At 41.2% G+C, this 924,998-nt stretch overlaps 3 protein-coding genes, 3 long non-coding RNA genes, 1 other non-coding gene and 3 pseudogenes across 21 annotated transcripts; 3 read left to right on the forward strand and 7 right to left on the reverse strand.

Annotated features, from left to right (window-relative positions):
* Positions 1-31,158: 31,158 nt before the first annotated feature.
* On the reverse strand, positions 31,159-31,777 carry LOC101328865 (large ribosomal subunit protein eL19-like; annotated as a pseudogene).
* Positions 31,778-37,351: 5,574 nt separating this feature from the next.
* Positions 37,352-296,454, reverse strand: LOC109549634 (uncharacterized). 3 transcript variants are annotated; one of them, XR_012330409.1, is made up of 14 exons: positions 295,291-296,454; positions 293,308-293,458; positions 287,157-287,290; positions 280,933-281,009; positions 154,296-154,395; positions 111,510-111,546; positions 79,033-79,174; positions 70,962-71,043; positions 62,714-62,874; positions 56,757-61,263; positions 53,901-55,983; positions 52,834-52,996; positions 50,046-50,253; positions 37,352-37,988 (listed from the first exon to the last, which is right to left on the reverse strand). It is a non-coding gene; the product is annotated as an uncharacterized lncRNA (long non-coding RNA). The 3 variants fall into 3 exon arrangements; XR_012330407.1 differs by lacking the exon at positions 280,933-281,009 and having other exon boundaries at positions 53,901-61,263; XR_012330408.1 differs by lacking the exons at positions 280,933-281,009; positions 287,157-287,290 and having other exon boundaries at positions 53,901-61,263.
* A 9,979-nt stretch (positions 296,455-306,433) lies between these two features.
* LOC101333922 (nebulette) lies at positions 306,434-459,096 on the reverse strand. 3 transcript variants are annotated; one of them, XM_073801631.1, is made up of 27 exons: positions 415,360-415,455; positions 415,196-415,267; positions 407,216-407,320; positions 405,181-405,291; positions 394,943-395,053; positions 383,908-384,009; positions 382,649-382,750; positions 373,890-374,003; positions 372,160-372,261; positions 367,639-367,743; positions 365,531-365,638; positions 362,988-363,098; positions 359,965-360,075; positions 357,373-357,483; positions 352,792-352,902; positions 352,514-352,624; positions 350,008-350,112; positions 348,288-348,380; positions 344,771-344,863; positions 341,830-341,922; positions 340,457-340,549; positions 339,060-339,152; positions 337,708-337,812; positions 336,566-336,737; positions 335,281-335,373; positions 313,291-313,397; positions 306,434-311,806 (listed from the first exon to the last, which is right to left on the reverse strand). In XM_073801631.1, exons 1-27 carry the CDS (start codon positions 415,438-415,440, stop codon positions 311,630-311,632), a joined length of 2,892 nt encoding a protein of 963 aa, XP_073657732.1. In that variant the 5' UTR covers positions 415,441-415,455; the 3' UTR covers positions 306,434-311,629. The 3 variants fall into 3 exon arrangements, with proteins under 3 accessions (XP_073657732.1, XP_073657730.1, XP_073657731.1); XM_073801629.1 differs by lacking the exons at positions 306,434-311,806; positions 313,291-313,397; positions 335,281-335,373; ... (1 more) ...; positions 337,708-337,812; positions 415,360-415,455 and adding exons at positions 418,047-418,116; positions 458,983-459,082 and having other exon boundaries at positions 338,748-339,152; XM_073801630.1 differs by lacking the exons at positions 306,434-311,806; positions 313,291-313,397; positions 335,281-335,373; ... (1 more) ...; positions 337,708-337,812; positions 415,360-415,455 and adding an exon at positions 458,983-459,096 and having other exon boundaries at positions 338,748-339,152.
* Positions 407,216-644,363, reverse strand: LOC141275672 (LIM zinc-binding domain-containing Nebulette-like). 7 transcript variants are annotated; one of them, XM_073801634.1, is made up of 7 exons: positions 643,173-644,362; positions 641,827-641,921; positions 518,506-518,590; positions 469,673-469,780; positions 467,553-467,631; positions 464,797-464,883; positions 407,216-407,320 (listed from the first exon to the last, which is right to left on the reverse strand). In XM_073801634.1, exons 1-6 carry the CDS (start codon positions 643,239-643,241, stop codon positions 464,801-464,803), a joined length of 519 nt encoding a protein of 172 aa, XP_073657735.1. In that variant the 5' UTR covers positions 643,242-644,362; the 3' UTR covers positions 407,216-407,320; positions 464,797-464,800. The 7 variants fall into 7 exon arrangements, with proteins under 7 accessions (XP_073657735.1, XP_073657736.1, XP_073657737.1 ...); XM_073801635.1 differs by lacking the exon at positions 407,216-407,320 and adding an exon at positions 418,047-418,121 and having other exon boundaries at positions 643,173-644,363; XM_073801636.1 differs by lacking the exon at positions 407,216-407,320 and adding an exon at positions 418,066-418,116 and having other exon boundaries at positions 643,173-644,363.
* On the forward strand, positions 538,755-552,460 carry LOC101321816 (elongation factor 1-alpha 1-like; annotated as a pseudogene).
* Positions 644,364-667,419: 23,056 nt separating the features above from the next.
* On the forward strand, positions 667,420-673,400 carry LOC109549635 (uncharacterized). Of its 2 annotated transcripts, none has more exons than XR_004525470.2 (3): positions 667,420-667,553; positions 668,161-668,621; positions 671,513-673,400. It is a non-coding gene; the product is annotated as an uncharacterized lncRNA (long non-coding RNA). The 2 variants fall into 2 exon arrangements; XR_002175981.3 differs by having other exon boundaries at positions 668,521-668,621.
* Positions 673,401-743,145: 69,745 nt separating this feature from the next.
* On the forward strand, positions 743,146-758,569 carry LOC109549636 (uncharacterized). Of its 4 annotated transcripts, none has more exons than XR_012330411.1 (5): positions 743,164-743,465; positions 743,641-743,710; positions 755,747-755,881; positions 756,763-757,149; positions 757,438-758,568. It is a non-coding gene; the product is annotated as an uncharacterized lncRNA (long non-coding RNA). The 4 variants fall into 4 exon arrangements; XR_012330412.1 differs by having other exon boundaries at positions 743,168-743,465; positions 757,939-758,566; XR_012330410.1 differs by having other exon boundaries at positions 743,159-743,465; positions 756,763-758,569.
* A 67,061-nt stretch (positions 758,570-825,630) lies between these two features.
* On the reverse strand, positions 825,631-826,083 carry LOC109549637 (2-iminobutanoate/2-iminopropanoate deaminase pseudogene; annotated as a pseudogene).
* A 56,063-nt stretch (positions 826,084-882,146) lies between these two features.
* LOC117311512 (U6 spliceosomal RNA) lies at positions 882,147-882,253 on the reverse strand. The gene has a single exon (XR_004525707.1). It is a non-coding gene; the product is annotated as a U6 spliceosomal RNA (small nuclear RNA).
* A 24,873-nt stretch (positions 882,254-907,126) lies between these two features.
* Positions 907,127-913,955, reverse strand: SKIDA1 (SKI/DACH domain containing 1). The gene is made up of 2 exons (XM_019933159.3): positions 913,645-913,955; positions 907,127-911,870 (listed from the first exon to the last, which is right to left on the reverse strand). Exon 2 carries the CDS (start codon positions 910,044-910,046, stop codon positions 907,299-907,301), a length of 2,748 nt encoding a protein of 915 aa, XP_019788718.2. The 5' UTR covers positions 910,047-911,870; positions 913,645-913,955; the 3' UTR covers positions 907,127-907,298.
* Between the last annotated feature and the right edge of the window lie 11,043 nt (positions 913,956-924,998).

Consider the following 924,998-nt stretch of genomic DNA (forward strand, 5'->3'; position numbering starts at 1 on the left):
GCGTCCGGAGCCTGTGCTCCGCAACGGGAGAGGCCACAACAGTGAGAGGCCCACGCATACTGCAAAAAAAAAAAAAAAGAAGAAGAAGACCAGGGTTAATTTATGAACACAATCTTTCCTCCTTTTACTCTGTAACCCCTGTTTTTCAAACGGACTCTTTAAGAGCTTCCTCCCTTTTTTGAGCTCGCCTTGTGGTAAAATCGGTTTATTTACGTCCTAACATATTCAATAATGCAGTTGACGGTGCATCTGCCACACGCCTGGCACTCTGCTAGCTCCTGGGATGGTCGGAGGAGACACTTGGGAAGAACAGATTAAAACCCTTGCCATAGCTCCTATTCCAGAGAACCTCACTGTCTCGAGGAGAAAGCGAGCATATCACACTGATGTGAAATACAACTGTCTTAAGGGCCGTAAATGGAGGAGAGTGTACCAAGAACTATAAGAGCAGCGTTTGAAAAAGAGGTGAGGAGGGATAACCTCGCAGAGAAGATGGCATTGCCTGTGTCCTGGGAGTTAGAGAGAAGGAAAAAGCATCCCAAGCAGAGAACAACGGAATATAAAGCGACGTCGAATCCTGAAAGCCCCAGAATGGGCAGAGAGTAGCAGGTGGTTCAGCGGGGCTGGATTGGAGCTATATACAAAGTAGGGCCAAAATAACTGGGTAAGAAGGTGACTAAACTCTTTTATGCCTGACAATCAGGAAACTACTAAAGCCATTTATATGGGGAAATATCACCAAAGTCCCATTTTATTTGAGTGCCTGTGGCATCAGTATAGAAGCAGGTAGCACAGTAGAGCAGGTGACTTAGTGGTCAGGAGCACAGACAACATGGGTCCAAGTCCTGCAGGCTGCGTGACTTCGCACAGTGCACCCGGCTTGGCGCACTCAACCCGACCCGGCTGGGACCTGGCTTTATGCGGCTGACCTGGTCACTTAAGCATATCCTAAACATTGCCTGTGACATGCTTGTCCTGGAGAGTCACAGTCCGCACTCGCCCACGGTGTCATCTCTTTGCTCCCCACCCTCTGATGGCTTCTCTTCACAATCCAGCCGCTGCCCCTCCCCTCCCCTCCCCCTCCCTCCCCTCCCTCCCCCTCCCCCTCCCCTCCCCTCCCCTCCCCTCTCTTCCTCTCACCTCACCTCTCCTCCCCTCCCCTCCCCTCCCCCTCCCTTCCCCTCCCTCCCTCCCCTCCCCTCTCCTCCCCTCTCCCTCCCTTCTCCTTCCCTCCCCCTCGCTTCTCCTTCCCTTCCCCTCCCCTCCCCCTCCCTTCTCCTTCCCCTCCCCTCCCCTCCCCTCTCCTCCCCTCCCCCTCCCTTCTCCTTCCCTTCCCCTCCCCTCCCGCTCCCTTCCCCTCCCTCCCCTTCCCCTCCCTCCCCTTCCCCTTCCCCATATCCCCACGGCCCCACCCAGGCTCAGGCTCATAGTCTTTCAGCAGAGTCCCTGTCCCATCTTCAGGAACAAGCGTTCTTTCCCCTCCTGCTTTCCTCCTCAACAGTCTCTCCCTGCAGGCAGGTCTCTGCTCAGATGGCCTTTCTTCCCAGCCCCTCCCTAACCCACTTCTCCAGAATATTTAGAACCTTCTCCCTTCTCTCTCTGATCCCCAGCCCCTGTTTTCCTTCATGGCCCTACAGCTACCTGACATGTTTTTACGTTATTTTGTGTCTCACTGTGAGTCTCCCCAAGACAACTGAAGAGCTGTGAGGGAAGAGATTCATTTCTCTCTCTGCCCGGTGCCTACAAGTGGTCCCAGCAACAGGAAGTGTTCAATAAATATTTTGTTGAATTGATTAAAATGGAAGAATGAATGGATGTACTGCTTGGCTTTCACTGGGTGGGCTGCTGTCTGCTGTTGAGGCGTCACCCCTGGCTGGGACAGGAAGGACATTTGCGGGGCCCCTGAGCAGAGGCCACAGGGGAGAGCTACTCCAAGGGAGGCTGGGGCCGGAGGAGGGAGCAGCTCTGTGGGCCGTGATCCTCATAGCCCTGGGCACTGCCGGTGTCCCTCGTGAAGGCCTTTTCCCCTGCCACACTTAGATCTAAGTGACTTTGCCAGGCTGCTAACAGTCCCCAGACATGTGCTTGGGGATGGTTGGCTCTGTCCTGGATGTGACGGGCAGCCACTGACCCTGGTCTTCCTGACTCTGGCGAGCTCTGAATCTCCCACCCTTACCCACCACCCAGCCAAGGGCATCTCGCTCTAGGTTGGTGGAGAGTTTTCCTAGTGTTCTGGCCAATATTCTTTGGCTACCTACAATCAGCAATGCTGTCCTTTTTATCCCAGTGTGAAATCATCTAAACGTCCGTCCCTAAGTGCTTAGGCTTCTGCAAGAAAAAAGTTGGAGTGGGAAGCATCTTACTTCTCAACTATAGTTTTCTGCTTTGCCACATCTGTGACATGAGGTAATAGGCGTAGAGCAGACCATGTGGTGAATGAGGGGAAAGCAAAAAGGCAAACAGCAGGAAGAAAAAAGAGAGATAAATTCATAAAACATACATACATTTTTAGCTTGGTCAGATGTTCACCTCTCTCCCGTTAAGGTACAGCCAGAAAAAATGTACGTGGTTTGTGGCCCTGAGTTTCCAAAGAAAGGGAGGAATGGGACTCTTTTAACTAAATAAGTGTAAATACCAAATTTAGTATCAAATATCAAAGCCTCACAGTTCTGTAGAGCTAATGTTTTTCTTATAAAAACATTTTCCTGGAGTTATACGGTTTTATGGAAAATGTGCCTGTACTCATTCTTGATGTATAAGTATTCCATTCCAAAGTATTTCTTAAAGGGAAAAATTTTCCAAGAAAGTGAACATTCTAGAACACTGTAGTTTTCTCTCTCTCCTTTTTTAATCTTTGGGGTTTCTTGTTGCTGTTGTTGATTTATTTGTTTTGTTTTGTTTTGTTTTTTTACCATTTTCTTAGGAATACCTTAAAAGCTGATATGATAACACTGGCTCTGTTGGAGAAAAATTGCAGTTCAATCCAATCACACTTAAAGTGCACCGTACTTCATCTTACGTAAAAATAAAACAAGCAAAAACCTCTCTGAATTATTTTTAGTTTTAAAAAGATAAATAAAGAGTGCACAGGAAAACATATATTTAGCTCACGTATTTAGGAATAGTTGGAAATACATTTGGGCACTGTCATTAACAACCACATTTGAATGAAACCAAAGACACAAAACACAAATTAGTTATAAAGTTAATTTATTTGCTTAGAGAAGGATATTGGCTTTTTGTCATCCAGGTTTGGAGGAATAACAAAGGCTAGAGGCACTGATCATTATTCTATTTTTCTGCCTCTATGTTCAGCTTAGTTTATCTTAAATCAAGCAAGCCCTGTAGTTCAGAGATGCCGTCATATTTTACAGCATGTAGCCAAGGTGACCATAAAAGAATATTTGATTACATTTAAACTGTATGTGCCTTTTTCTTTAACTTTCTGAAAAATGTAGTGAGTAGAGTCTGTTTATTTCCAAAGTGTGACTTTACGCTTCAGAGTAAAATTCCCAACTAACGAATTAAAAAGTTCTTTTTACAAAGACAGGGGGTGCTTCTAGAACAATCAGCATTGCTTTGTCAAGTGGTGGGAGGGTTTCGGAGGGAAGAGGCCTGAGGTGATTGAGTGGGTCTGAGTAGGCCGATGGATGCCATCTGGAGACGGTTGGAACCCGGGCTGTATGTTAATGCAAACACCTTCAGCGTAACGGTGGGCTTGGCTGTCTTGGAAATGATTTGTGATCTAATTTGAGATGGTTGTTTATGATCCCAACACCTAGTTTATTTCATCCTGGCCGATGGCATAAATAGTTGTGTCTGGTAGATAGGAAAATCCAGTAGCTAGGATGAGCTACCTAGCTACAGCGTAGCATATTGGTTTTATTAATCAAATCCAAAGACAGTCCATCATTCTCAGGTTAAAGCTTTGCTTGTGTACTGACTACCTAGCACCGTTGGGAGAAAAACCCCAGCACTATACCTGGCATAGAGCAGCTGTTCAATAAATGTAAATTTCCTTTGCCATTGAAATCAATGAATTCGTGAATTATGGAGAAAACTAGTCCCATAGCTCTGTTCCCATCTGTTACAAAAAAGTGGGTTCTGCAGTCAAATAAGTACAGGGAATTACAGAGTCCAAGGGCCAGGCTCCTTGGAGCTTGAAACTGCCTATTAGCTTGTGCAAGGGGTTCAAAGGAGAGTCTAGGGACCAGTATCAGCTCTTTCTTCCTTAGCTGTGAGACCCTGGGTTATGTACTTAACTTCTCCGTTTTCTTATAGGTGAAATGAAGAGGTCTTCTACCTCATATGATTAATATGTTAATATTCACAAAGCACTTACAAAAGTGTCTGACACATAATAAGCACTAAATAATATTTATTAAATAATTAAGATCTTTGAAAGATTCTTCGGGAAAAAATTTAACCTAGAGTTTCCCAAACTTTGACCATGGAAACCCCTGCCCCACCTAACTCCATCCCACTCCTTTTTTTTCCTTTCCCAAAATAACTTTCTCTGGGAAAACCACGCTTCAAAACATTTTCTTAGAAAATCTGCGGTAGAGAGAAGTTCATTGAATCCACTTTCTTAACAAAGGATTAAAAAGAAAAGATTTAAAAGAGATCACCAGTGTGCATCTCGATCATAATTCTAAAAGCCTCCAAAATCAAAAGAGACACTTCTAGAATATGCCAAGGGAAAAGAGTTCCTACTAAAGGAAACTCATGTAATGCTGTTGATTCTCATCTTGTGTTTACTGAGGGGAATCATAATAATTACATTTAGCACGTGCTGAGTGCTGTGTATACCAGGCATTCACCTGTGTTTAGACGCTATTTCTAGATCCTAACAACAACCCGAAGAAGTAAACATTATGGTTCACGCCCTTTTCATAGATACTGAGGTTTAGTGGGTCAAAGTTTCTGCGTTTCTTGCCTAAAGTCACCCAGGTAGAAACTGGTAGAGCCAGAAATGCGAACCCAAGAATTCAGAGCCCATGTTGATACCCAGGAGTTCTTAGGCATCTTCAGTGTGCAAATTACTTCTCCCCTCACTGCACCTTCTTCCATCAGGAAGGGACTCAGGGACCCCAAAATTGTCCTTCATGGGGTTTAACTTGTCCACCTGGGACAAAAAGAGACAGGAGCTATTTTCATTCTCAATTATTGACAAAAGTCTGAAACATTAGACAATTAAGCAGAATACATCATTGTATTCTTCATCTCTTCCCCTCAGAGACTGACATTTTCACACACCCAGTCAATGGAGGAGACAGGACCCTAACTTCCATGTTATTCTTTCTAGTGGAGGGCATCTTACTGCTACTGCCAAAACTTTGAGTTTCAGTGAAATCTGCCTTTGTTGTTCTTTTTAAATGATGACATTTCACAAATACTACTGGTTGGTTTGCTTTGTTTTTCTGTTCATACAGAAATGTGTTGCAGAGGTCTCAAACACTGGTGATGTATGCCTGTCTTGTTTCCGCGTGGCCGGCCACGCTGACAGGACACACACGAGCACACGGAGAGACTGAGTGACACCCAGCTCCAGGGACCATGTGTCTTGCTTTACTTTTGCACCATCTGGGCACCACCACATTCAAGGAAGATTCTAAACGAGGCTTTTTGGAAAAGAACAAAGTAGATTTTTGTAGCTGTTATTGTTGAAAACCAATTCAGTACATACAATGGCTTGAAACTAGTAAAAATCAACCCAACTGGGAACATTTTCTTTTGTGAGTGGCAAATTCAGCAGATGGACTGACTTTTTTAAAAAAAACAGGATGCTCTCAGATCTCAGAGAAAATTGTACCTTCTAGAAGAAAATCTATAATACGTATTTACATATTTAAATACAATCAAGTTTTTTATTTCCAACCTGTTGAGATTAAACATATCCATCTTGGCCATATTATCTCTATGTAAATATCAGTATCGTTAAAGAAAACACAGAACTGGACAGAAGTTAAAGCAGTGAAAGCAGATTTTTTTCAGGACGATTGCAAAAGGGGGAAAGAGACCTCGTTATAGAACCAGCCTCAACTCCAAATACAGCAGGGGTAAGTGGGGATTTACAGCCAAGGAGCGGAGTGGGGGTCAGTGGGTGGAGAATTACTAACGGGAAACACCAGAGGTAAGGAGTATTCTGGCTAAACCCAGCTGACAGTATCTTTGCTGAAGACAGGCCTGGGGGGATGGTGGAGGATGAAGAAATCAATTAGCTATTGATGGGTGATAAGAAAAGAAGGTTGGAAAACTCTTACTAAATTGAATTAGCATGGTTCTTGTTAAAACGAGATTTTACAAAGACGCACGCACATGGCCCTAGGAAAAGGTGATGGAGCTCGATTTAAATTTAGTCAAGCAAAGAATATTTGTCAGTATCATTCCTGGGTTTTTTTTTTTTTTTTTGGTACGCGGGCCTCTCTCTGCTGTGGCCTCTCCCGTTGCGGAGCACAGGCTCCGGACGCGCAGACCCAGCGGCCATGGCTCACGGGCCCAGCCGCTCCGCGGCATGTGGGATCCTCCCGGACCGGGCACGAACCCGAGTCCCCTGCATCGGCAGGCGGACTCTCAACCACTGCGCCACCAGGGAAGCCCCATTCCTGGGGTTTTGAGTCAGTATTATTCTCTTCAACAGCCATTGCATGTGTGCCTGCATGTAGAGACCACACACACAAATCAAACACCCAACACACTTCTACTCTTAAATGTTTAGCGAAATCCACGCCAGCTTGAAGAAAGCACCGTTGTCCACCGATGGTCAGGAACACAGGTAGCAGCTGACTAGATCAGGCCCTCAAATCATCGCGACCTGAACTTCAGGAAGAAATGTCACTGTGTGTGCTTGCTATTGGGCATATATATCGTCGTTTTTTAGAGACACTTGGTAATAAGTAAAATTACGAATACGCCACACATCAGACACGTGGTATCAGTATCCTGTTCAAAAAACGTACAAACCAAGGCAAGAAATAGCAGGAGTTTGAACAGCTGTTTCTGGTTCCCTCCTTCCTAAATTCACACCTTTCCTCTCCCCCGGGGGCCTGGATCCTCACTCGGGCCCAGGATGCTTGCTTCCATCACACCTCACCACTGGAAAGGTACTGCCCTCTGGGGACACGCAGGCTTTTCCCCAAGGTTGTTCTGTAGACCGCTAGAGTCAGAATCCTGGAGCAAGCCCGTTGAAAATGCAGATTCCTGGGCTCCACCTCAGGCCTATTGAATCTCAGTAACTATAGGGGAGTCCTGGAATCTGGATGCATAATTTACAAACAAAACTTTCAGAACCACAAATATTCACAAAAAATATAAGGGGAAAATGAGATTAAAAATAGAAAGAATGAGGTTTCTAGATAAGATGTCTGTACAATTTGTAATTTTAAGGATGTAAAAAGGCACTATTTCTTATAGATATGCGCACCCACCTAATTTTCCCACCTATAATTTTCCCTTATTTCCCTCTGATCCCCTAATTGCAGCCGCTACTTTGTACCTGTTGAAGCAAACGGCAGGGTCTGTGGCACATTTGGCCGGCGCACCAAGTGGTCATCATGGGCGGTACCACGGAGTGCTTCTCCCACGACCACCTGCCATTGAGAATCGGGGGATTGGGGGCTGCGTCTGAGTACACGTGATGTTACCAGCAAGCCCTGGGCATGTTTTCCTTGAAAGGGAGGTATAAGTTACCTAGAAGGAGTCAGGGAAAGGGAGACAGGTCACCCATGATGATCTTTTAGGTGTGATCACATTACCCCAAACAGATGCTAAACCAGACAGGATGCCAGGTCAAGGGACAAACCAGGACTGTCACAAGCCAACAGGGGCCTGTGGCCACCTTATCTATAGAGCATCCATCTTATGCAATATTCACCAAAGATAAGATCCAGATTGGCTTGGCTGCCATGCTCGTGCCGCACTCTAAAAGGTCGTTTTCTTTATCTTCCTAATTCACTGTTTTCATCCTTGAGGATTTCCCCTTTCCCTATGGATGGCTCACCACAGCCAGGCCTGCTGATGATTCAGCAGGGATGGAACAGATTACACTTTCCTTCCTTATGGAAATGGAGGAGATAAATGTTAGAGGGATAAACACACAGGTAAATAAATATAAGTGAACACGGTGATAAGTGCTAAGAGGAAAGCAGATGTGATAAAAATGGAGAGAAGGCTATGAGAGTGCTGGCCGAGGTGGGGAGGGAAAAGGAAACAGAGGCAGCTTGCAGTGTCCAATCCTGTAAGAGGAAGTCATGGTTTAACCAAGTAACCCATTGAAAAAACAATCACTTAAGTGACATTTTTCTCACTGAGGAAGCACCCCCAGAGGACAGAAGCCCTTTCCTACCTCCTGGCTGCCACAATACCCTGGGCCGGGCGATCTGCCTGGAGTTTGGCCCCTGACACAGAAGGAAGCCTTGTTCGGAGATCAGGCAGGAAGGAAACTAACACCTGTGAAGTGATGTGGCCTAGTAGGCCTAGGTCGTTAGAGAGGAAAGGTCAATACAGGAAAAGTGAATCGTTTGAATACTGCTCTTCCGCTTTAAATTTAAATTCTTTAAATTTTACAGTTTCTTCATCCATACAATGAAGGTAATAATAGTTCTTACCTGCCGGGGTTTTGTGAGAGTAAAATGAGTGAATGTGGGTTAACTGCATGGAACAATGCCTGGCACATAGCAGGTGCTCAATAAATACTTTTAAAGTATATATTTTACCTATATATTATTTAAAAAGTATTGAAGGGGTTCAAAACATGTCACCCTAAAATATTGCCACTTCTGCGTGTGGATTATTTTGAGCAGAAGGCACTTGAGAAACTGTAGATGCAGGAAAGGCTCTCTGCCCTCCTCCTTTCTATCTAAAAGCAGGTCATAAGATTTCCCATGAAACATCTGGCCTCCTGACACCAGGAAAAAACATCCTTATCACTGGAGATCGTGAGCTGAACACCCAAATGGATCTGCACAAACAAACCAATGAAAACAACCCTCATCTTCCATTCATTTCCCCCATATATTTCCTGGTCACTATCCCACAATTCGCTGCCCCAGAACAAGTCCCTTTGTCTTGTCCCATCTCCACAATTTATTGTTGTTTTTGAAAATGATGTGTAATCTTTAGGGCCTAAATCGCTTCTTTGCATCTTCATTTTCCTTATCAAGACCCCTGTGTGTATGTAAGAATATTAAAGAAAACTTACATGATTTTCTCCTGTTAATTTGCCTTATGTTAGTTTAATTTTCAGGCCCAGGCACAAAACCTAAGAGGGTAGCAGTATTTCCTCCCCAAATTTTATGTAACAGCACTCTGTACTAGTTAGTAAATAACCTAATCAGACCACCTGACTTGATTATATTGAATATGAGAAACACATAACAGGCCCAGACAGCAGAGTAGCACAGAAGCCAAGACACACCTTAGCTTGAGAAAGCAGGGAATAAAAGCCATGAGTAAGCAGAAGCCATAAGGCATGGAAAAGGAAAGTAAGCTCTCAGTAGTGGCAGCAGAGGAAGAGAGAATGAAACCTAAGACCCAGATTAGTAAATCTGTGTCAGCATACCAGCATGAGTGCTTTATTCTGAAAATTGTTCCAGTTCTTCCATGAGCACTTATTATGCTCCCAGATTCCCATCTGTTTATGCCATGCTCAGTGAGTGAGCATGGTGGCCAGTGAGAGCCTCATGGTGGCCAAGTGGCTGCCAGCAACTCGAGGCTTGCATTCCCACACCTTCACGGCACATAGAAAAGGATAACCCCTCTTTCTCTCAACAGACCCTGCCATTGTCAAAAGACTGCATCACACTGGTTCTGACTGGGACCCTTGCCCATCGCTGAACTAATCACTGTGGCTGGGAGGATGGGGTATTCCAGTTAGCCAGGCATGAGTCACTTGTACATCTCTATGGCTCAGGCTGATATCAGTAATTCCCCAACCACGTGGGGATTGAGACGGATGGTAGGATGTCTCCCCCAAAGGGACGAGCCACAAAAACAGTAATCTCTACCGCAGTTGACAGGGCTCAAGAAGACCCGGGCAGAGTTGAAATAAACTTTTCTTGAAATGAAGGGGCATGATCTGCAGTCCTGAGGGGCACAGGGAGCCTCTGAGCTCCTCCCACATAGCCTCTCAGAGACACGTAATTCAAGGCAGAAGCTGGACCCACTGACTCTGCAGGTCACCTCCACTCACGCCCACCACCAAAAGCCAGTCCGCTCTTTATCGAGGATGCTGCCTTAGTGGGAAGGGTTTACTTAGAAGCTTCGGCCAAAGTGCTTGTGGATAAGTATTATGTAGAAAGAAAGTGGCATTACACCTTAATGTGTATATTTTACACTGGACAAATCTGACCCAGTATTAATTTCCATCATCATTTCTGAAAGTCCTGGGGAAATTTATTAAATGAGGGATCTTATATGATCATCTTAATAAATCCTCCTTAAACAGTTATAAACTTCTTAGCAGCAAGGAGCCTGACTTTTACTGTTCAAGAGGAGATGATGTCTGAGAGATCCAGACTCTGAAAAGAAATGCAGCATAAGATCCCTCAAAAAAAAAAAAAAAAAAATCTTTCCTGTTTTGTGAGTTGAGCTCTTTGCTGTTTAGGAGGGAAGGCATACCAAATTCAAATATATTCAGAGCCAGAAAATTAGAGTACAGAATGCCAGGTGGAAACACTTTCAAAAACTGAAGAAGAAATCAAATAAAGATAGGTTGGAAAATACTTTTTCACAAAACTCCAGGTCACTCTTGTTTCTCCATTAGCGCCAGCCTTGCTAGGGAGCAAGAATCCAGCTTCCTGTTTTTCAAATTCTATGAAGAATCCACCGCTTCAAGCTTTCCCAACCCTTGTTAAGTTTTGAAAGGATAGAAAGTAGCCATAATCATTTATAGACCTACATCCAAATATCAATGTATTGCACTTTAAAACTTGCGTGTCTGGGCTCAAAAACGTAATGTGATGTTTACCAAGATTTGGGAATCTACTCACTCCATTAATAATACAAGTTGTGCTCTTCATTTCATCTCTATCACCAAATCAGGGACTGTGATAATAGAATTTCTAGGGTTTGTGTCCTTTGGATCACAGAAGCGGAGGTGCAGTATAGATTGTTATCGCCACAGCAAGAATACAAACGATTCTGCGCTCCCAACTAAGAATAGATCTTTAAAAGCCAAGATGAGAAAAAAGAAAAAAATTCATACACCCACACACCTTCAAGATCTTTTCTTATATTCCCAGGCTGGGTTTACTCTTTCTACACACCTTTTGCAAGGTGCCAAATGCTTCAGTTTCAGCCATTACTATTATCTCCCAGCTTCTTTTTTATTTTCGAATCCATTTTCTTTCCTTTGTCTAACGGAAGTAACACCCGCGCAGCATCTGCTGCCTCTGGGGCTGTGTCTTTCACATATGTCTGCCGCAGGGTTTATTTTATCCTGTATCTCATCAACTTGCTCTAAACTTTCTGTTTTCTTGGGAAGCACCACATCCGTATCTCTGTTCACCTTTCCAGCTTTTCCCGCAGGGAATTAAGAGACGATCACTCAGTCCTGTAAAGTAATTTTGGGAGCTTACAACTATTGCAATGAAAATTCTAGTGATCTTAACTGGGCTTTCAGCTTTCTTAGGAAGACGTAAGCATTCCCTTTCTTCTTCTTTTTTTTTGAAAGGAGGAAATATGACTGTTTCTCTTCCAGTCAGTAATGCTTTCTTTGGCGAGTATTTTTCTGTTTTCCAAGAAGAAAAATGTAATTCCCAAACCTTAAACTTTTATGGACCATCAAATGCTGAGTCTTGCTGTAGGCATTTTGCTAAAGCCCATTCCCTAAAAAGGTAACTAAAAATTGGAAAGGGACACGTGAGTGTCTGAAGGGAGTAGGCAGGTGTCTCCACTAAAGAGATCAAAAGTTGGATACACGGCAGCCTTGAGAGCATTCTCTGCAGAGTGGCTAGGACGATGTGACAAAGCAAAGTTTAAACATGCTGGAGCTATTCGTGAAAATAATTAAATGTCCCACAGATATGTGCTCTGGAATGCATACGCTGCCAGTGGATAGCTGGATCTGTCCACCAAAGGACAGTAGGGACAACCACGGTAAGGCAATCATAGATTTAAAGGCGTAGAGATTGAAAACGACAATCCCTGTCTGCTTTGGGAAGTAATTCAAAGAAATCTAGGCAGACTTTCCTCATCCATCTTTTTACCCATTTCAAAAGGTTACTTCCTTTTGAGGTGAATTTTCACCTCCTCAGAATTCCTTCTGATGTGCCCTTTCTCTGCCATATGCCCCCTCCCCACTTCCTTCCTCACTCCCCCCCCACCCCACCCCCAAGTCTTACTTCTACCTCTAACATACCTGGTGGATTCATAATACTAATCCTGCTGACCTTTTCTTTCCCCTTCCTTGATACGTGAGACTTTTGCCCATAACCTCCTCCTCCTGGTGTCCTTCCATCCTTCTCTCAGTGACCCCAAGAGATGGTACTTTCTCTCTGCTTGTCTCTCTCTCTTTCACTGGTCTTGCCTCTTTGGTGTTTTTCCCACATCCCTTGTTCTCACACAACTCACACCAGACTACTTCCCTCTGAAATCTCAGCCAGGCTATTGGCTTCAACCACTAAAAGAAAAAAATGCCCATATTTGTATCCAAGCTCGCTCTCTCTCCCAGGCTTCAGTCTTTCCCTCTCCCTGCATCCGTGGAAGATGCTTTTAACTCCCGCTTACTCCTAAGCCATTTTCCTCTCTGCACATCCTAACTTCTGACAACGGCGACACCCAAATCCACAAAATTATTCCTGTTAAGCTCTTATGGTTCTTGTCCTCTTTCTTTTCTTGATTTGTCTTCACCAAGATCTTTTTTTCCCCTACATTCAACCTACTGCAGTCATCTTTCAGTTGGCTCCAGTGCCTCCATTCTCTCTCCATCATTTATCTGAGCCAACACACTCTAAAGGCTGGAGGTCAAAGAAGACCGAGACGGGATACCTTCTCTGAAGAAGCTTTCAGTCACATTCAGGAGTCAGGCAAAGGTCTCCAAGAAAGGTGGACTTGGAAGGAGGTTTGAAATGACACATTTAAGATGGATATGAAGAGAAATGAGAAGAAATGGTATACTTAAAGCTCGGAGGCTTTGGGGTACCTGTACAAGTTCTTTATGCCTGGAGTAGAGGGTGCATCTCGGAACACAGTGGCAGAGGAGGCCAGAGAGCAGGCTGTGTTGTTAGAGTCCCAGGTGGAAGAGTTAGGCAGTCAAAAGGCTTTAGGTGAGTGGAGTTTAACAAGGGAACTAGATAAGTGAAAAGGACGGGGCTACGTGGAGATCTAAGAAGGGTAGGAAGCCATTAACACCCACAGCCAGAAGGAGCCAGGGAAAGGGGGAAGGGAGCGATGTTACTGGAACTCAGGGTGAGTGGCAGCTGAATGTGGAAGAACTGCCACCACATCCAGGCAGGAAGCGGCACAGTGAGGAATAAGGAAGGCAACTCCTCTCTCATCCCCGATCTGCTCTCACTAGTTCTGCTTCTTAGACACAACCAGCCGGAACCTGGAGAGCAAGGAAGCCTGAAGTCTCCCTGAACACACAGCCCCGGGGGGAGGGGGATGCACATGGGTGGGGTGCAAGCATAGGTATTTCTGGGTAGATGATTCTGTGGTTTGGGCGTTGTGATTTGTAATGATTTCTGCTTAAAATCTGTACTGGACCCATTTCTTTTCATGTTCTGACACCTTTATCCTATTTAAGAAGAATTGCTAAAACGAATCACACTATGATGAATTTCACCTCAACGTAATATTTAAATTTACTTTAAGAACATGTTTTAATTTATGAGATCATTCCCTTAGGACATATGTTCCTGTTCCTTTCGTGTTATATCAATGTATGTTCCTTTACAGTTATATCAATTTTACCAGCAATAGTTTCCAATTTTCCATCCCATTATTTGGCTTAAATTTTATATTTTGGTGTGTTGCAGTAGAAATCCCTGCTAAACATTTTCTTTTCCTGATGTCAGCCCCAAACCATCCACTTTCCTCTATGGCATAAAGTACGTGAAAGTGGGGAGCAAAATCGAAGTGAGAAGAGTTGTCTCATTTGATAAATGGAGTCAGTGTGAACAGAATTCGATCTGTTTGACAAATGGGTCTAATTTAACTGGTGTCCTGCGTCTGGCGGATTTCTCCACTTGGTAATACTCTTAGTGTTTGCAGGCTTTCTTGCCTCAGTATGTAGAAAAGAATCCAGAAGGTGACTCCTGACCTTTCCGTGGAACTTTCCCCAAGATTTCAATGAATAATGAGATACTACGTTTTGTCTAACAAATTGACAGATGTGTTAAAATTAGCATGTTGATGTTTCAGAGATTTGCAGGGATAAGGGTGGGGGGAGGAGGGTGGGGGGATGGGTCACATACCAAAGGGCTTAGAATGGAGTCAGATTTCTCAACAGCCACCCCCAAAGATAGAAGAGAACGGAAAACTACCTTCCAAATGAATCAGGAATGATTTACAACCTAGAATTCTATTTCCAGTCAAATAACAAGTGTGAGTGTTGGACTAGACATTTTCAGACATGCCAGTTCTCCAAGCAGTGGATTCCCTATGGTTCCCTTTTCAAGTTTTTGGAAGAGATGTTGCAACAAAATGAGGAAGTAAAAAAGAGAGAGAGAGAGAGAGAAAGAGAGAGAGCCAGAGGAGCATGGGAGAAGAGAGAGGGAGATACAGAAAAGAAGGAAAAGAATTCCCATGAAAAGTTTAAAAAAAAAAACTGTGCAGAAAGCTAAGGGTGCACCCAATCCAGACCGGAAAAAGAGGCATGAACAATCTTGGAGGTATGTCTGCAAGGTTAAAACACTAATAATGATAATAATAATAGGAATTGACTTATGACCTGATATGTCCCATTGTGTGAGAGGTGGCTACTCTTATACAATCGATTTCAGAAAATTAATACAAAGAGAAATTAACCAACTCATATCTGGCTAGAATAACATTGATATAAGGAATACACAAGGACAAAAATGTCATAGATTAACATCAGCTAGGAATATAGTTGCAAAATTTTGATAGAACATACAAGTGAATAAATCCAACAAAATATTTAAAATAGCACGACCAATTAACATGTATTCCAGAAAAATTTTTATGTGCTTTTTTACAAATAAATTTATTTATTTATTTTTGGCTGCATTGGGTCTTCGTTGCTGCGCGTGGACTTTCTCTAGTTGCGGCGAGCAGGGACTCCTCTTCATTGTGGTGTGCGGGCTTCTCATTGCGGTGGCTTCTCCTGTTGCGGAGCATGGGCTCTAGGCGTGTGGGCTTCAGTAGTTGTGGCACACAGCCTCAGTAGTTGTGGCACGTGGGCTCAGTAGTTGTGGCTCGTGGGCTCTAGAGAGCAGGCTCAGTGGTTGTGGCGCATGGGCTTAGTTGCTCCATGGCATGTGGGATTTTCCCGGACGAGGGCTCAAACCCATGTCCCCTGCACTGGCAGGCGGATTCTTAACCACTACACCACCAGGGAAGTCCCTTATGTGCTTTTTATTAAGGTAATATAGCCAGTTTAAACGGCAAGGGGAAATAATGGACCTTCTTAATATCATAACTTAGTTTTGTTTATTGGTTTGTTTTAAACAGCTGAGCTGGGGCCCATATACTGTTAATGGGCAAGTCCCACCCCCCACCTCCCCACACCAGGACCTTTTTAAATCTGTTTCCATTTGTTTGTACATAAGTGTTTTTTGAAGAAACTGGGAGAAGAAAGAAAAAGGTGATGTGAAATGGAGAAGGATGAAGTGACCGTCGTGGTGTAATGTTTGCCCCTTCCAGTCCTTTGGACTAGACTCGTGCTTCTTTTTATAGCAGAGAGACACAGCCAGGAGAAAAAGACATCTGGTCACAAGAGAACTTCTTTTTTTGCAAGGGAGCAATATTTAATTAGGCTTCACTCTAGCCTGGGAGAAAGAGCAATCAGCACACACACACCTGTCTGCGCAAACAGCCTTACGATTTCCCATCCAGCTTCCTCAGACCAGAGTCTTGGAAGGAAAGCAATGGCCTTCAACAGTGGCTCCACATATCGTTGTCACCGGAAAGTAAGTGTTCTGCTCTGACTTAGTAAATTGTCAGTTTCATTGTTTAGGTTCCGTGGAGGTTTACAGCTGGGAGTGGTTCAGAAGAGATTCCCTAGCTAATGAAATATTTGAGATGCCTTGGAGAGAGGTTACATTTGGACAGGCAGAGATGGAATGACTTTCTGGAAAAGAGGAAATAATACAAGAAAAGGCACTGAGGGGGATTAGACAGGCTGTCCTTTAAGGAAGGAGTATGGTCTAGCCCAGCTGGAATAAAGACCCGGAGACAAAGGTCTTTGTGGAGATAAAGACCTGGCTGGTAAGGGTTTGAGATCGCCATTCAAGCACGTGCAAATTGTTATGCTGACAATAGATAGTCACTCTTGTTTTACGAGGAAGGAAATTACATAAAAGAGTGTAGCCGAAAAGTACTAATACTAAAGGCTGTTTCATAATCCAAGTGAAAAGAAATGAAGAGAGACCGGTAAGGATGCTGAATGTGGGACGAGAAGGGGCAATTGTGATGCCATTGTCAGGACTATTTAAGTCGGGAGGAGATGGATGAAGATCCTGGTGAGTCATAAATGGGAAGAGGTCTAGCAGGCATGTGGGACATGAACCTGCAGGTGAGGGGAAAGGGGGGGAGGCAGACAGGTAGAGACGGAGGTTGGGGAGTTATTGATCCACACGTGGGGTTTTCTGCAGCTCAGTGCCAGGAGCCCTTCTCAGACCCAGGCTGATACTTCATTTCTGCTCTGCGGCGGCACCAAGCTCTTGGCCTCAGGTCCTCAGTCCTCCGGCAGAGAACACACTTTCTTCCACCCGTAGTGCTCTTCTTTCCCCCTCGTACGGTCTATCCCCACTCTGTAGCCTACTGAGGAGTAGAACCCGGTCCCCACACACACTCGCTTCTTTCCTCTGGGCTCCGGTTTTAAGATTTTCTTTCTAATTTTTGCAGGGAAGCAGACAGCCAACTGGGACTCAAAGTTCACTGGGTTCTTACAGTGGGGATCCCTGGTCTATAGTTTCTGACATCCTCTGAAAAGGTCAACAGGACGCTTCCATGAGCCCTCAGCTCCACCCCTCCTTTCCTGAGTTTTGGCTTACGATACCCTCTTCCTCCCAGCAGCCCCAGTAAAGGCTGGAACCCCTCATTTTGGCCTCCAGGTGAAACCTGGGCTGCAGGTGTTGGCAACTGGAAACTCTCCAGACTCTATTTCCTGTCTAAGAACCGGTGTCCTCCTGTAGAAAGCGGCCCCCCACTGCCACACCAGTCTCACCCGTCACGGCCTTTCCCACAGAAACAAGCAGCCTCTTCCAGTAAGGGTCTCCACATTTTATTTCTGAACCCCCCAAATTTCCAAAGTGAGAACTTCTCATTGTGGAACACAGAATTGCTGGAATTAAAACCACTTTCTTTACTCAAAATCCTGCTGTAGAATAGCTATACCCTGCAACCTAACTCAGGAAACAGAGCTGTGTTTCAGTATTTCCCCCTGTGAAATTATTGTTGGGCTACTATGCCCGCTACTAAGGTAAAGAAATAGCCACAGTGCTATAGAGAATTCAGATACAGTTCTCTTCCGTCTTTACAGAATGAAGGCCTAAGATGAACCACATCTATCTACAAAATCTCTTAAACATGGTGTTTGTCTGTGGTTCTCCCAATGACAACCACACCATTTCCTGAACACTCACAGTGCTAACTCAATGCAGATGCTTCAGACTTTAGGAGAAATGTGGATGGGTAGAAGAAAATAAAAGTAGCCGAATTTTTTGTGTTTTTGCTATTTTTTCTCTCCAGTCACATACTGTATTGCTTTAAACTGGTCTATCACACTGTATCTTGAGATACTGAGCATAAAAAGTTTCCTTAGATATATTCATTCATATCTGTGACATTTCATCTGTTTCCAGTACAACATGTGGGTAAGTAAGATGCAGTGACTGTCAAGACTAATAGGTTTATCTTCTGCTAACATGAATAATTTAATAGGCTCCCTTACGAAGGGTGACTTATAAAGCAGATATTTATGCAGTGATGCACATTTTGTGTGTTTTCTTCAACATTTAAACTCATTGGATATGCTGGGCTTGTACTTTGTAGGAAAGTTTTAAATGTTGTCAGAAATGAGAGGTGAAGGGAAGTTGAGGTTTTATCAACACCCTGGCATTATGGACACGAGGCTGAAACACACAAGGCATCTGGGTCTAAATGAACTGAGAATTGGCCGTGGAGTTAATCCAAGGACCTTCTGCATGTGTGATTTGGGCACTCACAGACCTGAGTCTTGATGTGCAGGCCTGTAAAACTGGACCCCACCCAGAGGGTCGTTTTGAGTCTCAAGTGAAATAATGAAAAAGAAAGACTTTTTCGTAACCTGTAACATACTGTGGAAAAGTAAGGTCATTCTACCATGGGGTCAGGATTTCACTTCGGTTCTCTTACCTCTGAATACACAAGCAGGCGTGGTTCTCTGGGTCCCTGATTGACAGCAATGCCAGATAGGCAAGTCATGAGGTAGAGGTTCAGCTATTTTGCAATCATCCATGGAATTAAAAAGAAATACTACAGTGTGGGGTGCCACCCAGATGGTGCTTGCAGCACCCAGGCGCTCCCTTCCCCATCTACTGTGAGTTTAGCGGCTGGCAGCTCACAGCTGAGTGCTCTCCGGGAATTGCCCACACCAGCAGGAGACCGGCTTCCCTAGAGCAGCTGCTTCTAAAGATCGCCCGTGCGCCCGCATAAAGGCCCCGCCCCTTGCCTCCTCTGGGGATAACCTGGAAGAGTCTTTCAGCTGGAGGACTCTGTGGGGTCGGTGGCGGCCCGTTTTGCAGGGGCATCATCACAGTTCATACTCTCCCCCGTCCCATCCTGCTTCCCCTCCACCCCCTTGTGAGGACTGTTCCCAGGTGCACTGCCTAAAAAAGACTCCTGCTTGTAAATTTCCATCTCAGGAACTGGTGTCTTTTCAAAGCTCTCCACATAATTCGGATATCCATCAGGGCTGGAAAGGCAAGTTTAACCTTCCAAGCCCCAGCTTGTTCATCTGACAATTGGAATAATAACTCCTTTAGAGAGTTTTTGTTAGGAGAGATTTATAATGTGATAACACAATAGCCACAGCATTGTAGATGCTCGGTGACTGTTGGCTGTGGTTTTCTTTGTAGTCAATCCGGAAGAACAAAGTTTACAATCCTGTGTGATTGGGCCTTAGGTAGGTGTGGTCTAATTAGATCTCCAGACAAAGACAATAATAAAAATAATATTTAATTCTAGAAAGGTGTAAGAGTAATTTATTTGGGTATCAGATACCAAACAAGATAGTGAGAAGGCTATTGCATGAACTGAAGGAAACACGATGTTTGTTATAGAGAGATTTTTGTAAGAAAAGAACTCATACACACCAAGTTTATTGTTGAATATTGTTTGAAAAAATGATGACTAAAGTTTATAGCTAACATGAGAGCATAATATATTTGGTGCGTGTTGGCTCAAGTCTCAGGGATAATTAAAAGATCAAAAAGAGTAACTAGGAAGGTAAAGTAGAAACTTTGGGGAGAACTCGTATTTGCTCTTTGTGTAATTTTTAAAATTGCCATTATTTTATAGGAAACGGTGACCAGCTTTTCTCATCTAGAAGAGGAGAAAACTACCTAAATCTCTTGGATTTCATTTGGGAGGTGGGAGTTGTGTGAAAAGGCACACAGCTCTTAAAATTTTTCATTTTCCTGCTTAGGTACTTTTTAAAAAAGGGTCAAGGTACCCTTACCTTCTGTACAAAAAGATACTCATCGAAAGAATCTGTTGAATTATCCAAAGAAAAGTAATTTCTGCATCTTAAGTAGGATTGGATGGGACAGGATACTGTCAGGATTAATAAAGAATAATTATGCAACTCCTCCCCCAGTAATCCAGACTGGTTTAGCTTTAAGTTGCTTAATTCAGAATTTTTTCCCCTAAAGAATTTATAAATGATTATCAGACTTTGATCAGAGCAAAACTCAGCTATAAGAACTAGGTTGTTTGCACTAAGGTTTGTCACTAATTTAAAAAGAAATTCAGATAAACTAGCTAATTTTCATATGATTTCCCACTTGTATTAACCAGTTGTAACTCAGTCTCCTAGATCTTTGCAACTCGTAGCAACAAAATAAGATCACAGTTAATATCTTTTGTAACTCTTTTAAAAAATTTAAAATACTTCAGATATATAGGTAAGTATATAGAGAGGCTGATTTAATGAAGGCTTTTATACATGACACCTTATTTTATAAATTCTTGATAATTTTACCACATTTATCTCAGATTATTTTAAGCAATAAAATATTATGAGGTATTTGAAAGCCCTCTCTAGATCCCACTATAATCCCATTCTCTGTCTTCCCTTCTATTATCCTGGATTTGCATTTATCATTACAGTAATTATTTTTACAATTTTCATATATATATGCAAATAATGATTGAAACATATAGTATTTTTTCATATAAATATCACATTTCAACATGCTTTTTCTGGTTAAATATTAAGTTTTTAAGATTTATCTAAAGTGAGATGTGTAAATTTAATTCGTTCATTTACCCGCTATACAGTATTTCTTTATATGATAGATAACAATGTATTCATCCACAGTCCTGTCTTTGATAAGCTAGTAGCTATTTCTAATTTTTCTCTATTATAAAGATCTACTGTGCCCTGGATGAGGGCTTCTCTGTGGTCTATACCAAAAGTGAAACAGTTGGGTCCCAGGGCCACAAACACCTTCAGTTTCACTCAGTATTTCTAATTTGCTCTTGACAGTGGTTTATAATGTTGCATTCTCTCCAGTGCTGTTCAAGAATTCCCAGTTCCTCACAATCTGATTCTCACTTAGTATTACAGATTTTTAAACTCTGCTAATCTGGTGATAATAAAATTCTCCTTCCTTCCCTTCTGACTATCAGTGCTAAAGGTTCTTTCCTATGTGAGTGAATCGTAGGGTCTTGAAATTTTCACATTTTGAGTGTACCTCATAACAGAAATAAAAGTCAAGAGGCTTCCCTGGTGGCGCAGTGGCTGAGAGTCCGCCTGCCGATGCAGGGGACACGGGTTCGTGCCCTGGTCCGGGAGGATCCCACATGCCGCGCGCAGAGCTGCTGGGCCTGTGAGCCATGGCCGCTGGGCCTGCGCGTCCGGAGCCTGTGCTCTGCAGCAGGAGAGGCCACAGCGGTGAGAGGCCCGCATACCGCAAAAAAAAAACCAAAAAACAAACAAACAAACAAAAAGTCAAGTCCCCTTTCTTTTAAATTCCATCATGAACTCCAATTTTTTTTTTCTTTTTGTCAATTGTAGTTTAATTTCTAACTAGTACAGATTTGCCAGATACAATGAGTTCAAAGCTTAGTTCCATCAATTATTAGTTGTGTTGCCTTGGGCGGGTCACCTCACTTCTCTTTGCCACATTTTCTTTGATTATAAAGTGTAACCTTCGTGATCTTTGTGGTCCCCCTGCCTTAACATCCTATGTGTCATGATTTTCCACACTGGTGGTATTCTCTTGTACATTTTCTTTCCAGTTTTATTGCAATATAATTGGCTAAAACACCGTGTTACTTTAACCCATACATCATAATGATTTGATATATGTAGATATTGCAAAAAGATCACCACAATAAGTTAACAGCCATCACCTCACATAGTTACGTTTTTTTTCTCCCTGTGTTAGGAACTTTCATGATCTACTCTGTCAGCAACTCCATAATTACTTTAAATGGATGAGTGGCTTGGATTCCAGGTTTCCAAAGATAGATGCTCAAATCCCAGTGCATTAGCCTGAAAGGTTTCCTCTCCTCACTAATGTGTGGACACAGACACAGGGGCTCCGAGGGAGGAAAATGGTGCCTGGAACACTTGAGCTAAGTAATGTCTGGGAAGTGCTCCATCATTCCAAACTCAGCGATGGGAACAATATCCCGGGAGCATGTGATCTGAAGGAGGAGCTTGGAATCCTACCGCTCAACCTTAGGCTTCTACTTTATAATCCAGGACTCTTCCTTGAAGACAGAGCAGCGCTTTATCAGTGAGAAGATGGAAAGCATCATGGTTGCAGGGGCCTACTTTCTCATTAAAGTAGGTTCACAGTCTAGTTTTTGTCACATACTCCGTATGTTACCAAAACCCTTTGAGATTTAGTTTCTTAGTCAGTATAATATATTTACTATTAAAACAATGTTTATTTTAGTCTGGCAATAATATTTACTTCATAGGCTTATTGAAATGTTTAAACAAAAGGTGTTTGAACCCCTTGGCATAGATTCAAACATGTCATAGTACTTACTATTATCTCTATTTATAGTATATATTATTTAATTACTGTTGATGTGTTTCTTTTACTACACAGGGAGTGCCTTAAATACAGAACATTTGTCCTGCTCTACTGTCCCTTTGGGGTCAAGTTTAAAGACCATAAATAGTAGACACTCAGAAATGTTTTGCATTAATAATCAAGGTGGCACTTTAGGAATATTAATCTAGTGGAGTCACATGATAGATCCAAAAGTAGAAAGCCTAAGAGATTGGCTAAGACAGTGGCCCCCAACCTTTTTGGCACCAGGGACCGGTTCTGTGGAAGACAATTTTTCCACTGACTGGGGGGGGAGGGGGCGGGGGGGGATGGTTTCAGGATGATTCAAGCGCATTACATTTATTGTGCACTTTATTTCTATTATTATTACATTGTAATATATAAAGAAATAATTATACAAGTCACCATAATGCTGACAGGAGGTGGAGCTCAGGCGGTAATGCGAGCGACAGGGAGCGGCTGTAAATACAGATGAAGCTTCGCTCGCCCGCCTGCCGCTCACCTTCTGCTGTGAAGCCCAGTTCCTAATGGGGCCCAGGTTGGGGACCCCTGGGCTACAAAATCTTTACAATACGAGGAAGTTTAATGGGAATGTGTGATCAGAAATGACGATAAGGATAAGTAGGGGTTAAAGACTTAACCTTGGTCTCTGAGGGAGCCAGCTTCTGTCTAGAGGATGCCATGTTTTCCTGGTAGAGCCCTGGATTTGGTCTTTGCTCAAAAGCCACTTACTTTGAGAATTTTTTCCTGGGTGAGAATGGGGATGAGAACAGTTTACTTTTGAACACAAAAGTCCTGGTTTCTTTATGGTTCCCCTAAACTCAGGTTGAAATTTAACAGCACTTTTTAAAGCTCCTTTCTCTCTTTGCCTATGTTATCATATGTAGATAAAAGAAACTAGCTGGATCTTTGGACATTCTATCTGGAAATCTCCTTTTCTGGATCCACAAGTTCATTAGATACATGTTCTAGTTTCCACATCCTGCAGGTGACAGTTTTTCTTTTCTTTTCCCTACGACGTAATACAGGTCATCATTTCTCCAGCATTTTCCTCACTGTCCTTCAAGTCCTCCCAACTGTCTCCCGAGGCACTTCCAGCTTCCACCTGCTCCCTGGTCCCAGCAGGGATACTACATGTTTTGGTATTGGTTATGGCTGCATCCTGCCTGGTAACAGATTCTGTTCCAGACAGACTGCAAGTACACCAAGAGATAGACTATGGGAACTGCCAGCCTCTTAAAGTCCAGACCCAGAAACCTTGCAACGTCACTCGGATCAAGCTTCCCCAGATCGAAGGGGTTTCCATAGCTGCCACCTCTCGATGGGAGTGGTGTCAAATAAATGGGAGACATTTTTAATCTATCACAGATGGGGAAGGATGAAGGGGGAGCAGGTTTGAAGATGCAAGTTCAATTCAGCGTCTGAAATTGAGAGAGACAAGTTAATATTTCAAATAGATGCAGCAACATGGATGGACCTAGAGATTATTATAATAAGTGAAGGCAGACAGAAAAAGACAAATATTATATGATATCAATTATATGTGGAACCTAAAAAATGAACTTATTTACAAAACAGAAGCAGATGCACAGACATAGAAAACAAACTTATGGTTTCCAAAGGGGAAGGAGTGGAGGGGTAAATTGGGAGATTGGGACTGACATATACACACTACTGTGTATAAAATAGATAAACAACAAGGATTTACTGTATAGCACAGGGAACTATATTCACTGTCTTGGAATAAACAATAATGGAAAAAAATGTTTTAAAGAATACGGGTATATATGTATATGTAATGTATAACTGAATCACTTTGCTGTACACCTGAAACTAACCCAATATTGTAAATAGACTATACTTCAGTTAAAAAAAAATTTCAAACAGACACTTGGATATGACTGTGGACCCCCAAACAGAGCTCTGAGCTTGGTGGATAAATCTGGGAGCTATGGAAATGAACAGTATTACCCCCAAAGAGAGTGTGAAGAGGAGAAGGCTCAATGCTAACGACCGAGAAACTCCAGGTGAGGCAGTTCATGATATAGGAGAGGGAGACTGCGCCAAAGGACAGGAAGGAAACCAGGCCAGTGTGGAGTTTACAGAAGCCAGAGAAGAGAACAAGCGAAGAAAGCAAGAGTGCTCAAAGGATGTGTGTGCTCTCCCTCATCAGGCATCCCTCCAGCTCCACTGAATGGACCACATTCTAGAACAAAAAACAACAACATACTCTCCTACTGGGTTAAAATTACCAGCAGGGTTTCAGCCAGACTCTGAAATTTGCTTTTGTGCAAGTCAGAAAATATTTAAATAATGTGAATTTCCAAGGGGAGAAAATTTAAAAACCGAATAAACTTGACAGCCATGACACTTAGAGGCTGAGCAGAATATATTCGTAATAGGAACAATATGAGGTCCAAGAGAAAAAGAGCATAAAACCAGCAGCGTGTCTGCAAACTGTCCTTGTACACAAGAATCAGATTGCCATCAGAAATGGCAGTACACGTTGCCATTTCACTCACTTTTTTTGTTTGTTTGTTTGGTTGGGTTTTTTTGCGGTACGCGGGCCTCTCACTGTTGTGGCCTCTCCCGTTGCGGAGCACAGGCTCCGGACGCGTAGGCTCAGCGGCCATGGCTCACGGGCCCAGCCGCCTTGCGGCACATGGGATCCTCCCGGACCAGGGCACGAACCCATGTCCCCTGCATCGGCAGGCGGACTCTCAACCACTGCGCCACCAGGGAAGCCCACCCACTTGTTTTTAAGGAGAAGGACAGTCTTCTGGGAATATTAAGAAGATATATCTTCTCACTAAGTATAGATCATGTAAGAATGCTGTTGACAAGTAGAAATTTCCTTTCTACTTCATGAAAGTGATTTTTGTAAACGATGGCCACCTGGTTGGTATTGCAGGACAAGTACAAGCTGGCTTGCACTTATTAGAAGTGAACACTGCAATTTGTTTAAAATATTCTTCCATCCTAGGACAACTTACTCATCCTCAGACCAGCTCTTGTCCACTCGGGATGTCAGGATTTCACGTCACCTCCTCCCTGGTCTCCTCTCTTTCAATGGACACAAAGCACCAAACATAAAACAAGAACATCTACAGTCTTTGCCCTTTAAGAGGCCCTGGAACCCTCTCTATGGATGGTTGCAGGCTATGGAAGGAAATTATAATACACGACATGAACTGTTTCATCAACATCCTTGGGGGTGTGAGGGTTCATCTCGTGCGGGGAGGTAACCATAAAGCCACTTTTATATGGATATTTCCAAATTCCCGAAGCTCTGGAGAAAATGCCATCAATATAAGATCCTCCATGTTTAATATAAAAAGCCAACCCAAAACTTTGCTGTCATACCTGTCAGGGCAGGTGTCACTTCCTTCAGGTTGGTTGTCTCTGAAATATCCTAAGAAGGATTGTAAAGTCCTGGCAGCAATTAAGTCTAAAAATGCAGAGAAAATGGCTAAAAGTATTCAGAGAGAGGTGAAATGTAAAAGATTCTAGGAAGGTGCTGGGAAACTGCACAAGTTTTTCCACAAGCTTGATTTGAATTTTGGAAAAATCTTCTAGCTGCCCAGAGTTTATGCAAATCCAAGTTCTGAATGTTTTTGAAGTCTACCCTATTAATTGCAATATAGAATGGAAAAAACTAATTATCTTGGAACAGTGCAGCTGCATGCAACCTTCAGATTAATATCAGAGTTCAAAGACAGAAGCAGATGTGTAAAGCAGAAGTGATGCCAGATATGTACTTTGGAGCATTCGGAAATATTTGGTTTGATGAAAGAGTCTTATTCAATAATAATTTTCCATCTCTCAACCATGGCGATGGGATTAATATATATTAGTCTGTCAACTACGTTGCTGTTTTTCATCGTATTTGTTAGTTTTTCCATTTGGGGCTTAATAGACAGGAAATTGCAGCTTTTTTGGAGCTTGTGTAGATTTTGTAAATCCCAAGTGGGAGATACTCAGAAAAACAAATCCAAATAAGGTACCTCTGCTATTGTCAATTGAGATGTATTATCCTCCTTTTAGCAGAACTGAGGATCACGCTACCCAATTCAATTTGCTGGAATTTGTCTGCTAATTTTTCAGCTAAATAGCTGAGATTTGGACACAAATTTTTAAGACAGCAAATGTTTGTTGGCATCATGCTTTAAGCAACTTTTCTAAATGCCTTGGGAAGCCAGCCCAGATTTTGGGGGCTTGGAAAAGCCCGAAGTCAAAGATGCTGAGTAACCACAGCGACTCTGAAAGAGGCCTCGCTCTTGACACCGGCTTATCTTTACTGAAATCCAGCCTTTGATCAGAAGAGCATGAAACTATTTCACTTGGAAATGATTTAGTTAAAACTGTCCACAGCAAAGACGACTGGAAGAAAATACAGCAAAATGTAAAGAGTGGTCACGTGTGGGTGGGAGGACTATGTGTGTCTTTCGATTCTTCTTCCAATTTTTCTTCCTTTTTCTAAATGTTCTGCAATGGGAATGGAATGGTGTTTAACGGAGATAAAACTAAGTATTTTTAAATGTTCTAAGTAAAGGTTACCTCACATCTAACAGGTTGCCAGCTCCTTTATAAAGTGAACACATTAGCTTAATAAGTGGCTAGAATTTATAAGTGAATTTTTAAATTCTCTAGTCCTCCTGGAAATGTATATTGATTGACAGAGAACAGGGAAACCTACGTCCCCTGACCTCCAGGATTTGTGGAGTACGAGCTTTCTCTATTTTCATATACCAATCAATAATATGATTTTTTTTCTTTATCTTACAACCTGAAAACGTGGTACAGAGTTAGTGACTTGTCTTCCGTAACAAGAATCAACCATCACTACGTCTTGGCAGACTAAGATACCAAATTGTAGGGTAATGAATTATGAAGGGTTAGATCCAGGACCGTCATCAGGGGAGCGGCAAGGCTGATCTTCCTGGACTCAGTCTAATCCAGATGTTACCACCCTAGAATGAGCCAGTGGAGGAGACATGAGAGAAGATACAAACTCTAGTCTGGAAAAGCGGCGTCCACTGTCAGTAGCAGAAGTGAGGGAAAGGAGAACGGATCCTCAGTAACTCTGCAACCAAGAGCCAAAATAATGCGCCAACTTCTGGACTTTCTCCCTGGTACAAAGGACGGTGTGACTGCAGAGGCTCAGTGCCCGTATCTGCTGCCACTGCGTCAACAAGTGCTGAGAAAACAACGCCTGGTCGTTCATCCATCTGCCATATCTGGAAGCCCCTGCTCTATGCTAAGCATTGTGCTAAATGTTTCACATTCCTTATCTCGTTGAGGACTCACAACTCTACAGCAGGTGCTGTACGTGATCCTGCTTTTCCAGGAAAATCTGAAGCTCAGGGTGGTACATAAACTTCTCGAGATCACACATCTAGGAAATGGCAGAGCTCGAGTCTGAACCCGAGTCTGTATAACTTCAAAGCCAGTTCCCTTCAGCGTTATGATGCATTTCTCCTAACATCAGTTTCACATAGTGACATGTCTGGCTCTCAGCAACTTCATAACATCATCACGTGGGTTCTCACAGCAGCACTGTGATGTAGGCGAAGGCATCACTTCTCTCCTAGACATAAAAGCACAATGAGCAGAGGGATAGGGTGCCTCGTTCAAGGCCACAAACCTAGAAACAGCAGAAATGGGGCACCAACCTAGGATTCTGGCCTTTTCTTTTCCTTTTAGTCCGTAACGCATAGTCTGCGATTTCTCATTTCACCAGTAAAATGTCTTTGTGTAGCAGTGAAAGCCATACGTTTTCTACCAACTGAACAGGAAGAATAATAACCCAGGCAGAACATAGGATGTTAATAATCCTGCCAGGATTTGGGATTAACCTCTCCCTCTAAAAGAGACAAAATATACAAACTCTGACTAGCATAATGAGTTAGATTTGCATCTTATCCTAAGTATGGATTTCATTAGTTACTTCATCTATGGCTTTTCTATGAAAATCTGGAGCCTCTGTTTTATGAGCAGCAAAGTCCTGTTACATGCCTGTGATGAATTCCTTTTTAGCTTTAAATACCACCATCGGGATGACAGAAGTCCTATTCAATGATTAACTGCAACCTATTTTCTACATGTTTGAACCCAAGTACTTTTTAATTGGATGCTCTCTCCTTCAGACCTGCTTTGAAGTTCTCCATTGACCAGTTATTGCCACAATAAGGCTGGAAAACAACCCCTCCAAAAACAGAGTGGCTTATAGCAACATGCTGTTATTCTCATGCTCTGAAATCTGCAGATCGGCTGTGGTTCTGTGGCTCCAGGGTGGGCTCGGCTGGGCAGCTCTGCTTTCGACTGTGGCTTGGCTGGTCTGGGTACCAGGTCAGTCTCCAAGGGTTAGGTTCAGATCTATACCGTGTAGGTTTACTCTGGAGACAAGGCTAGAGGGGCAGCTGATCCTGAAATTCAGAAGGCCCTCCAGAGAGCAGTTAAGCCATGTCTGAAGGTGTCGAATGTTACCAGGATGGGTCTGTAAGGATTCCTGGGAGGCTTGGGTTTTGAAATATAAAAATGCCTGTAGGGCTTCCCTGGTGGCGCAGTGGTTGAGAGTCCGCCTGCCAATTCAGGGGACGCGGGTTCGTGCCCCGGTGTGGGAAGATCCCGCATGCCGCGGAGCGGCTGGGTCCGTGAGCCATGGCCGCTGAGCCTGCGCGTCCGGAGCCTGTGCTCCGCAGCGGGAGAGGCCGCAACGGTGAGCGGCCCGCGTGCCGCAAAACAAACAAACAAAACACAGTAAGTGAAAAGCGCTACACTCTCCTTTTTTGCCCTAAAATTTTAATTTTAATTTTAATTTCCGGGGAGGGAGTCATGAGCATCTGAGGCATCCATAGACAGAAAAATCTAATAAAATATTGTCAACTTGGTTCCCTATTTCCAAACTGATTAGAATGGCAGAGACGGAAATGATTGTTAGTGATTTTTTTTCCCCACATTGCAATACCCCGCTGTGATTATGTTTTATTTTGCATAATGAAAGGATAGCACCTACTCAAGTGGCCTAAGTTTACACTTGCATGTTTCAAATATCGGCATTCATAATTTATGGTCAGCTGATTTATACTACTTCATTTGAGTAGACAGAAAATGCTTCTCATTAAAAATAAATTCCTAACACATGAAAATTTTATCTTTTATTTTTCCATGTTGAGTTTTTCATAGTCATTGGATAAATGTTGCTGCAAAATCTAATTTTAAATTCTGATACATTTTTATGTCCTTATATTAAATTCTGAACACATATCCTATGTCTGGGAATACTATGACATAAAAAGCTGAAATACAAAATGAAGCTATTGCAGATGTCTAACAAGAGAACATGGACATACACATACCCTTGTAAATCTCAGTACATTATAATTCAATTTTGCTCCAGATTTAAAAACCTTGCTTGTTGGTTTGAGTGGGAGTATACGTGCCCCACTTAGCACTGTCCACTTCCCATGAAAAGCAATCCTGTTATCTATCAGCTTTGACCCCTTTGGATGCACAGTTGTGGTGGAGCCACTACTCCAATTTTGTGCCCTGAGACAATGCTTCCTTCTGCACTTCCTCAGTTTATCCCACATAGACCATGGACATGCAACCCAAGGCTTTACAACATCCCCTGGCTTCCAGGAAGATATAGACTGACCTGGGTTTAGCCATCCCAGGAAGGTTCTGGTTTGCTGGGAGGGGATTCTAAGAGTCGGGACATCATCACAGATACTGGCCAAGCAGAGCTGTTGGTTTTAATTGCCACTTTCAATCAGATCACCTTTAATTTTATGTCTTTATATGAGAGTTCCATATACCAACTCATTTGAAAACAAGGTTCTCCCTTTCTTAAGTTCCTTATAAGCACTGTCTTATAACCGGCTCAGAAAATAGGAGGCAATGACAACATTCTCTGATGTGCTTTTCATTGAGTCCTAGGAAAGCTTACTTTCCACATCTATCTGTATATAAATGTGCAGATAGGGTGCTCAGTGACCTGCTAGCAGTCACTCAGTTTGTGTCCTTCTTGAGTCAAAATTTTTAACTGCAGAAATTTTGTAAGAGGCAAACTGGTGATTGAGGAGATCACATCATTTCATCTATTAGTGTCTGCCCATAAGCTCACCCTGCAATCTTCCATGCACTTTTGATAAGCACCAAGAGAACAGCATTGCCACCAGTGCTGATGGGTATCTCACAGGTATAGGGAAAGATTCTGCAAATGCCTTTTCTTCCTATTTACACCTTTATGAGCCTTCATACAATTTCAGTAGGCATTTATTTGTATACGTTTATGGTGTCCAAGAACATACTTAATCATTGTTCTTTAATATTCTCTGTAAAAGAAAAGCCTCCCCTGTTGTAACACACAAAGGAAGGTGATAAGTAAAAGTACCTTCTATCCCTGGAGACCTTGATTTCTCAAAGGGCTTTTATGTTGATTAATTCACGTAATATTCACAAACACTTTGGCATGAATATAATACTACTAAAGCAAAGGACATTGAGAAAAGTACTGGTTTTAAAGCAGATGACTCCAAGAATCACCTGTTCTCTCTTTTAACCATCAGCTGGTTAGTTATCTTCATCACAGGCCAGCCTGGTTCCAACTGCCCGACTGTGAGGTTAGCCATGGGGTCTCCGACCATTTGTCTTTTGTTCTTGAGAAGATTTTTTTTTTTAAAGGCAGATAAAGGCTTGTTTTTTATTGAATGAGTGGTCGCCGAGGCCACTATGTACAGAGAAGAGAGGGAGAACTTTATTTCTTCGTCTCTTCCTTCTTGGACAGAGTCTTGATGATTTCTTCCTCCTTGGCCTGGAGCCGGTCTTCATGGTCCTTGCGGGCTTCCTTGGTCTTAGACCCGCGGGCCTCAGCCTGGTCCACCAGAAGCTTCTCGCAAGCCTTGTCTGGCTTCAGCTTGTGGATATGTTCCATGAGAATCCACTTGTTTTTGAACACGTTACCCTTCACTTTCAGGTATAGGCTGTGATACCTGTGCTGGTCAATCTTCTTAGATTCACGGTATCTTCTGAGCAGCCAGCAGCCAGGTTACCTTTTAGGGCATTAGAGCACTGGCAGTACCCTTTTGCTTACCTATGTCCATATGCCTGCCCTTCCTTTGGCCCAAGGTGTTTTTCCGGCATCGAGCCTGGGAATGGACCATCACACTTCCTGATGATGAGCCCATCTTTGATCAGTTTCCGGATCTGCTGACGGGAGTTGGCATTGGTGATTTCCTTAGTCTCATTGGGGTCCAACCAGACCTTCTTTTTGCCACAGGGGAGGACACTGGAGGCAAGCCTCTTCTGAAGCCTGAGCATACTCATGGCTGCAGCCGCAGTGGTGAAAGGCAAGAAGATTTTAGATAAGTTGGGAATCAAATAAAATGCCATTTCTTTTACTAATTGTCCTTCATGTAAGTTGAAGTTGCCATAACCAAATTGGCTGAATCTCTAAATCCCCCTGTGATCTTTTATCTGCTCTTTAAAGTTGGTTCTGTAGTTTAGTTTTTAAAGAGGTATTATCAGTTATTGAGCCCTTACCGCTCACCCTTGAGGTCTCAGCTTAAGTATCACTTTCCCATGAAACATTCCCAAAATATCCTGCCTACATTTGGTCACCTGGTAATATGCACACACAGAGCACTGCAAATTTCTTTTAATCTATATCCTGCAGCTTTAATGACCTATTTTTTTCTTCTTTAATAAACTGTAACTACCAGGACGGTGGAGAATGCCTTGTTCACTAGCCCCAGCCTCAGGCCTAATGTAACAGCCAGTGCATGCAGATCCAATATAAATTTGGATAAACGTGAACAATTGCAGGGCAGCGCGGTAGCCACTGAGGATGCCAAGCTCTGGAAGCACCCCAGGGAGTTCATTATCTAGTCAGGTATGCAGGATGGATGAATATAAATACAAACAATATGAAGATAAAATAAGGAATAATCAAATGCTTTTTTAAAAAGCTATAATTTCAGTGAGGTTTACACGGATTTAGGGGAGCGAGGATTGTGGCTTGGGATGACAAAGCGATGAAGGGATGAAGCAACTTAGCTCCACGGAGAGGGAGTCACCTTGGCCATGGCGAGTCATGCATAATGGACTCTAGGGACACATCTGTACCTTTTCATTTTATTCCACAGGATACGTAATATCCTATTCTCTCTCTCATTCTCTTTTTAAAATTCTTTTTTAACCAGGTGTAGTAATTCCAAAAGCAAACCCTTTGGGAACATTTAACGTTTAACATGATGATATGTAGAGGTAAAAAATGAGAAGGGAAGGAGTCCATTTTTGTAACTGTGAACAAGGCCTAAGAAGGACAACGGTAACTGCATAGGGGAGGAAAAGCTTCCTTCTGCCCTCTTAGGTTCTGTGGCTGGGCCTAAGAATTAAACTGGCATAAGACAGATTAACAGGAAAAAGCCTACAGGTGTTATTTAATACAGCCCACCCTTAAACAAAGCAGGTCTGAACTGCACAGCTCCAACTATATGAGGATTTTTTTCTTTATTTCTTTCTCTTTTTTTAAACATCTTTATTGGAGTATAATTGCTTTACAATGATGTGTTAGTTTCTGCTTTATAACAAATTGAATCAGCTATACATACACATATGTTCCCATATCTCTTTCCTCTTGCGTCTCCCTCCCTCCCACCCTCCCTATCCCACCCCTCTAGGTGGTCACAAAGCACTGAACTGATCTCCCTGTGCTATGCAGCTGCTATCCCACCCCTCTAGGTGGTCACAAAGCACTGAACTGATCTCCCTGTGCTATGCAGCTGCTTCCCACTAGCTATTTATTTTATGTTTGGTAGTATATATATGTCCATGCCATTCTCTCACTTTGTCACAGCTTACCCTTCCCCCTCCCCATATCCTCAAGTCCATTCTCTAGTAGGTCTGCATCTTTATTCCCATCTTGCCCCTAGGTTCTTCATGACCTTTTTTTTTTAGATTCCATATATATGTGTTAGCATATGGTATTTGTTTTTCTCTTTCTGACTTACTTCACTGTGTATGACAGGCTCTAGGTCCATCCACCTCAGTACATATAACCCAGCTTCATTCCTTTTTATGGCTGAGTAATATTCCATTGTATATATGTGCCACATCTTCTTTATCCATTCATCCGATGATGGACACTTAGGTTGTTTCCATCTCCGGGCTAATGTAAATAGAGCTGCAATGAACATTTTGGTACATGACTCCTTTTGAATTATGGTTTTCTCAGGGTATATGCCCAGTCGTGGGATTGCTGGGTCATATGGTAGTTCTATTTTTAGTTGTTTAAGGAACCTCCATACTGTTCCCCATACTGGCTGTATCAATTTACATTCCCACCAACTGTGCAAGAGTGTTCCCTTTTCTCCACACCCTCTCCAGCATTTATTGTTTGTAGAATTTTTGATGATGCACATTCTGACTGGTGTGAGGTGATACCTCATTGCAGTTTTGTTTGCATTTCTCTAATGATTAATGATGTTGAGCATTCTTTCATGTGTCTGTTGGCAATGTGTATATCTTCTTTGGAGAAATGTCTATTTAGGTGTTCTGCCCATTTTTGGACTGGGTTGCTTGTGTTTTAGATATTGAGCTGCATGAGCTGCTTGTAAATTTTGGAGATTAATCCTTGTCTGTTGCTTCATTTGAAAATATTTTCTCCCATTCTGAGGGTTGTCTTTTCATCTTGTTTATGGTTTCCTTTGCTGTGCAAAAGCCTTTAATTTTCATTAGGCCCCATTTGTTTATTTTTGTTTTTATTTCAATTCCTCTAGGAGGTAGGTCAAAAAGGATCTTCCTGTGATTTATGTCATAGAGTGTTCTGCCTATGTTTTCCTCTAAGAGTTTGATGGTGTCTGGCCCTACATTTACGTCTTTAATCCATTTTGAGTTTATTTTTGTGCATGGTGTTAAGGAGTGCTCTAATTTCATTCTTTTACATGTAGCTGTCCAGTTTTCCCAGCACCACTTATTGAAGAGGCTGTCTTTTCTCCACTGTATATTCTTGCCTCCTTTATCAAAGACAAGATGACCATATGTGCGTGGGTTTATCTCTGGGCTTTCTCTCCTGTTCCATTTATCTATATTTCTGTTTTTGTGCCAGTACCATACTGTCTTGATTACTGTAGCTTTGCAGTATAGTCTGAAGTCTGGGAGCCTGATTCCTCCAGCTCCATTTTTCTATCTCAAGATTGATTTGGATATTTGGGGTCTTTTGTGTTTCCATACAAATTGTGAAATTTTTTGTTCTAGTTCTGTGAAAAATGACAGTGGTTGTTTGATAGGGATTGTATTGAATCTATAGATTGCTTTGGGTAGTAGAGCCATTTTCACAATGTTGATTCTTCCAATCCAAGAACGTGGTATATCTCTCCATCTGTTTGTATCATCTTTAATTTCTTTCATCAGTGTCTTATAATTTTTTGCATACAGGTCTTTTGTCTCATTAGGTAGGTTTATTCCTAGGTATTTTATTCTTTTTTTTCAATGGTAAATGGGAGTGTTTCCTTAATTTCTCTTTCAGATTTTTCATCAGTAGCATATAGGAATGCCAGAGATTTCTCTGCATTAATTTTGTATCCTGCAACTTTACCAAATTCATTGATTAGCTCTAGTAGTTTTCTGGTAGCATCTTTAGGATTCTCTGTGTATAGTATCATGTCATCTACAAACAGTGACAGCTTTACTTCTTCTTTTCCAATTTGGATTCCTTTTATTTCCTTTTCTTCTCTGATTGCTGTGGCTAAAACTTCCAAAACTATGTTGAATAAGAGTGGTGAGAGTAGGCAACCCTGTCTTGTTCCTGATGTTAGTGGAAATGGATTCAGTTTTTCACCACTGAGGACGATGTTGGCTGTGGGTTTGTCATATATGGCCTTTATTATGTTGAGGAAAGTTCCCTCAATGCCTACTTTCTGGAGGGTTTTTATCATAAATGGGTACTGAATTTTGTCAAAAGCTTTCTCTGCATCTATTGAGATGATCATATGGCTCCGAAGCCCGAGCCTCAGCTCCCAGCCCCGCCCGCCCCGGCGGGTGAGCAAACAAGCCTCTCGGGCTGGTGAGTGCCGGTCGGCACCGATCCTCCGTGCGGGAATCTCTCCACTTTGTCTTCCACACCCCTGTTGCTGTGCACTCCTCCGCGGCTTCGAAGCTCCCCCCTCCGCCTCCCACAGTCTCCGCCCGCGAAGGGGCTTCCTAGTGTGTGGACACTTTCCTCCTTCACAGCTCCCTCCTGCTGGTGCAGGTACCGTCCCTATCCTTTTGTCTCTGTTTTTTCTTTTTTCTTTTCCCTACCCAGGTACGTGGGGGGGTTTCTTGCCTTTTGGGAGGTCTGAGGTCTTCTGCCAGCGTTCAGTAGGTGTTCTGTAGGACCTTTTCCACGTGTAGATGTATTTCTGATATATTTGTGGGGAGGAAGGTGATCTCCACGTCTTACTCGTCCACCATCTTGAAGCTACTTGGGGAGTTTTTTCAATAGTAGATATGACTACAGGTCCTGCCGGTGGTTGGATCTGCAGATGTGGAACTGCTGATATGGACTGTAAGTTTTTTTTTTGTTTTTTGGTGTTTTTAGTTCGTTGTTTTTTTTTTTTTGGCTGAGCCGCACAATCTGAGGCATGTGGGCTCTTAGTTCCCTGACCAGGGATCGAACCCGTGCCCCCTGAAATGGGAGCAAGGAGTCCTAAGCACTGGCCCACCAGGGAATTCAGGTGGACTGTAAGTTATCAGAGGACTTGGAACTGTATGGAGAGCAGCACCCCTAACCCCTGTGTTGTTCAAGGGTCAGCTGTATTTTTATGTGCATACTGAGTCTTCATGAGGACAATGAAGATCTGAAGAAGCAGGTAGGACCAAGAGCTTATACACATTTTAAACAAAGAAAGAATACATTTGTAAAGTGACAAGACAAAGAGGCTTGAGCTGGGCAGTGGATTGTGGGATAGTGACCAGGAAATATATGAGGGAAACTAATGGAAGATCAGGGTTGTTTAGGTTGGTTTGTTTGGGGATGACTCCCAATCTCTAGTGATAAGAAAGTTCTTCTCTTCCTGGTACCGGAGGGCCCATTTCTCACGGGAAATCTTATGACCTGTTTTTAGGGAGAAAGGAGAGAGCCCTTCCTGCATCTGCCGTTTCTCAATTGCCTTTGGCTCAAAATAATCAATATACCAAAGCGTTTTGGTGTGGCATATTCTGAACCCCTTCGATGGGAAGGAAGAAACGAGGACAAGACCATAAGGACCTGATGCCGGATTAGATGGAGAAGGCAAAGAGAGGGAAGTGTCTTAGAGGACGCCCAGAATTTGAAGAGATGTGAAGAATAGCAGGGAATGGGGGTGGCGGGGGGTTGGTGGGGAAGGTTGGATACTTTGTTTGAAGTCAGCAGCACAGCCCAGCTAGGAGAAACAGCGTGCATACCATGTGATCTTGAAGCTCTGTTTGGCTGGAGGACAACAGCATAGAGATGATTTGCCAGCCTGGAGAACTTAGAGAGTCTTTAATTGGAGAAGAAAAATATTAATGTACTGGCTTTTCTTGTCAATCTAAAAGACAATAATGAAAATAGTTCTCTCGTGGAGACCCAAAAAGTGATACTGATCTTTCTGGTTCAAAATTTGTATACACCATCAGTGACTTCTAATCTTCATAAAAAATCAGAAATATGAATATAGCTTAATACTTTGACCTTATTCATTACTGCCAACTTCAGATGTTAAAGGCAAAAATCCAATGATAAACATGATGAATGTTTAAACCAAGATCACCAAGGCCAGTGTAATGACAGAATACACACACAAGTTCCATGCCATCATTTACTGTAAAGGATGGGTTACTTATAAGGAGTGAACGTTTGTAGCATGAACTACTCTGCATGAAAGAAACACTGGCTTTGGTTTCTAGAACTGAAGATCTAAGTGTGCAGAAAGTACGCCAGAATAACTGCAGCGTCAGGACTGTAAAAACAGTTCTGCAGCTTTCCCCAAAGGTGTTGCCTTCGAGTCATCTGGGATGCAGTGTTGTAGTTGTTGGGTGGGTTTGTACTTGGATAGGTTACAGATTCTTCAAGAAATTAACAGATAGTCAGCAACTACAGGGCCAGCTATTAAATTACACCAATTTTTATTGCTGAAAAGTTGACCCTTCAGTGAATATGCCAGAAGCAATGATGAGACTGCAGGTCAAAACCGGTCTGTCAAGTCCTACCTCATGAGGCTCCCATCAGACTTTTGCATATTCTCTGCAGCCTACCTTCATCCAACACAGGAAGCCCTCCTGACACTTGATGGTAGGTGTTGGGAGCCATATTGAGAAAGCCAAGAGTGTGACCAGATGGTAGCTCTTTCTTGGACTTCTTCCAAGATTTATTTTTTTCTATGAAGCTGAGGAAATTGGGCAAGTCTGCCAGGCACATGGCCTTTTTTGTCCTTTCATTATATGAGGAAGCCCTGGCTAGTCTTTTGGCAGCTGGGAATTTGGCAGGCTGGCAATCTTGGCAACGCCATGTAGCTCACAGACTCAGGGGCCCTTCAGACTACAAAGCAATTCTTGCAGTTTGCAAAGTTCCTAGATGAAAGGGGGAAAAAAAAAAAAGAAATCATCTATCTCACGCACCTAAAGACATTCTGGAAATATGACCAGCTATGCAAAAATTGAGAAAGAGAAAGACTGTATTTAACAAACCTTTCCAATAGAAACCTTATTTTGAAAGTTTTTAATGCATAAATTATGACTGGGCATTACAGAATGCCATCTGTGTATTGATTTCCATACATTTCCCAGAATCAGCTCAGACTCCAGGCATTTCATAGTGAGGGTACACACTTGTGATTTTGTAATTATTATTAGTTCCATATTTTAAGGAAAGGATAACAAGGGCACCAGAGGGTTACATGCTTCCATCCTCCAATCTTTAACTTTTTTTTAAGAAAAACAGCTGTATTGAGAGATAACTCATATGCCATATAACTCACCCATTTAAAATGTACAATCATGGTTTTTACTATATTAAATCATTAATTTAGTTAAACTGTAGTAAGATATATGGAACATAATTTGCCATTTTGACTCTTTATAAATGCACAATTCAGTGCCATTAATTACATTCACAGTGTTGTACAAACATCATCATTATCTATTTCCAAAACATTTTCATCACCCTGAACGGAAACTCTGTAACCAGCAAGCAAAACCTCCCCATCCGTGCCCCCGTACACACAAGCCTCTGGTAACCTCTAATCTACTTTCTATATTTATGAATTTAACTATTCTAGATATTTAATATAAATGGAATTATGCAATATTTTTCCCTTTCTTTATGGCTTATTTCACTTAGCATAATGTTCTTCTGACTCATACATATTGTAGCATGTGCCAAGACTTCATTCCTTTTCATGGCTAAGTAATATTTCATTGCATGTATCTATCACATCTGTTTATCCATTCATCTGGTGATGGACACTTGGGGTCTTTCAACTTTTTGGCTATTGTATTCAACTGACTTTTGTCAATTGAATGACATTTCAATGGGGATTATGTGTCCCAGGTGCACTTAAGAATCAGTAGCACACACATTTCGAATATCTTTCAAGTATAAATGCTCTAAAGACAGGCATCCCCTGATGGGCCTTCCAGTGTCCAGCACCAATGAAGATTGGTTGGAATGAATTGCATCTATATAAAATAAAGGGAAGATCGCTGAACATTTTTCTTAATATAATCTATTTGGAAAAAGGTAATGTGGTTCCCTTAAGCATAAATCATGTCTGATTTAATCAAATAGACTTCTTGGAGGTGATACGTATTTATGTCGGAAAACAGACACAGAGGATATGGTCTGTTTAAACTTTCAAATTGTCTTGGAGAAAGTTTTACAGCAAGGCTATTAGGTTTTAAGGAAATCACCATAGAATTAGAAATAGGAGCCAACTGTTCAACTGTTATAGAAAACTGACATTTAATTTGATGAATATTTATTACAGGCTTAGTTAGGAACTATGGAAAACACAAAATAAGACATACTCTGCCAAATCCACAACCCAGCAGGAAAGGACATACTCTTAGTTATGGAAACACTCTTAGTTATGGACATACTCTTAGTTATGGACATACTCTTACTTATGGAAACACTCTTAGTTATGGACATACTCTTAGTTATGGACATACTCTTAGTTATGGAAAACACAAAATAAGACATACTCTGCCAAATCCACAACCCAGCAGGAAAGGAAGTAAAAAGAATAAAATAAAATGTGTGTGGCATAAAGGGTCACACTTGTATAAAAAAATGTAAACAATGGAATTCCTTAGAGAATCAGATCTAAGATCAGTCCTATTTTAAACATATTTTACATAAAGTGGTGGAGACCATATATGAGGAAATCCCCGGGTTTACATACGCCAATAAATTCTTCCAGGAAGGAAAGCCACAGATGAATTCATGCTTCGTTAATGAACAATAACAAGAAAAAAATGACTAATACGGTCCAACTGAGCATTGAATAATAATAATATAATACAAATCCATCCTAAAAAAATGGATTTTAACTTATCAACGATGTTCCATCAAATGTGACCCAGAAGAAGTGACTAAATGTTTTCCCCACACCAAAATTATTATATTGAACCCACATGATTTTAAAAAATGGCATAAGGCAATAATAGGAAGGTTATTCAGGAACAAGCCAGAAAACATCTCCTAACCTAATCATAGTCTTGGAACAGTCATACCTAGTCCTGGAATTAGATGTTCAAAATTATCGAATTATAGAATGTATATAATCCCGCAGTTTCAAAAGGTCCATTTCATTGAAAACATCAACTTTATAAGATAATACAAATCTCACTACTAAAAGCACCAGAAACGTGTTTTTTATGGAAAAGCAACCCCTTGATTCACATTTTATGCAAGACATGAACAATACTGTGGTATGAAATATTAAAATATTTTGGTTAAAATTATGTTTAAAAAATGGATTTGAAAACTCAGAAAAAACACATCAAAATTAACAGAATGATCAGAAACAGCTGTTCAGCTTTTAGTAAATGTTATTTTCACTGTCAGTGGTTTCCAATGTATTTCCAGGTGGTAAAGTCTGAGTTACCTAATTATAGAAATAGTATAAAATAATATAAAAGCACCGTTAAACTAAAAGAGTTTAAGACGTGTCAGAATACTCAACAAATGCTAAACTTTAAAAGTTTATGCTGCATAATAGTCAGTGATCTAAATTAACCATGGGGCTTGTTACACGCCAAGCTCTCCCTTTTTTTTTCTGCTCACAAACACAAATTTAATAGATCTATTTGTAATGGGTAGAATATAATTGACCTGGAAAAGATCCAGAGATGACAAGTAAAATGATCAGAGTTGTGGTGAGCGATGTCAGGGAAGACAAATGAAAAAGTTTAGAATTGCAGTTGGAAAGGTAAAGACTAAGTGAGACTATTTTTGATGTTAAAAATTGCAAAAGGTGAAGATAGGGGAGGACATCAGCTAGTTCATCAGATCCTGGGATATTACAGCAAGAAGGAAAGCTCTTCAGTCTTTAGGGAGGAAAGTTTAAGGTTAATATCAGGGTTATAACCCTTCACAGTGCAATGTGAGCTAGTGTTACAGAGTCTGTGAAGAGAAAAGAAAATGATTTAAGTCAACTCAAAAATTAACAAGTTCTAATGTAAGAGGACAATTAGTAGATGGTAGGATTTTCCTAACCTTTATAGCAGATGACTGTGTAGTCAAATATATCCATCTTCCAGAAACACATCTCTGCTGAGCAGGTATAAACAATAACATAATCTACTCTTTTGATTTTTTTTTTTTTTTTTTTGGTACGCGGGCCTCTCACTGTTGTGGCCTCTCCCGTTGTGGAGCACAGGCTCTGGACGCACAGGCTCAGCGGCCATGGCTCACGGACCCAGTTGCTCCGCAGCATGTGGGATCCTCCCGGACTGGGGCACGAACCCGTGTCCCCTGAATTGGCAGGCGGACTCCCAACCACTGCGCCACCAGGGAAGCCCTACTCTTTTGATTCTTAAACTCTTGCGTTTAAGACAAGCTTTAGAGATGAGATCAGAGTGTGCTTTAATGAGAAATTAAGCAGAATCTATATTCTAAAAGGGTAGGGACTTTCACCCCGAGAGCCTAGCTCCATGCCTGACAGTAGATTTTGAGCTACTGTGCAGAAAGCTAATACACGACATTCTTCTTATTCATTCACTCCAAGAGGTCAAGAAATCTACACATTTTAGAGAAACAATGGGGAGAAGATCTGAAACCCCACAGATTCTGAAAATATAAATATATATGTGACATCACCACACTCAAAGTTGCTAGAAAAGAAAGTAATATTTTCAAGAGGTTTTTTTTTTCTGGAAAACTATTAAGAATCTTACAATTTACATTTATTGTTAAAGTATTATTGTTACAGTCATAATATTTATCTAATATTTCACAACTTTGCTTGCACATGAAATGAGTTGGACTGTAAATCTAGCCTTTTCTCAGTTCTTTTTTTCAAAATTAAAGCAAATCCAAGTTGAAGAGATGTGGTCTCAGTCAAAATAGGCTAATGTGTCTTTGTCTTTGGCAAAACAGATACTAGCTCATACATAATCTGGACCAGGAGTCACCTGGTTTCATGAAAGTTCCAATAACTACATCTAAAAAACAGGGGAAATAAGCCAGGATTTTATCAGGACAATAAACAAATTAGATCAGTAAAATGAGGACAATTATTTACTTTATCAGGGTCACCTCTAATCCTAAAATATTCCAGCTGGAGCTAGAAGGATAAACAGACGACTCCAGTAATTTAGTGATAAAATAATGGTTGACTTAATTCAATTCAGAAACTATTGCCCTTTATCTGCTTAGGAACAGATGCACTAGGTGCTTCCAATTATGAAACTAGGATCAGAATTCACTCTCCCTCTAGTAAGAAAATTTAAAAGTAAAATCAGTGTCTCTCTTCTCTAGGTGCAGATATCTCTAGGTACTTTTTCTGGAAATAATGCATTGGTGAAAAATGCTAAATATGCTTCCGTTGAAGTGCTGTATCAGAGAGCACCACCTCAAGATCCATTATTCAACAGTTTAACACTCGGATCATGTGGGAGCACCGCCTGCTCACTGGCCAGTTGCTGGAAGCTTCAAGAAATCTACAATGACATAGGAAAAGAGCTCCATTTTTTCCCCACAGAAATACAGTAGTTGATACATAAATGCTATGTCACCTGGAGAATTCTGTAAGGGAGCTAGGGACCCAGTTTAAGCTGCATAATAGGAGGACAAAAATCTTGATGAAAAAAAAGAAAAAAAATCTTGATGAAAATTTATTAAAGTCAAATCACCAAATTTCTGGAAGGTGGACCAGATGTCTAGAATTGAGTGTCTCTGTATGACTTGTGAGATTCTTTCCTCTTTCATCTGGATGGCCTGGCAGTGGAGGGACCAACATGTGTCTTAAATCGCACCTGCTCCTGAGAACACTCCTTATGTAAAGTTAAACTTTCCTATTTTCTCCTACAAATGATTTAACTATGTAAACTGGCTTGACTTCACCAACAAATTGTGGCTTTCGTTAAGTTGTTTTAACTGCCTGTTTTTAACTCTACACAAAACCCACCATTGGATGGGCCTGAATTTTCACCTTCTGAATTGGGAAGTTGATTAAGCCAGTGCTTCTGAAAATTAAATTCTGATTCAGTGGGTCTGGTGTGGGCCTTGAAGGTCTGAGTTTCTAACAAGCTCCCCAAACAGGCTGATGCTGGTGGTCTGAGGATCATACTTAGGATAGCAGAGTTAAGCAATGATTATTATTTAACCCATCAGTGATAACACCTGGGTGTATTCTGAAGATACTCTGACAGTGCCATTGAAATTCTACATTTTTATGTTCTGAAAATTGCCACATTTTCACTCAGGAACTGATTCTAAGTCTGCCTGGATCCTTCGGCATGGATTTCCTATCTTGAATTCACAAAATCAGACCACACTTTCTAAGGACCATGTGTAAACCAAATAAGGTCACCCAAATATAGAGAAGTGCCTTTGAGTTAACACAAATCACTTTTTCTTTCAAGAAACTTTGCGTATAAAGAGTGAAAGTTGTTTTCTACTTTCAAAAACTTCTTATCAAATGGAGCGAGAGTGAACTTTTGGAAAGGTGAAAAGATTTACCTTGGGTTTCTACAGATGAAGGGTTTCATTACTTTATCTGTGGAGTGTTGGGCTGCCCGGACTTTGAAATGAAATATCTACTGTTGCAAAAATTGATCTCAAGTATTTCAGTTGTTCACAGGTAAGTTTCTAGCTGGAAAAGTTTGTGAAATGCTCTCTAGCTGGTTCGGGACATTGCCACAGGCTGTAGAAGGATTCAGGCAAACCCTTTAGAATCATAAATAATGATATAAAACATACATACATACATAATAGAATGTATTAACAAAGTAGGTTGAAAACATAAATAATTTAATAAATTAAACAAGTTGCTACACTAAATTGTAGATTTCTCATGAAAAGATATTAATACATATTAGTTGAAATTCTAATCAAATAACAAATTTTAAGTCAAAAAACATGTAGGAAATAAAGGATTGAAGAAACATAGGTGGGCATCAATCTCTGCAGAGATTCAAGTGGATTAAATATTGAAATCTCCAATCTTCTCTCATACTCAAATCCCCACATTTTATGGTTATGATTTCTCTTACATTAAAATTCCAAAATTCTTAGTGTATAGACTATAGAAAGACAGAAATTGATAAACAGACAAAGTGAAAATAGTGGAAGCAATTAAATACCTGTTACACTGATTTCATAGGCTCTATTCAAATTTGAAAACCAATGTATTAAATGTAGATATTAAACTATCTGATTTTATTTAGAATAAAGTACTTCTATAAGTAGAAAAGCATTAATTTGTACCATTTAATAGCATAGTTACTTTTATTTTATTGAATTGGTTTATCAATTTGGAAGGCAAATAACGTGATGTAGTTTTGTTCATATCAATCAATATAGGTGAATGGATTCAATGAGTGATGGTGGCAAATAATATTCAGTAGTACAGAGATTTTAAAGTAATGGAAAATATATACCAACATTCTCCACAACAACTTAAGAACTAGATTTTAAAGTTAAAATAAATATGGCTAGAGAATCTGCTCTCTGAACATAATGATACTGCTAATAGTATAATAGGTAGAGGAATACTAAGAGAAAAGTTATAATTTGGACAATAATAGAAAGAAAAGATTCAAGATGGTAACAGACAGGATGGAGATAATCCCGAAGAGAGTACTAACTCATTACAAGCACACACACAACACCTTGGGTTTCATAACCCAAGGAAATACTTCTTTCTATTTAGATTTGGCAACAAGTGTACAAAGGAAGCGCCCTTAACACAATGCATCCTTAAAAGGGTCCCTCCCACCGTAAAAACTGAAGCGGTAGCTCTATTACGTAACAGGTTATGGGCAATGTTGTGCTTCATACTTTAAGATGTGTTTCTCCAAATGTTCACAGAACTTATTTTTGGTTGTTTTGGCCTTGGCTGATGGTTTAACTCAGGAAAAGATTTCCTTTGCTATGCCAAGATTCCATTTAGTGGAAATTTAGGATTATTCTTAATGCTGTGGCTACTGGGAAGAAGAGAATTTGTTTAATAATGATTTTGCTAACATTAAAAAGTTTTCAAAGCTCAACTGTGAAATTCAGCAAGACATGGGAAATATTTGCAGGGGACTCTGCATTAAACAATCACCTTGAAATATTTTTTTTATTCTTTTCAACCAGGTGGCGTTATCAACTATGGCCGCTCTTCTCCTCAGGGCTACTGACCCTGGCAACCATCTCTAACCTGATGTAGGGTTGCTTAGGTTAACAGGGCAACTACTCCTGACTCCTCTGGAGGGCTTCCTATTCTTTGGTCCTCTTCCAGGATCACATCTGTTTTAAAGAAACCACATTAAAATGACTTTACCGTGGCACGATTTCAATATTCCTAAGTTAATAAAGGCAACTTCTTGTTGATTCCCCTTGCTTGTCTATCTCATATCCTCTCCTTTATTCCTTCGTCGGCCTCTTCTATACCCCAAATATCTTTCTGCCTCTGCTTCTCTTATTTCAGTATCATAAAATTGATACAATTTAATGAAAAGCTTTCCCCACATTTTATCTACACTGAGGGTAGGTGAAGAAAGACAGGCGCCTACAGAAGCATGCGCGTGACACTTTAGGAACATATTTTTATTTCTGTTCTCCTTTCTTTCAATTTTTAGCTTCTAAAAAGTTTTAAGTGGTCACACACAAATGAGTTTCTCATTGAGGCCACCCTCCAGTTAATTATTTATTACTTTTTTAATTGGAGTATAGCTGATTTACAATAATTATTTATTACTCTTGAAAGGATTTAATGAGTGCTGTGTTCCTGGCACAGTACCAGGAGCCGTAGGCATAGACATTGAGACCACACAGCCCTTGCCCTCAAGAGACTCACACAATGATAGAGAAGACCAATATTTTCCCAACAAGTACCTGATGACTAGTATTAAAATGGAAAAGGGATAGAATTCTTCATTTGTGAAATTGTCCATTCATATATGAGATGTTCATTCATTCATTCATTTATTCATATATAGTGAATAGGAAAAATAAGGTCTCTGTCCTTGGGAGCTGGGAGCTGAAAAAGACTGCCCACATGTGCCTGCATGCCTGTGAATGCACATGCGTGTGCACACATACACGCAGGCACAGAACCTATACAGATACTGACTTGAGTTTTCTTTTTAAAGGTCATGTTTGATTTTGCCATTGCACATGCAGTAGATAAGATCTGTGAACGCTGCTCCACGCTCTGTTGTGACTGTGTTTCTGACATCAAGCTCAATGTAGGCTCTGTATTTCCAATTTAAAATACTTTCCTGGTGAGCACTTTACTGACTACAGCTCTACCTGCAGCTGATCATCCAGGCAGGCAGGATACTCTTTGGAAAAAGTGTCCTGCAGTGTCAGCTATGCCCGGCGGGACACCAAAACTTGGCATTTAGCTATGTTTATGGAAACCCATGGTCATGTTTGGTATAGGGATGTAGGCACAATATAGGCAAAAAGAAATCTCTGTGTGTGAGAGCTGTCAACAGAAATGGCTTGATGAGCTAACATGGTAAAGAAAATGTGTCAATATTTTCTCACATTGATAAGCAGCTACTATTTTTAATTACTTTTTTAAAAATTTTGTATTTATTTTTGGCTGTGTTGGGTCTTCATTGCTGTGCACAGACTTTCTCTAGTTGCGGCGAGCGGGGGTTACTCTTCGTTACGGTGCGCGGGCTTCTCATTGCGGTGGCTTCTCTTGTTGCAGAGCACAGGCTCTAGGCGCACGGGCCTCAGTAGTTGTGTCACACGGGCTTCAGTAGTTGTGGCTCACGGGCTCTACAGCGCAGGCTCAGTAGTTGTGGCACACGGGCTTAGTTGCTCCACAGCATGTGGGATCTTCCCGGACCAGGGCTCGAACCCGTGTCCCCTGCATTGGCAGGCAGATTCTTAACCAGTGCCCACCAGGGAAGTCCCAATAAATAGCTACTTTTGACTCCTGTCAAATTTACAGATTTCTTAGCTGTTTTGAATAAGTGAATCATTGATAGGGAATAAAAAATAAGCCTGGAAAGAGTTCATGTTCTCCTTGAACAAGGTAAGAAGGAGCCTTCAAAACTCACTTGTAGAACTAGGAAAAGCTCAACCCTTCTGAAAATGAGTTGCAAATATCTTAGAAAAGGGTGTGTATGCTAATTTCCTGTTTCAATGGAGTAACAAAAGGAAGAGAAAAAAGGGAGGGTCTTATCAAGATAATAGGAGTGAAAAGAAGAAGAAATTTGAATCACAGGGACTAGAAAATAAAAAGAGCGTACCCAGTCAAAATTCCAGCAAGTTACTTTGTGGAAAGCAACAAACTGATTCTACAGTTTATACGAAAGGCCAAAGACAGAATAGCCAACACAATACTTAAGAAGAAGAACAAAATCAGAGGACTGACACTACCCAATTTCAAGACTTACTATAAAGCTAGAGTAATCAAGGCAGTGCAGAATTGACAAAAGAACAGACAAATAGATCAATGCAACAGATAGACAGCCCAGAAATAGACTGACACAAATATAGTCAACTGAGCTTTCACAATGGAACAAAGGCAATTCAATGGAGAAAGAATAGTCTTTTCAACAAATGGTGCTGGAACAACTGGGCATCCACATGCCAAAAAAAAAAAAAAAAAGCAAAAAAGAAAACAAAACAAAACAAAACTAGACACAGACTTTATACCTTTCACAAAAATTAACTCAAAATGAATCATAGACATAAATGTAAAATGCAAAACTATAAAACTGGAAGAAAACATATGGGAGAATCTAGGTGGTCTTGGGTTTAGTGATGACTTTTTAGATACAGCACCAAACAAAAAAATTGATTAAGTAGGACTTCATTAGAATTAAACACTCCTACCCTGGGAAAGACACTGTTAAGAGAATGGGAAGACAAGCCATAGAGTTGGAGAAAATATTTGAAATACACATATCCAATAAGGGCTTGTATCCATAATATACAAAGAACTCTCTCAAGTCCACAGTAGAACCTTACCAAAGAAGATATACAGATGGAAATAAGCATATGAAAAGATGCTGAACATCATATTCATAAGGGCACTGTGAATTAAAACAACATTGAGAGACCACCACAAACCTATTAGAATGGTCAAAATCCAAAACAATGACAATGTCAAATACTTGTAAGAACATTAAGCAACAGGAACGCGCATTCATTGCTGGTGGGAATACAAAATGGTACAGCCTGTTTGGAAGACAATCTAGCAGGAGGGAGGGGTATCCTCTAATTTCTACTCAATTCTCTAACTTCTACTAAATTTTTCTGCAAACCTAAAACTACTCTAAAATATATAGTGTATAAATTTGTTTTAAAGAGATATTCCTGAAACAAAAGTCACATAAAAATACCAAAAAAGTAAAAAGAAAAACAGAAGCAAAAGCCTACCCTTTAGAAGAAATCATAGGACAAGACACTAAAAGTGAAGTAAAACTGCCAGTAGAATTTAAATGTTTTTCAATGGGTCTATGATTTTTAAATGTAGAAACAGAAACAGCAAACCCAAGATAAAAATATCAGGGGGATTCAATCTCACATTGCTTTCGTAGCCAAATCCCATCAGGACCTCAAAATTACATGGCTATTCTCAGTATCCCAAAAATTCATTTGTTTTGACATATACAATATTCATATTCAACTCTTGTTGATATTATAGTAATTAACAGTCTAGGAGATGGGCCAACCTAATTTAATTAAATTTTCTCAGGGAATCATCATCATACATTAATTAATGTATTACATGCTGCAAAAGTAAAATAACAGAATCATACTTCCATGTTGTAACGATTCCTGACATCTTCGTGAAATTTTAAAAAAAGTTATTTTCCCACTACATGGTATATTGGTAAATGAAAAGGGGAAATGATGTAGAATTGCAGGTTATTGTCTGAAGACTCAATAATAAACAGCTATTTATAGATATTGGCAAGTGGCACAGTATTTAAGCAGCCAAATATACCCGCCCTGTGAATGAGTATAACGCCAAAGAGGAAAATTGGGTTGGCCTGAAAGCCAAGAAGTACTATAGTTACTGTTTTGGTTTTGGAGGGTTCCTTGGGCATTTGTCGCTATGATTTAGAGTGGTATTTGCTTTTGGCAATTAAATACTCTCTTTTTAAAGGCTTGATTGTTACTTGATTATTATTTATGATGATGTCTTTTCTGTCTGTTAAGATGGATTTTTTTCTAAGTTAGACTGTGGATGGTGTAAATTGACTCTCAAGTAAAACTGTAGCATCAAATTTGTCCTCCATCTTTGGGACCAAACACAAATACTTTGTACTTCAGAAGACAGCAGTGGCAGCAAACTGGAGTATGTGGAGTATGTGACAGCAACCATTTTTCCTGGATTTCACATATCTGAGAAGCTTTCTTTCTACCATGCAATAGACAAAATAAAATGTCACCATGTTCCTGAGCCTATAGGACACAGACATTCTGTCATAGTTTCACTGAGTAATCAATGCAATTTGCTGTGAACGTCTCCACCTGCTCATTACAGTGCAGAAGGAGAGCTATTAAACTCTCTGGTCTCTTTTATAAGGGCAATAATCCTGTTCTGAGGGCTCCACCGTCATGATCTAATTACCTCCCAAAGGCCCCACCTCCAAATACCATCGCACTGGAGATTAGATTTTAACATGAATTCGGGAAGGACTCAGTCATTCAGTTCCTAACATCATCTTTACCAACAGAATGCCTAAAATAAAAAAGACTGACAATACCGAGTGTTGACAATGATGTGGAGAAACTGCAACTCTCTTACATCGCTGTGGGGATATCTAAAATGGTACAGTCACTCTGGAAAACAGTTTAGGACGTTTTTTTTTTACAGGTACATGATCACTTACCATATGACCCTGCAATATTCTTAAATATCTGCCTATATTAGTTTTATAGGGCTTCCATAACAAATTACCATAAACTTTGTGGTTTAAAATAACAGAATTTTTTTCTCTTACGGTTCTGGAATCCAGAAGTCCAAAATCAAGGTGTTGGTAGAGCAATGATCTGGGTGAAGAGTCTGGGGTGGAGGGGAGAATCCTTCCTTGCCTCTTCCAGCTTCTGGGGCTCCAAACATTCCTTGGCTTGTGGCAACATCACTCCAATCTCTGCCTCTATTTTCACACCATCTTCTCCTTTTTATCTGTGTCCGCTCCTCTTCTGTTTCTTATAAAGACACAGTCATCAGATTAAGGGCCAACCCAGATAATCCAAGATAAAGGCAGTGTTTCAACTGGATTAAGGCCACTTAAGGTCTAGTGCCCAGAACTCAAACAATGTCACTTCCACCACATAAGGGGAATAGCTCCTCTTAAGGGAAGGAGCTGCCAAATATCATTGCCATGTTTTTCAATCATATTTTGTCCTCTGGTCACAATTACATTTTTCCCACATGCAAACTCACCATCTCTCTCAAAAGTTTCATCCCATTAGAGTTTCAGACTCAGTATCAAGTTCAGAAAATTATCATTTAAATCATATCTAGAAGCAGATGCTGCTTTTAGGTGTAGACAGGTCAAAAAAAGTAACGGTTTCTCATATCACTCCTCTCCCTCAAATCCTTCAATGTTTTCCCATTGCCCTGAAAATAAAATCCAAACTTCCAGTAATGTCCTATGCAACCCCAACTCCTATCCTATTTCTGCCCCTCACTCACTGCTCCAGACACACAGCCAGAGTCTTCCTCACCACAGAGCCTTTACGGGACCCCTTCCTCTGCATGGAGCCCTATTCCCCAGGTCTTCCCAGGACTTCTGAGCATCTGTGTCTCAGCCCAAATGTCAATGAGGACAGCCCCATCCCTCCTTTCCCCACTCCCAGTCTTAATATGTTCAATGTTCCTCTTTCCTTTTCTTCATGTTATTTATAACTATCTGAAATTATTTCTTATTTTCAGCTTTTCATTGTGTTGCTTCTCCTGCTACTGCAAGAATGCAAGTTTGATAAACACATATGCCTTCTTTCTTTTATTAACCACTGTCTACCAAAACTTAGAGCACAACCGGATAGACACTCAATGCACTACGGAAGCAATATTGCTCTGTTATTAATGGAATAAAAGTTTAAGACTAGCCTGACCTTTTCTGTAGCTAATTCCATAGAAAGGTTTTCTCGACCGAACCTTGCATGCATTTATTCTAATACTTGGTGTTTCAACGTTACTGAGATGCAATTTCCACATTATACAACTGACGCATTTAAAGTATATAATTCAGTGTTTTTCAGTATATTTAGAGTTGTGCCTCCATCACCCCAAAGAATATTTTCATCACACACAAAAAAAACCCCATATCTATTAGCAAGCACTCCTCATTCTTATCCCCTTCCCCTAGGCAACCACTGATCTCCTCTCTGTCTCTATTGAGTTATCTATTTTGGACATTTCATACAAACAGATTCATACATGTATTTTTTTTTGACTGGCTTCTTTCACTTAACAGATTGTCTTCAAAGTTCATCTGTATCATAGCATGTATCAGCACTTTACTTCTTTTCATTGTTGAATAATACTCTATTATATGCACGTACCATATTTTGTTTATCCATTCATCAGTTTATGGACATTTGGGTTGTTTCCAATTTTGGTTATTTTGAATTGGTATGAATTATTATTACTATTTTGAATATTATTTCAATATTATTATTTTGAATTATTTTTAATCTAATTATTTATTTTGGTTATTATGAATAATACTGCTATATTTATTTACAGGTTTTTGTGTGGACATATGTTTTCATTTCTCTTGGGTATATATACCTAAAAGTGGGATTGTTGGGTCGTAATGGTAACTCTATGCTTTACATTTTGAAGAATGGCCAAACTGGATTTCTAAAGATCCTTCACCCTTTTACACCCTCACCTGCCATGTACGAGAGTTTCAATTTCTCCACATCCTCACCGACACTTGCTATTGTCTGTCTTTTTGATTATAGCCATACTAGTCTGTGTGTAGTGGTAGCTTATCGTGGTTTTGATTTGCATTTTCTTAATGACTAATGATATTGAATATCTTTCCATGTGTCTGTTAACCATTTTTTCATCTTGGAGCAATGTCTGTTCAGATCCTTTGCTTTTTTTTTTGCGGTACGCGGGCCTCTCACTGTTGTGGCGTCTCCCGTTGCGGAGCACAGGCTCTGGACGCGCAGGCTCAGCGGCCATGGCTCACGGGCCCAGCCGCTCCACGGCATGTGGGATCTTCCCGGACCGGGGCACGAACCCGCGTCCCCTGCATCGGCAGGCGGACTCTCAACCACTGCACCACCAGGGAAGCCCTCCTTTGCTTTTCTTACCTGGGTTATTTGTCCTTTTAATTATTGAGTTGTATAACTTTTTATATATTCAAAATGCAAGTTCCTTATCAGATACATGACTTGCAAATATCTTCTCCTTTTCTGTTGATTGTTCATGTTCTTGATGGTGTAGTTTGCAGCACACCATTCCTTAATTTTGGTGATGTTCATACTGGTTTTTATTACAAGAATTTATCTTTATCAGTAAGATAGGCATATAGCATCCTAGAGGACATTAAATCTGTGTCATATAATGAACACTACCTAGATGAGTTTACTTAGGATGATGGTTTTGATAAACAGTGAACATTTTTTTTCCAGGATAAATTCACTATAGAAAAACTTGGGGGAACAACTCTTATGTAACTATCTGATATAGTCATATTTCAGCTACCCTTCTGAGAATTCACCAGAGCAATAAAACTTCTCTGGCCATTATAATACTAAAGCACTTACCATATTTGTTTAGTACAATTAGCTTTAGTAGAATCAGCTTTAGTAGAATTAGCTTCACAAAAGGGAACTTTCAGGTTGGTTAAAATATGTGTTAATTAAAGAAGTTATGGTGTTGTGATGTTCCAAGGGACGGGGCTCATGCATTCTTGTTCCTTCTAAAAATCTGCAGATAGAAAAGAAAGAAAGATAAGAGTCACTAAGCTCATAATAAGTGTCAGATACTTTATAAGGCCTTTTACTACATGGTAAAATAATTCATAATAGAGTCATTCAAGAGAAGGTTGGCAGCCACAAATTATGACACGCCTTTGCTTCCCTTGTCCCTATAACATAAAAATGAAGAAGTCATTCAATGTGTCAAAGAAAATTTTGCTGAGTGCCTACTGTGTGCCACGTATTGTACTAGATATTACAATTACAAATGTGATCTTATCCTCAAAAGGTGGTAGGTCGGGAAGGTGTAAACAAATAAATACAATGTAAACAAATAAGATGTAAACAAATAAATACAATGAAGTGTTACTGGCAGAAACAGTTATCTGCAGGACACAGAGATAAGAACAAAAGACAATACTAGCAAGTATTTAGGTGTTTTGCATCGTTATTTCATTTTAATACACACAATAACCCTAAAAGTCAGATTTTTCATTTCCACTTCACAAACAAGAGATATAGGGATCAAGAAAGTTAAGGAACTTTCAAAAGGTCAAAACCAAGTCCTCCCGTTTTTTTTTCCAGTTTGTGAAGTAGCTTTTCAAAGACTCATTCTGCTTATCCCTTCAGTCAGGCTGATCACACAGAGGCCAGCAGTGAACAGACCTGGACGCAGCAGACATTCTGCCAGCTCATCTGTCCACCTGTATCTATTAATTATTATTATGTTCTCAAGATCACTCTTCTTCACATCTAGACGCACCCTGCTTCACTGTCAGACTACAAAAGTTATCAGGAAGATCTACTAACTCTGGAGAATCTTTTTCAAACAAAGCATTTTGGAGCCCTTATTTTGATCTGAAAATGATAATCTTTGTGGTAAATTGAATCATTGATCAAAATTCTTTACTCACAGGAATTCCCCTGTGGTCCAGTGGTTAGGACTCCGCGCTTCCACTGCAGAGGGCCCGGGTTCGATCCCTGGTCGGGGAACCAGGGTCCCACAAGCCCCGCGGTGTGGCCAAAAAAAAAAAAATTAAAAAAAAATTCTTTACTCACACCCTCCCCTACCCTGATGCCTTATATATCTACAAACTTTGCCACATGCTTTTTCACTATTAATGGCTAAAGTGGGCAGAGTTTAGTGCCCAATCCCATTGACATTGGGTTTGGCCATTGACTTTATTTGAACAATGGAGTAAGAGCAAATATGATTATATGCCAATTCCAGCTGAGGCTGACAAGGTAATGGGTGTGTCCACATGAGAATGTCGTTCTGTCGTGAGCATCATGATAGTGATATGAAGAGGTTCTTTTGTAGCTGCTGCGTCTTAAGCCTGAACCCCACAGTAAACTCCTTTGGACCAGACCAAAGAGCCCAGCCTGCACTGAGAAACTCAGCCCAACCCAGATCAGCTGAATCCCACCTGTTCCACAAATGCGTGAGAAATAAATGCTTTTGCTTATACGCCACGGAGATTTTTGTGGTTATTATACACACCGAAAGAGCTGTCAGAGACAGCCTCATTCTCTTGCTCATGGGGAATTTAGACTATGAGCATTCCAGATTTACTTACCCAATTTATAACTCCACGTGGCTGCATCGAACTTAACAGCTCAAAAATCACTTTGTTCTCCCCACTTAATGTATTCCCCTTTTAGTCTTCCCATCACAGTAAATGGTACCATTGTTCAGCTAAAAACCCAAGTCACCCTTGACAATTCCACGTCCCTGTTCACCACATCTCACCCATCAGCAGTTTTCCCACAAATTTTCTGGAATTCATTCACTTCTCTCCTTGGCCCCCTACAGTCTCTACTCTGCAACCGGAGCCATGTCTTCTCCTCATCAACACATACCAAGAAGAGAAAGACAAGCCACACATACACGTACACAAAGATATGCTACTTACCGGAGATTGGTATAAGGCTAGAACAGTGGTATCCAATAGAAATATAATGTGAACCACATATGCAATTTTAAATTTTCGAATAGTCATGTTCAAAACCATCAAAAGAAACAGACAAAAACTACTTAATGATATGTTTTATTTAATATATTAAAAATGTAATCATTTCAACAAGTAATTAGTATAAAACTTGGTAATAAGGTAGCTTACATTTTTTTAATACTGGCTTCAAATTCAATTTCTATGTTAACACAAAACTTCTCAGTTTAGACAAGTCCCATTTCAAGTGCGCAACAGCACGTAACCACTAGAGTAAACAACACAGATCTAGAATATATGAATGCATATAAATCAGTAAGAAACAGAAAACAGGCAAAAGACATGAACATGAAGATGAGTACGTTCAGCCTTCTTTTACTTTGTTCATGTTTATGGATAAAGTATATTTAAAGTGTTTTTCTGAGATCAGACTGAGACAGCACTGGGGGAAGGTGATTTCTTGTCCTCTAAAAGGAGTAAAAATGGCTACAAAACTTGATTCTCCATAGTCATGATTTTATTTGTTATATAGCGATTAAACAGGCTGGCCACATTACCACTGAAATTTCATGTTTAGTTCTATTATAATTTAATGGTTATCAATGTTCTTAAAATTCTAAATATTCAAGATAATTTTTATTCCAATAGCCAATTCATTCCTCTTAGGGAAAACTGAGCTCCTATGTGACAGAATCTTCACCATCAGCATGACATCCACCCCAAAATTAACGAGGGAAAGGAAAAAAAAATCATGAAGGTGTACAAATTTACATAAAGCTACAGGAAAAGAAACTAAGCAACCAAGTTTAACTTCTAGTTCATTGCCGACAGCATCCCCAACAAAAGGACATTTTCTTATGTCTTAAGAACATTCACCTTGTTAAGTCCATTTCTTTATATATACCTGAGAGTTCTGTCCTTTTAAAAGAACAATTATCGTAGCAATTCTACTAGATGGCTCATGAGAGTTCTGAAAAGGTTATCCCTTTCATAAATGCAACTGTTAGACTTCCTGGAGTTCTTTGTTCATAGAGTTCCCGGTAAGCCTCTTCAGAGAAACAAAAGAATAAGGGAAATAATTATGGAGTCCCAAGAATAAAACTTTTGAAAATCTGGGGTGGGAAAATGACTCATTCTGGGGATGGAAGGGGCTAAACATTTGAGCCTCTCCTAGGGTGCAAGTTCATTATGAGCAGGAAGGAACTGCCAATTCTGCATCTCAAGTGTCCTATGACCCTGACCATGAGATCTAGCATGGATTTTTTCAAGACAGGGAGTAAAATAAATAAAAGCCATACCTGAAGAGTTGGTAAAACAATAAAACAATAAGAACTACAGCAACATTGAAAGGGAAAAAAAAGAGCCTAGTAGAGGGAGGCCATGTTAGCTATAGGCTAAGAAAGGAGTAATGACACCAGGGACGAATACTGGTGACCACACAGTAAGCCTGTGAGTGATGATAACCACTGGGTCCAAGCCACTCAAAGCCCCCAGTCTGGCCATCAGGATGGACGCTGCCATGGAAACCAAGGGGGGTTACATCAGCCACCACAAGGGTGTAATAAAGAAACAGAAGAATTTCGGGTGAACCTCCCAGATTTTCCTGCCAAGGTAAGGGAAGTTGTTGAGTGACTTGAGAGCCCAAAGAATGCACTTTGTGGAAACACAGGGAGACAAAAGTTATCTTCCTTTCACTGGAGTCCTCATCCCCTCCCTGTGGTAACCTGGAGATTGTAGGCTCCAAGTCATTCTCATCTTACTTGTTCTGAGCATTGCAGAAGTTTTCAGTTTCCCATAAGCACTTTTTAAAAACCTACTTACCAATTTATGGGCTACTTATTTTGTGTGGTAGGTGATTTATAATGTGAAAAATCCCAACCAGTCTAGTTTATGACCAGGAAGATGGTTCTACTGAGCTTTGGAATTGCTGTGCCTGTTCTTTGAGCTATAATATATAGCCCAAGTGTTTCTGGGATATTGCATCAGAATGCAAAATTTGAGCTGAAAGATAAAACAAGCAGGTTACTTTAAGTGGGGTCTTTTCAAACAATATTTCCCCATTTTCTTTCCTTATTTCTCAGTTTTCCTCTAGGCAGTTAAAAAGTAAAACACTACTTCAGAAGACACACATTTAAACTACATTGTAGCAGGCATGTAATTTCAATCTAAAGCACCCTAAATTACCTGTCCATTAGCAAAAATCAGATCTCATACTCCCCAAACTATTTTGTTTAGTTGAAAGTGCTCAAAGAGAAACCCTTTATAAATATTCAAATTCAGTGACTTGAACTAATATAGCTCTATTTGACTGTTCTGTCATGGGATGAAATTGAAAGTAATAAAGCTAATAAGTTAAAGTAATGAACTACCTCCACCTGGATTAATATAGATTAATGGATTAATCTACCTTGATTAATATGGAAAGCCAGTCTTAAAAATTTAAGCAAAACAAGCTATTTCTTTCCTTCTTGGTAGCAAAAATATTTTAAATTAAAAGTACATATTGGGGGCTTCCCTGGTAGCGCAGTGGTTGAGAGTCTGCCTGCCGATGCAGGGGACACGGGTTCGTACCCCGGTCCGGGAAGATCCCACATGCCGCGGAGCGGCTGGGCCCGTGAGCCATGGCCGCTGAGCCTGCGCGTCCGGAGCCTGTGCTCCGCAATGGGAGAGGCCACAACAGTGAGAGGCCCGCGTAGGAAGCCAGACCCAGACAACTGAGATTAGAATACTGCTCAAAGCATATATATTTAGTACCAATCTGTGAGAGTTTAATATTCATGTTTGATGAAAGTATGACAAATTTTTAAATGACTGGACTCTTCTGAAAGAAAAGAGCAGAGAGAAAAAAATGTAGGAATCCTTGGCCTCTTATAACCACAAAGACATAAATGTAAAATGAGAGCAGTTTATTACTTTAGAGCCATGTAGTATTTTCTTTATTCCAAGTATTTATGTACTTTGAAAATTTCTAAAATAATTTTACATGACCTCTCTTCCCATCGTTGTTGAAAGGAACAATTCATTATTTTATGCATTTATAATTAAAAGGATTAATTAAAGTAATACATTATAAATAATAGCTGTTTGTTCTTTGAGAAAGACAGTCATTTTTCTTTTTTGGTAGCTTTTACAGCTCAAAACAAAGCTTCTGCTTTTATGATGCCATTAAATGTAATTGATATTCTTGATTTTTCCTATTATATTTTATTTGTTTTTTTAAAAAAGAAATATCCATTTGTTCATATTAACACGTTTAGATAGTTCTCACAGCCCATATAAAAATTAGACACCATGTATTTTATATCAATCTACTCAGAAAAATCCATTTGTAGCATAATAGTTTAATTGGTACATTTTAAAATGCAAATCTAGCTATTATTTGTTACTATAATGTAACATAAAAGCCAGAGAACATTTCAGGAAGTAAAGTAACTTTAAAACCCTAATTGTATAACTTCCATATGAATGTAATAAAATTCAAAATTAAATTTTCATCAAGATAAGTTATATGTATGAATATATATAAAGTGCAAATTCTGTAGGTCTTTTCTGATTGACAGTGTCATGAAACAATGAAGTAAGAAATATATTCTTAGCACAAATCGTTATCTCAACCCACAGTACATGCCTTTACACACAGGGTATTGCTCAGCTGTGTGAATGAAGATAGAAAATAAATGTGTGCGTCATCTTTTCTCAGATGACACAATTCAGTTTACGTAAAGGGCTCTCTAAGACGACTGTCAAATTACTTCCACTAAAAAAAGAAAATATCCACCTAACGCAGGACCCTCCATTTCCAATCACGATCAGACAACTAGACATTTTGAAACAACACTTACTGGGATTTGTATCTTCCAAAAGAAGTTCCTACTAAAAAAGAGACTATGCAACAACACGTACCTCAGATGCTAATTGTTAAATTCACATCAAAGACATGAACTTTGAAAACCTTAGGTTATGTGCTGCAAAAGGTAGCAGAAGGAGCAGATACCAAAGGATTTGGGAAGTAGGCTTCATGTTGCAGAGCATGAAATGGTTGGGATGACGAATGCACTGGAATATACCTCATCGGTAACCAGTAAATACCTACTAAAAAAAAATATGTCATGACAGTCGTGATTGCAGAGGGCCATTCGCTAGGGCGTAAAATGCTATTAGTGGTTTACATCTGTTCTTCTATTAATGCAAAGGAAAAACAGCAACTACTTTAAGAGGATGAGAACCCAACTGCTTCCAGTCTCAACAGCAGAGATCACCATTTTGAGTACAAATGTACTTTGAACTCAACCATTTCTCAACAGACTTAGCTGTCTGATTCTCCCAAGCACCTGCAGGGGTTGAAATAGCATTAGATTTAAAGTCAGAAACCATGGGTCCAAGTCCAGACGATGCCATGTCTCACTAAGTACTTTCATCTACATTATTTCACTTAATATTTGCAGTGATTTGATGTGGCAAACATTATCAATTCCATTTTTACAGGAGCATACAAGAGTTTGGAACATAAAGTTCCAACACTAATAAGCTGCATAACTGGGCTGGAACACAGGTTACCTGATTTCTGGTTCAGTCAGAATTCTCCCATCGTCTCCACATGCCATTCATTCACTCCTTTGCAGTATCACTATTTATAGTGGCTCCCTCATAGCTGAGCCATCCTTGTACTGTCCACATAGGAGTTGCTCATTAAACGTTTGTCCAATAAAGATTATATACTGAGCTACACGTATTAGGCACACGTCCCGTTACATGACATATAGCAGTGAACAAAGCAAAACCCGAATCTCGTGGAATTCATATTATATATATAGAGAGGGGAGGCATGAAGATTTAGGAACAAATCCTTACATATCAGAGGGTGATAAGAATCTGGAAGAAAAATAAAACTGGACCAAGGGAGAGAGGGATAGAGACGTACTATTGTAAATGAGGTGAGCAGAGAAAGCTTTTCCAAAACAGTAGCAGTAGGCAGAGGTCTGAGAGAAGTGGAGGAATGAGCCATTCAGAAATCTGGGGGTAAAGCAACCATACTCCAATAAAAATTAATTTAAAAAAAAAAGAAAGAAAGAAATCTGGGGGAAGAACATCCCAAGCAGAGGAAACAGCCCGTGCAAAGGCCCAGAGGCAGGGCTGTACTTGCTGTGATTGAGAGAAAGTGAGGGCACCTGTGTGGTTGGAACACGAGGAGGGAGCCAGGAGTGGCTGGAGATGAGGTCAGAGAGAAGGTTGGCTGGCAGGTCAGGGGACACACGGTAGGGGAGGTGAGAATTTTGCATTTTACCCCTAGTGAGATGAGAAATTGACAAGAGTGACACAATTACACTTCAAAAAGATCCCTCCGGATCATGGAGAACTGTGAAGGGCAGGAGCGGGGAGAGCTCGGATTGGAGCTGGGAGTCTTCGGAGAGAGTCTGGAGAAGCAGCAGCTCTGATAAGGAGGCGGGGCTGCTGACGGAGGTGGCGAGAAGTGGTCTGATGTTTTGGATTTGGGGACTATTTCTATTTGAGCCAGTAAAAGGGTTTCATGGGTCATTTTGGCTACTTATTAGTTCAGAAAGCAGAGATCACCCTTCAGAAGATGAGGAAAAGCTGGTTTAATTTTCGGGTGGTCTGTGGGTACACTTAGACTAGAAAAAGGAATTTCCCGGCACCCACAGCAGCAGTACAGCCAAGCTAAGGCTCCTCATTAAATAGATATGAGGTCGGACTTAAGGGGGTTGGCCAGCCAAGCTTATTGAAAACCTACTTGACCTATTGCACAATTTAATTAAGAATTGGATTCTTACTTGATGGACTCATGGCTTTTCCATAATATCATCTTAAAGGCGGGCAGGGAGGGGTAGCGTGGAATCACCAGATACTTTAACTTTAAAATGGCTGAGACGAAAATGGAGACGCTTCATCTCTGTGAAGAGAACTCTCCGACTCTCATAAGTGATTTTATTTTTAATACATAGACTCAGTGCCTCCCTTCCCACACAATTATCTAAGTAGATATAAATGTGCTTTGGAATTGTCTCACTTTCCAGACACCATTACTGTGACTATGGTTCTGCCATCCTGAAGCCCAGAGTGCGATCATTTTTGATAGCTAGGACTGTTTTTCAGGTGGGTTTCCTTTGAAAAAGAGGAGTTTTCCCCTAGGTTTCCACTTCAAGAAAATTAAATTGAATTGGATTTTCGGGTACCATTAATTGATGTAACAGAGAGAACAGAAATCTGATGATTTGGCTCAAGGCTTTTTTTTTTTTTAAAGAAAAAGACTTCAGTGGGGAAAGCCTCCAGGCCTAAAATACCAGCCTTCTTGCTGCTTCCACAGCAATACCTGCAGTAAAGAAAAGAAACATGCTGGATCATTTCCCTAGAGGCTGCATGTTTTTAACTGCAGTTTCTATATTCCATATTTCAGAAGAAATCCCAGAGATAGTTTATTTATAGCAAAAGTACATTTAAGAGGCACAAACACTGAACAATCTAGAAAAAAACTTTTAAGTATGTTTCACTTTTTTCCCCCCAATCTAAATTTTGATTTCTATTATTTCTAATGATGACATAGAGAAAGCTTTATTTGACAGCATTATGTGCCTTGTAGGCTGTCTGGATAATTAAAAGGCTCTTCTTGTGGGCAATGGTGTATTAGGTCAAGGGTGGGTTTTTCTAGATTGAAAAAAATGTGGGTGTTGTTAATTTCATTTTGGAAAATGTACATTGAGATGCACATGTGTATCTAGAAAAGTTGTTATAATATACTAAGAATTTCTTGTCTAGAAGGATATCGACCCCCAGCTGGAAAGCCCAAAGACAAGAGAGAAGGAGGTGATGGGAGAGCTGGTATCCAGAGCATGTGTTCACAGCAGGGGTGATACTGTCCCCAATGGGGTGAAAATTGGTTCTCAAGGGGCCAGAAAATATTAGGCATTACGATGGTTGGTGGCTTTCTGTGGCAGGCAGAATAACAACACCCTCCCCCAATCCTGGCCCCATCCCATGAAAGAAGTCCATGCCCTAATCCCTGGAAACTGTGCACATGTTATGCTCTGTGGCAAATGGGAATTAAAGTAGTAGATGGAATTAAGTTTGCTAATTCGCTGACTTCAAAATGGGGAGGTTATGTTGGATTATCTCGGTGGGCCCCCTGTAATCACATGGGCCCTTAAGAGTGGAAGAGGCAGATAAGACAATGAAGAGAAGTCACAGATTCAACATTAGCTTTGAAGGTGGAGGAAGGGGACCCCAGCAGAGGCTTGTGGGTGGCCTTTAAAAGCTGGAAACAGATTCTCCCCTTGGTTTCCGTAAAGGAATGCAGCCCCTGCAGCCTCATCATTTTAACACAGTGAGTCACACTTCTATTCCTTCAGATGTATGATAACACGTTTGTGTGTTTAAGCTGCTCAATTTGTGGTCATTTGTTACAGCAGCAACAGAAAACTAATAGACCACCCACCCCGCCCACGGGCCATAGTATATAAACAGATGTATAGTGTGTCTACAGTACTGAAAGCCATCAGTGGGCAATTAGGGAAAATGTCTAAATAAGGGCAATAATGAAAAACTTTTGAGAAACATTGCCCTGGGAGGTGGAAAGCAGGCTCTTCTGCTTGTATTTCATAACAGGGGACATAATCAATGTTTGGATGAATAAATTTTATAGCACCAGGATTTGTTGCTTTCTCTGGAGAAGATCAGAAAATTAGCACAAATAGAGTTATTCCTATATATGAAGAACTAAGAAAATATTCTTCAGGGAAAAGGTGGAGGGAAACAAAATAGCTTACGTGAAATAGAAACCTGAAAAGCACTGACATGGAAGAATGCCTCTATGTACATTCTTGATGGAAGAAAATATTTGAAAGTTTTTAGGCCAATATGTTAATAGTAGGTTCTCTGGGTGGTCGTTCTCTTTCTGTTTTGTTGCTGTTTGTTTCTTATGACTTTCCTACAAGAAAAGGAGGTTTTATATTAGAGGAGGTTTTTACTATATGACAACAGTTGGTACCTAGATGGGGACAAAATTTTATAATAAATACATTTTTAAAATTCAGTTTGTATAAAATGATCAGATACAAGGATATATTGTACAACACAGGGAATATAGCCAATATTTTACAGGAACTATAAATGGAGTATAGCCTTTAAAAATTGTGAATCACTATATTGTACACCTGTAACATATAATATTGTACATCAACTGTACTTCAATTCCAGTTTGAGTTGAGTCTTTATCTTTAAAAGTAGGACAAGAATTATAAAATAAATTTACTTCATCTTATATGTTGTTATTAATTTTATGCTGCAAATAAAACTATATTGTTAGAACTGTGTTCTTAGAGAGTATAGATTCTTGAAAATAAAAGTAGTGCTAATTTTGTTTTTTCTTTCTTTCTTGGACAAATTTATATGATTACTTGGAAGATCTTTCACTTCACGTCTAATAACTGTGGCATAACTAAACAGAGGGTCATGTTTGCAAAAATATTTGAAGGCTTCATTAGTTTTCCCTAATCCTTCTATAATCAAATTATTCCCTTTTGAAACAACTATTCTGTGTTCATCTTTGTGCATTTTTTTCTCTCCCTCAGTCTCTCCCTCGGTTTAATTGGTAAATTGTACCAGATCCTCATTTGTCAACGATGTGCCCTATAGTTGGAAGAGTTCACCAACATTTCTTTTCATCAAATTCATTACTCCCATACTTTTAAACAAGATTTTCAATTTCATTTTGCATTGGATAATTAGGTGTTTAAGAGTTAGGCATGGAGGAAAATTTGAGTGAGTGCTAATTTTTTAAAAACTATTTATTTATTTGGTTGTGTGGGGTCTTAGTGAGGCAGGTGGGCTCCTTAGTTGTGGCTACAGGGCTTCTTAGTTGCGGCTCGCAGGCACCTTAGTTGTGGAATGTAGGCTCCTTAGTTGCTGCACACGGGCTCCTTAGTTGTGGCATGTGAACTCTTAGTTGCGGCATGCATGTGGGATCCAGTTCCCTGACCAGAGATGGAACCCGGGTCCCCTGCATTGGGAACACGAAGTCTTATCCACTGCTCCATCAGGGAAGTCCCTAATTTTATAATTGTTTAAACTCATTAGTTAATAATATTCTGATGACCTTTGTTTCTCTACATAACTTCAAACTGGCAAGAACTTAGATAATGAACATTTAGATAAGACCACCCTGCATGTGAATAATTTCGTAATATTTCATCACACACACATAAATGCACACATACTCTCTTATTTATATTCTGTAACTTATTTTCAAATACATGAGCGTAGAACTTTTGAGAAATCTGCTGCCATACTTTTAAGAGAGACCTCAAGGCCATTTTACCACCACAAAACACATAGCTCACAGGTTTTTAATGAGAATTTAGGTATATTATGTTAGTTTGATTTAACAACAAAAAAGGGACAAATGTGCGATGGTTTCAGCATAGTGTACACATATACATCCTCATGGATAAGAAACTGAATATATATTGATAGCACCCACAACCAGCAGAGATTCTTTTGGCCTAGGTTCTGGGGACACATAGAACTTACAGCTCAATGGGTTAATGAAATTGCCCATCTCTATTACTGAAGGTTTCTCAAAATTCTTGTTTAGTCCATTGTCTTTAACAATCTCAGAAAATGAGTGTCTTTTCTAAAGAACTGAGGGTTTCCAGGGCAACATACCCACCCCCGCCCCCAGCACTGGACATGTGTCCCTGGCCTTTGATGAGCATCTTGTGGTGGAGTCTTCACCCCTGTCTCCAGCAGTGAGGCCTCACTCGATTTTGACATTCCCAAGAGCCGTTTTTCCAGCCCCCGTGTGTATTGTCTCAAAGCAAAGAACGTTAGAACTGAGAGTCTCCTGTTGAACATCGAGCTGTATGTCATCATTTCACGGATAGAGAAACAAAGTGCCTTGGGCACTATTGGTGGTACTGCTGACAGCAGAGCTCATTAGACATAAATGCTCCCAAGGAAAATTCCTCTGAGAAAGGAGGCTGTGAAGATGTGATCGTTCTAAACAATTCTTAATCCACACAAGGCAAATTTCCCCCAACCAGGGTACTCACATTGGTTGAAGGGGCAGAGCCCTGGAGGATGAATTGAAGAAGAAAATTTGCCAGGGCTTCAGAGGACTCCACATCCATCTAGCCCTTATCTGTAGGCTCTCCAAGATGCCCTGGAGTGCCCAGGTAGGTGAATGTTGTTGGAAGGTTGAACACTGTTGTCTTAAGCAAGCAGAAACACCCTTCCAGATGGATCAGAGAGAGCCACAAGCTTTGGTCAGAACCAAAGTTACCATTGGAGCACGTGCGGCTTTGGGCACCTTCCTCTCCATTTGCCCATAAACCAGGCCTTCCTGATCTGTGGGATACATTTCTGAGTAAAGCTATACCCCCCTCACATCCTCACACTCCTCCCTACAACACCCCTCCCTCCCTCCTGCACTAGATGACTGGGGCTCCCCCCCTCCTAAAACCCTTTTCTATACATCCCTCTTCCATTCAATTTCATGTTCCCTATTTCCCTTAGGACACACATTTCAAGAGTCAAATCCTTCCAGAAACTTCTCTGGCTTATCTCAGAATGCTTACCACTTTACTCTGTTCTCCTTGGAGAAATACTTTTAGATAGATAGGTAGACAGACATATTAGATACGGCAATATAGATTTGGTTTCCTCTATTAGATTTTAATCTCCTAAAGCCCAAACAGCACATTTTCCTATTTCTTTTATATTCTCCTTCTCCAGCTTTTTACACTCTGTTTCACCCCCCCCACTCCACACACACACACACACACACACACACACACACACATGTACACACACAACTCTTTGAACAACCTTCCTCAGCTCTGGCCCTGGACGAGCCTCTAATGTGTTCTCGGGCTCCATTCTTGCTGACAGCATTCTGGGCCTATTACTTACGTTGTTGAACCCAAGTTTGTGTTCCCGATGCACAGTGAGGCCAAATAAAGCAAAACGTCAGAGTTAGGAGCAGAGAAAGGTTTATCGTAAGAGCCGTGCAAGGAGAATGGGCAACTCGTGTTCAAAAGGCCCAAACTCCCCGATGGGTTTCAGGGGAGAAGTTTTCATAGGCAAAATTTAGGGGGAGAGCTGCAGGGTGTGTGACCCTCCTCTGATTTGTTGGTGGTGATATAAGAGGGTGGTGCTCTAGGAGTCTCAATCATCAGCCTTCTTTCTGGTTCCAACCAGTCTGGGGTCCACAGCTTATGCTCAGCCTGAAGTTACCATCCTCCACCTGGGTGGGTGCCTTATTTCCTGCAGAAGATCTCAGAGAAATGTATCAAATTGATATGAACATGCCCCCATTGTTGTCTGACCCTCACCTGGCCTGAGTTTAAGGACATGCTCTATTTCCAGAGATTGGAAATCATGTTTCTTTATCATCTTTAAGACCTTGGATATCAGCTATGCTTTCTCTCACAGGGGATCTATATTGGGTTTATGTTTTCTGGAACATGAAATCCTCTATTCCCTAAAGCAAACGAAAAATACAGAAATTTTCTCTGTCTATTCTCAAAGATCCTTTAAAAACCTATCTTCTCACTGTTTATCTGACATCTGTTGCCTACACACATGCACTCCACATCCACTTTCACCAAACAGACCACCCTTACTCTGGTTCCTAAAACCAGAGTCCAGAAATCTCTGCCCCTTCCCAGGAGCCAAGTCAGCGGCTTTCATCTTTCTCCCCCTGAATCTGGGGCTCCCTCCACAAGGGGCAGGAAGAGGAGAGAGCAGAGAATTGTGAAGTTTTTATTGTGTGTTTGAAATTGTCTTGGTCAAGGGCCCTGCATGTGTTATCTCATTGAGGACACACGGTGCTCTGAGAAGGAGGTGTTGTCATGTCCATTTGGTAAAGTAGAAAACTGAGGCTCAGAGAGCTGGAGTGACTTGCCTCAGGTCACACAACCAAGATTCAAGTGGATCTGAACCCATGGAGCTGAGCTCAGCATTGCTCCCCAAAGGAACAGGATCCATTCATTGTGTGAGCTCACCGTTCCTCAGAGAATATGGTACAGGGAGGAACACCCCATATTCAAGGCGAGGCCACCTTTGACCTAATAAACATGGGGGTGACTAACTAAGATGCTCTTCAATGCAAACACAGGCTTGACTGTCATTAAGCTGAGCATCCTTGGAAGGATCGTGTTATGTTCTTGTTTTCGCTGTGGTCCTTTAAAGAAGCTCTTTTTTTCCTGTGGCCATGTTTAATCTTACAGAGTCAGTCACTCCCTTGAGGGAAGTTAAGCTGATGGGGTGAGACTGAGTGTGCCACCAATATTTCCAGTCATGACACCAAGGAAAAGACAGTCTTGACCGCCAAGACGATTAAAACAACTGCCTCGTCTGCCTCGGTCCAGATAGCAAGGCTGGGGCAGAGAATCTTCACCGCTGAGGGAGATGGAAAGTAGCCCGTGTGGTGACTGCCCCCAGCTCTGCAGGCTGGCGTGAAGCGGAAGAAGTACTCCTTCCTACTGAAGAGATGCTGGACTATGATGTGGAAGCCTGCAGGGTCATGGCCAAGGTGACTGACTCTCGAGAGCTCTGGGGCTTTGGGTGAGTAACTTACTCTCCCTGAGTCTATACTCCCTTAGCTGCAAAACAGGAGATCTTGTACCTCCCTCATAGGCAAAAGAGTGGCTGACTTGGGAATAAAATATTAATGATTATTTTTTTCTTTTCCTTTCTGGTCAACACTAGTGGTCTCGCTACATTGGCAAAATGAGTCCTAGGCAACATAAAGATACAGAATGCCACCAAAGTGGCACAGAGTCAGTTTGGCAAAGCTCATATTAATAAAAGTATGAGAAAGATGCATTCCCATACACGGAATGTGGGAATGTATCCTCTGGGGAGGGTGACAGGGCATTATGCATTAAAATTAAAAATCCACTTACCTTTTGACTTTGCTCTTCTATAATTTTATTGTATAAGTGTGATGTGGTATGTATGTATGTGGGTGTTTGTGTTCTAAGTGTCCAAAATAGGGGACTAATTTTTTAAATGTACAACATTCAAATAATGGGCATTGTACAACTATTTTTAAAAGGATGTATTGATATGAAATAGTATCTAAAATGGATTAAATAAAAAAACCAGTTATTCAGTGTAATGTATAATGTCAACCCACTAATTAAGTATATATATTCACACATATTTATATACATTTTACATACACACAAGTATATATTTATTTATGTACAAAAGATCTGAAGGGATGCCCAATATAGCTGCTGCCTCTCAAGTCCTTGTATTTCAAGTGGATTGAAAATACTACTTAATGTCACGCCTGGCACAAGCCAGCTATAGTCAAATGATGTAGGAGTTGAGGGATACTTGATGAAGGAAATATACGGAAATTCACATATTTAAAGATTACGTAGAACTTGTATTAAGAAAGCCAGAATCATAATTCCCACTTCTTAGAGTTCCCCATAGTCCTGGATACCTGGGACCAATTAATTGCATACCAGGTGGTAATAGCTATAGCCTAAGTTTCCCAAAATGAAAAAGCAATACACTTAGGAGGCAGCTTCAGGGAAGTATGAGTAGTGGGAAACACTCAAAGCAGTGAGAAAACAGCACAATTGCTTCTCTCCTTCATTTATTTATCAGGGATAAGCTTTGCCTATAGAAAGTAAAGACAAAGTTTATTAATATTTTTGAACTTTTTATTTGACTTTTCAGTGAGAAAGAAGAAATATTGTACCTAAATCCTGGAGTTTATTACCCTGCAATTGTTTATGGCTTTTGTTACACCAAATTTCAGCAGTTGAAACGCATCTCAATATATTTTAAAGATGGCTTTACTTAGGTGACAGCTCATATAAGTTTTATTCCTGAATCGGTCCCCCTTAGAGTGGAAAAATACAATTATTTAAATAGACCTCCTTATTTTGATTACAGTTTTGAAGGACTGAACATGAATGTAGGAGAAACTGGACTAGTTTAGCTGTGACGGGCTATGGAGCGTGTACTTTTCTCTTGATGTTAAAAATGTTTTTGAAATATTTTGGAGGCACTGTGTGTGTGTGTGTGTGTGTGTGTGTGTGTGTGTATGATATCACTTCACACCACATGACAGTTGGCAAGGATGTGGAGAACTGGAACCTTCATACATTGCAGGTGGGACTGTAAATGGTTTGGTCAATTTTGGAACACAGTTTAGCAGTTTCTTAAAATGCTATACATACACTTACCATATGACCTGACAATTCCACTTCTATCTGTTTACCCAAGAGAAATAAAAACATATGTCCACATAAAAACTTGTGCGCCAATGTTCATAGCAACATTATTCATAGTAGCCAAATGGGGGAAACAACCTAAATTTCCGTCATCCGGTGAATGGATGGTTATAACATTGTATATCTATCTTCACAATGGAATCCTATTCATCAATAATGAGGAGTGAAGTACTGATACAGGCTGCAACGTGGATGAACTTGGAAACTTGATGTTAAGTGAAAGAAACTAGTCAAAAAGACCACATATTGCATAAGCCCATGTATGTGAAATGTCCAGAATAGGTAGGTAACTGTATAGAGACAGAAAATAGATTAGTGATTTCTCAGGGAGTGAGGCTGGGGGATAGGAGTGACTGCTAATTGGGCCGTGGTTTCTTTTGGGGGTGATGAAAATGTTCTAACTCAGATTGTGGTGGTGGTGGTGAGGTCTATAAATTTACTAAACACCATGAAACTACACATGTCACAAGAATGAATTTTATGATATGGAAATACTACCTCAATAAAGCTGTTAATGAAGATGGGAAGGTTACCAGTGTGCAGAGGACACTAGCAAGAGGTCCAGACCATGGTCATTGGAGAGGTCTGGACTAGGTATGTAACCAAAGAGCCTTGTGTAAAAAATTTTGCATACAAAGTCTTTATTTTAACAGGACATGAGTATAGAGGAACATGTAATCTTTAACCGGAAAACATTTCACTGCTGAGTTTTCTTTGAAATAATGTATCACGGTGAGAGTGCGCTGTTGGAATGTCCACCTTGACAGGTTGCTCTTCAGATTACTTTTCCCTCAGAACAAGTCGAGTTGTTTCCTTCTTCTTTTTTAAAACAACCATAAATAAATGGAAATTTTTGACATACTGTACAGCACAGTTTGTTTTTTTTTCTTTAGAGACTGTGGGAAATGTTTTAGATTTTATTCCATGTGGAATTCACAAACAAACAAGAAACATAACAAGAAAAGCCTGTCCAGTCTTACCCACTCTTTTTAACTTTTTCTGAAAGCTGGCTAAGATACCAAATCTGATTCTCTTTTTATCTACCCAAGGGCAAGGATCCTCATTAGCAAGGAGAAAGCTTGCAGAGCTAAGAGGACTAAGTGAAGAATTCAAGGTCATCTCACCAGGGCATGAAATGCTCACAAGGTGCCGAGTTGGCAGTAAGAAGCCAAATGTCCACGGAGTGAAACAGAATACATTTCAGTGCTCAACTTTCACCCGCATTGATCCCTTTCCTAAAAGTTTTGTTAATGAATGATTACAGAACACCAGAATGTGGGCAGGGGAGGAGGGGAGAGTTGAACCTTTGTTTTAATCACAGTGATGGCAGAAATAGTACTTTAGAAACCTGCACATCAGACTACTCGTTTCAATTCCAAAATAGCGTTATGATCAACCTGATCATCAATTCCAACGGTCAAAGAACACCAGTGCACAAAGAACTCTTGGACGTTGGTTACCTTCTCAACTTTATTGAGGTACAATTTACATACCATAAAATTCATCTATTTTAAGTATAGGATTCAAAGACTTTTAGTAAATTTAGAGAGTTGTGCAACCACCACCACAATTCAATTTTCTCTACAGAGAACATGGTTAGAATCTGAGAAGCTGAAAGAAATTAAAGAAAGGACTTACAGAAGGTGAAACGACCTGTTAAGAGTAAGATATACTGAGTTCAAGAACTTTTTAATTTTTTTTAAAAAAATGATACCATTTATACCATTATACCAAATTATAACATTTAAAAATGTTATACCTTTGGGATTCCCCCGGTGGTCCAGTGGTTAAGACTTCACCTTCCAATGCAGGGGGTGCAGGTTTGATCCCTGGTCGGGAAGCTAAGATCCCACATGCATCACAGCCAAAAAACCAAAACATAAAACAGAAGAAATATTATAACAAATTCAATAAAGACTTTAAAAAAATGTTATACCTTTTAGGTATATGTTCCTTACTTCTTATTTTAAAATTGAGGCACACCGTTACTGCTATTTCAGGGATATTACCAGAAATAATGGTAAGCTATTCTGGTGCCATCTATGTTTGCTTCAAAAAATAAAAAGCCTTTGATGCAAGAATTCTCAAAACATTTTAAAAACTGAAGTGTTTGAATTCTGCCTTAAAAATAATTGAAAAAAAGAATAAACCCTTGAGAGGTATTCAGAGATTTGGCTGCTTTATTTGGCAATAATGTCTTCCTTTAAGGAAAATGAAAAACAGATTCATAGAAGTAATCAAACAGGGCTTCCCTGGTGGCGCAGTGGTTGAGAGTCCGCCTGCCGATGCGGGGGACGCGGGTTCGTGCCCCGGTCTGGGAAGATCCCACATGCCGCGGAGCGGCTGGGCCCGTGAGCCATGGCCGCTGGGCCTGTGCGTCCGGAGCCTGCGCTCCGCAGTGGGAGAGGTCACAGCGGTGAGAGGTCTGCGTACCGCAAAATAAAAAAAAAAAAAAAAAAAAAAATAATCAAACAAAGTTGTGGGCCAAAATGATAATTATTCCCATAAAATGATAGTAAAGGGAGCTGTAATAAAGAAGAAAAAAACACGTTCTGTTTTTCTTGATCTGTATTGACTGGGTGTGTAATGGAACGTGTGTTTCTCCCACATTCCTTGGTTACCTGCTTCATTAAACAAAGAAGCTTACTTTTCTACTCTCACCCTCACAGGGCAAAAATGCATTCAATGAAGAAATGGCAAGACCAGGTCTAGACAATAAGCACTGGGGTCCACCGTAAACACAGTTCCTCCAGCTATAAACTCCGTGTAACTGACAATGACGCTCGACGCAGTCTTTGGGCCACCAAGGAAACCATCAAGACTTCTTCAATACAAGGTTGTCTATGGTGACCAAGAGAATTATAGAGTTATGGTCATATTCCAAGTAACTCTGGATAATTATTAAGTAATCAAAGGGCGTTTAGCCCTAAATTATTCTGTACATCATCTGACAACGACCAAATCATCTGGAGAATAGCAGTGTTAACCCGCATATAGTCTGAGTAGATGGTTTTATGCATTCATTCATTTACTCAGTCAGTCAACTGATATTTACTAAGTTTTTAATATAAGCCTCATAGAGTTTACATAGCATGAATCTTTTTATTTGGTCCAACATATGAAGGCCACAGAAAGAATTTCTTCTGAACAACTTTACTTTTCCCTGTAATGACAACATTTAATAACTGTGAATGTGCCATGATCTTTACGTAAAGAAAATTCACTGAGTTACCCTACAGTTAATAGCCAAAAAAGTCTATCAATTACATTTAATCCAAATCTGACACCTTTTCTCCACTATCATTTTCCCCCAAAAGACATATAATTATTTCAGTCAATTTCAAGCAGCCCTGACTTTTAGAACAGTTATTCTTTTCCAGGTGTTCACAGACGTGAGATTTATAGCAGGAGGTTGGGAAGAAAGAACTTTTGGTTCCCATCTAACTTTTCTGGACTTGGTAAGTGAAATGAAAAAAGCAATTTGAACGATCCTAAGGAGGAAAACCGGAAATGAGGGGCTGGGATGTGTGGGGCAGAGTCTCTCGCTCCCTACATGGACCTTTATGGCAGAGCTGCTTTCCCCTGGCTTCAAAGGCACCTGGCCAGTCACCCACAGGCCCAGTTATGGCTATAGGGACACGGCATAAAGCTCACACGACACCAAAATCCCAGACACATGCCTCTAGGTGACTGATAGGAGACAGAATCTCTCGCATAAGCCTTAGTGAAACACTTCAGACTGGAATTTACATACAGTCAGAGAAATGAAAGCAAGAGCGTGCAAATGCCCCATCCAAGGTCGCTGAGTAAGCCAGTGTGTAGGCCAAGTCAATCCGTCCTCAGCTCACTATGTAAACTAGTAAATTCCACCGTCTGCATGGAAAGCCTCAGACTGAATTTCTGGGGAAATGTCATCTTTTTCAGACAGCGCTCTCTGTAGTTTTATAGAGATTTAAAAATCGTGTTACAGTATTTTTTTTATTGGGTTTTATGGTATTTTTGTAACTTATTCATAGCTCTGTATCTGAAAACACTTTGTGGATTTGGATTTCATGGATGAAAATATTTATATTCTTAATGATAAACACAATAGCAGACACATTTTGTTATACATTGTTCTTAGCTTTTACTATAATGTGTATTGACAATGGATATTAAGTGTACTCACATTTTAAGAAATCCATTATTTTTCTGTGAAGTTTCATGGAAAGATAAACAAAACGCAGTTCCAAGTTAAACATACTTCATTAATGACGGTAACATACTAACATTAAGGTCCAATTTTTGCTACTCAAGACACATCAAAGTGCTAAAACTGGCTCAAAATCAGAATAGTTGTTAAAAAATAAGCCCCTGATTTGACTCCTAGCAGCCTTTATTCTTTCCTAGGGCCATATGCTCCCCATGGAAAACATCAGCCCTATCGTGGCATTTGGGCATTATCTAGTGAAACGTGTCCCATTTGCATGTCACTTCCAGATTCGGGGCAAAAGGTCAGGTTAGAAGCATTTTTCCTGTTTCCTATCCACCCTCCCATCTTCTCTCCTGCCCCTGGCAATGCTCACTCAATCCTGGAAAAAAACTTTCAAGGCAAACATACATTTCTAGAAGCCACGCTAAATAACAACAATTCTGGGTTGAAAATTTCCACAGGTGATCTGCTTTCTGCCCTCTCCCTCTCCCCTTCAGTATATGTGTTTCCGATATGCCTGGTGTGAAGTCCTCAAGACCAAGAATTAGAGGTCATAACAGCTCATTTGAAAGCCACCAATGAGAAGCAAGCCTCCATGTATCTCTCTGCATTCCTGCGATTTCACTAAATAATAGAAGAAGAAGCCCAGTACACAAAAGGACCAAAATGCCTATGGAAGCTCATTGTCAAGTTACTGTCTGGAACATTCAAGTTGCTGTTGCTAATTAAAGTCACATTACTGAGACTAAGACTTACAGGGAAAAGAATTCTGAAAACAAGGTATCAGAGATATTTTGTTTAAAATGTACTGGACTCAGGGACTTCCCTGGTGGTCCCGTGGTAGAGAATCTGCCTTCCTCCAATGCAGGGGATGTGGGTTCGATCCCTGGTTGGGAAAATAAGATCCCACATGCCACAGACAACTAAGCCCACGCGCCTCAACTAGAGAGCCCACATGTCGCAAACTACAGAGTCCACATGCTCTGGAGCCTGCGTGCCACAACTAGAGAGAAGCCCGTCCCGCAACAAAGGAGCTTGCATGCCACAATGAAGTTCCCGCCTGTTGCAACTAAGCCCCGACACAGCCAAAATAAATAAATAAATATTAAAAGAAAATGTACTGGCCTCACACAGATAAGCTTTCTTCTTTCTTTCCTTCCTCCTTTCTTTCTTCTTTCCTTCTTTATTTCTTTCTTTTCTTCTTTGTTGCAAAGATGCAGCTATATTTATTGAGTACAATTGATTGCTCTAAAAGCTTGCTGGGGCTTCCCTGGTGGCACAGTGGTCAAGGATCCGCCTGCCAATGCAGGGGTCACGGGTTCGAGCCCTGGTCTGGGAAGATCCCACATGCTGCGGAGCAACTAAGCCCGTGCGCCACAATTACTGAGCCTCTGCTCTAGAGCCCACGAGCCACAACTACTGAGCCCGCGTGCTGCAACTACTGAAGCCTGTGCGCCTAGAGCCTGTGCTCCACAGCAAGAGAAGCCACCGCAACGAGAAGCCTGCGTGCCACAACTAGAGAAAGACTGCGCACAGCAGCAAAGACACAACGCAGCCAAAACTAAAAATTAATAAATTTTAAATAAAAATTAAAAAAATAAAAGCTTGTTGAATTAAAGTACAATAATGGGACGCACCCAATATATTCTCTCTAGCAGTAGATTACTGTGGATGCTCAAAATGACTCAAATTTAAACAAAAGCAAGTCAGGACTTAAAATAAAACGCCTCTGAGTTTCAGAAATCAGAAGCAGAAGCTACAAGTTCCTTTAATAGCAACCACTGTTCATTGTATCCGAATAATTAAGGATGAGAAGCTAAAATATAACCATGGACATTCATCTACGACTGACATGCTTGTGATACTGGCTTACAAATCCTTGTATCTTCATTTTGTGACTAGCATCCTTTATGTCTTTTTTTCCCCTGGAGAGGAAAATAGAGTACTTTTGCAATGCCAAGGAAATGGGATGACAAACTGCTAAGACATTTGTATCCTTATTCAGTCTCACCCACTTGAGTGAGATGCAGAGTAATCTCAATGGATACAGTCATTATGTAAAGCTGAGAAGGAATTAAGCATCTAGGAATTTAAGACGGTCCATAAATTGTGATCCACGTCAGGACGCAACTGCTCATGGCCAATGACCAGGCATTAAATATGATTAATTCACAGATTTTGATAACAAGATCTGACAGAGGGAAATTATTGTCATTCCGCTCATATTTTCCATATGACAGTTTATTTCAATACTTCAAAATAGAAAATTATTACTAGAAGAATGTAAAGATGTGAGATCAAAGGGGGAAAGGAATACTTTGGAATCTGTGGAGGTCACCACTGCTGTGGAAGACAGTTAAGATGTGTTTCATTAATATTCTTCATGCGCCAACACCAAATGAGAGAGGCACCAATGTAAAGTGGTACCATTTTGAAATGCTCCAGATCAGAGTGGGGCAGCTGAGCATTGTAACAAAACTGTCCAAGGATGATCGGTTACTCTGATGCAGCATTATGCCCTAAGAGATCGTAATATTGAGGACTACTTGACATTTTCATTTAGAATATCTTATGACTAAGATCCAAAAGAAGCCAATATAAGCTCTCTATTGAATACTTAACTCTGTCTTATTGTGGGTATCTTGTAATCTACATCTCAGTAATTATGATCTCAATGTCTTTACAGCCTCACACTTTTGTGCCGTGAATACATCTATTAGAATTTAGATCATAACGAGGTACATTGTCCAGACTTATGCACAGAATAAAAATAGTAACTAGAAAACTCACAGCAAAAGGAGAGAATAATAATTAATCTTTTAGCAAATTGGATTATTCTTATACATTTCCTTCCCCTTCTGTGAAAAAGAATGGTCCCGCAGTTTAAAAGAAATCTTTTAAACTGTGACGCAGTTTAAATGAAGCACCCCAGTTCATTTCCAGCTTAATGGGAAGGGGACAAATTTATAGGATAAGAAAATCAACCAACCCAAAAAACATCTTCAAGGCAACTCATTTATTAACATTCCTCAAATATACAAAACTGAAAAAGTAAGAATAACTCTCTACACTATTTTTCAAAGAGGGACACAGTGATGTAAATTTATGAAGACTTCTTTCTAGAAATATTACTTAAGCAAGTATCTTGTAAAGTAAATATTAGGTGATTGAGTACATCATTTGAACAATATTTTAGTCCAATCACACCTGAATTGATTATACTGGACAGTAAATAAATATTAATAGCAAAATTACCACATAAGTATCATGAACTTAATTCTTATCGTACTTCAATGAACAACACCATATAAATGTTAGACTAAAGGAAGAAAATGATAATTGAATGTAACCGTTCTCCCAAGACTGGGTCCTTACTAATATGTAACTGTGGTTCTGCGACTTCCTGAAATGTTTCTTCCCATCATGCTGTGTGGTGAAAAGACTCATCACTGAGATTTCCACAGACGCCAGCAGGAAAGCAGCCCAAAACAAGGCTGCAGGGACTGATGTGAGAAATGCCTCCTTCAAATGAGATTTCCCAAATGACACGGCACCGGAAAAATTCCACTGGACTGTCTGAACTGGGAAATGGGTTCTGTGAACTATAATTATCAGAGTATGAACAAAGATGTTTCATGAAAATAGGTTTATTCATCTTAGGAGGAAAATAATCCTCTTTGCTTGATTCCAAACATGGGATATTTCTCAGAGAGTAAGTTCTAATAGTGGTACTTGCTAACACAAAATACACCCTGACATGTAGAATTTTATTGCTTTAGAAAAAGAGAAAGACTTCAGAGAACACTTACAACTTCATACCTGTTACTTTCCTTTAACCCGTGACTTCTCTTCTTGTATCAAACATTTAAAACTTATGTATAACCTCTCCTATCCTGTGCCTTCTGAATAATCCATGATATCGCTTTCTGTGAATCTTCTCTTTTAAGTAATGTTGGCTTTCTACATTGTGGGACTTAATCATATTTCATAGTTTTGTGAAAAGGTAATTAGCTACCCTATCAGTCTAGAACTCCAACATCCCAGAATATAGGAATTTGAAAGCATCAACAGGACACAAAGAGTTCATCATTTTCATAAATTTGAAAAATGTCCCTCCAACCTTCCCCTTGAAGTTAGGTGACAGAGACTGAGGTCTCTTTCAGAAGTCATAGCCCACAGTAACTCATTTCTGGATGACTCCATGTCTTACTTCTTTTGTGTCCTTCAACAGGCTAACATGAAGAAGACGCCAAGACATTTATTAGGTGTTGTTAATTTAGTTGTTAACCACATAAATCCTCCAAGTTCCTATTGGGGTAAAAATGTATTTTTTTAAAAAACAGAGTTCTCAAATCATATTATTTTACATAAAAACAGTATTTACAATTTATGTAGCAGTCACCAAGCTACGTAGTTCATTTAATTTTCATAGGATTGCTATGAAATAGGTATTCTGATAATCACCATTTTACCAACAAAGATATTGAAGTTGAGAAATGGTAAAGACCTTGCCTTGGAGCAAAGAGCCAGCGAATAACAAAGGTGGGATTTGAAATTAGAACGATCTAATTCATAACCTGTATTACAAACCCTGCCACCACAAGAATCTTAGTCTGCTATGTTATAATTGTTTTACTGTAGACTGTATAGGGTTGAACTGTATTACTACTCCCAAAATTATATTTTCAGGGTGTTATTCTGAGTAAAATACTCTTTTAGGATTTCTGCTTCCAGATATACCCTTTCACCTGAAATAAAACAAACAAACAAAAAAAATCTAGACAAAACATGTGAAACAATAGCTTTAAGACACTGGATATCAGACGTGAAGAACAGTGTCCCTGAGATACAGGAAATGAATGGGATGAATTTACGGTTGCTGCATCTCACTGCGTGGAGTGGATGTCCAGACTGTAGTGCCGGGGAGAATGTTTTGCTCCTGGCTTGAAGAGACTGAGCTTGGAGTCTGAAGAGGTAAAGAAGGTAGAATGCCAGGGAGAAAACTGTACAAACAAGAAGACTTAAAATCGGCAGAGGTTCCCCTTTGGAGATTTAGCAAAAGCATACACATTAGGAAGTGACCCAAGTCTAGAGAAAGAACCACCAAAACGGCTACAGGCAAGATTTCTCCAGACTTACATAGAGATGGAAATAGTACGCATACTCATGGGACATAAGGAAGAATATTCAGAAGCATCTTGAATAGCAATGGAACCAAATCAACCCCAGACTAAAAGCTGCTGTGGTCCCGCCTACAAACTTCATTTACATGGTTTCTCACTTCTTTTTTGTCAACTTAGGGTTCCTTGTCTGAACCATGAGAAAGAATAAAATACAATGATGAATTGCCAAACATACAAATAGTCAGTAAGTCTTATGCAGGTATGCTGGGATTTGACACTGATATCTGCCGCTAAGTTATGCCAGAGTTCTTGCGATATTCTCCGCCACACAGAAATCCAGTGCTTTAAGTGATTAATCCTCCTTTCCTATCAAGAAGATACTCGGAGGAAACTCTGAGAGATCCCCATTTTTGTAGAGATTTTAAAAAGTGCCAAAGGTCTATCATCTACACTAGAAGAAATAATCTCTGAGAGGCTTTGCCAATAGATGAGTGTAATAAAACGAGCGGACATACCCTTTCTTTCAAATGTGGTCCCGCTTTCAAAGGCATGCTGCCGTGTGCATCGTGAGCTGGCTGCCTGCAGTAGCATGTGAGGTAGCCCAAAACTGACTGCTTCAGACGGAGACAGACCCTCTAATTGTGGCTGTAACAGGACCTGAGAGATGGAAGACAATGGTATTGTTTAACTCAGAACTGGGACGATGTGGCAGAGCAGAAAGGTAGAAAGAAGCTCTTCCACGTAACTTTTTTCTGGAATAAGGCAGGGCGTAAATAAATAGTAAAATTTTCCTCTGCCGTGTGCTAGGAAGATTATCCCATAACCCTCAGTTTCTCAGTGTGGTTTTTCTCTTTTGCTTTCCTCTTAGATTTTTGTATTTGTATCCTAGAAGGTGTGTGCTTTGGTATATAGTTCTGAGATGAAATAAGGTCCTGGAAGCTCCTTAGCCCTTACTCTGCTCCCTGCACCACACACAGTATCTCTAATGAGAGGCTCTATAGGGATATCGGCTCGGTGCTTTGTGACCGCCTGGAGGGGTGGGATAGGGAGGGTGGGAGGGAGGGAGACGCAAGAGGGAAGAGATATGGGAACATATGGATATGTATAACTGATTCACTTTGTTATAAAGCAGAAACTAACACACCATTGTAAAGCAATTATACCCCAATAAAGATGTTAAAAAAAAAAAAAGTAGAAAGAAAGTTGAATACAAGCTTCGCACAGGAAATATTCACCAACCACAATCTGCTGGTCACACATCCAATGTACACTCATATTATGGATGGTTGCATGGTCACTCGGTAGAAAAACTGGACCCAACTTTGATAAGATAGCCCAGGACTCACTTCACAGAAACACAACACTTGAGAATCCAACCTGGGTTCCATGCTTTCCTCTTAAGGAAATACCAGAGGTACCAAGTGAAGGAGGAAACATTGTCCTGGCTTTGAACCTCTGCAACTGCTACAAGAGGGAGCCTGGTGTAATTGACACAAACGGGCAGCTATATCCTTTTGCCAATGAAAGTATCACTTTAAACAGTATTTCTTCAAAGGAAGGAAACCTGTCGTGTATCGCGGGGTCCCTTTGCCTTCGGTTTTACTTCGTGCTTTTAAAATGCCTATACTGTCTGGTATGTGAAATAAGAAGTGGTGAGTTAGGGGGTGTGTCAGGTGTCACAACCGCATCACCTGCATCTGCTCACCGATGTTACAAACACCACAGTTCCGCGTGGAGCTCCAGCATCACTTCCATCAGCGGGGCTAAAACCAGTAAGAGCACATCATGATTGATAATAAAGGTGATTCCACTCTTTATTGATTAAGGAAGGAAATATTTTTTAAATGTGGTATAGCCAATACAATCATTGTTTTCACACAATTCTTGCAGCAATGTATAGATCGACTCTTTCAGGGTTTTCAACTTCCATGGCTTTCTTCACACGTTCATCCAGTTCTAGAAGATCTTGCCCACACGGACACTGCAGCAGATCATCTTGTACTTGGAGGTCCCTGGAATGGTTTTCTCTGCAGGATGCATGTAAATGATATTGCTTCTGTTGTCTTTAAAAATCCCAACTTCTTCGGGATTTTTATCTAACCAGTTCTCACCATATGACCAACTCAGCTCAGCTGGATGGCTTTATGATAAGGCATCATGTAGCATTCCTTTCACAGGATAACACATATGAATGCCTGCCTAGCAACAGCAAAATTAGGGGAGCTGAACTTCTTAAGCATTTGGTATTGATTATCCCTGTAATGACACTAAGGCAGACACGCACCGCCTGCTCTCTTGCGTTCTCCACATAGTTTAAAAATTCATCATATATCTAAGCTCCTGTAGCCTGAGATCTACAAGTCTGATTTCTAAATGAAACCTTTTCTGACAGTCTACTGCCATTCAAAGCTTTGGACATTTTTACCCTGAGGAATTTTATCTTGGGAGAAATGGGGCAGTGGAATATTGATGAAACATACAAAGGTGCCTTCATGGAAATGAATTTCCTTCTGAGATATTCCAGAGGCACATAAAAAGGAAAGGCCAGGCACCTCTCATGGACTCAGTCAACTTTGAACCATTTCTCTTTCAGGGTGGCTGATACCAGATATTAATTTCACTGTTAGAAACACAAAGTTTTCATCATTCCATTTATATTGTCACAAATAAAAGGGGCCACTGAGAAACATTTTACTTTTCTGGAATGAAAAATCGTCTATCATACTTTTTTTTTTTTTTTGATGTGGACCATTTTTAAAGTCATTATTGAATGTGTTACAAAACTGCTTCAGTTTTACGTTTTGATTTTTGTCCGCGAGGTACGTGGGATCCTAATTCCCCAACCAGGGAGCAAATCCACACCCCCTGCATTGGAAGGAGAAGTCTTAACAACTGGACCGCCAGGGAAGCCCCTATCATACTTTTTTAAAAGTAACAAGAAATAGAAAAATAATTACCCATAATTTTATTATCCAAAAGAAATTATTAATGACATTTAAGTTTATTTTTCTAGTCTTTTTCCTATGAAATTTTAAAAGATTGAGCTCATACAGTATGTACAATTTTGCATCATGCTTTCTTGCACATCACATTTTTTTAGAAACAGATGAATTAATTTTAATAATGTTTTTATCTAACCCAATAAATCCATAATGCTATGTAAAATGTTCCTGTTTCTTTGCGGCAACTTTTTTATTTAACATTTTTATTGGGGTATAATTGCTTTAAATGTTGTGTTAGTTTTTGCTATATAACAAAGGGAATCAGCTATATGTATACATATATTCCCATATCTCCTCCATCTTGTGTCTCCCTCCCACACTCCCTATCCCACCCCTCTAGGTGGTCACAAAACACGGAGCTGATCTCCCTGTGCTGTGCGGCTGCTTCCCACTAGCTATCTATTTTACATTTGGTAGTGTATATATGTCCATGCCACTCTCTCACTTTGTCCCAGTTTACCCTTCCCCTTCCCCGTGTCCTCAAGTCCATTCTCTATGTCTGCATCTTTAATCCTGTCCTGCCCTTAGGTTTTTCAGAACCTTTTTTTTTTTTTTTTTAGATTCCATATATATGTGTTAGCATACAGTATTTGTTTTTCTCTGTCTGACTTACTTCACTCTGTATGACACACTCTAGGTCCAACCACCTCACTACAAATAACTCAATTTCATTTCTTTTTATGGCTGAGTAATATTCCATTGTATATATGTGCCCCATCTTCTTTATCCATTCATCTGTCGATGGACACTTAGGTTGCTTCCATGTCATGGCTGTTGTAGATAGAGCTGCAATGAACATTGTGGTACATGACTGTTTTTGAATTATGGTTTTCTCAGAGTATATGCCCAGTCGTGGGATTGCTGGGTCATAAAGTAGTTCTATTTTTAGTTTTTAAGGAACTTCCATACTGTTCTCCATAGTGGCTGTATCAATTTACATTCCCACCAATAGTGCAAGAGGGTTCCCTTTTCTCCACACCTCTCCAGCATTTATTGATTGTAGATTTTTTGATGATGGCCATTCTGACTGGTGTGAGGTGATACCTCATTGTAGTTTTGACTTGCAATTCTCTAATGATTAGTGATGTTGAGCATCCTTTCATGTGTTTGTTGCCAATCTGTATATCTTCTTTGGAGAAATGTCTATTTAGGTTTTCTGCCCATTTTTGGATTGGATTGTTTGTTTTTTTGATATTGAGCTGCATGAGCTGCTTGTATATTTTGGAGATAAATCCTTTGTCAGTTACTTTGTTTGCAAATATTTTCTCCCATTCTGAGGGTTGTCTTTTCATCATTTATGGTTTCGTTTGCTGTGCAAAAGCTTTTAAATTTCATTAGGTCCCATTTGTTTATTTTTGTTCTTATTTCCATTTCTCTAGGAGGTAGGTCAAAAAGGATATTGCTGTCATTTATGTCATAGAGAGTTCTGCCTATGTTTTCCTTTAAGAGTTTTACAGTGCCTGGCCTTACATTTACATCTTTAATCCATTTTGAGTTTATTTTTGTGTACGGTGTTAAGGAGTGTTCTAACTTCATTCTTTTTTTTTTTTTTTTTTTGGAGTATGCGGGCCTCTCACTGCTGTGGCCTCTCTCGTTGCAGAGGACAGGCTCCAGATGCGCAGGCTCAGCGGCCATGGCTCACGGGCCCAGCTGCTCTGTGGCACATGGAATCCTCCCAGACCGGGGCAAGAACCTGCGTCCCCTGCATTGGCAGGCAGACTCCCAACCACTGCACCACCAGGGAAGCCCTAAATTCATTCTTTTACATGTAGCTGTCCAGTTTCCCCAGCACCAATTATTGAAGAGGCTGTCTTTTCTCCATTGTATATTCTTGCCTCCTTTATCAAAGATAAGGTGACCATATGTACATGGGTTTATCTCTGGGCTTTCTATCCTGCTCCATTGATCTATATTTCTATTTTTGTGCTAGTACCACACTGTCTTGATTACTGTAGCTTTGAAATATAATCTGAAGTCAAGGAGCCTGATTCCTCCAGCTCCGTTTTTCTTCCTCAAGATTGCTTTGGCTATTCAGAGTCTTTTGTGTTTCCATACAAACTGTGAAATTTTTTTGTTCTAGTTCTGTGAAAAATGCCTTTGGTTGTTTGATAGGGATTGCACTGAATCTGTAGATTGCTTTGGGTAGTATATTCATTTTCACAATATTGATTCTTCCAATCCAAGAACATGGTATAGCTCTCCATCTGTTTGTATCATCTTTAATTTCTTTCATCAGTGTCTTATAATTTTCTGCATACAGGTCTTTTGTCTCGTTAGGTAGGTTTATTCCTAGGTATTTTATTCTTTTTGTTGCAATGGTAAATGGGAGTGTTTCCTTGATTTCTCTTTCAGATTTTTCATCATTAGTATATAGGAATGCCAGAGATTTCTGTGCATTAATTTTGTATCCTGCTACTTTACCAAATTCATTCATTAGCTGTAGTAGTTTTCTGGGAGCATCTTTAGGATTCTCTATGTATAGTATCATGTCATCTGCAAACAGTGACAGCTTTACTTCTTCTTTTCCAATTTGGATTCCTTTTATTTCTTTTTCTTCTCTGATTGCTGTGGCTAAAACTTCCAAAACTATGTTGAATAAGAGTGGTGAGAGTAGGCAACCTTGTCTTGGTCCTGATCTTAGTGGAAATGGTTTCAGTTTTTCACCATTGAGAATGATGTTGGCTGTGGGTTTGTCATATATGGCCTTTATTATGTTGAGGTAAGTTCCCTCTATGCCCACTTTCTGGAGGGTTTTTATCATAAATGGGTGTTAAATTTTGTTGAAAGTTTTTTCTGCATTTATTGAGATGATCATATGGTTTTTATACTTGTTTGTTAATATGGTGTATCACATTGATTGATTTGCGTATATTGAAGAATCCTTGCATTCCTGGGATAAGCCTCACTTGATCATGGTGTATGATCCTTTTAATGGCTGTTGGATTCTGTTTGCTAGTATTTTGTTGAGGATTTTTGCATCTGTGTTCATCAATGATATTGGCCTGTAGTTTTCTTTCTTTGTCTGGTTTTGGTATCACAGTGGTGGTGGCCTCGTAGAATGAGTTTGGGAGTGTTCCTCCCTCTGCTATATTTTGGAAGAGTTTGAGAAGGATAGGTGTTAGCTCTTCTCTAAATGTTTGATAGAATTTGCCTGTGAAGCCAGCTGATCCTAGGCTTTTGGTTGTTGGAAGATTTTTAATCACAGTCTCAATTTCAGTGTTTGTGATTAGTCTGTTTATATTTTCTATTTCTTCCTGGTTCAGTCTTGGAAGGTTGTGCTTTTCTAGGAATTTATCCATTTCTTCCAGGTTGTCCATTTTATTGGCATAGAGTTACTTGTAGTAATCTCTCATGATCCTTTGTATTTCTGCAGTGTCAGTTGTTACTTCTCCTTTTTTATTTCTAATTCTGTTGATTTGAGTCTTTTTTTTTCTTGATGAGTCTGGCTAATGGTTTATCAGTTTTGTTTATCTTCTCAAAGAACCAGCTTTTAGTTTTATTGATCTTTGCTATCATTTCCTTCATTTCTTTTTCATTTATTTCTGATCTAATCTTTATGATTTCTTGCCTTCTGCCAACTTTGGGGGTTTTTTGTTCTTCTTTCTCTAATCACTTTATGTGTAAGGTTAGGTTGTTTATTTGAGATTTTTCTTGTTTCTTGAGGTAGGATTGTATTGCCATAAATTTCCCTCTTAGAACTGCTTTTGCTGCATTCCATAGGTTTTTGGGTCATAGTGTTTTCATTGTCATTTGTTTCTAGGTATTTTTTGATTTCCTCTTTGGTTTCTTCAGTGATCTCTTGTTTATTTAGTAGTGTATTTTTTAACTTCCATGTGTTTGTATTTTTTACAGTTTTTTTTCCTGTAATTGATATCTAGTCTCATAGAATTGTTGCACATAACATTTTATGTGTTTCCCCATATCATTAAAAAATCCTTAAAAGGACTCCATGTTATTCCATAAATGAATGCATTTTAATTCATTAATCACATTCCTATTGTTGGATATTTAAATTATTTATAATTTTCTCAATTATTAATAATCTTTAGTAAACATCTTTGGATGTAAAACCACGACAGATTCTCAAATTACCTCCTTATGCAATACAGATTTGTGAAATTTTAATTATGGAATTAAAGTTATGATCTTTAAAGTTCCTCACACATTTTGTCAAATTGCTTTTCAGAAAAAAATTCACCAATTTAAACTCCCTCAAGCTAGGTATGAGAATAAACACTGCATTTTCTGTCATTTATGTTAGGTCATCTCGTTTTTAAAAATTTTTGCTAAGTTGATGAGTGAAAATAACATCTATCCAAAAGATATCTGTCCTCTTAAAATTACTCTATGGTTTCAAAGCAATTCAGTAGAAGTTCCAACAGAATTTTTCATGGCACTTGAGAAACGTATTCATAAATGTATACAGAAGAGTAAAGAGCAAAGGAGAACCTAAATACTTTAGAAAAAGAAAGATAACAACAGAGAATCCCTCTTTATTTGATATCTGCACTTGTTTTGAAGCTCAAGTAATTAAGACTATGTGGGAGCATGTGGAGATAGACAAATTGACCAGTATAACAAGCAGTATAGAAATAGATCTGTTAAAGTATAGAAATTTGACTCATGATGGTGATGCAGGGCAGATCAGGGGGAAAAGAAGAAAATTTTCAGTAAATGGAGCTAGATACATAATTACACATACTAAAAAAATAGAACAGGATTCCATTTCTTCCGAAACACAAAAACAAATTCCAGATAGATTAGGACTTAAGTGACAAATATAAAACTTTGAAGCTTTTAGTTTTACTGGCAAATGTCTTGTTGACCTTGAGAAGGGTATAGATTTTTCAAACAAGACTCAGAAAGTGTTAGCTAGACATAAGGCACTCATGAAAAAAGAATGATGAATCTAAATACATTAATATTAAAATCTTCTTTTCAATAAGATCTAATCATGTTACTTCGAGCAAGTGATTTAACTTCTCTGTGCCTCTGTTTGCTCATCTGTAGAATGGGATAATAACAATACCTATTTCATTGGGTCTTGCTCAGAATTAAGAGTTAACTCATGTGTATATGTATAACTGAATCACTTTGTTGTAAACCTGAAACTAACACATCATTGTTAATCAACTGTACTCCAATATAAAATAAAAAGTTTAAAAAAGTTTTTAAAAAGTTAACTCATATAATACATTCAGAACAACTATCTGATATTTAGTAAGCACTCAATAATTATCAGCTCATTATTATTATCATATGAAAGGTTTTTATGTTTTGTATAATAAAATAATCTTTATTATTTTCTTTGTGATTTTATTGGTTGACCTTAACATTTTCCTCATCTAGTTCCCATTGAGATATAAGACGTTCATGAAAAAATATGCTTAATTTTTATGAACCGATTATTATTAATATATTTCACTTTTTCATGATGTAAAAGTTTATTTTTGTGCATGTTCTGAAAAACTGGGCCTAAACATTAAACTAATTGTCCAGGCATTATTTGTTTCATAATTCTTTTCTCTCGCTGATTTATGAAGTCCACATGATAGAATATTAAATTTTGCCTCGATTTTGTATTAGTACCACATTAATTTACTCTTTCTAACTCTGTATTAACTAGTTGGAGTGAGTTCTTTTGGCAATATTACCAGGGAAACTTCTTATGTCTTTACAACATTTTCATATTTATGTGTCATAATTTTGATTCTTGAGGTTCCCTCATTCTTCCAAGCACTGTTTCCAAAGGCACCAAATAAAAGCTCCGGAAGTCATCTAGTCACGTAATTATAAAATCAGTTTCAATCCACATTAGTCATTCAGTTATAAGCAAGCCAAAGTCAGGCCTCTCTAGCATGAAAGGCAGTTGTAAAATATAATACTTGACAAGTTCGGTCTGGACCTTTTCTGCAAAAAGGCATCATTATTTTGCACAAAAATGAAAAACTTATATGATTGCTCGATATCGGTTTGTGAGATTTAAAATCATAACATAAGCCCCAAATCGTGAATGTACAAAAAACATTGAATCCCTGGTGCTCTTTTGGACCTAAGCTCACGACTGGAGACAAAAAGCCTGCGACTTCCTTCTAGGCAACACGTAATGCAAAACAATGACAGCAGACTTAAAATAAATATGCTTTGATGTGCCACATTCTTAGACATTTATTATAAGTTACGTTTACAGTCCGAAGCGTTTCAAGAAGGTTTCTGAGATAAGTGAGAACAGACACGACAGTCGCTGCTGTAAAATCCATACAGCTGAGATTTTTTTTTTTTAAAAGGCAATACATAGTTGGTCAAAATCTTTGGATGGTCTGATTAAAAAGCCGACCTGCCTAGAAGCATAAGGAAGTGGAGTTAGCCTGGCAAAGCTGAGAAATGTGCAGGTGATGGGAGAAAAACACTTAAAATCATTAACGCTCTAGATGAATGAAAAAGAAAAAAAAAGAAAATCATTAACCTGAAGTGGTCAACCTGTGTTCTTTTTCTCTCTATATTTATTAAGTTTGGGGACATCTTGCTTCTGGGAAGTGTCATAATCCATGATAAGCACCTAAATTAAATAAGCACTTAAAAAATGTCACCTACCTGGACTTGTTACAAAATGTCTCTGTTACAAGGAACTCAAGATGTGATCCTTGCATGGTGTAGTAAGAATACACTGGATTAAAAATGAAGGAACCTGGTGCAACACAGTCTCTGCCGCTGAATACTTGAGTCACTTAAGGAAAGTTATGTAACTTTTCTTGCCTTCATTATCCTCATGCCTAAAATCAAGGGTCTGAACTAGTTGCTGTCAATGTCACCGGGTTGATGAATGTGTAAAGTACTTAGAATATTGAGTCCCTAATGAAAATACTAGGAATTGTTATTTCCATCACTGAAATCTACAATACTATTGCTCAGAGCCCTCTCAGCACCTCCAGGCACCCTCAGAGATCCAGCTTATTCTAAAAGAACTATCCATTATTTTAAGTCCTTTGTGATCCTTGTCAACTCTTTGAAATCAGAATGGTTTGGGTCTTCTCAACATGGGCATGAATAAATCTTTCCTGTCCACACCAGACCTTGAAACACATTCTAGGGCAAGGGGAGGAAAATGGAGCTTCTTCTCAGGGGGACCCTAATATCTCTGAGACCTGTTAGTATGTTCTGTAGTTTTCCAGGAAAATCTCACCCATAACACTTCACTGTGCCTCCCATTGGCATTATCCCTCCATGCTGGGGCTAAAACCTAGCAGTTCCAAATCTTAGAATTTTCTTCCTTTTCCGTGAATCCTTTGTTTTAAATCTGTGTATTAAATTATTTCACACGAGACATTTTATTTGGTAAGAAAATGCAGATTGTCGATAGATAGATGATAGATAGATAGATAGATCAATAGATAGGTAGATAGATAGATGATAGAAATGAACATCAACTAAAAGGAAGCCTGCCAGTAAGACTTCCTCCCAATGAGTCTCAAATTTGGGTCTTGTTTTTATATAAACTCCTTAGAGGGACATGTTGATGTTTCCCTAATCTAGGAGGAATAAGTGTGTAGATGTGTGGGAAGAGGAGGGGAAAATCTTAGGTGAGCAATCAGTACCCATCAGAATTTTTAAAATCCAATTTAATTTTGGAGGCTTAATTATTCCTGAGGTCTGGTGATTTTGACAACCTGCTGAAATACGTCAAATACAAGTGAGAGAGCTGAAGACAAGACCAAGTTTGAGACTTATAACTAGAAAATGATAGGACAGTAAGGGCAGAGGACACTGCCTGGAATAATTAAGAAATAGAAATGGTCCTTAACGAGGGCACCTTAGGGTAGAGGTGTAAACAGATGCATTTTTCCCTGAATTCACCTTTGTTTCAACTGCTCATTAAAATATTCCATTAACTAATCTTAGGTCTGTGAAGCAAAGAGGGGAAAAAACTTAAAGAAAGCTGTGGGGCAAACTTCCTGAGCCTCTTAAGGGTTTGCCAAGGGGTGGAGGTGGGCACAGGGGGAGGAATACTTTTTGCTAAATAAGAAAATTTTCCTTCCCAGTGAGCCAGTGGGAAACCTAAGCTGACTCACCAGCCTGCTGTGCAGCGCTCCGGGCAAAATGACCAACCAAATTTGCAGCACTAGAGAATTTCATCAGTAAATGAAATGCTATGTAAGGGGTTAATGATTTATTTTTTTTTCTGGCTTGGAGCACAAAAGCAGTCCCAATCCTATCACAAATAAAATTGTTATTAGTGGAGTTTTAACTCAGTGAGGCTCGCCAGGCTTTAGAGTATGTGGAATGTTAAAAATACACATTCTCTTTTACTTAATAACATCATTCTTGTGTGCTTTTCTTATAAAAGTATAGGTCCTTTGTGAAAAGTTTGGAAGATAGAGTGGGCTGTTCCACCATCACAGTAACTGGCTGGGGAGCCCTGAACAGGGCTGAGCTCCAGGGCCCTCTCAGGGGCTCCGGTTCTTGGAAGGGCCTCCGGTTTGGAGACGTGAGTGGCAAACTCAGCTCCCTGAGCACCAGGCCAGGTCAATGTGCACTGTGGTTCTTGCTCAGAGGAGCTGGCTGGGGTCTATGCTGGAAGGTAAAGCACAAGGGTAGGGCTCTCGGTCTGTTTTTTCACTGAATTATTCCAAGGCACTAGGTACATGCTCAAATAATGTCTGCTGAAGGAATGACTGTCCTTAACTAAACTCAAAACAGACCAATTCCTGAAACCAAAATTCTAATGTTAAAAATTAGTAATACTTTGGGGCTCCCCTGGTGGCGCAGTGGTTGAGAGTCCGCCTGCCGATGCAGGGGACGCGGGTTCGTGCCCCGGTCCGGGAAGATCCCACATGCCGCGGAGCGGCTGGGCCCGTGAGCCATGGCCGCTGAGCCTGCGCGTCCGGAGCCTGTGCTCCGCAGCGGGAGAGGCCACAACAGTGAGAGGCCCACGTACCGCCAAAAAAAAAAAAAAAAAAAAATTAGTAATACTTTTACTTTATCATAAAACGCAGTCACACACACAGAATGAACATATTCATTGCAGAAAATTAGGAAATAGAACTGAAAAGGTTTTTGAAAATCCATACCAATAATCCCACTATGCAGACCTAACCACTACGGAACTTTTTAATATATGTGTGTATTGCATTAACACTTTTTCTATGTGTATGGATATATATTTTTAAAACTTAAAATTATGTGTTATACTGTGTTGCTACACTATAAAGTGATTTACTTGAAAGCACATAATTTCTAGCTTACCATGTGAAAATACTATTCACAGTTCTCATAATTATTTAAGGATAAATAAGATTTTGTTTAGGGGGCTATGCTAAAATGTATATAATTGATTCGCTTTGGTTGTACATTTACAGTGACAGAAACACTGCAATAAACACCCTTATAAAAAAAACCCTTGGCATAACTGAGTTATTCCTCTAAATGCATTCTTAAATTTGAAATTATTAAATCCATGGGAATGTACATTGTTGAGGCTTCTCAAAAAGAATGCATCAGTTTACAGTTCTGCAAGCCACGTATGATGGTGACTAAATCCTCAAGCACCAGATATAATCTCTTTTTTGTCACATCAATTGGCTAAAAATGGTATTTTTTTTTTTTTTTTTTTTTTGCGGTACGCGGTTCTCTCACTGTTGTGGCGTCTCCCGTTGCGGAGCACAGGCTCCGGACGCGCAGGCTCAGCGGCCATGGCTCACGGGCCCAGCCACTCCGCGGCATGTGGGATCTTCCCGGACCGGGGCACGAACCCGCATCCCTTGCATCGGCAGGCGGACTCTCAACCACTGCGCCACCAGGGAAGCCCTAAAAATGGTATTTTTTTAAAAAAATGTAAAATTAACATTAAAGTGACATCCATCATCATTTTTTATTAATTCATCAGCTTTCCTATGGGGATAAACTACCATTTAAATTTTGGGGCACTTTCCCCTCTGGACAAAGGCTGGATGCTTGCTGGTTTTTTTAGACTCTTTTTCTTTGATATTTCCTAATATCTTCTTAGTCCCTACATTATCTTCTCCAGATATGTTATTACACTGATAGCTACAGCTTTATATCATATTAAATTCAACATCAATTAGATTTAGATCTCGTGCTTCCAGTTTTTTTTTTTTTTTTTTTTGTCTGGGAGGTTCTCTACCTTCTGAGGGGACATTTACAAATGTAATGATCTTATCTGTCATGTTCAATTATAAAGTTCAATTAAATATTTAACTTTCAATGGGTAGCCTTATTTATCTGTGTTTCAAGTTTCTGAGAGAAATTCGTTACTGTTGCTGCTAAACGATCCGTGGTCTATGAATAGCGTGTCCCTGCATGGGGTACTGAAGACCCAGCAATAAATAGGACAGGCGTGTAACAGAACTGGATCACAGAACATCAGAACTGGAAAGAACATTAGAAATTTCCTAGTCACATTAAACAGAGAACATAAGACTCAAGAAGACACATTTCCAAAGCCTATGCCAACGTTTGTTTGCAGGCTGGATGTTAATTTAGGTTAAAATACAACAAGGGTGCACATAACAGCATAATACTTAGGAACATACCCAGAGAATATTTTATGTTTAAAGCTGTGCTCCTTAAAGTGACGGCCACATATTTCCTGAAATGAATCACAAGAGGTACTTGCTAAAAAAGGCAGACTCCTGTCCCCACACTAGGGTTGAATAAGAATCTCTGACTAAGCCAGAGACCAGCCTTACTAACAAATTCTGCAGATGATTTTTGGACAAAATCAAATTTGAGAGTCAATGCTTCAGCCAAAGGAAAATTGCCACCAGGAAAGCGTTACTTCACTTTCCTGAACTTTGGAGAGTGTCCAGTTGAAAGATGCTCTTTATTTCCTGAAGGAGAAGTAAAAATCCCTTAAAGCACAGAAAGAGAACCAGAGATCAGAGAAGGATAACCAGAGACACCTGACTAACTCCCTGCCTGCATCCGACTCTAGCCAAAGAGGGTTTTCATTTGTAATGGGTCTGTCTTTGTTTTGGACATATACTAAGGAACTAACTATGAGAAGTGTAGAGAACCACCTGCATATTTTTTCCCTTATGGTCTATAGACTTCCTGAAGCAGATGTATGTCAGAGAATGTACTAAACAATGACATACTTTTCCTCAAACATCAGATGGATAGAAATATTATTATAGGATGGAAAAATCTCTTCTTGGCCAGGATATGAGGATAAAAGAACTCTTGTACTTGGCTGGTGGAAGCGTTCATTGATGTAACCACCACAGAGATCAATTTGGCAGAATCTAGAAAAATTGAAAAGTTGCTCCCTGTGCCTTGGAAATTCCATGACTAGTGACATTTCTAGATAAACTCTACTTAACGTACATGAGTAGACCTCACAGTAGCTGATGTTGAGGGAGGCACAGTGTGGTGCTTTACATGTAGCTCTTCTAACAATCACCCAAGAGACAGATGGGTTTTATTGTAGGTGAGTTCCTGCAAGGTTGAGTAGCATGATAAAGTCACGTGGCTAGCACACGGACAGTCAGCATCCCACCCAGGCAGGCTGACTCCAGTGCCCTTGTTCGGAACCCCTAGTCTAGACTGCTTCCAACTAGCACTAAATTGTGTCCTCCCCCAAATCCATATTTTGAAGCCCTAACCCCAGTACACTTCACAATGAGGCTATATTTAGACATAGGGTCTTTAAAGAGATAATTAAAGTTACATGATGACGTATGGGTGGGCCCTGATCCAGTATGATTGGTGCCCTTATAAGGAAAAGGAGAGACACCAGGGATGCACGTGCACCAAGAAGAGGCCACCTGGGGACACAGAGAAGGCAGCCATCCCCAAGCCAAGGTGAGAGACTTCAAGAGAAACCAAACCTGCCAACACTTTTATTTTGGACTTTTAGCCTCTAGAACTGTGAGAAAATAAATTTGCTATTTAAGCCAACCAGCTATGGTATTTTGTTTGGTAGCCATACAAATTAATACAGATACTACAAAAATGCACATAGTCACTTCATTAGTAATAACGAGCTATAAGAAACAAACTCAATAACCATCTACAGGAGGAGTAAGTAAAATGTGGTGTGTTGATGTGTGGAGCCCTGTAAGTGTGGTAAAGAGAATGAGCTAGATCTTTAGGAATTAATATGGATGGAGCTCAAAAACCACGTTAAGTGAAGAAAGGTGAAGAATGATATGTCAAGTATGAAGCCAGTTATGTGAATTTAAAACAGGCAAATACAACACACATACATAGATTGATATAAACACATGATGCGGTTTTCCCATATTGTGTGGCATTGCCCTGGGAGATAAGAAGGAAAGGCATCTGGGGGGTGGGTGGGAACAAACAGGAGGTGGAGCTTATCTGGCTTTATAGTAAAGTTTGCTAGATATATTGTTACCGAAAGTGGGGGTCCGGCTGCTCACTACTCAAACGCCAATAAAGAGGCAAGGTTGGTGGAAAGGAAAGTTTGCTTTATTTCGGAGGCCGGCAACGGTGGCGGGGTTTGGTGGGAGGAGGATGCCTGTCCAAAGCCCAACTCCTCCCCACTTTCAACCAGGGGACAAGAGCTTCTATAGACGGAGGGAGAGGGCTACATGCAGAAACAGCACAGTCACCTCTGACTGCCATCTTGACATTGGTCATGCGGTGGTCTGACCAGGGTCATCTTGATTGTTTTAGGTACAGTTAATCTTCAGTTCCAGGGTCAGTTTGTTCCCATTTCCTTGAGGCCAGTTCTTGGAATTGTGGCAGCGCGTGTCATGGCTACAATCTGGTCATCATGTAGTTAACTTCTCCCACCTGGTGGGGCTTTCTATAAGCATCTATAAGACAGCTCACAGGATATGGCTCAGAATGTTATGTATAGCCCTTGAGGAGGAACTAAAGGTCCTTGACTTTACTTAATGACTTAACAGTTATTATTTGGACTCATTTGTTTTCCTTTGTTTCTGCATTTTCTCACTTCTCTGATTAAACTTATTCTTTGGCTAGCGTTTTTCCACAGACAATAGTCAGGCTGAGGACATGGGGGGCAGGGACCATAGGGTCCTGCTCCGTTTAAATATTAAGAATTTTAGAAGTCTTTAAACGTATGTGAAATGTTAATACTTGTCATTCTGGGCAGTGGTTTTGTGAACATTCATTAATTATTATTTGAGATTCTCTAGATTTTTTATTTCTCAAAATCCAAATAGTCTTAGAAAGAGAAAAAGAATATTCTAATTGGTGTTAGATAAGAGTAGTCCAGACATTCCTGAGGAGACAGAAAACATACAGGTTTGGTTGTTGGCGTAGTCAGTGGCTTAAAATATGCAAGTGCTCAGAATAACGCCTGGTACATTCTTAGCCTTCACTATGTGTTTGCTCCTAGGATTATTATAACACATTTATCGTAGGATTAGAAATAATACATGAAAAATATGTGGTACTTAATTGGGATTTTATAAGCAACAGCTCTGCAGCCCTAATTAAGAGTATTGGACCATTTGAGAAAGATAGAGAGGAAAGTTGGCTGTAAAATTAATACAAACCATCGTGAATCAGAAAAGTCTGGAAGAATGCTCTTTCCCAGGCCTTAAACTATGCCCTCATCTTTTAATCAGGCTTCTCCAGATGTGTGGCATTAACTCTTCCTGTCCCCAAAGTTGCCTTTCAGACTTGAAAATGACATCAGTCTCTATAAAAATAAAAGAGGTTCAAAGCCTCCAAATGAGAATGTAATAATACAAGCAGTCCATGTTCGATCCTTCTGGGAATTAGGTTGAGGTGCTGCAAGTTGCTGAAAGCTGATAAGTCTCTCTGAGAAGTAGTCATTTACAATGCCCCTGTGGCCTGGCAGAGTTAATGCAGCTTTCAGCAGCCCCTAATTATCTCCTGGAAGTAGTCTGAGCTCTGGGATAACTGGACTTATTGAGAACACACAAAGAGGTGAGGGTACTAATTACCCCCAAAGAGCATTTTGGCTTCTTGTTGGTGTGGCTGAAACGTATGCCAGACCTTACTCTGGCTTTCATCCGTGTGCCCTGCTGATCCAAAATTCAATCCCCAGATTTAAATGCATGGATCAATGGGAGATTAAAAGAAATCCAGACAGAAACACAGTTGGCGATTCCAAGCTCAAATAAAAATGAATTTATCCCCTTTCGCTCCAGCCCATTCTACACACATTCTGCTAGTAACTTAAAAATGACACAACTAACATTTTGAAGCCCAGCTATTATCACATAAGGAGAACAGCAAAGTGGTTGAAACACAGGTCCTGTTCCCAAACTATCTGCTTTGGAGTCTGCGTTTGAGTCCCTTGCCACGTGGTGGCGGACAATTTATGCACTTCTCGATTCTTTAGTTTACTTATCAGAAACACAAGGATAGTAAAAGTAGCTTGTTCCTGGGATTGTCATGAGTCTTCATGAGTTAAGACGAATAAAGCACCTAGAACACTGCCTGGTGCGTAGTAAATGCTATACGAGTGTTAGCTTTTGTTATTACTATATAAACACATCTAAACATAAACATGGCAACAAAATTTGCAAATAACTGGTCCTATTGTCTATTTCCACTTCTGTCCAGCAACTCTGGCCTTCTGAGGTTTTTCAAGTTGAGTCCTGCTTGAGTGCTTTTGCTATTGTTTATCTCTCTAACAGAACGTTCTCCCCCAAGACACTTCTGTGGTCTTCTCTCACATCTTATTCTAGTCTTCGCTCAAAAGTCACCTGCTCAGAGACAACCTTCCTGGCAACTCCGTTTAAAATAGCTCCATTTTAGCACCATATTTCCCTGCCTTGTCACTCTCTATCCCTTTTCTTTGCTTTATTTCTTTCATTGCTGTTTTCACTACATGAATTTTCTGTGTATGTTTATTGGTTTACTTCTTTTTCTCTCTCATATGGGAGAGGGCGGGTACTTGTTCTGTCTTGTTTATTGGGAAAGGGGTTCGCCTAGCACATAAATAATAAAAACTGTATTACGTGAAGGAATGAATAAATAAATGCTACCTAAATCCCTGGAATTTCCCTCGTTCCTATCCTTTTCTAAATCCAGTCGTTCAGCTTTTCATTTTATTTTTCCAGTATATTTTTTTCTCTTTCTTTCTTTATGTTTTGTTATGTTTAAGGTAAAGAACTTAAGTTTCTGATGCTTACAGCTAAAGAACTCCAACTGATGGAGTTCAAATGCAAAAGTACTTTTAACATTGTTCTTATAAAAGCATCTCACATCATTTCTGGCACATAAGTAGCACAACATTTGTATGAGTTTGTATCCCTTTCTTTTCCCACTCCCTTCTAGCTAACCTCAGGGATGGCCGAAGTAGACTAGAGGATATATCCGATAGTCCCAGGCATACAGTAGGTGCTCAATAAACACTAGTTGAACATTCTACTGGAACTGAAAATGACTACTGAAAACTGTCCCCGCCTCTAGAAAAACTATATTCCCCTGGCACAAGAGTTGGGACTTAGCAGATGGCTGAGAAATGCCATCCCCAACCTGGCATATGGCAGGATGTGGGTATAAATACTGCTTTTATCAAGAAAATATACCAACCTCCTCTTACTCCTCTGCCATGAATTAAGACATTTGACCTGGGTCTTGAGGAAGGCATTTGCTTCATGGAAAAAGAGAGGACATCACGAGCAGAGGGAGGATGTCCTAGTTTCCTAGGTCTGCCTTACATAAGGCACTATCACTAACTCAGTGTCTTAAAACAATGGAAATGTATTCTTTTACAGTTCTGGAGGCCAGAAATCTAAAATCAAGGTACTGGTAAGGTTGGTTCCTTCTGGAGGCTCTCGGGGAGAATCCACTCATTGTCTCTCTCCTGGCTTCTGATGGCATTTGGCAATCCTTGGCGTTCGCGGCTTATAGGTGCATTACTCTAGTCTCTCTCTCCATCTTCACACAGCCTTCTCCTTCTGTTTGCCTCTGTGTTTTGTCTCTTACAGGACACCCATCTGTGGATCTGGAGCCCACCCTAATCCAGATAGATCTTAAGATCCTTATCTCCAAGGATACTTATTCCAAAGAAGGTCGAGGGAGTTCCCTGGCAGTCCAGTGGTTAAGACTTCACCTTCCAATGCAGGGGGTGCAGGTTCAATCCCTGGTCAGGGAGCTAAGATCCCACATGACTTGCGGCCAAAAAACCAAAACATAAAACAGAAACAATATTGTAAAAAAATTCAATAAAGACTTTAAAAATGGTCCACATCAAAAAAAAAAAAAAAGAATCTTAAAAGGTCAAATTCTGAGGTTCCAGGTGGAGCTATATTTGTGGGCTACAATTTAGAGGTCATATTGCAGTGCGTGAAGACATGAGGTGTCTGACACCATTGCAGAAGGTGAGACAATCCATCTAGCTGGGAGGGTCAGTGCTACATCGGCTGATGGAGATGAGGCTGCGGTGGTGTTTGTTCCAGACTGGGAAGAATTTTGGCATTCTTCTGTAGGTAACAGGGACTCAGAGGAGAATTTTCAGCAAGAAAGTGATGCGCTCTGACTCCCTTGTGGGTTTGTGACTCTAGAAATAAAAATGCAGATGGACCAGAGTGAAGAGAAACTGATGGCATGAACAGCAGTGGTTGCTGGGAGAATCCTGGACGAGGTCCCTGGCTTTGCTGGTAGTTCTGCTGGAGAGAAATAGGCAAAGCCCTACGGGTGGTATCATCTGAGCTGAGAATTTACTCCCACATCTGCTTTCAATTTTGTCTACCTTAGACCAGGGGTCCCCAACCCCTGAGCCATGGACCCGTAGCGGTCCACAGCCTGTTAGGAACCGGGCCACACAGCAGGAAGTGAGCGGCAGGCAAATGAGCGAAGCTTCATCTGCTGCTCCCCATCGCTCGCATTACCGCCTGAACCATCCCCGCCCCCCCATATGTGGAAAAATTGCCTGCCACAAAACCGGTCCCTGGTGCCAAAAAGGCTGGGGACCGCTGCCTGAGACACATCAACATATTCTAACTAAATCTAGAAAATAATAAAACCCTTTTGACTTTTTTTTTTTTTAATTCTTTTTGGCTGTGTTGGGTCTTCATTACAATGCACGGGCTTCTCATTGCGGTGGCTTCTCTTGTTGTGAAGCACGGGCTGTAGGTGCGCAGGCTCAGTAGTTGTGGCTCGCGGGCTCTAGAGCGCAGGCTCAGTAGCTGTGGCACACAGGCTTAGTTGCTCCATGGCATGTGGGATCTTCCCGGGCCACGGATCAAACCCATGTCCTCTGCATTGGCAGGCAGATTCTTAACCACTACGCCACCATGGAAGCCCCCTTTTGACTTCAACTTAATGGGCAAATGCTAAACCAGTGATTGGAATTATATCTATTTGATTCTGACAGATCAAACATTGAATAAGAGTATTAATATCCAATAGGTTAAACACTTAATATCAATTGATGTAAACGGTGAAATAAGTCGATGATTCCTGAGTCACTACCTTGTATGAGCTCTTCCCACTACAGGTCTGTGCCTTCTAATCAGCTGCTTATACGAACACATAATCAACAAGAGGTTCATGAAATGATTGCCTGGCCCCCTCCTTTATTACCAGCATAAATGCCTAGCATTTGCCAGCTGCATAATGAAACTTCCAACTGCATTCAAATTATGACATTCGAATGCTTAAAATTTCATGTTGTCAAGAAACAGCAACATTATCAAAGGGAAATGAATATGATATAAATATATACTCACATTTAGAAAAATGTACAGCATTTCATTTCCATAATAATCACCAAGTTCTCTTGTCGAGAATCACATTTCATGTTAAGAAAAGCAGCTCTGTTTACTTAGAGATTTTTGCAAACCAGAGCCAGGGTGGTTTCAATTCTGGGAAAATACTTTAAATTATTTTCAGGGAACTGCTTTTCCAATTTCATTTCTAAGAAGCATGCTTTCTTATTAAAAGAAATGCTTTCTTGCTCCTCAGATCGTACATCTTTTAGAACATTAATTGCCCATCTTTTAGTTCATTATTTGTGCTTCATTTAGCTGCCTTAGTAACTTAAGAACACTTATGCAAAAACTTTCATAATGACTTCATAGTTGGGCTCTTTTATTTTCAAGTTTCCACAGAGTTCCAGTACCGTGTAACAAGAAAAAAATGTTCAGCTTGTCGCATTTTCATTATAAATTCTACATTTGGCAAATATTTACATGTATATGTGTCTATAGAGTTTTTTCCTTGAAACTTCTTTACCTTTTCTCCTTTAATGTTAATATTCTTTTAATTCTGAGTTTCGTGTCAGCTTCTCTAGTGAGCTTTCTTTTTTTTTTTTTTTTTTTGCGGTACGCGGGCCTCTCACTGCTGTGGTCTCTCCCGTTGCGGAGCACAGGCTCCAGACGCGCAGGTTCAGCGGCCATGGCTCACGGGCCCAGCCGCTCCGTGGCATGTGGGATCTTCCCGGACCGGGCACGAACCCCTGTCCCCTGCATCGGCAGGCAGACTCCCAACCACTGCGCCACCAGGGAAGCCCTCAGGTGTCATTTTAGATGCAGATTAATAATAAATTTTTCATGAGGCTAGAAGATGCTCACAAAATCCATCAGTTCTGCTTTTTGATAGTGAAGCTCAGAAATGATAGTTAATTAACAACAGGTGTTTCTATTTCTTTTGGAAAAACCAAAATGTCCATGGATTGATGGATGTACCAGAAAACTATTAAAGTTCAGGACAGTGTTACCTTTAGGGGTTGGGGGATGGAATGGAAGGAGCATGGAGGAGCACATGGGGCTTCTAGGTGCTTCCTCTTGTTCTATCTCTTACACTGGGTGAAAAACACAGGCATGCCTTGTTTCATCGCACTTCTCAGATATTGCATTTTTTACAAATTGAAGTTTTGTGGCAACCCTGCATCGACCAAGTCTATCAGTACCATTTTTTCAGCAGCATTTGCTCACTTCAAGTCTCTGCATCACATTTTGGTAATTTTCACAATATTTCAAACTTTTTTTATTATTACTATATTTGTTATGTTGATCAGTGATCTTTGATGTTACCACTGTTAATTGTTTTGGAATTTTTTTAACAATAAATTATTTTTAATTAAGGTGTGTATGTTTTTTTTTTAGACATAATGCTATTGCACACTTAATAGACTACAGTATCGTGTAAGCATAAATTTTACATACACTGGGAAACCAAAAAGTTCCTGCGACCCGCTTTATTGTCATGTTTGTTTTATTGTGGTGATCTGGAACCAAACCTGAAATATCTCTGAGTCAAATATAAATATTGCTGTATATATGTGTGTTTTATGCTTAATATTTAGACACTTCACATGTTTTAGAAATATGTATTTGAATGCATTCAATATTTAGTAAAGACAAAAAGAAGAACCAACCTGTACCAGATGGGAAGATGTACAAGGTCCTTAACCTTATTTCTATCCACATCCTCTTTTTCTTTGTCCAAGTTTGTTTGGTTACTTTTCTTCTGTTACATTTAGCTCTTTGTTCTCTTCTTATACAAAGACCATCAATATATTATCTTGTTGGCATCTGCCATGTAGATCAGTTATATGTGATCTCAAAAGTCAATACACATATAAAATTGAAATATTTCTGAGGCATACATTTGAAAAAGGCACGCACTTCACTTGTGGGTGAACTTAGCCAATCGTTCAGCAGCCATTTCCAAGAGGTTTTGTTGTTCTTGACGCTTTGTTTCAAAGGCAGTGACACTCAGCATCCTTTAGCGTTTAATGGAGTCAATTATGAGCTGCAGTTGCATTTATACATTTGGGAATGTACCTCCCGCTGCACTAATTGCTGAGAATTAAACCATTCCTGTATCTACACATCCTCCAGAATTTTAAAAATTCACCATAGAGTATTCCACACTAAGCTGCTGCCCCAGGCATTTTCACATCCTCGCCATGGGCAGCAGCCTAGGATTTTACTTTCCCATCCAAAATCCTTGCTTTCTGGGCTCAGGGAGACACAGTGGTTGAGCGAGCCCTGGGAGAATAGTGGTTAATTGCTGTTGTCCTCTGTCTAGTTGGTCTCACTTCCTTTGGGGTGACCTTTGAAGGGATGTACAATATGTCATTTATAAAACAGTTTCAGAAGAGGAAGTAAAAACCAAAATAGACGTTACTAACATCCCTGTCCTGGCAGCTGAAATGATACAGCAGTTGCCAGCCATATTATGAGGTAATATTTTCATGGACAAACGTTGAGATGGGAGAACAAAGAGGGGATTGGGATGGAAGTTTCCTTCTGCTCTTGGCCTCATAACAAAATAATGCTAACAGTGTTGACTGTCTCTGGGTTTGGCCCTGACCTTGGAGCTTTATATGTGCTTAGAACAGGGCCTGACACAGGCACGGATTAATAAGGAGGCTCTATTGGTATTTTCTTGAGGATGATACTGAGGAAACAGAGGGATTAAATAAATTGCTGAAGGTCGAGCCAGGATGGGAGATACAGGCAGCAAACCACTCTGTCTGCGGATCTCGTACTGCCTTCTCCGTTCCTCCATGGAAAGGGCAGACAGTGGGAACGAGCCAGGGCACACCAGAGGGCAACTCTCAGATGTTGACACTGTCTGGAAAAAAGCTCAGTCCTCACAGAACATGACCTGAAGCCCTAAACAGGGAAAGATGAGTCCAGAAGGAAAAGCTAGCGTTTAACTCTCCCTAGTCCTCATGTGCTGTATTTCCTAAAATATTAGATCTAGAACTTGAGTCAGACTCAATGTACATTTGAGTGGGGTCTCCTTACACTAAATTAATCAAGTGCCTTTCATTTTTACACAATGAAATTATTCCATTAGCATTAACACTGTCCACTGATGGAATATCCTGTATATGATTGTCTGAAGTTGTTTGATATTTTGTTATTTTTGATATTTTGTAGTTTGATATTTTTCACACAAACACAGATATTTCGGAGGAAATCATCAATCTTGAGCAGCGTGCTGCTTTATGCCTTGAGTCTCTTTCTCACTCTTATCCAGCTTTCATCTCCCTGGTTTAATCTTAGGGAGCATGTTGTGAATAATGCCATTTTCCTGTTCAAATCCTTTCAGAGATTCCCTATCACCTACAGGATTAAACTCACCCTCGTTATCCTGGTGGAGCTGATTTTCTCTCCAGACCAAAGGAAGAGTCAGTCTGCCCCACAGGTAGATTGAAGTCTCAACTCTCATGCACAGAGAAAACTTCTTGTAAGTTTTTCATGACTTTTTCCAGCTTCTATCAGCAAGGTCTCCAAAAATCTCAGAAATAAAGTTCGAGGTCATGCATCCTATTAGTACCATCACTCAACATTTTCTTCACTGATCCAGATGTATCTTCAAGACTTTATCTACATGAATTCAGTCAGTGAGTTCTATACACAATCCCCTGGGCAGTACATCATTTGAAACTTTATTTGTGCTAGTTTCTCTGTTTGAAATTACCACCCACATTTTTTTTTATAGGACTCATACCCATCATAGAGAGGTCAATTATCATGCATGTAGTTCCTCAATACTTTGGGACACCCTTTCTCTGATTGAGAGCAGCCTACATTATGTATTCTGTTCCTAAAGTAGAAACTAATGGATCCTTCCAGATTTCTTTGCTGCCAGGGTGAAGACATGGGACCTAGGCTCTGCCACCCGAGCCTGGTTCTGAAGGACACGGCAGGAGCAGTTAGGTGAGCACGGCGCCCTCTCCTGGCAGCTGGGTGGTGGAGCCCGCGGGGTCCCCTGTGGCTGGGGGTCTGTTAGAGAGGCAGCCTCTCTGCGGCGTGTGGTTTAAGCAAAACCCTGAAGGATGAGAATGAGCGAAGCATGGGAAGAATCTGAAGAAGAGAATCCCAGGCGTGGGGAAGAGCAAATACCCAATTATGAGCTCTCAGCCAGAGAAGAAAGAGGAGACTCTGGAATCAACCCACGGGAAAATCACAGTGATGATTAAAGGCCCATAAATATGAGTCATAGACGAAGGAGAGTGACCAGCTAGCCTTCATCTCCCTCCCAGGAAAAGAGGAAATTAGAAAATAAAGGATTTCACCCAGCATATTTTCCTCTCTGAAGATAAATAACCCATGGGCACCCTCCATTAAGCTGACCTGATCCTGAGGAGGTCAGTCTGGTCTCAGGCTGATCAGACACATCAGCTCTAGATTTCTGAAAACGTTCCAGTTCCTTAAATGGGAACCTTGGTAGAGCAAACCTTGGGGAGCGCAGCTTACGTTGGCAATATCTGAAGATTCGGGCAAACTACAAAATGCTAGGCCTTGGACATATAAAGTCCTGTGGGGTAAAACCAGCCTGTGCGTGCCTACCTCAGCACAGCCAGAATGGAAATGTCTGAATTCATTTATTTAAAATGGATAAACACACACCCCATGTGACCTGAGTATACTTGATAAATTAAATTGTGAGATATTAAAAGTATAAATGTGATGATTTGATATATGTCTACTTTGTAAAAGAATTCCCCCACTGAGTTAATTAACACAGGCAAGCATTTGTCAACGTGCCTTGGGTCAGAGGGGTCCTGAGAAAAGTACTGGACATTTCCGTTCTGAAATCAGGAGAGGAGGAATAACATATAATGAGAACAAAGAGAATAAAATAGAAAAGGGTCTGAAATTTTATTGTTTTCAAGCTAACACAGTTTCATGAGACTCCTAGGTCAGAGATAAAGGTCATTATCGTTCACAGCACACGGACAGCGTGAGGTTCACGTTCATTTTGGCCCCCTTGTCCCCCAAGTTTTGCAGGGGCAGTGAGACAGATGCAGGTGTATGCCAGGCATCCAGTGGGTCTGTGTCCCAGCTGAGGATCCCCAAGATTAGAAAATGCCCAATCTTATAAAGAGGGTCTACAAGCAAACCTGCTTAACATTTGCCCCAGAGGGAGATATTATTTTATTATACTAGTCATGATACAAATCTGCCCTCTGACCCGGATGGAGATGCTCTTTCTAGTGTCCAAGGTGTCTGCTATACAACCATCCTTCAAAAAGTAGTCTGGAACAAATACTATCACAGATACGTAATCGCTATCACAGATACGTAAATATTATCACAGATACCAGATACGTAATCGCTATGGAGAATTGCGCCACAACACAGGGTATAAAAGATATAAGAAGGTGAAAGGAAGAGATATATGGATTAGGGAGAAGAAATGGAAATAAGATTTAATACAGGATATCTCTTTAGACTGTCATATTACAATACTAACTTTATTAGCAACTGTTCTATTTAGCTCAAGATAAGTCTTACTAGTAATGTGTCTCCCTTCCTCTGAAATATGAGTGTGTTTTATAATTGTTAGCAAAGTTCTTTGAAGCATTTTTCCCAGGGAGGGCTCAAGGAAAAGAGGGAAGTTATTGGAGATCATTTCCACCGTGCTGGTTCCATTACTACAAATAGTAAATAAAAACATTAAAGTCTTTCAGTTACCGCTACTCTCGCTAATCAGCAGCTGAAAATTCAGCGCTTATCATTGAAGAAGCATAATTCCCTTAGCAATAAGAACCTCCTTACTGCAGCTTCTCTTAATGAAGAGTACATACAACACCTTCCCCCATGAGACAACGGCTGAGCAGGGACAGATAAACATCCTCCGTAAGTTCTAAACACAAGAACCAAAATGAAACTCTCAAGTAAAAACACATCTGCCCTCCCTCTGCCCTCCCCCCTCCTGCTGGACTATTTTAGCTTTCACTGATGTCTAACGATTCTCTTCTTGGTAGTACAGGACTCCCCTAAATGTCTCTCACATATAAAGGAATCTAAAAATCCTCCTAGCTACAAATCAAGAGCTATTATTTTGGTCTTCTCCTCTTCAGGGCAGCTGGTTTCTGAAGTCATAACGGCATCATATCTGGTGGAAATTAGGTGCACAAGGCTATGAGGAGAGCCTCCCGAACCAGTTTCACATTGTGGTCCTAGAGGCAAGAAGATGAGGCCTTGACTTATTCAAGTAGTGAATCCTTGGATGTTCTTTTTTTTTTTTTTTTTTTTGCGGTACGCAGGCCGCTCACTGCTGTGGCCTCTCCCGCCGCGGGGCACAGGCTCCGGACGCGCAGGCTCAGCGGCCATGGCTCACGGGCCCAGCCGCTCCGCGGCATGTGGGATCCTCCCGGACCGGGGCACGAACCCGTGTCCCCCGCATCGGTAGGCGGGCTCCCAACCACTGTGCCACCAGGGAAGCCCTCTTGGATGTTCCTAAAGCTGCCAATCATGAGTTAAACTTGGTAAAAATTATCTGGAGAACTTTGAAGAATGAAAAGGAACTGATGCTATATTGCCTTGAACACGACTATAACAAGAAAAAGGTTGGATTACATTTGATTGAAGACAGTTGGCATAAGTACCCTTAGAGCTATGAATTTTCATTTCAACCTACAGGCTTTAGATTACTTTTCAAGTCTCTACAACAGCCAACAGCTAGTTAACCACTTGGTGTGATATGTGTGTTTGTTTGTATGTTGGGAGCTGTTGGGAGGGAAGGACGAAAAGCTCTTTTGATCCACTGAAGAAAAAATAATTGAATTTGTGCTATTTGAAGTCAGTTTAAAGTGGTATCTTGATTCCTTCAATATGTATCTGCTTCAAAAATTGAACATTTTTACAAATATAAAAAGAGCTAATAAGGAGTTCCGTGAGTTGGACAGGAGAGTCACAGAAGTCACTGCTATTTCTCAACTAGAAAAGCTAGTTTTACTCAGACAAATCTGATTTGATTAAAATTCCCAGTGATTTGAAATTTTAAAACTACACAAATTAATGAAGTCTTTAATGTCAGTCTTAATTATTAGAAAATTATTAAGATTGAAAAAATCTTTCTGCACAGACTAATTCTTGCCATGGCTAATTCCTCGTTGTATGGAAAAAGCAAATGGAACCCAGGAGTTCATTTTTTTTTTTTTTGCTATACGCGCGCCTTTCACTGTTGTGGCCTCTCCCGTTGCGGAGCACAGGCTCCGGACCCGCAGGTTCAGTGGCCATAGCTCATGGGCCTAGCCGCTCTGCGGCATGTGGGATCTTCCCGGACCGGGGCACGAACCCGTTTCCCCTGCATCGGCAGGCGGACTCTCAACCACTGCGCCACCAGGGAAGCCCTTCGTATTATTTTTAATAAAAATATCAAATTGGTCACACCATTAATTTTAACTACTATTGGCCCCTAATGGAGAGGCCAAAATAGCACGAACTCATTTTTTCCCTCTCCTTACAGAAGTATTTAAGGATCTTTCAGATTTTTCTCTCAACAGTTGAGGAATACAATGAAAATAATTTAGCAGGAAGGGGGAACTCTACCTGTATCTTTTAAGCAAATTATGGCTTATCATTATTTTGTTCTTCTGAAAAAAATCAAGAGAATAAGATTATGTCTGACTGATCAAACACAATTAATTACGGGAGAAAAAAATATTTTTAACGTCAACAGACCAGGAGAACAATTTTAGTTCAAAGAGGTTAAAAAAAATCTTGCTGGGCTGATTCGTTCACACTGAATTTACTGTCTGTTAAATTGAATTAGCTCTACCCACCAGGGCTTACACAGTCTGCCTGAGTTGGAATTCCAGTTCTACCGTTCCCTAGGTGGATCCCCTTGGTTATGTTCATTGTCTAAGTCTCAGGTTTTCTGTTCATAATAGTCATTATAGTAATTGATTTTTACAATGTACTGGGTACTCTTCAAAGGGCTTTGTATGAGGCAGTTCATTTATTACTTATAACAACTCTATGAAGTAGGTACTACTATTATTACTCTTCTGATTTTTCAGATGAGGAAACAGAGACCCAGAGAGATTAAGTAGTTTGTCTGAGGTCCCAGCGCTCGTATGTGGTAGAGCAAAGCTTTGAACGCAGGTAGGCTGCTCCTGGCTTCTGCTGACTGGCAGGTCTCTGCCAGTATACTTCTCCAGCTTGTCAGGATTTTATGCAAAAATGCTGGTCAAGCACATAGCCCAGTGTTTGGCACGTATTAAGTTCTTAAAACTGTTACCTCAAACTGTCATCCACCCAGAACTCCTAGGAATGACCACCAAGTCTCCACTTCAAATGCGTTTAGTTAAGTACTGCGTATTTGATGAATAACATGTACCTTAAGGTATTTAGATGTCTCCCAGTTTCCCCTGAAGTTCAATGTTTCTACTACTGGTAACATCATTTTCTCAATCACTCAAACTTAATTTTTAAAATTGTCTATATAAATATATATTATATGTATATAAATCTTAGATATACATTTATAATAAAAACAGTAACACCGATACTCATGTACCTGCCACCCGGCTTAAGATAAAGAGCAATGCCAGTAACTTTGCACCCTCCACATACCTCTCTCTGATTGCACGCCTACCCTGGAGCACGGATGCTGCCTTGTAGGTCATGTTCCTCAGCGCTGACACATTGATATCATCTTTGGCCATTTCCTCCCCACTCAAAGACAATCGTTTTCAAATCTCATTTTTCTTCATTGAGAGATTTCATGCCCCATGCGAGTTTCCTGTTGCCGCTATTAAAAATTATCACCAACTTAGTGGTCTAAAACAACACAAATTTATTTCCTGACAATTCTGACAGTTCAGAAATCTGGAATCGGTTTCACTGGCCATAAGTTAAGGTGTCAGCAGGGCTGGTTCCTTCTGGAGGCTCTGAGGGAACAATCCAGTTCCCTGCGTTTTTTCAGCTTCTCGTGACCACCTGTGCTCCTTTGCTTATGGCCCCCCTCGCCCCCGTCTTCAGAAGACACCACCTCAATCCCTACCTTCAACCTCACATCACCTTCTGCTTTGACTCCTCACATCTCCCTCTTATAAGAACTGTTGTCCTGGATAATCCAGGATCCTCTCTCCTTCCCTTAATCACATCCATACGGTCCCTTTTGCCATGTAAGGTAATGTTCACAGGGTCCAGGTATTGGAACATGGACACATTTGGGGGCCGTTATTCAGCTCACCCCACTCCCATCCTTTTACTTCTTTGTTTAGTTGCTACTAGAGTCCTAAGGCAGACTGTTATTTTATTCTTCTAACACACTGTAATTACCTTCTGGTCAGTCTGTCCACTCAGAGGCGAGGCAAAGGTGGTATCAAGAGGCATGTGTGGGCTTCCCTGGTGGCGCAGTGGTTGAGAGTCTGCCTGCCGATGCAGGGGACACGGGTTCGTGCCCCGGTCTGGGAAGATCCCACATGCCGCGGAGCGGCTGGGCCCGTGAGCCATGGCCGCTGAGCCTGCGCGTCCGGAGCCTGTGCTCCGCAACGGGAGAGGCCACAACAGTGAGAGGCCCACGTACCGCGGAAAAAAAAAAAAGAAAAAAAAAAAAGAGGTGTGTGTATCCTCAAGGCACCAACTTATGAGGGGCCATTAGATGCCAGAGAATGTTTCTATTCCAATTTTGTACTGACTTACTAACTTTCCATCTGCTGTGCATGGCGTGCATAAAAGTGTCCCCAAGTTTTGCTTATGTATGTATTCATTTCTCGGCAAATATCAACCCTGGATGAGGGGAGAGGGCTGGAACGGAGTGTGTTGCTTCTGGGTACCATTTATCCTCAGGGCATCAGGAAACTTGCTGCCCTTGTTCTTCTCCATCATCAGTCCTGTTTGGCAATACCAAACCCACTCTCTCAAAATATAGGACACTGGCTTGTCAAAAAATAAAGAACAAAATAGTCAACCGCTAACATCATTGCTTACAGTCATGATTCTCAAACTTACTAAGTTGAAGAGTAACTGGAAGTCCTGTTACTTCATGGATGTCATAAATGGAAAAAATAAGGACTTTGGCCCCAGCTAGACCTGGGGTTAAATTCCGAAGCCCCACTTTCTTAGCTCCACACCCTTGGGCAGAACGCATGTCCTCTCTGAGGCTTTGTTCCCTAATCTTCAGCTTTTTATTGAGAGGACAAAATGAGATATTACATGGAAAACAGTTATCCCAGCACCTGGCACTTGGTAGGGGCTCAAAAATCTTAACTCCCTCCCTTTCCTTTGGTGAAAAACTGTGCTCTTTGCAGAAAATCGTGAAATATTCATCATTCAGGCTAGAGTAATATTTGTAGCAGACTCTGTGACTATGTAATACAAAAATATAAACTGTGAGGACAAGTTCTTAAGAAAAAAGCTATTACAGTAAACCCAATTAGCTAATTCTACATTTTGGGGTAAATAATCTTTTGCTATTTTTTCATCTGTTGACACTGACAAACATTTGCTAGCAGATGAGGTGTAGCAGTGGGTATCAAACATTTAAAGAAAATATTTTGGGGGCTTCCCTGGTGGCGCAGTGGTTGAGGGTCCGCCTGCTGATGAGGGGGACGCGGGTTCGTGCCCCGGTCCGGGAGGATCCCGTGTGCCGCGGAGCAGCTGGGCCCGTGAGCCATGGCCGCTGGGCCTGTGCGTCCGGAGCCTGTGCTCCGCAGCGGGAGAGGCCGCAGCAGTGAGAGGCCCACTTACTGCCAAAAAAAAAAAAAAGAAAATATTTTGGATAGAAAAATTGCCCCCCAAATTGGGGGAAGAATACTCATTCATTACATTTTCAGCAAACTGAAAAAATCTGACATTATTTGATTTTTAACCTCAGAACACCTCGGTACAAGTCACAAAATAAACATATTCCATGGAAGTGTGGTGTGAAGAAACTATCAGATAAAATCCAAATTGCTTATGCTGACCTTGAAAATGTCCTCACTTTGGTTCCAACTTGTGTTTTCAAAGTTTTCTCCCTGGAAATCCTCTGTCTTATTCAGATTAGTCTGAAGGCCCCTGGCTAATTGTCTTTCTGCCCATCATTTCTGCCTGCTTCTCCCTTGTTTCCCCGTCAAGGTGACAAACTCAAACGCCACAGCTCCGGCAGGCCATGAAGAAATGCAGACCCAGAGTGACCAGGTCCTAAAATGTTTCAAGAGAAGCCAGAACTCTGGGATTTGCTGTAAACTTCCCCAATTTTTAAATATTTACAACTAATTAAAAATGTTTAAAAATTGGATGAGTCAGAGAAAACATACACACAGGCTAGATTGAACCCCAGTCTCTAATAAGCAGCTCTGATCTCTGCAAATCAGTAAGAAGCCGCTGAAGCGTCTCTCCTCAGAGGCAAGTCTGGAGAGAGTCCGTCTCCGCATGAGCTCACCTACGTCTGATCCACCGTCTTGCACTTCCATCCCTTCCTCTCTTTAGCACTTATTTACAGGCTGGTTTAACTGGTGCTTAATATTTTTCCTTTTAAGTTCTTGGAGGACAGTAATCATATACAGAAAGGATTTTTGTCTTGTACTATTTTTCTTAAATCAGAACACACTGCTTTTGGTAAATGAATAAATTAGTCACATCAGAGCTTCTTTCCCAAATTCCACTGACGTCATGGTCATTGTCTATTTATCCAATGAATTCTTTTTTTGTTTATTTTCACTTCCCCACACTTCTGGCTACTCAGCAGGAAGTCATTTAAAATTTTTCCACCTTTACCCCAACTCAAGGAGGGCACGATTAACAAATATAGATGAAAATATAGGAATTTAGAGTTTAAGTTACTCTCCCCAGTCAGACTGGTGCGTGTTCTGTACACACTGGACTTAGTTAGGGAAAAGACTCTGGGGGGTGCAATTGTTTGGGAGGCTTTCTCTGAGTTACTTATTTATCATCTGCCTTCAACACCTTATTTGGGTTATTGACACTTCCTGTTATGCCAGAAGAAACCTATACTCAATTATAATATCCAAAAGTTCTAAACTAAATCCATATTATTTATGTACCATGATGACGTATTGCTTGGATTTCATGTACCATAGATGGTTTCCATTTCTGTGGGAAGCTGAGAAACGTCTGCGTGTAGAAACAAAAAACTCTATTTCTATTTTGACTCATGCCCTTCCTTCCTTAACCATGTCCAATGCATCTTTTAAGTCTTTATAGTGTCCACCTAGTATCCGTCTATAGTTTAAATTGCTGTCCAAGTTATAAAGCGAAGTGCTTCTGCTTTTTTAACAGCTCTGCGTTGTTTCAATTTATGGGAGAAGCAAGGCACAGTCAGAGGACATAAGTTTCATACAGGGGACTGCTTACTTGGGGCTGATAGCTTCTGGAGCCTCTGTCTTCTCACCTGTAAAATGAGAGTAGTCATACTTAGCTAATGAAGGCATTAGGAGAATTCAGAGATTTGTTAAAAAAACAGGCACAAAAAAAATGGTAGCTATTATTCATTTTCCCTCCCTCTTCCCCTCCTTTCTACTTTTCTGAAGTGAGAAATCTACAGAGGATGGCCACTCTCTTTTCCAAAAGGATGTGGAATCTGGAGGAAAGCCTTTTTATTGATATGTGGTCCCACACCCCACTTATAATTTCTCTCCATGCAGCTACTTCAAATATTGTTCAATATTTCTTTTATCTGTTTATTCATTCAAGAAATATTTGCTTCTCCTTAGAGCCCTTTGTATGAATAGAAGGAGTAAGTGAAAGCTATAATGTAAATTGAGTCTACTAAACTTACAACATAGGTTTTATTACTTTTAGTGCATTGAATCATAATTTACTAACTAGAGTGATGATGTCAGAGTAAGTTTATTTTCTTCCCGAAATTGGCAAGCTTTAAATTCAGGAAGGAAGAAGACTTACTGGTTACAGGGTGCAAAAGCAATGAGGAAAGCTTTGTGTGGACTACTTTACCATGAGTTAACCATGAGCCAGCACTGAAGTCATTGGAAAAGGAAGTCAAATTTTATTAAAATGTAAATCACAGTACATAATCATATAGTGTTTTACCTTAAGACAGATACTTATAAAGTCAACACTTATTCAGTCGAGAATGAATTGAAGGCATTAAGCACCTTCAAGGAGCTAAACATGAAGGAAACATCTTCAATTTAAAAAATCTAATGTTGTGTCCAGCTTGTGCAGTGATTCCTCAAGAGAAAATGTGGTCTAAAGGATGTCTTGTCTGACCAAGAAAAATGACAGGAGAAAACAAAGGAAATTTATAGGCTAGCCTAGAAGAGAGAAGGCTAAGGAATAAATAGTAGTTGACTTCAAAATAAAAAGGATTTCAATGAGAAAAGCAATGAAAGATTTTTAATTACTACTACCAGGTATAAACGATAAAATTGACCTAAAGACGAGAGATTTCTGAGGAAATAAAGGAAGAACTTCTGGAGAGGCACTAAATAAGGAGTTCTGAAGAAGGCTCCATACTTTCTGTCCAGGAGGTCTCTGAGGAGAAGACCATTGTCATTGTCAGAGACAGTTTTTCAACATTCATTCACATTGAAAGTATGTGACATATAATTATAAGGTTGAAAGGAAGCCCCAAAGAATCTTCCTATGTGATCCCTTCCAGACAAACGGTTCAAAGATTCCTGAAAATAGCTATTCACCCTCTACTTTAAAATCTTCAGAGAGAGAGTTTACTCCCTGCCCATTGATGATATATCATACTGTCTTTTTTTCTTTAAGCTACAACGTTTCTTGATGTATACCCTAAATTACTAGCCAGAAGAATACAACTGACCTCAACAGTTCTGGGTGCCCAGCTATTAAGGAAAGCCTGAAGTGTTAAAAACCAACTTAGGGATTGCGTTTGCAAGTCTGGCGGAATTTGGATTTCTTATTGGAGAATATAAGACCTCCAAACACCGATTTTCTAGTCTTTCCAGCTCATCTTTGATTAATCCCTCATGGTCCCCAGCCCAAACAGCTCATCCTTACAAAACATAATTTTTCTAGGTTTCAACAGGAGTTTGTTCATGCTTCTTTCCCAATTTGTGATTCCCTCTCTTTCCTTCACAATCGATTAATACTTATTACATACCTCAAAACTCAAAACATTTTCTTCTAAATATTTTACCTTAATTCCCTGTCTTGTGACTATTTATGCATTAGGTTGAATTTCTGTTTGTTTTTTTTTAATATAATGATACATTTATTCAATAAATTTAGGTTTGGGGCAGGGAGCAATTACTATTTTCAAGACACTGAGGAAAAAGCTGTGAATGAAACAAATCAGTGAAGATTCTTGCCCTGGTGGAGCTTCCATCTGATGGAGAAGACAGAACATAAGCAATTAATGCATGCAATTAATGAATACTCAATAATAATAACAATGAAGCAGGAAAGAGGTGGCATTTGAGCAAACACCTGGAAGAAATCAGGGAGTGACTCATCTGAAAGTCCAGGTGAATCGTTTTCTGGGGAAGATCAAGAGTAAGGACCCAGGGGTGGGAACAAGGCTTGAGTAACAAGAAGACTGGTGTGGCTAGAGCCCAAATCCTACCTTGACCTACAAGGTCCCTGATTCCCTTGGCCGTCCTGTTTCCCACAGCTCCCCTTACTCTCTCTGACTTGGCTACTCTGGCCTCCTTACAATTTTTCAAACATGTTGAACATGGTCCAACCTCAAGGTCTCTGTACTTGTTTCTCCTTACACTTGGGACACTCTTTTACCAGACAGACATGAGTACATAGGGATTTGTATACTATCTGTCTCCCCAACTAGAATGCATTTCTAGCAGCCCTAGAACCCAGAACATTTCCAGCACACAGATGGGGCTCTGTAAGTATCTGCTGGCTGTATGATCAATGTATGATCGTAAAGCTGGCAGGTCCTACCAGTCTCGAAACTTGAACCCTTTTATTGTATGTCAAAGTTTTAAACTTCTGAAATGATTTGAGAAGCTGATTGTCCTAATGACTTTCATGACTACCAAATTATTCAAATTTAGAAACTGTAAACTTCCTGGAAAAGGGCTGGTACAGAAATCCCAATGATCATAAAATGGAAGTTGTAATTCTCCAGGAAAATAAAGAAAGGAAGAAAAAACAGGCAATTTTCAAGCTATTATTGTAGGTGACTGAGTCAATAAGAAAATGGTAGTGATACTGCAGGATCAAACCTCCACAAACACAATTAAATGAAATACTGGAAACGTTTTTCAGCGTCTGCAGAGCACTTTTGAACCGCAGTTGAAGACTTTTATGAAAGCCTTGAAGTTTTTATTACGAATGCAATTTCATTAGGACCTTAACACTGATTTATTCAATACGTTTTTAAGAAAGACACTACTATTCCTCAAAAGAAAGAATGTAAACATAGATCTCCGGCAGAGTGAAAAGTATGAAAGGCCATAATCACCAACTCACCAGGCAATCCAAGCAAAACCAGAAATAATCACAACCCAATTGAAATATTGGCAAGCTTTGGGGAGGGTAGGATTGGAAAGAGAAGAGAGAAAAGGGAATGGAAGCGACATTCGCAATCTAAAGGAAAACTATGCTAACAGGCTACTTATAGCAAATAAATCTAGGTTCCTGGATTCTTCTAACATGATTTGGTATTTCCAGACATAATTATTTTTCTCTTAGGTCTTGCTGTGGACTGAACTGTGTCCCCCTAAAATTCATATGTTAAAGCCCTAGCCCTCAACGTGATGGTATTTATTTATTTTTTTAAATTAATTTTTATTGGAGTATAGTTGATTTACAATGTTGTTAGTTTCTGCTGTACAGCAAAGTGAATCAGTTATACATATACATATACATATATCCACTCTTTTTTAGATTCTTTTCCCATATAAGTCATTGCAAATTATTGAATAGAGTTCCCTGTGCTATACAGTAAGTCATTATTAGTTATCTACTTTATATATAGTAGTGTGTATATGTTAATCCAATCTCCCAATTTATCTCCGCCCTCCCTTTCCCGTTGGTAACCGTAAGTTTTTCTACATCTGTGACTCTATTTCTGTTTTGTAAATAAGTTCATTTGTACCATTTTTAAAGATTCTACATATAAGCAATCTCTTATGACATTTATCTTTCTCTGTCTGACTTATTACACTCAGTGGACCTAGAGATTGTCATACTGAGTGACTGTGATGGTATTTAGAGAAGGGAGTTTTTGGGGATAATTAGGTTTAGAGGAGGCCATGAGGGTGGGACCCTCATGATGGGATTAGTGTCCTTATAAGAAAAGACACCAGAGAGCTTGTTGTGTACCCCACTCCACTCATCTCTCTGTCTCTCCCTCTCCCTCTCCCTCTAGCATGTGAAGACACAGCAAGAGGGTGGCCATCTGCAAGCCTGGAAGAGTTCTCACCATAAGCCAGCCATGACCACCCACCCGATGGCCTCAGACTTCCAGCCTTCAGAACTGTGAGAAAATTAATTCTGGTGTTTAAGTCCCCCCGTCTACGGTATTATGTTATAACAGCCTGAGCTGACTAAGAAAATCTGGGGAAAGTTCCAAACATACAGAAGGAATAACATCATATGTAACTGTATCTTTTTCTTCTTCAAAGAAGCACCTAAGTAGAGTGATGCTCACCTCCCTACACTCACAGATGGGAATTAGTTGGCAAACCTACATAACATACAGTTTTGTGGGTTCCAGCTTCTAACTGAAATTAAACACATACATACTTGCCAAAAGAAACTGAAGAGAAATTTTCAGTCACAAGCTGGATCAGTCTGTTCTAATTTTGATGAGTCCCAGTTACTGGCAGTAGTCTTTGAAAACAGCAATTTACAAAGAATGCCATAGTTGCACCTTTCCTGGTGTTATGGTATAATAGAAACATCAGAAAGAATGTGTTTTGCTTATTCTTTCTTGCTGGCTTAGTACCCATTGTTGACAGATTCTCCCATTAGGAGAACAGCCATTTTTCTTATGAATTTAATGGCAACCTAAACTAATAAGGTAGGTGACATGTCAATGGATTTTCAGGACTGTGTCTTGGGTCGAGTGGTTAAACCATTCAGAAAAGCGAAGTTTTCCCGCAGGTTCCAGTCTTACCTTAATCTCCAATTATCTCCAGCCAGGGCAATTCAAGAAGACTCACCCTCCCAACAGGAAGATAATTAGGAAAAATCAAGTTGGAGGTAGTGGGGGGAGGGGGGGAGACAGCCTTGGGGATCATCATTTGCAAAGAATCGAAACTCATATTAACAGACTCAAGTTAAATAAGCATTTATTGTAAAGATGTGGGTAACCTCAAAGAATGGGAAAAAAAGTACAGCTGAACCATCAGGGACCTCCTCTCTTCCTGCCCTGAAACATGGTTCTCCAGCTTTTCCTGTGCATCTTTTCCATTCTCCTTTGGGCAGATCTTTTTCCTCTTCCAACTCGTAGCTTTAATTCCCAATAATTTCAGATTTCATGTCTCCCAATACTTTTCTTTTCTTTTTTTAAAATGAGACCATTTGTTTATTTATTTATTTATTGGCTGCGTTGGGTTTTCGTTGCTGTGCATGGGCTTTCTCTAGTTGTGGTGAGCGGGGGCTATTCTTCTCTGCAGTACGAGGGCTTCTCATTGTGGTAGCTTCTCTTGTTGCAGAGCATGGGCTCTAGGCATGCGGGCTTCATTAGCTGTGGCTCGTGGGCTCTAGAGCACAGTCTCAGTAGTTGTGGCACACGGGCTTGGATGCTCCACGGCATGTGGGATCTTCCCGGACCAGGGCTCAAACCCATGTCCCCTGCATTGGCAGGTGGATTCTGTGCCACCAGGGAAGTCCTGGGACTTATTTTTGAAGCTCCTAGTCCCTATTGTTGCATCGGCCCAGCTCCTGACTGCTGTTCCATGAACTGTGCCCACATGCATCCCCTTCCACTCACACACATAGTTATTATGGGATAAACCTTTTCATAACCTGTAGTCATCTCTCCCTCCACCAGGTTCATTTGTCTTGAGGTGAACAGTTGACTTAAAATAGCCTATCAGGGCTTCTCTGGTGGCGCAGTGGTTGAGAGTCTGCCTGCCGATTCAGGGGATGCGGGTTCGTGCCCCGGTCTGGGAAGATCCCACATGCCGCGGAGTGGCTGGGCCCGTGAGCCATGGCCGCTGAGCCTGCGCGTCCGGAGCCTGTGCTCCGCAATGGGAGAGGCCACAACAGTGAGAGGCCCGTGTACCGCAAAAAAAAAAAAAAAAAAAAAAAAAGCCAATCAGGTCATTCTCCTGGAATGTTAGAACTGGGACTAAGAAAAAGAAATTAAGAGTGTTTCTCTCTCTCTCTCTCTCTCTCTCTTTCTCCCTCTCTCCCTCCCTCCCTCCCTCCCTCCCTTTTTCTCTCTCTCCTTCACTCAGATGAAACTCTGGCTGGCTTTTCTGCACCTGTAGGATGAAGGGACACCAGTAAGCAAGTTCAGCTGGGTGATGGATGGACTTGGTGGAGGCTGGCACTGGCAAGAGGGTGAGGCCCCCAGGGGAGGGGCTGCAGAGGGGAGTACCCTTCTGCAGGCTTTTTCTCCATGAACCCCATAGGTGCTCACAGAAAAGATTGGGAAAGTCTGCAAGTTGGGGATGAGGGTGTCATGGGATCTGAGATGTAGAGAAAGCACATGAAGACAGAGAGTAAATAGATGTGCAGAGAGGGCCGGAGAAACGCAGAGATCTGACCATTCCAGGTGCTAAAGGCCCATCACACCTCGGACACCATCAATCCCCAGAGTATTCTTTGTTGCTGGAGTCACTTTGGGACGGGTCTCTTAAAATGAGCCAAAAATATCTCAACCTAAACCACTCTTCTGGCGATTTTGATACATAGAGAGTTTGAAACCATTCTCCTAATTACCATCTCACTGTTTTTTGACCATATAGTGATATCTGCAACCACATAAAAAAACTAAAAGTTTTCAGCCCACTGTTCAGCAAAGTGGATTATAAATTCATTCCCCTGTTTAAACCATGAGAATTAAAAATAAGTTCATATCGTACTATTGTCATATGGAAACTGGCAACCTTTCCTTTCTTCTCTTCATTTCCTATTTTCCATTAAAATCCAAAGAGACATTTTAGAGCGAGAACAGGGGAACAGCCTGTGAGTCTTGGTATGAGCAAAGTTCCAGAAAGCATAATTTCCTGTGTTATCTTTTCTTACACTAACCTTGGCCCAGATAATGACTGAAGTGTCCATTCATCAAAACAAAATTATACTATCAAAGAAAAATACAATTATTTTGCTTTTTAATGAGAGGACTTGCATTTTCTGTCCTGGGAAACAGCTTCTGGAGTTAAATATTTCCCAAGATAATAAAGAACTTAAGATTAAAGCAACTTTAAGCAATTGTGTATATGATAAAACGGATGAAAATGTTCAGAGACTTGCCTAATTTGTACACAATCTTCTACAGATTGCAGGCTGGAGTAAAATTTTACTAATTAAGTTGGTAACCTATTACTCAAAGAAATGAAACTTGATTATGATAATTATCATTCATTTATTATGCAAAAACCTTCACATTGCCGAAGTGAAAAACCTTCTCAGGCAGTTAATAGCCACTCATTTCATACTCTTTGCTCATTCTGTATTTCCCACTGGAAATATATGTATGTTGCTTGGTAGATGCTGAAAGATGATAATGACCAACTGGGTTCTTTGGGGCCCTTTTAGAATTTACAGAAATATAATTTATCCTCTAAATTGACGGAACTAGGGATGGCATTATGGTGATCCTAAACAGATAAAAATGGAGACTATTTTCCTTTTAGGTCCCTCAACAGCTATTTAATTTAAAATGCATTGCATTTTGGCATTTAAATTAACTGACCGCTGCAAGAAATCACATATAATATTTTGTGGGTTTTTGTTTTGTTTTGTTTTTTTTGTGGTACGCAGGCCTCCCACTGTTGTGGCCTCTCCCGTTGCAGAGCACAGGCTCCGGACGCACAGGCTCAGTGGCCATGGCTCATGGGCGCAGCCGCTCCCCGGCATGTGGGATATTCCCAGACCGGGGCACGAACCTGTGTCCCCTGCATTGGCAGGCGGACTCTCAAACACTGCACCACCAGGGAAGCCCACATATAATATTTTGGAAGGTGATTGGTATTTACAAACAGATCCTAAAGGACATAGAGTAGAGAAAGAAGAAAAGATTTCCACATAGTTTTTCGATTATTTCTTTTTCTTCCTCCTTGAAACACAGGCCCAAGGTATGAGCTTCCCCTTTACCCTGACTAGTTCTATGGCCAAACAGACATTCTAATGGAAGGAAGCTGTCATCCCCAATGCGCTTTGCAGAACAAACAATATACTTCCTGTGACCACATTATGCACGGCCACAGTCTCCTCCAATTTGGTGAGTTTGAGCCTGTAAGCCACAGGATTCAAAGTCACTGAGCAGTGGGGGGGGATAAATGAAATAATTGTCCACCAGTTGTTTTATTAAAGATCAGGCAGCTGGAGTAGTCTCCAAGCAAATGTATCTATAGCCCCTGGGGATCGCTAAGATGAATGTTACAAACTCTAACTTAGAGAAACACTCTTGGAGGAATACATTTCTTTAGTATCGACCAAAGCATCAATAATATATTTTGCTTCTCTTAACATGCAGGCTGCCTGGGGAAAGCAAAAGCAAATAAAAAATTCCCTGCGAATAATAAAATCCAAAGTGAGGTCAACATTTCCATCCTCAGCAGGTTATTCCTGTGTGAACCCTCCTCTTTTTAATCAAGGATAATTTCACCAACAGCACAGCAGTCCTGCTAGTTCACAGAAGATGAATTCTGTGTTTCCGTAGTTTGATGATCGCAGACTCTGGTGGTGGAGAGATTTGGACGCTGATGTTACTTTTCTGCTATTTATTGTTGAAGGAGGAAAAATATTGCCTTGTGTTCTTTACAATGTGTAATGTTGAAGCAGAAAAATGATCAACACTTCACAATTTTTTCCCCATGAGTAGAGATTGATAATCAAGAATTAAGATGAATAAATAGCAATTACATCTTACTGGTGTCAGGCGAGGGGAAGAGGTGCTCCTTGTCGACGGCTAATATGTGAGCAGCCCCCCTAAACCCATCAAAATCCCTTAAAACAATAAAATAACACAGTAATCATCAAACGTACCATATTGATAAGCCCCCAATGGTTTGAGATCCCTGTAGAGGATCCCAAAATTGCCTTCTGACAACAATTTCATGGCATTGACTGCGAGAAATAAGTAGCGGAAAGCACACATGCAACTGCCCAGGTCACGACTTTTAAAATCCCCAAGGCTTGAACTCAAAGCTAAAGCCAGTTCTGAGGTCTCCCTTTTCTCCTCACCCCCTTAACCACAGGGTATTTACAGTCAGCAAGAAACCAGCACTACGGTGCATTGGTAAAGAGTACGGACTCTGGCCAAACCGCCTTGGTTCATTAACTAACTGCAACTACTAACTAGCTGTGTGGTTTCCAGCAACACTCCTGCCTACTCTAGGACACAGTTTCCCCATCTGGAAAGTAATAATAAGTGCACCTGCCTCGTGGGTCTGTCAGGAAGATTAAACGCGTTAACATTTATAAGATACTCAGGGTGGTAACAGACATCTTTGAAAGTATTTATTAAAACAAATGGATAAAAGCGCAAAGCAAAGCTGTACTAGGGGAAATGGTGATAGCCCCAGTTTCAGAATTACCCTGTATTGTGTGGAGGTGGGTCAGATTCAGGGAATTTTCAAATCAATCTAACCTACATAGTTAGACTTAGTCGTACTTTTTCGGAGGTGAGGCAAGGGACAGCGCTGCATTGCTGGGCAGTCCTTTGCCCTCTTTTTTTTTTTTTTTTTTTTTTTGCGGTATGCGGGCCTCTCACTGCTGTGGCCTCTCCTGTTGTGGAGCACAGGCTCCGGACGCGCAGGCTCAGCGGCCATGGCTCCGTGGCATGTGGGATCTTCCCGGACCGGGTCACGAACCCGCGTCCCCTGCATCGGCAGGCGGACTCTCAACCACTGCACCACCAGGGAAGCCCAGTCATACTTTTTAAGGCTATTTCTTGAGTGTCAGTCATCTGGTGCTTTGAGATTGCCTAACCAAAAGTTCTGTCCTGATGGTATTCTCTTAACCCACAGCTGCTCTGCTATCTAGTGTTCCAGGGTTTGCAGAACTTCCATACATTGATACTGAGTTTCAGGGATTTAATGGCAAATATATGAGTATGGTGGTGCCTTATTCAATACCTTCTTGAAGATAGGAAAGTTACAATAATGGAAAGGACATGAATTCAGAATCAAAATAAAACTGTGCGCTGACCCTCCTTTACTGGGAGCAAACTGGGTTTCAGTTTGCTTACATGTGAAACAAGAGGATTAGATTAAATTTGGAAATCTCAGCGTAAGGTTTCCTGATTCTGAAGTTTTGTGGGTTTTCGTTTTTTTTTTCCAAGAAGTAGTCTGTGAGCCACTTTCAACTTTTTAAATAGCCTAAAGGAAAACCTGCATTCACTCAAGATAACACTGTGAGGGGTTTGTGGAAACTTTAGGTGTTATTACTTGGCTGGTTTCCTTTTTTTCCTATTGGCAGGAATTTTATCACCTCGGTGCAGTGACACTTGATGTCTTGTGCTGATGACAAGTTCTGAATAGCAATATAGATGTGTTTGGTAGTAAAAGATGGAAAAGCAATTTAAAGATTACTAAAGCAAATGGATTGCTTTTAGATAAAACTCTTTAAAAATAAGGAACCTAAAGGAGAAGAGAAATCATAAAAGGGATCTTAGTAGTAGAGAGGTTGGGATTCGGAACTCTGTGAGGCCCCCCATGACAGCAAATACTAATATAAACTGGGAGCTGCATACCAAGAAGAATCCATCTACCAGAAAACAAATGAGAACCCAGTTCTCAAGGGTAAGTTCTTGGGGTCCATGGGGCTTGACTCTTCTAGGCTGGATTCCAAGATTTCATCCATGGTGGGTAATGTAGAGATGAAATATTGACAAGAATAGAGAATAATACGCAAAACTTGGCTAAGAGAGTAACACATCCAATTCTGATTTTTTTACTTTGTGAAGTCCCAATTATACTTGCCCCTAAATACAACAAAACAGAGAGGACTCCAATGAAAGAATACTCAGAACTGAAAGTACACATCTTAGAGGCCAGCAGAAAACGTGAGAGAGGTTATTTGAAGTGAGATATGGCCAGCAGCAGTAATGGACTAACTTTTCCAAGTAAAAATACGTTTAATATAAACTGTTAGTGGATCAAATATATGAAATGGATGTTCATGATATAGTGGGAAGAATATCAATTTGGGAGTCAGGTTCCTGCAACATTTTTATTAACAGGTTACATGGTTTGCAGTGAAAAGAAGCTTTACTCATTCTTTTCAGCAAATATTTATTGATCCCTTGTTACACAGCAGGCACAATTGGCTACTGTCCGATTTCTTTATCTGTGAAGAGAATGGAGTGGGCTAAACGATTTCTAAATGACTTCCAACTCTAAGAATCTTCATCTAAAATGTGAACTGATAGTAATTTCTTATCTTCTGTATCTCAGAACAGAATAGCAGTAGAGTATGATGAACTTACCAACAGTATCTCCAATTGTAGATTTTAATTGTGTACAAAGTTGACAAAGAAGAGAAAAAAATATAGAACACAAACATTTAGATGATTAGTTAAGTGATAGAAAGTATTTCTTGGAACAGTACTGTTTGAGGAATTTATCATGAGAGTTCAGAATGCAGATATTGTGAGTTCCTTAAATCATTTCTGTGTTCATTCATTGTAATTGTCTACATATGCTTAAGATATCAATGTATAATTATTTTATCTCAATGTGGAAATATTTTATGACTTTAAATGAATGCTTTTAGGAAATATTGCATCAATGTGTAAGTTAGTTTCTTTAGTGCCAATAGCACATATATACACGGGGCTTCTCTGGTGGTAAGGTTAGAATGAGTGGATACATAGCATCGCGACAAGGGTACTGGACTAGACGTCCAGGAATCTGGGCTCTATTTCCGACGCTAGCACGTGATTTTAGACTCGTCACATTTGTCCTCTAAGTGTCCTGATTTCCCCATTGATAAAATGAGGGCCTTAGACTCAATGGAGCCAGGATTTTGAAGGGAAACAATTCAAAATCCCATCCAGTTACTCAATCCAGCTTAAAGTCCAAAAGCTCCAAGTAGTAGTTAATCCTTTTAATCAGCTCTGGAAGTGACTCTATGTTGTCTGGTGACCTAGGACTTCAATGGACTGTTAGCTGCCTCCACTGTCCGCTGCTCACCACCATGTTCAAAATTCAGTACTGCATTCAGGCTAGGATGCCAGGGACAAACTCTCCCGTGTGCAAAAGGAAAGAATGGGAGATACACAGATAGCAGAGAAGGTCCATAGCAAAGGACTCCTGCCAGCCAGGAGTTGTGTGCTGGCCCTGTCACAGCAGTGCTGGAAATTTCTTGATTAAACTCTCATTCTTATGTTCTGAAAGGGTCCTTTATCTACCATGGCCAAGCTGAACTTGGGATTTGAGAGCGTGACCAAACAGAGAACACAGAGCTTTCTGCTAGTGCAAGTTTAGAATTTCTGGGTGTTTTTAAACTCAATTTTTATTCCAGACTTCTCCTTTCTTGGCAATATAGTTTTTAAAAATTTGCTAGACTTTTTAACCTACTGTTGCATAGAAACATGCCAAAATTTCTTTTTAGATGTAATACTCCTGATTTTTTTTTCTTTGTGTCCCAGCCCATGTTTCTCTCTATCCACTTAATGACACCTACCTGGGAGCAACCTGAGATAACAGGTGGAAAGTCCACTCCCTTCGTCAGATGTTTGCTGAAAGCTGAGTCAAGTTCACTTGCGATGTCTTATTGGCCTTAGCCACTCACTAAGGCTCTTAATAATTTGTGTCTCTCCCATTTGCAACATAAGACTTCCAAATTTGCCACTGAAGGGGGAAAAGAGTGGATAATTGTGACTGGGAGGTTTTAAGGCCAGGCAGACATTATTCTCGCATTTCCTTGACAAGAGCTCCAGCACTGGAAAGGAGACTGAGTAATGGACTCTAGCTCAGTTTTGCCCAGTAGTTTCTGTAACAGTGCAAATATTGTTTCCACACTGTACACAACTCTGGGCATTTACCACATGTGGCCATGGAGCCCTTGAAATCTGGCTAGTACAACTGAAGAGTTGAATTTTTAATGTTATTTCATTATAAGGAATTTAAAATTAAATAGACATACGTGGGTAGCGGCAACCATATTGGCTAGTGCAGGTTCTTATTTTCCAGAGAAGAGATGAGTTTGGTGGGCAGCTAGTCTCTTCCCCAGCCGTGGGCACTTCCATCTGTGCTACCAAATAAGAGTAGAATGTCTCTGTATCGAGTATACTCCCTGTGTTGACTTCCAAACACTTTCCTATACAAAAACTAGGTCATCCCCACCCCCTTTATCCAAGCATACCGGTGCAAGCTGAGAAAAAACAATGCTCTCCTTCTGTTTACAGTGCATTGTTCTAAAAACCATACAGGAGAAAATTATTCCTGTTCTATATATAGCAGCAGGAGTTGAAAGTAATAAAAGGGACCTTATGCTGATCACAAAAGTTTCTGGTTTTACCTTTCCCCTGTTTCATGTATAAGGAACACGTTAATCTTCTCATTTTCGATTCCGAGTGAGTTACACATAGGCTTCATTCAGTTGAAACTTTCTCATCTACAATATTTTGTGTGGGAGAATGTCATGAGAAGGTTACTGGCGCAGTGAAGTGTGTTAGCTATTCTCTAAAGAATACTAAATCCTCAATCAAAATGCAAAGCCTCTATAGCCAAGTGTGTAACAATAATTTGGGGTAAGAAATTAACTGCAGAAATAAACTTGTAAATTTTTCAATTGCTTCCTTAGAGAAAGATACATTTGCATTTTATTAGTCATATTTTATTTCTAAAAAATAAAATAAGCATCTTAATAAAGCTAGAAATCATCTCCAAAAATTAGATTTTAATTTTTTTTAATTTCCCATTTTTTCCAAATCTGTGCTACTGCACTCTCATATTGAATTTGTGATCATATATTTCTTTTTTTCAAAAAGAATTGTGCACTTGAAAATAAGAGAGAATAAATATCTTTCATGTGAGTTGGTTGTAGTATAAGATGAGTGGAATTTAGGCACCTTAGAGCAAATAAAGAAACATTGTATAAACTGCTCATGCAAGGCACACATACCCCTCAGCCCCATTAAAGTTCAAGATGCAATATTTTAGCATCCCATTAATACTTTAGTCACACAGTCTCCTTGGTATGCACAGGGAATTGGTTCCAAAACCCGGCAGATCTGAAACTGCTCAAGTCCCTTATATAAGATGGCATAGTATTTGCATATAACGTATGTCTATCCTCCCTTACACTTTAAATCATCTCTATATTACGTATTTAACTAAAACAATGTGAAAGTTATGTAACTAGTAGTAAATACAATGTAAATACTATATAAGTTACACCTCAGAGATATTGTGTGTTCTGTTCCAGACCACCACAATAAAGCAAATATTACAATAAAGCAAGCCGCACGAATGTTTTGGTTTCCCAGCGCATAGAAAAGTTATGTTTACACTATACTGTGGTCTATTAAGGGTGCAATGGCATTATGTCTAAAACACTATGTACATGCTTTGATTAAAACATACTCTATTTAAAAAATGCTGGGCTTCCCTGGTGGCGCAATGGTTGAGAGTCCACCTGCTGATGCAGGGGACACGGGTTCGTGCCCCAGTCTGGGAAGATCCCACCTGCCGCGGAGCGGCTGGGCCCGTGGGCCATGGCCGCTGAGCCTGCGCGTCCGGAGCCTGTGCTCCGCCACGGGAGAGGCCACAACAGTGAGAGGCCCACGTACCGCAAAAAAAAACAAACAAAAAAAACGACACTTCCTTTCCTCAACCATCCCTTCTGTAGATTTTTCAGTACCTTTGTATTCTTCTGCTTTAAACTAACCAAAACCTATTCACTTTAAAGGTTGGATGTGATGACACTGCAATCATCTGAAATGGTTTGAATTAGAATGTTAGCTCTTCTGCTAGCTATTTGTATTTTCAGTCCATCACCTGTTCCTGTACATAGTGAAAATCTTCTCTGATGAAGGAATTCCGAGTACAAGAAAACATGCTGAAGAACATTTTAAGGTGGTCTTCAGGGGCTGCTAAAAGACACACAAAATTAGTGCTCAACAAGCACATTACACCCAAAGCTGGTCCTCTGAAAGAAAGTGAAAGTCTCATAGTAGCTGATTCCGTGCTTCAGGAAAAATGATGGCATCTGTGTTATCAATGTCTTTCATCTGTGAGGACTTCCTGAAGGCTTTCATAGGAAAAGTCTGCACCAACTAGCTTAAAACTAAACTGTGTGGATTTTTTAATTAGTTGTCAAGTCGTATAAAGCTAGAAACACAGTTGCTTCCTTCTCTCACTAAGCCCTATCTTCCAGCTTCATCCACAATTTGCTAGAAAGTCTTGTACTTTCCTTCTCCAGTTCCCTCTGCATGGGAGACAGAGTACCATGACTCTATATTTATAGCACATCTTTTTCCCAGAAACTTCTTGGAGATTTTCATCTAATGAATCCTCTTGTCATTACCCTGCGGTGGATGAAGACGGGAGTACAGATTTTTCTAAGACCAATTATCTGTTCAGGTTATTTGTTAAATCACTTTATTTTCTCTTTAGTTTACCTGAAACCTCCTGACAAACCAATTGCTATTTCAGAAAGTTTTAAAAATTACTTTAGTTATTTAATAATTTTTGTTATTTTAATAATTTAGTTAATAGCATTCGTTCAATTTGAATGATGGCACTCATTCAATTTGCATATTCATTCAATTTGCATATTCATTCAATTTTCTCTCTCCCTCTCTCTCTCTCTCTCTCACACACACACACACACACACACACACACACACACACCCCAATGGTTGGCACTGAAGGTAAACAGTATGTAAGTTACAGGCTCAGACCACAGGTAACAAACTCACAAATAACCACTCTTACACTAATGATGCAAGCTTCACCCCTAAGATGCTGTTGATATGTTTTTCAAGTTTCAGGAAGAAGAGATCGCTCTTTCTTAGACTGCGGTGACCATACAATTTATCATCCAAATACATACAGTTTTGAAAGTGAACAGAGGTACCGTTATCAATTATGCCTGGATCACAGACTCATTCTTTTTTCTGAGACACATCTTCACCCTACCTGAGCACCCCTTTGTACCCCATACACACCTCCAGCGCTTTACTGGGCATGCTGGTCTATATGCCCACCTCCCTCCTCCAAATTGTAAGTCTCTTGGATCTTAGCTTATAATGCCCCTCCCCTCCCCTCCTTCTGATGGTGGTTGTTTGGGGAGGAGGCGTCTGATGAGAGGTCTGATGGTGGATATGATGACACTTATGCTGTGTTAACTGGGAAGCCAGGCATCCTGTACAAAAAGCATGGCAGTCTAGTCCAGGATCCAGACAATTCCTTCTACAAGACTCCGTTACAGGCAAGAGGCATGGTCCTTGATGCTCTAATGCTACAATTTAAAGTAAATTATAAAAATAGGAAGAAAATCAAAGCTATGTTCAAATCTGAGCACAAAAACTCGTAATAACATTCCAAACTTGAGTTCACAAGCAGAATTATGACACCAAAACATCAGCATGACAATTTTTACTGCAATCCATCTTTCTTCCCTCCTCACTAACCCATGAATCAAATTGCGGTCACATGAATAATCTAAGTTGCACTGACTCTAGCTCTTAAACTGCACAACACGCAAACGCTCCTCCTAATATTTCTCCAAGTATTTCTGGAGGTAACCGGAGTGTTTCATACGTGTTTAACAACAGTCCTTTCATACGTTTTCCCTCTCTTTGCCCACTGTTAATGTCCCTGCTGTTACAGCGACTGAGGTCAGTGCCTTGATGTCGCCTCTGGTGCCGGCTCCATCGGATGGCACCCTCAGGCCTGTGCACCTTCAGGAAAACTGGCAGGACTGGCTGGACCTGGTGCAGTGAGGACTTGGAAGAACTCAGACTGGCTCTGACATGCCACTGCATTTCATGGAGTTGTGAGACGCTCCCCACCTAGCACCTAGAAAGGAAGAACTCAGACTGGCTCTGACATGCCACTGCATTTCATGGAGTTGTGAGACGCTCCCCACTTGGCATCTAGAAAGGTTGCAATAAAATGGCAATTCCTGTTTTCTGAGACACTCTAACGAACAGAAAAGCAGGCCTTCTGGGAGTCAATCTATAGGAGAACTTTTGGCTAAAAGAGACTGAAAAGAGGGGTGTTGTACACATTTGGGGAGGACATTTGTGAAATGGGAAGGATAGATGCCCCTCCCCCATCATCCTGTGCTGTGTGCAGCAAAGCTGGGATCTGGGGTCTCCCAGAGCCTCTAGTGTAGCGGGTCCCTTCTCCTAGGAGCTCAGATCTCATTGAGAGAGTGACCGGGAGCCAGATATGTGGAGATGAAAATGTCAGCTTGACATTTACAAAAGCCGGGCTGAATCAGACAGATTCACCCACTCAGTGACAGGTCTTGCCTCTCAGCCACAGGCTCATTCAGCTTGGGGAGCAGATCCCCAAACAAAAGGAGAGTGGAAGGGTCTGACTCGACCATGGCCTAGTTCACCTCTCAAGGTCAAGTAAATCACACACCTGAAGGGGAACAGGGTGTGGGGCAAGGAGCGTCTCACTAATGGAAGTTCCTCCACAAACTCAAGGCAAGAGGAAAGGAGGTCCCGGCCAACCACTTTCCTGAGGACTTGGACGTTGGCCCCTGGAATCAGACGGGGAACATGTTTTCCCATTTCAATTTTCCTCCCAAGAAAATGTACAAATACCTTTCAAGGCCACAATCCACATCCACTTGAGATCAAAGCCCTTATTTTTAATCATTATGTTATACCGCTTCCCTGGAGTCCCTTATTAGAAGATTTTAATAAATGTTGACTAAAATCAAAATAATTATTCTCATTATCACCATTCTTTCAGTCATAAATAAGTCTGGATTCCTAAGTACCTTTTACTAAAATTGCTTTTAAGAGTACTCAAATCAGAATAACCCAAGAAACTTAATACATTCTTTTTGGAACATATTTCAAAACAAAAGTCGATATGGAAATCTCTTCAGCTCATTTTTCCCCCAAAGTAAGTAGGCTGGAGACATCCCTTTTCATCAGGCGTGGTAGCACGTAGAGTCTGGAAGTTGAAAGCTATGAAAGCTGGTTGGTGTTTTGGAGAGGTAATATTAACTGGGTCAAATACTCAAGTGTGATTTTTCTTTTTCAAATTTTTTTTTTTTTTCTTTTGCGGTACGCGGACCTCTCACTGTTGTGGCCTCTCCCGTTGCGGAGCCCAGGCTCCGGACGCGCAGGCTCAGCGGCCATGGCCCACGGGCCCAGCCGCTCCGCAGCATGTGGGATCTTCCCGGACTGAGGCACGAACCCGTGTCCCCTGCATCGGCAGGCAGACTCTCAACCACTGCGCCACCAGGGAAGCCCAAGTGTGCTTATTTTTAAAAATAAACCTTTACTGCATAAAGAAATCTACACTTGATATGCAGAGTATAAGGCTTCTACCTCCTTCACAACCTTTGCTGATCTTTCACATTTCCATAGCTGGGCAGGAGAAATTAAGTCAGGATTAAGAATTATTTTATGAGCACATTTGTAGAACCCAGATTTAGCCAGAGGTCATGGGCTGATTTTTTCTTTTTTTTCCACTCAGAATAGGATAAAATAGATTTACACTGGGATTTTACCTATTAACTTGCAGTTTTGTTTAATTTTGTTTATGTGAATGTAGAAAGATAATATTCTGAAAAAGTGCATCAAATGGCCTTAAATTTTTTAAATGTAGTATATTACTTTCTGGACTCAAAACATAATTTTAATATAATAACAGGCTTTAATGAGGACAGAATCCATTAATTAAATAAATAAAAAATAGAGTGGTAGTAAAAGTGCCAGTATAGGTAAACTTACTCTGAAGCAGGTGGTAGCTGATTCTTAGACACAAGATAGACAATGAAATTACCACCTCAGCCCTGGAGCCAACAAAATTCAGGACAAATTTAGAGCAATTCAGTCGCTCCATTAAGGCATAATACTTCATATTCCTAATTAGCACCCTTTCCATTTCTCACAGAAGAAAACCAAAGTTCTTTCTGCTATAAATGGTCTCAATTTAGTATTCATTAGTTTATAAGCTAAAACTGAGTGCCCTGAGTTGTGTTGGTAAACATTTATGTTCATCAATTTGTTTCTTATTTGTTTAAATGGGTTTCTAATGATTTTTTTTCTAAATGGGTGTTAGTTTTTTAAATTTTGTTTTTACTATTACTCCGAACAATATATTCAGATTTTGTTTTAAAAATCTACCCAACAGACTCTAATTGTTTGAAGTTCATTCTAGGAAATAAAAATGTGCTGAGATTTAAGTAAAATTAATCTTTGTTAATGGGCTATTATCCAAACACAATGGTGGTTTATTTTCAAAGCTCACACTTGCTTCAAATGGGGTTTTCTCATTTATATCAGATTCCTGAGTCCTTCCAGCCATCCGTATGATTCATACAGTTATAAAGCAGATGGAAATGATTTTCCTGAGAGAAAGCTGGATAGGGTTCACTTATACAATTAGGCTCTCATTCTCAAAATAATTATGTATCTTTCAGGCACTTCTACATAGTTTATAGTCAAATGGGAAAAAAATCAGCTATCCATTCCAGGTTGAAATCTCTTTTTAAAAAATGCTATTTAGGGACTTCCCTGGTGGCACAGTGGTTAAGAATCCACTTGCCACTGCCCCTGAATTCCCAGCTGGATTTTCACCAAAGAACTCACACTGGAGAGATGTACTTTCAGTGCCCCACCTGCAAAAAAGCCTTTCTGCGGAGTTCAAACTTCGTGAAGCATCAGCGAATTCACACAGTAGAGAAACCCTGCAAGTGATAACTGTGGGAAGGGCTCTAGCGACTTCTCTGGACTGCGCTACCACAAAAAAATCCACATGGGAGAGAAGCCCTATAAGTGCCCCATCTGTGAGAAGAGTTTTATTCAAAGATCCAACTTTAATAGGCATCAGAGGGTTCACACAGGCGAGAAACCCTATAAGCGCTCCTGCTGTGGAAAAAGTTTCAGCTGGAGCTCAAGCTTTGTCAGACAGCAAAGATCCCATTTGGGAAAGAAACCCTTTCAATAGCCAAGCTCTCTGAGTCCATGTCTGTCTCCCGGTCCATTTAAAAATACTTGGCGGGCTTCCCTGGTGGTGTAGGGGTTAAGAATCCGCCTGCCAATGCGGGGCACCTGGTCTGAGCCCTGGTCCAGGAAGATGGGTTTGAGCCCTGGTCCAGGAAGATCCCACATGCCGCGGAGCAACTAAGCCCGTGCGCCACAACTACTGAGCCTGCCCTCCAGAGCCCGCGAGCCACAACTACTGAGCCCATGTGCCGCAACTACTGAAGCCCATGCGCCTAGAGCCTGTGCTCTGCAACAAGAGAAGCCACTGCAACGAGAGGCCCGCGCACCGCAACGAAGAGTAGCCCCTGCTCGCCGCAACTAGAGAAAGCCCGTGCACAGCAACGAAGACCCAGCACAGCCAAAAATAAGTAAATAAATAAATAGATTTATTAAAAAAAAAACCACTTGGCTCCATCCGGAGAAATTGCATCTCTTAGAAAATATCCCTGTTCTCTCATTTTTTCACGGATTGGAGAGGAGAGACTGCAACATGGTTTTAGACATGGAGGATATCTCAGCCCCTGGATTGAATTTCACACAGGCTGACTTTCTTGCTTCTGCATCAGCAGAAAGAAAAGTCTTCACCTTTCAGCTTGTCTCTTCTCTTGGACCCCTTGGGGAAAATGTGTCACTTGGAGGTCCCGTTTTAGGAGTGCTCTCTGGGAAGAGTTTAACTGGATTTGCCGCAGCTGCTACTGGGAAGAACCTTGGACCTGCCCTTTAGAACTGTGTTCCTAGAGCAAGTCTTCTGTTCCAGAGGGGGGAGCGTAGAGGCCAATGAGCTTAGTGTGGTCTTTGTCATAAAGGTGCAAAGCTAACTCCAAGCGTCCCTTGTTTTCAATAAACTTGGTGGTCACTCCCCCCCCCCCCCCAAAAAGACTTAAATATAAAAAGCAAAACTAGGGATTTCCCTGATGGCGCAGTGGTTAAGAATCCGCCTGCCAATGCAGGGGACATGTGTTCGAGCCCTGGTCCGGGAAGATCCCACATGCCGCGAAGCTACTAAGCCCATGCACCACAACTACTGAGCCCATGTGCCGCAACTACTGAAGGCTGCACACCTAGGGCCTGTGCTCCACAACAAGAGAAGCCACTTCAATGAGAAGCCCACGCACCGCAACAAAGAGGAGCCCCTGCTCGCCACAAGTAGAGAAAGCCTGTGCGCAGCAAGAAGACCCAGCACAGCCAAAAATAAAGAAGTAAATAAATAAATTTATATTAAAAATATGCTGTTTGGACAATGTGGTCAGCAGAATAAAGCCCACTCCCCCCCCACCCCGCCACCAAAGATGCCTGTGTCCTAATCCCTAGAACCTGTAAGTATGTTAGGTTACATGGCAAGGGGAATTAAGTTTGCCAATCTGCTGACCTTGAGATGGAGAAATTATCCTGGTGGGTTCAATGTAGTCACAAGGGTCTTTACAAACGTAAGAGGGGAGAAGTGTCAGAAAGAAATTTGAAGATGCTACGCAGCTTGTTTTGAAGTTGAGGGAAGGGACCATAAGCCATGCATGGATGCAGGAGGCTTCCAGAAATTGGAAAGGGCAAGGAAATAGATTCCAGAAGGAGTATGACGCTGCCAACACCTTGATTTTAGCCCATTGAGACCCAATTCAGACTTCTGACCACCAGAACTGTAAGATAATGAATTTGACTTGTTTGAAGCCACTAAGTTTGTGATAACTTCTTACAGCAGTAGTAGGAAACTGATACATTAATATACGGTAGCATCTTGAGAGGTCCTCCAGAGCCTACTACCAGCATTAATTCAAACCTCTATCCTCTATTCAGTAATCATATTTTGGGCACCTGCCACGAGCCAGGCAGGGTTATCAAGAGAGCCAGGAGGGGCTTCCCTGGTGGTGCAGTGGTTGAGAGTCCGCCTGCCGATGCAGGGGACACGGGTTCGTGCCCCGGTCCGGGAAGATCCCACATGCCGCAGAGCGGCTAGGCCCGTGAGCCATGGCCGCTGAGCCTGTGCGTCCAGAGCCCGTGCTCCGCAACGGGAGAGGCCACAACAGTGAGAGGCCCGCGTACCGCAAAAAAAAAAAGAGAACCAGGAATGTTGCTGCATCCTCTGAGAAGCTTGGAGTCCAGTGTTGGAAACAGACTCAAAAATGTGTAGACATAACAAGTGAAATAAATATGTTACAGATCACATTCACGTGCTTTTAAAGAACAAGTGCCTGTGTAACAACCTGGGCTTCCTAGATTCAAAACAAGTCATTTAGCCTCTTGGTCCACAATTTATCTGAACACTGAGAACAATATGTTTCACCAAATGTAGCTTCAGGAATAAAGACAATGCTCTAGACTGATTTGCTCAGTCTGTGCCAATTACATCTCTAGATCTGACCAGCTTTGCTGACCAAGAGCTGGCACAGAGATTTCACCATTGGTGACCAGTGAGCTGAGTAAGAGTCACCAAGGCTCTAAGTCGGTGCTTTGTGGCACAGTTCCTTCCTGTGTTTTTTTTTTTTTTTTTTTAATTTGCGGTACGTGGGCCTCTCACTGTTGTGGCCTCTCCCATTGCGGAGCACAGGCTCCGGACGCGCAGGCTCAGCGGCCATGGCCCACGGGCCCAGCCGCTCTGCGGCATGTGGGATCTTCCTGGACCGGGGCACGAACCGGTGTCCCCCGCATTGGCAGGCGGACTCTCAACCACTGCGCCACCAGGGAAGCCCTCCTTACTGGTTTTTAACTGTAGGTAAAGCTGTAAAGTAAGCTAACATGCAGTGGTTCTGATTTGATATGTTACATCTTCAAAACACATTAAAAGTGACCAATACAGGTTTCGTGCCAAAAAAATTAATTGATTACTGCAGGTAAAATATCAAACACTGTGATCCAGGGAAAAGGGAAGCTCTAGAAACAAATTTTATGTGGTTTAATCAAACCACATGGACAATCTTATCAGGCAGTTCTGATGCCAGACATTCCAGCTGTATCTATAAAGAAGATTCCACCACGGAACAGAAGCAATTCAGAATTATGGTTCAATAAAACTAAACATGCATATTGAAAAGTGAAAATTTATAAGCTAATAATCATAACATTTCAAAATATATAACTGGGGGCAAAAAGGAAATTGAAGGTGTCACGCATCCAGAAAATAAATGACTAATGATGTGTCTTAGGAGAGTTAACTGGGTGATGATATGAGAATTTCAAGCAATAAGCAATCTTCTTAAAAGAACATCCAAGCCTTGGGGCTGAGTTTAGAAGAATTGTCTTCAACATCAATTAATACAATTTTCTGTTTCCTTTTTGCTATTGGTTCAGAAATTATGCTCATCAGATCACTCTAAGCTACCATTATTAATACACCTAAAAATGTGATCTTTTATAAGAATGCACTTAAATTTTTTTTAATTTTTAATTTTTTTTTTTATTTAACACCTTTATTGGAGTATAACTGCTTTACAGTGTTGTGTTAGTTTCTGCTGTATAACAAAGTGAATCAGCTATATCAGCCACATCTCCTCCCTCTTGCGTCTCCCTCCCTCCCACCCTCCTTATCCCACCCCTCTAGGCAGATCTCCCTGTGCTATGCGGCTGCTTCCCACTAGCTATCTGTTTTACATGTGGTAGTGTATATATGTCAATGCTACTCTCTCACTGTCTCAGTTTACCCTTCCCGCTCCCCGTGTCCTCAAGTCCATTCTGTACCTCTGTGTCTTTATTCCAGTCCTGCCCCTAGATTCATCAGTACCATTTTTTTTTTTTTTAGATTCCATATATATGTGTTAGCATATGGTATTTGTTTTTCTCTTTCTGATTTATTCACTCTGTATGACAGACTCTAGGTCCATCCACCTCACTACAAATAACTCAATTTTGTTTCTTTTTATGGCTGAGTAATATTCCATTGTATATACATGCCACATCTTCTTTACCCAAAAGTGCTTTTCTCTTTTCAGTTGTGCAGTGACCCTAGAAATAATTTTCTATATGAAAAACTGTTTGCTTTCCCTAGAACTGAATAAGTAAATTACTAAATAATGCATTTAATGTTTGTTAACTTCATGCTTTATTCTATCACTAATTCTTTGATAGAAATGTCAACTCCCAGATAGTCTTCCTTTTTTGATAGAATTTTTCTTGGTAAATAAACAGAAACAATAATTATATAATGATATTATATCAACAGAAAGCTAATGGTTTAAAGCAGAAAGCTTTGGCTTCAGATTATAGTGACCAGCATCAAGGGTTACTTTTAAATCTCAAAAGTCCAGTGAGAATAGTAGGAATGTGACCAATGATTGGGTATTCTTCCTTTGACTTTGAGAGAAAGGAAGTAAATGAAACAGAGCTCACACCACTTTTCAGTTGTTCTAACTTAGCCTTCAGAAGCCCTGAAGAGCAGCCAGTGATGTGAAAAACTTTTCAAGGGTATAGTCATTCCGAGGAAAAACTAATCATTTATCCTTCCACGCTGGGGGAAGAGGGAAGGATGAAGGTTGGGGCACAGCAAATTTGGTTAGACAAATCAGGAATATGAGTGGAAAGGAACTGGCCTTTTAAATGTACTTTGTTCATCATTTTTTTGCCAAAAAGGTCACAAATCTTATTTGTGGTAAAAGAGTTAAATGACAAAATCTTTCAGCAACAGGGAAAATATAAGATAATCTTTGTAAATTATGCACCTTCATTTCAATACCTGTTATGATGGAAAGGACGAATGTCATTAAATACTGGAGGCAAATACCTAGAAAAGCATAGAACAATGAAAAACAAGGCTCTTTCTGGAGGGGATATAACAACCCAATTTTCCTCCCTGCTAGACAGTGATAGCCCATGTGAAAAAACTGATGAGTCAGATGCCAAAAATTAGGAGAGCTTTGAGATCTTCCCCATTTGACGTTGTCAATAACAAAATCCAAAGATTATTACCCAGAAGATTAAATTGCAGCGTGTTGCAGACCAAGGGATGAATCAGTGAACTAGCTGTTCCCTATGTCGGCAGGCAGCGAATTGCCTGGAGGGCTTGTTAAAATCCAGATCGCTGGGCCCTGCCCTGGAGTCTCCAATTCAGTAGGTTTGGAGTTGGACCTAAGGATTTGCCTTTCTATCAAGTTCCCAGATGATTCTGTTGGTCAGGTGACCACACTTTGAGAAGCACTGATCTGGAGAATCAGTGTGGTTCCTGGCAACTATAGATGCTTTTTATATAGGTACGTTTACCAACTACCTACGTAAAAGCCTTGAGATAATCCTATGATTGCAGCCAAGGAATAATGTACCATGCCACGATGGCTCTCCTTTTCAAAAATCATTTCCTAATTTTTTTCCCTACAGTTTTCAATATGCAGCTTCTCTTTTCACCTATAGTGAATGGCATTAATGCCTCAAGTCTTCCAACTCCTCACATCTCCCTGTATCCATACATTTTACAGTTCCCTCTGGAAATTCCTCCTCCATTCTGGGTTGGGCTTGTGACTTGCTTTGGTAAATAGGATGAGGAAGAAGGGACAGTGTGCCAGTTCCCAGACTAGAACTCAGGAGTCCTGGCATACTTCTGCTTACAGCATTGTGAGGAAGACAAGCCTGAGCTGGTCAGCCGGCCCCAGGATGAGAGACATGTGCGGCAGAGCTGCCTTAAATGAGCAGCTTGCCAACCTGGTCCAGAGCAGAACTCTCAACCAAACCACAGACCGGAAGGAGCCCAGCCACGATTAGCCACGCCCAGCTGAGAAAAGTCAAGCGCCACTAGATCAGCTGATCCCCAGTCAACCCCAAAATGGGTAAGTTCTACTAAAAAATGGTTATTTAAGCCATTGAGTTTTAGCTGATTTGTTTTGCAGTAATACTTAATACACGATCCCTAGACACTAAACACTCTGTTTTTCACCACTGGGCTATAAGTGAACTGCTAATATGATAAAAACGAGATTTCATTTTATCCCATCTTTGCTACCAGAATCTGCGGGAGAAAACGTTTCAATAATTTAATGTCATGCTTATTTTATCTCAGGTAACAGTAAATTTGTGATTGTGTAAAATGTTAGGAAATAAATTATTTGTGCAATTATTATTCCAAGATCTGAAATCCAGTCACATTGGCTTCTAGAATATGGAAATCCTCCAAATCATAGGCTTTGATAAGAATGGAAATAAATCCGTTAATACTTAGACATATTTTATAGCTTTGCTATTCTCTTTTAAACATTAAAAAGTTTCTTATTTTCGATAAAATAGCTACATTGTTCAGGATCCTGTAAGTTGAATACAGAAAGCTTAAAAAAAAATAAAACAGGTGAATGGCATACTTTTGATGGAAGAGAGGATTATACTATTAATTTTGATAATAAAATTTTAAGTAATGATTTCTCATGAGGCTACACAGCTAGTATTATCAATATTTTTCCTTCAACTATCTAATACACAGAAGCTCATTGTAGAATGACTTTTCATCAATAACTCACTGTAAATTTTTTAAAAATCAATTTTCTTCCCTCAAGACAAAAGATTTGTATGGTAAAAGAATTGAGGTAACCCATTTTCTCTCAATGTAATAAAGAGCTCAAAAGAAGCACATAAGAAATCAGAGAAAATCTCTCTGAAAAGTACCAGAGGGAAAATTTCTCTATATGTTGAGACTATTGATACCAATTGAAAACAACAGCTCTTTGTAAGAGACTAAAAATACCTACAATTTTAACATACAATAAGATGTAAACCAGTCAAGTGATTTCTTTAAAATTCATTTCTGAAGAGTTGAATCAAACTAGTCTGCTTCATTCATTCTTCATTTACATTTGACTTTATAAAGCTTTCAATTCTTGGTTCTCAGCATCTAGGTATTGCTACTTCATAGAGGCCAAAATAACTGGTTGTTTATGCTATTTCTTAAGTTCTCCTGATAGGTTTTCAATGGACCTCTATTTTTCAGCAGCAAAAACAGATCACCGTAACCATTCCTCGTTTTTCCTGTTCCCTATCATATCCATCATGGTGAAGGCAATAGCATTTTCCTCGTATAATCTTGGCCAAGTCCTTTGAGGGGTAAGGGTCTGCCTTCACAAGGACATCGGGCAGATGGTGGTGTTCGCAATCAACAATGCTTCATAGTTAATTTCATTTCTTTATCCACCCATTCATTTGGCAAACATTTACTGAGGGCAATTATGTGCCAGATACTGTTTTAGGCTTTGAGATACAGTAGTGACTAAAACAAACTCTTTGCTCTCTCAGACAGACAAAAGTATGTGTATAATATATCAGGAAGTGCTACAATAAAAAGGCAAATAAGGAAAATGGACAGTTACTTATTCCCTCTGAAGAACTCAAAAGGATTTCAGATATGTTTGCTAATTCTCTCAGTCATCATTTAAAGTAGAATGCTGAAAACTTAGGATATACAAACAGAGCAGATTTTGTTAAATGAGTAAATGCCAAAAAGAAAAACTGTTCCCAGGAAACAAAAAATATACAAAACCCCTTCCACTGACATCTAGTTTTCTAGTGCCCCTGATTGTATCAACTGAAGTTAGAAATGGATGTAGGCATTTTGGAAATGCAGGAAGAGTCACAATGTATGGCCTCTCTTCAGGCACACATGTGAGACGATAGCAAGAGAGTTTTTGAAAAAGAGAATTGTTTGGCTGTGTTTCATTATTCTTATCTTTTCCTTTGACATCTTTTTATATTAAAGTCTTCTGAACAAAAAGAAAAAAAAGGAAAGAAAAAGATTTTTCCAGTGACTCTTGCACTAAAGCAAAGATTCACTTTGTTATAAAGCAGAAACTAACACACCATTGTAAAGCAATTATACTCCAATAAAGATGTTTAAAAAATAATAATAATAAAATTAAATTAAATTTAAAAAAAGGAGTTAAGATGAAATCAAGCCTTGTGGTGCCGGTCCTTGATTTAAAATAAAGCTTAAACACTTCAAAGGGAAGAACAAGATTAACACAGATTCCTCCCAGGAAGGAGTAGCCGTTCCTGCCTCAGTATTCTTCAAAAAGCAACTCCAAAGTTCATTGATCTCAAGGAGGCCTGGACACCGGGCTGCAGTGCATGACTGCATCCCATGAAGCGGACACCAAAGAGCGGGAAGGTATAAGGAGCCTGCCCTCAGGCAGGCTGGCAACCTGTTCCGGGTTTCTACGTGATCCCCACGTGCAGGAGCTGCAGCTGGTGTTCTGCCTCAACGTGAACATTCAAGCTCCAAGTTACAAGATCTCAAATCAATGAACTTGAGAAACCACTTTAAATTGTCAATATATTATTAGGATAGTAATAGTATTTACTTCATAGGGTTATTAAAAGCATAAAATGAGCCAATATTTTTGTAACATGCTTAAAGTCTAAGTGCCTGGTACATAGTCAGTGCTAATATGCTTGCTAAATAATGTCAGTAAATACATGAAGTAAATCTGTAGTGATGTTCAGAGAGTGGGGTCCGGCTACTCACTGCTCAAAAGTCAATAAAGAGGTAAAGTTGGTGGAAAGGAAAGTTTGGATGCCAGCAGTGGCGGTGTGGGGAGACACTCCTGTCCAAAGGCCGACTCCCCCCAACACTGACAACCAGTGGACGGAGGGAGGGTGCTACATGCAGAAACAGCACAGTCAGCTCTGAAAGTCATCTTTTTTTTTAACATCTTTATTGGAGTATAATGGTTTTACAATGTTGTGTTAGTTTCTGCTGTATAACATAGTGAATCAGCCATACGCATACACATATCTCCATATCCCCTCCCTCTTGCATCTCCCTCCCACCCTCCCTATCCCACAAAGCACCGAGCTGATCTCCCTGTGCTATGTGGCTCTAGGTGGTCACAAAGCACCGAGCTGATCTCCCTGTGCTATGTGGCTGCTTCCCACTAGCTATCTATTTTACATGTGGTAGTGTCTATATGTCAACACTACTCTCTCATTTTGTCCCAGCTTACCCTTCCCCCTCCCTGTGTCCTCTACATCTGCGTCTTTATTCCTGTCCTGTCCCTAGGTTCATCAGAACCATTTTTTTTTTTAGATTCTATATATATGTGTTAGCATACGGTATTTGTTTTTCTCTTTCTGACTTACTTCACTGTGTATGACAGACTCTAGGTCCATCCACCTCACTACAAATAACTCAATTTCGTTTATCTTTATGGTTGAGTAATATTCCATTGTCTGTATGTGCCACATCTTCTTTATCCATTCATCTGTCGATGGACACTTAGGTTGCTTCCATGTCCTGGCTATTGTAAATAGTGCTGCAATGAACACTGTGGTACATGTGACCGTCATCTTGAAATTGGTCATCGGTGGTCTGATCAGCATCTTCTTGATTGTTTTAAGTACAGTTAATATTCAGTTCCAGGATCGGTTTGTTCCCATTTCCTTGAGGCCAGTTCTTGGAATTGTGGCAGCTTATGTCACGGCTACAGCCTGGTCATCATGTAGTTAACTTCTCCCACCTGGTGGGGCTTTCAGTATCTACAAGACAGCTCACAGGATATGGCTCAGAATATTACCTGTAGCCCTTGAGAAGGCACTAAAGGTCCTAGACTTTGCTTACTGACTAAACTATTATTGTTTTGTCCTGTATGACTGCTTTTGTGTCTGCATTTCCTCACTTCTCTGATTAAACTTATTGTTTGGCTAAAGTTTTTCCACAGACAAAAGGCAGCCTGAGGACATTGGGGCAGGGAGGACAGGACCATAGGGTCCTGCTCCGTTTCAGTAACAGTCCGCTTTCTTTGGAAATTAAATGAAACCTTACCTATGATACTTTCCCCCAGTTTCTCCTGGTGGACACTCCAGGTACCTTGTTGGATGTCCTCACATCACTACAGCTCTGTTTGATTAATGTACCTACATCTACCGGGCTCCCATTTTGATATAACACCGTGGTCACCAAAATGGAATCCATGTACTCTAGGGGGAGCAGATGACAATCTACTAATCTCGGTGAAGAAAATATTAGAACTTCTCTTGATATTTGTTTTTATCTTAAAGTGAGATAGAAATTATGCTTTCCTAATATTTATTACACAAACTGACAGGGGTAGGAAACGAATTTTAAATAATTATGTATTTATTGGGGACTCTTGCACAAAAATGTTTTACTGATGAAACCTTCTGAGAGTACAGATCATCTGTATGTTCTTCCCCATTTCAGGTCCAATGACAGGATATATATGTACATTTTTACTTAAAAAGCACAAAATATAGTGCAGGCTTCCTTAATGTGGAGTTCATGGATCCTCGGAGGATCCACAAATAGAACTCAGGAGATGTATGAGCCCCTTGGAATTGCATAAGACATTTTATATGGCTGCCTATTTATGCATTTTACTGGGCTTTAATACAATTTTCAAAAAGCCAATGACTTCCCCAAAATTAGAGAGATGAGGGAAACTTTTCAAAGTCCCGAAAGTCTATTTTAAGGCACATATGTAAATACCACCTCTCAATAAACACAATTTAATTACAGAATTGTTTCTAAAGAACTAAATCACTCCAGAGAAGTGATGTCACCATCATGGTGGCATAAGACGTCTTTTTTTTTTTTTTGGCCGCACTGCGTGGCATGCAGGACCTTAGTTCCCGGACCAGGGATCAAACCTATGTCCCCTACAGTGGAAACTCAGAGTCCTAACCACTGGATCATCAGATAATTCCCAAGACATCCTCTTTTTTTGTCTCCTTTTTGCAGCAACTAATTAGGCATCCACGAACAAACAAGCCTCTGTGGGAGTTGTGGGATCCAGCACCATAGGCTAAAAAACCCAGGACAAGTCTCACCCACCTGAGCACCCAGTGATAGGCAGACACACCTTGGTGTAGGATGCAGAACCAGTGGAGCCGGAGAACCAGCCCCAAACCCTCACAGCCATGGTCAGGGGAAACCTGAAGAGAGCTGATCTGAGCAGATACTTACGGATGAGAGAGAATTTGTAGAAGTCCAGCCTCCCTTAGGGGAGATTCCAGCATGTCACTGGAGCAAATATAAATATATATATATATTTATTTATTTATATAAAACTCATATATATATGAGTTTTTATGTAGTGGAGAGGGGAAGAGGAACTTGGTCCCTGCCACCCCTCCCCCAACATGACTCAGAGGAGGGCCGAACATTGGGAGGTGACGCCTCTCCTGGGGAAAAAGAAGAGGGATGCGTGAGCAGCTACCCCAATTCCCTCCAATAGCACCCAGAGTACTGAGGTGGGACCTCCCTGATTAGGAGGAAGGAGGAGATCAGGAAAGAGCCAGATAAGAACATAAAAGGCATTAAAAGGGAAGTGGTTCATGCTGACTGTGATCAGGAAGTCAGCAGGAAGTTCACCCATGAGCCTTTGGGGGAACCTCATCCAAGGATCTCCCCGCCAGGTCCACAGCTACCCACAAAGCCCCAAGTGCTAAACACAGACCTCCCCCCACTCTGCAGCCAGCTCCTTATGAACACTTGGGAGTACAGCAGTGAATGTCAGTCAGGTAAAGGAAGTGCTATCAGAAATATCTGTGGACAAGGGAAAAACCACAAACTTGAGCTACAGAGCCACCTTCTGGAAAACAAAAGAGAGGTTTCCAGCAGCCAGCCTGCTGAGCTGTAAGAATCAAAGAAGACATAAAAGCTTAAGAATTCTTCCAAGAAATGTAGAGCAGGTGTATTATACATACAAGGTCGGAGAAAACCCCAGATATAACAGAACCAACAAACAGTATACCCCAGCTGTAGGTAACTAGTGAAGATTTGAGAAGGTGTCTGCTATTCCAGTGTGAAAGCAGCAATGTAAAACTACAAGGAAAAGGAAGACTCAAGGAAACAAATCAACACCAAAAGATAACAATAATCCTCCAATAAATGAGTGCAAAGGCACAGAATTTTGTTATCTAGCTGATAAAAAATTCAAAATAGCTGTTTTGAAGAAATTCAATGAGCTACAGGAAAACTCAGAAAGATAATTTAATAAAATCGGGAAAAAAACTCATGAACCAAATGAGGAATTTAATAAAGAAGTAGAAGTCATAGAAAAGAACCAAACAGAAATGCTGGAGCTGAAAAATTCAATGAATGAAATAAAAATGCAGTAGAGAGCATCTACAGCAGAGTAAATCAAATGGAAGACAGAATAAGTAATCTAGAGGACAGGACTTTGAAATAACCCAATCAGGGGAACACAAAGAAAAAAGAATGGAAGAAAGCTGAGAAAGCCTACATGACCTATAGGATTTCAGCAAACTTACAAATATTAAAATAATCGGGATTCCAGAAGAAGAAGAGAAAAATGGGGGGGGGGGGTGGGGGAAGAAAGTTTATTTGAAGAAATAATAGCTGAGAACTTCCTAAACCTGGGGAGAGACTTGGACATCCAAGTTCAGGAATTTAACAGATCATCTTATTATCTCAATGTAAAAAGACCTTCTCCAAGACACATTACAATGAAACTGTCAAAAATCAAAGATAAAGGGCTTCCCTGGTGGCTCAGTGGTTGAGAGTCCACCTGCCGATGCAGGGGACGCGGGTTCGTGCCCCGGTCTGGGAAGATCCCACATGCCACGGAGCGGCTGGGCCCGTGAGCCATGGCCGCTAAGCCTGCGTGTCCGGAGCCTGTGCTCCGCAACGGGAGAGGCCACAACAGTGAGAGGCCCACGTACCGCAAAAAAAAAAAAAAAAAAAAATCAAAGATAAAGAGAGAATCCTAAAAGCAGCCAGAGGAAAAAAGGTGGTAATTTACAATGGAATCCCTATTAAGCTATCAGTGGATTTCTCAGCAGAAACCCTACAGGTCAGGAGAGAAGGAAATGACATACTCAAAGTGTCGAAAGAAAAAAAATTAGTACCCAAGAATGCTCTATCTGGCAAAGTTATCCTTCTCATATGAAGGAGAAATAAAGATTTTCCTAGACAAAAATAAAAAAATAAAGTTGTCGGGGTTCATCATCACTAGACCTTCCTGCAAGAAATGCTGAAAAAAGTTCTTCAAGCTAGAATGAAAAGATGCTAATCAGTGACATGAAAACACGCAAAAGTATATAACACACTGGTACCGGTAAATATAGGGAGATTTAGAAAACGCAAATCCCATAATGGGATTCTGTGTTAACCACTTAACTATAGTATAAAGGTTAAAGGAAAAGAGTACTTAAAATAACTATAGCTACTATGATTTGTTAATGAAAACACAATATGAAAGGAGCTAAATTGTGACATCACAAATATAAAAAGGAGGGAGAAAAAGCATGGAGTTCTTGTGTGGGATAGAAGTTAAGTTGCTGTCAGCTTAAAATGGATTGTTTCACCTGCGAGATGTTTCATGTAAGCCCCATGGTAACCACAAAGCAAAAACCTAGAGCAGATTCAAAAAAGATACAGAAAGGGGAAAGGGCGCATACCACATGGAAAATCACCAATTTGCAAGGTAGGTAAAAACAGAGGGAAAAAGAAACAATGGAAATACAAAACTACCAGGAGGCAAACAGTAAGATGGCATTAGCAAGTCTTTACATATCAGTAGCCATTCTAACTGTAAATGGATTGAATTCACCAACGAAAAGGCACAGAGTGGCCGATGGATGAAGAAAACGAGACCCAACTATAAGCTGCCTACAAGAGCCTCACTTCAGTTTTAAGGACACACAAAATCTCAGCGTGAACGGATAAAAAGGGTCCCTGAGGGACCATCTTTCCCTTTTATAATTGCCAACACTTAGGCTTCAGCAATTTGTCAAAATTAGCATTGAAACATTCTTACCAGTTTATGGCTCTAGCAGCTTCTGTTCCAGTTAAACTAATCTCAGCTGTGATTCTCTATATTCCCACATTTCTTCAGATTTGGGGGTGATAATTTGCCCTACAATCTCAGTTGTTTGACGGATTCAAGAAAAGTCATTTATTTTCAGATTTGTCCAGCTTACTTCTTGTTGTGAGGACGGGATTGAAGACTTCTAAGCTCTTTACTTGTCAAGCTGGAAGTGGAACAGATGCTTTGCAAACCCCTGCTGGCCTGGAATCCTGAGAACCGGCTCCCCTCAGCCCAGGCTGCGGCGTCCTGGTTACTCTGCCTGCCGTCTCCCGAGCCTTCTCAGTCACAGCTCGGTCCTGGAATCATGCTACTGCAGAATGGCAAATGGAGGTGCTCGGAAAGGCTGTGCATTCTGCTCACTCACCCTCACCCCCAATTAGCCCAAAGAGAGTTCCTCTCTACCGGGTTAGAGCCTCCAGCCCCTAGTCAGTGGGCAGAGCTTGTCTTAAGTACAATAACGAGGACCAATGTGCATTTCTGCCCTTCAACTTTCTTTTCAGTGACAGCGCCCAAGATGCTCACTGCTGTCATACTATTCGGGGTTCCCTCACTTTAAACACCTACATGGGCCAGCAGGTCAAATAATATTTGGGGCTCAGACTTCTATTAACAGAGTTTTAAAAAACCTCTGAGATAGAACTCTTCCAGTAGAAAAAAAAGGAAATAACATCAAAGATGTTTAAACTGGGCTTCCCTGGTGGCGCAGTGGTTGAGAGGCCGCCTGCTGATGCAGGGGACATGGGTTCGTGCCCCGGTCCGGGAAGATCCCACGTGCCGCGGAGCGGCTGGGCCCATGAGCCATGGCCGCTGAGCCTGCGCGTCCGGAGCCTGTGCTCCACAACGGGAGAGGCCACAACAGTGAGAGGCCCGCGTACCAACCAAAAAAAAAAAAAAAAAGAATCTTAAGTAATAGAACCTAACTAAGAGTTAAAACAAGTGAAAAAAAATATTGAAATGTACACATGATTGTGTTAACTAAATGAATCACCCAGTGAGTAATAGCTATAAGAATTTGGAGGAAAGGGTAATTCCTTCAATCTGGGGGTGGTCGGTACCACTAGATAATCTTCAACATCTTGCCAAGTCTCACTGCTAGCTCCTAGAAGAATACCAAGAATGCAAGAGCATTCCAGTGGGTGAAGGTAAGTTTGTAGCCCAGTCTTTATTATTCTTAATGTTCTCAAACAATTTCAGACAAACTGGATATGTCAGCTCCATAACTGAGTCCAGGTCTATATACACTAGAAGCGTCAGATGTGTGATGGAAACATCCGTTCCATTCAGGTCTAGGTGGCAAGTGACAGAAGCAGTATATTTTGTTTCTGACAGCTGACCAGCCACATAACTCATTACAGAATTCAGAAGTCTCATGGTTTTATCTATAAAGCTGCGCCTGTGTTGGAGGTGTTCGCAGTTCTTATATACTCATTTTCATTTGTGAGCTAGGTAGATTGATTCAGGGAACCATTTGGCAGAATCTGTTATAGAAATTGTAGACTATTTTGCCACTGAAGAAACGTCACCACACTGAAGTCTTTGAAAGACCCAGAGCTTTTGTTTATTACTTATTTTTTTAAATTACATGACTGTAAATTTTTATTTCTATCATTACAAGGTTGTGTCTGGCCCTTTACAGATATATGAATGATTCTCATTCCGACTTTGGGGGAGGATCTCATTATCTTTATTTCTATGTTAAAATTGAGATTTGAACTTCTGATAGACCGGGGGAAATTTTATAGCTTTGATCTCTCAAGATCTGGTCCAAATGTCACGTCATCTATGAAATGTTCTGTCTTTTGACTCTGGTAGCACTTTGCAGAAGCACTCCGTCAACAGTGAACGGATACTCTTGAATGGGTCACTTCTGATGATTTGATTAAATAAGACACAAGTATTTAGTCCTCCTGCACCTTAACCACACGTGACTGCAGTTAGCACAGAAGTGGGAGAAGCAGAGCTTGGGAGGGGCTGCTGAGGCCGGCCAGTCGGGGAGGGGGGTAGCGTGGATGGCATCGACACCCACTCCATGAATTCACGCTGGGGTCAGCGTGATTCTTTCGAGGCAGTGCATCCACACCTGATTTTATAGTTCCCTTTCTGATCTTCAGATTTTCCAAATTTCCCTGAGGGACCATCTTTCCCTTTTATAATTGAACAAGGACCAGAAACACACATACTTTCACATAAAACAAAATCAAATTGTTAAGGAACAAACCTTTTAATATGGCGACCACTGTAAAGTCCTACCTGCCTCTATCATGTCTTTTCCACTCTCTTACACTTTTGTACGTGCCAAAACCAAAATAAGGATGAAGTTTGAATGGGCAACACTCATTTGTTATATGTTTCTATTAGAATAATTGTTATAATATTTTGTAATCGTAGTCTTGAAAACAATTTTGGGAAACCACCAAACTAGTACAATTAGTACAATTGAAGCAGTGGAAGAGCAGAGTCATGCAAAGCAATATTTAATAAAAGTGTTAAGTTGATTGGTGACGGCAGTTAAGATTTTTTTTTTTTTTTTTTTTTTTTTGCGGTACGCGGGCCTCTCACTGCTGTGGCCTCTCCCGTTGTGGAGCACAGGCTCCGGACGCGCAGGCTCAGCGGCCATGGCTCACGGGCGCAGCCGCTTCGTGGCATGTGGGATCTTCCCGGACCGGGGCATGAACCCATGTCCCCTGCATCGGCAGGCAGACTCTCAACCACTGCGCCACCAGGGAAGCCCGGCAGTTAAGATTTTAAGACAAATCCTAGAAAGATTTATGATTTCCTCCCCTGGGGTTTCTTGGCATTTCTGCAGGTGTCTGAATGGGAATCGGGGCCTCTAGAGCAAGCTTCCTAGGGTTTGGAGCTGAGCAGAGACGCATGCCAAAGGGCGCTCACATGCATGGTTTTTTATCAGCATGTAGCTTTTAAACTTGTGATATTAAACAAGGGGGGTGGGGAGGAACTTACTTGTTACCCAAGAAGACCAACATTTTAGTTCCTTGCCAAAATCAGGGGTGACTCCCTTATCTGAGCTAGGTATGGTTTTAAGATGAACATTTCAGCTACAAGATACAGAAAGCCAAAGTGATCCACCACCCTTCCCTTTATTCTTTGCCCAATCCATCCTATGCAACACACAGGCCACAGCCAAAGGTGTCTTCATGCTAAAAGTCGTAGTGCTGGAACTTTTGAGCTGGCCCGGCTCACCTGTCTTGGGGAACAAACCCATTGGGGGTTTGCCAAAAGGAGGGGGAACAACCAGGTAATTACCAAAATAGAAGCCTCTTTTATTACCTCCCTGGGACAGAAATATTGGGTAAGGGTAATAGTCAATCATAATTACATTATTTCAGTGGCAGAACCCCTGTATTCACCAATAGCAACATAAACAATCCTGGACAGAAGGATTTTTCTGCCAGACTTTTCTGAGTATTACATGTTTCACTATTTGCAATACATATGTAACTGTATTCTAGGAACGCTGCATCTTGGTGTAAGTGATAGGCAAGAGCCACAATTTGCTAATCCTATTTCCACTAAGAAGGGGAAAGAAATCATCTGAAGAGTGTTGGAGAGATCCAAACTTATTGAAGGCAATTTTACTAAGGGTTCTCTGAGCTCCTACTACATCCCCATGGAGACAGATTTCAAATGCATATAAGTAGCAATTTACATCAGGTTGTCATTATTTGTTCCTGCATTCTTAGCCCTTCTCAGAGTTCTGTGATTTTTTTTTTTTTTTGAGTTCTGTGATTTTTGTGCTGTCCCCATCAACTTGGATGCATGAAGTTAGCTATTCTCACAAATACAGTATCATTTCCTTCAGGAAATAGCAGTTCACTAACCCACCGACTATTGTGTCCTTCTTATCTACTTTAAGATCTTCACTTCCTGAAAATTGAGGAATAGTTCCCCTACATCTCTTTTTCAATGTTATGCCCTTAATAGGTGAAAACACATACCGATTCATAACAATCTAAACCTTAACATGAGGGCAAAGTATACTTTCAAAACTTTATCCCAAAGCGCCAGTAGAATAAAGAAAGGGGTGGGGGGAGGACAGAATACGGTGGACTGAGAAGGTGGAGAAAGATTTCATGAAAGCAGTCAATCCTGAGATAAGCGATTTATGAAGAATAAGCGGTTAAGAACAAAGTTATTGCTCAAATGTTTTTTTATAACAGGTTGAATTTCTATGCCAGAAACCAGCTACCCTATTATGAATTAGATCCAAATATATGTTTGCCATTCTACACTGGCCTTTGAAAAATAGCAATGAACCTAAATAATACTGACTTTCTGGGAGAAGGAAAGAGATGCTACACTTGTTAAATCTGCAATCCAAAGTTTATACACACACGACTACCAAAGGATTTTCATATCCCATACTAATCCGGTAAATATTAAATTCCTATATACTTGCCATAGTATGACTTTATGATGTTACGAGCTGCTGATTCATTCAGTTGCTTAGAAACAACAGACTTGTTCTAGTTTACAATTTTAGCTTTAGCCATTTTGAGCATATTAATTTTAGAGCTGTGCATACTCACCTATGAAAGAGTTACTGTCTACCGCCCAGTATATTTATAGAAAATTCTCTTACTGTAACTTCCCAGTTGCTGACCAGGGTCAGATTCTAAACATTATTTAGCTTTTGTACTTAACTTCTCAAGTCCCCAGGAACACAGTATTCCAGTAACTGGGCTCTCTCACAGGGCAATTGAATTCCATCTTCTATTTAAAATACTTTCTCTCTTGACGTTTGAGTCTGGTGGTGCTGATGCATTTAAATAAAGTCTTCCAAAGGTTAAAAAAAATCTATCATTTTATAATGACTGTCTGTGTTCTAATTCTTTTACAAAGAATGCTAAAAGTATTTAGATACTACTACCAATTTAAAAACAGACTTTTAAACTCATTGAACTATTCATGGAATATAAGTTGCAAGGACAGATTCACCAAAGCTGTATCAGCACAAACAAACTAAAGATAAAAAGTGATCAATTATCCACTGAAATCAATCAGTGTGGCTTGACTAAGAAAAATCTCCTTGGTATGTAATTTGTTATGGACTATTACACGCTGTCTTCAATTGTCACATGTGAACAAATCTTACCTCCCAACAAGTTCACATTTCATGAGTATCAGGGCTATGTCCCATACCTCTTATAAAGCCCTGTTTCTACTTAACACACTCCTAATGACAGGACAGGTACTTAATAAATATTTATTGAATTAAATGGAATTGATTAAACTTAATTTACTGATTGAGTTAATTTACTGTTATTTTATACCAATAAATAACAGCAGATTTGGGAAACTGTAATATTAGCTTAGAAGAAAATCCCACTGATTTCTCCTATCACCCCCCACCCTACCCCACAACCCATTCTCAGTGCCATGGTAGCAATTCTACTTCTAGAATTCATTGACTGAGAAAATTCTATGTGTATATTCAGAAATCTCTTGCTGAGACACCAAGGCCGCCACATACCCCTCTTCTTCCTGCCCATGGTCTGGTCAGAAGCACACATACTGGGAACTGCTGGGTTAATCTTAGGAGCGTTTTTTAAGGGCAGATCAATAGAAGATAATAAATGAAGATTTCCAAGGTATCTTTCAGCTATGTTGGGGAAATGTTTGGAAACTTGTAGAAGCAGGTGAACAGATGAGGGGATAAATTATTACAGAAATAGAAAATTATAAAAGCGATAGAAGACATCAGCCTGGGCTTTGCCAACTGCTGATAATTCTTCACAACTACCAGAACTTCCCTGACTTACCTGCTGTAAGGTCTGCCCACATACTTTGTTGTGATTTTCTGTGTCTCCCGTGCACCCTTTCATATTTTTATCTCCTCAAAATATTTTTTCTTGCTCACAATAAAAATAGCTGTCTTTTTCTCTGACTATTTAAATATTACACATTCATGCAAAACCTGAAGCTTATGGATAAGTATTTGGAGAAAAACAAACTTGCCTGGATTTCTATCACCTTGATATAAATCGATACCATGGTGGCCATGTGTTCATTGACCATTTGGATTTTCTCTTCTGTGGATTATTTATTCACGATCTTTGACTATTTTTACTGTCTTTTTCTTATCAGGTTGTAAACACTATTTGTGCGGTATTAACACTAATCGTTTCTGTCAGCTGTTTTGCAAATATCTGAAGTCATTTTGCAATATTAAAGTTTTTATGGTTGGAGTATTTGTACATTTTGTGTTTGGTATTTTTGACCTATAAAAGCTTTTATACACAGAGAGTTTAATGCATCCGTTCTTTCTTTTGTAGCTTCTGGGTCTCCCGTCACAGAAAGACAGGTTTTCTGCAACACTGTTGAGCTGAAGGCACCTGAGTGCCGTTACGTTTGCACAGGAAACAGGAGAACTCAAAATCCGTCATGTTTCCCGGATGTGTTCATGTCTGATGTTCCCAAATGGTGATGTAAACCTGTGACTAAAGTGGCAGGAAAGCCACAAAGCCGGAGCTATGTCTCTACTGGCAGGATCCCACCTCCACGTAACGTGTCACCAGCAACTGCACAGTCCACAGACACCCCAGGGACGAGGGAAAAACAGCACAAAGACATGCGCGGCTGCATTTGTTCCGTAAACTCACCTCACTTCCGCTTCTTTTTGTGTTTCTAACTAGACCAGAACCCACCTGTCTCTTCATCTCCCCCACCTGGACATCTCCTAGGCAACTCCAACTTAAAAGGCTCCCAAAGCAAACTCTTGATTTCCCCCTCATCCCCCTAAACTTGCTCCACCCTCCAGTCTTCTTTATCTTAATAACTAGCAATTTTATTCATGCCGTTCCTCAGATCTAAAACCTTGAAGCCATCCTTTATCTCAGACCTCACAGCCAAACCACTGGCAAACCTTGCCGGCCCTTCCATCAAAACCGATTTTTAAATTTCAACTCTTCCCACCTCACTGCTGCTACCAGTCTAGTGGTGGAATTGGTTATACTTCTTAGAGAACTATATCTCTTTGCTTTTAACCATCACAAAATACCACCTTCACACACACACACACACACACACACACTATAATCACAGAGAGGGTCTTCTCAAAATTATATTCTTTTTCACAGCTATTAAATATTACTAAAAAAGTAGAGGATGAAATGCATACCCAAAAAGGAACTATCTTTTCACTTTCAGCTGCTTTTAATTTGGGGGGTGTCCATGTAGAAATTATGTAAATAATAGTTTTCTATTTCAAAAAGCCTTTTCCCTAGACATAATAAGAATATGCCACTCAATGTACATGTATAGATCATTAGTTTAGGTTTGTGCCTCCTTTACTGATCCTAGACTCATTTTGAGATGCTTAAGGTGGCGCACTTAGAGGGCATTTCTCTTCTTCTATATACGTGATATATAATACGTGTGAAAATATATTATTCTTGCCTATCATTTTGGTTACATCGACTAGCTTTATCAATGACCATAAACAATATAACCATCTGAAATAACTGGATCTTATGAAGTATCTTTTACTTGTACCGTTTAACACAGTTATTGTTTCTATAGATTACATTTTTTAATATATTTTTTGTCAGCTGCTTTGCTGCCAAAACTGTTTTTCCTTTTTTATTTCTCTATGATGAAGTAGTATATCAAGAAAAGATATATTTGACTGATAATCAAGAAGTTACCTAACTTAAGAAAAACTATACCAGAGGCTCATTACAATGCTGTCACCAAGGCCTAATAATGAGGGCCCTGGCCCAGAAAACAATGAATCTGATGAGGAACCACTGAGAATGACTCTGAACTTCAGGGAGCATTCATTGTATGAAGGGGGCTCCAGTGATTTTGATTGACTAGGGAAATACCTTACAGTAATGCACTCTGGGGCTTCCCTGGTGGTGCAGTGGTTGAGAGTCCGCCTGCCGATGCAGGGGGCACGGGTTCGTGTCCCGGTCCAGGAAGATCCCACATGCCGCGGAGCGGCTGGGCCTGTGAGCCGTGGCCGCTGAGCCTGCGCGTCCAGAGCCTGTGCTCCGCAACGGGAGAGGCCACGACAGTGAGAGGCCCGCGTACCGCAAAAAAAAAAAAAAAAAAAAGATGCAAATAATGCACTCTGTATCCAAGCACACAGCTTTCATTATTTTATGAAGTAAAAAAACGCTTTTCTAAATACTCCGAATGGAATATAATTCTTCTCTTTCATTTATTTGAGTGGTAAATGACCGTACCTAAAAATCATAAGATTAAAATAGCAGCCCCTTCCTTTTATGTGCATTTCTATCTGAATGAAATCTGCCATACCTCAGGGCCTGTGTTCAGTGTGATATTTTCGTTCGGGCTCAGGCTGTAGCTAACACTCTGTGCTTCAAGAGTAAGATTCTGAAAGCATTTATTTTATTGTTTTTCAATTTCAATTCTATTTTGTATTCTTAGAAATATTTTCTAGAAGGAAAGAGGAAGAATGTCAAAGATTTTTTTTATTTGTGCTTTTCACTTACTATTTGATTTTCATAAGTAAGCCTCAAATGAGTTTATTTTCCTATTGAAAATCTCCCACTTCTGTAAGTCTTCCCTGTAAACAGTAAACAGGGGTAGAATGTACCAAGTAACCTAGCAACCATCCAAATTCCATCCACATCCCTGGCCTGTGCTCTGGTTCTACAGGAAAGAACCATTCAATCCAGTAATAGACAAGAAAGAGAGCTGAAATCTTCCTGACAAAGCTGGAGAATTAGTAGTGAGCAAAGCATTATGCAACAAAATGGTCTGACTTTCTACAAGCACGCTGGGTTTTTTAATTCAGTATAGAGGACCAAGATTTTGGTTCAAGTAACTAGAAAAAGAGAGTTGCCATGTACTGAAGACAGAGCAAGTTTAAGGAATAGAGGGAATTAAAAGTTCAGTTTCTGACATGTTGAGTTCAAAACACATTAATACGGGTTTCCTCCACAAGGAGGACTGCAGTGGGCAGATGGTCAGAAGAGGGGAGAGACAAGTGGGGAGGAGGTAAAGGGACTGAGCCTTGAGGAGCGAGCGCCAGCCTGGAGAGAGCTAACAGGGATGGACCGGCTAAGAAGAGGTCATCAGTAGGCAGGGGCAAGATAAAAGCCAAGTGAATTGAGTGTAAAAAGGAGAGAGTGGTTAACTGGGACTTGCCTGGTGGTCCAGTGGCTAAGACTTCACCTTCCGATGCAGGAGGTGCGGGTTCGATCCCTGGTCAGGGAGCTAAGATTCCACGTGCCTCGTGGCCAAAAAACTAAAACATAAAACAGAAGCAATATTGTAAACAAATTCAATAAAGACTTTTAAAAAATCGTCCACATCCAAAAAAACAGAAATGTTTAAAATTTAAAAAATAAAATAAAAAAGGAGAAAGTGATTATCTATGCCAAGCTCTGCTAATAGGCAGGCATGATGACCACAAAACGATGATTGGCAGCAGGGGAATCCCTGGGGACACGGACAAGAGTTCCTTCAGAGCAGTGATGGGGACAAAAGCCTGAAGGGAGTGCCTTCAAGGGAGACCGGAAGGGGGAAGAGAGCCCTTGCCTGGTTTCCCGGAAACCAGGTGATAACAGAATGGAGAGTGTCAATCTTGCACTGCCTTTAACTTTGTCATTTGGGCAAAATATTTAAAATTAAAATGCTAAACTGTATGATACTTGCCTTCCATTAGAACATTTTTCTACTCTATAATCCCTCAGCTTAAATATGCTTTTCCAAATTTGACGTTACCTTATATTTAAATTTTCCTGTTTCATTCTCTTGCGCGCGCTCTCTCTCTCTTTCCCTCCCTCCTCCTTTCTCTCTTTTTCGTGTCTCTTTTTCAGTAGCCAAGTAGAAGAAAACTATCAGCAGTATTAGTAAGTCTAACAGGAAATACGAGCTAATATTATGAACCAAAAAGACACAGGCAAAATGGAAAACTTTTAACTTTTGAAATGGAAACAATCATGGAATTTCTATTCAGGCTATTTTCTATAATGTTGTGAAAATAAATAGCCCTCTTTGCATTCAACATCATTTAACATTGTTATCTTTACTGATTTACTTTTTATTTGTCAGGTATGGAGGCAGGTAATATTCTTCAAGTCAAGGACATGCCTATTTTATAGGATGACTTGAATGTCATTCACTGAATAATTTTATATTCATGAAGTGCTTTGAGCTCTTCAGGAAATCTGTTAAAACATGAATAAACAAAGAACTAGCTATTTCTTTCATTTGTTCCAAAATTGAGTAATGAAACTTCTTATTTTGACTGAGGAATAAGTATTAAACAGAGATAATCTCAGATTAAGACATGCCACGGGGCTTCCCTGGTGGCGCGGTGGTTTAGAGTCCACCTGCCGATGCAGGGGATGCGGGTTCGTGCCCCGGTGCGGAAGGATCCCACCGGCCGCGGAGCGGCTGGGCCCGTGAGCCATGGCCGCTGAGCCTGCGCGTCCGGAGCCTGTGCTCCGCAACGGGAGAGGCCGCAACAGTGAGAGGCCCACGTACCACAAAAAAAAAAAAAAAAAAAAAAAGACATGCCACGATGCTAGCTTTTATGTCCCCCTTTCACTGAAAAAAAATCCATGGAAACCCTTTGTAGGATCTTCAAATTCTTAAAAGGCATGCAAAATATAGATCCAGGCTGGAGTCTAAGTTGGGTTCCCAATGCGTCGCTTGCGAACACGCCAGGAGGTTGAGGAGTCTGCCCCCGGCCTCTGTGAGTCCTTCCTTATCATGGAGCAGCTGCCATTTGAGCCCGAAATGATGGGATCCCATCAGGCTCCAGCGAGAGGCGCCCTTTGGGAAGCCGAGCCAAGAGCAGGGATGATGGGCCAGAACTCGCTTCCCATCAGCCTCAGGGCTTGGGAAGCACAGAGACCCATCACCTGATCACAGCATTCAGTGCCCCTTCGAACCAGTGCTCTTTAGGATGTATTCATCTTTCCTTCAGACAAGATACAGAACATCCTGTCTTCTTCACTACCCTAAACAATTAGCTCTGACCACAGACAACACCTCACCCTGCAAAATAGAAGCCCTGAAATTATGGTCCCACCCTCCTTGAGAAGGTACTTTAGGAATGCCTCCATAACTAAAGCATGCCCCTCCCACTTCCTTTTTTTGTTTTGTTTTGTTAGTAGATTTGAGATTTTTTAGATTTTCGGTTTACCAGAAAATTGAGCAAAGGTACAGAGTTTCCATATATCCCCTCTCTGTCTTCCTCCTCCCACAGTTCCTCCTATTATTAACATCTTGCATTGATGTGGTCTATCTGTTATGACTGATGGACCAATATTGATTGAAACATGATTATTAACTAAGGTCCATAGGTTACATTAGGGTTCACTTTTTGTGGTGCACAGTTCAATGGGTTTTCACAAATGCATAACGTCATGTATCCATCACTACAGTATCATACAGGACGATTTAACTATCCTAGAAAATGGCCCTTCCTGTTCCTTTTGAAGTAGTTTATCCAAGTATCCCTTACAAAAGCCATTCATCTCATCACATCTTCAGTGATGTTTCATCACCCGGGAGGTGTTTTAACATCCCTTGTAGTAAGCCAACTGTCTGGCTGGTCCACAGTAATCAGACACTGGCATGTGGATGGTAAAATTGCCAGTTTCCACTTCAATCTTACCGAGATAGAATTTCAAAAATTACAGCTAGCAAATGAGAAGGTGACTATATATATGTCCAGGCTTCATGCCTAAGATCAAACAGGGGCAAGAATGATGAAGTACAATAGCCATGAAGAGTTCCCAGCACACTAAATTCACAGGAACACTGAACACAAGACAAGAAAAGAGGCAATGCCATCATTAAGGCAGGGTTACATTACAAATCAAATTCTGATTCCTTTTTACTAAGTTCTCTAGAAGGAGAGTGGGTCTCTTCCTGAAGCAAGTTCACATTTCCTTTCTTGGGAGGGAGGCTTAAGTTCCAATCGTTTACTACAATTGTATTCAGGACATGAGTTTTCTAGCTATAAGATGTGTGGATCTAAATATAATGGAAAGGCAGATAGATCAGTAGTTCAAAGGGCACAAAGAGTTCTCCCAAATTATTTGAGCCTGGGGTACCCTGTCTTGAATTTTGAGCACCATGCTTATAGGAAAACTTAGGAAGAAAGACTGAGTTGAAACATTTGGGTTGGGAAAGATCAATAAAACTTTTCAGATCGATGCAAAATTATCACCACGGAGGAGAGACAGGGCAGTGACGTGGAAAAAGATGCCATTTAGAATCAGAGCTACATTCAAATCCAACCCCAGCTACTTAGTATCTGTGTGACCTTGCCTAGCTTACTAAATCTTAGGACCTCCAAATTTCATCTGTAAAATGAAGAAAATAATTATTTTGGTAATTAAGTTAGATCGACATTATAGAGTCCTGGTGGGTTAGAACAAAACTTTGAACTACTCTCTCTTTTTGTGGTATGTAGCGTATTAAGTAAGTTTATATTTTTTAATTGAAGTCCTTTTCTTTCTATTGAAAAAACTTCATCACGGTATTATATGTTTCATCGCACTCTATGATTTGTGTTGGCTGACTGTTCACTGTGGCTTGATGAAAAATGTCTTCACATTTTTAAGTTGATTGAATTATTCTATTACTATGTATAGACAGTCTGCAGAGAAATAACAATTTGTCTCCCATCAGCAGTAATGAGTTTCACATCACAAACTTAAATTATCTGTTGAACTTCAAGAATGGTCTTTAAAACAAATGAGGATCGCATGAGCACAGTAACTTTTTCTTAGCCAACAAGATGGAGGATTTAGAATAGATGATTATCCTTTTGGAGAAAAAGCACGCAGCAAATTCCCATTTTAGCCAGGTTGACTTTCTTTAGGAAAGCAGGCTAGGAGCTTAACCTCACACTGAGGCAGCCCTGAAGAGACATGTGCCACCCGGCAAAGAAGTCTCCCCAAGGTACAGGTAAGAATGGACAGGATCTTCTCGGAGGCAGCTTTTAAAATTAGTTTTTAGCCCCTTTGTCCTCACGGGAATTGTGGCTGAACCTGAATTTCCCGCCTCTACAATGAAGTTTGGGAAAAGATTAGGAGAACAACCAAGAGAACCTTCAGAGAAGACAAAACTTTTTCCTCAAGTAGTAATGAATGTTTCACATAAAACAAAGATAGTTCAGAGGAACATATTTATTATGAGTCGTTGAGATCAAAACCTGTAAAATTCACTTTTAACCATTTATTTGGCTTCAATCAAAACACGTTTCGATTATCATTTCAAACTCTCTGGTGTTCATTTAGCTATCGCAGTACCGTTTGCCATTGATGACCCTCTGTGTAGGAAAACCCTAGTCCTCCTTTCTCCTTTATTCACACACCTGTTACCACACTCGCAGCACATCTGACAATTTAACTCAATTCTGATGCTACCTACCTGGAGAGCGCGTCACATCCCACCAGTTAAGGGCTCAGTCCCGTGAGACACCCTCAACTTCAGATGCCAATCACGAGTGCTAGGACCCCAGGTTACCACAACTTCTGTCTGACTTGACTACAGGTCAGAAGTTCCTATGACCTCCTCCACTTTGGATTTGATTATTTGCTACAAGAGTTCAGAGAACTCACAGAGAAGAAGCATAAGAAAACGTATGTTTACCAGTTTATTAAAGGAGACGATAAAGGATAAACTGCCAGGTGAAGAGATCCACAGGGTGAGGTCTGAGAGGGTCCTGAGCACGAGTTGGTGTCCCCATGGAGTTGGGGTGCATCATCCTCCCTGTTAATAGAACCTGAAAGCTCTCTGAACCCCCTACTACTGAGATTTTGATGGAAGTCATCACATAAGCATGATCATCATCGGTTATTAACTCCATTCCCAGCTCCTCTCCCCTCCATGGGGAATGGAGAGTGAGGGGGAAAATTCCAAGCTTCGAATCATGGTTTGGTCTTTCCAGTGACCAGCCCCCGTCCAGGAGCCCACCCAGGGTCACCTCATTAGAACAAACGACACTCCTATCACCCAGGAAGTTCCAAGGGATTTAGGCTCCCTGTGTCAGGAACCTGAGTCAAAGACCAAATACTAGAATGACAGGTGTTGTCATCACTCACGAGTTTACAAGGGCTTCAGGAGTTCTGACCCGGGAGCAGAGACGAATATATGTATTTCCTATTACCTCACAACCCCAAATCAAACATTTTTCTGCACAGAGACAAATACTATCTGCAAATTAGGACATCACCAGAGTCTGCCCACAGGTACAGCGAATCAATTATTTATGATTTTTAAATGGTATTCTTGTTTTTCTTAATCAAAAATTGTTTAATCAAAAACAATAGTTTTATTCTCATTATTTCTCTCATTATTCTCTGTTACTAATAAGTAATAGAAATATGAGAACTTGAACCAAATGACTTTCATACTCAGGATATACAGATCAGACACCTGGTTTGAATGAACCCAGGTGTGAATACTGCTCTTCGGGACTCTCAGAAACCAGGGAATGGATGTGCAGATAACAATTCCCCACAATGCATATTTTACATTAATTCATAAAATATAATACGTAGCAGGTGTCAATGTGATATATTCATATGCAAGTATAAATATTATTATATGGTTGTTAACTGAAGCAGAGATTAACCTCAACATGCATTATCTCTAATTTTACCTTTATTCTGAGAGACTGAGAATAATTTCTGTACCTGCTTATGCTCAGGGGAAATCAAATCTATGCATTGAGATGTAAACCATCCAAACTCGTAAGAGGAGGCTGGGGAGGGATTACACAAAGTCTAGTTTAAATACTGAAAACTGAAATTAATTTTTAGAAACCATCATTTACGATCCTTAATTTTTCCTTTCTTGTTGAATTTTGCAAGAGTTTGACGCTCAATGAATGTAAATTGACTCTTTTTATGCATTTATTTTATTACAGTTTTAGAGTATCTGTCCTAGATGGTGCTCTTCATTTTACATTTCAGATCCCTGGAGGCCAGGAGTTATATCTGTTTAAGTTGAATCTGTAGTACCTGAAATAATGTCACTTGATTGCAATTATAAAGATGTGACGATGATGAGAGCTCTGACGATGCTTTTCAGAAAAGGCTCAAGAAGATCCATCCCTCAAGTTTAAAACACAGTTTTGCTGAGACAATATATTGTTAGCTCATAGAAACTGCAGCCACTTTACAGAAAGGCCTGAAATCATTGTAAAAGTACAGACAACAGGAAGAGATGCTAATGTATTCACTCCAGGTGGCTTTTAGGCAGCACATTAATTCTTGAACATGAATAGAAATAAATAATAAATAAAGTGGAATTCACCCCAATCTATCATAGAACTTTTCTGACAACATAAAAGTCAACCAAATAAATCAGAATAATAGGATTTTGACAAAACAAGAAATTTATCTATTACCAGAGAAACATATTGGTCGCACAACTTATAAATTGCCAATAGAGGTTTTCCATCCATCACCAAGATTCCCATCTAATGACAGGGAAGTAATTACCATACCTCTACCATGTCATGCAGTCTTTTGATGTGTTAGGAAGTGAAACAATGAGGAGATGCGGCTCTTGGTGTGTGGACAACACCTGTGGGGTGGGTAGATTTTTTTTTCACTAATGGCATCTAAATTCTCTCATGAATAAGCATGGGATGTTTGTCTGTACTTATTCTATGGCCTCAAAAAAGACAGCAGAGAGGCTTTCCTGGAAGAGGCAGAATGTTTAATCTTGGACCTTCCTACAGTCTATCACAGCCCCTTCTCCACTAACACATCCAAAAAAATATGCTATTTTAAAATAACAATGAATTGGAAACTCCAGATTCACTTCCAACTCACTGGGTCCCTTCAACTTAAAGACAGAATTTTCTCTAACCTGAAACCTGTAGGCATCTATTAGCTTTGAATTTGAATATTTGAATACATGAATTGGCAGCCTGTTCCCAAATTTTACATATTTATTATATATATATATATACATACACACATATGTATACATATGTGTATATATAGATACATAGAATATGTACATACATACATATTATACATATGTATACAAGATAAACCCTGCCCAGAGCTGAAAGAGTAAAAATCAATTCAGAATGAAAAAGAAACAAGGGACTTTGCTGTTCATCAGTCAGGGAGGACAGACACCTAAAGGCAGCTGTGTAATCAACAGGAAACATTTTTCCCAAGGTCATGCAGCAGCTGCAAAATGCCGTCACAACTCTCTTCTTGAGTTATTACTGCTTTGTCCCCAGTGATGCTCTCAGTCCCCCTTTGCTGTAACTCATCTACTACAGGGGATACCCAATCGCTAAGCCTCTCTTGCCTCATGACAACATGTCATAATACCTAGTTCACCTTCATTTAACCACAAAATCCAGATCTGATCCCCACTGGATTCCACTGGACCCTTCTCAGAACCCTTCAGTGAGAACCCAAACTTTGTAAAACACTTGTCCTCTTGTCAAGCAGCATGCCTGGCTCTTCTGAAGGGCCCTCCCTTGCTGCAAGTCAATAAGTCTGATTTTGTCCCTAGAGACTCATAACTCATCAGGCTACTGCAAGTGGGAGGTTTTACCGAGAACTGGCTGAGTCTCTCAGTGCCGTAGACCAAGATCCTAACTCCATAATAATGTGCATGTTCAAGACGCCTTGAATCTCATTTATTCCAGGCTTCTCTGTCCCCAGCTGCATGAGCTTTGGCATTGAAACAGGGGTCTGATGACCTTTGGCTTTTTCATGTCAGGCTTACGGTTTATCTGCCAAGATTTGGGGGTTATGAACCTGACTTTATCAGACTACAAGTTTGTTCCTGGTGGTCTAGGAAAAGAGATAGATAGACGGATACATATACACATACAGAAATGATAGAATTGTTTCTTCAATTCAAGGACAAATTCTTTTTGAGATTAAGGCATATTTTTCAATCACAGATTTAGATATTTAACTTTCTACTTTAATTTTAAATATTCAATTGTTTTTATTAACTTTTAATATAATAGATATATTTATTATGATGATTTTTTTACAGTGAACACTCAATAATCACAAATGAATTAGAAAGGAGAATACATGTATATGTCAGAAGGGCTATAAACAGAAAGAAGAAATAAAGAATTCAGGTAGTGGGTGTGTGAATCCCTCTTGGAAGAAAATTTTTGGATACTGTATCTTCTTCTGAGAATTCTTGATCACCTCCATAAAAATAATTTCATTGCCCTTGTATGATCATTTGAGTGAGTGGTACATCTTGGCCTCTCTATTCTCTAGATAACTGGTAACTTCCTTTTTTTATAATCAGACAAGATCTTTTTTTATAATCAAACAGAGAAGACTTGGGTTGATTAACAGATTTTTTTTCCCTCTCAAACCACAATTACCTAAGATCAGAACCCTCTGATAATTTGCGCTGCTGTTTTAGGATTCAGTTTCATTCTACAACTGACTAAAACATGAAATGAACGAAAATAAATGGAACTGACCTGAAATGAGATGCTGTGATTTCCAGTACACTTTATGCCTTAAGGACAGAACAGGTGCCTCACCCATCTTCCTCCCAGAGGTGCCAGCACCGTGACCAACCCACACAAGGCTCTCAGCTGCGTGACTGTTGGATTTCACTAACAGCAATCCATTCCTCCCCACATAATCCACTGTGCTTTTACCAGGGCTGAAAATATGCCGAGTTACACGTAGAGAGATCTATAAGCTAATTGCCAAAGCATACAACTTCATTCAAATATATTTGTTATTGCACTCAGATGTGAGAAAACAATTTAGAAGACAAGCCAGAAATGAAATGAACTTGAATTCTCAACACCAATGTTCTCCTGATTTACCTGGTTCTCCTTCTCTTCATCCCATCAACCATTTTTTCTCTTTCCATCCCCATCATTTTTCTAGTATTTGTTGAACGTTTACTACATGCCAGTCAACGTGCTAAGCCCTTTTCCTGCATTATCATGCTTGATCTCCACCACCTGCATTATTACTAACAACATTTTACAGAGGAAGAAACAGACTTGCCCAAGCCCGTTTCTGATCAGTTTGTTTTTGTTTTTGTTTTGCGGTACGTGGGCCTCTCACTGTTGTGGCCTCTCCCGTTGCGGAGCACAGGCTCCGGACGCGCAGGCTCAGCGGCCATGGCTCACGGGCCCAGCCGCCCCGCGGCATGTGGGATCTTCCCGGACCGGGGCACGAACCAGTGTCCCCTGCATCGGCAGGTGGACTCTCAACCACTGCGCCACCAGGGAAGCCCTCCTGATCAGTTTTGAACCACATCCTAGTAATCTTTGCTTCTCTGAGTCCACCTCCTCACACACCGCCGTGATGAGATATGGAGTAGAGGTGATGCTGCTAGCCCACAAACTAACCACTCTTTACAGGCAACTAAGCAGGAACTCTCAAGGAATCCAACCCACCAGGTAGCATGATTTCTCCCCGCTCCTCCGTTTTTCCTCCGTTCTCTAGTTCACTGCCTAAAAGCTCCCCCAGCACCTGATGCCAACCCCTGCCTCACCCTCCTCCAACCCACCCTCTCTCTTATCTTGCTCCACCTAGCTCAGGACTGATTTAAAATTAGATGAGAAAATTTACTTCATAATTCCAAAGACAAGAGTTAGTGCATTTGATAGTCTATAACAAGATCTAAAATTTAGTAATATCCCAAATCAGAATTGGATAAGGGAGAGTTTCAGTGTGGCTTGCAAAAGCGTTTCTTCAAATATTTGCAAGGACAGGACAGATTTTTATCAGTAACTTCCCTCCAGGTGTCTTGACAAACTTAAGCATTGATCTATACAAATAAGCTAATAAATGTATTAAGGGTTTTTTCTTAGCTGTATAAACAACCCACATATAAAGGTACATCTGAGTGTTATGACATTTAAGGTTTTTTTTTTTCCTATCTTTGTTGTTATTAACTGAGCACATTTCTACTTGTAAATCATCAGATAATGAATTTATATTTAGGAACAGAAAGTCATTTCCCTTGATAAGTATGCAGGTGTCAGTGTTCCAGAGCACCAAGTACCAGATGTAGACGCTGAACTGAACATTCAGCTTCATGGAAGGATTCACATTTGGAGATGCTCTGGGATCACAAGGCTTTCCAAAGACTCAGTTTTCAAGATAACCGTTACCATTTTCACGCAGCAGAGCGGCAAATCATTCTCTCATTATAAATCTTTTTTGTTGGAAAACAATTTATTCGCTTGAATTCTAGGTAGGATGTTCACTTTAATGTTCTTCCTTTCCACTGAAATCCATTAAAAATAAATCCACAATTTTGGTAGATTAGCTAAAAGATTAATGTCAGACTTCTTAAGAAAATGACTTGGGCAAAATTCTGACTTTTTTTTTTTTTTTTTTTTTTTTTTGCGGTACGCCGGCCTCTCACTGTTGTGGCCTCTCCCGTTGCGGAGCACAGGCTCCGGACGCGCAGGCCCAGCGGCCATGGCTCACAGGCCCAGCCGCTCCGCGGCACGTGGGATCTTCCCGGACCGGGGCACGAAACCGTGTCCCCTGCATCGGCAGGCGGACTCTCAACCACTGCGCCACCAAGGAAGCCCCTGGGTTTTTGTTTTCATCAAAGTTATAAATGCACGTATTTGAAAGAGTCAAATAGTTCTTTTAAACATATTAGGAAGAACGACAGAGTCCTGAAACCACTGTCCCACACATATGTGTGCTTCCCAGTCCCTAATGGCAACCATTTTCAATTTATAGCTTTTGTATTATTGCTGTTTATAGTTACTTCCATCACTCTAAATAGCATATATTGCTCCTTTTTGGCATTTCTGTTTTTAAAATAATTTATAGGTTTCCCTCCATGGAAGATGAAGATTCAGGTCTCTTTCACTTTCCCTCAACCCAAGTGACCTCCAGAATCATCTCATACTAAGTTTGGTTAGATTACTAACCAATACTTACCTATTATATTTATGTGAATGCTGGGCCATACATTAAGAAATTTTCACTTGTTGCATGATATTTTTGTTTTGCCTGGAGTTATTAATTGCCATACCTTTGTTTGCTTAGTTTTGTACATACTTTGGCCAATTTACCTGCAAATTTTAACTCCAGTGTCTAAACCTCCTCTCAGAAATCTCTTTTTTTAAAAAATAAATTTATTTCTTTTATTTATTTTTGGCTGTGTTGGGTCTTCATTGCTGCGCGAGGGCTTTCTCTAGTTGCGGCAGGGGCGCGGGTTTCTCATTGTGGTGGCTTCTCTTGTTGCAGAGCACAGGCTCTAGGCACGCGGGCTTCAGTAGTTGTGGCACACGGGTTCAGGAGTTGTCGCTCGCAGGCTCTAGAGTGCAGGCTCAGTAGTTGTGGCTCATAGGCTTAGCTGCTCTGCGGCATGTGGGATCTTCCCAGACCAGGGCTCGAACCCATGTTCCCTGCATTGGCAGGTGGATTCTTAACCACTGTGCCACCAGGGAAGCCCTCCTCTCAGAAATTTCAAGCATCTGAGGTACTTTTATCAAGTTCATCCCCTGGAAGACATCTCCTGACCTCTTCTGGTCTGGACAGGGCCATCTCCCCAGTTGGCTCTTTCTTAACCACTAACATAAGGTTGGAATCCTGTGCCTGGATCCTGTGTCACCCTTGTTGTTAGTTTAGTTCATTTTTTGACGGAGCATATTCTCAATAGCATCTTATAAAATCATGTGCGTGGGAAGCAAATTTTACAAAGCCTTCGTCTGAAAATATCTTTATTCTAGTTTGAAATTCTTTTCCCTTAGGGTATTTAAGGTATTACCCCCGATTCCTTGCTTCCAATATTGTTTTTGAGAAGTCTAAAGCCATTCTGATTCCTGATCCTTTGTATGAAACCCCATCTGGAAGATTTGGGGTACTTCTCTTTGCCCCAGCATCTGAAATTCACAGTTAAGTTTTTGGTGTGTTTCCATTTTCATAGATTATGTTGTACTCTCAATGGGCCCTTTTCATCTGCAAACGTGTATTCCACAATCCTGGGTAATTTCTCGAAATTCTTGCTGTGGTAATTTCTTCTCCCCTTTCTTTTTCTCTCCATTATTTGGATATTAGAATTTATAGACTAAGTGTGTTTTCTCTTTTTCTCCCGTATCTCCTGTTGAATATTTCATTCCTATCATAGTCTTATTTCCTGGAGCTTTCTCTTTTGTTGTTGTTGGCTGATGGTTCTGTTTATACAGAATCTGTTTTTATTGCATGATATCTGCTCTTATCTTTCAGTTGTGTTTTTTTTTCTCCCTGTAAAATCTTGGTTTCTCTCAAATTGCTTTTCTCTGTGTGTTTGTTTTGTTCACTTTCTTTCTTATTAGAAGTTTTTCTCAGATGACTAGTGATCTTGAAGAGTTTACATTTAAAAAACAAAAACTGATTGGAAAATCCATGCACGCTGATGAGGTTTATCAACTGTGAACTGTGACCTTCATTGCTTGGGGATCTGCTGGACTTTTTTGTTTGGAAACCCTGATAACAGTACTTTTTCTTTTTTTTCATTGGTCTAGTCAGATTGCCAAGAGAAGACTCTTCCAATATCCTGCCTTGAGGCTAAAAGCTTGACCCTCTGTTTGGGGAACCAAGGTGTCTCAAAACCCAGTATGTAAACTTTCACTTAATCCTTTTGTTTATAGAATGGTATCTCCACCCTCAGTTCTTCTTAAAGGCTTCCAACCCCAAACCATCTGTTTCATCCAGGGTCCTAGCATAAAACTGGTGGTAATTCAAATTAGGATAACTTTAAAACGGTTTAATAGAGGGACCCTTTACAAAGGTATGGGCAGTGTGGAAGTTGTAAAGAAACTGCCTGGAGAGTGCTGAACCTCTTGTAACCACATATTACCCCCTTACCCAAGGGACGAGGGAAGGGGAAGTTTCTAGAACCCAGAAGGAGAAAGTCCTGTAAAGAAACCAACTTCTGAGGAACGTGACCTTCAGTGGAGAGAGGAAGTCATCCAAAGGTGACCTCACAGAGAGAGAAGTTGGAGGATAAATGCTGTTACTTTCTGATAACCTCTGATTTCCTGTCAGGGTTCCCCATTGACCAAACCCAATAGGAAGCCAAAGGACAAGGATGTCCATTATTTAACCCATATGGGTCAGACTCCTAGAGCAGAAGAAGGGTGGAAAGGGTGGAGAGTGCATCCAGAGGGGCACATGAGAGATATCCAGCACATCTCTAGAGAAGGACCTCAATATCATGCTGGGGTGAGGAATACCAGCCCTCAAGCTCACGGAGGAGGGGAGAAATTCTGAGGGTCTAACTGCTTCTTAAACTGACTTCCCACCAATCCTCCTATTTTGGGTCATATTTTTTCAGCTTTATTGAGGTACAATTGGTAAATAAAGATTGTATATATTTAAAGTATATGATCTAATGTTTTTATATATGTAGACATTGTGAAATGATTACCACAATCAAGTTAATCAATGCCTCCATTGCCTCACATAGTTACAGTTTTTTGTATGTAGTGAGAATTTCAAGGATACAATACAGTACTATCAACTATAATCACTAAGCTTTACATTACATCCTGAGAACTTATTCCTCTTATAACTGAAAATTGTACATTTTGACCAACATATACCCATTTCCCCCCACACCGAAGGCCCTAGCAACCACATTCTGCTCTCTGCTTCTGTGAATTCGATGCTTTTAGATTCCGCACATGAACTAAATCATACAGTATTTGTCTTTCTCTGGCTTATTTCACTTAGCATATTGTCCTCCAGATTCATTCATGTTGCCACAAATGGCAGGAGATTCCCTTAATTTTATGGTTGAATAATATTCCATTGTACATACGCACCACATTTTCTTTATCTATTCTTCCGCTGATGGACGTTAGTTTGCTTTAATATCTTGGCTATTGTGAAAAATGCTATCTCATAAGATGAAGGAGGCAAGAGTATGAAATCTAAAGCCATATGGCCGGGCTTAAGAAAGTGTGCTGTGTAAATGACAGGCCCTAAAATAGTAGGCCCGGAGAGCCCTTTATTACTTTCCCTTTGTGGTAAGGAATTTACAGCCTCAAGTTACCACCAAACATTTTCAAAACTTAAGTTCTTGCTTGTACAGATTTGTGTCTCAAATCTTCACCAGATCCTTAAAAACCAAGGAGATTTTTAGCTGCTTTGCAAGGATTTAAGAAATATGGGGCAGCTTCTAAGCTGGAAGAGAAAGCAAACTGGCGGAGCCAAGGAGATTTTCTGGAAGGAATGTTCTGTGATGTTCTTCATCTGAAGCACTAAACAGAAGATATGCATTCGGAGGTTTCTTTCAAGAAACACCTACTTAGTCTGGTAACTGAGCTGCCGAATTCCGTATAGATCATAATATTTACTCAATCTCCTCTATTTGTTTTTGTGGGAAGTATTATCCCATTGAGTAGAAAGGTGATCAGAGTCTGTACATTTTTTAAATGAAAATAAGTTAGATTTTAAAACAGCAAATGGCCAATTTTCATATTATAAGGCCTATATGAAATAACAAGGTCACCTAATATGATGGCATACATTGGGAGAAGCTCATCAATAGAGATTCTGGAAAGATCAAAATCTACTGAAAAATTATTTCAAAGAAATTTGCAATGAAATCAGTAAAGTAGGAATCAAACTACATGCCAGTTATCATTTATCAATTGGAGACTCATGAAGGCCATTAAATGCCCTCATTTATTTATAAAAGAAATGATTAAATAAAACCATTTGCACTAAACTATAGATTCTAATTAGGATAAAAGAGATACACAAGGTACCATTTCCTGAAGGGTCACTTTGCTGGGATCAAAAGGCTTAATGGAGAGTAGAAAGTGCAAACAGGATGAAAGAGCCCCTAAAAATATTGATCTAGTTTCAGAAAGGACGAGCACCATGGAAGACTAAGCCACGAATTGGAAGACATGCTAGTTATGTCCTGCCAGAAAGGCAGGTATCCTGTCCAGCTTTTAAGCAAGAGAGCATAAATTCAAGCATTCAACAGAAAGGACAGGTCTGTCTCCGTCCTGTGAGGAATATCCCTGGCTTATAGTCTCTGCCTTCCAAAAATTTACAATCTAAAAATTAAAAAAAAAAAAGATCAATGCTACAAGAGTTAACTATAAAACAACAGTTCAAGAGATATCACAACGTGTGACCACTTACAAAGCGTTTGCATAATTGTAATCTTCGCCTTTCTTTTGGGAAGGTATATACATAAAATCCAGTTCTTTTTATAGTTAACTCAGTGCCAACCTTTGCATTATTGTGCTTGCACTACAACAAATATTAACTTATTAAGATATGAGATTCAGAATAGAACCAGACTCGGTAACACACATACTTCAATAAAAAGAAAGAAATCCTTTGTCTCTAAGTCATAAAAACCCTACAAAGGATTCATATTTCTTTTGGCAAGATGAATTTTCAGAAGGTTTAACAGGGAAGTACGAAATTGATTTTGATTAAAAACAACAAATATTTTAATGAAGTGATTAAGTGCTAATCATTGAGGAAATCGATGATGCGGCATTCCTGCAGGTTTGCCTAAGCACTTGGCTGCCTGGGGCCAGCAAGGAAAATCAGTCTCAACAGAGCCAAGCATTTGGGTTGATCCCTTCACCCTCAGCCCCTATCTGCTTCACCCCCAGGATTCCTCACTTCAGTGAGTAGCCTTTCCTCCTTACAACACCCTCGTTCTCTTCCACACTTTCTCTCCACACCTCCTCCAAAGCTTCTCTCAGAACGAAGACCTCCCTGTGGTTGCATCCAATGAGCAATTCTCGGTCATCACACTTGACCTCCCAGCAGCCTTTATCACAGTGGACCACTTCCTCCTCTTTAATATACTCCCTTCAACTGACAACACCTCCACTTGGTTCATCCCCTACTTCACTGGTTCCTTTGCTAGTTCTTCCTCTTTTCCCTACTTCTGAATGTTGGATTGGCTCAGCCGTTGACCTCCTTCCTATTTCCATTCACGCTCTACATGACCTCATCCAGTGCCCGTGGTTCTAAACACTGTGCTTATGCCTCTTTCTAAGACTGTATATCTCCAGCTCAAAATTTTTTCCGGAGCTCTAGACTTGAATATCCAACTGTCAACTTGAATATTCAAAGTGATTCCCTCACTTTGAAACTGAACTCCTGGTCTTCCCCATCTCACACTCAAATCACAGCCTTCATCATCTCAGTCAATGTAACTCCATCTTTCTAGCTTTTCAGGTCGAAAACCACTGTTCCCTAATCTATCGGGAAATCAAGAGGACTGTACTTTTAAATGAATCCAGAATCTCGCCACTCATTTCCATTTTCACTGCTACCTCTCTCAACCAAGCCACTATCGGCTCTCATCCAGATTATTGCAATAACCCCCAAACAGGCCTCCCTGCTTTACCTTTGCTGCCCTGTAATATATTCTCGGAGGAGCAGTCAGTCAGACTTTTAAACATGAGTCAGATCATGTCACTTCTCTGCCCAAATGACCCTGAAATGACTCCACATTTCATGCAGAATAACAGCCCTCCACAAGGTCTTCAAGGCCCAACACAATCAGGCCTCCTGGTTACCTGTCTCGTTTCATCACCCACCATTCTCTCTCCACCTCACTGGGCTGCAGCCTCGTGGCTTCCTTGCCCTTGATCTGTTTTCACCGTCAATGAGACCGATGCTAATACCTCATTTAATAAAGGAAACTTTTCTGCCACCCACCCCTTAACTTTCCCTGTGGTTTTCTTTTTTCCACATTTCTCATCTTCTAACATACTTTAAAATGTATTTATTTATGTTCATTTTTACTTTCCTTTTCTTCCAGGGAATCTCTGTCTGTTTTGCTCAGTGGTGTACCTCAGCACCTAAGACAGTGCTTGAAACAAGTCTGCATTTAATTAATACTTGAAAAAAAAATGAATAATGGGCTCAACCACTTCCCAGTGTCTCAGACCAAGTACTTTGGAATCATCCTCAATTCTTCACTTTCCCTAACACCTATCCAATCCATCAGAAAAAGCTTGTCATTCGTGGCGTTGACATATATCTAGGATTAACCCACTTCTCAACTTTCCCGCCATTGCTGAGATACCAGCCACCATCGCCTGTGGTCTGTACTGACCTTCCATTTAGCTCCCTCACTTCCATCCTTGTTCCCCATTACAGTCCATCTTCCATATCACAGCCAGAGAGACTGGTAAAAACCTTCATCATCTGACATCACTTTTCTCAAAATCTTCGGGTGATTCCCAGCACACTTAGAACCCAAATCCTAACCTGACTTTACGAGGCTTCTCTTGATTTGCACCCTGTCTATGTTTTAAATTTCTTTCTTTCCTCTCTCCACATCCTCACTCCACTCCAGCAACACTGACTTTCTAGAGGATCCTCAAATATGGCAAATTTAGTCCCACCTTAAGAGCCTTTGTACTTGTCCTTCCTCTGACTCTTCTTCCAGATTCCAGATTTCTCATGTTTCACTCCCTCCTTTCACTGAAGTCTCCCCTTAAATGTTAGAACCTCATCCAAAGAGGACATACAGATGGCCAGCAGGCACGTGAAAAGATGCTCAACATCACTAATTATTAGAGAACTGCAAATCAAAACTACAGTGAGGTACCACCTCACTCCTCACAGAATGGCCATCATTAAAAAGTCTACAAATAACAAATGCTGGAGAGGGTGTGGATAAAAGGGAACCCTCCTACACTGTTGGTGGGAATGTAAGTTGGTGCAGCCACTGTGAAAAACAGTATGGAGGTTCCTCAGAAAACTAAAAATAGAATTACCATATGATCCAGCAATCCCACTCCTTGGCATATATTCAGACAAAACTATAATTCAAAAAGATACATGCACTCCTACATTCATAACAGCACTGTTCACAATAGCCAAGACATGGAAACAACCTAAATGTCCATCGACAGATGAATGGATAAAGAAGATGTGGTATGGATATACAATGGAATACTACTCAGCTATCAAAAAGAATGAAATAATGCCATTTGCAGCAACATGGATGCAACTAGAGATTATCATACTAAGTGAAGTAAGTCAGAAGGAGAAAGACAAATATCATATGATATCACTTATACGTGGAATCTAAAATATGGCACAAATGAACCTATCTACAAAACAGAAACAGAGTCAGAGACATAGAGAACAGACTTGTGGTTGCCAAGGGGGAGGGGGGAGGGAGAGGGATGGACTGGGAGTTTGGGATTGGTAGATGCAAACTATTACATTTATAATGGATAAACAAGGTCCTAATGTATAGCACAGGGAACTATATTCAATATCCTGTGGTAAACCATAATGGAAAAAATATTAAAAAATAATGTATGTATGTGTATAACTGAGTCACTTGGCTGTACAGCAGAGATTAGCACAACACTGTAAATCAACTATACTTCAATAAAAAAAAAAGTTAGAGCCTCAGAGTCTGCCCTGACCACCCTACATAAAAGAGTCCCTTCACCTACTTTCAATATTTCCCTTCTACCTGCTTTATTTTCCTCCATAATGTGCATTATATCTGGTAACATTATAATTTATACATATACTATACATTTATTTATTGACTTCTTCCTCCAAAATGTAATCCCCGTAAAACCAGGGACTTCGTTCTACCCGCTGCTCCATCTCTGGTGCGTAGAACAGTCCTGAGACATGGCAGCCACTCAACAAATATTTACTGAGTGAATGAGTGAATGAATTATCCAGAGACTTACTCTAATCCTTGAGCCGGATAAAATAACAAATGGAAATATATTCCAACCCATTCGTTTTGAATGTTAGTAAGTAACAAAACTAAATTCCATTCAATAGATTGCGCTTTGGTGACCAGAACAAAACATGAGGTCACTCGAAGCAACCCAAACCGTTACATGGCTCCAAACTGTAGACAGGCATAATTTAAGTTTTAGCCATAAAAACTGCTACATCTTTTTGTGAAGATCTGTGACTTCTTTCTAAATGGAATAGCTCTGCTCTGCAAAATTGAAATTGGCTTTATTCTCTCCTATTCAGCTATTATTTCATGTAGAAATTCAACTATGTAAGTGAATTGCTGAAACAAGAATGAATAATCCCAGAGCACGGCTTTGCTTGAGATTAGAGTCACAAATCATAATCGCCTGGATACAGTCCCATCATCCAGATGCTCGAACCAAAAGAATTCTCTCTGAGGTTTCTCCCACTACAAATTTTTGCATCACAGGCAATGCTTTGCTGAATATTTATGGCTAAAGTAGACAGACCCACTCCTAAACACTTAGTGAAATTTTATCTATAAAACTTCAATGTGTTATTTCCTGTAACTTTATCATCCATTGACTTAGGTCATAACCAGAAAAAACAGCGAGAAGAAGAAAAAAGTACAAGAAAAAATGGATAGTGACATATCAGATGATTGCTACTGTTGGTTTTATCCTATTTTGGATTTGAGTTTTGACTGTGCCGTCATAAATGTTGATTTCTGATAAAGATTCATCAAATGTTGACTTTCTTCCCTCAGGTTCTGTCTAAGTGCTAACCATGTGGAAATAATTACAAAGTGCCATTATCCATACATGAATTGTTTTATTAGCAGAACACAGAAACATCTTGGAGAATTGGCTAAAACCTCAACGATGGTGTATGCAGTAATCCCTAAGCTATTTGCTAAATATTTGAGCAAACAGAGCATTGTTTATTTAGTTCTTGTCAGCTCCCATGGGCATTCTTGGAATGAGGTTGTAGGTTTTCCGTTTGGTTTTAAGGGAGGCCGCAACCAGAAAAGCATAAGCCTGAACCGGAGAAGCTACACAACCATTCTGTGCACAAAACCTTTCTCTGATTCCTCACCTGTGTCTAATGACTTCCCCAGTTTCACTGCTGTCTCACCATGATCTTTGCTTTTGCCACTTCACCCTTTCTATGTGGGCACTGAATGATTCATTCTAGCATCATTTTTTTTAACTGCTGGAGGCATGGCCTGTGCTGGCCTGGGGATTTGAAAGACTCTAAGGTCATGTGTTCCAGAGTAAAACGATCTTCGCACAGCTGGGCCCAAGAGGTCTCAGGCTTGTTTCTGATTTCTCCCTCCTACGTTTTCATCTGTAAACACCCACCTCCCGGTTCAAAATGTCAGAGGGAAAATTTTTTCTCCTATAGTTTCTCTTTCGGTCTTCCTTAACTCTACCCAAGACAATCAGACCTTTCAGTGGCATGAACATTAAGGGTGGATGAACCTAAGAGGTTTTTTAATCCATCTCGCTTTCTAAAGCAGGCTCACACCTTAATGATCTCTAGAGAATGACAGTTGGGTACCAAAAGCAATAGCAATAGCAATTTAAGACAGTCTCATCCTGAGCTATCCAACCTAATTTTTTTACAGTCTGGACCCGGCCTCTCTCAGGTCATGCTCATCAGGAAAAAAACCCCTTGAAAAATATATTAAACAGCAATATTCCGTTGTATTGTCTTAATTCGTTATCATTTAAAATTTAAAGTATTCACTAAAAAAGAGTGGATATATGTATATATATAACTGATTCACTTTGCTATACACCTGACACGAACACAACATTGTAAATCAACTATACTCCAATAAAAATTTTTAAAAAGACCTAAAAAATTTTACTTTATTAAAAAAATTATAAAATAAAATTAAAAGTATTCACAGAAACACTAATTCAAAAAGATATATGCACCCCATGTTCATTGCAGCATTATTTACAATAGCCAAGATACGGAAACAACATAAGTGCCCATCAATGGATGAATGGATAAAGAAGATGTGATGGGGCTTCCGGGAAGATGGCGGAAGAGTAAGATGCGGAGATCACCTTCCTCCCCACAGATACATCAGAAATACATCTACACGTGGAACAACTCCTACAGAACACTGGCAGAAAACCTCAGACCTCCCAAAAGGCAAGAAACCCCCCACATACCTGGGTAGGGCAAAAGAAAAAAGAAAAAACAGAGACAAAAGAATAGGGACGGGACCTGCACCAGCGGGAGTGAGCTGTGAAGGAGGAAAGGTTTCCACACACTAGGAAGCCCCTTCGCGGGCGGAGACTGCGGGTGGCGGAGGGGAAGCTTCTGAGCCGCGGAGGAGAGCACAGCAATAGGGGTGAGGAAGTCAAAGCGGAGAGATTTCCGCACAGAGGATCGGTGCCGACGGGCACTCACCAGCCCGAGAGGCTTGTCTGCTCACCCGCCGGGGCGGGCGGGGCTGGGAATTGAGGGTTGGGCTTTGGTCGGAGCGCCAGGAGAGGACTGGCGTTGGCGGCGTGAACACAGCCTGCAGGGAGTTAGTGCGCCACGGCTGGCCGGGAGAGAGTCCGGGAAGAAGTCTGGAGCTGCCGAAGAGGCAAGAGACTGTTTTTTCCCTCTTTGTTTCCTGGTGCGCGAGGAGAGGGGATTAAGAGCGCTGCCTAAAGGAGCTCCAGAGACGGGCGCGAGCCGCGGCTAACAGCACGGACCCCAGAGACGGGCATGAGACGCTAAGGCTGCTGCTGCCACCACCAAGAAGCCTGTGCGCGAGCACAGGTCACTATCCACAACCCCCTTTCGGGGAGCCTGTGCAGCCCGCCACTGCCAGTGTCCCAGAATCCAGGGACAACTTTCCCGGGAGAACACACGGCGCGCTTCCGGCTGGTGCAACGTCACGCTGGCCTCTGCCGCCGCAGGCCCGCCCCGCACTCCGTACCCCTCCCTCCCCCCGGCCTGAGTGAGCCAGAGCCCCCGAATCAGCGGCTCCTTTAACCCCGTCCTGTCTGAGTGAAGAACAGATGGCTTCCGGCGACCTACACACAGAGGCGGGGCCAAATCCAAAGCTGAACCCCGGGAGCTGTGAGACCAAAGAAGAGAAAGGGAAATCTCTCCCAGCAGCCTCAGAAGCAGCGGATTAAAGCTCCACAGTCAACTAGATGTACCTGCATCTGTGGAATACCTGAATAGACAACGAATCATCCCAAATTGAGGAGGTGGACTTTGAGAGCAAGATTTATGATTTTTTTCCCCTTTTCCTCTTTTTGTGAGTGTGTATGTGTATGCTTCTGTGTGAGATTTTGTCTGTATAGCTTTGCTTCCACCATTTGTCCTAGGGTTCTATCCGTCCGTTTTTTTTTGTTTGTTTGCTTTAAACTTTTTTCTTTTTTTTCTCTTAATAATTATTTTTTTATTTTAATAACTTTATTATATTTTATCTTACTTTATTTTATTTTACTTTATCTTCTCTCTTTCCTTTTTTCCTTCCTTCCCTCCTTCCTTCTTTCCTTCCTCCCTCTCTCCCTTCTTTCTTCTCTTTCTTTCTTTCTTTCTTTCTTTTACTAATTCTTTCTACTTTTTCTCCCTTTTATTCTGAGCCGTGTGGATGAAAGGATCTTGGTGCTCCAGCCAGGTGTCAGTGCTGTGCCTCTGAGGTGGGAGAGCCGACTTCAGGACACTGGTCCACAAGAGACCTCCCAGCTCCACATAATATCAAACGGCAAAAATCTCTCAGAGATCTCCATCTCAACACCAGCACCCAGTTTCACTCAACGACCAGCAAGCTACAGTGCCGTACACCCTATGCCAAACAAGTAGCAAGACAGAAACACAACCCCACCCATTAATACAGAGGCTGCCTAAAATCATAATAAGTCCACAGACACCCAAAAACACACCACCAGACGTGGACCTGCCCACCAGAAAGACAAGATCCAGCCTCATCCACCAGAACACAGACACTAGTCTCTTCCACCAGGAAGCCTACACAACCCACTGAACCAACCTTAGCCACTAGGGACAGACACCAAAGACAATAGGAACTACGAACCTGCTGCGTGCAAAAAGGAGACCCCAAACACAGTAAGATAAGCAACATGAGAAGACAGAAAAACACACAGCAGATGAAGGAGCAAGATAAAAACCCACCAGACCTAACAAGTGAAGAGGAAATAGGCAGTCTACCTGAAAAAGAATTCAGAATAATGACAGTAAAGATGATCCAAAATCTTGGAAATAGAATAGACAAAATGCAAGAAACATTTAACAAGGACCTAGAAGAACCAAAGATGGAACAAACAATGATGAACAACACAATAAATGAAATGAAAAATACTCTAGATGGGATCAATAGCAGAATAACTGAGGCAGAAGAACGGATAAGTGACCTGGAAGATAAAATAGTGGAAATAACTACTGCAGAGCAGAATAAAGAAAAAAGAATGAAAAGAACTGAGGACAGTCTCAGAGACCTCTGGGACAACATTAAACGCACCAACATGCGAATTATAGGGGTTCCAGAAGAAGAAGAGAAAAAGAAAGGGACTGAGAAAATATTTGAAGAGATTATAGTTGAAAACTTCCCTAATATGGGAAAGGAAATAGTTAATCAAGTCCAGGAAGCACAGAGAGTCCCATACAGGATAAATCCAATGAGAAATACTCTAAGACACATATTAATCAAACTGTCAAAAATTAAATACAAAGAAAACATATTAAAGGCAGCAAGGGAAAACAACAAATAACACACAAGGGAATCCCCATAAAGTTAACAGCTGATCTTTCAGCCGAAACTCTGCAAGCCAGAAGGGACTGGCAGGACATATTTAAAGTGATGAAGGAGAAAAACCTGCAACCAAGATTACTCTACCCAGCAAGGATCTCATTCTGATTTGATGGAGAAATTAAAACCTTTACAGACAAGCAAAAGCTGAGAGAGTTCAGCACCACCAAACCAGCTTTACAACAACTGCTAAAGGAACTTCTCTAGGCAAGAAACACAAGAGAAGGAAAAGACCTACAATAACAAACCCAAAACAATTAAGAGAATGGGAATAGGTACATACATATCGATAATTACCTTAAATGTAAATGGACTAAATGCTCCCACCAAAAGACACAGATTGGCTGAATGGGTACAAAAACAAGACCCATATATTTGCTGTCTACAAGAGACCCACTTCAGACCTAGACCCACTTCAGACCTAGAGACACATACAGACTGAAAGTAAGGGGATGGAAAAAGATATTCCATGCAAATGGAAACCAAAAGAAAGCTGGAGTAGCAATTCTCATATCAGACAAAATAGACTTTAAAATAAAGACTATTAGAAGAGACAAAGAAGGACACTACATAATGATCAAGGGATCGATCCAAGAAGAAGATATAACAATTGTAAATATTTATGCACCCAACACAGGAGCACCTCAATACATAAGGCAAATACTAACAGCCATAAAAAGGGAAATCGACAGTAACACATTCATAGTAGGGGACTTTAACACCCCACTTTCACCAATGAACAGAACATCCAAAATGAAAATAAATAAAGAAACCCAAGCTTTAAATGATACATTAAACAAGATGGACTTAATTGATATTTATAGGACATTCCATCCAAAAATAACAGAATACACATTTTTCTCAAGTGCTCATGGAACATTCTCCAGGATAGATCATATCTTGGGTCACAAATCAAGCCTTGGTAAATTTAAGAAAATTGAAATCGTATCAAGTATCTTTTCCAACCCCAGCGCTATGAGACTAGATATCAATTACAGGAAAAGATCTCTAAAAAATACAAACACATGGAGGCTAAACAATAGACTACTTAATGATGAAGTGATCACTGAAGAAATCAAAGAGGAAATTAAAAAATACCTAGAAACAAATGACAATGGAGACACATTGACCCAAAATCTATGGGATGCAGCAAAAGCAGTTCTAAGAGGGAAGTTTATAGCAATACAATCCTACCTTAAGAAAAGAAACAGGAAACATCTCGAATAAACAACCTAACCTTGCACCTAAAGCAATTAGAGAAAGAAGAATAAAAAAACCCTAAAGTTAGCAGAAGGAAAGAAATCATAAAAATCAGATCAGAAATAAATGAAAAAGAAATGAAGAAAACGATAGCAAAGATCAATAAAACTAAAAGCTGGTTCTTTGAGAAGATAAACAAAATTGATAAACCATTAGCCAGACTCATCAAGAAAAAAAGGGAGAAGACTCAAATCTATAGAATTAGAATTGAAAAAGGAGAAGTAACAGCTGATACTGCAGAAATACAAAAGATCATGAGAGATTACTACAAGCAACTCTATGCCGATAAAATGGACAACCTGGAAGAAATGGACAAATTCTTAGAAATGCACAACCTGCCAAGACTGAATCAGGAAGAAATAGAAAATATGAACAGACCAATCACAAGCACTGAAATTGAAACTGTGATTAAAAATCTTCCAACAAACAAAAGCCAGGGACCAGATGGCTTTACAGGCGAATTCTATCAAACATTAGAGAAGAGCTAACACCTATCCTTCTCAAACTCTTCCAAAATATAGCAGAGGGAGGAACACTCCCAAACTCATTCTACGAGGCCACCATCACCCTAATACCAAAACAAGACAAACATGTCACAAAGAAAGAAAACTACAGGCCAATATCACTGATGAACATAGATGCAAACATCCTCAACAAAATACTAGCAAACAGAATCCAACAGCACATTAAACGGATCATACATCATGATCAAGTGGGGTTTATTCCAGGAATGCAAGGATTCTTTAATATATGCAAATCAATCAACGTGGTACACCATATTAACAAATTGAAGGAGAAAAACCATATGATCATCTCAATAGATGCAGAGAAAGCTTTCAACAAAATTCAACACCCATTTATGAGAAAAACCCTGCAGAAAGTAGACATAGAGGGAACCTTCCTCAACATGATAAAGGCCATATATGACAAACCCACAGCCAACATCGTCCTCAATGGTGAAAAACTGAAAGCATTTCCACTAAGATCAGGAACAAGACAAGGTTGCCCACTCTCACCACTCTTATTCAACACAGTTTTGGAAGTTTTAGCCACAGCAATCAGAGATGAAAATGATATAAAAGGAATCCAAATCGGAAAGGAAGAAGTAAAGCTGTCACTGTTTGCAGATGACATGATACTATACATAGAGAATCCTAAAGATGCTACCAGAAAACTACTAGAGCTAATCAATGAATTTGGTAAAGTAGCAGGATACAAAATTAATGCACAGAAATCTCTGGCATTCCTATACACTAATGATGAAAAATCTGAAAGTGAAATCAAGAAAATACTCCCATTTACCATTGCAACAAAAAGAATAAAATATCTAGGAATAAACCTACCTAAGGAGACAAAAGACCTGTATGCAGAAAACTATAAGACACTGATGAAAGTAATTAAAGATGACACAAATAGATGGAGAGATATACCATGTTCTTGGATTGGAAGAATCAACATTGTGAAAATGACTCTACTACCCAAAGCAATCTATAGATTCAATGCAATCCCTATCAAACTACCACTGGCATTTTTCACAGAACTAGAATAAAAAATTTCACAATTCGTATGGAAACACAAAAGACCCCGAATAGCCAAAGCAATCTTGAGAACGAAAAACGGAGCTGGAGGAATCAGGTTCCCTGACTTCAGACTATACTACAAAGCTACATTAATGAAGACAGTATGGTACTGGTACAAAAACAGAAAGGTAGATCAAGGGAACAGGATAGAAAGCCCAGAGATATACCCACGCACATATGGTCACCTTATCTTTGATAAAGGAGGCAGGAATATACAGTGGAGAAAGGAGAGCCTCTTCATCAAGTGGGACTGGGAAAACTGGACAGGTACATGTAAAAGTATGAGATTAGATCACTCCCTAACACCATACACAAAAATAAGCTCAAAATGGATTAAAGGCCTAAATGTAAGGCCAGAAACTATCAAACTCTTAAAGGAAAACATAGGCAGAACCCTCTATGACATAAATCACAGCAAGATCCTTTTTGACCCACCTCCTAGAGAAATGGAAATAAAAACAAAAATAAACAAATGGGACCTAATGAAACTGCAAAGCTTTTGCACAGCAAAGGAAGCCATAAACAAGACCAAAAGACAGCCCTCAGAACGGGAGAAAATATTTGCAAATGAAGCAACTGACAAAGGATTAATCTCCAAAATTTATAAGCAGCTCATGCAGCTCAATAACAAAAAAACAAACAACCCAATCCAAAAATGGGCAGAAGACCTAAATAGACATTTCTCCAAAGAAGATATACAGACTGCCAACAAACACATGAAAGAATGCTCAATATCACTAATCACTAGAGAAATGCAAATCAAAACTACAATGAGATATCATCTCACACCAGTCAGAATGGCCATCATCCAAAAATCTAGAAACAATAAATGCTGGAGAGGGTGTGGAAAAAAAGGAACACTCTTGCACTGCTGGTGGGAATGTGAATTGGTTCAGCCACTATGGAGCACAGTATGGAAGTTCCTTAAACAACTACAAATAGAACTATCATATGACCCAGCAATCCCACTACTGGGCATATATCCTGAGAAAACCAAAATTCAAAAAGAGTCATGTACCAAAATGTTCATTGCAGCTCTATTTACAATAGTCCGGAGATGGAAACAACCTAAGTGCCCATTATCGGATGAATGGATAAAGAATATATAGCACATATATACAATGGAATATTACTCAGCCATAAAAGGAAACGAAATTGAGCTATTTGTAATGAGGTGGATAGACCTAGAGTCTGTCATACAGAGTGAAGTAAGTCAGAAAGAAAAAGACAAATACCGTATGCTAACACATATATATGGAATTTAAGAAAAAAAAATGTCATGTAGTACCTAGGGGTAAGACAGGAATAAAGACACAGACCTACTGGAGAACGGACTTGAGGATATGGGGAGGGAGAAGGGTGAGCTGTGACAGGGCGAGAGAGAGTCATGGACATATACACACTAACAAACGTAAGATAGATAGCTAGTGGGAAGCAGCCGCACGGCACAGGGATATCGGCTCGGTGCTTTGTGACTACCTGGAGGGGTGGGATGGGGAGGGTGGGAGGGAGGGAGACGCAAGAGGGAAGAGATATGGGAACATATGTATATGTATAACTGATTCACTTTGTTATAAAGCAGAAACCAACACACCATTGTAAAGCAATTATACTCCAATAAAGATGTTAAAAAAAAAAAGATGTGATATATATATAACCGAATACTCCTCAGCCATTAAAAAAAAAAATAATGAAGTCTTGCCATTTACAACAACATGGATAGACCTTGATAGTATTACACTAAGTGAAATAAGTCAGAGAAAAACAAATACCATATTATTTCACTCATTTGTGGAATTAAAAAAACACACAAAACAAACACATAAATACAGAGAACAGCGTAGTGGGGGAGGGTGAAATGGGTAAAGGGGATCAACTGTATGGTGATGGGTAGAAACTAAATTTTGGGTGGTGAGCAAGTGTAGTGTATAAGGAAGTAGAAATATAATGTTATACACATGAGACTTACGTAATGTTATAAAGCAATGTTACCTGAATAAAGCATATTTTAAAATTAAATTAAGAGTATTCAGCATGAAAACTGTGTTTGTAAAACAGACTCATGTTTTCAGTGTTTGGAGCAAGGATCTTTTATTACGTAGTGACAACTCAAAACTTTTGTAATCCAGTGTCCTTGAGCAGTTTTTAGTGAAACTGCAAATAAAAGAGGTCTTTGGAGCAGAAGCATCAAGGAGATTACGGGATGGTTTATGGCTCAGGACCTGCTACTGTGATTCCTAATTTCTCAAAAAACAGAAAGAAAGAATGAAATTTATATCACTATTTCTAACACTAGTGGGTTATTTTCAGCTATTTTATTTTTAATAATTTAATGTTTTATAAGTAAATATAGACATACATTAATAAATGGAAAGAATTCTTTTAAATACCAAATAACTTTGTAATTTTAGAGCTGTCATTTGAATGGGAATCAGTTAACATTTGGAAAATGAAATATGGGGACAAAAAGCTAATTAAGTTATTTGATTACAACCAAAGGATACTTCAAATGATAATATGTGATAAATGCCTTCCAGGGTTTTAGAAATCACAATACATTTGATTTTAATTTATTTAAATTTCACTTTTCCTTCTTTCTCTGGCTCTAAAATTCAGAACTATATTAACTTACCAAGATTTATGCTTTTCCTTCTAGTTTCACTTCCATATAAGAAAATAGCTACTTCTGTTAATAAAACTCTGGAAGGATTAAAATTAAGAACAAGAGCTTTGTAACCCTCTTGTTAATTGGGAACACCATACGACTTAAATCCTAAATAAAATGTGTTTAAAGTGGATTTTCTTCCACTTCTGAAAGACTTGGTCCTTTTGCCTGGCTACCCTATAAGCCCATTGGGTTTAATGTCTAATAATTTTATTAGATATATTACAGTGTTGGTTCCACTGGATCAGTTTTTTCTGAAAAAAAATGGTATACCTTTTAAAATATGAAGATTCAAGTTTTCTTTAATTTACAGAAAGTTTTCTTAAATTACAGTTTAAAATCTGTAATTCAAAAGCCCTCTTTTCATGCTATTCTGCTATACTGTATTTTACACTTACATTATAACTCATTGGCAGAATTTAATATTTGGGAATGTCTGTTTTGTGTGAGGCTTTGTCTGAGCTGTTTTACATGTTATTATATGAACATATATGTTACCTATTTACAAGCCCAGTAGATAGGCATTAATATTCTCATTTTTATAGCTGATGACTAAGGTTCAGAGCTAGTAAGCGCCAGAACTGGGACTTGAATCATGCCTTTTCCCTCTGCAAACCATACATTTTCCAGTACATCATCATCATGAACAAAACTTGGACGTACATAAATTATACAATCACATCGAAGGGAATACATATATATCCATTTTTAGATGCTCAATTATCTGAATTCGAAGCAATGTGAAAAAATTTAAAATGGCCAGTCTAAACAGTTTTTTTTTCTTAATAGTAATGTACAAAGTCCTCCTAGGTGACCTATTTGCTGACCTTTAGTAATAACTTACTTTAAAAAAGAAAGATGCAACAAGATGAAGTTCTAGATATATCTGAGTCAGAAAAAGACATTTACACTTAGCTAGTTCTGTCTCCTGATTCCATAGATGAGAAAACCCAAGACCCAGAGAATTGAAGGCAAGTGTCCAAGATGATGTAACAGTCTTTTAAATTCAGAGCCGGAGCTTCTTCGAGCATTTGAAACAGTCTTTAATAGGCGGAGAGAGAGGTACTGAGAGGAGTTCAGTATAATTTAGAACTATCCTTACAAGAGGATTTGCCTTCTTCAATTAATTTTGACCTTCAAGAACTGGATAGAATAGAGGAACAATGACTCAGTGTAGCACCTGCCAAACTTTACATGTTTATTGTTTTAATGACACATTTTTAGTGCTTGAAAGACTCTTACTTTGACCTTTTATAGAGAGGCAAGCAACGGGTATCTGGCGAAGCCACCCTGCGTAGTTCACTAATGGGTGTCTTGGTGGTTTGTTCTGACCGTTAAACTATCCCTTGATTAGTGGGAGGGGCAACTGTAACATAATACACATCCAGACAGAACAAACCATATTATGGCAGCAGGCACTGCGGCACTGGAAAATCTGAACACTCATTATACAATGAGATGCAGTTTATACATCTAATATTAACAAACCAATGTTATACCGTGTGCTTCTCTTAGGACGTCTCATGTCTTCTCATAGGGGATGGTTCTTCTTCAGTCTGATACATATCTTATCCTTTCTGCTTTTGAAGCACTGGTTTGCTAACCCTCTTCCTTATAGTATATAGTCTTCTCAATCCAGTCTAACATGAAACAAAATTGCTGCTTCCATATTTGGGGCATATAATGTAGGCCACAGACATTTTTCAGTCTCTCTGTATATGACTCAGACTGTTAGTACTTACCTGTACTTATCTGTTTTGGACTAGGGTAATGGTAAAGTAGAGAAATGAAAAATCACCAATTTTTTTTAATGAGGTTACTATAGAATTCATCGATGCAATGGTGAAGCAGAGAAAATAAAGGATAATACCTAGCCTTCCAGCTTGAGCAGTTAGATAGTAGGTGGTAATGCATTTTACTATTGACTGATAGGACTAGAATAAAAGTACGTTTGGTACAAGGGAAAAATCAAAGATTTCATTTTGGGCTCATTAAGTTTAAAAATCTATTAGACACCTACATGAAGATATCAGGGAGGCAGTGGCAACAGAAGAGAAGTTTCAATCGGGAGTGAATTGGGGAGTTTTCAGCATATAAATGATATCTGAAGCCAAGGAGAATGGCTGTAACGAACAAGAGAAATATAACGAACTTGGTCTAAATTTTACATGCCAGCTGGTGCCAAGGTCCTTGTCCTTTATAATGTTGATGTATTTTCAAATGTCTTCCTTGGTGCCAACTAACGGAATTTACCATTTTTTCATTTCACTTCTGCTATATCCATTAGGCAACAAATCTCCTAATAAATGGGTTATTCTTCATTTTTCTAAAGCCAGTGGCTTGTTGTTTTCTTTTTTCTTTAGTGAAGAATATGTGGTTTATTTTATATTGTATTAAATAACAATCTTAATATTAATTAAGTCCCTATTGCAGCATTGTCCAAAGAGCTTTACATATATTTATTCTTTACATTATTAAATTCTCACAGCAATACTAAAAGGTAGGGACAATTATTCCCATTTTATAGATGAAGAAACTGAGGTTTAAAAGGGTTGCATAAGCTGCCCACGATCAAATTGTTTATAAGTGGTAAAGCCAGAACGCACTTGTAGAGCCAGTAGCTTTTACACATTTTTTTAAACAGGGGCATTATTTTTAATACTGTATCAGATAGCGCCCCACAGTGACAAAAGAAGGAAGAAGGGGCTGAGGACAGAGACTCCCTGACTCAGCACCTTCCTTCTCCTACCTACTTCCCCTCTCTCTCCCTCCCTCCCTCCTCCGAGGCAGCCTCTGATAAGCTTCCATGGAAACCTAGGTCCATTGACCTCACATCTGAATTTCACTCCCCTCGTTCTGTTCACGTAATCACATTTAATATTTTGATTTCTGTTTCACAATCATATCACATCCAATTTCGCACGCATTCTTTCTAATCCAAATGTCTTCTATTTGGATTTGTAATTGTCTTTGGCCATCTCTGTACAAAGTTAGAAACTTTTCTAAATGTCTGCATTCTGATTTTTTTGGAGATGAAATGAATTTGAAAGTAAATGGCTCAGAATTAGTTATTTGCTTTTCTAGTAAGCAGTATTTACCAAAGCTTGTAGATTTCTCTTCCAAGCTAGGCATATTCACCTCTCTCTCTCTCTCTTTCTCTCTCTCTCTCTCGTTTTATAATTATCATATTGTCATCATAATATATAATAGTTTCAGAATTACAATATTCTTTATAAAGATTTTATTAATTATATTTTGCTGTTGTTAGTAAGGGGAGTGTTGAAAACTTTTACTGGGAAATTATTTTTCAATAAAATGAATTATTGATACTATCACTGTAAGAAGAGAAAAGCATATTAATTCAAACATGTAGCAATTCAACAGAGGAGAATAATACTGTTTAAAAGTAGAGGATATGCTAAAATATCTATATCCTTAATTTCCTATCCTCGTAGATAACCAGTAAATGGATGGAGACATCTACTTAACTCTTACTCTTACTGCTTCTCAGACCAGCAGCATGGACAGTGAACTTAGACATTAGAAATTTACTGGGCATAAGTTCACACAAGCAGATTGAAGTGGGGAAGAGAATCAGTCAGCCAAATAATTGCAAAAATTGCATCACTGCCTTAAATATCTTGACTGATTCAACAAATGTTGAACTTTCGACAAAAGGATTCCAATAATAATTACAAGCCCCCCTTTTATTTGAATATTACATACAAGGTTGTATGTACTATAACTAGCTACAGAAAAACCTCTCTGAATTTTGTTTTTCCCCTCCTGGGTAAGTAAGTCCAAAGATGCATTTTAGATATTTAAAGAAAGAATTTTCCATTCAACTCGTGTCTCAGTAAAAAGGTATGTCTCTAACACAATGCTACAAATCAACTATAGTTAAATTTTAAAAAAAGAAGAAAAGAGGTTGTGTCTCTATTGTCAAAGTGCTTTTAAGTGTATTTATGAGCCTGTGAGCTGGGAGATGTCCCATGGGACAATATGTACCAGTGCCTCTTTCTCTTCCACCACAAGAAAAATACCCAGAAGGACCCCTTCATGGCTTCTGGCCAGCACACGAGATCCACGGCTGCCCATTAGAGAACTCAAAGACATTAGAAACAGGTATCATCCTTCTAAAATGAGGGTATATGAACTGCCCCAAAGGGAGAGCCAAGTGCTAACTCTGTTGGTAGCGCTGCAGGGTAGGTTGTGGGAGTGATACTGTCAACCCTGAAAAGGTAAGGAATGTCCCCCAAACAACACCATCGTGCATTTAACTAGATATCTTTAGCTAAGTAGGAACTCAACTTAGACTGTGATTTTGGAACTGACTGAAATATCCTCCTACTCTTTCTCATGTTATCGTATGTAATTGCAATATACAATTTTCCAATAATGAAATGATTTTACTGTGACTTTGATGTTCATGTATCATCTTGAATTTTACATTCCACTTCAAAAAGTTCCTTTAAGTCACCTATATAGGAGGTTGGCAAATTCAGAAAAGGTCTTAAAAAATAAGTCCCAGGGCTTCCCTGGTGGCGCAGTGGTTGAGAGTCCGCCTGCCGATGCAGGGGACACGGGTTCATGCCCCGGTCCGGGAGGATCCCACATGCCGCGGAGCGGCTGGGCCCGTGAGCCATGGCTGCTGAGCCTGCACGTCCGGAGCCTGTGCTCCGCAACAGGAGAGGCCACAGCAGTGAGAGGCCCGCGTACCGCAAAAAAATAAATAAATAATAAACAAGTCCTAGATGATGTGTGAAAGTTTCTCCCCGACCCCCTTAAGACTTCTCTGGATTCACGTCTGTCCCTTCGACTTCTCTCCTGTGACTGTGGAATCTTTATGCCACTTTCATGTTCCTGCTTAAGGGATTTCTGAAGAAACGTCTCTAACTATGAAAATCAACCGCTGCTTCTTGAAAATGTTCTCCAGATGCATCACTCCAGGGCAGCTAGTGAGACTCCTTACTCCTGTTCCAAGTCACCTTGGGGTCAAAAGAAACCTTGATTTGAGGACAAACACCAGAGTCGGCTAGATCTCACCCACAGATTCAAGGCAAGCAGCCTCGCTCAGCCTCTTTCATCTTCTTTCTCCTGCCCAAGGAAGTGTTTGCTTTCCCCAGAGAGCGAAGTTTGCTCCGATCAGGAAATGTGAATGCAGACGTTAGCACTTGAATTTTCCTTTAGCCATCATAACAAATAACCAAGAATTAGTCAAATGCACCATTTAAATGGAAAAAGTAGGTTTTGCCAGCAAAACCTAAAATATTATTCTCTTTGCTGATGTCTTATTTTGGTTATTGAAATTCTGCCCCTCACTTCCGCAAACCCTCTCCAGTGTAAGGCGCCTGCCGCGCAAGGATAAATGTTAGACTAACACATCTGACTGCAAATTCTTCCAGAAGATAACGGGCATGTGTGTCATCAGAACAAAGTAAGAAGGGAAAAGAAAGTCAGAGTCACCCTGACCACCAGCAAACAAGTCGTCGTAGCCTGCGGCTCTTACTCATTCCCCGTGTCTCCGCAAGGGTGTTGGTGGGACCGGGCAGTGGAGTTACTAGGTGTCTGGTATCGGGAATGAAAACAACTTAAATTAAGAGGAAGGCACATGCTCACATTTTCAAAGCTCCTGGCAAAAATATAATTTTTTAAATTATTAGGAGATATAAAAGTATATAGGCAAATACATCATTAATCTTGAGCATTGAATTGCCACAGTATAATAGCACGTAACATGTTTGTCATTCTAGTGACATCTGTTAAAAAGAAACTTTCAAAATGCTATTTGAATTCGCACAATTGATAAAAAGAGTGACTTCTGCAAGCAAACTCTGCTCCCCCATTTAATAACTATTGGACTTTGAACCAGTTAAATAACATTCTAAGTCTCAATGTCCTCATCTGTGAAAAGGAAATAATAGTGCCCATATCAGAGCACTGATTTGTGTGTTATATGTACTAATCTGAAAAAAAGATCCTTAGCAGAATACCTAACAAAATAAGTCCTCAAAAATATTAGCACTACCTGAGAAAAGCATTCGTGACCAAACAAAATAGCCCGGAGGAGGGAAGAATTAGAAAAGAGGTACTGCTTTATAAAGATGAACATCAAATATTTAAAATCTGGATCAAAATAAGCTAAGAAGGGACATAATACAATTCTTAAAAGCACACCCCAAAGTACAGACTGAAAATATGTTGGCAAAATGTGTCAAAATGACAAATTTATGCACTAGAAATATATAAGAGGCCATTAAAGAAAAACTGGGATGCTTTGAGGCGTTTTCATATTTATTTTGAGAGACTGTTAATGGAAAAAAAAAATGACCCCCTCTCAAACTCTTTTCTAGCATTACTGTTGGGAGTTGAGAGCTCACTGAATGCACAAGAACAACATTATTTTGTCCACTGATGAGAATATACATGAGGCAGAGTTTCAACGGAGAAAAGTTACTATTTCAAGACTGTGCTGAGCCCAGTCATCTAATCATTAGGTCAACAACTATTTACTGACTGCGGTCTGTGCTTGGACACAGTGAAATGCAGAGGACTGAAAAACAGACAAAAACCAGAAAGCCGTGAACATAAGCAAACGTGGCCCAGTTATTTCCACACGTTGCCTCTTATCAATAACGGTTCAATGAACATGGGTGTGCAGATATCACTTCTGTAACTTATGGTCACCAAAGGGGAAATGTGGGGGGAGGGAGGGATAAATTAGGAGGTTGGAATTAACATACACATACCACTATGTATAAAATAGATAACCAACAAGGACCTACTGTAGAGCACAGGGAACTCTACTCAATACTCTGTAATAACCTATATGGGAAAAGAATCTGAAAAAGGATAGATACATGTATATGTATAACTAAATAACTTTGCCGTACACCTGAAACTAACACAACATTGTAAATCAACTATACTCCAATATAAAATAAAAATTTTAAACAAGAAAGAAAGACGTTAAGAAAGAAAAAGAGAAAACAAACAAAAACCAAAAAACAGTGAACATAAGCAAATGTGGCCCAGTTGTTTACATATGTTGGCTTTTATCAATAATGATTCAATGAACATGGGAGTGTAGATAGCACTTCAAGATCCTGATTTCAATTCTTTTGGATATATACCCAGGAGCGGGATTACTGGATCATACGGTAGTGCTATTTTTAATTTTATTAATTGTGGCTTGCAGGTTTCTCTCTAGTTGCAGCATGCAGGGTTAGTTGCACTGCAGCATGTGGGATCTTAGTTCCCCGACCGGGGATCAAACCCATGTCCCCTGCATTGGAAGGCGGATTCTTAACCACAGGACCACCAGGGAAGTCCCTATTTTTAATTTTTTGAGGAACCTCCGTACTGTTCTCCACTGGGCGGCACCAGTTTACATTCCCAACAACAGTGTGAAAGAGTTCCAGTTTCTCCACATCCTGGCCAACATGAATTTTCTTTTCTTTTTTGATAACAGCCATCCTAACAGGTGTGAAGTGATATCTCATTGTGGTTTGATTTGCATTTCCCTGATGATCAGTGATGGAGAGTATCTTTGTGTATACCTGTTGGCCATTTGCCTGTCTTCACTGAAAAAATGTCTATTCAACATAGACAAACAGAGAATAGAATGGTGGTTGCCAAGCAACTGGGGGAGGGGGAAATGGGCAGTTGCTGTTCAATAGGAATAAAATTCCAGTTACGCAAGATGAGTGAGTTCCAGAGATCTCCCTCACAACCTTGTGCCTGTAGTTAATGATACTGTATTGTGCACTTAAAAGTTTGTTAAGGGGGGCTTCCCTGGTGGTGCAGTGGTTGAGAGTCCGCCTGCCGATGCAGGGGACACGGGTTCGTGCCCCGGTCCGGGAAGATCCCACATGCCGCGGAGCGGCTGGGCCCGTGAGCCATGGCTGCTGAGCCTGCGCGTCCGGAGCCTGTGCTCCGCAACGGGAGAGGCCACAACAGTGAGAGGCCCGCGTGCCGCAAAAAAAAAAAAAAAAAAAAAAAAGTTTGTTAAGGGGATAAATCTCAAGTTAAGTGAAAAAATAAATAAAATTGATTGTGGTGACAGTTAAATTTAAAAAAAAGCAAACACGGTCCACACTTTCATGGTACCCACACTCCACTGTCTGGGGAGAGGCTGGACATTAACCAAATAGCTATCCCAATGGTTGTTTATTATAAACTGGGCAAAGAGCAAAGTAAAGGAAAGAAATGTGGCCCTAAGAGATCAAAGAAAATAGGAATTACTGAGAGTGGGGTGTGTGTAGTATCTGGAGAAGAAAGATTTGTGCTGAAATCTGAAGAATGAATAGTAATTAACTAGGTATGGCAGTTGAGTAGAGGATTATAAGTGGTGTTTCTGGTCTTAGGGAATAGACCAGAGTCCTGTGGTGGGAAAGAGTAGGTTAAGCTGAAAGACACATGGGATTAAAACAAGCTGGAGAGCAGGAAGCCGGGGGGGGGGGGGGGGGGGGGGGGCGGGGGGAGCGAGGGGGGGCAGAAAAAACGCATAATCAGTGACAGCCACTATTGCCTTAAATCCACATGAAGTGAACAGCATTCCCAGCTGAAAACTCAATTATGACTCTTTGTCTCAGCATCTGATAAAATTATGGAAACCTCCTTTTGTGGGGCAAGCCAGTACTTAGCTTCCTTTGATAACCATGGAACAGAAATATTGGTAAAATAAGAGGCAGAAAATTGTCAGAGTTTCACTGCATTCTCCCTTTATTCCTCACCAATGTCATGCTGAGGAATGCCCCAGGAACATGTTCACCACTCCTGCACTCTGTCTAAAGATGGGATTCGTCAGTTTTCCAAAGGGTCTCAGGGCCCCAGAGCAGGTGCAGTTCACTCAGAGGGCAACCTCTGCAAGCAGGTTTAGGGTGGAGCGAATGTCCTCATTTTCACTTTGGGCAGAAATCAAGGGTAAGTGATGCTGACATGCAACCACAGTCTTCTTTTATTTTACTTGAGACACTGTTAGACCAGCTGCCTCCTATTCTTTTGTAAAAACATAAAAGTAAGCAGCATAATTTCTAGAAGAGGGACATTTAAAGGGGATCTTTTAGACCTTATGTTTCTCCTTATGCATTATGAATGGCAGAGTCCAGCAAGTGTCTTAAGGACAATACAGACGAGACTCACACCATTAATCTTAACCACGTCCAACGAGAAATCATTATATGGTGGCACTGGGATGACTTGAGGTCCTCTAAGGGGACTTTCCTGAGGGAACCTGTCAAACAGGCTGTTAGAACAATCCAGGTGAGAAACGACAAGGAAAGGCAATAATAAGAGGGATGAAGGAGATTCACTGGGGTGACTTAGGGATTAGTTGGAGAAATAAAATGAGATTATTTGGGGATATTTTGAATTTGAGTACCTCAAGAACGTACTGTCCGGTTGTCCAAAAGCAACTGGATTTTAAAGCCTGAGACTCAGAAAGTTCTGGTCTGCAGATTTCAGATCTCTCAGATTAAAAATAATGGATTTTAGCATTAGAGGTGACAGAGGCATCCACAAAAAGTGTGCAGAGTGAGAAGGAGAGAAGAGGGGCCAGACATGGTAAGACAGAGGAAAGTGAGCTCCCTCGGGGACCACGGAGTTGGGTGAAGATGGAAATAACCAATGATGTTAAAGGCTCTGAAGAATTTCAGTGAGATGAGACCCGAAAGGTTCTCCATTGTGTTTGACAATTAGTAAGTCTTGGTGGCCTTCGCAAGAGTGATTTCAGGGACTTCCCCGGTGGTCTAAGTGGTAAAGAATCCACCTTAGAATGCAGGGGACGCGGGTTCCATCCCTGGTCAGGGAACTAAGATGCCACATGTCTCAGGGCAACTAAGCCCGTGCGCTACAGCTACTGAGCCCACGCACCCTGGAGCCTGTGTGCCAAAACTAGAGAGAGAAAATGCACACACCACCGCTAGAGAGAAAACCACGCACCACAACGAAAGATCCCGAATGTCGCAACTAAGACTCAACACGGCCAAAAAAATTAATTAAATAAATTAAAATAAATAAATAAAAGGAGTGATTTCAGTAGAGGCAGGGAGCAGAAATCAGATTTCAAAGGGCTGAGGGATGAATGGCAGGTAAGAAGGTGGAGTGCGGAGTTGCGGCCTGAGGTTCTGAGATGCTTTGATGAAGAGAATAGGTACCAGAGGATGGGGGGGTTGGGGAGAAGTGGTTACAGATCAAGGAGTTTGCGGTGGTTGTTACTTTCAGGTGTTTCAAGCAAAAGGTTAAAATGGAGAAAGTGAACAGGAGTCAGGATTCAAGTTCAATTCAGTTACTCTATAAACTGGGTAAATTCATTCAATTCCTTAAGAACGGATTCACTTTTTAAATTTCTGTAATTAAATATATGTCTTTATAGTCTTCTCTTAGAAAGGGTCGGTGTTCATTTCAGGGGAAACTGGGCTAGCCATTTGGTACCTTGACAAGGAAAACCCTTTTTCGATGCTGTAAAAATAAATGTTTCCATCCAGGCCCAGCAAGGAGAGTGAACACAGCTCAGGGTTAACTCTCTGAGGCCGAGCTAAGTAAAGCCTTTGCCTAAGGCTCCCAAAGACCCATTTCTGGAGGATAATAATGTCCAAATAACTGTTTCTCGGGGGGGAAAAAACCGCAATTTCTACTCTTGGGAGTAGGCATTTTTGCCTATTCGTTCTTTTTTCTAATTATGGGTTCCATTACATTTCATCAATTTGTAGGCTTATCTCTGGTTGAAATAGGTCTGTTTGTCAAGGCTCCAATTTACTGTGTCTGGGATTTATCCTGGGTTTGCTGACCTCTGGCAAAGCTCTGCCAGGACTGGGTGCCCTCCTTTTCACTAAGGCTGTCTTGACAGATTGCCTTAACTAAGGGATCTCATAGGCATGGAGGACGTCCTCGCCCTGGGAGGTTTCTATTTACCTTTAGTCTTAGCGGCATTTGTCTAAGGCTGGGCCGCATTCTCTCAGAATCCCTGCCCCTTCGTCTCTTTATGCTCTCAGGGCTACACCTTGGTTACGAGCCGACCCTTTGTCCCAGCTGCTGTTTACTTGGAGAGCTTAAGGATTTATCAAATGACCTAGATAAAGGCACTCGAAGCATGTCATCTGTGTGTTGTCCAAAGAAAATACGACTTGTTTCAGACCTAACATGACTACAGATCACAGTTATGAATGTATCATCTTGGAAGTGTTTGAAGATGACTTTAAAAAGAAAGAAATTTAGAGGTCAGTAAAGAACAGACTATTGTTGACAGAGAAGCTAGGTAATTGGTATGTTATGGAAGGTTCAAATCACCAAAAATGAGCTGACTTTGACTTCAAAAAGACAAAATAAAGATGAGTATGCTCTCAGTCACGTGTTCTGTATGTAACCCTGCACCACTGCTAATGGAGATAAAGGACAACCGTGGTCACATCATTTTCAAATAATTAGCAACTTTTGGTTAACAGGCCATAGACATTATATTTATTTGTTTTTCTGTTTGTTTTTATAATTTTTTAAAATTTATTTTATTTATTTATTTTTGACTGCATTGGGTCTTTGTTGCTGCACTCGGGCTTTCTCTAGTTGTGGCGAGAGGGGGCTTCTCCTCCTCGTGGTGTGCGGGCTTCTCATTGCGGTGGCTTCTCTTGTTGCGGAGCACGGGCTCTAGGTGCGCGGGCTTCAGTAGTTGTGGCTCGCGGGCTCTTGAGCGCAGGCTCAGTAGTTGCTCTGTGGCATGTGGGATCCTCCCGGACCAGGGCTCGAACCCATATCCCCTGCAATGGTAGGCGGATTCTTAACCACTGAGCCACCAGGGAAGCCCCACATTTATTTGTTATTCAACAAGTATTTATTGAATTACGTTCCAGGCATTGTTCTAGGTTCTAGAGCTAAAGTAGTAAAGAAAAGAGACAAAATTCCAGGCTCATGAAGCTTACATTCTAGTAGGGAAAGACTGGCAGCAAAATAAGCAAGGGAATGTGTACTGTGTCAAGCGGTGATGCAAATGAAAGTCGCGGGAGGGCTTCCCTGGTGGCGCAGTGGTTGAGAGTCCGCCTGCCGATGCAGGGGACACGGGTTCGTGCCCCGGTCCAGGAAGATCCCACATGCCGCGGAGCGGCTGGGCCCGTGAGCCATGGCCGCTGAGCCTGCGCGTCCGGAGCCTGTGCTCCGCAACGGGAGAGGCCACAACAGTGAGAGGCCCGCGTACCGCAAAAAAAAAAAAAAAAAGTCGAGGGAGGGAGGTTGGTAGAAAGGGAAGTTTGGTAGGGGAACACCTCAATGAGAGAAACTTCTGGCAGAGGTGTGAGAGAGGTAAGGGAGCAGCCATGCTCGTATCTGGGGTGAGGACATTCCAGCGGAAGGACCAGCACAGGTAATGAGTGCCTGGTGTGTTTGAGGGACAGAATGAGCGATAGGAGGTAGGAAATGGGTTGACAAGTAAGCGATTGTCAGGTCATGCAGGGCCTTTCAGCACATGGCAAGGATTTGGGCTTTTATTCTGAGTGAGATAGGAAGGCATTAGAGGGTCTCAGCAGATGGTGTCATAGTCTGAATTAGGTAGATTGGGAGCCCATTCTGTATACTCTGTTGAAAATGTAACCATAGGGGCACATGGGTGGAAGCTGAAAGAACAATTCAGGAGCTATTGAAATAATCCAGAGACGGCAGAAGATTGTACCAGGGCAGTGACAGCAGAGGTGACGGGACACAGTCGGATCTCTTTTAATGGTAGAGAAAACGTGTTAGTTAATTGGATGTAAGATGTGAGAAAAAAAAGAGACGAGTCCAGGATAAATCTAAATTTGTGACCAGAGCAACTAAAAGGATGGTAAGAAGATATTAGGAGCAATAGTTTCGGGGGTAAAGGGAGTATCAAGAGTTTGATTTTGAACACGTTCATTTGAAGACCTTTATTAGACTTCTACATAGAGGCAGTTCCACATACAAGTCTGGAGTCCAGGGGAGACATCCAGGCTGGAGCTAATGAATCTGAGACCTTACAAGATGAAACTGGGGTGAGACAGATGAGATGAGATAGGAGGTGAGACAAAGAGACAAGGTCCATGGACTACGTCCCGGGACTCTTAGACTGAGAAGGGCAAGGAGAAGCAACCAGTAAAGGAGCAGCCAGTGTGGGAGCAGGAAAATCAGGAGTGTGTGGAGTCCACGCCAGGAAAGGAAAACTCTCAGGATGGTAGTGGTGGGTATTTGGGTTAGTCTGTGTTATTAGCAGAGTAAGAAAAATTCTAAGGACGAAGAACAGACCTTCAGGGTTAGCCCTATGGAGGGCATTGGAGACCTTGTCAAGAGCAGTTTTGCTGCAGTGATGAGGGTCAAAAGTGACCGAAGTAGTGACAGTGGGAGGGGAAAATACAGAAATAATGAGTATGGACAGCATGTGAGTTGTTCTCCAGTGAAACAGAACCAATAGGATGTATATATACAGAGAGAGAGAAAGATTTATTTTAAGAAATTGGTTCACGTGATATGGAGACTGGCAAGCCAGGAGACCCAGGGGAGAGCTGCTGTTGTAGTGCAAGGCTGAAGGTGGTCTGCTGGAAGAATCCCCTCTTCTTCCTGTCTTTTTCTATTAAGACCTTCGGCTGATAAATGAGAAATGAGGCCCACCCACATTACGGCAGGTCTCAAAGTCTACTGATGTAAATGTTAATCTCATCTTTTAAAAAATACCTTGCAGAAACATCTAGAATGATGTTTGATCAAGTATCTAGGTACCATGGCCCAGCCAAGTTAATTCATAAAATGAACATTGAGACAACTCCAGGAGTACTGTTGTGAAGAGAAGGAGAAACATAGGCAGTAGGTAGAGGGGGATATAGAGTCTAGAGGTTTTTTTTTTTTTAGGATAAGAGGAAAAATAGCATGATTTTGAGACTGATGGAAATGAAAGTGTGGAGAGGGGAAAATGGACAATGCAGGAGAGAGAGGGGAGAACTGCAGGAACACCGTCCTTGAGTGCGTGAGAGGAAAGGTTCCCGTGCACGAATGGGAGGGTTGGCCTTTGATGGGAACCAGGAAAGTCACCCCTGTTCCAGGAAAAGTTCTGAGGATAAGACCCAGGTGCGGGCAGGAGAGTCAATGAGGAGATAGGAGCTTATCCAAGTTGTCTTCTGAATTCTTCCATTTTCTTTGTGAAGTAAGAAGCAAGGCCACCAGTGAAAGGTGAGAACAGAGGAGGTATCAGAGGCCTGAAGATCCAAGGAAAGGGATAAAACACTGGGCAAGAAGAATATGAGCTTGAACCGCTAAGGAAACTGAATAGGATTTTCAGATCACGTACAGGACTCATTTAAAGTTGTCATGAACTGAAGGCGTGATCAGTCTGCACAGTTGTGTTTTTCTGCAACCATGCTCAGCAGAACCGCTGCAGGCGCTGGGCAGGCTAAGAGTTTGGATCCATCAGACCACGGGCATTTGCCAGGCAAATGCAACGCAAGGAGAAAGGGGCAAGGGAGTGGAGAGTTCATGTGAGGGAGTGATTATGACGATACACCATGAAGCCGAAGCGGCGTAAGAAGGGAAGTGCGAACGTGAGGGTGATGAAGGACAGAAAAAAGCTGGTAGGATCAATGGATGTCTTGTTGGGGGTCAAGGAATTGCTGAAATTGGGATCCTAGAGGGAGTGAGCTGGAAAATAGGCGGAGGGGGTTGGGAGAATAAAATACCGAAATTACGGAGATTACAGAGGGCTGTCAGCCCTTGATAATGGCAACTGCTATGGTATGTGTGGCCGAGGACAGTACCATCAGAGTAGAGGAGACAAAAAAATTCAAAGGCCAAGGTATTTCAGAGTTGCTCTCTAGGGATATTGAAATCACCACCATAAATACAACAAGAACACCATTGAAGAGAGTGACAGTGAGGCAGGGGCTGAAATCGAGGAATGAGGGAGGTGGCTTGGGGGTCTGTGAGGACTGGTATGGAGGGACAGTGGGCTGAACAGTGTGACGACGTGGAGGCCACGTTGGGTGAGGTGGGCCCCCCCCACCTCCCCCACCCCCCCCACCTCCCCCACCCCCCCCCCACCCCACCCCCCCATCACCGCAGGCAGGAGCGGAGATGGGCCTAGAGCTCTGCTGACGGGTTTTAGGAACAGAGATAGAGCATATTCAGCAAGTGACAAAGAAGCAAGGAGTACAGTTCTCCCATTTCCAGACACCCTGGGGTGAGGGTCGTGGGAAAGGAAATGGCCATGACCTGAGCGGGGCTGCAGGGGAGGACATGGTGGTTTCGGGGCTGGGCCCAGTTTCAAGTAGAGTGAGCAGGTACTGGTGGATGTCAGCAAAAAGGTCGAGGATGGAGGGGAGGCCGCACATCACCCACTGGGAGATGCAGGCGATGTCAGGAGGGGGAGGGGCGGGCAGGTGAAGTGAAGAGGAAGAAAGACGGGTGATGATTAGAGTCTGGGGGTGAGAATTCCTTGCTTCCTGTGGGGACTGATAGGAGTAAAGCAAAGAGAAGAGCCTTGATGTTCTCAAGGCAGACGGTTCATACTGCTCATTTACGTTGTTAGGAAAGAGTGGCTACTACCGTTAGTTGGCATGACTTATATTGGGGGATGGGGAAGAAGACTCAGGCACTGTTTCCACTCCCTTCTCTGGAGATACGATGGCGGGAGCGTGTCTCATCTAACCTGAGCATCGTGAATTCCTGGTCCCTCCTGGCTCACTCTCGACTCCAGGAGCATCTAGAGCTCTCGGGGCCACGTTTGCCTTACAGATTAGGTTTTTTCTCCTCAGCCCAGGGGCTGGATCTCTTAACCCAATTTGACTTGGACTCAGTGCCAAAGACTTCCATGAACAGTCCAGCTAACAGTCAAGGTCCTTAACTTTGTCAGAACAAATCAGTCTCTCTCAGCAGAACTTTTTTCCAAGGCCCAGCTCCTGCTGTGTCTTCATTCGTGCTGAGTTAAAATGCCAGAGTGGGCTTCCCTGGTGGCGCAGTGGTTGGGAGTCCGCCTGCTGATGCAGGGGACGCGGGTTCGTGCCCCGGTCCAGGAAGATCCCACATGCCGCGGAGCGGCTGGGCCCCTGAGCCATGGCCGCTGAGCCTGCGTGTCCAGAGCCTGTGCTTCGCAACGGGAGAGGCCACAACAGTGAGAGGCCCGCGTATCGCAAAAAAAAAAAAAAAAAAAAAAAAAAAAAAGCCATAGTCAGGACAGCCTGGAGCCATAGCGCTGGCCTGGGTGGGAGGAAACTTGGGTTCCAATCCTGCCTTTGCCTCTAGGGGGAGCCCCACACCTCTCTCAGCTTGATTCCTCGGCTGTTGAAGCCGTGAGAATAGATTGAGCTCACAAATTCTCCCACGGTCCCTGTGCTCAATGTGGTGGGCACACCAACTGATTACTTCTCAAAAGCACTATTCAGGAATGAAGGAAGCTAGAGGAGTGAAGGGAATTTTTTTCAGTGATGTGCTCTACATCAAAAGAAGAATGTCAGATACGTTTGAGATCACCCCCCATGGACAGGGCAAGTCAGACGGACAGAATGCAAATCTCCTGCAACCCAGGATCATTAGAAATGATCTGGAGACAGACAGAAACACTTGTGGACCCGATAACTGAGAAACAGGTCACAAATTTGAATGCCTACAGAGGCCTAGAAGGAAGTAGAAGGAAGTAACATGGGCCAGCTGTAATACAATAGGGCATAGTGGGGACTGTGGCGCACTAGAACGGGTCCTAGTTTTACGAGCAGCCATTAATTGGCTCCAGCTGATTGTTTTCTTCCAGGAGCACAGGCCTTGTGTTGCCAGATCTTCTGTTTTGAAAAGCAGCCAGAATTTGATTTTATGTGAAATCCACTTACTTTCAAAATTTGCAACTAAATCAAAATATTAAAACTACTTCATGGGTGTTTAAAACAAACAAAAAACACTTACAGGCAGATGTGACCTTCAGGCTTCCAATATACAAAGAGTATTCTAAGGTTACACATGGGAGAAATGCAAGTTTAATCAAGGCATGCAGAAGCCTGTGAAGTCCTCCGAAGTCTCCAGTCACAGGTTAGCGAATCACACAATCCTTGGCACAGAGAAGGTTCTCCTTCAATATTTCTTGAATGAATGAACATACAGAGTCAAAGAACTACAGCAACTATTTAGTCCAGTTGTTTTCACATGTCATTTGGCTTCTTTTCTCTAGTCAGGTTTCCTGGGAAACAGACTCTCAGCTGGAGACTTGGGTACAGCTGCTTTACTAGGAAGATGCTCTCGAGAGCAACACCTTCTTGGGACTGAGAGAAGCGGGGCTGGGCAGGGAAGGAGGTGAGCTGGGATGCAGTTGTGACACAGACCCAGCCAGTCCCTGCGGAGCTCTGAAGCTGGGCTGGTGCTTCAGGGAGCCTCAGACTGAGGCTGGGGGCTGGGTCTTTGTCATCAGACATGCCCTGCCCCTGTGTATGGGCAGGAGAGGGGCTCAGCTCTGAGCTGTCATCAGCCAACACCCTGGCGGCTGGAGCAATGACTGCCCGGCCCTAAAGGGAGCATGTGGGCAGTGCACCGTGGCATCCACTCTACTTCTCAACCCTTTGGTATGTGAAACTGCACAGAGAAATTTAATGGAAAGCAGAGGCAACCAGAGTTGCTCTGGTTATAAATGGGATGCAGAATCCTACCTCACCCTTGCCTTTCCTCTGCTTACTTGCTTCCTCCAGGGTGGCTCTAAGAACGCATCTTCACCTTTGTGAAAACAGCCCTCAGAAGTTACTCACTTATTACTCAAGAATCCCCTCATCTGAGACCCTAGAAAGCCCCTTCAGGGAGACCTCACCCCACCTCCCAACTAGAGAGCAGCCCTGCCCCCCTTTCATGTCCCACCTGGGCTCTCAGCACCTCAGTGCCACAGCTCACCTCCTTGGCAGGGGGCTTGGGGGAGCTACACCACCTCAGGGGAGCCACTTAAACAGCACACGTCGCCTTTTCAGGGAATATTCTCTGATAGGAGTGCAATGATCTGAGAATCATGATCAAGGGTTCTTTCACTGTAAGTGATTCATCTCTGTGGAGACTGCTTAGGTTTTCTTTCTCAGAGAAATCTCTCCAGCATACTTGGCTTCCTCTTTGAAGAACAATATAATTATAGAAAAGAACAGAGAACGCCATGCAGATTAAAATGAAAGGTTCTTCGTCCTTACAGGCACCCCAGTGCCGAATAGAACAGCATTCAGATGTCCCTGAGCTCACCTTCCAGTGCGCACTTTTTCAGAACTGGAAACTTTTTCAAATGAGGCATGCTCGCTGACTGAACTCTCTTTTCTTTCACGTAACCACTTACCTTCCTTGCCTCATGTTAAGGAGCTCATTAAATTGCCTCAGACCTGTTTGTTTTCCCCAGAAATTGCCTCTCTCTTAGTCTCTCCACTGAGTTTCTTTGATATCTTTGTTCGAATAATACATCTGAGTTGCTGCTGTGACATTAAAAAAAAGTGCTCCTGGCTGCTCAAAATGGCCTATCCACCGCATCCATCATTTTTACAAGCTCTTTCCACAAAGCGAGATCTAGTTTGTATTCATGATGCTTCTCTTTTCTCCTTCCCTGGTCGTCCTTTCACCTCTCCTCACCCTTCTCCCTCACCCACTCAACCCCACACGCTCAGCTCACTAAGGGCGATCTCGGAGCAGAATGCACGCCTCCTTGTCCCAGCAATGGACCATCTTTTTGCTCATTATCTGTAGCAGGGCATTTGGCTGGATGCCTATTTACTTCCTCTGCTTACTCAGCTAAAGCATGTCATCTGGGAAGATTTCAACCATCAAATTCAAGAAAGCGATCTGAGGACAGTGTTTGAAAATGGAGACATGTTATTGACACAAGCTACAAATCCACGGTTTATGTCATGTCCATGAATCTTGTGCCAGCTTCTCTTTCATCAGACACCAAAATAAGAAAAGATGACACACAACAGCACAAGGGCAGCCCATCAAACAACCAAGAAGCTGACATGCTCTGCAGGACTATAGGAAAGTTGCCATCTCGCCTGTCAGATATAACCTTTTCTTCCAGTTCTGTGCTCTCCCGAAAAGGTAGGGAATGATTGCTTATGTTTCTGAGGTTGGCACATTAAAAATTCCAGGAAATAGCACACAAGGCATTTGATTGTTTAAGTGGGACATTTTTTTTTATCTCAATAACACAGGCTCCCTTTCCCCTACAGAATATAGCTCCCTACCGGGACTATTTTCAGTTTCTGCAGAAGCCCCCAACTCCACCACCTCTTCAGACGGTCACTGGAAGGGGGGCTTCTACACCTGCTCTTTAAGATAAACTCAGCAGACTCTATAGCTGACAGCCTTTCCCTCCACCTGCCTGGGCTGAAACTTGTGAAGCTATTGTGCTAAGAATCATCCAATGAAAAACCCAAGTGGCGGGCTACCCTGGTGGCGCAGTGGTTGACAGTCCGCCTGCCGATGCAGGGGACGCGGGTTCGTGCCCCGGTCCGGGAGGATCCCACATGCCGCGGAGCGGCTGGGCCCGTGAACCATGGCCGCTGAGCCTGCGCGTCCGGAGCCTGTGCTCCGCAACGGGAGAGGCCACAACAGTGAGAGGCCCGCGTACCGCAAAAAAAAAAAAAAAAGAAAGAAAAAGAAACCCAAGTGGCAACACCACGCCACACCAGAAGTAAACATTTTTCCGGGTACACAGAGTAGATCCCTTTCCCACAAAGGCCACCACTTTTGATTTCATCAATAAATCATTGATAATCAAGATATTCAAGCTCAGGTTCAAACAGACTGGAAGCTGAACTCCTGGAATTGACAGGGATAAATATGTCAGATGTAGACTTACATGGATAAACAGTAGAAAAGAAGGATCTATTACCTCAGGAATTTTTTTTAAAACTGGAAATTTGACTCAGACTTGAAATTAAAATTGAGAGCTTATTAAGGATTTGCTCTTCTCTTTCTCAGCTCCCATACTTTCGACTGCTATTTCTACCATAATCTGAAATACACATTCTTGAAAGCGATAGCTCTGTCTAGTCCAATTTGTGTAGCTTAACTGGAAGAAGAGAAACCTCTCTTTATATTCCATCAACCACATAATCAAATTAACTTTAGAAATTTCATGTAGAAAAGAGCGGTTATTTACATCTGAGTTCGTAGACACATGTCACCTAGAAGCACTTGCAGAGATACAGGCACTCTGACAGTCACCAGGTTCAACTAAAGGAAACACAGAGAGGTGCTTTTTTGTGTTTTCAGAAACAACAGCTGATGCTTTTACCTACACTGAAAATCACGAAATAAGGTGGCCTCTCTCTAAAGTGCATTACGCATAAGCTCAGACTGAGTGGTGTTTATAAACCAACCCATTTTGGAAAGACCAAAAAGGAAAGACTTTTGGAACTAGAAGGGATTATATAGCTGCATCCCTTTTATTTTATGAATGAAGCTACTGAGGGAACATCTACCTCTACTTCCTAGGATAAAAGTCACAGACCCCACAGTCAACAGTCCCTCCCTCTACCTACTTCATCTGAAATTTGTGAAGCAGTTATGACCAGAATCATCCAGTGAAAAACCAGAGGAGCAGTGCCACACCAGGATGAAAAGTTTCCTCTGCTCTCTTCACTCAACATCCAGTGAGTTTCTGTAGGATGCTGCTCCCTTAAGAAGAAAAAGCATTTGTTTTTCATAAAATAATATGAAGTATTCTGCTTTGTAAATGAGCAATAACATGACAGATAGACATTATTAAATTACCAACAAGAGGTTGCTTACTTGGAGACCTGAGCTAGTCACAGAATTCTCATATCCTGTGGTCTGATGGTAATCACTTCTCTTAACAGCAGGGATTGGATGTCAGTTTGCAAGGAAGAATCAGAAAGCCAGATCCATGCTGGTTTTTTTTAAAAAACAGAAACAATGGTAAAGTGCTCTCTTATTTTTAAGACACATCACCTGAATCTATAGCTTATATTTATTATATAGTTAAATAGCCACTACAATTTTCATGTCTTCTGGCAATTTTCTGTGGCTTTATAGGTTAGGTTTAACAAGGCCACCTAAGTGAGTATCTTGTGATTTTCCCATTTAAGGGTTTGCCAGATCTAAGTTATTTAGAAATATGAGGTTTCCTAATAAGGGAGAGAGACTGAAATCAGTTCTTCAATCCAGTAAGTTCACTTTAACGTGAATGGAATCTTGAAATCAGTACTCTAGGTGGGGAAATACTTTCTTGCTGGCATGACCACCTAGTCACAATTATTGAAGGATGAATACTTCTGATTTTCATTTAAATGACTTTTCTAGGTTATAGAAAAGTAAAAAATGAATTTCAGCTTGTCTCATGCAAAAAGTGAATATAAAAATACAATATGCATTCAGGGATCCAATGACCACTGGCATCTGAAATTATGTCAGTGAAATGAAGAAAATGTTGTGAGTCTCTCAAATTGTCAAGACCAAGCTGGAAATGCAATTGTTCAAAAACCAAGAGTAGGATGGAAGGTGCCAGGTCGATTACATTTCTGACAGGCAGGGTTAGGAGTTGATGGCCACTTCTGGCTGCTATCTCTTTTGGTTTTTACCACATTATTTTGCAAAGTTTAAGACAAGGCTATTGATACAAGGGCAAAGGGAAACTATAAGAGAAACCATAAAAACTTAAATTTATAAAAACTGAATTTATAGCCTATAAAAGACAGTTCAGGAGAACTTTAATTTTTGTATATAAAGTCTTAACCAGCCTAGTTAATGCCAAACTCAGTTACTATTTCTTCAAAAGACAGATAAGAAAGCTCCAAGTGTAACTGCAAACAAAGAAAAATAAATTTGAAACAGATGTCATAAAATCACCCCCAACTCTTACTTTTTTAAATTATTGAAAAATCATGAGCTTGTGTATACAAAAGCTTACTGGAAAAAAATAGCAAAACATAAACACTGGGAGATCGTTCAAGAAATAATTACTGTAACTAGAGTCCTGAGGGAATTGGAATACTAAGAGAAGATAAATCTTAACAGAATGAATAGGCTTCAATTATTCCCTTAGATTTTTTATTTTCTTAAACCTTAAAGGAAGTACAGTAGAAAAGGATAAATTAGAAGGGCCCAGGCAAATTTTTCCCCCCTATAAACTTGATTCCTACTGAAGAACCAATGTTCAAATCTATATACTTTTTAAATGTTTGAAAGGATCAGACTTTCTTTTCTTCAGGAAAATCCAATGGCCCCAGCTCTTGCCTAAATTTCGTTCAGCTGCTCCTAATAGCTTTTTTTTTTTAATTTATTTTTAGCTGTGTTGGGTCTTCGTTTCTGTGCGAGGACCTTCTCTAGTTGTGGCAAGCAGGGGCCACTCTTCATTGCAGTGCGCGGGCCTCTCACTACCGCGGCCTCTCTTGTTGCGGAGCACAGGCTCCAGACGCGCAGGCTCAGTAGTTGTGGCTCACAGGCCCAGTTGCTCCGCGGCATGTGGGATCTTCCCAGACCAGGGCTCGAACCCGTGTTCCCTGCATTGGCAGGCAGATTCTCAACCACTGAGCCACCAGGGAAGCCCCATAGCTTTTTAATATTGGTTTCATAGCTTAAGATATCTGGAAAGTTTCCAGGAAAAAAACCAGTAAATGTGCAAATCCTCGCTATGAACCAAGAAAAGAAAGTGTTTATGACAAAATGTACCATCTTTGCACTAAATTTCCAAATAGTGGGTTTTGACATCAATATTTTGCTTCTGAAGGTTTAAGTGATTTAGGCAAAAACTTACTAAGTTAAATTTTATTTCCCATGTGGAAACCCTTTAATTAATAAGATTTTCCTGTTCATTTTGGTAGAGTTGTTTGGTGAAGTTTAAATCAAAAATTACATTTAATGACTGAATAGAGGGTTGGATAGATGGATAGATGAGCAACAAATCAAACAGGATAATGGTAGAATCCAGGCTATAGAAAAATGGGTGTTCACTATACACTTTATTTCAAGTTTACTATGTACCTGAAAAACGTTATCATTAAATGCTGGGAGAAAAAAAAAAATCACAGTTAAGAAGGAATGACCTGGGCTTCCCTGGTGGCGCAGTGGTTGGAAGTCCACCTGCCGATCGATACAGGGAACACGGGTTCGTGCCCCGGTCCGGGAAGATCCCACATGCCGCGGAGCAGCTGGGCCCGTGAGACATGGCCACTGAGCCTGCGCATCCAGAGCCTGTGTTCCGCAACGGGAGAGGCTGCAACAGTGAGAGGCCCACGTACCACAAAAAAAAAAAAAGAATGACCTTTCTGAACTCCGCCAACAGCAAAAAAAAAAAAAAAGGCTTATTTCAGCAGCTGCAAGTCAAACCAAACAGCAATGAACTTTCAAGTGAGTCTGCGACGGGCGACTAGCTCATATCGCGTAGCAGTATTAGACCCAGAGGGTTGAGTCCAAATTGAAGAGGCATTTGGCAGATATTCCAGGCATTCTAGATATTTCTAGCCTATTTGCAAAGCCCATACCCTAGAGATTAGGCACTCAGAGGACCTCACGGTGCCTAAGGCAGACAGAGAACAGACAGGTCTAGACAAAGTAGGACCACAGGAGTCCAGAACTTCCCTCATTTCCCCAAGTACCTCTGTCCCCAAACCTGGTTCTCTTCTCTCTTTACCCATGATTAGCAAAGTCTCTATCAGTTGAGAGTGCCCAGCAAGCACCACAGGCTTCAGCAGCCACAGGGAAAGGCCTAAGGCTCCTGGGAGCCCAGGTTGGGGGACAGACACATCTGCAGGTTGGGAGCAGTGGGTTCAGATACACAGACAACCTGCAGCCTGGGTGGCCAGAAGTCCAAGCAAACAGCCTTGTGCCTTCCGATTCTAGGGCTGGCTTTTGGTCTCAGATTTTGTCATTTAGTCATCTGGGGGAGACAAGAGCTTTTAGGTATGTTTTTTTCAGGTAGAGAAAGGCCAAGTCCCATAGTTGTCAATGATTGTAGGTTGCCACGGAGCAGCAGTTCTCAATGTTTTTGACCTCAGGAACCCTTTAAACTTTTAAAAGTTATGAGAGCCTCCAAAGTGCTTTTGTTTATGAGGGTCATCTATCAATATTTATAACACTCAAAATTAAAAGGGAGAATTTTTTTTAATATTCATTTATTTTTAAAATGGCAATAATGAATTGATTACATATTAATGTAAATAATCTTTTTAATGTGACATGTAGCCTGTGGATAACTTTACTGCTATTCACTCTTGAAAGAAAGAGAGTGAAAAAAAGGGGGAATGTCTTAGTATAGTTATGAGAATAGTTTTGACCTCGTGGTTCCCCTGAGAGGGTCTTGGCACTCCCCCCCTCCAAGTAGTCCTGGAACACCCTGTGAGAACCACAGACACAGAGGCAATGGCTAAAACTTTGAGGGTTCTTGACCATATCTGCCACTGTAAAAGTAGCCTCCAGGTTGGTAATTGTAGTACACACACACACACACACACACACCTTTGTAGTAGTAATGAGCTTCAAGGAGAGGTGAGTGACCTACTTACTTTTCATAGACTACCAGATTGGCTCAGATAACTTTGACAATGTAGGCTGTTTATCCTCCAGATTTTAATTCTTCAAGGGGTTTTGCTTTCTTCCCCTTCTGAGCCTTTAAAACTGATTTTTAACAATTTAGCAGCTTGGAAACACAGTTACAAATGATTTCCTCATGTTCGCATTCTTATGATGTAGATAAATAAATTGATTAAACCCAACACAGGTCATCAGCGGCCAGAAGACTGGTCTTTAGCCTCTGATGGGCACCTAGGTATGTCCTGCCTCTCTCCACACAGGTCTCACTGAGCCCACACGAGCTCCCCGGGTGCATCAGGGACCAGGCTACTGTCCCTTTGTTCATGCCCTTTGTGCAGCAAACTCCAACTCGTTCTGAAGGCCAACCAAAATTGTATTTGGCAATCTATGAGCCCTTCTCCTCTAATGACTCAGAAATTCTAAGCCCTGTTTTTAAGAAAGACCAAACTGAGCCACAGGGAGGAAGGAAATCTCCCCAGATCCCGTACAATTAATTGGCCGAGACAGGAGTAACACACAGATCATCTCTGATCACCATCATCCACAATCCAATTAACTGTCTCCTCCGCCTCCTTGCAAAGCAGACGACGTTCCTGACTCAATAAGTCACATGTGTTTGTCTTTCGTGTTAAAACTGGAAGGGCATTTATTTATGCTATACCTCTGTTTTGTACTGCACTAAAACAATGCCGAGCTCTGCAACGATGAACGCGATTTGTGTTGAAATCTGAACTGCAAAGTTGTTCAAGAGCAAAGGCTGCCCTACATTCCTTCAGCGTCTCCTCTGTGGGTTCACACAGCACTCTCTCTCCTCAGTGCCTCCTCAAGAGGTACAGACTCACCCTACGCTTCTTCTCCTCTCCAGAATTCACTAATTTCAGCACTATTTGTCTCATCCATTCATTCATTCATCAGCAAACAAGTATCTATTAGACATCAATCCCATGTGTGAGACGCTGGAGATACATGGCCTCCACGTGTCTTTCTTACAAGGTTATTCACATCCGCAGAGAGTTCCCGAAACCCGTGTGATCTTGGTAACACTGCTGTACCTCCTAAACCCAAATCCTAAGAGCCTTGCCACCGCATCTCCCAAAAGACCAACAGGAAGAGCCCCACTTGGTTGACTTCATTCACACAGAGGCTGGCTTCCTTCTGTACAGCTATCCCCCATCAGCTGCCACCTCCTCCACCTTCCGAAACCTTTCCAAATCCAAATCCAAAATCCAAATCCAGCAACGCCAGTACAAAGTCTCGTTGTTTTTTCCTGATCTGAGTAAAGGCTGTCCTTTCCCAGCAGGTTCTCTGCTCTGAGCAACCTTATCCAAACTCAGAAACTGGCTGCATATGTGAAAGTGTCTTCTGTCTCTTGCTCACCTAAGAAGGTCTCATCTTTTGGGAATTTAATTCTTTTAGACGTTTTTGAGTCCATAGCTACTCCATGACTTTAAAGAAAAGTATGACTGGGGGTGGGGGGGGGGTCATTTGAAAATTTCTTGTTGTTTCAGCAGAAATAAAGGTACTCCTACATTTTAACCAGAAGTGAAAACTAATACTTCTTAATGATGATTTAAAATGCAGTGTAAGGAAGACGATGTACAATCTACTCCTGGTAGCCTCATAAAATGACCAAGTGTGCTTCAGTAACCTCAGCCATTTCCCCAAAGGGAGAAAAATGACGTCTGGTACCCTCTGAAGAAAAATGAAAAGGAATAAATGCTGCCTTGCATTCTAGTAATTGAAAAGTAGCTTCATTGCTGCTGCTAACACTGGAAATGTCATACCATCTGTCTAAAGTAGAGACCTCTACTGTTAGGTATTAAAATAGCATTTACTATAAATGGAGTTCCTTACAAGCAGTAACTGTTTGTAATCAAACTTCCGTAAAGATTTTGGGTCAGTGAATGGAAAATAACCACAGATACACAATGAATGGGACAGGATCTAAACCTTTATGATCCATCTTGGTCAAAGCCCTCCTTCCTCAACTGGCATTAGCATCATGGATTCTAATATAAATTCAATATTGTTATCAGTCTATCAATATGTTTTACAAAGAGTTCTGAATACTTTATGGTTTAGAAATAATCTTCCAAGAAAGTATCATCTGTAGTAATTTACCGCTGCTACAACAAATACTCCTTCCCCTAAGCTGGATAGAGCTACACAGAACTGGCTTTCTCCGTGAATCAGAACATAGATTAAAACATATAAACATTTTAAAGCACTGTGAGTCTGAGAGTCTGCTTTCTTGCACTGGAGTGTCCAGAGCCAATCAATCATGTAGTCTTACTCAGCAAGGAAAAATGGAATTGTTTAATCATTGTTATAGATGAAGACTTCTTTCTATGACACCTGTGTATATTTCAAGAATTATTCTTATAATTATTTTCATGAATTTGTTCAAGGAAAGTTCTAATTTTACAAGGATATTGATCTAGGAATAAGTGGCAGGCAGAGCTACCCCTCCCAAGAGGTCATCACTTTTTTTTTAATATCTTTATTGGAGTATAATTGCTTTACAATGGTGTGTTAGTTTCTGCTGCATTACAAAGTGAATCAGTTATACATACACATATGTCCCCATATCTCTTCCCTCTTGCATCTCCCTCCCTCCCACTCTCCCTATCCCTCCCCTCTACATGGTCACAAAGCACAGAGCTGATCTCCCTGTGCTATGTGGCTGTTTCTCACTAGCCATCTATTTTACGTTTGGTAGTGTATATATGTCCATGCCACTCTCTCACTTTGTCCCAGCTTACCCTTCCCCCTCCCCATATCGTCAAGTCCATTCTCTAGTAGGTCTGCATCTTTATTCCCGTCTTGTCCCTAGGTTCTTCTGACCATATATTTTTTCTTTTTTTAGATTCCATATATATGTGTTAGCATACAGTATTTGTTTTTCCCTTTCTGACTACTCCACTCTGAATGACAGTCTCTAGGTCCATCCACCTCACTACAAAGAACTCAGTTTCATTCCCTTTTATGGCTGAGTAATATTCCATTGTATATATGTGCCACATCTTCTTTATCCATTCATCTGTTGATGGACACTTAGGTTGCTTCCATGACCTGGCAATTGTAAACAGAGCTGCAATGAACATTTTGGTACATGACTTTTTTGAATTATGGTTTTCCCAGGGTATATGCCCAGTAGTGGGGTTGCTGGGTCATATGGTAGTTCTCTTTGTAGTTTTTTAAGGAACCTCCATACTGTTCTCCATAGTGGCTGTATCAATTTACATTCCCACCAACAGTGCAAGAGGGTTTCCTTTTCTCCACACCCTCTCCAGCATTTATTGTTTCTAGATATTTTGATGATGGCCATTCTGACTGGTGTGAGATGATACCTCATTGTAGTTTTTTTTTTTTTTTTTTTTTTTGCGGTACGTGGGCGTTTCACTGTGGTGGCCTCTCCCATTGCGGAGCACAGGCTCCGGCCGCGCAGGCCCAGCGGCCATGGCCCACGGGCCCAGCCGCTCCGCGGCATGGGGGATCCCCCCGGACCGGGGCACGAACCCACATCCCCCGCATCGGCAGGCAGATTCCCAACCACTGCGCCACCAGGGAAGCCCCTCATTGTGGTTTTGATTTGCATTTCTCTAATGATTAATGATGTTGAGCATTCTTTCATGTGTCTGTTGGCAATGTGTACATCTTCTTTGGAGAAATGTCTATTTAGGTCTTCTGCCCATTTCTGGACTGGGTTGTTGTTTTTTTTTTGTTTGTTTGTTTTTTTGATATTGAGCTGCATGAGCTGGTTGTAAATTTTGGAGATTAATCCTTTGTCCGTTGCTTCATTTGCAAATATTTTCTCCCATTCTGAGGGTTGCCTTTTCATCTTGTTTATGGTTTCCTTTGCTGTGCAAAAGCTGTTAGGTTTCATTAAGTCCCATTTGTTTATTTTTGTTTTTATTTCCATTTCTCTAGGAGGTGGGTCAAAAAGGATCTTGCTGTGATTTATGTCATAGAGTGTTCTGCTTATGTTTTCTTCTAAGAGTTTGATGGTATCTGGCCTTACATTTAGGTCTTTAATCCATTTTGAGTTTATTTTTGTGTATGATGTTAGACAGTGTTCTAATATCAATCTTTTACATGTACCTGTCCAGTTTTCTCAGTACCACTGACTGAAGAAGCTGTCTTTTCTTCACTGTATATTCTTGCCTCCTTTATCAAAGATAAGGTGACCATATGTGCATGGATTTATCTCTGGGCTTTATATCCTGTTCCACTGATCTATATTTGTTTCTGTGCCAGTACCATACTGTCTTGATTACTGTAACTTGTAGTATAGTCTGAAGTCAGGAGCCTGATTCCTCCAGCTCCGTTTTTCGTTCTCAAGATTGCTTTGGCTATTTAGGGTATTTTGTGTTTCCACACAAATTGTGAAATTTTTTGTTCTAGTTCTGTGAAAAATGCCAGTGGTAGTTTGATAGGGATTGCATTGAATCTGTAGATTGCTTTGTGTAGTAGAGTCATTTTCACAATGTTGATTCTTCCAATCCAAGAACATGGTATAACTCCCCATCTATTTATATCATCTTTAATTTCTTTCATCAGTGTCTTATAGTTTTCTGCATACAGGTCTTTTGTCTCCTTAGGTAGGTTTATTCCTAGATATTTTATTCTTTTTGTTGCAATGGTAAATGGGAGTGTTTTCTTAATTTCACTTTCAGATTTTTCATCCTTAGTGTATAGGAATGCCAGAGATTTCTGTGCATTAATTTTGTATCCTGCAACTTTACCAAATTCATTGATTAGCTCTAGTAGTTTTCTGGTAGTATCTTTAGGATTCTCTATATATAGTATCATGTCATCTGCAGTGACAGCTTTACTTCTTTTCCAGTTTGGATTCCTTTTATTTCTTTTTCTTCTCTGATTGCTGTGGCTAAGACTTCCAAAACTATGTTGAATAAGAGTGGTGAGAGTGGGCAACATTGTCTTTTTCCTGATCTTAGTGGAAATGGTTTCAGTTTCTCACCATTGAGGATGATGTTGGCTGTGGGTTTGTCATATATGGCCTTTATTATGTTGAGGAAAGTTCCCTCTATGCCTACTTTCTGCAGGGTTTTTATCATAAATGGGTGCTGAATTTTGTCGAAAGCTTTCTCTGCATCAATTGAGATGATCATATGGTTTTTATCCTTCAATTTGTTAATATGGTGTATCACATTGATTGATTTGCGTATATTGAAGAATCCTTGCATTCCTGGGATAAACCCCACTTGATCATGGTGTATGATCATTTTAATGTGCTGTTGGATTCTGTTTGCTAGTATTTTGTTGAGGATTTTTGCATCTATGTTCATCAATGATATTGGCCTGTAGTATTCTTTGTGACGTTTGTCTTGTTTTGGTATCAGGGTGATGGTGGCCTCGTAGAATGAGTTTGGGAGTATTCCTCCCTCTGCTATATTTTGGAAGAGTTTGAGAAAGATAGGTGTTAGCTCTTCTCTAAATGTTTGATAGAATTTGCCTGTGAAGCCATCTGGTCCTGGGCTTTTGTTTGTTGAATATTTTTTTTTTTTTTTTTTTTTTTTTTTTTGCGGCCTCTCACTGTCGTGGCCTCTCCCATTGCAGAGCACAGGCTCCAGACGCGCAGGCTCAGCGGCCATGGCTCATGGGCCCAGCCGCTCTGCAGCATGTGGGACCTTCCCAGACCGGGGCACGAACCCACATCCCCCGCATCGGAGGCGGACTCCCAACCCCTGCGCCACCAGGGAAGCCCTTGTTGGAAGATTTTTAATCACAGTTTCAATTTCAGTGCTTGTGATCGGTCTGTTCATATTTTCTATTTCTTCCTGGTTCAGTCTCGGAAGTTCGTGCATTTCTAAGAATTTGTCCATTTCTTCCAGGTTGTCCATTTTATTGGCATATAGTTGCTTGTAGTAATCTCTCATGATCCTTTGTATTTCTGCAGTGTCAGTTGTTACTTCTAATTCTATTGATTTGAGTCTTCTCCCTTTTCTTCTTGATAAGTCTGGCTAATGGTTTATCAATTTTGTTTATCTTCTCAAAGAACCAGCTTTTAGTTTTATTAAGAGGTCACCATTTTAAATGGAAATTCTTGCTCTATGATCCAAAAAGAAAAAAAAAAAATTTTTTTTAAATTCTCTTATTTCTTAACTTCGGTTTCTTATCAAACTGGAGTCCTTTACCCTAATTACTCATCAACCACTTTGCTGCCCCAATGTCAGCATACACACACTTGACCTCAGCACCCTGTCCTGGCAGGTCCCGGTAGGGCAATACTGACACCAATACCCTAAATGAGGAACCCCTCAACTTGGAAAGTCAGATCGTTCCAGTTTCCTTGACCACATTCTTCACTCCCTCTTTACAGTATTTCGTAACAGAGAAGTAGCGTGAGTATTGATGAATCAGCTTGGATTTTTTCCTAAATAAAGGTCGACATACATCTAAATAAAGGTTGTTGCCCAGAAAGGTGTCATCACAGGAGGCTTTGCTCCTGCTGTGCAAAGATTTTTTGAAACTTCTCATTGGGAACAGCTTTTAAAACCCATGGTGCCACAGCAGCAATGGTGGAGCACAGATTTCCATGAATAGTAGATTTGATTTTTGAGAACCTATATAACAGGACAATGTCGTTTGTTTAGGAAAATACCACGCTAGAACACTTGTGGATGGAAAGAAGTTTCATACTGCATGGCCTACAGCAGTGGCATAAAACACGCTTCACAACAGGATGGAATCTACTGAAAAATTCCACTTTACCATGAGCAATGCACTTGGGTATTTTCTATTTGATTCTATTTTCTTAAAATGCTAGTTTCAACTTATGGAATAAATTTCTCAGCCCACTACTTGATCACAACCTGCAACTGTACGAGCACTAGTCTAAAAGGAATCATTAAAACATAGAGAAAGCTAATCTACTTTGACTGAAAACTTGACAGGAATTTGGAGGTGAAAGGGAGGAGTGGGGAAAATGAGGAAAAGGGAAGTAAAGACTGTGGGACACGGCAAGAGGTTGGAAGCCAGAGAAACTGACCAGGGAGAAACCCTCAGTGACAAAATGCATGAAGACTTCTAAGTTGAAGATTAATAATCTGTCTTAAAGTGTCTAGGGACAGCAAGGTAATTAACAACCCCTATTGCTACAAAACAACATTAAAATTGTGCTGCATTTTACAGTTTTGTCTTTGTTGCATTTTGGAGAGACAAATAAGAATGATGGGGCTTCCCTGTTGGCGCAGTGGTTGAGAGTCCGCCTGCCGATGCAGGGGACGCGGGTTCGTGCCCCGGTCCGGGAAGATCCCACATGCCACGGAGCGGCTGGGCCCGTGAGCCATGGCCGCTGGGCCTGTGCGTCCGGAGCCTGTGCTCCGCAACGGGAGAGGCCACAACAGTGAGCCCGCGTACAGCAAAAAAATAAAAATAAAATAAAAATGATGTGTGCATAAGGCAGAACAAAAAGAGCTTGGAAAACACAGCAAGATCATTCAGAGACTGACATAGTTCAATGAAGTTAAGCTCAGAGCCAGTCGAGACCACATAAAATAACTCCCTCCCTCCCCTAACCCTCCCTTGCAAAAATAAAATAAAATCTTTTAATTCTATACATTATAGTAATAAATAATAAATAAATAAAATAAAATCAACAACAACCAAAAACTCAGAGATATTTCAAGGGCACTGGATGTCTTAGGACTTGTAGAGTGGAGACAAGTCTATTTTATTTGAGTCTCAAAGGCTAGGATGATTGCAGATGGGATCAAGGTTGCACACCCACAATTTTATTCCTAGTCAAGTCAGGTGAGTAAGGAAAGTTGCCTAGCTGGGTATTTCTGTTTGAAGGAAAGAGTTTCACAGGAAGCAGGCTATCTGTTGAGCTCCGTTCCAGTGAAAACATCAAATGTGGGGACTTCGGTCACTCTCTGCTTTGCATAGATCTTCTTAAATACTTCAGAACGATGCCTGGTCTGCCCTTGTGAAGACAAACACTGCAGAGCAAATTCTTTGAGCTCGAAGAAACAAACCAAGTCTGTCTTCCCTTGTTTCAACATGTGGACTTTCTGAGATGTCAGATGTTTGGCTTTGATATTTGCTTTCTTGATCAGAGCGAAAAGAATCTGTTTTATTCAATATTTATTCTTGCCTTCCCTGGCCCCGTGCTAGTTTAACCCATCCAGACGGCAAGTTCCTAAATCAATCTTGACCGAAGTGGGCCAGAGATCAGTAAGCTTTCATCGACCAGCGGTGCCACCTGAACCTGCTTTCATTGCTAATAAATCAATACCCAGGGAGGCTGGGGAGAGCCCAGGTCAGCTGCCTGCTCACTGCACGTGGGCCATCGGGTGACCTTCGCTGTTAGTCCAAGTCCATCCAACAAGGCTTCTGCCTAAATTCTTAGAGGACCTTATCCCAAACTCCAGTCAGCTTGACTTTGACCCTATGCCCCCCTCTAACCACTGAATCGTCTCACTTGTACTCCCTGTGCTGTAGGCAGGAACCCTAATAAATTGTGTGGATATACACACACCCAACTGACATTGACTGACTCTCTCCCCAAGACCCTGGAGCTCCAGCTGCCACGTCCCATGTCAGGAGCAGAGCTTCTTAAAGACCAGCATTGATCCAGATCGGATCTAGATGTAATTCTTCTGCCCACTCCCCCCCAGTTCCTAACCGTCCCTAGGCTGGCTCAGGACCCCTCAGTGTGTCTCACTTCACCCCACCTTGCTCCTCTCACTCTCCTGAGCAAGGGCATCATGACACCCATCCTGCGCCTGCACTCACCCAGCAGAGACGGTCAACGTTAGCCCACGTCAACCTACTTTTTGAAAAGAACAAGTGTTTTTAGACCCTTTCTGTTTCTCTCCCAAGATATGGCAGTATCTCCATAGAAATGTTTGTCATATTCATAATTTTCTGTCGGACCAAGTCTATCTGCTTACCTGAATCTTCAACAGTTTGAAGACCATCTATTAGAGAAATCCAAATCTCTGAATTCTGGAAAACCACCTCACGCCTCACCATAGACGCCTGCCCTTCCCCTGTGAAACTCCTTCACTCAGCAGCTCTCGCTCTTGCCTTAACAAATGTTCCCTCTACCTGGTCACGGTACTACTCAGAAATATTTCGTGCACTTTAATGTATACTCTTTGCTCTCAAGAATGGTGATTTATTTTTATTTTTATGCTGACATGAAATAACATATATAAACAAACACAGCATAAGATGGCAAGCACTGCAAATCAAAGCCTGCACTGCCCACCTCTGACATGATTTATATACTCCTCTGGGGGTAGGAGTTACAGCTTTCTCTAATCACACCCTGTGTATCTTTTTAAATTCCAGTGTATTTAAATTAATTTTGATCTAAGAAATTTAGTATCCTCTAATACCCTTAGAGATTACTGGTAATGCCTTAGAGCAATACTATACAGTAGGACACGACACCTGTCTCTCAAACATGTTAGCAACTCACAGAGACCCAAGTCCGCATGTAAATAGATCAAATGCTTCAGAATCACAGATCTTTCTGTATTTCAGATGCCACAGACAAGACGACATTCAAGGTACCCTTTTTCTTCACAGAAGTTCCTCACCAATTATTTAAAGAGGCAATAATTCTATTTTTGTTTGAAGGCAGGGTGGCGAATTCTAATATTTTTAAATTCCTTAAGGAAAAGAATGATCACTGATATCTTAAAAATTTCTTCTCTAAGTGGAGAAGAAAGTTAAATAGCATATGTGATGGTAAAACAGACGTTTCTCTCAAAACTTCCTCACAACATTCAAGAGGCACCTTACTGTCTACCTCATTTTAGTTTTCTTCCACGACAGCACAAAAGTTCTCAAATATGTTTTCGTTGGAGCCCCTGCTGTTTGCTGAGCCTCCTCACTGCACCAGGTTCATCTGGGTGACGGCAACAGAATTAAGCACAAAGAATCACTGGAAAAACAAGCAGCAGCAGAATCTGTTTTGCTCATGTTGAGGCAACTCATCTATCAAACTCACTTTACTTTCCTGATCTGTGTGCTACTGACTTTGTCATAGGAAAATTAGTCTAAGAAATTTAAAAAATTATTTCTGGATTTCAAGAACAGGTGACAGAATTTTATATGAATGTAAGATGACTTTGGGGAATTCTACAGAATTCCAAGTGCATCACGAGTTGAGAGTTTGTTTCCCCTCATTTCCCTCTTGAAGGAAATTCTGCAGCTCAGAAAATCCTCACCTAAAAGCAAAAGGGCAGGAGACAGTAGCGCAAGTAGGAGAACATGCCTCCCACCCCGCCCTCTCTCCCGCTGTAAAGGAGTCTGGTTGAGAATTTCTTCCTAACTGCTGCAGGGAAGCGTAGGTGGTGCAAAGGAGTGAATGTTCCTCCCTTCTGTTCCAATAAACTACAGCAAGATGCAGGTTGAAATTACTATCCAGAGAGGTTTTAACAAGTTTCAAATGTTATCACTGGCTGCTCAGAGACTTCCCACACGGTTGCATTTACCCTGATGAATTCACTACAGCCCAAGGTCTGGTCTCAGGCTAGCAGGTTAAGAAACCTGATTTTACTGAGCCCTTTGGAAGTAGCTCTGCCACCCTTCAGAGGCAAACTTGCCTTCGTCAATTCATGGAGCCCGAATGCCTGTTTATGGTCATCTAATGAGAAGCAGGCATATGGGAGACCAAGTTATTAGAGGGTTTCATGGCGAGCACAGAGGCAGAACTCAGGAGCAAGGTGACCTTAAAATGAACCTCCCAGCGAACGGTGCATCAGACAGTCACGAGCCACAGGAATAGCTCCGCCAGGGAATCCATAATGTCGAGGGACCGAACTCTCCTCCTCCCTGGATGGTGTGTGGACATAACAGCATTGATTTGGGGGGAAATTTCTTTTGTCTCAGCTATCAGACTGACCAACTCTTTTGGCTCAAACGTGTATAGATAATACCTTGGCATCCACTCATTCACAACCACAGCAAGTAAGCCCACCCACTGTGTTCAACTCTCAAGCCCTCGAGAGGGCGGGATAGATGCCCTCTGTGTGCATAAGGCTTACCTTACCTGCTGTGGTTCCCATGTGCTCACAGCAGCGATTAGGTCAATTAACAAATCCACTGATAATTAATGAGCACCTACTCTGCTCCTGGAATCCTACTAGGCAGGATGATATACACAAGACAGGTAAATGTCTCCAGTGCCCAAATGCTTTTGTCTGTCTCTGGAGGGCAAACTACTGCACGTAAAAATAATTTAAACCACAAATGGCTGGAAAAGACCATAAATGCAACAAGAATTTTAAACATGGAAGAATTATCATTGAGTTAAAATAGGAGTGGCTTCCTAGAGAAAGTAGGACAGAGCTAGAATCTGAAAGGTGAGTAGAAAAAAATAATAAAAAGTGATTTTCCTGTCTGGAAAAGCAGCATTAACAAAGGAAATAATATGGAAATTAGTACAAAAGTCTGCAAAGTGTTGGAACATAGTAGGCACTCAAAAATATATACTGAATAAGTGAATGTAGTTAAGGGTGCAGAGTTGAAACGCCATAAGAAGTAAGATGCATTTAGTAATATGAGAAAAAGTAGACTAAGTTTGGAAATCCAGGAAGAGTAATATACATAGACTTGATATCTTATTATATACCAAGAAAATACTGGAGATTCACCTACAATAATTACTTTCCAAGTTCTTTTTTTTCTTTCCCAATTAAGAGGCCAGCATTTTTATCATGGTATAATTCCATGCGCAGAAGTGCTACTCAAAACACACTGTGCTTAGTATGAAATTTCCAGGCAAATTACAGCTAATGATACAAGTAGATAGTTTATGTAATAACCATTCACCTACAGCATTCTCTACAATTCTTTTTAAATTCAAAAGCTATTTCCAACTTTAAAATTATGAGGGTGGGGAAGACCCATTTATCCTCATTTATTTTTCCCTTTTCCCTTCCCCTCTCTTTCTACATTTCTCATTCATTTATCCATTCAACAAATATGTAGTGCTTATTACTTTTCAGGCCCGTGCTAAGAACACAGTATGTGCTGAAAAAGAAAACTGACAAGATGCTCACCTAGTGGAGAAAATAGACAAGGAGAGGAAAGGAAATAAGGAATGCTCCACAGCAAAACTGTGACGGATCACTACTACATATGAAATAGGTAACTAATGAGAACTTACTGTGCAGCACAGGGAACTCTACTCAGGGCTCTGTGGTGACCCAAATGGAAAGGAAATCCAAAAAAGAGGGGATATACACGTAGCTGATTCACTTTACTGTACAGCAGAAATTGACACAACATTGTAAAGCAACTATACTCCAATCAAAATTTATCAAAAAAAACCACCTGTGACAGATGCAAAACCCAGGATTAAAAGGAAGTGGCAGAGAATGAGAGGAGGGAAAACACTCAGACACAGGGCAGCAGGAGGCTTCTTTGAAGGGGAGACTTGGAGTCAAGACCTGCCTGGGAGGAGCCTGCTGTGTGCATGCGTGTGTGTGTGTGTGTGTGTGTACGTCTGTGCACAGGGCGTGGTGGTGAGAGCCTAGTGTTCCCGGCAGAAGGGCCTGAGACAGAAGACCTCGGTCTGCTTGAAGACCCAGCGAAGAGAGCAGTTTGCCTGGCGTGTGCTGGGTTGGAGGACGGGGGTGGGTGGGACCCCAGGCACAGTCCAGGAAGCACCTCACAGGCTGAGTTTGGAGTTTATTCGAAGGCTGAGTAGGACCAGGACAGACTTCTGCTTTCACGGATGACCCTGGTATCTAGGTGGAGAGTAGGTCTGAAGGACAGGGAACAGCGGCAGGTGGGGCTGAGGCGGGAGCCCTGGTGAGGGCAGGGGTGGCGCAGTTAGAGGGGAGTGGGTGCATTTCAGACACAGTTGGAGGTGAAAAGACGAGACTTGGTGATGGACTGGAGTTCAGGAGGGAGGAAAAGGCAAAGCAAGAATGTCTGCTTCTCTCTCCCCACCTCCTTCTGGTATAAATCCCACAGTCTGGTCACGAATGTTTTTATAGTACATATTTCATGGTGCCACCCTCCTTCTTAGGTCAAAGGAGGGTTCAACAGCAGTGGACCCCAAACAAATAAGCATTCTTATTTTAGACAGTGCTAGAAGTAAGTAGAGATACCTGAAGTATAACTCTCAAATGACACTTTTAATTGTATAGGAAAGAAAAGCAGGAGATAATGGCATGCCATGCGTTTGTCATCAAACGAGAAACCATTATCGTTCATTGGGAATCAGCTAGAGAGACCACAGTTAAAGTTACAACCTCTCCTGCGGATTTAATTAACGTGAGAGGGATTTAATCATACAAACCAATGTAACGTCAAGGAAAGTCCCCACACACACCTCCTATGAAGTGGAAGTTTAGTCCCTATATCCCATGATGGCAGATGCTTAACAAATGAAGCCAAGGAAATAGGGGGAAAGAGGGTGCGTGTCACTGAGCGCAGCCCCCGAATCACGGCACGGGAGGTCCAGCCTCTCTCCCACACCAAATGAAGCCTCCTCCATCTCCCAGCTGCAGGAGACGGTACAAAGTGATTATAAGGAAGTCCCACCTTTGAATACACACACTGGTTTATGAGTAGAAATAGAACAGGATTTTTTAAGTGTTTTCTCAAAACCACCTTCAGAAGCGGGCTTTCCCCCACCCCCATCAATTGCAGCAAGTTGAAAACTTAAGTCTGCAAGTTCCTTCGTCGCCTGAGTCCTTTTGCCTTAACACAGTCAGTCCCAGACAGGCTTGTTCAATTTCAAGTCTGATCATTAAGTTAGCAGTGACTTAAAACAAATAATTGTGCATGGGCTGTTTGTTCCTTTCATGCAGTAGAACACAGAGCTCCCTAACATCCTGTTAGGATTCTAACTCATAACTGTGGCCAAAACAGGTGCTGATCCAAGCACAAAAATCCGTCTCATGTCTGCAGTTCTGAAGGAGAAGTGTCTGAATGCTATTTGGTTCACGAATGTTCATAACGCAAGTAAAAGTTCCTTTTTTAAAAAATTGTTCCTGGGTTATTTTTCTCTCATTTTTAGCTACCACTATGAGGTTACCTTCAGACGGCTCCTTAGCTGCACAACAAATATATCTTAAAGATTTATTTTTTGTTCAGGAACCAGATTTGTCTGGGGGAAAAATGTCAGAAATTCAGAATATCTGAAGAGCACATCTGGGTCATGTCTACATAAAGCAGAGATGATGGTACTTTGGTCCCAGCAATGGTAGGAGCCGTATCTCAGGCTGACTTCCAGTTTAAACTGGCTCCACATCCAGGCATAGAGAAGAAAGAAGACTTGAGTTATGTCCCCACCAAATGCTTATGTTGAAGTCCTAACCTCCAGTACTTTAGATGTGGCCTTATTTGGAAATAGAGTCATCACAGATGTAATTGGTTAAGATGAGGTCATAATAGAGTAGGATGGGGCCCTAATCCAATGTAACCTGTGTCCTTATAAAAGTCATGTGCACAGGGTGAACACTGTGTGAAGGTGAGAGGTATGTTGATGTAAGCTGAGGAACTCCCGGAAGCTGGGGGGTGGGGGGTGCCTAGAACAGAACCTTCCTTAGCATCTTCAGAGGGACCATGTGGTACTTTGCTACAGCAGCCCTAGAAATCTAATACAAGGACCTCACAAGTATCCCACAGCACTTACCTTCCTTATGAAGGAAGGGCTTCTTTCTCCTGAGCACATGTTAGAAACTCCCAGGTGATTCCCAGGTTCAGCCTGGGTAGAAATCACTGTATATCTTCCCATAAGCCTGAAGAGCCAACTGTGTGACCAGGCAGGCAGGGTTCAGGTAGGAGACCACCTGGGCAAAGCCACTGATACGAGGTGGACCTCAGGCTTCCAGGAGAGAAAGAGGAGTGGAACTCATGGGGTAATTTGGGTGGAGCTTCCCTAGAAGGATTTCTAGATTAACCTAAGTTATGTTCACTTTAGGATTCGGGAATGACCAGAGAATGGGTGGGATGGAATCTTCAGAAGATCGTTTATGAGATGAACCCAAAAATTTCCTGAGGTTAGTGGGGAGAAGGGAGAATCATATAGGAGAGAGTTGTTATACATGTTTTGTATCAGAAGAGTAGTGTCACCTTGAAAAGGACCATCCCAAGTACCGTAGAAGTTCTGCTATGTAGTGAGCCTTCTAGCCCCTCACCTATGGTTTCATGGGTGAAAGTATAAAAGACGAGAATAAAAATCAAAGTGTCTGTGGCACTGAGAGTTCAAATCCCAACAGAATCGGTACCAGCATTCAGGAATGAGAGCCCTCACTCCCTGGAGAAGACAGCATACTGACAGGGGACATGGCGAGCCTCCCCAAAGGCTTCTGGGAGCTGTGTCTGCCGCATCCAGTCAGCTACACCCCCAGGAATAACCAGCAAACCCCACAATGGGGGGCAGACCACTATGCCACATGGCAGGAAGAATCTGTGTTCAGAACACATATGAAGCATCTTCTAGGAACTAACTCAACTTCTCTGGAGGATTGTAAGGAGGGGAGCTATGGGCAGGGAGGGGCTATAGGGGAGGAACCAGAAAAATATATGCATTTGTGATTCTTCCTGTCCTCCAATCACTCCCAGGAAAGGGATACAGATTTCTTCTTCACCACAGCTGACATGAATGGAGAGGCAGATCTGAGCACATGTCAGTCACGACAAACCCAAATCGAATTGGGAGGACTCGTGAGGCTCTGATTATCTGGGACACTTTACCTAGTAAGTTCACACCATTATTATTTAAAAATCAATTTCATGAATGAGTACCTATTTGTTAACACTCTCGCCTTATCAAGGGAAGAAAAGATATGAATATATGATGGATATGCTTCAAGGGTCCTTAAAACTTGGTTCAAATTACTGCAGAAAAGACTGACACAGAAGAGGAGAGATGTAAATGGAAAGAAAGATATGGGCAGCTCTGAGAGGAAAGGTGGTATGATGCCATCAAGACCAATAGACCCAACCAGTAAAACCAGTAAAAAAAAAAAAAAAAAAAGACCTTTAAAAATGTCTAAAAGCCACATGATATACTGCCGACTTCTCTAACAAAGAAAGCAATTTGCCTTTTTATTAAGAGATGCCCCAGTTACGATTCTGGGAAAACTGAATCGCACAGGAAGTTGCTCAAGATCAAATAAGTTATTTTAAAAACTATGAAAAGACACAGAAACTCTGGAATTCCATCCGTCCCTTGCTCTTGTCAGAACGCTAAGCTTGTGACTCTGTTTGCAACACCCCCCAACCATAAAAAGAGCTCTGAAAGCATGACAAGGGCAGCAAACAGCTCTCCCTCCTGTGTAAAGGAATCTCCTTTCCTGAGCCCCAAGGACTCTGAATTTTCCCTCGTATTATCCATCGTAAATTCTGTCGCCATCTGTCACAGACGCCCTACTTACGAAGCTAAACACTGAACTATTGGCTTAAGGTCTTCTGACTAAAAAAATGGGTGTTTCTCATTTCTGATCCACTGTGTTTGGACACTGCTTCCCTCTGAGGAAACACCGGCCTCCAGGTCTGACCGGGCTTTCTCAGCTGCCTAAGGGTGTGGGACCCAGGCTGGCCATGGGGAGAAGGGGTCAGGAGAGGGAATGCCACTCAGAGCAAGTATTGGGATGCTCCCAGCTGCATGTGCAGTGTGGGTGAAGGGGAAAATACTGATCAGGAACGCATAGGCACACTTGATGTACAACCACACAGAGAGTGAGCGGAACACTGAGGGTTACGTTAGGGTCAAAACTATACCAACCAATCAGAATATTGGTCCACGAGACTAAGATGGGATACAGAGAGGGAATGTGTGACAAACCAACCATTCAGTCTTCCTTAAACTTAAACATGAAAGAAAGAAAGAGAGAGAGAGAAAGGAAGGAAGGAAGGAAGGAAGGAAGGAAGGGAGGGAGGAAGGGAGGAAGGGAGGGAGGAAAGAAGGAAGAAAGGAAGGGAGGGAGGGAGGGAGGGAGGAAGAAGAAAGGAAAGAAGAGAAAAGAAAAGATAAAGAAAAAAGCCCTTACTATATATCTTCTTTTCTCTACCAGCCCAGAAGCTTTGTGTCACTTTTTACTTTCTGTAGTTGGTATTATTAAAACATAGGTATAAAAAAATCGTCTACCAATTCCACCTTCTCCTCCATGCCAGCATATTCTTCTCTGTTGGGACTCTCACTCAGGTATTTAGACAAGAAAACAGTAGCCATTTCTGGGGTGTGATGTTGCTCCCTTAGGTATGAAATGAGGGAAAGGAGGATGTGTCCTCACCCAGCGAGGATGGTGTCATGTTACATTGCGGGGGGGGGGGGGGGGGGGGGGGGCGGGGGGTGACATAAAATGACTTCCCGCACCACAGGGACTGTTTTCAGCCTGGTCCCAAAGTTCAAGTCACTCTTCCCAACAAAAGAAAAAAACTTAAGAACACAGTTCCCATCTCTGCTAAGTGAGTTGGTCAAAGATGCCACTGAGCAAGAGACCCAGGTACCAGCACATCAGGGACCACAGCATTGCTGGGGTGATAAATAACAGCAGTGGGTATTTTTACAGAATGCTGAATGGAGGATAAACCACTTGGAAAGCAATTGACAAAAACTCTCTATTTAGGGTAAACTTCGAGATTTTTAGCATAAGGTCAGACTAAAACTTCTGAATTTTTTTAAATATAGTTATTTATATGTCTCTGCATATGTACATTAGTCAGTGTCAATACAGAATGACATAAGGTGAGTCTGGTGCAGGACTTTCCAAACAGAATCAGTAGAAAATGAATCATGTAAGATGAAATAAGAGACGTCCCCAGCCCTACTTGGCTAAGGATGCAAGCAATTTCTATTGAGGAAGAATTGAAAGTTTAGAAGCTTATATCAGAACTTCATTGTGTATTACATCTGGTTCACAGCATAACTGGACTTCAGTTAACTGTATGGTGAACTGTTATTCTCATTCCATAAATTGAGTCTGTTTCAAGTAAGCTTATTGGAAACCTTCCATGAACAATTAAGTGTGCTAGGTAGGCCCTGGAGATACGAAAATTCTGAGTTCAATCATTTTCAAAATCCTTTTGTCTTCTTGCAATTTCTAGTTAAATCCTCCTCAAAATATTGCCATAACAAGCCAGGTAGAGCCCAAAGGGCCAGTCATAACCCCAGTGTTCAGAGAGGGTGTACAAAACAGGTCATCATCCCAACTGAAGCCTTCTGCCTTAAAGATTTATCCAACTGGGGGTGCTACCTGTCAAAAATGCATTTGCTTTTTTCCTGACTGAATATTTCCATGAACTACTTTTCTGGCTGTTTTTGGCAACCATACAATCCACTAAAATGGAATTTTAAAAGTTCAAGGAACTTTTGAAATCAGATACCTAAAGTGCAGTTTGGACCTTCTGAAATTCTAAGGTGGATACTTCTGAATTGTACTCATTAATGCATGCTCCTCTACTAAAAGTGGAGCAGCCGTGGTTGAACAAATGTTTAAGTGATCTAACGACCCAGAAATCTGGGATTTCTAACATCTTGCTTTCATCTCTGGGCAAAACGATGAGCATTCATTCAAATAAAAATCAAACTTAAATAGCTTGGACTATTCCAAGCTGTGAGCGTCAACCATATGTGCAAACCCTGGGCAAGTTTTGCCTCTGTGGAATTTTGCGAGTGGGAGGAGGAAATAGATGATCAGATGACTGGACAGATGTTCAAAAAGATCCTGGCGTGGCAAGACAACCTTCCTCCATTTCAGCTTCCTTAGAGGCAAACGGAAAGAACGAACAAAAGCCTGGAGGTAAGGCAAAGAAAGCAAATTGCAGCTGGATGACAAAGCAACTTAAAGAGAAGATTCAATTAATAGTAAAACACATTTTTTTCTTAGGAACAAAAACACTCACTGAGAAAAGAAGTAAAATTATGGTGTTGGTACCTAGTAAATGTATAACCACCACAAAGGGTTTGAACCCAGGACAGTTTCTCAAATCAATGTACTGCGGTTGACATAAAAACAAAGGGCTAAGACTCAATCTACACGGATCAGAAGTAACTTTTCCTCCGTCTTTGGCCTCCAAGGAGATGTCGTGGATATGTTTCCTTCTGCTTTCAAGTTGACTCACAAGTGCCTACATAGGAATTGATCTTTGAAAAGAAGCTGAGGAAGGCTGCATGGAAACCTGAGAAGAAAGTGACAGAAAGTCTTCGAATCTCTGTTATATGTTACTCTGTAGGGGATCTTGTTCACTGGGTTTTCTTACTCTGGGCATCAGAATCATGACTGTCCAAAACCAGTAGGGTTCACAGTGGGTTCAATACATTAGAAAAGTGGCTGCCATGACACTTTTTGTAACATCATTAAACAACTCACCAGGGTACCAACTGGATAGAACCATTTCCACTTGTCTTCTTAGGGTCCACACTTCTAGCTCTTCAAAACCAATCAGTGTCTAACTTTTCTGAGTTACATAGTGATAGATATTGACAGATGAGAAGCTGAAGCTGATTTGACTAATCTTCATCACTGCCTGATGAGAACCAGTTAAAAAAAAAAAGATGTATTTTACCAAACCTTGTGGTTGTCTCCTTTTCACAAGATATTGTGTTCTAGGACGTCCTTTCACTTGACCAAATACCTCTCTTTGCTTTGACTTGATTCTACTTCCAAATATATGTTTTGCCAAAATAAATGCTTGTATTTAGTTATCAACTGAGAAATACAGGCTGGGGCTTCCCTGGTGGCGCAGTGGTTGAGAGTCCGCCTGCCGATGCAGGGGACACAGGTTCGTGCCCCGGTCCGGGAAGATCCCACATGCCGCGGAGCGGCTGGGCCCGTGAGCCATGGCCGCTGAGCCTGCGCGTCCGGAGCCTGTGCTCTGCAGCGGGAGAGGCCACAACAGTGAGAGGCTCGCGTACCGCAAAAAAAAAAAAAAAAGAAATGCAGGCTGAATTCATGAGGTTTTCCTGTTTTCCTCCTTCCCCAGATGGGTGCTTATCTGTTTCTCAATTTCCTAAAGAAGCCATTATAGATTCTTCAATAAGTTAGAGATTCTCTGCTGCTTTTAATTGACCTAAGTGCATTTCACATTAAAAATAAGTAAATAACATGAATACTTATGTTCACACAAAAATCTGCACATGAATATTTATAGAAGTTTCATTCATAATTGCCAAAAAACTAGGACTATCCCAAAGGTCCTTCACTTGCTGAGTGGATAAATACTTATATACAATGGGATACTACTCAGCAGGAACTTTTTATCACTAATGAAACTTGTGAAAACATGAATAAGCCTACAAGGTACCATGCTTAGCGAAACAAGTCAGACTCAAAAGGCTATGTGCTCCATGATTCAATTTCCATGACATCTGGCAAAATGATCATAGGGACAGAAAACAAATCCATACAAAAGAACACAGGAGAATCTGAAGGATAATAGAACCGTTCTTTGATTGTGCCGATTATACAGGTGCATGCAATCGTCAAAGGGTGAGATTTTACTGTATGTAAATTATATGCCTCCCTCAATGTTTGCTGCCCATCAGTGCCTGCTCATAACTTGTCCTCTTAAGACAGAACTTGTAGAAGGGCAGGTAGATCTAAACTTACGAACTGCTCCAGAGACCCCTTCCAAAAGCTGGGGTAAATGGAAGGTATGGTGCCGTAAACAATGTTACAACTGGCAGGGGGGGTTCTAGGCAGGCCTTCAAACTCCGCCTGCCTACAAAGCACGTCAATAATGGAGCTCTTGCTTCTAGCCAGAGTATGGAAATAAGTGGCCAAGAGGCATACGCACAAGGAAGACGGTCGGTCTGCATCAACTCATTCCTTTCTTGTTGCAGGGCCAGTACTAGACCAACTTTAGAAATAGATGACGTGAGCCTTTGGCCTTCTGCTTTCTCCAAAAGAATTATCCCAATCTCCTTGCTCCTTGTCTTAGGTGACTATTGTCTTCAATAGATAGAAGGACCATGCTCAGTTCTGCCCCTCCCTACCAGCTCCACCCGCTGGGCTTTCGGAGAGAAAACAGTCAAATAAAACTGCTTCACATTAAAGTATAAAGAACCAAAAGAATCTTTTGCTTCTTCCAAGGGATTTATAATTAAAAAGGAATGCAGCACTGAGTCAGAAGGCAAACTGGTAAGTTATCTAGTTTAACACAACTTATTTTACATAGATAAATTTTAGCCTAAGATAAAGTTTCTCGCCCAAGACAAGAAGCTTTTTAGCCCAAATAAATCACAAATCTGTAACAAAGTAAAAAAGAGAGAAAGCTAGTAAAAGGAGCAAGGTTTTTATGTTCTGCGTATGGGAACAAAGTTAATGATTTGAACTTACTTAATTCCTGGTGTCGCAAGTTGAATCACCTGTAATTTTTCTATTCTTGTTCTCCATCTTACAATCCCTACATTAACCACTGGAAAGGTTTACATATGTAAATTCTCAGCACTTACAAATGCATCCACGAGACAAAAATCCAGCTTCTTTTTCTATTTCAAATCAGTAGGAACTTGTAGTAATCTTGTTGCACAATTTTCCCAAACTTCAATCATTAAGGCACTACCTTCACAATTTTTGCCATACCTGAGATCACAGTACTCACATGTCCTTAATATTTTCCTTTAGCTGAAACTGCATTAAAAAGGAAGACTTATATTACTCGTTAAAATGGGGGCTTAGTAATGAATTAAAATAAATATATCACTCTTAAGAAAAATCTCAGAAAGTGAAAAATCAGCCCTGCTAGTAGTCAGACAGGGATGTCCCTAATAGCGCAGCAACAATGTTTCTAACAGAACCTATGCAAAGCCACGTGGCTGCTGCAAAAGGAACAGTTCTTTCTTTTAAATGATCAGGGCTTTCTTACAATTAATATTCCCAGTGTCCTCTCATTCCTTCTATCCTCTGGGCAGGTATCACTGAGATACCGTTTGCCAAACTGAGGGAAGCAGCAATCCAGAGCGAAGTTAACTCCCTCAACCCCTGTATCCGTTTCCTAGAGCTGCTGTAACAAAGTACCACAAACTGGGTAGCTTCAAACAACAGAAATGTATCCTCTCAGTTCTGGAGGCCACGTGGTATCCCTGGGGCCATGCTCTTCCTTGCCTCTTCTAGGTCGGGGTGCCTGCCTCAATCCTTGGCACTCCTTGCCTTACAGACTCTTCACTCCATTTATATGGCCATCTTCCCCTGTGTGTCTTCACATCATCTTCCCTCTGTGCATGTCTGTCTCTGCACCCAAATTTCTCCTTTTTACAAGGACATCAGGCATACTGGATTGGGATTCACCCTACTGACCTAATTTTAACTTGATTATTTCTGTAAAGACCCTATTTCTAAATAAGGTGACATTCTGAGATACTAGTGGTTAGGATTTCAACATATATTTTTGGGGGGAAACACAATTCAACCCGTAACAACCCCTTCTTAGAACCTTCGGCACGAGCCCAAACTCTATACGAGGTGGGCCCCAACTCTGTTACTGGGACAGTCCACGGTTCCTCTGTACCCTCTCCCTTCTGCAGTGAGTTGGATAATTTTTTCCCCCAGAAACAAAGGACTTTATTATTCAGGGCACAGCAAGTAGCATGAGCATCATGTTGGTTCGTGTCATTTCCCCATGTCACCAAAGTCTCTTGGGGGTGATAGAAGAGGGGCTAGTGGATGCCACATACACAGTAGGTTGCAGTGTCTGAGCCTGGGGTACCACAGCTGTAGAGTAACCTGTAATTCAGCCTGCTTTTCTTACTGGGCGGGGGGGTGGGCAGCTCTATATCATCTGTCAAGGCTGCTCGCTGCCAGCACAACCTTGAGAAATAGCCCAGGGAAGGATGGATCAGGACCCTCAGTTCTTGGCATACTCAGCAAGACATCATAGGAGCTTAAAGAGACCCGTGAAAATCTGTCTCTGAATAATCGTAACATTGACTTCAGATGTCTTCCTGGTGGTCTTTGACAGCTGGACTTCAAAAGTTCTAATATCACTTTAGATTGTTTTACACACCACCAGGGTACACACACCATGCTTTACAAGCCTAGTCTGCTTTACACACCACCAGGGTACACACACCATGCTTTACTAAACCCTGCTTTAACAAGCCTAGTCTAAGCGCAGTACTAACCAAATACCTATGCTAGTGGCATAACATAATGGTTAGAGTGTATAACCAAACCAGAAAGCCTCATAACCAGCATTCAGTTGGGAGCACCTCCATCTATTAGCTGTGAGTTACAGATTCTTTCTAAACCCCAGTCATCTTATCTATAAATAAGGGTATTATAATTGCACTTACCTCATTTGTAATGAAGATTATATGAAGTCATAATGCATACAAAGTGCTCACTCTGCACAGCCTAGGCACATTCTAATTATTCAGTTAACGTTGGCAATAATCATGATGATTGATAGTGGTGTCAGTTACTCCACTAAAACTGTCTGGAGAATAACAGAAATACTAATTTCTGGAACTCCCCAGGATCCCTACGATTTCAGAATGATGGTGCTAGATTGGCGCTGAGAGACCCTGGTCCAACTTCCTCATCTGCTGGAGGAAGAAGCTGAGCACGATGGACTGGGTATCATAGGAGACCACCTTGAAGTGTCTGTGGTTCTCACTGTCAACGGCACACAAAATCGAAAAGCTTTGCTGAACTCTTAGACACAACCTTATAGAAGTCCTCTTTCCTGAAAACAAAGCACAGGCTAATGAATTGTTTCCTATCTGATTCTAGTTTTCCATCAATCCCTTCAAATGTCAATGTTAAATCCTCAGTAGGAGGATTTAATTACACTGAGGGTGGAAACAAAATGTGGCGACAATCCTAATAAAGGCATTTTTAGAAGTGAATTACATTGAAATGCCACTTATTTTCAATCCCACACCTGGCCAAGTAAATAAACAAAATTGAGTTTTATAACTAACTTTCTGAATCCTAGAACACAGAATTTTTCTGGTTGTCTAAATTTAAACACATTCCAAAAATCCAAAGGAAATGGTAGGAATGAACAGCCTTAAAGAAAAGGAGAAAATTAAAAATTATAAAATGTATCTATCTCTTTAAATTGTATTAACTCTATTCTTCAAATAATCTTTTATAAAGCGTAAGGTAATTCTTAGTGTTTTCCTTTATTCCCCTGGCCTCAGGAAGTCAGAATGGAGCCCAGTACTAATCGCAACACGAAGATTTAGCAACATGATAACCCTGGGTTTCTGGTCTGATTGGTTACACAAACCCTTCTTCTCTTCTTTTTACCCTCCTTCTTTCTGATCGCCTTCTTCTCTATGACCTTTGATCTTACACTCTTTCACTTATTCTCACATTAATTGAGAGTCTGCTTAAGGAGTAGGTGTTGGCAAAGCGAAATGGAAAGCTGTTATCGCCTGAATTGTGTCTCCCCAGAAATCACACATGGAAGTTCTAAGCCCCAGTGTCTCAGAATGTGACCCGATTTGGAGACAGAGACTCTAAAGTGGCCGTTAAGGTAAAGTAGGGTCATTCAGCTGGGCCTGATCCAATATGACTGGCGTCCTTATAAGAAGAGATTAGGACACAGAGAAGACAGCTACCGGCAAGCCAAGGAGAGAGACCTCAGAAGAAACCAAACCTGCCAACACCTTGATCTCAAACTTCTAGCCACCAGAACTGTGAGGAAAATAAATTTCTGTGTTTAAGCCACCCAGTCTGTGGTATTTCGTTATGGCAGTTGTAACAGACTAATACAAAGGCACAATTCCTACATCAGAGAGCTTGCAATTTACAGGCAGGGGTAGGTAAGAAACAGAAAATTACAGTGTGGTAATTGCTGTGACACAAGGAAGCATGAGAAAAAGAACTGATGCCCATACTGAAGGTGGAAGACATCAGAGAAGGCTTCCTGGAGGAGGAGGAAAGGAGCTACCAGGCATTCTAGAACAAAAGAACAGCATGGGTGGGCTAAGACAAGGGCAGAGTTATAACACACAGAGAGTTTGAGAAAGTGAACACTTCATTATAGCTAATATGTGGGTAGAAGGTGGGAGGGGAAAGTAATGGAAGAGATTGGAGAAGTAGGAAAGGGTCAGATCAGAAGAGGCCTGATTTGCCGTGCTGAGGCCGTTAGCCTGGCTCCAGAGGGCAAAGGACAACAATGGAGGAATTGAAGCAGGTGAGAGAGTGACAGTCAAAGATCACTACAGAAGGACTGTAGAGAACGGACTGAGGTGATCTGGAAGACAAAACAACCTGCTAAGGGGTTGTTAAACCAATCTAGGTTTAACATTTACTTCTCATAGTTCTGGGAAGTCCAAGATCAAGGCGCCGGCCGATTCAGTGTGTGGCGAGAGCCCACTTCCTAGACGGCAGTCTTCTGGTTGTACACTCACGTGGCAGCAGGAATGTGCTCGTTCTGTGGGATTTCTGAGGACCCCACTCTCATGACCTAATCACCTCCCAAAGGCTCCACCTCCAAATAACATCACTTTGAGGATTAGAATTTCAACATACGAATTCTGAGGGCACACAAACATTCAGACCATAGCAGCCATGTTGTATGATTACAGTTTTATGAAATTTCCAAAACAGGCAAATCTACAGAGACAGAAAGTAGATTAGTGGTTGCCAAGGATCTGGAGAGAAGGGGTTGAGGAGTGATTGCTAATGGGTCTAGGGTTTATTTTGGGGGTGATGAAAATGTTCTGAAATTAGTGGTAATGGTTATACAATCTTGTAAATCTACTAAAAACCACTGAATTATATACTTTTAAAGTGTACAATTTGTGTTTGTGAATTTATATACAATTTATAATGTGTGAATTACACTTCAATTAAAAAATAAAAACTTTGGACACAGAAAAAAAATTATCCATCATATCATATAAGTGATTGTTGAAGTCGTAGGCATGAATGAGTTTTCCCAGGAGGAGCAGGGGAAGAAAAAGTCATAAATCGTGCTTTTATTGTAAAACCTGTAAGTCCTTTTTGAAAAGGGCCCAACAAACAAATAAATAAGCATGAGGCTTTCCTTATCTTTTGGAGAAGCTGAAAAATATCTGTGAATCCTTCATAATTTATTATAACAACTTAGGATAAAATGTAAGTGGCAGCAGCACACAAAGCTAAGGCTTGTGGTGTCCACCCCCTGCCTGGCCATGAGCTTTGTCCCGATACTCACTGATATCTGCTGTCCAAGTCATGGCAAATGTCCACCGCTCAATGACCAATTTGAAATGAGGCTATATTCTAACTTTAATATAATAGTTTATTCATTTAGCTATTGGTCAGTATCCCCACTGGGGGCTGTTAGCCCTTCAAAACAGTGCTTGTTGAGTATTCTTTGTTGCTTCGAGTTAGCTTCTAGAGAAATGTTAGCTGTGTAAGGAAAGATGGTGGATGCAGGTTAACTGCACGAATGTGTAACCTGTGGAGGTAAATTTCTTAATGTCTTTAAGGCTGTAATCCTATTTAGTGAATGCTTGTTAAGGGCAGTATGTTTTAAAGCCATGGATTTTGCTTACCTTCTACCCATGATATTTGGCAGTGTCGGGAGACACTTTTGATTGTCAAGCCTTGGCGAGAGGTGAAGGTGGGAGTTCCTATTCCATTTAGTGGTACAGGCTAGAGATGCTGCTGAATATCCCATAATGCACAGGACAGCCCTGACAACAAAAATTATCCAGCCCAATATGTCAGTAATGCCCAGGTTGAGACACTCTGCCTTAAGTTACGCTGACATTCAACGGCCATAATATTAACAGGAGACGGACCACCCGTGTTCCAGGATCATATATGTGAGTCAATCTGGCATAATGATTTGTTGCAACGAGATCAGATTGGGGCAGGACTTACGCAAACTCTTACCAATTTTTTTGCAACTTCTGCATTAAAAAGCCATGGCATTCATTTTAAATAGCCCACCTGGCATTCCGTAACACATGTAGTACATCGTTTGTGTTTTTTTCTCTTTGCTCTTGTCCTCACATTATCTCCACCCATATCACAGACGGCAAACCAGTGGGGAACTATAACAAACAAGACAGCATCACCTTCTCACAGATCTACAGAGATCCTCAAGTTGGGCAGACCAATTTGCACTGAGCAAACAGAAAGAAGGTTGATTTTTTTTCTCTATTCACCTAAACTAGCAAATGAAGAAGCTGGTGAAACAGGTTTATGGCCTGGTCAAAGTCTGGCACCTCCAAGTCTCACCTCATTATGTGGGCTTAATATAAACATGAAATCAATGTAATTAATCTTGACCATGAGAGCTATAAAATTTCTTCCCAGCAGGATTTCCCATAAACCCTGGGGGATATGCAAGACTAATTTAACCACTTACCTACCTTCCTCCTGGACCAGAACCCTGTGACTTTCTAGCCATTTCCTCCTTTCTAATAACTAAGAGGAGAATGAGAACTGCAGATAATGAGTGAGTATAAAGGGACAGACAACAGAAGTGTGCCCTGTTTCATGTTTGACAAAGATAATTCATCACTTAAAGTTTCAGCTCCTTGGGAATGGAGAGGTCTGTCTGCTTTCCAGCCTCAGGGCCCAGGAGGACTTGAAAATATCTCTCCTCCAATTTTCTGTCAACTGAAATAAGCCCAAGTGTGAATGTTGACAGTTTGGAGAATGAAGGCAGCCTTTTTCCGTGAAGGAACCCCTTTCCTGAGCCTCCCTTCCCCTCTGGAAGCCATTTGGCTGGAGTCTGCTAGCCTTCAGGAGAGAGAGAGAGGATTATCTGGGTTTCAGATTATTTCCAAAGAAGAAAGAAGGGTTTAATGGGTTTTAGGCCTGAATTTTTAATCAGTTTTTTATTTCTGATTTATCATTGCCCAGGTGACCACTGACAATTGGACGCATTGTTTTATGAATATGAACATGAATAATAGAACAAAGAATTGATGATTCAACTCACAAGTGACCATCACAACTGCCCAAAACTGGAAGCCAACTGTTCACACACAGAGAAAAAAGTTACTTGATAAGTGAGCTTAAAGGTAAATCCAAAATGCCCACATCAGTCTATTAAAATGAAACAAATGGATAAGCATTCTTTAGGTGAGAAAAAATTATAAAATTTCATTCATTAATCTTTAATTAATCAAAAACAATCCTAGAAAATCTGCTGTCTGCAAAATATTCTGGTAAACTTTGTAGTGAACACAAAGATGAAACAAAGGTAGGCTCTGTCCATGAGGAAGATATGGTCTAGTTTGGAAACTATACTTATAAATATGTAATTATAATGTAAGATAGAGAAAGGTAATAAGTGAAATAAAATCCTTCAACTACTCTCATAACTTGCGAACGAAGTACAAACCCCATAGCTCATCAAACAAAACCCTTTATGATTTCACTTCTGGCTACATTTCCTGCTTCGTTTCCTGACATTTCTCTATATGCTCTGGTTACTTCCACCAAAATGAACTGCTAGCACCAGGCCTTCGCACATGCCTTTTCCCTTTAGCTGGAATATACTTCCCACCTCCCTTTTCATCTAATCAACATTTTGCCTTCAAAATTCAACTCAAGCATCAGTCTTGTAGAAAATCTTTCATGAAGACTCTTCTACACTACCCTTAAGGTCTAGGCTTCCCTCCCTGTACTGGTCCCTGCTACTGTACCTGTCATGCCACACAGTAAACACTATTTTATTTGTCTTTCCAGCTAAGTCGGGAAGAGCCTAACACAGACCCTGAGCAGTAAAAGAACTTAGAAGATAAGGAGGTTAAGAGAGATTTCATATATCACATAAGTTGTACCTAAAAGAAAGTAGGGTTCGGATAGTCACAGGTCAGAAAAGGGTATTACACCCAGAATGATGGAATGTGGATAACAGCAAACTTGTGTACGAGACACATGCAAGTGTAGAGGCCATCCTGCCTTTACAGGACCTTTACTAGGTGCAAAGAGTATACAAGTTGCTTTATTATTTTATCTTGCTTAATCTTTACAGTAGCAAATAGCATACACTATGTCTAGGGCATAACACTCACCCATTGGAATAATGGGAATATAGGTGGGAAAGGTAAATCAGGGCCATACTCTGAAAGAGGGGTTCGGACTAGGAACATTACCAACTCCTGGGGAGCAGGTGGACCTGTCTGTTTGTCAGAGTAACAGGAAGACCATGCATGCTGGACATCCTGCGATATATAGGGCAACCCCTCACAACGAAGGATTGTCTTGTTGAAATGTCATTATGGACCAACGGAACATGCTCAGAGATCTTAAAAGCCAGGCTAAGGAGTTGGAACATTATTTAGTAGCAAATGGGGAGTGGCTGAAGGCCTTATAGTGTCACAGGAATTGTGAGAATAAGACTTTTACCACTTGTATTTCCCCATGAAGCTCTGGTCACATCCCAGGGGGGAATCCAAGGAGGAATGGCCGTGAAAGCCGAACTACTCACTTCTTCTTCTCGAGTGTAGGTGGAGATCAAAGCATCCCAGCCAAGAATTCATTTGGAAATTTGCACCATGCTATTCATCCTGCCCCAGACGTGCTGTATGAACAAACTGAAGCCCCCCAGGAATAGTTCTCGAGCCTCCTCTAGCCTTTTCAGAAAGGTTAAGCTTGGTGTTGAAAAAAAAAGGTTTTCTTTCACTCTGAGTTGAGATTGAACTGGAAAGATATTTTTACTGCTTTTGGAAAAGACTTCAAATGAGCAACTTTTCAAAAACAATGCATCATTAAACAGATGCTAGAAGTCAAACCCCGATCCAGAGGTGTCACAACAATGATGGTTTAATTTTACCATTGGTCTCGAGTGGCCCTGCTGGGAGGTATAGTCATTAGCCTTTAAGTACAAAACAAAAGAACATCCCAGCCCTCTCATATAAGAAGAGCAGGGCCTGCGTGGTGTTTCTGAAGTAATTATAGACTGCATTTTGGGAGGAGGTGTAGTCCTGAATGCTTCAGGTCTGGACACTTAAGAGTGGAAACTTCAAAAGTAATGGCTGCGCTCTTCTAACTTATGACTCAGAAAATGCGGCAGAACGTGGGGATCAGGAGGATAATTTAGCAATTTGACCATTTTGGTGGACAAATTCATACCTCTGTGTGGCCCTGATGGCCCATTTACAAAGATGCTGTCAGCTAGTATAAACCTCACACATCTGCACTCTAAAGATACAAAATATCCCACCTGGGGGAAAGCAAATGGATGCACTACATTCCAGAACTTCACACCACAGACTAGATTTTGCATTTTACGTTTGCCTAAATGATGAGCTTCTGTCTGTTTTCATCTTTTCCTTGGTTCTTTGCATCACCTGCTGCTACACATTTATTTACCTGGGTTTACAGAAGCACTCTGATGTAAAAATTGTAAATGTCCTTCTATCCCCACCTGAATCCGGGTAACAACAGCTGGCTCAACCAGCTGCAAAATATCATGTGCTAATGACTGGAGTGAGGGTGCAGCAGGGAAAGGATTACAGATGTGAACTGCTGTAGTTAAGAAGTCAGAGCTCCTGTTTTATGCATTTTTTTAAAGGTCTCTATCTCTGTGTGCAGATGCTAATGAGGCCGAATTTGTGGGATTCTCAGCACGATGCTCTAAGGAGTCCTTTCTTCATTCAAAAGTCCAGAATCAGAGAGTGGCGAGGAGCAGAGGGAAGGGAGATTGAGCTTGATTGGATTACTTAGTTACTGATACATTAAGGTTGCCAGAAAAATACATTTACATTTGAATTTCAGATACACAAAGAATACTGTTTTAGTATAAAGTATAATCCATGCAATATTTGTCCAAGTATTGCATGGAACGTACTTACGCTCAGAAACTACCCTTGGGGCTTCCCTGGTGGCACAGTGGTTGAGAATCTGCCTGCTAATGCAGGGGACACGGGTTCGAGCCCTGGTCTGGGAGGATCCCACATGCCGCGGAGCAACTAGGCCCGTGAGCCACAACTACTGAGCCTGCGCATCTGGAGCCTGTGCTCCGCAACAAGAGAGGCCGCGCTAGTGAGAGGCCTGCGCACCGTGATGAAGAGTGGCCCCCGCTTGCCACAACTAGAGAAAGTCCTCGCATAGAAACGAAGACCCAACACAGCAAAAATAAATTAATTAATTAATAAACTCCTACCCCCAACATCTTCTTTAAAAAAAAAAAACCTACCGTTGTATATCTGCAATTCAAGTTTAACTGGGTGCCCTGTGTCTTGGTGAAATTGGCAACCCTAATTAAGATGGAAAATTGATGAGCAGAGACATCCATTCAATTCCCAAATTTCAGTGTGTTGAAAGGGAGCAGTGATGCCATTCTTAACGACCACAAAGGCATAATGTTTTAAAATTTGTGTTTAGCTTTGAGGTAAGGTGGAGTGTTTATATGTAAACATGGGTGCACTCTGATGCTCTAAACGTCACCAGTACTTCTGCAGCCTCTGTTCCCTGCCCCGGCCAAATCATCCCAGCAACACATACAGGCTTCTTTTCAAACTAATGGAAAGCAGAAATCAAAGCAGGAAGGTACATGTTTGCCAGTCTTGCCAGAATTTACAACTGAGTTAAGTTTTTATGTTTCAAATAGGAGTTTCTCCTTATTAAAGTCTGTACTCAAGAAAAGTAGATAGTCGATAGTTTGCCTTCAACCAGGACACAGTGCAAAAATCATTGGTATAAATTTGGAAGAAAAAAATAAAAAATGATACGCTATGGGTACATCAAAATGTCAATATATTGTGAAAATGAAGTGTTAGCTTTGGTCTCCAGTGGTAAACCAAGTAGCTGTGTGCTGCTCAAAAGTTTATAGGTAAAAATTCCATCACCTACCAGAAACCCGATGTGTCTCCTGTCTCATTATGTACTAGCTGGGTCATGAAGAGAAGCACAAGACGGTATGTGGGAAAATCAGCAAGTGTAGGGAAGCAAGATTTGCCACCCCAAAATGTCTCTTTGGCATGTGGGTTATTTCAAGCTGAAAATAATCAAGGCCCAAAAGACTCAGGAAGAAACTCTGACCTTCCTCATAACTGCCTAAAAGAATTTAGATAGAGAGCCTGTTCCAAGAATGGAGCTATCACCAGATATATCTGCAAAGAATATGGTACTTGGTGAGGGAGGGGAAACTTGGCAGGGCCTAGAGGTCAGGGTCCTCTCTGTGTCCCCTTGTCACTACAGGACCCAGCAAACATTTGTTTACCAAACATTTGCTTTTCCATCTCCATTTCCTTCCTCCCCCTCGAAGTCTCAAACCACACCCCCGACATTCTCTTTTGTCTTTAAATTGAAGATGTTATTTAAGGTGAGGGCTTAGCCATTTTGGCGAGTTACTCAGTCTTCCTGGATCTCTCCCATGTGTACATGTCATTCTGCTTTTGTTTGATTTTCTCCTTTTCATCTGTCTCATGTCAATTTAATTCTTAGACCACTCAGAAGAACCTAGAAGGGTAGAGGAACATTTCTTCCTCCCCAACACAAGCATTGTTGTTAGAGTTCCCCTGAAAATCCTAAAGATGGACCGGAAATATCGAGACAACACTATCTTCCCGAAATCAAAGTCAGTGACACAAAGGGAAACTGTACTGTAACAAATTCTGCCTCTCAAGGTGGAGAAAACTTAAGCATGTGAAATGCAAAATGACATAAATTGTTGACATTTCTGTGGTGCTGCCTGACGTACAGCCCAGCCAAGTAAACACAAGGCAGTGTAAACAGTGTTTACCAACCATGTCTCCTCAAGATGCTGTGGAAACAAGTTACAGCTGTGGCTTTGGAGGGACCCAGACTGCAGCCTGGTGATTTCAAAGCCAAGTTATTTGATGTACAAATCTGGATTCAAAGAGCTTTTGCGAAGTGGGAGAAGGTGCCAGGGAAGCACCTTCTGGAAACAACTGAAGACCAGACATGAACTTACAGATTGAGAGATATGACCTGAGGAGACTAATAAACTAAAAAGATTTAGGAACAAGAACGTGATCCCAGAACCTTGACTGTCACATTATTTGGCAGAGATGTGACTGCAAAAACACTATCATTTCAAAACGCACAAAAACAGAGTGGGTGTGAAAGTCATATTATAATTTCTCAAATACAGACCTTAGTTCAATCCAATTTAATCTAGCAAGCATTTAGTAAGGCCCAGATGAGTGAGTTAGTATAGCAATTACCACAGATTCTTAGCTGAGCTGTAGCACAAAATACGAGGGATTCCTCCCCTCCTTTTTACCTCTTTCCTTCTGAAAAAAAGTATTGCCATCTTTGGGCTTTAAACATAAATTTGAAATGGATTGAAGAAGAATCCAGTCAGAAAGGGTCAACTTATGAATTAGATTTAGAAAAGTTTGCTAATCTTAGCTTTGATCTGGGAAAGTAAGGATAAATCCACCCTCAAGATTAAACCTCAGGGTTTATCAGCAGGAGAATTTTGCTGACCTTCAATGCCCTCCTGGTATAGGAGGCTAAACGAAAAGTCTAAGTGATCTAAAACTGTGACTCTCGTAATTAAAAAAAAAAAAAAATTCTTTAAGTAGAATCCACAAATATATAAGAAATTATTGCAACTTATAAATATTGGTATATTGAGACTGTGATAAGGTTCTGCTACCAAGAATAGCTCCCAAGTAGCCTAACGTAAGACAGCCTATAGAATATATAGACTCCTTTGCATCCAAACAGTAAGATTTCCCGGTTAAAGGTAAGACTTTTATCTGGGAGAATCATTCATTAATTTATGTGCACGAACACCGCAGTGCCTGATTGACAAGTGATGAAATAAGGTTTTCGGAGGGAAATAAACACCAAGCAGGGTGGATGGACCAGAAGAGGCATTGAGGCAGCAAGAAAAGCAAGAAGAGAGAGCTTGGAGGTAAGAGGAAAGATGTTTAACAGCAGAATGGAAAAGCCTCAAATAGCTAACTTTCTGCCAAATGGATCCTAGGCACATCAGAGACCAGAGGCGTGCTTCTCAAAGCTCAGCTAGCGTACGATGATATATCCCCACCTGCGAGCCTAGGAGACAAAACTGAGCAACTCCATACGCAAGGAAAGTGAGAGGCGGCAACCAAACGAGAATAGAGTGGGTAGTAAAACATAATGGTGATCTGGGGGAGAAAAGCTATAGTTCGGTATGGCTGTGCCATTTGTGAGTAATGTGATTCTCTGACACATGTGGCAATAAGAACTTCACAATTTCCAGCATTTTCCTTCTCCCAGGATATTGCTGCATTGGATATAGAGACCCTTCAAGCCATCCTTATTTACCACTTTAATAAATATTCATGAAGCCCTTTCCTGTAATCCTTTCAGGCTCCCACACTGCAGGGGTGCTACCATTAAGCTATCCCACAAGCCCCCTTCCAAATAAAATGCTGTAATGTACATCCGTTTATACCCCGTATGTTTTGCAGTTGAATTTTCGTACCTGGAATGTTTACAGCTTGGCTCTAAAAGGAAATGCCACCTGCACTTGAGACCAGGATTCAGTACTGAATGCTAAATCAGAAAACTTATCTGAGGCGCTAAGCCTCAGAGAATCTACTACTGTTCATTTCTCCTTCTCTAGCCTGTTGTCTAGAACAGAGAACTGCCTTACCGATTTTTCTCCTGGTAGCTACAAAAATGAACTTTTAATCAAACACAGGTTTCCACAGTCATTTAAATTAAATTTACCAAGCCAAGGAATGATAGGCTTATGTCTGTAAGGGGTAACGTGTTTGCAGGAACTTGATACCCTAAGGAATTTTGCCTCCGTCAACAAGATTTTCGACAGCAAGTTGTGTGCGACTGCCAAGTGCTCTAAACCGGCGGCTCAGCAGCTCGCCTTTCCCTTTTTGCTGCTTTCTGAATCGTTGTTCCCAGCCCTGGGTACTTTTTCTGATGTCTAGTTTTTCATTCACATTAGAATGGTTTTGTTTTGTTGATTTGTTTGTGGTAGGGAGCCTCTCTCCCTCTCTTTCTTTTTAGAATTGCTCTCGGGCACTACACTGACTCTTCTCCGAGTTTATTGATTTGGGTGTGTATTCACGATTTCCCGTTGTATCTGGCACCTTAGGACATAAATAGAATTTTCTCTCTCTTGCAGTTTACATTTTGCCTGCCCTTGCTTCAGCTAACATCAGGTCAGCTTCAGGACTGCAGAGAGTGAAGGACAAGTAAATGATTTCCACTCAAACTGCGTGACTTTAACGTGAGACCCTTTACTTCATGTTTTATTCCATTTTTCTGCTTCAGTCGTCAAAGCTTTCTGGGTAGTTCAGCAAAGATGCACTAGTTGCCACTATTACTTAACTTAATTCTTACCTTGTGAAGACTTCCCCCACCCCCCAAAAGCAAAATCAACCAATCAAAATAAAATGCTTACTTCTCAGCAAGGACATGAGTGAAATCAGACAAGGATGGCTTCCCTTCCTGTTGCTTCCTTTCGATTTTTTTTTTGCAGCATCTTTTCACTTTCCACCGTGTAGTGGCTTCTTGTTCTCCCTATGCTCTCTCCAATTCCAGCCACCTCAACCTCCAGCTGTCCACTTGGAAAGGTTCAGATAGATGACTATCTCATTACTCTGAGGATTTAACAGAAAATACCTCATAATCCAAAAGAATGAGTCTCTAATGGAAGAATTTCATTCCTGACAAATAGAAAGAAAAGAGATTTGAGGACAGAGGGAAGTTTTCTGATGGTTTTCAAATGGTGCCAGATCTCATGCTTCCTTGATCTCTGCTCTCTTTTGAAAAATGGATTTGAGGCACCTTATAGGAACACACCAAAAATTAACGTGATAAAATTAGGGGCGAGGGTACAAAACATCAAAGAGGGTAAGATAAGCCGGGGTTAATGTTACCACACAAAATACACATGCAACAACAACTTGAACGAGTGCTAGAACTGGCCTATTGCTAGAAAGCATAACAATGGTTACCTGAGAATAGGGGTTGGGGGTGTGGGAAGGACTCTGAAGGAGCATGAGAAAACCTGGGGGGATTATGGGCATGTTCCTTATCTTGACTGTGGTGATGGTTTCACGGGTATGTGCCAAAATGTGCCAGATCGTCCACTTTAAATATATGTATCTCACCGCATGTCAGTTACACGCCAATAAAGCTGTTTAAAAATAAACACAGAACAAAGCCTCTCAAATGCCTCTCTTCTGTGCACATTTCTCTCTCTGGCTCACCACTGGCCCTAAGCTCTAGCAGGGAAGGAGGACGTGGGTTTAGCTCTGCCCCTCCCAGGGCATGGTCTGGTTCACTAATGCCGCTCGGTAAGTATCTGGTGAATCGTATTGTGATGTCTGATAGTAATGGCTACCATTTCTGGTGTCAATTATCTGCCAGCAGTTTTCACTGATTAACTCTTTAATCCTCCCCCAAAGTTCTCTAAGTTGAGTCCTGTTATTACTCCACTTTGCTCTTGAAGAAACCCAGACACCCACTCCAGGGGCCTTGCTCTCTTTAATATGAGCCAGAGACTGCCTTTATGCATTACACTCAAAATAAATGAGAATCTTCAGAAAACTTAAGCCAAGACCTTAGTGCCTGTGGGGTGGCGATGCCAGAGAGTTTAGGAACTAAGATAATGAACCCAGAAGACCAAAGGAATAGGACTAAACTTGGCATCAGAAAATTTGGTGTTGAGCCCCAACAGGGCCACCTCAGAGTTACTGCAAGGATCAAATGAGAAAACGACTAGAGAATTATCATGTCAATTGAACAGCATCATGATCAAACTCTAGGATACATCCATTTGGATGATAAGAATTCTAATTAGGTGAGAAGCTTCATGTAATACCTAGTTCTCCCTGCAGCACACTTCCCCTCCATTACAAAGATAAATTTAGATCTCACATGCCAAGCAGCTGACAGAGTAAAACAAGAGACGCCTTTTGTCACTGTCACAGTCATATTGTTGCCACACGTAGCATATGGTTCTTTCAGGATCCTCATGGTTTGCTCATTCTATAGTCCTGAGGATCTCGTGGAATGAATATTTTGCTTTCATCGATCTCTTTGGTCTCTACTATTCTGTTTGGTTCTTTTATTAAATGTTTAATTATGAAGACATTGCGTATCATGTTTGTACATTTCGTGAGCTTTGTCCTAAGCCGCCTAATCGCTACATACCATTTATTACATAAGTCACCTACACAAGAGCTAGCCCAGAAGATGCCATAGTACAGAATTATCACAGGAAGTTCACTGCCTGCTGTGCCACAATTGCTAATGTTAAACTGTTCGTATTATCAGGTCCGTTTAATAGAATTCAGTGTTAGCATAAATGGGTATTAAGTTGGAGGTTCAAGATGCTTTAAAAGTTTTTCCATTGAAATTAATCATAATTATATACTTGACTTAGAGAATTTACTTTTAGAGGGGTTTGGGGGGGAACAAATTAACCCTTGAATAGTGAGGGAAAGGCTATAAATAATATAAGGAATTAATATAATGGCCTTTATATTTTAAGCCCACAACATCCCATTTTTGGGCACTGTTTCCCAAATTGAATTCAAAGAAACAATACGGGGCCATTGTTCAGATGGAAAACACTCGTTGAAATTAAGTCAAGTAAGGCTATTTTGTAGGATTTCTCAAAAGCTATAATACCCAAGAAGAGAACATAGAACAGAGTATTTCCCCAAAATATATATATCTTACACTAATGTTTCCTGGTTAGAAATGAATGTTCAAGTAATTTGAAATTTAGTTGGTTGAAAGTGGGAGACATTTAAGGATATAATCAGTATGCAGTGAAAAAAATATTCTTTTGAATCAGAAGACCTGAGTTCAAATGCTGACTCAAAAGCTTTTTAGGCAAGTGATCTAACATCTCTAATTCTTAGTCTCTTCATCTGTAAATCAACGCAATAAAAATATCTGTTCCACTGGTGTGTGTAATTGAAAGCAAAATGCTATGCAAATGAGAGTTAGTTTGGGGAAGCATTCAGATTTTTCTAGTTCTCCTTCAACTACTCAATTCAGGGTGAGTAAACAGTTCACTAAATTCCACAATGTATTTTAGATTTCTAAGTCCTTGGACTAATTTAAAAGGTATTTGCCATAGGTAAAATAAATAGGAAGAAGGGGAAATATCCTCGCCTTGGGAGGTCTCTACTCAAAGATAGGGTTGACTTAGGCAAAAGTTCCAGGAACCTCAGGCATCACTCCATAAATTGCCCTTCCCTTTAACTTTCATTCTCTTAGAAATCTTCTCTTTCTTTAAGGAGTTTTATACTCCCGAATAATTCATACTACAGTGTTAGTGACAGATATAGGCATATTTGATTTTTAAATGGTTTAAGGAAAGACACATAGGGAATGCTAGAAGTATTTTTTATTCCAATGTTTCTTCTTCTTTAAGGCTGAATAGTATTCTGTTGTATGTATATACCACGTATTAATATCTATTCATCTGGCAATGGACATTTAGACTGTTTCCACATCTCAGCTACTGTAAAAATTGAGATTTCAATTCTTTGGGATATATACCCAGAAGGTGGGATCATATGGTGTTCTATTTGCTGGACATGGTATCCATTTCTTCTAGGTTATTTAGTTTGTTGGCATATAATTGTTCATAGTCTATTTTAATCCTTTCCTTTTCTGTTATTAGTTGTAATTTCTCCTCTTTCATTTCTGATTTTATTTATTTGAGTCTTCTTTTTCTCTTAGTCTAGCTAAGGGTTTGTCAATTTTTTTATTTCAAAAAAACAAGTCTTAGTTTTGTTAATTTTTTTCTATTTTCTATCTCCTTTATTGTTGCTTTAATCTTTGCAATTTCCTTTCTTCTGATAACTTTGGCCTTGGTTTATTCCTCTTCTTCTAGCTCCTTAAGGTGTAAAGTTAGATTATTTATTTGAGATCTTTCTTCTTCTTTTATGTATATGTTTATTGCTGGAACTTCCCTCTTACAACTGCTTTTGCTGCACCCCATAGTTTTGGTATGTTGTATTTTTGGTTTTGTTTGTCTCGTGGTGTTTTTCTAATTTCCTTTTTCACTTCTTCTTTGACCCAATGGAGGCTCAAGAGTATGCTGTTTAATTTCCACATTTTTGTGAAATTTCCAGTTTTTCTTTTGCTCTTGATCTTTAGTTTCATCTCACCGTGGTCAGGAAAGATACTTGGAATAATTTCAGTCTTCTTAAATTTGTTGAGACTTGATTTATGACCTAACATGTGATTTATCCTTGAGAAAGATCTATGTGGCTTGAGAAGAATTTGTATTTTCCTGTCCTTGGGTTCAATGTTTTGCATATGTCTGTTAGGTCCATTTGATGATAGTGTTTTTTGAGTCTTATGTTTCCTTATTGATCATCTGTGTAAATGTTCTCTGTTGTTGAAAGTGGAGTGCTGAAATCTCCTACAATTATCTACTTCTCCCTTCAGTTCTGTCAATGCTTTTTTATTCAGGTGCTCTGATGTTGTGTGCATATATCTTTGTAATTGTTACATCTTCCTGGTAGATTGACCCTATTTATCATTATGTATTATCCTTTTTTGTCTCTTGTGATAGTTTTGGAAAGTCTATTTTGTGTAAATGTAGCCATCCTGCTCTCTTTGGTTGCCGTTTGCGTGGGATATCTTTTTCTATCCCTTCACTTTTAATCTATGTATGTTCTTAAATCTGAAGTGAGTTTTTATAGGCAGTATATAGATCGATCTTTTTTTAAAATCCATTCAGCCACTCTTATGTCTTTTGATTGGGGAATTTAATCCACTTATATTTAAACTAATTATTTGTAGAGAAGGATTTACTGTTGCCATTTTCTTGTTTTCTGTTAGTTTCTGTTTGCCTTTCCTGCTCTTACTATCTACCTTTGTATTTTATTGATTTATTTTTGTATCGTATGCTTTGATTCCTTTCTGCTTTTCTCTTGTGTGCATTCTATAGGTGTTTTGATCTAATCTGCTATTGAATCCCTCTAGTGAATTTTTCAGTAGAGTTACTGCATTCTTCAGCTTCCTAATTTGTTTCATATATTTTAAAAATATTTTCTACCTCTTTGTTGAAATTCTCACTTTTTTCATGAGTTGTTCTCTTGACTTCACTAAGCATCTTTATGACAGCTATTTTGAATTCTTTTTCAAGTAAATCATATAACTATGCTTCATTTGGGTCAGCCTGGAAACTCATCTTGTTCCTTTGGAACATCTTCCCCTAATGCTACATTGTTGTTGACTCTGTGTTTGTGTTTTCACACATTAGATAAAGCAGGCACCTCTGCTTGTCCTCACTGACTGGCCTCACACAGGAGATGCCCCCACCAACCTGGGGACCTCTACCAACTCTTTCCGTCCCCAGGGAGAAGCCAGCAGCTGTGGTTTCTGTCAGATGGCTTTGTGGTAAAACTAAAGGTGAAGCTGAAGAATGCAATAACTGTACTGAAAAATTCACTAGAGGGATTCAGTAGCAGATTAGATCAAAATACCTATATGGGATGGGGAACTATACCATCTGCTATTCCAAGCTGCCATCTCCAGTCTCCCCCAGGCTGCTAGACTACAGTGGACCCATCCTAGTTCCTACTCTGTGAGGACAGAATTCAGTCCTGTAGGGAGCCCTCTCAGAAAAGTTTGGTGCTGGATGTGTGAACCAACCCATTCCCGCCACTAGGAGAAGCTGAGAGCTAGGGAGGCTCTTTCTGATCCTCTGGTGCTGCAGTAGGGGAGGGGACTCTGGTATGCGAATTACAATACCTAGATCATCTCAGAATCTATTCAATTTGCTACTTTTCTTCGGATTACAAGTCATATGTTCCTGCTTTCTGATTATTTCACGATTTGTGAATATGCTAGACCTTGTGGAGGATGCATGGTAGAGAGTGGATTATGTTGCCTTTCTTTAAGTGATATTGCATTTTATTCCGGCAAGCAGTTAATTACTGGCTGATCTTTTCAATCCTGTCAAGTTTCATTTTCTTCCTTATTAGGACAGGTCTATTTCCGTCTTGTCCTTCATCCTAAGGAATGGCCCCTAGTCCAGAGGGTGATACTTACTCCAAAGGCATAAGCAAAACAGCCACTTGATTTAAATGAAAAGTTGTGCTTCTCCAAGAGACATATAAACTGATCTTCTGCAGTGCCTGTGATAACTTGTTAGTTTAAAATAACTAATTTTTAAAAAGATGATGATGTGTCCTTAGCAGACTTGTGTCTTCTGGTCTTCATATAGTCACTGATACCACCATCATCTGCTTCATAGATCAGAAATGTAAGTTACACATTCATCATCAACGTGTCTGAGAAAATTAAATATCAGTATTTAATTTTTCAGTAAACATTTCTTTCTCTTTTTTTTTTTTTTTCGGTACGCGGGCCTCTCACTGCTGTGGCCTCTCCCGCTGCGGAGCATAGGCTCCGGACGTGCAGGCTCAGCAGCCATGGCTCATGGGCTCAGCCGCTCTGCGGCATGTGGGATCCTCCTGGACTGGGGCACGAACCCGTGTCCCCTGCATTGGCAGGCGGACTCCCAACCACTGCGCCACCAGGGAAGCCCTCTTTCTCTTTTTTAAGTCCTTGCTCTGGATAGTTTGTTGTAAAAAAATTTTTTTAACTGCCAAACAATATAAGAAATAAATAGTTGTAGATCAATACTACAAAATGAATGCGTTAATGGAGCAAGAGCATTCAGACCACTCTCTAAATCCTCCGCGATAGGAATGCTTAGCCTCTAGCTCTCACACAAATTTCACATATATATATATAATTTCCCATTTTCCACTGACTTCACTGACCAGCAGCCTGATGATTTTGTGCATCTTGAAGGTTACGGCAAAGCTATAGACAACTAGCTGATATACCAAGTGGCAACAGGTAACAGGCATCAGATCCTTCCCCTATCATAATCTGAAACAGGAAGGAGTTGAGTTAGTTACCCTTTGCTATTTGCGTCCAGAAGCACTTGGTTGTATCACTGGATACCCTAAAAAAATAATGCCCTTTAAAGGATATTATTAGTTATCTTGAGTCTGGAAAGATTCATATTAAAAGAGAGATAGGTCGTTGTTAGTGGTCTTTCATATTTAACCATGCTTTAAGGTTATTAAAGGGAGAACCCTTTACCCATGCCTTTAATATAATGTGGGATGAGACCATAGCAGAAGATAAAAGGATAAAATGAAGGTCTATCAACCTCCACCGTTACTGTAAATGCAACGATTAACAGTAAGATTAATCATAATTAAAAACCATATCAATGCAACTAAGTAATTTTTAAACTGTATTTAAAAGAATTTGGACAAGACTTGGATGGATCCCAGGGCAACTGCTATAACTCAGGATTGATTGTGCCTGGCAAACTAGAATGCGTGCTCACCCTGCTAGATAAGCTACTTGAAGAACAGTGAAATTCTTAAAAATGAAGAGAAAGGAGGAGGAGGGTGCAGAGGAGGGGAGACTATGACTATATGAGAAAGAAATTATATATCCAAGGCAACTTGGAAAAATAAGACTGTTTTTTGACACTAAAAGATGCTGTTTCTGTTCTGGTTTAGCCTGAAACCATGTGTTGTTGTTTCTTCCTACCGCTTTCCAAAAATGATTTGTGCTTACTTAACTGCCAAAAGGGATGAACTAAATATTGTATAAAATCCCTCTAGCTTTCACATATTGTGGTCTCTTTCCAGCCTTTTTAAGCCTAACACATTAAAAAATCAGAAACTTGGGCTTCCCTGGTGGCGCAGTGGTTGAGAGTCCGCCTGCCGATGCAGGGGAAACGGGTTCGTGACCCGGTCCGGGAAGATTCCCACATGCCGCGGAGCGGCTGGGCCCGTGAGCCATGGCTGCTGAGCCTGCGCGTCCGGAGCCTGTGCTCCGCGACGGGAGAGGCCACAACAGTGAGAGGCCCGCGTACCGCAAAAAAAAAAAAAAAAAATCAGAAACTTTTCTGTGTTTTACAACAGGTTCAAAGCTAACTTAATTTTTTCATCATCACTCTATTTTTATGTTAATGGTGCATCTATACAGAAATATTGTATAATTCCAGTGTCATGTAACAATCTTCATTAAGTGACTTAGGTTTTATTTTCAACTGTGAATTTTAAACATCATTACTCCATGTGTGAGGAGAAGTAATATTCCTTTTTTCTTTGCATAATACTTGTCATTCCCAAAGCTATTTCTAATGAAAGCAACTCTCCTGATCCTGAAAAGAAAAACACAGTGGTCACCCTCTTCACCTCTTCCTCTTTTACTTTCAGCTTACTCGGCATTTACAACTTACACTAATTAATCTGTGTGTCCCTCATTAAACGTGCACTGATTGGAGGCGGCAGTTATGGGCTGAAAAGTTCGTCAAGCAATTTCATCTTCTTTCAGTATAATGAATCCACCAGGAGCATCAGCCATTTCCTGATCTGGGGACTTCCAAGTTGACAACTACCACCCTTGGTTCCACATTGGGGACTGGTCATCGAACTTGATCAGGTGGTAACTCTGACCCTCGGGCTGGCTCCTAACCCAAGGGCAGTGCTTACACCCTTGGAACTGGAAATGTGGAAATGATCCTCATGAGAAGAGGGGATGTGTCAGTTCTTAAACTGTGGGTTTCCATGACTATAACTAGCACCCTTGAGGACAAGTTCAAAAGTATGAGCTCTCATTCTGTTTCCGGGAAGCATCTGCTTGACCCACCCCAGCCCTTGGTATTCATACGCTTTCATATGGACCCATGCTCAGAAAGGTTTTTAAGATACCAGCAAAATATAAAATATACAAACAGCTCATACAACTTGACAACAAAGAAAACAAACAACCCAACCAAAAAAATGGGCAGAAGACCTAAAGAGACATTTCTCCAAAGAAAAAAGTACAGATGGCCAATAGGCGTATAAAAAGATGCTCAACATCACTAATTATTAGAGAAATGCAAATCAAAACCACAATGAGGGACCACCTCATGTGGGCCAGAAAGGTCATCATTAAAAAGTCTATAAATAACAAATGCTGGAGAGGGTGTGGAGAAAAGGGAACCCTCCTACACTGTTGGTGGGAATGTAAGTTGGTGCAGCCACTATGGAAAACAGTAGAGGTTCCTCAGAAAACTAAAAATAGAATTACCATATGATCCAGCAATCCCACTCCTGGGCATATATCCAGACAAAACTATAATTCAAAAAGATACACGCACCCCTATGTTCATAGCAGCACTATTCACAGTAGCCAAGACATGGAAACAACCTAAATGTCCATCAACAGATGAATGGATAAAGAAGATGTGGTACATATATACAATGGAATACTACTCAGCCATAAAAAAGAATGAAACCATGCCATTTGCAGCAACATGGTTGTAACTAGAGATTATCATACTAAGTGAAGTAAGTCTGAAGGAGAAAGACAAATACCATATGATATCACTTATATGTGGAATCTAAAATATGACACAAATGAACCTATCTATGAAACAGAAACAAAATCAGGGACATAGAGAACAGACTGATGGTTGCCAAGGGGGAGGGATGGAGTGGGAGTTTGGGATTAGCAGATGCAAACTTGTATATATGGAATGGATAAACAACAAGGTCCTACTGTATAGCACAGGGAACTATATTCAATATCCTGTGATAAAACATAATGGAAAAGAATATGAAAAATAATGTATATATATATACGTATAACTGAGTCACTTTGCTGTACAGCAATAATTAACACAACATTGTAATTCAACTATACTTCAATAAAAAATAAATGAAAAAAAGATATCAGTAAGATATAAATAAACTGATCTCCCTTCTGCAAAGTTAAAAGCACACTGGAAATGGGTCACAGATTTCACCTTCAAGGTTAGAAAGTCTTAGGGTTTCATCTCCAGATTCTGGCTACAGTTGTGTCCCAGCCCTGAGAATAAAACAGGATCCCCGAGAGCAGTGCCTCTCTAACTGAGCACTGTGACTTATTGCTGGGTCCCAAGCAATCCAATGGATCTTTTTTTTTTTTTGGCGGTACTTGGGCCTCTCACTGTTGTGGTCTCTCCCGTTGCGGAGCACAGGCTCCGGACACGCAGGCTCAGCGGCCATGGCTCACGGGCCCAGCCGCTCCACGGCATGTGGGATCCTCCTGGACCGGGGCACGAACCCACGTCCCCTGCATCGGCAGGTGGACCCTCAACCACTGCGCCACCAGGGAAGCCCAATACAATGGATCTTCATCAGCAATTTTTTTTAATGAAACAGAAGAGAATTGAAAATACCAGAAGAATGTGCCTGTACTAAGCATGAGAATTGTTTTCTGAAACATTCATTTAAGCTTTGTGTGTGTACGATGGGCTGTGATGTAAAATATAATTTTTTTTTCCTCTGAGTATGAATCAAAACAAGTTGGAAGAACACCACTGCCTTAAGCAACTCAGTATATTTACTAAGAAAGTACTTACTTGAAGGCGCAGGTGGGAAAAAGAATGAGGACTTACACTATAGTGAGGATTAGAACTAAGGGCAGAAAGTATACATTGTAAGGGACAAATTTCAACTTAGCCAATGGAAGCACAATTCCTTTCCGGTAATGAAACATCCAACCTCTCCAACCTCCTGGGGAAATGGATTGCTATTTAAGAAGGAGCTAGGTGGTCACCTGCATGAGCTATGGAAACAGTGTGTCCTGCATTTAGTGAGTAGCAGCTCTGGATGATTTCTATCCACTCCTTGGGATGTCTTTATTTTTCTACAATGATCACAAATTCCCAAGTTGCTGATTTCTGCTACTGAACTCTAAGTTTTTAAGCTATTAAGGATGTTTTTAAAAACTTTTTTCTGTAACTTGGCCCTTTTTCTGCCTTTTAATATATGCCCTAATTTTAAAATAGCACTTTTAGGGTTTGGGACTGAGAAATTTCAAAATGGTAAAAAGCAAATGCTGTAGTTGAAACAATAGTCCAAGTTATGTTCCATTTTATTTCTTTTTCCTTTATGTTAAAAAAAAAGAACAATGTATTACAAAATAGGCAAGAACAAATAAAATAATACCAGTTGCAGTGGGAACACTTTAAAATTAGTAGTTATAAAAATAGCCTTATTTTCCACTGAAGGCTACAGCACACTTTAAAATGAGGAACTCTATAAAATGGTATTAGTATGCTTGTGTTTCTCAATGAGGAAGGCATATAAATTCAAGACAGGATGTTATGTTGGACAAAGATGCCATAAAATAAAATAAAATGAGTACTTGTGTGGGGTTTGATTTCTAATTTCAAAATTCAGCATGCTGAATTTATGGCTTCTCAGATACAGGCCTGGACCCTAGTATCTGGTCATAAAAGGTTTAAGCATTTTGGATAGGGATAATCTCCAATACATAGGATGAAATGCCAGCCTGGGTTTTACAAAGATCATTTTGGTAAAGAAAATTTACGAGTTCACTTAAACTACATGTGGTTCCACAGTGGAGGAGGGTTCCCGGAGAGTGGTGTGACTTGCTTGCCAGAGAGAATGTAGACTTGGAACACCAATCTTCTGCTCTATCTTCCATTCTCTTTCTTCCATTCTATTATATTGAAGCTAATGGTTCCTAATTGTCAAAAGGAATCAACTAATTCAAAATCCACAAAGCGCTATACCCTACATTGGCCTTCAGGGTCCCCCATGGGTGAATGTAAAGCCGGTGGAAACAAGAAGTGACTTCCTGAGACAAACTGGCAATTCACCCCAACATAACGAGCTTTGGAAGACATGTAGGGTCACAAGCTTTAAAAGGTCAAAATTCATTTTACATTCAATCCACTCAGAAATTCAAGTGCACTTAAGTAAGCTGTGCTGATTAATTCAATTTCTTTAAGCATGCAAAACCGACATTCTTCTATATGGTTAATCACAGGGATTGCAGTATCTACTAAATTACTTCACAAACTTAGAAATCATATATATTCCCAGTATGGAAGCCCAAATTGCTCACCCAGTCCAGCTTTCCATCAGCAATAAAATTTCCACTATAGCTTAAAAAAATTAGTTGGCATAATGAATAATATACAGGAGACCTAGAACATTCTCAATTTCTTTTTACTTTTTCAGTAATGTAGCTACCTGTGCTCCTCTTATGTAGAAGAATGAGACAGAGTTGGTACAGTGGCCAGTGGTCTAGGATGACGATTTTAAAAGCCCTAGGAATTAATTTAGGCTATTTATACCCTGGGAATGTGGTGTCAACCACTTGTCATTGGCCAATAAGTTCAAGAGCTCTCACCCTCACAGACGACTGGTCCTTCCTGTCATAGTATAATTAGTAATCTCATTATACTAACGATTTTATAAAACGTATCCCCATCTATGACCTTAGCCTTTGCCATTGGTAGGAAAGATATCATGTTAGTTAAACAGGATTTTCTTTTCATATGTTCCACGTTTTTCTCACTCATTAAAATCCCTGCTAATACAGAAGCATATATTTTTCTCTCATGTCTGTCTCTCTGCAGTCATTATTCCTTTGACAGCACTTCTCATTTGCAGCTTCTTTATCATATTCCTTAAACTTTCTAGTATCATTTCATAAAATTCCTTTTTATTTCCTTTCAATCTCACTGTCTGCTTTTCAGTTCATGGGCACTTTTTATTCCCATTGCTCCCTAACTAATGAATCTTTTCAGTCCTTCTACTATCTAATCTCTTAGGCCTCAACAAGATTTTCAGAAGTTCAGACTTCAACGTTGTAGGCCATTCCAACTTACTTTTCTGTGTAGAGCAAGGAAGTCTGCTGTGGTTAATTATGCTGTCTCTTAGGAGGCTCCCACGTGCACTCGTGAGTTTTAACTCTTCTTTCTAGTGCACCAAAATGACTCAGTTTCGAAATTCACTTCCAAAAGAACCTACTAAGTGTAACATCCCTATTCTGCTGCCATCTATAAAAATATGTCTCTGGAGCAGCTTAGGGACTCTTGGGTTGTGGGGTTTTCTTTTCTATTTCTCAGCCTTAATTAAGCTTTTTTGATTTTATATCTCAAATCTACCGTTTTTTTAAATTGAATTGTAGTTGATATACAATATTATATTAGTTTCAGGTGTACAGCATAGTGATTCAGTATTTTTAATAGATTGTACTTCATTTGAAGTTATCATAAAATATTGGCTATATTTCCTCTGCTGTACAATATATCCTTGTAGCTTATTTATTTTGTACATAGTAGTTTGTGCTTCTTAATCCCACACCCTTATCTTTGCCCTTCCCCCCTTTCCTCTCCCCACTGGTAACCACTAGTTTGTTCTCTATAACTGTAAGCCTGTTTCTGTTTTGTCATATTCACTAGTTTGTTTTATTTTTAAGGTTCCACATACAAGTGATAACATACAGTATTTCTCTTTCTCTGTCTGACTTATTTCACTAAGCATGATACCCTCTTGGTCCATCCATGTTGTTGCAAATGGCAGAATTTCATTCTTTTGTATGGCTAAGTAATATCCCATTGTGGAGATATCTATCCTCACAGTGGCATATATATATGTCTATCTCACATCTTCTTTATTCATTCATTATTCTTTATTCATTCATCTCTTGATGGACCCTTAGGTTGCTTCCATATCTTGGCTATTATAAAAATTCTGCTACGAACACTGAGGTGCATGTATTTTTTCAAATTAGTGTTCTGTTTTCTTCGGATATATACCCAGGAGTGGAATTGCTGGATCATATGGTAGTTCTATTTTTAGTTTTTTGAGGAACCTCCATAATGGTTTCCATAGTGCTACACCAATTTACAATCCCACCAACAATGTACTAGGGTTCCCTTTTCTCCACACCCTCGTCAACATTTGTTATTTGTAGACTTTTTGATGATGACCATTCTGACAGGTGTCAGGTGATATCTCATTGTGGTTTTGATTTGCTTTTCTCTGATGATTAGTGATGTTGAGCATCTTTTCATGTGCTTGTTGGCCATCTGTTTATCTTCTTTGGAAAGATGTCTATTCAGGTCTTCTGACCATTTTTTAATTGTTTTTTTTAATATTGAGTTGTATGAACTATTTTTATATTTTGGATATTAACCCCTTTCGATCATATCATTCAAATCTATTCTTGACCTGAGATGACAAGTTGCCATTCTGTAACTGACCCAATTAATCCTAACCAGTACCTTTCCACTTAGAACAGGATGCATTCTATATCAGCAGGAGAGGAATGGGGCCAAATCTTAGTTCACCTGTGCCTCTGACCTCCTGCTGGAAAGAACCAGCCACACGCAGCGGTCCTCTGTCCGATGAGATTTCTGAGGACTGGCTCCAATTCCAGGATTTTCCAGACAGTACATGTAGTAGGTAGACCGCAGATTCTGGCTTTGGGTGTTTGTAGATTTGCATCCCAGCTCTATCTACCTCTTACTAACTGTGGGATCTTAGGCAAATTATTTAACCTCTCAGATCCTTGACTGCCTCTCAGGGCTGCAGTGAGGAAGAAAAGACATGCATATAACACAGTAAGGGTTAGCTATTATTATCTTTATCAATAGGACTTCAACGAAGTGTTAATTGCTTCTCTTTCATTTATTTAAAGATGTTGGTGTTTCCCAGCATGTTGGGGTTAGAATAACTTCCATGAGTTTTCCTACTTTTGTTTTTCTTTGGCTACACTGCGCGGCATGTGGGATCTCAGTTCCCTGACCAGGGATTGAACCCGCACCCCCTGCATTGGAAGCACAGAGTCTTAACCACTGGACTGCCAGGGAAGTCCATGAGTTTTCCTACAGCTCAATCTCTATAGGACCTTTATATTTTAGATACTATTATGAAAAGGACCATGTGGAAGAAAGGAAAACAATTCAAGACTAACAGGTGAAAAAATAATCCTTGCTACCCAGACAGTATGTTTCTACAGGATGGAGATTTTCTTTCATTTTTCTTTTCCATCAATTCAATCACTAGTTATTGTGGGCAATACCATGCTACACTCTTTGGAAAAATCTAGAGAAGCGATAACCCGTCTCTGACTTACAGATGTCACAAGGTGATTCAGGAAACCAGACTCACACACATGACTGGTTGTCTATACAGGATGGAAGATAATTAAATGCCAGCAGATATGAGCTGGAAATTACGAGGGGCTAGTTTGGTGCTCTAAACACAGCTGATCTTCAGGCAAAGCTCCTTAACTAATACCAGTAATAGTTTATAACCAATCCCATCAGAAAGTATATGTCTGGCGTTCCCAGATAATAATTTTCAGAACATAAAAATGTGTTGTCCTTGCCACTAATACCAGTAGGGTCTGTAAAAGTTGGATTCCTGTTTTTATCTTAATTAACAAATAAAACAAAATAAAGGGACAAAAACTTGACACACCGCATCACAGGAGAACTGCGTAGAGAGCTGGAGCAAGACGAGTGGAGTGAGGGTCATTTTACCCCCAGGCCCTCGCAATTGCTATAATTCGTACATATTTGAGATTCTGTGATACTCTGACTTTCTGTTCCCGTGAAACAATCTTATCAGCGAGCTTCCCTCCAGTATTCACCTCTACAAAGGCACTTTCTTTCTCTAGATTCTTGTCATTGTTCCCATCAACTGCTGATGAGAGATCAACGGCCCAAACATACCCTGCAGCCTATCTACCTGGAGCACAGGACCCACTGGAAGCTAAGAGAACACAATTTTTTCTTCTCGGATAAGTGTCTCTCCTTTGTTACTTTATCCTCAGGTCTATGAACCCCTCTGGCTTGAAAAAGAAACACTCCTAAGAATCTTGATATGAAAAGAGGCCAAGAAAATATTACCATTCCTGAAGCAATATCCAGTTATTAGAGTAAAAAGACAGAGAAAATCTGTGTTGGGTAGAAATTTCATTATCCTGCAGGATATTAAAATCTTGATATCAAGGTTGTCAACAATGTGATAATAAATGCAGCCCTAAGAGTCACTGCTTCTTGAAATATATCTTTAAAGATCATTTATAATTCAATAATATCTCTACTACCCTTACCGCTAATATTAATTAGCAGTCAACTGCATTTATCAACTGCATACAATGAGAAACTTGGGGAGTAAGCAAAACAAAAATGAAGAAAAACCAGAAGGAACTTTTGCAGGACAGTTTTTATAAAGGGAAAAATCACCTTGCTTTTCTTTGAATTCTGGCTTCTCTGTAATAATAATAACCAAAAGGAAGCTACAATTTCAATAGAGAAGTAGAAAAGATACAAAGAATACACTAGAAACTTACTATAATACTGAACTTGACTTCTATATTCTAAGTTTAAAAATAAAATAAAACCAAAGGTTATAAGGAGATCTTCTGGGACCTTTAGTAAGAGAGCCCTTAGGGTAAGATTCAAAGTTGTTAGGCAGAGCTTTCTTAGAAGATTCCTGTAGACGTTTGCCTGCTCTAAGAGCTGAAAGCCAGTATTATCGAAGCCTGTAGGACAAGATTCACAGTGGCATGTAAGGCTCCCAAAGTTCCCCAAGTTTGGGAGATGGACCAGTGTATGCAACATTCAAGCAAATAACTCAAGAGAAAGACCTAAAAATGCTCTGTACTATTTATTCAAAAGCACAAGGTATGTCCCCCAGAATGTCTGTTTCTAGAATGGCTTCTACTCCATCTTACTTTGGACACACTGGTTGCCAAATAGTACTTTAGCAAATCCCAGGATACGGATATGTGGAATATTTAGGAGATTATATTGACAAGGTCACCCAATCAACAAGAGCCCCAGCTCAGATCCCCCATGGCAGCCCCATACCAAGAATGGGTCCTTTCAAGTTACTACAGCAATAACAATTGACTCACCTAAACTGAAGGATGGTTAGTGTTTGAGCATCACTTGCCTAAGTATTCCTATCACCAGGCCCCGTCTTTTATATTCCTGTCCAGAAACAATTCTTGGGATTTCCAGATGACCCTTTGTGTCCACCTGGGTCATGGGAATGCTACTTAGAAATGAACACTCGACAAAGGGGACAGCTGTATCACTATAGCCAATTTGGGCTCCTTGTGCCTCTGAGTCCATAAGCAAAGAAAAGAGTTACTACACTCGTCGGGGTGACTGATCCTGACTACCCAGGGGAAACTGGACTACTCCTCCACAACAGAGGCAAGGTAGACTATGTCTGGAATACAGGAGATTCCTTAGAGTGTCTCTTAATATTACCGTGACCTGTGTTTAAAGGCAATGGAAAACTACAAGACCCAATCCAGGCAGGACTAATAATGGCCCAGACCCTTCAGGAATGAAGATTTGGGTCACCCCACCAGGTAAACAACCATGACCAGCTGAGGTGCTTGCTGAAGGCAAAAATAATGTGGAATGAATAGTAGAAGAAAGTTGTTATAAGGAACAGCTACGACTATGTGAAAAAAAAAAAAGAGCAATCGAGTAGGAGGGCCTAATTGAGAAGACCTTACGGAATGCTCTAAGAAGGCATATCATTAACCTTTAGTTTAAGGATAGCCACATGTGCCCATGTTGCAAATGAGGCAACTGACAAAGGATTAATCTCCAAAATTTATAAGCAGCTCATGCAGCTCAATAACAAAAAAACAAACAACCCAATCCAAAAATGGGCAGAAGACCTAAACAGACATTTCTCCAAAGAAGATATACAGACTGCCAACAAATACATGAAAGAATGCTCGACATCATTAATCATTAGAGAAATGCAAATCAAAACTACAATGAGATATCATCTCACACCAGTCAGAATGGCCATCATCAGAAAATCTGCAAACAATAAATTCTGGAGAGGGTGTGGAGAAAAGGGAACCCTCTTGCACTGTTGGTGGGAATGTAAATTGATACAGCCACTATGGAGAACAGTATGGAGGTTCCTTAAAAAACTCAAAATAGAACTACCATACGACCCAGCAATCCCACTACTGGGCATATACCCTGAGAAAACCATAATTAAAAAAGTCATGCACCAAAATGTTCGTTGCAGCTCTATCTACAATAGCCAGGACATGGAAGCAACCTAAATGCCCATCGACAGACAAATGGATAAGGAAGTTGTGGTACATATATACAATGGAATATTACTCAGCCATAAAAAGGAATGAAACTGAGTTATTTGTAGTGAGGTGGATGGACCTAGAGACTGTCATACAGAATGAAGTAAGTCAGAAAGAGAAAAACAAATATCATATATAAACGCATATATGTGGAATCTAGAAAAATGTTACAGATGAACCAGTCTGCAAGGCAGAAATAGAGACACAGATGTAGAGAACAAACGTATGGACACCAACGGGGGAAAGCGGGGGTGGGAGGTGGTTTGGGATGAACTGGGAGATTGGGATTGACATGTATACACTAATATGTATAAAATAGATAACTAATAAGAACCTGCCGTAGGACTTCCCTGGTGGCACAGTGGTTAGGAATCCGTGTGCCAATGCAGGGGACACGGGTTTGAGCCCTGGTCTGGGAAGATCCCACATGCCATGGAGCAACTAAGCCCGTGTGCCACAACTACTGAGCCTGCGCTCTAGAGCCCACGAGCCACAACTACTGAAGCCCATGTGCCACAACTACTGAAGCCCGCAGCACCTAGGGCCCATGCTCCACAACAAGAGAAGCCACCGCAATGAGAAGCCAGCGCACTGCAATGAAGAGTAGCCCCCGCTCGCCGCAACTAGAGAAAGCCCTCACGCAGCAATGAAGATCCAACACAGCCAAAAATAAATAAATTTTTAAAAAATTGTTTAAAAAAAGAACCTCCTGTATAAAAAATAAAATAAAATTAAATTTTTAAAAAAACATGAAAATGAGCACTGAAAAATAAATAAGTAAAAATTAAAGGGGAAAACATGTTCTCTCAGATTCTGAAATAGTATTTAATAAAAGTCAGTACATGTTAAGCATGTATCCAATAAACAATTAGTGACAAAATATATTTTTAGGATTCCCATACATGTTCCTTACATGTTATAAATATTTTAACTTACTCAATATTTATTAAAATAATTTTTAAAACTCCTAAAGCCTATAAGCAAGGAAAAACAAATTGATAAGTTTGCAAAAGACATGAAGTCAATTTACAGAAGAAATCTGAATAGAAAAAGAAATTGAAACGCTCAATCTCACTAATTATAAGGGAAATGCAAATTAAAACAACAATGAAATACTTATGATTGTCAAATATAAAAAAGCAATCCAATCAGCTGGGCCATATTCAGTAGCATTGAAGAGGTGCATACCTTTGAACCAGCAATTCTCCCTTCTAAATGCTACTTTAAGCAAATGTTTTTACATCTTCACAGAGACCTGTACAAGAATATTCACTGCAGCACTGGTGGTAATATTTAAAAACTGGGAAAAGTAAGAGAAAATAAATAGTTTTGGGCATATCCAAAATGAACCAATTACATCTACTTTGTCTCAATGGATTAAAAAATATATACTGAATAAAAAAAGTAAGTAGCAGAAAGATAGTGGTCGTATAATACTGTTTATACGAAATGTGAAATTGTGCAAAACAATATTTTTATTGTTTATGGATAGATGCGTATTTATTAATGGCATAAAAAGATGTATAGTTATGATCAACACAAAATTAAGGAGAGCAGTTACTTCCAGGAGAGAGAAAGAAATAAAAATGAGATCAGAGGTGGCTTCTATGCTCCTCTTGTATACTCCCTAAAAATCCTAAACAAATATGACAAAAGGTTTATAGTTGATAAAGCTCATTTGTGTTATGCTGGTGGTCATTTTCTTACTCATTATTCTTTCTATTGATTTTAAGGAAATATTAAAAGACTGATTGGCAGCTCTGTGTCTGAATACGGGGTCTGCTGATGGCTGGGATTCATTGAAGGGCAAGGGAACCAGGAGTTCCCAGTACTCTGGGATCCCCAGATACCAAAATGTCGAGGGCTTTTCTCTGGCAACTTTCAGTCTCTCCTCCAACCTAGGAGTGAATGCCTGCTTGCTGAGAAGCTACCGGTGGACGGGGAAGGGAATGGGGATTCTACTCTCCCAGCACCAGTCTCTGACGCTCTGAGGTGCTGTGGGACACACTGGAATCTCGTCTTCCTCATAGCACCCATGCCCTGGGGCAATGGCTTTGAATTCTACTCTACCAGTCACCCTCCCCCCACCTGCTTTCCATCGAAATCACTCAGATTCAGACTCTCCACTTCACTTTGTCCCTGTAGGCTTATCCCCCTTTTGTCCCTTTACTATTATTTTAAGGGGGTCTTTGCAGACCGAAAAGATAATGTGTGTGATAATCTGACATCCTGAGACCAAATGGATAATGAATCTGTATGAAGAGAAAAGTGAAAAACAGAGGGTGTTGCTGTGGACTGAATGTTTTTGCCCACACCACACCCCATTTACATGTCGATGTGATGGGAAATGGACCCAGGGCCTTTGGGAGGTAACTAGGGCATAAGGGTGCCCTTATCAGAGGAGATTAGAAAGAACTTGCTTCCCCTCTCTGCTCTCCGCCACGTAAGGATATGAGAAGGTGGCCACGGACAAACCAGGAAGCTGTTCTTCACCAGACACCAGATCTGCCGGCACCTTGATCCTGGACTTCCCAGCCTCCAGTACTGTGAGAAGTCAATGTTTGTTGTTTAAGCCAGCCAGGCTATGGTATTTTGTATCAGCAGCCCAAGTAAACTAAGACGGGGTAGTAGAAATGTCCTGGGTGACTTGGGTATATTTTCATGTTTCTGCATGCAAAAACTAGCAGATATGACCCAATAACACAAAACCAATATGGAAAAGAGGAATGAGAAATTTCCTTGGAACTGTGTGCAAGTAATTTCCTGGACAATTCCTGCCCCTAGTCCAATAAGCACCAGTGCTTTTGATCTCATGTTCCATAGACAAATACCCTGCTTAGGAGCAAAATAACCCATGTCACAACTGCCTTAGTTAGTTAACTTTCCAATCAATGAGGAGTTCTTCATGAACCATACCACGTACCACAGATGGAGACCTAATGATTGGTGTATATTGTATACCTAAAATGTTTTTAATGCCAAAGGAATATTTTGGCAGCAAAAGTAATACCAAAGAGAGAGTTTCTAATTACAAAATTTACTCTAGAAATTATTCAAATAAATTAATAATCCAATAAGACTTTTGAAAATAAATTCACTTACCCTTGAGTTTCTAACCTAATGTATAAAAGTGCCTGCTAGAAGTGAAACATTTAAGAAAAATATCAAAGGATAAAAGGATGACCCTAAGCAGTAGCTTAGGCATGATAAATAACCCGAGAATATTTTCTGAATTTTGTGAAATGTTGATAGCTTGGGGAAGAATTTTCAGTGCACTGCTCTAAGGATAGAAAGTCAAGTTCTCCTGGCCCCATGCGACCTTCAGAGAGCTTCTTCACACTGTTTGGACCCCTGGACTGGAAAACTGAGTTCATGCAGAATCAGCTGTTTCATTGCTCACTGAGAAAACATCGTGGTTTTCAGCAGATTTGGCATTCAAAATATGAAGTGGTTTGTTTTCAGTGATGTCGTTCTCCCTGCCTACCTCTCCCATACACACAAATAAACAGGTATTCATCATAGAAAGAGCTCGTGTGTGTGTGTGTGTGCAGCACACGAGGCAGAGTGAACCAAACCTTTCAAATGCTGCACTTGTTCAATCATCTGGAAAAAACAAAAGAAGTAATTTACATTTTCAGTTTAAATAATGCAAACCCTCTCATCAGAAGATGACAAATGGTTTATGAACACTGTCTCTGACGAACACTACAAAATCACTCTGGTTTTGAGAATAAAAATGCATGCTGCACACAGGTCAACAGTCTTTCCAGCATCAGCAAGGAATGAGCTGAGCTAATTTCAACACCACAGTTTGTGTCTCTCCCAACAGTAACTGGGTAACACCCACGTGCTGACTGTGTGTATTTTGCTGCTAGTTGTACCCCACAAATGGCAAAGCAACCCACTGCCAGAGACAGATTTGATTTCACATAATTTATGCTCAGCCTGATTTCCCTTTCATTCTTTGTTTAGATGCTTTCATTTTAATCTTATGGATTCTTTATGATCTTTCAGCATACACCTGTCCATCACTACAGCCTCTCAAACATCACAGGACCTCTGCTGAAGGGGATGCTTTTGAAGAATTAACTCATTCAATCTTTCAACATTTTCCAAGCCAGTTATCTTGCATCCTAATGCCAATGAACATACGGCACATCCAGACTGATGTGAGGTGTGCTTTCATTATCAGGTACATTCACGTCCCCCAATACCCCTTATACCACTACTTCTCCTGTCACTCATCATCACAGCGACAGGGGTTGAGCTGACAATCTCTCGTTGCCTGTTATCCTCACCCTCAGCAGCCCACATTCTTCCACATCATTCTCCACACTCAGGATCAAGGCAGAAAACTGAGAGGCTAGGAGAATAACTCCTCATTACTTTGGAGGACCTGAAATCCATCCTGGGTGGTACCTTAGTGCTGGAGCTGGCAAGAACCTAGACCCTAAATCCTTGTGTACGAGTCAGGGTTCTCCATAGAACCAACAGGATGTGTAGATACATACATACATACATACATACATACATACATAGATAATAAGGAATTTACTCATGCAATTATGGAGGCTGAGAAATTCCAAGATCGGGGGTTAGGAAGCTGAAGACCCAGGAGAACCAATGGTGTAAATTCCAGTTCGATAGCCAGCAGCCTCAAGACCCAAGAAGAGCTGAAGTTTCCATTCAGATCTGAAGGCAGGAAAAATACTGATGTCCCAGCTAAAGCATTCAAGCAAGAGGAGTTCCCTTATTTTGAGGGAAGGTGTCAGGCTTTTTGTTCTATTCAGGCCTTCAAATGAATGGATGAGGGCCACCCACAATAGGGAGAGCAATCTGCTTTACTCAGTCTCCCCCATTCAAACATTAATCTCATCTGAAAACAACTCGCAGACAAACCCAGAATAATGTTTGGCCAAATATCTGGATACCCCACGGCCCAGTCAAGCTGACACACAAAATTAACCATCACACCTTGGTTTACAATCTTAGCTGTAAACTAGAATCAATTGAGAGCTTTTAAAAACCTTGATGTCAAATCTGTACCCCAGATCAATTAATTCAGAATCTCTCGAATGTGAACTCATTTTTAATGAGTATCCAGGCAACTGCAATATAAGTCCAAAGTTGAGAACTCCTGCCCAAGAGATCACACTAAATAGAATTATCCTTTTTGCTTTGTAATATATCATTTGCACCTGAGCAGGAGAAAGCAATTCGTTGACTATGCACACCACGTGTTGGGCAGGGTGTAGAGGAAGTGAAACTCTTGTACAGTGATGATGGGAATGTAAATTGGTACAACCAATTTCGAAAACAATCAGGCAGTTTCTTAAAAGTTAAACATACACCTACCATATGCTACAGTCATTCCACTGTTATTTATTTATGCAAAAGAAATGAATACCTTTGTCCATACAAAGATGTGCACACCAATGTTCACAGAAGCTTTGTTTGTCATAGCCCTAAACTGGAAACCCCTCTAATAACCATCAACAGGCAAATGAACACATCAAAACACACTGCATGGGGGCTTCCGGGAAGATGGCGGAGAGTAAGACGCGGAGATCACCTTCCTCCCCACAGATACACCAGAAATACATCTACACGTGGAAAAACTCCTACAGAACACCTACTGAACGCTGGCAGAAGACCTCAGACCTCCCAAAAGGCAAGAAACCCCCCCACGTACCTGGGTAGGGAAAAGAAAAAAGAAAAAACAGAGACAAAAGGATAGGGACGGTACCTGCACCAGCGGGAGGGAGCTGTGAAGGAGGAAAGCTTTCCACACACTAGGAGCCCCTTCGCGGGCGGAGACTGCGGGTGGCGGAGGCGGGAAGCTTCGGAGCCGCGGAGGAGAACACAGCAACAGGCATGCGGACGGCAAAGCGGAAAGTTTCCCACACAGAGGATCAGGGCCGACAGGCACTCACCAGCCCGAGAGGCTTGTCTGCTCACCCGCCGGGGCGGGCGGGGCTGGGAATTGAGGGTTGGGCTTTGGTCGGAGCGCCGGGAGAGGACTGGGGTTGGCGGCGTGAACACAGCCTGCAGGGGGTTAGTGCGCCACGGCTGGCCGGGAGGGATTCCAGGGAAAAGTCTGGACCTGCCGAAGAGGCAAGAGACATTTTTTTCCCTCTTTGTTTCCTGGTGCGCGAGGAGAGGGGATTAAGAGCGCTGCTTAAAGGAGCTCCAGAGACGGGTGCGAGCCGCGGCTATAAAGCACGGACCCCAGAGACGGGCATGAGACGCTAAGGCTGCTGTTGCCGCCACCAAGAAGCCTGTGTGCGAGCACAGGTCACTATCCACACCCCCCTTCCGGGGAGCCTGTGCAACCCGCCACTGCCAGGGTCCCGGGATCCAAGGACAACTTCCCGGGAGGACGCACGGCGCGCCTCAGGCTGGTGCAACGTCATGCCGGCCGCTGCCGGCCGCTGCCGCCGCAGGGCCGCCCCGCCTCCATGCCCCTCCCTCCCCCCCAGCCTGAGTGAGCCAGAGTCCCCAAGCAGCAGCTCCTTTAACCCCGTCCTGTCTGAGCGAAGAACAGACGCCCTCCAGCGACCTACGAGCAGACGCGGGGCCAAATCCAAAGCTGAGCCCCGGGAGCTGTGAGAAGAAAGAGAAAGGGAAATCTCTCCCAGCAGCCTCAGGAGCAGCGGATTAAAGCTCCACAATCAACTTGATGTACCTGCATATGTGGAATACATGATAGACAACGAATCATCCCAAATTGAGGAGGTGGACTTTGAGAGCAAGATTTATGATGTTTTTTCCCCTTTTCCTCTTTTTGTGAGTGTGTATGTGTATGCTTCTGTGTGAGATTTTGTCTGTATAGCTCTTCTTCCACCATTTGTCCTAGGGTTCTATCCGTCCTTTTTTTTAAAAATTTTTTTTCTCTTATTTTTTATTTTAATAACTTTATTATATTTTATCTTACTTTATTTTATTTTACTTTATCTTTCTTTTTTCCTTCCTTCCCTCCTTCCTCCCTCCCTCCCTCCCTCCTATCTTTCTTTCTTTCTTTCTTTCTTTCTTTCTTTCTTTCTTCCTTTCTTCTTCTGCTAATTCTTTCTTTCTACTTTTTCTCCCTTTTATTCTGAGCTGTGTGGATGAAAGGCTCTTGGTGTTGCAGCCGGGAGTCAGTGCTGTGCCTCTGAGGGGGGAGAGCCAACTTCAGGACAGTGGTCCACAAGAGACCTCCCAGCTACACATAATATCAAACGGCGAAAATCTCCCAGATATCTCCATCTTAACACCAGCACCCAGCTTCACTCAACGACCAGCAAGCTACAGTGCGGGACACCCTATGCCAAACAACTAGCAAGACAGGAACACAACCCCACCTATTAGCAGAGAGGCTGCCTAAATCATAATAAGTCCAGACACCCGAAAACACACCACCAGACGTGGACCTGCCCACCAGAAAGACAAGATGCAGCCTCATCCACCAGAACACAGGCACTAGTCCCCTCCACCAGGAAGCCTACACAACCCACTGAACCAACCTTAGCCACTAGGGACAGACACCAAAAACAACGGGAACTACGAACCTGCTGCGTGCAAAAAGGAGACCCCAAACACAGTAAGATAAGCAAAATGAGAAGACAGAAAAACACACAGCAGATGAAGGAGTAAGATAAAAACCCACCAGACCTAACAAATGAAGAGGAAATAGGCAGTCTACCTGAAAAAGAATTCAGAATAATGACAGTAAAGATGATCCAAAATCTTGGAAATAGAATAGACAAAATGCAAGAAACATTTAACAAGGACCTAGAAGAACTAAAGATGAAACAAACAATGATGAACAACACAATAAATGAAATGAAAAATACTCCAGATGGGATCAATAGCAGAATAACTGAGGCAGAAGAACAGATAAGTGACCTGGAAGATAAAGTAGTGGAAATAACTACTGCAGAGCAGAATAAAGAAAAAAGAATGAAAAGAACTGAGGACAGTCTCCGAGACCTCTGGGACAACATTAAACGCACCAACATTTGAATTATACGGGTTCCAGAAGAAGAAGAGAAAAAGAAAGGGACTGAGAAAATATTTGAAGAGATTATAGTTGAAAACTTCCCTAATATGGGAAAGGAAATAGTTAATCAAGTCCAGGAAGCACAGAGAGTCCCATACAGGATAAATCAAAGGAGAAATACGCCAAGACACATATTAATCAAACTGTCAAAAATTAAATACAAAGAAGACATATTAAAAGCAGCAAGGGAAAAACAACAAATAACACACAAGGGAATCCCCATAAGGTTAATAGCTGATCTTTCAGCAGAAACTCTGCAAGCCAGAAGGGAGAGGCAGGACATATTGAAAGTGATGAAGGAGAAAAACCTGCAACCAAGATTACTCTACCCAGCAAGGATCTCATTCAGATTTGATGGAGAAATTAAAACCTTTACAGACAAGCAAAAGCTGAGAGAGTTCAGCACCACCAAACCAGCGCTACAACAACTGCTAAAGGAACTTCTCTAGGCAAGAAACACAAGAGAAGGAAAAGACCTACAATAACGAACCCAAAACAATTAAGAGAATGGGAATAGGAACATACATATCGATAATTACCTTAAATGTAAATGGACTAAATGCTCCCACCAAAAGACACAGATTGGCTGAATGGGTACAAAAACAAGACCCATATATTTTCTGTCTACAAGAGACCCACTTCAGACCTAGAGACACATACAGACTGAAAGTAAGGGGATGGAAAAAGATATTTCATGCAAATGGAAACCAAAAGAAAGCTGGAGTAGCAATTCTCATATCAGACAAAATAGACTTTAAAATAAAGACTATTAGAAGAGACAAGGAAGGACACTACATAATGATCAAGGGATCGATCCAAGAAGAAGATATAACAATTGTAAATATTTATGCACCCAACATAGGAGCACCTCAATACATAAGGCAAAAATAAATAAGGAAACCCAAGCTTTAAATGATACATTAAACAAGATGGACTTAATTGATATTTATAGGACATTTCATCCAAAAACAACAGAATACACATTTTTCTCAAGTGCTCATGGAACATTCTCCAGAATAGATCATAACCTGGGTCAAAAATCAAGCCTTGGTAAATTTAAGAAAATTGAAATTGTATCAAGTATTTTTTCTGACCACAACGCTATGAGACTAGATATCAATTACAGGAAAAGATCTGTAAAAAATACAAACACATGGAGGCTAAACAATACACTACTTAATAACAAAGTGATCACTGAAGAAATCAAAGAGGAAATTAAAAAATACCTAGAAACAAATGACAATGGAGACACGACGACCCAAAATCTATGGGATGCAGTAAAAGCAGGTCTAAGAGGGAAGTTTATAGCAATACAATCCTACCTTAAAAAACAGGAAACATCTCGAATAAACAACCTAACCTTGCACCTAAAGCAATTAGAGAAAGAAGAATAAAAAAACCCTAAAGTTAGCAGAAGGAAAGAAATCATAAAAATCAGATCAGAAATAAATGAAAAAGAAATGAAGGAAACGATAGCAAAGATCAATAAAACTAAAAGCTGGTTCTTTGAGAAGATAAACAAAATTGATAAACCATTACCCAGACTCATCAAGAAAAAAAGGGAGAATACTCAAGTCAATAGAATTAGAAATGAAAAAGGAGAAGTAACAACTGACACTGCAGAAATACAAAAGATCATGAGAGATTACTACAAACAACCCTATGGCAATAAAATGGACAACCTGGAAGAAATGGACAAATTCTTAGAAATGCACAACCTGCCAAGACTGAATCAGGAAGAAATAGAAAATATGAACAGACCAATCACAAACACTGAAATGAAACTGTGATTAAAAATCTTCCAACAAACAAAAGCCCAGGACCAGATGGCTTCACAGGCAAATTCTATCAAACATTTAGAGAAGAGCTAACACCTATCCTTCTCAAACTCTTCCAAAATATAGCAGAGGGAGGAACACTCCCAAACTCATTCTACGAGGCCACCATCACCCTGATACCAAAACCAGACAAGGATGTCACAAAGAAAGAAAACTACAGGCCAATATCACTGATGAACATAGATGCAAAAATCTTCAACAAAATACTAACAAACAGAATCCAACAGCACATTAAACGGATCATACACCATGATCAAGTGGGGTTTATTCCAAGAATGCAAGGATTCTTTAATATACGCAAATCAATCAACGTGATACACCATATTAACAAATTGAAGGATAAAAACCATATGATCATCTCAATTGATGCAGAGAAAGCTTTTGACAAAATTCAGCACCCATTTATGATAAAAACCCTGCAGAAAGTAGGCATAGAGGGAACTTTCCTCAACATGATAAAGGCCATATATGACAAACCCACAGCCAACATCGTCCTCAATGGTGAAAAACTGAAAGCATTTCCACTAAGATCAGGAACAAGACAAGGTTGCCCACTCTCACCACTCTTATTCAACATAGTTTTGGAAGTTTTAGCCACAGCAATCAGAGAAGAAAAGGAAATAAAAGGAATCCAAATCGGAAAAGAAGAAGTAAAGCTGTCACTGTTTGCAGATGACATGATACTATATATAGAGAATCCTAAAGATGCTACCAGAAAACTACTAGAGCTAATCAATGAATTTGGTAAAGTAGCAGGATACAAAATTAATGCACAGAAATCTCTGGTATTCCTATACACTAATGATGAAAAATCTGAAAGTGAAATCAAGAAAATACTCCCATTTACCATTGCAACAAAAAGAATAAAATATCTAGGAATAAACCTACCTAAGGAGAAAAAAGATCTGTATGTAGAAAACTATAAGACACTGATGAAAGAAATTAAAGATCATACAAATAGATGGAAAGATATACCATGTTCTTGGATTGGAGGAATCAACATTGTGAAAATGACTATACTACCCAAAGCAATCTACAGATTCAATGCAATCCCTATCAAACTACCACTGGCATTTTTCACAGAACTGGAACAAAAAATTTCACAATTTGCATGGAAACACAAAAGACCCCGAATAGCGAAAGCAATCTTGAGAACGAAAAACGGAGCTGGAGGAATCAGGTTCTCTGACTTCAGACTATACTACAAAGCTACAGTAATCAAGATAGTATGGTACTGGCACAAAAACAGAAAGATAGGTCAATGGAACAAAATAGAAAGCCCAGAGATAAACCCATGCACATATGGTCACCTTATCTTTGATAAAGGAGGCAGGAATGTACAGTGGAGAAAGGACAGCCTCTTCAATAAGTGGTGCTGGGAAAACTGGACAGGTACATGTAAAAGTATGAGATTAGATCACTCCCTAACACCATACACAAAAATAAGCTCAAAATGGATTAAAGACCTAAATGTAAGGCCAGAAACTATCAAACTCTTAGAGGAAAACATAGGCAGAACACTCTATGACATAAATCACAGCAAGATCCTTTTTGACCCACCTCCTAGAGAAATGGAAATAAAAACAAAAATAAACAAATGGGACCTAATGAAACTTCAAAGGAAACCATAAACAAGACCAAAAGACAACTCTCAGAATGGGAGAAAATATTTGCAAATGAAGCAACTGACAAAGGATTAATCGCCAAAATTTATAAGCAGCTCATGCAGCTCAATAACTAAAAAACAAATAACCCAATCCAAAAATGGGCAGAAGACCTAAATAGACATTTCTCCAAAGAAGATATACAGACTTCCAACAAACACATGAAAGAATGATCAACATCATTAATCATTAGAGAAATGCAAATTAAAACTACAATGAGATATCATCTCACACCAGTCAGAATGGCCATCATCAAAAAATCTAGAAACAATAAATGCTGGAGAGGGTGTGGAGAAAAGGGAACCCTCTTGCACTGTTGGTGGGAATGTAAATTGATACAGCCACTATGGAGCACAGTATGGAGGTTCCTTAAAAATCTACAAATAGAACTACCATATGACCCAGCAATCCCACTACTGGGCATATACCCTGAGAAAACCGTAATTCAAAAAGAGTCATGTACCAAAATGTTCATTGCAGCTCTATTTACAATAGCCCGGAGATGGAAACAACCTAAGTGTCCATCAACAGATGAATGGATAAAGAAGATGTGGCACATATATACAATGGAATATTACTCAGCCATAAAAAGAAATGAAATTGAGCTATTTGTAATGATGTGGATAGACCTAGAGTCTGTCATACAGAGTGAAGTAAGTCAGAAAGAGAAAGACAAATACCGTATGCTAACACATATATATGGAATTTAAGGGGAAAAAATGTCATGAAGAACCTAGAGGTAAGACAGGAATAAAGACACAGACCTTCTAGAGAATGGACTTGAGGATATGGGGAGGGGGAAGGGTGAGCTGTGACAGGGCGCGAGAGAGGCATGGACATATACACTACTAAACGTAAGGTAGATAGCTAGTGGGAAGCAGCCACATAGCACAGGGAGATCAGCTCGGTGCTTTGTGACCGCCTGGAGGGGTGGGATAGGGAGGGTGGGAGGGAGGGAGGCGCAAGAGGGAAGAGATATGGGAACATATGTATATGTATAACTGATTCACTTTGTTATAAAGCAGAAACTAACACACCATTGTAAAGCAATTATACTCCAATCAAGATGTAAAAAAAAAAAAAACACACTGCATGATTCCACTGACATAAGTTTCTAGAAAATGCAAATTAATCCACAAATACAAACAGCGTATCAGTTGTTTCTTAGGGGACAAGGAGTGGAGGAAGGAAGGACGTGTGGAAATCTTGGGGGTGATTGAATATTCTCATTATCTTGACTGAGGTGCTGGTTTCACATGTTTATATATTTGCTAAAAGAACAAATTATACACTTTAAATATGGGCAATTCATTGTATTTCAATTACTTCAATAAAGCTTCAAAAATATTTAGGCCCTGACATGTGGCTGTTTACTAATCTTGAGTCTATAATCATTTTCCTCATGGATTAATTCTCAGAATCCCTCTGTCCCATTTGTACCTCCTTCCGAGAACCATTCTTATTTTCTTTCATCCCAGAAATGCATGTCTAATAGTTCCTTACTTTGTCTTCAAGGCAAAGTAGATATCCACAAGGCATATAAAATTTCTCATGCAATCCTCAGGGAAAGGATTAGAGAAAAGGAAAATCAGAGGTGTGGGGTCCCTAGCTAATCATACACTCTGTAAAATACAGGGAAGCAGCCAAACCACAGCACGAGGCCATGGGAAAAGCATGGAACATGGGGTCATGGCATGCATCCCTCCTTCCCATGGAGTAGAGACGTAGCAGGTTGTGTTTTCCAAAGATGCCCACATTATCTCCCACACATGTGGCCCTCTGTCAATGGATTTGACACCTTTTCCATTGAGAGGTGGGTCTATATTGTCTCCACTTGAATATGTGCAGGCTTGTGACAAGGGCTGAATTGACCCAATGTGACCTCTGAGGCCAATCATAAAAGATGATACAGCTTCTGCCTGGTTCCCGTGGGGCACTCGCTGTTAGAACCCAGGCTCTATGCTGTGAGGAATCTCAGACAGCCATGGGGAGAATTAATGTCTAGGTGTTCTGGCCACTGGCTCCATCTGAGATCCCAGCTGAAAGCAATGTCAGCTGTCAGTCACGTTAGCAAATGAGCTTTCAGATAATTCCAGTTCCGCAGCCATGGAATCTTCCCAACTGAAGTCCCAGATATTGTACAACAGAGACAAACTTTCCCCATAGGCTCTTTCCAAATACCAAACCAACAATATATTAGCTTAATAAAATGGTTGCCTTCTGTCTTCAAGTTTCAGGTAATTTGTCACAGTACATCAGTAACTAGAACAGGAGTCCAGGCCATCGTTTTTTTCATTAATTTCTATCTGTAGGAATCTGTCATTATTGCTGTTATTCTCAAAATTACTGTGAAGATACTTTAATTGGGAGGAAAACTCAAAACAACATTCTCTACAGCATGTTTCTGAAGAGGTCATGACCATGAAATACATTGACAAGAGTGTGACTTCAATATAGTGACGCTATGGCAACGAATAACAAAAAACCAAACAGGATGCTTTCCATTAGAAATTCAAAACCACATATGCTTAAAATGAAGTAATTAATTAATTTAAATGAAGCTAATGTCTATTGACCCATAGGAACATTTCTTATCAGAGCCCTTATTTTATTAATTACCATAGAATTGGAAGCGGAGAAAACAAGCAAAAAAAAAAAAAAAAAAAAAAAGCAACATCCTTAGTTTTGGTGAAGTATAACATTTTATAGTAAAGTTAACTTTATTTTGGTTGAAAATATTTTCTCTTTTATATTTCATTCCACCTTCAAAATAATAATACCTTCACCAGCAGAGGCACAGCTTGGTTGAAAGTACATGGATGTCGCTTTGGTTTTCCAGCTCAGTGAGAAAAATCACATATTCAGAAAGTGAAGCCACAATTCTCCAGCTTAGTTCAATATAAATTTATTAAGCACCTACTAGAAGACATCAGTGGGATGGCTCCATTTCCTCTGGCCAAGTTCACTTGTCCACAGACATCTTAATACAGTCAATTTTCTGATGGAAATAGGATATGAAAGGGAGGTCTGCTGAAATGAATGGAATGACACAGTTATTGGCAAATCCCAAGGCACATTCTCTGAGCTGGATGCCATCCACTCAGGACAAATGATGCAGTGTTTCAGAATGAACTGGCTCTCTCAGTTAAATAAACTTTGGGACTAACGGCTTCTCTTAGACTCCTAATTGTTTCCCTGCACTGATGGATCTGACCGGCTATTCTGGAATTACACAGATCCATTACTCCCCATACCTATCATGCCATAAGATGGATACTTTCATTTTCATTTATACAGCTTTCCTGAGCTAACAAAAAGAAGGGCATCACAGTTCCTAAAACTGTCTATGCCAAGAAGCATAAATGAATTTTTCAATATCATTTTTTCCTGCCAAAAAAATAACCATGTGCTAAAAAGAGCACTTATTTGAGAGGTGACATCTGGTTGAGTCATGTCATTGTCACCAACTAGCTCTACGACCTAAGCGAGGTCCTTCTCTTCCTCATTTTTGTTGTGAATCCATGATTCTAATATAGTTAACAGTGCCACTTTGGCTCAATAAATGCGCTATTGCCTAAGGTTTAACCAATATTAGAAATATCAAGTTACAGTTGAGATTTTTGTTGTGAGAATCCAAGTCACAGGACTTTTAATTCCTGATCCAAGTAATAGAATGTCTGGGCCAAACAAATGTCCTTTTAGACCTTCCGGCTCCCAGAGAAGCTGCTTACCTTTGGCAAATCACAGGATGCTACATTAGAGAGAGAATTCAAAACCCAGAGCTAGTTTCGGCTTTACTGCTATGACTACTGACACCCTGGCTTTTTAGTTTCTGCGGTTCTTCATTGCTTGGTCACATTTCTCGGCCTTTATGATTTGGTTTGAAAGAATAGAAGAAGAAATAAGCTAACATTTACCAAATGAATAACCTCTGTTGAGTACCTAATCTGTTTCTGGAGAGAAAAGAAGTTATGGTAAGTTTTCAAAATAATTCTATGGGACAGAGATCATTTTCCCAATGCCATCCCAGTCATAACTGGTAGAACTGGGACCTGAACATAGGTCTCTCTGGCCACAGAATTCATTTTCCACCTTCAGTGCAAAATGACATTGGCAAAATACTGGAGCAAATATTGACTTCAATGTCATTTCCTCTCTTCAAAATATCTCACCAACAAACTTATTTCTGGAGCCCTAAATTCCACGATGCATTGATCATATCAACTCACTGATATGATACACTGATGTCCATTAAAATAATAATTGCTATGGATAATATAGTAAGCATCTAATTATTCCCATTTTGCTTTATTTTTGTGTGCATTTTATCAAGGCTTTACCAATGTACCTTTCAATAAATATATATATTGAAAAACAAATGTTTACTGGGAAAGGTCTGATAAAGGCTCCTTACCAAATGATAGGGCACATAGATGTTCCTGGACTGGAAGAACTCATGGTCTAGGGAGTGTTAACAGAAATATAAACCTCTGCTCTGCAGCTGTTCACAATCAAAGATCTATAATAGAAGAATACAGAAAGTGATTTAGGGAAGCAGAAGAGTCAAAGAAGGTTTCGACTAAATGATGACAGGTCATTGGAAGATTGGAATGGATGCTGTCAGTTTCCTCCAGAAGAGAAGAAATGTCAAAAAGAGAATGTATTAGTCAAGGTCCCAGTAGAAAAAGAAATGGCTCTCTCAAACTGTGTATTTTGAAGAGGATATAACCAAGAGATGACTTACAAAGTACTGAGACAGGCTGGGACCCGGGACCCTGAGCTGCCGTGCTGCAGTGCTTGCCCCTGCACACACCTCTCCTCAAACAACAAAATACAAGGAAACTACAAGGGGCTAAAATTAACTGTGTGCATGGCCAGTTGGGGCAAATTCCGGACGAAAGATACAAAAAGACCAGAAAACCCCTGCTGCCACTTTTGAAGAACCCGCAGCAAAAACAGGGTGTTGGGAACAAAAGCAGGGTACCTAGCATGCCCCCTGCACTCAACACCACCAGAGGGGTGGGCAAACCGACTAAGCTACCCTTCCGGCCCGACCCCTGGACCCACCCCTACCCTCACCCCATATAAGGAACAAGCTCGCCCCCCCTCAGGAAGCGAGCGAGCAAGGGAACCTTTTGCTTGTTCTCACTCCCCGCTGCTGCAGCAGGGGCCCCAGTAAAGCCCTGCCTGAATTTCTTGTCTGGCCTCTATAGTCAATTTCCATTGATTGCGGAAGGCCAAGGACCCTGGTTGGTATCAGTATGGGCAGGTGTAGGGACTCACGGGGGCAACGTAGTGTCCCAGGACTAGTTACCACCCAAAGTGTGAAAGAGCGAAAGGAGAGAGTGACATTGAACACACAGACAGGGCCACCTGACAAGGGGTACGACCTTGGTCTAGAGACAGAGCCCACTGTTGGTGACTGCACTTAGAGGGAGACGTGAAAATAAGTACCTCAGCCTCACTCCCCTCCTGCCCTTCAATCTCCTGTGGGTGCTCTCCATGGGCCAGACCCAACCAGAAGTCAGAGGTCAAAGGAACAGTTTATGTAGTTTGAACAATCTCACCTCCTAGGATAGAAAGAAGAGTAGAAAATGAATCTGGGTAGACAAAAAGAAAGTATTCAGGCAGGGAAGCAGGAACATAATTTGTCAACATCCTGCATAGGGAGGAAATAGGACAGAGCCTTAGGTAACAAAGCTTGACCCTAAACCCTGGTTGGACAACTGTTTAGAGCCACGTGTTGATTTAAAACACAGTGAGCAAAGATATGGCACTTTTGAACGTATGCTTGAAGCTGATAGTCTTATCTCATGGAAAAGACTTCATCTTTTTGAGGAAACAATGTAGTGGAAATAATGACCCACTTGCATTTGGAGACAGAACAATAATATATTTTAAAGCCCTTTATCAAATGGAAGAAAGAACAATTCATCAGAAAGCTATGTTCCCACAATCTACATACACATAGATAGAATGAGTGCCAACCACATTACCAGGGCTGAAAAGAATTTGTGTAATCATCACGCTTTTTGAAAGCTAAAAATACACTTTTCCCAGAAACAAAAATAATAATTGAGTAAAAACTTGAAGCAAAGGATCAGACTTAGGAGATTGTACCAGTTTCAGATGATGTCAGATTTAAAGGTTTTATGGTTTCAGGGAATTCACTAGAATCAATCAGTTTTATACACAGTCTGAACCTCTTACATAATGTTTCACTTCTTGAAGGGTCTTCTCGTTCGTAATTTTTAAATCTTTTCCATATTATGTCCTTGTAGAAACTTTGATGATTTAAGAAACTACTAGAATTCTGAGTTTACAGAATTTGAGAAGTGTAATTCCAAGACAACAGACAGGCAGCGTCTCTCCGTATTTAGGGCCACACCTCCTAATCAATGACGAATACTATTCTGGGAGCTCAATTGCCTAGGAAGCTCGACTTAACATATTTCAGAAGATAGAGTCAGAAATTCGTTTTCTTTCATAGAAGCCTGATCGGTCAAGTTGCAACAAGCGTAGCCCCATGTCATCTCCAAGAAGATACATTAGGCTATCCCCCCAACCCCAAACTCACCTGAATCAAGAGGTCCCCCTCCCAGTCAAGTGTGAGTCAGATAAGACTGTACAGGTGCTTCAAAAGCCTGAAGATACCCAGAAAAGTTTAACCAGTGTCTTGGACTAGCTGGGCTCACTTTACTCACAAACAGGAAACAGTTTGATTTCTCTCCCTCACTCTCTTTAAGATGCTCTGGTGGCTCTCCCTTCCCCACCCTGAAATGGGAAGAACCTATCATTTTTTCTAGGTACCCTGCGTACTAATAAATAAATAAATATTAATAAATAGTCCATAACCAGGTAGTAAAATGTTCCATTTGTCATCCCACCTATAGCTTCTCCCCTTCCCCATAGCTCAGAGCTTAACCACATTCAAAGACCTCGAGTAGGAATTTTTTTTCTCCTGTTTCAGCGTCACCCCCCCCCACCCCTGCCACGCAGGAGCTGCTAGTGGTTCCTCAAGGGTTGAGGCCGGAGGAGTCAAAACCAGTTAAAGGGACCAAAGGTCTTTGTGGACTGGTGCTCGGGTGGCAGGTGTTGGTACCCTCCATGCGGAAGATGCTCAAGTGGTAGCTCTTCACCCACATGGCTGCAGGTGGCTGTGGGGCTGTGACTACCTCTTAGGTACCTATGAGCAATCCCTGACCATGGAGGAGCCAGCACTGGTCTTTAGAATGTGTTCTTCTCAGCTAAAAATCCAAGACCGGAAAACTCACGTTTAACATTCGTTTATATCTTTAAAACTGCCTGTACGCTGTGGGAAAAAAATCGAAGTCGTAAGGTGACAGGATCTAATGATAGCAGCCTTGCCCTCAGCATCAGAACAGCTGGATGCCTTCTATGGAATAATTACTGGCTGCATTAGCCTGACCAATTCAACTAACTCTTCTTGGCCTTCGTTGCTTCATCTATATTCTGTACGTGGTTAGATGAGGATATCTCAAAGTCTTTTTCCATATCTAGTATACTAATTTCCTATGAAACTGCTACCGCAAATATTATATAGTCCCAAAGTATTAGAAATGTTCCAACACATACAAGAGATTTCCACAAAGTATCTCTCTGGCATGTCAGAACCCATGTCCAGGCGAATGTAGGACATGAACCCATTAAGCCCCGGAATCTGGAATTCTTGTTGTTTTCTAAACCCTGTCTGCCTACCCCATTCTGCCCTGCCTTCACAAACATCACACACATCTTTGTATTTTCTTTGCATATGCTCTGCCATATTTACATGGATTTCTACCTGAAAACGTTTTTAAAAGTATTTTCAAAAACTATCCAAACCAAATTCAGAAAATAAAAATCTCTGAATTTGCAGGCTGTCAGAAAACATAAACCTTTGCAATGCTCAGACACAGGGTTTTCTGACCTGAAACTGTCAGTCCTTTTCCATCTGCCTTTATCCACTTCTACCTTTAACCAATTGTAATTCATTAATTATCAAAACAGGAGAAACTGACAAACATTCTTTTTAATTGCTAATTTGAGGAGCTTCATATAAGAAGCAAAGAACTCAAAAAAAGAAAAGGAAAACAGACACTCATTAATGGCATTAAGATAGTGCTGGGTAAAGAAAACTCTTGAGAGAAGATTCCCAGCGTTAGGACTTTTGATTAAATCAGATTATAGGTCATGTGGCCAGCTAGGTGTGCACCATTCTGTTAAATCTCAGTACTCTTTTGTAATGAAATAGATACCCGAAAACATACTGGAGACATTACCTAGCCACATAAATTCAGGCTACATTATATATAAACAAATGTACCAAACTATTAATATTTTCAAAGGATCTATTGTGGACAATAGAAACCACTCCAAGCCACCAAATTAGGAGTCATGACTCATCTGTGTCACTTTGAGTAATTTATTTGAGCTCTCTAGGCTACAATTGCCACCTTTTTTCAATTTTCTCATCAATTTATCCAGTTTATCCAGTTGGTCCAGCACCAGTCCTTGTTGAAGTGCTTTGGCATGTCTGTCAAAATCAATTGGCCACATAAGTGCAGGGCTCTTTCTAGCCTATATTCTATTCCATCATCTGCATGATGCCATTATTATGTCTTTGTTGACATAATTTTAAAGTCTTGAAATCAAGTAGTGTAGGTCCTTCAACTTTATTATTTTGCAAGATTGTTTTGACTATTCTAGATCCTTTGCATTTCCATATAAATTTAAAATCGGCTTGTATATTTTGCCTCCCAAATGCTGCATTTTTAATGTGTGTCATCTATAGATGAAACTGGGGAGAATTGATGCTCAACAAATGATGAGTTTTCCGATCCATGAACAGCAATATTTCATAGTTTTCAGTAAAGCAATCTTGTACATCTTTTGTTAAATTTATCCCTAAGAATTTTAAGATGCATGCTATTGCAAATGATTTTTTAACTTTTGTTTTCCATGATTTGTTACTATTTATAGAAATATATTTGATTTTTGTACACTGACCTTGTATCCTGAGAATTTGTTCATTCTAGTTGTTATTTTGCATCTTCCAGAGGGTTTTTGGCGTATGTAAATGTCATCTGCAAATAAAGGTAGTTTCATTTCTTCCTTTCTAATATTTATGCCTTTTATTTCTTTTTCTTACTTTATTGGACTATAATCTCCAATACAACATAGAATAGAAGTGGGGACAGCAGGCATCCCTGTCCTATTCCAGGTTTTAGAAGAAAGTATTCAAGTTTCCCTTTTAAGTTTTTGGTAGGTGCCCTTTTCCAGATTGAGAACATTTCCTTCTATTTCTACTTTGCTGGAAGTTTTAAAATTATATATCGGTTTTGAATTTTTCAAATGCCTTTTCTAGATCTGTTTGAAATCATCACGTGACTTTTTTCTTTATCCTGTTCATTTCCGGTTGTTATGCATATTGGTTTTCTAGGGCTGCCATAACGAAGTGCCATAGACTGGTGGCTCAAGCAACAGAAATGTATCTCCTCACAGTTCTGGAGACTCGAAGGCCCAGATCAAGGTGCCAGTAGGTATGGTTTCCTCTGAGGGCCATGAGGGAAGAATCTGCTCCAGGCCTCTCTCCTTGGTTTGTAGATGGTCACCTTCTCCCTGTGTCATGACAAGGTCTTCCCTCTGTGTCTGTGTCTGAATCTTATCTTCTTACCAGGACCCCTGTCATACTGGATTAGGGCCTCCCTTAATGACCTCAGTGTAACTTAATCATCTCTTCAAAGACCTGACCTCCAAATAGAGTCACATTCTGAGGTGTTAGGACTACAACATATGAATTTGGAAGGGAGACACAACTCAGCCCCTAGACACGATGCATCTTCCTTCTGTATGTTGCTGAGTTCCATTTGCTAATATTTTGTTAAAGATTTTTGTATTTGTATTCATAAGAAATATTGATCTAGAACTTTAATTTCTTGAAGTCCTCATTAGATGATCAGTCTCCTTTCAACTCTAACAGTCAATGATAGTACAGCACTGAGAAGAACAGTGCTATGGAATGCTTGCTTTCTATAAGCTAAGTGCCAAGAGATGTTTCATATGCAAAATGGCATGACTGGGTCAGCTGCACTACTGCACATGGAACTGTCATGTTTTGCTCAGTAAACTGTCATTAATAACGACCGTGTGGCAGATCTGAGGTTCAAAAGCAAATAAGACAGATCCTTCGTCCTCAACGTGTTCACAAGCAAACATAGAGAAAACTGCAGACTCAAGACAGCATCCAATCAAAATCGTGAAGTAGAACACACAATGGAGAACCAGTTCAGACTCCAGAAATGTGAGGATAAAGATACTAATATGATTCTCACTAAGAAAACAGAAACGGAGGAGAAATCCCTAGACTCCAAAAGTAAAACCCAAATGAATGGGGCAGACACAATGATGACACACACGTAGAAACTTTGCAGCCTTGCATGTCCATGATTACACATCTCACGTCCAAGCATTTCCCCATCTCAATGTCTCCCCACCTCCACATCCAAATTCATCCATTCTCCAGGCTATCCCTCCTTCTCTACAAAGACTCCCCCTACATTCCCCAAGAAGAAGTAATTCTCACACTTCTCACTCCCTACCTTTTATCATGTGCATGTGGTCTCACTGCGACTAGAAATACTAAATTCTCTGAAGGGAAAAATAATGTCTGTCCAGTTTATCTGTGTGTGTCTCTCAGAATCTAGGACACAGTGGAAGCATAACAAATTTTAGTAAAGGTAAATTTCTCACCTCCTTACCTGCAGTGTATATACATATCTGTCCTGCACCTGGGCACGATTCACCCACTCCTATGTTCTGTCAAGTCACTACAAGTGACAGTTTTCATGTCACTACAAGCCCCATAGTCTCAGTATGAGACAACCTAAAAACTTGACAGCAAAAATATATGAATCACTTCTCTTCAAATTTCAAAATCTCCTTTTGACTGGACTACAGAGCCTACTTCAAAGACATTTAACTAAATTGCCAGTTGTGGCAAAAACACATTTGCAAAACTACATTTTTCATAATTTTTAATCTACCCTAATGTTTGCTTGGGATATCTATCTATCTATCTATCTATCTATATGCCCATATTTTATTACGGTCATAAGCACCTACTTTTTTTTTTTGCGGTCCGTGGGCCCTTCACTGTTGTGTCCTCTCCCGTTGCGGAGCACAGGCTCCGGACGCGCAGGCTCAGCGGCCATGGCTCACGGGCCCAGACGCTCCGCGGCATGTGGGATCTTCCTAGACCGGGGCACGAACCCGTGTCCCCTGCATCGGCAGGCGGACCCTCAACCACTGCGCCACCAGGGAAGCCCAGCACCTACTTTCTGATTTATGACCTTCCTGTACTAGAAAATCAAATTGGCGGGCATTAACAGTGCTTCCAAGTCCTGTACAGTCCTGAAACTCGGTAAGGCAGCAGGACGACTGGTAACGCAAACCATCCTCCAGGAAATAGCTGCTTAATGCATGGCATCTGCCTGCCAAGTGTGAAATGGCGGGAATGGGTTACGGGGAATGGAAATAGATTCTCAAATCTCAACATGCCCTCCTATGGGATGAGTGCCTGGCTTATTATGTCTTCTTTTAAATGTGATTACTTGGAGAACACAGCTGAAGGAAACTCAAAGTAATTCCGTTTTGAGATGCAGTCTTAGCCAGGGAACTTGATTTGGTATCAAGAGCCATTATCCAGAGACTGGGCTCCCAAATGATCTTTCTCTGTTCACTAGATTATGATGTTTTAAGTAACTGGCTTAGTATGCCACAGTGTCTGTCTTGCCTGCCCTAGACTCCTGTGGTCTGGAAGGGTGACCGCATCTTCCAAATGTCTGCCATCTCTAGCCAGGAAGATTCGGGGCTACGGTGGCCTGATCTGTATAAACAGCTGTAGTAATAGTTACAGAACATCTGGTTCTCTTATCGGCCTCCCCATTAACTAGCTATCTCATCTTGGGACAAACAGTTAAACTCCCTATTAAACTGGTTTCCAATCTAGAGGAATTCCTGTACTATAAACACCTTCTAGAGAGGTGTAGAGGTATGTACAGTGTACCATTCCTGCTGGATATGTTTGAACAGAGATGTTTTTTCATGAAATTTTGCTTGAGATGATAACAATTCCTTAGCATACTGGTTTGGGAAACACTAACCTAGCCAGATGCCACAAACAATAGGCCTGACTCATCGGTTACATGTATAAGACATACTGTTAGTATTTGCTAAGCAAGATTGGGTCATGAAGGGCCCAGGCATCACAACTTCAAGGGCCAGGCTACTGATTCTTTGGTTTGTAGAGTAAATGGGGGAGTCCGTGAATGTCAACAGAAACAGGGGTTACCATGAGTAAGAGCAAACAGATGAAAGAATAGGATTGTTTTAAATCCCATTTTCATGGCCATTGATGTAGACGACAATAAAAGAGAAGAAAGGCCCTGCCAGGATTGAGAGAAGCAAAATTTTTCTGTCCTCCTTGGGCAAGCTCCAGAGAGGACAAAGCCCAAGGCTTGACTTCTTTGGAGAGGAAGAAAGACATGGTGGATGAAACAAGGGCTCCAGGTTCAGACAGAGCTGGGTGGAGGTGGGCTTTGCCACATGGTCCAGCTGCATGGTAGCAGAACGCTTGTGTGTAGGGCAAGCCTCGAGGGGAAGGTGTCACCTAAAAAGCAAGGCCTATAGGATTTGTACACGCACGGCAGGAGGAGAGGGCTGAAGGAGGAGAGGTCGTCAGATCATGAGGGGACCCATGAAGACGGCTTCATCCAAAAGGCAGTAGGTTTCCTCAGAGAGAAATGACATAAGTAGGACGTGATTAGGGAAAGAAAGAACTAGCTTCTCCATGTGAACCATTAGATGCGGGGGAAAAGGAGCCACAAGTCCAGAACAGTGTCCAGTTTTCTGGATTAGGCAATTGGGTGAATGAAGCAAAGATCAGAAGGAAAAAAAAAAAAAAAAAAAAATTAGTCCAAGAGGCAAAGTTGTGATCAAAGTCCAACATGGCTCTCAGATTCCAAAGTGACAGCTGCTCATGGCAGTGGCAGCGGAAAGGATGACAAAGAAGCAAACCCGGCTTTTGCATCCTCATGAACACATCAGCAGCTTATCAATGACTTTAAACAAGAAGAAAAATGCTCACCACAGCGCTGTATTGAGCGTCATTCAAATTAAATAATTTGGATAATGGGGTGAGGTTGGAATCCTTCTAAAGGACTCCAGGCCAGGGCCGGCACCTAGAAAATATTTGAGGCGTTATGGGATATTTTAGAAGGCAGCTGTCTGCTTTGCCTTCCTCACACAAGAAATTCAGTGAGCCTGGAAAAGTTCAGCTTCACCAGCCAGAGTGTTTCAAGGCCCACAAGGTGGAAGTCACTGAAGGTAAAAGAAAATTTCAGGCACTGATGGTTAGGTTTCATAATAAATTGTCCAGCAAAGGACACTGAGACCTTCAAAATAGCACATGGTAGAGGAAATGGCAATGACTACAATTTCTGCAGGGTGTTGTTGGTTCTAATAATAGAGTTTCTTTAATAAAAAAAGAGTTTGTTTAATTTTTTTTAAGTGCCTGTTTAAACAGTGTTGAGCTTAAGAGCTTAGAAGGTCCTTGCCCCTCCTATGCAGAAATCCTGGGTTGTGTGTTTCAGGGAGGGAGCCCCACCCATGGAACGTTAGAAAGAAGTAAAGCTGACTCACTTCCTACCACTTTGCCTGACTGTCTGGGGACAAAATGGAATCAGGCTAGATACACGTGTTGTAGCCTTATTCAAACTCCCTAAACAGTTTCTCAAATGTATATTCTTTCTTTTCCTTTGCCCATAATTCTACTGTATGCTTTGTCTTGCAATGTCCTTGAGCTTCTGTTATGTTTCTTATTTCTCTCACTCGGGGACCTAAGATGCCACCAGGATTTTTTAAACATGGGCTCCTTATATCACCGTCCCTTTTATCATCATCAAGCCGCCTGGGGCACCACCCCTGCGCGGGTTCTGTGCGCTCTCCTCCTCTCTACAGCCGCCAATCAAATGGCCTCCAGCTACAGTCACATCAAATCACCCAAGTTAACAGAACGAAGACGAGTCAGTCCGTGGTCGGAACATCTTCAGTGGAGACGCATGGCTGTATTTACTAGGTATTTACTAGGCATCACGTCGCATTGAAGGAAACATTCCTTCTGTATCATGTTTAGCAAAGTTATGGGAAAATGTACTTATATATTACATTGCTTTTTGGAAGACTAAGTGTGACAGTCTAATTGAAATACAGTATTTAATAGCAATAATATTTAGAGCTTCGTACGGGAACTTTTATCCAATGATCTTAGAGATTTCTCTCCCTCATCACCCACCGCCATGGGAGTTATCTCTAAGGCATCTGATAATCAGACTTACACACACACACAATTCTAACTGCAGGACATGAGGACATAGAGTTATTTCTAATACCTCAGCAGTAAACCTCAATGAAACAACCAACCCTTTAATAATTCTTGTTCGGGCTTTCCTGGTGGCGCAGTGGATGAGAGTCCGCCTGCCAATGCAGGGGACACGGGATCGTGCCCCGGTCTGGGAGGATCCCACATGCCATGGAGCGTCTGGGCCCGTGAGCCATGGCCGCTGAGCCTGCGCGTCCGGAGCCTGTGCTCCACAACGGGAGAGGCCACAGCAGTGAGAGGCCCGTGTACCGCAAAAAAATAAAAAATAAAAATAAATGAAATAATTCTTGTTCCCTGAAAAACATGAAGCTGGCAATAAATCTATAAGGCCAGATCTACATTAGCAAAATGAAGCAGAGAATTAAAGCAATTATCTAAATAATTTATCATGAGCCTGGGGTGGGTAGTTGGATTACTTAAATGACTATTTCAGGGGGAAAATGCATTTTGGGTTTAAAAAAAAAAGATTTTTGAAGACTCTCTCTTGGCTCATTGCACATAGAACAGGAAAATCATTATAATGATGAAGTCTATGTGTACATGGAAGGTATCCCTGCTAGAGCTTTGCTTTGAAAATGTTCAAAAATGTTACTGTGGTTTAGAATTTTTGGCATTTGGCTAAAAAAATAAATAAATAAAAACCTAGGAAGACCAAACAATGATTCACTCACTTGAGATTCGGTTCTCTCCTCCATTCTTTCCTGGGTCCCACAACGTAAAGGCTCCAAGAACCTTCCAGGTGTAATTTCCTTCCCTGCACTTATCTTTAGGTGAGTCCAAGGTCAACACCTACCTCAACAGCAGAAGACAGAGGCAAATTTGAAAGTTTCTCATGATGAGATATTTCTTCACTTCCTTCAGTGCTCAGCCCATCTCAGGAGGAAGGTTTCTGTTGCTCTGACTTGGTCTCACTCTGTTCCTACATTCCTGCCACACAAGAGCCTTGGGTCACACCCTCTGAACGGGCCAGGAGGATGCAGGGCAGGGTACCAGGCTCTCCTTCCAAGCAGGGGGATTTTAGATCCTTGCAACTAAAAGTGTAGCTCATAGACCACCAGCAGCGGCAGCAACACCTGGGAGCTTCTTAGGAATGCAGAGTCTCAGGCCCTGCCCAGACCTGCTTATTCAGAATCTGAACCAGCTCCCCAGGAAATCATCATTTGTGAAGCACTGACCACGAGGGCACTGTGGGACTAAGAGAGGAAGGGGGAAATGTTGAGCAAACTGGCCAAGGTGGAAGAAAAAGGAGAGAAGGATCACAGAGGGCTGCAAGAGTCCAGAGATCTGAGAAAAAGCAAAAGGACGGTGAACAAAGTGGGCTGTTGCATCACGAGCGCAGGGCCTGCTGTCTGTTGCTCCCAGCTGAGTGTCAGTGCCTCAGGGTCACAGGGGTTAATTATGGCCACAAAGCGCTCAGAGGCCCGGCTGTGAATCATCCCTGTAAACGGTGTCCTTCCCTGGAGGCAGGTGATGTATATAGAAGACGTCCAGTCCCTCAGTCGTCATTAGGAGCTGGGGGAGGTGGGCTGAGAGCAAACCGGGTATAGATGAGAACGCCCATTTTAACATCTTTCCTCACCTGAGCTGAGCGTGATGCAAACACGCTGTTTCCACAGTACACATTGTGTTAGCTTCTATTTGAACATATTATTGCCGCCATTGATTTGATTATTTCATTGACTGATTTTGCAGAGCTTGCATCCTGAGGCCTTTTTTTTTTCCCTAAGGAGAAAGCTCATTTCAGGATGAATGGACAGATTCCACATGTGGCTGAAACCAATTTCCTCTTGATTTGTCCTCAGAAAAGATGGAAAGCAGCTGGCTGGCTTCTTCCACGTGTCCTTAAAGAGCACAACTGAGTCCTAAGAATGCCCTAATCTCTGAAACCCAGCAGGACCCTGTGGGGCTCCTGGGCACGGAAGCCTTTCTGTGTCCCCCATTTCTTGTTTGTAGGGAATAGGCTTCAGCCTCCATGACCTTCCCTGAGTTCCAGAGGACAGGTTCAAACAGCTGCTAATCAGGGAAGGGAGGGGATGCAGAGACAAGGGAGGAGCCGCCAAGAAGCAGTAGCGCAGCCTTGGGGCAGGATCCTGGTTCTACCTCAAGGGGGATACATGACAATATCTTTGAGCTCTTCTACAGAACTAAAACCCCCAACAAATGGACGATGTTGACTACCTGATGAAGCATTCTTCATTCCAGAGAGAAGGGCACAGTTTGATAACCTGGAGAACCACAGAAGCTCCTCAGAAGACCACCAGATGAAAGGCCAGATTGAAGGAGTGCAGGCCCTGCACTCACCCTGATACTTCTCAGCAACCCCACCCTTGAACCACTGTTACAAAACTCCTCACCAAATCCCTCCGGGTTGGGACACACAGTTTTGAGGGCATTAGGTCCCTGTGTCCCCCTTTGCCTGGCAAAGCAATAAAGCTCTTCTTTTCTACTTCACTCAAAACTCGGTCTCCAGGATTCCATTTGGCACTGGTGCACAGGGGCCGAGTTTCAGCCTCATTTCCAGGCTGAAGAACCCCAGGCCCAATCCCCTTTGTCAGCAGTATCAATAAGACCATTACTGTTGCCAGCTATGTGCGCAGTACGATGCTGTTGTCTCTTAATTTCATAATAGACCCAAGTTCCCACTGGGTTCTAATCTCAGCTTCAAAAACTCCACCATTTAACTTCTCTTTTCCTGACCAGACTACCTGCCCTGGCTGCACACCAGGGTTGTTTTTAACATCACATGAGAACATCCGGTGGGAGGGAGCAGCTCACCATGTAAAGGCTCACTGCTCCCCTGGAGCTTCTGTTTTCACCTGGAACTTCTTCCACAGAGATTCCCAAGTGGGACACGGAGGAAGCCTGTTACCTGCGCTGACTGCCACAGGCCCCGCTGAGCTGCCACGATCAGTAGTCACCTCTCTGTGCAAATAAGCCAGCCCTCCTATCAGACAACGGGGCTCTGGCTTTCCCTCCCAAAACGAGTTACACTCTCTTGCTCGTTATTAAACTCGTCCAACTTTATATTTAATTCCAATGCTGTCCTTCACACTATTAGCCACACTCGCCCCATTTGCAGCCATCAGTGGGTCCTCCCCAGAGCCCCACTGGGTCACAATCACCCAAACACTATCAGTTACTTCCTTCACCCAGCAACGGCGAGGGAGTTTAATTTATTTCAACATCGAATGTCTTGGCGAAGTCTGACTGCACTTTAACATATGCAATCAATACTTCAAATGCTCTAGGATGACATGCGGGATTCCAGATACCCAATCTAGTGACGTAAGACTCAGATTCAACATAATGTTCATTCAATAGCGTCTCCGTCTCCACTGAGCCCTGGCCAGGGATTTCAGATTCTCAGTCCTTACGACAGGCTTATGAGATAAACAGCATGATCCCAATCCTACAGTGAAGGAGACGGAGGCTCAGAGATCCTAAATGCCTTCTCCAGAGTCATGCTGCTACTTGGAAAAACTGAAGTTCAAGTCCAGGACTCCCAGTTCCCAGTCCAGATGGCTGCTCACCATGCCACAGTTACCATCAAGAGCCATGTGGAAGAAACATTTACGGCGCTCTTCATGGAAAGCCTTCCCTTTATTACATCTGGGAGCTTTGTAAAAGTGTCTTGAGATGCTTAAAGAGGAATGTCACTTGCTTGATTTAGCTGAATATCTATTTTCCTGTCACTACTTACTTCACAAGGGTGCAAAACACATGAAGTACTGACTGCAATGCTTTATAGTGCTCATCGAAAATGACTCAGTGTTATTTCATATTTGGCAGGGATGAGTACGTTTTGTCAGCCTGAAAGAATTTTTGGCCAACAGGTTTTCTTTGGCTCCACAGTTGTTAACTATTAGAGATGTCTGCAAAAACATTCGCGTTGGGCTGATTGAAATATTTAACTAACAGCCAGGGTCAACTGAAACTGAGAATCTCTGGTTCTATAAGGAAATGCCACTGGCATCCAAAAGCAAAGGAGGATTTCATTGTCTCCCACCATTCAGGACATAGGTTTGGGGATGCAAATTAAACCTTTCTGTTCTAAGACGAGCTATGTGGACGATACGGTTCTGCAGGTTTAGACTCTCCATCCTGTTGAACTGAGTTGTCATTTATGAGAGGAAGCCCAATGAGTTGTATTAGTTAGAAACTTCATTCAATTACTGGCAACAAAGACCAGAAAGACAGTGACTTCTTTGTTCATTTTCGTAAAGAAATCTAGAGGTAGGCACTTTAGGGCTTGTGTGAGTTCTATCGTGTCATCAACAGCCCAGGATCCTTCTATCTTTCTACCGACCATTGCATTGGCTTCCACTGTGAACAGGGTTTCTTGGTCCTTGCTGGCTGCTGGGGCTCCAGCTAGTATTTCCACATTCCAAGGAAGCAGGAGGAAGGCAGATGGGCAAAAGAAGACCTAAGAGCTGTCTGTTGCCTCCTTAAGAAGCCTTCTCAGACCTTCTACACAAAGTTTCCTAGCTTCAAGAGAAGCCAGGCTTCTATCTTTTCATTCCCAGCCAATAAAAACTGGGCTTTCTTACTAAAGAAAGAAGAGTGAATGGACATTGAATAGTTGACTAAGAGTCTCTGTCAGTTACGAAGAGATACAAGACTCCCTGTCCATCTGGAACATTCTTTGGGTGGATTCCAACCATGGATTCATAAGCTTTTAGAAAGACCTAGTCCAACACCTGCATTTTAAAGTTGAAAAATGGAGGGCCAGAAAAGCCACTGGACCTGGCAAGGACAGCCAAGGCAGTGAGCATTAGAGCTTGGACTAGAAACGGGGGCCTGAGGTCAGGGTCTGAGAACAGGGTGTCAGCAGGTCAGGTACTCGGTGAGGGCTCTCTTCCCAGTTTCCTCCTTTATGGTCATTCCTTGGTGTGTGTGCATGCAGACAGAGAAATCTTCCTCTTTTTATAAAGGCACGAATCCCATCTTAGGGCCCCTACCCTCATGACCTAATTTAACCCTAATCACCTCCCAAAGGTCCCACCTCCAAATTCCATCACATTGGGGATTAGGGTTTCAGCATATGAATTGGGGGAAAGGGGAGTGGACACAAATATTCAGTCCTTAGCACCCACCTAACCGCTAACTGCCCCAAGCCCCTACCTCAGGGGGCCGGCAGACTGGTGTGGAGGGACACACCAGAAGCCACACCCCCTGCAGGAACCCTGGCTCAGAAGAGAAGGGGCGGGGCTGAGCATGTCCTGTACCTTCTCCCAGGAAGAGGAATCCTTCCAACGCCCCGGCAGGGCACAAGAGGAAAGCAAGGAAAGACCAGACGTGGTTCTCTAATGGGTTCCTCCAAATGGAACTTCCTCCACATGAGACCAGAGAAGAAGCGTGCCCCTCCACGCCTATGTTTATTTGTACCCTTCATGCTTCCTTCATAATATTCTACATAGCTAGACTGCTGTGCGCCCTCCCTGACTTATTATGAGACTTACTATGTGGTTGGCCATGAAAGGGTCTGGAAAGTAAGGCACCAAAAGGTTAGGAGACTTGCTCCAAGTCACACAGCAAGTTGGGGACCAGCTGAAAGTGCCCCACTTCCTGGGAGTTTACTACACTTGGCTGCCTGTCTGACAAATCAGCTGTACACTAAGCAGCTGGGGGGCAGCTGGAGCACTGCAGTAGCTCCCGAGGCTTTTGCTGGATTTATATGGCTGCCCCTCGCAGTGAGCAGAAGCCTCTGAGGGTACAGGATACTCAGGCTTCATGACAATGGCTGATGGGCGGAGAATTAACTCAGCTTGTCAAGAAACATTTTCACGCACCTTCTGGGTGCCAGGCTATGAGTGGGATAAAGTGGTTAAATTAAAAAAAAAAAAAAAAGTAGCTGAAAGCTGTCTGAGCCTAGTGGGGAAGACAGAGAAGAAGACAGACTTTACAGTGACAAGTACGATGACAGACGAGTGCTAAGTGTGGGGGGGGGGGGGGGCAGGGGCGGGGTGGACAGGATTTGAGAGCAGAAAGCAAGCAGGGGTGGGAGACCATGTCTCCCTCTGATCGTTGCAAGTCACTTCGAACGGCCGGATCACACGATGTAAGGGAAGAACGGAAGGGAAAGAAATTTCCTAGGGACACACGCAGGTTGATGTTCCAGCTACTCCGGCAAACTGTGAAGGGCCCATCAAAGTGCGAGGTCATCACAGGGGCATCTGTCACTTGAATAAGAATAAACCTAGAAGACACTCACTTGCAAATGATTCATTTGAACCTCCTTTCAACTGTTCCAACCCCTGTGGTGAAGTATTACCGCTGACATCAACACAGAGCCATCGCTATGCTTGATTCCCTACCAGTTTCCTTTTATGCGGACCCAGATGTGCACTTAGCAACGTAGCTTATGTGTTTCCTTAGATGGACTCTTCTATTTATGCTCAGCATTTTCACTTAAACTTTGTTTGTAGCTCTGGCTCCTTTCTGAAGGAGGCCGGCTGTACGTTGGAAGTGACTTCAGATCGACTTGGCACGTTGGAGAACAGATGACGGAACAGGTTGAATGGGAATCACTGAGGCTTCATTCTTAGTCTCCACTTCAGGTTTCAAGTCCTCAGAATGACTTTCTACATGTAGATTTCCAAAACCTCTAAGCCACTAATCCTGCCTCACCTCCGTGGCAGCCCCTGAGATACATTCACAGACCCCTGTCCCCCTGGGAGACACGGAGAAAACCGCCGGTCTGATCAGGGTAGAGATTGGCGGGCAGGGGCCCTCTACATAACGATCCTCCCGGGGCCTCACCCCTCACCCGGGCTGTGGGTATGCAGACGATTGCAGACCACCTCAGCACCCTTCCAAACCCCCCCGCCCCCCCCCCCCCCCCCCGCCGTTCCCTCGTAAGAGCTCCAGCTCTGACCTCCAGCCATGCCGTGGACAAGCCAGTTCCAGTCCCGTGGGAACAGATGAAACTACAGGATCCCACTCACCTGAGATTCCCAAGCTCCAGTCAAAGGCACACTTCCTTTAAAAATAGCAAATGCAAAACAAGTCCTGTAATTAACTGTTCCCTGTGTCATGTGGTTTCCAGGCTCACTACCTTGAGAAGTTTCTCCTGGATAGATTCCAGTTTGCCAGAGTCTAAGGAAAAAAAAAATTTAAGAATACAATTAAATTCTCCAGAACGGAAGGGCAGAATTATAAAGGATTTTTTTTTTTTTTTTTTTTTTTTTGGTGGGAGACAAAAATATTAGTGATGGCTTACAATGTCTGGGCATTTCACATATGTTACATCTTCTAATCTTTAGGTAACAGGTATGACAAAGCTAGATCACCAGAAAGTCTTTCTCTGGTAGCAAAACCAACAAACAGCAACAAAACAGGAAAACAAGATTCAGGCCTGTGGGTCTTCTTGGATTCTTCAGGGATCAAGCGTCTTCTCGCTCACAATTCCATGATCCTTAAGGGGTTGCCCTTACCCTCATGGTCCAAGGACGTATTTCCTTCCAGACGGAAGGAGAGAAGGAAAGAAGAGAGAAGGGCGAAGAGCAGGTGCCGCGTCTCTCTTCGGGAAGGTCTGTGGACACCAGCACCCAGCTCTCCTCTTGGGTCCTGTTGGTCAGGACTTTGTCACACGGCCGTATCTAAGTGCAAAGAGCCCAGGAAACTTATTCTCTTTTTGATGGCCATTGGCTCAGCCAGAATCTATTCTACTCTGAAGGAAGAGGAAATAGATATTGGGGGACGATCAGCAGTGCCTACTACACCTTCCAACAGCTCCGTGAACAGGTGTTAGTAAACTCACGGAACACATGGGGAAACTGGGGGTCACAATGTTTAAATAACTTGCCTGCGGTCATACATCTAGAATGTGCTATAGCCACCACCTAAATTAGACATTTTTATACCAAGCCTGTTTCATTTCCCTTGTATGCTGCCATAGTAAGTGTGGAATGACATTTATATAGAAAATTGTCCAACTTTCCTGCAGTGGTGTCACAGCATTGGTTTCCGGGACACTCTGGTGAACTAAAGCAAGTTGCCTTTCTCTTCTATTTCATTTGCCACTGCTACCAGCCTAGTGTAACCACATTGCCTGACTATTGCCACTGCCTACTAATCAGATTCTCTTCCCTTCTCTCCTCTTCTCCCCCTCTGATTTATTCTCCACACGGCAGAAAGGTGGGCTTTTAAAATCTCAACTTTAATCATTGTATTTCGCTGCTTAAAAACCTTTAACTTCTCATTGCTCTTTGGATAAAGACCAACACTGTCGGTGAGGTTCCCAGGCCTTGTGTGCTCTCTCCCTGCCCACCTCCCTAGCTGCCTCACTCATGACTCTCCTCCTTCCCTCTCCGGGCTACTCTGGACTTCTGTGGACACTCCATCGGTCCTCCTATCTTGGGGCCTTACCCATGCCATTCCCTCTGTCCTCAGTCTCTTCCCCCTATATCTTTGTCAAGTCCAAAAAAAGAAATTCTTCATGATTTTGTTAGGATCTATTAAACTTGTAATTAATTATGGAAGAATTAACGTATTTATGATGTTTAATCTTCTCATTCGGGAATGGGCCTCTCCATTTATTCATACTTTTATATCACTTAGCAGAGTTCTATCATTTTCTTCTTACAGGTCCATTCATTTCTCATAGAATCATTCTTCGGTTTTGTTCTGCCTTGTTCTGCCTTTCTTCCCATGCAGAAGGGGGAGATGTCCAGTTTCCTAATTTTAGAGAATCTGTGTTTCTAAAGCAGAGACTAAGCAGGGGAGGAGGAAAGAGCAGGTCTTTCTACCTACATGTAGGCAGTTATTTATAGATTACTGATGGTCATCTTCTTCAGCCTCGAATTTAGTAAAATTAGTGCTTGATCCTGGCACTAATGTGGTAGGCAGTCCTGATTTCAGTCTTCTTCTTTCCTGGGTGTTCACAGGTTCTCTAGTAAGAATTTGCAAGAGTCAACGGGGGAACTCACCGAATGTCACTGGGTAGAAAATTTTCTGTTCATTCTGAGCACAGTTTTCAAACAGGTCTCAGCCGTCTGAGAGCACTTTCATTCCTATGTGTATTTTGCCGTATTATCCACAGTGATATCTTGACTGATTTTGCCAAACGTTTTCCTAAAACTAAGAAACATTAGATCTATGTTACTCCCCCAATCTCCCACGTCAGTAAAAAATGCTTTCATAAAAGATGAGGTCAGTTTGGCGTGACTTGTTCCTGGTGATTCCATGTCTTCTAGCAGTCAACACATTCCTTTCAAAGTGTTCATAACACATCTGCTTTAAATTCATTCTATAATTTGACCAAACGTTGACCAAAGTTAATAGTCTGTAGTTTCTGGGGTCCACCCCTTTTCATAACTTGTGACACTTACTTGTCATTAACTTTCTGATTCTTCACTTGTTGTACACGATTTTTTAAAGATTACCAGTGGTGACTCCCTGATTACATATTTGAATTCTTCCAGCACTCTGGGAGGAAACTTGGCTATACCTGAAAACATGAACTTATGACATGAATTAAGGCTCGCTCTCCATTTCCAGTCATTTGGGGCTGCGATTCCTTTATTATATAGATTGTTCTACTCTGCTAGAATTCTCTGGGACTCTCCAGAGAACCAGCAGCTGTGGGGATGTTCTCGTCCTTACCAGGAAAAGTATCTTAAACCAACACAGAAAGCAAGGTGTTTCCTGACTTGCGATCAGTGACATCCAGACTTGTGGTGGCACTGTTTACTCTCTGATCTGGTTGCTCTTCCTGGCTTCTCAATTTCTGACCTTTGCCCTGTCTCCTCTCATTGAAAACCTGCATGCACCACGCCCATTTTGAATATCCAGCTCAAACCTCTGGATTTATATTTTGCCCCTAATTGTTGAATTGGGCCTGGCGTGAGGACCTTTCCACACACAGCCCTGCCCCTGTTGTTTCTGGATGAACAGTCCCATAGCCAGTTCTTGGGTCTCTATGCCACTCCCCCTCTGGCCTGCCCTGCCCTCGCGGCCAGTATTGGTTCCACTGTACGTTCTCCCCGGGAAGTCACACACACTGTGCACCAGGGTCATGGGTGTGTTCCCTCAGACTCCAGTAATATCATTATGAATTTGTCAAACTAGCATGGACTGCACAAACTACTGTCCCCATGGCCCTACTGCGTCCCATCACCCCTCCCCCCCACCTCCCCCCAGATCAGTTCAGGTCAGAAGACCCTGTGTTGCTTCTCTGCACCCATATGAACTGGATCTGGCCACATGTAGAAAATTAATAAATGCTTATGGGAGTGATTTAAGTAACAATGATCTACCTACGTTCACTTTGGGAAAAACTCTATTATAAGTTTTGCAGCTGCCCATTTTCACACACCAGATTTGTCCTTCCAGAACGACATCTGAAGCCCAGGAGGATCCATTACAGCTCTGTCTCTGATCTGTGCTGAGACACAGCCCTCTCTCCGGCTGTCCTCATGCAACTGCCCAAGCCCCTGAAACTGGATGTAATTCAGACCTGGAACGTTCTAGGCATCCTCAGGATCCTTCAGCTCGGGTTCCTTATCCTAGTGCCCAGGACCTCTCTGACCCCCAGGATGGGACATACTGACAGAGTCACACCACAGCTCTGGCAAGGAGGCTCTAGGTATCATGCAGTATATTTACCCGCTGTGGGGTCAAAGGATGACAACCAAAGGTATCAGAAGTAAGCCAACCTCCAAGATCTGTGTGAAAACACAGAGGCTGAGACATTCTTGTCCAGCCCCACAGGACTGCTAAACTCTGCTGCACCGGACACTCATTTCATTCCGACATACAGGCTTCCTGTGGGGACCAGGCTGTGCCTTAAGTTATGAGTCCCTCCACCCCTTCTCCCACCGTACCCTCAGATCAGTCAGATGATCTTTAAGCATCACCAGGAAGTTCTACGTCAATGTAGTAACTATGGATAATCAGTAGGATATTAATTGTATCATTACTTGTCAGCCTTTATTTGCCAATATGGATGTGAGTGGTATACAGAATTAAGTTATTTCTAAATAGAATAATTTTATTTCACCTATGTAATAACAAGTTTATGAAAGATAGTTTCCTATCATACCGATTATTCACATATTCAATTTTAGCCTAATCTACTGTAGCAAAAGGTATTCAGAAACAGTACACAGCTGCCCTCTTGTGTCACTTTCATATAATTAAATCTATTGGTGTTTAAATACCAGGATTCAATCAGCTATGCATTTTTAAAGGTCACCACATAGCACTACTTTTCTACTTTTGAAATTAATATCCTAAATGGTAATTTACAAAGCACAATATGTAAAAATATGCCAGATATCTCTATCAATTAAACAGAACTTATTGGCATAAACATCTAAATATTTAAAAAGTAATGAAGTTACTCTGTCGAGGTCCTCTCTTAACCCAATACCCAGAAGTGTTTACATGCATCTGCATTATCTCATTATACTTAATTAGTGGTCAATTAATATACCATCTGCTCTTATTAAGTGCATGGATTTGCACTAATCTTTTGCTACGGGCCACTCAATGGCCCCGGAGAAGGTGAAATGGAAGCAGGTTCTCTTCTGTAACAGTTGACAAGGGCGTGCCCCAGAGACGGCCACTATGGTCTCTGGTGCCATTTACTAAGCACCTAGTATGAGCTAAATCCTGTGCTGGGTTCTTGACAAGCAGAATATGCAGAACATACGTGAAAGAGAAACCTTATCTCCGTTGGACAGATAAAGAAACTCAGGCGCAGGAGTTAGGTAGCGCCTTCCAAGAAGCTAAAGGTGGTGTCATTCTTCAGACTATAGCCCTGCCAACCCAGACGACTGCTCTTTTCTTTGGCATCCCTCCACCATGATAAGCCATCTCCATGAGCGCACGGTCTGCCAGCCATTCACCATCCTGAAAACAATCTGATTAAAGTGAGAGGAAGCTTAGACAATGAAGATAGGTTTATCATCAGTGTTGACACAAATGGATGTTCTGTTTATTAAGTTGTTGTGTTTCCTTACTAAGTACTATATGCTTCTAGCTCTGTATAATGTTTTCCACATTAGGAAAGAGTGGATATAAAAACTGAAAACAAGCCCTATTGTTTCAGGGAAATTAGGAACTGTGCTTTTGCACAGGTCAACACTTATTTGGTGGCTACCTACAATAACCAGGTAGACAGAGGATCCAGCAGTGGTACAAGAGGACAAACCAGCTGTGCAGTCTCAGTCCCTCACCTCCTGGGAGATGGAGCTTCTATAAGAACTTACAACAAAGAGACAGAAATAAGATGTAGTGAAGAAAGTATAAACTGAGGTCCAACATTCTGTGACCAGGTATGCAAGGAGGTGGAAAGGGTAGGTTCTGGGGAGGCCTGGGAGGTGGAGAAAGGGGGAGGAATGTGGGATACAGGGCAAGGAGGAGACTGCCCCCCATGTTGTATCAATATAGAAACCAGCTCCTCCAGCAGAGCCCGAGGCGGGCTCCCTCCAGACAGGGCATCAAGTGCAATTGATCCCGCTACACTGACTCCAACCTGAGGGAGAGAGGAGAGGCGGGAAATCATCCTTCCACAGAGCGTCATGTAGCAACAGTGATTTGGGGCCTGTAGCAGTGACTTGCTTAGCTCAAGATCACTGCCAGGGGTTGGAGTCAGAGCAGGAGAGACACAGGGCACAGCCTCACTGAAGAGCTGAGCTTCCTGAGGCAGTGCAATGCAACAGGAAAACCAGGAGAGTTGAAACGCTGAGTCCTGGGCTCCTGTCCTAGCTCTATAACTAACTTGCTGTGACTTTGGGCCACCTGGCTCACCTTTCTGGCTCCTAGTTCCTTCATCTTTCAAATGCCTTCCCCGGGCACTCAGACTGTCCCTCTAAAATTCTCTAAATTCAATCCCTTCCAAGCTACACCTGTTTGTGCCTGGCTGCCCAGAAGTACTGATTTTTTTCATTCCTCTTATGGGCTGAACTTTGTTCCCCCCAAATTTATATGTTGAAGCCCTAACACCCAGTACCTCAAAATGTGACTATATTTAGATAGAAGGTCTTTAAAGAGGTAATTAAGTTAAAATGAGGTAATGAGGATGGGCTCTGATCCAGTATTGACTGGTGTCCTTATAAGAGGAAATTTGGACAGAGACAGGTACAGAGGGGAGCACCTGAAGACACAGGGGGAAGACGGCCATGTGCAGGCCAAGGAGAGAAGCCTCCGAAGAGACCAATTCCGCTCAGGTCTGGACCTTGGACTTCCAGTCTCCAGAACAGTGAGAAAATATCAATAAACTCCTGTTTAAGCGACCCAGTCTGCAGTACTTTGTTATGGCAGTCCTAGCAGACTAACTCGACTCCATACTCTTTTTCCTAGTCAGCCCTTCTCCTTCACACCTGACTCCTTCTCTGCATTGTCTATTTATACTTCCTCTCCTGCAAAATTCTGTCCGTCGGTCTGTCTCTCTCTCTGTACTGTCTCTGAGGTTTTAACACACAGCAATTGCGTATGTAAAAATGATGGCATTAACAGTTTCTGTAACTAAAAGGGGTACTCACAAAAATTAAAACAAACAGTAGCATGCAGTGTCAGAAAGGGCTTGACGGAACAAACGGTTGATGGCAGTATAAATTAGAGGAAACTTTCTGGAGGGTAATTTGGCCATACATACCAAATTGAAAACAAACAAACAAACATTCAGACAGCAGTGCTGCATATCCCAAGCAACAGAATGGAAGACCAGGAAGCTGGGGGCAGGGAGAACGGACTGCAAACAGCCAATAGCATGTGAAGAAAACGTTCAACCTCACTAGCAATCACAGAAATAAACGATGTAAAAGAGGAACAATCTACTGATAGTAGGTATCTAAATCGTAAATTTTGCTGAGTGACAAGTTAATAACAGTATTTATTAAAAGCCTTGAAATTATATGATCCTTTTATCCCAGCAATTCCCTTTTGATGGAATTTACCCTAAGGAAATAATAATGGAAATAATAATATGAAAATAGTCACTGCATTATTTTAAAAGGAAAACAATCTAAGTGTCCGGTAAGGTTAAATAAGTCATACATATGATGGAATATTTTCCAAAAATTACTTAATGATAAAAGAAATTTTCATTATGCAACGTCAAATGGGAGAAAGGCCCATCAAATTGTCTATAAGACAATTGTTGTTAAAAATTTACACACATGTATCAATAAACACTCTGCAAGAATACACAGCAACACCACAGTTTCTGATAGTGGGCTTGGAAGTCATTTTTTCCTTCTCTTTACTCTTTTGAATGTTTTACAGTGAGGATGGATTACTTTTTTAAGTAGAGAACCAGTACATTCTTTTAAAAACAGGAAACAGAAGGGATGGAATAAAAGGAAAGAAAAGGAAGGGGAAAACAGGATGGCACATAACTGGGAGGGGGTGACTTGTCACGAGCCCCAAATCTATCTTAGGCGTCCAAATCCAAACCCTGCTGGCATCACAAGTGGGACAAATGTTTAAGTGTTTAAAAAGCGCTTGTGGAAATGACATTTAAAAACCAAGCTGGTTAGAGGTCCTGAGGCATTCTAACTACCCGAACGACAAGAGGTTTGAGTTTGGACCAGATGGTAGCTTCACTCATCCTATTAAAGTCCCCTCGGGAGAAGAAAGGGCTGGACATGGAACAGAACGCTTTCTGACTTCAAATCAGTGCTCTAAAGACCCTGTTCTCCTTTTATCTTAATTTGCAGTTGCAGAGTCTTAAAGGAAATGAGATACTGCCTTCCCGACCTGTGATATGAGAGTCTGGACACCATCACTTCTTCTGCTACTCCAAAGTGTCCTTGCCATGGTTTGGCTGATCAAAGCGGGGCACCGCCTGGGATCACTTTCCTCAGCGCTCACAGCTGTGCAGCAGAGCCAGTATTGGGACATTAAAGGAACAAGAAGGGCAGCTCCAGATAAGCGCTCACTCTTCTCCTCGCCATCTGAACCAGATAGAGCGGACGTCAAGAGCAACACTGTGTGAGGGGAGAGGCACCATGATCGAAGACAGAGGAGCTAGGTTTTTATCCACCTTCAAAGTCCAGCCATTAGATTATGATAGAGTCACCAACTTTCTCAGGCCCTGGTCTTCCAATCAATACAACGAGACAATCATGCCATGTCTTCCTGACGGTAGGGGTTTGACTGAAGGTCTCTGCTCCCCTGAAAATCTGTGAGTCCAAAGGCAACAAGTGTGAAAGGGCACGCATGTTGCTGGTTGAAACTTGTCCCTCTCAGAGATGTGAGACACCCAAATTCTACCTAACGCGGGACCTACTCAGCACCGCTCCGATTAACATGGCTTTCTCAGACTTTAAAGGAAAAAAAGTCCATATAAAGGCTGGGGCATCACACAATACTAAATTCAAAGACTACATCCCAACTTGTACTCACACAAAGTGAACTTTCAGCATTTTCCAGATGCTTTCTAAATCCATCGTTCCCCCAGAAAAGCTCAGCAACACAACTGAGTGCGGCATTATTTTGTGGACATGACAAAACTGCAAAGACATGGGAAGATAACCAAGGCCAACACAGAGAAACTCTACCTCCTGAGACTGGAATCATTTTGAAAGACCCAATTCCAGTTGAAGCAAAAACTTTGACCTTTCATCCAAGTGAGGCCTTGGGCTCTTCAGATCTGCCCTTGCCCCAGCTACGTCCTTCCTTCTCTTTCCTGCGATGCTACCGTTCCACAGGTATTCACTCACTCACCTGACACGGTCATCTTTGGTACAGGACTTCTTTTGGCCGATAACTCCCCTCCACCCCAATCAATCGTAATGTAGATCTTGGATCTGTGCTGAAATATAACTAAATTAACTCTGTCAAATTCTTAAGGATTCTACATTATGAAACTACCATTTTAGGGTCTCCGTCATGATCAAGTAGCATATCATTTGAAGTTCTGAAAATGTTTCAATACCCTTCAGGCATGAAATCTTTCGATAATACTAAGAGCTGACATACTATAATAATGTTCTCATACCATAAACATTTTTATTTGCCTGCTTCGAAAAATAAATCAGCATAGGAGCCATCCTCTCCCCCACTCTCACACCTTTCTAGGACTTAAATCATGGAAGATAGAAAAATCTCCCCGTGCCCGTCCCTTGTTTTTCTGGGTGGAGGATGGCTGCAGTCAGATGCTTTCCACACTCACCTGGACCACTGGGTGGGTCACACAAAACAAGTTTGTCCCCCGGGTTTTCAGGCACCTCTTCTCCCGACCCCACTAAAATGAATGTAAAACAGTGGGCATATGGTTGTAAACAAAAGAAACTGTGTTACAATACAAATATGATGGCTGTAGTTGGATCATCAGAGCTACGCTTTTTGGAAGAAAAGCAACATAACAAAAAGATGTAGAAGTTCAGAAATCGCTTTATGCGGCACCATTTTGAAAGTCAAAACACTCCTTTCTAAAAGAAAGATGTACATGCAGCCAGCAAGTATTTATAAATATCAAAAGTGTTCCCACACAAGCATTATGAGAGCCAAATACATCCAAAGTATTATCGATCATGAATTTAACTGGGGCAACGGTACCGCAGATAAAATGTGCAAACATACTGTCAGATTTTTAAAGGAGACGGATGTTCAACAATCTTGCCAGAATTCTATAAACAAAGCTATGATTTACCTCCAAGCAAGGACTTATTGTAAATAATTACCAACAACTATCTTGCTTTGTGAGTGATTTTTCCCTGTGTTGTCCAGTTAATGTTGAAAATCTAACTCATATCACATATTAGATGGAAGGACAATTCCCAAACCTGTGGAATCTAAAACAGGAGAGAACAGCATTTTTAATCAATGGTTCTGCTGCAGACTGTAGGACCGTAAACTCCAGTAAGCACATGCTTTCCAAAAATACTCAAGGAGGAAGTAAGGACACAGGAAAGTCTACATAATAACCAATTATCCAAAAAAGGAAGTGAAGTATTCCACATCTGTGCAACTTTGTGTGTATAATTAACTCTTTGCAACCTGCTGACTTTCGAAGTGGAATAAGTCATAATTAGAATAACCAAAGGGTAGGGCATGCACACATATTCGTGCACGTGCATACCCCAACTTTTGTTCATGAAAATTTAATTGAATGAAAATTACGAAAGCCTGCCATTGCTATTTAAATTAAAACCTGGCAGAAGACTAGAGTATTTCTATCATTAGCGGCCAGTGACTAATTTTCCCACGCATCTAAGGCTTAGATGGACTGAGCTCTCAGTGCGGCTTTCAGCTCAGTTCAAATAGCAGATCCTCAAAGAAGTCTTCCACACCTTCCCCTGCGCCGAGTCCACAGGTCACCCCGGCCCAGCTCTAAGAACTCAAGGAGCACTAGGCTCTCCTTTCACAACATCTCTCAAACTGCAATGAAACAATTAACTGTGTTAAGTATACACAACTGTATACAAGTGGATAAATGCATATCATTGGTTGTTTAATGTAAGTCCCCCCTCTACCAATATAATACGAAAGTTCCTGTGTTCTGTTCCTTGAATCACGTAAGCATTGAATAAATCCATGCTGAGTGAGTAAGTTACAGTTACTGCTTCATCCACCTTAATCAAGAACTATCACCGAGGAAACCTGGAAGAATTAGGTATTTCTGAAAGCTCTGCAAAAACAATTCAGCTTTTGTCACTGGGACACCAGTGCCTGAGTCACTCTCTAAGGTGGCCCAGTCGTTCCCATGTTCTTTTCCAAACACTTCGAAGTTGATGAGAACATTCCTCTCCCTATCCTTTCTTTGTACAAACCCACTGGTTGAAGTTAAATTCATCTGCTATTAATTATTGATACCCTTCATAGAGCCTAGGGAAACAACTTCTAACTAAAGTGGTTTTCAGTAGCACGTATACGGTGTAATATGTCGCATCATAAAAGAAAACAAGAGAAAATTATTTAAGACAACCTTGGAACATTTCAACTGCAAAAATGTAATTGGCATTTCAATCACGTTGGCCACTTGGTGTTTCGTTTGGGGGACACCCTGCAAGTGTTTCCAACATTCATGAAATTTGTTCCTTATCGAGACAGGGGGAGGTGGCCTCACATTGGCAGCAGGACCAGGATAGAACCTTGAGCATCTGACATGGAGTGTGGCCGCTTCCTCAGCAGCAGGGGCTGGGGCTCCCTACTCTCAAGGGCTGCTGTTAGCAAGAATCAGTGTCTTCCCATCTCCAGGGCTCGTGCCACCACCAACCATCCACTTTATTTTTTGCTCCATCTGTCCTAAATATCTTTTCCCCATCTCATGAGCTTTCCCCATCTCATGCTTTCTGCTTACTCACAGCTCTGCTTACTCTCGACTTCCTCCTGCTTTCTCTATGTCTTTTAGCTTTTAATAATCAGACCAGTTAACCAACCTGCTCTATACTGTGAACTTGGGCTCCTCAGGGAGACGTGGACAGGTTCAGTGACCATCATTCCTGTTGGGCAAAGTTCTCGTGAGGCTCCTATCAAGGGCTCCTGGGCATGCTATAGATGGGTCACCTCCATCCAGCCGCCTGTCATGAGTGGCGAGATAACAGAAGTTAATAAGGGCCACGTGGCCTTGGGTAGAAACCCTCTGGAAAAAGTGGGCTGGCTCAAGAACCAGAAACAAGTCCATTTTAAAAGCAATTGAGTAACTAAATTTGGAATGCAGAAAAGTTCCTTATTTTCTCAAGTGAAATAACAGCCGTTCAGATTTTGCTAATTTCTCTATTTTAGTCTATTTTTCTCTTTCATGTTTGCTACTTTTTAAAAAAAGTGAAAGCAAAGATCAAAATGCCACAGTATAAATACAAAATCAGTAACCGGGTCCTTTGTTCTAATACTGACTTTTCACCCTTTAAACCCATTTTCTCATTCTATTTTTCATCAGAACTCTGCTGCTCCCAAGTACAAATATAAATGGACAAAGGCCTGAGAATTTTGCTTAGAACTGCAGAAAGGAGTTGAAGTTCACACTTGGACCATATCCAGTTTTCTGCCATCACAAAACTCTATTCAATCCCCCTGCTTAGGAGAAGCAAATTACATAAAGAAAGGAACAAAACTTTCCTTTTATCTATTTTTCAATTTATTATGTATAAGTATTTTTGTAAAAAGTTACTTTGGTAGACTTCTAGTGGTCACGTATGTCTCAATTACCTGTACAACTAACTTCACAAATTTTTAAGTTAATAAAAATACAAGCATAGTTTATCCTAAACCTAAATTATTTTAATTCAGAAAAAAAAAAAATCTTACTAAGTTACTCATGTCTCTGTGGGTTGGGTTCCAAAGAGTAAAATCTGTGAGCATGGTGGGGAAAAAAAAACTTTGAGAGAGAGAAAAAAAAGTAAATTCTTCAAATAAATAAATGAGCAAGCTGTTTTGTCATTTGAAATATTATCAGTATGTTTGCTGATTAATATCATACAAATATTCATTTCATACTTTTGGAATATGAGAAACACAAAATTCAAGATTATGAAGCGTGTTTACTCTATAAGCAAGAGTACTAAATGTGTCATCAGCAGAGTTTATCAGTTTACAATTAGGAGGGTTTAGGCACCATCAAAGAGGAACTTCTACAAGATAACACAATAAAGCTAAGATCCTAGTCTCAGCAGATTTATATGAGGGCAAAAAAGGAAGTAACTCACTTTTTCCAACTATGGGAAACAGGAAGAAAGCAATTCTCCTCTATGATAAATGAGCCATTCTGAGCTGGGAAATCAGAGCATCTCCCTGTTTCATGCACTCCGTTTGTGCACTTCCTATTCTTTGCTGCAAGCTGTTTCTTTCATCTTACAAATACAAGAAAATTAAAACTGTACTGTTGAGGACATATGAGGAATTTAAGCTTGAAAGAGGTGAACTACGATGATGTATTACTATAGTATGCTGATATAAAATCAGAAGGAGACTGAGCTTCCAAAAGCATAATATTGTTATCATTTAAAGCTAAGTTTATTTGGGGGAAGAAGACACATTCTGAATGACTCACCAAGGTTAGTGCACTGAGGCCACCACAGACCTTCGAGGCCATTTGACGTGAGTTGTCTCGATAAACCCATACCCAGGGTGTTATCAATGACCCCTGCTCCAAGAAACCAAGGTGAGAACCAACAAGTGGAACCATTTTGTTATATCCTGCATTTATTTAAGCAAACCGAATGTGTAGAGATAGGAAATTAAAGCGTTATCATGTTTTACAAATACAGAAAGAAGACACAGAATAATAATACCCTGGAGAGAGCGCATCTGAGAACGCGGTTCTATCACAGGAGAACACTTGCAGGGACCACTTGGAAGCCAAGGCCGATGCATCCATCTGTCATTCTTGTTCTGACATCGTTGACGTCGTTTTAACAGATAAATCAGCGATCTGCTCTTAAACGAATGGTAATACTAATGATTATGGTAGCCGTGAGGGGTTTGTGAGTAACTATCTATACATACATGATGCTAGGCTTAATGTGTTATTTCAATGCCGCTGTACATTATGCAGGGGGAAATAACGTCTTGTTACACAATTCCTGTGACATCCACTAAAATGTGAACTAGTTTGCATAGGTTAGTCCTTTGGGCAGCACGATGTTGCTCTAGTCCACCAAGGCTTAAAGATTCACAGTGTAGAGGAAAAAAACATGAATTAAAGCATTTCTACTAAAATATATTTTAATAGCTGGTGTTAACAATTTGCATAACAAAAGCCAGATTATATTAATAACATTGTATTGTTCTGTAAGCCCCTTCATTTTAAAAACATGAAGCGTTTCCTGGAAAACTGTATGCTCTCAAAGTTAGTACAATCTTGCAAATTAATCATCAACCACAATTCTACATATTTTGAGGCAAAGAGAAGCCAATCTGCACAATGATTCAATTTTGGGTTTTAATCACAGGTCAAAGACCAACGGTTCCACACCCCTCCTGTAACACACTCGGTGCTGCTTGTAAATGCTCAGCAGTTCATTGTACGAACACCGAGGAAGGGAACTATGATGCAGTTTTCTCTTTTCCTTTAAAATAAATCATTCTTAACAGCAACTGGATTACAAAGAAGTATATACTATGCAAATTGAATACCACATATCAAACACAAAAAGCCTATGGAATTCCCACGAAGATACTGAAGTAACAGGGACAACTGGGGAGGAGGTGTGCCTTAGGGATCCTTCCAGGCTTGCGGATCAGGGAATGATGGCCACAGAAGCATCGTACAGCGTCTTGACTTTTTTGGATCAGCACTGGTTGGCAGTGCCTGGAAAGAACCCTAATGGGCACGGAATACTTCAGAAAGAGACCTTCATTTTAGCATTCTTAACTTGGTTTACACAGCTTCTTATTAACCAAAGCTTTCTCACCTCCATGTCGAGTTACCCCAAACAACCGTACTCTAGCCACTTTCAGATTATCAGAAGCAAATAGCTAAGGTATAATGAATTTATGAAGTGAATTTCATCTTATGTAATGAATTCAGCCTCATAACACAACTCTTCTATCTTACAATAGGAATTTTAAATCTCAAACCTAAAGTTAATGTTTATGCATCTCAACTATATATAAATCCAGAAAGAACCTTTCAGAAATAGACGGAAGAAGTCAGTATTTTCTAAACCTCTAGAGGTAAAATACAATCATCTATCACCTTTCGTATCTGTCAGGAGCATCTCACTTCCCCACCATAAAAAATACCAATCATATAATAAAATATTACTATAGAATAGGCAGAAGCTTGCTTGCTTGGTTTTCTTTTCAAGACCATAGTGAATAAACAAGGGTAATCATAAAGGCACCTATATATTTTTTATATCTCTGTATTATAATTTTGGTATAAACTATTAATATATCCACTTTATATAGGGAGGTGTTATTAAAGGATCACACACATGTTCTTTATCTTTTCATTAAAAACATTCTACTGGAGATGGACAAACCTGAAAAAGAGATGCACCTTGAGCTTCCACTGTGTGTTTAGAAAAGTCTGCTTCCCAAATCCCAGAGTGTTGTCTAGCTCAACATGGAGGATAAGGAAAGAAAGACTGTGGCGAGACTGGCGAAAAGGTATCTTCGTCATCCTCATGCAATGAACCTGGTGGCAAGAGAGGGGCTGGTCTGATCGCATCCATATTCATACAGGGTGCTCCTGGGAACTGTGCTTGCAAATTCCTGTGTGGTGTCTGAGGTGGGGGAGGCCTGAGAAGATGCGGGGACAGCGCGGAGATCTGACAACCAGATAAACATTTCAAAGTGGGCTACACTGCGGATGTGTAAACAATAACAAGAAGACATGAAGACTTTGTCTTGCCACAGGTTAGAAATAGAAAGCTCTCCCAGAGAACGAGAATTAGTAAAAACGCCTACTACAAAAACTTACACCAAAAGCAATATATTCTGTTGCCATGCTCTTCTCAAGAGAGAGAGGATCCACGTACAGTTGTGTTTTCGGAACTTTGAAAAGCGCATCGAACTGCCCGTGTGCTTTTATCAGGATTGAGAACACGTTTAGAAAATCAGGTGCCTGCTCTCTGTGCTCGGGCACATACACAGTCTTCTTTAACTTGATTTTTAAAAGGATTGTTTTTGAAACCATCCTTGAGCTGTCAGCGTTATATGTAGCATCTGCCCGCTGCCAAATCGAAGGCGAGAGGGGGAGTGTGGAAAGGGGAGAAGCTGTCCGAGAACACAGTTTTGAAAATGATGCTGTAAAAATAGCGCTTTGGTTTTATACATCTATTGTTTCCTACGTTTCTACTGAGATGCTTAATATCCTGACAGGCTTTAGTAATGGTGACAACACTATCAAATCATAGCATCGGGAACATGTGCAACTGGTTCTCCCTCAGTCTTTATTGTAAAATAACTGCTCTCTAGTTAAATTCTGATCCGATCTTAATTCCTGAAGGCTGGGAAGGAGAAACATTTTACCAGGCAAACATTATGTGAGGCTTAACATTTTAGGAGAATTATTCCCCAAATAAGTATTGACGTTTACATTCAGCGAATCTGATTTTGAAATCAGTGGATGAGAAAAACAATGAAACATCAAGCTGTTACTTTACGGTTACTTCCCCGATTATAATCATCATTTCAAATCGGTCTCCTTTGAGCTTCCTATAAATGTGCTATTTATCAAAAATTGTACCCGTCTTACATTTCCTCTGCAAATTTAATCAACAACTACTCTTTTATAATCACAAAAAAGTAGTCTGTCTGGGTGAATCTTAAATATTTACTTAATGGTATAATAAAATTAATAAGCAAGCTTATTGCCCTCAGTTTTAATGCACAGAAATTTTTGCAAGAATATTGCAAGTTCTGCTTGTCTTTGCAGGTTTTTGTATAAGACACCCAGATCGATATGGGGTTTAATCAGATGAATCACAACTGGTCATTTCAATGACAGAAAATCAGCTAAGCTGGCTATGTGGTAATATGTAAAACCCCCTCAAAAAATCTCTAGTTATTTGCCTGAATTTTTCCCTTTTCAATTTTACATCAGTGTCATGCAGATGCAGCTTGAATGTAATAAACCTTATTTAATTACTCTTTTAGCCCGATGAAAATAAGACTACAGATTCTCAAAATGATGTGCTTATTTTTCAAAGGTGTAAATGAATTAACATTTGCCTTTGGACCAATAAACATTTCAGTAAAAGATGTTTTACAGCATATTTTGTTAATTTCTTTGAATATATTATTAAGGCAGAAAGCCCCAAGGCCCATACATTTGATTACATTTTTGTAGCTTTACTTTTTCAGTTTCATTACAGCTATAGAGTCAGGCCCTACATGACTGCTACCCTGTTGCAAGTCTCACTAAGGGCATGGTCAGAAAAACACAGAGTTGCTGATGGACCTTAGTCTCTCCAGTGATCTTGACTGTGGACTCCAGGTTAAACTTCACGACATGACGGTCACAGCTGTGAATCCAGCCAGAGCCTGCAATGTCACTCATTTGGAAATGAAAATGTGACAACGATCTCTTTTTAAATGAACAACCTGTTGGGCCTGTACCTCAAATCTCTGGTGACATCCCAATCTCACCCCTGGATGTGATTTACAAAATAAAAACCAGAAAGTGGAAAGGAAGTCTTTTCATTAAGCGGTTTTAGTGGCTAGATTCCCATTCCAGAATCTGAATACCATTTTCCCAAATAAGAAACCAGATCACCTGTCTCTGTGTGCGGAGCTGGTAATCTTTTGTTCGCTGGCTTCCCCCAGCACACTTCGTATTCCGACTTTGTAACTGGCTTTTATGAAGTTTTCTTTGCTTTTAAATCAATAGCGGCATTAAGTTAATGAAAGCTGTTCAATAAACACCTAAATCACTTATTTGCTAGAGTATACATCTATTTCCTAAGGTGTAAATCCTTCAAAACTAGAGTGCAATGCGGCAAGAGAATCTCAAGCAACTTTTCAAGTTATGTTTTTCTGATGAGCTGGCAACTAGAGGAAAGGGCTTTTAGATATCGGCCACACTTTTTGTTTTAATAACAGGAACAGGCAGTGCAGCTGCCTATGTTACAGAAGCTTGAACCTACATGACATGCAACAGGGTAAAGGCTATTAGTATCAGGGAAATAATATAGATGACCTTAAAATTTGCCCTTTGTAGAGTAGCTGTGAAGTAATTTGGTCCTGACATTCTAGGCAGCCAAGCATATACTTAGGTCCATAGAATGTAAATGGAGAGTAGGATACACCTCGGTACAAATGAGAAATAAACAGACCCAAGTTGGCCCAGGGAACAAGGAAATTTCTTTGTTCGGTAGAAGTTTCTAGATCCCTAAGGCCACCAGTCAATATAATTTTAACCAAACTGTCATTCTGCCACTGCTTACATTTAATATATTTAGGCAATTTTCACTTGAATTGGAAATTGCGTCGTGACTCAAAAGCTAAATGGTTTTTAAATTATCGGCTGTGTTGCTGAATTACGAGGACTGGCTTCTGGTGATTCCAAAGGGACAGCTAAGAAATTTCATATACTTGTGACATTTAAGGGACAATCAACGTCTCTATTAAAGTCTACAAAAATACATTTCCCCAGAAGGGTTCACGATAGCCAATCAAAGGAAAACATTAACACAATTAGCAGCACCAGGTCTCCAGACCTAATTATTTTGTTTATACGAATTACCGAAAATGCTGCTGTTTTCAGCCCAGAAGTCATTCCTTCTTCCTGGTACCTGCGTGTCTAATTGTCAAAGGAAGGATAGATTACTGTAAAATAACTGCCAAGTTGTCTTAAAAGTATCTTCTACCTTTTAAAAAGATTACGTTTAGTGTACATTAGAACAAAGCTCAAAGGGCAAGGAAAAATGATTAATTAACAAACTCAATGTAATTCGCCGGAAGCATCCCGGTTTTCCCAGTTCTCTGCACCGTGCCGTACATCCAGCCGTCGTCGATGGGCTGCACGTTGACGATGTAGTCGCCATCCCTGAAGGAGACTTCATCTTCATCCTGGGCACTGTAATCGTACATGGCTCGGTAGGTCCTCTGAGGAGGGAAAGACGGGGTCACACGATGGACACCAAGATAGTCACAGCCGCAAATGCGGGTCGCAACAAACCAACCCACGCATAAAGTAACTATCAGGAATCTTCCCAAGCACATCTATTTCTGGAGTCCTGCAAACCAGAGCGTACTGTCTGTCCTGACTGTGTTCATCTCAAGGTTACTAGTCTGGCAAAAGACGTAATACTGGGGGCCAGAGCAAGCCGCTAAATACAATAGCTAGCCCGTCAAAAAGTAAGCTCTGAAGCAGTAAAGCCACTCCCCCAGCTTCAGATAAGCCCAGACACCTTAGATTATGTAGATTCTCCACATTCTTCAGAGAACAAAACCCACCATAGTGGCAGACAGGTCCAAGTCACTGCCAAATCACTACCGTCGGTCTCCTGGCAGAGGTAATGAACTTGACTAAAAATTTTTGTTTCCTCTTAAAAATATTTAAAACAAATAAAAGAAAAAATCCATAATATACTCAATAGGTTTTTGTATCACAGTGATAGAAATCTAGCATATAAATGTCCTGAATATTTAAGTACATATAATTAAGTCCTTGTTATAATGAGGAAATTTTTTAAATGAGTTTTACTATATTTGTTTTCATTTGAGGTCAAGAGTTTAGCTAATGATATCAGACAATCTCAAAATCAATCATAGACTGAGGAAACTGGCTGAGATGCAAAGAACTTTAGAGTGAATAAAGATACCTTACTACCAGTTATAAAAAATAAGTAGGTCACAGACGTGTGACGTATAGCCCAGAAAAACAGTCAATAATATTATAATAACTTTAATGGTGCATAATCCATAAAAACACCAAATCACTATGTTGTACACCTGAAACTAATATAATATTGTAAGTCAACTACACTTCAACAAAAATACATTTTAAAAAAGGTATTTTACAAGCTTAGAAGGGCCACCTCTTTCTAAGTGCACAGGCGAAGGCCAAGGGACTGTGTCGGAAGCCTGGAGAAGCAATTTCAGCCTAAGATGCCACATTTGACTAAATGACCCGGAACACTGCTTCCAAGCCTTACATTCAGTGAATGAATCAGCACTCCAAGATTTCCAGAGGAGGACTCAAAGACATATGCTGGCTGTGTCATTTAGCTCTCAGTGGCCATTCTGATTCACTAGTTAACGTGACCAGATATTTGTGCTTTTTTTACTGAATGAAGACCGTAGTTGACAACTTCCAATCATGAGATAACAATGAGGTTATGGTACTGGTAGAGTCTTTGTATGTTTTACTGTTTGCATGTTTTCTCATCGTGCCTCCCCTTCTCAACGGTCTACCCCTATATGTCTTCCACTTCCTTAGGGAAGCCTGTAAAAATGCAACACATCATCATTTACCCTTTATATAAAAAATGTACCCTATTCAATTCAACTGTATTCTACGTGCATTTACATTCTGGAGATAAAATATGAAGACCAGGGAAGGAGGAACGCTTCAAATGGGCACTTACTAGATTTGGTGAATGCTGCATTGACCTCATGGATGACAAGCTGGTCTGATGCATGTACCCATACCCTTGAGAATGGCTTTGCTGGTAGGCTCCAGGAAGAACAGGTGCTGGGCGTTAAACAGACACACACACAAAGAATCCTTAAACTGAGTCTCGAAGTACCCCTCCCAAGCCCTCAGGTGACCCCATGCTCTGCTAGACATTTCTGAAACCAAATGCCATTTTCAGTGTCATGTGAAATTTGAAGAGTGATATTGTAAGTGATCTCTAGAGCAGTATAAATGTCAGTAATTAAGGACATATACAGGTAATCAGTTTAACATGCAGTTAAATATGTTAGAAATATTTGTATTACACTATTGCAGATGCTATGTTAAAACAATACAAAACAGAAATTTCCCGCAATCCCTTAACAAAATCCTGTTTTCATTTGGCCGTGGGATCCTTGTAGGTATTTTCCAAAATAAAAATAAGAAATTTAAAGGAATTTACAACAAGGACCTATTGTATAGCACAGGGAATTATACTCAATATTTTATAATAACCTATAAGGGAAACTAATCTGAAAAAGAACAGATTTACATATATATGCATAACTGAATCACTGTGCTGTACACCTGAAACTAACACAGCATTGTAAATCAACTATACTTCAATTAAAAAAAAAGAAATTTAAAGGGATTTAATTGGATTGTCAATGACAGGGTATAAGTGTTTTCACAGGATATTTAATAATGGGTGCTTTCAATATTTTGAGACATACTTTTGAGAATATTACCTTTACAAAGGTAAAATATTACTTTTGAGAATATTACCTTTACAAAGATGGTAAACATAGCATAGGTTTAGCAACAAATGTTTGTTAAGCCTTAAAAGAAAATTTTACTTAGAATATTACAAATTATCCATTTTATTTTTGGCTATAAGTTAGCTGGATAGTGTTAGGAAAGCCTGAGGAACGAAACCACTTAAAGAATTTCGTAAACATTATCCTTCTATAATACATAAAAAAAGATAGTATTCACTTAGTTTGTGCTGTTCTCACCACTAATTAATGACATTCAAAAGACATAGTTCCTGTTTTGAAGAAAACTGAATTCTAGGTAAACCAATACAGAAGCTACATAAAACCCTACGAAATCAGTAGTGTGTGTTTAAGTATTTGCAACCAGAATCATGGGCTATAAATGAAGGTATTTTAGTAGGCATGCCCTTCGTTGTGGTTTGAATAATTATATGATGCACTAGTAAAACTTTTATGATATACGTGCTATAAAAACCCACAATAGGTTGCCATCTTTGTTCAATCAGGTTGAGTATATAAAGTAATTATCACGGGTTGATTTATTCAGGACAGTTATAATAAAAGAATAAAGCAGATATAATTCTTGGGTATCATGAATAATTAATATTTTATAAGTGGCACACTCATTCTAATGATCTATGAGAACATCAAACTTGAAAGAATTTAATCATCAGAAAATTACAAATCATTAATCTGTTCTCCAGATAATAATGATATTAGGTTAAATGGGGATTTTTTAAATAGTTCTTGAATTAATTCATATTACAATGTTGTTACAACTGTGTTTATTTAATGTCTTTTTCGAGAAAGAGCTTTACTTGGATTGTAGTATATTATAAAGCGATTAAACATCAAATATGTCAGAAAACAGCACTTTTTAACATTATCAACTCAATTTGAATATTAACATCAATAGATGTCAAGGATGTTGTCATAATTCCCTCATGAAGAAAAAATACTGGAATTCCCATAAATATCTAGACCTACTTAACTAGCTGAGTAAAAGAGCTTTTTCTTGTGTTGGAAGCTGGAAGCAATGACCATTCATTTATTTACTCCCTTGACTATCAGCAAGCATTTAAGAGACTTCATGCATGCACAGAGCTTACTACCTTTCCGGTCACTTAGTAAGCTGGCATGGATGTTAACAATAATCACTGCCCGCTATGCTCAAAGCATGCAGGTATAAGAGGAGTGACAAAACTAACTGCCCTCCTAGAGCAGTGATGGCCTTGGACATCTGTCCTTTGCCCAATGAAGGAAATGGCTCAGGATACTTAGGGCATTTCCTTAAATACATTATTAGTCAATGACTCCAACTGCATCCCCAGGCCAGCAGTCTTGAACTGGTTTTTAATCCATTTAAAGAAGACATTGCTTCATTATTATTTTGATCTATCTGTAAATACTTAAGATTAAATAAGTAACCCTTGACAAGTAATAAAAATAAAGAATTAAACACTTAATCCTTTGTTACACTACTTAACTATGACCTTTAAATTTTGATGTATAGAATCACGCACAACCATCTTAAAATATTTTGGGGAAAAAATGATCAGGAAAGGATAATGATGAAAAAACTCTTAAATATGTTATCTCATCAGCTGTAATGCGTTTATGTTTACACAGGTTGTGCATGATAATCCCAGTTTAGCACCCATCAGTACTGACAACTCAAGAATGTCGTTTAACAGTGTTCTCTAGATACAGAACCATAATTCAAAAAGACACATGCACCCCAATGTTCATTGCAGCACTATTTACAATAGCCAAGACATGGAAGCAACCTAAATGCTCATCAACCAATGAATGGATGGAATACTACTACTCAGGCATAAAAAAAGAAATAATGCCATTTGCAACAACATGGGTGGAAGTCAAGTAAGTCAGACAGAGAAAGACAAATATCATATGATATCACTTATATGTGGAATCTAAAAAAATGGTATAAATGAACTTATTTACAAAACAGAAATAGGATCACAGATGTAGAAAACAAACTTAAGGTACCAAAGGGGAAATGGGGGGGGCGATAAATTGGGAGATTGAGATTGACATATACACACTACTATATATAAATAGATAACTAATAAGGACCTACTGTATAGCAGAGGGAACTCTAGTCAATATTCTGTAATAACCTATATGGGAAAAGAATCTAAAAAAGAATGGATATATGTATATGTATAACTGATTCACTTTGTTGTGTACCTGAAACTAACACAACATTGTAAATCAACCATACTCCAATAAAAATTTTTTCAAAAAGAAGAAAAGTGTTCTCTAACTTTGGCTTTTAAAAATGAAAATTCATGCTTACTCAATTGTTCAAATCCGACCTTCAAAAGGAATCTGTAGCTACTGTCAAATACAGAAGGAGAAGAAGGTATTTATCCTAAACACGTGTGGGCTGGAGAGAGCAGGAGAGTTTAGAATGAGAAACCTTGTCCTTACGGTCTCTCCTCATGCCTTGATTGATTATTTCCATCTCCCTCTCTGTTTACATTATTTAACGCAAGTCTCTTTGGGGTTATCAAACTTGTTATCTACCTTATACCTGGTACAATAGAAGATATTTTAGGAAGCTCCTATTAGGACTATGAAAAATATAACTGAGAGCTCAGAGGAATCAACTTACTAAAAGCAAATCCCTATTTAAAAAGAGGCACAGACATTGCTTTTTTATTGTTGTGCTACATGAATGTTTTTTATGAAACATAGGTGAAACAAGCAAAAGGAAATTTCAGGTAATGGCTTTGGAAATTGGGTTTATTATGGATTTGGCTAAAAGATAGCTATTCCACGTGAGTATGAGACATTGTCCACAAAAATATGGAATTCAATGGGTTTTTGCAAAAGCAAGATGTTAGGCTAATTTTGCAACAAACAAGTACTTCTTATGAAAGAGAAAAACACACAGTGCCCTCCTTATTAAACTAGTGGTCAGACAGCATGAGCATTTTTTTTTTCTTTTGGCCGCACAGAGCGGCATACGGTATCTAAGTTCCCCCTGACCAGGGAATGGAACCCGCATCCCTTGCTGTGGAAGCACGGAGTCTTAACCCATGGGCATTAGTACAGATGGTGGTAAAGGTATGATGGTCTTCCAGCCCAAGAGTCTTGAGGTTGAGCAGTTTCTATTTCAATAGCATAAAAGCCACAAAACAGTGGCTTTCATTATACTAAGGCAACAACAAAACACAAAAGTGTGACAACTTTCATTTCACATTGGTAAGATTTATGGACCAGAGGTCTGGAAGATGACTAAAGCTCTGAGGGTTTCAGGCTCTATTTGAAATGTCCTATAGTATTTATAAAACTGAAATCTCTCTTCTAGTGCACAAAAAATTCTTACATAAACAGCCAACACTAATATTTTCTAATTAAGGCTTATTCTTATGATTGAAGGAGGTAAAGTCAAGACAAAGAAAGAAGTAAGTAGACAGGAAGATCATAAAACAGAAGGTAAAAATGGAGGAAGGAAAATTTTTAGGAGCCTTCAGAAATCTGAAACTGGAAAAATAAGGAAATACATGTAAACATACAAAGATTGGAGTAAATGAACCACAAAAATTCACCCAAATTAAAAGTAGAAAAAGCGCCCCCAAAAATGTCCACTCTGGGGAAGGTACCCAGAGCAGATGGGAGAAGAGAAAGAGAATTATGGAAGTGTCCTCCGTGTGCCTGTGCTTTATGTATCGCCCCTTAATTAACAGAATAACTCTCTAATACAAGTGTCATTCCCACTTTATAGAATACAAATACAGAGGCTGGGAGATTAAGCAGGAAGGCATCAGAACAATCATCTCTGCGCAGTGACACCACAGTAAAAGTCTCAGGTCATTACAGAAGGAGTGGAAGTTTTGACAGCCTCACAATGACCATAGAGTAATAGTATATGGCCAAACTCCAAATGCAGAACATAAAAATAAAAATGGTGCTTTACTGATGTCTTAGGTCATCTGGGGTGCGTATAAAAAACTACCACAGACTGCGGGGCTGAAACAACTAACATTTATTTCTCACGGTTCTGGAGACTGGGAAGTCCAAGAGTAAAGCTTCAGCAGATTCGGTGTCTGGTGAGACTCTGCTTCCTGATTCACAGAAGGCCATCTTTTTGCTGCGTCCTTACATGGCAGAAGGTGAGGGAGCTCTGTGGGCTCTCTTTCATAATGGCACTAAATCCCATTCATGAGGACTCCACCCTCATGACCTAATCACCTGCCAAATGCTACACCTCCTAGTACTATCGTATTGGGGGTTAGGATTTCAACATATGAATTTGGGCGGGGGGACACAAGCATTAAGTCTATAGCAATTAGCTAACTATAGATGCAGAATGAACAGAGAAAATAATTTTGGGGTTTTTCTCATAGGCTTACTTTTTTAAAAATCTAGAATAAGGAGAAAATCAGGCCTCGGGAATTTTCCAATGAAGAATACAAGATGCAATGAAATCAGAAATATTTTAGATATTTAGAAATTCTAAAATATTTAGAAATAGATGGTTTTATCAGCTAATGCATGTCAAAGAACTTAATGAGGTTTTTTTTTTCCCTAGGACAGAAAAATCTCTATTTAGACAATCACAGGAAAATTGCTACTGAACGAAGACATAAACGTAAAAAAGAAAGTATGAAGATGCTGTTAGTTTTGAAGTAAATATTAAATAATGAGCTAGATCCTAACTAGATCTCATGAAGGCCATGAACCAGGTGGTTGAGCTAACTGGTAATAACATAGGCCCCTGATGTGAACCTTCTTGCTCAAATGGCTTTTGCACATGCCATCAAGAGTTCCATGCCAGGGCCGCAAGTCCTCGTGGCCTCTGATTCTCTCCACAAGCTACAGTGGGGACTAAATCCACAACAATTATGCCTAATCCAGCAACAGGATGCTATTTTTTAATCTGAGAGAATTCCTAGCACTATAGAAAATGCTTTTCCGTCCCTGCAGTAAACAGAAACAAGCCAGACTGCCTCTAGGTTTTAGTTGTTGGTTTTTAATGATAAGCTGTGAATAGACAACTGCCTGAGAAACAGCCTTGCTACATAAGAAACTATGAATAAACAGACTTTAACATAAAAGTGAAACCAACCATCTACCACTGAGTTAAAACCACCAAGTTTTAGAGACAGGCATAGTCATCGCTGTGATATAAAACATTGCTCAAACTTCGGAAGCCATATGTAAAAATAAAAGCAATCATTACTCTATCATATTTTACATTTTCAGCTCCAGTGTGGGCCGTGAACTGTGGGAAGGAAAGGAGGAGAGAGGAGGATTCAGGTACTTGCAGTGAGTTTCAACCCTGGCTGCATATTAAATTCACCTGGGATGTTTTAAAACCATGCTATGTCCAGGTCCCCCAGATTAAATCAGAGTCTCTGGGGTGGGAGTGGACACTGGTGTTTTATTTTTTAAATCTTCCAAGTGATTCAAATGGGCAGCCACGATGAAGAACAACTAAGCTACTGCTGGTGTCCTTCTTCTCCACCTGACACAAATTTAGAGGCACATGTGACCCTATTTATGCTACTCCCAAATTCCCTCTCTCCCCCTGCAATGGACTAAATGTCTGTATCCTCACAAATTCATATATTGAAATCCTAACCGCCCCCCCTACGATGTGATGGTCTTTGGAGGTGGGGCCTTTGGGTGATTAGGTCATGAGGGTGGAGCCCTCATGAATGGGATAAGTGTCCTTATGAGAAGAGGCCAGAGAGTTAGCTAGCTCTCCTTCCATCATGTGAGGACACAAGGAGAAGATAGCAGTCTGCAGCCAGGAAGAGGGCCCTCCGCAGACCTGACCATGCTAGCACCCTCATCTCTGCCTTCCAGCCTCCAGGACTGTGAGAAATAAATATGTGTTGTTTCTAATCCACCCAGTCTATGGTATTCTGTTATAGCAGCTGAACAGGCTAAAGCACACACACACACCATGACTTTTTTCTACTTGTGGAGGAAAATGTTTAACCCAGGGCTCAAGAAACAACCGGGGATTGTGAGAAGAAAGCTGAGCCACGAGGAAGCTCGCCACAAGATAACTGGGCAGGGTTGGGGGGGGGGGGCTACCATTTGACACTCCTGGTGAGGCAAGAGCTACGTGGCACCAGCAACGGCGGCGGGGGGGGGGGGGTGGGCGACTAATAAAGTCCCTACTTCCAGGTCACCATCCGAGAGGAAAGGGAGACTGGGCAGCCAAGAACCATCTTTGCAATAATAAAGTCTCCCTTTCCTCCCCAGAGAAGACTTGCTTCCTAACCAGGTTGATACAGACAATGTCTCCCTGTTGGGCAGGTTTGCTAGTGGTCCCCTTACACGATTGCGAGTTTCCTGAGCTTAGCACTTCTCAGCTGTGACAAAGATCCACTGTGTGCTCAGCATCTACCTGCACTTGCTCCCATGACCCACCGGCCACGTTTTTCCTTGGAACTCAGGGGGTGGAGGGGCGAGGGGAACTGTGGCCACATGAAGCCCATGCTGCCTGCTGTGTCGTGGGTATAAAGGTTTCTTTGTTTTCTTACCAGCTGGGTTTATGAAGTGTGGTGAGACAGCCCTGCAGCTACACCGCACTTAGGGATTGCTTGATCACTTGATTTAACAGTAGCAATCTGTGATTATATTTTCTTTTGTGTGTGATGTTTTCCTGGAGGTAATCGTTCACCTCTTTTATTATTTGCAGTGTTCTAGGCATTTGGGATACATTTTAAAAAACATCTTTGCAAAATCAAAAATTATCTCTCAAGCCAATGCTATATTCCTAATAATTTCTCCTTCTAGACTCCCATGTCATCTTTGTTTTAATTTTCCAGTCTTTTATGAATTTTATTACTATAAAGTACTGCAAACCTCCTTTAAGAAAACGCAGTACACATGAAGATGTTTAAGCACCTAGGTATGCGCTTCTGTGAACCTTAATGAGGGAAAGATGTAACATAGGATTCCCAAGGAATACAAAATATGAATATGATAAAATTTGAATAATATAAATGAAATGCTTACAACTAGGAGGACCAACTCAGTTTGCTTGGAACTTTCTCGGGTTTCACACTGAAGGTTCTGCTTCCCAGGAACCTCCTTAGTCTTGGGCAAATTGGCACGGTCGGTCCCTCTCCTTATGCCATGCGGGGCCTTGTGCCTAGAGTGTCACATGTGTGAGCTGGTGGAATCGTCACCCTTTGACAGATGGTAAATGCCCATTTCACAGACAGAGAGTCTGAAGGTTAGCAAGATTCATAACTTGGTCAAAAATATCAGAGCTATGAGGAGCTAGTATTTAAATGCCAACAGTCTGACTCCAGAAACCAAACTCTGGGCTGTACCACACCAAAATGATCATGGAAGAAATGACAAGATAGCATGAGGTTAATTTACAAATAAGCATTGTGAATTCAGAAATGTGGAAGAGCGCTATGGTCTGGAGAGGAGCTTCTAGGGGCGGGGAGGACCTGACCTGAAGTCGGAAGAGTCAGCATCAACCATGCACTCCTGCCAGTGGGGCAGAAAGGAGTTAGAGGGAGGGAAAGAAGAAAGAAGGAGGTTTAATGGGGAGATATGCAAAGCAGGCTTCTTACGCTCACAGGGGCAACTCTAGTCGTCACTGACTTTTCTGTGGTAAACTCTGGGGTACAAACCCCCCAAAAAGTTTCTGTGTCTGTGGTTGATGAGGTGTGCCAGGACATCCCTGGAAGGAATCATAGTGAGAACAATTCAGTCACTTTTGGAAAAGCAAGCTCAAATCACAGACAGTAGCATCACTTCTGAAGCAATGGCTTTTAGGTTTCTTCTAAGGGTCATTCTGGCATCTGATAATTCTCTGGAGTATGTGTGTGTGCACACATGTTTAACCTTTGCTTCTTCTTCCCATTGCCAATACTATCCTACGTTACCTAGGGCGCTCGTCATTCAGTCACCTCATCCTGTATGAATGATTTCAGGTCTATGTTCAAATCACGTCTCCTAGTAGGAATCAACCACTTTCCCACTGAGCAGCAAAGACCCCCATCATGACGCCACCGAACAATTTTCAAGGTCATTCTGTAGAAACTGCCTGAAAAATGTCACTCTCTTGAGTCATTGTCAGCATAGTGACAAGCTCTACTCCCACAGACATTCCAAGAATCTAGCTGAAAATACAATGAAGTCCAGGAGACTATTTAACTATTTTCTTCCCTAAACTTAAATGATAGACTTATAATGTTGCTTCAATCAAATATAAGTTGGCTATTTAAAGATTCCTAATTACCTGTTAACCGCAAAAGGAAACATATATAGGTTATGTACTTTTTAGAACCATGCATACATACATTACATCTCACCATTTCATTTATATATTTGGCTTAGTTGTCTCAAGCAAGAACTTCTAAAATATTGTTTTGGGACTCTGCAATTCCTAAATGTTGAAAAAGACACAAAGTTAGTTATATTTTAAATTATCTGCCAGTTACACTTAATTACTCTCGAAAGCCCAGAAAAGCAGTACGTTTTGATTTCAAAGCTGTTTTTTCTCTAGAAAACGTAAGTCTGTGGATGTTCTCTGACAGAACCGAGCTAAGACGTAATGTGGTTTGAATAGAAATAGAGCACTTTGGATTGAAGAATGCCTGCTATTTTGCTTCAGAATAATCTAGCCAATTTACTCCTACGTTTAGATTTGAATTTCAACTTGCGTAGTTTTTTTCTCAGATTTATTTCTAATTTTTAGCTATCAAAGCCAGAATAAACTCCCCAACTTGTAACCGTAACCCAACCGTAAATACGAGCAGGTCTGTCACTGATGGAAAAGGAAATAATTTCTGCCCCAGATTAGAGAGTCTTTAATATTCTCATGGCACAAAATCCATATGGCATGTATCTGTGTCTACAGGCATATGTATACGATCCCTCAAAACAAGTCAGAAGGGCTTCCCTGATGGCGCAGTGGTTGAGAGTCCCCCTGCCGATGCGGGGGACGCGGGTTCGTGCCCCGGTCCGGGAAGATCCCACATGCCGCGGAGCGGCTGGGCCCGTGAGCCGTGGCCGCTGAGCCTGCGCGTCCGGAGCCTGTGCTCTGCAACGGGAGAGGCCGCAACAGTGAGAGGCCCGCGTACCGCAAAAACAAAACAAAAAAAACAACTCAAAAAAGAAAATAAAGTAATGTACAGTGTAGATATAGATATGTATGTGGTTTCCTGACAAGGACTATATAATTTGGGGCAGTTCTTTGACAAGATGAAAGCAATAGGATAGCAGGTAGATGGGGACGCTGTTTCCATTTAGGTAAGCCATACCACCGAGACTAGCTTTTACACACAAATTATGCCATGACTGAAAAGTCAGCTCATAGCAAATCCCAATTTTCCTCAGTGACCACTACTGCTGGTATTGTGTAAATCAGTCTTATACAGCAAGATTCATCATCATTCAAGTACAGTGAAAGAAAATCTCATGACACGATTGAAGAAGTAATTCTGTAAATACTTGCTGGATCGATATACATAATATATTCTCAAAGACTTAAAACTGGACTATGCATGTAGTTTATTCTCGCACTAATCAATTCAGATACTGACCCTTAAGGAATACCATCAATCCACGAGGAGTTCTTGAATAGTTTTACATGAGACTCCCCTAGCAATAACCCACACTAAATATCACATCTAGACATGTCTCAGTATTGATTACGTTTGTGAATGAGCAGGTATATTTTCTTCAACCAATGAACATTTATGAAACTGACTCAATGTGTTCCTGACATGATTTGAAGACAGGGAAATGTGGGGAAATGAGTGTTAAAGGATTGTCTGGCTTTCCCAGAGCCCAAGCTCTAAGTTCAAGGTGAGTGGCAGGGACTAGTGAAATAGGCAGGTATGAAGAGTCACAGGCAGGTAGGGAGGTGAGCAACGGGTCATTGTGATCAAAGGCACACAAGGGTAACGACCTTGAAACAGGGTCTAGGAAAGAGCTTGACAGAGAGACTAGTAAACAATAAGTTCGGTACACATGGGCCAGGTAGATGGCATAAGATAAAGATCAAGAACCAGAATGTATGAGAAACGCAGCATGGACAGATCAGGAAGATTTGCGGGGAGGGAGATCAGACAATAAGAAATAGCAAGTCTGGTCACAAGAGAAACAGCACGTGACAACGAGGCCAGGCAACAGGAGCTAATGAGCAAAGAAAGGCAGAAACTCGATACATCGCCCAGCTGTATCAGCCCGTGGACATCTTAAGTAGTTCCTGTAAAGTCAGGATCCAACCCTCATGACCTACTAGCCTGGGGCTTGGGGCGGGAGGATGTGGGCACCTAGATGAAATAGGAAGTTGGGGGAGAACAGGGAAATTCGTGACTACAAAGATAACATTAAGACTTGACTGTTTTATGTGTAAGACAGAAATGTAAATATACGTACACTCAGTCTAGTATCCAACCTGGACATCAATTTTGATCCATAAAAAACAAAAACTACCATTTCCACTGCCAATGTTTAACAGTACCTAATAATAAATAATAAACAAAATAAGAAATAAAAATCCAAGAATACCTATTCGCTCCTTTACATGTATGCCACTTACGATTTATAAAGCTCTTCCAAAGTTTACTCATTTGACACATATGCTATAGCCACATTTACATCCTTCCCTTCTCTTTTTCCCAATCAGCTCAGCTTCACAGGAAATATATTTTTAAAGTTTTATTGTTTGCTACTTTAAGTGTCAGATGGTTCTCCTTCAGACACATATGGAACCCTTTGATTTAATTTTGGCAAATCAATGAAAGACACATGTGCATCTTGGAACAAGTGCTATTCATTAGTATTTGATCCTTTCCCCAACTTCACACTCAGAAAAGGAAACTTATGACGTTTCTTTCATTCCAAGTCTATTGATACTAGGAATATGAGCTTCTCTAAGGACTTCAAGTTCAGTCAGTCCTGAACCTTTTTCTTGGGGGAGTAACAGAACTAACTAAAAGTTTCTAACAATTTACATTGTGTGCTTCTTTTCTAGGCTAGATGTACTGCCTAGATGGCTAAATATAATTGTCATATTCTACTAATTGGATTTCATATTATAAAGGAATCATTTGTTTTCCTATAGATTAGTTTTAATCACAGAAATTTTGTATTTCAATCATCAACTCCTTAAATCTTCCTAAACTTAAATGAAGATACTAAACCATCACTTTTTTGACAGATGCTAGCAAAATTCTCAAATTTCGATCGGAAATAACAGTCAAATATAGAAGGGAAATAATACAACTGGGATTCTCGTACTGAATGTATTTTATTTACAGAAGTCAGGCTGGGAAGGAGTTGGATATTTTTCAAGGGATTGGGGGTTGTCAATCAGTAATCAGAAAATGGAATTAGTGGCGAATATAGAATTACTGGATAGTTTATTTCAAACGATGGCAAAGAGTTTAAAATTTGGAGTGTATTTTCTTGTAGGTTGTTCTGGTTATCTAATTTTAAAATTGAAAATCACCGAAAGCCAATAACATGAACTTGGGACAGAATGGCGTCTATAAATCATAAGACATAAATTTTCAATGGCAAAAGAGAATCAACAGAAAAATTAATGTGAATATTGGGCAAAGGATTATGACTTTATGGACACTTGTCATATTAAAAGAGATTTGGAAACAGTGCTGGTTGGATACAATCCGTCCCTTTCAAAATATATTAGTAGTTTATTATTGTGCCTGCGTTTGACATTTCTGTTCCCAGTTTCATTGCAAATTCAGCTTTTAATGACAGCTATTGCCCTTAGGAGCTTAAGGCAGATCCTAGAGGTCTTCGCTGAGCCTAGGAAAGTGATGGCTTGCTTTTGCTCTTCGCTGAGCACCCACGGTCCTGTGCCAGGCTCTGGAAGGAAAGCCACATGGTATATTCTATTCTCTATCTCCATGGAGTTCATGATTGAACAATAAACTAGAGTACACTGAGACAGAAGCCATGAAAGGTATGAATTTCAGAATTCTGATGGGCATTTCTACGCTATTGAGTCCCTACTGAGGACAGACGTCCTCAATAAACAAACAAAACACTGAGAGAGAAGTATTTATACGAGAACGGAAGTGTTAACGTAGGAATAATTTACTGATTTCTTGGTTCTGAAAGGTAATTAGCTGACTCAGGTTTTGTAATAAACACAGGTCACAATGTTACATGCTGGTGATAATCCTTCATGACTGCTTTTTAAAAAGTTATAATAAGGATTATTATTGCACTGTTACTCTCAGGTCAAAGTAACTTTAATTAGACCCTAATAAATTAAAGACTAATGCCAAGTTTTAGTGAGTTAACACATGCAACAAAGCTGTTTCTTTATATTTCAGATCAGATTTAATTTGAATATATTTATATATTTAACAATATTTACTGAGTGTCTAATACAAGTACTGTTCTAGGTGCTAGATATAGAATAGAGAAGCAAGCATGCGGAAAGAGTCTGTTCTAACAGAGTTGATATTCTGGGGGAAACATAGACACTACACAAACTAATTAATACATAATGAAATGTCAGGTAGTAAAAAAGAGTTATGAATCCTACTCAGAAGTAGGATTGCTGGACCAGATCTGGAACATTTTGGAGAACCTCCATACTGTTTTCCATAGTGGCTGCACCATTCTACATCCCCACCAACAGTGTGTGAGAGTTCCAATTTCTCCACTTCATCACCAACTCTTATCTTTTTTTGGTTTTGGTTTTGTTTTGGTAATAGCCATCCTAACAGATGAGGTGATATCTCATTTGATCTTGAAGAGATCTGCATTTCACTGATCTCTAAGAGACATCTGTAGTCCCTTGTTCACTGCAGCCAGACGTGCATGCAACCCAAATGACTACTGGCAGGTGAATGGAAAAAGAAACTGTGGTATACACACACAATGGACTATTATCCAGCCTTAAAAAAGAAGGAAATCATGCCATTTGCGACAACATGGATGAACCTACAGGACATTATACTAAGCAAATAGAAGGGCAAATACTGCATGATTCTACTTAGATGAGGTACCTAAAACAGTCAGACTCATAGAGCAAAGATAGAATGGCAGTTGCTAAGGGCTGGGGGGTTAAAATGCTCTTTCCTTATTTTTACTGTTAGGTATTTTCTATTTTCTTTCCCTTCTTGAAGAGGCAACTTTCTTTCTCTTTCACCAAACGTGTACCTCACGTACTTTCCAACACCTCTTTCAATACTTACTTCCCGGGCGTCCCTGGTGGTGCAGGGGCTCAAGATATGCCAAAACACACCAGGTTTCCAATGTGCTGTGTTCTCTCTCATATGCTACCTCTCTTCCTAAAACACTTCTTTCCCATTTCTCTGCCTGGCTAATTCTAACTCTTTATATTACTCTATCATAATGCCTTCCTGAGCACAATGGATGTATGTATCTGGTTCACCCACTAGAATGCAAGTTCTCTGAAAACAATAAGTATATTTTTTGTTGCTGTTGTTTCCAGCATCTCACACATATGGGAAATACTGGATAAATGTTTGGTGAATAAACAGATGGAGTTATGGGTGTTTACCAGGGCTACTGGCTACCTAATTGGTGCACTGCCCTCTTGTCACGCCTATGGACAACAACTGAGAGTTCCAGGATGTACTGAAGCACCTCTTGCAACCTAACCTCTTTTGAGGACATATTACATGGGATGGGGTGCTATAAGCACAGCACAGCTGGGGCTGTCCTAGAACTCAGAAACTTGTTTTCCACCAGTTAAGGCAGGACTAGGTCATACCAATAAGATTCTTTCACAGCAGAATGGAAAAGTTCACAAGGTTGGAACACTGACAATGTCTGCTTTGAAAAGTGCATCTGGTTTTCCTCCCCATCACACCCCCATCCCCTTTACGCTCCAGAGGAAAACAGAAACACATAAAATACCTGAAGCAAAAAACTGAACCCAAGTTCAAACTGAGAAGGGTAAATATTGGGTGAGATGGCAAACACATGAGAATACCAGCGATACAAAACACTGTGAATTAAGGAAAACCAAAGGAATACAAAGCAGTACCAGAAGGCAAATACATGTTGCTGGTAAGTGCCCTAAAGACAAACACAGAGATCAAAGAAAACCTCACAGTGAAATGAGCAGAAACCATCAGGATTGTTTCCACTCAAGGAACTGTGTGTCAAGTGAAAATAAGTTAACCTAATCTAATACCAAAAGTCAATAAAGGTAATTTCAAATAATACTATGCAAGAATCAAAACAAAATTAGATGAAATTGAAATAAAAGCCTCCTTTATTGAATCGAAGTAACACAGTAGATATGGAAAATGCAAACCCTTCGGTAATGTAATACCTCAGATAGTAGACCCAAAACTAAAGAAAGTCCAAAATAATCACATAAGACAATGAAAATATTCAGCAATCAAAGCAAGATGGGAAAACATCATGAGAAATGCATAACTAAAACAATGATAAAAATGTAAAGGAGAAGGCTTTTATGTTAATGCTCATGAAAACCAAATGTGAATGATGAAAACTTTGTACTTCTGCCTCAAGGAAATGAGCTGATTGTTTAACCCTTCGTCCTAACAAGCTAAATTTCCTGTAACTCAGAAAAAAGGACCCTGAAACTATGACTCTCATAACTGCCCAGCCATTTAATTCAAAAAGTAAAACAGGTCACCTTCAGGACATAAACACATTCTCATACATAGAAAGAAGAGAAAGAAAAAGGAGTTTATTTAATTCATGGCACTTAGCTTAGGAAATGTAAAGTATCTTAGAATAGAAAAGCTACTTGTTCTACATCCTTCTTGTTACAGATGTGGAATCCGAGCTTGATAAGGTTAGGTGACCGCCTGAGAACCCAGACCAAGCAGTGGGAGAGCAGGATGGTCTCTTGCCCCCACACAGTGTTCTGTCCACCACGGGACCGCGCTGCCGCACACGTCACCTCAAAGGCGGGAAGACGGCCCAACATTAAAGGACACCTTTCTAGGACATAACACATTTTATCATATAAAATTCCAATCTAAATTTAAAGAAATCAATAAAATCTGGAAAAAAGGGCTTCCCTGGTGGCACAGTGGTTAAGAATCCGCCTGCCAATGAAGGCGACATGGGTTCAAGCCCTGGTCCAGGAAGATCCCACATGCCGCGAAGCAATGAAGCCCGTGTGCCACAACTGCTGAGCCTGTGCTCTAGAGTCTGCGAGCCACAACTACTGAGCCCACGCACCTAGAGCCCGTGCTCCGCAACAAGAGAAGCCACTGCAATGAGAAGCCCGCACACCGCAACGAAGAGTAGCCCCTGCTCGCCGCAACTAGAGAAAGCCTGCGCACAGCAACGAAGACCCAACACAGACAAAAATAAATAAGTAAAGTAAATAAATTTTTAAAAATCATATTAAAAAGCTATTAATGAGATTTAAAATAATTGTAAGAAAAAAAGATGGCATCTCTCAATACGAACATTACCTGTTTTTCTTCATCTTACCACTAACAAGTATTGTTCTAAAATTCTTTCCAATTTCTAGAATAGTATTTAAATAAATGCATATGATTAACTAAGGACAGTAAAGGTTTTCATCAAACAGCTGTCATCACCATAAAAGTTTCCTCCTTCTATGGAGTCACTCAGCATCTCATTACCAGGGCCCAGTGTAATACACATTTCAAAGGGGACCCCAAATTTCAAAGCAACCAAGACATCATGGATACTACTTCTTTGCCTCCCGACCAGAAAAGAAAATACCCTGGGAATGTTTCCACTTTAGGGGTTTTTTGTTCAGCTATGCTTTAATGTCACTGAAACATATCAAAACATCATCAAAACAAAAATGGAAGAATTTTCTTGAAAGGCTTCCACAATAGAATTTTAATTTTTAAAAAAACTCACATGTATTTGTATATTCAGTTCTAATTTTTAAGATATTAATTTTTGTACACCTACAATTATTACAATGTATTACTACAATAATACAATGTTGTATGTCAATTATATTTCAATTTGTTTAAAAAGTGAAGTGGCATGAGTGGAAAAAAATATTACTTTGACCATTTCATTCATTCACCAGATATTTGCTGAGTGCTTATTCTAAGAGCTGGAGATAGAGTAGTATACAAAATAGTCAATATCCCAGCCATTGTGGGGCGTCTATCCCAGTGAGGCAGAGGCAGACAAGCAGATGAACGAATAAATACATATTTCAGGTGTCAAGTGCTATGAAGAAAGAGTAAAGGGACAGACAGAATGGGAAGGGGTGCTGTCTTATCTCTGGTAGTTAGAGAGGGTCTCTCTGATAAAGTGACATCTGAGCAGAAACATGAAGCAAAACGGATCCAGGCAAGCACATGCCTTGGGTGTGGCAGGAGGGTGAGTGTTCCAAGCAGGGGGAACAGCAGATGTGAAGGCCCAGGGTGGGTGCTTTCTTGGAAGATGTGAGTAAAGCAGGGAGACCGGGATGGCGGGAGTGGATGAGTCTACCGAAAACAGAAGCAAATGGTTCAGGGCGGCAGTCAGGGCTCATATCAGGTGCAGGCCCTGGAAGGCAACGGTAAGGATTTGGGATATACCCCGAATGAAATGGTAGCAAAAGAATGACATGATCTAACTTGTGTTTCAAAGAGATGCTCTGGTTGCCACGTGGAGAACAGACCAGGGCAGAGGGTTGGTGGCTCAGGGTGGAAAGAGCAGAAGCAGAAAACTAGTCTGGAAGCTTCTGTGATGACCCGAGGGAGAGAGGGCAGTAGCTGAAAACAAGCGGCGAGGGCAGAGGTGGGCACAAGGGGTCAGATTCTGGATGTATTTTTCCCGGGAGAGCTGACAAGATTTGCTAATGGTCTGGATGTGGATGGGAGTAAAAGACAAGTGTGGAGGATGATTCCTAAGAGTCTGAAGTCCACATCTGGAAAGCCGCAGGTGCTACTTAGCAAGCTGGGAAGCCTGGAAAAGCAGCAGATGTTGCGAGGAAGGTGGGAAGGTGGTTTTGGACTTACTAGGTTAGATGCGTCACTGATCATTTGAATGCAGACAGACATAAAGTACCGATCAGTAGAATGTGATGGGCTTCACTTAAGATAAACAGAATTCGGAGCATATTCCCAGATATTCTAAAATCTTTTTGAATTAACTCAGATACCCTGTGGGTATGCCACCACTCGTGTTAAGGTTATAAAACTTACTGGTGCATCTTTACTTTTGCTTCATGCCTCAATATCTAGTTTCCAAAATTGGAAATGTCACCGAACACAGGCCTTGTAACAGGTAACTGAGAAATGACAGGTTATAAATGCCTCCGAGGAGTCAGCTTTTCTTACAAGGCATTACTTAAGCTACTGAGACACTCCTTCCTGTCAAAAAATCTCCCCCTACCACCTTCATGGAGTCTGAAATTCCCCCACTTCAAAAAATGTAATCATTCCCTCTTAACCATGCGTTACTCTTCCCCAAATTCTTGTATAAGTGCAAGAATATTTATGTGTACTTTCTTTTAATGGAGACTTTTCTTATGCAGTTTGGCATAACGTAGGGTCCTCTTGCTAGAAATACTTAGGAAGAAAAGGAGTGGTGGCTTGAGAGGAGAAAGGGGAGATAAACCAACAGCAGTAGGTTTTTAGAATGCAGCCTTAGAGGAGCCAGTGGAATTGGAGACGCGCGAACCTGGCGTGGAAGGAGCTGGGGAACCTGCCAGAGGGGTCTCAAATTCTCCTTCTCTGCGTAGATTCATCCAAGACCCGATCACGGACACAGGTGATGACTTCTGCATTTATCTGCAGTGCAGCCTCCTCCTGTGGACTCTGACTGCCTGCTCGATGCCTCCATTTGAATGTCTCTTTGATGCACCACTTCTGTGCTCTGTTCTCTCAAGGAGAAACATTATTTTCCCAAAGCCCCCTTGGCCTAGTTAACTTCCATTTAGCATTCACATCTCAGCTCAAATCTTCCTTCCCTGGGGAAGGCTTCCTTGACATTGAAGCCAGATGGAGTCCCCCCCCCCCCGCTTTGTGGCCCCCATGGCCTCCCCTCAGAGCACTTACTCAGTCCATAATTATATATTACTTGGGTAAGTATCTGCTCAATGTCAGGGTCCCCCGCCCCAGACTCCAAGCGCCTTAGAGCAGATGCATATCTCTGCTGCTCAATGCTGTATGTATTGCCAGACCCGAGCTCTTGGCTGGTGTACAAAGAGCACTCAAACATTTGGTGAATAAATGAATGAATGCCTCGTTTGTGCGTACAGACGTGAAGTAAAAGGGTCCCTGACGAAGCGAACACTAAGGTGCGTCGCCTTTGCGAGAGACATCAGCTCCAGTACACTGAGCTGAGTAAAGTTAAATAAGGTTGATCGAAATTTGTTCTCGTATTTGCTTTGGGTTTTATTTATCTCATCAGGCATCAACATTATTCTGTACCTCTAGAGCCACTGAAGGGAGAAATCAACAACCCTAAGTCCAAAAAAAAAAAGTTACTGAATCCTTTGTTACATAAGCAGACACATGCCTGTAGTAGTTGCCAGAGGTTGGGGGGTGCGGGAGGTAGGGAGAGATTGGTAAAAGGGTACAAATTTTCGGCTATACAGTGAATAAGGTCCAAGGATCTAAAGAATAACACAGTGACTATAGCTGATAACACTGTATTGTATAGATGAAATTTGCTGACAGAGTAGAACTTACGTGTTCTTGCCAAAAAAAAAAGAAAATAAAAGAAGAAAAAAGATAAATCCGTGAGGTAATGGATGTGTTAACTAACTAGGTGGGGGGACATCTTTTCACAACGTACACATATATCAAACCACCACGATGTACACTTTAAATATCTTACAATTTTATATGTCAATTATACCTCAACAAATCTGAAATTTAAGAAAAGAAAAACTTTTCTACCAAGGTAGGGCCAGTCTGAATGTATAATTTAAGACGTGTTGACTATAACTGATTTTATTCTCATAGGTGCTTTCCTATGAATGCAAAAAACAATTACTCAACTACAAGAGATTTCATAGTTTCATCAGGTCCTCAGTCCCATTACATTTTCCCCCAAGATGTTAAACTGCTCAACTTCAAAATCTCCTGCCTCAGGGATTTCAGCCCTATGGACTTTGGCTGAAAAGGAAATTCCGTTTTCTTTTTGTTCTTCTGTGCTCGCTACTCTCTCCGTCCCCATGTCACTAAGCCGTAGCTACACCTCAGTCTCAACCTTTAACAACAGCTTTATCAGAAGGAGTAGTTAACATCCAAAACAATTTCAACTACCAATTTCTAGACCTAGCCCACCAGCTTGGATGCAGAAAACAGGAGAAGGTAGAGGAAAAGTATGGTTATATAAAATACAGAGAAGATTATTAACAATCAACAGTATTTTCCATTGAAAAAAATCTCATATCCCAAGTACATACCCCATTTCTTTTTGGCAAGATCTAACTCTGTCTGCAGCTATATATCAATATTTAAACACACAAATTCATAGCAACCTCTTAGCCACTCAAATATAACCGTAAGATTGATTTTCCTTAATGGAAATCAGATATGAACTCCGTAGAACTCAAGTTTCCACTCTGGCTGTGTATATTCATCACATACAACTCCTGTGAAACAAACTCATGCAGCAGATCCCAAGACGCTGTTGTCATTAAAGATCCATTTGTAGCAAAAACAGTGAAGTAAGACAGGAAAAACAAGCAGGCAAAGATGCAAATTAGTAGTTAAAAAAAAAAAAAGACTTAACTTTCTAAACATAATTTAAAATGTTCAGATACACCCAGGCCAAACGTTTGCGCAAAAGTGACACATTTGTTAAAGACACGCTTGTGGCACATTAAAAAAAATTTCTGAGAGTGGTTAACGTCTGATACCTCCTTCATCAGACGGTCTTGTTACCTCACTGCAGCACGAAAAGCTAGGGTAAATCTCGGATATTTCTGATTTGTCATCTCCCAGACCTGTACCAAAAGTACTGCTCGAATGAGATCGAGACCGTTGTCTCCTATAATGATTCGCCTTTTCTATATTGGAGGGAAAATATTCATACTTGTGATGAAGTGACTTGAAGAACAAAGGAAACAAAAAAATTACTTAAAAATTTAACAAGGAAGAAAAAGAATCCCTTATTAAATTACAATCCAAAAGCTCAGGTATTAGAAATTCTAGTCATCTATTCCCAAACTTCAGCACACATTGCATCAACTATATAAATGACTTAATGATCATTCATACTCATTTTTTGTCTCAATTTTAAAGGAGAGATGAGGGATGGGAAATTGACAAGAACTAAGAAAACACTGGCAAACTAGTAAACTTCTATCAAACAAAAGGTTTGGTTATAAATAATTCTTTTCAAATATCACCAAGGATACAGCATTTGTTGCCTTTATTTTTAGAAAATTAAATACAAGTTGGCTGATTATGTGGATCAAATTAACTATACGAATATTAGAATCGCTACTTTGCCTTGGGCTTTCAATTTTGTTAATGTCGGCAATCAAACGTGGAGTTAGAAATCAGGGGGCAGAGCAAGCCCTAAACGATATATCTATTTATATTTTTAAAATACTTGCATAACTGTCAAATCTTCGGTTTGCTAAATGTGGTCTGAAAGTCTGAAAAGTCAACCCATGCTATCACTATACCCAAACATCCGAACCATTTGGGTTTTGCTTTTAATTGTAAACATGCAGTCTAAGTTAAAAGTCAAATAAACTTCCTAGGTAAACGACAGATTTTGCATTTTCTAAAAACCCAGAGATAAATGTTAAGGATACTTGAAAATCTATTTTAAGACACTTATGGTACTATATAGAAAATCTCCCCACTGTTTTACATAGAATTATTTAAATTGAAGAAGTCTTTACATTAAAGAACTATACCTTTAAAATGTTGTGTTTTTCATGAAACAAATCTCCTTTATGTCTTAGCAGTTTAGTGCAGTCCAAATGGCTGCATTTGAAAGCCCAGAAAACCTCTAAAATCATATTCACTAATAAAAAGGAGATGTAAGTAAGCTCTAGACACCTTTCAAATAAATCTAGAACAAACTAATCTAGGATATATTAAAAAGCCCTTTGGCAAGTTTTGTTTTCATAAATGATTAAATAGCACAGCAACTCTGTCAGTTTTTCAAATTCCAATCTTAAATATTTACACTACACAAACGGCACAATGAACCTCCACAGCTCACAGTAGCTTCCCTTTGAGGACAAAACCACGTAAATGGGGAGGAACTCAAAATGTAAGCAGTACCAGAGAGCATATGTAGACTTCTAGACTGAATATTGTCTTCCAGGGGATCAATGTCGAAGATGGAGCCAGGATCTGTGCGCCAAACTTTGAGGTCTTTTACCAAAGGAAGAAATCAACAAATCAAGAATGAATAAAAAAAGTCAGCACCCAAGAGAGTCAAGCAAAAGTCTGAAAAGGGGCGTATGCAAAAAGCAAGCATGTAATAGGCAAACCCACTGTACAGCCTACTTCAGAGAACAAAGGGATATTCACACTCACTGGATTTGCTAAGAAAACTTTGTGATCAAATTTAAGTTGCCTAGTTCATTGACGTTCCATGGGGAGCCTGCAAATCATCACCCAACACACGTGCACGCCAGACAACTCCCTGCATCCCTGAACCCTCACCACTCGTGCTCTCCACACACTGAAAGAGGTAAAACGTTGGGTTAAAACTCCTGATTAAGGACATGTGAGTAATTCATAAGAAGCAACTAAAAGGTTTTTGTCTAAGAAAACAAAATAAAAACCAAAAACTTCTCCCCCTACAACAGAAACAAATGTTGAACAAATTGAAAAATTAGTAAAAATTTCAGGTATTAGAAATTCTAGTCACCTATTCCCAAACTTCAGCACAGAAATTACTAAAAATTTCCTTTCTAGTCCTGCCTTAGATTTTAGTATAAGCCTTGCTCTGTCACCATTCAACACTATGTTCCTAAGATTTTCCCAGGCTGACAAGAAGGAACAGCAGGACGAGAGGTTCCTTCCTCTCTGATTTGTGAGACTTTCAGACAGCTCTCGATTCTCCCAGTTCAGAGATAATATTAAAAAATATATAAGCTATTCATATTGCGGAAATCATCAGAATCTCTCTGGCATGTCTATTTGCGGTAAAAGGACGTAAATGGGATTACTTCTGTTATGTCACCCATGCAGACAATGTCTGCAGTACAATTATACAGTACATAAGCTAAAGGGAAACAAAAAAATTGCTCATCCTTCATTATCACCCATGTCTGATATCTGGGCTTCTTTGCATAACAAGTAGGAACACTCTTAAGACCAGAAGGTTATTAAAGACAGAGGACGTCCAACAACAGAATGGATTTGCAATGATACCTGGCAAAGGCCATGAATCCCATCCAACATGGTGTCAAACAATATTACCTGTGGTCCACTTTCACCTGGGCACCACCTCAAGCATTTGAGGAGGAGTCCGATGAATAAGGAAGCGAATTTTAAAGCCAGGGCAAGCACGATCTTTTTGACTGTGCAGACTTGCCAAGCAGGCCCGTCAGCTTACCAACGATGATTCCAGGTCTCCTGTCCATCTCCACGATGTGAGGATGGACACCTTTATAGGCAGCATCGCTGACGACCTGGGTGTTCTTCCTCACTCGCTCTGTCACGGGGTCATCCACAACAGGAGTAAAGCCCCTTCCCTTTGTCTTCTCAAAATCTTCATGATATTTCACCTGAAAAAGGGAAAAACCATATTAACTCAAACTGAAATTTCCTGATTGTTACACAACTCACAAAATTTTGATATAACGACGGTTGTCACTGTACCAGCTGCACCTATTTTCTACATAGATGTATCTTTTCCAATTATTCCAAAAATAATGTCTGAAACTTCAGTTTCCTAGCATCAGAAATCAAGCTGACATTTTCACAATGTTTTTCATCATTACGGTTAGCAGCTCTTTTAATATACAAACCTGTATATCAGTAAGAAGTGTTAAAAAGATATATTTTTAAAATCCTGGTTACTTCCTAAAACGAACTCACTTAGGTATAAATTAATATCCTATCTCTTAAACTTTAGTATGCAATAAAATGATAAGGTATTTCTACACAATTATTCAAGAAAACCATATTATTTAAAATTAGATTGAGAGTTACCAATAATTATATATATATTTTTGTATATAATTACAAAAACATATATATATTTCAAAACATGTTTTTCACGTTCTGAAATTGGATTAAGGTGATGGTTGTTCAACTCTGTAAATTATACTAGGAACCACTGAATTGTATACTTTAAATGAGTGAACTTTATGGTATATAAAATACATCTCATGAAACTGTTCTTAAAAAATACATATTTTTATATTCCTTAAACATTTAAACACACCAAACTCAACCTTAAAATGAACTGAAGAGAAGTCCAACCAAATATCTTTCCTAAAGTACATTTACAGTAGTCACGTTAGAAATAAAAAACACACCCAAAAAGTCACTGAGAAAAATTATTTTATTAGACTAAATATTTTCATTACATTTCAGTGTGATTAGAAAGCTCCCCCCCAGAGGACGGGCCCATCGGCCTTTCCATGCTTTGTTAGTTATCCAGATTAATGGTGAACAACGCCATCAGTGCATTGGGTGGCACCATTCCTTAGTATGTTTTAGTCACAGATGGAGGACCTGGTTGGACCCTACCATTGAAATATGATTTTGAGCTTCTTTGACATGTCTGAGACCAGGTGTATCTAAAATCAGACTTGGTCTACCTTTCATCTGTCTCTGGTCCTGGGTATATTTTACCTGCAAAGTAAATAGTAGAACATACTTAAAAATCAGACATTTATAATTGAAAAAAATTACATAACTTTTTCAAGCTTCCCAAGTGAGTGAAACATATACAACGTATCGTGAATTACTTCCCAGGTAACTTGTTTGGTGAATTACATTTCGTTCTAGAATAACAATCTAAAATTTTACTCTCGAGATGGTCTCCTTTAAAGGCTGCAGCCAAGATGACCTAAATCTCTCTACCAACTGAAAACAAATGTGTGAGTGCCCAACATCCACTAACAATGTGTCAGTAAAAGTGGTTATCACACTTAAACAGGGAAAATCCAAAGCTAAATGGAACCGAAATTTATTTTTCCATTTCTCCATTTCCCCATTTCCCACCATAACGCTGAAAGAATGCATACGGAACATCCCTCTATTTCCTTTTATTTGCCCACTGCAGACGACAAGAATCAATAAGTAACAAATTTAGGTTCCCTCTAAGCAGCCCCCACTTCAAGGCAGTTTATGTTGAATACAATCAGCATCTCTGGACAGAAATACCACTAGAGAGCTGTGCACTGTAAAGCCTAAATGCTGATTCCTAGGCATAAAGCTCTTTTTGACATCTGACCATCAGCACACTGCTATTTGCGAAGCTGATTATGTATAAGATTAGGATACCAATTATTGCAGACCCGAGGGCATATGTGCATTCAGAACGGAAGCCCTGGTATTTCCTAAGAGAAAGCACACTCCCCGAATAAGACACCGATGTGCACCAAGGGCGTTTAATGAGTAACTGAATTCTGTGTTAAATATATTTAAAGATTTTTTTCCCCTCTAAATCCTTACTTTGGAGTAATGAGTCATTTCTTATTTTGTTTTGCAGAGAGGATTTAACAATCCACATTCAATGGAATACATCTGTAAAATAACAATTGTTTAACTTACACACCAAAGACTTTACTACTTTCAAAGACACTGGCTAAAATAACATGAATCATTGTTTAAATGAACATAATACAGTTTAAAACAAGACTTTAAATGTAAGTGTTGGTCACATCTGGAAATATCAACAAAGAGTTGCAGGATAATATAAAGTTAGACAGTGGCAGCTTTTGGAAGTCATCTGAAATAATACATGGACTTATTGCATATATTACAAAGGTTTCTTGGAAATCGATTTTATTTTCACAAGGAGGAAACAGGTTTGCAAGTAAAGAATATACAGGACATGTCCTTTGCGATAGCCCCAAGTGAATAAAACAACTTGCCGAACTAATATTTTCTTGATTCTTCTTTACTCTTTCCATTTCAGGAGTTATACTTAAAGCCGTAGCTCTTCCAGGCTGACCTTTATAATAAACCTGTCATTTCAGAAAACAAAAAGTAGAGCACTGTGAATCAATTCACCTAAATAAGAGTCTCATTGTACTTATTTTAAAGAGCTAGCCAAGGAAAGGAAGCTATGAAAAAAAAAAAGGATGCTATCAGAGGTTTAGTCATATTTAAAATGCTTGCATCTTAAATCATTCTATTTTAATTCATCCCATAGCAGTGAATCACTGTGAATGAAATCACTATTAATGTACTCATTATATGGGCATACCTTCGGTAAAGCTGTAATAAGCATTTTAACACAAAGGAGTATGATATGAAATGTCTTCGTGGATATTACTTTAAGGTACTCTTACCTATATAGAATGCTGCTATACTGTTATGGCTTTAGTAATTAACTGTGGCAGAACTTCTGCCAGGATGCCTAAGTAGTAACCAGAGTCATCCATGAGGCCAGCATTCTTCCCACTGCTCCATCCCTCCTTCTCCAGAATCATGTTCCCTTTTGAGAGTAACAGAGTTACATCAACTGTGACTCTGAATATATTGGGAAAAAGTGAGCATCTACTTCTCCAAAATATAGTTGTCAGGGAAAGTGCCAAACAGGAAACTGCCTTTCCTTTGTAATCTGGTCAAAAGGACTTTAAAGGCTTGAAGAATAAAAGATTTCTTTGAATCTAATAGATCTCCAAATTTCCTCTTCCAAAGAACCCAATTTATATATTAATGACTGCAAAAAAGGATTCTCTCAGTGACCTGCATCCACGGATTACATAACAGAAAGGAGTCAGAGCAGGACAGGAGTTGGTGTCTGAGTAAACACTGACAGCCCCTCAACAAGTGCCCCCCGAATGGACCTGTCCCATGTGACCTATTCAGCCAGGCACACTTTATAATTTTCCCCCAGCATCATCCAAAAATAAAGTGACAACAGCTGGGAGTGGGAGTCAGGGCCGGAAAGGCTACAGAACGAGAATATGTATATATATGTAGGAAAGGGACTGGGAAAGCGTATTTGTAGGGCCAAGATGCCCGAAGCTGCCACTGTAAGCCTTTGGGGCACCACAGAAACCACAAGCATGAAGGAAGACCAGAAAGGAGGGATGCACAGTAACCTGCAAACAAAAATCACACTGTAGTCCCTGGGAACTCTAGCAGGGAATGCCTGGCTGGACCCACAATACCTAAGACCTTGAAACCTTTCCAATAAATTGGCAGTCAATTGAGAGCAGAGTATCAACTCCAGGTCATGAAAACTTTGTAAACACGACCCCTTCACTGACATGTTGACAATATGTTTGCTCTTGTGAGAAAAAAGTTACTAAGATCACACATTGCTGAGGTTCTTCTGGTTTTCTTTAACCCTCTTCAGCTCTGGTGGATCAGAAATTGCCGTTGCCTGTTTAATCTCTCCTCTGTATTTTACCTATGGAGGAGAAATAAGACTTTTAACAAACAGTAGCATGGTCTCCACCCAAATAGCAACAGAGGATGAGCCTCAAGATTAACCCTAATTTTTAAACATGTTTTTCCACAGTAGACACGTGTCAACCTTTCAGTTCAAATGCACCTGGATTCTGATTCTTCTAACTTAGCAAGCACGAAGTGTTGTTGTGCTTCTTAAAAATGATTTTTTTAAATAAATATATTGCTGTTCAATACCAAAACTAATTGCGAATGCCACAACTAAATGTAATGGAAATATAAGGGGAAAACACTGTAATGAAATCATCACAAGAGAACTATAGTGAAGTAGCCACGGCAGCCTGGGAAGCTGGCTCTACTCCCATTCTGACCCTGGAGCCTCCACCTTCAAAAGGAGCTGCAGATTCCTCACTCCTACCATCATCAGGGATCTTGTAAGGATGAAGCAGTCATCAGCCTGAACTCACTCTTAAATTTTAAAGTCTCTCAAAATTACCCATTTTAGGAGAAGGTTACTGTTTATAATGGTAAAAGTTCCATAAAAGGGTGAAAGAATGGGAAAAATAACTATTGGGGGACACATCTGAAAGAGATTTCTGAATTCAGGGAGGCCTGGGTTCAAATCCCAGCCCTGCTGTCACAAACCGTGGGTTCCCAGCGTGTTCTCTAACTCCTCAAGCCTTAGTTTCGCACACCTACAAACCAGGAGAGCAAATCGTGCCAACCTCATGGATTTATATAAAGCATTTAGCACAGGGTCCACATTAGAGGAACCTCATGATTGCTAACTACCATTCCTTTATTAGCAATAGATTGCTGACTGACTGGATAATGTTTTCTGTTTTATTTATAAGGTTCCCTGCCCTGACATTATGTCTTAGAACCCCAGTCAAGCCAGGTCTTCTTTTGCCTTAGGCCAATAGACAATCTGTTTTCTCAGACTGACAACAGACCCACGATACTATTCTTTAAATCTGCGTGTAGCTTTAGAGATTTACCAACTATGAGGTCTTATCCATCTTTGTGTACCAGTGACCAGGATAATGCCTGGCACGTTGCCTAATGAAGATTTCTTGAATAAACAAGCAGGACTGAAGGACAGCAAGACAGTCCCCAACTTTCTGGACTCACACGAGAGGTCTACTGTCCCAGCCCCTCAATATGTGACTGTGGAGAAGAAGCGGCCAAGATGTAGAGGGTCTAATGCTTTTCAGAAGGCGTTGTAAAGAATACAAATATATACTGTTCGGTAAAATATAAGAAGAAACAGAAACAACTTGCCGTGCTCAGCTGCTCCTGGTTTTTCCTCACTCTCTCTATCTCTGGCGTCGTGCTCACTGGAGTTGCCGTGTAACATTGCTCTTTGTACCGGAGCTGAGAGACAAGCGCAAAACAGTGTGGGATTATGGGAAGAGCTAGCACACTGCAGCTGACTAAAAGAAACGTTACACAGTGACAGAGCATTCATTAGCTAAAATCTTCATTAGGATTTTAGAGTGAAATATGCTTTGCTAAAAGACTTCGTCATCACAGTGATCCCAGATCCAAGCTTTTTCTTGCCCAAATGTTTTCAATTCTACCTTGGGTTGTTATTCTGCAAACCGCATAATTTAGTGGTGGCCTCTCTGAGTTCGATCGTATCGGCAATGATAAATGATCCCTTCTGTGAGCTTACAGCACTAAAGCACCATTGCCAAATGACCGTTTTATATTTAAAAATTAAAATTCTGCACTCTTATCATTAGAAACGAGGGTTATGCCAGTCCTATGCCTGCACCTCACTGAGTGGCTGTCCCTATGTAAAGAAACGCTGAACCTCAAAGTTTCCTCCTCTACCAAGTTCCAACATTAGAAGCCCGTGCTCTGGCTAGCATTACGGAGATATTTCTGACTGACTGCACAGAGGTGCTCTTTCTTAGCTGGGGGATCAGACCCAACGTTTGTGGTCAGCTTTCTTGGCAATTCCACAACACCCCGGGAAATAAATGAGGATTCAACACAGACAGATAGAATGACATGTCCATCAAATGAATTTTTGACAGGTAAAAGGAAAACTAGAGGTTAAAAATCCCATTATAAGGAACTCCACGGGGACAGTCCTAATGATTTTTTGGAGTTTAAATTTAGTGTTAGAGATTTTTTTTTTTTTGGTAAGACATCACAAGGTCTACAGGGCCTGCAGATAAAATGGACTTGAGATGTACACCCTCAGCAGTACATGTGCAAGTGAACAGATATTTGATAAGCCGGGAAAATAAATGAGAAGGGGTCAGGTCCCTGCCAGTGTGATTTCTTTCTCTGTGCCGTGGTATGCAGTTTGAGAGTTTAGGCAGATTCTGTGTCGGATAACTGCCTGAAGTGAGGAAAGGTCCAGTGTAATCTCTATTGATGGCAGGATACAAAGAAAGATTACTCTGGGCTGAGTTCAGAGGAGAAAAAATTGTTGAACAGCATTACTGATGTTGAGAAACTGTTGTAGCCAATTTCTAGTGGGTATAAGTTTGGGGACATAAATTTGAGATGCAGACTCTTTATGTATTGCATTCATCCACTCACAAACATGCTGAGTCTTTACAGGCAATATCTCACTTACTATTCTAGTCTCTGTTTTATAGATGAGGAAACTGAGGCTTGGAGAGGGGTTGGTAGCTTATGAAGGTTATACAGCAGGTAGGGCCTGAAGCTGGGATCAAACCAACAGTCCAGGGCCCACATTCTTCTCCACTACTCCAGTGTTATCCAAACTTCCACCATGTACACACCACTTCCCATATGACATGCCAGATATCACCTGTGCTGTGATTTATAGTATTTTCTTATTAAATTAACTCATTATTATTTTCAAATAGTTATTTTAAGGAAGTGTCATGTTTCTATGATAAATTGAAAACTAGTAACCCTTCTTTTAGAAAAAGGGACACATTATGACAATCTCTAGGCCATACTGAGTGAAGTAAGTCAGACAGAGAAAGACAGATATCATATGATATCGCTTATATGTGGAATCTAAAAAAATGGTACAAATGAACCTATTTACAAAACAGAAATAGAGTCACAGATGTAGAAAACAAACTTACGGTTACCAAAGGGGAAATGGGGGGGAGGGATAAATCGGGAGATTGGGATTGACATATACACACTACTGTATATAGAATAGATACCTAATAAGAACCTACTGTATAGCACAGGGAACTCTACTCAATACTCTGTAATGACCTACATGGGAACAGAATCTAAAAAAGAATCTTTTTAGATATGCATATCTATACATATGCATGCATATCTATACATGCATATATAGATATGCATATATGTATATGTATTTCTATACATAGATATGCATATATGCATATGTATAACTGATTCACTTTGCTGTACAGCAGAAACTAACACAACATTGTAAATCAACTATACTCCAATATAAAATAATTTTTTAAAAAAGGACACATTAAAACAAGTTAATCCCTAAGTCAAGGCCAGAGCGGCAGCAGCTACCGTGTGCATCTGAATCACCATGTCGGGGCACTGGCACTGCCAACAGCCTCCTCGTGGCCTGAATTATGATTTCTCTCTCCACCTTTCTCCTGCCATCTTCCGCCCCAAGTACCCATCACACCAAACCTTCCCCTCTTTGAACAGATCTTGGATCCTGAACACATTCAGCTTGCACTGCCAGGAGGGCCCTTTCTCACGAAATCCACCCCAAACTTTTATCAATTCCTCAAGACCTAACTCAAATGTTACTCTTTCTCCAAGGGTTTTCCTCTCTCTCACTGACATAGCCTTCCTTCTCTGCATTTCCCCAGCACTTTGAAAACAGTATTATTACTTAATATTAAATGAGATATTGCATGTAAAGAACTCAAAAAGCGTAGTAAACACTCAGTAAATATTAATTATTGTTACAGCACTTAATGCACCATCTTTATTTACTGCCACAGCTGCTTCTCCTAGAGACCCTGAGAATACACACAGCCCCTAAGACCTTAACCTCATCTCTGAATGCCCCCAAGGACAAGAACAGAGTAGGCATTCGATACCATGTTCTTTAATAAGCAAATGCACATGCTTGGTGTAATGCTACCCCAACATAAATATGTGTGAAATCTTATCTCCACCTTTCAGGAACTGGCCCTCCTACAATGGTATTCATCGTAGTGGTACTTCACCCGGACAAGTGTCATGCGCACAGAAAACAATACTTAAAGGAATATGATCACACATTGCTGATGTTCTTCTGGTTTTCTTTAACTCTCTTGAGCTCTGGTGGATCAGAAATGGCTGTTCCATGGTTCATCTCTTCCTTGTATTTTACCTGCATGATTTATTTTTTAAAATGTAAGTTTTATTCAACACAAGGCTTAAAAAATAGTTAAGAATTCTTCATTTGTAACTACTGCATAGTTGAATTTTTAATTCCAATATTAATTTTCCTTCAGTGGGAACACAAATTTTTATTTCATCTGGTGCTTTCAGGATTCCTTTATCCTGAAGTACAAAGAAACCCATATCCATTCCCCTATCCATCACTGAAGAGGTTTTTGTTTGTTTGTTTGTTTTGTTTTGTTTTTTTGCGGTACACGGACCTCTCACCGTTGTGGCCTCTCCCACTGCGGAGCACAGGCTCCGGACGCACAGGACCAGCGGCCATGGCTCACGGGCCCAGCCGCTCCGCGGCATGTGGGATCTTCCCGGACCGGGGCACGAACCCGTGTCCCCTGCATCGGCAGGCGGACTCTCAACCACTGCGCCACCAGGGAAGCCCTGAAGAGGTTTTTTAATTAAAATAAGCATATATTGCTTGTGAAAATAAATTTTATCATCAGGCAGATGCACCAAAAACCTTGGAAATTATCTTAATATAATAACTTATTATTTTCTATTTGAAAAGCAGTTTCTATTTATTAACATGTTAATTGAAATTCACCATGTATTTAAAGGCAAAAGTCAAACTGAGTTAGCTACAAAGTCTTGGAAACACTGTGTATCTGACCCAGAGTACCCAAATGATCCAGAATAAGAAAAAAATAAAAGAAGAGAAAGGGGAAGGTGGAGGGAAATGCACTACAAACAGAGGCCACTGAGTGCTGATCGCTATAGATGGGCCAGTGGCAGAAAGTCAGGAAGTGTCTTCTACCCACACAATCATGTTATGTAAAGCCCGCCTATATCCCGGCATTTGCTTCAATCAAAAGCTCCTCGTTCAAGTCTATTTAGAGGAAGATCAACCAGACAAATGATAATGCCAACACACAGTTATGCCTGGGACAAGCTCTTTAAATTTACGAAATGATTAGTGATGCTATCATATCAGGTGGTATTTTAATATGTGTAAAATTCATGGAAGATTGGATTCGAGAAAAAGGACACACACATATATGTACGGAAACATGGGCTAGACTTAAGAGGCATATGTTGACATTTAGCCAAGACTTAAATCTACATAAAACATCTTTTAGAAATCATTTGGTAATGTTTAAAATGATTAAAGCTGAAATCCACACTGACAGTCATAAAGAAACGATACCTAAATATCTTTGCGATCTACATCTTAGCATCTGTACATTTAATGTGAGATATGAGTAACAACGTCAATATTAGGCCAGATCCAGAACAGTTAAATGGAGAGTACATTGAGACAGACTAGCTCTAACTAAGATTCAAAAGTAGCTCTTAACAGAGAAAGCTAATAGCCCAAAGACTTTTACTCTGGAGGTGGAAAATGTCGAGATCTTTAAATGTTAAAGAGTCCTACCTTGGTTCGACAGATCTAGCTAATCTTGAAAGGGCAACTTTCCATTTGAATACTAAGCAGGAGTTTAGGGCCCAACCTCATAGAGATACAGAACTACTATTATTTGCTAGAAGGGGCAGTGGGATGCTGGGAGACGAAATGATAGACTGTACTACTTTCTGTGATTTTCCTCGGGTGAGAAGCTAAACATGATTAAAGACGAACATTTCTGTTTTTCATACGACTCCAACCAGTCATTTCACTGTAGGCAATAGAACTGCACAGTACAGAACGTTTATAACATTATATACACCAGTACACTGATGGGTACATTTCAAATATTATCATTTGGAAGTGAAGGAAACAACCGTTCTACATTTCTCAGCCGAACGAATTTCTCCACCAGACTCTAGCGTTGCCTGACACAGGCTCTCGCCATGGCGGATCGGAATCCTCACCGTCAGGTCCTCCTCCTTATGCTTTCCTCAGGAGATAGCTCCATTCATGCTACAGGGATTTTAGTGCACTAGGATTCTGCAGATTTTTTGTAAGTTCATTTTGAAGTCTGTTTACCACAGCATTACCTTGCCTCTCCTACTCTGTCTCCACAAATGCCAGTGCACACATATTCTAAGATGCCAGGTAACCGTCAGAGTTCCTGACAGAGGAGTTTAATCAAGGCAGTTCTACTTGGATGACTTCAAGAAAACTCTGCCTCTAAGGGTGAAGGTGAAGAGAAAGGTCAGGCAAGGGCAAGCGAGGAAAGAACCCTACTGAGTTCCTCAGCAAGAAGCTAAATACAGTAGGCCCTTCACTTCCTCAGTGTGAAACCGTGGATATGGAGGGCCAACAGTAAGGCAGTTGAGCATCTGCAGATTTTGGTATGAATGTGTATGAGTGTGTGTGAGTGTGGGTTGGTGGGGCTCCTGGAACCAACGCCCATGGATACCAAGGAATGACTGGATAACAACTATTACCAAATATGCCTATTGGTAAGGATAGCAATTATCCATTGTAAATGTCAAGCACTGAATGAAGAAGTTTTTAATCCATAACATTAAACACCTCCTCTACCCTTCCACCAAGCTCAAAGGGAACTGGGGGTGGGGAAGCAGGTGATTTATTTTACAAAATTATAGTGAAGGTGTGTGCTTTCCTTTGCTGGAAATTGGAAGAAGCAGAAGGCGAATGGGGCCTCTTTGAAACCTTCTCTTAAGCCACCAAATGAATGCTCTAGGGCCTTTAATCATTCTGTCAGGGTAAAATTTCTTTCCTCCAAGTTGTGGAAAGGTATTGAAATGTATCCTTTCTCTGAAAAATTTAATACACTTAAAATTCTGTTCAAAAGGGTGAAATCTAATCCTAGATTTCATTACTGTACTATTAAAGTGATCTATCTCTTATGCCCTATGATATATCAAGATGAAATACTGCTTTAGGTTCAAGGGGAACAAGGCTACAGTTTCCTTCTGAAAGTTAGACCTTTGATATTTGATGAAATAGTGCTTCAACAAAGTGAAGAAAAAAAGGCAGCCAGTTTAGTAAAGAACCAAAAACATTTATCTAGCTTATGTTTGCTTTTGGAAAGGATGATTAATGTTATAGAGAACTGGGGGCTTCCATGGTGGCGCAGTGGTTAAGAATCTGCCTGCCAATGCAAGGGACACGGGTTCGAGCCCTGGTCCGGGAAGATCCCACATGCCGCGGAGCAACTAAGCCCGTGCGCCACAACTACTGAAGCCTGCACTCAAGAGCCTGCAAGCACAACTACTGAGCTCACATGCCACAACTACTGAAGCCTGCGCACCTAGAGCCCATGTTCCGCAACAAGGGAAGCCACTGCAATGAGAAGCCACCGCAATGAGAAGCCCGTGCACCGCATTGAAGAGTAGCCCCTGCTCACTGCAGTGTAGAGAAAGCCAGCGCACAGCAACAATGACCCAATACAGCCAAAAATAAATAAATAAATAAATTTATATTTTAAAAAATGCTATAGAGAACTTACTGAACTAATATTCTGCTGATTTTTCTTCACTCGTTCAATCTCTGGAGTATCTTTTACTGCTGTGCCAGCTCCTACCTCTTTCTTATAAAGTACCTTTATTATAAGAGAAGGAAAAGAATAACTATAAGCTTATTAGAATTCAAGTCCTAGAGATCTGATTCTTGAAAAAGAAAATTTCTCAGATTTTAAAGTAATGTGAATACAGCTTCTATTTATGAGAACCAATGTCACGTTAATCAATTAAATAATCCATTATGAGAATAAATGCAAAACTTTGGTTTTGTATTCCACAATATTACAGTAAACCTCTACTACCTGTTCTAGGGTATGCTTGGTAACTTACAAGGCTTGATCTGAGAATATAAATCAGCAAACTAGAGTTTCCTTCTCAAATACAAATACATATCACATGTGTATTTGAGAAAAATCAAAGGACATATTAAAAAAGCTCACTAAGCAGTTATCATTTAATTCAAAACCAGCATGAAGTTTTAAGCAACTGCTATTCTCCAAATGAGAGCAAAGATGCTCTCGTTCTCTTCAAAGAAAACATTAGCTCTATCTTCAACATCAACACTAAGTCAGCCTATTTTCCTTATCTTTCCACTTATTCCTTAGACCTTCCCATCCTTAACAATACCCACCCCTTTCAAACACAAAGCAAAAGAAAAAACAAAGTGTCCTACAGAAAAATCCCTACCAATACCCAGCCCTTTCAAACACAAAGCAAAAGAAAAAACAAAGTGTCCTACAGAAGAATAGAATAATTATAAGGAAGTCATACGAGGACAGAACTACTCCCTCTCTTGATATTTGTTAACCCGCAGGTCCCATGAGTGTGTGTGAGTCGGGGTGGGGAGTGGGGGGCCCTGGAACCACCAGGACCAGTGGGGGTCAGGAGAGCAGGACATGAGAGATGTTCCCCTGCAAAAGCTAGAAATTTGGGAGACCGTGGAATCACAGGAGATAAGAGCCACACTGCCCTTCTCCCTCATCGACTCCTCCAGCAAGATTTCTCCATTTCTCAGCACCGCCTGGCTGTGAAGACCCTAAAGGTACCTGAGCAGCACACCTGGAGGGTTAAGAGCTTGCCAATTTACTAGAAGCAGAAAATATTCCAGAAATCTTCAGAAATAATAGAATTTATATTTTTAATAACACATTTGCCTAACTACTAAATGAGTTCATTCTACATTAAAATATTAGCTGTACCATCAATTTTTATTTTAGAATTCAAGTTTATATATCCCTTAAATAGAAGCCCAATATCTTAATGAATGGTGCTGACAAAATTCCTATGCCTCAGAACAAAAATATGAAAGTTTAGGAACTGGTTACAAACTGCTAAACCCCTAAGTATATTATCAATGTAAATAATCAATGACCAGGAAGGAAATCACTTCATATGACTATTTTCATCTTCAAAGTAAAATCTGTGTGGAAGATTAAGATCTCTTTCTTGAGTGAAATTTTAAAATTCAGTTAAAAATAGCAGTTGCTTGTACCAAAGAAGGAGATAGGAATTTGTAATTCTACAACAATCACGATAAATTATAAGTTGTAAGAACATTTGGTATTCTTATTATTTTAAAGAAGGAAAGATATACATTTGACAGAAAATTCTAGCAATGCAGCCAAAAATCAGACAATGAGGGAAAAAGGCCCTCCTTACAAAACATAATTTCAAGGTGGCAACTGAAAAGAAATAATGACTACTCACCGCACTAATGTTTTGTTGAGTTGTCTTAATTCTCTGGATTTCAGGAGTATCTGCCACAGTAGAATAGCTAGAAAGCATCTTCTCTGCCTCATCTTTATACTTTTTCTAAAATTATAAACAGTGAATGTGAATCTGAAACTCTGTGTGCGCATGTACAAGAGAGACAGAGACAAAGAAAATGGTACTACTTTTCCCAACTCTATTATATACCACCTGGCTCTACATTATATCTTAGGATTCAAAGCAGTTGTTGATGTGCTTATGCCATAGTAAACATACAAGCATATGCGAACAGAGCAGGCAAACAGTCTAGGAAATCACACTCACCTCCACTCAGGCAATGCCTCCCAACCCAGACTACTCAAACGCCCTGGGAGGGCTTGACCTTGATAGCATTCCTACGCCTAGAACCTACTCTCTCAGGAGCAGTCCCAGTTCCTGTTCAAAGTAGCCCTTAGAACTCCTACCAGTAACCTGACTCTCTTTGCTTACTTGTTTTCATGCTTCTGGATTTATGTTTTGCTTCCTACTTCAGATAAAGATACATCTGATTAAGAGAAAGGTACTAGTATTTTGTAGTGGAGACTGAAATCTCAATTTTCTTTCTACTAAATGTACTCTGAGGGCTTCCCTGGTGGCGCAGTGGTGGAGAATCTGCCTGCTAATGCGGGGGACACGGGTTCATGCCCTGGTCTGGGAAGATCCCACACGCTGCGGAGCAACTAGGCCCGTGAGCCACAACTACTGAGCCTGCGCGTCTGGAGCCTGTGCTCTGCAACAAGAGAGGCCGCGATAGTGAGAGGCCCGCGCACCGCGATGAAGAGTGGCCCCCGCTTGCCACAACTAGAGAAAGCCCTCGCACAGAAACGAAGACCCAACACAGCAAAAATAAATTAATTAATTAATAAACTCCTACCCCCAACATCTTAAAAAAAAAAAAATGTACTCTGAGCTCTGATACATCCTGGGCAATACCTTCTACTAGTGCCAGCATTTACACAGTATTAGGTATTGTCCTAAATACTTAACACACATTAACTCATTTAATTAACCCCACAAGCAGATACTATTATTATCCACTCTTACAGATGGGGAAATGTAGGGATTAGCTAAGAAGTGTCAGAACCAGGATTTAAACCCAGGCACTCTGGCTCCAAAGTCAGGGAAGGTAACTGCATGGCATACGGATGCTTGTTAGGAAAGGTAATTCCTGTTCATGTTGAAATGCACCACAGCATCATTACACCGTTTTAAGTATTCCATTGTATCCCAAATAACTAAAATTCCTTAAATCAGATGTACCCTCATCATACTCAAAAAATCAACACTGTTAAGTTAAAGCAGGAATTCCAACAGCTCAGGCATCACTTCCTATGGGAAGCTTTTACTCTTTTTTTTTTTTTTTTTTTTTGCGGTATGCGGGCCTAGCACTGTTGCGGCCTCTCCCGTTGCGGAGGACAGGCTCCGGACGCGCAGGCTCAGCGGCCATGGCTCACGGGCCCAGCCGCTCCACGGTATGTGTGATCTTCCCGGACCGGGGCACGAACCCGTGTCCCCTGCATCGGCAGGCGGACTCTCAACCACTGCGCCACCAGGGAAGCCCAGTATTGGATTCTTGAGTGACAAGCCACCGAAGCTGAGTCCTGTAACTCTCTCATTTTGAACCAGTGAATGTTTAGACTCTTTGCTCATGTCAACCAGAATTTTGACAAATTTGGTCAAATTCGGTTAAAAATTATTTCAACACAAACCCCATTAACCAAATTCAATTCCTTCATCATTTTTCTTTAACCATTTTATTTTTTTCATTCCCTTTACTATTTTTCCATTAGGATTCATTCTTTTTGTAACAAATTTTATAACAAAGAAATTATTCACTAATGAATATTTTTGCCCAAATCAGATTTTATCTGATTAACTTTCTTCTTCCAATAAACTTTCTTTTGTGGTCATTATTTCTCTCACATCCAGTTTTCTAGAGGATATGTTACGGGTGTACCTGGCAAATTAAATTTTATCAAGAAAACTTAGTTCTTCCATTAAATTTTAGTTAATATTCAATTTCACCTAGTACAGTTTTATTCACTCAGTTTCAGTTGAAGTTGATTATTTTAATTTTAACATTCATGATGAAATGGATAAAAGACAAATTGTTTGTAATTTTTTTCTGTAGTATAAGCATTAGAGCCAAGTTCACGATAGAGTCAAAAAATGGAAATTAAAAAGGTCAAAATGCCCTTGGACCCAAAACCAAGGGCATTTTGACCTTTTTAGAGGGCCCCAACATGGGCGCTCTGACACTCAATAATGTCTATTGAACTGAATCTACAGCAGTTGTCCCTTTCATTAATGAGGTAATCAGGTTTGGTCAATGGTTCCTTTATAATAGAGTGCATTGACTTTGAATAGAAAGCCCTCAAAAAGACACCAATCATAGAGACACACACAGCACAAGGTGACTGGATATTAGAATACATTATCCTAAGCATCTTCATTCTCTACCAACCTGGCTATAGATTTCAGATGCCCTCTTGGCTCGAAGCATATCCGGGATATCCATGCTCACTTGCATTCCTTTCCCTTTAATTTCATTTTCTAAGTCTTTCTTATATTCTTTCTAAAAGAACAGAAAACAATCTTCAGAGCTTTGCATGGCCTTCCACAGCAATGTAGATATTTATGTGTTTGAATCTCAATGCCACACGTATGGAAACACCACTTATACTTTTCCTGTATGCAATTCGGTATGTTTGTTTTAAACTGTGTGTGCCATTAGTTTCTTACCTGGCTGGCCATTTCAGATGCTTTCTTAGCTCTCTGGATATCGAGGGTACCTGTGCTCACCTGCATGCCTTTCCCTCTAATTTCAGTCTCCAGATCTCTTTTATAATCTTTCTGCAGAAAATAAAACCTGCAATTAGGGCTTTACAATAATTTGAAAATCTGTGTTGAAAAACTCGATGTCATTTTTGACATCAAGATCATGGCTTTTAGAAATAAGTCGGACCTTTATGTCTTTTATTTCTAGGAAACAACAAAGATTTTTAATTTGTGGCAAGAACACAACTTGGAGTGATGTATTCACAAGGAATCAGGAGGTTTTCTCTACTAACCTGACTTAAAAAAGAAAACCGAGTGAGCTGAAGGAAAATGTTTTATATTTTAATATGGTAAAATTGATAAATTATTGGTTAATATATAACTCAGTTGATGAATATCAATAAAATGTGAGTATAAAATTGTCAGGTCTTGTTCTGTAGTGAATAATTGCTGGTTGCTTCCCTGGAATCCCACTCCTCTTTTTCCTTCATTAGCTCCTTGATTTGCCACTGGGCAACTCACTGCTTCCTGTTCTCAGCCCCCAGCTTGGCTGAGACTGGCCGCCATCCAAGGGCCCCATTGGGCTTAAGTAAATCGTTATAGCCCACCCCTGGCCCTTCATGATCGGTTCAAGGATAGGTACATTTCTTTTTCCACACAAGGTATCAAGAGACTTTCTCTTTCCTTCTGGACATGAATGGAGAAGTCTGTAGCCCTAGGATCTGCCAGATGTCTCTCTGCAAACAGGAGAAAAAAGCCTGCCTGAGAACAGAAAGATAGAAAATGAAACGGAATCACACTGTTTGAGTCCTAGATCAAGCCACACCCAAGAATTCCTCTACTGTTTGGTTACAAGAACAATAAGTTATCTGCTTTTTTGAGCCAGCTTGAGTTGCATTACCTGTTACTTATAATAAAATGTCGTAAGTACACAGACACAACTGTCTTAAGAGATTCTTGTCACATTCTAAAACTGATTATAAAATTCAGCAAGCTGTACTCTTATAATTGTACATTTTTCTGTATGTTTTTCGTCAGTGAAAATTATATTAAAAGGAAAAAAACTATTGATTACCTCCTATTAAATTCTTTCAAAAACAGTTATTTTCTATTATGTTGACATACTGTAGATTTGTGATTCCCTGCTCTAAAGTAAATTTCGCTTTGCTTATTTGTGGTGTTCTAAATTTAGAGACGTCGTAAACAGAAATCTCAGTCTCAGAGAAATACTATATTTTCCCCCATCTACTACCCATAAATCTGCCTATTTTCACTGACTTACAGTCTCGGTTTCACTTTTCGAATGAAAGTTCAAGTACTAATGTCTAACTTTCAAACTAATAATATTCAATTATTACTATGTCTGTAAAAAGCTCTGTTTTTAGCCAGCCTCTTTAGGCCCGAAAGCAAAACACCTCATTTGAAGGGCAATATATGTAGAAACTGAGGTACTGATCATAGATTTTGCCACCAAAGTCTCATGGTAGACGTATGTCATCTAATTTTCCGATATGAACTTTCAAATCTAAAAGCATTCAAAAGCACATAAATAGACTACATAGGACGCTAATCACATCAGTTAATATTGATGCATAATAAAATACCCGAAAACTTAAAAGAAAAACATGATGACATCTAGGTTCCAAGCAAGTCCCAATGCACACATGCTTTTAGAGCCTGAGTCAAATGTGTTAATGACCCAGTGGCTAAAGAAAGTCACATGGTCAAGCCCACAGGTACAGGAAGGTTTGAATATTAGACGTCATTTGTGTAATAATACAGCACATTGACTTTACCTGAAAAAATAAACACTGAGCTATAGCAGAGTCCCTAAGTCTGGTTGAAAAGGATCTGAGAGCCTGTCATTTGGGCAAACTGGGACATGGTTATAATTACATGCAAATGAGACCTCCGGATTACAAACATAATAGCCTCACCAAAATTGGTTTAAGCTACCTGTAACCACAGTACAGCTGACTCCCCTAGGCCTGTTTTTCCCATAGGCTCTCAATAACAAAAATGCACCATTTTCCTAGTAAGTCTGAGCCATGAACAACATGGGCTTGAACTGTGCAGGTTCACTTATACATGGATAGTTTTCAATAGTAAATACCACAGTACTACCTGGTCTGTGGTTGGATCAATCAGCGGGTGCAGAGGAACCACAGATACATAGGGGAGACCATAAATTATATGTGGGTTAACCCCCCGTGTGGTTCAAGTGTCAACTGTGTACAGTCCCAAGATACTCAGAGAAATCTAAACCAGCGTATGGCTGAATAAGGTAACGTATCACCATATACTAAGGAAAGATGCAGCACTCCAACTTCTCATAAAAGGAATACGTCACAGAAGGTTCTTAGGTAAAAGTGTGAAATGCAAAATCTCTATTCTTCCCACATTCTTTTCTCCAGAGGAAGTATGCTTTATTTTGGCTTCAAGTCTCAGCCCCATGAGGGTGATTTGGAAAAACTCTTCTACAGCTCCAAATTCCCCACCCCACTCCCACACTCCAATCCAGGACCTTAACTAATACTGGATGTCACACTCTCCTCATAATAACAAAAATAGCAGAAAATTGTTAAGTAGTGATTTGGTAGTTACTGGGTAGTTAGCTACTCAGAAGCTCAAGGAGGCCACCGTAAGAAAGTACTAATAAATCTAAGAAATGAATGACAAGAGAGAGCACGAGAAAGAATCAACCATGCAAAACCCAGGGGAAGGAGTATGGCGCCCATGCTGCCCATGACTGGAAGCCACTGGAGAGTTTTCAGTGGGAGGAATCACATAACTTAATTCTTCCAGGATTATTCTGGCTGCTGGGTAGAGAATGGGTACTGAGAGGTCAGTGATGGAAGCAAAATTCTGGTTAGGAAGATACTGTAATGATCCAGGTGATAGAGATGGTAGCTTGGATGAGGGTGGGGGAGAGTAGATGGATCTAGGAAGTCATTATGGGGCTGGAGTCAACGAAACTTGCTGACAAGAGAAATCAAAGTGACTTGGGAAAAATTAAGGGTTTTCGCGTGTAATGTTGAGTCCCTGTTACAATGCACTTAAACGCCATTTACATGTGGTCGTGCCTATGGGACATTAGATGTAAATGGTTGCATATTCACATCCACGTTATAGAATACAATTCTTCTATAAGAATGAAGTAGAACTATGTGAAGCAACATGGAAAAGGGTCCGTAATATTTAGTGAGAAAAGCAAGCACAAAGTACATGGTATTTATTTAAGGTTTTTTTAAGTCTCTGTGTGCACAAGTGTAGAGTCACCTATATACAAATAAAAGTGGGCCTGGAAGGCTCTACAGCAAATTCGTAACAATGGTCTCAGGGGGATGACAGAATTAAGGGCAGAGTCAAAGAAGGTTTTCAAGTGCCTGTTCAGCATGCATCCTCCCACCCACCCCCACCATTTCTAAATGGAATCCCTACTCGTCAAGAATTCTCTGGCATCCCTAGTTTCTTTGACTAAGTCAGTTATGGCTATTCCATTCCCCTGGCCAGTACCTAACCCTGGGGATGGAAGCAGATCCCAACACAGCAGTAACTCCACCGGCAGTTAATCAGCTACCTCTCAACCTCCAGATTTCCTGGGTGGGACTCAGTCCTAAGCCAGCTCTTCCTAACTGCACTTGTCGCATCGTAGCTCTCCCAGTAACCCAACTGAAGCCTCACCCTAGCCAGCCTTGAGGTAAGTGAGCTGCACCCCTTAACATGTACCCCAACTTTCTCTTTATGTATTCTTCTTCTAAGTCATCTCTTCCCAAATACTCTCTGCTCCAGTGGCCCTGTTACATTTTCAAAATTTCTGGGGGAATTCAAGAGATGTGGAACTGATTTTGGGGAATGTCCTTCGAAAAATACACATTTCCTTCTGACTGCTACAACTTTGTTATCTTGTATCTATCATGTCATAGCATCTAAGACAAAACTTCTAAATTAATATCCTGTTGTTCATGTGTTACATGAAGAAGAAATGAACCTCAACCCAAAATTGCTGACCCTACAGAAATTTCAGACGTGTTGATGAGGTCAACAGAGGATATTTTGAGAACATGCAACCAAATCACACAGAAATGGCATGATTGCCATGTTATAGTCTCGATGTGTGATTTTCAAGTTCTGCTCACCAAGTTGGAAACGCAGATATGCCAAGTAGCACACGATCCATCCTTCAAGAAAAAATGGTATGAAAATATTTATCATAGTTTAAAATTAACATGAGATTTGTATTACGGAATAAAGTGAGCAGGTGTGTGTGTGTGGGTGTGTGTGTGTGTGTGTGTGTGTGTGTGTGTGTGGGTGTGTGTGTGTGTGTTCTATTAAAATGCCTTTCCCCAAGTTTTCTTTGATATACTTGAAGTTAATGAGCAAAGCAGAAACTGTAAATTTTCCCAGTAAGCATGATGACTGCAGATGGTTTCCATTCCAAACTGTTAAACTAGTCACAGAAAGCTTTGGAAAATGTCATGTACTAATCAGTTTGTTACTATGATCTGTACGAGTCTCAAGGTCTGCATCACTCACTCTACTAACCTCACTAGCTATCTCAGAAGCTCTTTTGGCATGCTGAATTCCAAGGGTGTCAGTGCCAACTTGCATTCCCTTCCCTTTAATTTTTGATTCCAGATCTTTCTTGTATTCTTTCTGTAAAAAAGCAACATTTTACAACACTCAGACACTCAGGGGACAAACATACATCTGTATTCAATGATACCAAAAATGGCTAAACGTATTTTTTTAAAAAAGAAAACATAGTTTACTTTGAACTATGAATGACCGCCTAGAACTACATTTTCTGAACTGCTTAGAACTATATTCACTATTCTCACTGAAGAAGAGTATATATACACTGTGAAGATTTTTATTTATTGCCAGGTGAGAATCTTCACTGACAATTGTCTTGAGGCCTGAAGGACAGAGGCAAGTTTAAATGAGTTGATATTTTAGAAAGAAGACTGATTTTGAGGTCAGAGCACTCTTGGCTGTGTGTGTGATGTTGGAAATCTTTCTTCACATTTCTGGTTTACTCATCTGCGATTGGGGATAATAATTCCTCCACGCAGGATCACTGGGAGGGTCAGTGAGACAGCACACAGCCTAGTGCCCAGCACAGAGCGGGTGCTCAGTAACTGACAGCTTCTTCTGGTCTTTTACTCCTATACCCACATGCGAAGACCTGGGTTTTTGCTGCTCCTGCTACCGTGTTGCCATTCACCTTTCACTGGCTGAACTCTGCCATTGAGAGTTTAAAACAACTTTTCCAAGTATTATTGACAAGTGATTTACAAGATCTGACTCTGAATGTCACTGGATATGTCATCACAACAGAAGAATTTGTAGAAAATTACTAACGCGGGTAAGTGTAATGACAATATTAGCCAGACATCGTGGCAGACAGCTGCTGTTTCTGCCCGAACAGCATCTATTCCTCCCTATTCTGGCAAAAAGTTCTACAATTTTCTCTTGAGGAATTACCTCTAACCCCTCTCAATCCATAAACTTTGGGTGGGGTGATTTCCTACTACCCACATATACTTTTAATTCCACTAAAATGCTTTTAATGTTTCCTTTAATTTATGTAAAGAACACTAGCCAAAGACGAACGTAAATCTTTAGAAACACATATCAATTTAGAATATTTTATATTTAAAACATCATTAAACTACCTAGAAAGTTAACTGACTCCAGTCTTGATTGGGTCAAGTGGGGGCACAGGACAGAAGGTGACCCAATGAGATTCAATCCTTAGACCTTAATCCTATTTTAAAGAAGCAGATGCTCACTTCCTACTGGGATTAGTGGCCACAGACATGAGTTATCCTGTCGTGAAGAGGGGCCATCACATAAAAGCAGCCTCTCACAAATGAAGCAACTGCGAAGATAACAGAACTGAGGGATGAAGAAGAGAGACATCATTCGAATTCCAACCTGAAGGAAACCTGATCTTCGGATTTCTCTGTTCTTCAACCAAAACAAAGTTTCTTTGTTGCTTAACCCAGTTTGAGTTGGGTTTCTATCATTTGCAACCTAATAGGGTCATCACCATCATCACCACCACCATCATCGCCACCGTTTATTAACATATGGGGATAAAGCTTTAAATTTTTTCACTGCTAAAGTCAGCCAGATTCTTCTCAAAGCCCAGTGCCATTATTTACTATTAAAGTAACGACATAACACAAGGAGTAAAGGATTTAAAGCACTTCAGAGGCACTTCATTCTTATAAATTTCATGTAAAGTAAGTAATGGCCACTATCATTTTATACAGAGGTTTAAGTGGACTCACTTAGTAGCTAGGCAAGGACTAGGACAGTCATTTTGTTTATGGGCAACACAGCATGGGAACTTTTTAAAATTTTTTTAGTTTTTATTTTTTTTGCGGTATGCGGGCCTCTCGCTGTTGGGGCCTCTCCCGTGGCGGAGCACAGGCTCCGGACGCGCAGGCTCAGCGGCCATGGCTCACGGGTCCAGCCGCTCCGCGGCACGTGGGATCTTCCCGGACCGGGGCACGAACCCATGTCCCCTGCATCAGCAGGCGGACTCCCAACCACTGTGCCACCAGGGAAGCCCCAGCATGGGAACTTTTAAACTACAGTTATTGACAGACCATGATAACACACCTTCCTAATATGCCTTTCACTTGTTTAAAAGATGAAGTTAAACCTTATTAAATTATTTTGGTTAATTATACAGAATTTTCTCTAAAATGAGGAAATGGTCATTTGTCTCACACCACATAGACAGGAAATGGTGAGCATCATTTTTTTTTAATTCATTGATGGGGAAAAGACTCTTTTAGGTCATAGCTGCTTATAATCATCTTATACATAAAAGCTGTGGAACATTTACACTGTACACAGTTAACCCTTAAACAACAAGAGGACTAATCCGCCTATGACTCATCATCGGCTCTCCACATCCCAGCATCCACAGATCCACAGATGCAGCCAGCCGCGGACTGTGGAGCGCCGTAGAATTTACAACTGAAAAATACATATGAGGGGACCTGCACCGCTCAAACCATGTTGTCCAAGGGTCAACTGTAAAATCTCTGAGAAAGGTTTACAGACAAGGAGATCAGCTGAAAATGCATACATTCTCAATTGTTACATAAATGTACTCACCTCACTAGCCATTTCAGATGCACGTTTTGCTCTCTGAATATCAAGTACTTCTGAATTAAGTTCCATTCCTTTCCCTTTTATTTCATTTTCCAAATCTTTTTTATATTCCTTCTATGAGACAAGAATATTATTGCGTGAAACTTACTAGGAAACTCTAATTTATGTATTGTTTTTTTTTTAACATCATTATTGGGGTATAATTGCTTTACGATGGTGTGTTAGTTTCTGCTTTAATAACAAAGTGAATCGGCTATACATATACATATGTTACCATATCTCTTCCCTCTTGCGTCTCCCTCCCTCCCACCCTCCCTATCCCACCCCTCCAGGCGGTCACAAAGCACCGAGCCGATATCCCTGTGCCATGCGGCTGCTTCCCACTAGCTATCTGCCTTACTATATATTGTTTTACATGTTTTCCAGAGACCACAGAAAGAAAATATTTCTAGAAAGGAATGAACCAAATTTCGGAGCATTCATGCTCTATATTTCCTACAGATACTTCATTTTCTTTTTTAATCATGCTTGAGTGGCTTCCAATATTATCAGTCTTTTTTCTTTCATCCTTTCCTCTCATATATTTTGGTACCATATTGGTGCCGTATTTTAAAAAGACATCTTCCCTTTAAATGGTGAGGAAGATCTTAGGAATGCATATTTCTTACTAATTATTTGAAGTATTTCTTTGAAAGCTGTCTATAAAATATGAATCATCAGAAGAACATAATTGGAAAAGAATGAAAAACTACAAAATCAAAAGGACTGATATGGCCAAAATTTTTTTAAAGTTTCCGTTTTATTCAAAGATTTGTAAAACCAAATAATTTCCTACAGACTGATAATATATAGTCTGAATTTTGCCCATTTAAATATATGTTAAGTAGATCCAAATGTCTTTACTAATCCTTACATATAACATGGTTTTTTTTGTGTGTGCTCATGAATTTCTTGTCTTCTTACTAATTGAATTATGAAAACAATATATATCTTAATCCAATTCAACTAAGCTGCCTTTATGACTAACTTGTCAGATGAAAGATGAGACTTCCTTTAATGATAAGAAATCATGTTCTAGTTAATTCTAGGATTCATTTGATGTTATTTTCTCTTTGTCCAGTTTAATTAAATTAGCCAGTACTCTGCTTAACTAATAGCCTACAAGACATGGTAATGACCTGCATGTAATTTTGGAAAGAGCTCTGGAGTCAAATGACCTGGATGAAAGTCAGAGTTCTTTCACTTATTAGGTCATGTGAACTTCAAGAGAACTTTAAGTAACTGAGCCTTGATTTCCACAGAACAAAATGAAAATAAAAGTACTTGTCCTACCAGTGTCAAGGACAATTGAAGAAATCAAATGAAATGAAGTATAAAATGATACTTTGAATACTTTAAATGGCAACAGAAATGCAAAGAACATAAAGTAAAGAATGAGAAGACAATTTAAAGCCAAATGCTCACACTTTCAAAGGGAAGTCACAATTTCATTAAGTTACTGAGTCTCTTTCTAAAATTAGACATCACTATAACTTAATCAAAAGATTTTAAATCACTGTCTCTAGGCTTTTTTCCTACACTGATGCATACATTCTAGATCAGTAAGTCTAAAATAAGATTCACTCAAAAAGATAAATAAAAGAGACTGGCGATGGCGTGTATATTAAAGTCATCTCTTTTTTTTGGCCATACCATGCAGGATCTTAGCTCCCTGACTAGGGATAGAACCCAGGCCGCCTGCAATGGAAGCATGGAGTCCTAACCATTGGATCACCAGGGAATTCTTAAGTCATTTATGATTCTCAAAATAGATCTCACATTGTCATTTGTATGTAAATAAGAAAAAGATTCCCCTTTAAAAACTTCATATAAATAGTGCATATTTTTTAAATGGAAGACAATAATAGCAGGGAGCTGCCACACGATCACCCTTCAACTTCAAAAGCTTTTATAGGATCTAGAAGTGAGAAGAGGTAGGGTAGCAAGGACTCTCTTCCATAAATTATATGCCTGTTTTAGCCCGGCATATACAACAGTGAATCACATTAAATTTCTAAAAGCAGTTAAATGGTAAAGGCCAGTTGGCATTTGCTCATTAAAAAAGTTCATAATGATTCATGTCTGTGTAGGTAATTATACTCCAATTTATTTCACTGGCTTAAGACATTTCTTTCAGGAATAGTTTCTTCAGTTCAAAATTCCGGATGAAACGGAGTCCTCTAATGCTTTCTCTTAATGTAAAGAGAATCTGTTTAAACAGGGAATTGAAAGAGCTCCAGGTTACTTAGCAACCATTTTTTTAAAAAAAGAAACAAAACAAAACTTTTAAACTGTGAACATGCTATTTTTAATTGTTATATTTGAGGGCCTTAATAGTCAACAAATTTAATACACTGTGAGCCAAAATGTACCACTAAGTTTGGGGTTTGAGAGGACGTCCTGCTGAGCATAAAATGAAAAATGGACAAGAATTCCTAGGTTCTATGTGCTAAACATTATTTTTCCCTACTTAGAACAAAAACCACTTATAAATGTACCATTTATCCCGACTGTCACAATAAGCACCTCATTTCTGATATCAAATGTCATGAGAATGCTGCAGTGCAGGGGAGGAACAGGGAACAATGGTTCTAATACATGTTCTTACAATAACTAAATCTGAGAGAATCAAGCTAGCCTCATCCATATTGAAAATATTTTTTTGAAAAACGAACTGCTATAAAGCTGTGAAACTACTTATAGAGCTTCTAAGCTACAACCCAAACACAAAATCAAACTATTTTTCAAGTTTTTCCAGGAAACCCGGGTAATTTCTTCCCTCATCTTTAAACGGAAATGTTAACACTTACCTGTTTTTAATGAAAATGGAAAACTCTATTAGTAAAGCTCAAAGTGAGGGAAAGAGTAATGGATGAATAACTCAAACACTGAATTAGAGAATTCGTAGAGAATTGTTTAGGACCTATTTCCTGGGTTATTTCTTTAAATGTCTTTTGTAGAATTGTATAGCAATAGTAGGATCATACCTCCTTCAGAAGGCTGGTGATGTACTTTACATGTAAAAACTCTGGAGTCTTGTCTAAATCCATCGATGACCTTCCTTTAATCTCCTTCTCAAAATCCTCTCTGTAAACTTTCTGTTAGATAAGACCACATGATTTTAAATTCAGAAAATATTAGTGACTGTTGAAAAGATAATAGAACAAGGGTTCCCGGAACAAAACTGATGTTTTTCGTATATAATTCTACCACCTCTGAATATTTTATTTACAGGAAAATAACTCCAACTTTATCATAAATTTTAGAATTCTACCAAACAAAAGCAGGCTCTTCAAGTACACTGGCTCCCTCTAGGAAAGCATTCTGAGAGGGGCTACTTAACATCTCAGACTCTGTTACTGTTTGACATCAGCCCGTTTCAGGAGGAGAACCAATAGCACTGGCTATTTGACTGGATCCCCTGATTGGTCCACCCAAAAGACAGTGGATCCACGCACTGGAAGAAAATCTAGAGGCATGGAAATCCACTCAAACCAAAGGAGAATGAACATTTATGTCCTCATCGTCCCTCTTAAATGTTAGTCTTATGTGAATTCAAGGAAGACCATTTCTGGAAATTCCCTGGCGGTTCAATGGTTAACGCTTGGCACTTTCACTGCCGAGGGCTGGGGGGGGAGGGGGGCGGTTGGTGGGGGGGGGTCAATCCTTGATCCGGGAACTAAGACCCCGCAAGCAAGCCACGTGGCACGGCCAAGGGAAACAAAAGACCATTTCTAAAATGTAATGGAGGCTGGAGGAGATTTTCCTTTAATAATTTTGGCATTGAGAATATTTCTCTACCATCTACGGAGTTGACATGAATCAAGTTACACCGTGAGGAGAATCTTATCTGGAACCTGATAAACTGTTCTTTGGGTAACAGTTCACGACAAGAAATGAAAGGAGATTGCGGAGGGCCTAAACCCATATCCCCATCTGCCTGTTTGACATTGCCACCCTCTGGTTATCAGGCTCTAAATTCTACATTTGAGCTAGGCGTTTGAACATCAGTGGAAACCCAGGATTCATGACTGTAAAAACAGTCTCCCTAAGTAACAAAAATATGCGTCCACGTGAAATACTTATCAGACAAACAAGGGTCCAGACTTTACCAGCTCAATATTTAACTCAAATTGCAACACAAAGATCATACAAATAAATAAATTCTGCATGAATTTATTCCTATTGATACAAAATGAAAAGCTATTCCCAGGATCATTATGTACTTATTACAGGGATAGGTAACTGTGCATAGAAATTCTCCAAACTGTGAGGGAGGATAAGAGAATACACTGTCCCCTCCCCTACGTTTGAGTTACACATGGCCATTTACCATTTAACAAACAATCCAGGAACAGCCATGAGAAATAGATGTTCTATGAAAACTAACAGAGCTAATTAAGAAGAAAACACACTGAATTAAAGGAACTACAGACACACCAAAGAACAATGATGAGAAGTGGTCCTCTTTACGTGGAACTAACTGAGATCATAATTATAAAGCTGAATCTAGGGCATTTTGAGGCCAGAAATGACTCTAAAAAATGAAATACAAATATATGTACCTTTATTTATTTATTATTTTTCACTTCAAAAGGCCCTTCTCTCAAAAAAAAATTATTTGACAGAAGTAACTCACTAAGGAAGATTGACGATGACTTGAACTTGCCAGTATATGACTAGAAAATAGAAAAAAACACTGAAGTATGCTTTTTGTAGGAGAGCTCTATTTGTGGAACAGAAGACAAAGAACTTTTCAAAGCCAGATTTAGAGATTTCTTCTAGAAAACACACTGGCTAAACCTACATCTGGCATTAGAAGAAAGTGAGAGAAGCTTAGTTATGGGCTATAACAAAAACATGAGTGGCTTCTCCTGAGTTCATACTTAGCTTTACCTGTGGGAGCTCTTAAAGAAGATGGTCAAGCTTATCCCTTAGGAATAAGAACCATCTCTTGTATCTACTTCACTGGTCCTGCATTTAAAGACATCTTTCACATCCAACTTTGTCTAAGACTTTTAGATATATTATTTTTCTAGTATAAAATGTATCTGCCAATTTATACAGAATACATTATAGAGTATAAATCTTTATAGTATAAATGTGGTTCAAAGATATTTTCCATTGGAAGATTTCTTTCTCCTCAAGCCCTGATGAGCAGAAACATAATTGCTGAGCCTAAAACTCTAATAGCCAATGGCTATAATTTAAGGGAAAACATGTCTCAGCCTCTGCAAAGGATACTTCTCCCCTAGTGACAATACCAGAAATCAGAATAGCAAAAATTGAAAGCCAATATTAATCAAAGACCCACACAGTCCACAACGTAAGTTAATTCCACAGCATATAATAAATGTATAACTACTGTTAAACATTAAAGCTGATTTACACCTAATGTCAGAAACAGCCAACCACTGCAGTGTACTTTCTTCCGGACCCACTAAACATTCTGAACCACTCTACTGGTTCCTTTCAATGATAAAACATCAAATTGGCATTAAACAGTTGATGACAAAACAAAGGGACCCACCTCACTCTGCATCTTCTGAGCCTCCTTTGAAGCCTGATATGATGGTGTCTCAACAAATTCAAGCATCGATTTCCCCTTATTTTTCTCATACTCTTCTTTGTACTTAACCTTCATTGAAAAACAGTATAAAAGGCACATAAAGCTCACAAGCCCTTACACAAATAGAGGAAAGTCAAATAAATATATGTGCAAAACCAATCACCCTATCTTCTAAAATCACACTCTTCTGGCCACTTAGGTTGATGACTGGGTTCTCTGTGGTTAATGATATACAATGAAAGTAAACAGGTAATATATGAAAAACCTTAAGGGGTAAAAATTATTTAGAACTAAATAATGCAGTTCTAGGACTTGTATAAGTATTTAGACAGCTGGGATATATAGATATGTATCATATATGTGGGGTTACATATGTATACACACATGTTATACACACAGGTATAGGTACATATATAGAGAGAAAGACAAAGAGACAGAGAGGCTGAGACAGAGAAAAAAGGAGAGAGAGAGAGAGAGAGAGAGAGAGATCCCCGTGATACCTTTGAATGCCTAGCAGTAAATCATGAACAAGAAGAAAAACATAGGGCTTCCCTGGTGGCGCAGTGGTTGAGAGTCCGCCTGCCGATGCAGGGGACACGGGTTCGTGCCCCGGTCCGGGAAGATCCCACATGCCGCGCAGCGGCTGGGTCCGTGAGCCATGGCCGCTGAGCCTGCATGTCCGGAGCCTGCGCTCCGCAACGGGAGAGGCCACAACAGTGAGAGGCTCACGTACCGCAAAAAAAAAAAAAAAAGAAGAAGAAAAACATAGCTGTGATTCTCTCTTTCTGACAAAGGAAAGACAGTGTTCTTTGGGACTGTTGAATTTTTCCGTAGACACTGAGTGAAATACACACACAGAGCTTTTATGTGACTTCTTTCAGTTTCACTAAGCATTATTTAATAATATCATAACATGAATTATTTATTTCAGTTACAACCCATTTCAGTTACAAACCAATAAATTTCGGTTTATAAAACGATCGATATTTTCTATCTCCTGAAAACAAAAACTAGAATTATATTCTGTAAGCTGTCAGAGTGGCCGGCTTTTTTAGCAATATACCTTTTTAAATTAAATTCACAGAAAAGTTCTGATCATGATTCATTTCATTCAGAAATGTATTTTCATTAAAATCCTTAGGTATAATAATTACTGATGAAATTGGTTCTTAAGTTGATTATAATAATAATTTTAATGGTAATTAAATCCAAAAGAACCTTTTCAAAACTTAGAACTTTGTGGTGGCAGGAAATATAACAAATTTTTAAATTCCTATTTTTAGGAATACTTTTGTTTTAGAGAAGTATAATAGAATGATCGATGAGAGTGTGTGAAGTACAAAACACATTATGTTAGGATAAAATTTTGTGGGGAAAACGAAGTAAAAGTAAGAACACAAGAGAAAAACACATACATTTCCAAACCTTAAAGGAGAGCTGGTTTGTATATTTTTTAAATAAATGAAGGTGGATATCACATCATTATGGAATTTATGTTCCATGGGATACATTTAAAAGTGTGATGTAAAATTTTATCTTAATAGATGCTGGAAATAACATCTTTTGCAACCATTGAAATTCAGAACCAAAGAAAAGTTATCAACTTTAAAGTGTTCAAGAAAAAAGATATTTTTAAAGATTTCTTTCAGAGAGTACATAGAATTTCATAGTCAAAAGAAACATTAATGTAGAATACACTGGTAAGATAGTTTTTCCTTTTTAATACACTTATAATTGAACTGAGAAATTATAATGAACTTTGTGCCTGGAAAATTACTTCTGCAGCTCCAAATGACAAACCAGTACACTATAAAATTGAAATTATGAGATATGATCATCATTTAATTAATTAACTCATATATTATAAGTTTTAACTTGTGTATAGTAACTATAATATTATGAAATGCCTGCATATGAAACATGGTTCAAGCTTCCCCAGCCCAATAAATATAGAGAGCGTAGTGTTTGAGATTTTTTTCACGACGCACATTCCTTCCAGCAGCTGCACATTCTCGGTCCAGGTGCCCGGCAGTGACCGTTACAGGGTCCGGGTTGGGGAGGTCTCATACCTGACTCTGGAGCATGGCATTGCCTTTATGGTGCAGGTGTTCCACAGCGTCCGTGTCAAAATGATACATGCCTTTGTTTTCCTCAAAAAGCTTTCTATACTCTCGCTAAAATAGAGAACATGAAAATGAAGTCAGAATAAAAGAGGCTGATGAGAGCAACTAATACTTAGGAATGCAAACTGAAAAATGCAAGCCAACAAGAACTGCAAAGCTACCACCAGGCTCCCATGGCTGGTTGTACAGATTTCTGACCCTGCGCTAAACCGACAACACAAAATAGACCAGCTCTAGGTGGTCAATGTGAACAGCATCTAAAACACTGAAGAGAAGCAGAGGACAACTGGCTGTAAACACAATGTAAAAGAGATTTGTGACACTGAGGAGTGACAACAGAAAACCCGTGACTTGTGTGAACAGGCAAAGTGGGCAAAATAAAGGCAACTTGTCCTACCCTTATTCTAGAACAGAAATGTATTTAATTTCATCTACAAGAAGAGAAGGAAAGAAAAGAAGAAAGAACATAGGAACGGAAAGCTGGAGTCAGGAAAGAAAAATAAGTTGTATACAACGGTTCAGCCCTGAGAAAGATTGGGGTTCATAAGGAAAATTAGAGGGTGAGAAATAATTCAACTAATTTTCCTAAAAGGAGAGAGTAGGAAGTGCCTGGAAGAGAAACTGAGGAATCTGGGTATGGTTGGTTGCATTTTTAAGGTGAAGAAACTGGATTAAGACATTATTTAGACATACAGACAAAAAGGTAAATTTGGGGCTTCCCTGGTGGCGCAGTAGTTAAGAATCCGCCTGCCAATGCAGGGAACACGGGTTCGAGCCCTGGTCTGGGAAGATCCCACATGCGGCGAAACAACTAAGCCCATGCACCACAACTACTGAGCCTGCACTCTAGAGCCCATGAGCCACAACTACTGAAACCGGCGCACCTAGAGCCCGTGCTCTGCAACGGGAGAAGCCACCGCAATGAGAAGCCTGCGCATCGCAGTGAAGAGTGACCCCCGCTCGCCGCAACTAGAGAAAGCCTGTGCACAACAACGAAGACCCAACACAGCCAAAAATAAATAAATAAAATAAATATATTTATTTTAAAAAAAAAAGGTGAATTTGGAAGAGACCAGAATGGATAAGGATGCCACATTTGGCAAGTGTAGGACTCTAAATACAACAGGCAGCAATAAGACAAAAATTGCTTCCTGATTTTTATCACTGGAGATTGGACACTTAGTTATTTTGCCTATTTGGAAGAGACTTTTAGAGGTAAATAGTAACTCTCAAAGACTTTTAGAGGTAAATGGCAACTCTCAAAGACTCACGTCTACAGAGACTTCAGCTAAAGTTTGTTGCTCCTAAGACAATGAAGATTTCAGTGAAAGTGGCAGAGTGGAGGGCGAGGTAAGCAGCATCTGAAAGGGAGCAGGAAACAGCTAGGACATTTGGGTCTTAGGAGATGCTCCGTGATCTGAGAGTGAAGCAGGAAGAAGGCCCAGTGCCAGGGATGGGAAGGATGGAAGGTCCAAGTGGCCTACACATGAAAACTGCTTTCCCTGGGGACGCAGCAATGGTCCCCAGAGGCATTTTCAGCCAATTAGGGAACTAAGACATGTGTCTACCCAAACTCTAACCAGAATACATTAGGGAGGATAGCACCCCCAGGAAGCTCATGAAAATGTTCACATAGTACATCTTGACGCAAGAGAACAATCTCTAAATAAATTTTGGCTTCTCTACTAACTTTTTTAAAAAAAGATAATTTCAAAGAATAACAGTATACTTAGAGATGTTATAATTTGATTACAAGTTATTTTATAATATATATTTATAAAATAGTTACGAACTGAATGTAACAAGCTAGGATACATTCCATTACTAAGTTAAAATCCAGAACTAATAAAGTCTGGGATAACGGGTATATACTGAGAAAAGGTCAAAAACTACTGTCCCTAACTCAATGATCTATTGTAGTTACAGAGAATTTCAGAAACTCCTATTTTAAAACCAAAACAAAACCACCCTATTTGAACTAAGATCTGTAAAAGGTTACCAATACTTGTTTTTTCTTATATAATAGTCTCTGTTGCCTCCTAGTGGGAATTATACAGAGTAACACAATATATATATTTTTAATTTATGCAGTTATAAAAGAAACTGAAAGCTAATAGAGCTCTATTTTCCAAAGGAAAATGTTCTCTCAAAAATTTAATCGTATGGCTGTAAAAACTCATAAGGCACGAATTTTACTCTACACACTACAATTTTTAAAATTATGATTTATATCAAAGACATTCAGAGGTCTTTAAAAAAAACAGCCATTTATAACAAACTGACAACTAATTCTGGCAGAATGTCTGTTTAAGCATTCCCTTACTCAATCTTTTATTAAAATTAAGTTGCCTTTATAAATCAACAAAATCCCAATTCTCTTTACATTAAAATTTAAAAGAAGGCAATTCTGATGTACAATAAATTCGAGCCAGTGTAACATCGTGCAACTTTAATAAGTAGAAACTTCAGAGTAACACCTTTTTTGGCTCAAACTTTCTCTTCCATGAAGTAACTGTTCAGTCACAATTCTATGACTGAACGGGAAAAAAATCTATAATCCAGGCAAAAGCAACCTGAATGAAGGTTTAAACTTTATAAGTGGTATATAAAACAAGTGGAATATACAAATTTGGTGGGTTTTCTCTGTTGAAGAGAAAATAGAAACAATTACTATTATTGCTTTTCACCACTATTATAAAATAAAGGTCAATTTTTTTTTTTTTTTGCGGTACACGGGCCTCTCACTGCTGTGGCCTCTCCCGTTGTGGAGCACAGGCTCTGGACGCACAGGCTCAGCGGCCATGGCTCACGGGCCCAGCCGCTCCGCGGCATGTGGGATCTTCCCGGACTGGGGCACGAACCCGTGTCCCCTGCATCGGCAGGCGGACTCTCAACCACTGCACCACCACGGAAGCCCGAGGTCAATATTTTTAAAAAGAAATATTGCCTATGAGTGGCATGCCTTTTTTCTAGCTACCAAATTTTTGAATTACCACCATGATATTTTTGTTGGCTTATTTACACATGAAACCTTGTGTCCTAAGGAAAGTTAACCGAAATAGGGATGAGAAAGAGTCCCAGGTCAAATGCTACTGCAATGATCAAACTGGATGAGCAAAGACTAAACATAAAGAAAGCAGAGGCTCAGAGCACAGAAACATATTGATTTTTAGAAGCATACCTATGAGTCGTGGCAGAAAATGTATAACTGAAACAGAGCCACTCAAGGAACAGAGGCATGTGTGCAGAGGAGCAGGGGATAAGCATTGAAATGGCAGGACAGCATGAATTAAGCATCCAGGGACTGAGTCTAATTCTGTGCCTGACAGTCTCCCAACCTTCATCCCTGCTCAACAGACAGGAAAGAATAATGGACTGCTTTTCCTCCAGAGACCAGTGATAATTAATAATTAATTAATCTCCGTGAATACAAATTATTTACACGCAGATTACATTTCAAGAAGAAAAGAGGATTACAAAGTAATGAACAGAAGCTTCAATATATCAAAGCCAAGTGTAGACATTTTTAACCTGAACTGAAGCTGTTATCTCATTATTTAATGGTTTGGGAACCAGGTTTTGACTACAGATTTTTCTCATGCATGACCATGGGTACATCTCTTGAAGATGACTGTTTTCGCTTTTTCACATTCTTTGCCAACATATCAATACTTTTCCATCAAATCTGTGCCTGATCCAAAGCAGATATATGATAAATTTGGATAATTTTTGAGTAATTATTAAAATAGGCATAGAAATAACTTGAGGTCAAGTTAGAGTTCATCATCACCGTGGGCCATTCTGAGATGTAGGAAATACAGGCACAGGTGAGCCAGGGTCATCAGGAATGAGAGCCAGTGAAGTCAGGGTTCAGACGCACTGCGTGCTGGAAACAGCATGTAGGAGCTGAGCTCTGAGGGAATGGACCACTTGGCAGTGGACACAGATATTTTCATCAGGACATGAGGAAATCACCCTCTCCTCCTAGTTGCGCTGAAGAAAACATCGAAACCTTCATAAGAGTAAAAGTATAGCATCAACACAAACACCCTTGATATTTATTTTTGGAGAAGATATAATTTAGACTAAGATAACTTTTATGCTATCTACTGAATACCAGACACTCTGCTCTGGCCTGTACAAAATAAAAGATCCCTGACTTCCAAGTGGCTTCAATCTACTACAGAGAAAGAAAGGGGAAGGAGAAAGACAGAAAGGACGCTCGTACAAACACTTGGAAGGGTAGCTGTTCAACAAGAAAGTTTGTATTCAAGAGATATTAAAGAGCTAGCTTTGTAAAGCGACAGCCTGGGTGGGAATTTAAGCAAGACACTACTTTTCATTAAGTGAGTTACTGAGGGAGGAGTGAAGGCCGGGTCGCCTAAGGAAGCAGGTGCGCTCATGAGCACTGCAGACACATCGGCTCCAGAGACACACACCTACAGTTGTCAACAAACGACCACTTACTCCGCTGAGCATTTTGCTGGTTTTCAAAGCGTGGTTTAAAAACAAGTTTGGGAGATCTGAAACTGGATCATGCATATTTTGAATGTTTTTCTTGTACTTCACCTATGAAAATAACATGGAACAAAATACCATCTAGGAGAAGAAAATATTACGCTTTTGCATTATGGCCATTATTATTTTAAACACAACAAAGTATTATTTAACGGGAAATTGACAAATGAATTTACAAGGAGCCACTAGATGGTGCTCATTTACTACGGAATGGATAAAAGAAAACTACAGGGACTTGAAAATATTTTGGTAACTCCTTTCGTTTACTTGGTCAGAAACGGTGATGTTAACAGAATCAAGTAACTTTAACAGAAATTCTGCTTGCAGAAAATGAAGAAAATAGAAACTTTACTCTTTAGAAATTACCACCATCTTTCTATTATATTTTGTGTCTATCTTAGAGCTTCTGGTGGTTTTCATCCTATTACTATATAGAATGTTTCTTTTCTCTTTAATCGGTTGCTTTGGAAACATAATAATATTAGTAATAATAATAATAAAATGTTAATAATAGAAACCATCAAGCACTTACTGTGTAAGTAAACAAGTAAAAACTTTTCTGTTTAAACACTTTATATGTATTAAGTAATCTCCACAATCCTAGTAGGTAAATACTTTAAATATCCCCATTTTACAGATGAGGAAGCTGAGGCACCAAGATGAAAGCATAATATTAAGTGGTGGAGCAAGATTCAAATCCAGGCAATTGATTCTAAACCTTGAGCTTTCAGTACTGTGCTCTAGGTTCCTTTAAGTATATCCCAACTCTATTTGCTTTACATTTGTATACACACAAAAATAATCAAATAAGAAAAATAAATCATTATGATATTCCCAAAGGTCCTAAAAGACAGAAACACCTAATTCAATTGCTGGTAACAAAAGCTGGGTAATGAACACAAATTACAATACCTTCTAAACATTAATGAAAATAAAATATACCAAGTCCCAAGGATACGACAGGAGTTGAAAGGTTTAAATGCTCTAACAAAGCAACAGTTCAACAATAGTCAAACTTAACATTTAAAAAGGTACTCTATACATCATTTAATTATAGCAAAGTAATTGATTTCTTTCCATGTTTCTTTTTTCATATTCTTCCTAATTCGCATAAAAAATTAAGACATCTTTTCTTATAAATTGAAACTTTATTTTTAAAGACATGAAATGAAAACAAAACTTACGAAGAGGTATTTCACAGAATTTACATAAGGGATAAGAAAGAAATTGTAAGCCATCTCAAGTACAATTTCTGGAAATTTCCTTATGATAAACTACTATGCACCAGGTATACTTTACAATATGCACAATTTCATGCATAATTACATGAGTGAACTATTGTCATAATCACTAATTTATGATACGACACACTACTTTTCTGAAAAACTATATAATCTATTTCTATTCTTGATCGGCTATAATAGTTTTATTAGCAATATTGTTCCTACTTATTAATTAGTTAGTAATCAGTAACCATTAATAGTAAATTACCATATGAAATTTTTCTCAGAAAAGCTTCAGGAAAATATGCTTCAGCTTTTTCTAAAATTATTTGGAAATGACATGATCTTGATTAAGTATCACAAGTACCACACAGCCAAGTCCGACAAAACAAGAATCAAAATATACTGAAAATAATCTTCTGTGAATTACAAGTCAGGAGGCAGAAAGTAACTTACATTACTCGCCAGGGCAGTGGCCAGCTGACTTTGCCTAAAAGAAGCACTTTCAAGAGGATTGTAATGATGTTTCTTATCCTTCATTTCATTATCAAATTTTTCTTTGTATTTAACCTTCCATAAAAGAAACAAAAAGGATAAATTAAATAGCACATTTACCTTTAAGCTTTCAAAGTAACATGTTTGATTTTTAATTAGATCAGATAAAAGCTACCTTAAAAATGTATGATAGCAAAAGTTTAAATTCCTGGTATTTCCTCCCACACTCCCCCACCCCCGTATAAAGCTTAATTAGGCATAAAGGGTTTTTTTAAATTAAAAAACACCTCTACTTGAACATGGATCATAAATGCAATTAGGCATGAACTCAAATCCTATTAACAAGAATTATATACTAAAATCTGGGGATTTTTAAATGTCAGTTTCCACTTCTGCATTCCTAACATTTATGATCAGTTAGAAATCAAGACCACAAATGTCTTAACATCTACCACATTTAGAAAATGGGTCCTAAATCTCAGAATTTGAATATTAATTTTCCTAAGAGAATTATTCCAAATGCAGGACATAGCTCATACCATGGCTTTTCTCATCATTTCCCATTTGTTCAAAACCTCATTGTTAGGGATTACATTTTCTGAAACATCCTGGGTCTATTTAATGTCATTTTTCATTTCTCTGCTTTAACTCCACAATTGTATTCAGTGGCAGAACCATCTCCAATCTTCACTGTGGATTTTTTTTTTTTAAGTAGTCTTAAGGCAACCAAAAGAAGGATTATCAACTTACCGTGTAGAACTATATTTTTCTCCATGAATAGAGAAATATGTGAATGTATGTTATGATAATTAATTAGAATATATATACAAATTCTTTACAAAAATAAAACAAAAATAGCTAGTCTCATTTCACATCCGCTTTTATTCCTGTAGGCAGGAAAGGATGCACAAATCTTAAAAGCAAAAGTAAGCTCTTTTGTCTTCTTGTAATATTCTTTATTATATAATGATTCTTACACTATTTTGTTTTCTTACAACATTCAGAATGCACCTGTATTCTACATCCTAAGCTCTGCCTTGCAGAAACCTTTACAAAAAAGCAGTTTGGGAATGGCTCATGTTACCTCTTTTAATCTAGTGTGTATTGGGGGATGGTCTCCCTCAGGGACACATGCCGCGTACCTACGAGTGGGAGCTTGTGAAAACCCTGGTGGGAACACATTTGGAAAATATGTCAAGATGGTTCACAGGGAACATCTTCTGTTGCAGTTCCATTTGCTAATAATAACTTCTGATACTCAGTTTACCTTATAAATCCAAGCAAAATGTCATTCATTCTAATTAACAGGCAAGGTCTCCCTAAAACAAGAAAAACTTTGATTTTTGAAAATTATTTTATCTTGAAATCAGGGCCAACATCACCAATGGAATAAATCTAGACCTCCTTTACTACTTTCCACAGTAGCTGGCACCAAAGCCAAGAGTCTCCCTACCTGGTCCTCCCCTAAACACACAATGCCACTCCTCAGCACTCCTCTGCTGCGGCATTTTCCACAGTATTCTTAGCTGTGTTTTTGTCTCTTCTAGGTTTTAGTGCCTGAAAGGTATTCACTTAATGATGATAGTAGATTCTCTGAACTGACTTTCCCTAGACTGGCACTCCTGATTCAGCCAGATTCACCAACACTTTCCACCTACTGAGGAAAACATGCTGCCTGATGCCACAGGGCCGTGAACACTCTCAGCCTGTAGCTGTTTCCATCTAATCAACTGATTCTGCTATCTAACACGGGCTTGCATCATTTCCTGTCAGTTATTCACAGTTCCCAACCTCAGGCACCATGAGTATCTTAGTTATGTATTAGCTAAAAGGCAAAACTTGAGCACAGAAAGCCCACCATACTGTCTTTTTACCCACCCCTGGGGTTCCCAGCACAATTACACTAAGCCCAGAGGCAACATGGAAGGAAGTGTTACTTGGAAATTAACCTGACACATTCTCATCTGTTAGATAACCTGGCAGCATTTACTCTTTCCAAGTAAATGCATAATTTCTGAAAAACAATAATCAATCTACACTGTAATGATTCCTTCCTTCCTCTATTCATTAAACGTTGAGCCTGCACTGGGTTCCTACTATGAGTTAGGATGAGTTCCTACCTGAGGTTGGGAATGCTGATACGACCCTGACACACTCCATCAGGCTTGGAGTCAGTAATGTCTTCCAAAAGCAAACCTGATCAAGTCACATACATGCTTAAACTCACTTCTTATTGGGCTTAGCATGAAGACCAGGATCCCAGACATGGCTACAAGGTTCAGTGGGACCTGGCATTCCCAGCTCTCCAATCTCCCCTTTAATTTCTGTCCTCTGGCCATCCTCGTGTTCTGAAGTTCCTTGAACATGCAGCATGTGCCCCTCTCTGGCCTTCCGTATGCTGTCCCCTCTGCGTCAGATTAATTTCCAAGTAACACCCCCCTCCGTGCTGTGTCTGCTCCTAGTGTAACTGTGCTGAGAACTACAGGGGGTACAAAGGCAGTCTGATGGGCTCTCCGTGCTCAAGGATGATATGACCTATTTTTGCCATTTAGCTAATACATAACTAAGACACTCACGATGTCCGAGGTTGAAGAATATGAATAATTGAAAGAAAACTTGATGGAAGCCAGCACTGCTCAGCTGGATTAATTGACTAGATTTAAATACTTCAATACAAACAGAACCCTGCATTTTTTCACCTGACGTTTTACAAGACACACTTTTAGTAATACTAACCTATTATTAAAGGTGAGTTTTCCCTGGAAATATAAGGTTAGACTATTTTCTAAGTTTTGGACATATTTGAATTATCTGTGTATGTCTGCTCTCCCATTAGACAGTGAGCAAGAAGTAGATTTTTATTCATTTTTGTATCCCTAGTGCCTGACACACTAGTGCTTTGAATGGATTTGGCACTTAATATATGTTTATTAAAGAAACATATAAATTAAAGGGAAAATGATAAGCAATCAACTCTCTATTAGGACTCAGAATGAGTCATACCCTGAGGGAGGTGTTGGAACTATATATAATACTTCTCTAATTTCCCAAGTCTGTTCCCCCAACACACACCCTCCACAGTCATTGATAAATTGGCTTGAACAACATCCTATTAGGAAGAAAAAAATGCAAAAGGAAATGAAAAACAATAGATATAAAAATAACATATTACATCTGTATCATACTTTATAGTTCCTGCCAGACTTTTACTCATTCATTCAAGAATTATTTATCTAACGCATACTCTACATCACTTATTATGCTGAAGAGTTCTATACTGAAGAGATTTGGGAATCAGGCGGTAACTGTCTTCAAACATTTGCAAAAACAGAAAAATAGCATTTGTTCTAGTACAAAAGGTAAAGCTCGTATTGATGGGTAGGAGTTGTAGCCAACGAGATTTCTGCTGGTTATAAGGAAAATGTTCTATCAGCTGAGCCGCCCACCAGTGGGACAGCTTTCCAGTTCTGTTTTCCCCTTCTGCTTTCCTGCTTCAAATCACTGCTTCCTACCTCCTCCCAATGTTCACCTGAAAAATTTCTACACATCTTGCATCTGCCCAAATGTAACTTCTTTCTGAAAGCCCTCTCTGACCCTCTAAACTATAATATTTACTGCTGATATATTTTTGAAGCACCCCAAATCTACCTGGTCACTCAACACACATTGCTGCAATTACCTGCAAAACTGTCTCTGGTGTTGGTCTTCCCCATTAGACCCTGAGCTTGGTGAAGGCATGGGCTATATCTGTTCTGTTCACCCTTGAAAATCTAACCCCCAAGCATAGTGTCTGGCATGTAATATCTGGTTCAGTAACTGTTTTGTTTGAATGAATAAGTGGATGGATTACACTGAGAAGGGATTGTTTCATTGAAAAGCAGGACCAGGTAACTTTCATGGTGTCTCCAAATTTTGCAATAGCCGTGTAATAGATCTTTATAAGAACTTTATTCTTAAAGATTTCTACCACCGTTATGCATTGGGCTACACACCCTAAAATTTGAATTTTAAAATGCTGTCTAACCTTTCCAGGTTATTTCTGTAGCATGAGATTAATTATTTAAAGTATATCTGTCATTCATGTACTTCTAATGAGTTTAATAATAAGCGAAGTGTTGTGAAATTTATCTTATTTTAACCTTCAGAACTCCGTGTGATCTGATTTAAAAGATACCTAAAGAACAAAAATGCAAGAATTTCCCTCATTAATTAACCAGAAAGTAAAATAACTGAATTACATAAAAAGTATATTTACCAGACACTGGTACCAACTGTTTCTTATCTTGCTGTAAGGTTTGCACATAAATGAACTAAGAAAATAGCCAAGTAGTTTGGTTCACTCACTGGTTCACTCACTAACTTCACATACACACCGAACATTCTATCCTACTTTTAACCCACAGTTCACACATCTGAGTGTCCACCTGCTCACGCACACTCGCTTCTGCTAAGGGATCAGGGTAATGCTTTCCTTTCATTATAATGGGTGACTCAAGCATGGAACAAAGTATCTTCCTTCCAGTTTTAAGACCATTTGAGACAAGAGGAAATAGGTGTTGGGTGACTTTGCTATGGTTTTAAGGCACAGTGTTACCCCTTACACCTAAATCAATCACTGGAAACAAATGAAAAGTTATACCTGTGACTGATTTTACTCACATTATGAATATCATATCTAAAAGTTAATGACTACCAACTTTTTAAAAAATATAGGTTAGGTATATGGGCTGAAACTCCTAAAAGCTTTATAAAGAATTTTAACAGACTTAGCAGAACTTTCAGAGGTACACACTACAGAAAAACACTAGAACTGTTCAACCGCAATGACAGAACTTAAGCTAGTTCCTCATAACCGCATCTGAACAGGGCTGTGTTTCAACAATCAAAGCCTGGCTTCCGATCTCCGTAGTTCAAGCTTTCAGCACAAGGAGTGCTGGGCTTGGTGACATCACCTGCGGCTCGGTTTCACAAAGTGCCAGAAAAGCAGGCAAAAAGCAGACCCTGAACGAAAGCCTTTCATCATAGTCATAGAAACACATGCCAGGAAAGAAGTGGAAAACTGGATAAGTGCACTTGATTATCAGGGAAAGTGAAAAGTAAACAACAACACAATGCCACACATCCATGGGCATCAATGCCCTCCAATTTTGGATGAAACTGAACTAAAAGCTGTTGAGGAAGAGAGTAAGAGCGGATTTTTATGTAGAATTCATCATAAAATCCATGTGTTTAAGTCTGAATTTTACCCAAAATATACTCTGCCCTCATTTTCATAATAAAATAATACCTTACTGACTTTGAACCAAATGTGAATGATCTAGAGAAATTTGTTTAATCAGTCTCTATGTAATGCTTGAAAGCCTAATCTGTACCATGAACGCCATTAAACCCTGTCCCCACAGAGCCTGCTGAGTGGTAGTGAATAGATGTTTAAAACACACACATATACATTTATATGACGAATATACATTGTGTTAAGAACTATAAAGAAAAACAGGATAAAGGGGAACAGAGCAATATAATTTAAATCAGCAAGTCAAAGACGTGACATTTAAGCCAAAAGTTGGGTGGAAGGAGGTTGGAAGGGAGAGTGCTTGCCCAGAAGGGAGAACGGGAGATTCTCCAAACCAGTTAATACCCCTTTACAAGTTAAGGACAATACTTACTATTAAATTTTAACATCAATCTGATTAGTAATTTTAGGTTTAAAACCCTCTCTTACCAATACATCAAATGCAGTTTTAGAAGAAACACTAATTACTATAAATACAAAATTTTCTTTGATATTATAAAACTAAAGGAATTCCATTCATCACATAGACAAATTCGAATTCATAAATTAAGATGACCTGTGAATATGAAAACAAAATAACCAACTCTTAGAAGAACTTTTTTAAGATGATGACTTCAATAATTACTGCCCTGATATCTGAGATACTTATAAATACACCCATCTCTTTATCTTAGCACATGAGATTTCACTTTCACTTTTCACTGATTTTCTTTTAATTACTTGACCATAATTTTATGTGCCTCCTAGACTTTACAACTATGGGAGCAAAGCTATTGTACAAGTTAACATAGGAAGAGTTTTGTTTCCATTACTTTTTCCGGGTTCAATCCCACAGAGCTCAATTTCCAGGTAAAATGGGAGAATTGTGCCCTCTCGCTTTCTCTTTCTGTCTATTCATCTGGGGTGTCTTATCTCTCCACACCATGGGCACTGCCCCGTCATCGCCTTCCCTCTCACAATCCGGGTGCTCTCTTACTCTTTCTGTTCTGCATCTTGCATCCTGCCCCTAGCTTCCCAGCTTACTGCATTCCTAAATTATTTCCCTTCTACGTATCTACTTGCCTTCGTGGGCTCCTATATTCACAATCTCATTAGCTTAGGAGCAAGAGAATACATGATCTCCAAAGTTGTCAATAAAAATAAGAAACTACACTTTCTGCCTTTATTTCTAATCAATGCACCTGAAAATATAAATGAACATACCAAGTTCATTCCAGAAGTCCTATATATTCATCTGCCCAGTTTTTCCCTTTTCTAATGCGTTTGTACACTGTGAGATCAGCAAAAATGTCATAAAAAAACAAAGATGACAGATATAATGTAACTTGCAAATTACAATCTGCTTAGGTATCTGATAATTCAGTTATTAAATGATTTGAGATTTTTTTTTTTTTTTAAGTCTGCCTAAGAACCCAGGTAGGATCAAATGGTAGGATTTTTGGTGACTGCATTTGAAATGTGAAAATAAAAACTCAAATACTAAAATTTTCTTCTAAGGACTCTCAAATAAGATTGTAAAGGAATGAATTTAAGACCAGAATCTAAGGACCAGTCAACTATTTCTGCTTCATTTTGTGCATGAATTCATGTAAAAAATGCAGAGTAGAAAACTATTCTGAATAGCTACAGTAAAATTATTCCTGGGAAATGATGCAGTGTTTCTATGGGCCAGGCAGTGTTTTAAGCTGCTCCCAGTAATTCATTTAATCCTCACAACAACCCTAAGAAGCAGTATTGCTGCCATGCCATTTTACGGGCCAGGAAACTGCAGATGGAGAAATTAAGCCATCTGTCCAAAGTCACTCAGTGAGCCGGGGGCAGGACCAGGAACTCAGGGTCCAGGTCCACAGCCCATTTTCTTAATTACTCAGCCAAACTGTACTGCTTTTATAGAACCTGCCGCTTCTCCTACACAACCGATAGGAACTCTTTGCCCCCAGAAAAGGCTGAAATTGTAAGAAGTCAGAAAATCTAAAGCGATACCGCAAGAGTTGCCAGGTCTGTGCCAATATTCCCTGCTCTTCAATTGAGTGTTATTTGGGCTGAGAAGAGCTTGGAGTCACGGCCCTTCTCAGGCCCTCCAAAGCTAAGAACATAGTAGGTCTTCTCATTTTTTCAGATAGTATTTTATGATCTTCAGTTAGATTTTACAGCTTTCCTCTTTTACATCTCTCCATTTTGAAGTATAATCGAATTAAGACTTTTGCAAGTTGAGCAATGGACATTTTCAAAGTTGAAAACACTACACATGCATAAAAATTACTGTTTGTTATCATTGACTTTGCAAATGTTTCCTTTTTCCATTACAAGAGTTGTTAATTTTTATATAGTCAAGCATGTCTAACTATTATTTTATAGCTTCTGGTTCTCCAGTTTTAAGAACTCTGTTATCCCTATGTGGTATATACAGTCTCTTGGATTTTCTTTTAAGGTTTAAAATATTTTTTTGGTTTACATTCACATCTTTAATCCATCTGGAATTCATTTTGTAGATGGTTTAAGATTCAGGTCCCATTTTACTTTTACCCAGATGGATGGCCAGTTATGTCAGCACCGTTTATTAACTAATACAACTTTTTCCCACTGACTTGAACCAACACTTTTATCATATATTAAATTCTTATACACATTGGAACCTATTTCAGGATTCCCTAGTCTATCCTACTGATTATTTTATCTCTTACTATATCAATCCCATATTGATTTAATTTCAGTGGTTTTATACTATGTTATGGTAACTCACAACTTAAGTTCTCCTTCACTGGTCTTCACTTTCATACTTTTAAAGGCTATTCTCAGGCATTTCCTTTCCATTCAAACTCTAAGATCATTTACCCATACTTCAAAAAAACTGTTGGATTCTAATTGAAATTGCATGACATTTATATATTAATTTTGGGAAAACTGAAATTTTTATCTATTGAGACGTTCAGTCAAAGATATGGCATGTCTTTACACTTTTCCAGATCCTTTTTATGATTTCAATGTTCTCTTCATTCACATTACCTCTTTTTTACTTTGTGATTAAAACATTTAAAAATTGAGAAAATTGCTATTTTTCTTACTAAGTTAAAAGTTCTGTGTATGCGTGTAGAGATAGAAATTTAATTCTTCTTCTAATCTAATTGATATGACTCTTGCTAAATTCTAGAAATCCTAGGAAATGTGACAACATGGCTGAACTCATACAAAAAGGTTAGAATTTGAGCCAGGAGAAAAGAAAACTTAGTTTTATGCTTAAAATTGGACTTATTTTATCCCTTACTGAAATTTACAATTATTGTAATCCTATCTGACATGGTTACAGAAACATTATCTTTACGTATTCTTGCAATTAAAGACATTACCTAGAGTAAAATATCTTCCAGTGCTGCTAGAGACAAACTCTCTGAATAAAATCATTGTGGAATCATCACTAGACTCTTACTTGACTAGAAAGTTTAGAAGCTTCCACAGCATGTTCAAAATCTGGTCTTCCAATTACAGCGGGCTCTTTATTCATTACTCCTTGCCCTTTCTTGTATTCAGCCTAAAATGAATAGATAAGAGAATGTTGAATATTTCTACTTTCCAATGAAAAATTACATTGATAATAGCCAAAATAAAATTGACCCTCAGTCCATAAAAAATGATCCTTACAACTCACCAAATACTAAAATGCTGACTGCTAAGAAGGAACTGATTTTATAAGAACAACTTTTTTGTAGTAAAATAATTACTAAGTTTGAGTCCATGAATCCAGTCATCACCATCATTGTGTTTATTTTATCCAGGAGAAATTTCTAGATAATTGAGACCCTGCATTCTGCATACAGATGTCTTCCGGCTTTGTTTAGTCTTAGGAACTGATCTAACACTGTTTGGTTAACATGCAGTTGAATTTAGTAAATAATTATTGATTTTTTAAGGTGAGTATAGCCTATGTTACTCAAATATTTGGTTCAAGTTAAGTAATCATTTTTAATCAGTATGTAAGGTATGTTTAAGTAAAACGGTATTAACCAAGAAGGATGTCTTAGGGAAGATAAAAACAAGCATGATGGGCTTCCCTGGTGGCGCAGTGGTTGAGAGTCCGCCTGCCGATGCAGGGGACACGGGTTCGTGCCCCGGTCCGGGAAGATCCCACATGCCGCGGAGCGGCTGGGCCCGTGAGCCATGGCCGCTGAGCCTGTGCGTCCGGAGCCTGTGCTCCGCAATGGGAGAGGCCACAGCAGTGAGAGGCTCGCGTACAGCAAAAAAAAAGAAAAAGGAAAAAAACAGCCATGATGTATAGGCAATGTGCATTGGTAAATGCTGACCAAAGAGAACCTGCACAATTAACAGCAACAAGATGGAAACAAGGCCAAGTGAAGTTCTTTGGGACAAGGTGAGAGATACTATGGGACCAGACGAATGACAAACTTGATTCTCAGGCTCAGACATTTGAATATTATCTTATGTCTGAATAGTACTTATTTTTTTTTAAAGCATGACAACAGAGCCATGGTCAAGTCAAGTCTGATCAGTTTCTGCACATATCCAAATAATGTACATAGTGAAATGGATAATTCAGATGAAAAAATTGAGATGCCATTAATTCAGATTGATTAATTTCACTAACTAAATTAACCATCCAACAACCAAAGCCACTTTGTCTCCTGCAAAAATGAGAAATCAATTCTGCTCAAGATAAGAAAGAGAGATTACATTGCTTATGATCTTGGAGATCTGTGTCGCCATCTTGATGTCTGGTCTGTCAAGCTCCGCACTATACACATGGGTGTCCTGCACATCTTTCCTATAAAAAATCTGATCAAAGAGACAGTTTTGATTGAAAAAGAGAAAACAGAAATGAGTAGTTTCATATAGCTGCTAGCCTTAAGGTCCATAACACAGTTTATCCTTGCCATAATCTTCTAAGAAAGCCACTGACCCTAAGTTGTTTTTTTTTTTAATTTTTATGTGCCACATTTATTTGGATAACTATATTCTCTTTTTACTATGCCAATGCCTCACTAACATTATTGCATATGAACTGAATTTATACAACATAAAAAATATAATCCCAAGACCTTGGCACAGAGTCGATCTTATAAGATTTTACATATACCATCCTTATAAGCATGTCATTCTGTGTAAGTATATGTGTGCATATTCACATACAGAATATCCTCACCAAGGGCGTTAACTTGTCTACCACACAGTCTTGACCCCTAGGGGATACAGGATAAGCTCCAGCACACGAATATGGAAAATCATTTCCTGGGGTGAGGGTATGTGAAACTCTGCAACTCTCCAGCTTTTTCACCCTCCCAACCACACCTTTATCTTCCTTTTCTGATTGGACTCTTCAAATGCCCCTTATGTGGGAGGCCTAGTGATGGGTACTGATAGTTTTATTCTAGTAAATATCACTGCAATGACTTGATCCTCCAACAATAAAAGGATCCACATTAAGGAATATTCATCCTCTGAATACACATTAGATACAATCAAACCAACGTGTGGAAAATAGAGATTTAAAGAGAAAAATATATATAAGTTTTGCCAAACATACTTTAGATGACAGTGGTCATTTACATTAACTTGACTGACAAATGAGAGGAGAGACCAGAAGCCAACTCATATAATCCCTGATGGGCAAACATCTCACTGCCTACCTGCTTCTCTATTTCCTGAGATCGGTCATGAGCTGAAGAAATATTTATCTATTTGCCAGATGGAGTTCTATGTGGCAAATTCACCAGTGGATGGCTAGTCAACTTGTCCATTACATTAGATTCTATTAAATGTATAATGCAAAGCGTGTAGTAACAGTCACCTTTAAAACCCATCTTCACTTTTTCAAGATGTAAAAGGTAGAACGCAGAAATGTACAACTGAACATCTATACAAAATGCACAATTATTGCATTTGTACAAAACAAGTATTTCTAACGTTGCCTGCAAGCTTTCTGCAATAGCATCATCTGGGGTACTTATTAAAATTTTTAGATTCCTGAGATCCATCCTCAAACCTCTGTAACAGAATTTTGGTAAATGGGGCCCAAGAATCTGCATTTTAATGAATTCCCCAGTTGACCACTATGAATCAGTGCTCTGGATAATATCAATGTATCTTGTTATTTTCCTTTCAACCTTGCAGCGTTAAAAAAAATTGGTACATTTTTATTTCTTTCAAAAATAATATCAGATGTAAGAAACGATAATGCATTAAAACTCTCATAGGATCCCTAATGCATTGTATGATTTTATTTCAATGAAGTATATGTATATATACTTCTATTTAAGAGCTTGCACGGGGACTTCCCTGGTGGTCCAGTGGCTAAGGCTCCGCGCTCCCAATGCAGAGGGCCCGGGTTCAATCCCTGGTTAGGGAACCTAGATCCCGTGTGCCACAACTAAGACCTGACGCAGCCAAATAAATTAATTAATTTTTTTTAAAAAAAAAGAGCTTGCATTGGCCTCACCACCCACTACTTTTTTTTTTTTTTTTTTGTGGTACACGGGCCTCTCACTGTTGTGGCCTCTCCCGTTGTGGAGCACAGGCTCTGGACGCGCAGGCTCAGCGGCCATGGCTCACGGGCCCAGCCGCTCCACGGCATGTGGGATCTTCCCGGACCGGGGCACGAACCCATGTCCCCTGCATCGGCAGGCGGACTCTCAACCACTGCGCCACCAGGGAAGCCCCACCCACTACTTTTTAAACTATGTTTATAATCATGAACCTGTCTGACAAGTGAACACAGCTTAAATATAATTAGCGTAATTTTGGCAAGAACATCTGTTTCCTTCACTACTTGCATTTTCACAGGCTTTACGTTAAGCAATTTTAAGTAGGTTTTGTGCACACCAGTAGCAAAAGAAACAAAAATAATCTGAAAACTGAGTTATTTTGTTGGGTGAGTTTAAAATCTTCAGGGATTTAAAATAAGCCACTTTTGGCTGGTTTCAAAAAGCAACGCACTCATCTACCAACAATGGCCAATCAACCTCAGCCTGCACCAAGTTAAACACAAACTGTGTCAACAAAAACGGACTCTCAGGTGAAAACAAACCAAAATTATTACCCACCTACAAGACTAACTGTTTCTAAGTTACTACATTCAGATGAAAGCCGTAGGGGGGATGTCTTTTTGTTTAGAAAAGAACGAGGGTAAAAATGTAAACCCTTACTTTTTGAAAAGAGCTGCAACCTTTCAGAAATCTATGCTTTACATGGGTTACCTAATTATATGCTGTTCAGCCTAATGGCTGCGTGAAGAGAGGTGAACAGCACAAAGGCGGCGGGAGCGGGACAATGAATAGGGCCCCATCATCCATGTAAATTGCAAATTAGAGGCCAGCATATGTGACTCAAAACAAATATTAAGATTGACATGAGCTGCACATTCAAACAAGCGGACACCACAGAGCCACACAGGAGAAAAGCCCAGGAGCCTGTCTCTACCGATCTCCCAGAATATCAAGGCTTGAGGTCATCCCACAGGAACGGGGGCTGACGCTGAGGGACATGGAGAGCGGCAAGCTCCTGATTTTCGCTAGCTGCAAGGATGTCTGAACATCGGAAACAAGGTTACCCGAGCAGATTAGGCATCTTCCTCCACCTAACCTGTTACTTAGGGCCAAGGGAAGCTCATCTGACATTTCTCAAATGTCTGCAACATGTGTTTGCTCCCTTCCTCAGGCCGTCACAACTGAGGAAGAATAAAAATGTTACAGTGGAAGAGAGGTTTGTCAGAGGAAGGGCAAACACACATACACTCTTTTTTTTCTGAATAATCCAAACCCTAAATGCTCGCTGTGTTGAGACAACGACGACAGATGGGACCCCATTCTCCAGGCAGTCTTCTCAAGACGAGATGGTGTTCTATAAAAAACTGTTTTGAATAAGAAGAAAGACAGAGATTCCTGAAAATCTCTGAAAATTCCTGAAAATCAACCCAGGAGAGGTGCAGGCCTGAGGGTCAATGACTGATTTTGCCTCGTTTTATTTAATGTTTTCTTCCCTATCGTGTCCTCAGAGTAAGAGAATGAAAAAGAAGGCGGAGGGAGGAGAAGTGAAAGGGGGAGGGAAGAAAGAGGAGAAATAATAGTAATAACAGTAATAATAATTGTCATTTTAGGCCATTTATTATGTACCAGCTACCATATTAAGGACTTAACATTCACTGTCTCACTCACACATTTCTTAAATGTATGACTATAACGATTTATATCCATTAAACCAAGTTCCCTTTATGACTCTTCTATTTCAAACTTTTTCTTAATTTTAAACTAGTTATTCTCACTAATGAACATTAGAATAATCCTAGTAAGTTCCACATAGGAAACAAATGGAATTTTAATGGGCACTGCACTAAACCTACCAAACAACGTAGGGAAAAATAATATCTCAACAAGATTTCAGTCTGTTCACAGGAGAAGGTATATTTCTACATTTCTTTAAATCTTTTATTTTAGCTTTCAGTGAAGTTTCATCCTTATCTACTATAGGTCCTATACAGGAAAATACAATCATTATCATTTTTATACATTTATTTTGCACTCAAGATAAACTGCTTTATCTTTTTAGTAGTATAAATATTTTCACAAAGACTAGTTACGGTTTCTTCCTCAGGAGCACCTAGAATTATTACTGTACATGCTTGATCTCTTCCTTCCGCCTTTTTTTTCCCCACTGAATTTACTTCCTTGCCCTTTTCCACATATCTGGATCATTTTCCTAAATTATTCCTTCGTAGTGGACATGTGTTAATTTTTTAAAAATCTGCCTAGCAGCATTATTTATTTGGAAACTGCCTCTCCCTCACTCCACGGGATCTAGCGGGGCCATCAAAAGCAGCCTTCCTGCCTAGTGACAGGAGTGGCCATGTGACAGGTTGTCCAATCAGATACCCCAACCCTTGGGAAACCATGATTAAATCGAGGGCAGACACATAACCAAGCAAGGCCAGGGTCACTGATGGATCTGAGGCTGGGGGAAGAAAGAACTGCTGTCCTTTCCTCTGGGATCAGTTGCTGTGAGGATGATTTAATTTTGGAAACACCAGCCTTGAGACCACCTAGACAGAGTCTGTCTGCAAGTGAAGTCATACAGAAGCAAGCGGAGCCAATAGATGGGAAGAGAAGGAGGGTCCTCGTGACACTGTGGGGCCTTTGGAGCCAGTTATGCCTGAAGGTAGCTTGAATTTCCCAGTTACCCAAACCAATAAATTCTCGTTTTTCACTTGAGCTAACATGAGATGGATTTCTGTTACTGAACCTAGAGACTCCAAATGCAGCCTCCATTTCATATGTTTTTCTGCAGTGTCAAATCTGTTCTTTTTTGCCTCCAATAAAGATTTTAATTTTATCACCTGAAACTAACACAATATTGCAAATCAACTATAGTTAAACTTTTTTTTAAAGATTTTAATTCTATCGTGGGAGGGAGGGACACGCAAGAGGGAAGAGATATGGGAACATATGTATATGTATAACTGATTCACTTTGTTATTAAGCAGAAACTAACACACCATTGTAAAGCAATTATACTCCAATAAAGATGTAAAAAAAAAAAGATTTTAATTCCATCAAAATCTGTCATTGAATTTCTTCCTTATCTCACCATGTTCACTTTCTCCCTCAGGTTGTATTTTCACCTCATTTCATTGTCTTTTAATCTCAGCTTATTCTCCCCTTATAATCTTTCTACTCCTGTTTCATAAGGCCACATCTTTTGCATGTATCCTACAGTCACGCCGAGTGTCCCACGTGCCAGGCACTGTTCTAAACACTTTAAACACATTAATTTCTTAAATCCTTACCCCTCCCTTGCTGTGCTCGATTGTCTGTACTCAACTGGGCTCCATCAACACTCCCTCCCAAGGCTAGAACTAGTTATCCAGAATCCCCTTCCTTGTATCGTTCTCGGTTGGACTTGGCCAATAAGAGGAACTTTCAATTAGATATTGAAAATGGAAGTGAAATGGCTGCGTTTATTCTTCACGTACAGCCAGACACATTGAGCAAAGGATTCCCAGTGACTCTGCAGCAAAGCTCTTCATGTTTAGACAACAGTGATTTGAGATTCTTCAATAGGTGAGTTAATAAACTAGAGAAAAGCAAAACCTCCACCATGATGGTCCATACAGTGAAATTCAAGCACTTGGAGATGCAAAGATTGAGAGCTGAGGGATGGCAGGCAGGATGGAAGCCACAGACAGACACACCTGTGAGGCTAAGGGCAACGTGAGCAGACAGACTAAAAGAAATCAAATCCAACTGGCCCCGAACTCATTCATTCCCTTTGCTCCTCTGGTGAAGGTTAAAATGATTCTTGGTGAGAAGAAACTAGACAGGATAGGTATGTAGGACAGAAGTAAGTAGTGTAAACTGTATTCAGTCATAATCTCAAAACATCAGTTCAGTCAGCCTCAAGAAATTCTTTTGTCATAACCTCTTACATTAGAGAAGCCCTCCAAGTGTCATCAGGTAGTCACATGGACTGGAAATTCTATCTTAATAAGACTTATTTCTGTTTGGGTTTGCTGCATGTAAAAAACAACTAAATCATTAAATCATAAATATTATTTTTAAAGGAAAATATAAACCTTTGAAATAAAAGTAAATGCAGGATCTGATATTCATCAGAAAACAAAACTGTTTTTCAATTTTCTGAACAGTGGAGTAAAATATAGAGCTGTATCTAACAGTTTATCATTATTAGCAGTATTATCATTGTTTGTCAAAGCATTTTAGAGTTGACAAAAGTTTTCTTATACATGATTTAATTTTATCACCACCACAATCTTGTGAAGAAAGCAGGATAGATATTACTAACTATTCTGCCTTAGAGATGAACAAAATACTAATATACCTATTTTAATACTAAATTCTAAAAGCGCTGTTATTTTAAGTCACATCACGGAATCACAGAGTCACAAATGTTTTTCCAGTATCATTTAACTGATTTATCCTTAAGATTTCTCTCTGTCTGATGGAATAGAAATTGTCTGCTTATTAGGTTTTTTTTTTATATTTACTGGAGTATAATTGCTTTACAATGTTGTGTTAGTTTCTGTTGCACAACAAAGTGAATCAGCTATAAGTATATATATATCCCCATATCTCCTCCCTCTTGAGCCTCCCTCCCACCCTCCCTATCCCACCCCCCCAGGTGGTCACAAAGCGCTGAGCTGATCTCCCTGTGCTATGCAGCAGCTTCCCACTAGCTATCTATTTTACGTTTGGTAGTGTATATATGTCAATGCTACTCTCTCACTTCGTCCCAGCTTACCCTTCACCCCGTGTCCTCAAGGCCATTCCCTACATCTGCGTCTTTATTCCTGCCCTGCTACTAGGCTCATCAGTACCATTTTTCTAGATTCCATATATGTGTGTTAGCATACGGTATTTGTTTTTCTCTTTCTGAGTTACTTCACTCTGTATAACAGACTCTAGGTCCATCCACCTCATTACAAATAACTCAGTTTCGTTCCTTTTTATGGCTGAGTAATATTCCATTGCATATATATGCCACATCTTCTTTACCCACTTGTCTGTCGATGGACATTTAGGTTGCTTCCATGTCCTGGCTATTGTAAATAGTGCTGCAGTGAACTTTGTGGTACATGTATCTTTTTGAATTATGGTTTTCTCAGGGTATATGCCCAGTAGTGGGATTGCTGGGTCATATGGTAGTTCTATTTGTAGTTTTTTAAGGAACCTCCATACTGTTCTCCATAGTGGCTGTATCAATTTACATTCCCACCAACAGTGCAAGAGGGTTCCCTTTTCTCCACACCCTCTCCAGCATTTATTGTTTGTAGATTTTTTGATGATGGCCATTCTGACCGAGGTGAGGTGATACCTCTTTGTGGTTTTGATTTGCATTTCTCCAATGATTAGTGATGTTGAGCATTCTTTCATGTGTTTGTTGGCAATCTGCATGTCTTCTTTGGAGAAATGTCTATTTAGGTCTTCTGCCCATTTCTGGATTGGGCTGTTTGTTTTTTCTGATATTGAGCTGCATGAGCTGCTTGTATATTTTGGAGATTAATCCTTCGTCAGCTGCTTCGTTTGCAAATATTTTCTCCCATTTGAAGGTTGTCTTTTCGTCGTTTATGGTTTCCTTTGCTATGCAAAAGCTTTTAAGTTTCATTAGGTCCCATTTGTTTATTTTTTATTTTATTTCCATTACTCTAGGAGGTGGGTCAAAAAAGATCTTGCTGTGATTTATGTCAAAGAGTGTTCTGCCTATGTTTTCCTCTAAGAGAAAACTTTTTATTAATGTTAAGAAAGTACATATATCATTCTTGAAAAGAACATTATGTCTCTGGTTTCCCCTGCTGGATACTTCTTTCTAATACACATTGAACTGATTACCAATATGGCATTTTGGGAAAGTTTACCACTCTAATTTCATCACAAGTCTATACAGACCACATTATTTATAAAACTTAAAATGGCAGTTTAAAATTTGTTTGACTTACTTTAGGAGTACTGGACTTCATGTCTCTGATAAGATTCATGAAAACTATTAATGTTACGGGGGTTTTCATTTCAAGCCCATCTTTAGGGGAAAGTAACAGGATAGAATATCTCCAGTTCCTCTAATTACATTAGAAAAAATTTGGCAGGGGTACATCCCTGAAGATACAAAAAAATTTAGATTGGCTCTTTTAAATCATTTTTTGACTGCAGTATCAACAAGATAGGTAGTTAACTGGGTTCAGGAACCTTCTGAATATGCCCTTCTAACCTAAATGCTTCTTAATATAAATTTCATATTGATTTGGCCTTTTTAGAAATCTCATCTAGTTTCATTGTTTTGAATTAACTATGATATCACCCTAAACTTTTTTTTTTAGTATCTTTATTGGAGTATAATTGCTTTACAATGTTGTGTTAGTTTCTGCTGTACAACAAAGTGAATCATCTATATGTATCACCCTAAACTCTTAAATCACCCTTTAAAACTGAAGGAGGACCAAACAGAACTAATATTTTACGGACTGGCTCTTCTACAGAGCCCTTTACATATCATATCTCATTTATCACTTGCAAGAGCCCTGTGAGATGGGTATCATTGCCCCAACTTTACAGATGAAAAAAAAAAAAACAAAAACAGATTTGGAGACATTTGTAACGTGTCCAAGGTCATCCAGGCAACATGTGGCAAAGGAAGCATTTTAACCCTGGCCCGACTCCCAACTCCTTTTCTATCATATGTGACAGTGGAGGATATTATGAGAAATAATTTTTTCCTGTTCCATGATCATTGAATTTGGGGTGAAAGAAGAGACTACTGCCCCCAGAATACTCTTCCCCTTGGAACTCTCAGTTATTCAGAGGTGGAAATTCAGTTGGCCAGTCAGAAAGAATCCTCTCCCCCACCCTGCTTATTCACATCTGCAAAGGCATAAGGGACAGTAAGGTTCTGAAAGAAAAATGATTCCATTTGGCCCACTGATGATTGACTCCATTTGGCCCATTGAAAAGTTTGACCAAAAAGGAGGTAGAAATTAAAAGCTATTAACTGTAATCATCCCAGTTTCTTGGTCCTCTAACAGATATCAGAAAGCTGACTCGATTTTGGTGGAAACATAAAAAGATAAGCAAAGATGCTGACATGCACTGTTTCTAGGTAAATCAGATGCACATGTGACAACGTATTTTATTTTAAATTAAATTAAGTCATTAATAGGCACAGTGCAAAGTGACATTCCGCATGATGAAAAGGTAACCCTATTAGCTAAATTCTCTGCAAATGAATTTCATTTTACTGAAGTCTTCTGGGAGACACGGTCTTTCACGGAGATGCTGCAGCCTCACCTACTGAACCAAGAGACGTACTTGCTTTCCTGTGGTTTTCCAGACCCACGTTTAAATTTCATATCTTTGGGACAACAGATGTATTATTCTAAGTGACTTGACTCTAGGGGAATATCAACTACTTCACAGGTAGAATACAAATATCATTCTCCCCTTAAATCTGAGTAAATAGTCTTAAACACTTTCTAAATCCTATTATGTGTACAAACTTTGCATGTAAAGGTTGAGCCAAGCAGACACAGGACTGTAAGTAAACACATCCTTCTCCCATAAGTACACAGTATTGAATGGAGGAGAAAAGGGCTTTATACTCTATTCCCTCAATCCCTCAATCAAAGATTTTTTAAAAGAAAAGGCAGAGTTAAAATAATAACCTCAGGTCTATGATAAGGAACTTCCGTATTTGAATTTCATTGAATTTTAGAGTTAGAAAGGGTCTCCCCAGGAGCTGTGTAATGCCAACCATCTCCCCAGACCACCAGACCACCTTCGAAGCCACGCCATCCATGGGAGTTCAAAGTTTCTTCCGCTTCAAACAGTGGAAGCTCAGGGTCCAGTTTTTCTTTCTTGCAGATGCACTGGATCCACTGATCTGAATTCTAATGATAACCTATTTTGCCCTACATTTTAAAATTTTCATTTAAAATCTTGACCAATAACCAGTGACCTTCAAGAGGGAGGCAGCAGGGTGTAATGGAAAGAGTGGACTAGGGAGTTTGATTCTTTAGTCTCATTTTCTTCATCTGCAAAATGGGAATCAGTACACAGATTTTGCAAGAACTGGAAATGATCAAAGTCTCGGCACCGTCTCTTGTGCGCGGCAGTGCTCGCTGAGTGGTAGTTATTATGATTATGATAGTCAAGTTCTCATAAAGCCTCCTGGTGAAATGGCCTTGCTGGTAATTACAGCCATGTAGCTTCTTCATCTCTTATCAATCTTAACCCATTTTAGAAAAGCACTTTTGGTATCGGCATGTGTTTATACATTTGGATTAAAATGTAGAAGCTCACTCAGCTTTTACTCAAACATTGACCTATTGCAATTTAATATCAGATAACTGTTGCCATCCTACAAAGAGACACTGCACAGCTGGGGCTCTGGAGGCCCGGAGGCAGCAAAGCACCATTCAGTAAGAGAACTAAGTGGTGGGGCAGAGCCTGTGTGAGATGACAGAGATGTTTCAGGTACTTTTCAAAGAAAGGGAGCTTTTTAACCCAACGAAGGCAAACACTTTATCTTAACTGATTCTAACGCAAAAAGAACCTGACAAACAGTTCCTACATTCCTTCTAGAAAGCAAAGAATTCATGATAAGGAGACAAATAAGCTTCCACTGAAATTTCAGGAAGAAATATTCTTCTAGGCCCCCAAGATAGTAGTGGTAATTGAGCAAACACATGAAGGTTTTGATGTACTTGTTACCTTATAGCCAAAGAATAAATGTGTTTTCTATGGGCTTGTTTCCTCTCTCTCGGCTTCTGCTTCTAAGCCGGCCGTTACACATCTATTGCTTTCCTACTCCTCTTGGGTCTTAAGTGTGACAATCTGCCCCTCACATGAATTCCAAAAGAAACCCCAGTGGGGTACAATCTCACTAGCATCCCAGTTCTTCTGCAATTCTGCACTGTAAACCATGGGAGTGACTCCATCAAGTCACAGAAGTTCTAGGAATTGCTGTTAAAAACCCAATTTCCCAGGTCTGCAAGTGCCTGACATTTTGAAGGCACTCTACAAGGTTATAATAACAATTGACAGAATAATTCAGATGTGCTTCTGACTGAACACTGGGACATAAAAGTAAAAGAAACTTTGGAGTTCTTTTTGAACAGGAATGTTGTAACATTTAAACTTCAACAACATACCCATCAGCCCTGATGTCAGTTAACTACAATGTTCCAGAAAATCATGAGGAATGGCTTGCTTACGTGACTCTGGTGCTTATTCACCTCCATGGCATGTTTGATCTCAGGCGGTTCCTTCATGTGGGCATAATCTGAGAATCCTTTGGCAGCATCGTGCTTCTGCTTGTAAGCAACCTTAAGAAAAACACAAATAATTGTTACTTTCATTTACAGGTGTATGAAATTTCTTACCTTTTAAATTTCAGTGTTCCGTTAGGATTTCATATAGTTGAATACCACCATTAATGGTCAAATTTGCCTAAGCTTCTGTAACAAAATAATATACATAATACTTTAATCTTTGTGCTTCTGTTTAGACTCCTAATTCTAACTCTTTGTCATTTATTTCAAACGTCTTTGTCCACACGCTGAAATCCCCACTCGCATTCATGTAGCTTCAATCTCAGCTACGGTTTTGGGAAATCTTCCACATCCAAGAGGTTTTAGGGTCATAAATGTTCAAGGTTTGAAGCTCGGGAAAGCAAATGACAAAACTGGGGAAGTGACTGGATATTTAGAAGTGAATTGTTCATTTTTAATTGATTGTTATGCTTTTATGGAGGCACAGCTATAATAGAATATAAACCTTATTAAAAGCCCTAAACTTTGGGAGAAAATATAACAAAATTTTCACATATGTCAAGCCTTGTTCTCTGTTAGGGAAATAAGCATCATAGCGATGCCACCCATCACCACCATATTAAATCTGTCCCACACAGGGTTGGAGAGAAGACATGAGAATAATCAGAAGTACTTCAGAAGTAGAACTAACCAACCTCAACAGAGTTAGAAACTGAAGAAGATCCATAAGACAGCAAATTATCCCCTTACCTCAGTCTAATGCCATATTATCCTATTTATTCCCTTCACAAGTTTAAATTACTCAGTTTAATTTTTGTAAAATTACTTATTTTCTGTCTTCTCGTACTAGAATATAACTGTCTAGTTCAATACCTGCTCAGAACCCAGAATAGTGCCTGACATAAACTGCAATAAATATTTGCTCAGTGAGTGAAGAAATAGGACCCCAGAAAATATCTGAAGAGATTATAGTTGAAAACTTCCCTAACATGGGAAAGGAAATAGCCACCCAAGTCCAGGAAGCGCAGCAAGTCCCATACAGGATAAACCCAAGGAGAAACACGCCGAGACACATAGCAATCAAACTGGCAAAAATTAAAGACAAAGAAAAATTATTGAAAGGGAAAAATGACAAATAACATACAAGGGAACTCCCATCAGGTTAACAGCTGATTTCTCAGCAGAAACTCTACAAGCCAGAAGGGAGTGGCGTGATATACTTAGAGTGATGAAGGAGAAGAAACTACAACCAAGATTACTCTATCCGGCAAGGATCTCATTCAGATTCGATGGAGAAATCAAAAGCTTTACAGACAAGCAAAAGCTAAGACAATTCAGCACCACCAAACCAGCTCTACAACAAAGGCTAAAGGAATTTCTCTAAGTGGGAAACACAAGGGAAGAAAAGGACCTACAAAAACAAACCCAAAACAATTAAGAAAATGGTCATAGGAACATATATATCCATAATTACCTTAAACGTGAATGGACTAAATGCTCCAACCAAAAGACACAAGCTTGCTGAATGGATACAAAAACAAGACCCATATATATGCTGTCTACAAGAGACCCACTTCAGACCTAGAGACACATACAGACTGAAAGTGAGGCGATGGAAAAAGATATTCCATGCAAATGGAAATCAAAAGAAAGCTGGAGTAGCTATACTCATATCAGATAAAATGGACGTTAAAATAAAGAATGTTACAAGAGACAAGGAAGGACACTACATAATGATCAAGGGATCAAACCAAGAATAAGATATAACAATTATAAATATATATGCACCAAACATAGGATCACCTCAATACATAAGGCAATTGCTAACAGCTATAAAAGAGGAAATCGACAGTAACACAATAATAGTGGGGGACTTTAACACCTCACTTACACCAATGGACAGATCATCCAAAATGAAAATAAATAAGGAAACAGAAGCTTTAAATGATACAATAGACCAGAGAGATTTAATTGATATTTATAGGACATTCCATCCAAAAACTGCAGATTACACTTTCTTCTCAAGTGCGCATGGAACATTCTCCAGGATAGATCACATCTTGGGTCACAAATCCAGCCTCAGTAAATTTAAGAAAATTGAAATCATATCAAGCATCTTTTCTGACCACAATGCTATGAGATTAGAAATGAATTACAGGGAAAAAAACGTAAAAAACACAAACACATGGAGGCTAAACAATACATTACTAAATAACCAAGAGATCACTGAAGAAATCAAAGAGGAAATCAAAAAATACCTAGAGACAAATGACAACGAAAACACGATGATCCAAAACCTATGGGATGCAGTAAAAGCAGTTCTAAGAGGGAAGTTTATAGCTATACAAGCCTACCTCAAGAAATAAGAAAAATTTCAAATAAACAATCTAACCTTACACCTAAAGGAACGAGAGAAAGAAGAACAAACAAAACCCAAAGTTAGCAGAAGGAAAGAAATCATAAAGATCAGAGCAGAAATAAATGAAATAGAAATAAAGAAAACAATAGCAAAGATCAATAAAACTAAAATCTGGTTCTTTGAGAAGATAACCAAAATTGATAAACCATTAGCCAGACTCATCAAGAAAAAGAGAGAGAGGACTCAAATCAATAAAATTAGAAATGAAAAAGGAGAAGTTACAATAGACACCGCAGAAATACAAAGCATCCTAAGAGACTACTACAAGCAACTCCATGGCAATAAAATGGACAACCTGGAAGAAATGGACAAATTCTTAGAAAGGTACAACCTTCCAAGACTGAACCAGGAAGAAACAGAAAATATGAACAGACCAATCGTAAGTAATGAAATTGAAACTGTGATGAAATATCTTCCAACAAACAAAAGTCCAGGACCAGATGGCTTTACAGGTGAATTCTATCAAACATTTAGAGAAGAGCTAACACCCATCCTTCTCAAACTCTTCTAAAAAATTGCAGAGGAAGGAATACTCCCAAACTCATTCTATGAGGCCACCATCACCCTGATACCAAAACCAGACAAAGATACTACAAAAAAAGAAAATTATAGACTAATATCACTGATGACTATAGATGCAAAAATCCTCAACAAAATACTGGCAAACAGAATCCAACAACACATTAAAAGGATCATACACATGATCACGTGGGACTTACCCCAGGGATGCAAGGATTCTTCAATATAAGCAAATCAATCAATGTCATACACCATATTGACAAATTGAAGAATAAAAACCATATGATCATCTCAATAGATGCAGAAAAAGCTTTTGACAAAATTCAACACCGATTTATGATAAAAACTCTCCAGAAAGTGGGCATAGAGGGAACCTACCTCAACATAATAAAGGCCATGTATGACAAACCCACAGTAAACATCATTCTCAATGGTGAAAAACTGAAAGCATTTCCTCTAAGATCAGGAACGAGACAAGGATGCCCACTCTCACCACTATTATTCAACATAGTTTTGGAAGTCCTAGCCACGGCAATCAGAGAAGAAAAAGAAATGAAAAGAATCCAAACTGGAAAAGAAGAAGTAAAACTGTCACTGTTTGCAGATGACATGATACTATACATAGAGAATCCTAAAAATGCCACCACAAAACTACTAGAGCTAATCAATGAATTTGGTAAAGTTGCAGGATACAAAATTAATTCACAGAAATCTCTTGTATTCCTATACACTAATGATGAAAAATATGAAAGAGAAATTAAAGAAACACTCCCATTTACCATTGCAACAAAAAGAATAAAACACCTAGGAATAAACCTACCTAGGGAGAAAAAAGACCTGTATGCAGAAAACTATAAGACACTGATGAAAGAAATTAAAGATGATACCAACAGATGGAGAGATATACCATGTTCTTGGATTGGAAGAATCAATACTGTGAAAATGACTATACTACCCAAAGCAATCTACAGATTCAATGCAATCCCTATCAAATTACCAATGGCATTTTTTACAGAACTAGAAGAAATCATCTTAAAATTTGTATGGAGACACAAAAGACCCCGAATAGCCAAAGCAGTCTTGAGGGAAAAAAAAACGGAGCTGGAGGAATCAGACTCCCTGACTTCAGACTACACTACAAAGCTACAGTAATCAAGACAATATGGTACTGGCACAAAAACAGAAACATAGATCAACGGAACAAGATAGAAAGCCCAGAGATAAACCCACGCACCTATGGTCAACTAATCTATGACAAAGGAGGCAAGGATATACAATGGAGAACAGACAGTCTCTTCAATAAGTGGTGCTGGGAAAACTGGACAGCTACACGTAAAAGAATGAAATTAGAACACTCCCTAACACCAAACACAAAAATAAATTCGAAATGGATTAGAGACCTAAATGTAAAACTGGACACTATAAAACTCTTAGAGGAAAACATAGGAAGAACACTCTTTGACATAAATCACAGCAAGATCTTTTTTGATCCACCTCCTAGAGTCATGGAAATAAAAACAAAAATAAACAAATGGGACCTAATGAAACTTAAAAGCTTTTGCACAGCAAAGGAAACCACAGACAAGATGAAAAGACAACCCTCAGAATGGGAGAAAACATTTGCAAACAAATCAACGGACAAAGGATTAATCTCCAAAATATATAAACAGCTCATACAGCTCAATATTAAAGAAACAAACAACCCAATCCAAAAATGGGCAGAAGACCTAAATAGACATTTTTCCAAAGAAGACATACAGATGGCCAAGAAGCACGTGAAAAGCTGCTCAACATCACTAATTATTAGAGAAATGCAAATCAAAACCTCAGTGAGGTACCACCTTACACCAGTTAGAATGGGCATCATCAGAAAATCTACAAACAATAAATGCTGGAGAGGGTGTGGAGAAAAGGGAACCCTCTGGCACTGTTGGTGGGAATGTAAATTGATACAGCCACTATGGAGAACAGTATGGAGGTTCCTTAAAAAACTACAAATAGAATTACCATATGACCCAGCAGTCCCACTACTGGGCATATACCCAGAGAAAACCATAATTCAAAAAGACACATGCACCCCAATGTTCATTGCAGCACTATTTACAATAGCCAGGTCATGGAAGCAACTAAATGCCCATCGACAGATGAATGCATGAAGAAGATGTGATACATATATACAATGGAATATTACTCAGCCATAAAAAGGAACGATATTGGGTCATTTGTTGAGACATGGATGGATCTAGAGACTGTCATACAGAGTGAAGTAAGTCAGAAAGAGAAAAACAAATATCATATATTAATGCATGTATGTGGAACCTAGAGAAATAGTACAGATAAACCTCTTTGCAGGGTAGAAGTTGAGACACAGATGTAGAGAACAAACGTATGGACACCAAGGGGGGAAAGCCGCGGGGGGGGGGGGGATGGTGGTGTGATGAATTGGGCGATTGGGATTGACATGTATACACTGATGTGTATAAAATCGATGACTAATAAGAACATACTATATAAAAAAGTAAATTAAAAAAACAAGAATAACTAAACGGATGAGAATAAAACAAGAATAAATTAATGAATTATTTCAAAATTAATTTAAAATATATATATTAAAAGTTTAATAATAAGATACTAAATGGAATTGGAATTACTTGGCACAGAATAAAGGTAACTTAAAAAAGGTAACTTAAAAAAGGTAACTTAAAAAAAAAAGAATAAAGGTAACTTAAAAAAGGTAACTTAGAACAGTGGTCACCAAGAACAAAACAAGATCTAATTCTTATTGAAAGAATACAGTTACACTTAAGGGAAAACTTTTTACCAACATGAGCTCCTTGAGAGCTGTGTCCGTATCTTACATATCTTTTAATATCCTGTGCCAGTCATACTGAATGACACAGAACAGAAATGCAATAAATGTTTAGTGAATGAATGAATAAATGGGTTTATTAAACATTCTCACGAGCTTAAACTCCTCGTAGGCTTTAATAAGTAGAATTAACCACCCACTTAACTTAGATAATATACTTGTCTCAAGGATTAAAGTGATAATTACAAAAATAATTTTTTTAAGTAAAAGCATCCAATCCTACCAAAAAAAAGGGAACGTCATCTAGCACAAATATCAATGTTCAAATCCCTTCTCTGGCTTCCCCCACTGAGTTTTTCTTGAAAACTTCCAGTGAAAGAGAACTCAACCTGGGTATCACGGTCTCTAAATTTTGAAGATGCTGATACAAAGTTCCTCCTTTAATGAAACTCAAGTCTATCTCCCAGGAGCTGCATCCATTTGGCCATAAGGGAAGAATCTGGTTCACAGGACAGAACTCCAAACATGGGAACACAGCTGTCAGTGGCTTCCATTCCCCGGACCTGTCTGTGTAGATTAAGGTACTGAACCCCTGTACACTCTAAACGCTCTCTGAAGTACAATTCCAATGTTTCCACCTCTTTCTTAAGGTGTCCACAATATCCCAGATATGGCCTGACCTATCCTAATTAGAACTGTTCAGTTTAATCTAGGTTATCATCTCAAATGTGCTACATGCTAGTAACACCTCCATGGATCACACCATTTTCCTTTTGATTACTGTGTTGAGATTTCTGTCAGCTAATGCCCCTAAGTCTTGTCCACTCCTGCTCAGCCCTGATCCCACATCTGGTTGAGTATTAGGCCTCGCATACAGCACCTCACATTATTCCAGGGTTAATTCATCTTGCTAGAGTCTGTCCGTTGATTTAATCCATCAGGATATCTAATTCTGATGAACTTATCGTTTACATTTTCACCAATTAATTATGTTAAACAGGATACCCATTAAGAACCTCCATTCAGACTGAGAAAGTCCATTATCTCAGTTTCATTACATTATATATTATAACTTGTGGGAAGGAAGGAGGAGTTTAGTGAGTGGCCAAGTCTCTTAAGCCAAGAAACAACTTCTATGAGATCTGTTATAAGGAAAAAAAAAACTGGCATATGCCTGTCTCCTTTCTGCTGGATGCCTGGTTGATTTTGCGTTTTTGACTATGATACTTGTGAACTTATAACCAATGCAGCTGATCATTTTGTGGGTTATCATAGAAGTGGTGAGTCATCAAGCACAATTTTAAAAAGCACTCTTTCTTAAAAAGGCTATGTAATTTTCTACTTGCAGCATTAAAATAGTCATTTCATTTATAGCTGCTGCTAAGCACCACTTTAGAATTAAGATTACATCAAATTGGAGGCAGCTGAACTTTATCATATTAATTTTCGCCCTTAAAATAGCTAATGGAAAATTATGTCACACTAATAAATTTTCTGATAAATTTGATTTCTTAGGATTTGTCATTAATGTGTGGCATTTCCCTAGATTAATACTGTTTTCTTCCAACCTTGTGAATTAAGGTTGCTATGATACTAGATGCCTAACTAGTGGAAGATGCTTGCAGTAGTCTTATATAAATTATACGTAAATATGTTTACGCAAATAATACACACATTTATGTTATATATTCCATCTTATATGTTTATATCTCATATATACATATATTTCTGATTTACAGTATATTTCATAACTACTATATAGGTAAATGTACTTTTAATCCCATAACACAGGCAGCCCTGAAGCTCCTGAAACAGGACCTTGTGGCCACTGTAGATAAAAACATAAGCTCTCATAAATCTCCTCAGGTCGGACGCCTGAGTAGCCTATATCACTTCTGTGATAAGGGATTATTTAGTCTCTGCTTGAGACAGCTCTGGTGAGAAGGGTCACAGCACTTCATGGCACAGCCCATCCATTTCCAGAAGATTTCTTTGTGATCTTTGCCTGTAAAAGTTTTAATGAGAGTTATCTAACAAAATGGCTTCCTAAAATCTCCACATCTGTCTCTCTCTCTTTTTTGTAAGGCGTTTCTTCCTATCAGCCATTTTCTACAAGGAGTATTAACCTAGCTAACTTCACCTCATCACTCTAGTTTGGATGTAAGCATCTGAGAATGTTTGCAAATTGATTTTAAGATAATATTTTGTTCCAGTGTCAAAAGTTTAGGATACTTTTCAATAGAAGTTGGAACACAGTTAAATTTTAGTATTTGCCTAATACTAATACTCTAATTCAGGTTGGCACAAATCTGATACTATTTGGACACAGTAAAAGGTTAGTTCTATAATTATCACAGACACTATCAAATAGTTCTACTTTCTTGCCTGTCTTATTAGGCAATTGAGAATTGAAATTTTAACAATAATAAAATAGATTTATGTAAATCTAAAGAAATGTTATTACAATTACATAAATCTTTGAAATAGATACCTTCTTTGGAATCCAGGTTTTTCCTTTCTAACAAGTTCAGTGACTATAACACTGGGCAGTGATGTTCCTTGAGAGCACACATAAGGGTGCATATTCTAATGTAAGTGATAACCTATTCTGGAAAAAAAGAGATAGATTCCCAAATGTACAGTATGGATTATTTTGTATGTTAAGTTCTATGTGCACATATTTGTGTACTATAGATGTGTTTATGCCATAAAAATTTGAGAAAAGCCGTGCCTTTCCAAAGCAATTAAGATGTAAATACCTGAAAATCTTACCTTCCCAAGTATAAAAACAAGAAAAGATTGTTTCTTTTCTTTATCGCGTAATTGCTGCTTATTATTATTATTATTGCATAAATGTTGTCAAATATCAAGTGTTGTAATTTCTTGCTTTATAAAGTAGTCCGTGTGATCAGCAAATGGCTGGGTTACCAGGTGTTGGCAGGAAAAAAAGGGGGCATACTAGTCATGGTCAGCCATGCAGAACCCTGGCATATATTTTTAGCTTCATGTGCAGAGCTGAGATTAGCTTACTGCCAAGCTGGGTACATAGTGGACATTTAAGTTTGTGATAATGAAGTACTTAAAGATATTCTGCAAAGGATAACAATACTTGGTATTGTTCAAGAGTAATCTATTTTCAGACTATTTTAAAATTATCTAGGTATCCTCTACTTAAAAGTAAAAAGATTCTGAAAAAAGAAGTAACTTGTTTAATAAGAAAAAGAGGGATAGAAATAGTAAAAAGCGGTGGTAAGGGGTATAGTTAAGAACCCAGACTCTGCAGCCAATCTATCCATGTTCATGTGCTGGCTCTGCCATGTATTAGCTGTGCAACCTTGGGCAAGTTACCTAACCTCTCTGTGCTTCAGTTTCTACATCTTCAAAATGAGGATATCTCATGCAGTTGTGAGGATTAAATGATATAAATATATGTGAAATGCATAGAACACTACCTGACACATAGTAAGCATTTCTTTGTATTTATTATTACTAACCAAAAATGTAGCATGAAAAACATAAACTATGTAAAAGGAAACATCCCCTTAGAAAGGAAATCAATAAATTGAACAAAAATCCATTTTACAAGTGTTTACTGAATCCTCCCTGTGTTCCAGGGACTGTTCTAAGCACAGAGGTGGAGCAGGGAACAAGACAGATAAGGTCCCTGCTCTCTTAGGGATTAATAAAGTAACCAAAAAAAAAAAAAAAAATCAGCTCGTGCTATGAAGAAAACAAAGCAATAATAGGAGTGAGAAAGAGGCGAAATATTCTGCTTTGAAATTCTGTTTTAAGAAACACAATAGATTAAATGCATTAAGGCTTCCTTCTGTGTTGATGTACTATAAAAAGAAAATTATGTGGATTCAAAATGAGTTTACATGATGACAGTTCTTAAGTTCATCTGCAACTTGCAATCACTAAAATGGCCATTTCCGCCTGGTGGAGGCTCTTTGTTGGTAGCCTGAGATATGCTACCAAGTGAAAAACACCATCCACGGAAAAGAAATTCAGGAACCACTTGTCTAATTGATGGAGCACAGATCTGTGGATCCTGAATTTAACCATTAATTTTTATGCAACTTTTAATAAGCTACTGGAATGTTCTCCCCTTAAAGATCATAGTTAAATTAAAGACTAGTTTAATATTTGCTATAAGATTGTAATCTAAGTAAACTGTCTAAATAAGATTTGAATTTGCTCTATCAGTAGTGGTGAATGGAACTAGGAAAAACAGCGTCATGTAACTGACATACTGGCAGGTCCTTGTCATTCTGATTCCACCGGCGACAGCTGACAGCACATGGATCAGTCGCTTCCAACTTTTCTCTCCGTATTTAATATCTAAGACAAACAACTCTTTTTAAAATGCTAAACAATTTGTACTAGGTATATGTTTGGTCTACACAATTATATAGTAATTCAGGAGAACCACACCTCACTCTGTAGCTGTGTAACTTCTCTTGCAAAGACACTGTCAATTGTGGCTGGCATCTGCTTATAAAGAGAATTGGAAAGGTCCGCCTTAATGGTGCCTTTGTATTTTGCCTGGGCGGGGAGAAAGAAAAGGGAAAAAATATTTCTTAGCTTTTTTTATTGTGAATATTGAAAAAGAATAAAAAAGTACTTTCTTCAGAAACAGAATCAGCTAAAAAATATAAAGTCCATTTTAATCGTAGATACTGAACCTGATGAACATATTTGAAGAAAGAAAAAGAAATCCAGTTTATCATGGTAAAACCTTTAAATGAAACATGCAAGAAAATAACGACTGGGAGAGGGGGGGTTGAGCGATGGGGGAAATGGGTAAAAGGAGTTAAGAGGTACAAAGTTCCAGTCATAAAATAAATACATGGGGACATAAGGTCCAGCATGGTGACTATAGTTAATAACAATGTCCTGCACATTTGAAAGTTGCTAGGAGAGTAGGTCTTAAAAGTTCTCATCACAAGGGAAAAAAAAGAAATAAGATGTGTGACTCTGTGTGGTGACAGGTGGTAACCAGACAATCGTGGTTATCCTTTCACAAGGCATGCAAGTATCGAAGCATGTACACTGTGCACCTGAAACTAATAAAATGTTAAATGTCAATTATACCTCAAATTAAAAACCTTAAATAAATTTGGTAAAAAGTAATAATGACTATTTTTCTGTTTAAACCCATGCACATTTCTCAAAGTAAATCTATTTGTGTGTATTGACAATTTCATGTTTGATCAGCAAAGAAACATGAGAACAATGAGACATTTAAATTGTTCCAGAAAACACAAGTCATTAGAATTTACAGTCTAGAACCTGAATGCAAAGGACAACATTCCTTTATTCAAGTCCTCTTAACTCCTTCCACCACAATGGCGGGGTGCAGGGGGTGCTTTTTTGCTGTTTGTGCACCTTCCCACGTGCAGTCTGCACTGTCTCTAAGTGATCTCAATCGTTACTCATAAAGAGAGACACTCATTCACTATTTACTCTTGGGAACATTAAGTTCAAAGGAAGATAACAGATTGCCCTTTTCCTTTTCTCTGTGCAGGAGAACTAATAGCTGACACAAATAAACAAAACCGTGGTTTTCCCCACTCTGTCCACAGGTCCCTGCTGTTACTCCCACTTGGAGCTAGATTTGAGTGCTGATTTATTGAGCATATAGCCTGCGTAAGCCTTGCGTTCCCATAACTCTTTGGATTTGGGTACTTAAAATTTACCAATTTTCTTCAAAATGTTTTCACGTTGACAGAAATAATCCCGAGAATATCATATTGATCTTTTTCCAACATAACTTACGAAACACTAGAGGTCAGTCATTTACAACACTATCTAATCATCTTCCTTTCAAGTTTCTCTCTTTGAAATGATATATTCACAGAAACCAGCAGTGCCTCATCACAGAAATTACCGTTAACATTGTGCTTTATAAGACAACATAAGTTGCAGTTCTAAATGCTCTCAGAAAAAGACTCTATGATATTTCAGCTGGAAAATGAATGTAGTGTATTTCTCACTCTATGGTTTCATAACAGGTATCTCTGTTGAACTGATCCTACTCAAAAATAGTTCAAACTGATTTAAAGTCACTTACCAAAGATACCACATTTTATGGAATCTGTTGGTTTCACTTATTTTCAAAATTATATTGAATCACATATCTAATAAAGTCTGTTAAGAAATAAAATAATGGAACTTGCCAATACTTTCTATTGAATAAAAATATCCCTTTTTTAAGAGTAATTTTAGATAAATAAGAAAGGGTTAGAGTCAAAATAGGCATATAATAAAATACATCAACCATAAATAATAAAACTTATCAGTTTACATGAGTTAATTGACATAGTGCACAGAATTATGTAATATACAGATATTACCAACATTCAGTGGTGTTATTGAAAATATTATTGTCTAACTTTCATGCACAGACTTTTACTTACATAAATAGAAAAAGAAAATGAAAGCCATTTTGCACGTTTTGATACCTTACCTCAGAAATAAAAGCGCCAATACGTTTTACATGTTTTAGCATAGGCGTGTCAGTCACAAATGTACACTTGTCTTTAGACTTTTTATACTCTTCTTTATAATGGATCTAAAAGAATATTTTATATAAGGAGAGAAAGAAAAACAATTTTAATGCTCCTTTTTTGAACAGAAGAATTAACTTGAGAAAATCTGTTTTCTGAAGTAAATACTCCAATGTGGAAGGATGCTCAAAACAGGCCAAATCAAATAAACTGATATCCAGCCCAGAACAGCAAAGGTGATGAGGTAAAGGCGGGAAAAGGCTGCTCTTTACATAAGCCAGGGTCTAGTTATCATCAAGGATCATGTGCAATGGCTAATGAGAACCTACCGTATAGCACAGGGAACTCTACTCAATGCTGTGGTGACCTAAATGGGAAGGAAATTCAAGAAAGAGGGGATATATGTATACATACAACTGAGTCACTTTGCTGTACAGCAGAAACTAACAAAACACTGTAAAGCAGCTATACTCCAATAAAAATTAATAAAAAAATAAAGTTAAAAAAAAACAACCAGGGGCTTCCCCGGTGGCGCAGTGGTTGGGAGTCCGCCTGCCGACGCAGGGCACACGGGTTCGTGCCCCGGTCCGGGAAGATCCCACATGCCACGGAGCGGCTGGGCCCGTGAGCCATGGCCGCTGAGCCTGCGCGTCCAGAGCCTGTGCTCTGCAACGGGAGAGGCCACAGCAGTGAGAGGCCCGCGTACCGCAAAAAACAAACCAAGAAAACCAACCAACCAAACAAACAAACCAAAACAAGGATCACGTGTATTGGACCCACAGTAACTGTGGGTCCTGTTTGCCCAGCTTGTTCAGCATGATTATTAAACGTTCTCCATTTCACTCATACACTGTCCTAGTTTATTGTTACTTTTAAGCCACAGACCCTAACAGGTAAGCCTACGGTCAAACAGAAACATAGCTGCCTACCTCTAGGTTTAAAACAAGGCGTCACCAGGACAGATGTAACCAATTGAGAAGAGGCAGAAATTAAACAAATGGAGAATACTTCTAGCATCATTAGCTAGACATGCTGGCTTAGAGGAAGAGGCCTAAATTGTGGCCACAATGGGCTTCCTGTTACTAATTACTTATGCTCAAATCAAACTTACCCAATTTATGAGCACCCACAGGCCTCCCCAACCTCCTCCCCACCCCCAAGCATAGAACCCACCCAGAAAGCCTGCCACCTGGTGGAGATCACTGCAGAATGCCCCCTGTGGCAGGCAGAGGAGCTGGGCAACGCTCATTTCTTCTCTCCAACTCGCTAGTGAAAGGAGTCACTCCTTTCCCCCCGGGGAGAGGCCAGAATTAATCTGGGGGAAGATCCCACACGGACACATGAACCAAAAAGAGGGACCTAAGATAATCCCACTGTCACGCTAACAGCCATCCAATCTAAAAACCGAGCAGGCAAAACTTACGACTAGTTGAGAGGATGAAGGTAAGTTGCTAAAAGTTGTATCACCCTGTAATAAAGTCATGTTTATCTACCCAAGACTATAAATACTTAGGCCAAAAAAATGTCTTAGTTCAGATGATAAATTACATGGTCTCCCGGGACCTCCCTGGTGGTCCAGTGGTTAAGAACCTGCCTTCCAATGCAGGGGACGTGGGTTCGATCACTGGTAGGGAAACTAAGATCCCACATGCCTCGGGACAACTAAGCCCACAGGCTGCAACTACTGAGCCCGCAACGAAGAGTCCGTGCGCTGCAGTGAAGGCCCAGCGCAGCCAAAAAAATAAATAAATAAAAATAAATAAAATAAAAATTAAATTAAAAAATATAAAAATTTAAAAAAAAAATTACATGGTCTCCCTAATTACAGCCTAAAAGTGAAGTTTAATTGTATATACTACCTGGTTCTTAAAGATCATGACTAATACTGATGTTACACTTTAACATGACATAGAGATTTTACCATATTCAAACCTGATTTGAGGGGCATTATTTGACCTGAGGTATAACCAGACACGAACATACTAAGTAACATTCTTTTAAAATGCAGTATCTCATGGCTATGACTCAGATATTAGATGCTGACCACATTAAACATTTGCTTTATTCATGAAATCAACATTAGAACATATTTATCTTATCTGAGCACTAAATTGCTTTTTTTTTCTTCTCAGAGATTAGCCATAATTTTAGGTCTCTGCAAATCACCCTCCTCAGTCACTAGTAATTAAACCGTTAATGGCAGTATGATAAATAGTAGGCTATTTTGATCATAAGGAGAAAAAAAAAAAGGTATCTCCGTTATATAATTAAGTGTGAGAGAACATAAGCTATCATTAGGCTTCAGTCTGGCTCATTATTTTTATCTTTCGCCACCATCTCTTCCCTCTCCCATGCACATGCTTCACTGCAGCGCAGAGGTATGTGCTATGGCTACAGGCCCCCTGATAAGCTCTGACCTGAGCAGAATGTTCAGGACAGGCGCTCGGGATAAGGGTGAAGTATTTACTTCCTTTACTATGCAGGCAAATAGTTCAGTCTTAAGTGTGCTCTCCATTCCTTTCTCTGGTTTTTATTTAAAAGATACACACACACACACACGTACTATATGCTTATTGTCACTCGTATTTCTAATGAAATTTACAATATGAGTGACAACAAGCAAATGATCTTAAATTTTTATATAAAGAATACTACATATTAGTAGCCTTCCTATACCAGGAGAATAGGAAAAAATGGATGAAAGGGTACTTCGATGACTGATACTAAATCTTAGGTAAAATAAAAATCACTGAGTAGACAGTCAATTCCTAATACAACCATGGTCCCACCTATTGGATAGATTGCATATCCAATCCCTTTCTTTGCTAACAATAGAACCCAAATGTATTTATGAAAGTAGACATGCCCCTACCCCAGCCCCAGAGGACAAACTGCTCTGAACTAGGTATGGTTTTCTCATTCCCCTTGGCCAGTGATTGGCCGGGGAGGACAAGTGCCTAGCTCTGGCCATGAGACATTCTTGGAAGACTTCCCAGCATCATTACTGGTGTAGCTGGTATAAAGGGAGAGACTTGCTGACATGGCCCTTTGACCCCTGGCTCTTCCGCCTTTTGTCTTCCCCAACCACAGGGAAACAGCCGCAATGATGCCATCATAGGACAATAAGCCATCATACCAATGATGGCAGAGCAGAAGGAAAGGCACCTGAGAGACTGATAACATCCACTGCACCAAGACTGAAGCCCCTACCTCCAGGATTCATATGTGAAAAAAATAGACATCTGTTAAGCCTCTGTGCTAGGATCTTCCTGTTACATGCAGCCATCCGCACTCACAACCAACACACAATCCAAAGTTGATGACTTAATGATCAATAAGATGCCCTAAATATTTACTTTCTGCTTTAACCTCACCCATTAATCCCACCATGTCTCAACTACAGTTAGAGTTAAATTAGTTGAGTGAGCTTCCTCCTCCGAGCCTAGTTTCTTTTACTTACTATGAGATCAGCTAATGGCTGACAGTAGATGACAGATGTAGAAATGTTAGAGGACATTTCCTTTTAGAAGCATTCTTAACCAAAAGGAGCTAGGAAGGCTTTTCACAAATGGAGCCACGCTGGCTAAATGCAGTGAACCCCAGAAGACAGAACTGTGGCTCCTGCCCTGTGTGTTAACTGGGGCGCTCGGAGGCAAGGCTGCTCTCTCAGGTTTCCTAACACCGTCGGAGCTTTCTCTGGAGGGGTAATCACGGCATTCCATGTTTTCAGCACTGGAAGGGTTTACCCACAACAAACAATGTTCACTTGCCTGGAAAATGTTCTTTCTGCTGCCACGCAAACGAACACCGTAAAAAAGGTCTGAATCAAAACACTGAATCGGAGACTTCATGCAGATGTGGACTGATTTTCTCTGCAGAGACTCTTTATCCTAATTTACAAGAAACATATAAAGGGTCCCTTTTAACCCGCTGTTTTTTATGACCACCCTACAAAAGGCTCCCAGATCCGTGATTCTGACTGTTTAATGTAGTCAGTAGGTTTGATGTATTCAAAGAACTGATTAGATAGCTGAGTAACAGGACAAAATAACAGAGAAAGGATATCTGGGGAAATAAAAAGCATTATACGGTTAACAGAAAAATAAAAGAGGCTGCCTCGGAGGACCAGGGGTCTTTCAAGACTGGGAAGTGAGTTATGCAGAGGGAACCCCACAACATAGGCAGAGCATGTGCAAAGCGGAAACTAGGTGAGGCCCAAAAAAATTTGTTTTGAAAAATTCCTCATACTGATCCCCAAAATGAAGCCACCTGATCTGAAACACAGACATTTCTTTCTGTGGAGAATTCTAAACAGTGCAGCCCTCCCAGGACTTACCGCCAGGCCATTCTTATTTAACATTTTAATAAATTATCTGGCAGGGGCATGATACAGCGGAGTCTGCAGGTCTGCTGATGACCCCACGCTCTCATGGAGAGGGAAATGGTAAACTGAAAGAGATGAACTGCGGAAGCTCTCAAAGGGCCCTGCGAGAGGGCGGAAAACTACAGATTACATCACTAGCAAGGGACAAATCATTCAAACTATTAAAAGAGGATGGGCCCTACGTGATCAGCTGCAAGTCAAAAACTAGGACTGAAAATGGCTGAGGATCATGCCCTTACTGAGGTTGATCTGACAGCTTCCTGCAGCCCTAAGTCCAAGAAACACTAAATATCATCACACAGGGCGCAGAAACATCATCCTTCCCCACTCATAATCACAGCCACCCACATCTGGACTTCTGTGCACAGTTCTGGTTATTATATCCCGATAAAGACACACGAAAGCTAAAAGAGGTCCAAAGAGGGATGATTAGAATGATAATGAAGGGGATGTAGAGAGACTGCTCCATGAAGAGAAACCCGTAAAACTACCCTCCTCATTTGAAAAATGGAGCAGAGTAGCGGGTAGCTACCAGCCAGGCCAGATCTAAACCTGGATCTTGTCCCCACCCCTGAGTAGCCAGGTGGCCGTAGACAAGCTACTCAACGTTGGGTTTCACCACCTCTGAACTGAGGCTCATAGGACCTAGGGCACTAGCTTGCTGTGGCCTGAAATACAATATTGCACGTGGAGTGCCTGGCACACAGCAGCAGAGAAAGGACATCGTGGTGACCAAGGCTTGGGAATCAGACAGACCTTGTTCCAAATTCCAGGTCAGTGGCTCACTAGCTGTGTGATTTGATCAAGAAAATGTGAGCCTGCTTCTTAAAGCTTCAAGATGTAGGACTCCACAAAGCAGGCCAACAAAACACCAAATTCACTCGGTGACAGGCTGGGAACAGACTGCCTTCAAACAAACAAACAGGCCCAGGTAAACACATGGATTCCCCCCCTGGGATATAAAGGATTATAAAACAAAACTAAAGTTCTCGAAGCTTTGTCTTTAAGATTGAGACCTGGGCAAAGACTGGTGGACTAAATTAAATGTGAACACGAACAGATGGGCACTATCAGAGACGTAATAAAGTCTTGACTGGAACTCCAATCTAACTCAATTCGTCCTTTTTTATATTTGTTTTCAGCTCCGTATTGATGCAATTTCAAATATACATTTTAGACAACCATCTAGACATGCAGACAACACAACAGAGAAAAGAACTTCAAATCTAAGTTCATTGGCTCCATATAAAAACATTGATGACACCAAGAGTGAATAAGCAAGTTATTACTTGATAATATTATTTAACCACACTTCTAAAAAACCAGAAATTTGATTTAGTCCAATATCTGAAGCCCTTCCAGAAAGGGTAAATTAAAATCTAATTTTCAAATGACTGTACAAACTCTTCATTTTTTTAGAAACAAAGTCATTGTTCAGACTGTTCATTGGGAGATATAAAAATTCCAAAAATTAAACCAGTATCTTCATAAGTATGGAATTCTCTTTGGAAATAAAATGTAAACATGCACACAGATATAAACGAGACCACAGCAATATGATCTAAATATTTAAGTAGTACAGGCATTCTGCCTTGCAATATAAACCTATACTAAACAGAAATTACTCCCACGCATTTGATGTCACCTGCATGAGAGTGGAATAACGTGGCTTTCGCTTTGGCAAAACGGTAAAGGCCATCGCCCCTCCCCACAAGACTGAAGTCACTGAGAGATGCTCTTATCCAAAACAACTCCAACAAAATCACCTACTAACTAAAGTTGCCACTTTAGTTTAATGGTTTATATAATTTAGCTCAGCCACAAATACACTTCAAACAAAACATAACAACACCAGAAGAGGTGCTATCTCCAGAGTTATGGAACTTAAGGTTTTAAATGGTCGCATTACTATCACTAATATTTGTGTAATACATAATGATAAAGCTAAGGTAAACTGCATGAAAGCTACAGTGAGAGAGAACATGGCAAACTGGCTAAGAGGGAGGACTTTGTGTTCAGGTTCTACTCCCCACTGCTTAACTGTGTGACCCAAGGAGGTTACTTAACCTCTCTGAGCCTTCTCTTCTTCACCTCTAAAATGGGAAAACAAGAGAATCTATCTCACAAGTTGCAACGCCTGGCACATAGTACTCAATAAATCTTAACTGTTGCTGATATTATTATCGTTGTTGTCATTATCATTTCATTATTATTAGAGTTTACAAAGAACTTTTACATACATTAGCTTGTGACTATTATTAAGCAATGGCACAAAGAAATACTCAATTTAAAATTTGGTTACATTGCATGTCAAGTATACAGGAAGGGGTCTGATTCCCACCATCCTCTGGCTCTTTCTGACTAACCAGAAGGGAATACAGAATCATATATAAAATGTGACTGGACAGATACAAAATTAATTTACAGAGGCAGTAGTTAATAACAGCTAACATCTCTTGAGTACTCACAATGTTCCAGACAATTTACTAAACACTTCAGATGTGTTACGATTTCTTAATCTTACTATTAGAAATGCTGCCCTTGAGGAACTGAGCCCAGCCAGCCTGCCCAGAGTTACTGTGAAACTGACTCAGGCAGGTTGACTTTGGAGAACAGACCGGCACATGACCGTAAGGCCCAGGATTGACTTCCTCCACAAACAAATGTTTGTAAAATATTCTGATCACTTTGCTTAACAACAACAGAAACAACCAGTTCTCTGTTCCCCTCTCTAAATAAGACAGGCACCCGTTCCCGCTTCACGAGCCATCTTTCCTGTGTACCAGAGACTTTCCTACAACTGTTCCAATGAGGATCATCTAAGCTCTCATCCCGAGTGAAGAACACATTTCCCTGTGCTTCTGTAATTCTAGTTTACATATTTACTATAGATAGACAGGTAGACAGATAAATATAGAGATATATACATATGAATTAATTCCATAATTCTAGGATTCCCTTGAAATATAACATAAACCGATCCCAGTTAACGAAAAAAGTCACAACAAAAATGCTCCTTTCACTAATATCCATCATCATCATATAGTTCAGGGCTCTCAACACACAGTTCAGTAATCCGTGAATCCTAAATTGTTAATAAGTGTTATATGCAGGTATATGCATGATTCTGGTTTGGAAAACTACTGAATTCATCAGATTCCAAAAAAGTTCCCCAAAATGCTAAAAATCATTCATTTAGATAGAGATCCTCTCAAAACAAATTACATCATTATACAAATTGTAAAAAAGCTTTGGGTTCTGAATGGAGTATGTTCTGAAATTCGATGCTTTATGATTTCATGACAGAGTGACACTGAAATTCAAGAAGGGACAAGATTCTGGCTTAACAACACGGAGACCTGTCCCCACAGAAATTCTCTGTCTGGGAGACCTTGGGAAAATCACCTAAAATATCTGGACTTATTTCCATGATCTGGAAAATCACAGTGTTTTAAATAAATGATTTCAAGGTTTTCCCCTCAGCTCTCTGATTCTATGACATAATAGTGGCACACGTGCCATGCAAAATCAGGCAAAAGTTACTTAAGCCACTTACATCACTAATGAGTTCGGTGCATTTTCTGGCCAATTCCATGCTCAGGTCTTCAATAACAGGCTTAAAGAACACCTGTCCAGACAAAAAAAAAGAAAAGAGAACATTTTTCTAATCATCGACCTCGAGGAACAAATGCCGTTCTTCAGCAATGCCTTCTCACCCACCTTGTCTTCTTCATTTTCTTCTTCTCCTGTTTTTTCTTCTTGAGTTTCATCTTTTACATCCTCAAATACAGGGACCCTCATTTCTACTCCTTCTATATGTGTGTGTGTGTGTGTGTGTGTGTGTGTGTGTGTGTGTGTGTGTGTGTATATATATTTTTTTTAAATCCACTAGTGCAGCACCTTTTTCTATACTACGGCACCTTGAGGTCTTGGCGTTTCTGTGTTCTGGCAAAAATGACCGTGCCCAGGCCTCCTCCCTATTTAGCTCACACTTCATCCTCCTTATCACAGCGGGTGTGAGTGGATGGCGCAGCGTCACTGAGGCCGGCCAGAGCTAGCCTCATAAGCAGAAATAATATTTTAACAGGCAAAATTCAATTTTGAGAACGTTTAAAGTCAACGTTCTCTAAACTGGTTAAGAAATCCAAAACAGACAACTTATTAATATTTCATGAATTCAATTCATTCATAAAATCGTTTGAAAAAGACTTAAAGATTCTGGGTGAACCACTCAGCTGTAACACTCAAGATAGCAGAGTGCAAAGCCTATTATCTCAAAGATTCCTCAACTCCATCTAAATAAAGCTTTCACTGGAATGTCAGACATATCCCGGATTCGGTATGGTGAATCTGGATCATTCAAACTCATTTCATTAACCTAAATTAAATTTTTTATGAGACATACATGTACTTCTCCAGTCTAAAAAAAAATACTTTATATTAACTGATTAAAGGCTAGTAATTTATTATGAAAAACCCTTTGAACCACTTCAAAGAATCTATTCTGAGTTAATTATGACTGTTAATCTTATATTGCTATTGTATTATTTTAATTGTAAACATCATTAAACATGAGAAGCTGCAGTTAACATAAGCTGATATATCATTTAAGAAACCTAGAAACATTGTTTCAAAAAATAATAATTACCCTTTTTCAATTCTGCCCACTGTGTCAATTTTTACAAATCCACTAGTTACTTGTATATTTCACAATGTGTAATACATGCTTGGAAATGTTTGGAAAAATAAATTATAGCAATATTTATAATGTGGTATATGTTATATAATTTAAAATATATTTCTCAAAACTAATCCTTTAATGTCAATTGAGGTAATTCTAAGACTATACAGCTCAATTTATCAAATTTGGTTATTTAAATCCTAGGATAAATTAATATTTATAAAGCCATAGCATATTAATGTGGGACATAATAAAAAAATACCCTAAGGTGAATAATGAAACTAATGATATAAAATATAACTTTAATCAAAAAATACATCATTCTAGGTAGACAATGAAACTAATGATATAAAATATAACTTTAATCAAAAAATACATCATTCTATAGTGAGAGGCCCACGCACTGCAATGAAGGGTGGCCCCCGCTTGCTGCAACTAGAGAAAGCCCTCGCACAGAAACGAAGACCCAACACAGCCAAAAATTAATTAATTAATTAATTAAAAAGCAAGTTTTTTTTAAAAAAAACAAACATCATTCTAGGTAGACAAGTAATACTGTTTTCTCTTAATATCATATTTAGTTTTAAATTTTTAAAATTACCTTGGCCTTGCCTAAAAATTCCAAAAAGAAAAAAATTCTATACAGTCATCATGCATAGATTATTTCTCAAATTGTGTTCTATGAAGCTAAAGTTCCACAGAATACTCGGAGGGGAAAAGGGGGTTTCTTCAACGAACATGTTTGGGGAAACCCATATACTAATCTCTCCCCCTGCCACTTAGAGATCCACATGGCACAATGACACATTAGAAGCTCTAAGAAGACCCACAACCAAGAAAACTATTAAGTTTGCTTAACCCAGCATTTCCCAAATATGAAACCTATTCATCTCATCTAATCTAACCTATCTACCTACCTACTTACCTACCTACCTACTTACCTATTTTTTTATTGACATCTGATACTCTAGAAAACTAACATTCTTCTGTGAAATATTACTTGGGCAAACATTGTTTTATTCTGAAACAACGTGGTATTCTATAAGAGTAGTTGACTGTTTCATGAAATGACTTTTTTTTTTTTTTTGCGGTACGCGGGCCTCTCACTGTTGCGGCCTCTCCTCTCCCGTTGCGGAGCACAGGCTCCGGACGCGCAGGCTCAACGGCCATGGCTCACGGGCCCAGCCGCTCCGCGGCATGTGGGATCCTCCCGGACCGGGGCATGAACCCGCGTCCCCTGCATCGGCAGGCGGACTCTCAACCACTGCACCACCAGGGAAGCCCAAAATGACTTTTAATACAGGCTAACTTAATGGCATCACATATCCTGCTTACCGGCAAAATGCCAAGAAGAAATGCCCCGAGGGTGCTGAAATTGGAAACCTTAACTTTAAAATCGTAGTCCTGTCATGCCTATGTAGAGAATTCTACAAGGAAACTCTCTGTACATGATATTCGTTCCATAAAGGAGCAGAATGTGTAGACTCTGCTTGTTTCCCTCAAGTCCTCTGCCAAAAGACTCTTCTAATATTCCATAGAAGCTCTATTACATTATCTTTATTGGGAAATGGGGAAAAGAGCACTTTCTATAAGTTTTTCTCGCAAACTTCTAAAAGCGCAGGGAGAAAATCTTGACAGAGCTGCCTAAGATGCACTGCCTGGCTAGTGTCTGAGGTGACAATACCTGCGATGCCCATGGTGACATCTATTCCCCACAGTGAATTACCTGCGTCAGACTTCAGTGGCTGCTATTTTTCTCATTTCCCACCATACAATAAATTCTTATTGTCTCTCCACTGTGCTGGAAGAAAGTGATCTGTTGAGATTATGCACACAAGTTTTGAAAGCAAAAACAAACACCATATACAATGTGAACACGCATTTTCCATTTGAGATTTTAGAATCAGAATTTTAAAGCTACAGGGGTCCTTAAGGAATCAATCCTACTAAAGCCCTCTCTTTCACAGAGGACAAAATTGAGGTCAAGAGAAATTAATGATTTGTCTTATTCACAAAGTTACTCAGGGGAGCACTAGGACCAGAATTTAACTAGAGCCCTACGTTCATTCATTCGAAGAAACGTGGGTAGTTATGCCAGGCACTGTGCTGGGTATTAGAGATGCAATGGTGAGTAAAATATACTTTGTGCTAAAATGAGATAGGAATTGTTTTAAAAAACCATCACTCAAGATTTGCTGGAGGAACTCCTTAATGGAGTGTTTGGCAAGCTAGATACATTATTACTTTTGATTGAATACATCTTTTTTCTTTTCACCTGTAGGTATAATATAAAATTCACATAAAGTTTTCTCTAAAATATTTTAAGCCCTGAACTTAATTACAGCAACGCTCTCTTGTCAATAGCTCCAAAATGTAACTTGGGGAATATGAAGAAAGTGTTCATGGATAGCTATCATGTTTCAAAATTCCCCCATTATCCTCTTTTTTTTTAAAACCATGTTAAATGTTGTACTTTAATACATATTTGCATCTTGGGGCACCCCAAAAGGGAATATCTGTGTAGTTGCTAATCCCTTTCACTTACTGAGCATTTCATTTATGTTGTCTATTTTTTACTTTCGCACTCTACCCATGCCCTGGTTGAGAATGAGACCAAGGTGGGAATCACATTATCTACAGCTAGACTCCCTACTTCCAGGTCTGGCTCACCCACATTCTCTAGGGGAAATTATTTAATCCCTCTATGCCTCTAATTCGCCATCGTTAAGCAGAAAAACTGAATTGCCAGAAGTTAATACAAGGAAAGCACCTAAAAAATAGGAAAGCCCCTTACAAACAAAAGAGTTTTCAACTATCAAATAAAGGTACACAGTTCCAGGGAAAGTACTTGGTATGAAAGGATCTCCTCATTTGAAAGGGTAAATTCTATACCATCAATATGTTTTTAAAGGCCAGTAGGGGGACTTCCCTGCCTGCCCAGTGATTAAGACTTCGCCTTCCAATGCAGGGGGTGGGGGTTTGATCCCTGGTGGGGGAGCTAAGATCCCACATGCCTCGGGGCCAAAAAACCAAAACATAAAACGAAGCAATATTGTAACAAATTCAATAAAGGCTTTAAAAATGGTCCACATCAGGGCTTCCCTGGTGGCGCAGTGGTTGAGAGTCCGCCTGCTGATGCAGGGGACTACAGGTTCATGCCCCGGTCCGGGAAGATCCCACATGCCGTGGAGCGGCTGGGCCCCCGAGCCATGGCCGCTGAGCCTTGGCGTCCGGAGCCTGTGCTCCGCAACGGGAGAGGCCACAACAGTGAGAGGCCCGAGTACCGCAAAAAAAAAAAAAATATATATATATATATATATATATATAAAGCCCAGGAGGGCCTCATGCAGCATAAAAGCCCAAAGATAAGAGCTAACTTGTGTATTTGTAATAGAGAAGTCTTCCACCTTTTTATAGTTTGATGTTTATGTGTAACCAAATATATTTCTGTAACAACTGCCAGGTCCTGGGGGGGGGGGTCGGGTCATTCAGGTCTCTGGGGACACAGCCCCTGGCCAAAGAAACAAGTCTATACCACCATCACAAGCCATGCAGTGCTCGACTGTCTTCACGTTCTTAAGGTCACATACAACAAGAATCTCTTGGATTTTGAGAAATGTTTCATACTTATTTCACTTCTTTCTCCTTTCTTTTCTCTACAGTGATAGAAAATGTGTTCTTCCCCAACATGGTGATGAAGTGACTTGCAAATGAAAATCCATATTAAACAACTGAAATAGATTGAGATACAGCTCTGTGTGAAGGAACATTTACAGAGATAAACTGAATATTTCCACTTTGAAAATTAATTCAACATTTCCTGTTAAAAAATATTCCCCCTAGGGCTTCCCTGGTGGCACAGTGGTTAAGAATCTGCCTGCCAATGCAGGGGACGCGAGTTCGAGCTCTGGTCTGGGAAGATCCCACATGCCGCGGAGCAACTAAGCCCGTGAGCCACAACTACTGAGCCTGCGCGTCTGGAGCTTGTGCCCCACAACGGGAGAGGCCGTGACAGTGAGAGACCCGCGCACCTCGATGAAGAGTGGCCCCCGCTGGCCTCAACTGGAGAAAGCCCTCGCACAGAAACGGAAGACCCAACACAGCCAAAAATAAATAAATACATTTATAAAAATATATATATATATTCCCCCTAAATGGTAGATGAGAGAGAAATTAGTTCATCTGACTTGTCTGCCTGCCTTGGCAGTCTTTTCATGTACTCATTTTTAGTTGCCTGGGTTTCTTTTATGACTATCCCCAAAAGGTTCCTGCTTCTCAGTTAAATTCCTGGTTATTTTACTTTTGCCTCATGTATTTCTTCATCGTTTGGCATCTATCCAAAAGAGAACTTTACTAATAGATGAGGGAGAGAAAATTTTTTTTAAAACAAGACATGTAAGCTCTCTAGGGCATTTTGTCTTCTTTATAAAAGAGAAGAGTTCTGCTTATTATTAGCCCAATCTATTTTTACAATTAACATTCATTTAGCCTATCTTCTCCTTCCTAATGGCTATTCCACTACTGTTTGTTAATTAGAAATCAAAAGAATACAAAACAACCTGAATAACTGTCACCATAATCAATTTTGCCATTAAAATAAGATTTATTAGTGTTTTTCTATATTCATACTCCTATTTTCACAAATACAGATCCTACTGACAAATGAAAGCCGCACATCTAGACTGGTGTTGGAGAAGAACAAGAAACCAAAAATTGGCTCAACAATTTTCAGGTTGGGATGCCAAAATGTAAAATACCTATTCTTCTAAGCATATTGACAGGAAAAAATAAGTCCTCTTACTCAGAGTCTACATTAACATAACCACCAAGTGAACTGAAAGACTTTGATTTAATTTGCTGCTTACTTGAGATATTTGTTCCAATTTAATAACCACAAAACTAAAACCATAAACACTTCCGCAATCCTTCCCACTGAGAGAAGCCCAAGGTTTGAATGGCCTCTTGAATGGCTTGCAATCAGAACCAAAGGGTCAAGCATGAAAAAACAGCTTGGCTATCCCAAAAAGTATCCCTTTCCTGAAGTTCTGTGTGAGATGTGTCAGGAAAAATTGTGAAAGACTTTGAAACTGACACACACAAAAAATTACACCATGTCTTAACTAGTGTTACCTTCTGGCTAACTTGGCCTTTCACTGTCTTTGAACTACTTTACCACACCTTAAATTGTTGAAAACTGGTAACAATGCTAATGATGCTTTAGCCATACAAATGCAAATTAATTGTGTCCTGGGGAAAAGCAATTGATTATTGGCTTGTTGATAGACCCATTTGTATCTATCTGTAAATTCAATTCCAAATTCCTTATTACTCATTTACGTTTGGTCCTTCAAATTCACCCTTGAACCAACTGTAACATCTTATTGGTGGCCTCTTTAAGTAATGAGTTAAAATCTTTGAAATGTGCTCCTTTTATGCTTTACTAGTATCATGATTTCACCTTTTCTTAAGAAAATCCTTTAACAGATGCAAATGATTTCATTTCTTCTCTTTAACATTCAGCAAAAGCAGAAATTGAGAAGGTATTACTGGATAAAGCCCTAGTCTCTAAATTGTGAGATATAGCTGTAAAAATTTTTGGTATTTATGAAAATTAGCTTTTTGTTTTGTTTTGTTTTGTTTTTTTAAAGGTCTGATCTCATTTGACTATTGGCAAATGCCACGTGTGCTTGTATATATGTACATTCACACGCAAAACACACACACAACACACACATGCACTCAGGCAGAGTTAATTCATCACAGCTGCCAGTTCCCTCTTGAAAAGCGTACAAGGCTTCAATAAATGCAAAGACTTAATTACTTCTCACATCTGGAAAAACTTGAATATGAGAGTGGATTTATTGAAGAAGCTCTTTGCTTGGCTGTCAACACCATATCAACAGCCAGAGAGAGCAGGCTTGATCAGTGTTGGCAATTCTTTAACCCTTCCGAGATAGATGTCCCACCAATTAATTCATAACATGTCCTGCTTACATGATTTATGAATTTTATGAAAACGCAGTGGATAATTTCCTAGTCATTTATGGAGAAAAGCTGTTTCTCTCATGTTTCCAGACGGGAAGAATCATATATTAAAATCTGGAAATAATGAGGAAGTTCTTATAGTCAAGGAAAAAGGGAAAGGCTTTGGAGTTGAAGAGCATCTTGGAAACAGCCATTAGAACAATAACTTATGTAAACATATGTGAAACTCAACAAATTCAGCCCTTTTTGGAGAAAGTTTAACAATGTCTCTAAAATGCAAGTAGGGAGTTACATGAGCTCATAACAAGAAGATTTAGCAGAAACCAAGGAATGGGCAGATCTCCCTCTAGAGAGAATATTTAAGCTGGAATTAGGCAAAGAAACGGGGTGTAGGGAAGACATCCAAAGAACATTTGCAAAGACCCAGAGACAAGATTTGGAGGAACCAAGAGTTCAGTGTCACTGGAGCATACAGTGGGGAGAGATGAGGGCGGCAGGGAGAGCTCCCTGAAGTAAATGTATGGAAATCACTTTTCCTAACACAGTAAGCCTAAGCGGGTTTGAGCCATGAACCTTTAGGAATAACGCAGTTCCTGGTCAATTAACTGCAAAAACATCTCCTTTACACCTACTCTGTTCCCTTCATTTGCCTTGAATTTAATTTTTACCCCTTCATTTTATCATTAGCCAATTGAAATACCCCTCTTACCTGGACTTTATGAAAACTCACAGTGAAGAAATTATTCCCAATTTTATCAGTCTAATGAAGAAAAATATTCAAGGGAAATATATTTGTATTATATATCCTCCCAAATAAATGGAAATTATGTTAAATGTGTTTATGATATAAACTTCACACTTCTACGATGTTACAGTTACAGTTTACTTATTAAAACGCCACCTACTGGGCTTCCCTGGTGGTGCAGTGGTTGAGAGTCCGCCTGTCGATGCAGGGGACACGGGTTCGTGCCCCAGGCCGGGAAGATCCCACATGCCACGGAGCAGCTGGGCCCGTGAGCCATGGCCGCTGAGCCCGCGCGTCCGGAGCCTGTGCTCCGCAACGGGAGAGGCCACAACAGTGAGAGGCCCGCATACCGCAAAACAAAAACAAAAACAACGCACCTATTTTTTTATACTTTTTACTAAATAAGCATTATCGATATTTCTACTTGAACCTTAAGCATCCAATTACTAAATTCGCTAAGTATTTCTATCTTGAAGTCATGATTTCAATATCAGTTAAGCCAAGGAAAACAACACAACTGACCTTCGCAAGTTTGGAACTTTTGAAGCACTAATTCCTGAGTTTTGTTCCAACTGTTTCCATGGAGTTTCTTCATGTGTAACTCAAAATATAAGATACTATCAAAATAAGACCATTATTAAAGTAAATGTATTGTTAAAACAGCTATAAATTTAGTGATGTTTTAAAATAACTGGTACCCTTTGAATAGTGAGAACTAGTTTAACATATATTGGTGGTAATTTCTCTCTGAGGACTTTATCTTCTTTATGATTTAATGTGTGTGTGTCTAACTTCATTCATTTCACAAATATTTCTTGTGTGCATTCTATGGGCTAGGCACTATTTTAATTTTAATCTCTTCAGATAATCAATGAACAACACCAACAAAAATCTCTACCCTCTCCTATTTCAATCACATATTCATTCATTAAATATTTATTGAGCATCTACTTTATATCATGTATTGTACCAGGCTTTGCATCTCCGGTATATTTCAGATACTAAATATACATGTGATAGTCAATGTTCACTAGTATAGTCAGTTAAAAATACATATTTTTTATACTATGATAAATTTGTTGGACTTATAAAACCTGCATTTTCTAACAACATTGTAAATCAGCTATACTTCAATTTTTTTAATTAAAAATAAATAAAAAACCAAAGCTGCATTTTCAAAAATGTAGCAGCATGTTTTCAAAAGTTTTTAATCAATGTTCAAATAATTTTGTAGATATCAATTTTCTGTTCTTTTGTACACTAGTTATATCTACAGGTGGTTTTCTCCATCCATCTTTTTTTTCTTAAGTTGTATGTGCAAAATTTTTCTTCATAACCCCAATATGCTTGGCCTATTTTTGATTTGCTCATAAAGTGACATCTCCCAGGCAAAGTCTATCTATGTTGTTTTAACTATTTCAAAAATCATTCTCTGGAGCAGCTCTGTCCAATAGAATTGTAATGTGAGCCACATATGTAATTTTAAATATTTTAGTTGCCACATTAAAAAAAGAAACAGATTAAATTGATTTTAATGATATGTTTTATATAACTCAATATATCCAGAATATTATCTTTCAACATATGTGATATTTTATCTTTTTTTTATACGAGGCCTTTGAAATCCCGTGTGTTTTAATTTTACACTTACAGCACATCTCAATTCAGATGAGCCATATTGGATTGCGGCTCCACAGTGGACAGTGCAGCGCTATGGTAATGCTGTGAGACTGGAAATCATTAGCTATTTTTTCATTTTTGATCACATATAATTTAAATATGAAAAAATACATTTAAAATTCAATTTCTTGAGAGGAGAATTTCAGAATCCTAATAATCAAGCAATAAAAACTGAAATCTATTTTAGTTTCCAAAACTATCTAAATCAGAGTCCTTTGTATGGGAATGTATTTTATTAAAGGGTTTAAATTGTTATTATAAATAATGAATTAACTCCTTAAATTATGTTTTAATTAACTTCACCAAAGGTGTATTTCCAAAATGCTATCTTGTTTCATTAATGAGAATGACATATTTAAAGTCCCAGCAGTTTTCAGGATAAATATTCACTCATTAATTATCTATCTAACAAATAGATAATTATATGAGTGAATAATAAATATTCACTTTTTCTCTCTAAATAACAAAAGCCCAAATAGTGAAATATCCTCCATCAATACTCCCATTTTTCTGAAACTCACATTTTTGACTCACATTGTGCAATTTAAAACACACCAGCAATTTCTTCATCAATATGGCCAGGTTAAGTCCTTTTTAAACCATGTTGAAAGGCAATGTCACAATGAAGTATGAGATTTTAATAAAGAAACTGATGGACCACTTAAAGAACCTAAGTGTTTTACTGAAATGAGACTTTTCTATTAAAAACTTGAAATCTTCAAATACTCAACAGAAAAGATCTTGAGGAATTAAGGGGAAATGCAGCACGTCTTATTTCTGTTCCACAGAAGACCCAGCTTCTTTCCTTGATGGAGCCAGCAAAATGGCTATTTTTAAACTGCCTGGATCTTTAATAATATCCAATTGCCATGAAGTGTTTGAATCAAAAATACTGTTACATAAAATGATATCCAAAGCCTTCAATTTCATTTGTGTTATCCCTCATACAAACTCTGCTGAAAATTTTGGAGAAAGATAACTCCATATAAAAATGGAGGGCAGGGCTTCCCTGGTGGCGCAGTGGTTGAGAGTCTGCCTGCCGATGCAGGGGACACGAGTTCGTGCCCCGGTCTGGGAAGATCCCACATGCCGCGGAGCGGCTGGGCCGGTGAGCCATGGCCGCTGAGCCTGCGCCTCCGGAGCCTGTTTTCCGCAATGGGAGAGGCCACAACAGTGAGAGGCCCGCGTACCGCAAAGACAAAAAAAAAAAAAAAAAATGGAGGGCGTCAGTCAAGAACTCTTAGAAGCTCCCTCTTCTGGCCCCTACCAGGTACTCTGAGAGGGCATGAAAGGGTAATTGCCACATGCCAAGCACTTGCCTTGGGCTTTACATATAAAATCCTACTTAAACCTCCCAACACCCATTTCACAGATGAGACACTGAGACGCAGAGTGAACTCGCCCAAGTTCTCACAGTAGGAGATTCAAACCCAGGTCCGTGTTACTTCAGTGCGTGTAAAACCCACTAGACCATAGAGCAATAACAGAACGCTGACTCACTGACTGACTTCTGGTAGCAATATTATCATTTTCTATTATCTTTTTTGATTTCCAACTTCAAAGGAATTGTCGTTACTGATGGTTCTTGAAAGGAAGAGTACTTGTGGTATAGACACAATTTGGTTCCTGGGATGGGCGAAAGCAAGACTCCCCCAGAGTTAGAATCAAAGGCAAAAGCAGGTGACAGTGAAAGCATGATGAGCATCCCTGACCTGACACAACCTAATCTGAGAAGCTTTCCTGCTGTTCATTCATTGATGGTACATTTATAAGCAGTAGTGAGCCAGCAAATATTTAACAACCATCTTTCCCAGGGAAAGAAAGGAAGGAAGGGTGGGAGGGAGAGAGGGAGGGTGGAGCACAATTGGCTGGGATGAGCTGTTCGGGGCCGGCACCTCGCAAGAAGCACTGTGAGTAACAACAACAAAAGCCTATATCTCCTAGTAAATGGACCAAGTGTCACCAGGCCACCTAAGAAACTAATCTCCCAAAATTTTAAATACTCATTTCAAGATATAGCATTATGCCATAGTGCTATTCTGTTCCTTACCTGCATGTTGAAATCGTTCTAAATAATAAGATTTCAAATTTATTTAAGCAGTGCTTTTTCTCTTCTGATCATCATATACTGAGGTCATAAAGTCTGTGTTTGTGGTCCTCTTAATGATAATTCAGATGCATATAAGACATTGCACACGCAATGAAGGAAGTGGAATGGAAAATAATTTAAGAGGCAGATTTCATTGTAACCAAATAGAGCCTGCTCTTTCTACATAGCTGCCTTGACACCCAAAAAGATCTGGTGTGTTTTCTTTTGTTGTTTTTTGTGTGTGTGTGTGGTACGCCGACCTCTCACTGCTGTGGCCTCTCCCGTTGCGGAGCACAGGCTCCGGACCCTCAGGCTCAGTGGCCATGGCTCACAGGCCCAGCCGCTCCGCGGCACGTGGGATCTTCCCGGACCGGGGCACGAACCCCGTGTTCCCTGCATCGGCAGGCGGACTCTCAACCACTGCGCCACCAGGGAAGCCCTGGTGTGTTTTCTTTTAATGGGATTCAATACATAACAGTTCAGAATATAGTTAAGCATTCATTGAAAACAGTGTGATAGCAATGACTTTTATGGTAAGGTTTCTCTGATTGACACAAAACTGATGAAGATAACTTACCAAAAAACCTGAAGAATTCTCTAGATTTAGACTAGAATACTAGGAAAAATTCACCGCCAAATTTAAAAGCAATTATAATTGTATAAAAGAAATACTGGCCTCATATGCGTTCCTGAGATGAAAATGAGAATTTCATTTAACAAAATGGATAATTTTTTAACTGAATGTTCTCTAGCCATTTCTTGTAAATCTACATTTTTAAAGCATCAAGTAGCTACTTTTAAGGTTTTCTATTATAAACTGTCCAAAAAAGTGAAGTTTCCCACTCTGAGGGTCTTTTTTTCCCCACTCTGAGGGTCTTTTTTATGTCAAAATTTTACTTAGGTATAAAGTTTGCTGATTTTTTCAAGATTTTTAATTAAGCTTTGATACTACACCACTATCATCATAGTCCTATGAAATATTTTTTTCTTACAGAAATATCACTCTGTGTGCATTTGATCAAGGCTGTACTTGGTTTCTTATTTTAGGATTTAAAATCATTAGATATGTTATTTCCTTTGACAGTTCTTTGTAGTATTTACATTACTCTCTCGTACAAACATCCATGAGTAAGGAAATCTCAGATTTTCATTTAATCAGATTAAATAGCTAAATTGTATAATCCTATTTTAACATATTCATCTGTATGGGTTTTTAAAAACTTATCATAATAGCTTTAGATTTTCTAAATAAACCTTACAAGATTCCTTTTAGAGACCACCTGTGGCCAACTCAAAATACAAACATTTCTATAAGGGGTAAATTATCTTTATTATAAAATCTAATCTTCTGGGATTGAGTTACAGAAGACTTTCTTGTAAAGAAGACTGTGCTTTAACTAGTTCTTTATTGTTCTTTTTATTATATCTTAAGTTCAGTATTTTATTAATTTGCCAAACACAGCACTATCTTTGTTTAAATATTCAAAGGTTCGAATGTTTATAAGGACTAAATAGTTTTCAAAATACCATCAAGAATGTATCTTTTAAAGTATATTACAGGCTTTTATAATGTTTGTATCTCAGAAACAGGACTAGTGATTGTATTTGGGCCATGATTTGACGAAGATCATAACTGACTCATGAAATATGTTATAATGGAGCTTCTGCTCAAGTTCTTTATGTTATACTAAAAAAACAGAACACATGCATGAGATCATATTCCACACCGAATTGATAGCAGAACTTTACTTTTTAGCCTGGCAAAAACACTACGACTGACCAGGCAAGAATGACTCCAGACGGAAGAGATACGAAGCCCACTAGCTCCTCACTGAATGAACTGTAGTCACAGAACCATCACTTGGAAAGGGTGAGCTCTGGAAGCACCACTCTGGTGTGCAGAGAGGAGAAAGTGCCTCAGGAGGAGGAGTCCCAAGATCTGGGTTCAAAACCCCACTCTGCTACTGACCTGCTGTGTGGTGGCTGGTGGGTCACCTGAGGTCTTTGGTCCTTTATTTTCTCGAATGTAAAAAATGAGGCCAGCCTTTCCAGTTCTTAGATTGTATGATTACCTGATTACCAAGTTTATCTTATCTACTAATCACCATGGTACAAAGCATTCAAAGATGAAAACATTATCATCAACAAATTCTTTGATCAAATCACTTTTTTTTTTTTTTGGTCAAAGAGTAATAGAAGTCAACTATGTTCAATAGTAGACACTGGGGTAAGTCCTTTACATATCCTATCTCCTGGCATCCTCATCAACTCTCTAGAAAGTAAACACTATCTGGATCCCCAAACTGAAGATCAAAAGGGTACAGCACTTGCTTAAAACTAACAGCAACAGCACTAGAACCAAGATCTTCTATATATTTTATGTATTGCCTCACCATTTATAACCACTCTGCGCATTCAACACTGTGATGTCATACAGCTGGAATCTACTTTTAAAAACACCCTTTGTATTTTGACTACAGGTCAGAACCTAACCAGGTATGACTGAGTGGTTGATAAAGTACAGGATGTTTATAAAGCCCATTTCCACACACATCAAAATGTTTTTAACTACTAAAAAGACTTAGCCTTTAAACAACTACAAGAACATTTTCATAGTCTAGTCTAAAAACAGAGTATTTAATTCAAGGTACTTACATATAAGAAAATATAAGTGGATTCCATATGCACATAAAACAGTGATGTAGTCCCAAGGCATGGGAAATCATCAGTGATGTAGCTATGCTGAGTATATACATAGCCATGTGTTCCAAAATCGATAGAACCATAATCAGTGGGAAATTAAATTCTGATAGAGCCAAGAGTATGGCTTTGAAAAGCTTTTAAGCATTTATCTCTCCAATGATCTCTTGAGGAGTTCAAGCTTGCTTTTCAAGCAATGACACTGTCCAAAGCTCTAAAAAGCAGATATTTATCATAGCACTCAGTCTGTTGCAAGAATTTCTTGGCAGTTTGACTCAATATAAGAAAATAAAGTTTTCATGTCATCACAAATGGGGAAAGAAGTTATCTTAAGCACTATCTTTCCTTAACCCTCAATTTAATTAACATACTCTCTCAAGGTTATAATAATAACTTTTATTATTCTTCACACTAATAATATTTTAGTTGTCCTGCAAATATGAATGTAAATGTGAAAAAAATAAAAATAACTCTTTTAAAATGACACTAGATGACCAACACAAAATAGAGGACCAACTTTATTTATATTAGTTCTGTTTTATATTTTCAGTTGTATTACCATCTCCCAAAGGAATACTTTGGAGGCAATGGCACTGATATGTTTCAAATACAAATGTATATTGTTCATATATACATTACTTTCAAATAATTCAGTATTTGATTCAAAATATCAATGTTTGAACTATTATGTATAAATCACTATGTTAGGCATTATAAGAAATATAAAACAATAAAATCTAGCCCTTTATACTCAAGAAGCTTTTAATCCATGAGTAGAGATGAAACAATCAGAAAATACACTGAAGTCATCAGGGAATTACAGAGTGCTGTGACAGCTCGGAGAATGAAGGAAATCACAAATATCAGGGAGACTCTAAAGTTTCATGAACATTGCCTTGGATCTGCACATTATGAATGTAAGTCAGTTTTTCATAAGTGAGAAAAGGAAGGCTGGAAGACAAAGCATGAGAAAAGATAACAGAATGACCACACTATGGCCCCCATGAGAAATGAGTTCAGTGTGCATGGGGAAGGTCTAGGAGTAAGGAATACATGAAGGGCAAAAGGAAGACAGCTTTCAAATGCCAAGCCAACAATTTTAAATATAATTCAATCAGAAATGCTGCCTCACAAAGTTTTAAGCAGAGGAGTGACATATAAGTCAAATATAGAAAGATTACTCTAGTTGCAGTGCAGGTGAAATATGCTGAAATAGAAGGAAGAAGGATATCAGAAGACTTCTGCAAAATAGTCCAGGTAAGAAATAAAAACCTATACCCAGGATTATGAAAGCTGATAAAGGTAAAGTGTTGGGAGACACTAAAAATGTAGGCTGGGCAGCAGACAAGAAGCAAAAATGAGAGGAGAGAGATCATTCTAGGGTATTTTGAGTTGTCGGGATAGAGAGGGAAATAGGCTCAGGCACAAGCATGTTGAATCTAAGATGGAATTGTTCAGATGGAGTAACAGCTATCAGTTAGATACGCATAGCTGTCAGATTAGGGCACTGATTCAGCTCAGGAAAAGAGGTAAGAGTTCAGAGAAGCAAATCGCGGAGAAAAAGAGAACAATTTTCAAAGGTATCTTCTAAAAGAAAAGCAATTCACCCTCATGAACACTGATGATTGTTCATGTTGTACATAGGAAAAGGTACACTCCTGAAACAAGGTGTTCCAAGACAAAAAGAAAAATTCTCTCTATTCCGTTTTCTTAACAGTTCTCAAAATCTACTTTGTTTTAATGGAATGCTTCATTTGAAATATTTATTGAGACACAATTACATGAATAAGGAACTTGGAATACAAAAAAAAAAAAAATTAACTGCCCTGAGGGGCTTTTAAAACCTTTTACATATTTTTGTCTGATTATAAAAATGATAAATGTTCATAGTGTACCGGAAGTAGCAAAAAGCATGAAAGCCAAGTGTTTGAAATATTGTATCAGGAATTGTTAAATTGTATCAAATACTTTTCCAGCATCAGATCAGTTTTCTTATTTGATATTTTGATCAGTATGGACAGCATATTGGTTTTATTATATTATATTAATAAGTGCCCTAATATTGAACCATCCTTGCATTCTCAGATTAAATACTACTTTTTATAGATTATTCTTTGAATAAATACAATTTTATAGCATTTGTTTATATAATAGTATGTAGATGAAAATGCACAAATATGTTCATGAGTAGAGCCATTTATGTTGATGAATTGGAGTTTTCTTTTGAGGCTGTCACCTTTTTGTGTGCTCTCTGCCAATTTATGTACTTTTGAAATGGTTGTTCCCTAAACAATAGGACAGACTCATCAATAAGCTGTAGCAAACACATCAATAAATTTGCCTGTGTGAACCATTCTCAGGTCCCAGGCTCTTATGAGACTATGACTCACTCGACCTGACTATTCAGCGATAGCTCATTAGACCCAGAGCAAACACCTCACTCGAGGAGAAGTACATTGGCCATTCAGTGAGCAATAAGAAAGTGTTTATGTGTTTGAACCAAGAGACATTTAGCTGTAGATAATCAGACAGTGGTGAGTGCTAGAGCTATAAGGCCAGGTGGGTGGCTATTTTTCAACCATATGCCAATAAGCAGGCTAAGAAATCCTGTATTCAGAGAAAAACAGAGACAAAGAACCGTATGTATGCTAAAACACATGATGAAAGAGGTCTGTCTTCTAAGAACTTCACAGTTCCCATGAAATTCAGCCTTACTTGTTAGAACTGCTTTCTATGAGATTACACTAGATTCTTCCTATAAATCATTTTTTTCTTTAGCCATTTCTTAGAATTAAACATCCCTAAGACAAGAACAGGGACAGGAGCCTTTCATAATTATTTCACAATATTTTTCAATGTTTTCTTTAGTTATTGCTTTGCTCAGCTATTCTAATTCCCCTAACATCAATTTCAGTAATCTACATAATTCTTTTAAAAATCTATTTTATTTGTATTTTCCAGACTTATTGATATAATGGCCTATTATGAGTAGTTAATTTATTGACAAGCTAATCAGACTCTGAACTAGAGGCAACAACACATCTAAACAGATATTCAAAACTTAAAAGAAATGTATGAGAGTAAAAATAATGGAAATGATCTTAAATTATCAGGACAACTTTAATAACCAATTAGATATACATTGACTATACTATACTAGCTCTCAAGATTTATTTTTTACATATTAGTAAAAGTTCTTTATAATACAGAGCTGGGATCTATGAATGAAATATGAATGAAAATAAACAAACCTATCATTATAATAATATTTCACCAACAAATACCTTTTAGACATTTAGCTATATAAGACACTAGGCTTTGAAAATTTTAAGGTTGATGTTTTAAATTAGACCTGCAAGCTAACAGGACATATTTAGAACTAGAGAGTAAATGAACATTCTATTAAAAACATAATTGTTAAAACTCATTTCCAAATGTTATCGTAACCTTATCACTTAGTTATATAGCATAATAAGACATAAAAGATTATTTTTAAATTATAATCCTTCTTAACTAGGTCATCCCTAATTTCAGAAATAACTAGCTTTTTATTTCCTAGGAAAGGAGTGAAACACAATGAATCATAAGATGATTAACCTGTCATCTAGTTTGACTAGATGTTTGATGAGTACAGATTGCTAAATGTCAGAATTCGAGAACTACAGGCCAGAATTGTTCTTTATGGAGTTCCCAACTTTTTTTGGAACAAATACAAAAGAAGGGAGGGTGGAAATAGTAGCAAATTATCAAATTTAAAATACAAAAAATATTTAATGTAGGAATATCTATGGTCTTATTATGAAATCTTTCTTAGGCAACTCTGAAGAAAACAATTTAATTTTCAAATACTCCCCTGATTAAAAGCCTCTAACTTTATTTAGGGATAAAATGTGTCCCCAGCTGAAGCTCTTCAAGGCAAATAGACTGTTTTATACTCTACCACTAGAGTGACAGACCAGTGATATTTGAAACAGGATATACACATCCTGCACTGCATTGACATGCAGGGAAAATCACTGGAATGTCTATCCACAAATTTTTTTTACTCTGAAAATTTAAGATAGAAAACTTTAATAACTGATGGATCTACAGTAGCGCATGTATGTAATTTATTAAGTAAATATAAAATATACTAGGAAATGAGCTCAGACTTTTATTTACTGATAGGGACTACACGGTAAAAAAGAAGAGGTCAATGCACTAAATCATAAACCTCTTGATGACAGAAACTACCCTGGGTTAGCCTGATAGTCCATGTGTACCTAGAACAGAGTTTATGAGAGTATTAACTTTTTACAACGTTAAAAAGCAGGCTGTGAATCCAGAATCTACCATTTTGTTCTCTCCTAGCACACAGACCTACAAAATTGCACTTAAAATGCTGCCAGCAAATCACTGTCTTCTGTAATAGTCACTAATACTGTATTTTCACACTGGCCTGATACACTGAATTCATTTCTCTCTTCAAAATGTCTTTGCCATTTTTCATCTTTCTTACTGATGTGTCTATTGATGTCACAGCTGAATGTACGCTGCTGAGCTAGGATGCAATTTGAGGCAGGTTTAGAAAATGTCTATTTCATTTACTTTTGACTGCACACTATTTACTCTTCAGCCACGCATCACTATGTACCTCATCTTTTTTTTTTTTTTTTTTTTTTGCGGTACACGGGCCTCTCACTGATGTGTCCTCTCCCGTTGCGGAGAATAGGCTCTGGACGCGCAGGCCCAGCGGCCATGGCTCACGGGCCCAGCCGCTCCGCGGCACGTGGGATCTTCCCGGACCGGGGCACGAACCCTTGTCCCCTGCATCGGCAGGCGGACTCTCAACCACTGCACCACCAGGGAAGCCCTGTACCTCATCTTTAATTCGAAATTTGGGACAATTTGGATCTGGAAAAAAATAAAGGTAGTTATGCAAATTTTAAATAAACAAACTTGCAGGGAGGCTGTTCAGTCAACATAGGAAAGTAAACTCCCTCTGAACATCATGTAAATCGTTGAGCAGCAACCATGTCTATAAAATCAATGTGCTTTTCTGTCTCACACTGGCCTTCACCAAAATCATTCTACTTAATTTTCAAGATACATCTTTGTATACCTGCCAAGATCTTATGAATAACATCCGAAGGAAAAAAAATAAGAAAAAATATTTTTAACTCCCTCTTCTTACAATCTGATATAAGCAATTTAATTGTGTTAGAAGAAAGGTGATATTATAATCAAAATTTAATATGACCATTGAGGAAACAAGGCTTCCCTGGTGGCGTAGTGGTTGAGAGTCTGCCTGCCAATGCAGGGGATACGGGTTCGAGCCCTGGTCTGGGAAGATCCCACATGCCGCGGAGTAACTGAGCCCGTGAGCCACAACTACTGAGCCTGCGCATCTGGAGCCTGTGCTCCGCAACAAGAGAAGGCAGCGACAGTGAGAGGCCCGTGCACCATGATGAAGAGTGGCCCCGGTTTGCCACAACTAGAGAAAGCCCTCACGCAGAAACAAAGACCCAACACAGCCAAAAATAAATAAATTTATAAAGGAAAGAAAACCAGACCTATTCCAGAAGCTCACAAATGTTCAGCTTTAAAAAAAAAAAAATTACTAAAATAACAGGGTCCAAAATGGTATACATGGGATTCAGTGGGCATAGCGGTTAAAACATAGGAGCTGGAGGAAACACATGAGTTAGGATACAAGCTCCATTAGATTGGGCAAGTTATTTAACCTCTCAGAGCCAGCATTACTCATAAGAAATATTGAAATAATAAAGACTGCATCCCTAGATAGGTTTTGTGATAATTAATTAAGAGAATGTACTTAGAGCACTTTAATCAGTGCACTGAGGTACGTGCTTAATAAATGCTTAATATTACTGTCATCCTCTCAAAATTGTTTCCACTTAACATGATCATAATAAACAAAAGATTTTGGCATTTAAAAAATTCCAGAAATTGACCAAAATATTAATATATTTCTGGGAATCAGTAGCAGGGTTCTTTTCCAAATATTCTAAAATGAATATACTATAATTAAAATAAACTAAATCATGTATTATTTTAAATATTCCAAGCTACGAAAATATTTTGTGATAAGAGAAGGCATCTGAACTGGTTCTAGGTCCTTGCTAGGAGACTAGTCACCCATATTTACTGAGAAAATCATATCTTTAAGAGAAAATCATGCAATGTAGTAGTTGAAAACATGGGTTCCAGTCCCACTGCTGACTATCTGGTAATCATCTTGGTGATTCTGGATGAGTTTGTACAAACTCTGGAAGCCCTACTTCCCGTCTTTGCAAAATGGAATAGTAAAAGTCACTCATTTGCGTGGTATCTCTAAAAACGCTTCTGTTTCAAACTTCACGTTTTTATAAACACAGGAATCATGTCACCATTACTTTTGTTTAAAAACTATTTTTCACACATATTATAAAGCTCCTGTTATTAAAACTGTATGCTCCTGGAGCATTAATACATAGAATGAGATAAATCAGGCAGAGACAGACCCAAGTACATATGATAAAGGGCATTCCAACCAACGGGAAAAAGGAAGATGCCTTAGTAAATAATGTTAGAACAACATGGGAAAATATTTAATTGGATCCACTCCTCATACCTCACACCAAGATAAATTCCAAATGAAATCTAATTGTACAAAATGAAACCATGGAAGAAAATAGCTGGGGCTTACTTTAGAACCTGGAAGTGGGAAACCACGCCCATCTCAAAATCCAGATCCAATGGGGAAATGAATGACCACATAAAGATAACTATAACTACAAAAAAATAAGTAATAATTCAAATTTACATGTAAAAATAAAACACTGTAAGCAAAATAAAGATAGTAAGGAAAAGAACTGCAATATATCATGAAGGAATAATAGCCCTAGTTTATAAGGAACTTCTGAAAACTGAGAAGGGAAAGATCAACAGCCCAATGTAGGCAAAAGATGTACATATAGTTCATAGAAAAAGAAATGCAAATGGTCCTCAGCATAAGAAAAGATGCTTAACTTCACTAATGATATGAGAAATACAAATTAAAACAACATGAGATCCCATTTTTCACCTTTCCGATTAGCCAAAACTCCAAAAATTTACAAAAGTCCTCAGCATAAGAAAAGATGCTTAACTTCACTAATGATATGAGAAATAACAAATTAAAACAACATGAGATCCCATTTTTCACCTTTCAAATTAGCCAAAACTCCAAAAACTTACAACATACTCTGTTGGTGAGACTGGGAAAAATTTGCTCTCTTGTATATTACTGTTGGGAACACAAAACCTTTCAAACCCAATGGAGATGGATTTGGCAATTTCTACAAAAATACATATGACTCTTTGACCCATCAATTCCTCTTATAAAAATCAACCCCCAAAAGTACTAGTAAAAAATATGAGATAATGTAAGTACAAGACTATTCATTACAAGACCAATAATAGCAAAGGACTGGAAATAACCCAAATGTCCATCAACAAGGGACTGGTTAAATAAACTACAGTACAGCACACAAGGGAGTGTCAGATACATAAGGCAGATCCCCATATACTGCTATGGACTGCTCTCCAGGATACATGAATAAAGAAAAACGCAAAGTATAGAAGACTGTGTACTGAATGTTACAGTTTGGGTGAGAAAGGGAAGAACATATGCTATATAATAAACACAGCTACTTACATATCTGAGAAGAAATAAGGGAAAGATGAACCAAAATTAATCAGAAGAAAAACCAAAACAATTATTATCAAGAAAGGGACAGGCCAAAAAGGAAGAAATGGAGATAAAAGTGAGATCTCTCCCCACATACTTCATTTCATAGTTTTGATTTTGGAAAATCATGTAAACATGCTATATAACTGAAAAATATAAACCAAAAAAAGACAAAAATAAAGCAACCTCCAAAATTTAAAATCAAACTGAAATAAGTGGACCTAAGTATATATCAAATTAACTAGCATAACCACACAGAAAACAATTCTTCCTAGTATTTTGACATGCTGCATTCAGTGTATTTGGTACCACTAAGGTTGTTATTTTGTCAATACTGTATTTTCCTTTCTTAAAAATACGTGTTTATTAGCCCTGTCCACTGAAACTGTTTAGAAGTAATGACAACCCAGTAAAAATGGGTAGTCAAAATATTAGAAAGACTATTTTCAATCTGTGTCACGAACAGTCTGAGATAGTCACCAAGAGAGTGAATTTATGCCTTTTTCTAATTAGGAAACAAACGTTGAGATTTTACCTAAACTGTTAAGAGAATCCAGAGTAGTGCTGGTACATGGCAAATTTTTCAGGTTTTCTTATTTCACATTAGAAAAATAAGAACAAATTCTTTCTCTCTCTCTCTCTCACACACACACACAGCTATACCTATATATCCACATCTAAACATACATACACATACTCTCCTATATTCCTATATACACACACAACCACATGTATACATACATATATATGAACATATGTGTCTGTGTGTGAAGTTGGCAATAACCCTTACCAGCATTTTATGTGAAAATGCACTTTTTGGGAAGGAAAAATAGAGTAAGTATTGGTCCTAAGTAGGTTCCCCCCATTTTTTTTTTTTTAATTCTTGGCTCCAAATCAAATGTCTGGACACTGGATGACAGAGCAAACCCCACAAACACAGAGAAGCACGAGGGTCAAGAGCAAAGAGAGTGAACCTGGAGAGCCGACAGCCAGGAACGGCATCTCCGCTCTGCATCAGCCAGGCTGTGACTCTGGACCAACAACCCCACATCTGCATGCCTTGCTGACTCCTCTGTGACACGGGGACCCAAAGAAGGGCCCACCCACCTCACAGGGTTGTTTTGAGGCTCCAAATGCACCGAGTGCTTCAGAAACATTAAAAACATGAGAGGGATATAATTTCTTCTATTTAACCAGTATATGTACAGTGATACACATCAGTAATTCAGAGTGTCACTTTACCTCCCTCCCTGCCCCCACCGAGAGGCAAAGTGATTCACTTAAGAGCGCTCGAGACAGAAACGAACCTTGACGGGAAAATCTAGCCTATTCCTTCTCATCAGTAGGACTGCGTCAAAACCATTCCGGACAGATGGATATTTAGTTTGATTTTTAAAGACCTCCAGGGAAGGAGATTCTACAAACTGCCTTGACGGCTGATGTGCCAACGCGTTGTAGGATAACTTATAAATATAAGGACAGTCGAGAAGGGTCTCCAGAATGCAGCCCAGAGTGTGTGTGCACTCACTGAGCACATGCACAGCTAAGGAGGTTTCTGAAAATTGTAGCCATCCCTTTGATTGCTCTTCCTCTTCCTTTTAATTATAATTGGTCCTTCGGAAAGCAAGTAAATTAAGTGCAGGGGAAAAAAAAGAGAAGACTGTGTTAATAAGAAAGGTTCTGAATAACATAAAATAAAATGATCATACCAAACACGCAGAAATAGAATACTTCATACAGAAATAAGGGTGGAGTGGAGGACAGCGTTTTCTCTCCTGGCACATGGTAGATGCTCAGTAAACATCTGTTAGGTGAATACATCTGAGAAGTATAATCTGCCTCTTATCCATATTAATGAGGAAGCGTCCTCTTGATATGCTGTTTGGAAGTGACCACAACACAGCTGACTGAACGTCGAAGAGTCAGTTAACTCCGTTGGTCCATCCTTCTGCAGGGTCACCGGCCCTTAGAATCTGTTGTTTACCAACTCAGCTAGACTTCCAGACTTAGCTCCAGGCCACAAGAAGCCCTCGTAGCCAAGAACCCAACAGGAATAACAGGAGGGACAGATGGAGGATCAAATCCAGACTGCGCTTCCTTCCCTGGTCCTCTTCTCATTCATCTGCCCAGAGGGGCACCTCTCCTAATTCTGCACAGAAGCACTTTGTACACTTTCAGAAAGCCTTGCTTTGCCCCACCTGTAGGTCTCCAAGGTTTGAAGACTGCTCTTTCAGTAAAGAACAATCCTTGGAGACTGAAGAGCAAATCCAAAATCACTCCAAATCAGTGACTGTCAGCGAGGGCAATTTTGCCCGCAGGGGACATTTGGCAATGTCTATATTTTTTACTGTTCTGATTGGGGGATTCCTATTGGCATTTAATGGGTAGGGGTGAGGGATGCTGCTAAACCTCCTATGATGCACAGGATGGTGGAAAAAGGAATTATGTGGCTCAGAATGTCAACAGTGCCAATGTCGAGAAGCCCCGTGCTAGATTAGAGTCCTTTCCACAGTGCCTCCGAGGCCATGAAAGTTTTATCTATGACAGTTTACAGTGACCAGTCTGCTTAGGCATCCACCGCTTAACTTACTGACCCAACAAATATTTGCTGAATGCCTATGGCTCTCTACCAGGCATGCAAACAAATAAAAGGCATTACCCTTCTTCAAGCTAGCTGGAAAAGAAAGTGCAAAACATACGGCACTTTGTTGGAAACAAACTAACAAACAAAAAACCCAGCAGGTATTCAAGTAGTAACTGCATACAGTGTTTTTGTCATTTCTGATGAGATAAGCAAGAATGTGGTCAGATAGGGCTTCCTGGAATAAGTCTAAAGTCCTCTTTTTTTTTTTTTTTAAGGAAGGTAATAGACATGAAATTGAGAGAAAGTGGGAGAGACAATTTAGTTTAGCATGTTCTCTGGAACACTGTAGAGTTTTCCCCATAGAAAGTGATTATAAATAGTAGTTCAGTTCCAGGTCAGCCCAGAAAAGCTTATTTAACCATAATCCAGCTGAGGTAATAAAACCAGAAGAGTCCTGGGGTATAAGAGCCCTGAGCTTTGTGACTCAGAAGAAAGAAGGACAAAGAGATTATCTGTCCCCTCCCCACTTCCCTCTTTCTCCCTCCTCCCTTCCCCCACTCCCACCCCCACCAAATCTCCTAACGGTAAGAGAGTAATCCTAGAAATTTAACTAGTTCTCTTTTCTTAATTTAAAAGTAAAGAGCATAAAAATTCAAACTGTACCCAAAAACTTGCAAAAAAAAACAAAAAATCCTCTCTCAGACCCAGGTCCCCAGGCTCCTTTCCCAGAGGCAGCCAAGTTACTGTTTCCTATATTTCCTCCGGAAATACTCTCTGCATATACTCATACAAACAAATACAAGCATATATAACCTTGCAAAGCTATATACAGAAATGGGAGCATACCATACAGTCTGTTTTGCACTTTCTTTTTAACTGCAAATCTACCTTGTTTCTTTAATGGCTGCAGAATATTCCATCATGTAGATGTGTCGTTTGTATCAACATTAGGTTGGCTCCTGGGAACATTTTGAAAAAGCAAAAGTTTATCCTTCCCCTCTTACGGCCCAGGACCCCAAACCCCAAGGTTTCCCTGTTCTTAGTGAAGAGCTGCCCAACCCTTCACTTTCTCTCTGCTGACTGCTTCCGCTCTATCCCCTTTCCCAAAGCCTCCACACTCCCAAAGCACGTGCTTCTCTCCATCCAACACACTTATCTCCTTTCAGAGTGGCTGACCTCACTCACCAACCTTATTCTGAAGAAAGCAATCTGATTCATACTAATTATTATATGAATTACTGACAAGTCCTTAACCCTCACATTTATACAAGGCCAACCCAATTACTATAATTCCACGGAGAACAACAAAATTAAACAAAATTTAAAAAAAATAAAGCTAGAATAGAAGCTGTCAAGAATACACAATTTTGAGTTGGGGGTTACCATACTGACTGCTGACTCGTGTCAGAGAATCTAGGCAGAGAGAGTTTCCTCTAAATGATGATATTTTGGACAGTTTCTTTGTTCTCTGGCTAAACATCCAATCATTCTTCCAAAGTTCTAAGATTTTTTACAATACTCTTATTCAGTAGGCTGTCTGCAGGTATGATCATTCATAAACAAGTATTCGTAACATAGGGACCCACCATTCTGAGACCTACCACTAGTAAACTGAGAGAGAGCAGAGAAGAACATTTTGTTTAACTAAACTCTCCATTATACTTCTTATGAAATCCCACAGGCCATATAAAAGTACCAGTATCTCTTCATCAGATGCACGGAAAACTGCTTGAGTAGCTACTGGCATCTTGTTGCTACATTATAGACAGAAATAACTGTTCCCTTTTCACCAGGGGCAGGAGGGATGCAGACTCATTTCTGAAATTATATCCGTTTTGGAGAGAGACCCAAAGTAGATGCTGAAGTAATATGGTAACATGGAACTCCAGACATGACTTATATTAATGGCATTCTTTTGCGATCCTTATGAAATCTGACTAATTTTTCGGAGAACTTAAAACGCACTTGTGATTTGATTATATGGAATTCTGCTTCTTTTACAGTCCCTTTTTTACTTTTTCTTTCTTTTTTTTTTTTTTTTTCCCTTAGTTTTCTATTGCAAGCTTTGGCTCATAAACAGTGAACCAAATGCTCTGCCTATACACCTATATGGAAATCATCCTCAGTTTGTCCCAAGGTTATTGAGTATTAGATATCACATTCTAGGGATTTCTATCCAGTTCTATTCCCCAGAGACGTATCAGTTAGGCTCCAAGAAAGAAATCTGTCCCCCATTAGCTGGAGTAGCCAGGGAGAGATTTTCGCTGGATCCACGTGAACCAAGTGGGAACATGGGTACAGCATGCGATCTTGCATTCACCAAGGGCTTGCAGCACTGCTGCTGACTGTGCATCCAGCTGGGGAGCTCTGCTGAGTAAGCTATGCTAACAGTATTCAGGAGGGAGGGAGAGAAGAATGCACATGTAGAGAGAAACATAACCTACGAACATTCCTGTCAACAGCACAAGCTCTCAGCTAAGACCTAAAAACCCAAAGATGATAGAGACAAAGGCCCCTCTCAGGAAACTGATGAGTGGGGAAAATAAATAAGTAAACAATCGCAAGTGAATGGGAGCAGAAAGAAAAGTTAGGGATGTTTGAAGGTCTGAACTAGGCCGTGGCAGCAGGTAGAAAGAAGGGATGAGAGAGACCGGAAGGACGTGGAGAGTCACTTCACCGCGATCGATGGCGGCATCCTGGGGGCAATGCAAGAGAACCGGAGTTGAAGATGACACTAAAGGCAGGGAATGAAAAAGAGGAGGAATGGATAGGGAGTTCAGTCTGAGACGCCCTGACCTTCAGATGCCCATAGCAAATCATGGTAGATCATAACCCTTTAAAATTTATATTAACTTGAAATTAGTCCTATGAAAAATAAATAAATGTCTTCTTCACGAGGATCCCTAATGAAAGCTTAACAATCGCAAGACAAAAGGAGTGTATCATCAAGCATGGGATAATGGACTAAATGCACACCAGCACCTGGTGATAGCAGATCCAGTGCACAGAGCAAACGGTGGTCATCATTAGTAGTAAATAAGAAACATGAAAGAGCCGACTGTTAGTCCTTGCGTTCAAGGCCAGGGAGAGGCCTCACTATAAACTGTGTATCCTCAGTGAAATCAAAGCAAAGTCAGTAACAGTACATTAAAACCATACCCCGAGAACCATAATTTCAACTGCTTGAGTTAAAAACCAAATTCTGCCCTTTAAGTGTCCATGTAAATATCCTTTGCTAGTGTAAACACAGAATAACTCAAGAGAAAGAATGCACAAAATGACTTCCACATGGTGCACGGTCCAGGGCACAGCCTGCAGGCAGCCAGAGAGCCAGGGTTCAGATCCCAGTTCTGCAGCCCTGAGACCTTAAGCGAGCAGCATCAACCCTCTGAGGTCACTGCTCCTTGTAGTGAGACATGGACTGCTCTTAGACAGGCGTGACCAAGCACACACCTAAAATATAAGCCTTTCTTACAGGCACAGCCCTAAAGCAGTGCCGCCCGACAGAAATATGATGTGAGCCATATTTTAATTTGAACTTTTCTAGTAGCTACTTCAAAAACATTTTTGGAATCAACTGAAGTTGATTTAACAATATAGTTTACGTATCCAGATTATCATCGTGTCAACATGTAATCGATATAAAATTATCAGCAAGATAATTTACTTATTTTTTTAGCTAAGTCTTCGAAATCAGGGTACAATTTGCACTCACAGCACATCGCAATCCAGACACAAAATTTTATTGGAGATCCCTGGTATAGTTGAAACAGTAGATTCACATATCAACTTTGTCCCAAACACAGAAAAAGTTTTTCCAATAACTGAGTCGGGAATCAGTATTTAAGTTGAAATGAAATAAAATTAAATGTTCAATTCGTTCGTCGCACCAACCACATTTCAAGCCCTCAACGGCCAGCCATGGCCACTGGCTACAATATGGGACAGCTCAGTGCTCAGGTGAAAGCAAAACTCTGAGAACCACCCTAAGGTTCTGGCCACGGCCTGGCTATGCCCTCACTTGTAGACACCCACAAGAGAACTTGGACATACACAGGGTATGTGACTGAGGTGAGACTGGAGTTGTGCAGAACCAATTCATAAGCACTGAGAAAAAGGGGATTTAGAGAAAGGCAGAGCCCAGAGCCCAGATCCACAGAAACTGGAAGCAACCCACTGCGACTACCTAGCCTTCCCACCACCAACCATAAACCCACCTGTAACTAAATGCATACTTTCTGCTTTCCCTTCTCATATAATGGAAGGAATATTCCTGGATCCTAGCAAAGCCAACCCTACACTTGGGCTTTGAATTCCATGCCTATCCTCCTCCTGCTGTTATCCTTCTCTCCCCTGCATCACCAGTTTCTCCTTCTCCAATGGATCAATTCCATCAATGTTCATTCAACTATGCTGTAGTAGTTCCCATAGGAAAAAAAAGAAACAACAACAACAAAAATGAGAAATACAACAAAAATCTTTCCACCTTAGGTTTACCTCCACCTTCAGCCCTTCCCAGCAACACTTCTTGAACAATTTACCTCTATTCACTATCTCCAGTTCATCACCTCCATTCCCCTGAACCCTTGCCAACATCAGCAACTCCCTTAAGGGTGCCAAATTTAATGAGCATTTCAACATCCTCCTTTTATTTGACCTCCTCAGCAGCATTTGACTTGTCTTTTTTAAAAACTGTGTCGGGCTTCCCTGGTGGCGCAGTGGTTAAGAATCCGCCTGCCAATGCAGGGGACATGGGTTCGTGCCCCAGTCCAGGAGGACCCCACATGCCGCAAAGCAACTAAGCCCATGCGCCACAACTACTGAGCCTGCGCCCTAGAGCCCGCGAGCCACAACTACTGAGCCTGCGCTCTAGAGCCCGTGAGCCACAACTACTGAGCCCACGTGCCACAACTACTGAAGCCCGTGCGCCTAGAGCCCGTGCTCCACAACAAGAGAAGCCACCACAACAAGAAGCCCGCACGCTGCAACGAAGAGTAGCCCCCACTCGCCGCAACTAGAGAAAACCCACACGCAGCAACGAAGACCCAACACAGCCAAAAATAGATAAATAAAATAAATAAATTTATAAATAAATAAATAAAAACTGTGTCTTCTCCTGGCTTCTGTTTCGAATTTACCTAATTCTCTGTCATCTCACGAGACCCAACTTGTCTTGTTTGTCTTCTTCTACCAGACTCTAAAGGCTGGAGAGCTTGGGGCTCGGTTCTGGCCCCTCTTCTCAGCTCTACCCTTTTTTTCTAGGTGACCGCAGAAGTTTTCCAGGGTTTGAAATACCACATGTACCATATAAGGTCTGATGACTCTCTCCAATTTATACTTCCTTCCCGGCCTCTCCCCTGAGCTTCATGATCTAGCGAGAAAAGCTTAATGGCTGCCCCCACATGGAAGCTCATATCCAACCGAACAGAATTTCTGTCTTCCACTTGTTCCTCCCCTAGTCTTCCTCATTTAAGTTAAATGGCCACACCATTCAATCATTTGTTAGAACCAAAATTCTGGGAGACGTCTTTGTATTCTCTGCTCCTTCATTCTCAACGTCTGTTCTTCAGCATGAGGCTGAAGGAGCCCTACCTCCAAAGTAAAACTTGAAATGGTCCTATTTTCTTCATTTCCATTGCCACCAGATTAGTCCAAACCACCATTATCTTACCCATCCCCCATAATTATTCCCTGTGTTCATTCTTGGCCACATACAATCCGTTTTTTCCACCTATCAGCCAAGGTTATCTTCTTGAAAACGTAAATCAAATTGGGTCACACCCCTCCTTTAAAACTTTCAACGGCTTCCATTAGAGCTACAGTAAAGTCCCCGCTCTTTATCGTGGCCCTGCCTAGTCTCTCTTCTTACATCCTATACCACCTCCCCCTTTGCTCTCTCCAGTCTTCTCTTCATGCCTACAACATACCAAACTCCTTCCTACTGCAAAATTTCTACACTAGCTACTCCTTTGCCTTCAGCCTAAATAGATGGCCTCTCCTTAGAGGTGGACCAAGCAAATACTCACAAGGAAGACAAAATCCTCCTTGCAACAGTTCTGAGCCTCCATCAGCGCAGAGAAGCATATGTGACCCAGGCTCCAAATGCTATACCATAGGGCTTGCCTAGAACGATTCAACTGGAAAACGTTCAAAGAGGCAATACTACATGTCCATTAGAGATCTGGAACATTTTAACCCGCCATCTCTGCTACGTGAATAGTGATAGCTTTGCCTTCCACATATGAGACACAGAAACAAAAATCTGCACCTTCATCCCAGTTAATCATGGAAGATAAGTACTATTTAGGCTTTGAGAAAGGACAGTGTAACTCTGAGCAAGTAATTCCTTTCAAATTCACACCTAAGTCGTTCATAATTCTCTCAACCCTTTCTTTCCCATAAGAAAAAAATTAATTCCCTGGCGTTTCAGCTTAAAATCAGCTAAGCAAAATTTCACTGGGAAGATGTTGCTTAAGCATGACAAAGACACACCATAATTCTCAATGTCTTCCAAACAACTGGTAGATTTTAAATTCCTGGCCAATGGGATGCAAAATAAGAAATCTTTCACACATCTTTAAACTACAGAACTGATATTTCAGAATCAACTCTGTTTATTCTTGTCCTTCCATGAACTGTTAACATCGGGAGCTGGACATTTACCAACAAATAAGTTTATAAATCAAGAAAAAAAAACTTTTTCAGTTGAACCTAATAACTAGACAATGCAGAATCAGAACTATAAAGAGATCAAAGAGAGATTTTTCCTCCAGACTAACAAAGGTACAGGGTGGGGGTCAGTAGATCACCAAGCAGTGAGGACTGTCAACCCCTGTGCTTCACAGCCGTGTCCCAGAAATGTCCAGGCCTCCTCTCGGAGGCTCCTTAGATTTCTCAGGGAGGCTGGACCCCAGATACCAGGTTTTCCAGCCTGAGAAAGATCCCAGAAGTCAGAATCTCCTGAGATGACACGGACAAGCATATCAACAGTGACCATGAAGGGCTGGAAATTGGAACTCTTCCCCTCTACCCAATCCCCCACCATTCTGTCATCCCTTACATTCTCGTGTGCACCCTTAAAAAAGCCAAAAGAAGCCCTGTTCTAACTGAGCCAAGTATTTCTAGGGGTCAGCCTCAAGCTAAAATAAAGAAATAAATAACAATGAAATAGAATATTTCTTACAAAAATTATTTCATTCCTAATAGCATGTTTTTTATACTGGCAATATATTAGAATAAATGCTCTTTGTGAAAACTGCTACATATTCTAAAATACATACTCTGTTTTCTAAAATGTCACATTGCTAATTAAAGACTTGTAACTCACCTCTATTAAATACTGTTAAATAAAACCATTTTATTTGTCAATATTAGCACTTGTGCTATTTCTGTGCATGCCTTTTCTAGTCAAGGAGATTTTGTTAAAAGGACAAAAGTTGAAAACTGTAACCTCAGCAATCACTAACTTTGGGGACTTATCCCCTGGTACAAATGTTCATGCATATGCATATTTTTATCACATACTCAGACAGATGCCCTTGCATTGATTTGAATACTTGCATAAATATTAATGTGTACAAATGCTTGCATGCAGAAAACCCATTTAAGAAATATCCAGTTGCATAGATTAGGAACATTAGATACTAACTGTATTAACACTTCATAAAATACATGCACAAGTTTGCATGACAGAAAAAAAAGGCACAATCCATTGGAAGAGGCCAGATTCTCTTAACATGTTTGCCATTTTGCAGGTGTCAACTGGGAATTGACACCAACTATTTGAAGGCTTTAGGTTACTTAAATAATTCACTATTTACATGCATCTCTCCTGGTTTGAAAACTAAACTTCCCTTTTACAGAAAATTTATAAACTGTTAGCCATGACCCCAAAAGGACGTGTCAATTTTTTAAGTCACTAAATGGCCTCGGAAACTTTTTCAAAAAGAATATGACTCAAAAGTAATTTTCACAAAACATCACTCTCAAAACTTAGCTGTATACCATTACATTATACATCTGATTCATTCTTAGAGGTGGCAGGTAAATGTAAACTTTAAGAAGTACACACACACACACACACACACACACACACACACACACACACACACACACAAAAATACACCAAAGCCCCTGGTTTAGTCAATTTGGATACAGCACAACCGGCAGTTGGCTGCTCCTGTCCTCCACCCAGCTTCCGTTTTCCAATGCAGACAGGGCTAAACTTCTTATCTGAGGCAGATGGGTGATGAGGAAGTAACTTCCGTGTGACCATTTGGGACTTCTCAGTTCAATATATGGCCAGCGGGGTACGCTTTAAGTTTCACTTTATGTTTGTACTTTTGGACAGCACAGATTAACTTTAAAATATTGCTTCATTAACTCTGACCAAAAATCAAGTCTGCATTTTACACTTGGACTTCTTGTATCCTCTTTATCATATTATTGCAAGATCTCACCGCCCACTTTAGATTGGACATTAGTCTCACCTGTGACTGAGCCAGACCTAAGAGACAGGTCCACAGTCAAAACAAAGGACAGAGAAAGAGTTCTCAACCCAAAGTATTCCTTCTTCTCCCTGAAACCCAGATTCAGCTCTTATGAGAACATGGTGAGCATCTTAGAGGCTAAAGGGACACACAAAGCATTTGGCACTTTTTCTGCCTCTCCTAGAAGGACAGACTTTTGATAAAAGGTTGTATGGCAGGAACTGACCATGGCCGCTAATACCCATTTTTTGCATTCCTCCTTGGCATACCACTACTCAGTATTTCCAGCCCCCAGCAGTCAAATGAGTTCACAGGACTGAATTCTGGCCTGTGAAACATAGATGGATGTGATGTACACAACTTCCAGACCAAGCCCCTAACACCTCTTATGACGCACCATGGTTCCTCTCTATGGCTGACTGCATGCCAGATGCAGCTCACCTAGTGGAGAATTCCAAGGTCCAGGCAATAGCAGAGACACTAGATAGAAGGGGCCTGGATCACTGAATGACTCCATGGAGCAGAGCCCTTAAGCACCCCACCCCCACTACCACTGCATTGGCCTTGTAAGCGAGAGAGGGATCAACTTTATTGTGCTCAGATCTGAGGATTGTTTATTTCAACAGCTAATCTATTCTGATTCATATAAGGTGTAACCACAGCACATACAACATCACTAACGTTTCCTTAGTAGACAAATCTTTAAGACATTGCAACACATCTCTTCTAGGAGCCAAATGGGAGGAGAGGAGATCAAGGAGTGTGGCAGGACAGGTCAGGGCCTTGTGAAAGTCTGAGTGGAAATGAATCCGGAAAAAAACTTACATGCTGTGCATCAGTGAAGTAAAGGGCTACACAATTTCACTTATTCATTAAAACATTTATTGCATGTTAACACATGCCAGGCACAATGTCTGGTGCTGAGGTTAAAAATACGACTGGCCACATGCCCTGAGCTCAAGGAACCACAGTCTAGCTGACTGGGGAGAAAGAAAATAAAATCAGTTCTTCGCCAAAGTGTGGCAAATGCTATAAAAGTCGCCCTGAGGAAGCAGCTACAATTCCCTCTCAGATGCGGATTTTGTGTAATACACAGCTTGGGTATCCATAACAAAGGTCACAAAACAAATTCATTTCTGGATGAAAAATCACAGAAATTTTTGAATCTGCCAAGACTGTGCTAAATATGACAGACATCAACTGTGAGCACACCAGCGACTCTAATATTAACTAACGCTGCAGATGATCCTTGGCATCTCTTCATCAAAGTTGCTAAGCACCACACAGCAAGAACACACATAACGGAACTGCAGGTGCCGCCCTCCCCCACCCCCGCCCCCGCCAGGTGAGCAAGCCCACTGCAGCAACCTGCCTGAAAATACCCATATCACCTGGACATCGCACCATGGACACCGACGGACCTCCTCCTGCAGATCAAATATTGAATCTGGAATCAGTGCCTTCTGATGAAGCAGAAGCAGAATTTAAGCATTAGTTTCAACCCTTTTAAGTTAAAATACAGAATTCCAGCAGAAACATGGGTTTTCCTCCATCCTCCATCCACCTCCTCCATCCTATTTAAAAGCTCGCCCTTAAATAACCCTGATGTTTAGAACCCTGATCATAATGCCTGTGAGGAAGTAAAACACCATTAGGGATTTGTGTAAAAACTTTAGAGTTCTGAGCCTAAACTGGGAAACAATTCATTTGCGGACGTATGTGTTGCGCTGAGCTGCATTACTGAGATTTTTTTTTTCTCCTTGAACACATGAGAATCATTCAATCAGTATGCATACTGTCACTGAAACGACCACCTTCTACACTTATCAATGAAAATTCTATAACAGACATTAGCTCCCAGGAATATTTTGCAACATTGTCTAATGAAGATGTTTTACACAAAACTATGAGTGACCATAACCAAAATAATCAAAATAATACTTCAAGGATATCCAAATAAAATAAACTGCCATAAACGGCATAAATTTGAAGATTGGAAATACTGTTCCTATTTCCACAAAAACAAAATGAAGTGACTCTTTAAACATTTTCATGCCAAGATCTTTTCTCAATTTTCAGTTTATTTCACAATAATAACAAAACTATCTGTCACTGAGCACTATGCCAAGTGCTAATATTTAATTCTCATAATTATCCTACAAGTGAAAGTATTTTTTAAAATTAATTTTATTTTTGGCTGCGTTGGGTCTTCGTTGCTGCATGCGGGCTTTCTCTAGTTGTGGCGAGCGGGGGCTACTCTTCGTTGCGGTGCGCGGGCTTCTCATTGCGGTGGCTTCTCTTGTGGCGGAGCACAGGCTCTAGGCGCGCGGGCTTCAGTAGCTGTGGCTCGCGGGCTCTAGAGCGCAGGCTCAGTAGTTGTGGCACAAGGGCTTAGCTGCTCCACAGCATGTGGGATCTTCCCAGAAAAGGGATCCAACCCGTGTCCCCTGCATTGGCAGGCGGATTCTTAACCACTACGCCACAGGGAAGTCCCAAGTTAAAGTATTTTGTAATTTCCATTTTACAGATGTGGAAACTTAAGATACAGTGAAATAAATGAAGCAGAAACCCTTTATGACTCTATTTTCTAGAGAAATAGAGGTAATAAAAGATGCTGTCATTTGAACCCCAGTCTTTTCTGCCTCTAAAAATCAGCTCTTAAGGCCCAAAGTTCTGCTGAGTACAGAAGCTAGGAAACAGCAGGTAGTGATGATGAAATAGGTACAGGCAGAATCCAACCTCAGGTCGGCTTGTCTCTATGGTTCATGTCTTTCCTGTCCCGAGTCACATCGTTAACTGTGTCCATTCCCCACTTCACTTTACAGTTAGATCTGACCTAAAAGCAAGAATTAAGTGAGAGCTTAAATCTGATTGACAGCTTCGTCTCTAGTCTACAAACATTCCAAAAGCAGAAAGCCAGCTGCCTCTCCCTTGGCATGTTCCCACTGAATCCAAATAAATAATGCAGTGTTTTCTGTGTTTTAATTTTCTTCAGGATTACTGTTCATTATGGTTTAATTTCTGCCTGTTGTAATTATTGCCTATTCTGTCCTTCAAAATGACCTTGTCATCCAACATTGTTCAACAGACTTGAACATTCTCCCACCTTCTGAATAAGGTTAGTTCGCTTCTTTTTCAGGGCCATAAACATCAGCTCATCTCGAATATTCTTTTTAAAAGAACAAAACCATACAGAAGAAGAAAACTGGATCTTTCATAAATAACAGAGGGCTTTTTGCCTGGTATTAATCCCCATTTCAAAATATAACACTTTGGGATCCTCAGGAATAATTACCACCACTTGGCTTTCAATGTGTGATCTGGAGGGATTTCAGAGAGCATCTGGCAAGTACAGAGCAGCCCAGTGATGTACACCGGCATCTCCTCCTCTACACACGCATCTCCCTGACTCTCTCAAGCCAGACTACACTGCTTTCCCCGGGTTTCTATTACATTTTAATAAAATTATAAAAAGCCAAAAAGGAAACCCAATCATCCCTCCATGTACCCAGCTCCATAGACAGAGCCTGATTTCACATTGTTATTTAACAGTGCCTTTCTTGTGCATCACACAAAGGGCTTTTCCATCAGGCTTTCACTGATCCTCTCAGCTTAAGCATAAATATTATCATTCCCGTTTGAGATGTAAGAGAAAGAAGCATAATGATTGAGATATAAGGCTCTGCTGAAATAGGTCGTTTTAAAAGTTGAAAGAGCCTTAAGACTTTATTCTATAATCCACATATCGTAGGAAGTTATTTCTTTTTTTTTTATTATTTTTATTTATATATGTTTGTCTGCACTGGGTCTTCATTGCTGTGCCCGGGCTTTCTCTAGTTGCGGCGAGCAGGGGTTACTCTTTACTGCGGTGCACGGGCTTCTCATTGTGGTGGCCTCTCTTGTTGAGGAGCACAGGTCCTAGGCGCGCGGGCTTCAGTAGTTGCAGCACACGGCCTCAGTAGTTGTGGCTCAGTATTTGTGGTTCACGGGCCCTAGAGCACAGGCTCAGTAGTTGTGGCACATGGGGTTAGTTGCTCCGCGGCATGTGGGGTCTTCCAGGACCAGGGCTCGAACCCATGTCCCCTGCATTGGCAGGCGGATTCTTAACCACTGCATCACCAGGGAAGTCATGGAAGTTATTTCTTGCTTCTTACCCACATATCTTGCTACAACTCGAAACTAACTTCCTTTGCTTTTAACTAGGATCAAGTCCTCAATTTCTTACACACATAAAAACTGTCATTCAAAACTATTCAACTGCAAGGATTTCATTCCTTTGCATTCTGACTTGAGGAGCCAATGGTAAATCATCTCAGACAGGTATCCTTATAAGCTGCCAGAAAAGATTATTTCCGGACAGTACCCTGAGGACAACAAGGACCCCAGGTCATCTCTTGGACCATCTATATGCACAACATAGTCATCTGTGCTGATTGATGTCTGCGATCTCTGGCCTGTTGAATGAGCAAGAGGCAGTTACGTTTTCTGAGTTAAAGTTAGCTGCACTCTGGTTTGTCATCTAACTTTTGAAAACAAACAACAAAAGTTTAGGCTTAACCTTTATTAAAACATAGTTAAGTTTACCCCAATTGCCAACAGTTTAGAAATGGAGATTTTCCTCTCCATATTCGTATGGAACTAATGTAGCACCTGCATGCAATGCTAAAGGCATACATACCTATATGGGTTTACACGCTCAGACCTACCAACCGGACATTGTGTCTGAGACTGGCCACATCCGGCTTGTATCACGGTTGGTGCGCGAACACACCTTTGCCCTATTTCCATACCATACCGACACCCGTGCTCGACATTGGTCATTCAAGTCTAAATCCATGCACCAAAAGTGCTTAAGTGCTTTTATTTTTAATTGGCACAGCTTAAAAATACGGAGATACAAGAAGTCGTGATTTTGTTTTTGTTGTTCTGCAAAAGCAGAGCCCTACAAACACTAGTGTTACAATCACTACAGGACCAACAAGAGCCGGACGTAGGAGCTTCAAGATCCATGGTGAAAACTGCAGTGAAATACCACCCATACAAGGGCCAAGTTGACCACAGGACTAGATAAACCACTCCCAACATTTAGACAAACGATGACCCTGAAGTCTAGTGCCATTCCCTTACTAAAAAATACCTTTTAGTTACTCCCCCAATCTTCAGGGTAAAATTAGTATTTGCAGTTCCTCACGTGCAGTTTCATTCTTGACTCCTTGTATACTCAGTTCCCTATGTGGGAAGTTTTCACCACCCACCACTCGCCGTCACCTCTTCCTCCCCTGTCTCTGTCCTTATTCATTCTTACAAACTCATTTCATGCCACCTTCTTCCGTAAGCCAACTGTAACCATCACCACATCCCACCTAGGGCTGGGTTCCTGACTCTATGATACCCAAACCCCGAAACCTCATCTCTCTCCTAACAGGCTGTGCTGTGTGTTCTGGGTTGAGCGAGGTCCATGCTTAGATCCTGTGTCCCCAGCTCCCAGCACAAAACCAAGCACAGAGCAGGCACCTTCAGAGGAAGGTAGAACAAGAAAGGTAAGTACATCCCGAAGTAGAATATGCATTAATCCTTAACCTCAAGTATCACATGAGTAAGTCCCACACTCGCACTGTCTGGGGCAATGCAGTGCCTTCCTGCACCCCAGCACATAAAGGAATGTTTGAATGGGAGATTCCACTCATCGGTGATAAAGCTCTGTTTCCGGTGGTAACAAATTTGAAACTTCTAAATTTGGTCCTAATATCATCATGAGGCCTCCAAAATGCCATTTAAGGATAAATGAACTGCTGCATTAACAAAAAGAAGTTCCTGGGAATTCCCTGGCGGTCCAGTGGTTAGGACTCGGCACTTTCACTGTTGTGGCCCCAGTTCAATCCCCGGTAGGGGAACTAAGATCCTGAAAGCCATGAGGCGTGCCGAAAACAAAAAAAAACCAGAAGCTTACATCTTGGACATTTGCACTATGGCACAAGAGCTCCAGATATAACATATAAGCAACAATCCCAAAATTCTGGTGTAGAGGGAAAATTCAGCATTTTAAAGTCTGGAAAAAACCCTGGACTCAAACCTCCATTCTGTTCTTCACTGGTTGTATGCATTTAGGAAATTTATTTATTTTCTCTGGGCTTGTTTCATCCATGACATGAGGATAATGACAGCTATTTCTAGGGATTGTTGAGAAAAACAAATGAAACAACAAATGTGAAAGACTGTGCCCAGCACAGAGTGAGCCCTTCATGAACGTTTGTCCCCAACCTCATCCTCCATTCAGGGAGGAGGCGTCATCTAAGCATAAACAGTGGTGCACAGTGTCACAGTGACTGACATTCTCATGCTTGAGTCCCGAACAGCTGATTGAGGATAAACCTGCCGACCGTTGTGTGCTTTATGGTGCAAGAAGCCAATCAGGTTTTCTCCAAAACCTGTACATTGTTTCCATATATGGAAATTGTGTTTTCAACTCATCTTTTCGTCATTTGGATGTGAAAATCTGTGTTTTCAAGATGCAGTGGCCCTTGTGTTGCTGGTAGCTAGTCAGGGGGATGAGGTATAAACCTAAGAACATCAGGGCCTTCAAATGTTTCCAAAACGCTCTATTCTGTAAGCTGGGTATTCTTTAAACTGTACATAAGTTTCCATAGACAGTTTTGTTTGTGTAATATATTTTACAATTTAAAAGGGGGGTGTAGTCTTAATACTGGGAGACTGAAATCAAGGTCACAGGCATGGAAATCCCGATGGCATTTACTATGGATAACTCATAAATATTTTGTGAAATGATGGATTTTTTTGAGCCTCTGATGATATTTTAGAGGATTTACAGTTTAATAATTAAGAGTCCTTTTTAAAATGCACCTCAAAAGTCTATTTCTGAATGACTGCAAATTTCAACAATGACCATCAATGTAATTCAAAGAGTCATGCATCCAAAGAGAAGGGCAAAACAGGCTAGAGGTCAAGAGACCTTGGTTCTAGCCCCAGTTATATTCCTGACAGTGTGGTAGAGTTGCAAGTTAACCTGCAAAGTATTCAGTAAACACAGACTCAGTGTCAGGTAGTACTTTGTCTAACACCTTCATCTAGGGTAACTGCAAAATATAGGCTATTTTATGAAGACAAACTGATACTGCCCCCCTCTTCTCGTGCCTTCTCTCAGGACATTCTTTTTTCCTTTTGGTTGTGCCATGCGAGGCATAAGGGATCTTAGCTCCCCCACCAAGGATCGAACCCACGCCCCTGCAGTGGAGGCGCAGAGTCTTAACCACTGGACCGCCAGGGAAGTCCCACTCGGGACATTTTTTACCCCCAGTTTCGGGTGTGCTTATGGTGGCAAATTAAAAAATAATTTAATTATTTAATTTTAAAGATATTATTGTAATAATCGCAATGATGATCTAAGGAGTAATCTGCAAAAGTAAACACAGCACTCACCAGTTTAAGAGCCTTCCAGTTGTGTCGTGCTTTGGCATTTACAAATCACAGTCACAGACATTTGTACTGAGAAATCACACACACACACACACACACACACACACACACAGAGGAGGTGTCAGGAGACAAATGGGTAAGAACGTAGGAAGCAGATGGAAGGACTGTCTCATAAACAGACTGAGCACAGGCTTCATAAACATAAGTGATGTGAGGCACCCCCAAAATAGCAAAGAGTTCGATGAACTTATCCAGAAGCATGCAATCAGAAAATCTAACAAACTACTCATCATTTTCAGGGTATCTGTGTGTTCTGTGCTTTAGAGATCTATCGTTGACTTTTTCATATATTTCGTTTAAGGGGAAGCACCATAATCTTTGTAGAATTTAGAACCCTCAAAGGTTATTATAATCTAACCCTGGAAGCAGAAATAGTCATGGAATAGAGGTTGGAAGCAATGCAAATAATTTTAGCCGTCTGTCCTGCCTCGTGCTAAATATTTCACAATTTTTTGACCAATAACATGAAGTCTGTGATCAGAAAGCAATGGGCTAGTCAGTTTACTCTAAATAACCCTGTGGTGTGGTTTATTTAATTATATAAGTGACACTAAATTATTTTTATAAGTACAAAAAATGGTTTTCCTCCTTAAATAAATAAATAATGACCTACCCTTCACAGTACTTAGTAATTTAACATGCCAAATGCCTTATCGAGCGAAACATAAATGTGAAATAAAGTTACGAAAACATTTACAATAAATGCCCAGGGGTGGACTGGAGCAACTTTGGGAGAAAATGAGGGAAATAAATGGTTAACTGCCAGCATACGCATTCATGCTGGAGGATGCAAAAAGGTTCACAGCAGTTGTTAAATTCATTTAGAGAAACTCACTTTATTTTTCCAACAGAGCTCTCACCAGCTAATCTGTATTACAACCTCCAGGAGTCAATATTCTCAGCAGGATCGAGATTCGGGCCACACTGATTCAGCTATTTAATCTTGCAAGAGAACGATATTTGGCAGGAAAAGACCCCACAGCACTGAGGGGACGTCCCAGAGGTTCGCTGTCAGCACAGACTGGGCCAAGAACACCGAAAGTAGAAACCAAATAGCACCAACTGATGTTTAGCAACTCATTTCAGTACCTCTCTACTCAAACACGTACGTACACTCTACATATGTGTGCTAACGGACACATCACACGTTCATATATGGCTCTTTCAGATCCATATATTTTGGACCCAGTCATGAAAATTTTTTAACTCAGAACTATCGCTACAAAGGTTGGGAGTAGGGAGGAGATGAAGGAAAATGGCCATAGTTTTACTTTCAAAACCCTTCAACTTCTTAAGCACTGAAAACCAAAATAGAGAGGACACGTATCTGAACTTTTAAATGCATGCAAATATTTATATGTTGATCTTTTTAGCCATCCTGAAATTAATAAGCCAATCGATACTCTTCTATAGATGAGCACTTTTTACATTTTATATATAATACCATGGTTTGATAAATTTTTAATGATCGCTTCCGGAAGCCCATACTGACAGTCAAACAGGGAATAGGGAAAACAAACACAGGACACAGGAAAACTGAAAAACAAAACTGATAGCACCTACTATACAAATGAACTGTATGAATCACTGTTCAAGAAAATGATTCAGTAAAATTCTCCAAAAACTATTTTAGAACAATGCTGGCAAGGGTTCGATTTCTTTACTTCCCAAACCTGGTTAGTTACCCTTCTGATATTAACACAGTGTTTCCCTCTATCAAGCACTTATCACTGTGCTACAATTATCTGCTCACCTTTTATAGGGTAACCTACAAGCTCCATGAGGTCAAGGGTCATATCTATTTTATTTCTCATTAAATCCCCACCTCCTAGCAAAGTGCCTGGCACAGAGCAAACACTCAAAATGTTTGTTAAATCAGCAATTGTTTTCAAAAGTAGTTTCTTTTGAAAAAGAAATAGGGCTGGGGGGGCGGGCACAGATTTACAGGTACACATTTGAAATCTGCACATTTGAAAATATGATACTAATCTTTCAATAATCTTGCCTCAATCTACATTTCAGTGATGGTGTCTCTCTCTGCACTCTCACAAGTAAATGCTGGGTGTTCCTAACCTTACATTCATTCCTTTCTTCCTTTGCTCATTTCAATGCCATGTACCTCATTTGTGACTTTACATTGCCTTAAGCCTCTCCTTCTCCATGAAAGCCTTTCCCAAACACTTCACGCATTCTAGCTTGGGCATAAATGCATGCAAAAAGTGGTTTCTCATTTTTTTTCTGCAAGCTACAGGGGCTGGTGGAATGTGATGTCCACAGCAAATGTTTAATGTTTAACAAACATGCATATACACGTAAGGGAACAGTGAAGGCAACTTCTACTTCTATCATTATTTACAGTCAAAGCACTCTGTTCTGGAGGATTCAAACATGTACAAGAAATGCTGCTTGCCCTCAAAGACCTATAATAATTATACAACAAAAGTAAATATTTAAATCACTTTGTTTGGGGAAATCAATTCTGTCTATCAAAAATAAGAAGTGTTAGGAAGAACAGAATGATATTTTTAGGTTTCTTTGTTTTATTCTTTCTTCTAAATCTATTACCCTTTTTCACAGTTTGCTAATAAACACAGGCAAATTCTGACACTTTCATAATTCTAAGGAGGCAATGATACAAAAGCTTAACTCAATTAAAAGTTGGCTTTGTTACAGTTAATACAGCCACAAGAGGAAAAATAAATCATAAATGTGAGCAAACAAAAAAATGATTGCTTCTTGTCCTTGGAAAAGTCTGGGGGTACTTTACAAAAGCAATAGGTCCTTCAAACAGAAATTTGGAGCTATCCTTTTACAAGCATCATTGCACATGATTCTGTACAGAAAAGGAAAAGCCTACAAAGCAGCCTTGACAATGGGGAAAGAAAAGAAAGCTAGAGTAGAAAGTATAAGCAAAAAATAAAGAAAAGCAATTTTCGTGACAATTCTTCTAGGAAAATGAAATGCAAATTAGAGAACATATCTGCATATGCTTGAAAAAGAAAAACATTCTTCTAACTTCCAGTCATGCAATTTTCTTTTAATTGTCTAAACTTGGCTTGGGTTACCAATGGGTTTTAATTAAATCTCTGTATAATATCTCCCTTGACTCATGACCTCCTAATAAGTTAAAATGACGTTTGACTATGACACCTATTAACTGAAAAAACAACAGGTTTTAAACCTACCTCCAAAAATCCATTGAAATGATAATTGTGGCATAATTATTAATGATAGACACATGTGGGGACTCCACACCTATATCTGTAAGATTCCTGTGTTTTCTTCAACATTTAGTATGTGCTCACTGTAGATACGTCCCAAGAGGTATAATAAAATCTGGAAGAAAATTCAGATACTTTTTAAGTTTTAAATCTGTATAATGTACTGGAAATTGAGACTTTTTTTAAAAAAAAAAGCTAGTCTTTATTAGACTTGCCCTGTGGCATGGGAATATTTCTTTTCTATTGTCACACCTCTGCCCTCTTTTTTCTTCATATCCACCCAGGTCAAGCTGCCAGCACAGGACACGTGAAATCTATATTCTGAGCAACTGAGGCCTGGAGAACTTAAAAATATAATTACACCTGTGAGTTACCTTTGTTTCCATAAATGACCCTCAATGAAAACCACAAGTAAAAAGAGGCCTGAAAGGGCCAATTGGCCCTAATCCTTAATTAAGGATTGGAAAGAGGAACCAGACATTTTTTTAAAGATTGTTCCGTTTGAAAATAGGAAGAAATTTAAAAACTGAATGTGCAAGTTTTCCTGGAATAGCAACAGGTGATATCATCTACCTCCACTAAAGACAATGGCTTATGATAGTAGCTTACGTGTCTAAGCATATCTAAAACATATGTTACTTATCTCAAAATTATCCTGTGATTTATGTAGATCATTTCTCATAATGCCCTGTTATGGACTGAATTGTGCCCCACCCCCAAATTCATATCTTAAAAGCCCTAATCCCCAATGTGACTGTATTTGAGATGGGGACCTTTAAGAAAGTAATTAAGGTTAAATGAGGTCACACGGGTGGCGTCCTGATCCAATTCAACTTATGTCCTTACAAGAAGAGGAAGAGACACCAGAAGTCTCCTTCTCTCATGCACAGGCACTGAGGAAAGGAAAGCAGCCATCAGCAAATGAGGAAGAGAGCTCTCACCAGAACCCAACCCAGATGGACCTTGACCTGGAACTTGCAGCCTCTAGAACAGTGAGTAAATAAATGTCTGCTGTTTAAGCCACACAGCCCATGATATTTTTTGTTATGTCTGCCCAAACAGACTACTGTAAGCCCTATTTTTTTCAGGTACTTACTCATCAAAAAGAATTCCCTGGCTACGACATTTTAAAACAGGGGCAGTCCTTGCATTTCTAATATGATGAAATTCTTCAATGCCACGTTAGAAACCAAATGGTCCTGCTTTACTTAGAGAACACTACTATCATCTTTGGATAAAACTACAGAAGTCACTGAATATTTAAGTAAAAATAGGAGAAAGTGAAAAATAGGTGTTTATCAAGCAGCACAAAAGGAAAAAAAATAACCAAATCAAAGCAATCTTAAAAGCTAAGAATGCTCTTTCAAAGAGAAGTTTAAAGAGAAAGAATGTGCAAAATGAGTCAATATTTTAAATATTATTATATTCATTTATTCAACACACATTTATGGAGCACCTGCTATGTGTCAAGCACTATTCTAGGCATTAGCAATTTTGTGTTGAAAGGATAGATTAGTTCCCTACCCGATGGTGGCACATATCCTAGGAAAGGTTTAATTTGCCTAGACTGAGAAGTAGATGTGAAACAGGAGGGAAGGGGGCAGGGCACAACCTTTAAAAGAATGATAGAGCCATTGGACAGGACAAAAACTGGTTAGAACCAACTAGGTCCAAGATGGTGGAAGATTCAACTTCCAGTGGACCTTGAGCCTCATTATACACTCATTGCAATACATTAGCATACGCTAAATGACACACCCACCAGCACCATGACGGTTCTGAGGCTGACCATAAAAGGCCAAAAAGTAGGCAGTGAACCAATTCCTGGAAATCTCTGCCCATTCCCCCAAACAGTTGGAATCATCCTCCCACCTGTTAGCCTACGAAATGACCCAGCCGATAAAAACTAACCACCCCATATTTCAGGGCCTCTTGGCTTCTGAGATGGCCCACACTGTCTGTGGAGTGTGTTTCTCCCAAGGTCACTCTAGCCTTTTGAGACGGACCACATTCTGTCTATGGAATGTATATCTCTCTAAATAAATGCACTTCTTACCTATCACTTTGCCTCTCACTGAATTCTTTCTGCAATGAGACATAAAGAATCTGAGCTTCATTACGTCCTGAGACCAGGTGTGTGATCTCAATTAAAAGACAGTGGGTTCAAGTCCCAATCTGGGTTTTGGCTGAGTTCAAGTCCTGGCCTGTCAGTGCAAGTCCCACTCTGTCTGAGTTGTGTGGTTTCAGATGGAAAGGCAGGCTCTTTAGTAAAAGAAAAAAAAAAAAAAAATGAAGAAATGGAGAAAATGACACCCTCAAAGGAATTCAGTCCTTTACTGAACAAGTATATTTAGGTAACTAATTTGTGCTAGAAAATTATGGAATGGAGGAAAGATCTGGGAGTTTTAAGGAAGAAAATCCATGTGATACCTACACAGATCTTAAAAGAGATGTCTGATTAAAATCAATATAGAAAGGTTAGAACTCCTGTAATAATCTCTATTATAAGATGAAACTCACACAATGCTAGAAGGAGTCACTCCTCAAAGTCTCAAAATGGGTATGTTAATCAGTGGTAGTCCTGGGTAAGCCATCCCAGAGCCCGCAGCCTTGGGCAGAGTGAGAAGCCACGGGAAGATCTGTTGGCACAAGAAGTCAATTCATTTGTTTATCAAACTTGGCTCCACGCTAGGCCCTGGGGCTAAAGAGAAAAAGACACAGCCCAGTCTTCATAGAGTTCAGTCCAGGAGGAAGATAGTTCATAATGCAACTCTAGAACCACAATGCCAGGGAGGCGAGAGGAAGAGCGAGGTCATGGGAGAAAAGACAACCTCTGAGCTGAGTATGGCTCGGGAGCGGGTACAATCAGCCTTCCAGACAGACGTTTGAAGTGGATCGGGCTCAGGGTCCAAGAGGGACCCCGGGCTGGAGATCTCAGCTGGCACTAAACCAGGGACAGCCTCATTCCTCGCTAAAGGTTTTACACTTTAACCCAAAGGCCATGGGGAGACATTGATAGGTTTTAAGGAAGAGAGTGACAAGATCAGATGTGCACTTTAAGAACCTTGAAAGAAACCACAAGGAGAACAGCTTACGAGGGAGCAGAGGCAGTAGAATGACAGGTGAGAACGGTCAGAAGACCATTCCCACAACCCAAGCAAGGGATAGGGAGGGCTAAATTAAGGATGTGACAAGAAAGGTAAAGGGCAAAGCATCATTCTTGGCGATACGAAACATAAATTGAAGAAGACATGGATAATCTTCATCTTCACAAAGTTAGAGAGGTAAAACACATACCCCATGAAATGTTAATTAAAACCAAAACGTGGAATGCAATGTGTGAAGTCGGTGCTACAGGTAACAGTGCTATTGTCAAAGTACTGTCATGATTCAGAGATTAGAAAGATCGCTACTCCTTGGGGTCTGAATGTGTGCCTGGGATAAGGGGGTGGGAATGTAATTACCAGGTAGTGTGAAATTGTTCCAAACCAGAGGAAAGACTCATGAAAAGCCCAGAACAGAGTAAATAGCCAGGCCTAAAAGAAATGGAAGAAGAGTGTTGAAGGACAGTGAAAGATAAGGTGAAAAATAATTTAGGAGCAGATTGTAGAGAGTCCTTAGCGTCAGAAATTAAGGAGTTTAGGAGATTAGACTTTATCCTACTCAAAGGGGAGGTCCAAGGGAAGTTTTTTAGTGGGTTATAATTAGGGTCATGATGAAAAAGATATTTTGAGTCCTCTGGTGACAGTGTTTAAGATACAATGGAAGGAGCTTAGAGAGCTTGAAAGGAGATAGGGCCAATTAGGAGACCCCTATAATAACTTAGGCAGGATAAGGGCCTGAACACAGCAGGATTGAAAAGAAAGGAATGGGCGGGGGAAAAGGGATTTCACAAAAGAAGGACCTTCAGAAATTGTTTGCTGAATCCTTAATCTCTGTTTCCAAAAAGAAGTCATATGTGTTAGTTCTTTTATTATGGGGGCCCTTCCCAAACCTCCTCTTTAGACAATGCCATTTTACAATGAAAACTCTTGTACTTGCCACGCACAAGTAATTACTGGTCTGGGATGTATTTGTTTCTTTAAGTGACTGTGGCTAAAAAACTGAGGATATAAAGAAAAGATCAACCTTTGATGTTCTGCCCTAGGTGGAAAAATAAAGCAAAACCAGGTGTAAGGGAAACCACGGATTTAGATGAGAAAGGATGAAGAGGTAATTTTCCGTACATTTTTCTCATGAATATTTTTATAAGTATTCCTCATAGAAATACTTTCCCTAAGGAGAGGTTGTTCAGAGGATCTAATTAGACTGGGTATGTCAAAGTGTTTTGAAACGAATAAACCATTCATACATGTGGTAGGTATTATAAGGAAAATACATGTTATTGCCCTATCACTTTCTTTGACATATTCGATCTCCGCTCTAAAGATAATGCTGCAGACCCTATTACTCAGCAGTGCATCGGAGTCACTGGTTGAGATAAGATGGGGATAAAGCATGGGTCATTAAGGTAACACATAAATTCACTCTGTGAGAATACTAGATTTCAAGGGCTTAAACTGAAACCACTGACCTCATCACTAATCACCTATGTTAACCAGCCCAGTTATGAGTTATAACAAACTGTCTGTTATAACAGAAATAACCATTCTCCTTTCAAACTACTTGGTGTACTAGATTTCACTACTCAAAATCAGAAGATTCCATATCAGTTTTTCATTAGTTATAGAACAGTTACGCTTCTTGTATGAGGAACAAAATTAACAATCTATTTCAATACGGAATGGTGTTTACCTTTCCCACCTTTAAAAGAAAAATTTTATGTTTGCTCAATATAAAAAAAAAAAGAAAGAAAAACTCTATGTCAGTTGTTCGGGTTCATATAAGACCTAATTGCCTCATACACTATAATTTTGCTACCAGTTTACAATTAGCATGCATTTTTCATGCATGAGTTGACCCAATTACATAACAAATTTTGCCTTTGGGGATTTCTCCTGACTGCTTGTCTTCTGTCCACCATACAACTCAATTTCACACCATCAGCAGCTTGAATATGGCCACAGTCAGTCTCTGTCAAAATGATTTATTTAAATTACAAACAGAGACCAGATCCCCAGATAATCAACCCTACCCTCATGCTCACCCTTACACTCAACATAACTTTGAATCAAATCTTTTAATAGTCCATAGACACTGCTATTCAGTTATTAGGCCATGTTTACCTCCAATAATCTAATATTTTTGAAGCTAACTCACAAAATCTCAGGGAACTAAATCAGCAGTATCCATGTGAGCTTATTAATGGGCACATAATTTATTTTGCATTCTAAGAAGTCAATGAAAAATTATGTAGCTGTCTCAAAAAAGCTAAAAATAATTACATTTCAATATCAAATTACAGAGAGACTCTTTTCTATAATGTTAAAAAAAAAAAAAGAAAGAAAAAAGGCTTCAACCTGAACTTTTCCTGTAAAGCAAGCAAGCATTTCTGGGTATGCTAACTGTGAAAATGGCAGTGAAAAGAGGTATTTGGGAAACAGGATAGATAACTGTATGGATAGATACTTACAGGGTAAGGGACAGAATACAGAGCAGATGAAAACACTATGGTCTATATTGTCTGTGGGCCAGTGATCTAAGGAAAGGGAGTTCTAGAGATTCCCACTGAAGCCAACACACACAGGCACACATGCATGCATACATATACATACGCAGAAGTATTTCCTCTGTGAGTCAAGGCACAAATCTTAACAAATCACATAATGGTATACTTACCATTTCAGTCACTCTGTAAAATACAAGATTTTGTCATCTGGGTTTTTTTTTTTCCCCCTTCCCCTTCACACAATATTTCTCCACCACCTGAAATAAATTAGAAAATAAACATCTAGATTTTATCTACAGCACAAAGATTGTCAAAGTCTCTGGGGGTTGAACTTCATCATTTTATTTCACAATTTATCCTCAGACTGTCTCAGTTAATTGAAAATACAGCTCATATTAGTGTGTAAACAGGCAAACTGAAACACATCAATAATCTTCTTCAGGCTGGACTGAGTCCCTTAGATGTCTGGTGGTGATTCTGCCTTGCTATCCTGCTGCAGATTCCCTGAATGTACTGATTATAAACTTGAAGGTGGTAACCACATGAATTGGAAACAGCCTTTACAATTACCCACACAAGCTAGAGCTAGAAGGACAACGGAGAAAAGGCTTTTTTTAATGTTCAAATGCACAGGAATTCCTCAATTCACATTTGTACGTTGTCCTTTAAGAACATTTTCCTAAAATATCACTAAGTAATGAGGGTGTACTAGGACATTTCTGCCATTTCTGAATTTATGACCTAGAATGTATGACCTAGGGAGGTGGGGTAAGCAATCAGACATCTTCTGGAATTTCATGGAAAATTTTTTTCTTTATTTTGGGAACCAGTTCTTTTCCTTTCCAACCATTCTGTAAGTTGTGAAATCCTGCCTCTTTTCTTATTCTTTCTGCAGCTATACTAAGAGAGTAATATAGCAGAAGAATTTTAAATTGCAGCATTTAGTAAATCTCCAGGTTCAATGTATTGGCATTATAGACACCAAAAGAAAGAAGTTAAGGCTAAACCTGCTCTCACCCTTTTCATTACACACAATTTCAAATTTACAGTTGTATTTCATCCCACACCTCAGTAACATAAACAGACTGAGTAGGCATTTCCAAATGATTTCAAATCTTTGACAAATGAATATGAGAGTGTCTGGAAAATTTTCATAACACTGACACAGACACAAGCAATCAAAAATGCCCATTCATCTGTAACATATTACCCAGAACACCTAGGAGTTGTCATTAAATCCACTGTTTTATGTCTTTATATTTTCCTTAGTCCAAAAGGTATTAAAGGCAGCTTAGAAGGATCCAGACAATATTCAAAGATAAACTAAAAACAAGTAAAAAAATGAAGCAAATGGAAAAATAAAGATCGCAAAGACCCTGACTTAGTTAACCCACCTACATCAACCCACATTAAACCTGGAGCTCAAATCTCATATCCCTTGTGATTTTCAGGATAAGCCCACTCCATCCCAGCATCTCCAGCAGGAAGATGCTGGTGTCTCTTCAGTCTGACCTTCTTCCTCCCAAAACAGACACAATCTAGGCCATTGTCAAAAATTATCTGTCTGGATCTGGCCAATAAATTTCAGTGTTTGGGTTTATCTGAAAGCAATGCAGAAAACTAGACTACCCAGAGTACCACTTTTCAGATTAACTCAAGTTTCTTATGGAAAAAAGATCCTTGAGTAATACGGAAAACCTGTGAGGTCACAGGAAAATTCATGAAGTTGTAGCCTTACAAATGAATAATAAACTCAACAGACCTCAGAATATTTAACAGCTTCCTTTCTTCAAGAGTAAATCCCTAACTCCTTGTGCACTGTTGGTAGGATTGTAAATTGGTGCAGCCACTATGAAAAACAGTATAAAGGTTCCTCAAAAAATTAAAAATAGAACTACCATATTATCCAACAATTCCACTTCTGGGAATATATCCAAAGGAAACAAAAATACTATCTCAAAAAGATATCCGTACTCCCATGCTCATTCACAATAGTGAAAACATGGAAACAACCTAAGTATCCATCAATGGATAAGCAGATAAAGAAGTTCTGAGATATATGTATGTATGTGTATATACACACACACACACACACACACACACACACACACACACACTGGAATATTATTCAACCATAAAAAACAAGAAAATCCTACCACTTTCAACTATATTGATGGACCTTGAAGGCATTATGCTAAGTGAAATAAGTCAGAGACTTATTGACAAATACTGTATGATCTCACTTATATGTGTAATCTAAAAAACAAAGAAACAAAACACACACCAAACTCATAGGAAAAAAGATCAGTTTTGTGGTTACCAGAGGGGTGGAGAGAGGGAGAACTGGAGGAAGGTGGTCAAAAGGTACAAACTTCCAGTTATAAGATAAATAAGTATTAGGAATGTAATGTACAACATGATGATTATACGTACAACTGCTCTATGATATACAGGAAACTTGTTAAGAGAGTAGATCCTAAGAATTCTCATCACAAAAAGAATTTTTTTTTCTTTTCTTTTTATTGTATCTATTTGAGATGACGATGTTAACTAAACCTACTGTGGTAATCACGTCACAATATATGTAAATCAAACCATCACGCTGCACACCTTAAACTTATACAGTAATGTATGTCAATTATTTCTCAGTAAAACTGTTAAGAATAAATCTCTAACAGTAATATTATGACATCTGTATTTTCTTACTGCTATCCAAATAGTAATACGCCTCATCACAGCTAAAAGAACTACTTATAAGACTGCTATCTATGGCTGCTAACATCAAGAAAGTGGCACAAATTTTTTTTTAAAGATGTTATCTAACTTAAATACTTCTAAAAATCAGCACTGTCTATATTACAGGCTTAATCTAAATAGTATTTTGCATATACTGCTATGTATATGATAAATATAGGTTTATACGTACCTGGGTTATAATGGTTTTTTGCATAATTAAGAATGGATCTGCAAACAGCCTCTGGTATTGAATAAAATGTATATTCCTGCTAATGATAAAGGTTGGTGAAATGATCAGTTCTTTTCTTATTAAATATGAATAATGACTTAATTTGAATATAAATTAAAAGGCTTACCTTTGAATCAACTGCAATCCTTACGTTAGCTGTCATGTAGATGTCTTAAGTAGAAATGTTTAGTTCTTTTTGAAATAAATTTGTGATAGTTGAAGATTTATGATGTAACTTTGTTTTATGCAGCATTATTTTTATTTTTTAAAAAAGCTTCTCCAAAAGTAATCCAAAAAAAGAAACATTACTGAATGTAACTGCCAGTGGGACATATCTCTAATTTGTATTTTAAAAAACAAAAATAAGGTTTTGATTTAAGGAAAGAAATGAAGGGGAAGAAAGACGATGGACTCAATCTTCAGTATTAATGATTAGTGGGGTTGTTAGGATGGGGTAGAAAAACTAAGGGACAAAAGCCATGAATCCTTAAAATTCAACCCTTTCTCTTCAAACAAAAAAGTCCTTACTGAAATAAAATGTCCATTTAAAGAGCAAACAATGGATAAACCTTAGGGAATACGGCAAAACAAAGTCTCTGCTCTGCCTCCCCTCACTCCCTAAATAAATTTTTAAAATACTGAATAATTCTGTTTTTGAACTTTTGACACATAAAATTCTTTCTCAGATTATAGCCTATGATTCTATCTGCAAATTGTTACTATATATATGTATATTATTATGATGGCCAAATACTAGTGAGTTTAAAACAATCTGCTAATTAAAAATTTCCTAGAAATTAATGCTACGTAACTTAAAACATCTCGACACACAAATTTTGGTGATTGTACAAGTGACACACAAAATAGACTTCTCGTGAAAAATGGTATGCCTCTTGCATATTTGCTCATACTTTTATATCACGTACACAGTTGTTGATTTTCTTTCATATTTCCTCTTGAATACCTAACACTGAGTTAATTTTTTTCTGGAAAAAAATTCATTTTGACGCACTTCATATAATACTTTAGAAGAAACATAATTACCACTTTTAATAAGTACTCGGTTAACAATTTTGGTCCCTAATATGTTTTGAACTTCTGTTAGTCTCAATTTTCTTTTTCAAGAAAACACTATTACTGAACAAGACGCAGCTTTCAAATCCAAAGCAACTTCATAGGTAAATGTTTATTTCAAAAATTAGATGTAATATGCCATTTCAACAAATATCTGATTTAAAATATGAAATCTTAAATATACACAATTAGCAAATATGAGATTTCTCCAGATAGCTAACCTTATATGTATACATTGTATACTATCCCAGTGCAAAAAGTTAACTGATGGCTTTAATATTTACCTATACAAGTCCTATTTTGGAAAAATTCAAAAGCTGAGAATCATTCAAGAAGAAATAAGATGCTAAATTACAATAATGTCTTTTAATAGCAATATTATTATTTCTAAATACACAATTAATTTATTTAATTAAATTGATTTACTAAATAATTTACTAGATAAATCAGTTTAATAAATAAGTTAAAAGTGTATTCAGAAATACACAGGCATACCTCAGAGATATTGCATGTTCAGTTCCAAAACAGCTCAATAAAGCAAATATCACAATAAAGCAAGTCCCATGAATTTTCTGGCTTCCCAGTGCATATAAAAGTTATGTTTACACTATACTGTCGTCTATTAAGTGTGCGATAGCATTATGTTTAAAAAAATGTACCTACCTTAATTTAAAATACATTATTGCTAAAAAATGCTAACCATAATCTGACAATACGGGGTTGCCACAAACCTTCTGTTTGTAAAAAACACATTATCTGTGAAGTGTAATAAAGCAAAGCATGATAACAGGTATGCCTGTAGTCACTGCTATTAAAGTGTTAGGTTCTTGATAACTGTGATGAAATCAAAGGGAAGGAGTTTAAAAGGTTAACTTGGCATATTTTCTGAGGATACTGAGTACTGCTTGCATCCCATAGCAATAAGAACACTTCCAAGTTGCCCAATTTCACTTTCTCACCAGAAATACAAGTTAGGGTATTACATCACTGAACAAAAGGTCACCTACATTACTGATTTGTTCCTGAGTCCTCTTCAGCCTCTGTAGTTCAGGAGTGTCTGTAACAATGCTGAAGCCCCTTCCTTTGCTTTCTTCAAAATCTCTTTTGTACTTGACCTAACAGAAATAGAAGTGAAAGAAAGAAAGGAAGAAAAAGAAAAGTAAGCAAAAGAATCACAAATCCCACTCAGGATAGACGGGGGCCATATAAGCTGCTAAAACTGGAAGCAGAGTCTCCAGGAACAGCTCTGTTAGCAGGTGGCGCAGTGCATAGCTAGACTGCTTGGTTTGTGTTCCAGCAACCACTGTGTGACCTTAGGCAAGTTACTCAACCACTCTGTGCCTCGGTGGTCTCGTTTGTAAAATGGTGATGATAACAACAATAATAGTATTTAAATAATGCTATTTAGTAGGCTGAAAGATAAGATCAAATGTCTTAATTCACATACCTAGCCCACAAGAAGCAAGCAAGTACTCCATAATAGTTATTATTATCATCATTAATAGTTATACTAAAACTGACAAAAATGTAGAAAAAGAAAGTTAAATTTGCTCCCATGGCTTGTCTTGTCAGTGAGAAAGCATCATTTTGAGCCTGGACAGCACTATGGAGGAGGGAGACATACAACATGATCAACAGCAGCCCTGTCCTAACAAAGTTTTCATTCTGTTTCATAAGGCAAAGCATATGGATATGATTATACAATGTTGCACTGCCAAACGCTGACTATGTAAATGCTTACGAAAATATTTATAGAACAGGCCACACCTAGAGATTAAAAGGCTTCAAGCGCATGCCCTTGGCATACTGTGTGAGGTACCTAAGTTTTTTTCAGTATTTAAACATATTTCTTTTCTAATTACAACCCGGTGAGGCTGAATTTTACAGTTTCCTCAGGGGATTGGAATAGCTAGTGCTTAATCTTACTAGGGCCCCACCTCCTATTATTAGCATAATGACAATAACTGTCACACCAGTTAAATATCCTGCTTGTTAATGACTGAGATGGTTACATCACTTGGACTGGTCTTATTTCTTTAAAAGGCTAGATATCAAGACATATGGAAACATATTTTTGATAACTCATATAATCCCCATTTTCACATTCATAATTATCAGCTTCAAATTAAAACTTAAATTAATAATTAACATTTAGGGTAGCTAATAAAAATGATTCTGTAAATGCTACTTTCTATATAAATTTGAAAAGTCTCCTTAATTGATCATGGAATGACTGTTCTTGTTGAGTCGTGTTTGTATTTAAATACTCAATTCTCTCAGGCATTATTGTCCGTGAGGCTACTGGAAGATTTCCTTTTACCTGAAGAGCTTAAAAAAAAAAAAACCTCAGATGACAATAAATAAAAAGAAACAGATACTCTCATCACTTTTAGCCTAAGAATATCTAATTTTCCCTCCACGTTTCGTTTAAATGTATAAAAGTACTAAAACCCTTACTTTATTTCCATAAGTAAAAGGTCAAATAAACCACATTATTTTTCTTCTACAGAAAATGCTGCATGAGATTAGCCTTCTAACTCTCAATCTCCCAGCATGTGTGAAGATACACACCAGTACATTCTCAGTGTTTTATGCCTAACCAAGCAGGGAAGACATTTAGCTTTGCTTGAAGTAAGCACTAAGGTGCAGAGCAGTAGAATAATAAAAGTTAAGAAAGACGGCAAGGTTATAGCAGCAACAGGAACGAAGAAATAAGAAGAAAAATCTATAAGCCAAGTGCTAACATCCCTAACACCAATTTCAGAGAAGACACAATCACATATTCTTTTTGATTAGCCTGGGGTTTTTTTTTAATGGCAATTTCCAAAGAAAGAACTGAAAAGAAAAAAACAGTAAATTTTGGAATCGTAACTTTTGAGTTAATTACCATTTAAGTGTCCTTTCCACATTCACAAGACACATAAGAATCATCTGATTTGGGCTTGCCACATTAAATGACTAGTTTTGAAGAGTATACAATCACTTCCACAACTGGATTGCCGACTTTTAGAAGATGTTTAATCCTTTTTTAGTGGGGTGATCCACAACCAAGCCTCCTATACTCTCAGCATCAACTCAAGCACCAATCCACCCAGTAAATCTTTCCTGCACACAGGGAGCCTTGGCGCCCTTAGTCAGTCCCTCTCTTTTCTGTACTCCCAGCCACTTACATCCTATCTCTCTACTTAGGTCTAATTTTAAATGTTATATCTGATGGTTTGCCAGGTATGCATAGTCTGATTCTGAGAGACAAGTGGATATAAAAATAAAGAGAGCTCAAAGGTCAGAGGGAGGTAAGAGGATTCCTCCCTTCAGTCTCATGTGTTTCCTCTGCCCTCACAACATGACCCCATCCAGCCAGTGAGAGCACTGCACCCTGGACCCTGGAATCGGCCCACACACTGAATCTGGTGTGTGTCCAAGAGCCCCAGATCTAGGACTTTGGTAGGAACTCTTGGGAAAGGGGTGCTCTTTCTCCACGGTCTGGCTAGTTTAGCAAGCTGTAAAACTGAAGCTGCTGGCCATAATTTGGCCACTACCCAATGAGGATGAAGCCAACACACAGGCAAGCAAAGCAAGAGATCATGAGAGACTCCTGACAACATCATTCGAGCACCTGGATCTAACTCTTCCTAAAGCCAGAACCACCAGGCTTACCAGTTAAGTGAGCTAATATCTCTCCTTTCAATAACCAAAAGAATTCTGATTAATACACAACCCCTAACATGCCTACAACGTATACACATGTACAGCGAGTTTCCCAGAATTGTTAACGTGTGAATTTCTCCTCATTTACTTCTACGCTCTGGTTCTTTCTATTTGTGACACAAGATTTACGAGTTTATAAAAATAGGGGATTGTATCAGGGAAAAAGCGTTGCTTTAGCGGACAAGAGCCTAGATTTCACATCCCATCCCTGTCACTTACCAGTCACCTCACAGGCCTCCTAGCTTCTCTGAGCCAAAGTTTCCTCATTTCTAATTAGAGATTCTGATAAATTCTTAACTAATAAGGCTGTAGGGACTGAATGAGATAAATCACAGGGAAGAACCTTAGAAGGTATAAGGTATTGTGCAAATGCCCAGCATTATCATCATCGTATTAGTTTTGCTTGACTTGAAAGGGTTACCCAGTGTCTGTCATAGAACATCAAAAAGAACAGTCCTAGGGCTTCCCTGGTGGCGCAGTGGTTGGGAGTCCGCCTGCCGATGCAGGGGTCACGGGTTCGTGCCCCGGTCCGGGAAGATCCCACATGCCGCGGAGCGGCTGGGCCCGTGAGCCATGGCCGCTGAGCCTGCGCGTCCGGAGCCTGTGCTCCGCAACGGGAGAGGCCACGGCAGTGGGAGGCCCGCGTACCGCAAAAAAAAATAAAAAAAGAAAGGGAAGAAGGGAGGGAGCAGGGGAGAGAGAAAGAAGGGGAGTAGAAGCAGACAACAGGAGTGTGGCCCAGACCCAGAGGTAAGAGAGGAACCCCATATTCAGGGACTGAAAATGCCTCCGTTTGGCTGAAGAAGGGGGAAGAGCTGGAAGATTAAGCTAAGAAACACAGATCTAGATGAGATTTAGAAAGAAATTGCTGGCCATAGTGCTTATCTTAGTCCATTGGGGTTGATATAACAAAAAAGCCATTGACTGGGTGGCTTACAAGCAACAAAAATTTATTTCTCACAGTTCTAGAGGCTGAAAAATCAAAGATCAAGGTGCAAGCAGATTCGGTGTCTGGTGAGAGCCTGCTTCCTGGTTCACAGATGGCCATCTTCTCACTGTAACCTCGCATGGAGCGAGGGATGAGGGAGCTCTCTGGGGTCTCTTCTATTAGGGCACGAATCCCATTTATGAGTGCTCTACCCTCATGACCAAATTACCTCCCAAAGGCCCCACCTCCTAATATCATCACATTGGGGATTAGGTTAAAACATATGAACTTTGGGAGGATACAAACATTCAGTCCATCGCAGTGCTCGTATATATTAACATTAACTCAAAAAGTATTCACTGAGCCTCATATAAGCTGCTCTTAGAAACTCCTGCTCTGTCCCCATTAAAAATGCCTTTTCTTCCCTATGCTTCAGCATTGGCTATAAAATTATCACCTCTGGTCTCCTGTTAAAGAAAAATCATGAGCAAGTGAATAGGAAAAGAATCTCAAGGCCAGGAATTCAGTGGATATTTTCAGTCAGCTTAAAGACAAAACTTGGGTCTTCCATGAAGTGGCAAGTGACTTAGTCAGTGGCTATCACAGGCAGAAAGTTAAATTAGTCCCTCTAAATGTCTTCGTCTTCATGAAGCTGTTTCACTATGTTGGCAAATAATGAAATGAGGCAAAAAGGCAAGAAAGGAGAAATCGAGAAGAGGATGAAAGGGATTCCAAACGTGGATTAATGAGCAATAGTAGCAGTACAAGAGAATTCTTGGCGAATCACAATAGACCAGAGGGCTAAGAATAATCCAGGGGCAGAAGAGGAAGCAAAAAGAGAACGGTATTTAGCCTTAAAGCAGCTTACCTTGTCCAATTATGTTTAACGGAAGCCTAAAATCTACAGGCATGTTTATTACTGACTGATCTTATTCTGCTCTTTATGTCACATATTTTAAAGTCTCCATCTGATACAATAAAATCAGGGACCAATTTTATGATCTTTCATGACATGATGGGTACTTTACTTTTCTTCCACGGGAGTTGTGAGGGTCGTGTCATTTTTAAACTACATGCAGAATTCTTGGTTTGATTTGCAAAATTCAGCACTCAATTATGTCCCATCTTGTATAGTTCAGTAGATTTCAAAGTGCTGGAGAATGTGTACCATATGCTTCCTTCTATCTCATTGCATTTTGCTTGGTGCTAAGCATGTATTAAAAGCTTAATAACTGTTTCATGATTGATTACGATCAAGTTTTATATCTTTAATGTCTAAAATGCAGAAAATTGGCTAATCTTACAATGCTAGATGGGAATTAAACAACTACAAAGGAAAATCTGATTAAGGGATATTTTTTAAGGTGAAGTTAATTTTAACAAATGTTAAGTCAAATGAGCTCAAAGTGAATTTGTTTTTTATAAATTAATCTCATAATTTGTAAATTTATGGTTAATTAACTAAAATTAAAATTTTAATTACCTTTTTAAACATAATTAAAAGGCATTAAAAATAATTTTCATAGATTTCTAAGCCTTCAATCAGCCTTCCACTGTATTTGCAGAGGTACTTACTGAATATTTACAGATTTGTCAGTATTCTAGGTATATTCACAATCCAACTTGATCAGTTTCGGAGTTCCTTCACTTTAAAAACATTGAAATCTACATTTTATTCTAAACAAGTGCTCCGAATACATAATAAAAAGCATATCTTAATTAATTTCTCAATAAGCTAAGAAAATTAAAAATCACTCCTAAGACACTAAAGTGTAGCTTAGACGTTAACGGCTCAGGTTTAGGATTTTGACAAACTCATCTTGGGCACCGGCTCCACCTCTTAATAGCTGTGTGACCTTAAGCAGGTTACTTAATCTCTCTGAGCCTCAGTTTCCCTGTGTACAAAATAAGCATAACTGTAGTAACAGCACTGACAGTACGTTTGTGAGAATTAAATAAGATGATGATAATAATGCCTGCCATCTATTAACTCTCTATTACATCCCAGGCACTGCACCGAGTGGTTTATATATCATGCAAGCAGAGCCAGGGTGGGAAGGCTGGCAGCTAATGTGTAAGGAGGGCTGAGCACTCAACTCCTGTAAGCATGTGTTAACTTACAGTACCTAAACACCTAGAGAACGCTTCCTACCACATGGCCCAGGCACTGTGCCACCTGTACCTGGAAGCTCCTTCAGCCTTTTTAAGATCAAAAGAGAATATGAATAAATAAAAGAAAAAGAAATTAAAATACGCTTCACCTATATTATCTTCAGATAAATCCTAGCAGGTACACAATTTAGTGCTCATTTTTATCGATGAAGGGCGGGAGTTTGAGGTGACAGCTAACGGGAGGCAGAAGTCTCTCTCTGGCATCTCCCCAGATACTATCTTTCAATTCATCGGACAATGAAAAAAAATGCCAAAATGAAAAAAATCAAACTGAACACATATAAGATATAAACAATGTCCTGTAAATAATTAAAGAGGAAAGTGGAAGCAATTGAGTATTTTTAAAAACTAATTTAAAAATTTTAAACACTAAAACTTTAGCTAGTTCATTATCTGTAATGGAATCTGTGGTGCCGTAAAAGGGACAAAAATTATCACCCAAAGTAAAGTTTATCACAGCCCATACTTTTCACCCGAAATGTTTTCAGGTCTTTCTTTTGAAGGAAACACTTGTTTAAATTTTCTATTAGTAAGAATCAGGCCAGGGGGAGAAGGTCATTGCCAAAACTCTGGTACAGGCATACCTTGGAGATACTGTGGTTTCTGTTCCAGATCACTGCTATAAAGCAAGTCCCATGAATTTTTTGGTTTCCCGGTGCCTATAAATTTATGTTTACACTACACTGTAGTCTATTAAATATGCAATAGCATTACGTCTAAAAAAACAATGTACATATTTTAATTAAAAAATAATTTATTGCTAAAAAATGCTAACCATCATCTGAGCCTTCAGTGAGTCTTCATAGTAACATCACAGATCACTAATCACAGATCATCATAACAAATACAATAATGAAAATGTCTGAAGTATTGTGAGAGTTACCAAAACGTGACACAGAGACATGAAGTGAGCAAATGCTGTCAGAAAAATGGTGCCAACACACTTGCTTGACATGGGGTCGCCACAAACCTTCAATTCGTAAAAAACGCAGTATCTCCAAAGTGCAGGAAAGCAAAGCACAATAAAACGACGTATGCCTGTACTGACGGAACTACTGATTCCAACCAAAAAATCATATCTACGCTGATGAAGAAAACTGGTGCCTAAAATATACACATGTAATGCATATTTCACCGAGAATCTCACAACAGAAAAATGTAACTGACCCACCAAGTTCTACCTGTGAGCTATAAAGTACTCTGGGGAGAACAGTAAGTATTTGGTGATGATGATTAACTTTTCCAGGAAACTAAAGTACCATCCAATTAACTATTCAGGTACTAAAGAAACAAAACACAATTAATATTCTAAGACCTGATTTAGTCCTGAAGAGTAATTGACTCATAGAGCCTGACTCGATGATTTATGTTGCCATGTTACTTTTTAAATAACATATAATAATTCAGACAATGTATGAATTTTGATTTCTGGACACGTGTTCTCTTAACTATTAATCCTTTAGAGAGAACCAGTCTCATCCCATTACATGATTATGTTTTTTAAATACAAATGGCCTAATTCACACACAGAGTAGAATATTATTCAAATTATTTTGAACCAGAAGATATCATGCAACTTTAAATTAAGGAGAGGATGGATAAGAAGTTACAACGGGGAACATTCCTGTGTGCACATTCTGAATTATAAAGTATTAGAAAATGGGTAATTTCCAGTGAGGATAAAGCTAATTAGCCAATCAGTCATTCAGAAAAGAAAGCTACATTCAAACTACAGTAAAGAGATAAGGATAAAATCAAGAATCAAGCAAATGTAAACAAACAGAGCTGAACTAACACAAAACAGTCATGAAAGTGAAAGTAACCTGTTCTTAATCTCAGAGCCACAGCTGATGAAAGTGACAGATGATCCCTCACCCCCAAGCTTTTCTTACATACGCCTGCTTCCTAACAGATTGATATTGTCGTTAAAATTGGCCCTAACAACCCTCCCACACCTGCAATAGCATTATCCATCAGGCAACATCGACTGTTTTTCTGTAAGAAAACATGCTTCTTCCACTTCTACAAAACTCGGGGGGAAGGAGAATAAAAACTATAACAGCAAAAACAAAGGAAAAAAGAATGCAGAAGAAGAAAAAATCTAAATACATTATACACTTAATATGCACACAAATGACACTGAGAATAGCTTCCACGATAGATAGTTTTCGCCACCCAGAAAAAACCATGGATCTCAGCAAGGCTTTTGTTTTGTTTTGTTTTGTTTTGTTTGTTTTGTTTCGTTTGCGGTACGCGGGCCTCTCACTGTTGTGGCCTCTCCCGTTGCAGAGCACAGGCTCCGGACGCGCAGGCTCAGCGGCCACGGCTCACGGGCCCAGCCGCTCCGCGGCATGTGGGATCTTCCCGGACCGGGGCACGAACCCGCGTCCCCTGCACCGGCAGGCGGACTCTCAACCACTGCGCCACCAGGGAAGCCCCTCAGCAAGGCTTTTTAATCAAAAGAAAATTTTTAAGATTCAATCCTTAATATGGAATTTTGTTTAAAACATAAATTTCCCAGGAATGTTTACAGGTTATTAACATACCTATACTACAACTAGAAACGTAGTCCTAATTCAGGTCATGCACAGGGAAGAGACTATGAGAAATAAATACGTGAGCAATGCTAAAGAATGAAGTGAAGAGTTATGGCTACTTATGCTTCTTAGTTAAGAGTGAGAGCGTCACACTGATTACAGGTGTCAGTTTTGAGAAATGCTGGCTAGTTGCCTCCCTGCTATGTTATAGCAGCTATGATTTATTAAAGAGCTACAAGGTAGCAGACATTATACTAGGCATTTGACAGATTATCCTGCTCAGTCTTCAAAATCACTGTAAAAGAGATGTTTATTTACCACTTTCTACACATGAGAAATGTAATGGAGACGACTATTGTTTGGTCCGCCCCCAACCTCCTTCTGGTAACGGTCCCGGGCCCCATTCACCCATGTAGGTCTTTTCAAGAGCTGTCGTTTCCCTACAGGACACACTTCCTTAACCGCCAAGGATCATTCCAAAGGCAGTCAGTCATCTAGCCCAAGCTAGTCCAAGTCCAGATGTTGAGGGGGTTTGGGAATTGAGATCCAAAGTGCAGAATGAGTCTCTCCCTCTGGCAAGTAAAACTCTAAGACGTGGGCTTCCCTGGCGGCGCAGTGGTTGGGAGTCCGTCTGCCGATGCAGGGGACATGGGTTCGTGCCCCGGTCCGGGAGGATCCCACATGCCGCGGAGCGGCTGGGCCCGTGAGCCATGGTCGCTGAGCCTGCACGTCCGGAGCCTGTGCCCCGCAACGGGAGAGGCCACAACAGTGAGAGGCCCGCGTACAGCCAAAAAAAAAAAAAAAAAAAAACCTCTAAGACATAAAACTTTGGAACTGTCGACAGCCAGGCTTGCCACCACCAGAACCCAAAGGGGCAGATGCAGCCCACCTGCCAAAAAGAGTCCTGACCTGCTGACTTTTGAGTCCTGATTCACACTGTTCCTGAAGCTGAAACAGGCACATTCCTGTCCATAGATTTGTGTACCTTGATATTCTCAAATTATCATTTTGTCCAAGTGAATGAGGGTTGGGTTTTCCATCTCTTACAGCCCAGAATCCCAGCCAATACAGGAAACTGTGACTTGGTGATTAAGGCACAAGTCTAACATCACCGCCTGGTGAGCAGTAGAGTCAGGATTCAAAGCCAGATCTGCCGTCTTGAAAGCCTTGGCTCTTTCTAGCCTATCATGCCACGAGATGGTAATTCAAACACTTGGTAAACTTCGAAGACCTTCACTTGGACTGAAATGTAATTTTGATGAAAATACTCAGTATTTCTTTAAAAAGACTAGATTTTAAACAACAGTGTAAATATCTTAATGTTTAAATTTTCTCACGTTACATACATTATCCCGTACTGGATCTCTAATGCTTACAAACACTGCCAGTTAGGTGCTCAGTTAGGCGTTCACCAAATGAGTAAGAAGCTAAGGTAACCACTTCAAAATGAAGCTTTAACATGATTGCCTTCTTAAGCATCAACTTAGAAAGGTCTGTAGATGATTCAATATTTTCACTCTTAAATTCACTCTGATTTCCAACATAAAAAATTAGATACTAAGTAATTCAAGAAAATCCCAAAGTTTAACATTATAATTAGAAAAAATTACTGCATGTCTGCACATCGATTAATATATTATCTTGGTTATATTCCTATGAAGTTTCATGATTTGGTGTAATTTCATGGTGCTGTAGGTACAATTCTATTCTTCCCTTGCTGACCTAGAAGTGTCCTGTTTGGTCTGAAAACATGAATGGAGTTTTGGTGAGTCCATTTCCCAAAAGGACAAAGGATCTTTCTTTTCCCTCCAGAATAAACATCTCAAGAAGAAACAGTTTTGTTTTGTTTTTCTCTCTCTGCAATGTGGAAATAAAAAAGAACTGGGTTTTATAGTTACAAAGAGAAAGAAGAAAAAAATGTAAATGGAAGAGAGTGGCCAGTTTGAGTTGACATGGGTAAGTGTTTTAATGTCTCTTAATAATTCTAATTTTGGAATGTTATTCTGCCTGAGCCCATGAACATCTCACTTATACATTTCACAGTCCGTGAGAGTACAGCTATTTGAGAAACAGGAATAAGTTGGCATTGCCAGGGAGCCAGGTGGTTCCACTGTTTGGAAACCATCTGGTCTGAGTTTTCTCTTTGTCAGCACCATCAATACTTCTGTAGCAAGAGCTATTATAGGGATTGTATGTTTCATTTCTTTAAATAAACTCAAACAAGACTACCCTGAATATAAATTCATTATTTCTTTGAATTGTGCTTGCAGAGTATAATGAAACCCTTGTCAAGATGAGTTACACTTGAATGCCTACATTCATTCCATAACTTCACAAACCCAAGTGGCAAAATACTGGAAGTATCCCTATAACTCCAGCAGCATCTCTTGGACACATTGACCTTTAAGGGGGTAACTACTGTCCAACATACCACTGGTAAAATGGGGGGTTTTCTGCTGAGGTAGATGCCAAGGCAAAGCTACATATTCAATGTGGGCAGTAAAGAGATTTATATATTGGGATAGCTCAGAGGTACAAGTTACTTAATCAATCAAGGAAAACAACAGAAAGGCTCTAAGAAACTTAAACCTATTAATCCTAGGCTCTACCGACTCATCCAACAGAGGATATCACAAATCAGTGAGCAATACCCATCAAATCATTGCCTGGGCTGCAGAACACAGGACGACAAATGTACTGCAGGCACTGGGCCTTTACCTCCCCCTAAAAGAAAGGGGCACTGCTGACTAAAAATACCAGGCTCTCTGTAACACACATATGTGAACAGACACTGGCATTAATAAACCTTGTCTTCTAAGACCTTAATCTCAGCTTCAGTCAAAGATAAAGTTCCCAGACCCAGATGTTTTTATCAGAATACCCAAAGTCAAATCTCCCTAAATGCCAGCATCTACCTTCCAACGGCAGGCCTCCGTTTCACTGCCCTTTAGATAGAAGCTGGATGTCACCGTGTCACATTCACTTAAGAAGGGACAAATTAAAGAGGTTAAAGTACTGACCTAGAGTTAAAAGAGAAAGAAAGTGAGGCCATAAGAGATTTTACTTTCTTCTATCAGCAGGTCACCCTCATCCCCCTTCTTTGCACCAGTGTTTGACTTGTCAAAATTGCTTTGTTGCATCTACACCTGACATCTAAATCATTTGACAGGCACATAACCTTATCAAATTTCTAGTTATAGTACAAATAGAGGTAACAAAGCGTATCCACTGAAATTGATAACAGCTCACACAAAGAACCACAAAGCTGTGACTGCAGAAGAGGAGAGAGCCCCTGCAGGCACCCTGGCCTGGGAGCCCACAGGAAGAGGAGGAGGGGCTGCAGCCAGAAAAAGGCCAGTTCCACCAGATCCAACTGCTGCTCCCATTCTTCTGCTGAGATTGAAGCAACCAAAAGGCCCCTCACCAGGGGTGAAAGAGATTGTGCAATGAGTGGTATCTGTCCACTCCAACTAGCATTTTAACTTAAAAGGCACATGGAACAAAAGCATCAGAACGGTACCTTTGAAAGGCGCCTGCCAACCACCATTTGCCCTAATACACTGTCAGGTTGTTAGGTACCATTTCTTAATTCGGGAGTGCGATGCAAGGAATAACCAATACATCCCTGGTTTTATCTGTAACTCAAGCCAAATGCTCATCTCTAGTCTTTGCCCAGGAACAAATAGGGAAAACAGTGTTACCAAAAAAGAAAAGATTTTGAGGTAATGTATCACATGAAAAAAATCAATCTTAAAATCATGATATGAAACCAAAACACCTTTGAAAATCTGTTTTCTTCACGTAAATGTTCTGGGCTCCCAATAATTATGGAAAACACTACAGAAAAAAATAAGGAAATAAATATGAAAAATATATGTAATCAGTGAGACAATTCCCAGTTAAACAGGACAGACACTGAAATTAGATTTAAATTCACGCACCCATAAATATCCCAGCTTCCTAAACACCCACCCTGGTCTGAAACCTTTTAACCCCAGGCCCAGGAAAGACTCATCCAGGATTAAATACTCTAATCCGAACACCAAATCCTTTTACTTTTCTAAAATGAGGAATATACAGCTTACCAGTATCAGATTACTTGATCTGTGAGTCTATCCTATTCACCACATTTCTGGGTGAAATTAACAAGTTGCGTTCCAAGTCTCCAGTTTCCTCTCATTTCTTTTTCTTCACCTCATCCCACCCAATTCCCAGCCTCAAGTGCTAATGATTGTCTCTCCTCAGTATCTCAAATGCAACCTACTTTTCTCCATCCTCTTCACCACTACCATTCCCAAGCCACCACCATCACTCACTTAAGTGACTGTGATCCCTTCCTACTAATCCTTCTGCGGGTTGTCCTGTCTCTGCAATCTGCATCCAAAATGAGTTTTCAAAACTGCAAACCTGGGAGCCCCCACGTCTCCCCTCATCGGTTCTACTTGCCACAAAAGTTGGTTCCCCAACCACCTAATATACCTAAATTATGGTTAGAGAATTATTCAATATAATTATATATATTTGTATGTGTGTGTGTGTGTGTGTGTGTGTGTATATATATATATATATATATATATATATATACGTTAAATGGTATTTTGGGGTAGGAACATACATACATCTTTTAAAAAAGAAATGGGGAAGATGAGCATGAAAACAATAAAAATGCATAAAATAATTAGATAATTTCTGAACAAATGAAATTTCTACAGATCTGGCATTGTCCACGGAGTGTCACAGATGAACTTGACAAAAATATGATGTATATGTGACTATTCAGTAGGCAGTAACAATAAATCCAAAATATACAGGATGTACTTGGATGTTTATTTAATATATGATTTTTTTCCCTTTTTAATGGAGGTACAAATGACGAAATCTTGGTATTTCTTACATGAGAAAACCCAGAGTCAAGGTATGAAACCATCATTCTTTTAGTGACATTTGAAAACCAAATACTGAAGGAAAATCAACAGAATTATTTTTTACCTGAAGAGAAAGATTTTGCCTGGGAGCAATAAGATAAAAACAACAAATTCAAGTAAGTAAATACAAAACTGCTAGAACATTCATTCTAATTCATTTCAAACCATCAATAAAAGGCAAATTTTTAAAAAATCTATGCTTTAGATATTATGTCAATTTCTTTCTTAATATAGAAAATAATAAAGAAATACCTTCAAAACTCTTAATGAAAATGATTTCACCAAAAAAATATATAAACTCACCAGAATTATCTTTCACCTACAGAGAGAAAAGTTTTGAAGTAGTCTCAGCCAAAACTATTGACCAAGTGTGAAGGGTAGGTTGATTCTAGACAAGTAAGGACTCAAGATTTACCAACCACATACCTTTTCTCAGAAAGCTACTGGAGGATATGTTCCACCAAAAAGAGGGAGTAAACCAAGAAAGAAGACATGGTATCCAAGAGTAAAAAAAAAAAAAAAAGCAAAGGGAAAGCCCAGTGTAATGGTGAAGGGAATCCCAGGACAAAGCTATTCAACAAACTCAGAGAAAAAGCAGTCCAGATTAGAGTAGGAGACAAAAAGCTCTGGGAGGAACATCTCAAGAAAAAAATTATAGAATTGATAGATTACCTAATGCATGTAGATCTAGTGAAAGGACTTTTAAGACTATCAGAGTGTGGAGATAAAGTAGGTACAAAAGAAATTAGCAACTCTAGGAAAAAAGAAAAAAGGTTTTCAAGAAAGAAAGTATAATCATAGTACATTCATTGGCTCAGCCACAAACAATATTTAATAGTCCAAATACAGGCATACCTCATTTTATTGCCCTTTGCTTTACTGCACTTCATGGATATCACACTTTTTTTACAAACTGGAGGTTTGTGGCAACCCTGCTTCAAGCAAGTCTATCGGCGCCATTTTTCCAACAGTATCTGTTCACTTTATATCTCTGTGTCACATTTTGGTAATTCTTGTAATGTTTCAAACTTTTTCGTAATTTTCATATTTATTATGGTGATCTGTGGTCAGTGATCTCTGATGTTACTATTATGACTCACTGAAGGCTCAGTGATGGTTAGCACTTTTTATCAAACAAGTTCTTAATTAAGGTATCTATATTTCTTTAGCCATAATGCTATTATTGCACACTTCAGCATAGTGTAAACATAACTTTTACATGCACTAGGAAACCAAAAATTCGTGTGACTCGCTTTGTTGCAATATTCATTTTATTATGGCACCCAACCCACCATATCTCTGGGGTCTGCCTGTAAACAAAGGATACTGAATAACCAAGAAAACGGGACATAACTATATTGGGTGGATCGGGAGGGGCGGTTTAACAAAGAATAGATCTTCTTCTTCCATATCAAAAAGTCAGTAGATAACATCTAAAAAAATTTTAAGCTTACAAATAGCAATATATAGAATAGACAGGTGCCAGAAAGAAAATCAAAGGCTTACAAGTGGCTGTCTCTGGAGAGAAGGAATTAGAGGTTGGAAGAAGTACAGAGGGGACTGCTGCATCTTATTAAAATCATAAGTTATGTACTTTGAAACTCTGACAAAAATTTAAAATGAATAAAATACACATGCCATTCAAAAAAATTTTTAAGGAGAAAGAAGCAACTTTCTTTACCACACTGCTTGTGCTAACTAGCTTTTCAAACCCAGTCTTGTAGTAATTTCCCTTTTATTGAGAAATAAAGTCATCGTGGCAAAGATAAAGGTAGATATGATGTCACTATTTCCATTATTGATAAGAATGGCCCATACTTTGCATATTTATCCCATATTGTATCACCAATAAATACTCAATCAATTACTGTAACAAAAACTCAGGCTTGATTTCACATAGCAAATCCCTGCGATAAAAGGGGTGTTGGAGATGTGTACGTAGTGTTATGATTATGAACCGAGATAGACCTGTTTTGTCTACATGTGATGAAACCTACCGCATTAACAGCAAATACAGTCATATACAGTGCTGGGGTTGGTCACGGCCAAAAGATCCAAAGGTCATCTGTGAACAGGCTAAGTGATACCTCTGTCCAGCTTTAGTGATCACTAAGCTCAGAAAAGAGAGAACCGGGAAGAAGAAGGAAAAAACTGAGTGCTTGAAATAGTGGAAAAGAAATTGAAAGAAAAGTAGCTGGAGAAGAAAGAAGAAATGGAAACGGGCAGATGCACCAACATCTACAGTGCATCTACGGTATATTCATTGAGGTTATGTACATACAGCGTAGACAGCAGGGCTATTGTGGGCAGCAGTGGAGATGACCACCATTCACCAGTACCCTCACTGGTGAACTCAGCAAACTGTCAGTGGGGGCCACTAACACAGAGACAGCCCTTCCCATCTCAGCGCCAGGGTGAAGACAAGGATCTATGCACTGCCGGCACCACCCTGAAAGCTAGAAATGGCTTTGGTTAGAGGCTTAGCAGGTCCTGCCCCAGGACCCAGCTCTTCTTGCTGCTTTTGTTAGCAAGAGTTAGAGTTATTTTCTATTTAGGTAACAATTACTTTTTGAATCATCTTATAGACGGAGCATACTTTAAATTTATTATTTCTCCCTTCTAAGAGGCAAGACTTTCACATTTTCCCAAGTCTGATCAGAATGGTTCAGACATTCCATCGAAGCCTCTTACCACACTGACATCCTGTGGGTCGCTCTAACTTTAACACACAGGTGATTTCATTTCCTGTCTTACTACATAGGAACAAGCTCAAACCTCATGTGCCGGAAGGAGCAAGGGCTACAGGACACATAACATTCAAAAAGAGTCTTACTGGTTCAGGGACAAGTCCTACTGGAGAGACAGTCTGCCGAAAGTGGCTTCAAATACTAATACCAGCCCTCCACCAAAAGGCATTTTAATGTTAGTTTTACAGAAAGAGAAAAATAGTTTATCTCACTCCCTTCCTAGTATTATGAAGTGAAAGATTCTATGACATTTCACAGTAAATGCAAAATCACATAATGATTCCTTTATGAGGTGGAAAGCACAAATTATCACCTATATTGTGGTCGCTATTTGTTATTCTCTGACCACCCAGCATCCATCACCCCTTCTTTTGGTATAACACCCTTACTTTCTTTTGAGAACTCAAGCTCTCCCCAGCTCTCTACAAGGGTGGATTATGTGACTTGGAAGTGGCCAGACAGTGTACTGCAGTCCCCTTGATTTGTTGAACCATTGACACCATAACCAATCAGGATCAGAGAGAAACAGTGAGCTCACTGGTGGGGGCCTCTTCTTCACTGAACTGGCGCCTACAGAGATGCAGGTTGAACGTATGGCAGCTGTCTTTCAGCCACACAGGAAAGCCAGCCTGAAAACTGAGTTGTCACAGAAGACACAGGATTAAGAGATAGAGAGAAACTGGGCCCCAACGAAACGCTTTAAGCCCCTATAGGCAGCCCTGCCCTAAAACCAGTTTCACCCTTGGGCTCTTCAGGCACCTGAGCCAACACCTCTGAAGCCAGGTGTGATTGAGTTTTCTGGCACTTGCAACAACAAAAAAGTCCCAATTAATATACATTTTGTTAGCGGATAAAATTTCAAAATGGGTTTTAGAGCCTTCCAGATTACTTTCCTCTCAGTATCATACCTGTCATCTGTTGGGCTAAGACTTAACACAGCTGTTTGTGATCAAAGCTCAGCTATACACACCAACAGAAAAGTGGTTCCAATAATCCCAAACAGCAGATACCTGCCAATCATCTGCATGTGGTTTGGCAATCCATCATGTAGTTAAAGAAACAAACAAAAAAAATCATAAAACACTGTTTAATATTTTTTTAATTAATTCATTTATTTTTGGCTGCACTGGGTCTTCGTTGCTGCCTGCGGGTTTTTCTCTAGTTGCTGAGAGCTGGGGGCTACTCTTTGTTGCAGTGCACAGGCTTCTCATTGCGGTGGCTTCTCCTGTTGTGGTGCGCAGGCTCTAGGTGCGCCAGCTTCAGTAGTTGTGGCACGCGGGCTCAGGAGTTGTGGTTCACAGGCTCTACAGCGCAGGCTCAGTAGTTGTGGTGCACGGGCTTAGTTGCTCCGCGGCATATAGGATCTTCCCAGGCCAGGGCTCTAACCCGTGTCCCCTGCACTGGCAGGCAGATTCTTAACCACTGTGCCACCAGGGAAGTCCCTAAATATATTTTTTAACAACTCCTCAAATGGGAGTCCCCTTCCCCAACTGACTGCAGATAAGTAAAGAACAGTTAAACTTGAGCAAGAATTCTGTATTCCAGAATTTGCTGGGATGTCACTGTTTGAGATACCAGTGAAAACCACACTTAAGCAAAGCAAACAATAATATAACAAAAATATTATTTAAAACTATTTTCTGAAGAGGAGATAATTCCAAAATGATTGAAAACAAGATAACTGTGATTTAGCTGTGTATGCCCGGTATTTCTGTTGAAAGGTGTTTTTTCCATTATGCAGAATTCCTAAAAACCTAACAACAGGAACTGGCAAGCATCCCATTTATACCCTTTTGAATTATTTAGCACATAGTAAGTATTCAAAAGTTCTTACTATCTCCTCCCCCCTCCAAAATCTTTCCTACCTTTTGTTTTTTCTAGTCATTTTGATATTTTCTTTTTCAATAAAAGTTTTGTTTAGAAATGCCCACATAAAGAAATAATAAATTCTCATATGAGGACAGTTATGTCTTAAGCAAGAAAGAATGCCAAGTTTTACGTAGATCTGAGCAGAGCGACAATAAACTTAAAATGCTTCACGGTAAGATCTCACAATACTCACTAGAATGTTTTAACTATAAAGTCGTACCTGGGTATCTGAGGGGGATTGGTTCTAGGACCCCTCATGGATACCAAAATCCAAAGATCCTCAAGTCCTTACAGTCGGCCCTCCATATCCACGGATGCAAACCCACAGATACGGAGGGCCAACCATAATCTGATTTAAGTAAAGAATAAGGAAAATGCTAAGGCTGGAAGCTGATATTCCAGGTGGGTAGAAACCCCACTCCCTGGGAACAGCGTTGCAGAGAGTGGGTCAAGCTGGTGAAGGAACTTGCATGGTAAACTTGGAGCTGGGCCTAACAAGCTATGTGACCTTAGCAGGTTCCCTGAGGATCCTATCTCTTCACTTGGTAAGGTGAGAAAATTAAACTAGATGATCCCAGTAGGTCTGGTAGAATGCTAAATATCTAAGCTTCCTTTTATAAAATCATCTAGAGAATTAACCATGAAAGATGGTGAGAACAATTATCCTGAGACAGCTTATAATAAGAACCAAATAAAAATATGACTGTGCTTCTATTCTAAGGCAAAAATGTGCACTAAACTTCAACCATGGCTTAATTTCAATATATTTTAGAATTCTTTTCAAAACTCATCAGTGAAATAAACGGAGTTTTCTGATTAACCTTTGGCTAACCATAACACCGAACTTGGGGAAAAAAACCTCTTTCCTTAATCACTCCAGTTCTCTATAGCAATAAACATAACAGTTGGTCTCAAATTGCAAAGACTTGTGCCCAAAATATCTGTTCCTAAGGATTCACAGGCATCCAGTGATAACTAGTGCAGTCTAATGTGTACAGGGGAGAGAGAAATTACAGGAACTGGCTTGTCCAGGGACAGAGCCCAAACCTTGGCCTCATTAATAAACTGAATGGGCCAACTGGGCAGCGCCATCACAAACTAATGAGACATATGCACTTACCTCTCCTAAGACAGGCTCCAGAAAAATGCTACACGTGATACACACAGCCAAGAAAAAAAATGCCTAAACATATCAGATGCTACGAAATACTGGTTTCTTACGGTTGACTGTAAGTTATACTTTAGTTAACCAAGTCCTACTTGAAATGCCTCAGAGAATTGGCCTCTAAAAATCTTTTAGAGCAATTACTTTCTTAAAGAGAAAGTAATTTACCTTCATTTATCTATTCTGTAAATCCATGTCATTTATCAGAAGGTAAAAATATTAAACAGCTCACCCAATTACTTTTTAGTCAAAACTTATAAAGAGGGAAAAGAGCACTTTCTATCAACGCTTTCCAGGCAAACATTTAAAAGTCCAACAGAAAGTTTAATTAAAACAACAACAACAACTCTACAAACTTCTTTTTAAAAAATGTCAAGATTAGATTAAAAACAGGTACACAAAGAACACACAGTAAAAATCTAATATCAAACTTGTGAAAGCTACACTGACTTCCACCATCATTTTAAATCAAATTATCATGATGTTATCATGATGTTATTTCAACTTAATAACAAAATTATTTGTTTCCAAGCTACCCGAACAATGTAGTTGTCAGTTTATTTGACAGGGTCCAGAGGACAAAACTAAATAATCTAGTGGAATGGAATGTTATTTGTGTTTTTCATATAGAACAAAATAAAATTTTGAACTAAAACTATTACTTCTAGAGAGGTGACAAACTGCTAAAAGTTTTCAACTTGACCAAGAAGGACATCTTTGTTTCATCAGGTTTTGACAATGAGAAATTTTTACCCTACCAAACTTTAAATGCAACTTTTTTTTTAAGAAGAAAAGAGAAGAACTGAGGGCATTCTATTAGCCAGGGTCATTCCTTTCATCAAAGGTTTACAAGGAGCCCTGGGAAATCTCCTCCCACGCAAGATGAGCTCTTGTCCGATGCAGCCGTTTCTTACCCTGGTTTTATGCGCTTAAGAAAATGCCACCCATTTCTATAATGCCCTCGGTCTCCCCTGGATCCTGGCAACTCCATCCCCACGGGCAAGGTGATCAAGGAAAGAAGGTGCCTTCACCCGCTGAAAATTGTGTTCAAAAAATATTTTTTTTTTAAATCAGACTCTGTGACGTTCAAATAAGATTATCCCCACAAAAAATACCAGAACATGGATCAACTTTATCACTATGAAATCTCAAACTAAAGTGCTAATTAAATATCAGACGAACTTTAGCAAAATTTCTCGAGTCCCGCTACTCATTTTGGTTAGTCAGAAACACCCCAAGTATTGAAAAAACTCTTCTGTTCTATTTGACAAAAAAAAAAACAAAACAAAACAAAACAAAAAACCATGTTCCATAATTACAAGTACTCATCTCCACTAAACATACAATATTCAGGGTGAAGAGCTGCACTGAATAAAGAGATATATGTAAGCTATGACTAAATCCTGTTTTTTAAAAAGCATGCATCCATATATAAAAAGACTGGGGGCTTCCCTGGTGGCGCAGTGATTGAGAGTCCGCCTGCCGATGCAGGGGACACGGGTTCGTGCCTCGGTCCGGGAGGATCCCACATGCCGTGGAGCGGCTGGGCCCATGAGCCATGGCCGCTGAGCCTGCACGTCCGGAGCCTGTGCTCCGCAACGGGAGAAGCCACAACAGTGAGAGGCCCGCGTACCGCAAAAAAAAAAAAAAAAAAAAAAGACTGGAAGGAAAATAAAAATATTGATGCATTGGATCACCTCTACATGATTTCAGAATTTTATTTCCATTATTGCTGTTATAAAATTATTTGTGCAATAAATTAAACGTGTAAACGCACATCCCTTCAGGTTAAGAGTAACAGTATATTCTTGACCCAGTGGCATTACAAGCATGGAGAATGGATCTTGCTCTACAAAGCAGGTGAAGTGCTAAATGAGGGATCAGAGACAATCACACATCGAAATTCATTGTCCTCCTGCAAAGTTCTAATATATAAGTAGTTGTGTATATGTGCTTTCTCCAAATCAGTAAAATATAGCCATATAATATATACCATATATATTATTCATACAAAACAATCCACATATATAATTATCTATATAATCCATATAACAAAAATATATGTGTAATATATCTACTAATTCACAAATAATATACATAACTAATGCAGCCACCAAACAGGTCAAAAGTTGATTCAGTTGCTGTAAAAACCAGATCAGCCTACTCAGAAACAAATACACACTTTAAAATAGGGCTAACGGTAATGGAAATGTCACATATTTCACTGACCTCAGCAAAATAATTAAGCTGAACATAATTCAATAACTATTCTCTTCTTTTCAATATTTCCGAAGTACTTTCAGGTTGGATCCTAACAGAGGTAACTTAATATGAGGATTACAAGCAGTCCAGCACCAGTCATCTTTCAAGTGTGCTGGCATTGCAACGGTTTAATTAGCCTAAACGATGGCTTAAGGAAGATTAAATTAAATGATATCTAAAATCACTATCAAAAATAAATTCTGTGGTTCTCTACTTATCTTAATATACCAAAACACACACAAATACATGATTTATAGGTGCTTGAAGGAAACTAGCATTGAATTACAATGAACAAGTCCAAGTTCCATAATTTCGTTACATATGTTTAGATAAATGACCTAGAACCTTGTTTTCTCTTGAGTATTAATTTCTATCATATATCTTAGCCAAAACATACTTGAAAATTTAAAATGAAACCAATGAGAATGAAAAAGTGAAATCATACTTTTTCCAAACACTAAAATGAAGAAGCAGGATAATAAATCCAAGCATCTGCTTTAGATTTAAAAGAACTTTTTATCTCATTCAATTATGGGGAGTTATTAACACACACACCCCCAAAAAAGATGCTATTGACTTACTATCTTGGAGTCCTGTATTAGCCAGTCCAAAGCAACATTATTAATTTTTAATCTAAAAATTCATTCCTGATACTACATTTTTAAGGTACTGGCTGGACTAAATGCTGATTAAATGGATAAAAATCAGTCTACTTTCCCTAAGTACTATACCATGCTGCTGCAATTGTATATACACTATCTACAGGATCGTTATTGGCGTAGCTATAAAGAAGATCACTGCTTCCTCACGCTAGCTTCCACTTTTTTACTAAAACACGTACATAGGATTCATTCTAACCAAACCCTGGCTACGTCCTACAGACACTGCTTTCCATGAAGCTCCTCAAGTGATGGCAATATTTTCTCCCAGGCCCCACAAAGCTGGGTTGAGTGGCCCCATTACTGCCCACTGCTGCTTCCAGGCCTTTATTCTTCTCTCCCTCCCAGCTCTTTTGGGGTACATGCTGCTGGATGACACCGCCACTGCATCCTTTCTACAGCTAACACACCAACATGCCGCCTCATTTAACCACTGGCTCACGACGCCACCCTCTACTCCCACTCTGCCAACATTATCAGGGACCTCAACGTCACTCATACAGTGCATTCAACATCCTGGCTCCTAACTCCCTGACCAGCTCTTCTCTGTCCTCCACTCGTCTCATCCTCCCACTACCAGAGCCAGAGCCTGGAGCCCGACGACAACAGCTGTGCTACCTCCAAAGTCTGTTTCAACGCTCTCCATCAATCACCAGCACCATTTACTTTTCATCTACTCTTTTCAATACTTTAACTCCAACAATTCTCTGACCTCACCAGGACTTCCAATCCACTGACCTACTGCTTACCGTCCACCACTCTCCATGTCTTCACGCCCTCTACATGTATCTTAGATTCTATGGCCCATGGTTACAATCTCTTCCCAGCAATTACCCTTCAATACTTTTCCCCTCTCTTCCTCTGATGTACTCTCCGAGCAAAACCCAGCCCTCATGAAAACCCAACTCTTTGCCTACTCTGCATTGCACCCAAAAGGCCCAATGTGGTAGAGACAAACATACAACTATGCTATCTGATCTCAGTTTAATATATGATCATTTCAACTGGGCCCTCGCTGTGCCTGGCAACCTTATAACTTGTCCCAAGTTCATCTCTTTCTCACTAGTCAGGAAAACTATTTCCACACTCTTCTGTCTCCCCAACATCCTACAGCCATTCCCCCAACTGGGAGCCTTCTGTTTTGTTCTATTGACAATTTCTCTGTCCCTGGGCCAGTTATTCTCAGTGATAACTTTTTCATTTCACTGTGGAAGTGGAACTACTCAGAAGAAAACTTCATTTTCTCCATTTTCCCACCAAAAAACTTACCAACCTTTTTGTATCTGTGCCCACAGTTCTCAACGAGGAATTGAGTCGCTGACTTAATGAACAGTTTATATAGTAGATTTTTAAAGGTAGATTTATGACTGCCAAGCCCTAAAGGAAATCAAACAATGTTACCAGCTTGATGAAAAAGAAACTTGTTAAATTAAGTATATAGAATGGTAGATAAATAGATGATTCTGAAGTTTGAGAATTTTTTAACTTAGTGTTATAAACACTGCCATATTGTGAAACTAATAAACCAATTTAGTCAAATTGATGATCACAAATTTTGAGTAAGTGGAATCTAAATCAATGAGATTTTGATGTAAAAATTTTTCTACTTGATATATTTGTTTTTATGGGATATTTTAAAGAAAGTGCCTAGTTGAGAAATACATGCCTATAAGGCCAGAGGTACTTTTGCAATTTTGTTTTATACTAGTGCTCTTTTTTTTTTTTAATTGGATATGGGACTTCCCTGGTGGTCCAGTGGTTAAGACTCCACACTTCCACTGCATGGGGTGCAGGTTCAAACCCTGGCCGAGGAAGTAAGATCCTGCATGCCCCATGGCATGGCCAAAAAATTTTAAAAAATTTTTAATTGGATAAACTACCTTTATTTTCACTTTTTTAAAGTTACTATACTAATTAACAGTAACTAAAGGTTGGTTTTAAAATTGATATTATGGATTTATATGGACATTTTTCAAGCTTTATGACTACCTGGTATCTTTTGAACAACCTACCTAAGTTTCAGTAATTTTCCACATTTTAAGTCTTGCTTTCCTAAGGTAGAAGTGATAAACTCACTTCCTCAGGCTCCCTTGCAGCTAGGATACAGGTATGTGATCTAGGCACCACCAATGAGCTGTACTCATAAAAGCCTTTCATTCAGAAGAGAACTTGAGGAAGCAGAATCTTTTCTAAGAAGGGTGATGACACAGGTTCCCAGGCTCAGGGCAGCAGGGACATGAGTGGCAGAGGTTCTAGGGTCCAGTAGCCCATTAAGGCAGCAGAAGCTGTGAGGTCCCATCAGCAGATATAAAAATAAAAGGGTCCTTGCTGACACAGTCATGGTTTACTCTGAGAACACTGCCCCTATCAGCTTAGCCTCCAGACCTGTGTCTCCTGTCCTCACCTTCTTTGAGCTACCTAATATGGTCTATTAAACTTATTTTCTCCCAAACTATAGTGAAATTAATTACATGCAACTAAAAACTCTTTTACAGAATTTTTCAGTCACTCAAATTTCCTTTTTAAAGCAATCAAAAAGCCTACATAAAGTCGTAAAATATGTAAATTCCCCCAATACATAATTAAGTAGGGTGTCTAATTATATTAATATATAAGAGGATATATTCATGCAACCTCTGGTCATGAAATCTCACCAGCAAAAGACGTCACTGCATTGCAGCCAAAGGATACCACTAAGTTATGAATGATATAACCCACTCCCTACGAAGGGTGTGGAAATGAGGATCTGAATGTAAAAGGAGCTTGTTAACCCAAATGAAATTCTTACAAAGGCAGGGTTTTTTTTTTTCAGTATGTACATCTATTAGCTATTTCCACAATTATGCTTCATAACAAACTCGCCCAAAAGTCAGTGGCTTACGATCCTAAGCATTTATTTTTCTTGCTCACAGGTCTGCAAGTCACAGTCTGCTTGGCTTCAGGTTTCAGGTGGGATTCACTTCTGTTCCACACGCCTCCTCGTCCTCCTAAGGCCAGCAGCCAACCAGAATGCATTCTTCCCATAGTGGATGCAGGAGCGCCAGAGGCCACGCCAACCACAGAAGCACATCTAAGGTCTCTGCGGGCACCATGTCTGCTTAAGTCCACCGACTGACATGAGTCACGTGGTCATGCCCAACACCGATGGGGCAGTAGTACCTCCTATAATGGAAGCTCCTACAAAATCACATGGAAAGATGTGGGCGTACAATTCTAAAAGGGAGAGGTGAAGAATGGAGGAAAACACTGCAATTAACCACAGAAGTCGCCCACTCCCTACTCTAGGGCACTGCCACCCTAATGAACTCTCGAGCAAAATATATTCGCTTTTCATGGTTTAACAGGCTTCAGCCTCATATCACTCACCCACCCGCCCTCACCTTGGCCAAAAGCAATACCCATTCTGCATAAAGACTGGACCAGCACATTGTCATATTAAACAATACCCACAGAAACAACTGCACCCATCTCACAACAGAATCATCTCACAGCAAACACAATTAATATTACATATCTCCAATTACCTAACCTCAGAAGGCAAACCTCAGATTCTTCTTGTCCAGTAATTTAAACTTTCAGTCCAGCCAGCTAAATCATGTTTTCTCGCATTTTGAACTATGCTGACCTAAATGGAATATACATTGTCACTGAGTCATTTATTTGACGTCATACCTAATTGCTCTCTTTAGTTCCTCCACGTGCAGTCAATTTATCAGACAAAATGTATTTGAACTTGAAACTGACTCCATGTAAGAGGAGCTAGAGGCACAGTATGGCTAACACATCTCCAGAGGGATGTGTTTCGCTGAATCTAATCTATCGGATCCAAAAAGAGTAACTGCATCTACAATATACATTAATCCAAGCCCCAAAAATCACTGCAGTCATCGATAGATAGGAAGATGATTCAAATGTAACTAATTCAGTGTCCTTTTGCCTTCAAAATTCACAATACAAGATAACTGGTTTCATTGGCCATAATCTAAGAAGCCAAACTCCATAAAAGCAATGAGCAAGTGGTGCTTCACTTACAAACACCTCTCCTGATAGCCAACCACACACACTCATCTCGGGTTGGAGAAACTTGAGGGCACCGGGAAGCCCTCACCTTTGAAACAAAGGCCAGAAGTCTGGACAGGGAAATGCAAAAGGAAAATGTTCTTGAAAGGGAATGGTTATTCCCCCTCTGAAAAATGCCCAGCACCTCCTGGTAACCGCAGGGGATCACTGGGCTGACAGAGCCTGCAGCACAGATATCGGGAAAAAATGTTTATAGTCCCCAGGGCTGGGGACCACAAGCACTGCCTTCCTGGGAAGGAAACGGATTAGTAATTGCATCAGATGTGAAGGCGGCTGCTTGACCATCCTGCCAGCGAGACAAAAGGGGCAGGACAGGAGCTGTCATTCCGGTGCAAGATTAAAGCTGCCACACAGAAGAAAAACGGACCCTGCGCTTGAGCAAGGCCTGAAAAGTAAAGATTCTCTAGCTCAGTGCAATTACGGAGGGATTCGCAGCAGCACTGCACGCTGAGGAATACCAATGAGCAGTGCTATGGTAACCGAGGAGACAAATCTATCAGGAAGATAAACAGGAAGACGCTGCGGAAATGAAATGAATTCCCAACTTTCCATCTATATTTTTGTAAACTGTTGCTAATAACCCTTACATATCAAAACATCCTTGAGCTGTTTTGTTTTTTTTTTTTAATTTCCACAACGTACTTTTACGGTTTATTCTTGAGCAGTTTTCACACATTCTAAAGCTGACACAGCTGTTTGGGAGCTATCTCTGCAAATGCTGCTCGGTTTGAAAATAATTACATCTGAGTGGATAAGGCTAGCTATGGGCTAGATGCTGTGAGCAGCAATTCTTACTGCTGTCTCAACCCACTTACTCTTTGTGGTACTAATTCTTTTTCCTTCACAGTATATTTAAAAAACAAAACAAAAACGCGCTTCCATTTTTAATCTTAAGAAGGGAGCACTCCCCCCTCCATGGCCAGCTTCCTTTACACAACTAATCCCTGCTTGGACAACAGCGCCCTCTGGCTCATAACTTGGCCAAACCTAACGGCATCCGTGGGCCATTCACACTCATCATGAACCTTGGGAGTTTAAGTCTTCTGGGCGAACCTTCCCTGGAACAATGCAAAATCAGTTCATGTATCACTGTCTTGCACCATCGTGGCCCAGAGCTTTAGAATTATTAGGGAACACCCAGGCCATTAAAGGTACTTCCTTCCCATAGTAGTCTACTTCACATCAAATACACCGAAACTGCTGTATCTTCACACAAAACTGAGACCTGCTGTTCAGAATGCCTTTCAGCATGAAAATACTTTTGTTTGATTTGCTCAGAAAAATAGTCTGATTTTAAACCTTGCTCTTGGTTTAAGCCATTCATTACACAAGAAGAAGCTGATGTGCCTTAATCGTATTTAAAATAACTTATGATCTGTCAAAGGTTTCTATGGATTAAAAAAATAACTTTACTTATTTTTATTTTATTTCTTTTACTACCTCCTTAAAATTCCACTAATTCAACAACTCACCAAAAAGTATGCAGACACTCCTTTACTGAAAGGAATAAGCCAGGTCATGAGAAGTAACTGATTTGATTTACCTTTTCTTTAATAATCTCTCCTGAGACTATTATCATTCTCTAAACTCTCAAATTACCGCTGCTCCTCAGATATTTTCCATAAACTAATAGATTATTTAAGCATCCATGATAAATTATCTAATAAGTAATTTCACTATTTTTTTATAAATCAGGATTTCATTAAGCTTTAAAACGATGAGCAAGTAATACCTTTTCCCCCTTTTGCTTTTTCAGCTTTGCAAGTAATAGCACCAGGAACACCTAAATATGCCCTAGGCTGTCCCCATAATCTGGTACTCTTGCTTCATTTTAACACCCTTTCCCCTCAAGCCTACTGCCCAGCCCCACTGGACCTCCTGTGCTTCAGACTCACGTCACCCTGTGTGATTCTCTCAACATCCATGCGTGTGGTTATCATAACCACACTTTGCAGAAACAAACTCAAAAATTACTTCCCAAAGCCACATAACTAGCAAGTGACAGCCAGTATTTTCACCTAGATCTGAATCCATGCTTTTTACTCTACCTTACAGGTTCCCCATACCAAGTTTCAGGAGGGAGCTTTCTCCGGGAGGTGAGGGGCCACCTAAAAAGGTTTAGGGATGTTATTTCCAGAATGCTTTCTTGCTCACAAGCCCCATCCCACTTCCACAATTAAGCAAAACAGCTGTCATTTTCAAAAGTGATAGGTATCACCCCACGGACAGCGAAATGAAAATATATAGTATCCTAGACAAAGTGACTATAGTTAACATTTGCTGGGTGCCTGCTTTGTGCCAAGACCCATACTGGGCCTGCTGGCTCGATATATCATCACTAACCTCATGGTAACTTTTGAAGAGAGAGAGGAAAATCACCATTTTAAAATGAAGAAAATGAGAGTGTAAGAAACTTGTCCAAGACCACACAGTGTTACATGGTAGAGACAAGTTGAAACCCAAGTTTAACTCACTCCAAAACCCCTACTCTTTCCTTCGCATTCCACTGGCTCTCTGGGGGTTAGACTGTCTAAGGGTCAGCTTTCTAGCCAAGCCATTAACTGCATAAGGTGCCTTCTAAAAAGTGTCATAGTGATCACCTAAAACCACCTAAAATCACCCAAAGTTTCACAGGGATATTTTTTTTATATCACTCAATATCAAGACTAATGGCAAAGCTAAAGAAATTTAAAGAGCAGTCATCCCCAATACTCATTCAATACTCAGGTTCTTCTCGGCTCTCTTTCTCTCTCTGTAAACCCCAGAACAAATTTTGAAATGTGTGTGCAATCAATCATCGCCTTGGACCCTTTGCAAAACAAACGTTCAAACTGGTTAACAATTCATTATGTATAACTCTAATAACACTTATGTAACTTATCCATGCATCATAAATGTTTTCTTTTCAAAACTCAGTTCTTTTATATTGCAACTGAACGTGGTTTTAGAAAGCTTTAGTCACCAATAATTGGCTTTCTCCCGAATGTCTCTGTTCATCCATCTGTATGGAAGTCAGTTCCCCCTAAATAATCGCTGAACTCTTCAAGTCAACGCTAATCCTGAACTCACTCATTCTCAATCCTTTATTCATTCAAACGTTACAGTTGTGGGGTTTACAGAGGCAACGGGCCTCTGAATTATCTACCCCTGACCACAGGCATGACAACAGTCCCAGCTACTCAGGCCTAAGAGTCACAAAGGCCTCGGTCACACTGGACTCCATCTCTCCCAGTGGCACCCCCAAGGGGATACGGGGTAGGGAGGGGAGTGGCCACAATCTCCATTAGACAACCCCCTACCTCTGCAAACCACACCAAATCAACACTCAATCTCAGTAAAAACAGCAACTTGCTATGTGAACACAGCATCCAGCCACGCTGCCTAAGGGTCTCTTCCCACTTCCAACGGGTTTGCCAACTGGAAGCTCCTCCCACAGGAACTCTAGAGCCCGACACCTCTTCCCTCACATACAGTCATTCTTCAGGGTTGTCTCTCCTCTCCTTTCCCTTCCCTTGATGATCTGCTGGATTATCACGCACTTTCACTACAGCAGACGTTTCCCAACTTGGCTACCTACTTCAAATCTCTCCCCATCCAATCCATTTTGCTGCCGGATTAATCTTGCTGCAGCATCATGTTCAGCAAATCACTCCCCTGCCCAAGAACTGACAGCCCCCCACGCCTAATGATAAAGCCCAACCTCCTCAGCACGCTGTTCAGGTGCTTTACACCCAGCCTGAACCTCTTCTGCATTTTCTGTAGGGTCACTGGTCCACTGATGATCAATCCACACATCTATCACACTCCCAGCCCCACCCACAATTTCCTGGGCCCTGCCCGTCTCCCTCCGTTAAGAGGCTTCCTCCTCTAAAAGGCCTCGCTTCCTTTCTCATTATACTCGTAAATACCCTCTAAGTGTTTTCCATTGAGAGTGATGTTAAATCCTCTCTGGCACCAGCAGAGCCAGGACAAAGCTCACAGGCATGCAGGCATGCACACAGTGGATATGGTCAGTGAACCCTGCCCAGCCCACAGCGGTGATCTTGCCCCTCTCGGAGCACCTCTAGTGCTCCCCTGTGGACCCCACTCAGCGGGCACTAACGAGGGGTGCTTCTCTCCTTAGGGCTGAGCAAAGTCAGAAACCACAACTCGAGCTGCTCTGATGCTTCGGAGCCCCTGGAAGCAGCACCACAGCAGCCATTGAGTAAATGAGTGCTCTGGGTTCCTGAGCTGTCTCAGAAGAGAGAGACAAAGGATGTGATGAAATGGAAAACATCTTTGCCAACAAAAATTAGCTCCTGAAGAATTTATGAGTAGCGACCAAGTCTCCAACACACTATGCATTAACGTGTTTAACCAGTTCCTCGCCATTATTTGGCGAAATAGAGCTACACCAAAAATCAGATTTCTAATATAACTCGGTGTTTTCTATGATCAGACCTACTTTAAAAACTGTTATTGAAATGTGAATAATTTACCCTTTTTTCATTGGTTTTATAATAAATTAAATGGCAAGACTCTGATCAGTAGAAGTATAGAAATAAAAGTTTAAAAATTAGATGCATGGGGCTTCCCTGGTGGCGCAGTGGTTGAGAGTCCGCCTGCCGATGCAAGGGACACGGGTTCGTGCCCCGGTCCGGGAGGATCCCACATGCCGTGGAGCGGCTGGGCCCGTGAGCCATGGCCGCTGAGCCTGTGCGTCCAGAGCCTGTGCTCCGCAACGGGAGAGGCCACAACAGTGAGAGGCCCGCGTACCGCAAAAAAAAAAAAAAAAATTAGATGCATGAGGTAGCCTATATAGAATTAGAATTTAAAAATCAGTAAGCTTAAAAAACATGAGGACATTTATTCAACACAACTTAAAATGGATAAAGCAAACAAAACAGCAGAGCTGTTAATAACTAAACTGGCTAAAATCGCTAACATGTAAACAAAAAGTTATTGCATAATTTAAACAAAGGTATTTAATGGCTCCAGGAATGATATAAACCAGACTGAGTGTCAAAATAACCACAAAAGTAAATAAAATAAAATAATAAGACATTTACCAGAAATTACAATTTTAAAAGTCCAAATATAAAAATTTTAACCTCATGAAGAGAAGTTGGAGAATTTTAAACCTAAAGTGTCATTGCACTGCTATGATATGGTACTGAAATCACAAAAGTGTCATTTAAAAGAACGGCTACACTGAGATCGCCTGGCCTGGTAAGGAACAGCTCAGGCTTTGGAGTCAGAAGGACCTGAGACCCACGGCTGGCAAGGGCCCCAACGAGCTATGTGACCCCAGGTGGTTTACTCAACCTCCCTGAGCCACAGCTTCCTCATCTACAAAATGAGAATAAGCATGCCTACCTAAGGACGTTATCAAGATTTGCTGAGACACTCTACAAAAAGCCCTGAGCACAATGCCTGGCTCATTATAAACCCTCACTAAATAATGTCTCATGTTGTCTCCCATCATTCGCTCAATTCATTCATCTGTAATCTACGGGGAAAACAAACACAGGATCTCTATCCTTGCTGGGGCTCTTGCAACACGGGCATTTGGCAACCACAGGCTCTGACTGCTACAAGGATTGTGCCGCTGAAAGAGGGCAGGAGGAATGGTAGAATAATAAAAATGCTCTATCTAGGTCTCATACTTGACATCAGAATAACCAAATATATAACAGAGCAGATGGCTGTGAGGAAAAATAGAAATTGTAATAAAGCACACAGCAACGATACTCTCTCTCTGCACATTATATTCCACATCCAACTGGCTCTGCCTCTAGCACTCTGCAACATGTCGACTCGGATACCCTGTAAAAGTCACAGTCTGATTCCATAACTAGCCCCAATTAAGTTACTTAATGCATCACTTTAGTTTCCACTAAGCGACTCCCTATCTGTCCAGTATATAGTTAAGGAGAACAGCGGCAAAGGTGAGATGGCAGGATGACAAGGATGGACCCAGGAGTCGATCACACTCATGACAGGGTCCGGAAGCCGACAGCAAGGCGAGGTTGGCTATCTGGAATCCAGGGATCATGCTGGATATGCAGGTCAGGTAAGGCCCGGGGTCAGAGCCAGATAAATAAACCCAAGCAAGCAATAATTCTCTTTCCCAGGCTCTTGTTTTAACTGCTTATTCCCATCTGCAGCGCCAAAATGTTCCCAATCCTAGGACTGCGTTAACCATACAAAAGCCATAGAGAAGCCCAGGCGTGTGTGGGCAAGAAATGGGGGAGGGGGACCCTCTCTGAGTAAAGACTTTTCCACTTTATTTCAATAATCATTGATTGATTGCCTAATGCGTGTTAGAGCCCGGAGATCAAAATAAGAACTATCAGTGATGCTGTGTTCTCCTACCCGCACGAGAAATACACACCAAATGATTGCATGTCCAGGATTTATACACCCGGGACTGGAAAGTGAAAGTGCTTTGCCTGCACTCATTCAGAGATACATCTAAAGCAATGAGGTACCACGGTTCCGTGTTCTCTTACAACCTCTGCTTTAACTGCCTCTGAGGCCATTAAGTTTTCACATTTATTCAAACATAAACATGAACGTTTCCCCTTCAATGTCTTTTTTCTGCCATAATAATCTGTACTCTAATTCAAAGAAATGCAATTTCATTGTTGGTTCACCTGATGTTGGAGAAAAGATCATGTGATGCAAGCCATAATGACTAAGGAATATAATGAAGGCTCCGCGGGCAGATGATTTCAAGCAATACAGTCATTTACTATAAAGTGCTTCCTTCCCTGATGAAAGGTTTAAGGAAATTAAGCTCTAACTGCGACCATGAATTGTTATATTTTGGAAGCCAGCCGTCACCATCCTCGTCATTGGTGAATCTCTTAACTCAGAAAGGACTCTGGCCACTAGGCAGAGGGGGCCGAAGAGGACTGTGGCCACCACGACAGATTTATTATCGTTCTGCTGTCAAGTGTTGGTTTCGCCCTAGCGTGACGCACGTGAAGGGCCACACAGGGGGCCCTACGCTACAGCTGAAGCAGGTGGTTTAACTTAGCGGCTGGATGTTGCACTACAGAAGATTTTCGTTTTACTTATGTCCTCAGTCAAAAGTGACTTTTCCTGGCCAGACAAAGCCTATCACTCTCCCTGTCTGCAAAGGGTTGCAAGATGCTGACCCCTTGCAAACGACAGAGGTCTCTGAAGAGGGAGAAGCCATTCCTAGGTAACCTGCAGATCAGCATTTGCAAAGGAGGGAGTGAAATAGCTGTAGAAAAAAAATCAAGTGGATGTAGAATCTGTTTAAATCTAAACTCCAGACGTTTGGAGATGGAAGGGTCAAATACTTACTGCTAACAGAAAAACAGCCCTTGAAACAAGAAAGTCATATCCCCCAAAATGTATCTAAGTAAGCAAAAGCTTCACATGGACACCAGAAAACGTATCTCCAGTCTTTCTGGATGCTCTGCCGTTTGGAAGACGGACAAAGATTTGGAAGGAAGCTGACGCGCTGAAGGGAAAGCCAAGTGCAAGGAAGAAGAGGAAAGCAGTGGTCAGACGGTCATGGGTGTCTGTGTTGAGAGCGAAGGGCAGAGGACAAGCTCGGGAAAGCACAGGGGAGAGGTGGAGAGCCCGCAAAGGATCCCCCTATTAGCTTCTATGTATCCCACTTTCTCTCCAGAAAGTCCGGGCAAGATGTCACAGAGAGGAAGGCTATCAGGAAAAAGCAAGTGTGGAGTCAGACCTGGACACCAGGTTCTACCCCACCAGGGCCAGCCAGCTGACCGAAAGCTGACACCGCCTGGCCGCCACATTCCATGGGGAGAAGGGCGACTTGGTACAAGAGGATGACTGGCGTGTAGGAAGTGGAACAGGCACCCGTGTCATACACACGTTCCACGGAACAGGCTCAGAGCCCGTGTGGCAAGTGAGAGCCGAAGAAGCTGCAAAGTGAAACACAGCCAGAAGATTCTTCCTACCCAAAGTTTTCCAAGTTGTAAGGTGGACATAATTTCAAGGTCTACCAAAATAACCGATCTGCAGCATAACATACAGCATTATCATAGGTACTCCAGGGAAATAAAAACCCAGGAAAATAATGCCACTATTGGTAAAGCCCTCTGGTCAGCAACTAGGAGACAGATGACTAACGGCACTGCACACGTGAACAGACTGTAGAAGCTAAGCGGTCCCTGGCAACTCAACACACTCTTTCAACACTGTCTTTTTTTTTTTCTTTCTAATAGTCAGACGCTTTGTTTCCCAATAGACAATACGAACTCGTTTCCTTGCTCTGTTAGGTAGCAATTTGATGTACCCATTCTCTACACCCACTACACCAAATATCCAAACAGTTTCTAACATAACTATTTCTCATATATGGATTGATCTAGAACTATGCACAAGAGAAAAGATAAAGCCAGCTCCTTTTCTCTGTAGGTAGTAATCAAGGTGATTTGTTTGGTTACTTGGGTTTTTCTAAGTGGTTTTTTTTTTTCCTTTCCAGAGAAGAAAAGTACCAGCTCAGTGTAAATACAGACTTCTAAAAAGAAGTATGTATTTTTTAGACAAGAGGAAAATACCCCTGATGTAGGAAGGAGGGGGGTTTTTTTTATGTTGATGAAACATTGTTCTTTTAAATGGCAATTTACAATAGTCTTAGAACATGAGTTATAAAAAGTTATTCACAAATAACTGTAGCAGAGCTTTGTGTCCCAGGCAGGAAAACGCCTCTCATAGAATTGCAGATTACCTTGCAAGATAAATACCAAAATTTGTCATCCAGCACTTATTTACCACCTACTGAATGAAAGCCTACGAAGTTATTCTAAACCATAGAATATTTACCATGTCAAAGGTCTATTTAATGATAGTTTATGACACAAATGAATTTCTGAAGACCAAAACTCCACAATTTAAAAGTCAATTAATCAGGTTTATTCCCCACCTGTAGTCACTGTTTCCCCTCTAATTTAAAGTTTCTCAGGGGGCTTCCCTGGCGGTGCAGTGGTTGAGAATCTGCCTGCTAATGCAGGGGACACGGGTTCGAGCCCTGGTCTGGGAGGATCCCACATGCCGCGGAGCAACTAGGCCCGTGAGCCACAAGTACTGAGCCTGCGCATCTGGAGTCTGTGCTCTGCAACAAGAGAGGCCGCGATAGTGAGAGGCCCGCGCACCGCGATGAAGCGTAGCTCCCGCTTGCCACAACTAGAGAAAGCCCTCGTACAGAAACGAAGACCCAACACAGCAAAAATAAATAAATTAATTAATAAAGTGTCTCAGATTGATGTGTTTAATACCTTCACGAATATTTTCATTATATGACTTTATTTTTTTTTCCCCAACTTACCCCTAATATCCAATTTTCTCCAAAAGTAACACTAAGTTTTGCTTCCCTATTTTCACAGCCACGATCCTGATTCAGCCTCCTCACTTCCTCACACTGGAGTTCTTTCATTTCTCCAAGCTTTGCATTTCACAAAATCCCTAGACCATGATTCTTCAACAGCTTTTTCACTACCCTGATTGAGGACCTCATCATTTCGTTCCAAAGCCTCTCCACCCTCCAGAGCACAGACTCCCCTGACCGACTGCCCACACCCTCCAGCTGACGACTTTCGGATGGAGACAGCTTCATGGGTTACGCTCATGGCTTCCTCGCGTCTTGCTCCTGTTCAGCTGTCTCTCTACAGTGTCATGTGCCTGCTCTCCAACACCTCCCCTATTCCACCATCACTTCTTTATGTTGTCTTCCCTAGTATTTGTTGAAAGAACCTTTTGTTACGGAACCATGTCAGCGCGTGCACACGTGAACTACCTTCTAATTAGACTGTTCTTCAGAGGCAGAAACTATGACTCTTCTTCTGTGTGCCTCGTGGTATCTAATACATAGCCCCGAAACCAACTCTACTCAATCGATGATTATTGATTGAGGGGTGAAGTCGTGGGTTTCTAGCATCGACTCGGATTGTATATATCCTGCTGTGGAGATAAAAGGTTCCCAGACAAGGCCTTTCTAATCAGAACAGTACTAAGGTTGTTGTCTATACAGGTACAATCACATGAGGAATGTAGGAAAACAGTCACTCAGTTCTGCTTTTCATATGAACTAGCCTTTGCTTCAGTTATTTTGGCATTTTAGATAAAAGGACTGGGGAAGAAACCCTGAGTAAAGGGATAAATCTTAGATATCTGAAAAACACTTTCAGTTCTTGATTCTATTACGAATATTTATAAATAAACCAGAAGTAGCCCAAAGAATCAAGAATGCCAAAACATTTACATCACGTGTGCAAATCGTGGTTTCACTCCTGTCGTTACAAACAACAAAATGCATTGTAACCTGAAATTCTCTCTTGTGTGTATGTATATACTGACTCTGTTACATTAAAGACATTTGAATTTGACCATGAGATTGTTGATTTTTCAAACCATTCTAGTCTTTTTCTGATCTACATTGATTTCTTTACATTCAGAATGAAATTGTGTGTGTTCAGTAGTGACACTATGGTCTGATAGTTTCTCTTCATAAAATCTCCTCTAAAATGCAGACATCACTAACGAACAAAAAGAGGAAAATAAAAAGCCATTTTGATATTAGACAAATGTCTGTAAGAGTATCTGCTGAGTCAAATACCTAAATGTCCTAAAACTGAATTAAAGCATCCCTTCTCCTGTCTATGTTCCCTGGACTTGCATCCTAAGCAGTGGCATAAGCTTTCAGAAGCCTGGCAGCAGCACACGCTCCCAAGTATCCTGCCTGACAGGCGGAGGTCAGTCCATCTGAATGAGAAACCAGTGAACGGGGACCAATGTCCACATGGCACAATATCTAAGCTTTCCACAGCCACGTGGGAAAGAAGTCCAAGGATATGGAAAAGTCTTGGTAAAATTCTGGGGAAAGACGCCAGGAAGGCTCATTATTTGAAGCAAAATTTGATGGCACTGGCTCTCAAACGTTAACGTGCGTGAGACTTCCACGGGGCACTTAATAACGCTGTGGACTTCTAGGCCTCCCTCTTAGTGAGTCTGGGGCCAGCTCCACAAGTAAGCATTTTCCACATGCTCACCAGGTAACTATGATGTGGGAAACCACAAGTTTGAGAGACAATGATCTACAGGAAGCACCTCATACATCTTTTTCCTTTGAAGTCCTTTCAGTACTATCCTCTCTAGAGGTCTTCAGGCATCTCTGAGGAAAAGTTGGAGAATCAGGCAGTAGGTCATTTAATGGAACAAAAAGAAGGAATGTCAAGATCCTACTCCAAATTCTTAGGTTCTTACTGACATGAGAGCAGCATCTATGCTCTCGACCCTACACACCCACAAGCAGATAAATGACAGATTGGGGGGAGGAAGTTCAAATGCAGCTGCAAACAGTCCCTGAGTTGTGTACACACACACACACACACACACACACACACACACACACACACACACACACACACCCCATAGTTCTTTGAGTCTTCCCAGCACAAAGCCTAGTACACGACATAAAATAGACATCCAACAAACATTTGCTAAAGACTAAATAACTTCAGAGCAGTGAGTCACAGGAAATCCACCTAATAAGTCAGCAGGGAGATCGCAGGCTGGCCATATTGGCCTAGTTAGCCCCACAAGACTGAACTGAGAAGCCCCAGTGTTACTGGCTGTGAAAGAAGTAAAAGAATGGAATGCTAAATACATACAAGCAATTATGTCTCTAAGTCATTGTGTTCTTTCTTCTCACATATACCCACCAACATACAGATAATAAATAGAGATAGACAGATACAGACAGATAAATAGATAATTGCATAAAAATGCATTCATGCCATCATAGACATCTTTTAAATTATTTTAACCATTTTTCCCCTTTGTTTGGCTCACCATGGATAAGCCCCCAGAACAAATAAATGCTAACACCCTAGTGCATACTACTTCATATTTTTCTCCCCACACATATAATCTTAATCAGACATACGCAAATACACAGATATGCACACACATGCACAGAGGGAGAGTTTTGTCATTTATACACTTTTCTGTATCTAAATTTCTCACTGAGTAATACCACATGGACATCCCAAAGGCATCTGGTTTACCTCTATCTCATTCTTTTTAATGGCTGCATGATATTCTGTGGTCTGGGTTATCATAATTTATTCTACTATTTGTTGATGGGCTTTCATTCAGTTTCCAGTTTTTTGCTGCTACAAACAATGCTGACCTAGAGGTCCTTGCCCATGTGCCTCATATGCTGATATTTCTGTTTCTACAGGAGAAATTTCCAGGAGTGGAACTGCTGGATCAAAGAGGACGCGTATTTTTAAGGTTTAACGGTTGTTGCTAGATTGCCTTCTTTAAGGCAGTAACATTTCACGTTTCCAAGACAGTTAATATTTTAATCAAGATAAATTTGTGCTTAGAAGGCAGGGAATCCATAACCTCTGTGCCAATCCTCTAGCCTCTGCTAAACCTCTAAGTTCCGCCTATTTTTTCTCTGCTCCTCCCACTGGCTGACCTGACCACACCTTCTAAAACCTGGGACTCTGATGACCTTTGCTGACCCATGAACTCCCTGTAATTATATTCTAAAGTTGGCATATTTTTGCTTTTGTACCTTTTCCAAAGGAGAAGTTCAATGGCTTTCATCAAACTTCCAAAGGGGTCCGTGACCCAAAAAGGGTGAGGAGTCTGCAGGATAACAAGAGGATTGGGACATTGCTGATGACATGATTTAATTCTCCTGATGATAACCCCCCCCAAAAAGTGGATTTTATTGGAGAAGCTTTCCTGTGTCCATGAAACAATCAAAAACATTTTATCCACATTATCTTAAGAAGGAGCAAACTCTACAAAAAGTTTACAAAAGGGCACGGGTGCTGGGGAGTTATTTCCAAAACCAGTTAAAAGATCATTTCTTCCCCAATACATAGTTTCTCAGAGCAGCTGGTATTTGATCTATGTAAAGGGAAAGAGAGTCATTCTGGGCTTCCATTCGCAGAACGGGTAAACATTTCAGCGGGGAATGAGAGGGGAAAGCTACACAGAGCACAGAAAAAAATAACTGTTTGCAGAATTGGGGAGAATATCTTTTGAGGAAACTCAATAAACACCTCTAAGTCAGGGGTCATGTTCCTCCCCAACGCTGCTGGCTTCTGTCCACACACACCTTCACCCCAAGAGCAGGCAGTGTCTGGCCAAAGGAGGTATTCAGTAAATGTAGATTAAACCAATAAATAATTGAAGCAGCTTTATACAGAATTAAATTACAAGAAGTACATGTGGGTCCTTAAATGAGATTTCTTTGCTAGTAAAGGTCTGAAATCAAAAACACCTTGATTTTTCTTGATTTGTAATTAATGTCAAGAAAAACTTCGAAAAGCATCTGTCTGCTTTGCAATAAAGTATCTAATTCTTCATTCCCATAAGACTCCTGGTTTTCATGAAATTATTTTCTTTGTTTCTACTTCATTTCATACATTATTACCCTTATCATCAAATGGTATAAATATAGTCCTGACAATTGCTTAGCCTGGTTATTAAGTAATAACTGTTACATTAATAAGATCTCTAGCTTCTAGTTTAAAATTTAAAACAAAGGATAAAGAAAACAGCTATTAAAAAAACATTAAATTAATTAAGAAACTACAGAGAGAGTAAGGCCCATCAAAACAGGTAAAGCTTTAACGACGTCTCTGCTCGTTATATTGTGAAATGAGTAATCTGCCCTCTGGAATAGGTGATATTTTGAAAAAGATCTCATTACCTCACTTCCAGAAGTAATACCATCTCTGTTACACTTTTTCACCTTAGCTATTTCCTAAAACATATGGAATGACTAAAAGACACAGGAACTGCAGAGCTAATTTACATGATGGGAACTAAGATTGCAAATGGTGCAGCTGTTTCAGTGTCCGGCAGTGAATTAAATCATACTTAGCCATCGATAACAAAAGAGAAAAGATACTTCACGTTTTCTCAGTCTTTCAGATTTTCAAGGAGACTATTTTCTGAACATTGTCTCTCCAAGTTAGCTTTATTATATTATTATATGTATGTATATATATAAATATATGTATATGTATGTATCTGCATATTATACACAGATGTATATACATGTGTAAACATATATGTACAATGTGCATTACATGCATATACACACATACAAACATTTTATATGTATTATATGTAAATATATATATAGTATATATACATACCTAAGATTTAAGCAATATTCCTGTAGAGAATAAAATCTTCTAGAATGAAAAGTTCTCTCAGAGCCTTGGAGATTATCCAATTCTAAGGAAATCTTGCAAAGTACATAGAAGAAACACAGTTAAGATGTACTTTCATTTTAATTTTAATAATTTATAAGCATTATAGCCATTCTAGAGATAAAGAAAAAAATCTGTATAAGGGCTCTAAGATTGTTTGTTTAATTAAAACTAGGATAGGAACCTTGGTTTCGCTATTCTTCACATCTTTAGTTTAAGCAAGAATGTGAAATTTGGTATATTTAGTTGCTTGGGCTCTAAAAGTACCGCACGCTTAGGAAGCTAAATCTGTAGCTGAAGAGGCTTGTTCAACTTCCCTTAGACGATATCTGCAGATTACAGATTCCCTTGAAATAAAGCCAATTTCATATAAATGGGAACTCAGAGTGTCAGTCAAACGGAGCTTTGACTTCCCTACTAGTTAGGATCAAGTTTGTGTCACCTTAATTTCTTTTTTTTTTTTTTTTGCAGTACGCGGGCCTCTCACTGTTGTGGCCTCTCCCGCTGCGGAGCACAAGCCCCGGACGCACAGGCCCAGCGGCCACGGCTCACGGGCCCAGCCGCTCCGCGGCATGCGGGATCCTCCCAGACTGGGGCAACGAACCCGTGTCCCCTGCATCGGCAGGCGGACTCTCAACCACTGCGCCACCAGGGAAGCCCTCACCTTAATTTCTGATTTACTATCATCCTCATCCTTGACTTCACCAGAAATCAAGAGAGCTGAGGAGGAATGAAGGAAGGGAGGGAAATTCTAATTGCTCTCCTCACCCTTTAAAAAGTACAACCAATATCTTCGGAAGCTTCAGTAGAGATCTCATTTCAGAACACAACACAGGGCTTCCCTGGTGGCGCAGTGGTTGAGAGTCCGCCTGCCGATGCTGGGGACACGGGTTCGTGCCCCAGTCCGGGAAGATCCCACATGCCGCGGGGCGGCTGGGCCCGTGAGCCATGGCCGCTGGGCCTGCGCGTCCGGAGCCTGTGCTCCGCAATGGGAGAGGCCACAACAGTGAGAGGCCCGCGTACCGCGAAAAAACAAAACAAAACAAAAAAGAACACAACACAATGACTGTTGCAAATGGAAGCTTTTTTAAAGAATGAAGCCATCATAGTCATCTTTCTGCACAGAATTTCTCGAGCCAGTTTCCATCTGTACAGGCCCATGGAGAACTCCGGCAGGAGGTCCTCCTGAAGAGAGCGGACGCTATAAGCAAAGTTCTGAGATAACATGAAATGATAATTAGACCAAATAATTTCTGGCAAAAGAAAACACAGGTACTTGACAGGAGTTGAAAGATTCAGTGCACTAATCAGACCTACTGTGTGCTGCTGGCTACTACCAAGAGGAATTTTCTGAATCCGATATTGTACTATAAATTTGGTTTCGTTGCCTGATTCCATGCTGAGGCAGTGACCTCGGAGGGAAGCAAGGGTGAAGCGCTGGACCCAGGCCCACGTTCTCTCATTCTCTCCTCCAGCTCGTCTGACGTCGGTGGCCTCTCCCTGTCCTCGCGCTCGCTGGGCCCCTCCTGGAATCCCTGACGAAGCCTCTGGCTGGTGCCCTCACGGTGCCTTCTCCCCCGGCTCAGAAGGGCACCTCTCGCCGAGGTCCCACCGCTCCTCCCTGCCGCTCACCACCCCTGGCTCCTGGGGCCCATTATTCCTCGGTGGCACTGCCCCAGCCAGCTCCTCAGCGAGCACCCTCAGCATCGCTCTACTGCCTCTGCGCCGGAATGTCTGACCCCTTCTGCGCCACATGAGGGACTAAACTCCAGTTCTCTCCCTGCCCGCAGGCACACCGTGGAGCTGGCAGGGGCCAGCAGGATGCCTCGTGCGGTGGTCGTCTCTGCTTCTCGCTGCTCTCCACCGACCTGCCATGCCTCCCCCATCTTCCCAATGAGAGACTTCCACCAGAAGAGACGGGGCAGGGGCACGTTTCAGTTTCTGATTTTTTCCTGCCTTTTTTCTACAAGTTACCATAGCCAGAAGGAAGGATAGGCGTCCCCCTCACCTGGGACCATATTCCCTCCTTCTCAAAGTGGGGTTCACTCTTCTCCCTCCTCTGGAGCCAGAAGTGTGAGGTGGTAAAGCAGAACATGATTTATAGACGAGAAAGATGAAAAACACGTTAATTTCGTATTTTTAAAATAGTCTCTTCATCACAGCTGTTATATCCATGACCCCAGAGCCACAAAAAATTGACAGGCTATATATTCAAGTGCCTGATTAAAAGGACGAGTAATCTGGCTGTGGCCCACAGAATAATAACAAGTAGCCCATGGCCTGCCCACCCAGAGTACAGCACCTCCACCCTCTACCACCGGCTGTGGGCACGATGGGCAGGGAGGCAGGATGAGCTGGGAGGGCACCAAAGAACCACTCTGCTGGGACTCTGAGAACAGATGGAAAGAATATGGGTCATTTCAGAAGGGTTAGGAGTAGAAAACCAGGCCCCTGTGATGAAAGGCTCTGAAACTCCATCATGACACAGCAAATCAAAACATCTTGGTTATTTTGCTGTCTGTCACTCCTGACATTTTTGCCTCTTACATCATTTTATCCAGAAGTAAAACAGAAAAACAACCTGACTTGTGGGAGATGGTGGGGGTTAGAGTTAACATCTGCACAGCATGTTCTGTTCCCTGGAAGAAATGTGCCACATCAAGTGAATTAATATTTCTCCTTTGAAGTACTTATTCACATTCAGCCCTTCCTATATGTGAAACATAATCTCTCATCACTTTCACTGCCTCAAAACCTTGAAAAGAAACATGCTGAAGCTTCTCCCTGTGAACTTTTACCTTTACATACATGAGAAAGCGCTTTTTGTGAGAAATAAGAAGCATCGCCCTCGGATCAAAATACAGCATCAAATGGTGAAAAATCAAAAGATGGGGGCTATAAAGCTGCCAAAATTAGGTTCAAAGAAGATGGAAAATTAAAAAGCAAATATGAAAGGCTTCTTGTCCGAGATCCGTGGAATATAAGAATTACCAACGAAAAACTATCTGGAGAGACGGTCTTCCTGTTTAGAAGTATGAGGTTGTCGCGTGAGATAAGGGACGGTAAGTGGACCCAGCAAGGAGCAAAGAATCGTCAGCTAAGATCAGGAAATCGGAAAAAAAAAAAAAGATATGCATTTAGAAATGGGATCCACCGCTGGGCAGGATGCAGCAGGCCACTCTGAGATCCCATTATGTACCTGTCTGCAGAAAAGCACTCAGGCCTCCAACTCCCTGAAAATGTTTTTAAACATAATTAAGATACACACAGCTCTCTCTCTGCAGCTCTTGTCACAGTTGCAATTTTGCCTATGTTCGTTAATTTTTTATTAGCGCCCTCTCCCCCACTAGACCATAAATCCCCTGAGAGTGAAGGTTTATGATTTTGCTCACTACAGCATCCCCAATATCTAGCACAGAATTTGGCATATCATTGGCTCTGGGTGGCAAATGAAATTCAGGTCAAATTTATGATCGGGTTGGGGCCTCTGGGATGAGATTTGACACATACACAGAGGATGCTCTCCAAAGGAGCTCTCCAGTCATCTTTAGACAATTACTGATGTTCCCTAGTCGTGGATCTGTTGCTTTGAAGGAAGTCAGTCCTCAGTGATACCTTATTAAAAAGCAACTACCACCTGAGAGGAGTCCTGCTTTAGGTAATAACTGAACACCGTACTGGCTGGTTAGATGACAGAGAACAGAGAGGGAAAAAAACCTGAAAATGGAAGACAGAATGAGGAGGTACAGAAAGGTACCTAGGGCAAGCCAGAAAGGGAATGCTGGTCACAGCCCTACCTCCTTGACCTTCCAGAGGTTTATATTAGACATGTGTCTTCATTCCTCCCGCAGATATGTGTAACTATTATGTTTCCCTATAAAAAAACCATGTCAACTTCTCACCTTACTACTGTCATATATCCTGTTCCTGTGCGCCATGTTTTTTATGCCCCCAGAGAAACATGGAAAATTAAAAAAGAATTAACATAGGGCTTCTCTGGTGGCGTAGTGGTTGAGAGTCCGCCTGCCGATGCAGGGGACACGGGTTCGTGCCCCGGTCCGGGAGGATCCCGCATGCCGCGGAGCAGCTGGGCCCGTGAGCCATGGCCGCTGAGCCTGTGCGACCGGAGCCTGTGCTCCACAACGGGAGGGGCCACAGCAGTGAGAGGCCCGCGTACCGCAAAAAAAAAAAAAAAAAGAATTAACATAGATTACAAAATGAAAATGAAAACTCAAGATTCCAGAATAATCTGTATTCGATCCATCATAATTTTCAATTTCATCTTATCAGCACTCATAAATCATACACACTCCATTTAAGAACCCAGGGAGCCCCAATTCTCCATTATTTTCAGCAGGATTGCAAACAGCTAAGCCAATCACATAAACAACCAAGTGGGAAAGTTAGCTAACGTTTTGTCTTTCAGCAGTGCTTTTCAGAACTCTGGCCTACAGAGGCCCAAGGCTTCCTAAGACATTCATCCCAAGGCCCTAGAGGGGGAGGATGGGGAGAAGCAGGGGAAACACCCCCTCCCCTTGCTAAAGCTACAACGGCCCTGTTTTGCTCTCTTTTCTACGAAGGCTTCCCCTCAAAATTCCATTTGAAGAACAATTTCCCCAGCTTTATGAAGTCCATAGACTCCTGATGGAAGGTACTCAAAGCATCTGCGCCTTTTCTGCCACAGCCTGAAAACAAGAAACACTTGCTACAACATCATGTGAAAATAATAAGTTTAAAAACTTTCTCTCCTAAGGGGGTTTTCACCTCACTTAAGTTTTCAAAGTTTAGGGGCTGCCCAACTTACAAAGAGTTTGTGTTCCAGAAGTTTAGTTTACCAGGCAAGGCTTTGGAACTCAAGGCTCACCTCCCCACAAAAACAAGGACATCACACTGGTCCCGAGGCATGCAGTGAAAGGCCGATGCCCCGCGGATGAAGTACAATGTTACTAATACCACTGGAAGGAAAAGTCTCCACTTTTGCCCCTTACGGCATGGGCCACTGTGGGCCAGTGGGGGCACCTAACCTCCAGTTATTCTATTTCTTTGAAGCAGTTCATCCTGTGAGATGTGATGGAAAGGGAGCTAGGGAAGAAGGAATGCTTCCCCTCCCCCGCTTGTCTGCAGAGTTCCAGAGCCATCCACAGCCAGCACGGTCAGTGGCTGCCCAAGTGGACAGGCACCAGCTATTTGCAAGCTGGATAATGCCTGTAAGCCACCGCCTATCACCAGTTCTGAAAAGCTAACTCATGGTTTCCTTGTTTACTCTCCGGTATGTCGTATCATTTTATTATGACAATCGGCACCTAATATAGATCCCAAAAAAGTTTGAGAGGATCTACCACTCACACAAAAAAAAAAAAAAAAAATGCTGGCTCTGTTCATAACCCTCTGAAAAAGAAAGAGACCGAGACAGAGAAGAGAAAAAAGGGAAAGATAACAATATGTAACCATAAATAACTTCCTAGGTTGGACTGAAAATTTATTTTTGTTTTCCCTTCATTTGGGCTCATTTGGTAAGCTAATGAACTAAAAGAAAAAACAGGAGTTTTAACCAAACAATTCTAAAGGATTTCAGAATTTCAAAACGCGGAGTAATGAAGAGATTTGGCTCATTTAGCATCACAGGTTATCAAAACAAGTAAATAAAATTTTAATAGTCAATCTTCCACCAAAACTGTTGAGCTGTTCAGAATTCTTGGTATCAAAACTCAAAGGGAATGCTCTACCACAGAATCAAATCATTTAATATGCTAACATTAAATGATTTGCCAGTAATGAATACTACCATTAGGGTAGATATCTTTCCATGTCTTTGCAAAGGTAGAAACACTCTAGAAGTATTTTAATCGCTCATGGAGAAGGAGAAGGAGAAAAAGGAGGAGGAGGGAAAAGAGAAGAAGAAGGGGGAGGGGAGGAAGGGGAGAGAGAGGACTTCTGCACCTGAGAGGAGTCCTTCTACCTTTACATACACTGCCCTATTGGCTTGTACTGAAAGTATCTGCTTACACACCTCCTTTTCTAGGTGCTCTCTGAGTAATGTGACCAGAGTACTGGTTGAGATTGTGGACACTTGGGGCTCACAGATCTAGGTTCTATTCCAAGTTCAATTCCTTGCTAAGTTTGAAAGGGTGAGTTCTGTAAACTCTCTAAAGGTTGAATGCTTCATCTAAATAGGGATAATAATAAATACCTGTCTCACAGGGCTGTTTGAGAGGAAATGAAGTAGTACCTGTAAAATTATGTGCCCTGAATACAGCAAGATTGACAATAATGATGATGATGATGGTGGTGATGCTGTTCCCTCCCCCGACATCTAGCACAATTCCTTGTACATAGTAAGTAGTCAACACATGTTTCTAGAGTTGAGTTGAATTTCCCCATGCCATCTGTCTGATGAAGTCCTACATTTTCTTTCTGAAGGAGATGATTTTTGAGCAAAATTTTACAGAAAATCTGATGCCTTCACCTGACCACTGCCTGGAGACCCCATAGCGCGTTGTGCCCCTCTATGAACTCCTGTCCCACGAGCCCAAAAGCATGTGTGTGCTCTGTCTTCTGAAGTTCGCAGCTTGCTACCTACCTGAGGGAGAATAAAATCAGTCTTTCATGAAACAGTGACTCCTTTTTTCTTTGCCTTTCCAGAGGTCAGGCGTGTGGTGGGAAAACAATAAATGCTTGTTCCTGGACCAAGGAGACGACACCTATAACCACTAACTGAACCCAAAGGGAGCGGTGTGCTCTCTAAAGGAAGGAGATAAGGGTTCATATCAGATCCTCTGTCAACCTTCAAGGCTCCACTCAGAGCCCCCCACCCCCACCCCGCCAGCATGAAGCATAACCAGACCAACCCATACTCGCCCCCCCATTTCTGAGTCCTTATTTTAAATTAAACATAGTTGCTCGAGGTGGGGGGGGTGGTATGTTAGTCCTGTTTCCTCAGACACCCCGTGAACTCTGTGAAGAGAGGATTAACTAATTATAAATTCTATTGCACAGAACAAGGACGTGTAACAGGCAGGAAACAGATATTTGATTGCTTGATTTAGTTCTGTTTTCCAATGTGCTCGAAGTACTTCTCCAGAATTACCTAATTAATCCTAACTTGATGAGAAGAAAGGCATATTGGAGCTGCACAGACAGGAGCCAAGTCCTGGCACCCTCCGCGGTGTGAATGAGCAAGGGGTGTTCTTGCTGGCTCTGCAATAGTGCCTCTCTTTGGCCGGCACTCAATTTTTTGAACTAATAGCTTAGCACACGGAAAATTAGCATTTTACATAAACCGAAAACTAACTGCCAACCAAGTCTTCATGGCGTTGTTAACCAACAGTAAACCCTACTCGGAGTTTTTTTCCTCTAATTAAGTGGACTGGGAAGTGGTCCCAAGTCCTCCAGAAAGAGGATGGAGGGAACTACCATCTCCCCTGTGATCAGATAAACCCGCGTGGAAATAATTAGATCTGTTGCAACTGAGAGCTGACTACTCTCATTACGAACAGCTACAACTGACATTTTCAAAGAGTGTTAGCTAGACACCGCCCTCCTTCACGAAGTCTACTCTTCTCCTTTTTCACATCGAGGATTCTCAGGGACCATGGTACTCATAATCAGCCTCCACAGTCATACAATCTTTTTTTTAACTTTTCAACATGCTTTCACACCTAACTACCTATTTGACACCTGCAGCCACCCTCAAGGCAGGTAGACAAGATCAGATAGACTGTCTCACTTTACACCAGCACAAAGAATCCCAGTGGCTGGCCCAAGGCCACAACCAATGAACAGTGGAAAGGGGACCTCAACTCAGCCTTCCCTCCCCGCTCCTCAGTGTTACTTTACCTCGCCGCTGACCAGTGGGCTGCCACGCGGCTGCCCAGCACACACGCTGAGGACTGCTCGGCAGTCCTACACCGTGGCCGGCAAGAGAACTTCTCTGAAAGAGAGCACCCTAGGCTTCTCAAGAAGAGACGGGGTGTCCCTGAAGAAAACACTGCCATTCAGATCCCTAGTCTTAACCGATGTGTTTCTCCATACTGAAGGCACGTTTCCATCCAAAATGGTTGACTGGGAGCCAATCATGGTGTTCTAATCTTTGTTCATGCTGTCAGTGTGACATATGAAAGAAATATGAATAAAGTGACAGGATGAAAACAAAGCTAGTGGCTGGTGTGAGATACACAGACAGGGTGTTAGCCCCACACTCACTGCAATTGGGTCAAGTTAACACCTCTTTTCTCCCCTACATATGCAGTGTGGAAAAGCTATTTATAAAATGTTTTTAAATATTTAGGACCAAATAAATCAATATTGTTGGGAAACACTTACTCTGACCAGAACTCATTTACTCGCCCTAGTCCCATGTGGATAACAGAACCGAGAATATCAGGGTGATCCAAGACCGGGAATAAAACAGACACTCAGCGCTTCTGCCCGGTCTGCCCACCCAGGCCCGCTTTCGGTCTGCACACCGGCTGGTGACCTGGCATGAACAGTACGATGACCGAAGAGCGGCCTTGTGAATAACATTTAGAACGAATGTAACAAAAATAGGCCTTTCAGAAATTACCTGACTCTGCAATTCACTTTGCTGTTTCAGGCGAAGATTTTCAGGTGTATCTGCCACCGTGGTGAAGGACTGCTTTGGGTAGTGTCTGTGGAGAAATTTTTTTAAAGAACATAATTAAAATACTGTGACACAAAACAATACTTTAACACCAGTTGTTTTATTCTTCCCTTCTGTCCCAATGGAAGAGGTGTCTCTCCTCTTAGCCAAGGCCACCTCTCTGTTATTATTCTGGGTCCCAAGCCCTCCTCCGTTCTCATGACCCTCTATGACCCACTTATCCCCACTGTCTGCCTACGCTTTCACCCTACGCTTCTCTATTCTATGAGCTACATCCCGTCAGCACCCAAGCGCACTCAAGGCTCTCCTGACTTCTATCCCTCCCTCCACCCACACTACTCCAGCATGAGGTCCTAGAGTCTGTTCTCTCCTTCAGCCAAACTTCCTTACAAAGAGGACTAAGCTCACTGTCTCTGCTCATCTCTTCCAGCTCTCTCCTCAATGCTATGCATCCTAGCTCCTGTTTCCAGACGTTTCTCTGGTTAAAGCTGTAATGGCTTCCTGCAGCACAGAGGAGCCAACAGACATCTTTCGGGCTTCCTCTTGCTTAGCCTCTCCTCCATCCTCTTCCTCGGTGTCTTTGTCCCCACACACTCCTGGCCAGCTTCTCCCCTCCTAGCTGTTCCTCCTCTGCCTCCTGGGGGCTCCCCTCTGCCCATCCTCCTTCAGGGTTCTAACAGGCTTTCTTCTCTTCTCAGCGTACGCCTGGGTGATCGCCGGGGTGATCTCACTCATTCCCACAGCTCTGGGTACCCCCTCTATGCGTGCTCATCACTTCCAAATCTACATCTCTAGCCCAGCCTTCCCTCCTGAATTTCAGAGCCACTGGCACTGCCACTTGTGCATACCCCATATTCACCACACATTCAGTCTGAAATCCAACAGTCCATCATCCCACCACAATCCCACAACGATTTCTTCCCCGTGTATTCTCTTTCATTTATTAGCGCCCAGTTGCCCACACTAGAAACCTGGGAGTAATCTTGACTCCGCACACATCTAATCAGTCCATCACCAAGTCTATTGATTTTATCTCCTAAACATGTCGATTATATTTACTTCTCTTCGTCTCCACTGCATTTTTTCATTGTAGGCCACGTTTATCTTTTAGATAACTACAACACGTGCCAGACTTGCCCTTCTAATCCAACTCGTCAAAGCAAACTTTCCACAATGCCAACCTGATCACCTGACTCCGCTGAGTAAAACCTTTCCATGGCTTCCCATTGATCCAAGAAAAAAGTCCAGCCTCCTGTCCCCCAAGGCCCCCACGATGAGCCTTCTGCAGACTTCTTGCTCACATCCACACTCTGGCTGAGAAGTTCACCCCTCTCCTTCCCACCTCTTCCCCTGCATGCTTTTCCCCTGCATGCTTTTCCCTGGCCTGGAACACCCCACTTCTCTGGCTAATTCCTCTTTATCCCTTAGGTCTCGCCTTCGATTTCACTTTCTCCAGGAAGCCTTTCTGGTCTCACAAATGTGTCCTAGAATGTACTTTCTGTCCCATTATAATTTTTTTCGTATTCATTTGTATGTTCCTATTGACATGTCTCTGTCTCAGAGTTACAAGGAAAGTTCCGCGGCCGCAAGAACAGGCTATCTTGTCCCTTGTCAGAGCACATTCAGCACCTACCAGCATCTGGCTCATATGACCTCAATAAATATTTGTGGAAAGAAGAATAGAAGGGAGGGAAGGAGGGAGGGAGGGAGCAGGGTAGGAGAAAGAGGAGAGAGAAGAAGCCATATGACCACAGTGCATGTCAGGCTACAGAAAGCTTCACCGCATTACATCATACATAATGACATATATGCAAACACACAAACCCTCCTGGTGGTGGAGTCATGGCGTCTACCCCCATGTGTGGTTAAGAACACCAGCGACTGCCTCTGCTCCCCATGCCCAGCCAGCACAGAGGGTACATCTCTGGCTGCTGTGACTCTATCACCACAGAAGCTGTGGAGCTCAGAGCTGTCCCTCAAAGAGCCCCCACTCCCTGTTTCCTTCTCCCTGGCCCCTCTCCTTGGTGATGTCCACCCTCCAAATCTTCCTGTGGTTTCTCAAAAGTCCTCTAAGCCTCACTATTTCACCATAATTTTCTTGCCTTCTTAGAGCAGATACAAACCTAATTTAAATTTTTTCTTGATAACTCAGGGTCATCTAAATAGACATTATCAGATCATGATACAAAGCAGGAGTGCTTTCAAAGTTTACAAAGGTTGGGATGGCCTAAATCCCATGAGATCGTTGCATTTTTATGTCTGTTGGACTGGCAAACAGATCATTTCTCACACACAGCAGTTGGCCTTGCACAGCCTTCTTCCCTTCTGGTTTCCTTCTTCTATCCCAGGGTAAGCAACTAGAGAGTAGTCAAGTTTAGTGAAATGTTGGTAAAACTAGAGTTACTGGTTCAAGTGAGGAAGCTGTAATAGGCAAGGTGTCTCCCTCTCCGTATCCTGAAGTCATAGACTTCATGTCAGCCACACACTCTGGGGGCTACTTCTTTTTCTTTTTAATTTATTGAAGTATAGTGGACTTACAACATTTTATTACTTTCAAGTGTACAACACAGTGATTCGATATTTTTATAGATTACTTGGGGGCTACTTCTGAACGGTGCTCCAGACAGGTGAAGCTGGGCAGACAATTTCAGTGTGTTTTAGAATGTTTGCAACTCAATCTTGGAAAGCTGAACTTCACTGGACTTTAAAATGTAGCCATTATGTATGTATTGGTATACTTTAAAGCTAAAATAACAAATTAGCACTTTTTTCTTTCAAAATATATTCTGTGGAATAAAGTTTCACAGAGATTTTCAGGATTTCCACAATGTTTAATTCAAAAATGTTATGTATGTATTTTAACTACTTTTGAAACTATAATTAAAATCTACTCTCAAACATGTTACAGAAAGTTTAACCCGTTGAGACTGTACTATACTAACTTGCAGGTTAACTCAGTTTAGGGGCAGACTTTGAGGGGACAACCTTCTCCTGCCATTTACGTTTAATTAAAAATTATGTTTAAAAGCTAAACATTACATTTTAAATTAAACATAAATTAAATATTAAACAGAATTTTTAAGTAAACAAAATTTAAAAATTAAACAGAATTTTTAATTAAACAGCATTCTAAGATGGAAAATTGAACTGTTGTGGGGGGGCAGGACATTCAATTTGCAATTGCTTCTCTGTATGTACATGAACTTGGCCCACACCAGGCAAAAGTAACATCTACTTGGATACTAACAAAACCTCACTTGCCACTCATATCTCCCATTTTAAAGTTATCATTTCATGAAAATAATCTATTCCCACCATTTGATTTTATAATGAGAAAAGGTGATAGATTTGAACTTACAAAATACATGCATATAAATAAAACACCACTTTAACACGTTTGATATTGGGAACCCATACTAAGTTCTATTTGGAACAAAGTTTTACACTGAAAAGAAAAACAAACTGAAAAGCTTCTGCTTTTTTCTTTCTTTCTTCCTTTTTAGAGGACATACTCTGCTCACGTGACGGCCGAAGCAACAAACTGACTGACACGCTGAGCAATTATATTGAGGACTACAAACAGATTGTAATACTTTGCACTTTTTCCAATATCCTTCCCAATCCTAAAATTTAATGATTTTGTAATAATGGGTAACATAACTTTCTCTGAAGATGCATAACAAGAAGGAACTATCCAAATTTTTGATCCAGAAGAAAAATTCAACTTAGTATTAATAACCACAATAAAAAATGCCGAGGAAAGGAAGAATTCATATCTGAAACTACTAGGAGTCATGAGCACTACAATGGATTAAAACCTAAGGCTTTGGGGATCAAAGTTATCTTCAGAGCTAGCAAAATTCAAGTGAAGGACTTCCCTGGTGGCACAGTGGTTAAGAATCCGCCTGCCAATGCAGGGGACATGGGTTCACGCTCTGGTCCGGGAAGATCCCACATGTCACAGAACTAAGCCCGTGCGCCACAACTACTGAAGCCCACACGCCTAGAGGCCGCGAGCCACAACTACTGAAGCCTACACGCCTAGAGCCCGTGCTCCGCAACAAGAGAAGCCATCGCAGTGAGAAGCCCACGCACCACAACAGTAGCCCCCGCTCACTGCAACTAGAGAAAGCCCACGTGCAGCAACAAAGACCCAACGCAGCCAAAATTAAATAAATAAATAAATTTATTTTTTTAAAAAAAATTCAAGTGAATAGGGTCTTGGGAAAAAGTGCCTAACAATCAAAAGAGAGTGGAATCGTCTCATGAGTTGGAACCATGAGACACAGAAGTAGTAAATGTAATTACAGACATGGCAGTACACACTATTTACATAAAAAATAATAATTACAACATCTGGAGAAACCTAATGAATTTTGCCAAACTGGACACATCTGAAAATCCTGGATTTCCATGTCCACGTAGCAATGTCCATCTAAACTAATCTGACGATATTCTGCTCTGAAGTCATAGTCTCAACTCCCACCCACTCACTGCCCCACCCATAAAAGAAAAACAGACCCAGAAATAAACTGAGGGCTCAGTGGTCCCTCATGGGATCACAGGCACAGAGAAGCAAAGCATTTTAAAACTAATTGACGGTACCATACAGTTAATTCTAGCTCTACACAAATACTGCATTTAAATGATTGTAGAAGTGTAGACACTTCCTAAAATAAGTGTCTTGAAAAGAAAGCTCCAGGAAAGATGATTTCTTCACTAGGCTTAGAGGAAGAAGGACATTTTCTCCTTGTCCATATTAGGGGACAGAACTTGGGGCATAAGGCACGGGGGCATGAAAAAACACATGTTGAAAAGGAATCAGGAAAAAAGTAAAAAGAAAAAAACCCAAAAGATGGAGTGGATAAATTGGTACATTAAAATATTTCCTGGATAATAAAATATAATCATGGAACTATGACAAATAACACATTGGGAGGTGGTGGAAAGATCTGAAGAATATCGTGAAATGTTTAAGCATCAGAAACAGAAGCCTCTTAGCTGAAATATGCAGGAATTGGATGAAGCGTATGTGTCAAGATTAGGCTGACAGCTGCAACAAATCCAGATTTCGATGAAATGCTACATTAAAGATAAATAAAAAGAGAAAGAATCAAGATAATCACAGAAGACTACAACTGAAACAGCGAAGTTAGGTCACAAGAAGAGGGCTTCCCAATTTTTTCATCCCTGTGAGATTCAGTTGACAAGAATATAGGAAAAGTTGTATGTAAACCAGGAGACCAGGGCTGGGCGGAGCGAGGAAAGCAGTGTAATAAGCAAATGGCAACCTCCACAGAGATAGTAATGAGACAGAACACTATCAGAGAAGAGCAAGAATCCAGAACCTCTCACTTTTTATCCAGAGCCCAGGGGTCACGAGAGCACTGGAGCCAAATGGCCTGGGTCTGGACCTGGCTTTTCCACCTACTGTGTGTCTTTGGCAGGTTTCTTAATCTCTCTGGCCTCAACTTCCTCATCCGTAAAATCAACACAATGATAGCACTTGTTACGCTTGTTGCAAAATGAACACCTGTAAAGCATTTCAGTGTCTGGCTCATCAGGCACTCAATGAAATATCTATTATTAATAACAAAAAATGTTATTATTACTATTATTTCTACTATTACTTTCTCTTTGCTTTACTGCAAAGTGACTTACCCTCTGTGTCTCATTGCCTTCATCTATATAGCCTCTTGCTAGAAACACATGAAAGAGCTTTATAAATGGAAAACTACTCTAAGTGTGAGATATGAGCAAACCACTTAGCTATATAAAGCTAAGATCGTTATGAATTTATTTATTGTAAACCCTGTAGTAATACAATGGTTCTCAACCACTGTCCCTGGAGGATAGCTAGCAACAGGCGATGTCAGGAGACAGTTTTGGTTGTCACAACCGGGCGAGGTGGTGAGGAGACAGATGCTATTGGCATCTAGTGAGCAGAGGCCAGGGATGCTGCGTAACATCCTGCAGTGCACAGGACGGCCCCCACTCTAAAATATCTGCAGTACTGAGGCTGGGGACCCTACATAATAGATCTCTAACATTATAAGAGGCCACCAAGTTTAAGACTGCTAGCTGTTTCCAACCGCTAGCTGTTTCAAGATTTTCCAAGAGATCGTCGAGAAAAAGACCAGAGGTCTTTTTTTTTCATTCTCCCCTGCCTGGCAAAGTCAAATGGCCTGCCATCTCCCTCTAATCCTGCGCCACAGTGTGGGTCAATGACGCCTGTCTGAGTCTCCTCCCCTCCAGCACTTAAGTCTACCCACCCTCTCCAGTTTTCTGTTTCTCTGACCACGGTTACAGTTCTACTCAAACTAGAAAATCTGAGAACAGAACTCAGGTGTCAAAAGCATTTATTATTATAGCATTATTTACTGATGGGCCCTGTGCAGAAAAGAGTAAATAGAGCAGGCCCAAATGCTATCTATGAAAAGCCAGCTTTCCAGGTTGGCCCTTGGCTAGTGTCTAAGAACTTGGATTCTGGGAGGGTTCCCAGCATCCCTAGTTGATAAGGGTGGAGCACTGTGCCTAAGCTGTTTGTACAAACAATAAGGTTGATGCAGAACACTTGCTCTCCTTCCGGGAGTCTGGAGTTTGGGTACATGCCAGGCAGAAGAGCCCCCCGGTAAGAACCCTGGGAGCTGAGTCTCTAACGAGCTTGAGTGGTTGGCAACATCTGACACGTGTTGTCACAGCTCATTGCTGGGGGAGCTAAGTGTGTCCCACGTGACTTTCTGGGCGAGAACTCTGGAAGCCCATGCCTAGTTTCCTCTGGATTCTGCCCCATGCGCCTTTTCCCTTTGCTGGTTTTGCTTTGTATCTTTTTGCCGCAATAAATCATAGTCACAAGTATGACTCTAGGCTGAGTCCTGGGAGGCCTCCTAGAGAATCATCAAACCTGGGGGCAGTCTTGGGGACCTTAGGCCCTCTTCTGCCTAACAACTTATCATTCATGAAAGAGGAACTGTATTAACATTTTTAGTATATTATCTCCTTTAAGAAAATGCAACTTTATCTCTTACGAACATTGAAAAGGCAAAAGTTCTGACCTCGCGTTGTTAAATTGACTCTTCAGTTCTGCCTTTCTGAGTCAGGTGAGGGCCTGATGACTTTTCTTTGGACCATCGTTTTATGCTCTGATTTTACCCAAGGAAGTAATTTTACCCAAGGGTCAAGATCATAACTATATTGGATAGTGGGGAGATGATAGAAGGTTTGAACACAATTTTAAGTATCTCCCAAATTAGAACAACTCCATTTTGTAGCAATAATGATTGTTTCACATCATTCAAAATTATCTTTAAAAAGTGAAAAATAAAACATTTTAAAATAACCAGGCCCTGAGAGAGATTACCACCACCAGGGTCTTCTATGAAGCTGCTTATAAAGGATGCAATGCAGCAAAAAAGAAAATAGTTCCAGAAGGACAAGCTGAAATGCAAAAAGGAATGGTAAGCAAATAAAATGCTAAATGCAATGAACCACACACATGCATACGCATACACACACCCACATACACACAACATTGTATGGAAAAAGACAGAGCTAAAACATCTGATAGTAAAATGAGAAGGTAGCATGAAAATAAAGCATTCTAAGGTCCTTCTGTTCTTCATGAGAAAGGTTAAGACATTACTGAATTTTAAACTGTGCTTAAATAAATGTGATAAAATTCTAAGGGTAACCACAAAGAATGGAAATATAACACATAAATTCAAATCCTATAAAAGGGAAAAATCAAATTTTTTAAAAGTGCCAAAACTCTAACTCAATAAAATTTTAAAAAAGAAAGAGAATAGAAACAAAAAGCAGCATAGAATAACGAGACAAATAGAAATTTAACAGTTGGGAGAAACAATTCAATAATCACAAAAATGTAAATGGGTTACATCTGCTAGCTAAAAGATCAATATATAGTCATATTTTTTAACTCCACTATAAAATAGCTATATTAAAATGAGGCAAAATATACTTTTAAAGTAAGGCATTATTAAGAATAGAGACACTATAGGGGCTTCCAAGGTGGCGCAGTGGTTGAGAGTCAGCCTGCCGATGCAGGGGACACGGGTTCGTGCCCCGGTCCGGGAGGATCCCACATGCCGCGGAGCGGCTGGGCCCGTGAGCCATGGCCGCTGAGCCTATGCGTCCAGAGCCTGTGCTCCGCAACGGGAGAGCCCACCACAGTGAGAGGCCCATGTACCGCAAAAAAAAAAAAAAAAAAAGAATAGAGACACTATATAGTGATGAAGGCTCAAGTCACCAAAAAAGCATCACCTTAAATGTAGATTTTAAAAAATATGTGTGTGTGTATATATGTATACACGTATATATAAGGAGAGAGGGAGAAAGAGAGAGAGAGAGAGAGAGACTGTGTGCACATGCATGCAATATTAATGACAGGAAAAACTGGCATATTCACCAATATGGTGAGAGATTTCAACACCCCTCTCCCATGTATCGCTAGGTCAAGCAAACAGACACAAAATGAATAAATACAACAAATATGTGAAATACGGAATTTGTGACAGTAACACTAGTAATGTCTCTCCACGGGGCGGTATTCAACCTATCTAATAACCAGCACATCATGGACACCCACCAATCAAAAGGGGTCTCAGAGCCGGCCCGGCCATGAACCACTGGCAGGACTCACCAGTGTGGACTGAGGACCACCAGTCTGCTTTCAAGGCAGGAAAAAGCAGGATGCCAACGTGAGCCATTATGGAATGACAGCAGAATCGTGAAAAGAAATGAAAACTGTCTCAGTTGTAATATCAACTCTTCATACGTGTATCCTGCCCCATAGTTTAGAGCTTCCCTGAGGTTGGCCGCTTTGGAGCCCAGATGTAGTAAGAAAAGGAAACAGCATGAAACTGGGGTGGGGACAGAGACAGGATGAGAAGGGAGGGGAAGAGAGAAAGAGAGAAAGACTTCAACCCAGGCTGGGATCTGCCATCACACACTAAACATGAGAAACAACTGCTAGACCTCCATGAAGAAGACGCATCCAGCAGGAGGGGCCCAAGGAGCCCCGTGCTCTGCACAGAAAAGTTTCTAATGGCAAAGGAGCAACAGGGACAAACGCAGCACGAGCACACACAGGCCAGGCACAGCTCTGAAGACTAGATCAAATCAGACCTACTCATGAAGGGATGGGGTCTCAGGGACGGTGAGATGGAGCCGCTTCAGACAGAAATAGGAACTGGTACATTTACATCTACAACGTGCTGTGCTCCCTCCAAAACTAAAATGTTAACAGATTTGTTTAAGGAAGGCCTCCTCCATGGCCGAAAAAATCTGAACTGAAGCCAGTTCCAAACTGCCACGGGCCTTCCTTTGTAAATGCTTTTGCTGCCTAAGCACACTTGGCCAGACACATCAGGGAGCTTCTCCTACCATTTCCTTTCCCACCTGGAAATCTCACGGGGCGTGAACACCCAAAGCCGCACACTGGGCTTCTTTACCTGGTTCTTCAAGGGCAAAGCATGTAGGCGCTCACATTCCTTGTCTCCATTTATACTTCTTTCTCCAAAAGAATGTCCTAAAACTCACGTTCATTGTATTGGAAGGTTTTTGTTTGTTAAAGAGCAATAATGGAAAATGGCATATTAGGTAAGAGAAGGAGAAAACCTGGAAGTTTTTTTCCTTTGAATAAAAGTTGCTGGGAAATTCCATACCTATTAATAATTTGCAAAAACCATCCTACTTTGGTTATCCTTTCAGATGTGTAAAATTGTATAAATTAGGAAATTCTCATAGCAAATGTTTTAAGACCTAGATGATAACACTGAGTAAAAACAATTCCACATCATTTCTACTAATATTCCAGTGTGAGCGCTGTCAGGGAAATTAACATCTAATGGGTAGAAGCATTTTAAGATAATATCTTTTTTACACATTGGGGTCAATCTGGGCATTTTCTACCTAATATAACTCCTTAAGTAAAAATTTGTTAGTGTATGATTAACACTATTCAACGTCAGCGAAAGACATATTATAATTTTACTCATGATATCCTTCCAGTATCTTCGAGTTCAACATGCTTCTTTCACTCTCTTGCTATGTCACTGATGTGATGTCTCTTCATAGATTTCTCTCCCCAGCTGTCATCTCGTTCTTAATTCTACCACTAATCTTCCCTGCAGCACCTCCATAAACAACTCCCATATAATGCCACTGGTTGCAAAACATCAATTTTTATGATTTAAAAGAAGACGGTGAATTAGAGCAAGTAAATGGGGAGTGCTCTTCAGAAAGGAGGTTTACGAGAGCCGCTGGTAGATCACATAAAAGCGAAAAATGGATTATGATAATGTAGGCCGCCCGTACATGAAATACAAGCCCAGCTGAAAGGAGGTACAGAAAGCAAACCCCCGGCTCTCTAAAGGGCAGTCAATAACCTAACGATTTACCAAATTCCCTTTCTGTCTGTAAGGGTCAAAAACTTGCCACCCTCTGAATTACTTCCTCGGCGGGACTCCGTCATAACCTCTATCGTGTGTTTACAAAGGAGGCCATGATCAAAGGGATTACACAGAAAACCAACCACACTATGAAATGCTTATCAGCGTTTGGAACATGTCACCTAGATTTTGAATTACTCTGTAAAAGGTGAGTAATTAACACACACACACACACACACACACACACACACACACACACACACACACACACACACACACACACACACACACACACACACACACACACACACACACACACACACACACCAGATGCTGTTTAAGAAAAATATGAGCTGGTAGAGGAGAGTCTGTGCCTGATGCTGTTGCCGACATTGACCGTGGGAATGTATAAACAGGGGCACACGTGCAGCTGGGCAGCTCTGTGATTCGGGCCCAGGAACCACCAAAAGGTGCTGGTGACCAGAGCCAAGAGAACGCACGCAGATCTGGGACTCAAGCATCTGAGGCATTACCACAGTCTGAAAAATATTAAAAGCAAAGTTCCTAGGAAAACAGAACATTAGAAACACAAGAAAGATCACATTATCTTCCTTTGCTAAAAATAATAATAAATATAGTACCTATAGCAAATACTCAGTATCCGTAAAAATAATTATTTAAAGCCTAAAGAAAGAGGGGGAAGCATAATTCTGTTTTTTAGAAAGACCTACGCAAACCTAAAAATGTGATATTATACCCAGCTGTGCATTTTGGGTAAAAATGTTATAGTCTCACAGAAAAATGTGTGGCCAAAAATCAAATCAAATATATTGTGGGAAACTAAGAAGAAGAGCCACTCCACTGGCATACTGGTCTATACTTCTTCGCCCATGTGTTACCGCCCACGTTCAGGGCAGACATCACTAATTCACACCACTCCTCCTGAAGGGTCCAGGAAAGACCCAACGTTCTTCTCAACACAGCACTCCAGGCAACCACCCGCCAAACATCCTGGACCACAGGCTAAATGTCCTTGCCCTCCACAGACTCTACTTATTTGACAATTTGCAGATCAGCTGTTTCCTAACTTTACAGGCTATGAAAGTAATATCGAGAATCTAAAAGCTATTTAACCATCGGCCTCCACTATGCAATTAGCGATATATTCTGGTGGAGCAGAGGAAGACTTCAACGTCCTTCAATTTGTTCAGTGCCAAACTGTGTACAATAATTCATTTGATATGGTTTCAGAACAGGCAGACGGGGGGAAAACAAAGGGAACTGTACCAAAATTAGCATCTTTGACACCAGTGTGGGTTAGAGAAAAGGAACCATAGTAGACAACATCACCGACTACTTACGGCGGCCCTGCCTGTCCCCCTCTAAGCAAGTCACATTCCTTTCCTGGGTACCTCAGGCAGAGTCTAACCACAAAACAGATCAACTCTTCTTTAAATGTACTTTTTTCTGGCTGCTGATTATACAGTAAACGAAAACCCAACAGGCCTGTACTGCTGCTGTGTCCAGTGCCCTGGATGAAGAGAAGGACATGCAGCTTGAACCCTTTTCCATCACAGGTTAATGGCACAGGGAGAAAAGAGGGACTTTGTGAAAGGTCTGAATGAAATGCTCTATTTTAAAAGAAATACAGTTATTACCTTCAAAATTGTACATAGCTGCTTCAATATGTTTGACTCAAGTGGCAAACCAAGCACCTCCCACCCAAAGTCCAATGGAAATACTTTTTAAATGTACATAAACACATATATAATAAATACATATATAAACATACAGAGAGAGAGAGAGAGAGACAATGTTAGTTGTTTAAAAGCACTGACTGTAGAGATGAAAAAATTAAAGACACCTTAGCTGATAGTTAATGGATAGAGTCAAAACTGTTGACCAGATATAAGGGGGCTCTGGAAATGTCAGCAGGGTCACCAGGCTATCTGAAAACCAGCCAGCTCCTTGGGCCCTTTCCCTTCTCCATCTACTCCCCATTCAGAGCATATTCCACTGGCAGGAGAGGTGGTCACCCGGGCAGGTATCATCAGTCTTATGGGCAAAAATATGGCTTTGAAATTTTGAAGGAAAATAGTTTTATACTGTATCAAACTATGAGGACAAAAATATGACATTTTCAGTCAAGCCAACTCAAGTTTCCAACCTATGCACTCTATATTTTTTAAATATTAAAATAGGACATTTTCCATAGTAACAAAAATTTTAAGATACACCAAATTCAGTGGCAACTGAGAATGTGTTTTTAAAGCCCTGACTAGAGCCCACGGTAAGAAATGCATCTTACCCCACAGCCCAGTACACAAAGTGTATATAAAATGGAAGTTTCCAAACAATATAGACATCTGTTCTGCCTGATGATCTCTAACATTTTTCTACTTTGTTCTAGTAGATTCCTTTTTTTTTTCTTTAATGCTGGTCTCAGTCCACTAAGTCAACGTCCTAATCCAGGAATGGGTCCAATTCGCAGTTTGAAAAACACTGAACTCACAGAAGCAAAGCAAGAAAAAAATAAATTAAAAACCATAAAAAAAAATCTGAGGGCCCACTGGACCTCCAAGTGTGGTATACTCTGTTGACTGGCGGGGTTTAAAGGCATAGGATGATGTGGCCAGGGAGGATTTTTGAAATGCCAACTGATTTTTTTCCTCCCAGTATTTCCCCTTCCATCTGCACAACCTCTCACTCACTCTGACTCCTTCCAGAGTTCACAGTCTCGCTGGGGGATGACAAGGAAGAAAGCAGAAAGGGCCGGCTAGTCCTTGCTTTTGTATCTCCTGATGCCCGAGACCATTAAGGAGACTATGCTGATTGGCCCTTGAGAGGAAAAAAAATCACAGAGAAAGTGCCCTTAAGAGAGTATCACTCAGATGAAGAGGGGAGGGGAATAAAGAGAATAGAGAGAGGGGACTGCAGGCCTAGGCCTGGCTCAGAGCCCCAAGTCCAGGCAGAAAGGGCCACTGGCAGTCCCGAGAGTCAGTGGCCTATGGAGTCCGGGGACCACAGTGCCCTAGTATGTACTTCCACGCAGGACACAGAACCACTAGAACCAAGAAGGCTGTGGACAAAGGAACAAGAGACATCTCAGGGATGACCTGTGTGAGCCTGGCCTTGAGAACCAGGTGATAAGGTCAAGATAAGTCCTCCTCCAAGGTCCTGGCAGCAAATCCCCAGTAATTTAGCCACAATCTTGGGGAAAGGGGAATGAAGTCCTACATCTACTTACATTGGGTTTTCATCGCCCCACCAGAATGAGGACTTGAAGAGAAATTAAGTCGTTATAGGAAATTAAAGTTACATTTCTGGTACACTTTACTTCAGGACTGGGACTTATATCTCCTTCTTACTGAACCAAACCACATATATATCTGTTCTCCCAGGTAGATTATTTATACAACCTAACTTTCAATGCTGTTCTTATAAGATTTAATTTTGTAGGATCAATCTATAAACAAAGCATGGAAAGCTTTAGTTAATGCATAAATGTAAATATTATAAAGCTTTTAATTGCTAAAATGGTAAATATCAATCAATAAACACAAAAACTTTTCCTCAATAATCTTAAAGAGTTTAAAGGGATCCTGAGAACCGCTGGTTCAAACTACTGTTAGTGAAATTTTGTCACTTTAAATCATAAATATGTCAATCAAAAAAATAATCTACTGGACTGAAGTAAAAATTACACATTAAAGAATTCTGGTTTTAGACTAGATTATGCCTACCCATGAGATCCAGAAATTTCAGACAGGGAAAATAATTTGAATGTTTTGCTCAATAAAATAAAAACTTTAATGACTTTTCATATGAATTTTCAGATTCTAAATTAGTGATGTTCAACTTAATATGATGGTGCTTATTAATTATTTGAAAATATTTCAATGGTTAATATTAAATGATTTAGGCTTAATTATCTTATTGATCATTTATTTTTAAAATAACTGATTTTTCGGGCTTCCCTGGTGGCGCAGTGGTTGAGAGTCCGCCTGCCGATGCAGGGGACACAGGTTCGTGCCCCAGTCCGGGAACATCCCACATGCCGTGGAGCGGCTAGGCCCGTGAGCCATGGCCGCTGAGCCTGCGCATCCGGAGCCTGTGCTCCGCAACGGGAGAGGCCACAACAGTGAGAGGCCCGCGTACCGCAAAAAAATAAATAAATAAAATAAAATAACTGATTTTTCCTCTTACCCCAAACCCCAAAACCCCCACTGCAGCCTCTATGTTCACTTGTCTTTTCTGGACTCTGAATAATTTGCCAGTTTCATTCTAAAGCTACAGATGCTTCCTGTATCAAAGGCTTACAAAGATACTCTGGCATCAATACCACAATAGCATTGTGCAGACAGAATAAAGACAATGCTATCCTTTCCAATAAAACTGAGGAAAGATCCAGACTACATGGAAAAAGCCATGGAGAAAATGGAGAATTTTTTATGTGAAAAAGAAACTTCTTTTACTAAAAACAAAAAATACAATTTTAAAAGGTTATACTAATTGAGGTTATGGCCCCTTATTACCAACCTTCAGCTTATGGCCCCTTATTACCAACCTTCAGCTTATACATAAAATCATTTAGTTGACTCTTGAACAACACAAGTTTGAACAGCGTAGGTTCACTTATACACATATTTTTTTCAATAAATATATTGGAACATTTTTGGAGATTTGCAACAACTTGAAAAAACTCATAGACTAACCACATCGCCTAGGAATATCAAAAAAATTAAAAGTTAGGTATGTCATGAATGCATAAAATATATGTAGATAATATTCTATCCTTATATATGCATATGGTAAGTGATATTTAATATAAAATTAATAATGTGTGCCTCTTCTTACTGTTTTATCACTTTGCTTTCAAAGAATTACAGAACCATACAGTATGCCTCTCTCTCTAAGCGGAGAAACTGCTTATCAGTCTATCATCTCAGGTAAGTGAGTTGTTTTTTTTTAATGTAACGATGTTTCCAATACTGTGTTATGGATATGACTGTAACACTGTATGCCATAAAGATTTTATAATGGTTCATTCATTAGTGTATAGGCTAGGCTACTGTGAGCAATCCTATCGATGACACTGGGAGACCATAAAGCAATCATATTGCTGCTTCTTCATGAGCAATGCATGGATCAATGCTGTAAATAAATATGAATTTCTTTTTCACATAATCTTTTCTCTTTTGATGTCTAGTGTTGTAATACATACAACATCTACGGTGTTTTACATTATATAAGACCATATTGATGTAGGTACTGATAGACGATTCATCTTGTAAACAGATGACATAAACTTACTTCATCAATAATACAGTACAGTACTATGAATGTATTTTCTCTTCCTTATGGTTTTCTTAATAACATTTTCTTTTCTCTAGCTTACTTTATTGTAAGAATACAGTATATAATACATATAACATACAAAATACATATACAAAATAACTGTTTATGTTATCGTAGTTAACAGTAGGCTGTTAAGTAAAGTTTCTGGGGAGTCAAAGTCATACGCAGATTTTTCAACTGCACAGAGTACAGTGCCCCTAACTCTCGCATTGTTCAAGGGTCAACTGTAGTTTAAAATAACTAGAAAGATACCTATAGGGAGAGCCATCCTGCATTCCCTTTACTATAAAAGATCAAACACTAATAACTGCTTACATTAGCACTTACTATAGTGTCAGGCATTACTCTAAGGACTTCTATTCAATATCTCATTTAATCACCCCAACAACCCTATCAGGTAAGTACTCTTATCAAACAGCTAGTCAGTGTTGGACACAGAAATCTAACATAGGTCTGCCCCCACCAGTGGTCTGTGAACTGGAGCCATCTCATGCTAGCTTATCAGAGTCAATTATTAAATTTTCAGGAATGTTGTGGGCAAGCTGCTAAATACAGCCATTTTTAAAAATTAAATTATAGGGCTTCCCTGGTGGCGCAGTGGTTGAGAGTCCGCCTGCCGATGCAGGGGACACGGGTTCGTGCCCCGGTCCGGGAAGAGCCCACGTGCCGCGGAGCGGCTAGGCCCGTGAGCCATGGCCGCTGAGCCTGCGCGTCCAGAGCCTGTGCTCCGCAACGGGAGAGGCCACGGCAGTGAGAAGCCCGCGTACCGCAAAAAAAAAAAAAAAAAAAAAATTAAATTATATAAACTTAGAGTTAAATAAATTATTATAATACAAGCAAAAGTAATACTCAAATCTCATCACTTCTTAATTATTTTACCACACTGTGTATTATTATCAATGTTCTTGGCATTATTTACATCTACTGTATTGTAAAGGAAAGCACTGTACAATGAATGCTATTGTGTACCTCTTCCGGACTCCATCTTCTGTGATGTCTGGTCCGTGGCTTGAAATTAACCACGGTGGGAGTCTTTTCACCACGGAAAATGGCAAATACTGCAAATCAGACTTTTTGTTCCCAGAGAGCCGGTTGTTAAACATTTACCAGCACACCCTGGATTCTTCCTCCAGACCACAAGCTCTTAACCTATAATTTTCTTTTCCACCTGATAAACATTATACATTAATTTTTGTTTAACGAAAACAAATGGCTTTCAGACACGTTTTGCTTTTACTCAGAAAATTAAACCACATGAAAAGTAAAAGTAGTTCACTCCACTGAAGCATTTAATTAAGTTCTCAGAGGAAGACTTTGCCTTTCTGGTTCAAAAATAACATTTCCCAGGAAATAAAGGGGCGGGGGAGGGGGAGAGACTGCTCTGTAAACAAACAAGAAAGAAATACGTTTTCACCAATATCTTCCTACAACCTACTTATACCACTTCCGCTAAAGATTTAAATCTGACATAAGTAGTTATCTTTCCCGAATGTAGTACAATTTGTATCTTAGAAAGAGTCTGAGATTATAGCTCAGCAGTCCCCTTTCCTCACCACATACTACATCACCCTTCTGTCTGATGCTTCACATCCAACAGATGGTGGAGCCATTTTTTATGCTTTTCTTCTTTCAATAAAATGAAGCAACACCAACCAGTTGTCAATCTACAAAAAGACAGCACTTGACATCGACTAATTTAGAAGCAGCCTTGTCAGAATTTTGAAAGCTTGCAATCATAAAAATCCAAGATCTCCAAGTGTGCTTTCTATGCACAATGAACAAGATAATTATCTCCTTTCCTTGAATACTTAACTTTCCCATTTAGGAGGGACAATTGCTAGATATCATTCTCCAAAATTTAATTTTCTCTTTAACAAAATAACGTGCATGTGACTTATATCTGTGCATATAGACACACATACATGATTAAAGGAATTATGAATTTATTTATAAACTAGATTTTCTTTTTACTCAAAAAGAATTGTAGATGGGAATACTGTAGATGGAAATATTTTAATATCATTGCTTTTCCTACGGAGAGGGTTGCAAGTATTGTAACTGTCACTCCTCAGTAAAATACCTACCAAGCCAGAACACTGAGGTCTCTCAAACCTTCATTCTTTCAGCAAGTTATGATTAGGTATCTAATAACAATGTTGTTATATTTATTCAACACAGATGCATCAGGCTATGTAACCATATATATATATATATATATATATATATATGATGTATTTGCTTTCTATTATCACCTATCAAATAGCATAAAATAAAAATAGTTGTCAAAGTTCAAGGTGGGAGGAAAGAATTGTAAAGTGAGTTATACACACTCAACCCACTAGTCTATATCCACAACGTAAGTACCACTACCTGAAGCTCCTTTCTACAGAACTGCTTTAAAACAAAGTAGGAAATGTCTTTAAACAGAAAGCTAAGGTTGGATAATATGATTGCTGACCAATGTTCCCTAAATAATGCTGCATGGAATATAGATTCCATGGGGTGTTAAAAAATTGTTGTTCAATATAAAGGGGGGGAGGGTACTCTGTCATCAAATACATTTGGATGACAAAGTTAAACAGGATCTTTACTGTAGGACTACTCAGATTTGGCCCTTGCTGGCCAGGAACATCTCACACAGTTGGTGCTCCTCAGATCAAACCCTGAGAAATGCTCATTTACGCAGCACTGTAGCCTAAGTATGTAGATTGGAAAGGATAGTTTAAAAGAATAGAAAATAAATTCACATAACTGTCCACAAATTCTTTCCTCAGCACTGAGATTTCCAGCTGGATACATTTGCTTTTTTTTTTTTTTTTTTTTTTTTTTTCCAGTACGCGGGCCTCTCACTGTTGTGGCCTCTCCTGTTGCGGAGCACAGGCTCCGGACACACAGGCTCAGCGGCCATGGCTCACGGGCCCAGCCGCTCTGCGGCATGTGGGATCTTCCCGGACCGGGGCACGAACCCGTGTCCTCTGCATCGGCAGGCGGACTCTCAACCACCGCGCCACCAGGGAAGTCCTGATACATTTGCTTTTGATTTTCTTTGAACGTGTTCTGCCTGATGGCTGGTTGGCCAACACCAAACCACCCTTTCAGGCCCTGTTCAAATGCCCCTGTTCCATAAACCCTTCTCTGATCTCCCAGCCGCACACTCAAAGCAGCTCTTGTGCAACTCACTTATGACACCCATTGTATTGGCATCTGTATACATCCCATCATCCCTAACTGCCTGTATGCTTCCTGGGGGGAGGAGAGGAACTTGCAAAAACTATTGAATGAAAAAATGAGTGACTAAAAGACTGATTAACTGAAAGAATGATACAGTAAACAGCTCACTGGAAATGGTAGAAATAAAAAGGTATAACTGACCCAAAATAGACATCCTCAGAAGAATGTTAATTATAGAATACTTTGCTAAAATGGAAATTAAGCTTTTCTCTTCCAATATATCTGGATTCCTAAAGGCTTCGATAAATTGTTAAAATTAAAACTGTATCTTTAAAATTATTACTTTTACCCTGCACCACTTGTTTAAAGTCAGTAACCTTCTTTATGGTTTCTGAATTGTAGGCAATACTATAGTAAATTAACAGAATCCAAAAATTTACACTCAGAGATTAAGTCTGACCGCTCAAGTATTGAACAAATCATAAGTCGTAGGAAAATTCAATTTACACATTTAAAGAAACGTGCTTGTCTTCTTTCAGGTGTCAAATCCCAGTCTTGCAGCACTGACTGCTGAAAACTGAAAACCCACCCGAAAATGCTATTAAAGTCGGTCCTCACAAACCCAGAAGACACCAAAAAACACTGTGAATGTCCAACTTCTTAAAAAAATAAATCCCCTTTGGCCAAGAAATAAAGGTAGACATGTGACTTCTCATTTGCTTCCTGCTTTTAAAATTTGGGGATTCTTTAGTGCCAGGTTATAACCTAATTTTAAGATTTTTATCATTTGCTACTTTATTTTAATAATTAAAGAGGAAATGTCCAACTTGGATGGGGAAAAAGTATACATACAGTTTTAATACATCTTTTATAGTTTTATATTTTCAAGGAAGCATGATTTACAGAATAAACATTTTATGCATATGTCTGTCAAGTGGCCTTTTCAGCCACACTAGAAGTTGATCACTAATGACATCCCAATAGTGAAAAGGCCGCAAATCTAAACTGTGGGGGAAAGGAGATCATAAATCTAGTCACTTTTACTCAGTACTGTCCGTTAAATATATATATACACATACACACACACACATACACACACACACACACACACACACACACACACTCACGCCTTGCTGATTTACTCAGGAACAAAACTAAAAGATTGTTGCAAGTTACACACATTGACTATGGTCATGAACGAAGTGATGACTGAGACATCCCTTGTCAAAATGTCTGTCGATACTTGAACGAATCATGTCGTTATCTGGGAGCTCTATGCCCAAAGACGGTGTCCAGTCAGGCACTTGGTAAGAAGAATAGGACAGAAAGAATAAAAATATCTATCGGACTTTGCAATGTTCTAATTATTTCAAAAGAAGGCTCTATCAATAATAAACTCACCTTTCTCCTAAGCTCATTCAATAACAGATCCCTTGGTATTTAATACCTTCCCAAATGAAGTTATAAAAAGAACTGTTTTTTTAATATAATCTTCTTTGTCGCAAAAATAAATTAAGATTCAGATAAAGTAAATATTGGCTAAATACATAGTGGGAGCAAACAATCTACTGGACTTCTATGGAAATCTGGTCCCTAAAATAATCTAAGCAACTATTGTATGAATCAGAAGAGATGAGTCTTAATTCTCTGTGACCTTGACCAAGTCACTTCATCTCAAGAGGCTCCTTTCCTCATATTGTAAAGAGGCTCCTTTCCTCCTTTCCTCAGATTGTAATACCTTTCCCACATGCTTGAGGGATGTTGTCAAAGGCCATCAACTGAAATAAATCATGAAAGGATATATAAATTTCAAGGATTATTTACTTTTCCAAGAGGGCCGCTTTTATCCCACAATGATGCTGTCATATAGCTTATAAGCTTCCTTTCTTTGTGGGGCATGCAAGCACCACAGAATATTTATACCACTGATACATCCAGAATCTACTCAACAAAAGACTTCTGTATGTCACAATACCAACACGTTTCAATGCAAAGTGAGCAGCTTTCCAAGATAAAAATTTCCGCCGTGGCAACTCCACCAAGAGGAACAACCTACACTGAATTCTTACAGCATTCCTTGTCATTTGCACGGGCTCTTTCAATCTTGCTGTCTTTCCCTCACACACTGTTCTGAAAGAGTTGGTATCCCATCAGTCACTGTGACAGTCCCACATTACAGATCAATGTAATTTGTTTATTGACTTCTGAATACCAAATTCCTCCGAGGAAAGTCACAGATCCACAACATGCTGGGAAAATATGGCTGGAAAACATGTAAATACAGACGTGCCCTGACAGCTCCTGATGGCTGCCACTCAGAATATCTCCCAGAGTACACTTCTTCCTTTAGGGGCCACTCTACTCTTAAACATGATAAATGTCTTCCTGCAGGGATGGGGAGCGGGGAAGGGAACAGACAACCAAAGTCGAACAACAGAGTTCTAAAAACACCACAGTGGTAAAGACGTAAATGGCTGCTGTGTTAGTCAGGTCTCCAGAACAAAAGACCCAATAGGATGTATATACATATAAACAGAAAGAGAGAAGGATTTTAAGGAACTGGCTCACGTGATTGCAGGGGCAGGCAAATCCGAAATCTAAGGCCAATCCAGCAGAAAGTGCTGAATATTGCAGCTGGAGTCTGAAGGCAGTGTGGAGGCAGAATTCCTCCTTCTCTGGGAGATTCCTTACGTGGGGAACTCAGTCACCAACTGATTGTCACCGATTAGGCACCTGCACACAGAAGCTCTTGGTACCTAGGGCTAAGTCTGTAGAGATGCTTGAACCAAGATCAAACGGCATTGTCTTGACAGAGTACAGATAACCCAGTAAAACCACCAACAGGCAGGAACAGCAGTTTCATTCCAGACCTGGGACTGGGGGTTTACAGAATGGGTCCTCTCTAGCCCACTGTCTGTGGAAACGCCACCTCCTTGCATCCGATGAGGGCTGGAGCCACGGCTAAATGTGGCGGCACGGGCATTACGTGTAGAGAGGAAAGGCCCAACACCCATCTGCCCTGGCCTAGCCCTCTGATGACCAAAGTCAAGGACCTGGGGTCACCACAAAGAACTCACTGACAACGTTCTTCACCCCCCACCATCCTGACCACGTACAATACAAGATTTGTAGTTTGGAGACTCCAGAGAAGGGAAAAAAAGAGGATCAAGTGTTATGCTAACTTCTTGGTTATAATCCCATCTCCCACTTTTTTTAAACAGTGGCCATCCTTCTAGGTTGGCCTAGAAGCACTCACATACACTCACGAAAGTCTTAAAGGAAATACGCAAAAATATTAGCAATGATTGTTTCTGGATGATGGGAAGTTCAGGTCGTTTTTTCTTCTTTATTTGTTTAAATGCTTAAAACATTTATAATGAGCATTAATAGTTGCGGGAAAGACAGTAGAGATGTTTTCGCTTTTCAGTTATAAAAATAAAGCTAATCCCTTGGGATCTCTGTAAACCTCATCCAATGGTCTCTTACTATAACAATTTCCGAGGAAGTATGCACATTTACTTAGCAGTTCACTTTTAAAGGTGTCCCTGAGACTTGAGCGAAACCAACATGAGGAGTTGTGTTGTAAGTATGACAAAGTAAAAATCAACAAATTATGCCTAAACACTCAGGATATCAGGGCAAAATGAGCAAAACAGGAAAAAAAAAATTTTTTCTAGAATACTTTTTTCAAAAGAGTTTCTAACCAACTTGTGATAAGATAATGCTGTGGCTAATGAGCTAGAAACAGTACAAAGGTGGGTTTTGACCCACTGATATTTTCTCTTTTTTATGCTGATTTTGGTTTTCTGTTTGTTTTTATTGTTGTTACTATTAACAAGAAAAACAGAAAGTTCCCGTTAAGGTTGAGTCAGGTCGGATATGTTTAGTGACTGTATTTCCTGAAAAAATATTTACAATTTTGAGGACTGGTAAGAACTCTCTGAGACCTCAAGAGACATTTTAAGAAGGGCGATGTTCAGCTAGCAACAATTTTTAAAATCTGCTAATTCACATACTGAAAGGAAGCAGGGCTACGATGGGGATGGGGGTCTGGTGTTAAAGTGACAACTCTTTTAACTTTGGTGTCAATGCTGTATTTACACACAAAGGTTAGGGCACACAATGGTCCTGTGACATATATAAAAAGCCAGTCCCCTGCTTCACTAGCTTAAGGTAACCGTCATTCATCTAACTGCATCCTGGCTTTCCCACCCTCCAAGCTCTATCGCTTGGGCGTGTTATTTAACCTCTCTGTGTCTCAGTTTCCTTCAGTAAGCACCTCACAGAGTTGTTGTAAGGATGACGTGAATTAATATTTATAAAGTGCTTCAAACGGGTCTGGCACATGGTAAGTGGTTTGTGTTCAATAAACTGACATTTACACAACTGCTTGCACCACCCAACTCTATGACAAGCCCATAGTCCAAATGATCCACCCAAATTAGCCCCAAAAGTAGCCACAATTCCTACAAGAGAATTCAGGGGGCTCCCGTACGAAAATGAAAAGAAACTACCCAAAAGGCCTCGAAGTAGATGCATCATGGTGACACACACATGAGAATCAGCCAGAGTAGCTTGGCTACGGGCTGCCCTGCGGCTACACAGACAAATACTTTGTTTGTCCTGAGGCTTAGTTGTCTCCGGGTGATTCATCACAATGCAGACCAATGAACCATGTTCAAAATGTCCTGCATTAGCACTGGAGCTGAGTTAGATGGGAAGCAGAGAGAAACTTGTATTCACTGAGCTTTGACATCGGCTAGACAGTGTGTAAGACATCTCCACCTCATGATGTAAGGACGACTACCTGTTCCTCACAGTAGAGAACATTCTGCCATCATGAAGCTGGTGAGCGGTGGGGCCAGCTCGCTCCAGGATGCCTGACTGCAGTCTGGACTTTCTCCTACACGGTGCTCCCTCTTGTTCATAAAAACTAGTATAGAATACTTCAGAGAGGAGGGGGAAATTTACTCCATTCTTGAATCCAGTATTTCCCAAATTTGTGAAAGTTTCAACGTTAAAAACTAGATATGCAAACAGGCCTATGGTGACTGTCCTCTGGCACTTTAAAAGCAGTAGGGAAAAAATCTGGAGCAACAGGAACGTGTATATGCTGCCGGTGGAGGAATAACTTAGTACAACCACTTTGCAGAACAAAGTGGCATCACACTCAGAAATGCTGGAAATGCACATAGACCCAGCACTTCCATTCCTAGGTATATCCTCTAGACTCAGAACTCTTTCACATTTACACCCACACTGTCGATCAAAAAACTGGATACACTGTACACTGAAATACTACACAACAGTGAAAATCACAGCAGCAGGATTCAATCCCGAAAGCACAATATTGAATGAAATACAGCAAGTCAGGAGAGTACACAGTTTTATTCTAGTAGTATATAGTTCAAAAAGATATAAAATCAAGAAATATATTGTTTATGGAATCATTCACATGCAGATTAACTACAAAAGAAAGCAAGGAAATTACAAACACAAAAATTTAGGACTGCAGTTACTTGAGTGGGAGAGGAATGGGTCAAGGAGGGTGTTATGGACTGAATGTTTAGGTCACCCCAAAATTCACATCCTGAAGTCCTAATCTCCAATGTGACAGCAATAGGAGGTGGGGGACGTTGGAAGGTGCTTAGGTCAGGAGCTCTCATGAATGGGATTAGTGCCCTTATAAAAGAGGCCCCACAGAGATCCCTCATCCCTTCTGCCATGTGAGGACACAGGGAGAAGGCAGCTATGAACCAGGAAGTGGGTCTCACCAGACACTGAACCTGCCAGTTCCTTGCTCTTGGACTTCCCAGGCTCCAAACTGTGAGAAATAAATGTTTGTTGTTTAAGCCCCCCAGGATATGATATTTTTGTGATAGCAGCCAAATGGACTAAGACAGAGGGCTCCATGCAGTACTGGCCACCTCTTTCTTAAGCTCAGTAATTTGTATGCAGATGCTATTTTTATAATTCTTTAAAATGTGCATTTAATTTATAGTCTTTTGCATGTATAATGTATTTTCTAAAACAAAGCGTTGTTAAAATAAGCAGAAAAGATCAACTTTATTAACTGCTAAAAGCAAAACAGTCATACACACAACTAGCCACAAAATAAGGCAAAATAAAACGGAGAGATGGAGAGCTGACATTCCCTCAGTGTCTCTGTGCCAGGACCATGGCGGGGATTTTCACATAAAGGAATTCCATTTTAAAAAGCACAAAGGTAATATGAGGTCTCAAAGAAAAGAGAGATGACACCTAGGTGGGAGAACAATTTCCTGAAGAGTGTTGCTTTTTGACTCTTGCTGTAAGACTGGGTAATGCTTTTGAGCAAGTAGCGACAGGGTGACTGGATCCCTAGGGTAGAGAAACAACACTTCAAAAGAGGGCAGCAGAGGGACACTGGGCATGTCCAAGAAATGTCAAATAGTCCAATTTGGATCCTTGCCTTAGCTTATACATATAGCCAGAGATACAGTTTACTATGAACTGGTTCCCAAATCTGAGCTCTGTTAAAAGAGTCTGGATGATCCCAATAGCCTATTAACTCCCCAAGTCTGAGTTCCCAGTAAGACTCTATTAGAAATGCCTGTACTGGTAATTTATTCACAGTGTAATATGACACGAAAAGAATTTTAAAACTAGACTTGTTTCTCCAAATTTCTTCAGTAAATCAGATAGTCTTGAACATCAGTTTACTCCACTACCAAAGGGGAAGTTTCTAACTTTAAATCTATGTCTACGGGAAGATACATCAACTAACTAAAAACAGGACAAACATTTTTATAGCCATATATATATATATGGCTATAAAAGTAAAAGTTAGTTATAGTCATATATATATAACTAAAAACATTTTTAGGGCTTCCCTGGTGGCGCAGTGGTTGAGAGTCCGCCTGCGGATGCAGCGGACACAGGTTCGTGCCCCGGTCCGGGAAGATCCCACATGCCGCGGAGTGGCTGGGCCCGTGCGCCATGGCCACTGAGCCTGCAGGTCCGGAGCCTGTGCTCCGCAACGGGAGAGGCCACAGCGGCATGAGGCCCACGTACTGCAAAAAAAAAACATTTTTATAGTCAACTGCAATCAGTTTTGTATGTTTTCTCAGAAATATGACTAAGAACAGCTATTATCAAAATGAATAACATTCATTGTAGAGGCTGTGGGACCAGGCTACCAGTGCCACAGCCCATCAGCTCCTCCCATTCTGGTCAAGAGTCAGGGTTGGTCAAATACGTTACACTCATATCCTTTCATTCTGCCTGTGATCCTGACAGCAGCACACTCTCTCTGCTCCAGAAGAAACACGTATGATCCATTACTGCTCTTCTAGATTTTTGGAAGATGCTTTAGCTAAACATGGCATTCAACTAGTCTATCAGATAAAGTTTCACTGCAAGTTTTAAAGTAATCAAAAATAATTTCAAACACACACAAAATGGCTTCAATCACTTATAAAGATGTGGGTTTAAAATATGGATAAAGAGAAGGGGGAAAAGCTATCTACCATAACACTTCATATTTGAGAATCTACAAGCCAAAAACTTCTCCTTTGGAAACAACAAAGCATGCATTAAGTTTTTGGGGGTTTTTTCCGTAAGTTTTTAATTTTTTTTATTTATTTATTTTTTGCAGTACGTGAGCCTCTGCCTGCGTTAAGTTTTATAATGCTTTTTTTTTTTTTTTTTTTTTTTTTTTTTTTTTTTAGTATTTCAGAATTTTCAGGCCATTCAGTCTCTATTTTTTTCGGCTGCATTGGGTCCTCGTTGCCGCGCACAGGCTTTCTCTAGTTGTGGTGAGCGGGGGCTACTCTTTCGTTGCGGTGCGCGGGCTTCTCATTGCAGCGGCTTCTCCTGTTGCGGAGCACCGGCTCTAGAGCGCAGGCTCAGTAGTTGTGGCGCACGGGCTTAGTTGCTCTGCGGCATGTGGGATCTTCCTGGACCAGGGCTCGAACCCGTGTCCCCTGCATTGACAGGCAGATTCTTAACCACTGGGCCACCAGGGAACCCCTATAATGCATCTTAAAGTAACTTCTTCTAAAAGAACCAACATTATTTTACGGCATGCTTATCAAATGCTACATTAAATACAAAATTATCTCAGTCCAAAACCTCAAACTAAACTTTCTTAAAACTTCACAAAGCTATTATAGTATCAGAGTTTCAGCTAAAGATTTACAGTTTCGAGGAAACTTAACAACAGTTCAAACATCCTTTAAGTGATTGCCGAACTGTCAGTTGTTCTAGACCTGATTTGGTTCACTTCAGAACCAAGGATTTCCTTACCTATGTGTGTAAAACATTTGGACCAGGACTCAGATGCCCTGGGTTTTAGGCTTAGCTCCTATACTTGTACTTACAATTGGTAAGTATAGGAGACGAGCCTTAAACCCAGGACATCTGAACTTGGGCAGGTCAAAGGCACTAAGCCTTGATTTTCTTTCCCAGTCTGCCTATATGTAGAGTGTTTATGAGGATAAAATAAAAGGATATAAAAGTAATTAAATATAAAATTATGAAATATTATTATTGATATAAGTTATTATAAAGTATTTAAAAGATCACATATTGGAAAAGCTCCACTATCACGTTCTCCCATTCACCATGCTTACCAGTGACCACCGCGCCCAGCAGTCACAGGTAAGCCGCCTCATCAGGCAGCCAGAGCACCTGTGCCTGCATCTATTGTTGCTCTTACCACGCTGGATGTGTTACAAATGCTGTTTGCTGGACTGTCAGCCCCACGAGACCCTGCACTCCTCAAATTCTGCATCTCCCGTGGTGGGCACAGACAGACACTCATCTGTGGGATGTTGACAAATGCCCCAAAGGGAAAAAGTTAACGTTTGACACTAGCATAAGCAGGATACAAAATCCCAGGGTACTAAGAGGTAAGTCTCATTCCAAATTCCCTCAGACACATTCAGAGAAACTAGGGAAATACTTTCTAGTACTGAAAGGTAACTCAAATCCTTTCTGACTCCTTCAAATGGGAAAGGGGGATAAATATCCTCTTGATAAATGGAAACCTCAGAGAGTATGGGATGTATAACCTTGCTAATCTCATAGTTTCCACCAAATAATGTGCAGTCAATATTCTCAAATTAATTTCAATAGGTAGTAATGCATAATTCTCTGTGCTGGCCAAACATCTGTTCACACCAAGTTATTTTACTAAAACTGAAGTCAATTGCTGCCTGCTTTGATTAAAACTCTCCGTTGTCTCAACTTTCTTCAGTCCTCTAACATTAGGAAAATGAACGTGAACTTGCATTGATTCAAGAAAGAAAGTATGGCTCTCTTATTGGAAACTGTGTATTTTGGAATAAAAGTGAGTCAAAGAGCAATCACATTAAGGTGGTAATACCAACCTTTAGCTACAATTTTGAGTGAACAAAATAAAACTGAACACTCCTCAGACAAGCCAAACTGGGGTTTTCTTTGGAAAGTTTTAATGGAAGTCCTAGGTCACATTTTATGTTAACTCAATATACAAAAATTTGATAGAATAGCATTTGGGTATTAGGACATTAATCTGTCGTACAGCATTTGAGTCCTGCCAAATACAAATATTTCAAGTCTCCATGACATGCTCTTCACTCTACTGGGGTCTGATGCAGGGTCATCTAAAAATAGCAGTTGGAGACACAGCCAGATCTCCCAGGCAATGCTGAAGAGGCACCTCTAAATGGCAGAAATGGTAGTTTAAAGAGACAGTACAGCTTATTAAGGCCCTGAGAGTAAAGCACAGTGGGAGAGCTACCATGCCCTATGGCTCAACTCCTTGTACATACTCTGTGGTCATATCCATCTGAACTCATTCTTCGCGCACATTAGGCAGTAATCATTATTCTAAACAAAAGGGGGATTTCATACTCAACTAATGGGGTAAAATACATCACAAGACATAGAATTTTATTTTATTTATTTTTGTGTGTGTGAGTGGTATGCGGGCCTCTCACTGTTGTGGCCTCTCCCGTTGCGGAGCACAGGCTCCGGATGCGCAGGCTCAGCGGCCATGGCTCACGGGCCCAGCCGCTCCGCGGCATGTGGGATCTTCCCGGACAGGGGCACGAACCCATGTCCCCTGCATCGGCAGGCGGACTCTCAAACCACTGCGCCACCAGGGAAGCCCAAGACATAGAATTTTAAAAGGTCCCAGAGATCAACTGGAACAGCGGGTCTCCAACTTGGAAGTGCGTAAGAATCACCTGGAGGGCTTGTTGACACAGCCTTCCTCTGCGTGGCTATTACATTCCACATCCTCTTGCCACCTCAAAGACATCGTTCTAGAAATTGTCCCCTTTTCTCTGTAATACTCCTCCTCTCTATTGAGTCATTCCACACTGGTATATAAGCATACTGCTACCTCTCCCAATGTTTTAAAATTTTTCCTTTGAACTCTGGTTTCTCCACTGCCACCACCCCATTCTTCTCATGCCTTATATGCAAAATGCCTCAAAAAGCTGTCTACACTTGCTTTCTCTAACTCCTCTGTTTCCATTCTCTCTTGAACTTCAATCCAATTCTCGCCCTCACCACTACACTGAAACCACTCATGGCAAGGACACCAATGACCCCCACATGGTCAAGCCAACGGTCAGTCCTCAGTCCCCATCTTGTTTGTTCCATCACCAGCATCTGACTCAGTTTATCCATCCTTCCTGTCGGAAGCACATTCTTCACCTGGCTTCCAGAATACCACACTCTCCTGGTTCTCTTACCACCTCGCTGGCTGTTATGAATTGAATTGTGTCCCCCCCAAAAAGATACGTTGAAGTCCTAACCCCCAGTACCTGAGAATGTAACCATGCTTGGAAATAGGGTCTTTGCAGATTTCCCATATATAACCAGGTTAAGGTGAGGTCATTAGGGTGGGCCTTAATCCAACTCGACTGGTGTCCTTATGAAATGGGGAAATTTGGACGCACAGAGGCACAGAGGGAAGATGAAGTGAAGATACACGGGGAGAAGATAACCATGTGACTGGAGTGACGCATCTACAAGCCACTGAATACCACGTGTTGCCAGTAAACGCCAGAAGCTAGAAGAGGCAAGGAGGAACTCCCCCACTAGAGCCATCAGAGGTAGCATTGTCCTGCTAACACCCTGAATCAGACTTCTAGCCTCCAGAACTGGGAGACAATAAACTTCTGTTGTTTGAAGCCACTCAGGTTTTGGTGCTCTGTTCTGGCAGCTGTAGGAAACTAAGACACTGGCTAACCCTCCTTAGCATGTACGGCTGGTTCTCAACTGCCTAACCTTGGGGTGGCTTAGGGCTCAGTCACTGTACTTCTTTACTTTCCTGTATATACCCACACCGACTAGATCTCGACCAGTCTCACGGCTTTAAATACCTTCTCTATGCTGACTCCAGCCCAGACTTGTCTCCTGATCTCCAGGCTCATGGATCCACCTACCTTCTTCACATATCTTGGATGTCGGGTAGACATCTCAAACCTAACCAGTCCCACACCAAACTCCTGATTCTCCCCAGAACACCCATGCCTCCTTGGGCCTCTCCCGTTTCCGTAAATTACTACTCACTGACCAATTTCTCAGACAAAAAAAAAAAAAAAGGGATATTTATCTCCTTGTATTTTTTTTTAATTAATTTATTTTTATTGTTGGCTGCATTGGGTCTTTGTTGCTGCGCACGGGCTTTTCTCTTGTTGCGGCAAGCGGGGGCTACTCTTCATTGCAGTACACAGGCTTCTCATTGCAGTGGCTTCTCTTGTTGCGGAGCACAGGCTCTAGGCATGCAGACTTCAGTAGTTGTGGCACGTGGGCTCAGTAGTTGTGGCACGTGCGCTCAGTAGTTGTGGTGCATGGGCTTCGTTGCTCCGCGGCACGTGGGATCTTCCCGGACCAAGGCTCGAACCCATGTCCCCTGCATTGGTAGGCAGATTCTTAACCACTGCGCCACCAGGGAAGCCCTATCTCCTTGTATTTTCTATAACCCACACCCCAAAGGTAAATCCTGGTGGCTCCACCTCCAAAATATATTCTGAACGTGACCCCTTCCGATCTCTTCCACTATCACTACCATGGCACAAACCCCATCGTTTCCCACCTGGATAACTGCCCCTGACACCTGATGGGGCTCCCTGCATCCACCCCTGCCTCCTACAGTCTATTCTCAACAGAGCGACCACACAGGACTTGTAAAACATAAATCAGACACCATCACTCTTTTCTTCTCGGTTAGTGGAAGTCAAAATTCTTAAAATCTTCTAAAAGAATTTTGTTTCCTGCTTCTTGCAAGCCCCACCTCCTTTGCCCTGTACTCTCTCCATTCATTGTTCTTACTTTTTCCAACACACCACCGTGCTTCCACCTCCTATCTTTATACTTGCTCTTTCCCCAAACATCACAGCTCCCTCTCTCACTTCCATCAGGTCTGCTCAAATATCCCCTCATTGGAGACCATCTCTGATTATCCAGCATAAAATAGGAACCCACCCCTCACCCCAGCATTCTCTTTCCCTGCATTACTGTTTCCACAGCATCAAGCACCAAGTGATTTGTGAGCTATTAACCATTTTTTTAAATCTGTGTCCTTTCACTAGAATGAAGTTGCATGAGAGCAAGGGAACTGCTATATCCCCAGCTCCTAAACTGGGCCTTGTACTTGGTAGGCACTTAATACACGTGTTTTGAGTGAATGAAGAAATTTAAAAAAGGAGGTAGAAATCCCTAACATGAGGTGACATTTGTTTTTACGTAAATAGCTTTTTCACAAGTTCATCTACCTACATTTCTCCAAAGTTGGCACAAGCACAGCCCAGTCTCAGCCTTGCAAACACTGTGGCCATAAAAAAATAATAAAATAATCAGAGATCCTAGGAAGAAGTAAAACTCTTCAGATTTACCCCCCAGAAAGTATGCTAATATCATTCTTCCTTTAAATGATGTTTTTGCCCCTAAAGATGGGTGCGTCCTCCTCGGCCTCACAGTCCCTCGGGATTGAGCCACCTACTTGGCATCAGCTTCTCCTCTGCAGAAGTTGTACCTGGGTCGGCTCTACAGATAATAATCTGTAAATTATCACAGTTTACGTGCACCTAAGTTACAGACGCAATCACATAGCCATATGAATCAAGTGTCTGCTTCTGCAGGATGAAATGACCATCCCAAAATGTACTTTCCCAACATGCAAAATGCAAGCCCAATGAAAAGAGCCAAGATGTAAAATGAGAATACTGAAGCAGTCAGTGATGAAGATGCGGATCGCGTTCTCTATGTACACAGCAGCTGCATCATTTGTGAGGTTTAATTTTATCAGACTGACTTCTATTTCATGTGCCAAGTTTTTTTTCCACTAGGATTTCAGCAGGTGCGATGTGACAAATCAATACAGCTAAATTCTTAGCCTCTGAACTAAGAAAACGCTCTATCACAACGTGTTAGGGTGAAAGACAGAAAAAGTTGGGGGAGGGGAAGCAAGAAAAGGCAATAAAGAGAAAGAAATGAGATTTTGAAAGGAATCTGGCTTTTTCGCAACAGGCTTGCCGCCAGGACACAGGTGTCAGGAAAACCACTGCTGAACCTAAGCAAAAATGGGAAAGGAGACATCAACATCGTTGTCATCGGACACGTAGATTCGGGGAAGTCTACCACTCCTGGCCATCTGATCTACAAATGTGGTGGGATTGATAAGAGAACCATTGAAAAGTTAGAGAAGGAGGCTACCGAGATGGGAAAGGGCTCCTTCAAGTATGCCTGGGTCTTGGAAAAACTGAAAGCTGAACTCGAGCGTGGTATCACCACTGATATCTCCCTATGGAAATTCGAGACCAGCAAGGACTATGTGACCACCACTGATGCCCCAGGACACAGAGGCTTCATCAAAAACATGATGACAGGCACATCCCGGGCTGACCGTGCTGTCCTGATGGTTGCTGCTGGCGTTGGTGAATTTGAAGCAGGTATTTCCGAGAATGGGCAGACCCGTGAGCATGCCCTTCTGGCCTACACTCTGGGTGTGAAACAACTGATTGTTGGAGTCAACAAAATGGATTCCACCGAGCCACCCTACAGCCGGAAGAGACACGAGGAAACTGTTAAGGAAGTCAGCACCTCCATTCAGAAAACTGGCTACGACCCCGACACAGCAGCTTTTGTGCCTGTTTCTGGCCGGAATGGTGAAAACATGCTGGAGCCAAGAGCTAACATGCCGTGGTTCAAGGGACGGAGAGTCACCCGTAAGGGTGGCAGTGCCAGTGGAACCGCACTGCCTGAAGCTCTGGATGGCGTCCTGCCACCAACTCGCTCAACTGACAAGCCCTTGCGTTTGCCCCTCCAGGACGTCTACAAAATTGGTGGTATTGGTACTGTCCCTGTGGGTCGAGTGGAGACTGGTGTTCTCAAACCTGGCATGGTGGTCACCTTTGCTCCAGTCAACTGAAGTCTGTTGAAACGCACCAGGAAGCTTTGAGTGAAGCCCTTCCTGGGGACAACGTGGGCTTCCATGTCAAGAACGTGTCTGTCAAAGATGTTCGTCGTGGCAATGTGGCTGGTGAGAGCAAAAATGACCCACCGATGGAAGCAGCTGGCTTCACAGCTCAGGTGGTTATCTTGAACCATCCAGGCCAAAGCAGTGCTGGCTATGCACCTGTGCCGGATTGTCACACAGCTCACGCTGCTTGCAAGTTTGCTGAGCTGAAGAGGATTGATCATTGTTCTGGGAAAAAGCTGGAAGATGAGCCCAAATTCTTGAAATCTGGTGATGCTGCCATCGTTGATACGGTTCCTGGCAAACCCATGTGTGCTGAGAGCTTCTCTGACTATCCTCCTCTGGGCCGCTTTGCTGTTCGTGACATGAGACAGACGGTTGCTGTGAGTGTCATCAAAGCAGTGGACAAGGCAGCTGGAGCTGGCAAGGTCACCAAGTCTGCCCAGAAAGCTCAGAAGGCTAAATGAATATTATCCCCAACACCTGTCACCTCAGTCTTAATCAGTGGTGGAAGATTGGTCTCAGAACTGTTTGTCTCAATTGACCATTTAAGTTTAATAGCAAAAGACTGGTTAATGATAACACTGCATCGTAAAACCTTCAGAAGGAAAGGAGAATGTGTTGTGGACCATTTGTTTTGTGTGTGGCAGTTTTAAGTTATTAGTTTTTAAACTCAGTACTTTGCAATAGAAACAACTTGACCAAAAATCTGTCACAGAATTTGAGACTCCTTAAAAAAGTTTAATGAGGGGGAAAAAAAAAAGGAATCTGTTATGTATGCCCAGGAGTGCTATTAGAAATTTTGTTCCTTTGTTTCCATATTTGAAGGATTTAGATATGTGTCTTATCTGGCCAACCCCTAAATCCCCCACTGGTCTAGTTATTACTGCTACACACAACAGAAGTAGGACTTGAAATGGGATCTCGGGAAGGTCATCAATTTTTTTTAACGTATTGAGTATCTGAGAAGAGTGTACACCTGAAGAGCACAAAGAAGGGAGGGGTGGCCAAGCTGCGGTCAAGAAGATGAATCTACAAGAATGATTTTGCTGCAAAGGAGAACCAAAAGTGGAAGTTGAGTATATAAAAGATAAAGCATTAGAAATAAAGGTTGCACAAAAGGCCACAGGTATATGAAAGCCAGAGTGATTTCAGCTTGGGGACACTTGGGACATTACAATATATGCCCAATTGCTCCAGGGACTGAAGGACATAGCAAAAGCCCTGGTGTTTAAAAGAGACGCTCAACCACACACGCAGTTACGATCTCGTTCCCTTATACCTTCCACCTTATTTCTAACCTCCTCGGGTGTCCACCCTTGCACACGTCACATGCATGGCCCTGCTCCTACATCGCTCCCCATGTGCTATCAAGGACACAGGCTGTGGCTTCCGTCCTGCATGGTACCTAATGCTCTAAGTTCGCAATTAATATCAAACCACTAATAGTTATTAGAGACCTAATATTTTAGACTAACATTAGAATTACATTTAATTAAATTTAATAAATAAATTGTAATGAGTAACTGGAGCTGGAATGTCTCTTTAATGAAATCCATGGAAACATGACTGAGATTATCAAGGTTTTCTATTCAAACTTTTAGAATCAATGTTGGTTATATTTTCCTTCTGATTCCCACTGTAGAACAGAAATGTTTTTTTGATTTTAATTTTTATTGGAGTATAGTTGCTTTACAATATTGTGTTAGTTTATACTGTACAGCAAAGTGAATCAGCTATGTGTACACACATATCCCCTTTTCTGGATTTCCTTCTCATTTAGATCACCACAGAGCACTGAGTAGAGTTCCCTGTGCTATACAGTAGGTTCTCATTAGTTATCTATTTTATACATAGTATCAATAGTGTATAGATGTTAATCCCAATCTCCCAATTCATCCCACCACCTCCCTTTCCCCCTTGGTATCCATATGTTTGTTCTCTGTTTGTTCTCTACGTCTGTGTCTCTACAGAAATGCTTTTAAATATCTCTGGAGTTACAGTTAAGTTTTTTTTTTTCACTTGGGATTTTTGTTTTATTTTGTTTTGCTTTGTTGTTTAAAAACCACAGCAATGATGGAGGCTTAAAATAGAAAACTAGTACCTATTTAAATATATAGTAGAGGTCAAAAAACAATCTGAATTCAAATGAGATTTCTAAAAACACATACATATTTCCTTTCTGATTTCTACAGATTGTTCACTCCTTAAAAACTTTTATGCTATTTTGGGATTTTTACTGCAAAGCCAAGATAAGCCCTGATTTTTATCTGTTGAGGGTGTTTCCTACTCAGAAAAACAATCCAGGTCAACCACCACAATAATCATAAACACAATGGCCAAGGATACAGAAAAAGAAAATTCATGAGTTCACATCCAGCACATAGGGATCTGACTCAACTTTAAGAAAAAATTAATAATACACACAATCCCCTTCAGTTTTATTGACCATTTAAGGCAACTGAAAGTTTTTATTAACTTTTACTAATTAAATTATTCTGCTTCTTTATCTGTTAATGAAGTTTTTAAAGTAATGATTTTAGGAGATGCATTTCTAATTACTATTTCTAAAAATATGGCAAACCATGTTCTTACCACATCAAAATTAAGCCATTACTTATAAATGCCCATAATTAGAAATGCAGTATAAATTCTGTTCTAACAAACCAAGCCACTGTGTCTTAAAGATAGGATAATTAGCACAGATACTATTAAATGGGTGCTATGGTGATAGGTGCCGCAGAGATGTACAGACAGACGGGGTGAGGGGAAAAAGCAGCCCGAAAAAGGAAATTGATTTGTGCAAGCAGAAGAAAAAAAATCTTGAGAATGAGATAGGCAACTGGAGGGAAGAAACAAATCAGCAGAGGGGCTTTTTAACTGATATTAGCAAGGTGTGTTGTAACAAATATTCAGTACAGGTAGTTCTCCCTGTATATCGAGTCTGCCCAATAATGAGTCACTGAAAGGGTTTATTCCTGGATGGCACTGAACTATACACGGAAGCGCCTTTAAGGAACAGGGAGAAACCTCACTTTGAGTGAAGAGAAAAATCTGACCACAGCATACACTTTAGTTTCAGAGGAACACAGAATCCTTTCCAGTCTGTTTTATATTTACATCGTGAAATAGATCACAATTTTCTGCTTAACACACTCTAACATACAAATGAATAAAAGTGCTATTTTGTTTTCTTCAAACTTGGCAATAATTCGGGAGGATTTGAGATGATTTTTTTAAAGCTTGTGTTAGAGGACAAAAAATTAGGTACACAGCCTCAACCTCATAAAAAGCTGGGATTATATGACTGTTTTTCCACACACAGTACCTAAAATGAGTTAAGTACTTAGCAGGTGTTCAGAAAGTATCTGTTTAAGAAGAAAGAAAGATGGGAAGGACCGAAGTGTTTCCTTTTGAATTGTAGGCAGAAACTGTTCTAAAACATGTTCATGTCTTAACTCATGTTTCTTATTGCAAAGGCAGCCCCATCAATCACTAATGTCTTCACTCAAATCCAATGGCATTTACTGAGCAGCTACTATGTATGAGGATTGCCCCTTTTGCGTCTGTCACTCAGGATTAGTCTTTAATCCTGCAGCTGCAAAGCCCCAGGGGCCGTGAGCAGATGGGACTAGTAATAGGATTTCATTCGACCCAGTAACACTTTCACTCCATCTGGCACGTTATTCCTGGAACAGTCACTGGAAAAGAAATTGCACTAGGTAAAAACATTAACAAAGCCGGGGTGATGGGTTTCAGTCGAAACTGCATGTGACAAGTTGCTCTTCTGGTCTTACCATCGGCAGCTGCACACCTTTCTTCCACCCGGTTCCGTGTTAGCCTTCCTCTCTGTCCTTCCACACCTGCATCCTCAATTCATCCTCCTCTTAGACTAATAGTTCTGCCAACTCAAGATCCATCAGTCTCTCCACATCAGCATTAAGCTGTATGGAAAATGAGAGAGTGAAGAACAATCTTCCTAAGACTTTGGTCACTTCCCTCCATTCTCATAGGCTTGGATAACTCTATTTAAAGTCCACTCGGCTTCTCCTCCCTGCCTTGTAAGAAGTGTACACTTCTTAAAGATGCCAAATTTCTTTTTCCCCAGACTTTTACCCACCAGACATATATGTTGCAGTTGCTGGAAAAATATTATTAAATGAGAACTTTTTCATGAAAAGAGTAATCATCACCTAGATAAATGAATAAATTTGCTACTACTGCATTTCTTATAAAGATGATAGCAACTCAATGTTGATCAAACTTATTCTTGCTAATGCTTATAAACAAAAATAAAGGTTAAGAACTAACAAAATTTAGTGATTAAAAGAGATCGATTTAAAGTAGAAAAAACAGGAAATAGAACAATATACACTTTTTCTAAGACAAATCTGTTTAAGACATTTAGCTAAAGGAAAATGACACTGATCCAGAAATGTCAATGGCTAGTAGAGAATCGCTAATAAAGAAGTTTTATTTTAAGCCTCTGAATTTCCTCTAAAAAGCCAAGATTTTAATATTCTTGGCTTGGACTTACTGTACTAAAAACACAGTAACACAAGGGAGAACAATGAAACATTCCTTAAGAGTTCATTTACTAGGTCAAGTGTGCGTTAGAATCTTAATTCTGATCTACAAAATCATTATTCTCTTACAGGTTAACTGAATATTTATATCCATGGACTATTTTAGGACACTTCAGAATTATTGTCATCATGCCCCATTTGCTCCATCTTTAGAATATTTAGAACACACACCAAAAAAGTTTAAAGGCCTATGTTTCTGAAATAATTTCACTTTACTTTTGAAATTGAACACATAAATGTCTGAGAGCGCTATTTTTTAAATTCACTTTCATGACAAACTCTTTATTGAGCCTCAAACTGTAATTCATGAGAAACTTGAGAAACTTCTAAAGATGAATTACATGTCCAACAATTGCCATGAAATTGGAGACACAGAGTTTCCTCCAATAATGAGCACCTGTAAGGTTTCTTTATATTATAAAAAAGAAGGAACAGGAGGAAGCGGGGAGAGAAGTGTACAATGAAGAGAAATAGGTGTGTGTAGCCAAGAGACAAGACGGAATTTGAAAGAGCCACGAGACAGTGGCTTAGAAAGATTAAATTTACTCCGCGTGACTCCAAAAGGCAGAAAAGGGACCATGAGCACAAAGTCAAGAGAGGAGAGGGGAAACTCTCAACTTACTGTGGTAAAGAAGAACTTCCTATTAAAATGGTATACACACACTTACGGAGTAACAAACTTAAGATCTTCAAAGGAATTCAAGTAGAAGCTGAAAGACTACTTAGCACGGACACCGAAATTGTGAATTTCTCTACTGGGTGGGAAACAAGGCTAGGAGGCCAGCTCCGTGATTCTCCACTTTACGTGTGTGTAGTCACATGTGTTGAACCCTTCTATAAGGTCAAAGAAGTGTAGGTGAGCACCTTTAAATAAATGCATTATAATTTACATGTCCGGGACGGACGTCTGCATTTCGGTGTTCAGCATCCATGTTCCTCCTCTGGTAGCATCAACTTGCTCTTCCCTTTGGAATGACCCAGTACCTCTGGTCTGAGTGTGGCTGCTCGAAGCCCCACCTCTTCAGTTTGTCTCGTCCTCCTGGCCACAGAGATGGGCATGTGACTAAAATCAGACCCAGGCAAATAATCTTGAAGTTTTCATTCAAACTAATGGGGAAGGAAAACTCTTTCTGCGGAGCTGGCTAGGATATAAGGCTGAAGCTTGCTTAAAAGCTATCTTGCCATCATCATAAGGAAAGAGGCTACCCGGAAAAGAGTTAGGAGAGAAAAGAGCTGAAACCTGATGATAACCCCAGGACCCACCGACACCTGGGCTTTTCAGCCATCAGCGAGCAAAGCAGTACATCCTCTCTTCTGCTTTAGGCTAGTTTGCGTTGCCTTTCTGTCACTTGCAGCCAAAAAGTCCTAACCAATGTCAAAGGAGGAAATAATGAGAAAGGGAGCTTGAATGTCTAAATACTGGCTAATAATTTAATTCTGTAAGTTTCGACCTTTACAACCTAAAATATTTAGGGTACCTCCTGGTACCGTTGGAACTTTCTCATCTTCTTCATCATGACTATTTTCCAATTCATATGGAACCAGCTTTTCTCCCAGCTTTCTGCCTTGGTATCCCTTAACCTCTCAAGAGGTTCTGTATTGGTTTCTCAATCTCCCAAGAAAGAAATGACATGGGGCACTTCCGAGCGTCATCAGCTGTCCTGTTCACACAAAACAGCCAACTCTCCCCTGTGGCATCAGGCTCACGCAAACCAACTCGAAATTTTCCCTCTAAGTGAACAGACTGTTTCAAAAAACACAGGATTCCAGAAATAGTTTGTCAAGCTGTCCAGGTTTGCTGTTATGAAACCAGTGCCCAGGCCAAAAGAATTAATCTCTTTTCTCCCTGAATCAGAATTTTCTCAATGAGCCTTAGGCCAATTAACCAGGGAGGGCATCGAGAATCTCATCACTCCACACTTACGTCTTCTGCTTTTCTGAGCATTTCTAATCTTTCTTTACATTTTCTAAACAAACTAAGAAATGCTTGATTTTACACATTTTAATACAACCTGGCATGGGTCATTGGTCATCATAATTGTTTCTACCCCTCTATAGAACAAAATAACGTACAAAGAGATTAAAATGCACATACATGTATTCCTGTCTGATGATTATCTAATAATATTAATCACACCACCAATTTTTACAAAAGACATAAACAAGTTTTCTGGAAGAATACGTCTTAACGCCATTTTCCCCTGTTAGTGCAAGTCACGTAAATATCCCCTACCACGTACTTGTGGCAGCTTAGCCGAAACGCAGGCCCTCATAATAGAAATGAAGCATCGGATTTGCTTGCACACAGTGCCACGTCCACACAAAGCCTCACACTTCGGACAGGAAGGGAAGAATAATACTGTATCCACTGGTAGCTGCAGGGGGACTTTTCGGGAGACAAAATGGCATTACTTGAGTTGGAATTTGGCCAGGACACTGGGGCTAAATACCCGGACTCTTGTGAAAAGTGCCCTGGGACTGTTAATGCCCTCCAGTCATCAGGACCTCAGTTTTGTGTCTTCTATGAAAAGAAAAGCTGATTAGATCATTTAAGTAAATCTCTCCGTGGGCTTCTTTAGCTTCTGATTATCTAGGTATGCTTTAATCACCGTCAAGACTGCCCTGGTGAAAATTAATGACAGATTAATGTGAGACACTCCAAAAGATATCAAACCACCAAACTATATACCTCGACAATAGATCACATATATATTTTTCATTTGTTCCCCAGGGGATTAATTTAGAGACCCAGCGATTCCCACTTGGACTAAATCATGTTGTTTTAAAGAGTACACAATATCCCAATTACCCTGTTACCCTTATCTTTATGAGTCTCCAAAGGAGGGACAGCCTAAGTGGGGTGATTAGATTTAATACCACAGCCCTGATCCAAGGTCCTGTTTCAACAGACACTCTTTTTTTTTTCCCTAACAATTACTCTGAACATTAAATCTTCTATGTTATTTACTAAAACACCATAATAAGACTTTAAACACAATTATTCATTTCCTTTGCCATAGAGAAATCTAGGCTCTATTCAAATTCCTTAAGGGAATAAGAAGAAACTGAAAATCTCATTTTAGGTGGTAATAATATTCATAAATATTTCATACTGGCATGCATGTATAAGAAGGGAAACATTTCTTGTATTACGTGAACAAATGCTCTTTAAATACAGGACTGGGGGGAGGACCCTTGAAAATATTAGCAAATGAGTTCTTCCTCCCCCTCTTCATCACTAGTGTCTACTAAAACCCCAAAATGAAACGAATTCATGAATTTCTTCCCCTTTTTTCCCTAAATCTTTATTTTTACCAACACACTCATTCGTCTGCCTGAGTGAGTTGTTTTTGTCCTTCCCAGCCTTGACAGAAGGATGTTTTAAGGTTTTCTTTGGCCCACAGGGCAGCTTTGCTGACTCTTGGTTTCCTCATCTGTAAAAATGGGACAGCTCGAAGAGATCAGTGGTTCTGAACCCAGGCTGTGCATTCAAATCACCTAGGATGCTTTCAAAATTTAAAAAAAAAAAAAATTTTTTTAATCCCTTAACCCAGCCCCCTGAGATTCTGATTTGGTTGTTTTAGGTTTAGGGATCCAGCATCTATGCTTTTTAAAAGTTCTCCATAATGTGCAGCCAGAGCTAAAAAAAAAAAAAAAAAATGACTGAATTAGTGTCTCCAGGTTTCTTTCAGTCCTAAAGCTCTCCGTGTCCATCTATTCATATAAGGACCACTTAGCTAACATGTCCAACACACGGAATGGGTTGGTTTCCTAGGGCTGCCACAACAAATTACCACAAACCTGGAGGCTTAAAACAACAGACATATATTCTCCCACAGTTCTGGAGGCCTGGAGTCTGAAATCAAGATTTTGGCAGGGTTGGTTCTTCCAGGAGGTTCTGAGGGAGAATCCGTTCCATGACTCTCCCCGCATCTGGCGACTGCCAGGCCATCCTTGGCGTTCCTCGTCTTCTGGAGGCATCACTCCACTCTCAGCCTCCATCTTCACATGGCCCTCCCCTCTTAGGCCCTGTGTGTCTTCTCCTTTTCTGTCTCTCATAAGGACATTTGTCATTGGATTTAGGGCCGACCCTAATCCAGGACGATCTCATCTGGAGAGCTGCACCTTCATTGCATCTGCAAAGACCACTATTCCAAAGAGGATCACATGCCGAGACTCTGGGCGGACATATCTTTCGGGGCCACCATTCAAGCCACTCCCCTGGAGGTGCCACTTTTATCAGAAGCCAATAACAGAATCCTCTGAAACAGGTGCTGGGACCACTGAAAGGTACACTGCACAGAGGAGACGGGCCACGGGGCTTTTGGCTGCCATCACGGGGAGAACAAGGGACAGAAGGAGGAGAACATGAAGGGTGCAGCAAGGTGGCTCTGGGCCAACTCCCACCAGCAGCTCGGGACTCAGCTGTCAGGTCAATTCTGCTCTAGTTAGAGACAAAATGAGCCGGCACCTCCGCTATGCTGGGACAAAGCAGTGCGTGCTGCGTGGCCTCATAAAGAGGGACCGCAGAGCTGGAAAGGCCTTCCGCGTGCGCTCAAGAGGCTATGCGTTCCTCAACCCTGGAAAAGGGCCCTCGTTTATGATGTTCAATAATCTCACTACTTTTTTTCTCCTACTATCCCCCCCCCAAACAAATCCTCAGACCCAATGGATTTCCATGAATCCTGTTACACATAGCAAGGAGGAAAAGAGACGATGATGCTATAAAATGCCTACTACAACTATAATCTTGTTTTTATGCCAATTCATGTTATTGTCGTCCTTCAAAGCTATGCTCAAAAATCCTTGCCCCGGGGGCTTCCCTGGTGGCGCAGTGGTTGAGAGTCCGCCTGCCGATGCAGGGGACACGGCTTCGTGCCCCGGTCCGGGAAGATCCCACATGCCGCGGAGCGGCTGGGCCCGTGAGCCATGGCCGCTGAGCCTGTGCGTCCAGAGCCTGTGCTCCGCAACAGGAGAGGCCACAACAATGAGAGGCCCGCGTACTGCAAAAAAAAAAAAAAAAAAACCCCTCGCCCTTTCACGGTTTCTCCCCACCCCCAGGCCTATGGACCATCCCAGTTCATCCTTTAGCATAAACATGCATCATTTTAAGTGTGTCTGCTTGTACTTATAAATATGTTTACTCCACACCTCCTATGCCTGTTTAGACCCAGGCCCAGTGAGGTTGATGGCTCATCACAGGCAGAGATCCTGCCATCGGCTTCTGTGGGATTCCTTTAGGACTATCACCCAAAAAAGAAGAAGAAAAAAGAAAATAAGATAAAAGAAATGTTTCTCTGTTCTGAAATAAGAGTGGCATACCCACTCTCGAAATACAATGATAACATTTTGAATTACAAACCCATGAAGGGATCTAGCAACGAACACTTACATAAATAAATGCTAAGGGGAAAACACCTCTGGAACACCCACCCATTTCTTCATTTCTTTAAAATGGTTGGAGACTAACTGGGCTGTGTCACTGGCTGATAACAGGTGAGCTGTAAACGGAGAGCTTGTTTTTCTTCTTCAATCCCCTGAAGTAACAAGACCTAAGAACAGCTCCGTCGTTAACTTGATTACCTGGGTCTCACACGGTTACATCAGTGATCTGTGATGTTACACCAAACGGCAATGATTTCACATAACCAACCTATCACACTGAGGAGAAGAGGTGGCAGGAGCTGTTTTACACTTGCAAACCCAGCCCTTCCCATGATGTGGCTGCCCCAAAGTGACAGATTCTGCCCCCGCTCTCTAGCATGGACTGCCTGTCCAGAGGGTAACCTTCATTTTCTTCGAACCTTAGCTTTCAGCAGTTGTCTACTGAGTTACATCACTCGAATGGTAGATTTTCTCAGCCCAGGGTATCATCCACTTAAATCATCAATCCACTTAATACAGCCACCCTAAGAAAATATCTGCAAATCCTTTATCTGATAAGGGATGGGTATCCAGAATACACAAGGAACTCCTACAACTCAGCAACAAAATAACAAACAACCCAATTTTAAAATAAGCAAAGGCCTTGAACGGACGTTTCTCCAAAGGAAATCTACAAATGGCCACTAGTCACATGAAAGGATGCTCAACATCACTAATCATTAGAGAAATGCAAACCAAAACCACAATGAGATACCACTTCACACACATTAAGGTGGCTATTATAAAAAAAGAATACTAACAAGTGTTGGCAAGGATGTGGAGAAATTGGAACCCTTGTTCATTGCAGGCGTGTAAAATGGTGTAGCCGCTGTGGAAAACGGTATGGTAGTTTCTAAAAAAATTAAACATAGAATTACCATATGACCTAGCAACTCCACTTCTGGGTATATACCTAAAAGAACTGAAAGCAGGAACTCCAACAGGAATTTGTGCATCCCTGGTCATAGCAGCATTACTCACCACAGCCAAAAAGAGGAAGTAACCCAAGTGCCCACTGATGGGTGAATAAATAAACAAAATGTGATATATACATACAATGGGATACTATTCAGCCTTAAAGAGGAAGGAAGTTCTGACACATGCTAAAACACATGAATCTTGAAGATGTCATGCTAAGCGATTTAAGCCAGTCACAAAAGGACAAATACGGTATGATCCCATGTATATGAGGTACCTACAGTGATCAGTTCATAAAGATAGAAAGTGGAATGGTGGGGCTTCCCTGGTGGCGCAGTGGTTGGGAGTCCGCCTGCCGATGCAGGGGACATGGGTTCGTGCCCCGGTCCGGGAAGATCCCACATGCCGCAGTGGCTGGGCCCGTGAGCCATGGCCGATGAGCCTGCGCTCCACAACGGGAGAGGTCACAACAGCGAGAGGCCCGCATACCGCAAAAAAAAAAAAAAAAAAGAAAAAAAAAAGAAAGTGGAATGGTGGTTGCCAGTGGCCAGGAGGAGAGGAGAATGGGGAGTTATTGTTTAATGGGTACAGAGTTTCAGTTTGGGAAGATTAAAAAGTTCTAGAGATGGATGGTGGTGATGACTGCACAACAATGTGAACGTACTTAATGCCACAGAACTGAACACTTAAAGACGGTTTACATAGTAAATTTAAATCATATTTTAATCATAATAAAAATAATATATTAAAATAATAGCCATCCAAATCCAAAAATTATCTACATTATAATACTTATTTTTAAATTAAGGTTGTTAGAGTCTATCTTGCTTTTTGGTCTGAGCAGTACTGAAAAATCATGCTTCATCTACCTTTCTTTTTAAAAAAAAAATGAGGAAAAAGAAATAAAAGCTTCTTACCTCACTTATCCCCTTCGTATTTGCTGCACAGTAAGGTAAGTTTTAAATTACTTTTGAGAGTAAAAATAAAACCACTGTCTTTTTCATAGTTAGAATTCATCCGATGTTCTGTTGGTTCCACTCACCCTCCTGGTGTTCTGTGCCTCACTTCCATCTCGTTCAGAAATTCCCTAGCACCCGTCCGTCCCACCCAATACACCCAGGAGGTAGGAGGAAATCTCTCTCCTCTGGGGTTAATGCCTCTCGGGCACAACAGGATTGATAAGGCTTTTAGCAGCCCAACACCATTCATGACCACAAGAAAGTGCTTTAGCGCTTAGGAAAGCAATACCACAAAGAGCCAAACGATCGAGTAAAATGAATACTGCAGACACTGACTCTAGAATTCTGGCTCTCACCACAGTCACTATTCTGAAACTCAGGAATGAAGGGGAGGGTGGATATAGATAATGTGTTCTACAGGTGAGAAAAAAGACAAGCAATGGGGAAAGCAACAATTGAGGCTGGAAGTTCATCTCACCTTTTGCATCTAAAAGTAGACCTAAAAGTGAAAACAGCAGCATAAGTACAAATATATTCTTGTCTTAATGACAGAAGAATGGACACGGATGAAGTAGACGTCTGCATATCTTGAAAATCTTAACATCCTGTGTTACTTACAAAACGTTTGAACAAGTAAAATGTATTTTTTTTAATAATAAATTTTCCAAATTACCATGGTGAGCACTATTACAATCAGAAAAACAAATCCTCGATATAAAAACTGAAAATATCACCGAGTATAATAAATGTTTTCCTTTCCTAAATATAGTCCTTTTTATTGTCTATACTGTTTAGAATTGTCTAGAGTATATATCATCCTGGACCTTCATTCCTGGTCGATGCACCTCGAAATACTTCTCAAATCCCAGCACACAGCCCCATGCTGCTGTTTTTACAAATGACCTGTATACACATACGCAGAGGTATCTACCTCCATGACATGCTCAGTTGGGCAGGTCTTCAACAGTTTTGATTTCTTAATAAAGAAGAATCATCTATCTATACTTTGCCACATGTCAGAGGAAGGTTCATTTCCCAGATCATTCTCTCTCTATCCAGCCAAGGAAAATATCCTTGATTTTTAGAAAAAGAAAGAGACAGAGACAGACACTTGGCCAATGCCCTGGAAGAAGTTGCTGTCTTAGTGTTTCCACTTGCTGATTACCCTGGTGCCACTTGGTGGCACTGTTGATTCCAGTTTGCTCCCTGATCCAGGGGACGGGTGTATCAATTGATCCAACCATAAGAAGCACGTGTGACTCTGGCTGACAGCCTTAATAGAAACATCAGAATGTCTGTATTCCTATCTCCCAAATATAAATGGTAAATCTTATAGTAAATGCCCTTCTCTTAGAACCTTCCCTTGCTTTTCTATCTAGAAATCCAACCTTCCCATGAAGGTGCCTATCAGCCTGCCTCCGTGAAACCTTCCCTATAAACTCTGCCCGGAGTCTCCCATAGGGCATGGCAATCTGGGAAAGTTATCGTGGGCACCGCCCTGGTAGAGAGACAAGTGGGCAGGGACTGGGAAAGAAAACGAGTTGGTGAAAAGGAAGCAGTGCCACCATCTTGAGTTTTTTTTAATACAATATAAAACACAGGGAAAACAACACTTTGATAGACTTTCATTTATGTGATTTATTTGGTGGGTGCTTTCACTAAGCCTCCCAATACACCTGTGTGACCATCCTATTCTAGAGGCAGGAAAGGGGTTAAATAACCTGCTCGAGGGCAGGCACACGGAATTTGTGAGTTGAAGACTGGAACCTCATCCTTTTCTCCAAGCCCCAACCCCACATTGCCTTGACATAACAGGGGCTCTGAAAGAGCTCCCGGGGTAAATACACACAGAGGCCCAGCAACCTCTAACCCAAACCTAAAGACTGAAGAGGGGCAATGACCCCTCATGAAGGTCTGTGGCTCCTATCTTCATTTACCCACTCCCCATGCACCCCACAAACACATAATCACACATATTGAGCTGCATATTCCTCTATTTGTTCAACTTTGTTTTCTTCCTTCAAGATTGCCAAAGTTGTTAATTTTTTAAATATTTCAGTCATACAAACATTTGGAGGAACCAACAGACACTGACATACATGATCATTGTTTTGTTCTCTGAACCCCTCGGGGAAGCTCTGCCTCTGTTCTACGTTGATCTTTCCTCTTTTGTATAATAAGGGGACGTGACAGAGCCTTGGGCAATGACAAGATAGAACGCTCAGGGGAGGAGCAGAATATGGATATTTTATATCAATAATTATTATATTATTGCTTTGAACAACATGTATTACGTTCTTTAGTGGTGAGAATAGCATTATATGATGTTGCAGCTAGTAGCTCTGATCACAAATCACCATCAGTGAAGGATAAAACACAGGGAGATATTTCTGGTGGCTGTGATCTTACTCTCAGCATTTAGTTTATGATGCATATAAAATATGACTGACTATAAAAGAGTGATGCTAATCTTTTAACAAACACCACAACTTATATGGACAATAAAAGAATGTCATCACCTTCTAACTGGGTGCTTTGGAACATTATATACATATTCTTGAGGCTGCTCAAAACTCAGTGAAAGTTCCTCTTTTGATATTATATTCAGTGCCTGAGACATATACTTTTGATTCTTCTCAACTGTGGTAAATATTCATACTTTGAGGGTGGATTTCATTTTCGGAAACAGCTGAGTCATCTGGAACTAAATCTGATACATAAGCTGGAGAAAACTGAACCAAAAATAAGATTCATTCATTGAATTATTCAACAATTATTGCGTTGGACACTATGCCATGTGAAGACAGCCTCAGCTCTTAAGGGGCTCACGGTGGAAATAATACCACTTTCCCAAAGATGTTTGAGTAGCTCTGGTTGCTTTTAAGGAGGACTATGACAGGAGAGTAACAAGGCTGGGTTTCTGAACTGGCTCGTAAGGCAGTTATAAAAGCAGTCGCAGGAGGAGGTGTTCCAAACCTGTCTGAGCAACAGAACTTCAGTGGCATCAATGGCACGAGCATGTGACCTCCCAACAGGGCTATTCCCACAAAGGATACTCGCCCAGAGAGTAACATTCTGGTATGTGTTACTTTACAATTTGATCCAGTATTACTTTACCATCACATCTACTAAGCCCAGCAAAACTGCAGTTATGGGTTATGATACTGAATGATAAGACATCTTTCCATTTGTTTCCTAAGCTGGCCTAAAAATCAATGTGGCCACCATTAAAGGTAGGGGAGAGCTATAGTGCCTTACAGGATGGCAGAGCCTCCCACGGGTGTGGGGTGCGAAAGACAGCCAGCACAGTGACATGCAGCTTAGTACATACGGGGCGGGGGGGGGTCAAGTAAGTAAATATATAGAAGATGACAGGAGCCAGGCTTCGGAAGCAGCAACACCCCAATAGCGATAAGCATACCTAATGCCCTAATGCTTGGTTTCTAAAACCATTCTTCACTAAAAGAAACCAGGGATCCTTGGAGAAATAGATGATTCCAAAGATGGACAGGGAGAATATCAGATGAGCCTAGAATACCTTCATGTGTCAGAAACTAAGGAGGTGCCTAAAGAATGACAGAATTGTGTCAAAAAGACACAGAAACTTGCTTATATGGGGTCACACTAGCCAGGTGTGGGACCATTTTAGGACCAAAATAAATAATGATAGTGATGGATTATAACCCACTGAATTAAATAGGAAATCTTAAGTCTGTACTGATAAAAATACACCAATGGGGCTTCCCTGGTGGCGCAGTGGTTAAGAGTCCGCCTGCCGATGCAGGGGACACGGGTTTGTGCCCCGGTCTGGGAGGATCCCACATGCCGCGGAGCGGCTGGGCCCGTGAGCCACGGCCGCTGAGCCTGCGCATCCGGAGCCTGTGCTCCGCAACGGGAGAGGCCACAACAGTGAGAGGCCCGCGTACCGCAAAAAAAAAAAAAAAAAAAAACCCATGAACGAACAAATTAAAAGTCTGGTGAGAGGACCGGGATGCATATCTAGTCTCAAAGGACTCTCTACAAAGTTCGTATTAATTACAAAGGGGAAAAAAGTAATTTTACAGAGGAGAAGGCTGGCAGACATGACCTTAATCAAGTGATTAAGTGAACATCACCAGTAATGGATCAAATCAAAAATGTGTGTCACCCGGTAGGAGGCAAGGAAAATACAGCACCATGTCCATGGAATTCCTGCCTGCGAAGCCTAACCTCAGTACAGTCATGAAGACACATCAGCCAAACTCAAGTTGAGGAACATCAACTGACCTTCAAAATCATCATGAAAGTCACTGAATGACTAAGGAATCGTTGCCGGTTGAAGGAAGCTAAAGAAACAGGACAAGGAAATGCAGCACATGACTCTAGACTGGATGTTTCTGCTCTAAAGGGTATTAGGACAACTGGCAAAACGGGAATGGGGTCTGAGGATTAGACGACAGCAACAAATCAGTAGCAGTCTCTTGATTTTGATGGTTGTACTGTGACTATGTAGGAGAATGCCCTGGCTTATAAGAAAGCCACACTAAAATATCCGGTGGTGACGCGGCATCATGCTGGCATCTTACTCTCAAATGGTTCAGGGGCAAAAGAAATGTTTTTTATAGTGTACTTTAAAACCTTTGTAAGTTTGAGATTTTTCCCCAAAAAAAGTTTAAAAAAAAGAATGTGTCAAGACAGTAGAATAAACAGTCTGATGCCGCAACTGGCCATCCCCTCATCCCACTCGATTGCCCAGCTTGGTCCTATACCAGCGAACTAGCACAGGAGGGAAGAATACTGTCCCTATCCCTAAGGACTTGAAAATACGCTTATCTTAAAAGGGAAAATTACAGGAAATGCAGGAGGGATGTGCCCTTTTCCTGCTGACTGCTTCATAGACCAAGGACCACAGCGATAAGTATAAACATTAATGCTTACCAGAGGCCAGCAGAGCCCCGTTGGGTATAAAAGCTTTAAAGATTTTTAGGGTATAAGAATATAAAGTAAGTTAGGAGGGCCTATCTAGGCAGACCCGGGGCAGCACGGAGTGACCCCAGGGCAAGCAAGAGTCTATTTAAATTGGTTGAACTGTGTAGCTGTTGTGTCTGTCCAGGAAGCTTCCCTGTCCCTCTTCTGGGGGCAGAGCCCACCCCTCCCCACCACCACAACAGTCATCTGTCTAAGGGGTACATATGACCCACAATCCGAGTTCTTCCTGAAGTATGTATACAACGCTAGAAGAAAGACGCTCTCTCTTTGCGCTGTGGTCCCTCAGCTCTCCCTACAACTCTAACAGATCTGGTACCCTTCCAGAGCCAGTGTTCCCTTTCCTACTGAAGCCACTGTAGACTGGGTTTCTCTCACTTGTCCCCACAGAGTCATGACTAATACAGCTGCCATCTCAGAAAAAGACAGTCTCTGGTGTAAAGCTGTAACCTGAATTTCCAGCACCAGGTCCCACATACCTGGGTACCATATGCTGGTTTCCAGGCCCTAACCAAATGCTGGATGCATAAACCAGCCACTGAGGTCTCAGACTGATGGAACTGAGATTAAATCCTAGAGTCCAGAGAATGGGAGTGGCCTTGAGTCGTCCTCAAATTTCTCTGCCCCTTTAATTCAACCACAAATGTCCGGTTCTGCTCAGTACATCTGTTTATGGTCTGGGTGTTGGATGCAGTTGTATACATTGTTGCCTTGTTCCCCAACTGCCTTATATATACTGTTCCTCTCCTCGGTGACACTTTAACTGTTTTATGGGCAAGAACCTAGACTCCCTTTCTCTCTGCCTGCTGAATGGACACTCAATAAACACAACTGAATGGTTGCCCAAGTATAAAAAGATCAGATTAAAGCTCAAGGCTCTGAGTGAAAAAATGAGACTCACAATAGCTGAAGAGTCTCACTACAAACTCACAGTGCCTTATGCGGGATAGACTTCCAAGAAACACTGAATGAATGAAGTAACCTTGCCGTCTTCCTCCTGTTAAATCCCCAGCAACATTCGCCAGAGCACCGAGGTCACACACTCCTGCCTGGGGCGTGCCTGCTTGCTGCCAAACCTTGACGTGAATTTAACCACCTGGTCTGGTCATGGTTCTTGGTCAACTCATTAGGAAGCCTGGCGGGGAGTTTATGCATGGCTAGCCCTGTCGCACATGAATGCTTTTTAGAGAAGAGACCAGTGGGTTAGTGCAGAAAAATGTGAAAGGGTTATGCCCATCTGATCTCCTCTCTGCTCAGGCAGCATCACCGTGCTTGTCACCCTCGCTGTGCCGAAACAGCTTCCTCCCAGCTGTGAACCAATACCGTGAACTCTTAGAAGACAAACGACCGCAGATTTGGAAAGAATCACCCTCTAAAGCTGCTCAGCTTCCATGCGAGGACCCCTTTTCTTTCTCATGCTCCGTCGCATTCTATTCTTGAAATCTCTGTATTTTTTCCAAAAGTATAATATACTTCAGAGACTTTATTAATTCCATCAGCTTTCTTCTCATTGTTTTAAAAACACTGAATTTTTTACAACAGAGTATTTTAAACAGCGTTTTTAAAACACCAAACACGTAAATGCTCATTTAATTAAGACATTAAAACCATTTTTTCTCCATAAAGATTAAAAAGTTTACTTTTGTTAAAGTAAAATTTTATTCTAATATACATACACAAATATGAAAATATATATATATATATATATACAAATGAACCCCATGACAGCCAGACAACAGGATATTTCTTCCTCATTGGCATCATACTCTGCAGGGTAGACAAGTCTCTCAGACATCATGAATAAACATAAAAATATTTTAGATACATTGGGGAGAGGTGGAAATGGAAATGTGCACTTTTTCATTTAGGATTTTCTTAAAATAGGCTACTTTGCCTTATCTTCAAAATACTCCTTTGATAAAATGTATTTTGAAAAAAAATCCATAAATATGTATTCACTGGTCAGGATCTAGTATTCTACTGGTGCAGTGATATAGAAAAGAAACTAAAGAGACAGGAGCAGTACCATTGATTGTGCTTCACCATAATTCTCACAGGAATTTAAAGGTTCAATTCTATGCCGTTTATTATTAGGGCCAATATAAAATAGAGCTCATTTGTATTTTGTGTTTTGTGTTTAGAAATACCCCACAGTCGATATTAGCTTATGCAAAGCTGCACAATTTTTGTAAGGAGAAATCAATGACTGGTAGATTTCTAACTTTGTAGCAATTGCGTTAAGACCCCATAACTCAAACAGCATGATGCTATTTCTACAAGGTTACCAATGCTCTTTATCTGTTTCTCTGAAAAAATTTTTCTTTAAAACACTGAAACCAAAGAATGGCTTGGAGATTGTGCTTCTGAAGGTGCAAATTAGAAATCAGACTTCTGGTGAAACTAAAAATCAAGAATAGTTACCAGTAATAAGGAATCTAGTCACAGCTCGTATAACTGCCAACCCTAGGGAAAATGGAAAGCCAACCTCATCTCCCTCTAGAACCACAGGCCCTGCCCTCACCACAAATACATCACACACTTTCATGACTGGGCAACTTGGTGCTCACTGTCTGTTCCCCCACCCCCAGGGTCAATCCTAACCAACTTGTTTGTCTGCTAAACTATCCATCTAGACTCCCAACTACTTCTTTTGCAAGGGATCTTTCTTAATCCACCATCTACTCTCCCTCACCAAGAATCTGCCTGCCTCTCTCCTCTGAGCTTCTATCATATCTGGGTACACCTACAGGAAAACACAAGACACAGTGTTCTCATTCATTTATTTTTCTACCTCTGTGTACTCCTGAAGGACAGAGACAGTTAACATCTCCTTGTGCCCCCAGTGACTAGCAATGTCTAATGCTGTCAACAATAAGTTTGTTGAATGACTGAATGACTGGGGTTTCTGAAAACTAACACTGTTTTTTACCTCACTTTTACTTTTTTTTTCCTATATATATATATTTATTTTTGGCTGCGTTGGGTCTTCCTTGCTGTGCACGGGCTTCTCATTGCAGTGGCTTCTCTTGTTGCCGAGCACGGGCTCCAGGGACGTGGGCTCAGTAGTTGTGGCTCGCGGGCTCTAGAGTGCAGGCTCGGTAGTTGTGGCGCACGGGCTTAGTTGCTCCGCGGCATGTGGGATCTTCCCGGACCAGAGCTCGAACCCGTGTCCCCTGCATTGGCAGGTGGGTTCTTAAGTACTGCGTCACCAGGGAAGTCCCTCACTTTTACTTTTTATGGTTAAGTTTCATAAGACAACCCTGCCCTGTTGGGGTATAATACATGATTAAACTTTTCTTCTTGATGACGCAAGTTCATCCTCATTCGATAAATCATCACTGAGGCCCTCTGGCTACTGATTCATACAGGACTGCGTGCTGCAATCCTAAAAGCCTCCCTATGGCAGGGATTTATGAACTCTTGGGTCACTTCTTAAGTTTTCTGTCTCCTTCTTTTTCAGACTTTCTCTTCAGCCTGTTTTCAGTAGAACTGCCTCTAGTAGTGTTCACAATCCACCTCTCTTAATTAGTAGCCTGTAATCGGCTAAAGCAGAGGAATTTGATAACTAAGCTTGTTAAACCTGTGCAACTAACACTAAAGCCTTTGAAGTGGTGCCTAGAAAGCAATAATGTCTTGGGGCTCCGGTGTTTGGAATGTGCGACAGCTACTTCAGATGTCTGAGATCTCGGAAATCACATGACGTTTTCTCCACCCTGGTTTGCAGTCCTGACCTCCACATAATTGAGATTTTATAACAATTAAGCACCTGAGATATGATTTTCCATAATCCATCATTAGAAGAAAAAAAATTCACATGGAAATCACTCAGAAACTGAAAGTTTAAAACGAATTAAATGGCTCTTGATACATTCTGAAGTCAGCTAATCGATTTCTGTTCTGAATCTGACCGTTTGTAAAACAGAAAACACCACAGTAGACATTGTCTACCAATCAGGATAGGCTTGATTACGCTGTGGGGACAAACAACCCAAAATTACCAGTGTCTCCCACTGACAGCAGTTTTTTTTCTCACTCATGCTACATGTCTACCACGAATCACCTAAGCGCCCACATTCTCACCCTGGGACCCAAATATCTATCTCCATGTCGTCACTCCTAGTGTACAGGAAGAGATGCAGAGCACCACATACTGGTTCATAAAACTTCTGCCCAGAAGTGACACCATCACCTCTGCCTTCATTTCATTGGCCAAGGTAAGTCAATGGCCATTCCTGAGTCCAGCCAGGCCAGAAGGAACAATCCTCCTGCAGGGAACGGAAGCACGGGAAAGGAAACTGGAATATTCGGTCGACAGAAACACAGTTGACTACAGTGACTATAAAAGAAGGGAGGCAGATATCAGTCACAGGTGCTGCCAGCAAAGAATAATGACAGCACCCCTTCCCACAGAGGATGGACTTGACCTCAGAATCTCGCTGACCCCAACATTCCAGAAAACTGACCGAGGCTGGCAAGTGAAATAAAAAGTATTTGCCAACTCTTCTCCAGAGTCGAATACTCCAATGTCCGGGGTTAAAGGAAGGCTTCCCAGAAGTAACATCTGAAATGAGCACAGGCAACGTCCTAAGCGGGTAACGAAGACGAAAAGGCTGTTTGAGGCAGAAGCAGCAGCACATGCAAAGCTCTGGGGGTGGGATGGTGTGGTTCAAAATGAGGGTTACACAGCACTCCCCATGAAGAAGGACGGAGCTGGAACTCATGTGGTGACAGAGGAGAGTGAAAAAGTGAGACATAACAAGGAGATCTAGTTGATCTGACAGGATCTTATAGGGGATGAAGGAGAAGAAATCAAAGCTGACATTGGTTTTTCCGTCCTGAGCAGAGTCTGGAGGACACTGACATTCAGGAACAAGGCACAAGGAAGGAGGAACAGGCCTGTGGGGGAAATACGAGGCCATTCCTAGGCACAAGAAGTCTGAGTTGCTCAAGGGACCCGCATTTACACATGTAAGTGGGGGCGTGTCCAGGGCACAGCTGGAGAACTCAAGGTGAGTTGAGAGCTGAACGCCAAAAACGGACCATCGGCTTAGAGATGGTAACTGGAGTCCGGGATCCAATGAGCCTGTTCAGGGAGCAATCAGAGTGGGAAGCACAGAAGCCAGAGCTTCTGGGGAAGTTTCAACGTCAGAGCTCAGGGGAAACAGCACTGGAGAAAGGAGAGAGATGAGCGCGGGAGAGAAAGCCGGAGGCACAGGGACCCAGAAAGATGGACTGAAGAGGAGCCTCCGAGTTTACCCCAAAAGTGGGGTACTAGCGACCTGTGAAGAGCAGGGGAGAGTCGGGGGGTTAAGGACAGGCGTGGGGCTGCCAGAAGTGGCTAGAAGAGCGAACGGGAGGTGGGAGGGCAAGGACCGCCCTTCACTCACCACCACGCCCCAAGCACAGCTCCGCCTTCCTCCCGTACCCCGCCTCCTCCCAGACACAATCAATCGCTCCTCTGAATGAAAATCCCCGTGAGAGTTAAAAGAAGAAAATGAAAACAGACGTGTCTTTCTAAGAAAAATAATTTCATGGTTCTAATATTTAAGTTAACCTTTTGTAGCACTGTGCCTTCTTTTAAACTTAAAAATGATTGCACGTCACGTTTTACTGCGTGGTGAAGATACAAAGCACACGCACTGCCTCTAGATCGATGACTCCCAAGCTCACACTCCCAGCCCGGATCTCTGGCCCCCACGTTCCGGCTGTCCATGGGTGTCCCGCTCGCCGCTCACACCTAACCTGGCCAAGGCTGACCGCTGCATCTCCCCCAGGGGCACTGTGAGCCCCGGGAAAATGGAATTCCTGCCCAGTCAGACAAATACGGCACTTAAGCTGTCCAAACAACATTTTAAATCAACTATACTTCAATAAAATGAGTTTAGGTTGTTCAAGAGCCTCTATCTCCGCAGTGAACTGCTTACAAAACAGTATCGCCCCAAGAATCTCTGCCTGATAAAACTGCAAACATAGATTCTTGCTATAAACAAAGATAATGTCTATCTTCTCAAGCACAAGTACTTGGGCATTCCCTCCTCTGTTTTTTCCCCTTAATTATAAGAATATATTTTTAGAATGAACAAATCAGTCACACTTAACATTTTTCTTTTAGTCCTTATCCACCTCGCTGACCTGTGTTACACCAAGGCACCTGAGGCCAAGGGCCAGGGATTAGGAATCAGAAAGCTGAGCAGCCTCGCTGCCCCCATCCAGTTTTGTTATTAGCCATTTCCCACCTGGCTCAGAACTCACCTTTCATGCTTACTGGTCCCTGCTGTTCACTTCCTGCTCTTCAGCCTAAATACATATCCCTACTGAGCTTTAGACATACATATCCAACTGGCTAGCAGACACTTCAGACTCAACATGACCGAAGTCAAGTTCATCTCACACACACGCGGTGCCCCACCGCCATCTCATCCATCATCCCAACTAGAACCTCAGCATAACTTTGACTTCTCCCTCTCCTCTACAGCCCCAGGTCAATTCCACCCCCTGAATCGCTCAGATCTGTCTGTATATTTCCCTTCCTACCACCGCTGTCTGGGTCCAAGCCTCCATCCTCTCTGTGCCGGCTTACTAAAATAGCCCCTGACCACAAGGAAGCAAGGAAACAAGGCAGTACTTCACAATTAGCTAAGAAGACTTCATGAGTCTACAAGTGGAATTCTGGTGTTGTGGGGCTGGGTGGCAGGGGGGAGGTTGCCCCTTGTAGTGTCTCAGTCATATCATTTATCCTGTTGGAACATTTGAACTTAGATCCTTATTTTCCTCAAAAAAAGAAAAAAATCTTGAGAGTGTTTAATGTAGCTGTGACATTTCAATAAATGGAAGAACAAATAAAGGATCAAGAATCATAGCTAGATTTTGTTTTTTCTACTACACAGAAATGGAGTATGAGACTAATAAGTAGCCTACAAAATACAGTGTCAATACAAAACAAAAACACATCCTTATCCAATCAGCTTTCGGGTACCTTCAAGTTTCTTCTAAAATTTTCCCCAAATTCAATCATGTAGTCTCCATCTCTCCAACTGAGATTCTTCGTAACTGATGCTTGGATTGCTACTACAGGACAGTTAGTTTTTCTTCATCTTGTATTTGCTACTGATATTTAACCCATAATTAATATAATCTTACAGCATATAATTTTTTTAATTTGTTAAGGTCGACTTGAATTTTTTCATATTTTACAAAGTATCAGCAACTCCATGAAATCTGCAAATTTGACGTCATATTCTCTAATTCTTAATCAAATTACCCACAGAAATATTAAGCAGAACTGGGCCTTATGTTCTATCACTCCTCATATCATTTCATTGCTTGTGCAAACAAATATAAATGTTCTATGGATGTGACACTCATTCATTCATTTATAAACCATTACTAGAGTCAAGAGAAAGTATCAGCTTGCTAAAGTTAAGATGAACACAGCTATTATTGTCCCGTGGTTTATCTGTCCTGTACACAGAAGGCAGTTAGATTAGTCTACTGCTATTTAGTTTATACAAAACTCAGCTGGTAACTAGGTTCCTCCAGAAATGATAGTAAAATTATTTGACAATTTGATCCGATATGTCTTTTATTTATCATCTATGTATTCAATGTTAGTCTGAGTTATCTATAATTTCCATGGTCAATCTGTTTTGGCTGTGTCTTTTTAAGCTAGTCACAACACTTAACATATTTTAATTCTCACGGACTTTTCTTTATCTACACAATTTAAAAAATAATAATGGCACCTGCCAGTTCCTTCAGTACCCAGCGTGCCTGACTAATACAAATAGTTCCAGTTCTTCAAAGCACTTTTTAACTCTTTTTCTATTTTGACTCTTTGCTTTCATCAAAACTGGGAACTGCTCCAGGCCCCTTCACATCTGATATCTCTTATGAAGAGTGAATTGAATAAGACATTAAAAGCCTCTGCCTTTTCACCAGCTTCTGTTATCAGTTTTCTCATCCTGTCCATCAGGGACCCATGCCAAGCAACTGGTGAAATTATATTACAACAAAGTCTTTCTGAAACTTGCAGTAACTAGCCCAGATGGACAGGGTCCAAAGTGGACTCACAGGAGATTCTCCCTGAGCTGGGGAAAGTTTATAACAGGAGAATAGGAGGGAACATAGATTGCTTTTTTTCAATTCATTGTATTTTATTTTTTCTTGGCTTCTTGTGCACCTTCCAAGAGGAAGAAAAAGGAGGGAAAAAATTTTAAGCCCATCTCTAGTAATTTAAAATCAGGTCAGTCCTTTTTTTTTTTTTTTTTTTCATTTTAACACAAACAAATGAAGATTCTTCAAGATTTGGTCTCCTTTCACCTGGCTGTGTCTATCTTGGTGACTCAGAGGAGAAGCATTTGGCAAAGAAATGCATGGTGGTGCCGGAGTGTTTGAGGCATTTTATTAGAGGACCATGAGTTTTAAGGGTAGAAAGGAGAGAAGTCAGCAAGAGAAGGTGGTTTCTGGTCTCCCTTAGTTTGCTTCGGTCTCCTCCTCCCATCACACAGCACTTTGAAAGAACTAGGTACCCAGCGCCAAGCTCATCAGCCCTCCACCAGCAGTGAAAAAACTCCATCAGTGTTTATTCAGTCTGCTAAGCCCGTGAAAACTGAATAACATTTCCAGAATGTCGCTCTTGCCAACAAGCTGAAATAGGAGAAAGAATGTGCAACTATATGTGGTCAAAACTTTTTAAGTGCTTTCTTCAAGATTAAAGAGTTGATAGAATCAAGAAAAGGGAAAAGATACGTAGGCCCTCTTTGGCTCCCGTATGCACAAATCTCTATCTTGATCAAATACATGTAAGTTCACCCACTAGAGGAGGAAAAAAGTATTTCTTCCTGAAATATCTACTGCTTCATACACAAATCAATACACGTCTTGTGAAAATCTTTTTTTAAAATGTCCTAGACCAGTTTACTAAGCCTCTACTGCAGGTGTTTTTCATACTCCATGAATCACACCAAAGTTCTCGTTGACCTTCTTTTGTACAGAGATAAATTTTTTTCCTCAGAATCAGGAAACATTGTGTGATTTTTATGAAAGACTATTTTCCATTCCAAGCTTTCCACAGAAAATTCTATTTATCTGTGGTCTGACACCTTAAGAATCATTACTCAACTTCATTTGCTCTTGTGAGTTCTTAAGAGTCTAAATAAGGCCAGGAGTCAGCTACTGCTTAAAACCTGTTTCTTCTAAAATGTCATTCCTTGGTGGTAGCATGTGCTTTCAAGTCCCTTTTAACATCAGATAACACAGTATGGTCACCTCTTGGCTTCCAAGCCTCACAGTATTGAAAGTGAAATTCACTGAACCAGATTCATCAACTGGAAGAATGACAATACTGTATGAGAGACTAGAATTCTTTCCCATCAACTATTCCTAAGTGTTAGTGAGGAAAAGACTAGGGCCAACAGACAGAACCAGTGGCTGGAATAGCCCAGAAAAAGCTCCTTATAATTAGGTAAAGGGATCCAAAGTGTAACTGTCCCTGTGATTTATATTAGTGCTTCCAAAATTTGACATCGTTAAGCATTGTGGTTCGTGGACCACCTGCATCAAAGTCAATGCTAGTGTTTGTTTAAAATACAGGTTCCAAGGCCTCATCTCAGACCAACTGTATCGGGATCTAAGAGGTGGGGGTCCAAGACTCAGCTCCTGGGACTCTTCTTAGGTCGACTAAAGTTTCAGAACTCTTGCCCTGAAAGACAAGTCTCACAAATGTCCTAACCAGTAGACAGTTATCCAGTGGGTGGTAAAATGTGAAGACATCTGGCCAAGGTATGGACTGAGTTGGGGAAAATCCAGCCTAAGAAAAGCAGGTGGAGGGAGTGCTAAGGGGATCAAGGTCAGAGTGAAGGAAACTGATGAGGAAAGATGGCCAAAACCAAGTACACGTTCCCGTAGATGTAGCATTTCTTTTAAATTCTAAATCAATAAACTTCCGGAAAACACTGAGTTAAGGATGTCAAACTAGGATATTCACAATTCTACCTCTTAAAATCAAACCACTAAACTGCTAGGCCAATTGTTGAGCTTAAGGAATTTGAAGCAAATCAGATTTAGAGCATAACTCGAGAATGTAACGTAAGTATGATAAAGTAAGGGAAGTAAGGCTCAAGTCATACTGGGATCTCGGACATTTTCTATATTAATTCACCTTGAATTGAATTTAGAGCACCCTATGCTCAAAGACAGAAGGACACCTCAGTGGTGTTCACCTCCTGGCCACCAGTTAGCTTTGTTCCGTGTCAGTCAGGAGTAGTCTATGGACATCAGCTTTTGGAGAAAGTGGCCGGGCAGACTTGGGTTTGGCTTTCTCATGCCTCCTTCCCCCGCCAGTCCTCAGAGCACTATGCAAAAGAGGCCAGAACTGGGATGTAAGAGAACCTGGGTACCTGGGTTCTGATCTCTATTAATCCGCTAACTAGACTGAAAAAGTCATTTAACCTTGTAGGTTGCAGCTTCCTCATCAGTGCAATGAAGAGGTCAGACTAGATTACCTTCCAGCTCTAAACCTCTAAATGTAACATTATCCACAACAGTGATGCAGTGCTTTTTGCTTTAAAGAGGACAGAACTCATAGGCATCTCAATTTATTTTCCCCCATCGAAAAATGTAATATGTCAAAATGATCCCGTTGTATTGTGACTTTGGGAAAACAAAATAGATTCTGACTAAAAGAAAAATAAAATCTATTCGGGCTTCGGATACTAGTGAAATTTTAAGTCCCTCTTCCTTATCTTCCCACCACCTTCCTTGCTTTAGCTCTCTCCTCTCTGTCCTCACCCTCAATCAGCTAATTGCTTTAGCTGCATAACATGATTTCCATAGAACACGTAGTCCTCAAAAAGTTTTGCTGAGGGTAGTGTCTTAGATTAGCCTCAAGAAGTCGTTTAGACATTCCTAAAGGGTCTGTAAAGGACAGAATATTTACACAATTTTTTAGAGCTACTCGGTTTTGACTGTATATTTTTAACAGAGCTTTAAACTGGATTCATCACATCGATCTATCTTTCCTTAACCTGTCTCTACTCTTCACCTCACTCTGGGCCCATCTCTTTGATCCTAGCACCCGCATCGTTTCCTCTGCCCTTCTTAATCACAGTATCAATAACCAGCAAACTGTTATACCTCTCAGCTTATATTTCATTTAACTACACTTGTAGGAGTTTTCACTTCTCAGCTACCACTATGTCGGGAATTTTTGCCCACACTGTCAATTCTTTACTGTTTCCAAATAAAATTCACCATAACTATTTGTTTACTCTTAGCAAATAAAATGAACTCAATAATAGAGTGCATCTTTTCTGTTCCCTATAGCAATAGGCTTGCCTCCATTTCCGCTAAACTAGTCATTTTTTGTATTGTCAGGCGCTGGGGTCTCTGCCTGTACTATGCTGGTTACAGCATTACCAACAAAAGATTTACAAACAGGTTTCCATGGCAAACAACAAGAACAAATGAAAAAGTCCAAGAGAAATGTCAACTGAAAAGATAAGGCTGAATCCATGTCTGATGACACTGGAATGCAACCCTCCCAAAAGCAACCACTTTCATCAGGACAACTGAAATTATTGGCATTTCCCTGAATCATGACAGGAGCCACGCAATAAATGAAGACATTAGACCTTTTTATTGACATAATAGTCACAGCTCCATGCAAAAGACTCTAATGACACAAGGGCAGTCACCTTCTGCATACAAATTCTCTTCCTTGTTTAATGGACGAGACAAGGGTTGCCATTTTAATTCATGGTCCTCCATAAAATGAACACTTAAAATAATCTCCTTTTGAATCTTTATGTTTTCTGTAACCCTGATAGCAAAGTGCTGCTACCAACAATTATCTAAGCGTAAACAGTTGTTAGAAAAGGCAGAATCAGTAACGATGGGTCAGCTGAAAAGAGGCAAAAGAGTGGAGTGGGTGCAGATTTATGATAGTGTTAGGACTCAAGCTGTAGGCCCCTCTCAGGTGATAATACAGCAGCACACACAGAGTACAGATACTGAAAGGAGACATCTGCATTCACTCACACAAAAGACAAAGGCAGAACTATGACTTTTTCCTCTTTGTAGCCCTAGAACGCTTTCTCACACACAGTAGGCAGTCGATGCTCACTGAATGAAATCATAATGCCAAACTCAGAGTCAGGAAACCCAGTGATGTTAAAAAAAAATTATTACGCAAGTAAAACCACATCATTTCACATGAAGAGAACGTGGATGGATTTCTCTCTCTCTCTTAGTAATGAGAAGCTAGTCTGAATATCTTATGCTAGAATTGGAATAATTTCTTGTTTCTCGAGTTCCTCTCTCCCAGTAATTCTTCCCCCACCCCAATCAACCCATAAAGATCAGGTCATTTAGGACTCTACAAGGCTGTTACAAGAAAGCATAAATATTCTTCAATATGTATCCCTATCATCTGAATGTATAGAGAAAAACAAATTTGATAGCATCTTCCTCTGGCCCACTTCCTCCATGGCCTCTCACTGGTGTTGATTTAAATATCGTTTTGCCTATAACCAGAGACTTAGCAAAGGAGTCAAAGTGAAGTCTGCCTTTTTCACAAACGTAATGAAGGTCTATTACAAGACGTGAACTTACTGAGTAAATGATTACACTGAAAGTGTTGGGTATGGATTCAATAATTCTAATTTCTTTCTACATAACCTCAAAGGCTCTCAGTGCCCTGCCCACCGGCCCGGCAGCCTCCCTCAGCCTCCCCGGCAACCTTTTTCTCCCTCTCCCCTCGCTTCCTCCCCCGTCTGGTGCCAGCCTGCGCTCTGTCCCTTCACACCAGCTTGCCATTGCTATTCCCACCATCTGGAGTCAGTCTTCAGTATCTCTGTCTCATCAACTCTCCATCTATTTTAAAATATCATCTGAAAACATATGTTTCCCCCACACACACCCCTTTCAATTTCCTCTCTGCTTTTATTTATTTCATCCTCTGACTTCCTTCAGCTCTGAAAAACCCATCTGATTCCCTTCAGAAAACTGCTCTACAAAGGGCTGTGACTGCATTTGATATGAAAGACTGTAATCTCTCAGGTCTGAAACATCTCATGTGAGTGGTCAGCACATGCTCTTCCATTTTATCTCCATGAAATGATGGAAAGAGTGAGAAAGACTATGAACCAGGAAATGAGGGCATTTCTAACATTAAAATTACCTTGAAGGCTGTGGAGCATTTCCAAGTGTCCAGCGCTGCTCGGCTTCTAGCGCACGAGCCACAAAGAGGCCAACCCGAGATCACCACTGAAAGTCGCTGTCCTGAACATTTGCTAAACACTTAGAACTCAAGAAGAAGCTGCTTAACCCACTTCTAGGGTTGCCAATGAGTGAACTGGAGAAAAACTTAAAAAGTTTCCCTCCATCCTTTCTATATCCCTTCAAACTTCCCAAGAACCTGGACCAAAAGAGAAAAAAAAGGAACAAAAACCCCCCAAACGGGATGAAAGTGCTCTAGACACCCAGTTGGTCAGAAACTTCCAGACTGCCCGGCCACCTCATTGTACTGCCTCTTTATTTTCTCTAATTAACCTCTGCCGCTGTGATTATTCCCTTTTAATTCTCCCGGCCAGCATTTATTAATCATGTGTACGACGCATGGCGCTCAACCCTTCTCCACCATCAGCCAAAGCCTTTCTGCGCCGCGCTGTTGATTGTGATTCTTTCATCTTATTTGCCTTTTCTTTCTTTATTCCCCCTCACCACAATGAAGAAGCTGAAAAATGAGAATCTCGCTCTCAAACTCCACTCTATTGTCAGTTCCTCGGGCTGCAGCAGTTGTGAGAGCTGGAAGAATCACTGTTGCTAAGCAACACTTTTGCACCCTGTGTAAAAGATAAAGAGCACCATGCGTGGCTCTGAGGGCCAGGCAGTCCAGTTCCCCACGAACTCTAGGGGGCCGACCTCAGGACAATCAACAGAGAAATGTCGACTCTATTAATACAGGGCTTGGGGAGGAAAGTTCTTAAATTTTCTTTCTTTTTCTTTAGATCATTTCTCATTTTCTCCAAAAGAAAGATGACCTAATGAGCAAAGAAATGGATGGCAAACCCATAATTTGAGTTGCCAGGACTGATCTGTGCCACAAATTCACTCGTTGAACAGAGCTGCTTCATTATACACCCTTCCATGACTCGGTTTCTTCCCCGTGAAAAAGTGAAAATTAAAATCAGCTGCTTCACAAAATTGTAGGCAATTGATTTTTTTCAACAGTATTACAAAGTCCTCAGCAATGACTAAACTACCATCTGTTATTAAATGGTAATAACACATTTCCTGCCAGTCTTCCTCAGATGTCCCTTGTAGCAGTTTTTCTTATCGGAGATTCCATTCCCACCTATTGACCTCCCGTGAGAACATTTTGTGGCTTTTTAGCAGAAATATTAACCATCAGAACGTAACTTCAGAGAAGGGAGAGTCACCTCAATCATTCACAGCCTGAAACAGAAACGGATGTGTCAGCGATGGGGTAAAGACTGAGCACAGCCATCAGGCTCCTCCTTCTTTGTCACTTCTGAACTGGAGCAAAAAGGGAAGAAGTGGGTGACGTTAACAACACCATGACCGTCTTGAACTCCAGTTATCTGTCAGTCTAAAACTCCTGTGATACTCAGATCCCTCCCTGTGGCTCAGACTGCTAGTCAGCCCCACAGTATCTATTCTCTGTTCTTCCAAGATCAGACTTCATGCCCAGCTCACTTGCAGCTAGGTGTGGCCTAGCAGCAGCTCTGGCCAAAACAATCTGCACAGAGGTGCTGGGTGAAACTTTCTGGCCATAGCTTCCATTTCCCATGGCCCCCACAGCTTCTTGTTGGAGGGAAAGTGGACGTGGTGAGAGTCATCATGAAACATCTGGACAAAGGCAAGATGAAGGCAGAATGGAAAAACAAGAATGAGCCTGGGTCTCTGATGGCTTCACAGACTTAGGTGATGGAGAAACACACTTTCATCTTGTTTAAGCTGCTGTTATCTGGTTTCTCTGTCACCTGCAGATCCTACGTAACATGTTGGACCTGTTCCAACTCAGAGGCTTTCCTAGACCCAAGCAGTGCCAAGCATGCCAATAAAACAACTTTGTGCCCAAAGGAAACTCCCAGAAGTTTAATAAGTGGAAATTGTAATAAGATATACCACTTACTGAGTGCATCTTTCCACTATACCAAGAAAGTGAAGCAGTTCTCATCTATAATTCAGCTTAGGAAACATCATGCTTTCAACTAACCAGCATATATTTACTAAGCACCACTGTGTACAAAATACTGTCTAAAATAGATAAAAGCCACAAAGATGGACAGGACATGCCAGTCTTCCTGGAACTAGCATCCTTGGGGGAGTGCCATGAGATGTAGCATTTAAATAAGGCTTAAATGAATGATGTGTGACTATCCTGGACAAATCATTTACTTCTCAGTGATGATAAAGATCACCTCTAAGGTCTCATCTGCTGTGAATGTCTAGGCTTCTACCAGAACTGTTAACATGCTACCTCAGCATCTCACCAGTGGTATAAGTTAGGATTCTTTTTACGGCTTTAATGAGGTATAATTGGTGCACAATGCAACGCACATATTTAAAATGTACCATGTAATGGGTTTTGTATGCCCTGAAACCACCACAATCAAGATAATGAACACTTCCATCATAACAATTTCCTCATATTCCTTTGTAATCCATCTCCTCTTGCTTCCCACTAACCCACACTCAGGGAACCATCAATATGCTTTCTGTTGCTATAGATCAGTTTTCATTTTCTAAAATTTTATTTTAAATGAATCATACAGTATGTTCACGTTACTGCCTGATTCCTTTCATTCAGTATAATTATTTTGAGATTCACCCATGTTGTTGAGTGCATTGATATTTTGTTCCTTTTAATAGCTAAATAGTATCAAATTGTAGGAATACACCAAAATTTATCCATTCACCTGTTGATGGACATTTGGGTTGCTTCCACTTTGGGGCTATTAGAAATAAAGATATAGGTTATGAACATTTGTGTACAAGTCTTTATACGCATATGTTGTACACATATGTTTTACTTCTCTTAGATAACTATCTTAGAGTGGAATGGCTTTGGGGTATGGTATCCAACTTTTTAGGAAACTACCAAATTGTTTTCTTATAAAATACTTCACCATTTTATAATATATACCCACCAGCAACATTTGAAAGTTCCAGTTTCTCCACATCCTTTTTAACTCTTGATATGGTCAATCTTTTTAATGTAAGCCATTCCAACAGGAGTGCAGTGGTATCTCATTGTGGTTTTATTTTATATCTACCTAATGACTAAACATATCGAAAAAAGATACTTCTCCAACTCTTCCATCCATGTTTAATTTAGGTTTTTGTCTTCTTTCTGTTAAATTCTAAGAGTTCTTTACATATTGTGGATACAAGTCCCTTGTGTGATACGTACTTTGCAAATATTTTCTCCCAGTCTCTATCTTCCTGTTTCATTTTCTTATTTAGTATCTTTTGGAGAAAAAAAGTTTTAATTTTCATGAAGTATAACTTATCTATTTTTTTCTTCTATAGTTTGTGCATTGGGTGTCATATTTTTTAAATATTTGCCCAATTCATGGTCACTAAAAGTTTTTTCTGCATTTTCTTCTAGAAATTTAATTGTCTTAACTCTTACATTTAAGCTTACGATCCACTGCAAGTTAATTTTTGTATGTGATGTGAGGTATGGGTTGAGGTGCACTTCCAGTTAATTTTTGTATGTGGTGTAAGATAAGGGTTATAGTCCTTTTTTTTTTTTTATGTATATGGCTATAACAATTGTTCCAACACCATTTGTTGTAAGAATTTTCCTTACCCAATTGAACTAACTTGCTGTCTTTATGGAAAATCATTGCTCTCCATTGCTCTATATATCTCCTACCTTTATGCTACTACCACACTGTCTTGACTACTGTAGCTTTCTAATAAGCCTTGAAATCAGGTAGTTATATGTTCCAATTTAGTTTTTCTTTTTCAAAATTATGTTCTTAAATCAGCAAGTCAAATTCTACAAAATAAAAAGCCTGCCGGAATTTCAACTGGGATAATATTGAATAAATAGGTCAATTTGGGGAGAACTGAAAAATAATATTGAGTCTTCCAATCCATGAGCATGGTATATCTACCCATTTGTTTAAACCTTAATGATTTTTTCTCAGCAACATTTTCTAGGTTTCAGTGTAGAGGTCTTATTTTTACACATCTTTGTCAAATTTATCCCAAAGTACTTCACATTTTTCCCCATTTTTTCATATTTTTTGATGCTATTGTAAATGGTATTGTTTTTTGATTTCAAGTTCCAATTGCTCATTTCTGGTATAGAGAAATATAAATAATTTTTGTATATTGATCTTATATCCTTCAATCTTATTAATCTCCCTTATTAGCTCCAGTAGCTTTTTTCTTCTTTTTTTTTTAGATTCCTTTGTATATCTACATAGTCATATTGTCTGTAAATAAAGGCAGTTGATCCGTCTTTTCCAATCTATGTGCTTTTAATTTCTTTCTCTTGCCTTATTGCATTGACAAGAACCTCCAGTACTATTTTGAATAGAAGTTGTGAAAAGAGATATCTTTGCCTTGCTCCTCATCTCAGGGGAAAGCTTTCAGTCTTTCACCATTAAGTAAGGTGTTAGCTTTACATCTGTCATAAATGCTCTATATCTAATAATAGAACTTCTAATAATAGAAGTTCCCTTCTATTCCTAGTTTGCTGAGTTTTTATCAGGAAGGGATGTTGGAATGGTTAAATGCTTTTTCTACATCTATTAAGATACATGTATGGTTTTCCTTTTTTATTCTGCTGGTATGAGTAACATTTATTGATTTTTTTTTAATTTAAAAACAACCCAGCATTCCTGGGATAAACCCTACGTGGCCATAATATATCATCCTTTTCATATATTGTTCAACTTGATTGGTTTGTTAAGAACTTTTATATCTGTGTTCATGAAAGACATTAGTCTGTAATTCTCATTTCTTATAATTTCTCTGTCTAGTTTTAGAACTAGGATAATGCTGGCCTCATGGGCTCTACTATTCTCTGAAAGAGTTTGTGTAGAATTGATTTTTTTTTCCTCAATTGTTTGGTAGAATTCATCAGTGAAAGCAACCAGGCCTGCAGCTTTCTTTGTGGGAATGTTTTTAAATAAAAATGTCTTTTTTTAATAGTAATGTGGTTATTCAATTTGCTTTTCTTCTTGAGCTTTTGTAGTATGTAAGGCTTTCAAGAATTTTTTCCATTTCATCTAAAAGTTGTCAAATTTATTGACATAGAGCTGTTCATAATATTCCCTTACTATCCTTTCAATATCTGTAGAATCTGTGGTTATGTCACATCTATCATTCCTGGTATTATTTATGCCTACTCTTTTTTACTTAATCATTCTAGCTAGAGATTCATCAATTTTCTTTTCAAAGAGTTAGCTTTTGTTTTCATTGTTTTTCTCTATTATTTTTCTATTTTATATTTCATTTATTTCTACTCTTACATTTTATTTATTTTCTTCTGCTTACTTCAGCTTTAATTTGCTCTTTTTTTCTAGTTTCTTATGGTCTAAGCTTAGGTCATTGATTTTAGAACTTTCTACTTTCCTAATATATATATGCATTTAATGCTATAAATTTCCCTTTAAGCACTGCTTTATTTTTTACTCACAAATTGTAACACATTGTTTTAATTTTCATTCAATTAAAAATATTTTCTAATTTCACTTGTGATCTCTTCTTGACCAGTAGTTATTTGTAAGTATGTTATGTAGTTTCCAAGTATTTGGAGATTTTCCAGATGTCTTTCTGTTATTGATTTCTAATTTAATCCACTACGGTCTGAAAACATACTTTATATGACTTAAATCCTTTCAAATTGATTGAGATTTGTTTTATGGCCCAAAATATGGTCTATCTTGGTATGTGCACTTGAAATGAATGTACCTTTTGCTGTTGTTGAGTGTAATTTCTGGGCCTTTTTCTACAGATTGTTTTTCTCCTCATTATGGGTCATATTTTCCTGTTTCTTTGAATGCTGGTAATTTCTGATTGGTTGCCAGACAATGTGAATTTTACATTGTTGAAACTGGAGTTTTTTATATTCCTTTAAATATTTTGGGGCTTTGTGCTGGATGCAATAAAGTTACTTGGAAACAACTTAATCCTTCCATGGCTTGCTTTTAAGCTTTGTTAAGCAAGACCAGAAGAGTCTAGACTAAGGGCTAATTTTGCCACACAACTGAAGCAATGGTCTTCTGAGAACTCCAATTGATACCATGCATGTTAGGAGGTCTTTCCACTCTGCGTGGTGGAAAATACAAACTGCTGAGCTCCAAGAATGATTCCACCTGATTCTTTCCATGTCTTTCCCTGGCCTGAAGCAGTTTTTTATTCACTGAAAACTCTGCAGATCTCTGGAGCTGGCTCTCTGTGTAGTTCTCTCCCATCCAGGACCTTACCCTGTGAATTCTAGTGGCTGTAGCCTCTTCAAACGCTGAAGTGCATCTTCTCAACTGAGGGTGATAGCTGGGCTCTGTTACGTACATGAAAATATAATATACTCTCCAGGCAGGAAGTTACAGGAAACTTCTTTGTTTCCCTTCTCTGAACGATTAGTGTTTTGTGCTACTTGTCTAATATCTGAAAACTGTTGTGTCATATATTTTCCCTAGTTATTTTTAGTTTTTTAAGTTTTGAGAGTTATTCCAGTCCCTTTTACTCTATCGTCACTAAAAACATGTCTTATCTCTAAAAAGTCTCCACGTCTTCTTAATCCGTTCTCTCCAATATCACCTTTAGAGAGTCAGTTAAGTATAGTATTGTGGTTAAAAAATGGGCTGGAGTCAGACAACCTGGGTTCAAGTGGCAACTTTGCCACTACTCTCTGTGTGACCTTACGCAAGTTATTTAACCTCTCTGAGTGCACCATGCTTATCTGTAAAATAAGAATATTAGAAGTATGTATCTATCTTATTGAGATGTTGTGAGATTTAAGGAGGAAACACAAATAAAGCATTTAACATTGCTACAAGTACACATTAATTACTCAATGACTGCTGTCATTTAAAATATTTATCATCATAATCACCTCATGTGCCAAATGACAAAGAAAGCAACCTAGTGTCACTCTGGCTAATTACCAGTGAAACCCATACCCACCACAGGCTACACCTGAACTGTCTATACTAGCTGAAGAATCTTGTCAACAAGTTCAGTAACAGACAGGAACGTCTCCTCTAACTAAGGGATTATATTTGTTCCCCCTAATTCTTTCCTTGTCATCATTCTTTCTATATAGTTTTCTTTCAGTCAGAGTCAAAATACCATTTTATAAATACCCTGGCCTGTCTCCCTCTGAAGGGGCAAAATATTCATTTTCCATATTCATTCCAAGTACTCCATGTACAGTGACTCAGTTTTATATTTAGTGTAGCAATAAAATAAAAACCTAAATTGAAATTATCACAAGATAATAGCACAGCAAGCAAATCTGAGCTTTTCTCTATTTAATGTTCTATTAACTTATGTTAAAACTCTTGTTTGCTCTTTTTCCAACCTCTGGGGGAAGATTTTTCCATAAGTACAACAGGTTAAATGAGCATAAAAAGCAAGTGGAGTTTTGTTTCATTATTGAAAAAGCTAATATTTGTTATATGTAGACACTGTTCTAGACATGCCATAAGGCAGAACTATGCTAATCTCATCGACATGGAGGCAGCTTTATTCTTCTAAATTACGTATGTTTTGGAATGGGTCTTAATAAAGTCACTGACCCAGTTTGTCTTCCTATGAATGCATACTCTCTATAATGATAAAATACAGCACTGGGTGTTATAATTCAGCACAAGTTATAATACCCCAAACACAAAGACACTTGGAGACATTATTTTCGCAGCTTACAAAGCACTTTCACATACGTTATCTCATTAATTCTTACAATAATCCTGTGAGCTAAGGACCCCCAACAAGAGAAAGCCAATATTGTGAAAACAAAAGAGACTAAGACGTCCAACCACAATGCTTTCTCTACAATAAAAATAGTTAATTCCAGACTATCTGAGTCAAGTTCACTCAACAGTTTTTGTTTGTGAATACTTATTTTCAGTGGACTGTATCATCTAACCTTGCTTTATTCAACAGTAATAAAATGCCATTTTCTCATAACATGAGTTTAATAGCTCAACATTTTTCTCCATTACCTCATCCCTAAACAAAAGTTCTTTTCTTCCCCAACTTTTTAGTTTGAAAAATTTCAAACCTCAGGAAGATTTCAAAAATAGTGCAGTGAATATGCTTTCTATCTAGATTCACCAATTATCAACATTTTGCCATATGTGCTTTCCACATGCATGTAAATGTGTATATGTGTTTAAAGCAAGTATGAATAATATATTTAATATAATGTATTATATTTGAATGATTGTATATTTATATTTATTATATATAATAAAAATCATATATAATATAGTTTTATCATGACAGTTAAGTAGTAAACACTTCAACATGAATCTCCTAAGAACAAAGACGTTCTCTTACAAGAAATTACTGCACTCAGGAAATTTAACATTGATACAATGTTATTATCAAATATATAGTCCATTTTTAAATTTCCCCAAATGACCCAATAACTGTCCTTTATAGCTCTTTCCCTGATCTAGGATGCAATCTGAGATCATACACTGCATTTAGATGTCATATCTCTTTAGCCTCCTTTAATCAAAAAATAGCTTCCCCTGCTTTTTTGGTCTGTAACGACTGGCATTTCTTAAGAAAACAAGCCCTCACTTTTGGACTTGTCTGATTGTTTCTTCATGATTAGATTCAGGTTAAACATTTGAGGCAAGAATGCTGCCTAAATGACAGGCAGGACTATCAAATCAGTGGATACATGACATCAATTTGTTCCTCTTTTGGTTATGTTAGATTCCTTAAATTTGATCACGTGTTGAGTATTTTCCCTCCTAAAGGTGCCTTCTTCCCTTTGTAATCAAGTAGTCCAAAGGGTGACACTTTGAGAATATTCTGCTCCCCAACAATCTTTCACTGGCTGACTTTATCATCCACTGATCATTCTTGCCTGAATCACTTATTAATTACCAAGGTTGTTAAAATAGGGATTTTTCTCTTCCATCATTCCTTCTACAGTTATTAACTGGCACTCTTCGAAAATACTTTGTGATGGCCAAAACATCGAGGACCACCTACATGAGAGGGTTAGAACAAGAATGAATGTGCTCGCTGGAGAGACCAAAGCACTCCAGAGGAAGGGCACGCACCTGAGTGAAGTCTGGGGCTAGTGCTAGATACACACCACTCTGCATCTGCTGCTACGGAGATACTTTCTCTATGGTCAATCTGGTTCAAAGGAATTCTTCCATCGTGGAAGCTGTGGATGTTTACCATGTTCTTTGTTTCAAGATGATGATGCAATACTGGCAAAGGATCTAAAGGAACCACATCTTTTCAAGCTTCGTACAATAATCTCTAGCTTCCTCCCTGAAGCAGGGGAGAACCTCTGAAAGTATCAGACTAAGAAAACTGGACACGGCTGAGAAACCCAGGAGATCATTCCTAAAGTGTGCTTGGCTCTGAAACTTTTTTTTACAGTAGAGATCAAGCACCCCAAAGTCACACGCTTTCATCCCTTGTCTTGCATGGCTTCTGTTCAAAGAAGGAAAAGGTATTTCTTTCTATCCCCTTCTACCATTCTTATGGAGAGATACCCTGAGCCTTTATAACTATATATCTTTATAAACTTGGTCAGGCTAATTGTCTGCAGACCACCTTAATGCCACAAAAATGCTAAACTCGGTGCTTCCAAGCAAGGTTCAGCACCTACCACCGAGGTTCCATGTCAACAAAGTCAAAAGAGTATTTTTGTTTAATTCAACATTTACAGTGTAATCCATGAACACTCTGCCAATGGTGCCGCTCTTGGACGTCATTGGTAGGTGTTTAACCTTATACTTTCCCAGGTGCTATAGAGAAAGCCAAAACCAATGCATGTTTATTGCCAATATATTATATAACAGAAATAAATTACCAAATAATGCTCTTATGAATCACTGTAAAAGGATAAAATCTTTTTTTTCTTTTTTTTTTTTTTGTGGTACGCGGGCCTCTCACTGCTGTGGCCTCTCCTGTTGCGGAGCACAGGCTCCGGATGTGCAGGCTCAGTGGCCATGGCTCACGGGCCCAGCCGCTCCGCGGCATGTGGGATCTTCCCGGACCGGGGCACGAACCCGTGTCTCCTGCATCGGCAGGCAGACTCTCAACCACTGCGCCATCAGGGAAGCCCAAGGATAAAATCTTAATCTTAGAAGGGGTCACAGAGAGCTAGTCTAATCTCCTACCCAATGCCAGGCTCATGTCTTCAGTATCTGAAACAGCAATGCCGTCTCTGTTTAAATACCACCAGCAAGAGACAGCCTAGGACACCTGACAGTTCATGCCACTAATCATCAGCTACACATAAGACGGCCCAGAAACTATGGAGCGAAGAATCAATGTGTTTTGCATGTAAGGCTACCAGTACGCCAGAAAAACACAGTAGTAGGAAAATGCAAATTTAATAATAGACTTCCTTTCAATACTAAGATTTTCTAAAATATTTAAAGCAGAATTCTACTAATCAAAATTTGATATACCAATATTAAGCAAGTTAACAGGTAACATGTTTCAGGCCAAAGAATGTGAAGATTTCTCCCACTGTTTCTCTTGCCCTGAAACAGACATTTCTCAGTACCATTAAGTCAAAGCTCCACCGTCTATGTCTTCCATTAGAGTCCCAAGAACATTATTTCCTTCTGTCCACCACACTTGCCCTGCATATATGGGCTCACTTGATTAAAAATCTCTTCTTTTCTCTTGATCTACTCACAATCCAGAATAGAGTGGCAATGGCAACTGCTAAGCATAAGGAAATATGTAGACACAGAAATAATCAATGACTTTGAGCCTGGATGATTAGAACAGTGCTATTACAGAAAAGGAAAAGGAACTTAACCTGGTTAGGTTTAGAGATATGAGGTCTGAGATGATGGAAAAATTCTCAGTGTCCAGGTATGAAATCCAGAACATATCAAACTGAGTCATCGATAGAGATATCAGTTGAAAATATGACATAGATCAATTTCCTAAGGAAATGAGAAAAGAAGAAAAGAGTAGCAGTGAAGATATCCACCTATACTCCCCTCCAGTATTTCTGCCTTGTATACTGTCTTCTGATTTTCTAATTTTTCCCCAATGAATATTCTTAGTCATAATTTCTGTAATGTCAAGAATCAAGTCTCACATACGTTCTGTTACTGGAGTCATAGAAGATACTCAATAAAATCATTTTGGCTGGTTTTAATAACCACCCCAAGATATTTATGAAAAACTTAGTAGCAGTGGGACTTTACCGACACATATTTCCTGGACAATGAAGTCTACCTTCTAAGGGTGCTCTGGAGTGTCATTTATAATGCCTTTTTGAGGCCAACACCAAAGAATGTCTTTATATTAATGCATTCATTCAATGAAAACTACTAAAAATTCACCCTGTGCAAGGTACTGTTCTAAGATGCACACAAAGCTCAATCAGACAAGTTCCTCGGGAGACACAAAGCTCAATCAGACAAGGTCCTCACTCTTGTAGATCTTACAGTATTGTAACCATCTTGTGCAAGGTCAAAGATAAACCTGTGGGGCTTCCCTGGTGGTGCAGTGGTTGAGAGTCCGCCTGCCGATGCAGGGGACACGGGTTCGTGCCTCGGTCCGGGAAGATCCCGCATGCCGCGGAGCGGCTGGGCCCGTGAGCCATGGCCGCTGAGCCTGCGCGTCTGGAGCCTGTGCTCTGCAACAGGAGAGGCCACAACAGTGAGAGGCCCGCGTACCGCAAAAAAAAAAAAAAAAAAAGATAAACCTGTGTCTTGAGTCATTTTAGGGTGTTCCACTGTAGTTGCTAATACAAGTGCTTATAATTTGATAGTTTTCTTTTGACTTTGGGAAACAGTCTAAACTACTTAAACGAGTAGTAAAATGCTTGCGTATAATGGCTACTTACTTCATATCTATAGATAAAACTTCATATTTGTAAAGTTCACTATCATCAACTTCATTCATACACTGAAACTACTGGTAAAAAGTTCACTAAATCTCTTATGTACACAAGCTCTCAGTCCAAGTTATCCTGGCCTTCCCAGTGGCCCGTAAATCCTCACCACTTGCCTAAATTTCTCCCTCACCCCCACTACACAAATTATCTAAATTCTTCTCTTCCACGTGGCATGTCGAACTTATATACACGACAGTCCCCCTTCTATGCATTCTGATAATTTTATACATATCCAACCTCCATCAACTGAACATTTAGGTTTAAGTTTCCTTGTGTTATTCAATAAATGTTTCATGTAGGTTATTCTTCCTCTTTACTGGAATATACCAATAAACGCTTTGAGGGAAATCTCCACGTTTATGTATGTATGTGTGTGTGTGTGTTCACTGGTACCATTTTATGCAATTTTTTACACAGAGAAGGTAGACAATATATGCAAATGACAAATGCTTCTTGGTATTTATAGAATTTCATAAAATACCTTCTATATTTGGTCCTTTGACAAATGCTTTTAGATCATAATATTGCTTATTAGACCAACATATATTCATTCTACTCATAACCTAACTCTTCAGAGAAGGTTCTATTTCAATGGAGGATGAAGAGGGATGAGGGTAAATCTTTTAGCATATTGATATGACTATCATCATTACTGTAGTACTGGTCTTTATAATTTAAGGCAACATCACTAACAATGATTAGAAAAAAGAACAATGTGTTATTAATATAGGGATCTAAAAAAAGTATAATACCAAAGCTATCGGACCTAATAATATCTTGCCCTTCATTTGCTGACCTGTAATAATCAGACCAGGGCCACAGAGAGGCAGTTTCTTCCTGAGAAGTCACAAGACCCTCATGGCACCTATAAACAACCACTTTAAGCTCATTAGGATCACTCTCTAAGTCAAGCAGAACCACCGCCCAACTATATCAGGACCAAAGTTTCAAACAGAACAGTAAAGGAGTAATAAAAACTGATCAGAAATAAATAGGCCAAAAGAAATGAAAAACAGCAGAGCCTGAATCAGTCTGCACTGAAGCCGCACTGTGGAGGAGTAGCTGGGGGGAAGGCAGGGCAAAGAGGCCACAAAGAAAACTCGCCCCAAAAACATGCCTGAAAGAACCATCTTGTGTTGGTAAGGGAGAGACGGAGTCGTTGGCAAAAACCTTGATGCCTCTAATTTCTGGAATTAATGGAATCTCTGGGTCTCAAGAAGCTTACACATACACACACACATCACACACATGCATTAGGTTGGAGCTATATTCGCTCATCAATAAGGTGTCCCGTCAGACTGAAATGAAACCAGGACTTCTTTTCACAACCTAAGACTCCTATTAAAAGGGTGTTTCATTAGTTTTAAACAGTCTTATAAACCACTGTTTTAAATTCTGAAGACACATTATGGTGGGAAGAAAGAACTCCAGGAGGGGGGTGACTGACGAACCAGGCTGTCCCAGGCTTCACTTGAAATCATCTAGTGTCACGCTTGCCTTTTTCCTATAAAATAAATTCTCAAAGTAGGGAGAATGCACAGGTTAAAGAAGTAGAAACTGTCACTGTAGGAAAACTAAGGTGGTCCTGCTAAATGCAAGTGAATCTAGAGGGAATATAAGTTTTGTTTCCTAGCCATCAAAAATAGTTTGGGGGATCTGTGCCAAAATTAGAAATAAAAGCATGCTCTTTTCTCCCTGCACCCTGCAGAGTTGCTTTGAAGTCACACGTGCTCCACAGGGCACAGACAGAAACAAAAATCAGGTACTTCTTAAGTTTTATTATAGGCGGTTCAGTATGAGACAGTGTCCTTCCAGCATTTATTTAAAAAAGTCATTTTCAGCTCCTTCTCCTCAGAGATGATGAGCTGTTGTCTTATGCCCTGGAATTTAAATCCATGCTTCCCTCTAGTTATACCTTCTGGTCCCAGGGACAGCCTCGGGGACTTGGCCCAGCTGCCTGGATCTGGTTCAGGCTCTGCCTGGATGGACGGGCTCCAGCTCCCAGCTTGTAGGGACTGGGACTGACTGCAGCCACCTGGCAAGATCTGGCTGGCTTTGCAGCCTTCTGGACTTCCCTGAACAGCTCATTGGGGTGCTTCAAGCCCCCCTTATCTCCCCATTCTGCCTTACCAGGGCTATGGGATAAAATGCAGCTGTCCATTCTTCCTGCCTGGTGCCCCAGCTAGAAGGTGAGAAAGATTCCACATTTGGAATAACAACAACTATAACACTGGTATATTTCGAAAACAATCCGTCTTCAAAATCAGGCACTTCCTTGGTAAGCCTCACTGCAGCCTTAGGTAGAGAAATGTTTATATCGTTTGTTCTGTTTTGTTTTCTGCCTAGATACTGGCCTCAGAGTGTGGAAGTGTCCTGAGCCAGTGTCACATAAGTGGGAGCTAAAAGATCTGAGGGGAGAAACAAAAATATTTCATATTTTCCGATGCATTAATTCACCCACTGTGTGAACTCAAAAGGGGAAAAAAATCAGAATAGTATATTTCCAGCATAAAAGAGTTTATTGTAGGCTATTAAAATTGGCTTTTCTGGAAGGGAAGCTAGAACTAAAGGAAATCTTAAAGACCAACTAATCCAATTACTTAACGAGGTGGAAAGTGCTATCTAGAAGTCAGTGGCTCAGACTGACAGGGTAGCGTCAAGAAGACATACAAGCGTTTAGAAGAAGCCTCCACTGGCCAAAGCTGGAACAATTTGAATATCAAAAGGAATGACTGCAACTGATTCAAACACATCAAATCTATAAAGTCCATGAGTTTATAATAAGTTGATAAGATGTCCTCCCACCTCCTCCCCCAAAACAGTAGATAACAGTTCACTGGGGACCACCAGTAAAAGATGCTAGGGCCCCAATTCATCATTCTGACAATTGATAAATAAAAGGCAAGGCTGAATAATGTATCCTGTTTTTTTCTTTTCAAACTACTCAGGATAACCAAACAATTGATGATGAAAAATTCAAAAATGCAGAAATAACAACGGAACTAGAAAATTTCCATTTTGACTTTATCAGGTGAAATTTAGTCTTTAAACCGGTTCCTAAGAGATGGAACACAGGACAGCTAAGAATCAAGGGAAGTAGAGGGGGGTAAAATTCTACCGTCAGGGTAATTAATTAGTAAAAATGTAAAATGAATGATTATCTGGAAAAGAAATTTCAGGATGGAAATGGGGCAGCAAAAGCAGAGTCCAGGGAGACAAAGAACACTATCAACACCTTTTCCAAGCTTCAATTTAGCCCAGGATTGTTTAAAAAGAAGAAAAAAGCATGACAAAAGTGAAAATGTAAATAAAGGATGGAAACATAATACTGGGGGGAAAAGCGGGAAAAAGAGAAGCTGGTCCTATTCATTGCATCATTTTTCACAACAGTCAAAACATGGAAGCAACCTCAGTTCTACTGACAGATGAATGGATAAAGAAAATGTGATGTGTATATATACAATGGAATATTATTCGGCCATGAAAAAGAAAATCCTGCCGTTTGCAATATGGATGGAACTTGTGGGCGTTATGCTAAGTGAAATAAGTCAGACAGGCAAAAACAAATACCGTATGATCTCACTTATATGTGGAATCTAAAAAAAACTGAACCCATAGATACAGAGAACAGATTGGTGGTTGCTAGAAGTGGGGGTAAGGAGTGGGTGAAATGGGTGAAGGTGGTCCAAAGGTGCGAACTTCCAGTTTAAGACAAATAGGTTCTGGGGATGTAATGAACAGCATGTTGGCTATAGTTAATAACACTGCAGTGTGTATTTGAAAGGTGCTAACAGAATTAATCTTAAAAGTTCTCATCACATGGGGCTTCCCTGGTGGCGCAGTGGTTGAGAGTCCGCCTGCCGATGCAGGGGACGCAGCTTCGGGCCCCCGCCTGGGAGGATCCCACATGCCGCGGAGCGGCTGGGCCCGTGAGCCGTGGCCGCTGAGCCTGCGCGGTCAGAGCCTGTGCTCCAGAACGGGAGAGGCCACAACAGTGAGAGGCCCGCGTACCGCAAAAAAAAAAAAAAAAAAGTTCTCATCACAGGGCTTCCCTGGTGGCGCAGTGGTTGAGAGTCCGCCTGCCAATGCAGGGGATACGGGTTCGTGTCCCGGTCCGGGAGGATCCCGCATGCCGCGGAGCGGCTGGGCCCGTGAGCCATGGCCGCTGGGCCTGCGCGTCCGGAGCCTGTGCTCTGCAGCGGGAGAGGCCACAACAGTGAGAGGCCCGCGTACCGAAAAAAAAAAAAAAAAAAAAAAAAAGTTCTCATCATAAGAAAAAAAATGTGTAATATATGTGGTGACAGATGTTAACCTAAACTTATTATGGTGATCATTTCACAATATATACAAATATCAAATCATTATGTTGCTCACTGAAACTAAATACAATGTTACATGTCAATTACATCTCAATTTTTTTAAAAAACCTGGTGCTCAAAGTCCCCCTTGATCCCCATCTCTAAGGAACAGCGTGAAAGAAGGACATGCTGGGATTAAGGCTGACAGTGGGCTAAGAGCCCAATATCAGATGAGCCCCATGCATATTAACCAGAAACAACAAAGTTTCTGAAACAATGACCCCGTGTATCCTCCACAGTTAGGTCTCAGTGGGCTGTACTTGGCTCACTGTGAGGATTCTCTCTGTCAAAATAAATAAGCAGAAGTAACAAAATCAAACAAACAACAAAACCCAACGCAGCCAGAGAAAAGCACAGCACAGCACAAGACTAATAAAGGCAGTGAGGAGAGCGTCAACACTGTAAACTGTTGTTGTTTTGTAATACATTTTGGAACCTCTGGAGTGTTTGACAGGTCATGACATGGAACACTGACCTTGAGATGGAAACAGAAGCATCATCTTTTTTTCTCCCCACTGAACTAGTCATTTCTTCCAACTGCTAAGTTTGAGAGAGGGAGTGAGGAGAAGAAAAAGAGAAGAGAAGGAAACTCATTTGGGGAGGAGCTGGATCCCAGTTTCCCTTGGTTCCTATTTTCCAAATGAAGCTGGTAAAATTTCCTGATGTGCTTTTTGAATGGTCAACAGAAACTTTGTTTCCAGCTTTTTCCAGAAGGGCAGATATATATATACTGTTTTTTCAGTATATATATATCAATATATGTATATACATTGAGATATAATTCTCATGCCATAAAATTCACCTTTTTAGAGGGCACAATCCAGTGGTTTTGAGTACCTTCTCAAAAAGCCACCTGTATATAATTCCAGAACTTTCTCATCACCCCTCAAAGAAACGCTGTACCATCAGCAGTCATTCCCCATTCTCCCCTTTTCCCAAGAGTCAATACCAAGGACGAATCTGTCTCTATGGATTTGCCTGTCCTGGACATTTCCATTGTATGGCATCATACGATACATGGCCTTTGGTGTCTGGCTTCTTTCATTTAGCTTAATGTTTTCAAGGCTCATCCTGTGACACCATGTATCAGTACTTCATTCCTTTTTAGTGCTGAATAATGTTCCACTGTATATACTGTATTTTGTTTATCCATTCATCATTTGACAGATATTTCCACTTTTTGATGAATTCACCTTTTTCTGATAGACTGTTTCCACTTTTTGGCTATTATGAATAATGCTGCTATGAACATTCATGGACAAGTTTTTGTGTGAATGTATGTTTTTGATTCTCTTGGGTATATGACAAGGGTTCGTAGAACTATTGGATCATATGGTTACTCTATGTTTAACTTTTTGAGGAACTGCCAGACCGTTTTCCAAAGTAGCTGCACTGTTTTTACATTCCTACTAGTATTCTGTGTGAGTTCTAATTTCTTCATACCTTCACCAACACTTATTACTGTCCATCTTTTTGACTATGCATATTCCAGCAGGTGTGAAGTGGTATCTCCTTGTGGTTTTGATGTGCATTTCCCTAAAAACGAAGCCTCTTTTCTTATGCTCATTGGCCCTTTGTATATCTTCTGTGGAGAAATGTCTATTCAAATCTTTTGCCCAATTTTAACTGGGTTATTTGTCTTTTAACGACTGAGCTGTGACAGCTCTTCATATATTCTGGATACAAATCATTTGTCAGATATATAATTTGCAAATATTTTCTCACATATTGTGAGTTGTCTTTTCACTTTCTTGAGAATGCCCTTTGAAGCACAAGAGTTTTTAAATTTTGATGGAGTCCAATTTACTTTTTCCTCTGTTGCTTGTGCTCTTGGCGTCATATATAAAGCCACCACCTAATCCAAGGTCACAAAGATTTATGCCTGTTTTCTTCTAAGAGTTTTATAACTTCAGCTCTTACATTTAAGTTTTGAGTTAATATTTTTAAATGATTTGAGGTACAAGTCCCACTTCATTCTTTTGGTAGCCTTCTTTCTGTGACACCTTCAGTCTGTTCGTAAGGCTGCAGCCCTCACATCATTTCTCAGCCCAAGTCGCTGCTTCAAGGTAAGAGAAGGAGGTACTATTTTTAACAAAATGAAATGACTGAGGAGGCGTACATAGGGTGGTGGTTCAAATTCTGAAGCCAGACTCTATCTCAATTCTACTAGTAACACTCTGTGTGACTCTGAGTTGAATTACTCTCTTCTCTGTACCCAGATTTTCCCTATCTTAAAATTGAGAGAAAAAAATTAAAATTAAAAAATTAGGAGAGAAAAAATAGAGCATTTTCAGAGAGTTGTAAGGATTATATGAGTTAATACAGGAAAAGCACTCAGAACAGTGCACAGCCCACTGTGAGCATCAAGTCCCTGTTAGCTACTGTTAGCAGTAAAGATCCAATTACATTAATCCTAGGGCTACCTTTTCCAAAGAAATATAGGTCTTAAAAAATAAGAGCAGAGTAGAGGCTGGATGGGTGATGTGGCTTCCATGACAACATCTCTTATTCACCCAGGTGGCGTCCTTGCATCCCAGAGCCTCCCTGCTGGGGACCACTTGATGTTGTCGGTCATCTTTGTCCTGCATACAAGTCACTCTCTGTTTTCTTTTCCACAGACGTGCAAGTTTACCTAACAGGTGCCAAACTTTTGATGCCACACACCAAAAAACTTACGTTTGAATTTATTGGAGTAATACTCTACCTTCTTAGACTCAAAGCTGCTTTATAAGGGCAAAGTATTCTTTCTCTATAGCCTTTTTGTTTCCAGGTCATTTTAGCAACAGTGTTAGAAATACTTGGTAACAGTAAAGTCAGAAGGCAGGATTGATTCGCTCATTCTCAAATTTTTTCAGGAATTTCCTACATGTTTCATAAATTTTAGGAGACACCATTCAATCCATGTAAACCCACATCATAAACTATAAGTCTCTCTTCCCCAAAGGCTATCTTTTTTACTTTAATCCCTAATTATCTGGGTTTGAACAAGTTTCCATTCAAAGGTGGTTTCCCATCCATCAGAAAGCTCCTGGAACATCTTCCTCACTACCCTCACAAATATCCCATCAATTAGTGTGTATTTAGCAATTGCAAATTACTTTTAATATTAGCAATTGCAAAATATAATTAGATGGAAAACCTTCTGGGATCAAGTTATGTCCTGGGTGATTACTGAGTTCCGCCACTGCTGTAACAAGCATCAGGATTTGTTACAGGAGAATGCTGTTCCTTTTCACCTGGGAGGTGTGCTACCCTGATTCTACAATGATGCTTTGGCTTAAAACAGAATTTCTCTTAAGAATCCCATTCAGACTCTGTTATCTATGTACACACACTTCAGTATTTTATATCTCTTTTAAAAACCAAAAATGGGTTTATTCAGCTTGCTCATTTGCCCAGTCTACCCTCAACTGAGGACATCGCTTGTCCAGGTTCCAGCACGCTCATTCACTTCCCTCCCTGGACACCCACCGTGCATCATTTTAGTTCAAACAGAGCTGTGTGTATAGACTCTGTTTCATCCAGGAGCCCAAGCTGAGAACAAAGCAGCCTGAACTCCACCTGCGGGACATTCCACACTCAAGAAAACACGTTTCCCTCTTCCAAACTGAATTCAGGAAGAATATACTAGAGTCTCTCTAAGCTAATAAAAGAGTAAGTCCACTGGGTGAGGTGAAGCCACAGGGCCTCTGCCACCAGGATAGTTCATCCTCCCTGAACCCCTTTCTCTGGTATTCCCCCATCCTTAGCCTCCCAAGGGGCTGTTTTAAGATCTAATTTCTCCAGTCTCAGGAAACCCACATCCTAGTTACAGCCTCAGTGGAGAATGAAAAAAAAAAAAAAAAAAAAAAAATTTAAGCTGGCAGTGATTCTTGGCATAATAATATTTGACAAAAATGAGGCATTGATAAGTTACTTCTGGGACCAGGTAAGGTTACCTGCATTCAGCCTCCTGGAGCTGCAGGAAATAAGCCTGAAGAGCCAAAGAAAATAACCACAAAGGGTGTCTACACTAAAGAAAAGGAAGAGTTCCAACTGACACAAGGAATGTGCCTGTCGAGCTACTCATCTGGCCGAGATGCCATTCACCGCCCTTCTGTGTGCTGAGCAGAGGTGTGATGGGACTACACAATGAGGGCTTCTGTGCAAGCAGGGTGGCCAACCATCCCAGATGTCTGCGACTGTCCCAGTTTCAACACTGAAAGATCTGTGATCTCAGTGGCTACCCTACCACCATCGGCTCTCTGCAGTTGGCCACTCTTGGCCTAAACCGGGCCAGGACAAGAGAGGAGACTAGAAACTAGTAAGAGGTGAGGAAGAGTAGGACACCCTGTCCCTGAGGCAGAACTTTCTGGATCTTAAAGAGTTTTGACTGGTTAGATCCAATGCAGTTCTCAAAGAGACAGAGAGCTCCTTCTTTTATTCAAGAACCTTCAGTTGTCCAGCTAGGGGGACTACACCCTCATAGAAGCCACCAGATCAAAATCTGAGTTGGGTTGCAGGCTTTCTATGAGCTCAGTGGAAGAGACTCCAACCCAAAATTTCCAGAAGCTTGGTCTTCAGATCATCTGCATTAGAATCACCTAGTGAGGTTGATAAAACCTAGATCCCTGGGTCCATCCCACACCTGCTGGATCAGATTCTCTAGCAGCAGAGTTCAGAAATCTCCATGTCTTAAGAAAGCCCCAAATGTGTGGTGAATATTGAAGTCTGAGAACCAGTCTCCTGACTGTTCCCTCTTTCATATCCTCTCCCTCGCCCGCATCCTCAGTTACACTCCAGGGCTCAACCAGGACTCCAGTATCAGGAATCCTCAGGTTCAGCAAAATCAGAAGAGAAGTGAACTTGACTTGAGGCCTCCCCCACTTCTCCTCTGTATCCCGGCCCTTTTCCAGCTTCTAAATCCTCTCTCTCCTCCCTCTGCAGCCCATTACCTTTGGCTGCCCTTTTGCTAGACAAGGCTCTCGAAGACCTGCTCTATTCTGAGCAGTCTCTGTGTCCCAAAATTACTTCCAATCTCTCCTCCCTAACCATCTAAACTTTTGTTCAATAGTACATTGCAGTTTGTTGTAGGAAGGCAATCTGGATACGTTAATTCATAGTTAGGGCGAAAGGACTGATATAAAGTCTCACTCTTTGTGGGAAGGAAGAGCTGCTTATTACCCCAATAAGTCATCGATTGGTGGAATTATTAGACATCTAGGGAAAGTACTGGGGGGTTTATAGGGTTCTTCCTTAAATCAGTGCTTTCGGCTGACTTCCCTGACTGGCACAAAATCTTGATTTAGCAAGGAAAAATCCTTCTAAGATAGGCATTACATAACGCCTTATAACATACGCCTACAGGGAAGTGATTAAAGCACGGTCTTTAGTCCCAGGCAGACACAGGCCTGAGTCCTGACTCTACCACTTACTGGTCACGTCTGAGCAACATATTTAACCTCTTACTCATAAACCCAGAGATTATTACAACACTTATCTCAGAAGGTTGTTAAATTCAACAAAAACCTTTTCAAAGCATCTGGCATCTGGTACTTAACAAATAGGTATTATTATTAGCATTATAAGAGTAAGTATATAATGAGTATTTATCCAAACTCAACATATTCTCAATGAATACTCAATGAGTATTCATCCAAACATCCAAACTCTATCGTATTCAACTACACAAAACTATTCTTGTGTGCTTAGTCTTCATGGTTAATTGTTCACGTAGCACTGGTGTTCGTTTACAACTGTAAAACGTAGGGGAAATGTTGGTCATCACCAACCTGGCTCAGCCTTGGACAAGTAGAGCTTTGTAGAATTAGTCCGGTTTACCAAGTGATCGTGCTCAGTGGCTAAGGATACCATGGCTACTGCTGCTAATTTCCTCCTGGGCTTTCGGCCTTTAAAAATCCATCGAAGGTCAAGGTCACTGAGGCTATTGCCACGGCCACTTCCTATTAGTGGCACCACATAAGCAAAAGCAAAACAGAGCATGTGGAGAGGAGATGAACAAGGGGGGGGGCCATGGGCACTGGGATTTCTAACGGTCAGTGGTCAGCTCCTCTTTGCCAGGTCCCTCTTCTACAGGCTAATGATGACTAAAACCACGAAGGACAAGGAAGGAAGGAGCATAAAACTGGCTTCTTCAAACAACAGAAACCAAGAGAGTCTTGCATTATTGGCACAACTGATGGCACTGTCCCAACCCACACTAAATACTTAGAAAATGTGTCCGTTTTCTGCTGGGAACTTCCAAGACCAAGAAGAGATGGACACATTCAAGAAACAGCCCTCTGAGGGAGAAAGTTGATAGGCTCTTCCTTTGCGCTCAACATGCAGTGACTCAGAAGGTAAAACTGAGGGGTTTCCCCAGGAGACACAGAGAAGAAACCTTTCAAATAAATGGGCCTTCAACTACACCTCTACCATAACCACAAGGTAAAAAATACCGAGCAAATACAAGCAGCGCTTGGCTTCTAGAAAAACCAAAAGAGGCGTCAGAGTTCACCGAGATGAGATGTCAGAGGAGGAAGTGAGGCAGACCAGAGGCAATGGATGATAAAAACACAACAGAGATGGCAACTCAGAATTAGAGAAGAGGACAATGGGACGGAATACCTGCCAAGAAAACAGAAAATGGCTATTATTACCGCAGACACTGTAAGTAAGCAAAGTGAAATTAAATTTTAAAAAGGAAATGGCACATCATAATAAACAGTAGCCACTATCCATAACTTCGATATTCTTATACGGTACCTACTCGATCCTATCTGTCCAATTGTGATTAAACCTTCAAATCTGCTCAAAAGCAATTCAATAACAAAATTCGAAGACAACACACTTTGTCATCTCTAGTTACAATATATACACAGAGCTCTCAGATGTTAAGAGCAGTGGCTGGCCTAGGAATTTTCATAATCAAATTACATAGCACTAGTGGAACTCTTTCTGGGAATCTAGGCCAATCTCTAAAGGCTATAATTCAAAGTAACATGGAGAAATTAGAGAAACACATCTTCATTAGCATGAAGCTTTAGACTTGTGGCCAAAAAGTTGAAAGGAAATGCAAAATCCAATCAGATAGAATAAAATGACTATATAATGCTGCCAAAAACTAAAGAAATGCAGAATGTAATCAAGCAGTAGAGGAAATTAGTTGCAGCCTGGATAAGGATGCAGACGTATGCCTACTCAAATCAGATGAAAGGACACAAGGCTATCAACCCAGGAGACCAAGGTTGAAAAATCCATCTTATGGGAAGTGTGTGGACTGCCATCTGTTGTCATAGCAACTGTATAGGGTTTCGCCCCCTGCTGTCATAGTGATTATAAAATGAACTTATTGGCAGTTCTAAAAGAACTGGACATATGCCTCCTCAACTCCAACTCTCTGTCAGATAAGCAAATGCACGGTGGCCCACTCACCCCAACTATTAGCATGGCAACCTTAGCCAACCTCACATAATATATCTTCTTCCCTTAGTGAGTATGTGTCTTGATAACCCTGGGAGGATTTGGAACTAAATACAGAGATACTGAAGTATATAAAGGCAACAGTATTAATAATTTGTATTAAGTTCAGGATAATCTTGGCACATTAGGTATTAAATCGCATGGAATGCTTGAGAACCTGCCATCTTTGGGAATGTGCTGGATTGTAACACACTTGTGACTAAGTATAAGTGAAATTGTAAGTCTTTTCCAACAGTACTAGAATGTTTAGAAGAATGTGAAGGCCTTTTTTACTTTAGTAGGCATTTAAAGCAATTAAAAAGAAGAGTGGATATATTCATTACAAATGAAACTTTAAATGCTTAAGAAATGTGATTAACTTTTAAACTAAATGGATTAATGGGAATTTAGTCTGTCCAACTTGAATTTATTGGCCATTATTTAAACCAAACATCTGAAAATTGTTTGTTCTTATTTTATACATTACTTACTAGATTTATATAAAGAAGAACAAGTATTTTAGATAAAATAAAAATAAATCTAGGGCTTCCCTAGTGGTGCAGTGCTTGAGAATCCGCCTGCCAATGCAGGGGCCACAGGTTCGAACCCTGGTCCGGGAAGATCCCACATGCTGCGGAGCAACTGAGCCTGTGTGCCACAACTGCTGAGCCTGCGCTCTGGAGTCCACGAGCCACAGTCACTGAAGCCCGCACACCTAGAGCCCATGCTCCACAGCAAGAGAGGCCACCGCGGTGGGAGGCCCGTGCACCGCGGCGAGGAGTGGCCCCCGCTCGCCACAACTGGGGAGGGCCTGTGCGCAGCGGCGAAGACCCAATGCAGCCAAAAATAAAATAAATAAATTTATAGAAAAAAATTAAAAATCTAGTTTTCAACTTTAATAAACCAATATTCCTTATAAGTTAATATTCATTAAAAAAGAATAGTAATTTTAGACCTGCCAAAAATGAATACCCTGAAACTAATAATGAGGAAACAGCAAACAAATGTAAAATAACGGTCATTCTAAGGAAGGAAGGGAGGGAGGGAGGGAGGGAGGGAGGAAGGACTGGTCGGTACTGCTCAAAAATGTCACTGTCATAAAAGAAATGAAAGAACTGTTCCAAATTAAAGAAGACGAAAGGGACATGACAATTCAATAAAATGCATGGTCTGGGATTTTCTTTTGCTAAGAATGACTTTTTTTCAATTAGTAAAATCTGAATGAGGTCTGTAGATTAGATAGTACTACGGTATCAATGTTAATTTCCCAATTTTGAAAGTCACGTGCTATTTAAATGAGAGTTCCATTTTTTCTAGGAAATACACAGTGAAGTATTTAGGGACAGAGACACCATGTCTGCACTTATTCCAGGGGTTCAGAAAAAAGAAAAAAGTAGAGAAAAAGAGAAAAGGATAAAACATCATCATTTGGAAAATCTAGATGAAAGGTTTACAGGAATTCTTTTTAATATTCTTGCAACTTTTCTGTATGTCTGGTATTATGTTCTTTTTAAACTTCAAAGAAAGAAACACAAATATTAAAGTAACTTTTTTTTTAAAAACCCACCCTTTGACATCAAAAATCACCCACTAATAGAGAAACACAAAAAGATGATTAAGAGCTGGAAAAGTAAATCTGAGAGAGTAGAATTGGATTGAATAAAATGGAGAAAAGGGAAATTAGAGAAAGGATTATTTAAAGTATGTTAAGCTTTCCTCTACTTTGAACCGAAAGTCAATTATATCCCCTGAGATGAGGGCTCTAATACCAAGAACGTGGGATGCCCACAGCAAATGCTTGCCCCAGAATTTAACTTCAGCAGGGTAGCTGAGGTTCAGGGTTATTTCCCCCACCCCAGCCCCTTCAGCAGAACTCTTCTTCTGGAAAATCTCCCTCCTGACCTAACACCAAATGCTTCTAGGTAGAAGGCAAGTACCACGCCTGGTATCCAGATATCTACCCAAGCCAGGCCAGGACTAAACGGTTGTGAATCACTCTTTGTAACAGGACAAAAGACCTTATTCAGTGGGGAAACTTGTAGGAACAGTAATTCTCCTAGCATTCTCCTTGGTAATATAACCCCCCCATTCCTAAGCATTCCCTATTGGTGGTGTTCCCAGTACACAGATATCCGACTTCAAATGTGCCTGGCCCTTCTCTGAGCTCATGACCACACAAACAAGAAAAATACAATTTCACCCTGGATTGTACCAACCCCATCTATTAGCACAACCTGAGGCACCCTGTGACCCGTAACCATGCACACTCCAGCTTGCTTTACCCTGAGGGTGCTCTGTGTGACAACACACTGGAGACAACAGCAGCCTAGAACCAGAGACTAAAGCACACAAAGAAATTTCCTAACGAGATCAATTATGAAAAATCAAAATGAAGGCTGAAGGGGACATTTGGTGTCCCCTTCTGTAAATGCTTTAAAATCAGGGGAGAATTTTATTTACTCTGAGTATTTCAAATATTTCTATGTCTGAAACCAGGAGATAGACTATATAACCTTGAAAGGGTGAAACAGTGGTGAATTTGGAATTAAGAACGTGTGTGTCTCTGTGTGTCTGTGTGTGTGTGTGTGTGTGTGTGTGTGTGTGTGTGTGTGTGAGACTGAAGCACAGAAATACAAAACAACTACCTAAACCTTTCATTAATTCGACAAGTGCTGACTAAGCTCATGTTATATGCATAACAGAAGCTGCAAAAATGGGCTTTCAAAAATATGCAGAGATCCACCACAGGACAGACAGCAGAAGCAAGAAGAACTACAATCCTGCAGCCTGTGGAATGAAAACCACATTCACAGAAAGACAGACAAAATGAAAAGGCAGAGGACCATGTACCAGATGAAGGAACAAGATAAAATCGCAGAAAAACAATTAAATGAAGTGGAGAGAGGCAACACTCCAGAAATAGAATTCAGAATAATGATAGTGAAGATGATCCAGGACCTCAGAAAAAGAATGGAGGCAAAGATCAAGAACATACAAGAAATGTTTAACAAAGACCCAGAAGAATTAAAGAACAAACAAACAGAGATGAACAATACCATAACTGAAATGAAAACTACACTAGAAGGAATCAATGGAAGAATAACTGAGGCAGAAGAATAGATAAGTGACCTGGAAGACAGAATGGTGGAATTCATTGCCGCAGAACAGAATACAGAAAAAAGAATGAAAAGAAATGAAGACAGCCTAAGAGACCTCTGGGACAACATTTAAAGACACCAACATTCGCATTATAGGAGTCCCAAAAGTAGAAGAGACAGAGAGAGGACCCGCGAAAGTATCTGAAGAGATTATAGTTGGAAACTTCCCTAACATGGGAAAGGAAACAGCCACCCATGACGAGGAAGGGCAGAGAGTCCCAGGCAGGATAAACCCAAGGAGAAACACGCCAAGACACACAGTAATCACACTGACAAAAACTAAAGACAAAGAAAAAGTATTAAAAGCAACAAGGAAAAAACAACAAATAACATACAAGGGAACTTACATAAGGTTAACAGCTGATTTCTCAGCAGAAACTCTACAAGCCAGAAGGGAGAGGCACGGTATATTTAAAGCGATGAAAGGGAAGAACCTACAACCAAGATTACTCTACCAGGCAAGGATCGCATTCAGATTCGACGGAGAAATCAAAAACTTTACAAACAAGCAAAAGCTAAGAGAATTCAGCACCACCAAACCAGCTCTACAACAAATACTAAAGGAACTTCTCTAAGTGGAAACACAAGAGAAGAAAAGGACCTACAAACACAAACTCAAAACAATTAAGAAAATGGTAACAGGAACATACATATCAATAATTACCTTAAATGTGAATGGATTAAATGCTCCAACCAAAAGACATAGGCTTGCTGAATGGATACAAAAACAAGACCCATATACATGCTGTCTACCTAGGGACACATACAGACTGAAGGTGAGAGGATGCAAAAAGATATTCCATGCAAATGGAAATTAAAAGAAAGCTAGAGTAGCAATACTCATATCAGATAAAGTAGACTTCAACATAAACAATGTTACAAGAGACAAGAAACAACACTACATAATGATCAAGGGATCAATCCAAGAAGAAGATATAACAATTATAAATATATATGCACCCAACAGGAGCACCTCAGTACATAAGGCAAACGCTAACAGCTATAAAAGAGGAAACTGACAGTAACACAAAAATAGTGGGGGGCTTTAACACCTCATTTACGCCAATGGACAGATCATCCAGACAGAAAGTTAATAAGGAAACACTAGCTTTAAATGACACAATAGACCAGAGAGATTTAAATGAGATTTATAGGACATTCCATCCAAAAATAGTAGATTACACTTTCTTCTCAAGTGCACATGGAACATTCTCCAGGACAGATCACATCTTAGGTCACAAATCAAGCCTCATTAAATTTAAGAAAATTGAAATGGTATCAAGCATCTTTTCAGACCACAACACTATGAGATTAGAAATCAATTACAGGGAAAAAAACATAAAAAACACAAACACATGGAGGCTAAACAATACGTTACTAAATAACCAAGAGATCACTAAAGAAATCAAAGAGACAAAAAATACCTAGAGACAAATAACAATGAAAACACGACGATTCAAAACCTATGGGATGCAGCAAAAGCAGTTCTAAGAGTGAAGTTTACAGCAATACAATTCTACCTCAAGAAACAAGAAAAATCTCAGATAAACAATCTAAGCTCACACGTAAAGCAACAAGAGAAAGGAGAGCAAACAAAACCCAAAGTTAGTAGAAGGAAAGAAATCATAAAGATCATAGCAGAAATAAATGAAATAGAAACAAAGAAAACACTAGCAAAGGTCAATAAAACTAAAAGCTGGTTCTTTGAGAAGACATACAAAATTGATAAACCATTAGCCAGACTCATCAAGAAAAAGAGGGAGAGGACTCAAATCAATAAAATTAGAAATGAAAAAGGAGAAGTTACAACAGACACTGCAAAAATACAAAGCGTCATAAGAGACTACTACAAGCAACTCTATGCTAATAAAATGGAAAACCTGGAAGATATGGACAAATTCTTAGAAAGTTATAACCTTCCAAGACTGAACAAGAAGAAATAGAAAATATGAACAGACCAATCACAAGTAATGAAATTGAAACTGTGAGTAAAAATCTTCCAACAAACAAAAGTCCAGGACCAGATGGCTTCACAGGTGAATTCTATCAAACATTTAGAGAACAGCTAACACCCATCCTTCTCAAACTCTTCCAAAAAATTGCAGAGGAAGGGACACTACCAAACTCATTCTATGAGGCCACCATCACCCTGATACCAAAACCAGACAAACATACCACAAAGAAGGAAAATTACAGACCAATATCACTGATGAATATAGATGCAAAAATCCCCAACAAAATACTAGCAAACAAAATGCAACAACACATTAAAAGGATCATACACCATGATCAAGTGGGATTTATCCCAGGGATGCAAGGATTCTTCAATATACACAAATCAATCAATGTGATACACCATATTAACACACTGAAGAATAAAAACCATATGATCATCTCAATATATGCAGAAAAAGCTTTTGACAAAATTCAACACCCGTTTATGATAAAAACTCTCCAGAGGGAACCAGGCATAGAGGGAACCTACCTCAACATAATAAAGGCCATATACAACAAACCCACAGCAAACATCATTCTCAATGGTGAAAAACTGAAAGCATTTCCTCTAAGATCAGGAACCAGACAAGGATGTCCACTCTCACCACTATTATTCAACATAGTTTTGGAAATCCTAGCCACAGCAATCAGAGAAGAAAAGGAAATAAAAGGAATACAAATTGGAAAAGAAGAAGTAAAACTGTCACAGTTTGCAGATGACATGATACTCTACATAAATAATCTGAAAGATGCCACCAGAAAACTACTAGAGCTAATCAGTGAATTTGGTAAAGTTGCAGGATACAAAATGAATGCACAGAAATCTCTTGCATTCCTATACACTAACAATGAAAAATCAGAAAGAGAAGGTAAGGAAACAATCCCATTCACCATTGCAACCAAAAGAATAAAATACCTAGGAATAAACCTACCTAAGGAGGTCAAAGACCTGTACTCAGAAAACCATAAGACACTGATGAAAGAAATCAAAGATGACACAAACAGATGGAGAGGTATACCATGTTCTTGGATTGGAAGAATTAATATTGTGAAAATGACTATACTACCCAAAGCAATCTACAGATTCAGTGCAACCCCTATCAAATTACCAATGGCATTTTTAACAGAACTAGAATTTAAAAATCTTAAAATTTGTATGGAGACACAAAAGACCCCAAATAGCCAAAGCAATCTTGAGGGAAAAAAACAGAGCTTGAGGAATCAGACTCCCTGACTTCAGACTATATTACAATGCTACAGTAATCAAGACAATATGGTACTGGCACAAAAACAGAAATATAGATCAATGGAACAGGATAGAAAGCCCAGAGATAAACACACACACCTATGGTCAACTAATCTATCACAAAGGAGGCAAGGATATACAATGGAGAAAAGACAGTCTCTTCAATTAGTGGTGCTGGGAAAACTGGACACCTACATGCAAAAGAAAGAAATTAGAACACTCCCTAACACCATACACAAAAATAAACTCAAAATGGATTAAAGACCTAAATGTAAGACGGACACTATAAAACTCTTAGAGGAAAACACAGGAAGAACACTCTTTGACATAATTCACAGCAAGATCTTTTTTGACCCACCTCCTACAGAAATGGAAATAAAAACAAAAATAAACAAATAGGACCTAATGAAACTTAAAAGCTTTTGCATAGCAAAGGAAACTATAAATAAAATGAAAAGACAACCCTCAGAATGGGAGAAAATATTTGCAAAAGAATCAACAAACAAAGGGTTAATCTCCAAAATATATAAACAACTCATGCAGCTCAATATTTAAAAAATAAACCCAATTAAAAATGGGCAGAAGACCTAAATAGACATTTCTCCAAAGAAGACATACAGATGGCCAAGACGCACATGAAAAGCTGCTCAACATCACTAGTTTCATCACTAGTGAAATGTAAATCAAAACTTCAATGAGGTATCACCTCACACCAGTTAGAATGGGCATCATCAGAAAATCTACAGACAACAAATGCTGGAGACGGTGTTGAGAAAAGGGAACGCCCTTGCACTGTTGGTGGGAATGTAAATTGATACAGCCGCTATGGAGAACAGTATGGAGAGTCCTTCAAAAACTAAAAATAGAATTACCATATGACCCAGCAATCCCACTACTGGGCATATACCCAGAGAAAACCATAATTCAAAAAGACACATGCACCCCAATGTTCACTGAAGCACTATTTACGATAGCCAGGTCATGGAAGCAACCTAAATGCCCATCGACAGACAAATGAATAAAGAAGATGTGGCACACATACACAATGGAATATTACTCAGCTATAAAAAGGAACGAAATTGGGTCACTTGTAGAGACACGGATGGACCTAGAGACTATCATACAGAGTGAAGTTAAGTCAGAAGGAGAAAAACAAATATCGTATATTAATGCATATATGTGGAATCTAGAAAATGGTACCGATGAACCGGTTTGCAAGGCAGAAACAGAGACACACATGTAGAGAACAAACATATGGACACCAAGGGGGGAAAGCAGGGGTGGGGGTGGGGGGTGGGATGAATTGGGAGATTAGGATTGACATACATACTCTAATATGTATAAAACAGATAAGTAATAAGAACCTGTTGTATAAAATAAATACATAAACTTCAAAAAAAAAAAAAACTAAATGTGGATTTAACCCCCCACGTTTCCTATATATCACCTGGCGAAGATGCAAAGCAGAGAATCAGGGTACTTGATGATTTAGGGATGCTAAAAAAATCATCTGCCATAATGGGAAGTTAATAGATAATGCCTAAAATTGATACTTAAAAAATAAGAAGTAAAATCATAAGTAGAAATATGGACTTCAATGCCCAAAGAAGCTGCTAAAACATCAAAAGTGGTCCTCTGGGAAATAAGACTACAAAGTGAGGAGAGCTCAGGTAGGGGAACTGCGTTTTTGTTGTTGTTTGTTTTCGTTATAAGCCTTTTTGTACTTATTTTGGTCAGGCTGTATTATGCTCTGCTGCAGTAACAAATAAATCCTGAAATGCTCAGTGGCTTAACAAAATAACAGGTTTTAAAAAAAAATGAAGAAATGGGGTTAAAATTCAAATGTGAAAATGCTTTTTAAATAACTACTTAGCACAACAGTTGAATGAAATAAATACCACCAGCCTCACTTTCAAGATAAGAAATCTGGAAGAAAAAGGAGGAAAAAAATAGACAAATTTCAGAAAGATGTCAAATGGTACAACCAGAAGTCCTAATAGAGTTGAAGAGTCCCCAGTCCTAGTCTTTGACTTGGAATAATCGGGAAATCTTGGCAAACCACCATGCTTCCCAAGATCTTAGATTCGATAAGTGAATTGAACCAGATGGCCCCTGAGGTTGCTTCCAGCCTTAAAAAAAAATCTAGAATCTGTACCCTAGGATGTGCCCCACTGAACATACATCACAAGCCAGATCAGGATAAGAAGAGAAAAAGCCTAAAATGAAGCCATTTCAGGAAAACTTTATTCCTGGTTTACACAGAAAAGGAAATGGTAATGATTCAATCAGAAAAAGAAGTTCTGATTATTCAAAAGAGGTGCTGCAGAAAATTCAAATAAGGAGAGGATCTTTGTTCTGTTTCTCTTGTGATTATCAAGAATAGTAACATTCTCCGGTGTCTGCAATGCAGAGGCAGCTGAAGCGTAGGGTACTTGTGCCCTTGCAAGGCGGAAAGGCAGCACCCTACAGGGGCTGTCACTCTTGTTCTCCTTTGCCTTTCTATCCACCTCCTAAGGAACAAAGACACAGTCATCAGCCCCCAATCTTCACTTTTTCCCAGGATTAGGTAACTCATGAAGGGCCACTGACACTTGGAAAAGCCTGTGTTCAGCCCCATTCCTCTTCTGTGACTCAAAGGCCTCCCTCATGCTGCTTCCAGCCATCCACCACGGAGGTAACCCACCCTCCCTGGCCTGCTGAGCTTCGCAAATAACCTCTCTGCTCAAATAAAAGCAGACTGGACTAGAAGGAGCCTAGCTCTAAACCAAGTCCCACCATTAACTGGCTGTGTGACCTGTGACTAGCTATTTAACTTCATGCGCCTCTTATCTCCCCTGTAAAATAGCGACTAACACTGGACCTATCATCTCAAAAGTATGTCCAGTCAAACATGTTTTAAATGTATAAAACGCCCCTTCAAATTAATAAGACAAATATATATCTCCCAGTAGATAAAGAGATTAGCTAAAAAGGCTAATCATAGAAGAAGTAATAATGGCCAATAAACAGTAAAAGATGCTCATTAATAAATCAGGAATTGAAAATAACACAACCATTAGATACTACTTTTCATCCAACACATCGGTAAAATTTAAAAGATCATATTAGCAAGGGTATGGGAAGATGAGTATTCTCATACGTGTTGGGTAGATAGTTTGTCAATTGCCTTTTGGGAAGAATATGATAGTACCCATCAAGATATTAAATATGCATGCCTTTTGATCTTTTGCAATACTCTCCTAGAGAAATGTTCTCATACATGCCAAAAATATATGCATAAAGATGTTCAATGAAGCACTGTTTACTTAAATGTCCATTAATTGGGAGATGGTTAAATAAATTATGGAACATCTATACCATGGAATATTAAACTGCCATGTGAAAAAATTAAATAGATCTAGTTATCTGTGCTGGCATGAAATATATTATGAAACTAGAACAGTGCCTGGCACGTAGGAGCCACTCAGTAAGTATTTGTTGAATAAATGAATACACATATACCTTTCCACAGCACTTTCACATATCCTATCTCATCAAATTCTTATGGCAATCCAACTACATGAGCCAAGGAGGGAATACTGTCCCCAGTGGAAGGGCAAGGAAATTAAAGTTCAGGGTGATTATGACATGCCCAAGATCCTAACATATTGGTCAGTGCTCTTCAGTGACTGACACCCACTCTGCCTGCAGTGGGGCCAACCTAGGAGAAACTCCGTGGGGAAGCGACAAGTTTATAAGCAGCTGCAGGGTCACCCAGTAATTGCTTGGTGACTGGGACAGACTGACTCCTGTTATCAGCAAAGCCGTCCACGAGGTGAGGACCTCTACTCCAGCCCATTGGGCATCTAACAACAGGTCTGAAAGGAGGTCATTCAACACCAGGTCGTCATGGAAACCCTACCCCACACCCACACCCTTGCCCCTGGATCGGGAAGGGAAAGAGAAACATTTGTAAAGCGTCTGCCATGAGCCAGGCACAATGAGTAGGAAAAAATTCATCTGAGCCTTCCGTTACAAATCACCAAAAGAAAAAGACACTCTGTGTTGTTAAGCAAAGTACGTAACATGCCTGCATCGCAGCCTAATCTAGGTCAGTCAATGGCTGCAAAGGAGGTTGAGCTCATGTGAAGCTCACTCGGGTCACCCCGCTTGCCAGAGCACACGTCAGACAGTGCGGGCCTGGGTACCACATGGCCAGTCGTGCCACAGCTGCACAGGGACCCTGCCTGAAGCAGGTGCTCACCGGTTCACGTGAGGAATATGTACGGCAGACACAAAAGAAAAAATCACTGGCTGATTTGTCAAACACAAACACTCTGTCCTGAGTGAGCTAGAGGACAGCCAATATAGTCAGAAATTTCAGACACTGGGCTCTCACTAAAATAGAGTCTTCTTTCACTTGTATTCACCCTACTCTCAACATTATCAGAAAATGGTGAAAATGGTACTATGTTTGGGCATTGTTACCTTGCAAGTTTCATCTTAATTACAGAGGCTCTTGGTAACGGTTGCTTAGTAACAAACACATTTGAGATAGATTTGTTGACTTATCAGGAGATACTCTGAAAAGACCTTAGCCTGAAATTCACTGATGGAAAAACAGCAACAGCCTGGTAAAGCAAAAATATTTTTTTAATGAAAAAGTACTCGTAAACTTAACGTTTCACCAGATTCCAAAGACATTACTGAATGTCTACAGTAGTTTCATAATATTTTACTATACTTCAGTACTGATCTATTAGTTGCTGAAGCACTTCAGATGCAGTTATCTGACTGAAGGGCTAATTGAAGCTCTGTGAGACAGGCCTTAGACTTGGACTTTGAGTCAAAGCAGGATCCTTCACAGAAAAGCAATGGCTTCTGGGTTTCCACAGGTCCAAAATATCCTTCATAGCATAGTTCTGAACTCACTTCTTTCAAGATTTCAGGAAGTGTTTAAGGCTTCTGGTGAGTTTTCAAGTCAGAAGGAAAATGCAAAAGAAGCTTTCCCTCAATCTTTCCAAGAATATTTCTTTAGCACCTGTCAATAAAATCTGTGATAAAAGTGGAAATGGAAATGCATTTCAGGACTCCGTCCTATACATATCTTCTCCAAAGCAAAGCCCCAACCCGACACACTCTCCTCACTGAGTGCATGACCTCCTCCTGCCTCCTGACAAGAACTTGCTGTCCGCTTGCCATTTCCACCTCAGGAACTGGGCATCAACACCCACTCTGCTCTGCTCTTACTACCTCAGAAAAAGGGATCCTCATTGGTGCTGTAAATCCCTCCTACCCCTTGTATCTTTCTGGTATTTTCCACTGCCCCTGCTTCTGCTCCGGTCTCTTTTCTTCCTTTTTTGAAAAACTTCTCAAAAGAGGAGTCTCCATTCACTGGCTTTCCTTTCTCACATCCCACTCAATCCTCAACCCACAGCAATCTGACTTTACCTCACGATTTCCTCTTCCAGTCACCATTTCTGTTGATTCCAGAAAGACTTCGATGAAGAGTAGTATACTTTTCAGAAATCTGTTTTTCTAATACGTTTGTCTTTGCAAAAATAGTGCTAGATATTAAACTATTGGTTCTTCTCCCAGTGCCTGCTTCATTTAGCTCTGGCACAGACTATTACGTTAACCTCAAAACCTACTAGTCCTCTGTTCTACTTGAAGACATCTCAGTCTGCTAAAACTTTCTTCCTAAACACTCCCTCATCCGATGATTTCTCGCCTCTGCTCAAAAACCATCTTGACGCTCCAGGTCCTCCGGCAGACCTCCTTCCAGTTTTCTTTACTACTTAAGTCCACCACAACCTAACCCATATGCCTGGGGCAGTCCTTCAAATTTACCACAGTCCAAGCCTACACCCCTATGATGGGAAGAACTAGCCTCCACTGAAGGAGGGACAAGAACATCCACTAGGTGGGCACCTGTCCATGACATTCTATCTGGTTGCCCAGCACATGACAAGTCATTTCACTAGTCTCCTTCAATCATTTACTTGGGCTGCTGGCCCCATAGGCATTTGAACTGGAGGACATGAGCCTAAATCTTTCTATTGGCCTTTCTATAGCCACCCACATTCAATCATTCATGGATTTCTTCATCAAACAAATACCTATCAACTGCCAAAATTTATCCTGTGCCAAGCATTGTTTGTAGGCAGTGATGATGCAATAATAACAAAAAATAATGAAACTCTCCCTAATCTCATGGAGTTCCTAGAATAAGTATATTATTGAAATATGAAGAATTATGTAAGGCTATAATATAATTATAATAATTATATATTTTAAGAATTATGAAGAATTATGTAAGGCTATAAAAGTGTACCGTAGAGAGACTAGCCAAATCAGAGAAGACATCCCCGTCAAGCGTTGAGAACTAAAGGAGAAAAAGGCACCAACTAAGCAAGGTTATGTGGTGGCGGGTAGGGGTGAGGAAGGTGATACTCCAGGAAAAGGAACAACATGTGGTAAAGGTCCTGCTCCTTCTCAAATTCTTTACCCAGTAAACAGTCGTCCCACGGTATCCAAGGAGGTTCTAGCACCTGCTGTGAATACCAAAATCCATGGGTGCTCAATTGCGCGGGTTCCGCCTCCGCGGGTTCCGCCTCCGCGGGGTTCAACATCAACGAGAGGTGGTTGATGGAATCCACCGAGTCGCAACCCACAGACATGCAAGGCTGACTGTACTCGCCGTTAGGGAGCCTCCCTACTAAGTTATGCTTCTTTTTCAGTGTGTCACATTGACCTCTAAACAAAGACTCCTATTGCAAAATGAGAGCCATCGTTGTTTTTGGAAGACAGGCTGAAACAACAGGGCCTAGGTTTTAAGACACATATTTACAAAAATATTTTTCTACATTTCAATACCCTGGTTTATTCACAGCTTGCATCCTTCTTGAACCAAGGATTTAAATCACAGTGTTGTAAGCATTCCCTTCTCTTTAACTTCCTACAAATTCCACTCTGAACAGCTGCGGCCATAAAGTTTAATTTGCCACTTCCCAAAAAAAGTCACTTTGATGTAAAATAACTTTGCCTTCCTACTAATATTTTATAAGGAATTAAAACTGAAATGATGGACTAAGAATCCCCCCAGTTTGGCTCCATCCACAGACTTGTACAACTACAGTATGTGGGGAAAAAGTCAGTCATGACTGCTGGAGAACATACAACGTGTCTCCAAACATTTGCACTGCCAAGAAACGAAACTGGTGGGGATGTGTTTGGCAAATATAAAAATGAGATGTGAAAACTTCAGAACAATTATCTGTGTAAATCCACTTCTGTGTTTCCAAGGTTCAAAAGATAGTCATGGTGTGCTCCCAATTAAACTCTTTGGTAACCGCTGTTTGCATACCTTCTGTACAAAAGTCACCACTGAAGCCAACAGACTGGCAAATCACTTTATGGTATTTATTATGAGCCCACAAAATGAAAACTTTCTTCAAATGTTTTCCTAGGTGCCTTAATTGTACAAGAAAATGAAAACGAAGTAGAACCCTGCCAACCTCTAGCTGCAGAACAAACGCATGCATGCCAAGGTGGAACGCTACATTCCAGAGAGGTGACAGGAATGATTTTTCAGCCAATCCAAGGGAAAGTAATGACCACCACTCAGAAAAATACAGTCTGTTAGGGCAATGCCCTCAGCCCTCATCAACAAGGAAGAGCAGGAAAGGGGAGGATGGAATGAGGGGGGGTCAAGGAAAGGAATGAGGTCGTCTGAAGGGAAATCAACAAGAATCAATCATTCTACAGGATTTTTCCAAGTTCCATCTAGATCAATCTAGGCCTACAGTACATTTGGGAAATAAAAGATCTATTTTTGCACATAAAACAATGCCCACAAGTATCCACCCTGATTCAGTCAAAAGTAGTAATTAGTCACCGACAATGATGGAAACCCCTGCTCTGTCCCTTTCCTAGGACCTTTGTGTCCTGGCAACTTCCAGGGATAAAACTCCCTTAAGGACAGGAGCCTCATGAGAACTCTGGGTTCATTTTTATGATAAAATACAATCTTGTTTACACTAAAGGTGACACCCAATGTGTGACTGTCCCTTTGGCATATATACACCGAAAAAAAAGCATTTGGGGGCCTATTAGTACATTATTTTCGCAACAGCCAGAGCGATCCTGTTAAAAACCTCAGTCACACATCATGTTACTCTTCTGCTCACTCCCTGGCCTCCTCCAGGTTTTGCTCAAATGTAAGGACTAGATTTCCCTGACCAACTGATTCTAGATTGCAAGCTGCAATCTACCGTCGACAAACATCCAACATTAATCCAGAACAGAAAACTCCAAAAATAAAAAGAGAAGCGTATCATTTCATCCAAACACTTAACTGGCCTAGCCAAGTGTAGATCAGGTAACATATTTGGTTCCAGACGCAAACTCAACTCGGAACAGTAATTTCACTTCCTGTTTGGAGAGAATAAGGAGATAGATGCATCAAGTTCTAGTCCAGGAATCCAGTGACTACAAATCTTTTCCTATTTATTCTGCTAAAGTGAATTCAAAAAATAATAATAATAAACTCTGTATCCATTTCCTTGCTTGTAACGATGTGAATTATAGAATAATCCAACAGAAAAGTAACACTGCCTTTTGTTCTTAGAACCAAGGTCTTACTCTCCTTAGTCTCAACCCCCACTTTCCATCCTTTGTGGATCTTCTCTGGCCTAGAACCCCACATCTCCAATCTGCTAGTCCCAAATTGTTACCACACACCATGCACCTTCTATCTCATAAATGCACACTGGCAATGGTAATAGCTAACATATATGGGTCAGGCATTTTACATGCATTGTCTCACGTACATCTCCCAACAACTCCAGGTGGTAGCTGCTATTATTATCCTCATTTTACAGATAAGGACACTAAGGTTGGAGAGATGAAGTGATATTCGATTGGGTCCAGAGCTCAAACTGAAATGTCCGACTTCAAAACTTGGGCTCGTAATGACTACACCATACAGTAAGGTCACAAAGGCTAATAAATTACAAATTAACTTCTCAAAATAAAAGTACTGTAGTCTTCCCTTATCCGTGGTTTCACTTTCCACAGTTTCAGTGACCCACGGTCAACCACAGTCCAAAAATATTAAACGGAAAATTCCAGAAGTAAACAGTTCATAAGTTTTAAATTTCGCGCCATTCTGAGTACTGTAATGAAATCTTGAGCCACCTGGTCTCACCCGCCAGGATGTGAATCATCCCTTTGTCTGGCGTATCCCACCCATTAGTCACTTAGTAGCCCTCTCGGGTATCAGATCGCCTGTCGTGGTGTCACAGTGCTTGTGTTCAAATGACCCTTATTTCACTTAATAATGTCCCCAAAGTGCAAGAGTAGTGATTCTGGTGATCTGAATATGCCAAAGAGAAGCCATAAAGTACTTTCTGTAAGTAAAAAGGTGAAAGTTCTTGACTTAATAAAGAAAGGAAAAAATTGTAAGTTGAGGTTGCTACAATCTACGATAAGAACAAATCATCTATCCCTGAAATCATGAAGAAGGAAAAAGAAATCTGCATGCTTTGCTGTTGCACCTCAAACTGCAAACGTTACAGCCACAGTGCGTGGTAGGTGCTTAGCTAAGATGAAAAAGGCATTAAATTTGTACAGTGAGATACTCTGAGACCACATTCACATAACTTTCATCACAGTGTATTGTTATAACTGTTCTACTTTATTATTAGTTATTATTGTTAATCTCTTACTGTGCCTAATTTATAAATTAAACTTCATCACAGATATGTATACATGGGGGAGAAAAACATAGTATACATAGCATTCGGTACTCTTGGTGGTTTCAGGCATCCACTAGGGGTCTGGAACGTACGCCCCAAGATAAGGGCAGACTACTGTATATACAGAAATAAAATGCAAGTCTTCACAGTGTAAAAGTAAGACGCAGGACTGCGTTTATATCTGTTAAATGGTGCACAGTGTAATAGGCCACATAGAATAGAACAGGCAAAACAGGAAAAAACAATTCATGACATGTTTTTCAGAAATGTTTCACTGTTTTTAAGAAATGTTTGCTAAAAACTAACTTAACGGAGAGAACAATTCCCCAGTTCAGAAGAGAATACCTGATATTATTAATACCATCCAGAAAAATAAATACTCTTTAAAGCAAACACTAAAGTCAAACTTAGAAAGGGAGTCACAATGTAAATGAGCTGAATGTTAACCTTTCCTCTCTGTCTGCTGCACTCCTGGGCCTGCACAGCACCTGTCTGTTTAGAAACTCACAATATGAAGCAGAGTATAAGAAAACCACCACAACTCTCAACACGATTCAGAATGTTAAAGAGACGATGTACGTGCATTTTCCTCAACAATATCGTAAAATATATCTTTAAGATTTTGACCATGAGGATTTTTTTTAATTTTATTTTTTATTTTAGTTACTTATTTTTTTATTTTTTTTTGGCTGCGTTGGGTCTTCGTTGATGTACACGGGCTCTTCTCTCTAGTTCCGGCGAGCGGGGGCTGCTCTTCGTTGCAGTGCACAGGCTTCTCGTTGCAGTGGCTTCTCTTGTTGCGGAGCACGGGCTCTAGACAAGAGGGCTTCAGTAGTTATGGTGCGCAGGCTCAGCAGTTGTGACTCACGAGCTCTAGAGTGCAGGCTCAGTAGTTGCGGCACACATGCTCCTCGGCACATGGGATCTTCCTGGACCAGGGATTGAACCTGTGTCCCCTGCATTGGCAGGTGGATTCTTAACCACCGTGCCACCAGGGAAGTCCCACCATGAGGATTTTTTAAATTGAAGCTTAAAACTAACAGACCAAAAAAAAAAAAAAAGTAATTTCCCTCTCAACCTCTCGTTCAAAATCTCAGTCCTACAGAAAATCTAAAATAATATGAAAAGGCATTCCAATTTGAAAAATACACGTCTGGAAAAGAGTGCTTTTGAAACCATAAGTACTGTGCCCAGAAAAATTGAACACTTCAGCTTTAAAATTCACACTCAAAACCCAGGTAATCGCTGCATTGCTAAGACTCAAACAATTGCTACACTTGAAAAGAAGACTAGAGCAGCGGAATGGATAGAGCATTTCCCAGTTCTAGAAAGAAGAGAGAGATTGGGCAAGAGACACTTGGAAAAGCAAGTCAGGTGGCCATTCATGCTCCCGGTGATGGAGAGCTGTGCCTTGATCTTTATAAACACGTTTTTTCTTCCTCTCACAATCAATCCCTCTGCACAGACTAACCCCACTACATGCAGACAGGGGTGGATGGGCCCCAGGCCACCTGCCTCTGCTGACTCTCAAAAAACCAGATGGGTCACTGCACTATGGTCTCAGGCCAGGCCCAGAAATCCTCTTTGGGGTCAAAGGTTTTTAGAAAAATTAAAAAGGTCCGTCATACATCAAGGCTAAATTTCTGGCCAGTCAAGTGGTAAAAACAGAAAGGACCGGTAGAAACTGTAAAGAAAAAAAAAAAAATTAGAAGCATTCCTTTATTTAGGGGAGGAGAAATGACACTAGGACAACTGGAGAAAGGTGGCTTGGTCCTTTTTTTAAGGCCCTAAGAGCTTTCCGTTCGGCATCTTGTGGAGCAAAAAGCAGCCACGTATAAATAGACAAAGAGTTACGAAAAAATTAACTCAAGACAGAAACATCAACAGGACTTGGGAGGCATTGATAGTTAAGATCTGATTACGAGGAGGAAAAAGGAGTGTGTTTGGGGTTTGTTTTCAAAGTCAGGGGGCGAGGGTAGAGGAGCAGTGCTGTTTTTCAAAATACGCATGAACTCACTGGGTGGATAAGATTTCTATCTGGTAATAAAGTTCACCTGGGAGAAGAGGTTAAGCAGAGAGCATGGCTACTGAAAACAAAGCAGGACCCACACAAGCCTTATCACAGGATCCACCTGCCCTGCAGGCCTGGACCTGTATTTTTCAGGAGCCCAGCACTTACACTTAAATGCCTACGTGACAAAAGTCAGTCTATTCCACTACCCCTTGAAACACAGATGAAATTCTTCATCACTTAATAAAATAATAAAGGCAGTTGTAAGAAAGAGAAGCCTTCTGAGAAACGTTCATGATCAAATTAATAATTAAATTCTGAAATGGAAATATAAATCCTAAAGTGTAGGAATATTACGATGATAAATCTGCAGACGAGAATCTTTCACACGAACTAAAGCATGAAGTCACAGTCAGGAGATTCCCCCCCTTTCTCAAAATAAAATGATAAGGACAGTCATTTTCTATGAAATTTTAAACCATATTTCTTCTGGCCTTTTCCACTGGAAACTGAAATTCATTTCCCTATAAATATTTTAGTGCCATTCTCCTGCGAGCAGGAACAATCCATCAGAACAATTTCATAATTGTTTCCCAAGCTTACGAAGCACACGATGTCACAAAGTAAAGGTCCTGGGTGGACGAGAAGAAGGTGATTACACCTTGAAGATAAGAGTGAGGTCTTGAAAATATAGCATCAAATGAAGAAACAGGGCTTCCCTGGTGGCGCAGTGGTTGGGGGTCCGCCTGCCGATGCAGGGGACATGGGCTCATGCCCCAGTCTGGGAAGATCCCATGTGCCGCGGAGCGGCTGGGCTGTGAGCCATGGCCGCTGAGCCTGCGCGTCCGGAGCCTGTGCTCGGGAGAGCAACGGGAGAGGCTGCGGCAGTGGGAGGCCCGCCTACCGCAAAACACAAAAAACAAAACAAAAAACAAACCAAAAAACAAAAAAAAGGAAGAAACAGATACTGTGGCCAATGTGTAGTAATTCAAATGCAGATTAAACCCTGTGTCTGCATGGGAGGAAGGGAGAAACACACTCACCAGATATCATTTATGAAAATCAAGAGTATTGAATACACTTTTTTAAAAAACTCAAAGTTCACTGTGTATATATTTCCCTTCTTCTATACCATCAAAAAAATAAAATAAAATAAGGCTAATTTTGCTTTGCCTGACTTCTGTTAGTGAATCTGTTAAGGGCTGAATCCCCTTAAAAAAGACATGTTGAAGTCCTAACCCCCAGGATCTCAGAGTGTGGCCTATGTATAGACAGGGTCTTTACAGAGGGAATCAAGTTAAAGCGCGGTCATTTGGATGGGCCCTTATCCAATACAACCGTTGTCCTTGTAAAAAGGAGAAATTTCGACAGAGACACGTAGGGAAGGTGATGTGAAGAGACGCTGGGAGAAGATAGCCATCTACAAGCCATGGAGAGCGCCCCAGCACAGATCCTTCCCTCACGCCCCTCCACCCCCAAAAAACCAATCCTGTGGACACCTTGATCTCAGATTTCTAGTCTCCACAACTGTGACACAATAAATTCCTGTTATTTAAGCCACCCGTCTGTGGTACTCTGTCCAGCAGGCCTAGCAAACTAATACGGAATCCGTAAGGACTTTTTATGTTGATCCTCCCAAGCCATCTCTGTACTTGTCTGTATGAGGATTTTGCCAGGAATTAATGCCAAATTTATTAGGCTGTAATTTCTACAATCTGTCTCTTCTTCCCCTTTCTAAACTTGGGATATTTTTCCATCTCCAAAACTCCCAAAGCTCTCTTTTGCAGATAATGTCTCATAGAGAATAGGCAATAATGAGTATAACTGATGCTTAGATGGTATCAACTATGTCAACTGTTTACACAAATTATCTGATTTATTCCTCACAGTAACCAGAAGAGGTAGTAAGTATTATTATCACCAACTGAGGCACAGCCTCATTTGGCAGATGGGCTGACAAGACATCATTTTACAGATGAGGGACCAGAGGCAAAGCCAGGGGAAGTAACTAACGCAGCTGAGCGCCCGAGTCCATCTCGTAATTCTCCCACCACATCCTCTCTTGTCATCAAGGGCCAGGGCACCATGATTTCAGTTCCAGGAGCTCGCCCACAGGGCCTTCTCAGGACCGAACGATGCCATTCATCTCGGTCTAGAGATTCCAACTTCTTTTATTACCATGAAGAATGCCTTGATGTTTTCTTCCTAACCTTACCCTCCTGGCTTTTACTTTAATTTCTTAATGATGTTTATGGGTCTTTTCTACTTTTAAATATCTTCTTCTTCATTGAAAAGAGGAAAGCTAAGTAGGAAGCGAATAATTCTACATTTTTCTGTGTCATTTTTTTATTATCCCAGCATCTTCCCCAAGCCTCAGTTCACCTTTTTATCTCGGAACATAAGTGCTTTCAAAAGTCTTTGGTCGTGAGAATTTTTCACAAGCCACGGCTCATGTCGGCCTTTAGCTTTCCTGACCCTAATCTTCCTGTGTGTGCATTTGTGATTTCTCAGTTTCCCATCCTTTAAACTGTGTGTCCTACTAATCGGAGCTCGGAAGGCTCCAGGGGGTGGTGCCCTAGGCTGTTTCTTTGTCTTTCAGTTTTTGTCTTAAGAGGTATTCCTCATTTTCTCCCTCACTGGAATAATTAACATGTTTTCTATCAGAACTTTACGTTTCAAAGTCTTCTACCTCATGGAGGCCCCTTTCTTTTTATTCCTTTTTTCGTTTACTCGGTAAATCTTTATGAAAGGCCGATCGTGCGCCAAGGACTGCTCCAGCCCCTGGACACACAGGCGGAAATGACTCATACATGGCTCCTGCCTCACAGAGTTTCTCATAACCCGGGGCTCCCTGAACACACATGCCCCCTTTGCTTCTCGCACACTGAACAGGTGTCCTGAAGTCTGGGATGTGGTGGGACCAGCCATCCCCCCTTTCACTCCGATGAACTTCAAGGTAGTGAGGCTACTTGCTCTAAAATCCTCACAACCACTGCATCTCCAACCCACGCTTCCTCATTTTCCATGTTCAGTCTGAAGCAGCTTGAAAACAGTGGAACTGTATACAAAAGCAAAGCGAAAAATCAACTGACATTCTCTAAACTTTCAGCCGCTGTCTCGGTAAAGCCTCCCTTTATACGGCATCCAGCCTCTGTGCCACAGTGTAAGTATGTGGAGAAACCACTAGTTATCTTTTCCATCCACGTATGTGGCCCCGGTCTGCCCTGAGTTGGTTTCTCCTTCATTTTCATCCTCTTCCAAATGTTCTCCATCACTTGTTCCCCTTCTGGTTTCTTTCCTTCTATACATGGACCCGCCTATGAGATCTGTTTCTTCTTTAGCACCGCAAAGCCTCTCCGCCAGCAGGGTTTACTGATCAGCCTGTCCTGTCCCCACCACACACCGGGCGTATCTCTGGACCCTATGAACCACCGTTAGTGTCTATACTTCGGTACAGATGGGCGAGACCATCAATATTCCGCTGCTGGTATCTTCTGAGGATTACTTGATCCTTCCTCCATCCTCTACTCAGGTACTTCTTCTTTTTTTTTTTCTCTTTATCTTGTTCAACAGACTTTATTGTCAAGAGTGAAAACTGTTTCATAGTTGTCTTTACATCCCTCAGAATTTTGTATATGATTGCCTTGCATTTGATCTGAGTTCCACAAATATTTGTTTAGTTGAATTACCCAAGCTTACTGTGAGGCCCCATGTTTACATTCTTTAGATGAAAAGCCCCCAGAAAACCTAAAGCAACAGTAATAAACACTGAATACAGATTCTTTATCCTCAAACAGAATACAAGGCAAGGGGGTGTCACCAAAGTGTAAATTTAACTTCTACAGAGTCTGCCCTTAGAGTGAACACCGTACATAGCATCCCAGCACCATCTTCTCACTGGAGCTTTCCCCGTCCCTCCCCTCTTGGTCAAAGTAGAAAGACATTTGGACATGGTGAGTGGGTAACGCAACACAGATCTGGATGTGTTTGATTCTAGAAATAAGTCACAAATGTAGGCAAAGTTTTATCTGAAGAGACATGGAAAGAAAAAAAACAATAGTTTCTACATACTGAGAACTTGTAGGTACAAGGTGCTGTGCTGAATTCTCTATAAATAATGAGCTGTACTATCACTGCCTCCGATTTACAGATAAGGACAGATGAGGAAACTGTGACAAAGAACTCTTGAGTAACTCTCCCCAGCTAGTGAATGGCAGGGTTGGGATCTGACGTTAGGCCATCTGGCTCCAGAGTCATTACTCTCCGTGCTGTGCTACCTCTTCAAAATGATTGCTAACCTTTCCTCTTCTTTTCAATTTTTTATTTGTATACAATTTGTAAAGGTTATTTTCCATTTACACTTACCACAAAATATTAGCTATATCCCTCATGTTGTCCTTGAGCCTATCTTACCCCCAAGAGTTTGTACACTCGGGTCCCTCTTTTATGTTACCGCCTGTTTTCTCTTAGGGAATTAATTTTTAAATCCCGAGTAGCACCCTCTCCTGACCCACCAGTCTGCACCAGAGAAAGATGCCAGCACTAAGAGGCTTACTATCAAATAAAGGACGGCTGTCTCCTGTTCAGCATAAATGTGCTTTTAAAGCCAACCCACACATGTTTATTCAGTGGCTCTCACATACCCATCACCGCAGAAAGAGAAAACAAACTGCTTTTCTTTCAGCATCTATCAAACTGCCATTATACAGGACACTTCCTGGCCAGCAGCCCCCATGTACAAATTATAGGTACTTTCACTGACCGTTCAGCCCCTCGGGTACATATGACACAAGAGGCACACAAATAAACCGGCTTCCGCACTCCTGGCCAATTAAACCTGACATTACGTAACTACCATATAAAAGATAAAGATCACAGAGGCAAACCCTCTAAATAGGATTTTCCTTGTTTAGCAGCCTCTGAGGAAGAACTGTTCTAATACGGTGTTTCTATTCCTGACAGGAATAACCCTTAATTATTATGTGCCTTAAGCGTCTAGACATTTTAAAATAGAATCTGACTTAATGTTAAGAAAATCAGGGACCTCCCTGGTGGCGCAGTGGTTAAGAATCCACCTGCCAATGCAGGGAACACGGGTTCGAGCCCTGGTCCGGGAAGATCCCATATGCCACAGAGCAACTAAGCCCGTGCGCCACAACTACTGAGCCTGCGCTCTAGAGCCCACGAGCCACAACTATTGAGCCCGTGTGCCACAACTACGGGGGCCCGCGCGCCTAGAGCCTGTGCTCTGCAACGGGGGAAGCGACCACGATGAGAAGCCTGTGCACCGCAACGAAGAGTAGCCCCTGCTCACCGCAATTGGAGAAGGCCCGCGCACAGCAACGAAGACCCAACACAGCCAACAATAAATTAATTAATTAATTTTTTTAAAAAGAAAATCAGAAAACTACGTCAGTGACAACAGAGAAGACTTCAGCACAGTGAGAGAGAGCGCATGCTCGCTCTGGCACGGGGGATGGGGAAGGTAGGAGGAGGAAGCACAGATCCTGCTGAGTTGGTTTTGAAGTTCTGGAAATCTGGGAGAAAAGACAGGATTGAAGGAAGTCACTAAAGAAAATTAAATTCTTCCGGAAGAGAATGTAAAGACTTTTCACTTCTCAGGGATTAATGCATTAATCCCTGATTACATTTGTTTCAGGAAATAAATAAATCATACTTATTTCTGGGAAAAAAATATATGGATAGGCAAGTGAATGGCGACATGGCCTAATGTCTAAAACACAGGCGTTTGTCCCAAGACTTTTGGAAACACAGTTGTAACAAAGTGATTTTACCTACGCCCTCCGTAGACAACATTGCTCTTGTCATCTTTTGTTTGGCTGCATGTCAGTGACCCATAATCTAGCTATAAATGTCAATATTTCACTTATCAGAGGAAGTGGTAGCTATCGTTCATGCGTATTGTCAGCCCAAGCACGGCCAGCTCCACTGGGATCACCAGTGGAGGAACAGAAAGAAAGTCTGTTCCTTCCTGTTGAGTCTGCTCTCTCAGTGAGGGATGCCTGAGGCTGAGCTGTACAGCTCGGCCAGCCAAAGGTGCTCGCTGCACCCCCAAGAGAGCTGCTGGGCAGTGGGCTCTATGGGGGGGACACTCACCAAGCACATGGTAGGTGCCAAGGTGTACAAAGGTGATTGGGACCGTTCCTGCCCTCAAGAATGTAATCCGCTGATAGGGGAGACTTGCTTATTTAAACAGAAAGCAATCTAGAGAGTTACATCAAGGATCCTTCCATAAATAGGTCCTCCCACCCACCTCCTGTGTGCAGGCTGTCAACCATTTATATGTCTCACCCAACTTCTACTGATCGACAACATAGACATGGTGGGTTTAGATGGTCATTCTTGTCATAATGGGATAGGAAGGTTCATGATACGAAAAGGAGGCGCTGTCTCGACGATGCAAACAAGACATCTGAAGAGGACGGTGAGAAGAAAGCCTGTTGTATAATCATGAATTTGACTAGCTTTAGTCCCCGGTTCCTGCAACATACTCTAAATAGTTGGAATTTCCCTAGTAACTGGAAATATCTTTGATATTCATGAGCCCCAGGGTCCATAACTGAGTTGTGCTAACAAGATGCTCAGGGTGGGGCTGGCCACTCCAGAAATCCTGGGATTAGAGGGTTGGAGCTTCAAGTCCGGTGAGGCAAGTGGACCTCCTCTAGGGAGGGGAGAGGGGATGGAGTCTGAATAATCTCAGAGTCATCACACCTGCACAACGAAACCCCACTAAAAACTCTGGACACCAAAGCTCCAGATGTGGCGGAGGTTCCTGGTTTGTGACTGCATGGACGTGCTGGGAGGGAGAGAGACAGACCCCTCCTGATTCCACAGGTGAGGGCAGGGAAGCTCCACGTCCAGGACCCTCCCAGACCTGGTCCGACGTGTCTCCTCACTTGACTGGTCCTGCCTTATGTCCTGTATGATAAAACAATAATCTTAAGTACAGGACTTTCCTGAGTTCTGTGAGCCCTTCTAGGAAACTGTCAAATCTGAAGGGGTTGTGGGACCCCCTCCCCAAATCTGTAGCTAGTTGGTCAGAAGTGTGGTTGTCCTGGGGACACCTGAAATTGCAGCGGTATCTGAAACAAGGGCTGTTTTGTTGGGGACTGCACCCTTCACTCATGGTGTGGTTAGTGTCAGAACTGCACTGCAGCACTGCAACCCCCATTCTCAATTCCTGAAACACAAGCCAGAAATGATCCTTTAGAAGCAAAGCTCAGCTGACTTGACTTCCCCACCCTCAACCCAGCTCCAACCTCAGGCTAAGAAGAACTTCCATGGTCCAATCTCAGCAGGAAACCACCTTGAATGGGAAGACAAACACAGTTCTAGTACAAGGCAGGCTTTTTGATTAAGTGACATAACTGAAATATAAAAACTACAATGGGCGCACAGAGAAAGAGTCCAGTAATTGACTGAGAGATTCAGAACGGCTTCACAAAGGTTGTCATGGCTGTGTGCCTTAAAGATGAAAGCAATTTTAAAACAAAGGAGGATAGCATGGCTTAAGAACAGTGTAAGGAAAGAGTGAAGTCACTGTGTCAAGTTTAACAACAATGAATATCCTATCTAACTTTTATTACCTCCTTACTGTGGCTAAAGTTATTATTTTGACATTCCAATGAATCCTTAATCCTATGAGGCAGAGTCTATTATGATACCCATTTTACAGGTGAGGCTACTGAGACTTCGGTTAGGAAACCTGATGAAGGCATCAGAGCTGGCAGTCCAGTGTGGCTGGAGAGGGTGAAAGGAAGTGGATAAAGTATGAAAAGCCCTGAGTATCTATCAGAAACCCAATTTTTTTCTTCTGTAGGCAGTGGGGAGCCATCAGAGGTGTGTGCATAAGGGAATAATATGACCAGAACTGTGGTTTCAAAAGACAAACTGCAGTGGCAGGAAAATCATTCACAAAGACAAAGACTAGAAGAGGGAGACCAGGTAGGGGATGATGGTCAGATCACTGGGCAAACAGGATGACAGCCAGAAGCAGGGTGAGGACAGAAGAAATGAACACGTGGGGATGGGGAAGGAGGACAAGGACGTCTAGAAGATGACAGAGATACACAGGGCTCTGGATGGATGGTCGGAAGAGCAGCCAGGAGGAGATGGGACAGGCATCCAAACAGACCATCAAAAATACATCTGGGGACCTCACTGGTAGTCCAGTGATAAAGAATCTACCTTCCAATGCAGGGGACACGGGTTCGATCCCTGGTCGGGGAACTAAGATCCCACATGCCGCTGGGCAACTAAGCCCGAGTGCCACAACTACCGAGCTTACCCACCTCAACTAGAGCCCGCATGCCGCAAACTACAGAGCCCACGCACCCTGGAGCCCGTGTGCCACACCTAGAGAGAGAAAACCCGCACGCCACAACGAGAGAGAATTCTGCACGCTGCAATGACGAGCCCACAATGCAATGAAAGATCCCACATGCTGCAACTAAGACCCGATGCAGCCAAAAAAATAAAGAAAATAAATGAAGACACATACATCTGTTTATATGTCTTTCTGTACTGATGTGTGCGTTTACTGCACCGTTCCTTTTTTTTTAACACCTTTATTAGAGTATAATTGCTTTACAATGGTGTGTTAGTTTCTGCTTTACAACAAAGTGAATCAGCTATACATAAACATATATCCCCATTATCTCCTCCCTCTTGCGTCTCCCTCCCACCCTCCCTATCCCACCCCTCTAGGTGGTCACAAAGCACTGAGCTGAGCTCCCTGTGCTATGCAGCTGCTTCCCACTAGCTATTTTATATTTGGTAGTGTATATAAGTCCATGCCACTCTCACTTTGTCCCAGCTTACCCTTCCCCCTCCCCGTATCCTCAAGTCCATTCTCTACGTCTGCGTCTTTATTCCTGTCCTGCCCCAGGTTCTTCAGAACCTTTCTTTTTTTTTAGATTCCATATATATGTGCTAGCATATAGTATTTATTTTTCTCTTTCTGACTTACTTCACTCTATGTGACAGCCTCTAGGTCCATCCACTTCACTACAAATAACTCAGCTTCATTTCTTTCTATTGGCTGAGTAATATTCCATTGTATACATGTCCTGCACTATTCTTGATGCTCCCGTGCGCTGCCTGAATTTGGTGGAGTTCACACTCTTGATGCAACAACAGATAATGAAGTCAGATTTCAAGGCGGAATTCAATGTTGGCGGGCAACCATTGAACTCCACATCTCACATCTCTGGCCCTAGGCTGCACACAGCCATTCCACACCTCCGTGCTCTCTGTGTGGTTGACCGGCGCCTGCTCTGGACTGATAACGAGCATCAGAGGAGCCCATCAAGGATTTCTGTCTAAATGACTTTTTAGACTGCCGAGCTGAAGCAGAAGTATACCAGGCCACCGGTCTACAAATAGGTCTGAGGCTATTCAAAAGTACACACATCGAACTAAGTTTTCTTCTAGTTCCTCCTAGGATTTGACGGGAATGAGTCGACAGAGTGTAGAAAAGTAAACAGAAGCTGAACACAAACGTGACCCCCTCAAGGACTCCACTGAGAAAAACACACAGCTGACCACAGATAAAATTAATGCCAGGCTTCCAGTGCTGGAATAAACAATCCTTGCCATTCAAACCTGGTCCTTCCCACAATTTCCTGTTTTCTGTTTCTGTCCGTGCCCTACGTCTAGGTTTGACGAGAGAGGCTGTGGAACCGTTTGATTCATTAGCAGAACTTTAGAATCAATAATCATCCTTCTACCAAGTCCTCAAAATGTTCTGGGCACTTAGCTCATAAATATTATTCTAGCTCCCACTTCCCACACTGCAAAAAGCCTAGCTCTTCCTAACAATGCTGACTAGAGGAGAACGAAACAGAAAGGAAAAGAAAAGAAATTCGACTTCCCGTTCCTCTGGAGACGGAGCTTTGAGGGGGTCCTGAAGCTCTGGAGGACAAGGGTGTCGTGTGTGGGTATGTCTGCTTCTCTCTCACTCCTGACATTCCCAGGAACCACTCATCCTTTAAAGCACGCATCTGAAAACGTTTAAAGAAGACATACCAAAATGCACTCTTACACACGCCCCTGACACATAATCAATACCCTTTTAAGCACACACATCTATATCTTGCATTAACCTTGCATCTCACCATAATTTAGGAGATATTGCTGTGCTTCATCTCCAAATGTTTTCTGATCTGACATCACTCTGTAACAGACAGATCATCATAAAGAGACGGAAACATTTTCAAATGTGGCAGAACTCAGGACATGATTTGTAAATACGGTCTTCTACAATTTCAAAGGATACTAAAATTCATTCGATGTCATCAATGGTTCAATTCAGTAGCTGAGAATCAGATCATTTTGCATATACACTGGAACCTTTTTATTTGGTTCAAATAAAGTGTCTCCTTCCCTCACTTTCAATCATCCAGTTTCAAAAAAACAGAAAACAACTGTCATCCTCCCACATCAGATCTGTGTGCAAAAGGTCTAATTTTTTCTAGGCAGTACGTAAACCAAGAAGTCAGATAAGGCAGATTATAACTGACGCAAACTAGAAACCCTACGTATCACAATATCATCCCATAGAAACGGTTGCCTGTAACATTTTCTCCTCTCTTTAAGGGGGAGATATGAGACAACAGCTTTCAATTTATTATAAATAAGGGAGGGGACTAACATCTGGGTACTAATAGGTGTCATTTGATGTGCTGAGGCTTACTAATATTTCCCCCTTTTCATTTCTATAAAGTTCCTCTTAGGTAGAAATTATCCCATTTTACAGATTACAATTAAACTCAAAAGAAGCTAAACGAGCATCCATAAAGAATCTTTTACAAAGGCATCATATTTTGAAACCAAGCCTGTAAGCAGTGAAAGGAAATTCCACCACGTTCACTTTGTTTGTATTTATTTATTTATTTATTGGCTGTGTTGGGTCTTTGTTGCTGCACACAGGCTTTCTCTAGTTGCGGCGAGCGGGGGCTACTCTTCGTTGCAGTGCGCAGGCTTCTCATTGTGGTGGCTTCTCTTGTTGTGGAGCACAGGTTCTAGGCATGCGGGCTTCAGTAGCTGTGGCACACAGGCTCAGCAGTTGTGGTTCGCGGGCTCTAGAGCGCAGGCTCAGTAGTTGTGGCACACGGGCTTAGTTGCTCCACGGCATGTGGGATCTTCCCGGACCAGGGCTCAAACCCGTGTCTCCTGCATTTGCAAGCGGATTCTTAAACACTGCACCACCAGGGAAGCCCACCACATTCACTCTGGATTGGCAAAGGTGAGCCTCCTTTGGTGGGAAGACTTTACCCCTTGGTATTCAGACCTGGTGAAGCTCGGCCCCCAGACCACCATTCAGGTTCCGCAAGGCCTATTCTCAAGCCAGCTCCTCTAGATGCCCAGCCTCAGAAGGAACTCAGCTGGACCACATCCTGAACTGGGGGGGGCGGGGAGGGGAGGCAGGGACCACACTCTGAGCTGCAGCATAACCATCACATTCCCTGACATGGCTAATCTCTATTGAGCGCTGACTGCCAGGCTCTGCGGAGACGGGGTGAGCAAGACAGATGCCCTCAGAGCCACCCTACACTGGAAGAGGGTGCAGACAGGTAGGCTCGTTGTTCCTTCATAGGATGGTGAGGGCTCTGAGGGCTGAGCTGAGTCCTGAGGGACGACTGGCGTGGGTTAGGGTGTGGCTGGCACAAACAGAGAGAGTGAAAGCAGTGGCTGTCTGAATTCATGGACTTTCAGCATAGCGTTGTACACGCTGGCAGCTTCCAATGCTCTGTGATGTGTGGGGCGTTAAGAATACGGAACTGGGGCTTCCCTGGTGGCGCAGTGGTTGAGGGTCCGCCTGCCGATGCAGGGTACGCGGGTTCGTGCCCCGGTCTGGGGGGATCCCACGTGCCGCGGAGCGGCTGGGCCCGTGAGCCATGGCCGCTGAGCCTGCGCGTCCGGAGCCTGTGCTCCGCAGCGGGAGAGGCCGCTACAGTGAGAGGCCCGCGTACAGCAGAAAAAAAAAAAAAAAAAAAAAAAAAGAATACGGAACTGGGGCTTCCCTGGTGGCACAGTGGTTGAGAGTCCACCTGCCGATGCAGGGGACACGGGTTCGTGCCCCGGTCCGGGAGGATCCCACATGCTGCGGGGCGGCTGGGCCTGTGAGCCGTGCCCGCTGAGCCTGCGCGTCCGGAGCCTGTGCTCTGCAACGGGAGAGGCCACAACAGTGACAGGCCTGCGTACCGCAAAAAAAAAAAAAAAAAAAGAATACGGAACGAAGCTAGTGTTTCTCAAACTTTTTTTGACCATATCTTCCAGCAAAAATATGTTTTACATCATGATGCAGTACACACATTACACATATAACTAGGAAAAGAACATTTGCCAAAACAATACTCTTCCCACTACTCAAACCCATTCTGATATTGTCTCTCTTCTTTCTGTCTCTCTTTTTCTTTAAGTTCTAGATACAACCCTCGAATGGGTGGCAACCCATAGTGTGAAAAATACTGGTATAAACCTTTTAATAGGCATGACTGTCATTTCTTTGATATATAGTTGACCCTTGAACAACATGGGTTTGAACTGTGATGCACGGATTTTTTTCAATAAATACTACAGTACAACCCGATGCCTGGCTGCTTGAATCCGAGGATGCGGAACCACGGATGCGGAGTGGGCCGACCGTGGACTTGAGCAGCCTCGGATTTTGGTACCCGAGGGACGGTCCTGAAACCAATCATTCCTGGATATTGAGAAACTTCTTCTTCTGCCTTCTACCCTCCTTTTCTTCCTTCACTCCTCAAAAAAGTACCGCCAAAGAAATAAGAACACTACAGTTTCCTGAAGGTCTGTTATGTGCCAGAAACTGGGCTGGAACCTTGACATGCCCTGTCTCATTCATCCTCACACGGCCCTGCGGGTTAAGCATTACTATTCCCATTTTACAGATGAAAAAGCCAAAGCTCAGTGATCAAGAGACTCGTTCAGTAGACCGTGACGGAGCCAGGATTCGAATCCAGTTCTGTCTTGCTTCAAATCTCCAATCACCCTACTGTGCCTTTCATGAAAAGTTCTTAAGTAATTAAAGCTAACGTAATAGCAAGAATTTCCTAAGTCTCCTTGAGATAACTCAAGTCCTTGGAGTGTTATGGAACCAGGTTTGGGAGGCCTCAGCAGAGATAAGGGAAATATGAGGTGGAAAATATCTCGGGTTTAAATTTAATTCCCTTCCATGTCCTCTGAGTACCCCTTAGTAAAGGCACTTGTGGCGAGTCACCAACAGAGAAATGGTAAGTGAGAGCTACTGGGGGGCTGGCCTAGACAATCCCCCTCAAGGCAGGCAGGCTGAACAGAGCTGCCCGTTCTGAGTGGCTCATACCAGGAGCACCTTGCCCGGCATCTTCCAGGCTGTAGACAGTCCATACATATTTACAAAACGGAACGCTCACACAGGCAGAGCGAAAGTAAACACGGAGCATGGCTCCTGCTGGTTTATTTTTAAATTGGTCCAAAATTACGTTAAGCGAAACTATCTGTTGAGAAGGAAGTGTCTTTGGAAGGATAACTAAACGTATTTACAGCACAGACACTTGTGTTCTTTCAGCCCCCTAACTGAAGATACATTTGACACAGATACAAGGGATATTTAACGTGAGCAGGTCAGGACAAATGTTCAGCCCCCCCCAAAAACATCTCTGCAAAAGTGACGATTTGGGGAAATTACTGGCAAGGCTCCGCGAAGCGACTGCATCATAAACTGATCCTTCCCCTGACTTAAAATAACGTGATGTTTGGCGACAGTACGTTAACTGGCCAGTCATTGGCACTGCTATTTCTAAGTGATGATACTGCTCAGAATACTTTAAGAACTGATGTATTTTCTACAAACACATAATAAATGCAACTGTGACACCTACAATAAGTTAAATTATTTATCTGACAAATGGCCTTTAGGGTTTATATTCTTTGTGGGGCTTGCTGGGTAGCAATACATTTATCGTTTAACTTGGCATACCAACTCACATACAAATATATGAGCCGTTTTTTGTCTAATCAGCTAGTGTTATTTTCCCAGCACCTCTTAGCAATAAAAATATTGCCAAGTCCTCTTTTCTTTGCAAGTTCCACGATGGGAAAAAAATCCTGAACGTGCAAAAGAATCCACTGCCTGCTGATGAAACGTAAAGGCTTATGAAAACATGGCATGTCCTCAAGCAGATCAGTTTGTTTTTAAATGTTTTAGTAGGGTACACTGATGCATTAGGAACTAAATGTGTATTATACCTAATCTTACATCTAGCGTGTACTATATACCTTGATCATTCTATCAAAAGATCAAAATTTAAATATTAGGTAAATTATATTTTATACATGTTCTCCTTTGCATGAAGTCAAACAGGAAACTTGTTTCTTCTCTAAACACACAAGAATATAAACAAGCAACATATTTAGACCGAAGAAAATACTCACTACTTCATTCCATTAAAAAAAAAATGCCCCTGGGTATCCATTAAAATAAAAAGCTTTTATGCTTTCTTAAAACAATCCTAAATGTCTGCTTGTGCTTTCAGATATTTTCACCATATTTTAATATTTATTTTAAAGTTTAAGTTAATTACATGTTATTTTTACAAGAAATGCTACTTAAATACTCTTCCTGAAAGCTCTAAGAGGTTATGTAAAACAACAGAAATGACAGCAGAAATTAAAGAACTGATATTGAATCTCCAATAGTCAGAAGTTGCCATTTTCGTAACAACTGAATGTAAAGTATGAACCTTAATTGGATCCTGGATTTTTTTTAAAAAAAGCTATAAAAGACATCCTTAGGACAATGAGGGAGACGTGAATATGGACCAGATTTTAGAAGTTATTGTGAAATTTTTGTTAACTTTCTGAAGTGTGATACTGGCTCTGTGATTCTTCAAAAAAAATATCCTTATTCTTAGTACGTGCATAAGGTCCTTTTTAAGAATGAAATATCTTGATGCGTGAAACCAGCTTGATGCCTGAAACTAACAAATGGTCCAAAAATAATAAATATATCTGTACATATACTAGATAAAAACATGAAGCAAATTCTGCAAAATGTTAATAAGAGTTACATCTCAGTGGAGGATATACAGACGTTCATTGCATTATTCTTTTAACCATTTTGTATATGAAAATTTTCATAATAAAAAGTTGCAGTGGGGGAAGAATAGTCGTTTTCATTTAATAAGCATGTATGTGTATTCACTCCTGAGCCAAACTAGGGGCCGATAAAATATTACCTTATATGGACACAGAATGTTTCATTTTTCAGTCGCAGTATACTTCAGAGAATCAATTTTCCACCACGGACCCAGAGAAATTATGGCAGCCCTTCTGGCCAAGATCACAGGGAACAGCTGATTGACACACACCACCTGATTTAGAGCAGAGGCATCAGGATCCCCAAAGGGTAATCCATGCTGACCAGTGAATTTACATGCCAGCCTGTGCCCTTGGAAAACTAAGGGTGGAGAATAGGGGCCTTCCAGCATGGAACCTTTATAGCAGACAGAACCTGCAACTTTGCTAGGCTCGTTTTCTGGGAGACAGCGTATCAAGTTGTGACATGAACGTAAAGCTAAATCAAACATTTAAACCATCGATTCTACTCATTCACCCACTAAAGATGGATTTCTGTCTTACCTTGTCTCTCTGCTCCATAAAGTGGGCTACCAGGTTCAACATTCAGCAAAAAAAAATCTGAGATGCTACTCCCAAAACTCTACTTAAACCTAATAACAAAGCACTAGAATTATATAAGAAATTTTAGAGAGAAAACCTGTAAGCATTCCCTTTAGATATAACGAAAGTATTAAAAAATAAGATTCAGACCTATGAAACAACATAGCACGATGTTTCTCATCTACAAACAGAGGTTTTTTTGTTTTGGGGTCCAAATCTCAACAGTTCTGGGCACTAGTTCACTACGAAGTCAGAGGGCCAACCAGCCGTCCATGACTTGCTGCAGAATCTGATATTCTTTTTTAACTGGAGTGAACTGAAACTCAGCAGTAAGCATTGAACTTTCAAGTGGCCTGATGCAATCGAAGACTCCACTTCAGTTACACTTCTTTTTTCTGTCTTTTTATTTTTATCATCTCTTTTCCTCCCTCGTTCAATGCTTTATCTATATGTGTGTGTCTTGTGTGTATATATATACATATATGTTTATGTGTGTGTGTGTATATACATACACATAAACACATTATGCATACATATACACATATACATATATATTTGTTGCTGTCTTCTCCTTTTCTTTTTCCTGTCTTTCCTCTTCCCCTCCCAATTCCTCCAGAACCACCCAAAGGCACTGGTAAAACCCAGTTAAACTTCAGGCTGTGAAGCTATAAAGAATCCTGATGTGGCCCATGAAGCCTGATGGAATCAGGCCACAGGCTAGAAGGGTTACGGGAAGAATGGTTCACTTTCCTTTAACCGAAGAACAATCATCCTGTTTATGGGTTGTCAAGGCCCTTTCCCTTCTAGGGACAGCTACCTACCTTTGATCTTTAACCAGCTCACTACACCTCTCTTTAAGAGAAGCAGACGACCACGACACTGGGATCTCACTTATTGCTTCATGTTATTCTAGTAAGAGGCATGATACAGGAGAGCTGAAAACATCAATGGTTTGGGGCTACCTGTGGACTTCACTTATCCAAATCATGAATTCTGTTCAATGCCACCATTTTCTGATTTCTTGAAAAGTTTCTGGTGTATCTGTAAGCACTAAGCTAGGACCGAAGGAAATACAAAGAGATTTTTTTTTTTTAGGTTATTCATCAGAGAGGTATGAGCGCATTACATTCGTTTACCAAAAATTCACCGTCTATGAAAACTCACTCCCATGAGTGAAGCATGAATTAACCATGGGCCCTCCATCTCCAGGAGACCTGAATAAACCTGTTTCCAAAACTCCAGGGAGAATGAATCTCTGGCAATGCTCCAGCCAGAAGGCGAGGGATCCTCTGCCGCCTCCAGGCTGGAGAAGCCCCCACAAGGGAACCAGGAAGAAGGCGGCTCAGCAGTCAGTGCCAAGAGCCCACCGCTGAAAATAATCTGGGCGGAGGGATGCTCAAAGAGTGGAGAAACACATACCGAGGGCGGCAAGGTAGCCATTTGGAAGCACCGAACAATGTTTACAGTTTGCAGGCTCTAGGAGTGATCTGAGCCCCTTACCGAGGCTTATCCTCTCAATGCCTCAATTTCTTAATCTGACAAATGGGGAAAATAATAGTACTCCTCAAAGTCCCAGGGTCTGTAATGATTAAATGAGTCAGTAATGCATACAGTGCTTAGAATAGGGCCTGGCACATGGTAAGCACCGCATAAATGCTACCTAATCGCTAGTATTATAGGCTGGAAGCATGCCAATGGAAAAGCCTACTGAAGAAAACTTACCTTCTTTAATCCCCACCAAGAGATCTACTACTAAACAGCTGGAAGTACCCAGGTCTCAATTCTTTGATTCCCTTTATTAAGCTCCAGCAGCTCTGGAGTGGTCTCAGCTAAAGCCAAAGGAGCGAGACTCCTTTCTCTAAGCAACGAGGTTCGGGCAGAAAATGCAGTATGGCAACATATGATAAAAATGGAAACTGACATATGAATAAAATGCCAATCTATCTGACATGCATTTCAGAGCCCAGGTGTTCTCAGTGTGTAAGTTCTGCAGCTTCTAACAAATGTCCCTAAGTCTACAACACTGTGAACCTCAAGAACCAACCTTCTGGTTGAAGACACACACAAATCACCCTGCACGTTAGAAAGACATAAATGCAATGAACTTCAACAAACTACATGGCCTCAAAGTATCGGGCATAAACAGGTAATTGGCCACTGCCACACCTGGGTGACACAGCAAGTCAATTCTTCAGAACAGGCAAATCCACTCACTTCCATATTCTGCTGCTGTGCCACACCTGGCACACTATGTTGACAATACTTACGCATTACAATAGGGCTTCTTTTCATAGCCTTTGTAGTTGTTCATGTTCAGAGCCATCTTGCAGACTTCACAATGGAAACATCCTTTATGCCAATACTGAAAAAATAAATATTTAAAATTATAGTACAATGCCAGTTCTTTCCAGGATGGGTACAGAAAGAAGACATTTTTTTTTAGTGCATCACAAGTCCCCGTATCTGAAAATACTACAACAAAATGACTGTAGGTACCAGTGGATGTTTGCTGACTTTCAGTTAAGTAAACAAAGAAGACAGTTATTAAAACGGAGTTTTAAATGACTCTCCACCATAACGTACAGACTCAGATGAAAGAAATGTCGCGGGCTCTACCCGTATTACACTTCTATGAGCAGCCAAAGAGGAATTCTGCGCTTGGTTAATGGAGAAATGGAGCCTGTGAAGTGGCCTCAAAAGGAAACCGAATCCAGTTCAAAGTGCCTAAACAACACTGTTTGTAACATCTCGATAAACATGTGCTCACCGGAAGTCAGGCAACCCGAGGTGGCCGGAGGCGCACTATGTTAAGTACCCCCGGACCCCCCATCCCTGTCCAGCTTCCACTAAATTGCGGGAAAGGCGGACTCTGTCTGGGATGGCTATAGGGATGACGGCGTGCTCTTATGAGGCATTTGTATGACCACACGCAAATTTCACAGCGACCGCCTCCGGCTGGGTTCAACTGTCAGTCGCTCAGGCTAGCGCCAGGGTCTGTCTCCCAGGCTGCTCAACTCCATCCACGCCCGGGAAGGGCAGGGAAGCAGGGCTGCAGGGGCCGGTCTAGAGCCACTTCCTCTGGAATTCCCCAAGCGGGTGGATTAGCCCCCAGTGGGTCTGGCTCGCCGCGCTCAGCCCGGGCTCTCCGGCGGGGCTTATTCTTAGCAATGCGGCAGCGGCCGCCCCACGACATGTTAATTACTATCCGCCTCTCCACCTCGCCGCCCTCACGCGAGGCGCTGGGGCGGGGGTGAGGTGGCGATCCGGGCGGATCCCTGAGGTGGGCGTGCGGGGCAGTGAGGGGTCGCAGCGGAGGTGGGAGGCGAGCGGCTGGCCGAACTGCCCCTGGGGGCCCAGCCCGGGCCGCGCACCTCCAGGCGCCCTCCGCAGCCGCTCTGCCGCCGCCCGCACACCGACAAAAGCCTCTCCCGGTTCCAACATCACGATCGCCAAGCGTGCTCTCTGGCCCTCCTGCGGGCGTCTTGCTTCGCGTGCCCTCACCCGGGGCCAAGACACACAGACGCGCACACACACGCACAGACCCACTCTTCTCTTTCCATCCCAGATGCCAAAACTTCTCCGAGCAGGTGCAGCCCGGCGCCTCCTCGCTCACCTTATCCAGGCAGTTGACTTTCTCCGTGGGATACACGACTTTCCCGCAGCGGGCGCACTGGGGGTTCATTGTCGCGGTTCCCGGGGGAGGCGGCTGGGCGGAAGCAACGACGGCTGGGGGCTCCGAGGAGCCGCTGTGACATCCCCCGGCGAGCCCCGCACCGCCTCCGGGCAGGCGGGAGGGCGGCGCGGGCCGGGCGCCGGGGTCTGGCGTCGGCGCGGGGCCCGGGGCGAGCGGGCCGCGCGGCGCGCGGGGAGGCGGCGGGGGCGCGGGTGGGTTCGCGGCGGGGCCTGGCGCCGGGGGACGGCGGCGCTCTCGGGCTCGGCTCCGGCTCGGGCTCCGCGCCGCTCTCTCTGCGTCGCTCGCGCTCCAGGTACCGGTGACTCACACAGGCACTCGCTCCCGCCCCTCGCGCTCACTCGCTCCCCCGCCTCGCCGCCGCGGCGCAGGCCAAACCCACCGGCGCGCCCCGACCGAAGTGACAGGGAACGAGCACGTTGGGCCCCGGGGAGGGCGGGCGAAGCGGGGGAAGGGGGAGGGCAGACACAAGGAAAGCTCCGCAGACCGCGCGGGCTGCCACCCGGAGGCCTGGAAGCGAACCTCGCGCCGCTGCCGCAGCGGGGGCGGCCAGGTGGGCGGCGGCGGCGGAGGGAGGGAGCGGTGGGGGTGAGAGGACGCGGGGCTGGAAGGGCTCAAACCCGCGCCCTCACTGCCGCCCTTCCTCCTGTCTCCTGCGCCGGCCGGTGCAGCCCCCCTCCCAGGCAGACTGACATTCCTGGTACCCAAAGGTCGCGCGGGGAGCGCGGGGCGGGGGTGCGCCCGCCCTCCTCCTCCCGGACCCCGGGTCGCAGGCAGCGGCGCACCAACGCCTGCGCAGCGCCCCGTCCCCGGGCGGAGGCTGGTCCGGGCGCGCGCAGCGACGCGCTGGGGCCTGGGAGCCTGGAGACACGCGGGGAACCCGGAGACTCACGTACCCGCGGCGCCCCCGGCTGTGCCGCGCCGCTCCCACGGGCCTCCTCCCAGAGAAAGCGTTCCCCGTGTGCCTGCGCGAAGTGCTCGGACCCTGGATGGGAAGAGACGTCTCTCACTGGTTCCTCACGACTGCACTTTTTGTATCTGTTCTTGGAGAACGACTGGTCATTTTAGGCCCGAATCAAGCCCTTCCTGATTAACTAAACGGTCATCATTGGTTTTGCTGTGTGTGTGTGTGTGTGTGTAAACACTGTAAATTTTTGCAATTAAACACCACAGGGTCTAGGAAAAGTTCTTCACCTCCATGAAGGGAAGCAATTACAAACTCATGGTCCTAACCGGAAGGGCCAGAAAATCAAGCTGAAGGCTGAGGGGAGGATACCAAACGGAGTAGGAATCGGTTTTTGGTTTTAATAAGGTTACTGGACTTGCTTTGTAAAAGCAGCAAAATGGAGCTACGCGGCCTGGGTTCAAAGCCCAGCGCTGCCCTTACTGTCATGTGACTTTGTGCACATGACATACTTCGTGCATAGCCTCTCTATGCCTCAATTTTCACATCTGCAAAATGGGGATAACATAGCGCTACAAAACAGCTCCTGCTCTCCTAGTGTGAGGATTATATGAGTCAGCAGTTCTGAAGTGTTTCAACCGGCCTGGCTCTTGGTAAACGCTGCGGAAGTGTCAGCGAGGATTATCATTGGCCGGTTGTAACAAATAAGCAAACACATTCCGTTGCTAGCACACAGATTAAGACTCAGTAATGCCACATAGCACTACTGTAACAAATATGAGTCGTTTTTTTAAAAAATCATAGCTGCAGCCTTTCATGAAAAAAGAAAACTACTGATTTCTGAGCTCCTCAGGCAGGCTGCACTGATGAAATAACATTCATCATGAGGCTGTGCTGTTTGACTTTTCCAAAGATATCATTTCTTAAAAGAGGTCCATCCACCAATGCAGCAGCCTTTGAACCACTCTTTGCCTGGCTCACAAGCCCACCACAAAAGCAAATAAAACAGTAATGTGCTGTCAGAGATGATCAGTTGTTTAAAAACACCCCAAGAGCTAATTAGAAATGCTTAAGACCATGGGTGAAAGTGGAGGATTTTATGCTAAGTGAAACAAGCCAGGCAAATACTGCATGGTGTCACTTACACGTGGAATCTTAAAGGGAAAAAGTGGAACATAGAGTAAAAAGTGGTTGCCAGGGGCTGTGCAGTGAAATAGGGAGAGGTTGGTAAATGGGTACAGACATTCAGTTATAAGATGAATGAGGTCTGAGGATCTTATATATAACATGGTGACTATAGTTAACATGGTGTTGTATACCTGAAATTTGCTAAGAGAGAACTTACATGTTCTCATTCAAAAAAAGGGAAAATATGAGCAGTGGTGGATGTGTTAACTCCATAGGGGGGTTCCTTTCACAATATATATGTACATCAAATCATTACATTGTACACTTTAAATAGCTTACAATTTTATTTGTCAATTATACCTCAGTAAAACTGGGGAAGGGGAAGAACCTACATTGAATATTTATTTAAATAAATAAATGGCTGAGGAAAAAGTATGTGATCACCTGGAAGACAGTAATTTTTTTTTAGCACTTAGATCTTCATAAGTGTAGATCATAAAAGATAGTCTAAAACTCCTATTGTCCTTTTTAAACGGTAAGCAAAAAGTTCTAAGGAGGCATGATGGTGATATGTGACATTTATAGCTGATTTATCAGATATTTTAACTAGGAATTATATAACTTCCTAGCCAACCAGCACCTATCACAATGCCCGACACATAGTACCTACTTATCAAATGTTTTTTGAAAGAAAGTATAAGACAAATGTATTAAAATTGGAATTAACTATGGTGTTTTATTCTCTCAAAAGTAAACAGTGAATACTCAAGTTATATTTTCCTCTCATCTATGTTTTTCTTGCTAATTTTATTTTCTGCATTAAGCCAGCTTCTAAGTTTCTTAGTGCCACTTTACTGATGTAAGAAGAGTTTTAATACCATCCGTCTTTAAAGGCTTCTTTATTTCAAAATTCAAAGAACTATAAACAGAGAATTGGCAGAAACCTGTCATCTGGTCCAGCCTTCCTCTTTCAAGCAGATGAATGATTTAATTATCCACTGGGGAGACCTTTTGCCCCTTTCATGTCTTTTTCACGTGATTAGTCAAGAAATCGGTCCTTATGGTTACTATACCCCAATATCTCTAATTAAATCCTTTTCTACTGGCTTGGACATCCACAGATATAAAGAAAAACTTACCATCATGACCCTTATGAAAACATTTATAATACTTAAAAAATTAAAATGTTTCTTTAGTTAAAATTCCAAAATCTATTTACTTTTACCTCTGAGACCTATTTACATAGAACCTATTGAAGTCCCTATAATTACCCTTATTATTTAAGCTACATAAAAGGAACTTCAAATTAAAATCCTTGAAGAGTAATTAATATTACAAAAGGCCAAATAGTGGCTTTGACAAACAGAGGATGTAGAGTGTGGTGGATTGTATTATTGGTTCACCATTTTTTGTTCCTTTCCAGCCTGGCAACACTTCCTGTAAGCAGAGTATATTTCCCCACTGCAGTAACTCTGAGCTTGGTCATGTGACTTCCCTTAGCCAATGGAATTCCAGAGGTCATGACTTAGAGCAGAAGCTTTACAACATTTGCATGGTTTGCCTCTGTTCTCCCACCTCTTTGAGCCTTGGCACCTGGCTGTAAGAAGAGCATATCCTAGGGAGTGGCTGCTTCTTTGACTTTTCTCCAGGAATTTAAAGACCTGTCTAGACAGTAGAGCCAAAATGAATTCAGTAAGCCCAGTCATGCCCAGCAGAGCCACAGCTCTGGGAGTAAGAAATAATTGTTTCTGTGAGCCACTGAAATTTGGGTGGGGGGGGGTTGTTCATTACTGCAGCAAAAGCCGACTGATACACCAATAATAGGAACTGAAGAGAAATGCTTTCCACTTCATCACACCAAAAAGAAACTAATGGATTTCCATACAAGATTCAGTATGGGCTATTTTTTTTTTTTCTATAATACATGTTAGAAGTGTAGTAAAGCATCTGTCTCATTACTAATTAATAAATGATTCATTCTCTCATTACACAAAGTTTTATTATGTGCCCTGTATTTGTCAGACATTGTGTAAAATTGTGTACATTTTTTCAGCTGGCTCAAATTCACCATAGAGGCAACTTTTCCAAGCCAACACTTTGGTAGGTGAAACTAAAAGAAAATGATAAATTTTAGCTCACAATTTCATTTGATAGCTGTATATGAGCCTTAGCCTAATGACACATCTTTCCAAAGATCTCATGCATTTACTTTAGAGAAATTACCTCATTTACCCTTACAGAACCACCACAAGTCAATGAGAAATGTAAAATAAAAACATTAATGGAAATTTAAGATTCAGAAGCTGTTATAGAAACAATTACTAATTTTCATTCATCCATTCAATATAAAAGTATTGGTAGGCAAGATGTTAGGTACAAGGGGATGCAACGGAGAATAAGGCATGATCTCTGCTTATAATAAAATCTAGTGGGACAGATAAGGAAGCAATGAATTACAATACAATGTGATAAATGCTCTAGAGTAAAACCCTGCCCCCAGACACTGTGGCAGAACAGAGGAGGAACTTGTAATTCAGCTGGGAAGTCAGAAAATGCTATCTGAAGGAAGTGCACACTACGCTTCTTACCAGGAGTAGGAACTGGCTAGTGCCACTCCCCCAAGTATATGAGCACCCCTAAAATGAGGGGTTTAGGGTAATTAGCCTATTCGTTCCTATTTCAGGGATGGTATTATTATGCTCTTACACTCATGCTGAAATTTTTATATCACTTTAATATCCCCTCCTAACATAGCATAGCAACAAACTTCAAATAATGATGATTTTTTTCTCTCTTTTTCCAGTATTATTGAGAGATAATAATTGACAGACAGCTTAGGGTGTACCACATAATGACTTGATTTACATATATTGTGGAATTATTTCTTGATAGATGACACATCTCTTCAAGATAAGGCCCACCAAATCTCCAATTTAACAAAAACATTTGTAGATATCAACTCATAATTGTAAGTTTGCCACAAAACATTTTAAGATCTGGAAAGAGGGAAAAGAAAAGCTGGGGGAGCAGCAACATCTTGTTCTGGTCCTCACGGAACTGAGCCTCCCCCAGATGAAGGACAAGACAGACCCTCTGTGGTAGGCAAAACAAAGGCCCTCCGAAGACAACGTCCACATCCTAGTACTCAGAACCTGTGAATACATCACCTTACATGGCAAAAGGAACTTTGCGGATGTGATTGAGGTAAGGATCTTAAGATGGAGAGATAATCCTAGATTATCCCTGTGGGCCAATGTAATCACAAGCATCTTTATAAGAGGGAGGCAGGTAGGTCTGAGTCAGAACAGGAGATGTGACAATGGAAGCAGATGTCAGACAGAGAGAGATTTGAAGATCCTGCTGGCCTGGAAGACAGAGGAAGGAACCACAAGGCAAAGAATGTAGGTAGCCTATAGAAGCTGGAAAAGGCAAGGAAGCAGATTCTCTCCCCCAGAAGGAACACAGCCCTGTCGACATGTTGATTTTAGGACTTCTGACCTTCATAACCGTCGGACAGTAAATTTATGTTGTTTTTAGCCACTAAATTTATGTTGCTTTTAGCCACTAAATTTATGTTGTTACTACAGCAATAAGAAACGAATATACCCTCTATGTGTGAATTCTGTTCTGTCTTTAGGACCACACTGAGTTCCAGGACTGCTAAAAGAAGCAGCTGGAAGTCAAGATGGCTGTGATGCTCCATCATTGTTGTCTCCAATGGAAAGATCCTAAAGCAAAGTAGTTAAGAGCACAACATGCCTTCATTCTCTCTCCCCCATCCTAATTAAAAGACTTATTTTACTGGAAGTCTTCAGATAATTGCCTCACTTCTCCATTTAATTTCTCACATAGATAGAAATATTCTGGGTTTCTCAAAAAGTCAGCATATTTCTCTCCATCTTCCTCTCCTCCTCCTTAGAGTAACTCGATGAGTAACATCCTCATCTTCCCAGCCAGAACCCGAAAAATCAACCCAAATCCCTTCCTCTCTTCCTAAGCAACCCTGTCCAGGTACCCAATCCTGTCAACTCTACCTCCAAAAGAGTTGACGGATCTGTTACCATCCTCACTGCCACTGCCTTAGCTTAGCAATTTATCATATCCACCCTGGATGGTTCTATAACAACCTTCTAAGAAGTCTTATCATCATACAAGTCATGGAAGGACTCCATGAACTGTGAGAAAATTAATTTCTATTGTTTAACCCACCCACTTATGGTGTATGGTATGGTAATTTTGTAATACCTGTATGGTATTTTGTTATGGCAGCCCGAGATAACTAATATATTACCTCAGCATGACTTATAGTCAATTAAGAACTAGATCAAGTTCTCAGGAGATGGGCAAAATGGGTGAAGGTAGTCAGAAGGTACAAACTTCCATTTATAAAATAAATAAGTCATGAGGATGTAATGTACAGCATTTTGACTAGTTAATAATGCTGTATTGCACATTTAAAAGTTTCTAAGAGAGTAGATCTTAATAGATCTCATCACAAATTTTTTTTTTACAAAAAAATTTTGTAACTATGTACGGTGCCAAATGTTAACTAGTCTTATTGTGTTGAGCATTTCACAATATATACAGATGTCGAATCATTATGCTATACACCTGAAACTAATAGGTCAATTATAGCTCAATAAAATAAAATTAAAAGGTTGCTTTCTGCCAGTGAAATAATTAATTAATTGCAAATTAGATCAACACAAATGTTCTTCTGGCCCAATAAAAATAGTGATAGAAAAAAAAGTGGTTTTTTAAATTCCTTTGTCGACTGAAAAAAATGCACAATGTGAGAGTTGTGAGTTAAGTTTTATTTGGTGCAACAATGAGGACTATAGCCCAGGAAACAGCCTCTAAGATAGCTCTGAAGAACTGCTCCGAAGAGGTCAGTATTGTATATGACTTTAGTGATGGGGGGATGTGCAGTCAGGCACGCATTTTGGCAGAGGCTAGCTGCTAGTCACAAGGAGCAGATGTCTCTGTTAAAGATTTTAGTGTTTTTATAGATATGAGAAGATGCAAGAATTGGGGCTCATAAAATCTTCTGAAAATATCTAACTATCTGAAGACCTGTTCTGCCAGTTTTTCCCAGAGCACAGAGGGCCTCATTCCTGATCTCCGCCCTGAACTCCTTTCAGGGTGTGTTGAAGGTCAGCAACTGCAGTGGCTAGTGACCTCATCCTTGTAGAGGCAGATGGCAAGTAACAATTTTTATCTGGCAAGGCACCCTCATGGTCTTAAATTCGACCCTGGCTTGGAAGGCATTTCATGACCATTTCATCCTATGGTGCTGGAATGCTCACTCCTAGGTCAGGCGAGGATGTCATTGATGGGCCACTCAATGTGCTCTCATGGGACTAGGCCCTGTTAACAGCAGCCAAAAGTCTCTGGACCACCTGTCTTACTAGTCTGTTATGGTCCAGGAAAAAAAATTCCCTGTTGTTGCTTCTTCCGATATCTAAAGTTACACTATTACAGTCATTGATCTCATATAGAACTAAATATCTGGTCAACTGGCTCAAGTCGCCTGGTCATCATTTTATCAAAGGCTCAGTCACACATTTGGCAATGCAAAAAGCAACAATTTTGTAAAACAGACAAAATACAAACAGTATATCCAGCAGTGTTAGTAAGGTCATGAGTAAGAATTTAAGCCAAGAACTTCCATTAGGTGCAGCTCAGTGTATTCCCAGGTCATCTGACTTAGTCTGTTCTGTACCCATCCTTATCTTTAAGGGAAATTATATATTGGCCTTGCTCATAAGGCACCCAGCCCAATTTCCTAGTGTTCCTAGGCTGGCTATCCTTAGTATGGTTTAATCATTCCCAACAGAATGAGCTTGAGTGACCCCAAAAGAAAGTTCATATTTATGGCCAGGGTCAGAGCAGGTATTATTAATTGACCAGGTGAGGGGATCCCACCTAGTAATACCAATAGTGGCCTGAACAGAACTATAATTTCTTTCTTCTAGAATAAATTTCCTAAGGGCCATCCAATAAGAGCCCCGGGGTGAAGAAATCCACCAAGGTAACCCACAAGTACTAGATACAGATAACTGAACACAAACCCAACAACTGGATTAATTTTAAACTCTGCATAAGATTGTGCCCAAGAAAGAAATATATTTGGTTCATAAGCAAAGGTGTGAGGAAGTATCAAAGTAATTATCAAATGAGGTATAAAGTCTTGGTCCAGCATCTTGGGTCAGCTGTCTACTTCAGATGTCATCTTCTCATCCTGGTCTGGTAGTTTCTCCTCTATTTGAGTGTTGTCTAATGGTGATTTTGAGGTCATCAGTCCTCTCTATAGCCCAGTCCAGTGCAGGGGCCCTTTGTAAATGAAAATTAATTCAAGAGTAAATTCCCTTAAGTTTCACTGTGTATGAGCTAGTTAAGAGTAACTGATAAGGGTCCCTCTATCTAGGCTGGAGATAGTCCTTTAAATGATGTCTTTTCCAGTATACATAATTACCTGGTTGCAGGTCATGGGGCACATGATCTTCATCCAAAGAGATTACTGAGATAAGCTTCAGAAACAAACTTACAGTGTCCTTTTTTTGTTTATTAAAGTATAGTTGATTTAAATGCTGTGTTAATTTCTCCTGTACAGCAGTCATTCACTAATATTCAATACATATACATTCTTTTTTTAATATTCTTTCCCATTATGATTTATCACAGAATATAGTTCCATGTGCTATACAGTAGAACTTTGTTGTGGTTTTTTTTTTTGAGTTTTATATTTTATTTATTTATTTATTTATGGCTGTGTTGGGTCTTCATTTCTGTGCGAGGGCTTTCTCTAGTTGCAGCAAGTGGGGGTCACTCTTCATCGCGGTGCACGGGCCTCTCACTATCGCGGCCTCTCTTGTTGCGGAGCACAGGCTCCAGACGCGCAGGCTCAGTAGTTGTGGCTCACGGGGCTAGTTGTTCTGCGGCATGTGGGATCCTCCCAGACCAGGGCTCGAACCCATGTCCCCTGCATTGGCTGGCGGATTCTCTACCACTGTGCCACCAGGGAAGCCCACCAGTGAGTTTTATATCAACAAATCCAATGATGCATTACCATTCCTTATCTTATTGAGTGTCTCCGAAGAATGTGGCATTATGGCTACTCTCTCCCTGAAACACCATCTTTGCCTGGATTCTGGAACTCCACATTCTCCTGGTTTGCCTTCTTCCTTGCAAACCGCTCCTGCTCAGTCTCCTTTTCCTACATCTTCCTCCTCTTGCTGGTGTCTACATGTTGTGTTTTCTCAGAGCTCAGTCCTCAAACATTTATTCTCTTCAAATGATCTTGGAGGGGCTCAGGACATGCCACCCCAAAATAGGCCACTAGTATAAAAGCACTTAAGCCTAGCCACTTTGGGTCTTCATTTTTCTATGAGGACCCCCATGTACATGTAAAAATTATTAAATAAAATCTCTATGCTTTTCTCCTGTTAACCTGTTGTATGTCAACTTACTTCTCAGGTCCAGCTGGAGAACCTAAGAGGGAACAGGTAAAGCTTTACCTCCCCTACAATCTCATCTAGGGATATGGCTTTAATTACTATTTATACACGATGACACACAAATTTACATTTTCATCCCAACCTTCTCTATTGAATGCCAGCCTCATATATATTGTAATCTATGTAACATCTACACTGGATATCTAATTGGCATCTAACATATCCTTAACATAAGGCCTGATTTCCCCCCATAGGTTCTTCCCTCACTCTTTTTTTTTTTTTTTTTTTGGAGTATAATTGCTTTACAATGGTGTGTTAGTTTCAGCTTCACAACAAAATGAATCAGTTATGTATATACATATGTTCTCATATCTCTTCCCGCTTGCGTCTCCCTCCCTCCCACCCTCCCTATCCCACCCCTCCAGGCGGTCACAAAGCACCGAGCTGATCTCCCTGTGCTATACGGCTGCTTCCCACTAGCTATCTACCTTACGTTTGGTAGTGTATATATGTCCATGCCTCTCTCTCGCTTTGTCACAGTTTACCCTCCCCCCTCCCCATATCCTCAAGTCCATTCCCTACTAAGTCTGTGTCTTTATTCCTGTTTCACCCCTAGGTTCTTCATGACATTTTTTTTCTTAAATTCCATATATATGTGTTAGCATACGGTATCTGTCTTTCTCTTTCTGACTTACTTCACTCTGTATGACAGACTCTAGGCCTATCCACCTCATTACAAATAGCTCAATTTCGTTTCTTTTTATGGCTGAGTAATATTCCATTGTATATATGTGCCACATCTTCTTTATCCATTCATCCGATGATGGACACTTAGGTTGTTTCCAGCTCCGGGCTATTGTAAATAGAGCTGCAATGAACATTTTGGTACATGACTCTTTTTGAATTATGGTTTTCTCAGGGTATATGCCCAGTAGTGGGATTGCTGGGTCATATGGTAGTTCTATTTGTAGTTTTTTAAGGAACCTCCATACTGTTCTCCACAGTGGCTGTATCAATTTACATTCCCATCAACAGTGTAAGAGGGTTCCCTTATCCATTCTATATATAATAGTTTGCATCCGCTATCCCTAAATTCCCACTCCATCCCTCTCCCACTTCCCCTCCCCCTTGGTAACCAGAAGTCTGTTTTCTGTGTCTGTGAGTCTGTTTGTTTCATAAAAGTTCATTTGTGTCAGACTTTAGATTCCACATATAAGTAATATCATATAGTATTTTTCTCCTTCTGACTTACTTCACTTAGTATGATAATCTCTAGTTTCATCCATATTGCTGCAGATTGCATTATTTTGTTCTTTTTTATGGCTGAGTAGTATTCCATTGTATATAAGTACCATATCTTCCATATCCATTCACCTGCTGATGTATGTTTAGGTTGTTTCATGTCTTGGCTACTGTGAATTGTGCTGCTATGAACATAGGGGTGGCATGTATCTTTTTGAATTATAATTTTGTCAGGATATATGCCCATGAGTGGGATTGCTGGATCATATGGCAAATCTATTTTTAGTTTTTTGAGGAACCTCCATACTGTTTTCCACAGTGGCTGCACCAACCTACATTCCCACCAACAAAGTAGCAGGGTTCCCTTTTCCCCACACCCTCTCCAGCATTTGTTATTTGTAGACTTCTTAATGATGGACATTCTGACTGGTGTGAGGTCATTATAGTTTTGGTTTACATTTCTCTCATAATTAGCTATGTTGAGCATCTTTTCATGTACCTGTTGGCCATGTGTATGTTAGAGTCTCCTTTTAATAATTCAACTGAACTTTACAATAATATAACATAACAGCAAGGAACTACATGTGAAGCGAGAATTCGTAAATACAGACCTCAATTAATAGAACTAGAATTTAATATTCACTAAAACATAACCTTTTTCTCTCTACACTTACCCTCATTTCTACCAAATACAGCCAAATTAAGACTAATGTGTTTGCAAAATAAGTCTGGTTTCAATAAACCTGGCCTGATGATTTATATAAGTAAATTGATCATATAGACTTTTTTTGTAATTTTATTTTATTTATTTACTTTTTATACAGCAGGTTCTTATTAGTTATCTATTTTATACATATTAGTGTATACATGTCAATCCCAATCTCCCAATTCATACCACCACCAACAACAACAACCCCTCCCTCGCTTTTTCCCCTTTGGTGTCCATACGTTTGTTCTCTATATCTCTGTCTCTATTTCTGCCTTGCAAACCGGTTCATCTGTACCATTTTTCTAGATTCCACATATATGCGTTAATATACGATATTTGTTTTTCTCTTTCTGACTTACTTCACTCTGTATGACAGTCTTTAGGTCCATCCACATCTCTACAAATGACCCAATTTCGTTCCTTTTTATGGCTGAGTAATATTCCACTGTATATACGTGCCACATCTTCTTTATCCATTCATCTGTCGATGGGCAGTTAGGTTGCTTTCATGACCTGGCTATTCCAACAGCGCTGCAAAGAACATTGGGGTGCATGTGTCTTTTTTTTTTTTTTTTTTTGCGGTACGCGGGCCTCCCACCGCTGCGGCCTCTCCCGCTGTGGAGCACAGGCTCCGGATGCGCACGCCCAGCAGCCACGGCTCACGGGCCCAGCCGCTCCGCGGCACGCAGGACCCTCCCAGACCAGGGCACAAACCTGCGCCCCCTGCATCAGCAGGCGGACCCTCAACCACTGCACCACCAGGGAAGCCCCGCATGTGTCCTTCTGAATTATGTTTTTCTCTGGGTATATGCCCAGTAGTGGGATTGCTGGATCATATGGTAATTCTATTTTTCGTTTCTTAAGGAACTCAATACTGTTCTCCATAGTGGCTGTATCAATTTACATCCCCACCAACAGTGCAAGAGGGTTCCCTTTTCTCCACACCCTCTCCAGCATTTGTTGTTTGTAGATTTTCTGATGATGCCCATTCTAACTGGTGTGAGGTGATACCTCATTGTAGTTTTGAGTTGCATTTCTCTAATAACTAGTGATGTTGAGTGGCTTTTCATGTGCCTCTTGGCCATCTGTATGTCTTCTTGGGAGAAATGTCTATTTAGGTCTTCTGCCCACTTTTTAATTGGGTTGTTTATTTTTTTATTATTTTTTTAATATTGAGCTGCATGAGCAACTGTTTATATATTTTAGAGATTAACCCTTTGTCCGTTGATTCATTTGCAAATATTTTCTCCTTTTCTGGGGGTTGTCCTTTTGTCCTATTTATAGTTTATTTATAGTTTCCTTTGCTGTGCAAAAGCTTTTAAGTTTCATTAGGTCCCATTTGTTTGTTTTTGTTTTTATTTCCATTTCTCGAGGTGGGTGGGTGATTTATGTCAAAGAGTTTCTTCCTATGTTATCCTGTACGAGTTTCATAGTGTCTGGTCTTACATTTAGGTCTTTAATCCATTTTGAGTTTATTTTTGTGTATGGTGTTAGGAAGTGTTCTAATTTCATACTTCTACATGTAGCTGTCCAGTTTTCCCAGCACCACTAATTGAAGAGACTGTCTTTTCTCCATTGTGTATCCTTGCCTCCTTTGTCATAGATTAGTTGACCATAGGTGCGTGGGTTTATCTCTGGGCTTTCTATCCTGTTCCATTGATCTATATTTCTGTTTTTGTGCCAGTAGCATACTGTCTTGATTACTGTAGCTTCGGAGTATAGTCTGAAGTCAGGGAGCCTGATTCCTCCAGCTCCGTTTTTTTCCCTCAAGATTGCTTTGGCTATTTGGGGTCTTTTGTGTCTCCATACAAATTTTAAGATTTTTTGTTCTGTAAAAAATGCCATTGGTAATTTGATAGGGATTGCATTGAATCTGTAGATTGCTTTGGGTAGTATAGTCATTTTCACAATATTGATTCTTTCAATCCAAGAACATGGTATATCTCTCCATCTGTTTGTGTCATCTTTGATTTCTTTCATCAGTGTCTTATAGATTTCTGAGTACAGGTCTTTGACCTCCTTAGGCAGGTTTATTCCTAGGTATTTTATTCTTTTTGTTGCAATGGTGAATGGGATTGTTTCCTTAATTTCTCTTTCTGATTTTTCGTTGTTAGTGTATTGGAGTGCAAGAGATTTCTGTGCATTCATTTTGTATCCTGCAACTTTACCAAATTCACTGATTAGCTCTAGTAGTTTTCTGGTGGCATCTTTAAGATTATCTATATATAGTATCATGTCATCTGCAAACTGTGACAGTTTTACTTCTTCTTTTCCAGTTTGGATTCTTTTTATTTCTTTTTCTTCTCTGATTGCCGTGGCTAGGACTTCCAAAACTATGTTGAATAATAGTGGCAAGAGTGGACATCCTTGTCTTGTTCCTGATCTTAGAGGAAATGCTTTCAGTTTTTCACCACTGAGAATGATGTTTGCTGTGGGTTTGTTGCATATGGCCTCTATTTTGTTGAGGTAGGTTCCTTCTATGCCCACTTTCTGGAGAGTTTTTATCATAAATCAGTGTTGAATTTTGTCAAAAGCTTTTTCTGCGTCTATTGAGATGATCATATGGGTTTTACTCTTCAATTTGTTAATCTGGTGTATCACATTGATTGATTTGCGTATACTGAAGAATCCTTGCATCCCTGGGATAAACCCCACTAGATCATAGTATATGATCCTTTTAATGTGCTGTTGCATTCTGTTTGCTAGTATTTTGTTGAGGACTTTTGCATCTATATTCATTCAGTGGTACTGGTCTGTAATTTTCTTTCTTTGTAGTACTTTGTCTGGTTTTGGTATCAGGGTGATGGTGGTCTCATAGAATGAGTTTGAGAGTGTCCCTTCCTCTGAAATTTTTGGAAGAGTTTGAGAAGGCTGGTGTTAGCTGTTCTCTAAATGTTTGATAGAATTCATCTGTGAAGCCATCTGCTCCTGGACTTTTGTTTGTTGGAGATTTTTAGTCACAGTTTCAGTTTCATTACCTATGATTGGTCTGTTCATATTTTCCATTTCTTCCTGTTTGGTCTTGGAAGGTTATATACCTTTCTAAGAATTTGCCTATTTCTTCCAGGTTTTCCATTTTATTGGCACAGAGTTGCTTGTAGTAGTGTCCTGTGATGCTTTGTATTTCTGCAGTGTTTGTTGTAACTTCTCTTTTTTCATTTCTAATTTTATTGATTTGAGTCCCCTCATTTTCTTGATGAGTCTGGCTAACAGTTTATCAATTTCATTTACCTTCTCAAAGAAACAGCTTTTAGTTTTATTCATCTTTGCTATAGTTTTCTTTGTTTCTATTTCATTTATTTCTGCCCTAAGCTTCATGATTTCTTTCCTTCTACTAACTTCTGATTTTGTTTGCTCTTCTTTCTCTAGTTACTTTAGATGTAACGTTTGATTGTTTATTTGAGATTTTTCTTGTTTCTTGAGGTAGGATTGTATTGCTATAAACTTCCCTCTTAGAACTGCTTTTGCTGCATCCCATAGGTTTTGGATTGTTGTGTTTTCATTGTCACTTATCTCTAGGTATTTGTTTATTTCCTCTTTGATTTCTTCAGTGATCTCTGGTTATTTAGTAACGTATTGTTTAGCCTCCATGTGTTGGTGTTTTTTCCGTTTTTTTCCCTGTAATTGATTTCTAATCTCATAGTGTTGTGGTCAGAAAAGATACTTGATATGATTTCAATTTTCTTAAATTCACTGAGGCTTGATTTGTGACCTAAGATGTGCTCTATCCAGGAGAATGTTCTGTGAGCACTTGAGAAGAAAGTGTAATCTGCTATTTTTGGATGGAATGTACTATAAATCTCAATCAAATCTATCTGGTCTATTGTGTCATTTGATGCTTGTGTTTCCTTATTAATTTTCTATCTGGATGATCTGTCCATCAGTGTAAGTGAGGTGTTAAAGTTTCCCGCCATTATTGTGTTATTGTCAATTTCCTCTTTTATAGCTGTTAACATTTGCCTTATGTATTGAGGTACTCCTATGTTGGGTGCATATATATTTATAATTGTTATATCTTCTTCTTGGATTGATCCCTTGATCACTGTGTCGTGTCCTTCCTTGTCTCTTGTAACATTCTTTGTGTTAAAGTCTATTTTATCTGATATGAGTATTGCTACTCCAGCTTTCTTTTGATTTCCATTTGCATAGAATATCTTTTTCCATGCCCTCACTTTCAGTCTGTATGTGTCCCTAGGTCTGAAGTGACTCTCTTGTAGACAGCATATATATGGGTCTTGTTTTTGTATCCATTCAGCGAGCCTGTGTCTTTTGGTTGGAGCATTTAATCCATTCACATTTAAGGTAATTATTGATATGTATGTTCCTGTTACCATTTTTTTAATTGTTTTGAGTTTGTTTTTGTAGGTCCTTTTCTTCTCTTGTGTTTCCCACTTAGAGAAGTTCCTTTAGCATTTCTTGTAGAGCTGGTTTGGTGGTGCTGAATTCTCTTAGCTTTTGCTTGTCTGTACAGCTTTTGATTTCTCCATCGAATCTGAATGAGATCCTTGCCAGGTAGAGTAATCTTGGTTGTAGGTTCTTCCCCTTCATCACTTTAAACAGATCATGCCACTCCCTTCTGGCCTGTAGAGTTTCTGCTAGAAATCAGCTATTAACCTTATGGGAGTTCCCTAACCTTATGGGAGTTCCCTTGTATGTTATTTGTCATTTTTCCCTTGCTGCTTTCAATAATTTTCTTTGTCTTTAGTTTTTGTCAATTTCATTACTATGTGTCTTGGTGTGTTTCTCTTGGGTTTATCCTGCCTGGGACTCTCTGTGCTTCCTGGACTTTGGTGGCTATTTCCTTTCCCATGTTAGGGAAGTTTTCAACTATAATCTCTTCAGATGTTTTCTTGGGTCCTTTCTCTTGCTCTTCTCCTTCTGGGACCCCTATAATTTGAATGTTTGTGCATGTGATGTTGTCCCAGAGGTCTCTTAGGCTGTCTTCATTTCTTTTCATTCTTTTTTTTTTATTCTGTTCGCAGTAATGAATTCCACCCTCTGTCTTCCAGGTCACTTATCCGTTCTTCTGCCTCAGTTATTCTGCTATTGATTCCTTCTAGTGTATTTTTCATTTCAGTTATTGTGTTGTTCATCTCTGTTCTTTAATTCTTCTAGGTGTTTGTTCTTTAATTCTTCTAGGTCTTTGTTAAATATTTCTTGCATCTTCTCGATCTTTGCCTCTATTGTTTTTCCAAGGTCCTGGATCATCTTCACTATCATTATTCTGAATTCTTTTTCTGGAAGGTTGCCTATCTCCACTTCAGTTAATTGTTTTTCTGGGGTTTTAACTTGTTTCTTCATCTGGTACATAGTCCTCTGCCTTTTCATTTTGTCTGTCTTTCTGTGAATGTGGTTTTTATTCCACAGGCTGCAGGATTGTAGTTCTTGTTTCTGCTGTCTGCCCTCTCCATATAGGCTTTTTTAAAATTGGCTTTGCTAGAACTTTTTATAAGGAATCTCAGACTGAACTTTTAAGAGGGCCAGGAAAGCCATACCAAGAGTTTGTCACAGATTTAGGTGAATTCCTCCCCTTTCCAAGTCCCCCAAATTACTTGAGATTCCTGCACCTGTTAGGAGGTGGCCCTCCTAATTTATCTGATAAAGCTGTTGTGAATTTAAGAGTTTCCAATCTCTGGGGAAATCAGGTAGAGAGAAAAGATAAATGTTTCAACTCCTTTTACAAAGGTACAATTTACCAAATTGCTGTAAGTCACAATTACCTTGAGGAGAAGGGTTTCCTTACATCTGGAAAACACAGATTAAAAGCCAGTAATATTTCAGGCAGAAACCATAGAAGTTATAACCATATTCACCAGTTCACTCAGTCCTATGTAACTAATCCTTTTTGTTAACAGTTTTATGAAGCCATCAGGTTTCCCATTAGAATTCTTTAATTCTGGGTAATTTCTTACCCAGTTCAGCAGTATGATCTGAAAGGTACCAGAAACCTGAACTTGTCAGAAAGTCCTTTCTATAAATCTTCTTGAATAGGAAGAATTTTTGCAAAGGCATCAGAGTAAAACCATAACTGTCTATGAATGACAAAAGACTTAAGGAGGCACGGTTAAAAATCTGATTACAATGCAATTGACAGACCAACATGGTTACTGCTGTGACAGACAACATTTTAAAATAATAACTAGAATTATGACTGATAACATTTTACCAGGATGTACCAGATTTTTTTGGAATTCCATATAATTTCTAGACTATCTATATTAATAACATTTACCATACAATATAACCTAAGATTTATTACTCATTTGACAACACTTCCAATGTAATTTAATGTACCAAATGAACCCAATTAATTTAACATCTCTCTTTGGGATGTTTTGGGGGCCTTTTGAAGCATCCCAATGTTAGCTAGAGGTCAAAGGACTTGATTAGAATTTGATTTGGGGCTTCCCTGGTGGTGCAGTGGTTGAGAATCCGCCTGTCAATGCAGGGGACGTGGGTTCGATCCCTGGCCCAGGAAGATCCCACATGCCACAGAGCAACTAAGCCCGTGTGCCACAACTAGTGAGCCTGTGCTCTAGAGCCCATGAACCACAACTACTGAGCCCACGTGCCGCAACTACTGCAGCCCGTGCGCCTAGAGCCTGTGCTCCACAATGAGAGAAGCCACAGCAACGAGAAGCCCGCGCACTGCAACGAAGAGTAGCCCCCGCTCACCGCAACTAGAGAAAGCCTGCACGCAGCAACCAAGACCGAAAACAGCCAAAAATAAATAAATAAAATAAATAAATTTTTAAAAATTAAAAATTTAACATTAAAAAAAAAGAATTTGATTTTGGAAGTTTGTCAAAATATCAAGAAGGTTTAAAACACTTGGTCAAATAGGATCATAGGTCACTGTGAAACAATACTTATTCCCTTAACCAAGGTGACAGTAAAAGATTTCAAAGGCAAATATGGCAAGTTATAACAGATTACAATTTATGGTAAAAGAAACTTTACAATCTGTTATCAAATGCAGATTCACAGCCTAAGAAAACTTTGTCCTCTTAACAGACAGAAAAACCAAATTCAGGTTTTGCACCAGCTTACTATAAAAATTCATTTACTCAATTAAATTTATTCTAAACTTAGCCAATCCTGATCATGCACAAAACTCTTTTCTAAGGGTTCCCTTTCCATAAACTTTCCATCACTTTCTGTATGCATGTTAATGTGTTCCTTATTTTTTTCCATCCACAAACAACCAGCTCTAGGACAAAACTCCTTCTTTTCCCTTAACAAAATGCAGTTCCATTCCTCATACCTTCTTTAATTAAAAGCACACATCCTACTTTGCTACTGTATACCAAAATGTTTCCTTTATTATTTCTAGTAGCTTTAATTATGTATTTAAATTAGAATCGTCAACTCCTAAAAACCTTACTTTCTAGTGAAAACTAAGAAGTAAGCAATTACGAACTATGTCTTACATTAGCATTTTGTAGACTGGCAAACATAAATACCAATAATAATTTCTATAAACATGTGCTTTCTAATAGAAAATATCTCAGTGTGGCACCAAACATATTTATTAATATAATAATCCTAAATATCATTAGTTTCTCTGTAAAAGGAAGGGAATGTTCAGTAATTAATGTTTTAATATCTTATTTTATTTGAGAATGATCTAGCTATTCAATAAATTTCCATTTAACTTAATTTAGCAGAACTCTAAAATTTCAAGTTACCAAATATCTGGAGGGATTTTTTTTTTGGCCATGACTCATGGCGTGCAGGATCCTAGTTCCCCAACCAGGGGTTGAACCCACGCTCCCTGCAGTGGAAGCATGAAGTCTTAACCACTGGACAACCAGGGAAGTCTGTGGAGGGAATATTTTTAAGTAGACATTCCTAAAATATAACTATTCCTAAAGAGTTCTTATCTCATTTACATTTAATTTACTTATAAAAAATTTCATTGTATCAAGTTATTTTTCTTGCTGACAAATTTGCAAGACATATAATAAGATCCCATTTGACTTCTATTAAACCTAGGTAAAATAAAGGTAGCATACTTAATGTTGATTATTTTAAAGACATGCCTATTAAATCAACAAGCTTTAACTTTAATATCTGGTATTAATTTAACACTGAATATTTCCCTGTTCACGTGAACCTGAAATTCATTCTGGTCAGCTTCCTTTTATATTTCTGAGAATTTATATCAGTGCTTAATTTTCCTTAAGCCAATTAAGTAGAACTCAATTACAAATTAATTTTGATAATACCATCCAAAGGTAAAGACATATACATAATGCACACATGTAGACAGATAGAACCAGAGATGTCATGGCTACATTTTCTAAACTTAGTCAAGGATCAAGTAGTACAATATAAAACTCACTAGTTTATAACAGTTGGAATAAGTTAAATTTCAAAAGGCCTTTTCCCCCTTTTTCCCTCTGTCTCAGGAATTAGAGATGATCTAGATAAGATAAGTGGTCCTGAGAACCCTGGTCTCAAGGTGCAGGGAAAGAAAAGCAAGTTCTTCTAGAAGGATTTGTTCCCTCAGGGTCAGAATTCTGGAGAAAAAAAATTATTTTCAAGCCTGTTTTCTCTAACAACTGCAAATGCAATAAAATAGCCCATTTTGTCCATTTTCAGGGCAAAATTTTCCTTTAATTTCCAATTAAGTGAGTACTTGTAAGTATAAGTTTTGTACATACATAAACCTGGCTGGGGTGTTAGTCAGAGGCTAGCTTTCTGACACCCCTCACTTCCCTGTTTGAGGTCTCTATTTCCCATTTCAAAGCTGAATTTAAAGATGAAATTGTGTGGTGGGCCAGCGTGCTGCTTGTGAGTTAACTCCTCTAAGCATCACTCTAGAGTCATTTCAGCCCTCTTTTGGGGCTCAGTTCTTCCTTCGGTGGTCTAAGACCACAGTGGGTGCTCAGATCACTGAATGGCCAGTTCTTATGCGTGACCTCTGGTTGAGCAAGTCTTTCAATTAATGAGCGGGTTTCCCTATGGGACCACTGCACAGAATGAGGACTCTGCCTTCACTGTTCCCATAAATTTCTCAGTTGCCTAAGAAAGCTGTAATTGGTAATTGACCAGGAGGAGTCTAGTCCTTCTTCTTCAGAGCAAAGGTTTCACGTAATACCTTCACTTTTATTCCAACAAATCTTGTTAAGGCAGCCAAACTGAGGAAAGGCATCAGAGCAGCCTCTTACCTAACCACTCAGCCCAGACCACTCAGTGTCTTTCAACTCAGCAAACCCCAGTGTCTTTCAAGCAGTCCCCGCCCCCAGAATCTTTCAACGGTGTGGGTATTTCCCCACTGTCTCAACCAGCACCCCCGTCAGGCATCTTTCAATTGGACGGACATTTGCTGGGTGTCTTTCGAACCGCCCCCCACCCCCGTATCCTTCAACTGAGGGACCAGGTACTTATTATATACCACCAAATAAAACTCAGGATCAACAACCAATACAGGAGATCTGAGAACCAGGAGAGACTCACCCAAATTCCTCTGGATTCTCTGCGGAGGTGGATGGGCCCAAGGGCTTCTGCTGGTGCCAAGGCTCTGGTTCTTCGCAGAGTTCAGGCAAAGGAGAGAAGTCTGCTCTGGGTCCCTTTGTTGGTGTCAAAACCATCAATGGAAAAAAAATGGACAACGTGAGAGTTGTGAGTTAAGTTTTATTCAGGGCAAAATGAGGACTGTAGCCTGGGATACAGCCTCTCAGATAGCTCTGAGGAACTGCTCCAGAGAGGTAGGGGGGAAAGTCAGTATTGTATATGACTTTAGTGATGGGGGTATGTGCAGTCAAGCATGCATTTTGGCAGAGGCTAGCTGCTAGTCACAAGGAGCAGACGCCTCCATTAATGACTTTAGCACTTTTCTAGGTAGGAGAAGATGCAAGAATGTGGGCTCATAAAATCTTCTCTTGAAAATATCTGTCTGGAGACCTGTTCTGCCAGTTTTTCCCAGAGCACAGAGGGCCTCATTCCTGATCTCTGCCCTGAACTCCTTTCAGGGTGTGTTGAAAGTCAGCAAATGCAGTGGCTACTGACCTCATCCTTGTAGAGGCTGATGGCAAGAGACAATTTTTATTTGACACCTTATAGTAAGTTCTTATACTTTTTACACCAAGGCTCTGACTCACTAATTAGCACCAATTGTGAACTTCAAAGGAAAGCAGAATTCTAACCTGCTTGGCAAGAATTGCAAGTATGTTCAATGACAAAATTAAGAGATCATCCTCCTCTTAATATACACAAAAGCAAATAAAATTTAACAATCTTAAAGTTATATCAAATTATTTGGTTTAGGGCAATTGATGAAGGGTCATTTTAAGTATTAAAAAAGACTAGGGTTAGCGTAGGTTGGTTAAAATTCTGTGTGGACTTAACAGAAAAGTGCGAGTGGGAAGGGGCTGGAAAGTTTCTAAAGCTCAGAGCTATTTTAGTGAGGAAAGAAGACATTAACTCTAAAAATTATGAAAAATGAAGGTGGTGCTTCCTTTAGATTCTGGTTACATGAAAAAGAGAGCTACTCAAATAGTCTCAATGAGAGGAAACTCATAATGATGTTCTGTAAGCTATCTAGTCTGTGGTATTTCAGTTATAGCAGCCGTATCAGACTAAGACACCTGTCGTTGGGATAAATCAGCTGATCTCCACAGGTCTGTTTCTCCCTGTCATTACCAACTTGCTTACTGTCACTCTTATCTTGTCCATCTTACATGCTTCTCCATAGATAGGTTTCCCTGCTCACAAATCCTGTTTACTCATACTGTTTTCCTTATAAGTGTGGCTGCCCACAGCCACACATGGCCTCGATTGCTTCCCTTAGCATCTTTTCATCTTCATGTCCTACAAATAACAGCCTTATTCTTTCCTAATTCCAGATCAGAAAAACATGCTGATGGGCCCAGCTCATGGTTTCATATCTCTGGCTCATTGGTCTCCCTGTTGGTTGTCCCAGAGTCAGGTCCAAGCAGCTCTGGAGGAAGTGGGGCGGGGGCTTAGACAAGATCACGTGGGGCCTGGGGACCTGGTAGTAGGCATTTAGTGGCCTGACCCATCAAGAATACTAAGGGAAGCTCAAGAACAAAAATGAGAGAAGGGCTAGGCTCATTTTTTAAATCTGGATATCATTATAGACCAAAATCTATCCACGGATAAGATGTGGCTACGGGGGTTTTTCTCCCTTTTAAATTAAATTTAAAATAAATTAGCAGAAGTATATATATATATTTTTTTCTTGTCTTTAAGACATACTATTCCCGTTTCTAAGGAGCAAAAGTAAATAAGAACAAAGAAGTCATAATGGCGTCAAAAGAAAGCTCTGAGCCCTTAGCGTTTGGAAAATGGCAAGTTCTGAGCAACCATTCAAAGAAAGACTTGTACGTGTGCTGCCCAAGAGAAACAGAGCGAGAGCCACAGATGTGAGCCACATGTGCAATTTCAAGTTACCTAGTAGCTACATTTTAAAAAGTAATAAGGAACAAGTGGAAGATATTCTAGTAATTTATTTTATTTAACCTAATTTATCCAAAATATTATTACTTCAACACGTGATCGATATTTTTTTAATTAATGATATTTTTAAAAATTAATTCTTCCTTTTCACACGAAGACCTCGAAATCCAGTGTGTTTTACACCTACAGCACCTCTTGCTGTGGACCAGCCACGTTTCACGTGCTTAATAGCCACTGGTGGCCACTTGGAGAGCATAATACTTGTTCAACCTAAGACAGAAAGCAGGTAGCACGAAAAGGGTCAGGTCAAAGAATGGGGCAGGGGTGAGTGCTTACTTGGTCTTAAGGGCTCCCCTCGGTAGTGATTAAACCCGGGATAGCACCACCCTCTGCCGACGTCAACCTGGGGACAAGCAGCCTGGAAAAGGCAGCGAGGGCAGGTGCAGGTGAGTGAGAGGAAGGTAAGAAGAGCACAGAAGATGGAGAAGGAAGAAATAAAGTGAAAGGGAAGGAAGGAAAGATGGGAAAGTAAACCGCGATGGAAGAGGCTCGTGTGGCAACCACAGTGCACGAGGGAGCTTGAACAGCATCAGGAAGGGCACCGTGATGCGTGGGAGGGAGCTTCTGCGCAGGAACTTCCGACCGGGATTACAGACGCAAACAAAGAAAAAAGGGCCCGCGAAACTCTGGGAGGCCGGCGTGCTGCTCTGAACCACAACGGGGCTGAAGTCACCAGGCCCAGAAATGCAGTTCATAAAAATCAAATGCCTGGAAAAATCAACAGAGAGGCATCAAGGGCAAATGCCATTTACGTAGTTGACAAAAGCAGAATATGTTTTGCTTTATATGAACAAATCAATTCCGTTGATTAATGTACTTGAGCTCCTGGTAATGAGCTCCATGGGAAGGCTTCGCATAAGGAGAAAATAATTGCTGGGCAGGATTTTCATGAGTGAAGAAATAAAGACCTCTTCTAATGGAAACTGAGCTAGCAGTTCAAGTAATCAACACTTTTTTCTTTCATTTTTACTTGGTCATCATTATGATTTTTCAGTGGACTACAGGTTCAAGCTCATCAGAATAGCTTTTCCTGTTGGAAACACTGCAGCAAAAGACATCTTGTGGCAAAACTACATCCTGAGATCTCAGGGAAAGTTCAGGAAGGTGGTTTCCCTTTTCATTTACAATGACTCACCAAACAAATAAGTCTGCTCTTAACCATTTTTACAACGAGGTTCAGACCGTGCGAGGTTCAGACCGTGACCATTAGCAGTAGGTACCAGAGCAAGTAAGTGCTCTTCAGCGTGAGTGATGTAAACGAAATGAAATGAATGGAACTGACCACATGGAGATGGCAGAAGGAAAGCACCTTCCTTATATAAAAAAGAAAGCTGAGCCCCTCCTGCTGCTGCTACAGCAGCTTCGTCCAATAAAAACAGGTATTAAAGCTCAAACAAAACAAAACAGAGACTTAATGCTGTAACGGAGTACCTTGTAAAAATTAAAGTGAAAAGGTAAAACATAATGTTAAAGAGTGTTTAATGGCATGAAAAGATGTTCCTGATGTTTTGTTAAGCAAAAAAAGCGGGTTATAAAAACATATGTTCACTATGATCTCATTTTTGTTCATTTTATATAGGTAAATGTGCACAGAAAATGCTGGACTGGTGTATACTAAAACGTCCGCCCGCAGCTGTGGGATTATAGCTGGTTTACATTTTCCTTTCCATCTATATTTCGCAAATATTGTACAAATTTTCTACAATAAATATTATTTTAACAAGAAAACTCTTCCATAAAGCATAAAGGTGCTTTGTTTTTGAGGCCGCTGCCTAACATTATTCCGGGTCCCCCGGCTCTACCCCACCAGTTCAAACTGGCAGCTCCACTTGTCACTCAAATGGGCCCTCATTTGCTCCCTTAGAGAAAAGTGGAACCAAGAGGAAGTAATGATCAGTTTTCAGGACAGATTTTAGGGTGTGGGCTTTTGTTTCGTTCACATTTTAAAGAATGTGTCTAGTAACACCCAAGCTTCTCATCCCACAGGCCCTGTTCCAGCTGCTAACAAGAGCCCAAGGGTGTGGAGAGGTCACCAGCTCCCAGAGAGACTGCTAAAACCCCGGGTCAAAAGCTGATGGGGGAGAAATACAGGTCCCTGAAACTCCCGATGGTCAGGGAATGAAGGAGGGTGGGTCTCCTCAAAGTTAACCAACAACCTAAACATACAGAATTTCAACTTCTCTTTCTGCTCCATTGTCCTCAGACCCTACAACACATAAATAGCTTTCATAAAAATTCCAGCAGTATATGCAATAGATTTTGCTATTTGGAAAATTCTCATGTCTGGCCTGTGTAGACCTTTCATTTTGTCTTTTTTTCTTTTTTTTTTACTTTTCAACATTTTAGCTGAAAATGGAAAATTCAATTATATTTCTGATGCTGCTTGAATTCCCAGGGAAACTCGCTAGAGGCATCAGAGATTTGGTCTACGGTGGCTTCTGTTTCTGGTGAGTGAACTGTTGTTTTGTAATTCCCATTTGCATCTCTCTACATTCCCATTATTTAATAAAACAGTGAAGCAAAAGTGACTTTAAAATCTTAATACTTCTGATAAAAATTAGTGCACACTTTTAAAACTTAAAAATGTGTCTTTATACATAAAAAGACATTAGAGATATACTGAATGTAAAATGTAAAAGCAGACAAAACAGAACATCCTTAATAATTCCCTTTAAAAATTGTTTATGTCTATATGCATCAGAAGAATCTGAAAGGGTGTTTATCAAGGTATTGACAATGGTTGTTGCTGAATGGTAGACTTTTTTCTTGCCTCTCTCTCTCACACACACATTTTTGATGTATGTTCTAACTTTCTATATGCATATGTCATGTAGTATTTTTACTTAATGAAATAAACACAGTTCAAATTGTATCAGATTATCACCTATATTATGTCTACACATAGTAGATACTTAAACATTTTTTTCTAATTCTGTCAGAAAATAATCATAGGTAGCATTAACTGAGTATTTATCATGTGCCAGGCACTGTACTAAAGGTTTTTTATATATTATCTCATTTAAACCCTACAATAACACTATGAGGTTGGTACTATTCTTCTACCCTTTCAAATGATGATTAAGACAGAGGGAGTTTAAGAAATAGGAGAGGGACTTCCCTGGTGGCACAGTGGTTGAGAATCTGCCTGCCAATGCAGGGGACACAGGTTCAATCCCTGGTCCGGGAAGATCCCACATGCTGCAGAGCAACTAAGCCCACATACCTCAACTACTGAGCCTGTGTGTGGCAACTACTGAAGCCCGCGCACCTAGAGCCCATGCTCCACAACAAGAGAAGCCACTACAATGAGAAGCCACGCACCACAACGAAGAGTAGCCCTCCGCCCACCGCAACTAGAGAAAGCCTGCGCACAGCAACGAAGACCCAATGCAGCCAAAAAAAAAAAAAAGAAGAGAAAGTCCCAGAACACTAGACAGTCTGGCTGCAGCCCTTGCTTTTAATCACCCCACTAGGGAGTGGCTTTGATTATAAAAATCAAGTATTTTTTATTATAAAAATCAAAAAAAGATTTTCAATACATTTGGGTTAATAACCACCATATCTGTAACTGTTTGCTATTCGTTGCCTTTGTTCTGAGTTCCTTTTTTGTCTTTCACTCTTTTCTCTTTTGAGCATTTCATATGATTCCATTGTTTTCTCCTCTCCTAGCATATCAGTTATACTTTCTACAACCTTTTTTTAGTGGTTGCCCTTGAGTTTGCATCATACATTTACAACTAACCCAGATCCTCTTTCAAATAACATTATACCACTTCTCGGGTAGTGCAAACAACTTACAACAGAGAATTCCCAGTTCTTCCCCTCTACCCCTTATAACATTGCTGTCAGTCATTTTACTCATCCATAAATTAAACTCACTGAATACACTGTTGCTGTTATTATTTTGAACAAACTGTTATGTGTTAGATCAACTGAGAACAAGAAAAATAAATGTTTTATTTTAGTTTCCTTTATTCCTTCTCTAACACTTTTCCTTTTTTATTTAGACCTGAGTTTCTGAAATATATATCGGTTTCCTTCTTTCTACAGAACTTCTTTTAATATTTTTTGCAAGGCAGGTCCACTGGCAACAAACTTCCTCAATCTCTGACTGTCTGAAAAAGTCCTTCTCCTTCGCTTTTGAAGGATACTTTCACTGGATACAGAATCCTAGGTTGCTGGGGTTTTCTTCTGACAGTTTAAATGTTTCACTCCACTCTCTTTTCTGTTTGCATGGTTTCTGAAGAGATTTCCAATGGGACTCTTATTTTTGTTCCTCTATAGGTAAGGTGTTTTTCTCCTCTGGCTTCTTTCAGGATTTCTCTTTGTCTTCAACTTTCTGCAGTTTGAATATAATATGCCTAGATATGGGGTTTTTTGCCATTTACCCTGCTTGGTGTTCTCTGAGCTTCCTGGATCTGTGGTTTGCCATCTGACAGTATTTGGGGAAATTCTCAGTCATTATTGCTTCAAATATTGCTTCTGTTTCATTCTTTTTCTTTTCTTGCTGGTACTCCCATTACACATATGTTATGTGTTTTGTAGTGGTCCCAGAGTTCTTGGATATTTTGTTTTGTCTATTTCATTTTTTTTCTCTTTGAACTTCTGTTTTAGAAGATTCTATCAACATTTCTTCAAACTCACTGATTCCTTCTTCAGCCACAGGTGTCAGAGGTTGAAACTTTCCCTGATGTCCTTGTTTTGTCTCCCCTGTTGTCTTTGGGTTTCCCTAGAGACTTCTTAAATAAGGTCTGAGAGGTACACTTCTTTCAGTAGCATTCCCCTGTTATTATAGAAGTCCTACTGATGTGATGGTAAGGTATGGGGGAGGGGAAGCATGCTCTAGTCCCATGATTAGGTCTCAGTCTTTTAGTGAGCTTCTGCTCTTCGGCTGTGACCATCCCAAGTATTTCTCATATTCCCCTACCTCCCCTTACATTACTTAGACGTAATATAAGTCATCTAGAGTAAGCTGAAGTTGAGTTTTTCCCTTCTTCGGGGAAATTAGGCTCTGGTAAAGCAGAGCCAGGTCTTCAGGTCTTATTAAGAAGAACAGAATGCTCTGGCTTATTCCAAAATGGCCCCTTTTCCCCTCCCCTACCAGAAGCAGAAGGAGATTTTTCTCTGATCTTCACTGTGAGAACCTGGTAGGGTTCCTGGAGGTAAAACTCACAGAAGTTTGGGGCCCTCCTAAGACAAGGTCCTCCTGAAGTTTTTAACTCTCGGCCAAGTCCCCACTGAGCCCCCAGCGATTCATCAATTACAGTTTCTGTTCACAAGCATCTGCTCTGGTAAGTTGTAATTATCTGTATCTGCCTATTTGTCTCTCCAACTTCAGGAACAGTGGTTTGCCCTGTGATGTCAATTCTCTGATGAATCTAAGAAGAGCTGTCGATTTTAGTTTGTTCGGCTTTCTTCTTGTTGTGTGGACAGGAGTGATGACGTTCTAGCTCCTTACATGCCCAACTGGAAACTGGAAGTTGTCGTGTAAGACTTTCCATGGCTTTCTCCTGTCCTTCTCCATGACCAGAGAGCACATATGTGATCTGAAACTTTAAGAAAATCCCAGTGCCTCAGCATCATTGTCACAAGTGTGGTATAAAAATAGTTGTCATTTCTAGCTAAGACGTGTCACAGTTTGGGAATTTGTATTCCTTATATGATTTACAAATCTATTTCTTCTCCAAGTTTAATGTATGTTATAATAGCAATGCACGTAAAATGTAATAGCTGCAAAATATTTATGAAATTAAAACGTGTTTGGTGGGGGCTTCCCCGGTGGCACAGTGGTTGAGAGTCCGCCTGCCGATGCAGGGGACACGGGTTCGTGCCCCGGTCCGGGAAGATCCCACATGCCGCGGAGCGGCTGGGCCCATGAGCCATGGCCGCTGAGCCCGCGCATCTGGAGCCTGTGCTCCGCAGCGGGAGAGACCACAAGAGTGAGAGGCCCGCGTACCAAAAAAAATTTTTAAAAAAACGTGTTTGGTGGATACGTAATGAATTTTTAATTATTCATACAAGTGGAGAGATAACAGAGAAGCTCAAAATTACTGTTTTAGAGGAGATATTCTGGCATCTGTATTTTAGCAGGGTACGTGAGATTTTTCTGAAGATTTAGAACAGTCATAAAAATGTTGAAAATATACTGTAAAGACAACTGTAGTGGGTTGAATGGTGGCCCCCAAAAAAGATACATCCACATCCTAGTCCCTAATACCCGAAAATGTTACCTTATTTTAGAAAAAGCATCTTTGCCAGTGTAATTAAAGATCATGGGATGAGGAAATCCTCCTGGGTTATCTGGGTGGGCCCTAAATCAAATGACAAGTATCCTAATAAGAGAAGGAGAAGACACAGAGAAGGAGACACAGGGAGGGAGAGATTGGCGTGATGCAGCCACAAGCCAAGGAATGCTGAGAGCCACCAGAAACTGGAGGAAGCAAAGAACGGATTCTCCCCCTGGAGCCTCCAGAACGAGTATGGCTCGCTTGACACCTTGATTTCAGATATCTGCCCTCCACAACTGTGACAGAACGAATAACTGCTATTTTAAAGCAATCACTTTTGGGGTAATTTGTTTAGGCAGCCCTAGGAAACTAATCCAACAGTTTAGAAGGGTTTTCTAAATGGTCCATTTTTCTCATTCTGCTCCTCTGCTCAGAATTCTTCCCTACATCACAGCTTCTCATCTGTGTCTGATGCAAAAGAACAGCATAAATCAAGTTACCCTTTTGAAATTTTTCAAAATGCCAGACATCATCCCAGAATTGAGATGTTTTGGATTAAAAGGTCTTTCTGCTTCAGGGCTAAAATGAAGCAATGTCCTCTACTAAATTATAAACTCTTTGAGTGATGGGATAGTGTGGATAATTCATCTTACTGCCCCAGCACAAGGCTTGGCCCATTATAGGCACTCAATATTTGGTGATTAATTGATTGAAAAGATAACAAAAGATCCTGGATCTGGTACCCTCTCAGATTAGTTGATAAGAATTTGCAAAGCAGAATTATTCAAGGCTAATTTAAACCACAAGTGATCCATCTGTTGATTATTAGAAGTGGATTGTACCATGTAATTAATCTCTTAATGCAGTTTGAGTGTCATAATCTGCTTATACTAAACATTTAAAGGATAATTAGGAAGACATTCATTAAGAACAAAAAATCTAGGAGTCCAAACTGTTACTGATATAGAAATGTATTCATAGGACATACAATAACTATTATGATGCTTATAGAATGAAATAAAATGCTGATTTTATTAGCAAGTAAATAAAACTATAGAATAGATGTGTCCTTTCTATTAACCAGCTATATTTTAGTGTTTGAGGGATGTGATATCTGAATGCTTCCAAATTACTGTCTCAGAATTCAACTTTCCCCTCTTTCTGAGGACTGAGAATAGGTACATTTCTGGAAAGGAACTGGGCACTGCTCTCTAATAAGTTTCTTCCTTTGTAATTATTCCCCACCCCACCCCACCCCGCCTTATAACTAATAATGCCTTTTAAGTACCTTCCGTTGGCAGAGGGAACTTAAAAACTACTTAGAATAGAGGGATGCAGTTTTGAAGATCTCCAGTAATTGTTCAGGAGTATGCACGGGTGTTCTTACACAATTTACGGATTTCCCACCAGGGGCCCCACCCCAAGCATTCCTGAATCTGGTATAGCATTAGCTAACACTTCTAGAATGTTTATGATATGCCAGGCACTCATCTAACCATGTCACGTATATTGGTTAACTTACTCCTCTCCTGATAACTTACTACACTAGCAGTATTATTAGACCCATTTTACAGAGGAGCAAAATGAGGTATGTGGATGGTAAGCAACTTGCCCAAAACTACACAACTGATCAATGTAAGAACCTGAACTTAAACTCAAGCCTTCTGATGTTGGAGTTTGAATTCTTACCCACTGTTCAATGTTGAAATGAGCTGAAATTTCTTTATAATACCTGGATACCAGGTTAGGAAGTCAGGCCCAAGATCTTCCCCATCCATGAAAGCTTTCATCTTTGGGATGTCCCATCCTATGACCAGGACAACACCTGAGTTTGCTGATAGGAGCTTTTGTTGTTATTTTGGCATATGTAGGAGAGGCCTGTTCAGCAAGAAAAGTATGAACCCAGAGTCTGCTACTGGCTTTTGTAATCCCATTATGTAATTATTTGACCATACACCCAAAGCCTTGGACAATAGGTTATTATATTATTATTATTATATATTATATTATTATTATATTATTGTTTTTAGCGGAAGGCATTCTTGACTCAGAGTTGAGTGTTCAAAGGATGAGAAGTTTGCTGGGCAGTCAAGAAGGGACAGGGCATTCCAGACAGAGGGAAGAATGTGTGCGAATACGCTGAGACACCCATGCTCTCAGGAATCAGAGAGCCAGTCGCCCCAATGGGAGGGAAGAGTGAAAGCGGAAAGAGGAGCCGGGCCAGAAATATGGGGGGATGGGGTGGATCAGCTCCTAGAGACCTGGAAGGGGCAACAGCCTAGGGATTCAAGGAAGTCAGAGATCTGAGTAAACGGAACCAGTAGATGGAAGTGAACAGAAAGCTGATTACTGATGACTGCAAACAATTCAGAAAGCCAGAGCCAGGAGCCCGAGATGAACTTAGACCAGCAGGGACATACCCAGTAATGTAGTGAGAAAACTTCAGTGCCCATTCCCACTGTCATCTCCCTTAGCCCTCCCCCCAACCCCAATACCCAAGCACGAAATCCCAGTGTGAAGAAGGGATGAGCTTCCTGTGCAAACACTGCTTCAAGCCAAGTCCTACAGAGCTCTTTCCAACCAGATTGCTTGTCCAAAGCTCTTCTCTATAGAATCCTAGAGCAACCACTGAGAACCAGAAGGACAAAAGGAGAAAAGGCTGTGGATTCCATGACCTAAGTCTGAGTAATGATTGACAGTAATTATAGCCAATATTGACTGAGGGCTTAGGCACGGTATCTACACTTTCTCTGCATTATGCCCTTAAATCTTTAAACGATCCTGTAAGGAATTCCACGTGGGCTGTCACACCACAGCACTGTTTATTTGTTGTCGAAGGGATTTCTTCAGCACGAAAATTAACTGCTGTTAAAATTTAGCAGCTTCGGGCTTCCCTGGTGGTGCAGTGGTTGAGAATCTGCCTGCCAATGCAGGGGACACGGGTTCAAACCCTGGTCTGGGAGGATCCCACATGCCGCGGAGCAACTGGGCCCGTGAGCCACAAGTACTGAGCCTGTGCGTCTGGAGCCTGCGCTCCCCAGCAAGAGAGGCCGCGATAGTGAGAGGCCCGCGCACCGCGACGAAGAGTGGCCCCCGCTTGCCACAACTAGAGAAAGCCCTCACACAGAAACGAAGACCCAACACAGCAAAAATTAATTAATTAATTTTTTAAAAAAATTAGCAGCTCTTTACATGCATGTTACTTTTAAATGTTCCAGATTCAAAGATGAAATGCCAAGGTATTATATTTCTCCCCACTGAAGAATGTAGCTTCTCAACAGTAAACTATATTTTAAAATATTTAAATTCTACAAAGTTACAAGAAATACTGTCAAATCTAGCAACCTTTTTTTAATAGAAAACAAGTTATTGAAGCAAATAAGCGTTCATACCAAAGGCAAGAAGTTTACCTATTTTACAACAAATTATCAAATTGTACAGACTTCAATTTTCTCATCATTAACTTGGAGCTAATTACTAATTTTTATGATTTCAGGTAGAATAATCTGTATAACTTTACAGAATAACTTTGTAATCATTGTTCTAATCAGAGAAATAAAGTGTAATAACTTAGATGCTTATTTCAGGGAAGAGCACCGTTTCCAAAGTCTCATAAGGCCATTCTAGGAGGGCAGCAGCAACCCTGGGAGAGAAGCCAGGAATGGAAACTATGTCCATTTTCTGAGGCCATGTCAAGCCTCTCCTGAGACCTACCCCTGCACAATTCAGTTATATGAGGCAATAAATTCCTTTTTTTTTTCCATCAGCTACTTTGGTTTTCAATTTTCATTTTCAATCACTGGCTACCAAAAGGATCCTAACTGTTACAGAGCAACATGCTCAGACCCACAAGATCCACTTCAGGGAAATCAGATAGGAAGCTAATGGCATAGTTTAAGAAAAAGAATGGGGTCTTCCCTGGTGGCGCAGTGGTTGGGAGTCCGCCTGCCGATGCAGGCGACACGGGTTCGTGCCCCTGTCCGGGAAGATCCCACATGCCGCGGAGCGGCTGGGCCCGTGAGCCATGGCCGTTGAGCCTGCATGTCCGGAGCCTGTGCTCCGCAACGGGAGAGGCCACAACAGGGAGAGGCCCGCGTACCCCAAAAAAAAAAAAAAAAAAAAAAAAAAAAGAATGGGGTTTGTCGCAGGAGGCCCCACAATTGGGATGCACTCAACAAGTGGTCAACAGCCAGACTGGATCGATGGGACCTGGGGGGGACAAATGGGACGTACGAGAGGAGGGAGAAGATAATCTAAACTGACTCCCACTTCTAAGTGCCCCTTAGAATCTCGTAAACTATTAACTGATAAAATTAGAAATGTCCCACCCCTGACTCACTCTCTTTTTTCCTCTTGGTGTTACTGTCAAATTACTCCAAACAGTCAAGCGCAAAGTGTCAAGTAGCTACAGCCATCCTCATGATAGGGATATCCTCAAATTTTTTGGAGAGACATCACTCAGCAAGATTAAACCACAAGGAAGAAAAGGAGATGATAACAAATGAGGAAATACACCTGGCTCAACTTGAGTGACAGCCATAAAATTAACCCTACTTAGGAGGTTTTTTAAAAAAAACATAAATCTCCAAGTTGTCAGGGTGATGCTCAGCATAAAAATCACAACATATCCAAATATACAATGTATTCTAGTAATTAAATCAACTATCTGTCACCAGAAGGGACTTTTGTTCTCTGAATCTGTTACACCCAGGAACCTGCCAGGGCACTTCAAACATGAGACAGGTGCTTTCAATGACTAGCTAAATACTGGATGTCAGCCATTTAATTGCATAACTCTAATTCCCAGAGTTGAAAAACAAACTCGTCTTCACTGCTTTTATATCATGTAACCACACACCTCCCTCCCACTATCCCTGGAGTTTAAAATAAACACGTTATTATTCTATTAGCTCTAAGTAAATCAACGTTACCAAAATATGCTATAACCAAATGGAAATATTGGTGCTCTTTGATAGCGATTATAAGGATTCTGGTAAGGACGTTAACATTTATTTCACAAGGGCTATGTCTTGTGCTATACAGCCAAATTTAAAGCAATCAATTGAAATTATACCTATACAAACCCTCTAAAGAGTTTGTTTCGTTAACTTTATTTTGACACTATTGGAGCTGGCGACAGCTCTTCAATTTTGGATCTCACTACTCCACTGGCTTCAAGGACTGTTCGGCTTCTGTCCTACATCAGGACCCTTCTTAACAACTGATTTGAAAAATACATTTGTTTTCAGACTACCCATTGGTGTCACTTGGACCCAGTCTCATAAGTGAGCATTCTATGAGTCACATAATTGAGCATTCTTTAAAAAACTCAGGATCTTATTCTAAATGTTTTCTTTATAATCCTATCTTTTTTCTTTAATACATGCTTCAGCTCTGCTGCTAAGGAAATGCACAACAGCATTTTGCATAAAGTGCAATTTTCTAGGACGTTATTTCATTTTCTCACATTTTCAGTTAGCAGTTATGATGGATCTCATACTTACCAACTAAAAGCATGACGAGGCTACATTGGCATAGATTCCACTAAAACTAATGACATATTTAATTTTGATCTTCAACTTGTGAAAAATGATTATTTCTCTTCTGGTGAATTTTATCAAGTGGTTTTCTACAGTTGTGGCGCCCAGCCCTGGCTGTGCATCAGAATCCCTGTGAGGTTGTTTAAACATACAGATGCCCAAGGCCCTGCTGCCAGAAATTCTGAATCTGTAGCTAGCACTTGTATATTTAAAAGCTCCACAGGTAATTTTGATGGGCAGCCAGCGCTGAGAACTGCTGTTCTACAATATGACTAAAAGCTTTTCTTCTTAGGGAATGGAGTATAAAGATGAAGTAATTTCTAAGTTTTGAAAGCAGCAATTCAATATTGACTTATATTATATGTAATGACTCAAATGGAGCAGGGGCTCTATAAGTAAAATACAGAAAACAAGGGGTACAGCCTTGGCCCACTGCAGAGTCTTACATCCTGGTTATCACACCCTTTGCTGACCTCCTCTGAACACAAGCTTCTCCCATGTTACACAGCTGTCTGCTGTCCGGATGTCCCCATGTCCTTCAGCCTGCTGGGATCCCCTCCTTCTCTGAGATCTTAATAAAACTGACTGAAAACCATTCCTTTAACAAGGAATTACTCAGAGACCTTTCCCAGATTTGGGGGATTTATTGGGATGAGGAACAGAAGTGGTAGAACCTTGCATATTTCCTAGTCTCTATGTTCTTTACATCCATTCGGGCTGCTATCACAAAAATACCTTAGACTGGGTGGCTTAACAACAAACATTTATTTCTCAGTTCTGGAAGCTGAGAAGTCCAAGATCAAGGCACTGGTAGATTCAGTGTCTGGCGAGAACCCACTTCCTTGTTCACAGACAGCCATCTTCTCACTGTGTCCTCATATGGTGGAAGGGGTGAGGGATCTCTCTGGGGTCTCTCTATAAAGGCACTAATTCCATTCATGAGGGCTCCACCCTCACAATCTAATCACCTCCCAAACCCCCGCCTCCAAACCCCATCACATTGGGGATTAAGCTTCAACCTATGAATTCAGGGGGGACTCAAATATTCAGTCCATAGCAGTCCCCAAGTTCCTACTTCCTCTGGATTCCCCCCTCTGCTTTCCTGGTTTTGCCTCTATGCATGCTGCCCCTTTTCTGTGCCACCCACCCCACTGGCTACAGCTTTGACACTGATGTTCTTCCCCACAGCACCACCAAAATTTGTGTTTTACTATTGATAGTTGGGAAAAGTCTCTTTCAACTTCATAAATTTCTATTGGTAATGTCAGGTAAAACTTTAGGACTGTTGTCAAGATGAGAAAATAAACTATCAGATTTTTTTTTCATATAGATTTGAAAGAATATTCTACAGAGTAGGTTGTGGCTCCATGAATATCAAACTTGTTCCCCTATCTACATTTTTCTAGTACCTTACACTGTCCTCAGTTTCCTCTCATGAATCAACACCTATTCCTGCATGTTTATTTCATGACACCAGGATAATAAACAATGTTGGCTGCCAGAGAAAGTCTGTGAAGTTCATAGAGAATAACACCTGCTCTATGCACCTCACAAAGTCGTTTTGTTTTTTGTAACATAAGGACTAAATGTGAACACATGTGAGCAGCACGTTATAAATGGTAGCTAATTTTATTGTGTTCATAAAGTATCATATAACTGGTAGCTACTGTTAACACTGTTATTATTTTTGTGAGGTAAATAGGAGGCACTGGGAATTCCTGTCGCATGTTTTGTGATCTCTTATCCAACCACCCACATTCTAGAAACACATATAACAAAACAACTGGCATTAAGCTTGGACAGAATAGTTGATTCACCTTTTTTTCCTTTCAGTTTGTAAAGTATATATTAAAATATTGAAAATGTTTTCTTTAATAAGTAATGGTATTGTTGGCAAATGTATATCTAGGGCAGTTTATCTTGCTTCCAAAGAATTTCTGCTCAGACCACAGAAAACTCCCTACAGACGAGGAACAGCGTATTAGGATTGGTAGGTTTAGTAATGCATTTATTGGGAGCATATTTGCATATTCATTTTAAAAATTAACACTGCAAGATTGGGAGTAAGGTTCTTGGGAATCGAATTCCTATGCTCTTGGAGATTCCTGAATCAAGTCATTACTGTAGGTCTTTTGAAAAAAATCTGTACTGATTAATATGCGGCTTGTTCTCTTGCAATAAGCATGCTCGATGCGGAAGAAGAATGCTACTGTGCTGTTTCCTCATTACCAACAAATTGTCTCTCTCTCCCAAGACGTTCTGTGTACAGTCATTAGCCAGGCCCAGATGGCCAAAAGCTCCCACATCAGAACTTCTCAGAAATCCTGAGCTAAGTATTTTCCCCAGAGGATCCACAGTCATCTGTATAACTTAGTGTAAAAAGGACTGAGAAATTGCTTCTATAAAAAAGTTCTCCAACTTGTGGACTGAAATCCCGTGGGTGTTTATCTGGGGAGAAGAATTTCTCACTTCATTTCTCTTTTAGCCTAGGAGTGGTCAGTAGATAATTTTCTATTTTTGCAGAACTGCAGCAAACGCCTTATTACTCCCTCGGTAATTCAAACAGAAGAGTGGGGCTGAATGATAAAGAATAAAGAATGAGAAAATAACATCAGTATTTTCTATACTAACAATGGCTTTCCAACAGGTCTGAACACAACCTGTTTCCGTATTGGAAAAAAAGAGTAACCCAGCAAAAATACGCAATGACCCCTCCAAAAGGACATTTATTGTTCTTTTGAACTGCCCAGTATTTGAACCTCCACCCTGAGTCTGACAGCCTGAAAACTCCACTGACTGCCAGATACTTGCATTTCCAGGCTCCCTTGCAGCCAGTATGCTGGCAGGTAAATTGGCTTCTCTCCCAGATGCTGACCCAGAGCACAAGAAGCAGGAAGAGTGCAGCATGCTCTTTCTGCAGTGTCAGCGGCAGCTTTGTTTCCGAAATAAGCCCATTGGCCCAAATAATCTATCAAGTCAGATTCCCCCAGATAAGGATCTGAAGACAAGTAGGGGCCGTGATCTCTGGAAGCACTGGTCAGGAAGTTAGAGAACAGAAGAAAGCCAAACAGCAAGCGTACCTTGGTGAACAGGTTACTCTTGTGAACACTGAAGGTTCAGTCCTGCTGAGACCTGTAGGAGACAAAGCAGAACACATCTCAGCATTTCGCTACTGGAGTATTTATCCTCATTTATCGACTGAATGTATGTGCCTCTCAAAATTCATATGTTGGAGCCCTAAGCCCCAATGTGGCAGTATTTGGAATAAGGAAGTAATTAGGGATAAATGAGGTCATAAGGGTGGGGTTCTGAGCCAAGAGGATTAGAGTCCTTATAAGAAGAGACATCTGCAGTCCCATATGTTGAAGTTTGCTTTTGTTTCCCTTGCCTGAGGAAACATATCCAGAAAGATATTGCTAAGACTGAGGTCAAACAGCAAACTGTCTATGTTTTCTTCTAGGAGTTTTATGGTTTCAGGTCTTACATTCGTCTTTAACCCATTATGAGTTAAGTTTTGTGTATGGTGTGTGATAGTGGTCCAGTTTCATTCTTTTGCATGTGGCTGTCCAGTTTTCCGAACACCATCTATTGAAGATATTCTCCTTTCTCCATGTATGTTCTTTGCTCCTTTGTTTTAAATTAATTGTCCATATATGCATGGGTTTATTTCTGGACTCTCAATTATGTTCCATTGATCTATGTGTTTTTCTGCCAATACCATGCTGTTTTGATCACTGTGGCTTTGTAATATAGTTTGAAATCAGGGTGTGTGATACCTCAGGCTTTGTTCTTTTTTCTCAGGATTGCTTCGGTTTATGGAACGAACAAAACCAAACCAAAACAAACATGTAGCTACAGAGAACAGAGCAGTGATTACCAGAGGGGAAGGTGGGGGGAGGGCAAAATGGATAAAAGTGATCAACTGTATGGCAAGGGATGGAAACTAAATTTTTGGTGATGAACATGCTGTAGGGTATATAGACATAGAAATAGAATTTACACATGAAACCTATATAGTGTTATAAACCAGTTATCTCAATAAAAAATAAATTTAAAATAGAAGAGACACCTGAGAGCTCTCTCTCTCTCCCTATGCACACTCAGAGGAAAGGCCATGCGAGTACCCAGCAAGAAGGTGGTTGTCTTCAAGCCAGGAAGAGGACCTTCACCAAAAACAGAATCGGCCAAAACCTTGATCTTGGACATCCCAGCCTCCAGAACTTTGAGAAAATTAATTTCTGTTATTTAAGCTATCCAGTCTGTGGTATTTTGTTATGGCAGCCCGGGCTGACTAATACATCCTTCGATTGTCACTTGTCCTGAGGTCATTAACACTCCAGTGACATCCAGCCTGCCCTCCTGGGATGGTCAGAGCACCACCAGAGGCAGCCTTCCCATGTAGAATCACAGGTACTTGCAGCAACCATGATCATGGAAGGAGCAGTGGGGGCCCAGGGGCTATGGACGGGGATTGACAGAGTCTGCTGCAGTGGCAGCCATGAAACTATGACATTTAGTGTTTTGTGGCAGCAGAAGTGGGTTGTTTTGTTTTGTTTCGTTTTTGGCCTTGTAGCATGTGGGAATCTCAGTTCCCCAACCAGGGGTCAAACCCACGCCCATGCAGTGGAAGCGCAGAGTCTTAACCACTGGACCACCAGGGAAGTCCCGGAAGTGGGTTTGTTTTTTTTTTTAACCAGATCAGCTCTGCTCCATCGTTTTCAATCATTTTTCCTGGCTGCTTAGCTTTGCACCAGGGTCTCCTACTCTCCCAAGGATTCAGAGGGCTGCCTTTATTTAATAAACTACTCTTCTACTTAAATCAGCTAGTTCCATTTCTGCTGCTTGCAACTAGGGGCACTAACTGTATGCTCCAAGTTAAATTTAGTCATGAAAACAAGAATTTATCAGTGTCATCTGTGTCTTACTATCCAAAATTACAAAAGCAAAGCTATCAAATTCATGACTGAATTAAGGCAAATTAGTAGATGACCTGGAAGGATACTTCCTGCAAAATAAAATTATAATATTTGCCGCAAATATGTATCAAAAGCCTTAACATTTTGTTTACCATGTGGCCCAAAATATCTATTTCTAGCTAACTGTCCTAAGGAAATAATTGGACAAGAGCTCAAAGATGAATACATAATAATTTTTTTCAAGGCATTATATGTAATAGCAAAAAATCAGGAACAAATCGAAATCAAGGTAGTATTTAAATAAATTATAATTACATCTATAGTGGAGTACTTCACAGCTACTAAGAGTGATATTACAGAAGTATGTTTTTTAATATAAAAAAGGAAATTCATAATGTAAGTTAAAAAACAAGTTAGAGAACAGTATATTCAGTGATACCTCTTTTTTTATTGAAGTATAGTTTATTTACAATGTTGTGTTGGTTTCTAGTATACAGTAAAGTGATTTAGTTATACATATATATATTCTTTTCATATATATAATATATTGAATATAGTTCAATATATATATTGTTCAATAGTTCAATATATGTAATATATTGAATATAGTTCCCTATGCTATAGAGTAGGACTTTGTTGATTATCTACTTTATATATAGTAGTTTGTATCTGTTAATCCCAAACTCCTAATTTATCCCTCCCCCACCCCTTTCCCCTTTGTTAACCATAAGTTTGCTTTCTATGTCTATGAGTCTGTTTCTGTTTTGGAAATAAGTTCATTTGTATCGTATTTTAGATTCCACATATAAATGATATCACATGATATTTGTCTTTCTCTGACTTATTTCCCTTAGTATGACAATCTCTAGGTTCATTCATGTTGCTGCAAATGACATTATTTCATTCTTTTTGACGGCTGAGTAATATTCCATTTTATATATATATATATATATATATATATATATATATATCTCACATCTTCTTTATCTATTCATCTATTGATATCCATTCATCTGTTGAACGTTTAGGTTGCTTCCAATTCTTGGCTATTGTAAATAGTGCTGCTATGAACACTGGGGTGCATGTGTCTTTTCTAATTAAGAGTTTTCATTTTTTCCAGATATATGCCTAGGAGTGAGATTGGTGGATCATATGGTAACTCTATTTTTAATTTTTTATGGAACCTCTATACTGTTTTCCATAGTGGCTGCACCAATTTACATTCCCACCAACAGTGTAGTAGGACTCCCTTTCAGTGAGATTTTTAAAAGAAGAAATATACATAAATCTTGGAGAAAATTCTGGAAAGATATATAGCAATATATTAATCAAAGTTATATTGAGGTGGTAGAAAAAAAGATGATTTTTATTTTCACCTTATAGTTAGATATATTTATGACTGTTCTGTACTAAGCATTAACTGCTTACCAAATTTTAATATAATAACAATACCTGCTCTAACTCACAAAAATATTACAGTATAAAAAAGCGTGATTGTCACTAAAAATTTCATAAACATGAAGTTAAGGAAAGCTTTCATAGCAGAAGATAAATGACAATCTTCAAAACAACTTAACATATAATTTAACAATGCATTACTAGGGCTGCTATGATTAATAACAATAGGCACAAAAATAATGCTAAGATTATGCACAAACAATTAGCTGTCAAGTGTGAATCAATACAGGAATTCATTCAGTACTAAACGTACAAACCTAAGATTGTCTTCAGCATCAGTTGCAACAAGATGTCCTGGAATAAAACCAATTACAAGAGATCAAAAGGTACTGGCCGATAAAACAAGGCACTGGATTATGTAAAAATATTAAAACAGTGGATATTACTGATATCATAATTACTCCTAGCAGGAACACTTGTAAAACCTAAGGAGACAGAATTAAACAAGGAGCTCTGGCAGAAGAATTAAAGCAAATGTGTAAATCAAACACTACTAAATTAAATTCTGTTGTCCTGGCAACTTTAATGCTTTAATAAATAAGTTATTCGACATCTTACAGAGCTTGGAATTTATCATGTGTTAGTGAAAATTCAGAAGCTATTCCTTCTACGTACTTGTAATATGGCCAAAAAATTTCTATCTCAAAAATAAGTTATGGAGTTAGCCCCTAGGGCCTGAGAGGTCACCAGCGAGGTAGAACTGTGGATTGCTCCCCACTATTCCTTATCCCCTCTGCCATCCTGACAGAAGCCAGATTTGGTTTGGGCAATGGATTTGCACACACAGCCTGTGCTGGATGTCCCCTCCAGATCTGCTCTCCTCCCTTCTCTAGCACTTTGACCTGAGAGACTGACCCACATGGACTACATCATAGGTGCTCATGACCTTAGGCTTCCAGTTGGGTTTGGACAATGGGGAACCCCTGCAGGAGATCAAAGGGCAGGAGAAGAATAAGGCCAAGGTAATGTTCTCTCTGGCCCCCTCCGTGCAGACTGGCTGCTTCCCTCACCTAAGGTCATAGGACAGGCCCTCTCCCCACAGCCTCTCCCCACAGCCCTCTCCCCACAGCCCTCTCCCCACAGCCTGTCTGTTCCTGTGGTACATTTGTCTCTAGGTTCTGGAAACCTTTCACCAACACAACCCACCCTCCAGGCTAGGGGTGCCAAGGCTCTGCTCTTACTAACCATGGGGTACTGCACTCATGTGGATTCCCTACATGCTTTCCCATCTTTGTAGGTAGTCACTTTATTAAACTCTCCTCAAATTACTCGTTTCCTGCTGGGACCTTGACGGATCACGTGCCCCAGCCCCAGCTCCAGGAATGGTTTGTTTAAGCCATCAGCAAAGTCCATTCTATTGATTAAAGAGTGGACCCAAGATGTGTGATCCAATGAGAGTGAGTCTCAGGATTCTTGCTTGGAACTCTAGGCCTGAAGCAGCCTCTCTTACAACAGGCAATGTTGACTTAGTTGACCCCAAGGAACCCAACAGCTCAGTGGCTTAACTCAAGAGAAGTCTATTTCTTGTTCACATTATAGTATAATGAAGATCGGCGCAAGGTGGGGAGGGTCTACTTCACAAAGTCATCAAGGGCTCAGGTCGCTGTCATCTGATGTCTCCACTATCCCTTAGGGCCCCTTGTTCTTGCTGCAGACATGGCAAGATCAGGAGCATGGACTCAGGCCTGAGAGTCACATACATGAGCCCCACTCACATTCCATTGGCCAGAACTCACTCATAGGGCTCCCACCGAACTGCAGGGGACTGGGAATTGTAGTCTAGCTGTGTGGCAAGGACGAAAACAAAAGTTTGGTGAACCACTAGCCAGCCTCTCCTTCACCCTTGCAGCGAGGGGCAGCTATATCAGTTACGATGGCATTTGGCAGCATGAGGCCAGAAACTGAACTACAACGACTTAACCAAATAAGGCCTTTGTTTGTTCTTATGTAACAAGGAATCTAGGGGTAGGCAATTCAGAGCTGCTCAAGGAACCAGGCTTCTCCTCCTTATTTCTCTGCAATCCTTAAAAGACATATTCTCCTGGTTGCAAGATGGCTTTAGATAATTCTGTCAGAAGTCCAGGCAGGAGGAAGGGGGAAGGACAAAGTGCAAAGGATGAAAGGAATGTGTCTGGCAAGTTTGGTCCCTTTCTTCAAAAGCTTTCCTGGAAGCCCCATCTAGCAGACTGTCTCTTTCATGGCCATGCTACCTTCAAGGAAGCCTGGGGTAATGTTACCGGGTAAAATATAAGACATTCAGTTAAACTCAAATTTCAGACAAACGACAAATCATGTTTTGTATAAGTATGGATGTCTCACACTGGGCATCCTGTTTTTATTTGTTTTTGCTAGATCTAGCAAGTCTAGCCTGTGAAGATGTGTATTTTTTAAGGGCCATATTGCATCTTTGAAAAAAGTCCAGGTTCTGTTGATAAGGAAGAGGAAGAAATGGACATTGGGTAGGCAACTGGAAATCCATGCCTCAGTAACCACGCGACCCAGTACTTGCCAGTAACACAACAGTAGAGTCTGTTGGGTGCAGCTCTCAGGATAGTTTTGTCCTTCTCCTGACATAAGCGGGCAGACTTGACTTTTTCTGGAACCATTGACGTGAGTCTTATAAGCCCAGCAGTCACGTTGAGACCATGAGGTAGCAAACATGAGGACAGAGGCCTATACATTGAGGCTGGGGGAGTAAAAAGATGCAAAGAGCCTGGGTCCAGAAGGGATGGTTGCACTGCCCCAGACTTAAGACCAACGATATACTGCCATCTAAGCCGCTGCTACTGTGTGGTTCATTCTTTGCTTCTTTCTCCCTCTCCCATCCCCTCCCTCTGTTTCTTTCCTTTTCTTCAGCAGAACACATTCCTGGCTGGTACATCTCTCTTTCCCGGATTATGGGTGTGGAGCCAAGAATGCTGCTGTGCCTCTTTGTCAGAACAAGAGAAGCAGCCTGAGAATTACACAAAGACCCCAAAGACGGTCCAGCTGATGGAATTTGCCCCAAACAAAGCCAGACCCACCAGGCTGAGCTGACCCTAAAACCCACCATTCCTCTAGTTACATGAGCCAACAAATAAACGTCTTTATTGTTTCAGATCATCTGAGTTGGACTTTCTTTTCCTTGGAGGAAGAACATCCTGACTGATAAAACCAGATGCTTCAGCACAATACGTAGATTTCTAATGGCTTTTACAACATTTATCTCATTACACCAAGACACAGAAATAAAATCAACATGAGGTCCTGTAACGCGGCACGCATTTGAAAGTAGGAATACACGCATTTTTCAGAAGTTCAAATGGTACAATTAAATGTCTTTGTCAAGCATGTGTTTTCCTTATCACTCTATGAGCTTTGTAAGGCCTGTAAATAGATTAAAATTTTTAGTATTAATTATTCCCACTGGTTCTGTAGTCATGCACTGAAGGGCTGCATTTTTAAGTTTCAGTAATTGGACTCTGGAGACTTACAGAGAGGAAGACCATACGTTAACATGTCATACTCTATTCTCAACATGTGCCTGTCATTATCTTCCAACTCAGTAACGCTTATAAATGTACAAGCTACGTATGCGCTACTGAAAGTCTTTAAAATCCTGCAGCTTGACATTTAGAGCTATCATCGCCAGCAGGAGCTCATTTCAGCTGGGTTGCGCTTATTGTTTCAAGTATGCCCTCTAGGTTCTTTGGAAACAATGTAAAATATTGTGGGCCAAAAACCCAAAACCATGACCCACACCCTCCATCAGGTTTTCTGTGACTGGAGCTCTGTGTAACAGACTGAGTGGGAATAAGGGCCATGAGACGAACTGGGTGATGAAGTAAGTCTCAAGTCTACCTCGGTACCAAGTGATTTGATCATTCTGGAAAATTCGGTAATGAAAAAACAATCGAAATATCAACAGTTATTTCACTGAGTCGACTGATGCATGCAGTCAAAACCCTTGACCCCATCTGACCTAGACTGGCTCCTTTAACAGTCTCGCATCCCTGATGAAGAAAACCAACTAGCTGCGGTCTCCCCTCACACAGCGACGCCAAACCCAGTTACAGCAACTACAAAAACCCAACCTGTCAGAGTCCAGGTAAAATTGTGCCGTGTCAAAAGTTCCCTATGGGGCTTCCCTGGTGGTGCAGTGGTTGAGAGTCTGCCTGCCGATGCAGGGGACGCGGGTTCGTGTCCCGGTCCGGGAAGATCCCACGTGCCGCGGAGCGGCTGGGCCCGTGAGCCATGGCCACTGAGCCTGTGCTCCACAACAGGAGAGGCCACAACAGTGAGAGGCCCACGTACCGCAAAAAAAAAAAAAAAAAGTTCCCTATGTCAACTAAGTTGGCCATTGCCAAGGGACATCTTTTTGCAAGAGAGGGATCTTCCAGCTAGCAGTGATTGTGAGGATGGAAACTGATCTATAGGTGTGGCTTCATTCATCCCCGCAAGGTAGTTGAGGAAACACAGAATTTCTCAATGACGCTTGGGTCAGAAGCCTTTCAGAAATGACCCACCAAGTTACCACCAAGTGTACTTTCTCTTATGTAAGGTTATCCAAGCTAGTAAATACATTTCAGGGCTAAAATTACTCAATTCTCTTTCCTTCTCTCTCCCTCCGCCAACCCTATATATTATGCTATACATTTATTGCTATTATTATTATTATACATATATTATTATTATACATTATATATAAATACATAGTATTATATATATAATACATATAATCTCGTATATCTGAAAGATAATACTGTATATTTACTGTCTGTACGATACTGTATATATTATATGTATAATACAGAGAGAATACTGAATATATTATTTATTATATATTGTATACAATATGCATATATAACAACTTATAGATTTACATACACCTGTAAAACAACATTTTGTAAAACTTTTTTAATCTTTAAGAAAATTCATTGAATAAACTGAAGAACAAATATCTCACAACTAGGGCAATCTTTGTCCCAGTGTTCCTTGCAAAGATTTCCAACACCCAGCACATTTTTGGGCACCCAGCTCTGGACAGCCTTCTACCCATCCCCAGAGTCATCAAAGGAAGGAACTAAAGGCAGATGATGGCTGAAAGGACAGAATGAATGAACCCTCACCATCATTTCTCAAGATTCTGTGACACCTCCCATTTTCTACTTCTGTTCCTTTAGAGTAAATTAAAGAAGCTTTGGATAAGGGGGTGAAATTACATTGTCCTTCAGCTTGCTTTGCTTGTTGGGTGATCTGGGAACAATCTTCACATTTTCGTTTCTGTGTCTGCCTCCGTTTCCAAGGGCTTTCCAATGGCCCTGTGGCTACTGAACTTCCACTGGCTTCACACGTTTCTATTCTAGTTTTGAAATAGTTGCCGTTTTTATCGTACCGAATAGCTGGCTTGACTACATTTCTCACTCTTTTAGCTGCTGTGTCAATACTTCAAAACATTCAGTCAGTTAACTCAATTCAGTCAAAAATTGTCACAATGTTTACATTGTGTTGACACAGCCCATGGCATTGGAGGAAATACAGCTCATTAAGTTCTTAGTGATTCTTTACGGAGCAGAGCTACACACTATAACAGAGCTACAAATGTAACCACCGTGACAAAAGGAAGGAAATGAGTTACTATTGGGGTGCCAACTACGTGCCAGGCACCGTGGTAGAATTCATCCACATTTTAGCTCATTTAATCACACAATAATCCACACCATTCATGCTATCACCCAGAGTTGGACTGAAAATGATAGTTTATTGTGGAGTTCCTCTTTACACACTAATACTCAAAGAATGCGGGAAGAAAAATAGGCTTCCCAGTCAAGTTTCACTTAATGGTTTAACTTTCTTGAACCTGTGTTTGGTTTTGTTGCAAACTGATATAGCTCCTTTTACAAACCAGGATGCAGAGCCCTCAGCCTCCAACCATCACGCACCCAGGGAGAGTGGACTTCAGAGGGGATTAGATACAGATGCAGAGGTGGCGCTGGTGGAGGGAAGGGAGAGGGAAGCATGGGGAGGCTGTAGAGAGAGGCATGTGCTCAGACCTAAGGACAGTATCTGTGAAATACAGGCACAAAACAACCCGTCTGAATGCCTACTGTGTGCAGGTACAGGGCTAACCCAGGGAGTTTAAGGAAACAGGAGGAGACACTAACGAGTAGCCCAGGAGTGTTAACGAGCCATTTAGCAAAGGCTCTAAGGACCTCTCAATGAGAATGTCCTGAGGCACAGAGTCAGGGCAGAAGAAGGCCTGGGGCAGCCTGGAGAGCAGAGAGTAGATAAAGAAACCCCTAGAAACAGTCCCATAGCAGCTGTTACCTGTAATATACACAGAGTTTACATTTTAAATGAATTATTCTATTTTTCCTCGAAAAATCTCTGTCTTTAAAAGAACTAGTGAAATATCTACACCTTATATCCCTGCTTGTCCTCGATGTTCCATGCCCAGAGAAAGTCCAACCCCGGGCTGGCACCGGCCTGAGCCACCCTAATCATTTCTGAAGTAGAGGAAGCACACATCCTTAAAAGCAACCCATCCACCTCCTGGACTTTTATAAAAATATTGATGCAGTAAGGGAATTGTCGCAGGTGGAATAGATTTTCCCCACAATTATAAAACTCGGCAGATTCGTGTCTTGAATGACAATCATAGAGACAGATAATTAGGTCCTAATTTCTGCTCCGACGTTCTGCAGTTCTCAACAACTAATTGGTAATTTACTCATGAATCTCTGCTCTGCTTGTATCTCACAGTCACACACCAAAAAGTCAGAGTCAAAGGAAATTGCTTCCTATCTTATGTTTTTCTCAAATTAAAAAATTTGTATCTCACACACAGTTTTAAAGGGTATGAAATAAAGCATTCTTTGAAGTTCCCAAAGAGTTATTAAGATGCTAGTAAGCCTTTATGGATTTATTCTAAGGAAAAAAAGGGGAGAAAGGAACGAAGAAGGGAAGGAACGAAGGAGGGAAGGAGCGAAGGAGGGAAGGAAGGAAGGAAAATGACTCTGCAGTAAAATCACAGACACGCACGCGCACGCACACACACAGGACTGTGGGTGCCATGGGGAAAGGAGTCTTCGAATGCTTCTGTTTCTTATTGCTAATACTTTCTAAATATTTACAGAAAGGGCAAAAACTATTCTAAAAAGGAAAAAAAATAAAAATCACTTCTAATTCAATCTCCCAGCATTAACCACTGTTGATATTTTTAGGTTGACCCTTAGCATTAGATTCTTTGAAGAGAACATCCTGTGTTCTTTAAAAATCTAATAATAGGGCTTCCCTGGTGGCGCAGTGGTTGAGAATCCGCCTGTCGATGCAGGGGACATGGGTTCATGTCCCGGTCCGGGAAGATCCCACATGCTGCGGAGCGGCTGGGCCCGTGAGCCATGGCCACTGAGCCTGCGCGTCCGGAGCCCGTGCTCCGCAACGGGAGAGGCCACAGCAGTGAGAGGCCCACGTACCGCAAAAAAAAAAAAATCAACTAATAATAAATTAAAGGAGGAATCCTACTGCCTCCCTGGCCCATCTCCTCAGACCTACTTCCCTTACCTGCCAGTGAGTGGCAGTATAGTGGGATACCCGCACCCATCCCAGGCTGCCTCACCCCACCCTACCCTAAAACCTCTAACCCCATGAACACACATCAGCTGCCACTTGGCCAAAGTCCTAATGCCCAAAACGGGAAGAAGTTCAGATCTAAATAATTAAAATGACGTTTTGGTTTCTCTGTTCTTCCTTCACATAAAATTTGGTTAGATCTGTACAAATTAAGAATTGTATATTATGCCATTTGCAGCAACACAGTTGGACCTAGAGAACATCAGTGTATGGATGGACTTCTCCCTGAAAACCAGGGAGCTGCACAGCCGCACGTTCTCCTTGCTGGGCCCTGTAATGAACCTTTCTCTGCTCCAGAAAAAAAGAAAAAAGAATGTATATATTAACTTATATAATATTGTACATTAAATAAGTAAATCAATAAAAGTGAATTTTAAAAGAATGTATATATTGAGTTGTCTTAATATGGGCATTTCATGGTGTTCGTGAAATTCACTTCGGGAGACTCTCTGGAGCAACTGCCTCTGGAAAAGAATTTCCACCCAGTTTAAGGGACAGAACTTAGTTTTTATGGGGCCTGAAGTCTAAACAATTTAGAGTGGTGATTTTTTTAAGAAAAATAATACAAAATCATGAATGCAAAATGTAGCATGAAAATAAATATTTATTTAGAATGAGAAAAGAATTCCCAGCTAATAACAGATCTTTAAAACCTGACAAATACCACAACGATAACAAAATCCAGAAAAACGACATAACCTGTTTGTGAACTGGTTCATCCACCACTATGATATTTTTCCACAGACTAGCTTCTGGCTCTACTTGCTTCTCCTCCACTCCTTGCCTCCGTGAAGTGCCGGTACCAGAGGACAGGTACCTATCACAACTCGGCCTCTGACCCTACAGCTTCGTTTCACAACACCAGATGAGTTGGTACAGTGGGTGGGAGGGCATTTGGAAACCCATTCCTGCACTAGACAGCCAGCAACAGTCTATAGCCTAACTTTGAACCACACAACTATAACCTGCTAAACCCCCCTAAATGTATCTCCAACACAACTTCGATTAGCCAGATCCCAAAAAGGCCTGTGGCCACTTTCAAGGCCACCCAACTGGAGGGGAAGTACGACAAGAAGTCAGAAGAGAAAGACACAACCATCCCAACCAACTGCAACGGAAATATCTTACTAGGAACACAGTGCCTCTGGGAAGGGTTCATACCCTGGGGGGCCTGTTTAGCCCCATTAGCTTCCAGGTAAATCCACGTCTACCCCATGGTGTACTCACACTGCTGAGGAGTACTTTGTCCAGCACCCCAGAAGCTGGCATCTCCAGAGAAGCTAAAACTGGTGAGGGGGTGGTCACCAAATTAGATATGTATACAAAATGAACTTGAGAGGTCCTGGAGAGGAGTTCTAGAAGGTTCTCCCAAACAGGGAGGTGAGAGGCCAGCCCTAGCTCGAGACAGAGAAAACAAACCAAACATGAGCCCCAGAGAAAAGTCACAAGGGACACCCTCCTCATTATAGCATGGATTTGCAAAGGAACTGCTCTTCACAAGAGTAACTCTATACAGTTCGCTCCGATGAAGAGCAACAGCTGTTTATTTATTTAAGTGTGGTGAAGAGCTCTCCCGGATACTGCCAGGGAGGCCAGCAAGTTCTCAATACAAATCGTCTACCAATAATCTGAAACCCTTAATCTTGATAGAACCCTGCTGTTGGAAAAATGTAGCTTTGGGGCATCTCACAACTCCAGCCTCTGCGAGTTACTGGCTATATGACCCCAGATAAGGTACTTAGCTGCTCAAAACCTGTTTCCTAACGCATAAAATGGATGTAATAATACCTACTCTAGGTTTGTTGAGGCTTCATGATATTTGTGACAATTATCCCACAAATGAAATTTTCAGCCAATAGTTGCCATTATTAGAAAGCTGCCTTTCCCATTTACTTTGCCATGTTTGGTGACCTTGCCTGTTACACAAATAAATAAGTGCTTGCTTGTGAAATTGAGATTAAAATCCCAAATGAAAATTGAGAGTATGTGGTCAAGCTACATATTGATCAGTCTGGTTTGTTAAAAACCTTTCTAAGGATGTGCGTTGGGGGTGTATATCTGGGGAGGGTGGGAGTGGAGTGAGAGGAGAAGGTATTAATTATAAGTAACAAAGTTTTATTTTTTATAACTGAAGGCTATATAAATTCCAAAGTAGTCAGGACTGATTTAAAGACCAACATTTTGGGGGGAGGAGTAAATTGGGAGATTGGGATTAACATATACACACTACTATATGTAAAACAGATAACTAATAAGGACCTACTGTATAGCACAAGGAATTCTACTCAGTATTCTGTGATGGCCTGTAAGGAAAAGAATCTGAAAGAGTGGATATACATATATGTATAACTGATTCACTTTGCTGTACACCTGAAACTAACACAACATTGTAAATCAACTATATTCCAATAAAAATTTAAAAAAAATAAAGATTAGAACTTCTGCTACTAAAATATGCATCCTGGCGGTTGAAACCCTTGAGATTCAAGAGCATTAAAGCATGTAAGCTTATGTGAACTCCTAGACTCTATTATTGTTTTATTTTTCCCTCAAATATGCTCATTTTGGCATTTAAAATATAACTGATACATATTCTAAATCAACTATACTTCAATAAAAAAATAAAAAATAATTGATATAAATGTGTTTGCCTACCCACCGGGAACTCAGCCCCACACAGCTACAGCACACCAAACTACCATTCAATGAAAGACGCCCAAGTCAGCCCTCATTTCTCTCTAACTTATCAGCGCTTTCCTTCAAGTCCTGACTAGTTCACAGGAAGAACAGATGTGCGATTTTTTTTTTTACTTTTTCAAAAACTTTTCAGCAAGTGTTATTAGAGAATTGAGTGTTTACATTTCAAAACGCTATGGATTTCCTGGGTTCTGTCCTCTCTTATTAAGACCCAGGAACTTATCGTGGTTGCAAACTCTTTGCGGTGAAGGGTGAGGCCCGTGGAAGGAAGCAGGAAGCCTTTTCTTCACGCTGCCCCTGAGAACCGAATGGGGAGCCATTTGCGCCGCAATGAACACTGCCAGGGTCACTTCAATGGGTTTTAGACTATTATCTTCTTTTGAAGTTTCTATCTCCAAGTTGTGGAATATCCACCATTACGAGAGACTTTTGAAAAGTTTAAATCCTAGAGAATAATTCATTCGAACTACAGATTTTCCATTGTTTCGTTTGTTCTTTCAAGTCTCATTTTCTCCTATAAAATCTACAGTTTAATTGCTGCTATTACTGGTTGATAGCATTAATTTTTTTTCTCCTAATACCTTATTGCTGCTAAACCTAAAATTTCTAATCCTGCCAAATCACTACTATTTTATTAAACTATTACATCCCCCCCCACCCAGGATCTCACATATAAGATCTCACCCAGTTTAATTCTTGATACATTTCCCTGCCAAACAGCTGAAACCTCAAATCAGTGATAATTTTTTGCTGTCACTGGGGGGCTAGACTTTAAGCACAATTCTTTCTTTTTTTTTTTCCAACTGGAAATTTTCTGATCTGTGAACTTAAAAACCCCGTTTACGGGACAGTTCCTTGATCTCACTGCAACCTCCCCCGCGGGAGACCTTTCAGGACATCCTCCACTCAGCTATTTCCATATATTAGGGCTCTTGTTTGTCTATTGCAAGAACTCCCAAAACTTTCAGGAGTTTTAGCACTAGATCATTACTTATTTATAAACCTCCTCCTTTAAAAAAAAAAAGAAAGTCATACGGCACTTATCTAATTTAAAGAGGATGAATATTAATTTTGTATCCAAAATGTTGATTCTCCTGTGATCATCAGACACGGTCTCCAAGCACAGAGGTACGTTTCCTTGCAGGTGTTTGACTTTCCACCCCCTGTGGCTAGAAACCATGTCCCCCAGGTCAGAGAAAAGCTATCAGCTTTTCCAAATTGCATTTTACTTTGTCAAGAAACATGGCACTGTCCTCAAATATCTGTAAGGGTCATTCAAGAGCACTTGCTTTATCAGGACGCCTTGAGAGAGAGACAGAAGTATGGTAAAAATACAAATGTTAAGGTTCACAATCTTGGAATAAGCACTGATTTTTAAAATAATAGTTAAAATTTGTAAAGGTGGCTCTGAAATGCTCAGATTTTGAGAACCAGAATTAAGAAAGCAGAGGGTGATAGCGTTCTCCTCTGCAGAGGGTATTTTGTTTCGCTCTGCTTGCTTGAAGTCAGAGCTAATAATCCAAAGTTTTTAATGGATGATTTGGCCAAAGACCATCAGGCCGTCTTGCCGATTTGCAGCCCTATTTTCCATGTGCATTACTCTCTACAGACAAGTATAGCCCTTGGTACACTTTTTAAAATTAGAATTGAATGAAAAACAAAATGACTTTTAAAAATCACTTTTACCCCCAGCTCTTTGTCTCCCTCTCACAGCTGCACCACCTCCAGCTTCAGGAGCAGGTTGCGGGGACACAAACAAGCAGAAATTCCTTAACTTGCACTTACAATCTGAAAAATAGTCAACTAAGTATTGGGAGAAGCAGTAAACGGAAGACTCGGCCAAATTTGCCTTGGATGGGCTGACCTTCCTAGGTGACTCCAGACAGAGGGATGCAGGGCCCTGACTGGGCTCCCGCGCTCACCGCCCCCGCCCCGCCCCCCTCACCGTGGGCTCCGCAGGGTCAGGTATGCACACTCGCTGCAGAGGACGGGGGCGGGTCACGGCCTTCATGGATCAGGCCATTGGCAGCCTACTGGGGGCTTAGGCGCGGCCATGGCCATGGGAAGGGCGGCTCCTCGGACAAGGCATCCAGGGTAGTGGGATGTGGACATCCGGGTCTCCACTGGAAGCAACCTCGGCTCTGGCCCCCCAGCAACCTGTTGTCTCGCTCAGGCCCTGCGCAGGGTACCACGTTTTCAGTTCCTCTTCACCTGCATTTTGTGGCAGAAATCCCGTGACCCGGGGCCGTGGCCACTCTGGGGCCGAGCAGAGTGGTGGTCAGAGGACACGCTCTTCCGACCTTAATGTCCAGCACCCAGACACTGGAACGGCCCATCACTTGCCCCATAACATGCCGGACGGACGAGGGTAGTGGGATTCCATCTTGTTGGCAACTGTCTTCCCCACGCCAGCCCCTGCAGACAGAGCGCCTGACCAGCATCACCCGGAGGGGCCGAGGCCGCCCTGTCCACCCGTCCATGGCCATCCAGATGACCATTTAAACAAAGGGCCCAGGGAAAGATTGTGGAAGCGCTCTGTCCTGACCAGGAAGCATCACCAAGGTCTCTTTTGGGTAAAAGGAGAGGGGACGCCAGTGCAGCACCGTGCAGAGCCAGCCCTTCCTGCGGTGCGGGCCCGGGGTCCCTGTCCCGCCCTGCGAGACCCAGGAGGGAAGCTGGTGCAGACCCAGAGCCAGGAGGGAGACTCCATGGATCTCTGTGGTACTGTCTGAACCTTACCCTACAGGCATGAATCTCCCGTTTTACAGAAAGGTTCCTTCACGGAATCGTAAAGCTGCATTTTGACCTGCTCTTTACGCTCCTAGAGCACGTGAAGAAACTGAAGCCCAGAGAGGCTAAGGGCCTGGCGGGCGGCTTCCAGAAGGCCTGGGCGAGGGCACAGTGCACCCAGTATGCCATGTACCCTCGCCGTCCTCGCCGGCCCCGCCAGCTGCAGAGAGAGGAGCAGGGAGCGTGCCCAGGGCCAGGTCTCGGCCCTCCGGCTCCGCCAGTGTCACCCTAGCCCCACCCCCGCCGAGCCCCACCGCTCTGCTGACTTCCACCCCCAGGCTCTTCTCCAGCCCTGCACCTTCCCCACCAGCGCCTCCTGCCCGGAAGCCCCTTAAATCCCCTTCCCCTTCAAGACCGGCCGTCAGCACTAAACAAGCACTTACTGATCACCTGCCCGTCAGCCCCCAGCGAAACACAAAATGCCTTGAGATTTGCACAGCAAACGGGCCTGGGCTCGCGTGTTGAATAAGCAGTGGCCCCTTCCAGAAGCTTCCTCTGGCTTCTGGCTCCGTCAGCATCTACTTAGCACCAACACGTGTCAGAAGTTGCACCCGGTGTTTACAAATGTCACCCCAGTCTGTCCCCCAACACTCCCATAGGCCTATGTGCCCGTGACCTCATCTGACTGAGGAGAAGACAGAGGCCCAGAGAGTTAGTAATGGCCCATGGAGGGAAATGTGAGACTCTCTTTTTTTCCCCTGTCACAGCTGCATCCCTGAGTGAAGACAATGACAAAAGGAAACAGAGCCCCCCACCAACTCATAACTTTTTCTCAAAGAGAAAAAAATAAAAATGCTTGTTGTTTTAGACCACTAAGATTTGGGAGTGTTTGTTACTGCAGAGTACTCTAACCTATCCTGACTGCTACAAGTTCCATGTAATGAGATAATGTAATAATATTTCACCAATTTAAAATAATGTTAAAAAAAATAAACTGGAGTGAATTAGTAATTCCTCTGAATTACAGAAATTTTAAGAAAAGATGTTACTTCTGACAACAGTCTGCTGTGATATTCACCCACCCCCTGATTCCACCATTTACTGGAACTCTCTCAGCTGTCCTATCAGTGGAGAGTAAGTGATGTTATTTTAAATGGTTTTATTCCCAGTTGTTTCCTTTCTAGTCTGTGTCTATTAAGTACGTAGGAGGGGATATAGCCAAATGGATAACAGTGTAGGCAAAGGCAGATGGACCTGGCTTTTGGTCACATCTCTATAACACACCAGCTGGTAACCCTGAGTATGTCATGCCCCTCCGTGCATTAAAAAAAAAAAAATGGGGATAATACCTGCCAGCACAGAACATGGTGGGCGGTAAACCTGACTGGCACATAGTCAACCTCAGATAATGGCCTGACATTGTCAGAAGTTGTCCAGAGCAAGAGCTATCCCTTTTACATTTAACTCACTTTGCATTGTTCTGCCCAGGGTGGCTAGTCTGCAAATGGAGTTGGCAGACAACGTGTTTCAAAATGAATGAACTCTTCTTCTTCCTCCAGTTCATGGTTCATCAGCTAATTCCATCTCTTGGGTTGGAGATTCCTGCTGTGGCATTTTTAGATGCACACATTCAATTTCATTTTTAAATTGGAATTTCGATAACCCATAAAAATAATTCAGATATACCTATGAGAGTCTCACTCCAGTTTCCCCCGTGGGAAGCAGTGTTGGGAGATATTAAGAACATGGGTTTGGGAATGAGTCAGGGCAGGGGTTGAATCTCAGTTCTGCCTTTGACTACGACCTACAGCAAGCACATAATTCTCTAATTCTCCATTTCATTTTCTCTCTAAGGGGTAATAATACTCATCCTACAGCATGGTCATAAAAGTGAACTGAACATGCATGCTGAATAAAGCACATTACCTGGGATACAGTAACTGCTCACTTAAAAAAGACCAAAAAAAAAAAAAATTTCGTTTCCTTCCATGTTGTGTTTCTGAGTTTTTGACATGGTTTACTAAAATTTAAGCTCCTGTGAAGAGAGTGGTGATTTCAAGACTGAAAGTGTCAACAATCTCACTTTCTCAGAGCCCCTGCTATTCCCTTTTGTATTGAGAGAGGTCACGTCAACACCATTTGGATTTTAAAGTTAAGATCGTCCACAAACTGGAAACCAACAGTCGCTAGTGTTAAGAAATGAAAGCAAACTCCAGGCAAGCTATTTCTTCTTAATCACTCAATTAAGCTGAAAACTATTACAATTCTGCTCTATTTCATGTTTTCAGTCCAAATGAAGCAGCATCCTTTGAACAAAGGAAAATCAGTTGATTCACTGTAACGCACTGCTGAAAACAAGAGTGAAACGGAGCAGGACCCTATGGTGCTTGCCCCTCCCCCCATGTCCTCAACCTGCCTTTCATCTGTGGAAAAACTTTAGCCAAAGAATAAGTTTAATCAGAGAAATGAGAAAATGCAGAAACAAAGGTAAACAGTCAAAAGAGACCAAATAATAGTAGTTTAGTCATTAAGCATAGTTAAAGACCTTTAGTTCCTTCTCAAGGGCTACAGATCATATTCTGAGCCATATCCCGTGAGCTGTCTTATAGAGACCGAAACCCTCACCAGGTGGAAGAAGTTAACTACATGATGACCAGGCTGTCGCCATGACATAAGCTGCCACAATTCCGAAAATTGACCCTGGAATTGAAGATTAACTGTACCTAAAACAATCAAGATGACGCTGACCAGACCACCGATGACCAACGTCAAGATGACTGTCAGAGCTGACTGCGCTGTTTCTGCATGTAGCCCCCTCCCCGCATCTATAAAAGCTCTTGCCCACTCATTGTCAGCGGGGCAGTGACAGGCGTCCGCCCTGCACCCCCCAGTTGCCCTGCCGGCCTCCAAAATAAAGCAAACTGTCCTTTCCACCAACCTTGCCTCTTTATTAGCTTTTGAGCAGGCAGCAGCCAGACCCCACTTTCAGTAACAGTAGGACACAAGCTCATTTACTCATTTTTATTGAGAACTCACTCTGCGGCAGCACTTCTGGGTACATGCAGTGATGAGTAAGACAAAGCAGCTGCCTTCGTGGAACTCATATTCTAATGGAGGAGACAAGCAAATGCATAGATAATAAAATGTATTATTTATTGTAGAGGTATCTGCCTTAAAGAAAAATAAGAGAGGATGAGAAGATAGAGTGATGTTGGGGGAGCCAGCAGTTTCAGTCGCAAGCGGGAGAGAACACGGGAGGAGGTGCAGTCAGCTCAGTGACGCAAACAAGCAAGCCAGCGATAGGTGACCTGGAGAAAGAGCCTCCCTGGAAGAGACAGTAAAAAGCCTTGCAGCAGAACACACTTGCCAAGTCCAAGGAACAGAAAGCCAGCCAGTGTGACCAGCAGAAGTGGGTAAGGAGAAGAATGGTAGAAAATGAGGTTAGAAGACAAAGCAGCAACCAGATCGTGTAGGTCTCTGACCCAAGCTGCTGAACTTGGATTTGAGGTCAGGTGTTCTAGGAAGACTTCAGAGGGTTTTGAGCAGGAGAGTGACTTGGTCTGACTTAGAGTTTTAAACAATCACTTAAGTTTCTATGTGAAAGTGGACCACAAAAGAGCCAGGGTGGGAGGCGGGGGACCTATTAGGAAGTGGCAGCAGCTGAGGGGAGCGGTGATTACAGCTCAGATTGGAGTGGTAGTGGAAGTGAAAATTGGTCATATTGGGGGAATATTTCGAAGATGGAGCAAATAGTACTTGCTGAACAACTGAACCCGGGATGTGAAGGAGAAATAGGAATGAAGAGCAACTCCTAGATTTTAGGCCTGAGCAACTGTGTGAAACGGGGTGCCATTTGCCGAGAGCTAGAACACTGGGGGGCAAGGAGGGTTAGGTGAGAAAGTCAATAATTCCGTTTTAGATATTAAGTAGGAGATGCTGATTTGACATCCAAGAGGTGCTGAGTAGGCAGTGGGATATATAAATCTGAAGCTCAAGGAAGGAGTCTGGGTTGGAAATAAAGTTGAGATTCACCAGCATTCCTGAGTCACTAAAACCATGGGACTGGAAAAGGCCAAATCAGCTTTAATAGATCCAGAGAAGCCAGCTGAACTCACAGGAGCCCCCTCCAGTGACCTGTCACTCAGCAGGACCCTCCTTTAACGTTTCAGAAAGCTTGAGAGCCATCGATTTGTCCGGAGGGAAGAGACATGGAACAACTTGCTTCCTCCAGAAGAGGCCAAAACAAGGCTTGGCTGTGAGGTATAACCAACACCCCAAGCCTCTTTCACAGAGAGAGAGGAGCAGACCTATAGAGATCAAAGAACAAGGGCCTTGAGAAGGTCACACAAATACAGCCAGAGGTCAGAAGAACCGGAAGCATGGATGTTTTTAGAACTCAACAATTGTTCTCCAAAAAGTGAGTGTCAGGTGGCATTCGTCATTCAGGGCAGTAGATTAACTAGCCTCTCTGAACTGAGAACAGCAAATAAAAACATCTGGGGGTCACTAAAATTCTTACAGATGGCAGCTGTTAAAAAAAGATGTTTACCTTGTTCGCACACATAATTAGGGATCAAGGCTGCATCAAGGCAGAAAAGGCATTTTACTACATCATGTATTGATTTACGACACGCTTACCTCATCTGAGATGTGGAGATCATTCATGCTTCCTGAAATATAGGTCATCAGTCAAATCTCCCAGAACATATTACAAAATGGAAAAGAAATGACTTTTTTTAAAAAATGATATATTGCACCGTCTTGTAGCCCTTTATGGTAGAGAAGAGTTCAAGGCCACTGGCTTTGACATTCATAGCCCCCATAGCTTTTATTTATATGATAAAGTAGAAGTTGTTCCTCTCCAAATCGATTTTCTCTTCACCTGTACAAGATTAGTGTTCAGTAATTCTTTCTACAGGTGTTTTGTATCAAATCAATTCCCAACGCCCCTCACGGTCTTCCCAACGCCTCTCACGGTCTCAATCACCAAACGGAAAAGTTAGCATGGTTAGCAGTTTGGGGCAATGGCTGGAAATATAACCAAAAAGGACTACACCAAATGTTTAACAACTGTATTTTACACTGTTGTTGCTTCCAAATGTTTTGTTGTTCTGGTGCTATTTACTTACCTACTTTAAAAGTTTTTTAATAAGAAGAAAAATAATTTAAAAACTCTAAAAAAAAAAAAAAACTCTAAAGATTCCCCCATTGCCTATCAAATTAAGTATAAACTTAAATCTGATATATTTTAGGCCACAAAATGAACCAAAACTCTCTGCAGTCTCATAAGCACCACACCTCCTTCTAAACTTCACTAGCAACAATAACAACAACAACAACAGCAATAATAATAGCTAACACCTTTCAAGCATTTACTATAAATCAGGAGCAGGTCCAAGAGTTTCACACGTCCTAAAGAATTTAATCCTCACAACTAGCTGGTGAGATACTATTATTATCCCACCTCTTTAAAGATAGAGGACTGAGGCCCAAAGAGGTTTGTGACTTATCTAAGGTCAGAATGCAGTAGAGAATGCAGTACAGCTGGGATCTAGAATGCAGTAGAGCTGGGATCTAAATCCTTGTCCTTGTCTACCTGCATCTTCAATACACTCCTTGAAAAAAAATCCATTCTGTCAAAGCCCATTTCACATGCCACGTCTTCCATGAGGACTTCTTGGCTACTCCCATCAAATTAACATCTAATCTTCCCTGGAGCTTATGCAGCATTTTCTTCATGTTTTCATATCTCCTTGATGACCCTAATTATATTCTACCTTTATGTATTGTTGGGTTTTTTGTCTTAGACCCTTCAGTAGCCTGTAAACCGTTGAGCACAGGGACTAAATCGTCTTCATCCCTGCATCCCAGGCAGCAGCTAGCAGAGTCCCTGGAACACTGAAGGCTCTGGATAAATGTGTTCAGCGAATGAACTTTCTTCTTTGTTTCAGTCTAAATTTTCCCAGGGTGCAAAACAAAAACTAGTCTCAACTTACAGGTGTGGTATCATGTGTCCTGGCCTTGTGTTATGTCAACCTCAGCACTGTTGAGAGAAAGCCAAATAGGTATTCCCCCATTTTCCAGAAAGTCATTTCAGGGAAAAGGATAATTGTGTGGATTGGCACTTGCCATGTCAGCTAGGCAAATGTCCTAAATAGTTGCACTTTTTCCTAAGAGCTTAAGACATAATCCAATTTTGCAATTTTATGAAAGTGGATATAGCTTTTCCTCTAAAATAAAGAAGAATGTGGGGAGGGGGGATTGGATGAAGGTAATCAAAAGGGACAAACTTTCAGTTATAAGATAAATAAGTACTAGGGATGTAACATACAACATGATAAATATAATTAACACTGCTGTAGGTTATATATGAAAAGTTATTAAGAGAGTAAAACCTGAGTTCTCATCACAAGGAAAAAAATGTTTCTATTTATTTAATTTTGTATCTATATGAGACGATAGATGTTCACTAAACTTATTGTGGTAACCATTTCGTGATGTATCAATATGTAAGTCAGATCCCTATGTTGTACACCTTAAACTTGTACAGTGCTGTATATGTCAATTAAATCTCAATAAAACTGAAGGATAAATAAATAAAATGAAGGATGGAGGGCGGGGGGAGAAGAGAAGAAACTGGACTTCCTCTTTTAGGAAACTCAGCCCCCATCCAAAAAAAAGAAACCCGTGTAACTGAGTGGCAGGTGGCTGACTAGCTGAAGCATGAGGTGTCTCTGATGTTGGTTTGGCAGGTTCAGGTTACCAAGAAAAGGAAGGCTCTGGTTACCTTGACAACACAGGAAACCCAGGGCTACAGCATGTTTGACTAAACTCCCTTTCAAAGCCTTCATGGATTCAAAACCATTTTATCAGAACTACACGCCCGAAACTCTTGTTTCTGTGATAGAGTAAAAGTGCATCAGAAATGTGTTTTCCGGTAAATACTTGTTTTGTTTCATGGATAAAGTTACACAGCTTTAATAACTCTGAGACACCCACTCTCCTATCTTGAGCTGCCTTGGCTGTTATCTCTACTGCCCAAAGTGTCTGATGAAGAGTCCCAATGCTGTTCCAATTGACCCAGTGAGATGGCATAGCACAATTTACTTTTTTTTTTTTTTTACAAGCACATTACAAGGAGCTTTGGCCTAATGTTCGGATGCTAAGTATTTCACTCTTCATTATAAAGAAAACTTCCTAGAAATTGTGATTTGATGACATCAAATTATTTCCTCTGGGAGCTAGTCAGTTGTTGCTGATACCAAGGGAAACAGACACCTTTAAAACTCCTGCCCCGACCTTGCAGCCCGAGTCTCAGCTACCCTCTCACTCCTGCCTCAGCCCTTTGCAGGCTCAGGAAGGACCTATTTTCAAGACTTCCAAACCTAGGATCTCTGGAGTGCTACTCCTCTAGAAGCTCTGAGGTTCTGCTTTTTGGGACCCTACCCACCCATCACCCCCATCTGCCAGAGCCTCTGGGACCTCGACCCCTCTCCCTTGAATTGCTGGAGTATGATCTTGGCCAACCTGGTGAAAACTCAGGATAGACTTTCCCATTAAAAACTGTTGTGAGGGGCTTCCCTGGTGGCGCAGTGGTTGGGAGTCCGCCTGCCGATGCAGGGGACGCGGGTTCGTGCCCCGGTCCGGGAAGATCCCACATGCCGCGGAGCGGCTGGGCCCGTGAGCCATGGCCGCTGAGCCTGCGCGTCCAGAGCCTGTGCTCCGTAACGGGAGAGGCCACAACAGTGAGAGGCCTGCATACCACCAAAAACAAAAAAAACCTGTTGTGAGTTGTATATATGTATATAATGGAATATTACTCAACCATAAAAAAAAGAATGAAATTTTGCCATTTGCAAAAACATGGATGAACCTGGAGGGTATTATGCTTAGTGCAGTAAGTCAGACAGAGAAAAACAGATATTGTATGTTTTCACTTATATGTGGAACCTAAAAAATAAAACGAATGAATATAACCAAACAGAAACAGACTCACAGATACAGAGAACAAGCTAGTGGTTACCAGTAGGGAGAGGGTTGGGGGAAGGGGCAAGATATGGAAAGGGGATTAAGAGGTGCAAACTACTATGTATTAAATAAATAAGATACAAGGATGTAATGTACAGCACAGGGAATATAACCAATATTTTATAATAACTTTAAGTGGAGTATAATCTACAAAAATGTCAAATCACTATGCTATACACATGAAACCAACATAATATTACAAATCAACCATACTTCAGGTTTTTTTTAAAGTATTGTTAAGTGAGAGTTAATACCTGTATTCCGTTGGTACCATAAAATATGAGCTAAATTGAATTGTATAGACTGGCCTAACTACCCTTCCATGCCTGATAGCACTCTTTCTATCAGGAACATTTTCTAAGTTCAAACCAGTTAAGTTACAAACTCTTGAAACTTAATATTCAGTTGGATTCTGCCCATATTTACAGTTTTTCAATGGACTTTACATATTGGAAATCCCTTTATTAGTTTAAGATCATAAAGATTCGTTGCAGGGGCTTCCCTGGTGGCGCAGTGGTTGAGAGTCCACCTGCTGATGCCAGGGACGCCGGTTCGTGCCCCGGTCCGGGAAGATCCCACGTGCCGCGGAGCGGCTGGGCCCGTAAGCCATGGCCGTTAAGCCTGCGCGTCCGGAGCCTGTGCTCCGCGACGGGACAGGCCGCGGCAGTGAGAGGCCCGTGTACCGCAAAAAAAAAAAAAAAAAAAGATTCGTTGCATATAAATATAGCCTGGAGAAAATCAATCACTTGTTTTGCTAAAAAAAAAAAAAAAAAAATAGAAAAGAAAAAAAAGCAGTCATTATAATGTATTAAATATAAAAGTAACATTTAATGTCCTTACAAGGTATCATTGGATTTATTTTTCCATGTTTTTAAAATTTATAACAAACAGAGTTACAAGCTCAGAATTTAAAACATCATCTCTTAGTTTTGGCTAGCTTATGATAAGTAAGAAAAATCTTAAGATTAGAAGAAAACATCATTAACAAAGTTCTATTTCCTGGATGTAGTGTCTTCTATGATGTCCCCCCAGAACAAGCAGAGGGAACTCATTTTCAGAAACAGAACAGGGAAAAAAAAAAAAAAACAGTATCAGAACTTCTCCCAAACTGTCTACAACTTTTGGCATGTGGAGCATTTTCTATTGAGCCCCGTTTTCTGGGTTTTCACACTTATATTTCCTGGCTCTTCTGTTGCTTTATTTTTATGAACTTCACAGATTTGTGAAAAGGGGATTTCTTCCCAGATTGAACCATGTTTCCCTATCCTTTCACATGTTTATTCCTGGGCATACATTCACGCTTCTGTCCTGATTTTATGTTAGTATCTCTCTAACATGCAACGAACTCCTCCTTCACAAAGTCAGAAGCTAGAAAACTCTGATGCCTGCAAAAAAAACAAAAAAGAAAAGCAAGAGGCCAGGCCAGCCTGACCCAGGCCACCAAGCTCCCATGGACCGAACTCCTTCAGCTCCCAGATTCTATTCCCAGGTGACACATTTGAGGCTGTTCTGCCTCCTGCATCTGGAAACGTCTCCTACACGGAGCCCCACGAGTGACGGATGTTTTGCAAAGCAGTCAACACAGCACTAACACAATCATGGCTGACATCTCTGCCTTTGTGCTAGAAAAATGTCCTTAGTGTATACTCTTGCCAAATGTTTTATGGTGGATGTTTAATTGTCATAAGAAGTCATTTGCTAGAGGCTGGAAAGAGAGACTGGCCTGTAAGATTTTTCTCCACACCAGGAGATCAGATGAGGAGGTTCAGGTGCTACAGGGAAATCAGGACACAGGGACATGAGTCCAGTGTGGCCAGTAAGGGGGTGACAACCCTACCCAGCATTAAATAAGAATTAAAAGACTAAGCCTGTGATGTTTTGTAAAATCAGACCAGGATCTGGTATCCCACATCTGTCTCAGTACATCTTGGTTCTTGTATTGACCCATATTTCCTCTAAGAAATGTCCTGTTGTACTGGCTGAGGGACACACAACCTACCTGGGTAAATAGAAGAAAGGAGGCATTTTACTAACAATGTATAGGTAGTTTGTATTTGCAGAGTATTTAGAGCATGTCAACATATCAAATGGCTAAAAAATTGACTGTTGTTCTTCAAGCCGGGACTGGAGAAAGGACTCGTTTGTTCAAATACCTCTATCTAAGGGAGCTGTAAACCAAGTCACAGGCAAAGCGACATATGTAATGTTCTCAAGGGCTAGGGAGGGAGGACCAGAAAGAAAAAAGCAGCGATTAACCCCGAGCATACTGCTGCCTTGGAAATCCAGCAGGCTCCTTCTCATAGCGAGGTTTGAGGTCTCGAGTATCTTTCATCTCACGAGGGTCTCAAAATGCTTTGGCCTTTGCTCTCTCAGCCATGCACACCTGAAGGAATGAATGATCAGGGGACCGATTAGCAAAGCTGATTGCTACACTCTGGTGAGTCTCCAGTTGGAATCTGTTACAGCTCCCCTGTTCCAGGAGTGGGAAGTATCTAATGAGTGTGGTTAAAACTCACTGTAGAAAAAATTCCCTGGTAGTCAAATGCTTAGGCCTTCGCGCTTTCACTGCAAGGGGCACGGGTTCGACCCTGGTTGGGAAACTAAGATCCCGTAAGTCGCGCGGCCAAAAAAAAAAAAAAAAAATCACTGTAGACCTCCATTCAAGATGTCCAAATCCCTGGTGAAAAAAGAAAGAGCCACTCTGTCAACCTGCAGGACCAAGCATAATCTAGCCGCTCCTGGGTGATTTATCATATTAACATTATTACTAACTAACAACAGGTATTGGGTCTTTACAACATGCCAAGAAACATGCCAACCACTTTACAAGCATTATCCCCTTAAATATTGCCAGCTACTGTATGAGGCAGGGACCACGGCCCCACCCCCCATGGTAGAACATATGCAAACATCAACCTGTGCTCCTTTCTCCATCCTGCCCCCACAGAGCAGCAATGAGCATGCCACACTCACCCCCTCAGTGTAAGGATGTTCCAGTAGAAATATAAAAAGAAAAAGTCTATTCTCAGTTACCAAATGTGCTTATGGAACTCGAAGAAAATAACTTGAGAGAAAAGGGTGCATTTATGAAGATGTAATTTATTTTTAATTTTTTACCTAAAAGAATTATAACAAAAACTAGCAATCCTCCATCCTACCCATTCCCACTCTCCCCTAGCCTAAACCTTGGGAGTCACAACTTTCAACTCTTTAAACTTATTCTTATGTTTATTTTCTTATTCCCGAATTATGTACTTATACTGCTGTATAGTGATTTCTCAAGATTAAATATTTTCTACTGACTTTCTGTTATGGTAGATAAACTTCCACACCACCATCTCCACTTTCCCACCCTCTAATCTCCCAAAATAATTATATCATAAGTTTTAGTTAAATCAGTTATTTACATTTATACGATTTTGATTGTGAGAATACTGTTTCACTTCATGGCCAAGTAGTGTACTATGATTACATTTCCTTTCTTGAATAATTAATTAGTAGACTAAAACTGTGGGGGTTTTCCCCACCTGGTAGAATGCCTGTCTCAAGATAGCAATAAAGATCAGCTATCAAAACAGAAAGTTATTTTTGGCATGCCTGGGTTTGTGGTCTGAAATTTTATATCCACTCTACCTATTTTAGAGATTTTAAAAATTGGGGATTAGAGAGAATAAATACCTTGCCTAAATTCACACAGCTGTTAAGTGGTAGATCTAGCATTAAAACTCAAGACTGTTCCCTTGAGGGCCTCTGTTCTTAAATGCTGTTTTTCCCTTGGAGATAAAGCCAACACACAGGACTTCCCTGGTGGTCCAGTGGGTAAGACTCCATGCTCCCAATGCAGGGGGCCCCGGTCAGATCCCTGGTCGAGGAACTAGTTCCCACATGCATGCCACAACTAAGAGTCCGCATGCCGCAACTAAAAGATCCCACATGCAGCCACGAAGACCCGGTGCAGCCTAAATAAATAAATAAATATTAAAAAAAAAAAAAGCCAACACACAGACTACAATTTTCCAAGAGGTCAACCCCACCTGTAGAATCCACATACCTTTAAACCAGTGGTTGTCAAACTTTAATATGCGTAAGAATCACCAGGAGAGCTTGTTAAAACACCAGGGCCCCACTCCCAGATAGTATTCCAATTCAGTAAGTTGGGATGAGCCAGAGAATTTGCATTTCCTATCAGCTCTCAGGTTAAATGACACTGATGCTGCTTGTCCCGGATACTCTTTGAGAACCACTGGCCTAATAGAACAGGAATTCCTAAGGACTGGTCAGGGACATCCCATCCTGATGGGAAAAGAGTACATGAGACACTGCCCAGCCCCTGACCTCATGTCATTCTCCAAAGGCCCCTGACTGAGCCATTCATTAAGTCTGAAGAAGAAAAAAAAGTGGGGCTTGCCTGGTGGCGCAGTGGTTGAGAGTCCGCCTGCCGATGCAGGGGACGCAGGTTCGTGCCCCGGCCCGGGAAGATCCCACATGCCGTGGAGCGGCTGGGCCCCCGAGCCATGGCCGCTGAGACTGCACGTCCGGAGCCTGTGCTCCGCAACGGGAGAGGCCACAGCAGTGAGAGGCCCGCGTACCACAAAAAAAAGAAAAAGGAGTGATTTATCTACCCTGTTTAGAGTTTAGGTTTTGGTTGAGAAGAGCCACAGACATTCAGAAAAACCTGTTTCTGACACAGTACCTGAATCTGAATAGCCCCATTAATACTATAAAAAGTTACCAATTTCTTAAGGAAAACTCTTAGTATAAACCTAGTTGTGAGGAATAAGCCTCCAGAAAGGAAGACAGCAAACACAGAACCTGGTCTCTGGCTGGTGACCATCAAGTTACAATCAGCCACTGATGGCCGCTATGAAGCCATCAGTTTGCTACAAGCACAGGAACAAGAGAGATGCCATCTCAGTGCCTCCTCGTGTTGGGAAGAAGTCACTGGGTTTAACTCTAGTGGTGAAAGGAGGCACCTCACCTGCTTCATCCCAAGAAGGAAATCCACAAGTTTACCTTAAAAAAAAAAAAAAAAAAAAAGTCGGCACTTATAAAGGTCTACATCCTGAAAGAAAACATTTGGGGAGAAAGAGATAATACTGAACCCAAGAGAACAGAAAGCCTAAACACAAGTGAAGACAGTGAAATTGGCCCATACTTATGAAAAATATCAGAGAATTTATCAATTTAGACTAGACACATGTCAAACTATTGTGTACCTTATTCTATTTTCAATATCTTACTGAATAGACTGTACAAGCTTAATAATATTTATCAAATCAATTGTTGACTACAAGCAGTTTGTCCTCGTAAGGAAGTAGTGGTTTATCCTTGTATGTTTTTACTCACGTTTCCACAAAAACCTGTATACAAATGTTTATAGCAATTCTATTCATATTTACCAAAATCTGGAAACAACTCAAATGTCCTTCAACTGTTTAATGGATTTTTAAAGTATGGTATATCCATACAATGGAATACTATTCAGCAATAAAAAGGAACTAGCTATTGATACATGTAACAACTAGGATGAACCTCAGAAACATTAGGCTAAGTGAAACCAGCCTCTAAAGGTTACATACTATATGATTCCATTTCCTTGACATTCTTGAGAAGACAAAACCATAGTGATGGGGAAAAGATCGGTAGTTGCTGGGGTGAGGCGGGGGGAGGATGGGAATATAAAGGTACCGCACAAGGGAATTTGGGAGGGTGCCGGAACTACTCTCTGCCGGTGTGGTGGTGGTGACATGAATCTATACCTGTGTTTAAATTCACAGAGCTGGACAGCAAAAGGAAAAAAATAGTCCATTTTATGTAGGACAGTTGTTTTAGGTTTGTTGACTATAAGTGAACTACTTAAAAGTCACTTAGAAATATGTGAAGTTTTTTTTTTTTAAAGCATAAAGAAACTTTAGGTAACAGGAAGTACGGAGGTAGGGTAGTTCCAGAATTGGTCTGGGGACTCACTGACACCACCAGCGACATGGGCTTTTTCCATTTTTCTGCCTCAGCAGCAGCAGCAAGTTGGCTTGTCCGAAGGCTAGGACTGCTCCTGGTTGCCAGATAACTGTAGCTGTCCATGCAGCTCATTCAGGTGGGACCACAGCCAGTAGAAGAGAGACTGTTCCTTTCTTTGTGATTGTCTCTTCTTTTTCAAGATTTTTTTATTGTGGTAGAATATACATAGTATAAAATTTACTATTTTAACCATTTTTAACTATACAGCTCAGTGGCATTAAGTACATTCACACTGTTGTGCAACCAGCACCACCACCCATCTCCATAACTTCCTCATCATCTCATACTGAAACTCTGTACTCATTACATAGTAACTCCCCATTTCCCACTCCCACCAGAGGCTGGCAACCACTGTTCTACTTTCTATCTCTACGAATGGCTATTCTAGGTACCTCACGTAAGAGGAATCATGATTGCATCTGCCCTTTTGTGTCTGGCTTATGACTTAGCATAATGTTTGCAAAGTTTATCCATCTTGTAGCCTGTATCAGAGTTTCATTCCTTTTTAAAGCTGAATAATATTCCATTGTATGGATATACTACATTTTGTTTATTCATTCACCCATCAATTGACATTTGGGTTGTTTATACATTTTGACAATTATGAATAATGCTGCTGTGAAGATTGGTGCTCAAATATCTGTTTGAGTCTCTTCTTTCAATTCTTTTTGTGCGGAAGTTAAATTGCTGGATCAAACGATAATTCTATGTTTAATGTTTTGAGAAACTGCCATCGTGTTTTCCAAGGTGACTGCACCATTTTATCTTCCCACTAGCGATGCAGAAGAGGTACCAATTTCTCTACACCATCACTAACACTTGTTGTTTTCTGTTATTTTAATAACAGTCATCCTAATAGGTGTGAAGCTTCCTCTTCCAGTGCCTCTTCCTGTGCCCCTCATTGTGGCTTTGATTTGCGTTTCCTAATGGTAAATGATGTTGAGCATCTCTTCATATGTTTATTGGCCGTTTGTAGACAGTCTTTGGAGAAATGTCTATTTAAGTCCTTGGCCCAGGTTGAATTAGATTGTTTGTTTTGTTGTTGTGGAGTCTTAGTTCTTTATATATTTGGTATATTAATCCCTTATCCGATATATGATTTGTAAATATTTTCTCCCATTCTGTGGGCTGGCTTTTTACTCTGCTGATAGCATCCTTTCATGCACAGAAGTTTTAAATTTTGATAAAGTCCAATTTGCCTAGTCTTTTGTTGCCTGTGCTTTTGATGTCATAGCCCAGAAATCACTGCCAAACCCAATATCATAAGGTTTTTGCCCTGTTTTCTTACAAGAATTTTATAAATTTTAGGTCTTATATTTAGGTCTTTGATCCATTTGAGTTAATTTTTGTATATGGATTAGGTAGAGGGAAGATCTTATTTAAACATTTTAATTTTTATTTAGTGTCATTTAAAACAATTATTCAAATATTAAATTTATCTGTACAAGCCCCTCAAAATAGTTCCTGAGTTTATCTAAAACCTTGTATCTTAACATACTTCTTACAGTCTAATACTGAGTTGTTTACAAAACACTTCTTACCCAAAAGGTACATCCAGACATTCCTCTAGGACCTGTCCAATAGAATTTTCTATAATGAAGGAAATTTCTTTGCACAGTCCAATAGAGTAGCCACTAGCCACATGTGGCCACTGAGTACTTAAAATATGGCAAGTGTAACAGAGGAATTTGATTTTTAATTGTATTTAATTTTAATTAATTCAAATTTAAATACCCTTGTGTGGCTAGTGCCTACCATATTGTACAATGTCCACATATAGTACAATGTCTAGATTCTCTTAAGTTTCTCCCCCAGAAAGTTATATACTCAGCTTTTTGTATTATTCTAGCTTTTCACACAAAAGCCTTCAGCACCTCACATTGATACTATACCCTTAAGTTTAAGGTTAGATCTAAGAAATGCCAAAAGAAAAATGTCCTTGAATTTCCTACAGAATTCCTATTAAAGAAATCATATATCATGGTAGTCTCTGTTCCCTCTATAAATGCCCTTTATGACAGAGTCCTCTCATATCCAGTATTTTTAAAGCAATTTTTTCATCTTTTGGCATTAAGGTATGCTTCCTTGCACTAATAATAAGGTCCTTATAATCTTTCATCCTTCCCTTCTTTTCTTGGTTGCCCAGAAACCCAGGGCTAAGAAGAAGTACTTTTTGATGAATTGTAATTGTTCCTCTTAAACTTAGTTTTCTAGTTATAATTATTTTCTCCTCTCCCCCCCTCCCCCACTCACTTTATGCTCCCATAAAATACACTGTCTTTGCTTGTGGTCTTCTACCTTGATTGTAGTGGTTTGGTAGTATCTGTTTCTTTTATTTCCTTTTCAAGTAGTAACTAGAGAGATATACAGTGATGTGGTAATTTTAAACTCAACACTACTCAGATATACATAGAAAATGTAACGTGTTCATTTTCTACAACTGTTTACTCTTCCTTATGAGCCCCCATCCTTTTGGGTAGTAGCCAGGGCTGGGGAGGGCTATTTAAACTGCCAATTTGTGGTATCTCAGCCTCATCAGGTTGAAAATAGTCCATTTCAGTGAGATCACTCTCTTTTGGGTGAATGTTCAGTGTTTAATTTTTCCTCTACCTGTGTAGTAGGTTGAATAGTTTTCCCCCCAAAAGTCATGTCCCCTTGGAACCTGTGAATGTAATCTTATGTCTTCTTTTCCAAGAGTTCTCAAAATGGGGAACAGGGTAGAGAAATCCTCCTCAGCTTTCAGCTTCCCTCTCTCCCCATCCAAAGCCAGCCCCACATCCCGGGATGCCTATCCAAGGAGGGAAGTCAGGACTCATGTGTCTGCCGCTGGCTTCCTCTTCCTGTGCCTCTTCATGCTACATCCTCGGGACTGAAAGGCGCCAGCTTCTACCACTTCCCACGCATATCACAGCCTTGGCTTATAGAAAAGCCTAACATTCAAGTCCCCCAGCTTTCGATGCATTAAAAGGAGCTTAAGAAACTTAGAAAACACTTCCTCTATTTCAAAGTCTGGTTTTCAGTAGTCTTGCTGTGGACTCAAACATCCTATTTTGGATATCAAACACTTAACATTGATTCGGACTTTCTTTCTGCATTTCTGTGTAATAATCCTAATCCTCCCCAAGGCAAGTAAATGCCCCTGGCAGAATAGGTGGAAATTCACACAAGTACTGAAGGCACACAAGAAAAGCCAAAAGTTGTTGGTAGATAAATAGATGATAGATAGATGGATACAGATATATAGATGATAGAGAGAGAGAGAGAGGGAGGGAGGGAGAAAGAAAGAGAGAGAGAGAGAGAGAGAGAGGAAGGAAGGAAGGAAGGAAGGAAGAGAAAGAAAGGGAGAAACCGAGATAGATACATAGATATTTTATATTAGGCTCCTTACAGGGAGATAGAAAGAAAATAAATTCCACTCTTTAATTTTAGGTGAATTCATTTTGGATCTTGCAATTCTTGTTGGGAGTTTTGTTTTGTTTTGTTTTGTTTTTTGCTGTACGCAGGCCTCTCACCGTTGTGGCCTCTCCCGCTGCGGAGCACAGGCTCCGGACGCGCAGGCTCAGCGGCCATGGCTCACGGGCCCAGCCGCTCCGCGGCATGTGGGATCTTCCCGGACCGGGCATGAACCCGTGTCCCCTGCATCGGCAGGCGGACTCTCAACCACTGCGCCACCAGGGAAGCCTTGTTGGGAGTTTTTAAGGAACTGAATTATCCAACAGTATAAGTCCATAGATACTACACATAAAGGATGTACAACTTCACTGGGAAGAAAATATATGAATGTACAGAACAATAAGAGAGCCACGTGAAGGCTGCCTTAAAGCACATACGGGTAGTATGCCCTGCCTACCAAAGCAAGGCAAAAACCAGAGACCGCTGGCTGTGGGGTGTCCAGAGCAGGAGGGCATGAGTCACAAGCAGAGGCAGCTTTAGGGAGGCAGAGTGGACGGCGGGAAGATAATCTGGGCACTGCTGCCCACGGTTTTCAGGTCAGGGCACACGGAGAAAGAAATATTGGCTTGGTATGCTGGGATCAACTAGAGGAGATTGAGGGAGGTGGCCACTTATGTAGTGGAGAAAATTCTTACTTTTTTTTTTTTTTTGCGGTACGCAGGCCTCTCACCGCTGCGGCCTCTCCCGTTGCGGAGCACAGGCTCCAGACGCGCAGGCTCAGCGGCCATGGCTCACGGGCCCAGCCACTCCACGGCATGTGGGATCTTCCCGGATCGGGGCACGAACCCGTGTCCCCTGCATCGGCAGGCGGAGTCTCAACCACTGCGCCACCAGGGAAGCCCGAAAATTCTTACTTTTTAACCTTACATAATGATAAGAAGAAAAAATAATAATATAAATTTTCATGAATTCCAAATAAATCTTTCTGATGTATTTAAATGAGAAACTTGAGCTTACTTGCAAGAATATAACGTTTTTACACTGTTATGCCAACAATGGCAAAAATGCCAATTTTTTGAGGATCATATCTTCAAATTCTTGAACATCATCATCAGTGAGAAACTTTGCACAAATATGTGCTGAAGAACTTAAACCTATTTTTACAACTATCAAAAATGTACAGCAGTTGAAATTATATTTAAAGACTCTATTAGTGATTGCTGGGGAAACCTGGTGGTCCGGTGGTTAGGACTCCACACTTCCATTGCAGGGGGCACAGGTTCTATTCCTGGTCGGGGAAAATCCCGCAAGTTGTGCAGCCAAAAAAAAAAAAAAAAATCTCTACTATAAAAAAAATTCCTATTCTTTATTGATAAATATGACATTTAAATGCCTTATGATAATATGGATGGATTTCTAATTTAATCAGACCTCTATAAAGAGAATTTCAATTTGCAGAGTGTACATATTCTTAATTTGCAGAGTGTACACGTATTGTTAAGGCAATTCACGGGTGGCTAGCTTGGACACCGCTTCAAGGATCTACCATCCACAAATGGACAGAAGTATCTGAACTATGTACAGAGGAAGATTTAGGACCACCCTACGAGCTGCACCCACTAGAAGCCCCTGGAATCCACTCCATACCACTTGACTGTCCAGCCCTTGGGCAGGTGACTTACATCCTGGGGACCTGGAACATGAACTGGACACACCCGGGCAGCTGGTCAGAACAGCAGGGACCCTACTCTGTGGCTGGCTGCTGAGGTCAGTCCTGCTGGCAGACTATCTCCTTAGCCACAGGGTGCACTGCGGTGGGTCCTGGAAAGAAGGTGTCACTGGAGCCCTCAGCCTAGGGACCCATGGGACAGTCGTCAGACTCTGCTCCCTCTCAGGGGCCCCAAACAAATCAACTGGGGTCTGAGGGTGATTCTCCCAGGAGCTCCAGCCACACCAGGCTCTGCCAGGCTACCCTACAAGTTGAAGAGAGCAATAGCTCACGGGCACTTCCTTATAGCCCATGAGAGGCACGTAGGGGAACTAGAGAGAGAACATCAAGCCCAAAGGCCAGATATGAGACTCAGCTGAGTATGTCAGTTAGGGATGGAAAAAAAGACTAGTGAGCTGGGAACCAAGCTGAAAGCTGGAAGAGATCAAAGCAGAGAGGCTAAGACAGCCAGAAGCAGGAGATGCATGCTCAGGAGCTGCCGTGCTATTTCATAACAAAGACCCGCTAGAAAGTATCTCCCAGAGTGTAAGCTGTGCTGATCAACTGGCCCCTTGGGTTTTAACTCCCCTGAACCTGCAGGCTGTGCCTCCTGGGGCAGAAAACAGAGTGATACAGGCGTGCAGGAGACATGGGATGCTGACTTGAGCCAAAGCTTGCACGGAACTTACCTCTGAGGCCGAGGCTGAAGTGAGGGGACACCAAGGGGTGTGGCACAAGGTGAGAGTCCTGTGCACGGGAGCTGTTCAGAAAAGAGCGGGATAGTGTTGGCTGGGAAGACTCCTGAGGGTAGCTGGGCCTGATCCAGGTCATGCAAGATGGTGGAATTTGGGTGGAAAGAAATCAGAGGACATTCAAAGCAAAGAAATAGTATGATCAAAGACTACGAGGTGGGGGCGAGCCCAGAAAAGGACAGTGAGGGCAGAGAAGGCCTTGCCAAAGGGACACGCGGGGAATGAGAGCCAGGTAGGCAGGGGCCAGGTGCCACCCCACCTCCATGACAGGTCAACTGCAATAGAGAAACGAAGCTACCTGACTTATGCCAGAGAGCACTTGGGCAGGGCCAGCCTTACAGCTCAAGCACTCTCTGCCCACATTTAGGGTCTCCTACAGCACGGGCCAGCTACCATGCATTCAGGTGTCGATTCATTCCGCACACACGTGTGGAGCCTTTTATGCGGCAGGCACTGTGCTGGGGGCTGAGCGTGCAAAGAAAAATAAGTCAGGGACTTCCCTGGTGGCACAGTGGTTAAGAATCCGCCTGCCAATGCAGGGGACACGGGTTCGAGCCCTGGTCTGGGAAAATCCCACATGCGGCGGAGCAACTAAGCCTGCACACCTAGAGCCCGTGCTCTGCAACAAGAGAAGCCACCCAATGAGAAACCCGTGCACCACAGCAGAGTAGCCCCCGCTTGCCGCAACTAGAGAAAGCCCACGCGCAGCAACGAAGACCCAATGCAGCCAAAAATAAAATAAATAAATAAATAAATTTATTTAAAAAAGAAAACGAAGTCAGAAGGCTGCCTTGTCTATTGCTGGAGATGACAAGGAAATAGATTTTTTCCCACGGAATAATAATAGGTAATATTTACTGAGGACCTACTTTGGGTCTGGCACTGTTCTATGTGCTTTAAGTGTTTGAACTCCTTTACTCCTCACAACAATCCTGTGAGAGGGGTAGTATTATGTCCCCATTTTACAGATAGGGAAATTGAAGGCCAGAGATGTTAAGTAACTTGTCCCAAGTGGTACAGCTGGTAGGCAGGTGACAGTGCCTGAACTGGGACACACACTCTTAATCACCAGGGTGTGCCGGTCGTTCTCCGGGGAAGGTAAGGAGGAAAGCACGTGGATGGAAGGAGAGTGAGGGTTCAGCTCTAAAACTGATCCGGGACTTCCCTGGCAGTCCAGTGGTTAAGACTCCATGCTTCTACTGCAGGGGGTGCACTTCGATCCCTGGTCGGGGAACTAAGATCCCGCATGCAGTATGGCGTAGCCAAAAAAAAAAAAAACTGATCCAAACAGCCTCCTAGTTCATCCCCATCCTTCCCTCCTACGGTTCAGATGTAACTCTCCCCTCTGCTCTTGCCCATCCGTCCCTCCAGCCTTTCCCTACCCCAAAGATCAGGGCCTGGAGAGGACCTATGGTCATTGCTTCACCAGCATCCAACCCCTCCCATGCTTCCCTCTTGCTAACAGCACCCAGATTTTCCTTCAAGGGAACTCCAATCTTCCAAGCACAGGGTGCTTGGGGTGGGATTGCCCCGCCTGTACACTCAGCTCCAGGGGAGGCCCTGATTGGCCTAAGCCAGTCCCAGCATTCCACCCCACCCTGTGTCACAGTGCAGGCTGCGGGGATGGGTAGTAATCCAGGCCTAAACCAATCAGCCCTGGCATTTCTGTGGCCACAAGGATCGCAAGTGCACCCCTGCAAGTCGGGGATGACCCCAGGTAGACTGGGCAGACGCAAGACTTGGGTCTGTTGTTTGAAGGAGAGAGAGCCTCTCACTCGCTCTCTCTGAACACAAATGGCCAAAGGCAGCTGGCAACCACCTTCACCAGGACAGAGGCCAGCCTCGGAACAAATCCGACACCACTGGGGTCAAAGCAGGAAGAATGAAAGAAGCCCCGTCCTTGGTGATATCACTGAATGACTGGATCCAACCAGCCTAGCCCTGCCTGAGGTCTGGGCCCTCCCATTAGGCAAAGCAGTATGGTTCTTCATGGCCTGAACCAGTCTGAATCGGGTTATGTTGAAACGAAAGGATTCCTTCATGACTGAGGTCCTCAGGAAGCCCCAGAACTTAACAATCCACCCGAGAATCTAGTCCAGACTTCTGCAGCCTCTGACCCTTTGGGGACATCTCCAGACAGCAGTGGGTCATGCAGCTCCCTCTCTCCCAAAGGCGCAAAAGGCTCTGGAAGAGCCCAGGCCCACAGTGCACCGAAACAGCCAACAGGGCCTGCTGGCTCCACACACAGTCTGACGGGCTTCTTTCTTCTATCATTGCGTTTTCCATTTTTTGTTTGCAGTTAGAAACATTGCCTTTTCATTTAGATAATTCCCCCCCGTTTCTTTCGCCTGCCTTTAAAATAGATCTGTACTGAAATGCCGCTTTACAAACTTGCCCTTGATTTTTCGTGTGCATTTGTTCAAGTATTTGGTAGGTTTGCAGCCAAGAAGCCTTAGGCTCTGGATCGTTCTGTTCCTCTGCTTTCCCTTTTCAAGTACTCAGCTAAAACCCGAGATGAAACCAGACAGGCAGGGCTTTCAGGCATTTTTCTGAAGGTCGAGCGCCCCTCTTCGGCACCCCGGTCAGCCGGTGCTGGTCCCTAGTGGCTCCTAAGAGCCAAGAACGCTGCCCTTCTGCGTGCCCTTCGCTGAAGCAGCCACGCACAAAACAGCGCATCATTCAGACTGCAGGAATTTTCTTCAGAGGTTCTTCTAAAAGCTCGGAGCAACAAACAATAAAATCTTGCAGGATAACATTCAAAACACCGGAAGAAACAAGCTCTCCCCGTGTTTGAAAATCCCACGGAGGTGTGTAGAAGTGCAGCTGTAGCCACGAGGACAAGACGCTTTTCCATTTAGGTCACTAAGAAGGGAGAGCTGATGGCGATGGTGCTTTGATCTGCCGACCCTCTTATCGGCTGGCTTGCTTTGGTCGTTCTGCTGGTGAGGATACACGTTTGTTTGAATCACTAATACTTTTTGCAGGTCTTGGCTGACACCTATCAGGCTAAACACACCCCGGGGAAATGGTGGGCGTAGTCAGTCTGTACACGTAAGAAGCATCAGAGCAGTGGGGCTCACGAGGCTCCAGGCCTCTCTGCTTATGCTTCTCTGCATGGAGGGTGACAGAGGATTCTCTAAAAAGGGAGCAAAATTATTGTGATTCCAAACTTCAAGAATGGACCCTGAGCCACACAATGAAAATGTTTTCATCCTGAGCACCCCACCTTTAACCTAAAGAGGAGCCGTCAGCTCCAACACATGCCCATGTGCAAACAAAAAGAAGTTCCCTGTGGCCTCCTCCGAGCCAGACGCACGCCCCCAGACCGTCATCAGGGCTGGGCCAGTGTGGACGGAGAAAGCAAGGAAACTGCCCGCACGGGTTCAGTCCAAACTAGCGCCTGGGATAATGAGCAGAGGCCGAAGAATTCTGAAAGCCATAAGGCCCTCACTTTTGTGAGGCTGCCCCCAGCTGAAGGCAGACAAAAAAGGCAAAGATGAAATAAAACGGACTTTGTCTTACTAACCTGGCACGCCTGCTGATCAGTGGCTTAGCTGGCAAATTGCAAGGACCTCGATGGGAGGCTGGAAACTCAACAAGTCGCTGTCACTATGGAAACGGCTCAAATGAACCCCGAGAATGAAGGACCTCGGTCTGGGGAAAATGTCGGAGGAGGATGGATGTTGCCTGGAATCTGCCATCAGCTAAAGCTGTGCCGGGGAGGAGGTGTAAGTGATGGAACAAATGCCTTTGCATCCTGAAGTCAACACACGACGGTCGCCCCCAGGGCACAGGATTTAGAAATAATGGTGCCCTCTCTCCCCTGGGCTGGGGGGGTGCCCCGGCTGCGTGAGTCTCTGCTGCCTGCGGGGCACAGCTGGCTCCGGGCCTGTGGCCCACGGGGCCTCTGAAGAGTGTCGGCCTTGCAGGGCCTATGGCACCAGAGCTGGAAACAGGGTGAAACCAGGGGAAGCAAAACTCGTCTGGGATAGGAAGCGAACCTGGGCCTCTAACTAATTCAAAGCTGTGGGCAGTTAAGCACAGAGCTGGATGCTCTCTCAGGAGGTGATCGGATCAAGGACATATTTTTTTAAAAGAAATTTCCCCAGAAAAGCCTCATTTGTGAGATAAGGCCTGGCTTGTGTCTGAGCTGGGGGATGGGGGCTGAGGGCTGGACTTAATGACATCTGTCGTTCCTTCCAGCCTGTGATTCCATGATAATTGCTGGCGAGTGTAGTGCTTTCCAGTCCAGCATGCTCACAAGGCGCTCTCTAAACGCACGGTGTAGACACTCTAATAGCACGTTGGAGGCAGTTACCCAGACGGGAGACCACACGAAGGCACTAACTAACACCGAGCAGGGCCCCCACCAGCTCGGGGGCAGAAAAGGCCATCGGAAAACAGTTCCCACAGTCCCGGGGGATGGGGGGTTAAGGAGGCGCAAATTTGTTATTCACTTTGAGTCTTCGTGGATGCACAGATGTGGTTCTGTATTTTGTGTTCTCGTAATAATAATAATGGCAAGATAATAATAACAACAACAGCAGCTGAACGCGTCACTGTTCTAGGCATTATCCTAAGTACTTTCATGTGTATTAGCCCCTTTTCATCCCCCTATTTACTCTATGTTCTGGATTCTGCATTTGAAGAGACTGTTCCCAGTCTTGCACTCAGAAGCTTAGACGCTGGTTGGTGTTGGACACGCGTCCACTTTACCCTGTGTCCTCGCTGAGGTGGCCCCGTAGGGACACAGCCTGGGACCAGGAGTGGGCTGGAAAGGCACAGGGGAGACACCAGGGACACCTCCATCGGCCCCGGAATGTGTCCTGGGACAGCGCTGGGCCATCTCAGAGGCCTTTCAGGCAGCATGTGGCCACCGTGTGAGGGGCTGGAGAAGAGACATTTGCTGGACCTCGGTCCCAAGAGAGGCCTGGGCCATTGCCCCTGCCTCGACTGCCCCAGCAGGAGCAGAGGGCTGAACGGAGCAAGCCCACCCCTCCTACAGGCACTATCCTCAGCTCTTCTTCCCATTCTCTCAAAACGTTAGCTGTGTGGGTTCTTACGAGACGTGAGCAGGAGTTTAAGCCGAACTGTGCTTCCTTTTTGGATGCCTGTGTCTTTTCTCAAATAATCCCAGACCTTTAGGGAAAGCACTATGGTTAAGATCACTCAGACTCAACGAAAGAGAAATCCTGAGCTCGGTTTACAACCTTTGGAGTTTGAAGTGCCCTTAAATACCCAAGAGCTGGGCCCAGAGGAGATAAGGATATGGGAGTCCTCTGCCCACAGGGACCCTGAAGCTCCAAGACGACTGCCATCCCCAGAGGGGAGGAGAAGAAGGTCCCAAGTGGAGAGTCTGGTCAGTTGCCACCCTCTCCCACTCCACGTCCAGCCACTGGCCTGCACTGTCCAGGATCACTGAACCTGTCCTCGTCCTTAGATCTGCTGCCACACCTCCTCCTTCTCTCCCTCCACAGACACCAGAGGGAGGGGATCTCCATGCAGGTCTAACACTTTCTAGACTCTGAGAATTTTAAACTACAACCTTCAAATGAGAATCACGTCTGTAGGTAGCTTGCAGGGAATTAGGAGCGTTAGTTGGGGCTCTCTAGCCCCACTTACCCTGGGCCTGCCTGCAGGGGCCAGGAAGAAGGAGCGGGCACCTCTGCAACTGGGTCCCAGCCACAGACAGCTGAACAGAACCCAGAAGACAGGGCAGGTCCAGGTCCAAGGCCAGCCACCGCTGGAAGGAGAGAGGCAGGAACTTGTACTCTTCATAGGAACTAGAGCAAAAGGCTATGCATTGCTTTTGAAATGGGGGGAATTTGCAGTCCATTCAGAAGATAATATAGCACGTTAATTAAGAGCCTGGATTTTAGAGTCAGACAGACCTGGATTTGACTTCCACCCAAATTTGCAATAGCTAGCGTGATGACCTTGAACAAACTTATAAAATCTCTCAACCTCAGTGATCTCATCTGTAAGATGAGGTCAATATAATAAACGCCTGTCTATTAAATTGCTTTCAGCTGCAAATAATGAAGACTCCTAAATCAATGGCTTAACCAATAAGCAGATTTTTTTTTTAAATCTCACACGACCAGAAATCCAAAATCAGAGCAGCCTCTAAGCCCAGCCCATCAGGGCCCTGGTTCAACTTCTCTACGTGTTGGCTTCATCTTCAGGCTAGTTGCACCATGGCTGCTGCAATTCCAGACACTTTATCTAGATAATAGCAACAACCAGAGGGGGGAAGAAAATGGGGAGCTGTTTCTTTGAATTGAGAAAAAGAAAGTTTTCCCAGAAGCCCCCAGCAGCCCTCTTCTCCCTTCTATTGTCCAGACATGGATCTCATTCAGAGCTGCTGTTGGCCTACACCCCCCCTTTATGCAAATTGGAGAAAGTCACCTCTTCTTCAAACAAAGTGTGGCTTCCGAAGGGCACCCAGCTGCTTGCTCTGGGCAGTGACTGTGTACATGCCTGCTCTCCTAAATGCTTTCTCAGTGGAGGGTACTGACGTGGATTTATGCTCTAGAACCGCATTGTCCAATACGGCAACCATCAGTCACACAGGGCTTTTTAAATTTAATCTTAGATTAATTAAAATTAAATAAAAGTTAAAATTGAATTCCTCAGTCACACTAGGCATATTTCAAGCACTCAGTAGCTATACGTGGCTAGTGGCAACTGTATTGGTACACGCAAAATATGTTTGTCATCACAGCAGGGTCTGGGGGACAGAGCTTTTCTATGATTCAGCCAGAGTCTTCATGCTTGAACACTCTGATCGGTTAATATATGTCTACGATGTGAATGGTGCCTCTTTAGATGTGGTGCCTTTGTGTTATGCTCAAGCCCAGGTAGGGCAGCCCTGACCACATGCTCATTCCTAAACCAATCACTGGCAAGGGAGACAAGACACCGCCCCCCCCCAAGGACTGATTGGCTCAGCCTTCGGCCAATCATGACTCAGCCCTGGTGTTCGAAAGGCACCCCTCCCACAGTCCATGGCCACTCGGAAGAGAGTGGAAATTATAGAATTAAGACCGTACCAGCAAAGGAGTGGGTGAATTGGGGGTCTGAATACAACTCATAGTTCATTGTAAGAGTTAAATAAAGTAATAGATCCAAAGCAGTTTGTATGATGCCTAGAATATAATAATTATTTAATGGACTTCAGCTGTCATAATCATTATTGATTAATAGTTACATCTAAATTGTGTTTGGGCCACTGCCAAAGCTGAGCTTCTCACAAGAAGGCTAAGAAACACCACAGGGGTTCCCAAGTTCCTGCTGAGAACAACAGAGAAATAGAGGACACTTGTCACCTGTCCTCCCCAGTTGGCTTTGCAGGAGGGCATCCCCAAGAGTGTCATAGCCTGAGTCCTCAGAGCACAACTGGCTGGGTGCAAAGCGCCAACAGCTGTCTCAGGCAGGCTGGGCTCAAGCAAACGGGCCCCCCACAAGAGAATGTAAATTCTCACAGCCACCTCCAGAAAGAAAGGGCTGGGTTCACAGGGGTGGGATCTCCCAGATAAAACCCTGCAAGAGCTTTGGGCTTCTTGGGAAACACTCTCAGTGAGCACAAGAGATGCAGTTGCTTTCATCTCCTTTACCCCCTAAAGACTCGGTGTTTAATATTCCTAAGCAGGCCAATTTGTCAAACAAAATAATAAATGTTCATGGTTTTAAACTATCCAGCAACACCAGAACATTTTGACTTCAAAGCCTCTATTCTCTTTCATTATCAAATATTACAAAATATCAACACATTAGGATGGAGCCCACAGCTCATGAATGCTGAATATAATTGCATCAGGCTGTCCATACTGGCTTTTCCACTGGGCTGAATCTGTAGTGTATCAAGATTTGCTGTAGGGAATATATTTGCATATAGAGTGAGCGCCAATGCATAATAGAGTAAAAAGTTTACCTCCAAGATGGTGGCCCTCCCTCCCAGCCTTGGTCTCCGGATCAGCTCTCTGCTGCCTTCTGTTAAATCTCATGGTAACTTGATTTGCACAGAGTAAATACTAAAAAGGTGGTAAGACCCAGCTAGGCTAATGAGACAACGTACAGAACTTAAGAGAAAGTTGAGGAGTTCTTTGTTATCAGATTCTCTGTTGCTAATGTGCATGAACTCCATGAAAAATTACAGTAAGAAAATGATTAACGTCTGAAACAGGTTCAACTATCTTTCTAGCCATTATCTCAAACTTACCACAACTGTACTTGTATCAGCAAAGCAAAAATCTCTGGAATTCCACTGAATAGTGGCATCATCTGGTGGACATAAGTGGTACTGCAACTCCTCTACACATTTTTGCCATCCTTCTGTGAAAAATATTAATTTCTTAATTGTGTTAAATTGCTCAAGAATTGCTGTAAGCTACTGACGTTTCCTCCATGAACATCTTCAGTTAAGTGGCACGTCTCCAAATTAGTGTAGCACTTACAGACCATTGTTCAAGCTTATAATCTGATAGAGTCTGAGCCTGTCTTCCATACTTTTCTAACGGTTTGGTGCATAGATCAAAAGGTCATGGACTCCTTGAGGGCAAGTCTTTTAACTTTCTTATACACCGTATGCTTCCTACTATCTTAGTGGGTTCTGATAAGGGCTTGCTAAGGACTGAATAATTTACATAAGTATCTATATTAAGGTGAGCAGAACTCTGCAGTAGAAAGTGTACAGAATTTGAAAACAATACCGGGTTCTTGTTCCAGATATTCCATTTGATAGCTATGTAGCACTGGGTCATCTCTAAAAGTTGGTTTCTGGACCTGTAAATTGGGTATATTAACAGTCTCCTCACACCATTATTTTGAAGAATGAATGAGATCATCAGAGTGAAAGACAGTGTGAACTGTTAAATCCTTGTTAGTTGCTCTTAGTGTCCTTTATATCCATCTTCCCTGAGCAGTTTCATTTGCACTTTTGCTTTAAGTTATTGTTATTATATCCATTATGGTCATCCCACCATTAAATTACAAGATAAATTCTCCCTTTAAGCCCAGGACCACTCTGGCTATCTCTCTCCTTGGAGATGCAGAATGGACAAATCTCCTTTTTACACTCCCCCCCACCAACAAGAATAAACAAACAGATGCCCAGGTACCAGAGAGAGAGGAGATTTGACTCAGCATCTGCTCACTGAAGGCAACTTGGGTCATTCATTCACTGACTGGAGGTTTCAAATAATGGAATTTGACAACCAGCCAGCGGGGGTTGGGAGGCGGGAACCAGTGGGCTCTCGGGCCCTTGGACAAGGTTAATAGAAGAGTGGTTTGTGTGGAGATGGGAGCTCCCCCACTTCCCAGATCCACTCCGAAGAGACCACATCCAGGACACAATACACAGCTCTGAGCACCAATCTCTAACACTTAACCAGGACAAAGCATCTACAGAAGCAGGACTCTCCCTTTGAGGGCCAGTCCTGTGAAAGAGGGAATTAACTTTCTCTGAAGGAGAATAAAGATGAAAGGGAGCTTCAGGGAAATAGGTTTCATTTCTGTGTAAGAATAAACTGTCTAGGGGCTTCCCTGGTGGTGCAGTGGTTGAGAGTCCGCCTGCCGATGCAGGGGACGCGGGTTCGTGCCCCGGTCCGGGAGGATCCCACATGCCGCGGAGCGGCTGGGCCCGTGAGCCACGGCCGCTGAGCCTGCGCGTCCGGAGCCTGTGCTCCGCAACGGGAGGGGCCACGACGGTGAGAGGCCCACGTACCGCAAAAAAAAAGAAAAGAAAAAACTGTCTAATAGTGCTGAAAGGAGTGGGATGGAGAAAATTCCCAGCCTGGGGGACACCCTCTCCTTGAGCTGAGCTGAGGGGTTCATCACAGGGCTGGTAGAACTCGCAAGCCTTTGGGTTGTGATCCAGTTTGAGATGTTAGGGTTCCATTCCATATTCCATCTCTGCTGACTTTGAAGAGGGGACAGTCTCTCCCTATGCCCTACAACCTCTACCAAGCATTGCTCTGTGGTCCAGCTGTAACACTTCTGAAGGGAAACACAAGAAAGACCACCAGGCAGAGAGCAGAGCACCCCTCAGAATGCAAACTCTAGTCATGCCCTTGGGGGGCTAAGACCCAGGAGCCAGAGTGCTGCTAAGTGCTACTCTGCCTGTCCAAAGGGGCTCCGCCTCCTGAGACAGAAGGCTCCCTGGGGCTCTCAGCCTATCCCCATGTGTGATTTACCCTTTCACTTTCCTCACCATCACCCTTCCCCTTGCCAGAATTTGCCTACCCGGCTCCCAGCCGATGCTGTCAGTTCTGTTCAGCTGGCTCCAATGAGCCCCGCCTCCCAATATTCACAGCCTTTGTAATTCTCTCCCCTTGAGTAACTTGCTTCTAATCAACAGAATATTGCAACGTTGAGGGCATGTTATTTCCACCCTGACGTTACAAAACATTCTAACTCCCATTTTGCTAGGAGACTCTCCTGCTGTCCTTAAAAGCAAGCTGTCAGGTTAGAGAGACCCACATAGCAAGAAACTGGGCAGAATCCAGCCAGCAATCAGTAAGGAGCCAAGACTCTCAGCCAACAGCCCTTGAAGATATGAATCCTGCCCACAGCCACGTCCGTGAGTTTAGAAGTAGATCCTTCCCCAGTTGAGCCTTCAGATGAGACCCCCATCCTGGTCAGCACTTCTCTTGCAGTCTCATGACAGACTCTGAAGTAGAGGGTCCTCAAATGAAACCACGTCCAGATTCCTGACCCACAGGTATTAGAGATAATAAATGTGTGTTATTTTAAGCCATTTTAGGCTTTCAATGAATGCACAGGCTCTCTGCATCTTTCTGCCCGAGGACATTCTCTGGCCTTAGAAGCACGCTTGGCCCCAGCCGGTAACACTGCAGGAGCATCCCTCAGCCACTGGAGCTGGGTAAGTTTCCCCAGCTTCCTGCTCTTCAATGGGATGATTCCAAATATGCAGTATCTCAGGATGTTCCTAGCAGATGGAACCCCAGTTGCTCAGAGAGGTAATCAGTCCTTAACATACCCTTTACTAGCTCTCCTCCCTTCCCTTTCTCACTTCCCCACTCCTTCATTGTGTTTACTGAGACCACCTCTGACAAAACTACTTGTCTGTCCCATATGCTTGTCTGCTTTAAATTAGAACCTAAACCAACATAGACCCATCACCTTACCATCTTACCGGGCTTATGAAAACCTAGAATCTTTTCCCTAAGTGTCAGAGCACTACTTTTATGAGGTTGATCCACATCCTTGGCAAAAAGTCTTCATCCCACCACAACCCTCCACCTCCCCACCCCCATTCCTCAGAGAGACTCTGGAGCAGCCTTTCAAGTCTTTGCCCCAAGATAAGACATCACTTCCCATAAACCCGCTTCTTCCTCAGGGAAGCTTCTTCTCACCAAAACTGAGCTGCAAGGAGAACTTGGCAGTACGGCAGTCAAACCTTACTGCCCATGTCCTATAGTACATGGCCTGGGGCCAATGTGACCAATATTTCACGAAAATCTTTGTTCAAAGCAGTTCTGCCTGCACTAAGCAGAATGAGCTCCACTCTTTATTCATTTTGCTTCTAGTTCTGCTCTTCATTCATTCACCCATTTATTAATTTGATTAAGCGTGTGTTCCCCAGGCATCATGGAGGACCTCAGCTCTAGGCACCAAGCAACAACTCTGAGTGGGTCCTTTATATCTCACAAGCTTCCTACTGGCATCTCAAAGTCTTGGGGGGGGTGGGGCTTGAGGGGGTGAAAGCCATTGTCATCAACTTGCAGATTCTTAAAAACCATTAAAATGTCAAGTCCTGTTTCCCCCTCCTTGCCTATTTCTGCAACAGTGTCCCTTGTTGAACAATTGGCCTCAGATACTTATTTGTAGTGCTAACAAGTCCTCTGGGCTTCCCTGGGTGCAGGATTCTCAGCTACTCTCATTCTCTTCCTACTTAACCTTGAAGCTATGAGCATGTTTTCCCACTGGCAAGTGGGAGGGCCTTCTGGTCATCACCAAATGTCTCGTCCTCAGCAGCCTCCCTTAAAGGCAGCGTCACTGGATGGGTGTCTTTCTTCTGGGAGACTCAGACCCACCATCTCCATTCTGGGTTTAGCTCTAAAGGATTTCCACAGGCTCTGCAGGACCTTTTCATTGTCCTGATTTCTCCAGGAAAGATTTCAAATGCAGATAAGATGGTTTATGTCTCTAAAAACGGTGAGTATGTTATTGAAACCTCAGTAGACGGAGCCCTATTGCAGGCTGAGCAATCAGTGAGGCCAGGCAAACCTGAGGTCAGTGATGTCTCCAAAGCTCCAAATTCTCCTTCAGTGAGCTCCCCAACTGTGCCTTCCAAAACACAGTGTTTGGGGTTTGTTCTAGAACATTCTACCTTGCCAAAATTCATTGTTGAGCTGTTTGGTGCTGTGTGGCCCAACCTCTTCCTCCCCATTTGAGGTTGTGTTGCTAGAATTCAGCAATCAGGGGCCTGTCAGCTCCGTGATTCCTAGATGGGGCTAAGTAAGTGCTTCCCAGCATTTCTGTTCCCTTGGCGGGGGTCTATGGTTCGTTTCTTGCTCACAGAACAACTGGCAGCCCTCTGATGTCCAAAGCCCTTAACTGACTTTGCCTGTGCACAACTTCACCTCTAGTGATAAGAGCCATTTCCTGGCTGTGAAACCCTGGGCATGTTCCCTGACCTCTGAGCCTCGTCTTCTTCATCCAGGAAACAGGGTTGTTCCCAGGGTTTAACGAAATCATGTAAGTTATGCAAAGAGTGAGCTTGGCTCACTAGCAATCCCCACCCTAACTGCTCTAGGCCTCTGCAGTCCAAGGCAGAAGCCACTAGCTCCATGTGGCTATTTGACATTTAAATTGAGATGAATTAACATTCACTTCCTTGTAAGTGGGCTGAAGAGGGGAAATGACCTCTGGTTTGGATGGAGAGGATAATGAAAGACTTTTTCAGTGCAACAACAAAAAAAATCAGTCCCTCACTTAGACTGGCCACATTTCAATGACTCAAAGCCACATGGAGCTGGTGGCTACAATGTTGGACATTTCCATGACCACAGAAAGTTCTGTTGGGGAATTTAAAAGATTCCAGTGCCCAGGTGGCACCCCTGAGCAATTATATCTGAATTGTCTATTCTAGACACTCTCCACAACCGAACTCTCTATTCCTGAATATTCTACTTGCACACACTAATCTCTGACCCCCAGCTAGAGAATGCCTCAGAGATGTGTCCCTCTCCTAAACTCTAAGGCGTTTGCTTCCTACCTCTGACCCTCATTTGACACCAAACCCCCTCCTCCCTCAGACTGTTCCTCCTTCCTGCACCTGGCTGTTCATGGCCCTGCTAGGCTGTGAGCATCTGTGGGGCAAGAACCAGGCAGGATTGTTCCTCCTCTCAGAACTTCCAGAGCACTGGCCTGAGATCCCAGCAGACCCTACACACAACCCTGTCTCCTGTCTTCTATCAGATGTTCAGCTCCTCGAGGGCAGGACCTGCCTCTATCTTTAGAGACCTCACCTCCCAGCCCCTTACAGATGAAACCCCTCAAGGATATGAGCATGAGCTGAGTCCAGCCGCCCTGGGACAGACTGCACTGTTTGTTGGGAAACTGGAGAAATATTTAAACCGACCTTGCTTCTTACAGCATTAGCTACCAGTCGATCAAATGGTTATTAAAGAGCAACTACCGAGTGCACAACCCCATCATGGGTGCAAAAAAGGGCCAGGGGAGTTTTCACAGTGTCATCACGTTTAGTTCTCACAGTAACTTGTAAGAAAAGAACTAATGTTCCCATTTTACAGACGAACTAACTGAGGCTTGGTGAGTTTAGAAAACATACCCAAGAACCCAGTTAGTCAAGGGTAGATTCAGAATTTAAACCCTGGGTCTTTCAGATTAAAAAGCCCATGCTTTTTCTACTGTCCTATGAGGCCAATATCTGTCCCAGCACAGTGGTGGTGATGAAAGGTAAGACAAGCACAGAGAACAATCAATGAACATAAGATCATTGACAGAGGTTCAATAAAACAAGATGCTACCTTGGCCATTAGGGCGAAAGAAAAGAGTTAGACCCCCCTAAAGAAAGCAGGCTGGAACTGGGTCTTTAAAAACGACTTTCATAAAATCAGTGGACATGAAGAGGGGAGGGACAAGATAGGGATAGGGGATTAAGAGGGGCCAATTACTATGTATAAAATAATAAGCCACAGGATATATTGTACAGCACAGGGAATATAGCCCATATTTTATAATAACTTGAAACGGAGTGTAATCTATAAAATTTTTGAATCACTTTGTTGTACCCCTGAAACTAATATTGTAAATCAACAACAACAAAAAGAAGTCAGTGGACGTGACATTAAAGATGGTCCAGGCAGACTATGTTATATGGAAAGGCTCCGAGCCTCATGTTCAGAGGAACAGAAAAAGCTAGAGGCAGGGGATGACGATCGGGGATAATAATAGAAGGTGATGGTTATTGAGCGCTGAGTAATGCCAGGCACTAACTCTCACCCACTAATGTTTTATCCCACTAATCCACACAATAATATTATTGATCCTACCGTTATTCCCATTTGACCAATGAGGAAACGGAAGCTTAGAAAGGTTAAGTCTGTCCCCCAAAGTCACACAGCAAGTGAGAGTTATAAATAAATCCTCATACCTGTTGACTAAAAGTAGCCCAAGAGGAATGAGGCATCCACACTCCCTGTAAAGGAATGGGCTTTGATGTCACACTGCCTGGGTCTGTGCCCAGCTTCCACATCTCACAGTGGCATGTCCTCATGCAGGATACTCTCTACGACTGTGTCCTTTGTGTGTGTCTCATTTGTAAAATGGGAATAATTCTAGTACCTACTTCGTTGGGTTGCTGTCTGTATTAAATGACAAAAGGTGCATCACTGAGGGCAAATAGTAAGTGCTCAGGAAATTTTAGTTGGTTTTTTTTTTTTCATCTTTGAAGTATAGTTGATTTACAATATTGCATTAGTTTCATGTGTACAGATAGTGATTTGGGTGTTTTTTGCAGATTATATCCCATTATAGGTTAATTCCCTGTGCTATAGAGTAAATCCTTGCTGCTTATCTATTTTTATGTATAGTAGTTTGTATCTGTTAACCCCGTACTCCTAATTTATCTCCACCCCTCTTCCCCTTTGGTAACTGTAAGTTTTTTTCTATGTCTGTGAGTCTGTTTCTGTTTTGTATATAGATTCATTTGTATTATTTTTTTAGATTCCACAAGTAAATGATATCATATAGTATTTGTCTTTCTCTGTCTTATTTCACTAAGCATAATACTCTTTAGCTGTTGTTATTAACAGCATCTGAATGATGACTGATTCCCTGAGGGGAAGACCCAGCACCAGGGAAAATTCTGGTTGTCGGGGCCAGAATACATGGCCAGACTACATGGCCTCAGAGCATGTGGCACTGCTCAGCTGGTCCCAACCAGCTCTCTGTGAGGAGGACCTAGACCCACAGAACCCATACCTGATAGGCCTGGGAGGAGCTTTCAAATTTCTCCAGGGCCGTCCTCCACTGAGGGACTCAGGTCGGCACTGCTTCTAACAGGGTTGCTCCACTTTTAGCCGTTTAATGTGTTAGGGGGTCTATGTGAGAATTCATTTGAGTAAAGATTCTGCTAAGAAGCAGCAGAGAGGGAGGGAGGACATTTGAGAGCCACAGAGAGTACAACCCTCTCCTCGTGCAGATGTGAGGGTCTGATGCCCAGAGCAGTTAGGCCAACCCCCCCCGAGTTGCACAGCCAGGGAGCTCTTAGCTGGGCCATGATCAGAATCAGGCCTTTCTTCCCTGACCCCCTGCCTGGGCTGCGGCAGATCTGGGGCCTCCTCCAGGGGGCACTCTACCCATTGTATTTTTTTTTAATTTATTTAATTATTTATTTGGTTGTGTGGGGTCTTAGTTTTCCCATCGTATTTTAGGTGAATGGTGCCTCCCTGGGGTCCTGTAACTCCAGGGCCTGTCAATTAGAAAGCTCAAAGCCCCAGTTCCCTTCAGAAAGATCACGGCCATGATCAGAATGTCTTATGTGCGTTAATGTTCAAATCAGAGGTCAGCAACTTACAGGACGGTTAATATTTGGCTTTCGCCGGCCATTCTCTCTGTTGCCCTCTCTCACGTCTGCTGTGATAGCACAAAGCAGCTGCAGACAGTAAGCGAAGGAATCCGTGGTGACTGTGTTCCAAAAAAACCTTTTTTTATGGACACTGAAATTTGAATTTCTTTTGCTGTTCATACGTTATAAGGTACTCTTTTCATTTTCTTCAACACTTAAAAAATGTAAAAACCATTCTTAGCTTGCAGGCTATACAAACACAGGCAGCGGGCTGAATTCTACCCGTAGTTCACATGGTTTGTTCATATTCTTGTCGCTCCTGAGCTTTGTAAGAGTTATGAAAAGTCGGAGGGCAAGTATAAACCACACTTCCTGCAAACATATATGGACCACAACTCAGAGAGGTTAATCTTATACCATAGCCCTGTCTCTGAAAAGCCTCTGCCTCTCTGGAGAAGCTACACGGTCCCCTAGAGACCCTAGAAGGAGACAGTTTTGAAATGACCTTCTGCTGGAGGCTGCCTAGAACTTGAGTTGATGGTCACCAAGGTCTTTTTCAGGATTTGTTCCACAAGCAGAAACCCCAGCAATGCCCCCTCAGCAAACTGGCAGCGGCCTGGGGTACAGGACACACGGGCAGAAGTCACACAACTGTCCCTTCCAGGTGTGTAGATCTCGTTTCTACGTATAAGTGCTCACCCACACGCTCCCATGAACACCAAACCCAGAAGATCAGAGTTCAGTGCTACCCTTCCAGCATGGCCCTAGGCTCTAGAAGAAAAAAATAATCCCAAGTCCATACAGGAGCTGGACTTGGGATAGAGAGTGAGTGGGGAGGAAGATTCGAGTATTTCCAGCCCAGAGAAGCGCACGAGGCAGATAGGCTTGTGGGGGATGAATTGGGACAAGTTAGAAAGACGGGTGGCAAGAAGGTGTGGATGGCAAACAGGGGTCCCCCTGAGTCAAGAAGGAGCCCAGACTCGATGTAAGAGGGATTATGGGTTTCTTTGAGGAGAGAAGTGATATGACAAAAGCAGGGAAATACATTTTAATCCAGCAGTGTTGTACAGGATTGTAGAGAAAGTAGCAGCAAGTCCAGGAGAAATGTCTACTTCAGGAAACTGCTGGAGTATGCCAGGGTGGAGCTCAAGGGAGCCTGACCCACAGAGGTGGCCCCAAGGTCACACACAAAGCCAAGTGCAAAGGCCCTTCCAAAGGAAGGGTAGCGAGGCCCAGATTCACTAGACCTGGAGGGCCCAGCTGAGTTAACAGGGCCTCCAGCGGACCCCGCCTGGGTGAGCGGACAGAGACGGGATGTTGGTAGAAGCAGACTGTTTCCTCGTCTTAGGAATCATCAGTTCGTCCACACTGACTACAATTAGTATAAATATGGTAAGCCTCCCAGGCAAAGTCCCAGCACTCAAGCTTAGTACAAGCTCTTTCCTTTTCTTTTCTTTTTTCAATTAATAGACTTTATTTTTTAGAGCAGCTTTAAGTTTGTTGCAAAATTGAGCAGAAAGTACAGAAAGTTCCTACATACCCCCCTGTCCCTGCACACATACACCTGCCCTACTGTCGACATCCCCTACATTCGTTCTAATCAATGAACCTGCACTGACGCAACATAAGCCTCCTCCGAAGTCCACGGTTTACATTAGGGTTCACTCTGGCTGTTGTACATTTTGTGGGCTTTGACGATGGTATAACGACACGTATCCCCCATTTACAGTATCAGACAGTATCATTTCACTGCCCTCAAAATCCCCTGTGCTCCCTTTGGTTTTTTACCATCTTCATGGTTTTGCCTTTTCCAGTATGTCATAATCCTTTTTCTTTTTGAAAAATAAGTGACTTTATTTTTAAGTAATACCTGCAGAGGTACGACATTCAAAAGATACAGTTTAAAAAAAAGTCTCTCTCCTTCTGTCCAGCAGCCACTTTTCACTCACCCAGTTCCCTTCCTACCAGCTCACACACACACACACACACACACACACACACACACACACACACACGCACGTGTGTGTGTGTGTGTGTGTGTGTGTGTGTGTGTGTGTGACTTTTGAGGGGAGATGTTGAAAATGAGGTGCTAGCAAGATGATTAGGAAGAGATCGGTAAACATCCACAACAATGGAAAAGGAATTCTGGTGAAAGGTCAGACCTGCATATGTAGATTCAGGACCCCAGCCCAGCGGGGCAGCTGAGAATGGATGAACTCTCCTGGGAGAGCAGTGAGCACAAACTAGAGATCCAGGCCTGGGGAGTTCCTTCACTGCAAGTATTTTTCTTAGAACCTACTATGAGTGAGGCCCTGTGGGGAGCACTGACATAAGGAAAGGTGCAGACAAAACAGAGGTTTGAGCAAGAGGTTGCAGGGAAGTGTAAATACTACAGCATCCTGGAAGGAAGCCAAGGAAAGAGTCTGTACAAAAGGAAATGTCACCCCTTTGCCACTGGATCTAGGAGAATTAAGACCAACAAAAAACTAGGGACTCTGGCAAAAAGAGGCCATGGTGAGAGCAATTTCAGCTGGATCCTGGGGAACAGAGCCAGATGTTGAATGTATAGGGAATGCATCGTGAAGAAATGGAGGGCAGGAAAGAAAACATTTTACGACGGGTCATAACCCTTTATCTAAAACCGTTGGAGTCGGATGCAAATATTTCAGAATTCAGACCTTTCTGGATTTTAGAAAGGTAATACAGTGCACACCATCATGTTAGATTAGATATAACACACCCAGCAGAGTCGGGGATAAGCCCCCCTAATCAGACACATCAATATTTCTGCAGTGAATCATAAGAATATTCATACCAAGTCGGATAGATTAAGATCATAAAGTTTGAGCTTCATCTTAAGAAAATCTTTTTTGTTTTCAGAGCTTTTGGGGTTTCAGAGCAGATAAGAGCCAAGTAAGGGATCTGAGCTGAATTTCTTTTCAGCTTTTAGGTCGAGCATCACAGGCTTATTTAATACCTGGAATAAAGTCTTCTACCTCCACAAATAGTGAAGCTCCCTCAAGGGGTTTCACGCATGTGTTCTTCCTTTTAACTGGACCCTCAGTGGTTTGAAGACAGGATTCAAGTCTGATTGTCTTTGGGTCCTCAGCACAGGGCATAGGACCTGACCCATAGGATATGCCCCAAAATTTTGGCTGCACTGAGTTTTCATGACCTATAATAAGGCACAGAACTGATCGCTGTCCCATCGTGGCTCTTTCTGTAGCCCAACCTCCAGCCCTGTCTGCCCAAAGCTCCAGAACTACTTACTCCTCTGTTGATATGCAGCCGGCACGTCCTATTTCTCTTCTTAAATCCAAACTCAACAGCCATCTGTTTGTTCTGGTATTCTAGCACTAATTGCGATTCCAGATTTTGTTTGATATGTTTGACCTGGTATTTTAGAACTAACTCTTAATTGTGTTTTTATTTAACATGGATAGCACATATAAAGCAAGAGCATAAGGAGTGCTACATAAATGCAAATTTTATTGTATTTCACTCCAGACCTCAGAGACTTGCCAAACTTGGTTCTGCTCTAAAGAAGTTCTCCCCTGAGGGCTTAGGGGAGTCTCTCTCTCCCTCTCTCTCTCTCTCTCTCTCTCTCTCTCTCTCCCTCACACAACTTCCTCAAAGCTGGGCAAATAGAAACACCCATCATACAGAAGCCAACATCTCACTGACTGGTCCACCGACACCAAGGCCTTCAAATTTTACTGAGTTTTGTGTAAAATTAACACAACTCGCGGGAGGTCATGACATTCTTTGTCTCGCTTTTGGGAACTGGTTGAGCATCTTACATTAAGACGCGCCTTTCTAACTGGGTCACTATGCCATTACATACAGTTTAAGTTTGCAATGTGAAGAGGACTGTTTTTACTTTCTGCCTTTTGAAGAACAGATCCAACATTACAGAAATGTGCCATTAACCCATAGAAAATTGGTACAACTTGCAAAGCTCCACAGATATTTTTCAAGATAAGCTATTCCACTTCTCCAGGAAGTGTCTACAGTTATTATTTTAATGAGATTTCAGACCTTGTGAGAACTGAGTAAAGCATCAGTTGAGAGCAAAGGAGTAACTCTTACAACTTGTGAATCACCCTATTCAGGGGCCACTGAGTCACCACACTCGGTCCCTATGCACCCAAACCCCATGCCACGTAGGGTTTATGCTCCCGCTGTCCAGAGTCTTAATTTTGAACTTCTCACCCTGACCCATTCCTCAGGCCACATTCCATGCAGCTCTCATGTCCTCTGGCTTTTTACATCATTGTTCATTCTTCCGTTTCTGGTTTGCCCCTCTCTTTAGACTTGGCCCTCAGATTATCTTCCTAGCTACGACCTTGGCTTTCTCTCAGCCAGTCTATGACTGGATGAATGAATGGATTTCATTTTCTTTTCTCTCTTAGTCACTGATTCCATCCCATTGTGTTCTTGAAACAGTCCAATAAGTTATACACGTCTGCAATGTGAACAGCATATTTGGTTTTCATCGCTGGGAACAGAAAATGCTGGCCATTTCAGGAATCTTTCTATCTTTAATGGTTTATTTAATAACATTCTTTGTAGCCCAGAGCTGGTCATGGAAAATTACTAACATTCTCCATTTGTGGGGCATGGTCAGGCCAATTAAAAGCTACCAATATTATTATGAAGTCTCTCTTAATATCTGAAGAGAACTGCCACATTAAGAAAGACATTCTGGACTTCCCTTGTGGCCCAGTGGTTAAGAATCTGCCTGCCAATGCAGGGGACATAGGTTCGAGCCCTGGTCCAGGAAGATCCTACATGCCACGGAGCAACTAAGCCCGTGCGCCACAACTACTGAGCCTGCACTCTAGAACCCACGAGCCACAACTACTGAGCCCACGTGCCACAACTACCGAAGCCCACGTGCCTAGAGCCCATGCTCCACAACAAGAGAAGCCACTGCAATGAGAAGCCCGCGCACCAACGAAGAGTAGACCCCGCTCACCGCAACTAGAGAAAGCCCGTGCACAGCAACGAAGATCCAACACAGCCAAAAATAAATAAATAATATAAATTTTTAAAAAAGAAGGACATTCTGGTATTCCATGTGTTATCTCACATGTGTCACTGAGAGGTTGACTATGCCCCTACTATTTTTGGTCATTAGAAAACCAGATGTAGACCACTGCTGTGAAGATTGTAGGAATTATACAAGAACTGAAAAGTCCATCTTTGTTTACACTGGAATGGCAGTAGTAGTAATGACAAGTATGACAAAGAAAAGGTGGTGGGGAGGGAGTGAGGCCATTCTGGAAGGAGAAACCAGGTCAAGGGTCAAGAACCGAGTGATTAAGGTGAAAACCTGAGCAGGATTCTATGATGAGACACCAAGGCCTGGTAAGGGTTCTAGAAGAGCCACTCCCAAAAGTAACCAGTAACAGACAAGCGGGCCTCAGCATGCAGGAAATCTGAAGACCACGGGGAAGTCAGCAGAGGCAAGTCAAGGTCAGGAAACCAGGAAGTTGTGAGAACACTGAGAGAGATGGTCGTGAAGGGCCTTGGTTAAGAGTCAGATAGATGCTTACATGGGGAATGTAAAAAATACAACAGATGGGAATTCCCTGGCAGTCCAGTGGTTAGGACTCCACACTTCCACTGCAGGGGGCACGGGTTTGATCCCTGGTGGGGGAACTAAGAGCTCACACGCCACGGAGCGTGGCCAAAAGAAAAGAAACTAACAACAACAAACTAGTGAATATAACAAAAAAGAAGCTGACTCACAGATATAGAGAACGAGTGGTTCCCAGTGGGGAGAGGGAAGGGGAGAGGGGCAAATTATGGGCAAGGGCTTAAGAGGCACAAAATACTCTGTATAAAATAAATAAGCTACAAGGATATATAGTACAACCAGGGAATCTAGCCAATATTTTATAATAACTATAAATGGCACATAACCTTTTAAAAAATTGTGAATCACTATATTGTACACCTATAACTTATATACTATTATACATCAACTATACTTCAGTTTCAAAAAAAGTCTAAAAAAATAAAAGAACCAGATAAAGCCTATGTTCATATCCAAATACTTCATGAGTGATGCCAGGTAAGCTACTATCTCTCTGAGCCTCAACTTTCTCATCTGAAAGAAAAGGAATAAGAACAGTTGCCTGTATCCCCATGGGGCTGTGAGGATGAAAATGAGATCACGCACAGAGAGTGCTTAGCCAAGTCCCTGGCACCTGGAAACCACTGAATAAATGGTGATCAATATGGTGCCAGTCATCAAGGGGTGAAGTAATAACAAGACATGAAAATAATTGCCCTCTGCCTTCTTTTAGGTTTTATGATAGAGCAGGAATGGGGACCTAAGCCTGATTGGTCCTGAACCTGAAAGAATGAGCGGGAACGTAATTGCCCTGGTTGAATGAGCACCTTGTGGCCACAGGGGAATCCTGACACCAGCCTGAAACTGGGTGGGAGCTCAACGACTCAGTATTCAAGGGAGACTGTCTGGGTGACAAGCGTGCAACTCGTTCCTTTAGCTAAACGGTCTCCATTTTACTTTGATTCCAGCCCAGACCACCGGCAATCCAAGTAAAGTGTCTCATGTCCTCAGATTTGCATTTTCTGGACTGTGCTTTGGAATCACGCCCTTGGCTCACTTGGAGGGATGCTTAACAGCAGCTCCATGAACCTGGCTGTTGAAAATACGATGCTGTGGACTTTGTCCCTTATACCAGTGGTCCCCAACCATTTTGGCACCAGGGACCGGTTTCGTGGAAGACAGTTTTTCCACGGATGGGGGAGGGGATGGCTCAGGCGGTGATGCGAGTGATGGGGAGCGGCAGAAGAAGCTCCGCTTGGCCCCTCTCCGCTCACCTCCTGCCGAGCGGCCTGGTTCCTAACAGGCCGCAGACCGGTACTGGTCTGCGGCCTGGGGGTTGGGGACCCCTGCCTTATACCACATAACGCCCCTTTCTCAGGTCTTTAGGAAATGATCAAAACCACAAGGCCAGAATTCCTCCAGAGCAGCTGGTGTGCTTTCATCTCGTGGAAAGTGAGATTTTTAAACGTAAGGCTGGGACTTCCCTGGTGGCGCAGTGGTTAAGAATCCGCCTGCCAATGCAGGAGACACGGGTTCGAGCCCTGGTCCGGGAAGACCCTACATGCCACAGAGCAACTAAGCCCGTGCGCCACAACTACAGAGCCTGCGCTCTAGAGCCCGCGAGCCACAACTACTGAGCCCACGTGCTACAACTACTGAAGCCCGCGCACCTAGAGGCCGTGCTCCGCAACAGGAGAAGCCACCGCAATGAGAAGCACGCGCACCGCAACGAAGAGTAGCCCCCGCTCACTGCAACTAAAGAAAGCCCGTGCGCAGCAACTAAGACCCAATGCAGCCAAAAATAAATAACTTAAATAAATAAATTAAAAAATAATAATAAAGGTAAGGCCAGCGTTCCTCTTTGCTTTGACCTTTAGGAAACTCACAGCTGAATTTAGACCCCATTGAGCAATTATGCAGGCCCTTCAGTTATACAGTTCACCCTAATATATTTTCGTTACTTAATTTTAACATTCTGAGTCTAGACCCGGGGTCGGAAAACAGCAGTTCACGGGCAAATCCCGCCTGCTGCCTGTTTATGGTTCCAGTGAACACGATAGACCCCTTGACTATTTTCTACAGCTGCTGTGGCAACACAACAGCAGAGCTGATACTTGTAGCAGAAACTGTGTGGGCCAAAAAGCCCCAAATCTTTTTTTGTTTTCTTTCTAACGGATGTTGTGTTAGTTTCAGGTGTCCAGCAAAGTGATTCAGTTTTTTGTTTGTTTCTTCTTGTTTTTTTAATTTTTTGGCCACACCGTGGGGCATGCAGGATCTTAGTTCCCCCACCAGGGATGGAACCCAGGCCCCCTGCATTGGGAGCACAGAGTCTTAACAACTGGACTGCCAGGGAGGGCCCACAAAAGCCCCAAATCTTGCTCTAGACTTATTTTCTTGTTTTCTTGATTTTTGTGTGTTTTGGAAGCTGCCTCAAATCCATTTTGGAAGAAAGCAGGTTCTAAACAATCTAACATTAAAGAGAGGCAAAGAGGGCCATCGGATTCACTATAGTTCTTCACACACACACACACACACACACACACACACACACACACAAGAGACTACAGGAAATTGGAACAACCCTCCCTGGTGTTTGCATAGATATTCTGCCCTGATGCACGGAGCTGTAGTCAGAGCAAAAGGAATCATCACATTTCCCCAGACTGGATTTCAGTCCTGGGTCTTGAGGATTCCTATCTCCTAGAACTCATTAAAGTTGTTCTTCTCCCTAAGAGCCTTACTAAGTTCCTCCAAATAATCAGTTTTCAGAAGGTCCCACTAGAAGCTAAAAGAAGAAATACTGGGCAAGGAGAAGGGAGTGCGCTGAGGCAAGAAGCCTGGGAGGGCTGGAGGTCCTGTGAGCCTTTCCGCTCAGCGCCAAGCTTGACATGGAGACTGGGTCATGACGATGACAATTATGAAAAATAAAAACCTGACTTCTTTCCTAATTAAACCCACACGCAGATAATAATTGCTGTTACGCATTTAATGCCCAGACTTGTCCCTCTTCCAAAAAATGAAAATATCAGTCAGGCTGTATAACTTAGTAATGCTCTTAAATCTGACTTAATAAGGAGCAAAACATCAGATTTTCAAGGTATTTGGTGTTTGGTTCTCTCTAGCTGAAAGTGGTTTTATTTTTCTCTCCACACAGGATATTTCTAGGGAGGGCCTTTCATCAAAAACAACCAATTTCAGGGCATGTGTTTATTTTGTATAAAATGTACCTGTTTCCTAAGATCAAGTTTAATTAACAAAGCATTGTACAGTCTTATCTAGCAAAATCCTGAAAAATGGAAGTTGGCCATTAAAGTGTAAACCAGCATATCATTAAAACTGCAAGATGATCTTGGTCTCTCACCACCTAATGTCAATGCAAAAGACTGCATTTAAGAGGAAATTTATGGCTGGGGTAAAATAAACAATAGGCCCCTGAGAAATTTACTGACAAAGTAACTTTAGGGGTTTTTTCCCTGAAAACTGTTCAAGTCTTAAGCAACTGCAGTTATACTTTTAATCTTACAGTAAATACTGTCTTTATAATTAGGAAAACATCCCTTGTGCCTAGTCTCTTAAAAGGGACTTCCCCCCACCCCATTCACTTAAAAAGAAAATCAGTGTTTTACATTTTCTGTTGATGTCCTAAGGAAAACCATGAAGGTCTCAATCATATGAAAGAAAAATCACATGGGCGTCAAACTTAAAATTGTATCTTGGCAGAATCGGAAAGATACATTGCTTCCTTTGGTTTCTTTAGAACATAAGAGATTTTGTATCACTCACATTCTTGGCCTTTTTTTCCACCCACACAGGGAAACGGGGAGGAATGCAGGAATCAAAGAGCTGCATTCCTCTTCACCACAAAGTACTCACACTTGGCGAATGGCAAAGATTTGGGTCATCATTTTTTAAATGATTGCCAAGCAGTGAGGAGCTCAGGCCCAGCACAAATAACAGCCTCCACGATCCCTTCCAGCCCTGCGCCTGTGGCGTCGACCACAGAGCCTGTTTGCAGGGAAAAAATCCAAATTTCTGTGTCCCGAGGGGAGGCATTCATTACTCAGCAGCACCCGCTTTGACCTCATAAGTAGGACAAGTGTTGTTTGCTGTGGGCAAGACTTTTTGACTTCCCTGTAAACGGTTTCTGCATCTAGTCCAATAGAATGGGTGTGGAAGTGTATTTATTGCAACCACAAGGATGTGCAAATTTATTTATAGTATAAACGGTCCTTTCCACAAGTCCTAGCTGTCAACAACTCCCTGTTTTCCTGGAGTTCCCCAGGAGCCAAGAATGTTTTGTTTCTGAAGCCTGGTACCTGGAGAGCTAAAATAACAATCTTGTTAATCAGAAGACAATGAGACTAACTGCTGTTTTGCAGTGTTTCCACGGGGCCATACCTTTTAATTGCCGAGTGTTGGCAATTTAACAGACTGTAATGAGTACACTGTCCCTCTTTTTTTTGCACACAGCCCGTTGAGCTCGGTCGAAACAGGAGTTTGTTTTGTGTACGGAGCCGAGAAGACTTATTAAAAGCCGACGGAAGCGTTTGGAATGAGTTTATTTTGACTGGCGAGGTATGTCTTGATGGTTTGCATTCAAATGCGAGAGAAAAAAAGAGATAAAGTGGATTAGCCTCAATCATCTGGGAGATGACATTTCTCTCCGTGTTTGAAGTATTTTATGAATTAGAGAATGGGACTGATTTTGAAGCCTAAATTAATTTAATCTGTTTGCTTTTGTTTGATGCAGCAGCTGCAGCAACTCACCCTCCTTCTTTGAAAATCTTCAGCTTCGAGGTTTCGAAAAGCCAGTGCAGCCGGTGAGTAGCGGTGGGCAGGAGGCTGCCTTGGGTGGGGAAGGTAGTCGGTGTTCAGTTTCCCCCGGTGGACGGTCTGGCATTCCCCGGTGGGGTTTTGTCTCCAGCTTCAAGCTAGACGCTCTCACACTTGCCCATCGTGCTTTTTATTAAAGGACAACTTGCCAGCAGAAGCCAACAGGAGGAAAAGAAAGGAAATTATTATCCCAACTCCTTTTCCTCCTAGCACATTTTCATTGGGGCGGGGTGGGGGGGGACCTTCAGCGTGAAGATGAAAGAGGCAGAAATGTTCCCATCGGTCATGGCCCATTAACGGTGCCTGACACCCAAGTCTCCCACACATTCGGCGCACCCGGAAAACCCCAGTTGTGTTAAGAATCCGGATTTCTTTGGTGCGGTAGACGGGCCAATACACTCGAATCCTTGATCATAACCGTGCATATGGGTCCGCCCGTAATCTTCCTAACTCCACCTCGGAAGGCGAGGGCTCCGTGTTTCCTAGCAGGACATGGAGAAAGTGTCTTTACAATAACACTGTCTGAATGTTCACAGTCAATATTCCCAAAACTCTCGGTTACTTAAAAGGAGATTAAGTTAACCCGGCTCATCCCAATACCAATCCACCACCAAATCAGGCTGGCTTATCACAGCCGGATACACCGACGAGAGACGATTTCAAAGTTGAGGGAAAGAAAAGAGAAATTTGCCTATCCTGGTGCTTGATTCGGGATTTCCGATAATATAAGTCCTCCCCACCGTCGACCCCAGCTTGGTCTGGAAGGAAAGTAAGTGAGCCAATTTTAGAAAAAGAAGTACTTGGAGAAATCAGGAAGGTGCAAGAAGTGTCCGAGGACGGTCACATCTCACTGGGCAAGTTCTGGTGGCAGAATGTTATTGAAAGTCTACATGGCATTTACGGATTCATTTCTATGAGGACCTTTGAAGTTAGAAGCTGGAGAAAAGGAAACTTGATGAATTTTCTGATGAATCTCATTTATCAGGGCATTTGCCCTGTAACACAAGTCACCCTACATGTAAAGTGTTTTGGATTCGGGTTTGGAGAGCTGTTCCTGCCATTTGGGGTTGGAAAGAATCAGGGTCTCCAAACTTTTTGCACGGGTACCTTGAGCGTATTAGAAAGTTTAAAAACAATGATAAATCTCCTTAAGCCTTTGAGATGGCAAAACAATCTCAAATCTTCAGAGAAGGCCCTGAGAGGTCAGTGATCTTCCTCCAGCAATAGGGACAACTCCCAAGGGAGCCCAGCAGGAATTCCAGCCTATTCTCTAGGCTCTAGCTCCAATTTTCATTTAAATCAATCTCTATAAGACTCTGTTTCCTCTTCAGTAAAATGGGAATGAGAATTTCTACAGGACAGATAACTGTGAAGACTCAGTGAAAGGATTATGTAAAGCATTTAAACCCCTTTACGTTGTCAATGTTGTGCTGTAATCCTTGTTACTGTTATTATTATACCCATCAAACTGCATCTCTTCCCCTCTGGGAATTCATTTTGAGGTTATATCTTCTGGTCTTTTTTGTAAGATGGTTATTTGCAAGCAAATGAAAGATAGTCTTAGCCAATATAAAATGAGAAACGATTCTTCTAGGAGTACATATTCTGCCATCACTGAATTTTGATAGTAATACCACACTAGAAAACAAAACATTCCTAATCAGTACTCATCCAAGATTGCAACTTTGGTCAAAATATACTTTTCTATTCTCTTTGTCTATGTGTTTGTGTGTTAAGGATATCAAGTCATCTAATTTTTTGAGCACCTACTCTGTGTTAAATGTCATACTAAATATTAAGGGGAACAGACAAATGTCAGAAGAAGCTATCTTCATTCAATCCATTTATGAACCCACTGTCAACATAATATAGTCCCTGTACTAGTCTGTCATTTGCAAGGGACAGATTCCCAATTGAGGCTGGCTTAAGAATAATTTATTAGCTTGTGCACCCCATGGAGTAACAGAGGAGTTTGCTGAAGAAGAAAGAATGCTACCTAGAAAGAAGACAGATGTCAGTGCAGGTGGTTACAATCCACCACACCCCCGACTGATAACATCTTCATCCTCATTCATATAAACCACCCCGGGAGTTCATACAAATAGCACACAAACAAGAACTTCTTTTTTACACTGACAAAATGATACTTGAATCTTCCGGGAATTAAATCAAAGCAGACAAAAGATTCATAACAAGTGGTCTTGCATAGGGAACAGTATTTCAGTGCCTCCACTCAGCCTAATTCTAGAAACCTGGAGAGGTGGGAAGAACGAAGATATGCTCCTTCTACTCAGCACCCCCCCACCCCTCACTGCAATCTCATGAAGCCTCGCGCTGGGCAAGCCAGGCACCTGCTCCAGAGCTGCTGCCCCCCCTGGCACGCACTGCACCAGAGATTAGGTACCCTTTTCCTATTGACTCTCCCTCTAAACAGTAAGCTATTGAGGGACAGCAGTAGAGTCTGCCCTGCTCACAATTTTTTGAGGGCCTACTATGTGCCAGGGGGGCGGGGCAGTGTGGGCACAGAAGTGAACAAAACAAAGCCCTTTTTCTCAGGGACCTTGCCTTCCCATGCACTAAATAGGTAAATATACATCAGATGTGAGAGGTGCTAAGAAGAAAGTGGAAAGACAAGAATGGGATCCTCCAGGCCTCGCCTTCCCTGGAGGTCCGGGAAGCCCTGGGGAGGAGCCCTCCCAGTGGCAAGAGGACTGATGTGGTCCGAAATCAAGACCCGCTCCCCACTCCACCCCTTTTGAAGAGCAGCATTGGGTGGGGGTGAGGGTGGAGGAGGGGGGCCGTGGTAAAGACTCGGGTTTTATGCTAAGTCAAATGAGAAGCTGTTGAAGAGTGTTTTTTGTTTTTGTTTTGTTTTTTGCGGTACGCGGGCCTCTCACTGTTGTGGCCTCTCCCGGATGCGCAGGCTCAGCGGCCATGGCTCACGGGCCCAGCCGCTCAGCGGCACGTGGGATCTTCCCGGACCGGGGCACGAACTCGTGTCCCCTGCATCGGCAGGCGGACTCTCAACCACTGTGCCACCAGGGAAGCCCTGTTGAAGAGTCTTGAACAGAGAATTTGTAGTATTAGAATTCGGGACATAAATGAAGGGGAACAGGACCTGCCACCTGAAAATATGCCACTTTGGCATAAGAATTATTTTGAGCTGAAGACATTTGCCTTCTTGAAACCCCTTATCTGCCTAAAAGCATTGCCTTCCCGAAGAACTTGTTTGTCATAAATCCCTTTCCAGAGAGCAACTCGAATCTATTCTAGAGACAGAAGCACCTCACCCAAACAGACAGTGTCACAAAACTACCGTATTTCCTATCTCTTCTCCTATGAGCGCATTTATCTTACAAAAAAGTCATCTGTTCTCCCAGAAGTGCCCCTTTGCCCCTCCCCATCCCCTATGATTATGGTGTAGAAGCCCTAAAATCTAACCACCTCCTTGAGTCACATTTCCTCGTGAACTCCCCTGACTAAGTAGGTAATTAAATCTGTTTTCTTCTCTTGCTAACTTGTCTTTTGTCGATTTAATTTGCAGGCCCCCAAGAAAAACACTAAACAGGATAGAGAAAAAGGTTTTTCTCCCTGACACTTCTGTTCCACCAATGACCCATTCGTATTTAGACTGAATACAGGAAAACAGGTTTATTCTCAGAATTTGTGAAATGATATGTTAAAGTATATAAATTCCCTCCTAAAAACAACAAATATGTAAACATATTTTTTTTTATTTTAAAAGTCTATTAAGAAGCCCTGGTACTGGGAATTCCCCCAGGACTGTCCAGTGGTTAGGACTCCGAGCTTCCACTGGAAGGGGCTCAGGTTCGAACCCCAGTAGGGGAACTAAGATCCCACAAGCCAAGCGGCAAGGCCAAAAACAAAACAAAATCAGAAAAGAAGCCCTGCTACTAACAATCTGTCACATCTCCTTCTCAACTAATCTTATAGACGTAGAGTTCTTCAAGGGGCCTACTGGGGTTCTAACCTCAGAACTGGAATTTCACCCTCTCCGTCCACTCCTCTTTCTCAAAGACAGGGAGACTGGGCCCCTGCTGGTTACAGAATTTGGGGGAAGGAGGGCAAAGGTAGAGTCCAGAGATAAATGACCCAAGGTCAATGGGGCAGTGGAGTGGTCTAGGATGGATTTTTTTCCTCCTTCAAATGAACAGCCACTGGGTAGGATGTTCTTTAGTCCTGAATCAACACGTCATCACTATCACCGTCCACACCAGGAACAATCCTTGTAATAATGCTTACATTCTCCTAAGAGAATACTGAAACATTTTTTCTGAGACACACTGCATTGTCTCCTTCGGGAAACTAGATGGGTGGAAACTCAGGGAAGTTAAATACTTGACTGAGATGCTCAGAAGGTCAGCCGCTGACACGGAAAGGGATCATCAACGCAATTCAGTGAGCATGGTTCCCATCAGCTGCAGACACTTCATCTTGGCCTAAGTACCGTTCTTAGTACCTGTGTAACTTTGTCAAGTAAAACTGCACAGTCTCTTGGTCACAGTCTTCACACTATTTATTATCTACCAGGCCCTCTGATGTCTTAATTATATCTGACTTGCCTAGATTTAAAGTCCAGTGGCCAGAAACTAGGGTCTGGTCTCCCTATGTTCCAAAGAACCCAGAGAGCAACACACATATGAGGAAAACAAGTGTCCCAGGAAGAGTCCTCCCTAACCAATTCAGAAATGGGTGGGCATCGTGGGTCCAAGAGATAGGATTTTTTTTCCACCTCCACCCCTTTGCCTATAAAAGCTTTATTTCTTGTTACTTTAAGTTTCTGACATCCTCTCAGGGGAAGGCTTGTATTCATGCAGGCTTGCAGAAAATAGCCCAGAACCCCACAATGGCAGCAGGAAACCCAAGAACTGAGTCACCCACTCAAGCCCTCCACCCTCTCCCTGGCCCTTAAAATGTCAATGTTATTAAATGCAACAGTCAGAGAATCAAACCTTTACCTGGGCCTGTCTCGTCTTTCTGTTGCTCCCTTCTTTCCCCTCCCGTTGTTCCTCCAGCCCATATAAGGATTGATCTCTAGCTTCTCCAAAGCTGGCATAGCTGCTCGCTCTTTTTGCAGAAACAGCCTTCCGTGGTCCCTGTTGCCCCCATGGCCCAGTCTCAGGGGTCACGACCCTGTAAGTGGTGTCCTGAGCCCCACAGAATGGCTGCTGGAATTGGGCCCCTTTGCATCCTGTCCCCAGACAAGAGCAGAGACAAGGGGTTACTCCTGGGAGAAGACACACTTGAAAGAAGCACACTGCATTTCAAGGTACAACAGTTATCACGGGGAAATAATGGCTTTTTGTGTGACTCTAACGTTGGTAACTTGTTCTATTTCTGGCTTTCACTTACGAAAAAGAGACATTGGTCCACAGGTCTTACCGTGTTTTTCTGCTCACTCAAGACAATGTAGATTCTAATTTTCAGTATCGTCCACGAGAATGTCTTCAAGTCAGCTGGAGTGATTCAGCTCTTGAATCTGACTTACAATATCATCTTGCATTCCTAAAGAACTTTCCAGCTTAGGAAGCGCTTCACGTAATGCATTTCCTCACCAGGCCTTCAAGGCAGGCAAGGAGGCTGGAGACGGTCCGGTTTTACCAGGGCTTCTAGCTGCTGGTGCAGCAGCCTACCCACCAGAGCATGCTGCTGTGATGGGGGAGTGTCTCAAAAGCACTTAAAATGAGCCACATTTTACCCTAATGAAATAGCACAAAATGCATAGTTACTTTTAAGGCTTTGCACACTTTATTCAACAAATGTTTTTTAAGCCCCTACACTGTGCCACCCTCTGGCCAGGCACTATGGGTACCGTCGAGAGCAAACAAACAGAAGGCATGGTCCCCTTAAATTCTAATGGACAAGATACACATGAATCTGCAATCACACATAGTTGCACCTTCGAAAGGTACAGGATGCTGACTTAGTCAAGGAGAGCTTCCTGAGGGAGTGACCCCTGAGTTGAGATGTGGAGGAGTGCTGGCATCAGGAGAGGAGAGAAGGAAACAATATTGCAAGGAGAGCATGGATGGTTAAAGGGCCCCTGAGAAGGCCAATGCGGGGGAGCACAGGGCACAAGAAGCATGGGGTGGGGGCAGGATGAGGCTGGAGGGGGAGGGGGGCCCACGTGCAGGGATTTGTAGGATGGTTTCCAGATCTGAGTCCTTAGCATCAGGGTAACAGGAAGCCATGGAAGGGGAGGACCTCTCATGATGAGATGGACATCGTCAAATACCACATTGTGGGGTTATGAGAGGGAAGGAATCAGAGTGGGGAAAGGTAACGAGTCCAGTGCTGTTGAAGCAATTCATGTGAGAAATAATGAGAGCCAAGGGGGCTTCCCTGGCAGCCCAGTGGTTAGGACTTTGTGCTTCCACTGCAGAGGCCATGGGTTCGATCCCTGGTTGGGGAACCAAGATTCCACAAGCCACATGGCCCGGCCAAAAAAAACCAGAAAGAAAGAATAAAAAGAAATAATGAGAGCCAAGACGAGAGTGGTGAGACAGAGAGGGAGAGAAACAGGAGGATTCCAGAAACAGGAAGTAAAGCCAATAGGAGTGAATGATGGATTGGAAATGAAATGAAGAGGAAGATGTCAAGGTGTCCTTTTCAAAGGAATATTTTGTACTTTAAAGATATTCACTTAAAGTACTTAAATGTATGTAAAGTCATGACTAATGTCCCCCAAAGCAAGTTATATCAGGCTCTCTCTTTGTACCATAGTGGAGTTCTCAGACTTGGAATCTGTGGAGTGTTCCAACAGGTTCTGACAGCTTACAGAGCATCCCTTACCCTAGTGTCTTGCTTATCGGACCTGATTGGTTCTTTAATGCACTGAGTGTTTAAGTAAATGGCCCAAAATGATGGCGGAGCCAGGATTTACTGCTAAAGACAGAACTAGGTATGAATTGAGACATTGTGGCCTAGGAAATTAAGGCATTGCTATTTCCAGAATCTAAGAGTTAATATCATATCCATTTACAGAGGAGAAGTAAAACAACATTCAAACAAAAACTCATGGAGAAAGAAGGTGCGTTCATCAGTTCATATTTTTATACCTTAAGGTATTTGAAGGCACTTTAAGGCATTTAAAGCAGAATGCAGAAATCAACCCAATTGCATGCCGAGGAATAAAAATTTCCCCAAGTTCAAATCAACACCATGAAGTTAGTTCTTTTTATTTCATTCAACAAATGTTTATTAAGTAAGCTAGCTTGGGAAAGTTATTTAACATTTTGGGTCTCAGTTTCCACATTAGTAAATAGCAGATACTAGGAGTACCTGCTTTATAGGATTGGTGTAAGGATCAAGTGAGTCGACTGGTGCCCGGATGCCTCTTCAACACTGTCGTCAGCCACTCTCCCCCAGCTAACAAATATCTACTATAACCCTCTTTTCCCTTTCCTCAAAGCCTTCCCACATGCATTTTCCTTCACGAAAACACCCTGCCTCTGGCTGGTTTCTATTCTTCCTTCATGTGTTGTAAGAGCAGGAATAGCAGAAAAAGATACAGGGGCCAAAGCTGACACACACACACACACACACACACACACACACACACACACACACACACAGTAGATAAGTATGTTTGTGTGTGCCAATGCACACATACACGCACTTGCATATTTGTATATAAGTCAGCAGTACAATGCTAGTAGGATTGGAGGCAGTGTCTACATGAAATCAACGTTCTAACAGGAGCATGACACCCTCATGCAGTAAGTAACCACACTACTGTCCTCTGTGTTAACCTGACCTTTATAAGAAGAGTTCACTCTGTTGTGGCCCCTGATGTTTGGGTTTTTTTTTAAAGCAATTGTGAATGTATTAGGGAGATTCCAAAAAAGTGTACCATGGATTATCAAAAGCATGAAAAATCAGTCCTGAGAAGAAAGTTGTAATGATTGGAAGAAAGACAGGACTAACAGATGACCAAATGCCTGCCTCTAGAATGACCATTAGATGCCATTTTAGGGAAGGCTGGGTCTGTGGAAGACAGAGGAAACAGCTTCCTTACACCACAAGACAGACCATTTTTATGACAATATAGTACACTGAGAACTGGATTCTTGGTGTCTAAAACATCTAGATTGTTTTTCCTAGAATTTAGAACCCCTGAGTTAGCTCCCTGACCTTACCACTAACTCGCTGTGTGACTTTAGGTGAGCAATTCATCTAAGTTTCAGTTATTCTCTTCTGCCAAAAGGGAATAATAATATCTACCTCCTAGGTTTTTGTAAAGTTTTAATGAGATAATAATTTGTTCCTGGCTTCTAGTAACAATTCAACAAAAGCTGGCTCTACTCTCCACTTCCTACCTTACTCCCTCAAGATAGGTCAATCAGTATTAAGAAATTATGATCACAAATTATGATCACAAAGTAAAACACATTTTACCTATGTTTAAACTATATATAAGAATCATTGAATGCAAAGAATACTAAATACCAAATGAAATTACTCTGAAAGGATGCATTTGGAAAAAAGAAGGAGTTTGTTATAGAACAATCATTTTAAACAGAAACAGTTTAAAAGGTAGCAAAGGCATCCTTGATGCATAAGCAGTAGTCCATAAGATTAATAAAAATGTTTAGGCAGTCAGCAATTTGGCTAATTCACATGGGTGACTGACTGGGAGAAAGAAGGCTGAAGAGTTAAATTTAGATAAAGAAACAGACTCTTCCTTAGAGACAACTTGAACATATAGATTGCACCACACATTTTTGAGTGATAGATAGAAATGGAAGAGATGTATGCCTCTTTTGCCCTTATCTTTTAAGGACAGCTGAACAAATGGTACATTCTTCAGGAATAGAGTAAGTGGTGATGAACCATGTGTTTTCCAACATGACCTGGAAAATGAGTGTCAGCGCCTACAGTGGGGCTCTCCAACCCCTGGGAGGACCCATAACGCTGATGTAGCAAAATCACAACGGATGACAGAGTGGATTGGTTTCTTTGACGTCAGGGGCATTGTTCATGCAAAATTCATTCCTCAAGGTCAAACAGTCCATCGAACTTATGAAGAAATTCCAAAGCCTCTGATAGATTCTCAGCATGGCAGAAAGAGGAAATTCTAGTTCAAGGCTCCAACTCAAACTAAGCCTCTGCAAAGTACTTTTTTTTTAATCTTTTTCTTTTTACTTATTTATTTTGGCGGCGCCAAGCAGTATGCGGGATCTTAGTTCCCAGACTAGGGGTGGAACCCCTGCAGTGGGAGCTCAGAGTTCTAACCATTGGACCTCCAGGGAATTCCCTGTAAAGTACTTTTGATATTAAAAAAAGAAAAAACCTGACAAGACGCCCTCCTTGACCAAACTTTAGTCAGGCTCCTCTGAACCTTCTTATCAGCTTGGTCTCAACCTTTGGAGGTTAGGACAGTCTTTACTTTGCTCAATTTTAGCAAAATTCCTGCTAAATCAGTTTAGCTAGGATCCTCACCCTCAATATCTGATCACCCTCCATATTGGATCAAATTTCTCATCTCCTCTGCTTGGTATCACATCACCCTGGTCTGCCTTCAGCAAGAATCCTAAGTCTGTTTAGCCAGAATCCCCATTTACCTAGATAGAATTTTAGTAATTTTCCATCCACTGACCCCCACCCTTCTCCTTGGCTAGAAATCCCCACTTGTCCATTCAGAATGGAGCCCAGTTCTGTACTGAGGTCTCTCTACCCCTATTACAATCATTCCTGAATAAAATCTACTTTCACAGCTCTAACTTCTGTCTGGCTCTAGTTTTCAACACTTGCCAACCTGATCACTCATCTTTTCCCCAGTCTTGGCTCCAATTACATCTAACTGTTCCTCAAAATGAAATACATTCTCAGAAGATGAAGATTCCCCACCAATAAAGAAAGGTATATGAAAGTCTGTCAATGTTGTAGGCTTAGAAAATAAAACCAGGGAATTCCCTGGTGGTCCAGTGGTTAGGGACTCTGAGCTTCCACTGTAGGGGCCACGGGTTCAATCCCTGGTCAGGGCTAATAAGATCCAGCAAGCCGAGTGCGTGGCCAAAAAAAAAAAAAAAAAAGACCAAGAGAGGGGTGTGGAAATCTTCACATTGTTTGAACAAATGGCCCCAGGTGACTAAAGATGATAACAACTATGTAACTGTTTATGCTTTGTTTTTTAGAGATTATACTGCTTCATAGGCATCGCTCTTGCACTCATTAGGTTAAGTCACATAGACACAGCATCCAATTACTTGAACTAACTTGCCTGAGGGTCTTGGTTATCTCCAGTTTGACTTCCTAGCTCACTTCTACAGATTCCTCTAAATACAGCTCATTTTAAACCCTTCATCTCTGACGAAGTGATGTTCTTTCTGAATAATTTTTCCTTACCCTCACTCCAGGCCAACACTATTCTGAGGAGTTTATTAATGTCCTTGCTGGTTATATCCTGAGATGTCAGACCTCACCTTAGACTTAATCTCTCTTTCTCCCCCTCCCTCCCCCTCTCCACTTTGGAGTCCCTTGAGCTACCCAGTCCCCATTTACACCTGTCACTTCCCAAGACTTTCCCTACTGCCTCCTTCACCAGACTCTGTCCTGAAGTCTGGCGAGCAGAGTCCTTAGTTTCTGTTTGAACATCTGTCCCTCTAACTACCCTACAGGCCTCCACCCTCATCCATCCCCAGTCATCCCCCGGGGCCTCAATCTCACATCCTAGGGCACCCGAGCCCCCTAACTCCATTTACTGGTCACTTCCACCTCCACCCCACCCCCACTAACAAGGCAAGGTGCCCAAGGCATCATTGTTCTCAACAAAATCATTAGACTTTTCTATTCTTTTTTTTTTTTTTGGCTGTGCAGCACAACTTGCTGGATCTCAGTTCCCCGGCCAGGGATTGAACCTGGGCCCTCAGCAGTGAGAGCTCAGCGTTCCAACCACTGGACTGCCAGGAAATTCCACCCTTAGACTTTTCTGAACTTAATTTTTTCTTTCTTTTCTTAAACAAAGGGATTTTTCACATTAGCAGTCAGGGCTTAGATTACCCATTCTGTCCAAGAGAACTCCAGATGGGACAGTTTAGGGACAAGAGTTCATTTAGCAAGTCCTTGAGAGCCTGACAAAGGACAGGCACTGTTCTCAGTTCAGGTGAGCCCAATGCTGAGCTGGGGCTCATGCTCTTGGCCTGGGGGTCAAGGACCCAGAAGCCACCCAGCCAGTGGGAGCAAGAAGGTTGGTGGTAAGGTGAGAGGGCAGCCAGTACTGAGTACATCTAAAGACCCTTCTGTTGTTTTCCTTCAAATAACTTCCAAAGGGGAATAGCTTAGAAAAATCTGAGAGCATTCAAAGAACAAAGATGTGAAAGGGGCTGGAAAATAGGACCCACGACGGACGGGGAAAAGAAGCTATGATTCTTAGTCTGAGGACAAGAAAGTCTAGAGGCCATTACACAATGGCCTGCAAGGTTTAAAGGGATATTCCTCAGAGGATGGAGACCAGCTGTTCACAGTCTCTAGTGAGGACAGAACAAAAGGAAATGAGCTTCAGCTCCCACAGGAGTGACTTAAGCTAGAAAATAATCTCTGCCAATGAGGATATCAGGCTTGGGATAAGTTATCAAGGGAGATCAGAGCCTCTCCTCCTCTGGAGTTCTTCAAAACATGGAGGAGCCCGTTTTCCTGGGCAGATGGGGTGCAATTCTGTTGGCAGACAGAGGAGGGGAAGGGGACCAACATCCAGTCTCACCAGCCACGTGAGCCTATGACTTCTACAAATAGCCCGCGCTTTTGTGTAGCAGCATAATAGTTTTTTGGACTCTGGTATTTGCAGAATTGAGTCAGGGGAGAGGTAAAAGAGAAGGCACGTGAGGAATGAGGAAAAGGAAGAGAAACTGTATCATTTTTCCGTGGGAGAAGGAAGGAGAAACTGCAAATAACCAAAGTGGGCCCTTAGTAGCTCAATTTCTCAAGTAAGAATCTCTTATTTTTTCATATGAAAATTAGCTTCTATATAAATACACTAATTGGCCATTCTTCTTTCTTTCCAGGTTTCCTGACATCCATTTGTACGGTCCCTTTATACCTTCAATATTAGCCTGTTTCAGTTTCCTGCACAGTAAAAGCCAAAGACAGATTCTTGCTATTGAATCCAACACTTCACAAATCCAAAGCCAGAATCTTCGGTATGACATTACCCATCTATTTAAACTCAAACCTGGCACCAAATTCCCAGATATTTTTCCTATTTTTAATTCCTTAAGACCTCTGAGTGTCTCTCCAGCCTTCAGCCTGTTTCATTAAGTCCAACACTGAAGGTTGACTCCTACGTCCCCAGAGCCAGTGTCTCTGAATCTGATGGGCATCTAGGGACAGCCATGCCCACGGGGCTGAAGTACCCAGAAACACTCCCCATCTCTCCAAGGACGCAAGGCTCCAGAAGCCAGCCAGGAGCGGCCCTCACAGTGCAGAGCGTGACATCATCTGTTCCTGGCATCTGCTCCCACTCAGAGCAGGCCCTGAGGATGACTGGAAGGAAGGGACACTTGTCTCTGAGTCTCAGCCAGTGTCCGGTGGTCCACCCACCCCCGGAGTGGCCACCCGAAGGACCACCTTCCTCAGGCAGCTGCAATGGCAGGTACCAGGCTGTGAGCCCCACCAGAGATGAGCCTTCTCTGTCCTGTTCACTGGGTGTGTCCCCGGTGCCTAGAACCGTGCCTGGCACACGGAAGGGAGCATCAATATTGATATTCGGTGACTGAACTAACAGATGCCAGAGTAGGAAGAGGCCTTGGAGACCATCCATCCCTACCCCTCATTCCAGACAAAGTTCAGCGTGAGGCCTTTCTCAGGCTTGTCACAATCCTTTTCTTTTCCTTTTCCTTTTTTTTCTGGCCGCACCTCGCGGCACGTGGGATCTTAGTTCCCTGACCAGGGATCGAACCCGTGCCCCCTGCAGTGGAAGCACAGAGTCCCAACCGCTGGACCACCAGGGAAGTCCCCAAGTCCACACTAAGATGTTAATGGGTACTAATGAATTTCTCTCTCTCTCTCCTTCCCCCTCTAGGACTCTAGGGGGAAGCTGACCTTCCCTCAGACCCTCTTGCGCCAGCCCCTCCCTTGCTGGGCAGTGCACACTCATCCCCAGATGCAGAGAAGAAAGGATTCTCCTCCATCGTGCCTGAATTCTTGAGTTGGCGCCAAGAAACAGCCAGCTGGAGCAGAGCCAGTTGTGATAGAGTTTCACGCATCGGCCAAGAACAGATTCTGCCCAGGAACTCGCACTCACACAGCCCCGTCCAAGGAGAGTGAACACAGAGCGAGCCCTCACAAGGTGTAGGAAGCAAGAGGGTGGCACTCGGGGGCCCAGGAAGCCCTGTCATCACCCCAACCCGAGGCTGCCAGCAAGCCCGGGCCAGAGGAAGCGGGCTGTGCTGCCAGAGGCTGTGCTGAGGTGAGACACGGGGTAGAAGCATCTGGCTAGCAGCAGTGCCAGCTCCCAGACCTGGCTGCGTGTGCCCAGAATCACCTGGGAGCTTTTTAAAAGCAGCTCCATTGCACCCAGGCTCAGATCTACCAACTGTGTCAGAGTCGCAGAGGGTAGGTCCCAGGATCTGTGTTTTTTGAAACGCTGTGATTCTGATGTCCAACCCAGTTTGAATAACTGCCCTGCTGGCTGACTGACCTACATTCTCTCCCTACAACTCTTTTTCCCCTTTGGGAGGGAATTTATCTCCTCTAGTTGCACCAGTAGACTGTCAGCATCACTGAGGCTTTCCTGTCATTTCCAGAATGAGTCTGGCTGTGCTCCTCGGGGTCACACGTGAGTGCACATCCCTAAGCCAGAAGCTCCACTGAGTAACTGAGGTGAGTTTGACTCTTGCTCTGTTATGCGTTAGGAGGTGAAAGGCACGTGCAAACGTTTGTTTATTCAATTCAGGAAACCCTACCACCCTCTCTGTCTTGGAGAGGGTTAGCGAAGGTGTGTTACCACACTCCTTAACCTCAGGAGTCACGCGGAGGGAAGCTAGACGCGTAAACGGCTGAGCAGGAAGGGATGCTAATGGAAGCAGAGGTTTCCCGGGTGGAAACGATCTTTGCTGGGACTGGGAGGGTTCTGCTCAGTCACAATCGGAGAAGTAGGTCTCCTTTAACTGTACCTGCAGGCTCTGGTCCCAAGCATGTCCCACGGGAGGGGACCTTTGTAGATTTCTGGGGTTATCTTTCTTATTTCGCCATTCAGCAGGCTCTGGCCCCCTCCAGTGCTTATCACCTGGAGCTGGGCTCTCGGCTGGTTTCATGGGGCGGAGCCCCGTGTTGAAGCTCCCATCTGAGGATCGGACGCTCCACCTCCTTCTGGCTGAGGCACCATGGGACACCTGCCCCCGACTCCGGTTCCTTCCTGGCTTCTCTTGTCGCCTCTCCGGCCTCTGAATCCTAGTCCCTGTGCCTCATAGCCCCTACACCACTGCTGCCAATGCCCTTGGTCACATTTCTCCCCACTTGTCACAGCCCTACCTCGTGCCTCTTGCTGGCGCTCCGTGACCCTGGTCACGTGACCTCGGAAATGTCACTCCCCTCTGTCACCCCCATCTCCTGGTTTCATACTCTGCCCACTTCATCTCCTGCTGTTCCCTTCATCTGTCATTCTCCCTGCCCCCACCCCTCCCCTTACTCTAGCTCTAATGGGAGCATCCGATGATAGGAATCATAAGTGGAAAGCACACACTTAGAGGATTTCATGTATAAATGACACTGTTTTCCTTACTTACTATCACTGCCACGCAATTAGTTGCCCTTTAACCAGTGAGTTCTCCCAAAACAATGTCTTTAAAATAAAAATGCCCTTTAAATGTTTTCATCTCTATAAGATTTCTGTTCCGTGGTAATAATGGTGGCTGCTGCTTCTTTTATACACCTAAAGAGCTAGAGAATGTGCATTTACAGGAATTCTCCGCCTTCACTAAGCCTCTTAATTACCTGGGATAGTTTTTAACAACACAATGCCTGGTCTCCACCTTCAGGTGTTTCCATTCAATCGACCTGAAGTTGGGCTCTGCGTGTATGTATATATATATATATATATATATATATTTTGGTTTTTGTTTTTGTATTTGGCGGTACGCAGGCCTCTCACCGTTGTGGCCTCTCCTGTTGCGGAGCACAGGCTCCGGACGCGCAGGCTCAGCGGCCATGGCTCACGGGCCCAGCCGCTCCGCGGCATGTGGGATCTTCCCGGACCGGGGCACGAACCCGTGTCCCCTGCACCGGCAGGCGGACTCTCAACCACTGCGCCACCAGGGCAGCCTGCGTCAATATTTTAAACATACTTCCCAGGACAGGCTGATGTGCAGAAAGGCTTGAGAGTCACTGATTTATAGGAAAATCATTCATGATAAATGCATATTCAAATAGTCAATTCCTGGGAGGCTTGATTTACAGCAGTGGTTCCTAAACTCATCCCTCTGAAGCAAGGCAGAAGATCTTAAATCCCGCCCTACCCCACCCACCCCCAATGACCACTAGAAAAGAACTCTGTGATAAAGAATCAAAAGGCAACAAATCCGTGATTTTACAGCTGAACCAATGCTAGAGGTACCTTAAAGGTAACCCAGAAATCTTCTAATTTGCTAGTGTTTTATCCATTATTTAAAGAACACAAGTTACTCAAAAACGCAAATTCATTGGCAGCATATCGCCAATGATATGTGCCTGAAGAAGGAAAAGATGGGGGGGTTATACAATCATTCACTTCAGCAATAAGCATATAGATGAATACATGGATTAGGGACTAGTTACTGGGAAATAATAGGCCCAAAATACTGTCTATAAAAATATGCACCTAGGGATTGGTTCAAGATGGCAGAGTAGAAGCATGTGTGTTCACTCCTACATGCGAGAGCACCAGAATGACAACCAACTGCTGAATAATCATTGACAGGAATACACTAGAACTCACCAAAAAAGATACTCCACATCCAAAGACAAAGGAGAAGCTGCAACGAGACAGTAGGAGGGGCACAATCACAATAAAATCAAATCGCATAACCCCTGGGTGGGTGACTCACAAACTGGAGAACAATTATACCATAGAAGTCCACCCACTGGCGTGAAGGTTCTGAGCCTCACGTCGGGCTTCCCAACCTGGGGGTCCGGCAACAGGAGGAAGAATTCCCAGAGAATCAGACTTTGAAGGCTAGCGAGATTTGACTGCAGGACTTCAACAGGACTGGGGGAAACAGATTCCACTCTTGGAGGGCACACACAAAGTAGCATGCGCATCAGGACCCAGGGGAAAGGAGCAGTGACCCCAAAGGAGACTGAACCAGACCTACCTGCTAGTGTTGGAGGGTCTCCTGTAGAGGTGGGGGGTGGCTGTGGCTCACCATGGGGACAAGGACACTGGCAGCAGAAGTTCTAGGAAGTACTCCTTGGTGTGAGCCCTCTCGGAGTCCCTCATTAGCCCCACCAAAGAGCCTGTACGCTCCAGTGCTAGGTCGGCTCAGGCCAAACAACCAACAGGGAGGGAACTCAGTCCCACCCATCAGCAGACAAGTGGATTAAAGTTTTACTGAGCTCTGCCCACCAGAGGCACACCCACCTCTACCCACCACCAGTCCCTCCCATCAGGAAGCTTGCACAAGCCTCTTAGATAGCCTCATCCACTAGAGGGCAGACAGCAGAAGCAAGAAGGACTACAATCCTGTAGCCTGTGGAAGGAACACCACATTCACAGAAAGACAGACAAAATGAAAAGGCAGAAGACTATGTACCAGATGAAGGAACAAGATAAAATCCCAGAAAAACAATTAAATGAAGTAGAGATAGGCAACCTTCCAGAAAAAGAATTCAGAATAATGATAGTGAAGATGATCCAGGACCTCAGAAAAAGAATGGAGACAAAGATCGAGAAGACGCAAGAAATGTTTAACAAAGACCTAGAAGAATTAAAGAACAAACACCTAGAAGAATTAAAGAACAAAAAAACAGAGATAAACAATACAATAACTGAAATGAAAAATACACTAGAAGAAATCAATAGCAGAATAACCAAGGCAGAAGAATGGATAAGTGACCTGGAAGACAGAATGGTGCGATTCATTGCCACAGAACAGAGTAAAGAAAAAAGAATGAAAAGAAATGAAGACAGACTAAGAGACCTCTGGGACAACATTAAATGCACCAACATTTGCATTATACGGGTCCCAGAAGGAGAGAAGAAAGAGAAGGACCTGAGAAAATATTTGAAGAAATTATAGTTGAAAACTTCCCTAACATGGGAAAGGAAATAGCCACCCAAGTCCAGGAAGTGCAGAGTCTCAGGTAGAATAAACCCAAGGAGAAACATGGCAAGACACATGGTAATCAAACTGACAAAAATTAAAGACAAAGAAAAATTATTAAAAGCAACAAGGGAAAAACAACAAATAATATACAAGGGAACTCCCATAAGGTTAACAGCAGATTTCTCAGCAGAAATGCTACGAGCCAGAAGGGAGTGGCACGGTATATTTAAAGTGATGAAAGGGAAGAACCTACAACCAAGATTACTCTACCTGGCAAGGATTGCATTCAGATTTGATGGAGAAATCAAAAGCTTTACAGACAAGCAAAAGCTAAGAGAATTCAGCACCACTAAACCAACTCTACAACAAATGCTAAAGGAACTTCTCTAAGTGGGAAACACAACAGAAGAAAAGGACCTACAAAAACAAACCCAAAACAATTAAGAAAATGGTCATAGGAACATACATATCCATAATTACCTAAATGTGAATGGATTAATGCTCCAACCAAAAGACACAGGCTAGCAGAATGGATACAAAAACAAGACCCATCTATATGCTGTCTACAAGAGACCCACTTCACACCTAGGGACACATACAGACTGAAAGTGAGGGGATGGAAAAAGATATTCCATGCAAATGGAAATCAAAAGAAAGCTGGAGTAGCAATACTCACATCAGATAAAATAGACTTTAAAATAAAGAATGTTACAAGAGACAAGGAAGGACACTACATAATGATCAAGGGATCAATCCAAAAAGAAGATATAACAATTATAAATATATATGCACCCAGCATAGGAGTACCTCAATACATAAGGCAAATGCTAACAGTTATAAAAGAGGAAATTGACAGTAACACAAAAATGCTGGGGGACTTTAACACCTCACTTACACCAATGGACAGATCATCCAGACAGAAAATTAATGAGGAAACACAAGCTTTAAAGGACACAATAGACCAGATAGATTTGATTGAGATTTATAGGACATGCCCTCTGAAAACAGCAGATTACACTTTCTTCTCAAGTGCACATGGAACATTCTCAGGATAGATCAATCTTAGGTCACAAATCAAGCCTCAGTAAATTTAAGAAAATTGAAATCATATCAAGCATCTTTTCTGACCACAACTCTATGAGATTAGAAATCAATTACAGGGGAAAAAATGTAAAAAAAAAAAAAAAAAAACCCACAAATACATGGAGGCTAAACAATACTTACTAAATAACCAAGAGATCAATGAAGAAATCAAAGGGGAAATAAAAAAATACCAAGAGACAAATGACAACGAAAACATGACGATCCGAAACCTATAGGAGGCAGCAAAAGCCATTCTAAGAGGGAAGTTTATAGCAATGAAATCCTACCTCAAGAAACAAGAAAAATCTAAAATAAACAATCTAACCTTACACCTAAAGCAACTACAGAAAGAAGAACATACAAAACCCAAAGTTAGTAGAAGGAAAGAAATCATAAAGATCAGAGCAGAAATACATGAAATAGAAACAAAGAAAACAATAGCAAAGATCAATAAAACTAAAAGCTGGTTCTCTGAGAAGATAAACAAAACTGATAAACCTTTAGCTAGACTCATCAAGAAAAAGAGGGAGAGGACTCAAATCAATAAAATTAGAAATGAAAAACAAGTTACAACAGACACCACAGAAATACAAAGCATCCTAAGAGACTACTACAAGCAACTCGCCAATAAAGTGGACAATCTGGAAGAAATGGACAAGTTCTTAGAAAGGTATAACCTTACAAGACTAAACCAGGAAGAAATAGGAAATACGAACAGACCAATCGCAAGTAATGACATTAAAACTGTGATTAAAAACCTCCCAACAGGGGCTTCCCTGGTGGCGCAGTGGTTGAGAGTCCGCCTGCCGATGCAGGGGACACGGGTTTGTGCCCCGGTCTGGGAAGTTCCCACATGTCACGGAGTGGCTGGGCCCGTGAGCCGTGGCCGCTGAGCCTGCGCGTCCGGAGCCTGTGCTCCACAACAGGAGAGGCCACAACGGTGAGAGGCCCGCGTACGGAAAAAAAAAAAAAAAAAAACCTTCCAACAAACAAAAGTCCAGGACCAGATGGCTTCACAGATGAATTCTATCAAACATTTAGAGAACAGCTAACATCCACCCTTCTCAAACTCTTCCAAAAAGTTGCAGAGGAAGGAACACTCCCAAACTCATTCTATGAAGCCACCATCACCCTGATACTAAAACCAGACAAAGATACTACAAAAAAAGAAAATTATAGATCAACATCACTGATGAATATAGATGCAAAAATCCTCAACAAAATACTACCAAACAGAATGCAACAACACATTAAAAGGATCATACACCATGATCAAGTGAGATTTATCACAGGGATGCAAGGATTCTTCAATATATGCAAATCAATCAATGTAATACACCATATTACCAAATTGAATAAAAACCATAAGATCATCTCAATAGATGAAGAAAAAGTTTTTGACAAAATTCAACACCCATTTATGATAAAAACTCTCCAGAAAGTGGGCAGAGACGGAACCTACCTCAACATAATAAAGGCCACATACGAGAAACCCACAGCAAACATCATTCTCAATGGTGAAAAACTGAAAGCATTTCCTCTAAGATCAGGAACAAGAAAAGGGTGTCCACTCTCACCACTATTATTCAACATAGTTTTGTAAGTCTTAGCTACGGCAATCAGAGAAGAAAAAGAAATAAAAGGAATCCAAATTGGAAAAGAAGAAGTAAAATTGTCACTGTTTGCAGGTGACATGATACTATACATAGAGAATCCTATAGATGCCACCAGGAAACTACTAGAGCTAATCGATGAATTTGGTAAAGTTGCAGGATACAAAATGAATGCACAGAAATCTCTTGCACTCCTATACACTAACAACGAAAAATCAGAAAGAGAAATTAAGGAAACAATTCCATTCACCATTGCAACAAAAAGAATAAAATACCTAGGAATAAACCTACCTAAGGAGGTCAAAGACATGTACTAAGAAAACTATAAGACACTGATGAAAGAAATCAAAGATGACACAAACAGATGGAGAGATATACCATGTTCTTGGATTGGAAGAATCAATATTGTGAAAATGACTACAGTACCCAAAGCAATCTACAGATTCAATGCAATCCCTATCAAATTACCAATGGCATTTTTTACAGAACTAGAACAAAAAAATCTTAAAATTTGTATGGAGACACAAAAGACCCTGAATAGCCAAAGCAATATTGAGGGGAAAAAATGGAGCTGGAGGAACCAAACTCCCTGACTTCAGACTATACTACAGAGCTACAGTAATCAAGACAATATGGTACTGGCGCAAAAACAGAAATACAGATCAATGGAACAGGACAGAAAGCCCAGAAATAAACCCACGCACCTATGGTCACCTTACCTTTGATAAAGGAGGCAAGAATATACAACGGAGAAAAGACAGCCTCTTCAATAAGTGGTGCTGGGAAAACTGGACAGCTACATGTAAAAGAATGAAATTAGAACACTCCCTAACACCATACAGAAAAATAAACTCAAAATGGATTAAAGACCAAAATGTAAAACCAGACACTATAAAACTCTTAGAGGAAAACATAGGAAGAACACTCTTTGACATAAATCACAGCAAGATATTTTTTGAGCCACTTCCTAGAGTAATGGAAATAAAAACAAAAGTAAACAAATGGGACCTTATAAAACTTAAAAGCTTTTGCATAGCAAAGGAAACTATAAATAAGATGAAAAGACACGCCCAGAATGGGAGAAAACATTTGCAAATGAATCAACGGACAAAGGATTAATCTCCAAAATATATGAACAGCTCATGTAGCTCAATATCAAAAACACAAACAACCCAATCAAAAAACAGGCAGAAGACCTAAACAGACACTTCTCCAAAGGAGATATACAGATGGCCAAGAGGCACATGAAAAGCTGCTCAACATAACTAATTAATAGAGAAATGCAAATCATAACTACAGTGAGGTATCACCTGACACTGGTCAGAATGGCCATAATCAAAAAATCTACAAACAATAAATGCTGGAGAGGGTATGGAGAAAAGGGAACCCTCTTGCAGTTCTGATGGTAATGTAAATTGATACAGCCACTATGGAAAACAGTATGGAGAGTCCTTCAAAAACTAAAAATAGAGTTACCATATAACCCAGCTATCCCACTACTGGGCATATACCCAGAGAAAACCATAATTCAAAATGACACATGCGCCCCAATGTTCACTGCAGCACTATTTACAATAGCCAGGTCATGGAAGCAACCTAAATGCCCATCAACAGACAAATGGATAAAGAAGAAGTGGTACATATATACAATGGAATATTACTCAGCCATAAAAAGGAAAAAGCTGGGTCATTTGTAGAGACGTGGATGGACCTAGAGACTGGCATACAGAGTGAAATTAAATCAATAAGAGAAAAACAAGTATCATATATTCACACATATATGTGGAATGTAGAAAAATGGTACAGATGAACCAGTTTGCAAGGCAGAAATAGAGAAAAAGATGTAGAGAACAAACATATGGACACCACAGGGGGAAAGCGGCGGGGGGAGGGGGGATGAATTGGGAGATTGGGATTGACATATATACACTAATATGTATAAAATAGATAAGTAATAAGAACCTGCTGTATAAATAAATAAATAAATAAATAAATAAAAACTGCACCCGGTCAGAATGGTTATTGTTACCAAACTCAGGTGTGGCTGTGTTACTGGAAGTTCAGCCTCTCTGTACACCAGTGCCAAATCAAATCTCGGAGACAGTTTGGAGTGAAGTAGAAAACGATAGCTTTATGACTTTGTCAGGCAAAGGGCGGCACAATGGGCTCCTGCCTCATAAAACTATGTGTCCCCCCCCCATCCTGGGAGGGTTTGATGAGGGTTTATAACAGTGGTTCGTGGGTGGGTGGAGTGGGGTGGGGGGGTGAGGGCGGGGTTGGTGTCTCTGACAAAATTAGGGTGTGAGCTGGGCCTGCCCTCCCTTGATCTCCTCTCAGGTGGTTGGTCTTCTAACCTTGATGAGCTTCTCTGGTCCCTTTAATCTCGCCTCTGTTGGTTTTTTTGGCTGCTCCTCCCTTGATGAGCAACTGTTCAATTCCGCCCTTTGGAACTCAGGGAAGGTCATGGAGGATGGAGTCTTGCCTACAAGAAATAGGGGGAAAAAAGGCCTCCATGCCTGGGATCCCCACAGGGCCCTGCTCAGTTCCAGCTGCTCGCCACTCAAAAGCTAATACTTGAGAGACAAGTGTTGGTTGGAAAGGAAAGTTCGCTTTAATTCAGGAGACTGGCAACATGAGGAGAAGGCAGACTCATGTCCAAAGACCAACTCAGAAGATTCTGCTCAACTGTGAAAGTTTTTAAAGGGAGAATCATTTGGGGAGGGGGTCAGAGTCTTTGTGATCTTCCACTGTGTGTAGACGTTCTTCTGGTTGATTGGTGGCGAGGTAACAGGGCAGTGCTCCAGGAATCTTATACTCAGCCTGAAGTTACCATTCTCTACCTGGGTGGGGGCCTTAGTTCTTACAGAAGAACTCAAAAATATTGTTATGTATATTTCTAGTGGAGGAACCTGCGCCTTGCCCCTTGCTGCACTACGATTCTTGATGGCTCCTCCCTAGTTTCTGCATTCCCTCCCTTCCTTGATAAGCAACTGTTTGAATCTGCCCTTTGGAACTCAGGGAAGGTCAGGGAGGTTGAATGAAGCCTATTTCCTACAAAGAAGAAATGGGGGACATGGAAAGGATTTGTACCTGGGAGGCACCCACAGGGTCCTTCTCCATTTTGCTATCATCAAAAAATATACAAGTAATAAATGCTGGAGAGATTGTAAAGAAAAGTGAGATACACTGTTGGTGAGAATGTAAATTCGTGCAGCCCCTATGGAAAACAGTGTGGCGAGTCCTTAAAAAACTAAAAATAGAACTACCATATGATTCTGCAATCCTACTCTTGGGTATATACCCAGAAAAGATAAAAACTCTAATTTGAAAAGATACACGCACTCCAATGTTCAAAGCAGCACTATTTACAATAGCCAAGACATGGAAACAACCTAAACGTCCATTGACAGGTGCATGGATAAAGAAGATGTGAGATATATATATACCTAGATATAGATATAGATACATATAGATATATATAGATATAATGGAATATTACTCAGCCATAAAAAAGAATGAAATATTGACATTTGCAGCAACCTGGGTGGATCTAGAGATTATCATACTAGGTGAAATAAGTCAGACAGAGAAGGACAAATATCATATCATGTCACTTGTATGTGGAATCAAAAAAAAATGATACAAATGAACTTATTTACAAAACAGAAACAGACTCATAGAGATAGAAAACAAATTTATGGTTACCAAAGAGGAAGCAGGGGAGGGATAGGAGTTTGAGATTAGCAGATACATATTATTATGTATAAAATGCATAAACAACAAGGACCTATTGTATAGACAGCACAGGGAACTATATTCAATATCTTGTAGAAACCTATAAGTAGCTCTATAAATTGAATAGAAAAATGAAAATGTATAAAATTTTGCCTCATTTGGCAAAAGGAATCCCCCCCAAACACGTTTATTTTTAACGTATATCAGTTCATAAGGAAAACACTCAAGGACCATCCTATGAGAGTCCTAGTTCTTTTGAGGGATGTATTTTACTGCCTTTTGAGACAGGAAGAGCATTTTATTATTCTTTTTAAAATACACATTCAGGTACAAATCTGATCTCCCTGGTTACAAATACCCCTAGAAGCAAACTTTTCTATCGTAATGAATGTGTTCATTTATTCACCTGATCTTTCAGACAAAAAAAAAAAATCATGTCTTTAATAAGTGAGAAGATGTAAACAGCAAGTGAGAGAAAAAAAATCTACTTTGAATAGGACATTTTCCAAAGGCAAATTTGGTTTAGCTTGAATGACTTATCCAAGTCTTTGATGGAAAACAATTGAAAATAGGAAAAGATCAGCCTAAAAAAATAGAACCAGTATAAACTCAAATATTCAGCTCAAACAGGACCAGTGAGATCTGAATATAAGAAAATCCAGAAAACCTGAAAAAATCTAGAGTCTCTGAGCAAAGACACTAGAAGTCTGAGGCTTAGCTGAAGTAGAAAAATAAAATTTTAATTTTTGTTCATTCTCATTCTCTCAATTTCCAGGAACAAAATAGCTGCTAGTTCTTAGAACTTTAGAAGCTTGCAATTTGTGCATAATTACTTTAATAAGTATAAAATATATCCTATAAATAGCATAATATAAGACATTAATTCTGCAAGTTTAAAAGTAAGATCAGAATTGCTATTTTTAACTTTCTGGAGAACAGGAAGTTCATTTAGTTTTTAACTCAGGACTTTCCAATACCTGGCACCATACATTTTATATTACACGTGTTACCAAAACCATATTTCTTCAACTAACTCATGTGCCTTTAGTGCTTGTGGATCAGGGAAGATCCTAGGCATAAACAGCCCCTCCAAAGAGCCATCTTCCAGAATACAGATTTGCCTCTAAGCTCACCAGAACAAGCTACCCCTCATGTTTTGGGGGACTCAACTCCTGCTTTCCAACAGGGACTCTGTACGGCAGCAACAAAACCCACATCTGAAAAGAAGAAGCCTCAAGCTTTCCAGGTTTTTGCTTCTTTTATAAGGTAATCAAGACCATACTCTCACCGCTCACCAGTATTTCCCAAATGTCTTAGTCAGCTTGAGCTGCCATAACAAAATACCACAGAGTGGGCAGCTTAAACAACAGAATTTTATTTCTCAAGTTCTGGAGGCTGGAAGTCCAAGATCAAGGTACAAGCTGACTCAGTTCCTGGTGAGGGCCCTCTTCCTGGCTTGCAGGAGGCTGTCTGCTCACTGTGTCCTCACATGGCCTTTCGTGTGTGTGTGTGTGTGTGTGTGTGTGTGTGTGTGTGTGTGTGTCTGTAGGGGGCTGTGTGTGCGTGCACACGCAGAGAGAGTGAAACCTCTGTCTTCTTGTAAGGACACTAGTCCTATCAGATCAGGGCCCCACTCTTATGACTTCATCTGATCCTATACGTACAAAGGCCCCCATCTCCAAATACTCTGTGGGCATTAGGGCTTCAACATATGAATTTTGTGAGGACACAAACATTCAGTCCGTAACCCCAAACTTTTCTGATCATTAGGAATCCCCTAAAACACTTAAGGCAAACCCAAACAAAACCAGATCCCCAGTGCCTGCCTGTGATAGTTTTGTTTTGTTTTGTTTAATATTTATTTATTTGGCTACATTGGGTCTTCGTTGTGGCACACAGGATCTTTAGTTGCGGCATGTGGGATCTAGTTCCCTGACCAGGGATCGAACCCAGGCCCCTTGCACTGGGAGTGTGGAGTCTTAGCCACTGGACCACCAGGGAAGTCCCCTGCCTGTAATGTTCTGATTGCAGAAGGTAGAGCTAGGAATAGTCCAGGGTGATTCTGATGACCAGGCAAGTTTGTGAAACACTGACCTGCTCTGCAATGTCTAAAGCGTGAGATGACTTTCTCTCTCCATCCAGACTCTTTTCCTTGATCTGGCAGGCTGGACTGTTTGGACCCCATCATACCCAGAACTTTTTCATCCTTCCCAACTGAAGCTCTGTACCCACTCAACACTAGCTTCCCATTCCCCCTGCCGCAGTCCCTGGCAACCACCATTCTGCATTCTGCTTTCTGTTTCTATGAATTTGACTACTCAAGGTACCTCATATAAATGGGATCATACAATATTTGTCCTTCTGTGATTGACTTATTTCATTTAGCATAATGTCTTCAAGGTTCATGCATGTTATAGCATGTGTTGGAATTTCCTTCCTCTTTAAGGCTGAATATCCCATATGCATAGATTTTGTTTATTCATCCATCTGACAATGGACACTCAGGTTGCTTCTACCTTTTGGCTATTGTGAATAATGCTGCTGTGAACATGGATGTACAAATATCTGTTCAAGTCTTTGCTTCTAATTCTTTTGGGTGTATACCCAGAAGTGGAATTGCTGGATCACATGGTAATTCTACGCCTAAGTTTTTGAGGAGCTGCCATACTGTTTTCCACAGCAGCTGTACTATTTGGCATTCCCTCCAGCAGTGCACAAGGGTTCCAATTACTCCACATTCTCATCGTTCTTTGTTATTTCCTGGTTTGTTTGTTTTTTTTAAACAATAGTCATCTTAATGGGTATAAGGTGGTATTTCCTTGCGGGCTTAATTTGCATTTCCCTAATTATCAGTGAAGAGTCTTTCTTTGAGGGAACAATAAAAGGAAAAATGTAGCTCCAAAGATTTAGGTTGGAAGATGATCCCAGGAAATGGAGGCAAATGTGCAGAATCACAATGAAAGAGAGAAAATGATGTGGGAACGCAGCCTTACAAATGTTAATCTCCAAAACACGCTTTAAAAGTAAATGTAATGCTGTCTTAAAACAAAATCAGGAAGGTATCACTACCCCCAAGGTATAATAAGAAATTGAATTGCCACGAATAAGCTCACAATGTACTCAAGCTGCGTGCGGAAAAATCTAGAAATAACTATGGCAACATTTCTCCCATATTAAAAAAAAAGGATCAATTTATTCATTTACCACTTTAAAAATTCAGAGGAAATTCAATCTACCATGAGATCACTTTCACAGTGATAAATCAAACTGATAAAAATCTTTTTGCAGCTTGCTGGAAGATAGGAACAAAAATTGCTGTGTCACTTTAAAACATCAAAACCTAGTGTTTTGTCAGCCAACATTCTTTGCCCAGAAGATCTACAGGTTTGGGGTTAGGCAAGACTCCCCAGGAGAAGGATCCAGATAAGGGATTAGCAATAGGAAATTTGGCATCAAGCACGGGAATGTTCCAGAAAAACAACAGTGTCTAAATTCCTTCCCCAAGTACACAGAGTGTACATTCATAATACAGCCATAGGCTTTAAGAATGTAGACTAGTTTAGCCTAACAGATAGGTAAACACACTTAGAATCGGCATTTGAAAACTCACTCTAAAGGGAACTGATACTGCAAATTCTGTACAAAATACAGTAAAAAAACAGTACTCCAGTTACTGTGAAGTACACCGAGTCAGCATTATTTTTTGTGGTTTCTTTTCTTTCTCAGAGGCAGTCAGTTGCAGTGTCCCATATTATTTGACCAGACACTTAATTCTCAAGCTTCTCCCTCCCTTCTCAAATTACATTACTGTCTTAAGAGGTCAAAAATAAAGCCTTAAGAATGTTCTGGGGTTTGCATTTCTCCTGAGTAACAGGCAGAAGTTCTGTAGGCATCATCATTACTGAGGCAACTTGGTTTCATTCTGATGTTAATTCAAGGTCTCCTGTTCAAAAAGGCTGTGGGGCTAGGATGCCAGGTTGCACACCTGTGATTAATTGGTCTGAGCGCTGGAACTGCAATTGTTTCTTCACTTGGCTGCAGCTGAAACAGCAGCCATTGTCAGTAAAATAAGTATAACCCTTGAGTGCCTGGAGCAGTGTATAAACAGGAGGGGAAGAGATGACGGGAGGTTAGGGCACTCCTGGTGGTCAAGTAGAAGATCTGGTGTCCATGAAAAGTCAGGGAGGACCAGAGAACCGTCGGAAACAGATGGTCTCTCCTTTCTAGGCAAGCAGTAGAATTCATTTACCCTCATCAAAATGAGCATACTATTTTTTTTTTAACCACTCTAGCCTTTTTTTTTTAATTTTTTTTGGAGTATAGTTGATTTACAATGTTAAAATGAGCATAACATTTTCTGAGCTCAGCTCCCACAACCAAGATTTCTGTTGAGATAAACTTCGTGTAGCCAATGATCAGCAGTTCTGTCAAAGCTCTTTGAATAGCACTGGACCCTGCGCCAAGGGGAGAGAGACATGATCTAACCCATTGGCTCTCCCTGCCTGGGCAGGACAGCAGGTATCTCCCTCTGTGGTGATGAATGGATCAGATCATCTTAGCCTGGCATCATTAAACATCTGAATTATGAAATGAACTCCCCTTGTTCCAATTTCTGTGGTCACTAAGCAACTTTCTCTTACAGAATTTGACTTCCCATGTAACCTGCCTTCGCCGTTGGCCAAAGACTGCTAGTACTCAGTCCCCTTGGCCCTTTGAGTCATAGGAAATTGGCAGTTACTTTGGCTTTTCCATCACTCTTTGAGTTTGGTTCATGGGACTCCACCCCGGAGAAACATTCCACTCTCCACAATTCACGGCTTGATAAATTAGGTTTCTGTTCTTCCAAGACTCAGGAGGCCAGTTGTACATGATTAGTTGAATCTGCGGATGCAGAACCGTGGAGACTGAGGGCCGACAATGGGGCCTGAGCATCCATGGGTTTTGTTACCCACATCGGGTCCTGGAACCAATCCCCCAAGGATACCAGGGTGTGTTCGTGCCCCTACACACCCCCCCCAACTGTTCAGTGGTCAACTGTATGCTCCTTTTTAGTTCATTTATAGTCCCGATCTATATGCCCCCTGCCATACTTCCAGAGGCAGGAGATATGTTTATTCATCTCTGATATTTCAAGAATACCCAAGATATATTACTGAATGAAAAGTGCAAAATGCAAGGTGAAAAATATAGAGACAGAAATACCATTTATTTGTGTTTTTAAATATATGCATGTATATGCATCCAAAATTTTTGGAAGGCTAAACAAGAGACTATTACCAGGGTTTACCTCTGGGGATGGGTGGGGAGGAAGAAAAGGAGACTTCTACCTTTTCTGTTTTCTCTTTTATGTTTTACCATGTCATGTATCAATTTTATAATTAAAAAGAAGTGAGAAGAAAGTTATATACTTGATAATCTATAAATATTAAGATCACTCACCTGAAAAGATAGCTCAAAAGAGGAAATCTGAGACTCTCCAAATCTAATCCAACTGACCAGGGCATAGGGTGCATGACCCATGTGAGTCTAACCCAAGAAGCCTGCAGCTTATACCCCTTTGATGAGGATGTTTTAGCAGAAGGATACTCAGCATGGAGACCAGAAAAATCAGAGCCCCAAGGAGGAAGACTTCTTAGTGTTTATCCAGTCCTGTTTGGATAGCCACTAGCTATGAGAACACAAATATGCTGGTTCCTGGAGAACTGGACTCCACTGTCCAGTTCTGGGGAAGGAGCAGTTCACCAGACTTACCACATCTGGATGGAACATTCTTCATGGCTACCCAAATCCCATTGCTCTAATTTCATGCTCGCCAAATGTATTACTAGCTGCTGGAGTGAATAACCCTGAGATCACATTGGCTTAAAGCAATAAAATTTCTGTCTCTGGCGTGTCACATTCCAGTGACAGTTGGGGCACAGGTAAGCGCCACACAGTCCTTCAGGGACTCAGGACCATTTAATATTGTGGCTTCCCCATCACCTGAGTCCTTGGAGTGGGTGGATGTGGAGGGAGAGGACAGAGAAAGTACACCCACGCTTTAGATTCTTGGCCCAGAGGTAAACCTCACTTTTGCTCACATTCCAGTAGAAAGAACTCCTCGTGTGGCCCCATGCCCAGAAAGAGGACACGGTCGTGGGTGAGCATCAAGCAATTTTCCAGTGATTAATCTGGTTTGTCTGGAATCCAAATCTAGAAAGGGGGAGCCTTGAACGATGTATATGAGCATTTCCATCACCAGGGAGCTATGTCTCCTAACTTTTAACACATAATCTTTTTAGTTTATAATTCTATCATGACTTTACTTTTATTGCAAATTACCCCCTAAGAACTTATTCATCTCTATATAAAAAGATACATGTTTCTGAGAATTCCCTGGTGGTCCAGTGTTTAGGACTCTGTGCTTTCACTGCTGAGGGCCCAGGTTCAATCCCTAGTCAGGGAACTAAGATCCCACAAGCCTCGCAGTACCGCCAAAAAAAAAAAAAAAAAAGGTAAATGTTTCTGAGTTTGTAAACCTGAGGACATAGCTTTGGACCGATGTCATCACACCAGGACACTGCAAACCTGTGAGAACACTTCTAACTGGCCAGATGGGCCAACCTCCAACTATCTCTCTACCACTTCTTTCTAAAATTTCAGCTGTTCCAAGAACTGTCAGCTTCTGCCCACGCAAAAGTATGGTTTGGAGTTTATCTGAACAGGGAAATAATTTTTCAAACCCAAATTCCTTGTAAGTGACTAAGGGCAGGTAAAGGGTGAAGTCCTCACATAGGCCAGTGTCTTAGTGCCCTAGGGCACCTGCAGCAAATCACCACATCCCTGGTGGCTTAAAGCAGTGGACAGTTTGGAGGCAAGAAGCCTGAAATCAGGGTGTTGGCAGGATCACACTCCTCCAAAAGCTCGAGGGGAGATCTCGTCCGGCTTCTTCCAGCTTCTGGTGATTCCAGGTGTCCCATGGCTTACAGGAGCATCACCCTCATCTCTGCCTCCGTCTTCACATGACCTTCTCCGCCTGTGCCTTTATGTATCCCCCTTTTCTGCCTCATTTAAGGAGACTCGTCATTGGATTCAGAGCCCATCTAAACCCAGGGTGATCGCATCTCCGGATTCTTACCTTAATGACATCTGTCAAGGCTGTTATTCCAATTAAGATCACATTCTGAGGTTCCAGGTAAACATATCTTTTTGGGGGACACCATGCAGCCTGCTATACCAAGTAAAAAGCTTCCTGCCCAATATCATCTTCCATTCGTACAGGCCCTTAGCAAATGTTGACTGAGTAACCCGGGGTTTCTTGCTTAAAGGATGCTACGTGGTGAGTGATGCTAGGAAGGGAAGCCAAGGACTGCAAGCAGTCCTGCCAGGACACAGGGCAAACTCCAAAGCAGAAGTGCTTTTCTTTTTTGGCTGCAACTTGTAGCTTTCGGGATCTCAGTTCCCCAACCAGAGACTGAGCCCAGGCCCTGGCAGTGAAAGCGCCGAGTCCTAGCCACAGGACCGCCATGGAATTCCCAGAAGTGCTTTTCTTTATCTTCTAAATATTGAAATTATTTTTCAGTCTCTCAAACGTAAAAGACTGCCCTGAGCTTTTATACATAAATTTATTTATTTTTGGCTGCGTTGGGTCTTTGTTGCTGTGTACACGCTTTCTCTAGTTGCGGCGAGCAGGGGCTACTCTTCCGGGAGGTGTGCAGGCTTCTCATTGCGGTGGCTCCTCTCGTTGCAGAGCACGGACTCTAGGCACGTGGGCTTCAGTAGTTGTGGCACGTGGGCTCAGTAGTTGTGGCTCATGGGCTTAGTTGCTCCACAGCATGTAGGATCTTCCTGGCCCAGGGCTCGAACCCGTGTCCCCTGCATTGGCAGGCAGATTCTTAACCACTGCGCCACCAAGGAAGTCCCTGCCCTGAGCTTTTATATTTGGCTATGGTGTCAAATTCCAACAGGGGACTCCCACAACCAACCTTTTTGTAACCAAGAGTTTCCATGTTCACTTAGGGCAGGAGATGCTGACAGTCAAGGCCTTAAGAGGAACAGGAGAGGGGACCCTGCAGCAGACTATGCTCAAGAATCCTGGTTTGTAAAGAGAACAGTGTGATGAGCAGGTGGGTGGCAAGGAGGACAACAGAGCAGCATTAGTACCTTGGATGGCAATCCCTGACTTGAAATTTTGGGGTCTAATGATTAAAGCTGAGAGGTCTCCTGTCACCTCTCCAGACATCCTATCATTGCCCTATGCAGCGTAGTTTTCCACATCAGAATGTTCTTTTCATCCTATATTACTGTTATCACACCATCAAGAGTAAAGAAACAGCTAGATCCCTACATGGTACTCACAGTTATTGGAAGCAGTAAGGAAGAAGACAAACAGAATAAACTTAATGTGATGTGACACTTCCAACTGTATTGCTTTTTTTGCACCCTCCTTCACCATTTAGGGCTAGACACCTTGATATTTATGCAGAGAGGAAAGGAATGGTATCGATCTCTGTATCCAATGAATTCATGCCTTCTCCCACGTGGCACGAAAGCTTTTGTATTGCTAAATTCACTGTATTCCCAGCAGCCTAAGAAAAGTTTTTCTTATCATTCTTATATAGTGCTTTCTTCCTAAGAACCTTAATACTTACCCCATAGAGCACCTCATTTCACTCTCATGCTATTCTAAAGGTAGAATACATTATTATCATCCCTGGTTTTCAGATAGAAAAAGACATGCATCAAGGAGTTGGTGGGGGAAGGGTAGGGGATTAACAAACAGAGAACATACGAGACTTGTCCAGGGGACTTCCCTGGTGGCGCAGTGGTTAAGAATCGCCTGCCAATGCAGGGGACACGGGTTCAAGCTCTGGTCTGGGAAGATCCCACATGCCGCAGAGCAACTAAGCCCGTGCACCACAACTACTGAGTAGCCCCCTCTCTCTGCAACTAGAGAAAGCCCATGCGCAGCAACTAAGACCCAATGCAGTCAAAAATAAATTAATTAATTTTTTAAAAAAGAGAGAAAGGCTTGTCCAAAGTAATAAGATCAGTAATCAGAACTCCTAACTTGTTCTCTTGGCCAAATTAAAATGTCTGCTAAAAGACCTGACACAGAAGAAGACTTTAAATGACCCCACAACAAAGAAATCTGACACATCCAGGGTGTATTCATTAGCTAGGACAAATGACCTGGTTTTACCAACAAATCACTGAAAATAGGGAAAAATCAAATACAGTGTGGGGATCTCGTGTGGATGCTAATTTGAAAAAAACAGCTGTAAAAATACATGTTAAGAGTGATCAGGAAAATTCATTCCTTACCTAGAAAAGCTTCCACAGAGGAGAGCTGGCCAGGCTGGAGGAGAGGAGGCAGGCCTACAGGCTGAGTGAACGCCATGGTCCTTAGCTTGGAAGAGACCACTTCAGGCTGTCGTTCCAGGGAATTCATTCAGCTGCCGAGCAGAGGGTGGGCTTGATGAGCAGGTGCCCCGAAGAGGTGGGATGAGATTGGAGCCCGTAACAAGAGTCTGGATGAAAAGATGAGGAGGTCCCAACCTTCTAACCTCAGGTGTTAGAAGGGACAGAGAAAGAGACTGAGAAGCAACATATTTAGAAGAGGAAAAATGGGGCTCCAGGACTGACTCAGTGTCTTCAGATCTTGCTCATCTAACAGTTTGGGACTTGCAGGTGGGTTTACCCCTGTTCCAGGCCGGCAGATGGCAGTTCTTCAACACAGGGCTTCCCAGGTTTTCCAAGCTGTGGCCAAGCCAGACTGCAAGAAAGGGGGAAAGAGCTGAGTCCAGGACCAGAGATTCCCTCAAGTAAGTGAATCAGAAGTTGCTCCCAGGGCTTCCCTGGTGGCGCAGTGGTTGAGGGTCCGCCTGCCAATGCGGGGGACACGGGTTCGTGCCCCGGTCTGGGAGGATCCCACATGCCGCAGAGCCGCTGGGCCCGTGAGCCATGGCCGCTGAGCCTGCGCCTCCAGAGCCTGTGCTCCGCAACGGGAGAGGCCGCAGCAGTGAGAGGCCTGCGTGACGCAAAAAAAACAAAACAAAAAAAGAAGTTGCTCCCAATACTCCTGCACACATTCCACTAGTGAGAGCTGAGTCACACAGCCACCCTTTGCTGTAAAACAGGCGTCCCCAACCCCTGGGGCCAGACCGGTAGCGGTCCATGGCCTGTTAGGAACCCGGCAGCACAGCAGGGGGTGAGCGGCAGGTGAGCGAGCGAAGCTTGATCTGTATTTACAGCCGCTCCCCATCGCTGGCATTACCGCCTGAGCTCCGCCTCCTGTCAGATCAGCGGCGGCATTAGATTCACATAGGAGCCCGAACCCTACTGTGAACTGTGCATGTGAGGGATCTAGGTTGCCCGCTCCTTATGAGAATCTAATGCCTGATGATCTGAGGGGAGTGGCTGCAAATACAGATGATCAGTAGCAGAGAGGTTTGACTGCACAGAGACCATAATAAATCAATTGCTTGCAGACTTATATCAAAGCCCTAACAGTGAGTGGCAAGTGACAATTAAGCTGCATCTTATGGAGTAGACTGGACATAAGCAACACATTTCGGGTGTCACTGTCTCCCATCACCCCCAGATGGGACCATCTAGTTGCAGGAAAACAAGTTCAGGGCTCCCACTGATTCTGTATTATGGTGAGTTGTATAATTATTTAATTACATATTACAATGTAATAATAATAGAAATAAAGTACACAATAAATGTAATGCACTTGAATCATCCCGAAACTGTCCCCCCCCCACCTCCAGTCTATGGAAAAATTGTCTTCCATGAAACCGGTCCCTGGTGCCAAAAAGGTGGACCACTGCTGTAAAGTCGGGAGGGGACCAAGAAATTCAGTCCCTGGAAGTGCAGCCAAGATCCCCAGTACCATTCTAATACTAAGGAAGAATGGGAGAACAGAGTTTGGTAGACAGCTAGTAGTCTCCACTACTGTTTTTCTTCACCTAGTGATGCCTGACTCCTTTTTCTTTTTTTTGCAAAACAAAGTGCCCAGCTTATTACTCGTCTAGATGAGTGTTTATTCCAAATTGTGATTAAGATATAAGAATTGCTTAAGTACTTACCTTATATGATAAAAATTACCATTACCCTGTTAGTGTATAATCTGTTTTCTAAATTTGTTGATACCATGTTAATATTGAAATAAGTAGACATTAATAGGCAGTGCACATCCTTGATATATCTTTGATTTTCTTCTGTTTTAGGATCGTACTTAATTCTTTAAGTGTGTATGTGAGTGTGAGAAACAAACTAGTAGTAAGCAGGTACAACAATATATGAGAGAGCAATATAGAAAAGGATTACATTTCATTTATTAGATTCCCACTATTTTCATTGCTAGTGTACATAAGACAATTTTTTAAGTTATGAAAAACACTTTGAAAATGACTCCTTTAATTACACTGTAGATTTGTTTTCTTAAGGCAATTATGATATTTTACCTTTTCTTACAGTAATTTGATTCTTCCCTTTTCCTTATATTTTTCTTTTATATTTTTCTAACGTATTCTAAAATTATTTTCAAGTGTAATATTGCTTTGAAAAAATACCTACATAATACTGTGTGAGATAATCATTATCATTTTTTTCTCCACTACCTTCTCATCAAATAAAAAAAGCCAAGAGCGATATAACAGTTGCCAAAGAAACAAAACGCATCTCAGTTTTTCTGGGCTGGGATAGCTCGTTGCTTGCTGTTGCTAAAAGCAAATAAGATATAAATATAAATAAATAAGATACAGCCAAGAGGCTGTGCTGTAGTTGTTTAGTTGAAAGGAAAGTTCAGGGCACATATAAGGTTCAAGATGACCTTCAAGGAGATCACAATGTCAGGATCCTGCCAAGTCACACACAAGGGAATAAAATGTAGACTGACATTTCAATCTTCCTTCCCCCAGTAATCCGCGCCACCCCTGTCATAACTAGAAACAATAGCACAGGAAATATCTGGTCCTTTCACTGGTGATTGCCAGTTCCAACTTAGCTAATTGCTTGAGTTTCTGAAAAACAAGGAATATTTCAGAAACCTCATTATGAAAAGAGATATTTGCAATTTACAGGTCAATGAAGCAAGCATCGTACACCCCCATATGTGACCTGGTCTCTGTTGAAGGAGAAATCCAGCAAGTTAACCAGGCTGTGTCTTATCCCAAGCTCACCACAATGCTGGGAGGCGCCAGAGCCAACTCTTGTGGGGGGGCGGGGGGCGGGGAATTTGAGGACAGGAAAGATGCTCCCTAACCCACAATGTTATCATTGCAGTTAACAAGATAAATACTCTATACCTTAACTCTCCATGAACTCACTTCACAGTTTATTGAATTGAATTCTCTGATACACTATGCTAGGTGCCTGGGGTGCAGTTCAGTGGGGGAGATAATTATATAGAAGGATGATGACAGTACCTACGGAACAGTCTAGGCCAGATTCCAGAGAAGGAGCCAAGATACCTGCCTAAAGATCAGGAAGGGCTCCCAGCCACGGATGCTGGAGCTGAGGCAGACAGGGAGCAAGGGAATTCCACTAGCTTAGGTTGAGCCCCAGAAAACACTTAACGAGTTACATGTGACTTATGGTCACATGTTTAATTATTGGGTTTATAGGAATTAAACATTTAGGAAGGTTTAACAGCCAGACATCTGAAGTACTTAAAAAAGGAATCAACATATTTATTGGTCATAAATACAGTTTCAAATATGTAAAAGTTTGGAATTGTAAATGGGGCCAAATATTAAAACCTTTGCTTAAAGTGTTGAGATCTGCCAGATTTATAAATAAAATAAATTTCTAAGTTGACCTTAAGAGAAGGAACTTGAATTTTTGGTGTTGCCTAAATGAACAACAGTTTCTAAAACCAGAGTAAACCACCGAATGCACTTCTTGGTGGACAAAACTATCCTCAGCGACACCAAAATCTCTTGTTTAACACTAGGAGTGTACTAGGCACAAAGGTACAAAGATGAAAAGGGGGTCCTTGCTCTGGTAACCCCTATAGTCTAGCAGGGGAGAGCAGAGAGTTAGGAGGCAGTAGCGGCTATAACAGAGATAAGCAAAAGTACGGCTGGAACTTGAGTAACGGGGCATCCACACTGGGAGTCAGAAAACTGAGGGCGACCATGAGTTTGTCCAGCAGATTAAGTGGGGAAGGGGCTACAGTTCAAGCAGAAGCAAAGAAACGTGACAGCCACAGCTACCAGTAATTCAGCATTCCTGAGTCAAAACTTGAGGGGGAAACAGGTACAGATAAAGTCAAAGAAGTAGACAGAGGCCAGATCATGAAGGGACTTGTGTCCCTGGGAAAGGTGGTTGTTTTAACCTGTAGGCAGTGGTGAGACATTAAAGAATTTCCATCCGATTTGATCCAATTTTCCTGTTACAGAGTTCACACTGGGAGAACGAAAGCGAACCAAGATGAAAAACAGGAAAATGATTGAAGTCCAGGTAAGAGAGAGTGGAGAGGGAGAGGGAAAATGAAAGCAGAAAACATAAGATCAGGCTACGGGCAAAATTAGTACCTAAAGTACATTCTCTTGGGCCATGTACACCTTGCTGCAAAATTTATCAAATAGAAGAACAGAAGGGAGGGAAGAAGGGAAGGAGGCTGAGTCAGAAATTGAGGTGAGAGGTTGGGCTAGAGGCATGTTTTAGGCATCATGAACAAACAGATGGTGATTGAAGCCAGGTATATAAATGAGATTTTCCAAAAAGAGCACTAGACGAGGGGAGAGAACAGGGCCAAGGATAAAAATAGGGGGAGAGTCCACACTGAAGGTGCAGGAAGAGGGAGAAAACTCCAGTCAAGGTGATGGACAAAGTTCAGCCCAAGAGGCAGGAAGTAATCTGGAGAGTTGAGGTGTCCTGGTCTCAAGTGAGGGCAGGGTTTAAGGAGGCGGAGGAAGGTGAGCCCTGGTGTTAGAAGACCCACAGGATAAACACTCGTATCATGAGGTTCTGTCCAGCCACTGTGTGGAGATTCTCCCACCCTTACCTCTGTAACGTTTCTGATAAAATTATAAAGGGGAGAGGAGTCTTCTCTGCTTTCCAACTGCCTTCTGTTCTCCTATCAGCCCATTACACTCCCTCAACAGAAAACAGTCATTTGTCAACGAACCCTTCCGTAGCATCGGACCCCCAGGGACCACCTCTGCCTTAAGAAACTCTGCCCTTCTTTGGCCTCTGTGATTTAGCCCTTTTGTAGGGTTTTTTCCCCCTCCTTCCGCTCTCTTTCTCCCTCCCCTCCCCCACCTTTCTCCTTTTCTTCTCTCTCTCACCCCCTTCTGCAGGCATTTCTCAAGGCTCAGTGTTCACTCCTCTGTTGCTCTCATTCTACACTCCTGGAATGATTCTGCCAGACTGATTTCATTTCCTTCTTCAGTTGTAATTTTTTGGCTGGTATTTCCTGGAAACCACAAACCATTGCTGTTGTAGTTGTTCAATACATCATTGCAGGGAAAGAACTGCTAGAGGTACATATCCTACATCCAGAATCACAAATGCAAATGGATACCTCATCCATTATGCCCTGATTCTCTTTTTCTGTTATTATTTTCAAGTAGCTCTAGGCAGCTTGGTGCTTCCAAGCTTCTGGGACCATCGGCAAGAATAATAATGACTTATCCAACTGTGGCAACAAATCCAACCACACAACCTTCATTTCTGCAAGTGAGTTGAAAATTATGTATGGTCCTGCCTGCAAGAACTCACCCTGAGAATATACTAGACCCGCCAAGAAGTCACATTGTCAGCACCACCCATGCAAGTGGGTAACACAGCATTAGCCTCTTGTTTCTATAAAAAGTAGTTCTACGATTTTATCATATTTTGTCGATTCTAAGACACATATTTTCACATTATTACTTCTCAGAAATTGAAATGCATCTTACAGTTGTAGTTAGCAGCACTTTTCTTTGTTATTGGAATGTGAAATAATGATGTGTCACAGATATGATGGAATTGGGGTATTTGAAGAATAAGATGCAAAAGTAAATTAGTTTCACTCTGGGAGACAATAAGCACCGTGATTAAAGGGGGAGCTTAGAAATCACAGACTGGGTTTAAATCTCAGCTCTGACACTTACTAGCTCTAAGAACGTGCAACAGTTGCTTAACCTCTCTGAGTCTCCATTTTCCAACATGAAAAATTGAACTAAGGGACTAACAGTATCTAGGGTCTTGCGAGGTGGAAACATTATTGTTAACCAGCGCCTGGCACCTGGTAAATGCTCAGAACATCAGCTACATTCCAGTCCTCTGGCTTTTTCAAAAGGAAAATCGGCAAGAAGCATAGGAACCGTACTGGATTCTTATTTTGAATGAACGAGGCAAACAACTCTCTCTCATCACTACAATGAAAGAGAAAGAAAAAAATAAACAGCCTGCAATTCAGAGCTGAATCAATAGGCGTAGCAGATTCTCATGCTTGTAAATCATGAGCAAAGTTTCTACAGATGACAGGTCGGTGCAGCTCCTTCTCCCCTACCTCACACCACTTGCAGACGGATAAAGCACAGGTTACATACTAAACCCAAATTCACTCAGTAGGAGATCCACCTTCCCTCTGGGAGAGCCCAGTCTGGCTTCTGCAGCTACCAAGGTAGTCATCTTAGTCAAAGTGATGTATTTACCGAAAATATTTGGGTTTTCTTCTAAGGAAGAAATGATAAAACTATAAGATATAGTCTGATTTTAGTAAATATACATAGGTTTACAGAAGAAGCACTGAAAGAATTTATACCAAGCTGCTAACTGGATAGTAAGATTATGAAACCTTTGTGTTTTCTTTTCATTCTATTTAAAAAAAATTTTTTTGTATTCACTCTATTTTTAAATTTGTTAATAATTGAAGTGAATTGCTTTTGTAAAAAAATTTTTTCTTGATCTTTTTCTTTTACAAAAGAGGAAAGAAGTGATTTGTTTTCAATAAAGTTTAGGAGAGATTCTCTTTAGCCAATGTCCCAGAGGTTATTTTTGTGCATTTAAACACATTTAGGAGACACTGTATTTCTTATGAAGGCTTTTAAAGAGTCCCCAGAAGGCTGTTGCACCACGAAAGACATATCGTGGTGATAGATTCATACTAACTAATGAAAAGTCCACTCTAGCAATTCAGAGTAAAACAGGACTTTCTAAGCAGGCATAAGTGAACCCAGTGTAGAAGAGACAAAATAATCTGCTTACCCAGACACAGCCTGTGATAACTAATTTCTTTTGAAGTATGAAGAATTGTCTTTTAAAAATTATATAGCAATGCAAAGCAATATTAATATCTGTCATCCAGCATGTCTTAGCACATAGACAAACAGCTGTAGTGGAAACCAAGAAACGAGCTTCATTCCTAATCTTTTCTGTGTATTAGTTCATGGGTGAGCTAAGCTGCTGTAACAAAGAGACTCCGAAATGATGACTCAAACAATACAGTTTATTTCCCTCTCCTGTAGTCCCAGAGGGAAGCGGGTGGTATGGGGTGGTAAAGCAGCTGTGCTCTAGGACACAATCTATCTCATTGTTCTACCGGGCAGGAGGGTGGTACTCTCACCTGTGTGATCAGACCTTCACATTTGCATCTCTTCCCAAAGGTAGAGGAAGAAGAGGAAGGAGAAGGCAAGCAGTTTCTCTTCAAGAAAGTGATGTGGAAGTTGCCCACATCACTTCAACTCACACCCAGCAGTGAGAACTAGATCATAGAGCCCCACCTGCTACAAAAAAAGGCTGGTCACCATCATCTCTACCTGCTAAAGTTCAGGGAGAAGGGTATACAGAGCTAAAAGAAAAGGGAGCACTGGAGGCTAGCAAAATAGTTGCAATTTCTGCTGCAAAGAGTAATTTTTAATGGCATATTTCTATCTTGAAATTTTGCATTCTTTTCTGTCCACCCACTTTCAAAATATATTTGATAAATATTTCAGGTGCAGCGGCCGCCAGAACCATTTTCTTGCTGGAAGAGACAAGGAACGGATTCTCCCCAAGAGCCTCTCAAGGGAGGGAGTCTCTGCCATCACCTTGGTTTCAGCGCAGTGATACCGATTGCAGACTTCTGGCCTCCAGAACTATGAGAGAATAAATTTCCTGTTGTTTTGAGCCACCTCGGTAACTTTACGGCAGGAAATTAATACAGTGCCATTATCTTTGACTTTAGTCTTGGAAGTTTTTTCATAACCACAGCCCTTGGTCAAAATGTTCCAGCCTGATTCTAGTATTACCTAGAAACTGGAGTTAGCAACTTGACTTTAGCTGAGCATTTATCTAAGAAAAATAAATCTCTCTAGGCAAAAGGAGTGGGTTATAATTGATATTTAGAGTTTCATAAAAATCAGAAAAAGCATGGGTGCCCTAGTTGCGGAGGTTGGAAAGAGGAAAGAAAATTTAAGGTTGGAAAGAGGAAAGAAAATTCCCAAAGTTCGTTTCACTCATTAACTCATTCCGTAAATATTCACTGGACACCTGCCATGGGCCAGGCACTGTGCTCAGAACTGGGGAAACAATGATGTATAAGATAAAGTTCCTCTAGGGACTTCATCTAGTTCAGTTTTCAGTGAAAGAGAGAGAAAAAGAAAGAAAGCCTAAGATGGAATAAATAAATTTGAGAAGCCCTCTTTATTAAAAGATGCAGAAAAACATGTGAAATACTTCATAACACCTCTCCAAACATTTTAGTACTGTCTATGAACAAAACTAATGTTTTATGAAAAAAGAAAACCTTCCTGAATGTGGAAATTAATCCAGGAGAAGGTCAGCGTATCACCTGACACAGAACAAGCCCCTTGTTCCTTCTTGAGGGAACAAGGAGGCAGAGCACATGCATTTGCTTTCTATTACCTCGTGTTTGCAAAGGATCTCAAAATCCTATAAAAGAAAAGCATGTATAGAGTTTCTTAATTTCTAAAGCTGAACTCTCTTTAGCAGCTGAGTCAAATGAATTAAAAACTAAATTATCACGTTCACCAATCTACATAAAACAATTTTCCTATATTTAAAGCCTACCATAATCCAAATTCTGCTATAGGTTTAAAAAGTCTGAAGCTGACACAATTATCTTCATATATGGAGGGCAGGGGAGTCATAATAATCTAGGGGGCAAACCTAAATTGCCCACGGGATTCGACTACATAATCAAATTATCCAGTTCAAAGGGCAAGCTGTTTAATTCAAGACCATAAAGGAAAAGAAAAGCCCCCCTGTATTACCTCCGTAAGTTTCCATGGCTTCATATTTTCGTGTGAAATTGCCTTGATTCTTCATTTTATTTTGCATTTTTAGACACAATCAGTGGGAATTTTTTCACTGGAAAGTGGCAAAGTGACAAGCATTCTTGCTAAAGAAATCTAATATCACACATCCTGAGAAATCTCTTTGGACTTCCCTCACTTCATTCAAAGATTCAGAAGTGTCTGACAGACTGGTAGGCAGGCCAGCAGGAACCTTATTTGCCTGAGGGCCTGAATAGCTTCCTGGGAATTCTACCACCCAAGGGAAGCTTGCAAAGGTCAGGCGTAAGCTTGGCCCGGGAACAATGCCTCCCTGGTCCCAGAGGAAGGGTGATTCTGAGTGCAGCCTGGTCTGTGAATTAGATTTGTCCAGCAGCCCAGCCCCCATGGTCTCAGGTCAGAATCCCAGAGAGGGACAGAAAAAACTACAACAGCGTTTTTAACTAAAATTTGCTGATCAACTGTAACATCACTGAAAGGGAATAGTCAGATATTATGTGTCTCTTAATGACAGGCATTAGGAACTGCTCTGCACCACCTATAAAGTATTCTCACCCTCAAAATAATAATAACAGTAACTGAAGCAGAATCGAATCAAGGCTCTGGACCTCATTATTACCATTTTCCAGGAAATTCAGGCAACAGAGAAGCATTTTGAACTACAACATGATAATACAATCAGCCAAATGAGTATGTGGAAAATTCCATGGGAAAAATGACCAACTTCCTTCAACAAATACATAGTTTTTAAAAGGAGTAAGTGGGAATTATGGTTGATGACAAGAGACTCAAGAGATACAACCAGGGCTTCCCTGGTGGTGCAGTGGATAAGAATCCGCCTGCCAATGCGGGGGACACGGGTTCGAGCCCTGGGCGGGGAAGATCCCACATACCACGGAGCAACTAAGCCAGTGCGCCATAACTACTGAGCCTTCACTCTAGAGCCCACAAGCCACAACTACTGAAGCCTGCATGCCACAACTACGGACGCCCGCACGCCTAAAGCCCATGCTCCACAACAAGAGAAGCCACTGTAATGAGAAACCCACACACAGCAACTGAGGAGTAGTCCCCGCTCGCCGCACCTAGAGAAAGCCCGCGCGCAGCAGCGAAGACCCAAAGCAGCCAAAGATTAATTAATTTTAAAAAAAGAGAGACACAACCAAATATGTGTGTGGACCATTTTTAGATCCTGATTCAAACAAAACCATCTGTACAAAGGCATTTTTGAGACAATTTGTCTTACAAAAGACAATTTTGAGACAAAAATCGAACATGGACTGAAAATTAGATAATATATTAAGAAATTGTTTTTTATTTTTTAAGGTATGATAATGTTGTGCTTATATTGCAGAAAGAGGCCCTTACCTTTTCAAGATAATAATGAAGCACTTAAGGGTGGAATGATGTCTGGGATTTGCTTTAAAATATTCCAGTGGGGGGAATGGGGGGGAGGAAGATGATGAAGACTAAGGTGGGTAGATAAAATAAGAAAGATAAAATATTGATTATTGTTGCAGCTGGCTGATGGTGGCAGGTGATTCGTTATACTATTCTATGTTTGAATATGTTTGAAGTTTCCATAACAGAATTTTCAAAAAGTACATAGGCACCATTTTATCTTTCCACTCTTACTTCCTACTGCCCTGCAACAGAAACTCTCCACACTAGGTAGCCTACCATCTCCAGGGTTCCACACCCACGACAACATTCTCTTGAAATTCTCTCCTAAAGCACTTTTCTGAACTGTCCTTCCACACCCAGCTCAAATCCCTGCGTCCTCCTCTAAAGCTTCCCAACAGTCCCCAAATATCAAGAGCCCCTCTCCCTTCTCTGGATTCTCAAAGCACTTCAAGTCAGTTGGCACTTGTCGTAGCTCGGTTTATTTTCTTGGTTAACTTTTTAGTGTTTTGCATCCCTGGTGGGGTTTAAGGCTCTCACATAGCAGGGCACACATTGGTTTGTTATTCTCTTTTTATTACTATTATTATTGGGGGGTGGGGCGTTGCCACGCTGTGCAGCTTGCAGGATCTCAGTTCCCCGACCAGGGACTGAACCTGGGCCCTCGGCAGTGAAAGCGCGAGTCCAAACCACAGGACCGCCAGGGAATTCCTGGTTTGTTATTCTCTTGACTCAACTTCACCCCAGAATCTGTCCTAAATAATTTTGACTGATTAGTACATCATGGAGATGTCTCTTGAAAAGCCGTGACCTAAAGAATAACTTGTTGAGGGCTTCCCTGGTGGCGCAGTGGTTGAGAATCTGCCTGCCGATGCAGGGGACACAGGTTTGTGCCCCAGTCCGGGAAGATCCCACATGTCGCAGAGCGGCTAGGCCCGTGAGCCATGGCTGCTGAGCCTGTGTGTCTGGAGCCTGTGCTGCGCAACAGGAGAGGCCACAACAGTGAGAGGCCCGCGTACCGCAAAAAATAAATAAATAAATAAAATAAAATAAAATTTAAAAAAGGCACTAATCCTATTCTGAGGGCTCCACCCTCATGACCTCATCTAATCCTAATCACCTCCCAAAGGCCCCACCTCCTAGTACCATCACATTGGAAGGCAGGGTTGTAATACTATATGAATTTTGAGGGGATACATTCAGTCCATGACAAACTGCTCAATGCCACCTATGGGCTTTACAACAACAGAATGTCTGTGCTTCAGTTTCTGTCTGTGTGGAGGTTCTTAATACCTCTCAACCTCACAGAGATGTTTTAAACATGAAAAGAAGTATGCCAAGGTTTTTGAGAGTTACTCATTCCTCCAGCACACCTGGCCCTGCATCTTCCCACCTGCAGCCTTCCAAGCCTTCAAGGCCATGTCCTTCAGAGCTCTCCTGACTCCTCCACTGCTATTAGGGATGCTCCTTACTCTGGATCCCCTGGCAACACACCCACAGCGCTCTCCTAGATGTGCCGGCTTCCCTTCCATATCACAGACAGGGATGTTCGCTTCTCCACTAGCCCATAGTTACTGAGACAGGGGATCATTTCTCATTTACTTTCATATATAGCATGTGTTTAACCCATCCATGATAGGTTTTAAACAAACATTTTAAAATTCATTAATACTTTTTTAAAATTAATTGATGTGTAAGGGAGGAGTTCCCCTTAGATTCAAGACACAGCTATTTGGGTTTCAAATACAAGTACAGAATGTCAGACTATAAGAGGTGCCCTAGGGAATTTCCTGGCAGTCCAGTGGGCAGGACTCCGTGCTTTCACTGCCGAGGGAGCGGGTTCTATCCCTGGCTGGGGAACTAAGATCCTGCAAGCTGCGCAGCGTGGCCAAAAAAAAAAAAAAGAGGTCCTCTAAATCCAGGGCCAGTCTGCAAACTATTTGTTACTGATCCACAACAAAATAGGTCAGGAAACTGAGAATAAACATGTAGTAACTTTTATAACAATTACGTTTGTCTGTTGAATTAATGATAAAGAAAAAGTTAGACTTGTATTCTGTACGTCTTTGCTTTTTAGATGTATTTTTCTAATAACTCATTTTTACTGTATTTTATAAAGTTTCAGTGCAAAATGCACTGGGAAGTAAAGATAATAATTCTGTATCAGAGATCATTTGAGCAGCACAATTTCATCTAAACTCTCACTCAGAGCAGAAGCCTTTTCTCTATTTCTGGCCAACCAGCCTCCAACACTTTCCGGTAAACATTCAAAATTCGAACCACCTAATTTCCACTTGCAGATTTTTTCCTAACTTAACTATTTGTGTTTTGACCTTGGAAGGTTCTCCTGCTCTGTCAGAGGAGTTGGGGCGTGACAGGCTCCAGCAAGGCTAATGTAGATCTGAGGCTCAGTTTTCTGCAAAAGAACAAACCTTCTATTCTTGACATTTTATGATCCCAGGTTTCATTCATGAGCTTTTCTATCCCTCTGAGACATGAGGCAAGTCCCTGCCACCAAGAATAGTCCAGTGCAGCCACTCCCTTGAAGAAAGCTCCCTTCTTGACATTTAATGACTTGATTATACAACTACAGTACATCCCATGTACCATTTACATGGGATAAATAATACTAGATTATTCGAATCCAAATAAAGTAAAGGTTAATAGAGTTGCTGTGGAAAGCAGATCTCTGCTTTCCTATAAATCGTTAAGTTTAGTAGTAGTAGCAATAACAGTAATAATACAGCTAACAATTATTGAACACCTATTATATGCCAAGCATTGGGTTAAGTGCTTTGCATAAATTATCTCGTTTATTCTTCAAAATAACACTTAGAAAGGTAATGTATATTTCTTATCTGTATATGCCCATTATACAGATAAGAAAACTGAGGTATGGAGAGGTTAAGAAACTCTCCCAAACACATGGCTAAAGAGGGGTTGGGCCAAGATTAGAATCCTACTGATGTGAACCCCAGAGCCTGCATTCTTTTTTTTTTTTTAATTTATTTTATTTATTTACTTTTGGCTGCACTGAGTCTTGTTGCTGTGCCCAGGCTTTCTCTAGTTGTGGCAAGCGGGGGCTACTCTTTGTTGCGGTGCGCAGGCTTCTCATTGCGGTGGCTTGTCTTGTTGCAGAGCACGGGCTCTAGGCGTGTGGGCTTCAGTAGTTGCGGCACGCGGGCTCAGTAGTTGTGGCTCGTGGGCTCTAGAGCACAGGCTGAGTAGTTTTGGCACACAGGCTTAGTTGCTCCGTGGCATGTGGGCTCTTCACGGAGCAGAGCTTGAACCTGTATCCCCTGCATCAGCAGGTGGATTCTTACCCACTGCGCCACCAGGGAAGCCCCAGAGTCTGCATTCTTTCTTTTTTTTTTAAGAATTTTTTTTTTTTAATGTGGACCATTTTTAAAGTCTTTATTGAATTTATTACAACATTGCTTCCATTTTATGTTTTGGTTTTTTGGCCACAAGGCATGTGGGATCTTAGCTCCCCAACCAGGGATTGAACCTGCACTCCCTGCATTTGAAGGTGAAGTCTTTAACCACTGGACCACCAGGGAAGTCCCAGAGTCTGCACTCTTAACCACCGTGATATGGGGAGGAAGGAAATGAAGGGCATAAACAAACAAAAAAAAAGTGAAGTATGCTGATTTTTCAAATATGGGTGCTATATTTTTCATGTCAAATACTATTCAACTATTTATTTTAAATAATAAATTCACTTAAAGTTATTTAAATAAAGCAACATAGCATTCTCTCAGTATTTTTAATAGATTGAATAAAACTAAAATCCCTCAGGCTTATTGTAATTAAGCCCACCTGCATGCAGACTACAAGAAACCCACTTTATTTTTTTTAATTGCCTTGGAATGTTTATTTTTATTATTTTTATTTTTTTGGCCACAGAGCACAGCATGCGGGGAGCTTAGTTCCCCCACTAGGGATCGAACCCATGCCCACTGCAGTGGAAGCATAGCATCTTAACCGCTGGACCACCAGGGAAGTCCCAAGAAACCCACTTTAATATTAAGATATAGTTTAGTTTAAAATCAAACAATAGAAAGAGACATGGTATGCAAGCACTAGTGACAAGAAAGCTGGAATGACCATATTAATATCAGCCAGGGAGATTTTAGGTCAAGCCATATCATCAGAGAAAAAGAGAGGCATTTCATATTGACAAAAGGTCAATTCATCACAAAGACATAGTGATTATAAATGTGTGTGCACCTAAAAACAGGGCTTTAAAATACATGAAGCAAAAACTGACAGAACCAAAGGGATAATAGACAAATCCACATTTGCCATAGAAGATTTCAACACTCTTTATTCAGTAACTGACAGAACAAGTGTCAGAAAATCAGTAAGAATATATAAAACCTTACTACCGAAATCAGTCAAATTGACTCAGTTGACATTTATGGAAGCTACAACTAACAACCATAGAATACACATTTTTTTAAGTGGCATGGAATATTCATCAGTAAAGACCATATGCTAGGATACAAAATAAGTTTCAATAAATTTAAGAGGACTGAAATCATACTGAGTATATTTGCCAACTATAACATAATTATATTAGAAATTTATACCAAAAAGAAATATATGAAATATCCAGTTATCTTAATATTAAGAAACATACTATAAAATAACTTGTGGTTCAAAGAAGAAATGAAAAGGGAAGTTCAAAAATATTTGGGGGCTTCCCTGGTAGTGCAGTGGTTAAGAATCTGCCTGCCAATGCAGGGGAAACAGGTTTGAGCCCTGGTCCGGGAAGATCCCACATGCCGCAGAGCAACTAAGCCCATGCACCACAACTACAGAGCCTGCGGTCTAGAGCCCTCGAGCCACAACTACTGAAGCCCACGTGCCACAACTACTTAAGCCTGTGTGCCTAGAGCCTGTGCTCTGCAACAAGAGAAGCCACCGCGAGGAGAAGCCCATGCACCGCAACGAAGAGTAGCCCCCACTCGCCGCAACTAGAGAAATAGCCTGTGCACAGCAACAAAGACCCAACGCAGCCAAAAATAAATAAGTTTCTTTATAAAAACATTTTAATCAATATAATTCATCACAGTAACAGAAGTAAGGAGAAAAATCATTTGGTAATTTCAATAGATGGCAAAAAAAGAATTTGACAAAATTCAACAACCATATATAATAAAAATAAATGCACAGGGAAATAGGTCACGGAATATCTACAAATAAAACCTACAGTTAACATTATATTTAATGGTGAAATGCTGAGTGTTCTGCCTACTCTTGCCACTTCCATTCAACATTTTATTCAAGTTCTTAGTTATTGAAATAAGACAAGAAAAATAAATAAAAGACACACAGGTTGGAAAGAAGAAATTAAAACCATCTTTCAACAAGATGAAACAATTATGAACATAGAAGTTATGAAGAATCCATAAAAATCTCATTCTGTCAGTTCAGTGCTCCTAGGTTTTTTCTTGTTGCTGTTTGTTCATTTTGCTTTGGTTTTTTTGGTCAAGCCACATGGCCTGCAGGACCTTAGTTCCCCAACCAGGGATCAAACCTGGGGCCCCAGCAGTGTGAGCACGAAGTCCTAACCACTGGACCGCCAAGGAATTCCCAGTGCTCCTGGGTTTTGAGTCAGTTGAGTTTGACCTGTTGGGAAGGTTCCCGGATGAATAAACTTTACAAATTTGTCAGATACTATATCATCTAAAAATTCCATTGAAGTACAAAGCAATCAACTATATGAATATTTTTGTTCCAGATATTTTTATCCAAGTACCTATAGATTTAACTAACATGCAAGTGAATAAACAGATATATATATAGAAATCGGTGTTAAGAAATTCCATGCAAAATGTAGAGAAATGTCTTAGAAATCTGAGTTTAGGAACTAAAATCCAGAGATTCTAGACCCTTCCTAAGTAGTATGTCCAAAACAATACTGGTATCAGGTAAGGAACAGTCTGGATTCTGTCTTCAGTTTATGACTGTGTATGAAAAAGGAAATAAATTTGTAGAACAGATTCCATACTCTTTAAACCCTTTCTTAACACATTAAGTTATATGTTTTATTAAATGCTTTAGAAACATATGTAATAAAGCAACTAATAATATGTCATAGGCTTTACCACAATTAAATAAACAAAATTTTAATTGCACAAAATGTGTTCTACAGTAAAACACATACATACAGAGTCAAGAGCCTACCCTTTGACCTAATAATTCTATTCCTGGGATTTTAGCCTAAAGAAATACAAGATTCCTGAATTGTTTATGCACAGAAACGTTCATTGCAACATTTTTTATAACAATAAAAGAATGGATTCTGCCTAGACGTCCAACAAAAGTAAACCAGAGTTCAACCACGGGACAGACTATTACGTAGACGTATACGAGATATAGAAAGATGTAATAATATGGGGAAAGTAATCATTGCTAACATTTATTGAGTACTTTCTGAAAGCCAGGAATGGTGTTAAGGGCTTTCTGTTGTGCTCCAAAGACAAAGAACAAGATAAACTCAAAGGGTCAATACTGCCAGAACAAAGAGTTACAGGACTCCTATCATTCTGTCACAATGTGACCATTGCAATGTCCCAGAACCCTCCCAAGCAGCATGCCCGGTCCCTTTCCCATCCCCATATAAGGAAAGACGTTTGCTGGTTTTCTCCCGCTCAGCACACTGAAAGTATACATACTCTGCCCAGTCAGCAGATGACTTGCAGTTTCCGTGGCTATGAAAACAGACAAGCAACCCACCCTTCTCTTTAATAAACTCTATTTTCCTTACACTCTGCCTTGTGTCTGGAAATTCTTTTCCAACCCACGCTCGGACCACGACAGGCTTCACACATACTAGCTCATTCCATCTTCATAAGAGAGTCCTATTGGAAAAAGTCCTTTCATTGCTCCCATTTTAGAAATGAGAAAGTAATCTGTAGAAAGATTACTAACTTGTCCAAAGTCACACAGATATTGAGGAAGCTGGCATTTGAACCTAGGCAGTGATACTCCAGAGACTGCCTGCACAGTGTTAAACCAAAAATATAGGATGCAAAATTATAGAAAGTGATCATATCTCCCACATTTTCAAAAGGGGAGAGGGGGACAGAGAGGGCAAAATGCATCAGAAGATTAACAATGGTTTTCTCTGGGTGGGGAGTTCATGGGGTTTTTCCTTTCTACTTTCTCCATGTTCTAGTCTTTCAATAATACAAATAGAGATGTTTATCACAGACATTCATTTTAATCCACCTTCCAGTCCTTGCTTATGCATGATCTTTTAAGTTAAAAAGGAAATGGCCCTCCCCCAAATCTGCCCTCCAAGGCCACACCTGGGAGGATTGGCTGTGTCCACTCATGCTGCCCAGGCAAAATTTACATGAGACAAGGTTAGGATTTAGCCTTCAACGCTGAAGACTCATTCAATTTGCCTGCACAAAGCCCTTCCCTCTTGTCCCACTTTCTATGACCCTCTCCACCAGCCCCATTCCATTCCCCAGCTTGTGAATCCCTTTGAGGAAAACGACCTAGTGTAATTCACATTTCCATCCCTCTCCAGGCCTAGACCAGAACCTCACATATAACTCCCATGTAATTTAATAAATAAAAATTTGAAAAGCCAAGATGCTGTGATCAGAAGAGAAAATTTCCCAGAACAAAAAATATGACTATGGACTTCAAAGGGGAGGAGGTCTTCTCTCACCAGGTGCATCAGATCCTGCTCCAAGAAGGCGTGAGGATAATGTTCTAGCCCTGCGGTGCCCATTGTGATGCACCACCCAGATTCCCTCCTGTGGGGTGGGGCAGGGTGGGGGGCAGCAGGGCAGCAGAGCACAGACATCACTCCTCCAGCTGCTGGGAGTGTTGGCTGCTAACAGTCACAGTTGAATCTCTTCTCTCTCCCTAGTGGAAGACCACAACCAATGACTGGGAAGTGTCCTGGTACAAAGACGCTCAATCTGGGACAGCTCCAAAGAGCCATTCCGGCTCTGAGCTCCCCTTGAGATTGGCCGAGGCCCTCGTTATTGCCTTGTAGCTCAACCGTTCCCTCTGCTCAGTCCTGTTTCCTTCACTCCTTGAGCTGTTGATACCAAGCGCACTCCTCAACACGACTTCTGCATGCGAATCTCCATCTCGGAGTCTGTGTCCCAGGAACCTGACCTAAGAGAACCTCTGGAAAGCAACAGGTCCCGCTGGGGCCTGATTGTTAATAAGATAGAGGTGCCTCGCGTGGGTTGAGGCCAGGAGTTCAGCCAAGTGGGAGGATACCCAATAGATTTTTAAGTCTTAGGAAGGCAAGGGGCAAGTTCAAGAAGGTGCGTAGCGAGGGTGTTGGGGTCAAATGCAGGGAGGGGTGATTGTGTCCTGGTAGCCGTAGGCAGATAGAGTCCGACAGGTGAGGTGGGCAGGGAATGAGTAAACCAGTTTTAAATTACCTTAATAAGGAGGTTGGTTAGTCATGATCCTAAGACAAAAACAGATTTCATACTGCCTGCTAGAAATCAGCACTAGTGTCCCTAGGGTGTAGATTATACAGCCACAAAGCCAGAGGCTTCAAGAAAGAATTTGCCTTTTATTGAGGCAAATAGAGAAATGTTGGATTACCTCTCAAAACACCCCATAAAGACTCTGGTTACAGGAAGCATTCCGCAGGAGGAGATAATGGCCTTTCCATTAAATCCAGGTGCTAGCCAGCATCTCTGATGATCCCTGAAATGACTATTGACAGCTATCTGTGGCACGCGATCATGTCACGCACCATTCTGACAAAACATACACGAGGCACGAACACTACCACCCCCGTGGCTGTATCGTGACCTCACAGCCATTTAGCTCACTGTGCCACTAAAGCTTCCCAAGCACAGTATCTACATCAGATGAATGTTTATACCTTGAGTCCCCCACTCAGGTGTCCCCACACACTCACAGGCTGGCCCAGCAACAACCCAGGGCCTGCATGACTAAAAGCTACCTATCCAGATGGGAATGTGGCCCTTCTCAGGAAGTGGATACCACCAAGGCCCCCAGAAGGTTCCAAGGCAGACAAAAAGCAGAACCCCGAGAAGACGCAGAAAAGCAGGAGATATACCAGCTCTACAGGTGAGGCTGTCAGATCCTGTCTATCAACTTAAAATCAGCCAACCCAATAGCAATCAAAACCATTAGAAACAACTCTTCTTTGACTCCACTCTTGGAAAGTTACCACAGTTACGTTTGCACATGTGTCCAAGAATATTAAGCTAGGATAGTCACTGTGTCACTTTGATGTCAGCTAAAGACTCCTAGTTTCTTGGGATCCATGTAAGACCGGATAAAAGCCACATAGAGAACCAAAGCACCCTCATGTCCACCCCTCCAGGGTTTCTTCAAATTCCCAGGAGGGAATTCCCTGGTGGCCCAGCGGTTAGGACTCTGTGCTTTCACTGCCGAGGGTCCGGGGTTAAATCCCTGGTCGGGGAACTAAGATCCCACAAGCCGAGTGGTGCAGCCAAAAAAATCAGAGTTCCCCTACCCCCTCCTCAGGTTCAATAATTTACAAAGATGGCTCATAGAACTCAGGGATATGATAAAGGACACAGATGAACGGCCAGATGAAGAGATACACAGGCAAGGTTCAGAAGCATCCCAAGCACAGGAGTTTCTGTCCTTGTGGAATTGGGGTGCACCTCCTTCCCAGCACACAGATGTATTCACCAACCCAGAAGCTCTCTGAACCCCACTGTTCAAGGATTTTTACAGAGGCATCATCATGTAAGCATGACTGAATTTTAACTCAATTTCTAGCCCCCCTCCCCTCTCCAGAGAACAGCAGGTGGGCCTGAAAATTCTATGCTTCTAATCATGACTTGGTCTTTCTGGTGATCGGTACCCATTCAGGAACCTACCAAGAGTAGCCTCATCAGACAAAATATTCTCCTATTATCTGGGAAATTCCAAGGGATTTAGGAGCTCTCTATCAGACACTCCTACCACTCACGAAATTACAAGTGTTTTAGGACTTCTGCTAGAAACCAAAGTCCAGATATGAGCAGGAACGGGGGGTCAAGACCAATATATAGACTTCTTGTTATTTCACATACACCCACGGCAGGTCTCTCACTAGCTGCCTCATTTTGTACAACACCCAGTGTTCAACCATGCTTGGTTTCAATGAATGCGTACCAAGCACTATGCTAATCACTTGACAGACATTACCTCATTTCACCCTCACAAAAACCCTATGAAGAGGAAATTATTTTTATGATAAAGAAACTAAGCCTTAGCAAGATAATATAATTGATGCCAAAGTCACATAATATATTAGTTAAGGGATTAGCTATGCTGCTGTAACAAAAAGAGCTAAGTATACAGCAGCTTAAATAAGACAGAAATTTATTTCTCCCTCACGTGACAGAGGTGAGAGATGGATCTTTCTTAGCTTCCAACCATGCTCCAATTATTGCTGACGCCCAGCCAACGGAAATGGGGGGAGAGGGTTAGAACCAAGTATCGTTAAGAAGATGATCCGGAAGTTGCATGCATCACCTCTGCCCACCTCCCACTGGTCCAGAATTAGTCACATGTCCAGAGTTAGGTGGGCAATAGAGCCTGTAGCTGAGAAACCATGTGGCCAGTGAAAACTCTAAGACATGCTTTTACTAAAAGGAAGAAGAGAAAGTGGATGCTGGGAGAAGTTAACAGTCTCAGAAGACCAACTTCTATGTAAAGAGCTACACTGAAATCCTGGCCTGTTTGTATCCAGAACCATCTTTCTTAATCTTATCAAAGCACCTCTCTAAACACTTGAAAAACTTTCTTTCCTTGGAGTCTGTGATTTTCCTCTGTTTCCGCTGAAGTTCAGGTCTCTTCAGGCCTGAAGGTGGGGATCTCACCCCCTCACCCTCCACCCTACCCCACCCTCCAGCCTCCCCCCATGACTATTACTGGCTCCTCAAGTACTAAATTATCCTTGTGGTTTTCCTATATCCTGCCCACAACTTTGTCAATAATCCCTTTTATAAGCACTCTGCAGGGAGTTCCCTAGCACTCCATTAGTTAGGACTCAGCACTTTCACTGCCGGGGCTGGGGTTCAATCCCTGGTCTGGGAACTACGATCCCGCAAGCCCATGCAACATGGCCCCCACAAAAAAAACAAACCACTCTGCAAAATCCCCACTTGGAGTGTGCTATGTGTTTCCTGCTGGAACCTTGACTGATTCTCGTCATTCATGGTCCACCCTGCAGGGCAGTGGCCAAAGATGACTTTCAGGTTCATCAGAGTGAAAACTTAGAAATGCTTCCTCCTAACACTGACCTGCCTTCTTCAATAAAAAAATAAGTTCCAAGGGGGCTGTGATCCTCCGTTTTACTATTTATTCTTGGAGCCCAGCACAATACTTAGCACAGAGCAGGCACACTAAATATCACATACAAATGAACACTGAGTCCTACATATAGTAGTTTCTCAACAAATGTGTGTCTGATGATTACTCGAATGGCCCCAACCTTGTTTATAACGGCTTCAAACAATTCCTTCTGAAGCCATAAGAGATTTTGTTTAAGAGAAAAAATTACAGGACTACCCTGGTGGTCCAGTGGTAAAGAATCTGCCTTCCAAAGCAGGGGATACGGGTTCAGTCCCTGGTGGGGGAACTAAGATCCCACATGCCGCAGGGCAACTAAGCTCGGATGCTCTCGAGCCTGCGTGTCACTAGAGAGCACGCATGCCACAACTAGAGAGAAACCAACGTGCCACAACGAAAAGCCTGTGCACCACAACTAAGCCCCGACACAGCCAAATAAATAACTTTTTTTTTTTTTTTAATTAGCTGTCCAGGGCTTCCCCCGTGGTGCAGTGGTTAGGAATCCACCAGCCAACACAGGGGACACAGTTTTGAGCCCTGGTCTGGGCACATCCCACATGCCGCCGCGCAACTAAACCCGTGAGCCACAACTACTGAGCCTGTGCTCTAGAGCCCACGAGCCACAACTACTGAAGCTCACACACCTAGAGCCCGTGCTCCGCAACAAGAGAAGCCACCGCAATGAGAAGCCCGCGCACCGCAACAAAGAGTAGCCCCTGCTCACCGCACTAGAGAAAGCCCGCAGGCAGCAACGAAGACCCAGCACAGACAAAAATAAATTAATTAAATAAATAAATAATTTTTTTAAAATTAGCTGTTCAAAATGATTTTTTAAAAAAAGAGAGAGAGAAAACAGTGCACTATGTAACTTATTTAGCTGTGATACTCCTATAATCTCAAATCCTCATTCACCTTTATGGGTTTTAATACATCCTGTCACTGCAACATGTTCACCAGATTTTTCACTCCCCTTTGTAATGTTTTGAAGTAGAGTCTTAATTGAAAAACTGCAGTTGAACTTGAGCAAAGTTCTTAGTAAACAGACCGCAGACAATTTCCTTTAAATGTGATCTTAGAAAGGAGGAGTACATTAAGCACATTAGGACAAGAAATTTACCAAGAAAAGGACATGAGATTCAACTTTTCAATCCGAAGCAAATACTACCATATTTCATTTTAGACTTATTTAGTCATAGATTTTCATTATATATCACATTGCTCTTTTCCACACATTTTGGTAAATATAATAACTTTTTGTTTCAATGCCAAATCACAGTGAGATTATTTTGAAGACACTGTAAATGGCAACTAAATGCATATAACTCAACTACAGTGTCAACAATATGAATAGCTACGACCAGATTCCTGCAACCATATGACAACTGTGGCTTGGAAGATAATAATTGTAGATGCCTTCAGTTGTAAGATGCATCTTGATTTCAGAGATGTTAAAAATGAGGTGGAGGGAGTACAGTAAGTGTTGGAATCAATGAAATGAGACTTAGCGCAGCAGCCAGACTGAGGAGCTAAATCCCATAGTTCTCTGATTGTATCCTTTGTAACACCTCTGTTAGGAGTGGTGGGGGAAGACAAGAAGAATGGATCAGGGAGGCAACAATTAAAGAATGCAAATAATCTCTAGTTTCAAAATTCATCTTCAGCAAGTCAGGCTACAAATTACTTTTTTAAAATATCACTCCCTAAATATTGCACATTAAATATTTTCTAGTTAATAATTGCTTAAGGTGACATTGAAAACTAAAGAATGATCCAGTGAATTAATCAACGGACAGACCAGTCTAGATCTCAGGGAACACCCCCAAAATAGCCAGTAGGAAATGTTTCATGTGTTTAAATGCAAGCCAACGTATTCCCAAAATTAACCCTCAGAAAAAGTGGAAAATTCTTGTATTTGAGTCCCTATGAAGTCTTTCATATTGTAAAGTACTCTTTCCATTACTCTATTTTGAACTACAAAGTACGGTTTGAGGAACACATATTAGCCTAACTTTAATTAATACTATTTTGGATGTTTATAGGTATAAACAAATGAAACTGATTCTTTAAAGGGCATATTGTTATACATTAATTGTATGGAGGTATGAAAATTACAAGTATTGGATGTCATTATAATCAAGACTTTCAAAAATCACCTAAAGCAATACAGAAGTACTTTAGACTGTGGCCAGCATAGATGAGTCAGGAAGCCAATAGGAGAAATAAAAAACCCACTGGCTATAACATTATATGAATGGCTACTTGTGACTTGGGTTGAAATTTCCAGTGACCTTCATCATTCATGGATTCAGAAAGTGCTCTGTCTCAAACAATTTAGACAGAAATACAGACAAAGTGCTCTGAAAAACTGTGACTGGTAATGATGAAAGAAAATAGATGCCAAAGATGTCTGTAATAGCATAAGTTAAAATTTTTCCATCCCTACTTTTTTTTTTTTTTTTGCTGTACGCAGGCCTCTCACTGTTGTGGCCTCTCCCGTTGCGGAGCACAGGCTCCGGATGCGCAGGCTCAGCGGCCATGGCTCACGGGCCCAGTCGCTCCGCAGCATGTGGGATCTTCCCAGACCGGGGCACGAACCCACGTCCCCTGCATCGGCAGGGGGACTCTCAACCACTGCGCCACCAGGGAAGCCCCACCTACTTTTAAAGTAATGCGTTTTATATGTGACTTTAAATATCAAATTTTAAATACGTAATTAAATTAATAATTAAATATAATGAGTAGACATTGGACTATTTCCTCTATATCCACAGAACTTTGTATATTCAAGTTGACAAAAATAAATATTCTCATTGTAAAAAACAAAAAAAAAGGAAATAGTATTACATTCCATGTTGCCTTATATTTGAACACATATATGATTTTTTTTCCTGAATTAGCTGGATAATTTCCCAAATTCTTTATTTCATTTGGTCTTGTGAAATGCCTCTTCCCTTTCAAAATTTATAATAAAAACTATAAAGATAATGAGCATGAAATGATTAAACAGAAAAACTCTTAAGTGACTGCAGTTAAAGCTACATCAATTTATCATGGCATCCAGGAATCTGCCTAATGGGAAATCTTTTTAAGTCCAACTCAGTCTGGAAGTTTCTTTTTCCACCAAAATAAGCAAGTATATAGGCTTCTTCCTTCTGCCCCAGTGGGAAGGAGACATTCATTCAACAACCATTGATGGGAGACCCTCTGTGGGAGAGATGTTGGTCTAGATGTTGCAGATACAACAGTGAACAGGAGAGACTGGTGCCTGCCCTCCTGGCACTTAACATGGGAGACAATGTGTTGACAACTAGCCACACAATAAATTAGTTACAGTACAAGCTGAGCTCTGAGAGCATTTTGTAGGGTGGGGTAGAATTGAAGAGCACATGAACAACCAAAAAACAATGCCAAGAGGTGGGAAATGGCACCTGCTTAGAACTTAGAGCTCTCCCATCATTTCTGAAAGTTAAAAGATACAGAGTATTAAAAGCAAAATTCAGCTGAGAAAATATAAAGATCTAATTGGCTTTACTTAATGATTCATGAATCCGGCAGCACCCCATCTAGCAGAAGAAAGGAACCGTAAGGAGCTCTACAAAATAGAAGGTGTTTAAGGGGGCGGGAAAAGGAAGTTTCTAGCAAAGAGTGGAATGTTTCAGGAAAGGTCACCTTCCTATGGGGACGGAAGGGGTCCCTCGAGCTGATAACCTCACTAGTGCTGAGCAGGCAATTCCAGATGGACTGGCTAAAGATCACATCCCCAGGAGAGACTGAAACTGCAATTAGGTTAGGTATTAAGTCTTGGTTTGCTGATGTGGGTTTAGCACAAGTGACTCCATTTGGGGTCTGCTGTCTCTTTTTTAACATGAGAAAAGAGTTTCCCCGGCATAAAGTAGACAGCAAACACTTAGCCACGCCCACTGGAGCTGCCTAACAGCCTTTACTCAGTAACAAGGACTCTGTTATTCGAGCTCTAAACAGAGCATTTTTGCTGTATGAGACGTTCAGTTAGTAGCAGAAAAAGGAAAGGCCCCCTATTGGACGAAGCAACCATTCCAGTGCAAACTAGTGCCAGATAAGAGTAGCATGGGACATTCTAAAAAGGTCAGCAGACAAAACACAGAACCTGGCTGACAAAAGAGGAGAATAGACACAGCGGAGTCCCTTCCTTTAGGCACACACAGCTAAAGGTTTCCCCAAGTCTCCAGCAGCGAAGGATTATAAATTAATAGCAGAACCACACTGTAAGGTATCTGTAGTTGTTATATAGAAAATGGTGCTTACATTCAGCACAGAATAAATTGGATCTAGGTCTCCTTCCACATGAGCGTTTTAGCATTCTTAATTGATGCCTTTATTAGCTCTGTGAAATTCCCTGCTGATGAACCCACCCGGTATTGTTATAGCCATATTCAGAGAAAACCCCTAACTGACAATGAAGGTCCAGATTCCGGTGCCTCAAAGGGGTGGACCAGGTAAGCAAGGTTACCCTACAGATGCTGCCTTAATAAGCTACCTGAGACTTCCCTGGCGGTCCAGTGGTTAAGACTCCAGGCTTCCAATGCTGGGGGCACAGGTTCGATTCCTGGTTGGGGAATAAGATCCCACATGCTGCGTGGTGCAGCCAAAATTAAAAAAAAAAAAAAAAAAAAAGAAACTGGAAAATAAGCTACCTGAGTGTGCAGTGTGTCAATTAGAAATACCTCTCAGCTCCTACTCTACAAGAAAAAGAAGATGGATCAAAGGTTTTCAGTGCAGCCAACTGTTCAGGAGGAATATGTCATTTTCTAGATAAGAAAAAAAAAGGATATCTTAGACGTAAAATTACTTTTGTCTTCTCTGTGCTTCTTCTGTTTCTGCTTAACCTGAGACTTCTCAGACACCCCAGTGGCCTTTAGAGTACATACAAACTTCCCGGACTTCACTCAGTTCTCCAATCCCCTATTCTCATGCAAATTTACCCTATAAGTCCTCAGCTTTCTCATTCCTTTCCTATTTTGAAACATAAAAAGAACACCCCACCCCCACCCTCAGGCCCTGCAGTTGCACCAGACGGGGTAGAAGCTAAATGACTTTCCTACCTTTTCCAACAAATTCCTGATCTGATCCCAATGTGTTCCCCTTAGTGCTGCTGCCTGACCATTCTGCAGTTTGAGTGTTTGCAATGCCCCCGGCAATTCACAACCATAAAAAGTGAGATTAAATGTTTATAACTGCTGGCCTGGACTCCTGAGTTCCCTTTCTGGCTCTAATAATGATTTTTTTTCAAGGGCACATTTTTACCCTCAGGAAATATCATGATGCCTCTCTGATGGTAGGAATCATTTTTTAAGAAACCAAGCTAGATCTCTCCGACACAAAATAAATTATTTGGTGAGTTTAGTAAATTCACGGCAAAAGACAGCAAGAGAATCATTCATTTGTTAAATAAATTTTTATTAATTATCTACAGGAAATACACACAGATAGTCTTTATGCTCAAGAAACTTAGGATCAAGCAGAGGAGATAAAACAAAAATGTTTTTTTAACATGTGAGTGCTTAAAGGGCCACAGGAGTTCAAGGGAGGGAAAGAATTAAAACTTCCCTGTAGTTGCTTTTAAAATTCCTTTTGATTGGCTACATAAAGGCCTGTAACAGAATCCCAAAATATGACTGTAGGAGTTCAGGACACCCCAAAATATGCCCCTTTAATACACTGATTATTTTGAGCTGTACACACTTGAAAAACAGCAGATGCAGAGAGAGGCTTTCCCTGAACTTCCCTTATCTACCTAAAGACAGATCCTCCAAAAGGAATTGAATTGTTCCCAATCCCCTGCTGGGTCTGGAGCTTGTGCTCTGCAACAGGAGAGGCCACGACAGTGAGAGACCCGCGCGCACCGCCATGAAGAGTGGCCCCTCGCTGCAACTAGAGAAAGCCCTCTCACAGAAACGAAGACCCAACACAGCCAAAAATAAATAAATAAATAAAAATTTAAAAAAAAAAAAAATCCCCTGCTGGGCAGTTTCATCAACCAGTGAAGATTGACTCTTTTTTTCTTTTAATAATCTATTCTTTTTGTTTGTTTTTTATAAATTTATTTATTTATATTTGGCTGCATTGGGCCTTTGTTGCTGCGCTTGGGCTTTCTCTAGTTGCAGCCAGTGGGGGCTACTCATTGCGGTACGCACGCTTCTCATTGCGGTGGCTTCTTTTGTTGCGGAGCATGGGCTCTAGGCACGCTGGCCTCAGTAGTTGTGACATGTGGGCTTAGTAGTTGTGGCTCACAGGCTCTAGAGCACAGGCTCAGTAGTTGTGGCGCAGGGGCTTAGTTGCTCCGCGGCATGTGGGATCTTCCCTGACTAGGGCTCGAACCCATGTCCCCTGCACTGGCAGACAGATTCTTAACCACTGCACCACCAGGGAAGTCCCAAGATTGACTCTTATCACAGGAGAGAAGATGAGACAAACTTTGTCCCAAACTGTCATACTTCCCGTCAGTTCTTCTAAGGGTCCATTCATCTTTTCTAAAAATTATTTACACTCCCCTACGAGACCTACATCCCCTCTCCACTTTCCCTATTAAGATGGCATTTAAGTCTGAATTCTAAGCCACCTCGGGGAGTTCCTCATCTTTGCCTGGGTATCTCCCATGTATACATGAGGTATACCTGTTAATAAACTTCTGTTTCAACTGACAGACATAGAGAACAGACTTGTGATTGCCAAGGGGGGATGGGGGTAGGGGAGTAAGGGAGGGAAGGATTGGCAGTTTGAAAGTAGCAGATGCAAACTATTATATATAAAATGGACAGACAAGGTCCTACTGTATAGAGCAGGGAACTATATTCAATGTCCTGTGATAAACCATAATGGAAAACAATATGAAAAAGAATGTGTGTGTGTATATATATATATATATATATATATATATAACTGAATCGCTTTGCTGTACAGCAGAAATTAACACAGCATTGTAAATCAACTTGAATAAAATAAATTTTTAAAATAAATAAGCAAATAAACTGCTCTTTTTCTCTTGTTAATCTGTCTTTCATTACAGGGGTCTCTGCCAAGGACTCAGAAAGGTAGAGGGAAAATTATTTTTCCTCCCCTGCAGGCCCAAACATGCCACCTTCAACCCAAACTAATTCAACAGTCATCAAAGTCATAACACATAAAAACTTTGCTATGACAGCTACAAACATCAGGATGAACAATGTTAGCCAAAGCAAACAAAGCTATGTGCCAGATGCTATGCTAAGCACTTTACGTACATTATCTAATTTTACCTTCACAGCAAACCTGAGAAATAGGTAAAGTCACTATATCATTTTACAGATGAAGTAAAAGGAAGTTCAGACAGGTTGAATAATTTACTCAAGATAGATAGCAATGCAAGAATTTAAAAATACTCAACTCTGTCCAAATCTTTAGTGTTACATGTACTATCTCCTCTTTTCCTAACAAGACAGTTATGTCAAGAAGAAAAACAATGTTTTCTCTATCCTCTTATGTTGCGATGAGGGGCCTACAAATTAAGATGACAAAAGACAAATTAGCAAGAAAAGTGACAGGTTTTTATTTACATATGTACACAGGAGTTCACAGAAAAATGTGACTCAAGGAGCTGGTTAGGGACTTCCCTCGTGGTCCAGTGGTAAGGAATCCACCTTCCAATGCAGGGGACGCAGTTTCGATGCCTGGTGGGGGAACTAAGATCCCACATGAGGGGGGCAACTAAGCCCGCGCACCACAACTACTGGGCAACTAAGCCCGCACACCACAACTACTGAGCTCGCGCACCTCAACTAGAGAGCCCGTGTGCCGCAAACTATAGAGCCCATGTGCCCTGGAGCCCGCATGCCGCAATTAGAGATAGAAAACCTGCATGCCACAACTAGAGAGGAACCTGCACGCTGCAACGAAGAGCCCACATGCCGCAACTAAGACCCGATGCAACCAAAAATAATAAATAAATAAAATATTTTTTAAAAATACGGCTGGCTAGAGTGGGGCTGGAGAAGAGTAGAGGGGCCATTTCTGGGAGAATAAATAACTTCTTAGAAGGGGGGCAGAAAAGGCATTTATGAAAACACAAATGACTTTTTTTTGTATATATAGTTACTGCTTATTTATTTTAATTTTTTTATTGAGGTACAGTTCATATACAATATTATTATATGTTTCAGGTATATAACATAGTGATTCACAGTTTTTAAGGGTTATATTCTATTTACAGTTATTATAAAATATTGGTTATATTCCCTGTGTTGTACTATATCACCATATCTTTGTAGCCTATTTTATACATAGTACTTTGTACCTCTTAATCCTCTACCCCTATCTCACCCCTCCCTGCTTCTTTTCCCCCCTTCTAAATAACTTCTTAGAAGGGAGGCAGAAAAGGCATTTATGAGAACACAAATGACTTCTTGAAAGATAAATGAGATCTTAAGAGAACAGATGGGAGATAGGATCGTTTGGATATGGTGCTTCTGGACTTCTGGACTTCTGTCTCCAAAAAAAAAAAAAGATTAGGGACTTCCCTGATGGCGCAGTGGTTAAGAATCTGCCTGCCAATACAGGGGACAAGGATTCGAGCCCTGGTCCAGGAAGATCCCACATGTTTCAGAGCAACTAAGCCCATGTGCCACAACTACTGAGCCCGTGTGCCACAACTGAGGTCCGTGCGCATAGAGCCCGTGCTCCGCAACAAGAGAAGCCACAGCAGTGAGAAGCCTGCGCACCGCAACAAAGAGTAGTCCCTGCTCGCTACAACTAGAGAAAGCCTGTGCACAGCAATGAAGATCCAACACAGCCAAAAATAAATAACTATTTTTAAAAAGAAATAAAATGCTTAGAAATGAATGAAAACAAAAACACAACATACCAAAACTTATGGGATAGAGCAAAAATGGTGCTAAGGGTAATATTTACAGCTATAAATGCTTACATTAAAAAACAAGAGGGACTCCGCTGGTGGTCCAGTGGTTAAGACTTTGCCTTCCAATGTAGGGGGTACGGGTTTGAACCCTGGTCGGGGAGCTAAGATTCCACATGTCTTGTGGCCAAAAAAACAAATCATTTAAAAAAAAAAGGAAAACAGAAGCAATATTGTAACAAATTCAATAAAGACTTAAAAAAAAAAAAAAAACAAGAAAGATCTCAAATCAACAGCCTAACTCTATGACTTAAGGAACAAGAAAAATAAGAACAAACTAAACCCAAAGCTAGCAGAAGGAAGGAAATAATAAAGTTTAAGGTACAGATAAATGAAACAGAGAACAGAAAAACCATAGATATAATCAATGAAGCCAAAAGTTTGTTTTTGAAAAGATAAAAAATATTGACAAACCTTTAGCCAGAAGGACAATGGAAAAAAGAGAGAACTCACAAATACTAAAATCAGAAATAAAACTGGAGACATTACTACTGATTCTACAGAAAGAAAAAGATTATAAGAGAATACTTTGAACAACTGTACACCCACAAACTGGATAACCTAGATGAAATGGACAAATTCATAGAAGCAAAACCTACCAAGACTAAGTCATGAAGAAATAGAAGATCTGAATAGACCTACAACTAGTAAGAAAATTGAAAGAGTAATCAAAAACCTCCCCAAAATAAATGCCCTGGACCTAAGTGGCTCCACTGGTGAATCTACCAAACTTGCGAAGAACAAATACCAATCCTTCTCAAACTTTTCCAAAAAATTAAAGAGGAGGGAACACTTCCTAACTCACTCCTTGAGGGCAGTATTATCCTGACACCAGAGCCATACAAAGAGTCTACAAGAAGAGAAAACTACAGACCAATATCCCTTATGAATATTGATGCAAAAATCCTCAACAAAATACCATCAAACTGAATTAAGCAGCATATTAAAGGGATCATATATGACAACCAAATGGGATTTATTCCTGGAATGCAAGGGTCGTTCAACATACAAAAAAATCAGTCAGTGTCAATGTAATATATCATATTAATCTAATGAAGGGGAAGAAAACACATGATCATCTCAAATGAAGCAGAAAAAGTGTTGACAAAATTTTAAATCTTTTCAAGATAAAAATACCCAACAAACTAGGAATAGAAGGAAACATCCTCAAGGTAATAAAACCATATATGGAAAACCCACAGCAAACATCATACTCAATGGTGAAATATTGAAAGCTTTTCCTCTAATATCAGGAACAAGACAAGAATACTTACTTTCATTACTTATTTCATTACTTATATTCAACCTAGTATTGGAAGTGCTAGCCAGAGAAATTAGAGCAAAAAAAAGAAAAAAGAAGAAGAAGAAATAAATAAAAGTCACCTAAATTGGAAAGGAAAAATTTCAATTATCTCTGTCTGTAGATGATATGATCATATATGTAGACAGCCCTAAAGATTCCACACACAAAAACTGTTAGAGCTAATAAATGAATTCAGCAAAATAGTAGGATACAAACTCAACACACAAAAATCAGTTGCATTTCTACACACTAACCATGAACAATCCAGAAAAGAAATTACAGAAACAATTCCATTTACAATAGCATCAAAAAGAACAAAATACTTGAATGGAAGACTTAATATTGTTAGGATAGAAACTATACCCTAAGCAACCTACAGATTCAATGCAATCCCTATCAAAATCCCAATGATGTATTTGCAAAAAGAGAAAAACCCATCTTAAAATTCATATGGAGGAATTCCCTGGCAGTCCAGTGGTTAGGACTCTGAGCTCTCACTGCCAAGGGTCCGGGTTCGATCCTTGATCGGGGATCTAGGATCCTGCAAGCTGCACACGCGGCCAAAGAAACAGGAAAAAAAAATTCATATGGAATCTCAAGGGACCCCAAATAGCCAAAACAATCCTGAAAAAGAGAATGGTGCTGGAAGACTCACACCTCCTAATTTCAAAGCTTATTCTAAAGCTACAGTAATCAAAATAGTGTGGTAATGGCATAAAGACTGAAGTAAGGACCAACAGAATAGAATAGAGAGCCCAAAAATAACCTCTCACATATAGTCAAATGATTTTTGACAAGGGGGCCAAGACCATTCAATGGGTAAAGGACAGTCGTTACAACGATGGTACTGGGAAAACTGGATATCCATATGCAAAAGAATGAAGCTGGACCCTTACCTAACACCATATCCCAAAATTAACTCAAAATGGATCAAAGGCCTAAATGTAAGACCAAAAACTATAAAACTTATAGAAGAAAACATAGGGTAAAATCTTCATGACATTGGATTTGGCAACGATTTCTTGAATATGATGCTAAAGGCACAGGAAACAAACTAAACATCATAACATTTTTTAAAATTTGTGCATCAAAAGACAGTATCAACAAATAAAATGGCAACCCACAGAATGGGAGAAAATATTTGCAAGTCATATATCTGATAATGGATTAATATCCAGAATATATAAAAAACTCCTATAACTTAACAATAAAAAAATTTAAAAGCTTATTCAAAAAATATGCCAAGGGGGCTTCCCTGGTGGTGCAGTGGTTGAGAGTCCACCTGCCAATGCAGGGGACACGGGTTCGTGCCCCGGTCCAGGAGGATCCCACATGCCGCGGAGCGACTGGGCCCGTGAGCCACAACTACTGAGCCCGCACATCTGGAGCCTGTGCTCCGCAACAAGAGAGGCCGCGATAGTGAGAGGCCTACGCACCGCAATGAAGAGTGGACCTCGCTTGCCGCAACTAGAGAAAGCCCTCGCATAGAAACGAAGATGCAACACAACAAAAATAAATAAATAAATTTTAAAAGAAATATGCCAAGGACTTGAATAGACATTTTCCAAAGGAAATATATACATAGCCAAAAAGCACACGAAAAGATGCTCAACATCACTAATCATTGAAGAAATGAAAATCAAAATTATGAGATACCACCTCATATCCATTAGGATGGCTACTATCCTAAATAAATAAATAAATAAGTGTTGGTGAGGATGTGGAGACACTGGAACTCTTGTGAACTTCTGGAGGGATTGATAAATTATAAAGCTGCTTTGAAAAAAGAGTATGGCAGTTCCTCAGAAAGTTAAAAATAGAACCACCATAAGATCCAGCAATCTCACTTCTGGGTACATAACTAAAAGAACTGAAAGCAGCATCTCAAAGAGATATTTATACATCTATGTTCATGGCAACATTATTCACAATAGCTACAACACAGAAGCAACCCAAATGTCCAATGACAGATGCCTGATGGTGAACATTGTTCTCTCTCATATGCGTCACTGCCATAAAAAGCCTGGGGGGCTTCGCTGGTGGCGCAGTGGTTGCGAGTCCGCCTGCCGACGCAGGGGACACGGGTTTGTGCCCCAGTCCGGGAAGATCCCACATGCCGCAAAGCGGCTGGGCCCGTGAGCCATGGCCGCTGAGCCTGTGCATCCGGAGCCTGTGCTCCGCAACGGGAGGGGCCACAGCAGTGAGAGGCCCGCGTACCGCAAAAAAAGAGAAAAAAAAGCTTGGGAACCCCTGTATGCGTGTGGCTTTAACCTCTATGTGAAAGGTGAGTTTTTCATGTCCAATCATATAGTAGATATAAAGGATGGTCTTTAAGCTACTGCAAGGAAAATGCACCACACAATTTTAAAGATATTAGTCTGATGATCATCTCTGACCTTGTAAACATATGCCTGGCATCCTGATCTTTCAGAAATATTGGTGGGGGAAAATGCTTTCTGAGTAGTAGAGGGGTGTGTGGGGTATGTGTATGTGTGTCTCTGTGTCTGTCTCTGTCTGTGTCTCTGTCTAATTTTCATCTCTACTGTGTAGATTCACATAACCTGAAACACTAGCACAAAAAGACCCCAGTGAATGCTATAGAAGCCGGCACCTGCTGCATGATCCTGGGCTTTTATGCCCAACACATGGGAATAATTCATGAAAATAATCAAGCAGTCTCATACCACATATCTGTTCAGTAGGCCCTCCCTGTCTTTAAGATCATACTGGATGTAGCTAGAAGATCTGTTTACCAATTTTCACTGTACCCTCACTTACAAGGAAGGCTCCTTAGTTGGATAAACTTAATTAACGAATCACTCAGATGACTAGTCAAGATGTAGAAATGACAGTGGCTCAAAATGTGCCAGTTTGGGGGGTTTGGGAGGTTTGGGGTTTTTTTTGATTGCTGAGAGTATTTCTGGCTACGTAAAAGGGTAGCAGTAACTACTGTCATAAATCACATTGACTTTTCCCAGGTTGTTTAAGGCGGTATGGAAAGTTCAGCCAGTCAAAGCACCAGGCTGGCTCTCTATTCCACACCTCATAAAATGAGCCCAATTTTCCTCTGAAAGAAAGCAACTTGGACCATAGGGAAGAGAGAAAATGTGAAAAGCAAACTACAGGCTTTAAGAAATGCAAATCCAGGTTATGTTTGGACTCAACAATTTTAAAATATTACCTCTCAGCTCACTAGCCACTCCGCTTGGAAGGAAACTCTTAATTTATTTCTAAGGAGTGGCAGAATCCATTAGAATCACAGTCTGCTCATTCAGCCTTATGGTTTTAAAAACTGCCTCTGGGAACTTGCCTAAAATAACTCTTTAGATCCTGTACCTCAATAAAGAGTCCTTTGCTGAAACTTGGATCAGATGTTCATTGATTACCCTCACCTTTTAATCAATTAAAAAATATATCACAGGGGCTTCCCTGGTGGCGCAGTGGTTGAGAGTCCGCCTGCCGATGCAAGGGAGAAGGGTTCGTGCCCCGGTCCGGGAGGATCTCACATGCCGCGGAGCACCTGGGCCCATGAGCCATGGACGCTGAGCCTGCACGTCTGGAGCCTGTGCTCCGCAACGGGAGAGGCCACAACGGTGAGAGGCCCGCAAAAAAAAAAAAAAAAAATCACAAAAGCACAATTCTTACGAGAAAAAACATAGGACTCCTTACTGTGCTCATGACACAATTTTTCTAAAATTAAGGGCAACTACACATGTGCACTGAGTGTAGGAAATGCAGCATCATGGGGTAGCTCTATGAAATGTTCTTACATTGTCAGAGTCAGACAGGGACTGATGGGCAGGAGGTAATAACTTCCCTTTGCAAGTGTTACCTCCGGACTCAGGTAGGAGTAGGAGTGTTTAAGAGACTGGAAAAAGGACCAGAAAATCATGTTTTTATTCCATTTTAAAAACTGAACATTCTCTAGGTAAAAGGAATCTTGCTTTATTGGTCTTGGAATTGGGATGATTACAGAGTGCTTGTGGAGATGGCTTATTCCTAAATCCCCTCTTCTTGAAAAAATACTTATTTAAAGCTCCAAGCCTGGGAGCCCTCACCAACTTTCCATTTGTTCTTCTTGGCACATGGCTGTTCTGCACCCAGCCAGCTCCCAAATCCAGTCATTGGGACATATGACATCACAGTCTAGGAGGCTCTTTCCTCTCCCTGCTCCCCCCAACACACACACACACACACACACACACACACACACACACACACACTCATAAAGAAATGAAACAACTCTTAAATTCATGTACTTAAGCATGTTTGTTAAGGTTATATGGCTGCATCCCCCAGAGATGAAAGACAAGGAAAACCCAGACAGCAGAGAAAAAAAGGTGTTTGAAAACAATTAAAAAAAAAAAAACAGGACAAAACCTTTTGACTACAGCTTGAAACTCTTTTAAAAGAGCTCTTTTTGACGTGTTCAATCTCTGGTCCATCTAAAACAGCAAACTTTGTGACACGTGAGACTTCGTGTGACTTTGTCTCTCAACTGGAAACCATCATTTGGAGTGATCCGTATGTGTCTCATGTAGTAACTGGGATGGAGGGCTGGATGTCAGGGAAGTTAAGGTTTCTACTCACAGGAAGTCTGTAATCTAGTTTGGAAGGCGTAAGTAAGACGTGAAATAATTAACAAACTAAGCCAGACAATATATAAAAAGGTGTGGAAGGGTGCGACTGTCATCAGTGTTGCGTATTCCATCGGGTGTGCTGCAGACCAGCCTCCTCAGAAAGCAGGCTGAGGTAGAGATTAGGTCACAGGAAGATCTTGGGGACTGCTCTCGGGGGCCACACCTGTTGGAGAACGGAAGGACTCAGCCTGGCAGATGGAGAAGCAGGGCTGTGGCGCAGGTCATCTGTGGGAAGCTCTGAAGCTGAGATGTCCCTTCAGAATGGTCCACGTTGGGCCTTCAGACAGCCCCACACATTCTCACCAGTTGCTGGGTGTGGGATGTCCAGGTGGGAAGCTTGACGGAGAGCAAGGTGGCCTTTCCCAGGGTGGGCTGAGAGCTGGGGGCTCCCCGCCTGGCCTGCACACTCCCAGCAGCTGAGGAATAGGTTCTTCAACCTTGAAGGGGCCACCTGGGCAGCACAGCATCCATGGGATGGTGGCCCCAGGTCACAACAAATTCCCCTGCTCTGGGAAAAGTCTCCCCTCAGAGGGAAGGCCTCAGTGGCCCCAGTTTCCTCACCCACCTCCACCTGGCTGCAAGATCTAAATCACCTGAGTCAAACTTAAACACGCCAGCTTCTCCTGGGACTTGAAACTCTGCATCCATGCCCGAAGCAGCAGTTCTGGAAGCCGAGGCACTGCCCTGCAAAGTGTAAATATTTCCACTGCTGAGATCCCTGGAGATTCTCTCTTCCTGCCCCCGGAAGCCAGAGTTTCAGCTCTCCTTCAGTTCTCTGAGGTACCCCAGGACGTTCCCAAGAAATCCATGTTTGGGTCTATATTCCAGAACTAGGTCTTGTTGATTGCAAAAAAAAAAAAAAAAAAATACCCTGATTAATACGGATTATAAAAAGGCTCTATTATTGTGTGATTTTTGTGTGTATAATACCTAAACTTTCAGTCCTATGAAGGCGGGGAACAAATCTGCCTTATTTACTGTGGAATTCCCACTTAAAGCATGGTGGTGGGCATAGCACGAGCATGTAACAAATATTTGTTCAGTGAATGAATGAAGGAAGGAAGGAAGGAAGGAAAATATAGGACTTCGATGCAGGCTGGGATCATCAAAAAGCTTCAAGAAGGAGATAAAACTTGATCTCGGCATTACATGGAAGGATTTAGCTGAACAGAAAAAGGGACCCTGCCAGGAAGAAAAGAGACATGAATACACAGATGAAGGAGGCCAGCTGCTTGGAGCAGAGGTTATGGATTACAGGAGTAGGCCAGATTGTGCAGACTATTGAAACCCAGGGGGAGTGGGGTAAATTTCATGTGGAGGACAGTAAGAAGATATTGCTGGGTCCCATGCAAAGGATAACTGGATTCCTCATCAGCTTCCTTCCTCTCTAGTGAAAACTCACACTGAGAGACAATCTAATGCCAAAACCTGTTAGAAATTTCCATCCACTGTTACTGCCAATGGAGCTGGGTTGAGAAAAATCTAACCAGAGCCAGACTGAAGAAAGCAATAAGACATGCTATACCTCCCTGGGATTCTACTTCCTGTCTCAGAGACTGAGTGTCTGTGGCTACCAAAAAACCAAATAATGAGCTGTAAGGCAGGCAGGATAAGATGCCTCTGTGCACCCTGTCTCTCTGCCAGAAAACTCAGGACAAGAGAGAAGAGTTGATAGCAGCAGTGCATTGCATCCTGGAAGGTAAAACCCCACAAGTAAAATTCTATAGATTAAGAGAAGGATCTGGGTGGCAGTTCGTGGGGATTGCAATCTACCCTGGAGGGTGTGGTCCACCCTGGGGATTACAGTTGTCCCTGTGTTCCAATGGGTCAAAGAATCAAAGGACAAATCAAGAGGGTTTAGGAAGGCCTCATTCCTGAGTACCTCAAGAGCCCCACTAGATTCATTTCTTTGGGGACATAGGCAGAGGGCTGAGCGTATCAATCTGCCTCCAGCTCTGAATCTAAGAAGGGGAAGTACATATAGTGAGTAGGTAGAGCCAAGGACAATCAACAGCAATTAAAGGTCTGAGAGCAAATATCAGGTGTGAATAGATCTCTCTCTCGCTTGTTTGAAGCTCAGAAAAAGGAGGGGGTTGGTGGAAAACTTGAGGTCTGTGAAATCACATTTAGAAAAGGGAAAAAGGAAAAATGCCCAGAGAGCTCATAGGAAGAGCCTACAACTGAAAAACGATCCTATGCAGGATCCAGGAAAGAAATTAGGAAATGGTTTAGTACCCTTTATACAATGAAGAAGGCAAGAAGGTGCATGTGATAAATTGTAAAAGTAATAAATACCATAAAGAGAAAACAGCTTGAAATGAAGGCAAATGTATTGATTATATTAATTAAGACTTTCTTTGCACCAAAAAAAAAAAGGTAAAAGCAAAAAAAAAAAAAGTGAGAGAGAAGGGATTTATTGCAAGAACAGGGGGTGGTTTACAGACCCATGGGGCACGAAGGAACAGAGCAGGGGCCTGAGAAGGGGCTGGAGCTGGACCACGGTAGGGTGGGGAGTAGGGTTTTGAGTTCTCTTTGCCCCTCTCCCTCACCACAATGGTATGATTAATATCTTTCATTTCTGTCCCAATGATAGGAGAAACAATACTATCTCATTTTAATATGCATTTCTTTGATTATTTGGGAAGTTGAGCATTTTTCATGTTTAACAATATTTCCATTAAGGCTGTTGTGAGGAATGAGATGAGAGAATAGAAAACAAATTTTTTGAGAATAAATGCAGGCTGCTATGCTGCTTTACTTTTGTAAAAAATGAAGAGTGGTTTATATTGAGTACATATTTCAAATAAATTCTGAAGTTCATCAGGTTTCTATTAGAGAAGAGTAATATGTATGTATACAAAGCCCATTTCAGGTGATGGAATTGCACCCAAGAAAATAAGCACTTGATGGTTACATATGATACAGATCTGTCATTTAGCCCGAAAGCAAACCCCAAAAAAGGGAGAAGAAAGGTAAAAATGGTAAACCTACAAGAAATTCCATGTAATAGGTCATCTTTTCTAGACTGTCTTTGGCTGATTTTTGTGGGACTCTGCTGCAGAGAAAGTATGTATTCACTTAGCTCTAATTATAAGGTATTTTCCTCAAGCTTTAACCCAACAAAATCAGAACAGCTACTAGGAATTATTTGACCCTGTTTTCAGGGTTAGTTTTCTCACACAGAGGGTTGGTAAATACTAAAAGAAAGGGACAAATGCCTTTTCTAAGTTAGATTCTCAACGGCACAATGAGGAATAAAACTGACTTATACTAACTCTTCCTCTTACTATAAAGAAGACATGATTCTACATGTATCTTCGAAAAAAATAGTCTCCAGTTGGGCACTGTTTTTAGAGCATTCTTTTACATATTTTTTACCCAACTGAGACTATGTCCTCACTGTAAAAACAACACATTATGTTATTGACCTTGAATTTTACAGAGAGAGAGAGATTCTTCTCCACTAATGACTTCCAGGTGGACAGAGCAGCTCCACTGGGCCCCATCACCTGGTGGAAAAGGGATAATTCTAACTGGACCGAAGGATCCATCTTGCCAGAGTAAGTCAAAGGCCATTAGCACTTCCAAATACTCTGCCAAATGGTTCATTATAATCAGAAAGACATACAGATGACCAAAAGCACATGAAAAGATGCTCAACAAACTACAATGAGGTATCACTTCACATGGTTCAGAATGGCCATCATCAGGGACTTCCCTGGTGGTCCAGTGGTTAAGAATCTGCCTTCCAATGCAGGGGATGCGAGTTCAATCCCTGGTCGGGGGAACTAAGATCCCACATGCCGCAGGGCAACTAAACCTGCTCACCACGATTACTGAGCTCACGCACCTCAACTAGAGAGCCCGCGTGCCACAAGCTACAGAGCCCACGTACCCTGCAACCCGCATGCCACAACTAGAGAGAGAAAACCCGCATGCCACAACTAGAGAGAACTTTTCCTTATACTGTTGGTGGGAATGTAAATTGGTGCAGCTACTATAGAGAACAGTATGGAGGTTCCTTAAAAGACTAAAAATAGGGCTACCATATGATCCAGCAATCCCACTCCTGGGAATATATCTGGAGAAAACCAAAATTCCAAATGATACGTGCACCTCAATGTTCACTGCAGCACTATTTACAATAGCCAAGACATGGAAGCAACCTAAATGTTCATTGACAGAGGAGTGGATAAAGAAGGTGTGGTACATATATACAATGGAATGTTACTCAGCATAAAAAAAGAACGAAATAATGCCATTTACAGCAACATGGATGGACCTAGAGATTATCATACTAAGCGAAGTAAGTCAGACAAAGAAAGACACATATATGACATCACTTATATGTAGAAAGCTAAAAACATGGTTCAGATGAACTTATTTACAAAACAAAAATATAGAATCACAGATGTAGAAAACAAACTTATGGTTACGGGGGGTGGGGGGAAGGGGGTGCGGGAGGGATCAATTGGGAGATTGGGATTGACATATACACACGTGTATCATCAGGCCACTCACGATGGCTCTTCTCTTGCTCTCTGTACATCCCCTGCCTGACCAAGGCCTGCTTCACCTACACCATACTCTCATGACTGAACTTCCTTTTGCCCCAGGCCCCAGCTAATGATAGTTTATCAAAAGGGCAATGAGGGTCATGCCCCTTTGCTGGTTTCCCTGGTAACTAATGAGCCCACCTGATGTCAATTTCCTTATAACTGGTAATCTATTCCTTCCCCCTGGGAGCAAAGACAGCCACCATGTCCTACCCGCTGTCTGCCGCATATGGTGGGGTATCACTCCAGGACCTCGCTTCAGACATGTAAGCTCCCCCATCCATTAAACCCTTGATGTCCCTGATTGCTGACTCCGGGCTCTTTCTTCAATCTTGAAGCTGGGCAAGCACAGGCCTTGTAGGCCTGTGGGGCATAGCCCAACAACACTACTATGTATAAAATAGATAATTAATAAGGACCTACTGTATAGCACAGAGAACTCTACTCAATACTCTGTAATGACCTATATGGGAAAAGAATCTAAAAAAAGAGAGCATATATGTATCTGTAAAACTGATTCACTTTGCTGTACACCTGAAACTAACACAACATTGTAAATCATCTATACGCCAATAAAATTTTTTTAAGAAGAATCAGGGGACTTCCCTGGTGGTCCAATGGCTACGACTCTGCCCACTCCCAATGCAGGGGCCCAGGTTTGATCCCTGGTCAGAGAACTAGATCCCACAAGCCACAACTAAGAGTTTGCATGCCACAACTAAAAAAAAGATCCCACATGCTGCACCTAAGACCTGGTGCAGCCAAATAAATAAATAAATATTAAAAAAAAAAAAGAATCAGAAAGAAATGTTCTTTACTAATTAACAGAGGATGGAGCACCCTGACTCCACTAGGGGGTCTGTATATATGCAAATGAACACCCCACAAACATCTATAAACCCTAAAGTCTGCTTTTATTTTTTTCTATCCAGCTTCATTTTCTAACTCTCCATCCCAGAGGTACAACAAAGGAAGTGGCACTAGAGACTATTTCCACCTAGTTCCTCACAGATCATTTTATTTGGTCCACATAAGGCACGCCAAAACATGCAATGCAAATCTGATCAATGTTGAAATAGATCCTTTTTTAAAAGAATCTATTTTTCTGACCAGAGGTCACAGAAACAGGATATCTTATTCTAATTCCCCAATTTTTTTTTTAATAGAAAATATTTTCAGGGCACCCATAGAAAAATAAAGGAAGCCAAGCAGAACTCCTACACTTCTTCCTCTCAACCTGGGGAGTTATGCCTTTTCTGTGTCAAGGATCAGTTTCTGATTTAGAAGGCCCTAGATGTATAAGCTCACGAGGCCAAGTATCCAAAAGCAAGCCTCAACATCAAACATGTCTAGAACTGTGACGTGACTTTCCAATGGACTCTCACAATGGGAATACTTCAGTCGTCTGCATAACATTTGAAGGAAAAACGTCCATTAAAGGGGAGAAGGTAAGAACGAGCAAACCATTTTTCACATCTGAAAATCTTCCTGTGTTAAGAACTTCAAACAGTTGGAATTCAACTGGCCAGAAAGATCTGGATTTATACTTACTTCAAAGCGACTCAGCTAACTCTGGCTTTGTTTCTTGAGGTCTCCCCATGTTTCTGCAGCTCCTCTAACGGATTAAGAACTCAGGGGTCCAGGGACCAGTCTTTAAAACTGCTCCTCTTGGATGAAGGAAAAGATGGTGTAAGCAGATAGGTTAGAGGGTCCCTGGAGAAGGAGAATCAGGCTTCACTTTCTTGACATAAGAGAACCCCTTTTAGCCTAAGCCATTTTGTGATCTAAGCCTGGCTACAGTGCTTGCCCTTGAACAGGTCTCCATAATTAATGATCTTAAGGAAGGGAATGCAGAAACAAGGCAGGAGCAGTCAAGAATCAACAGTGCAGGCTTGGGGTAGGGTCCTGGTTCCTCGAGGGATATACGTAATAATATATCTTTGAGTTGGGCAGGAACTAAGGCCCCCGCCCAGGTGGAGGATGGAATGATGATGTTGACCCACCTGACTTCAATCAACTAAAGCTTGGACTCTGTCAAACCTTGCCCCAATTCTATGCTGAATTCTCCTCTGCTCAAGCCCCTTCATGAATATGCATGTACCCTTAGCTTGTAACTTCCCCAATTTTGCTTTTCTGGGAGACACTGCTTTGGGAGAGACCCCCAGTGTTCTCCTTACTTGCTTCAAGTAATAAATCCTTCCTTCTCCTGATCTCTGGCTTGGTTGTATCTATTGGCTCAAAACCCACCAACAGATTGTTGCCAAAATCTTGGCACTCTGTGTGATGCTGAACAGAAATACGGAGATGGAGTTATGGAGGAGAAAGAAAGAATGGCTTTATTTCTTTTTTTTTTAAACTTATTTATTTATTTATTTTTGGCTGCACTGGGTCTTCATTGCTGTGCGCGGTCTTTTCTCTAGTTGCAGCGAGCAGGGTCTACCCTTCGTTGCGGTGCACAGGTTTCTCACTGCAGTGGCTTCTCTTGTTGTGGAGCATGGGCTCTAGGTGAGCGGGCTTCAGTAGTTGTGGCACATGGGTTCAGTAGTTGTGGCTCATGGGCTCTAGAGCACAGGCTCGGTAGTTGTGGTGCACGGGCTTAGCTGCTCCCGGCATGTGGGATCTTCCCGGACCATGTCCCCTGCATTGGCAGGCTGATTCTTAACCACTGCACCACCAGGGAAGCCCAGAATGGCTTTATTTCTTTGCCAGGCAAAGACGAAACACAGTAGGCTAGCGCCTCAAGAACTGTGCCCCCCTCCCTGGGGAAGAGGGACAGGTTATATAGTCAGGACTCCTGGTGATAAGGATCATGTGATAAGGATCAAGGCAGTAACAGTCTTGCATTCTTCTTTCTTCTGCAAAGTTTCAAAAGGGTGGGGTTGCTGACAAGATTAGGGTGTGTGGAGGGTCTCAGGTGGTCTAACCTTGATGAGCTTCTCTGGTCCCTGTAATCTTGCCTCAGGTGGTTTCATGGCTGCTCCTTCCTTGATTAGCAACTGTTTGAATCTACCCTTTGGAACTCAGGGAAGGTCATGGAGGCTGGAGTCTTGCCTGCGAGAAATGCGGGACAAAAAGGCCTCCGTACCTGGGAGCCCCACAGGGCCCTGCTCAGCATCAAGATGAACTCAGTTTTTGGGTATCAAATGTACACAGTTTTCTAAGCAAGGTTATTTGCCTCCTTCACTGGGCATCCCCACTCACACCCACATCTTAGGATGCAATTTTTTGTCTATCTGTTCGTTCCTTGGGGGAAGGGACAGTGTCATGGACTCCTTTCCCCCTCGCTGGTTCCCCAGCACCTAGTGATCACAGCTCTCTCCTTGACCAGACTCTAGGCAGGCTCCTCTAAGTCTTTTTTTTCTTTGTTTTAATTTTTAATTAGAGTATAGTTGATTTACAATGTTGTGTTAGTTTCTGCTGTACAGCAAAGTGTATCATTTATACATATAACCACTCTTTTTTAGATTCTTTTACCATGTAAGTCAATACAGAGTATTGAGAAGAGTTCTCTGTGCTATACAGTAGGTCCTTATGAGTTATCTGTTTTATACATAGTATATGTCAATCCCGGTCTCCCAGTTTATCCCTCCCTCCACCCCCCCCCCACTCCCGCTTTCCCCCCTGGTAACCATAAGTTCGTTTTCTACATCTGTGCTAAGTCCTTTTTTTTAATATTTATTTGGCTGTGCTGGGTCTTAGTTGTGGCATGCGGGATCTTTCGTTGCACCATGTGGGATCTAGTTCCCTGACCAGGGAATGAACTTGGGCCCCCTGCATTGGAAGCATGGAGTCTTACCCACTGGACCGCCAAGGAAGTCCCTGTGCTAAGTCCTTTTTCAACTAGACCTCAACCTAGACTGTGTCCATCCATGTTAGGCCTGCACTGCCCAGTTTTAGCAAGAATCTTGTTAAGCTCAGTTTACAGAGAACCCCACCCTTAATATCTGATCAAATTTCTCAACCCGAATCATCCTCTGGGTGATATCTGATCACTGTTGCCTGCCCTCGGCTACAAACCTGTTCAGTTTGTTTAACCAGAATCCCCCCTACCCCTGATGTTTCCTCTTAGTAATTTCCTTCCACTAACTCCCTCCCTGCTCCTTGGCTGTAAATCCCCACTTTTTCTTGTTGATTCAGAATCAAGGTCAAATCTATGCCGGGGTCTCTTTTTCCCAGTTGCAATAGTTCCTGAATAAAATCTGTTTTTACAGCTTTAGCTACAGTCTGGCCCCGGTTTCCTTTGATAATAGCACAGTACCTGGGGTACTGTCTTCACTCAAAAACTGCATTAATTGAACGATGGATAAGACAAATATGAATGAACAAACAAATGCATGAGTGAACCTTCAGCCCACTCCACTCTCAGAGGGCAGGGGTAAGCAGCACAGATGAAATGACAGCCCTCAAGCGTCTCTCTCCTTACTCTGCTCTAGTACAGAATCGTTACCTCCTGCACGAATCTGACGGCCTTGTCGGGGAGGGAAAAAAATCTCTTCCTCTACTCATCTTACGTTCTCAGGCTGGGGCCCTGTACACTGGACTCACGAAAGACAAATTAACAAGAGAAAAACATAAAAATTTATTTAGTGTAAGTTTTATGTGACACAGGAGAATTCATAAGGAATGAAGACCAGAAGAAGCAGTTAAGCCCAAGTATTTTTACACTAGGTTTGATGAAGACTGGGAAGTCGTGGTAAAATGTGATAGGACAAAAGGATACTAGATAAAGTTAGTAAACTGGGGGGAATTTAGCAAGGCCTGATCATTTGGATTCCTCCTGGCATCACTCCATCTGTGAAGATAAGAAGGGCACCTCTCTCATGAGGATCTCATGACCCACTTTGGGGAAGAGGGGAGATGAGAGAATCCTTTCTGCACCTGCTACATCCCAAATTCCTTCAACCCAAAATATTCAAGATGTCAAGGTGCCATATTGTGAGGTAGCATGTGTTTTACCCCATCAGCCAAACCCCTAATAACAAGGAGATGGGAACCACAATATGAAGAAGTAATTGAGCTAAGAGGCTCCTCTGAGTAATGAGAAGAAAAAAAAAAAATGAAGAGTAGAAAGTGCAACAGAGTAGACACCTCCCCAAAACTAATAAAGACCATTAGAAAGGTCCGAGGTCTGACACCTGGGGGAGGGTTGATATGAGCCATTGCACCTGTGTGGTTACAGATGCATGAATGAAATTTGATGACTCCAGCAGAGGACCAAGTATGCACCTCGGGCACCAGCAAAGCAGTAGCACTAAAGAGGAGAGAGAATCTCAAAGTTGGGGCTTCATTGTGAAAATTAAATTATTCTTATTTTATTGTCTTCATATATGTGCGATGTCATCGTCTCTGCAGGGTCAGGACCTCTACCACTCTACCCCTACACACACGGACAGAAACAATTTTTGCACCTCTGGGAACCTAAATAAAGAGCATGCCGAGGAACGCATGAGATGTCGCCATAGAGTAAAGAAAGACTGTTGTGAGCAACTTTGAAAACTGTCTCACTATTTCCAGTGACGCTTTGTATATTTGTGAGCACACGTGTGATTAGAGGCTGGAGCTGAGTCCTCATGTGATTAGCTCTGTGTGATTGCGTGTTTGTGTAAACGTCTGTAGAAGCATTTGTACACAAGATGTGGGTAAGTAAAGGATCCCAAATGGTGTCCTAATCAGAAATGTTGTCTCAGAAGTGAGACAGATTGAAACAATCTATAAAGAGAATAAGAAAGAGAAAGGAAGTTAAGTCAGAAGAGGAAAAAGGCCAAAGTGTTACTGAAGAGGCACAAATGTCATAAATCTAAAATAGATGTTTAGCACCAGTTATAACTTTGCCACTCTGCTGTGACATTTAAAAATTACCAACTCCATAATATGGTTTAAAGCAGTGTTTGCCAACCTTAAATGGGTTTAGACATTCATCACTCACATGTGAAAGAAGTTTAGGTCAAGCATAAGAAAAAACTTCCTAAAGAACAGAGTTTCTAGTTAATAGATGTAATTTGTGATATTTTCATTAACCTAAGCTATTATAAAATAGTGCATTACATTACAGAAAAAAGCAAAATTTCAGAGAAATGATTACCAATTTATCATTCCTGGTTAATAGGAAGAAATCCACTTTCTGAAGAGAAGTAAAGAAAACCTTTCATTTTGATTGCCTTGGCCAATGTAAAAATGAAGAAATAGAATGTGACATTTTAAATCTCACAGACAGGTTTAGTGTAAACTGTTACAAAGTGGAAGAGGTATACAGATCTTAGCTGATCTTCCCCTGGAACCTGTTTTCTTGAAGGTTTAGGCATTTCACAAATCTCCTGCATTTGTGTAATGGTTTACCCTTTTTCAAAGGGCTTTTACATTTCTGATTCTTGCTGATCCCCATAACAACTTGGCACAGTGTTTGAGTATTAAGTGTGAGCTACAGAGAGGTTGTGTGGTTTATTTGAGATGTCACAGTCTGTGACAGCCCCACTACAAGTGATACTTATTCTACAGTCATTAATGCCTCCCTAAAATTATACAAAGGGAATCCACACATCCATTCCAGGAACTGTAGAGCCATCCATTGTCTTGTGTTCCTGTGAGATTTCCTGCCGGGAGGGGAACACAAAGGCTGCCATCTTGGTGGTATGGGTTCATTCTGACCAGTTGGTACCCAGGCCATGATAAACATTTTAATATCATCTGTGATTACTTGTGTAAAGGAAAAGACCCTGGATGGGGGTCAGGAAAGTTGAGTTCTCGTTCTGGCTTTTATTATTGAGAATACTGCAGCCATCGTGGCTAACACTTACTGAATGCTTACTTCAAATAACGCCAAGTATGCCACATGGAGAATCAATTCTCACAGCCACCCTCTGTAGTAGATAAGCTCAGCTTGTACTTTACTGATAAGAAAACCTAGATCTAGAGAAATGAAACAAGTTGCCCAAGGATATGAAGCTTCCTGAGAAGCCAGGACTTGAACTTGGCAGTCAAATGCCAGAACTTGTGTTTCTGACCATTATGAGAACCTGCCATTCACTGGTTGACCGATTTAGGCAATCTCTTAGTTTCCCTGAGTTCAGTTTCCTTGATTACTTAGTAAAAAGGTTTCACTAAGTCCCTTCAAATTCCATATACATTATGGAAATTAGAGAAGAAATACTGCTGAAGTGTGATTTCTCCTTTGTTAATCAGTGTGTAAAAGTTGCTCTGAACCCAACAGATAAAACTGAAGGGCTTCACACCCCCACCGGTTTCCTCCATTGTAAACTTCGTGTATCATATTTTTTTATTTTATACTTTAGGTATGTTCCTAGTATGTTACAGACAGAATTTTATTTTATTTTTATTTTTATTACTTTTTTAAATCTGCATGCTATTTTATTTCCATTAGAAAAATATTATCTATATAAAATTTGGTCCAGTTTCTTCTCCTTTACCTCTACCATTCAAACTTAAATGCTTTAATTTTACTCAAGTAAAAGCAGAATCATGTATCTGACATGAGAACTAAATAGTTCACATCATTAAATTAATAGAGTTTAATTGAATTAGGTGTGCTCTTTCTTATTTCTCAGGAATAGTAACTCATCTTTCCTATATGCTATTTCCCTTTACTTTTATTTTTCTGAGTAACTATGTAATGTGTGTCTCTTTTCCCACATCCAGTAGTAATATGAGTGTTATAGAAGTGTAATTTATAACATCAGTAACTAGATTCATCATTAATCTTCAACTCATGTTCAATTCCCCTTATCATATGGTATTTCCATAATAACTTCAGATATTTCAGTCAACCTTACACTTTCCAACAAATACTGTAAAGATTAAGACATTAATTTAAAAACATTATTAAAATTCCAGACTGAATAACACTGGGCCCACTTAGAGCGATGCTGTCACGAGAGGTCCTTGGACAGCTACTGCTTCAATCTCAACACGGCCTCCTTTGGTAAAAGCAGCTACCTGGTAAGCAGCTCTTGCAGGAAAACTACTCTGGAAATATTGCTTGTAGATGTCATTGACAGTATTGAAGTTGTTTATGTCAGCCAGCAAAACAGTCGTTTTTACCGCATTCGTGAAGTCACTGCCTGCTGCTTTCAGAATTTCACCCATGTTTGTAAGAGCTTGTTTAGCCTCTTCTGCCACCCCTCCTGGCACAAGCTGTCCACTTGCAGGATCCGTGCCTAGCTGTCCTGAAATGTAAATGGTCCTGTCGACTAACACAGCCTGACTGTAGGGACCAATGGCCGCTGGGGCTTTCGCGGTGCTGATCACCTTTCTGATCAAAGACAACATGGCTAATCCTTTTCCCTTGCCGCCCCCACCCATATGTACTCGCGTCTCACGGGTCTCTACAGACATAATTTTAAAATGAAAATGCTATGTTAAATTTACTGGATGATTAATCTTTTTAAAAATTCTATTGTGAATCTTTTTGTGTTTGTTGTTCTTAAATTTTATTATTTTTAAACCACTTTATTGAGGTATGATTCACATATAAAAAGCTATACATACTTAATGTGCACAACTTGATGAGTTTGGAGATAAGTATACACTCATGAAACCATCATCATAATCAATGTCATAAACCTATCCATCACCTCTGGAAGTTTTCTCCTGCCCTCTTATTTATCATTATTTTTAGTACTGTTATTAGTGATAAGAACACTTAACATAAGATCTATCCTCCTAGCAAGTTTTTAAGCATACAATACAGTATTGTTAACTATATTGTGAATCATTTGTAAAATAGAGAATCATCCCTTTAAAATTGCTTTTGTAAAACTCAGATTTTCATTGTGAAGTGCTTAATTAGAAGTGCTCCTATAATTCAACAGGTCTTTACACAGCTTTGTGCTTTTGGTCCACTATCCTAAACACAGCTCCAAAGAGGTAGTTCAATCTGATTAATATCAGTAATTCCTTCTTTCTTCCTAAACAGATTCTTCATTGTCCTCATTCTATGGAGGGGAGGCTTCTGGTCTCCCTGATGGTTTTCATTAACACATCAGCCATTATTTTACTGCAATAACATATTTTGTGGTGATAGCCCATCAATAGATTAAGGAAACATTGAAATCCAACACAGTCTGGTAAATAATCAGGACAAGATTAATGGTTATATTTAATGAAAGCCACCTGTTTGTTACAGCAGCTCACTTGCTTTCTTCATTTCATTTCAGATTCCAATAAATTGTGAATGCCTTGAAGCACACTCGACCCAGGCAGAGTAAACATAGGTCTCTGGGAGTAATCGCCACCTCTTTGGGAACACACCCAATATCCACATGGTCTACAGTTGGAAGAGGGAAAGCATAGTCAACTGACAGGCTGTTTGTTGACTTGACCAACAGGCCTGTCCTTTTGTGTCCCCCTGGCTTTCATGAACGGACATGTGTTTTCTTGGTGTGCAGGCATCATCACAGAATGATAGAGCTCAGACAGCTAAATTCCTGGTCTTACAGGTCATATTTTACCCTCCTCCCCAAAGCATGGTAAGTCAACCACCATAAAAATTACCTAATTTAAAAAAAAAAATTACCTAATTGTCTAAAGTGAAACAGACAGTTCCAGCTTTGGTGACTTTTTAACCGAATGACTGGAGTAAAATACAAGTTGAAGGGAGCAAAAAAACTTGCAGTCTATCTTTTGAGGACACTCATCAGTGAGTGTGTACGCTCAAAAAGTCTAGAAGGACACAGTAAAAAGCATGAACAATGACTATCTCTGGAAGTAAGATTAAGTGATTTCCTTTTTTAAATTGTTTACTATTTGTTTTTTCAAAATGTTCTTTACAACTTATTACCATCTCAATAATAAAAGAAAAATAACTTTTTGTTTTATTATTAACTGAAATTATGTCATTCCCTAATATTTTGGTGGCAAATTTACAGTTAGGACAGTGAATAAGAGATTAAAACTCATATCACTTTTATTCCCACTTTGAAACCAGGGCATACAAGGTTTCTCTGAGGAATCCATTTTCTATACAGTTATGCTAGTGATAAAATCTCATTCAGCTAAACTCTCCATCGTGGAGTGGCAAGAACACAAGAAATTCTAGTTTTAAAACAGACCCTTCTGGGACTTCCCTGGTGGTGCAGAGGTTAAGAATCCGCCTGCCAATGCCGGAGACATGGGTTCGAGCCCTGGTCCGGGAAGATCCCACATGCCGCGGAGCAACTAAGCCCCTGTGTGCCACAACTACTGAGCCTGCGCTCTAGAGCCCATGAGCCACAACTACTGAAGCCCGTGCGCCTGGAGCCCGTGCTCCGCAACAAGAGAAGCCACCGCAATGAGAAGCCCGCGCACGGCAACAAAGAGTGGACCCCGCTCGCCGCAACTAGAGAAAGCCCGCACACAGCAACGAAGACCCAACGCAGTCATAAATAAATAAATAAATAAATTTATTTTTAAAAATATACCCTTCTTACACAGAAAACTATTTATCTGGAAGTCATCACTTATCAAGGAAACTTAGCTAATCAGAGTATAGCCAAGTACCCTGACAATCCAAAAAGGCCTCTGTACAGTCCAAAAACAGAGACGATAAAACATCTTGCTCAGGGCTTCCCTAGTGGCGCAGTGGTTGAGAGTCTGCCTGCCGATGCAGCGGACGCGGGTTCGTGCCCCGGTCGGGGAAGATCCCACATGCCGCGGAGCGGCTGGGCCCGTGAGCCACGGCCTCTGGGCCTGCGCGTCCGGAGCCTGTGCTCCGCAACGGGAGAGGCCACAACAGTGAGAGGCCCGCGTACCGCAAAAAAAAAAAAAAAAAACGAACCACCCTGGCCAAGACAAGGGGTCTTAGCCTAGGCTAGAACCCCTGCGCGAGTCCAGGCAACCAATTTGGTAACAGTCGGAGGGGGCAGACTCACAATATATTCAAGTCCCATACTCCCAGGTGGGTGACCTACACACCGGAGAATAATAACGTTGCAGAGGTTCTCCCAAAGGAGTGAGAGTTCTCAATCACATGCTGGGCTTCCAAGCCTGGGGGTCCTGCACCAGGAGCAATGAGACCCCAGAGCATCTGGCCTTGAAGGCCAGAGGGGCTTACTTTTGGGCCGACTCAGAGGGCTGTGGGAAATAGAGGCTCCACTCTTAAAGGGCGCATATACAATCTCACACGTTCTGGGACCCAGGAGAGAAGCAGTAATTTGACAGGAGCCTGGGTCAGACCTACCTGCTGGTCTTGGAGTCTCCCGGCGAGGCAGAAGGCAACAGCAGCTGACGCTGGGGACACAGACACTGGCGGCGGCCTTCTCGGTCCCCAGTGCTGGCAAGCCTGCCGTTGTGGAATCCCCCCCTCTAGCTTATTAGCTCAGGCCCAACAGCCTGCTGGTGCCAGTGCCTGGACGCCTCAGGCCAAGCAGCACCTCAGGATAGGACACGGGCCCACTCCTCAGCCGTCAGGCTGCTTTAAGACGCCCAGAGCACAGAGCCCCGCCCACCAGAGGGCCCAGGACGAGCTCCGCCCGCCTGCGTTCAGGACCAGTCCCAGGATCCCCTGCGCTTGGCCCCTCCCTACGGAGCCTGCTCTAGCCTCCCACGGACCTCCCCCGCCCGAGGGGAGACGCCAGAGGTGGTAAATCCACAGCCTGTGGACCCAGCCTGCCCACTAGCAAGGTCTGACCGTGACTCACCACCAGCAGGCCACACGAGCTTCGGGACAGCCTGGACTTCGTAGGCGACTGGGTCAGGAACCGGCTGCGCCCCGCACCTACCCCGAAATCCGACACCAGCTCCGGGAGCCCTGGGCCCTGCAGCCAGACTCCACGACCCGGCTCTGCCCTCCAGTAAGCCGGCACTAACCCCAGGACCTGGCTCCACCCAAAAGCCCAGACCCGCCGGTGAGGCCGCACTAGCCCTGAGGCCTCCTGGGGTCCGCCGTCAGCCGGTTCATGCCCTGGGCCTGCCGAGCAGCGGCCGGCAGCCTCCTCTCAAGGCAGGGCCCGGGGCCAACCCAGCCTACCAGACCGCCCTCATGGTCAGCCCGCCGCAAAGAAGGACCCGTGCAGCCCTCTTAGGGGGACCCCTAGAGCATATGAGTCAGGTGACAAGAGGGGAGTGCGCTGTGGGGAAACATGGGACGTCTGCTACCAAAGGCCACTTCTCCAAGGTCGGGAAATGTACCTAACCTACCACATACATAAAAATATAGAGTTGGGAGTTCCCTGGCGGTCCAGTGGTTGGGACACCGTGCTTTCACTGCTGAGGGCCCTGGTTGGATCTCTGGTCGGGGAACTAAGATCCTGCAAGCTGCGCAGTGCGGCCGAAAAAAAAAAGTTAAAAAAAAAATACAAACAGCAATTTAGGCAAAATGAGGCAACAGAGGAACACCTTGCAGATGAAGGAACAAGAAAAAACCCAGCAAGAAGAACTAAGTGAAGTGGAGATAGGCAATCTACCTGAGAAAGAGTTCAGGTAGTGATCATAAAGGTGATCAAAGAACTCCGGAGAAGAATGGATGCAAAGAGTGAGAGGTTAAAAGTTTTTAACAAAGAGTTAGAAAATATAAAGGACAACCAAACAGAGATGAGGAATACAATAACTGCAATGAAAAATGCGCCAGATGGGGCTTCCCTGGTGGCGCAGTGGTTGAGAGTCCACCTGCCGATTCAGGGGACACGGTTTCGTGCCCCGGTCCGGGAAGATCCCACATGCCGCGGAGCGGCTGGGCCCGTGAGCCATGGCCCCTGAGCCTGCGCGTCCGGAGCCTGTGCTCCACAACGGGAGAGGCCACAACAGTGAGAGGCCCGCGTACCGAAAAAAAAAAAAAAGCACCAGAGCTTGGGAACCCAGAAACACCCTGATAGGAGCAGCGGAAACCAAGTTTCGGAATGCCTTTGTTACGTTCATATTTAACTGTATTAAAATTACTATATCCTACACAAATGTGTTCAAAGGACATGGTTCCCAGAATTGTGCCGCCTGGATATGTCCACTCACAGTCCACAAAATATGAGGTGTCAAGACAGGGCTTCCTCACCTACCAGCTGTGTGACCTTGGGTAAGTTACTTAACCCCTTGAGCCTCAGATTCTTTTTCTGTTGAATGAGGATGGGAATGTTATAGTGGGCCTCTGTTATTTTGGTCTGAGCAGCATCCATACCTTTGGGGGTTCACGTCTTCCCCAAGTCATGTGTCAGCTCATAGTAATCACTCAGTAAATGATCATTTTTATTATTATTACACTAGTAGCGGTACAGAATGTACCTATGTCTCTGCAAAAGAAAGAAAATCTGTATCATGCTAAATATAGTCACTGACACATATTCTCATCAATGCTCTCTCTATTCTGCACCATGTGGATCCTGACCTGGAGGGTCTGTGAGGGGGAAACGCCCCTTACATCGTCACGTGGTATGTCCAGAGGCCCTGCAGCAAACCAATTCCATTTTTTCTTTCTGAGCATGGAGGTGTTCTTTTTGTCCTTTGTTTTCATCAAGCATTTCAGTAACCATCTTGGAGTTCTCTCTAACTAGTAGCCCCTGTTGTGAGAACGATTGTATCACGCTTAATGGTATGATGTCTGACCTGGGAGACTATGGGGATAATGTGGGTGGTGGTCACCGTTTAGCCAAAGTCTATATAAATTTCAATTACTACCTGCAGCTATCCCCTGCACGTACCCCTGTCCTGAGCCAGACGCCACTGCTTTCCTTTGCCATAAACTGCATGGACACAACCTATAATCTTCCTCCATCTTCCTCATTCCTTGTTTTTATTTTCATTCTTCCTTCTACAACTGCAATATTCACAATTCAAATGCCACCTAGTGAAGCCTATGACATGCACCGTGGGTGAGGACATCGTTTATATCAACAAGATTGGTTCTTACTCTTCCTGCTCATGCAAAAGTCAGAGTTGAAAACACAGGCACGAAGTACATACCTGAGTCATTTTTAAGCCCTCTACACCTAGGATTCAGCATTTTTAAAAATCACTAATGTTTCTTTCCTTTTATTTTTTTTTTTCAAAAGAGCATTTTCTGCTTTTTTATGCGAAAAGAGCTTCGTTAACTGTAGGCCCACATAAGTGCAATGGACAGCTTCTACTTTCCCAAATAGATTTCATTTTCCAATTGTCTCATCCACTGCTGTCTTACTCTAAAGCAGCTAATTCTGTAATGGTTCTGTTGCCATGCACTAAAAAAAAAAAAGTGTTAAAATGTAGCAGAAGTCCTATGTTTAGGGGAGCCAGCTGGTGTCAAATGTTGTGGTTGCAGCCAACCTCTCTTCTTCTCCCAGGAGTCCCCTTTGGGCAGCAAAGGGACACTGAGTTTACCTGGCAGCCACTACTGTGTGGGAAAGGACATATTTTCCACCTGGGAGAAATCAAATCACAACTGCTAGAGGTGACTCTGAACACAGTTATCCTACAAATTTCCAGAAACTACGTGCACAGCAGTTGGGCTTCTGGTGCATTTTTGCTTTTTCAATGTACCATAAATTATATCTATAAAACATTGAACAGAAATCTCCTTGGTCAAAATAGCCATGGTTTTGTGCATTCCAAAAATAATTTCTTTTTCTTTTGGTCAGGATTTTAAAGGTAAATGGTATGGTCTCCAGGCAGGACGAGAATCCTCGCTTGCTGTTTCCCGGGCATGGGGCCTTGGGCAAGTCACTTAAGATTTCTGTACCTTAGTTTCCACATATGTAAAAAGGTGACATTAACAGTGTCTAACTCACATGCTTGTTGGGATCATATAAGTGAGATAAATATAGTGCCTGATATAGAGCAGCAAGTATAAATTTTTTAAAAATCACCTTTTAAAAAACTTTTTAAGGAGAAGTAAGACCTTGCAGTTATTCTATATTATTGATAATAGCAGCAAGATAGCTAAGCCTATTTATTATGAGTCTTAGCTACTATTTTTACTGTTAGTATTATTAGTCTCATTTTGTTTCTACACATTTTCCATGTGTTCCAGAGCTCCCTTTCCCAAGTAGAGTCAGCATCCATGACCTCATTTGCTGTTTTGCCTAAAAATTTTCATTCCCTTTTTTTTTTAATTAAGGGTACTTTAATTTATTTATTTATTTATTTATTTATTTATGGCTGTGTTGGGTCTTCGTTTCTGTGCAAGTGCTTTCTCTAGTTGTGGCAAGCGGGGGCCACTCTTCATCGCGGTGCGCAGGCCTCTCACTGTCGCGGCCTCTCTTGTTGCGGAGCACAGGCTCCAGACGCGTAGGCTCAGTAGTTGTGGCTCACAGGCCTAGTTGCTCCGCGGCATGGGGGATCTTCACAGACCAGGGCTCGAACCCGTGTCCCCTGTATTAGCAGGCAGATTCTCAACCACTGCACCACCAGGGAAGCCCCATTCCCTCTTTTTTTACCCTTTTGTGTTTTTTTTTTAATAAATTTATTTTGTTTATTTATTTATTTTTGGCTGCGTTGAGTCTTCATTGTTGCGCGTGGGCTTTCTCTAGTTGCGGCGAGCGGGGGCTACTCTTCGTTGCGGTGCGCAGGCTTCTCATTGCAGTGGCTTCTCGTTGCGGAGCACAGGCTCTAGGCGCGCGGGCTTCAGTAGTTGTGGCTCGCGGGCTCTGGAGCACAGGCTCAGTAGTTGTTGTGCACGGGCCTACTTGCTCCACGGCATGTGGGATCTTACCGGACCAGGGCTCGAACCCGTGTTCGCTGCATTGGCAGGCGGATTCTTAACCACTGCGCCACCAGGGAAGTCCGCTTGCAGTAATATCTTAATATTTTCAAGTAATTCTCATATAGCATGTCTTCATGCACCTGTATAAATTAGGGCATTTATGTATATGCATAACCACAATATTATCAGCTATACAAACAAAATTAATGTCATCTAATACCCAGACCAAAATCAAATGTCCTGATTTGGCTCAAAAATGGCATTTTATAGTTGGTTTGCTCAAACCAGGGTCCAAACAAGGTCTACACCTTCTATGTAATTGTTGTATTTCTTAAGACATAACAATGTACTTGAGGCATGATACTATCTCTTAAGTCTTTGGGGGTCTTTTTGGTTTTTTTTTTTTTTTTTTGCGGTATGCGGGTAGGTGGAGCACAGGCTTATGGGCCCAGCCGCTACCCCAGCATGTGAGATCTTTCCCGGACCGGGGCATGAACCCGCGAACCCTGCATCAGCAGGCAGACTCTCAACCACTGTGCCACCAGGGAAGCCTTATCTCTTAAGTCTTTTTAATCAATAATATAAGACCTTAATTCTCCTTAAAGACCTATTATGAAGTTTAAAAGCAGGTGATTCTTTTTCTCTTTTTATTACTAAGCATTGAAATGAATTCTTATTTGGATTATGCTCCTCAAGGGCAAAAAGAAAAAGAAAAGGAAGGTGGGGCCGGGTTGGAGCTGAAAGCCAGAGGAAGGGCATCTTCTCACTTTTGTTTTCTCTTCATTGTTTTTGTAGCCTTTCATCCTTCTGTTGTTTCTTACCCCGATACTTTGTTTTTTTCCCCATTTTCCATTATGTTAGGAATGATCAAGCACATTACCAAGGATAAAATGTAAAACCCTATCACCCACCTAACTAAAAAATAAGGGATTGTTTTACTGGACCGCCTTTACTTTACTTCCTGAGAAGTTAGTCAGCAACACCATTATGTATCTTCTATGTCCTTGCTGTCACCTTGCATCATCGTGGAAGCCAAGAAAGATACAGAAAACAAAGTCCTGACATCTGGGCAAAGATGGAAGAATTGAACCTTTGCACTTATGTCTATTCTCTCCTAAAACCGTGCTAAAATGACAGTATAGGGATTTTTAATCCAATAAAAGTAGTGTTTTATTGGTAAAAAAAAAAGGGCAAAATATAAACATGAGTGCTTTAAATCTATTTTAAAATGCAATTTAAGCCAAACGTATCCAGAACCCCAGCACATCTGTATGGACCTTCATTTGAAAACCTCGGGCTGAGCTCTGTTTGGGGGCTTCCTTCTTGTCCCTAGCAGCAAGAACTGGTAGCCTAGGAATCACCAGATCCGGAAGCCAGTCCCAGCCCCGCCCCTCTCTGGCTGTGAGATATTAAGCTAGTCTTTTCCCCAGTCAGGGCCACGACTTCAGCTTGTGGGAAGGGGCGGGGCAAGTCCCATATATGATCTCCCACATCCCTTCCAGTTTTGAGAGTGTTTGCTTCTGGTCCCAGTCTTAAAAATCTTAGGCAAAATCAAATGAAATCCTATCTCAGAACCTACTGAACCAATAGATGTGACCCAGTTCACCCAGAGGGTTTAAATCAATGAACCAACCCCCCAAAAAAGAAAGAATAGGAGAGAAAACAAAGCATGAAAACTGTGAAAGCCGGAAAGCAGATTATTAAGCGACAAATGATTTAGCACCCTGAAAAAACTAAATCCTAAACTGACAGTGAAGAAAGTCAAGAAACAACTGGATTTATGGCCGAGAAGCCCCGAAAGGCTTGGGAATTGGTGGCATCAGACACTGCTAGAAATGGAGCTGAAATGGAGGCTGGGGTGAGGCAGGGAAGGAGAATAAAAGAGAGACTTGAAAGTCTGTCTGAGAAGCAATTAGAGCTTCCTTTCCCTTGCCAGCTATAAACAATCAAGCTACTGCCTCATCCCCACAAACGGGGAAAAGGCAAGGGGCTTGGGACTGGGGGGCACCAAGGAATAATTGAAAGCAGAAGAAAATGGAGGGATTCATTAGCATAATCATACTGGATGCTGAGATGCCACCTTTCTTTCTCCTGGGCTTGCAGAACATTGACCATCAGCACCTCCCTCAAGCAGTATTTGACAAGTCTTCTCTATAGAATGTGACCAGTCCAAGAGCAAACATCTACGTGGAGGTTTCCCACTGAACAGCCAGCCTAATGTGAAGTGCAGTCCATGTGTAGGTACGACACACAGATTTTTACCCATCCATGCTTAAGTGGGAGCTGACACTCAAGTATCAACAGGTATCCAAGGAAGCCGTCTAATATGAAAGACACTGTACAGTTAGAGGGAACGGTCCAGAGGACCACCCTCACTTCTGACGTCAACTGTAAATTTGGAGGTCCGCAAGACCACCCTTAGGCTTTTCTTTAATTCGCTAGAAGGACTCACAGAACATGCTGAAAGCTGTTTTACGCAGTTATGGTCTACTGCAACGAAAGGATACAGATTAAAATCAGCCAAGAGAGGAAGTGCACAGGGCAGAGTTTTCTCCTTGTCCTCTCCCCATGGCATCCAGGAATGATGTGTGGCAGTGAGCAGACTATTGCCAACCAGGGACGCTCACCCTGTCTGTCCAGAGTTTTGACATGACCCAAAACACCCACTCTAAATCATGCTGTTGGCATGGCTCAAAGCCCCCAGGCAAACAAAAGCAATCCTATCAGCCTGACATTCCAAGAGCTAAGAGATTACCTCCCAGAAGCCTAAGGCAAAGGCCAGAACGGTTTTTAGAGCAAAATTAAATTCTTTACTATACAGGCCACTCCTTGGTTTTTTTGCCAAGGCTTTTTTTTACAGCAAAACAATGAGTACCTAGCATTCCCATGATAACATGTCCCTGTACAGACCCTTTCCATTTTATTATGAAATTCTTCTGGGCACGGCCCTCCCCCATTAGAATGTTTTTTTGTTTTGTTTGGGTTTTGTTTTTTTTTTAATTTTTTTGTCACGCAGCATGCGGGATCCAGTTCCCCAACCAGGGATGGAACCTGTGCACCCTGCTGTGGAAGGGTGGAGTCTTAACCACTGGACAGCCAGGGTTAAACCCAGAATGTTTCTTCAACATCACCCAAGACATTTGGGGTATTTCAGGTTTCAAGATTATTTTATATCCCGCGGTCATAGAGGCAGTTTCAATTAAAGTCTGAGAGTAAGCTAGTAATCTCTCAAATGGGAATTTTATGGTCCAAAATCCCAGTGGTCACTGCTGGGTGGTGATCACTGGCTTTTACCATAAGCCTCAGTCTGTGCTTCACACAGGGCTATTGTAGAGAGAATTTGTCTGAGCCAGCACTCAAGCTTCTAACAGGACATTAATTAAAGTAATAAACTTTTTGTCCACCAGATGTTCTATATTCTTTCAAATTAACAACCTGTGTGGGCTTGGGCAATCTTGTTGGTTTCCACTGAGCATGTCAAATCAACATTGGCCGAAGGGCAGATTTACATGACTTTTGTTTTACAATACTAAAATAGGAGACATGTTCCTCAGCCAGACACAATATTTATCCCCATAGTACATTCAGGTAAAGGAGACACAAACATTCCAATTTTCTGGAAGCTGTTCAGTCATTCCAGCTTTCATCCAAATTTTTACCTTGATCCTATCAACCACTGCATTCCTACATCCTCCCAATCTCAGTGTAGCCCTGTTAGGACTTTACGACAGATTTTGGAATCACAGTGCATTGGGCTCCCATGTCCAGGAATCCTAGGAAAGTCTCTTCTCCACCCTCTGACCATTCTACCAACTCACGTGCACATGACTGTGAGTCTTCAGACAGGGGTCAGGCCAAGAGACCCAGGCCCCCCTGTCAATCCTTATCTTGATTATCAACGTGGGGGTTTGGAGATCAGATTTCTGTTTGTCATCTTTGTCTTCTGGCTTTTTAAATTTCTCAAAACTAGGATATATAGAGCAGACTTGTTTAGAACCCTTCAGAGTTGGGGGACCTTCAGGGATTCTCATCAACCCACCCAAGTTCCAAGAGTGCTTCAGTAAGACCTTTGTTTTGACCATATCAATTCCACTTTATTCATCCCATTTCTTTTTGTTGTTGTTGTTAATTTATTTATTTTTGGCTGTGTTGGGTCTTCATTGCTGTGCATGGGCTTTCTCTAGTTGTGGCGGGCAGGGGCTACTCTTTGTTGCGGTACACGGGCTTTTCTCATTGCGGTGACTTCTCTTGTTGTGGAGCACGGGCTCTAGGCACATGGGCTTCAGTACTTGTGGCACACGGGCTCAGTAGTTGTGGCTCGCAGGCTCTAGAGTGTAGGCTCAGTAGTTGTGGCACATGTGCTTAGCTGCTCCATGGCATGTGTGATCTTCCTGGACCCAGGCTCGAACCCATGTCCCCTGCAATGGCAGGCGGATTCTTAACCACTGGACCACCAGGGAAGTCCCTATTCATCCCATTTCTTAATCACCATTTAAAGAGTTCTATCCTGCTGGGGTAAGTTCTTTTTTTTTTTTTTTTAATATTTATTTATTTGGCTGTGCCAGGTCTTAGTGGTGGCATGCAGGAACTTTGATGCTGCGTGCAGGATCTTTAGTTGTGGCATGTAAACTCTTAGTTGCAGCATGCGTGTGGGCTCTAGTTCCCTGACCAAAGATTGAACCCGGGCCCCCTGCACTGGGAGTGGGGAGTCTTAGCCACTGGACCACCAGGGAAGTCCCCTGGGATGAGTTCTTTAACTCTCCCTTCTCTCTTTCCCCATTCTCTTATGTATCACTCTAACCTTCTTCACTATCTGTTATTTCAACATAACTTTTCGCTTTGGTAATGACCCAGAGGCTAGCAGCTGTAGCTCAGAGTCCAAGCTTGGTCCCGTGTCAGGATCTGCCCTAACATTCTCCTTTAACTTCATTTTAGCTGTTTCAGAGAATAATAACCAAGGGATTGTATAGTTAGCTTGTTTCTTGTTATTTTGCATTTCTATATGCATCCAGTGAGCCAGCTCCTTGGAGTTGGATTCATCATTTCTACATTCCATTGTTAACTTTTACCTCCAGTAACTGATGGCAGTAGAATTGCAGTTCCATACCATGGATGACCCTGTAGCCATCCAGGAATCAAAGGTTCATCATCCCACACCCTCTCATCCTTCCTCGTCCCAAACCATAGCTTTCAGTTCTGTGAGTCCTTTTAGTGAGTTATCACACCTAAGGGTGGTCTCATGAACCCTTGAATTTTTGCAGTTGGTATCAGAAGTGAGGGTGGTCTTGTGTACTATTCCGTCTAACTTCACAGACACCAAAGCAACAAACAGAAAATAGCAACTTGGGGGCTTCCCTGGTGGCGCAGTGGTTGAGAGTTCCACCTGCCGATGCAGGGGACACGGGTTTGTGCCCCGGTCCGGGAAGATCCCACATGCCACGGAGCAGCTGGGCCTGTGAGCCATGGCCGCTGAGCTTGTGCGTCCGGAGCCTGTGCTCCGCAACGGGAGAGGCCACAGCAGTGAGAGGCCTGCGTACCACAACAACAACAAAAAAGAAAATAGCAACTTGGAGGAAAAAGAAACTATGTAGGAAGAAAGTGTTAAAAACAAACAAAACGAATAAAAATCCTCAGATAAGATATTGTAGCACAAAACAAGAATAGAATATTCTAAAAAGATGAAATATCAGAAAAAAAGTTTTTAGAAGTTATAAATACGTTATCAGAAACTAAAAATTCAATGGAAGAGTTGAAAACTAACATTGAGGAAATTTCTCAGAAAGATGATCAAAATCTGTAGAAGGGTGATAGAAGAGAAAGAGGTGGATTCCCAAGCAATTATACAATTGTTTGCTAAAAGTGTGCTAAAGAAATATTTTGTGATACACAAACATTTGCTTGAGTATTTTAAAGGAGAATTTTAAGAGAACAGATGGAACCCACAAGTAGAAAAATGATCAAATGGGGGAGAAAATCCAACAACAGAAGGATTGGCTAAATTGTGAAGCAGTCCATGACCACTGAAAAATATTATGATCATTAAAAATTGACATGAAAATATGTGAAATCGTATTTACTTAAAATTTTAAGTAAAATTTTCAGGTTACAGGATAGTATGTTAAATATGATTATATTGTTATAAAATATATTTTATCTATGGCTATTCACATTGAGTCTTTTTTTTTTTTTTTTTTTTTTCGGTACACGGGCCTCTCACTGTTGTGGCCTCTCCCTTTGCGGAGCACAGGCTCCGGATGCGCAGGCCCAGCAGCCATGGCTCACAGGCCCAGCCGCTCCATGGCATGTGGGATCTTCCCGGACCGGGGCACGAACCCGCGTCCCCTGCATCGGCAGGCGGACTCTCAACCACTGTGCCACCAGGGAAGCCCACATTGAGTTATTTTTTAAAGACAGAGGTTAAAGAGGAAAGAATTAGCATCAGTGTTTATCTTCAGATAGTAGGAACGCAAGTGATTTTTTTGTTTGTTTTTCTATATTTTCCAAATTTCCTACGCTAAGCCCCTTACTTTTGTAAATAGGAGTAAAAATGTGTTCTTTTAAAAGACATGGTACTTGGAAGAGCTTATTCCTTTCCTCTCTTCAACTGTCATCTGGAGCAAGTGACCCACATTCGGGTTGCCAGTGCCCCTGCCTCACAGCTCTTCTAACCACCTTTCTCACATGTCCTAACTTCTCATCCTATCAGCTGTCATCTCATCTCCTTCAACAACTGATTTCCTTCCTTTAATCCCATATATAAACAAGTTAAAGCCCTTTAAAGGGACCCTGACATAGTTCTTCTCAGTTTCACTCAATGCTTCACAAATAATAGGAATGAGGGAATTCCTTGGTGGTCCAGCACTTTCACCGCGGGGGGGGCCATGGTCCAATCCCTGGTCAGGGAACTAAGCTCCCGCAAGCCATGCAGTACAGGCAAAAAACAACAACAACAAAACAAATAATGGGAACAAAATAAACACTTATTGACTGGCTTCCCTGGTGGCACAGTGGTTGAGAATCTGCCTGCCAGTGCAGGGGACGCGGGTTCGAGCCCTGGTCTGGGAGGATCCCACATGCCACGGAGCGACTGGGCCTGTGAGCCACAACTACTGAGCCCGCGTGTCTGGAGCTTGTGCTCCTCAACAAGAGAGGCTGCGATAGTGAGAGGCCCGTGCACCGCAATGAAGAGTGGCCCCCACTTGCCGCAACTAGAGAGAGCTCTTGCACAGAAACGAAGACCCAACACAGCCAAAAATAAATTAATTAATTAATTTTAAAAAAGCAGGCTTCACTGGTGGCGCAGTGGTTGAGAGTCCACCCGCCGATGCAGGGGACGCGGGTTCGTGCCCCGGTCCGGGAAGATCCCACATGCCGTGGAGCGGCTGCGCCCGTGAGCCACGGCCACTGAGCCTGCGCGTGCGGAGCCTGTGCTTCGCAACAGGAGAGGCCACAACAGTGAGAGGCCCAAGTACCGCAAAAAAAAAATAAAATAAAAATAAATAAAAATTTAAAAAGCAAGTTTTGTTAAATGAATAATGAACCCTGTTTAAAAAAAAAAACAAAAAAACACTGAAGAAGTCATTGTTAGAGAAGAGGGAGATGTAGTAGTGGGAGGACTGGAGAGCTGCAGAAAGTCTTCACGGAGGTTGGAAGACCTGAGCTGGGCCTTGAAGAATGGCTAAAATTTGGATGGCTCAAAGGGAGAGCAACCAGGCATGCCAGGAAGAGTGAAGAGCATGGGAGAAGAGATGTACTTGGCTGCATAAGCTCAGGAGACATACAGTAAGCTCGCCTGGTTGGAGTGCAAGTTGTGGGTTGGAAAGCAATAGAGTAAGTTTGGAGAGGTCAAGGCTGGATGAAGAAGCGTGAGGGTCAAGCCCAGCCTATATGCTATGGTCCTCAAACTTTGGCAGACTTTTTACACACCTTACTGGACCCGAGTCTCAGAGTTTCTGTCTCAGTAGATCTGGGGTAGGACCTGAGATGTTACAGTTCTAATGTGTTCCTAGGTCATGCTGGTTGCACATTAGAACCACCTAAAAAGCTTTTCAAAAAGCCAAAGCCAGGGCCCTACCCTTTAGAGATCCTAATGTAATCGGCTTGAAGTACCTGAGCCCTGTTGTTTTTTTTAAATAACCCAGGTGATTAAAATATGCAACCAGGGTTTTTAATCTTTCTAATTACTGGCATAAGCAATAAGGAGCTCTTCGTGGTTTCTGAAGGAGAAGATGTTAACATTTATTAGTTACACAAATAATAAATAATGTCAAAAAATGAGAAATTACAAAGAAAAAAATCTAAATTATGTAAAATCCCAGTACAAAGAGCAACTCTTGTTAATGATTTAAATAAAATCACCAGATCTTTCTCATGCAAAATATACGTAAAGATATATATTTACAAAGATGGTATCATATTTACTAATTGCTTTCTTTATTTAACAATACACTGTGAACAACTTCCACAACAGTAAATATAAGTATAAATCATAATTTATGATGGCTGCATGGTACTCTATCAGAAGGATGTCCTGTGGTTTGTTTAACCCATCAGTAGAGCTTGTTTTGAGATTGTGGAAGGCGGGCCATACCATACCAGGTCAGAGACAAAGCCCAGGACCCGGGTTCTACTCTTGGCTTTCCCATTTGCTGAGTGAACTTAGACAAATCAAAATCTATGTATGACGTTGAAAAGTCCTCAACTAGGGTATTATTGGTAAGAAACCCAGTTTGAATAAAGAAACCCTAGGACTTGTTGATGGTTAAATGTGACAGAGAAAAAATATTTTAAATATGTAAATTGATAGTAGACAAGGAAACAACTTTTTTTTTTTAAAGAAAAACCCAAGACAGAAATTAGCATACTTTCAAAAGCAGAGAGGCTCAAGATAGCCTCTATAAATCATAACCATTCTTTCTTGAAGCACTAGTTGATGTCTTGCCTAATCTATGAAGCCTGCTGTGATTTTTACTCTGTGATTTCCTGTTACACTTATAGTCTAACACATGGCTTAGCCCTTAATCATAGAGTCTTTTATCCTTCCTCAGTTATGTGTCTTGGCACCTCAACTAAGCTATAAACTCCTTGAGTATAGAGATGGCCCCTTCACTACCACACGTAATACTTTCTTTTTGGGCTATGGTGCCTAATGTAGTGCAGGATTCACAATAAGTATCTATTAGGAACATTTGTTGATCTTCAGTTTTGCAATTCAGTAATCTGATCAGCAGACCACTCTAGTTACCAATGCATATTTTCTGTCCCCATAGACAAATCTCTAGGAATCCTTAAATTTACACAAGTATGTCAAAGATAGCCACTTCAATTTAGACAGTCTCTAAATAATCTAGCATTTGAGGTTTTCCCCACCATCCATTAGCTCTAGAAATCTAAGCTCCCCAAAGCCCCCTTTTTTATCCTATTTTACACCAAATGACAGCTGCAGTGACTTCCAGAGTTCAAATCAGTACACATATCATACTACCATGGAAATCCGCAGTTCAGCATGTTTGGTGAGCTCATTACACAATAAAACTTGATGTCAGAGATTAAAGTCTGTTTCCCAGTAGATAAAAATTGGTTTGACAATATGCAAACCAACAGTTTGTTCAATATGATATATATGGCAAATTTTGCTTCTGAAGTCAAAACATTTTCATTTTTATTAATATTTGGTTATAAAAGCAACAAATTCACAATTCTGTTTTTTGCCTGAAAATAATACAGAGAGGTAGTGAGTGGTTTTTCTTTCTTATAGTTTATATTAACTAACTTAAAACTCCTAAATATGAAATCTGTCAACTTGCCCAGAGTCTAATAATATTCTCAATATTGGCAATTTTTCCAACATAATTCTTTACAGAAAGGAAAAAGAAATCCAGTTGTAATCTTTTCTTTCTTTCTCTCTTCCTCCCTTCCTTCCTTCCTTCCTTTCTTTCTTCTTTCTCTTCTTTTCAATTAACATTTAGTGCCCACTGTGTGCCCCGCCCGAACCAGGCACTACACAAACAGTAGTGAACATAACATAGTCATAGCTCTGGTCATGGAGACAGATACAAACCAGAGATTGTAAACTGGCAGCTTTCAGATGTATCATGACCCACAAATGAATTTTGTTTGGCCCACACCATGTCTTTTTTCAACTGAATTATTTACCTACATTTTAAGGCCGGGACATTTCCCACAAAAAGTCAGAGTTCTGGGTTATATGAAAAATTGGAAAATCCAGTCTCATTGAGCCCCTTGCTCCCTCAAAAGAACAACTAGCAGATCCAAGTAGAAACTGCCCTGGTTGGATACATGGAGTTCTTCCCAGCCCTCACACAATCTCCCTCAGCACTGTTTGCAAATGCTATGTTAACAGTCACAGAAATAATAAATGCACAGTTACCAATAGCAGCGAATGCTATAAAGGGAAAATACAGAGCTTTATTCTCAAGAGAATGTAAGAGGGGGACTAATTTAGATTGAGGGTCAGTCATGATCTCTTTAAGGACATCACATTCTTAACTTTCCTCAGTATTGACACTCACCTCTTATGAAGTATTTATCCAAATAATATTTACCATTTATTGAGAGTCTACTGGTGCCAGGTACCTTATTTAATTCTCACAGAAACAATTTTGCATCATCCCCATTTTGCTAATGAAACACCTATGAAATACATGAGTTTCAAGAAGGTCAAACGATTAGCCCAAGTATATAGAACCAGAAGGGGAAAACCTGAAGTCAGAACCAAATCCTGATTAATTCCAAATTATATGTTCATTCCAGTAAAAAGAGCTGTTTCAAATAAGTCCCATTTCCAATTCCAAAAGTCCGTTCTTCTCTGCTCTTCCTAAAACACATGGCCAAGAATTTTCAATATGGAGCACCCTTGATTTTTCCTTACGATGAGACTGGGATTATTCTCCGATTATTCCTCTACTTATACATGGAGTGGGGCAGAGTCACCATTTGAGACAGCTGGTTCGGCAGCTGAAGTCCAGAATCTCTGGCCAGATCTTGGGACCTGCTGGTGCTTTGGATGATCCTAACTTGAGCCAGGTTTATCAGGCCAGGTGCCTGCTTGCCTACCATGTTGGTGGGGATTTCCTGCCCCCACCAATCAGCTGGAACTTCCCATGTCCATACCCAGAGAGCTTAAATTTTGTTTTCCCCTTATCACTTAACAGGTTGTGTGAACATCTCACCAAATTCTGTTCTGATCTTTTAGGCTTTCCTCTCAAACCTCTGGGTCAGTTTGATGTTGCTGCATCTTTCTTTCTTTCTTTTTTTTTTTTTTTTTTGTGGTACGTGGGCCTCTCACTGTTGTGGCCTCTCCCATTGCGGAGCACAGACTCTGGACGCGCAGGCTCAGCGGCCGTGGCTCACGGGCCTAGCCGCTCTGCGGCATGTGGGATCTTCCCGGACCAGAGCACGAACCCGTGTCCCCTGCATCGGCAGGCGGACTCTCAACCACTGCTCCACCAGGGAAGCCCACTGTGTCTTTCTTTCTTCTTATTATGAGACATTTTTGACCGTTAAAATTCCTTATCATGCCACCTATTCCAAATTCTCCTCCAACTCATCCAAGATCCCAATTAAATAGTATCAGCAAGTAATTTCCCAAGGCATCGCTGTGTTCCTACCACCTCTATCATTCAATTCAAGTACAATACTCAATTAAAGTAATGACATATGATATTTTGAAAGTAAAAGCAATAAAAAAGGAAGATATAGTGTTTTTTGTTTTGTTTTGGGGAGTTTTGTTTTGTTTTTGTTTGTTTTTTGGTCCGAGGATACAAGGCAAAAATCTAGGTATTTTAGGTTTTGAAGAAAGTAGAATCTGAGTATTTATGGCATGATCTATACCTTAGCTTCGTAACACTATATTCCTCACCTGCAAGATATTTCTGTCTTTTTAGGCCTTATTTTCCATTAATAAATTTGCTTTTCTAGTCAACTTGACGACTGAGCCAATGTAAGAAATCCTTCCACTTCAACCTCATAGGAATGCTGTATTAATGTTTTATTATGTTAAGACATAAATGAGCTTGAAATCAAGAAGTGAAACTCTTAGGAATGCAGCAAAATTTAGGATGGTAACTAAGTCAAAATGCCCACAGGGGAATCAGTTGAATATAAGCCTTAACAGCTGGAGTTTGTGACATTAACACCTATGTGAGGATGGGAGTAGAGGACTCTAGGTCAAGCCAGGACTCACACAGGGCTGGCCCTTGTGAAATGGAGCCTAGAAAAACTTGGCCCACCCATTTGAGGAAGCAGCAAGGAAACTTGCTGTTACCATGAATAGAAAAACAGTCACTGGAGAGAAATCCGAAACCCAGGCCTTTGCCGTGTGCAGAAATGAGGTTGGAATTCACACTCTTTGCATGATACTGGGACCTCAAGGCTGAAAAATTAACGTATAAACTGGTTTGACACTATGGAACCCACAGGTCCCCAGTCAGGGGGAAAAGCAAAACCATTCTGTAGGAATATTCCAACAACCTAACGCTCAAGAGACTTTCATAGAAAACAGAGCAACCCCTGCTGAAATAACTTCACAGTAAAAATCAGAAACCACACCAGAAAATAAACCACTGAGGAAAAGTCAGCAGACAGGACAAAGGTGATCCTTTATACCCAAGAACTGATTTTAGTAAAACTATTAGGAAGAGAGTTTAAAGTAAGTATGTTAAAAATGTCTGGGGAGATAGTGTAGGGGTAGAAAAATCTCTTCCTCTACCCATAATAGGTTCTCCAGCTGGGGCCCTGTAAATTGGAGGGACAAAAGACAGACTCACAAGAGCAAAGAATACAAATTTATTTACCGTAAGATTTACATGACACAGGAGCCTTCATAAGGAAATGGAAATCCAAAGAAGTGGTTAAACCTGAGCCTTTTTATAACTTAAGTTTGCTGAAGAGTGTAACCTTGTAGAAAAATTGATAGGACAAAAGGATACAAGCTAAAGGTAGAAAACTGGGGAAACAGCAAGCCTTGATCTTCAAATCCCTCTCACAGTCCCTCCGTCTTGGGAGATAAGGATGGTCCTTTCCTCTGGGAATGGGGAGGACATCTCTCACATGAGGATCTCAAAACGTGCTTCAGGGGAGATGGAGAGGTCAGAGAATACTTCCTGCATCTTCTGTTCCTCAAATTTCTTCAGCTTAAAATATTCCATATGCCAAGGTGCCATTTTTTTAAGGTAGCATGTTTTGAACACTGTCACTGGGAATCAGTACAAAATGAGGAAATGGGACTCTCTGACCTTTATGTTCCCCTCTTTCAGCACCAACATTACAGTTGCCCGACCCCGCCTTCCACCCGTAGGTTCCGCATCCACGGATTCCACCAACCACAGATCAATTTAGAACAAAATCAGTGCAAGGTTGGTGGAATCCGGGATGTGGAACCCAAGGATTTAGAGCGCCAACTGTACTAGGCCATTTTATATAAGGAACGTTCGAATTCAGAGTCTGGTATCTGAGGGAGTCCTGGAACCAACCCCCCCCCCCCCCCCCGTGAATATGCAGAGCCGGCTCTGTTGGATTCTGTATGCAGTGAGCACCAATCTTAATCTACAGTCTCAGGCAGTTTTGAGTCCTCATTCCATTAGTCTGACAAGGAATGTTAACTTTTGCAGATTTCCCATCCCCTTCCCTGTCATGTCAAAATGCCAGGGAACTTTCTACCAAAGCACTAGAAAAGCAAGTCATTCCTCAGATCATTTGATATAGATTTTACAACATTCCATTTGCTCAATAAATACTTGTTGATCTACTGATTTATGAAAAACACCTAGAAAGTGTTTTTATCTGTAGCCCACCACATTCTCAGAATGATCAGAATAACAAAGATATCTATACTAAAGCTTTAAAACACAAAGAAAATCAGAATCATGAGAGGGAAATAAAAAGAAAAAATGTTTCTAAGAATTGAGAATAGCCTTTTGTTCTAAGCACCCAAGTAGCCAAGGCAAGGAGGAAATGTGGGAGTCTATAGTTCATGCTATCAGAAAAGAAAAAATAACACTACTCCTTAATGGAAAGAATGTTTTACTTTACTTATCAATTAAGTTGAGTCTCTTGGGGACAAAAATATTTAAATTATGAGAGACTAGCTGCTTAATGGTGTACAGAATGAGATTAAAAAAGATACTGAAGTTAAAACTGTGATAAAGTTCTTCCAGATTCATGAAAAGTAGAAAAACTAATATGGTGTGTTGTTTGTTAAAGCAGTTTTGAGAAGCATAGGAAAAATTTGTATGTAGTAGTTTAGTCATTTTATTCCCACTTACAGCTGTTACAGAAATTGGAGACTTTAAGAACAGGTATATATTTAAGGATGAATAACACTGCCATTTAGTAAATTATTACTGCTATTAATCCAAGTCAATTGAAATTGTTCCTTAAAAGTCTGAGCTAACCTAAGTCATATCAGAAATAATATGGAAGCATTAACAAAATCAAAAGACAGGGGCTTCCCTGGTGGCGCAGTGGTTGAGAGTCCGCCTGCCGATGCAGGGGACGTGGGTTCGTGCCCCTGTCTGGGAAGATCCCACATGCCGCGGAGCGGCTGGGCCCGTGAGCCATGGCCGCTGAGCCTGCGCATCCGGAGCCTGTGCTCCGCAACGGGAGAGGCCACAGCAGTGAGAGGCCCGCGTACCGCAAAAAAAAAAAAAAAAAAAAAAAATCAAAAGGCAAATTTTGTCAGTAGGTAACATCAAATCAAGCAAGCAATTTTCAAGGCTCAGAAATGTTACGGACCTAGCATAAACCTAGTTCAAGAGCAAATGATGTAGGGAATTAATGGCTGAACCAGAACTAGCACCATTGAGCCCTACCAGGCTAACTCCTAAGGATGATGTAGTGTCTTTTGGAAAAAAAAAAAAAAAGGAGAAAAGTATAGAATTGGGTTAAAAACTGCTCTCCCAAAAAAATAAATGAATAAAAATAAATTAAAATAATTAAAAAATAAAAAAAACCCTGCTCTCCCATGATCACCTTGTAAGAAAAAGGAACTGCCTGTTTACTGAATAAAATATATCTAAGAACACCTGTCACTTCAATGACAAGAAGAACAACAATAATAATAATTAAATTGTATGCATGTGAATTTTAGAGAAACAAGGTTAACCAGCCTTAATCTTGTTCTCATGTTACCCTGTGGGGCAGGTTTAAACGCTAAGCTCTTCCAGAGCCACATAAGCTGCTCAGGGCCCCAGGGTGACTTGACTGCATTGTTACTGTGATGAATAAATAGCACCCTTCTGACCTGAAAGAGTTAATACGATTCCCCTCCCCCAAATGTATTACTAGGGAGCTCTCTGGGATATTATTTGGTGCTGGAAGGAAAAAGGCCCATTTGTCCCAAGGTTTTTTTTCCTCATAAAGCGCAGCAAAGACCCCTTCTTCTGTCTATGTCCAACCCCCGCTCCTGCCTACCCTACAAACCATATTTTGTAAACCAAATTTTCAAACTGTAAGACTGGTTTTTCTCATGAGGCAAAGGAAAAAAACCTCTGTGATTAATGCTTGAGCTAAAAGCATAGAATGTAAAATGGGAAGATTATTTATGGTTCTTCTCTTCAGGAGCTAATAGAGTCAGACGTTAGCCTAAAAGGTTGGAAATCCTGCGGTGGGATTTTTTTTTTTTTCCAACAGATAAAAGTGGCTTCTAGAAACAGCATAAATACTCTCTGCAGCAAGCCGTAAGCACTAATAATTTTGCTGTAAGTGCTCAGTCAAAGGGAGATGAACATGTTAAATGTTATTTAAAAATGGACAGCATATTATCTTGAAAGCCACAGTGAAATACTAACCTAAGTGGCAAGCATTGCTTTCAGTGCCATGTTTTAAGATGGACGGTGGTTGGAGGGATTTACCAGGCCACTCTTCCATATAGTCAAATCACACTCAGTAGCTCAAAATGTAATGTGGACTGAATTTTCAATTTCCAGTTATATTTTCCCCAAGGCTGTTTAAATTTCTTTTTTCCTGAACTGCTCATTCTTCTTCAGTTAGTTCTGTTTAAAAGAACTGCTTTGCTAATTACCTAAGGTAGGCAAGTGAGCATGAAACTTGATTTCACTACCTAGGACAGTGTTAAAATTTAATTTGGCAGAGAAGAGTTTTATTTGTTTTAATACGTTATTTCCAGTGAAAAGCACTTTGCATTTTTAAAAATTTATTTAATTTATTTATTTTGGTCTTAGGTGCAGTAGGTGGGCTCCTTAGTTGTGGCTCGCCAGCTCCTTTAGTTGCAGCACACGTGCTACTTAGTTATGGCACATGTGCTCCTTAGTTGCGGCTCACAGGCTCCTTAGTTGTGACATGCAAACTCTTAGTTGTGGCATGCATGTGGAATCTAGTTCTCTGACCAGGGATCAAACCCATGTCCCCTGCATTGGAAGGTGGATTCTTAACCACTGCACCACCAGGGAAGTCCCAAGCTTTTTGCATTTTTGTTCCCTTTTTAAAAATCAGGAACACCAAAAGTTTCCTCTACTTTAGTGGTGTTCTTTTAAAAAAAAAAAAAAGGATTTAATGAATTACTGGAGACAAATAAGGAAATGACAGTTTGGAAATTAAAAGGCCTGAGGTGAAATGCTAAGACAAATATATTGCCTCTTTATAATAAAAGAGACTTCCACAAACAGATGTGCTGGTTGTCAGTAAGCCAACAATTGCTTACTGGTCTAATTTTGGGGGTGATTAAAACATTCATAATGCACAGAAACAGCACTGTTACCAATTGATTCCACAGGTGATTTTGGTCAAAGGAGCCAATGAATCACAGCACCCTGGAGGGACAGAGAGCTCCAGAGGTGTCCTACCTCCATGTGAGTGGAAATAGTCTAGACGTGGGCCAATGTAAGAGGAGTACTCCAGATCAGGCTCCCTAAATATGTTCAGAGTGTTGTGCAAACGTGTACTGACATGAAAGCAGTTCATGAATCCCCACTGTTCAATTCCTTAACAGAAGAAAAAAAAATCTGAAGTAAATAAAGCATAGATTGATAGATTATAGATCTAGATCAGTCCAATTCTAACAGGAAATAGCTATCACTCTCAAACTGGATAATTAAATGTTAATGAAAGGACTATTTATAAAGGTGCTGTATTTGTTTGCTAGGGCCACTGTTACAAAGTACCACAGACAGGATGGCTTGAACAACAGAATTTTATTGTTTATACAGTTCTGGAGGCTGGAAGTCCAAAATCAAGGTGTCGGCAAGGTTGATTTCCTCTGAGGACTGTGCTGGGAGGGTCTGTTCCAGGCCTGTCTCCTTGACTTGTCGATGGCCCTCTACTCCCTGTGTCTTCACATCTTCTTCCCTCTGTCTGTCTGTCTCTGTGTCCAAATTTCTCCTTTTTACAAGGACACCAGTCATATTGGATCAGGGCCCACCCTGATGACCTCACTTTAATTTGATTCTCTCTGTAAAGATCTAATCTCCAAATAAGATCACATTCTGAGGCCCTGGGGGTTAGGAGTTCAACATAAGAGTTTTGGAAGGACATCGTTGAACGCATAACAGCTGTGTACCGCATTTGAGAAAGCCGCCAAGGGATAGCACAGTATCCTGGGACTAATCACAGCAGAAAGCTGTCTCAACCCTAGGTGTGAAGAGATTATCAGAACCCAGAGAGAGAGGAGCTAGGTGGAGATGACTGTCATATAGGAACCAGGGCTTTGAGTAAAAGGATTTAGCCAACAAGCAGCCTGGATAGAGCTGGAGAGTGAGGGGAATAAACGCCCTGACCTCACCCACCTCCCACCTTCCATCTCCCCCTGCAGGTTCCTCCTATGAGCCAAACCAGGTGGAAGCCAGAGAACAAAGCAGTGGATCAGTCCAGACTGGCCAGCCTCCTGGGGCCCTCTGCAGGGCTGCATAAAGGTAAAGAATGAACCTTGAGTGATAAGCAGAAGATAACTAGTAGATTGTCTATTAAAACTCATAAAACCAGCTAGTGGATATGTAAGAGTTCCTTATGTTTTTCTGTATATATTTGAAATAATTCACAGTAAAAATCTTAAAAGAAACTTATAGTATATTGTTACATGGCAAAAAAATACACATAATATTATCACTACCCATGTTCTGAAGGATATAGTCAAAAATGCAACCATGTTTATCTCGTGGCTGGGGGTTAAGGATAGTTTTTACTTTTATTTTCTTTTATTATTTTGGCATTACGAAGATTTTTACAGGGATGGAGAGTACCAGGAAAATAACACTGCCAGCAACCGTAAGGGATGTAGTAAGAAGGAGTAGCATCTCTTTGAGTAAATAGAGGAAGACTTCCGAAAAGAGGCTTAGAGTACAGGAGGGTTTGCTTATGATGGAAGAGATTCCAGAGACCAGAGTACAACATTTGGTAGATGAATGGGGAAAAGAGAATGTGTAATATTATGGACCTCAAACCATAGGAGAAGACGATACAAAGGGCTTGCATTTTGGGCGATGGCCAAACATTCAGGGGGTTATATATTGAGGCAGTGAAGAATTAACTACCTTCCATGTTTTAAATAGAACTCTGATGAAAGTTATTTTTAAACTCCAAGTGTCAGAAGGCTGACCACACTAGCAATCGGCAGTCTTTGTAGGACTCTATCCGGAATGTGTGTGAAAATCTCTTATGAAGCCTTCCAAAAAAAAAACCTTTCCCATGGAGTGCCAGAACACTCAGGCCTACTTTGATGGGGTATGAACATAACTGAGATCAGTTCTTGGAGTCACCTTCGTAAGATTTTCTACATGACTTCTGCAGTGTCGTGGTAGGATCTCTGTTTTTATATTGCTGAACAGATGTAAAGTTTGAACTTCATTGTAAAGGTTACAGCATAAATTCCATATGCCTTTGTAAGTTCTAAGACATGGTAAATAAAGTAAAAACCCAGCATCTACACATATGCTATAAAAGTCTCATATCAATTTTCATCAGCAGACTAAGTAACGTACCAAGCATGTGCAAACATGTAATATTAGAGCTTTCCAACTAAAAAAAATACTCAGCTTTTTCTCAAGCTAACAGTGATTGTATTCCTCAGAGAGCCATGAATATGTAAAGTTTGAAGTTTTTATGTCCAACTGTTCTTAAAGTTATTTGAGGGCAGAAAAAGGTCACCAGGATTTTTTTTTTTTAATAAATTTATTTATTTATTTTTGGCTGCATTGGGTCTTTGTTGCTGTTTGCAGGCTTTTCTCTGGTTGCAGTGAGCGGGAACTACTCTTCCTTGAGGTGCACAGGCTTCTCATTGTGGTGGCTCCTCTTGTTGTGGAGCACAGGCTCTAGGCGCACAGGCTTCAGTAGTTGTGGCTCGCGGGCTCTAGAGCGCAGGCTCAGTAGTTGTGGCGCACGGGCTTTGTTGCTCCACGGCATGTGGGATCTTCCTGGACCAGGGCTCGAACCCGTGTCCCCTGCATTGGCAGGCAGATTCTTAACCACTGTGCCACCAGGGAAGCCCTGTTGCTCAATCTTGATCAGTCATTGGCTTCTCTTGAAGCTTATACAGCACCCCATCCTCATGTAGGATAGAACATCCCTTTCACTTTCCTTCAAAAACATCAAAATTTAATCCTGTCTGCATCCTGGACTTTCCTAGTGTGCACACAACAGTATACAAAGGGGAACAAAGAGTCCATGGGTTTGCATCTGAAGGTACAGATCTCGAAGGCATCCATGAGGCATGAAGCCATAGAAAATCACCCAGGGAAACATACAAGCAAGAAGGAAAGAAGCTTACAGGGTGGACAGAGGATAGGAAACCAGCAAAAGAAACTAATGAAGAACATAAGAAGATATCTGATGCCCACCTGGTGTGATCCACAAGAGTATCCACAGGTATGAAAGTTCCCAAAGATATACCTAACAGACAGATGTATGTAACCCAAAATTCAGCTGCCCGGCTGACCCTAAATCCTTCAATCATCTAGGGTCAATCTGTACTTCAAGATTAAAATTAGACTGTGTTCTTTGGCCACTGAACAAAGCTTGTGCTGCATGGAAAAAAAAAAATTAGTCTGTGGAAATGCACTTTGGTACAACCGGTCTAGAAGGTAACTTGACAATGGCTATTAAGATTTTAAGGGAATTAATTCCCTGACTGTCCAGTGGTTAGGACTCTGTGGTTTCATTGCCGAGAGCCCAGTTCGATCCCTGGACGGGGAACTAAGATCCCACAAGCTACCCAGTGCATCCAAAAAATAAGATAAAAATAAATTAATTTTTAAAAAAAAGATTTTAAGCACACCTATGTTGACCTAGCAATTCCACTCAAGGATTTATCCTATAAACATATTAACACCAAAAAACATTCTTTTAATTTTAAAAATATTGTAAGTTAACTGTATCTCAATAAAAATTAATTAATACATTTTTAATTTAAAAACAGCACATTTGCAAAACTACATAAGTATAAAGATATTATAGCTTTATTTATAAGCAAAATATTAGAAAATCTAAGTTTCATTTATTTTATTTAGTTATTTATTTTTGGCTGCGTTGGGTCTTCGTTGCTGCATGTGGGTTTTCTCTAGTTGTGGCGAGCAGGGGCTACTCTTGTTTTTGTTTTTGTTTTCCTTTTGCGGTACGCGGGCTTCTCACTGTTGTGGCCTCTCCCGGTGCGGAGCACAGGCTTCGGACGTGCAGGCTCAGCGGCCGTGGCTCACGGACCCAGCCGCTCCGCGGCATGTGGGATCTTCCCGGACCAGGGCACGAACCTGCGTCCCCTGCACTGGCAGGTGGACTCTCAACCACTGCACCACCAGGGAAGCGCCAGGGCCTACTCTTTGTTGTGGGTTGCGGTACCTGGGCTTCTCATTGCGGTGTCTTTTCTTGTTGCTGAGCACGGGCTCTAGGGTGCGAGGGCTTCAGTAGTTGTGGCACACTGGCTCTAGAGCGCAGGCTCAGTAGCTGTGGTGCACGGGCTTAGTTACGCCACAGCATGTGGGATCTTCCCAGCCCAGGGATCAAACCCGTGTCCTCTGCACTGGCAGTCGGATTCTTAACCACTGTGCCACTAGAGAAGTCCCTAAGTTTACTTTAAAAAAGGATTAAAGAAGTGATGGTACTACTTTTTTTTTTTAAGGATATGTTGGTCATTTATTCTGAATCTTATATTGATAGATAATACCAGAAGATTTCAGCATAGCAGATAAAATTCAGCAAATTCTAACCAGCACAGGTTTTAGTGACAAGCAAGCCCATGCCATAGACATAGATGACTTCTTCAGATAATTACATTTTTCTTTTCCTACATGTTTACATTTCTTTACTGTGATACCTGCAGATCAGAGACTTAAAGCCTCGAAAGCAGTATAAGGTGCTAGCTGGGAGTTATTGCATGGCGCCTCCGTGGTATGGAATAGTATCTGGTGTAGAAGATGGCTAGTTAGCTGCAGCAGAATGAACATTTTAAGAACGGTAGTAAAGAACATTCCAAGCCTGGGGATAATCTCTGTGGCAACATGTGTCGTTGTGTGTGTGCTCCTCCCCTCCAGCCCTCTCCCCCAACTCCCATTCATAGTCTTAACTGTTTGTCTCTTCAAAGTAGCCTGTAAGGTAGAAGACTCATCTTACATATAGCTGGATCTCATTCTTTTTTTATTTTGAGAATAGCTATTATTATATAGATCTTAAGTATGAAATATCAGTTACAATCATATCTGGTTATCATTTCTAACTAGTTTAGTAATGTAGTACCTTATTTTGTGGACTGAAGCAAGTTCTACACACCCAAAGTGAAAGAAGGGTATCATAATTAGAAGTGATGGTACTTCTGACCATGAAATACCATGCAGCCAAAATTTAAAAAAAACAAAACAAAACTCTATGTGGAGATATTAAAAGATATACCCAAGACATACCATTAAGTGAAAAAAAAGATGTGAAGAAGATTATGTAAAGTATGCTACCATATGTATAAGGAAAAAATAATGTGTAAATTCACATGTTTATAAAAATGCTTGAGATATCTCTTGAAAGATGCTCAAGAAGTTGATAACAATGGAGGCCTGAATAGCTAGGAAACTGAGGAGAGAAGGATGCCTACTTTTCACTGTATACCTCTTTTTGCTTTTTTAATTTTATACCATGTGTATGCAATATCTGTTCAAAAAATAAAGTTAAAGAATAAGCAATCACTAAGATTTTTTTAAAGCAAGAAAACATTTACAAATGAGGTGAAGAAAAATATTTTTATAAAAATGTCTCACTGTCCCCTCCTATATACAGGGGGAAATCTAGTGTCCCTCCCAATAACTCCAAGAATTCTTGGAGGGAAACAGGGATTGACATCTCTCCCAGTCACCTCCTCTTCTGGGATCTTGATTTCTCTGGCTTCTTAGGCTCAACTTTGAGTCTGGCCTTCTACATATGCTACACATCACTGTGAACAGTAGTGGCAGTTGCTGACTCTAATTCAGCCTGTTTTTTCCTTAAAAGCTCCCTGTCCTGGTCTCAGAGCTCTTTGTAAAACTCTCTTTAATAGTAACATAGGGACTTCCCTAGTGGTGCAGTGGATCCGCCTGCCAATGCAGGGGACACGGGCTCGATCCCTGGGCCGGGAAGATCCCACATGCCGCGGAGCAACTAAGCCCCTGTGCCACAACTACTGAGCCTGCACTCTAGAGCCCACGAGCCACAACTACTGAAGCCCATGAGCCTAGAACCCGGGGTCCGCAACAAGAGAAGTCACCGCAATGAGAAGCCCGCACGCTGCAAGGTAGAGTAGCCCCCACTCGCCAGAACTAGAGAAAGCCCACGAGCAGTAACAAAGACCCAACGCAGCCAAAAATAAAATAAAAACTAAAAAATTATTAATCATGTAAGAAAAATATTTTTTTAAAAAGTAGTAACACAAATGCAGAGGTTAGTGCATTTCAAGTAGGTTAGTTTCTACTTCTGGTTAGTGCACAATCAAACACTTTGATGTATGAGTCCCAGCTGCCTCCATCCCAGTGGTACCAGCAGTATCAGCATCCTGTCCTTGTCCTTCACTACCGTTTCCCAGAGACCTGCCACTACTGAGCATCTCTGAGGTGTGGCCAAGTCACAAATTGAAGTCCTTGACTCTTGTCCTGATCCAATATCCACAGTCTCTGGCCGCATATGGCCTCCTCCAGGTCCTCTACTGCTTGTCTAGCTGCCTGCCCTATAGTATAAGCCCAGCCTGTCAAGGATCCTCTCCCAGCAAATGCAGCAGGGTAGGAACATTGGATCAATCAAAACACACCTGTCAAAGACCTTTCCCCCTTCAGGAATTCTGTGGCCTACACACTATCTACACACTATTTTCCCAGATCCTCTCTCACTAGCTATTTTTGGAATTTCTTGGTCTTAATCCCTCTAGGAAACGCACACAATCCTGCATACACAATGCTCTCTTCCCCCTAAAACTTTTCTTCTTGAACTATAGCTTCAAGGAGCATCTCAAGTAGTTTCAATAAGTTCTTTGACTTTGAAGTCTTGTTCAAGAATCAACATATCTTGTGCAGGTTAATTTATCACCAGGAGTTGGTTACGTGTGGTAGTCTTAGCAAAGATGTATTCCTGGCTTAAGTCTAGAGCGATGACTGAATCCAACGTGCATCTGGTACTGCACCAGAGTTCAAAACTGCTCTAGACACGCTCCCAAAACGTAACCCAGAAGTCAGTCAGCTGGGTGTCTCCCAGTCCTCCAGGCTGCAGGGCTTACTCTGTACCATGGTATTTAAATTCAGATGACTCAAGTACCATCCCGTGTGTGGTTGGACGTCTAGGGTCTCGCCTCCAGTATCCCCTCTGGGGATTCTTGAGCAAAACATATTTCTCCTCATCTCTTGTTCTAATGCCCGACTTCTGCTGGATTCTCACATGTCATCCTGTGAAGATTTTTCTGCCTCAAAATCGTGTTTTCAAAGCATCCTACCCTTTGACCACTCCCTCTATTCTTATCCTTCAAACTTACTAACCGTAGATCCCCTGCTCTAGCTATTTTTGACCTCACGGGGCTCTTTTTTTTTTTTTTGCGGTACGCGGGCCGCTCACTGTTGTGGCCTCTCCCGTTGCGGAGCACAGGCTCCAGATGGCGCAGGCTCAGCGGCCATGGCTCACGGGCCCAGCCGCTCCGCGGCAAGTGGGATCTTCCCGGACCGGGGCACGAACCCGCGTACCCTGCATCAGCAGGAGGACTCGCAACCACTGAGCCACCAGGGAAGCCCTCACGGGGCTCTTTAATCCATAGGTATAACTGTTTTTTCACTTCTATAACTGCGTACGTGTTCTCACTTCCCTCCGTATTCATCTTAGATGTCATGATCCAGCACTCCTCCCCTGAAAATACACTTAACCCCTTTGCACCTCTCTTTCTTCTCTGCATTTGCCGAGAAAACCCCAGCCCTGACTAGACTCCTACGTCTATATCCCGTGACCGCATGTCAGCAGCTTCAGAATCATGCTGATTGTTGCCACATTAAATTAATGACTACAAATCCCAGGTACAGAATTAACACTGCCAGACCATCCTACTATACCTCCTGGCAAATTCCCTTACCCATTCTTGAAAAGGACTACTCCAGGGAATTCCCTGGCGGTCCAGTGGTCAGGACTCGGCACTTTCACTGCCGAGGGCCCGGGTTCAATCCCTGGTCAGGGAACTAAGATCCCACAAGCTACACAGTGGGACCAAAAAAAAAAAAGGACTACTTTAGACTCCTTTGCTTCCCTAACATAGTGTTTTAGGTCACCTATACTTCAATTTAAAAAAGGAAAGAATGTGGGGGAGGATAAATTAGGAGGTTGGGATTAACATATACACACTACTATATATAAAATAGATCATCAACAAGGACCTGCTGTAGAGCACAGGGAACTCTACTCAGTACTCTGTAATATCCTAAATGGGAAAAGAATCTGAAAAAGAATATATATATATATATATGTATGTATAACAGTCACTTTGCTGTACACCTGAAACTAACACAACGTTGTAAATCAACTATACTCCAATATAAAATTTTTTTTAATTTTAATATAAAAATAAAAAGCACAAATTAAGGCAAAAAAAAACTATTTCAGGTATATCATAGGATCAAGAAAATAAATAGTTACATTACTGTTGTTTGGTACCAAGATTTTCATCATGAGAAAAAAAAAAGATAGCATAAAATAAAAGAAGAAATAAATATCCTGAACTTGTTAAATTTAAATTAGAAATATCAACATGAACTTGATTTTTAAACCTATCTGTCTATCTATTGAAGGGTAGCAGAATATGCCACCCCAAAATATGCCACTTTAACATGAGCATTATTTTGAGCTGAAAGCAACTGAAAAGAAGCAGATACAAGAAAAGCTCCCTACCCTCCCTCTAAGGCAGGACATAAATTTACAAAGGGGGCCCTCCTCTCTTCTCTATCAAGAAGGACAAAGGTTGATCCTGGAGGCAACTTTAGACCCTTATCAATGGAGGAGGCACCGACTTAAATCTGAATAACAAATTGTACTCCTGTTTACCATGCTTTTCCTTGTAACCTCCCCATAACTGGTCTCCCCCACACCTTTATTTCTTTTGTCTTTAGCTGAAGATGGTATTTAAGCTGGAGGTCTACGTCACCTCTGAGAGTTACTCATTTTTCCCCAGGTATTTCCCATGTATATATGACGTATACACGTTGACAAATTTCTGTTTCTTTTTCTCTTTTTAATCTGTCTTTTATTACAGGGGTCTCAGCCAAGACACAGGGTAGCAGGAAAAATGATTTTTCCTCCCCCATACTACCTATCTATCTATCTCCTAACTCTAGTCACTCAAAGGACCTGGAAGCAATCTTAAACCAGTGGCAATGAGTGTGCCTAGTAACCACATTTTGTGTTCTGAATACCACCCTCCTCTAAATGGGAGCAAGCCTGCTTGGAGAAATAGCTAACTCCAAGTCTGAGGCAGGGAATACATGGTAAGGCTGGAATAAGTGCTACTATATGCTGTGTGCCTGATAAAGTAGAATTCAAGACTTTCCCTGGGTAAAGAAGCCAATAGCATATGTGCAGTTTATTGTATGTCAGTTATACCTCAATAAAGTGTTTTTTTTTTTTTTGCGGTACGCGGGCCTCTCACTGCTGTGGCCTCTCCCGTTGCACAGCACAGGCTCTGGACGCGCAGGCCCAGCAGCCGTGGCTCAGGGGCCCAGCCGCTCCGCGGCATGTGGGATCCTCCCGGACCGGGGCACGAACCCATGTCCCCTGCATCGGCAGGCGGACTCTCAACCACTGCGCCACCAGGGAAGCCCTCAATAAAGTGTTTTTAATTAGGAGGAAGGAACAGGAAAATAACTATATAACTCAATAGTTCTTAAAGTATATTCTGAAAATCTTGGGTGACCCCAAGATCCTCTCAGGGGATCTGCAAGGTCAAAACTATTTTTATAATACTACCAAAATATTATTTGCCTTTTTTCCACTACTTACATTTACACTGATATTACAAAAGCAAAGGTGGGTAAAAATGCTGGCCACTTAGCACCAACCAGTACTGGTAGGCACTGGGTTCTTTTTTCTTTTTTGGCTGTGCCCACGAAGCTTGCAGGATCTTAGTTCCCCAACCAGGGATTGAACCTGGACCCAGGCCCACAGCAGTGAAAGCACCGAGTCCCAACCACTGGACCACCAGGGAATTCCCTGTGTTCTTTATTATTATGAACTCACAGCAAAAACAGAAAATGAACAAAACAGAAAAAGATAGATGGAGGCAGGGTCAAGTTGGCATACTGGGAGGACGCAGAATTCGTGTCTTCTTACAACTAGGGCACCTACCAGGCACCAGTGGGGGACCACAGACACCTTAGGGGATGGGAGGAACCCCCAGTAACCAGGTAGGAAGTGGGGTATGGGGGGAGTGAAGGAGGAGGAGAAGTGGAGGTGGGACAGGACTGGCACCCCTGAGGGGTGGCTGGGGGAGGGGAAGGGATCCCATGCCCAAAGGGGGAAATTGGGGAACCGTTGGGAGGGCAGAGGATCAAAAGGGAGCGTGGCCAGGTTTCCCCTGCCAACTTGGGCCCCCAGGAACCTGCTGAGATCCCAGGCCTGATCCTCTGCCCACCAAGGTCCCCTCCAGCCTCACAGGTCCTGAGGGGGTGTGAGGTGGGGAAGGGGGAGCAAAAGTAAAGGCCAGACCTCCGGGACCAGCACCTCTGAGGAGTGGCTGGGCAAGGGAAGGAGTTCCTACACTGAGGGGGACCCACCCACGGTTAGGGGTCCAGCAGTGATGGAAGAGACCCTGGGGGAGACAGTGGGGAGGGGCACGAAGGAACGGAAGGGAACACGGCCAGTGCTTTCCCTGTCCACTTAGGCACCAGGAAGCCTGTTGGGCTCCCCAGCCTAAACCTCTGCCCTCGGAGCCTCCCTCCTGCCATGCAGAACCCAAGTCCTGCCCCTACACCCCCACCCAGGGCCCCACCTCTACACTCGGAGACCCCCTCCAACTAGGTGGGACTAAACCCCACCCACACACCCTCACTCAGGGTCTTACCTCCAAACTCCAGAACTCCACACTCCAGACGCCCTCCTTTGGACAGTTTACCTCTCCCCTTCCTTGCAAGTCCTAAGCAGAGGCCCCGCCCCATGCTTGAACATCGCTCCCCCACCCGCCTAGGTCCCGCCCCACCCTAAACTGCACCCCTGCCTAAGTTCCACCCCCACCTAAACTCCACCCCAATAGCCAAGGCTTTTTTTTTCTTTTCATTTCTTTTTTCTCTTTTAGATTAGGGTTCTGTTTTACCTGTTGATTGATTGTTATTGATTCTTTTATATTTTTATTTTTCCTAATAAATCTTTTATTTTTCTAATTTTATTTTGTTCTTTGTACTTTGTTAGTGACCTCTCCTTTTGGCTTGTTCCCCGCACCTTTTTATTTTTTTCTTCTTTCTGTTGTGGTTTTATTTTCCCTTGTTGCAGTTGTTTCAATTATAGTTTTATTTGTCTTAATATATTTTTTATCATTCTAGTTTTATTTTATTTTTTTCTTCGATATTGCACTGCTCCTTCCTTTTTTTCTTTCTTTTTTTTTTTTTTTTTTTCTAACCACACCATGAACCTCGTGGGATCTTGGTTCCCAAGCCAGAGGTCGGGCCCAGGCTCCTGTGGTGGAAGCTCCAAGTCCAAACTGCTGGACTAACAGAGAACCTCAGACCCCAGGGAATATCAATCGGAGTGAGGCCTCCCCGAGGTCCTCATCTCAGCACCAAGACCCAGCTCTATTCAACTGTCTGCAAACTCCAGTGCTGTACGTCTCAGGCCAAGCAATCAGTAAGACAGGAATACAGCACCACCCATCAAAAAAAAAAGAAACCAAAAAAAAATACGTTACAGACGAAGGAGCAAGGTAAAAACCGACAAGACCAAATAAATGAAGACAAAATAGGCAACCTACCTAGAAAACAATTCAGAGTGGACTTCCCTGGTGGCGCAGTGGTTAAGAATCCGCCTGCCAATGCAGGAGACACAGGTTTGAGCCCTGGTCTGGGAAGATCCCACATGCCGCAGAGCAGCTGGGCCTGTGTGCCACAACTACTGAGCCCATGTGCTGCAACTGCTGAAGCCCGCGCACCTAGAGCTCAAGCTCTGAAACAAGAGAAGCTACCGCAATGAGAAGCCCACGCAGCACAACGAGGAGAAGCCCCACTCGCCCCAACTAAAGATAGCCCACACGCAGCAATGAAGACCCAACAACGAAGACCCAACGCAGCCAAAAATAAATGAATAAATAAGTTTATTAAAAAATAATAATATTTCAGAGTAATGATAGTAAACATGATCCAAAATCTCAGAAACAGGATGGAGAAAATACAAGAAACATTTAACAAGGATCTAGAAGAACTAAAGAGCAAACAAACAGTGATGAACAACACAATTACTGAAATTAAAAATACTCTAGAAGGAATCAATAACAGAATAACTGAGGCAGAAGAACAGATAAGTGAGCTGGAAGATAAAATGGTGGAAATAACTGCCAAGGAGCAGAATAAAGAAAAAAGAATGAAAAGAACTGAGGACAGTCTCAGAGACCTCTGGGACAACATTAAATGCACCAACATTCGAATTATAGGGGCCCCAGAAGAAGAAGAGAAAAAGAAAGGGTCAGAGAAAATATTTGAAGAGATGATGGTCGAAAACTTCCCTAACATGGGAAAGGAAATAGTCAATCAAGTCCAAGAAGCACAGAGAGTACCATACAGGATAAACCCAAAGAGAAACATGCAGAGACACATACTAATCAAACCATCAAAAATTAAATACAAAGGAAAAATATTAAAAGCAGCAAGGGAAAAGCAACAAATAACATATGAGGGAATCCCCATAAGGTTAACAGCTGATTTTTCAGCAGAAACTCTGCAAGCCAGAAGGGAGTGGCAGGACATATTTAAAGTGATGAAAGGGAAGAACCTACAACCAAGATTATTTTACCCAGAAAGGATCTCATTCAGATTCAATGGAGAAATTGAAACCTTTACAGATAAGCAAAAGTTAAGAGAATTCAACACCACCAAACCAGCTTTACAGCAAATGCTAAAGGAACTCCTCTAGGCAGGAAACACAAGGGTAGACAAAAACAAACCCAAAACAATTAAGAAAATGGTAATAGGAATATACATATCGATAATTACCTTAAATGTAAATGGATTAAATGCTCCACCCAAAAGACACAGACTGGCTGAATGGATACAAAAACAAGACCTGTATATATGCTGTCTAAAAGAGACCCACTTCATACCTGGGGACACATACAGACTGAAAGTGAGGGGATGGAAAAAGATATTCCATGCAAATGGAAATCAAAACAAAGCTGGAGTAGCAATTCTCATATCAGACAAAATAAAGACTATTGGGACTTCCCTGGTGGCGCAGTGGTTAAGAATCCGCCTGCCAATGCAGGGAACATGGGATCGAGCCCTGGTCTGGGAAGATCCCACATGCTGCAGACCAACTAAGCCCGCAAGCCACAACTGCTGAGCCTGCGTACTGCAGCTACTGAAGCCCGTGCACCTAGAGCCCGTGCTCTGCAACAGGAGAAGCCACTGTAATAAGAAACCTGTGCACCGCAACAAAGAGTAGCCCCACAACTAGAGAAAGCCTGCGTGCAGCAACGAAGACCCAACGCAGCCAAAAATAAAATAAATAAAATTTTAAAAATAAAGACTATTACAAGAGACAAAAAAGGACACTACATAATGATCAAGGGATCAATCCAAGAAGAAGATATAACAATTGTAAATATTTATGTACCCAACATAGGAGCACTTCAATACATAAGGCAAACGCTAACAGCCATAAAAGGGGAAATCGACAGTAATACAATAATAGTAGGGGACTTTAACACTCCACTGTCACCGATGGACAGATCATCCAAAATGAAAATAAATAAGGAAACACAAGCTTTAAATGACACATTACAAAAGATGGAATAATTGATATTTCTAGGACATTCCATCCAAAAACAACAGAATACACTTTCTTCTCAAGTGCTCATGAAAAATGCTCCAGGATAGATCATATCTGGGGTCACAAATCAAGCCTTGGTAAATTTAAGAAAATTGAAATCACATCAGGTATCTTTTCCGACCACAATGCTTTGAGACTAGATATCAATTACAGGAAAAAAACTGTAAAAAATACAAACACATGGATGCTAGACAATACACTACTAAATAAACAAGAGATCACTGAAGAAATCAAAGAGGAAATCAAAAAATACCTAGAAACAAATGACAATGAAAACACGACGACCCAAAATCTATGGGATGCAGCAAAAGCAGTTCTAAGAGGGAAGTTTATAGCAATACAATCCTACCTCAAGAAAGGTGTCAAATAAACAACCTAACCTTACACCTAAAGCAATTAGAGAAAGAAGAACAAAAAAACCCCAAAGTTAGCAGAAGGAAAGAAATCATAAAGATCAGATAAGAAATAAAGGAAACAATAGCAAAGAACAATAAAACTAAAAGGTGGTTCTTTGAGAAGATAAACAAAATTGATAAATCATTAGCCAGACTCATCAAGAAAAAAAGGGAGAAGACTCAAATCAATAGAATTAGAAATGAAAAAGGAGAAGTAACAACTGACACTGCAGAAATACAAAGGATCATGAGAGATTACTACAAGCAACTCTATGCCAATAAAATGGACAACCTGGAAGAAATGGACAAATTCTGAGGAAAGAACAACGTTCTGAGACTGAACCAGGAAGAAATAGAAAATATGAACAGACCAATCACAAGCACTGACATTGAGACTGCGATTGAAAATCTTCCAACAAACAAAAGCCCAGGACCAGGTGGCTTCACAGGCGAATTGTATCAAACATTTAGAGAAGAGCTAACACCTATCCTTCTCAAACTCTTCCAAAATATATCAGAGGGAGGAACACTCCCAAACTCATTCTACAAGGCCACCATCACCCTGATACCAAAACCAGATAAAGATGTCACAATAAAGGAAAACTACAGGCCAATATCACTGATGAACACAGATGCAAAAATCCTCAACAAAATACTAGCAAACAGAACCCAACAGCACATCAAAAGGATCATGCACCATGATCAAGTGGGATTTATCCCAGGAACGCAAGGATTCTTCAATATACACAAATCAATCAATGTGATACACCATATTAACAAATTGAAGGATAAAAACCATATGATCATCTCAATAGATGCAGAAAAAAGCTTTTGACAAAATTCAACACCCAGTTATGATAAAAGCTCTCCAGAAAGTAGGCATACAGGGAACCTACCTCAACATAATAAAGGCCATATATGACAAACCCACAGCCAACATCATTCTCAATAGTGAAAAACCAAAACCATTTCCTCTAAGACCAGGAACAAGACAAGGTTGCCCACTCTCACCACTATTATTCAATATAGTTTTGGAAGTTTTAGCCACAGCAATCAGAGAAGAAAAAGAAATAAAAGGAATCCAAATTGGAAAAGAAGTAAAACTGTCACTGTTTGCAGATGACATGATACTATACATAGTGAACCCTAAAGATGCTACCCGAAAACTAGTTGAGCTAATCGTTGAATTTGGTAGAGTAGCAGGATACAAAATTAATGCACAGAAATCTCTTGCATTCCTATACACTAATGATGAAATATCTGAAAGAGAAATTAAGGAAACACTCCCATTTACCATTACAACAAAAAGAATAAAATACCTAGGAATAAACTTACCTAAGGAGGCAAAAGACCTGTATGCAGAAAATTATAAGACACTGATGAAAGAAATTAAAGATGATACAAACAAATGGAGAGATACACTATGTTCTTGGATAGGAAGAATCAACATTATGAAAATGACTCTACTACCCAAAGCAATCTACAGATTCAAAGCAATCCCTATCAGACTACCAATGACATTTTTCACAGAGCTAGAACAAAAAATTTCACAATTTGTATGGAAACACAAAAGACCCCGAATAGCCAAAACAATCTTGAGAAAGAAAAACAGAGCTGGAGGAATCAGGCTCCCGGACTTCAGACTATACTCAGAAGCTACAGTAATCAAGACAGTATGCTACTGGCACAAAAACAGAAATATAGATCAATGGAACAGGACAGAAAGCCCAGAGATAAGCCCACGCACCTTTGGTCACCTTATCTTTGATAAAGGAGGCAAGAATATACAATGGAGAAGAGAAAAGACAGCCTCTTCAATAAGTGGTGCTGGGAAAACCGGACAGCTATATGTAAAAGAATGAAATTAGAACACTCCCTAACCCCATACATAAAAATCAACTCAAAATGGATTAAAGACCTAAATATAAGGCCAGACACTATAAAACTCTTAGAGGAAAACAGAGGCAGAACACTCTATGACATACATCACAGCAAGATCCTTTTTGACCCACCTCTTAGAGAAATGGAAATAAAAATAAAATAAACAAATGGGACCTAATGAAACTTAAAAAGCTTTTGCACAGCAAAGGAAACCACAAACAAGATGAACAGACAACCCTCAGAATGGAAGAAAATATTTGCAAACAAAGCAACCGACAAAGGATTAATCTCCAAAATATGCAAGCAGCTCATGCAGCTCAATATCAGAAAAACAAACAACCCAATCCAAAAATGGGCAGAAGACCTAAACAGACATTTCTCCAAAGATGATATACAGATTGCCAACAAACACATGAAAAGATGCTCAATATCACTAATCATTAGAGAAATGCAAATCAAAACAACAGTGAGGTATCACCTCACACCTGTCAGAATGGCCATCATTAAAAAATCTACAAACAATGAATGCTGGAGAGGGTGTGGAGAAAAGGGAACTCTCTTGCACTGTTGGTGGGAATGTAAGTTGGTACAGCCACTATGGAGAACAGTATGGAGGTTCCTTAAAAAACTATAAATAGGGCTTCTTTGGTGGCGCAGTGGTTGAGAGTCTGCCTACCGATGCAGGGGACACGGGTTCTTGCCCCGGTCCGGGAAGATCCCACATGCTGCAGAGCAGCTGGGCCTGTGAGCCATGGCCGCTGAGCCTGCGCATCCGGAGCCTGTGCTCCGCAATGGGACAGGCCACAACAGTGAGAGGCCCGTGTACCGCAAAAAAAAAAAACTAAAAATAGAACTAGCATGTGATCCAGCAATCCTGCTACTGGGCATATACCCAGAGAAAACCATAATTCAAAAAGAGTCATGTACTCCAGTGTTCATTGCAGCACTATTTACAATAGCCAGGACATGGAAGCAACGTAAGTGTCCATCAACAGATGAATGGATAAAGAAGATGTGGCACATATGTACAATGGAATATTACTCAGCCATAAAAAGAAACAAAATTGAGTTATTTGTAGTGAGGTGGATGGACCTAGAGTCTGTCATACGGAGTGAAGTAAGTCAGAAGGAGAAAAACAAATATCGTATGCTAACACATATATATGGAATCTAAGAAAAAAAAAGGTTCTGATGAACCTAAGGGCAGGACAGGAGTGAAGACACAGAAGTAGAGAATGGATTTGAGGACACAGGGAGCTGGAAGGGTAAGCTGAGACGAAGTGAAAGAGTCGCATTGACATATATACACACTACCAAATGTAAAATAGATAGCTGGTGGGAAGCAGCTGCATGGCACAAGGAGATCAGCTGGGTGCTTTGCAACCACCTAGAGGGGTGGGATAAGGAGGGTGGGAGGGAGATGCAAGAGAGAGTGGAGATGGGGATATATGTATGCATATAGCTGATTCATTTTGTTATACAGCAGAAACTAACAGAACCCTGTAAAGCAATTATACTCCAATAAAGATGTTTAAAAAAAAAAAAAGATGTTAAAAAAAAAGAGGAATAATGCCAATTGCTGGGGAGGATGCAGAGAAACTGGATCTCTCATACATTACTGGTGTGATTGTAAAATTGTATGGTCACTCTGGAAAAGAGTTTGTCAGTTACTTATAAAACTAAATATGCGTCTATCATACAGCCCAGCAGCTATACTCCAGGACATTTATCCCAGAAAAATGAAAATTTATGTTCACAGAAAAATCTGTACATAAATGTCCATAGCAGCCTTAGTTGTAATAGCAAGAGAGAAAAAAAAAAAGAGACAACCCACATGTCCTTCTAGGGATGAAACTCTGGAATATTCATACAATGGAATACTACTCAGCAATAAAAAGGCCTAAGCTATTGGTGAGGCAAAAAACTGGGTCTCAGATGTGCTACGCTTAGTGAAAAAAGTAAACCTCAAAAGGTTACATACTGGATGATTCTATATAACATTCTTGAAATGATAAAACTACAGAGATGGGGCTTCCCTGGTGGCGCAGTGGTTGAGAGTCCGCCTGCCGATTCAGGGGACACGAGTTCGTGACCCGGTCTGGGAAGATCCCACATGCCGCGGAGCGGCTGGGCCCGTGAGCCATGGCCGCTGAGCCTGCGCGTCTGGAGCCTGTGCTCCGCAACGGGAGAGGCCGTAACAATGAGAGGCCCGCGTCCCACACACACACACACAAAAACTGCAGAGATGGAAACAGATTGGTGGTTGTCATGGGACAGGGCAAGGGTGGAAGGGGTTCATATATAAAAGGGTAGCAGGAGGGAGTTCTTTGTACAGATGAAAGAGTTCTGTGCCTTGATTGCTGTGGTTACATGAACCTATAGAAGGGATAAAATTGCATAGAACTACACATACACAAACACACACGAATGCATGTAAAAAATGGTGAAGATTGAGTAAGACCTCTTGTAACCTATAAGCTACTTAATGGTGTTAGACAATGTCAGTTTCTCAGTTTTGATATTGTACTGCATTTAGTTATATGACATGTCATCATTGGAGGAAGCTGAGTGAGGGTACATGGAACTCTGTACTATTTTTGCAACTTCTTCTGAGTCTATAATTATTTCACAATAAAAAGTTAAAAAAAAAGACAACAGATAAAAATAAAGGTGCTTTTAATCATTAATTATATCAAAGCTCAAACCTATTTATACATCTTTTTACTATCCTGTGTGATGAAATGGAAATAAAACACTTCTGCTTCATACCCAAGTGGGATGGTTGCCCCAAGGGAAAGCACTTGTGTGACTGTATGTGGTCTGAGTTGAACTAGCGGTTTTTTCATGGATCGCTGTTTTTACTTGAGAGAACTGACAGACTTACTATGATTATTTTGACTTGGGTATTTGGCACATTTTCTCAAACATAAATGAAGTGAGCCTGTCACTTCAAGGAAAACAACTGACAGTGTTGGTTGCCAGTGATAAAATTTGAGCTTTTAAGTGAAAATTAGAATTTTGGGAAACTTCTAGCAGCTACTCTGAGCTTAACAGTTTCCCAATACTTAAGGGTTTTCTGTTGAGACCAGTGGTGACACTAACAATTCGAATCTTTTAATATTGTTTAAGGAGGTGTGTCAAAATTTGGAAGATCTGCACAATTAGGTGGACCAATATTTTGCATGTGACCAATGCATGATGTGACAAAATTATGTGTGGGTAAAATATCCATTCAAAGTGCAAAGTAGGGACTTCCCTGGTGGCGCAGTGGTTAGGACTCCACGACCCCAATGCAGGGGGCCCAGGTTCGATCCCTGGTCAGGGAACTAGATCCCACATGCAAGCCGCAACTGAGACTTCACATGCCACAACTAAAGAGCCCAAGTGCCACAACTAAGGACCCCACCTGCTGCAACTAAGACCTGGTGCAACCTAATTAATTAATTAATTAATCTAAAAAAAAACCAAAGTGCAGAGTAGTTCAATGGGTTTGATATGATTTTAGATTCTACATTGCAACTAAATTTTAAGGAACTACCACTCATCAAGTTTCAGTGTGATATCAAAGAATAATATCTATGATTATCTAAAAAGGCTACTAAAATACTTATCCATTTTCCAACTACTTCACCTAAAACAATATATTGCAATGGATTGAATGCCGAAGCAAATATGAGAATCTAGTCCCCTCTATTAGGCCAGATAATAAAGAGATTTACAAAAATGTAAAGCAACATGACTCTTCTCACTAAATCCTTTTTATTTTGGAAGACATAGCTGTTTTCATAAAATGTATTTGCATTAACATGTATAGGGTTTATTACTGTTACTTTTAAATGAATGAATATATATATATTTTAAAGTTTCTCTATTTTAATTTCTAACATAGTAAATATAGATAAACAGAACCCTGAAATAAAAGTTCAGTCATTTTTAAGAGTGAAAAGGGGTCTGGAGACCAAAAAGTTTGAGAACTGTTGGTTTAACTGAACACAGAAAATCACTTTAGAATGTACCTGCTTTTTGCTCAGGAAAAATCCATGAGTGGCCTTTATTAGTTATGAAATATACAATGAACAGGCACCTGCTGCTCTGGGGGAAAGGGTAAGAGGACCTTTTCTGGCCTGAAAAAGGCTGTCTGTCAAAGCTTAGTATACAGAGGTGGTCACTGTGTGCAAATTTGCATGGGGACCAAGATGCATCCTGGGAGGCAAGTGATCCAACCCTGACCCCTTCCTTGTGAGAGTCAGTGTCCTTGCAACCAACCACTGTGAAGGCATGAGAACTGGTGGGAACAAAGACCATCAAAGTCTTCAGAGAGGAGCTCACTGTGATGGAGAATTCTGCACAGGTGACCCCGGTCCTATAGCAGCACCTAGAAGGCCACAAAGAGGAAGAGTTCCTACTGAGTGTGAACCTGAGGATGGATCCACATACTTTGTACCTCCTTGGATCCAGCTACCTTGTCCCCTTGGTTCAGCCTCAGGAATAATGATTGGAATGAATGTGAACCAGAAGAGCTGTTCCCTGGGAACCCACATGTGGGCCTCTGGACTAGTGGGGCCATTCTTCCAGCAATGGGGGCCAGGCCTGGGTTGAACCACTCTTGTGCAGTGAGATCACAGACCTGTGATTAAAGGAGCAGCAGCCTTAACCCAGAGTCCACTGACAAACTGATTCAATTCTCTAACTCTCTCTGCCTGATGTTTGAAAACAGAACTAACCCCTTTGGACTGAATAAGTCCCTACTATCCTGGGAAGATTGGCGGGGAGAAGTCAGCTTCAAAGGAGAGATTCTGGACATCATGCACATGTGAGACTTCAACTGATTCATAGAAATGATAGGGACTTCCCTGGTGGTCCAGTGGTTAAGACTCCATGCTTCCAATGCAGGGGGCAAGGGTTCCATCCCCGGTCGGGGAACTAGGATCCCACATGCTGCGCCTCGCAGCCAAAAAATTACTTTAAAAAAAAAAAATGAAAGAAAGGATTAAAAAAACGTGTTTGTATTAGCATAGCATGCCGACAAGCCAGTTACAGTTGTGCTGGATGCTGTGCTGGGCAGCCATGAACAAAATACAATCCCTGGCCTCAAACTGCTTACAGCTGCAGAAAGAAACCAGAAAATAGGCATTTGTGGGGGCTTCCCTGGTGGCACAGTGGTTAAGAATCCACCTGCCAATTCAGGGGACACGGGTTCAAGCCCTGGTCCAGGAAGATCCCCACATGCTGTGGAGCACCTAAGCCCATGTGCCACAACTACTGAGCCTGTGCTCTAGAGCCAGAGAGCCACAACTACTGAACCCACATGCTGCAACTACTGAAGCCTGCATGCCTAGAGCCTGTGGTCCACAACAAGAGAAGCCACCTCATGAGAAGCCCGCGCACCGCAACGGAGAGTCGCCCCCGCTCACTGCACCTAGAGGAAGCCCGGGCGCAGCAATGAAGACCTAACACAGCCATAAATAAATAAATAAGTTTATTTTAAAAATAGGTAAATAAAATAGGCACTTGTGTTCCATAGAGAGAAGTTCTATATTAGGAATAAGTACAGAGTGCTATGGGGACAGATAGAGAAGTACTCAACCAGGTCTCAAAAGGGGATGTAGAAACAGATTCCCAAACTGCATTAATCAGGACATTAATTGCCAGCCGGGAGGACAAACAACCTCTAACTGTCAGTGTTTCAGCACAATATTTATGTTTTGTTCAGCTCAGGCAGATTTCCTGGTATTCTCCTCCAAAGTGTCCCAAGGACAGCTTCTACCTTGTGCCCACACCAACTTAGCGCTTCAAGGCTACCCCCGCATCATCCAGCCGGCATACAGGGCACAAGTGGGGTTGGGGATGGTGGTGTGTGAGGGAAAGGCACGTCACATTCTCAACAACTTGGGCCTGCAAGTAACACACGTAACTTTCATTTATGTTCCATTAACCAGGACTGGCCACGTGGCCCCACCTAGATGCAAAAGAAATGGGTCATGTGGGTTTCCTGGTCTCCAGGAAGAAAATTAAACGACGTGGTGGCCACATAGCATTATCTCTGCCACACGGCAGAGGCAATATCTAAGTTAAAGGGTGAGGAAGGTGAAGGGAGAAGGTGAGAAGGAAACAGAGCATTTCAGATAGAGGGCGCTGTGGAGGAAAAATCCCAGAGGTGAAAGATCTTGGTGTAGAATGACTGGAATAAAATATATCAGGGGAAGTTGTGATAAGACATGAGGCTAAAAAGGTAAGCAGGGCCTTATCATAAAGGGTCTGGGCACCGCGTAAATTAAAGTGGACTTTTATCCTGAGAGTGACGAAAGCCTTTGAAGCATTTTGAACAAGGGAGTGACATGACCATATTCGTTTTTCTGGAAGCTCATTCTGGCTGCAGTGTAGGGAGCCAGCTGGAAAGAGGTAAGACCAAAAGCAGGAAAGTCAGGAGGTTGTTGCAGTGTTCTAGAAGAGAAACTCTGATCTGATCTGGGGTTGTGGCAATGGGTATGAAAAAGAGCAGGTGGACTTTATGCAGATGTGATGTGGTAACTGAGCATATTTGATGATTGGACAAGGAGTGGGGAGTTGAGGGGTGAGAAAGAGAGCCGGGACGGTGCCTTTCACTGAGACAGACAGTTTTAAAAAACAAAACAAAACAAAAAGCTATTTTAAGGGGAAATATGATATGCTTGTAGAACAGCCAAGGGAAGCCAGAAGGTATTTGAAAAGCTGGGGCTAAAGACAGATCTTAACTGGAGATGAAAGATGTGATAGTCATCAATATAAAGATGGTGCTTAAAACTCTAACTGTGGATTATCCAGGGGGGTGTGAAGAGCCAAAATGGAAGCAGTGATGTGCTGTTAAGTGTTTAACGATCAGCTCTCCAGCAAAAGAAGCCCTGATTTGTAGCATTTGCTAATGTCTGTGGTGTAACTACTCCCACTGCAGTCAATTTCAAACTACTAACTTGTCATCACAATGTGGAGTTCTTTTTTTTTTTGGCTGTGTTGGTTCTTTGTTGCTGCTCGAGGGCTTTCTCTAGTTGCAGCGAGTGGGGGCTACTCTTCATCGAGGTGCGCGGACTTCTCTTTCCAGTGGCTTCTCTTATTGCGGAGCATGGGCTCTAGGTGCACGGGCTTCAGTAGCTGTGGCTCGCAGGCTTCAGTAGTTGTGGCTCGCAGGGTCTAGAGCGCAGGCTCAGTAGTTGTGGCTCATGGGCTTAGTTGCTCCGCTGCATGTGGGATCTTCCCAGACCAGGGCTCGAACCTGTGTCCCCCTGCCTTGGCAGGCAGATTCTCAACCACTGCCTCACCAGGGAAGTCCGAATGTGGAGTTCTGAAGAGATGCACTCAGTTGGTTCTAGAGAGCTGCTGGGAGCTGGCTCCAGCACACCACTGAATAGCAGACAGCCTGCAAATAACCCTAACACGAATATTTAAGGAATGCGCAGAACAAAAGAAATCTCAAAAGAAGAAACCATCCTACAGTCCACAGAAAGAAAGAATGTGAAGGAAGAAATGGTCGACAACTCACACACACACCCCAAAAAATCAAATAAAATAAACACTAAAATGTGTCCACTGGATTTAGCATCAAGAGGTCTTTAGTATCCTTGGTAAGATCAGTTTTAATGGAGTCAGGTGACAGTGGGCCTAGAGGTTAATGTGAAATCAAGGCTTGGAAACTACAACTGTAGATAATTCTTGGACACCAAGAATAATCAGGCTGGATTCTATTTTCCAACAGAAAATAGAGATGGACCAATCATTCAAAACCATAATGATAGGGCTTCCCTGGTGGCGCAGTGGTTGAGAGTACGCCTGCCGATGCAGGGGACACGGGTTCGAGCCCCGGTCCAGGAAGATCCCACATGCTGTGGAGCGGCTAGGCCCGTGAGCCATGGCCGCTGAGCCTGCGCGTCCGTCCGCAACGGGAGAGACAGCAACAGTGAGAGGCCCGCGTACCCCAAAAAAAAAAAAAAAAAAAAAAAACCATAATGATACTATCCTTCACTCCCATTCCACTCCCCACACACATAACTACCTAGATTTATGTACTTCTGTGTTTCTCGCAATGGACCCCAAGTAAAGTGGTACCGTTTCCCCAGGAAGCATGGGAAAATGTATAGGGTATGTGCTGGATTGTGCGGCTGTCAACTTGGTTAACTACAATTCCCAGAATCCCCTTCCCTGTGTGTTCCAAGTTGGAACTGCCCAGAACAGGAACTTGAGTGAAATTGGAGGCAGAAGTGAAGCAGCAACCATTATCTTCAGGAGGTCTTTAGTCAGATGGTGAAGGACAGACTCAGAAGTGTTTGGCAGACCTCAGCTGGTCATCATCTTCCTTCACTCTGCATTCAGATCATCATCCCAACTGTTGGCCCTAAGACCAACAGCAGCCCCAGGTAAACCACCAGATGTGTGGATACAGACCTACAGAGGAAAGAGTCTCCCAAAAACCTGTCCATGAGCTCTCCCTTTGTGGTCCCACTTCAGGGTCTGGACAGTGCATGATCTCTCAAATTTCTCTGCAGTTCCAATTTGTCTGCCCACTTCAGTGCTACAGACAAACTGAGTAATGACTCTTCTTTTGATCCTTCAAGTCTCCTCCCAGACTTCCACTTCCTCACTTCCTTAGTTTCTCTTACATTTGTGTAGAGTCTCTGATTTCTAATCCCTTCTCCCCACAATGCTATTGATGGCTCTGTTTCTCTGATTGAATTCGCATTGACCCAAATATTGATACTGGGAGTGAAGTGCAGCCAGAACAAAACCTACAGTATGTGGCTTTGGCTTGGGGATGGGGCAATGCCTAGAGGCTGAAAAAGCAGCACGGAAACTGTTAGCAAAGGCTGGAAAAATGGTGAAAGGATCATTAGTAGAGGTTGGAAAGGTGGTGAATACCTGTTTTCGCAGATGGAAAGGGTGATTTGTGTTACATATCAGTAAAACAATTGGCAACGCTGTCTCCTGTGGTAACTAGAAAGATAGACAATGTACCTAATGAATTTTTGGATCTAGCTAAGTTTATTTCCAAGCAGAATGTTTGAAGTGGAGATGAAAGATGTGATAGTTATCAGTACAGAAATGAGTCACCAGTTGGTTACTCCTAGCTGCATTTAATAAAGTATCACACGAGAGGGAGGGCAGGAGGGAAAAGAAGGAACTCTAGTTTGCAAGTAGAATTTAGAAGAAACAAAAAATCCAGGACTTGCTTATGTTGTAAAACAAAACTGTGTCACATCTCCAGCTGATATAGGCAGCGAAAGATTCTCTGAGGAAGAAAGAGCCTCAGGTAAAGATCAAATCAAGGATTTGGCTGTAAGACCCTTTACCAAAACTTCAGAAACATTAAAGGTGGTGCCTAGTAGACACTTTCAGTTAGACAAAAGGGCTTCTAGGAATCTTAAGAACATGGTCCCAAAGAAGCCTAATCCTAAAATAGCTATGAAGAAGTCTAACGGGTGGGCCTGTCTCAAAAATAATTGTGGATATGATTTTATCTAATGGAGTAGACTATCAATCTGATGCATAGAAAGCCCACAAAGTTGTTTTGTTTTCACTTCTTTGTTTTTAAATTTATTTATTTATTATTTGGTTGTGCCGGGTCTTAGTCGTGGCAGGCAGACACCTTGGTTGTGGCATGCATGTGGGATCTAGTTCCCTAACCAGGGATCAAACTTGTGCCCCCTGCATTGGGAGGGCGGAGTCTTAACCACTAAGCCACCAGGGAACACCCAAGCCCACAAAGATTTTTAAGGGACTTGTGTCAGCTCAGACTAAAAAAGACTGAGGTCATTCAAATTGCAAGTAGACCTCTTGTCCCCCAAGTTTCTATGGCTAGGAAGCAGGTGAGAAAACTACTCAGTTACAAACAGAGGCCATTTTTTATGGAAAATAGGATATCTCAGAAAGCAAAGTCAAGATCCCCAAGGGTAGAACTAAGAACCTCAAAGAGCAGTGGACTAAGAAGCCGCCTCACAGAGCAGAACCAGGCCCTAATCTAGGAACATTCCCTCTCCCCAGAGTAGGGGGGTTTGGCTACACGTGCCCAGTTGAATTTCAGAATTGCTATGAACCAATGACTGCTATGTACACAGTTGAATAAACAAAATGTGGTATATGCAGGCAATGGAATACTTTTCAGCCTTAAAAAGGAAGAGATTTCTTTTTTTTTTAATTTTCTTGATAGATTTTATGGTTTTTATTTTTTATTATTTATTTATTTGGCTGCATCAGGTCTTAGTTGTGGCACCTGGGATCTTTATTGCAGAACGCAGGATTCTTCGTTGTGGCACACGCGCTCTTCATCGCGATGTGCGGGCTCCTCTCTAGTTGTGGCGCATGGGCTCTGAAGTGCGTGGGCTCGGCAGTTGCAGCGCTCAGGCCCAGCCACCCCGAAGCATGTGGGACCCTAGTTCCCTGACCAGAGATCGAAGCTGTGTCCCCTGAATTGGAAAGCGGATTCTTAACCACTGGACCACCAGGGAAGTCCTGAAAAAGGAAGAAACTTCTGATACATGCTTCATCACGGATGAACCTTGAAGGCATTACGCTAAGTGAAATAATCTAAGACAAATACTGTATGATTCCATGCATATGATGTACTTATAGTAGTCAAATACATAGAGACAGAAAGTAGAATGGTGATTGTCAGGGGCTGTGAGGAGGAGAGGAATAGGGAGTTGTTGCTTAATATGTACAGAGTTTTAGTTTTGCAAGATGAAAAAAGGTCTGGACATGGATGGTAGTGACAGTTGTACAACAATGTGAATGTACTTACTATACACTTAAAAATGGTTAAATGGGGGCTTCCCTGGTGGCACAGTGGTTGAGAATCTGCCTGCCAATGCAGGGGACACAGGTTCGAGCCCTGATCTGGGAAGATCCCACATGCCATGAAGCAACTGGGCCTGTGAGCCACAACTACTGAGCCTTCGTGTCTGGAGCTTGTGCTCCGCAACAAGAGAGGCCACGACAGCGAGAGGCCTGAGCACCACAATGAAGAGTGGCCCCCGCTCGCCGAAACTAGAGAAAGCCCTCACACAGAAACAAAGACCCAACACAGCCAAAAATAGAAAATAATTAATTAATTAATTTTAAATAAAAATGGTTAAATGGTACTAGTGGGGAGAAGGAAGGGGGAGCGGCAAGATAGGGGTAGGGGATTAATAGATGCAAAGTACTATGTATAAAATAAATAAGATACAAGAATGTAATATACAGCACAGGGAATATAACCAATATTTTATAATAACTATAAATGGACGATAACCTTTAAAAATAGTGAACCACTATGTGAAACCTGAAACTTATATAATGCTGTAAATCAACTATACCTCAATTTTTTAATGGTTAAATGGTAAATTTTTTATGTAATGTGTATTTTATCACAATTTTTAAAAGAAAAAAAATAACCATACCCAAAGAGCCTTAGCCACATTGATATCTGATGAAGATCAAAAGTTCACTACTTGGGACTTCCCTAGTGGCACAGTGGTTAAGAATCCATCTGCCATGGACATATATACACTACCAAATGTAAAATAGATAGCTAGTGAGAAGCAGCTGCATAGCACAGGGAGATCAGCTCAGTACTTTGTGACCACCTAGAGGAGTAGGATAGGGAGGGTGGGAGGGAGACGCAAGAGGGAGGAGATATGGGGATATATGTATATGTAGAGCTGATTCACTTTGTTATAAAGGTGAAACTAACACACCATAGTAAAGCTGTTATACTCCAATAAAGATGTTAAAAAATATGGGCTTCCCTGGTGGTGCAGTGGTTAAGAATCCACCTGCCAATGCAGGGAACACAGGTTTGAGCCCTGGTCCGGGAAGATCCCACATGCCACGGAACAACTAAGACCACGTACCACAACTACTGAGCCTGCGCTCTAGAGCCCGCGAGCCACAACTACTGAGCCCACGTGCCGCAACTACTGAAGCCCGCGCACCTAGGGCCTGTGCTCCACAACAAGAGAAGCCACCACAATGAGAAGCCCGTGCACCGCAATGAAGAGTAGCCCTCCACAACTAGATAAAACCCCATGTGCAGTAACGAAGACCCAACGCACACAAAAATAAAAATAAAATCTACTTAAAAAAAAAAAAGATGTTAAAAATAAATAAACAGCTGAATTCATACACATAGAGAGTAGAATGGTGGATGCAAGTTATGAGGGGGGGATATGGGGAGATGTTAGTCAAAGGTACAAACTTTCTTCTTTAAGATGAATAAGTTCTGGGGAATCTGGTGTACAGCATGGTGATTATTGTTAATACTACTGTATTATACACTTGAAAATTATTGAGAGTAAATCTTAAATGTTACTATCAACCACACACACACACAAAAAGGTAATTATGTGAGGCGATGGAGGTTTGAACTATCACCACTGCAGTAATCTTTCTGCAGTATATACAGGTATCAAATCATCATGTTGTATACTTAAACTTACATATGTTATATGTCAATAATATCTCAATAAAGCTGGAAAAATGGAAAAAAAATCCACCTGCCAATGAAGGGGACACAGGTTTGACCCCTGGGCCGGGAAGATCCCACATGCTGCGGAGCAACTAAGCCCATGTGCCACAACTACTGAGCCTGTGCTCTAGGGCCCACGAGCCACAACTACTGAAGCCCACGTGCCTACAGTCCATGCTCTACAACAAGAGAAGCCACCACAGTGAGAAGCCCACACACCACAACGAAGAGTAGCCCCACTTGCTGCAACTAGAGAAAGCCCGCACACAGCAACAAAGACCCAACACAGCCAAAGATAAAATAAATAAATAAATTTATTTTTTTTAAAAAAGTTCACTACTTCAAGTCTGACACAACACTTGGCATGAGAGTTTTGAGGGTCTTAGGATGTGGATAGGTATATTTCATAGTTGGCAGGAACGTGAATAATTTATAGCCAGAGCATGGACTTTGATAAACTGAAGAAATAGCCACAGAGTTTTCCCGTGTGTGTGTTTCTCTGCTGGGTGACTTTGCAGCTCCCTGCCCATCAAGAGTCGGAGTCCACTCTTTGCACCTGAGTTTAACCTTATGACTTTTGTTGGTCAACAGGATTTAGCACAGGTAATGTAAGCAGAGAGTTGAAAAGTCTTTATGTTTGGGGGCTTGCCTTCTCTTGCTTCTGGGAACACTGCAACCCCCTTGTAAAGAAGCCCAGGTTAACCTCTTAGAAAATGAGAGGCCCCCACATCCCAACTCCAGACATGTGAGGGAAGCCATTCTAGACCATTCAGCCTCAGTCAATTTGACTCACAGTATGTGTTCCACACCCCAACCCAGTGAAGCATGAGAACAAATATTTTGTGTGTGCTTTAAGCCACTGAGTTTTGAATGATTTGTTACTCGGGAAAAGCTAACAGGTACACAGTGGTTTTAGATTGTCAAAATGACTAGGGAATTCTATTGGCATTCAGTTGGTAGGGGCCAGGTGGGCTAAATGTCCAGCAATGCACTCGTGCAGTCCTGCACAGTGAAGAATTATTCCACCCAATCGCCAGTAGGGTCCCCACCAGAGAACACCACAACTATGTCTGAGCTTGCCACCCTGATTGGAAGAGAGAAGAGTTAAAGGAAGTTAGTATTTATTAAGTGGGTTATCTGTACCAGACATTTTACATGCATTACTTCATTGATTCTATGCAACAGCCATCTATGCTTAGCCCCACTTAACAGAAAAGGGGCTAGAGAGGTAACTTGGCTGTCTCATTTCACATAGCTAGTAAGTAGCATCACCAGGACTTGAACCCATGGCTGTCAAACGTCATCTCAGAGAGGTCTTCCCTGACCACCTATTCCAAGGTGCCCTCCACACCCACCACCATCACTCTTTATTAGGTTACTCGTTCATTTTTTTCATAGCACCTATATCTCTATTTGAAATCAGTGTGTTTGTTTACTTGTTGTCATAAGCCCCCTACCAGAATGTAAGTCCCATAGAAGCAGAGATTTTGTGGGATTTATTCACCACTACATCTCCAATGCCTAGAGCAGTGCTCGGCATGTAAAAAGCACTCAGAAAATTATTGTTGAATGAATGAAGTGAATGAATGGCTTTCCATCAAATCCTCATGCAGGCTGGGGTCTCAGCTTCTATTTCTGATGGTCCCAGATTCCTTCTCCTCTCCACTGGCTCTGATTAATGTGACCCAGCCTGAGACCTCTGACATGACTAAAGGAACTTCAGAGATCCTCTAATCCAATCCTTTCATTTTCCAACTAAGAAAAATGAGGTCACCGACATTTCCCTGGGGATATCCCTTCTCAAGCCACATGTTGGTCTCAAACACTTCTGTCACTTCCCTGAGCCTGTTTATTCATCTTTAAAATGTAGATAATAACCACCCTGCCTGCTTCACTGAGTTGCTGTGCAAATGATATAAAATAATGTGACTTCCTTAAATCTCACCAGCCTCAGGGATGAAAATTAATTATCATGATAACAATCACAGATAGTAACCTTGAGCCTGTGGTGCTAACTCGGGCTCTTAAAAATATGGAGAGCTCTTTAATTTGATCATGATTTGGACACTTGCTATATCAACAAATTCCTTCTCAACTTTATATGATTGTAATAACTGCAGCTAACAAGACAAGTGTGGTTGTCTGTTGCTGTATAACCAATCACCTCAAAGCTTAGTGGCTTAAAACAAGAAGATTTATTATTTTTCATGATTCTGTTGGCTGTGTGGTTCCTCTGCCTGGGTTCATTAACGTAGTGGTATTCAGCTGGTGGATATGCTAGGTGCTGGGCTCGATGGGAACAGCTGATACACAGCTGGGCCCCTCTCTCTCCTCACGATCTTTCATCCCAGTCTTCTTTGTGGCATGGTGTTCCAGGAGGATAAAGATGGAAGGTGCAAAGTTTCTCCAGGCTTTTTTTTTTTTTTAATTTATTGAAGTCTAGCTGATGTACAGTGTTGTATTAATTTCTTTGGTACAGCAAAGTGACTCAGCCATACATATATACATATTCTTTTTCATATTCTTTTTCCATTATGGTTTGTCACTGGATATTGAATATAGTTCCCATACTATACAATAACACCTTGTTTATCTACCCTATATACAATAATTTGCCTCTGCTAATCCCAAACCCCCATTCTTTCCCCCACTCCCACCCTCTCCCCCTTGGCAACCACAAGTCTGTTCTCTGCATCTGTGAGTCTGTTTCTGCTTTGTAGGTATGTTAATTTGTGTTATGTTTTAGATTCCACATATAAGTGATATCATACGGTATTTGTCTTTCTCTTTCTGACTTACTTCGCTTCGTATGATAACCTCTAGGTCCATCCATGTTGCTGCAAATGGCATTATTTCATTCTTTTTGATGGCGGAGTAATATTCCACTGTATATCACATATAAATGATATCATATGGTATTTGTCTTTCTCTTTCTGACTTACTTCGCTTAGTATGAAAATCTCTAGGTCCATCCATGTTGCTGCAAATGGCATTATTTCGTTCTTTTTGATGGCGGAGTAATATTCCACTGTATATATATATATATATATATATATATATATATATATATACCACATCTTCCTTATCCATTCATCTGTCGATGGACATTTAGGTTGTTTCCATGTCTTGGCTATTGTAAATAATGCTGCTATGATATGAACATAGGGGTGCATGTATCTTTTCGAGTTTTATCTAGATATATGCCCAGGAGTGGGATTGCTGGATCTCCTCAGGCCTTAATTCCAAAACTTGTACAACATTATCTCCACTTTATCCAATTAGTCAAAGTCACAAGGCCAGCCCATATTCCAGGGAGTGGAGGATAGAGTCCACTTCTGGATGGGAGCAGCAAACTCACATTGCAAAGGGCTGTGCATTCTGGAATGGGACAAACTTGCAACCATGAAAAGAATTTTCGTGATTCCACATTATCTTATTTTCATAGCTCAGACAAAGGCAAGTATTGTTAATAATGTGCTTCTGATTTCTGAAAGCAACGTTCAAGTAAAGCTATTCTCAGATAGCTCTGTTATAATATATATTTTTTTCTTTTTAAAAATATGCAACGCTTCATGAATTTGCGTGTCATCCTTGTGCAGGGCCCATGCTAATCTTCTCTGTATCGTTCCAATTTTAGTATATGTGCTGCCAAAGTGAGCACTGTTATAACATTTTTAAATCAATTGTCAAATAGCTTTTTTAATAAGATTATTATAAAAATCAACAAATGCTTATCCTTTCCCTACAAATACACACACACCAGGAATAGTTGTCCCTCACCACTAGCCATTTAATTCCTACTTCTTTTTTGTTTTTATAATTAATTAAATTTTTTTTTTTGGTTGTGTTGGGTATTCGTTGCTGTGCGCAGGCTTTCTCTAGTTGCGTCGAGTGGGAGCTACTCTTCGTTGCAGTGTGCGGGCTTCTCATTGCAGTGGCTTCTCTTGTTGCGGAGCACGGACTCTAGGCACGTGGGCTTCAGTAGTTGTGGTTCACGGGCTCTGGAGCGCAGGCTCAGTAGTTGTGGCGCACGGGCTTAGCTGCTCCGTGGCATGTGGGATCTTCCCAGACTAAGGCTCGAACCCGTGTTCCCTGTATTGGCAGGCGTATTCTTAACCACTGCACCACTAGAGAAGTCCCTCCTAGTTCTTTTTTAATGTAAAAACTTTCCTTCCGCTTTCTAATTAGCTGTGGCAGAATTTTCATCGGTATTGTAGCTTGGCAGTTACCTAAGTTTCCTACTTATTTTGGCCAATTGCCACCTAGAATATTAAGTCCTCTGAGACAAGCTGTCAAAGGCAACATTCCTGGAACTGCCTATCACATTTTTTTCCACACTTAGGAAGAGCAAGTGTCCCCATAGGGCAAAGCAATCTCCTCTGAATCTGGAAGGGAAAAAAAACAGGAAGAGCGAACTCTGACATTCAGCTTCTGGTAGTCTACAGAGCTACTTTTTTTTTTTTTTTTTTGGCAGTACGCGGGCCCCTCACTGTTGTGGCCTCTCCCGTTGCAGAGCACAGGCTCCGGGACGTGCAGGCTCAGCGGCCATGGCTCACGGGCCCAGCCGCTCCGCGGCATGTGGGATCTTCCCGGACCGAGACACGCACCCGTGTCCCCTGCATCGGCAGGCAGACTCTCAACCACTGCGCCACCAGGGAAGCCCCAGAGCTACTTTTTAATAGCTGGGTGACCATTAACTGTCAATGTGGCCTTTTTAGTTGTTCAGTGATTTTTGGAGCCAACAGATATTTTGTAAGAAATAAAAAAATCTAAATTTACTGAGAGAACTATTCCTCAATTTTTTTCCTTAATTGGCAAAAAAAAAAAAAAAATTCAAACTACTCCCTTTATCTACTTTTAACCATTTGTTTAAAAACTTAGGCAGGTTCAGTTCAAGTCCCAAATTACAAAAATTGTTGAAGATAGCATTTTTTTTATTAGTTATTTTTGGCTGTGTGGGCTTTCTGTAGTTGCCGTGAGCAGGGGTTTGCTCTTCCTTGTGGTGCGGGGCTTCTCACTGCGGTGGCTTCTTTTGTTGCGGAGCACGGGCTCTAGGAGCGCGGGCTTCAGTAGTTGCAGCGCACGGGCTTATTTGCTCCGTGGCATGTGGGATCTTCCCAGACTAGGGCTCGATCCGGTGTCCCCAGCATCGGCAGGCGGATTCTTAACCACTGTGCCACCAGGGAAGTCCCAGCGTTTGTTTTTAACATGTCTTAAAAATCGGCCATTATAGGCCGATTGACAAATTTTCTGCTCAAAAGGAAAAGTAAGAGAAAACAGATTTCTATAATTAATTAGGAGAATTTAAATTTATTTTAATTTTTCTATTGAGTCTAATATTCTATTTATTAGTATTTTTTAAATTTTTATAATATGCAATTCATTATTTAATGAAAGCTATCACATATTTTCATATAAGGAACACCCCAGGGTTCCAATCAATTTTATTTAATTTAGGAATGATCATTATATTTATATACATAAATCCACATGTGTCTTATGAATTGGATTTATTTAAAATTCTCCTATATTTAATAAATTATGAACTTTTGAAAAACATGCATATTTGTCCCATTCCTCTTACCATACTGGGTACAATTGTTCACTTAAGGTACAGTTAATTTTCCTTTTAGTGGCTGTTTTTGTTTAGATTTTTATTTATATAGTCAGACACTAACTTTTAAGCTTTGGTTAGATCTGTCTAATATATCACTTTGTACAAGCGTTTCCCCCAGAGCACTATAAATCTGCAATGAGAAGGAAGTATGGGCAAGCAAGTAAGAAAAACGTCCAGGAATGAATCCGTGCTAAAGATTGCACACAACTGAATATTTTGCATTTTAAGTTATTCTTATTTTGTTATCTCCAAAGGGTCAGGCATTAAGTTTTAATTTACCCTGATGACCTTAATCAGATTTGTTTCAGATTTATGAGGACTGTAAAATTAGGAAACTTTCATTAAAAAAATTAAACCCCCTGGATGGCTTCCCAAAGCACATCCAGCATTACTTACGACTTTATTATTTCAGCTAGTTGGATACATCATAACCACAGCTCTAGCCAGGTCTGTAAGAGTTCTGTGACTGACGCCTAATGGAACAAATTTTCACTCTGGCAGAACAAGTTCAAGTTCTAATACTAACTTGAATCCTAGTTTCCGTTGAATGCCAGGAACCAGATCCTTGAAGAAGAAAATGTATCAGAGCATCTGCCTATTAAGCGACATTCCATTTATTTCATCTAAATAGCTCGCAGGAACAATTGACTAAAATCAAATCTAAAATAGAAAACAAATAGTTTTTTAATTACTGAATTTCCTTTATTCTTTTTTTAGTCTTCTTTCCCTCTTGGCCTCAATTTTCTACAAAATTCCCCTATTTCCACTGAGGACCAGAGACCTTTTTAAAACAGGAACAAATGTTTCAGTGCACTCACTCACCTACACTAACAACCATATTACAGTCACAGTTCATTGACTGTCACCCGCCCACATTTTTATTACCCTACATCTGATGAACATGGATGCACTTGGGTTTCTTCCTCTGCACTGGAAGGAAAAAATAATAATTTAGATAGAATTCTAAGAACTTAGCACGTTTTGTCAATAGCTTCATTGTTCCTTGTGTCCATTCATCACATCTTGCCTGCTACTGAAATCTTTCCTTACTTTCCAACATTATTAAAGTCAGTCATTATTAAAGCCATCTCAAAAAGAGATGGATACTTCTGCAACTTCTAAGATACTGTCAACTAAGAATCATATTTTCAACACTTCAAATTTTATTGTATTTTCAAGCTTCGGGAAAATCTAATATTCTTGCATATTTCCTAAGATGGAATTTCATGTAGACAATGATGTGATAGGAAAGATGAGGCTTATCTAATGATTTTGGCATTGCCCCTAGATAACTGTGCTCCTCTGAGAAAAGCAGCAATGGTTTTCTTATTATCAGAGCACATTAAAGAGCACGTTCTGAAGTCCTACATGTCTTATGTTTGAGAGAGAAAAATCACTGGGAAAACAACAGTTATATTTGTATTCATCTAGTTTCATTAAAATATACTTTGGGCACTCTTTTTTTATAACAATTTTATAACATATATTCTACAAGACCACTTAACGGATAATTGTATTTTAGTTTTATTTTTCACAGAAGTCAGGTTTAATTAAAGCTTTATGAAAAGGCTAAAAAGTATTCCACAGTTTCTAATTTTCCAACCCCTCCTTCAGTAGGAATGACTTAAGTAATTTGATCCAGATAGTTTATGTTGTTGGAGTTCAATCTCAGTGAATAAGCCTCTCTAAATAGAATGCATGTTTTAGTCATTTTCAATTAATATGAAGTAGTTTTGCCAAAATATAACTGTAAATGGGAAGCCATTATTCTGAACATTTGGAAACTATAGTTTTAAAAAAATTATTTGTTGATATTTGATATAAAAATACTGTTTAAGCCACTCATTAATGCTATTTTCCATTAATCACAAAGAAGTAAATTCAAAGCAAAGATAATTGTTTTATTGGTTTACCAAAGATCCCTGATGAAATGCACACACCACCAAGAACAAAAGTTAGGTCCTCAACATGTAACATGTTCCAAATTTCAATGGAAACAAGACATGGGCATGGATTTATAGATGATACATTACAGGCTGACTAGGGAAAAGTCTGCACATAATGTATATTCTGTGTGTGTGTTCATGTGTGGGAACGAAAGCCAGAAAGAGAGGGGAAAAGAGCCACAATCGTATAATGGTTCTCTCTCTTAGATTTATTAATGGGGAATGGAGAGAAAGATAACCCAGGACTCTTCTCTCTGGTGACAATACAATACTAGGGAAAAAATCAGGCGTCATATGTAATTTACTATAGAATTGCTTGTCTTAGATACAGACTAGAGGGAATACAAACTCTGTTGCATGTGCATACGTGTACAGATACAATACACACATTTTCTCTTCTGAAATTTTTATTTCAAATCTGCTTTAAATCAAAATGAGTTGAGCTCAGTCTGGGGCTGGTGAGAAAGAACCTTCTCAAAATTTTGCTCAACCCAGCAAGTGCTTTAAAAGTGAACTAATGAGCAGTATCTCTTAGTTACCTAACCACGCTCCAAGAAAGACTGGCTCTCTGTATTTTGATTTAGAAAGAAAGTGCTCGGGCTTTTTTTAAAGAACAAAGAAGGAAAGCCTTCTCCATCCTTCCTTCCCTCCCTTCCTCTCCACAATTTGACCACTCCATTTTCCCCAGCTTTTCTTTTTAAATAAGGTCCGTCTCCTTTCTTTGGCCTTTCTTCCCTCCTTGTACGTCCACGACCACTAATTTGACTAAAAAGGATTTTCCACAAAGGACCCTTCTTAACACATAGGACCTTTCTTAACACATCAACGTGATAAGTGGACACCCACTATCTTGGGACTCGGCCCACCTGACCCGGGCGGTCTCCCCCGTACCCCGCCCTCTGCTCTCCTGCTTCTCCGGCGCCTCCCCCGGGGGCTGAACACCCCCGGCAGGTCTCTCGGCAAGTTGAGAGCTTGGTCTGGCGCCGCGCGGTGTGGCCACCAACTTCTGCTTTCCCCCAGGGAAAACTGCGAGACTCGAAGCGCGTCGGCAAGTGCTTCTTGTGGTCGGCTTGGGGGTCTCCGAGCCCCCGGACTGGAGGCCCAAAGCCCTCCTCCTCCCGCGCCTGGCGTCGGGGGAACCTGCGTCTGGGGATAATTCAGAGCCCTCGGAGTCCCCAACACCCAAGCACCCACATCTGCCCGAGCGAGAAAGCGCAGGATGGAGCTTGCACGGCTCGTATGGCTTCGGCGTGACCCGTGGAGAGACGAGATGCGCGTGGAGACCCAAGAGTTGGGGGAAGAGGGTGGTGAGAGGGCCCAGTCCAGGCTGCCCCTCGCGCTGGGGGCGCCGCCAGTCCAGACCTCAAAGGGAGCAAACGAGCGCGGAGCTGTTTCCCGCTTCACCAGAGAGCGGGCTTTTCGTTGAGAAGGAAAAACACAGGGAAAGTCAGCTCGCGCGCTTGTTTTGGTTTTTCGTCTGTTTGCCTCCCAATTAAAAAGTGGCCGGCTAGGCGACAGCTTTGCGGTTTTCACAGTGTAAAACGGATTAGAGGGAACGCTCCAGCCCTTCTCGACTTTCGCTTGCGGTTTGCAACCCCCGGGGAAGGCGTGACCCTGCGGCACCTGCCGGGGCGAGCTCCTCCCGCTGCGGCCCGACCTGCGGCCTCGGCTCTCCTGGGGCGGGGCCCGGCAGGGCGGAGCCGAGGCTGCGCGCCGGGGGGAGTGGGGAGTGGGGGGTGGGAGGGGGAAAGCCGGTTCCCTCCGTGCAGGTAAACTTCGTTCCCCGGGTCGGCACCGCCTCCCCTCCCCCACGCCCTCCCGGCGCCGGGACCTGAGCTTTCCTCTGAGAGTCCGGATCCTGGGTGTGCGGAAATCCTGTGACAACCCCTGGGGGACCCCTCTCCAAGACGCGGAGGAGGGAAGAGCAAAGAAAAGGAATTTACTGCAGATGGCACCGGAACCGGAGTTGGCTTGTTCGTGTCCTGCTCGATGCTCGTAGGTTTTCCCCAAGAATCTCGAATTCGCTGAGGTCACTTATACCCAAGAAACGATGAGTTCACACGCACACTCTTTAGTTAAAAGGGAAAAAGGAAAGAAAGAAAAACTGCTCTTCGATCCTCTCCACGTTCCTTGCTTTCACCAAATAAACAAAGCATCCGGGCGAGAGTGAGCTGAAGCCGGGGGCGCCGGAGGTGCACAAGGAGAGGTTCCCTGTGGGCCCGCCGCTCCTCCCCGGCCTCTTGCACCGGCACCTGCCCAAGAGTTTGCGGGGTGTGGGCGCTGAATGCGATTCCGGGACCGGCCAGGCTCATCCTGAACACTTGGATCTGAAAAGCCCATGGACAGGTCACCAACCCCCCGCGACCCTTTCCTGGTGGCCTTCTGCTTTTAATAAACGAAAATAAAAGTTTTCTTTCAAGTTAAAGAAACGCCGTTTTCGGCTTTCAGCCCTGACGCGTGACTTACGCCTCTTTTTATACCAGCAGGATATTATCAATGGTGGTTGTCGAAATCGATACCGGCTCATCCGCGGACGAGGACCTACAGGTAGTGGGGCCAAGGGGGTCAAGGAAATAGCAGTAGGAGCCAGCAGCCTTCGACCGTTCTGGACTGCCAGGCCCGCTTCTCGAGGGAGACTCCGCGGGTGGAAGCATGGTTGCGGGAGAGCCGAACGCGCGGGTGGGGAACGAGGCCGTTTCCACCTTAAAGAGTCGGAGCGGCAGCTGCAGAGGCGCCCGGCACCTGCAGGGGGCGCTGCTGCCCCGCGGTTCCGCCCGCGCCGCGGCGCGTCGCCTGCCTTGCGGCTCCCGGGCCGCAGTCCCTGGAGGGGGTGGGGACGCTGGGGGAGGAAGGGAGCGAGTGCAGCCGTTAGGTAAGGAACCCGAACCCTCCCGGATTCTGAAGCGGCCTCAGTGAGGCGTTGGCTGGAGGGAGCTTTTCCGTCATTCGGCCGGGAGAGGAAATGTGGCGAGGCGTCCTCCCCTGCCCCCACCGCCTGCCTTCCTGCCTCCCTGCACCTCCGCTCCGCGACCCCGGCCGTGCTTCCCAGACCCTTTGTTCTCGACGTTGGGAGCTCCTGGGTGGGGGTTCCCCAGGAAAGAGGTTCCCCCTGCGCCACTCAGAAGGGAGGGGACTCTCGCCTCGCCCCCCGCCCCAGCCCTCCCCAGCCGAGTCCCCCTGGCCCCCGGCCCCCTCTCCGCATCCCAGTGCCTCCTTTTCGACCCGGAGTCCCCCAGCTCCCGCTCCCAGGCCTTCGCCGTCTGTTTACCCGCCTCCCTTCCCACTTCGCCGCCGCTCCGAGGTCTCCGGGAAGAGGGTGGGAGAGGCAGACGCGAGGAGGAGGAGAAACCACGTTGCCACCGCGGCACGGAGAATCCCCGGGGACACTTTCAGGCTGCGTCCCCGGGGACCCGCCGCAGAGGCAGGGGTTTCCCGGCGCCGCCGCAGGGCGGAGGGCCCGCCCCAGCCGGGAAGCCGCCCGGCCAGCGCCCCCGCCGGGCGGCCCGGGGACCCGCTGGCGCGCAACACAGCCCGCCCTTGCAGCCGGGAGACAGCCCCGCGCGGCGCGGCCTCAAGGTCAGGACCTGAGCCCCCCAGCTAGACAGAAAGGGACACTGTAGTTGGCGCCCCGGGGAGGCGAAGTGCAAACAAACGCCCCCGGCTTCCCCCCACCTACCCTCTGGGGCGCCACCCGCATCGCCTCTCTGCCGCGCGCGACCCCGAGGGCTCCCGCGATTGTATCTCCTTCAGTACAGTTACAGTTGCAAGCAGCTAATTTCTTACTCCGGCGAAGGCGTCGCGTAGTGGAGCGAGGGGACAGGGTTGCGGGGGGGGGGGGGGAGGGAGAAGCCGGGGCGGGAGTGAGCGGAGAGGTAAGGGGAGTCGGGCAGTGAAGGGCCTCCCAGAGTCCCGAGTCTCCGCCGACGAGGCAGGACTGCCGGTGCAGGCCTGCGCCCCGGCCCGGCAGCCGCAGCCCAACGGCTGAGCCCTTCACGTCCTCGGCTCTGGGGATGCGCCTTCGCCTTCCACGCGCCCCGCACGCTCGCGACCGTAGAGGGGGCTCCGCACGAGCCCGGGTACAAAATAGGTGTCCCCCTCTCCCCGGAGATTGGGAGGCCCGGGGCCATCAGCGTGAGGCTTCCTGGAGTCCCCTCCGGCCTCTCAGCGTGACCCTGGACCTCACTGGCTCGTCGAGAGCCGCGCCAGCAGTCCTCTCGGCAGTGGGTTCCCCGGGACACACCCCGTCCCCACCCCCGAGAGCTGGCGGCCAGCTCGGGATGCCAGGCGGCCAGGCGGGCGCCTTGCCAAATTCCGCGTTCCTCTCCAGGAGACGGGGAGTTGCGTCCCAGGCTCGGGAAAGCCCGTAGTTTGAGCTTGGGACTCGCTTGCAAAACCCCCCAAGGCGCCTGGGACGCCTCTGCAGGTTGAATTCCTGCTCCCTATCACTTCAATTTTAATTAATCTTTTAAAACACCGCTGTCACGTTGCTTGCAGAAAATTAATCAAACCTGAATCCTTGTTGCATAGCAAGAATTTCGATCCGAGTCTGTTAAAAAGGACTTGACTTTGCAAAGTCACGTCTTATACAGTTCCCTCATTCCCCCTTTAGCAAGGGAAATACTGCAAAAGTCAAGACATGTTTGTTTGGTTCTTTCTATCTTCAGAAATGAAACTTTGCTTATTTCTGATCTTTATTTTCTGTCTTTGAACAACAACAAAAATAATAACGAGATAAATTGCCTACCTCTGTTAATTCAAAATATAATTACTTTGAATGACCTTTGTTTAAGGGTCCAGATAAACTAAGATAATCTTAATTTTAATGTGACACGACCCCTATTTTTCCTTGTGAATAATGAGAATAAAGCAGTCATTAATTAATACCAAGATATCTCCATAGAAGATGGTATCTTGTCTCGCTGAGATGCTGAAACATCAGTTGTATTAGTAATTGATACTGTATAATTGAACATGAAGATAGTCGTCTATTTTTAACCTCAAAGCTCAGAGTTTATTTGGTGATTACTGAGCTCCTAATAATTAATTTTTGTTCCTTCTTGCTGCGTATATAATTCTTATGATTCCCAGTTTCCATGCAACAGAGAGGCTTCTCATTAAAATCTACTCAAAATATAAGATTGTGAACCTATATTGTGCAACAGCCCTTTCTATTCCATTATTTATAACATATTTGGTCTATTTTTATGTCTTCCTGTTACATTCCCCTTTGCTGTAGTTTATCTGCTAAAAATTGGGAGAATGTAACTAACATCTTTTACTACAACTTCGTCTTTCTGTGTTCCATCGGTTCAGTTTAATATATAATACTTAAAATTTCCTATTTTTCAAGTTTCTGAGGTTTGAGGATAAGTTCCATTGAAGAATCAGTGTTTTTTGTAAAGCAAAGTTGCCATAGACTCTACTCCCACCTAACACAGAGCCCACACTATCTCACACTTTTCTGTGGTTAAAAATAGACTTTGCTCAAACACATTCCGTTTTTCCAACTTGAAGATTGGCTCTCAACAATTTCCTGGGTTAAATTTACATTTAACACAACTTTTGGCATTAAAATAATTTCCCCTCCCACGAAATAGAGAAGACTTCCAAATAATAATGAAAATTTAGACTCCACCTTAAAGGTATCTAATTATTTCTTAGCATCAGTTTGCTGATGACCCTCACTTTTTATCCAATAGAGGGGGTTATATTTTTTCTCTTACATATGCATAAAATCTCCCTATACATTTCTCCAGTATGTCTCCCGAAATAAATATAAAATATTTTACACCACTTAAATATTCTTCGTACCTACCCTCCCAAACACTTACGCTTTACTTGTCAGTGCTATTCCTAAAGTGATGAAAAGAATATTGGTTTTCCACTTTTATTTCCCCCTTGGAGCAATTAAAACTTTAGGTCAATATATGATGGAGTAATTCTCTCCTCTTAGATTTTATATTTTCCCACTGTCATTTAGACTGAAATGGGATTAAAACAGGATCTAGAGTTCTAATCTTGGTTGATGTTTTGGTGTATTCACCGTAAAGAGTCCTATTCCCTGGGGTCGTGAAGCTCCCAAACGTCAATCAAGCCAACTGATTCAGAAATGCCATTGTTCGGCTCCCACGTCACTCGCCTTCCTCTCATTTTATTTAACAATACCGGAGTTCTCTGATCAGTCATTCGGAATATGAGGCATTATCTGGGGAAAATTCACAAAGTGTCTTGGTTTTTCTTTGGGAGATACTGTTAAGGGGTTTCCGCAAAGCAGAAAGTGCTTGTTTATATTTCTGTCTTTGGACCGCACTACTGATCGAAAGAACCGACGAATACCGCTGGAAAGAAAATCATACCGTAAATCCGTCAAAAATTAATTCGTCCAGTTGAATGTTACATTTCTATTTTCGTGTTGGAAGCATCCTGACTTGTCACCGTGAGAGAAGTAGGACCGGATCTGGGTCCAGTTGGCATGCCCCCCACTTTCAACCCCTTCTGTTTTACCCCATTTAATAACATTAATGTGTTTAGTCTACACTAGTTAACCAAGAATTTATTTGGGGCGAGGAAGAGCCAACCTTTGCCCCGGGAACTCTACCCAGCCCACTCAGACACATCCCAGAGCCTCCAACACTCGCATTTCCCATCCGCAGCCCTGGGTCGCCTACGCCGGGATCCCAGCTCCGAGACAATTCCCAAAGCCAGAGGCCTTGAGTGTGTTACTGGCTCCGAGCAGACCAAATTAATGACCAACTTCACGTAGAGGCTGTGAGCCTTCATCCTGAGTTCCCTGAAGGCTCCCAGTGCGGAGCCCGGCTCCTGCGAGGACTTCCATGTTGGGAGGTAGGCGTGCCGAGACGGTTTCCTGGGAATAGCTGTCGCTTGCGTCTTTCTTTTAGAGGGTTTTGGGCGCAGAGACGCGATTCCTACCCTCCCGTAATGGGTTCTTACACCAGGATTCATCCAAAATCGCGACAGCCGCTCTGGCCCTGCTTGTTTGACACGCATTCATACACAAATGCTCGCGTTTGCGGCTCACATCTCCAAACGCGCCAACCCTCGCGCCCGCGTGTCTCCGCGCACACTTAGAGCCGAGGTGACAAGGGAAGGCGGTGGAGATGGGGACGGGGGTGGAGCCGCTCTCTGGTGGGACACGATCAATCACTTTAAAGTAAAGGGTTCAAAAGTTCCAACCACCCTTTGGAGGGAGAGAGAACGAGCTTCCCGGGGCCTGCTTCTCTCTCAGTAGCCCGCGGGTTCCCAGAAGCCGCGCGACAGCCTGGGATGTCGACCGCCCCGACAGGAGTCCCTTCTCCCGCCTGCGCGGCCGGCCGGGTTTATAGGGCCTGCCTGGGCACTTTGGCTCCCCCCGGAGCACCGGCTCTCCCTCGGCACGGACACGCTCCAGCCCGCACGAGCCGGGGCGCGCGCTTTTCCCTTTCTCAGCAAGCGGGAAAGGCCTGCGCGCCGAGGCGGGCGGAGCGCGGGCGGCCAGGGCGCGGGGCCTCCGAGGAAACCCGAGCTCCCTGCGACCTGCTCTGCGAGAAGGGGCGGGGGGGAGCGCCAGCGGGCTGCCCCGGAGGCAGGCCGTGCGAATTCCTGCGAAAAACCCCTCTCGAAAACACCAAAACCTTCCAAAAGACGTGGCTCTGTCCCTCCCCCCGTCCTGCGGCCTTCCATCCTGTCGGTCCCCTCCTCAGCAGCCGGCCTGGCCCTCACCTGAGACCTTGCTAAGGGCCTCGCCACCTCTCCTCTGCCCCATCCCCGCTTTTAAGCTGCTTCTCCTCCCAGACTTCTCGCAGGCCTCGGCTAGGGTAGCCAGGGTGCCGCAGAGGAAATGAAATTGTTCTGGAGATTACAGTGGGGCTTTTGGCCAGAAGTCACCCCCACACACACACACTTTTTCTCATGCTTCCATGTGAAGTGCAAACTTGTAGTTCCCTTCCCAAGAATAGACAAATTTTCTCGCTTATTTGCAGTTTTGCAAAGTTCTACACACAGATCAGTGAACCTTAAGCGCCCTTTTTCAGACCCACATTGTGGAGGTTTGTCAGGGTCCCTGGGCAGTGAGCGTAATGACAGGTGAATCCAGCAGCCCCAGGGGAAGCCAGACCTAACCCCCAAGACTTACAATAGGGCAGGGGCCCAAAGGCTCCCCAGGCAGCTTTAAGCAACAGGTACCTTACAGCAGAGCAGAGCAGGTTTTCCAGGATCCCAGCTTAGGGCCTGGATGCAGAACCTGCTCCTAGGTAACTTGGGACAGAGAGTCCCTACCCAGGAGATTCCTTCTCTGCAGCTTTCCTCTCCTCACACAAGAGCAGGAATCTCTGCACTCTGAGCCACCTGTCCAGACACAGCCAGGCCTCAAGTCAGCTTCAGCAGAGGCCCTCACGGTGCAAGTCCGCTGCTGCCTGCAGCCTGCTGTTCTCCCTGATGTGACATTGATGATGATGAAGAAGAAGAAGGAGAAGGAGAAGAAAAAGAAATGCAAACTAAAAGGCCAAAGGGGGACCATAGCAAAACAGAGATTCCTTTCTTATCCAAATTGCCCCTAACTCAGTCTTTCCCACACTCGGGAAGAGAGAGAACTGGTTTCATGAACCCTAGCTTCTCAAAGTAACTTTTCTGAGTGATAGTTTGCTCCTGGACCTGAATGGACCCAACCTCAAGAGAGGAAGGACCTATATAGCTTTAGGGAAGTAACCAGCTTTATAGGGCAGAATCAGCCTCCCTGTAGGCGGTCATCATTCCACAGAGAGCCTGGTAGTTTCCAGCTGCAGGAGCCTAAGTGCTCGGTTGCACAACCAACCTCGGCCTTAACCCAGCCCAACTTGGGTCGGCCCAACTTAGGGGCAAAGGAAATGGGAGGTTTAGGCTTCCTTCTACTGCCTTCTCCTGCTATGAAGAAGAGCTTCATATGGAAATATGGCTAGGCCCTAGGGCCATGCTCCAAGTGGGAGCTAGTCCTCCCAACTAGGATGGAAGATGATTAGAAGACTGGAAGGGACTGGGGGAGATAGGGGATAGATAGACAGAGATAGGTATATTTTGTTTTGCCCTACTCAGGGATTCCAGCCTACTCAGACCTTCCAGTTCATCCTCACTCAGCTACCAGGGTGAAATTGAGATCAGTTTCTGGGTCAGGGAGCAGCGGGGGCATGAGGGTGTGCTTTTCCAACCTCAGGCTGGTGTATAAGGAAGGATATAATGGGATCTGGCAGAGGGAAGGAGAGGCCTGAGCAGCAGCCATAGCCCCCAGTCACTCCGAGGAACTCATCCTCATTAAAGAAATCCCTCGTATGATGCTGCATTTCTTTCCCAGATTTGTGGCAGACACACCGAAGGAGGAGGCAGCTGTGGTGGCCGCCGCGTGCAGACGTCCAGCAGTGTGTCCCTAGCAGTAGACCCGGTGTCCCCAGTGTGAAGAGCCCAGGCCCTGCCTGTTAGGCTGTGACTGGAAACAATCCCCCACCCCAAGCAGCCTCCTCAGTGACGACCCCAAATCCCTAAACAGATTCCTGGACTGAGAGAAACACGGTTCCTAGCATGAATGTCTAAGAGCTGGATTTGGTAGAAAAAGGAACAGAAAATCCCACCCAATTCTGAAGTCACTAATACAATCATGTGCAGCAGTGAGTACTTGTGCCTGGATATATGACGGGTTTCATACTTTTGGCCCCGGAATGACATTTCAAAAATATTTCTTCCCTACATAGCACCAACTGCTGTTTTTATGTCCTGCTATTGTGAGGCAACCCTCTGTAAACTATATTGTGCATTTCCCCCTGGATTTTAGTGAAAGAACTGTGCAAACGCAACTGCTTTGTCCCAGAGCCACTGAAACAAAGACTAATACACAGGGAAGGACATTTCCAAAATGTACCCTCTTCTGATTTGGGAGGAAAGCTCCTAGAGGCACCAGCCTGTAATTGTGGTTGATATTTAATCCTCCTTAGTACAAAGGCTCATCTTTTCACGACGCAGAAGCACCGTTGACATAGGACTAACCTTTAGAGTTACATCCCAAACTGGGAGTCCAAAGCTTAGACGTGGATTGTCTATGCCTCTTCTAACCTGAACAAAAAGGATCTGAAGAAAATCACATTTTTTCCCTTGCAACAAAGCATTCCTAATCACTTCAGCTTGTTGGTGAATTTTTATTCCCGTGTCCACTTGGGATATTGAAATCGATCGCTGCAATATTTAATATATTACACTCCCTGGGTCATCGCTCTCCTAAGACCGAATTCTCTCTCCCTCATGCCCTCAACTCAGCCTGATTTCTACCCTCCCACTCCCATCTGTCCAGGCCCTCTGTTTTTCTGTCCACATAAAGCCTTTAATTCTCAGCCCAGCGCCGCTGACAACTTCACGTTTATTTTGTTTTCTGGTATGGAAAATACTGAAAGCTCTAGGCAGCACTGCACTTAAAAGGGAAAATGAGGAGCTCAGTAGTTTGGAGAAAATTAACCTGCCACAAACAACCTCATTAAAGAGCTGCCTACCAAGAGTTAAGAATTAATAGTAAAATGGATGGGAAAAAAAAACCCTTGAGTGAAGAGACCTTAAAACCGCTTTCCCTGAAAGGTGCATAATTTACAAGCCCAACCTAACGTTCGGTTTTATTTCCCTTTCCTAGTGACCTGTCCCATAACCTTGTAATCCACTGTGGGGCCGGTTTCTCTTTGGCCCCTTTCTTCTTTTTTACACACACCCCCATAGGTTTGCAAGTCCAAATACTTTCTGATATTTTTGGTTCAAAAATGCACTTAAATTGTTCGGGGTCTTTTAATTTAGAAAGACACTTTAAGAGACTCCTGGAATATCCTTTGGGAATTGTTAGATGATTTGAAGAGTGCCCTTAAAAGAATTGTGTTTGGATAGGAGGGGGTGGGGGGGGAATCATGCAGAAAGCAGCAGGAAAAACCAGAGTGAGGACATTGTGTAGATTTAGTGTTCTGATGGCGCTATGGTTTACTTTGCACATGAAGTTCCAATTTAAGTAAAGCCCATGTATGTGGGCTGTAAGTTGCTTTTCTAATGTTTTATTGGGCATTGTATTCTATATTGGCATTTTATATGCATAATCTCATTTCAATGCAGAGCCGCATACTAAATCCTGGGGCAAGCAGATGAGAATGCGGTATGGATATTACACTCAATTTCATAGGCTTCAATGAGACTTTGCACATCGCGATTTCCATTGTAATGGCTTATCTTTGGCTAGAATTTTACACATCGACATGCTATTCCTTTGGCCAGGATCCTGAATGAAGAAACAGTGTCAATGGAACAGCCATAATGATTCCATTCACATTATAGCAGGTAACTGGGATCAGTGGTCCTAAAGTATTTATAAAAGATTTCCTGCTTTTCTTTCTCTTAATAATCATTTTTGCACTTTTTTTTAATTTGAAGAAGATCATATTTAAAATCACCCTTGGAGTATACACTAAAGTAATGTTTCAAAACAGGAAGAGATAGGAAATCCACCATCGGGATGCTTCCAATTCCTCTAGAAATCCTTCTATTGTGTCAGAATATTATATGTAGTCCACATGTTATGTAAGATTGGATCCTATTCAGATAAATCAGCTAGAGATTGATACAAAGAACAAGATTTTAGAAGCCCTTGGCAACCTCCCTAAGTCTATATAATAAGGTATCTTTTCCTCCCATTTAAGTTATACAAAATAAGTTTTGTTTTTCTCCTATTCAATGGTACTGTTAAACTACAAACCACAGACCAAAATGTATAATATAATAGGAAATGTTGATATTTCAGGGAAAGTAGATGTTTCTGAGGTCCTTTTTCTAAAGAAGATGGCAGGCGTGTATGACTGATTCCCTAATTTACTTTTGAATTTACAAAACATAAGATGTAAAAAGATTTTTAAAAACAAGGATTGAAATATTTTTATTTTCCTGAAATTGTATGAGCAGCAAAGCAATTGAACAATTCACATGTTAACCAAGCTCTTCTACTTAAAATTTTTCCTTATTTAGGAGGGGTGGAAAAGTACCACCTCTCTTTTTTTTTTTTCACCTCTTTTTAAACTCAGATGAGAAACACTCTGGTATTAGTGACATACACCCTTTTAATTCTCAATCATATATTTTTAAGGTCGCTTTTTAAAAGTCTTTATTATAACAGATAAAAATCAAATCTGGCTTTCTGAAGACCACTTTGCCACATGATGTATAACACGTGGAACAAAATTAAAAGTATCTCTTTGCATTTGCATCTGGCAATGTACTCCATGTTAGAACCATAGCTGGGTGTTTATGGAGTTGAACCCTCCTCCACGCTGTTTTTTATAGCCTAACCGGAATAGCTCAGCACATGCAGGACAAGAGGCTGGGAAGCTCTGGCCCCTCACCCCAGCAAGGAAGCCCAGGGTCACCGCAGGCTCCCACACCGCCTCTATCAGCATTGTTTTAAGTCCAGATTTTACTCTCTTTCCACCTCTGGAGAAAATGTTGCTAACTGTTGGTATTCCCCCATGATGTCTTCTCTTGGGTGCAGGGTTAGGTAGGGGGAGGGGAAGAAGAGGACAAGCTGAGAAGGTAGAAGATAAAAAAGTGATGATAAAGGAAAAAGAAAACAAAAACTGGCTGTGGCAATTTCTACTATAGCATGCAGGTTTTTACTTTGAGTGGATCTAATAACCAGGCATTTGAAAGCTTAACCATCCCCTGGTTTGCACATTTGGATTCAATGTAGAGGAAGAAAACTAATCTTGCACATTTGCACCACTGACAATGAGGGTATTCATTTTGAAAGGGAGGTAAAAAGAGAAATCTAGAGAAACGCAAGGGAGAATGAACGTAAAATGCGCCTTTATTCCTGGGAGATCCAAGAATTTAGGTCCTTTCCAGTCATTTCAGACTGAAACTCTTGCCTCCTGACCAAGTTGTAGCCTCAAGATCTCTTACATATTTGCGTCATGTCTAACTTTCACAGGAAGGAGGGAGGGCTTCTGCCTAAGCTTGGTGCAGTCTCTCTCTTCCTTACTGCTTTTCCTTGCTACTGCTCATCACTTATCATAAGTATTGTGTTGTTCCCGGAGCTAACTTAAACTGATCTTAAAGAGGGCAAGCATTAACAATGGGAATTATATTCCAACCCTTCCATGCCCCACATGCGCTTGCCCAACAGCCCAGACTCCAGGAAAATTGAGTTTGTTTGTCTGCTTGTTTGTGTTGATGGCTTGGGGAAGAGGGCAGGCAGCCACTCAGATGGTTTCCCCTCCGTTTCCCTCCCTTCCTTCTGAACATTCTGGCTGAGGAGGGCCTTGCAGACCCATGAGCAGTTGTTCTCCGCTAGACTGGCGACATTTTAGGGTCTAAGTGTATTGACTGCTAAGCCTCTTCCATCCAAGAGGGTCAAACACAAACATACTGATGGCACTGATTCGATGAATAACTGGATCTTACTGGAGAGCCTCTAGGCTGCCTGCCACTTTCCACCTCTTCCTGTCTTGCTCCAGTCCTCCCAACTGAAGGAAGATCCAGGTAGCAGGAGCTAAGGAATCGGGAATACCCTAGCATCTCAGGTACTTGGCCTGTTTCCCTTGTAGCTGTTCTTTTCAGACTACATGGACACACACACACACACACACACACACACACACACACACACACCTGCAGGCAGCAGGCTCTCCTAATTCCCTTTTGAAACCTCTATCCCTCCACCTCTCTGGCCTTAATGTCCCCTGCAAGGGGACAACCAGTGCCCTTCCCCCAGTTAGGCACAAGTCTGTCCTGAAGCCTTGGCTGCAGCCACCAAAGAATAGGGAGCTTGCTGTGCTACAGCCCGAATAGCTCGGCTCTGGGGGAAGAAGTCGTGGGAGTCAAGTAGTGGCCCAGGACAGGGTTAGGTTCAAGGTAGAGAAAGAAAAGGAATGGCAGTCAGCAGTTCCCCCATGGAAGCCACTGACGGAGGTTTAACTCCACACGTTTTGGGATCCTGTTTTTCTAAACAAACTGGAGTGATCTTTAGGGAAAGCCAAAGACACATGATGAAAACATCCTGTTTTGAGAAGCAGGAACGGTGGAACCGCAGTTAACTGCCCACGAGTGCGTTAATCAGGAAAGGGGCTTGGGAGCGCAAGGCTTGAATTTGGTGAATTCGTGCAATTTGGAGCATTTCGACTTAATATTGATCCCTAAACTCAATTTTGAAAACAGCCTCCATCGCAGGAGTATGGGCTGTGTTATCCCAGTATTTGCACGCATCGATTGGGCTAAAATAAAATTCATCATACTCTCCGCAAAGAAGGAAGAGGCAGGGACAGTCACAAGAGGAATAGCAGAAAGTGCATAGTTAATATGGGTTGTACGCGAATCCGCGAAACAAGTGCTTTAAACCCAAGGGGATTTCGCGTAATAGCTAATTTGGTGAGAGAGCGAGAGTGCGCAAGCAGAGGGCCATCTTAGAAGGGAAGAAAGATAGCTGAATATAGGTTTTTCTGACTGGAATTAACATTTCCTTGTGATTTGCATTCGCTAATGTCCAAGCCCTTACGTCCACCTAACCCAGGGTTTTCCACCCCCCAGTGCCGGCTCTCTCGAAGAAATTCCCTTCCCTCGAGCTGCACGTTCAGAGCTCAGAGGCTGCGGAGAGGCTGCTGCTGCTTTTCCCCCCGACCCACCGGGTCTTAAGTCCTGGAAAGGCCGCGGGGCCGAGCCCAGGGAGGCGCTCTCCGCCCGCCCACTCCAGGCCTGCAGGGCCCGGCGGGATATTCGCCTCCAAGTTGATCAAATGAACCCAGCGCCTGCCTGGTTTAGCCCATACCCTTCCCGGGTCCCAACTGGCTGGAAAGAGAACTGGAGGAGATGGGAAAAGGAGATAGGAATATCTTATCTTAAAATAAAGAATAAATCCTTTCCCTTGTTTAAACACACACACACACACACACACACACACACACACACACACACACACACCCCCAAAAACGGTTCCTCTTATTTCTCCTGTCTTCTGTGTCCAGTTCAGGTTCCTAAAGGAGACGGAGAGGGAGAAAAGGAGAGAGAGAGATCGCGCGTGACAGAGAAAGGAAGAAAGAGGGAGAGAGAAAAGGAGAAAGAAAGCTTTAAACAAAAGACGAGCTGGCTCAGGCAGGGGTCTGGAGCCCTCCTTCAGGGACCTTCTCTGCCTGTAGCCTCTCCAGTCCCCGGCCCTGCATTTTTGGGCGTTCGGCAGGCGTGGCCGAACCGGCCCGATCCCGCGCTCCACCCGGCCGGAGAACTGGAGACAAAGCCCAAGAACCAGTTCCACCCGCCCCCACCCCCCACCCCCCCGCAGCGCGACTCGAGCCCGCGTCCGGGGCCGGCGGCCTGCGGTCCAGGCTGTGACCGGAGAGGGGCGCCGGGTCTCCTGCGCCCGCCCGCGGCCTCGCCGCCTGGGTCGCCCTGGCCCGCCCGGTTCTCCTCGCAGCACTCAGCAAGCTGCTCTCGTGGGCTCGCGAGTTCAAAACACTCCTTCTCATCCACGAAAGCCCGGACCCCCTCGCCACTTTCTTTCCAGGTCCCGCAGCGTCTCCAGGGGTCGCCGTGGCGCTCCCGGCCGGAGTCCGCTTCCGCCCTGGGCCTCGGAGGCCGAGCGGCCATTTACTGCCCTCTGATTGCGCCAGGACCAGGTTAGCTCATAAAGGCTTTCACACTCAACAATGGGGATTTTCTCAACAATTAACAAGAAACAACATAATAAAGCCATTTACAAAGACCTTGCTATTTACTATAAATTAGGCACTCTTTAAGAGACCAGTGCGTAATTTCACACACTTTACAACTGGGGCTGCATTTTAAACACCCGGGAAAACAAGCTTGTTGCACTTTCCTGTGACCTGTCTGCGGTGCACCTCTGTTTCCCCTCTTCCTCTCGAAGCAGCTTTGTTTGCATTGCTGCGCTCCAACCTCCCCAACCCAGGCTGGTTTTCCAGGTCACTGTCTCACGTTTCCCGTCTCCAGGTCATCATTCCACTTTCAGATGCACTGAGCGGTTCCAAGGGACAGGAACCACGGCGCCAAAGGAAGTAGGCCTGGCCGCATCGCGTTTCCCCGACTTGGGGGGTTCCGCCGGGCCTCGCCTGCGCGCCCGCGCCCTCCCCCGACTCCCGGTCTGGGCTCTTGGGCCACTTCCCAGGGGGCGTTCGCAGCCCCGCCGGCAGCCCGAGTGAAGCCCCATCTCTTTGCCACTTGCGTTCCGCACACTCAGTTGGAGGCATTGGCCAGCCCTCCGCCCAAGGCGAAAAGCTGGGCCCCATTTGCCTGGGGAAGAGAGCTCAGGCCTGGGCGAGAAGGTGAGAAATGGCCAGGCGGCGTGTGCGTGCGCGGGGGTGGGAGATGACTCCGGGCCACACAAAAGGAGCGCCTAGGGACGGAAGGCGGTCCAGCCCCCGAGGGCCGGCCCCGGGGAGAAGGCCAGGCCGGCCGCGCGCCCCGGCGCCCCTGCCCTGCTCCGGGTGGGCCCGGCCACGAGGTCGCCGGGCAGTGAGGCCGCACGAAAGGCGCTGGGGGCCGTGTGCACGGGGGTACGGGCCTTTCCGCCCGGGGAGCGGGTTCGTTCATTCCGAGGAGAGCAAGAGCTGGGCGGGAAAAAAAGTCACAAAGAAATTTGTTTGCCACCGTGCAAAATGGCGGCATTTGCACATCTTTCTGGTGGTGGCAGTGGCCCAGGCCTGAGAGCCGGGAGCTGCCCTGGGTCAGCGCGGTGGCCGGGGCAGGCGGGGAAAAAGGGACCCTGACGCCCCCTCGGCTCCCGGGCCGGTCTTCAGCCCGCTCGGTTGTCCCCTGCCTTCCCCCCCACCCCCAAGCCTGCCAGTCCCCAACCCCGCGCCAGCAGCCCCTGGACACTGACCCCTGTTTACAAACACAGCCTGGGGGCGGGGTGGGGCGGCCGGAACGCGGGCTGGCGGGGCGGGGGAGGTGGCCCGCTCCCGAGGACGCCCCCAGCAGAGAGGGACGAGGAGTTGGTGCGAGAGAGCGGGCCCGGCAGCTGGAAAGGACTGAACGCCTTGTTTTTGAAACTGTCAATTCCCTCAACCCCTATTGTGAGGGCTTCATGCAAAACATCTCAGGCCTTTTAAAGTAGGAGCTTGTGAGGCCGCCACAGTTTGAAAAGGAGCGAGAGAGGAGCGGGGGCCTAGGGCATGGGCAAAGAATGATAGCTGGGCCCCCCTCCTTTTTTTTTCCAGCAAACGAGGGCCAAACAGGTAAGATGCAGCCCTCCCCCACCTCCTAGATCTGCCCTACGTCCCCACCCCCCAAGCTAGTTTGCAAAATGCCCTCTGGCCTCGGGAGCAAACCAAAACCAAAGCTAGCATTAAAAATAGCGCTTCCTTACAGGGAAGGGGAAAATCGTGGCGAAGGCCCGGGTGACCCGGAGGACTCCCTAAGGTGGAAGCCCTGTTCCTCCTTGCCAGTTTCCTGAGGTTAGTTGATGGGGGAGCCTTTAAATCCCCGCTCCCCCCGCCACGCCAGTTTGACTCTAGGAGCTCCCTTTTTCACATTCTTTTCAGCAGGAAGTATTTTCAAGGTGAAGCAAAACTCACCACATTTTCTGTCTTTTGTAGATGCTAATACTTTATTATTTTTTTAATGGTTGTGTTTTTGTTTTTGTTTTACCATAGAGGATTTTTGTTCTCTTTGAAAGAAAAAAAATGCTTTTGAGGAATTAGTCTACATCTCCTCCTGCATGCACACAAAACTAGCATTCTCATATCAGCAGAAACTTCCAATTCTAGTGACTGGAACTTTGAGGAATTTCTAGACCATTGAAAGTCACCCAGACATGGATAAGATAAAAGTCCACACACCAGCCCATCTAGTTTATGTTATTGCTGTTTAGTGGTGGCTCCTTGTTGTTGATTTTAAAATAAACAACCATTATTGAGTATACTCCACTGTAATCAAGTAAGCCAGTACAAAAGAATACCCACTTTAAAAAGTAAATAGTTGAGAAAGAGCAAGCTGCATTTGCTAAAAAAGGCAGATAACCTGACTGTGGAAGACAGAGTACACACATCTCTTAAAAAAATAATTAAATCTTCATTTCACAGTCTTAGCAGGAAACTACTTTTACAGGAGACCAAAAATAACTTGTTTCCACAAAAAAGTCAGAAAAAGAGCCCTTTCCTGCATTTTTCTTACACCTATAAGTGCTGAGCTTTAGACACAGGAATCGGTGACCCTGGAACCATATAGTGCCTTTTAAAAAAAATTCTCTCACCTGAAAACATTTAAATGTAAAAATGCAGTCTATCAATGGAGGTAACTTTTGTTTTTCTCTCAATAAGGCTTAACTTTTTGAACAAATGGGACATTTATAACATCTTAGAAAATCTAGATACTGTCATTAATCATAAACCAACCAAAATGAAGTAAACTGCACTAAGAATACAGCAGAATAGGAAAACAGCTAAGGGGCTCCCAGAAATTGAAAGAATACCTTGAATTTACAAGTTACTGAATACCGTTTGGTACACTTTCCTAACAGAAGCCCCAACTCAGGTTTTGCTGTGGTTGGCTGTCTTGTGGTAGTACTGTGGGGTGAAATTTGTGTTGACTATTTCATTTCTTTCCTTTTGATGGTATCACTCTGGAATGCCTCGGCCTCCATGCTGCTCATTCTTCAGTTCCTATAAACTGAAACTATTGATTCTCTGAGGGCTGGAGACCAAGTGTCAAAGCTGGAGGCCAATATTTTATGTCAAAAATTCCATAGGGTATATTTGTTTTAAATTGTGCTTATTCCATCTCGCAGTCCTCCCACACCCAAGATCTGTAAGCTTCAAATATATTCTCAATTTGTAATTTAGGCACAATGATTCCATAGCCAACAAGAAAAGTACTAGTCTAAATGTAGTAGTCATACTTTGAACTTTCTTGACTTAGCAGTAATTAAAGAGTAGAAATCACAGACTTCCAGTGTGTGTATGTCACACTTTTTACAGATTGATTTTGCAGGACAACTCACTGCACCCAAATTCTGTATTGCCTTCCAAAGAGGAAGGAACTGACTGAGAAGCCAATGGTTCAGCTTTCTGGAGCTTTAACTGTAACTTGTACCGGTCTTCGAAATTACACAAACATGAATTCAAGGATAACATCCCCCAATTTTTGCTTTGACCATATCTATCATCCCAATAAAAAAAGAAAGATCCATTGAACCTACATCTGGCAACATTCAAGAAGGAAAGGAAGGGAGGCAGTTCAAAGCATCTGTTTACTCCATCCAAATGTATTTGGATGCAGGTACTCTCAGACTCTGTCCTTTACAATAAGAGTAAAACCACAGAGCATATACAACAATTAGGGCTGAGACCATCCAGATCTATCTGAAACATTTATAGACAAAAGGAAAATTTCAAAGGGAATAGGAATTAAAAGGTTAAGAAAAAAAACTGAATTTCCATGAGAAATAGTGACTTAAATTCACACAGTAAACATTTCATTGATGTTTTGTTTTCTGATTTATGATCTATATATGCAACTTCTTAGGTTTAAGATGGCAAAGATCTGAGATATATAATTTGTCAGACTAGGGGAGGTGGACCCAAAATTATTAGGTTTAACTTTCATCAAAATAGCAAGTGATCTCTGCTTCACTTTCTTAAACCTGAAACTTTTTGCAATTGATTTGTAACAAGTGTGTAAAGTTTTGTTGTTATTTAGGAAGAAATCCACCAGTGCTTTGCACAGAACCTGACTGGCCTCATCACATGGTGTTACAACAAAACATTACACCCAATAAATGCATTTCTTTCAGGCAAAAACATTACAAGTGAAAATGTCAACAAAACCATTCATTCCTGTTAACTGTTCTCCAATCTGGAATAAGTAGAAATGTATGGAACCAGGAATTTTAAACAGTGTTTTTAATTGAAAATAAAGCTAAAGCATGCTTTTCAACAGTGCAAATTTCCATAATTTTGATTTACTGCTTCCATCATCACAACATAGTACACCAGCATGGCCCTTACCAAGGGCTAGACCCTAACCATTTGCATGTTGAACTACTTTGATTTTAAGTGCAAATATAGATAGTCACCTCTGATTGTCACTTGCAGTAGAAACTCTCCTGCTCTATACACAGGATGGTCTGAAAATAGAAGTTTAGAGAGATGGAGAGAAAGTAAAAGGTAATAAAATCCAAGTGCCTGAGTTCTGGTACCAAAAAGCCCTGAACTAACTGTTATTTTTCATTTGGGGTATTCTTATACTTCTGACCCATTTTACTTTTCTCGGTCGCTTTTACTGCTTTGTCACTATAAAGAGACCATAACATATTCTGCTATTAAGAGAAATATTTTCATTGTTTTGCAAGTTTGAGGAGTCATGTTCAGACCACAAGGTAAGCAGGACAGTAGTAAGAGTCACCTAATTTAAAATTTTGGGTGAGAACACAAAAAAGGAATTTTCCAATCGCAAGGAGTGCCTGTAAAAGTAAAATCACACCCTTTACAAAAAGAAAAAAGAAAAAAGAAAAGACAATATTATATTTACTTTACTCAGTATATATGAGGCAGCTTTTACCAGCATTCAATCAGGACTCCCCAATATTTCCACTCAAAAAAAAAATAAGTGCAATGACTCTTGGAGAGGAAATGAGGGGAGAAAAAGATACCCCACAAACAAGAGCTCCAGTAGAGAACACTTTGGGCTTTCTTGCTACCTCACTGTGTAACCATGTAACCTAACAAACTTTCACTGAATTAACAGTTACACTTTCAGGTCTGAAATCTAGTGCATAAACTTAATGGCTCATTGTAATATTTATTATTCAACCTTTTGACATTTATTTGTAGCAGTTGAATTGAGGTACCAGGTGCATTATTAGCATTGAAACAGTAAAGTGTTCCAGCTCTACCGTAATAACTGAGTTTTACTTGAGTCTTTAGCCTGAAGTATAGTCTGTGGAATGTAAACCAACCCTTCTCCCACCCCGCCCCCACCCTACTCCAAAAAAAAAAAAAAACCCCGCAATGGAAAAAAAAGTAATCCGATTTCTGTCTTCAAAATGCGATAAACCAGGACTCCAAAAGGGGTGTAACACATTAATGGACTTGTACAAACCATCCTGTGCAGTTTACAACAAAAGGAAGGGAATATGGTTCAAGAAAATATCTTCCAAAACACTTTTATGAATTAAATTTCCTGAATTTGTGACTAGGTGGAAGAGGTATTGCAGAACCGCCCAGCTGCCATTTCCATATAGGATGGGCCTTGTGAGGAGGTTGGGAATCCTTAGTGGTGTTTAAGGAATACGCTGGCCACAAATCCCCATCCTTCCCAATAATGAGTGATGGTGGACAAGGAAAATTTGCCATGAAATTAAATGGCCTTTTCACTGCTGATGCTACATTGCTGGCTACCTTTTTGCGTCTGTTTATAACTGTAAAATCATCCAGTGTTCCTTCATGTGTCTCAGTTTTACCTGTAGGACGAGGACTTCTAGCTGATTTCAGATTTGGTTTGACTGGAGGTGTCTGAAGTACAGGTCGCTTTCCCAGTACTAGTGTCCGGTAATTTTTTCTCACCCTGGCACCAAATTTATATTCCCCATCCTCAGGTTGTGGAGAACCTAAAGTGCATGAAAGGCCCTGACTCTGAGCCAGTGGACTTAAGGAAGGAGCTTCTTTTTCAGGGCAGGCAAAACCTTCCTTGGCTGTGGTTAACAAGGCGTCCTCCTCTTTACTTTCAGTCACACTGTAAAACTCACCCTTTGTATCATTGCACTCGCACTTTAGCTTATTTGTAATAAGGTCAGGTTCATATTCTTCATTAGCACTACTGTCTTCTACTTTGATTTTAATATTGTGCAGAAATGGCAATGTCTTGTCGCCTGTGTCAGTGCAGGGATTCTCGGCTTTAGTTGCTGCTGCTGCTGCATCCACCTCGGGATCAGTTGGCGAAGAGGGCAAATCCGTAGCAAATTCAGTGCAATGAGGGATTTTGGAATCTTTTTCTGAATTTGCTGCCACTCCCGAAGAATCATTACTTAAGAACCTAGCAGCTATTGTGTTGTTATCTGCACAGTATGTAGTAGGAGTTGCTTGTAGGCATTTCCTAGCCTCTCGGAGTATTCTTTGTTGTGGAAATGCATTGTTTGTCTTTGGGCTAGGTGAAGAGGCCCCCTCCGCCAGGCAGTTAATTGTCAGCTCAGTTCTCTTTACAGTACTGGGAATTTCAGAGTGTGGGAATGTAATCTCAGATACCCTATCGTTCCTTATCTCTGTGAAACAACTCCCCAGGCTGGCCGGGCAGTACACCGGAGACGCTTTGGGGGCCCAGCTCTGCAGATTCCACTCCTCGGGCGACTCCGCTTTGACACTACTCTTGAGGTCGGGAAGTCTGCCGGCATCCTCGAAAGCAGCGGGTTTGGTTGCAGCGGCGGCGGAGGCCAGATGGTACAAGAAGTTGGCCTGCGCCTGCACGCTGGGAGGCTTGCAGAAGCTGGTGCGCCTGAAACGGATGCTCTGCACTGACACTTGGCTGGAGCCGGAGCTGGAGTCCGACTCCGTGGACGAGTCCTCCTCCTCCGAGCTGACTTCACTGGAATCCGAGGCCCCACTGCCCCCCTCCTCCTCGTCCTCCTCCTCTTCCTCCTCCTCCTCCTCTCCCTCCTCCTCCTCTTCCTCGGAGGACACAGAGTTGCTGGAGCTAGACAAACTGGAGCCAAAATCTGAGTCGTTGGCTGCATGGTCCGAGTAGGAGCTGGACTCGGAGTCGCTGCTGCAACTCTCGGGAAAGCTGCCCAGATGGGGCTGCGGCCGGTGGTGATGAGGGGGGTGGTGATTCGGCTGCGGCTGCTGGGCCCTGTGGTGGTGGTGGTGATGGTGGTGGTGGTGATGGTGGTGGTGGTGGTGGTGGTGGTGGGGAGGCGGGCAGAAGCTGTTAACCAGATGAAACCTCTCCAGGCAACTGGCCCCGGCGGCCGCCGCCGCCGCCGCGGCCGCCGCCGCGGCCGCCGCCTTGGCTTTGTAGGACCTGGGCAGCAGAAGCAGGCGGCGGGCGCCGGCGTGGGGCTCCAGCAGGCAGTCTTTGGCGCCCCCGCGCTTGCGCTTGCACCGGTAGGTCAGGCTCACGGGGCCTCCGGCGCTCGCCGCCGCCTTGGGTTGGGGCCCGGCCGCCGACGCCTGGTAGTAGGCGGCGGCGGCGGCGGCGGCGGCGGCGGCCGCGGCCGCGGCGGCTGCGGCGGCGGCGGCGGCAGCCGGGTGCTTGCTGCACAGCAGGCTCCGAAAATAAGTAGGGTCCGAGTGGAAAGCGACGTAGTTTCCCTGGAGCGGGGCAGTTTCATAGTTTAGAGGGGGTTTGCAAGGCGAGCGCACGATTTCCGGGTAGTGCGAGCCCGGATATTTGCTAAAAATCTGAGGTAGATGGGCGGCTGGGCGCACGACGGCGGCGCCCGGGCGCGGGGACTGCGCGCTGATTGGCAGGGGCCGCGCGGCTCCACTCAGGCCCCGCCAAAGTTGGTGCTTGTCCTTCCAAAAACCCGGGCGGGGGCTGGCGGCGGCGGCGGCGGCGCGCTCTGGCGGCGGCGCCTTTGTGGCCAGGGCCCGGCCGACCCTCCTGCGCTTGGTCTTGAGGACGCGCTCGGTTTTGCAGGAGGTGTAGAGCGCTTCCACGTCTTCCCGGGAGATGAGAGTGCATTTGGCGGCGTGGAAAGCGATGCTGTTGATTGCCTTGAGTTTCCGCAACTCCTCCAGATCGCAGTGGTGCTTTTTCACTTTCAGATGATCCATGCGCTTGTGCACGGTCGTCCTCGGGATGTTTTTCAGCAGATCCGTGAAGACTTGGGAGAGGGCAAACATTTGCTTTCCTTTAATGATGAGGTAGCCGAGCCTCACGCCATCCACCTCTTCAAAACCTGACTTCAGGTCTCCCATCTCGGGCACTAAACGATCCCCACCATTTGCAGTAAATATATACGTGACGCATACATACACATGTATGTATGTTAATCCTCCACCAGATGCTGCGTGTGTCTCAAGGCATCCTGCTAATAAAATAACAAAGACTGTTATTCCCGGCGAAGGGAGTGCCAAACTCTAGGCGAAATTATTGGGGGGGAAAAAAAAACTATGAAATTACACTGACTTGATTCTTGCTTTTTTTTTGGTTTTCGTTTTTTTAAAAAAGAGGGAAAAAACCATCCGGTTTCTGATCTGCCAGTGTGTTGGTCTAAGTCCCCGATGCAGATCAGTACCTGGGCCCCTCTATTCCTTCCTTCTCCATTGGAGCACTATGATAATGGAATGTGAAGGGAGAAAGAGAAAAGAAATGCAGCTGCTATTCCCGCCGCTGCTTTAGCTACAAATAAAATGACAGAGTGAAGTGAGCTCGTCCGGAGACACCTTCATCAATTAATTCCCCTAAAGCCAGCGCTGATTGGACACTCCTGACAGGTGATGCAATAAAAATTGATATTCCACCCCTTCCCCCCAAAATCTCCCACTAATTAGCATACCCTTATACTGCCACCTCCCCTCCCAAAGTAAATAATACAGTCGGTATATAAATCTTTCCATTAAACTATCGGAGCTCAGAAACAGGCTGACTCACAGACTTCATCAGAAGCAGTGTGTGTACGCTTTAAAAAAAAAAAAAAGCCCTGTATATTCGCCTTTAAAGGAATATTGCCTATTTTTGCTTTATTTGCATTTTACCGCTATAGCTATTATCATTTCAAAGAAAAGCAGTTTTAAAACATTATCAAGCCTAAATACATATACCCCACCCCCTTGTCCTTTGGAAAATGGAGCTTAAGTGAAAACGTGCAGAATAGCCTGGTATTTCCCTTATGGAAGTGGGGCAAGGAGCCCGGCTGGGAGCTCCAAAGTTAAATCCGCGCGGTGAACCACCCCAGTACAGACTTACGTTTTGAATTTCTCTCGATTATCCTTGTTCCCCCCCCCCCCGTCCTAAAATGCCTTTTTACAACCAGAAACAAAGTTATTTGACCAAGGAAGCAGTTCAAGGCTCCAGCTCCGAAACACTGTAACAATTCAACTGGATTTTGGTTCTCTGCTGGGGGGTGGGGTGGGGAGGAGGTAGTTTCACGTCAGACCCATAACAAAGCATAGATAAGCCAGAAATGTGTACACTTTTCACAATTAACCAGGCTGGATTGGAGGCGGGATGGTCCTAGAGTCCCCAGCACAGCCTTAGCCAGGGTCCTGTTCACGACAGGTCAGAATTCCATGGAGCAGATTGCTTCTGTAGCAAAGAAAAGAAAATGTAAAACGCCCAAGGTGCTTCCATAGGTTTTAGGTAATAACGATGAAAAGAAAGTGTTGATGTACGATGCAGACTATTTCAGTGGTCTGTGATGCTCTTGGTTGGTAGTTTAAATGAATCTTCCACAACTCCCAAATTTTTCTCCATGAAAGCCAAGCATCTGCTTTAAAAAAAAATCACTTTGGATGAATATCAATATTGTTTAACCTCTTCTTAGTCAAATTAAAGTATATTTTGGTGTCATTTTCAAGGATATCCAAAATATTGCCAAATGAGAGCAAAGGTCTTCCCAGTCGCATTACCACGATCCCAAGGCGGTTTGTTGGCTGCTTTGCAAAATTCAGCAAAATCTTCTTAACTGTTCGGTGTTTGGAACTACAGCATAAATGCAACTCAGGCATTTATATGTTTCCTTGTTCTTCCAAAAATAGACACATCAGTGTGCTTAAAAGAATAAACGGATATTTCTGAGTCTGCAAGAAAAAAAATGTACAATAATTTCTTCCTTCACATTCAAAAGTTCCAGCTTCCCCTGCTCTGGTCTGGCTAGCACAAGCAGGTATGGCTCAAAGAGAGAGAGACAGAGAGACAGAGAGAGAGAGAGAAAGAGATTAAAAACCGAGGAATCAGACATACAAAAAGGTAGTTTGCATGAAATGAAATCTCGGCCATAGTTCCCCACCCCCACCCTCATCTTCCTTGTAATTTCCCAGGAATTTTGAAGAGAATTGGGAATTTCAAGAAGTGCATCCGGAAATTAAGGAAGCCTATTTAAGAGAGTCTGTAACTCAGAGGTTGGGATTTGAAAAGTCAGCCCTGGACTACTGTTGCACTCAGCACAGATGTAATCGCCGCTCTTCAACTTAATCAATGTGTGTACAAACCGCGATGTCTAGTTCTTGCCTTTGAAATCTAAGGCTAGCATTTCCATCCAAGAAATCAGAGCTACAGCAAATTACATTTTTGTCCCTTGAATGAGAGAAGGATCATTGAATGGATCTCGTGATATTTCAGGCTTTAAACGTAACCGAGAGGCAGCAATGAACAATGCCTCGTCACAGCTAATACCATCCACCGAGTTGGCTTTCTTTTGCATCTGGATCTATCACACCGCGTTTTTCTCTTTCACTTTCGCAGGAGGCAAAATGGTAAAGGTTTAAGCAGAAAGCAAAGTTTCCAGGAAAAGCAGATGCTGGTGTTTTTTTTAAAGTATAATGACCAGAGTCTACTACAAGCGACAATAAGGTCGTTTTAAAATTCCTCCTGATGCACTTATATACTGCCAGCCCTCTCCCTCCCACCCCACCCCGTCCAATTCCCCTCCCCCAGCTTTAAGATTTCCACCAAAGAGTCAAACAGCCAAGAAATAGTAAACTCAAAAAAAAGCCTCTGAGAAGACATTACAAAAGGTTGGCTAGAGCATTCTTTTTTTTTTTTTTTTTTTTTTTGGCCAGGTAGTTCTAGTTGTTCTCAATTCCTATTTAGATTTACACACACACACACACACACACACACACACACTCCTATTCCTCCTGCACAAGGCAACATGACTTAGTAACCATTTCAAAATCACCTTTTCCTCTCCTTCCTCCCCTTCCACCTTTAAAATACTGGCAATATGGGTGGTTTTTAAAACTAACAGAATAGTATTTTTTAAACTAAAGTTACAATCTGTTGGGTCAAATGGAGAAAAATAAAGGCCAAAAGATTTGGGAAGTGGGTCTATGTATACAATTTATGCGAATATCTTTGTATGTGCACTCAGGTACCTTCACACTTACACATTTTTAATACTCCTATTACACATATTTCTTCTTGTCTAATACATTCTTTTGTTCCTTTAACTTCCCCATCGGGGTGTGTGTGTGTGTGTGTGTGTGTGTGTGTGTGTGTGTGAAGGCGTGAGCGCGCGCGCGCGCGCACGCCTTCACACACACACACACACACACACAGAGTGTGACAGACAGCTTTCTTGTGGCCATCAGGACACGTTGTATATCCGGGGTCTTCTCCAGGCACATTGGGGGTCGATCCCGATAAAAAGATCTAGCAGAGGCCCCTGAGCGCTCACACATGAAAGGCAGGGGACTTTAAGATGGATTTGCATGCACACAGGGGATTTCGATCAATAGCTACCAACATTTATGGCTTAGATTATTAATGTGAAAGCTGGCCAAAAGAATGGGGATGAAAAATTAAAGGTGTCTGTTATCAATTATGCTTAAAGTTATGCAATAATTTACTTACTTTGCCTGGATGTGCAGATCCAGATGTATAAAGTACTATTCTTCAAAAGCCAGGGGGTTTCTTTGATAAATATGTTGACCATGTCAGCCGCTTCTACAATCAAAGATGAACCCAATTCAGATGATGGACTGTATTCAAATTCTTTTTTAAGAAAGGATATATCAACTTCTATGTTTCTCAAACACATATACCTACGTGGGTGGATACGCCCAAATTAACATTTATGTGTCTATCCATCTCTGAGGGTCCAGGGGATTACTTAACTGAGAATTTAGGCATATATATGATATGCATTGAGTTTGTTAATTAAATGCGATTATTTAGTCAGTGAGGAATGCATAACCTACACACTATCATAAGAAGTGTTTTAGCTTTGAAAACAAAGCTGCTTGCTAGAGGAAAATCCTCTGTGGCAAATACAGACAGAAATACATAAATGTCCACTTACTTCTGCATTTATTGTAAAAAATCAGCACTTTCAGTTTTTAAAGTGATGGGCTATGAAAACATGAACATATTTGTCTTCACTTATCCTGTGCTGATGTGCTACATTTATCTTCAAATGTTCTATTTTGATTTATTTTCACTGTATTTTATGTTTAAATACCATTGCAATTCAGTCTGACCTCTTTCCTCTGGAGCGAAGTAATGCACACGGCATTTACAGTCTTTTAAATGGTTAGCTGGGAAATGCAATAGCAATCTGCAGAAGTAGTTTACTAATGGGGAAAGTTCTTTTGAAAACCTGAAGGAAAACCTAAGAGTACTTTTGCATTTCTACACTACAATGTCATATAATTAAAGTACTGAAGAGCATTAAAATAATCCTTTCCCTTCCCAGCCTTCACCCATACATACATAATTTAAATGAGGATCGCCCCCCCTCCCAACCCCACCACCATCACCTAACTCTTCACCATATACATTTGTTTTAGTGATTGCTGGCACATTTTGTTCAAAATGAATTCAGACAGAAAAGACTAAGGAACATCACAAAGGCCTCAACAATGTAAGTATACTGGTTAGAAGAATAAAAGAAGTCCCTTGTACTGTTAGCCAAAAGTAACTATAATACTTACAACATAACAAAGTCTAAAATAATAATAATTTAAAGTCTTATATGGCTGAATTAATTGAGGATATAGGACAATAAAATCTTGTGTGAGAGTCAACAGTTCCTTACCTAAATTTATGTCATATCACATGTTCTCTGCTTTTGGGGAGAGGAAAATGAGAACGGAGGAGGAGGAAATGGCTAAATTAAGGAACAACTTAAATTATAACTCAGTACATTTTCTTTAATATTTTTCTTTTTTGTCTCATCCAAACAAATCAGGGTAAGTCTCCAAAAGGGCCCATCCTTCTCTTCTTAGGCATTTAAAAATCCTGTTTTTAACAGAAGTTTGGGACACAGAGTATATGCCATGTTGTCTACTGACCCATAATCAAAATGCAGTGACCTTCTACCCTTTTTTGCCCCCTGACCCATCTTGAATTCAATGCAGCCTTTATAAATTTGCAAATCCTTGGAGGTAAAGGGGGTTTTGTGAGGCTTTGTTCTGAAAAAGCCCTAAGAGTGTGCTTTCTAAATTAGACAAAGGTAAAGCAACAAACCCTAGTGGACAAGATTTTATACAGGTGAGCAATAGGCAACTCTTCAGGTAACACATATTGCAAGCTAAAAAGCAGTTATAAACATGGGAGACAAGAAGGTTATAGATTGTGTCAAATTAGAGTGTGGTACAAATCACTTTCACGATGTAAGAAATGGTTAGGCCACAATCTTCCTGCTCTCCTCATCTCAAGGGCTGTGGGGGACCCTAGTGACCATGGAAGGAATGGGGGGGGAGGGTAGCAAAGAGAGAGGGGAGGGAGGGTGGCAGGGAAAAAAAGAAAGGAGCAGGACCTGATCTGAATCTACAGGCACATTCCCTTATCTTTCCTGCTATCAGCCAGTTTAAAGGACACCATAATTATGATGGTGATAAAACAATGCCTGCTTATGTGTGCTGAATAAATAATGTTTACAGCTCAAGAATCTTTTAATTCCAATTAAATGCCATCAAAGAAAAGCCACTTTTCCTACTGCAACGCCTTTCCCCCAATTATCTTGTTTTGTTGCAATATTTTCCTATGAGACACCAGGGCCTCTCACAATTGATCCTGAATGTAGAAAAAAAAAAATCTGAGAAAGTAGTGTTCAATGTTGGTGTATCAAATAATACACAAACCTCAAGACCCACAATTTATTTGGATTACCCCAATTTTTGTTTATTTCCCATCAGGGCCAAACGTGTAGAAACCTAAGTGATGACACTCAGTGTTGAGGCCTACCTATGGGCTGCTGAAGCCACACTGAAATTCTGAGCACCCATGAGGGGAGAAGGGAAAGATAAGGCATGTGGGGCCTGATGGTCTCTGGAAAGGGAATCCTCTGGTTCTGTTCCCCTGGCTTCAGCCCAAATCCTTCTAGGAGCACTGGAGCCAATCACTGTCTTCCACTGCTGCAGCTACTGGGCGCACACAAAAAAGCGGGAGATCAAAAAACCCCAAGTTCACATTTATGGATACACAAGGATCATTTCGTATTCATGACTTCAACAAATCACATCATAATCAGATTTAAACAGGGTTTGGGCAGGAATGCCCACCAGGCTGGACACTAAACACTGACATGTATAACACGCTAACCAGAAAAGTCACTTGCTAAATTTTGGAATCATAGATTTAAAATTGTCTTTCAACTTAAAAAATCTCACTTTTTGCTTTTGAGGCCAATTTTTACACTAATTCATCTCAAGCAAGCGCCCCTCTTTAAGTCATTCCGCAACGTTATAATTCAAATTTCTCTTTGCTTCCTTTCTCAGTTCCAGTAGTGTTTTGAAAAAACACATGGCATAGCAAACGTTATGGAAAACCCACTCGTTCCGTTAAATGTCCATACAAACCTGCCTTGTTACTCCATCTGTCTAAGCAGCACATTGCTAAGAAGAAACTTACACACACACACACTTTCCTCGAAGAAATATCTAATATTTCTTGGCAAATTCTATTTGGTGATGTGGTACAAAAATACACTGGTAAAAAATTTGAAGGGATACATAAGTTTTCTGGATACTTGCGGGCCCCTTTCCTTTTGAAAGTTTAGAGCTCCAATACCCTCAGTTCTACTGGCAGAATTAGGATGGACTTAGAGGGTCCTAAACGTGACCGATTCACTAAGGCGGGGGGCTACAGCTTGCAGCAACGTGCTCGGCAACTTAATCCTACGCTAAAAGAGGGCAGAGAACGAAAAAGAATGGAATACAAACTCTCCCGACATTCGTAGTTACTTTCAAGGTGGATTGTGTATTTTAAGGCTGATGGGAACGTCTGGTTTTGGGAGCAAAAAGAAGAGAAGGTAAGTGTTTGTCCTTGTATCCACCAGTTCGTAGAGAAACAATGAAAGAACAAAGGGAACCACTTCTCCATCTGAACATTTTCTGAATATCCCTCCGTTTCAAGCCAGAAAGCTTGCGAGAGAATTCGCTTTACTCTACCGTAAGCAGTTGTTGCTAGGCTTGCTGAACTAAGAAAGAGAAAGAAGTTGATCGGCAGTGTAAATATAGACTAAATAATAATAATAAAGGCTCGCTGTGGCTAATCTCCACAGCTCCAGTCGCAACAACTTAGAGCAGAAGTTGCTAAATGCAGGAAGGGAAAGCCCAAGGAAGAACCTTTACAGATTTCAAACTCAGTCACTTAAATAGCCTTACTTGCTTTTTGAAATGATTTCTGCGCACAAAATATGTAGGTTACTGTCTATGGGAAAAAAGAGCGGCATACTGTTTAGCTCGAAAAATGTTCTCTATTGCTATGTGGAAAAAAATTTTTCTAAAGGAAAGGGGATTCAAGAATTGACACTACTGTTTGCTGGTAGAAGAAATGGCAGCAGCGGTGGCTGGGAAAGGAGAGAGAGTCGTATTTAAATGTGTTTGCTTTTGGGTATGGTGGTTATCGGCAAGTCTGCCTTTGTGGGTCTGTGTGGCTGAATGAGTAAGTGACCGAGTGCAGTCGGCATTATATAAATGGATCGGTGTGTGGGGGCAGCCCCCACAGCCGACGAGCACGTGAAACACACATTTTTTTACTGCCCCCCAAGCGGCGACCAAGCCCCTCTCCACCCCACCCCCAAATCCGTATATTACCTGCCCAGTTACAGTGACACATGTTTATGTTTATAGTCCTGGTTTGTAGTAGTGTCAAGAGCCGCAGCAAGAGAAGGGGGAGGAGAGAAGAGAGGGAGGAGTAAATGCAACCACCCCCACTTGTTGTTAAAGCAAATTTACTGCGTTATTGCAAGCCCGGTACGGGGGGCTGGGAAGTGAGTTGAGAGGAAGGGTAGAGTTGGGTAGTGTGTTGGTGGTGGAAGGGGGGGTGGGTGGGGTTAGGAGATACGGGATGGAGCTCCTCTGCTCCAGCGGCCCGGGAAAAGCAGCGCGGTCAATAGGGGAGCATGCTGGCGCGGTCGAAAACAAAAAGGTTCCTCCTGCTCGCTGCGTTCACGTGGGGGGGATCTGCACGCAGGGCTCCAGGGCCCTGACCTCTGACCCCGGCTCCTCTCCGCGCTCTCCCGGTGCCGCGCGGCCACTTTTTACCCAGGATCCCTCGCGCGGGCCGCGCTCGTGCCGAGCTCGAGTCCTTCTTAATCCTCCATTCCCCGATTTCCATCCCCTCCCCCTCCCGCCGCCAGCCCCGGGGGAGGATTCTCCGGCAGGGAACCCCCGCCCCACCCCCACCCCGAGAGCCCAGGCCTAGGCGGCCGCAGTCTGACCGGGTGGGGCGGGGAGTGCAGAGCCGGCCTCCCCTGCCGGGCCGGGCCTGCGGGGGAGGGGAGGGAAGGGGAAAGGGAAGGGGGGAGGGGATCTGAGAGGAGGGGGCCCGGAGGCCCGGCCCCGCTGCCCTGCGGCGGCCTGGACCTGTTGACTGCTATTGGTCCACCTCGTCCTGCGCCCTCTCCCTGCCCGCCGCAGTCCCGGTCCTTCTGCGGAAACGTGGGGAGGAAATAAGGATGGCTGTTCTCTCCGCCTCCCTCCAACTTTAGTTTTTTCTTAGGGGATGAGAAAGCAAAGTAATCTCATCCGCTGCGCCATCCTTTCTCATAAAGTACCGTCATGCGCGGGCCCGCCGCCCTCCCGGCCCCCGCTATTTAAAACCTTCTCTCTTTCCCAGACTAGCTCCCCTGCCCGGAGCCTGAGGGCCCTCGACGCCCCCGCTGCGCCTCCCCCCGCCTGGCCTGGCTTCGTCTCCAGCGAATTGTGTTGCTTTTCTTCCCTAGAAGCTTACTCGTCCACGTTCCACTTTTTTACCATCCCAGGAGGCGTAAGATAAAACCTCTGATTTGCTGCGTGCTGCCGGACACATTCTCTGCCCTCTCATCAAAATGCACTTGATGGAGAGTTTAAAATAACAATATTTAAAGGAGGAAATAAAAAGAGAAGAGAGTTCTTTTGCCAGGTTAGACGACATAAATGCGTTAAAATTAAAAAAAAAACGTATTTAGAGTTAAAGGTTTTATGGGATTTGCTGTAGTTCCGTCTAGGTTTTGGATTTCCTGGGGGAATCTTTTCCTGAGGGAAATAGCAAATGGAAATTAAGGTGGAAGTGAGACATCTCAACCACTTCCGAAAATAAAGGAGAAATTTAGAAAATATATTAAGGAAATAGCGGGAAGGCGGCCGCACCGAAAGCTGGAGTAGCCGAAGGCAGCGCCTCGGTGTCTCAGTCGGAGAAAGGAGGGACAGCCCGGGGACGGGAAGGAGGCGCGCGGCGGCGGGGCGAGCGGCGGGCCGGGCCGCAGCGCTCGGGAGGAAGGCTGAGGCCGGCAGTGAGAGCGCGAAACCGCGGGCGGGGAGGGCCGCGGTGGGCGGGGGCGGCCGGGCGCGCGGCCGGCGCCGCCGAGGAAGCGGGAGCCGGGTCCCGCTCGCCCGGACGCCCCCATTGTTCGGCCCTCGTGCGGCAGTTCGCCGAGTGCGTCCTTCCCGAGGGAGGGGTCCCCCGGCCCGACTCGGCCCCCACCCCCACCTCCCCGAACTGCAACGCTTGGGCCGGGTCGGGTCGGCGCGGCAAGTTTTATGATCAGTGTCGGCCGGCGAGGGGTTCCCAACTCCAGACCGCGTAGGAAGGAGGCTTTACAACGTGCCGCTAAATTGGAGGAAGCTGGGCAAGGCTGCGACTCACACACGAAAAGAAGAGGGAAAGCAGCATAGATATGTTTGCAAAGTGATAAGTAGATAGAGACAAATGTGGGCGATTTTTTTTTCTGGATCTGGAAAGTTAGAGCCCATCATATCCTATTTTAAATCTCTTTAAATGTATGGATTCGAAAATGAATGTCGGGATTCAAAGGAGTTCGGAAAAGCACGTTTCGCTGTCTCTATTTGTTATTATTCAGCTCTTTGTTGTATACAAGGAGTCTAATTTTAAAAGGCTGGGTTGAGCTACCCCTAACAAAAACAGGCTTGGTTTCTTAACGTGAAATGCATTTTCAAAATAACAGTGAAATTCAAAAGGGAAAAACGTGTCATTAGCTTTTATACCACGTTTTAGAAATAAATAATTGTAAGCAACCTACGAAACTCTGCCTGTTTTCCTTTGTGAGGCATGTGGAAAAAATATTTCTGGCAAGCATCACAGTTTTAAAAAATGAAGATTTCCAACAAGTGCTCGCGAATCTTGAAGACAAGACCAAAGTCATCGTGCGTGAAAACTCATGGAGAAATAATTTCAGTCCTTTTGCCCAAACCTTACTGGGGCAAGACAGTAATTTCGACTTAGATTGATAATAGACTTTGCGGAAATTCCTTCTAAAATGCCCATTACTAGTCTGTGTATTATACAGCACTGGTTTCCCAAGGTGGATTTTAAAAAACCAATTAGAATTGATCTCTAGTGGAATATTATATTTACACGTCATCTTGAAAACATCATTTGACAAGAGTTTTGAATTACCAGAAAGAAGTTAACAGATGATATTCATAAACAGCCTCTGTTTGAAAAGAACCCTTAAGAGTCAGTTAAAGGTAGTGGTGGTTGTGATTTTGCATTTGAAATGCTATAGAAGTGGTTTGCATTTTAACACTTTCATTTTGCGGATCTTCCTAAACTTGCATTTCCTCACGGAAATCATTCAGTTATTTCGAGATATAGGGAGAAATTCTTATATAAGAAATCATTTGAGGTGTAACTATGGAAAGGTTTGAACGGAAAAAAAATTGGTGTTGAAATTAGATATTCTCAATCTGTTCATTCCTCCCACACTCATCCTCCCATCGTCCCCCTCCCCAACTACTTGGATTCAATTTACATTTTTTATTTATAAGTCTTTGGATGTTTAGAATAGCTTTATAAGTTTATCTGCTATGTAGTTGATTGCAGAAGGTGAATCTTTTTACATCTTTTAGTGTTTCAGGCATTTGGGGGTTTTATTTAAATTAAAAAAAAATATGTTGCAAGTCATGATATACTTGTGAGAAAAACAACAAATGGGCGGAAAAAAAGGGCATGAATGGGGGTGGGGATGGAGAGGGACAAGAAGCGTTCCAGGTCAGTCTTTGTAATACCTTTCTTTAGTTTTCTGTCATTATATTTTCCACTTCTGCTTGCATCAAAGATCATTGCTTTTTAAATTGGGGTAAATTGCCACCATATAAAAATTACCTACAGTTTGGCTGTTACGCGCCACAGTAAAGACTGACAAAAAGTGATCGGAGGCTTGTGTGTTTAATTCGCCAGGAATGTTAAGCTTCATAAGATGCACCCTATGGGGCCATGGTGGTATTTGGCACTGTTACTGTACAATTCCAAGAGGTAAATATACACATTATAGATTTAAAAAATCTAAGATGTACTAGGCAAACAGTTTATTGATTGAAGGAATAAAAAAATGAATTTGTCAACCTCATTCTTTCTGGGACACAATGCAGTTAATTAACATATTCTAGGGCTTGTTTCTGGATTTGGTAAGCAGTGGCCCCTTTCAGAGAGGAAAACATTTAAATCTTAAAAAGTAGTCTTCTTTGGTCCAAATAGTATTTAGCAATTCAGTTTAATTTCTGATTCTTCTTTTTTTTCAGTCCAAGATATGTTTCATTTCTTGCAAGGTTCTCTTCCATTTCAAAAACTGATTTTCCTCTTTTCCATGTCCAGAATCTTTTCACTTGGATAACCTTATTGTATCCTATAAACAGACACTTAAATATGTCACTTTAATCACACTTTAATTATAACAGAAATGCAAATCTTCAGTGTCAGTAAAAAAATGGGAACATGGACCTTACACTCCTGCCCTTACATTATATTGATGATACTCTGAAAAGTCTAAAGTGTAACACCTTTAAGTATTATTGCATCATGGAAAAAAATAGCCCAGTTCTGAAATGTTATTGGGGTTTGTGTAACGCCTAGAGGATCTAAAGGCATCTTTTAGATATTATTTTTCTGTTGGTAATTACACGGTGTTTTACCCAAAAATGTAAATATAACCAATGCATATCAATTTTATAGCAAAAGGCGTGGCTCTGAAGCCAAACACAGGATTAACCAAACTAAACCCTTTAAAGTAAATATTAGGCCTTGATTCTTAAAAAGATTTTAAAATTTAAATTACATACAATTTAAATTTCAGAATTACCTAACTAAACTTTTTAACAATTAAGTGTATGCAACAATAATATTAATTATGATTGATTCTAAGTTAGAGTCTGTTTTGTAAGAAAATGACTTTTACATGGAGAGGTGGTTAACAGTTGAGGGCTATTTAAATACAGACAATTCTAAATTACCCGGTAAATAAAAACTCTTCACCTATATTAATTTCAACTATTGAAAATCTTTAAAGCCAATTTATCTGAAAATTTCCTAATCATTACTTAGAAATTTTAGTTCAGGTGTACATACAAAATAAAGCCTTGCTTTACTCTGAAGAATAAAGCTCAGACAGCAATTAACTTTTAAACACCAATACTGTACATTAAATGAATATTTATTGTGGGCCTACTACGTGCAGGACACTTGCTAGGCGGTATGGTGAGTTTAAAAAAATCACCTAGTAAGATTAATATGCTTCGTTAAATGGAATTTTCCAAAAGCCATTAACGGAATATCAACTGAAAATATAATTGAAATGAATACCTTTTAATGAAATTTCTGATAGTGCTCCATGATATAGGTGCCATGCATGGGTTTGTACCTATAAAGACACAATACTCACTTATTGTGAGATAAATAACAAAACTAGTATCACAAATACCTCAATATTTTAATCATACTAGTATAAACATATGGCTCATAAACTTTTCATGTGAAAGGTAAGAAACCTTGGATACCAAATGAGCAAAACAAAATTTTATTCAGAGATTCCTTTAGAAGAGGGCGTATCTTAAAGTTTGTGCAGATCATAAGGAATTGCCTTATTGCTTTTTCCAACTAATTTATTTAGAAAGAAAATTATAGTTTCTGATGAGGTTTAGTAGATGAATGAATTCTGATAATTGCTTTTTGTTTAAAAACCTAGGTATCAGAGCCAATACAGAATTTTAAACACTTTATGGAAGTTAAGAATCTGAGTTAAGGAAAGTGCATCTAGTCTTAACATTATAGAAATATACCTCAATTTCTATACCTCATTAAAGAAATATACTTCAACAATGGGTATAATAGACTAAACATAACAGGCAAATAGCAGAAGGCAAATAAAACTTCAATTTAAAAAGGAGATAAATATAAGCAATATTAACCTAGGAACCAAGTTTGGTTTTAAATATTTCGTTCGTAAGTATCTACTAATGTAAATGATTATGGAAAAGCAAATCCAAAAATTTGGTGCCCAGGATGAGGAATAAAGAAAATTATAAGAAGATATATTACCCATACAGGAAGAAAATATAGTTTCCCATTATAGTAGGGTTAGAGGTTACATCATAAAATACTTTACTTGAGTTTTTTGTGGTTTGCCTCAGATGATTAGTTCAGAGAAACAGATGAGCCATTACTGAGTTAGCTGCTGTTGTTATGTGAGGAAGTATACTGGGACCACAGGCTTTTGTTTTATTCTACAGGTACTAGGTGTACTTTTACAAAGAATATTTTGAGAATGTGGAATCAGATTTAAAGGATAACATTATTTTAAGATTGAAATTGTACTTTTCTATGAAGTTATTCTATAAATCCCATGAACTTTTTTTTTTTTTTAACATTACCATGTGTTGTTAAAAACTTGCTCGAACTTTAACGATTCTGGCACTTTTTAAGTTGTATCCATTCTGAGTTATGAGAATTAGCATAATCAGCCAATCATACACATACATATAGCACAAAGGACAAATATAACTTGCTCACTGCTGTATTTCCTGTATCTAGTAAATATTCCCTGGCTCACAGTAAATGTTCCATAAATATTTACTGAATGAATAATTAATTGTATCTCTGAACTATTTTGTAATGTCTGTTATTCTTATCACCTAATATTTTTTAGAAATATATTAAATATTATACTTCTGATATATAACATAAGAAAAAGTTCTATATCTGGTACATGAGTTAAAATTAGAATGACCTATTTAGCTCATTATGTTTTTTCTTACAGTTTTCATAACATTTAATATGTTAAATATCAGTTTTAAATAATTTGACTTATATTTTGTCAACATTTATATGTACATCTTTAATAAAATTTCTTCTTCAGATACTATTATTTATATATAGGCCTGTTCTTAAGAAATAGTGTATTTTCTCTATTTTTCTAAATTTCAAAAATGTATTACAAATGATGAACTTTTTTGTTTTGTTTTGGAAACACTAAGCGTTTACCTACATTTCTTCTATTAAGTGTTACAGGATAGGGTAAAGTACCCATCTTTCTTTACATATAAATTAATTCCATCACAAGAACTAAGCTCCAATGCATTAAAAATAAAATGAATGTATTTTAAAATAATTTATTTCATTAAGGTTCGACTGCAGTGTTTAGCAAGGGAAATTTCACATTAATTTTAACTAAAAATTACTCTTCATTAAGAGTGTGAACCTGATCAGGAATTGGATGTTGAACTGGTATCCCTTGTAAAGGGGTAAAGATAAGATATACAGTAGAGATACACAAAACAATATAGATTTGTTTGAACACGGTTTTAGTTTTAAAAATATTAGTGGTATTTTAAGAACATCATTATTATATGTTTGGAAATTTATTATTACCATACCCTCCAAAAGAAGTTGCATTTTATAAGTATGTAATCTTGTAGTCACCTTTTTAAAATGCACTAATATAACTAAATTCTCATTTTTTGGTCTCTTTAGTGTACATTTTTCCCCTA

Source organism: Tursiops truncatus, chromosome 2 (genome assembly GCF_011762595.2).
Source record: "Tursiops truncatus isolate mTurTru1 chromosome 2, mTurTru1.mat.Y, whole genome shotgun sequence".
NCBI classification, from domain to species: Eukaryota; Metazoa; Chordata; class Mammalia; order Artiodactyla; family Delphinidae; genus Tursiops; species Tursiops truncatus.

What these genes read in the sequence shown, in the direction of transcription:
- LOC101333922 (XM_073801631.1), bottom strand. Translation starts at nt 415,440, where the DNA reads ATGAGGGTCCCTGTATTTGAGGATGTAAAAGATGAAACTCAAGAAGAA. An exon ending in TCTCCAAGATCATAAGCAAT is followed by an intron (nt 382,751 to 383,907) that starts GTAATCTCTCTT and finishes TATTCATTTTAG; the next exon opens with GCTGAATACAAGAAAGGGCA. An exon ending in ACCAGAAGAACATCAGCAAT is followed by an intron (nt 341,923 to 344,770) that starts GTGTGATCATAT and finishes CTTGTCTCTCAG; the next exon opens with CTCCGGTACAAAGAGCAATG.
- LOC141275672 (XM_073801634.1), bottom strand. Translation starts at nt 643,241, where the DNA reads ATGAACCCCCAGTGCGCCCGCTGCGGGAAAGTCGTGTATCCCACGGAG. An exon ending in AAGTCAACTGCCTGGATAAG is followed by an intron (nt 641,922 to 643,172) that starts GTGAGCGAGGAG and finishes TTATTTTTTCAG; the next exon opens with TATTGGCATAAAGGATGTTT. An exon ending in CTCAGGAACAAATCAGTAAT is followed by an intron (nt 467,632 to 469,672) that starts GTAGGTGACCTT and finishes CTTTATCATTAG; the next exon opens with CAGGAATATACATTTTATTC.
- SKIDA1 (XM_019933159.3), bottom strand. Translation starts at nt 910,046, where the DNA reads ATGGGAGACCTGAAGTCAGGTTTTGAAGAGGTGGATGGCGTGAGGCTC.